General features: G+C 34.7%; 2 protein-coding genes and 1 pseudogene across 3 annotated transcripts; 2 read left to right on the top strand and 1 right to left on the bottom strand.

Moving 5' to 3' along the window:
* Positions 1-62,515: 62,515 nt before the first annotated feature.
* SLITRK5 (SLIT and NTRK like family member 5) lies at positions 62,516-69,816 on the bottom strand. Of its 2 annotated transcripts, XR_008391660.1 has the most exons (3): positions 69,755-69,816; positions 63,672-66,718; positions 62,516-62,713 (listed from the first exon to the last, which is right to left on the bottom strand). XR_008391660.1 is itself a non-coding variant. In XM_037162341.2 (2 exons), the coding sequence occupies exon 2, from the start codon at positions 66,708-66,710 to the stop codon at positions 63,825-63,827; it is 2,886 nt and encodes a 961-aa protein (XP_037018236.2). In that variant the 5' UTR covers positions 66,711-66,718; positions 69,755-69,816; the 3' UTR covers positions 62,516-63,824. The 2 variants fall into 2 exon arrangements, 1 of the variants encoding a protein (XP_037018236.2); XM_037162341.2 differs by having other exon boundaries at positions 62,516-66,718.
* Positions 69,817-585,751: 515,935 nt separating this feature from the next.
* Positions 585,752-586,566, top strand: LOC119035447 (60S ribosomal protein L6-like; annotated as a pseudogene).
* Positions 586,567-1,053,126: 466,560 nt separating this feature from the next.
* Positions 1,053,127-1,059,427, top strand: SLITRK6 (SLIT and NTRK like family member 6). Its single transcript, XM_037132172.2, has 2 exons — positions 1,053,127-1,053,524; positions 1,056,009-1,059,427. The coding sequence occupies exon 2, from the start codon at positions 1,056,033-1,056,035 to the stop codon at positions 1,058,553-1,058,555; it is 2,523 nt and encodes an 840-aa protein (XP_036988067.2). The 5' UTR covers positions 1,053,127-1,053,524; positions 1,056,009-1,056,032; the 3' UTR covers positions 1,058,556-1,059,427.
* Positions 1,059,428-1,153,433: the final 94,006 nt, after the last annotated feature.

Here is a 1,153,433-nt window from a genome sequence, read left to right as displayed (position 1 = left end):
TGCCTCATGCCAGTCTCTTCTGGCCTCAAGTGTTTCCGTTGTGATATCAGCTGATAGTCTTATGGGAGCTCCCTTGTAGGTAATTAACTGTCTTCTTCTTGCTGCCTTTAAGATTCTCTCTTTGTCCTTAAACTTTGGCATTTAAATTATGATGCATCTTGGTTTTGGTAGTTTTGGTTTCCTCTTGATTGGGACTTTCTGTGCTTCCTAGTATCTGTGACTTTTTTCTTCACCAAGATAGGAAAATTTTCTGCCATTATTTTTTTAAAGAGATTTTCTATTCCTGGTTCACTTTTTTTCTCCTGTTAACCCTATGATGTGAATGTTATGTTTTATGTTGTTCCCATATTCCCTTAAACTATCTTCATTCTTTTCAAGTCTTTTTTTTTCTTTTTTTCTGCTCTGATTGGGTATACTTTTCTACCAGTATTCCAAAATGCTTATACAATTTCTACTTCATGCAGCCTACTTTTTATTCCTTTCAATGTATACTTGTTAGATATGCTATTCTTCATTTCCAACTGTTTTTTCATGGTTTCTATATCTTTTTTCATGCTGCTATAGTTCTCACCAAGTTTTTTGAACATTCTTATAGCCATTACTTTGAACTCTCTATCTGATAAGTTGCTTGCCTGCATTTTCTTTAGCTCTTATTCTGTAGATTACTCATTTTCTTGCATTTGAGAGCTGTTTCTTTGTCTCCCATTTTGGCTGTCTCTTTGGGGTGCTTTTATGTATTTGATAGATTGCTATGACCTGCAGTCTTTATGGTATGGCTCTATGTAATAGGTGCCTGGTGGGACCCAGCGGGGTCATCTCCTTGACCTACTGAGCTAGGTGCTCTAGGAATGTCCCATTCTTTCGTTTTGTGGGCCATCCTATTGTAATTGAGTCTTGATTGTTGTCAACCCATTCATGAGTGTGATCAACCTCAGGCTGGTCAACTGAGATCACCTCATGCAAGCTGCTATGTGAATAAAATTTATAAAAAGGGTAAAACAAAATTCTGTTCTGCAGAGCTTGGTGCCCCTGAGCTGACTTCTCCTGTGAGGCAATGAGAAATTCCTAGGGATGAGAAAATTGCCTTCACCCAAGCTGACTTTGTTGGAAAAGATTTGCTCCATCCAGAAAAGATATCTACTGTAGGTAGTTCAGATTGACTTAGCACAGGGATCCTGGGGGCTATCTCCCCACGTCTCTCCTCAGAGGCATAAGCCCCAGCCTCTCCTATGAAGACTCAAGTCCACACCAACCTCCCTTTGCTAGACCCCAGGGTACATGCAATTTTGTGGTTTGCTTTTAAGAGGGTACCTATCTTTCCAGTGGACTCTGCCCCTTCTTGGTGGACAGAAACCTCTGGCTTTCTACTTTCCTGTGCTATATGGGTGTCTCTTCCTGGTTCTGATGCTATGGGCTGGGGAGCCTGTGCTGGGGTTTAGGTTATGCACCTCTTGGGCAGAACCTCACATAGCTGAAATAACCCTCTAGCACCTCAGCCACTGTGGGAGTAGGAACAGCCCAATTGCTTTTCTGAACTTCCTGCCAGTCTCTCTGTGACTCCTTGGTTATAAATCTCCTCTTCAGCCTGTGTTCAGTTGGCCATTCGGGGTAATTTTTCCCAGTTCAGTTTCATTTCCAGTTTGGTTCTGGAAGGAAGTAAATGCCAGGTCTATCTCCTCTGCCACCATCTTGAAAAACACCTTGTCTGCACATTTGCAGTACAGGGGTGGCAAAAATAAATCATCAGGGTCTTCTCACACTGGGATAGAAGTTGTTAGCTAATGACATCTCTTTGCCCTACTTGACTATGTAGAAACAAATTGATAATGATCCTTATTTGCCAATTAATCCCTCATGCTTCTCCACAGATGGAAAAGATGTCTTAACAGCTAGTCCAACTATTTTGACTCACTTGGTAAATAGGTGTTGAGGTATGACTTTTTGATACTGAGCTATGTGAACTAGAGGTTTGTTACTCTTTCTCACTGTCGAAGGACCCATGTTTTGTGGACCTGGTCCAGCACCAGGAAGAAGATGAAACCTGTCCTCTGTTGATGTGGTGTACAGCTGGGCAGGAACTGCCCAGAACCACAGGATTGTTCACAAAAAGGGGCTAATTTTGATATTTTCTCAGTATTTTCTTCATGTTCAACTATTTCCTAACAAATTACTGAGCCTTGAATGTGTTCCAGCCTCAGATACAGGCTAAGATCCACACAAGAATTGGCAAGTGTTTCCTACCCCCGCAGAGTACCCCACCCACCATAGGACATTAGGTATGACATCCTTATCCACACAAAACATTGCTCTAACCATGGGCCCTCAGTGCAGAAACTCAAAACAACCCTCTTTGTTTTTATTTAAGCCAAAAAAGTTCCATACACACTTCATCCAATGCCTTCATAAAGTGGAAGCACCAAAATAAGTAATGTTTGCTAATGTAGAAGGTTTGCTGCAGGTTATGCTCAGCAAGTCTGCTCTTTAGCAGCTGGCAGCCTTTCTTATTTAAAAAAAAAGAATGTGTTAACAGTTATCCTGTTCCATAATTAAACAGATGATTGTAGTACAAAGAGGTGCACTGTGATTGAAGTCCCTATGTGGTACTATTGGAGCAGTGATGAGGGCAACAAATTTGAATTACTGTAGTAAGATCTAGAGGCGAAAAAAAAGAAAAAAGAGAAAAAGAAAAGCTTTCTTCTGAAGTCAGGTTGAGGCACTCGTCTTGCAGTAACTGTGATCAGCAGGGTATCAGCTTTCAAATGAGAATTTGAAAATCATTCATCTTGGCAAGGGAAAGGTCAATGTCTTTAAACTGAGATGGATTTGGGTTCAAATTTGGTCTTTACCATTGACTGTATGTGAAATTGAGGTCATGTCTCATCTCTTCTAAACTTTGGTTTCTTTGACTAAGATATTGAAATAATCATGTATGTTTTATTATGAAGATTAAATTAGTGTTTGTTGAAAAACAGCAAAACTCACAAGACAAGCTTCTCTCAATGTTTTCACAAATAAACCACAACATTTTATGACTACATAGGGAGCTATTACAAGTAATAGTTAACCACCTTGACCATGGGGTCAGGCTTTCTAGGTTTGATTCCTGACCTACCAGGTATAAAATTGGCTTTGGCAATGTACTTAATCTCTCATCTATATAATGAGGATATAAATAGTTTCTAGTGTTCATATGACTATGGAATTAATGAGTGAATATGCAGACATTTAGAAAAAACGTATGGTGTTATAAATACACACACACAGGATGAGGCAAAAGTAGGTTTATAGATGTGAGTATGTAGAACACAGAGCTTATTTTTGTATTATGGTTTAATCATCATTGTATTATTTTCTACAGAAATAACTATAAGCCTACTTTTGCCCCCCACCCCAGTATTAGGATATGAACCTACCTCTGTTGTTGCTTCATCTTGGGAACAAAGAGGTTGTGCATTTCAGCTGTTCCTGCCTCCTGTTGGCCTGAATAATTAATCATGGGATTAATCACCATCCTCTTCTCTATATAATCCACTCTACCTATTTGCTTTCTCTTTTTCATTGGCCTTAAAACTGGCTGAATCTCTCTAACCTTAAAGGATGAGAAACATTATCCTTCAATGTCACTTTCCTACCCAGCTACCACTCTGTAGTCCTGTCTTCACAATCCAACTTCTTTAAGGAATTTCCATACCACACTCTCATTCTTTTCTCCAGTCCATCCTATTGACCCTTGTAATCGGAGAGTTCTTTCTTTCACAATTGCTTATTGATCAAAAGTTCAATGCATATTTTCCCATTTTAACATTGTCTGATATTTCAGAAGCATGTTAACCCTGGCTGGTGTAGCTCAGTGGATTGAGCACAGGACTGTGAATCAAAGGATCATGGTTCGATTTCCAGTAGGGCACATGCCTGGATTGCAGACCATTTCCCAGCAGGGGACACATGAGAGGCAACCAAACATTGAATTTTTTCTCCCTCTCTCCTTCCCTTACCCTTTAAAGATAAATAAAATATTTTAAAAACTTTAAAAAAGAAACATTTTAGATTACCTTTTTATTATCATTAAGCCACTACCTCTAAATAAAATAATAATATTAACAACAGTAATAGCCCTGGCTGGCGTAGCTCAGTGGATTGAGCACGGGCCTGCGAACCAGAGTATTGTGGTTCGATTCCTAGTCAGGGCACATGCCTGGGTTGCAGGCCAGTTCCCAGCAGGGGATGCATGAGAGGCAACCATACATTGATATTTCTCTCCCACTCTTTCTCCTTCCCTTCCCCTCTCTCGAAAAATAAACAAATAAAATATTTAAAAAAAACGATAGTAATAAAAATAACAGCATAGGCTATTGTCATGATATCATATTCTTCTGGCATTTTTCTTAACAAGCAGATGCAATTTCAGTTGTTAGGTCAATCCTGACACCAAATATGTAAATATGTATCTACATCTCTTTTGAATTATAGCCCCATATAACCTCAATCTTCTATTTGTATGTATCCACGATCAACAGTGAATTTATAGTGTCTTCCTCTACTGACTTCTGTATGAACGAATCATAAAAAATATCCATCTAATTGCACAAGCTAGAAAACTGGGAAACCTTTAAGTCACTCTCCTCTCTCTTGTTCCCTATATCAGTAAGTCTGATGCTCTATTGATTTTTGTCTCCTAAATAGCTCTCAGACTTTGCCTCTCTCAGCATCTTCTCTGCCAGAATCTTAATCCAAGCTTTTGTCACGTGTTCCCTGAGTTAGTGCAACAACCTCCTAAGTGGTCCCACTTCCTTTTGTCCTGCAAGTCTTTTTTCTACAGTATAGGAAAATCAATCATTTAATAATGCAAATCTGCATGTCTTTCTTGTTCATAATCTTTTACTGGCTTCCCTACTTTTAACATGTATGGATCCCACCATTATCTGGATGCTACTTTCCTCTCCAGCTTTCTTTTTAACATTCTCTTATTCTCTTTTTTTTCCCCTCTGATTTCCCTTCATTTCCTCCAGTGCATAAAGCTGCTTCGTGCCTCAGGCCATCACACACACTGTTCCCTCTGTCCAGACCATTCTGTTTGTCAGCTCACCATTCACCCTCTACATATCAATAAAAGGATCAAATTTTTACTTTCCAGAAAACACAGAGGACATTTGTCTAGACTAAGGTAAATCTTTCATTTACAGCACACTGTGTTTATCCTTCAAAATACTTATCATGTTATTTTTAATAATTGGTTCTTCCTTTAGACCACACATTTTGACAACAGTGTCTATTTTACTCACTATTAAGTTTCTCCATTTTTAAAGGGCTATACATCTATAATTCCAGCAAGATGTATTCAAGTTACTTTTCCTCCTAGTTTAAGAAAATACTACTCCGGACTTAACACCCTGGACTAAGTATAATTTCATAGTAATAGGTAAAAAGAAGCCCCACAAAATTTTAAACGATAAAGATAAAGTTAATTAAACTATGTCGTTTTTAATTCTCCTTGAATGCAATGACTAAAATATGTTTATAAATTAGACTATCTCTCACTGATTTTTGTTGTTTATCTGAATTTGAGGAAGATCAATTGACTGAGTATTCTTAGAACACAACTCTCATTATTGTATCACATCAGGGCATTCAATAGAAAAGTTCCTGCAACAGACAATAAGGTAGTATATTAAAGGAGTTTCTTAACCATATACTAAAGTGTAAAAGAAAAGGGCTGATTCCTTTTACATTTTAATGAACTTTCCTGCTGCTAAAATTAAAGTCCCATAGTGAATGTTCCTTTCTTGCTCTCCCATGGTGAAATTCCATTAGACCTTAATTTGCTTTATTTGGAAAACAAAGGTACAAATCTCTCCTTAAATGGTGTAGGGGCACATACATATGAAAAGAACAAGGGAGTTCCCAGCAGGTCTCAAAGTCTCCCAGGTTCAGTTTCAGGTCACAAACACCATCCTATCTGTGGGTGTAGGTGATGAATGACAGGTTTAGGGTGCCAAATTGTCAGGAAGAGAAAAAAATGGACTTGGAGTCCCCTTGCTACAGCAGTAGTAACCCCAGAGTCAACCCTCATTCTTTACAACCTTACAACAAATCAAAACAAAATAAAATTCAGTGGGGAGAAAAGAGAGGAGGGTAGAAAAGCATAGGCTGTGTAGAAAATGTAAGAAGGAAGGAAGGAAAGAAGTTAGGACCATCTCTATGGCCTACGAAACTACTGCTTTGCATTGAACTTATATTATCCGCCCAAAAGGATGTGCCCGATTTTTACTTGGCCTGTTTATAAACTATTTTTTACTATAGTTTCTGACTGTTTATTCTTTGTTTCAGCCAATATGTATTACATTTCCTACATATATATCTTTTTTTCTCAATAATTTTATTTAGTTATTTTTCAAGTACAGTTTTTTGCCTGTTTCTCCCATCCCAGCCCCCCCACCCCGTTCTCGTCCCTGTGTCCTTCATATTTGTTCCTCCAAATCCCTCCCCCTTTTTCCCCTTAAATTCCCTCCCCTCTCCCCTCTGGTCACTGTCCCCTTGTTCTCTATTTCAGTGTCTTGGTTTTTATTCTGCTTGCTTGTCTGTTTTGTTGTTTAGCTTCCTGTTAAAGGTGAGATCATATGGTATTTGTCATTCAACCCCTGGCCTATTTCAGGGATGTCCACTTTCACCACTTCTATTCAATATAGTTTTGGAAGTTTTGGCCACAGCGATTAGGCAAGAAAAGGAAATAAAAGGCATCCAAATAGGAAAGGAGGAAACAAAACTGTCACTGCAGATGACATGATAGTGTACATGGAAAATCCTATAGACTCTACCAAAAAACTGCTCGCTCGAACTAATTAATGAATTTGGCAAAACAGCAGGATACAAAGTCAATATCCAGAAATCAAAGGCATTTTTGTATACATATATATCTTGAGTGAACAGCGCATAAATTGGCTAAAAAAATAATCACCAACTCACTAGATTCGACAGCTGTTTCAGGGACCCTTCAGTTACTGAAGGCGATCTTAGGACCACAAGAGTGGACTTCTTTTACAGCTTCAGCAGAGCCTATATGGATATCTTTTACTGACACACATAACTCAGAGAAAACTATCTTTGCTCTCTGGGTTTGGGACAACATGCCAATGACCTAAAACTTGCCTCTAATGTATATGCTTTCCCATAAGAAAGTTAAATCGCCTTTTATATCATGTTATAACCACTCAGACATTGTGTATACAAAACTGAGTGGACTTAGGGACACATTCCTTCATAAGACTCTCTGTGACTTGTAAATATATAAAAAATGAAGGTGAGTGTGTTCAAATGACTCATACACTGAATGCCATGATTACTTTTAGGTCTCATGCTGTTATAAAAATCAAAATGGTATTGCTAGATACATGTTTAGTTCCCTTAAAGATGAGTTATTATATGAAGTGTTAAAGGGACTTACCTAAGAAAAAGAAGTTAAAAAAACATGAACAGTGAGAGGACAGCAAATTCACAGTTATTAACAACCACACCTAAAACAAAAGCAAACTAAAAGGACAGCTAGATCAGGAGTGGAAACATAGAAATGAAGATCTCAAGGAGGGTTAGCAACAGGGGAGTGGGAGGAGGAGAAGGGGGGAGAAGGTACAGAAAATAAGTAGCATAGACAGTAGATAGAAAATAGATGGGGGGGAAGAATAGTAGGGGAAATATAGAATCTAAAGAACTTGAGACACATGGTCATAAACTAAAGGTGGGTAATGGTGGGGACGGGGGGTAGGGTAGAGGGGAATGAAGGGGGGATAGAACAACTGTAATGGCATAATCAATAAAAAATAAATTAAAAAAACAGGGAAAAAAAGATGAGTTTTCTAATTTCCCAACTGTTTTCAGTTTCCTGCAATACATAATGCATATATATGTACACATATGTATGTTTTTATTCATGTATAATGTAATATACGTATGTAATATATAATGTAATAGTATGTTTTAAAAAGTCCAGATTCTGGAATCTCTGCAGTAACCTTCATAGATTAATATTTGTAAAGAAATGCTCTATTCATTCTAGAGAAACAACTGCTATTATAAAAATAAAATGCTGGTCCAATTTACTGGTAGGGAGATAGTTTAAATGTGTTGCTGGAGTCCCAGAATCTCTTGCCTCAGCTTCTCCTATTTTTTTCTGAAAATCAGTGAGTTGCACAGGGTGGTATCCCATTTTAGATTGTCTGCACCCTTGACACAGCCCCACAAGCTGTTAATACAAATATTTGAAGGCTTTTTCTTACATTTATCCTTGAATATGAAAATATTTTGGATCTGAAAATGTGTCCCGAGAACACATGACTTTTCTCTTGTGAGGAACTGGAGATTAATTATCAGTTGCTACCAGCCCAGATGGAGGCACATTTGTGGGCTCTACAATTCTTTTTTTTTCTGGAAGCAAGGCCAGAGTTAATTCTCCTGAATGGGAGGGGATGTCCTAAGGCACCGGGGACATTAAGACCCCTCATACAATTGAACATCTGCTCAGTGAATGTCCCCTTGCCCACACTCTAGTCCCAGCATACCCTGAACCTTTGACACCTGCATTTTGTTGTGATTTTGAAATTATGTACTATGTCTGCATTCTCTATGCCTAACGTACCTTGGGCTGGATACTGATTATGAGTTCAACCAGTGAGAATAGCATTTCTGCTCCCAGATTCAAAGGAACTTTTATAGCCATCAGGGGCAGCTGTCCTTATAGTGCCAAAGAATTACAGGACACCTAACTCATATTTGATACAATCCCCAGGCTGCTAAGATCCAGACATCCATGATTTCCTTCCTGGAAATTTTAATGACACTAACTTATGAAATCTTTATGTACTCATTAAATTTTGAACCCTCATCAGCATATTTTGCTGTTCCCTACCCAAACTGCTTAGGTTTTCCTATTGTAGATAAAATGTAAGTTGCTTTTATGATGGGGTACACATATTCTCATGTGATCACAGCCTCCTGGCCAGCCCACAACCTTCTCTAAGAGTTTCACATAGACGTTTATTATAGGAAATGGTTATCACAGATTGGTCCTTCTACAATTTTACCCAGATTAAGCCATTAATGAAGTTAGTAGTAAAATTAGTTCTGAAGTCTGCTGCTCCTACTACCACTGCCAACCAAGGGTACTTCCTTGTAGCAAGCAATGAGTCTTGTACCATGTCCACTTCATTTTCACATAACAAAGACCTCAGCAGACTTATACCAAAGATGTCTGTCTTCCTTTCATGCACTTAAATATAATGATCACAATATTGTTAGTGTTTATTGCATGAAGGTTAAAAGTTTCATCAGATGTTAATGAGGCCAAGCAAAAGTGCAGCTATAGTCTCTTTCACTCATTTCCATATTAGTCGATGTTTTTCTCTCCATGGTTGAGTGTTACTGAACATTAACTGAATTTAGTACATTGCACAATGGAAGTGTAGCTTATTTTCCTGTTGAAGAATATGGAGTAACATTTTTTCTTAAATGCCTTCAACATATACATGGTTAGTTTCTATTTTTTTCTGTGATTTCTGATTAATGCTTATTAACAAAGTCATCACAATTCAATCAACAAATGATACCTCCTTTTTTAAAGTATTCATATAATTCTGTAAACTTTCTTATGAAACTCGCCATGTCCTCTGCCTGCCTTCAGGGTGACACAGCTTTGCACTGACATTACTCTTTCAATGAGATGGAGTAGGACTAATTCTCAGTTCAAGGGAGTGGAGAACACTGGATAGGATCCCACATATGTTGTTATATCTAGGTTGTGCCATTAAGGGCTAACTGACTTACTTTTAGGCTTAGTAAGCCTAAAAATGAGTGAGTATACTCACTCATAAACCTCTATGCATTATTAGATTTTTATTACGCAACATTGCATCAATGAAGGATTTAAAAAAAGATAAGCATTTACCTTATTTCATTTAAACTGCAATTAACCTATACATAGATATGAATTGTTTAAAGATTATTCTATTAGTTAGCATTGTTCTGGTGAAAAATAACATATTCCAAATCTTTCATGGCTTATGTTGCATCTTACATTAAGCCTTACAACAACATGTGGTAATTATGTCTCATTTGTGTTCTAATGCCAGCATCTGTGGCTTTGCTTTGTTTCCTAGTCCTGTGTTGAAGGAGCAGCTTCTGTTTGGAACCTATCACTCTCATGGCAAAGGAAAAAATGTATCTAAGTACTTTTACTTGTAAGTGAAATCACCCCTGCATGCTCATACCCAACTGAAAAAAATCCAGCACATGGAGAAAATCAATGTCAATTTATTAAGTGGGTGTACTCTTTCTACAGAGAATAGGGACACAATAAGTCACATGGCATTGGGAGATGATACAATCTTTCAACTGGTGGCTAGAAGTGAATAATTATGGATAATAAAAAATCTACAACATTACATATATTGTTTTCAATTTGTCTGGAGCCTGCAGATGTTCTGTCTGTCAGACAATTGATTGACTACCCAAATATATATATTTCAGTACCTGATACCCTATACTTTTCATGGTATCATCAATGAGGCTTATGTTATTGGTACTACTAGAAACTTCTTGACTTCTGAATAGCTTACTTAGCCTATTGCAAAAATCTTTAATAACATGTATTTTAATTAGTTCTCCAATAGTAATATAATTAGCTCAATTGATGACAGTCTTGTACTCTCTATATACAAAGTGGTTCCTACAGATTGGGTATTCCCATCAGCAATAGCCATAAATTCCAAGAGGACAAAAACTAATGAAAAGTGTAGTACTAATAATAAAATTACAAGGAATATGATTATTGGCCATCATCTAAAGTATAAGCTGATCACTTTAAGTATGAGAAATAGCATAGCTGAACACAATATTTCACTGAGTCTATCTTCTTTGAAGGTATGTGGAAATAATTTAATCTTGTAAATGGTTTCGTTTTTATTTCCTAAACTTATGTAGTTCCTTTAAGGAAGTCACTTTTCCCCTGCAGTTGGATTTTTGAAATTGGAATACATCTTTGCATCAAAGCCTGTGTTCACTGTGGTAATGTTTTAATTTTTTCTCTTACAGGCTCTAATGAAACTGAAACATGAACAACTAAGGGGGGTGGAAATGGGAGGGAGATGGGGGCATAGAGGGTGGGCTGGGATGGGAGTAAAAGAATACTGCAGTTGAAAAATAATTAAATAAAAACATTAAAATAAAGAAAGTTTCAGAATCTCAATATTCAGGCAGAATGGCTGATTGGTTCTCAATAAATCCTATTCTATTCAGAGTATTACAGACAATTTCTATAGGAGAAATTGGCTTTCTCCTATAGAGTGCTTCTATGGCTTCTCATTACCGACAGTCTTAGCTACTCTGTCTCCCAGCAGTGTTCTGACTTCGTCTGGCTATGCCTACCAGCCTTGGAATCTCCAAGGTTTATATCCTACCATCAACGTGATTTCACCTTTAATTTATGTGCTATGTTCTCTTTTCCGCGGGTCTGTTGAGCAGAACTCTCCTTGGTACAAAAATTGGACATGCAGCTGCAACTCCTTTCTCTATGCTTATTGTTTCATAAGTGCAGCGTCCTAACATCCTTCTCTTTTCAACACAGAGGAGGTATAATGTTAGTTCTTCAACTGCCAAAAATATGTGCTAGCTACACAAATTGTGCACAATGATACCTTACGGAGAAGGATAATTTAATACGAGATGCAGTTTCTGCTGTTACAGCGACTGCATGTCCAATGAGCCTGATTCTGTCTTCCTTTATATTTATCGCTTTTATGTTACTATTAATAGCACTCTTTTATTCTCACAAGTGTACCAGTTTGGGCAATAAATTATATGGTTGCCTTGTGTACTGTAAATATGTGATTCAAAGCTAGATTTAACCTTTCTTCGTTTTTTGTGTTTTTTTCTTAGTATTCCTTTAAAATATAAATCCATACTGAGGCAGCCTGAGCCTCTCATATGAAGGCAAGAATTTTCTCAAACCCCACAACCAATCAGTGCTGGGCACAAGGACACCGAAGCAGCAGGACCCACTTTATCAAGAAAGAGAATAAGCTCCTAACTCTAACACGTGGGCGCTTGAGCCTCGGAACAACCTCTGAGTGGCTTTACCCTTGTTATAATGTAAAACAAACAAACAAACAAACCCCAAAGCAAAAAAAAACACAACAAAAAACCTGCATGGATACTTAAGATACTAAGACATGCAATGCATGGAGAAGCATGTAGGCTACACAGAGCCTCGCTGCGCCTGCATGAGCCCTGCCTGCCACCAAGAGGTGAACCCAGAGTCAGACCAGGAGAACAAAGAAACCCGGGCGCTGGGTGAGCCAGACCCCTGCGGCAGATCCCGGAGCCATCCTCTCTCCCGTATCTGCTCCTTTGACGCCCGAGCTTTCACCCTGTTCCAAATAAAACTCCTCTGTGAATCTGTTTTGCCAGCTCTCTTAAATGTCTGTCCTGAGAGGGCCAAGAACCCTCTCCACAGGTGACAATACATTCCCCAGATATGCTCTTTCTTTGATGTGCTGTCCTTACTTCCCCCATCTTCACACACAAACTTTGTCCCCTGGGAACGCACTGAATAGAACGTGAAAATTGTTGTTAATTATAGTCTTAAATTTTTCACATTGGTGCACACTTACTGTGGAGGTTTCAACTGATTTTCAGTACTGATTTTATTTACTTACTTACTTATTTACTTACTTTTTTACCTTTCAGAGGTTTTTGTGACCATCTGGCTGAGTCATTCAGGTTTACTCTCTAGAATCTTCCCTACATACGTACGGTGTTAATATCAAGCCCACAAGTTGCAACTAAATGTCTGCCTCCTTCCAGCCCCATATTTAAAATACTAGGCCATCTTTCATTGTTGGTAATTTCCCTTTAGAGTATCTTTTATTTTCCTTTTACATATGTACATATTTCTTATTCACTAACACCCTTAAATCTTTTCATAAATAGGTCTCTTTTTTAACTAATGACTTCTACCATTTTCAAGGATAAAGTACTTACACACACATTCTCCCATAGGATAGCTTTTTCTTCCTTTAAAATTCTTGTGTGCATTGTGTCCATTGAGAAAAAAATAGATTAAGAAAATACCACCAATCAGCCCTGGATGGTGTGGCTCAGTGGATTGAGTGCCAGCCTACCAACCCAGGGGTGGCCAGTTCCATACCCAGTCAGGGCACATGCCTGGGTTGAAGGCCAGGTCCCCAGAAGGGGGCATGTTGAGAGGCAACCACACATGGATGTTTCTCTCCCTTCCTTTCTCTCTCCCTTCCCCTCTGTCTAGAAATAAATAAATAAATAAAATCTCTTTTAAAAATTGCCATCAATCCTTTTGTAATATATTATAAATATCAAATCATTGCCTTGTACAATTTTACCTTATTCAATGTTATATGCCAATTCCATTTCAACAAAGCTGGGGGAAACAAAAATACGTTCCTTCTTCCACTTGCTAAATTTTGGGTAACAATTATTGATGCAAGTTTTGAGCTATCCTTAAATTCTACCACCTCCAGGTGGAAGAGTCAGCCATATCTACTCATTTCTCATGCAAACCAGAGAATGAGCCAAACTCACACTTAGATGCGGAAAGAGGAATAACAGACTGAGCAGAAGTGGACAGAGGAGAGTGAAGGGAATAAGGACTCAGTCACTGGGCTGTGAGGCCAGAGCAGAGTGTTTATGGCGGAAGGGGTTGGAAAGTGGGCACAGGATGAAATATGAAATCATGTATCATAGAAGTGTACTCTTGAAACCTATGTAATCTTATTAACCAATGCTGCCCCAATACATTTAATAAAAAGAAAAAATTACAGGCTTAAGATTATGTGGGATAGAACAGATGCTGGGAGAAGAGGAAACCAACTATAAAATGTTTCCAGGTATTAGGCATTTAATATTTTTGAGATGCTATAAGAGACTGAAGTTACAAATGCATATTTCATTCATTCACTGAAGTATGTATTAATTAATTCACCTGGTTGTATTATTTTCTTTAAACATGCCTCAGTCCCAAGTTTGACTCACATGGATGACTACATCAACAGTGTTACAGGCACATTAGTGGTACTTTGACTTCTAAAAGCCAAGACATCTCAAGTATGGCCTTTTTTTAAAGCAATTTGGGGGCCTATTCCAAAAGTATGGAACTATTGTATGTAATTAGGACCACCACAAAAAATCTGGTGATTAATAATGTCCACAGCAATATTCATGATCCACAAGCTACTGCTATATTTGGCACTGATTTGAAACACAAGTCTCAGCCAAGTTGGGCTCACAACAAAGGTGACAGAATCCTTGAGAAAGATTTCTAGAAGGGCAAATGAACTCTCAGACGTTAGTCCAACCACATTTCTCTTTTTGAGACAGAATTCTATCAACCACAAGGAAAAGAGTAACTACATTTGAAACAATCGATATACTGCTACCTTCCTGGATCTAAAACCCAAATAAAAAATTCTAGTCCCCCCTAGACCTCCGTACAAGAGCCTGAATAAACTTCCCAAACATTACAGATAGACTTACTGCTCCAGGATATTGTACTGCCGTCACACACACCTGATATGATATCAAATTGAATCTCTGAGATTTTCATCCTCAGGTGTAGGCTAAAAATGATGAAGAGAAGATTACTTTGTGCTTCGGTGGGGTAGGGGCGAGGCCGTAAAAATCTGTCAATTAGTATATGCGGCAGCCCACAGGCATGTTCTAAGGACAAACTGCACCGTTACTGTGTCAAAGGCTCTCTCTTCCTGGGCCATTAAGAAATGAGTGAGTCTTATTCCAATTTTTAAGTATGGTATTTGTTTTAGTTGTATAGATTTAAAAGATTCAAGACAGGTGACTTATTGGGAATGATTCAGTTGTTCCTTTTATAAATGTGTCAATTGGTACAGAATTAATTTTTTTATTAAACCCACTTTTTAAAGTGTACTCATATTGAAGGAACAGGTCAAAGGACATCTACCTGCCTCTGGTGGGGGAAACAAGCCTGAAGCAACAAATGAAACTTGAGTTACATTTGAACAACCAACCCACCTCCAGCACCGTCTACTATGCTCCAGGTCCTATTCTGTAGCTTCATGACCTTGGTAATATAATTGACAGTCAAGGTGTCCAGTGACTTGGTTTAGTTGCACCAATATGCTAAATTGAATAAGTAGTTAACTCTCCATGACATGCTATTCAAAAAGAGAGCATTAACCTGAGTGTACGCACAGCTCTGATGCTTGCCAGATGCTCTCCAGTCCAACAAACTGTCAGACTAATGAGCTGCTGCAGTGTGTGCGCTCACTGGATGTGTAGCAACTTTACTTTAGTTGTAGGTATTTTAACCTCTTTTATATTTATACTAAAAGTTTCATAGTACACAGCACTATAGAAACATAAGAAACTGATGCAATTTATCAGTCTCATTTATTTAAGTAATATAGTATAAAAAAGAAAAAATAAGCTTGTCAGACCATCATTAAAATGAGGTTGATTCCAAACTGCAGGTTTGTTTGTTTTTCCAAACAAACAAACAAACTCTTTTTACTCTTTTTTACTCTTTTTTCCAAACGAGTAAACTGGGGAAAGGTGGGCATGCTGTTTTACTCGCCTAAACCAAAAAGATAAAAATAAAAGGTAATTTTTTTTGCAAGGTTTAGAAAAAGGATGCTTTGGTTTGAAAGGCAATTTGTTTGGGCAGTTTTAAGGTAGTTATTGGATTACCCTTTTAGGGATGTTTTTCACTCTCTTCTAGTACCTCGTTCCTTTTTTTCCTGTTTTGGAAATAGGTCTTCTATAGAAAGCTGCCTATTCATGGAATCCCTCTTCAGATTATGTTATATTACATAAGCTGACCTGAGTCTTACCTAATTCTCTCGTTTGGTTTCTGGGGTGGTACTGCATTTTGTGAATAATTCATCCCTTTGTTTCCGGTAAGTGATTGATACAACTTTGTGCTGCAGGGAGCTCTTTCTTCTCCCTCTCGATTTTTGGGAAAAAAATGGCTTATATAATTTTAATATATTTAAATATGTATTTTGAAACATTGCAGACTTATAATGCATTTGATGAAAATTCAATGAATAGATTTTTGGATATAAGGAGTTAATGGAGTTATAAATTAAATCAAATAAAGTAAACCCAGCCAACTTGCAAATTAAGGATTTGCACCATTTTATTGATTGATTGACTGATTAGAAAGAGAGAGAGAATCGTTGATTTTTTTGTTCAACTTTTTTATATATATTTTTTATTTTATTGATTATGTCATTATATTTGTTCTATTTCCCCCTTAATTCCCCTCCACCCTGTACACACCCTCCCCCACCATTCCCCCCTCTTTAGTTGATGAACACATGTCTCAAGTTTTTTAGATTCTATATTTCCCATACTATTCTTGCCCTCCCCCTATCTATTTTCTACCTACATCTATGCTACTTATTCTCTGCAACTTCTCCCCCCTTCTCCTTCTCCCACTCCCCTGTTACTACCCCTCCAGGTGATCTTCATTTCTATGGTTCACTCCTGATCTAGTTGTCCTCTTAATTTGCTTTTGTTTTAGGTGTGGTTGTTAATAACTGTGAGTTTGCTGTCCTTTCACTGTTCATCTTTTTTTATATTCTTTTTTCTTTGGTAAGTCCCTTTAACATTTCATATAATAAGGGCTTGAACTCCTTGAATTTGATCTTATCTGAGAAGCACTTTAACTGTCCTTCCATTTTAAATGAAAGCTTTGCTGGATAGATCAATCTTGGTTGTAGGTCTTTGGTTTTCATGACTTGTAATACTTCTTTCCAGCCCCTTCTTGCCTGTAAGGTCTCTTTTGAGAAATCTGCTGGCAGTCTGATGGGAACTCCTTTGTAGGTGACTGTCCCCTTATCTCTTGCTGCTTCTAGGATTTTTCTCCCTCGTTTTAATCTTGGCTAATGTAATTATGATGTGCCTTGGTATGTTCCTTCTTGGGTCCAACTTCTTTGGGACGCTCTGGGCTTCCTGGATTTCCTGGAAGTCTATTTCCTTTGCCAGAATGAGGAAGTTCTCTTTTATTATTTGTTCAAATAAGGTTTCCACTCGTGACTGTTCCTCTTCCCTTTCTGGTACCCCTATAATTTGGGTGTTGGAGTGTTTAAAGATGTCCTGGAGGTTCCTAAGCCTCTTCTCATTTATTTGAATTCTTGTTTCTTCATGTTTTTCTGTTTGGTCATTTTTTTCTTTCCTTCTGGTCTGCTCCCTTGATTTGAGTCCCAGTTTCCTTTCCATTACTATTGGTTTTCTGTGCATTTCCCTTCATTTCAATTAGTTTAGCCTTCATATGTTCCTCTAATTTGTGACGAAAATCAACCAGTTCTGTGAGCATCCTGATCACCAGTGTTTTGAAAACTGTGCACCTGAAAGTTTGGCTATTTCTTCATCACTTAGATTTATCGGCTCAGGGGCTCTGAGTTGTTCTTGAGCCATGTTTTGATCTGTTTGTGCCTGTTACATATGAGGAGCTGAGCCTTAGGTGTTCACCAGGGCAGGGCCGCCCAGGTCCCTGTTTTTTGACAGTGTATGTGGGGGCGGGGTCAGAGAGGGAGCAATGGCGGTCCTCTCTGCTCCCCTGGTCTGTCTTACCGCTTGCCCCCGTCTGTTTATCTGAGCGCAAATGTGCAAGCCCCGCCGCCCTGCACCGGAGCCCGCGTGGTCTGTCTCAATGCAAGTCTCTTCACTGGTTTATCTGCGTGCAAATGCCGACCTCAAACAGCCAGCCATGCCTTCCTGTAGCTACCCTGCACCTGGGATCCTCGCCCTCGGCTTCTTGTGTGATGCCCAGGTTGGGGGATCGTTTTTGCCTGACCTTCTCCGCTGCTGGCTTCGCCCCTCTCACCAGTTTAGCTGAGCGGTTCTTATTTTCGGATTTTGCATTGTTCAATTTTCTGTGGTTTGATTACATTTATTGTTGTTAAAACTTTATTGTTTTTAGATTTGGTTGTGCGAGGAAGCAAAGTGTTTCCACCTACACCTCCATCTTGGTGGAAGTCTTTGTTCAACTTTTTAATGCATCTATTGCTTGCTTCTTGTATGTGACCTGATCAAGGATCAAGCCCACAACTTTGACTTATATGGATGACCCTCTAACTAACTGACCTACTGAGCCAGAGCTACCCAGTTTTATCTTGATGCCAGATTGCGGTCATCATTTTTCTCTCTCTGTGCTTACTAAATGAAATTCCTGTATGCCAACATATTTTTATAAGTGCTGTGGACTCAATTGTGTTCCCCTAAATCCATATATTGAAGCCCCACCCCCTTGTGCTTTAGAATGTGATTGTATTGGAGAAGAAACTTTAGAGAGTTAATTTAGGTTCAAGGAGGTTATAAAGTGGAGCCTAATCTAATATGATCGGTGTTCTTATAAGCAGGAAAGGAAGGCACTGGACATGCACGTGAACACTGGAAAGGCCATGTGAAGACATGGTGAGAAGGTGGACAATGAGGGAGGTCTCAGGAGAAACCAAGACTGACAGCACATTGACCTCAGACTTTTTGTACCGGGAATTCTGAGAAACCAGTTTTTGTTGTTGAAGCCACCCTGTCTGTGGTGTTTGCTTTGGCATCCTTAGCAAACTAATACGCTAGGTATGCGTTAATGCCTATGGAATGTCTCAAAAGACTTACATTTTATGAGACTTAAATAAATCCTTATGTTTAGCTGTTTCTAGTTAGATCAATAGATACAATTTAATTCAGTGCATAACTGAACCATTAGCCCACTTGACTCAAAACAGAAGTTCCACTTTATAAAACATGATAGTCAAAGTGTAAAGAATTACAAAAGGGATTTAATACTTAGTAAATATATAGAATATGTTTATTTCTCTTCTGCTGAAATGTTGCTTTGGGATTCTCATATGCTGAAAAATTCACTACAATTTGACTTAAACTCCTAATTTCACCACCAGGGAAAATTTGGTGTTTTCTTCTCAAAATTCATATCTTCTTCTGATTAAAAAAATAATCCATGCAGGGCTTCCTCAGGCTTCCCTACCTACCTAGGGAATTTAATCACTTCCTCACCCACCCAACATAAATACACTGCAGCTCAAAGCATAATCCTAGCCAACACCAAATTTAATCATACGAGGTATGTCATTATATTTGCAATTTTACTGATTTTTTTCAGGATACCTCCAACAAAGATGTGGGGGGAGACACCTTGAAATATGATGATGTTCACTATATTGCTTACTTTAAGAACATTACTTGTTCTTCTAGAAACTCTAAGCCTCCCAACATTTTTATAATGTCCAAGGTTCAGGAAAAGGACTCTATGAGTTGTGTAATTCCTGTCTTGCTCTTCATTTCTCCATTGTCTTGGGCTGTATATCTCGGAGAGTTTTCCCAATAAGCCAATTTGTCATTCTCACTCTTACCTCTTAATATATCATCAATTTCAATGTGCATGTGTATACAATATGTTTAAAACAGAACCTTGATCATATGTTCAATTAATTTTAGCCTCTCTTTATTCATTGGAATTATACTATGAGTAATCCCTAAAAACATCAGTTATATTATAAAGTGTTTACGATGCTTGACATTATCTTATTTGAATGCTCCATAATTTATTAACTATTCTCCTGCAATGGAAGGTATTAGTTGGGTTCCATTATTTTTGCAAGTAAAAATAACACTAACCAAACATTAATTTTTATGTGTATTTCTGGCTACTTCATTATAATTAATATCTATAAGGGAGATGGCTAGATCAATGTTATACAATGTGTTATTGGCTCTTTAATAATTATAAAAGTAACCATTCTTACTAAAACTGAATAGTTAATATAATATACTATTTGAACAATTACAAATATATTTCTAAGACTACTAGAAAACCTTTTCTTGTTCTCAACTCATTCCAATATAGCAGCCTGACACACAAAAAGTCAGTTATGACAGCAATCCCCAGTAGGGAATATCCTGGGGTCAAAACCTAAAGATGCCTTCCAAACTGTGCTTTTTCTTAGTTGTAGGAGGCACATGACTTGTCTCTTATTTAGAGTGGAATTTCTTAGTATGACCCACATAATTGGACACTAAGAACTTCTACCATGTGGCAAACCTTTAAGTTTTTTTCACTGTTCACCTTGTGTGATGTAGATGTACACAACTGTCCGGTTGTGTTACCAACTCATTCAGAGCAGTTGTCATTGCTTCCTCATAGGTCACAATATGAAGCTGTCAATATAGTGGGCCAATATGATATTTTTTGAGATGTCCCAAACATCATAATTCTTTTGAGGAAAGAGAGAAAAAGCCCTTGGGACTTACACAGACCTTGGGAGAGAGAATTGGTGTAAAGTATATACATGTGAACTGCATCTGATCTTTCTTCCCAGTGGGAATAGAAGACATCCGTTGGATCGTTAGCCACAGAGTATGTTAATCTACTGTGATAAGAGTACTACAACTGCCACAGTGGTTGCAACTGGGGGTAGTAATTGGTTCAGCTTGTGCTAACCTGTTAATCCCTGACATTATCCATGTGATCTTGTCTTGCAACAGATTGTTGAATTAAACAGAGATGTAAGGGCCACCAACTACATCCTTTACGTCTGAGAGTGTCCCAAAAATTTCTGCTATTTCCCTTGGGATGCAATATTGCTTTTATTTCACTATCTCGACCAGAGGTAGGGCGATGGTGGGTAATGCCAGGGCTCCTGCTTTGCCTTTCGCTGCAGATCACGGAAAGAGTGTGAGCATTCTATCAACTGCCAAGTAACCTCGTAAGTCAGTTCCAATTCTAAATTTTAGAACCAGGGAAATCGTCACTAGGTGTGTCTTTGAAACCAGACCTGGACTGAAATTGACCCTCTTTTGGTGTCTTCCTCTCTTCCTATTCAGTCTGGTGGGTTTAATTCAACTCTGGTTTCTGGTTGTAAGAGTTGATTCTCCTCCATATTTACAAGGAAGCCCTCTGATGAGAACACTTTACTTTAAGTTATCAATAGCTCCAGGTCTATATTGTATCTCTTAAATCAGTGGTGCTTCATAATTGCCACCTGATTTTACAATTGCTTATATTTGTTGGATTGAGATAGATATGTAACAGTCCTTTATAGATTAGTGGGGAAAATGCAATTGTAAAAATATGCATTTAGTACAATGTCATTGCTGTCTACAATCCTGATGGGATAGTACTTAGTTTATAGGGATGATTTAGGAATAATTTTACTGAAAGGTAGTGCTAGAGCTCTCTCTATATATACATAGATATAGAAATATACCTATATATCTATATATAGATATATAAATATACCTATATATCTCTATATATCAATAGATATATATCTATATAGATAGATGATAGATATAGAGAGGGTACATAATTTGTCACTGACGAACTTTAATCTGGGTAAATACATTGTTCAGATATTTTCCAGATGTATTATACCAGGAATAGTGAGCTGGAAATTGAAATAGTTCAAGCCAAAAATTGATGAGCTTCTAAAATCAAGAAAGACTAGAGACCATGAGAGGTCAGTTTGTGAGAATGGCTCATGTGTTTCTTGTTAAGTGACTAGAGGGATTAGGGGTTGAATCGTTCAATGGGAAGTGTAGGAAGATAAGGCCTGAACTTTTAGACCAGTTCATATCATACGTTTTGGGTTGCACATGGCAGTGAGAATCTGAGGTGAGGATATCAAGGCCTTTGCTTTAGATTTGTGGCAAGTGATCAGATCTGTTAGAATATTTCCAAATATTATTAAATAAAGGTATGGAAAAGGGTAAAGAATGAGGTAATAGAAAATGTTCAAGTCTGAGGTATAAGAAGAAAGGGATTTAGTTTTAACCATACTTATGTTTGAAAGATCTAAAAAAGCAAAAATAAAGCTTTTTGAACATTTTTCTCATTTTCTTTTATAATTATCAATGTTCTTCCTTGCACAATCAAACATAAATGAAAGAACTGATTTCTTCCATAATATTGAAGCTTGACAAATTTTCAGAAAGAAAATCATATGAAAAATTTCAAAAAAGTGTTATTTATTAACTGAACTCATCAAGACGAATGCCACAAAAAAATCTGTCATGAACTAAAAAGTGGTCAGAATAACGGCTTTAACATTTCGAGAATGGAATATTTAATTTTATTTTACAAAATACAATGATTATATAAAAAGGAACATACTTTTTCTAAATGAGATGTAATTTCCAAAACATTTTTTGAGAAGATAAGACTAGCAAGGTCTACTTATGATTGGGATTTGTACAGAAACACTGGTACCGTGTTTAATCAAAAGCAGATGTTCTACTTTTCCAAAATGAGGGAAGGGAAGTGCTTTTTTCAAAATGAAGGAAGATGATAATAGCAACCTAGTAACAAAATAATAGAAAATGTACTATCTTACTAATACTCATTTAACTCACAGGCACAGCTTGTCATGAGGAGATTTCTTCTGTTTAAACTAGGCCAAATTACTATAATAGTTTGCTAATTTTGCTTGCCTTAAAGTCATTCCTGAAAATTAAATTCTTGCAAAATGATGTTACTCATTTTCATCTCTGGTTCCTTCCCCAACAGCAGAGGTACTTGCGTACTTTGTTCAAATCCCAGGCATGAGATTACCCTTGATTCAAGATTTTCCTGGCTACAGTTTTCTACTTTGAAGGTTTGGAGGTTATATCTTGCTTCTCTCTTTAATGCTATCCAGTTTGAATGAGATATTTCAAGGCAATTAGAGATCACAAACATTTATTTGGGTTATTTTTCAAATTGTTCCATCATTTATTTCAGAAATGAATGTGATGCTTACAACAAAGTCCCCTGAAAACATGAAAAGATTTGTTTGGTGTAATCATAGTCTGTCTTTTTTGTTTGTTTCTTTGCTTTGTTTTTCTCTTATACTTGCCACTTATCTTTTAATTACCTCACTGCTCATTTGCAATGAATGACAAAAAGGTAAGTTAATGACAGCAAATGAATAACATTTTAATATAACAACTCAATTGAAAGAATGAGGTATCTTGCTTCTACCCTTGTATATAAAAATATAAAAATATAGATAATTATCTTAGTATTTTCATCAATTATACAAAAATAGGCAACACAAAACATTAGTGTATTTGCCATTAAATGTCTTATAGAAAGTTATGATAAAACAAGTTATATTCTCAATGTATAAAGGAGTAAATTAGAAGAATTTGAATAAATAAGTTATTTTGAGTTTTAATTATATATAGTATCATGCTGATAACTACATTGTATTGACAATAGAGTTATATAAATTTTTATGTATAATTGTGGAAGAGTATTCAGAGATTTACAAGAGATTTCAGTCAATGCAGAACACTGGGTACAGAAAGAAGTCAGAGTTTTAATGGTTAGGATGATAAGTAGTTTGACTATATAATTTATCATCAACCAGCAAAGTTTTAAAAATCTAGCAGATTTTGCCCTGGATGGTTTATGTAGCTCAGTGGATTGAGCACAGGCCTGGGAACCAAAGGATCATGGTTCAATTCCCAGTCAGGGCACATGTCTGGGTTGCAGGCCAGTTCCCAGCAGGGGACACACAAGAGGCAACCATACATCGATATTTCTCACCCTCTCTCCTTCCTTTCACCTCTAAAGATAAATAAATAAAAATCTAAAAAAAAGTCTAGCAGATTAAAAAAATAAAACATTGTTATGAAAAATTTATGTATGGATTAATTTATACTGATTAACTTATTTGATTTAAAAAAAACTAGCAGCAGAAATATGGTTTGTTTCTATGTGTCTACAGTGTCTTAACAGTGAGCAGCAAGAGGCCTATTTCAAAGAGAGCTATTGGTAACATTTCATGGAAAGGGTTACACAGGGAGAGATTTGCAGTTTAGGTGATCCAATAGATACAACTAAATTTTAAATTGGGACTACTAGGAAAAACCATGGAAGAAGCTAATTTTATAAGGCAGAATTCTACCAAACCCAACTGGCTCAAGTTAATGTAACTGCTAATACTCACAATGAACAAGTGAGAAAAGATAAATGCTAAACGATATGGTCCAGTCTATTTTAACAGATGTAAATGGGGATTTTCCTACCCCAACTTGGAATTTTATGCACTTGGCTATCAGACAGAGAATGATGTATTTATATTCCAGCAAGACAAATAGAGAAGAAAATTTCATATTCTGTAAAGTGTAAGGTTTATCATAAATAAATAAAGAAATATGGGATTGAATATCTTTTTGATATATTTCTAATAATGACAAATAGATTAAACATATATTAAGGTATAATTTTCAAGTTCTTATTATTTAATATGGTGTGTTTTTCTTAAATAAGCACCTGAGTTATTCTTTTATGATTTATTTAAAATTTTTGAAGGGGAAGGGTAATCAAGAAACATGTATAAAGGACCCATGGACAAAGCCAAAGGGAGGCAGGATTGAGGGTAGGAGGTGGGGGGTGTGTGGGGGGAGAGTGATTGGGGAGAATGGCGGACACTTGAACAACAAGAAAAAAAGAAAAAAAACATACATAATTTTCAGTAGAAAATTTGAAAAATAGTAAATGAGTTAAAATGTGTTTTTAAAAATAATATATTTTATCTTTAATATTCAAAACATATATATTGAAATTATATTATCTCATTTCATGTATTCCAACAAACTAAATAATTTATCTGCTTTTATTATATCTAATCATGATATATTGTAACAGGCATTTCTTTTTATTTTCCACCCATTGGCACACTGAAAGCCAGTGTCACACTTGATGACTAACTGTTGAGGGCAATTAATATTCATATTTATCTACGTCAGAAAAATTGTCTTAGCCAGATGGCCAATATTTATGGTAAACTCATCTTCTTTACTTTTTGATTGAATAGTGAGAGCATCATGGTCTTTGTGATTATATATGTTTATTAAATACAATTAGTGTAATGAGTTGCTATGTTGTGGCCATTTCCCATGTCAATTAGTAGTTATCAATTGCCTAGAGTTTTTTAAATTAAATTATAAGTGTAATGTTTCTCCTCCTACATAATTAAAAAAATTCTCTGGTACCGTTGAATTTTAAAACAATTCACTGATAACAATTCAATAGGCTTTTAAATATATAAGGGTAATCTTACATCATTCTTTTGATTTTTGGAATTATTTTTATTTTAAAGGGAAAATTTTGTAGAAAAACTATAAAGCAAGAAGTTAAAAGCTCTACCACCCATAAAAATTACTGATACCATTTAATATATTCCATATTTATGTAACATTTTTATTATAACTTTTCTAATGTTATAACTTAAAATGTAGTAAATCAAGTTAAAAATAATTCATGTAAGTGGTATTAATAGGCTACATTATCTAAAACTTCTTATTATTCTAAAATATCACTTGGTTAAAAATTATCTCAAATTTGTTCAAGACACTTGCAAATCTTTGCCACATAAGAGGAGAAAATCTTTAGAAATAAGCTTTTTCCATATTTTATTTCTATTTTTAGAACATAGTCTTAGAATTCTGAATACAGGAGTATTCACGAATACAGTTTGCATGCTCTTTTTTTTTGCTTATATCATTGTCCATATTTCAATGCCTGTATCTGGACATGGACCTTTGCCTGAACCACCATGTTCAGCATTTTATGTCTCTTTATCAATCTATCTATCTATCTATCTACCTATCTAATATTTGGTGCTATAATAGGAAGAAGAAATGATGTCTCTACTGATTATTCTATTTTTGTTGAGCAATTAATTTTGAAATTGTTTTCAAATTTTTTCTTTAGATTTTTTTTATTTATCTTTAGAGGGGAAGGGAAGGAGAGAGGGAGAGAAATATCAATGTGTGGTTCCTCTCGTGTGTCCCCTGCTGGGAACTGGCCTGCAACCCAGGCACGTGCCCTGACTGGGAATCAAACCTTGGTTGCTTGGTTCCCAGGCCTGTGCTCAATCCACTGAGCTACACCAGTCAGGGCTGAAATTGTTTTATCATTCTTCTTCAGGACCTACCTATGTATATAATTTATGTATTTTGTTATTGGGATGCTCACTTTTTTACTGATTTACAGAAATTCTTTATGTATTGAGGAAACACAATTTTCCTTTAATGTATGTTGTACTGAAGTGTTTCTTGGTCTGACAGTAAATTAAGTTACTATTTCTGATTTATTTATTTATTTATTTAGATTTATATGTAGTTTATCTTCTTCATGCTATTTTGAGTCATCCTTAGAAAATGGAGAGTAATGTTTACTTATGTTGTGTCCTGTTATTTTAACAATTTTACACTTAAAATGTAGGTCATTCATCAATTTGAAATCTGTTTTAGTATCTCCCCTGCTTCTGTTTTATTCAGATTTAGAGCCATTCCTGGAATTTTTGGGTCCACAAGCTCTACTGATTCCTGTAATATAACTCCATATATCATTTTACGTATCTTGGAATTTAAAAAGCTTTCTGTACATTATACAAGTAAATTATTCAAAAAAAGTTTCAAGCCACTGATAAGCATGAATGATCTATTCTATATTTTTATATCATATCTGATGTACCTTAACTTTGCACAATATAGGTTACAAAAAAAAGCAAAATAGGAGCAGGCAGATACTCATTTGTGTGGAGGTGGTGAACAGGACTCACATTTTTGGTAAAAGCAGTTAAGGGTATGTAAATATATAAATCTATGAAATATCCATATTCAGGTCTTGAAGTTATTCATAATGCTGATCTGACAGAGAATTAATATATTGGCAATGTAGCTTTGGAGTCATTAGGTGAAGATGCATTTTCATAGCATGAAGCACCTAACTTTTAAACTAAATATAAGCTACAGTCTAATCATTTTAAAGCCATTTAAATTATCTCATGAAACATGATTTTAATTAATGTTATATATGTAATTATATTGCAATCAATATAAGGCTAAGTGTATTGTCCTGATGATTATAAATGGAATGCAAAATTAATTCATATTTTACCCTGATTTTCTGTGAAAACATTATTTTTAAAAATCCCTCAGGCTCATTTCATTTCTGGTTGTCTTTTCTCTGTAACTTAGTAACATCTGTCAGGGGAGATTCCCCAGGGAACACAAGCTGCTTGCTTCCCAATCCTGAGTTGCTCACCTAGGCAACAGTGGAATGCTGGTGGGCAATGTTCTCCAAACCGGGATTAAATTGCATTGGCTGCTACAAACCATTGCTAACCCCCCTTTGCCTCCAAACAAGTTTATCATTCAAATTTCCATTGGCTTGCCTCACAGGCTGCGCTGGCAGCCTTGGGGGCTTCTTTCTCCTGGAATCCACCAGGCGCCAGAAGCTCCCCAGTTCTGCTTTTGCTACTCCATGAATGGACTGTTGATATCAGGGTATGCAATTATAAATGTATACATGTAATAAACATTTATAATGAATCTCATTCTGTAGAATTCTATGTCTGGGGGGGGGGGATGATTTGCCAATAATCACCCAACTACCAGGTGACCAAGAACCTGAGCATAAGAAAGAAACTTTTGAAACCCGGTTTAATGAATGTCCCCTGGAACTCATAAAGTTGTTATATAAAGGGGGAGAAAAGCAATTCTATACTAACTTTCTTGCATTCAGGGGCTCTAATTTGAGATTTATTTGTTATCAGCACAGACGTGTCTTTATACTATCACCTACCCTGGTATTCAGTCCCATCTAATCTAGCATGTAATAGCTCTTTCTGTCCTTTTTTAAGATAAACTTAAAGTAATTTGTCACATTACCTTAATATCACCACGAAGCAGCCTTCCTGATCCACGGTCCCATCCCTGGGGTGTGTTTCATTTCCTCCTCCTTCTCTAATAATGTTCTCGAAATTTGGAAGGCAATGTGTAGCAACTCCTGAGTCCTCGATTAACCTGAATACTCAACAACAGTCCTATGGGCACAGGAACATAAAAATACACAACTTGATGTCTTTAACTTTCTACTTAATCGCTCTTTTTTATATGTGTAAGAAGTAAGTCTTGACCCGTACTTGCAAAGAGTTATTTGGAGAAGCTTGTAAAGCACACCATCAACCCTGTTCTATAGGACTAACGGTGGCTCTTCATAATGAGGGGTAGATCTTGAAGACACTTTGCCCTCACTCTCACTAGGTGCACAATACTTTTCCCGCACACAGCCCTTGGCCCTTTCCCTCCCTCCTGCCCCCAGCAAAAGGCCCATAAAACCGCGGAAGCCATTTGTTTGAAGCTTCTCCATGGGGGGCCCACTCACCCACCTGACCCTCAACCTCTAGCCATTCCATGGAGAAAAATGATCAGTGGGAGCTGGCGCTTCCTCAGTTTTAGAATCTCTTTTATTCCATTGTGTTAAGTGATTAAAGGCTTAACTCTCCCCTGTTTGACTTGTTTCTGTAATTGGCTACTTAGCACTTGGTAGCTCTGCTCTCTTTTCCAGATCAGGAGAACTCCTGACATGAACATCCATCGTTTTCGGGCGAAATAGCAACATATTCAAAGACGGATCAACAGAAAAAATTGACCTCGATGCCAGAAATGTTTAGCTCACCAGTACTCAGCATTATGCATTGCCGATACGCGTCGATTTCCAATACACACTTCAGCCATCTGTTTCTATATTAGTGGCCATGTCCATGGAAATGTATCTATGCTACTGAAACCTGTCAGTAGTCCATTTTCTTTCCCTTCTTATGTGTTTCCTATTTCTTCTCTTGGCAAGAAGAGATGGAACCATTGCCAATTCCTTTGGCAATTAACCTTATGCCAAAAAACATTTAGCGCAGATAAAATCAGGTGATGTATGTTTTAGAAGTTGAGGGAAGAGAGTAGATGTCAGGACAAAATTAATATAGAATTCATTCAAGAGACTGTGAGAAATTCATCGTAAAAACCATGTTTGCTCGATTGTAGACCATCACTGGTACTAATAGTTTAGTTACATGTTTTAGGAAGGTTTTTGGCATAAACATAAATATGATACAGTTTTTGAACTGTATCACATATATCTCTAAATCTGGTAAAATATAAATTAGTCTCATTTAGGGGTTGATTTTATAAAATTATAATTATGGTATAGTGCTTGTGTGAAAAATATTTACAAGATTATATATTTTAATTACATTAACATCACATAGTATATCGCATATAAAACTGGATGACACATTTAAATGTAATTTTATGTTGTTTTGATAGTTTATGAAAAAATCATAAGGAAATAAATTTTGAGTTTTGAAATGAGTTATGTTCTACTAATGTGTATCAGAAATTCATATATTTGTATTTTAATAATAAAGTCCAGTCTGAGAATACTATGTCTAAATTCTGATTTATAAAGTATTACTTGTGATGATTGTATCAAAGTCAAATATGAATAATATTCTAAATTCTAAATTCTAGTTGGTCTGCTCCTGGGATTTTGGCTTAACTACTTAACTACTTTTGATTAACTACTCTATACTTGGAAAAAATAGTTTTACTAAACTCATTTTATGATATTTTTTAGTAACATCAGGAAAAGAGAAAATATTAAATACTGAAAACAATTATTAGAAAAAAAAGGAAATATACATTTGGGGAAAAAGTATATAATATTATCTATAACTTTGTTTCTAAATAGAACCAATAATGTATGCTTATATTGTGATGTTCAGCTCATATTCTTTTTCAACAAGCTGTATTTGGGTAGATAACAATAAATAAAACAAAGATCAACAATAATAAATGATGACACAGACATATATTTTTGAGATACTTGCTCTTTTGTTCTTATATAAATTCATAGAAGACATTTCTCTGCCCTGAATTTCTTCTTTTTCTCATTCCTTTTCTCATAGAATATTGTTTCTCAAGAGAATCTTATTTCTTTCTCTTATTTTCAATCATTAGTTTCAATTTTAGAGGAAAAGAATAGGGTTTTAAATGATTAAGACCTAAGCCATTTTCAGGGAATAAGTAATGTCTGTATAGGAAGAATAGACTTCATACAGAGAACACACGCAAAAAAATAGGTGGGAAAAAAGAAAATTGGAGGACAGCAGCTGAGTGCAGAGCAATACACATCTGAGAGAGAGATGGAAACTCCACTAGGTTATTCTAGGAGAATTTGGTGGTGTTCTAGAAGCTAATGGGGAAGTCAAAGTCGTCTGTTCCCCTAATCAGACAGGTGACAGGTGTGGGAAGAAACAGACAAGTGATGACAGAATATATTAATACTTTATGTAAATTCCTGAAGCTTGAAAAACTGGCTAAGAAGAAACACAATGTAGGAAGTGGCATTAAAAATAAAAAAATTTTCTTAAAATTTTAAAGAAAGAAAACCACAAATATTATCTAACAGAGTAGGTGATAAGTGATAAAAGTTGTTTTCCTTTAGAGTGGTTCAAATAGACTATTCAAGATAAATCTGCAACATTTGGAAACTTTTAGTGTGACTGTTCTCTAACTGATTAAGTAAAACTTCAATGTTTTGTTTTATAATTCATTAATTGTTCTGAGACACAAATTCTTCTTAGGAAGATTGTAAAATTTTTTTTGGATATCTATGACCAAGATGTATTTTGTTTATGACCATCTCATGCAATTCAGTAAAATATTAAGCAATGTATAAATTATAAAACTTTCCATGGAGTATAAAGTAATTAAACTGAACATTTAATTTTAAAGTATGAATATTTAAATCACTAAAAATATCTGAAATTCAAAAACATTTTTAGCCAACCTTACAGTCTTGAATAAAACATACTTATTTAAACGAGTTCAAATTTTAAGATCTTTGAAAATGTACCAAACTCTCCTTTATATAGACATCTGATATAAAATTTATGCAAATCCTCAAAATGTATCTTTCTGGCATTGAAAATATTATCAAGGAGTATATGATGGTATGTGGAAGATGATTACCCATGGATGAAAATGCTCTGCAGCATGATCTTACACACTTTATATTTGTTTTATTAATTGATCTGATAACTTTTCAAGCATCTTAAAATATAACCTTTTTATAATTCAAGCAGAATCAGATTAAGCTAGCTTTGTAAACAATTCTTTATCTATTCATTGTGAATGTCTATACCAATATATTCTGTAGACTGGGGTATGATGTTAATAAAAGTAAAGTGTTATATTTGATCTGTAGTATGGTTAACTTTTCACTGTTTAATATCCATTAATAGAATAATTAACCTCAGTCTAACATGAGGCAGACTACTTCCAATTTATGCCTGTGATCACAAGGATAACAGTCACTGGTGACAACAGCAATAAGCAATATAAATTCATACACACTTGCAAAGAAAATATTTTTGTCATAACCCTTACTGGCTGTTCGTCATATCTATTGCTTTCATACATATAAAGTGAAATTTTACATTTCAGAAAGGTAACCATTTAAAGTAAATTATTATGTAGGCAAGATGGTAAAAACAAAAAAAATGACATCAATATTATGAAATATTTAAGAGCAGAACATTTGGGGCAGGCAGATATGAGTTCTAGCATTGGCTCTGCCAAATAATTTCTTTGTGAACTTGAGAAAATTATTTACTGTCTCCAAGATGTTTAATGATAAATAAAGATAATAACAGCTTTTTTAAAAAAATTGGGTTGTTTTCTTCTTTAATAGTTAAAATGGTATAGTAAATTTAAATGCTTAGTATGGTGTTTGGCACTTGGCAAACAATAACAATACTTTAAAATAATTATTTATTTACTTTTAGAGAGAGGGAGAAACAGGGTGCACAGAAACATGGACAACATGGACTAGAGAGAGAAAGATCGATAGATTACCTCTCCTACACACCCCAAGTGACTGAACCCACAACCTAGGCATGTGCTCTAACTGGGAATTGAACCAGTGACCTTTCTGTTGCTGGATCACGCCCAACCAACTGAGCCGCACCAGTCAAGTCACACTCAGTAGCTCTTAACTAAATCAGTATTTACATTAAAAATATTTTAAATGTTTTAAAATTTATGTGTTTGTACTTACACAATACCATTCAATAAAGGAAAGAAATGTAGGTATCAATACATTCATTATTATAAATTTTATTGATAGCTTAATAGACTCTAAGATCTTTAGTATTTTGAGATTTTAGAATTAGAAGCTGTTTTTTTCTAAACCCTCATACCTAACAATATACTTAACATATTATAGGTGAGATCTATGTTATTTGTCATGTGAATATGTTTTAACCATTCTTAGTTTTTACCTTTTAAAAAATATAAACAATTAAATCTCCCAAATAATTTTTAAATATTTAAATCACTAATTTTTCTCAGAGAAGAATAAACAAATTATTTATGTTTATGTTTCTCAAAAAATTTTTTGTATTATTCCATAATATATTTTATTATAAGATATTATAAATATACTTTAAATATTAAAAATTCAAAAATATATTACTGCAAAATGTGATTTTATAGTGTATTATAACTCGGGAAGGTGTTCAGTCCCTGAATTGCTGCTTTCATACCCATTAATAATATTAACCTATTTCTGACAATTGTTTAGAGAAAGTGTTGTATGGATATCAACCTTATTAACAAAACTATTATTTTCTTAATTTTGGAGTGATCTTATTTTTAATATAATTCCACAGGGAAGTTGAAGATGATTGACTGACTTGTCAAGAAGCTGATCTGGCACCACCGTTTGTAATTTTCTACCATTTTTTAACCCTTTCCATTTGAGTCAATGCCTAGTTTTGCTTTCTGTTTTTAAGAGAATTAATAAGGTATTTTGTCATGTAATCTTTTCAAGATATAGCTCTTCATGTTAATCATTTTGATTTGCCTTATAAAAATATATATACATACATATGTGTGTATATATGTGTACATATATCTCAAAATCACTTACCATGCAATGCAGAAATAAAAGAATAAGTCATGGTAAGTCAAATAAGAAGTTAAAAGGGTTATAAATTATAAATAAAAAAAATATATATATTCTTCCTAATAAGCACTTGGACCTTTTACTTGTGGATTAATTCTACATATGTTTGTTTGTGTCATAATAATTCACTGTTTGCAGATTTGATTATTTTGTGTCTTTTTAATTTTAGTGGATCTCACTGGTACATTTAGCCAGTCTCTAATCTTATTTTTTTTAATCTTCATTTTCTTTCCACTCATAAATAGGTTCCATATATCTGAGTCACTGCTTTTCTTTACATTTTCCAATGTTCCTCAAGTCAGATCAATTAATAAGTCAGTTATAGTAAAACATTCATTTAAATGTATAATGTTCCTGGTATGTTATGTATCGCCTGGTAGAACTTACTTGGCATTTATTTATTTTTTACTTTTGACCTATTGACTTTATTTTCACTATCTAGTATTTGTTTTTGTTTCAAATTCCACTGCATGCCTCTTGTAGATGTTGTGCAAGCAGCTTTTTTATACACTCTGGGAAAATCTGACTATTCCTCATCTCCTAACAACCTGTATTTCCTTATTTGCTCCGAATTTCCCATTTTGAGAATAGAACAAATTAAAAAGTTTGTCCCTTACAGGCTGACACATTACTAGTGAATCAACTTTGAAAAAAATTACACAAAAAATAAAGATTTTAAATTGTAATCATCATACAAGATACCAAATGTATATATGTTGATTTACCTTTTCAAATCCATTTTATTAACAGCAACCTATTCTTACAAAACCAGGTAAAATTTCTACTATTTTTTGTTTCTGCTCAATTGACTTACATATTCTAGATGTTTTCTCAGCAAAAATGTAAACATGTAGTCTATAGTTCCCAGAAATATTTTTGGAGCCATTCTAATGAATCAGATTTATATAAAAAACCTCATTTATTTCTTTCAATGTACTGGGTAACTATTTCAATGAATAATTTCATTTAATTCACCTCAAAACTTTGGAAATTTTATTTTTAGCAGCATAACTTTTGACAGTATTAATTCAATATAAAACACTCTAGTTGTTTTTTACAGTTTGATTGAATTTTTAATCCCATCTACTTGAAATGATAACAAAGCAGTTAGACTTTGATTTAACTAATAAGACAGACTGTCCAATACTTAACATCAGGAAAACAATCAGAAATGAAATACTATTTTCAATGTGTATTCATTTCCTATAGCTGCTGCATCAAAACAATACAAATTTATTTTTTTACAGTTCTGGATATCAGAAATTCTAAACTGTATTATGGGCTAAAATCAAATTTTCAATAGGGCAAATTCCTGTTGAGGTTCCAGGGCAGGGTCCAATTCTCACACAGATTCTGGAGACTGTAACCATTCTCTGGCTGCATCACGGCTATTTCTGCCAACTACAGAAAGAAGGGAGCAGAGAGAGTGTAGATATGACTTTAATTATAGTTGGCTCAGACTTTCCAGAACCACCCACCAGTATAAGGCAGGCACCTCATAAATGGTCCTATTCTTTTACTGTACTTGTGTATTCAGGTGACACCTTAAATTCTAATCATTCTTAAAAATGTATTTTTAGAGAAAACTAAAATTAAGAGCTATTTAAAAGATTTAAAAAATAAAATAATTCAATACATGGAGCACTCACTGATAAGAAACTAAAATATTAATACTTATATTATTTTTGAGCTTGGAATTAAAGAGGTGAAAGGAGTATCTTTAATGCCTCCAATATTGAGACAGAGAGAGAGAGAGAGAACTATTTTGGAAAACACAAAATTCTTACAAAAGTTTCAAACTACGAATATTATTCAAGATGTAGCTCAGAAGACAGCTATTTCACAAAGTTACTCTTGCCTTTTATCTCCTTTTTCTTCTTTATCCCCAGTAGACTAGGTACCTGTGTTACTTAAAAAAAAGAAATATTATTGCTATATCTCTCATATATTAATAGGCAAACTTCTTAGGGTTTCAATTCACCATATCTTTTCCTAATTTTATTGTACTGCAAAACACATTGCATGAACCAAAAACATCCATGGAAAAAAAGAATATAGCATGAATGTATGGGTAATTCTTAAAATAAGGTACTGCAATTTTACACCTAAAATAAAATTTATGAAGTAAGTATTCCATATTGGAATCACTAAAACATAGGGAACATAGAGATATAATCATTATTACTATTACTATTATTATTATTAATTTGTTAGAAGTGTCAGCGGGATGTTTCTATCTTTTAGAAAACTAATGATGAATTAACATAATTTTCTGTAGATACTCCAAGTTAGAAGCCAAGTACAAAGGAGGTGGTCTAATAAAGAACAGTATTTCCCCAAGTTTCTATAGAATTTGATAAGTGAAGGAAGATTGATGCTTTACTAAATATGAATAATATTATCTTATGTAGTTTTATTTTTTAATAAAATTTATGATAAAGTCTATAGCATAATTTTATTTTTCAGTACTTTAGTTAATTTTAGAGTAACATAGTTGTTGGTTTGACTCTGTTCCTTACTTAACTATATAGGGAAAATACTTTTATCAGTTAAGAAAGATATTGAAAGAGATGATATTCCTACATATAACCACATAAAACCTGAAAGTCAAAACTAAAAGCACAAACAAAAGCAGAACTAGTATGTGGTATGTTATAAAACTTCTAAAATGAAGTAAATAATTATTTCAAGTCTCAGCGTAAACCAACACAAATAACTGCTATTTCAATAAATCAGAAGTGTGTATATATATATATATATGTGTGTGTGTGTGTGTGTGTATGTATTGCTGAATTGTGATATTATATTTAAACTGGTTTATTAGACTATTTGGTTGAGTTCTCAGCACAGATAGACTTATTCAAAATTATTATAGCCCAAACTTAGTACTGGATTAAATCATGTGAAAAATCAAGAACCCCCATTACAGTGTTCTTTCCACCTATTATTTTAATCCTAAAGCGTCCAATAAGGAATGGGCCCCAGCTCACATGGTTGGTGAGTGACCAAATGGCAGTGTGTCCTTTCTTCTGGGTACATTGCAGGTTGAGCCAGGATTTATTATTTCCCTATGGCCATAATTTCACTCCCTTACAGGTAATGCATCTACCACAGCTGCTGCTGACCAACTGCTGCTGACAGCAATTTTTGTTTCCTAATAGGGAGACAGCGATGCCTCTTTTTGAACATATTTTCTAATTGGCATTTAGCCCGGAAAGAAATACTTAACTTCCCTAAATATTCTTGACCTTCAACTTCAGGTGACCCTTTTCAATCCGCTTTGAATCACACATATATATCTGTTCTCTTGCTTTTATCCAGATTTCTTGCTCCTGGGTGCTGGGCTACTCTCAAATAAATGCTCTCCTAACTCCTAAACTTTGCCATTCCTAAGCTATTCCTGCCTTCCAATACCTGCCCCATTACCACCATTTCTAACCTCTTCTACCTCAGCTTGTCTCAGAACTACATGCTCTAGTTTCTACCTAATCAGACACTAATGTAATATTAATCCTAGCATTATGCTAAGACACCAAGAATATAAAGATGAAGAACATGTAGTCCTCTCCCTAAGAAAGCTTATGGTCTAGTGGAAAAAGTGACAAACAGTATCATTATATTGCAACTGATTAAGTCATTGGAAGAAATAGGCATTCGATTTAATGGTGCACATGAAATTGACCCTATTTGAGTATGATGCTTAGAGAATGTGTTCTAAGGAAGCACTTCTGCCTGAGGGAGGTATAAACTAGGAGAGACAGATGGCAACCAAGAAAAGAAGTATCACCCAAGGCAGGAGGCAATGAAGTGCAGATTATATGACAGTGCTGTATACAAGTGTGTGGCAAGGGTTATTTATGTCAGTGAAAATCCTGTTTTTGACCATAAGGACCTTAGCCTTTTTTCCATAGACAAAGAGGATATATCAGGTCTTTAGTTATGATCAGATTTAAAACTTATACAAATTACTCTGATAAAAATGTAGAATGAATGGAGGTAAATGATATTATAACAAAAATGTAATAGCTTCAAAAATAATGAATTTGGATCCTTACCATGTACTATGTAACAGGAACCTCCAAATGGATCAAGCACTTAAATATAGGAGCTAAGACTATAAAACTTTTAAAAGAAAACATGAAGGAAAGCTTCATAACATTGAGTTTAACAGTTATTTCTTGGCTATGACACCAAAGCCATAGGCAACAACAAGTAGATACATTGGATTGCTTCAAAATTTTAAAATTGTGTGTCGCCGTACATTTTCAACAGAGTAAAAAGGCAAACCATTGAATATGAACATATATTTGCAAAATAGATTAAATAAGGCAATATTATTCATGATATAAACAATGATAAAAATCAATTTTAAAATGAGTACAGAACTTTAACAGGTATTTCCTGGAAAAATCTACATGTGACTTACAAGCACATGAAAATATGTTTCACATTATTAATTATATGGGGAATGCAAATTAAAGCCATCATATTATACAAGTTCATATTCATTAAGGTGGCTACTATCAAAAACAAAAAAAAATCAAAGACAAAATCAGAATATAACAAATGTTGGTGAAGATGCAAAGAAATTAGAACCCTTTTTCATTACTGGTGGAGATGTAAAATAGTGTAGCTGATATGAAAAACAAATAGGGAGTTTCCTGAAAAGAATTAAAAATACAAGTACCATATGATTCAACAATCCCACTTCTGGGTGTTTATCCAGCAACTTTCCCCACCCTCCAAAATTATTAGAGACCCAAACAGATGTCTGTACACCCATGTTTATAGTAGCATAATTCACCATAGCTAAAAGATGAAAGCAAACCAAGTACCCATGAACAAAGTGTGTTATACACTATATATCATTTGGCCTTAAAAGGAAAACAAACTTTGACATGTTCTACAGCAAAGATGAGCCTTGAAGATTCTGTGCTAAGTGAAAGGAGCCAGGCACAAAAAGACGGACATTGTCTGATTCCACTTATATGGAATATATGGAAATATATTATATGGAAAATACCTTGAGTATCAAATTCATAGAGACCAGAAATAGATGGTGGTTTTCTGGGTCTGAGGGGAAATAATATGGATTAATTGTTTCATGGTTATAGAATTTAAGTTTGGGAAGGCAACAATGTTTTGGGGTTGGATAGTAGCGCCTACACAGCAATGTAAATGTATTGATGTCAGGGCACTGTGTCTTTAAAAGTGCGTAAGGTGGTAGATTTCATGTCATGCATATGTTACTACAATGAAAAAATAATGACTTAAAAATTTGAACAGTATTATCAGGAATCAAAGAGAACGATTTTAGAAATATCCAAAACATAAAATACCAACATATGAAGAAAGAAAAGTGTAAAAAAAACAGTATTTACTAGGGGTGGGTTCCATTTTACCATCCTTCTTGGAAATTTTCAGCAGTGGTGGTCTATATAAGCAAGAGAGGATACGCAGCATTTTCTTTCACATAGTACAATCTATAGACCTGATAAATCAGAATGACATTGGGAGGGGCAGAGCTCCAACATCTGAAGTTATAATCAGCTCTGTAGATGACTTAAAAGCTCATCAAAGTTTCAGAACTATAAAGCTAGAGATGATAAAAACATTAGAAGAAAAAAACTGGACATCTGGAGAACACGGACATTAAGGGGAAGAAGGATGAATGGAGGTAGAATAAATGGTTAAACAGATGCAAGATGAGTTATAAGAAGCTGTTGGAAGGTAGCCGGACATGTTCATGAAACATAAGAGTAATTAACTGTGTCAAATGCAGCAGAAAAGTCCACTAGATAAAAACAAATTTACTGGGTTAAAAAATAGGCCATTGAGAGTGACATTACTAGGGACATTGTCAAAACATTGCAGAAATATAAATCCAATTGATGGGTTGAAGAAAAATTTAAATCAGTTGACAAGAGTTAAGAACTGAATGGCAGATCATGGTTTAAACATAAGATTTAATTAAAATGAGAAAAGAGGGAAGAAAAGTCAGTTAGAGGAGTCATCAAATAAAATTAACCTTTGTTTTATTCATGGAAAAGGGATGTGAGCATGTTTATAGACTGAAAGTAGAAATCCAGTAGAGAGTGAAAATATATATAGAACAGAAAGAAGAAGAAAAATAGAAAATTAGGATTACAGCCAAGGAATAAGGCCGATTTGATGACCTTGAACTGGAGGTGTTAAGTTAAAGAAATGCCTCATCAGAATTTCTAAATCCTGTTCACTGCATGTACCAAGCCACGAATTTCTTTCAGCTCATAATTAATTCTTCCCAACAGCTATGACAAAACTTGCATTGTGCTTCAGTTATTAGGTTGGTATTCCAGAAATTCATAATCTAAACACTTCTAATCATCCCAGAGTGTGATGTCTTTTCTGCCTCCTCAAAGAGAAGCCTGGGAAAATTTGTATTCCATTTTTAATTTTGTTTCCTCTCTCACGATGAGTGCCTAGGGGCGCATCTATACATGCTCGTACGAAATAAATGCTGCATCTGTGGCTCTCCTCTAAGTAAGGACTTAAAATGGGGCCAGCTGGTCAGAGCCCAGCTATTATAGCATTATCTCCTACAAGAAATCATAAGGTCCTTGCAGAGATAGCTTCATTTTCTGGTACTGAATTCAGAGCCTACTGTCATTTTGCTTGTATTACACAAGCTGCACAAGAGATTATGATTGCTTCAGGGATAATAGAAATGTGAAAGAACACCTTGCAAGGAAAATCCCACTTCCAGCGCCATGAACAAATTAGGCCACTGGGTGTCCATTTTACTTTCAGGAAAAGGAATAGTGGAAGTAAGAACCCATTCAATGTAGATGATAAAATATGTTGTAGGAAATGAGTTCTTGAAAATTTAATGCAAACAGTCTATTATATTACTAGAAAAATATGAATTATGTTACCTAAACTTTTCAGTGAAATGAAACCATTAAGTCCAAAAAGAATGCCTCAGGAATTGTGCAAACTCAAGGTTGTGTTAATGGTGAATGACACAAGATGTTAGGCCTTGGTTCTTGAGTTTTGGCTAAAAAAGAATTAAGAACCAGGACTTAAATACAAGCAAAAATTTATTTAGGAAGTCATAAGGGTAGAAGTGAGCCATGGAAGAAGTGAGCCAGCTGGACCGTGTGGGCTCAGGAAGCAAGTTACAGAGGCAAAAGAAGGGCCCTCTAAGCTTAAGAGAAATAAAGCAAAGGCACAATCCCTGAGGGGAAAAAAAGAGAAAGAAGAAAGGGAGGGAAAGAGGGAAAAAGAGGAGGGAGGGAGGAAGAGAGAGAGGTGTTCTCAAGAGAGAGGACACGGAGTCCTTTGTCTTGAGGTCTCAGGGGAGGCTCTCAATGGAGTATTCATCACCTTTCCAAGTGTGTCTTCTCTGAGTCACGGTCTCCACTGATTAGACTGCACTGAGGAAGGGGATCAGCACTGGTTACAGGGTCCCTCCTCCAGGCCTTGTTGCTTTTCTAGGCCTGGAGGAGAAACAACTGAGGCCTAGATGTTATCTCTGGGCTTAATGCTTAAGCGAGTGATGGATCATGACAGCGAGTCATAGAGGCTATTCCCGGCCCCTCATTCCTCCTCTAAGGGGGCATCTAACTCGCATGACTAGCAATATACCAGAGGAGGAAAGTTCAGGGGAGGGTCTCAATCTCATGGCCAGTGCTATGAAAGGTCAGGGGGTCTGAAGCACAGGACCAGGGTGGGCTAGGGGAAGAAAAGTCAGCCTCGGGTAAGGTCCCCCCCTAGTTTTGCCCTGTTGTTAGGCACCCAGGGCTTTCAAGCCTGGGGGACCATCTCATGTTTAATTGACTACTGTATCAGCTGTATGTTAACATTTTTTGAGAAAAAATTTCAAGCCTTAGAGAAACCAAAATTTTTGAGCCTTAGAGAAACCAAATTTTTGAGCCTTAGAGAAATTTAGAAATAATTTCTTCCATATAAAAATGAGGATTCTGTTCAGGTAAATTCACCTAGAGGGCTGATATATTCAAGTGATTAAGCTAATTACTGTGAATAGCTATAAAAATATGCATTTTCTGTAAGGACACATACATGCACTCACAGGAAAGCAAGAGAGGTTTATTAAAGTTGCCCTTATATTGAATTCATTTAGTTTTTACTGACAGGAAAATACTTATTTTTTTATCTGCTTTTCTCCATCATAGAAAAGCACATGCAAAAAACAGTTATATGTCTTAGACTAGCTGTGTGGCTAAAAGCATATCCAAGAGGTAAATTAAAAATCCATTGCGCCGATGTGCAATTCACTCTGGTGAAATATTTCAGTTAATATTTAATTATATAAGAAACTATAAAAATAACACAAAAACATTTTCTATTTTCTTTTTTTGGTATATACCTAGCAATATTCAAAGGCAGATTTACAAGCTACTCAGCCAATAGAAATGATGAGAGGAATATTTCTGACTTCAAAATTTGGTATAATGTATATTTCAAAACCTTCTCACTTCCTTTATCAGACAATGTCATCCAGGTTCACTTATATTTGGCTAGTTTCTCTCTTTTACCCATTATGTTGATTAATTCAAAAGTGTTTCCCAATTGTATCCTTAATGCCAGATTCTTATCTTAGAGTTAGAGATACTAGAGAGCCAAAGAAAAAATTGCTCTATGTTGAAGTTTAAATTCTAGTAAACACACTCACTCTATTACCTAAACTTGACAATTCTTTCTATGTACTGTCTCTGTTAAATGTATCTCATTACCTTTTCTATTGTCTCTCTCTCTCTTTCACACTTGGGTTACTGAAATACCTACAAAAGCAGTGTTCTTCTTTCCACTATTTCTCCTTTTTATTTTTTTAACCAGTCTACACTCTTCTACAAAAGTTGTATGTTCTAAAAGAAAATTTTAATTATGTCAGAACCCTGCTCAAAAACTTTTAATCTCTCCCCAATTGTCTGGAAATTCCCCAACATTGCTGGAAGTCTCCTCATAAAAAATATAAGATTTTCCAGAATGTTCTGCAAATTAAACTACTATATTATTATTAATACTAATGTTAAACAGGACTCCTTCCTATTCTTCGGCTATCCCTGGGATTTACGGCTTTCCTTCCTTGCCTGATATTGTACCTCAGAATTCTCACATTTTTCTGTTAAAACTTTGAATGTTTTGAAGCATTTGAGGATATCACTTCTTCTGTGATAGCTTTTTGCAATCCCAGTGTAGTGTTTCTTCCACCATTTGTACTTTCACAAGCTCCCTTTGTATTTCTATAGGGAATCTCTCCACTGTGTTTTTATATATCTACTTTTCTATGTATTTTTACATAGGATGAGAAAGGAAAACGCTATATATTTTTACATAGCATTCATAGGCTGAGAAAAAATGGAGGCAGAGGAGATTACCTCTTAATTCTGACTTCATTCATTACATGGGTGATCTTAAAAAAATCAAGAAATTTTTTCATTCATTTTATTACTGCAAAATAACCATTCTCTTTGGAGAGATCATGCATGTAGAAATGTACAATGCATTTTTATCCCCATGTATAATAGAATACAGCTTGAGAAAATGGCTGTACACATCAGAATAGATGCAATACTAGAACTGTTCATGGCTTAATAATAGTGCCTGGTGAGTATAAAGGTATGCAGTAACCTTGTAAAATGTATTAATTTATACTTATGCTTATTTTCAATATATATTATGACTACCAAATGCTGGGTATTAAAAAAAACTGAAGATTTCAAACACAAATCTACATAAAATTTAGAATCTAGATTTTTGTAAACAGAGAGTTTTGTTTTATTTTTTCTTTATTTCTTCCTTAGGTTTCCCCTTCCTGGGAAAGGGTGTATTATATTAATCCAGGAAAAAATGTTGCATTGTTTATTGACTAAACCTATGCAATATATTTTATTACTGATGTACTATAATCATTTTCCTCATTGCTGACTTTCTAAAAATTAGCTGCAATGAAAGCCATAAAGCTTTATTGCTTGGAGTAAATTTCCTATTAAAAAATCTTATTTTTCAGGGACTAACAATCCTGCAATTTAGAGGTGGAAATTAACTTTATGACACATTTTCTTTTATCTCATAAGGAGAAATTGTCCAAATCCAAAAGAAATAAGACTTTGAGTATAGTCAAATCTTAAGAAATATAAAAACTTAACTTACTGCAGTGTTACTTTATGTTACGCTACTGATTTTCACTGCCAATGAGTGCATTAAATGTGTACTATTTTCAGCGAGAGACAAGACAACTATCTTTTTTTGGCAAAAGAAAGCAAAGTGTTCTTATGATAGCTACAATAATTTTGCATATGCACTTATAAACATAGACAATTTTGAATACAAACTATCAAAAAAGGTAATTTAGCACAGTTTCTGGGTACTCATAATCGTAAAAAAAAAGTAAGTTTCAGAGTTCATCAAAATTAACAATATTTGAATGTTTTGTATATGTAATTCACCTCTCTCTAGTGTACCAAGCACATATAGAAGACAATTTTAAAATTTTCTCAATTCTGCTAATAGTTTTTGAACTTTTCACCATCTATTTAAACAAGGTTCCCAAGTTTATTTGAGTTTTAACCATTGTGACCATTGATGTAGATTTAGGCTAAATCTGCCCAAATTTACAAAAATAAAACTGTAATTTTTTCTGAAGTTTGTAGAAAATTGGAATTTTCAAATATCTTAATGTTCATCGAACAGTATAAACAAACATTTTTACCAAAATTATTTTTGTTGTTTTGTTTAAACATATTTATTTTTTATAGTCTGATAAATCAAGGCAGAGACATTTGAAATTTCAAATAAAACACTGCAAAGAGGATAGAAAATTCAAATAAAATATCTGCAGTTTTAATAGTTAAATGTTAGTAAGTCACTTTTATTAAGTCTAATCAGTCAGTTGGTGAAGTCTTACATGGTTGCAAAGTATATCTGTAACTGAAATCAACTAGTCATTTGCAATCACTTGGTGTATGAAGGAGAAAAAAGAAGGAGAGAAGAATGCACAATTTTTCTCCATAGTCTTGCAGGAACTAATTTCTTTCATTTAGATAATCACTTGGTTCCTAGGCAGTAGTTAACTTAGCATGAGGTCCAGGTCACAATTACCATGATCATTTCTGTTTTCCATAATTACATTTTGAGTACCCAACATATAAAATTCCTAATCAATTCAATTTTCTATGAGCAAAATAAAGAAAATGAAAATGTGCTGAAGAACCATGATTCCTAAGCTAAATAATAAATTCGAATAAATAAAGAGTTTTCTTTAATTGTTTTGGTAGTAACACTAACCAAGTTCCTCGAATTTTAGCAAAGATGTATTGTAAGAGAGGATCAGAAGAAAACTTAGAAATGTCTATAGAGTATGGTTTCAACTATATAAATCAATATTTGATTAACAGGATCACTAAAATAAAACTAATTCTAAGTGATCAATGTTCAAATCAATACTTGTTTGATATTTTAAGAGTAAGTATTTTGGTTAAATTCCAAGATTAAAGTGATAAGGAGTAAATTTATATTCTGGTGTGTTTAAATTATCTCTTTTTCTGTATATTTCTCTATCCAGATAGCTGTGTATTGAGAGTAATTAATGACTCATTCTATTTTATTTTTTGTAGATTTTATTTATTTTTAGAGATAGGGGAAGGGAGAAAGACAGAAAAGCTTTGGTGTGTGAGAGAAACATTCATCTTTTGTATCTGATACACGCCCCCTACTGGGGACCTGGCTGGCAGCCCAGGCATGTGTCCTGACCAGGAATGGAACCTGTGACCTTTCAATTTGAGAGATGATGACCAACCCTCTGAGCCACCACCAGTCAGGGTTACCAGTCAGGGTTTTCCAATGTGCATTACCTTTACAGTTTCTCCTTGATACTCTCTGCATATTAATCAAATAAGACACGACCCATTCAATTATTTGATTATCTAAGAAAGTACATAAAATCTGACCACTATTTTAAAAGGTCAACCACAGCTAGCCAATTTCTAACAAGGATTACTGTCAATTGTCAAGAAATGACAAATAAAATATTCTTGTTACTTTACCCCACAACTAGCTCACCTCCCAGCTGACTGTGAAGACCTGTATATTTTTAACAGGAAGAGGAATAAAATATACCTTACATTGCATTATCATGCTGCTGTGTAAAATGTATTGATTTTTATCAATGATTATTTCCAGTGAATACCATAACTTCAAAATGATGGGTATTAAAATAAAACCTGAAATTTTCAAGCAAACCAACATAAAATTTGCAATCTAAGTGACCGTCCCTTAAATTGTCACATAGGTCTTCACACACACAACTTTGTGATTTTTCACAAATGCAGCTATTCCTTTTTGTCAGCAAAATCTGCTGAAACTGTGTTTTCATAGGCATAAAATTCTGCTTCATATTAGGCTGAAAACGTTCATATAAAATTCTGATTCACATGATAGGAACAATATAATTTCATAGTATAATTAAATAATTAGAAATTCCTTCACCATTCAGCTCAGTTTTCAATACAGGTAGCCTTATGAATGACTTTGCTAAGTCATTACAGAACAAGGATGTCCAGATGAAGTTAATGTTCCCTCACTATAAACGTCCAAAGCCATGGCCATTTCTTAAGGACTGATGAGGCAAAGCCTGTTTGAATAAATGCTTCATAATGTAGCCTTTATTTAAAAATTAAATTAATGTTTTAAAAAGCCATTCAAAGACATACTGTACTTTTTAGATTGAGATGTTATTAGTCTAAACAGAAAAAAATCATGCAAGTTGTTCATAGTGTGTTTTTAAAAAGTGTCTGAATTGCTTGATTGGAATCTATATATAGCTGCATAATATATTTTTGCTATGCCTTTTGACAATGACAATGACAATGTATTTTTAAGGATATACTTTCTTAAACACATCATTTACTTTACCTGGTCGCCAATGATATTTTCAAAAAAAAAACTCAGCATTTCAAATACTAAATAAAAGTACTAGCAAATTTTAATTCAACATGCATATATTCTTATATATTTCTGTAATTACTAAATTAGATTAAATGCAAATTTGTGAATTGGTTAAACAATAAAAGTAAATTTACAACAGGGTTATTTTAAAACATTAAAACACAGCATTTAAAACTTTTAAAACACACTGGAAAGAAGGAGATCCTATCCTTCACAATAGCATAGATGGAACTGGAGAGCATTGTGCTAAATGAAGTAAGCCAGGCCATGAAAAACAAATACCATATGATCTCACCTTTACTAGAACCTAATCAACAAAACAAACAAACAAGCAAAATATAACCAGAGACGTTGAAATAAAGAACAAAGTGACAGTAACCAGGGGGCGGGGGAGGGAGTTATCAGGGTAAAGAAGGGGAAGGGTCGTCAAAGAACATAAAGGACCCATGGACAAAGCCAAATGGGGGAAGGATTGAGAGTGGGAGCTGGGGAGGGTGATGGCAGGAAAATGCAGACACAACTGTATATGAGCAAAAATTTGAAGAAAGTTAAAAAAAACATCGCCATCCATAATCCATTTTTGAAGTTGATTTTTTGAATACAAAAAACTATAAAAATATACTTTCATAACTGTCAACAAAGATAATTAAATAACAATGCCTTTTATGTATTTTATTATACTGTGTGAGTGTTACAAAAAACAAATATTACAATGCTTAAAATAATTTAAAAATCTGTGTTACCAGGAAATGTAATTACAGGTTAACTTTTGCCTTCTCCAAATGTAAAGACACAAGGGATTTCTCCAATTCTAAAAAAGTAACTGGGTCTTTCCCAGTCTGCAGAAGAATCCAAGGTCGGGTTGGGTGAACATGGAGGAGTGGAGATGAAGGTCTTGTAGACGAATATTCGGCCCAGGGAGGAGAGTCTGAGCAGCAGCTCCAGGCAGTAGAGAGGGAAACGAGACTTCCAAAGGCAGCCCATTTTAGACCAATTGGTAGTTTCCACAATTTATTTCCTTTTAATACTGTTTCTCCTGCCACTGTTCTTTACTCCTAATCAAGTTTTCTTTTCACCAAAGCCACCAGATAGAGTTACTACCACTCGGTATCTCCCCTATTTAAACAAATCCACGGTCAGTCTGTCTATATATCTATCTATCCATCTCCCTCCCTCCCTACCTACCTACCTACTGTTTGTAGTGTGAGGAAAAACAGAGATAGGGTTAAATGTTTACCTTTTCTTCTTCAACTACCAGCCTTTTTTTAATAGACAGAATAGTAAAAAACAAAACAAAAAAACACACATTCACATACACACTAAGTTCTAAATACATGGACTAAAATCAAACAAAAAATAAACAGACGAATGAAAACCACTTACATGTCACAAGAAAATTTCATAGAAATATCACAGAAACAAGGCCCTGAGCTTTGCAGTCATCCATGGGACCCTTTCCAGGAAGCACGAATGAAGAAGGGGAGTGGGCACTACTGGAAAGTTCCAGGCACTCAGAGGCCTAGGGCTGGTGAAAACCAGGGGGGAAAGAGCTCCCTTCTCTAATTCTGTCTCTTTACTCTTTTTGTTCTTGTTAAGTCCATTTTACCATGAATGGCTCCACCTGGTACCCGCACAAGGCGTCTGTGAGTATGTAGGAGGTGAAAAAAAAGAGTCGTAGGCTGCATTTTTCTTAGAAAGAAGCATGAGGAAAACAGGAAATCTAATTGCTGAAGTAGGAGAAACACCGAACTGTGGTGACTCTTCTTCGGTGGATAATTCAAAGTAAAATTTTTGAGTGGCTCAGATTATTGAAGTTGTCAGGGGACATAGCTCCCCGTTTAGTGTGGTTTTAAAGATCAATTATATACAAATCAATAGGTATTTTAAATTCAAACCTAACTAATTAAAAGGAGGTTAGGGGAAGCACAGGATAGGACCATGGGAAGAACACAATAAATTTTTTCATAAGATACAATGCAAGTTTCACTTATACATGATGTATATCATATTATTTCCCTGAGTATTAATTTAGAATTCAAGAGTAATCAAGCAATAGAATGAAATAAAAATCAAATTTTCCAATTTTTAAACTTTTAGTTTTTCACAAAGACAAGCGCATAAATAGAATAAAATAAAAAATTAAATTCACGGTCCCCCAAAATGATTTTTTCATTTTCCTTAAGGACTTTCAGATCATCATTTAAATCTTGTAATAAAATGAAGTCTACATTAAGCAAAATATCAAGAAAAAGGAAAACTAAAATAGTTTATAGCAAGTGGGGCACTGGAATGCAAAAACAGAAAAAAGGAGACCTATAATTTATATACTGAATCATCATTCATGTGAAGTATAAAGTAATGATCTATATACAAATAAAGATCTAGAATTATGCAATAAGAATTATTCAAGATATTTAATAATGTAAGTACTTCTCTTTTTAATAAGTAACAGAAAAACTGAGAAATATGCATATAACCACTCCAAGAAAGATTGTCAAAACTAATCCAGCTGTGACATACCAGAAATGTATCAAACTAGGTAAAACAAAAGGAAGAAGAAGAATAATTCACAGTACAAGGTAAATCTTTCACGATTTTGATTTTTGAGTCTTTATCTCAATTATATGACAGCTAGTTACACATTATTTGTGAAAAGGATAAAAAAGATTTAAAAGATCTCTGCTTAAGGGCAGACGTGCATTGACTATATCTACTCGTTGAAAAATCTTATAAATTTTCTCTGGACCAAAACTATTGTTTGAAATAATGGTATACTTGACAATGAAATCTGAAGATAAGTAGATTTTGTGAACATCTTGTTTAGCATCCCTTATATCACACAATGAACATATATGCAGTTAACAAGGAACAGACTACTGCAACATTTGTGAGCACTGCTCTGTGTTGAGAACATGACCAATGAAGATTTTATCTCCTGAATCTTGGCATTATTATCTGTGGGTGACTGATGGGATAACAGGATTGCAGAAAGATTGTGTTGCCCGTTCCTTCAAATGTTCAACATGTTCTTGTGTGTGTGCAGCTTAAATGAAAATGTTCATGATGTTTTACAAAATATAGAAGAAAAAGGAAACAGAAACTGAATGGATCAAGCACCTTGCTGTAAAACTTGTGCAAGAGAAATAGACATACACATATCACAACCTAAAAAAAATGCTGAAAGTAAACATTGTTTTCTTCTTGTATTTGCAGACACAGAAGATAAGTTTATTGCACCAATTTAAAATTGATGATCATGCAAATTGTTCTATTATTTTATCCATTGGAATGTTTTAACATATTTTAACGATACTGATGGTCTTTAAATATTGAATATAAGGATAACCTATCATTTTATATTACTTAGATATTATCTTATATAAAATATATTGAATGTACAGTTTGAATTTTCTTTTTAAAAACCCAAGTTTAAAACCAAAGAGCATTTTTGTGTGTTAGGTTACACATAAACAGAAATTGTCCTGTTTACTTAAGAAAGACTTACAGAATCATATTACTATTGAAAAGTTACCAGTATGCTTTTACTTGATGATCTGTTTAAATTAAAATCAAAAGGGAAATTTAAAAAATAGTCATTTATTTGAACATAATTTTCACAAAACTGCTTTATATTTGTGGTGGTAGAAATAAACGATTCCATTTTACTAGTAAACAAATTATAACTGAATAGTATAGAGTCAAAATATATTTCACTCAAGCCTGTAATTTATTAAACATACATTGTTGCTATGTAAGACAATTAACAGAAAAATATGTATATTTTCTTTGAAAATTTTTTTCAGTTCTGGATTAGCATCAAATTTTGTTGCATGTGTGGAAAAAAACTATTGTTAAGTGCAGTTTGTTTTTTCCATTTAAAATACCACATATATATGAGGCAAATGCAATTTAAATCAAAGTACTTTTTATTTATTTACTTATTTATTTATTTATTTTTAGAGAGAGAGGAAGAGAAGGAGAAAGAGAGGGAGAGAAACACTAATGTGTGGTTGCCTCTTACATGGCCCCCATTGGGGACCTGGCCTGCAACCCAGGCATGTGCCATAACCGGTAAATCAAAGTACTTTAAAAAAAATTGACTCAATAGAAATAATTCGAGTTGGTGATTAAAATACCTTTTATGATTAAGTCTCATCCATACATCCAATTTTTCCCCCAAGATGGCAAATATAAATCACAAAAAGACAAATGATCTCTTTTCTTAGGTGGCTACATTTTCAACATGATTGGCAAAATGGGCCACCAATGAAATGAGTCAGCTGATTTTCAGAGTTTCTGTCCTTGGGGCTGAGTTTGGTTTCCTGTAACACTTCTCCTGCTACCTGTTGTCACAGAACCTGGGCATGTGGCAAAGTAATAACTCTGAAATCATTTTGATCTCCAAGGCATCTTTATCCTGACACCACTGTCAAGAAGCACAATGTCATGAACTAATTCACGCTTCAGAAAGAATGACTTGGCAGCAACATGATTGTAACTTTCTTAGTTGAATGAATGATTAAAAAGAAAGCCATAATAGACAACCAGTCTGTAAGGGAGGCATGATTTATCTCCTTCACAGTTTTTCTAGGTTAAGACCAACCAGATTCAGCCAATTCCTAATGTGAGTAACTAGAGAACACAAACATTTTTCAAAACTCAAAGTAATGTAAATCAACCATGTGAAGAATAATAGCAATGTAGAGCATTTCACTGAATTAAAGTTGTCAACATCTAAACAATATTAATGATCACTTAAAAAGATTTGTGCCTTCCATTTATAGACAGTTGCTGTATCCTTACACTTGTATGTCCATATTCATAGTACCTATAAATCTTGTGCAGCAAGAGTTCCAGACGGTAATATCTATGTAGGGTTTGAACTACAGAATGACCCTGAGGTGAAAACCTAGCAGCAGCAATTACAACTTATCCATTTTAAGAAAATCGGCGCCAATGGAATTTCTGCCCTGACACAGATAACATATCAATTGTTCCATCTCTTGGTGAGTGAGGCACCATCTGCATGCAGAATCTGACTCATGAGATACCCACTGTTGGAAAACACTTCAAAAAAGCAAACTACTTCCTGTGGCAAAGCCAAGTACTTCCTGTGGCCCTTCAAATCATCTTCCCCACAAGGTGGAATGAGGAAAAAGATCACCTATTTTGTAGAAGGCAGAGATGCTGGTAACAGGAAAGACCAGGTCAACAGGCTTATTAGAAAGATGCACTAATGTAGCTACCATGGTTATTTTAGAAATGTGATCAAATAATAAACAGTAACTGTTTAAAATTTAAAAATAAATAAAAAGTATATTAAAAAGAGTGAGTTTAAAATTATTTATCCCAAATCATAATGTAATTATCTTATTTACATAGTTATTTATTTACTACCTGAGTCCAATAATTCTTATATCTCAAATATAAATCCACTAGTGATGTTGCAAGTTTATTATATAGTGCTATTAAGAATTAGTATAAAATTATCCAACGTTCTAATGTGTACCATATTTACATATTTATTTATTTACTACCTGATGGATACTAAATTCAGAACTCCTTAAAAGTAACTGAAAGTTTACTATTTAAAAATTTCCTTAGTTTGATCATAACCACATCCTTACTTTGTTTTATTGTATTCCTTTTCCACTCACATGGCAAATTTCTTGTTTCACAGAAACATTTTCAAATGAAGAGAAATCTAACATATAAATACAATAAATTGGGGCAAAACTAAACCAAACATTATTTCTCCTACTGCAGTATTTACAAATTTGTCATAGTTGTGGTGCATGGTATGCATAGTTGTCTAGTCTCTTTTCTATTTTTGTTATTTTGAAATGATCATTTAAAGGAGTCATCACATATGGGAGTTATTGGCATTAGTTAAAATAAGTGTATACAAAGAGTATGTGAAATTATATACTATTAATTGAGTCACCATGCAACACACCTAGAGACTAGATTTAAGTTAAAATTTGGTTCATAATTTTCTAATTATTTTTGAATAAAAATCACTTATTATCTTTAAACTATGCTTGCCTTTATTCTCTGGCATTGTAGGTAATGTTACCTATATTCATACCACATATAATAGACTACATTTTAATGTATTTATAAATATTTACAGATAGAAATTTAAGGAGAAAATTGAAATAAAATAACTGCACATTGCTTAACTTTAATACAAATGTTCAATTCTGCCAATTGTTATGTGGCTGTAAATTTCAAATGACTTTACAAAAACACACGTTTTATATATATATATGTATATATATATAATGTTTTATCAGTATGATGGACTTACATTTTCTCAATAAATTGTCTAAAGGTATTGTTATCTTTTTTTCAATTCAACAAAAATGTCATTTAAACTATTAAGACAGTAATTAAATCACAGATGTGATACCCCCATTCCCCTTAAAAAGTAAACAGAAATCTGCATGTCAGTATTGCTTCTAGAATTACAGTTCAAATGTTTAGAGATTCAAAATTATTAAAAATGATTCATTATTTCTCTTCAAAGCATGCACTATGTTCTAGCATATGATAAAATGGCTCTAACATTCAACATATATAACAGGTTTCACATTTTTGATTGATGAAATTATTTAAAAACAACTGAACTGAATTTTTAGTTTAAATGTCATTTGAATGTGCACGTAGATAAATTTATTTATGAATCAGTTAATGTATATGTTTGTTTAAAATAAAAATGGTAATTTTGTTTTTCTATAATAAATGGCAATTCAAATAAAGTGATTTTAAATGAATATTAATAACAGAAATCTGATTTACTATTAATAAATAAGAGAAAATAGTGGAGGAAGACTTTTTTCCTAACTACAAAAATGTATTTTCATTTTATTTATTCTAAATATTTTCTAAGAGTGTTTTTTAATTTTGCTTATCATAACACATAACAATAGTACTCATAATATAAAAAACAGCATCATATTTGTCATCAAATCTCTATTAAAATATTTTGATAATATTGATATATCTTTTAAAAGTTATTTACTATATTTGGTGGCTATGAAAACATATTATTTTACAAAGCACAGTATCAACATATCTTAATATTTTAATATTACATGTTTAATATTAATTGGTTCTTATTTTAGAAATAAAATTAAGGGTTTGTAAAAGATAAATGGCTAAATATTTAAAATTCAAAAAGTTATGTAGTTATAATCCAATATTCTTTAGTGGGCTAAAACAGCAACTGAACAGAATTTTGAAATATAAGAATATTATATATAATGTTGAGGAATTAAAACATGTGGCTACCATGTCCAACAGCTTTACATTCTCAACCTGTAAACTTTCCAAAATAACTGAAGTGACAATAAGAAGTAACATTCATCCTCTGGGTTTTCACCAAGCTTAAAATGAAGTAAGTTTGCATGGAGAGAAAGAATTTATATTTTGGTATCAAAACAGCTTCATGACTTCTTAAATTGTTTTGTTTTGGGTTCATAAGAGATAAAAATGCCTAAATGACAATTAATGAACATAAATGCTTAGAAAAATATGCCATTATGTTTTCAAAAAATACTCTATCCGATAGTCATGGCACCTTATGACTAAATGCACTGGTCTTTTGAAATATTAAAACTCCCCCACTGAAATAAAAATGACTCAGCCCCAGAGAAAAATGTGTCCTGCTATAGGAAACTGCCCTGAGGAATGAACTAATCCTTCTGGATTACTTTTTCCCTGGAGGTAACATTCTCATTAAAACGGTGAACTGATTTTCTCAAACTCAGGGGAAAGCACACAGTGCCCAGAAAAGCTTTCTAAATAGATAAACACCTCACCAGACTTAAAACACCAGGAGCACATCTGTGAAATGTCTGAAAATTTCACCACTATCTTGAGTAAGACAGGCTCTGAACAGTAATGTTGGAGCAAAACAGCAATCTTTGCTTTCCTCAATTATTTAAAAAAAACTTCACAAATTGTACCAACAAAACAAAATTAATCATTAAAATTTAGAATGGGGATGAGTTTCATGTCTAAGGGCTGGAGTTTTTTCTTTTTACTTTTTTTTTCTGAAAAAATATATAAGTGAACTAAAATTTGACACAAGAGCTATTTAGCCTTGGTTGGTGTGACTCAGTGGATTGAACACCAGCCTGCAAAACAAAGGGTCGCCTGTTTGATTCCCAGTCAGGACACATGCCTGGGTTGTGGGCCAGGTCCCCAGTAGGGGGCACATGAAAGGCAACCACACATTGTCTCCCTCCTTTCCCCTCTGTCTAAAATTAAATGAATAAAATATTTTAAAAAACTAAAGGTATTTACAACTATTTCCTGTATTTATTAGAAATATATTTTAAATTCACTAGTGGCATCCTGGTGGTTTTCAAATATGAATTCGCATGCCAAGGTACTAAAGAGTCACCTAATATTCGTACTGATTTTCTCGACTTCTTTAAAGTTCATGTCAAGGTAAATGGTGTGATAGACAAAGAAATTTATAATTTACACTGAACTCACCATAGTCGGTAGACATTTATAAATGTGTATTTGGTAACTTATTAGAGTAGTGTCTACTGAGTCCAAGAAATGGTTCTGGGATCTGATGATAAGTCACTATCCTAAATATCTCTTTTGCTTTTTATGCCTTTGTTTAAATAAAATTTGCCAGGATTATTAGAGAGAAAAATTACAATAAAAATAATTCTGAATTAATTCTCTGCTGCACTGAACAGAAACATATTTATATAGAACATAAATATTGTGAGATGATACTAATCAGACCTTTCTATTAGGTATGAATGCCAGCCTTCTAGAATTCCAATGCTTTTCAAGACATTAGTTCAGTGTACTTGAGTTTGTTTGCTTCTTAATAGGGAAGGTGATGATTTAATTATTAGGCTTACAGTGGTTTTGTCATTGCTGCCATTTAAAATTCTGAACATTAGAAGTCTCTGTTTATAACAATCAAAGAAGATTCATTTAAGAATTAGACAGGGGGATTCAGATTGTCATTGAGAGTAGAAAATAGCTGTTGTAATAATATCTGAAAATATGAAGACAGAAATAATTTCATTATTGAATTAATGACCCAATTTATACCACTAGATAAAAGAAATTAGAAACTACTTACATTATTAACAATGTATAGATGAGCAATTGCTAAATTTAGAATATTAAAATGATAAGTGCTACATCACATATGTAGTCCACCTTTTGTAATTAACTCTGAAATTAAATAAGTCAAACATTCCTTAAATATTATATAGTAGGTTGCTGATACATCTTTGTAGAATTTTATTATTATATCATACAAAACGAGTATGCCCAAGACTGTCTGAATTAAAAGCAGAATAATGAAAATTACCTCATACATAATTTCCAAGCATGTTACAAGTAAACAAAAATTACCATTAATTTAGAAATAGCACTCAATTTTTTGAGAAATAAACTTTGATCATATATTTTTGGAATATACTGAAAGCTCAATGTAATCATTTCAAAGGATAAGAAAGGAAGTCAACACAACTACACTAAATTCTTCCCTTTTTATAGAAATTGTGTTTTTAAATTTACTGTGAAGTAAGTATCTGTAAATGACCAATCAATTTTGTAAACAACTTACTGGAGAAGTTGAAAAATACATTTTAAACTATGGTATGCTTTCACAGGTATACAACTTAAATAACAGTAATTAGTCACCAATATTGTTAATTTTAGAATTACAATTGACATATGCCCAGTGCAGAAAATTAGAACCTTAATTATTTAAGCTGTTCACTTGATTATGCATTATATTCATTTTTAAAATTAAAACTAAGGCAGACACGAAGAAAACTGCCCAAGTATGCATCACCTGTAATGAAAAAAGGAACATAATTTGGAAGTTTAGAATCATCCTCTGTCTTGTTGTAATTGGCTACCATTTGTAATAAAAATAGAGCCAATAATATACAACTATTGTTTTATTATATGTTCATTTTATTGCTGAATCAAATCACCAATGAAATTAAAAATCTAACTGATAGTATATTTATATAGCAAAGCTCATTCACATTTTGTTAGAAAATAATGAAGATGAATTCCAAGATTCTTTTAGAAAATGTCAGTATTTATTCTCAAAAAATAAAAAAAATATCTTTAAAAGAAAACAAAGAGATTTGGACAATTTACTAATCTCTTACTTTCTCTAGATATATATCAATTTATGGTTTATCTCTAGTAGAGTTGGCAATACTAAAGAATATCTTTCATCAAATTATAATTTTGGTTTGTTCTTATACATTAAAAAAATGTCTTTGCAATTCTGTTTCCGCCTTTTTAAAAATTTGGTCTTAATTTTATTGGATCAGATTTTCCAAGTTACATCTCCTGGCCTGGAAGGAATCCTTGTGATATTTGATGTTTGACACAGTTTCACTGAATTGACCTTTCACACTGTTTTCAAGTATATCCTCAGTCAGACATTTGGGGAAAAGCTTCGGTTGTTATCTGTGATTGTAATTTTCCCTCTGTAATAGCATACTTTTTAAGTTACTATTGCAGACCCCTTGGGTTGTCCAGGCCTGTGGGAGGCAGGTCAGTTTATACAGTCTGCTCTGGGAGACGAGTCACTGTAAATCCTAACTCTTACGTTTCCATTTCAAAGAGAAGTCATTTTAAGCAGTTTCCTTTGGTTGTAAAATCACCCATTCTTGTTTTTTTTCCCCCGGTATACTCACTTTATTTACAGTGTAAACCTACAAAGAATGTGCTACTTCAAACACTATATATCAAGTGTGGAGAAACTGTGAGTTCCTAAACAGCGTCTGAAAATCCATGATTCTGATACATACATTTTACTATTGGAGGAACAAATTTTATTTAAACATGGTTGAACATGCAAATGCCCTCATGGTTCAGCAGATAATATTATATGAAGCTGCTAGGCTAACACAATATGGAGGGTGCTTATTCAGCCTAAAGGCCTTCAAATTCAAATTTATGTTTTTAAAGAAAATAAAATTGTTCTGATCAAATAAAACAGGTTTTTCAGAACTTACCCATGGATCCCCACTTCATGAGCATTGCTGTAGTGTTCAGAAGCACACAGTAGAGGTATTCTGTAAGCTCTGTGAGCTACCCAATCAAAATGTCTAATTTTGGGTACATTAACATTCAAATAAATTTTCACCTTTATATTTAGATGCTTGTATTAAAGATGATTATTGAGTGATAAGTCCATAGTGACAACTTCTTATCCACATTATCACACTCACATGAAGTCATGCTTACAAAATAGTTGGATTGTTGGACTAGGAATTATGTGAAATAATCGTATTTTTAATTTAATACTATAAATATACCAACTCCTTCTTTTCAGTTTTTTTGGGGGAGGAAAATCGCTGAAGTTGCAAGAATCAAACATAATAGAGACCATTTTCAAAGTTTAAAATTAGGCATGGAGCTTTTAAATGAAAGTGCAAGCCGAAGCTATAATAATAATAGTACAACAAAGTGACTTAAGCAAATCCAATGCAAAAAAAAAAAAGAAGGCTGAATTCATTGTTAACGTAAATTACAAAAGATTTTTCAAGCCATATGAAATTAGCCATTTCATGAATATATAGTTTTATGCAAAGACCTTTCATAAATGATTTTCAGTATATACACCTTTGTTAACTTTTGAGAAAATATTTAAAATTAAGAATATGAGTGATCAATATCTGCCTTTCACCCTTCTTCATATTAATATTTCCAATGAGATATCTAATTCCCATATAAGACATGGGGTATTTAATCATATATACCCAGGAACAAAAGTGCCATTGTATTTGAACAACAATTAAAATAAAATAAAAAGAAAAACAGAGTGCCATTGTATGGATTGAATGAGTTGAAAGGATAATATGGTGAATAATTTTTAATGTTCTCCAACATGTGTGAACAATCTGAGGATCTGAATGCTCACATTTGTAAACACCTTTTTAAATATACTAATCACCAGCTTAAAAATGTGGGGATAATTACACAATTGAGTGAACTGTTTCAGTGAAATAAAATTTAATTTACAATTTAAAAAGTGCTACTTCCTAACTGTTTATTTTAATATTTGCTACCTCATTGTCCAACAGAAAAGAAAAACATGAAGAAAAATATTGTGTGTGTTTGTATATTTTAAGGAGATTTTAGCAAGGGCACAGTTAAGTAATATAAAGAAAAAACATGTACAGTAAACTTCACACACCTGGGAGTGAAGATAAAGTAGATGTTAAAACTCGAGATTGAAATAAATTTAATAGCTGTAAATTTCCCATTACTATTAGGACTTTTGCAATCGGAACACCATTTTGACTCTGGGCTTATATGCAGCAACGAAATATATTATTGTAATGTTAAAAAGCATGAGTTTGTACAGGTAAGTTATGTAGATATATCATTACAAGTAAAACATTCATCAATCAAGTAGTTATTTCTATATATACATTTTATATTTAATATGTAAGTGTTTAGTTGACATTGGCCTGAGGAACCTCTCATAAACAGAGCATGCTGGTCACAGTCTCTGTCACAGCATCAGACAAATGACTCAGCCACTGAGGGGACACGGGGTTATGGTGCCCCTTCTACTTTTATTTAAACAGACATGGACCTAATTACAAACTGCATTTATACACAAATTTGGGGCTTCGTATCCAATATTGTTTTGTTTTTAATGAACCATACCAGATTATTTTTAAAAATGTGTTATTTGTAAACGGTAAAAATTATTACTGGTGGTAGAAAAGAAGTTTAAGAAAATCTGCATATTCCAGAATATTGAAAAGTAACCAAATTTTGCTACTTGCATATGTGTGATTCAATAATGCAGTTATACAATAAAATTTGAATTTGGTATATTTCATGATATTATTACACACACTTTTTTGTATTTTTGCAATATTATTTAAAATGCAATGATCTGCAAAGAAGTTTGTCAGAATTTGACTAAAATATTAATGAGCCTTCAATTCAATAAAGCCACAATTTCATTTCTGCATTTTAAAATTTAAAATAATCATTGAGAACATTGTTTTTTAATCCAGCAGTTTAGAAACATATGCAATTTTGTTTATTTCATAGTGGACATATACAATATTTTTTCATATTCACTGATAATGATACCTAATTAAGAAAAAAATCTTTGGAAGATTTCCATTCAATATATCACTAGCAATATTACTTTTCTTCTGTAGAATCAATTTTCTAATACCTAGTAAAAATGTACCTGATATACTTAAATTATGCAATATAGCATTACATTTTTATTTTAACTCTATAGAAAATGAGAAAGTCAAATAATTTCATATTTGCATTACATCCACTTTCTGTGAAGTATTTAAGTTTTGATCTCCAAAAAATTAACCAGAAAAAATTTAAATCACTCTTAAGCTTATTTACAGATAAATATTGTTGTTTTAAAAATTGGGTACAAAATGTATTCATTTTATAATACTGGCACAATTACCATGAAAAATATTTGACTTGTGTCTCATAAGACAGAGAGCCTGCCATAAACCAAGGGAGAAAATGGTATATTGTTGTCACAATCAAACATTATACTGCATAAAATTCCTTTCTTTACCCACTCTAACAGGCCTAAACCACAGAACATGAAATTATAATTTAAAATAATTGTAAAAATGAAATATAAAGAAATGAGTTGAACAATAAGCATTCAATGCTCTCATTGACAATACATGTTTTTGTATGCCACACACATGCAACATACAGTGAGGGAAATACACATGAATATTTATAGAAAGGTGTTTAATTAAATTAAATCAAATCAATGGTACAATGCAGTTCTCAAATGCTATATTAACTGTACAAGTTTCCAAATATAGATGCCAGATAATTATTTTTGTGTGCATGACTAATGGCCATCAACTAATTTTATCATCATATATTTGTATTTGGAAAAAAGTAGAGAACTTAAAGGGTTTAAGGAACATTATCCATGAGCTAAATAGTTAATTTAGTAAGGTTAATTACTACTATGACAACACTGTATTCCCTTTGAAATAATTAATTAAATGTTCCTTTGTTCTAGCAGTTAAAGTAGCTCTTTTGTTGTTTTTTAGTTCCTCTTTCTCAGCATAAAATTTATTCTTAAAATTAATTTTACCAAATATTGTGCCATCCTGGAAAATATTTTAATTTGGAGCCATCTGAAAAGTGCAAATGCGTATTTTCAAGTTATTGGGAGCATATTGGTAGTCTGTTTTATCTTCCTTCATTTGGAGCTGTGTGACTTTGAAAACCATCTATGGAGCTCTTGAAACTAAGCAACCATTTTTTACATTTCAAACAAGAACTGAACAATTCTCACTCTTCCCTTGCCCTACTGAAAAGTAATGAAGAGAAAGGATAAGAAGAGGGAAGGAGGGAGGGATGAGGGAGGTAGAAGGGAAAAGTGAGCAAAAAAAGTAAATTACACATCTAATTCACTAATTTGCTAATGTCATAACTTAGCAGCAAGACCAGAATTAATGCTGTAGGGCAAGACATTGGTGTATTAGATGAAGGCCTCCAGTTCTAACCTTTCCACCTTATGTGTAGCTATTTCCATCATACGAGAGTTTAACTTTCCTGTTGCTGTTGAGGGAACAGTGGTGGTACTGGCTTGGATATCCAGGACATTCACCAAAATTTTCCACTTAACATGTTTAAAGGTGATAATCTTACCTTAGAAAAATATGTTTCAAGTATGATATTATGCTAAACTTGATTAATGCATAACTTCAGTCAATAGTTTAGCTGCAAATTATTTTGACTATTACCATATAAATTACTTGCATTTCTACAGAACATATTTAATTCCTCCGAAATAATTTATGTATTTACACTATAATCACACAAAGGTAAAAAGAAGATTTTTATTAAATCTACCTAGAAATTATTTGTAGGAGATTATGCGACATATCAAGTAGAACAAGCACAAAGAATAAGCTTAGTTTGTATCCAAATTTCAATTGATGCCTGAAATATTACATAGTGTTCTTCTCCAAAAGTCTATGGAGAGAGTATGCAGGCCCTCTTCATCCAATCAGATACCACTGATCTACCCAATTTAATTACTGATCCAGGAAACAACCTAAAAAACAAAATCAAATATTCAAAAACACACAATTTATGTTCTATTGTCTATATTACTGTATTGGCAGGAGACCATGTCTAAGGAGAGAAACAATGCATTTTTTAATTCTATCCAAGTCTCTTGACTCTATATATTAAAAATTTTTCAAGTTTATTAGATAAATGATCTTTATTTTTATCCTCTTGATACAGTTGGGAAAATACAATTTGAAAGTTAGAAGTTACCTTTTTCCACAAATCATATAATTGTTGTTTTTGAGATTAAAAAAATGTTGCACACCATAGGAAAAGTAGAAGTATAAATAAATCAGCTAAAGAGAGTGTATGTTACAAATTATGGACTATAATGCTAGTATAAAATATTATTTTGGAAAACTTTGAAACACATCAACAAACTTTGGAAGCTATGTCCTTCATTTTATGTATTTCTCATCTTCTACTTTTGATGAATCAATTAAGGGAAATAAACCTAGTTAATGGAGGATTCCACTTTGCATTTTATACAACACCACCATATCTACATATAACAATATTAAGAAAGTGATTTTGACATTTTTAAAAGAAAAATAGTTTCCATGATGAAAAGAATTAAAACCTAAATTGCGACAGCAAAGGCTACCATTTAATTTTCTTCCCTAATCCTGGATTTAACATGGAGGAGGTAGATGAAAAGTAAGAGATATATTTTAAATTTTTATAGTATCACATGACAGTATTAATCTTGCTCCTGATGCTTTGAAAAAATTGGAAGAAAAACTCTTCACAGAATGGGGATAGTTTACTTCACTTGGCTGATGTAGCATTTATGTATATATATTCCTCAGGGAAACTCTTACCACCTGTTCAACCTGAATTCAAGCAGTTATTGTCGATTTACTCATGGGTGAGTGCTGCCTCTTTGTGGCAGTTGGCCATGGAAAGTACTTTCTAAACATAAAGTTCATGAACAGCCCTTAATATTGTGTACATTTCAGTTGAGATTATCGTAAGACCCATCAATAACAATGAAATACATGGCTCTTTAAATTTCAGATGAATCTAAAACCTTCCTATCCTTAAATGCTAATCTCAATTCACTGGCAAATCTTATTTAGAAGCAAACTGCTTATACCCACGTATACTTTGAACATTTAGGATATAGATCAACTTGAGATAAAGCATCCATCATAATTTTTAAGATAATTTTACACAAGTAGAAATATAGAACTGTAGAAATTTGTAAAGTGAATAAATACTATTGACATGAAAGAAATACATAATGTTGGAAGAAAAATGGATATGCAATATATTACTTACCATGCTCCAAGTATTAGATGAAAACTTCAATAAGGAAAAGAAGTATACAATTAAAATTTCATTAGTAAGCACATTGAGTGACATATGTAGAAAAACAGAATTGTGTGAACCGCCATGGCCTAATTACATCTATATGCTTTCAAATTTAATAATTAAGGGAATTTTTTCCATAAGGAATAAGTTAGGTACTACATCCTAAGTTGTTAATAATGAAGATTCAGTCAATCACACACAGCTAATTCTTTCACACTTTGAGCAATCATTACTTCAATCCCTCATATTTGACATAGTTATCAAGTGTTTATTCAGAAACTATTTAAAAAATTACATGTGCTGGGATACATATAAGAATGTAACAACAGTAGCCCCATCTTACAGAGATTCTGTTTGTGGTTATCATCACTGCTTGCTGCCCAGAGGGACCAAGACATTGTATAGGGATTTGTACAGTCCATCATTTGGTCTTCTGAGGTGCTAGTACACGTGGATCTGTACAAATGCAATGGGGTTTGGTTAAACAATCAAAAATCGGCTACAATAGTAGTCAAATCAATACATCATTTTGGCCGGCTAAGAAAAATACTTTGAAATCTTCTCTAATAAAACCAGAAACTTGCACCCGATTCTCCCCTGAATGGCCCAATTAATTGCCCTATTTTTTAAAATATATTGGGGTACAATCAGTTTTTTTTAAGTGACAGATCTAATTGGGTGGGTTGCATTGGCTTTAAAATTTTGTCCTTGTGTTCTCCACATTTTTAATGGTTTAAAATGCCTTCCTGATATCTCTTCAGTTTTGGAAATGCAGCTCCTAATATAGTGAGACACCTCTGTGAAAATCATAGGCTAAATAGTGAAGGAAAGAGAAATGCTAAATGTGCATATAAAAATAGGTGCTACAATAAAATATTTGTATATTTCATCAATAAGTTATTTTGACTAATCAATTATGGATCATATAGCTCTGTAATTTTAATGATTTGTCCACATCTATGGTGACCCTTTTGAGATCACAATACTTTTGTTTTTAATTCAAATGTCCAGAATGCATACAAACACATCCTTTTGAAAGAAAGAAAAGAAATGAGAGAGGAGAGAGACAAGGAAACAGAGAGAGGAAGGGGGTAGGAGAAAGGGGAAAAGGAAGAGAAGAATTTGCTATTGAAGTTGGGGTGTGCTAATCTCTCCACAAAAGCCATTTAGACCCACCCATGGCTTAAAGGGGGAGAAGAGGGGAGGAGGGGGGAGAGCAAGAGAGAAAGAGCAAAATCTCCCACCACTCTTAGCACTTCCTACTACAAAGTGACCGAGACCTTTAACAAATCACCGAGCAGCAAACTACCTTCCAAAACAGCCTTTCTCTCTCCCCTCACACGCATGAGAAAGTGATGTGCCCAGTTTACACAAATGTTTCCCCCACGTGTAAAATTAAAAGGAAATTGCACACCCTTTCAGTGTCTTCCGTTGAAGCTGAGAATCTCGTGCCAAGGCACTTCACTCTAAACGTTGAAACAACACAATTAATCAAAGGTGTTTCTGTGTGTATATCGGCTTGCTCGTTTGCTTTAAATGCAAAAGCTACAAGGGAGTTTCTTTACTTTCAGAACTGGCTAAATGTGGTCTGTTTTTCCAGCACTTCGAGGTAGTCCGGCTCAACGTTTAGTTTTGCTTTTAACTCCAGATACTCGTTCCGGTTGGGTTCTACAAAGACAGCACTGGGGGGGCTGTAAAGCACCGGTTCCCGTAGCCTGCTGTCCCCTGCCCCCGGGTGCAAATACTGATGGGGGCGTCTCAGGTCATAGTTAGGGGAGAAAGTGTAAGCAGCAGGGCCACAGGGGAATTTGGGGTATTCCGGGAGGCTGTTGCCGGCGGGGGTGGGGGAGCAGTGTTTGTCTGGTTCTAAAATGCCCCTGTAAAAGCGGTCGGCATCCTGCACCGGCGACAGCAGGTCCTCCCGGGGCTCGATGGTGCTGACGCTATAGGCGGGGCTCCGCAAGTGGTGGCTTTCCCGCCGGTCCTCCTCCGCCGGCTGCAGCTGCAGCTGGGGCGGGGGCGGCTGCTGCTGCTGCTGGGGCGGCGGCGGCGGTTGCTGCTGCTGCTGTTGCTGCTGCAGGTGGTGGTTGCTGCTGTAGGTGACCTTGAGCTCGTGCAGGTCTTTGTAATCCTCCACGGAGTTGCCCTCTCGGGAGCGGTAAATGGGGTTTTTGCACATGTGGCCCAGGGGGTGGGGGATGTACTCATACACGTGGCCCGCGGGCGTCTTCACCTTGGGCAGCGAGGGCCCGCGGTGGTGCACGTGCGCGTGCGGGTGGCCGCCCGCACCGGCGCCGGCGCTGTACACGCTGTACTGCATGTTGAAGGAGCTCACGTCGGAGTTGTTGGTGCTGGTGTGGTCGCTCTGGCTCTTCTTCCTGCGCTTCATCACCAGCACGAAGAGCCCCGCCGCCACAAAGACGGACATAATGAAAACCAGCAGGAGGCTGAGTATCAACACGGACAAGGGCACCGAGGACGCTCCTCCACCGGCGCCCAAGCCCGCGGGCGCCCCCGTGCCGTTCAACCTTACCGTAGGGGTCACCGCGCTGGTCCTGGAGGGGAGCTGGATGGAGGAGGGCGTGGGCGTGGACACCACCACGTCGGAGTAGTCTGGGCACAGCAGCTCCGACTTGATGGAGCGCATGTCTGTCTCAGCAAACTTCTTGGGCGCCTTGCAGATGACCTCGTCCACCAAGACGCCCGCTTTGAGCTGCTCGACCCACAGCTTCATGCCCACCACATCGCAGGTGCAATCCCAGGGGTTGTCGTGCAGGTCGATTTGGATGAGTGACTTCAACTGGTCCAGAACGCCACTCACTGGCAAGGAGGTGAAGTGGTTACTCCTTAGGTTCAGCCTGAGGAGGGTCAGGCTGGAGAAGACGCCGGAGGGCATGGTCTGCAGGAGGTTGTTATTCAAGAATAGCAGCTGGAGGTTTGGGACTGGATCAAAAGTTCCAGACTGAATTTCGCGAATGAGATTGTATTGGAGGAAGAGATACTGCAGGCTCTGGAGCCCATAGAACAACTCTGGGCTGAGCCTCTCAATCCTGTTGCCATTTAGGTAGAGGCGCCTCAGGTTGGTGAGATCCCCAAACGCGTGGTCTTGGATCATGGAGATGCGGTTGTTGCCCAGGTGTAGCAGGTCCAGCCCTGTGGCCTCCAGGAAGTCGCTCCTACGCACCACGGCGATGTAGTTCTCCGTCAGATACATTTTCTTGGGGTTGTAGGGCTTGGGCTGCAGCTCTGCGATGCTCTCGATCTTCCGCTCCTGGCAGTTGACGTTGAGGCCCAGATCGGAGATTTGCAGATTGCAGTAGCACTGGGTGGGACACTCCAAAGGCACTGGAGATTTGGTCTGGTAGGCGATGCTGGGTCCAGAATTGCTGTAGCTCAAGTCCTTGAAGGGCTGCCTAGAGGTGGGGCGCACCCTGGGCTTATTGGGTTGGCGGGTCCCTTTAGGGGTTTTCAAGGGGGGTTTGTAAACAGCGGAGGAAGAGGTGGCCACGGAATTCACCGAAGCTGGGGTGGTGTGTAAATACCCCGTGGTGCTCAAAGGCGTCTGAGGCCTCATCTCATAGTCGGAAATGAGTTTCCTCGGGCAAAGTTCCTGCTTGGACACTTCGTCCAAGTCTCGGCCATGTAAGCGGAAGGGCGTCTCACAAACGACATCCCCCACCAGGGCCGAGTAAGAGATGCTGTCCAACCAATCCTTCAGCGAGATGAGCTCACAGGAGCAATTCCAGGGGTTTTCCTCCAGCTGTAACTCCACAACTTTATCCATGTGCTGCAACAGCCCCACATAGGGCAGAAGTTTCAGCCTGTTTCCCCGCAGGTCCAAGTGCGTTAAGGGCACAAAACGGAAAAGGTTGTTGGGTAAACTGGACAAGAGATTGTCATTTAGGATAAGCACCTGCAACAAATGCAGTTTTCCAAAAGCATTGGGTTCAATGACACTGATGTAATTATAATCGACCTGTAGGTACTCGAGGCTCTCCAAGCCAAGGAATATATCATCACGCAAAAGTTCCAGTTTATTATTGTTCAGATGCAGTCTCCTTAAACCCCGCAGCCCATGGAAGGCCCCTGTCTCAATGTCCTGGATAACGTTGCTACCCAGATGCAAAATTGAAGCCCCAGTGTAATTGACAAACTCATTGGGATAGAGACGGTTCAAAAGGTTTCCAGACAACAAGAGGTGGTAGACTGGGAACCGGGGAGGGCTAATTTCAGAGAGACTGATGATCCCTCGGTTTTCACAGCTCACAGTTAAAATGCCGTCCTTTTCCTCACAAGGACATGCATTGTCACAGATTTCCCCATAATAATCGATGGTTTCTGCACACGAAAGGACGAGAGATGTTAGAGCAAATGCTAGAGTCTGCAGCATCCAGCTATGCATTTTTCTGTGAAGGTCCTGTTCCAAAGTCACTGGGGGGCAGCAGGTGTGCATTTTACCTCCTGCAAAGGGAGAAAGTAAAGAAAGGAAACAACAGAATATGACAAAAATTTAAGGGGTCAGTCAGGAAGTCTCATTTCCTTAATACTATCTCTCTGAAAGTCGGTAGGAGGGGCTAGGAATGATATCCCTCCCCAACATGGGCATTCTCCAGATTTTATTAACAGCTGTTTTTTTTTCTTCAATTTAAAGGTTGATTTCCTTCCCTAATAAGTAGAACAGAAAAAAATTGCTCTTTACAAGATCAGGGGAGGTTGGATAAAGTCCCACTTTAGTGTTCTTTCCATTCCCCCCTTTTCAAAACCAAGCCATAAATATACATAAAATGGCTGTCAGTTCAGTTTCATGGTTCTAATTTAAGAGAAAAGCAGCACCGTTTTACAAGGTTCCCCACCTCACCTACACCCAGCCCCTCTGCCTTTCTTCCAGCAGCTCTTCGGTTCATGGTGAAAGTCTCCCATTTCCTCAGAAATGCAAGGAGCCAACAACACTTGGGCTATTTTAAACCATCGCTCCAAATGTCAAGATGGGGACCTAAAGAATACTTTTCAGAGCCAAAAAGATGTGAGATAATGCACCAAAAGGACCCAGAAGAAACTCTTAAATCATCAACTGTCTTCAGGAGCTTTGGAGAAAAAGGAGACGGTGTTCGCTTTGATGGCAGACTTCACTGCCACGCTATTACGCACATCAGCATCCTAATTGCATGCACGGAGCCACTTAACAGTAAGAGTGCGCCCTGCGTCCACTTCTCCTCATTGATCATGTCAGCGACGCTACCAAACCGCATCTTTAAGCCACTGAAATAGTTCTGCACGATGGATTACAAAGAGCTCTGTGAAGGCATCCGCAACCTCGGAACACCTTTCGACAGCCAGAGTTTAAAGAGGACGGTCCAACTGCTTACCGGGCATCCGCTAAAAGTAAACCAAGACCCAGCGCCAAAGGCCCCCTTTCCCTTTCCTCGGGCTACAAGTCTCTTTGCCACGGTATGCAAAACTAACCCTATTGAATTAGCAGGGTATGGACTGAACTACCACCGCGTCAGCATCCCCATCTTTGGAGTTGCTTATTACACATTTAATTGCCAGTGCTTTGTACTACCCTCCCCCGGGGGCTTTCTCCCCCTTGGGGAAAGAAAGGGCACTTGGGCGGGTAAAGAAGAGAAAAGGTGGGAGAGAGGGAGTGACATAGGTTAGTGCTTTAGTCTCTGAATTTCATCGCCCCGAGGAATCAATCTGATCCCCTCCCCCTTTTCTTTCTTGCTTTCTTTTTGTCCTTTTAAAGGCTTCCTTCGACTCGAGAGCAGCACTCATAAAAGAAAGGACATGAATGTAGCGAGTGTGGGAACGTGTGTGAGTGCGTGTTGCCGGCCAGAGGGAGGGACGTTCGGTGGAAATGCTCCGGCTCTGGGAGCCAATGCCTTTCCTCCGGTCAACCTGGCGTTCGCCACACCGCCACCGAAGTCCAGGGTCGAATCGCAACCCAAAAGTAAAGCCAAGACGTTTCCGAGTCCCGGGTTCAAGCGAGAAGACCTAGATCTGGATCTCCGGGTGGAATTCAGCCAGTGCATTTAAGAGCCCCGGCATTCCACGCACATGTGCAAGTGTGCCTGCGAATCACACGTGTGGCCACCAGACGTGTCAAGATGAATTGGAATCAGTGCATAAACCTTGGATATTCCCGACCTCCCCACGCAACGGCAAACACCTTCAGACTGAAAAGCGGCAAAAGACCCAGGAGGAAAGCAAAATGTTTACCTTGACATTTCGGTTCTCAGCTGGATCAGATCTGCACACCCATTCAGCCCCGGGTTGAGTCCCCTCCCCCTTCCTCCTGGCGCTTCCCCGCCCCCATTCACCTCCCACCCCTGACAGCTCGTTGCAAATTGTGTCCAGCCGGTATTAAACTCGAGCGTCTACAACTTTAATTCAGTACTGGTTAGCCGGGGACTAAGAGCTTTCTCTCACCCTACTCCCTCCCCCCACCTTCTTACCAGCAAAGGAGCCTAAAAATTTCAGAAAATAAAGTTGAATGAACGGGGAAGGCTGACATTCTGACTCGGAAACGCACCTTCCATGTAAATCCACGGGTGCGCTGCACATTCTCAAATTATGATTATTATTATTATTACAATTTTTTTTTTTTTAGGGCAGGGGGCCTGTATTTGTTTTTCCCCAAAGAATTTAGACTCTGGATCATCGCCCTGCACATACCCATTAAGCGACTTGGGGACACGAGAGCTGGAGCCCAGCACCCAGGCCGGACCCGTGGCTGAGGGCACAGCTGCTCCCACAGCGGCCCAGGCAGAAGCACCCGGAGTTCCAGGACGCGAGGCTCCCCCTCCCCCACCCCGCCCCAGAGCTAAGGAAAGGGAAGGGGAGGGAGGAGAGGGGAAGAAAGCCACCCATTCCGCTGCCCCCCCCAACACACACACACACACACACGAGCCTCTTTTGCAAAGTAAACGGCCGACTTACCCGGTCTCGCATCTCCAGGGCCCACTCATGGTAGCCACCCATACAAAAATACCTCTTTGGGGTGTGCTCTCGGTTTCGCCAGCCCAAGACGGGCGAGAAGGTGGCGAGCAGCGCAGTCCGCGCGGCCGGAGAAAAGGCGCCCGGACGTCGCCAGCCTAGGGCCGCCACCGCGGTGTCGACCGCGGGTTCTGGGGCTCCCCAAACGGCTCTCCCCGGCGCTCTCCGCAGTAGTCGGAGTGGGCGGGGGGGTAGGGGGTAAAGGGGGGCGATCGCGAGCTGAAGGCTGAGAAAGGATGAGGAGGGGGCGGCGGAGGACGTGCTGTGGAGGCGCTTCGCGGAGAGGGCAGAGAACGGGGCCCCGGCGGGGTGGGAGGAAGCCGTTGGAGGAGGGGGCGCGGAGCAGGCTGCCTGGTACCGCTGGCACCGCCAACGTGACGGCCAGCCCCGCGGAGCGCTCGCACCCGCTCACACTCACTCGTACACACGCTCCCACCCGCGCCAACGCGCGATCGCGGGGTCCCCGGCACCCTTCACCGCACACCCCAGGCGGATACTTACAGTTGCCATCTGCATAAGGGGCAACTTTCTCCAAGCCAGCAGCAGCCACCGCCCCCGCCAGCGGTCTTTGGCTCCTCACCCTTCGGCCTGGGTTCCTGCGGGCCGGCCCTCCCCTCCCCCCTCGGGTCTCCTCCTGAGCGTCTTCACCACATTCCCCCCTGGTCAGTGGCGCACGCCCGAGGACGAGCCAGAGGGAGCGGGACGCGGGGCTTTGCACGCATCGCCCGCCTTCTTCTTGCAGCGCACACTGTACATGGTAGTGAGGGGGCGAGCGAAGGTGGCACCGGCCCTTCGGCTGCTCCCGCGGCGGCAGCAACTCCCGCTCCTGTACGGTCCTCCGCCCCTCGCGCAGCGGCGACCACCGCGCTGGGATCCTGCCGCCGCTTCCCCCGGCCGAGCCCGCCGCCGCGGCCCCTACTTAGTATTTGTACGGCTCCCGCATCTTCTGGGCGGTTTCTGCGCTCCTGCTGTGTGCAGGGGGTTCTCTCTATCCCTTTCCCAGATGCAGCCCACAATCGTCATTATTTGGAACTCTCTATCTCCGACATCCTTTAGGGGGTCTTGGGGGACAGGAACAGCGTCCTTCTACGCCTGCGGCGTGTCCCGGCTGCTCGGCGACTCTAAGAAACTCAGCGAAAGTCGCGTCTTCCCTCCCGGGCGCGGAGGAGGTGGCAACGCGGTAAGCACCGCAGGGGTCTCAGGACGTCTGCTCCCGGGCGGGCGCAGGGCCGCGTCCAGTGCACTTGTTTATCGTCGCGCCGCCGCCGGAGCGAGCCAAGCTGCAGCAGACATGCTGGGCCCGGGCTCAGGCGGTCGCCGCGCGGCCGATAGGTGGCAGCCGAGGGTGGGGGCGCTCGAGCGGCGCAGCCGAATCCCCCCCTCGGAGGTCGCGTTCGCGGGAGACCGAGGAGACTTGGACCACGTGCGTAACACGAACGTGGTACCGTGCAGTCCTCGGATGGAGCGAGGGAGGAGTGGAAGTTACCCCGACAGTGCCAGGCTGGGTGGTGGTCGGGCAGCTCGGTTGCAGCCGGCGCTGAGCGCCTGCGGTCCCGACTATTTAGAGTAACAGCCCCTGCTGCTGCCTCCTGGGGGAGTGGTTCGTCCTAGCGGCAAACCAGGGTGCCTTTTTTCTTTTTCTTTTCTTTTCTTTTCTTTTTTTTTTTTTTTAAGAATTACGTTTGATAGGTATAGCTGGGCGATACAAGGGAATGTGAGTGACTTTCAGAGAGAATACTTCTGAATATGGGGTGTGTACTCAAAAGCTGGAAAACCCCAAATAAACGCAGTATCGATAGAAAGCGAGTTTCTTGAAGAGTCACCTGCTAAACTCCACTGGAGTCGTCTGTACAGTAAGTATTCCTGGCTCTTTCCATGAAACCAAACACCTTCCCCCCCCAAAAAGAGGGTCTTTATGCCCATTAGACGTGTATTTTCAATATTTGTGATATTAAACTCACAGTACACCCCAGGTATAGGGGGGGAGTTTATCAGAAGTGGCCCAGTGCAGGCTTTGTGCACTTGTGCCAGTTCCTCTTCGTAACTGGGTGGTTTTACCACTTAAATATTTTTACATGAATTTTACTCTGAAATTATGAACTATCTTTTGGAATCATCTTAAATATGATTGATATTGTCTCTTTGGTTACGTTTTGGGGAATCATTATGGTTAATCTGTGGTTTCCTGATTAAATGTAGGATTAATCTACATTCCGATGTATATATAGCCACAAACATATCTTCCCACATCCTTTGTGTATATTGAATGAGACTTTTTCTAGAGGTGGTGAACATTGCTGTCTCCTGAGGTTTTACAATATTTCTTGAAATTTCTTCTGATTCTACTTTGCAAATTTTTTTAGTTGAACTATATGAAATTTGCTGGAAACAATTTTGTTTAAATTCAGGACATGCAAGAGAGAGAAAAGAAGTAATCTGTATCTGACAATGAAAATAAAAACTTTACAGTAGAACTTTGTGTTAAATTTATAAACACTTGACTTAGGAATGATAACCACTTGCTACACACTGTATAAACAGGCAACTCAAATGTGTTCACAAATGGCTCATTAGTGTATTTTTTACATTATTTTCTAACATGATTATTTAAAAATGTTTTTAAAGTATAAAATCACTTATATTTTCAAAAGGGAAGTACTTACGTGTCATAAATTTAAAATTACATGTTAATACAGTAAGAAACTTTTGGCACATGAATATTAAGATCTATCAAAGACATAATTTCCAATGTTGATAAACTATAGAACTTCTGAAAGGATAAAAATGCCTTAATTATTGGGCTTATCTTTATTTCATTATTTTATTACTTAGCAAAATCTTCACAATGCAATTCAATATTAAATTGTAGTTCAATTTATCATTTTGTATTGTTTTTATTTTAATTTAAATGTTTCTTTTTCAAGTTAAGATAAATTCTGTTGTGCTAAGAAGTACTGAACATGTTTGTGACTAACTGAGGTTGTAGTTTTGCTGGAGAAACTGACCCTGGAAATACCCTAGTTCACTTCTTGTGGTTCAAACTTACAAATGATAACTTTGTACCATTAACTCAGTATCAGGGATGGCCTGAGAAACCGCCCTTATGATCTTCCACTAGGTGTCTCCACAAGCTGCTCTGCAGGAAAGGGAATTTTCAGGAAATACTGTGACCTGAAGAGGCCACAGAAGAACTGGGAGGAAAAGCACCACAGAAATAAGAAAGAGCCTCAGTCATTACTTTGTAGATTCCTATTTTCGTTGAACATCGACTACTACCTAGAAATGAAGCACAGGAATCACATAATAGATGGAATTTGAGCCAAGGCTTTACCCACGAGAACAAATGTTATCTATGTTGCAGTTCCGATTGAATGATATACAGTCATATGATAAGTCCACTTGCTTCCATCCAAAACTCAAATACAGCACAGGATTACATAAACACGGTTGGGAACTACAAAGTGAAGTGATGGATTGAGTAGATCTCTCCAAGATTAAAGTCATCAATACTGGATTAAATGTTACTTGATTGAGTTGGACGTGAAAAGCTGGGGACCTTTGTCCCAATATTTGTGCCTATAGTTATGCATGTTTAATTAGCTCATGGTGTAGTGTCATTGTAAATGCATTTCGTATGTGGTAATACGCTTGGCATTATGCAAAATATGAACATAATTTGATATCTGCATATTAAAATTTAAATTCAAACCACAATTAGCATACTTGCCTTTTGAAATATGTGAATTCATATTTATTATTATTTGTAATCTTTATTTTAAATTTTTATGGGCTCTGTGGAGGAATTTCTAGGTTAAATGCATTTCTTAGAATGTCTCATCATATTACATTTGTGTAACAGTGTGTGGTGTCTTTAGAATGTGAAAATGCTTAGTTAAGAATTAGTCTCTTACGAAGCAGCCTAACAGATTATAGAGTAGGAAATTACCTGGTAATAATTTTGAAATTTCATAAGAATGAATCAACATCATTGAAATCTAAGGCCAGTGGAACTTGCATTTCTTTTTGCAGCCCTAACTGGTAAGTGCAGATTGTAGAGTTTCAGTGCCAGATTCCGTATCCCTCTAAAATTATTAGCTCTGTTACTTTACTTTCACAATAGTAATAGCTAAGAAAGTCATACAATGATTTATTACATGACACATTTTTCATGACTGAATTATATTTTAATGTCTTTGAAATTTAAATTGCATATACCGCATATACCTAAATGGAGAAGAGTCTCTTCTGGAGGGTAAAACAGGTCATCATTTATGACTGTTTCTCCTTGTAATTGCTAAATTAAATGACTATATAACGTATATTTTTGATCAGTCTGATACACTTGGAATTACAACAATCAAATACATAATGCAGGGATGTTTATTAAATGAGAAATGACCCTTATAGACTTAATTAGTTATTTACAGGCTTAGAATATGTTCTCAGAGCATAAGAGAAAGATGTGCATAAAGCATAATTTCCCTTGTGGCCTCATACGGTTCCTTATAAATACTCTCTGATTTCTTCCATTAGAATTATGTGTTAAAACATCCCTTTAGAAGGACTATTGAAAATAGTTACCAAAATTTAAAATTCACTATCTTTGTAACAATTATATTTTCAGAAAATAGTCTACAGGTATAAAAGAATAAAATGCACAAAGAATATGTAAGAAGATATTAATTCTAACAATGTTTTTTCATTTGTAAGTGGCTAAGGACAGTATCTATAATTGGAATACTCTTGGACCTTTAATAACAGTACATATAAAATATGATTGTCATTATTAATAGTGTACATAGCATCATATAAAAACTACATATATGTATGTATATATATGTATATATATATACAGAAAGTGAGAGAGGGAGGAGAAGGGGAGGGAACCTTGTGGAAAGATACACAAATTCAGTAATAGTGGTTGCCTCTTGGGAGAAGACTGGAGAGTATTGAGTAGAATGGAGATTTATTTTTCATCATATATTCTGCTTTTTATTATGTGAAAAGTTCAATTTACATACACATTTCAGCGAAAGATTAACAAGAAAAAGATGTACTTAAAGATAGTATTTGAAAGACTGATAGAGAGATAATAAAGAGCCAGAGACAAGTTTACCAAATTAATCTCCATACCATAGTTCTCAAAACTACTGAATTTTTGTGACACATTTATATCCGTGGAGATACTGTATATGTTTTTAAATAGATGAGTGTTAAATTGTTAAAAGGTTTTTTCTTTATAACTCTTATATGTGACATTTAATTCTAGCTGTCTATACTAGTTAATGGAATAGTAATGAATAGAAGCTAGCTTCTATTATCTTCACTATACAAGACCACACTGGGTAGTGACAACAATTTTATTTGATACTCTGGTGGGTGAAAGGAAAAATCAGAATAATTCTCTAGAGAAGATAAGTTGATTATATTAGAAAATATCAACAGAAGCTCATTGCAGCTATCTTCAGGAAGACGAGTGAGGGTGTGATTCTGACATTTTAAATATAAAAATTATTATCAAACCCTGTTAAAATAAAGGCTAAGGCCATCTGGCTTATCCAAATTGAAATATGCAGATTCCACTGGAAAATGGCAGCTTCATTATATAGCTAGATTAACTCCTCTATGTGTTTTTTCTATTAGATCTATAATTTATGCCTTGGGATCTACTGGCTCTTGGTTCTTTCATATCTTTAGTCAATTTTAGAAAACAAGTCCAAACAGACATCATGCCATACCTATATTTTCTGTATCCTATCTGGTTTTTTAAAAAAAAAACAATGGGTTATCCTAACACACAATTTTATCACAAAATTTTCAGAAGAAACCCTACTTAAGTGACAATAACTAAATCGACCATACTGTAGTCAGCTTTTGATTTCCAGTCCAGAAATCGTTATTCCATTCAGCTTTTATCAACTGGAATCTTTCACTCAACAGGAGATTCACATAATCTCTCTATTCCCTCAAAATAAATCAACCATTCTCTTTACTTTAAAACTTTGGTTTTTACCACCCTTTCATCTAACTGGCTTTCCACTTTTCATTTATCTATTGTTCTAGAGAATTTACCATAAATCCTTTCTTCAGTCAAAAAAAAATCTTCCCTATTCACTCTAACCAGTATTGAATTTGCTCATCTTAAACATTCTTTTGCATTGTCTACTATTTGATCTAGCAGAGTCCTATTTCTTGATTGAAGTTGTCATATTCTTCTGGCATATTGTGTTTGTTACCCATAATTGTGAGAAAAATAAGCTCCTAAATCTACATACAGAGAAATACTTGTCTAGTTATGGATTTATTTATTCAACAAATATTAATTTAATGTCTATATTATACTAAACCCTGTTATGTTTGAGATAAACTACTAAGTTGATTCATGTCACGGTAGCTGGATTTCAGAGATATTTTGACTTTCTGCTGAGTCGCTCATGTTCTCTAGTCAAAACAAATGTACTGTAAAATATAAAAATATTATTGCATAAATTGTATACTTGATTAATGTTTTGTGGCATATATTTGCCAAGTGTCTAGATGAGTGCTCTCCAATAGAACTTGCTATGACGATGGTAGTAATCTATATCTGTGTTTTCAAAATCGATAGCTATTAACCACACATGACTATTGAACATTTATAACATGACAGGTATGACACAAGAAATACAATTTAAAATTTTAACTTATTCAAATTTAAATGTCCACATGTGGCTAGTGGTTACCATATTGAATAGTGCAGATCTAGAATGTAAATCCCTACCAGGCTGAAATGGTGTTTCTTGTGCAATTTATGGGATACCCTGGAAATTCAATCAAAATGAACAGCTGTACTCATAAGTAATGGTGGTGATTATGACACCCTCAATAAATAAGGCACTTATGATTCATATTGGCCAGGGGCCTGATTTATATTCTGTTGAAGGGCTCTAGTCAATTTTTTAAAAAAATTGCATTTGGTTGAGGGTCTCTACCATTCTTTTAAAGATTTCAAGGCATTTCACAGTCACTTCAGAATTTCTTATTACATTCTCATTACACCCCTGTCAAGCAGGAAAGGTAGATTATTTTATTATCGATAGACTTTTATTAGAAGACAAGCGCCTTTTTATGCATGATGAAGTGCTTTCTAAAGTACTTTTCTCCAGATCACACAGTGGTATATTAGTAAAACTGGAAAAGAAAGTCCTAAATGGGTACTTTGCTTCAAGAATTATTTAGAATAGCCTTTTTGTGCAGAGAAGTCTGTCGGTCAGTAATAAAACTGAACTCTTGCATTCCATCTATTTGAATGCAAAAGCTCTATGTTGAAGTTTAGGAGTGTGTAGTGTAGTTTGAGTAGTAGGCAGTGTAGACAGAAAATTGTAATTGATGAATTTATAGAATGCAAATATAGCCCCTAATTTCTATAACAATCTGAGTAAATTTCAGTTTAAATGAAAGTATTTTTATATATTTGAAACAAAGATGTAATAGTTTGGTAAGTAGTCCCACTCACAATAAATTATTATAATATTTGAGATTAAGTTTTATTTGTTTTTAATCAATGTATCTTAAATATCGGTAATAAAGTTGACCGAAAATGGTGAATATAATAGTGAAAAAATATAATATTTTCACCATTATATTTCTTTCATGGGCAAAAATTAGTATAGCTTCAAGAGGATTATTAATTGCTTAAGGGTTTAAGTGAAAAATAAGTAGAAGGCCGCTTGGTTCAGAGATGTAGAGTGGCTCTCGAAGATCTCAACTCCATTCTTAACCCTTTGCTTGCATCACTTGTGCACTCTCATTTATGAAGAAACCTCTCACCCTGGCTGGTGTGGCTCAGTGGACTGAGTGCTGGCCCTGGAACCAAAGGGTCTCGGGTTTCAGGGCACATGCCTGGGTTGCAGGCCAGGCCCCTGGTGGGGGACATGTGAGAGGCAACAACACATTAATGTTTCGCTCCCTCTCTTTCTCCCTCCCTTTCCCCTTGCTCTAAAAAATAAATTATATATATATAAGAAATGTCTCTTGGTAGACTGCATGTTTTATATATAAAGAAGTTACACAATGGAATACTACTTGCCCATAAAAAAGGTAATCTTACCCTTTGTGACAAGCCAAAGAAAGACATATGATTTCACTCACATGGAATTTAATAAACATAATAAACTAGCAAACAAAATAGAAAAAAAAACCTTTATAGATAGAGAACAAATCTGAAAGCTGTCAGAGGGGAGGGCTGTGCACACTGGTTGAAAAAGGTAAAGGGACTCAGAAGAGCAAGGAAGGAAGGGAGGAAGGAAAGAGAGCTTGTAGACACAGACAACAGTGCGCTGATTACAGAGGGAAAAAGGTGCATTGGGGTGTAGAAGAAGGTGTACTGGGGATAAACAGAGACAGAGGGAGACCGGACTTTGGGTGGCGAACACACCATACACTATGCAGGTGATATATTGTAGAATTGAACATCTAAAATCTATATAATTTTATTAACCAATGTCATCCCAATAAATCCAGCAAAAAGAAGCTAGTGTACTTTCTATAGCTTCTATAGAAGCTATATGGACTATATGACTATCACACTGTTTAATCTCATTATAAGTAATAAAATATCTCTTAAAAGAAAAATACATATAATTGTTCTTCCTAAAATCTAGACTTTAAATTATTCATTGAAGCCTGAGTGTAAAGTTATCTTCATTTAAACAACTATTGGTAATCTAATGGTTATTTGTGAAAGGTGTACCTTCTGTGGAAAGCAGGTATTGGACAGCTCAGTTTTTGTTTAACTTTTATGATGAGTTTTTTATCTTGTAATCAAAAGCATTCAATCAATCTAATAAAGCTTTTAGAGTGATACTAACTATATTTGTAGTTATTGTCATATGACACATTATACTCGATGCTGGAATTTTAATTGATTTTTAATCAAAGCTGAATTTTTAATCAAAGCTGAATTTTTAATCAATCTTAATGTACAAATAACCAATTTGAATGAGTCACCAGTATGAGATGCATGATTCATTTTACAATCAGTCCACATATTTAATTGAATATTATGCAAGTAGCAACTTTTATGCAGATAGAGTTTGGTCTATGATTACACTGCTGCTTATTGTTATGAAGATGCTGATGAACTGATTTCCAGATATTTTTATATTTAAAAATATTTTACTAGAGTATTATAATGTTAGTATTTAGAAGTAATCTACAATAGGTACTGATGGAAACCTAAATTGATTTTTTCTAAGGAATAGGAGTCTCTTTGATGAGATTTTTCATTTTCGTTTTGATTTACCAGGCTCAGTCAATACAAGCATCAGTTTATATATATATATACACATACACACACAAACACACATACATATACATCATTTATAATTCAAAATCAAAGGTAATTTATACACACATACGACATACATATGATCATTTACTATTTTCAAACTAATTTCATTAAATTCCCACTTCTTTCATATAATCATTACAACTATAAGGTGTTATTTTTTCTTATAGATGGGAAAACTGAGTTTTAAGGTAGTTGGGGATATTGCATTTTTTTAATTAAAAAAAGATTTTATTTATTTATCTTTAGAGGGGAAGGGAAGGAGAGAGGGAGAGAAATATCAATGTATGGTTGCCTCTCATGCATCCCTTGCTGTGCTGGGAACTGGCCTGCAATCCGGGCATGTGCCCTGCCTGGGAATTGAACTGTGATCCTTTGATTCGCAGGCCTGCGCTCAATCCACTGAGCTATACCAGCCAGGGCAAAGATATTGCATATTTTATAGCAGATCCAGACTATGATATAAATTACAAGAACTCTCAATACCTTTTTTTTACTTAACTATGCTAATTCAAATGCATACATTTGATCTTCTACTTCAGTTTAAAGAAAAGTGAAAATAATATACATTAATTATTAGTTTCAATAAAGATACTTTCCCAGTGATTCATCATTTCTATGATGTAAATAAATGTATTTTGAAAGGGTCAACAGTAGAAATCCATTCCAAATTACTCATACTACATAATGTTACTCTTAAATGTTATAGTAATAATATGGATCTTACACTGATTATGAAATATACTTATAAATAAACTTTCTATAGTGATCTACCTTAAGGGTTGCAAAGGCATTATTAACAACCACAAATTATTGACGCAGTAACACAGAAACATAGAGTTCATAAAGGAACACCTTTTGAATGTATACAGCATACATTTTTGAAAAATGGAAAATATTGGTAGTAATAGTTTATTTCTATTTCTGAATTTTTGACTAATCATCATTTTATATTTGATAACCCAGTAGTCAAAACAAGCATTACGTGTCTCATAAAAACTCAACACTAAAACACTCAAATGGCTCCTCTGAGGAGGGTTCACATCGGTCTTTTCATGTGTAAGTTGAGGGATACAGCCCCATAGCTCTTAGTGACATGAATTTGTTATTAAAATAATTTAATATTGAAAATGGCATGACGCATTCTAATTTTTTTCAAAAGAACACACACAATGAGATCCCATGACTAAATTAAAATTTTAATAATCAGTAAGCCAGTCAGTGAAAATATAATTCACAAATAACCCGTGTCCTCTCCAAATAGCTCCATTTTATTTTATTATGTTTCAATATCTGTCTTTAACTTCATTGATCATCCCTGTCCAAGAGTGCGATTTCATTATGAGTGAAACATGCATATCTCCATAAACAATTCCGAGAAAATATATGAGTCTTTGGATATGCCACTATGCATTTCCTTAGCGTAGGTGAAATAATACATGGAGTGATTTGACATAATTATGAGTCTCCAAATATTCTAATTTTGTAAATATTAGATTCATCATTGACCGCCACTTAATTTATTTAGGACTCTGCTGAAATCAGTCTGTGTGTCGAAGGAAAGAATACAAGTATCTGTCCGATTCAGCAATTCATGACATTTCTGACCATCTTCTAATATGCACTCGGCGAGCCTGCAGCAGCACTTGAGAATGCATCTTGGAGTCCTTCCAGAAACTGTGTCAAAGAGCCATGTCTGCATTCACAAAGAGGCATTCACAGCTGTCAGAAGTTAAATGTCCACGAGACTCATAGTACAGCTGCAGTCCTTCCAGTACACTGACAACATCTGTGGAAACTACAATTTGATAACTAGTTCTTCCACGAAAAAATATCGCAGAAGACTGATTAATCTTTGGATGACTGATAATAAATAATTATGCATCCACAGCAGATGAAGCATCATTACCCTGCGTTACTTAGCCTGCACTGCTTTTGCAGCTAATTTTCACCACCAGGGAAAGTACTCTTGCTGCAATAACTGTCAATGAACTTCTTGTAGGCAAACACCTGCGGACACCTGCTGGCAGCATGCATAAGATTTAGGATCACAGATATTCCAGCATAACCCAAACACTGCAAAGCAGTACTGGGTTTAAGTGAATGTGCAAGAATATGCATGACTGAAGAAATGCACGCTTGAATAGGAATTTCATGTTTCCATTTATACTTGATAAAATGAACAGATTGTTTTTTTTTCTCCTGAAATGTGTGGTATAGCTGAGCAGAATAGAAAAGCAAGCTACATTTGCAAATAAGGTTTTCAGTTTTGGAAACTCTATCCTGATTTATTATCAGGTCTTTTCAGGACAAGTGATTACTCTGTTGAGCATATTTAGCCATATACCCTCCATGTCTATGCAGAGATAAGTCATACAGACTTTCTATTGCTTTTAAAAGTGTTTAAGGTACTTTTACAAAATATCTAAAAAATTCTAAGGTTATAAATCTTTGTTCAACCTTATGGTTGGGTGGAGAAATCCATTTGAAAATGTATCAGTGGCTAATTGTTGTCACTTAGCAGATCAATAGTTCCTAAACATTAAGATGTGGTTCCCCAAATCTAGGGAATTATTGCAGATTTACTTAAAGGGGAAACATTTTAATTACGTCAGTTTTTGAGTATATTTTTGGAATTCTGAGTACGAGAAAAATGAGTAAAATGGAAAGCTTAGTTGCATAACATTTTAAATGTCGCAGGGGGTCCTGTAGGAATCATGGAGTACTACACCTCAATTTAAGAACCCACACAGTATAAATATTTTAACCAAGTGTGCCTCTGGTTATTAGAGAATAAGATTGGTCTCCCAGTGTTATGACTCTTTACTCAGTATAGATCAGACTGAACAAAAGTGTGAATTAACTTGATAAATAACTTACAGTGAAAAGTACAAAATAAAAGTACACTGACAACCACAGATTCCATGCCTTTCATGCCCATTTGGCATCATTTAAAGTTATTTTCATAAAAACTTCATAGGCAAATAGATTATTATAAAAAGTCAGCTTGGTTTTTTGAAGAACTCTGTTACACAGGTGAAGAGTAGGTAAGTTATTAAGTTATAATCTTACCATGTGTGTTCACTGACAGTAAACATCAAGCCCAAAGGTTGGTTAACTTTATGGGAATAAATAAAGTTGTGTTGTCATGAAAATTGTCCTACACTTCTGGTTACATGTACATTAATTTATGCACGCTAGTTAGATCATGCTTAGGGTGCCCTTATTAATATTAGAGACTCATATATATACATTTATGATATCAACTAATGCAGTATACCAACTTTATATTTCAGATCTCTTGGTGAATTTGATAACCCTTTAATAGAAGACAATTAAAATGGAGAGTATTTTTCAAATGGCACTTAGGATAGGTACTCTAAGGAGACTGAACAAAAATAGGAAGTTTATACGTTTTTATTTTCAGATTATTATTAGGGAAAATATAGGTTTAAAGTAAGACATTTTTATTACATTTTATCCAATCATTTTTAAATTAAAATATATTCATCTAATATTTTCAAACATGGAGGTAAGGTCCCCTTTAGGTTACACTATTGCTCTTTCTTGTGTATAATGGACTTACAAATAGTACAGTGATTGATTAGAATAGAGTTTTGCACAAACATTCCCCAGGACTCCAAGTCATCTCTGCCTTTTAGTGACTACTTAAAATATTGGTTAATTTTTAAAATTTATTTAGTTTTAAAATTTAGTTATTTTTCAAGTACAGTTTTTTGTCTATAATATTGGTTAATTTTTTAATATTGGACAATACCTCCATTTTCCATGAGAATTAAATGAGGTGATTTATACAAAATGTTTAGCACACTTCTCAGCACTTTGTAAGTATCTGAGTGTTCATCATTATTACTTTGTTTTCATGTTGTTAGTTGTTAGGAGCACCAGCATAGTTAGAGTCTATGCCATAAAATCAAAGGCTGGAAAAAGCCACACAGGACTGCTGCATTTTCCCCCAGAATGTATATATTTTTGGGAAAAAAAATGGGACAAGCTGCATTCATTATCAGCTGATCCTGATTAGTTACAGATTTATGGCACCAAGAGTCTGCCATAGATGAAGTGATTGCTGGCCTGCAGGTCTCTTTTCGGCTACTGGAATCTGAAAATGGGACTGCTTGCCAGACCTCACTTCCTATGATGAGTTTTATAAAACTCATGCATGCAAATTGTTCCAAAAGGCCTGGAGGACAGAACAGAGGAGAAACTCAAGTTTTGTATCTTGAGTTTACAACATCATAAATAGGGAAAAATTGTACTAAAATTTTATGGGAAGTCAGGTTTGAAAGTGCAATGTAATTCTATACACTGAAGAAACGATAAAGCGATTTTATAACTGTCTTCTTGATAAATATGTAACTTATATATACTTAAAATAAGTCTCTGGACTTAATACCATAGTTAATATTTGGATATAGAAGTGAAGTTTAATTTTATAAAAACATACAGGACAGCCAATTGAAGTTACTAGGAATATTAAACTTTAGTTTAAATTACTTAGTTTATCATGCATATAGAATGTTATATATGTGTACCATTAACTCAAATTATTATTCTGCTATATTATCTCATGTTTTTCAGTTATGTGCAAATATATTTCAAAAATGTTAGTTTTGATTGCTATCTATATGTATATATTTGCTTGTATATTTGGAATGATTTTTGCCATCTCTGAGCTTATATTTTAAACATACAACCTTTCCTAACTTTTAATTTAATTATTTAATATGTTTATTTTAAAAGGCCCATATTAAACAAGTACTTCAGTTGAGTGCAGTTTTGAAACCTAAGATTATGACTTTCAAAGTCACATATAAGAAAAAAAACGAGTTCCTTTTTGAAGAAAAATTCCTCAAAGGTTGATTTTGGTGCATTTGACATCACAGATACTACTTTTCACACGAAAGCAAGTTATATGACTTTGCACTTACAGCTAAGGAGATGAAGTTCATGCACACACATACACACATACTGGCAGAGTGAAAATGATGAATAAATGTACCATGAATGGAGTGTCCCATTTTCAAATCTCAGAATATAACAAAATGCACTCACCGTGAATGCCATTCTGAAAACCGTGATTCTTTTTTCTGTCAATTTCAAAAGACAGCTCATATATTCAAATAAACTCTTCTCACGAACCTGGAATTTTCTTGAAGCAGGTTGCAACTATATTGTAGTAATACTTATATGTCTCAGCAACTTGGCTACTTGTTGATTCTCACATGAAGATACAATCTATGTTCCCCATCATTTCAAATAATGTTTACTATATCCAAATGTTAATTAATAGATACCTTTTTGCTGGGAGAAAATCCAGTGATTTATATTTTACTTGTTTGTAAACAAGTAAAATGTTTACTTGTTTACAAGTAAACAAGGGGGGGTTCAGATGTTCACCAGAAAATGTATGTGGCCTTGATTATGCACACCAAGGTCCTATGTTGGAGCAGTATTCTGATGGCATATTTAGGCCCAGTTTCTAAACCTGCTTTCTCTCTCCCTTGTTATTTTCTTTTCATTTTCTTCTTTTTATTATTGGAGCTGTTACAGTTGTTCCCATTTTTCTACCTTTCCCCTCCTTCGCCTGCCCTCACCATCTCTCCACCCAAAACTAATCCCCACACTGTTGTGCCTGTCCATGGGTTGTGCATCGTGCTCTTTGCTTTACCCCTTCACCATCTTTCATCCAGCACCCTCTTCCTTTCAGGCAGCTGTCAGTCTGTTCTATGTATCTAAGCATCTGCTACCATTTGGTTCCTTAGTTTATTATGTTCCTCAGTTTCCACGTATAAGTGAGATCATGGGGTATTTTTCTTTCATCTACTGGCTTAATCCCCTTAGCATAATTTCTAACACTAAAGGGTGTCTTTTTTCTTTTACTGTTTGAAACTGTGTTCCTTATGCATCCAGCCACCTTTCTGCAGAATGCTGAATAACCCAGGGTGTAGAGTTTGAGCAACTGGAGAGGAGGAGCCGGGGGCCATAGTAGCTGAAGCTTTTGCCTCCGGTCATCTGGAGGGCGGCTTGGGGAAGAACCCTTGAGAAATACATGGCCATGTAAGTCCTGATTGGCTGACTAAGCAGGTTGTAGCTGACCATTAAAGAAGCTCTGTGCTAGCTTAAAGGATACAGAAACTTCTAGCAACTGTTTGAGCAATTACTTCCAAAACTCTTCTTTGTGGCTAATGGCAGGGGGTGGTTCTAAGGCACTCTGCCCTCCGGAGTTCATGAGTTTCCAGTGTGAATTATTAGGGGATACTGATGAATGTTTTCACAACGTAAAACACTGAAATGGGTTTGTTTGTTGTATTTGAAACTCTTTTCATCATGTGACATGAAATAAGAACTCATATTAGCAAAAGTCATGCAGTTTAAGAACAAAAATGATTATGGAAGAAGTACCGGTAATTTGGGGTAAATTCACAGGTCAAATTCAAGGTATGCTCAAGTTTGTTGCCCTGGGGATGATAAATATTTAATCTCTCTAACCTTTCTAACCTTTTAATCTTTATTCTTAAAGTGCTGAGTGCATACTGTCTACCTTAGAACAGGATGTCCTGGGGAAATCTTACTCTTTGCCTTGTCTGATTTTAAGATGAAGTTTGCAGGCTTATCCTCAAACCCTCATATTTTATCCTTGATCTGACCTCATTTACTACATTTGCTTTTAAGGATAAATTATACAGAAACTTTCTGATGATACTTGTCTCCCTCTCCCCCTCCGGCTCTCTCTCCTTCATCTCCATCTCCTTCTCTTTTTTCCCTCTTCCTCCCTTTGTCCATTTCTGTCTCTGTTTGTATATCACCAAACCTAAAATGTATTGATCTTGGCTCTTGCTCAATCTTAATGGAAGGCATCAGTGGAAGTTTTTACATAACTTTTTAAATTGTCATTGAAACAATAGCGATTATAAGATGCCATTTATAATGTAAAGTATACCTTATTTTCCATGTCATAAATGTAAGGAGAAAAGTTGTGTTAGAATTGATAAAAATATATAACTCAGTTGAATCTATGGTAGAAATTAATAGTCAGGCTCTGAAGGAAAGTTTTTCATGTCTGTTTATATACTTTTAGCTTTGTGCCAATTTCCGTCTTTATCAAGTTAACTTTTCTGCTCAGATGTTCTTTAGAACTTACCATGATCAACAATCCCAAGAAGACTGTCTCTGATCCTTCCATAAAATCTAATTGTACCTTTGCTTCAGAAAACTGCACACCTCTGTGATTGCATTTGCCACACCACGACATCATGGTTTATTTGTCTCAGTGCTTTATTCTAACATAAGTTCTTTCACTTTAGAATTTAATGAAAAATTTGTTTCCAGAGACAAGCATTACATATAAGCAGCTTACAATAAAGGATCAATGAATATGTGTTGGAGGAAAATTCGATAAATCAGAGGACAAGCTGTGAATGTTAGATATGTTTATTTCCATTTCACAAAAGAGAAAACTGGAGACTTCAGGAAGTTGAATGAATTTTCCAATAATGGTGCCAGGACTCAGACGCAGCTCCTTTGTATTCTAACTCCAGAGTTCTCTCCATTGCTCAAGCCTAATGTTCTGTTTTCTTCTTGACTAATTGGGTGATGCCAAATGATCACACACCAGACACTGGCTTAGGAACAAATCGTGACAGAAGAGAAACCATTTTGAGAATTAATGTATTGGCAAATTAAGTTGTATGGGACTGTTGGATAATTAGCCCACACTAGCAGCGGCCGTGACCTTGGATGTTGTACAATAGTCTTAAATGGGTGGATGTTTGGAGGTTAGTTTTAGTGGACTCTATTTTGTAAGGCTTACTTTAGAATATCTTTCAGCCTAAAAATCAGATATTAGAATACACTGACAGATAGATTTGAATCTTTTAAATAATAAACACTAATACTTTTGAAGCAATTCTAACTGCCTGATATAATGTGTTATCTAATTTAAGTTGGGGCTAATTTAAGGTTTTCTTGAATGAAAAATTTATATAATATTGTACAAATTTATAAGCAACTTGGTTCTCAATTTATACCCATGTTGCAATTAAGAATTCTTAGCTCACAGTATGTCAATACTGCACAAGTCTAATGATTAATATTGTATTTCTGAGTGAACACAAATACCTCTTTGAAAACTCTTGAGGTTTCCAACTGCATAAGAAATATATGTAAATTATGAGAGGAAAAAGTGACTAATTTTGCCTTCATGATAAGTTTCCTATAAATTATAAACATTTTCTAAAATAATTGTTATTTTAGACAAGCAGGTTCAACCCATGGGGCTGTCGTAACATCAGCCATGCTTGACTTATGAATTTAAGTATGTATGTCCATAATACATTTTTCAACATGAATATCATTAAATATTACCATTAATATGATAAATTATATTAGTGCAGAAGTTAAAGAATGACATAAACAATGTTTCTGAAAAATTTAGATTAATTAGAATTTATGATTTTGTAGGTTTTATACCTAATATATAATTTTTAAAAATTGAAAGAGGGGTAGAATCAAAAGTGGGAAGGGGGTTGTCTGGGGTGAGAGGGAGTGGTGGGGGGACATGGAGGCAACTGTACTTGAACAACCAAACAATGTGGAAAAAATTGAGTAAAGCCAACTTTTTTCAAAATTTGAGCCTATATTATTGGCACAAAAAGTGTACAATCACCATAATAAGTAATTGGTATCAATGGCATATTTTTATTTATCAATATCATGTGTTTACTAACATTTTTTTCAATTTGTTACCTCTCAAAAATCACAGCAAGATTTCTGAGCAAGAAACTCAAATTCTTAAAAAATTTGATTCAGGCCCATTGAGTGTGTGTGTGTGTGTGTGTGTGTGTGTGTGTGTGTGTTTTAGGAGAGTTTCCTCTTAGTGGACTCCTTTCCAAGAACACACTGCTGGCTATAGAATATACAACAAGGAAGGGGCCCAGCCTAGGAAGACTGAGAACTTGTGACTCTGTATCAGGCTCTCAGCTTTATGGACACATTGCTTCCCCTTCTGTCTTCGAAGAGTTCTTCCTTAGGAATAGCTCTGTTAGCTGTCCCTTCACCAATAGAGTCATAATCATCAAAGAACCCATGATTAGAGCAAAAGGACTCTGGAAGAAGAGCCAAGAAACTTACTGGTCATGCTTTTAGTTGTGTTCTTGATTTGCCAGTGGTCCAGGCAAAATGAGTTCTTTTAAACAGACTAACCTAACTCAGGAAGCCATCGGGTCTTGGATCAAAGCTGTAGCTAGTAATACCATCTGTACATTACCTGTCTGTATGTACTGTTCATCTCCTATTTCATTCTGTGATTCTAACACATGGGTGTTTGAAGAATCAAACATTCTAAGTTGAAGCCAAATACAGTTTCAATGGTTAAATAACATGCAAATGCAAACATGTCAGCACAACTGAAGAATAAGGATTGTTAACCAGAACATCTAGGTATCTTAACAGAGTCTAAAATTACTTTAGTGACACAGGTAAAGTCACAGACTAATAAGAAGAAGAACAGTAATTAGGATTACAGTTCTGTTAGGAATATAAAAAGTTGTGGTCTCCATATGATATTAATTCGCTTTCATGAAATACTAGCAACCATAGAAGAGAGCTTCCATTTTTATTCTAAATTTTTCAAATTTTAATGAATTTTTAAGAAAGACTATGTCTTGAGGAATCACAGATATGAGAGATATATATTTGTGACAGATTGGATTTGGATAAGAGCAGGAGAAAATGATGGATTTTCAAGGCGCTGGAGATGTAAAAGAGCAACTGAAGTTTTATAGTGCCAAGTAGTTTCCTTCCAGTTTCCTACCAGTTTACAGCTGTTTCCTACCTGCTACTATAATCACATAATATGTTGTTGAATAATAATAGATTGAAACTGTTCCTAAATGCAACAACCATGTCTAGTAACTTTCTCTGGGTAATGTATCTTTCCTTCTTGTTTTCATAATGCTGTTGCAAAAAGTATGAGTTGTAGTCATTAATAAGCAACACGAACTCAACTCGTTTCATAGATTGGCTTGACTTAAGATGGGCAGGATTGTCATAACTCTATTTTCATTCTTTATCTGGGGGAATAGTTGCTTACAATAAGTGTTGTTTTGAAATTTTAGGTTGATCTTAAATTTATTTATTACTGTTAAAAAACACACAGCAATGTATCATAAGACTACAATAACAGCAAATAAGACTGGCATCTAGCAGATTTAATTTTTTTAGCAATTTCTTTTTTCAGATTTCATCAAGATTTACATGCTTTTCTCTCCTGAAGTGAACTCTGTATCTCTCTTCACAAATCGAGTGTATGAAGCAAGGGATTCACTGCCAGCTGCCTAAAATGTAATGAAATGGACCAGAAAAAAAGCCAAAAGTTCACTTTTACAAAATATGAATACTATTAAAGAAAAAAATAACCCTCATCCTGGTTCTTCTTCTTACAAATGTCCCTAAAATAATTTATTACCCAAGTGAATGACCAGTCTAGTGGGAAGCAGCTTTCAGGACTAAGATGTAAAATACCTAAAATACCTTAAGAACATTTATTACTGCTTGACTGCACTTGAACATTTTTCAAAAGATAGGTCGATGAATCAGAGGTATCAGGTTGCAGAAAATAGTTCCTATTAAATTTGGAATATAATAAAAATAAGATTAACTTATTCAAATTATAATTTATATTTTATGTGATCTATTTCATAGTCTTGGAGAATTTATGAGTAGAGTCTAGCTAAATATCCCCCAAGAATGGTGGGATATTAATGGTCTAATCCCCCACTAAAGGTGATGCTCACTTGGTAATGCTGTTTTAGTTCCTTCTTAGAAATGTTTTTTAATAAGAACTATTTTCAGAAAGCCCTTTGACAATACTACAGATCTTTAGATATAGTTTCATAATAAATGTGGCTTAGATAAATATTTATTCACTGTTGGCACTTCTCAAAGAAAGGGGCAAATCTTCATGATTCAAACCTTTGAAATATTTACCCTAGAAGTAGGAGTAGTTCCCAAATTAACTCAATCCTTACTTCCACTTTTTCACTTAATTTTGTCCATATATTTGTAGATATTATATTGCATATGTGAAAAAAATATATATGGTCAGCATTAGAAATACTGTGAAAGCCAACGAGGAGACATCTATTAAATAGAGATGTGTTTAAGTTGCAGAGATACTTCATATTGCACCTATAAATGGGATTTTTAAAGTTATAGTTGCACTCAATTAAACATGGTTAAAATGCTTAAAAACATTATATCTATGTTGTGCATTAAAATTAACTGGTTGGTTGAGTGAACTTTTTATTTTTAAAGTATACACATATAATTCTTTAAAGCCGAAACATTAAATAACAGTAAACCAAATCCTCTTGAATAAAGTAGCAAAACATGATGTTAACTTTGACCTACACATCCTGTACAGTTAGCAGCACTCCAGAAACTCTATTTGAAAAAAAGGCTGTTTTCTAATCAAGTTTTTCAGATAGTTGCAGTGACCAAGTGGATTAGCCATTTGTTCATCTGTCCCTTTTCCACTTTGTACAGAGATATAAAACCACAAAACAAATAGAAAAAGATTGGAAGAGTAAGCCAACTTGAATATGTTTTGTGAAATTGATTAAAAATAAGTTTTTGAAATCTACACATAGGTGTGCAATGGATGATGATAATACTATTTTTGAACTGAAAACCCAGTAATTTAACTTGAATTTGATTTTCAGTCACTAAATGAGTCTTTTTCTACATTTTCTTTTCACATGAATTCTTCAGTTAATTTTCTGTATGTTTTTCTCTTTAAATTTTAATTTAGATCAAAAGCTTCTATTTATTTAAAAGATGCACATTCTTATTCAATTTAAGGGGAAAAAGGGGGAGGGATTTGGAGGAATAAATAGGAAGGACACAGGGACAAGAACTAAGGGGGGTGGAAATGGGAGGGAGGTGGGGAGCAAGGGGCGGGGGAGGCTGGGATGGGAAAAACAGACAAAAAACTGTACTTGAAAAATAACTAAATAAATTAATTAAAAATTAAAATAAAATAAAATAAAATAAAATAAATTTATAGCAGAGACAAATAAATACATTTAACCCATAAGTCAAATAGAAGTTTAATAATATTAACCTATACATAACAATGATAAATTCATAAAAACTGGGTTGAAATTTAAGTACAGGACATGTTTAAGACAGGAAAAACAATTAAGAAAAATATAAATAGCCAAGAAAATGGTCAACAATTAAAAATGAGATATCATTTTCACCTACAATATTGGCCTTAAGTCTGAAAGATTTGTCCAGAAAAAGTTTAACGATTGCTAATACAATGAGAATGGTTGGTGCGACATTGATGTAACCTGGCAGCCAAGGAGAGTGGACTGGAATGCACATGCGTGAATGATTAGAAGTTCACTGTACTAGTTAGTGAGGGTGGGATATGCTGTTGAGTGAGCATATCCCACAGTTGTGTACTGTGTGGCCGTCACATTCCAAATGACAGAGAGAAAAGCAACAAATCTCCATCAATTTTGCATTAAGCATGAACATTCCTCCACGGATGCTATTCGATGACTCAGAAGGCCACAGCTATGGGCAACTGGTGACTGATTAGCAGCTTCACCACGACAACACACCTGCTCATGCATCACATCTCATGCAGTTTTTCAGCAAAACATCAAATCACCCAGATGACTCAGCCCCTCTACAGCCCAGATTTGGTGCCCTGGGAATTCTGGCTTTTCCCAAAACTAAAATAAACTTCAGGAAAGAGATTTCAGAGTGTTGATGAGAGTCCAAAAAATATGACAGCGCAGCTAATGGCAATTGGGAGAACTGTGTGAGGTCCTAAGGTTTCTACTCTGAAGGGGACTGAGATGTCCTATGTACAGTGTGTCTTGTGTATTCTTCAATGTATCTTTTTCACATTGTGTGGCTGGATACCTTTTGGACAAACTGTATATAAGGTCCCTTATTGGAAATGTGCATGATATTCCAAGCAATATTGGTAGGAATATTTTGGAGCAAACAATTGACACAGATGACTTCATATAATTTTCTTTCTCCATGCACTTGCAGACAACCTAATGTATTTAAACTTCACTTTATCAGTCTGTTACTTTGGGGCAATAATGTCACCCACTTAAGGAAACTATATAGAGTAAGAAAATCAGGTATGTAATCTTCTTTATTGCAAGCTATATAAGAAATTGCATAAATGTTAAGCAGTAAAATGATTATAGTTTATAATTATGTTAATACTTATATTTTCTAGAAAGAAGCTTAGTGATCACAATCAAGAACCTTTACTATATTCAGATCTTTGGTCTAATATTTCTATTTGTAGTAACTTACAGGAAACATTACATTTTCACATGCATACAACTATAACATCTAGTTTTTGATAACTATAGAGTGAGTTAATGAAAATATCTACCAATCTATGTGTAGTGAATATTTCTGATTTTTAAAAAAATGTTTTGGAATAATGAGTTCAGGGATAAGCCGGGCGCTGAGGGTGCGAGCATGCGGACCGCGCCGAGGCCGGCGGCACCGCCCACTTCCCTTCCTTGAGCAGACGACTCAGTGCAGAGCTGTCTTTCCGACATTTCAGTTTGGAGAAGAAGGCACCCGTGTCTCTCTTACTCTCAGAAACTTCACATTTATTGAGGAAACTTCTTAGACGTCTTTCCTTTCCGAAATGAGCTTGAGGCAGGAGGATAACTCCCTTTATTTTTCTCTTTTGTATCTAAATATTTTCTCTTCTTCCCCTTATCTTTCACCATAACCATGCATAGTTTTACATATTTAGAAATGTATAAAAATAGCATAGTGAGGAAGTGAATGTCTCAAATCTGACTTTAGTTTTGTTATTTTCTGTATCTACCTCACTGCCTACACTACTTTTTACATTTTTAAATATTGAAATATTACAGATACCTTGATGACACTTCTTTCCTAAATGACTCAAGTATGTAACTCCCCTGGAAAAATTCTCCGCTTTCAGCATGAAACCATGTCACAGCTGATAAATTGAGTTATATCACCTGTATTAGCTAATATTAATGCTGTATTTGAAACCTTTACATATTCCTAAGTGACTTTCATAGCTGATTTCTTCACACCTGGAGTCAAAGACCACACATTATTCCATTTGGTTGTCTTGGCTTTTAAATCTTTTAAATCTGGAACAGATGTAGTCTCTCTTTTTTTTTCCTCTCTCCCTCCCTCCTACCCTCTCTTTCCTTTTATAATATAGAAAGTGTAACGTTGGGTATATTACATGTTCTCACTTATAACTTAGAATCGATGAATTGATGTCCCTTTCTTTTCTAAGGAACATTATTTCACATTAGCAACTTCCACAATTTATTCAATAAATATATATTACATATTGAATGTGTCTCATCCATTGGACAAATTATAGCTATGGTGATGAAAAAGACAGAAAGATCGTTGCCTCTCTTGTTCTTTTAAGTATTTTTTCCTTTATCTTTAGAATTCCACTTACTCAAGATAGCTGCTTGAATATAGAACTTTTAAGGACTACAATTTTCTAATTTTCATGATGTTCACCCCTCATTTTAAAAACAATATTTTAATAAATGCCGAGAAACCCAGTAGATACATTTGTAAAAAAGTTGAGTGCAGTTCCAAACATTTGATTCTTTTCCAAAGGAGTACTTTTTGAATGATATTACTATATAGTAATGATATTACTATATATGATATTACTATTATTACATCAGCCAAGAAAAAGTGCCTGCTCCCTGATCTAATCATCCATAGGGCAGAGCACAAGAATTTGGAGGGTTTGTGTACCGTGTGGCAGTCACATTCAAAATGACTGAGTGAGTGGTGCAGCAAATCTGCATTAAATTTTGGGTTACACTTGAATATTCCTCCACAGGATCTATTCCAATGGTTCGAAGGCTTTCGGAGATGATGCAATGAGTGCAGCACAAATAAAAGTGTGGCACAAACCCTTCAAAGATGATCAAGAGTCTGTTGAAAGTGATCCACGTTCTGGAAGGCCTGCAACAAGCAGAACATCTGAGAATGTTGAATTCAGCCCAACCACAGCCCAGATTTGGTGCCCTGCAACTTCTGGATTTTCCCAAAACTCAAATCACCTTTGAAACGGAGGAGATTTTAGTCTGTGGATGAGATTCTGGAACACACCATGGGTGCTGATGGTGATTGCAATGAAGGATTTTGCAGTGTTTTGAACAGTGAAGGAGATTCTGGGAGAACTGCGTGAGGTCCCAAGGTGCCTACTTTGAAGGGGATTGAGGCATCATGGTCCTATGTACAATGTTGTAGCTTGTATCTTCTTCAATAAATGTATCTATTATTCATAGTACATGACTGGAAACATTCTAGACAGACCTCATATTTCCTGCCTTTAGGGGACAGAGGAGAGTTAAAGATTTTGTTCCTGTTCTTGCTGCTTCTTAGATGATTTTAGTTCAAAATAATCAGTATTTCTTATGGAATATCTTGGGTCAGTCTTTCCTTGGTCAGAAAGTTGGCATCTCATTTATGAAATTATTCAGTGAGATTTTCCTTCCTGAGATATAAAGGTCCAAATCTTCTTGATCTTGGAGTTTTATATTGGGTAATGGATGGATAATATTATTGGTTTAGTTGTCATTCTTGAATTAACTTCTCATAAAGATTGCTTTCTATGTTTTATTACATGTTTGTGGTGAGAATATGTAATATAATGAAAATTATAATATACAGGCTTAATCTCTAGAATTATCAACAACTAGTATTAAGATTTTCAGTTTCTCAGAAGACTTTCAAATCATATATATTGTTACATATTTATAACTCTGTTTTGCTCTGATTCACCTATTCAGAATCTCTGGGTTGAATTTTAAGTACAAAATTTAATACTTCTTGAGTTAAATGTAGTCATTTAAAAATATACTAACCCTTTCCTGCCTTCATCTCAGTTCGAGATTGGTTATTTTCCTTTCAGTTGACTTGGTTTTACTTACATATCTATGTTTATTTTAAGTGTATGTAAGATGAAATTTCTTGAATAGGGTAATATAAGATTTAATAAATTTTAATATCAAAACATTTTCTTTGATAGTTAATACAATTTTTTAAACTAAAATGCATTGTTTAGTTGAATAGTGCTTCCTAAAACTTGTGATATTTAAAGGCTTGGCACCATGTAAAGTGTGAAAATTCTTTTCTTTGGAGTTTAGTGTTAGAACAGAAAAATATGGAATTCAACATATTTACCACATGCACAGAATGTATTATTCTTATCAATGAAAATATATTTATTCCTCTAAATGCAATATCTACTTAGAGTTGTAATTGCTCTGTGGTGGTAGATATGCAGATAAAATATTCAAGTGATGTTAGAGTGATTTTATGCGGTTTTGTTCTCAAGTAGATCTAAACATTGATCAAAACCAAAAACTGCAATATTTAAAATTTTAAGTTTGTAAAGTTATTTTTGTAAAGTATTAATTAATTCCAAGTCTCAGGAATTACATTATAATATTGGTTAAAATGAACAAAATTAGGAATTGAAAAAATATTGAGATGTAATTGACATGTAACATGATGTTACTTCCGGGTGTGCACATAATGATTCAATATTTGTGTATATTGTGAAATGATCACCACAGTAAATCTAGTTAACAGCCATCACTGCATATAGTTAAAAATACTTTCTTGTGATGAGAGCTTTTAAGATCATGCTCTTAGCAACTTTTCAGTATACAGTAAGGTGTTATTAACTGTAGTGGTCACGCTGTACACTACATCCCAGGACTTGTTTATTTTATAACTGGAATTTTGTACCTTTTGACAACCTTCACCCTTTTCACTACCCTGCACACTTGCAGCCCCCAAACTCTGACTACTACCAAATCTCTTCTTTATATCCATAAGTTTGTGTTATTTATTTTGTTTTTAGATTCCATGTATAAGTGGAATGCTAAGTTATGTCTTTCTCTATATGACTTATTTAATTTAGCATAATTCCCTCAAGATGCATCAGTCTTTCAAATAGCAAGATTTTTTTTCCTACGACTGAATAATATTCTATGGTATGTATGTACCAAGTTTTCTCTATCCACTCTTCCATCGAAGGACCCTTAGGTTGCTTTCATGTCTGGGCTATTGTAAATAGTGCGACATTGAACATGGAGTGCAAATGTCTTTTCAAGTCTGTGTTTTTGTTTCCTCCAAATAAATACTCAGAAATGCTATTCACAAATATAAATTATAGAGATAGTTGTTTCTATTTTTTAAATCCCAGTCATATTTCCAAGCAGTGTTACATAGTGAAAAGCACTTAAATATTCCCATGTTATTCTATAAAATAACAACCACCATTTATTGAGAATTCACTGTGTACCAGACCACGTATCAAGAATAGATCATATATAATTTCCAAACTCTCAGCAAGTAGTATAGTTTCTTAGAACCACTGACATTTCCCTCCTTGCTTACTAGCAAACTGAGCTTAAATGATGCTAACTAAAGTGGCCAGGGTCTTACAATTAGTGTTGACATGGATTGAAACCCAGGCTTGAACAGTTAATCTCATCACCACATACCCTAAGAAAACAAACAAGCAAAAAATAGCTGGGGCCAAGTTCCTGTCTCTCAATTGCCTTGGTGTGGGTGCATAGACCTCACTTTCTTCCTTTTTAAACTGAGGGTAATATTGGTCTGAATTAAAAGACTAATGTGGATAGCCACTCGCCCCCATTCCCAACATAAAAAAAAATGTGATCTGGGCACCATGGAGGACACTGACACCCTTTTAGCGGGTCCAGGAGGTCCTCTCTTTTTTCAAAGATGCATTTACCAGGCTGGATATTCTCCATATACTTCAACTGAAACAACAACATAGCCTGACAAATTGACAGAATGCAAAAAATGATGGAAAATTCAGCTGGGGTGGCTCAGCTGGTTGGAGCATTGTCCCGTATACCAAAAGGTTGCAGGTTCCATTCCAGGTCAGGGCACATAGCTGGGTTTTGGGTTCCATCTGTGGTCAGAATGCATATGGAAGACAACCAATCAATGTTTCTCTCTCACACTGATGTTTCTCTCTTTCTCTCTCTCTACAATCAATAAACATTTCAAAAAAAGGAAAAAAAAATGTCTCAGTTTTGATTTCTAGCACTACAGTATCAAGAAATATAATGCACATAAGCAAAAGGCCTTTGGGGTCCCCCCTAGTGTAGCAGTGAAAGAGTTTCCATGTGAGGGTCACTGCTGTACATATCCGTGTCTTTCTTTTCATTTCTCAGAATGCTGTTTTATAGGTGTGTAGTTGCAATTTAGTTAAAGTAGAAAATTCATAAACGTAGAAATATTCTGTTTCTTTTATTTTTCAGTGTTTGTAACACCATGATATGCACACAATCTACACTTAAATTTATCTGTAGACTGTTGATTTGTAGAGGTTGATTAATTTATCCTCATTTTTACAGAGGTAGTTAAACCCAGAGCAGAAATTCACACAGGTTTATAGTTTTATTTGAAGTCACAATTAGAAAATAAACTTTTTGTCCAAAAGTGAAAGATTTCATATTTCACCACTGGAAAATATTTCCCCTTTTTAGAACATTCTAACTCCTTTTTGGCTAATATCCCCTATTTGTTTTGCAGCCCAAAAGTCAGGGCTTGTGATCACATCTTATGAAAGACAAAATATTTTATTCCTTTAAAAGTTGGAATTCATTTTTCACAATATGAGTTTTTAATTAGACATACTTAAGTACTAGCTGAAAGAAACAAAGTAACAGATTTATTATAAGTGTGGAGGGAACTAAAATGGAGTTTTACTTGATAATGTACATTTAAGTGTCTCAATGGCTGGAAAACCCCTTCTGTCTTTGTTAAGCTCTTAAATTTTTATCTTTCCCAGTGTGCCTATGTTCCCATCTCATTTCTGTACATGGCTGCCTAAAATTAGCATAAAGCAGATCAAAGCATCCCCACAGTGGACAACTCAGGGAGAGCGGAGGGATACAGCTTTATAGGTGAATCATGCAGAGCTCACTGACTGGGCATTGCTTTGTCTCCATTCTCAACTCCCCGGAGAAAGAATCCAATTGTGTGTGGTTCAGTCTTCACTCAGTAACTGAAACTGTATCAGTAGTGTGTTTGGGTGGGGAGGGAGAGAATGTGCCATCTCACATGGAATGCAACCCTAACTTCACATGGGGAATAACACAGTGTTAAAGAGCAGATATGTGGGAAGGTTCTCCAGCTCTAGGAGTCCGAATAACTACATCCTTCAAATAATGTTAGACTTGTAGAAAAATGTATGGAAAATGCCCACTGATTTATTAAAGAATTTATTTAGAAATTATATAAACCTTTGCTTCAATGACTTTAATATTAGTGGCTATCATGTTCTAGGAATTCTGATCAAAAACAAAAATAGGAGTAGCCATAATAGCTACTATTATACTCTATGTGGGAAGTCATATAAAATGCCCACATGGCAGTTTTAGTTGGTTTCTCCAAAAAATAACATTACTGTACCACATAGACAAGTTTACTGGTTTCAGAATGAGCTAAATAGGCTTGCCTTTGAAAACTTTAAACATATAGCTGGATACTTACATTGACACTTTTTCAGAATATATGTTTTGTGAATTTCCTCAACCTGAAATGTGAAGAAGTATGATGTATAATGTAGAAAGAAAATTATGTAATTTTAAACTAAGGACTTAGTAGCATTGTAATAAACTCCACAGAAAAGTTACACTGAAACACAAAGACTTGGGTTTGTGTTTTTCTAGAGAAAACTCTAGAAAACTAGAGTTTTCTTCAACAACTGGTCCTGACTTGTTTTCCCTAAAGTCTAACCTCTGGAAGTTATACAAGTGCTAAAACCTCTTCGAAGAAACCTCTAAAGCCAATAATTCTCATGCTATACATTGTCATTGAAATGTTACCTTAGAGTTCATAGATCTATTATCATGTAATACAGACATTGCTAAAAAAAACTTTGTTTAATAACAAATGTTGCAATAGGAGAAATGAACATGAATTATGGCATTTTCTACTATTCTCAAAAATATTAATGAAAAAATCGATGTACTACTATATTCAAGTTATTTGATATGCAGTTTATTGCAAAATACACTAAACATTGATTCTGTGTATTCAAAATCTAATCCAATATAGAAATGAATATAGGAGCTACATAGTATACAGACTTTAAAGTAGTTCTGTGTGTTTCTCTCAATGCATTTTGTTCTCATTGCAAGTAGTAATTATTGTGTAGTATATTTTAACATTCTGGACTGGTACTGAGAAGGCTTTGACATACCCACCTTCCTATGTGGGAGAGATTAGGAGGCTGAGTGAATGATCCAAATTACTGCAGAACAGATCTTAGATGAGTCTGAACAGGCAAGAAAATACCTTGAGTTCATCATCAATACCCTACCAAAACAGATGGATACAAGTTTGGAGAATTCTAAGAAGTTTAGATATTTGACTTTTTGTTAATTTTTTAACAATTTAACTTTTAGTAGTGAAAACTTTTAGGGTTTCCAAAAAGGAAGAAGACAAGTCTTTTCGCCAATTAATTACTAGGTAGAGAGGAAAAAATATGTGTAAGAGAGCCCGAGAATCGAACTAGGATATGAAAGGGAGAGAGGCTAGCTAATGTCACTTTAAAATTCACTAGATGAAGAGAGGGCAGGAAAGTCTTTAAAGTAACATAATGCAATTTATGTAGACTCTGGTAAATTCAGTAAGTTTTAATTTTGTGAATATGTTCTTATTTTGGCTGCTTAAATTTATTTATCCATGATCAAAACACTCAAAACTCACTGCCTCTGTGGATCTATTATTCTACTGGAGGGAGAGGAATCACTGATTTTTTAAATAGGCAAGATAGGTAAATTATATAATAGGTTAGAAGTCATATCATACTATATATGTTTATATATGTTTGTGACAGATTTCTTAAATTATTATTCTTTTAGGAAACTATTGAAAGCTGACTACATATGCTGGAAATGATGATGGATAGAACTAATGTGATCTGTACTCTTAACATTATAGTGGAGAAAATAATATAGATATTAAACAAATCACTGAAGTAGAAATTTATTTTATGTGAAATGTAGATTGCTATGAGAATGGATATGCAATCAATATTGGTATAAGGGTCGGCATGAAAACCAAAAAGAATAATTTGCAGGACTCCTAAAAGTAAGGAAGATAAGCAATTTTCAAGAACTGAAAGAAATTCATAGTATGTAGACCAGGGAGAACAGTGGCATTGCCCCAAACAGCTGGAAAGCCAAGTAAACTGCTGTTCTGTTAAAGTCAAGCTAAAAGTAGATGAAGAGTAAGAATGAGGTAAAACAAGGATATTTCAAAGATGTGTCTCTTTCAAAGCTGAAAGAGAGAGTTACAATTTACTGGCCTGGGGAAGACTACAGGTGGTGAAGTCTTGAGGGGAAGACCTGCGCTTGTTTTTTAACTCGGTATGTTTGGTGGACTTCTTAATCAGCCAGTTAGAAGATCTCTAACAGACATTTAGATACAGTGATCCACAGTTTAGGTCAGGTAGAGGACTGCATTAGAGAGGTAAATTCTGAAATGTCAACAGTTAATAGTTGAACTAATGTGACAGGATGCGATCGCCAAAGGAATGGGTGTGTGCAGAACAGTGAGGTGTGGATACCTGGTGCAGAGGATGTAACGGTGAGCCTGTCCCATCTGAGTTGCTCCCAGAGAGCCAACCATTCCAGACCGTTTCCTAAACTCTTCTACTTGCTATTTGAGTTGAGGATTTGGGGCTTGTGTTTCTGTAAATGGGATTCTACTCTATACATTGGACTGAATTTGTTTTGGTTCATAAGGTGATGAAGTGAGGAAAGCCAGTTTTTTTTTTCAGTTTTTCCAATTCCACAAGATGAATTTTAACTGCTTCATCATTTTTAGTGATTTGATGTAATAATAAAAAATAAACTGAAGTAGTTTATTTACTCATGTTTTATATTGGTAATTGGAAATTTAATATTTAATTATACATGGGGTAAGAGCTCTTGAACATAAAATAAGTCAATTAAATAAAATTTAATGTAAGTGTTACGAGTAATGCCATCTACATTCTTATTCATTTACGTATATTTTGATGTAAATATAAGTTTGCACATGGTTTCTTTATTTCTTCATTGGGTCTTTTCTCTAATATTAAGTGACTCTTACCATCATGATGAGTGGGATTCTGGCATCTGTAGATAAGAGGTTTAACTATCACCAGGCTTCTAGATTCAGGAGCACTACTTTCTTTGGTGATCAATTGAATGTAAGACTGTCTTAAAAGTCAAAGAGAAGTTCAGTTTCTGCCGGGCTGTTTGAGAAAGACCCATGTAATGGCTTTGTAAGCCATCATAGAAAACCATCTTCCTTGACATTTTCACAAATAATGCTCGTATTACCCAGTACTCACCTCTGTGCTCCTCTTAGAAACTCAGCCCTGTGCAAGGCATCACAGCACTCACCAGTCTGCCGAGAATGACAGGACAAGTGCCCTGGTGTGTTCTGCGTATCTTAGTGCACACAAGGGTGATTCTGTGGGATATACTTCCAAAAAATGTAAATGCTTTGTCTAAGGATTTACAAGTTTTTAATTTACATAGTATTATCGAATTGTTCTCTGGAGGCTAAAAAAACCTACACTCTGTTTAACATCTTATGAGAGTTCCAATTTCCACACTCTTGATAATATGGATATTATAAATCTTTAAAGTTTTTATGTATATGGTCATTATCGTTAGAATTTTAATTACTCTGCTTCCTACTGATATTGAACATCTTTTCACATATTTGATTTCTATTTATGTTTTCAAATGCCTGTGGTATCTTTGCCTCATTTCAATTGTGTTTGAAATGATTTCCAGTTGTTCTTTATATTTAATCCATAATTCTTTATTTTATTTACTGTAGCACATTCACCAACTCTGTGTTAATTTAGCTTGTTTAAGGTATTGCTTATCGTTTCTCATAAAGAATTCTTCATTTGCATGTGATGTGGGGGGTCTGTGAACTCTCCTTTTGTTTTATTTTGGATTTTCTATTCTCAATGCTCTGCTAGTCCCATAAGATGACTTTGCAAGTTTTTCAGTATTTCCTGTGTACAATTATACTTTTGAAAACATAAGAATTATTTATTACAGAAGTTTTGTAGCAAAAAAATAACACCCTCAACACCATGTTCTGGGGTGAAATTCAGGTGTTTTTAACGATGTGTTCTTATTCAGCTTCAGAAAAATACTTTACCGGCCTTTTTTTTTGAGTTCCGTTCTAGATAATTGGCTTATTTTCTGAGTCCTTTGATCGTCTGGCTTCCCAGTCAGAGGAAATAGTGAGTTCCTGCCACCTTCACTCCCTGTGGTTGGAAAGGGTTTTCTAGACCAAAGAAACAGTTCACATGTTCTATGCTACTCACTCCCAACTAGTTAGCTTCCCTCTGAATTTGAGTTCAACTGAGAATTTTTTTAAGTGTTCACTTTTTCCTTCCCTGCTTGTAGAGAGATGGCTGGGAGATGTACGTAAGGTGATGATGCCAGGGACAGGCTGCCAGGGCTCCAGCTCTGACCACGGTGCTCCTCAGCCTTCCATCCTCAGGGTGAGGATGTCACCACACCTGGGTGTCTTCATCTACTAAAGGGATAACACCTCCAACCGCATCGGGTCTTTGCGAACTTGAAATGCATGTATATTTGAAAAGTTCTTAGAGTAGTGCTTTAACTCGTAGTGAATACTCCACAAGCATTACCTAATATGACTTTTATTAGGTGTTTAACTGGGGGGGGGCATAGAATTGAGAGAGGATGAATTATTGCAATCATAAATATCTGTGGCACAGATACATCTTAAAACTCAAACTCACACATGTGGAAATATGTACCTAATATGTTCAATTGTTTAACTACATTTTCATTTTTTTCTTTTTAATTCAAGTATAACATATAAGTAAAAATGTGGGGAAAGCATATATATGTATATATACATATGTGTGTATATATATATAAAAGTATAGCTATATGTGTGTGTATATATATTTCAATACACTACAGCAAAGAAATCACCTGTGTGATTACATATAACTACAACCTATAGAGAAATAGAATATTGTCAAAAGCCCAGAAGCTTTGTGCCTTTTCCCAATTGCTGTCTGCCTCCTTCCTCTGCCTATAAGACTTCTTTGTTTTGACCTTGAGCTCTGTGGTCCAGTTTTGTCTGTTCTTTGACTTTTGAACAATTATAATCATACAGTGGGTAGTCTTTTGTGTCTGGCTTCTTTCACTCAACTGTTATGTTGGAGCCCACAGTTGTAGTTCATTAATTTTCTTCACTACATAGTAGTGTTACATTGTATGAAGGTAACAAAATGCATTGCATATAAACCTTTGAGGCATTTACATTTGCTATTATCCATAACATAGCTGTGAATAATGTCATACATGTCTTTGGTACACAATCACACATACCCAAGAGCAGAATTGTCAGGTCTAAAAGGATGCACACACTTACCTTTGGCGGATACGCTACACTGTTTTCCCAGAGTGGCATTTTAGGTTCTCACAAGTAGTATATGGGAGCTTCCATTTCCCCATATCCCTCGTTGGTCTTCTAAATATTAACGATCCTAGTCAGTGTGTAATGTACGTAGTAAGTGAATGACCGGCCTATTCAGGCACCTTCCATAAGCTTCTATATTTGTTTTCTATTTCTCATTGCATTGTAGAAGCTCTTTATATATTCATGATTGTTCACATGGCATATATATGATCTGCAAAACACACATCCCATCTTTATAATATTGACTTTGGCAATCCTTCAACATAGATTCTTTTTCCCTTTATTTAGGCTTTACTTAATAGCTCTGAATGCTTTTTATAAATTTCCTTATAAAGGTGTTTCATATATTTGGTTACCTGTTTTTCATAGCATTGCACATGAAACAATGTATTTGAAATGTTTATTTTCATAGTTTCTAGATTGAATTTGTAGTAAACACCCAACAAGGATTTAGGAGGCAAACAATGTGCCTTATTTAGATTTTGCTTTAAGCAAAGTCTTGGCTGCATTGGGAAGGATGGTTGAAAAGCAGCGGGGAAGGAACATTTCTGGGGACAACCTCTACAACAACCTAAGTGACCGATAGTCTGAACTTAATGCAGAGAAATTGGAATTAGTATGTGACAAAAATACGAGAAATGTGAGGGACTGTCCATAGGAACTGGTATCACCTGTGTGTAAAATGGGATGAGGTAGGATGAAGAAAAAGAAAGTCACTTTCCCAGCCCCAAAAAATCCCCATCTTTTTATTCTTTCCTGAAGAATGGGGTGAGGTATTAAGGCTAAGCTGCAGTTAAGAGGATATGCAGGGATTTGTATTGGTACTTTTACAAATGTGGCTGGAAGCCTGTTTCCACATTCTCTCCTTTTTATGTGCTCACTACATAGGAGATCAAAAACAAATAGCTTCAAAAGTTGTCTCCTTCTCTTTCTTGTCTAGTCTCCATCCTTCATGACAAATGCTCAGCTATTGCTAGGCAAGAAGCAAAAGCATCAATGATGTTTTTAGTGATGGAGTATGAGTTGAGGTTGCAGTCTGCTACCTAGGACGTCACTTGGAAAAATCGCTGTCATGCTTGGTCAGCATACCTGTCATAGGAGTTTCCTTGGAGGGAAGATGCTCTCACCAGGTGTTCTGGGGCTGGGAGAGCTCAGTCTTGGGTGGGGAGAAGTGATGATGGGTGATGTTAGCTGTCCAAAATGAGCCTTAGTTTCCATGCTTGGGGCAGAGGTGATGTGGATAAGTTACATCGTCAGGCATTTAATGGGTGCTGGTTGGGTCTGAAGCTGAACATAAATCTCTTTCACTCATATGCTATAAACCCACTATAGAACAGTCCACTACAAAAGAACAAGCTCTGGATACAGGCTATGGTATGAATGAACCTCAAACACATTATATGTGGGGAAAGAAGCCAGATATAATTAATCACATATTATATTAATCTACTTATTTAAATGATCTGAAAGGTCTACTTTAGATATAGAAAGTATGTCGGTGATCAACTGGAATGGGCCAGAGGGAAATCAGCAGTAAACAAGCTAAGGGACTATTGGAGTGATGAAAATATTCTAAACTGGAAATGATTGCATAACTTGGTAAACTTACTAATTGTATATTGATCAGTACACTTGAAATAGATGAATTATATAATATGTAAAATATCCCTCAATAGAGTTACTTTTAAAAATGTAGATTGTACATGTGCAAAACCAAGAGGGGGTGGAAGCAGGGGAGGGAAGGGGGCTGGCTTGGGTGGGGAGAGTGTTGAGGGGGTAAATGCAGACAACTGTAATTGAACAACAATAACATAATTTAAAAAATGTAGATTACATCTCTATTCATTTTTGTAGTTTTAACTACTAACCCAAGATCTGGCCCACACAAATTATCGATGTCTTCAGTTCTACCAAGTATTCAGCTTTTAGCCCAAGTCTTTTTCTATTTATTGTTTCTTCACATAATACAAATGCCTTATTACCAATTGGTAAATTTTTGTTTTCTATCAAAGGACGCCCATAATTTTAATATAGTTCTATATAATACTTGTTAACCCTTCCTGATGCGTATTTCATTTTCTTTTAACAGCAATTATTTGGGATGATTTCTGAAACAACAACGACAAAAAATTCTGAAATGAAATAGAAGTTTACAAAAGTACATGATATTGACCTCTCTTGAAAGAGTCGTGATAAAAGCTAGCTATTACATGGTTTTAGGAGGTCTGAGTTAGAGACTGCCTAAGTTTGTGTTGGTTGGCTATTACTATAATAATGCTACATTTTTAAAAGGAAAATTTGTGGTGGTTTGCCATAATAAACCTGTTATTTCTCGCTCAAAGATCTGAGGGTCAGAGGAATGTAGGTCTGATGCTTCAGGCATCACTCCCTCTGGGACTTGGGTAAAGCAGCAGAATCTACCCCGGGGCAGGCTCCTCCCATGATGAATTACAGGAGACGAGAGGCCATGTGAAACCTCACAGACATGTGAAAGATCTCTGCTTGAGTGTACTGTATGTTGAGCTTATGAATTAGAGCCCCAAATCAATGCTATGGGGAAATGCACTTTACGCATAGTGGAGTCTTGGCAAAGAAGAGAATGGAAGGAAGGCTTGTAACCTTGATAAGCACTTTTCTTAATTTGTAAATGGCTTTCACTTTCTTTTTTTCCCCACAACAAATTTAGAATCTCATTTTTGTGGATCATAATTTGGGAAATAATGATAAAGTAAAAATGTAATTCGTGGGTCTGGCTACGTATTAAAACCACATTGACTTTTTTAAAAAAAAATGCTGATGACCAGACTCAACCTACACCAAATGAAACAGAACTTTTAGGGTGAGATCCAGGCATCAGGACTGAAAAATTCTCCCATTTGACTCAGGCATCATAAGAAAAGGTTGAGAATTATTGCTTTAGAGAAATAGAGTATGACAATATATTGCATACTATTTATTTGAATATTTTAAGTAGACTCAATATTTATTTTTATATCCCTCATCTTAAGTCCATTTCTTCAGTCAAGTCTGAATTTTAATCTTCTAGTTATGGAAGTAGTAGATATTTTTTTTGTGTTTAGAAGGGCTTTAGTCTAGTCTTAGGCCTTTATCAGGATTCTAAATTTTATTTCCTTGCAGTGATTCTGTAAAAAACAGGCTATAAATCTCTTTGTATGGTTATTATTGCCCTATCTTTCTCTGGTATATTATTATATGGAAGAGAGAATATTTCTCGAGTCACAGATATATTATGATTAACTGCTATGTTTTCTGGGAGAAATAGAAAACAAAACATGTTCTCAGTGTTCCATATTTGCAGTTTAAAAAATGTATAGCCAATAAATTCCAACATTATTTCTAAAAAGGCATTGGGCATTCAATATTTTTGGGCCTTAAATATTGTGGTCACCTTATAAGACAGTGGTTTTCAACCTTTTCATCTCATGGCATACATAAACCAATTATTAAAATTCTGTGACACATCAAAATACATAATTTTGCCAATCTGACAAAAAATAGATATGCTTTGATTTACACTGCACAGCTATTGTTGTGTTGGCTACTGTCACCACTTAATTTGACAGTCGAAGGGAGAAAAGGTCAGTGCCCCTGACTAAATAGTCAGGTAGTGTGTGCTATAAAAATTCTTGGGGCACACCAGTTGAACATCATTGCAGTAGGAGACTCTTATATTCCCCATAAAGTAAGCATCTGTCATTTGGCTTTGGGTTATATTTGTTGCTTTTTAAATTAGTTTTCAAATTCATTGAATATAAAACACTATTTACACTTAATGAGTTAGAAACATTCCTTTATGTTATCACTTTATTCATATTTATGATTTGAAACTTTGAGTATTAATATGTAACATGGCAATTTAGTGTATGCAGTAAGAAAGAAATGAAGCAGTCTAAATCATATAAAAACGTATTAGCAATAAAAAAGCAATAATCAATGCAAAAAACATAGTACAGAGAGCAAGATAAAGTAATCAATAGCAGTGGACTAAGGTATACGATTGCCAATGATTGCAGGAAAATCCACTTGTGTTATAGAGTGAGACTAAAAAGGCACAATGAATATCCCCTGCAAAACTGCTTTCAGTGAAGGATAAAGGAAATCCCAAACAACAATAGTGATGTTTAAAAGAAGGTGGTGGACAAAAGAAAAGCACTTCAAAATCATAAAACTCTTTGAAGCATTTAAGAAAATAAATTTGGGGATTATTTGTTTTCAGACCTCCAAAAGAGAAAAACAATGTGCCTAGCCCCTAAAACACATATTCACGGGGCTAAATTAGATATTACTAATGAGGTATTACTTACTTTATAAGAAATCAGCATGAACTAGGCCAGTTAATCTATTTTTGCATTAAAAATGATTGCCATGAAATTAATGGATTAAAACAGCAATGATGCTTTACTTTTCTCTCTCGTGGTTTGGGCGCTGATTGATCTGAGTTGGGTGGTTCCCACTCAGAGTCTTGCTTGTGTCATGTGGTGGCTGGGTTTCAAATATTCTTCTCAAAGGCTTCACCTCTCACATGTCTGCACATGACTTGGGCTTCCTCACCTATGGTGGCTGAGTTTCAGGAAGAAGCATCTGAAGAAGACCAGGCTTCTATATAAGACCTAACTTTGGAAGTCATAGGATGTCACTTCCACTGTAGTCCAGAGATTTGAGAGAAGGACATGTAGAGCCTATTTCTCAAAGAGAAGTGTCAAAGTTAAATTGTCGAAGCATGTAGGATAGAAGGTTTGTTTGCTGTCATCTTGAAAGTATAATCTGGTGCCTGGATCTTAAATGTCCATTTAAATTTCCTTGTAGTGCACACTGAAATACCCACCACCAATAAAGCTTCAGAAAGAGTTTCATGGAGGAGTAAATTAATTATTGGAGGGCTAAATTGATTCACATGCGAAGGCTTTTGGCAAGTTTAATTTTGGGGCATCTGTCTTACTCAAATAGTGGTAGATCAGACACCCTTTGGCTTTCAGGCCTTCATGTCTGTTCTGTTCTGGGGCCACACAGAAAACCATTAATTTTTCCACATTAGAATGTTCTTCAAAAATTTGAAAACAACTTTTTGTCTCATTTATATCTTCACTTTTCAGGTTCTGTGTGCTTTTGAATACTTTTAATATGACAGTATCTGAACTTCTTTGTCATATTTGACATATTGTTTTGGAAGTTTTCAGTTTTCGAATGACCTCTTCTAAGTGTGTGCTCCCAGTAGAACAATACTTTAGGTCCTGTCTCAGCAGCTGAGGATATGATAGGACACTTCCCTTTGTTAGGATTCTTTATTTTTATTAATGCAAAATAAAATATTTTGTCATTCTGAGGCACCATTTCACACACAAAAATCAAATCTATATTTCCATTTTTAACTGTATAATTTTTAGCCAAAGTAAAAATCTGAGCCTTTTATTTTATTATGTGAAAGGTATCAAGAATTTTAGGGCCTTTTAAAATTGATATATTTAGTGTACTGGCCAGGCAGTTCACTTGGTTAGAGTGTCTGCCCCTTACGCCAAGATTGTGGATTCCATTTCTCTTCAGGGCAGGTACGAGAATCAACCAACCGATGCTTAAATAAGTGGAACAACAAATTGATCTCTCTCTCTCTCTTTCCCCTCCCTTCCTCCCTGTCTCTCTCTCCCATTCCTCCTTCTATATAAAATCAATCAATAAAGAGCCAAATAAATAGAACTGACATACAGGAACAAAGAAAACAAGCACTTTTTCTAAGTAAATTACAGTCCCAAAATAAATCCAGAGGGATTGACACAAAATGAGATAATGCTCTTTTCATAACTGAGATCAAAAGAAATTTCCAAATAACTCATAAGACTTCTGAGGCTGGCATCTCTGAACTAACCAGCTTGAACTTTCTCTTAAAAATGGTAAAGACCTTCAAAAACAGAGATAAAATCAATAAAACTGTTAGAACGAGTTGGAATTTTTTAATTGTTAAAATTAATTAAATTGGTAATAATTATTTGGCTTATATGACTGGGTCAACTCACTCTTTTCTCAGAGTCCTCCCCATCCATATTTTGACTTTAAATTCTATAATCTCTGGAAATCTGTGAAAAATATCAGCCCAGTAGTCAGATTTACTAGATTTAAATCAGAGGATCACTGCTTATGATCTCGCTGATGTTAAAGTAAGGCAAATTACCCACCAACCTACTGGCTTAGTTTCTTCATCTGTAAATTAAGGATATTAAAATAATGAAATCAGCAATATGTATAAAGTACTTAAAATACAGTGCATAAAATAAGTGTTCAGTAAAAGTGGGTTGATAATAATGATGCTTGTATTATATTATAGAACATTTTAGTTTGATTAGAAATATTGTCATGTAATCCTTTCTTCAATGGTGTCACTATTAGTTTAAAAATCTATATTTCCAGCAATGGAACATGGGAGTTCTATAGGACCAATGATAAAAATTTGCCTTTAAAAGCATCTGGATTGCCATTCTACCCTCATCACCACCACTGCTATTGTGCCTCAAATCCCCCCATCTCTCCAGTAGACCCTCACTCTTTAAGTTCCTGTCCTCAGACTGTCAGCATGAGTATCACCTAGGAGCTCGTCAGAAATTCAGAACATCGCCTGTTTTAGATCTACTTATCAATATATAAGGAATGACAATACATTTATGCAGAGATTGTAAGCTCAGGAAAACCCTGGTCAAAGATGATGAGAAAGTAAAAATAGCAGCTTTGGAGTCCACTAGCAAATCCAGATGTACAGCTTTGCAGCCCAAAGCAAGTGGTGGACTCTTGGATTTAAAGATTCTCACCTATTTTATCTGTACACTTTCAGATGTTACATAAAGGGACACAAAGGGATTTATGGGCAAGTGTTTGCAGTTGGAAGCTGAATACATCAACTGACTTTGAGCTCCAGATAGGAGAAGAGGATTTTGAATTGCAACCAATTAGGTAATAAGTAGAGGGAAAAAACATTGAAAAGTACCACTTGTATTTTAAAAATTCTTCAATATAATTTCACAACAAATGAAACACTTAAAAAAATAATATCTGCAAGAGAGCCTGGAACACAGGAGACACCAAACTAATATAGGTTGAAATCATCTAAAAAGTAAAAATAGAGAAAATGACAAAGAACAAGGCATTTTCCCAAAGTTTAAAAAGCTCTGTTTGGAGGCAAAAACAAACAATTATAATAGGTGCCACTAGTGCAGAGTAGGTGTTTGCACAGAGCATATGAAAGTCTTATGGCGACCTCATCTGACTTGTGGGCATATGAGCATAAGAGGGATTCTTGTAAATGCCAGCATTTCACTTGCATTTGAAAGGCACAGTTGCTGCTTAAGAGGATGGAAAGGAAAGTAATGACATTCCAGGAAAGTCAATGCGGGCTTTAGTGTGAGTCATGTATGACCAGGGAGCAGCCTTAAGGTCCTAAGAGAAGACTTTGGGGAAATATTACAGTCCACAGCTCGGAGCTTTTTGCATATCCTGAAGAGCTGTGGATAATGTGGTGGAAGTGTGAGTAGTTTTAGATGAGTCTTTGAAGTATTTAAAGGAGAAAATTATCAAGATCATTTGTTTTATATATAATGATAATGTAATACCTAGGGGTATTGTGTACTGGCAATGTATTGTATCAGGTGTGTAGTGTGTAGTATGTAGTGTGTGTGTGTTGTTGATCCCTGGACAACATGGGGGTTAGTCCTTTTGTGCAGCAGAAAACCCACATACAACTTTTGACTACCCCTGAACAAGTACAGTCTCCTTTGGTATCCATAAGGAATTTGTTCCAAGATCCCATTGTGCCAAATTTTACAGATGCTCATCATATCTATATCTGTCTATATCTATATCTACATCTATATCTATATCATCTATATCTGTATCTATATCTGTCTATCTCTTTCTCTCTCTCTCTCTCTCTCTCTATATATATATATATATATATATATATACACACAGAGAGAGAGAGACCCTGCACATCTGCAGATTCCCAGTTGTGGCCTAAAAATACTGTTTCCAATCCATGGTTGGTTGAATTAATGAAATTCCCAGGTATATGGTGGGACAACCGTGTATTTATGGAAAAAAATCATGTGTATGTGGGTCTGTGCAGTTCAAATTTGCCTTGTTCAGTGGTTAGCTGTAGTCTCACTCCATCTTAATAAAATAAAATCCTATGCCTTATGAGCTGAAATTATTCTCAGTCTAGAAATTAAAACATATGAGCTTAGACAATTTAATTTTCCTAAATTATATCAATGGAGCCTTGCAATTGGTAAGATATTGTTCTTTCTGTTCATACAAACAAAAACCTTTACCATAGTGATAACATTAGGAAGATTTATAGTTTGAGCCATTTTTTTAATGCCCTTCAAGAATGGAAACACATGGTTCGTGAAAACAAATCCCACTGCATTTTCGACTGTGGCCTCCCTTCCACTCTGATAAAAAGGAGAAAGCAGCCACTTCTGCAGGATAAAATAAGTGACCTCTAGGAATATAAGCAGTAGTAAAAGGAAGAGATTGAAACTTTATTCATGAATAATGAACACACGCAGGGAAAGAATCCTGCCTGATGCACCTGAACTTGTCCTCGGGGTGAAAGTGTGATAGAGCAACACAGGTGTTACACCGCCTTCCTGTGGGCTGTCTTCTGGGGCACATGCTTCTGTTCTGAACTGGTTGTCTTCCATTGAGTGGCACTCTCCACGGACTGTCCTGTCCATTGCATCCTCATCTCTGTTATTCTTGATCTGTTGTCTTTCTGTCGTTTATCTTTCTTGGTTTACTCTCTTACTTGAACAGTATACTTTCCAATAAGTGCTTTAAAATTGTTCCTTGGGAGAAAATTTACCGAGATCTTCAATGTCTGAAAATATTCTTATTCTACCCCCATACCTAATAATCTGAGTACACAATTTTCCACCGAAGATCATTTTCCATCATAATATGTTAGATATCTCTCCCTTCTGGTTTCCAGAGCCATCAATGAGAAATTTCAAGTCATTCTGATCTGATCTTTCTATGGGTCCTTTAAGTTTTTCTCTAGAATCTTCTTAAATCTTCTCATTGTGCGTAGCGCTCTGATATTACACAATCATGTACATTTTAAAACAAAACTTTTCAGTTTATTTTCTTCAATTGTAGTGATCATTTGTGTTAACTTTAAATCTGGCTATGTAAGTCCTTTGGTTCTAAAAAATTGTTTATGGTTTTCTCTGTTATCTCTTTTTTAGAATTGTGAGATTATGAGTGCAATTTTCTCATCTGATCCTCTACTATAGTTAATTTTAATGTTATACCTTAATCTCTTTTTGCTCAGCTTTCTTTAATATTTAAAATTTATTAATGCTTTTATTTTTGTTTCTATTATCTTAAATCCAGAGTTCATTTTAATTTTTGAACTATTCTTGATATTGTGACATTAGGATTCACTATTAAAAATTTTTATGAAGATATGGACAACCACTTTTAATCACTGCATATTTAGCTTCTCTTCTGTATATTTTGTTCTCTTTCTGTTGAGTTAGAGTCTTTCCTCAGATGTCTGATAACTGTTGATGGTTAGCTTATATTTAGAAGTAAAAATATTTTTAAAAACGAGACATCAAATTCTGAACATTGAGTGAAGCATGATAAAATTAGAGTAAACTGCAGGCTGCTCTAAGTGGAACGTTTAGTGGGTAATATCTTGCATAGTTAGGTTTTTCTTCTTGACTGATTCATTCCTGAATAGAAATGTATTCCCTACTCTTATTCAGAGAGTTAAGTGCAAACTTCCAGCATTCTGAAAAAACGGAGAGACAAAAAGAGTGTCAGGTTTAAGCATTCAACATTCACTTTTTCCACTTTGTAAGGGGACCTACATATTCAAATATTTCAGGAGTCTTTCAAAATCAAAATAATCTGTTTTACTCTTTCACAGAGCACTGAGTCAGACAGTGGGAATGTGGACTTATCCCCATTCTTGGTCCTTGTTTTCATGGCTTCCCTCACCATGGGGTGAGGTTAGGAAGCATCACAGTCCTTACTAGAACTAGACCGCCCAACAGTGCTTCTATACTCTAAGTAGAAGTAGTAACAGTATCTGTTACTTAGTATCTGTTACTAAGTAGTAACAGATAATAGGTTCTCTTACAGCTGACATTTAATAAAATATTTATGTCTGCTTAACAGAAATCCATGTATAAGCATTCATGTGGTTTTATGTTTCTAACAATATCACAACGGTGCTACTTAGTTTTCTCTTCTTTTTACTTTAAAGCAATCTTAAAAATCTGAACATATTTTATAGAAAATGAATACATAAAAGGCAACCTATTTGTAAAGCTATGGCAGCAGGGAATGCCAATTTAGAGACATGCTGATTTTCTCATGAATTGATGCAATCACTTCGATCAAAGACGCTAAGACAAAAGCACAAGAATAACATGGACTAAGGTATGAAAATTTCATTTTTTGTTACTGCCAGTGTCTTCTCTGTTGCTAATGTGGAGAACCATGAAAGGAATTGAGTAAGTTTTCATTTAGAGTGCAAGTATAATAACAAATAGTTAATATTACAATTGTGTATATTTTAGAATGTTTGCACTTTATAGAGAGTTTTGAATTTATAAAGCTTATCATCAATAAATTGTACAGAATACAGTTTTTGAGGAAATGCATTAAAAACTGTTTCACACTGAGTTTAAGTGTCACAGAATGCTGATTAAACAGAAAGCCACAGAAAGTAACCATTACATGTGGCAGAAAATTGTTCTCGTACAAGCAATAGTTGTAACATTGTTCAGAGGGGCAGATGAATAGGGGCTGAAATGAAATGAGATTGCAGGTCTTTCTCAGTTTCAGAGAGATAGGCATTTAAAAATGGATCAAGAAATGGATTGGGAGCTAAAAGGAAATCTAAGATAAATGAGAAGGCAAGCACGAGATTTAGTGTAATATGAGTTTGTACAAAAAGCTTCTGCCCAATTTAGAAAATGAGAAGATGAGATCTGTTCATATTACTTCAGAGCAAACAACTTGAGAATTTAAAGGAATTGTAGTGGAGGGGAAGGGATATTGTTCAGCATTCCGGAACACACACATCCCACGCATGTGTTTACAGATATAAAGTAAGTAGAGAGGATCTGAATTTTGTAAATGGAGCTGACGAAGAAAAGTTGATGGAAGATCAAAAGGATGTAAATAAAATAAAAAACCTCAGTTTGAAAATGAACCAGATCAAGAAAAAACTGACTTTGAAGTACCTAAATGGTATATGAAATTATTTTAATGAGCTCTTTGGGTCATGCTAAAATTTACAGGGAATATACATTCAATTGGACATGATTTATCACAATCCATTTATACTTTTGGAAAAATAAACTTTCTAGACACATTATGACAGATTATCAGAGCTACTATGATCAAGCCATAAAACTTCCCTGCTCTCCACAAAGTAATCAAAGATTAATTGCATATAATTTCCAGAAAACTAAATTAAATTGTTGTGAGTAAAAAACGTGAGTTCATGCATAGGTTCCCATAAGTGATTTGTAAAGAGGTGGCATTAGACGATGGCCAAGCTCCCCTCAGTCATTAAAATATATATTATTAGGGATCTGTATCCAGCTTGCCCTCTCTCAGGCCCCAAACCGCTCATATTTTTGCACTGTCTTCATTTTCTGGAAAGAGCTTTTTATATAGTGGAGACGTACATTTGTCTTCTGAATCAGAGCTTATCTTTATGATTCATTAACAGACGGATGCTGAAAATAACATCTACAAAAGTGACCAAGTCCACCATATAAATGATTAATCAAGGAGGAGTAACTTGCTGATTTTCTTTAGCTCAGCCAGCTGTTCCCAGTACTACCACAGTGGAGACTGGCCGGGGAGCAGTTGGGATAAAGGGCCTTCCATAAGTGGAACGAACCGCGATCCACTAGCAGTGCATAGGCTACATGCAGCCAACCTTTAATAAACACCAACAATGAGCCAGCTACTCTGCTATGGGCACATCAGTGAAAAAAAGAAACAAAATTCCAGTTCTTATGGAGATAAAGAAATCAGTTAAGAAAATCTGAATGTAAATAATAGGCATAAAAGCAAGTGCGTTATACGATAGTTAGAAGGTGATGAATACCTTGCAAAAATAGAAATAAAAACAAAAGGTAGAGGAGAAGCAAAGTGTCTGGTGGTGCAGAGATTTGGCGTGTAGGGGTGTTGGCACTTTAAATATGGTGCTAGGAAAGGACTGACTGAGCAACTGATTCTAGAGCAGGAGCAGGCCTTGCATGGGGTGTGATATCTAGGAGAGCAGCAATCCTCCGGGGCCTAGGACAGCAGCTGCTCTGATGTGTCCCAGGAATAGCATAAAGCTAGGGTGGAGAAGAGGTAAGGCATTTTAAATCATTTTGATTTTGACTTTTTAAGATTTCATTTATTTATTTTTAGAGAGGAGAAGGGAGGAAGAAAGAGAGGGACAGAAACATCACTGTGTAGTTGCCTCTAGCGCATCCCCTACTGGGGACCTGACCCACAACCCAGGATATGCCCTGACTGGAAATCAAACTGGTGACTCTTTTGCTTTGCAGTCTGGTGCTCAATCCACTGAGCCACACCAGGGCTGACTTTGACTTTTTATTCTGAATGAAATGTGAAGGCTTTGGAAGTTTTTGAGCTGATGAATGACATACTCCAAAATATATGTTTTTAAAAGGTCACTCTGGCTACTCTGTTGAGACTACGTTGTTGATGGACAGAAAAGCAGGGGGATTCCTTAGTAGGAAATCGAGTAAACCGGGAAGGAACTGAAGATATTTTTTTTTCAGGATACCTCTTGAGCTTTCTGGTTCTTGGGGAGACACAGAGCAGGCAGAGGATATGTGTACTATAACAATTCAGATTACAATTTCTCTTTGACTTGGCCAGTGCTTAATGGAGAGAACAATGCAATATTTTATTCTTCTAATTTACAAGTTTTAATAATAGCATACCTGCTTATCAATAATGTAGCTAGTGCCCTGGCTGGTGTGGCTCAGTGGATTGAGTGCAGGCTGGGAACCAAAGGGTTGCCCGTTCGATTCCCAGTCAGAGCACATGCCTGGGTTGCAGGTCAGATCCCCAGTAGGGGGCGAGCGAGAGGCAACCACACACTGATGTTTCTCTCCCTCTCTTTCTCCTTCCCTTCCCTTCTCTCTAAAAATAAATAAAATCTTTAAAAAAATAATGTGGCTAGTAATCATGAACTGACTAATAACATTCTATACAATTTTTCAACTCAAAAAAATTTTCAGGAATTCCAGTGTAAAGCCACTCTGAGCACATATATATATTTCATTCTGCTATTTTCTTTAATGTGGGCTTTTTTTGGTTTACTTACCAGTTATCTTCAGTGAAGTTATGCAGCTGGGCCCATCTTAATCTTACTCACTCCTTTTATCCTCTGATTCTATTGCATATGTTTGATTGCTATTTGAAGAACACCATTTTGGTGAATGATTCTCTAGCCCTTATCTTTTCCTTCCCCCTTATGGAACTGGGAACATTTGATAGGGAAGTTTAAATTGTTTTGTCCTCAAACTAACTGACTTTCTCTCTCCCTCCCTCCCCCTCTCTCTCTCTTTGTCTCTGCTTTCTGTCTTGGTTCTAGCCATTTAAATTTGTGTGTTCCAGGTAGGTGAGTCCTAGATTTCACCCTGAAGAAAAGTGGGCTACATTTATATGATATTTTTAATCACAACTCCTATAACAACAAAGTTTAGCCCACTTCTATGCACCCAATTATGCTTAAGAGATATCCACTGAAATGTTTCCCTGAACATTAGGATTTTAAACTTTAATTTTGTGGAGGTTTTTAAAGTTGTATATTCTTCCTATTTCTGGTATTTAACTTTGACATTGCTCATCTTCCAGTTGTTCTTGAGTACAAAATTTGGAATTGCCTTTCATTCAAATTGGTTGATCAATCATTCTTTATTTTTACTTCCAAATTACTCTAAGTCAAGCATTTTTCTTTATTTCTAGTTCCAAACACCTGGACCTGGAATCATTAGCTCATACCTAGTATACTTGCCTAATATAACTGATAATGTTTTGGCTTCAAGACAATTTTACGTATGTTGTTTTTATAATTTCTACCTACATATTGCATTCAGAAACCCCACGGTGAATATTTTTCCCCACAGCATCAAGTCTAAATGTCGATCATTTTAAATTTATACCAAATTTGATATCAATTTACTTCTAAAATTTATCTTACTAATCCCCAGAATTTTCTGATTTGTTCAAAGAAAAGAAGCAGGAACTAATGTTTTTGAAATGCCAATTACACGCTGGTCATCTGAGGCGTGAAAGAGGATCATTAGAAAGAAACTTTAAAAGTAATATTTGTACACGATGTAGGCACTTCATAGAGAAGTCATTGTAGTTGATATGGAGACATAGCATGTTTAAGAGAAAGTAGGAAAGCTATTCTGAAAAGTGAGATCAGATGGCAACTTCTAGCACTATTTGTTCATTTGCTCTGCCTCTGGCAATGTGGAAGAATGAGCTGGAGACACAGAACTGCAGGCATGATTTCTCCTGTTACGCCTTTGGATCTTCAAAGTTGTAGACTGAAACAATATCCACAGGCTTCTAATGTGAGTCTGAGCTAGTGTTGAAGATTAGGTAGGTCCATAAGGGAACTCGTAGTTAATTCCAAGGTCAGTGCTTTCAGTTAGTTTTAGAGGAGTCACTAAATGTTCAGAATAGAAGCAGATACATTTCAAAGAGCTAATGGATTTAATAAAAAGGATAATCAGGATTTTAATAGTAAGAAAAGACAAAGAAAAAATTGCACTAAGCTTTGAAATAAATATTCCTGTGATATTCAGTATTTTTGTGCAGATTACCACCCAAAAGTTGGCACATGCTACTTAATATTTCCTTTTCAATTTACTTTTAATAAAACTTTGTAACAAGTGTGTGTGTTGGGTATGTGTGTCTGCAGGTGTGAATGTGAAAGAAAGAGACACAGAGGGGGAAGCACGATACATTTTATAAAGTCTTAACCCCATAAAACTCTTTCGTGGATTGATTACAGAAAAGGGTGGGCATCACACATGTATGATAACTTCATCTAGTCAGGTGTGGTGAGAACATCAATGAAGTGAGAGAACTGAACTCAAGAGCCTCGCCCCAGATGTGAGTAATAAAAAGACAGCTCACTTCTGGATACTGAATAGAACTGGGAGACATGACATTTCCACTATAAATACATTGGGATTGGAGTCAGTTTCATTTGAATTTGAGAGGACAGGTTGCTGGTCCCGATCTTGTAACTGAGTTTTCTGTGGGTACAGCCACGCCATGCTCCCTGACCAGTCCAAGCCAAACTGGCTGTGGGAGCGGCACTGGCCATTGTACAGGGTCCCCAGGCACACTCCATTCTGTCTTGTGAGCAAACAGTACCCTTGGCTCACCTTACAACCAGGAGGTGAAAAGAGCCCCGGGGCCTGAAAATGAGACCTCTGAATTTCCCAGTTCTGCAGCTTAAAGCAAGGTGGGGCATTGAAAAACAAAAGAAAAGCAAGTGGTAAACTACAAAAGACCAGTTAAATCAGCATTTCTAAAAAAATGTAGCTTGTATTTTTCTGTAAAGTTTTTTTAGTTGATATCAACGTTCACTAAGGTTGAGAAACATTTTCTATATGGAACTGTAGACTTCAACATATTTGAATAAAACTTGTACTGACTCTTTTTAGAGCAGTTAGTAACATGCCTGAACTATATCATTTTTCTCCTTTTTGGAGGATAGATTGAAGGCAACTTAAGAACAGATACTAGTTTTTGGTTATCGATGGATTGATTGATTCAGTCTATTATATCCTTAGTCCCAGCACACTGTCTGGCATATACTAGGTTCTTAGAAATGTTTATTTTACAAATATTAATGGTTGAATACTAGACCACATGATTCCATACTTGGCTTTGCTGTCCCCCTATAAGTAGCTCCCACAACTGCCGGCAGGCTTGTTTTCTCTTTGCATCTCCGTGACTCTCTCCTTATCATCCACAGGCTAGCTAAGTTTCTAGAGTAGCATTAATAAAATAAATCTTCAGAGAGTCTCTTGTGAGGCTACTCTTCAGATCAATGCCTACCAGGTGTTTTGTTGTCCTAGGGCTTGAAGTTACAAAGTATTACAAACTGGATGTTGAAAGCAACAAAAATGTGTGCTCTCACATGTCTGCAGGCTGGAAACCTGAAACCCAGATGTCAGGCACACTTCCCTTCTCAAGGCTCAGCAAGAATCTTTTCCTGCCTCCTCCAGGTTCTGCTGGCCCCAGGCATCCTTTGGCTTGTTACAGCATAACTTCAATTTCTGTCTCCATTTTTCACCTATCCTTCTTTCTTTTTGTATGTCTGTGCTCCCTCTTTTTATAAGGATACCAATCCTCGGATTTAAAGTGCTCCCTAAATTTAAAATGATTTAATTTTAAGATTCTTAACTATAGATGCAAACACCCTATTTCTAAAAAAAAAATCCTCATTTTATGTTCTTCATGGACACAATTTTTGGAGGGCAGGCAGATGCCATTCACCTGAATACACTAGAATAGTGACAAACTAATTAGACATTGCTGGTGTTAAATGGTTGAGAGTGAGTTACACCTACGACAAATATTCAGTAGGAAAGCCTTGCAAAAACAATCAGGAATTTTCCACTTTAAGTGGTAAACTAAATGTACTACATTTCAAGAGTCCACTAAAAAATAAAAAAGCATACCAAATAGCTTTTGTCTTGGTATTTTTGAAATTCTTTGTTTTGCTCTGGGGGTGGAAATTAGAATTGTTTGTTAAAATTTTTCATTAAGCATCATATATACAGATGTAAGTGTTGTTTCTGTATATAAGAACTTCATTAAGCAGATTCTATATTCATCTTCATGACTCATAATAAAGCTTTAGTTGTAAAAATCATTTTTACTCTGGAAAGAAAAATATCCTTATATAAAGAAAGCTTTTAAAGCAGCTTCTGGAAGTCAGTATTCAGGAATTTTCAGATTTGTACACTATAATTGTTATGCTAGTAAAATTATATAGTTTAACATTAAATATTCTAGAACATAGTGAGATTTCTTTCTTGAAGTGGATAATAAAACTCTAAAGAGCATTTATACAAGGACTGACTTTAGTTTTCTTTAATTTCTGTGAATTAGAAATATCTAGAATTTAAAAAAAAACTAATGCTTTGTAATTAGTTGCATGTAATTTCTCTCATTATAAAAAGTTTATGACTTCTTAGGTCAAGAAATTTCCTTCCATTTATTTAATTTATTCTATAGTATCTGTAAACAAAAATGAGGATGTTGACTCTGATAAAGTACATGCATTCCTTTTAAAAGTGTATCTTATGAAAATATGAGTAAAATCAAATGGTTACTTTAATCATGTCTGAATATGATGTTTTGCTTATAAAATGTGTGAATAGCTTTTGCATATATCAATATCAAGTTATGTATAACATAATAGTAAATAATTAGTATTATAATGGGTTTATAGAAAATAATAGTATACTAAAATCAAGCATATTTTAAATAGTTATTTTTCCGATGTGTGCTTTCAGAATGTAACATGTTCAAACTTCAATTTAAGCATATTACATCGGTAGAAATGTGTACTACGAATTTTAACATTAGTTGGATTAAATAAGTTAAAACTGTAACTAAAATATATGCCTTTAGGTTAACTTTACTTCTTGCTGTTTTTTTATAACAAATAAAAAGAAATAACTGATGAATTACAAAGTAAAGTCAATGTGCTTTAACATCTAAGAGCGTCTGCCTAGGTGGAACAAGCCATTTTGTTTCTGTTACAGCTAACAACTTACTATAAATTTGTAAATGGTATTCCTTTAGGAAAATGAATAAAATCAGATTGTGACTTTTTGGGAAATGAAACACATTGTGAAAATTGTGTAGATTGTGATCTGTAAGATAAAGTAGGACATACTTGCTCAGAATCCTAAAATAAGCATTGATAATATTTCATAATATCATTCTTAATAATCAGACAGGAAAAAAAGTAAGTAGCACATGCACAGGAGAATGGTTCCATTTTTGAAAAAAGTGACTAGGGATACAGAGGACTGCATCAGAAAAAAATAAAGGTTCATGAAACTAAAAGTAAAGGGTAAGACTAAATTTGAAGTATATGGAGTGAAAAAAATCTCACAAGATGTTTGTTCATTGACATTTTCAAGTCAACATGAAAATGAAACCTATTGCTTCATGAAGTTAATTACAACATAAAGGAACAATAATAGAATGAAGACAGTTTTTTTCCTTCCTTTTTTAAAGCTAAATGTACTTTCTCATTCTACAGGTTTACTTACTGTTTTCTCTTCCTCCTACTTCACCTGTGTACATTCCTACTTAAGTCTACACTTAAGATTTAACTTTTATTTTAGCTCCTTACTTCTGTTTTTCTTCATTAAGCTAAATAAAATAATTTTCTTCTTTTTACCACCAATTTTAGATGTGTTCCCACAAATAGAAATCACCTAGTGAGATTATGAAATAATGTCATAGACAGAATATTCATTATCCTATAGCAAAAGTGACATAGACTCTATATGAGTGCATGTCATATAGCAGACATTCGGTTAAAGTAGATTATGAACTATTTCAAACTTGCACATGGAAAAACTCTAACTATAGCCTCTGTGTTACATATATCTCCATTCCCTCTTTAGTGTTAATGTCTCAAATCCTAAATATTAGGCTTAAATATAATGCTAGTTCAATATATTTTTATTTATTTTATATACATATATGAGTACACACATATATAAATGTATAAAGCATATTTTTAAATGCATCGTGATTGAGCTTCTGCTTGTCAGTGGGATGTAGTAGTTTGTGTCAGGTCAGTATTGCAACCACAGAAAACTAGACAAGCCAGATTAATGGGAGAAATCGCCTCTTTGAAGGTGTCAGATATCTGCAGTGTCAGTGGGACCTGGAGGGGCTGATGAGATGAAAGAACTTTAGAGAGTTCAGCTGGCATCGTGAACATTTGTATTCTGGAGGACTTTGCTACTTTGTATTGGCAGAAAACTATTGGCAGTGGGCATAAATCTTTGGTGGGAACTTGGACTCAAGCATGCGGGCATGCACCAATCAAGTCTTTTACAAGGAAGGGACCTAATATTCTAAAATCCTAAATTCTAAAATCCAGCGGAGTTCTCTCAATATTGTGAGAACCAGGGGAGGGGCCCTGAGGGACACAAGACTCAGAGTTTAAAGACTGAGGGTGGTCAGGTACAAATCGTTCACACCTTTGCTGGGTCTACAGTCCATGTGGATTTAGCATTGTCTCCATCTAGGTTAAGATGATCAGCCTGCTCTTTGCCTTCGACTAGGGATTAATCATCTCTCAAGAAAGCTAATATTACCTGAAGATTTAAAAAGAAACACAGTGTCTATTATTAAAACAAAATTACTAAACACAAAAAAAGTATAACCCAAACCATAGAAAACCACAGCAAACTCAGATGTGCAGTAATTCACATATTGGAAATAGCTGGTGAGGACTTTAAAGTACTTTTAATGAAGATGTTAAGGAAAATAAAGGAAAAAGCAGGAAATTTCTCTAGAACACTGGCATCTATAAAAAAGAGTCAATTAAAAAGAGGCAGATAAGCTAACAGAAGAATAGATGAAAACCTTGAACAGGAGCTTCATAAAAGAGTATTTTAAAAACAGTCAATAAACACAGAAACCTGTAAATGTCATTCCCTTCAGGAAAATGCAAATTAAAACTACAAGAGATGCTATCACGACATATTCACAATAACAAATATGAAGAAAGAGAAAATGGAAAATATTCTAGTTTTATATACATTTGTATATTTTCACTTTAAAGAAGTTATTTGGCAGTATCTTATAAAGCAGGATGTACAGATTCACTTAAATTCACTTAAATCCAGAAATACCACCCTTTGATATCTGCCTAATGTATATTCAACAAAAGATGTATACAAGACAGTCTAAACAGCTCTATTTATAATATTCCAAATTAAAACATCACCAAATGCCTCTTTACTGTAGAATTATTATAGTGTATTATAATTGTATACTAAGAAGACATAAGATTAAGTAAATAAAGACTGTGAGAATCAACATGGAAGAATAATCTCAAAAATAACATTGAGCAAAGTAACCCAGATACTAAGGAACATACACTTTAGATTTCATTTACATTAGGTTCAAATAAAGGATAAATTGATCTGAAATGTTTGGGTTCAGGGTGGGGGTTTTATAACTAAAATGGGGGTCTAAGGAACAATTTTGTGATGGTAATAATATCCTCTTTCTAATGTGGATATTAGTTATACAGTTGTAATAGCTTTATAACAATTCATCAAATTGTACACATAATTTATACACATTTCCTTTGCTATATTTCAGTAAGAAAGTATACATTAAAATAAAATAATTTTATGTGAAAGTCATGTAAAATTATAATGAACTCAGATATATTTGGAATGGCTTTTGAATTTCTTTGTACAAAATTAGTTTGAAAGTCAGAATTATTATAGTATTTTAACATTTTTCACCAATATTTAATGCATGCAAAATAATAATGTAGTAAGTGGTGAGAAACTTTATATTACACTACTCCAGCCAGTAATAAGAAAACAGGATATTCCAAAAAAGTAGAAACTTAAATTGTTTAAGGCATTGTAGTATTGACAATGATGAGTGTGCTTTCCAGATAGTATTGGAATGGTTATAAATCTAAAACCAAAGCAACTCAGGTTATTACAATGACATGGATGCCCAAGGAAAAGTGAGGATGAAGTAAGTGATTTTACTCACATGGTTTCTCTAAGAACCTTATCATGACACTCCTGTTGATGAAAATGTAACCTAGTCAGCAAGTCACTTATTGACTGTAGCTGGTATACTCTGATATGACCACACAGCTGTCACAAATATGCCATTTAAAGAAGCTTTTTACAAAGTAAGTCAACATGTCACTTTTCAGCCAAACATAAGCACAACATACACAGAGAATAGATTCAGTATTCAACCTTCTTATCTATTGAAATTATGTGTAAAGGAGAATATTGTTAAAATACAAGATTCAATGAGTTAAATTTGAAGATCGAATTGGCTTGATTAAGGGATTCGCGAGTGAGGCAGCATCCTGTGTACCGCCCAGAAGGGAGCTCAGAGGGGTTGTGCAAAGTGTTAAGGGCTTTGTAGGAGGTGGGTGGGGCAAGGGAACCAACATTGAAAAGAATAGCTTATTTTTGGACCAGGACATTTTCTTTCATGGTGAAGGGACTTCAGGGTTTTTATCATGCAGATTGCTGCTTCTTACTATGGAGGGTGGAAGGACCCCATCCAGGAGAGATCACTTTATTGGTGTTGAACAGAAAATTCCACACCAGTTGTTTGATATTGTATTTCTGGGAGCAAATGAAGTAGCACGTAGGTCAGGTATAAATCTCGGTTTTGATATTGGGGGCTGTAGCACAAATGACACCATTGTGAACCTTTGGTTTTCTCTAACAGCACATGGAAACTGATTGTGAAAGCATCTGTTTTCTGTATCAAACTGAGGGGTAGAATTCTCATGTCTTTCTAAAGTTATGCATTGGTGTCATAAATTAAAGCACAAATGCAAAGCCCTAAAATATCCAACCATTTGGTCTACCCTGTGATTTCCATTTCGTGTGTCATTTATTGTTTTAACATTCTGTGTTTTCCACTTGGACCTGGATTTTTCCCATAAGGCAGTTTCAGCACCCATTTTATGACCAGCCATGTCAGCTCTTGGTTCTTGGGTTCAGACAAGAACTCAGAGCTGAGGACTCTATTGCAAGAGGAAGTTTATGTAGCAAGCACAGTGAAAGAAGCCTCAAAGAGAAGATTCCAGCAGGCTGCACAGAGAGCTGCCTTGGCCTTGTAGAAAGTCACAGAGGCAGATGAAGTGAGTCTGCTGGGCTGTGTGGACACAGGACACATGTCATAGAGACAAAAGAAAGGTTTTGGGGACAAGTTCAGGGGGTTAGCCTAGGTTGAGCTGTTGCTGCTTTCTGTTTCCCTGGTTGCCAGTCTGTGGGGACCCTTAGATCTTAGAAGAAAGAAAACAAAGATACATGCATGAAGAAGGAAGGCACAGATGAGAGAGAGGAAGAGGGAGAGAAGGAAGGGGAGGGAGAGAGAGAGAGCACTGAGTTTTCTGTCTTAAAGATTTGTATCTATTTTTTAAAGGGAGGTTATTAGGGGCAGTGTCAGGGCAGGATCTCAATCGAATATTCTTCAACTGTCCAGGCAAGTCCTTTAATGTTCTGATGCATCAATACGACCATATAGGCCATTCTCTGGTCAGTTTTACCTTAAAAGAACCTCACCAAATAGGAACTTGGACCCAGGCAGGTCTGCCCCAGTACAGTGTGGAATGTGTAAGATAAGACCTTGTGATTTATTATCTTGCAGTGAATTGCTCAGCCAGTTTGTTCAGCTGTCTTTCTCAGTTTCTCTATTTCGCTTGCTAAGGAATTGTCCTAGCTTCTTATTGTCCTGCCTCAATTTCATCATCATCCATCAGCTTGTTTTAGAATCAGCCTCTTAGATCTAATATGCTGCAATATGATGTAAATGTCTTCAAAATTCCATTGATTGGGAATCTGATATTTTCCAGCAGAAAAAAATATTCATTTTTGTGCAGATTTCCCTTCTTCCCCTCTTGCTTTAAGTGAAGCTTCTGTTCTGAGATCAATACTCTTATCTGTAGCCTTCTGGTATGAACTGCCTCCCGGCTGGGCCTGGCCTATATTTGGGGGTTGTTGACCACAATATAAAAGAAAAGTTAGTTGCCCAACTAGGATTGTGCTTCTCCTTTGTACCCAGCCAATCAAATATTTTTGACTTACCACAACAAAAGAGATTTTGTGTTGTGTATTTACACTCGTCCCCCTACATTCGACATTCTCATCAACAACATCGGGGCACCCGTGCCCTTTGGACAATGAGTCCACTCCGTATTTTCTCTGAAGCTGCCGTAATTTTCTCAACAAAAGGAGTGCTGGGTGGCCCTTGTATGCTTTCCTTCACCTGGAAGATCAATGATTTGTCATGTTATTGCTTGTGCTGGAACACTTCCTTGCTATTTCATCTAAAGAAAGGTTTCGTTTGTTTATTTCAGTGGCTTTAGGTTCAGGGTAAATTGTTTAATTGCTTTGAGTGCATGGAATTTAAAAGCCAAGTACTCAGTAGTATAATCCAAAATTAAATGTGATAAAAACCACAGACTTTGCAACAAAAGATCTTGAGTTCTGGTTTTGTCAGTTTTCTAACTATGTGGAATTGGACAAAGTCTATTGGACTCTGGGCTTAGCGTCTTCATCTGTAAACTAGAATAATTATATCTATTTCTTAGGAAAGAAAGTTTGTCATGGAGATTAAATAATTTGATTAATGTATATAAACAACTAGAAGAGTGTTTGGCAGGTATTATATACTACATTAAGACTAGTTATTATTATTATTACAAATATTCTTTTTTAAACATCTTTATTGTTGTTCAAGTATATATCATTACATATATTCTTAAACTCTGTCTTCTAATATATGACTTGTTACTTCAGTATCTCAATAGTTAATACCAAGTTTTATTGATAATTGTTACGATTCAATACTGGCTGATGTTGTTACATGTTTTGTTTATAATCAAAATATAATGCTGGAAATAGAGGTAAATAAATTTGATTTCAGTAGCTAACAGTTCATTTAAACAACCATGAAACTGTTAAATATTTTCTCCATTCCAGAAGAGGCATAAAAAATGTAAGATATTATCTTCATCTTCAAGGACATTAAAGACTAGTACTGTTTACATTACAGTAGAAAGAAGAAAGGAGAGAAAAAAATGAGAGTATCCAAAAGCGTAATATTAAGTACCTTAAGAACTGATGCCATAAATGCCACTTAATTATATTCATTTATGCATTGACTTAATGCTTATTTATTCATTACTTTATGCATTTAAATAGAATTATTAGATCTCTCAGGTATAGATAAATACTATTTTCATAAAATTAAAATATAAATACACTATATGCCTTTAAGGATAGTATTTTTTTGCCTTAAGTACAGATAAGCAAATCTAAATTTAAAGAGAAAGAGAAAGATCTTAAGTGTCCTGGGGTGTGGAAGGAAAGTTTATTATCTGAAACAGTGGGTTTCCCAAACTAATGTCTTTCGAGAATACAAGCTATTTATGTTGTCAGAGTAAATTTGTGACAGAGTTAAATAGACGTTGAAGACTTTATTTGAGACCAGACTGTTGCAGTAGGGGATGAGACCACTGCAGTGTGGAAAAGGGAATAAATTTAACTCTACTGCAACAAAAGGAAGGAGAGTTTTTTAAACACTGTGCTGCATTAGTGGAAAATACTCGAGAACACTGGTCAGTGTGATTAGGCCGTCTATGTTCCTTAATAAGAACTGAATGGAAATTAGCCTTGTAGTCGCACAGAGATTAGAAGATATGGATGCTGTGTTTCTTCAGGGTTATAGTAAAAACATAGCTAAAGACATTTTGGGGGTTACAAAATTAGCAAGAAACTGGGGGAAGATTTATATCTCAAAGGGACAGGTAAAGTATTAATAATGGAACCTTTTCTAAATTAAATTCTCTAGGAACAGGAATGTCAGGAGCCTCTCGTCAAGAAAAATCTGGCTAAAATAGAATTAAACTGAGGAGGAACAGTAAGGTTGTCTGGTAAATCTTCTTCTTCCAAACACATATTTTCAGTCACTTTAAGACTAGAAAACAAAACAAAAAATGAAACAACAAAAGCTACTCACAACAATGAAAAGCTCTACAATATATATGTAGCCAAACATGTGAGAAGAAAGTTCCAATATGCGACCGTGTTGCTAACTTAGTCTTGCTATTTAATGTTTAACAAGACTCACAGATAATGAAAGTACATCACAAAAAGACCAAGATAGATAAACATTGAACACTGACCAATGTCTCATAATTATAATGAAAATTGCACACAGTTTCTGCATACTGAACTTGAACTTAAACCTATCGCTATGATAACGTAAAACATAATGATTCAAAGGCTGCCCCTACTTGCCACATTACATTTCATTGAATATGAACAGATGGTCTCTCATTTAGACAAACTGTACCTCAAAACAAAAGATTATTTTTGCTGCTTTATAGAAGATACATATTCTGCCAACTACTTTTCCCAGTAAGTATAGCATTAGATAAATTTTAAAAAAACAGTTGTAATTATGGTGACATTACCTATTAACAACTGGCAATTTCCTGTGAATCACATTTTCATTTCTAGTTTTGGAAGTTAAAATATATTTTAAATTCTTTTCCATGAATAAAACCTATTTTAATGCAAGTGATATGGATATTTCAAATTGTAAATGATTATTGCTGAATTGCAGACTTGCAATTAAACTATAAAATGAGACTACTGAGCTATATAAAAGCCATACTCATTAACTTCCTAAATAGCTCTAAAATATTTTAAAATACAATTCTCTTGAATTTTTTAACAATGCTGATAATTATTTAGTGGCAGCAAAAGATAAAAAGGACAAGATTCTCTCAAGAGGGAGAAAATGAGGGCTTGATTTAAATTATATGTTGGTTTTTAATTTAAAGAAGAAAAACTGCCATTTCAATATGTGAACAATTACATAATCATAGTCATCACATCGTCATCATCCTCACCATCATTATAATCATCATCACTATCAAACCACCATCATCATATATAAACTTAAGTGGGAAAAAAAACAAATTAAACATTTACCTGAGATCCAAATTCTCCTGTAACTACTACATTTTGCTATTTCTTTTGATCAGTTTAAGAACTTCCACCTCTGATTCTCCTCTGCCCTTTACAGAAATCCTCTACAGAATCTGCACTGGTTAAAAACATCACCCAAGTGACATGTGCATCACCAAAACCAATGTCTGGTGTCCTTCTCTACCATTTAACATCATCTTTAACACTAGTCATCCCAGCCCCTGTTAAATGGTACAAACCCACTAGCTTCCCTAAACAAAATATTGAGATTATGCTTGGCTCTTTGTTCTCCATTACTCTATATACAATCTCTAGAGATATTATATGCAGTTGTCATTGTATCTATCAACTTTTCTAAGTATCTGCTGCCATGAACCTCATTTAAACCAGTCACTATTGTTTTGATTACTACACTTTCCCACTAATTGTCACCCTTTTTGCATGTTCTCCTGCAATGCATTCTCTACATGATATACAGATTTATCTTTTAAAAATACTGTCATATCAATCAATTTAAAATTTTTCAATGATTTTCCAATGTATTTGGTTAAAAATTAAACTCATTTAAAAGACTACTTCTGTTGAGGCTCCTAACTGTCTACAAAACCTGCAATTTCACCATTCTCCTTGTCCAAATAGTTCTAGGTGGACTGGCCACCATCCATATCTTCAAACCTAGCCACCACCCTTCTGTCTTAAGGCCTTCACATATTAGGTTGTTCTTCCCTGGTTCTACCCTTGCATATATGCATATATCTAAACTCATAAAATTATATACAGTGAACATGTGTAATTTACTGTATATCAATTATATCTCAATGGAGTTAGCTATTAAGATTAAAGAACCACTTTAAGGTAACATCTCAGAAACACTTTAGCTCATCTCTGTCTTAATTTTTCTTCTGTATTTTTCTCTATCTCTTTCTCTTTTTAATTTTTGCTTATAGCTCAATTGAAATTAATTATTTGCTTGCTTAATTTTTTGTTGCGATCACATGGCTCACTTTTTTAAGTATATTTTATTGATTTTGTTAGTACAGTTATCCGGATATTTTCCTCCCCTTTATCTGCCTCCAGCATTCCCCCATCCCTTAGTTCATGACCATGGGTCATACATGTAAGTTCATTGGCTTCTCTATTTTCTGTACTATGCCTAACCTCGCCCCCATTTATTTTGCCCCTCTTTTTTATTTAGACTTGTAAGTATACATATAGTATTTACATAAAATTTAAATTGTATTCCATAAAGGGGACAAATGTTAAATTGTGCCTGACTGCAGCATGCTGATTACAGTATCTGCTTTGAATGCTAGGGATCATGCATGTACTATCGACTGCTTCCTATTCAGTGTAAGACGACATTTGGCATGTGGAGTTCTAACTTATACATAAATACAGGGTGGGGCAAAAGTAGCTCCACAATTAAGAGCATGCAAAACACTGAGTTTATTCTTGTATTATTCAGTATTAATTATTGTATTTTCCCATCTGAACAACTATGAACCCACCTTTGTTTCCCTGTGTATATTTTGAATCAATTAATAGAGACGGAAGTAAGATGAAGGCTCCTCTTTCTTCATAAGAAGACTTTTGTAAATTCCCACCACTTTATTTACTATAGTCAAGGAGATGTTCTCTTATGCTTTTCTGTCCATGAAGGTACGTTTGTCAAAAAAAGGGACACCATCAAAAACCAGTGTTCTATAGAACAGAAGTCGATGGTGCCCTTCTTTAGGCAAACACACTCCTTAATGGAATAGGTTGTTCGCATAATCAACCAAGAAGAAATTTTAAGTTAAAAAGGTAAAATCACCCCCCCCAAACCCATAAATTGTATATTAGGCTGCTGCTTTGATTTTGCTGGTGCTAAAAATGTTTCTATATGTTTGAAAGAAGCATGGTATTACTGACGCTTACTGCTAGACATTTCTGAGTATCATCAGTCAGGTATTATTGAGAGAAAAATACTTGATATTAGGTGCACATTTCCTCTTTTCCTTTGAGAAATAGGATAATAAATAAATAAAAGAACTTTAAAAAGAGGTTTACCCTGCGTCCTCATCTGAAATACGAATGTCTACCACAGTCTGCTTCGGCACAGCTGGAGGCCTTAATGAATAAGAACACTGAGTTCTCCTTCAAGCAAGGTTAATTTAGAGCTTTTTTGGAATCATCCATAAATTAATTTCTGCAGCCTATGACATTTTATTAGCTCCTTCAGGAGAAAATTTGAATGTAATGTGCATAAAAATCCTATAATGTCACATTTCCTGCTTAAGAATAAAGTGCAATATCAAATATAATGTTTTTGCTGTATCTTATGCTTATCAATTAGTGTTATCAAAATACATGAGTTTCAGTAATAAATTGAAAAAAACTAAGTTGTGTACTAATTAGACATTTTTCTATCCTTTGATAATTTTAAATGTAGTTTCTAGTGCCTATTTTTAATATTAGGTTGTTTCTTGCTTTTTGATTTTGCTATATATAATTAAATGTGACTTATTTGCTGAGACCTGTTGTTCCTTTTTTTTTTAAATTCCTTGTCTTCTAGTGCCTGATTATATGAAGAATATCACTTATTTAACCACCTTTTTAAAAACTAGCCAGGTTTCCTAAGCAACAAAATGGGTTTAGACTAAAAATAATTACTGGCAGACTATCTATCATGATTGGCCTGATTTATTATTCAACTACACATGGCTAGCCTTTTCTAACCATATCAAATTATGCATTGATATTTAGCCAAAAAGCATTTCTATTATGCAACTAGTTTATAATGTACTCCAAGATTCTTATATTGCTCAACTAGTGATTGTGTGGATTCCTGGAATTTCCAAACTGTGAGAAAACATGAAATAACTATACAGCAAAGTGTCTCTGGCATATAAAACCCTATTAAGAGGGCGGGTGTTATGCCAAGGGTTCTTCCCCAGCCTCTGTCCCCCCCGCCCTGGCTCAGACCCTGCCACATGTGGAACTGAAATCGTCACATGGCTTAAGCTCTGATTCCCAGCTGGGACATTCTCCTCTGTGGATATGTTTCTCACAGTCTCTTCAGAATCAGAAGGACACAGTTAAACTGTCACTGAGCTCAATGGTGGGTGTTCAAAGGACAAAGTAAAAACAGCAGGGACCGAAAATTTACTGTCCTGCTTCATTAGATACAAGGCCCGGCAAAAATAATGTCCCCTTTTTATTACAAAAGCGTAAGCAAGTCATTCCATAACATAACGGTATTACATTCAAGCATATCATATGACATTTTAGGTGAAATGTTCAAGTTAAAAATATAAATTATTACACCTGTATTATTACCTTACCAACCAAACTCAAGCAAGCCTTACTTCTGCTGAACCCTGTAGTTATTGCAGTGAGGAATATCTTCCCAAATTCATATATATATATATATATATATATGCCAAATATATATGAATATGTGCAGATATTCATATATGTGATATGAGTATATCAGATATAGGGAAGCACATATTCAGATATATGAGGAAATATTGGGAAGATATATGAATATGTGCTTCCCAAATTCATATATATGAATATATATGAATCTGGAATATATATGAATATGCCAAAATCTAGCAGATAAAATCATGTATAAATAGAGCTAAGTCGTTTCTAATGAAGAAATAAGTTAATTGTTTTAGTGAATAAATTAATAACTAAATGATTAAATAAGCATTAAATATATTTAAAAATCAGCCCTGGTAGATATGGTTCAGTAGATTGAGCACCAGCCTGTGAACCCAGAAGTCAGGGTTTGGTTCTTGGCCAGGACACATGCCTGCCTGCACTGTAGGCCAGGTCCCCGGGTAGGGGTGTTCTAGAGGCAACGGATGTTTTTCTCCCTCTCTTTCTCCCTCCTTCCCCTCTCTCTGAAACTAAACAAATAAAATATTTAAAAAATCCTAAATTGTAGGTATGAAGTAGAATGGAAATTGTGGATTTTCATGAGGGTAATTTAATTTGTATTTGATTTAACAATTCCACTTAGGATTTCGACAGATAGATTTCTTATACATTGATATATTCTATTTATTTTAAGTTTTTATTTATTTACTTTTAGAAAGAGGGGAAGGGAGGAAGAAAGAGAGGGGGAGAAACATCAATAAGTGAGAGGTGTATCAGTCAGTTACCTCTCACTTGCTCCCAGCTAGGGACCTGGCCTACAACCCAGGCATGAGCCCTTACTGGGAGTCTTACTGGTGACCTTTTGCTTCTCAATCTACTGAGTCACACTGGCCAGAGCAACACTTATATATCCTAAATGTATGTATTTACTTTTGACTCTCCCATTTTGTCAGGACATAGATAATCTTTCTTAAGAGAAGTCAAAGTATTAGCAGAAAACATGTCCCCAAGAAGGGTAAAAAATGGTTCAGACAAGTACCAAAGAACATTTAAATAAAACTCATAATATGAAAAGAAGAAAAAAAAGTTGGAAAATTGTTAAAGATGAGCCTCAGTAAGGGAAATGTCCTCTTTTAAGAGAATTTTAGTTGAAAGGTAATAAAATACAGCGGTAGAATAGGTATAAGATTTGAAAGGTGTGAAAGCATGAAGGGTAATGCATATTTAACTTGAAATTATGAAGTAGAGAATATTAACATTAACAAATGGTAGGTACAATTAAAAGCATAATGCAGTAGACTGTGCTGAAATAAATGTTATATAAACAAACAATAATTGAGATCTTCTGCACAAGATGTCGATGGTATCGCTCTGGCTGGTGTGGCTCAGTGTATTGAGCACCAAAGGGTCAAAAATCAAAGGGTCTCCTGTTTGATTCCCAGTCAGGGCACATGCCTGGTTTGTGGACCAGGTCCCCAGTAGGGGGCGTGCTAGAGGTGACCACACAATGATGTTTCTCTCCCTGTCTTTCTTCCTACTTTCCCTTCTGTCTAAAAATAAATAAACACATTCTTTAAAAAAACAATTGAAATAGATAGGGTGTTACCATGAGAAAAATATAGAAAAAAAGATTGACAGACATAAATGAGTTCATGATTCTAACTATATTTAAAAGTTCTCATATATTCAAGAATATCAAATTGGGGTGTAGTAAAATCAGGGCTTTCTTCCTTCCTTCCTTCCTTCCTTCCTTCCTTCCTTCCTTCCTTCCTTCCTTCCTTCCTTCCTTTCTTTCTTTCTTTCTTTCTTCTTTTTAATCTTCTCATTCTTCCAAATTCTACCTATTGGGGGAAGAGTAAAGTATGTGGAAATGACTGCTTAATGTGATGTTGAAGTTCAAAATGAGGTTTTAGAAGCTCAAAAATAAAATTAGCATGTAGAATAAGTGCAATTCTAATGGAACTCTGAAGACCTAATAGTCCATAATGGAATATGATTATAATTGGTTTTCTTGAATATTTTTATGCTTTTATGTCTATTTTATGCTTTTGAGTGTCCTATTGGACTCATACAGTTTTATTTTCATGTTATCAGGATATTTCTGCTCAATAGTATGGCAATAAGAATAAATTCCATTATTTTATTAGTTTGATCAAACAGTTGAATTAGACCATGTTCTAGAATGGGTTGAACTATTTTCATTGCTTTATCTGAATGTAACTTCTATTAGTTGTTTTTTCAAAATAATATAAATTCTTAATGAAGTTACTAGTTCATGTTTAAATAACAGTGTAAATGCTTGTGCAAAAATTTGATTTTATAGATCGTATTTTCTCTAATTTTCAGTGCAGTGATCATAAATATAATACTTTCAAAGTGATAATGTTTTAAATGTAGCTTGTATGTGATCTGTATAATCTCAGTAGCCCCATCTAAAAAATTTCTCCCACCCCTCTTCATATTTATGTTGACAATGGCAATCAAAATAATTTTATACCTGACAACATCAACATTCATTTTTCACATTTGAAGTAAAAAGAAACCATTCAGCTTATTTACAAACTTAAAGATCTGAGAGAACAAAATGTAATAAAATCCAATAGCCTAAAGATACAGAATTTTAAAGTTTTAATGTACTCAGTGTATTATGTATAATAACTTATTTAGTCTAAATAATCCTATGAAGTACAAAACATAATTATTCTCATTTTATAAGGGGGATGCTGGAGGGCAGAGAGACTATGCAAGATTTTTCCCAAATTCACACACTAGTACACGTTATAGGCTATATTTAGCCCTTAAATGTTCCCTAGGTATAGAATTTTATTCTCTACTCTCAAGATGTTATTGTAAATTAAAAAGTGATATAATTCCATAAATGTACAATTAAAACTACAGGTTTTTTAAAAAGCTCTAGTTATCAGTGCTTTTTTGGATTACCAGCAGTTTATCCTAAGTGAAATTTCCGAAGTAATTTTCCTCTCTAAAAAGATGTGCTGTGCAATGAATAATGAGGAACAGACAGCCCATTCCACTTCTCCTCTTACAACTGTTATTCCAGATGATGAATCCTTAACAAATGACTTAGACACTTTTTAAAAACAGATTTTATTTATTTATTTTTAAAAAGAGGAGAAGGGAGGAAGAGAAACATCAACGTGTGGTTGCCTCTCACACACCCCCCCAACTGGGAACCTGACCCACAACCTAGGCATGTGCCCTGACTGGGAATTGAACCAGTGACCCTTTAGTTCACCAGCTGACACTCAATCCACTGATCCACACTAGCCAGGGCACAAATGTTGTAATAAGTCTTTTCATTTCTTACTCAATATAAAATTAATTTCTTGATAGGGAATTTGAAAATGATGGTTGGGTTTTTTTGTTGCAATCATTTTATTGCTGAAGCTAATTTGCAAAAATTTTAAAGATATTTTTAAAACTAATTTTAATATGTGTTGGATTCTAATTGTAATACTGAAATAGAAGATATTTATACTAACTTATTATAAAGGATGAATTTATGAAAAAGCTGAAATTGCCTCAGTTCATTGTTTCATTCTTTATAATTTAATTTTGTACCCCAAACACATTTTTATACTGGTATTTTTGATATATAGGTTGTTGATCATAAAGGTAGAACTTTAACTAAAAAAATGTACATCACTCTACTGTATGTTTCAATGATGTGAATCTCCAATCCTTTTAATAACATCTTAAATTGGGAGACATGCCTCCTTGCCCCATTGAAGCCATGTTGTAACAGTGTTTATGTTCTCAGTAGAGACAAAGGAGACTTGTTTCCATGCAATCATTCATTCATTCATTCATTCATTAAACTAACATTTATTGAGCGGTTACTGGGTTCCTGGCCCTGCTCTAAAAGCTGTCAGAACAGTGGTGAACTAGGCAAAGAAGGTGCCTATTGTGTATGTTTATCTTTCCATTGCAGTAGAGAGAAAAAAATTAATTCGTGTGTACTCACACATAGGTTAACAATTCCAGACAATGATAATAGGTACGAGTAACCTCTCCAATGAAGTGAATTTTGGACTGCGACCTGCGTAGTGTAAAAGAACCGTACTTGTACCCTATTTGCCTGGGAGGGAGAACACTCAAGACAAAACAGACATGAAGCTCAGGACACCATGTGACACATTCAAGGGGAAAAAAAGCCCTAAGTATAATCACAAGTGTCCTTCTGCGAGGAATGCAGAGGGAGATTGGACTGCAGAAGTGAAGGAAATGTGATGAGAGCAGCAAACACTGACTGCAGCAATGCATCTTGAAGGAGGAAGGGGTCACAGCCAAGCAACACAGGCAGCCCAGAGAGGCTGAGAATGGAAGGAAACTGATTATGTTTTCACAGCCTCTGTGTGGAAACGGCCCTGCTGATCATTTGCTTTTAGGCTAGTGAAACTGATTTCAGATTTCTAACCTCCAGGATTCTAAGAGAATAAAGTTGTGTTGTTTTGAGGGAGAGGGAGAGAGAAGAGAGGAGAGGAGAGGGGAGGGGGGAGGGGAGGGGAGGGGAGGGGAGGGGGAGGGGAGGAGAGGAGGGGAGGGAACAAAAGAAAGAAAATTCTGGTTTTTAGAATTTTCTGCATGTAGATCAAAAGACTTTTTCCTCCCACACCATCAGTGAAAATTTGGATTGTATTCCAATTATAATGAAGGACTTTGAGGGTTTTAAAGTAGATCATGGATGTAATGAGATTTATTCTAAAAAGGGGAGAGGGGACAAAAAACATATCAATGAAGATACAATGAGACGTATTATTCAAGTTCAATTTATAGACCTTATTTCATCGAAAGAAGCCAATGAAGTAAACAAACTAAATCTTATGAAACTATTGGAATTTTTAACACTAACTGGATATTTGATGATATTAAAAGAAGGAATTTTTAAAATATGTGATAGAGGTATTGCAATTACATTTTCAATAAGAACCTTTACCTTTTAGTTATGCATATTGAAATAAAAAGGTAGAGTGCCTGATATTTTTATATTATGGGGAAAAGCTAAGAGAGAAATAAAAGAATTGCTCATGAATTTATCTTTCAAAGTTGGTTAATGAGTGCATGTAGATTCAGTTTAAAGAGGAAGGGTTCATCACTCTGTGGTGTGTTTGTTTATCTAGTCATCTTTGTGTCCACGGTTCTCCCATGTCATCAAAACTGTGATGCACACAATCATGTGCTTTGTTTTGATACAGTGGAATTGATGGCATGGCTTTATGTACCCCATCCTACTTGGGTGGGAACACCTCCTATTCAAAACTTTAAGTCTACTTCCTTTTAATGTATAATTTCTAGGGATGCCAGAAGAATCAGGATGAAGTCTTATGTATACTGGTATAGTTCCAAAAGTTTAAAATTGCAGGAGGTTTAGACATAGTGTGCCATATTTGTGAATGGTTCACCGAATCATGTAGCAAAGTTTAGTGGGAAAGGTCATAAGAAGCATATCCCTGAACCATAATCCAGGCCTGAGGTTTTTCATAGATTGAAAGAACACAGATATATAGATTCAAGATTTTGTTGACTCACTTATTTGCCTGATCCCCTTGCCTGAAGGTAATTAGAAGTTGCCCTGACAACTAAATGGCATAGATATTTTCTCTCCTAATGTCTTTCCTTATATCTTTTCCACTTTCTATGCCAACATAATGATAATTTTATCAACTTATCTGCAACCCAGGCATGTGCCCTGACTGGGAATTTATCCAGCAACCTTTTGGTTTGTGGGATGATGACCAACAAACACAGACACACCAGCCAGGGCAAAAATTATTTTCTTAATTTAGGAAAAACTGAATACTTTTTAAATACTAATGGAAATGGCAGAATTAAGAAGGAAAATTTGCTAATGAGGGGAAGATAGAATCAAGTACTTGAGTAGCCAAGACAACAGTGAGAATACAGGGATTGTTTTCTGACAAGGGAAGAGATTACATACTCATTTTTATCACTGATCAAGGCAATTTTCATATTAGTGATAGCTGATGGTTGATATCTGACCTACTTTTCTTTAGTTAATGAAAGTAGTGGAAGAAAAGCTCAATACTATTAATACTGAGAGAGAGAAGAGGAGAAAAGAGCAGAGTGGAGGGAGGGGAAGGAAGGGGAGGAGAGGGGAGAAGAGATGAGGAAGTTGTTCAGATATAAAATATGAGATAAATATCAGGAAAATGTCAAAAGTGATATGTTTGTAATAAAAAACTTGTTGAGAGTTGTAATTAATCAAAGTGTGTGTTAAGGATGTAAGATGTTTGCATAATTTTTTTTAATATTTGAAATGGAAGACTATTTGGAAAGTAAACATGAACAGTCTAGTCATCTGCAAAGAATAGACTTTCTGGAAATCAATCAACGAGAAGAGCAGTTAGTCACAGAAAAGGATTACTTAAATATGATTAAATTCTACTACTGAAACAATTGAATGCAGCTCAGAAATGAATGTATACATGAAAATAGGGAATTTGGTGTCAGTACATATGAGAGCGAGTGTTTTGATATTTCTACGCAGAATTATTTTAAACTTACTGTTATAACAGTAACATACTTACTATAATGGATCCACTGTAACTGAAAGACATGGATATTCATTTGCTGAATAAGAATATGTACTCTAATACGAGAGGGAATTTAGCACTGACACTGGATAATTACAAAGTCTGGATCCCCAGTCTTACTCAAGCAAGCTGTATAAGCTCTCTGCACTTCAGTGTCTTTGTCCATACAATGGAGCAGTGATTGGCACTTCTGTAGCAGATGGGCGTGAGAATTAAATGACTTATGCAGTGTCTTGAGAGGAGTGTCTCACATGCTGTCACTGTTATGTCACCATGACAGGTATGTCCATCAGGCTTTCCCAAAGCCTTGGAACACAGCTATGGGGCCTTGGAAAAGATTTGGTTCAAAAATGTGAAAATTAATCAAGTTGAAATATAATATTAATAGATTCTATCTAAAGATTCTATTAGATAGATTCTATCTAATCTATTCTATCTAGAATAGAATAGATTCTATTCTATCTTATAATTTCTAAGATTGAGGAAAAAAAAGAAAGAACTCATGGACAAAGGCAACAGTGTGGTCATTCCAGGGGGGAGGGGGCTGGTCGGAGGTGGAGGAGGGTATAAGAAGGTAAATGGCAATGGAAAAATACTATAAAAATAAAGTTTTTAAGACTAAATTATTTAATTTGGAGAATTTGTATAGGACTGATATGAAATTAGAATTATAAAAGTTATTTTCTGTCCATATAAACTTAAATATTATTTAAGACCACCCGTGCGTGAATGCTACATCTTATTATAACTGTGCTAAATTACACTTGGGTAAAATTCACATTTATAGAATGGTTGGGTGAATTGAATGCTTTTGGATGCATGAAAACCTCAATGAGATGCTTTTAAAGCTCGCATGATTTTTGAGAATATAATTTTCTCATATTAGAGACGTTTGCAAATATATTCAAATAAAATCATTATTCAGCTATATGCTTTTGCTTCCATATCCCAAACCTTTGTCCTCCCATGGTGAATTGTCACCTGAAATCATCCAAAATTATTTCTCTTCTCTCCTCTTGACAAATTGTTTTGTCTCAATCAAATAATGTAATTTACATTGTTCCTCTTTTGTACTACCAATCACACTAAGATTTCTCCAGTTTCTCTTGTACAGTGATCGGTTCTTCACGGATCACTTTTCATCCAGTTTTTATCCAAAACTGTATCATTTACTTTGTCATAAGGTATATTTCCCCAATATACAATTCTGATTTGTCTTTTGAGAAAGCTTCCACTGTTTTCCCCATGTCAATAAAGCAATAGTACTCAGCATGGATCTGTAGTCCCTATGAAGTCTAGCTGCGTAACAGTATTTAATTCTTCCGACGTGCAGTTTAACTCCAACTATAGTGGAATATAATGTTAGCCACTATTTCTATTTCCACTGTCTTTACACTGATTAGAAGCTATAGAACTTCTCTATCACAGATAAGGTTCAAGGTCCTCAGTCAACCCTAACTGAGAGAGATACTCCCAATTCAGTGCTAACACCTGGTGAACCTTACTTTAATATGTTAAGAAGAAAGCTTATTTATTTGAGATATTTTAATATATTATAGATACATGACCTAAATGTAGCCACTGCACATTGTAGATGAGACATAAATGAGAATATTGTGTTGGTGGACTATTTTGCATGAAGTCAGTGAGGACTTATTTCTGTAAGGAATAAAACAAGTAATTTCTATCTTGATAAAAAAAGTTTTTGCACTGGACGTCATCATAATATTTAATATTTCAAAAAATGATCAGTGTAAGCCAATTCCAAGAATAGCGGTCATACAATCTCCATCTGTTACAATGACCTGTTAAATTATAGGGTCCATACATTGTATCACAAATGAGCTACAGTAGGTACACATTCTAATTTACCTTTACTGTGTTCCACCAACTTAAGCTATTATTGTTTATATAATCATAAGGAAACTATAACTTCTTTAGACAACATCAACAAAAAGTTGTTTTGAATGACAATTAAATTAATCTATTAAAATTACAAAAACAATATATTTTCTACCATGGTGTATATTCTTTAAGGGAAATGTTATTCTCCTCAAAATGACTCTGTTTATCACTAACTGAAGCAGTGGAATTTAACAAAAGAAACATCGAATACAAAGTTTAATCCAGGCATTACCTTAGCTTTACCACTAAATATATGACCCTCCTGGGAGGAAACACTTTTTCTCCTTAGGTGAAATCAGCTATTTACACAATAATGCTATGTGACAAACTACCAAGCCCCAGGAGTTGTCGGTATTGAAAAGATTTAGATGTTTTTCCCCAGCTGTGTGCATTTCACTGGGACAAGCTGTCTGTGCTTCAGGCTGCAATTGAGCTGGACTTGTCTGGGCTCCATAGGATCAGGCTCCATTTACCTGACTTCCATGCATCAAGTCAAGTCTCTTTCCACTGCTTTTAGGCTTCAGGGGTCAAGGCTACAAGAAACAAGCTCTTGTGATGGCAGACTAGCGGAGCACAAGACAGCAGGCCCAACCGCCAACTTTATTTAATATTTCTGCTCATGTCATTCTGTACATCATTGGACAAATCAAATTAACTGGTTAAATGGAAAATACTTTCAGGATAAGAGATTTTTCTTGAAGAGGGAGTGGAGTGGCTATTATAGTAAAGTGTAATTCACTCTGTTGCAGTTTAACCTTTTGTTCACAAATCCATTTTCATTTGTAGGCAAAATACATACACATCTTCCCCATGGCACACTGAACACCATTTAGAGTAGTGAACTGGAATTACACTTAAAGTGTGTATTTGGTTCTTTTTAGTCTGGACACCTATTAAACATAATGGTAATAAAAGGAGGGTTGGAATAAATGGTGGAATTGCAACATTTGAAAGTGGAGAGAATTTGAGACTCATAGAAATCATTCGTTGTTGAAATGTGGCCAGGTCCTCTCATGCTGTTTTTACTTAATGTACTAGTTTTTGCTTCTTTTTTTCATGATGAGAAGTGGATCCCCAGTTCAATATTATCCAGTCTTGGACTCTGCATTTCAGGACACACTTCTTTTTCCAAGATCCAACTTGGCCACACCGAGGAGGGAATTGGAAAATTGAGTAATTAATGAAGTAAGAATAATGAATTGACGTAACTGTTAAAGTATTGACTTTTTTCATTTATAGTGACTCCAGTTAAATGATTGAATTACAATAGTCTTGTTCTTTTTTCATACTCTCATTTCAAGAAAAGTATGCTTTCTTGACGTCTTTTATATTTGATTAAATGATCTGTTGGTTTGCTAATCAAACAGTGGCTGAAGTAATACATGCTATTTAATTTAAGTGATTATTACAGCAAAAATATTTGAATATATTTTTGTTAAATTGTTTACTAGATTTTCATAAGGGAATATTAAAAATGTCCGAAATATTTTATAGTCTCCCAATTGCAAAATAATTGTTAAGAACACTTTAGTACTAATATGACTTTATAAGATCATTGTTATGATTTATAAATTTTAACATAGTCATATAAAATGAATGCAGACCATACAGATGTATACATTATGTTGTATAGTGAATAACATCTTATTTAATCCTTAATCATAATTTTGTTTAATCCACAATCATATTAAAAAACCATTATGATCCCCTAGGCTTCTTTTTTATTTAATTCAAAAAAGTGTTGAACATTTGTTAGATATAAGTTTGCATTCATTATATAGGCCTCCTTAAACATCTGTTATATATCCACAGTAGAAACTTAAAATAATTTTGCTAAAATTTATCCATATGTTTAATGAATCATGTAATTATAGTCATGCAAAAAGAAGCAGCATAAGATTGATTAGAAATACTACAAAAATGGAATATGGCTTATGTCTTTATTATATGCTTTCTTATTGCTATTAATTACAATATGGATTTTTAAATTTAGTTTATATTCTACTAACTCTGAATGGTCTCAGTATATTACCTTTTGGAATACAGACAACTAAATTAGCCAATTATAAGTTACTAATAGGTTATTAAACAATACATTAGTATGTTTAACTCATGTTTAGCCATGATTTATCAATTATTAAAATTGATTTAAAATTGTGTAGAAGCATGATTTATTGATTTTTACAATAAAGTTTAGCAACTACAGGTGGAGGTTTGCTTTGGCATGTATCAAACTATAACTACACACACACACACACAAAGATATTAATTTGTTAAATAACCCAAAGGATTGCCATAGAACTGTATTACTGGTATTCACATTAATGACTTAGTGATCCTCTGGAATTTTAATTTTAAGAAGTAAAGAAAAATACATATTAATATTGTTTAATAATCTCATGAAGTGAAGATGGAGGTAGAGAATATTGAAAAATGATTAGAGTTTGTTTTCAATCAATACCTATGCAAATATGTCCAAAATGACAAAAAGATATATCACAGTTGAATAGTTTTTAAAAGTAGAACAAGAATGCAATATGTATGCACTTTTGATTATGCCTAACATAAATAATACCTAAGAATTTAGCAGAGCAAAAGAGCTTTCTATAATTTCATAATGTGTCTGTTTTAAATCCAGAGATGTGATAAAACCAGGTGTCTCCACTAGTAATCGGGGCTACTGTTCAATACCAAGTGCAAGGAGAGCTGTATAATTTTTAAGTCCCCCTTAAATATATTTCAAATTAAAACTTTATCACAACTTTATTAAAACCATATTTATGTAGTCATCAACTTTTTATGCATCCATTTATCTACTTTGTGTTAATTGTATTTTAGTATTGTATTATATTTTATGCATTATAGTCATCAAATCATAGTGATATGAAAGATATTCTAGCCTTTCTCTTTTTTTCCTCTCTGACTAGTATTTACTCCTCTGGTTATTATTCTGTCTGTTGAAGCAATGTTTAACTTCAAATAGAAGTATAGAGCAGGGTTCTCAACCACAGAGCCATGATGGTACCAGTCAGGGCCTGTTAGGAACCGGGCCACACAGCAGAAGGGAATTTGAATGCAATGCACTTGAATCATCCCCAAACCATCCCTCCGCCCACAGTCTGTGGAAAAAACTATCTTCCACAAAACCAGTCTTTGGTGCCAAAAAGATTGGAGGCCACCGATACAGACGATCATATTCACATAGACAACAATGCAGATTAATTCATATCGATAGTCTAATCACTTTCAATTTATCTCATTCCTACTAATCTTTTAGAAATGGTGCCTAGCCCTGGCTGGGGGGGGGAGGGGGTTGGAGGGGGTTTTCTCTTTCTCCTTCTCCCCTCTCTCTATGTTGAAATGGTGCCTAAAGAAATAATGAAGTTTCATATTTTCCCAATACCTCATTCACTTAAACAGTGTTTCCACTTACTCATAAACTAAATTTTATATATGTGCATAAAATTCCTACAAGTGCTATGCTTTTTTGACTGCAAAATTAACAAAACAAATGTTTTCAAGTTATATCAAGTACTGACCTTTCTCTCTTTTCTATACACAAAGGAGAAAAAGGACACTAGGAATGACATATTTTGTTCTGCGATAAAGTCATTATGTCAAGTTCTTTCACGCCACCCAAAATTATCTGCCTTCCTCTCTCCTTGTGTTCATCTGTGTGTCCCCTTATCTGTGTTCTCTCCCCCCCCCTCAGCATTTGGTGGCATGCTCATTTTTCCATCAGTTTACCTTGGCATCACTTACAAACTTTACTTTTTTTCCCTCTCCCACACGCAGGCTGTTCATACGAAACACTTCAGAATTCTGTTATTTCTTCCTGTTCCTGTCCTGAAAAGCTGTCACTTCCTTTCTGTTCCTGAAGCCAAAAAACTCATTTTAACATTTTTATCTGTAGCAACATGTTCTCTTTTTCTTCACCTCACAATTTATCCTGTGGTTAAACGACATACGCTAGCAAATGAAGTTCCAGTTTTGCATTCAAGGTGATTACAGTTTTTGCATTAAGCTGCTTGACAATCACTTTGGACACTACGGAAGTCGAATTCCTCAGATTCACCCTGGGATTTCCCATTCAGATTGTCCAAATACAGTTTCTCTTTCTACCCACTTTCTTCTCCATATTCTTTTCAATGCCAGGCACAATTAGTTTGTAATTTCTACCATATTTCTGGGATGAAAAAGTCTCCAGCTTTATACCTCTGCATCGATCAGCATAGATTAGGATACATCGTTAACAAACAATCTTTGAATCTCAGTGGCGTGGAACAACAAAGGGCAATATTCCCAGAGTGCCAACGTCACTCAGGCTGACTGCAGTCTGAGTAGGAGCTGCACTTCACTTTAGATCCCGAGGCTGACAGAACAGCCCCTGGTTAGAACATCTCTAATTTGTGGCCAAGGGCCATAGGAACCATGTCTTTGCTGGCAAAGATCACATCTGTTCAAACAGCTCAAAAATTTTAATTTTAATAATTAAAATTAAATCACATATCGGTGCTTGAGTTTTGTGGCGTAAGAATATACTTCATGCAGATTTACTGAGATAAGAGTATCAACCTTTTTGGCCAATAGCAGTACTATTTACCATACCCAGAACTTGAAACTTCTGCATGCACTTTGTTAAAGAAAATTTAGTTTATGTGGACATATGAAACACATAATCTATCATCATCTCTCTGAACTTAGGTTGTCAATTTGAAACAAGGCTCTGTCAGATGACGAGTCGGAGGGACAGAGTCAGGACAAAATACATGTTGGTGATATGAGTTCCAGATGGATAGATAAGAATGATGGCAAGGAGGTTACTGCAGCTTCTTCAGGATAGTTGCATGCACTAGCATTATTGTCAATTATTTTTATTCAAATACAAGAGGCATTAATATACTGTGTGAATGTCACCAGCTTCAAATAATAGATGAAAAGAACCAACTGGCAAACGTATTAGGCAGGGCACTACTGTGGGAGAAAATGTTGGCTGAGTTCAGGTCCCTTGTCTGTAATGCAGGAGAGAGAAGTGACGTGAGACCTGAAGGTTTGTGCTTTGTTACTGGATTTTAACACTATCAAGATGAAATTTCTTATTGTAGCTAAACCTGTAATTATAGTTAGATTTGCTAATGGATTTTCAACTCTAGATAATTATTTTAAGCAAATGATGAAAATATTTTAAAGTATAGTATATAATCTACAAAATATTCAGTTTATTATTGTCAGTTTGTTGATTTAAAAAGTTCAGTGAATTACAATAATTCCATTTTCTGGTTTGGTATTAGATAAATGGTATTGACAAATTATTAATTCTCAATGCAATTGATGTACCTTAGAAATGATTTAATACAAATTTGCCACCAATCCTGGAAGATTTCCAAGGCATAAGCCAGTGACTGTTCTTCCTCTACTTTAAGTTCTGTTAGAGAGCTTAATACAAATCTCTTGTCATCTCACTATATTGTAAAGGCTTCTCCTTTTTAGAAAAGTCTGTCTTCATGTTTATCTAACTCTGAGCTTTCTGAAACATCGAGTCCTTGATCACAGTTCTGCCCCACGGAAGAGACTACAGGTTTGTTTAATCTTTCACGTGAAATAACTTCAAACATTTGCAAGCTGTAATGGATGCTTCCCTACTTTTTCCTTGTTTGTTTTAAAAATAAATTACTGAATTTCTCTGTTTCCTGACATAGCAAAATGTATACATTCTTTAAAAATCTGGTCACATTCCCCAGGATTGCTTTATTCATTGAAGAAAAATGTATTGTGTGTGCTCTGCATGGTCAGAAGTTGTGTTGACCCAGTGCTGGGGCCTCAAATGTGTTTTTTGCTCTGATGAAGTTCACAGTGTGGTTGGTAGACAATTAGAAATAATCACATAAGTTCACACAGTTACGGAGCATGACTCATGAACTGAAGGGATGTTACAGCATTGTTTCTTAACATGTTACATGGAAACTAACTTCTTTTTCCTCAGTGTGACACTATCATGCCTAATCAATATGCTTCTCACATTATATTTCCTCTCTCATATTCTATGTTGTATTTACATCAGCTGCAATAGCATTAAAATAGTGACACATTATTGGTCAATAACATATTACTTTAGTTCTTTAATATGCTTTCATATACATAATTATTGGTAAGATTTAAATTCTACCTTCCAATTCATATTTTGCAACATAATCACCTACTCAATAAAACCTGAAAAGACAACCAAAGAATCTGTCACTCCAAAATAAAAATAAATGTACAAAAGCTCTGGTAGGTTTTTCTGTGTTTCACGTATTTGATTGGAACTATTTAGATCAAATTTAAGTAAGATGTCAGTCCTAGGTATGATGAAGTTTGAATAGGGAATGATGTGCTGTTTTAGTTGATCCTGGGAATTTTGGGAAGGTGTCAGTTTGGATCACTAGAGACAGTTGATGGCTCTGTCTGGTGGGGCTCAGCTGGTTGGGCATTGTTCTGAAAACTGAAAGGCCACTGGTTTGATTCCCAGTCCGGGCACATGCTTGGATTGTGGGTTTGGTCCCCGCTCAGCACAAGCATCAAAGGCAACTAGTCGATGTTTCTCTCTCACACTGACGTTTCTCTCCCTCTCTTTCTACCTCCCTTTCTCTCTCTCTAATTAAAATAAATAAATGAAGTTAAAAAAGAGAGATGACTACTGTTTGTACCTCTTTGTTAAATGTTGGCAATAAGCTGGAGAGGGATGAGTTATTATTTTCATCTAGCCAAAAAGTAAAAGTCTCATTTTATTCTTTTTTTACAATGTGGTAATCATAGAATGCTCAAGAAAAGCCTAAGGTAGAAAATGTACTGAACTAAGTAGAACTTATCAATTAAAAAAAAAAAACTGCTGTTCTTGTCCTGTAAAAAAATGAAAGACATGATTGAAACTTAAGACATTAAGAAGCGAAAGAAATTGAATTCTCAAGATTAATTCTCTAAAGAACCCATGGAGTGCTTCGGTTTTCTCTCCTTTTTTAAAGAAAAGTTATTGTTGTAATTTGATAAAAGGAAACAAAATCTTGCAATTTTATCACAGAAGGGGCATAAAAACAGTGTCGGATGTAGAAAATTTATATACAGAGGAGGTCCATTAGACATAGTTTCTTAAATTTGTCACTGATGAGGACGGTAAAAGGAGGAGAAATGTTTTCTAGATTAATGCAATTTCAGAATAGGTACATTATGAATCCAGTTCAAAAGACATACTTCATGAAAGAAAGTCTATGACATTAATTAATGTTTACTAATAGAATAATAGTTTAATCTGAGCAACTTTTTAAAAGTATGAAATACTTTATTTAGATAAAGTATTAACATAAAATGCATAAACTGTCAAAGGAAAAGTTGCTGCATTTGGTTATCTAGAATAATATCAGTACAATGAAAACGTGACCATGCTCAGTATGATAATCAGGAAAAACAGTGCCTGACCATCTGGCTCTTTCCAGATAATCTGGAAAAAGTCACCTTTTTAACTCACCCCCCAGTTTTAGGCTGAAGTCCAATGAACAGAAGTAAAATACTTTTCTCTGACAGTTTCTGTGTTTCTTAAGTAAAGAGGAAGCACTGCACCATCAATTCCAGTTTGTGCACTGCTCAAGGGGCCCACAGCTGGCTTACAAGTCAATTTTTAAAATATCTGCAGCTTGGCCTTCTCTAACAGTCTTGCTCGGAATGTTCTATGCTTTCTGAAGCATCTTGCAATTGATCCTGCATTTGAAACTGACAGCTGTGAACTAGCAGAAAAATGATGTAGCAAGGGCTGCCACGCCTGAAGGAAATTCAACGAAAGATCAATTGGGTGGGTTGTAATTCATGACTCCTTCATAGGCAAAGAACACCGATTTTTATCTTTTGAGTCCCTTAAGGCCACGTAGATTTTGAAGTGCACTATATAGATTATGTGTGTGTGCATGTACTTTAATATTTCATAAATGTACAATATATTTATATTATTTATAAATTGTGTATATTTTATTATTTATTTAAATTACATTTATTTTATGTTTATCAATATGTAAAAATGTTCCTGCACTATAGATACTAAATATCATGTAGCACACTGAGTAGATTCCAAGGCACGCAAATACCCAGAAAGTGTACCAATTACAGTAAGAGAGAGAAATCAAAATTCTAAAGCACATTATTCCAGTTTGTGGTCTGTTTGCAAATAAGCCCGAGATTTTTAAACTACTGGAATTTTAGAACTTTTTTACATTTTGTTATTGTGAATAAAGTAGTATAAGTGTGTGTTCGCTGAATATTTACTTTGAAACTAATATGGTCCAAGTAACCTGATAGGCATGGGGGAAAATCTCAGGGAGTGAAAATATAAATCCAGCTTTTTGCTGTCCCACGAATGTTAAGAAATATGAAGTTCTGACTTGTTTTCATAGAATAGGTTGTCTTTGGGCCTTTCCCTGTTAGAAGGCTGTGACCCCATCTGGGACACGTATATCTTCTTATTGCCAACCCTGGTCCTTCAGCAGCACTGATTGATGATTACAGATATTTCTAATCGACACTTATAAATACTTGTATCCATGTTCTTTCTCTTACTAGATTGAGGAAGCCTTGAAAGCAGGAGTCATGATCTTATCCTCATGCATATTTCTTGCACTTGGTCCATTGCCTGGGATATGAAAAGCACTGTATGTGTATTCAGTAATTAAGTACAGTGGCATGATTTTCATTCACATTTGGGGGAAATAAGCAAAACCATTTAATGACTCTAAATTTTATGTGCCATATTGTATTAAAATGACTCTTCACCCCAACAGAGAATGTGTATTAAGAACATACACAATTTTTTTATGCCAGTGTGGAGAGCAAATATAAACCTAGATCCTGGTTTCCAGTACCTGATAAGTTCCTAGCTGGGAATATTATGTGATCACATGTGAAAAAACTAAAGCAAGAGACATACTCTGCTTGTCACGCAGACATCAACAAAATGTATTGGAATTTAATTTGAATGATTTGATATTTGCTGAAGAAATGACATCTATTATTCCTGGTTTCTACTTTCCTTATCAGCTAAATAAAAAACAAAATGATGACAGTCTCTTTACTTTCACTCAGTAAAATGAGTTGGAAAGGAAAATTGTGTTATGCCAACATTACTTAATACAGGAGCTCAGGCAAATGGGTAAAGATATGGGCTGAAAAAAATAAAAAGAAATAAGATGCTTTGGTATATGATGAGCAATTGGAAAGAGCATTAGAGGAAGATGGAAAACTGTATTAAAGATGTAAATTGTTGTATAGAAAAGGTACACTGAGTTTAAATATACCTAGAGAGGTTGGAAGGCTAACTAACATATGAAAGGGCTTGACAAGATGAAGACCCAGACCTAATGCCTAGGCGTGTGAGTACTGAGGGAGTAGTAAAGTTAAAAATTAGATTTATTAGTTGTATTGCATTCTGATTTAATGGATAGAATTGCATAAGGAAGCCCTTTTTCAATCCAGTAAAATGTTTTTTTTTATAACTAGTATTCATAATATATTGAGAATGTACCAGATCTAACTGGAAAATGACTATATCCATAGGGATGACTACATATTTGCTGATTTTTGAACCATAAAACCATTTTCAAGAATTTCAGCAAAATAACTTAGGTAAAACCAGGTGTTCAGCTGCTCTGTGATCTAAAGAATCAGATGACAGTGTCAGGACAGCCATCAGCATAGAACTTTAGTGTCAGAAGGAAGAACATGGGTATGACCAAGAAGAAAAAAACAAATGCCTAGAAATAAATATATATATTGCAGTTCTCACATTGAAAACAAATGAATTCACCTTTATGCTTTCCTTGTATGCCATAGTCTTTCATCTTTTCACACACAGAATTGTATTCTTTTCATTTCAGTTGGTACTTCTCCCCTAGACACTCTTTGATCTCACTTTGAAAGTTTCCAAATAAAAGTTTTTCAGTTACACTGTAGGCATTGTTTTCTTTCCAACGTAGTACTATCTATTTTCCAATGATCATATTTTTTGTTTAACCTAGAGATTTTTATTATTTCTCACTTTCTCTTGGCCACTAACAGAGAAAACTGATACTCAACCATGTAAATAGTTTGAAGCCATCAAGCTCTGAAGCATATGTGGTGCTTTGAGTTGCCTAAGAAGATTCCTTTCCTTTTTTGATTGAATTTACTGGTGTGACATTTGTTCACAAAACCATACAGATTTTAAGAAAAAGTTTTCTTAATATATATGAAAATACAAATTCTAGACAACATACCGTTAAAAAATAGAGAAGTGATCAAGGAACGTTGCTTGAAAATTCTCAAAACTAGGAAGACTTATTTCCTTAATTTCAGTGAATGCAAGTTATTTGCCTTGATCTTTTCCTTGCAAAGAAATAAATTTGGAAGAAAGGAAGTATTAGGAATAACTGAGAATCAGTATTAAAGAAACAAATCTGATCATAGAATGCCATGAACGTTGACTCAATAGGGCAACATCATTTTTACAGTTACTATATATTCCCCTCTTTCTGGAATCATCTTTTGCTCCTCCCATTTTGAATACTAAATGTAACAACATCACAGAAGCCCCAAAACCATAAAATCAGTTTATGATATTTCCCCAAACTGTTTTATTATTACACTTTGGGAAAGAAAAGAAATAGAATACTGAAATAGTATAAACATGGCATGGGACATTCATTCATTCAATTGTTTAAATGGGGATGAAGCTAACTATGATAGAAATCAAGTAAAATGTGCTGCTATTACTACTTCATCTGTCTTTTTAGATCTTTTTCTTATTTATTATTAACTTTTTTGCTTGCTAATTAACACCTGACCTTAAGGCACATTTTGGCTGACCTTATTGTTCTTCTAGTAGTGTTGCCTCCAAAGTGACCTGTGTTCAAAATTTTGCCTGGTCATCTCTGTCTAGCTAAATTTGATGATTTCTTAACAGGATATGTTAAAAAAGGAAAGTAGATGAGATAAATGTGTATATTTTCTTAATGTGTACCTTGCATTACGTGTCCATGTGATGATAACCTCATTTTAATGCCATTAATATATTGAATATTGTATTTTTTACAGTTGCAATGTGATCCATCATACTTACTGTATAAATGACTTAAGTTCTATACAATGCTTACTTACCCATACTGTAGGTGTTTAGACAAAAAAAAAAAGGAAAGTAGGCAACTTAAGTAGAATTAGGATGGAGACAGAGACTTTCCTTGGGTTGGAAACACACCATTCAGTGGCCAGATGATGTGTTGGGAAGTTGTGCCACTCAAATCTGTATAATTTAATTAACCAATGTCAGCTCAATAAATTCAATTAAAATACTTTTATTAGTAGCTGTTATTGAGACCTTGTGTCTTGATAAAATTCCTAAGCCCTCAAACTAAACAAATTCAATAACTATTTATTACCTAACATGGAAGATACTGCATGATAAAGAGCTAAAAAATGAGATAATATTTTTTCTCAAAGGATTTTAAATCTAGAAGAGAGAAAAATATAATAATATATAGTCTTGAACTAAAGACTATAAGACTTGAACTAAAGACTAAAGAACTAAATGTCTCCCTTAATATTCAACCTTATTCCCCAAATTAATGACATTGATATAATTAAAACCAAACCAAACAATACAACAAACCCTCTCTGAGGTTTCTGGGTAAGTGGAGAATACTGGTTTTCCCCCAAATATAATGTCTCAGGAACTCTTGGGGTATTTAAATGTCATTAAAAAGTAGGAGGGATAGTTATTGATTATGCTATGGCACAGAACAGGACTAAAAGAACCATTTATGATGTTGGTAATTTTGGAAGGAATGATGTATGTAAAGAAACAGATTTTTCTCATTTATTTTTATTTTGAAATTTTATTTGTATTGTATTTTCATGATTATTTATCCCCCTTATACCTACCTTCACCTCCACCCATACCCCCAACAATCTCGACACTGTCTTCTGTGTATATGAGTTCTTCTTCTTTTTTGCTTGATCCCCAACCCAGAGCTGCCAGCTTGCTCTCTCTTTAAGGAAACTAATTTTAATTTTTTAAAAATCCATTCAGATAAGCTCTAAGTTTCAACCCAGAAAAATATGGAGTTAGGCGGATTACTGTTTGTACCCTGACAATTAGTAACAAGCTGCACAAACTGAACATTAACTACTTTCCCTGGAAATATTAGGAAACTAAAATGATGTGGCTTAAATGGGGCTTATTCCCAAGACCACCTAAGAATAAAAAGATGTAGCTTAACGATACTAAATCGCTGAAGGTTAGCCAGCATAAGAACGAGAAACCACTCGGGGCCGGTTAGAAGGGAACGACACTGTCTTGCCAGCGTCGCAGGGCAAATCAGAGAGAATCTGGGAGCATTTGTCTTGTGATGCTGACTGGAGGAGGGGAAGGGAGTCCACTTTCGAAATTCCTCACTACCGTCGTCACTCCTCCGGGGAAGCAAACCTTAACTTTGTGAAGGTTAAGAACAGCAAACGCTCTCCTTTCAGAGCCTTAGTGGAAAACCATTTCTGTTCGTGGAAAGAACTAGGCCTGAGAGAGGGGCAGCTATTCTTCATCAGATTGTGAGTGAGGGCACTTGGTGATCTTGTGGCAATGTGCAGTGGGCAAGTGCTGGGGCCCATATTACAGCCTAGGCAATGTGTATGCGCTTAGGGGCAACAAGTCATCTCATCAGATGAAATTATAGGAAAGAAAATCCATAAGCAGATCTCTGGTATTGGTATGATCAGAAAAATTAGAAACTAAGATAATTACCCCAGCTTGTGCAGCTCAGTAGATTGAGTGCCGGCTTATGCACCAGAGGATCACAAGTTCGACTCCCAGTCAGGGCACATGCCTGGGAATGAGCAGGCCAGGTACCCAGTTGGTGATGTGTGAGAGGCAATTACATGTTGACATTTCTCTCCTCATCTTTCTCCCTCCTTTCCCCTCTCTCTAAAAATAAATAAATAAAATATTTTTAAAAGAGTCTAGGATAAGACAGAGTAATGTACACATGACTCATTTTGCTTAGAGGGAAGAGTACAGAAAACACATTTTTGTATTTGGGAATAACAGTTCAGACATTTACAGGAAGTTGTCTAAGGACTTCAGGGGAGGAGAAGGAGACTCTTTGCTCGCAAGATCTTGAAAGAATTCAGAAACTTGGAAAAACTAACGTTCCAGAGATCTCATGCCTTTGCAATTAGCTTAAAGAGTATTTAGAAGACTTTTTAATAAATTGTACATTTCAATTACAATTTACACTCTTATTAAGTTGCATTTCTTTCAGGTGTACAGCATAGTGGTTAGACAATCATATGCTTTTTTATTTTTGCCCGTATCTTCATACTAGATTGATGTGATGAGGGAAACTACTGTTACAAATCATTATATTATTTATTTAAATAATGGAAGAAAAATCAAGAAGAAAATTGACGTGGAGAAATAGAATTCAGAACAGTAGATTTTTCTTATGAAACTAAACATATTTTAGGACATTTTTGTTTCTATCCAAAGTAATTGAAAACAAATGTCCAGACAATAACCTGCCTATGAATTCTTAAGCATCTTTATTCATAATTATCCAAACTTGGAATCAAGAAAGATGTCCTTCAGTAAGTGAATGGGTAAATAAATGTAAACATATTGTAGAGGACTGAAAAAGAAATCATCTATCCAGCCATGAAAAGACATGGACAGCCCTGGCTGGTGTAGCTCAGTGGATTGAGCGCGGGCCTGCGAACCAGACAATCGCGGTTCGATTCCCAGTCAGGGCACATGCCAGGGTTGCAGGCAGGTTCCCTGCAGGCCAGTTCCCAGCAGGGGACGCACGAAAGGCAACCATACATTGATGTTTCTCTCCCTCTCTCCTTCCCTTCCCCTCTAAAGATAAATAATAAAAAAAAAAAGACATGGACAAATCTTCATATTGCTAAGTGAAAGAGGCCATTCTGGAAATGGTATATTATGTATAATTTCAACTACATGACATTCTGGAAAAGGCAAAACTATAAAGACAGTAAAAAAGATTAATGGTAGCCAGGAATTGGGAGAAGGTAGAGAAGTATAGACAGAACACAGAGGACCCTTAAGGCAGTGAAACTGCTTTGCATTATACTCTTAATGGCAAGTACATGTCATTGTGCATTTGTCCAAACTCCAGACTGTATAATATCAAGAGTGAGCCCTAGTGCTAACTGTGGACTTAAGGTCGTGATGATGTGTCAGGGTAGGTTCATCAGTTGTAACAAACATACCACTCTATTGGGGAATGTTGAAAATGGAGGATGTTATGTATGTGTGAACATAGGGCAAGTGAAGTATCTCTGAAACTTCCTCTCAATTTTGCTATTAAGATAAAACTACAATAAAAATAAAGTCAAAGACCTAAATATAAGACTTGAAACCATAAAAATCTTAGAAAAAACATAGGAAGGAAAATCTCAGACACTTTTTGTAGCAATATTTTAATATGTGTCCTTGAGCAAGAGGAACAAAAGAAAAAAATCAATAAATGACACTGCATCAAACTCAGTTTTTGCACAGCACAGGAGACCACCAACAAAATGAAAAGGTTACCCACTGAGTGGAATACCATATTCACCAATGATACATCTGCTATGGGACTAATATCCAAACTTTATAAAGAACTCATATAACTCAACATTAAAGAACTCATACAACTCAACATAAAAACCAAAGATGTCCAGTTACAAATGGGCAAAGAACTCAAATAGACACTTCTCCAAGGAGGATGTGCAGATGGCCAGTAAACAGGAAAATATCCTCAGCATCACTCATCATCAGAGAACTGCAAACCAAAACCACAACGGTATACCGCTTTGTACCTGCCAGAGTGGCTGTCATCAATAAATCAACAAACAACCATTGGCGAGAATGTGGAGAAAAGGGAACCCTTGTGCAGTGTTTGTGGGAATACAAATTGATATGGTTACTGTGGAAAACGGTATGGAGTTTTCTCAATAAAATCAAATATGTAACTGCTTTATGACCTAGTGATTCCACTCCTGGGATTATAGTGGAAGAAACTCAAACCACTAATACCAAAGAATGTATGTACTCCCATGTTCATTGTCTCATTGTTTTAATAACCCCAATTTGGCTGCAGCCCAAGTGCCCATCAGTAGATAGTAAATAAAAAAGAATGATGCATTTACATAATGGGATATTGCTCAGACATATGAAAGAAGGAAATCTTACCTTTGGTGACAGCATGGATAGACCCGGATATTATTATGTTAAGAGAAATAAGCCAGTAATAGAGAAACAAATTGTGGGGTCCGTACGTGGCTCTCCCAACACTTGCGATGAGGGCTGGCCAAGGGTCCCCAGTTCAGAAGGGATGTGCATTGTTTCGAGAATGGATTGTAATTCCCTCCTTGTCTCCTTTTGGGAGCGGTTTCTTGTCCTGTGACTGCTTTTCACCTTCTCCTTCTGCACGTACACTTGACTTGATGTAGCTCTGGGCCACCACGCACAGGTTTGTGCTGCCTTTGTATGGGACCCCTTAAAATGAGCCTTGGACTGCAGGAGGCTCTGTCTCCCTCACACGACCCACAGCCACCAGGGTGCTGCCTGTAATGTGAGTAATAAACAGCGTGTCCACATCAGCTAGTCCTCTGGGTGGTTTTCATCTTTCAGAATATCACCAACACTTAAGCAGCTCCCTGGTTTGGGGCTCCATGAGGCCCATATGATTTAACTTATATGTGAAATCTAATGAACAAAATAAACCGACAAACAAAACAGAAATGGACTTATGTATACAGAGAGAGACCAGACTGACAGCTTTCAGTGGGTGTTGGGGTCTGGGTGAAAAAGCAAAGGGATTAAGCAAAATAAAAAAGCAAAGCTCGTAGACGCAGACATCAGTCTGGTGATTGCCAGAGGGAAAGGGGACAAAGGGAGAAAGGGTGAAGTGGTATTAAATACTGATGGAAGGAGACCTGGCATGGGTGGTAAACACACAATACAATATACAGATGACTTTTATAGAATGGTATACCTGAGACCTATATAATTTTAATAACCCATGTCACCCCAATACATTCCATAAAATTTGTACAAAATGCCATTAAAAAGTATATTGGAAATCAGGACTGGACTTTGTCATAGAAGAAGTCTAATTGAGAGAAATTCTACAAAAAATATGCAGAGAGAGTGAAAGAATGAGGAAAGAACTTAATTTGTTCTTTAGATGTTGATAAGCTTTAATAAGTAGACAGTGTGAAATCAGCAATGCAAAAAGTCAAAATTTCTGTTAATGGTGCAGACGTGCAAACGGAAGCTGCTTAAAATGACGATGGTGAAGGGAATTGGGACAGCAGCCAATGACAACCCTCTAAGGGAGGTTTGCAATGTCTGTGTGTTTCAATACAGGAGAGGAGTGTAAAGTAATTACGGCTTTGAGTAAAGCCGTAATAGCTGATTTCCTCCCCTTTCTAACTGAGAGCATTTACAAAGATCCGGTAACTAAATAGGGTAAATGAAACTGAAGGCTAATGCAATAGGCTCCACTTACATTATAAATTGTGTATCTGTTTGATCTTTATTGTTCAATGGCTACTTGTAATTGTTATGCAGTCTTAAAATCTAGGTATGTGGACATCAAGTTGCTATGTACAGGAAATCCTTAATTTCTTGAATAAATGGTCTAAACTTTTTAGTATACATTTGTTTTCCTGGATATTTGATAAACCATCTGAGTGAAAGTTACTTGGTTTGAAATACAAAATGTATATTGAAAACAAACTAGTAAGCAAAGAAAACCTAATAGTTTGATTAAACTTAACTAGATGCTATGTTTAAAATACCCAAGAATATAAAAAGTGCTTCTTTGCTAAATTAACTTAGTTGTCAAATCAATTACTGATGTAAATCAAAATAAATTTATGTTACATGTTCATTTCTTTATGTTTCAGTACTATAAATACTAAATGAAGTCCAAGAGACAGTCTAGCACACTTTTTTTTTTTAAAGCCATGCCTATCTTGGAGAGAATACCAGACCTGGTTTAATTCACCATAACCCCTTCACCTTTCTGCTGTCTATGGTTCTGGGAGAAAGGCAACTCATTCTAGAGTAATGAAAGAATATAAGCATTTTTAGTTATTGAGAGAACTCAATTTTCCTGGAACCCTCCAAAGTAGTATAACCTTAAAAGGCTGAGGGTCCTTCGGACAAGTAATTCGCTAAATATCATTCTTCAAGTACCTTTTTTGTTGTCATTTTGAGAACTTAGTTTTTGGAGCATTTTTCAAAACGCCCTCTTATTTTCCAATTGCAGCTGAAATAACATTTTCAAGCACAGCATCAACAGTTTTGTTGTTCATTCGCCATTACACTGCATTCTTCCAGGAATTAGATCTTATTCTTGAACACGAAGGGAAGAGAAACCAATTTTAACTTTTTGTACTCCCGCATGTATCTTTTACCCAAGAAATGAATTTCAATATACTTGTGTGGAAGTATGGGTTTTAATTATTTTCTCAGGGACTGACAATCCCAATTTCCCAGATGATAAGTTAAATGTGTAATGCTTGATTATATATCACATTTCATTATAGGCAACTGGATAATACCCATGTCAAAGTAATTCCCTGGAAATAGAACATTCAAGTACCATTCTGTGCCCTGCTGGTTTAAGGTACAGAATGATGCCTCAGTATCCAGAAATAGTTAAAAAAATTAAAAAATGCAATTTTCTTTCCTTAAATATTTTAATAACACTAAATTCTTTATAGTTTGCAAAGCAATATAAAAATGTGATTATTTTGTGCTCATAATAAACCCAAGAGATACCTAGTGCTGTCTTCATATTGCAAATGAAGATATTACAGCTCAAAAAGATGTTCTGTTATTAACATATCGATTGTTAAGTAGCAGGGCTGGAAATTTTACACAAACCCACTGACAGTAAGCCTTGGCTGGCTTCCATCATACAGCTTCCTCTGGTTCTGTGTGTATGAGGACATTTAAATCCTCTTCCAAGGGAAAGGCACTTTACTATAAAATATTAAACTTCTGCTTTTAGTGCATCATTTGAGAAATGCAAAGCACAGATACTTGGAACTGCCCTAATTTACCTTTTAACAGAAGATACTGGTGGAAAGAAAATAAAATACCCATGGCCAAGTAGGGTATAACTTCTATTTTTCTTCGTCCAGGGATTCTGAAAAGTATGATTGTTGGTGAGCAGAGCAAGAATTTCTTTAGCGGCACAGCAGTCTCTCCTGTGACATGCGAGAGTGGGAGGTGAGGGCTTCAGATCAGCATTTGTGTTCTGGTGAACAGACAACGAATGTATAATGGCTGGATTTACTTTTTTCATTTTTTCTCCTTAGATTGGCCATCATACAGCCTTTCGGAATTAAATTTCTGCCCCTCTTCAAAGAGAAAAGAAAAGAAAAAGCAATACTAGATGAACCTGGACTACAGATAACCTCTATAAAAGATCATTTCTTTAACTCTTGGGTTTTGGGAGGAGAACTCCAAAATGTTTAATCAGATTAGTGCTAAATTGTGTTTTCTATTTTTTTCTGAGGATCAGATAAAATTAAATCATGGCTTGGGTTATTATTAAAGGCACTTGTCAGGGCCTAAGAAAATATTGTTTCTCTTGGATTCTGCTTAGAGGAAAACACATAGGAGATTATAAAACAGGATATCTCTGAAGTCGAGAATAGTTCATCTTTGCAGAAAAGTAATTCAATATACAAGCCAAATATCCCACATAGGTTCAGTTTTCACTTGCGTGGGAACAGGACACATAGTAGAACAATAATTACCTTTAAGACCATGTGACTTTTAAGCAAATAAAACATATGTTTCAAATAAACTTCTTCATATTCTCGAGTCCCAGTGATATTTCGAGTTTGTAGAATTTTGAGTTATCTTCTTGTCAGAAAACCTGAGCACTCTCATCCGATCCTTGCTTGCTTGTTTACTGCATACTAGCTATGTAAAAACGCACAAGGAACTCACACATCCTGTATGCTGTTTTCCCCTTTTGAAAAATATGAAACATTAATCTAAATTACAGAGTTAATTTGATGATTAAGTGTCTTAAATTATTTTTTAGTATTTCTGATCTTTTTATTGAGAAGATAGAAAAACATTAAAAGATGAACATTGTTATAAAAAGTAAAAAGATGCATTTGCATGATATGTGTGTGTATATATATATCTTACTCATTTTGCCTCCTTTTATTTTCTATGATGGTAGAGGATTTCCCTTAATTTCAGCACTAGCTCAGAGAGTTTCAAAACAGTGGATGAGACAGGAAGGGATTGGATACCAGGAAACAAAACTGACCTCTCATCTCGAGTCTGACGCTTCTTAAACTGACACATCTCGGCTTTTCTGGATTCCTGTATCAGAGAAGTGTGCTGCAAGGGGTTTCATGAACATACAACCTGTCACCCAGAGAGTCTGATCAAGGCAAACACAGTGTTGACTTGTTTCTTCTTTTGCCTGGAAAAGCCTCAAGGTGCTAGACTGGCCTCACTGAACTCACCTGTGGTGGCAGAGCAAAGGGGCCGTGTTGCAGGGAAGATGCAATACTGGGTTTCTGTGCGCTAGAGAGGAAGCAAAAGCTATGTTTCCAGTAGTTAACTTGAAAAGGCAACACGTTTACAAAGAAATGGCAGTGTTGGAGGTCTCCGTAACAGCACTTTGGCCTTCAAAAAGCCACCGTGTTCCCCATAAAAGAATAAAAGTAACATTTGAGTATATTTCCCATGCGGAGGACATCAATGCTAGGTGACACCAGTCAGGACATATTTTCTTTGCCCCTCTGTTTCACCTCCCTCTCGTTTCCTGCACAGGAGAGCTGGAGGCAGTGCCGTGCAGCAGGGAGAAGCCGTGAATGGACAAGAAGTGATAATGCACTGTTTTTCCGCTGCTCTGCCAAATTCTCAGGACAGACAGACTCAAACCGGAGAAGGGGACATGCTTAAATTGGATAACTGTCATAGTTTGAGATTAACCTTAGCTGAACTTTTATTTTAATATTCAAGATGAGTTTTCTAAGATGTGAAAGTAACCAAGTATGATTTTTTTTACCTGGCCACATAGCTCAGTTGGTTAGAGCATTGTCTGAGTGCGCCAGGATTGTGGATTGATCCTGTCCAGGGCATGTGCAAGAATCACCCATGAATGCATAAACTGGTGAAACAACAAGATGATCTCTATCTCTCCCCACCATCTCTAAAATCAATCAATTAAAAAAAATAAAAAGAAGTAGGATTTGACACCAAATATACAACTATCCAGAGACAAGAAGGCAAGGTCTGACAAAGATTTTTTTATTTTTATTTTTTAAATATAATATATATTTTTATTGATTATGCCATTACATTTGTTCTATTTCCCCCTCTTCATTCCCCTCCACCCTGCACACCCTTACCCCACCATTCCCCCCCTTTAGTTCATGAACAAGTGTCACAAGTTCTTTAGATTCTATATTTCCCCTGTTAGTCTTGCCCTCCCCCCAATCTATTTTCTATCTACGGTCTATGCTACTTATTCTCTATACCTTCTCCCCCCTTCTCCTCCTCCCACTTTCCTGTTGCTAACCCTTCATGTGATCTTCATTTCTATGGTTCGCTCCTGATCTAGCTGTCCTCTTAATTTGCTTTTGTTTTAGGTGTGGTTCTTAATAACTGTGAGTTTGCTGTCCTTTCACTGTTCATCTTTTTTATCTTCTTTTTCTTAGGTAAGTCCCTTTAACATTTCATATAATAAGGGCTTGGTGATGATGAACTCCTTGAACTTGACCATATCTGAGAAGCACTTTATTTAACGTGAGGAGTGAGAAAGAAATCCTTTTTTTTCCCAATACACAGCACATCATGCAGTTCAGCTTTGTAAAAATATTAGTACTTGTCTTACCAATTACATCCTCGAAATATAACAAACCTATTCTTTTATCTCCATCTCTGTTGATACCACTTTGGTTAAAGCCACCCACTTGTCTCACGCTAATAATTGCAGCACTGTCTTCCTCTGTCTTGATGCTCCTATTGTTTCTCCTTTTCTATTCATTCTCCATGGGACAGAAACATGATTTTCTCAGAACATAATTTAGGGCCCATTAAACTCCCTTGCTTAAACATTTTAATGGCTTTTTATTGCATTATTTCAACATCTAAATTCCTTCCCTTGTCCGAGGCCATCACTCTGTCATCTGTTTCTCCAGCTTCTTTCCGAGCCACCTCCCCTTCCTTTACTTTGCTGAAGACTCTCCTGTGGTCATCTTCTGGCTGGTGACACATTTTTTTCCACACACAACGACAGCAAGACCTTCCCCTTCCTCATCCTCTTCAGATAGCCAAGTCATCTTATTATCTACCTCTCTTCTTCCAAGATTTTCTTTTTCAAAAAAGTTTTCAATTACAGTTTTCATTTAATACTATTTTAGATGCAGGTGTATAGCATAGTAGGTAGGCATTTATATAATTTACAAAGCAATCCCTCCAATAAGTGTAGGGCCTACCTGGCAACATGTGAAGACATTATATTATTATTATTTTTTTAAATTAATTTTATTTAGTTATTTTTCAAGTACAGTTTTTTTTTTGTCTATTTCTCCCATCCCAGCCTCCCCCGCCCCTTGCTCCCCACCTCCCTCCCATTTCCACCCCCCCTTAGTTCTCGTCCCTGTGTCCTTCCTGTTTGTTCCTCCAAATCCCTCCCCCTTTTTCCCCGTAACTTCCCTTCCTTCTCCCCTCTGGTCACTATATTATTGACTTCATTCCCTATGCTGTACTTTACATCCCTATACCCATTTTTAACTACCAATCTGTACTTCTTAATCCCTTCACCCTTTTCATCCAGTTTCCAAACCCCCTCCCATTTGGCAATCATCAGCCTGCTCTCTGTACCTATGAGTCTGTTTCTGTTTTGTCTGTTTGTTTACTTTATTATTTGAAGATTTTTTGACCTCCCTACCCAAGTAGAGTTTTCTGGGCATTTTTCCATCTCGACTCATTTTCTCTTTAATGACATTGATTTACAACTCACTACAGTGTTTACTAAAGCACTATTGATGTTTAAATTTTAGTGTTTATTTTTCTCTTAAAAACCCCACATCTCAAACAATATTTGCACATGGTAGGTGTTCATATGTTTGTGAAATAAATGATCATATTATTAGTGAAAACAATTATAAAATCTTACTACTTAGTATTTCTGTCATTTTAAATTCAGGGTTTTTAAAAAATATAACTTCAGTTTAAAATCCTGCTCTGTATGAAATTGGACCCATTTCATGCATCTAAGCTATATTGTTCACCTATAAAAGGGAACTTGACCAAGAAGTTACTATCCTGTATTAAATCAAATAAAATATTTATAGGGCTCAGGGCTTGCAGTTTATATGGTGCTGTGAGAGGGTGTTTAAAACTTTTATCTCATCTCCAAACAAACCAAAAAAGATTACATATCTAAAAGACATGCAGATTACATATCTGTGGTGTAATTCCAAGTTAGGAGTCAAAAGAGAATAAAGCAGAACTATGAGTGGGAGTAATGACTAAACATTTCAGGGGGTATCAAAAGGTGACGAGCACACAAGTCGCAGTCGGAAAGGTGGCCCCGGCTTAGAGCCTTATATTCAGCTGCAGGAACCGAAACTGTGCATCTTGCATTAGGTTATCATTGAGGAAATGCTAGCTCATCTTTGAAATGAGACTACAGGTTTCTTACCTTAATGTCTCAGATGTGTAGTAAGGAAGCAGGGTGCTTATAAAACACAAATGAGTTGTAGAAATTTCAGATCAAATATTAATTTAAAAAAGTGGTTTGGGTTTAGGCAACCCATATGGACCACAAAGCATAAATAAAATACATTACAGGGAGTTTTTTTCATTCTAACATTCTCAGAGACAGCAAAAAACTATGGCATGCATTAAATAATTGATTAAGATCTAGAGATAATAGGATACTATGAAAGAGATTTTAAAATAAGCATGTTTAAAATGTTCAAAGTGAAAAATGGACTAGGAACTGCGAGGAAAATAAGGATACCATAAAACTGATTAGATGTATAAAATTTCTAAAAGGAAAAAATATATCCATAGAGAAAATGTAGTCTTTAAATGGAACAAAAGAGCTAATAAATAAACAAATCAAACTAATGATGAAACATCACCTAGGAGAAAAGTGAATAAACTGGAATTAAGATGGATAAACTGAAGAAATAAAAGCAAGTCTTGAAACTAAGGCTTGACAACATAGACAATTATATTGAATGTTTTAATCTACTTCTATGGAATGTCCATGGGCTATGAAAGCAATTTAGATTAGCTCTAAAATGTTTTTCTCTTATGATTTATTTTCACTGAATTATGCCCATCACTTCAAAACCTGTACATCTGACAAAGGTGTGTATTGCTGCTGTGGACACTAAGATTGTTGGGTCATAGAGGAAATTGGCCTAATCACCTTGAAGTCTCCACTGGTGACTTTTCAGAGATATCAGTGTCACACTGGGAAGGCACTGAAAGTATCTGCTCTGAATGGATGCACCAACCACAGAAATAGAAGCAGGAAGCATGCGACTCAAAGGAGCAGCTGCTTGGAGTAAGATCTGACAAATCCTAGCACCCACAGCACAATTTATGGGAGGATGGCCTTATTGAAATAAGAGTCCCATAAGAAGATACAGAATTGTATGGATAGAATCTTTATATGAGACCGAGTTCCTATAGACATTTCATTTTTAGTGCTTCAGATAAACATTAAGGAATGTGCTTATGTTGACAAAAGAGACAGTAAAACAAGGAAGATTTTATGTAAAATCAAGATACAATGAGCAATGGCACAGAGTCTGAGCTAGGGTGGACAGTGTTCTCCACTTAGTACTGGAAGAAAAGTGGGAAGTTAAACTACAAAAATGGGATGTATTGTGGAAACGTCATTTAGACACAGAAATGGGGAGTAGAACTTTGAAGAGAAATCTAGGAAGTAGAGATACAAATTAAAGATTAGCCAGTCCTGGCTGGGGTGGCTCTGTCGTTTGGGCATTGTCCTGCAGAACAAAAGTCCCTGGTTAGATTCCTTGTCAGGGCACCTGCCTGGATTGTGGGTTTGGTCCCCAGGCAGGACACGTACAAGAGACAAGGGATCAAGATTTCTCTCCCTTTCTTTTGACCTACCTCCCCTCTTTCTAAAAATAATTGAATAAATATATTTTTAAAAAATTAAGGATTGACCATAGAACATAATGTAAGAAAAATTAGACAGCCAAGGAAATCTAGAGCTTATAAAAATGAAGGTAAAAAATGTGAACAAAAGAGAAAGAAAAGAAAAGAAAGAAGAGAGAAAAAAGAAGAAAAGAAAAAAGAAAGAAAAGAAGAGAAAAAAAGAAGAAAAGGTAAATAAATGATGAATTAAACCAGGCAAGGTATTCCAAATTTGAGGGTTATTGCCAAATGTTGAGGTGTTGTAAGAATGAGGAATGGGAGAGCATGAAAGGAGCTTAGGGGAACATATTTGCAGAAAAGGATATTATTGATTTACTCATTAGATGACCATTATTGACACATACAGAGTACTATTTGGAGGGATAGTGGCATTTCAGTTTTTAAAGTTACAGTTGTTATGCCAATTGTTAACCCAAATGCACTGGGGTTGTCTTCCTGGGAATATTGCTGCCACTAGCTGTTGGTGAGACTAGAAATTGTAGGTGTTTTTTTTATGGCATTGTATCTGGGTATTTGCTACTGCAGACTAAACTTCAGTAAAACAAAACAAAACAAAAAAAAACAAAAACAGGCGTTAATATCTCAAGTGGGCTGCCGTAACAGAAACATAAATATGTGGCATTGGATTAGTGGTCTGGAAGTATGGCCCCATGAACTGCAGAAAGCTAGTGACCCTTCTTGTGTCATCAGAGCTGCTCCACCGTTGTCTTTGCTAATCTCTAAAGCAGGCCATGTGGCTATTGAGCCCATAACTCTGTGAAAATGGCTGTAAAGAGCTGTAATGTGAATGCACATTGCCTGATTTTTGCTGCTTTATGCAAATTATTACAATAAAGAGAAAACCTCAGGCAAGTTCTGACTGACTTTCAAAACAAGATGAAAGTGTAAGTCCAGAAATATGGGCTCTGCAGGGCTGGAAAATCCAACTTTGTATTTCTCCAAAACAGGAAGATAAAAATGTCACCTACAACATTTATCAAGACTCCTGATTATGATCCTCCAGCTAAGAAAAGGTACTTTGATTTGGGGCAATCATAAGATTATGAGTTTTGTCTTTCCAACCAAATAGCTTCAAGTTACCTCCATTAAAATGAGTTAGGGAGAGATGGGTACACAGAAGAAAATCTGAAGTTATATTTAAGGGTGATATTCATAAAAGATTACTGTGATTTGTTCTTTGCACACTGCTACAGAGGGGGAGAAAAGAGACCAAAAGCATAATGAATTTTTGAAAGAATAGTTACAAAGAAATCACAAAACTTGCCTACAAAATATGAGTGTTTGTCTCAAAAACAAGTTCCAAGCTCCTAGAACTGCAACTGCAAGAAATAATTTGTGGAATTATGCAATCTTGAAGGAGAAGGTACACTTTTTCTTCAGAGGTGGCCTCAAGAGATTATAGACACAATCGAGAACTTTCCGAAAGGCAAAGTGTCACAGAAGACTGAAGACTAGAGGCTTCTCACAAATCAGAATGAATCTAACTAATGAATCCATCCAACTTTCAACAAAGCTGGGTTTTATCATTTCTGCCCAGGATTTCAACCTTTTAATGGACTGACTTCTTTCTGTTTTATGAATGAATTTTAAAATCGGAGTTATTTTGTTCTGTCTCCACCATCATATATTATTCCCACAAATAACTTGAGACAAAACCAAATGGCCCGCTCCCTTGGGCTGCACATGTTGGCAGCCCCGACTCCTTCCCTCTGCAGCCTTGCCCCAGTGGTCAAGGTGAGACTGCACACAGACTGGGGACAGCTATGCCCAGCTTGGGCCTTTGCTTCACTTCTAGGCCATGCTCCTGATACCTGGAACTCTGGAATGCCTGTCTAAGTGGCACTTTGGCTTCCAAGTTTTACCCATTACCCTGCTGATTGTGTTTGCTTCCACTGGTGGCTTTAGCTTAAGCCCAAGAACTAGCTAAGGGGCAGCTGGTCAGAGGAGGTAGTTGGACTTGCAGGCTGGAAATGTCACACAATGGACCATAAGACAGGGATCCGAAGAGAAGAAAGAGTCGTGGATAAAGATTAGCATTTTCTCCTTGTTGTTGCCACATTCTGAGATGGAAAACAAGGAATTATTTTTTCATTATTCCTCAGATAATGAATTTGTCAAAGTAGGCAGAAAGTACTGTATTTAATAATTCACTTGCCTGGTTTATATTTTTAATGAATATTTAGGTACATGTTATGCAAGCCTTCATTTTTATTCTTGCTTTGTCCCCTTGAGTGCTGGGACACACCCAAATGTATCCATAAAAAATGTAGTCTTGAGCATAAAATGCAGATCTTTTTTCTATTCATTTGTAATAAGCCGGGTTGTGGAAGTCACAAGTTGACATATAGCTTGGATTGTCCATTAGCCTCAGATTCTGGACTTGAATGTGGCCATAGGAGAGAACCAGGGGTTTTGCCCTTTGTGGAGAGAATGAGTTCAGTATGTTGGAGGAAGAGTGTGCTCAGATATGTGTGTGGTGGCCCCCCAAAGGGTGGAGCAGACTCTGGCAGTCTGCTAGTTTTCCTTCAAAATCCAGTTTCTTCTTCTTTCTGGGCACATGGTTGCGCAGCTGTGAACTAATTTTCTCATTCTCATGTTTACAACTGCGCGCAACTCTGTGCATGAGTTTTTAGCAGTGAAATATGAACAAAAATGGGGGTGAGGTGTTTGTTTTAAAGGAGATTTCTCATCCTGTTCTTCCTCTTCTTTACCATTTGCAGACTGAAATGGTGACATGGCAGAAGTGTAACATCAGTCGTGCTAAAGAAGACATCGGTGCGAGTAAGCAAGCATGCAATGGGGAAAAATTCCTGAAAGAAAATATCACAGAACAGAGCTCTTTACCTCCTAGGCTCTGTGGGTGGGTGTGGAAGTTGTTCCGTTGCATCAGACGACCCTCACTCTCATCTGATCTCTTGGATTCTTGTTAGCAGATTAATATTTGTCTGTGGGTTGATTGCTACTTTTTCAAATCGAGTAGGTAAGCAGAGTTGTTATGAAAAAAAATCAACTTAGTTATCTTCAGAGTAAATGAGAGGCAGATGGATTGTGTGGAGATAACCAGTTTATAACATTGTCTTTTTGTCACGTAATTTCTCACCTCCTTAGGAAGTGAGACGTTAATCAGATTTGTAAGAAAATATGTGTTTACATAGTCATGATACCTTATTATAGATATATCCTCCAACTGTCAAATATAATATAACTTAGATTATATAGAGTATATAATACAGGATGAAGTATATATGTATATATATGTAGTATAGATTATAAATCATATAGTAAAAAGTATATAGAGTATGTAGCATAGAAAATACTATATATTACTCTCCATACATTCACAAATATGTCATATATTCATAAATTACTTTCTACACAGTCATAGAGAGTATACATTTTCTGAAATTATTGGAAGATTGAATTTAAATAATTCAAAAAATAACAGCTTTCAAGGTGTTGTAAAATTAGGTAGAAAATAGTTACTTATGTGAAAAGATCCAGAAACTCATCATCTGTCTGAATGTGTAAATGGATCTGACATTTGCTAGGAGCTAATGAGATATACACTTGCTGTCTGACTTGTCAAACATCCTTTTTTTTGGAAATCTTAAAAAAAGAAGCCTTCTCAATCTGAGTCTTTAAGGTGAAATCATGTTCTATCAGATCCCTGTCCTCTGATGGGATTGGTACAAAATAGCAAGGTGACCAGTGTGGGACAGATTTGATTTAGATCCCTGGTCCTGTGAGTTACTGGCCGTCATCCTGTGAAACTTACTCAATTTCTTCCAGCCCTGTGTGTGGTGACCACTCAGAAGTTCCTCACTTAGAACCAACTTCAGCTTTGGTCTCTGCCATTGCCAATGTTGTGTCTGTACTTACCTTTTTCTCTTCTTTACCCCCCATTCTCTCCAGTTTATTTTGTAACTCCTATCTCCTTTTACAATGCAAAAACCAACATCTCAATTATGAGCTCAGATTTGAACCTCTTTATCTCCTAATGCCTAATAGAGCAATTTTGTGTTTCCCCCATACAACTGATTACAGTGAATAGCTCCTGCTTTCAACTCCATTTTGGATTGGTTCTTTTAAAGAAATATACTTGAATGTTGGTGCACCTACAGAAAATGATTCTGTTGACATTTTTAAAAACTGGCCTGTAAATTTTCACTTATAATTTCCATTTTTGTGAACTATTAATGCATTTTTCTTATTTAGTAATTACACCTTCTTTTACTTTTTTAGTTTTTGAAGGTATTTTTGGAAATATTTTTATTAGTTATGTTGTGAATATTTTCTCACAGATTGCAACTTGCCCTTTAATTTCTTTATCATGTATTTGATTATTTTTTATTTTTATGTAGGTGAATTTATAGACATTTTCTTTTAAAAATACTATTCTGTCTTGTTTAACATAACAGGGAGGTGAGGATTGAATGTGGGAAGTAGGAGTGGGCAGGGGAGGAGAAAGTAAGGGGGGGAAGTGGGGATAGCTGTAATTGAACAAAAATTAAAAAAAATTATTTCCCAAAGGTATTATGTTTTCCTGAACATCTTTAAACTTTATCTGTCACTTTAACTTTTTAATTCACTGAGTTTTTGAATATTGGCTTTTATGTGAGGCAGAGTTCAATAGTACCTCATAGGTTTTCTCTATCAAATAATCATATTTAAAAATATTTTAATTTGTTTGATAGGTGATTTATATTTGTATTTTATAATTTTAAATTAAAGTTATATGACTACACATTTGGTCAAAGAATTGTCGCATCATGTATATATTTTTATTTGCTAATGTGCCGTTTAGAATGTTGTTGTCCGTATTTATATGTGACCACTTCTGATATTTTCCATTTCATTTTAGACTCTAGTATTCCAGGATAAAATAGATTCAAGACTTTCACAGAGTATGACTGTACAGCTCAGTGAATTTATATGAAGCAAACACACTCATGAATGTTGGATCAAGAAATAGTGAAGATCGCAGAAGCTTCCCTCGCGACTCCGTGAAGTCATTATCTTCAAAGGTTTTTAGAATTCTGATTTGTAGCACCAAAGAGTAGTTTTGCAGATTCAAATTTTTAAATAATAAAATAACACAGTAAATGATTTCTAGTTTCATTTCATTGTGACTGAAATGATTTAAGTCTTTTAAAATTGAGTAAGACTTGTTTTGTGGACTAGAATCCAGAGGATGTCCATACACACTTGAAAAGAATGTGTATTCTGCTGTCGCTGGGCGGAGATACACGAGCTCTGTTCTGAGAAAGTCCGCCCATTGTTCACACAAGAGGAACGGTTCATGTGATCACAATGTTATACACATATAATAAAACCACATAGAGCTACGGAAATGCACACACAGAGAGATGAGTGCTTTTATACCTGGTGCATTTGAGTAAATTCTGTGGGTTTTGTCAATGTCAGTTTCCTGGTTGTGATATCGTATTATATTTATGCAATATGTCAATAGTAGAGGGAGCTGGGTGAGGAGCGCAATGTAAATGTGTACATTTCTTGCAATGTACATGATGGATACAAAATTATTTCAAAATAAAACTTAAAAAATAAAAATGAATATACAATTTTTAACACATTATTTTACTTGTTTTAACAGAATACACTGTAGAAATGGAATTCATAAAATTTTCTACATTTTAAAAATGATTCGTTCTCTCTGGCTGATGAGAATTTTATAAAAATATTTGTTGTTTTTTATAAAGTAAAAACAAAGATATAGTATTTTCTGTTTATTTTTCCCTTCAGAAAACAGCTTCATCAAAGCAGTTCTTGAAAAAATGGTCATAAAACAAAAGAAAAAAGATGAATTGGAAGTTTACATTGAATAGATTATCAACTCATTTTATGCACATATTCATAGTCAAGCCAGAGTGAATCACAGTGTAATTCCTAATGGGCCTCATTCATTAAAACTCTTGTTCTTTGTGGGAAACACTATGCATAATTTATTAGTTACCAGAAAGGTAGAAGCATTTATTGTAGGGGATTGACTCCTGAGGTCATGGAGGGTGCCATGTCACAAGGTGAGTCAGTAAGCTAAAGGTGAGTCAGCAAGCTAGGGACCCAAGAGAAATAATAGTGTTTTTTTCCAGTCAAAAGGCCATTGAAAAGAGTCAATATTTCAATTTGAGTTTGAAAAAATAATGTCACAGTTTGCATATAACCAGGCAGGAAAATTCCATATTACTCTAGAGATGCTCAACTTTTTTGTTATACTTGAGCTTTCATCTGATTGGATGAGACATGCTCATTAGGTAGGGTGGTATGCTTTATTCAATCTATTGATTAAAATTAATCTCATAAAAAAACACCTTCAAAGAAACTCCTATAGTAATATTTGACCAAATATCTGGACATCTTGTGGTCCAGGCATTTTGACACCTAACATTATCCATCAATCACAGAAGACCACGGATAACCAAAGCAATCTTGAGGGGGAAAAAAGTGGAAACATCACACTACTTGATCTCAAAATATACTATAGAGCTATAGTAATCCAAACAAAGTGGTACTGGCACATAAACAGACATGTAAAGGAAAAGTGTAAGCAAGGAAACAATTTGATTTCATCAAACTACCAAGTTTCTTCACAGAAAAGAGAACAGTTGATACATTCAAAGGCAACCTATGGAAAGAGAAAGCATTTGCAAACCGTATGCAGACAATGGGGTTAATATCTAAATATGAGGGGTTAATATAAGGAACTCATATAGCAGTAATATCAAGAACCCTTGAAAGAACCCAATTAGAAAGTCACCCAATAATTTGAATGGATGTTTTCTCGCTCATGAGAACCTCCCTCTTTTCCTTTGAGGTAACCACTGCACAAATTTGCTTTATATCATTCCTATAACTTTTTAGAAATGTACTCTTTACATTTATATTCATAGCTAAATCCTGTTTTACCCTTTGTACTTTATATATAAATCTTACCTGTATGTCTTTTCCACTTGCTTCTTAAATTTAACATTGGTTAAATAATACTGCTTAACACATTAATATATTATATAGGTTCAGATCATGCAATTTCATTGAGTATGACTATTTCATTATGTTGCTATAAAAATATTTAGATACTCATCTGCTATCCCAAAATTTGTTTTTACAAGTAGTGATTGTTCTTGCTTTGTGTGAAATTTTTCTCTTAAGTGTATACATAAAAGTGAAAGTATTTAAAGCTTTTGTTTTTATAGATTTCTATATAGTTACTACTAATAATCTAGATTATGTGTTGAAAATATCTTATTTTAGGTGCAGATAATTGCAATATTGATATAAACATATTCATAAATTATTTTGTTTTGTTTTATGCTATTTAATTATTCATAGTCTTAAATATATAAATATTATACCTAGTTCTAATAAAAATTTAAAGACTTTCTTTTCAATATAGCTTTTCTGCATATTCTAAATATTTTAATGTATTACTTGGGATTGTGATACACTTTTACTCCATATTAATATGGACAGTTTTTTTTTCAGTACTATTTTTGGACTCATTCAGACTTTAACTTGTCACATACAGAAACTGAGTTTTATTTTCTATTCTGTCTCATTGGGTTATTTGTCAATATTTATATTAATATCAGATTATTTTAATAACTTACACTTTATTATGATATTTTTATTTACATCCATGTTATTATTTCTAACACTGTGTACTTTTGGTTTTCCTGTTTACCTGATGCATCACACCAGAAGAAAAGTGAGGGAAGTTAGCATTTTGATTCAGAAGGAGGATAGAAAGAAAGAATATGTGAAGAGCTGGATCACACATCTATGAAATTTACTGCATGAGTAATGGAATATTGAATGTTCACATGTCCAAAGAAATATCAGCAATAAATAATTATAGGATGACATAATGAAATCCTTGCTCACAATCACTGGGCACTTTGTTGTCTTTGGCTTTGATCATGTTTTCTGTATATTTGCATTCTATTTCAGCTATTTCCCAATAGTTCATTTAAATGTTTATTTTTTTTGTTTAATGTTTTTATTTTTGTTTGTCAAATTATATTCCTCTTTAATTAGGATTTTAAAATTTTCCAAATGTAATTAGGTCTAATAATTTTTTCTTTCTTATAAAAGCTTTTAATTGTGTAAACCTATGATACTTGAAGCATAATGCTCAGCAGTAAAAAATAGAAAATTTTACCCTTTGGTGACAGCATGGAAGGACCTGGAAAACATTATGCTAAGTGAAGTAAGCCAGTCAGAGAAAGATAAATACAGTATGACTTTACTCATATGCGGGAACTAAGGGAGAAACTGAAATAACAAGCAAAATAGAAACTGACTCGTAGATAGAGAGCAGAATGGCAGCTCTGGGTTGAAGTCTGGCTGGGAGTGGAAGGACAAGAAAGAAGAAAATGAACTCACAGACACGGAAACCAGTGTGGTGACTGGAGGAGGAAGGGGGTTGGATACAGGTGGAAGAAGGTATAAAGGGATAAATGGTATTGGATACATACAATAAAAACCATATAAAATTTAAAAAATACAAAAGTTTTTAAGAGTGCAATCATTCCTCTAAATTCCATCTGGGCTCCATCCCACAATCTATTTCTGTAGTTTCTGATTATTATCCAGTTTTAGGTAATACTTCATCTTCATTAATATGGACATATTATATGTCAGGATTTATTTCTCTTATATATTGTTTTTCTGTGTTATTGTTTTATGTGTTACATAGGTTACATGTTTATTACCTATTTATCTTGACATTTTAGGAAAATACACTCTATGAACATTTTAAATGGCTTCTATTAAAATTTATTTTACAAAAAGTTTAAGATGACTATATTTCTCCACCCTTTTTTCACATAATTCAATAACCCAACAATGACTTATTTAATGTTACCCTTTCCTATCTCTTACTAATTGTATTATTGTCCACTCTCCTGATTTTATTTTATAATTATCAGTAATGATAACATTTTAGTTTTATAGTGTCAACACTTATTCAAACTTACACACAGATTTTTCTTGGTCACTGACTATATATTTTCAATATTTTTTGTGAGATCATTTTCTTCCCAAATTACATATATAAATATATATTGGAAAGAGTTAATGAATGACACATTTTGAAAACATTCTTATCACAGTATCACTCGAGAGTAGCAATAAAGATAATCAACTCATCTGGCATCCAATCTGAATTGAATTCTCTGCTTGCAATGCTTTACATTTGGATAAAGCTAATTGGGCATAATAAATTTACATATCTCTTATATCCATTTTGAACAGAATTTTAAACTGAAGTGTTTTTAGATAATAGTTTTTTAAAAAAAACATCTGTGCATTTTATAGAGGCTTGTTTAATAGCATCAAGTGTTGTAGAGAATTGTTTTATGAACAGCCTGTGAATGCATGCTTTGCAATGATTGGTATAGAATTTCTATGAAAGGACTTGTCAGTGCAGATAGAACACATGGATTTGAGGAAGACAGAGAGGAAACTATGTGGTCCTTGACATTTTAGACAGACTCACTATAGCTTCTATTTTGTCCTTTAAGTTTTACAAGTTGTACAAGTAACTTTCCTGCTATGGTAATTTTTTGTGAATGACTACATTAATTTTAAATTGTTAATAAATACAATATAAAATATATGCTTTCAATGTTTCTAAAAAATTTAAAGAGTGCTGTGTCAGTCTGCCACTATCTAATCCCAGGTAACTCACTCAGCATTCATCAACTGCTTTGTTTGGGTATCTGAGGGTCAAACAAATTGCTACTGTCTAGTAGAAATAAGCTATTTATTTCCTTGTTTATGGATAATAGGACACCTTCAGTTTAATTCAATTTTGAATAATCCTCCAGAAAATGGTGCTGCCGCAATGGTTTTTTGCCAAGCAAATTGTTACAATTTAACCCACAATTTTAGAAATTTCAATGGTTGTTTTGCTGATTATATTTTCTGGGAAGTAACTTTAGTTACTCAATATATATTACCTAACAAATTTTATTCTCAGACTTTACCTCCAACCACCACTGAATAGTTCCAGAAACAACCTTAAGATTTGAACTCCAATTTTGACTTTAACTCTTTCAGAGTCAATACATTCATTACTAATAATAAAATGCCTACTTTATAAAGTTAAATCAATTCAATGAGTTTGTCTGAAGGACTGGGCACACTGGAGATCATTATGTTACATTTGTACTCAGTAATTTACAATGGGCTGATTTTATGATCTCACTTGTAGGCCTTCTTGGGACCCCTACACACCTCTAACATGACTTGTGGCAGGTGGCCATCTGCTTAGGAAAATATTTGTAAGAAGAATTGGCTAATCATTAAAAACACAAGCAAGTTTGGATTATTAACAAACCTGAGGATGTTGACCCTCTTTGGGACAGAAGGTTCACTGATGTCCAAGAACGTACAGCAAAGTGAAGGCATCGGTGAGTGCCCCACACGTCACATAATCCAGAGTCCTGAACTATGGAAAACGCCCTGGCAGACCCAAGCCCTGGGCTCTAAGGAAATTGTGGTTGCCACCAGAGCGGGCTTCCCAAATGGAGTGAATTATAGGACATCATTATATTAAGTGTTGTAATTGCTTTTGTGTTTGATGACAGCTAGAATTTAATAAGGGGAATCTGCGGTACTATTGTAGAGCTCCTTGTATTCCTGAATTTTTCTAAGAAATAAGCATACAATTATGTGTGATAGCAGCATATTTTCTACATGATCTCTTATTGTACGGCAGTTTCTTATTAAAAATAAATAAATAAATGGCAAACCTTGCTTTTCTCTGGTCAAGATGCTGGATATGTGTGAATGGAGGCTTTAGAATTCCCCCTTTTCTCTTTTAGTTCCCTAAGCATGGGCAAAGTATTTAAAACAATGCTCCTCTAAGGGCTACCTTAGAGTAAGGCTTAAAGATATCAAGAGAATACAATCTTCTTAGAGAATGGCAGAAAAATAACACTTTGAACCCGAAGTGCAAACCAATAAAAAGGACAGCCGAGGAATCTGGAGAGAGGCTATGAGAAGAAAATGTGAGCTATGGGCTGGGGGAAAGGGCACCAAAGCAACAGTCAGGAGTCCCGGGTGGCACTTTTCTGCAATGTGAAATTATGCTAGCCCTTAGTTCAGGGTCCATGGGAAGATCATAAAACCTAAACTGTGCTTTAAGACTCACATTTCCCAGGAATAGCATATAAAGAGAGGCCGAGAGATCAAACTTCGTGATTCTGTTTTATAGCACACAGCTAAAGCTGGAGATTGCACGCACGGAGCTCCTCTGCCATCTGCATCCTCCCTGTTCCTCTTCCTTCACCCTCATTCTTTTGTCTTCCACTCTGCTCCTCCCTCTTCCCATTCTTTAATGAACACAATCACAGGAATGGGCTCTGCGAGGAACCCGGGCCATAGTGTCCTGAAAGTCCTGAGTGACTTTGTCATTACACTTGACACATCTAATCCAAAACAAATGTTTCCTGGAAAAAGGGGAAAAAAACGAGTTAATCAAGTTTCTCAGATAAACAGTAGTAAAATATCTCATCAGACACAAAGAACCAAATTCTGTATTTGCCAGGCTCTTAAAGTGTCGAATGTATAAAGATGAAATTTTTAATCTAGTGTGAGAGATGTATCTGAATTTTTTATTTTTCCATTTTGAAAATGCAATGCTGCTTCAAGTAATTTAATAAAATCCAAATGGAAGTTCTTCTAAGAGCAGTAAATATCACTTCTTTGATCAGGTTCCTATGTTTGGTTTAATGATACTCAAACAGAAAGGCATCTGTTTTAAACTTGCTGGTGGATGAAAACAATTCATTCTCATTCTTTTAAATTAGACCCATTCACCTGTAACTAGAAGTCAATTTTTAGTAGATTATAATACAATAGATTTTCAGTAATAAACTATTCAACAGGTTATTGATTTGTTTAAACATATACTGCTACAGGACAGACACCATTTTAGACCTGGGATACCAGAGGGGAAAAGATGGAAGCTATTTCTTCCTACATTGGTGCTTCTAATTTGACTGGAATAAAGGTAGACAATAACCAAGTAAACAAATAAGCAAATGAAATATTTTCAGGTTAAAACATGTTATGAGAAAATTGAAATTGAATGAGGTATAGATACTAAAGTCAAACTGCAGGGTTTGGAGGGGGAATATGTGGGGTTTCCTATCCAAATCCTTCAATTACCTCAATTATAGATGGATGTACAATCATCTGGTAATTATCTAAGAGTGACTGGGGAGAATGTGTGTGAGTGTGAAAGACAAAGTGATTAGGAAATGCTTGGTGTAGCAAATTCACCACTGTAAGGGAGTAGTTGAGTGATGACTTTTTGTGGGCTGGGGAGGAGGATGATTCATTTAAAGCAAATGTAATTTCATATGTGCCCATGCAAGCAGGAAAAATAAAAAAGAGATTGTTGTTTGTTTTGCTTTGTTAATAAGATTGGAAAATTTTGTTGTATTTGCAACTCTTTCATTGTAATGATGTACTTGTTATTCTAAAGAGTGTATTAAAGAATAGAAGAAAGACAGTGAATGGTAACAAACAAAAATTGACTGAATTCAAGGTTTTTCTCTTGTTCGGTTCAAATAAATGTTGGGTTCCTGATATGCAGTTCTTTATATGGAGCTCTGGGGAGCAAATGTGTTTCGTAATTCAGTGTGCTTTAGATTTAAGTGACTTTATATGGCTTTAATGTGGAACATCTTCAACAGTGATTGAGAAAGAGCTTGATAATCAAGGATAGTTATTTTTCTGCATCTAAACATGAGCATAGTCACATAAAGTGAGAGAAATAATAATCTGTAAAGTGAGATGAATAATGTCATTTAGGTCAGGTGTGTACCACAAAGTGAGTTTTAGCACAAAACTTATGAAAATGTACTTTTGCATTTTATAATTTTAGTATTTTGAAATTTCTTTAATGGAAATGAGCAAGAAATATAGGACAGGTTTCAAATTGAGAAATACTTCACTTTCACAAATGGTGTGACTCTGATAACTAGTCTAAATATAGCACCATAAGATTGAGGGCTGAGGAGAGGTAGACAATAAATGATAATTTAGTTATTAAGCTAAGCAAATTGAGTGACCAGAACATTGAACAATTTGTCCATATAGATGTTGATGCCATAGAGGTAGAGTGATGCAGAGAAATTTTATGAACCCAAGATTTTAAAAAAAAACTATAATTTCAGGCAAACATTCTTTTGTTTTATAAAATTGATTCTTATATTTTCTTTAATTCTTTGGGAAAATTACATAGTCTCTCATCATACAATCAGAGCTTGAAGAAGTAATTCTAACAAGAAGTCTCTTAAACTCCATTATTTGCCTTTCTGAGAAAACAGAAAAGTTATGGACTTCAGTGGGAGAGGTCAAAATTTGCACTTAGATTCTGCAGATGGTCTCTTTTAGGCTTTCCTTTAGTAATAGCAATTTATCTTTTCCCAAAGAAGACAAAACAAAAGTTATTCATTCAATGTTTATGCCAATCACGTTGAGTATATTAGAACCTTTCAAGAAATGATAGGCTGAGATTACAAGGCGTCTCAGAGCATCGAGCCATGCAATGTGCAACTACGTAACTTCAAAGACAGTTGTGGTTGTGAGGTACTAGTGAAGAAGTGATAAGCCTGGACAACAGACCTAAGTTCCCTGTTTTTGTCCTCATTAGGAAATACCAAGGTCCAGATTTAAAATAGCAGTTTTCAAAGCGATATATGCCATCATTGGTTTACATAAAAATAGGTATTTTCATAATAAAAAATGTCAATTTTTATATCAATCACTTGCATGATGTATTCTAGGGAGCTATCCACTCTCCCTTCTATCAATAACTGTTCTGTTTGCCGTAAGTAATCCTAGCCAACCAGATATATTCTGTTAGTAAATACCACCAGTGCATTTGTTAAATGTCTGTCATTAGCATATCTACAAATATATGTCACTAGAGTGAGCAGTAGGTCTCTGGATAATTATTTTATTCTCAGTACACTCTGAATTCTGTCAATATATCTTAGACACATGTGTCTCAGTTGTCTTTTTATAATTTGTCTTAAAATATTTTCTGCCATATTTTACTCCAAAGAATAAGCCTCTTAACACCAAAGGTAGCCATGAGTTATTTCTACTAAGCATGTTGATAATAACTGTATTACTTCTGAGGCCTTTTAGCAGTTTATTGTGAGCTCAATCACTTTGTCTTCCTTTTTTTTTAAATTTTGACATCCATAGTCGTTTGTAAAATTATAATAGGGTATGCGATGTTTTTAAAGCCATTTTAAATGTTTTCCTGTCCAACAATTCTCCATAGGTGCTACATTAATTAGAGACTTTAAATCATTTTCCAGGGATATCTTTCCTCCTTTGAGTCATTGTCTACATAAGTTTGACTTTTATTTAATTCTAGTGATGAACTTACAATACTGCTCTTCTAACACATATATGTAGTGGAATGATGAATGTGTTCACATCAAACACATTAAAATTACAATATCATTCTTATGTTTTCCCAACAGATATGACTTTTGGCCACTAAGTATATATTCCAAGTGACCAGGAGGAGTCTAGATGCCATTGGTCAATAATTGTAGTAGAAGTTTGTGAACGTAAAACTATTCCAGGCAGGCGGCACATTTACCACTAGTAACAACAACCTCTATAGTAACAAAATGATGTCATTTCTTTATTTGCACAATTTCAACCAATTGTTCCATAGAGAAATCAAATTCTCTTCTTGGTCTATGTTGCTGATGCTGCTTGAGGTGTCCTGTCCCAACTGAGGCTTTGGAATAAGTGACCAACCCATTGCTCCACTTAGAAATTCTGACTTTCAAAGGCATTTTTCCATTCTATTTAGAATACCACTAGTGTATCCTGGGTGAGGGTTTAAGTACACTCCTGGCATTGTTGATGGGTATGATGCTCCATTACGGTAATCCTATTAGTCCATTTTTTCAACCTAAGTAATTGTGCCCCAAGTTTTCTAACACTAAATGACCCAACTCTGTATCTAGCCTAAGAGCTCCCATTAGACATTCAAACAACATATTTTGACCTCTGAGTCAATCTGTTTGAAATATTATGGTTTTAACTTGGAGAAAAAATTCAACCTTTGTTGAAGAATTTCTATTCTAAACTGTGACCCTCTTAATTTGATTTGTGTTTCTCTAAATCAGGCAGAACATTTTTTCCTGGTGTTCTAAATGTGGGGGTGGTATCGGAGTGGCTCTTCCATCCCACAAATGTGAACAAATGAACTTGCAAGTCTGCAGTCCAAATCCTGTCAAGTTCTTTTTTTCCCCATTCCTTTCTCCCAATGGCAGGAATCTTGTTTCTATTAATCCACCCCATGGTAGTACCTGAACTACCAGGTCAATTACTACTCATGGAATTGTCTTTCATTCCTATAAATAAAGATGCAAACACCTCTAATTCTGGGCAGTTTTTATCACAGCATTGACCACAGTCTGCCTCAATTACATCGAATCAGATGTGTCCATGTGGCCACCATCAAGACAGTCTAGGGTCATCTGTTCTTTGGAGGATATATTTCCTTTGTTGAAGTAAGTCTGAAAAATCCCTGCATTCACTCCACATAGTCCATCAGTTGTCATTTCACAGGAAGGTATCTAGTCACAAAAATAGTCAGCTACTTGGAGGTCAGTTCCCAGACAATATTATCTAACTTGCTAGCCAAATCTAGATTTGTAAGTACCTTCCCAGATCATGAACTCTAACATGCCACGTGAATAATTGCTGACAAGGCTTCTGCAAGTGCTCCTCTTGAGAGTGTCTTTGCCATTTAACTGAGTACCTTTAAGTTTCAATAGGCACAGGCCCTCGGCCTTTGGCTGCCTGTATACGCTAAACAAATAACCAGTGTTCATAATGTAGTTGCTTTTTAAGCAAATATATTCAATAACGTCTACTCAGGTGGATATGCAAGAAGGAGGTTTTTAAGGGACAAGAAAATCAGTCTTACTGTTTTTCTTCCACTCTTCTTGACTATTCTTAAGGGTAGTTTTTACCACCTGTACTAACAACTCCTGGATTTTTTTCACCCGTATCCCTCTCGTCATGCCCTGCACCTCCATCCACTTACCAGCTCCCGTGGATCTATTTCCTCAAGTTCCATTGGTATGATTTCTCCCCAATATTTGCCACAGAGCCTTTATTGCTTTCTACTAAAGATCGATAATTTTTTATTGTTAGCCATCTGGGCATCTACTTTTTATTCTCCCCATTCCTTCCTTTTACTTGCCCTGTACCCCTGCCCCAGTACTTTAGCTATTATGTTTCGTAAGTCTGAAAGGCAGTCCTGGACCCAGGGCTAACCTAAAATAATACAAAGGTCAAGGGTTAAACAGTCAAATATCATTCACAGAACTCCATGTCAAACTTAGCCTACTTTGGTTTCACCTCACAAGTAACAGAGATGCAATAGCAAAATGTGAAGCGGTTCAGGCCCGACACCAGCAGATTCAAAGGGCATTTATACATGTCCAGAAAATTGTACAACTAAATCCAGTTCTGCTCACAGATATAGTAGGAGTGAGTTAGGCTGTAAATAGTCTTCACAGTTTTGAATAGATAACAGGAAAACATAATTCTTCATTATTAGAAGTACTTCTATGTTCCAAGATCTCTACTAAATACCAGCCATATTTTTTATTTGGTATTTTCTTTAGTTATATATACATATATGATTAAATATATATTACCTTGTAATATATATTTATATATAAATGTATAAATATTTATATATATATAAGAATACAAGAAATACATATGTCATTAATATAATGAAACACGTATTTAATTTAATATAATTAAATATGTATTTCTTGCATTTTTATAGATGAATTATTTTATATTCAAGCATTCAAGTAAAGGACAGTTGATGTTATATCTATATATGAGATAGAGTATGATCCTGAAAAAGAATACAATATATTAACATGAATTGCACTAATAGTGACTAAAAAAAGGAAGGAGACTAGCAGTTTACTCACCAGTAGGGTAGACATATATACATGTTTCCTTATTTGCTGTTCACAAGTATCCTAAGAGCTGTGTTACTACTTTTGAAATTCAGGTGAAGAAATTGACCTTCAGAGGTAAGCTACTAATCTAAGGACAAATTCACTATGCAGAATTCTAGAATGCTCAAATTTTTCTGACCCACAGTATTTTTTCCATGTGATATTAAAAAAATTAAATATCACAGAGAATCAAAATAGGAAAGAAGAGTCGATATATCAAAACTATTTACAAACTAAATGTAATATTGAAAACCAGGCATCTCTTAAGTTTCAAAATGATTATAGTCTGAAAGTGTTGTTATGTTATAGGTAAATAATCTATATTTCTCATAATTATACAAAACCCACACTTTATAGTATATTTTTCATGAAACTTTTAAATAAGAACAACAATTAAATAACTATTCTCTCTGAAGTGGAGATGACACTATGAGAATCACACTAACAACACATAATTTTAGATAATCCACTAGGTATGTTTGTTTTATATACTCTCAATTCTCCAACATGCCCAGCTTGTTTTGAAATCTTCTATGCCAATCCTATGGATGTGAAGAATGTTTAACCTATATTTTACTTCTTCTGGCCTCATAAAATTTCTACAGTTAAAGAATCATAACAATTGTGATTCCACACTGCACTCAGAAACCTCCTATTTTTTTAATGGCAATGCCAAATTAATCTGCAGAATCTGTTGTCAGTTTATTAATGATTACAACATCTCATTCTGTTTTGAAAAGTCTCAGCTCACATAAGCACTAGTGGAAAAGGAATATGTACCTCTTATGAATGGAGAGATTCATTTATGGATCTTTTGTTGGTATATAGATCCAAAACCTGCCAGGGAGAGTAACAGATCTCCATAACGTCCCTCTGTGTACAATTTTGCATTTGATGTTTACATTTAACTGACAGATGTGTAAAATCACAAATGATAAAATGGCTCCCTACTGACTTCACAGATGTGCTACAGAAGCTGGAGAGTGTGAATTTTACCACAGGGATGGTCACCGAGAAGCCACATAACATCACACATATTCAGGACTGAGACATTCATTTGTAAATATAGTCTCAGATTTATGCATTGAAAACAACATTTTCCATGAAATGCAATTTGTAGGATATAATCTTCAGTTTAGGAGACTGGTCATAAATATTTTAGTGGTTATGTCATGACTATCAAAGTTATTTTAAAATCTATTTATAGACAGAGGGGAAGGGAAGGAGAAAGAGAGGAAGAGAAACATCAATGCGTGGTTGCCTCTCTGACACCCCTTGTGGGGCAACTGGCCCACGACCCAGGCATATGCTGTGATTGGGAATCGAACCCACAATGCTTTGGTTCACAGTCTGACATTCAGTCCATTGAGCCACACCAGCCAGGGCTATGCTATAACAATTATGGAATATAACTAATAGCATGGAACCAGCATAAATATGCTTTTTTCACTGAACTGAGATTTAATTTTCTTCATTGCTAATGCTTCTTTTTTATATTCATTTAAAATGAAATAATTTTTGTTGGAGTTTTACCAATAATTCATTTTGTATATGTTTAAAATTCTTATTCATTCAATATGTCAAATTATTAATAAAACTGAAATTAATTCAGAATTAAATTTGGAAAATTTTGATACCAGTTACTCTTCCTATCCTTTGGGTTGCATCTGAGGTTTGCAAGTGGCTGAGACCATTGTGTTTATCACTTAGGGACAAAAAGTAGAGAAAATAACAATGTTCCTCTTAGTACTTCATGAGGCAAGTTAAGTAGGGTCTGTTTCTTGTTTTAACAAGAATATTTGACATACAATAATTAAAACACAATACAAAGAAAATCACACAGGAATTAGTTAAGTTCACTATTTCATAAAAAGTGATTGAAAGGAGTTAAAAAAAGAGAAAAAGTCTTTACTCACTCCTACCTCACATTGTCTCAAGAAGCCAGAAATGTTTACTTTTAAGTTTAAGGAAAGAATATTCAGATATCCAAAATAAGGTTTCTGCCATTTTTTCAAGCTATTGCTTTATGAAACCACATGGTCTGTAAACTGTGGTGGAGACTACTAGTTGTCTAACTTCTTCCTCTTTCTCTTTTCTTAAGACCTCCCATTTGGGATGACTACTTCTTGTAAAGACAAGATTCCCCAGCCTCCTCTCCATGAAGGTGTGGCCCATTGGCTGAGATCGTGTCCTCATTAAAACATTTGCTATTACACATGGTCCACTGATACTTTTTCTTCTTCCACTTTATTTCCTGGCATAGAGATGAAGAAATGCCATCTCTAGCTGTCATTGCAGACCATGATTAACAAAGCTCACACTCAGAGATGTCTGGGTGACCATTTGGGAGCATCCTATGTTCTCTGGATTTGGGAGCTCTTTTGTTTTTCTTCCTTCACATGAGAGAGTAATAAGCTCTTACTTTGTTTAAACTTATTTTGGAATGCACCATTTCTTGCATCCAAGTATAAGTCAATTTCTAAACCTGCAGCCATTTGGGGGAAAACAATGTATAAAAGGAGACCGGCCTTCAGTTTCATAAAGTTGTTTTGTATGGCCAAAAATTACCTGTACACTAGTTGTGTAGACTTCATTTTGCCATTCAGATGATCTGCAAGCAATCATACTAGTACATACTTAATACAAAGGACCCACAGCTACATCAGAGGATACTGCAAAATGATCAGTATGAACCACATAAAGTATTCTAAAATAATGCAAGCAGCATACACATATGCTAAATTTTATTGCATGTTAAATTTCATAAAAATTAAAGTACAACTATCTGCCCTCATTAATTTTTAATCTTTGTTTGACAGATTGGTTTGGAGTTTCTTCTGCAGTAGCTGCATTTAAGCTAAATTCTTATGGAAAGAAAATAGCCCTGTTTCTATATTCAAAATGCGAATTACTATATTTCTATTTTTTGATATTTGTTACAGAACTTTATACTGTGATCAGGGAAATGCTATCACTGCATTAACAATAGTAGAAAAATTGGGTAGTATGGACATTTTAATGATGTTAGTACTTCCTATCTGAACATAGTATGTGCTTCCACTTACTTGTGTCTTCTTTAGTTTCTTCAGTGTCCTGTAATTTTCCAAGTACAGGTTTTTTTGCACCCTTGGTTATATTTATTTCTAAGTATTTTATTCTCTTTGAAGCAATTATGAATCGGATTTTCTTAATTTACCTTTATATGTGTTTATTATTGGCACAAAAATGCAACTGATTTCTGGATATTAATTTTGTACCCTGCTACTTTTCTAAGTTAATTTATCAGTTCTAATAGTTTCTTGGTGAAATGTTTGGAATTTCTATGCACAATATCATCTGCAAATAAACAGCTTTACTTTTTCCTTTCGGATTTGAAATGCCTTTTATTTCTTCTTCCCGTCTGATTGCTATGGCTAGGACTTCTATGTTGAATAAGGAGATGAAAACAGGTATCCCTGTCTTGTTCCTGATCCGAAGTGGAACACTTATACTTTTTGCCCTTTGAGTATAAGGCTGGCAGTGGGTTTGTAATATATGGGCTTTATTATGTTTAAGTATGTTCCCTCTATTCCAACTTTGCTGAGAATGTTTCATCATAAATGGGTGCTGGATGTCATCAATTGCTTTTTCTGCATTTATTAACTTGATCATGTGGTTTTTATCCTTAATTTTACTTATGTGGTGAATCACATTTATTGGTTTGTGAATGTTGTACCAGCCTTGCATTTCCCCAGAATAAATCCCACTTGACATAATGGTGTATAATCTTTTTGATGCATTGCTGCATTTGGTTTGCTAATATTTTGTTGAGGCTTTTAGTGTCTATGTTTATCAGAGATATTGACCTATAATATCTTTTTTTTTAGTGTCTTTATCTGGTTTTGGAATTAGGATAATATTGACCTTGGAAAATCAGCTTGGGAGCCTTCCCTCCTCTTGAATTTTTTGAAATGGTTTGAGATGGTCCTGGAGAACGTTATGCTAAGTGAAATAAGGCAGTTAGAGAAAGACAAATATCATTTAATTTCACTCATATGTGAAATCAAATGAATGAACGGAACTAAGAAGCAAAATAGAGACAGACTTATAGCTAGAGAGCAGGATGCCCACTGAAAGGGATAGAGAGGTTAGAAGGTAGAGGAATTGAGCAAAAAGGAAAAAGGACCCACAGACATGGATAACAGTGTGGTGATTGCAGGGTGGGAGTGGGGTAGAATGGGACTAAATGGTAATAGAAAATACATTAAAAATTAATAAATAACCATTAAAATAAGATTCTAAAATAAAAAGCAAAAAATAGTAGAAAAATTTAGAAAATGCCTAGCATTTTAATAATATTTAATAAGTGTTCAGAAACATAGCATTCCTGTACCACGCAAGTATTAGAAGTCATATTCCTCTCTTGTTACCAGTGAACTAGACCCTTAGGGCAGCCTAATATTTTCCTAAAGGGAAGAGAGCAAAGAGAGAATGCCTCAAGTTCAACAATTCTAGTCTATAAGTTAGACTATAAAGATAGTCAGAAAATAAAAAGCCATGCTATTCATAGTAATTAAATGATTAAACTTGGGACAGCATGTGTCAATAAGAGTATCCTAGATAAACAGTGGTTTTTGGTCACCTTAAGTTGATACCTCTTTCGGAAACCAATCTGTGACATTAAAGTCAGCCACTTGTTCACTCGATGATGATTTCAGTGCTGACTGTGGGCTTTGAATAGCTCTTCTAGGGATAACATGATGAACAAGCCAGACAAGATAAGTATGCCCATGAGTTTTCCTAATGGTGTGGGATGAAAAGGAATGATATGCAATAGTTAAAAACAATTTTAGGCAACGGTTAGGTGCACCAACTAATTAATAAAGGTTTGTGTTTATAGAGAGAATTAATATGGAAGGGTAGGCAGTTTAAGGTAAAGCCTGCATGAAGAGAAGGAGCCATTAAAATAAAAATGTTAGAAAAAATTATACTAGTTATACTACACAGCAAATGAAAAGTAATTGAGACAGGCGTTAGCTTTCTCTATTCAAAGAACAGACAAAACTTGGAATATTAAGAAATTCAGAGAAATCTACCCAAGTGAGATTACTGTGGGCTTTTCATTTACAAATTAAATTTGTCAACTATTCTCCCACTCAAAATAAATTTCAATCTGGTAAAAACATAGAGAAATGACGAAGTACATAAAAGCCCTGAACACTAAGACTATAATCAGATGGCCAAAGACTTTGATGAATATACAAATGACAGAAAATTGATGTTTTCATGCTGAGAGCCCAAAGCAGAAATTGACATTGTTCCCTGAATATCCATATAGTTACTGACATCAAAGTTCTTAAGTAGGAAAGGAAGAGAATTTTTAGCACAGAGAAAAAAATATCAGGCACATCTCTCATAGATTCAAAAATTGAAAATTGCCAACAATAAAGACAAAGGATTCAAGTTCTTTAAAGGATGCCATTATACACAGTGATAATCCCAGTCCAAGAGAAAGACTTCGAAGCCCAAAAAGCCCGAAAGACTTTGAAAGCCCAAAAGACTTTTTTGGGCTTTGATGTGTCTTACTCGAAACTAAATCACCTAATCAGTGCACTGGTGTACGTCAGTGTTTCAAAAAGCTTTGCCCCGCCTCCTCACGCACACACTTTCCAAAGCAGAGAGTTCCTGTGGAATCTTGGGTAAGCCAGAATGGCGTAAAACAAAAAAGCAGTTGCTTCAGGCCATATCTTGCTAATGGATATGCACAATAAGTTGAGATAAAGCACAGATACTCACACAGATAAAGTTCAAAGTGGAGGTACTTCATGCTGAGATGTTGGGTGTAGCGCCCAGGGAAGGAGCGTGGTGAGGCCGCTCTCGCTGCTGCTGAGCATGCACTCTGTCTGCCTTTACAATGGGTCCCTACCAAACAAATGCTAAATGCGATTATCACTTCTTTTTGTATACGCAGAAATCTTCTTCAGATTTCATTGGTTAGCAAAAACGGGTACTAATGTAGGTCTTTTATAAAAGTGATGTAGTAGAAAGCAATCTTTCAGAAAGCAGGGGAAACCTATGACAGCTAATAACCACAGTCAACAGCTAAAGGACAATCGGGAGGATGAATTGGAGCTCAGCGCATTCCGGCATCAGTTTCCTGGATGTAACACTTACTGAAAGAGTCATACTTTAAGCCCAACTAGAGACAGTATATACAGAGAAACATAAAGATAATTTAAAAAATATAAAATAGCTGTGGCACATTTCACAGAATGCATCTCATCTCTACCACCACCCGTTCAGAGACGTTGCCAGCATGGTTATTTACCTCAAGGCTAAAACCATACATTTTTTCTCTACAAAAAAGAAACTTTTATATGAATGTTGATAAAGGTCCTATTTGGTTTTGGTAGTGATAGTCAGAAGAGATGATTTTGTTACAGAACAGGGCCAAGGAAGGTACAATATACTATTATCAAAAAGACTCCCCACTAGGTTCGCTTGTCCTCCACCAGAGGAATGAGTCTCTCAATACCAGGGATTTGTGAAAAGGAAATGTTTATTTAAAGCTATACAGGTTTATAGTAGTAATCTAATGTCTTCATTAAAATATCAAAGTCCTTTAGGATACCCATAGATGCACACAGCCCTTCTTTCTCTCTCTGCTCTAATTCGGAGTACCATATCTCATGAAAAGTAGATTCAGGCTCCCGGCACCATCAGCTGTGTCGTAGGCCAGGATCAAACCACGTGTGGGGGTCTCCACTCTGCCAAAACTGTGTGGTTCTCCCATTAATGGCTGCCACATCTGGGTTTAAATCCCCGCACCAATCTTCCTCTAATTTTCCACCAAATGCAGCCCCGTTTCTGACTCCTCCCACAATTGGCTATACTTGCCAGCATTCCTATATCCTGACAGCTTTGCTGGGCTGCCATAGTGTGTCCGAGCAGGTATGGCCCCATGATGTGGAACCAATCATCTCCAAGCTCTCATGCAGGTGCTGTAATCAGGGGAAGTTGCTTCCCAGTTACATCCTGGGTGGAAGTCACTTCCATCCCCCTGGCTCAAAGCATGGGCACAGCTATTTAACATATCTATGCAACCAGTTAAAGGTTATAGATATGTTAAATGACCATGCTGGACATTAGCTGCAAAGCTGTTGCTATGCAAAACAGCTCTGAATGGCCCTGCTCCATGTGTCCCTTCCCCCAACTCACACCTGTGGGGGGCAGTGAGGACATCCTATATATCTTTCTAATATTTCCTGGACACCTTGAGTTCTGAACCCCATTTCAAATCCCTATTTGGGGCCCCCCTCTGGGCTGCACCATGTTACAGTTTGTCCTCATCTATGATTCTGAAGACAAACCCTTATGTTTATTCATTATTTTCATTATTGATATGTGAAGGAAAGGTGAATATTTACAGTTCCTTTGCCTTGGTTGAATTCTGTTCCAATTAAGATTCTAGAAAATAAGGGCAGGTGATGTACAACATGTACTCTATAACTGGATAATAATTTAAACAGAAAATAGCTTAATGTGAGTACTAAATTAGAATTCCTGTCTGCATAATTAATCTCTCAGTTTAACACCTTGAATAATCTACCCAAGGAAATTCTGAGTTTAACTATCAAATACGGGTTTTCTAAATAATTTTATTGGGTGGACAGAAAGCCCACTTAACTCCCAGTTCTTATGATCTTGAAGGGTCAACTCAACTCCTTAGAGAACACGTGGGCATTACTGTTCTCCACAAACCAAATTATAACTACTTGTATCCAGTTAACACTCAAATAGATGCATTTTTAAGTATTCCAGAATGTTGCAGTCCTTTGATGTCTAGCAGTAACTCAGATAAACTCTCTCTGGATGAACATGGTCTTCATACAGACCTCTTAAAATTCCCATAAAACAAGATTAGGGGTTGAAATAGCAGAATTCAATTCCAAGGTCTTCAGGTATTAGAACAATAAAGCAAGTAAGATAAAATGTATACTTATATGAGTATAAAGGTTCACATTATGAGCAAGTAATAGAAATCAAGATTATTAGGAAAATACAAAAAGTAAAAATTTGGTCTTCTAGAAATTACAAAAAAAGATCATGGAAATAATAAGTCAATAAATTAAGTGAAGAACTTTTGATCAAAGCAGGAAAATTGGTTAAGTGGAACACAGATATTAACAAATCATCTGGAATGCAACACATAGAGAGAAAATAGAAAAGAGAAAAGAGTTTAAGAGACATAGAGAAGAGACAATGGTATACATCTAATCAAATCATTTGTTGCCTCCCCTTGAAGGTAGTCTTCTGTGAGAATACATGGACATTATATCTTTCCATTTTCCATCTTACCATTTTTCCATTCTTTCTTTTAGACTGCTGATAAAACAAAAAAAAGGCAGGTACATATTTGACCAATGTCAACACTATTGATAATTTTTTTAAAGCTAGTAGTAAGAGAAACATCCTTAAGGTGGTAAACTGTACCTCTACCAACACTACAGTAAAGGCATTTCCTTCAAAACCAGGAATGGGCTAACAATGCCTACCATAAGTGACTATTTAATCCACACTAAGGCATTAGCCAGAAAAATAAGAATGATGGCAAAAACAGAGAGAGAGAGAGAATGAGAAAAGTATATAAAGTGTAAAAATATTAAACTCTTACTATTTGCAGATTACATTGTTTTTTACTAGTGAAGCCTATAAAATCTAATAAAAATATGGAAACAATAATTTAGTAAGTTTTGGGGGGCATAAAATCAACATAGTAGCAGCAACATGGATTGAACATCCATACAATATTATACTAAGTGAAATAAATTGGAAATAGGAAGACAAATACTATATTATTTCACTTACATGAGGAATTAAAAAAATCAAACCAAACAAACAAAGCAAACCAGAATGAAACCCATAAGTACGGAGAAAAAGCTGATTGTTGCCAGAGAGGAGGGCAGTGGAGTCATGGGCAGAAAAGGGAAACAAAATTAAGAAGAACAAACTTCCAGTTATAAATCACACAGAGGTGTAATGTACAGCATTTGTAATATAGTCATTAATATTATAACAACTATGTACAGTAAGAGATGGTTACTAGATTTGCAGTGTTGATCACTTCTTAAGGTAGGTAAGTACTGAATTGCTATGTTGCATAACTTGACTAACTATAATTAATGTTTAAAAAATATAAAAATAACAAGAACAGAAAAAATCAACATAGTAAAGATTCCTATAGAAAAGCTAAAAATGAGGGTAAAAATAGATTATTTAAAATATATAAACACATCTGCTTTACATAGAAGTAAATTAACCATATTATACAAATGCATAAAATTTCTAAATGAACTAAAATATATATATTATATATACACTGCAATGGACTAAAATTAAAGAAGATATTATTGAAAAACAAGTCTTTATGACACACGCTACTAAATATCAACATATATCACAATTACAAATTACCAAATGTGTTAATTTAGACAGTGTGGAATATTTCCAGATGCAAATTAGCAACATATAAGAATAAATACAGACACATGCATATTACATTAGATAAGTTATTTAATAGTTATGTTGGGCCAATTATTTATTTTTTATAAAAATTAAATAATATATTTACCTTATCTCATACAATTATAGCTAATCTGTACAGTAATAATCTATGGAATAAAGGGCACTTGAGTGTTTTATTTAGGAAATGTTAGGGAGCCAAAACCAATGTGAATAATATAACAAAAGGATATTTATTTTGAAGATATTACCTATTTGTCAAAAAGTGAAGAAATAATGGCCAAAATAGGAAGCTGGTAGAAGACCGGAGAACTACTGTTAGCCAAGGACAGAAAAATGGTGCTGGGTCAGGACTCTGCAGGAGGCCGTTGCTTTATCTCTGGTGGTGGCTGTGGAGTCCTGCATGATGGCTCAGAGTCAAGAAGAGAAGCTGGGCCCCTAGAGGTCAGCGTCCCAGGAGAGCTCGCTCTAAAGCAGATTGCTGCTCTGAAGTGGATTGCCGTGCCCCAACATGGATTTCCAGATTCAGTAGGTCTGTGATCGGAGAATTTGCATTCGTAACAAATTCGAGGTGATGCTGATTCTGCTGCCCTGGGGCCCATTCTGTGCGCAACAGCCTGAGGCCCAGCTGAACCCGCAGCAGGAGCAGCGCCAGGAAATTATTTGAATTTCTGATCTCAGGCTCCAAAGTGTCTACTGAATCAGAAGCCTCCGCATGTTTGTTACCTATAGCTTTTTTTGTTGTGTTTTTAGAATAGTTTTAGAATTATAGAAAAATTGTGAAGATAGTAAAGAGAATTCCCATATATCCTTACCCAGTTCCCGTATTATTAACAACCTACTTTTCTATGGTAGCTTTGTCACAATTAATAAACTAAGATTGATATATTCTTTCAGATTTCTTTAGATTGTCCTTGATATTCTTTTCCTGTCCAGGATATCACATTCCGTTGAGTTCCACTTGGCTGTGACAGTTACTCAGACTCTAGTTTTGATACCCTGTCAGCTTTAAAGGGTATCGGTCAGGTATTTTGTAGTAGGTCCCTAACCCGGGGTTTCCTTGCTGTTTACTTCATGAGTAAATGGGGAGCATGAGTTTTGGCCACAGAGGTGAACTGTCATTCTCTTCAACATTGTATGAAGGATATTTACTGTCACCATGACTTTCCACTGTTGATGTTAACCTTGATCCCTGGGCTGAGACAATACTTGTCAGGATTCTGAACTTTAAAACTTCTCCTTTTTGCCTCCTTCTCATGCCTTCTTCTTTGAACGAAGTGCAGGAGAGGACCAGCGTTTTAACATCTTGGGGACAGGGTGTCTCCATTTTACTTTCACATTTTGGAATGCTAGCATGTTCGGAAGGCCAGGGGAGGGTATGTGGATGGTTTATTTCAGCTGAGTTGTTCCCATAAATCTGATTACCAATGGCTCTAAGAATTTTGCACAACTGGTATGTGTTAGTGCACACTTTAAAGTATATAGACTCTAGCCATATTTAAAAAAAAACAAAAAAAAAAACGTTTTTTTTAGATGCACAGTTACCTGTTTGGAAGTGAATCCTAACTGCAAGTTAATGATGCCTCCCAGCAATTTACTACTTTAGGTGAAAGCATATTATCAGCCGCAGCCCAAATAATAAGAGCTACAACTCATACAGTCAAAAATCATCTGCCAAGTCCCACCTGGGCTGCAGCTGCAAAGCCAGCTGTGGTTTGCCCGCTCTCACAATTTGTGTTGACATTTCCCAAACAATGCATCATTAGGCTTGAGTTTTGTGGAGACACTGTCTCTCTCCACCCCTCTGATTTCTAACTGATGAGAAACAGTTATGTGAGGTTTAAACTAGCAGGACTGTTCAGGTTATGTGAATAATGGGAAATGGCTTTCTGCCTCACAGCTCAGCTCCTTAAAAATAAATAACAGAGCAAGGAAAGGAAAAGTAGTAATTACGTAAGTTTAACTATAGTTAGAGAATAGAGAAAAATGGGGCAACGGTGATATTGCAAGAGTTATTAATGGAGAATTTTCGAAAATTGACTGAAGATACTAATCAGAAGATTCAAGAAATGCAATGAGTCCAAAGAATAATAAATTAAACATCTACGCTAACAGAGATAAAAGTGAAAATGAAGAAACAGACAATTAAGAGATCCAGATATATTCAGAGGGAAAATCATATACAATTAAATGGAGGAATAACAATTTACAGGAAGGGGTAACTAACTTTTCAGAAGCAATGAAAGTAGAATATAGACAAATGAGCATCAAAATCCTTCAGGAAAATAAGCACCAAACTTGAATTCTAGAAATAGTAAATAAATTATTTATGAATTTTAAGAGTACTTAAATAAACATTCATTTTTTTAAAAAAGCTAGAGAAAATTTGACAAAATGACATTTTAATGGACGGTAAAGATAAGCAGAAGGTATCTCCCCGAGAAGAAAAGTATTTCCACAAAGAAGGTCAGGGATTTCGGAAAAAAATACTAAGAAAAAAAATGAATAAAAAAGAGAAAGAGGAAAAGGGGAGAAAAGGACAATATTTTAAACTAATAATTTAGTCATGAGAAACTAGTGTCCTATTATAATAAACAACATAAAACTATAATCTAAAATAAAATATGTTTGTTTGAGGTAAGCATTAGACTGGGTGAAAGTATTCAAAGTCTTACTTTTTCTATTTTTTTTTTTGCCCAGGAGGAGAATAATAATACAATAAAATGAGACTTTTATCTGTTAAACAGTATTGTAATTTATTGGGTATTTCAAACTGGGGGCTGGGGTGGGATAGGGTGGAAGGATACAGCAAAAAGAAAAAAGGAAGAGAACTCACAGACGTGGACGGTAGCTGGTGATTGCTGCGGGGGGGCACACGGCCCGTGAAGGAGGGTATGGGTGGGGATAATGGTGATGGAGGAAGACTTGCCTTGCGGGGGTGAACACACAAAACAGTTACAGAGGATGTATTAACAATTGTGCAAGTGAAATCTGTACAATTTTGTTAACCAGTGGCACCCCAATACATTCAATAAAAAAGGAAATATTATGATAAAATAGAATTACACAAATGATATGAAAATATAGAAAAAGAAATGCAGGATTCAGTAGAACAAAGGCCTGCTCAAGTCATGGTTGGTATGGTAATAACATGGGTGTAATAATTTGTAGTTTTCTTTGAAATTTTCACCCGAAATGGCATATGGTGTGTTTGAGTGTGATATTGTTATGTCACACAATTACATGCTTATGATTTTGTAACAAAAGGGTTTGTAGTAAAAGAAGGGCATTATTCATGCTGGGCCCTGTAACATGCAGAAGACAATTAGAGAGTACAAAATGGTAATAGGTTTTATTGAAACCTATCAGTAAATATGCTAAAAATAAAGGCAATGAAATAGTTTCCAGCCCTGGCTGGTATGGCTCAGTGGATTGCTTGAGTGCCAGCCTGTGAACCAAAGGGTCACCAGTTTGGTTCTCAGTCAGGACACATGCCTGGGCTGTGAGTCAGGTTCCCAGTAAGTAGCGTGTGAAATGCAACCACACATTGGTGTTTCTCTCCCTTCCTTCCCCTCTCTCTGAAAATAAATAAAATATTTTAAAAAGTAAATAAAGTTTCCAGTTAAGCAGCAAATGTTGTTAGTCAATTATAAATAAAACAATTATTTTATTATTATAAAAGACATGACTAATATGTACAATCTGAGACACGCACTATGAGAGGGCAAGGAGCTGTATCTGTATTATTAAAAGAAAAACAAGACTTTACATTAAACAATATCAATTAGATATAGAGAAGTTCCCTTTCTAGTAACAAAATATATTGTCATTCTAAATTAGTATGAATGTATTAATACGGTTTGAATATATAAATATAAAAATAAAAAAACTAGAAAGATGTATTGAAAATATATAATGGAAGATTTTAACACTCCCGATAATCTAGAAAACAATCAAATAAAAAGTCTGGAAAAGTTTTTAAAGAGGATATAAACCCATTTAAAAACACTTATATATTTATTTCATATATGTGTCATGTAAATAATTATAAGCACTAGATATAATTATATTTATATATGAATTTATATATATATATATTGCTTTTCCCAACAGTAATGCACAAAATTTGCAAATATGAATTATTTAATGCTTCATAAATGCAGATTTCAACAATCTGGTATGGAGTAAAAACATATGCAGTACTTGTAATAAACCAAAAATAATACAGATATCTAGAGAAAATTTCAGGAGGTCTGAGATTAAGAAACATCCTTAAAACAGCAAAAGAGTCCAAGAAGAAATTATATTGGAAATAGAAAAATAATTTAATATGAATGATGAACCATTGAAATGTAGCTAAATCAGTAACAAAAATGTTGTCATAAATACATATATATATAGTAAATTAAGAAGACTAAAATCCTTGTTAAAAATAATGTCACTGAACAGTCTGAAAAAAATCAAATAAATTAAAAATAGTAAAAATAAACTAATGTGTAATATGGCAAAAATAATAAAACTAAAAGCAAACATATATAAACAGATATTTAAACACAATTCTACTTATGAATGACAAAAATTGATAAATTTGTAAGATGGTTGATCATACATACACACATGCGTGCATATATATCTATACATGTATATGTATAGATATATATACACATATATGAAACCAATATCAATGTCAAAAACAGGGCATTAGGTACAGATGCTGCAAAACATGAAGCATAATTATATTACTGACCTATTTTATTCATGAAATAAAATTTAAAAAATTTAAATACACAAATATAAAAGATGAAAGAAAAAAACTGTAAAATCTTATACCTATAATTAAATTATTTTTATTCAACAATAAAACACTTAATAATACATAATTCAATTGTAAACATTTAATTTAATACAGGAACAGTAACATTAAAATTTTTTGTTACCAATGTTAACAATTTTTTGTTAACATTAAAATTAAAATGTTACCACGAAGAAAATTCTATGCACACAAAATTGTGTCTGCAAGCTATAAAACTGATAAAAGAAAACAAGGTACCTACATATAAACTCTTGCTAAATATAGAAAACGAAGAATATATTACTAATCATTTTATGAGTATTATATAACTATCATGTCAATAACTGGCAGGACAATATAGGACAGCAAATTATAGGCAACTTTAATTCAAGAATATAAATGGAAATCCTCAGTAAAATTTTAGCAACCTGCTAGAAAATAAATCATAGCTAGTTGGTTTAATTCTGGTAACATTGGATTGATTTTTACATTACAGAATCAATTATTGTAAGAAATCTCAGATATAGCTGGAGAAAAATATCACATCTGTCACATGGAATGCAGAAAGGCTTTTGGTTAACTGCAATATATATTCACGAATAAAAATACTCCTGGCAAATTAGAAATAAAAGTGAACTTCCGCAACCTGAAAGAGTTATCTTCAAAAGCCTTTAACAAACATCATATTAATTGTGACATGAACCTTTTCTTTGAGATCAGGAGTAAAACAAATGTGTCCAACAGTGACATTTATCTTTGGCATTTCTATTCTGAAGGTTTTGACCAGTGTCACAAGTATTTATTTTATTTAAACATTTGTATATACACTTATATAAAATATGTATAAACATATGGGAAATAACAGCATTTACTTGTGGCTCGTTTCTGCTGTATGTATGTGAACTTGTCTATTATGTATTCTGCACTTGCTTTATTCTCTCAAACATGCATTTGTGAGATACCTTCACATTGTATTTAGTTGTATTTCATTCAGTTTCATTGGTTTAAAGTATTACCTTATGTATACCAATTTACTTTTCAGTGCTGCTGTTGATGGAAATTTGAGTTATTTTCAGTTTGGGGCTTTTATAAGCAATGCTGTTATAAACAGTTTTGACACCTCGGTGCATAACTGCAGCACAGCGAGTTGATTCAAGGTACTGTCTTGAACTGGAATCACTGCATCATATCACATTGGTTTTTCAACACCATCAAATGGTTTTCCAAAGTCACTGTGCCACTTTATACTCTCTTCAGGCAAGTGGGAGACTTTCATCACTCTATCTGGTGTAACTCACAACTGTTGTTCTACACAGATTTTTAAAAATTATATTAGCATTGAATCCTGTCTGATATACTTTTGGCCATTGACCAGCAAATATGCTGGTCCAAAGCCTTCTATTAAAGGCTTTCTCACATTTTTCTTTTTTTGTCCTTACTAATTTGAATTGCATCTCATGTATGCTTGCACCCACACATTTATGTATAGAGAGGTTGTATATATGTACATATGAATGTATAAATAAAGAGGTCTAAATCACTATATGTTTATCAATTTCATCTTCATGTTGATATGAAGTTGTATTATCCCAATTTGCTAAAAAGTTTGTTCTTTCTCCATTTATCTGTCACAACAGACCTTTCCCATATCAAGTGTCCATACAAGTATGAATTTACTGGGAGTCCTCTTTTGTGTTCCAATATTTGTTTTCCAGTTTCTGCAACAATTACACATTGTTTTCATCTCTTCAACTGCATAAAAGTCATGACAATTTGTGGGTGATAACCTTCAACTGTTTTCTTCAGAAACACTCTGCCTACTCTTGTTTTTAATAGATATGTAAATTATATAGGTATATTATACTATATATGACTACATTTGTTCAACAAAAGTACTTTATGATACAATTGGAATTATATATATACATACAATTATGAAAAAAATTCATAGCTTTATGAGGTGAAATTTTTAAAAATTACAATGGTTCTGAAATTTTATTTTATAGCAAACTATCAATTTAGTCTGCTACAATTCCACAAATGCTCGGGTGTGAAATATTTATTTAGTCAACAATAAGCCCAACTAGGCTTTGCTCAAGAGGAAGATGTTCTCTTTATTACAGTGGGCAGTAAACAATCTCTTCCTTTGCTTGGAGGGAGGTGATCTCTGGCTTCCAAGGCTGTTTATGATGCAAACATACTTGAAAAGCTATTTCAGAAAGATGGGACTTCACATGGAAAACACAGAAACATAGAGAGCAATGAAGAATTACATTCCAACAGAAATCTCCTTATCCATGATCATAGCATATCTCAATTTTTATTTATTTCTACATTAATGTGCCTAGATTTAAAATAAATATTACCTCTAGGACAAAAAAATTCTAGAGAGTCTTCTAAGGGATTTTTTTGGTACAGGCAATGTTTTATATCTTGATCTATATTGCATTTATATTGTATCTTATATCTCGTGATAAAAATAATAGTACAATTAATTCAATCCAATAGGAGACAAAAAAACATGGATTTGAAATAACTCCTAGTTTTATTGTGTTTTTGTTGGTCTTGGTCTATCTCTGGCTTTTCTTCACTCTTTTTTTTTAATCTTTTTCATATTAAATTCTTTTTTTCTTTTTTTTAAAAGATTTTATTCACTAATTTTTAGAGGGGAAGGGAAAGAGAGGGAGAGAAATATCAATGTGTGGTTGCTTCTGCTGGATCCCCTGCTGGGAATTGGCCCCTGCTGGGAACTGGCCTGCAACCCAGGCATGTGTCCTGACTGGGAATCGAACTGTGATCATCTGCTTCACAGGCCTGCGCTCAATCCACTGAGCTACACCAACCAGGTGGTTTTTCTTCACTCTTAGCTTGCAGTTTCCTAGGGGTCCAAACTAAGATTTTGGGGATTGGAGATTTAATCACAGATATTTAGTAAGTACAGCCCATTTGAGTGCCCGATGGAGAAAGAAAACTGCAAACCATGATTCCTAAGCCTTTAGATGGATGGATATTAGACATGGATGCCTTTGTTAAGATGACAAAGATTTCTTAAACAATGTTCCTTCACGAGAGAAAATGCATATATAAATGTACATATAGACAGTTTCTTATGTATAATTTAAAAGATTCTTAGATCTGCAGAACCTCCACAGATCAATTCTGATAAAAAGCCAGGGTTTTAAAGTTTTTTGATTAAGAGACAGTGCTCACCAGTGCTTTAAAGTTTTAAACTACTTGAAGATGCAAAACATGCTTTTAAAGCAATTAACAACACTTAACAACAGTAACATGCAGTGTATGCAAAACACCAGATGAGTGGCATAACCAGTAATGACTGCAGTGGTTCAGAGGAATAAAGGGTCAGTGGAATCTCAAACATTGAAAAATGGGACTTGGAGGAGACGAGATGATAATCGAGAGGGAGGAAAGCACAGGAAATGGAAACACCTACTAAATAAAAACAGCAGGTAGAAAAAGGCAGGAACATTTTTTAAAAGCCTGATTATTTTAGGTAATAGTGATGAGACCGAGGGGAAGTCAATATTTAAGTGTCTGGTAATGTGGAAGTTCAGAAGATACAGGGGTAAAATCACGGTGGGAAAATTCTCAAGGTACTCAAGAAAGTTAACTCGGGAGAAGGTCAAGGACATTTTTAGTGGAAAAGGCAATGCTCACACTGAGCCTTAAAGGAGGCTTATCTCTGGAAGTAAAAGACAAGTGGATGAATTATTGTAGGTACAGAAGGAAACAAGGAGGCAAAATTTCTCCATATATGGGCATTTAAAAACAGTTTGATGGTGTTAAAAAAATAAAGCCTGTGGGACTGGTGGTAGTAACCAGGAGGGTTATTGAGGGTGTCATAGAGGTAATTCTACATCAACTATTGCATTTAGACTTTGTTTTATGAATAATGCCAACACATGTAGGGAAAATAGAAACCACAGTGCTGATCTCAAGAAAGAAAGGTCTTGACTAAGGTTCATTGATTAATTGCATGTTCATTTGCTTTACCTTTGATTTGAAAGAAACAAATACAATGTCTTATCAAAATACATATTACTCTCTGTGCTATAACTTAATAAAAAACCAAGAAAATGTATAAGTAAAAATAAGAAAAGGATATAAAGTTAAAATATAAAATTGATTAGGGATAAGGATAGAGTTTAATACATACATCATGAATTTCTGAATGTTAGCAAAATATAAGAAGGTAGGGTAGTTTTGAGTTTCCTAGAGACAAAAGAAATACAAATTAGTAAATTAAGTCCATAACATATGTGTAAATTAATTTATTTCTCAGATTATAATATGTAAGTCAAGTTTTAAAAATAACCACACCAAATTTTGGAATTTAGACCTAATCGAGTCTATGAAACACATTGATGAATTTTTGACATTGTTTCTTATCAACCTTTTCAATGGCAAAGTTAGTTTGGTAAATAGGTCTATGAAAAAATAAATTTCTGCAATGCCATCAATGTAGATGAAGAATTACAGGAAAGCACAAATATATAAATTTACTTCAGCAATCTGAAAAATGAGTTGACATTTTGTACACATGGTGCTATTTGAACTAGAATTTGAAAAATCATTACAGTCTCAAATTAATACTTAGAAAATTTTAAAATAATTATTGGAAACATAATTTTAGTGCACCATGAGTAAAACCAACTATCCAATGGCATTGTTTAGATATTGGAAATTTTAATTTTCTTACTGATTTCTGAGTTCTTTTTGGAGAATGGAAAACTGTCAAACACATTTCACACAGAGTATTTTTATGAAAGTGAATACGAAATGGTTTGGAATGAAGATTTAAGACAGCAAGCAGCCAGCTGAAGGGAAAGAACATCCAAAGATCTTATGAGATCATCTGTATCAGGATGCTCGCTTTGCGGACCACTGGGTACCCACACACCTGGCTGCTACTCTCCTTCATTACAGTCATAAAGAAGAACTCGAGCTCATAGAAAGTAGCTGGCAGAGTTGTAAAAGACATAAGATCTTGTCAGAGAGGTTTCTACAGAGCCACATCAGGAAACTATCCTTCCCAAAGCATAGCTGGGACCTATTTATGTTAGAACGGCCTACTTCGTCACAGTAAACTGAATGCTCCTCCCGTGACCTAGGCCATCAGCAGGCACCTGCTCTCCTGGACGTCTCACTCAGCACCAGTCGGCCGTGCATGCTTGGAGCGTGAGAATTCAGTACTCAGACAGTAATAGCATCCATTCCTGAGGTAAAAGTCAAATGATAATGTGTTTTCACAAGACATTAAACATTGAAAAGTTATTCATTTGCACATGGCAGAAGGGACAGCCACCTTCGTGTTGAATTTTGACAGGTATTTAACTGTTTGCTACTAATATAACCCACTTGGTCTGAAACATCACACTATTTAATATGACCTTTAATGTCAATGAACACAAAGGCTATTTAAATGTTGTAATGTTATCTAGGAAATAAATAAATATTATAATATCCAGCTGATAATAAATTCACTAAAATTAGCTTTTTTGATTAGTTTCTAAGACATGAATTAACACTTTCGAGAGATATAAAATGGTATAAAGAATGGTTGAGAGTTGTTTTCAAAAATTTCCAGATTATTCACTCAACCAGAAAATCTTGAAAGGGAGATTACAGAAAATACAGAAGACATAACAACAACAACAATAACAACAATAAAATCCCTGTATTGTTGGGGGATAACAACGAAGAACTCTGAGGTAGAAGAGACAAAGGAGGAGGGGTGGGGGGAGAGAGAATGGCTGACTGGGAAGTTTGCCAAGGACTCTCATCTGGGAGAAAAATGCAGTGACCACTCCAATGCCCTGGAGGCATTAAAGGGTGGTTTAAACCTGCAGTATAGCTCTTGTGCAATGTCACAAGGTCACTGGTCAACTCCTATGACTCAAAAAAAGACCTACGTTTCTTCAAGCTCTCTACCACATTGTCCACATGTCATTAGCTTGGTCCATAATGACATTTGAATCTGAAAATGACGTGCCTGTATGACTTCTCAAAAATACAGTTGAGTTTTTTAGCCACATGAAGACTTCTGGGCATTAACCATCTGGAAATCCAGCAGTAAGGAGAAAAGAAAGAAAAGAGCATGTCTTGTTTTAAGGACTCTTCCCAGGACCTACACCATTCTGTCTTTGATTTACACCTTTTATTAAACCCTGTGTACGTGGCTGTGACTAAAAGCAAAGGAAGTTAAAAAAGTGGCCTTTTATATTCAGGTACTATAACCTAGCCTACGTTTAAGAGTTTTAATAATGATTTTTATTTCAATATCCTATTACGCTAGGTTGCATAGATTTAGATATAGTATTTTTGTTGTTATAGGACATTGTTTCCGATGCCATTAAGCAGTTCAGACATTCGCTACATCAGTGTTTTTCTATTATGAGTTATTTTGATTATAACCAACCTGTGTTAAACCAAAGGGCATTTTAGGAAGGAATAAACTCCAATAAATGCTTTCATAGCTTTACATAAAACAGCAACAAAAAACCTCTTCCCACGTGTATCTAAGGAGAATAAAAGGATAAAGAGACAAACTGACCCTATTTTCAGAATATAAGTTGATTCTAACCAATTAAGAAATGTAAATAAACACTATTCTTCACTAACAAAAAATTCACATCATCTTTGCCCAGAGAAGTGAATGCTGGGACTCAAACTCATAGGTATTTAAATAAAACCTTTTTTCCCCCATGGAAATTGTAAGTAGGAGGGAGACATTTCTTCTAAAAATGATGGTTAATACATTAAGTACCATCGCCCTGGTGAAAATTGGTTTTTGCAGTGTTGTGAGAAAGGAATTTCAAAGGGCACATATGTGGGAGGAGTTTAAGTTTAGTGGCAAGAATTATTGGGGTGAAGGGCAACACCATGCCCCCTGGGATGCAGAGGGCAGACAGGCTCTAACAGCAACTGCCCTGAGATTCCTGATAATCCTCCCTATATTTTCTTGCCTTTCAGGAATGAGCAGGCTGTCTTGCAAACAATCCAATCTTCTTCCTAACTCTTTGCAAGCTTCTGCTGGGCCTTCTCCCTAACCAACCCCTTTTCTGGACCTTCTGGGGTTCTGCGCCCTCATCCAATCAGATTCTTTAACCAGATTTACCCAGGCGAGGCCCTGCCCCTTTATATCCCACCTCAACTCCCACTGCAGATGCCCCGGAGTTCTGCAGCATTGTCTGCTTTCTGCTTGTGCCTACCACCCCCCTGCACCATCTTGGCTTCTACAGCACAGGCACCTAACAAAGGGATTGCTACTGCTGTTTTATCCCTTCCCCTTGGCTCTCACTGTGAATGAATGGTAGCAGATTCTTCCCTTGAGGGAGGCTGTGAAAACCCCCTGAGGAGCCTGTGAATGCTGTGGCTTCCCAATGAATGTGGTTTACCATCCATCGATATCAGCTCCCTAGTAGATTAGGCTTCATGTCTGATTAAATTTTCTCTCTTTCATTGTTGATACTAACTAGCTGCCTACCCCAACACCATCATATATCTTTCCATAGTATTAGTGTTATAGGCTATTACTATTATTTTATTTTGGTAAGACATTAAGAAATCATTATAAATTTAAAAAATAAACAAAAGGCAAACAGTTGGTAAAAGGAATCTTATTCTTGTGAACATAAACTCTATTAGCTAAACCTTTTCTTTCTTTTTTATTTTTCGGTAGCCATACAGTTCTGATCATCCTTTACCTTAAAGTGCAATGCTCCAGAGACAGCTTCTTATGAATACTTCTTGAAAGATCTTTGAGGTCAAAAAAGTGATTTAACCTCAGAGATCAGCCTCGAATTCTGTAGTGTATAGAAAAAGAAAAATATAATTTAATTTCTAGGACATACAGCAGCTAGGGATTTAAACAGCTATAGGCCAACACATGATTTGTGTTGCAATAACCAGTCGTGACAGCCAAATATTTTTGAGCTATGTTTAAAAGAGCTGCACACAATGTATTTAAATATTCCTGGTAGCTTCTTTGTATCAATTATGGCACAGACACACAACACATACAAGTACTCGAATGCATTATGTCTCAAAATTTTTGAAGAAAAAACAAAGTATGGATATCCTGATGTGCAGTCGATGGAGTTTCTGGTTCTAATTCTTGCTAATGACCAGGTCAGGAAGTTATATCTTATTCACAAGGTAAACATTATTTTAGTGCAAACTGGCATTTTACATTGTATGTATATTCAGGGACAATCTCTTACCTTTGGTTTGCTGATCTCTGAACAGTGCTGTACATATAACGTTTCCTTGACTGCTGCAACAATATATTTTCAACTGTATTCAAAATAGAAAAAGTGAAAAATTGGTTTGCTTCAGTACATATATGAGGTCTGTCCAGACGGTATCCAGCCATGTAATATGAAAAATAAAGACAGTTTTTTAAGAAGATACAAGATACAAAAACATTGTACATAGGACAATGATGTTTCAGTCCCCTTCAAAGTAGGCACCTTGGGACCTCACACAGTTTTCCCAGTCACCATCAGCCGTCCCGTCATATTTTCTTCGGTATCATTGATGGTCTGAATCTCTTCCCCTCAAAGGTGATTTTAGTTTGGGGAAAAGCCAGAAGTCGCAGGGTGCCAAATCTGGGCTGTAGTGGGGCCAAGTCACCTGGGCGATTTGGTATTTTGCCAGAAACCTCTACAGGAGACATGATGCATGACAGGCACGTTGTCTTGATGAAACTTCCAATCACAAGTTGTCCTTAGCTGCCGCCTACCCACGAGTACAGTTAGTTATCATTGTCCATGCCTGCACAACCCAGTCCACGCTCCTTGGCTGCCAGGCTACATCAGTGTTACACAAAGCATTCTCATTATATTAACAGCTGTTGGACTTTCTCCAGACAGACAACGTATATTTTGATTTTTAGTAACAATTACGCACATAAATGCATTGATTTTGTACACAAAATTAAACTTGAAGTAAAATTATTTCTTCAAATAAATTAAACATATTGGCATGCTAGGAGATAGACAATATCCCAGTACACAATTTGCTCTATATATGAATATTAATACTCGTTCTTTTATTACTTTTGTTGCCACAAATTGAGGCAAAAATTCTTCTACTAAGTGGCTATGAATGAGACAACAGCCATCAATGTATGTGACCTACAGGCTTCAAGTTTCCCCACAGTAAACTAAGAAAATCAGAAGATATCAAAGGGTTTGCTACCCAGTTTTTTAAGCTACAGAAATACAATATGTCTTGCTTCTATGGCTACATTAATCAAAAACTCTTACATCTAAAATACCATGAAACAGAACTTGTAAAACAGTGTATTAGATGATTTTGAAGATCCTTTTAAGCTCAAATTATGTTTTGCTTTTCATTTATGAATCACATTACATATTTAATGAATTAACATTCATAATGGTCATCAAAGGCATTTTGGCCAATATTTATATATAAACAAGAATAAACATTTAAAACATTCTAAGTAATACGTTGTCAGTTTACATGAAAAACAAATGCAAATAATTAATCAGTAGGGGATAAAAGAAACCTACGGAAGGCAATGTATGAGTCCACTGCCAATAAGTATAAAAAATGTGAAGAAACATGAAAACAAAGTAAAACAAATTGTGAAATCGGGAGAACCAGGAAAGATAGGGAAATGCAAAGGCAGCTGGTCATGCACAGTGAGTTCCAAGGGCCGTCACTATGGTTCTGCTTTACCATTCCCTTGAAATACTCACCAATGGCTTCGTGTTTGTTTGTAAATGGAAGTTTGATCATTTCAAACAAGAGAACATGTGAGCAAGAAATGATTTTAAAAAGAAAAATTCTTCATGAGATACATTATTAAGAGCATCAGATTAGAACAAAGGATAGAATGGTATCCCTTACAATTGGAGGGCACCAAACTTTAAAGATGGTGACTAGTGCTAAATAAGACTTCAGACACTTCTAAGGTGAAATTTATTTACTTATCTCATTATCACATGTTATGGGACCTACACAAGGTGCTTAACACCTTGGCAATTTCTAACACTTGAAGTTTTGCTTTACTTCCTTTTAAATTAATTTTAGTTTTAATTTTTGTTTTAGCATAGGTAAACGCTTGCATATAGCATTTTTCCCCACGCTATTACCTATGAAGTCTGTAAGCAGGCATTGTCACAAAATCTTGGTACAATAAAGTGGTTCTTTAGCTTTCCCTTTCCTGTGCCTGGTCAATAAGAAAATGTTGAAACTCTTGAAAGCAATGACAGGTAGACTGTGGGGGTGACTTTCCTTGTAAGTCCCACCCCCGTGTGCCATGGATGAGAGTTAACGTGACTGAGACATGATGTGATCTGCTTGGGGAGAAGAGGTGGCCAGTTTCCCAGAGGAAAAAGGCCTTGAGCAGTGGCCAGTTTCTCAGGGGAAAAGGCATTGAGCCCCCTCCTCTAGGGACTTTTATTGGGTTGTAATACACAGGAATACAGGGTGGCAAGGATCAAAGATCTGAGGGCTTAGTCTGAGTCAGAGTCTGTCTGGCAGAGAGTTTTAGAATTTCCTGCTGGAACCTTAACATATGAATGAAAACACTCTTAGAACAGCAGATTTCACAGGTTAATCAGCAAGTCTTTGTGATGCCAGATTTTCCCCCAGGACACATTCTAGCAAGGCAAGGATCTGCACCCCTCCTCATCAGGTATACAGGCTTAAGGGGATAAGAGCCAGGAAGCGCTTCTCCCAGAGAACACGGGGACTCAGGCTTTGACAAAGCCAGGGGTGGGGGGTCCATTGCTCCCTCTTTGTTGCAGCCCCCCCAGTCCTTCCATGATGGCCTCTCAAGTGATCAAGTCTGGCTTAGGTTGCCCCCCACTGTGAGGGGTCTTACCCATCATGGACTTCTGACCATGCTCTGGGGGCAGGGAGGAAACTGAGGCAGCATTTGCTATCAGAGACAAGCTTTTTCTCCTGCGGCTCCAATTTCAGACGTCACTGACTCCTCCTTAGCCACAGGGGGTAGAGTTACAATTCCTAGAACCAGGCAGAGCGGTCCACAACAGTAGACAATTTTGGAGTGAAGGCAAAAGGTCTCCATAGTAAAGATAAATGCTTTTAATGCACATATGAAAATAGTGTTAGCATAGATTGAGGAGAGATACCCATCCCAACCTACCCTACCATGGAGGCTGTTCTGAAACAATCCCACTAAAACTATTGACATACTTTGTGTGTTCACTGAAGACGTTCAAAGGAAAATGTTTAAAATGCTTCATGTAAATCTTTAAATAGGCAGGATAGCTTTTGTAAGCATTATGAATATATATATATATGCTTACATGTTCATATATATATATGTTCCTACACATACAAGTATATGCACACATATACACCTACTTATTTTCATACATTAATTTGAGTGAAGAAGTGAAGAGTCAAGAGCTTGGTATGAAAATGTTGTACCTGAAATGAAGACCCAGAGCCAGGAATGCAAGTTAATTGGTGATAACAGTTTATACACGGTTCCCATTAATTCCATTTCCAACTATCTTCTGGAGGCTCTTTTATGAGCTTATTATATCACTTATTTCAAATGGTTCCATTATTGAGGATTTACTGTGTAGTCCAAATTTGTCAAACATGTGAAGAAATTAGAGAAAAACTGTGGCAGATATAAACAATTTTGTAAGGAATCAAAATAGTAGAAGATACTCTGGTTTCTCTTCAGATTGTGTAAGTCTTTTGGCTTTTACAAAATAGTAGACAATAGTTTAAAAGCTTTAACATTTCGAAAAAGCAATGCTTTCAAAGTTTAATGTATAACCACCATAACTGTTTTCTGCAATAAAAAAATAATCCATATAAAAATAAAACAAAACCAAAAATCATGATTAATGTATCTTTTTGTTAGGTATGAAGAGAAAGATAGATAAAGATATAAAGATATTGATGCTGATATAATTTCTCTAAAACTACAATTCGATTGAACTGTCACATAAAATGAAATAGGTTTCTACACAATAGAAACATTAAAGAGAGATTCCATTTTAAATCCTTTAATATTCTGTTTCGCATCAACATTTTTTATTTTTAATTGTCACTTTCCCTCCTATTTAGTTAACTGAACATTCATTTTATTTTTCTTAATCTGGTTAAAATTTTGGCTCATTTAAATATTTTAGGGATAATAAAAAAGGAGGAGGAGTAACACGACTTTCTGTTTTTATCATGTGAAAGAAAACACTGAACTATAACTATATTATTTAAGTCAGAAATAGAAATAGAAATAAGTATTTTTTGCCTCTGATCTCTTGCTGGTATACCATCACTGTCTTTTCTTAATCTTAACATGAAAAAAAATTTGGAAAGATAAAAAAAATCTTTACAGAGATGAAGTATGTTTACTTTAAAAGATACATGCTTTTCTTTCTAGTGATTGAAACTAGTTCATTTTCATAATCTTACAATTCCATAGGACTAGTAGAAAATGGCAATTCAATTCAGGATTAATCTGTGAGTTCTTAGAACAATACTTTTTTCCTTGTGAACACTTGAAATTTTTTTTTTGTATTACAAAGCAGTATGACATGTCTTGACAGGCAAGAGAGTTAAGACGATGGGTAATGAATGCATTGCCTGTTTCTGGAAAATGAATGTAATTTGAAACTATGTGTGCTGATTTTCTACTAACTTGAAAAGACTCAAGTTTTTTTAAAAGTGTATTTTGAATTATTTTTTAAAAATATTTAAATTACTTATTTTGAGAGAGAGGGAAAGGGAGAAAGAGAGGGAGGAAAACACCAATGCAGGAGAGACACATCGGTTGGTTGCCTCCTGCCTCCCTCCAACCAGGGATCTGCCCTGCAAAGCAGGCATGTGTCCTGACTGGAAATCCAAGCAGCAGCCCTCCCGTTCATAGTCTGGTGCTCAAACCACTGATCCACACCAGCGAGGGCCAAAAGTCATTTTTAGTGTCTGCTTCTTGAAAATCTTTTGAAAAACAGTGTTTATGTATTATATAGCATTTCCATAATAATATTTTAATAAATTTTTTAGTTGTGCAAGAAAATCTACATAGAAGTCTACTTTAAGAGAAGTATATTTCATGACAATAAATTAATATGAACAATGTACAAATGTCTTGTGTTTTATAATCTGGTCTCATATTGCCTATTATACCAATGCTTTGCAAAATGTATATTTAAATTCCTACCTGCATTTACATTTTACTTTACAATTTTAAAATCACTTCTTTTAGTCTCGTTTTTGTTTTGAGATTAAACAACAAATGATCTTTGAAAACTGATTAGGCCCGCATTACCATTTTTATTTTTAAAATAAAGGCAGCTATGTACTAGTACGTGAAAAGCCTTGCAGTATGACTGTTAAAAGCACAATTCAGCTAATACATACATATATAGCCTTAAGGTGATATAATAAAAATGTGACAAAGCAAATCTTCTCCATAAGACCTTGATTAATGTGATGGAGAGGTGAAGGGAACGTATCAGGAAGGATGAGCAGGCAGGGTATGACTATGCTGAGAATATGACTAGACGTTTTTGTTCTCGGTGATAAAAAGATAAATGCTTCGAATCAGAGACCTTCTTCCCAAAGGGGCTTCTTAAATGCTTCTCACAGAAGCTAGGCTAAACACTAACTCATACACATACACACACATTATATCTCACAGAAGCACACTTCATTTCATACATCTATCACCCCGTGGCCTGCTAAAAAACTCACAGGCATTGATAGTCTGAATATCAATGGCCAGTACACATGGTTAAATACCGACTTCACTGCTGTTGAGCAGCACTTTCTGCCAAATCTCGGCCATATCTCAGTACTCTCAGGACAGGTCTCCAGGCTAACACTGCCGCCTCCTGCCATATCTCATTTGTATACGCTGTAACTATATTTTTTTGAAAAAAAAACTTTATTCAGGTGTAATATAATAATAACATATATATCTGAAGTGTAGAACTTAATAACTTTTGATGTATCTTTACATCCATGGAACTATTTCTACAACCAAGATAACGAAAACTGCTATCACCCCCAGAGATGTGTTTGTGTGTGAGGAACCTGCACCAAGTTTTTGCAGAGTAGGTGCAAAAACTAACCACAGGAGCACTGTCGAACGAACCCCACTCAGCTTGACAGTCAGACCTGGAAGAACCTAGAGAGCCCTTTCTTTATACGAAAATGCCTTGCAACATGTTGTTCAGCATCAACATGGAGGAAAAACAGAGTTTAGGAAACAGTGGGCTTCCAATTATACGTAAGACACTGATGACATTTTGAACAAGAAGTAATAAATTACTAATTTTAAATATATCAAAAATTCAAGTGAATCACAAAATCCTAGAAATAGTAAAACACTAATTTTAACACAAAAAATTAAAAGTAATTTCTCTAATTAGTACATAAATTAAAGAACACAGTGATTCAAGTCTTATTGATGGTTGTGAAAATCAAATGGGGAAAGTATCTTGAAGCACAGAGTCAAATTTTTAGTTGCAGATCCTAATAAAGACTGAAGAGTTAGTTAGTGGACAGAATCTGTAGACCTCCTGGCCTATACACACACACACCTATCAATGAAGGAAAATAATGATTCAACAAAGAAGAGATGACACTGTCATAAGTACCAACATTATTTATCTCATTTTGTGCAGGACTGATTAGAAAAGACATATGCTGATACAGATATTGAAGGTTAAATAGCAAAATTTCTGAATGACAATGGAGAAGGAAGTTACCTAAAAACAAACAAACAAAAAGTCAGATTGTGACCAGAGGGGAGAGTAAAGGGAATTTAAGGGGGAAAAAGGGGAGGGATTTGGAGGAACAAATATGAAGGACACAGGGACGAGAACTAAGGGGGGTGGAAATGGGAGGGAGGTGGGGAGCAAGGGGCGGGGGAGGCTGGGATGGGAGAAATAGACAAAAAACTCTACTTGAAAAATAACTAAATAAAATTATTTTAAAAAAGTCAGATTGTCATTGAACATGTCAGTGGTATGACTGAGAATAAAGTTTAAAGCAAGGGCACCTGTAAAGGAAAGAATTGCAAACTGATCAAATTCCATACTTATTCAGAATTCAATTGACAGGTGAAAATATAGGAATATTTTCATCATCCAAAAGTCCAGTGATATTTTGTACCATTACCTTAAGTGAAGAAAATATTTTAGATAGGATTTAATCCCAGAATTGAAACTTAAAGAAGGATACACAAAAACAACAATTTTGAAAGAACTTTATGATAAATCTGAAATGAAGATAATAGGCTGGAAATGTCTGGTGTGTATTCTAAATAAGAAGTCTTGAAAATAAAGAGATATAATTTCAGGAAAAATTCTATTACTAGTATGGACAGAAGGTCAGCGCATTAACCCTGCCCAGTGCTTGTTTTTGCAAAAAAGTATGTCCAGTAATGCATTTATTATTTGTGGCTGCTTTTGCATTTTAGCAGCAGATATAAGTAGTGCTGACAGAAAAAATATATGTTCCCAAAACTTGTAAAATTTACTATTTGGTCCTTTACAGAAAAAAATGAACCTGAAAAAAATAGTCCACACCTGAAAATACTAAATATTCTCAGCAAACCTTAAGACTGTAGGCAGAGGATAATATATGAAACAATTTCAATGTCTCATTGATTGGAAGAGAAAAGAGCAGAGAAGTACAAATATATTTCAAAGACCACATTTTAAATGGCTCTGTGTCGAAGGAGATGGAAATCCTATAGAGAAGGAAACAATATATTTTTAAAAATAGTATTCTATTTCAAATAGTTAGAAAATTAGTTATCAACACTATACGATATTGAATCTTCTGTCATAAAAGACAGCATTTCAAAAGAAAAACAAGAGTTTATTAACAAGTATTCCTCATGTATACATGGGAGAGGACGGGGAAATATGCATAACTCTCTGAAGCGGTTTAAAATTCCAGCTCAAACATCATCTTAAATGGGAAAGGGGAGGGAGGATGTAGGCTTCTTAGGGAAGGGTAAATCCTCCTTAGGAAAGATTAAAGGGTCCTTAGAATAAACCTTGACAGGTATTGTAGATTGTGTCAAAGTTTGTTCCTATGCAGTATGGACTTCTGGTCTCCTCTCCTGTCCTTTGGATGATGACAATTTGATTCTTTTTTGGAGGCTGTGTTTTTAGGCACACAGGGGAACCCAGAGAAAACTCCTCACTTTATTTCTTTGTTTTTCAAGTGTCTGTAGCTTGAAATAATCAATATGTGGCACAGTGGCACATTTAGGGGTGGTATGTCCTAAACTCCTGTGTTAGAGAGGCATATTCTGCTACCCTTCGAGAGAAAGAAGAGTGAACGTGAGTGTTATGGAAAATAGGTAGGCATTACACATTAGGAAAAAAACTTAATGAATGAAAAATTGAAGAAAGTAAAAAAATAAAAAGGTGCCCTGGCTGGTGTAGCTCAATGGATTGAGCACGGCCTGCGAACCAAACAACCGCGGTTTGATTCCCAGTCTGGGCACATGCCTGGGTTGCAGGCCAGTTCCCGGCAGGCCATTTCCCAGCGGGGGACGCACGAGAGGCAACCATACATTGATATTTCTCTCCCTCTCCCCTTCCTTCCCCCTCTAAAGATAAATAAATAAAATCTTAAAAAATAAAATAAATAAAAAGGTAAGCAAGGAGAAGAATGTATAGGAAATTCAGTGTACAACAAATGTAAACATTTAAATTATCAATTGGAATGATTCTTATAAAAAGTAGAAATAAACATGTTCTCCCTCTAAAAGGCATTCTCTTAGTAGATTCAAAAAGAAAAGTTTGCCCCTATGCGATTAACAAGAAAACTTAAGCAAATTAACAAATTCATGTTAAAAATGACAGGGGAAGAATAATAACAACAAAAAAGAATAGGCAAACCTGAGGTAACGAATTGACCCCATTTTCAGTGGTTCAACGCAATAGGTCATCTCATACTTATATGACATTTCTTAACATATGATCAATCTTCCTTCTTATTCTTTGATTCCAGATAAAAGAAAAGCAAAGGGCTTCCAGAGCTCTCTGGGAGGCTTCTGGGGGCTCTGCCAGAAGAGAGTTTAGCTATAGGGTCACACCCAACTGCACAAAAGAAGATACACCGTGAAGAAGACTTTGTAACCCACATTGCCTCTCCTATTTCATGGAGAGTTTTAAAGGTTCTCCTGCTTGAATAAAAACCTCTCTGTGCTAGACACTTGGGAGTCAGACCCTACTTGGTATTGCTGACAGGAGGTACAGATTGCAGATTAGTGTCTTAAATCTGGGTCAGTGAGGAGCATTCAAAGACGTGGGGTGTGGGTGGGTCATGAAATGAACCTGGGGTCATGGGAAGGGCTCTGGTTCTACTTAAAGTAAGAAGAGGAGTCATGGCATAAGTTTGGCAGATAAATGTTACAGTGTCATGTTGTGAAATGATTACCCTGCCATTAATTATAGAGTATTGATGGTGCAGAGAAGGACAAAAGGAGGAGGACCAGGCTCAAGGCTTATACAGGAGAGTGGATGAGTGATGTTGCTGGCCTGAACCACAGAACTAGCAGTGGCAGTAATGAGAATTGGTGGTGTTTGGTTATGTTTGGAGTTGCAGCCAAACAAACGTGGCAGATGTTGCTGTAAGAGAGAGAATTCAAAGATGCCAGTCAGGGGAGATTATAGGTAATAAGGAACTAACAAAAGAAAAGAAAATACAGGTGTTCTTCCAATCTGCATGTTGGGAAGATTGTTGGATATAATGCTAAGGGGGAAATAATAACAAAAATAAGCATATTTAGTAAGCTCTCTTAAAAATAGAATTAACGCTGTTTTTAAAAGGTGATCTAGTCTGTTAAATAACATCTATGACTGAATTTAATGATAACTAAATCTGTTATTTAGTCTTTAACACACTCTGTTTTGTTGATTTGCAGTTCCATAAAAATGCATTTGTCTCCTAGTCTTTAAAAAGACAAAAATCTTTACATATAAATGCAATCTTTGAATTTGTAGGAGAAATGATGGAAATAAATGTGTTTCTTCAAATGAATTCTATATTGAGAATAATAATGCAGATTTATCTGAGGAATTTATATGTAAATTTTCAAATTGCCTTATCAAATGCGGATTTGAATCTCAACTCCTAGGCAGATTGCATTCTCACATCTTTCCAAGAGAGCATTTACATTGAATTCAGAAATCTGTTTTTGCTGGGGCTGTGGACCAACACAAAAAAATCCTCAGCTAACCTCTCTCCAAAACAGCATAGTCTAAGATTTTCTAAAGTGGGACAATTAAAAGTTAACATTCATTTGTTTACTATGCACAAACCTTCCAAAGTCAAGCATCGTACTTGTTTATTGGACACAGACGTTCCGAAGCATAGCTCTGGCTCTTAGGAAGACGCTCAGCATGTACCTGTCCTAGACATAAGCGAGCAGGACAAGTGGTCACTATATTTTTAAGTTTGTTCAGTTTGTTCAACAGTCCAGCCTTATAGGTAACAGCTAAACATATTTTCCAAGGAAAGCTTTACACTGATACAAACTTTTAAAGTTATAACTTTTAAATTGTAATTGACAAAACCTGTGTTCTCTGTGCAAACTCAAATTTGGTTATATTTTTATCTAAGATACACAAATTAAGACAAAAGAATAATTGATACAAGTTCGGTTTTGGAGGGGCCCAAGAAATAACATCAATTTTCCCTATGTATTAAATTATTCAAAGTATGTTTTATTCATTAAATTACTTGTACTCTGTTTAGACTATGAACTTTTCTGTACCTTGATACAAAGTTGGGCAAATCCACATACGCACAAATTACAGTTGTCACAAAATTACTGACAAAACTTATGCATTATGTCTTAGACCCAGGAAACTTTTAGTGCCTTTGATTCTGCTCTGTAATGTGTGTAAGAAGTAATAAACATTTGAGACTCAGAATATTCCCATTACAATACAAAATGACACAATGAAACAGTCTTTTTTCAGCTTAACAATAACCCACAACCTTCGGACCAATTAAACACCCTTGTTTCAAATTCTGGATAAGATCGATAACTTTATGCATTATTTAATATATATCATAGGGCTATGAAGACACTACCATCTGATTCACTTATGAATAAAAATAAATTTCAGGGTTTGAATATAATGGCACATAAGATCAAAAAGTGACAAGAGCACTGCCTGGTGTAGCTCAGTGGACTGAGTGTGGGCTGAGAACCAAAGGGTCACCAGTTGGATTCCCAATCTAGGGCACACTCCTGGGTAGCAGGCCAGGTCCCCAGTGCGGGCCATGTGAGAGGCAACCACACATTCATGTTTCTCTTCTTCTCTTTCTCCCTTCCTTCCCCTCTCTCTAAAAGTAAATAACTAAAATATTTTTTTAAGTGACAAGAGCACTAGAGAATTACCTTGAATAAGGAATATGATAGAAAGTATATAAGAGTAATTTAGAATCAGGGTTACACTGCGTATTAAACATCATGGCAAACATAAAATTTCTCAAAGTATAGCCATTGCAAGAGAAACCTGTAGTTAATTTTTTGAAAGATGTACACTGAAAGTCAAATATTCATAGGATGAGTGATATTATATTGTATTATATTATTTTTATTTAATTGCCTTAAATAAATACATTGGTTTACACCTCTTTTCTTGGCATTAGTTTAATAATCCTCACTTTTATTTGCAAACTTGGCCTGGAATGAATAACAAAATATACAATCACCTATATGTAATACACTATTTGGCACAAAATCAGGAGAAAGTAAAGGGCAAACATTGGTTTTGTCTTGTTCTTCTCTAATGAATTCAGTGACGATTCTTAAGGATACTGAAATCAAATAAGTTTCAGTAAACTTGTAAGTTTACATTTCAAGTAAAGAGGTAGTAAAGTAGATACATGAAAATTTTTCTTGGTGCTGTTTGGAGTGTAAATTATTTTTATGTGCGCTTCTACTGTAGCCCCCACTGTGACCTCTGGGGGAGGCCTTATAATAGCTTGGAGAGATCGGCTGATGGCTGAAGTCTCATGTACCCTGCGGGGCAGCAAATCTACAGTCCTGGGCCTCTGGGTCCCGCACCTCTGGCACCACATTCTTCAAGATTTCTGTAAACCACACTTCAGAAAACAATAAAAAACATGGGGACTTCTTTATTTTCAAAATGAGAAAAAAATGAAAGATAGTGATGTTGCCCAAAGTAATAAGAACAACTGACATGAAGGATGTTTATGGGATCCAGGACTTAATTGTGTGCATATTAAATATATTTAAGAATTAGAGTTTCTCCCATCTTGACTGATGTAGCTCAGTGGATTGAGCACCAGTCAGAGAACCAAAGGGTCTGAGTTCAATTCCCAGTCAGGGCACATGCCTGGGTTATGGACCAGGTCCCCAGTTGGGGGTGTGTGAGAGGCAACCACACATTGATGTTTTACTCCCTCTCTTTCTTCCTCCCTTCTCCTCTGTCTAAAATGAATCAATAAAATCATTAAAAATATATATAATTTAAATTAGAGCTTCTCCTAATTGCATCAAAAAAAAAAAGAATTAAGTGGTTTGTCCTGAAATAAAGGTGGTAATAGGCAAATGTGGGTGCTGGATTTTGTTGTAAATTTTGAAGAGCAAAGTTTACTAACAAGGCACAATGAAAATTACTAAAAGGAGCAATAGGCATAAACAGAGAAGATACTAACAACATGAAGACTTGAAAAGGGAAAATACTACATATATAATAATACACTATAGATCATGGACACAATTATGGAGATTATTAAACTGACCTTTGGTGAGTTATATTGAAAGATGGGATGCTGTATTATTGATGGGCAGCAATAAAACAAAAGTTTGCATTTGAACAAATGTCTTCCATTATCTTTTTTTTTTAATCTCAGGAACTACAAGACCATAGTAGATTATATAAGTAAATCAAACTTCTATTTTTCAGATAGAAATGACAAGCATGTGCTTAAATAATGCCCAAATGGGAAAATGACATTATGACCGGAAAAAGTAAAAAAATAAGTAAGTCATCCTTGTTCTCTACTCTGATTTTTGAGAAACACTACCTCTTTAAAACTACAGTATTCTGCTTTGTCTGCCTATGAGGTTTTTTTTTTTTTTTGCTTAATCACTTCACCTTCTTTACCCAACTCAAACCCTTTTCCCCTCTGATAGCTGTCAGTCTGTATCTAAAATTCTGTTTCTATTTTGTTTGCTAGTTTATTTTATTCACTAGATTCCAAATATAAGTGAAATCATACGGTACTTGTCTTTCTGTGACTGGTTTATTTCACTTAGCATAACAGTCTCCAAAATTTTTAAGCTCATTCTCTCTACTATTCCTCAAATCATAGCTAATAATGATTCTACTCGCTTTGTTCTCACCACACTCATGCTTTCATACCATTTTATATAGATTGTGTAGGTAACTAATTAGTCACCTCGAACTTCACAAACCCCATAATTTCTTATTTCCCTCACAGCTCCATCACGTCACTTACACTGGACAGACATTTTGGGCTCATCTTTGACTCTTATTTCTCATGTGCCACATCTCATCCACCAATATTTCTTGTTGGCTTTGATTTCAAAATATACACAGATAAAGGCCAGTTCTCCCTATCTATATTGAAACCACCCACAAAGCCACCACCACTTCTCATCTGGATTTCTGAACTTGTATTCCACCACTGTCTTTGCTTCTGCCCTCGCCCTTGTAGAGTTTGTTCCTGACACAAGACATAGTGTCCCTGAGAATGTCTAGGTCAGATCAGGATATTCCTCTAGTCAAACCTACTCATGACTCCATTGCTTCTCTTACCCCTCTGTCAAAACTATTATAATAAAATAGTTTAAAATCCTATCTGAACTAGCATTTTTAAACCTGACCTCTTAGAATCTTCCTCTTCTCCTTTACCCGCTGGTTATTTTCCCTTCCTGACTGCAGCTTGACAATTTGTAGTTCTTTGTACCTGCTTTTCTAATTTGGGGGCAGCAAGTCCAGGGCTGCACAGCTCACGACCCATTTCTTTTGGATGTCTGCCAAGTATCACATTCTCCTTGAAGCCATCAGTAGCTCTGTGCTAAAAACTAGCAAACCCACTTTCACAACTATCTCGGAACACTCCTCTTATTGTTCTGTTTTTTCCTGAATAGCACTTATTACCATCAAATATAGTGTACATATATATAATATGCTATACTAGTATATTATATATATACTAATATATATACACATAGTATATATACATATATATATACATATATATATACCTATACACACACTAAATGACTCTCTCTCTAACTAAATTGCTAATTCCATGGTAAATTTTTTTTGATTAATTCAATTCTACAAACACACACATTCACAAATATACAAAAATGCAAAATAAATACAATGTAGTTAGTGAAAGTAGAATAAAGCAACTCTAAGCTCTATATCTACTAATATTAAATGCAAGAAATATACCAGCAAGTGGGAAAATTTAAGGAAATTTTTCCTATGTGCTACTATTTGGATAAAAATTATATTTATGGGAACAATATTTAATTTTGAAAGATCTCTGTTTACAAGCAGAAAAAATAATAATAGGGAGGGATGCAGGAACTCTGGATGAATGGAATGAAAGAACTTTTATTGTGCTTTCAGTTTACATTTTATTTGTTTGTATCAGGTACATACGTTATATTCCACAAATAAATATATTGCTCAGAATAACAAAACTAATAAAACTCTACTATTAATATACTGCATATAGCCAAAATGCAGATAAATCTGTAAACATGCCTACAGATCTATAACTGTGTGATATTATATATAATAACTGAGATAGTCAATACAAAGACATCATAAAGATATAAATTATATTTTGTGTCAATAGCACATACAATTCAGTTGGAGAGACAAGATGTATTTTTTGAAAATGGAAATGAGTCATAAATTCAGAATTTTCATATGGAGACACCTCCTATGAATATTTTAAAATAGATATATCTAGGTTATATGGAATATAAAATTCTACTTTAGTATGCAAAGTATTCATAATCTAAATAGAAAGTGAGAATATCCTGCCATAACCATCTTTACAAGCACAGGGATTCTGTATAATTGTTATCTAAGGTACATGTTGACCGAGCTACTTATGACAAAGTGTTAAAGGATGTATTCATGACAATGGAGAAGCAAGGCTGGAGCGAACCACCACGAGTCCCTGGAGCTGAATACTTCATGAGAGTCGCGCTTGTGCCCGTCATGTTGAAAAGAGCATTTCAGGACAGTATGCCCTGCTTTGGCAAAGCTCCTTAAATGTGTAAACTATCCCAAAATACATGAAGAAAACTTTTGAGGGCTTTTTTACGTTGAAACTGAAACAAGATAAGTCAGACTTAGTAAAGCAATCCATTACTCTGCTCAAGAGATTCCACACCAGCCTTGCTGGTGTTAGCCAGAACTTTGGCTGCTACTTTAGAAACCAGTCCAGTGTAGGTGAGCAGCTCTGTACCAGGCTGCATGGGGTAGGAAGAAGACAGGCATAGTCATTTATCCTTGGTCTTCTCTTCTATTCCACTCTGCAGCCAACTCCAAAATTCTTATTAAAAATAAGCTGAGTACAATCTGAGCATTAAATATAAGACAAGTACACTTTGAAGCCAGGGAGTGTGATACCTCTGGCTTTGTGTTTTCTTCCCTCAGAATTGCTTTGTTTATTCAGGGTCTTTCTGTGATTGCATACAAACCTGATGATGTTTTTGTTTTACTTCTTTAAAAACCTGCCATAGGGATTTTTTTATGGGGACTGCATTAAATCTGTACATTGCTTTGGGTTGTATGGCCATTTTACCGATGCTGATTCTTCCAATCTATGAACACGGAATATCTTTCCACTTCTTTGTGTCTTCTTCAATTTCTATTAATAAAACCTTATAGATTCTAGTGTATAGGTTCTTTATATACTTTATTAAGTTTATTTCTAGGTATTTTATTTTGTTTGTTTTCATTGCAAAGAGAATGAACAGGGCTATGTGAAGCTAAAAATCTTCTGCACAACCAAAGGAACTGTCAACAAAACAAAAATTTAACCAACCAACTAGGAGAAGATATTTGTGAATAACAGCTCTGACAAGGGGATAGTGTACAAAATACACAAAGAACTCATACAAGTCAACACCAAACAAATCAAAAATCCAACTAAAATTGGGCAGAAGATTTAAACAGACACTTCTCCCAAGGAGACATACAAATGTCCAACAGATATATGAAAACATACTTAACTTCACTGGCTATTAGGAAAATAAACATCAAACCTACAATAAGATACCCCCTCATGACTGTTAGAATGGCTATTATCAACAAGACAAATAATAACAAGTTGTGGTGGCGACCTCCCCGCGAGGTCCCCCAGGTGCCACGGACACGCGTGAGTGAATAAAGATGGCTGAGACATGCTGAGATCTGCTTGGGGATGGAGGTGTGGGCTGTGGCCAGTTTCTCCAAGGAGAAAAAGGCCCTGCGCGCCTTTCTCCATAGCCTTTTATTGGGTTGTAGTACACAGGAATACAGGGTGGGGCGGCAAGGATCAAACAGTAGATAACATTACAAAGAGGTCTGAGGGTTTCAGTCTGAGTCAGTGTTTGTCAGGAAGAGAGTTGTAGAAACTTTGGGAGACATACTCATTTCCTCTTGGACCCTTATCATATGAATGAAAGCACTTTTAGCAGATTTCACAGGTTAATCAGCAAGTCTTTGTGATGCCAGATTTTGCCCCAGGGCACGCTCTGGCCAGGCAAGGAGCTGCACCTCTCCCATCAGGTATTCAGGCTTAAGGGGATTAGAGTCAGGAAGCCCTTCGCCCAGAGCACATGGGGACTCAGACTTTGACAAAGCTGGGGGGCAAGAGTCCATTGCTCTCTGTTGCAGCCCCTGAGTCCTTCCATGAAGGCCTCCCAGGTGATCGAGTCTGGCTTAGGTTGCCCCCCCGCTGTGAGGGGTCTTACCCATCATTGACTTCCGACCAAGCTCTGGGGGCAGGGAGAGGAACTGAGGCAGCATTTGCTACCAGAGACAGGCTTTGTCTCCTGCGGCTGGCATTCCAAAGGTCGTCTCTCGCCCTTAGCCACAAGGGGGGGTAGAGATACAATTCCTAAAACTAGACAGAGCGGTCTACAACAACAAGTGCTGAAGCAGATCCCACGAATCCTGGGCCCAAACCTGAATACGGCTGGCAAACTCACTTCCATGCTCACCCACTAGGAGAACTTGGCAGCCAAAGTCAATGAAGTAAAATCTGTGGTCAAGTTCCAGATGAAGAAGGCACTGTGTCTGGCAGTGGATGTTGGCCACGTGAGGATGACAGATGATAAGCTTCTATACAACATCTACATAGCTGTCAATTTCCTGGTGTTCTCTCACACAAAGAGCTGGCAGAACATCTGGGTTTATACAACAAGAGCACCACAGGCCAGCACCAGAGCCCATGCTAAAGCACAGCTTAATAAACCATACCATTGCTAAAAATAAAAAATAAAATAAATAAATATACAAAAACTTCCAATTCTGCACTCCCGACACCTGGGTATAGTTGGAAAGATTGTATATAACTTACAAATTGCTGAAAACAGGCCCTGTCAAAATCTTCTTCAGAGATGTTGGCATAGTTGAAAATAGGACAAATTTTGTACTTCTTTGTGCTAATACTATTCCTATAATGGTTTTGAGCATAAAGCCCCCAACCAGTAGTAGAAATAATGAGTGCAGGTACAGATTCACTATAGATACTTTTCCTTAAATAAGGATGCTCTCTGTTTGAGAGAGCAGGTGACATAAAGATAAACAGAGAGAGAGCCAGAGCTGCAGAGTAAATTATATGTATATAATATCATTGTATATTTAGTAGTCACTATCACTATCTTGAGGGGCCAGTGATCTGATCATATAGCTAAAGCCATTGTTAGTGATGATCCACAAATCTATGTGAAGGTGTAGCTCAGTTTGTCTCAAGAAGGCATATTCAAGAGCCAGATCAGCCCATCATGAAGACTATCCAGTGTTATATGCAATCAGATACTGAACTAATGGTAAATTGCTAGGTCATTCTATTGTACTAGAATTCCAAATTGGAAGTAGCTTTTCTCATTGAGTGATGCTTTCCTATCAGGTGACAAGTATCATAGGCAAGAGTATTTGGTGCCAGTAGTTTAGATATTAGGTGAGTGGTGCTTGTTATGTGACTTAGGAGAGTGCTGCTACCTTTTCCTGAAATTGAAGGTCTTAGGAACCTGAACTGGCCCTGTGTAGGATGTGCCATTTTCACTTCACAATAGAGGACATTAAAGCACTAGGGATCTGAATTTACACCCCATTCAAGGCCCGGCCATCATTAATCACTGCCCTGTGAGCCATTCCCTCAGTGGGAGTCACCAGATACTGTCCTGGATGCAAAGGGACATTTCAGGACCTACCAATAGCTCATATGGTGTTAAAGCATATCTGACCCACTGATGAAATGTTGTGGAATAATTCAAACAGCCTTGTGAAAAGAGTGCTCAGATATATTGCAGGCCTTACCACATGGAAGCCATTGATCCTGATCTTTTTTTGGAAGAACACACACAAAAAAATGTTGGCAATTCAGGAGCTTCATACCAGGCCCCACAATGGCAGCCTTTTGTTTGGTTCCGGCGATGACATCAGCCCTTGGCTGCGCAGCAGTGGTCTTCCTGTGCCAACTTAGCTGCTCCACAGAAGGGGTCTGAGTATCAGAGACTCCCACGGTTAGTGGGAGAGTTTCACACAGGATCCCTGACTTTATTCAATTTTTTGTGAGAAGACAAAGCACGTTTTCTTTACTTATGGGAGATGCATAACCTTGATGAGCTTTGTAAGTATAGCAGGTTCTCAGCCATGTACTGCAAATATAGTTGCGAAACCTGTTGGCAGGAGTTAACAGTGTGTCCAGCTGACAGGTCGGCATGCTTGCACTGGCACTACGAACCCCAAAATGTTTATATCAAATATACTGCTTATCAAATGGTCACCAGTCACAATCCATTCAAAGAATCCAGAACTCCCCACATAATTGTAGCCACTATCTCTTGGCCAGAAATGATGCCCTTTCATAATGCTGAAAGGAGAATTCGTTTATCAAGGTACTACCCAGCCCTGAGAATAATAGATACCTGAGCTTCCATACTAGAAATCCCAGAATTATCTGACAAACCCCGAATCCCCGATTTTTTCTTGGTTATTTGTTTGTTTCTTTCTGGTGTACATAACTTGGAGGGTATGGTTGGCAGTCTGGTTCAGAGTAACAGGGAAACGTACTTGATCCCTAATCTTCACTTTACTTGAGTGGACTCACTGCCTTAAGAGAAAGTCCTATGCCCAGAACAAAGGCAGAGTGGGGCCCATTCAGCTTTTCTTTCAGAAGGGATATCCCGGGTTGCTGTTCAAGGGTGCCCACTGTGCTGTTGCCTATTGTGAAGGTTTCTCTTCCTCTTTTTAGATCTCTTTTTCCAAAGTAACAAGATGAATAGGGGGGAGAAAAACTTAAGCAAACATGCCACCCTTGCTGGCCCTTTGTATTAGCTTTCTATTGCTGCCATAAGAAATCACTACCATCTTAGTGGCTTAAAACAACATTTGTTCATCTTCTCACCATGTTTGTAAGTCAGAAGTCTGGGCACAGGGTCGTTTGCCTACTTCCTCTGCTGCAGGTGTTACGCGATCTAAATTGAAGTGGCAAGAGGGCTGAAGCTTCCTTTCTATGGATTCTAGAAAAGAATCCACTTCCAGGATTTCAGGTTATGGGGTGGATTTAGTCCACATGCTTTTTGCTGGCTGGCAGCCTGACCCTGGCTTTCCTGATAGCCGTGTTGACACTGTCATGGTAGACCCACTCATGACACACAGGGCTGCGCAGCTGCTTCTGCATTTAAGCCTGGGTATTCCAACTTACCCAGATGACCTTCCACTGCCCAAGGCCGTGAGCTGGCCCTAGAGAAGCCCAATTTAAAATCTTTTTGAGCTCTATAAAACTGTAATACTGAGACTGTATCATGGAATTCCCTCTGGTGATGCATTCTCATGCAAGGCACATGTGCAGACAATTAAACTATTTCTTTTTACTTCTAAATCCGCTCTTTTAAATGCTCCTTTGTGATCCTCAAGTGGAACAGGGTTTTTGTTTGTTTTTGGTTTGTTTGGTGGCTCTGTATCAGGGTCTGCAGTAGCAGCAACAGATGGTAATGAGAAGAGAGGATGAGGTGAAACGGAAGCCCACCCCTTTTTGTTTTGTGTTTCCATCAGTGTTGCCATAGCAATAATCTTCCACCTCCTAAGTGGTAATTGGTTCTAAGCTCCAGCTAACTGCCGCCCTCCCAGCCCTTACCCAAACCATCCTCATCAGGTCCCTTTAGAAGCATGAGCACCACCTAGTGTCCTCGCACCTAAGGTCTGGCTCCCAGACACAGAGCACAAGACCCTCCTTCCCTAGTTCTAGATCTGGGGATGCCCGGGTGCTCCCCCTTTTTCCCTCCAGGACTAGGGATTCCAGAAACTGCTCCAGGGCCCTCTGTTCTTTCAGGCGTCTGACATGTTTAACCAATTAATTACCAACCCAAGAACAAATGGTATTAAATTACCTTTGTTTAATGACCAGTGAGGTTTCTGTTTTTCTGAGTTAACTCTCCTTAACTTACCGTTGAGGGGTAGGACGGTGCTCTTTCTGGCTGGAAGTCCTGTTGCCTTCCACTGGCAGGGTGAGTACAGGACGTGGTGCAGTGAGCCGGCCACGCCTTAAGGTCTGTCTCTCTTCGACCACAGCAGAAATGGCTGCTCCCTAAAGTCAATGAATTTGAATGTGAGGTGCGGGGATGGGTAGGGTAGGGGAGAGTAGTGGGGGGGGGGGAAATGGGGACAGCTGTAATTGCACAACACTTTTTTAAAAAAAGACTATTAATTTTTGTTTTCATGAGCATTGATACCTTCAAAATCAAGTGTTCCAGAGATTCATGTCATATCACAGAATAAGACAAAAATATGTTTCAATTCATGAAACAGTTTCAGACGTATCATTATAGTATCCTTTTCATTGTAGATATAAATTGCCAAATAACAAATTTATACTTAATTAAAACGGCGCCTTCATCTACATTACTTACATCATTTAAGTGTTTAGAGATGCACCTGGTTGTTAATAAACAGCTTCACACTTTAAACAATCTATCTTCACATATTCAGGTTGAATATGTGAAGATATTCACATATTAGATAGGTTGAATCTATCTTAAACATATTCAGGCACAAAATTAATGGGTTCTAACATTTGAGAAGAAAAACGGAGCCAGTGTTTTTTGTTTTTTTCAGGAATGTACAAATTGACATGCAAAAGTTTTACTTCTTGTGAGATACTTCTTTTCCAAATCTTTTCTATTTCACCAAATAAATGGGTTGCTGTTATAGAAAGTAACTTATCTGTTAAAATGTCACTTACTGAAAATGTCTAAAATAATCATACAAGTAGTTTTGAATAAAAGCACTCCCAAGTGCAATTATTCATTGGGAACAGCATTTTATTTTAAGGCACTGTATGGAAGGCGAGTGTGGTCTCTCTGCTATTAATGCTGTGATGTAATTTACAAGCGATAAAGTCTAATTATGTCATATTTATGCAAAATAAAATAATTGAACTTGCATACAAAGATCTTCACATTATGAGAAATACCAAAGTCATTTGGAGCAATCTGAATTTCTCTTTATTTCATGAGACATTAGATACAAGAATGGAAATTTCAAATGTTCTTTTAGCATGCAAGGCATACATATAAATAATTACAGTGAGCCTGGATGAACTGCAACTTCGAATTTTTGGTGTATAAGAAAATAAATACTATATGCACATACACATGGGCATAAAATTCATTTTCTTATTCAATTATATTTCCTGTCACACATTTGATTACAAATCTCAAGAGATTTCAGTCCTCTGGCACTGTAATGGAGAAAGACATCTGTAGGTTAACTTCTCACTGGCTGAGAACAAAAAGCACACACACAGACAGAAATGTACACGCACAGACACACACCTGGGAATCTGTGCCCACTCCTACATTGGGGAGCCTCTGCCAGCGTGGGGCACACATTCTCCCACTGTTAGACCATGGATCCTATTTACTCTTTGATTTGCACGTTCATTCTGTCTTTGCCGATCTTCCCAAAGGGGCGAGTTTCTGTAGTCTTCTCACCCATGAGGATAGGCAGCCGATCGTCATGGTGCAAGGAGAATCCCATCTGTATAAATCTGGAACACGAATCTATTCTTCTGGTATAAAATCAGTTAGTGATTCCTCCCGTACCCCTCCAAAATTATGTGCTGATCTTTACATGAACTTAGTGAAAGTTCCTAAAGGTCATTAATTAAAGGAATTTAAGCCCCTTAGAGTAAAGGAGAAATGGCAAGAAAAATGCAATTACGTGTTCAGAGAGCCTGAATAATTTCGTACTTGTCCTTTGCCAGCATCAAGTCAGGAAAGATAAAAACAACTATGTTTTCTTTTATCCCAAGTGTATTCTCACTGGTTGAATCTATCTTAAACATTTTTTTCTAAGTTTGAATAAGAACATAAAATCACCAATTCAAAGATTTATTTTTTTAAATTCTCCTTGTCAGGCATATCCAGAGTTATTTGAAATCAATTTTGAATTTTGATGAAGTTGCCTTCCCTGACATATTCTGAAAACCAAGTTATGCATTGCCTTTATTCCAGGAGGAAAAAAAATCATTAGGATTTTGCTCTTTCAAATTTACTTAGGTACATGATTCCAGCAAAGCCTCAACCAAGTCTGGACAATATTAAGACTCTTAGTCACAGTGGAAGTCATGGTCACCATGCTCCAGCACCTTAGGAAATCCAAGTGCAATCTCCAAACCACAATTGGAACCTGTTGTTCTATCTCTGATTTATTTTTCAGTCCCTGAACCTGGTATCTGCAGCTTCAGATTCATACTCTTATAATACTATCCTCAGCTTGGTGATTTATGTTTCTGGGAGTGCCTGTCCGCTCTCATTTTCTCATTTGCAAATGCTACCCCACTCTTCAATATCAGCCCTGGCCAAGGAATCCAGTCTACAAATTGCTGGGGAAATAGAATTAAAGCCCAAACCTTCTTTCAATCCAGGAAACCTCTCTACCAATTTGGAAAAGAAAGAAAACAGTTTTGCTATTAAATAAGCATTAAACCAGCATATGATGTACATCACAGGTAGTCCAGGAAGAGACTGCAAAGACTTCAAGAATCTCCCCCATTTATACAGCTGGGTAGACATGACCCATTGTATACATGTTCTCAATATAAATAATAACCAGTCCTCAAGTCAGAGGACTTGACGGCATCCTTGGTCAGACACAGTTACCCTAACATTACCTGATGCGAAGGGTGGGGAAGGGCATAATACTCTCATCTTTACAACAGTAGGTAGCTTTGCAGTTTGGAAGAGAGTGTCCACTGAAGTTAGTCTCCTTACCTTCCCACAGGAACTGGAAGATAGGGGTGGTGTGCTGTCTGCCTAAAGGATCACATTTCTTTTTTTAAATAAATATTATTATGTACTTTTCCCATCACCATTTAGTCCTCTTATACTTCCCCCTTGCAGTCCCCATACTGTTATCCATGTCCATGACTCCCTTTTTCTTCGTACCCAACCACTCTACCCCCAACTCCCTTGCCCTCCACTGGCTCTCAGCCTGCTCTCTATGTGTAGTCTGCCAACTAGTGTTGTTTAATCCATTGCATGTCACTCTATTTTAAATTTATTTGTAGCTTTTAACAAAAACAGAGAAGTAGGCAGTCTTTTATGTTTTCTGATCTATCAATCCTTTGATCCATATGTTCCCAAATGTTGATTAATAAGAAGCTGTAGAGAAACACTGGAGTATATGAAAACAGGTGTAGAAGACAAAGTGTAAGAATTTTTTTTTATCTGTAGTTAGACATTTAATTTTCTAATGGTGTTTCCTAGTGAAGAGTTCAGAAAAAAGAGAATACGTTGTTCTAATTAATATCTTAACATGTTGTTGGGATAATTTAAGATAGGGAATATTATTTTTTGAAATCACATTTTTAGGTTGTAACAATAATAAAAGACCATCTCAGGAACAATCTGATGGCCTTTGCAAATTCTGTGCAGAGTGAATCCTTGCTACAGGGAGCATAGTCTTCTGGAACAATTGATTAGAGAAATTGCCTTAACTAAAAAGCTGCAGAAGTTAAGTTTTTCGTGTGCAACATACTACCTTTTCCATGTTTTCTGTCACTTCATAGATACCTTTTATAAAATGGTATTGCTACTTGAGATTAAATTTTCCTTTGGGGACCAATAATATGATGACATTGATGTGATACACTTATTGCAGCCAAGATAGATTCTAGCCTCAGCAAAATAATTATATATATGTATATATATATGATACATATACATATATACACACATATATATTCATCCTTTTGTGTGTGTATATCCTTTTGTATATATATTCACCATTAATTTGAATATCTAATAAGGCAAAGCACAGACACAAAACATATCAAATTTAGGTCTAACGCTTTACCTTTCTTATGGCAACATGTTTTATAGATATACTTAAACATTAAATTTCAGTATGAGATTTTGACATTTACATTTTTTTTGCAATCATGGTTTTCAGTAAAATCATCAGTAACACAAGCTAAATAATACTTAATTCATGTTCAACACTTACTATTCATTAGTCACCATGCTAAGTCCTTTACATTATCTCAGTCCTGGAAATAGGCTCACAGCAATATTTAATTAATTAATCAATTTTTATATTTAGAAACAGAGGCTTGAGAGTTAAAAGTACTTTCAGGGCATCTTCCATTCAATGGTTTATCTCCCTGATAGATTTAGCATTAAAGCATTCTATGTACCCCAAATTTCAGCTTTGCGTTTGTCATTTTGTTAGCTTCTTCAAACAATTAAAAATTAACATATGCGTGATCTATAATAACATGAATGCATCCCTGTGTTAGACATTAGGGAAATAAACATTAATCAGGCCTAGTAACTGTCTTTAATGAATTCTCAGGCTGAGGTAGACACACTTGTACGCAAGTTATTACATTACACTGCAGTGATCATAGGGGCTCGAAATGCCATATGAGCAACGAATGAGCACCGTGCCACTTTCTCGGGCACAGCAGGCTTCCATAGACAGCCTAGGCAGGGGGAAAAGCATGCCTACAGCCACATGAACCTGAGTGGACACAGTGAAGGGGGCACGGATAGTGTCTTGCTAGTCCCACTTGGTCAAGGTATCCACCCCTGGTTGCTGCAAATGTTGGCAGACAGCAACTCCCAACTGTTCTTTTCTCTAGTGAACTGTCCCTTGTGCCTTGCCAATGTCTCCCCTGGAAGCTGTGCTCACCCAGACTGCTGTAGATAGAACTCCTCGTCCTGGGGCTTAGTGACACCTAGGGTATACAGTGATCCCTCACCTATCGCGGGAGTTACGTGAAAATCCGCAAAGTAGCGGCGTTATATTTGTTTTATTACTTATACATATTTTAAGGCTTTATAAACCCTTCCCACACTCCTATAAGCCTTTCCCACTCTCTTATTAACTTTTCCCATGCTCTTATAAACACTTCATATGCTCTTAAACACTTTCGACATTTTTAAACCTAAGTAAGTTCAACAACATATACAATTCTATATGGATACCCACCAGTGAAGTATACAGTCATTTCTCGCTATATCGCGGTTCACTTATTTCGGCTTCACTGTATACAGTGGAGCCATTGTAAACCGCGATAAGTGAACCGAGGTTCATTCAATAAGTGAACCGTGATATAGCGAGGGACGACTGTGCGTGTTTCCCCTTTGCAATCAATGACGAAGTAAGTCTGTGGCAAAAATATGCTCCATAACTTCCAGGTGGTGTAAGCTATTTAGTCCCTTGTTAAGAAATCATCGTTGCTTAGCTTTCTCCCCCTACCGTATCCTGTTTCATTCACTCCCCTTCTTCTGAGACTGCCCCTCCAAATCATTTGAACAAGAGCTTTCATTTCAGGCTCTGCTTCTAGATGACCAAACCAAAGATGTATGGTTTCCTGCCTGACCAATACATAGAGATTGGAGTTTAGGGTTTGTTCAGGGTAAAGTAGCATAAAAGAAAGACGTGAGATAGTTGAATGAAGGAGGAAGGCCAAGTAACAATTACAAACTTACTTGTTCATAGGACATGTGTGTTTCTTAAAAGTAAGAGTCTTGTCTTCTTCAACTTTATATCTCTTTGTGTTGTATCCCTTTAGGTTAGCTTGGTCCCACTTGGTCTCATATACCACACCTGGACCTGTGTACTTTACATGGTAGAGGTTGTAAGATTTTTCAAATAAATGAGCACAAATGTGGGATTCTAAATGTGACAATAATCCAGTCAACTTTTATTTATCAGCCCCTATGTTTGTTAAAATATTTTATGTAAACATTTTAATCAATCATCCCTGATATATTCAAACATATTGAAAGCTGTGTCATAGCAAACAAGTATGATATTTGGACATGCTATTATTTGAATGGGATGTGGCAAGTATAATAGTGCCTTTGCCACAAAATCCAACCTAAAGTAATTGAAGCAAAAAGGGGAATTATCATATTTAAATGTAAATGTAATAACTGCACCCTTCTCAGTTCTGCCCTAATTCAGTATCAGACACTGTCATCAGAAATGGAGTCCTGTCTCTTTATCTTATGCTTCTGTTCATGTTGGCTTGTCTCCAGCATCAAATAAATTGTTGCCCTGTCTTAAATCTAAATCCTTCTAAGGATCAAGCTAGCAAAGCAAAAAAAGCTTCTGTTTTAATATATTTTCGCACAATTTTCATGATCTATTTTGCTTGAAAAGTAAGTAATGTTTATTTCTGAAATAACCATGGTGACCAGAAGGTCGTTCTATACAGGTTTATTAAGATGCCATGGGCAGAGACCCTCTGTGTTTATAGAGGCTTCGAGAGTAGGAAGACAAGAGACGTATTCACAAAGAAATTAAGGATCATAGGTAGGACCAAACCAAATATTCTGTCATAGAAATGGTATTTATGCTGAATAATTTAATATTCAGTCAATGATTAAAAAGTGCCTAGAAATAATGCTAAGTCACAGAGAAGTTAAATTAATAATTAAGAATAAAAGCAGGCTTTATAATTTTATACATGAAAATGAAGTTATTTAACCTGCTTAATAATGGAACACTTCCTAACAAAACTTAACTAGAGTGATAAAATAGCTCTAACACTGGAATCACATAAAGGTACAAAATGTCTTCTTTGGATAAGTAAGTTTTAAATTAATTAATGAGATTATTATATATAACAGTGACATAGAAATATATGTTTTGTTATTCACCTTTTTATTACTAATCAAATAGTCACAGGGAAAATATACAAAATAAAATACTGTTAAATGGGTTTTGGTGAAGCGAATACTATTCTAACCAACACCATTCAAGGAATAGCTTTGCCAACCACCTGTGAAGGGCACCCCCATGTGCTGTCCCAATGTCAAGTCCTTCCCTGTCTGTATTAGTAATCACCATCCTGTCCTTCTCAGCACCCTTGATATCTTTTAAAATTTTTCTTACAACATATCTGTTGATAATGATTTGTCTATGCCCATTACCTTTGACAGTTTAGCTAAATATAAAGTCCTCAGCTTATATTATTTTCTTTGATTTCCTTAAATATTTTACTTGGTCTTCTGCATTGCATATGCAAAAGCATTATACTGAAACATGTTCCGATGTATTGAAAACTTTTTGATCATCTAATTTCTTTTCACTTTCATGATACATTTATATTTTTTCTTAAATTATAATGTTAGTATGTTTTTTGTCCTTCTTGCTTTGGTCTTCATCTTTAAGAACTTTAAACAATAACTTAAAGAATTTAAAAAAACATCTAAATAGGCCCTAATGCTAAAAAAGATTTCTCCAGAGTAATGTTAAAATTGTTAGTAGTTAAAGTTGAACAAAAATAGATTGTACCATGGAATTATGTTTAATATACTAATATTAAATATTAATAAGGGTATTAAATTAAAAGTAATAAAAAGCAATGTTTCAAAGGTTAAAAAAAGAGACTTCTATTACCCATGCAGTGGACTGCTTTTAGATATACTATATGCTTATTGCTTTTCTTGAACTCATTTATGTTTGCAATCATTTCTCTTTTTTTAGTAAACTTTTTCAAAAATAATTATAAACTAATACAAAAGTTGTAAAGGTAGCACAAAAAAGCTTCCCCTAATGTTAATAACTTTTATAATTATATTACATTTCTCAAAAACTAACACAAGTATAATAACTACATAAATAGTAAATATAGTAACTATAGGATATCCTTATTCAAAATGATGTTATTTTGTTCCGGGACTCTGTATTTCATTTAGCCCCGTGCATTTTTTAAGTAAACCTTTAATTTTAGAACAATTTTAGATTTACAGAAAAGTAGTAAGAGAGTACACAGCTCTCATATAACCTACACCTGATTTTCCTTATTTTAACAGTTTATGTTAGTATATTTGTCATAATTAATGAACATGATATGGATGTACAAGGTGAATCAAAAGTAGGTTTACAGTTGTAAGTACGTGAAACAGCTTATTTTTACACTATTATTTATTAAGTATTATATTATTTTCCATGTGAAAAACTGTAAACCTACTTTTGCTCCACCCTGTAGTATTATTATTAGGAAAGGCAGTCTCCTCTATGATTTTTTCAACCTCCACTCAGCCACAGAAAATGGGTCTGGGGCTTGGGAACTTTCTTACCAAGAGTTAAAGAGCCTGCATGTCTTTGCTGGACTTGGGACCTGGCGTGAGAATCACTTTTCTGTTTCAGGCAAAGTGAGTCCTTTGTTCTGCTTAAGCACGAATACTAAGGGGTGTCAGACACATCCCCAGCCTTTGCTATTTCAGACAGGGGTGAGTTGAGGTCCTTCCATGGCACCAAGAAAGGGTTGCATATAGGCCAACTGTCCTGTGCCAGTGGGCAAGACCTGCTAACATGGGGAAGCTAAGTGTTCTATTAAAACTGACCTTGGCCTGTCTCTTCTAGACATAAGGAAAGTGTTGTTCCATCCAGTGCTTTATTCTGTTGTGTTTCTCTTGGTAACTCTGACACCAAGGCATGATGGGCAGGCATGTTTGGACCTCATGTCCTGGTGGTTAGCATCACGATAATCTTTGCTATTCTCCATGTGGAGTCCTCCCTTGGGATCAAAAACTGATGCATGGTACCCTTCTTGACTATTATTAACTAAACTCTATATCTTTCAAACGTTTTGCAATATTTTAATGTCTTTTTTGTGTGTCAGGATTCCAGAATGTATCAAATTACATTTAGGTATCACATCTTCTTAGACTACTCTTAGCTAGGACAATTTCTAAGACTTCCTTTGTATTTGCTGACCTTGACAACTTGATGAGCACTGGACAGATATTTTGTAGAGCATAGCGGAAATGAGATTATGGTATGTTGATGCTTTTCTCATGATTAAACTGGGGTTATGGGTTATTGAGTAGAAGACCAAAGAGGTAAAGTGCCTTTCTCATTGCATTATATCAATGGCACACACAATCAATATGACATTGCTGTCACTGTTAATCTCGATTACCTGACTGAATTCATTAGGCTTTTCCTCTCTACGATTACTCTGTTTTCTCTCTTTTCATACAATGCACTTCAGAAAGATGACACTATGTTTAGCCAACCTTAATGAATGGGATGCTAAAAGCCGCCTGCCATAAATTATTTGAAATTATTCCGCTCAAGAGATTTGTGTATCCTCTTATATTTATTGATTTATTTAGTCAATTACTTAAATATTTCAGTATAGATTTGTAGATATTTACTTTACACTTGGGTTATAACCCATTACACTCTACTTTGATAATAAAACTTGCCAGTTTTAGCCATTTACAGTTCTTTCACTGGTTTCTTTGTCTCTTTGATATTTTTTGGTGATTATTTTCATATTTTCTGTCACTAAAATATATGCCAGACTTTTACAGTAAATTCCCTGCCCCAGTCTTAGAGTCAGCCATTTCTCTAGAAATCCCAGTTTGTTGAACTAGGAAATGATGTTAGAGACAGAAATCTATCCACTGCACGTGCTTCTTATTGCTGGGACACCATTGCTTCTCCACGTCCTATACTAGGAAACATACACGTGTATACTAATCTGTGTGTGTGCACATACCTACAGACATTTTATAATACCCATGTGCATGGATACTAACACAGTCTGATACTAATATTTCCAGCACTAATCTATTACCATTTGATCATTCAAGCTTATCTATAATCTTGCATTCCAACAATGAAAAACCTGGCTGTAATTAGTATTAGTTATCTGTCATATATTTTAATTATGAGAATTTGCATTACTCACATACTTTATTTTATTGCAGATGTTTGAATATGTTATTTATGGATTGAACAGTTTTATTTCCATGGCTTAATTTTCCTTTGTAGGTTCTATGGCACCTTGGTTTTTCTTTTTTTGTTTGTTTGTTTTTTTTTTTAGAGAGTAGCTATCTAATTAATATTTATTAGATTTTCTTTAAGTGACATAGTAGCCCATTTAAAAAATACATGGTGGAATATTTTTTAAGGATTTTATTTATTTATTTTTTAGAGGAGAAGGGAAGGAGAGAGGGAGAGAAATATCAATGTATGGTTGCCTCTCGTGCGTCCCCCTGCTTGGAACTGGCCTGCAACCCAGGCATGTGCCCTGACTGGGAATTGAACTGCAATTCTTTGGTTCACAGGACCACCCTCAATCCACTGAGCTACTCCAGCCAGGGCTGGAATATTTTTTTAAAATATGCTTTATTTAAAGTTGAAATATTAGGTAATGTTATTTGTGAATTTTCTACAAGTGAGCTGAATTTATATAAAGCAAATATGATCATATTATATCCTTGAAAAGATAACTAGGTTTTTTTGATAATTATAACTTACTGAAGCTTAAAAACTTGAAGTGAGCCCTGGCTGGTGTAGCTCAGTGGAAGAGCACGGGCCTGTAAACCAAAAGATCGCAGTTCAATTCCCAGTCAGGGCACATGCCTGGGTTGCAGGCCAGTTCCCAGCAGGGGGACGCACGAGAGGCAACCATACATTGATATTTCTCTCCCTCTCTCCTTCCCTTCCCCTCTACAGATAAATAAAAATTTTAAAAAAGCTTAAAGTGAAATACAACTGTAATATCTTATAGATTAAAAAAGTTTGTAATTATTTTATATAATAAAATTATACACCAAAAATTATTGTCTTGTGATTCTTCCAAGATTCACTGGTAATTGTTTGCTTATATTACAGTTGACATAAATGGTATATCATTGCCTTTCAGATGAATTGAGTCTATAGATAGCCTGAATCCGTCAAAAAGGTTTTGATAAAAATCAGGTTTCAGAAAGTTATTTTTCCTTTCTAATTCTTTTCAGTGCACACTTCTGAAATAATAAATATATGTCCTGGAGATAATTAATCACAGTGGGATTTAAGAAGTTATTTGAAGACATAAGACATTTTAAGATTGATCCTTTAAAATGTGTTATTTAAATTACTACTTAGATCCTTTAAAATGGTATTACTTAGATTGGAACTTTTTATGATTTTGTATGTAAATTGGTAACAGAACAAGCCAATGATGTTCTGGAATAGCCAGGGGTTCAATGGCTCACTGCCAGGAAGACCAGAGTTTGGTAAAAAGGGAAAAGTGTTCCTTATCTAAAGGTTATGCAGATTTAGAGTAATAGCAGATTTCTGCTGTTAAGTCCTGCTCCATTTAGAAACACCCCAAAACAAATAGTCTTGGCTCCCTCTGTCAAACCAGGCCAGTTTCAAATTACGCCCCTCAGAGGTACCATCCTTCAGAAAAGCAGAAGCCTGCAGCTCAGCACTCCCTGTCCCAGTTCAGCTCCAAGTATCTCCCATGCGTCTGTGCTTGGCCAGACAGCTTCACCAGGTCTACTGCTCTCTTCTCCAGACAGACTGCCAGGCAGACCTCCCAACCTTGTGGCAGCTTCCCCTTCAGACCTCCTTGAAGATCTCCTTGTGGACTTCATAGCCTCCTTAATATAAATGCTGGGCTCAGAACTCCCTGTGTAACCTAACACCTGGCTTGTCCTATGGTGCATTATTGTCCACCGTTTTTGTCAGCTCTCCAGTGTCTCTGACCCTCTTTTGGCTGCCATTTTTGGTCAGGGCAAGAGTTTCCAGTGACACACAGGCATCAGGTGGGGGCATCTGGCCTGCCCCCCGCAGGCACTGTGTGAGCTTCCCCCCACCACTTGGCTATGTCAGGAGTCCTTGCATGTTCCCACAGCCATGTACACAATTTTGCAGCTTCTGCAAATCTTCCTTTCAGGAAGTCAAGGCTGTTAACCTGCTTTTGTTAGGCAATGTGCCTGAACTCTGTACTTTCTGCTCTGAACTTTTGTTCCCTGAGCTCTGCTCCCTGCCCCCAATCTCACCGGCAGGCCTCATTGTGGGCCATTCCCATAGGAGACCAATGCTCCAAACCCTTTTACAAATCTACACAACCTATTATACAAAGACATGCATTAAGTTTATATAGTTGAAAAAATGAATTGGAGAACGTGGCTAGCAACACTAAGTAGGTCTTTTTTTAGTCTAAAATGTTTAAATAAGTTTATTAGCATCAAACGCACTTCAATATGTTGGCAGTTCTTTACTTGTTTTACTTTTTGCTTATGATATTGAGAGGGTATCTTCTGATAAGAGTAAGGCATTATTTGCAGAATAGTAAGAGCTAATATTTGCAGATGTAAAAGTAAAGCAAAATCACCATTTGCAAAATGAAGAATAATATGAATGAGTGATAAAAACTTAGGACAAATATTAGTGAAAAAATAATTATTCATAGTATGCTAAAGTTCATCCAAAGCTTATTTGCTGGTCATAGGGGAAAAAAAAACCAACTCTACCATCCAGAAATCTAGTTTTCAACAACTGAATCCATGAACAAAATTAACTTCCTGAATCATGGGACAAGCAGACTATTCATACCTCCTGATTAATGTAACATGATGAATACCACATATGAACTTTTAAAAAATGGAAAAATATACATAAGTACTTAGCATTGATTTTCAGTTTGTAGAATACATAAGTGGCAGAGGAACATGCTATCCAATAAGATGAGATACAAGATAATTTAGAAAACAGAAAGTTTTACAAGACAACTTGACTCAGATGTTCAGCATATCAATGGAGGGGAAATATGGGTTGGGGTAATTTCCAAAATTAAAAGAGATTTAGGAGCTATAATTTTCTTAAGTCTCATGTATACTTTGATTAGAATATACCAATTGTAACAAATAAATATATTGTGTGTGGAAAAAATTAGAAGAAACTTCGAATATGAGCTGGATAATAGATGAAAATACTAAACTAATATTGCTAATTTAGTTAGAGTGAATAAGTGTATTTAGATTATGCAAGATATCATCTATAATTTTGGAGAGGCATAATAAAATTTTTAAAAATTAAATGTCATAAGAGTGACATGTTTTACAAAACTTCAAAAAAGTAGATTAAGCAACTATGGCAAAATATTGAATTATGTCAAAACAATAGATATATAAGTATAAATTATGTTATTCTCTTTAATTATATATGGTATTTTTTAAATAAAGTTTTAAAAGAAAGCAAAATGAAAAAATTTAACATTATTTTCCTGTAATCTAATCATATGAAGCTTATTTTTCTTACACTTCAACTAATTATTTTCCTATTGAATTTTACTTTGAAGTTTGATTAAAAACAACAAAAATAAAAACACAGCCCATAAACTCAATGGTCAAGGAAAAATGTTTACTTTTTTAAAAAAATTAATTATTTTAAGTAAAGTCAGAAGCAAAGAGTATAATTATGGATCTTTCATCTAAAGAAAACTTACTCCCATTGGCACGAAGAACCAAGTTTAACCTGCTGAACTTGCTAACAGGTACATTGAAAGCAAAATAAGTTAAAGCTGTGATTCAATTTCCACATTTAAAATAATAAAAAATTGCTATTATGCCTTATCTGTTATTGTAAAGAGTAAATGATTTGATAAATGTAAAGTATTTATAAAAATATTTGGTATAGAATGAACTATAAACAGAATATTAGCTAGCATTACTTTAATATTATTCATATCATTTACTATCCATATGAGCAATATTCTATAGGAAGTGAAGTAAAAAAGCAAAAAATAATTCACAGCCCCATACATGAATTAGCTATTTTTTTCAAATTTAATTAGAAGAGGGGATCATTAGTTAAGCAATGAAGCCTAGGTCTTCATGGTTGTCTAATAAAACCACTGTAGATAAAAATGATTAGAAAATAAATAGATATATAAATAAAGTTGCTACTAGACACTGATCACATATTTTTTGACATTTGCTTTATTGACTATACTATTAAAGATATCCTGATTTTCCCCCTTTGCCCTCCTCCACCTGGTACCCCCACATCCTCAGGCAGTCCCCCCAACATCGTTCATCTCCATGGGTCATGCGCATAAGTTCTTTGGCTACTCCATTTCCTATACTGTACTTTACATCCCCATAGCTATTCTGTAACTACTTGTTTGTGCTTGTTAATCTCCTCACATCTTCACCCATTCCCTCACATCCTTCTCCCATTTAGTGACCATCAAAATGCTCTCTATATCCATGATTCTGTCTCTGTTCTTGTTTGCTTAGTTTGTTTTTAAGATTCAATTGTTGGTAAATATGTATTTTTTGACATTTTATTGTCCATAGTTTTTATCTTCTTTTTCTTGAATAAATCCCTGTAGTTCCCAGTCTGGTACTCAATCCACTGAGCCAAGCCAGTCAGGGCAATAAATCCCTTTAACATTTCATATAATAATGGGTTGGTGATGATGAACTCCTTTAATTTTTCTTGTCTAGGAAGCTATTTATCTGCTCTTTAATTCTAAATGATAGCTTTTGCTGAGAGTAATATTGACTATAGGTCCCTGCTTTTCATGACTTTGAATATTTCTTGCCAGTCTTTTCAAGCCTACAAAGTTTCTTTTAAGAAATGTGCTGATAGTCTTAAGGGAACTCCCCTGTAGGTAACTAATTTATTTTCTCTTTATGCTTTTAAGATTCTCTCTTTATCTTTAACCTTTGGCATTTTAGTTATGATGTTTCTTGGAGTGGGTCTCTTTGCATCCATCTTGTTCAGGACTTTCTGTGCTTCCTGGACTTGCATGTTTATTTCCTTTACCAAATTAGGGAAGTTTTCTTTCATTACTCTTTCAAATAGGTTCCCAATTTCTTGCTTTTTTTTCTTTGCCTTCTGGAACCCTTATGATGTGAATGTTGAACATCATGAAGTTGCCCCAGAGGCTGCTAATACTGTCCTCATTGTGAGGGGTTCATTTTGTTTTTGTTGATCTAATTGGTTGTTTTTTGGTTCCTTATGTTCCAATACATTGATTTGATACTCAGCTTCATTTATTCTACTGTTGTTTCCCTGTAAATTGTTCTTTATTTCAAACAGTATATCCTTCGTTTCTGACTGAATCTTTTATATGCTGCTGAGGTTCTCACTAAGATCCTTGAACATCCTTACAACCAGTGTTTTTACCCTGTATCTGACAGATTGCTTATCTCCATTTGATTTAGCTCTTAACCAAATGACCTGTTCTTTCATTTGGGCCATGTTTCTTGTTTTTGTTTTTTTTGTCAGCCTCCTGTGCTTGTTTCTATGTATTAGGCAGATACATATGCTTTGACTCCATATCTTGGTAGTGTGGCCTAATGTAGTAGGTGTCCTGTAGGGTCCAGTGGCACAGACTCTATCATCCAAGTTGAGTAGTCAAGGTGTGCCTTTGGTGTGGGCTGAGTACACCTTCCTCTTGTAGTTGAGCCTTGGTTGTTGTTTGCAGATCAATGGAAGGGATTTACTCAGGCCAGTCATCTGCAAGAATTGGCTGTGACCGCTGACCACCAATCTCTGCTCTACTTGGAGGATCAGCTGTACAGGGGCAGAGTGGTGGTGCTCCAATATGGTCTGTACCTGTTCACTGGGTGTGTTGGCCCTGGGGTTTCTCATGTGGTACAGGCCAACGTCAGCTCCAAATGATGTTTTTCCTGGTGTCACCCTGCCTGAGTTTTAAAGCAATCTGAGATGGCTGTTACTTGTGCTGGACTTACAGATTCCCAGTTGTTAATGTGGGCTGGCTGCTGCTAGTGCCAGGCTTGAGGCAGCTGTTGCTTATTTAGTTGTAATTTTGATGTGGATGTGCAGAGGTGAGCCATGTCTGCCTGTGCTGCCATCTTGATCGCCAATCACATATTTTGATTTCCCAGAATTCCCTAGACTCTCTGAAAATCTTGTTTGGTTAATAACACACTGGAAAAATATTAAAACATTTTTCAAATTACATTATTTAAAAATATTTAAGGTGAATAATTGTAGTCAATTAATATTTTATATATTTTAGTTTTCACTTCTATATCTGTATTTTTATTTTTTTCCTTTATTGATCTTTAGAGAGAGGAGAAGGAAGAAAGAAGGTAAAGGAGACAAACTTCAGTGTGAGAGAGAAACATTATTAGGCTGCCTTCCTCATACATTCTCACCTGGACTGAACCTGCAACCCAGGCAAGTACCCTGACCTCGAATCAAACCCATGACCTCTTGGTCTACAAGATGATGCCCAACCAACTGAGTCACAGAGGCCAGGGCTATGTCTCTGTTTTTATTATCAAATTTCTAAATATAAGATTATCTGAAACCTATATTAAATCTTGTATCTGTAAATTATGCATTGTGATGCTTTTACTGTTCCAGTAGTTTTCTAAGTAATCCTGTAGTCCTGGTTTTCTTGATCATATTCTTAAACTTGGCAGATACACATATATTACATACAAATAAATGTGCATAATGCATGTTTATATATTTGTGCATGTTTTGTACCTCCTAAAATATGGTTATTATACCGGCATACAAAATATTTTTTATTTTGACAATAGAGGCATGGTCTAAAATGATTTCCATGCACACATTTATTTTTTCCAACAAGTTCTCAAATAAAGGATCTGTTGAGCCAAATCATCCTTACCATTTTCTTTTTTAAAATATGTCAGGTTTATCCGTGCTTTGATATTCTCCCCTTTTGCCCCAGTGTGTGTTTAATTTAAAGTCAATTTCTTGTGTGTACTACAGAGCCAATTTGCATCGTCACAGTCTACCAAGATCTATCCTTCTCCTGGTACCCTGTATAGTAGCACTTCCTGAACAAGTAATTCAAAGCCTATCAGAGTGTTGGAGAATGCATGTTCTCTTCTCCTTTTCATGTTTCTGTAAGAAAGGCTTCAAATGTCACCTCTCTTCTCATTGAGAGAATCATTAATGCCTTGGCTGGCGTGGCTCGGTGAGGTGGAGGGTTGTCCTGTAAATGATTCCTGGTCAGGGCACATTCCTAGGCTGTGAGTTCATCCTGGTCAGGGCAGGTAGGAGAGGCAACCAATCAATGTTCCTTTCTTACACTGATGTTTCTCTCCTTCTCTCCCTCCCTTCCTCTCTCTCTTTCTAAAATCAATGAGCATGTCTTCAGGTAAAGATTAAAATAAATAAGTAAGTAAATAAATAAATAAATAAATATCATTAGGGTGGTATGTTTTTCCTATGCTTTTACCACTTACTTTTACTTCCCCAAGGTAAGAGAAACATACAATTTAATAAATAGGAGTTTTCCATTTTTAGGGCAATATTTCCTGTAGAGTGTTTTTTCTACTTCCTTTAAAATGTCATATAGGAAGTGCTGTGGCCTTCCTGTCCCTCCCTCTTACAAAGACTCTTATGGGGATACTTTGAGGGGATCCATCATTATTTTACTTATTCATCTACAACTTGGCATATGATTTTATTTTTGAAGTAGAAAGTAATAGTTCAAACTGTCTTCTTCAAATCTGATGCCCATTGATAAAGCTGATATGTTAATACTCTTTTGACTTTTGTGTGTCTTCTCTCAGTCATAACACTAGAGAGTAAGAAGTGTTTAGCAGTTTTATGTTTTATGGTTTGGCATCTTTCACAGAAAATTTTAATTGCATTGGTCTCCTTTGGCCCTATAATTACCATGTAGTATTATTAAATAAGAGTGTGATGTTGGAACAGATACATTCTGGTTTTTCATCATAAGAAATCCTATAGCTCTGTATGCATTTAATCATTTGATGTTTTAGTTACATTAAACAGGGATAAATACAGTTATTATAGTACAGGCTTTGGAGTCAGCCTTTTCTAGTTTACTTCTGACCCTCTGTCTTATTATATAGACATTTACTTTATTTACCTGGCAAAGATTTTTGCAAGGAGTAAATAAAATAATGCATGTAATGTTTTTAAGTATTATATTAGGTACAGAGTAATTGGTGTATAGTTTCAATAATTTCTATATATCAAAAATCTTTGCTCAATAATTTGCTTCAGTTATTTCTCAAAATTCTCTCTCAGCTCTTCGGTACAAGTTGTATTATTGTTTTCATTTTATAGTTGATAAATTTGACAAAAACAAAAATTATTTAATTTTAATAACTCACATCTCCCAAGTTATTTCTAGAGCTCCTTAATAGTTGCTCTATGTAATGTCTGATAAATATTCACTCTTTTTTATTGTTGTTGTTCAGGTGTAAGTTCTGAGTTTAATTCCAGTGATACTAAGACAATTTAAAATAATTGCTGATATTTTGGTAGAGAAAAAGAAGTTATAAAAGAGATTCAAAGTTTACAATGTTTTTCTATCCCTTCTTGGTACTTAAATTTGATATTGGCAGAAAACATACTATTCTCCAAAGATACATGCTCTTCCAAATTTATTCATATGCCATTCTAAGCAATCATATTATATTTTCAAGTTAAATTATGGGCATGAAGTATTGTGTTTATTTTATCAACAAAATAGATTCATATCTTTATCACAGGGAAGCAGGGTTTTACTTAATTTAAATTATGTCCCCGTAGATAAAATGAAATGGGTCACAGCTTGAGAAGTCAAGAAAGAAAATTGCTGTTGAGAGAATTTTTAAATGCATGCTCACACATCTTCGTAACACTATACAACCCACCCAACTTGCATGCTATTTCTTTTCTCAGAAAACTTTTTAGGAAGGAGTATTAAAGTGCAGAAGGATGAAGTTTACCAAATTCACTTACTGAGAATGTTTGGTAGGTAAGGGTAATGCCACTAATGGTTCAAGTTTTATAGTCTGGTATAAGACTGGTTATGTTAATAAGAACACAATCACTTTTGCAAACCCAAGGATTAAGATAAAAGCTGCTGGTAAGTAGTGCATCTTAAGAACAAATCAGAGGTTAATGAAGGTAAAACCATAGTGTTGATTCAGTCTATAGTTTGGTACTCTGTATGTAGAGATTCTGCAAATTTGTATTATTGGAAGTAAGGGAAAGAAGTCAAATATCTATAGTTGTAGACTAATAAATGTTACAGTGAGTTATTTACAAAGATGGGGGAAGAAAAAGTTTAATACTAAGTGCATAGCATATTCAAATGTTGAATACAATATATTAAAGCAAGTATAAAATGATGACTTACATTACATGTAAATGAAAGCTATTTATTCTACTATGGAAAAAGGATTTTTAAAAAAAATTAAGTATATTTATCTCTGAAGGTTATTTTGCAAAGTAGAGGTAAATAATACAGACACTGTTTGTAAAGAAACATTAGCTGTGCACTATGTCCCTTAGGATTTTTATGTAAAACCAAATACTTTCTGTGATGAGACCATAAGAACCCACAGCTGAATTTTTAAATGCAATAAGCAAGAAAATAGTCACCTTATTTTAAGTTTTTTTTTTGTGTGTGTGTGTGGAGGTGGTTAATGGGTTTAAAATGAAAAAAAGGTAAAACCTAATATAATTTGTTGGAGGCAATATGTGAAGTACTGGATACTCACCTTTCACCACATCTTCCCAAACAATGTGGCATAACACTTTTCTCACCTTTCTTTTACAGTATTCAGCATCCATGTTAATAGTTTCATATAACCAATGCAAGTGTGTGAAATATGTTACCTATAGGTCCACAGAAGACATACAAAAATATGTTACCTCTACGCCCCCATCGATGAAGGAAGTGGATTTACCAAAGTTGCTAAACCATATACAGCGCATCCTCACTTGTAAGATCTAACCAGGTGTGTGTTTCATCATGATTCAAGGTTAGGTTTAAGTGACAGAAAGGTCTGGAGCTTGAGGCCCTACAGCTGACAATTCTGCAAATCTCCAGCTGCAATGAATATTTATTGATCCTTCCCAGATTGAGTATTCTGTGTTCCGCCGAGGAACCAGGAATGAACAAAGCAGATAGTTTGCCTGTGCTTAAAGCTCACGGGAGTTCTCCTTTCAAAACATCAATGTCACAGTGACTCTGAAGTTTATCTATAAAAATCTGAGTTCAGTAACCTCATTAAGAGAATACCAGTCTGTTACAAATAGAGAGAAAGCAAAAAGTTCTGTAAGTAGCTTTTGCTTAGTTTTTTTTTTTTTTTCAGGGAAAAGCTTGGGTAGCCTTGTCAGCTAATAAGCTTAAAAATTTCAGACCTCCAGAAAATGACATTTCTCAACAAAACAAAATGAATGAAGTATTTATCTTAGCAAGAGTCAATCAATGTCAACGAATCACTAACTCAGTGTAAATAGAGATGCAGAAATATAAAGTAGCCTCACCACTACAATGCTGTAGTTTCGGTAACCCATAGATACCTGACAAGGTCTAAAGGGAAAGATGAAACAATATTTTAGCAACATCCCATTTTTGATCAAAAGTATCTGAATTTAAGACAAAGTGAGGATTTTCAAATGTTCATATATCTGCTTCAAGGTAGTTCAGCAAAGATGGAGATTAATGAACATCAAAGTCATTGGTGTTGGTTTAAATTGATGACTTCCAATATATTTGTCAAAAATCATCATTTTGTTAAAATTAACTAGTTGGCAATGAAATCATAGTGTATATATGTAGTTCTTATTCTGGGGCAAATTAGCTCACTTCAATGATGCAGACTTTTCCGTTGTCTCAACTGTCTCAGTGCATCTCCACTGAGCTCTCTAAACACCGGATGGTTGAAACGGCCTTGCCTCCGAGCAGTGTGAGCTGCAGAACATCCACTTGGCTCACAGCCCTCTAGTAGCTGCCAGGACTAACAGTGCCTCGTTCTGTGCCTACATGGCTATGCACTTGGCCAAACACTTCAGGAGGCTTTTGTGCAGATTCCTGGTACGATTTTGTGTTTGTTCTCTTCTCTGGAGAGAACACTGATTTGCAAATTTCAGCCATCTCCAAAATCCCAAACATTGATATCATATTTCTTCTGCCTGGGAGATTACCGATCTCTGCTCAGATTTCACTTCCCTGTGATGTTTTATGAAAAAGCCCTGAGGCAGAAAGTCAGAGTGTGAGTGTCAGTTAATGTGCTTGCTCTCTCAGATGGGTCACAGACCTGGAATGGACGGAGGCCTGAAGAATGTGTTTGTATAATGTGATTAATGTGATCTTTATCTACGATGGTAAAGCAAGTCCTGATACCCACTTTTTTCCAACCTGGCTGAAACCAGAACTGCCCAAGGTACTAAACCATAAAAATAGATATTCACATAGTATATCTCCAGCTTCCAGTCTTCATATCTTTATCTCCTTTGATGTTTTTTACATAAAAAGCCTCAGTTAATTCTAGTTATAAACTCTAATCTCATATACATTTTAAATATGATCCTTCTCCCCATCACTGAGAATCAGTGTAAAAAGGGAAAGTAGTCCTTTATTTTATTCTTTCTCTCTTTTTCTTAGTTTCCAGGTGGGGAGCATTGTCCCTTTCTGGGACATGCATCTCTTCCCCCTTCATTTTCCAAGTTAGTTGGGGTTAGGGTTAGGTTAAAACAAGTGAAGAAAAAGCACAAGAGTCTATATTGGTTACCCAATACATTTTCTGTTTTTTATTGGTTTCTGTCTCTCTTTGTGCAGAAGGCAAGAAATGCTAATTCTTTAGAGAGGAATCTGTGAATGATTTTGTAGTTTCCATGCAAAGCCTTCAAAATCATGTTTTTTTTTTTTGTTTTTGTTGAAAGGCAGATTCTGACCCTGTCACGTCTCTCTCTACCTCAGCTTCCATCCTTACATCTCACCTAACACTGTTACTCTCCTCCTGAACAGGTATGGGCACTATGTAAAATGGGCACACCCTTAGGAAAATTGTGATGAGCCAATAATACAGTGGAGCGAGAGGACCCGGGATACACAAGAATGTCGCTATAAATCAATTTACTTTAGAAATTTAAAACCAGAATTATCGGTAATGGTCAAAACTAAATGCAAATTTCTCTCCGTGTTCTAAAAATAATCTCTCCTGATTTTGAAAACAAAATCTTTCCATGAGAAGAGCGTTTTTTTTCCTTTTAGCCTTTTAAATTAACTTTTGAAATAAAATTATTATTTTATAACTTAACATTTATTCATTAAATACTGTCATCTTCATCATTGTAACTTAATTTTCCTCGGTGACCAATTTCCATTGCCCATATTTGTGGAAAGAGCTCATGTGAAAAAATGAAGCTGAATTTATGTGTAAATATAGTTTCTGTGCAGTTCTTTAGTTTTCATTTATAGAGGAGGGCAGAGTAGGAAATATTTCCTACTGCTCAGCATGCTATTTCTTTGACTTCATGTTTTAGAACTTAACTACATAGTTCCTATTCAATAGCAGTGACCGAATCATATATTTTTTGGCTTCTCATAATACCTGTTGTAGTATGGAGACCATTGTGGGATTTTATTAAACACCTATTCATTTGAATATAATACTCTTACAATAGAAATTCTTTTGTGATTTTATACTGTATTGTAATCATGGACAGAACTTGTATACTTTGTGAAACCCATATTGGAGAAAATGGAAATGAAGTAGTTTGGCTCTAAAAAGCACCTTCTTTTATCTAGGAAGGATCTCTTGAGTTGATTAAGAAGTGTTCATTTCCTAAGTTGAATTTTTTGTAGAAAGCCTCTTGGTTTTAGTTATACCTATAATATATCAATGTATGTCTATTTCTTGATATCAACCAATCAACTAATCATCTGTATATTAAGGGGAAATTTTATTTCCAGGATAAAAAAATCTAGTACATTCTTTTTTATTTTCTACCATCAGGATTCCCCTTGGAGAATGCCAAACTGTGAATTTTACATTTGGATGAGAATGAACTAAGCTGAGATCTTGGTAATAAAGAAAATCTGAGCAACACTAAACTGAATTATCACATGTATTACAGCCAGTAGGGAGTACCAAGGGCCCAGTCCTTGGCTTTTATTGACAGGGACTAAAAATCTTTGGGAATTTACATAGTTTCTATACTAAATACAACAGAGTACATGTGAGATGAGAAAATGATATACATTTTTCCATGGATACTATGAACTAACTTGAATTATGAAAATTAGAGAGCTTGAATTTCACCATGCATTTTTTTCAATAGAATGCCGAAGCCATTTCTCTCTTGAAGGCTAAATGCCTTAAGAAATATTTAAACTGCAATTACTAGGCAAAAAGATATCTTACTTTTATTATTAAAGAAAAATTCCCTTTAATGACAAAAACACTTTGCTCTGGTATTATCCAACTACATTTAGTATGCAAAGATATTCAGAAAGCCTGCTAGCAGTACAGATTACCATAAATTAGTAAATTTCAAAGAAGAATCACATTGATTTGATGCTTGCAAAAATGCTGTAGATTTATAAGAACTGAGCAATTTGGTACTTATGTTTATATATTCTCTGTGCCTTGTAATTCCAAACAGATATTTTGTATCATATAACAAGAATACATAATTATCTTTCCCATTGTGATGATTTTTGGCTTTTCAATAGTATTGTAATGCTGAAGATACATTTTTTAATTGTGGTAGTAATAAAACAACAACCCATACAAATGTGGAATAATTTGCATGAATTGTGTTTTTTTCTTTTCTTCTATTACTATATGAGAAGTAGTCATGTGTGCCTTACATCAGTAATAGTTTGGAAGATTAATAATGAGAAAATGTGAAAAGCAGAATTAAAATTCACTTATTTTGTTAAGTGTGGAATAAAATTATAAAGTTGGAAAACCTGGATAAAAGACAAAGAGACCATGTTCTGTTAATAACTAGTTTTGTGATCTCTATAAAGTAAATCATATGCCCTAAAACTCAGTTTATTTCAGTGTAATATGAGAGTGGAAGGTTGAAATAAATAAAAATGCATGGTATTTTTAGAGATAAAATATAATATTATATAATAATTTTATGAAGTATAGGCAATGCAACCATAACCAACCCTTAACTTTCATTCCCCTTCTTTTCTTATCTCTCCATCATATGTCTGCTCTTTTTTCTTCTAGTATTATCCAATATAAATAAATGAAAAACTTTTTCACAATTCCCAAGTAGAAGGGATTTGATCTCATATTTTTTCTGCCTTAAAACTCTAATGAGCAGAATTGTGCTGATTGTTTTTGATATGATAGTTTAAGTTGTAAACATTTATTGTTAATTTTAATTTCAATAAAAATCATAGATAGTCAAATAAATATATTAAAACAAAAATAATTTGTATTTTTTCATGGGTCAGGTTTTTAATTGGGGTTCAACTTATCCAAATCAGAAATTATTTTTGGATACATTTTATATTTCTAATATTATTTAGATAACTGAATATTCTTTATAGCAAAATATATATGAGGCATCCTAAAGTAGACAATGCTTCACAATGGAGTGCTAATTTGAGAAACCTGGAAGGTTATGAGAAGTGAATAATAATAATCACTGAAGCCAATAAACAATACAGGGGAATCAATATAATTTTTAGAATATAAATATATAATGATTATAAAGACAACATACAAAATAAGCCTTTCTGTGTGGTTCTTCATTTACCAAAAAATCAAAATTCAGTCCAATGAGCTAAAGACAAATTGAAAATGTATTTGATGATTACCAAAGTGTCACAAAAAATCAAGAAGAATAGTGTAGCCTGGTTTTATGACATAGTGAGTCAAGGAACAGGTAAACTTCAGGAATGAAAAGTAGAGCTCTCTCACTTCTGTCTCTCTCTGAGGCCACTGGACTTGACCTCACTGCTCTTTATTGATTTGCCTCTTTCCTAGTGTGACCATGGTCAGGTCCCTGCATCGCCTTTTAAGGTGCATGCGGTTAATGGTAGACTTTGTCTTCTCATTCTTTACTCCTGGGAGCAAGGGTTTCTGCTGTGAATGTTTTGAGTTAAACATCCCTCCATAGGTTAAACATATTTTTTTAGGCAATTGTGTCAAGTTGCCCATGGGCTACACAAAAAAATGATATAAAAAAGGTCTTTGAGAAGAGACATTGTGGGGAGATAAAATGACAATGGACTTTCCTAGGTAAAAATAAATGGAAAGAAATTTCCTAAAGGTAGATAATATGTGGATGATAATATGAAAATATTTTTACCCTGTTAGAATGTATGAATAAACAATGTATGAATGTATGATGTGCAAACTGGTATTAAACCACTGAGTTATATGGATATTGACTGACTATATGATAACATGAACTGAATTGAATTGAATTACTTTGACTAGAAAGTTTTGTTTTGCTTTGTTTTGCTTTGTTTTGCTTTGTTTTACTTGCTTCATTTTTTTTTGTTGTTTGTTTTAATAGTGAGAATTCAGTTTTGAAATGTCAACTGGCTTTTGGGCACTGATGAAAGTCTCTCCCAAATGATGACAAAAATACATGTGAAGATGAAAACCGATGAACTTGTACACACTGAAAATTAAGTCTGGTGATCAGCTTATTGTCAGAATCTGGAAGAAATTGTACTGGTTACCAGCATGAATCACCTAGACTATTTGGCATATGCTTAGGTTTCTCTGCCACCACATACAGGTGGCAGGGAAGACAAATATGAATTCTTAATCTCTTTTATATCAACAAGGATATAAAAACAGTGCTGAAATGACAATTGCTCTGCCATTCTTTCCCTCCCTGAATTCTACATTTTGTCATATCCAGAAAGTTGCTCCAACTACTCTTTTATTTTCCACATATTACAAATTGTTATGTGATAGAAGCACACATTTTTATTTCAAGATATATAAATACTACATAAAGCATTTATAGAGGCACAAAGAATCCTATTCCCCAGGTGGATTTTATAATGTAGCTTTTCATTTCCATGATATGTTTAGAGTTTACGCAGCTTAGGTAGTCAGAGAACATGCGATCCCATCTTGGCCAACGTATGATATTTTTTTAGATGCTAGGGATCGGATATAGGAACACAAAGCATCAAGCAACTTGACTTTAAACTTCACACGTTGTAGAAAGTTATCCTGGCAGACAAGGACATAATGAGTCGGGTAGAGGAGATTTTCTGTTGTCAACTAATAAGCAAATGTGTAAAATGATGAGCATTTATGTTCCCATTTAATAACATGTTTAAATCTGATTTAATATACTTATGCTCTTCAAAACATTATAATACAGAAAATAGAAATAAGACAAAAGAAAAACATAATAGAAAATAGAAGATAAGCATAGAGTAGAACAATTTGAACAACACTATAAAAGCACTATAAATAGATACAAGTTCCAATCATATAAGCCATAAAAAAGAAAGGGGAAATGCATACAATAAGAGTTGAATATTAAAGTTGAGAACTGAATACTAAACGTATAAATTATGGCAAACTTACTATATGCACAGAAAAAACATTCCCGATTAAAAGAGACTAATGAGACATGAAAACAAAACACAATGTACTATATTCTTGAACTAAGACAGGGGATGAGGGAAGCAAGTTTTTTAAAAGTCATCACTAAGCAATTGATTAAATTGAGGAATATTAATGACGTACAAATAGCATTGAATAACTATAGATTTTACTGAATTTAATAATTGCATTTGGTTATATAAGTGAATATTTTTGTTCTAAGAAAAACTGAAATATTTCTTAGGCTATTCTCAAGTGATTCACAAATCATTACATGTCTGTGTGTATTACTATATATATATTATATACAAATACAAACTTGTTTCTATATATGTGTATTTTTTAGTATGGTCGTAGCCTCAGATTTTGTGAAGCTGAGTAGTTGAATTCCTGTTTCTATGTAGTATTATATACATGTCTGTCCACACCCAGATATGACACAGATGTGTTAAAATGTTAATATCTGGTCACTTTCTTTGAGATTTATGTGGGAAATACTTATACTGTGCTTACAGCTTCATATAAGTTTGAAATTATTAAAACAAAATTTTAAAAATAAGTCATCTCAAACTTATGTTTTTATGTTCAACTGACAAGTCTTTCTATTATTGTTTAAAGCAGCGCTTTCCAAGGAAGTTTTCTATGAAGCAGGAGAGTGGTTTGGAGCCAAAGAATGCAGGATATTTTGGAGCTCCTGTCAGTCCTCAGAGAGAGACCAAATGGCAAGAATTCTTACACCCCGGACTTGGGACATTGCCAGTCTGTCAGCCTTGTTTTGCTCCAATGAGGCTCTGCATGCCTGAGTATATGAAAGGTTGGAAAACAGCAGGACATGACCCGCAGGAAAGCTGGCTGAAACCAGAGTGTACAACCTTGGACTCTGGGACACAAGTGGACACGCTTGTGAAACATTATTAGCCAACGGACGGAGCTGGTGAGTAACAGTCAGACCACAGGTGGCTGGGTTTGAGCAAGACAAAGACATTAGGAAATCTCAAGATGAAAAGAGAACAAGAGAAATTCTCCTAATTTATACAAGGACCTGAACCTGAAAGAATGGTAGAATGCAGATTCAACAGTTTACTTAATCAAAGTGCATTCCCAACAGAACATTGCTGAGCCAGAAAGAGAAGATACAAATTTATAAATGTGAAAATACATTCTAGTAAGCAAAGTAGAAGTTTTATTGAAGCAAGGTGTTTTAAATCAAAGTTTACTACACTGATGATCAGAATGAAAACTATATCATTACTTATTTTTTTTTTATACCAAGAGTATGTTTATTTGAGCTGGGGGCAGTGAAACAAGGCAGGCTGCATTGGCTTTCTAGAAACGTCATGGTAAAGAAGTGAGCTGAGCCAGAATGTGTATAATTACCTTATATCTAATATAAACACATCTTGTCATAGTTAAGGCGCACTTTTAAGTTTCACTTGTTCACACAGTGATAAAATGAACAGCATTATTTTTCTTAAGTGTTTTTTAACAATTTAAGAAAATTAAAAATTTAAATTGTTAGACACTTTTGTACTAAATGGAGTACATGGTATGCCATGAAGATGGCTGATATAAAAAAAATCAAAGTGGTAATAATTAGTATAAGGTATGGTCAATTTAGTTTGTGTACTTCATTGAATATGGTATTCCAAATGCTATTTTAAATGAATGAGCAGTGGACCAGTTTTGAGAGTGTTATACATTTGTTTAATGTACAAAAAAGAATACAAATTTGGAGATGCACCAAAGAAGAACAGACACACATAGAAGGCGGCTATGAGGAAAATAAAGAAAAGGTTTAGAAGCGATTATTATGCATTTATGAACGTGTTGTTTCCTAGGCCAAATTCTGCGTTGTTGTGTTTTCTAATGAGAGAATCTTAACAGATTGGTGGGATTTGTGTGGAATCATTATCAACCCTATGTCACTTATCACAAGGAAAACACCCAGGTTGTATATAACATCATATAATTCATTCTGAATATGCAGTATTATACTCAGAAATGCTTAACAAATTTTTGGTAAAAGTTAATAATTAGATAAATTAAACATGAATAGAACCCAATTAATTGACTAGATAGACAATTTACAAAGAATAAGGAATGGGTTAATACAATATTGACTTTTATTTTTGACATTTTGATTTGAGATACTTGTGAGATGTAACTATAGCTAGAAATTAATGGGCTGAGAAGACATGGCATCTCTTGATTGTAGTAGACTGGAATTAAGGTCAATAAATAAGGTTAATAATATATAGTTTTCTTTTGGATATAACAATATATAATATTTTTCTGAGAGACACAGAAAGTATAAAAAATTGAAAAACTCATGTTTAATATGTCTTTAGCAGCTTACAGTTTGCACATTATTCATGAGTTTAATAATAAAGAGCTTACAAATTTATAAGAAAAGAAGGAAAAGTAATTATAAAATGAGCAAACCAACTACAATTAATTTATCAGTAAAATGGCTTGGTAATATACATGGATTTTTAAATAGTCATGGAATGCATCCATGTGAAAAACACAAATCACTGGATGTCCTGCACTTGAATAAATCAGTTTAGCTGTTACTTCCTTTGAGAGCTACAAAGGACAAAGATACGTATGTCAGTGCTAATACCGCTTCAGGTGAAACATTGTTCTTTCCCAGACAGGAAGCCCATAGTCCTTGATCTGGGAGAAGCACAGCCCTGGGGGCTAACACCAGTCAACAGTAGGGTAACAAAGTTACAGAAACTTATAAAGTAATTAATTGACTTACTAAATTCCAGGTGTTCTCTTTCTTGGCTTGGATATGTCAATTGTTCATATCTCCTTTTTCATCTCCTCTTTCAAAATCTTTCTAATAGCTTAATAATACATGCACATCACTTAACCTCCATGAATCTCACTGTGGTGCCATGACCTAGTGTTGGTGTTAATATGATTGACAAAAAAACGGGTTCTGTTTCCTTTGCTTAGGTTTCTCTTTCTTTTTTTAGTTTCTTTACTTGAAAAATAATTAATTAACCAAGACCTAATTCTTTGGATTCTGACACATAATTTGAAAGTAATTAAACATCTAATGGCATTACTAAAGTTATTCCCATCACCCTTTATGTGGAAACATCTTTAGAGAGGTTATAACTTCTAAATCAAAATAGAAATAAATCAGATACTAAAGATGGATTAATTCTAGCAATAAGTAACATGTGTCCATGAGTGTATGATCTAATTAAAGTAATATCAGACCTTTGTAAATTATCGGGATTCATCCCCCCCAAATTTTATTTTTTATTGAATTTATTGGCAAGATGTTGGTTCATATAATTATATAAGTTCTAGGTGTATAATGCTACAGTACATCATCTGCATATTGTGCTGTGTGTTTGCATGTCAAGTCTCCTTTCATCACCATTCGTGTTCCCCATGCCCACTTCTACCTTCCCCTAACCCTTCTCTCCTCCAGTAATCACCATACTCTTTACTGTGTCTATGAGGCTGTCTTTTATTATTACTGTTTTTGCTTAATCTCTCCATCTCTCTCACCCAGCCCTCTAACTTCCTCCCTTCTGACAGCTGTCAATTCATTCTCTACCTATGAGTCTGCTTCTATTTCATTAATTTATTTTGTTCATTAGATTCTACTTAACAGTGAAATCCTACTGTCTATCTCTTACTGGATTATTTCACTGAACACAGAACTCTCTCCTGGTCCATTGATGCTGTCAAAAGGGTAAGGTTTCCTTTTGGTTTTCTGGCCAAGTAGTATTCTATGGTATAATGCACCACAGCTTTTATATTCTCTCATCTACTGATGGACACTTGGGCTGCTCCCAAAATTTGGCTATGGTAAATAATGCTGCAAAGAATATAGGAGTGCATATGCTCCTTTGAATTAAGTGTTTCAGATTTCTTTAGATAGTTTCCCAGAAGTGGAATTGCTGGGTCATAAACACTTCCATTTTTAATTTTTTGAGGTCACTCCATACTGCTTTCCACAGTGGCTGCACCAGTCTGTATTCACACCAATACAATTTTAACTTGTTATACTTTATTGTACTTAATTAAAATTTAGCATATATATTTTTGTCAATTGTATAATGTTAACAATTATAATTGTAAATGCACTCATGAGTGGGAGCCAAATAATCACTTAAAGCAGGTCCCTGGAATTTTTTTTAAAGTTTCAACAAAATTTCTGTATGTTTTCATTTGCAGAGAAGAATGATAGGAATTGTTAATAAGGACTTTTAAGAAAATGGCATATTAGAGTATAATAAAGAATAAAGACCTCTGGGGAAAAATGAATAAATTAAATTCAAGGAATAAAAGAAAAATTTATTTATTTTTGTTACAGAACAGTTCATTCACAATTTTTTTTTTCAAAAATGGATGACGACTTTCAAGAAAGCGTATACTGTTCTGATCCTGTTAATTCCATTTTAAAGTGAGGTGACACTTGGTTTAAGATGTCAGTATAGTATATATATGTTTTTACAAACATAGAGTTGGAAAAATATGTTATATATAATACATAATATACATATATTACATATAACATTTAAATGAGTAATAAAAATTAAAGTTAAATGTTCTGGCTATGGATAAAAGCTTCTGAATCAATTAAAAAAACAAAAACTTCTAAACAGGAAAGTGAGTGAAAAGTATGAGAAATTAATTCATGAAAAAAGAAAAATAAAGTATCCATAGTTAATCCAAATGTTCAAACTCATTAATAAGCCAAGTATAAACTTAGCATAATGAAAGATTTGCATATTTGTTTTCTTAAAAGACTTCCAGTTAAAGAGTTTATCTCTGATATATTTTTTTCTAGTCATTTGTCAAATTTATGTTCACATTAGTTTTAGTATTCTAATACATGGCCCTTTTTTCCCATGTCACACCTAATTTATTCATTGTTTTGTCCTGCAAATCCTCTGAATTTAAAAATAAATCTATTGTTAGAGGAGTTTCAGTCAAAATGTTGCATAGGTAAATGCCATACTCAAATCCTTCCTCAATCACATAAAAATTATGACTAAATTCCAGACCAACCACCATTCAGAATTGCATAAAATCTAGCTGGACAGAAGTTCTACAACTAAGGAGACAAAGAAGAAGCCACCTCAAGACTATCAGGAGGGGCAGGGACGTGGAGCCAGTTGGTTCCACACTCATAGGTAGCAGGTAAAAATCAAGAGGGATATTTTGGATGCAGAGGAACCCCTAAGGGACGGGGGGGGTGTCCCAAACCAAGAATCCGGAGTCAGGAAGACAGATTCTCTTAACTTCTGGCTGTTAAAACCAGCTCTAGTTGTAGCTGAGTTTGATGGAAGGCTTCTGGAATTCTGGGTGTTCTTCTTAAAGGGCTCACACATGGGATTACTGTGACTCACTCTGAGTTGTAGCCCTGGGGTACCAGCAGAGAAATTGAGTTATCTGGTACCTGGCAAGAGCTGGAGGGATAGCTTTCTCACAGACAGTAATGCTGGCATAGGTCATTTTTTCTTTTCTGGGCCATCACCCTGCTGAGCTGGCAGGTAAATGCCTGATGGACAGCCTCAGACCACATTGAAGTACACCCAACTTCCTCCACAAATGACACACTCAAGGGGCAGACACAGTAGCACCAAAACTCCACTAAAATAAGTCCTGCTCCATGTGATTGGCCTCTGCACAGCTTATCCCCCACCAGTGGTTGCAGCCGGTCTACTCAGCTAATCAGCCTGGGGTAAATCACTCTCACAGACATGGCAACAAAAATCAAGACACAACTACAACAGGAAGGTGTACATAGCCCAAAACCTGGTGTACCCAGCTTGGGTGACCAGGTAGGCTGTGCCACTGGATTCCACAAGACACCTACTACATAAGACTACTGTACCAAGCCTGGGAGCTGAAGCAGTTCTACATAATATGTAGAAACAAACACAGGGAGGCTGTCAAAATGAGGAGATGCAAACATGTCTCAAATGAAAGCACAGAACAAAACTCCAGAAATAGATCTAAACAAAATTAAGACAAGCAATCTTTTATAGATGCAAGCATATAAGTATGCTCAATGAATTTAGTGAGAAAATCAATAAAGAGAGAGGAAACATAAAAATGGTACTAGATAATAAAAAAGGACTAGTCAGAAATGAAGAATACCCTAACTGAAATGCAGAATACATTATAGCAAATCAACAGTGGAATAGATGAAGTAGTTGATAAATTCAGATTTGAAAGATAAGGAAGCAGAAAACACCCAACCAGAATAGGAAAAACAAAGAATAAAAACAAATGAGGGCAGTAGAAGGAGGCTCTAGGACAACCTCAAGTTGTACTAACATTTACATCACGAGGGTGCCAGAAGGAGAAGAGACAGAGCAAGGAATTGAAAACCTTGATGACAAAAATAATGGCAAAAAAATAATGACAGAAAAACTCCTTGACTTGATTAAGGAAACTGACATACACATTCAGGAAAAGGAGAGAATCACAAACAAGATGAGCTCAAAGAGGCCCACAACAAGATACATCGTAATTAGAATGCCAAAGGTTAAAGAAAAAGAGAGAGTCTTTAAAACATCAAGAGAAAAGCAATTAGTTATCTAAAAGGGAGCTCCCATAAGACTGTTAGCTGATACCTTAACAAAAATGTTGTAGGCCAGAAGGGATTGGCAAGAAATACTCAGTGACAAAAAGCAAAGACTACAGCCAAGATTACCAACCAAAGTTATCATTCAGAATTGAAGAACAGATAACAGTATTACAACAAATGTTAAAGGGTCTTCTTTAAAAAGAAAAAGGGGAAAACAGATAAAATGTGAAAAATAAAGTAGCAATAAATGCATATCTACCAAAAAATATTGTAAATGGATTAAATGTTCCAATCAAAACACACATGTAGGCTGAATGGATAACAAAATGAGACACTTATATACGCTGTCTACTCATGAGGGACTCATGTGTCAGGTTAAATCAAAAGATACAGACTGAAAGTAGAAGGATGGAAAAATACTTTATGAAAATGGAAACAAACAAACAAGCAAACAAAAGCTGAAGTAGCAATATATATGCTAGACAAAACAGACTTTAAAACAAAGGCTGTACAAGAGATAAAGCAGGACCTGGTTATTCCACTTCTGGGTATTTAGCTGGAGAAACCCAAACCACTGAATTGAAAAGACAAACACACATATGTTCATTGCAGCATTATTGACAATAAGTAGCCAAGGTATGGAAGCAACTTCCGTGTCCATCAACAAATGAATGGGTAAAGAAACAGGCATATATACAGAAGACTATGTCTCAGCCATAAGAAAGAATGAAATCTTGCCATCTGCAAGAACACAGATGGACCTAGAGTGTATTGTACTGAGTGAAATAAGTCAGATAAAGCCAAACACCATATGTTTTCACTTATATGTGGAATCTAAACAAACAAACACACAAAAGCAAAATAGGAAAAATAAAACAAGCAAACCAGAAACAGACTCTTAGATACAGAGCACGTGTTGACAATTACCAGATGGAAGGGGAGTTGGGGTGATAAGTTAAAAAAAGTAACAAAGTGACAGTTAAAGAATAATCATGGGGATACAAAATACAGCATAGGGGGTATAGTTGATAATTATGTAATAACTATGTATGGTGTCAGATGGGAAATAGGTTTTTCAGGGTGATCTTAGTAAGTTATACAATGTCTAATCACTGAGTTGTACATATGCAGCTACTGTAATAGTGCATGTCAACTATAATTTAAAAATGAAAAAAATGTTTAAAGTCAATGAATAAGAAATAAAACAATTATTATAAAGAATTTGGATGTTTCTTTGTAAGGTTCTTTATCATAGTGATAATATTCAAAATGATCTATGGATCTCTCCATTCAAATGCTTTTAAAATCATGGTTCACCTATACAATAAAAGCCTAGAGAGTTATTTAAAATATTTGCATATAAGAAAATCCATTATTATATGTTTTATATTATTGACATTTCATTTACTAAAAACCAAATATCTCAATTATCTAAAGATATATATTTGCATATGGGCATATTTTTATAAATGCATTCATTATATATTTATGAAACTATTTTTCTTAGCTATATGAGATTTTGGTTTCTGCTGTGTTTTCAGGAAAGAATTTTTATTTTTTAAATAATAATAATAAATTATATGTTTAAATAAGAGTTTTTCATGGCTGTTTTTATGTCATTTCCTTGGCCAAGAATTTTTCACAATATGTTAAAAATAAAGGTCAAGACAAATGTATCTTATTGCTGATTTTAATGAGATATATTATTTCACAGTTAAACACCATATTAAATGATATTTGAGAATTACTTTTTATTTAGCTCCTCTTTGCTAAATCAGTTTTCACTAATGAACAATCTATTTTTTTTTTAATTTCGAAGCACATTTTACATCATCTTTGCTGTCATTTAAGTTTCTTCTCTCTTCATTATCACTTGCCTGAGTTTCTCCCTCTGGGTATATTTTGGGAAACTTGATTATAGTTTCGTTCAGTAGATTAATGGAAAATAAATGTATTTTCTCTAATAATTCTGTGCCATTCCCTTTAAAAATTTATACTGCAATTTTTTCATAAGTCTCCCTAGCTGTTGTCTCGGTTGCTCATTTATTCATGAAGAGTCCCCATAGCATTGCCTCTCTGCTTGTTTTGACCACTCTTAGGCAGGAAGGGTTCCTCTCATTATGCAGAATATCTCCTCACCTGATTTCCCTACACCCCATCTGCCCTCATTCCAAGTTTGGCATTATTAATGAGACCTTGATAACACATTTTCCACACACATGCTCTGTTATTTAATGAGAGTCAGAATTTTAAGATGCCTCATTAGTCTTTTTCTAACTTGTGCACTTCAGTGTACAGTCTGTCTAGTCTTCTTATTTGGCTATTCCTTGTTAAGCGTGATGTCCTGCCTTCTTTCCAGAACAAATTCATTTTTGCCCTTGTCTTATATTGTCATTTTCCAAAGGATATACAGTTAGGTATGTACACTATTGAACTTCCATTGCTTTTATACTTTAAAAGAAAAACACTTTAATAAACAGCAAAATAAATAGTTTTGTCTCTGATATTTAAAGTAGTATATTCCTATGGAAGGTGTGATTAATGTGTTTGTCTTGGGGAAGTAATCACTGTATTTCAACGTTTTTACTTAGTAGTTTCCACAAGGGCATTCGGGGCATCTTGTGTTTTTGAGTATTTCATCAAAGTGACATGCCGGTGCAGCAAGGACAGTTATGTCTTTCCACAGAGCCCTGGACAAAATAAGTAAGCCTATTCTTTAAAAACACAAGTGAATTCCAACAATAGGAGCTCGCAAATTGTTATCAGTCACTGATTTTGAAGAACATTATCTGACACAAAATCTAAAATTATAATAAAGAAAGGTCAGGAATTGGACTTGCCAGAAAACATGTGTTAAAAGTTTAGAATAGGCATTGAATGAATTCTTGATTTTCTTAGAAAGGGAAAAAAATCTCTTCCAGTTAGAGAGATTTTTTCTGTACTAACACCTGAACAAGTGACAGGTTCTAGATATGACTTCTGTAAAATAATACAGTGTATCTACAATTCAGTGTTCCTTCTCGTATATGCAAAATCATGGAGGACAGATGCTTCTCCTGCATTTTCATCTCATCAGAAGAAAACATTCCTTTATAAATCATAACAACACAAAAGCAGCAGGAAACTATAAGGATGTCTATCTGCCTCGTGGCGCAGGGCGGGCACCTTTCACATGGTAGATTTATTTGCTTCTTTCAGGGAGACAAAAAATGCTCAGTGTCCTTTTTGCACCGGCTGTTTTTTAAATAACTTTAATTCAAAGTAATCAATATGCCAGAGAAGAGTATTTTGCCGTTGCCTGCCTGAAACCCATTAGCTTGCTTTTCTGAATCTTCCCAGCTAGTTTCAAACATCAAAAGCTCAGTTGGTAGATTGCTCCATTATTTCATTGAATTAATCTTTTAATCTTGAAAATAGGTCAGTTTAGTTAAACAGCTATGCTCCCTTTCAGGAGGTGGCAAAGTAGGTGAGCTCCCCTAAGTTAGGCCTACAGTGTAAGCAGTCAGGTATTTATAAGTGGCATTTCCATGGAAACCAAAGAAAAACCATGGTTAATGATTAGAGCAAATTATAAACCAGATTTTGAGTTCTAAGGGTAGCCAGACTAGAACAATTTGGGATGTTAAGTTCATTTACAGTGTAAATGTCTCTGATGATGTCATGAGGTGTTCAGGCAAGCTCTTTGCATGGCTCACACGGAAGCAGGAATAAAGTCTGCCTGAGCACAGGTTATTGTGGTAATTTATTTGAAGTTCGTACTGATGGTTCATGATGGTTTACAGGGCTTCAGGGGAAAAGGACAGTTTTATTTTTCAAAACTGTCAAGTGAGAAGGGTGGAAGAAATGTTGGAAATGTTAGTTTGGAGAGTACAGTGACATTGGAGAAAAGTAGGACAATTTAGATTTAGTCCAGTTACAGGTACACTTGTCAGAACTAGAATTTGATATTCACAAGTATGTATTATATATGTTATATAAACATATTTTTACTCTAAAATTATGCTCCTTTCCATCAAAAAACAAAATTAAGACTAGCTTGTTTGCAAAACCACATCCAAGTTCAAATCAATAGTTTAATTGTGTAAGTACCACAAATATGACAATTGACTATACAGATTGCTTTAATCCTCTTTGCAGGAACTTTTCTAAGGAATCTTAGATTGAATTTTCAAATTATGTCTCAAGGCCAGTAAGATAAGCCAAGAACTTGCTATCAGACTCACCTGCAATACCTACCTATTTGGATGAAATCTTCTTTGTTCAAAGACTCCAAAATATCCTAAGGTTCCTGTGCCCTTCAGGACTTGACCTTCTTTTCTCACCTGCTAAAGCTGCTTGGAACCCTGTAAGCAAGGCACCTGGCCACTTTCCCAAAGGGCTTTATTTTGCCCCATAAAAGTCAATTTAGTTCCTTAAAGCTGTCTTATCATATTTGATACTATCTACATCATTCTCAAATATAACATTCCAGTGGAAGCCTTGGTAATATAGCCAACAATTTTGATCGTGTCCGTTTATAAGGAGACAGATTCTTATTGAATTTATGCAAATATCTATATTGCTATTAAAATAATAATACTCACTGAAAGTTCCTGAATTCTGGAAAAATTACTTAGGGAGAAAAGATAAGTGCTTCATTTTTGTACACAGAAGTATATGCGTATATTCTACCAAATTGTTCTAAGTTATAGATAGCTTAACAAAAAAGGATTTTTTTAAATATGGAAAATAAACACTTAAAATAAATAATGATTCAAATAAATAAGTCATATAAATCATAGGCATCTTCGTTAGTACATTTTTTCTCATTTAATTAATTTGTGTCTATCTTGATTTTCTGTTAACATTTTTCTGAAGCCACCAATTTCTCCATTACATTAAATTCTTACCTAGTTCTATGGTATAATCTGAAAGTCTATCAGAAACCTGTATTCAGAGTACATTTCATGAGTCTCCTTCAAGATGAAGCACATTTTCAAAAGCAACAAAGTAAAACCCTAATTCTCTGGAAATGACAAAAGACTTAAAAATGGCCATAGGTAAAGATTTGATGATAGTTGTAATTAAATTGACATGGAAATTTGCTTATTTCTGTGACACACCACATTTTGAGATAACTGAATTGTAACTGATAACATTATACCAGGACATATTAAGTGTCCAAGAGTTTCTGATAATTTCTGGAATACTGATATAGCTACACAGACACACATAAAAAAGGCTTTGCTCTATTTAGTTGATAATTTTCCTAAGTAAAATAATACATTAAATTTTATTTATGTATTTCTGTGAAAGTTAAATAGTTGTTACCAAAACCAAAGACCCGATAAAGATAATATTATTTTCATAAAACACAAAATCTTTACTTCCTAGACAGATTACCTAAAGAAAACCCTTTATAATCTACCAAGAGCAGACCAGTAGTCCCAGAAAACTCTGTCCTTTTGACAGTTGAAAGAAAATTAAGTTCTATTTTTACAAAAGTACATTATTGATATTAATCTTATGTTTGACAATGTTACAATAATTCAAATTTAGCCAAATTGACCACACAATTAAGATTCCTTCCTTCTCCCAAATTTGTAATTTGTACTTTGTAAGAGACCAAGAAACAAATTTTAATTTTTGCCAACTTACTTTTGCCATTAAAAACCAATTTTCTTCAGTAAATTCATTTTAATCTTAGCCATTTCTGAGTGCACATGAAATTCCTTTCCAAAGAATTCTTTTCCACAAACCTAATATAATTTTCTTTCTATCTATGAAATTTCATCTTCATTCTTATAGTTTTTAAACAAAAACATGCATCCTTTTCCTCTTAAAAATATTTCCATGAGTATTTATAGTAGCTTTCATTATATATATATTATTTAGAATTCTTAACCCTTATAAATTATAAATATTTTTGAAAATTATTGCTAGAAACATGAGCAAGTGCATAGAATATTTCTAAGCATGATTTCAAATATATTTACTGATAAATACAAATATCTTCAATTTCTCCAAAGCAAAAATACATACACCTATGTTCAGTAGTTAGTGTTATTTGGAAGTGATCTATATAGTCAATGAATCTAACTCAACTTGTTATTTGAATCAACTTAGCAATTTTGAAAAAATATAGTTGAGAGATGGGTGCAATAGTATAAAACTCACAAATGTATGAAATATCAGTTGGATCCAAATTTTGTTTTGGTACCTACAATAAGTTAAATCTGCCTACTGAGATGGCTAAAGATTTTTACTACTTGTAGAAAAAGTCTTTTAAAGTTTATTTGTCCCTGGAAATAATTTTAAGGAGGCTATGGTCTAGAGTTTGGAGAAGAGAACCTTTTGCAGATTAATGCAAGAAAAGGCCTTTCCCTCACCATCTTTTTTTTTTTTTACTTTAATCTCAGGTGAATATGGGATATAATTACATTTCAGCAATGTATATCTCTCATGGACGTACAATGCACATTTTTTCATGGACATATAATGCATGTTTTTTTCCTTAGAATTTTGGCGTATATTTTACTATTTAAAACCTTCTTTTTCTTAATTATAGGACAATATTGTTTCTAATATCCTGATTGCTTATAATATTTTTAAGCATTTACTAGGAGGAATAGATGAGGTTTGGAGACTATTAAAATGAGTGAGTTTTGATTTGTTACTAGAGTTGTGTTCTGTGTTTGGAGAGATCTTTTTAGACAAAGACAGTTACTTCTCTTCTCTGTTGAACATGGGCCTCCAGCAGGTCCATTCCTGATTATTTTCAGAAGAGCTTGGGGATAGTTTTTAAGAAGGTGGATCTATTTTCATCCTAAGTTTAATTTTGGTAGTTTCATCTTGTGTGGGGGTTTATAAGGTTAGCTGCTATACTCTTTATATCATTAAAAATTGATCTTTCCATAGGTACTAATAACACAGTTTTTTTTAGGAAAACTTTCCAATTTAAAAATTTTATCACCTGGGCATTGATGTGTAGGAGGTATAAATCTCATTAGCAAGTCAAACCAATATGCCTTTTTATGACTTAAGCAATGATGCAAAAAATTTCTCACAAAAGCTTGGAAAATAAGCATTCCTAACAACTTCCAGAAAGCTTACTCTCAATGTTAGCCTGAAAACACAAACAGTTTATTGTAAAGACACTTTCTCAGATTTTAGATGAGAACTTCATAGATCCATGAATATGTGACAATGAACTTGCACTCCTGAATGGGACTTTTCCTGCACCAACAAAGCAAGAAAAGTTGAGAAGTTGAGAGTACCAAGTACCCTAATGGATTGGGACTCCATATGACAAATTCTCCCTAGAGCTGCTTTTGACTCCAGTCTACTTGACAGATGTACCCCAACAAGTGCACCTTCCAGATGGTAGAGATCAGAGTCTCACTGTTTATAAAGTCAAGTTCAAGACATAGAACAAGACAAACTCTGCAACAGGAAGAGATAAAAAATAAAACAAAACAGGGACAACCATGGGTGAAAAAGGAGCTCTATGGAAAGTAACCTCACAGGGTGATCTGATCATAAACATTTAACTGGGCAGGGCATGGTTGGTAATCACACCCCAGGCATATAACTTCTTTATTAAAAGGTTTGAACAAGCCTTGTTCATTGTTCTTGGGCATCTATGTTAACCCACTTTTCCAATGCCAGCAAAAACACTTTTTCCCAGACCCCTGGAAGGAATAAACGCCCTCAAGGAAACACATGGTCTGTTGACTACCCTGTACCTTGATTTCTCCTACCTTCATGTAATTTTCCTTACATCTCCCTTTCATTCCAAAAGTATAAAAGAAACTGCAACTGTCATTCACCAGCGGATTTGGCATCTGGCTTCCTGGAAATTGTCAATTTGGCTCAAATAAATTATTATGAAAAATTCTCTACCGGTTAAGACATTTCGTCTTTAACACCATCCTTGGGAGGGAAAGATCAATAAAAACATTGACCAACTTTACCCTAGTCACTAATTTCACGGAGTAGCTCCACAAATATTTTCTCTGGCTAATGTAAATTTACAGAGAAAACGACTCTCTCTACCCTCACTGCTTTGGACCCCGAAGATAGAGATCTGGAAGACTAACAGGGTTCTTACCTTCTGCCAGTGCTAATCACAAGTCCCAGGATCCCCAGATGCAGCAGCCTGAGGCAAATGACGCTGATTCAGAGAAATTAGTCCTTCTGATTAAGCCCACTGTCAAAGAGAATTTTTTTCCTACCCTTCTAGGATCTGGGTGGTCTAACAATTAAATTGACATGAGACAGATTAACAAGAGAAAAGCAAGTTTAATTCAGTATGAATAGAGGTCGTAAAGACATGGGACCTAAAGTTATGATGAAAGCAGGCAGCGTTTATACATTTTAGACAAAGAAATAATAAATTCACAAGGAAATGGCAAGACAGAAACTGAGACTTGCATAATTATTTAGTGATGAATCTAAGCAACGTTGGCTTACACAGCCCTCTTTGCCCTGAGTTCCTTATCCCTGATGATGAGGGTATCTCTGTACCTTCCTGTGTAGGAAGAGATCTTTCCTCACCAGGGATTTATTCCCTGCTTTTGGGGAAACAAACTGCAGTCAGAGTGTCATTGTTGAATCGGTTTCTTAAAGTAACTTTTATTCAAAATTATCAGTATGGAAAATGTGGCATGTTTTCAGGTGGCTGGCCCTGAGCCCCATCAATACCTATAAATTCTTGAGTCTGCACTTGGCACTTAACTATTACCAGCAGATATAATAGTAATGAGTAAAAATGTGCTTCAAATCCATGTTTGCCTTCAGAGTCTAATTTCTTGCCTCAGAAAGTCAACAGACAATGGGACCCTGATGCAGGTTGGTAGCAGTAGAGACAGCATCACCTAGGTGATCCAAACAGATTTTGAAGTTGAATGAAACTGGATTAGCTGATAAATTGGCTGTGAGTGTGAGTTAGTGTAACCAAACTGTTGATTTGCCTTGTTTTTTTTTTCAGGTTGTGACACAGAAAGTATCATAACGTCTTGAGAATGTCTTTTAGGAAAACCGAGTGATTAGTCACCATAGCCTTGAGAGCAAAAGAAGTCTCAGGTGGGTTCCAAAGACTTTAGCCTGAGAAACTAGAAGAGTATAATAGTTGTTTAAAAAGTATTTTCTGATGTAAAAATATAACAATGTCTACCAATACACCCATATCAAGTTAAACTCATAAGCAGTGCCTAAGATATCCTAAAGATTTGCATCCTCCTCTACACTTGACATTGGTAGGTCTTAGGATTAGTGCCAATTGAATGCACATAGATGACACTCATTGCACTTTTGACTTGCATCCCTCTAATCATTAATTATATTGAACATGTCTCCATATGTTTTCTGGCCATATGTGATCTGTGTGTGTGTGTGTGTGTGTGAATTGTCTGTTGCTGTTTATTCATTATTTCGGTCTGGTAAATTATCTTTCTTCATTGATTTGCTGGAAATTTTAAGACTCTCATGCTCTACCCACTGAGCCAGCCAGGCTGATATGATGAACATTTTAGACATCTGGTTTTTAATTTATCTGGAGTTAAATTTTTTTATGGTGATTTGGGGATCTAACTTCTGTTTCTCCTTGTTCTTCTTCTTGTTCTTGTTCTCCTCCTCTTCCTTCTTTTTTTGCAAAGTGATAATCATTTTTATACTTACATTGCTGAATAGTCCTTTATTTTACCACTAATGTTACAGAGTAACTCTGTGATATTAAAGTTTAATATAGCACAGACCTGTTTTATGCATAAATGTGCAAGTTCTTGATCAAATACTGCATTAACTTAATTCCCGTGACCTTATAATTATTGGAAAGCATGTTCCCCAGGTTATTTTTCTTAAGAAATATATTAAAATTTGGGGACTATTTGCCTTGCATGTGTTTTAAAATCAGCTTATAAAAATTCTCAGGCAATGATCTGTTGACTTTGAATGGCATTTCATTAAGTAGAAAAGTAAGTAAAATCCCGGAAAATAGGAAACTTCATGATATTAAGTATCACAATAAAAAATGATACACCCTTCATATACTTAGGATTATTTAATGTCTTTCAATAAAGTCTTATAATTTTATATATAGAATATTAAATAATTTATACTTGCCATTTATTTTTGATATTTTGCATTTTTAGGGTACTATAAAAGTATATTTATAAACACATTGTTGTTTGCTCATTTATTAATACAAAATATTTTCTGTTGATTTTATATTCATCAATGTTACAGATTTTGTTTTCAATATTTCATCCTTAAGTACAATATTGCCTATATGTCTACAGATGTTCATTTTTTAAATATTACTCCTCAACACACTGAGAAGTTTCCTGTTATTTCTTGGTGATAGTTAACTAATTTATTTTTTAATGATAAATGGAAGTTGTGGTTTTATGTATTCTCTCTATAGCTGTTTATTTTGCAAATGTTGAGAATCTGCTGTGTCATTACAACTCTAAATGAAGGTACATCATTTAATTAGAATTAAGACACAGATCCTTTTCCTTCCTACATTGAAGGGATATAGAACATTACCTCTGGATTTTTTAACGTAATTCTGTTAACTTAATTAGTTAAATTAATTGCCTTTCTGATATAAAATATTCTTGAATTCCTCGAATGATGTCACTTATCCAACACATATTATAGTTTTTAAAACATTACTAGATTTATTTGTGAACTTTTTAAAGCATAATTACCTGCAAATTTATGAGTGAGTCTAGTCTATAAATTTTCTTCCTTTTCTTGTGGGGAAATAGAAATGCATTTTTATTCTTTGCAGAAGTTTGTTCATATTTAAATTGCAGTGTTGTATGAATATATGTGGGAACTGTGAATATCTCAGAATTTGATGGTCTTTTTCTGAAATTATTTTATTATGAATTTCATTAATGCTTTAAAACACAGCTGATAATAATTTGTGTACTTTACTCTCAGTGTATCTTTGTTTATCTTTCTATAACCACCAATGTCCTGACTGATTTATTGATACCTTGTAATGTTGGTTGTTAAATATTTCAATTATCACTTTTTTCCCCACTTCTGTTATTTCCTATGGATGTTTTCATTTCATTCATTTTTTGAGAAACAGTCATTTATAATGTATGCCTAAAGCGTGTGTGTATCTGTGTATATATGCATATGCGTGTGCTCATATATCTATATGTGTATATATGTGTGTGTGTATATATATATATATATATATATATATATAGAGAGAGAGAGAGAGAGAGAGAGAGAGAGAGAGATTTCCCTGAGTGAATACACAGATGGAGAAAGGAAGTACCCCGGGGCAAGCTAACACCACAGTGCAGTATCCATGTTATGTGGATATGGTTACAACTTTAAGGTTAAATATGGAAGTAGGGGTGACCGCTATATTAATAAATTACAGTGAAATGCTAAGAAGATGGATGTGCCCATAGACATAATGGATATGTCTTCATTTGGCCTGTGGTCCCTTAGATGGAATCACATTGGTACATTCTCAGAGAAGGCATCATTGTTTAACTTCCCAAAACAAAATTATTGTTTTAGGATTATATTTTTTCTAGTTCAGTATTTTTGAATAGCTTAGTCTTTTCTTTATTCAACCCTGATTTCTTTTAATTTATGATGAGTAATTCAAAATTTGTACCTTTGCTATTTATTACATTGTTTTTCTATCAATACTATCATTTATGTTTTACTGTTAAATTTATTATTGTCATTATGTTATGCATATATTTTGCAAGATGCTTTAGTCATTTTCTATTTGTCACTATTGTAATTAAAGTCAAACATACTTTTTATGTAGATTTCATTTAATTTACAATAAAAAAAACAGTTTGGAAGTGTAGCCTCCTCCTGCTGTTAGATAAAATTGTTCTGGAACATTAAAGCCACAAAAAAAGTCATTCAATCACTCAAGCACAATAAATGCATTGAGACAGTTTTACACTTGTTTATTTGTTCTGGAAGTCATCCAAATTAAATTGTAATTCTAAATAACCACAGATGCCAATGCAAACTAATTTGAAGTGACAACGGATCAGTTTAGAGTGCAACTATAGCACTAGGTGTTACAATTTGTGTATAGCAGGTTCAACCAGGGCATTTCATTATGAGAGCTACTGATTTTCGGCATGAGCAGAAACATTTATAAAACAAATTATTCCACCGAATAGACTCATAGTGATGATAATTTTTTGTTCAGAGATAAGGCAAATGAGCTTGTATTTAATTGCCTTATCATCAACTGGCTGCTAATTATACCAGCTAGCTGTCCCATGTATATTCATCTTTAAGAAATAGATGTTGGAGGAAATATTTTCTTCCAAAGCCTCATCAGTAAATGACTGCTTTGCTCAAATATCACAGAATCCTTAATAATTTGAATTAAAATATTTCATTCATTTTAATTAAAAATTTGTATAGGTAGGAATAATAAATTGCTTATACAATGTTCTCACCAAACTATGTATAAAACAAGTTTTGTCAATTAAATGGTTATTTAAAAGGATTAATTTTAATGAGAGACAAACAATTCACAGGTAATAAAGATGTGTAAACACTATCACTTTTTGTTTCATAATTAAAGACTATTCAACTAATATATATAGCATATATACATACTATATATATACAGACATATATTATATAGTAATTTTTATCTATTTTTCCAATTTGAACCCAAAAGAAGCATCAAAATTGTTTAAAATACATGTTTATTATAGGGTATAGAAAGCCTACCATTCTTTCACCATTTATTCCTTCAAATTTTAACTTACATACCTTCATTTGTTTATTTATTCAGATTGTTATCTAATTACACCAAAATTAAGTAAAAAATAATAAATGGGACTAATGCTTAAATTTTCAAAAAATACTTATTAAAATATGCCATTTTAGTACAAATCTGTATCTGCCCACCTCAAGATGGAATATGTACAAAAATACATAAAAATAAATACCATTTATGTATATTTTATTTATTCTATTATTTACATATTTGACTAAAATTAATCTTATGAAGGCATATTTATTAATGGATATAAGGCATGCATTTTTAAAGCTACTGTAGATGGTTTAAATAAAAATTTTATTTATCAAAGAATGAAGGTGATATTATCTCACATCTATGATAAAAGCAGCCACAGGAATGTTCTCTGGAAGGACTCAAAACTGTTATATTTATATGCTATTCAATAAAAATACTACATCTTGGCCTTATGATGTATCTTACAATAAAATTTTACAAAGCATGTAGTTCATCTGTACTCTGATCATGAATAGTGCAGGAATATAATCGTTTCTGATTACAAGTTTAATAAATTTCACAAGAACATTTTTTTATTTTTAGTATTAATTTTCTGTAGTAAGTTTTGAGACAGCTTTATTTGTGATATAAATAATATTTTTATTTACTTTTCTCTTATAGTATTAATAAACAAATTCTATATGATCCACCAATTTCTTCCCAATCAAACTATTCTTAAAACTTATCAAACTGCTCTTAAATTTACTTTGAAATGCAGCTGCCCTTTGTGATACCATGAATGGACCTAGAGAATGTGAAGCTAAGTGAAATAAGCCAAAGAAAGGCAAATATTAAATGACCTCACTCACATGGGGGATATAATGAGCAAAATAAACTAACATACCAAATAAAACCAGAGGCATGGATACTTAGAACAAACTCACAGAACTCAGAGGGGGTGGGGTGGTGGGTGCAGACTGGAAAAGATTAGCCAATGAACATATAAGCATGTATGCATAGTTCACGGCCACAGGCAACAATGTGGTGAAGGCCAAGGGTGGCCTTGGGGGCTGGGTGGAAGGGGGCAAAGGTGAGGGAAATTGGGGACATCTGCAATAGTGTCAACAATAAAAAATACTGTTGTATATGAAGCATAACTGTTTAATAAAGATTTGTACAATCTTTATTAAAATTATATATTTTAATTAACTTATTATATCATATATATCATATAATTAACTTATTATAATATATAAGTTAATATATTATAATATAACTTGTATTATATAAATATCATATAAGATATTTATGCTTATAAATATCTGTGTGTGTGCACAGGAGTATATGTATAACTGTATATTGAGATTTTTGCTATAATTTTCATAACACTCAGTAATTTTTTCTCTGGGACTTTTAGAGCCATATTTCTACTTGACAAGAAAATAATAATTGGTTTCTTTTAAAGCTAAAATTAATTTAATTTTAAGTAAAAAATAACTTTTAGAACTATATAAAGAAATCTGGGCAAATGATGCAGATTGTACACATGTGCTTCATGTCCTCCATTCAGTTTCTCCTCTTATTAATATCTTGTATCAGTGTAGTTCATTTGTTTTAGTTGATTAACCAGTACTGATACATCATTACCAACTGAAGTCTGTAGTTTACATTGCTTCAGTCTTTGTGTTGTGAAGTTGTGTTTTGACAAATGTATGGCAGGTATTCATCATAACAATACTATACTGAGTACTTTCACCTCTCTAACAATTTCCTGTGTCTGTTTTATCCACCCTCCACCTATCAATCCTTCTCCTTCAAATCCCAGCAAACAGTTGCCAGACAGGTACCTGCCCAGAGAGGGTCTGCTTCGGGATGGCTTGTGTGGGTTCTTGACTTCATGTAGAAACGATTTCCCCACACGGGTCCTGGTGATTTTGAGAGTATGTTTATCAAAGCTGAGGCTAGTAAAAGAAAAAAAGGGCTTAACATAGAAGAAGGAACAAGAGAGAGCCTAGGATGACAACTTTGGCTCCCTAGAAATGTTACAGGCCAAGTCAGCCAAGGCTGAGCTACCTGTAGCTCACTGGGAAGTCGGAGGATAGGGCACCTTGGAGACAGGATCGGTGGGTAAGTCTGGGTCTGCTTGCTGCTGCCCACTGCTCTCCTGGTTGCAATTCTCATGGGGACACCTTAGCATTTAAAAGAAAGTGAAAAGTCCATGCCCAACAAGGGGCGTAGGCATGCTCTAGAGTGAGCTTGTATGAAGTCTTTGTTCTGAGGGCACAGTTTTTGTCTGCAGGTGAGAATCTTAGGGGAGGGTTCCAGTAGAATATTCATTAGCTTCCCAGGTGCATTTTTAATATGCTTATGCATAAAATGAGCACATAGGAGGGTTTGGAAATTTTTTTGTCTGTTATACTGTTTTATTTTTATCTTGAGTCTGTCTGACTTTTAATGAGTTTTTGTTATTTGTCTCCCTGACTTCATCTGTCATTAGGTTTAGCTGGCACGGATGACATTAATTGAGTCTTTGTTCTCTGTTCTCCCAGATGGGGGTATTTCGGCTATGTGTTTCCTGGTTAGGGAGGAGGATTATGAATCATTCACACCCAGAAGTCCTTGGTTAGGGGAGAGAAGGTCTTACAATTCACGAGCTGGCTGTATGTTGCTTATACTCTTTGGCCTTGTTTAATTTTTTGTCTCAACTTCCCCATTCCAGTCACCCAGGAATTTTCCTAACTTCTTACTACCCTCTCACAACCACTGATCTTTTTATTATTAATAGTTTTGTCCTTTTCTAGAACATTGTATAATTAGAATCAAACAATATACAACATTTTCAGACTATCTCTTTTCATTTAAAACTATGCATTTAAAGTTTCTTTGTGTCTATTCATTATAGATAAACATTCTTTATCTATTTATTCTTTATCTATTTATTATAGATAGGTAATTTATTTGTATATATGAATAATGTTTTATCATGTAGATGTATCATGATACATCTCCAGTGAGTGACTGCATGGTTTATACATTCATTCACTAGAGAAAGTCTTGATTGCTTCCATTTTTTAGAATGTAGGTATAAACTGTTACATCCCAAAATCGCGAGAGAAAGGATGGAGACCTTCAGAGGTTCAAAGATGTTACTTTATTGGCCAAAGTTTTACCTGCGCAGGGGCGAACTCTCGGGGTGCCTCCGGACGCACCAGTGCCAAGATGGCTGCAGATGAGAGTCGCGCCTAATGCTTACAGGCTAGGGTTCTTATAGAAGCGAGCAAGCAAGCAACTTCCAGAAGCAAAAGGTGGCAGTTAGCTATTGGCTCAGGGGTTTATGCTAGGGCTCGTGATCTTGCTGATGACTGGCTGGCAGGACTCATGAACAGCTCCGGCTCAGGTTAGCCATTGGCCTAGGGGCTCATGTTAGGGGTAAAAATTTTCCCCCCTAGCAGATGTTTCAAGAAGCTATCTGCTTGATCAATGTTCCAAGAAGCTATCTGCTTAACTTCCTGGAACATTTGCCCGGGGGTGGGTGCAGTCCCCCCACCCAAGCTTGAGCAAGCAGCTAAGGTTGAACAAACAACTTAGTTTTCTTAAGACTATTTCCCTTAGCCCCTAACAAAACCTGCATAAACTTTTTTTTTTTCAGATTTGGTTTGGAAATTGTTTTCAAGTCATTTAGGGAAATACCTGAAAGTGTGGTTGCTGGATTGTATGGTAAGCCGATGTTAAACTTTGGAATGAACTGCTGAACTCTTCCAAAATGCCTATGCCATTTTTCATTTTCATAAGCAATGGATGAAAGTTGCTGTGGCTCTGTATCTTGATCGACATTTGATGTTTCCAATATTTTGGATTTTAGTCTTTCTAATAGGTACGTAGTCATGTCTCGTTGTTTTAATCCGCAGCTCTCTCTTTTCTTGCACATACGCACCATCTATATGTCCTCGCTGGTGAAGTGTCTATTCAGATATTTGCCTAGTTTTAAATTTGTTGTTTGCCTTCTTACTGTTGAATGTTCAACAATTCTTTGTATATTTAAGATGCAAGTACTGTATCAGGAATATGTTTTGCAAATATGTTCTCCCAATCTATGACTTGCCTTTCATTCATTTAGCCATGCCTTTCCCAGAGCAGTTTTTAATTTTAATGAAGTCCAACTTATCATTTTCTTCTTTCATAAATCTTGCTTTTGATGGTACATCTAAAACTCATTGCTAAGCCAAAGTTCACCTAAATTCCCTTCTATGTTATGTTCTTCTGGGTTTTTCATTTAAAATTCATGGTCCATTAGGCTTAATTTTTGTAAAAAGTATAACATCAACAACTAGGTTCATTTTTTTTTCTTGTGGAGATCCAGTTTTTTCAGTTCTATTTGTTGAAAAGACTACTCTTTCTCAGTTGAATTCCCTTTGTTCCTGTGTGAAAGATAGGTTGACTGCATCTGTGTGAGTATATTTCTGGACTCTCTCTGCTCTTTCTTTGATCTATTCATACATTTGTTCACCAGTAGCAAACCGTCTTGATTGTAATAGCTCTCTACAAGTCTTGAAGTCAGTACTGTCAGCCTTCTACTTTTGTTCTTCTTATTATTATTATCAAATGGCAATTCTAGACCTTTTGTCTTTCCACATGGGATGGTTAATTTTATGGGCCAACTCGGCTGGAGTATGTGGTACCCAGACATTCAGTAAGTCATTATTCTGGGTGTGTCTGTGAGAGTGTTACAGGATGAGATTAACATTTGAATCAGCAGACTGAGTAAAACAAAGTGTCCTCATAATGAGGCTTTGCCTCAACCAATCAGCTGAGGATTTGAATATGCTGAAAAGGCTGAGTAAGAGAGAACTCCTCCTGCCTGAATTAATGAGCTGGGACATTGGTCTTTTCCAGCCTTCAGACTCCCTTAAACATTCAGCCTGCTAGCTTTCAGAATGGGATTTACATCATCAGTTCTGGGGCCTTTGGACTCAGATTGGAAATACACACTGGCTTTTCTTTTTTTTTTTTTCTAGCTTAATGGCTACATTTCCTGGGATTTGTCAACCTCCATAATCACATGAATTAATTCCTTATGGTAAACATTTTCATATGTATTACAAGTTAGTTGGGGTTTTCCAGAGATACAGAATTAACAGGATGGATGGATAGATAAACAGACTACAATAACAATATTCTGAATATCTCTATTACTGAACCTTGGCATGAATTATCAGTAGTCTATTTACTACTGAAAATAGAATCCTTATTGTGCCAAATATAAGCATATTAGAAAGCCAGATCCAGAACCTCCATATCCAATTAGAAAATTCATCCTTAAAATTCAGTTTCATTACACAAGGAGTCTTTTCAAAGCAGAGGCTATCTTTAATCTTGACTTCTGGTGATAGTTTTATATGTGTATGCATATATCAAAATCCATTAAATTTCATACTTTAAATATGTGCAGTATTTTTAAATCAATTATATCTGAAGAAAGTTTATTTAAAATTTTGTTCCTCTTGAATTTCTCTTGGTGCCAATTTATTTTTGGCAGGATTCTCAAGAAAAACATAGCTATATGTGTATATATCCATAATATATATTAGACTTTGTATAATTTTTAAAGAAAACCAGTAAGGAAAGTTCTAGGGAGATTTGAGAAATCAGGAGGAGTCACCAACAGGTCAGTCTGAGCAGCACATTAGGCTCTAGGGGAACCCTGCAGCGATAACTGGCATGTGGTCCATGGCAGACATTCAGGGGTCCACAATCAACTTTCTGGTGATGAGCTTGAGATGCACAGTCACACAAATGGGAAGTGGTGGACCCAGCATTGGAAAGAGCAAGGACTCATGGTTGGTGTGGCTTAGTGGATTGCGTGCCAGCCTGTGAACCAAAGGGTCATTGGTTTGATTCCCAGTCAGGGCGTATGCCTGGGTTGTGTGGTTGTGGGCCAGGTTCCTGGTGGGGGGCATGAAAGAGGTAACCACACACTGATATTTCTCTCCCTCTCTCTTTCTCACTCTAAAAGTAAATAAATAAAATAAGAAAAAAAGAGAGCAAAGAAGACTTAAACCTGCCAGCTTTTATCTGTCACTACCATCAATTACTACGAGCACAGAGAACAATGGCCACAGCTTTACTTTTGTCTCCAAACCTAATATTTGAACCTCTTCAGGCCTAAATTAAACCTTAGTCTTATGGAAGAGGAATCTGAAACAAATGATGAGTACAACCTAGTTTACAACAGAACCAGTTAGGGTAGAAAGTGATAGACATATTTGAAAGATAGGGGCAATAGAACTTTTGATACATTGATTGTGGAGTAAGAGGGGAAAGTAAGTAAAAGATATGTCCAAAAAATGATTGAACAATTGAAGATTGGTGCATCCATCAAATAAGCTGACAAATTTTGTGGGAAGAGGTTTGATGGGGGAACAGGAGTTAAATTTTAAAAAATGTGTTTGTGGATCTACTATATGTTCAGTGGTAGATGTGTAATGCATACTTGGATTAATAAGTACAGAATTTAGGAGACATTTTGAGTTTTAAACCTGTTATTTATCAGCATTCTGGCAATATGTAGAGCCAGGATAATAGATGGGATTATTGACAATGTAAGTGTAGAAAGAATGAATCCTACTGTAGTAAAACATTACAAGTTTTGGGAGAAATGAAAGTTTTATTAGAGCAAAGAAAGCTGAGAGCAATCAGTCAAGGCATTAAGAGAAAAATGCAGCAAATATGTTGTTCTGGAGGTCAATGAATGAATGAGTGGCGATAGAAATAATATGCTGGACTGAGAAAGGCAGCTATAAAAGTGATATTTATCACCAGTTTCTAGGTAAAGGCCAAGTCCTGCTCCCTGGAAATAATTCTCTACCATTCTTGTCTCCACAGTCTGATTTCACTTTTAATTTACCTACCCAATGGCAGGTCTTAGCAACTTATTAATGTTTTCAGCCTGATTCCTGCCTATAGAAATATGGGAGTCCAGAGTGTTTTAACTCATATTTTAATCCATGCTGGTCAAATATCTCCGTATGCATCAAATTATAACCTGCTGTATTAGACAAAGTTCCACTCTCTTTGCAAGACAGAAACTCTTCAACATGCACTTGAGTGTGAAAGCCCCAGACCTTATTTTTATGATTATTATTCAGTAGATGCTAATTGTCTAGGTGAAAGGATATATCTGTCCTAATATACTTAATGTTCCTCTTACTACTATTCGTTCTAAGATGTAAACAAAAGAAAAGATCTTATGGTTACATTTCCTGATATCATTACTTTTATCTGTTTTGCTGGTGGTACCCTGAACAGTGAACATTTGCCCTGAATCTACTCATTAAGTGATGTTTTATTTTTCCCTGAAGTAACTAAGAATGAGAAACAAATTTATTTTTGAGCTAAGAATGTTTTTGCTCGTTTAGATTCCCTGTAAATTCTGCTTGAACACTGAACTTTTTTCTTGGCTCATTTTTCTATATCTGTACCTTATCACAAGCAAGAAAATGGAATTCTTTGTTACACTTAACATCTACCTCAGAATTCCATCTTGCTAAATTCTCTATTAATTACCTACACTTTCTTTTCTCCATGTTACAGCCATTGGTGGTTTCACTAGTATTTCTGCTACTACCTAGTAGGGAACCCATTTCCTGTAGGATCACTAAGAGTTTTCTCAATGTCCTCACCCTTTCTTTCAAGTACTAAAACCTGTGCTAAATCTTAGAGGTTTTTATCAAGGCATCACTTGACTTCCAAGACCTGTTCACACTATTTACTGCCACACTGAAGACATCCAACTAAATTAGTGAATTAAAAAAAATCCTCTGTATCTCTTCGTATCAACTTAGGTAACTCAGTGAAATTTAGCAGGTAGCTGGGCTAGGAGTGCGAGTAGTTTTGAAGATGTCTTTAGTTACATGCCTAGTGCCTTGGGGAAAACGGGAAGACTGAGAGAGGTTTTTCCCTTCAGTAATTTTAACACTTCCAGCAAGGTAGCTGAACTTCTTCCTCGGTGCTTTCAAAATTCTAGCAGCTGTGTCAAAGGTCCCAAATATCCTCATGGCCTCATCTAGAAGTCCTGGAATGGCATTCCACTGTAGTGTAATTGTCAAGTAAATCTCATGAGCCAATTTAAAATCAGGGGAAGGAGAATGTGATCCATCTCTAAATAGATGGGGCAAAAAAGAATTTGTGGTCTTTTTTAATCTACTTAAATTTACCACTGTTTTCTATTGTTCTGTCCTACCTAATCTTCTCATAACTTCTGCTATCATTCAGTATTTGTATTATTTTTAAAACTCTTAACTTATTTCTCAGATGCACTACTCTTCTGGGTTTCTGTATAGCAGTCTTCTCTTTAATTTTTTTACTGGTGGTCTCTGTTTTATTTACCCCTTTTTGAGTGTCTTCCCAGAGACAAACTCAACTTATATCATCCAGATAAATATCATCAGTTTAGAAGGTGTTCACTTTTGATCTACTCATCCCATTGTAATTCACTTTTGGTGGGCTTGCAGGTATGTCAAACTCAATACGTCCATTATAGAAAATTCATTTCTACTGTGTGTCTAAATCAGGTTCCTACTTTAGTGAAGAGAAATACCATCCAGCGAATGCTCCTAAGAGAAGACATTATTTTCCTTCCAATCCAAATGAGGCCAAAGTTCTTTCATTCTTTTATTTTGTATATATATTTTTCCTAGATTGATTCAATTTTTCTGTTTATGGTGTCACTTTGCTAGTTTAGGCCAGTATCATTTCTTGTTTGTGTTCCAACTACCTCCACCTCATTATTTGGTTATAACTGGAACTTAATTCTATCTAATTCATTTTCCAAAATATACATTAAGCAAATCATTTAAAATTCAAGTCAGATCAATTTTACTTACTTAAAAATATTCAAGGGATCCCTTTGACTTTTTTTTTAATGAAGCTCCCAAATCCTTGACAGAGCTTATATGGTCCTGAGTAATGTGTCTCCTGCTTAACGCTCCAAACTCATTATCTTTTCACATCTGACAAATCAACACTACAAGTAACCTTTTGTTCACACAACTCAAACGTCCTTTATTGCCTGAATGACTGTATTTCCTAACCAGTGTTTTGCACAAAATGTTCTTTTCACTGATACTCCCTCCCACTTCTGTCTATGATTCATTCACTTTGTCCATTTTAATTCACTGTGGAAATATCACTTACTTTCACCAGCCTCATTACGATGCCCCCAGTTGAAAATTATGTCCCCTTTCATGTAGTTTTATAATAAGCCAAACTTAATTATCAACACAATTTATCACACAATATATTAATGGACTTTTCCACTACACCATGTGTTTCATAAGAAAATACATGTTTTCTGTTATTTTCCTCATATTTTCTATAACTGTTAATACCAAGTCATTTACTTAGTAGCCTATTTATATGAATGTACATTAAAAAATTGTGGACATTCTGAATGAGAGATAATGTTTGTCCAGGTGATCCTGCCTTCTTTGATTGCTTGTCAATTTACTAGTCTATAGCATTTAATACACTATAAAGTTCTGATTTTCCCCCTGTAACATGAAGATAATATTTCAAAGGGATGCATTTGCTGAGGCAAAACACATTCTCACTTTCCATGTTTACTAGCAAGAGAAGGAATGTCTACTCCTCTCCCCAGCAGGAGAGAGAATAAGCAACATACAAGTTTTTCCTGCTGTCTTTCTTACTCTTCTTGTTCTTCTTTCGTTCTTCTGGACTGCCTTCACAAAGTGCTCATTCCCATTTGCTCATAGCAGAAATGAGCTTTTGTGTGTAGACATGATGTTGGCCAGCTGTGTTTGTAACAGGACAACAAAGTCACCATGTACCATGGCTGATCTCTATCTTTGGTTATTAATAGCATTCAAACTTTTTCATTTTTTTGTCAGTCTATCTACCAATTGTTTTTTAATGCAAAAAAAGAAATAAAGAGTTTTCTTTGTCTTCTGAAACTGAGATAGAAATTTATATACCATGCAGATAAAAATCACAAGAGATCTGGAGTTCCTATATTAATATCAGACAAAATAGATGTCTGATGAAGATATATTACAGCAGAAAAGGGGATATGTTTCATAATGAAAAATAGTGCAATTTCTTTGGGTATTTTGAAAAAAGTGATATAAATATTTAAATCATAGCAATATATACAACTTGTAAGTGATTATCATGCTTCACTAAAAAGACGTGGACTTTCCTTAAAAATCATTATGGGACAGAAGTGACCACCTACCCAATATTTTCAAAATGTGAACCCAGTTAAACAATGCCAGGAAGTAGTAGCACATGGCAATGGGCTTGAAAATAGCTCTGAACTCCATGTCTGCTGAAACTGCACTTCCAGTGTCCAGTGTAGAATGACTGACTGACCCTTAGGGTGGGATAGTGGGAAATAACTGCCCACAGCTTCCGAGCAGCCGGCAGCCAACTTCCAAGGATTGAATGGATACAGTACTGCTATCTTTTTCTAGTCTTCCACTTGTATTTTAACTTTGTAAATATATTTGGTCATCATTCGTCTTTCCGATTGAGCTTTTATTGAAAATCTTGATTAAATTTTATTTACCAAATATTTTAGTAGTGTACCCATAGTTGCAGTTTTATAAATTTGTTCACAAATTGTGATTTAACTGCATTCTTCCTAGGTAACTTATGTTTTTTTTTCTTGCCAAAGTGAATGGAATTCTTTGCAAATTGTATGTTTTCTAAGTGATTATTATCGGTTTGATAAATTCTTGTGATTTGTATGTGCTGATCCTGCATGCAGAAATGACATACAATTCCCTTACTACATTATTTTTATAGAGTCTCCATATAGAAAAACATGCTCAGTAAGTCTTACTAAGTGTAATTAGCTAATGAATTATTTATAACTTTTTAACCATGTCGAGTGGTATAATTTTTATTTTAATACATATTTTGGTTTCCATTTTAGCATTCTAGTATGACTTTGAAAGAAATATAAAATAGTTTGGATCATCTTCCCTCTTTCCTATTACCAAAAATATTTTCATATGCTATAAATGTTTTGATACAATTTCCCATATATTTAATATTTATTACATATATATGCTTTTAAAGATAATGGATTTCTTATCAACATAGATAGGAAGCATTATCTATAGCTTACCATTAAGGGTTATTAATCTTTAATATTTTCTCTTAAGTCATTAACATAATTTTCCAGCATTTCATATTTCCATAAACTTTCAAATTATTTACATAAATGTGTCAGGGCACTTAAAATAGTAGCCATATGTATATTTATCTTGAATTTAATTTTTGTATATTCTTAGTCTGATTCTTTTTTTTACTTCCTTACCTCTCTTCTTTCTTTTCTTCTTGCTTATTTTTCTGGAGACATGTCTGAAGGTAAAAATCACAGGTCTGTGCCCTCAATTTCAAGAAACTGCCTGTGCAGGGAATGGAATCAGTGAATAGGTCAGGGGTACTCTGTAATTGAGCACTGTTCAGGAAACTAGGTGAAAATTGCATCTTTGCTGTTCTGGATATATCAAGAAATAATGCAGATAAAGGAGGTGTTGAACCAGAGGAATACATATTGCTCAATCAGGCTGTGTGGCTGATTTTTCTATGTTAGTTCTTTGCTTAAACATTTCTGTTCTTGGCATCCGCCCCTGCATCCAAAACAAGCCCAATTTAAAACAGCCCCCAACACAAGCCCTATAGATGATAGAGACTGGCTATTGCATGGAGAATATTCAAACACAGGGGCTGGCATGTGCCCTAAAGGACTTGGTCAAAAAATTAGCACTTATCAAGACAAAATTTAAAAAATGTTTGGAAAGCTCATTTATAACAATCCTCTCCAATTTTTGTCCTTTCTTCTTTTTTGTTTGTAAAATCACATTTTACTAAACAGAAGAGCCAAAAATTTAAGTCTCTCAGACCAGTGAGTGCTACTGTCTTCAGGACCTTTTAAATGCTGCAAATGTTCCATTTCAGGGAAGGTGTAACTTGGTGTGTTGCATATACCAGAGCCAAAACTCAGATCATTAACACTTCTTAGGAACTACTCTGGCCTCTGGGAAAACTGAGCAACTTCACGTGAACAATGAGGAAATGTTTTACTATATCTAAAATATGATGATAATTAAGCTCCCAAACTGACAATTTTTATGTTGAAGTCTTTTGAAATTATGTTTATTGTTAGTCTTCCAAACAGAAGGCCCCAATTTGAAGAATTTATCACTACAACTCCATGAATGTGTTGCTTTGTCTCTTTAATTTTGTTCTTGTGGAGCTGGGTTTGCAGGGTGTAACCAAAGACATTTTATAAGGAAGGCCTAATACTGATGCTCATGCCCTAGAAAGTGGCTGTTCATCGAAATTTGGAGGGTAAACAAATGCAAAATAAGGAAGAGAAGATTTGGGGGACAGAACAATCCCTTACCTATGGTGTCACAATAAAGCGAGTAGGGAAAAAAAAGTTATTTGGGGCTTGTGTATGTGAAAGGTAGTGGTATTAGGCAGAGGAACATCGAAAACCATAGAGGTAAATAGACATCACACCTTTTGAGGGCCGGGGAGTGGATCTAGGTGTACAGATACTTTTTACTGGTCAACATGAAAATGACCAGATGGACTGAGATAGTATGAGACACAGAGGATGACAAAAGTTTGCTGTTCGGACACTATAGCCTCTCTCCTTCCCCTGTCTTGAAGCAGGGGCAGGAAAATTCCGTGAAACCAGCTGATAGACCAGAGCTGAGCGGCAACACATCCGTCAGCCCTCACCGTTGGGGCTTGTGTCTCTAAGACGGGGCACTTTACTGAAAACACTCCTTTATAGGTACTATTTTACGTTTGATTTCAGTATTCATCTTAGAATTTTCTTTTGAAAAGCTGCATTACGATAATAGAAGTCACCCCAATACAAACGTTTCCAGTATACATGTATTCTATCACAGATTATCTGAAATTTATTTTGCTTTGGTAGAAATTTCATTACTTTATTTCCATTTCTGCTGATTTGACCCTTCTAAAATTAGTTCTACACAGTACTCGCCAAAACTGGCCTTGTTTGTTTCCTACAAATTCAGCTTCTGAGATTATTTTGCAGTTCTATGTTCTCTTTTAATTTTTTTCTTATAATAAGCAATTTTAGGTCTCTATTTTTCCTGACATAATCAACTTAGTCTGTTCAAAAGACTGTATGGGAAGAGAAATATCTCAGAGAAAGGCTGGACATTTAAAAAAAATTTCCTCAGGACCATCTCTTTATTTTTCTATGTTTGTTTTCGGCAGTGGAGGTGAGGATGAAGGATTTGGGAGTTAGAGGTAGGGAGAGAAATCATCCAAAGTAAATAGGTGATGCCAGGAGGGATAGATAAACAGAGCACGGACTGATTTTTCTAAATGCCAGGGAGGAAGGTTCGGTGAGTGCCAGTTACTAAATTTTGTGCAGATGAAAGGAAGTGACAGTGGAGGGGTTCAGGTGTCCGTTGCTGGTCTGGGCCCTCTGATGGTGAAAACACAAGAGAAAAAAGAACCTTTGTACATGCATTGTGTTGTCCAACAGTCAAAATAAACAGTTTGAGAAAGGAAATAGGATTTTAATCATGATTTGTGCATGTCTTTTAACAGTATCCATAAGAGGGTTATAGTAAGCTCTCATTTCTCTGAGTTTCTTAACAAAGAAGCTAATAGCCCTGGCTGGTATGGCTGAGTGGACTGAGAGCCAGCCTGCAAACCAAAGGATTGCTGGTTGGATTCTTAGGGCACATGCCTGGGTTGCAGGCCAGGTTCCCAGTAAGGGGAATGTCAGGGACACCCCACATTGATGTTTCTCTGCCTCTCCTTATTTCTCCCTTCTCCTCTCCCTCCAAAAAAATCTTTTTAAAAAGCTAATAAAATGAATTCTTAGAAATTTAAATTTAATCGATTGCTGAATTATAAAAGTAAATATCTTTGGGATATCCTTTTGCTTAGTGCCATTGCTTCCAGGGAGGAATACTTGGATAAGCTTCCAGAACTTTCACAAACTGCCATATGTTACTGGAAGTGAATATAACGGGGTGTCTAGGCCTGAGTGGCTTAAGTGCAAACAGGCCTGTTTAGGAAAACAGAAAACCTGCTTCCTGAAATACTGTGGAATTTTTCTCCGTAGGGTAGAGTCTTGTTTATCATGTGGCAGAGGTACTGACTTCGAAGCACTTTTTCAATTAAATTAATTTTTTAAATCAAAAGATTACATGTTAAAAAATACAAGCCAGCCCTTTAACAGAAACAATCTAAATTCTTTGTTTCTACCAATAAGACTATTAAAACTGTTTGTAGAGAAGATATGTGGTATGAAAATATTGGCTACTTTCCTGTGGACAACATGTTGAATGGAAGGGCTGTCTCACTACTATCTATTATCTCCCTTTGTAGGAAAATGTGCTGACACTATTATCTACTACAGAATATCTCTAGTTGTATTTAATAGGGGAGCTGCTACTCATCTGCAACATAAAATGTTTTGCTTTATGAAGCAAGTTCAAGTTGAGAATCAAACTCATTAAAAATTTCAAGAATGTATGGTGATAACCAACTAGAGGAGGACAAATTGCCAGGTTTTACTGCTTGGAAAATTAGGGAGCGAGAATGATTGATGTAAGTCCCTATGGCCTTAAAAGATAAAACTAAGTTTGCATAAAACTAGGGTTATGCTGGTGGGTAGAAAAATAGCGGATGCTATTACAAAGACAGGTGAATAGATGGAGATATACAGCTCAATATCCCAGAGCCATAACTGTTGTTCGAAAAATATTTAACTCTTTTGTGACTAAGAGAGAAAAAAATTCATTGTTCAAGAGTGATATTAGTGCTGTTTGGGGTATTTGTTAGATTGACAGAATGGATACTTGAAGTAGATCCCTGACTGTTATAATTTGGATTGTTCCCTGCACATCCAAGAAGTTTACAGTCAGCATTTTCTTAAAACTAACGTCCCATGCTTTCAGTACATAGTCACTCTGTGCAGAGTCATTTCTAGGTGCTGTGGTAGGCACAGAGGATGTACAGAGATTAGACAGAGCCTTAAAGAATTACAAACTCAGGGCACCATATTCCATTCTGACAAATCAATTCAGAAAGTCCTGGAGATAAGAAATAGTGAGTTAAAAATAATTGAAAACCAAGCATTCATCTAGTCTCATATATTTTGTTTCTAACCTTGAAACCAACCAGAGAAATAAAGCAACTGAACAGGGCTAAGGAGTGAGAATGGCCACCATTCTATACAGTCAATTCAAATACAAATTTTTATAGCTAGGTCATTAGAGAAAAGATACAGTGGCATCAGCTTTATCTTCCTTTCAACTAGTTATCCATCATTGGTTAATACATCTACATGGGCTTTGTACCACAAGATAGACATGACTGGTGATGAAAAACACAAGGATACCTAATGGGTATTGGCTCAACTGCCACTGGACATGAAACTTCAGTTGTCTTAAAGGTAGAGCTCATCCACCAAGTCATTCCCACAATATCAACCCCGTAGTGGCCATGGCCTGTGCCAGAGCTTGCTCTTCCAGTTTTATTTTTCCATAACTTCCACCTTAAATCACAACATGTTTATTATAACTTCATTGTCTCTGGGACACAGGTGGCAAACACAAGGCCCACAGGTCATATCTGTCCCTCCACCTTGTTTTATCCCGCCCGACACCTTGTTTCTACCCAGCAACAGTGCCAAGCTTGCGCTTAACTGTTAAGGAGTAGTTACATTTATACAGTCCTAATATTACATGTGGCCCTTTAAAGGCAACCATGAGGCTGATGTGACCCCTGGTAAAAATGGGTTTGACACACCTTACTCTAGGACCTCCTTACACTATTAAAAATCACTGGGGACCCCAAAGATATTTTGTAGGTTTTATTTATTGAATTCATTGTATTCAAAGCATTGCAACCATCTATTCCTTTTGGAAATGATGGACGGTTGAACCATCATTGGGTCAGACATCAGCAACATTTAAGTGAAAATCTATTTTTTCAAGTGTTAGACTGATATGAGCAGAGGTAAGAAATTTCAAATATCAGAGCTCTCATAAAGTAGTAAATATTCTGAAAAATATGACAAAATATTGCTTCTGTTTAGTTAGCACAATTTGGGAAGTATTTAAGAGATCTGGAATATTTATTTAGTATGCAATATCGGACCTCAAAAAAGTGCTTTTAAAAATATGTTTTATGGCTATTATCTTTCAGGAGTCGCTTTGTCCAAAACTTTTTGTTCCACATGAGGACAAACACCACTGCAGCCACTAGTACTATTGTTACTACTGCTAATACCAACAATGAGCAGGTATTGTTGCCCCGCTAGCAACCCACAACTCGCTGTCATAGGTTCTCGTTATCCAACTCAAGCATGACAAAGTAGCTCTTCCTTTGTCTTTTACAGAAGAAACTGAGCAATGGGCCCAAGAACAGAGAGCTGCTAAGTGTGAAGATGCAGGGACGCCCCTGCTTTATGATTCTTCCTTCCGTCCCTTAGTGGGGTTTACTAGTGGAATACAATGTTAATGTTCAATTATATTTACATAGACATCAAGTGTTTCTTTATTCATGTTTCCACTGTTATACTTGGACCATAGTAACTGCTCCATCAGTATAAATCATGCCTCTGACAGGTATAAATTGCACATCTAGGGAATCCTTTTTAGACATTAAAAAAACAAAACAAAACATACAGTCATCTGCTCCTGCAAAACTAGAAATCCCCAACAAGCGATACAGGAAATTCCTACATATACCAACTATAGTATAAGCTTTGGCATTTGTGTTTATTTTTATTTTTTGTAATACCAATGCCTGACTTAACCTTTTACTGCTGAAGCATCAATTTCAAAGAGGCCTGTTTCTGAAACCACACTGCCAGTGAGAGGGGTGATTTCAATAACTACTCATTTGGGCTACTTATTTTTTCCTTCTCTCCATACAGTTTAAGTTCCTCTCTTATATTTTAAATTCACCCATAAAAAATAAGACTTGAAACTTAGGCCTGCACCCTCAATCCCCAAAAAGCAGAATCCCTGGTCCATGGTTCTCTCTACCCATGATCTCACTGGGTAGACTAGATGCTTAATTTGTGGGTCTTCTAAGGATAAATCCTGCACCTTTTTTTAAAAGTTTTCTCTTGGTTATTACTGATGAATATCTTGGAATCATAATAAGATCCACAAGGGCTGATTCAGCCACAACATTGATTATTAATAGACAGACTGGTTTAAAACAACGCTCTAGGTTTATGTCTTTCAAATATGTGGGTGATTTTGCAACAAACAGGTAGATGATAAGTGCTGAAAAAGTCATCTACATGCTTTAGAGATAAGGTCCAAAAAACATATGTGAAAATGTTATCCATTCATTCATTCACTTATTTTGATTAAATGGTAGTGATCTGAATAAAATTTTAGATTTTTTTCAATGGATGCAATCATATACTATATACTTTTTACCATATTACTGAACTGAACAATAAATTTTGAACAATTACTTTTTAGATATCAATGATGAACTAATCAAAATTATTTCATGAATAGAACAATGAGGTTTATTCATTCAAAATATTCTTTAAGTTGATACTTAGCCCTATTCTTAGTGAGAAAATAGAAGTATGCATAGGTGAGTTAGGGTGTGTATGCCTGGCCTGCTAAAACTGAAAAGACTATCTAGTAATCATGCTCAGGCAAAAAAAACAAATATTTTTTTTGAAATTATGACTTTATATGCATTCAGAACCCAATCTGGTTTTGCATTTAACTATGGTGTTTCAGTCTTTTGCTATGTTTGAATTTGAATCTTCATAAGAATCCCAGCAAAGTTCTACTGTGCGACTGAAAATATTCAACTTAATCAGTTTATCTTGAAAATTGATTTTATATTAGTATAAAAAAATCTAAAACAGGATGTTATTTTGTGTTAGTATGCAGATGCTTATGCAAAGCTAATTGCATTCCAGAACAAGAATCAGCATTTTTTCTGCTGCTTGGGACACTGTCCAATGAAACCACCTCTCTAGCGTTACTTAAAATGATGGAGAAGAAAGTCACAGACTGTAGATTCATTTTATTATACCGTTTTAATAAATTTGTGAATTCTTAAGGCACTTTTATAAGTTATGTAGGTGAATGTGTTCTTATTGAAATAAGTGCTTAATAGTTTCTTTGGAGAATATATAATTTGCTACCCAAGTTTGCAAATAGTTTGTTATGATTTTCTTAGAGCACAGTTTTTCTGAATATCATGTAATAGAGAGGTTCTTATTTTTATTTGGCTTAAGTTGTTTCACATAATCCAACACTGAATAAATAAAAATAATTTATGAAACATTAATGGTAAACACTAGTCATACATTTTATTCTAATTAAAACAACTAATATAAACTTTAATGGATTCATTACATTTCTTGTATCTCTCAGGTGTTTGAAAAATTTATTACACTTATAAATCAACAAATATTAAAACATAACAATATAAATTTCCTGCATCACATGGTTTGGGTAAAATTTTACTTAAGGAAGTAGTGCTTCCATAGTAATTTGAGCAAAAAAAACGGTCTTAAGTGTAATTTATTTAAATGAGTATATTAATAAATGGAATATATTTCTTTAAGAATAGCCTTCACATTGATAATTGAAGCCAAAATTATTGATATGTTCCAGAACTGAGTGGAATTAGTACAACTCTGCATCATTCCTAGATTTCTTAGCTCAAATAAGATTATTTCTTATTTATTCACTCAGTACATTTCTATTGATTCCCTATGTATACAGGTCATAGCTCAATGTCAAGGGTACACAGAATTGAATAAAACAATCTTCCCAAACTTGAAGTATGTTACCGTGTAATCAGGAAGGCACACATTTAAACCAACAACTAACTGCAGTTACAATACAGACACTTTCATGGGTGTCCAAACTTTTGGCATCTCTGGAAAAAGAAGAGTTGTCTTGGGTCATACATTAAATACATTGCAACACATAATCACAGACAAACTCTATGTTTTAAGTAAATTTACGATTTTGAGTTGGAACACATTCATAGCCATCCTGGGCAGCATTTGGCTTGTGAACTGCAAGTTGGACACCCTGCTTTACATATTATAAAAGTGCAGAAATATTCTAAACAAATTCCAAGGGTCAATCACTACTTGGAAGTCAGAAATGCCATATTAGAGATACAGAATGTGAACTATATTATGAAAATTAATGAAAAGATGAGAGAAGTCTTTTAGGCATGAATGTAGTTAAGCAGCCTTTGCCAATATTTACGCATGTGGACTCAACCGCTGAATTGATTTGACTAAATTATTCCCATGTGAGACAAATTGTATTCCCGAGTGACCTGACAGAGCGTACATCATGATGTAAGCATATCTAACTAGAGAGAAAACATTATGTTTTACAATGTGAATATTCCTTGTAATTCTCTAAACTTATTATTTTTCTAATGTTTAAAAATACTTTTAATGTATTTATTTATAAACAGAGATGAAAGGAGGGAGAAAGAGAGGCAGAGAAACACCAATGTGTGGTTGTCTCCAGCACACCCCCTACTGGGGACCTGGCCGGCAACCCAGACATGTGCCCTGACTGAGAACTGAACCAGTGAGCCTTTGGTTTGCAGGCTGGTGCTCAATTCACTGAGCTACACCAGCCAGGGCTCTAAGCTTATTTTTTAAAATCAAAATGGAATATTTATTAACTCACTCTAACTGTGTAAGCCCCTGTGAGACAAGCAAGTCAATTTTAGATAATCCTATGAAATTGGCAAGGCCAATTGTAAAAAAGTGAAAACGGAGGCCATAAGAGGTCTGAGTTCAACTAATGCTAAAGCACAGCTTTGGGAATTCAATCCAGGTATTTCGACTTCCATTTCAATCTTTTACTGTACCACGTTGCCTCTTACAAATAGTTTAGCATTTGGATACCATGTTCTGTTATTAAAGCAGCTCACCACCCATCTTTTCTATGAGGTATAAAATAGGTTTAAGCCTCCCCAGGGAAACTCTTAACCTGGGAAGGAAGGAAATGAATCACAGGTGGAAGACAGCAGAACAATGTGACCTGCTGCTAATTTGTGGTGGTATTCATCTGGGTGGGATTTGACATTTCTGGGCACATGTATATTTGTGATTGATATTTCATTCTTTAAAGCACAGCCTTTAAAACAGCTGTGAAATGTCAAGTTATTAATTTACACGTTGCAAAATATAGTGTTAGGTAACCGATTTACATCTTTCCAAATTCAACCTCAGGGATAGCAGGCTTTTGAGATCAGCACATGATGAAAAAGATGATCCCAATGAGTGTAACTCTAAAAACTGCTTCTCAACTTTCAATTCTGTAGGTAGGCAAAGGTAAGGTGTGTTGGTCTCGTCACAGGAGATTAAAAACAAACCATGAAAAGGCATGTTTTGTAAGGTAAGGAGTCTTAGATGGGCATTTTCATATGTATATACACATACACACATGCATATGTATATGTATAGTTTTTGAGTTATTTTATAACTTGCAGGGGAAAGCATGGGGCCAACAATTGATGGATTCCTGTTTAACAGTAAAACTTCTTCTTGAGAAGTGAGCTCCATTTTAGATAACATGTCAGGTCTATTTTACAGGTTTTCCTCTTGAACTACTTTCGCTGATATTTTCCCTACAGACTAGAAGCATATCTATAACCTTAAAAATGAATAGCATTGGACAGACCTGACTGAGGGTGGTGGGCACATAATGTTAAGTGCATTCAGGGAACGTTTTGTAGGTTTGGACATGTGGAACCTGTAGGACTGTGTTAATCATGTCACCCCGGTAAGTTCAATAAAAAAGAAAAATAAATCATGCCTCTGTCATGCATTTTAAAATACACAAGGAACTTTCATAAAAAAAAAGAAAAAAATACATTTTGAGCAAATCTATGATTGAATGTCCAAATTCTATTGGAAATTTTACTAGACTTTAATAATTTTAATTGCACGACTACTTTTTTCTTGTATTTTTATACATTTATATAAATTAGACCATTAAATTTACATTAAAATTTTCAATGAGCTTTGTGATTCACTTATTAACATGAAGAAGACTAAAATAAATAAAATTGATTATCTTTTCCTTAAAGTATCACTTACTGCATGCCTGACTCTCTGAGTTTTTAATAGGTCAAAGGAACAAAATTTTTGCTCAATAACATATTTATGTAACTGAAATATACAACTTTCTCATTGAGAAATTTGAATTTCCCTTCCTAGGAAGACTAAATTTTCTTGCTCTTCTTCTTTTCCTTCTGGCACCCTTATGATTCAGATGTTGGAACATTTAAAATTGTCCCAGAAGTTCCTAAGCCCCTCCTCACTTTTGGAATTCCCATTTCTTCATTCTGTTCTAGTTGAATGTTTATTTCTTCCTTCTGTTCCAAAAAGCTGATTTGAGTCCTGGTTTCCTTCCCTTCACTGTTTGTTTCCTGTAGAATTTTCTTTATTTCACTTTGTATAACCTCCACTTCTTTCTACATTTTGCTGCCACACTCAATTAGTCCTCTGAGCATCCTGACGGTTTTCAGTGTTTTGAACTCTACGTCTGACAGGTTGGCTATTTCCTTGTAACTTAGTTCTTTTTTTTCCTGGAGTTTTGATCTGTTCTTTCTTTGGGCCATATTTCTTTGTCTTGGTGCACTTGTTATATTGTAAGGTGCAGAACCTTAGGTATTCATCAGGGTGGGCCAAAAACACCAGGGTGCTACATGGATGCTTGTGGCATTGTGTGTGGGGGAGGGGTCAGAGATGGAACAATGTCACTCGCTCAGTTCTTGCCCTTCTTTCAGTCACTTCCCCCACTTCCCACAAGCAAATGGTGCCCTTCCAGATGCTGCCCTGGTGCTGATTTCCAGGCGGGTGAGCTGTGTATGTCTAGGACCCCGTCTGTCCCTCCAAATGGACTCTTCTGTGAGACAGTCAATTACTCCCACCACCACAATCCCCACAGCTTTTCGCAGGCAGAGGTTCTGAGGCGTTTTTTTCTGAGCGCTGCAACCTTGGGCTGCATAGTTTGTCTTGCTCCCAAGTGGTTCCTCCGAGTTTATCCTCCAGTGAATGTGAGACTGTCTACTCTGCCAACCACCACCTCCCCATCCTGGTCTGCCAACTGCCACCTTGTCTCATGTCTTCTCTCCCCTGGCTGCCCATCTCTGCCCCTCCTGCCAGTCTGGATGAATGTTTCTGCTTTAACTCCTTGGTCGTTGGACTTCCATACAGTTTGATTTTCTGGCAGTTCTGTTTTGTGTTTTTGTTTTTTAATTGGTTGTTATCCTTCTCTTGGTTGTGTGAGGAGGCAAAGCATATTTACTTATGCCTCCATCTTGGCCAGAAAGAGGAATACTGCATTGATAACACCATGCTAGTAACCTAAAAGACAAAAATTTGAATCAACAACAGCATTGGTAATAGGAAATATCATGGTGTCAATCTGAAAAGTTAAGCATTTTTTTAATGAATGGATCAAAAAATTGTGGTATACACAATGGAATTCTATGCAACAGAGAGAAAGAAGGAACTACTACCCTTTGCAACAACATGGATGGAACTGGAAAGCATTATGCTGAGTAAAATAAGCCAGGGGTTGAAAGACAAATACCATATGATCTCACCTTTAACAGGAAGCTAAACAACAAAACAGACAAGCAAGCAAAATAAAAACAAATACACTGAAATAGAGAACAGGGGGACAATGACCAGAGGGGAGAGGGGAGGGAATTTAAGGGGAAAAATGGAAGTGATTTAGAGGAACAAGTATAAAGGACACATGGACAATAACTGAGGGGAGTAGAAATGGGAGGGAGGTGGGGTGCATGAGGAAGGGGTGGGCCGGGTTGGGAGAAATAAACAAAAAACTGTACTTGAAAAATAACTTAATAAAAAAATTTAGATAAAAGAAAACTTAAGCATTTCAAAATTTAATCTTTAAAGCACTGGCTTGTGAGATAGATTACATTTGATATGTATGAGGTAAAATAGATTGCATTTAATATGTATGAGGGAAAATACCCAGTTTGAGGTTTTTAACATGATCCTGGCTATTAGACTAAATTAACATATTTATAGATGATGGTTTCTATGTATAATATTAAAATTAAGGTATTTAGTGCAGTACTAACAAAATTCCTAGAGAGCCACACCCCCTCAAATATTTCATCTTGGAAAAACATTAATTTACAACTTGCCCTAGATTTTGCTGGATATAAAATAAAGCTGAAATATACACATAGTAAAAAAATGTACAGATGAGACTGGATTGAGAAACAGGTCATACGAAGTTAAGGGGCATCTGTTTATTCTGTGTATTGGATGAACTCTACCAGAACTGATTGTACTCAATACACAAGGAGGGAAAAAAAAGAAGTTTTACATTTATTTTTGAATGTGTGATTGCATGATTATACAGTAATAAAATATCCACACATTTATTCTGTCTCATTTATATATATTTACTAATAACAATAATTTTTGTACTTGTGGCATAGACTGCTCACTTGAGCCATTTTTCTTTTATCTCTATTGAACCCTCTATTAGCTTTTCAAGAGCAGTATAGACATCTTCGACATCTATGGACATTATTGTGTAGACATCTTTGTGTCTTAGATCGATGCTTATGCAAACATAATGCACTAGTCACTAAATTGGAATAAATATTTAAATTGATTTAAATACTTTATAGTAGGTTTTCTTTTAAAAATAGTTGACAAAAATAAATGCCAGTACTTAGAAAAGGCCTTTACAGCAAAACTATATAATTTTTAATATATGGAGCACATAGAACATTCACTTATATGGTGAGAACTATTCATCTAATTTATTGTAAGCAAACATCAGAATAAATAATTTACAAAAACTATAGGTGCATGTCTTTCTTTAAAAGATGGTAAAATGACCACCTCACTTTTTATGTTCATATTGTTTTATTGTTCAGGTACAATTTTATCCATTTCCCCCGATCCTTCTTTGCATTTTAACTCTTAATACACATTACTATTCTTTCCAAAATAATAGACAGGTATTACATATCCAAATATTTCTACATATGCATATAGTTTATAAGCTGAAGTCTTATTTTTATTTCATTTAAACAGTTTGATTGTGCAGCATTTCCAACACATTCCAAAAAAGACCACCTCATTTAATGCAAAGAATTATGAAAAACCTATCATATTTTTAATGTTTAGAAAGTTTTAGAGATTTTCTTCTTATTCCCACTTGCACATTAAATAGTCATAACACTAGTTGATCATTTCCAGGGGAAATCTTATTAGTGAAAAAAATCAGGGGCTGATACATTCATGAAGTATTTTCTCTTGAAAAGTTACAGTGCTGTTGCAGATCAGCTTTATCATTTCATGCCTGACAACACTTTTTCAATATAGGAATAGAGATTTTTAAAAAATAACTGACTATGTAAAAATGACTTAATTGTTAAACAGTGTTCCCCTAGTAGCCACATGTCTTGCTAAGAACAACTGATACTTTATAAGTATTAAACTGCTCTTTCCCAGAGAAACATGAATCATAATATTGCTACTAAAAATGTTCATCAAACTAAATGAGAGTGTAATTAACTTCTAAAAATTCTTAAGTATCCCAATTTGCTGTCAAGAGAAATTGTACATCCAAAATATATTTATTAATTATAGTATGTTAAAATATTATGATTTCGAGAATATTTCCTATTTGTTTTAAGACTATCTTAAAAGAACTTCAAAATACAACTTTAACTATAATTGCCACATTTTATGTTGCAAATATGTGGAAATACTTGTAGTTATATTCAAATTTATGTTTTTCATGCTTAAAATCAAAAAGTCCATTTGTAAAAGTCCTAGAGGAAAACATAGATAGGAAAATCTCATATATCCATGCAGCAATATTTTCATCAATATGTCCCCTAGGGCAAGGGCCATAAAGAAAAAAAAAATAAACAAATGGGACTACATCACACTAAAAAGCTTCTGCAAGGTTAAAGAAAGCATCAATAAAATAGAAAGGGAAACCAGCCATATGGAAAAATGTATCTGCCAGTGATACATCAGACAACGTTTGATCTACAAAATATATAAAGGACTCACAAGACTTTACTCTAGGAAGACAAACAACCCAATTAAAAAATGGGCAAAGGACCTGAACAGACACTTTTCCAAGGAGAACATAGAGAAGACCCATAGACACATGAAAAGATGCTCAACATCACTGATCATTAGAGAGATGCAAATTAAAACAATGGGATACCACTTCACACCAGTTAGAATGGCCATCATTAATAAATCAACAAACAACAAGTGCTGGTGAGGTCGTAGAAAAACGGGAACCCTAGTGCACTGTTGGTGGGAATGCAGACTGGTTCAGCCACCATGGAAAACAGTATGGAATTTCCTCAGAAAACTAAAGATGAAATTGCATTTTGATCTAGTGATCCCACTGCTGAGACTATATCCTACGAACACTGAAACACCAGTTCAGAACAACCTGTGCACCCCAATGTTCATAGCAGTGTTATTTACAATAGCCAAGCTATTTACAGTAGCTTTACTTAGCTGGAAACAGCCTAAGTGCACATCAGTAAATGAGTGGACCAAAAAATCATGGTACATTTACACAGTGGAATACTACTATGCAGCAGCAGAATGAAAGAAGGAAGTCCTATCCTTCACAACAGCATGGACAGAACTAGAAGGTATTATGCTGAGTGAAATAAGCCAGGAGGTAAAAGACAAACAAATAACCTAGGATCTCACCTATAACTGGAACCTAACCAGTAAAACAAACAAGCAAGCAAAATAGAACAAGAGACTCAGAAATAAGAAACAAATGGACAGTAACCAGAGGGTGGGGAAAGGAGGATAATGGTAAAGGCAGAGGAGGGGCAAGCAAAGGAACACAAGTAGAGGACTCATGGACACAGACAAGGTGGGGAGATTGACTGTGGATGTCAGGGGCTGAGGGTAAGTAATGGGGAGAGACAGTACAGCTATAACTCAGCAACAATAAAAAGTCCATTTATAATAATTATTGAATCCACTAAATCAAATTTATGTGGTAATTATGCTTCTAGAGGTATATCTGTATCAAGGCAAATGATATAGCCTATCTTGATTTTATAGCTTAAATGATTTAATGAAATAATTGGTCTTGGTTTTCTCATCTTGGTTATAAAAGCCATGTTTCATAATCGCTGTTGAATTTTAATGAAACTCTTGTGAATTCTAATTTCAACAATATTATAAAATCTTTATAATAACAACATCTAATGTCTATAAACATGATTATATTTAAAATATTTTAAATGAATAAATGGCCTGAAAGGAATTAAGAGAAATTATCTGAGGGCAAAAACAGGCCTCAAATACTGATTTTGCAGGTAAAAGACCTTTAAATCTACAATATATTACAGACATATCTATGAGTCAAAGTGGCTTAGAATTTTCATGGGCAGGAGAATGATTAAGGAAAAATTTGAGGATGTAAAGACCATACTTCAATGACTTAGCAAAAAGAAAATGCACACAGAAAAAAATATGAAACACTGCATTTATGAAATACTTAAATATTTATTTCAGACTTAACCCTCTCTAAAGAAACAATGAATCCTTGAAAAATTTTTGAAGATATGGGCCTCTCCTGGTATAAGAAAAAGTCCCCTCTCTGAGCTTTAGATTTTACCTTTTACTGTTTTCTATAAGATCTACTGTTTACTATATTCATAGTATATTTATTAATATAATTGTGAATATAAATACCAGAAAGTTAGCATCTTGCTCTTGGGAACACTGCCAATGATGTAATAGCACATTTGATGATTAATATGTGATTCTGGAAGAAATTCTTTATAAGTAAAAAGCAGTTTCCATCTATTTGTAGAGTTTTAATCAAGTTTTCACATTAAAAGTTATCAGCTATTTTCACTCAGTCTGCTGTGATGAGTGTAATATGTCACCCGTCAGCTGATCTTTTTGTCACATTTTGTGAGAACATTTTAGTTCCATCTTTCACAAATGGGCTCTTTAATTGTGCTCTTTTGGACACTCATGACATTTTGGTTTCTGTCTTTATTACATAATTGAGCATGCATCATTTCTAAGGTACAAAGTCTCATTTTTTTATTGACACAATATTTTGACACAACCTGCCAGCAATGACTTTGAAAACAAGATGTCTTTCTGCTTGGTCGGGGACACCAGAAAGTGATCTGAAAGTTCTTGTCCTGGTGGTTTCCTGTGCCTTTTGTGAGTTACCAGCCACGAACCATTCTGTCTGTCACTGTCACCCTGGCAGCCACTCTCCCACTCTTCTCTGTCCCTCTCACTCTGGGAATCCCTGTCTTTGCCTCAGGACAGATACCTGGTCTTTCCGCTCCTGGGCACAGCAAGGCAGAAGGAAGCCACCTGCATACCTTGTGGGGCCAATTGTCATTTTCTGGCTAAGACTCTGAAAGAAGGGTGTTCCACTTCTCTTCTCTTGAAGCTCCTTGTTAAAATAATTAGAGGTGGCTCTAATGACTTGGTAACCTCCATGAACAAACCAAAACCTAAGCCAGAGTGCTTGCCCTCAAATATGAGAATATAATACTGAAGAACAACCAGTCACTAACAGCCACTGGGCTCATTCAAATAAGGCGACTGCTTAAACTTCAGGCAATCAAATAATGTCCTTGTGCTTTTATCTTCTCTATAAAAACATGCCCTGTGACCCCTGGGGTGGAGTTCTAACCACTTCAACCTAGCACAGCCAAAGTTAGGTCCACTTTTGCTCAAGGAAACTCATAAGTGTTAATGTACCTTCATGTGTCTCCTGTACCTCCAATACTTGCCCCTTTTGCTGCTGTGCTTCTTGCATCCATCCTGGACTCTTGATTTTCTCCTGAAAAAAAAACCCAAATGTTTTCTATATTTCAAAGATCCTTATGATATTTTCTTCCCTGAGGATACTATTTTATATTTATCCCTGCCCCCAGCTGCCATCAACTGACAATTTTGGGGATTTGGATGAAGAACAGAGTGTTCACCTGTCATCTGTAGACTACAACAGTATTAAGTTTTGTTTTTATTTTCTCATTTGTTATTTTTTCCCCATTGAAACAGCAAATGCCTGCCATTGGGATAGCTAATTCTAGATCCTGTTTTGAAACCTGGTGTCCAAAAGGGTAGTGAGCTTCTCATTTGATCAATATGTTTAAAATCATCACCCTAGGGAAATTAAATATTTTATCCAAATATATTCTTAAATATATACTATATTTAATTAGAAACCACAGATGTAATTTATTTAAAAAAAATAAGAAACACCAAAATGCATTTCCCAGCCTGTTGCAGCAGAAACTACCATTAGGTTCCCTAATGTTGGGCTCATTTTCAGAATCAGTGATTCCAAGGTTCCCTGCAGTAAATGAGACTTTTGTGATAGATGGCCTCCAGCTGCCGAGCAGTTTAGAACTTGGTACTTCATTAACGGAACTCTTCTGCGCAGGATGCGATCCTCCCTACTCCTTCCAAAATACCAAGCCTTTAGTGTTACTTATCCACAAACATGTGTTTAACACTTGTGAGATCACCTGCGGTTAAGACCAGATGGAGTCATTTTAATTGTAGAGTTTCACAAGTAGACACTTTTCCACACTATTACTTTCTCCTGACTGAAAATCTTAAGTGGCATGTCATACCTTGAAATATGGGTAAACATAGCATAAGCGTATGTCATCGTTGTCATCAGTGGGATCTGGCTTTACCTTTGCTATCAGGGTTACTCTCGTTTATCTTCGTTTGTGCCCACAGCACTCGCCTTCCCAGGCTTCTTCTGTGTTTTCAAATATAGGGAATGATGGAAGAACAAAATAAAAGTTCTATTTAGTGTCTTGGAAAAGTAGAAGAGAGGTAAGGCCTTGACTGAATGAAGACGTTTGAGTAGGCTGATACTTTCCTTTGATATTTAACCCAGCTTTATGTATATCTGACATACCACTCTTCCAGGAGCCCACTCTGCCTCACTCCTCAGATCCATACCCTTTCCTGCTGCACCGCTTGTCAAAATCCCATCAGCTGTCAATCAGTTACAATCCCCAAATACGCCACTTTTCTTGCTTGCTTGCTTCAGCCCCCATTCAACCCACATCGCATTGGGACTATTAGGGAGAAAACAAGTTGATGAAAAAAATGAAGTGGAATTAAAAAAATGGATGGAGTGACTTAATTCTGGAAACGAGGTAGGGTAATAATGTCAACATAAATCTATTATATACAAAGTTTTGAGCTATACTGGAAATTGTTTTTCAGAACATAGGAAGCTATCTTTTGAATTATATTATACAACCTACTGCATGGGGAAGATACAAAGGAGGAGTTTAGGGTACTATTTATGAAGATGGAGGAAGGTATAATCAAATTTCATGAAATGCTTAATATTTTCCAAGGACATAAGAGGCTTAGCCTGTGGAGTGAAAGCAGTGAGGAAAAGGGAAATGGCATATGAGTGTTCGGTTCCCCCCTCTCGTAGGTGGTGCCCAATGACAATATTCATCTTCCGTCTCATTGTTCCTGTCACCATCACAGGCTGTTCGTGCTTTTCTGCTAGATAATGCAAATCTGAAAACTGGAGTTTGAACTTTATTTTCATTAATCAGTGTGGTCCCACAGGCAAACTTATTTCAAACTGCTAGGAAACCCTTGAAAGGATTGTGTAATTGTTAAACTATCTGCATTTTAAGATTTTTAATAAACACTCATGTGCACTTGACAACTATGTCTTTTTAAGGAATAAAATTTAATATGCTCCATAGTCAAGGTAGCATTCACACTATTTAACCTGGACAGAAGGGGCATTGACCAATAGACACTGGGAAGGGCTGAGCAGCAGACTCCCAGCTAAATGTCAGCCTTTTGTGAGGTCATTCTTTCTTTTAGTCACTAATTGGTCGCATGATTGCACAATTATGTATCAGCTCACAAAATCATCTACAGATATTTATGCTTATATATTGAAGGACATTAAATGAGCTAAATGAATTTTAATTTCTTAAATGAAACTTCAGTTACCCTCTAACTTGGAATTCTCTTCCTATTTCTAACACATGGCTAACAATTTATTTTGAAACATAACAAAAACATAGTATGGTAAATTAATTTATAATATTTATTAATAAAAATAGGAATCAATATTTATAAGCATTTTTAGTAAAATTACCTTAGGGTTATTTTTAAAAGCATGTCTAAATTGATCAATATCTTTACTTATGCCTTGATAAAGCCATTTAACTTTGTAATTCCCTGAGAAAATTAGTCCCCCGGCTGATTATTCTGACTCTGGTAAAGTTAATCCAGGCCCCTTTTATCTGAAATGCTGGGAGAATGACTGAAAGTTTGGTGTCGGTTCATATTTTTGAAACAAAGCTTTTAAAAGTTCAGACAAGAACATATAAACTGAATTCAACAGTTAAAAGTCCCCATTTCCACTTAACTTGCTGATAACTTCGGAGGAGGTTGAGTGAGCTAATGGAAAGTTAAATAGGCCGAAAGAAAAAACATGGGAGTTAAATGATCAGGTTCTCCTTTGGCTTCTTTACTCTTGGCTGCCTGCAGAACTAAAACCACTTTGTGGAAGGGACACTGGAACTTAAATCTGTGTCGCAAGATTTTCAAAATGTAGAAATGCCCATTGTTTATTTGACTAAATCAATTCCTTTGAGATGGCTACATAACAACATATACACTTAAAAAATGGGAATATTTATTTCAACACAAGTATATAATATACATCCAAATGTAATATTTGTAACATTACTTGTATATATTTCAATATATAGACATTCATCTATATAGACATTAAAGAGGAAGTACACACATTCTGGATATATTTTAATATACAAAATACATTTAAATGCAAACATGACTATGATGAAGTTACATTCACACTCAAATTCATAACTTTTATCTGAGAGGAAATTGTATTCACATATACTCATTTATTATTTGCAAGTTTGATAAATGGAATGGAATTTATTGTAGGTTTTACAATTTCATTTAGAATGAGTAAATTAGATATTTATTTTCAAAGAACCTTATTAGGGATTCTGAGATCTATAATTTTTAGGAAGTGATAGGTGATATATATCAGTTATTATGAAAAAAGGTATAATGCATTTTCTATTTTAAGTAGTTAATCAATGTCTTTTTATTTAAGTAAACTTTCCTACCTCCTCTAATAAAACTATACCATAAATGTCTGTTTTGACTATTTTCCTTGTAGTTTCACCTTATTCTTGTGGTTTTTAGAGATATTTGACATGACAGTTTACACTTTTATGAAAGAAAAACATGTTAACTGCGAATGGGAGATAAGAAACAATACTGGAGAAAACCAAAGATATGATATCAGAGAAAAATGAGAAATTAAAAAAATAAAGCACTTTATGTTGAAAAATGAAGAGTATGTTGGACAGACCATTGGATCCAGCAGTTTAAAATACCTATTTGAATTTTAAGTGATGTTTAGAGAGTAAAATGCCTGGGGAATTATTTTGCTATTGTATTTATTGAATATAGTTATTAGTGGCTAATAAAGCTCAGGGTATAGTCAGGGGACTGAAAAAATAAGTTTAGGAATTACTTTCCTAATGGTTACTTATAGGACTTATTAAAATATAACATTTTATTAATCAAGTTTGGAGTTGTTCTAGGTTCTGATTATCTGTGGTAGGGCTAATTTTGTCAAGAAGCACCAAACAAGGACAGCCATAACCCCTTTCTCAAGATTAAATGAGCTGTAAAGGCCTGTGGTGGGCTAACTTTAACTGACACCCATCAATCATGTTACAACAGAACATCTGTTGTATTGGTGAAACCTATAGAGTGGCCATTAAGTCCAGAATGATTGATAATATTATTTTATATGATAATAAATAATATGCGTACAAAATATGGCAATACACCCATTCATTATGAATAGTCACTATTGTTTTCAGAATCATTTCCACTTCACCTGGTTATACTCACAGTCATTCACTGGGGAAAGAGTGGAAGAAGAGTAGGAAAGAAAGAAAAAGCAGTATTACTACTGACATTAGGGATGCCATATCAAAAAGCACTCTATCCAATGAATGGAGGCGGATGACAGCTAAATATGACACTTATATAGAAAAAAACTTGTTTGCCTTTCATAATTGTGACAAATTGATCAACTTTTTTCTGGAACTAGAACTCTGAGAAGTAATATTCATTGAACAGCTGTCCACATGTGGCTGAAGGATATTAGAAAATTTACAAGAGGGTGGAGCACTACTTGAAAGTATTTATTATGTGAAACAGAACTTCATTTCAGTGTCTTTGTTTTTATTTTGCTTGCTTGTTTGTTTTGTCGTTTAGCTTCCTGTTAAAGGTGAGATGATATGGTATTTGTCTTTCAACACCTGGCTTATTTCACTCAGCATAAAACTTTCCAGTTCCATCCATGCTGTTGCAAAGGGTAGGAGCTCCTTCTTTCTCTTTGCTGCATAGAATTTCATTGTGTAATATGTACCATAATTTTTTGATCCATTCAGGAACTAGTACAAAGGACACATGGACAACAACTAAGGGGGTAGAAATGGGAGGGAGGTGTGGAGCACTGGTGGGGGGTGGGCTGGAATGGGAGTAAAAAACAGAAAACTGTACTTGAACGATAATTAATAAGTTAAAAAAACAATAAAACAGAACTTAATTTTCTTCCTTAGATTTTACACAGCCTGTTTAATATCTTGTGACAGTCCAGTCCAGATTATTTCTCCTACATCTGGTCATTGTCAATTCTACTTCTCCCTAGTGCTTCAGCTTTATTTTAGAAATGTTACTTGGACAGACAAAAGGAATTTAAATATTTCAAGCACAAATCCGAATCACTCAGTGCCTGAAAAACTGAAAGGGGTTTATTGCAGTCACAATACCAGGAGAACTGATAATGTGCATTTTCTTCGATATTTCTGTATACAAAACACATTATACTGGCTGATCTAGGTTTTATGAGGCTTGAAGCTTATATGATTAGTAGTGGCTGTGGTGGTAAGTTCTTTCAAAAATAATACAAAATATCACACTTGGAAAATTTTCCTAAAGAGATGATAATATGAACAATTTATGGATTTTGCTAGGGTCTTAGAAAGGTAGCGTGAAATGCTATAGAACCTAAAATATTAAATAAGCAAAACATGGAAAATCAATAAAACTAATGTTCTCTGGGTAGGGAATGTATTGGATTCATCTCATACAATATTATTTGATTTATGGCACACAAGGATATTTTCACATTTTAGAATTAGGCAGTTTGTGCTCAATAATTCATACCTTGATTTTCTCTTTTTTGTTTTCATATGATTTTATGGTGTCTCTGATCAAAGCTATAAACAACTAGTGCCCATGTTTTTATTTCAAAGATATTAAAATGGATAATGATTAAGATAGTAAAACACTCTAAAATGCAGAAAAAAGTGTTCCTTTTAAACCCTAAAAGATTCGTAAAGGCACTCATTGATACAGAGGAATATAACTAACAACTAGTAGTACTAAGGTGGCCAAAGATTACCTGGACAAATGAAGACTGGTATGAGGAATATGAGTTGATACTAATTAATGTGAAATTTCAAAAGCATATTTTGTTGGAGATTTTTATAAAGTAGTAATTAATTTAGTAAATCTTATATTAGAGTAATTGCTAGCCTAATCTTTGTTCAGTTACTTATTTAAAATAATCTACTATATCATAATATAAAATCAACTTTGATAATAATGATAAACACTTTACTTCTACTGATACATGTGTTGCATAGTAAATGACATTATTAAAATTGGGAAAGAAGGTAAATAACATGTCTAAGGTAGCATAGCTAACAAGTAGCAAGGATAGGACTCAGTTCTTTATAATTCTTTTTAAACATCATGGATTTAATATATACAAATAGATCAAATATATTATATTACTGTTTTATTTTATGTATTTGACTATTAAAATGTAAAGTATTATATATGGTATATATGATTCAAATATTTTACATATATGTACATGTTTTATTTTATTATAATTTGGTTATAATATTTCCAATAAAGTATTTCACTGTATATGTACATTGTATGAACTGAATTGTGACCTCTAATAATTCATATGTTAAAGTCCTAATCTGTGGTACTTGAGAATGCAACTGTATCCAGAGGTAGAGTCTTTAAAAAGGTAATTAAATGGAAAGGAGGTCATTAAGGTAGGTCTTGATTCAATATTACTGCTGTGTTTATAAGAAGAGATAATTAGGACACAGATACACACAGAAGGAAGATTACGTGAAGACATGGGAAGAATACCATGTGCAAGACATTGAGAGAGGCACCCTAAGAAACCAAACCTGCCAACAATGGTCTGAAACTTCTCCAAAATTGTAAAAAATATATATTTCTATTGCTGCTGCCGCATTATTTACAACCTTCAAGTACTGGAAACAGCCTAAGTGCTTATCAGTAGTTGAGTGGATCAAAAAATTGTGGTACATTTACACCCTGGAATACTATGCAGAAGAAAGAAAGAAGGAGCTCCTACCATTCAGGACAGCATGGATGGAACTGGAGAGCATTATGATAAGTTAAATAAGCCAGGCAGCAAAAGACAAATACCATATAGTTTCACCTATAAGGAGCCTAATGAACAAAACAAACAAATGAACAAGTTAGAACAGAGACGTGAAAACAAGGAACAAACTGACAGTGACCAGAGGGACGTGCAGAGGGGGGAAATGGAGCAGGTAAGTGTGGGGGGGTCTAGTTAAGGAACATGTATAAAGGACTCATGGTAATGGACAACAAGGGGGGGACTGACTGAGTGAGTGGGGACTGGGTGGGGCAAGTGTAAACAAAGGGAGACAAATTGGGACAATTATAATTGAACAACAATAAAAAACATATAGAATCAGTCTGCGGTACTAGGTCTGGCTGCCCCGAGGGACTAGTACAGAGTATACATTTATATTTATTTACTCAGGGCATGCTTCTAAACTTATATATATAAATTCTCTTCTATATTGTTGAACTTGATGACTTGTTTTATAAATTTTAATAAGAATAAATAAAGTAGATATGAACACTACATTATAATTTATTGCATAAATCAAGCTTTCCCATGTAATTTGAGATTCAAGATCACAATATAATATATTCTAGTAATGCCTTTTTCATATTTATATGTTAATCATTTCACTGAGATTTTGAGAAGTAGACATTTACTCCTATATTTTTCTCATAGGAAAAAATATATAATGTCATTATGTTTTGACCTGTTACTATTGAATCATGTGATTGTGTCAATGGATTATGGATTACTATGTTAGGGTAACCAAAATTCCAAAATGAAATCATGTATCTATAATCTTTCTGAATTAAATTTATTTGTAAACGAGACACATTTTTCATTCATTTTGCTAATATGCCATATATTTATCAAGTTCCAGGTACTTTCTCTCAAATGGTCAAACTATTTATTAAAAAATTTAAACTAGTAATGATATTATAGTAATTACATAATAATATAATTACATTATAAATATCTTGATAAGAGAGTAAGTAAAGAGGAGTTTATATTAATAGTCAACACTTATTTTAGTTTATTGCATCCTTACCATTTTTATTATAATACCAAGCCCAATTCTTTCTTTAATGCTTATGTGGCCTATGTACTTCAATATTTGCTACTCACTGGTAAGAAAAATATATACATACAAATTATTCTTCGATGGTTGTATTTTCGGTTACAGCTTTTTAAAATCCAATTTCTTATGCTTCCACATTTTTAGAAATTGCAAGATATTTCTAACATGAATATTGTTTAGCAAATGTCTTTTTTCGTAGGAAGAGTCCATTACAACTCAGCACTGAGACTGAGCACACTGCTTGCTTTCCTGCAGGAAGATTGCTTTATAATTGAGCATAAATTCCAAAATCTTCCAGAGAAAGCCTTCATCATTCACAACAAGTGTCTGTACCAATATAATAAACCCCCAAATCCAATATGTCAGGTTCCTGTTTTACCAAGCTCAACTGCAAAGATTTATTGCAGACACCCTATGAAAACCACCTCTGGCCAAGTATTGACAATTACTCAACAGAGTTTTACCAATGCAGCAGTTGGGGGTGACTTTTACTAATAAAGTAAAAAAGAATGGGACTAAAGATACTGTCTAGGTAGCATTTCTAAAACAATGAGTAAAGAGCCCTAGACAGGTGGCTCATTTGGTTGGAGCATAGTCCTGTACACAAAAGTGTGGCAGATCCCATCCTTGGTCAGGGCACATGCCTGGGCTGCAGATTTTGTGCCTGGCCTGTGAGTACACAGGAGGCAGCCAGTCTACGCTTCTCTCTCACATTGATGCTTCTCTCTTTTTCTTATTTTCCCCTCTCTCTCTAAAATTGGTGGATATATTATCAGGTGAGAATTTAAAAAGACGGACAATACAATGAGTAAAGAAATAGATTTAAAAAATCTCCTTAGAATGCATCTATTTTATTAAGAAGAGAAGGAAATGGTAAATCTAATACAGTGAAAGTTGTAAAGTAAAAAACAAAAAAAAATTACCAGGGGACTCACCTGATCATATTTTCTAAAATTATTGTGAAGCAGTCCATGTGAGGAAAGGATCTATTGAAATTTCTAAGTATTAGAAAATCTGTTTGGTAAGTAAAAGCTTCTAAAAATATGTGGCATTCAATAGACATTTATAATAATTTATTATTAAAATAATATTTTATGTACTTAACATGATTTTGGTTTAATAAAAATACATAAAGAAGTAAAATGCAATTTCCTCAAATACATGGTTATTATTAAGTTATATATTTTGCTGACAATTCCATAAGTTAGCTGTCTTCCAAAACTCAAATTTAAGTTATATTTGAAAAAATAAATATTTGAAATGATAATAATGATTGCAAAGGATACATAACTGTTCAAGTAGAAAGCAGCTTCCACAGTCATTGATATACAGCACTGACATGATAATGATAAAAGTCTGAGCTTCTGTTCCTTATTATTGCTACAATTATTGAAATATGGCTAGAGCTATCAGATACACACACACAAGGGTTTGGGAAAAGTAAATTTACAGTTGTTCATATGGAAAACAATACAATAATTAATACGTGAAATATATTAATTAATAATTAATGTATGAAAAAAATTGCGCTTTGCCTGCTCATGACTATAAATGTACTTTCACCCCACCAGGTGTGTGCATGTGTATATGAATGAAATAAGAATTGTTCAAAGTTCACTACTGGACTTCTGATCTAGATAGCACATGGAGCACATTTTATGATCTAGCTGGTTTCCACTGAGTCTCAATAGTTCTTAAAATATTTTAAACATTGGTGCATGCAGGGCCCTTTTCATAAACACAGATTCCAGTGCTTTAGGGAAATAAAACTAAAAGAACCCATGAGAAATTAGAAGTTAACAGAAGTTATTGGGAAAAGACTGCAGGAAATTGTTTAGATAGGATATAATAGCTTATGAGGCAATGGGGTAGCAACCTTGCAGAAGCAAGAGAAACCCTGTAGGCAAAATTTGGCTCAGATATTGAGACAAATGATGCCACATACACATCAAGTGGGTATTAAAATATTTGTTATTGACATCTCTGGTCGAGAAGGGCCAGCCACTCAAGCAAGCCTTAAATGGTTTAGTTTTGTTTTGTTTTTTAATTGCTGTTCAAGTACAGTCGTCTCCATGGCTTAGGGTTTTTCATTGTGATTTAAGGGTAGAACCTGGGTGAGGGTTCCCCTGTAGGGGTTAGGACTTAGTGTGGTTTCAATCTGCAACTGGTGCCAGACAAGGAAACATCCAATATTCTTAGCTGCTTGCACAGAATTATGGAAAGATGGAGGGGTGAGGCATGAAAGTTATCAGCAGTCATACACAAAAATGGGGTTAGAATCCTTATTACTGACTGATTTCAGAGAAGTTGGGAACAGCACTGCACCTGGGGGCAACCGATGTTATTAAAGCAGGTTTCCGAGGTGGAAATTGGGAAGCTGCTAATTACTGTGCATTTCTGCCGAAGGGCTGTGGTTTTAAGGTGTTCAGCCAAGAGCGGGAATTTTCTGGAATAAAAAAAGGACAGGATAGTGCTCTGGAAGTCTGACAACTAGAGAAAGGTACAGAATACCCTTACTGAAGACGGCTTGTTGGAGTTCATGCAAATTCCAACCTCATGGGAATAAAGCAAGCTACTCGCTCCAAAGCAAAGAAGCAGACTGATCCTGAAATGCACTTCAACAGCTAAGATGAACTTGAAAGAATCATAAGTGGATGAAGTAACAGCTCCATGACACATAGACAACTTACATTTAAAGATACAAAGAAGAGGCAGGAGAGAAAAAAATCAATTAGGTTCCTACCTCAGAACCTACATACATATGTTCTATATGAATTAAGAGAGGAAGTGTGCGGCATAATTTTTCAACTGTATAAAGAAAATTAAGGGAGCTTTACTACTTTAGAGTTATAGGGTTTGTTTTAAACATCTGAAAAAAAACATAAATCAAGATGGGAAATAGGATAACTGTAATATGAAAAAATAGTCTTTTTACTGAAAACATTTTTTAAGGTTTTATTTATTTATCTTTAGAGGGGAAGGGAAGGAGAGAGGGAGAGAAATATCAATGTGTGGTTGCCTCTCATGCATCCCCTGCTGGGAACTGGCCTGCAACCCAGGCATGTGCCCTGACTGGAAATCGAACCGCGACCCTTCGGTTTGCAGGCCCGTGCTCAATCCACTGAGCTATACCAGCCAGGGCTTAAAAACATTTTTTAAAAATTAAAGACAACTGTCAGGATAAGAGTTTGTATCAGTACTGTTATGATTTTGTGCAATTCAACAACTTGACCCAATAATATATATTCATAAAGTCAAAAACCTGAAAAATATTTCTGACTTTAGTCTGGAATATTGGGCTTCTTATAGTATAACATCCTCAAATTGAGGAACTGCATTTTACATGGGATTTTGAAAAACAAAAAACAACATGAGTAGATCATAGAGCTGCATTTTTTCAGAGTGATCAGCATTCAGCAATAGTAGATTGTTTGGTTTAAAATTATTCTTTTGGTAATTTCTAATTCTCCTTCTTATATAATTAAACTTACATAGAATCAGAAATACATATAATTCACAAACAGTAAACAGACATATGACTATTCATGACAGTTTTCTGGTATTATTATCATCTGAAATCTGTTAGCATCAACTTTGTTATCGAGAAAGCCCAATAAGTGAATTTCTGAAAGTCAATGCATTTTTTAAATTTTGTAACACCTGTGATTATGACCAGTGACCAATCTCTCAGAGCTGCAATGTTGTATCAACCGAAAGAAAGAGAATCTGTTTCTCCACTGCACCTGTACAATCTCCCAAGGCTGCACATGCAACGAAGCATTCAGAGTCATTCCCTTTGGCCAACCACTGAGAGCAAAGGGCTCTTTACTGCAACACATTTGGAGAGAAGGTGGGAAAGGCAAGAGTGAACCGCATGCTGGCTTTTGAAGTGAGCTATTGATGCTGAAGCTTACATATATTCATCTACTCTTGGAAAGTAGACAATAATTTTTAAAAATCACTTTTATTTAATAATAATTGGCATTTAATTTTATATTGTTTATATGGAAGGTTTATTTTGGACTGCTTTTTATTCCTAAAGAATAAATCACAAGCCACATTTTTAGAGAAAACAAAAATATGAGATATTTTAAAAAGCATATTTTTTCTTAATTTATCAGAATCTAACATACCTGGAATCAACTGGTTAATGAACATTTGGTTAGTAGTTATTTTCCATTTGGAAAACAGAGTCAGATTTTTAAAAGCCTTCTGTTGAAAGAAAATAACAAATAAATTATTCACTTTGCCTCATTTAATGTCAAAATAATAAGAAAAAAGGGTTTTAATTTAAAATATTTTCCAGTCTGAAGGTAAAAGATTTTTTTTCAGATATTGGAGAGGACACATGGGTAGTGGTATAAAATTACAGTATAAGTAATAGAAGATGAAGACGTCATGTATGCACTTTTTATTATCAGTAAAATAGAATAAATCATCTACTTTACAAAAGATGAAACAGCTCCAAAGAGGCATATTGAAACTTTAAAAAGCAAGAAAAACTAAGAACAGAAGACAGTTTTATTCTGCAGCAGAATAAAACTCTAATTAGAAGTAATACATTGCAGACAGGGTGTAGCATAAAAGTGGAATTTATAACACGGAGAGTGAAAACTTGTTATACTCACTGAATTCAAGAAGTAGGAAGACTATTGATATACGTTATCAAAAATGGTAATCTGCTTAGTAGTCATCATTTTCAAAGATGAACCCTAAGAAAATGAAACAGAAGAGATAAGGATAAAGTGGAAAATAATTTACTGATGTTGAAGAAATAACTGGAAAGTCATACTAGATAGGAGTCATTCCATTTGTCAGATAATATTAGTGTACCACTAATAGGACACTAATATAATATTAGTGTATATCCAAGATTAAACTGATTTTTTGCTTTATGCTATTACCATTGTCCCAATATTTCCTCCTTTGCACCCCACTCCCAATCCCTCCTTCCCACTGTTAATCCTCACAGTGCTGTTCATGTCTATGGGTGATGCATACATGTTCTTCATATAGTCCCTTCACCTTCTTGCAACTGTTCTCAACTTGCCCCATCCCCTCTCACAGCTCTCAGTCTCTTCCTTGTTTCTGTACCAATGACTCTATTTTGTTCATTAGTTTATTTTGCTCCTTATATCCCAGTTATTAGTGAGATCATATGGTTTTATCTTTCATTCCCTTGCTTATTTCATTTAGGATGATAATCTTCAGTTTCATCTATGTTGTTTTGAATGGTAAGGATTTCTTCTTTCTCACTGCTGTATAGTATTCCATTGTGTAAATGTACCATGGCTTTTTTATCCCCTCATCTACTGATGGACACTTAATGCTGTTTCCAAAACTTGGTTATTATAAATAATGCTGCTATGAACATAATTGTACATATGTTTTGGGGTTTTCTTTTGAATTGGTGTTTCAGGATTCTTTGGATATATTCCCAGAAGTGGAATCACTGGGTGGAAAGGCAGTTCCACGTTTAATTTTTTTTTTATAATTTTATTTATTTATCTTTAGAGGGGAAAGGAAGGAGAGAAGGAGAGGGTCTGCAGGAAGGATGTCCTCTGGTGTTAAGGGTTATGAGGAAACTCCATACTGTTATTCACAGTGGCCACATAAGTGTTCATTCCCAATAATAGTGTACTAGGGTTCCCTTCTTGCCACATTCTTGCCAGCACTTGTTTGTTGATCTATTAATGGTAACCATTTTGGCAGGTGTAAGGTGTTATATCATTGTGGTTTTATTTTGTATCTCTCTGATTGCTAGTGATGTTGAGCGTCTTTTCATATGTCTATGGGCCATCTGTATGTACTACTTGGAGAAGTATCTTTTCAGGTCCTTTGCCCATTTTTTAATTGGATTGCTTGTCTTTCTGGTGTTGAGTTGTAGGAGTTCTGTATGTATTTTGGAAATTAAAACTTTGTCCATGTAACATTGGCAAATATGTGCTCCCATACAGTGGGTTCCCTTTCCCATTTCAATTATGCTTTCTTAGCTGGGCAGAAGGCTTTTATTTGATGTAGTTCTGCTTGTTTCTTTTTTCTTTATTTCCCTTGCCCTAGAAGACATATTGACAAAAATATTCCTATGTGAGATATCTGAAATTTTACTGCCTATGTTTACTTCTAGGATTTTTATGGTATAATAACATATCTTTTAACTCATTTATTTATTTTTAAATTTAATTTTATTTTAATTGTTGTTCAAGTACAGTTTTCTGCCTTTTACCCTCATCTCAGCCCACCCCCACAGCCCTCCCCGCCTCCCTCCCATTTCCACCCCTGCTGTTTTTGTCCATGTGTCCTTTATACTTGTTCCTGCAAACCCTTCCCCTTTTCCCCTGAAATTCCCTCCTCTCTCTTTGATCTATTTTGAGTTCATTCTGGTGTAAGGTGTAAGATGGTGGTCTAGTTTCACTTTTTGCATTTACTATCCAGTTCTCCCAACAATGTTTATTGAAAAGATTCTTTATTTCATTGTATGATTTTGCTTCCTTTGTCACATATTATTTGAATACAAAGTTGTGTGTTTATTTCTGGGCTTTCTCTTCAGTTCCATTGATTTATGCATCTGTTATTATGTCAGTACCAGAGTGTTTTTATTACAGCGTTCTTACAGTTTTGTTTGTCAACAGATATTATGATCCCTCTCCATTTATTATGACAATAACAAAAAATAAAGTAATTAGGAATAAATTTAACCAGGGAGGTAAAGGATCTGTACTTAGAAAATTACAGGATGCTAAAGAAAGAAAATGAGGAAAATAGAAATAAATAGGAGCATACACTGTGTTCATGGATTGGAAGGAAGAACATCATTAAAATACCCATACTATCCCAAAATTAAACATATGTTGATGATATTTTTATTTAAGCAAAAAAAGGAAAAAGTTACTATATCAAAAAAAAGAAAATCAAGCTGATCTGCACTCTCTGGCATGCTAGCTCCCAGATTGGGACAATCTTTGTGGATTTAGTTTCCAGAACACTTTTTCTGCATCTCACAATGGGTAATAGTCACTTTACTGTACCATCAACCATTCTAACCAAATAGGATACTTAGATGCATCACAAAACATATACATAGCTTGTGATTTACATTATTTCATAAAATATTCAAATAACTATTTAAATAGTCTCTTTGTATTTACATATTTAAATAACCAACGTAATCAATATTTAAATTAGAAAATTTCATATTAATGTAAAAATTGTAGCAAACCAAAAACTATTAAATAATTCATCCAATATTATGGTTTTTTAAATCTATATGGGTTTTGAGGGCCTTTTGTCATAGCTGTATATTACTCACTTTCATTTCTTTTCTTTTATCTCATTTTTAAAATCTCTATTTGAAATAATGTCAGCTCTTTTCAATTCATTTTTAGTATCTATGCTCAGATAAAAGTTTTAAAAAATTACTTATCTATATACTGCAATAGATATTATTTAATTAACTCTTAAAATATTTCAGGTGCGCTTTGCTTGAACATCGATACTAAAAATGAATTGAAAAGAGCTGACATTATTTTATTCACATCAAATATGTTATTTCATTCATATCGAATGTTGCTTCTTAGTGTTTTCATTATATAGAAATAAAATATTTAATTACCTAACCTACTAAATGAGAAGCTTTTATTTTACTCTCACGTGAGGACATTTTTTTCATTGTTTTTAGAGAGAGAAGGGGAGAGAGAGAGAAACATCTGTTGGTTGCCTGGACTGGGGATCAAACTCAGACCTAGACATGTGCCCTGACCCAGGGGAAGCAAACCCCAAACTTCTGGCTATGGGACGACACTTGAGCAACCCATCCGCACTGGCCAGGGCAGAAGCAATGTTTCAAACGCAAATGTGATGCGAATCTGCATTTCATGTACTTACACAGCAAGTGAAATGCCCATCATCCCTGAGTCACTCCCGTGGATAATATGCATGGAGTTTAACGTGTTAAGTTTGTTTAGTAAAATTCCATGGTGTGGATACAGGAGCAGTGGTTGTTTTAAAAGATCACTGTATTGTTTTGTTTGTATCACTCTTTAAATATGTAAATGTATTACTTCATTTTTCCAAGCAAATGAAAAGCACTGCCCTCGACGTGATCATCAACCTATGGTCACGTGATCATCAGGCTGTACGCACTGGGTGACATGCATAGCAGTTCTGCTCATGACAATTATCTTATAAACACACGTATGCCATCCTTGTGTTTTCCAGTTTTACTTCAGACCATATAAAACTTAAAGGAAGCACAACAGGCCAAAGATTAGTATATCTTTTTATTTTTTAAAGAAAAGCACTGTGTCTCCAGGTACTTGCATTGGGAGCATTAGGAAAGAAAAACATATGTGCTAAATAATGATACCTTAAGCAAGACGGTTGTGTTTAAAATCCTCCATTATCATGCTAACATGATCTTTCGAGTTTGAAATCACCAGATGGAGTCTACAGCAGCCCACTGATCATTTTCCAAGTATTAGATTCCTTGACTTCCTGGAGAATGTATTAAAAATGTCTTCGGAGGGCCCTGACCAGTGTCGCTCAGTGGGTTGGACATAGTCCCACACACCAAGAGGTGGCCGGGTCCTATTCCAGGCAGGGCACGTGCCAGGGTTGTGGGCCAGGTCCCTGGGTGGAGCCTTGTGGTGAGGCAGTCCACAGATCTTTCTCTCCCTCTTTCTCCCTCCCTTCCCCTCTTTCTAAAAATAAATAAATAAAATCTTAAAAAATAATAAAAAAAACTCTTCAGAGATTAGAGTCTGAGATCTTCAATACACCAGAATATCCAATCATAGCAGAATCGTACTTTCTATATTACACCTGAAATTCTAGCAGGACATTCTGTACTCATATTAAAGAAAAAGTCAAATTATTAACCAAAGTTTAATGGCTAGTGTGCATGAGGTAATGTAGCTATTGAATTCTTAAGCTGGAAGGTTATTTATAAAACAAGTTTTACAGGGTATTAATTGCTTCTCATTGTCATAGCAACCTTTTTTAATATATAGGGAAGTACACAATGAAATAAATGACAAGAATCACCAGTTATCTTCCTATTACTTTTTAAATGTAATTAGATAGAAATAATTTTTGAAATCACAGAATAAGTCTTTTTAAACTGTTTTATAACAGACATTTATGAAAAATCTTAAAATATTTTAGTGGGGGACATATCTAAATTACCTACTTCAAAAAAAAAGAGAGAACAAGCCTGTCTTCTTGAGCAAGTCCTGTTCAACAATGCCATTTCGTTTTGTCTCCAATGGGCATAAATCATGTACAGATTAGCTCTAATGAAGTTCACTAATTGAAAGAAATGTTAATCTGACATTATGATTCCCATTAACCTTTACTTTATTTTTGATACTTTTCACCAACTTTGAACTTTTGTAAATGATAGCCCTTGCCATAGAATTTTCTAATTTATAGCTCTGATTATACCTTTAATATGAAGGCGATTCAGCTATACACCCCAGGATTCCTTTATATGAACACATCTTAAATGTATGAAAATATGGGAATTCCTTGCTAAATAATACTAAATTTCTAAGATAAAATATATAATAGCCAAAAGGAAAGAAATAAAATGATATATTTAAGATATTTTTGTTTTAAAAACATTTGGACTTTTTCAAACTCCAGAATATCTAAATAAAATAATTTAAGTAAGTCATTAAATATTCAGTCATTAAACCTTTAGCTCTTTCAATAAAAATGAATTCTTACTCATGTCCAAATTCAAGTTCCAGCATAGAGTTTAGCCCCAAATAGAAGTTAAAAAACGCTTAAAACATAATTTTTACAAATACTATATATTTAATGAGAACTTTAAAAGTTCTGTAATTTATTCTCTATTTGTAATTGCATTTTGTAGGTGTATGTGACAAAGTATATATAATATCCTAATAGATTTATTAATAACATAAACTTTCTTATTTCATCATGTTAGCCATTTTCTTTTTTTTTTTTTCTTTTTTTTTTCTTTTTTTTTTATTTTATTTAGTTATTTTTCAAGCCATTTTCTTTTTGCTCATTTGATCTGTATGCTTGTTTTTTTCCCTCACTTAGTAAAAAGTAAATACTGGTTTAAAATATATAGCACAGAAATGTTGATAATTTGGTAGCCTAAAGATTTTTAGTGTACCCAAAGATAAACCCTGTTAACATATATTTATTCATTTCTTTTTTGGTAGCAAAGTTGACATGAGGAGAAGTTAAGTGACAACCATAGACTGTAACTAGAATTGCTAATTCAATTTTTGTGGGGGAAAATATCTGGCAAGAAATGGCTTAAAACCGAATAAGAAAAAAATACAAATAAGTACTAGTAAGTAGTGAATACGACAGATGATATAAGAAAGCTGAAAACAACGCAGCATTTTTTATGTGTTCACTGTAGACTTGGATGAACCTGTGAAACACACTGTCTCTGGTCTTTGTTAATCATAGAGAGATCAGAACTGGCGACATGAAAAGGCAAAGCTTGTCAGAATTGAGAAAAGAGGATGTCTACTATTGATGTACTTCAAATATAAATACATATGTAAAAATAAAGGCATTGAACTACACTTATACCTCATTTTATTAGTGAGCATGAGAAGGGTGTAAATTCACATACCATAAATTTCATATAAAGTTTTCAAAGTGAAAGTATTTTAGTGAAAAAAGAAGCAACTTACCAATATGAAATAAAAATTATGTGAACCTAACATACCTTCAAAGTTATGAATCAAAACAAATAGAAGTAAAAGAGGCTATTGACAAAAAACAAAACAAAACCACAGCTGGAAATTTGAAAACCTTTCTCAACAACTGACAAAACAGGCAAAAAAAATAAGCAACAGCAATACCAAACACCTTGATCACTAGATAATTCATAGAAGTCACTCATTATTTTCAAAGGAAAAAAATGTATGCATATCAAATAAACCATGAGTTTTAAACTTACTAAATTTAAAAGATTGCAATCAAACAAAGTATATTTCCTTTCAAAGATGGAATCAAAATAAAACTCAATAGTAAAAAGGTACTAGGAATTGTAGATATTTGGAAGCAGAGCAGTATACTTACAAGGAATACATGGATCTAGGGAACATTCACTAGGATAATAAGTAATCATTTTTAAATGAAAAATTATAATGAAGTATATGAATTATATACTTATATAATGAAGTATATGAATTATATGAAGTATATGAAAATGATATTTTATAATGTTCATATACATCATATAAATTAAATTATAATGAAGTATATATTCATATACTTCATTATAATTTTATATACTTCAAAATAATGAAGTATATCAAAATTTGTGGGATGATCCTATAACTGAATTTAAAATAAAATTAATAGCTTTACATTGTTTATGTAAAGTTAGAGAATTAGCTTAATGTTTGTTTATAGTATGTATTAGTATAATTTCATTTGATGTAGCATATAGTATTAGTACATATGAAAAGTCTAAAAACTAGTGAGTTAAAACTCCTTCTTAAAAAGAGTGAAATCAAGTCAATATAAGTAAAAGAATAACGTAATTTTAAAATTAGAGCCAAAGCATTTAAATGAGAGAGAAACAACACAGAAAAATCAAAGACAAAAGTTTGTTCTTTGAGAAGAGTAATATAATTGATTAACATCTAGCTAGACTGACCAAGGATAAAAAAGAAGAGACACAATTTGCTTATAGCCACAATGGACATGGAGTCATCACTAAAACTGCAGATATCAGAATAATTTTAATATATTATGATAGCTTTTTCCTACACGATGTATATCTTAGAGGAAATAAAGATAATCCTTAAATTATACAACTTCCCAAAACCAAACAAAATAAAATGAAATAGAAAGCCTGACTAGGCCTATAAATATTTAAGAAGTTACATATTTTTTGAAATCACAGTATATCATCTGTACAATATATGGTGTGTTCACCACCCTAAGTCAAGTCTCTGTCCATCACCGTTTACCAACTCAATAATCTATTCAACTTTACTCCACCTCCCAACCCACCCCATCCCCAGATGGTACATTGCTGAGTCATAAGAAAATTAAATTTGTATTTTTTTGAGGCACCTGAATACTGCTTTCCACAGTGGCTGCACCAATCTGCATTTCCATCAACAGGTCACAAGGGTTCCCCTTTCTCCACATCCTCACCAGCACTTGTTTGGTGATTTATTGATGACAGCCATTCTGACAGGTTTGAGATGTCATCTCATGGTGGTTTCATTTTCATTTATCTGATGTTTAGTGACATTTAGCATCTTTTCATATGCATGTTGGCCATTTATAAGTCCTCTTTGGAGAACTATCTATGCAGGTACTTTGCCCATTTAAAAAAATACTGGATTGGATGGCTTTACAGGTAAATTTTACAAACACTAAAATCAAAACTAATACCTATACTTTGATAAATAACTTCAGTACAGTAGTAGAATATGAAATAAATATCCAAATCTTTGGGTTGCTTTTATTTTGTTTTATTTATTTATTTTTTTAGAGAGAGGGGAAGGGAAGGAGAAAGCCACTCGTGGGAGAGAAACATCAATATGTCATTGCCTCTCATGTGTCCCCTACTGGGGACCTGGACTGCAACCCAGGCATGTGCCCTGACTGGGAATTGAACCAGCGACCCTTTGCTTCACAGGACCATGCTCAATCCACTGAGCTACACCAGCCAGGGCCAAATCTTTGGGTTTTGAAGGTTGTTTTTTTCATTTGATTCTTGCGAAGAGAGGTATACTAGAAGAGAGTTATATTATTCCTTCATTAAGTTATTTATTCAACAGAAGTATTTGTTGAGCATTCCATTTTATCAGGTAAATATATTTATACATGGTTTTATACATCAAATAAGTCTGTGGATGCTTAGGAAAATGAGAAACTTTAAAAATACTGACTTTGTGAGAAAATAAAGTAATGAGTATTTGTTAAAATATACTGAATAATTAACTAATATTTGCATTTTCCAATTAGTCATCTTGTTCACTCTAGATGAGATTACAGCCTGGTTGTGCTTTCCAAGTCTCGCTCCCCTGGATCAGGGAAACAATCTTCCTGATTATACTGCACATCATGGAATTCAGTCTCCCAATGGCTTAGGTTACTGTCCTCCATATTGGACACCTGCCTTATGTGGACTTTACTTCTCTTTACTCTTTTTTTTTTTTTAATAATTTTTTTTTAATTTTATTTAGTTATTTTTCAAGTACAGTTTTTTGTCTATTTTTCCCATCCCAGCCTCCCCTGCCCCTTTCTCCCCACCTCCCTCCCATTTCCTCCCCCCCCCTTAGTTCTCGTCCCTGTGTCCTTCCTATTTGTTCCTCCAAATCCCTCCCCCCTTTTTCCCCTTAACTTCCCTTCCTTCTCCCCCTCTGGTCACTATCCCCTTGTTCTCTATTTCAGTGTCTTTGTTTTTTGGGTTTTTTTTTTCTGCTTACTTGTTTGTTTTGTTGTTTAGCTTCCTGTTAAAGGTGAGATCATATGGTATTTGTCTTTCAGCACCTGGCCTATTTCACTCAGCATAATGCTTTCCAGTTCCATCCATGTTGTTGCAAAGGGTAGTAGCTCCTTCTTTCTCTCTGCAGCATAGAATTCCATTGTGTATATGTACCACAATTTTTGGATCCATTCATTTACTTTACTCTTGAATACCTTTTTAATATCAGGGCATAGTGTCCTGCTGCATTTACCTGAGTTATCTAAAAAGTACAACTCTTCTGTAATTACCTTGGTTTTAAACTTATTTTGCCTTTCTGTGGCATTCAAGTCAATGACAGCCACTTCCATTGGAAACTTTCTTTTCCGATGCATTCATGAAGCCATTCTCTACCCATATTAGTTTGCTGACAATTTTCTTGTTGGAAATTTCCTTTCCTCTAAGGCTCCTTAGATAATTAATTTTTCCCATGGACACGTTTATGTTTCACACTTCACATACATTTAAGGGAGGTTACCAATGCCTACTTTCATATGCCACAGATATTTTTACAATACTCAAATCTAAAACTACTGCTTAGGAATTTATCCTGAATTCCATTGTAAAATCTCTCTCTACTTAACTGTATGAACAACAGTTTAAATTTAGACAACTTTAAACCAAACCTTCCCCCCACATTGCTTCTACAAGTTGAATGCACATAATGTATTTTTAATTTAATGAATTGTGCTGCCAGTCTGAAAACTTAAATAGCTACTAGAAATTTCCTCAATGAGTATATTTATTAACCTTTAAATTCATTTAATTGCTTGTCTTGTAAATGATTGATTTTGGGTCTTTTGTATTCTCTTTACTCCCACATAGCTATTCTAGCTTGGACTTTCTATTCTTCTCTCCTTCAATTTGTATTAAAGTGCTTACATTTTATATTGGTAGGATAAAAGCCAAACTAGAAGAAGAAAGATACCTAATTACATAGTGACTAACAGAACAAACACATATCTTTCTTTCTCATATTAAAGTGTCAAAATGAGTGGCCCATGATTGCAAGTCAACTTAATACATTTTCAAATGTCCTTCCATTGTTTATTAAGATTCTTTATTACCTAGCCATGGCTGGTGTGGTTCAGTGGATTGAGCACCTGCTTGAGAACCAGAGGATTGCTGGTTTGATCCCCAGTCAGGGCACATGCCTGGGTGGCAAGGTCCCCAGTAAGGGGCGTGTGAGAAGCAACCACACATTGATGTTTTTCTCCCCATTTCCCTCCCTTTCCCTCTCTCTAAAAATAAATAAATAAAATGTATTTTTAAAAAAGATCTTTTATTATCTACATCATGAGTGTTCAGACACTTCTGGTTTCAACCAGTGAAAAAGGGAAACCAACATGAAGAAGCTACATGCTGAGTCTTAAGCTGAAATTCTCAAAGCCACACCCAGTGATGTTGCTCACAAGAACTTAATCAAACAATGGTAACCAAATGAAAGGAAACCAGAAAGTGTAGTTAGGTGCACAGAAAGAAAGGGGAACTTGTTTTGAACTACAATCATCAGTTTTTGCTAAACAACCCATGGTCTCAACACTGTAGTTTTCATTTTAACAAATCAACCCACATACTCTGAAGCTCCAAAGTATTTAGCAATTATCTCTAACGAACAAGGTAAATCTCAACATTTTGCATATTATACTTGTACTTTATATTCATTTCTGCCTTCAAATTAAGTGTAATCCTATCTTTCTGCACTTGAATTCACACTCTAGAAATTTTGAACTGTGTATGATTCCATACATGGTATTTTTCTTCTTTCTCTTCCTTCTCTTCTTCCTCATTATTATCATTATTACTACTTTTTACATTTTTTTAATGTTGACCTCTTCATTCTGAAATGTATCCTCCACTTTTCCTCATGTAAAATACTGTAAATTTCTTTCAAGTTTTAGTTTCTTTAACACTTCTCCAAGATTAAGATACCAATTTGTATCATAATTTACATAGAGTTTAGTGATACTTATATCTAATAATTATTAAAAACCTGTCAGTCTCTGCAGCAGGCTGTAAGCTTTATAACATAAGATTCTAAGCCCAAACATATTTATAATATATGTTCAATAGCCATTTTTAAATTAATCATTTATACATAATGTTGTAAAGCTGCTTAAATTGATAAAGTACAATTTTATTGAGAGCAGAATACTGGAAGTATGTGTATTACTCAGCTTAAGAATTATACATGAAAACTCTAAGAATAAAATATGGTAAAACCATATGCAGATCCATATAAACTTTGCCATTATTGCTGATATTATTTAGAGGTTAAACTTTAATGTGAGAAATTTTATATTGAATCATATTTTCAAATTGAATTCCATTAAGCCTTAGATTTATGCCTTTATATAGACTACTTATATTACATCTACAAATAAGATTCTACTTCCAACATTTATTATGAGTATTATGTTTTGCAACTTTGCATATTTTATTTTAATATTCTACCCCTTCGAGTAGACAAATGGGCAAATTGTTACATGACCCTGCACATATATTTAAAATAATAGAATGCATAATGCAATCTCATTTTACTGGTACTGTTCAGTGATTCTATGTCTCTTCCCTCATTTCAGATATTTCGCATGATTTCCTGGTTGTGAGAGATCCACATGGAGCTACTTTTCCAGGTAACCCGAAAAAGTCGTTAATTCTCACTTACATCTGAAACTGTTACTATTCATTCAAGAGGAGTTCTCTACTACCGTGATCACTAAAAATTGTATTTGCAGTCAGTAGGCTCAATGTCTGACACTAAGTATATAAATCAGAGAATAGTCAGACATATCATTTCCCAAGTAAAAATTCCTACTAAGTTGGAAATCCAGTCTGAGTAATGAGCTGCCCTGCCCTAAAAATAATAGAATAAAAGGTAAGTTAGAAGAGATGCATTATTCAGTTGACATTGAGTCAAGGGAAATTTCCTGGGTAAAGTTTTACAAAAGATTTTGATGTAGAACATTAGTTTAGATACATCCATTTCATTTTGATTTCTATTTTGTTAAGTTTCTGTTAGAGCTTTATTTGCTACCTGGTTTGAATCATTACCACTTAGAGGATTTCAAAATGTACCTAGTAAGACTATAAAACGCAAAATAATTTGGCACTAAAATTTTTTGAACAGGAAAGCAGGACTTCTACTAGTATTGCTAATACCCAATACCCCGCTCCCTGGGGCTACTTCTGTTATGTACACCACTGTACTTTTTCCCTCACACGCCAATCGTTGAAATACTTCAACATGTCAGGAAATGTAATAGGGCATTAATTAATTAGGTTAACATATATGCCATTAATTGTATCTCCATTTGCAATGCTTTTCGTATTTTATGGTGGCTCAGATTGTGTAAATTTTCTGTCCAGGATCACAGAGCTGATGAGTGAATAATCTAGAATTTAAATACGAACTACTTTTTTTTCTAAGCCCATACTATTTTCACTAATTCCAATGTCAATATTGTAACCATGTCACACATCTGGGTCCACCACTAACATTTAACAATAGCCATAAAGAATACGTATGAAGAAATCTAAATTAAATACTTGATCTAGATATTTGATGCAAAGTTCATCAAAATTTTAGCAAGTTATGTGTGCTGTAGATGAAAAAGGTTGGAAATCTCTGAAATTCTAGTGGAATACCAGTTGAAAATTGCTGCTCTATTTCTTGATTCAGGGGTTGCAACCTGCAGACAAACGAACGGAAACTTCCGATACCACGTATCGGCCCCTTGCAGTGTGGAGGTGATTCTGTGGTATGACCTTGCTCTCTACAGTACATCAACATCAAGTGATGTGCCAAATTACTGCAGCTAGAAAGCTCCCCCTGGCTCTCATGTACTTTAATTTGGAACATGACTATGGGACCGGGGGTGGGGGGGCAGGTAGGGCAGGACAGGAGAGAGCAGTGGGGAAAAAGCCAGGGCAACTGTAATGGACTGATAAAAAATAAATTAATTTTAAAAATAAAATAAATTAAAAAATAAAATGGGAGCTGTAAAAAAACAAACTTACTCAAAGCATTATATGGTTATATTTTGATGGGTGAAAAGCAGGTCATGAAAATTAAATAACATTCTTTATGCATCAGATTTCAACTTCCAAGTAGAAATATGGCTTAAAAATTATCTTCTTGATTTCTATGAAGTGTTAATAATATAAGCAGATACATAGAAAATTAACAAGTTATCTGTTGACTATCAACATCCAGGTTCTAAAGTTTATATGGAAAGGCGAAAGACCCAAATAAGCAATGCAATCCTGAAAATGAAGTCGGAGGACTGACCACATCTGACTTTAAGACTTACTTTAAACCTAGTGATCTGTGCAGGATGACACTGGTGGAAAGAACAGATTAATGGAACAGCATAGGGAGCCTACATTACTGTGTCCCCTGATTCATCAGTTACAGAATCCTGAATCTTATTTTTGTCTTTTTATGCACAGGAAACATTTCTACTTGAAGACAATCATATGGAACATACATTTACAGATGTGTTTTAAGTTTTACACGGAAAAGAACTATACCAAATGAAATAAAATAATGAAGAGCCATACCAAAGTTTTATAAATGGTTCAAGTAAATAAACATTTCAAAGGTATTTATAAAGTTTGTTTACACATAGGATATTTCCTTTTCTGATCTGAGAGTGCTCAGGTAGGCCCAAAGAGCAAGTGATTCACCTCTCTGATTTCAGATTTCCTGTGTCTCTGAGGATAATGACTCGGGAATTCCTGCTCCCTGCCCTGTGCATGGCAAGCTTGAAACTAGCTGGGAGTTGGCTGCCATGGACAATAGAAACAAGATTTGTGGGGTGGTCCGCTGGGACCAGGGTTGACACAGAAGCCACAGTGGGTGTCCTGGGTCAGTACCTACATCATCACCTTAGCGCTTGCGGTAATCATTTTATTTCTGAAGAAAAATGAGAAGAAATGGGAAAGAGGCTTAGAATTATTCTGCAATTGTATTAAGTTATCAAAGGATGTATATAATTTATTCACTGATTTATTATGGAAGTAGTTTGACTTATAGGAAGAAACGTTTTTCTCTTCCCATGTATAATAGGTTTTATTTTTTTAATCACATTTCTAAAAAAGTCCTTCCACAAAGGATAAGTGCATGGACATGGTGAATTTACAGTAGCACCTTATGATTGTGTACATAGTGAAGAATCCACTGAAAATTTATTAAAATAAATATGGTCATTTAATAAGATGTAATGCATTAATTATTATATAGTATTTAAGTGTGTGTGCCAATAACACAAAATGGTAACACATTTTAATTACAATGTTAATAGTTTATCTAAATATCAACAACAAAATATAAAAAAAGAATCTGAGATTTTATAAAATATTGTTTACAAGAGCAACAAAACATAGAATAACAATAAGAATATCGAAAAGAGGTGAGAAACCCTGGCTGGTGTAGCTCAGTGGATTGAGTGCAGGCCTGTGAACCAAAGCATTGCCAGCTTGATTCCCAGTCAGGGCACATGCCTGGGTAGCAGGCTGAACCCCCAGTATGGGGTGTGCTAGAGGCAACCACACATTGATGCTTCCCTCTCTCTCTCTTTCTCCCTCCCTTCCCCATCTCTCTAAAATAAATAAATAAATAATTTAAAAGGTGGTGAGAAAAGCTTTATAAATAAATCCTAGTATATTTAAATAAAACTGAAAAGACCTATGTAAACAGAAGCATATTGCTCTGGCTGGTGTAAATTAGTTTGTTGGAGTGTTATGATTTAAAAAGTTGTGGGTTTGATTCCTGGTCAAGGTACATGCCTAGGTTACATGATCAGTCCCATGTCTGGGAGAGTTTGGCAGGCTTTTTGGTCTCCCCACCAAATAATTGCTTTTTGGCCAGAAATAAGATTTCTTCAGTCCAGAGATTTCTGACACTTGGCTGTTTCATTGTCTAACTCTCCCTTATCAGTGTAATTTCTCATTATTCTCCAGGCATCTCATTACTTCTCCTATATTCCTTTACATATCCCTTTTCTAAATATCATATTGTCTCTATATATCTCTCTTGTACCATGTTTTATTTTATAAAAAAGATAGTATTCATGCCTGGCCTACCTCATTTCCCTTCATATAAACTTGCATACCTCTCATTCTTTCCTTCTAATATCTTCTCAGTACTTTTTTCCCACCTTGCATTATTTCTGTTTTATCATTTTTAGGTCTTATATAGACCAGTCTTTGTATATGGCTCTTTCTTTTCATCAGACCTCTGAGAAAGTGATCATATATTCAGCTCATTGTTTATCCACATAATTAGGTTTACAAATATGTATTGAAAACATTTAAAATTATTTTTGAATTAAGTCTCTTCATAAAGACATTGTTTGTTCTATTTATTGTGTTTTCTATCATTATCAACTTGTTTTCCTTGTATCAATTACTGAAAAATGGTTACCAAAGAAGTTTGGAAAATTAGGTAAGTCAGTTTACTCTGAGTTCTCTACGAAGCACATATGAAATTTATAAATAATGGTTTATGTGGCTGCATATAGTTCTATGTATGGTCAATACTGATGATCCAATTATCAGCAATCAGGTGCCAATTTTCTAGTATTTAGGGATTAATACGTATGATCAGTTTTTCACATTAGTGAATTTAGCAGTAGATTATGAACCAAATTTAGATTTTGTATTTTGGCGGGTAAATTCTACCTACTAATCAAAAAGATAATTGTTAACATTGGCTTCATTCTTTACAAGGAAGAATGGAGCTGTTTTTTAAGTATGTTTCCTTTATCAGGAAACGTCTCATGTAATTTTTCTTAAAAATATTTCTCAGGATTTGGCACTGATTGCAGAGAATAAAAGAACATCTAACGAGTGATAAATTATAGTTTAGTATCTGAGTACTTTTGGCAACCATGTGTTACTCATCTCAGTAGGGTATTAATACTTTAGACTATTTTATGCATATGTTTTGAAAGACAGTAGAAACATAGAAAAATTTTTATTTATACCAGTGTTAAGAAGGCCAGAATGTAATCTCAGAAGGCACAATTTAATGGTGGTTTATAAAATGTCTTCAACATAAATACAACAAAACTAAGTCAAATGAACAGGAAATAAAGATATGAATGGTTAATGGAAAGTCACGTCTTTTTAAAATCTTTTTAATTAAAAAAAATTAAATTTACTTTTAGAGATTGGGTAAGGGAGAGAGAAAGAGAGGGAGAGAAGCATCATTGTGTGGTTGCCTCTCACGTTCCATTCAGAGAGGAGGTAGACTGTAGCCTAGGCATGTGCCCTGATTGGGAATCAAATCAGGTACACTTTGGTGCACAGACCCACACTCAATCTGAGTTACAACAGCCAGGGCTCACATGTCTTATTAGCATTAATATTTTAGAATGTTATGACTTTATTTTATTGTATGTTTATTAAACTTATTGGGGTGACATTGGTTACTAAAATTGTGTGGGTTTCAAGTATACAATTCTACAGTACAGTATCTGAATATCGTATTTACCAGCCCAAGTCAAGCCTCCTTCCGTAACCATTTATTCACCCTAGCTATCCAATAAAGAGAGATATAGATAGAGATAGGTAGATATAGCTATAAAATACTTCATATTGAAATCATGCAGTTTTAAATGTCCTTAAAATAATTATAAGCATTGGATGAAGAAAATAAACCCTTCCCAAGAAGATGCAAACACTGCCACACATCATCTTACAGAACTAAATGAGAATAAATTAAACTCCCCAAATCTAGTTATGGTTACTTGACCATTGTACAGTGACTTTACTCATGAATTTATCTGAAGTAAAGACAGGAAAGATAATTTCCTGATGCCATGTCTGTGCCTAATAGAAATTGGGCAAATATCTATGCTCAAATGGAGAAAATAGGTCAATGAAATCATATCATACTAATTACAGGTTGCTAAAATAATACAATAACAGAAGAAGGATGTTAGTTTTGTAAAAAAAAAAAAGAAGAGACTTTAAAGTAAGTAAATAGGTGAGAATCACAATAGACAGACTGAGCATTGCTAATTTACTTCATGTCAAAATGATTATGATATTCTGAGAACATTTTAAAGAAAATTGTTTCATCTCTAATGTTAAAAAGCATGAATTAAAATTATAATTAGTTTAAGAATTAACAGCACATATGTATGCCATTTACATATATTTTGGTCAAAGTAACATATGGTACAAATTTCTGAAAATATTAAGAATTGTTCTAGAAAATAAATTGGTTACGTACTGTTGACATCACTATAAAAAGTATGTCTTTTAATCACTCTGCTACCACCAAAACAGAAGAGACAGAGTGAGAGCAAAGACTCTACAGGTATTGAAAACATGTATGTATCTTATCATAAATTAAAATACACTTTTGTAAAATACACATTTTACACGTTTGTAAAATCTAAAAAGAGGGCAACTTATTTTCTTTGCTCGAGGCTTAAGTTATGCATTTGTAACTCAAAATCACAGGCCATGAACAGTTAAACACTAAACTCATTGTCCAAATAATTTTAAAATCTAAGTCCTGGGACCAGAGTGACCTTTTATATTAAAAAGAGGGAAGAAACATGAAAGGCTTGGTTGACTTATGAGAGATTTTGAAGAATCCTCATACAAGCTGCTTTACTTCCCCCCCCACAGTCAATGGGATTCATGAAACTCATCCCACAAACTGTACTGAATGCATTTTGTGAAATGGGCTCATTAATAATTCTCTCAAACTTGTTTGTTGTTGTTCAGTAGTATAAGGGGTAGCTTAGAAACAATTTGTCTATTATTTTACACATTTTGACATTCAACAGAATAATATAAAGCATTCTATGTAAAAATACTAAAAATGGACAAATGCAAAAAGCATACTTTGTCAACAAAAAAATTGCCTCTTAGTAGGGGAAAATGTGAATTAATTGGACTGTTAAAGTGTAATATTTGTGGTACAACAATATAGTAATCTGATTTCAAGATTTTAAATCACAATAATCATGAGTAAGATAATGGCATGTTAATTTTTAAAAACCAATAAATTTAACAGAAGAGGGAATCTAAGCTGACCAAGCTAGGTTTATTTTAGGTATAAAGACCTAAGTGCAAGCATTTGATAAAGGAAGTAGACAGCATCTATAAAAATATTTATTGAAAAACCTGTTTGTCATCAAGGGTACTGTACTTCTCATAACCTAGACCTTATTTTTGAAAGAGATAAGATATATCCATGCAACAGTACTCAGCATGATTCTAAATGTATGTTTTCAGTTTTTATAAATGAACATTATTATCTATAAAATAAAATTTAACATATTTCATATATATATATTAGGCAGAGAAAAGTTATAAAACTCTTTCAGCTTTAGTGGAGAAATAATTTTTATTAACAAAGACAAATAATGTTTCCCACACAAATTTGGCAATTTTACAGTAATTCTGCCTATTTTAACAGTATATCACATCAAAGCAAGAGCGAGTTTTCAGCTGTGTTCGAGGATGGTGGACTGCTTCTCACATATTTAAAACCCTGTCTTGTACTTACACTATTGACATGTGAAAAAGAGTAAGAAATGATAGTTCTGAAGTGGGTAACTTTTCTGAAGCCATCTGCAGTCACGGTGGGTGGTTTGTAGGCAGTTGGTATTAAAAAGTCATTCAGCTCATTAACGGTCCAATTAGCTGATATGTAGTGCAGCGCCCCGGTAAGTCCTCTCTGCTGCCACGTGAAGTCTAGGCAGGATTCTCAGGCAGGATTCGTGGAAATTGCTAGTGAAAGGGAGTAGGTGGGTATCTGGGTGCAGAAAGTCACCGAGACACGATCCTTCAAATAAATATTAATGAAATCATCTGGAATTCTGCTGAGGATATGTAATTAGGAATAGGTATCCAAGTCACAAGTCTTGGAATGTCACAAGGCAAAAGTCACAAGTCTTCATTTCTAATTTAGATTCACTTTATGCATATCTTGCTATTAATATCTAGTATATTTAATTCAAAAAATTTTGATGCAGAAAGTTTCTGTCCTTATAAGCTACAGTCTGTAATCTTCTGTTATGGCATTCCTAGTAATTTCATAGATGTTACAACTAAAAACAAAAATTTATATTGTTTTATTAATATTAATATAAACTGGTCATTCTCCATTTGGTCAAATTTCCTTGGAATCTTTAAATATTTTCTTGAGAATATTTTATGATTGTAAGTATAAAAATACATATATATATAATTTAAAAATCATATATTCAATGCTTTTTCTACTTTGAGATACTGTTTTCTAGAGATATTCTCATTAGATAAAGTCCAAACATAAGATCAGTCTAGCAGATGTAAAAATTTTCTTCTATTTTCTAATTAATTGTCATCAAAATGGAACATAGTTAATCCCCAAATATTTAAATAAAAGAAACTTCATTTAATTGCATTTAATATAACTAGTTGTATTTGCATTTATAAAGACATTATTGCATTTAATATAAAATATAGTATATAGTTATCTAATATTAGCAATTGTAGAAAAAATAATACCTTGTCTCTAACATTGAAAGATACCTTATTAAAATAGAACCTTTTTGAGTATGTAAAATTCAACTATTGGTATTTATATCAAAGCAGTACTGGTTAGAATATTCCTGTCACAAAGTTATTTTACAATGTTTTTATAATTGTGGTATATGTGATATCAAATATATGTGATAAAACACATATTTTCATATTAGCCCTTTTAAGTGTACAGTTCATTGACATTAAGTACATTTTGTTGTTGTGCAATTTAACTATTCTGGGTACCTGGTATAAGTGGCACCATACAGTATTTGTTCTTTGTGATTCACTTATTTTACTTAATGTAATGTCCACAATTTCATCCACGTTGTAGCACTTCTCAAAATTTTCTTTCTTTTGAACTCTGAATAATATCTCATTGTGTGTAGGTAATCATATTTTATTTATCAGTTCATCAATAGACAGAACCTTGGGTTGCTTTCACTCATTGGATCTGGCGAATGATGCTGCTATGACCATCGGCATACTAATACATTTATCTTTGGGCCCTTTATTTCAATTCTTTGGTGTATCCTCAGATGTGGAATTGCTGGGTTATATGACAATTTTTAAGTTTCCATTTTTAAGTTTCTGAGACACCACCCTACTGTTTTCTATAGAGACTGGAATCTTTATATTCCCCCAAACAGTGTCCATGGTTCCAATTCATCCACATCCTGTCCAACATTTGTTATTTTGTTTTTGTCTTGCTTTTGGTAATAGCCATCTCAATGGGTATGAGGTTGTTTTTATTTTCATATCCCAAATTTTTACTACTGTTATGCATCTTTTTACTTGTTTTTTGGAAAATTATGTATCTTTTTTGAAAAATATTATTAAAGTCTTCTGCCCATTTATCAGTTGGGTTTTATGATTTTTTTGGTTGCTGCCTTTCAGAAGTTGTTTATATACTCTAAATACTAACTCGTTATCAGTTATATAATTTGCAAAATATTTTGAGTTCTGTGGGGTGTCTTTTCATTCTGTGGGTTGTGTTTTTTGATGCAGAGAAGTTTTTAATATTGGTACATCATTTTATTTATTTAATGTGGCCACATTCTTTTGCTTTCATATCTATAAAGTCATTGTAAAACCCAATGCCATGAAGCTTTTACCTATTTTTTCCCCTGAGAGATTTAGAGTTTTAGTTCTTAGGCTTAGGTTTTTGATTCCTTCTGAGGGATATGCATATATAATTTAAGATAACCTTATTGTTTTATGTTATATGATTCAGCTTTATTCTTATACATGTGAATATACAGTTTTCTTAACATTGGTTAAAAAATTGTCCTTTTCCCTCGAACAGTCTTGGCAGCCTTGCTGAAATAATTCGGTCACAGGCAGGCTCTCTGTTCTGCCCCATGGTCTGCATATTTCTCTTTGGTGCTGGTGTCATGCTGTTTTGGTTATTGTAGCTCTGTAGTCAATTCTGAAAAGCAGCAGTTGTGAAATATCTAAATGTGCTCTTTGTGTTCAAAAGTTATGGCTATTCATGGTCTCTTGAGACTCTGAATGAATTTTAGAATGGACTTTCCTATTTCTCCAAAAAAACATAATTGGGATTCTGACAGGGATCACATTGAATCTGTAGATTACTTTAGATAGCATTATATCTTAACAATATTATGTCTTTCAATCTATGAATAGAGTGGTTTTCCATTTTTGATGTTTTTTTTTAATTCTTTCAGTAGTGTGCTGTAGTTTTCAGTCTACTTGTGTTTCACCACCTTGTAAATGAAATAGCTTTCTTAATTTTCTCAAGACACCTTATTGTTAGTTTAAAAAAAGTGCAGTTGATGTTCCATGTGGATTTTGTATCCTGAACTTTGCTGAATAAGTATGTTAGTTCCAACACTTATTTTTGTGGAATATTTAAGATTTTATACACAGAATATGTCATCGGTGAATAGAAATAACTAAATTGCAGCTTTTCTAATTTAGATTCACTTTATGTGTTTATTTATTTTGCCTAGAACTTTATATATTATGTTAACTAAAAGTAGTAAAAATCAGTTATCCTGATCTTAAAGAAAAAGCTTCTAGTTTTTCAGTTTTTAGTACATGGCTAACTGTGAGCTTTATATATATATTTTTATGTTGAGATAGTTTCCTTCTATTGCTTATTTTTTGCAGCTTTTTGTCATGAAAGGGTGTTAAATTTGGTTGACTGTGTTTTCTGCATCAGTTGAGATAATAGTGTATATATTTCCTTTTGTTCTGTTAATGTAATAAATACCATTGATTGATTTTAATATGATGAATCATCTTTGTGTTCCAGGAATAAATACCACATGCTAATGGTGTGTAATCCCTTTAATGTGCTTTTAAATTTGGTTTGCTAGTATGTTATTGAGATATTTTGCATCTATGTTTATCAAGGATAAATCATCTATAGTTCTGATTTCTTGAAGTTTATTTTTCTGGCTTTTGTATTAGGACAATGCTGGTCTCATACATTGAGTTTGGAAGAGTTCTGTGCTTTTTGGATTTTTGGAATAATTTGAAGAGGATTGGTGTCAATTGCTCTTGACACCATATGTTTGATAGAATTCACTAGAGAAGCCATCTGGTCCTGGGCTTTGGAATGATTTCTAAAATTAAAAAATAAAATTAAGAGTAACAAATTCTTGTTATAGTTACCAAGTAAGAAATCTCAGATTATTGAGTCCATGTCTTAAAAATTATTTTAATTCATTATTTGTTATAGTGTCAGTTTCACCATGAGTAAAAATCACATAATTCAACTTCAGCAGCAACTTATAATAGCTTGATATAAATCTGTATGTTATTCGTAATTTTCCAGAACTATATGGTCCAAGCTGGCTGTCTTGAGTTGAATTTTGTTTTGCCAAAATATGTATGCTAAAAACCTAATCTCCAGTACCTCGAAATGTAACCTTCCTTAAAAATTGTGCCTTCAAAGAGATGATCAAGTTAAAATAAAATCATTATGGTGGGTCCTAATCTAATATGTCTGGTGTCCCAATAAAAAAAGGAAAACTAGATACAAAGCCAGTTACCGAAGGCAGATAATGTGAAGCGATACAAGGAAAATGGACTTTTTACAAGCCAAAGAGAAGGACCCAAATTACATTTTTCCCTCAGGTACCTCAAAATAAACCAATCCTACAGACATCTTGATTTTGGAATTCTGATAATGTGAGGTAATAAATTTCTGATATTTAAGCCACCCAGGTTCCTGGGCATCCCTTTGGCAGCCTTAGAAAGTTAATACACTGGTTAATATAAAAGTGGCTATACAGTGAAGTCATTATTTTATTTCACATGTAACTAATTCTTAAATCATTACACTGTATAACATTTTGCTTAAGTTAAACATATAAATGTATTATCCAATGACAAAAAATATAATTTAGCCCTGGCTGGTGTGGCTCAGTGGATCGAGTGCCAGCCTGAGAAGCAAATGGTCACTCGTTCAATTCCCAGTCAGGGCACATGCCTGGGTTATGGGGCAGGTCTCCAGTACAGGGCACATGAGAGGCAAACACACACTAATGTTTTTCTCCCTTTCTCCCTCCCTTTCTCTGTAAAAATAAATAAACAAAATCTTCTTTTAGAAGAAGAGTTTAGATTGTTGCATGCATTGTGATGTATTTGCATTTAGGAACACATATACTTGTACGTATATATGTATAGAGTTTCAACCGAACCTACCTCTTTGGAAAAGTAAATTATGGACATTTAAAATTAAGGTAGCATTTCCCTGGTTAGGTGGCTCAGTTGGTTGGAGCATTATATCCTGTACACCAAAAGGTTAAGGATTCCATCCCCACTCAAGGCACATAACCGCACTGCAGGTTTAACCCCTGGTCAGGGCACACCTGAGGCAACTGATTGACGCTTCTCTCTCTCTCTAACCTTGATGAACATGCCCTCAGGTGAGGAGCAAAGAAAATGATAATGATAAAATAATAAAATTATGGTTGTATCCCATCACATTTAAGAAAATGACAATTTATTTATGTCATCATGTCAGTACAGGGAAAATAAACTACTTATCAAGGGTGTCTATGATATATTTAGCTCTACATTATTTTACTTTGATTAATGTAAAATATAAGAAAACATCACAGAATAGTTTCACTTACAGACAGTACTGTTTATTTTCAGTTTAACTTAGAACTAGTAGCCCTGAAGATTTTGAATGGCCATATGTACTATTTGATAAATAAATAAAAAATAAACATTCTAGTGAACCAAATATTTTGATAGGAAAATGTGAGTAAAAGCTGAAGCAAGTAATATTTCTCAAATAACACTACAATAAAAATGTAGAATTCTCATTAATAGTGCCTTCACAAATATGGCAATAAATGTAACTGCTTTCGTGGTACGATAACAATTTTAAGACTGTAATTGGGAGAGCAGGGATTTAAAATTAATTTTTGAGAGCTAATCTAAAACATGCTCTCATTTGAACTTTGCCCTTTCCCCTCTATTGCCTCTGAAAAGTTCAGAGCTATTTGACTTGGTTTCTATGGTACTAACCACTGAGGCGGAAACACTCCCTTAAATGAATTCTTTAGGCTATTAGTTTGGATGCGCCCCATTTATCTGCGCTCCACTATTTCATGTACTTATATTGGAGACGGTGTAAGTAGGTTCTATTACTTCCCATCACTCTCCTACCATTCAATCTATGATTTTGTAACTGAGGAATTTCATTATTAAGATCAAATAAACCCAGATCTAACACATATGTAGAGGCACAGAATATGTATCTAAATGCACAAAATGCTTTAGGTTCTCACTATTTAAAGTATTGAAGTGTCAGACTAAATAATGGGTTTACAAGGATTTCTAGGTTCATGTTATGTCCAAAGACAATTATTAGCACAGCAGTATGTTAGAAGTCACTATAAAATAATTCAGTTAAAATGATGCCCCACTAGGATTTTCATCTTGAAACTTGGAATGAATATTCTGTAAGAGAGTATATCCTTCACCCATTTTACATCTTTGACTATACTCAGAAAGAAAAAGAAAAAAGAACTGTGTGTATGCACTTATAAAGACATTTTATATGATTATGTAATTATATTTATAAATAAATTGCATTATAGTTAGTGTTTGTCAATACCACAAGATCTGAGGTTTTATCCTATTTGCAAGCTAAGGAGTTAGCCTGCTGTATCTTCGTGTATATTGGAGGGAGGCATGAGGCAGTTGTTTCAGGGACAGAGCATTTTATCATTCACAGCCAAAGCAGTTGCAGAATGCCAGCATTTTCTGTGCCTGTTCTCTGAGCCCCTTTCCTTCAAGGTGAGGAGAAGACCAAGGGCACACCCACAAGGGCAATCGCATTAGAAGAGATGAAACCTGAGTTTAGGGAATCTAAATGTTTACACCTCATAGTAAAGCATGCCTTCCACTTGCTCATACAAAAGACACTCTCTCTCTCTTCCAAGGTTATTTGTTATACAGATATCCCTGTAAAAATAAACAGGGACTAATTTGTCTGTGTCTCTGCTTTAAAAATATGCCAAAAATGGGGAACCCAAGAAGAATTACCTTGCCACAATATTTCATTTTGGTATTATTTAGAAATACATACATTGGCATGAAGGTCATAGACTTGCAAAAGAAATGATACTTGCTCACTGCTATTAATCAAATAAGTTTATGCTATAATAAAGGAAAAAGTATTTGTCTGAGCAAAAGAGAATTGTAATTGGCAAGATACAGACTTCAGGTAGCAAGGTAAATTGTGCTCCAGAGATAAGAAAGAAAGACAGCCTCTCTAGGCTGAAAACCAGAAAACACAATTTTTTCATGCAAATAAAGAATCACTGGCTAGAATAACAGGAATTGGTTAATTCTCATATACAAATGAAGGAGTGAACTCTACCAGGAGGAAGGAGGTCAGGTCCATATCTGCCCACAGAGCAGTTGTTGTTCCAGTATATTTACAGCTCAGTCTTAGGCTGAGTTTGGCAACAGGTGTAGTAACTCAAGAGTGGCTTTGAGAACTGAAGCACAAGATGCATGTAGGTTCCATTTGCTCAATGGCCTCCTGAGTCTTATTTTAAGTGACTTTCAGCGATCCTTAATCAATTTTACTTTCTCTGTTATCATTGCATATTTAACACATAGAGGCACAGAAGACCCTCTCCATTTCATTCATCTGTGTTGAAGAAGAAGATATCTAAGAAAAGCTCTATCATCATGGCTTTTGGAAAGCCAGAATCAAACCATGTGCAGGAAGGGTACTATTTCTGAAGGGAGTTTTAAACTGATTAATTTATGACAATTTTTCTTAGATGGGTGACTCTGACTCCATCCCTACTTTCCATTGTCAGTTGTACATCCTATCACATTTAGACAGCAAATCTTTAGAAAGTTAGAGTCTGCCCTGGCTGGTGTAGCTCAGTGGATTGAGCACGGGCCTGCGAATCAAAGGATCTCAGTTTTAGATTCCCAGTCAGGGCACATGCCTGGGTTGCAGGCCAGTTCCCTGCAGGCCAATTCCCAGCAGGGGACACACAAAAGGCAACCATACATTGATGTTTCTCTCCCTCTCTCCTTCCCTTCCCCTCTAAAGATAAATAAATAAAATCTTTAAAAAAAAAGTCAGAGTCACAGTCCATTCTGTAAAAAATAAAATCATTAAATGGCCCACTTAGTTGAGCGTATACTGAAAAGAGATAAAAAAGTCACACTCAAGGCTTGCACATTGCTTGTCTTTGTTAAGAGAAGTTAGGGATCTCTGAGAAAAGAAAATATTGTACATTTGGGGTATGCTCGAAAATATTACTCTTTGGATATTCATACAGAGTTAGACGTCTGGCCAAAAAGTTATGATTCTGCTGATTTGTATCACTTCTTGCCAGCTACATGAACCTTGTAAATCTATCAGATCACTCAAATAACTTCCTAAACCTTCTCACAGTAGATACACCAAAATCATAGCATTTGTGTTGCACAGTGTAGGATGAAGCTTTTCTACACCCTGCAGAGATCTCCGTGGGAATTCAAGGTTAAGGGGATGGAGGATTTGAGGTGCATGTGAGCTCTACCCACGACAGGGCACACCTGTGGAGAGCATGTAATGTCAGGCACAGCTATGCTGGGCAGAGAAAAAAGTGAATGTATCAATATGCAAATTAAATATATTGATGATCTTTATCCTCTGATTCATTCACTGATAGACAACTTGAGAAGACCTGCTATGTGGCTTTGGAAAAGGCACCTACCTTCCCTCTTTCTTTGATCCCAAGTCTATCAGGTAAGCAAAATTATTTTAGCTACTATATAGGATTTTGAGGATTTATATGATTTTGAAGGGAGAAATTTCCATTTTTATAATTTATCTTATAGAGGTGGATAGTGATATCAAGGATATATCTGTAACATTGGGATACTCATTTTAGGTAGCAGCTAGGAATGGGCAGCCAGAGGGGAAATAAAGGCAAGACCCTCACCATTACAGTCTAACAGAGAACCTAATACAGGAGGCTAGAAGCTAAAGAAAGGCATGTCTCACCAATTAATCCAGCAGTCCAGAGGCCGGCTTCATAAGATCGCCAGGTGTCATGAGCAATACAAGCAAAATAGTGCAGGAGGAGGAGAGAGTCCTTGACAATGCGCTGAAGAAAGGGACTTCTATAACAATGTACTAAGATTGCCGGTGTCCTGAAAGTCTGAAGCAGTAATTGTACAGGAAGTGGGTTCATCCTTGAGATTCTGTTCTGGGAAAAGGAGCTCCTGTAACAATTTTACTAACCAAGATAAAAAGCATTTACTAACTCAGAAAGGAAGACTTTGTAGCTGTGCGTTATTTCTAAGATGTAGCAGGGGCAGAAGGATGGGTACCTCTAAAAGCCTGCTGTTGTATATAACACCTGAATCCTACTAGTCAAGTGGGATTAGCCAAGTGCCTACTTGCAGTTTTTGGCTCAAATGCATAAATAAACTTGCTATCTCATTTCCACTAGGTGTGTTTGTCTCTCACTTGAATTTGTATCTTGTGAGCTAGACAAGAACCAAGGGAGGAAGCCTCTGGACTCCAGTATCTCTCTCCATCTGTAATACCTTTTCTACCATTCCACCAAGAAAAAGCCTAGTATAGAGAAAACTGATAAATCATGATGCATCTGCACAATAAAGTGCTATCATCTAAGTGAGTTCAGGCTACTATCACAAAGCTACATAGGCTGGGTGGTTTATGAACAACAGGGATTCATTTCTCACTGTTCTGGAGGCTGGGGGTCCAAACACAGTATGCTGGCATTGAGTTCTGGTGAGAGACGTCTCTTTGTTTGAAGATTGCTGACTTTTCCTCATGTTCTTACATCATATAAGGGGCAACAGAGCTCTCTGGGTCTGTTTTATGAGGGCATTAATCAAATTAATGAGGCCTCTACCCTAGTGAGCTAATCATCTACCAAAGCTCCTTAATACCATCACATGGAGAGTAGAATTTCTACATGTGGATGTGGGGGAAACAAGCGTTGGGTCTACAGCAAGTATGTCAACGTGCAATGACTGTGGGTTTGTTAGAACCAGGTGGATGTTAACAGTTGGTGGCTGAGAAACAAGCCAAAGTGGAGACTATGGACTTAGAAAACAACACACTTCCAAGGAACAGAAAGGAAAAGACAAGGAATATCTTAGGAAGTAGAAATGAAGGAGGAGAGGGGAAATGAGAAGTTGTGCTTAGGAAGTCATGTAATTACAAATGCATGAATCAAATGGTAAGGACACATTATCATATATATGTGTGATTCAGAAATCATTTATATATTTCATATATACATGTAGAAATGTATTTTCTGTATGTTCAAAATAAAGTCAAGCAATAGATTAATATAGCAATATAAATTTTATTAAAACTTTATGTAATAGTAAATTTTCAAAAATGTATTAAGAATGAAGGATATATAAAGAAAAATAGCCCTGGCTGGTATAGCTCAGTGGATTGAGCACTGGCCTGCAAACCAAAAGGTCACTGGTTCCATTTCCACTCAGGGCACGTGCCTGGGTTGCAGGCCAGGTCCCCAGTTGGGGGGTGTGCAAGAGGCAACCATACATTGATGTTTCTCTCCCTCTCTTTCCCCTTCCTTTACTCTCTTTAAAAATAAATAAATAAAATCTTTTTAAAAAGAAAAATATAGTTACATCATTTCATAGTGCTAGTGCTTAAAGCTATTTGGGACGATGCAAGAAAATAAATTGTTATACAAATTACATTCCCTGAAGGCACATATATGCTAAATAGAAATTACAATTAAATATAATAAAAGTATAATAAAATGATTTATTAAGAAACTAAGCATGTACACTACAAATTAATAAATCTTAAAGAAGAAATCATAATTAACACTTTAAAATATTTAATCTAAACCAAATTAAAAGTCCTCTATATTAAAACTTGTAGCAAGCTATAAATAGTCACAGAATAAACAGAAAGAAAGGAAATGCAATGTGAACAAAAAAATCTCAAATGAAAGGAGTAGTATCAATAGACAAATAGACAAAACTGAATAAGGCAAAACCGTTACAGAAATTCAGCTTGTCTAGGCTGTGGGTTTGGTCCTGGCTGAGGGGATACAGAAAAGGAAACTGATCAGGGTTTCTCCCATCTCTTTCTCCCTCCCTCCCCATCGCTCCAGTATTCATAAACATGTCCCCAGAAGGATTAAAAAAAAATTTAATTTGAAGACAGAATGCTCAGCACATTGGTGAGGAGACCGAATCATCTCACATTGGTACTTCCAATAAATGTGTTAGTTCCAGAAGTTTTATTAACACATTTTTATAAATCTTCAAATAATAAGAAATTTATCTCATTCATACATATTAAGGTAATATAATGAATAAACATATTAAATAAAATAAAACAACTCTATAATGCTATTATAAACATGAAGGTAGTCAGGGACAAGAGAAGAATCTAAAACAGAAAAATCTAATTAATAAAAATAGTCACAAGATTTGTATATAAAATACAATTCACTCGAATTCTATAGTATATGAGAAAATAATAAAATATGGTTGTATAGGATTTAGTTAAAGAACACCAATATATTTCAACATTATTTAATATAAGTTAAACATACAACAAAACTCTAAGTTACTATAATTATCAAATTAAATATTGAAAAAGAATTCAAATACTTTTATGCTGATTCTTCGTAAAAATAATATTGAAATAAAAAGAAACATCAAGATTTAAAAAATAAAGTTTAAGCTCCAAAATTACTTTTAAGAACTAGATAAAACATCTCTTTCACATAAATGTGTGTGTCTCTCTCTATCCCTTCCTCTCTCTCTAAAAATCAATAAACATATCCTCAGGCAAGGATTCAAAAAAAAGAAAGAACTCATGGACACAGACAGTAAAATGGTGATCGTAGGGGAAGGGGGTGCATGGAGGTGGCAGAGGGTATGGGGGGATAAATAGTAATGAAAAATGCAAAAAATGAAAATGAATGAATGAATGAATGATGTATTAAAGCAATATAACAACCCAAGGATTCTTTTTATTAGTTTCACTTGTTTGAGCATTAAACTAGATTTCCTATCCAAAGTCAGTCATTTGAGGAAATCTGGCAATTGCTACTGGGGAAAAAAAGACTTTGGACAGTAAATTGGCAATATCTACTAAATATGAAAATATTTATGTATATTTGAAATTTTGCTTTTAGGCTTATTTTCTAAGTATTCCTTTGCATATTTATTCCAGTACATGTATACTGCTTGTAGAGGTGAAAGTTTAAAAAGTTCTTGTCTATGCACCCCAATGTTCGTAGCAACACAATTTACAGTAGCCAAGTGCTGGAAGCAACCCAGGTGCCCATCAGTAAATGAATGAATCAGAAAAAACTATGGTGCATTTACACAATGGAATTCTATGCAGCAGAAAGGAAGAAGGAGCTCCTATCCTCTGCGTCATTGTAGATGGAACTGGAAAGCATTATGCTGAGTGAAATAAGCCAGGCAGTGAAAGACAAATACCAAATAATCTCACCTATAAGTGGAATCTAATCAACAAAACAAACAAGCAAGAAAAATACAACTGGAGACATTGAAATAAGGAACAGACTGATTATAATCAGAGGGGAGTTGGGAGGAGAATAACAGGGGAAAGAAGGGGAAGGGTCAGCAAGGAAAATGTATAAAGGACCCATGAACAAGGTGAAAGAGGGGTAGGATTGAGGGTGGGAGGTAGGAGGTGGGGGTGGGTGGGGTGGGGGAAAGTGGTGGCAGGAAAATGGAGACAACTCTGCCTGAACATTAAAAAAATAAAAAGTATTTGCCCACTAATACTGAAAATATCATTAAATTATAATACATCATACGACAGAATTCAATAGAAGAGACTGTTAGCATATGTTTAAATATTGATCTTAAAGCAGAATTTGAGTTAAAGAATAAAATTAATTGGTGGGATATGTGCTTGTGAAACACACAGGTGGAGTGTAAACATATACACACAACAAAGCATATCAGTGTGTATCAGTGTACATACAGGTCAAGTATAAGAGTAGAACTTTCCATTTCTTTGTGGGCCGTTGACAGGGTTCCCGGAGACATGATTGGATGGGCAGGTGTGCTTCTTCAGGGTTCTCTTGCTTCACAGAGAGGAGTTAGAGTCCTATAGTTTTCTCCACATGGCTGTCATCAAGAATCTGCAGGTAAGCACTGTGTTCATAGATGAGATACTGTACCTTGTCTGGAATAGTCGCCTAAGGATCTCCATGCCTGCGGGGCCAGATATAAGGATACAGTTCTTCCCTGGCTGGTGTGGCTCATTGTATTGAGCACTAGCTAGCCTGCAGACCAAAGGGTCACTGGTTTGATTCTCAGTCAGGGCACATGCCTGGGTTGCGGGCCAGGTCAGGTCCCAGGTGGTGGGCCCATGAGAGGCAACCACACATCAATGTTTCTCTCTCTTCCCTTTCTCTTCTCTTTCTCCCCCTTCCCCTCTGTCTAAAATAAATAAATAAGCTCTTAAAAAAAGAATGCACTTCTGTCTTTCTCTGACACTGAATTTAACCTGAGCCCAGAGTGTTTTCCCTTTTGGTCTTAGGTAGTGCTAACAATTAATTTGACTGATTTACCATAGCCCATCCAACACATTACAGATTAAAATGTTAAAAAATTATCTACACATGTTCAAGTCAGAGGAGAACATCTGGATATCTCTGATTCATATACAAAGTAAAGTTCTTCAACACTGTTTTTAAGGCCAGCAAAACCTTTTTATATTTATGGACAAATGATGAGGGTCACACATTGAATAAAACAAGCAGTTGTCAAATAAAACCAAATAATGTTCACTTCAATTATTTTGTTGACTTCAAATGCATTTCATTTTTATAGAACCACACATTTTCAGGACATTTCCCAAAGTTACTATAAACTATCAGTTTAGCAACTCAATGATAAAAATCTTATCTTTGTCATCCTGGAGGTGACCTTCTGAAGCTGTCTATTTCAAGGTGGCAGTTGTAATTATTATAAACTTCTTATGACAATACACACGTATCTGTTTTCTAATTGGTCCACCCTTCAGAGTTTCAGGTAAAATATAAAAACCCTACTGGTCATGAAGTCTTTTAGAGATTGTTTGTTTGAAGTCTTAAAGAGAATCCACTCTGTTAAAGCTTCTACAACAAGGCTTCCTTTCCTCTCTCTACTCATTGTTACTTCTTGGAAGACATCCAGCTCAACAATGTCCTTGTGAAATCATGGCTTCCAGAGCTATGTACAGCACTTACCTTGAAATCTGAGAACCAGAATGAAGATAATCTCTCTCTCTGGCACACACACTGTACTTGCTAGTGTTTTGCTTGTTTTTCTGTGCACAAAACAGAAAAAAAAAACATTTTATGTCACTATTTTAAGCTTTACAAAGTTTTCTTGTTGTTGTTGTTGTTGTTTTGGCAGTCCAATTATAATGGTGAGCCCTTAAATTATACTTGGTTTAAGATATTTTTAAACCATATTATTTCGACCCATTAAATGTACAGTGTTTAAACTATGTTTTACTACATTTCAGGCCTTTGAAAAGTTTTATCAACTTGTCATATTCAATATATTCTTTACTCTCTCTGGGTTTGAGCCATCTACCAATTCAGACAACTTCATACTAAATTGGATTTTTAGAAATAGGGAGGTTGAGAGTTTCTTAAACTGCCTTCCTTATTTCTTTGTGTTACTAGAGTCTAACAATAGTGATCATGAAATAATTTTTATTACATAATTAATCTTCTGTTAGTGCAACCCATTCATTACTAACCCACCTATGAACTTACCTAATTGATTTATGATTGCTCCAGTTTTTTCAACTATGTGAAATATAATCTCATCTCTTCATGAGGACAATGCATTTTAAGCGGTTCTCCTTTTCTCTGCCTCTGTTTTCATCCTTCCCATTCCCCCTTGCCAGATAAGCTTTCTTAAGGTTGAGTCCTGATACAATATTTACTAACAGAGAAACTCTACCAGTATAAAAGCCTTACTAGTAATTGTTCTGTAGAACCATGTAGTTTCATCTTATTTCTTAGCACTCCTTTCAAAATTGGTGCAATCTTCTGAGCTTAAAGTTTGTAACCATTCTCCCACTGCTGCAGCTGAAAGCAACCTATTAAACTGTGGCAGTGGAGAAGCACCCGAATAAACCACTGTGCTTTACACTAGCACCTGCCTCTTGAGTATTGGCCTTCCTAGCTGTAGGCAGCTAGACTTGCATTCGGTTACAAAACTACAGATCCCTGGACACAGTTTTCCTGGCTTTTCCTTGGTGTAAAGGAAAACAGCATACAAGTCATCAATGACTTTCATTGGATGAGTTTAGGGATATGCACCTCATAAACAAGAAAAGTTATGCTAATAAAGGTTATGTGATACTAACCTAATACTTCCATTTATTTATTTCTTTATTTTTAAAAATATTTTATTTATTTATCTTTAGAGGGGAAGGGAAGGAGAGAGGGAGAGAAACATCAATGTATGGTTGCCTTTCATGCATCCCCTGCTGGGAACTGGCCTGCAGGGAACTGGTCTGCAACCCAGGCATGTGCCCTGACTGGGAATCGAACCTCGATTGTCTGGTTTGCAGGCCCGCGCTCATTCCACTGAGCTACACCAGCCAGGGCCTAATACTTCCATTTAGAAAGTGGTAAAGTTGGGATTTAAACATGGGTTTTACTCATTTTATTTTATTTTATTTTAAAATGCTTTATTTATTAACTTTAGAGATGGGAAGGGAAGGAGAAAAAGAATGAGAGAAACATCAATGTGTGGTTGCCTCGCATGCACCCATCACTGGGGACCTGGCCTGCAACCCAGACATGTGCCCTACACTGGGAATTGAGCCAGTGACCCCTTAATTTGCCACAGGCCAGCACTCAGTCTATTGACCCACACCAGCCAGGGTTCCCTCATTTTAATTACTGTGTTTACATTTGCTCCACCATTTCCTCAACCTTCCTACAGTAATTTGTCATTTACTTGTACCTTATCCCTTTCCAGTAAGTGAAACATACAAAGTCTAGCCAGAAGGTATCCAACCATGTAATAACAAAAATAGAGATATTTATTAAAGAAGATATGTGATACAAGAAACAGTGTACATAGTCAATGACTCCTTAGTCCCCTTCAAAGTAGGCATCTTAGGACCTCACACAGTTCTCCTAATTGCCATCAGCTGACCCGTTGTATTTTCCTGAGTCTCATCAACTGTCTGAAATCTCTTTTCTTTCAGAGGTGATTTTAGTTTTGGGAAAAGCCAAAAGTTGCTGTGTGCCAAATCTGGGCTGTAGGGGGACTGAGTTACCTAGATGATTTGATGTTTCACCAAAAAACTTTGCACAACGTGATGCATGAGTGAGCAGTTAGTTGTGTTGAAGCTGCCAATCACCAGTTGCCCATAGCTGTGATCTTCTGAATCATCTGAATGGTTTCCACAAGTGAATGTTCAAGCTCAATGCAAAATTTAATGCAAATTCCTTGCTCTACTCACTCAATCATTTTGAATGTGATGGCCACACAGTACACATGCTCACTCAACAGCATCTACCACCCCCACTGACTAGTGCAGTGAAGTCGTCATTATTCACATATTCACATTCCAGTCCACTCTCCTTGGCTGCCAGGTTAAATCGCTGTCAAGCAAACTGTTCTCATTATATTAATAATGACTAGATTTTTTCCATATATACCTCATTGCATATATTCAACCAATTATTATGAGGTTTTTTTAAGATAATTTATGGAAAATATAGCTCTTTTCTTTTTTTAAAAAATTTTCTTCTATTTCTCTGTTTCTCAACTCTACCCTTCATTGCCTCTCCCTATCTTCTATCTCATAGTCCAACACTGGAACAAAAAAAAAGGTTACTTTTCAAATTTTGTCACCAAAGTCAGGGAGCAGTTGAGCCACAACTCTCTTATTTTATTAATTTTCCTTGAATTACTTTTTAATTCTTTTTTTAAAGGTTTTATTTATTTATTTTTAGAGAGAGAGGAAGGGAGAGAAAGAAACACCAATGTGTGGTTGCCTCTCATGTGGCTCTTACTGGGGACCTGGCCTGCAACCCAGGCATGTGCCCTGACTGGGAATCGAACTGTGGTCCTTTAGATAGCAGCCCACACTCAATCCACTGGGCTACACAAGCCAGGTGCATACTGTTTTATTCTTAGATTGACCTTGAAAGTGTCCTGATTAAATACTGGGTAGTTTCAAAGAGATATCATCTGCTTTACTATCAATTTTAATTTGTATTGATCATACCATTGGATGTGCCTTTAGTTTTTGAAATTGTGGGTTTTCTCAATTAATAAATAATTTAGCAATAATTTTAAAAGGGTAGATTCTTGGTTGCTAACCAGAAATCACTTTATAAATTCTCTTTAATGAGTGTTTTAGTGTGCCTCAGAAATTTCCTTCAGGTATTATAATTATCTTTTAATTATTTCTGTTTCCCAATGATATTTCACACTCTATATATTTTTATAAAAATGAAAGACTACAGAAATGTAAAAATATGTGTATTTAATACTACATTGGTAATAATGTACTAACTAGTTTGAGATAAAATATTCATCCAAATATTTTCTGATATTTTTGTCATAGTATGAATTAATTATTTCCATTTCTCTAGAGACTGCTTCTGTAGGTTTTCAATTTTCTTTAATTTGCATGTCATATTAAAATGAGTACCGATTCAGCATGCAGTTTTTAATTTATATGCTAGGCAACATTATTAAGATACATTATATAAATAAAGAAGATTGTTAGAGTTAATTCCTATAATCTTGGAGTCCTAAAAGTACTTTAAATTATTTTGTTTGAGTAACATGCTTATAAATAATACCTGCCTTGCCATATTCTCATACAATGAAATGATTTATTAAGTTAATATGTGGAATATGTAAATTTCATAGTTACAGACTTCATATGAAAGCAAAACATGGGTAAAAAATAGGAAAATTGTCACCACTCTGAATATCATCTCACTGGAATCACTGAATCACAGTCAATTATAACCATGCTTTGAATTCATATAGTGACTTCTGATATTTGCTGGTTTATCATTTCTTTATTTTAATGCTTGTGATAACTTAAAATACAAATTCAGAAATGTTTTGGTAACAAACATCATTGTAATAATTTTGGATTATTAACAAATTTACTTCAGAAATTATTTCAAAACACCTAAAATTTCAGGGAAAGTTATAAACTAATAAGAAAAAATGGGAAAAATAAAAATTAAAAGCATTATTATCCAGTTAATATTCTTTCTTTACTTTGTTGATATACAATACCTGTACAAGAATTGTGTAATTTGGAAATTATAAGGTGCGATGCCGTATTTCATGAATGCAAGATTGCAATATTTCCCCTTAAACACAATCACCGCTGTGTCTTTGCATGTTGAATATATGTTTATATTCATAGATTGAAATTAATGAAACATGTTATATCTCCACTCTTTGTTTCTTGGCCTTTGCATACTTGTTCATGATATATTATTAGAGAACTGTGTTCATAGTCATCCAGATTACTGTTGTTGTTATAATGTAATTTGCTTAATTGTTTCTCTGCTATTTTATTCTGAATTTATTAATATTTAAGTACTTAGATCTTTGTACATAATAATTATATTGTGATGATTCTGTAAGTATTACAATAGAGTAATTTCCTAACAGTAAAATTTCTAAGACATATTTATAAGGTTATTTTAAATCTTGTTTTTTACTGTCAAAAGTTTTGAAATGCTGTTTGCTGCTGAATATGAGGGATTTTACCCACAACCTTTTGAAAACAGGTAATGCAGTTATCTGATCAACATTTCTTTAATTAGATTAAATAAACCCATCACATTTTATAAGTTTTTAAACTTTGCATTGAATTTATTATTGATGTCTATGATCTCTCTATAAAACAAATAAAATAGCTTTTTTTAAATCTTAGTATAATTAAACATTTATTCACAGGTTAGTTTTTTAACCTTGTCCTTTCGGGGTCATGGAGTCGGGGTGTGTGTGTGTGTGTGTGTGTGTGTGTGTGTGTGTGTGTTTCCCCACACAAATGAGCAATTCTAGGACACCAGCTGGCTGGTCTACCATTTAACTCCTCTCTGACACTACCTACTAGAACATAGCATCAGATTCTGCTTGTAAAGCACTTAGTCCTGCAGACTGCCCTCCACTCAGGGTGCCAATTGAAAGTCCTGGTTGTTACCCATACTCTGAACTGGCCATAAATCAGATTCCCATGATGCCTTCCTTGGGCTAGATTAGTTTGCTAGAAAGAATTACAAAACTCAGGAAACCTGTTTACTCATTAGATCACTGGTTAACTACAAAGCATAATAAAGGATATGTACCAACAGCTAGAAGAAGAGAGGCATAGGGTGACGTTCAGAGCACAGGAGCCTCTGTCCTCATAAAGCTTGGGGCCTGGCAGAGTGGCATGTAGAAACATTCTGTAACCCTGACCCCAGACCTCCCTGAAACCTCCACTTTTGGAGATATTATAGAGGATTCATCACAGAGGCCTAAGTGATTAACTCATTGGCTATTGGTGGTTGATTAAACCTCTAGCCCCTCCCCCTTGTGGAAATCCTGGAGTTGGACTGAAAGTTGTGGTTGGTTCCTCTGGCAACCAACCAGCCACTCCATTCTTAGGTGCTTTCCAAAAGTCACGTCCATTAATATACACCTAGTTGTACTGTGAAGGGGCTTGTTATGAAAAACAAGACTACCATGTCATCCATATAGCTCTGAGGCATTTTCAGAAACTAAAGAGAAGAGACAGTATAAGGACAAAAGGTTGGTGACTCAGGGTTTAGCATAAGCAACACCATTTTGAGCCCATTGCCTTGTCTTTAACAATTTTGCTCATGCATATTAGAAGATAAACAAGCAACAACAGCAAAAAGCTATTCAACAAAATATTTCTAAGTCACATTAAATATATTTGACTTATTAATGATCAATGCAGAAGTTCTGCATCAAATAAAATGCTGAAAACACTGCTATCCTGACCATTTTAAAGCTTCTTCATTCTCCTGGCTCAGCAATCCAGTGCCTTTCAATAGGCAGTGCATGTACTCTTAAATAATCCTTCACTGGACTTTCTCGAAATTATACATCAAAAAATGTTTTCACTTCACAGAACATTGACCATTTCCACCATTGTAACCTATTCTGGGGCCCTCTTGGTTGCCATAGAGCACAAGCAGCCAGCATCCAGGGGCACCCAGTAGACTACACCTGCTTCTCTGGGTGTGTGGAGCAATGCCCAGCATGCAGACGCAGCCCGAGGGCAGAGACCTCTCCATGCTCCTGACAATGTGTCCTGCAGCACCCCTTACACTGACCCCAAGGGCGCAGACAGTCAGGGAGTGCTGAGGAATCTCCCTCCCATTGGCCAAGATGGCACAGGGGGAGGTTCTCACACCGAGCATGCCAAAAACCAGAAGGATGAATGGATACACTCAAGTAAGCCAAATTCTAGATAGACAGTTCAATACAAAAAAGAATCCTTCCCCTTCTCTCTCTCTAAGAACTGTGGGCTTGAGTGGGAAGAGGAGATGGCCTTGAAGAGGGGAGTCCACTGTTCTCCCAGGTTAGAATAAACCTCCTGAATAAACCTCCTCCCTTCTGCACCAGCACCTCCCTCATGAGTTTGTCTTTGTCACATGCAGCTGGACCTGCATTTTCAGCTACACTTTGTGACCTGGTATTTTCTTCATTAAAAGAGGTACTTTATTGTTTCTAATAAAAGAGATATCTTTATGACTAATAAGGATTTTATTCAGAATAAGCCATTAATTAAGTACTTTTCTGGTGACTTTACATAGATAAAAACATATACAATCTCATTAGCGTGGTTATGTATGTATATAGCATCATGATTTCTGGGATAATGCAATATTGTGATTCAATTTTTCATAACATTTATTCATTCTTTTGTAAAACCACAAGAAGCTCTTTTGTATAACTTTGTGGGCATACATATATGTGCATATGCAAAAATATACATGTTCAATAATTTTATGTGTGTATGAAGACATATATACAATAATTTGACTGTTTTCCCTACAACCTATTTTTACATGATGTTGATTTTCTCTATATTTTAAAGTAATGAGTATACAAAACAGTGTTATCCACCCCAGAAATTTTATTATGCACTATGATACAATATTCACCTTTGGAAAAAAACTTATCCCATAAAAATATCCAGAGTCTATTAAGCCTGGGAGAGTCTCACTTGGGCTAAAAGAACATCATTTTCTCAGTTTCCAGAAGGCATCCATTAACATGCCATTTATATCTATAGACACTTATTTGTCTTAAAGCAAACTCAGATGTCACATGTAATCTGTGAAAATGCTGATCACAGGTAAATCTAACACTGTTTTAGTTCTGTTTTAGATTAGTGCTTTTTATTTTATTAAGAAGCAAAACAACCCATTCAATTTCATTCAGATGGTAGGAAAGTTCATCCCTTTGCATTGTGGGACTGAAGTCACCCTTTTTTGCTCTGTGCTGAACTCACTCTCAGCTTCTAAAGGGCATTCCTCTCCACTGGCAGGTCACAGCATAAATGTTTGCTTTCTTCCAGGCCAGCTGGAGTTTGTCTATCTGGTTTCCATTTTTTCCTCTAGCCAGATAAAACGCTCTGACATTAAAGGACTTATGTAATTTGATGAGGCCACCCTGGATAAGCTCCCTATCTTGAGACCAACTGTGCCCTGTAACACAAACTAATCATGGACTAGAATGCATCATTTTTACAGATCTGGAGATTATGTAGGACAGAGACACCAAGAGGACAGAAACCTCGAGGGACATCCTGTGCGCTGCTGGGCACTAACGACAGTATGGTAATGTAGGTGTGAACAATGATTGTGCAAAAGCTTTATCTCTAAAAATTGCACCATTTTTGAAGAAATTTGAAAGGGTATGGCTAACTATACAGCTGGAAATTGAAAATGTCTTTTAATAAGAAGATAAAATGTGAGGGTCTTACCAACTAGTGTCCATTTTCATATCTGATTCTGAGGCAGCTTTGTAATAACAGAACTAGTGTTAGTGTATCAAGGTATTGATCATCTTTATTTCAATAATGGGTGCTCATCTCTGCCACAAACTACTGTTGTATTGCCAAGGCCATTCAGATAAAGTCAATCTTGGTCACTTAAAGGCATTTTTATTTTATTTTTTACTAAAAGCAGTCAGAAGTTGCAACTCTGCAAGGCACACAAATTCTGGAAACTGTTATGTTTAATTTCTTCTTAGATACTAACCAGCTCTTTCAAGAGCCCCTTTGCTAAGTATATCCAGTAACATTCAATATACACGATTAACCTTATTTTTCCAAGATCTTTCCCTATAACTAGAAGTTCAGTGGGGTTTTGCTATCCACCTCAAGTTAATATAAGCAAGAGATAACGAAATATTTTCCCTCACATAATGCATACCAGTTTCTCACACATGCAAACTTAATGCTAAGTCATTACCACATATATCAGATTTGTGTTTATGCCACACGCACTATTCGAAGTGAATTTTACACAGATTTTCCATGCCCACTGTTGATGAGATCCCCTTCCACGGCACTTCTTGCTTCTGGAGGTTCTGCTCTCTTGCTCTCCACCATCTGGAACTCTTGGCCCTCAAGGACGCTACAGAAGAAACAGAGGTGGCCACAGGAAGCACATTGTCATCTTAAGGTGCTGATCTATTTAAAAGAATTTAGGTTGTAGAACATTAGATGAACCTCACATAGTGACTAAATGTCTCTGCCATAACTCTCAGGTAAACAAACTGGAAAAAAAAAACCAAAAAATTAAAACTAAGACAAGCAGAAGAAAGTGAAGACTTTAGATAAAATCACAATCATACATGAGACATTGAAATGTTTCTTTCTTTGATTAGTCAATTGCAGACACTAAGCTCCATCATCTTTTTTGGAAGAATAAGCACAAAGTTCTAAATTCCTACATTTCTCAGTGAATCTATGGAGTTATTTATTCTTGCTACTGCATCCATTCTTCCTGATCAAGGAGACCCACTAATCTATGGGAATACTGTCAGAGTAACATCCTAAATTTTATATTGGTGGGAAAATTGGTGGGATTATATATTATTTAAACATCTATACCATATTTCAGGTTCTAGACTTCCAACATAGGATACCATTTGCAAACCTTTTAAATTTACAGTTTTTGCACACATGTTTTTCAAATCATAATATTCACAATGTTATGAAATATTGTTTTACAGGTGCTGATTATTCAGCACTTCCTCAATAACAATAAATTGATTTGTTGGGATGAAACCTGCATGTTAAAAGAATTACCAGGAATTAATTCATATGCAAGTTTTAGGACAACTGTTTTGATCTTACTAAATCAAGGCTTTGCAAGCCATAACTAGAGCCCATGGGAGCGTATATTGTTACAGGGACTTTGGGCGTAGTTTTAACATTATTCAAACTAATCATATGTGTGACCTATGGCATACACATTCCACTCCTAGGCAAAATCTCAACAGAAATGTATATGTATATTTTACAAAAGATAAGCCCTCAATTTTGTATTACTTAGTTGTCCAGAAAGTGAATAACACAATTTTCCATCTGCAGAGGAGCAATGAATTAACCATGCTGCATTCTTTAACAGAATACTCTACAGCAGCTACTTCAACCAGTACGCTGAAGAGTCTTTAAAGCATGCAATACCTGACTACTAAGTCAGGGGCACTGACCTCTTTCCCTTAGACTGCCCAGTGAAAAGTGACAATGCCCAACACAAGAATAGCCTTCCAGTATGAATGCCTTGCCTTGACACATGGATATATGCGTCCTATGATAGAGTTGCTTCTTATTGGTCATATCGCATAATACGTTTGCGTCTGATTGCTTAATTCATGGTACCAGAAACCTCATGCAACTATAGACACCAGATTTTTAAAAAGTCAGTTTAGAGCAAAAAGGATCATTAATACTATTGTCATTATTTCTTTTTGTAAATCAGTCTAAATCATACCTATTTTTAATGTCAGGTCAGCCAAAAATGTAAATGCTTTTTGGTGTGTCACAGATTTTAATAATCATTTTATGTGTGCCATGAGATGAAAAGGTTTGAAAATTGCAGTTCTAAAGAAATAAAAATTAATCAATACCCCTACAATTATGTTCAGGACTATGTATTAAAACATAATTTGAGAAAAAGTAGCCAGACATAAATCAACACTGCATCAATATCAATGTTCAAGGTCAGGTGGACATAATCTATGGCTGTATAAATCTGATAATAGTTACCTTTGGGAAAAGGTGTTTGGTTGATGAGGCATATTATGGAGTTATTCTATTTCTTTGGTGCTGCTGCAGTTCATGTTCTGAAAGTTTATTGAGCTGTTTGCTTTTATTTATGTATTTTTCAGTATGCATTTTGTATTTAGCTGTAATTACAGGGAAAGAATATCAAACAAAGTGAAGACCTGAAATTAGAATATATGCCTAAATTATTGATTATCCCAAAGATTAAAACTTATTTTAAAGCCATTGTTATTATGAAATTTAAGCAATGTCTTATCTATTTCTTAGATGAACATATGCTTTATAATCTCCAGCTTGCAGATACACTAAAATATAAAATTAAATTATGCTATCATGAGGCAGTGCTTTGTGTATTAATTATCTGCATATAGTGAGGGCCAAAACTCCTCACTAACATAGTGGCGCCCCAACATCACACTCAGCAACAACACAATACTGTTTGGAGTAGATGAAATTCAAGGCTATTAACTGGGTCAATATACCATGGGGTTTGAACTTTCGATGTGACATTTCTGAGTTCTCATCAAAGTGTATTTTCTTCTGCTCTCTTGTTCCCAAATGGATTTTTTGTTTTTAAAAAATCATTCATAGTAGTTCCTGAAGGCTGTTCTCATTTAGAAAACCTGCAGTGGTGAGATTAGGTCAGCCATTCTCTAGGCTGAGGGTGAATCTCCGATTCCTCTTCTGATGTCCTTTGTAGCTGCCATTGAGCCCGTGTCAGTTTGCAGCTGATGTTGCAGTCACTGTCATGGAGATGAGATGCGGTGCTACTGGCAGAAGGAGAAAAACTGCTAGGGCTGGCCTTGAACCTAAGCAAGAGAACCTTCAACTCAGCCCCATCTGGCACACCAGGGATTTGGAGGGCATTTTAGGGGCAGGATACACAGAATGTTGCTTTGATAGTCTTATCTGTGAATGCGTATATATTTTTTGAGACCTGAATTCATGGGGAAGATTTGGTACCACAAATCTGATTTATGATCATGAATCTGGTCAAATCCCTTAACCCAATAAGGGTTTATGGTGTTACACATTTATTCTTTTTGGATAGACATACATTTTTATAACAAAACAGATAAGCACAGAGCATATTTACACACTGCATTTAATTTTATTTTAGAGTATTAGTTTTTAAATTGCTCTTCTCAGATCTTGAATCACTGAGCAGTATGTCCCCAGGGAGGCGGGTGAGGATTATCAAGTTCAACTAAAGGATTCCTTTCTTCCTTTAATCCAGCAAACAGAATAGTAACACATTTATAATTTTTACATTGTTTTTCTAAGAGCTTTTCTTGAAAGAAAATATACTAATAACACAAAACATTGAGGCACTATTTTGAAAACATTTTTTTTCTAAATGCCATTTAATGTATTAAATACTACATATATTATTTAATATTTGATGTTATTTAGCATATTTTTAGTTCCTTAGACCACAGTAAAACCCCACGTATAAATCAGGAAATAATTACAATACATTTAATTTAAAGTAGATGTTTCTTTTTATGATATTGTATGTACCTAACCTTATCAGATATTCTAATCCTAACACCCTATGGAAGGACTTATTTAAATGATTTTCATAATTCATAAAAAAATGAAAACTACTAGCTAGGCAGGTATTGTAGAGAGCTTAATGGCTCAAAAATTTGAGTTAGAATTTTCAAAGTTTTTTATTTGTAAACAGAATGCATTTTCCATTTATGTTTTTCCGAAGAGCCTACTCAACAAAGGAAGACAGTCTTTGATCAACTAGATAACTATGTTATTTTCTAAAATTACTTTTCTCTCATTTGTTCTGCCTATCCTCTGCTCTTTAAATATCCATTCCCTTAACAGGCCTTATCCTTTGAAGACAGTTAGTATCATCCAACCCTGACCATTTGCTTATGTTATAAGCTCTTCACTTTTTAAAATTATTAAAGAAAAATTGCAATAGCAGAGATCAAGAATAAACAGCTGATAACTACCAGTGAAGTTTAAAAACAATCAATAAATAAAAGTGATTATTATAACATTTGCAAATTCAATAGATAATAAATATAAAATAATATCTATATGCCATACAAAGTATTATCACAAACCAATTCATAAATGGAAACTTGGTATGCCCTCATTTAAAGAAAAAAATGGGAAAGTTGCCCGAACCAATGGGCCTGTATTTAAAAGCAGAGTTATTTCCTGGGCTCGCACCTGGGGTAGCTTGTCATGATATAGTAGTATCACAATATGAAGCATCCGTAGTCCTTCAGGAACATATTTGAACCCATGATGAAGAGCAACTCAATGATGAACTTTACTCCCAATTATCAGAGCCTGATTTTTACCTTTCCCAAATTGATTTGTAGGATTTATTGGTTTACTCAGCAAATACATACTGACGTTTTTTAAGTTTCGGTGATTGGGGGTAGAATAGTGAGCAAAGAGAAGGAAGGACCTAGACAACATGAGGTCTAATAAACATGAGCCAGTAGCATGACTCGTCAGTCTTTGAGAATGCAGTATTTGGAGTAAGATTACACACACTCAGAGCCTTACAATTCAGTGCTTAGCCTAGGATACTAGCTGGTATGTTTTCACTTGTTTTTTGACAATATTTATGTCTAACATTAACCTCCTTTTGCACTTGTATATAAGGAAGGTAAAACAGGGGATGAATATAGCTAGCAGTTGTTCAAAAGCCTTTTAAATTTCTCACTCTTAATTTCCTTACTCCTTTTTAGTTTTTTTTCATACAATAACCTTTCTCATTGGAAGGATTTGATTTACACCTGAATAGTGCTGTTTATAGGCTATAGCAATAGTTCTTAAACTTTAATGTAAGAATCTGTTAGAGAGTACCTTAAGTGCAAATTCTCATACTTACCTGCAAAGATTCTGAAACAATAAGGTTGTAGTCATAGGCCAAAGAATACCTGTGTTTAGTAGTAATGGTAGATAACCCCAAATACAGCGATTTCCACAATATATTCGGACAATCATTATATGGAGGTTAGAAATAGCCTTACAAGCTCTGTATAGTTCCACATTAGAATCTGAGGTTGAAAACTTAGCAGATAATAGTTTGATGTTCCTCTTTCTCTCCCTCCCTCCCTTCTTCCTTCCTTCCTTCCTTCCTTCCTTCCTTCCTTCCTTCCTTCCTTCCTTCCTTCCTTCCTTCCTTTCTTTCTCTTTTCTTTTTTCTTTTCTTTCTTCTTCTCTTTCTTTCTTTCTGTATATACTGCCTATAGTGCCCATGTTTGGTGTTGCTTTAGAAGAATATTGGACTAGTCTTGTTTTTTTAGCCCAATGCAATGATAAAATCAACAAGCAGTCAGTATCAGTAAGACTGGATTGTTTCTTGTTGAAAGAATTTATTGTTCTTGTTCTTTTTTTTTTACTGGCAAAAAATAAGAAATTGACATTGGGAGTGAAGTGGCTCATACAGAATAAGAGACAACCCTGCATGGGACACCGTCCATGTAGAAACCACACTATTGTCATTGAACATTCTGTGTTTAGCAACTTGGCATGATATCCATTTTTCAAAGCCAAAAATAATCTTTTAAGATTTAAAAGATTAGTTCCATTTTTAGTTTTCTGAGGAAATTCCATACTGTTTTCCATGGTGGCTGCCTTTTGGCCTGGAAATTCCACTGCTGGGATTATATCCTAAGAACCCTGAAACACCCATCCAAAAGAACCTATGTGCCCCAGTGTTCATAGCAGCACAATTGACAATAGCCAAATGTGAGAAGCAACCTAAATGCCCACCAGTAAATGAGTGGATCAAAAAACTGTGCTATATTTGCATGAGGGAATACTATACAGCAGAAAAAAAGAAGAAACTCCTACCCTTTGCAACAGCATGGGCGGAACTAAAGAGCATTATCCTAAGTGAAATAAGCCAGTCTATGAGGGAAAAATACCCTGTAATATCACCTTTAATTGGAACCTAATCAACAAAACAAACAAGCAAGCAAAATATAACAAGAGACATTGAAATTAAGAACAATATGACAGTAACCAGAGGGGAGGGGATAATGGGGGGAGGTAAGGAAGGGTTTTGGGGAACAACTATAAATGACATGTGGACAAAACCAAGGGGAGGTGGAAGCAAGGGAGTAAGATGGGAATGGCTGGGGTGAAGGGGGAGTGGTGGGAAGTAAATGCAGACAAGTGTAAGTGAACAACAATAAAATAATAATAAAAAAAGATTTAAAAGAGTAACGAATTGTTTTTTCTTACTTACCTTTTTTATCTTTCTCTTTTTCTTTCATTCTTCTTTCTCTCTCTCTTTTTAATTTTTTAAAAATCACCTTTAGCTACCAGAGTGATTATCATTCTATCTGTGGGCATTACCCAGTATTTGGGAATGAACATTAAATAAATTAATTAATGCCTTAATTTCATATACTTGAATTAAACTCATTCTCGAAAACAGTGATTTTCAACCTTTTTTATCTCATGACATATATAAAGTAATTACTAAAATTCTGTGGCACACACAAAAAGTGTATTTTTTGTCAACCTGACAAAAGCATGGGTATAATTTTGATTCATTCACACCAGATGTCTATTATTGTGTTGGTTGTTGTCATTTTTTAATTTAAAAATCTAAAGGAAATACGATCAGTGTCCCTGACTGCATAGTCAGATACTGCATGTTTTAAAAATTCCTAATTTACACTAGTTGAAGATTGCTGCTCCAATGGGAGATGCCATTGAAAAATATGTTTTTTTATTGTTTACAGCTGTCTTGGGTTGAATATTGTCCCCTAAAAATGTTATGTCCGCTGGAAACTGTAAAAGAGACATTACTTAAAAACAGCCCTTCTGCAGATGTAATCAAGTTAAGATGAGGTCATACTGGATTAGAGTGTGACCTAATAAATCCATTTATGATTGGTGTCCTAGGAAAAGAGGGAAATATGGACACACACACACACACACACACACACACAAAGGTGACCATGTGAGATGGAGACAGAGTGATAAAACTAGAAGCCAGGGGATGCCAAACTTTGCCAGTTAGTTACCAGAAGCTAAAAGATATATATATCTTTTAGCTCTATATATAAATATATATGTATAATATATATTATATATATTTATTATATTTTATATATATATATATATATATATATATATAATATCCCCAGAAATAGTATGGCCTTTGCTTATACCTTGATTTTGCACTTCTAACCTACACAACTGTGACAGAAAAATGTGTTGTTATAAGCCACCCAGGTTGCAGTACCTTGTTATAGCAGACAAGAGCCTAATACAGTGACCAACAATTTTAGAAGCTAAACATAAAGGAATGATTATATTCTTGATTCAACTTTCTCTTGTTTGTTTGTAAATAACCAAATATGCATTTAAATATCTCCTTTCTGTGTACTATTTTCTCAATCTTCCCCTCTGGTTCTTAAAATCTTTGTTACATATAACAGCCCTACATAATATAAACAGGTATAGTTTAATAGAAATCTTTCTTTTGCTTTAATTGTAAAAGATTTCATTAATAATTGAAAAAACATCTGTAGTATTTGTATAGAATAAGTAATAAGTTCTACACATGGAATCTGAAATAAAAAGTTGTTTTCATAAATAAAGAGGAACCAACTATTGTTTCAAAGCGGATAGTTGGTAAACCCTCATTTTCATCAAGAGTCTCAGACCATCACTGATGTGAGATTGGTAAGGAAAACACACCATTGACAAGCTCAACAAATGCTTTTAGCTTTTCCACACCACTGCACCACTACTCTAACATTTTAATTATAAGAATACTAGAATCTCTCACTAGAAAATCAAGCCACCGTTTAACAGAATTTAACAGAAAAAAGTTCATAAACGCAATTGGTGTGAGATTAGCCTTAACATTTGTCTGAAACAGTTCACACAACTCACACTGGGCTTCAGAGGCTGTACGGTTTGTACTAATTTTAATTATGCTTGAAGCCAGTTATTTGGAGCCCCTTGGTGATAGTGCCCCTTTGTGGAATTTGAAATAGTATAGAATAATTGATGCTGTATTCTACCCACATGACTTCCCACTTAAGGATTAATCGCTCACATTTTGCAATGCCCTTCTGTGAGTTATGTTCTAAACTTAAGGGCTTCTTATAATTAAGGGAAATTGCCAGTACTCTGACCAGCAGAGTAAATGCAAACTTGTATTAACAATACTGAAAGCCTCATTGTCTATATAGGGAAATTACAATAATGTCCTAAAACTCAATGTCAAATTTTAGTCCTACAATAATGATTCTCTGAGCTAATGCTTATTCGAGGAGAACACAACTGTGTTAATGTATTAGGCAATAAGTTATAGCTTTATTATTCCAGAATCTTCATCAAAGTTTCTGTGAATTTCAATATACTCTCTAGCTAGCCTTAATTTCCCAGCTATCTGGGAATGATAATATCTAGTTTATATGTCCTTTGAAAATTGGTTATTTTTATTAAAATAATTTATTTTTATTGAGGTATCATTCGTATACAGAGTTACACACACACCTGAGGTATGAACATCTAGGTGTGGGTTCACATATTTGTACAGCTGTGTTACCCATGCCCCGTTCAAGCTGTTTCTGTCACTCACAAACATCCATTTGGCACCTTCCCAGTCAATGGTCATTTACTCTGATCTTCCTCATTTTCCCACCATTATTCTGATACTTTTTACTACTGCCTGGATATACCCTTTCTGGAATATCATATCAATGAATCTTCAAATGTACTCATTCTTTCTTCTTTTCTTTTCTTTCTGTTTTGCAGGTGGAGGAAGCATCTAGCTTCTTTTACTCAGCATGTGCATTTTGAAGTTAATCATGCTGCTGCACCATTCTTAGTCCATTCTTTTATTGCTGAACAGCAACCCTTTAGGTGAGCACACCAAAATTTTCCAATATGATTCTCATGCCGACAGACATTTGGGTGTTTTCAGTTTGGAACTATTACTGATAAATCAGCAATTTTGTGCTTGTGCATGTGCACAGGTGTGCAGGCACACACATGATTTAATGTATATTAGGAAATCCCCAGACATGGGATTTCCAGGGCATAGATTAGGTGCAATTTTATGAGAAGAGAATGTCAATGCAATATCTAAACTAGTCATGCAATTTGCTATCCTATCAGCAATTAATATTTTGATTTCTTCTATTTCTACTAACATTAGTTGTCATATTTTCATGGTTTTCTTAAATTTATTTATTTACAAAAAGTGTTTTAAAACATTTACCATTATGGTCAGTGTGTACTGTTATGGTATTCCATTGTGGTTTTTATTTCTACTTTCTTAACTACTAATGATGAAGCACTATTTGAAGTACATGAGATAAATACTCCCTTGTTGCATGCTATAAACAGCCATCATGTATTTCCTGTGTTTCACCTGTCAGCACAGAAAACAGTATATTGTTGAGTCTTGCTTTAAAACATGCAGTCTGAAATTTGTCTTATAAGTGCACTGGATTGTTTAATTATATTTAATGTCATTGTTGATATGATTATAGTTATGCCTATTCATGTTACTTGTTTTCTATCTGCATCTTCTATTTTTGGGGACTTTTTTCTCTTTTCTTGCATATTTTTGATACATTGATTATTTCTATGGTAGTTTGGTATTTTTATATTAAATTATTAAATGTGGCTTATTTATAAAATATTTTATTTATTTTTAGAGAGGAGGAAAGGGAAGGAGAAAGAAGAGAGAAAAATATTAGTGTGTGAGAGAAACCATTGATTGGCTGGGTCTCACATGCTCCCAAACCATGGACCAGACTTGCAACCCAGCCAACTGTCCTGATGGAGAATCAAATCAGAGACCTTTTGCTTTGCAGAATGATGCTCAACCAACTGAGCCATGCCAGTCAGGGCTGTGTATTGGTTTTCACTAAGGTTTTAGTTACTGCTTCAGTGTTTACATTAACCATTAAGCAGTGTATCTTAAAATAATATTATTTCACATCATGTTTGTTGTGATCATCTTAAAATTTTTATTTTTTCATCTCCCATCCTTTATGACATTGTCATAGATTGCTAATTAAAAGAGGCATTATATTGAGTTACAATTGACATACAAAAGGCTGTGCATATTTGATGTATACAACTTGATGAGTTTAGTGATAAATATATTCTGTGAAGCTATCACAATATATGCAATAAACTCCTTCACTTCCAAAAGTTTCCTCCTATCCTCTTTATTTACAGTACTACTATTTTATATTTTATTGTATCGTTAAAAACATACATTTTACTTTTGCTTATATTTTAAATTCATTTAATTTATACATTCAATAATCTCCACAAGTATAGAAACTAGATACAGTATTTCTATACTTCTGGCATTTTTAATTTATTTTATTTTCTATAATTTTGTGTAGGCCCAAATTTTGTTTGATTCATTTTATTTCCACCTAAATTTGTTTAAATAGTATTTTATGAGTCCACTAACAGTACATATTTTTAGCTTTTATTTGTCTGCAAATGTACACAGGTTGCTTTCAATGTGAGGGATATTTTAACTTGAAATGGAATTCTAGGCTGACTAGTTTTTGTGGGTTTGTGTATGTTTCCTGTCAGCTCCTTAAGGTTACACTGTACTTCCTCTTGGCATATATAGATTCACATGGAATTTTTTCTTGCAATTATTAATTTTTGATGATTTATATTTTTCTTCTTGTGTTTTTAAGGAATGACTTTTCTCATTGAAGTCAGCCTTTGGATTATAATTTTCCACTGAGAAAAAAATTTTATAAAGAAAGTTATTTTCTTTATTCTGCATGGGGTCTGCTTACTTCCTTGAATACACGGGTTTATAGGTGTCAAAAATTTGCCATATTTTCAATGAATTTCTGAATATATTTTCTGCTCATGTATAATACTGGGGTTAGAATGACATGTTGCCAAACTTGATATTTTACCATAAGCAATGAAGTTCTGTTCATTCATTCCAGTTTTGTTCATACTGTGATTCATTTTCTATAATTTCTATTTTACTGACACCAGCTTCATTTTTTCTTATACACTAATATGCTATTATTAATAATATTATATAGTACTTTTTGAAGACTAAACTATAAAGATTGGATATTTTATAGAATTCTCTTTTGATATTTTTATAGATTTCATCTACTGGATGATTTGTCTTTCAACATGTTTATCTTTCCTTTGATCCTTTTTTTGTAATAACAGTTTACAGTTCTTGATTCCTATTTCATTTTTTCTTGATTTCTGGGTCTCTTGCTTTTGATTTTTTCCTTTTATGTGTCACATGTTCTTGCTGTGCTGCATGTCTAATAATTTTGAATTGCACATAAAGCATTCCAGTTATTATGCAGTTGAATGACTAAAGTGCTGATTCTTGACTTTTATCGGAGGAGGTCAATTTACTTGAAAATTAGCTTGATCTTTCTGAAGATTATGTCAGATTTTATTATACATGTGCCGTTTGCTTCTGAGTAGTGTTTCCATCTGGTCTAGTTTAGCCATAACACTATGCTGAGAGCTGTCTGTGGTCTTTCCTGAGTTTTGGGTTCCGTGTTGCTTGTTGGAATGTTCAGTGGGCCTCTTCACTCTGATTATTTTCAACACAATTATATTAGAGCTTTTCATGAGTTCCAGGAATACTCATCTCACAATCCCTGGATCTTGCTCTGATGCCAAGAGCTGTTCTTTTCCCTCAGGTTTTTGTTTTTCTCTCCTCTCAGGCAAAGAGTAGGCATGATGGGATTCAGCCCAAGGCTCAAGGGAAGTTTCTCACTTATCTGTGAACCTTCTTTTCTGCTTAGGTGCCTCTTGTCCAGTACTTTGTTTTGCAATGTACTTTTGCAAAGTTATTGCATCTTAGTAACTCTGCACTCTGACCTCAGCTTTATAGCCCTCACATAGGTGTATGCTGCACCTGTCCTCACACACAGACTGCGGTTTAGCAATTTCCTTTAGACAGAGTCAGAATGATCACGCTGCTTGTCTCACTCAGCATTCTCATCTCACAGATGGTGGTCCTGAGCTGTTTGTGCTGCCAAGTGTGGAAGCATTTATTTTCTGCTTGCCCCACCCCCAGGCCGTTATTTTTTTGTTTACCATTAAAGGACTAGTCTGTCACTTATTATAATCCCATGATTATAAACCCATTACAGAGTTTTAATTATGAAAAATTATTTCAAAATTATAAATTCATTAGTTTTATTATTATTTCAGTGACATCACCAAATATTCATTCAAGAAAAAACAAATGTAAAAATATATACTAGTGATCACCTTCCCGTTTTAAAACTCAGAGTTCGATGAAGTGGAATAACCATACAGTGTAAGGTTTAATACGAGAGTCCTGGCATTGTGATGCAAATGCATGGACTCAATAATTTTGCTGCTGATCCATCCCAGGAGGCTGTGATGATTAATTTTATGTCTCAGTTGGACTGGGACATATATACAATATGTAAGTGGAAGCTTCATCATTCATGTATCAAAATAGCTTAAGTTTTCAAATTTTGTAGTAATTAGTAAATTATTGTAAAACTTTTAGCCCCATCATTCTGTGCTCCATGTAGTTGATCTCTGGTACTAAACTAAAGCTGTACGTCCCAGTCGTAATTTATTCAATTAACTCACAATTTATTCTACCTATTAATATTATTTGTGTATACTAATTATGTTATATGATAATTATATGTTGATAAAATGTAGAGTGTTTGAATGAAAGATAATGAGGCTTGGAGAAAATATTTCCTGGACCTGTTCATTCCGTATATTAAGGTGCTCAGATGCACAGGTTCATGAAGATAGAAACTATGTCTGTGTTTTAGAAAGGTGTATTTGTATCATCTGGCATGCGATACAGAACTGTGAGTCTCAATAATACCCACTGAAAGACCAAAATACACAAAATGCATCTCATGCACTCTTTATTAGACATTCAAGCAATTATTTTTTTAAATAAACAATATGTTTTACTTAACTTTGCATAAAATTATAAATTATTATTGCGAATAAAAGGTTTCAAAATATTTGAAAACTATGAAATAAAAATTGTGAGCTATGATTACAGAACTGTAATGTAATTCAATCTCTACCTGGGCTAATGTTGCCATTCTATGCTCATGCAGGAAAGAGAGGAAAATTAACTTGGTCAGAAAGGGACAATACATGAGGATAAATATGGGCTGAATTCCATATAAAATGGTTTCATGAATTAAACATGGAACACTATTCACACCTCTAAATAATGAATATTTTTCTTTTGACTTTTCAAAAAAAAGGCACACCCTTTTATTTTCATCCTTTTTTCCTGTGGTACTGTCTCTGTCACTGACCTAAAATAGTTAAATCACTATTTTTGATATTGATATCCTATCAAGTTACTTAAGTTCTCATACTACACAAATTTTAGAATTTATTACTCCATTTGTGTTTTGATGTCACATTTGTTTATCAAAATAAGAATGAAATTTTGCATGCACTAAAACTTTCAAATATACAAATTAAGTCATTATTTTAGAACAGACACTATGTAGTCTTCTTATATATTCCAACGGGCTTGTCTGCATATAGTCACACTGTATAAACCATCTAGTGACAGATATCTAGGTACATTCTTTGTGAAAACCGATTCTCGATGTTTATCTAAATCAAGATTCATCTTCAATTATTTAAAATTCTAACAACCACCAAAAACATTATCCAGACTTTTAATTTTAAGAAGAGAATATTTAAGGCAATGGTACAGATGTTAGAGGAGACACACAACATTAATAATAAATAGAAAATTACTGGGCTTGTAATTACTTCCAGGTGCCTGTCACTTTATTTAATACCCATAATAGCTGATGTAGGTACTATTAGTGCTTCTACTTTTACAATGAGGGATTGAGGACTACAGAAATTAAAATTTTGTTAATAATCACACAGTTAGCAGGTGACATGGGCAGGACTGAAACTCAGTTGGGCGTGACTCCAAATTCTGTAGTCACTGCTGCCATGGAAAATGTTACCCACAGTAACTTTGGCTTATACATGACCGCTCGGGGAGTGGACATTGTCTTATATGCATATCTTGCATGGGTTGTAAGTTATGTTGCAATAGAAATGTGTTAAACAATAATGAGAAAATACTGGCTAAAAACGTGAATACATCTGAGGTGCCTGAAGTCAAGTAAAATCCCCCACACACAAAGCAGACAAGTGCTCTAAAAGAAATTTTGAAACTGAATGTCATTCCCACTTTATAAATCACTACTCCATTTATGTCACAACACTTAACCCCATTTTCTTTCTTCCTTCACATCAGACTTGGAAAGTAACCTCTGTAACTCTTCAAAATAAGCAGAATGTGCCCCAATGGCACAGACATATTTTTCTTCTTGTTTATGCCATAACTTCTATCTGATAATGACTAAAATGTCAAGTTGTCTTTATTTAAAAACTGTGTTTTCCAATTGAAACTTAGAAACTTGTAAATCATCAGCTTTTTTTCTTAAAAAAACCAGACTCTAAATTTTGCAAGCCTATGTAATTTATGCACCTTGCACTATTTTCTAGACATATGTAATTGAGATGTTTTTTTTAAAAAACTGACTAAATCTTAGTAAAGAATCTTATCACTATTTTTCTTTACATCCCTTTTAAGGTGAAGGATAACTGGTTGCACCTGGTTCCTCCTACAGCCTAGAAGGAGGCACAATGACAGGTGGGCAGATAGTTACAGTTAGATTTACAGAGTCAGAGGGAGTTGTAGAGCTGTAAGAAAGTCAAAGTTTAAGAAACTTGAAACTCACGAGGTGGTCATAAATAAATTTCTGAATAATGTTGCACTTGTATCAGAGTGCTCCAGAGAAACAGAATTAATAAAACATAGATACAAAAAGAGATTTATTGTGAAGAGTTGGTTCATGCAGTTGAGTCATTGCAAAGTCCCATGATTTACTGTCTTCAAGCTACAGACTGAAGAGCGCCTGGCCTCATTCCAGTCCAAGCCCCAAGGCCTGATCAAGGGGAGCCTGTGGTGTAATTCTAGTTCAAGGACAGGAAAAATGGATGTCCCAGCTCATGCAAGCAGACAGGAAGCGAAAGTGGGTACGTCTCTTTTTCCCCAAACTTTTTCTTTTTGTTTAGGTCCTCAGTGAATCGGTCAATGCCACTCACACTGGGAAGGACATCCCTTTATTGAGTTCAGTGCCTCAGATGCTAATCTCATCTGGATACACCCTCATAAGCACATCTAGAAATGATGTTTAAACTGGCCACCTTTGGACCATTCAAGCTGACACACAAAATTGACCATTATAACACATGTAAAAAATTGAGAAGAAGAATGAACTTGTTGGAGTAGGAGGGAAGCATCTACTGGGAAGAAGAGAGTAAGCAAAGGGCCAGTGAAGTTCCCCGTAGGGACTAATTTGTATTTTATGACACAGTGTATAAGTGAATGAACGTGGCACAAAACAACGTAACTTTTCTGTGAATTATAAGACATCTAGTGTGCTGGCTCATAAAGTGTCAGGCAGGAGAGGGTAAAAGATGAGTTTTGCAATATAGACAGGATCTAAATTGTGGAGGGTCCTCAATGTTCTCCCAGAAGAGATTTATCTTTATCCAATAGGAGATGGCCAGTTATTTAAAGGAGTGACAAGGGAGTGTCCTATATATCTTTCATGGGACAATACTGGACAAAAACAAAACAATTAGAATTCAAGAAATGCTGGGGGCCTAAACCCATCCAGGATATTACAGAAAGGCAAAAGAGGCAGAAGGAAATGATACATTCCCTAACCTGTGAAATAAGGAATATTAAATGTCATTGCCAGACTAAAAATTCTGTGGTAGCCAGTTTAACTGGAACATAAAAAAATATATTCCAGCTAGAAATGACAGAATGTAGTTGGAGTAAAGTCTTTTAAAAGTAAAAGACTCAAACCTTTGCTATTTACATAATATAAATTTGAGAGTCTAAAGCATTTTTATTCCTATTGCATTGGTTAAATGTGGAATTCAAGAGGAAACAATAATGGGGAGAAATAAGAGCTTTAAGTAAGTTAGGGATAAGACTAAGGACTCGTTTGTTCAGTGTTCAAACATTAGGACCATATTCTGGAAGGGAATAACCTTCCTTTTCCTGCTTTTCCCAAATCATCAGTCAACTTATTTATTTTTGGAGAGCCACTGGTGCTAATACCAAGGCTTCACACAGGCATAGGAATGTGTTTTTGTGCGAGGAGTCCTAGCTGAGAAAATGCTTCTGGGCACATTTTCACTGGGAACATCTAATATAATTTTAGGAAAGTGATTGTTAGTCCCTTATTACAACCAGGGGCTCCTGCAGCTCACAGCAATTGGGTAAAATAAAACCGAATGTACACAATTCTTATATCCACTGCACGACTGACGAACATTGAACAACTATAAAAATATACAATTGGATGTGTTAGTGGATCTTTACGTCTTTTCCTATAAAAAGCACATAACATCCAAACAGACTCTTTGCATGGCCAGGATAAGCATAAGGATGTGATAGTAAAAAAAGAGAGCCACACAGAAGCAACCTAATTTAAATCTTTCAATTACCCACGTTTGACCAGGGTTCCGCTCTGCATACCAAATGCCTCCTGGCTTTAGTGTTCAAGCCAGACTGAAGGAGAGCTTTTGGCAGCCAACATTGTCTTAGTGTAATCAGGCACTTAGCAACCCTGACATTGGATGCTGGCATTCTTTGTTTGGAAACAGCAGTTGATTTCACAATGAACTAGTTGATTGCTAATTTAGTGCACTAATATGGAGAAGCAGGGGGCCCCATTCTGCACCTGAATCCAGATGTCAATTAGCTTCCAAGATAATACAGATTATTTTCACTCATTTAGGGTTCTACAGAGGTTTCAGTGTGCATTTCCACAGACTCTTTTCTCCTATCTTTCTCAACAAAGATTGTGAATGGTCATTATTGCTTCCATTGGTCTGCCCTAGGCTATATAAATATTAGGAAAAATGAGCATGTTACTTAGTAGTAATTAATGAAATTAATTTAACTAATTAAACTAGCAACATTCTCACAGTGACATTTAGAAAGGTATATATTCTACAAAAATTAAGATTTAAAACTATCACATGTGTATTTAATAACATCCTGTCATTTATCAAAATCTGTTATATATTTGGCAAAATTTTATATGTCAAAATATTTTATAGCTTCAATGTTTAACAGAAATGTTAATGTAATACATTTATTTCCATAGTAGCTACATACAACTTCACATGTCAGTGAAAACTATTAAATGAAATCTCAACTAAACCTTCCTAGACAAAGAAAAAAAGATGACAATAATTAAATGAATCATTTATAGTTGCAAATAATAAAAATGTCATTATTACTTCATAGTCTCATTGAAAATAAAAGCATTTAGTCCTTAGGACACAACACAGAGCGACATTCCAAATGATAGAAACAAAATAAATACAGAATGCAATCGAAAGATCCCAAATGCCATTTTAGAGGTAAAATGTGTATAAAAATGAAATAAATGAAAATAATATAAAACAGAACTGTGGGATTGCATTATACGATAATGAATACATGAGTTATTAATCAAGAAACTTTAGACTTTTTTCACTAAACTTATTGAATAAGGCTTTATATTCAGCAATAGATTAAGAGAAATTATCAAACAATGTTTAGTACACAAAGATCTATAAAAGTGCACTTTGTAAATTAGATGAAGGTATGTATGTTTAACCGAAAGTAACTACATCATTTCAATTTGATTCAGTTTTATTAAACAAAATATAGAGAAAAAATATGTATAAATACCTTTTATGAAAGAGAGAAAATAAATCTCTTATAGATTTTATAGAGTCTCTAATGGAAAATCTCTTATAGAATTTATCTGCATTCCTTGTCAACTGCTTCAGTTGAATGGTGCAAAGGTAAACAGATTTAATTATAAAATAATCTTAGTGCTTTTAAAATATCAAATCATACTTTATTAAGTTTTATGCATTCAAAAACAATAGAATTTGTGATACTCTTAAATGTAGCAGAGTGATTTAAACAGAAAGTTATTCAGAATTAGATAGTCTACTCATAAAAATGCTACATAATGGCGTTTTAAAATCCATCTCCTTCCTGTGTTTTAATTGTAAAAGTGTTATCTTTGGGAAAGTGCCTATTGAATAGAAAGAAAAAACGTAGAAGGTCGCATTTTTCACCTGCTGTCGGGTTTAGAACCTTGGTGCATTAATGTGTTTGTTTTTCCCACTTAATGTCCTTCAATGGACTCCTCACTAATTAAAAAGGTGGTTACCATAAATCTTTTTACAAGTCTTCCCACATTTATGAGGAGTTATTTTGGAACCTTCAGCTTTGAACAAAATTTCTGGCAGATCTTTAAATAACATGTTGAATGAATGATCACTTCTACCCCTTAATTTCTTTAGAACACCTTAACCGCTGGGAGACACAGAATCCACACAGCTTGCTATCGGGAGAGGAGGAACGACTTGCATACCCTTGGTGTCAACTTAATGTGCGAACGAGGAGATCAGAGAAAATCGCGAGACACATGCTCCCTCCAGCACACCTACTTCTCAGTGGGCCACGCTGGTTTCTGGGTCCCCTTTCTGATTTCCAGCAGCTCTCAATGCTCCGCGTGTCCTGGGAACATCCACACAGCAAGCAGCAACGCTTTCATGACCTCAGTCTTTTTTGTCGCCACAACTCAAATGACATACATGCAGTAAAATTTCCTTCCTTAAATAAAAGATTTACTACCTGAACTCTAACATGACTTGTGTGTGTGTGTGCATGACTACATGCGATCTCTAATCGAATATTTTATTATTTTGACAGTCTGTCTCACTGGATTGTAAACGTACATTAAAAAATAAATATTTTACATGAAACTCCCTCTACTCTAGCCAGTGTATAATAAACTACTAGATTATGTAAACACCACCTTTCTTAAACCATCTTTATTTTTGTCCTCAAAATATTTTATTTATATTTATTTAAAATTTTTTTGGATGTATATGTTTATGTTCCTCATTTTTCATTATGAACACGAGTGTACTTTCTTTTTTCCCAAAAATTTATTTTGCATTTTAAGTGCTGAACATATTTTCAAATATGTAAAGACACATGATCTTCATATCCATCTATTTTCAGTTTTACTATATTGTGTTTTTCCCTTGAAATTTTTCCTTCATGTTTCTTTGTTAAAATTTGCCTCATTCCTATGGGACAGTGTTTCTAAGAATGCAATAATCCTTGACACAAACCACAATAACATTAATTCATTCAGCTTCAATGGAATATATTTCATTTTAGAAACTTTATTTTTGATTTCTTGTGGCAACATTCATTATATTTATTTTAATATAAACATGAATTGAATGGAAACTTAATGATAGGAGTTTATTTTATTTTCTCTGATCACAAACCTATTAATACCAAGTCCCTAATTTTTAAAATACATATTAATGTTAATGGAAGTCATTGATTTCTTGATTCTTCAGTAAAAGCAAAGCAGAAAAAGGGAGAACTATTAGTTTATATCTTAATGCTTGCCCTGTCTGGTGTGGCTCTGTGTATTGAATGCTGGCCTGTGAAACCAAGTGTTGCTGGTTCGATTCCCAGTCAGGACACAGGCCTGGGTTGTAGGCCAGGTACTCAGTACAGGGCCACAGGTTGACATGTATCTCTCTCCCTCTTTCTCCTGTCCTTCCTCTCTGTCTGAAAATAAAAATAAATAAAATCTTTAGAAAAATACTATACTTGTTAACCTCACCATTGTCAATAATAAATACTGACAATATGGTATTATTTAAATCAAAGCTTCAGATCGGTTATTTATAGTAATTTTGGAATTGAAAACTATACATCACCAAGTTGCACTAGATTAAATGAACAATGAATATGCATAATTTGAAGTAAAATCATTTATTTAAAACTAAATGAATATACTATGATATGGATTCTGTGATATGGATTAAGTGATGATTAATGTTATGTGTCAACTTACAGGGCATTTTTTTGAATGAAATTAGCATCGGACCTGGTGAACTTTAAATAGAACAGACAGCTTTTCATAATGTGAGAAGGCCTCATTTAATCAGCTGAAAGCCTAAATCCTATAAAAAACCACCCTTCTTTTTTTCTTTTTCATTTTTTGAAATTTAAATACATTTTCAGTGGTTTTGCTTTATTTTTAATTGAGTTCATTAGGGTGACATTAATTCATAAAATCATACAGGCTCCAGGGGTACAATTCTCTATTACATCAACACTATATTCTACTGCATATTCACCACCCTAAATCAAACTTCCTTCCATCATTATTTGGCCCCCCTTTACCCTCTTCCACCCGCTTTCCCACTGGTAATCACCAAATCACCACACTGCTTTCTGTGTCTATGAGGTTTTTTTACTTAATTCCTTCCTCCTTTTCACCCAACCCTGCACCACAACCCTTTCTCCTTCTTGAGCAAGAGAGAATTCTCCAGCAAACTACCTTCAGACTTCTGCACCAACTGCTCCCTTTGTCTCAAACTACATACCGTAGTATGTAGTAGGCCCATGCCACAAATTTGAACTTGTTAGCCTCCATAATCATGTGAGGTCATTCTGTATACTAAATTGTATACACATGTTATACATATCCTATTAGTCCTATTTTTCTGAAGAATTCTGACTAATGCAGAGTATTTACATTTCTACTCAGTCTAAATTAACATTGATATTCTCAGTAAATTTATTAAATTTCTTTGCAGTCATTCAACGAGGCATGCCTGTGAAATGTATTTCTGCCCTGCTTATAACGTTTCAATGTACTTAGAGTGAGTAAGCATATAGTCAAAAGCTTTCATTCATAAGGATCGCCACTTTGGAGTTCCTGGGTCCGAGCCAAAGGCTCAGCAGGGAGGCGCTGCGCACTGTAACCCAGCACCAGCAGGGAAGACATCCACAGAAGACAGATGACATGAGGATAACAGCTGCTGTGATAGGGTGAGGCGAGGAGGGGAGACTCACCGAGGCGCAGCTCCACACAGCAGGGCTCACAACAAGGGAATGTGGAGGCCCAGTGGTGGGCCAGCTGTCCAAGGCAGCAGCCCAGTACAATGCAAATGGGCGACTCCTGCGGAGTGAAGGCCGCATTACCTTGTGGGGAGATGGGAACTGACACCAGGAGGAAGCATCACCTCTCACCGCACCTAAAGGCTTGACATTGATGACGTGTGTAATCAGTGGTGCTTGAAACACATTTTTACAAGTAGGCAGTACTGGTACATTTTTTTAAAATGTGAAGATCAATGCAGCAAAAACAAATAATACCAGTTATTGGGGTGGAACTAGCCCTTTTAACATTAGTTTTTTTAATAAACAAAATTGGAGCGATATGCATTTTACAAACATAGTGATGGGAGAACTTAAAGCCTTAGAGAAAAACTCATTTAATCCCATGTGTTGTACAATAGACACATAGTCATGATCTTAAGTACTTTTCAACTACAATTTCTCTTTTACTTTTTTATTACTTTTCTATTTCATTTTGAATGCCAGTAGCTAGATATGTTAAATTGTATGTTTTGCAGTTTTTTTAAGGACTTTATTTATTTTTAGAGAGAAGAAAAAGAGAGAGAAAAACATCAATGTGGGAAATGTTAACCGGTTGCCTCTTGCATGTGCCCCAACTGGGGACTGGGCCACAACCCAGGGATGAGCCCCGACCAGGAATCGAACCAGTGACATTTTCTTTGTGGGACAATGTCCAGCCAACTGAGCCATGCCAGTGAGAGCTGTTCTGCAGCTTTGCAAAATACAGTATGTTTTTGGAACTATATGATTTTGATTAAAGAAACTTGTATAGGCAATAGTATAATAAAAGTATGTACGGATAATGAATGATGGTTAACTCTTTTTAAAAATCTCTTCCCAACTTGAGCGATGCTGACCAACAAGAGTGTTTCAGAAAGAACATGTCATAAAATCTTATTTTGGATCCTTTAATTCAGAAAAATAAAGGATTCAAGATACTCTTGGGTCTCTAAGTGTATTTTCCCAATCTCTTCACTGATATAAATAGTTTAGTCTTATCTGTGACAATTTTAATTCAGAAACAAATTAAAATTCCATAAAAATTTAGTTTCTGCCTTTTATCCTGTAGGAATAATTGAAATCCCAAAGTTTAGTGTATTTCCTCATATTCTTTAACTTGCCAAAGGTTGCCCTGAAAAAAAATTCGGCATTGTATATGAAAAAGTTGCTAAGAATCAAGAACTTTAATATTCTTACCATCATGACCATCAAAACAAAATATGGAAATTATGTGAGGTAAAGGATATGTTAACTAACTGTATCATGGTAAGAACTTTGCAATAAATGTGTATCAAATCTTCACATTACACACATTAAACGTACACAATGTTATATTTCAATTACACCTCAACAAACCTTGAAAAAACAAAACAATTGAATGGATAGACAAATCGTGCTCTATCAACACCCATGCAATAGAATACTACCCAGCAATAAAAAGAAATGATCTGTTAATATATACAACAACATGATGACTCAGAACAGTTATATTAAGTGGAAGATGACAGACTAAAAATACACTACACACTTGCCTTGGCTGGGTACTCGGTTGGTTGAAGCATTGTCCCATTCACCATAAGGTTGTCGGTTCGATCTTTGGTCAAGGTGGACATGAGATCCCCAGAAAGCAGGGCAGGTCCCTGGAAAGCAGGGAGTCTCCCTCCAGATCCAGCACGAGGCTGCCCCCCCTCTTGCTAGAAAAGGCAGGAGGGTGGAAAAAGCTGCCAAGGGCAGATGACAAGCACCTGCCTTTCCCAAGGCAGGGAGGAGCCAACAGAGCAGAGGGCACAGTGCTTAAGGCGCATTGCATAACAAAGGGAGCTATCAACTGTAGCTGAGCCTGCAGCAGGCAGCCCCTGCCTTTCCAGCAGGGAGGGGCTGTGGGAGATTTGCTGCTTAGAAGATGAGGAGGGGCAAAAGAAAATGTTACAGACACTGACCTCATTGGTTGGAAAGCTGGACACTCCCACTGGCTTCTGGAGTGCATTGGATTTGGGGGAGAGGACTTCTAATAAAGGAGGCAGGAAGAAGCTAGTGTTCTCTCAGGTCTTGGCGCCCCCTTGCTCTCCACATGGACAGGCGCACTCTTTGGACAAGCAGATGCTGGGCCCACCAGAGACTTAGGCCTACCATGGTTGGAAGTTGCTCTTGGAGGCAGAGTCCTGTAATGGGACATGTGTCTGCCTGGGTTCCAGTCTCTGGGACACTATGATCCAGTGCAGCATGGCACAAGGGTCTTGGATGGCTACATCGAGACAGAACAGTGCACCCCCAATCCTGAGAGAGGGCGCTGTGGCAGGAAGATGTCAACTCTGAAATGCACCTGTGCCCATCTGTTTCTGTGTCCAGCTTAAGCTCCAGAAGGACCGATAAGGAAATGGAAAACTTCTGAGTATAGGTTCGGCTTGTAATCTTTTGGGGAGTAAGAGAAGTTCTGGGTCTTCTGGGAGAGAAGGTCTCAGAGCAGAAATGCTCTCAGCCCCACCCACACAAAGTTGAAACCATGCTAATAAAAATCCATTTTCTTCAACACAAATCTTTGGGGCACATATACACACGGTGACAAGCAGCCCGGCCACAGCGCCCCTTGTAGCTGCTGCCTGGTTACAAGGACTCATATCTAGGTTGCAGGTTTGATTTCCAGTTAGGTCATGTGCAGGAGCAACCTACCGATGCTTCTCTCTCACATTGGTGTTTCTCTCTCAAATTAATAAAAAGATTTAGGGCATAGATTGAAAAGTACTCTTTTCTGATCTGCCATCTGCACTGAGTATGTGCTTCTGGGTTGCTCCAGGACTAGCAACCTACCCAGAGCTCTTTTCTGTGTTCCCAGGTCTACCTGTATCTTCCTTTCCTCCCGCCCCAGTGGAACCACTTGCAAGATGCAAATTTTCATAAAAACACTTTTTTTCTGAGGAAGACAATTACTCTTGAGGATGGATCTCTAGATACAATAGAAAATGTAGAGAATAAGATCCAGGATTAAGAAGCATTTCCTTGGTGTGTTTCTTCTTGGGTCCAACTTCTTTGGGACTCTCTGAGCTTCCTGGATTTCCTGGAAGTCTATTTCCTTTGCCAGATTGGGGAAATTCTCCTTTATTATTTGTTCAAATAAGTTTTCTACTGGTGGCTGTTCCTTTCCCCCTTCTGGTACCCCTATAATTGCTCTATCCAGCAAAACTTTCATTTAGAATGGAAAGACAGATAAAGTGCTTCTCAGATAAGATCAAATTCAAGGAGTTCATCATCACCAAGCCCTTATTATATGAAATGTTAAAGGGCTTATCTAAGAAAAAGAAGTTAAAAAAACATGAACAGTGAAAGGACAACAAACTCACAGTTATTAACAACCACACCTGAAACAAAAGCAAACTAAAAGGACAGCTAGAACAGGAGTGGAAACATAGAAATGAAGATCTCAAGGAGGGTTAGCAACAGGGGAGTGGGAGGAGGAGAAGGGGGGAGAAGGTACAGAAAATAAGTAGCATAGACAGTAGATAGAAAATAGATGTGGGGCAAGAATAGTATGGGAAATATAGAATCTAAAGAACTTGAGACTCGTGGTCATAAACTAAAGGGGGTAATGGTGGGGACAGGGGCTAGGGTGGAGGGGAATGAAGGGGGGGATAGAACAACTGTAACAGCATAATCGATAAAAAATAAATTAAAAAAATAAAAACATAGAAAAAGAAGCATTTCCTACTGATGAGCAGAGACCAATCTTTGCTGGCAAGCAAATGGATGGGTACACTTTATCTAACTATGCATTCAAAGGAGTCGACTTTTTGTCTTGTGCTGAGACTTATGGCAGTGCTAAGAAAAAGGTTTTACACCACTCCCAAGAAGAATAAGCAACAGAGAAAGAAGGTTAAGGTGGCTGTCCGAGATAATACAAAGTGGATTAGAATGCAAAATCTGTCCCTTTCCTGGCAAGTGCCCTTTAGATGAAGGTGGTGCTGGATTTTTTAGGACCAGCCACTGAGATAAACATGACTGTGGCAACTGTTGTCTCATCTGTAGCTTCAATGAACTAGAACACATATTAATTGCATATGGGTTGATAAAAGACATGAACTAGCATTAAAAGTATGTGCACTCTATGACTCTACTTATTTAGAAAATACAAATTAATCTATGTGATCTATAGTGAGAGAAAGCACATCAGTGGTCACCCTGGGTAGACTGGGTATAGTATTGAGGGGCTGGTAGGAGGAAAAAGGCAAAAGAAAATTTGGAGAGTGATGTATATGTTTATTACGTTCATTATGAAAATTTACAGTTTCCTAAGTATATAAATGCCGACTTTATCCATTTGAATATTTAAACGTGCACTTTTTTCTATGTTAATTGTGTCTTAATGAAGCTGTTTGCAAAAAGATTAAAGATTATTTCCCGACACAAAAATACCTTGAGGCAGAGCGAGAGCCACTCATTCCTATTTCTATAAACCTGTGTTAACATACAGCCCATGCTGATTGCTGAAGGGATAGATTGGAGATAAAAAAGGGAAGAACTAGGAGAGAGTACCCCCAATGTTTCCAGTTTTGACATAATAGCTTTTCACTTTCTTTCCTCTGGCATGAGAGTTTCCATACTTTGAAATTTATGAACTGATAAACTGTCAGTCCTTAGAATTTGATTCTTCCAAATAGCCATAATTTTCGCCATGTGAGTTTTACCTACTTGAGTGAGAATCCTCATTTCCCATGATTGCAATAAATTAACTCATTAGCACAGGGAAGAATGGGACCACACATATTTTGTGCTGTTGTCAATTTGCAATGCTAGTATAATTCAGCAATTTTGAATTACATGCTTGTTGATTAATTTTTAAAGGGGGTTCTAAAATTTTCTTCTCAAGATTTCTGCCTTACTTTCTAAACAACTGTTAATAGAGGAATGTTTACTAAAGAGAAAGTTGCTAGACAATTGCATAATTAATATGAATTTGAAGAGCATGTTTTTTTTTTTTGCTCTGCATCTCAGTATTCAACATTGGATAAGCATACTGTCTAGTTACATCTGTTTTCCATATTGACAAAAATACCAGCCAACCAAATCCAGAACATACAATAGAGTCACAAATGTGTTAAGGAAATGGTAAAAGAATCTAGGGTAGAGGAAGAAAATTCACACTGCAGTCACCTGGCCACACAAAAGAAGTGAAAACGAGATCAATTTTAAAATTGGGCTAAAACATGCGAGTCAGTAATACCACTGTAATAATGAGAGAGAGAGAGAGAGAGAGAGAGAGAGGGATACCAAACAATGGAAGTAATAAAATGTGAGGGTTAATTTCTTGTCAATTTTTAAAAGCAATAGATCAGTTTTTTTATTCACTTTGAAGTTTCTAATTACCATCAACTTTTCAGTGTATGATTAAGTTTCCAAATGCAAACAGCCTGTGTGTGTTTACTCAGTCTCCAATATGCCTTGTCTGCTGCAACGTCAGGTCCCTCCATTTAACGTCCGCGCAGTCCGCCGTTTTACGTATAAAAAGGCCAATTCCATGTCCACCTGTCTTTTACTAAATATGTCAGCAAGACCTTGTGTTTATTCACATTATTTTAAGGAGACATGATGAAAGAATTTGGTGGACTTTGGGTAATACAGTGACATCACAATTCAGCTTTTGTTTTACAATCTCTTAAATTTTAATTAATTTGAAATTTGTGATTGGTTTTCATTGGTTGAAAAAAGAGCATAATTTATTGGGAAACAACTCCAGATTGAGCTGTTATCATTGCTTCTTCTGGGTCTTGATTCCCAGGTATTTACCATGTACTTTTCCACACAAAATTAAAGTTTTGATTTTTAAAAAATATTTTACAATTTTATATTTTATTGTTTAAAATATTTTTCTAAATTTTATTTTTTTATCTTTAGAAGGGAAGGGAAGAAGAGAAATATCAATGTGTGGTTGCTTCTGGTGCATCCCCTGCTGGGAACTGGCCCCTGCTGGGAATTGGCCTGCAACCCAGGCATGTGCCCTGACGGGGAATCAAACCACGATCTTTTGGTTTGCAGGCCTGTGCTCAATCCACTGAGCTATACCAGCTAGGGCAAGTTTTGATTTTTTATGTTCATTTCTTAGGGGATTATAACTATATTAATTTGTGTCTTGTGTAAAAAGTAGAAATTACTCCCTGCAATAATCTACATAAGATGACGTTAGAAAATTTAAGTGGCCAACCATAAACTTAATCAGTATTTAGTATTACATAGCTCTAAATTAAAATGATTGAAAACATATTGCAAGTAAATCATAGAATTAAAGCGTGAATAAGTTAGTGTGACTGACCAAATTCAATACAGTTTTTCCTGTACTGCTATTGTTTATCAATAATTTGGAATGCTAATGTAGTTGCAATTTTATCATAGTAAAAACCCTAAATATTTTCACAAATGAATATATGACACATGTATACTGAAAGTTAATTTTATCTTGAGTTAAACAGCTTATACATTTATCACATATTAAATGTCAATGTATTTTTTGATTTTATCCAAATAGCCCACAACAGTTCCAATGTATTGTTTATTAATTTTGTCTGTGTCCCATGAAGAGAAACTGCAGTTATTATTACCTATTATTTTACAGAATTTCAGGTTTGCAGAGGTTAATTTAATACCTCAGTGGTACAACCTATTGAATGCCAATGATGATATCAAGAGACAGGATAAAAGTTGAACAAAATAATTGATTGCCCTGAACAGTCTTAAAAGGCTAAATATTATAAGGTTTTTTTCCCATGGTAAACAAAACCTGGGGCTACATGTAGGATAGAAATGAGCAAGCCAGAATTATAGAAATGATGCCAATTTGGAAGTATATTTTGTTATTTTTGTTAAAGTACATGAGGCATTCTTGTGAAAAAATTAAGTAGTTAAGACATTTGAACTTAAGCCCTGACTTCCATGGATCAGGGGGCTGGACATCAGTTCGCAAACCAAAAGGTCACTGGCCTTAAGTTCAGGCTCATGCCTTGGTTGCAGACCAGGTCCTGAATTTCTGTCTGTGGTCTACATTTTTAGGTTATAGCCCATTAATTAATCCTAAAAATTGCGCTTACCAAAATGTTTTTTTAACTTGATTTGTAGCTTTTTCAAAATATGTTCTGAAATACATCAGTTATATAAACTCTGAGGGAGCAAAATACCCATTTTCATCTGATGAATATTGTAAGATAGCATAAAATTTACAAAGAAGGTGATGGTTTTAAAAAGAACTTTATACACATTACTGATTCAAGTGTTAATTCCTGCTTTGCAATCCCCTTTAGCACTGACAATGTCAGAATGTTAAGCATAAACATCTTGGAATCTGACCTGAACCACAAATCGTGAGTGTGATAGTCAATGAATAATTTATAGATAGTTCTAGACAGAAGTTTCTATGCATACAAAAGTAAATAAGGGGAAATAAGTCATGAATGTATAAGCCACACTTTAAAACAATAGGCTAAAAGCTATAGCTCCATTTAAGCAACGCCCAGGAATACAGATATTATTTCTAGAGGCAGAAAATATAATGTAAATGTGTGTTTTGTTTTGTAAATAATAGCTTAGAACCATCTGCCCAAGGAGGTATGTTATATTCCAAACGCCAATTCTGCAAAGTAGAAATTATATTGTTGATAGGACTAAGACGTTGAATGCCTTGTATCACTTATGAATGAAAATAACAATTTGTATCCAACAGGGTTAGTGTGAAGACTACATGATTACAGGTATCGTAATATACTTAAAAATGTTTATACACAGTGTAATAAAATTAAAAAATAAATGAATGCATGATCTGAATTAAGCTTTTCAATTTGCAAATGAGGACACTGAAACACTGGCACCTTCATTTAGTTTTTTTTCAAAGTCACAATACTAATCAGTGCCCCAGACAGGATCAAGTGAATTCCTCTAAGCCACTGCCCTACAAAACCATTTTGTACTGTTATGATTCCATGATTTATTTCAGAAAAGAGAAGATTAATTCATATGTATATATATGATTATATATAATTATATACAATTAATTATATATAATTATATATATGAATATACATACTATATTTAATTCCATGGGTATAATATTTTTTAAAGATCTCAATATTCCAGGTAAATTCGGGGCTATAAAAATAGAAAACTAATAAAAAAGATGTTGGTAAATCCACACAGAAGATGTTGAGACATTTATTCCTGGTAAATCTGACAAATATTTCCTTAAATTTCTGTGCCAGTTCCTAGTGTAAAAATACTTTAGTCACTCATGTCTACAAAGGAAACACTATGAAGAAGTTTACCCTAAGTTTCCCTGTCTTCACTGGAGTTGAAATAAACTCTACGAGCATGACATACCAGACTTTTGAATTATAATTCTTCAGTTGTGATACTGCTGCCAATGTATTTGATTGGAAGAGATTTAAATTTGGATGCTGACTGCCTCTACCAAACCCCAGGAAAGAATCTGTATTGAAAATTACAGTTCAATCTAGATCATTCCAGGGGGGACCGGCATTGTTATAGATATTCCTTTTCTTTCAGCTGTTAGCTTCGGCTAAACCTCGTACACACAACATTGGTCTAGGTGAAATATCTTCATGTCAGAAAACTTTCATGCCTCTAAGGACAACCAAATAGATGAAATAAAAACTCCAGTGATACACACTTTTCTTTAATAACGTTTTAAAGTCAGTATGCATGGGTTTCATTTATATATGTAAAAAGAGAGCTACATGATTTTTTTTAAGATGTAGAGTTTTCCATTGTATAAGAAAAATATATCTTATGTAACAAGTCTATTACTTCATCATGGATCGATTCCAAGTTTTTAATGTTATAAATGATGTTGAGACTGTACTTTGTGACAAAGGTTCATTATTTAAGGCTTCCTTCAAAATGGCAAGAAACAAATCTTCCAAAAGTGATAAGAAAGTAGAAATCATTTGAACACTCCATCCATACTTATTGGGTTCAATTTATTGGTTGGCTGATATTGTTTTATCAGCTGACAGTCTTTAATGCATATTGTTTATAAAAAATAAGGTAATATATGAAATATATCTAGCTGTGTATCATGGTTTTTATTTACTTTGACATAAAATATATTTTATGAAATTTTTAAAATATGAAATATATTAACATGAGCCAAAAAGCAAATGACCAAAAAAAAAGTATCAGTTGAAGGTTCTTGATCCAACTCTGTCCTGACACCTACTGGTCCTTTCTATAAAAACCTATTGTAAGTACTTTTTAAATGAAGTCAGCCTAATTTAGTGTGAATTTAAACACATTTTTATGATTCTTCTCTTTCCTTGATATTAGTATATCATTAGTATATGTGTTATACACTAATTATGCATTAGTATATGTATAATTAGTATATGATATCAGTTAGTATATAATATCTACTCTTCTGCAGTAAGATTTTTGCAAATTGGTAGGTATGGGTGACTTTCACATCAGTACACAGGGAACCCCCTGATTTTTTTTTAAGATGCTGAGCTTCCATTGGGTCAGGACGACATGTTTTATTTCATGAATCTCCTATTACTTCACCATGGACTGATTCCAGGACTTTTGCTATTATAAATGATGTTGCAATGAAAAGATCTATACATAGATAATTATGTATTTGTGCAGTTGTATATTCAGGGCATATTTCCAGAAGTGAATATGTGATATGATGCATAAATGCATGTGTAACATTGGTGGTTATCTCGAAGTTTGTTTCTATATGGTTGTTTCATTTGTACTTGAAATAGTAAAATTAAAAAAAAGTTATTAACTATTTGAAGCCTGGTCAGCAGAATCTGTAATTGCTATTTTGATATTTACAACAACATTTATCTCTTGTTTTGAATCTATTTCTCTTATAAGAAAGAGCAACAGCTACATTTTTGAGGATGTATATTTGTACTAAATGTCCTGCCCAGATTAAGCCCCAGGAGGCCCCATCTTTGCTGAATTTGAATGTTCATGCTACGGGCTAGTCACAAAGGGCATTTATCCTATGGCCTCTACCACAAAATTTCTCTCTTTGATTTGACTGCTTACTCAGGAAAAAAATTCCTAAGACATTAGTTTCAAATTTAAGCATTCATAAGAATCATTTGTGTTTCTCAATATGTGTAGATTCCTAGGGTCTACATACCAATTAGCCTAGCAAAAGTGGGGAATCTTATTTTTCCATAAGCATCCAGTTGCTTTATTTGCAGCTTTTCCATCAACTATATCTCCAGAAATTATCCTTTTTGAGTAAAAATTGCGTTAGTAGTTCATTTTTTAATAATGCAGAACTATTTATTTTAAAGGTCTTAAACCAAAGGTTTGGGGCTGTTTCCCTATAGACAAAACTCCATACAACTATGCAGTACAATTGGCATTGTTCTCAGAAAGTGTACCAGTTAAAACATTTAATAAGCAAAACTCATGTTGATTTTGTTAACACTCAGATTATCCCACAACTCCTTTATTGTTAATGTTTTGCACTTTGTATTGATAACAGGGTTTTCTCTTTTACTTTTTATAACTGTCTTCTAAGGAACAATGTACATTCTTAATTATGTCACCACTTCTGATCATTACTAGTGATTAGGTGCTTAGCCCAGGAGATCAATATGACATCCTGGAGTCTTCATTTCATTTGTCACAACGAATTTGACATTAGGTTACACAGCCCTTGCAGTTAGGTCTGGTGATGAAAGATTTCTGGGTAATATTGTTAAAGAGTTATATATTTGGGGTTGTAGATAGCATGATGTAATGTGTGCTCATGAAAGCAAGTTGTCTGAGTAATTTAAGTCTGTCAGAGAAGTTAATCCATGAAGAACCCAAGAGTATTTAGAGAATATAGCTTTCACATGGTCTTGAACAAAGTATTTTGCATACCAAGAATGCATGATAAGAGTGTTTTGACTATAATAATTATTTTCTATGGGTATGTGATTCAACATGATGTAAAGAAAAAAAAGCCACTGTGTTGGTAAAACGTAGACAGAACTTTACTTGCAATGTAGGAGACAAAGACAAGGAGAAAAGACATCATTTATGGAGCACTTTTTTATGTGCCCGAAACTGTGTTAAGTGCATTACCAGCACAGGTACTAACCTCAAGAACTAGGCAGATTATTATACTTACAATTTCAGTATGGGAATCAGAGAGTAGCAAGACTTTTAGGTGGCATAGTTTAGATTAGAGTACAAACCCAAACCCCGCTTTTAAATGATTTTGAATGCTAACTTTTATTTTTATCATCACTTTAAGAAAATAATTCTTACTTTTAATTTTTATCTTAAAAAGTATTCTAAAAGACATTTTCATTGCACATCAAGCTTTCAACACAACACTCTCATCTACAGCACAAACGTTCAAAGATTCAAACTATCTATATGTTCCCTTTGTCTAGGAGGGTACATGCCATGCCAAATTGTAATCATGATGTCTGAGAAATGTGAATCTTTGGTTAGACAAAACATTTTGTAAAGCTTAACATTTTACCTCTAAGCAACAGATTTGAAACCTACTAAATACTTATATTGTGATGAGTTTGGCATCAAAATAAAGATATTGACAAAGAATTTCCCAGATAAACTGGATAAATCCCTCTTACACACCCGCTGGCTAATCCTCTTTCTCTCTCATCATTAGGAGACATTTGACACTTTCAGAGGTTCTTCATAGCTATAGTTGAATTATCTCACATATTCTCTCTACATACATATAGCCATTATCAAATGCTATAAAAACCAACCAAGAAACTAATGGATTCAGAATTCAGAATAGAGATTGTAATGGTTAAGGTGTAAAATGGGAGGTATAGGGAAAGGCCATGCAATGCTTAACTTCTAAGTTTTTGTCATTGTTTTAATATTCAGATACATGTTATATTTTTCCTGGGAGAGATGACACACATGTGCACACACAAATTAGATAGATATATAGATGATAGATAGATAGATAGTTAGATAGATAGATAGATAGATAGATGCTTTCCTGAAGCAATGATGAATGAGAAAGATCACTTAAATTCTCATAACATAAAATTTGTTAAAAATAAAAACAAAAATAAAAAAATGAATTAAATAAATTTTAGCTAACGAAAGGCAGTCATGATGTAATCTTTGAATGAGATTAATTGCCAGAATGTCACAATTGGAATTTGAGTTTTCCTAAGCTACTTAGCATATATTGATTGATAAACTCTTATTTATTCCACAGATTTCTAACAGTTTCTGTGGTGTCAGATTTGCCTAATTTATTTTTTTACTGGATTCCTTAATGTGTCTCCAAGTTCCTGAGAAAGGAGTATATTTTAATTTTGCCATGATGTGCTCTCTAAAATGTGTTAGTAGGAGAAACTACTAACCTGTCGATGGTAAAAACAGAGAAAAAATGGGGCTGGAGGTGAAAATAATATGTGTGTTTTTCAGAGTGACAAAGCATATGACTATTCTAGTCCTAGAATATTTATATTTCTACTAGGCATATTTCTACCAAGATAGATGTAGCTGACTATAAGAAGCTATTATTATTAAAAATTCATCTGTTATTCAGATTTTGTGAATGTCAAGCAATTCTTGGAAAACGTGTTAGCTTCTAATGCAAATCCATCTCGGTGGGGGAAATATGTAAATCAGATAGGGAGTAAGTAGTATTTTTTGTTGTAATGTAATAAATTGATATTTGAGCTTACGTGTCAACCTTCGAGAACTCCAAGAAACAGATACAGATCCAGCGTGCCAGCAAAGCTGATTTCTGCCTCAGGTCTCCAGACTAGATGGAGGACATTTTGCCTGAGTAAAGCTTGTCCTTTGATGTGTCTTGGTCGACAGCCAACTTACTTCTCTAGGTGACACTGTGACTTCCCCTGCTCTTCTTATTCACACTTCAACAGGTTCTCCTTGATTGAAGTACCCCCTCAAGCCTGCACAAATAGAGATAAGTCTCTTAATTAGAGTTCTCAGTATGTGACGGAAAACCTTCTGTGAAGGCACCAATCACAGCCTGCCAAAAAAAAATAAAGGGGATCAGACAATGCCTGCTTTAAACTTCTGACTCCCTCTTAGTACTACCCTCTTTTCCTCCTCTCCTTCAGTCTTCATTTTGCCTGGCTGGCTGCTTTATACAATTTGAAATTCAGATCTTGTTTCACCTTGAACTTGAAAGTGGTTACAGCAAAGAACATGAGACACAGCAAAGACTGCACTTCCCATTGCAGCCCTTGCATTTGATAGCACTTGAAGGATGGAAGAATTCTTGATAGTTACTCATGTTGTTGTTAGTTACTCATAAATTAAAGCTTTTCTAAATGTGAGAAACACTCAACATTTTGAGTGAAGTGGCAGAACTACTCAGCTAGTTTGTAAGCAGTATCTTGACTTACAAGAAAAAATATATTACCAATTTATTTAATGAGGCATTTTAAAGAGCAGTGATCATATCCATAAATTGATATATGAGACATATCCATAAAAAGTCCAGCTGTTATTAATATAATGAGAACAATTTGCATAACATTGATGCAACCTGGAAGCCAAAGATAGCGGACTGGAATGTGCATGTGTGAATAGCTTCACTGTACTAGTTAGTGGAGGTGGTAGATGCTGCTGAGTGAGCATGTGTACTGTGTGGCTGTTGCATTCAAAATGACTGAGTGACTAGAGCAACAAATGTGCATCAAATTTTGTGTTAAAGTTGAGCATTCTTCCATGGAAACTATATGGATGATTCACAAGGTCACAGCTATGGACAACTGGTGACTGGCAGCTTCATCAGACAGTGTACCTGCTTATGTATCATGTCTCATGCAGAGTTATTTGGTGAAACGTCAAATCATCCAGGTGACTCAGCCCCCCGACAGCCCATATTTGACATCCTGTGACTTCTGGCCTTTTCCAAAGTTAAAATAACCTTTGAAAGGGAAGAGATTTCAGATCATCAAAGAAATTCAGGAAACTACGATGGGGCAACTGACGGTGAATGGGAAAACTGTGTGAGGTCCCAAGGTGCCTACATTAAACAGGACTGAAGTGCCAATTGTCCAATGTACAATGTTTCTTGTATCTTGTATCTTGTTCAATAAATGTCTCTATTTTTTAATATTACATAGCTGGATACCTTTTGGACAGACCTCATATGACTTTTTGTGCCCAAATGAAATTTTTACTGAAAAAATAATGCTAATCTACAATGGGGCTAAGGCATAAACCTCTGGTTGTAAAAGTGTTTATTATTTTACAAATGAATGTGTGTATATATGTGTATGTAACATATATACGTATTCGATCAGCTAGACTCAAGCAAGGTGCTGTTCTGCCATCTTGTTTCAGTTCTTATACTGTAAACAAGTATCCATTTTATATGTTTAATGCCACCTTTAAAAATGTTTCCTTTTCACAGTAGATCCCATGAATAGTGCTTACGTGTTGTCTAGTGTTTTCTAAGCTCAAGGAAGCTGCAATGTGCCTTATAGAGAAAAATGTGTGTTAGAGAAGCTACTTTCAGATATTAGTTATAGTGCCGTTCATGAGTTCAATGTTATGAGTCAACTATACAAAAATATATAATGATTATAAAATATCTAATAGTCATACACATAAAACAAGGCTATTTACATGTATTGGTTGACAGAAATGCTGTGACCAGAGGCTCTCAAGAAGATAACTCTGTATTTCACCTGGAAGCATGACTCAGTATTTACTACTTTAGTGTTTGTGAAACTTTATAGAACACAGGTATACCATGAATAATGAGAATCGACTATACACACACACACATATAAAAACACGATTCACACAGAGAAGCCCGTGTGTATAAAATCTAACATTTAATGTCATTTATTGGAGAGATTTTATTCACATTAAAATATTTCATCATCATCTACGTAAGCACTTTATATTCTAAATTCAGTATTTATTCAAGTACATTATCCAGTTAACAAGATTATTTCATAGATATTAAGTAGACAGGGTAACAAAATATAGCAATTTAATGTGGCAAATGTAACCTACTGGCTCTAGAAATTGTTTTGGGGCCAGCTTTGCTTAAGCTCTCCTCACTATTCTACCTCCTGCCCTTTCTTAGCTTTATAAATCTCCTCCCCCGGCCACTGCTGATTTTAACAGGGCATCTGACTCAAGAAATACTAAAAAAGACTGATACTTAGAATTCAACTCAATGAATGGATTATGAAGAATGAGAACAAAGTGTTAGAACTTGCTATTATCTCTGGAATGCAATAAGTTTAGAACCATACTGAGTATGGCCAAGTTTATTGCAGTCCTCATTATTTGATTAAAGAGAAATTCTTCTGTGCATTTATATTAAACCCCAACTTCAGTTATTCTAATTACATAGAGTTATGGTCTTTGAATAAAAGTCCCTGACTGAAATAATTACAGCATACCATTGAGAAATCTGGCTTTGCATCAGACACCTTTAAATCAATAATAGTCTTAAACAAAAGCTGGATCTTGCACCGTGTGGCATTTAAATTTTAATAAAGTTGATTCTAAATTTCTCATTTAAAGCTTTGGTTTGGAAGAAACCAGACATTTACCCTTTTGATAATTCATGATTTAAGAAAATGTTGAATGAATATATATTATGGAACAAGGCATTAGATACTTCCATTTTATAGAATAAACCATTCCAGGGTTGTCCAACCTGTGGCCCGGTGGGCTGTATGTGTCCCAGGATGACTATGAATGCGGCCCAATACAACATCGTAAATGTACTTAAACACTGTGAGATATTTTTGTGTGATTATGTGTCACAAGGTATTTAATGTGTGGCCCAAGACAACGCTTCTTCTGGTGTGCCCCAGGGATGCCAAAAGTTTGGACACCCCCGCTGGGCCATCTGAGCTCTAGTATCTCTAAAATAAAATAGAAGGAGAAAGTTCTCTACTTATAATAAAACACTGATGTTGGCTGTAAATTAAATATAGAAGTTACAATGTAATTGCAGAATTTAAGCATTTTCTTGGTATTCTCAGACAATCCACTTTGAATAAAATGCGATAATATAATTGGCTTGTTCATCTACCCATCTTACTTATTATGAAAAGGTAATTGGAAGGTATTTAGACAGAGCAGATATCATCCATCAGCATGTAACCTGTGGGCAAGTTATTTCAACTCTGACTCAACATCTTTGTTTATACATTGAACAAATAGAGCTAACTATTTCACATTATGGGCTGGTTTCAGTCATTCATAACTACTTCCTACAGTTTTCAGCTGGAAAATTGAATATCCAGAATAAATACATATTTTAAATCTCTTATTTTAGGATAAGTCATTACATTAGCAAGTTCGGAAAAATAAAACATAAGTAGAGTATTGTATTGCAGCTGAAGTCTTATAAAAGATCTGGCATGCACACTTTTCCCATTCATACCTTCCTCTTTTTGTTGTCTGAAATTTGAAATTAGATCCTGGAGTTTATAGATGCTAAACTGTTCATCCAGATTCTACTTTCTAGAAGTCATTCTTCAATATTCCAGGGGTGTTGTCCCCTTGGGAGGACCTAGTCACCTGGACCAAGGTTCCATCAGATTTTCACAGCAGCCTCCATCCAATGAGTGATCCGATGATGAGGCACAAAGGTTCAATCCCTTAACACTGGACAGCCCCACAAAGGGGGCTATGGCTATGGAGCTGCCTGTGGTGTAAGGCAAAACCTTATAACAGCATCACAACCTAATTTCCCGTTTGCTCATTACTTCTTCCTCCCCTTCTTTCCAAGTTTAGATTTCAAAAGTAATCTCTGATAACTTTGACTACATCACTGACTCGATTTCAGAAAAATCTAAAATAATATCATCCTTCAGGCTCAAGAAAAGTGGCCAGAGTTGCTAAAGACTTCATGCAGTCCTGAAAGAACAACATGTATCTTATTTATATTTATTTTCTTTATTGTTTTATTTCTTTTTTTATTTTTAGGGAGAGGAGGGGGGAAAGAGAAAGAAGGTAGAGAAACATCAATGTGGGGTTGCCTCTCACATGGCCCCCACTGGGGACCTGGCCTGCAACCCAGGCATGTGCCCTGACTGGGAATCAAATGGCGACCCTTTGGTTCACAGCCTGCACTCAATCCACTGAGCTATACCAGCCAGGGCTTTGTTTATATTTCTGTTATTATAAAGCTCTATTATTCATAAAAAACATAATCTAAAAAATTAATAAGTATTTAACATGTTGTTTTAAAATGACAAGATCTAACATTTCTAAATTACCTTACAGTAAAAGAGATACAAATTTTTCTTAATAACAATTACCATCATTATTGAGTTTTACATCACATCCTATATCATATACATAAAATGATTATTGAAATACTGAACTCTAGCTGATGCAGTTCAGTGGATTAAGTGTCAGCCTGCAAACCAAAGTCACTGGTTCGATTCCCAGTCAGGGCACATACCTCCATTACAGGCCAGAGTCCAGTTGGGGGCACATGAGAAGCAACCACACATTGATGTTCTCTCCCTCTCTTGCTCCTTCCCTTCCTCTCACTCCAGAAATGAACATTTTTGAAAAAAATAATTATTAAACTATTGATTGAAGCATTTAACATGACTAAGTTTAAATTAATAATGGATAGTTTAAAGTTTTTTTACCTAAATCATATGCATCATTTAGTTATAAATATAAAACAAATGCATCTTAAAATATTTAATTCTTAATAAAATTTAGAAAGATAAAAGCATTTAGATTTCAAGCCAAGACATGGATGTAAAAAATCTGAGCATGAGTTTCAACCTGATTTTAAACCATGGCTCTGACACTAATGATTATGTGACCTCTGACAAGCTACCCTAAGCCCAAAATTCCCATTCCTTTGATTCTAAAATGAGTGAGATATTTACTTTTCATTAAAAATTTGTGGTTATTGAACCAGGTCCAACATGGAAGGACCATATATACTTGTACACTTTACCCCCCAAATTAATTGGAGTTGTCAATATTATCAAAGTTATACCATTTTCATCTTATTAATTGAGAGTGATTTTGTTATGGGACAGTTTTCTAATAAAAATATAACAACCCTTCCCAACTTTGAAGCCTGTGACAAATACCTATTTATTCTCTGGTATTCTTATGGTTTGGTGAACTTTATTACATATTGTCTTATACATTTATTGAATCTTTCAATAAGATTTGGAAGGAAATCCTGATTACTACACTTAAAAGCAACAAGTCAGCCTCTAATTTCCCAACTCAGCATTCTAAAATATCTCTTGAATCCTGCAGGCTCCTTCCTTTGTTAATGAGCTTTCAGGGAATCAAAGTGAAAAGGGCTTAGCATACAGCAGCTAAAAACCAAATGTTGATAAAACACTTTCTTACAATGAAAAATCCTCATTGTGATTAAACAGACTGTTTTATTGAAACTAAGTATTTTAGTTAAAAGTTAATGAAGAATATGGGTAAATTTAAAAGTAGGAACCAATGTCTGTTTAATGTATGCACATACACAAGGGAGGAAAAACACTAAGGGACCAGTTGGCCAAAATTATAAAACAGAATAATAGTACACACATAGCTTGATAGTAGAACTAGTAGTTCATCCAGTATTTGCCCACCATTGAGAAAAAACAAGTTTAATTGAGATAATTTTCCTCACCTGGACCTTCTCTATTTAAAAATGATAAACAATGATGATGATATTACATAAAGCAAATAACGGAAAGAGAAGAATGTGAAATAGCCATTTTATTTTCTGATGATGAGATCATTCCTTATCTTAGAGATAGTCCAGTGTCAGATCTAATTGCTTTTCTATTTCAGTATTTGTTTCATCAGAGGCCATTCGAGAGACAAAAAAAGAGAACAATTTAATTATAAAAATTGTAATGTAAATAATTATTAACTAATAGCTAGGGGTTAATTGTGAGTGGCTAAAAATTTTAAAAATACCTACTGATGAATAAGGCAGCAATTTTAACCTTATTAATCTCATGGCACACATAAATAAATCACTAAAATTCTGTGGCACATCAAAAAACATATATTTTTGCCAGTTTGACAAAGAAAACACAAAAAGCCAAACTAGGTATCATTTCGATTGATTCACACCAGACAGCTATTGTGTTGGCTGTTGTCATTTTTTAATTTGCCAATCTAGGGAAAGAGAGGTAATGCCCCTGACTAAATAATAAGGTATTGCATGTTTTAAAAATGCTGGCAGCACACCCGTTGAAATTGCTGGAAAAGAGGAATATCAGATCTAAGGAAGAACCGCTCCCTTGATGGCTGAAACAGAGAAAATGGGGAAGAAACAAATGGAAGAGCTCCCTTAACTCCCATTGCAGTGTGACTTTCAGACTTCGTAGGAGAGTTTGCAGGCATAACATCAGATAGGGAAGTTCACTGAGGAATCATAGGCTGGGGCAGCCAAGCAGGCAGCAATCCTCTGATGTGCCAATTGAATTCACTCAGAAACTTTGTACAAAAATGCCTGGAGACCCACTTGGCGTTCCTGTAATGCCACCCACTGGGGCGCCGGTGGAACTTGCCAGGCACGCACAGAAACTCATTGGGAAGCCATCCAGCAGGGTGATGTTCACACTTGATGGGGTTTCATTGGATATTCTCCGTATGTATCACTGGAAGTCATAAGAGATACTGAAGCAAAGTGGAACCAAGAGAAGCCCTTTGCTCCTTCAGTGACTCTTATAACTTCTACATATAAAGGTTAACATTGTTCCAGAAAATACAGAAGAAATGTGTTGAGGGTAAAGTTATATTATTTCAGTGTTGTCAAAGAAGCATGTATATGAAGTTTGGTTCAATAAATTGATAACTAGTACTAACATAAAACATGATGTCTTAAAAATTAGTGTATCATTAAAAATACCTCTACAGTCCTTTAATGTTAACACCTCCTTTGTGCCCCTCACCTCATTATCACACGGGTGACAGCAGTCGGAGGAAATCCTATTGAGTTAGTGATTGACCAACACTAAAAAAATTGCCTGCTAGAATGTAAAATTCATTAAGTTTATATTTTATAATGCAATTAGTTAACCTCAGATCCACAAATATGAGCTTTTATTAATAATATGGAATATTGTTTTTTAATTCCAGTAACAAGCTTGAAGTAAAATATAAAGTACCATGAAAAATATAATGCATTCAAATAAAAAATAAATATACACAATTCAATAAGGCTAAAAGACAAAGTTATTAGCATATATAAATATATAACTGCCTCATGTATCTCATACTTAATATGAAAATATGAATAAAGAAAATAATATTTCAATATGCAATAAGTTATGATACTCAAATTGATTTTTATTGCTGTCTATATGGCATAGATATGTTTACTTTGAGGATTTTGATACATACACTGTTAATAAACATGTATTGAAATTCTTTCATTACTATTAAATAGGAAAAAATGGAAACACATTACTACTAGCACAAATCTATTTTATTTGCTGAATATTTTAACTTACTCTGTGAGGTATTACAAAATGAATCTGGACAAAATTGTGTCTTAGAGAAAAGTAGGACATGTTAATCAACCACCTCACTTGGCTCCATAATTAATAAAATGTTACATTGCTTCTTAGATTTGGGCCACTATTTTATTTATAAAGGGTTATATATTTTTAAAAAATCTATCAATTGTGTACATATTACAGTAAATTTACTTTTCCCAAAATTCTAACCACCTGCTGATTTTTCTAGGCATGAAGCTGAGAGTTCAATGGCATTGTTGCGACTACATGGTACATTTTGCAGAACAGTGCGTTTACTTTTCAGATGGATGTTTGTCTACATACCTCCAATGGAAAAATAACTGATTAGATTCATTTGCACAGGGTTCCATATCCTTCTGAGAATTCTGAGGTGACTACACACACACACATGAACAATGAATACATAGCCAAAAAAGATTTAGGGTACGCTCAGCATATGCAAAAATTGGCAGTAACTTTAAGTATTTTGTCTAAAATTTGCTAAAGATCCGTTTTTATATATATATATTTTAAAGAAGTAGAGGCTTTGTCAGTTCAAATTAAGCTGATTACAGGTATTGCCATAGTTCCCCTTACCTTTAAGTAAGGTAAGGAGAACTATGATCTGGCCTATTTTGATCTGGCCTATTTTTGAATAAAAGCAACACACAAAAGAAAAAGAAAAACTTTGAAGATTGCTTTAGGAAACGAATAGTCCGAATAGGCAAATTATATTTTTTATGCATTTGGAATGCAGTTTCCATATTTGCACATCATTTATGCATAATAAAGTTATAAATTTTAAAATTACCTATATAGAGTAATATTTTAAGATGATTACAGAAGTCCTCAGGTAGATGCTTATTACATTTCCAAAAAATAAACTAAATGAGCAGAAATATTTAATAATGAAGTAACAATGTATAAATCAGATGGTTGTTTTTAACCCAGAGCCCTTGCTGAATGCCTAAGAAATATAATGCAAAAGGAAAGAGACCAGTTGTTATAATGAGAAGAAATAACTACCTAATTTGTTTCGGCAAGGGAAGAAAGGTCCTCAATTAAAATGTTTTTGAGATTACTTTTCTTTTGCATGAGGAAAAATATACTTAAGGTTAGGAAGGGGATTTTATGAGAAAATCTGAGTCTCTGGTTGATTGCAGCACAAAGACCCTGACCTCAGCTTTCCACTTTATTATTGCAGACTGAAGTCCCCAGACGAGAAGGCTGCTTCAATGTGTTTCTAAAAAAGACATAAAAATTAGAAAGATAGTAGCAGAGAGAAGAGAGATGCACCCCCCTTGACTAGGTGAAAGCTGTCAAAACCAACATGGGAATTAAATTAAATACAAACGACATTAATTCTGCTCTTCAGCAATGTCTTGAACAAACTACTTTCAACAACTCACTCCCTCTTCTCCGCACTGAGATTCATTGAAATGCTACGCTGTCCCATGAAGAGCCACTGAAGAGCTCGGAAAGGGGGCTGGCGGGGGAGCGGTGGAAGGCGCGTGTTCCGTAGGGTCCACACGAGACAGTGCTGGGCAGAATCCACACAGGATACCCAACTGCCTTGATCTCTTGTTACTATCACCAGATATAGATGCAATGTTGAGCTCCCCGACTAACAAAATAAAAGTAGAGGAAGATAGAGAAAATGTTCACGTCCTCAGTAGCAGGTACTAGATCATTTACAATGGGCCAATCTGTAAATATTCTATTCTAAAATAAATTCTGGTAAAACCAAGGATCTGTTTTTACTAATAAAATACATAAGATTATTTAGGTTTTATAATGTAACACAGCCCAACAATTAAAACAAATAATACAAAAACACCCACTGTACAAATCTGCACATTTGTACAGAAAGAAAAGTGTGCGGAATAAGCATGGTGACCTTCCACTCACCTACCCTCCTCCAACTACCTGCTCCCTTCTTTTAATGTAACCACAGAAAACATTTTGTTGCGTATCTTTTCATAACTTAAAAAAGTATTTGTATGTGAATATATAATAAATATTCCTACAGGCATGTTTACAGGTACAAACGTATTTTATCTAAATATTACAACATGCAATATGTCTAATTTACTTAAAATATTTAAACTTCTTTTCTACCTGTATTTTAGTATATATATATACATATTCATATACACGCACACTGTTGTCATGGCTACAACTTATTAAAATTACGTGGGGGTGGGTGGGGTGGGAGAAAGTTGTGGCAAAAAAATGGAGACAACTGTACTTGAACAACAATTTAAAAAAGAAGAAAAGACCCTGGCTGGTGTAGCTCAGTGGATTGAGCGTGGACCTCTGAACCAGACAATCGCGGTTCAATTCCCAGTCAGGGCACATGCCTGGGTTGCAGACCAGTTCCCTGTAGGCCAGTTCCCAGCAGGGGACACACGAAAGGCAACCATACATTGATGTTTCTCTCCCTCTCTCCTTCCCTTCCCCTCTAAAGATAAATAAATAAAATATTTTTTAAAAAAAGAAGAAAAAATATTGGTAAAATTTTAAAATTTAAATCTGGTTTTGGACTTTACCATGCTTTTTAATTTTATAAAATTGTGCAAAATGAGGTAATTGAGACAATTGAAAGTAAAATATGTGCCTGAGTAAAAAAATGAAATTATTTATAATAATCTTTGATGCTCCCTTGATAAATATTGGAAATATTTGCAATAATTTTTTGTAATTCCTGCAAATGCTGGAATCCTTTCTTGTTGATAAATATGCACAGATGACTATATTATGTTCAAGTATACCAGGTCATTCTTTTGACATTTGTGAAATAAAATGCAATCTCATAACATTATTTAATAAAAACTGTCTATCACTCACTAATATGAAATTAGCAATATATATTATGTAAAATAGGGTTTTCATATACCTGGACAGGAACAGCTCTGTGCCAACCTTTAGGAACATTTAGAAATATAGTCCTGACTATTGGCTAACTTAATGATGGTATGAGATACTGGTAACTTCTAGCATCTATTTAAAGTTCAAAATACCTCTTCTGGAATCATCCTGTAGCAACTTATTTGTAGTATATAGGGATGTTTATATAATATCTTATAACTGGCTTAAAGTGATACATTCTTTGCACATATGACCAGCAGAATGTAAGAATTTACTAGACATTTTGCTCAAACTCTCCAACAAACAAGAATTTTTAGATATATCTTGGAAACTTAGTCATAAACCACATCCTGTGTAGTTAAAAAAAGTTGCTCAAAGCGCTGCTTCTTGTCTATTTTTCCATCCTGCTGTACCATGTATTTTCCTTTGAGGTAAAACTAAAACCTTATGTAAGTAAATGCTAGGCAGTCTTGGGAATCCTTCAGATTATCCAGAACTTTAAAATAGCTACGTGTGTGTGTGATTTATGCTTTACATGTAATTAACAACTATACATACATCATATGATTACTACATATCCATAGAGCAGAGGTCACAAAAGAAAACCCCAATTAAAAGTGGCTCAAGACTGCCAAATATCCTGTTGGGAACAAAATAACATTCAGTAGACATTACAGATTGTCACCCTGCTCTCAGAATTGAACCTCAAAATCACCTGCAAACAATACCAGGTACCTTTCCTTTCTTTACATGTTTGAGTTCACTTTTAAACATGCTTTTTGTTACATCTTTAGTGTTTAGTAATATATGCAAGCCCCCATTTGTTGATCCATTTATTTAAAAATTATTATAGCTTTTCTGCATGCCTCTCTGCATTTCTCTTTTCTTCTTGGACACTTTCAAAAAGTTCAGTTATCCATTTACTTTAAAATTATCAAGATAGATTATATTTACACCGTATTCAATTCCTTATTTAATCATATTATAGCAGTGTTACAAACCCAGCTATTTAAAGGTATAAGGCTGGCAATAAAAATTAATGGGGGGGTATATGAGAAATCTCTGTTATATGATTAAATGAGAAAATAAGAAATAAAACAAATTCTGGACAAAACATGAATGAAGAATTAAATAATATAGTTGGAAATTGTGGTAAATTGCATAGTACATGACCAATGTAGAAGCATTCATATCCAAACAAACATTTAAAAATGCTCTATGAACTAACAAAACAGTTAATCTCAGGTTAATGAGTTTCCAGTCTGCAAACTCTAATATTTTAAACAGTAAGCTTTATTTATATTATGGTAATTAGGTAAGTAGTATTTACTGGTGATCAATTATTCCTTTATTTCTCTATTCCTTTATGTCAATAGTTGGTGTTAAAAAACTCTAAACAAATTATTATGTAGCTTGGATTCTAAAGAAAGCTAAATATAAGCAGAGGGCTTTTGTAAAATTACTTCAGTCAGGGAGTACAATCTATTGCAAAGATTAGGAGTGAGGACTAAAAAGTATGAAGCAGAGAATGGGGTAGAGAGCTATTGTCGGGGGGAGAACTCCCCTTCTATAGTGCTTATGGCTGGACTAATAATACACTAGTATAATTGACACAAGACTATAATTGTTATACACTTGGTTCTCTCACAAAGGATGAATGGTGGCTATATTTCTCAATATTTTTGCCTATAAAAGTAATTAACATATCAATGCCATCATATTTTTTTAAAAGAATGTTTGGTTAATAGAGCATAATGATTTCAAAATATACAGTTTCTGAACACTGTAATGAACATTTTTCTATGATTTTCTAGCAACCAGTGTTGCTTGTGGGAGTCTGATATCAGTCTGATCTCCTTTCCTTTGCAAACTTCTCCATCTGTCTCTCCCTCCCTGTCTGTCTGTCTGTCTCTGTCTCACACACAGATGCACAGAGACAAACTTTTAGTTCGGTCTTCTAGACATTTATTTCATCTCATAACTCTGTCATTATGCTTTCTTCAGTCATGAATATTTTTATTACATAATCAATGCAGAAGTGTTTTCTCTTACATTTTCTACATTCTCTCATCCTTTCTTATTCATAACATTGAGCCATATAGATTGTTCATTTTCTATCTATTGGTAATTCACTGTTTCTGAAATGGTATTTCCTATGTGCACACATATGTAAGTTATTAAAAGATTAAAAGCTCAAATGGCAAGGAAAGCCATTAATTGTTAATCAAGAGATCCACTGTTTTGATAAGTGCTGTCATTAAAATATCAGTTTTTATGACATAAGTGTTTGATACATTTATTAATTTATATAAAAATATATATACATTTTGTCTAGCATATAGACTTTGAGATTTTTTAATCAATATGAATGACACTCGGGCATATGTTTTAATATACTTTTATTAACAATTTTGTGATAGTTATTCTCATTTATTATTCTCAATCTTTCTATATGCCAGTATCCTTGATTGTTTATTCATATTAAATTCAAATGCATAATGGGTAAACACCAAGAGGTGGGATTGCTTAATCAGGTAGTAGGTTTATTTTTAAGTTTTTGAGGAACCGCCATATTCTTTTTGAGGAAACACCATATTCTTTTTCAGAGTGGCCACACAGTTTTGTGGCCGCACAGTTTTGCGACCCCACCGACAGTGTGAAGCAGTTCTGCTTTCTCCACATCCACATCATTGCATTTTTTATCACAGCTGCACTAACACGGATGATGGGGCATCTCATTGTGGTCTTGAAATTACAATCTCAAAGAAACATTAGCATCCCCCCACACACTGTAGCACTACTCACGCATTCCATAGCTCAGCTCTGGGAGGAATCTAAATGTCCACTGAGAGACAAATGGATAAATGAAATGACATGCATACCGTCAGCCCTTTGTATCCGTGGGCTCCACATTTGCAGATTGAATCAACCACATATAGAAAATACTAGAAGAAAATGTTGTGTTGTTGCTCTTGTGTACTATGCAGTTAACCTACAGTGGTTGTGTTTGTCACGAGCATTTGATGACTTTTTCCTTGCCATTATTTTCTGAACAGTACTGTATAACAACTATTTACATAGTGTTTATGTTGTAATAAGTAATCTGATAATGATTTTCAAGCATACAAAAGACGTGCTTAGGTCATATGGAAAAAGTGAGAAAGCAGCTAGTCTGTAAATTTTGGAAAACATGACAGAAAAAGAAGATGGAAATAGAAAGAAATGAAGAGAGAGAGAGAGAGCAAGAAAGACTCCATAAAGTTATTCTATAAATGTGTTCAAACAACTTCCTTGTGATGTCTGCAACAGGGTATGTCCAGACTCGGATTGCTTCAGATCCAAACTTTGAAATTTATGATTTATGGCAATTGACTGCTTAAAAATAACAACAGCAGATACACAATTACTGGACAAAAACGTGAACATATTCTGTGGCTGGAAAAGACCCCTTGTCTGAAGGCGATGCCCCTTGCAGACCACGTGCATCCCTCTCCGATATTTCGTGTGGCCCAGGCAGCCTGTCCTCCCACACAGCCGGGCAGAACCTAAAGGCCGTCTCGTTTGTCTCACACTTTCTTTCACTTGTGTCTTTTGATCACTTCCAGCATTTCAATTATTAGTAAAGTTTAATAATGACCCAAATCTCTAATTGTCGTGAGTCTAATTTGACAATTCACCTACTTGTGCTATCTCACTGCCATTAATATATTTTACTAAAGTGGCGACCTAATACATTAAAAATGTGGTTTTGCACTGGAAATGTAAAACTTCTATCACTATCAAAACCACAAATTAAGATGCCTTTTGATGATATTTGTATTTAAAATTCAATAGGACAGCGTACTTGGAAAGTTTGAATGAGAATAGCATACTCATTACTGAGTATATTGACAATGTTTCTTATATTTTTCCCAGATTCAATTAGATAAAATATAGGACTAATTATTTAAAATTTGATCACTGAATTCACCATAATTGTTTTTCAGATCAGCAATTTTAGTTAAAAACTGGTAATTGCATATAGAAATTATACTATAGAGCTTTGTTTAAGATGTATAAAAGAATCACATGAAATTAATAACTATACTGAACAATGAAGTTCACGGAAAAATTTAAAATGTAATTGCCTTTGACCCAACAATCCCACTTCAGGAATATATCCTAAGAATCTCAAAACACCAGTATGAAAGAATATGAACCCCTATGTTCATAGCAGCATTATTTATAATAGGTAAGATTTAGAAATAGCCCAAGTGCCCATCAGTAGATGAGTAGATTTAAAAAAAAGCTGCTGTACTTTTATACAATAGAATACTATGCAGCCATGAAAAGAAGGAAATCTTACCATTTGCAATAGTATGGATGGACTTGGCGATTATAATGCTAAGTGGAATGAACCAGCCAGAGAAAGATAAATCCCATGTGACCTTACTTATGGGTGGAATCTAATGAAGAAAATGAACTGGCAGACAAATTAGAAACAAGGAGAAACTGCATGGAGCAGACTGACAGTCATCAGAGGGAGGGGGGAGGGGGACTGGATGGAAGAAGGTGTCTGGGTAGACCCAGACAACAGTGTGGTGATGGCCAGAGAGAGGGAAGGGGCGTGAGGGCTGGGTGAAGTGGGCAAAGCAGGAGGGGTATCTCTAATAGTGTCAGCAATAAACATAGTTTAAAAAGAATAGCAGATATTTTGAGGAGGGGGCAAAATGCTTCAGCTTTTAACCTGCTAAATCCATTTTATTTATAGATGTGTAGATGATCCTCTATATAAATGTGGGCTTGCCTTGTTAAAATCCCTCAGTATGTAATTTTAACACTGGATATTGTACTAACTTTTCACTATTGATATGATATAATGAAATAGATATTGTAGTGTGGAGATTTTCAAAATCTTGATTCTATGTGTGTGTGTCATAAGAAAGATTGTTGCTTTAATCTCCATCTATCAGATTAGGAGAAAAAGTGAAATTTACGCAATATAATAAAGTGATATGTAGACATGTGCACCATGGAAGACAAAAGTCCTCAGTATTTTAAATTGTTCTTAGGCAACATCATTCATCATTTTTTCTGGTATTGGCTGTAACTTGAGTAGATGTTATGGCATGTTTTTATTATTAATAGATGCAAAAAACATGGTATGTTATGTCTCTTATTATTGAAAGGTAGATAAATGTAAACTAGAATAAATCTGCAAAACAAACATCCTACATTACTTAATGTTTCACAAGAAAGACTGCTGTGTACCATCCTAAATGTAACAAGACAATTACGAGTTAGGTAGATGACTACATCATGAGGATGTTACAATGTTCCTGGTTAGATTGTGCATGAATGATGGCCACATTCCTTAGACCAACAACACGTGCTGATACAGTAAAATGAGACTCTGCTTATAAAATGAAATGTATAACCACTTTTGTCATCTTTTCTTTCACATGATGATGAATCGACAATGCGTCAATTGTGTTTTCCTCTGGTCACAGGAAAAATGGTAGGTGCTATAATTAAAACTAGAACAGCCCTTAACACTAAGTGCTGCCAGCATAATCCTGCCAGAAGGGAATTTTTTGACAAGCAATTTTCCCAATGGAAATTAATGATCCTGATGGGAATATGTATAGATTTGCTGAAGAGCTATTTGGATCTGTAACATGCTCCTGGCATAATCGCCAATCTCTAATTCTAGGATGCAAGCTTCAAACATTGAGGGGCACAAGCAATATTCTTGAATCTATTCCTTTTCTTAAATAATTATTTGTATGCCCTTTGAATATATATACACACATATGTGTGTGTGTATAATGAACATGGGGGTGCACATTAAGTAGTCTTACCTATCCTACCTGTTCCACTGTATTGAAGAATGAGACGGAATTTTAAGCTAAAAGAAATTGGCAGACGTGTGTGGGCGAATTGTGAATTGGCATGAGTCATTTAGTGAGCGACTAAATTTGGAATTCAATGGTTAGTCAATATATAATAAAACTATTTTTTTTCTTTTGCAGACCACATTTTTTTTCTTTTGTAAAATGCTCAGGTTGGAGCTACTGTTCCTGGGTCCCTGCCACCCCACCAAGGCTGGTGGTTGTGAAGCGCTGAGTGGACATCCTCCTCTCCGTAAGGTCCGGGGTGTTCCAGGATGGGAGGGCGGAGAGGAGGACGCAGGGAAATGCCTTCGCTATAGGTCAGTGGGTAAGTTAAAAGCAAACATTTGTCTCGTCCTGTGGAATTATGAGGGTGACAGAAGTGTGCAGAAACAGCATAGGGTCTCCCCCGAGGGCATCAGGGACGATGAGGTTGAGGGGTGGGGCTGGGCGCCCACGTTCGGTGATGAAACTGGCAGAAGTATCATCTTGCTACAGACAAACCAAAGACAAACTGGCTTCTTATAATATCTTAAAGAAATAGAAAAAAATTGAGAAATTTTTTCTCAATTTTTCTAAGAATCTGCAAATTTTTAGAAAAATTCTCAAATTAAAATAGCTTTCTCAATTTCTTCAAATGACCTCATATGGAAATGTCCCATAGGACATTCTTGTGGTGAGAAGAGTTCAGTCTTTAAAAATATATATATTTAATTGAAAAGCACAACAAAATTTGAAGGTGATGGATGTTTAACACTTTGGTTATCGTGCTGATGCACGACGCAGCTGTATGCTCACGTCCAAACTCATCACATGTATTTATTAGCTGTGTGCAATTTTCTGTAAATGGCACCTCAATAAAGCTTTAAAATTATGAAATGACTGGAGGCAGAATTACTAAGAAGCTCATGAAACTCAGAATCCATGAATATCACTTGTGTAAGTTTCTTTAGGAGCACTGGGAAGGACCTTATTCATGTTAATTTGTAGTCCTAATGATTAATTACAATTTATAAGATTAAGCAATTTTCATAATAATCAGTCATAGTATCTTCATTTTATATCCCTTTCATCTAAATTTTCAATTATAATTATGTTGCCTTTATATTAATGTGAACTTGGCATACTACCTTATAACAACCATTTTGATGTGTAACTTAAAATGAAAACACTCTTTTCTCTGTATCTCTTTGCATATAAGAATTAATATTTGTATTAATTATTATATAATTAGGTAGATATTAAAGTTCATGGTATTTTCAATTTCAAATAAAATCAAAAGATGTCTTCTGAAAACTTTTTAATGACCATGATGTCTAGTTTTCAATGTTCACAGTCCTATAACAAAATAAAATGATTAAAAATAGCATAAAATTTTTTTTTCTAATCTTCCAAAAGAAATAAAATTGCAGATGTAGAAACAGGGCTGATGCCCAGAGCAATCAGAGTCTGATGAGAGTTTCTCTGAAGCTTGTTGGGGTCACAGCCTGCACACTTGTAATTTTTTTTAAAAAATGGTAAGATTTAACAGAATTTATGCAGAAACTATTAGTGGGCTTTATGACTAAATCAGAACTCTTTCCACTTTTATCTCTCCAAGTATAGAAATTAAGTGTATTTAATTTTAGCATTACATGTAATGAGGAGATTAGGAGAACAAGCTAATCTTTTTAAACATTGTAATGAAGTAGCCAATATTCTTGTAGCACTTGTGATTTATTTTCTTAACTACTAAATCCAATAATTACCTAATGAGTCTCCCTTTTTAATAGACCAATATACCAAGATAATAACAGAGAAGTAGAGAGATAGAGAGAAACAAATCATAGAGGTCTTTTTCTCTGAAGTGTAACAATTTAAATAACAGGTTTATAAATGTAACTGACAGCAAAAAAGAAATAACATAATAAAAGCTTTAGTTTCATTGCCTAGATTAGTGATGTTTAAAAAGTAATGATCAGACATTTAGAGACATTGTTGTTTGTTATTGTTGAATACTGCTGTTGCTATTATTACAAATAAAATATTGGGGTGCTCAGTGATGGTGAGAGCGCATTTCCCTAGTGAGTCAGTCTTCAATGTCGAAGTGAATGAAGGATGAATGTCACAACCACTGGTACTTAACGTTGGCTATCTGTTTCCAAAGTGGAGAGGCAAAAATGCCTGGAAACTGTGTTTCCGCAGAAAGTGCACCCAGGCTTTACCAATAGTTCTCACTATTTGGAGGTTTGGGGTGTGTGTGTACATGTTGAGAAAAGTAAGGAAGAGTGGAGTTAAATTTAAGGTAGTGAAGGTGATACTTTCTAAATTTTAGAATTAGGCAAACAGATAAATGGACACTAGAAAGGATGGGAGTATCATTCAGGAATGAGCAAGGGAGCAAGTTTGTAAAGTGCATTTTGGGCAGTGAGAGAAGAGCTGGAATATTTATTACCAAATGCCTCAAAATGGTTTTATAGACATTACTGATTTCCAGGGAGCAGAATAGTTTAACTCCTTTATTTTTATTTTCGAATTCCCCTCTTCCTTGAGTCTTAAAAGGCAATGCTGAGACATTGAAGAGGAAAATGCATCATTGTGATATATTAGATTATTCTCAAGAGCATTTTCGCTAAAATTTAGAGGCCATTAGTAATTTATTGTGCATGATAATTTTTAGATTCTATGAAGTTAAATTATGAATACTATTGATTTTAATGTCTTTTAAAATTATTTTAGCAACAACAAAATCACTGAGACATTAATTCAACCATTTATCCTGCAATGTCACTTAATAATTATTTTTATTTAATAAGTTTAAGTGGAAAAGGTAGACTTACATATCCATTTTGTAAAAGTTGAAGTCTTAAAATTTATTATGTTCTCATTGTTACTTCAGTATAAAGACTGGACAAAATCCCAAATCTAAGTAGCTTTGCCCAAAAAGCTTGTATTCTAAAATTCACATAACCATAAAAAAGAAACACTGGAATAGCAGAACCTCAGTACCAGTGAAACCAGGGTGCTCACCATAAAATCTCTTCACTTTATCTCCATGGGCACTTCCTGTTGCTTGTTGGTTTCAATTTCCAGGCAGGACTCCAACACATGTCAGGAAACAAGGGAACTCACAGAAGCTGAACAGGTTTGTACCCAGAGAAACACTTGGTCTTTTACTTGGCTCTGCAAAATAGTTTCATCTAGCTTTGATAAAATCAAGACTGCTAAATCAGTCAAATATCAGTGAAGGGGATATGATTTTTAAAAATGATCATTATTATATGAGCCATAATCACAGATGCAATATCAATGTGTTTTAGAAGAGGTGAAGGCCACTGTGGAGCAAGAAAAGCAGTAGAGACCTCAGGGAATGGGAGTGGTCTGAACTCCCGGTGATTTTGACTGTCATTGTAAGGGTTCAGTTTGGACTTTTTTCTTTCTAATGAATGGGGCTGTATTGGTTTACTCCAAACTCAGTTTTATCAATTTTTTTAACAAAAATGTCCTTCACCTTTGCCTAACATTAATTTACAGGACAGAAGGATATCAAGATTCCAGCTCTGGATGCTTATATTTCAAAGCTATAGCAAAAACAGTGCTTTAAATAATATCCTTACCTAATAATTGTTAGAAAACAGTCTATCCGTTTCATACTGAAACAAATCAATCCATGTTAGTTGACCACATCCTCTGGATTAAGATTTTAAAATCAGATGAGAGATAGTATTCATGAGGAAATTAATTATGACCTGTCTTTAGGTCCAAATTTGTGATGACAATAGTGTGATAATGTTCTCCCCATAACAAATTTCTTGAATATTTCAAACCCCTCCATTTCCATTTGCTTCTCTAATAACTAACTCCATATAGAAATCTCAAAGCCCAGAGAGAGAACCTACTCTGTATTGTGGGCAGGACACTCCTAATTAAGGACGAGCCACAGTTAATATTAGTGATCTTACTCTAATCCTGTCTCATGCTATTCTGTCTGTGTTGTTTCAGTCTCAGGAGAAATGCAGTGTGGTCTCAGAATGTACTGTTTTGGATGCCTATCTTCCCTCTCCTTTTTCTTTCTCCTCTTGAATTCTTTCGGTGCATAAATCCAGCCTTTTGAAATTACTTTTCTCTTGTTTGAACGTTTATACCAGCTGGAGAATCATCACTAACAGATTTCTGAACTAACGCTGCTTTCTTGATGCTTCCAGATTCTATAACCTTTTGAATCCAGTGAGAAACTCTGTGTACTTAGCCAGGTGGTCCTCTGTAAAGCGTTGACTTCCTTCAGTTTTTGCATTTCCCTGGTCTTAAGTAACTTCTACCACATCAGTGGCTGCACAAATATTTTTTATTTACCTATTTCCTTACTATAGTGATTAGACATATTGTTAATATTTCTTTAATTTCCCTTTGTTGTTTAGCTGATCCTTTGAAGCAGACACAGCTGTAAAGATACAGTTTTTAACCTTAACTCTCAATTTATTCTTAGTTTAACTCTGTCACTTTTTGCTGGATCAGAGTATCTTCCTCTTTCTTTGCTTTCAGATGAATGCATTTGTTTTCCTAACAAAAGCACAACAAACATGGCTGTGTGAATTTGAGAGATGGGGGTTGCAATTTAAGAGGTTTCAACTGGTCCCTTTCTTCTGTGTTAGCTCATACCTTGTAGGCAGGGATGCAGTGAGGGTTTGTTCCAATGATCAATTCTATACATGATATTTGTACAATTGTGTCAGGGGAACTTATTAGTGGATATATCCATTAACCCAGTGGGCCCTCTGTTAACTATGATGTTGCTTATTAATCAGTTTTCATAAGTCCTCTTCTAATAGGAGGCTCCTAGTGACAGACTGGTCTCTGTGCATTCCTGTCATCTCCAAACCCTGTGCTCAGTGGTTCTCAAAACACCCTGATTAATCTTCTTTCCTTAGTGTATATAAACTGAGCAAATAACCTAATTTCTTTCTTGGACAAGGACTGAAGGAATCGGTATGGTATAAACACATTAAACAGCTGCAGAACACTCCCTTCTTAGGTCCTTCAACCTCTCCAGTCAACAGATTCCAGAACCAAAAGTTTGTTAAGTGTAATGGACTTTTACTGAGCTAACCAGTCTGACCTGCTGCTCCTGCATTACTGTCGGCTGTTCCAAAAGATACCATGTTTTGTTTTTGTTTTGTTTATTTTCCATAACACTCCCTGCTGGTGAAGCCCCTTTGCCCCACCAAACGAGCTATTTATTATGGTAAGTGTAGCCTTGTGGCTGCTGGTAGCTAAATGCTTGGCCTTTATTAATTTGAGGACACCATGGATAATACCTAACGGGACACTAATCTCAGCACTACAACGGTCATACTCAGCCCACAATGACAAGCCATCACGGACGGACCCTCCTCGTGAGGCTGGCACTCCTTCATCAACACATTCTTGACAACCGTGGTTTTCTTTACTTCACACATGATCTGGGCTTCGGCATGTGCATTGCCTTCAGTCTCTTTTTCTGCTTCTACTGACAACCAGAGTAGCTTGATCGTTTCTACTCTTCTCAGCATTAGCCATCAATATTTTTGGATCTCTCATAGATTTTCTACCAAACAGAGCCTGACTAACCACCAGGATCTTTGCCATGTTGTGAAATCCCATTTCCCTATAAAGTACTTCTATGCCAATACATTTTTTCTTGTCATATTTATATGCTCACCCTCTTTTATATATATTTATATATATTTATATTATATATACATATATGTAGTTTTAATTGTTGTTCAAGTACAGTTTTCTGTCTTTTACTCCCATCCCAGCTCACCCACTCAGCCCTCCCCACTTCCCTCTCATTTTCACCCCCCCAGTTTTTGTCCATGTGTCTTTTATACTTGTTCCTATACCCCTTCATTTTTTCTTTAAAATTTCCTCCCCTCTCCCCTCTGGCCACTGTCAGCCTGTTCTGTATTTCAGCCTGTTCTGTCTTTGGTTATATTTTGCTTGCTTGTTTGTTTCGTTGTTTAGCTTCCTGTTAAAGGTGAGATCATATGGTATTTGTCTTTCACCTTCCAGCTTATTTCACTCAGCATAATGCTTTCCAGTTTCATCCATGTTGTTGCAAAGGGTAGAAGCTCCTTCCTTCTTCTGCTGCATAGAATTCCATTGTATGCTCACCCTCTTGATTCAACACCCTCAATCTCCAACATGTGGCATAGTCCCATAGTTGGCTGAATAGGTTTTGTCTGAGTATCAAATATCTGCCGGTTCCATACCTCTAATTGTTTGAAGTTCTATTTTCTTCTATACTGTACTTATCTTTCCACTACAGAAGAGAAAGACATAATTGTAAGGTACAAATTATACTCTTTCATTTAGTCTTCATCTGCTACTAATTATCTTGTGTTTCTCATTATCCTTCTGGAGAGAGTCAATAATAACCAACCACTTAACATATTTTTCAAATGCCTGAATCATTGCATCTGGAAAGGCATTTTCCCTATTTTTAATAATTTCCCAGGGGACCTCACAGATTAGTGTTTATGACACTAATCTGAACATCACCTTGTTTGCCCATCAGGTGATGAGTAAAAGATCTGCAAATACACTTCTTTGCCTCAGATCACTGCTGGTAACATATATTTTAGTTTGGGTCCATAGAGAAGCAGACAGACATCAAGATGAAAGTAGACATAAAAAAGATTTACTGGGTGAGAGAAAATGGGAGAGAGCAGAGAAGACCAGGGAAGCTGTCAGACCACAATGCGGAGGAGAGAGGCAAGTAACATCTTTAGATAGAAAAAAAAAACATTCTTAGACTATGGTATGGTTCTAAGGAAGTTATGGCAAGGATGAGGTTGCATCTTCAAGCCAAAGTCACCTGTTAGAAATCTAGTGTATCTAACAATATTCGAGGAACAGAAACAAGCATGCTTTAGCAACTTTGACACATTTCTACTGCTGAGAACACCCTATTGAGAGTATGAGCTCACTGGGAGTGCAATGAATTTCAAGGCACAAAAACCCAAACCAATGATCAATTAGATTTGCTTTAGTCTGAGATCTGAGATATGATGTGCATGACAATGATTCTTGGCTATCACCAGCTTCCAGTGTAGTCACAGAGGGTTCCCACCTTAGGTTTTGAGATAAACTAAACATTCTAGTGTTGATTTCTTAATTCCATAATGATTTTTAAAGAGCCCTGTATTTCCTTTTTGTACACAGTCCCTGGAAAGTATATAGATAATACTGTCTGTGACTGTAACTAAAAGTCACATCTTAGGACTTCTGGGTCAAGAAGGAAGCATAGGTAAAAGCATTTTGCTTTCATGCACAACTACAGCAAAAATCACAGCCCCACTACAAAACAGACATCACCCAGATTCCTCAGGAAATAGAGTGTATGGAAGTCTGACAACCAACCATGTAAATAAGCCACATGCATCCATCTGGGAAGGAGGAACACAGACATGGAGGGCGTGGACATGTTCAGTGGCATGAAGAGGAGGTGGGATGGGCAGCCCCACATGCACATGTGGTGCATAAAACTCAGGAGGGATCTCTCTGCTGTGAATGATCCCAGGCCCAGACCACACCATCCGGCACAGGGTCCCAGTGCCAGGAAGATAAGTCCCCACAATGAATGACTGTAAAAAACAGTGGGGGGTTGTGGTGGCTGAAGAAATTGTGGAATTTTCAAAAGACTCCTCTGAAATGGACTACAATGGATTCAGGAGTCACAGCAGACTCACTGCCTCTGTGATTCAGTACCAGGGCAACAGCTGGAAGGGCATAAGTGACAAACGGGAAGGAATTGATATGCAAGTGCTGGGAGAGAGCTTCTTCTTGGGCAAGCTGCAGGGGCCAGGAAGTGGCATTGTCCCTCCTCTGAGCCCTCCTCTACACAGAGACACAAAGTAGTGAAATGGGTTGCCTCACCCAGGTGATTTCTTAAAGCTCCACCCTACATAATTTACAGGTGCCTTTTGTACGATACGCTGCACTACTGAGACAGAGAGTCAAAAATAACTCCACCTAATTCACAGACACAAACACAAGGAAGTGGCCCCAGGTGAGGAGACAAGCAAACATGGCCCAGATGAAAGAACAGAACAAAGCTCCAGGAAAAGAACTCAATCAAATAGAGATAAGCAACCTGTGAGATGCAGAGTTCAAAACACCGGTTGTCATGATGCTCGACCAAATCACTGAGTACTGCAACACATAAAAAAGACCCAGGCAACAATGAAGGTTGCATTAAGAGAAATAAAAAAAAAAAAACATCTACAGGTAACCAACAGTGGAGTGGGTGAAGCTGAGAATCAGATCAATGACTTGGAACATAAAGAATAAAAAAGCATTTAATCAGAACAATGAGAAGAAAAAACAATTCAACAAAACAAGGATACAATAAGGAACCTCTGGGACATCTCCAAACTCCTCAACTTCTGAATCACAGGGGTGCCGGAAGTAGAAAATAAAGAGCAAGAAATTGAAAACTTATTTGAAAAAATAATGGAAGAAAGCTACCTTAATTTGGTGAAGGAAATAGTCATACAAGTCCTAGAAACACAGACTCTCAAACAAGTTGGACTCAAAGAGGACCATACCAAGATGTATCATAAATAATGCGCTGAAGGGTGAAGATGAAGAGAGAATTTTAAAAGCCCCAAAAGAAAAGCAGAGAGTTGCCTACAAAGGAGTTCCCATAAGATTGTGAGTTGATTCTTAAAAGATAATTTGCAGGCTAGGGGACTGGCAAGAAGTACTCAAAGTGATGAAAAGCAAGGACCTACAACCTAAATTATTCTATCCTGCAAAGCTATCATTTACAATTGAAAGGCAGATAAAATGCTTCTAAGACAAGGTGAAACTAAAGGAGTTCAACATCAACAAGCCATTATTATATGAAATATTAAAGGAAACTATAAAAGAAAAAGAAGATAAAAACTATGCACATTAACATGGCAACAAATTCACAACTATCAAAAACTGAATCTAAAAAACAAACTAAGCAAACAAACAGAACAGGAACAGAGTTACAGATATGGAGGTCATTTGGAGAGTTAACAGTGGGAGGAGGAAGGTGGAGAATGGGGGAAAAGGCACAGGGATTAGGAAGTACAAATTGGTAGGTACACAATAGACAAGGGGATGTTAAGAACAGTGTAGGGAATGGAGTAGCCAAAGAACTTATATGCATGACCCATGGACATTAAGGAAGGGAGGGGACTGCTGGAGAAAATGAAGTTACTGAACGAAGGGGGACAAAGGAAGAAAAAGTGAGACACTGTAATAGCATAATCAATAAAGTATACTTAAAAATTTAAAATAATTTTATTGAAAAAAGTAAAAAATATATAAAATTCACCTTTTAAGAAACTTTGCCAAATGTACCAATAAAAGTAATATAAAATAAAAAAAAAGAAAATGTGCTAATTTCTGTCATCTAGACTGGGTACTTTCTATATGAGACTTAACTTTCAATTATCAATCTGATATGTATCTCAAACCTATATTTTATTTATTATGATATTATAATTTTTCTGTTAATTTTCTCCAGGTTTGTGTCAATAATATAAAAGATATAATTTTCTTTTTTTACATCTATAAATATTACTTAAAATACATCAAATGCTAATAATTATTTCCTGGATTCTCCCTTCACTCAAACATCAAATATGTGGAAAGTTCATAATTTTCTAGTTTTCAGTAATAGCACTGAATTTTATTTGTTACTCCCATTTGTATATTTTAAGTAATGCACTTTCAAAGTTTGTCATTACCTTAGATTGCTGATGGGTTCATTCCAGTTTGCCATGGAGATAAGATATTTGAGATGAGATATTGAAATGAGATTAACATACTTTGAGATATATATATTTGAGACTCAAACTTTAATTTATAGCAATATAATAATACATAATTGTCTAGATAATGCCTTAAAAGTAAACTTTTCATAGTTATTTTCACTGTGTATAGTCCCAACCTTCATGATCTTCAAAAAATGTAAGCTTAATTAATGGTTTTCTATTTCATGTTTTAGTTCTAAAGTCTTTTCATCTTCTTGTCATGTTTGTTTCTTTAGATCTTAAAGTCAGAATGTTTTCTCATCTTTATTCTTGAGTTTTACAGAACTGCTGTTCAAGCTAGTCCTCCTTTCCTACCTCCAAATATAATAAGGCATTTGTATAATTAAGGTCTCTTACATACATTTGCTAACAAAATATACTATTCATCTATTACTGCAACCAGATTTGGGGTCATTAAAATACACAATCATAATGAAGATAGCTAATGAATAAACTAGAGTTACTGTACAAACAAGTGGGGCAAGAACACTGTGTGCACACCCTCAAGTCTTCTAACGAGCTTGTACTTGGGTTTGAAGCTCACAGTACCTACTACCTGGAGAGCATGTGGACTGGACCATTGCCGGGAGATACCTACGCATGAGACTCTGCACGAGCATTTCTTCATGCAACACTGTGTCTGTGGACACTCTTACATCAGGCTATGCTTCATTAGTACTGAAGCTCTTTTTTAGTGTTACTGGGGCTGCTTATCCACTGAATTGAGGACAGGCGCTATTATTCTTTAGTAATATGTTTTGGTGGGAAAAAAAACAAATACTGTAGCAAAGGGATAACAACACATACTTGTGAGAAATCAAGTAAAAAAATAAGCCAAGCTGCTTGCCTAGATTGAAAGGAAGAGAAAAACCTTGCATGTTTCTGGGGTTTGGTGCTTGCCTCATCTTACTCTTCCTCACTGGACACTGTGCCCACACAATGTACAGTGGATCAAGTCTGAGTGACTTTAAAGCTTTGCCAGCAAGTGCATATTTATTTGAAGTGACATTTCGTCTTCTTTCAAAACTGATTTTAATATTTCTGTGGAAACTTGCACCATTTTGAGAAAGAGGCACTGAACTAATACTCCCTTTATTTTAGTTGCTTTTGCTATAGATAGAACTAAAGTTGCTTATTGATATATGATCTGGTTTGTTATTCCAGATTCTTAAAATATTTGAACTTCTTTTTATGTTTTACATGTTTTTGTATATTTTTGTTGGTTTACTGATGGTAGGGAGGTTTTTACCTCTGAACAAATGCTTGTTCAGAGCTCATGAACAAGCATTTGTTCTGAAACTGTGAAGATTGTGAAAGGTGATCAAAGAAACATTTTCAAACTTGGTCTTAAATGATTATTAGTAAGAGATCAATTTCTTCTTAATTAAATTGTATTTATCTTATCTAATTTGTAGGACATATGAATACCTAACAGGCAAGTGCAAGTGCTAAAATGCATATACAACAACTTACTAAGTCCTTTACCAAAATACCAATTGAAACTCATAATTATGAGTTTCATAAGTATTGAAACTCTTGATACCAAGATTTTTATTATATATCAGTATACTCTGTCTCCTTGAATTGCAAATATCTTGTTTAATTAAAAATTCTAATTTTCTCCAAAAGTCTGTTAATGTTTATTTTAAAATATTAAACATTCCTTTAACTGGGTTTTATTCATTCTCTACATATTTCATATTTTTCCTTGAATTTCTATTTTAGTAACTTATGTAAATGATATGCTCAAAGTAAAAAGTTATATTCTGTAATTTAAAAGCTTTTTATTTTTTTAATTTTAATTTTTTCTTTATTGTATTTTTCCATTACCATTTAGTCCCTCTGTGTACCCCTTACCCCGGCAACCACCACACTGGTTTTTAAGTTATTATTTTGATTTTAAGCCAGAAATGCCAATAATACTTTTTAAATTTACATGATAATTAGAATTGAGATTATCCCATTATATATACTATATACATTATATATATATATAAAATATATAGATGTTTTTATAGCCATTCCCTAGGTAGTTTTCTGGAAAAGGTGTGGTCTCATTAGCGTAATATTTTCTGAATTCCTACATCCCTAACACTTTTTCTGTTCCCTTGATGATTAAGATACAGGTCAGCTGCATATACATTCTTTCCTTACACTTTTTTTCCTAGTGTATCACATTGTATCACATATCATATCTCTTCAAGTAAGCCAATTTTCTTGCCTGTGAAGAAAGTGAAGTAAAAAAGTTGATAAAAATGTGATTAAAATTATTTGAACATTTTCTCTGTTTCTTCAGAGGTAAATCGTATTTAAATAATCATCACTGCCTCAGAGTTTATGTGGTCTGTTTTTTTCTGCTGTATTATTTTTCTATTGCTTTTATAACAAATTAGCACACAACTAGTGACTTGAGACAAAACAAATTTATTTCATTTAAAATTATGAAGACTGAAAGTCCAAATTGGGTCTGGCGAGCTAAAATTAAAGTGTTGACAGTGTTGTTTTTCTTCCACAGGTTCTAGGGGACAATGAATTCATTTCTTTTCTTGTTTCATTTTCCGGAGGCCACCTGAGTTCCTTAGGTTATAAACCCTTTATTCATCTTCGAAGTGAGCAATACAGCATCTTTAAGAAATCTCAGATTGAGAACTCTTGTTCCAACACTAATTTTATCCTCTGACTCCGAGTTTTTTGGCTGTTTCTCTTATTTATAAACATATTTGCAATTATGTCAGCACCACGCAGATACTCCAGCATAATCTTCCCACCTCAACATCCTTAACTGAAACAGCTCCGAAGATCTCCTTGTAATGTAATTAGAGCGTTAGGGGATTAAGCATGAGTATCTTCGGGGAGGTATTATTCTGCCTACGATATCTACCCAGAACAGAGGTGGCAAACAGAAGGCCCACGGGCCGAATCCAGCCCTCCACCTTATTTTATTCGGCCTGGCACCTTGTTTCTACCCAGTGGCAGCACCAAGCTCTCACTTAAGCATAGTTACATTTACACAGTCCTAAAATTACATTCGGTCCTTTGAAGGAAACTGGGAGGCTGATGTGGCCCCCCGTGAAAATGAGTTTGACACCCCTGACCTAGAACCTGCTTCACTTTTTTACACCTTTTTGTAATTTAGAGTGCCTATGAACTATTTCTTATTCAGGGAACCATAACTTGTTTTAATGAACCACTTGGATCTCTGTTTTATAAACAACTTAGAGCACCATATACGCCTCACTCTACTACTACTGAATGTAAATTGCTAAAAACAAATAACTGGATGTTACTTTTTTCCTGTTTTCCTCAATAGAGCATAACACTTATGAGGGCAGGAAGGAATCTGCATTACTCACTGCAGGGCTCTGAATACCTTGCAGAACATGATAAAGGGAATAGATGAAATAATAAAATTCTAATGAAGATGTATGGCTACTTTAGTCAGAATCACATTATTCTAGCATTTTCAAAAATATATGTGAGTAAATGATCAGTCCTACCTTGGAAAATGAGAAAATATTTGGAGTTGTACAAACATATGTTCAAAACCCACTTATTTGTGTCAGTTTCCCGACATACAATTTTCTGCAAATCACACAATGTTACCTGTAAAAACAAGGTAGTAATATAGTCTAAGGTTGCTTTGATCATCGAACGTATAAAGCAGCTACAAGAGTTCTTGGTATATTTGAGTGCTTAATAAATAATATGTCTTTAAAAATCATTTTGATACTTTCCTTGTACCATCTGATTTAAAAAGACTAATATGCATTTGGGGTTTTCTTAAGTATTTTTATTGTGGAGTTTTAAAATCCTTCAAAACTTCAAAGTCATATTCATGTGTGATATATTTCAGTGCAGATGCAGCAAAACATGAGTTTCCTACAGTAAATTTTAATCTTTTCTGGGAATGAGTCAGTGATAAAATGATCACTCAAAAAATAGGAGAAATTTACACATATTTTTATTAGGAAAGAGGCCAAGCAATAAAATCTCAAAATCGCATGTTAATATATTTGGATTTCTAAAATCTTATGTTAATCATGTATTTTATGAATTCTATAAATATTAACAAAATATTTAGGCTGAGTTGGCTTAATTATTATTTAATTGTATGTGTTCTTCAGTAAATGAACATGGGCATTATGTAGATAAAAAATAAGCCTAATTAAACTATGAATAAATTTATCTAAAACTAGGTAGTTACTAAATAGATGACCAAAGCTTACATATTGATGGAAAAGTAAAAATGGTGTCACCATTGTAGAAAATAGCATAGAGTTTCTTCAAAAAATTAAACATGGAACTGCTTTTGACCCAGTGATCCCACTTCTGGGAATACAACCTAAGAACTCCAAAACACTAATTTGAAAGAATTTATTCACCACTATGGTCATTTCAGCATTATTTGTGTTACCCAAAATCTAGAAATAGCCCAAGAACCCATGAGTAGACCAGTGAATAAAAAAAAGCTGTTGTACATTTACACAATGGAATACTACACAGCAGTACAAAAGAAAAAAAAAGCTCACCTATTGCAGCAGCATGGATGGAGCTGGAGATTATTATGCTAAGTGAAATAAGACAGTCAGAGAAAGAAAAATAGTATATGATCTGACTTATATGTGGAATCTTATGAACAAAATAAACTGACAAACAGATTAGAAAAAGGGGCATGGATACATGAAATGAACAGTCATCAGAAGGGAGGGGGAAGAGGAGGACTGGTTGAAGGCAGGTGAAGAGATTCATCAAAGAAAGTACATGCATAACCCATAGACACAGACAACAGTGTGGTGATGGGCAGAGGGAAGGAGGATGAGGGGTGGATGAAGGTGGGGCAAGGGAGGGAAAATGGGGAAATCTGTAGTAGTGCTAACTATATATATATATTTGTGCGTGTGTCTACATATACATATAACACATATAGCTGAATATTTTATAATATATCAGATACTGTGTTTTATATCTATCTGTGATGGGGGAGATTTTACATTTTTCAAAAACGGGGGAAGAATCTCACTGTCACCTAATACTTATCTCATCATTTGAATAACTTTGATGCCAGTGGAAAATGGTTCGCACTGCTGTGATAATAAGCAAACTGACAAAGGCTGTGCAAAACTAAGTGCATAAAAATAGAAACTCATTTTAGGATGCTAAAACTGCAATGCATTTGCAAAACGCATGCACAGTTTACAGTGAAGCCCCAGATTTATACATAGTTTTTAATGTTTCTAAAAACACGGCTTTATGGTCTGTTACAACAACCACCGCAAAGGAATTTTCCATCTACAAAATATCTGGGCACTATTTCTTCTATTTGAATCATTTACCAATAGTAGATGAAGTGTTATTATTGATACCAGAATGTCAGAGATACATGATTATGCCTGTCAATCATAAATTTTACAAAACATGCTACTAAGTGTATTATTTGGACAACTCTGTTTGCATCACCTGATTAAAAATTAAAGCACCTATTTGTAGTATGTAATGTCGTGTGTGGTATAAAACATTCTGAATGTAGAAAATACAGTGAAAATTAAAATATGGAAATATATAAAAAACATTTAGATCCTCAGATAATTAACTTTAAGAATTCTTTTTTCTTTTTTGCTAGGGTAAATTCAAATAAATCTATTTATACTATATTATAATTTGAACATAAATCACAATAAATTAAAACATAGTTTTAGTAATGATCTATGTACATTAATACCTTTTCTACAATCTTGAAATTCCTAACCTATAAAAAATGCCATTTAAAAACACTTTGGAGATAAAATAAATGAATAATTCAAGTTATTTTCAACTATTTGGAGATTTCTAGTTTTTTCCTTATTAAATAATATGAAAGGAAATTAACTTACTTGTCCACTCCTATAAAGGCACTAACTCCTCCTAGAGCTATAGTATATTTTACTTTGTTATTACTATTTTTTCTAGAGCTATATTTAACATTTCAAGTGTTAGCTAACATTTTCCTCATAGTTCAGCAATAAGTGGTCTCTTTGCAATGCCATTGAAATACTAGTTACCTTGGTTGACAGTGGGTAGGTTGGCGACCTATGTATTTGTTTTACTCACTTATTTTGCCATCCTGGATAAAATGCTATGCAATGCAGAACATACATTTCTTAAAGTAAACACATGGATTTATGATTAATAGTTTGCAATACCTGGGTGCAAAAATTTTATCAAAATACTCTCTAAATGCTGCAGCTGAACATTTTAATGTACATCTAAAATAGGTTAAACATTATCCCAAGAGTTCACCCTTAATTAAAGCCTATAAAAAAGACAGAGATAACATAAATTCTATATCAATGTTGCACAAAGCATAGTATTAAAATGTCATGGTTCTACAAACAATAAAGCTTTAAATTTCCCGAGGGGCTGTTCTTGCCTGGTTGAGTATGTTGTTCAAGTTATGCATTGTCTAAAGGGATATATTGGCTACAAACAATGCTTTCTAAACAAATTGATGTTCTGTACCACAAGTTACAATTTGATTACTGAAAATGTGCATATAATGCAAAGCTAATTATAAAACCACAAAATTGAAATGTACGTTTTTCAGGGATTTAAATGATTTCCACCAAGGGAAAAGAATTTTCAGTATGCAGAGAAGTAGCAAGATACTTCTTCTAAACTGCAAAGTTGCTTAAGCCAAATAACACTTTCTAATTCTTCTTTTTTTTTCCTTAACAATTAAATGTGGTTTCCCTGGCTGGTGTAGCTCAGTGGATTGAGCATGGGCCTGTGAACCAAAGCATCATGGTTTGATTCTCAGTCAGGGCACATGCCTGGGTTGCAGGCCAGTTCCCAGCACGGGAAGCAACCATACATTGATATTTCTCTCCCTCTCTCCTTCCCTTCTTCTCTAAAGATAAATAAATAAAATCTTTAAAAATAAATAAATAAAATAAAATCAACAATTATATGTGGTTTTAGAGAAATTTGAAAATAGCAATTAGGATCATACTCTATGTAATGCTTATCTCTAAATGAAAGTGAGCATTGTTTTTCTTTAAAAAATGCATTTTATTTATAAAGATAGAGTATTTCTAACTAGTGATCCTATAACTAGCCATCTGATTTTGGCTACTCCTGAGCAATATTAACGTGAAAATTTCATTTGCTATTTTGTTTGTAAGGAAATTTACCAGCCACACTTAATGGCTTCTGTGGGGCCACAGATTGGATCAAAAACAAATATCACATATTTTTGTGACAGCCAGAATGTCTTCAACATTTTATGAAGAAATCACTGTACTTTCTCTTGTTCTTTAAGGTGTTTATTTTAAAATCCTGGGCATAGTGATTCTTTCTTACTGCTCTTCTTTACTAAAAAAATCATGTTTTTTCTTTTATGGGCAATCTTTACATCTTTATGACAAGAATTTTATAAGTTAATATTAATACTTACCTCCAACTCTGCGATGCTGAAGTCCATTTTAAACCTTCTCTCACTACTCTGTTTTTATGAATACTGAATAAAATAAAGAATAAAACTATATTTTATAAATGTTACAATGTAGAGCAAAGATTATAATATAGTGAATAGAAAAAAAGTAATTTTAGAATCATACACACTTGAGTTTGCCTGATAATTTTATGCTGTGTAAATTTATGACTTTAATTACTTGTGCCCCCATTATCTAATAACATATTAAGATCCTTTCTTAAGATTATTTATTATGTACATTATAGCCAACTTGGGGCATAGCAAATAGTGTTGTTCAATGCATTTAATTTTAGTATTTAAAAATTTTAAGACAGAAGTGATTCATAAGATGAAATATGATCTAAAGCCTAAGGGATGAATGGATAATTATATCACAAAGAGGAATAGAAATAGACTAACTACGTGAAGCAGCATAGAAACTAGCAATTGCATTCTTTAAACACACAAAGAAAACATATAACATGTAAAATGAAAGTACTAGAAACTTTTGTGGTAGACAAGTCATCAAGAGCCAGCTTAAAAAATAGAGGTCTCACCTATCAACCTGTATTTAATATATAACTATGAGAATAGTTTAATTTGGATACGGCTAGCATTTTGGTAGGATTCCTTTGCAGTTCCATTCTTCAATTACTCGATTCATCTATTCGTGAATTTATTCAGTTTGAAGATGGGTTTCACAAACCAAAGATGTCAACAGAGAATTCAGAACACCACAGTGAAAACACTTCTGAGGGGGTTAGAAGGACCGAAGTCAGTTTACAATAACAGAAAAGATGTCGATAGGGCATTTCCAAGAAATATTATAGGGTAGTAATATTTGAAGAACTGCAGTAATTAATAATCCTGTCTCCTTCCTCAAGCATCCATTCATTCATTTAATAATACTCTTCAAATTCTTGCTATGTGAAAGATCTATTTGAGACAATTTAATGTGGCGAGACAGTTTTTCTTTTCAAAGATCTGACACTTCAGAAAAGTGATGGGAGAAGACCAAACAAAAAATACCTTAGAAATTGTATAAGAACACATAAAATAAAGATAAAGAAAGATGAAGGCCATCTATACTTTATATAGGATGGTTGCAAAATTTTTATCAGAGAGGAAAGCAACTAACCATAGACATAGAAGAGCTAAATGAATAAGCCACACAGATATCAATGATGAGAGTGTTACTGACCAGCAAGGAAAATGCATATGAATCAGTACCTATATTTTAAAAAAAAGCAGCAATTAGACTGAGACTGGTATGGCTACAAGTAAATTAATGTAGAATAAAGAGGTGAAAAAAAGATAAAGAAAAAGCAACGGGCTACATAATGTAGAGATTGGTTATCATATGGAGGACATTCATTTCAAATGGACTAAGATTACATACATTTTAAATTTTTATTTAATCTTTTCAAGTTTTTATTTGTTTATTTTTAGAGAGAGGGGAAGAAGAGAGGGAGAAAGAGAGGGAGAGAAACATCAATATGTGGTTGCATCTAGTGCGTCCCCTACTGGGGACCTGACCTGCAACCCGGGCATGTGCCCTGATGGGGAATTGAGCCAGTGACCATTTGGTTCTTGGGCCAGCACTCAATCCACTGAGATACATCATCCAGGACCATTTTAAAATTTGATTTATTTCAGCAATTGGGGTAAAATTGGCTAATAAATTATATAGGTTTCAGATGTACAATTCTATAATACATCATCTGTAATTGTGTTGAGCATTCACCACCCCAAGTCAAGAGTCCTTCCATGTTCATTTACCCCCCCTTGACCCTCTCCTGCCTCCCTCAACTCTGATTCCCCACTGGTAATCAGCACACTGCTGTCTGTTTCTCTGAGGTTTTCTATTATTTTTATCTCGATCACCTTTCTCACCCTGCCTCCCAACCTCCCTCCTCTCTGAAAACTATTAGCCTGTTCTCTGTATCTTTGGGTCAATTTCTATTGACATCACATACTTTTGAAGGGCTTTAAGTCTGTAGATCACTGTAATTTCTAAGTAGAATGAGTTATTACATGGCAAGTGTAATAACTGTAATTTCTAAGTAGAATGAGTTATTACATGGCAAGTGGAAATAGAGATATAAATTAGTAGTTTATTAAAATAGTTAAAGGAAGGAAGGAAGGTCAGTGGTTTTGAATACAGTATAGCAATATAGGTAGTAAAAATTTTAGAGCATACATATATTTAAAAGCAATCTACAGGGCTTGACAGTTTGCTGAGACTGGTAATGGGATGGGAGAGGAAAAGAGTTTAAATTAATTTGTAATTTACATAGGATGGTCCTATACAACTGAAATGGAGATTTATTTGTTTGAAATAGAAGATTTTAAAGAAAAATATATTCTGGAAGAATTTTTTTTTAATTTGCTTTTGGACACTTTATGGTTGTGTACAACATTATGGCTAGTATATATATAAAACATATGTATATATATATGTAGTATATAAACAAACATATACACATATTTCACAACATGTTTTCTCTATATAGAGAGAATGTATATTCTATTAGGGTTAGAATATATATACATGCACATATATTCGAACACTGTTTCAGAACTGACCCATCCTCAAATTCCAGCTTGTCCTGATTATTGGCCATTGCGTGGATGAGTCCAGTGGTGCCGCAGGAGTTCCCGATGGTCTGCTTCATGAAGTACACCTTCAGACTGACTTCTTGTCTCTTCAGCTCCTCGATCTGTTTTTTCCTGAAGTTCTCATGCTGGGCGGTGAGTGAAAAGAGCATTTATAGATGGCACTGTTATATATGGATAATGAGTCTAGAATTAGAGTTCTGGGAGAAAACAACTCTGGATATTAACATGCAGGAGTCACCGGGGAATAGATGAAATTTAAAGCTATGAAACCACTGATATCAAACTATATTACAAGCCCACTGTAATCAAAACAGTCTGGTCTTGGCAAAAGAACAGACACATAGACCAATGGAACAAAATAGAGAGCCCAGAAATAAACCCATGCCAATGTGGTAAGTTAATATTTGACAAAGGAGGCAGGAACATAAAATGGAGTAAAAACAGCCTCTTCAATAAATGGTGTTGGGAAATCTGGACAAATACATGCAAAAAAATGAAATTAGACCACCAATTTACACCATACACCAAAATAAACTCAAGATGGATAAAAGACTCAAATATAAGTTGCGACATCATAAAAGTCCTGGAGGAGAGCATAATCAAAAAAATCTCAGATATCCAATGAAGCAGTATTTTCAATGATACATCCCCTAGCAAAATTGATATAAAGGAAAGAATAAACAAATAGGACTACATCAAAATAAAAAGCTTCTGCATGGCTAAAGAAAACATCAACAAAATTAAAAAGGAACCAACCGTATAGGAAAATATATTTGCCAACGATACCTCAGATAAGGATTTGAACTCATACACACATACACACACATATATACACACACTCATGCAGTGCCACACCCAGAAGACAAACAACCCAGTTAAAAAATGGGCAAATGATCTGAACAGACACTTCTCCGAGGAGGATACACAGAGGGCCAAGAGACAGATGAAAAAATGCTCAACATTACTAGCCATCAAAGAGATGCAAATTAAAACCACAATGAGATATCATTTCATGTTGGTCAGAGTGGCTATCATAACCAAATCAACAAACAACAAATACTGGCAAGGTTGTGGAGAAAGGGGAACCCTAGTGCACTGTTGGTGGGAACGCAGACTGGTGCAGCCACTGTGGAAAACAGTATGGTGTTTCCTCAGAAACCTAAAAATGGAACTAGTTTTTGATCCAGCAGTCCCACTGCTGGGATTATACCCCAAGAATCCTGAAACACCAATTAAAAAGAACCTATGCATCCCAACGTTCATAGCAGCACAATTTACAATAGCCAAGTACTGGTAACAGTCTAAATGTCCATCCGTAAATGAGTGGATCACAAAACTGTGGTACATTTAAACAATAGAATACTACACAGCAGAAAGAAAAAAGGAGCTCCTGCCCTTCATGACAGCATGGATAGAACTGGAGAGTATTATGATAAGTGAAATAAGCCAGGTGGTGAAAGACAAATACCATATGATTTCACCTATAAGTGGAACCTAGTTGACAAAACAAACAAATGAGCAAAATAGAACCAGAGACATGGAAATAAACAAACTGACAGTGACCAAAGGGAAGAGGGAAGGAAGATAGTGGGGGAAAAGGGAGGATGGGAGAAGTTAAGGAACATGAATGGAGGACTCAGGGGCACAGACAATGGAGTGTGGATTGACTGTGGGAGAAGGAGTGGGAGGTCAAGGCAAGGGAGAGCAATGAGGTAAAAGGTGGGACAACTGTAACTGAACAACAATGAAAATAAAAGGCATGAAACCAAATGAGTTCTCCTAGTGGGTGAATAATGATACAAAAGAAAGAGTGAATAATGTAATGCCATACATTAACTGCAGACTGGTGCAATTAATAAAATAACGTTTGCCCTGGCCTATGTGGCTCAATTATTTGGGCATCATCCTGCAATCTGAACGATCTCTGGTTCAATTCCCAGTCAAGGCACATGCCTGGGGTGCAGGTTCTGTTTCAGATTGGGGCATACGCAACAGGCAAATGATTGATGTTTCTCTCTCAGATCAATGTTTCTCTCCTTCTCTTTCTCTCTCTCTAGAATCAATAAAGAAAAAATAAATAATAATAAAAAATAACTTTCAATAGCAGATGTAGACCTTTTGCACAACCAAATAGTGCCTTTATTTCTAGAACATCTTTAGATTAAATTTAACCTTCCCTCAATGACCTTGAAAAACATAATGTATGGATAAAAGAGACACAACAATGCACCACTCTGTGGGGAGACAAAAGTTTCAAGAAAAATAAAATAAAAGAAAGTTCATAATGATTCATCCCCTTTCTAATCTTAGCAATTTGTTAGAGTATTTTAAACAATCCATCTGAGCAGTTGGAATGAAGGCACAATAGTCTCCTAACGGCAATGTCTACTGATACTAAATGTAATCTCATCAAGGAGATTAGGGAGAGGGAGGAATAGGTTGAATCCCTGATTGACCTTAGGTGGTTATATGAATTACCATTTCATTGACCCAACAAGGGACCTCAAGAGGAACATTAATTTTCCTGTGTTATGTTACTAAAGTTATATTTTATAGTCTTGAGGATTAGAACAGTACTTCTCAAACATTTCATAAAATGGCACACTTACAAACATTAAATATGTATATATTTATCTTAAATAAACACAAAGTTGATCTTAGGTTTAATTGAGCAGCTGCTGGTTCTCTGCTGCAGTTTTGGCCAGTCCAAATGGTCAGAGTACCGATGTACTGGGTGTGTTTTATTTGCAATTGAGGCTTCTTAGTCTGACCTGATACCTGAAAGTATTATTTGGGAAATTTCAGAAGAGATAACTCTTTCAGACATGCCTCTGGACAAAATAGACCCTGTCCTACAAGAAATACTGTTGTTTTTATAGTGACACTTATTCATCTAAAATATTCAGATGCCTCAAAATCAGATTTGTTTCATTGTGACTACAAATAGTATGCATCATTAGACTATGCAAATGACCTTAATTCTATAACTAACACATATCAATGCACCTTCCTTACCAATGGTTATAAACTGGGGGACTTACTGACCTGACATCGAAACAACAATACTGCAATATAAAGTATGTTGCAGTGTGTCTGTCTAATGCTGGATGACCTCCACCTGGAATGGTCATCTACTAACAAATTAGGACCACCTGACCCTTCTCTTGGTATATTTTGCTAACACTGATCCTCCATGACATTATGGAGATGTGTAACTTTGTTGTATGCATGTCCATTGGGCTCCCAGATGGACTCTGAGCCCCGCTGAAAAGGAATGTCTTAACTGATCATCATTTTCCCTCTTGCTTACTTATGTGCTGTGAAGACAACATACATGTTCATCATATAAAAGGTTTCCATGAAAATAGTTTGTCTTGTGGTCAGTGTGTAAAAGGATGTCAGAGTTGAAAGTAAGCATAGTTTTGGTATAATATGCACAAAATTAAGAGAGTCAGTCAAGCTAAAATTACTAGAAGTTTCTAGCGCTGGCTGGTATAGCTCAGTGGATTGAGAGTGGGCCTGCAAACCAAAGGATCACAGTTCGATTCCCAGTCAGGGCACACTCCTGGGTTGCAGGCCGGTCCCCAGCAGGGGATGCACAAGAGGCAACCACACATTGGTATTTCTCTCCCTTTCTGCTTCCTTTCCCTGTAGGAGCCCAGGAGGCCTGACAGGGGTCGAGGATAGGGTCCTGCACCGCAGATGTGGTGACTGGACCTGGTTTCTGGCCTCGGGGCTATCTTGGGATTGTTCTCTGACCCCTTGAGAAACTAGCCGCCTTTCCTTTCCCATCAACTCATATCTTTGGCCTGTGCGTCATGTACCCGGAAGGTATGTTAGCCTGAGAACATCCTGACTCTAAGGGAAGAGATAAACTTTGTAGGTCAAGGAAGTGAGCTACGTGCCAGAAGGCTTCTCCTTTGTTCTCTATGTACTCAAGATTGTATTTAAGCCTGAAGACTGCGCAATAAACCTGCCTTATGCCAGCAGAGCATTTGGTCTCCTCCTTTATTCAGTCCCTCGCTCAGCCTCACGACCACCCTTGCTGCAGCTGGCTGCGGCACTTCCCCTCTAAAGATAAATAAATAAAATCTTAAAAAAGAAATTTCTGATTTTGCTTTTTCTGGATGTGATAAACTTTCTAACTTTACTAAAGAAGGCTGAGATATTATATAAGGAGTCATCAGCACATATTTGGAATGTGAAAGTGTAACTGGAATGCGTTAAAATCAGCAATATAAAAGTGTGAATCTCCAACTGTGCCACATCTTTCATAATTTTTTTCCTCAACAATTTTGACAATATCTGTGCATATAGTTAAATAGTTCATGAAATATTTGGGGAGGGCATCCCAATTTGAACACTTTCCTTATCTATCCAATTATTATGGCTATAAACATGATTGTGATTGTCAATATTTTTATTTTCAGAAATTTGAAAGCAGTGTTATGGATGCAATAAATGTCTGCCTATGTCTGAGGGCTTCTGTGTCCCTGGCAATAAGAGAGATATTTGAAATAGAGTTCCGCACTTCCAGAGAGCTCTCTTTTTACTGATTTGCCACAACATGCTTTACTCTCTGAAGTTATAAATGCACTGCCATTCCTGTGGTACTCATCATCAGTGACTTGTTCTTTTGAATTTAAGAAACCCACAGAGGCACATTATCTATATCATATAGAAAGACCGTTAAGCTATTGACCACAATATTGAAATGTGGCTCCAAAGCGGGAGATGGATGACCATTTTGGAACAGGGTTAGAGATGGTTCCTGAAACATTTGCTTCTGACCGGTGCAGCTTGGCTAAAAGGTATCTGGGAGAGGCTAGAACTGCAGTACAGTGATGGATCTGACATTGTGATGGGAAGAAGAGAAAAGATCTATCAGAGAACAGCCTGGTCCAACAGAATAAAAACTAGCACAAGTGAAACCTGATATTTCCTGGGTCCTAATGGAAGGAGGAAGTGAGGCGAGGATTTTTGCTAAGTCTTCAAAATAATCATTGTAATGAGATTTGGTTTTAATTTTTACTAAAAACATGAAAGTACTTTTGGAGATTTTGTGTTCATTTAAAAAATGATTTGACTTTCTTCTAAAGAAAAAAATAGAATGTTTTGGTCCCTTCTGGTTTTATGCTAATAGAATGTTGGCAGTGCAGATCACTTCCACGGGTACAGTTTATTTTTTCCGTATTGTACATTATCTCCCATTGCTGTTAGCACGCCACTCACGTGACACCACTGAACACCGAGTGGTTGGGAACAGAAGCACACAGACAGCACTTGTGAGCAGGTACAAGCTGGCTCTAGTACACACTTGTGTTACCTTGATGCATTTCATTTCCAGCTTTATATCCTTTTACTCTTGTAAATGTAAAATGACTTTTATTTAAACAAGCATCATTCAAAGTTTGAATGAATCATCAGTAAGTGTTGGATTACCAACTAGGACTTAATGCCTCCATGAATTGGAAACAAGGAGTCAAAAAACAAAACAGAACACATCTCATCTAAAGTCCTTAGAGACTATATAGTATAAATGACCTAGGAGAATATAACAGAAAAACACACAGACTTGAACCACAATCCCTTGGTTCGCAGGCCGGTGCTCAGTCCACTGAGCTACACCAGCCAGGACACAAATTTTTTTGAAGACTGTTTCACCTTATTTGTCCATTTCAGGGTGGGTGTTTTATGAGCACACCTGCCCACAGGGCACTTGAAGGTTCAGTAGTTTTTGATCAAAAGCAGAATGACTTCCATGCCCCACCCTCGCTATTCACTAGATCTAACCCAGAGTGACTTTTTTTGGTTTGTTTGTTTCCCTGGATAAAAAAAGTCCTCAAAGGGAAATGAAGTTGATGTTGTGGAAAAGGTGAAACAAAAAATAGCAAAAACACTAAAAGGCATCAAAATTGATGAGTTCGAAGACTCTTGAGCAGTAGGAAAAAAGTTTTGATAGTTATATTGCACCAAATGCTGAGTATTTTGAAGATGACTGAAGTTTACATGTGTAAGAATAAATACAGATTGTTTTATCAATAAATTCAGGTATTTGGGGGGGGTTGCCCCTAGTATTTGATATGAGTGTGCTTAAGTTATTTATATTCAATGTAACTTTTCAAATTTTGGGATTAGTTTGCCAATTTATTTGTTTTTTGTTGTTGTTGTATACTTTGTAACTGCTTTCCTGCTTTTTCTATTTTGGGGGGTAATTTGAGTATTTTTGTGAATACATTTTAAGATTTGTTATGTACTTTTAGCCTTATCTCTGTTCAAATTGTAAGTAGTTGTTTTAGGGATTACAATGTAAATACTAAAATGCCACCTTTTACATACAAGTAATATTTTACCATTTCAAGAAAATACAAAAACTTACCATCATTAGGTTAGTTTTCTTTTATATTACATTTATATGCATTAAAAAACCAGTTTAGTGCTATAATTTTTGCTTTCTAAAATTAAATAAATTATTAAAATTTCAGAGGTAAATAATCTATGGTTTTACCTAAATATTTCCTTTCCCCTTGTTCTTCCTTCATTGCCAAGGTTCCAAGTTTCCAACTGGCATCATTTCCCTTCAGTCTGAAAACATTTTAAAAGCAGATTTACTGGTAATGATTTCTTTATATTTTTCATCTAAAAATACCTGTCTTTTACCTTCATTCTTAAAGGATAATTTCCAATGAATATAGTTTTTTTTTTCAGCATTTTATAAAGGCTCTTCCATTTGTTCCTGCTCTCCATGGTTTCTAATTAGACATACACGGTCATTCTAATTGCTCTCCCCTTGTGGTCCAGTTGTCATTTTACTCTGGCTAATTTCACATTTCATTCTTTACCTTAGTCTTCAGAAGTTTTATTATCTTACCTGATCATGCATGGGATTCTTTTTTTTTAATTTTTAATTTTTTTCAGGGGGAGGACATTTTCTGAGCTTCCTGAATCGTAGGAGTCATAGGCAATTCTAAGCATCACTTTTCCACAGACTTTCCTTTCTAATCCTACTATTACTTTTGGTTTCTCTAGGTTCTCATTGTTCTTTGTCTAGAAAGCTGGACTTGAGTTACCAGCTCTCTGGCACTTCAATGACTTGCTCACATCTATGGTCAGTTACAGAGAAAGAGCAAAAAAGCACAGATGTTTGTTTCAACTTCCCGTAACTACATTTTCTCTGTCCACAAGGAACGGCACCTCTTCCTCAGAACTTAGGTTCCTGCACTCTCTTGTTCTGACTTCTGTGGTGTCTGTATTCTGTGATCTTTAGAAGGTTACTTCACAGCTCTGTGAACCAGGTAAAAGGGCTTTTCCTAGCTTTTGTTCATTTGTATACTGGTATTCACCTTTTTGTTTTATGTGGGGTCATGTTCAAGCACTGGAAAAACACTAAAATGTGAATTAACTCATTAGTTTAGAGATGCTTGGAATTTTTCCCAGTCTGCTCCTAGTTTCAGAGTCCTTAAACGGTTATGAAATCCCTTCTTAAAAGGATTTTCTTTCAGTGAGAGAGATGGTAGAATGTGCTTATTCCACCTTATCAGGAACCGAAACACAAAACTTTTTATACAAACATCTACATTTGTAGATGTTTGAGAGAGAATATGAATGGTAAAATACTTTTGGTAAAACATCATGAAATATCATCATTTCTCCAACTCCAAATGTTAATATAGATAACTTTATTGGAAAATCTGCACCTTTTAATATGTGGTCTATATGATTTCATAGAGCTAACCATTATTTTAGTAAGTTATAAAATAATATGCTCGTCAGATGGTAGGAATTAATTTCAAAGGCATAGTCACAATACAATGGCTAATCCTTTAACATGAGGTACTTCCATATCACCCTATTCTTGTATTTTAAATGTAATAACTTTATCTTCATTTCTGCTTTATAAAAATCCAACATTCATGAATATTTATGCAAATACTCTCAACATTCTTCACTGAGTAATTAATACAATTTATCATCACTTAAAAATAACATTGATTTCAAATAGTATGTTAAAACATATATAGTAGTGTACCTTTGCCTTTTAGAAATTTAAAATGTATCCTATAGTAGGAAATAGATTCTAACACTTCATGTTACATATTCCCCATGTTTACAAATATATAAAAGAACAATATTTTCTTTTTTATATTCGATACTCAACTTCATGTTCATAACTATGCAAACACCACATAGAGAACCAGAGTTAAATGCTCAATAAAACCATTTCTAACAAAAATCATAAACATTCTAAGTAATTACTTCTATTTTGTCATATTATTGACTGTGATATATGCCATTTTATAGAATTTTCATATCTTTACACTTATTTACAATTAACCTAAATCACCCCCTATTTGATCAATTTTGAGTACACAAATCTACTTCCTTGGGGGGCACAGTATGATGAGCTGCTCAAATTTAGAATCTTAAAGAGCAAATTCCCACTGAACTCTTTTTATATAACTATAAATTTGTTCTTGATTAACATCTCTTCTGGATATTAAAACTCTATCACTTTGGAATTTGAAATTGAGTCTGAGAAGAAACACTGGAGGCTGTATTTAGGACAGTTCTTTTTCTGACATCCAAATGATTGGGATGATCTATTAGGATTTTTCTATGCTTCTTTTTAAAAATATTGCTTGGGGCCATTGAGATGACTTTAAATTCATCCGGCTGAGAGGCTAAGCACAAAGGATTAATATAGGGTATGTTCGTGCATTTATAAGAGCTAAACTAGGTTGTTTAGAATCAGAACACAGCATGTCGGAAGGTACATCCGGCAATGACTTTTACAGATTATTGCCCAATTTTAAGAAGAAAAAAAAAGTCTTCCAGCAATTGTATGCATTCAAATGTAATTGCAATGCCATGAAATAGATTCATAAGCATACTTCACACGAGTACTTATTTAATTTCCCTATTTTCAAAGGAACTGGTTGGAGGGGCAGTTGTTATTTTATTATTTTGTCTCCATCATATAAACGTATTAAGTTTTCTTCCATTAAAATTCGATCTATTTTAGAAACTACTGTGATAAAAAATGAAACAAAGAGGCTCCTCTCTATGTTAATTTGCCTTATTCTACTTTTGTAAATGAACTGGTTAATTGTACAGGAGAAACAGAAAATTACCTGCAGGGAGATTCACCAGAAAACATTGCCTTTTTAAAGCATACTCTTGGTTTCCTTGGTTTATATGGGTGAGTTTTATTTCTATTATAGATGTCTCATTCTTAAATGTATAGAAATGAATTAGACATTGACGAAAAAGTGACCACAGCATTTAAAAGTCTTCCTTTTCCTGATTTTATATTCTCTTAATAAAACTGCAATTTTCAAAGACATCTTTATATCTCCTGTTAATCTTTACCTACCTACAAGTTAAGTTTAATTAGTTTGAATAAAAACATGAGGTTAGTCATGGTTTATGATTTCCATTTTTTTCTTGTATCTTTAAAACTCTGAGTGAACATCATCTAATAGAATATTCATAGCTTTCTGACATTGAAGAATATGACATTGTCATATATATTTATTTATTTCAAAATTTAAAAATCTTTTGGAATGCTCTTGGTGGAGGTTTAAATAATACAGGGCTGAATATCAAGTAATATTTTTGATTAATATGTCATATGTGTGGATAAGTCTCTCAGCTCTCTTCTGTGTTTCTCTTAGTTGTTGAAGTTTATGAAGAAATACCTAAATTACACTTATTATTCCTTGATGCATTAACTAGGTATAAAAGAAATCTTTACATAATTGATTTTTTAAAAATGAAAACATTTAGTAAAATTAATAAAAGTATTAAATATACTTATCTAAGTTACCTTCTTAATGCAAAGAAATGTTGAGATATTGAGTCCACTTAGTGCGAATAATTAGGAAAAATGGAAATCACATTGCGTTAAAATATCTGAAGTGAAGTGGGTTTATCAAAATTAGGGCTTTATTGTCTTTTAAACTGTGTTCTAATATTCTTAAATTGATTTATTGGTTTTCAGGAACATGTACAAAGGGCACTTGGACAAAACCAAAGAGGGGTAGGATCAAGGGAGGGAGTGGAAATGACTGTGGTTGGGGGGGATGGTGGGGGTAAAATGGAGACAACTGTACTTGAAAAACAATTAAATTAAGAAAAAAATGCCTTAAGCCAATTTAGGGCAGAACTGGGAGTAGGCAGGAGAATATAACATCAGGAAAATTGTGACTCAGTATAAAAACATATTGTTCTAATAACTAATCATTTCCCTTCATACGTGGAATCCATAACTATAGAAGGGATGCGGTGTTGGGAGAAAAATAAAATTAAAATGATATCTGAGGACATCTGAAACTCCAATAATCTATGGGTTCTAGCATATGTTATATTATCTTCATTTTGTTATTAGTTAAAATAATTGAAAAGAACAAAACCACAACATTAGTCATTGCTTCACTTGGGAAGAATATGTAGTTCTAATTAGGACTAGAATTTGTAAAAATATAAGTCAAAAGTTTGAAAATAGTGAACATCATTTTCCTATGAAAATTATTCATGCAAATCATTGTTCTTTTTTAATCAGACATCGGTCAGTATAATAAGTATCACTTTATGGGGACAGATATCAGCAAATTAAAACAACTGTGTTAGTATTCCAAATGATTTTTTAAATTTGAATTCTGTTAGAATAGTACTTTTTTAATGTTTATCAATTTTATTAAAAACAGTGACTTATCATATTTTATCTGAAAAAATGAAAAATTTGAATTATTTATTTTCAACTGTAAAATGTAGAAAAATATGACTGTAACAATTTCATCTATTGTTTTCGGGGATGTGTAGAAATGCCACTACTTTACACATTCCTAGTGAGAGTTTAAATCTCTGCAGCTGACTACAAGAGAATTTAATGATGCATATCTTAAAATATTGATACCTGTGGACTCATGAGGCTTTTATTTCAGGGCATTGATCATGGATGAGCACATAGACATATGTGTAGTAGTTGGTATTATGGCACTGTATTCAGTGCCTTCATTTATATATAGTTTACTACTCCTGTACTTCACTTGGATTAGCATGATAAATTGTTACAACTTTATCAGCTCATGTATGTGTTTGAAATATATACTGTCATATATTTTAGGTATTACATAATTCTGATGCATTATAAGAAATACTTTCAGAAGTGATATTTCTCTACATTTCCTTTTCCACCCACTTCATCCTTTTTATTGAACTTAAATTTTCCATATTTATCAATGAACAAAATTTTACTACACCCAAAGAACATTTTCTAACATAAATGTTCTTGACTTAGTGTTGTAGACCGCTCTGTCTAGTTTTAGGAATTGTATCTCTACCCCTTGTAGTTAAGGGTGAGAAACGATCTCTGGAATGCCAGCCACAGGAGACAAAGCCTGTCTCAGGTAGCAAATGCTGCCTCAGTTCCTCTCCCTGCCCCCAAAGCTTGGTCGGAAGTCAGTGATGGGTAAGACCCCTCACAGCTGGGGGGAGGCAACCTAAGCCAGACTTGATTACTTGGGAGGCCTTAATGGAAGAGGGGCTGCAACAAAGAGCAATGGACTCTAGGCCCCCGACTTTCACATAGCCCGAGTCCCCGTGTCCTCTGGGAGAAGTACTTCCTGGCTCTAATCCCCTTAAGCCTGAACACCTGATGGGAGGGGTGCAGCTCCTTGCCTGGCCAGAGCGTGCCCTGGGGGAAAATCTGGCACCACAAAGACTTGCTGATAAACCTGTGAAATCTGCTCTGCTAAGAGTGCTTTCCTTGATATGATAAACGTCCAAGAGGAAATGAGTATGTCTCCCAAAGTTTCTGCAACTATCTTCCTGACAGATACTCACTCAGACTAAAACCCTCAGACCTCTTTGAAATGTTATCTACTGTTTGATCCTTGCCTCCCTGTATTCCTGTGTATTACAACCCAATAAAAGGCTGTGGAAGAGGGCTCTCGGGGCCTTTTTCTCCCCAGAGAAACTGGCCACAGCCCACGCCTCCATCCCCAAACAGATCTCATCATGTCTTGGCCATATCTATTCACTCACGTGTGTCCGTGACACCAGGGGGAGCTCGAGAAGTAGTTGCTCCCACAACTTAGCAGCAGGTTTGGTTGTATTCCCATCCCACTAATTCATCCCTCTTGAATAACTTATCGTTGCATGCATCTTCATTCTTTACTTTCTGTCTTAATTTATCTTTTTCTTCTGTTTGTTTTATAGTTTTTTCTCTTCATATACCTTGCTACCCTTCAATGTCTGAATGTTTGGAAAACTTTAGGAATACATCTGGTTTAGGTAAAATTTTAAAACATCGTCCAAATCCTCCATCAGGTTAGCTTATCCAAACTTATGACATTAAATAGCATTTATATTACTGTGTACAAATTTTGTTTTGGGCCCTAAATGCTTTCCTGTGTTATTAAGTTAGAAATTAAAATATATACACAACATTTATTAATTTAAGACATATATCAAAACACTCTCTTCTAGGAATCAGGATGCCATATTAAACAAAACAGGCACATTTACTAGCCACATGAACCTTTAATTTTGGTGGGGGAGACAAAACATAGTAAAATAATTACATAAAATGTCAGCTGATAATAAGTGCCAAGGAGAAAATTAAAGCTCAAAGGGGCTAGAAATTGTGAAGGCTGCACTTGCACTTGGCTTTCTAAGGAGGCTCCTCTGAATGGACATGCCCAATAGACCACTAGATGTTGATAAATCGAAGCCAGTTTGTTCCCACGTGAATATCAGTAACATAACATTTCCAAAACTCCTTCAGTCAAAAGTGGCAATCACCTATCTCTCATTTTCTTCACTTCACACATCCAGTTCATAAATAAAAATTTCTATGGTTTCAAATCCAAAAATATTCTCATCATTTTGCCTATATTGCAGTATACTTCTGAACCAAATTTAGTAATCACCTCATTTATAACCTCCTTTTAACACTTGATATTAATTAATACTTTATGCTGTAGTCAGAATTATCTTTCTGGAGTTGAATCAGATATCAGCATACTCAGTTAATATTTCAGTGACTCTATGTTTTTGTTGGAAGAAAGTTCTAGCATCTTACCAACTAGCTTCCATGAAAGGACTTCTGTCTTATCTTTCAAGAATTATTTCCTCCTGATAACTCCTTTCTTCCTCCCTTTCACTTCTCTTATTGTCTCTTCCTGAAGTGCATAGAGTTCTTTCCTGTAACTAATATTTTCTGCATCAAAACTTCCCTCTGAATGTATAAATTGGCTTCTCATTCTTCAAGTTTCTGCTGGAATGTCATGTCTTCCGTGAGATTAGTAGGACATTCTGTCCTACTAAAACCAGCCCCCCAGGGTTCCCAGTTCATGTGGGTACACATTTCCCCCTTCAGCTCTGTTGTTTCTTTACCTCTTGCTTTAATTCTCTTGTCTCAACACAGAGCAGTACAAGTTTGTGTCACTTTGTACCATATATCTAAACGGAGCAATTGCAAAGGAAAAATCATAATATAGAACATTTATTGCTGAAAGTAACAGAGCATACTTTCTTGAATTTATTGGTTAGATTCTTCCATGTACTAAAAATAACTACTATTTAAAAATAACTTTTAAATTATTAGTTTATTGTGGTGACATTGGTTAATAAAATTATATAGGTTTCAACTCTACAACTCTGTAATGCATAATTTGTACATCGTATTGTGTGTCTATCTCCCAAAGTCAAGGTTTCTTCTGTCACCATTTTTCATACACTTTACCCTTTTCTACCTGCCCTCACCCACTTCTCTCAGGCAATAAACATACTCTTGTCAGTGTCTATGAGGTTTTTCTTAATCCATGCACTACTGTTTATAAAACCTTATTATAAAATAAGGTTTTATAATGTATGCATATATGGATCCATGCATATACATACATAGTGGTCAGCTAGCTAGCTAGCTAGAGGTGATGCTTTTAGCTATATTTTATCGTTTACTTTTATCATTATTTAGAAAATAATTCATAGTCAGCATTATTATTGGTACAATTAGGTATTAACTGTATACTTAGCAGTCTACTGGATAGTAAATAAATAAATAATTATTTTATTGCTTTCTTCATTTGTGTCGATATGTTTTATTATCATTTTTAAGTAAGATTCACATTATTTCTCATAGTTCAGGATTTTTGTTCAAGTGAGATGGAATTCATCATATTGCTGATTCACTGTCCATTATAACAGATCATTGATCATTGCCAGCAGGTATATTTATATTCTTGGCAGTCACAGATTTTCTAGTTTTTCTCTTCTATTAGAATGAATGAGTTGAAAGAAGAGCAGATGGTCAAAGTAAATGGCTCTTCTAAATTTTCTGTGGTTATAGCAATCTGGACTAATGCTTATCCACTATGGTTTCTTCAAAATGTATGAATTTATATAGATGTGTTTGGTATTACAGGTTTATTTGATTATATATAATTACTATATTACCTATTAAAATCAATTTTGAGTCCTTAACCTAATAAAAATATAATTTGCTGTATGAGAAAGGCCAGTTGTAAACTACTCTCTTCTTTAATTCTCAGTCTTAATTATGGAAACTGAAAATATTCTGATACTTAATGTCACCATAAGATGTAAAAAGATCAGTGATAATTAATCGAGAGTAGTTATAATGCAAACCATGAAGAGTCTTTTATTCAGATAAAGATATTTGACCCCTGTTTAAAATCAAATGGGTAGAAACTTAAGTGTTTTATGCAGGATATTAAATTTACATTTCAAAAATTTCCCCCATCTGCACTTTATAAAATTTATAGAAAGAATTAAAAATGTATTAATGGAGAAAAATCCTGAAAATAAGAATGCTTGTGAGTGGTAATTCACCTTGGTCTAGAAGTTTCAACGGAGATAGAGGAAACCATACATATTTAAAATCACCAGGACTTGAATAACAGCAACAATATTTTTAAATTACAAATGGTTAGATTGGAAGAATTATAAATAAGAGAAAATGGCTTTCTTGCTGCATCTCTTATATAAGCCTATAAAATTTACTTTTTGCTCCTTTTGATTAGGCATAACATATTACACATCAGTAATAAACGTATAAATTAGATTAACTTAAAAAATAAAATCACCAGGATTTGAAATTGAAATGAGCAGGTAAATAAAAGAAAGATTTATTATTGCTGTCACGGTTTGTCAAAGGAGCATTGCTTGAATGATCACTTATTGTGACAGAGGACACTGGAACATGTATAAACTCGGTTTGACTATCATAACTTCAGGTTGAAACATGATACATTTGATGTGCCTTGATAAAAGTTTGTAGGATAAGAAAAAAGACTCAGAGAGGAAGCTCTCATAACCTAAAAAACATAATGATTGGTAGACAAGATATAAACAAAACAAATTATATGTGGATTATGTTATAGGATATATGTACAAAGAAAAAGAACAATTACATGGAAAAGACCGGACAGAATGAGTTCTTAAAAATTAAAATAATTTTTCAAAATAATAAAATTACCAAAATTGCAAAACCATAAACTAGCACAGTAGAAATATGAAGTTGTGTTTTAAAAGATATACTTGAAGTATCTTTCAGAATATATAACAAAAATACACAGAGTGAAAATATGAGAAATAAAGTCTAGTTATATATGGAAAAAAGTGTGTGTGTACACACATATACATATGCATATATACACATGTATATGAATACACACATGCATATATTAATGAAATTTTCCTAAAGTTAAAATTAAGTGTCCAGATCCAGTTTGAAAAGTCATTGAATGCCTTACAAGAATATTACAGTGTGGGAGATTCAAGCATATATCTAATTCAGTCTTTGATAGTCAATAATTAAAAAAAACTAAATAAAATCTTTCAGAAAAAGACAAAAATAATTTAAAAGAACTATAATTATATAGGCTTCAAATATTTTATGTACTACACAAGTATATGTGAGTACATACGTAAAATATAATGTACGTTATATTAATGTATGCATGTTTATTATAATATACACACCTATATGTGTATATATAGATAAATTATATGCCAATGAAACAAAACAGGGTGCACATTTGTGGAAGTTCATAAAGATAAATATTCTTTAAAATGTCAATATAGCCCATTCATACTGAAAGTAAATGACTTCACCTTGTTCCACCTAACAATGAGAAAGAGGCACAATTATTAAGAGGATATGAGAATGTAGTAACAATGTATTCCACATTCGAACAAGTATTTATGGTGTATACCATAAGGATGCTAGTTTTGATGTGTAGAAGAGAAGAAAAAATCCCTCTGTCTTACTCAGGCTTCACTGCACTGTGTTGATCTGTTGGCTATTATAACTCAGATCTCATGGTGTGTAAAGGGTTTGTAGCAAATAAGAATACTGTCTGGGTCATCGAGCAAGGACCAAAATGAAAATCACAACACTGACTTCTAAGGTTCTGATGATATTCAAGCCCTTATTTGCCAATACCGGTTCTCTTTTTTGAGAAACAGATTTCATTTTTTCTATGACAATGGGTAAAGAACAAATTCTTCATAGTGGTATATAAAATACCATCTATCTAGAAGTATTCATTATGAACTTGATTCTTTCTGATGTAAAAAGTCATAAGGATGAGAATCCACAGAGACCCAATTATTATGTGTGGATAGAAATTTAAACTCCTTCAAAACTTAATTTTGTAGGATTCTTTCTTCTTCCTCATTTGTACCTATGATTTTAAGGAAAGTTCCTTGTAACCAGTTCACTGAGGAGAAAAACCTCATTCCTGGTTTATGGACAATTCTATAAGATTTGATGGGACCAAAGAAGTAATGACTAAAGCACTAGACATCTACAGAGTGTTGTAGGTCAATGTTAGCAGTGAATGAAAATCCTTTAAACAGTAATTTGTTATCCAACAAGTATGTACAGATCTATGGTCAGCAGCTGAGATTAACATCAATTCATATGCACTTGCTAAGGTTTTGGCTGCTCAGAAAGAACAGGACTGAAAGGTTGCTGGTGAGGAGGCAGGTATAAGAAAGAGATATATACCTGAACCTCTCCAGCTCAGCAAAGACCGTGACAATATTCAGGTCCCAGAAGAATATCCACCAAAGTATATCCAAAATGCCCTCATGTTAAGGTGATATGCTAGTCAGGGTTCTATCAAAGGAGATGAGAAAAAAAAACAAACTAACAAAATATCTGAAACTGTGACACTGAAAATCAGACACCCAAACACAGATCTAATTTTGAAAAACAACAAGCAGAATGCATGCAAAAAACACACCTAGATATATCATTTTGAAACTAAAGGAAGTCAAAAGTAAAGAAAAATTCTTTAAGAAACTAGAGTTAGAACAACAGCAGCAACAACAACATAAAGCCACCTCACACATAAAGGAACAAAAATAAAAATTATCTGAGACTTTTCTCCAAAACCATGTAAACAAAAAGAGAAGAAGCATATTTGGTATTGAGAGAAAAAAAAATCACCTACTAAAAATTTTGTATCCTGGAAAACCATCCTTCCAATTTGAAGGATAAGTAAAGACTTTCTCAGATTAAAAATAATTGAAGAAATCTGTTGCCAGTAGACCAGTCTTGCAAGAAATAGTAGAGAAAAAATGTTCTCTAGAGAGAAGGATAAGAGTATATTATAGATAAACTTGGATTTACTTTAAGTGGGGAAGAGTTTCAAATAAGTAATAACTTCATTTATCTAACCAATAACAGTTTATTCATGAAATAATACCAGTAATGTAATTGAAAATATGCATATGTATTACATATACACATGCTTATGTGTGTTTGTGTAGAAGTGAAATGAATGACAGAAATGACAAAGAGAAGGTAAGACAAGAATTAAGATTTTTTCTGCTATTAGGTACTTGCACAAACGATGAAGTGTTACAGCTTTATTAAAAATAAACTTGGAAATGCTGCAATGGATATTGCAAATTAAATCTGGATTTGGATCAGCGGATGCAATTGAAAACTAATACCTGATTGAAGGCAAGTAAAAAAGTGGTAATCACAAGTTGTCACCACAGTATAAGAACTTATAAATGCCAACGCATGGTTAATACTGATTGGGTGCCAGCATGAGTAATAACTTATGCAAAAGCTCTGTCTGTTTAAAAATGTGGATGCAATGGTTATTTCAGCATCTTGAAGTTGTATTGCTTTTAATAATTGCCTCAACTCGAAAACTGGAGGAAACAGAATGTCCAAGACAGCAAGAGACCTCCAACTCTTGACCAATCAGGAGAAGAGAAAACAGGGGTGCCTGAATGGTTAGTTATCTAAATCAAGCAAGATATCTAAAACACAGGAGCTGGGGTGTGGAGTGTGGGGTGGGGCGAGGGGAGGGTTGTTTGTGCACAGCCTCCCTGTCACATTATCTAGTTCTGTGGTTGGCAGTGTGTTACTGCAGACAACCATCTTTGAAGTGGATGCCTTCACAATCAAAGCTTAAGGTGGGAGATGCATACAAAAAGCCATCTTGTCCGATCTATACTAACCCAGAACCATGGAAACTTACTGTGAAAATATTTTTGGGTGCAGGAATAAGGAAGACAGAAAATTAGGGTAAGAGTTTGATGAAAATGGGAAACCATCCTAAGACACAAGATATATTACTAGTATGGGTACTTTAACTTAGACGTGGTATAGCTACAGTCCATTAGGTCAAGTTTTCAAAAGTGCCTTAAGAGAGTACTTAACAATGGTTAGAAGGATTTAGAGAGATGGGCAATTGAAAGTGGATGTATTGCCAGAGACCAAAAAGAAACCCAGGAGACTGGGCTCTCTTGAAGGTGAATATGGCATGGTAAGGAATAAACCAGAGAGTGGGGCAACAGGATTATTGACTGTAAAATACAAAGCAGTAGATACTAGGACAGTGGTATTCCTGGTGGGGTTGGGGGGATAGATGTATAGCACATGTATAGTTAACAAGGACATATGACCATGAAAGATCCATCCTTACAAGCTGAAGCCTAATGCCAAGAGCTCTAATGGAAAAATCATGATTTTTTCACCAAGATTCCATAAATATACATACCAGACCATCTCCTTCAAATACAATCAACAAGGATTTTTTTTAAATCATGTGTTTGAAATTTGTGACTCTTTTCTCACAAATTTCGAGACCACCTACTAATGTCTATTTACTCAATAAAAATATGTCTGGCTCCACAGAATTTAGAACATGCTATTAAACTATAATAGGGACAGCTAAGCAATAAGACACATTTCTGAAAAATTGAGCATAAATGTTAAGATGCAGTTAGGTGTTGAGGGACAGTTTCTTTTAGTTGGATGAGTGAAATTAAATGATATTGTTGTCAATAATAATTCTTTATATCTGTTTATCAGAAAATGCTAAAAGTGGGCTGAGAACCTCAGACTCTGTCCCCTGTCCAACCAAATAACCGTGTTCTCAGCACTAACTGTCCCCAAGAAATTCCCACGCCCAAACATCTCGGCTCCTTGGAGAACTTGTTGATGTAACTTGTCTCCCTCACAAGTCTGCTGTTCCCCTGAGCTTTCTCTCTTCCCAGCCACCACCACAATTATTCCTGTTGTTTTGACTCAAGTAAATTTATTTTTTCCAGGAATGAATTGTAAACAACTCTGTGCTATACCCAATATAACAATATTTTCTGGTTCCTATACATTATAATGTAATTAGTATTTTTATTAATGCATAATTTACATGCACAAAATTATATCCATTTTAAATGTAGACTTTGATAAGTTTGATAAATGAATAAATCCAGGCAGTTTTTCAGATCAGCTCTGTTTTACAATAAAATGAACAATGTGTTAGCATTCTAGTTACTCCAATTCCTTGCCAACATTTGCTATTATCACGTTTTAAAATTATTTTTATTTGTATGACTAAGATTTCATCACTTAATTCAGAGTTCTCTGAAGAATAATGAAATTGCTCATCTCAGTTTGTATTTATTGGCTAATTATGTATTATGTGTAGGTGTGAAGTACCTTTTAAATTCTTACTCATTTTAAATTCTTTTTTATATTAAGTATTGATTTCAGGAGTAATTATATATGCTAATACAAGTACTATTAGAGATATCTGCTTTCAGTCTGGTTCTTGCAATTTTTAAAAATAGAATCTTTGATGAAAACAGCATTTTTATTCTGATGAAATTGGATTTATTATTTTTTCTTAATAGTTTGGCTCTGTTTAAGAGATACACACCTATTTAAATGTTGTAAAACTACAGTTACTATACAATGAACACATCATGTCCTTTCATCCATTACTGAATAAAACAGTTCTCTGCTCCCCAGCAAGGTGGGTATTCTCCGTGTAATTCAGCTTTTTGAGGCTCCTCTATGTCCACTGATGTCCACTGTGCTTTGTGCTTTAACATCATCAAAGAAGTATACAATTATTATTTTATCTTGTAACGTGAATTCACTCTGTAACATGCTATTTTTATGTTCCAAATCCCAGTCAGAAGTTTAGGTTTTTATTTTTTTTAATTATTTTTCAACTACAGTATTCTGTCTTTTACTCCCATCCCAGCCCACCTCTCCAGAGCTCCCCACTTCCCTCCCATTTCCACCCCCCTTAGTTGTTGTCCATGTGTCCTTTATACTAGTTCCTGTAAATCCTTCCCATTTTTCCCCTGAAATTCCCTCCCCTCTCCCCTCTGGTCTCTGTCCCCCGGTTCTCTATTTCAGTATCGTTGTTTTTATTTTGCTTGCTTGTAATTAAACTAGCATCAGCAATTAAACATAGCAAGCACTCACACTTAGTACACAAGATTTCACTGCCTATAAAAGCAGAGCATTTGTAAAAAGCTCACCTTCTGATACTACTGAAAAAAAGTGACTTTATACTAAATAGTACATGTAACTTTTGATAGAAAGTTTAGCAATAAATTTTAGTTTACATTTTTAAATTTAAAGAAACAGATAATCTATGCTTAATATGTTGTGTTCATCATATAATGTAACTAAATAAACATTATTTTTTTAGTGAACGGCTGGATCTACAATGTAGGATAAAGATTGTAAAATAGTGATGCTTTAATTCTGAGAGAGGAATTTCACTCACATTTCATGCCTAATGAAGTGAACCCAATTAGTTCCTTGTACGTGTATTAGTGGTTAGGTCATCTGAGACCAATTTTCATATTTGTCTTCATCTCTAGTACTAATTATATTCCAAGAAGAATATGGTCATTATTTTCTGTCATCTGAAAACAATGTTGCTAAATTACTTTGTTCATTGAAATTTAGTTGTCTTTAAAAAAATGTTATTATAGTAGGGTCATTTGCAAATCTTGCCTCATACATTTTCTAGTGTTTTTACTGATACTACATGATGGGTTCCAAGTGACTTAATTCAAACACCACAGTCTCTCTTTGCTATTATGGTTTGTAACTTTGTACGTTGTTATTAAACATTAAACATTCATGAGCTTGTTTTATTTTTTAGCTGTCAGCCGTGATGCACTATGGCACTAGGCAATGCTCTTTCCTCTGGACATTGTTAGTCATTAAGAGAAATACATTGAAATATTCTATGAAGAACAAAATATGTGACATACTAAGTATGCATATTTTATATTCCATTATTTATTCTAGGGAAAAACTTATTAAATATTTCAGCAATATTTGTCATTAAGAATAAAGTCAAATTCATTAATCAAATCAAAACCAAGGCAATTAAATCAAGCCCTGGAGAGGTTAAACCTGGGCTAATTATTTTCTAAGATTTGTATAAACCCATTTATTTACTTAACATCTTTGAAATTCTATTTTGAGGTATACTTTAAAATAATTTTCTCATCAAAGTTCATGTAGCCCAAAGGTATACTTTGAAAAGATCCAGGCCAGAGTAAACATCCACTATATGAATCTCTGTACCTAAATATATGTATTTCCTTTACTCCATTTCAGGGATTATGGGTAGGTTTCTTTCTGTACTTGCTCTGAGAAATAATTTCAAAATGCAAGTATTGAGAAAGTAGTATATTATAAAGTACTTGATTACTGTGCCATAATAATAATAACAAATCCAAGTATGAATTAGTTTAACTATCTTTATATCAACATTCTGCTTTATTTTTAAAATTTTACCATTAAATTGTATACTCTTCCCCACACAATCTTATATTTCATTTTGAATAGCTTCAGTGCATAGACTGTATTAAGTTCTACTAGTAAATAGCCATTGTTATCCTATAGTAACACATCATAACAACTGTAGCATCCTTATGCAGTGAAATTATATCAAGTATGAATATATTAATAACTTTTCAGTGAGCCAACCAATGCATTTTGCCAGTTTTGATCTCAAAGTATCATCTGTTGAAAGAAATTGTATAGGTTTATCACAACGAGATCAATCCAATTTTCATGCTCAAGTCCACCCTCTCCAGTCCTTCAGAGCCTTTGTATTTATTCGGTCATGGACAGGTCTCCGGTGAACACACTCTGTTAAATGTAGTATATTGAAGTGAAGCAGAGAACCAGACCTTCATTTATTTGTTTGTCTAAATAAGAGAACATTGTTTCAATATTAGAAATCCAAATATTATGGGCTATTTCCAATAGATAAATTCAAAGGCAGTGCGTCTCACAGTTAAGAACCTGGCTATGGATGCCATGGCCTTGGGATGAACTCTATTTGGTGGCTCTCCGGCTTCACGTCCTTGGGCAAAGTGGCTTACCCACTTGAATCCTGTTTCACCATCTGTAAAATAAAGCTATAAATAGAAGCAGGCCTCCTGATAATTGCACTAGAAATCCTACTAGTCCTTTCATATGATATTTTCTGTAGGTTATTATAGATTTTATTTAAGAGAAAAATAAAATACCCTTTAGTTTCTAGCTTACCAAAGTTTCTTTTATGTTGTTTCTGTAATAGTTGGTGAAATTTGACTGGGTGAGTATCTGAAAACCTATATTATAGGTATATTAGAGTGTTTAATGAAGGTAATTTACTTTTATTCTTTAAAATAAAAGAGAAATGTTGCACTATTTGGGGGAAGGGTGCTTTTATATATGTTTGAGGATATTTTTAAATTTATGATTAATTATGAATTTTATTCTTTTTCAAAAGCTCAGGGTTAAGTAAGCAATTGCAAGTCTTTCCTCTTTCATCTGCTTATTTAATTAAATTGAGTCACCTTATAAACACATTTAAATTTTTATTTATACATGTATGCTACTATCCAGGTTATAGGATCCATAATATACATCATCAGTTAAGTTTTACAATAAGGTAGATAATACTTATAGCTTCCCTAGATGGGCTTCCAGTAGGCCTGTAATTTACTTTTCCCTATACTCTTATGTATTCTAATCTTATATAACAGAGGTTTTTTATCAGTATAGATCTGTTAAGGACTGTCTCCCTTAGTGACATTTGAGTATGTGAAACTCATCAACATTTTTATTTCTCACAATTAAAATATATGAGGAAGTTATGCAGATTATCTAATTTTAGCAACAAAGATTATAAATTATTTTAGAATATACTAAAATAGTCTCCATACTGTATGAATTAAAGTTTAGAATTTATTTGAGGTTTATATGGAGACCTAAATAGAAAGGCAGATAATTCCCTGAATGCAAAGATGTATTATTCAAAGGATATTGAATACCCTTTTAATAAACCTGTGAATTCTACAACGTCTTAATGGGAATCCCAATGAGATTTATTTTGGAAGTATCATGAATAATGTTACAAGGCAGAAAGGAAGAATTTTTAAACATGTAAAACATATTGAAAGTTAATGTTCATCATTTATAAAAAACCTACAAATTAGTAAATAAAATATAAATGATATCATAAAATTATAATATAAACATATTATGCTATAAAATAATTTAAATGGCTTCAAACAGATGAGATACTGATCAACTTCACCAAATATCAGGAAAATAAATATTAATGCCACAGCAAGATTGGCAAAACAATATTTCAATAACTAGTGAAGGGAAGAAATGGGAACTCTCATACAAGATTGATGAGGCATATAGAGTTTTAAAGGCCAATTTTGAGTAACATTTAAAGCAGGGCTAGTCTTCTCTCAAAATTAAATCAATGACTATGATTATTGACTTTATAATTATTGACTATGATTAATTGCTATATTACTTTAACATATACTGCTTTTTGAGCTTAACATTTTGTGAAGTATTAACATATTTATTAGTTATACTTTCATAAATGTATTATACATTAACATTTTGGGTTTTGAACACATACAGATAAATGATGATAGATGGGTAAATTTAAAAACTAAATATATGACTTAATTCAAACTCTAAGTCATATTTTCTAGTTAACCATGTTTTGATTTTCCTATCGCTATCAAAAGCTAAGAAAATATTTTAGTGGAAAGCAATTACTACTCTGAATTTTGTATATTTTAATACTACACAAGGTATATTGGAGTAAACCTTGTAATTATCTAGTTTAACCAGTATACTGGACCTGGATGTAAACAAAAATCTGTAAGGAAAACATTCTAATTCATTTCCAGATATGTCTTAACACAAATACCCATGAACACACAGGCATATACATTTTATGAATATAGACTTGAAATCGCTACTCTCAAATTAATGATAGTTGCATTTAAACTGACACAACCAAAATATTTTTATAGACACATGTCTATATATTCAAATTTACAAAAATATTTACATAACACTCATTCCTGCCTTCTCACAGAATTCAGATAAACTTATTCTTATCTATGCAGAATTGCTCAAAGCAAGGCTGCCGATGACCTATGTTGATGGAAGGACATCCAAACCAGTGGAGAATTATGATGAGTTTATTTGAATCAAATTAATGACATGCCAGGAAGCAAAAATGCTCTGGAGAATGATAGTTTTGTAATTTTCTATAAACATGTATAATTAAGAAGGAGAGGCAAGGAAGGAAGCATACAGGTGACAAAAAGCAAAGTACAGGATAGTTAACAAAATTATGCATTCCTTTGAGGGTGGTTACACCTTCCAGGGGACTGGACAAATTTATTTCTGACATGTCAGAGGTGTGTTAATCTAGAAACACAAAACCAATTAGAGAGGACTCCTTACAAACCTATCACAAACCTATCAGAGGTGTTAGGCCTGGGGATTGACTACCCACCATGACCTGCCTAGGTAGAAATTGATGGACAATCACCCTATGAGATCACTGAACTTGAACATAACCCTCTTTTCATCCACACCCATCACTATTTGTAAGGACAGGTTGGTACAAACTTATGCACTCTGCAGAGAAATCTAACTCTATTATCTCAGTCCAGAGAATAAAGTCTAGGAGCAGAGGTATAAATGATTTATCTATTGTTGTAAATACATAATATAAATAAAATATATATGAAAACAAAGTCCCCCAACACAACTGGGGCAGAAGACTTTCATTACAGAATTGTGGAGGAAGGAAACGCTAATCTCACATGGTGAGTTTGAAGAAGTTAAACCGAGTTTATATCTGATGGTCAGTGCCCTGAAGAATAGCAAGATTAACACTCAGTTTACTCTAAAACTATTACTTGTAGCAACAAAAGGGATAATGAGGGTACAGAATAGTAATTAACCAAATAAATGTATGACTTTTCAAAGAAATTAAATGATTTTTTTTTTCTTGAGGGACTTAGTGTCAGCTAAGGAAAGGGAACAATAATTTTAAGTTTTTTTTTCACTCTGATCTTCTAATTATATGGTAAAAACTTGTTCCTCCATGGCATCTAAAGTGTCATTGATCTTTAAAGACACTTTAAGTAAACATTGCTATTTAAATTGTGAAGAAAAAACTTTCTTATCACATTCATGAAAATATCTTGATTTTAGATATATTAAGATATGAAAGTATTTTAAATAATTAAATATGGTAATATTAGCAGGAACAATTCCCACAGATAACCAGGTTTCTAAATAATAATTTATTTATTTCAAGTATTTGCTGTTCTTTGGCCCACAAATCAAGAATCTATCCAATTCTAGATCCAATAGTAGATTTATTTAATAGCCAATAATAGATGAATATTTTTAATTGCTCTTTTTCATATGTACCAGTCATCTTGGAATTTGATATTGACTAAGAAAATTTTAAACATGAAATTTAAAAATCCATCCTAATATCTGAAAATCCTTACAATACAGGAATTAAACTACTATCTGTATCTGATGTTTATCAGTGATGTTTTCCTCAACTACTTGAGAATATAACAGATTTTCTGTGAAATAATAGAATTTTCCATGAAAACTTATTTATCATGTGTTATAACCAAGCATATTGTTTCCAGATTAATAGTATAAGACACAATCCTATGGCATATGAAAACCTAATACCATTTTTATTTTTTAAGTGGAGAAACATTACTTAGAAAATATAATATTATTAGAGGGTGTATTATATCTAATAAACATTTGTTTTGCAATTTAGTTACTTTATTTCAACATCATTTTAAGCACATGCTTTTGTATTGGAAAATATTTCATCTTTTATTTTATTTTCAATAAGTAAATACAAATGGATGAGAAAAATAAATGAAAGCTTTTTCTGTGAGTTCTAATATAGACTTTAGCATTCAAGAAGTATGTGCAAATTATTTCTATGTTTGAGTATTTAATCTCAAATTATAACATTAAAATAATTATTCTAACTTATTATTTTTAATGGAGAAAATGTCACGAAAAATGTGTTTTTGTCTGTAACTTCTGGCTGCTCCAAAGGTTTCAGAAATTGCTGCCTATAATTTGATTAAATATCAAATTAATAATTATTTATGCATTTTTAAGTGAGTAATAGAGAAAATATTTTATAAATAAAGAAAATTTCACTGTCAGTAAAATAAGAAAGGTACTATTAAAGTAACATGTTTGAAATTCATAATTAAATTATTAATATTTACATAAATCAATCTGAAATTCACCAAGTCATACGTGAATGAAAAACCTCTCTTTGAATCTTGAACTTAACATACAATTCTTATTTCACATCAATGACTATGATTACTCAGGAAACTTATAATAATGACTTTAATACAATTTAAATTTCAGTGTAATGAGGCACAGTCAAGAAATGAGGTGAAGCTAAACACTTTCTATTTCTTCTAATTCCTCTTCATATTAATAGGCTTTCTAATTCTTGAAAGTAAAAGGCAGTCAACCCAAATCTCCATTTCCATCTAACCTGGAGTGTAGCAGGAAACTGAATCTTTGTACTCACTTGGTAGGGAATGGGGAAAGCTCTCTCAATATCCATACCTCCTGTCACGCTGCTGCCCAAGTGCAGTAAGGGTGACTCTTCTTCCTAAGAGTCCCCCTTTCTCACCTTCCCTCACTTCCCTAGGAACCTTGAGCACCTCAAGGACAGGGCAGTGAGAGAGAAGACAGGCAGGATTTTAATGTGGCTTTTTGATCTTCTCTCTTTTATTATTTATTATTTATTTTATTTTTTAAAATATATTTTACTAATTATGCTATTACAGTTTTCCCATTATCCTCTCTTCACTCCCCTCCATTCTGCACACCGTCTCCCACCCACATTCCCTACCTTTAGTTATATCCATGGGTCATACCTATAAGTTCTTTGGCTTCTACATTTCCTATTCTATTCTTACCATCCCCCTGTCTATTTTCTACCTACCAACTATGCTACTAATTCTCTGTACCTTTCCCCTCTCCCCTCTCTCCTCTTCTCACTCCCCTGTTGCTAACCCTCCATGTGATCTCCATTTCTGTGTTTCTGTTCCAGTTGTTTGCTTAGTTTCCTTTTGTTTTAGGTGTGGTTGCTGTCATTTTACTATTCATATTTTATCTTCTTTTTCTTAAGTAAATTTCTTTAATATTTCATATAATAAGGGCTTGGTGAGGAAGGACTCCTTTTCTTGACCTTATCTGAGAAGCAGTTTATCTGCCCTTCCATTCTAAATGAAAGCTTTGCTGGATAGAGTAATCTTGGATGTAGGTCCTTGCCTTCTATGACTTCCAGCCCCTTCTTGCCTGCAGGGTCTCTTTTGAGAAATCAGCTGACAGTCTGATGGGGACTCCTTTGTAGGTAACTGTGTCCTTTTGTCTTGCTGCTTCTAAAATTTTCTCCTTAATTTTAATCTTGGGTAATGTAATTATGATGTGCCTTGATGTGTTCCTTCTTGGGTCCAACTTCTTTGGGACTCTCTGAGCTTCCTGGACTTCCTGGAAGTCTATTTCCTTTGCCAGAATGGGGAAGTTCTCCTTTATTATTTGTTTAAATAAGTTTTCCACTTGTTGCTGTTCTCTTCCCCTTCTGGTACCCATATACTTCGGATGTTGGAACATTTAAAGATGTCCTGGAGGTTCCTAAGTGTCTCCTCAGTTTTTTTTTTTTTTAATTCTTGTTTTTTTATTCTTTTCTGTTTGGTTGTTTCTTCCTTCTGGTCCACAATATTGATTTGATTTCCGGTTTCCTTCCCATCACTATTGGTTTCCTATACATTTTTCTTCATTTCACTTAGAGTAGCCTTCATTTTTTCATCTAATTTGCGACTAAAATCAGCCAGTTCTGTGAGCATCCTGATCACCAGTGTTTTGAACTGTGCATCTGATATGTTGGCTATCTCTTTGTTGCTTGGTTGTATTTTTTTCAGCAGCTTTGATCCATGCTTTCATTTAGTCCATTTTTTTTTTTGGTCTTGAAGCTCCTGATATGTATGAGGGGCAGAGCCTTAGGTGTTCACCAGGGTGGGGTAACACACATAGCTGTGTTGTGTGGAGAAGGGGTCCAAGAGGGAACAATGGCACTTGCTCTGCTCTCTGCCAGATTTCATTCACTTTCACCACTTCCCACAAGCAAACTGGGCCCTTCTGGTGCTGCTTCTGGGTGGATTTGTGTACGTTCTGGGACCCTGTGGATCTCTCCAATGAACTCTCTGTGAGGCTGGGAGTTTCTTCTGCTGCCTCACCTCCCACAGGTGTTTTCAGTCGGTGGTTTGAAGCTTTATTTCTCTGTGCTGGAGCCCTGGGTTGCGCAGTTTGTCCTCCTCCCCAGTTGTTTCTCCCGGTTCACCTGCACAGGAATGTGGGACCTCCCAATCTGCAGTCCGCGAACCGGCAAGGCAGTTCTGCCTGCTGCTGCCTTGCCAGCCAGCTGCAGCCTCGCTCTCCCCACTCCACAATTCATGGCCTCGGTGGGTCTGCCAGCCGCCACCTTGCTGCGAGTACTCTGGCTGCCAGTCTCCGCCCCTCCTACTGGTCTGGATAAGTTTGTCTTCCTTAACTACTTGGTTGTTGACTTCCATACAGTTTGATTTTCTGTCAGTTCTGGTTGTTTTTTTGTTGTTGTTGTTTCGTTTTTAAATTGTTGTTGTCCTTCTTTTGGTTTAGTGAGGAAGCACAGTATGTCTGTCTACTCCTCCATCTTGGCTGGAAGTCTCTTGATCTTCTCTATGCTTGCAAAAGTGCAAGAGAAAAATAGCTTCTTGGTAGCAAACAGACTTAATACAAACTGATGAAATGGCATGCTTTAGCATTATTTGGGGAATATTTCCTTCTTTTTTTCTGATTTAAATGTAGGGATTAGACAGTATCTTGAATCATCCCACTTTCACTTGACAGAGATGAAAGGTTTTCCTTGAACAGAAGGCTGTAGTCACTGGCACACATTTCTTGAATGGGGTTTAGCTACACCATCAACATTCCTAAGAACTGAGGGCTGGATTTATTTTTTCAGTTCTGTTTCTACTTTATTTTTATTGTTTACACTGTTATATATGATTCATTTTTTACTTTAATTTTATTGTTTCCACCATATTATATCACCATCATTTGCCCACCTCCCCACTACCCTTGACTGCCCTCCCCTCCTGCTGTGACCACATGATTGTCCATGCTATGGTTTATGCATATATATGTATATACATATATATGTACGTATATATGTATATACACATATATACACATACATATATACACATATATACATACATAATACATCTGTATATACATATATATATATTCTTTAGCTAATCACTTCACCTTCTTTTATTCAAGCCTACATGCCCCTTTGCTCTGACAATTTCCAGTCTGTTCCATGCATATGTTTCCATTTTATTTGTCAGTTTATTTTGTTCATTAGGTTCCACGTGTAAGTGAAATCATATTGTCTGTCTTTTACTGATTGGCCTATTTTGCTTAGCATAATAATCTCCAGGTGCCCTCCTGCTGTCCCGAAGGTAAGAATTCCTTTGTTTTTATGGCCATGTAGTATCCCATTGTGTAAAAGCATCAGAGCCTTTCATCCACTCATCTGTTGATGGGCACTTGGGCTGTTTCTAGATCATGGCTAGTGTAAATAACACCGCTGTAAATGTAGGGTTGCATGTAGTATTGCAAACTAGTGCTTTGTCATTCTTAGCATATATTCCCAAAAGTGGGATTGCTGGATTAAAAGGCAGTTCCATCTTTAGTTTTTTGATGAACTTCTATATTGTTTTCCACAGTGGCTACACCAGCCTGCTTTTTCACTGACAATGCAACTGTGTTCCCTTTTCCTCACATTCTCGCCAGTACTTGTTTTTTGCTGATTTCTTGATCGTAGCCTTTATGGTAGGAATGAGGTCATATCTCTTTGTGGTTTTAATTAGCATGTCTCTGAAGATTAGGGATGCTGAATATCCTTTCATATGTCTGTGGGCCCTCTGCATGTCCTCCTTGGAGAAATGTCTATTAAAGTCCTTTGTCCATTTTTTAATATGATTGTTTGTCTTCCTAGTGTTGAGTTATATATGTTTTTAATCAAATGCAGGTCTAGTTGCCTGCTGCTTTGAAAATCATTACTTGAAAACAAATTCTGGTGTAAAAGAAACTGGTTTATTTTCAGGTTCCAGCAGCCTGAGAACATAGGGGACTCTTCTCTCAAAGTTTATCTGAATATCTCAGTGCAGGCAGAGCTTTTCCGAAGGAGGATTGTGGAAGCAGAGCAACGTGACCAAGGGGAGGAGGTTGTAAAGCTCCCACATGCACAGCAGCACAGTGCACTCCAGTAAGGCCAATGCTGACCCGGTGTGTGTCATGCTGACTTAGTCATTCTGGCTCTACATCATTCTGGCATCCACGGCAGCAGGTCAGAAAATCTCCTGGTGCAGGGATATCTGAAGGTCTGGGTCTGTGTCTTTGGTACTTCATTCTTAGGATTCTTATATAAACTGGCTGTTTATCTACAAGCTACGTGTTAGTGAGGGTCAGCATTTACAGAAACAATACCCAGAAAATGGTGGGGTGGGTTACAATTCCCCAGTGTTACAAGATCTTTGTATACTTTGGACATTAATTTCTTATCAGGTATATCGTTGGCAAATATGTCCTCCTATGTAGTGGGTTCCCTTTTTATTTTGTCGATAGTTTCTTTTGCCACACCAAAACTTTTAATTTGATGTAGTTCCATTTGTTTATTTTTTCCTTTGTTTCCTAGGAGATATATCATCAAAAATATTAGTACAAGGGAAGTTTGAGATTTTACTGCCTATGTCTTCTTCAAGGACTTTTCCCGCAATATTTTTGGCACACCTTCCTCAAACCCTGGTCCGTGAATTGTAGTAACCTTGCAGAACAGCAAGGGAGCTCCTCCTGGCCACTGTCACACTCTAGGCAAATTCTGGAGGCAAAGGTTTGGTGACTAAGGAAAGGGGAGTCTTTATTCAAAAGCTACACGAGCAGCTGTCCATTTGCATTAGTCACTTAAGCCTACCAATCAGTGCTAAAATCTTTTAACTCATGAGTTCTCACATCATTCCCCCTACTAATCTTTAATTGTCTTATTTCTATAGGAGTAGCTTACAAACTAAAACAACATAAGAGTTAAAAGCTACACAATTTTGGAAGAATGGCAGATTTCTGCCTCAGAGCCCATCCCCTCTAGAAAACTCAAAGAAGAACCCTGTCACCCTCTGCCAAGCCAACCCGATCCTAGTCTGTGCTCAGTGGATTGAGTGCCAGCCTGTAAACTAAAGGGTCGGCAGTTCAATTCCCAGTGAGGGCACATGCCTGAGTTGTAGACTAGGTCCCCAGTGAGGGGCATGCCATAGGCAACCACCCATTGATGTTTCTTTTCCTCTCTTTCTCCTTTCTCTCTCCTTTCTAAAAGTAAATAAATATTTTTTACACTTTCTAAAAATGTATTTATTGTATTTTTATTTTTTATTTTTTACTGTTGTTTAAGTGCAGTTGCCCCCACTTTCCCACCACCGCTATCACCCAGCTCCCACCCTCCATCCTTCCCCCTTTTGGCTTCATCCATGGGTCCTTTATACATAGGACCTATATCCATACATAGGTCCTAAACATTTTTAGGACTCTTTCAATTTTTAACGGGGGAAAGAAGAAAAAACAAGTAAATAAAATCCTTAAAAATATAAGAATCACAGTGAGTATACCCTGTAAACATCAACATTCACTTTGCCGCGTTGTTTTAGGATATAAAACATGGATTGCTGTAAAGTATATTTTGCCTCACAGTGGACCATGCCTTCTATGCAGCTTTCACTAGTAACGAAAATAAAGAAAGGTTTTAAAGGACGTGTATAAAGGATCAAGGGAGAAAATCAAATGGTGGAAGAACTGAGGGTAAGAAGTGGGGGTGGGGTGGGGTGGGGGCAAGTGGGGGTGGGAAAATGGAGACAACTGTAATTGAAGAATTATAAAATGCCAAAAAATGTTATCTGATTAATCAGTGGAGATATTCATCAAAATAATTTAACCCACAAAAACATTTTTTTCCATGAAAATAACCTATGGTAAGTAGGAACTAATTCCAATATGTAAAGAGAATCACATTATTAAATGAAACTCTTTGGCTATTAGGGTGCTACTCGATATAATACTTGCTTACTAAAAATAAATCAACAAAATATGTGTGGGATTTTGTTTGCTTTTATTAGATGTCTAGTAGACAATGCTTTTGTTCATGAAAAGGACTGTATTCAAATACCCACTCATTAAAGAATATAAATGTAATTTCCTTAAAAAGTGGCTTTATCTTCAGCTTTCTGACTCTATTTTCTCTAGAATTGGTTCAGAATTCAAGAAAGAAAGTGTGTTAGTTTTATCTCAACTACTAAAATTATGCCTTTGAGCACTCTTAAAGTATTAGCCACTCCCTCTTTTGATTATCTCCCTGGGAACAAACTCAATCTTGTTTCAAAATAATTGTTCCTTGTTGCAATTCATCAGCTAAACTTTGTTGAAGGAAATCTTACAAAGCTGCTGTCTAGCCTCCCTTTAATTTTATATCTCAAATGTATACCCAACACTGCCATCTATATTTCATCATTTAGTTATAATCTTGCAACTTCTTGAAATAAATATTTTATAACATTCACTTCCTTGGTGGAATCTTCTACTTTGTCTTCCTTGTTTTCAAACCATACATTTGGGTTATATTTCACTGAGTAAAAGAGAAACAGGACAATTCTCTTTATATTTGATCAAAACTACAAAGCAATAAACATTAGTAGACTCATACTAGTATTCTCTTCTTTGTCCTTGTAGGGTCAATGGAGGCAGTCTGGCTCCCTCACCCAGGTGTCTGGGCAACTAAGGGAAGCAGTGTTCCCATAACCTTCAATGGGTCCCATAACTATTGTTCTCATAACCTTGAGTGTGGGTCCAATAAATGGTTCCCAAATTAAGAAGTGGGCTCACATGTGCAGAATTATGCTGTATTGTATCGTTTTTGCTGTGAACCCTGCTTTGTTTGCCGCAGTACTTAAGCCAGTAGGGGCTTCTCACTAGAAACATTCAGTGTGCAATAAGCTTGGCTCACCTACCCATTGATAAAGGCATGTCAACCATCCCCAAAGCTCTGAGCATTATCTTCCATCTCCCCAAATCTAGAGAGGACCTGCCAGGTCCTGACAGGCTGCAACACAGTCCTTTTGTACTAGTAGGGGAACTAAGAGTTAAAGACTTTATTATTTTTTTTTAAAGATTTTATTTATCTTTGAGAGAGGAAGGGAAGGAGAGGAGGAGAGAAACATCAATGTGTGGTTGCCTTTCATGCATCCTCTGCTGGGAATTGACCTGCAGGGAACCGGCCTGCAACCCAGGCATGTGCCCTGAGTGGGAATTGAACCGGGATTGTGTGGTTTGCAGGCCCGTGCTCAATCCACTGAGCTATGCCAGCCAGGGTGAGTTAAAGACTTTAGATGTAGTTACATTTGGCATGCTTCAGTGAGTAATGGGTGTGGAAAGTGGTTATTTCAGAAACTGAAATGCATGGCCTGTGTGAGTCCAGGAGGTCAGCCACCAGTTCGAACTTTGTGTCTCAGGGGTCCCCACGACATTGAGATGGTGTCTGAGCCATTGTTTGCAGGGAGGGAATTGCGAAGCAGATAAAAAATCATGGATCAGTAGATAAAGTACAGAAATACTAGAAAAATTACTAAAGCACTGTAACTCTTATCTGATTAACTATTTTCCCCAAACCCTTCCCTACTCTTCTCTTCTCCTTATCAAAAGGTCTGCTTGAAATGAGATGTTAAGATGATTTTGGGGGCATGCAAAACTATTGTCTCCTCAGATCCCTGCCATTTGAATGAAGTGCCTGTAAAGATGAATCTTGTCTCTTCAATCCTTGTCTCTGCTCATTGTTTCAGGCTGCACGAATACTGACTGTTCTGGTTTCCATGGGAGAAAAAACTGAAAATACTGCTGTTGAAGCCAACCCCTCTCCTGACTCTATATTTAATAGTATTTATCTTCAGAAAAGTTTTTTCTAACAGTAATCCCCTTTAGCTCTTACCAGATAAATCATATTTTGCCTGTACACAGGACATTTAGATTAACTACAAAAATATACCTATTAGTCCAAGTCCCAACCTATATTATTTTCCTTCATGACTAGTATCCAAGCATACACTTAAAACTCCTAATTCTGCCTAATTTAACTAGCATAAACATAGTCAACATGCTTAGAGGTGGAAAAACAACACCCAGTGTTAACCTCAGTTCAGTAACCTCGCTTTTTGAATTCTGGCTGAGAAGAGTTCAGAGTCAAGAGTCAAATTGTAAGAGAAAGTTTATTTAGAATTTCACAGAGGTAGAAGGACTAGGTCCAAGAATAAAATGGACTTAGGAAATAAGTTATAACAAAAGAAGGGCCCTCGGAGCTTAAGAGAAATGGGAGAGAGATATAAATGTTCTTTGAGGGACAAAAGATGAAGGATATGACAATGCCTGATCTGGGAAGGAGAGAGAGACAGCATGTGCTGGGTTCCCTGTACCAAGGGCTGTTAACTGGAGACTTATGGGAAAATACCAAGAGAACATTCATTGGCTTTCCAGGTGTGCCTCCCTAGTGGTCTCCACTGATTGGTCAGTGCCAGGGGGCCATTAGTCACTGCAGCTGGTCTTGACATCAGCCGTGGTTGTCACTCCATCTGGTTTTGGTGCTTCTCTGGGCCTGGAGCAGAAACACAGCTGAAGCCTACATGTCACCTTTCAGGGGTTAATGCTTACGGGAGGGTTAATGCAGGGTTTATGTTTTTGTCCATTGCTGGGCATCAGGTCCCTCCACCCTAGTAACTTTCTGCCCCTGGCTCATCATTCCTGTCCTGCTCATGCCTGTCTAACTCCCTACTGCAAAAATCACCATGTAGCAGTTCCTGCAAACCTGGGACTCAATCAGCAACATTTCCCACATTCTTCTTTCATGATTGTCTCCCAACATATAAGCTGAAGTTATTCTTGTTCATTCTACCCAATGGTATATAAACATAATGGGTTAACAGGATTATATGAGGCCATAGAAATGATCCATAGCCATATCTAATATTTATAAAATAAATGCAAATGTTTTAAATAATTGCATCAAAAAGGATTAAGCATAAGGATGATTCTAAATAAAGATTACAAATCTGCTTAATATAACATTGTTGAGAGAAATTGTCCAAAAAATAATTAAATAAAAAATGAAAGACTACATCGAATCCCAAAATAAGAAATTGTGTTGCCAGATATCAACACTTACTAAAGTGTACAAAAAATTAGCAGTGCATATTGGTGCAGAGAGAGCCAAATCAACCCACACAACAAAATTGAAAACAGTCCAGGAAAAGATTGAATTGTATTGAACACAATTCATAACAAAATTAATACTCTAGTGCTCTGGCTAGAGAATGGTACTTTAAATAAATGAGAACACATGTCAATAAAGACACTTAAATAATAATGGGAGTAAGGGTCAGAGAAGATAAACTGTGGAGAATGAGAGTTGAAGAAGTGGGAGAAAAAAATAAGACAAGATCAGGTAAGAGAGATAAGAAAGATAAATTTTACCTCACTGTTTACCATACAGAAATATAATTCCATGTGGATTGTATCTAAATGCAATAAGCAAAACAATAAATTTCTAAAAGATAGAAAAAAGAAAAATGTGTTCCTGAGATATACTTACTGAGAACAAGTAAATATTTTATAGTCAGAAATCCATTGCTACTAACCTCATAGGACAATTTTGATAATAAATTTAAGGCCTGACATTTTTCATAAATAATTCTTGAGAAAGCGATCATGCTGTCTCACAGTGAAAAACACTTACATCACTCTAACCTCCCAAAATTACTCATATTAAGACTAGGTAAATAAATCCCACAAATTGGTAAGAAAAACAAACCACTAGCAAAATAAGTAAATGTTTGAATATGTACTTTCTAAGTGATATATCCAAATGATCAATGAATATATAGAAGACTCTCAATATGATTACTTTTTAAAAGATTAACAAAATAAAATCCTGGATAGTGTCCTGATACATATACAAGAATAGCTGAAATTGAAGACTGAGGATTTCAAGTGTTCTTGATCACAGAGAGCAATGTTGAGCTCTGATCTATTGCTACTATGGGCATATAGTGGTAAACACCTTTGGGGAAGCATTTGGTCATATCTACTATAGGTTAACATACATCTAACCTATGCCCTCACAGCTCTCAGATGAATGCTGAGGAGAAATGCATGCACACCAAAAGCACAAGGACATGTTCACAAAGTAACAAATGTGTGCATATGTGATTGGTTTGTACAAATGTACACACATCAAAATGTACACAAAGTACAAATGAACAAAAATGTTAACTGAATGATAATCATGGGTCTTTCTGATAACTGCCAACCTGAAAACAATCAAAATGTCCATCAGCAGTGTAATGGCTAAATAATACTATAGTGTAGTGATATAAAGGAATTGTATAGACCCTCTAGATAATTCTTGCAAATAAAATACTGAGTGCAATTATCAGGGATAAAATAATACATGCTACATACTCATATTTTATACCAACTTTTGTGCCATAAAATATGACATTTCTATCAAAAAGAATGTGGAGAATCACATAATAATAGATGCGGTATTACAAAAATGACACAATAGTCAGGAGTCATAAATTTTAAAAAATGCACACTGTTACAGACAGGGAGGGTAATTGGTAGATTTGATACATTGGTGGGTAAGGCACACTCCTTTTTATCCACTTTTGTCTCCTGATATAGTATCATCTCAACGAACTGACTATGACTACCACTATGACTACAACTAATAATAATTTAAAATATTGATTATTTTTATAATCGCCATTAACACAGGCTGGGTTATTAACGATTATGTTTAAGCTCTACAGCATAAAGCACAAATCAAAAATCCTTAAATATCAATGAAATAATAACATATATTAGACCTTTGTATTGAATTTTAAGTAATTATTTAGAAAATATTTTCAACATGTATTCAAGGCATGTCATTAACATTTTATAAAAAATATGGCTTGGAAGAATACATTTGTGGAAATACTAATTAAACACAACTTAGTCTTAGCTGAAATAATCTATCAGGGTCAAAGAGCAACTGAGACAAAGTTTTTCATAGTAAAAATAGCAGTAAATTGAATAAGGTGACTGATGCAGAGGCAAATAAAGATATAATTTTATTTTCTCAGAATATATTTTGCTGGCTTTGTTTTGCTCTTTACACCTGAAGCAAATGCCCTTTTTTGTCATGCCAATCATTTATAGCTGTCAACATTACTTAGACTTGGGATGGGTAAAGCATAACATTGTTACATGACATTTCAAAAGCATGCACATTTTTCCAATAGCTATGATTGTGTGTGAGAAGTAATAGTGTAGATTAATGAAAGAAAGAATGACTTTTCCTTTATTATTGTATTTTAAGAAATGTTTCATTTCTTAAAAAATATTTTAATTTTTATCCCTGGCTGGTGTGGCTCAGTGGATTGAATGCCGGCCTGCAAATTAAAGGGGTGGCTGGTTGGATTCCCAGTCAGGGCACATGCCTGGGCTGTGGGCCAGGTCTGTATGTGGGGGTGTGCAACAGGCAACCACACATTGATGTTTCCCTTCCTTTCTTTTTCCCTCCCTTCCTCTCTCTCTAAAAGAAATACAATCTTTAAGAAAATTTAAAAAGTAGATACGAAATAAAAATACATATTTTGATTTTTAACAGATTCAGACCCCAAATCGAAACAGTTTTATTGGTATACAATTCATGAATATTAACATTTGTATTGAAAAAGATAACTATGACCTGATTCAGTATAATTCCATTAGCTTTAAAAATTTCACTTGTTTTATCCCTTTATATAATCACAGGAACCCCATCCCCCCAAAAAAAATGTATATATACTCTGAACTCATTTCAGCCAGAGACTTGATTTCTGACATTGTAATTTTGTCCTTTAAAGAATGCATTATAAGTAGAATCATATACCTCTGATTATCATTATGCTGAAGAAAGAATTTGCATAAAGTAAGTGTTCACAAGTGGTGTTTCTTCTACGTAATGAATTTAGGATACATCTAGTTTGTCGAATGTATCAAAAGTTCGCTTTTTTGTTATTGCTGCATTGTATTACATTGTATGAATACACCTAGAATAACCATTCCTGCACAGGCTTTTGTGAAAATGTAGTTTATATTTATATATCTTGCTTGCTTGATTTATTTTATTTATAAAACTCAGACAATGAGTTTATGTGTAACTTTTCTAAGAAAGTTCCAAGCTATTTTACAGAGTGGCTGTCTCATGCATTTTTACCAAAAATGTTGGAAGTTTCAGTTGTTCCACAAATTTATAGCATTCAATAGTTAATAATTGTTCTTAACCACTCTGAAGGGTAATATATCATTGGTTTTAATTTATATTTCTCTAATAGCTTACTGTGCAGTGCATCTTTTCATATCCTTATTCACTGATTTATATCTTCCATGGTGACATCCCTGTTCAAATATTTTGTCAAACTTAATTAGATCATGTTTTCTTACTGTTTAGAAAGTCATTTATGTACATATGTATCTACATATTTATATGTGTATAATTCATATTTATATACATTTTTCTATTCTTGTAATTTATAGTTTCTTATGCATTCTTTAGCTAATATGTAATTTTCATTGTTTAAACTGTCTTTTGAAGAAGTAAATTGTCTTTTGAAGAAGTAAATGGTGATGTATTCATTTGATCTTTTTCTCCCTTTTTTTTTTTTTTGTGTGTGTGTGTGTGTGTGTGTGAATTATGCTTCTCTTAAGAACCTTTTGCCTAACCCAAGATAACTACGGTTTTCTTCCAGGTGTTTTATAGTTTTTGTTTGGCATTTATATCTATGTTGTAACTGCAGTTACTACTTTGGTGCATATTTTGAAGACTAAGTTGAGTTCTTTGTTTGTCTGTCTGTTTTTGGTACGTGAATAACCAATCATTCCTGCAACAGTTGTTGAAAAGAATGTCCTTCCCCCCACGATCTTGATTTGCAGTATCATTGACAATCAATCGGCCCCGAATCCATTGGTTTATATCTGGTTTCTCTGTCTTGCTTCACTGACCTATGTGTTTGTCCTCTTAATCAATATTACATTGTCTTGATTACTGTAGAATTGCAAGGTCTTAGTATTTGACAGAGGAGTCTTCCTAGCTTATACTTATTCATTAATATTGTTCTAACTACTCTATGTCTTTGGTTAACTTAGAACTATGTAAAATTTAGAAATTTAGAATCAAAATCTGAAATACATTTTAGAAATCTGCCAGAGTTTTGTCTACTAATCCAAGATCACTCAATACCTTACCAGTTATTTATGATTTTTTATATTTGGTTAATTAGATGTTTTATTAGCTTTATACCAAAATGTTTCTGAGCGCTTATATTTTTTTAAAAATTACTTACCAATTGTCATTTACCACCATAAGCATTGTAAGTGAATATTGTGTTTTAATATTGTATTTTGCTATCTTGCAAGATTAACTAACATAGTTTTAAGGGTTTTTTGATAACTTGGAATTTTCTATATAGGCAACTATGCCATTAGTGAGTAAGAATTTTTTCCACTATATTGTTTTTTCTATTTTTACTACATTGACTTTTGCTCTTATATTTATCCTTACTTTCTTTGGTTTGCTTCATGTTTATTTTTTAATTTTTAAAATTTTTTTTAGATTTTAGTGGTAGAATCTTTAAGTTTAGATATGAATGTTTTCTCTTTTTCTAATACAAACCTGTACTGTCATAAATTTGCCTCTAAGCACTATGCTAACTAAATCCTTCAAATTTGGATGTGCTGTATTATTTTCATTTAATTTATTGTACATTTTACTTTTCACAAAAAACATTGCCATTGACTCGTGAATTACATAGAAGCATATATTACTTAATGTGAAAATGTTTAGATACTTTATGAGTTTCCTATTAATAATTTATAATTTATTATTTTTATTATTTGAGAAAATATTTAGATTTGCTTTTCTTGACTGATGATGTGATATAAAATGGTGAATAGTTTCTGTACACTTGAAAAGAATGTGAGGTCTTTGGTGGTGGACATAAGAAACATTCATCAGAGTTGTTGATGGAACGACATTGTTCAGTCTTTCTACACTCTTGCTGGTTTTCTATCTACTGATTGTCTTGGTTACTACAAGCACTTTAAAATCTCCTGTGTGTCAATTTGTCTTCTGTTATTAGACCATTAATTTTTTAATTCTAATGTTTTATTTCCAAATTCCCCACATATCACCTTGTCATGCCATTATGTCCTACAATTATTAATCTTTGTTTTCTAATATGTCATTCTAAGTACATATTCATCATTTATATAAAATTTGTTGAAACATTATAGTTTCTGACAAATGTGTGGCCACTACTATACTGAATATAATATGAATTTATTTCTGTAATTTTAAGTTTTAATTTAAGTAAATTCTCATATGAACTAAAGGAGAATACATAATCAGGTGTGATTAACATTTTATGAATTTGTAAAATTTTGTAGTTTAATTTTAAGCCATTGCACTGTGATATCTATTTTCATATGGGACTGACATGAAAGCATTAAACATATTTTAACCCCAAATATCAAACAACATAAGACAAAATAGAGCACAAATTATAATAGTAAACTCATTTGTTTGGCACAGGGTATCTGGAAATAGATTCCTTCTATTTGGGTTACCAATAAATAAAATTAAATTAAAAGTTTAAATTTCCATAGTGCTTTATAGAACTATGTTAAAATATAAAATTATGAAAATTCAAATTTTCAGAGATACACTCTTATAAATGATAATGTTCCAGACAAATATTGCTAAATAAATTTTATTTGGCTATTTTTGAACTAATTAATTTGTATTTTCCTATGTCAATAAGGTTTTTTCCATAACTTATTTCTATCACAAAAAAACTATCAAATATTTCAAATTTGACAGATTTTTAAATGGTATAGATGTGTAAAAATTATTCAACTTTATTATTAGATATGAGATACATGTAAGATATTTATGAATTTCTACATTATTGTTTATCAAAATAAGTATACTTGTTTAAATTTTAAGATAAAATATTTCATTTGGAAAAGTGTTTTAACTTATTTTATAAAATAAAATTGCTATTAGATAAAAATGACAATTAAATATTTTTAAAATAGCAAATAAAATATATTTATAAATATAGATACGTTATGCCTGCCTGATGTGGCTCAGTGGATTGAGCGTGGGCCTGCGAACCAGAGTATTGTGGTTCAATTCCCAGTCAGGGCAGATGCCTGGGTTGCGGGCCAGTTCCCAGCAGGAGACATACAAGAGGCAACCATACATTGATATTTCTCTCCCTCTGTCCTTCCCTTCACCTCTAAAACTAACTAAATAAATAAATCTTTAAAAAATATATAGATATGTTATAATGAAATTTAGATACATAGTAGTAAAATGAACATCTGATTAGTGGTTTCTGTTGCCTCAAAGCTACAATATTTTATTGTTAGTCAAATGTAGATGTCAGAAAGGTGTTCAAATAGGTTATATCACCAATGGCCTTTGCCAAGTCATTACTTACAAAATAAAAGACTGAGAAAAAAATGTAACATGTTCCTATTTTCCTCAGGATTACTAACATTATTCACTGAAGCAAAATGGTGAGCTATCTTGTCCAAAATCAACAGAGGTTTATTAACATAGAATATTCAAAACTTTTTATATCTATATAGGGATTGTTTATGTAAACCTTTAAACCCTGAAATCATCTTATAGACATTATTCATAACATCGCTTTTCTCCTGAGAGAAGAGAGAGCAGAATTATATTAATTAGCTTGTAGCTTTGTTACATGTAATAAATGGAATTAGTAAAATGAAAAAGTGCTTTCAACTTGTTTACTTTCATGAATATGATATGAAATAAGAGAGGATCTTTTAATCTTTTCAAGTCCTATATTATATATTTACGAGACTCTTAAGGAACATATGTCTGTAAAACAAACATATCCATATACTGGATAATATGATACTCCATTTTATAAATGTAATCTCAGGCAAATTCTTGGTTTTCTCATATTTTTTTTAAATCCAATTTTAATGTGGTATGTCAATCAATTTCAAAATTTCCATCTGTTAAAAACTGATTACCTTCATAATTTGTAGGTTTTAATTTCAGAGTGATGTGGAGACTTCTGGTTAGCTAGAGACAATGGGATATAAAATCTGTGAGATCTTCCAATATTTTCTCTAAAACAATAAATTAATAATAATAATATCTAGATGACAATTATGTTTTCAGCATAAATTGATATCTAGTCTATTTACCTATTTATTTTTATTGAATATATTGAGGTGACATTGATTAATAAAATGGTGAAGGTTTCAGGTGTTCAATTCTAAAACATAGCACTTATATTTTATGTTGTGTGTTCACCATCCAAAGTCAGGTCTCCTTTTGTCATGATCAATGCCACTTTCACCCTCATCCGCCCCTTCCCAGCCCCCTTGCCCTCCGGTAATCACCATACTGTTGTGTCTTTGAGTGTTTTCCCCTTAATTCCTTCAACTTTTCCATCCAGCCCCATCTCACCTCCCTCACCCAGCGGCCAGTCTGTTCTTTGCATCTATAGTCTGTTTCTGTTTTTCTCTGTATATTTTGTTTGTTTATTTTGTTCATTAGAGTTCACATGAAAGTAAAAACATATGGTATGTGTCATTCTTTCACTGGCTTGTTTCACTTAGCATACTGTTTTCCAGGTCCATCCATGCTGTCCCCAAGGGTAAGATTTCCTTTTATTTTTCACCACCTAGTAGCATTGCATTGTGTCAATGCACCAAAGCGCTTTGATCCCAAGTGCTGCTGACAGGCACGTAGGCTGCTTCCAAATCTTGGCTATTGCATGTGTATAATGATACCTCAGACAAAGGTTTAATCTCCAAAATATACAGAGAACTTACACGACTCCACTCTAAGAAGACATCTAACCCAATTAAAAAATGGGAAAAGGACTTGAACAGACACTTCTCCAAGGAGGACATACAGAATATCCAGAGACACATGAAGAGATGCTCAGCATCACTAGCCATCAGAGAGATGCAAATTAAAACCACAATGAGATACTACTTTACACCGGTCAGGATGGCTATCATAAACAAAGCAACAAACAACAAATGTTGGAGAGGTTGTGAAGAAAAGGGGTCCCTAGTTCACTGTTGGTGGGATTGTAGACTGGTACAACCATTATGAAAAACAGTATGGAATTTTCTCAGAAAAATAAAAATCGACCTGCCTTTTGACCCAGCAATCCCACTGCTAGGATTATATCCTAAGAATATTAAAACATCAATTTCAAAGAACCTATGCACCACAATGTTCATAGCAGCACAATTTACAATAGCCAAGAATTGGAAGCAACCTAGGTGCCTGTCAGTAAATGAATGGATCAAAAAGCTGTGTTACGTTTACACAGTGGAATTCTATGCAGCAGAAAGAAAGAAGGAGCTCCTACCCTTCACAACAACATGGATGGAACTGGAGAGTATTATGCTCTGTGAAATAAGCCAGGTGGTGAAAGACAAATGCCACATGATCTCACCTATAATTGGAACCTAATCAACAAAACAAGCAAATGAGCAGAATAAAAACAAAGACACTGAAATAGAGAACAAGGGGGCAGTGACCAGAGGGGAGAGGGAAGGGAATTTAAGGGGGAAAAGGGGAGGGATTTGGAGGAACAAGTATGAAGGACACAGGGATGAGGACTAGGGGGGGGAGGAAATGGGAGAGAGGTGGGGAGCACAGGGCGGGGTGGGCTGGGATGGGAGAAATAGACAAAAAACTGTACTTGAAAAATAACTAAATAAAATTAAAAAATAAAAAACACACAAAAAACAGAGCAATGAACATAGGGGTGCATATATTATTTCACATTAGTGTTCAGATTTCTTAGGATATATTCTCAGAAGTAGAATTGCTGACCATACTGCAGTTCTATTTTTGATTTTTTCAGTTAACTCTACACTGCTTTTTCCACAGTAGCTGCACCAGTCTCCATTCCCACCAAAAGTTCATGAGGGATCCATTTTCTCCACATCCATGACAAAATTTCTTTTTTGAATTATTGATCTAGCCATTCTGACAGGTGAGACATGATGTCTCATAGTGGTTTTAATTTGCATTATGATGATTAGTGACATTGGGCATCTTTTCATATGTCTATTGGCCATCTGTAATGTCCTCTCTGTAGAAGTGTCTGTTAGGGTCCTCTGTTCAATTTTTAATTAGATTTTTTTGGTGTTGAGTTTTATAAGTTCTTCATAATATTGGATATTAACTCCTTATCAGATGTATCATGAGCAAATAAGTTCTCCTTTTCTGCTGGTTGTCTTTTCATTTTGTTGATGCTTTTCTTTGTTGTGCAAATAATTCGTAACTTTACCTAGTGCCATTTGTTTACCTTTTCTTTTGTCTCCTTTGTTTATGGAGACATGTCAGAAAAAATATTGCTATGAGAAATGTCTGAGATTTTACTGCCTATGTTTTCTTTTTTAATTTTTGATTTCAAGTTTATTATTTAGGTCTTTTTCTTTCTTTTTTAAAAATTTTATTGATTATGCCATTATAGTTTTATTCCCCCCTTTATTCCCCTTCACCCTGCACCCCTCCTCCCCCACCATTCCCCACCTTTAGTTTATGACCATGTGTCTCAAGTTCTTTAGATTATATATTTCCCATACTACTCTTGCCCCCCTATCTATTTTCTACCTACCATCTACGCTTCTTATTTTCTGTACCTTCTCCCCCCTTCTCCTCCTCCCACTCCCCTGTTGCTAACCCTCCATGTGATCTCCATTTCTATGGTTCCACTCCTGATCTAGCTGTCCTCTTAGTTTGGTTTTGTTTTAGGTGAGGTTGTTAATAACTGTGAGTTTGCTGCCCTTTCACTGTTCATCTACAGTCACCTATTATTTAGGTCTTTAATCCATCTTGAGTTTATTCATGTGTATGGTGTGAAAGGGTGGTCTAATTTCATTTGTGCACATCTCTGTCCAATTTTTCCCATCACCATTTATTGAACAGATTATATTTGCCCATTATATGCTCCTGCTTCTTAAATTGATTTTTAATTTAAAAAGTAAATATTTCAAAGTCCCAGCAAACACTCTCTCACATTGCAACATAGCTCATAGAAAACAAACCACAAGGTGAAGAATATTTCTGGGATATTGCGACCGGCTCATGATTTATTTCCAATCACCGCAGTAAAAGTCAGTTTACTCTGAGGCTGAAACATAATTTTTTTAATTTAAATCTTTATTGTATTTTTTCCATTATCATTTAGTCCCCCCAATACTTCCTTCCTCCAGCAACCCCTACACTGTTTTCCATGAATCCTTTACTCATTTCTGAAATATAGTTCTAAAAAAGTTCTTGTGAGTTAAAAAAATGAAACACGATGCTTCTGAAAATTGTGATCATAAGTTCATAAGCAAATGTATGCAAGATTAAATAATCTGTATTGGCAGTTTCCTAAAATTTTTATTAAGTTACTGTTTTGTGCCAGAGAGAACTCGGGAGTAGGAGACAATAAAAGGTGAAATCAAATAGAAAAGTAAACTTTCCTTCCGTGCAGAAAAATTAAGTACAATAACAAATATAATTATGCAGTTAATGAAGAAATTCATACACTATGACATGGATACTCCAGATGTAAACTTCACGTAGGAAGTGACTCATTGTATTTCCTACTTTGAAGCATTAGAGGGATTTAACATATTTAGCTCTCATTTGCGAATGGGTAAAATCGAACCATTATCCTCCAGTCAATCTTTCTTAAACAGAATTATTGAAGTGGATATTTTTCAATTAATATTTCTGCTGTTAGGAATATTTTGTCAATGTACATTTATATGTATTGTTGACAATTTTAATTTGTTTATAGTCATGGATAATTTAATAAAGATCTCCTGCTGGCATGATTAATGAAATAGATCATGCTAGTTAAATCCTTCCTTTATGTAAGACATAGAAACAGTCACCTAAAAATGATCAAATTTTCAGTAGTAAAATACATTATTTTTTCAGAGTACTCAGAGAATGCAGTAGGCATGTGGGTATAAAATTCAAATATTTATTTCACTATGAAAAAGTAATAAATTAACAAGAAAGTGTTTTTAATTGCACATTTCCACATAAATTGATACTTGATTTATTATAAAAAGTAACTTCTAAAACACATTGAAAGTCTTAATACTAGTTCTATAATTGTATTCAATGTTGAGCAAATATTTCTAAACTGGCACAGAGTAGTTTAAAACCTTCTATAGTCTGATTTCTACCACTGTTTTGGAGGACTAGTGATTATCTTCATCAATTTCTAAATTAGGTTTCCAAGTTTTCCTAGAGAGAGTAGAAGAAATATAATTTGAGTTCATTTGGAGGATTATATGTTACCACACTGACCCTGTGGCAAGCTCTGACAATACAAAGATATACATATTTGTGTAGGTATCATTATGTTGGCAAAATAAGGAAGGGAAAAAATAAAAATTTAAACCATGATCAGTTCTAGGGAGTAAACTTTTCTAATATGTATGTCTTGGTAGACACGGGCATAAAATTGTATCATGATATCACAATATATTTTATTGAATAAAATATGAAGTCATATAATTTTTAATATAAGGACTGCATAAAAACTTAGAGAAAATATGTGGTAAGTTAAGGGTGAAAATCTAATTTAAATGTTTTCTGAATATTGTTATTTTGCCATACACTACAGTTAAAAAGTTTTGGATCAGATCTTAGTCAGCAATATATCATATCAGGCCCTTATCAGAAAATGAATGGCTAAAGAAAACATCAGCAAAATGAAAAGTGAGTCAATCACATGGGGAAATATATCTGCCAATGATACCTCTGGTAATAGTTTGATCTCCAAAATATATAAAGAACTCACACGACTCCACTCCAGGAAGACAAACAATCCAGTTAAAAAATGGGCAAAGGATCTAAACAGATACTTCTCTAAGGAGGACATACAGAGACATATGAAAAGATGCTCAGCATCACTAGCCATCAGAGAGATGCAAATTAAAACAACAATGAGATACCACCCCAAACCATTGTGAATGGCCATCATAAACAAATTAATAAAGTGCTGGAGAGGTTGTGGGTAAAACGGAACCCTAGTACACTGTTGTTGGGAATGCAGACTGGTGAAACCATTGTGGAAAACAGTATGGAATTTTTTCAGAAAACTAAAGATGGAACTGCCTTTTGATCCAACAATTCCACTGCTGGAATTATACCCTAAGAATCCCGAAACACCAATTCAAAAGAACCTATGCACTCCAAAGTTCATAGCAGCACAATTTACAATTGCCAAGTGCTAGAAGCAACCTAAGTGCCCGTCAGTAAATGAGTGGATCAAAAAGCTGTGTTACATTTACACAGTGGAATTCTATGCAGCAGAAAGAAAGAAGGAGCTCCTACCCTTCACAACAACATGGATGGAACTGGAGAGTATTATGCTCTGTGATATAAGCCAGGTGGTGAAAGACAAATGCCACATGATCTCACCTATAATTGGAACCTAATCCACAAAACAAACAAACGAGCAAAAAAGAGTCAGAGACATTGAAATTAACCACAATCTGACAATAACCAGAGGGGAGGTGGGGTCATGGGGAAGAGGGTTCTCAGGAACAACTACAAAGGACACATGGACAAAACCGAGGGGGGGTGGAATCAGGGGAGGGAGGTGAGAATGGCTAGAGTGGAGGGGTAGGGCAGGGTAAATGCAGACATCTGTACTTGAACAACAGCAAAAGAATGCAAAAATAAATAAAATAGGCCAATTAAATGGTGTTCTCTGAAAAATAAACTTTGAAAATGGTTGATGTCTATGTACAGTAAGTTTTTCTTAGAAGCCATTATCTCTAATTCCTGACAATATTTCAACTTTACTACAAATTTAATGTGTTGCCCAGTATTTTTAACAAAAGGTTTTTTTTCTTACAAAGGACAGTATCAACTCGTTTACAATGACTCTTTAAAAAGTATATATAACATAACTCCACAGAAACTAAATGAAGAAACAATTTTCTTCCAACTCTAATGGTTAGTTGTCTGCCAGATGAACAAATTAAGATCATGAAAAATGGTTTAGCCCATCACTCCAGTTCTGTAGATGCTAATATTTTGTGTAAAAAGTAAATACTAGGCCAACATTTTAAACAGCTTCTTGCCTAGTTCCTTCAAAGGCATTTAGTACTTGAAAATATTTTTTGTCTCCACAGAAGTCTGGTAGAAACCTGAAGGAAAATAAAAACTAGAAAAGGTTACAATGAATCTGACTCTTTCTTTTTTACCATACAAATGACATCTAAATAGTCAGCTGTCATTTAGAAAAAAAATATAGTCTATAACCTATGAGCCCTCCTTGGAATGGAATATTGCCAGTAGCTATAAATAGTAATTGAGAAAACAGGGCATAAAATTATTAAAGAAGCATAAAAATTAATATTTAAAAATCACAAGAAAACTTAATTACTTGAGAGAGCAAACAACAGGAGTAGTGAGTGTTATTTAGAAATCGGTTATGTGAAACATGATAGAGATGAAGATGGGGAGAAGATAAAACCTAGAATATCATTATTTCATTACATTTTATAAAGGTAGAAAATTGAAATGCCATCCTTTTAATAATGTTCAAATGAAAGAATCAGTGCTTGAGTGCATATTAAAGTATAACGTCACAACCACTTTCAGGTTAATGCTGTGCTTGGGGTTGCTGTACAATGTATGTCTAGGAAACTGCTTTAGATATTCCCCCTCCCTCCCCTTCACCAACATCCTCTTCCTTCCCAAAAATCCCCCTTTCTGCCTTGTGTCCTTGTTTCAACTGAGGACTTTTCCCTTGGTTGGAATTTCTCTTCCTTTTAGAATCACTATTTTGCCAATTCTCACAGTTCGATAATGGGGATTATGCCCTTTGTAATAAAGGTCTTTTAAAAAATATTCTAATTCTTCTGATTTTCATGTTTGCTATTTAAGTGCATTGCATTATATTTGTTTTTTCTTAGAGATGAGTGGCATAATACCTGTCACTGGTCCCAGTTGCCTTCTCCATTGTTATCATCAGACCATAGGGTCACCATTGGTTCAGATGTTATTACTATAATTACAATATCAAATAATTACAATAACAGTTTTAAAATTTTATCTAGTTATTTTTCAAGTACAGTTTTTTGTCTATTTTTCCCATCCCAACCCCCACCCTGCCCCGTGCTCCCCACCTCCCTCCCATTTCCACCCTCCTTAGTTCTCATCCCTGTGTCCTTTCTATTTATTTCTCCAAATCCCTCCCCCTTTTTCCCCTTAAATTCCCTGTCTTCTCCCCTCAGGTCATTGTCCCCCTGTTCTCTATTTCAGTGTCTTTGTTTTTATTCTGCTTGCTTGTTTGTTTTGTTGTTTAGCTTCCTGTTAAAGGTGAGATCATATGGTATTTGTCTTTCAACACCTGGCCTATTTCACTCAGCATAATGCTTTCCAGTTCCATCCATGTTGTTGCAAAAGGTAGTAGCTCCTTCTTTCTCTCTGCAGCATAGAATTCCATTGTGTATATGTACCACAATTTTTGGATCCATTCATTTACTGATGGGCACCTAGGTTGCTTCCAGTTCTTGGCTATTGTAAATTGTGCTGCTATGAACATTGTGGTGCATAGGTTCTTTGAAATTGAGAGGTTGTGGGGAAAAGGGGTCCTTAGTTCACTGTTGGTGGGATTGCAGACTGGTACAACCATTATGGAAAACAGTATGGAATTTTCTCAGAAAAATAAAAATTGACCTGCCTTTTGAACCAGCAATTCCACTGCTAGGATTATATCCTAAGAATCCTAAAACAATAACAGTTTTTTAAGAAAACAAGAAAGATGCAAGCCATTTTTATTTACAAAGATATATATTTTGAAGTTGTTCATTATTATATACTCGTTTATTTTTTTAAGATTTTATTTTTATTTATTTAGGGGAAGGGAAAGAGGGAGGGAGAGAAACATCAATGTGTGGTTGCGTCTCGTGCGTTTCCTCTGGAAACTGGCCTGAGACCCAGGCACGTGCCCTGACTGGGAATCAAACCGTGATCCTTTGGTTCGCAGGTCCACTCTCAATCCATTGAGCTACAGTGGCCAGGGCAAATTTAATTTTTTATAGAAAATCTGATAATGAGAAAAATATACATCAGCCTAAAATTGGAAATTTAGTAAAAGACACACTATTTTTTTTACTTTATATTTGTTTACTAGCATATTTTAACTTTCAAGTTTACATTACATTAAAGCCAAGTTTATTTATAGAGACCAATGGTCTCTATACAAGACCATTTCATTAACTTGAATGTATACACACAGAAGGGGTAGGGGAGAAAGTCAGAAATATTTGTGCTTATTTCATTCATTTATTGTTGATTTGATGGTATTAAAAAATTGTATTCAAGTCATAGAAAGCCACATTTAGCATTTCAATAGCTATGCAATTTCTGCTATGTATATCACTGATTATTAGTGTATTTATATGTGCATACTGTCCATTAAGTATGTAAATTATATCATTTATATCCATTATATATAAACCATAAAACTTCTGTATCTGTATGTAACAAATATATTTTAAACACAATGCTTCTTTTCCTTTGTAGCCAAACACTTACAGCATATAGAAGATTTAGGTTGTGAAAAAATATATAACTAATATTTTTAGCAACCAGTATAGTTGAGCATTTTGGGGAACAGACTTTGGAGGCAGGGGCTAGGATGGGCAGAAGAGGGCAAAGGGGAAAAATTGGGACAACTGTAATAGACTAACAATTAAAAAATTTAATAAAAATATTTAGATGCATTTTCTCATGTAATTTACAAACCCCCCCTCACATTATAAGCAGACCCCATTTCACAGGTGAGGAGTCTAGGGGAACTGGATACTCTGCTAGGGACTGAGGAGGGCATGGCAAAATCACAAATGCATTTTCTGCCTTTGTAATATCCCTATTCTAGTGGGCATGACAGCCAAAGGAGACAAGCGAATGAGGAATCGCGATACAAATAAAAAGGATGCAACCTTACTAAATACTAGGCAGAGAGGCTGGTTCAGTTAGCAAGTCAGAGAAACTTTTCTGCAAGTTGCCGTAATGATGACAGCTGGAAGAAAAGAAAGAGCCGCCTTTGGGAAGCACTATAAAAATTCATTTCAGTGGAAAGGAATAGCAGCTCCAATCAAGGGAACAACCCTGGCTCATTCTACTATTTGACAGCAGGCCAGTGTGGCCAATGTTTTGGGAGTGTCCATAATATAACAAAGCTGAAAGAATAAACAAGGGTCATATCACTCAGGAGCCATATGGAACAGTACATTAATACTCTTGGTGATGATTTGAGGCTTATCTTAAAGTCATTAGAGGCAAGGGTGGATTGTAAATGTGCATGTCTTGCCATGCTGGGCTGTTGCCTTGTTTCATTCATTGTTATTCACAGAGTATTTTCATTTTCTGTGGGATTTTTAGTCTTGCAGAATATTTTGAGTGGTTACAGAAGAAGATCTGCTTGGGGAATTAAACCCAGGCATGGCAGCCCTGTTAGGGACTTACCCATGTGGTTTGGGATTGGAAAGAGGGGTTCCCTTGACCACATGGCTTGGACAGCAAGATGTAGGAGACTTGCAGAGCTCTCTCTCTCTGGGCCACACGTTTTGAAACAATGCAGAAGGACTCCCACCTGCCCACCCTGAGGATGGGGTTTTGGATTAAGAACTGGAGTCTAGCCCAGCTAAGGACTTCTATTTCTTTTTCTGTGATATGGTACACCTGACTGGCCCTATCTGACAAGGGGAGGCAGGACTGTGTGTACGTGTGTGTGTGTTTTAAAGGGATGTTGGGATTCAACAGAGACATTCCACCATTATTCTGAACCTGTATAACTTTTGAATAAATAGTTCCTTTCTTTTCCACCAAACTCTGGCTTTGAGAGCCACAGTTGATATTGGCAGTGGGCAAAAAGAACCATAGAGTAACAAGACCCCCAGGGCAGTGGAGTTTTTCATAACAGGATAACACTGACTGTTCACAAGTGATGTTTCAATTTGATCACATCAACCTCAGCTGGTCTTCCCAAGCCATAGAGCATTGTCCAGGGAGAAATCTCCAGCAGGAATTTAGCAAACACTTTTGATACATTTGATCAGCCCCAGCACCTTCTCCATATACCGCACAAATCTTTGCTTGTGTTTCAGTTGCACTTTTAATTTTTTTGAAATAATAAAGTGTAATATGCTGAAAATGTTGCATATTTTCTTCCATCTTCAATGTTAAAATGACTACACAAAATTCACCAATTTTGATAATTTTTTAATGAATGCTGATATGACAGTGATATGACAGCTGTCAGAATACGATCTAACAAAGTTGTTCAAATTAACTTAAAGACAACTAAGCACTACTATAGCCATCTTATGAGGGAAAATGAGCTTTTTGGTCAACCCATTATTTATCCACAGACCAAGCATAACATAGGTAAAGTGTTAAGACATAATTAAGTGAACAATTTAAACTTTAGAAGTTTTAATAGTGATTTTTCCCCTCATTAATGTATACAATTAATGTGTAAAAACACATAAAATATTAACATGCTTTCACAATCTTGTATCAATTACAACTCTCAAAAAGTCATTCTTAGAGTAAATGAAATCTTTATTTGCACATTTTAAGTACTATATTCCAGGTTTTCTCGATGAAATAAGGGTGTGATGTAATGGACACCAGATCTTTCACAAAACATCAAATGCTTCCATTACTATGATTTCCTCAGATATAAAAAATGTCCAAAGTTGTAACACTAATATGAGCTCTCTTGTTTAATAAATTATACCACTAAATTTTTTTCAGAAGGCATTAAGTTTAACCTGACTTAATATGTTGCTCAAAATCTATCAGTTTTATTTCTGCTCAATGCAGTTATTCATATTCACTCCCTTTCTTATTTCTCACGAAAAGAAAAAAAACATCCAGCAAAACATCTGTAATTGCCACTTACACTGGCTCTGATAGATATGAAATAAGGCACAGAAAAAGGGCAAATGTGTCAAGGTTATCTTTTTTCCTTGTGATTTAACCTCATTTTATTTCCCAATTGCTGTTTATCGCAGCATTAAAAAGTCACTCTGACCCTGAGTGAAGAAGCTCGGACAGGCTTCTTTTCTAATCTTTTCTGTCTTCATTTGTCACTTTGTCATCTCTCCTTTCCACTAATTTCAAAACTACCTGGCTTTCTCAAATTTTTCCCTTTGCACCTATATTGCTGGGTTTTGCACTTTACCAATTTAGAGCTGATTCTCATCCCGTTTTAAAAATGCTCTTCTGCCAGGAAAGGGAAAGAGAAGACTGATTCAGCTGAGACCTGATTTTGAAGTTAGTGAATAGAGAGGCATGATGAAAATCAGTGTTAGCATGGTGAAGATATAACAGAAATCTGTTTTTTAAACAAACCTCTTCACGCTTTACATTATGCGATGTGTAATAAGCCTTTCAGCTTTGAGGGAATGAGCGACACTAAATCAATTACATGTTTTCTTCCATATATGTGTAATATTGTCTCATACAATTATATATCTTCTCCAAATCTTCTATTTCAATTTATTGGCACGTTTGTATTCATTTATGCCGAAAGAGAAAGCAAGTCTCCTTACCTATGCCTTCACTCTGGTCCCTTCTTACCAACCCTCTAGCAATTGGTTTAATAAAGAATATGTTTCCAAGCATACAGCTAAGACAACCCTGAGATGCACATTTCAATTTTTTCCTGTTACAACCATTTTTATTACATTTTTAAATGAAATATAAGGCATGTTAGCCCCCAGATAGTTGTTAAATGTTGGCCTGGGGTGGGTAGTAGACTCGTTTAAAGGAGAAGCAGCCTACACTACTCTTTCTGTGGCAGAGAAGAAAGATATTAGGACAAAGACAGAGAGTGAAAGAGAAACAAATTCCAGGCCGAGGTGCTTGTGGATTTTTTAACATTATTTTTTTAATGTTAGGAATAGGAAATATATAATTAAACTAAAGAATACATTTCAGACAATATATTCTACATTCATTAAACAGAATGTGTTATATTTCAGTATGGTGTTTGTCTTTACAAAATGATGTAAGTTTAAAGTGGTATGTTTTTTCTGTGATAAATGTTTATTTTTCTCTAGTGTTTAAAATACATCAGATACTCTGTTATTTACTTTATTGTCATCTCATTTAATCTAAAAAACTATCCTAACATCCTATCGTATAACACTATGCTCACTTACCAATTGCCACTGAAAAGGAATGTTATGGTTTGCTTCTATAGCTTTCAACTGTTGTCATTCATAATTTTCTCATTTTAAACTCACAGTAGCCTACAGAATAGCACCATTTATATTTTGAAGATTAAGAAACACAGAGGTAAAGTTACTTTACTGAGACAATCTCCCAATTTTTTGAGATTCCTTATTTAACATTTGTTTTAAAACTCCTAACAGCTGATACACTCAAAATATTCAAATCAATAAAGTGATTGGTGCAAAAGAAAACAAAAACCCCTCACAATTTCTACCTCTTATATTACACACACTCTCTCTGTATATATCCAGAGATTTAAGAACCAGTTGTATTATTCAGATCATTTTCTTTTCTGTATTGAATGATAAATTAGGGTATGCCAAAATAATTAAAATTCTTTATTTCGAAGATTGGTAGTAATTTAAAAGATTCTTTAAATGTTGAGCTTCTCCAGGCTTCCATTGGACATTGATTACCAGGAGAATTAGTCATCTTAATGGCATCTTACATAATAATATCAACTTAAATGAGGTTTTGAATATTTTAACAAGCTATGCAGTATTTTCAATAGAATCTATAATTGACATCTCAAAGTAAAACTTTTCCTTTCATTTCTTTATGCTTGAGCAAGTTTCTAAAGCACATTTATATGAAATGCTTTTTAACATTTTAATTATTGATATTAATGTTTGACACCAAAAGTAGGTAAATTCAGTTTTCTAGAGTATTGTCCTCTTCAGAGAAACACTTGAAAAATACATTGACCCAAACACAGGGTGGGGTGCACAAAACAAATAATTTATTCTTGCATTATTTATTAATTGGGCGCATTATTTTCCATCTGAACAATTGTCAACCTGCTTTTGTCCCACCCTGTATGGAGGTCAGCTTTTCAAAGGAGGTTTAAACTCCTAACTCCTCCTATAAATGTATTGTTTTGAGTATTTTTAGTGTAATAAGATGTTTTTCAAAAAAAGCCGAAGCTTTTCTTGGAAAGAACCTAAAGTCATTATGCTTTGATAATAAAAACTATAATAAATGGCAGTTATGTTACCTTATCAAGTTTGAAACATTAATTGATCATTATTAATCTCATCAGCTGTTTTTAAAAGGCTCTCCTGTCTCCAGTTTTTCCCCAAATTCAGTCTAATTTATATATTTTTACCTCCATATTGTGGTGATTCCAAAACATGTCTGGTTACATGGAAATAAATGATTCACAAAGCAATCTCTCTACTGCTTCACAGACTAAAATATCATGTTTTATAAATATACTTAATTAAAATTATCTATATTTTCGCTGTAAACCTCACAGGGACATTGTGAAGAAAATATTGGCAAATTGAATTAGACTCACGTCTCATGAAGCCTTACCTAAATTGAACTTTTACAAAGGTTCAATATCAGACAAATGTGGGAGGGTTCAAATCATCATTTTACACTTGTTTTATTTATTTATTTATGTATATATTATAAAAGTGACTTCACAGAATACAAATATTTATAAATTAAAAATTATTAGAATGTTCTCATCGTGATAATAAAGAAACATTAGGAAATGCTCCAGACTGCAGCAGGCACGCTGGGGCCGTTCTCACGAAGGTCCTCTCGTTGTCCTGGAGACCACCGTAGGTACCGGGTTGCCTGGTGAGCCCCACACACTCCTGTATCTACTGTTGAGCACAGGTGTAATTTGGGCAACTCAGCACGAACCGAGTGAGGCCCAGCGCCGTCGCATCCATCACATCTTTGCATCAGGAACACCTTTGAGTGTGTGTGCATGCATGAGTGTGTTGTCCATGATTTTACAAGCTTTTCATGTAGTATTTTTATATCTCCAGTTTTGTTAGAATACTTATATTCATTATATTTCCTTAATATATTTCTTATTTCTTAAGAGTAACAATATCGTGTTTGTATTTCCTTTAGTTTAACCCAATAACTTGCATACTGCTAACATTTAATAAATATCTAAAATCTAATAGTATTAATTGAACTGATCAATTACATTTTTAAAAATATTTTATTTATTTATTTTTTAGACAGAGGAGAAGGGAGAGAGAAAGAGTGGGAGAAACATCAATGTATGGTTGCCTCTCATGCGCCCCGCACTGAGGACCTGGTCCGCAACCCAGGCCTCTTCCCTGACTGGGAATTGAACCAGCAACCTTTTGGTTCACGGGCCCGTGCTCAATCCACTGAGCTGCACCAGCCAGGGATATATTTTAATTAGAAGCAGTGTGCCATCATGTTTCCTTTTTGCCTCTGGGATCTGTTGTTCAATTTTCCTCCATCATTTCCTGTGTATTAAGAGGCTGACCTATATGGGCTATGACAACTACCACCCTTAATATCTGGTTTTTGGTTTGCTTTGGTCATTGGGGAGCCCTTCGCTAATGATTGTTTGTGCCCCCTCTCCCCAAACGCCCAGATTGGAAACGAATCTCCGAATATATGATATTAGGAGGTAGGGCCTTTGGGAAGTAATTAGATCTTCAGGTCAAACGCTTCAAGAATCGAAATAATGACCTTAAAAAAGAGACTCCAGAGAGTTAGCTCTGCCCTTTTTTGAACACAGTGGTGAGAAAGCTGTCCTTGAACCAGGAAATGGACTCTCACCAGACACAAAATCTGTAGGTGTCTTATTTTGGACTTCTTAGCTTTCAGAGCTCTGAGAAGCTACGTGTGCTACTGTAATGAATACCTAACAATGTGGAAGTGACTTTGGATTTGTTGGTAGAAGGTGAAGTTGTGTTGAGCAGCATGCTGGAACCTAATGAACACAGCTTCAAAGGTGAGTTTGGTAAAGGCTCAGAAAGAGAAGGGGACAACCGTAGAGAAAGCCCCAATCTTACAAAATACTAATTCTAAATAGAATGTTGGTAGGAATATGGCCATTCTGATGAGGTCTCAGACAGAAATGAGAAGCCTGTTACCAGACAAGGGAGGGAAGGTGACCTTTGTGATGCAGGAAAAAACAGAAATGGCTGAACTGTGTCCATATCCTGTTTCTTTGGATGGTAAAAAGTGTAAAAAAAATTAAATTGGATGCTTGGCTAAGAAAATCTTTAAGCAAGGTGTTGAAAGAGTGACCTGGTCTTTGCTGACTTATAGCAAAATGTGAAAAATCATTCACCAAAAAAAGATCCAGAACTGAAAGATTTGGGGAATTATCAGCCAATTCATATTAAAGGGAAAGAGAAAGTCCATGTGGGAGAGAAATCTAAGGCTGTGGTCATTCGGTGAGGACATTAGTCGGCCAGGCCATCTCAACAAAAGCCAGGAAGTAGTGTCCAAGGCAGGGATGAATGACACTGAAGGCCATTCAGAGATCTTTGGGGCTGCCCTCACTATCACAAGCTGGTAGGTCCAATGAGCAGAGTCATTTCAAAGGGGTGGGTATCTGGGACACCACCTGGGATTCCAGGGGACATCAGTCAGTCCTGCTGACTCTGCCTCACATGGAAGTCTCCACTCCCTGCGCATGGGGCAACTCCTCGGCTAACCCAGATACGTTACAGGCTTCAGCGTAGTCTAGGCACTGTAGTTGGCCCCCAGAGGAAGCAGGCTGTAAACTTTAGCTGTGCCTGTGCCCCATTCTCTGTTGTTATGTGATGTACACAAGCCGAGTCTTCGGGCCATGGCTACCTTTTCCTAGATTGCAGAGGGCAGGGTGCCTGCAGGGAGTCCATTTCAAAAGAGGTACCTGGCCACCTACCTGAACATCATTCCAGTGTGGAGAACTGCAGGTATCAAACACCAGTCAAGAAGAGCAGCTGAGGCAGAACTCTCCTCTGGGACAATTCCGGGAAGAAAACTCCAGTTACTGAGAGATAAGGTGGGACAAGCACAGTGGCCCAGCAAGGCAGCGCATCCAGAGGATTATTCTTGAAACTGAAGGTTAAATGCAGCTTGTACCATTACATTCTAAATTTATCTGGGATCTTTAATCTCTTTATTTTTTCCTACTTACTTTAACCCTTTGGGTATAAAAATGTCTACTCTATACCTGCTACACAAGTGTGTTTTGGAAGCACACAACTTGCTTAGATTCACAGACTCACTGGTGGAGAGGAATTTGGATGAATCCTAGGGGTCTCACACATATTTGATGTAGACAATATTTAGAAACTTTGGACTTTAGATTTCCCATGGATGTTAGAATAAGGTAGGACTTTAAGGGTTATTCTGCTCAAATGTATGTAGTTAATATGTGAGACGGGCATGATTTGGGGGGGATGAAAAGGCAGAATGCTATAGACTGAACGGTTGTTTCCCCACAACTATTCATATGTTAAAATCTAGTCCTCGGTGTGATGTTATTAAGAAGTGGGGCCTTTGCAGGTGATTAGCTCAGGACAGTGGAGCAGACCTGTTATTTGTGTCTCCGTGTGAAGAAACAGCATGAAGACAACTATCTATGAACCAGGAAGGGGGTCTAAGCAGACACCAGATTCACTGATACCCTGATCTCAGATTTCCCAGACTCCAGAACTGTGAGCAATAAATTTCCGTAGTTTATAAACCACCTTGTCTAGAGTCATTTATCAGAGGAACCAGACTAGAATAAGATGCCCTGGAAGAATATCAAAGTAAGAGAAAAACATGGACTCGGTTATTTATTTCCATGAGTCTCCCTTGTGCAATACCATGGCTGACTGTGTTCTTGGGTGAAATTTATTACTTCAGGTACATTGTACTTCACAAGTACACTGCTCTGTATTCCTGGATTCTGCCAACCAGTCTGTCCCCACTTCTCCATCAATAAATCAACAAATAAGTTCTGGAGAGGATGTGGAGAAAAGGGAGCCCTAGAGCACTGTTGGTGGGAATGCAGACTGGGACAGTCGCCGTGAAAAATAGTATGGAGTTTCCTCAAAGAATTAAAAATGGAACTGCCTTTTCACTTCATAATCCCACTCACAGGAATAAATGCTAAGGATACTGAAACACTAATTTAAAAGATTATACACACCTTTGTGTTCAGAGCATCATTATTTACAATAGCCAAGAACTGGAAGCAACCTGAGGCCCACGAGTAGACGAGCAGACATAAAAGCTGTGGCGCATTTATACAATGTGATGTCATGTGGCAGTAAAAAAGAAGGAATTCCTACCCTTCACGACAGCGTGGATGGACTTGGAGAGTATTATACTAAGTGAAATGGGCAAAAAGCATATGACTTCAATTGTATGTGAAGTCAAATGAACACACTAAACTAACAAACAAAATAGAAACAGAGGCATAGATACATGAAACAGTTAGCTGTAGGAGAGGAGGGGACAGGACGGGAGAAGGTGAAGGGATTAGAGAAAGAATATACATGCGTGACCTGTAGACATAGAGGACAGTTTGGCAATGCCCTGAGGGTGGCGGGCAGCAGGGGCCAGGTGTAGGCGGGCAAAGGAGGAAACAGTGAGGAGAGCTGTAATCGCATAAAAATAAAAATAAAGAAAAAAGTAATGATTCTTATAATAATCACCTAAACATTCAAAATCTCAGGTCCAAATAGATGACAGGTCTAAAGGAAATGTAACTCTCTAACATAGGGGAGAGAATATGTGAAATCATGACTTAGTGTAATATAATTTTATCTAGACATGTGCATGTACTTGGCAATACTTGGAACGAGATGTGTGAGATGTGTGTCCAAGTGAAGACTATGAAAACAAAGTACACTATTAAAATGTGTGTGAGTTTAATTAATTTATAAATTATGTTCAAGGCTTAGATAAGTAGCTCCTAAGACTAAATATGATAATGAAGAAGCAGCGATATAGAAGATAAAGCTTTGAATTTTGGATGTGTTATTTGTGTGTTCTTATTTACTCTGCAAATGCATTATCTGTCTTCTATCCAGCTATATTTATCTTTGAATCTATCAATTAATAGCATAACTATTACTTATTCATTGTTTTGCTTATTTTCCTAAAACAAGCAATGGAATAAAGATGGAACAATTTAACTATAAATGGAATGCTATAATGCAATATGGTTTGTGCATTGTGAGACCCTGGATAATTTTTTAAATTAATTTTTATTCATTCTGAAATTTCTAGTACTAGTGGATATAGCCATCTACTGTTTTAAATCCTGAAATAAAAAGCTGTTTTCATAACATAAAACATGGCAATGATATATGCAACCTGAATACATTACTGTGATTCCATTAATTGTAACAAATCTGTGATCTTCTTGAAGGCACCATATTTTCATCAGTTTCATATCACTATATTTAGTATACAGTTAGTAGTCAATGAAAGTTTGCTATTTTAATTACATATTTTAGCTATTATCAGAAAAATGAACAAAAGTGTAGTAAATATGGTTTTAAAACAACTGTCAAAATGTTAGGAAACTCTTTCATTATCATTTCATTATGTCATTTGAACATAGACATATCTTTTGACCTAGCAATTTGAATCTTACATGTAGAAGACAACTTGCACACAGGTCTTGAAAAGACACACACGAATGTTTTAGAGTTAAATTTGAATACCTCGTACTGTAAACAAGATGTGTTATAATGCAATTGGTAGAGTTGATACATGCAGAATATATACACATATAACATAGGTTTAAAATACATAATTATAGTTTTAAATGTTATACAAATTTGAAATGAATAAATACAAACTTGAATGTAGAAAAATATTTTGGTGAATGTAGCAAGGCCTTGTTTTCTTTTATGAATGAATTTTTGATACTACATGTAAGTCCCAATTGCTCAATTCCTCCCCAAAAGTCTAGGTATTACTAGCGTAGTCTTGTGCAATATTCAGTACATAAAAATGCTCACACATACACATTTGCATTTCCTTTTTTAGGTTATTTCAACTTGATGCTCCCATTAAATGATGTCATTTGACTTTCAGTATCCTATAGTTGAGCCAATCCATGAACTCGCTCTACATTCCATTCTTTGTTTCTCCTTGAGCTAATACTTTTAAAATTAATTTTTTAATGTTTGTTTTCCTTAATCTGGAAAATCTTATCATCTGAAAGTCCATTTCAATAAAACAATTCAAAATAGAACTCAGTTTGGGCACACAAAGACGTTCATACCATCATACCATCAATATAAAAAGTTTAGAAGGGAATAATACAAAATTTAAGAATAAAAAAGGCTAGAAGAAAATTTAACAGAATCTTAATATCTGTTGTGTTTTTGTTTGTTTTTGTTTTTTTTTAATTTTCAGCAGAGCCTTTTAATTATGTCTCTTCTATATGTTTCCTAAATTTCTTTTAGAGTTTAAGAGGTGCCATTTCTTTCTTTTATTTTATTGAGGTGTAATTGACATATAACATTATATTAGTTTTAAGGGCACAACATAATGACTGGATATTTCTATGCATTACAGATGATCATAATAAGCTTAGTTACCATACAAATTTACCAAAAAATATTTTCTTCTTGTGAGAATTCTTATGATTTATTTGCTTGGCGACTTTCAACCATGCAGCACCATATTACTGATGGTAGTCACCATTCAGCTAGTTTGTTTTAATTTAACCACATCTGCATGACTAGAAGATGTAACATTTGCAATCTCTTTGTGGCTCTAATATTCATATTTGTTTTAATGTTTACTCTACATATAAATACATTCAATTATCACTGCTAGTCCTTCAGTATAATTTCCCAAGTCATTTCTTTGTTGCTTGAAGCTCATCTTCCAGTAATTTCCCAAGACAGTCACATGGACACAAAATGAGTTCTTGCATTTTAACACCATGTTTATATTGGTTTCAAACTTGACGAAACTAGAACTGATTGTAAAATCCATGATCACACTTTGTTTCTCTATTAAGCAGGAGTTTCTCAATAAGACTTCGATTTTGAATGCCTGGGTTATAATTATGGTCTCATTCAGGATGCATGAGAGAGGCCACCAAATGATGTTTCTCTCCTTCTCTCTCTCCCTCCCTCCCCCTCCCTCTAAAATCAATAAGCATGTCCTTGAATGAAAACTTTTAAAAAATTGTGGTGGCTCAAAGATAGTTTTCTTATTTTCAGTCTCTAACTCATTTAAACAAATGTATAAGTTGATGCCACACAAAATTTTTCTAAGGTGAATTCTGATTCTATTTAATACCTCCACTGGATTCTTAGTTTCTACAATAAAATTTATCTTTTTTAGTCTTGCACTAATGATTCGTATTGAGTTTAATGTCCCAAATAATTTCCCCTCATTGAATTCTCAATCACCTTTGATGTCACCGTACTGCCAGCCAGACTGACATCCATGATTTCTTCCAAATATGGCCCATAATTTGTTGTTCCCATTCCTATACTTATTTAGTCCTCTTTATCCAGAATTCTTCTTTTTCTGTGTAAGTTAAAAGCACATGCATACATAAACCTTCCAAATAGCTGTCTTGTTCACAAAGATTTTTCACATTTCCTAATTTTGAGGTAAATTTTTCTTTATCTAAAATTCTGTATATCTAATTTATATTTTTCTAGCCTATTGATAATTCTATGTCTACATATAATATTAATTCATCAATTGGGTCAAGCTCTGAGAATAGGGGCAATAAGTTTGATTTCTCTTTGTGTTTTGTTCTTTACATTTCAGACCTAGAACACTTATAAATCTCACTGCCTGAATGGCAGAACCCTCCTACTGCTGCCAAATGCTAGGATCTTTCTAATATGAAACTGTTGGCTTTAACAAAGCAAGGGCTTACCATTCCATAAGATAACTGACTCTTGAAAAAACTAATGTTGCAGTTTCCAAGCCCTTGGGCATTCCTTGAAAAAAGGGTTCAGCGTTGGTGGGAATTCAAACTGGTGCAGCCACTGTGGAAAACAGTATGGGATTCACTCAAAAAATTAAAAATTATTTACAAAAAGAATCTACAGGAACTAGTATAAAGGACACATTGACAAAAACTAAGGGGGGTGGAAATAGGAGGGAGGTGGGGAACACTGGGGGCAGTGGGATGGGAGTAAAAAACAGAAAACTGTATTTGAACAACAATTAAATACATAAACTTTAAAAAATAAAATAAAAAGTGCAACATAGAAAAAAAGATTAAAAATGAAACTGCCTTTTGACCTAGCAATTCCACTGCTGGGATTCTACCCTAAGAATAATGAAACATCAGTTCAAAAGAACTTATGCTCCCTTATGTTCATAGCAGAGCGATATACAATAGCTAAGTGCTGGGAACAGCCTGATTGCCCATCACTAGATGAATGGATTAAAAAACTGTGGTACATTTTACACAATAGAATACAATCAGCAGAAGGAAGGAAGAAGGACTTCCTACCCTTTGCAACAAACAGCATGGATGGAACTGGAGACTATTGATGCTAAGTGAAATAAGCCAGTTAGTGAAAAACAAACACTGCATGATCTAACTTACAGGAGGAATCTAATGAATAGAATAAAGTAATGAACAAAACAGAACCAGGAACATGGAAACAGGGAACAGACTGCCAGAGGAAAGAGGGGGGAGGGGACTAGGGAAAGAAGGAGAAAGGATTTGTCAAAGGACATGTATGGGAGTGGACAAGGGTGTGGGGATGGACCATGGGAGCCAGGGAGAGTGGGCTAGACAAAGGAGGGCAAAGGTGAAAATTTGGGACAACTATAATAGAATAAACAAGAGTAAAATAGGTTATTATAAACTGTGATGATGTCATTTGTTAAAAAAAGAGTTCAAATTATCTTTTTTGAAAATGTTATTTTTCAATATAGAATATACCACATATTGTGCCTTTCAATACAAGTGGAAAACTGAAGGTGAGAAATGGTAAATGTACTTGTCATTGCAACTGTTTGTAAATTATTTGTGCTGCTTTGTGATCAAATGGTGTCAGTTCTTTGTGATCACATTTACCGAAGGGCCTATTGCAGAGTAAAAGTTTTTTACATCCCACTCCCACTGTTAGGCGAACGCAGTGGATTAGAACTAAGGCTGAGCGGCTGGGTTCCATCTACTCCAAACAAAAATAATTGAATGATGAAAAGACTGACAAGAGGTTTGACATTTTAATGAAATTATTTTGCAGTCTGTGGAGTGGTTGGCCTCAGATGAAGTAGTCTACAACCCATAATGAAAGTGGAAACATTTGAATTTATTGATGTCATTCTTACTGATTCAAATGCATAATACCTACAAAATACAGGCATGATATTGGTTTACAAGAGTGATTTTTTAAAAGACAAGACCAGGTTTAATTTTTTAATATTTTATAAATTTAGTAGCAGGTAAACATATCATGGCATCATACCTTTGAAAGTAGAAAACATATAGAAGCTCAGTAGGCTGAGCTTGTCATTGAAATGTTTGATTTCTAGTGCCATTTTTACGACTTAAAATGTATGTAGCTTTGGAAAAGTCAATTTGCATTTTTCTTTATTTTGATCTCATAAACTCTGAAACTGGAAAAATACAACATATGCTTGTGTTATTTTCCAGAAATTCAGTTAAGGTCAAGAGGAACATATATACATGAAAAAGTTTTAGTTTGTAAACTCTAAAGTGAGGCAAATGAACTGTGACTTTACTAAGTAGGCTTCAAAATAATAAAAACAATAGAACATCTAGGACAATGCCTGATATAACAGAAGCTCTTTTGATTTTGTTTTTAAATCATTCTCAAAAACAGCACTTCCTAAAGAACTACTGAATTGCCTGAATAAAGCTGTGTAATTGAAAAGATAGCAATAAAAATTCATGTACTAGGGTATATAAAATAAGTACATATAAAGTATTTTTAGGCTTCCAAGACAATGCAGAAGTTTTGAGGATATGGCAATAGATGAAGTAGGGGAGAGCTGGGGCTGAGTCATTATAAATCAAAGAAGACACCAGAGGTCAGGTTTGTCTTGAGTAGGCAATTAGATAGTTGGTAGAACACATATTTTTCAAAAAAAAATGAGAGAACCTCATAAATAAGGCAAGAGAAAAACAAATCAAGGCCAATTTTGTGAACAGCAAGGGAAAAAGGCTGTTTGAAACTGATGAGGAAAGTGAAAACAGGCTTGAATTCATCATAAAGTTCCCACAGACCACTAATTAGCAAACTCTGGAAATGAATTTCATTTCTTCACAGTATAATTTTGCAGTAGCGTCTGCCCCCAAAATATAACAAACTAACAAAAAACCCCAAAACATAAACCAAAAATTAAAAAATAAGTGACAAACTCCATGTTAATTTTTATCGTATATTTTCTGGTCTAATTAAAGAAAAAGTCCAAGAAAGAACCAAATTGTGACTTTCGAAGTTTCAATGTTATCTTTAGTTTCAGATCATTACCACACTTTCTATCTCTAGTTCACTGTTTTGGAAAAAAAATATATACCTGCTCTGAGGATTCTAAGAAATCCGGTAATAAAGAACAATTGTAAAACAACACACATTATATTGTCAGCTATACTCTACATAATTCTAATAAAACCCTTAGTAGCCTAACACTAATTTGGCATCAATCATGATACTAAACTTGCTTCTGGTGACTATTCCTCATCTCCATTCTTATTGTGTATTGAGTTAAGGATTAAAATAAATCCGCACTATTTCTGGGAATATTTTAGAAATGGCTTAACTCTCATCAGCGTAAATGGATTTGTCCCTGAGAAGCACTGCAGCAAGACAAGATAACAAAGCAATGATTCTGGAGAAAGTGACCTAGACTGAATTTCCTACGGATATATTTGGCCACCTTGGGAAAATTAATTTTTCTTTATAAGCCTTAGTTTTCACCAATATCAAACTGAGAGGTTCAAATGTCTCCCAGAAGTTATTTGTGAATATAAAAATAGATGTTTTTGGAATATTTGTTTTTATTTTTGTAAAGGGCTTAGCATAATAATTTTCAGAGAAAATACATGCTACCTGTTAAATATCTGCATCTGGACATTAAGATTAATTTCATGTTTCCCAAAAGCAGCCTTACCGTGAATTAGGTGGTAGATAGAAGTCAGTCTCTTTTTGTATTGAGGAGAACCATAGCCCCAGGAAGCTTGGAAGTCATACTTAGACTTGGAAATTAGGTTACAAGCTCTTTGCAGTTAGGGACAAAGTCTTATTTGATTTCTTCATCCCTAGTGCCTAGCAAAGTGCCTAGTAAACAGTAGATGCAATAAATGTCTGATGAATGCAGCTATTAAAAGGGAAAAGGAAAAGCCAAAACATGCTTTCTGACCATCAACTGTGGCAAGTGGGAATAGACCAATTTAGATAACTTTAGTTGTTAAATGAGAAGCAAGTCTGAAGAGCTTGACAGCACTGCTGGCTTTGAATTGAGCTGTGATACTCTTCTGTGCTTTGGAGAACTGAAACAATCATGCTGGCCTGGCGAGTTCACAGAACACTTCTACCAAAAGCAGCTGTTATATACTGTGACCTAATAGCTACTGCTTTTCTACAAGGCTCCTTTTCACTATGCAGTGCAATCGTGTTTTTATAAAAATTCATGATATTCTCTTCTTAACTTTTTTTTTATTGTTGTTCAAGTACAGTTGCAGGCACCTGGGAAAATACTCATTTGAAATATTAACAATACAAAAAAGACCCAATTTATTATCACTCAAATATAAGAAACATTAACATATATATATCATCTATATGCAAAGTTGCCTAGACAGATAAGTATATGTGTGTTAAAAAAACAAAAATCATTGTTTAGCAGGAGAAACATTAAAACTGCTATTGACATTGAACTGTAAAAAAATAAATTTCTATTTTTCTAAGCCCCCTGTTCAGCAGTATGTTATGGCAGTCCAGACAGGCAAATACATTGACCTTGGACAGTTTCTACTTAAGAGGATTCACCTGGAACTCTCTCTCTCTTTCTCTCTGACGCTTTCTCCCCTCCATACTTTTTCATGTGAACTCTTCCTGCCATTCACTGCCCGGACTTCCAACTCCATTCTTTGAGAGGCTGACTTGGTAGTGTTCACATACATGTCAAGTCTCCTGAATGTAATTTATACATTCGATGCAGGACTGCAACTAGAAAAATAGCCTCACAATAAACACAGTACTTTAAAATTCATTCTTCAGGATGATTAAATAATAATCGTAAAACATGTGTGGAGGGAAGCGAAAGGTTGAATCTATTGAACTCCTGCACCTCAAAGTTCTATGTGGTATTCTTTTTTATATGTGTCATTGAATTTCTTCTATCAAGCTCAATTATATATTTTTCATTAAAGGGATGCTGTAAAATTACATGTGAATATTTCTCCCAGATTTCTCTATCTCATCCTAATACTTTATAATGACATTGTGTGTTTCTATTGCATAACTCGGTATCCATAAATAATAACATCATGTCTAATTCTTTAGTATCAAAATAAGAGAAATACACTCTTTTAAACTCTGAAATTAGTCCTGAGGATATTAAGTATTTTTTAATTCAATAATTACGGTCACAAATGTTATCCACTCATATGTGTGGCAGTCCAGCACTATCATACTCTGGGTGACAAACCCTTTCTACGTCATACTCCCTGTCCTGCTTTTCACCACAGGAGGATGATCTCAACACAGGTCTTTCCCTACCAACCTGCATCAACTCCTTTCTGCCCGGGTTTGTCCATTGTGGAATGCAGCAAGGCTGTAAAAAAAGGAAGAGAGGATTGGGGAATCTGGTGACTTTTCTCTATTTAGCAGATTCTTGTCATCGCTTCCTCTTTTCTGGGTAATCAGTGGTTCTCCAGAGATATCTCGGAAGCGGCTCTTTGCCTAATATGGTTGGTTCTCTGGGATCCAGAATTAACATTTCTGTGGTCTCAGCTTTTCCATCATGTGAGGAATAACTTATTTACATCAAATCCCCATTATTTTAAATTCTTAGAATTGCTTTTTTTCACTCTGTCTGTACTCTTTTTTTTTAAGATTATTTATTTATTTATCTTTAGAGGGGAAGGGAAGGAGAGAGGGAGAGAAACATCAATGTATGGTTGCCTTTCATGCGTCCCCTGCTGGGAAGTGGCCTGCAGGGAACTGGCCTGCAACCCAGGAATGTGCCCTGACTGGGAATCGAACTGCGATTGTCTGGTTCGCAGGCCCGCGCTCAATCCACTGAGCTACACCAGCCAGGGCTTTGTACTCTTACTAAAATAATTTTCTAGCAAATCCTCATCAGAATATTGATTTTATACTTTTTCCTGAGGAACTATGTAAGTTTAAATTGACAAATTAGTAAAAGAGAATGACCTTTAACATCTCAATGAGTTCAGATTATTTAGTTTCAAGGAGAGTAGAAAAATGGATGATATTAACTAACTCAATAATTTAAAATATTAAGGAGGAGAACAGCAGTTTGGGTATTATTAATCTCAATACAGAGATAGAATAAAAAACAAGACACTCAAGGGGTTTCAGAATGAGCAAACAGCTGTTAGCCAAGGAAACCAATTCAGAAGAAATTGTAATGGAAAACCAGAATGTACAGTATGTAGAATTGGTTATATTGTATAGAATCGTATTGTATATATGTACCAGGAACAGACCAACTTACAGAAGTTGGGTATATTTCTGTTTTGAAGCCAGATCAAAACACCTAAACATATGGTGAAAAGCACCAGTAGTAACTGGCATTAAGCTAACTTAAGGGATTACATGAACATCTTAGTGAAATAGAATTTAAATGCTTGAAGTGATCTTGTGAACTTAAAATTCAGTTTGCTCACTTTATTAAATAAATCAAATTAAAATGAAAACTTTAAAAAGTTATGTTGACTCCACCTTATAATGTGTGAACTCAACCTAGAGGCCATGTATTTCCCTCTTAATCCTTTATTTATTCCACTATTTTTTTGCTTCCAGAAGAGTTAAAAACATGACAATTTTAACAGGCACATTGTAAAGGCATTGTGTTTATTGAATGTGTACCAAAAAAGTGGTGATACATTTACTTAATTTGTATTTATACAATAAATACAATGGAAAAATATTTTATCACAAGTACTATAACTTATAAAAATTTCTGATCCTAATTCTCTGTATATGTTGGGGAAGTTGTGGCTGAAACTGTAGTTGTTGAAAGACAATCTATATAAACATCAGTAAACCTTTGCTCCTCGAATTGCATTAAATAACCATGGTAGGTTCTTCAGGTTTATCTGAAGGTTCTGGAGAGTGAGCCAGCTAGGACCAGTGACTGCTCCTTTTTCTAGGGAGGTCAGGCTGTATTCTCTCACTTCTGAGGCTTTGATGACTTTGTCCTCAGTGACAGGAAGAGTTGCCACTTTCTAGGCACTTCAAATTCTCCACATTCTGGGCAGCTGGATTTTATTTGGTGACTCCCAGAAACTGCTAAAAGCACAGTGTCCAAACATTCAGTTAATCTAATGACAGGCAAGGTTGCTTTCTTTCCTGCCTTGAGAGAATGGAGAACAACAATATGAAATAAGATTTTTCTTTCAGTGAATGCATTTCTTTTTCTGGATGAAGGATGGATAAAGGGCCTGTGCTTTCTATTACCCTTGACCCAGAAGTTTCTCCAACAAAGCCTATTTTTCAAGTCAAACTGTATGACATTCCGGAAGTCATCTGACATTACTTCTGTGACATTGATTTGAGAAATAATATAAAATAAGTCACAGTACAGGTGCTATGGCAGTATACTATTATGTAAGTGGAATACTGGGTCTTTGTAGTGTTAATAGCAGGGAACTCCTTCAGTTTGCATGAGGGACATTTATGGAGTGCTGGCACATTCCGACATGTGGAGCTGTAAGCTTAAATGTTGCCAACATTGTGTGATTGAGAATCAATGGAAAATGGTCTGCCAATAATTGAGTAGCAAGTTCAAGCTCAACCTTACAGAAGAGTCAAAGTTGTATCAGAAAAAAAAAGAATTAAAGCTCAAAATAAGACTACATCCTTTTGGCAAGTTATAAGGGACTTGATGTTTACATTATATATAAAATACAGTGAAGAAGAATTGACCATAGATAGAAATAAAACAAGTGAGATGTTACAACACCAGGATAATGATAAAGAGCAAGTCCACCCTAAAGTTAAGTCACCAGTTCTGTTAATATGAGCATTAATATATCCCTGACTATTTCACAGTTTCACTAGTCTTTGTAATATGTCTATAACTATACAGGTAGTAAAAATGTGTGGATATTTAGTGTGGCAAGATTCCAGAGTCAGGAATTTGGCAAGTCAGTGCAAAGGGTTTTAAGGAAGTTTGAGTAAACCAGATAGTGCGTTTTCCAAAGTGTGGTCCACAAACCACCAGAATGACGTAAGAAGTTGTTATATTATCTATTACTGCACCCTCCAAATGCATGAAATGAAGAAGAGTATTGCGAGTCGGTCTTGACAGTCTGTGATACTAACAGGCTTCTCAGGTGATTCTTATGTATAATAAAATTAGAGAATCATATATCTAAGAAGATGCTATTGATTGAACAGTCCACTAAGCAGTTGTGTTTCTAGAGAAAGGTATGAGATATAAATCATAAATATTGTTAAATATAGAATTTAAAAAATCTGCTCCAAGTAGATAAGCATAGCTGTGCCTGGAGGTGACCTTCAGTTCTGAGATTCTATATTTTTTTCCTTTTGAAGTAGGATTAATCACCTCTCACTGAGTGGGTGTTAGTTCTAAGTATTTCAATTATTTTCCCCTTCCACATAATTTTGTTTATGAGTCAGCAAAGCTAAGCAGCTTTAAAAAACAAATTTCACTTGTTCTAATAAATGATCCTCCTGCATATATAATATCTTTGTTTTGAATTCAAGTTGCATTTTACTTTTAAAAACATGATCAATACATAACAGGTGTGCAATCATTTGATAAAAGGAAAAATGGATCCCAGTGCAGTCATAGGACTCCATTTTGTTTGGACTTTATCTTTATCTGACCATATTACTCAAGATATAATTATCATTAATTGCATATATTTCAAAGGCATTATGTATTCAGAGTTTGAGGACTATAGACATCTCAGTGGCTTTCTAGTATACCTGGACTGCTTGTCTATAAAAACATACATCTCTGTATAAAACGAACTCTGAGAGAATTGCTGCAGAACATGTGAAACTGAGTAAATATAAAAATAGGAAAATATATTGCTAATGGCAAAATTATTGATTATTTCAGTGCTTATTTCTATGTATATTTGTTTCAAAAACCAAGTATCTTCCACATGCACTGACAAGCATGAGAGACAGAGATAGAGAGAGGAAGGAAGGAAGGAAGGAAGGAAGGAAGGAAGGAAGGAAGGAAGGAAGGAAGGAAGGGAGAAAGAAACTGCTTCTTTTCCAAGGGAACGATGCTTCCATTATTACCCAGTTTAACTTCATACAAAAACACTGAAGCAGTACATCTATGGCTGTTTCTTTTTTTCTATTTTACAATGGCATGAAACACTCAGTGTTCAGGTAAGTTTAAAGCAACTTATTATCTTGGTTTATGAATTAAAAGAAGGGACATTTATTGTAATGTAATATCTATCCTTCAGGACAAATATGAAAAACTTGGAGTGTAGCTGAAGTCAAGGATGCTTTCAGGAAGGTGATAACTCTTAATATTTTGCAGTAAGAATTAGGAAGATTTATTCACATTTTGCATTGGTTTTTGAGAAGAAGTAAATTTTAATTTATAAAGAAGGTTTTCCTAGGACATTTCATTAATATCCTTTAGTGATTATTAGAGGAACAAGTATAAAGGACACAGGGGCAATAACTAAGGGGGATGGAAATGGGAGGGAGGTGGGGAGCACGGGGCGGGGTGGGCTGGGATGGGAGAAATAGACAGAAAACTGTATTTGAAAAATAATTTAAAAAATATCCTTTAGTGATTTTGATTCTTAGGTGATGACAAAGAACTTGGCCACCACCAGAAAGAAGGCAGACCATCATGGAAGAAACAGTCTTATATTAATATATCTCCTCACACTTTGGCTGAAATGAGACATTTTTATTCATTAGTTGAGATCTTTCTTTTGAAACGCACAATGTATTGTTTGCTGACTTGGATTTGACATCACCTTGGTCAGTTACTGAAGGAATTCAATTTCATTCCAAATCAATGCAACATGCAATTTTAAATGTTTCTGTGTATGTATTCTGGGAGAAGCTTCATTTTTCACATGTGTAATATAATAGATCGAATTTCTGGTTATCCATATCCCTCACACATAAATAGCTGTATGTTAGCTTTGTTTTCACTTTGGGCTTTACATTTCATGTTTTCTTAACTGACTTTGAGGCTCTTAACCACACCAATTTTTTTCCTGAGTTTAACCTCATATACAGTTGACATAGAAAATATGCTGTAATATTAAGATAGGTCTGAACCAAAAAAAGATGTTTTTAAAGAAAGATAATTACAGATAATGTCAGATACGAATAATGTAAAATCTAGTATCAGATGTAACGTGTCTCAATTTTAGATGTGCTTTGTCCTCAGAAAAATATTAAGCTAGATTTTGGCACAAGCATAATGGTATTCTAAAAATTTTGGGAAGTGTATGATGTAGGTATTAAGTTCAAGTCCATTCTTGTAATTCTATCAGTTTGGTGACTTCAGGCAATAAGCACTCTAATGTAGAAATTTGCTCACTTGGTAACATAAGGGTTATCATAATGATATCTGTCTTTCAAATTTGTCGTAAGGAATATTTTATGTTATGTATAAGGTGCCTAGAGCAGGTTCTGGTGTATAATAGATGTTCATGTTTTATAATAAGTGTTAATATGTAGCTGTTATTATGTGTTTGTTACTAGGTGGTTAAGACCTAGTGGCATTTGCTGAATTGCCTACACCAGAAATATCCATTCAAGTCCTAATCCCCTGAACACGAAAATATGCCCTTATTTTCAAATAGAGTCTTTGCAGATATAACCAGGTCAAGATGAAGTCATAACAAATTCAGTTGGGTACTAGTTAAATATGACTGATGTCCTTAGAAGACAGAAGAGGGAGCACAGCCACAAAGGGGGAGATGACCTGTGATGACAGACAGAGATGACAGTGCTGCCTACACAGCCCAGGACACCATCTTCGCTGGTAACTGCTGGAAGTGAGCAGAGAGGCGTGGCACAGGCCCTCTCTCCATCTTTCCAGAGGAAACCAACCCTCTGCACATCTTGACTTTGTGCTTTTCACCTCCAAAACTGTAAGACATCTCTTGTTTTAAGATATCTAGCATGTGGTACTCTTTTGTGGCAACTCTAGGAAACTAACAAACATAATATTAAAATTAGTTATATGTGCACTTACCAATTAATGAAAAGCATTAGTAAAACTTAACTAGGAGAAGTTGAGGGCAAGTTGTATGTTTAGAGAAAAGCAAGAAAAAGCAGGTAGCAGACCACACTGATTAGAAGCCATGACAGAGAAGTAGAGGTCGGAGATGACAATCAAGAAAATGAACTGGGGCCCTGGCTGGTTTAGCTCAGTGGATTGAGCATGGGCCTGCGAACCAGAGGATTGAGGTTCGATTCCCAGTCAGGGCACATGCCTGGGTTGCAGACCAGTTCCCAGCAGGGGACACACGAGAGGCAACGATACATTGGTATTTCTCTCCCTCTCTCCTTCCCTTCCCCTCTAAAGATAAATAAATAAAAACTCTTAAAAAAAAGAAAATGAATTAGGTTCTCGGGTCTCAAGAGAGGATAACCATGAGATGAACCATTAAGAAAGGTGGGTTAACAAAAGAAGATGAAGCAGGTGTATGCTAATCAGATAAGAACAACTGGGGGATTAACAACTATCAGTTAGTTATTCTAGATTCGGAAAATACTAGCAAAAAGCACAATTTGAAATTGCATTGTCATATACTTATATTGGCATTGCAAATCATGTCCTTATAATCATATCTCTAGTTTAGTAATGATATCCTTTGAGCTTGTAGACAGGGGTGTTCAAGAATATGAATAAACACTTTTGCTTAGGAACAGAATGGTGTTGGGCAGGTGATTCTTTAGCAATTTCGATAACTTTTTTAATGCCACTCATTATCTATTTAGAATTTCATGTACCATTATAACAGTCCTCTATAAGCATTACTAAAACTCTAGATTTTTAAAACTTTTATTTAGTTATTTTTCAAGTACAGTTTTCTGTTTATTTCTCCCATCCCAGCCCACCCCTCTCCCATGCACCCCACCTCCCTCCCATTTCCACCCCCCTTTTATTGTTCCTGTGTCTTTTATACTTGTTCCTCTAAATTTTGAATAATGATATATCCTTCAGCTCTCCTTGTCTGTCTAATGTTATGTATATATTGTTTTGTGGAACCGCACCTGTTCCTCAGATTTGAGATTTTCATTCAAATAAACTGGAGAAAATCACAAAAAAATTACTCTGAACATACTGAAAATTAACTAGAAAAATTAGTGTTAAACAATGGAAATAATGTAGAGCTATATTGAGCCAATAAAATGAATTGACTTAGAATTTTGTTTAACATCAGATCTCTGTCATATGCTTCTTATTCCATTACCATGTAGTATTTTCAGGTTAGTTACCTGAGTATCACTGTTAGTTACCTGTTTATCACTTTCAATGAGTAATCTTTTGTCTTAGCTCAGCTTAGACTAGATATAGCAGGTTTCACCACAGAAACAGGATACGCATGTTCTCAAAATATTAACTGTAATAAATGCATAGGTTGAGAAATGTACTTGAATAAATAAAATTAATTCAATATTAATTGAATTTTGATTTGTTAACAAATTTTACATTTAGGCTCATTATATTTTTTATTTTTATTTATTTATTTATTATTTAGTTAGTTAGTTAGTTATTTTTCAAGTACAGTTTTTTTTTGTCAATTTCTCCCATCCCAGCCCCCCCCCGCCCCGTCTCCCCACCTCCCTCCCATGCCCCCCCCCCACAGTCCTCATCCCTGTATCTTTCATACTTGTTCTTCAAAATACCTCCCCGTTTTTCCCCTTAAATTCCCTTCCCTCTCCCCTCTGGTCGCTGCCCACTTGTTCTCTATTTTAGTGTCTTTGTTTTTATTCTATTTGCTTGTTTATTTTGTTATTTAGCTTCCTGTCAAAGGTGAGATCATATGGTATTTTTCCTTCAATGCCTGACCTATTTCACTAAGCCTAATGCTTTCCAGTTCCATCCATGTTGTTGCAAAGGGTAGTAGGCTCATTATATTTTTTAGTACCAAAAACAAAAATTCAAACAATAACATGTACAGTCTGTACAAACATTAGCAAATTTCAGAGTTTCTTAATGAGAAATTAAGAAGTCATCCTTTGAGTTTTAAACATTTCTGTCTTATTTCAAAATGTCAACAACTCTTTAGACCTTAACTTTTTGAACTTGTAGATTTTCATTGTGTTTTATAATGTCAAAATAATTGTTGAAATATTGCACTTAAGAAGAAGCAAGGATTGTTTTAGATTCAGTTACAATTATCATCTTGAACTTATAATGAAAGAAGTATCCAAAGTTTTTTTTCTGAACTTTTCACATTGCTAGAGATCTTTCATAAAAGTAAACATATCAATCAATTAAATTCAGATATGCTCTTTACACTTGTTCTTGTAAAATATGAGATTCATATTCAGAGTATAGTTTTCTTTAGTAGTAATTTTCTAGTAAAGAATTCCCATAGCTTTCTTACAGTTATTAGAATGATCCATAAAGAGAGAAGAAATCAAAGAGTAGTAATATTTCTCTCATGAGCTCAAAAATTATGTTTTAATTAATTAATTTAGTGTGTATCCTCACCCAAGTGTATGTTTATTAATTTTTAGAGAGAGAGGAAGGAAAAAAGAGAGAGAGAAACATCAGTGTGGGAGAGAGACATCACTGGATTCTCTCCCTTACATGCACTGAGAAGAAATCAAACCCTCAGCCTTTTGCTGTATAGATCGATGCTCCAACCAGCTGAGCCACCTGGCCAGGGCAGCACCAGGATCCCTCATAGGTGGCTGTGAATAGGGATCTTGAGTAATTGCCAACTATGCTAACAATGGACTTCTTTTTTCCCTCGAACTCTCTCCATCCTCTCCATGCAATGCAAATTCCTTTAAATGAGTTAGTAGACATTACATGGATTAGGTGCTTGATAGAACCCTCTGAGCAGGACCAACTACAGAGCTACCAGAACCCAGTGCTAAATAAGGGGTCCCTTGCTCAAAAATTAGTGAAAATTGCAAGGTGCCAACAGCAGGGCATTAAACCAATTGTGGAGCCTTTGGGACTGCGTAGGTCACAAGCCTGTGAAGCCAGTTGCCCTGTTTTGGGGAGATATCCAGGGCTCTGTTGAATCAGAAGAATCAAAAGGCCAACAAAGCAGCTTCAGTCTTTGGTATGCTTACCTTATTTTCACCAGAAATCTCAACTAATTAGCTTCCTTGCAAAGACTAGCTCATCAAAGTGTTCTATTGTTAAGCTTGAATCTTAATAAACAGAAATGCTTGACATTTAATTAGAGCTTTACGTGTTTTAGGCCCTGTTCAGAGGTGCTATGTGGATTAGCTCATTTAATCTCAAAAACAAGTAGGAATTACTAATATTATTCTAATTTTATAGGTGGTAAAACAGAGTAAAGAAGAGTGTGAGTGAATCATTTATGACTATACAAGTACTAAATGGCAGAGGCTAGGTGTTAATCAATACATCTTACATATGAAAACTTCACTTTTAATTATGTGGTTATTTTATACTGACATGTGGAGCATTTTATTATTATTATTTTATTACCTATTTTACTGATGTGCAGCCCATAAGTAGAAAAGTACACGTATCATAAGTGTACAGCTATATGAATTAGCACAAACCAGCAGATGGGTGGTCCCACAGTCCCAATACCTCCCATAAAAGTCTATAAAATGCTGATCACTTGTCTTCTCCAGAGGTAAACACTCTCCCAAATTCTATAACCATTTTTTTGTTATTTAAATTCATATAAATTGAATTGTTTTGTTTTCATTTCTTAAAAATCTTCTTTGAAGATTTACAAAATCTTTGTTCATAAATGATATTTCATAAGATCATCCTTTAAAAAATATCTGTGCATCTATGATTAGGCCATTTTTATTCTGATTTTATCTTTTTATCATTTTTCTGATTATTTCTCTCTCTATTTTTTATATTACTAGGATTTATTACTTTTTTAAAAAACTAAGTTTTGTCTATTTGGATATTCTTTATATCTGTTTATTTTCTATTTATTAATTTATTTTTATAGTTATTATTTTCACTCTGGCTGGTGTAGCTCAGTGGAATGAGTGTGGGCATGCAAACCAAAGGGTTGCTGGTTCAATTCCCAGTCAGGGCACATGCTTGAGTTCCTGAGTTCCCAGTAATGGGTATGTGAGAGGCAACCACACATTGATGTTTCCCTCCCTCTCTTTCTTCTTCCATTCCTCTCTCTCTAAAACTAAAATAAATAAAAAAAAATTAAATCACTATTTTCTTTCTTACATTTAGTTTTGCTTATTTTTATTTTCTTTTCCAAAACTTTAAAATAAATCTTTAATGTAAGTACCCTTGCTCCTCAGTAGGTCTAAAAGCATTGAAATTATTAACAGGAAGATTGCTGGTCTTAGATGGTGCAATTAATCACATAATATTATACTACTGTACCCCCAGTCCGTGTGAGTTAAGTTAACATTGAAATGTTTTATTCCTTCAGTCTTCTTTTCACATTTTTCGTTTTACTTGACTGACCAAGTGGAGTTCAACTGCCCACTCTCTCTTCACTAATGCAGTCTGTGCCCCTTTGCTAGTGGGCTTAAGAAAACATAGCCATCATGCAAAACCAACAATTTTAATGGGAAATGGATTAAAACTATTCTCAACTCACAAGTGATATAATTTATCTCATAAGCTTTATACTTACCAGACATACCCAACCTGAAGGCAGAAGATAGAAAAGCCCAAACTAGACAGTCCAGAGAGGGCAGCTGCCCAGGGCATGGACAAGTTAGAGAAGGGTGAATTATGAATCCATGCTGACTCTGAGAACCTGGCTGAGAGGAAAAATGTGTCTTCTCCAGCACTAGTTTTTGCACTATAATTTGAAATGATAACTACTCAGAAATTAAATATTCATTTCTCTACAGAAATTGACTTTAAATGATATTTTGCAGATAAATGGTATTTAAAACTATAAGGTGCAAATTTCCATATTAATTTTATGAAGAAATTGATTTTGGATTTTTAACATAATTACTTGTCTTTCTTTATAAGGTAAGATAGGTATATTAAGTCATACTTACATAATCTAAAGTTGAAATGATAATAGGCAGTTATCAATTTCATAAACATTACATTTTTTCTTGCATGTTACTTTTCTTTTTTATTCTTGTTGAAGTACAGTTGTCTCCACAAGACATTTTTTATAAGAATTTCTCCCCATCACTTTTATTCCAGTGGCGATAACAATATCTTCAATCAACAGTTTATTTATACGTATTTATTCACTTGCCTTGTAACCAGCCAATGATCAATAATCAAAAGACTATTCTCAATTTAATTTGTGCTAATGTGAAGAAACAATAAAGGAAATAAAATCAATTGCTTACCTGCCTGAAAAACTTCTATTTTGTATGAGAAGTCAAAAAAACATTAATCAAATAAAGATGAACAAAACTATGGTATTCATTGTACAAAACAATTGTCAACATTTGTTTGAATTGAAACTTAATTCTATTCAAAAACACGCTAAGCATCAGCTCCACATGCAGCTGGACGATGGGTCTGTGATGCTGCAGTAAGAAATGGTCTGTGTACACTAAGCAAGGGGAGGCTCATCAAAAGCTCAACTGAAGTGGGAAACCAGATTTCAAGAAATCAGAGATATTTTCTCAAAGAGGTAAAACTAGAGTTGGATTCAGATAATGTAAAGAATGGAAATTCCACAGGAAGCATGTGTTGATTTCTACTTAGCATATTAACATAAGATTAAAAACTGGAATACATTTATATGCAACATAGAAACATGAGGGTATTAGGTTTTCATAAAGCCTATATTACAGTAAATAAACACTGGCAATAAAGGTTTTCAAACTGTGGTAAGGTTTGCTTGTCAACTCACTAGATAAAGGGTCAGACTAAAATGGTAGCTTGGTAAAACATCTCAAACACATCGATTGGCAATTGAAACTGCCATAGATATACTTATTGTTAAAATCCTGATTTATTCTGTAAGCATTCTGACCACACTTCTCTGTGAAGTTAAATAAACCATCTGTATCTAAATATATATTACTTTTTCACCCTGGCTGATGTGCCTCAGTGGATTGAGTGCTGGCCTGCAAAACAAAGGGTCCCTGGTTCTGTCCAGTAGGGGGTGCATGAGAGACAATCACACGTTGATGTTTTTCTCTGTCTCTTTCTGCCTCCCTTCCACTCTCTCTCTCTCTATATGTATATACACATATACACATATAGATATACATATATATACACACATACATACACACACTCAAATATATATATAATTTAAAAATAAAATAAATATATTACCTTTTAAATTTTTTATGGTAGTCAGTTTTGGCATTAACTTGCTGTTCCTAATGCACAAAGCCGAGACTTATGTTGAAAAGCAAACACTTTTGCTATAAAAATCTAAAATGTCCCGTTGTTTTGCTCACATTAAAATAATAAGGTTCAAGAAGAAATGCTCTTGGAGTATTATTTGAAGCCTAGTCATCAATGTATTCCTCCAGATAGCCTAAATTTTTCCATTTTATCCAATAAGATCATCAAAGATAACAGTAGACCTATTTTCCAAATAGTAACATTTGACATTATGCCACCTACCTATACTGTGAAAGCACTGAATAGTTACATGAAAAACTTAACATACTGTAATTATGCAGTTGAGGACATGGGGTTCTCAATCACAGACATATACTCATAGGAATAATTTTGGCATACCTTAGTTTCAGAAAAGAAATAATTCTCTTAGACAAAAAAATGTTTTGCAATGTCTAAATGCTATTATTCATCAATCAAAAGCAATCTGTTACTTTTAACAATTTTGCACTCGCTTTAAAATCTTATTTGTATTTTTATCATAATCATATTTTTAAAAAGTGTTTGATTAGTAATATCTTTAAATTTGCCTTGGAGCCCTGGCTGGTGTAGCTCAGTGGATTGAGCATGGGCCTGCGAACCAGACAATCGCGGTTCGATTCCCGGTCAGGGCACATTCCTGGGTTGCAGGCCAGTTCCCTGCAGGCTGATTCCCAGCAGGGGATGCACGAAAGGCAACCATACATTGATGTTTCTCTCCCTCTCTCCTTCCCTTTCCCTCTAAAAAGATAAATAAATAAAATCTTTAAAAAATAAATAAATAAATTTGCCTTGGGATTGTGTTCTCATTGATAAAGAATAGAAATATGGTCTGTGTATGGTGAAGTACAATCACTACAATGTATTTATTTTTCTGATATTTCTCGGTACATATAATTTTAAAAATGAAAACGCTATTAAGGAAAAAACGTCGGTAATTTAGTTAAAAATAAAATGGTAGCAAAAGCTTTCCTAAATAAAATATAAATTCAAAAACATTAAGAAAAACGGATACATTTTACTTCATAAGAACTACATAAATTTTTAAAGAAACACTAACACCAACAAAGTCCAAAGCAAAAATAGATTCCAAGGTGAAAATTATGGCTGAATATTCCTCAGTTAAGAATGGCTAATAAGAAAAAAAAATTATGTGCCATAATATATTTATAAGAAAGTATCTAAACCAACAGCTAGAAAAAGAAATAAAATTGTACAGCATCACCAATATTAGCTCAAGTTCCATAATTAACAATAAACAACTTTTCCTGCAAATGTAATCCTTAAAATTCAGTTAAGCTGGACTTCTATAGATTTATAACTAAACCTATTATTTCTGAATAATAATGCATATCTATATAGTACTTTACTACTTATGTTTCCCATCATTAAATGAATTGAAGAACATGGGTAAATTCATGTTGTAAAAAACAACAAAAGTTCTATGTTATTTCTTAGTCTTCTTTATATACATATGAATATATGAGTTTTATTTGTTTTGGCAGAAACAAGGATGTCAACAGGTTTTCATTGATCATTTCAATAAGAATTGCACTATACTGGGTAATGAGGATTATGGAGTTGGTTTAGCATTTCTATTATAATACTCAGTTACAAAGGAATTATCCAAAGGAAAATTGGATTTACCAGTAGACAAATTATGGCCAAATGCATGTATATCCTAACCCTTTCCAAAAATTCAGCTGTGATAAACAATGTGCTGTATTACTGTTCTTAATCTAGGTATCGACATTAACCCCATGTTCAATTATATCTCAATTTTCTCTGCATTTCTCTTTCCTCCATTTGAAGTTAGATAGCTCAGCAAATCTAAAAGGAAGTTTTACCATACATACGTCTGAATTTATTGCAGCATTCTTTCTTACTTACTCCTAGTCTTTGATTACTTCAAGATTTTCTATTTATTGGTTCATGGACAGAAATTGCATGAGATGTAATGGTTTTCATATATCATGCTGGCTTAAGTCTGGTCTCTGTTTAATGAAATCAAATTAGTTTGACTACACAGATCTTGTGAGCCTTTAACAAACTCTCCTTATATTTTAGTCATGGACCAATTAGATGCCATCGAAATCTCTGTGGCTTAATTCTAACTCTCTGTTTGACTGCCAATTACTGCTGATGTTCCTACTTTAACTTTGAAGACTAATTCCAGCTACTTGGGTTGTACTACCCAGGTGTCTTGCCTTCCCTATTGGACATAGGGAAACCGTTTCCATGGAGAATCATCTCTGACCTATAAAAGGCAGCCAAAATGTTTTTTTACAAGAAACTGAACCTTTCCTCACCAATATCCTTTCTAGTACCTTGGTGGAAAATGAATTTTGTGGTCATTTTCCTGGCTCATAGCTAGGGAGAGAGTGAACAAATTTATCACTTGTAGTTTTCAAACTATTTAGGATAATTTTCCTTTAGATTGTCAAATAAAAAATGACACAAGCCAACACAACAGTAGCTGTATGATGCGACTGAATCAAAATTATACTTATTTTTTGTCACATCAGCCAAAAAGATAATAATATTTTGGTGTGCCACAGATTTTTAATAATTAGTTTAAGTGTGCCATGACCTGAAAAAAGTTGAAATGTAGGGTACTTGTTCCAAAACATTTAGAAGATAAACAGTCCAAAAGTAAGTGAACAGCTAAGCTATCCTTGTCAAAGTTTAGACATCAGAGAAAAAGAACAAAACAGTAGAAAGTAACAAAATGATATATGAGGATGCAAAACTGACTTCACTCTGCCTTCATTTTGAATAAGCTTTTACAGTGCAACACCTCTCCCAGACAGGAGGCAAGCAGAAGCTCAGGTACATACACAATAACAGCACACAAATGCACCCCCCCAAAAAAAAACTTGGTCGATATGTATATGCCTGGTATTAAAAATAAATAGAGTCTTTTTAAAGAATATTTTTATTTATTTTATTTTTATTTGTCTTATTTTTAGAGAGAGGGAAAAGGAAGGACAAAGAGAGGGATTGAAATATCAATGTGTGGCTGCCTCTCACGAGCCCCCTACTGGGAATCTGGCCTGCAACCCAAGCACGTACCCTGACTGGGAATTGAACCAGCCTCTGCGATAACCTTCTTTTTTAGTTCGACTTCTTTCCTTTCATTTGTCTATCTTGCTTTGTTAATGCCTGAAGGAAAGTTGCAAAAGCTTATTTGCTATCTCATTTTCCAATATAAGATTTACCTAGAATTATTTGTAGTTTGAACTAAATTATTGTCCTAAAATAGAGTCACACTTGTTTACTAGGATCTCAAAATGTTTATACAAATGGCCCAAAAAGGATGTAAATGAAGCCTAAGAATACTCTGAAATAAACCTAACAAATCAGAAAAGTGTGGTTCACCCTATTGTAAAAACAGTCTACATAACCATGACTGAGTAATAAGGCACAGATTACGGTTAAGTATGGTTATTGTAGAAAACAACTTGGAATAATATAGTGTTTCATGAGTTCAAGTAGGCACTTCTCTGAACTCCATATAACTTATACTACACAAACACACACACATCAATGCAACATATATACATCATTTGAAAATACATCATTAATATAATTTAGATAGAGAATAGGATGAGGTGATTAAGTAAACTCATCAAACCAAAATAATTATTCAGCACAATCTTTCAATTTGATAATGTATATTAAAAGCAATATATATGAACATACTTAAAAGTAGTAAAAAAAATCAGAATGTTAAATAATTGTTAACCTTTGTGTAATGCAGATATTGCTTCCAAAGTAAAAAGGAAAAAATGAACAGCAGCACCAACATGAATGAAACCACAAAAGCCTTTGAGACATACATATGCTATTTGAGAGCAACATCATTTGCAATAACATTCATTAGAAGGGTCAGGCAGCAGAGATAATTTTTTCTGGAATCACTGAAAAATGGAGATTCTATTCCATTTAATTACCAAGAGAAAAATAAAATACTCCAGAATTAATAGTTTGGAGATAATTCTATTTGAAAAATGAAGCCAATATAAATCTCTCAAGATAGGGCTAATATGTTGTTTCTTCACAGTGAAAGTTAAATTACGATCCAACAAGTTCTAGACATGCTGTAATTTGAAGATAGCCTTATCAAAAAAAGCCCTAAAACTAAGTAGTACAGTAATCGGTTGTTATAGCAACCATGATGCAAAATAATAAATGAGACCTTCAAAAAAGCAAGTTGTGCAAAGTATGCAAAGGTATGGCATAATGCATAAGGCTTTAAATCTATCTAAGTTTTCTAAAATCTAGTTAAAATATGAATGCTTGCACCCTTCTTTGGAAAGTGTCAAGTGTTTAATAGCTTAAAAATACATGTCAAAAATGCAAAGTGAAAGCTTTTTGTTGTTGTTGTTTGCAAAATGGAAAACTCCCACTCAAGAGTGAAATAAAAGATGACCTTTCTGTTCAGAAAAGTTATAAATCTGAATATTAAATGTAAGTAAAACCATGTAGAACACAAATTTTTTTCAAAAAATAAAATCTTCCTAAACAATTTTCCTCTTACTTTTTTCTACATTTCTTTTTATTCTCCTCTCTTTTCCTCCCTATTTCTGATCTTTTCATTGTTTTATAGAGTTCAACATTTGCAAAAATGTTTATTATATGCCCCACTACAATTAAATAGGTAGAATAGTATTATCACTATTTCTAGGTGAATAAACATGAACTCTAATAATATCCTAGTCTGTTTCAAAATTTTAGTTCATGTAAGTCTCCCTACTACTAAGACATATAGACAGATATCTCACTCTGTTTTCTTGGAGAGTTCCACAATGTTTCCAAATATGTAGTGTTTGGACTACATGGCAGAGTGTTGGTTTATTCATGAATAAATAATTGATAATGAAATTTCAGAAGCCGAAATTATGTCAGTATGATCCACTGACATAAAAATATAAAAATCAACTGACATAACAAGACATACAAAAATATGTGGATATTTTTGGATTGAATTGTTCTTTTCCCATTCTGTTCATATTTTAAATCTACAAGTACAAAGTATTTTGTATCCAGCCTACCTAGGTACGTTCATAAAGTCCATCATTCCCTTACTTCTTATTACTAGAATTCCAAGTTTCTTTGGAAAAGCAAAGAGCCCACATTAATAGTTTCCCAGACTTCACGGAAATAATATATGGAAATGCAACATACTTGTAATAGATAAGATGTAAGTAGACGTATACTGGTAAGGTGTCCAGACAACCTGATTTTTCTCCTGATTGAAAGGTAAAGAACCAGCTTGCATTCACATTGTGTCTTTATGAGATCGCAAACCAATCTGTGAATAAGAAAATATAACTTCTATGCTAATACAGGCACAATAGAAAGATTATAGGTACAGATGAAGATGACATCATCAAGCTACGTCCCCATTTTTGGATTGTTCACTACCAGGACCTGGTTGTTTTCCTATGATAATTAGAAATCTCTTTGATAAATCAACCTACCTGAAGCAGAGATTTGATTTTCTACTGGTAGCCTAAATGTTCTACTCACATTAAGGAAAACAAAATATTTTTGATCTTTTAACTTTGCTCTCAATGGCATCTATAGTACAAGAATAAGTTAGTGTTTGTCTTGTAATGGTGTGTTTATAAAGATTATAATAACGTGCATGTTCTATATAGTATTCTCTACCTCCAGACTTTCTATAATTCTATCAGATCCCAAATAGAAAGAAAGTGGTTAAAACACAGATTTAGCACCCAGATAAGTTCTTCCATTGAGTTATTAATTGTCCCCTGGAAAGTCTCCTGGTGTATATGAAATGTTTGTAAAAATCTAATGAGAATACAATTAGCCCTCTGTATCCAAGGGTTCTGCAACCGCAAAACCAACCAACCAGGATTAAAAACAGTATTTTTGACCTGTGATCCAGAATCCTAAGGTACAGAGGATTGGCTGCACACTTTGTACCATGCCTTTATATAAGCATCTTGAGAACCCATGATTTTGGTGTCCACAGGGTTCCTGGAACCAAACTATGGAGGGATGGCTTCAACTGTACTTGATTGAAGTGACCCAAACAGTCCTGCATCAGAAAGTTTAATAGATTCAAACCCTCTCACTTTAATTTGCTTATCAGTTTTAAACCGTTCTCATATTCACACACTCATTTGATCAGAAATACATTGTAAGAAACACATTTACGCGTTGTTATATTGATAGTTTAAATTTACTAATGAAACATTTAACCATATAAGTGAACTGGAAATATTTAAGCTGAAATCTGTTAGGCTTGAAATTATTATAATCAAGTCTCCACAAAACTAATTTACATGGATTTGAAATTCCTGAAACTTTCACAGCTAGCTCAGGCAAATATTAGAAAATCATACTTTATTATTGTAAACAAAAACTTGAATTGTTAATCTTGTATTTTTGTGGGTTTTGTATACTCTTAAATTCCAATAAGATTTTCTTTTATCTCTATGTTCCTTAGAGGGATATATTATTTGAGAGCCTCACATTAGAAATTAAAAATAAAACTTAAGAAAATATATGTATAAATAACAATGCAGATTGAAAATTAATTTTATCACCAGAGACCACACTTCTGATGCAAAAAACCAAACAACCCAGTAATCATACTAAAAGTATCTCAGAGTAGAAAACATATGTGCACTACCTGTGGGCAGAATGTGACGTGGAATATATATATGCATTATATTATGTATAATATATAAATATATTTTATATATATAAATTAGCATGGGCATTCTGATAGAGTTTATGCCAAGGCAGGTCTCTCCATATTATTTATAAAGCCAATTACGTGCTGATTCAGAAATCACATTTCGCAGCTTGCCTTGTCAGATGACCACGTGATGAAGACTGGCAATGATTCTTCTCTTTCTTCCTAATCAAATGGCCTAACCATTTTTCAAGGTCAGGTGAATGTAAAAAAAAAATGAAGTCCACTGTCTTGACAGTCGTCTATTTCGTGCTTCTGTCATAGCAACTCTTCCGCCCTTGGCAACGGCGACCTCCATTTTATCCCTTCCTGCTGACTCCTACTTTGTTCCTGCCCTCGTCACCTGCAAATTATGCTGTGATGATTGCCTCCCTCTTTTAGGGCCAGGCTCAGAGTATCAGGTCTAAAGAAATATGTTTTTCCAATTACACCTACAAACAGCATCTGCACTGCTGAGAGTTTCTTTAAGAGAACAAAAGATAGGATCCGGACTAAAATTGCCTAGATTCAAGTATTTGTTCCACTCTCACTTTGTGATCTTGGTCAAAGTCTTGCATTACTCTATGCTTCACAGATTTGGACTGTAAATTGCAACAACCATGCTTACCTTTTAGGGTTGTTGTCTAATTAAATCACGTAATGTAGATAAAACTAAAATTAGAACTATGATTCTAATATATGAATCATTATTATTTTACAAATGGTAAGAGAGCTATTATATGATTAAAATACAATATAGAAGTAGTAGGATATTTTAATAACATTAATGACATTATTTAGAAACATGGAAAGGGTTCAGGCTGACATTTAAGTAGTGTAACTGTTTATGTGTTTTGCTGACATTGTGGGGATGCAAACTGGAATATAAAATAGATGTATTGGTACAGAAGTACATATACATCATCAGAAACAGTGACATGGGCAAAAGAAAGAGAAACGGCTTTGAATTGTATTCTCCCGGTTGGAATACCAGTTCCTCCTATGATTGTGCAATTGGAGATATGTTACTTTATGAGTGAGAGTTTCTATTTAATGAAACTGGAAAAATATTACTTACCTTCTGTATTGTAGCACATATTAAGAACTCCGTGAATATCACATAATATTCTTATCCTAGTGCTTTGCCAATATTTTTTATTTTCCTTTATTTTTTATTGTTGCTCAAGCACAGTTGTCTCCATATCCCCCCAACCACTCCCCACCACCCCAGCCATAACCACCTCCTACCCGCAATCCTACCCCCCTTTGGCTTTGTCCATGTGTCCCTTGGACGTGTACATTCATGAAGGCATTTTTGTACACCAAAAATGAAACATCAGGAACAGAAATCAGGAAGCAAGCTTTGCCGTTATTTTGTGTTATGACCTCTGGTTGCCTTATGTATTCTTATGTTAGCCTCAAGATACCTGGTTATTAAATTGTAAATGTTTTTTTCTTATATTGCAATTGATAGCATGATGCATGCCCCACTTACTGATCCAAAATGCTTTCTGCTATTTCACAGCATAAAAAAATTAGTTACATTATTTGCATGGTTTTTAAGAGAAAATATTTTTACTTCAATAAATAGCACTTTTAAATACACACTTAATATGGAGAAATGATATTTAAATGTAATTAAAAATATTGTGTGATAGGAATTTTAAACTCACTACCTTGTTTGAATTTTTAGACAGATACTTACAAAGTTTTTACAAGTTGATAATACCAAAATGCAATTTAGTCCCTTTAATAAACAAATGATTATTAAGTATAATTTTATAGGAATAACCATTTTATTAGCTTAGTAAATTATATTGTATTCCAATTTGGTTATACACTGTTCAGAAAGATTGCATGGGAGATGCAATGCGGCAATCGAGCAAAGGGACCTAGCAAGAAAATTCAGAGAAATATAAAAGAAATATAGACATTACTCAGTTCACTCAACATAACACATCCATTTTAGATACATTTCTACCACCAACATATGTGTACATTTGTTGACAGGGAAATAGAAGTAGAACTATGTAAGAGGATTCCAGGAGAAAAGAAGCACCAGCCTTTGAAACCCTAAGCACTTTAATAATTTCCCAAAAAGCATGTAATTTATAGCTTATCATTCATTTGTTCAAAAACAAGGCAAAATACACTATTTACTAAAATAACTGATCTGCAAAAGGCAAGATTGTTTAATTTCAGTCTTTTACACATCATATGAATTGAGTCATTATCTCAGAGAGAGTGCCTGAGAATTTAAATGATCCAAATTTATGTTTAACATATGATTTGGACTTGCTTTATCAAATTTATATGGAGCCATAGAAGACCCCACACAACTAAAGAAATCTTGAGAAAAAAGAGGGAAGCAGGAAGTTTCATACTACCTGACTTCATATGATCCTACAGAGCATCTATAATCCAAATAGCATGTTAGTGGTAGAAAAAAGACACATGCATGAATGCAACAGAACTGAGGGTCCAGACATACAACCACATACATATGGGCAAGTCATTTTTGACAAAGAAGCCAAAAATATGCAATGGGGAAAAGAAAGCCTTTTCAATAAATGCTGGGAAAATTGGAAAACCACATGCAATAGAATGAAACAAGGCTACAGCTTGTCCCCCTGTACAAAATATAATTCAAAATGGATGAAAGAACTAAATATAAGACCTGAAACAATAACGCAGAAGAAAACACAAGCACTAAAACTCATGAATCTTGGTGTTAAACATTTTATGAATTTGACACCAAAGACAGGGTAAATGAAGACAAAAATAAATAAATTGAACTATATAAAATTTAAAGGCTTCTGCAGAGCAAAGAAACTGGCAAAACAAAAAGGCAACCAACTGAACAGAAGATGATATTTGCAAACAACAACTCTGACAAGGAGTTAATATCCAAAATATATAAAGATCACATGGAATTCAACACCAAACAATTAAACAATCCAATTAAAAAAAGAGCAGAACACAGGATCAGACACTTCTCCCAAGAAGACATACAAATGGCCAACAGATACATGAAAAGATGCTCAATCTCACTGCTACTAGAGAAATACAAATGAAAACCATCTCACACCTGTTAAAGGACTGTTATCAACAAGACAAGTAATCACGTGAGTTGGAGAGGCTGTAGGGAAAAAGAAACTCTCATTCATGGCTGGTAGTAATGTAAACTGGTACAGCCACTATAGAAAAGCCTATGCCTGTGTCTCAAAAAATTAAGAATAGTTACCATAGGACCCAGAAGTCCCTCTTATGGGTATTTACCCGAAAACTTTCAAACATTTATTTGCAAAGATAAATGCAACCTTATATCCAGTGCAGCATTATTCACAGTGGCCCAGACATGAAAACAACCAAAATGTCCTTCCATAGATGACTGGATAAAGAAGACATGGTGCACAAATAATATAAAACACTACTCAGCCATAAGAAAACATGAAATAGCCCCGCTGGTGTAGCTCAGTGGATTGAGCACAGGCCTACGAATCAAAGGATCACGGCTCGATTCCCAGTCAGGGCACACGCCTGGGTCGCAGGCCAGTTCCCAGCAGGGGACGCTTGAGATATCAACCACACATTGATATTTCTCTTCCTCTCTTCTTCCATTTTCCTCTAAAAATAAATAAATAAAATCTTTTTAAAAAGAAGTCTTTTGAAAAATGAAATACTCCATTTGCAACAACATGGATGGATCTTGAGAGTATTATGCTGAGTGAATTAAGTCAGTCATGAAAAAAGCTAAAAACCATATATGATTTTTATCCACATGTGGGATACAAAAGTGAAACTAACTCACAGACACAGACGACGATATCGTGGTTACTACAGGGAAATGGAGCGGAAGCATAGTAAAGTGTAAAGAGGGCCAATATGGTGACGGAAGATGATTTGACCTTGAATGTTGGGCACACAGTACAATATACAGTTCATGTATCATAGAAATCTGTACTTAATCTTATTAACCAATGTCACCTAAATTTAATTTATATATGTGTATATATATGTATAGATGTATATACATACATATATATATATATATATATATATATATATATATATATATGCACACACACGCACCATATGCTTTGAACCTTCTTTATGGTAAAGGCTGAAAAATTTTGCAGCACAGTGATGATTTGTTATCAAAGCACATAGTCTCAAATTTAAGGAAAGGGATAAATCTGTTCAGGACTAGAACTGAGTGGGCTGAGACACCTGCATACACAGCCATTAAAACGGCTGTCATCCCAAGACAAGGAAAAGGGATGTTTTTTCTACTTTTCTCATGGACTGTGGAATTTTGTGCCTTACTCCTGCCACCTGCTGGTATGATACAGAACTGAAAAGAACCCACAAAAATCGACTTTAATTTGAACTTTTCAGGAAACTTACATAATTAACTTTAACTTTAGTAAATAAACTAATGTTTTACCATATAAATTAGTGTGTTTTTCTCAAAATTTATGCTTCTTTCAAAAGTACAGTATATAAATATATTCAGTGAAGGAAACAAGAAATGTTAACAAATGTTTTTATATCAATATATATTTTATTTTCCGTAACTGCCTCAGGGCTTGAAGTTAAAGTAACTTTTATATAAGGAAATCAGAAAAGTATTCAAGTGATGATATATTTTTATAGGAAATGCAAGTAATAAATGTAAGTGGGGCTTGCAGAACTGTTAAGTTTAAAATAATGCTAATAATAGTTTTTGTAACTCCTTGTTTTTTGTTTCCAGCTTCTTCACTTTCCATGCCTTCTATGCAAATGAGGACCAAGGAATCCTAGCCACAACAGAGTCCGATATTGAGAAGCTGTTGTATTGTTGCTATACAAGGATCTTACACAAAACTCCAACTAAATCTGTACTGAGATAAATTATAGGGACACAGCATAATTATGGTTTACAAGAAAACCTCTATGATTATAATTTCAGGAATTTAAAGAAGTCGTTTTTTTTCCGTTATGGGACAAAATCTTTGTCTCACAAAAACTGATTTATTTTTCTATTTCAGAACAAAGACAATTATATACTCAGAAACATAATTAGTACAATACTGATTAAAAGCAAAAGGCAGTTTAGAAAGACCACTTACTAGTCATGCATTTTTTCATTGTGTGAAGAGAATGTCTTAGAAAGAGGAAAAATAAATAAATTTAAGGAATTCAATGTGTTTCCTTCAGATTATCTCATGCCTTGTTTTTCAGTATTTTATCCAAATTTGAATTTCCATGCTGACTAAATCTAAATGACTTGAGTGTATTTGTAAAGGCTGTCCTATTTTCTTAGGTGGTTTTGCAGAATGTGGAGCCTGAGGCAATGCCTCCTTTGATAGCATTTATTTAGGGAATGCCACCCAGGGAATAGAGGAGGACAAGGAGAACGAAGCGAGGGGCAGTAATCTGGCGTGCAGATATGAGATGGAGCTGAGATGGCTGTTTCAAGTGGGACTGAGTGCTAGATCTGGTAGGAATGCCCTCTGTGAGTCCTTGAAACTCTCCTAAACTTTGGTGGGAAGGTTTTAGTTCATCAACTTGTTTCCAAATAATAAATGTTTTACTCTTAGGTATGTAAAGTCCCGGGTATCCCTTTTTTTCCCACTAAGTATTTGTTTGTTTATAATAGTTTATTTTTATTGTATTTTTCTTACCATTTATCCCCTTTACATGCCTTCCACTTCTACCCACAACCTCACACACAATCACCATCTCCATGAGTTCTTCATGAGTTGTGTGTGTATGAATACAAGACACAGGCGAGAGGCAAGTAGAATGAATACAAGTTGCATTTGCTTAGATTGATAGGAAAACACACATAATTGATCATTTTAGTGGCGGTTAGAACAAGACTGTGGTGATCTAAGAGACTCCAAGTGCTATATAAGAAGTGTCAGATCACGTCACTTTATTCAATATTTGTTACACAATTGAAATGTTACTTATAAGTCAGAGATGTTTGAAAAGACAGTTGTGCATTTTAATCACCCAGGAATTTCATCTGTATGAATAGAGTGCATCATGAAAAGCATCTGAGCATCTGTTATTTGTGAGTAGAGTTACAAAGGAGAAATTCAGCAACAAATCAACAAAATAACAGTCAAAAGGTGTTTTTTGTTCCTGTGATGCTTTGTTTTTAATGTCTGTTACATCAGAATAACATCTGAATGGATAAGAAAAGTCAACTTACTATTACTTTTATACTATTAAAATACTAAGTAGAAAAATCATAAGCATATATGCTTTCACATAATAGCAACCAAATTGCTGATATTTCTTTCTTATTTTATGTGTCCTTTTTGTATCTTTATTAGAACCACATTTGAATAAACATATACTTTTAGAACTTAAAGATATCACTTATGCTGCTAGCAAACAACCTCCATTAATTTCTTCTATTTCAGTTCACTGTTCACAATCTAATGTCAATGACTCTGTAAATCCCCAAAGTTGTCACTAATGGCAATGATTGCTAGAGATGCCACTGTTAATGGACTTCGGGAGATTTCCGGAAATATAATGAGCAGGAAATATTTTTCTGTGTTTGTATGAAGGCATCCAAGGCTTGACGTCAAAGGAACTAGGGTTTCGTCCAACAGTTCTTTCTTTGTTACTATCCAATCCATTCACTTGGTTTCCTTCGACACCTAAACTACTGGGTCGTAAGAATGTGCGATGACATTGTCAACTATTTCCCACTGGAATTCAGGAGAGCCCTTCAATCAATGGGAATATTCTGTTATATAAGTTATTAAGATATATTACCTTTTTTCAAATATTAAGTGATCAAAGCTTACCTTACCAATACTGGGGAAATGATGACTTCTATCTTCGGGTATCAGGTAAGAAGGACACACTGTAGAAGGTGTGGTGTTCCTGACAAAGAGTATAATGTGCACTTCATCATCAGGGAACAGCAGGCAAAATCAGCTTACTCACATGTCAAATAACTGGCCTCTATTTCTCAACAGTGCCAGATACAGGATCTGGCAAAAATAACACCCCTTTTTGTTACCAAAACTTTTATTACAAAATCATAAGCCTGACATTTAGTAACATTACAATATCACTCAACCACACCATGTGACATTTTAGGGGAAATGTTCAAATTAAAACTGTACATTATTATACCCATATTATTACCGTACCAACCACACTCAAGCAGGTATTGCTTCTGCTGGACCCTGTATAATGGCCACAGAGCTTTAGGAGTTAGGACAAATAGATACTATGCATGAGCTTGTCCTGGATCCTAGTATCTGAAACTATAGGGTTTACAGCTGGTTCTGCAAGATTGCAGGCACCACCTAAAGTCAACATCTAGAGGGCTATAGACCCTTTCTGGGATATTGTTGAAGGACAGTGGTGAAGGAAAATCTGCCCAGCAGGAAGAATGTCATGCTGTACTTCCTCTTGCTCAATTTGCTTTGAGCGACAAATAGCCAGGTCTACAATCACTTGTTGATATATGGACTTGGGTGGATAGTCAGGGACTTGGAACGAACATGACAGGAACACTGATACAAAGAAACTTGGGAAAGAGGTATGTGAATGGCTCTGAATGCATAAAACATGAAGACATGTTTGCCATTTGTAACTGCTACCCAAAAGGTGAACTCGGCAGAGAACACTTTAATATTCAAGTGAGTAAGATAAACTATTTTGAGGAAACCAGTCAACTTCTTTCCCCAGCAACCTCTGTAATTGCCCAATACATGAACGAAGTGGCCAAGTTGGCAGAAATGGAAGTTATCCATGGCCTCAGCAACACGGACTTCCACTCACCAAGGCTGACTGCTAGCACCCGATCTGCCAGGAGCCAAGACCAACACTAAGCCTCCAATTAGGTACTGTTTCCAGGGTGATCGGCAGGTTGATTACATTGGACTGCTTTCATCATGGAAGAACATTTTGTACTTATTGAAATAAACCCTTGCTCAAGATAAAGTTTTGCTTTCTCTGTGTGCAGAGGTCTAAATTACCCCCGTGTATTTATTAGTTTTTAATGGGACAGACTTCCTAGTCTGTTATTTTTATTCAAAGCATCATGGAAATTTTGGCTCATTGCTTATTTGTATACATAACAGAACCAGCTTACTATGTCTATGAAAAATCAGTTAGACTATTGATAGACACAGTATTATCTAATTCATTCCAGATTTGATTCACTTCTCTAAAACTGCATCCATTACATATAAATTTCACAGATGCAATATTCCAATGGTATTAAATGCAATTTTTCAACAAGGAGATGTTACAAATGAAAGCATTAGTTCAAAAATCGAAGTTGCGGTCACATCGATGTAATCCATTTATGCCTTGAAAGTTAAGGTTGAAGAGGTATATATAATTATTCCCTTCTAGTGCCTACATACAAATTGTAGCAGAAGTAATATAAAAGTGAGTAAAAATAAAGCAACTAGTTTTCTGCATTTGCATTTTAATTATTTTCTTTTATGTATGCATACATAGGGAGGGGGTTGATGCTGGACATGGCTCTCCCACCACCTCTGACAAGGGCTGGCCAGGGGGCCCTTGGCTAAGACCCTCATCCCAATCCACAGCCATCTGTGAACTTCCCTACAATGTGAGCAACAGATATCATGCCTGCCTCTGGTAGTCCTCCTGTTGGCTTTTTCTGAATGTCACAAACACGTAAGTAGCCCCCTGACTTGGAGCTCCTGGATTACAATGGAATTACTTTAAATCACTTTAATTTTATTTTTGTATATTTATTAAATATTTTATTAAAAACATATTAAGGCAGAATTAGATGTTTGTAAGGGAAAACAAATGTATATTTTTGCATATTTATCAGCCCCCAGGACTGTTCTGTTGCATTAAATTGTAAATATTTCATAACACATGTTTTAGGTTAGAATTTTCATTACTATTTAAAATAATAACCCAAGTACAACAAATTAATTAAATTGACAAATTTTACATTCACTTGGTGATAATACAATAATATTGGTGACAGAGCTGTGATTCTAATTCTGGTATTTTTAATTACTTCCACTGAACTTTTCATTTTTAGCATGCATGCAACTAAAATATCATTGTATTTAAAATAATGTTTTTAGTATTTATGCCTATAAACAGCAGTATTGTTCTTATATTTTTTGCAGAATATTGTTCATATCCTCAATTATAAATTCTCTCTCAAATTTCTACTTTTTCTAGTGAAATGTTAAACTCCACCATTCAGAGACCTCAGATCAAATTTTTAAGTGTATGTGCACTCAATATTCCTTCCCATTTAATAATACATTGGCATATACCCATTTACACTTTTGTCAGTGCAGTTCAGTCAAATCCAGTACTCATATACTTATGCATTGTACAAAAGTTCCCAAGCCCCATACTACAAACAGCTATACAAATCTGGACTTTATTTCATCAGATCATAAAGAGCTAAAAACATTGTGTGTTTGATGACAAACATTGTGACAAGCTACAAAACATGCACAAAACCCAGGTACATCTTATGAATAAAAGCAGTCAATACATAATAAATGTATAAGGAAAATTTTTGAGCTTTCTCCAAAATGTTGGCATTTTTAAATGTCTTCAATGAGCCAGCAAACACCTGCCTTTCCTGAACTCTAAGGGCCAATGAAAATGCATGTTCTACATCAGTTCTAGAGAGTATGCTGCCATTTATATGTGCCTTTTAAAATAATAGTTCTGACTCTTGATTATTAGGTGCTATATTCACTTTCACCTATGGTGAAAGCCATGCTATTTTTCCTTAAAGTCAAGTTCTAAGTACTTGCATTGGCTGAGTCACTGGGTGGATAGTTGAGTTAATTTCCCACAGTCTATCATTCAGTGTCAGTTTTGGGGTTACTCTCAGTATCTACTCCTGTGGCTGGAGGAAAAAGCAATTTGGACAATTACAATCAGAACTGGAACTTGGGTTTCAGAGGTGAAGATGAGTTTGATGTGAAAAACGAAGGTGTTCATTTCCTGAGCTTGTTTGAAACTTACCAAATGTTTTGGAAACATCTGCTCATTAGAGCTGAGGACCAAGGGTCACTTCTTAATTTAAACTCAGTCGTAGCTCAGAGAAGTGTCTCCTTGTTGTTTTCTCAACAGTGTTTCACTCTCTCACCCACTGTATGCAATGTTGGTTTCTACCTGATTTTATATATGAAAAGAGTACTCTTTTCTTTGAATATTTTTGTTAGAGGTATGACTGCCTGAGACAGAGCTATGCTATCCATGGGGCAGAACATTCAAGTGATATAAGGCACTCACTGACACTAATATTTTTCTTTTATTATTTGTTAAGCCTTCTGCCTTAGTTTATATTATTACACTAATCCCCTGACATGAAAATCTATCCTAAAACATTTTAACACCATAAAGTGATTTTTCATTTTCTATTTTCTTATCTTTTTGTGGGGGTTAGTGTTTATCAGATTTTCCATGTCATTATAGCCAAGCAGTGAGAAGATTTTCTTACACTTTATGACAATGAACTACCCTCAAGAGAATTTAAATGCAATTTGTTGTGCCGAAAATATTTTCTTTAAAAAATCTTAATTGATCTCAGTGTTCAGACGTTAATTGAGGAATACAAGACTATGTAATCAAGGATGAGAAGAGCCTGCTTATATTGTCTCTGAGATACAATTATTTCCCCATAGTATAATGATCTCTAATGAAAATCAAAAGTTGTAAGGACATGGTAACACAATAAGTTTTTAGCTGGAAATAAAACATGCCTTGAAATATGAAATAATAAGGATATTAAGTCCCTTTTGAAGGAAAATGAAGAGCATGACAAAAACTCAGATCTTCACTGGGGATTAACATGGTAACTATACAAATATTTAAAAACAGTTGCTCTTTGCACTTAATTAATATTTATTTTAATTGTTTAATTCAGTATAGCTGCCAGAAAAAAAATGGACTGAGGTTTTTTGGGGGAAATTACTTATATTTTTACAATTGCTTCAGTAGGTTCACTACAAAAAATTATTTTGGATTAATTTTTTTGTGAGATAATATTAATGAATTGGAAAATAACTCAAAACTAATCACCTCATCATTTTATTTGTAAAAATATTCTGAGTCAATGTGAACAAAATTTTAAAATATGAAAAGATACATGGGAAATCAAAATTTTTCTTTTGTTTTCTGAAATCACCAATGTATTTCAAAATAAAAAACAGTTTCTTCTATAAGGCATCTTAAGCATCCTACATTAAGCACAACAGTATTGGTAAAAATACTTAATTATTGAACATTTCAAATATGTCGAAAATTTAAATATCACACATATATGTATAAATAACTTGAAATATAAATATGTACATATATAATTTGAAATACACATGAAAATTATAAATATCAACTCTAAATATAAATAATTATAACGGCAAAATTCATAAAATATTATTAAGCATTATGGTTAAACAATTTCCCAATGATTCATAACCCCTTTTGTTTTAAAGTAATTTTTAAGTTTGTTTTGAAGTAATTGAAATAGAGTAATTAAAACTGATTATATGGTACTAAATTTATTTGTACCAGACGGCAAGCATACAAAGCTACAAAGAGCTATGGAGAGTATGTTTGATTACTGTTATATTGTTTTTTAATTTTTTGACATGTCTTGAAAGTTGATAACCTTTTAGACCACATTTTCAATATCCATTTTTTGTGTTCACATTGTATAATAGTATCTCCCAGCACACTAGGGAGATTTTACATGGGTGAAAATTAACTTTTCTTCACAATGAACATAAAAAATTGATATTTCTGGTTTCAACTCATTAAATAGAGTTGTATTGATCCTTTATCCTATAGCATGGAATGGGGATTTAGGATTCTGTAAAAAAGCTCATTTCAAAGACCACATTAAAAAGTGTATCCTAATATTCCCTGTGTCTAGAATCTATTGTTTTCAGCAAGAAAAAATAAAAATAAAAATAAAAGACATATATTTCCTTCTATTACTTAGAGATAAGAGAAAATATTTGTTTAAAGTCAATAATAAGAGAAGAGATAGGCAGTAAATCATTCCCCAGTGAGCAGAGCAAGATACAATAAGCACTCAAGTTGTTTTCACCTGGTGGAGTATAATTCAGTATACAGCAAGCAGATGACAAAAGACATTTTAAAATAAAAATAAATGTTACATAAGTTGTATTTCAGCAGTAGTTGAGCCAATTCATAATAACATGTACAACTGTATTTAAACCTGTAAGCAGAATACCTCTAGAGATTACTGATATTAGAAGAGATGGTTTTATGAAGGAAGACAGAGAAAAGGAGAATTTATATTCTGAAGAATCAAGATACCAGACATGCAAGCAATGCATAAATTAATGTTGATACCGGGTAGACATCTACCTAAACAAGATTACAATATATGGCCCAGGTCACTAGGTAAAAGGCATAGTTTATTTATATTCTCTAATCAGGACTAATAGATACATTGACTTAAAAGTTTATCGGGGAGCAGATTCTCCCAATTCCCTCATATACACCCATGAACAATGTAGGAGTTTTATTAGTTTTTAAGTTCTGAAATAAAGCTAATATTTTTAGTGGTAGTTACTAAATAATTATTACATAATAATATTTTCCATCAGTGTGAATGTTGAAACAGCTATATATACATGGAAAAAGAGAAATCACTCAAATCCAGGTATAAATATTTAGCTACAGATGAGACCCATTTCCCGGAGTTTATCTACATTTTCTACAAAATAGTATCTGAGCACCTTATTTAAACTCAAGTGATAGTTCCATTCATTAGGTATTTGAAGTGGTATTTTGATATTTTATATTTTTGGTAATTAAGTGCTAATTGTTTTGATATTATTGCTTTTACTTTGTCAGTTAAAACCAAGGGATTATACTCAGTAGCAATTGATTACAATTAGTGCTAATGCAATTCTTTACTACATAAATAGAAAATAACACACATAATAAGTAATAATGAGGTTATTAATTATTAAATAAGTGATTAATTATATTAGTCTCTAGGATAAATATAAACACATAGTACAATGCATGAAGTCAAAATTATTTCATTATTAACTATTTTTAATATATTTCTTATATATTCAGTTTAAAGTTAAGTACTGATGACTTTGTTACCAATGAATCTTCTTCATTTCCACATATTAAAGATATGAAATCAGAGTTTTGATGCTTACACTTTGCAAAAAATGATTATTCTTTTTAAAAAATAGTTTATTTATTTATTTTTAGAGAGAGAGGAAGGGAGAGAAAGAAACATCAATGTGTGGTTGCCTCTCATGTGCCCCTCACTGGGGAACTGGCCTGCAATCCAGGCATGTGCCCTGTCTGGGAATCGAACCAGTGACCCTTTGCTTCACAGGCCCACACTCAATCCACCAAGCTACACCAGCCAGGGCAAAAATGATTATTTTTAACATGAATATAGTGAGGACTGCAGACAGATATTTTAGATCTCTAGTGACACATAACAAGGTAACATCACTTTGTAGGCTTCAAAAAACACTCATTTATTATTTCCCAATTTCTATAGGTCAAGAGTCTGGTCACAGTCTAACCTCAGGAAATCCTACACTAATTTTCTTTATTTCTCCCTCAACTATCCAGTACTATGTAAAGGTTGTGACATTGCATATGTCTGAATGAGAAGTTAAGAGACAAACAACTTCATAAAAGTTCACCTACATAAAGATGAAAATTAGAAAGTGTTAGTTATTCCCTTTCTGATGAAGGTACATAAAAAAGAACATGTGTAAATTTCTGTAGGTGTCTTTGGTGATGTTAGTAATAGATGTACTCATATCATAAACATCCAGCTGCATTTATTTTACAAATGGGCCCATTATCTAATTTTCCAAGCTGTATTACACACAAAGAAAAATATTCTGGAAGAATTTTCTAAGCAAAATTTGGTGTTTTTAACATTGAAAAACATTATGCATATTAAAGAATTAAAATAAAGCATCAAAGAAAAGTTAATGTAATAGTCATTGTGAAATTCTAATTTATTCTTGCACAATTTATTCATTTTAATTCCCTCTAGCAGAGCTCTTACCTATCTCCAAAAGAATAAAAGATAAATTAATATACCCTTCCAATTGTCTAGATATTCATTTTATTCACTTTACACAATCATGGAGAGCTCTCAAAGACAAGTTCAAATTTTAAGCTAATATTTGAAATGATTTTTAGACATTAAAAATGAATGTTAAGGGGACAGCCTGTCTTTCTGCTCTTGTTGCCAACTATGACCACACTATCAGGGCTCAAAGGGGCATCAGAGGCCAACCTGCCAAATCCAACAGGTGCTCCTCTTGCTTATGTCTGAATGTCCTCCAATGAGAACCAAAAACAGTTAAAAGAACTATCTAAGCACATTTTCATTCTCCTGTATCTCCTCCCTATGAGAACCTCTCTTCTTCTCCTCTGAGTCCCTGTTGCCACTTACATGTCAATCTATCTGTTTTCTAAGATCCTTGAATTTTTTTCCTAATACTGATTTTTTTGACAAATCTGTCAACATGTCTGGGAGTTCTTAGGACCCTTCAGGATTGAGTTTAAGAAAGTATTGTTTATATTATTTCTTTACCCCCTTAAAAATAAAAAAAGCTCTTCTTTTTAACTTACTATTTGTGCACTATTTCAAGGTGTCAATTACTATTATAGTTTATTTACCATCGATGAATCAACCATTAAATTTAATAGGATAGGCATGAATAAAGTAATATTAGTGACAAACCTAATATTCTAGGAATGTTCTAAGGAATTAAAGTAATCAAATTCAGTGTCAGATTATAATTTTCCTGGGGTGAAAGAACATCAAGTCCAACAATTGCAATGTCAATAAAATATGCTGAAATTTCCACATCCAACATTTCAATACTTGAAATTGTTCTTTGAGAGTTCTAATTACTCAATACCTATCTATAGAATAAGTAGTTGATTATATAAGTTAAGATTGGGATAATGACTTCTTCTTTGAATGTGGCAGTAAAATTTTTTAATATGTATTAATTTTTTGTAGGCTAACAGAATGAAGACAAGACCAATGAAACTGTATACTCTCAGAATTCTTTACTAATGCAACAATACATAGAAGTTGAGAGACAACTAAGAGCAAGAAAACCACCTCAGAAGAGTAATATAATGCTTTGTATTTATTTTGCCTAAGGGAGTGCTGTCATGTATTTTTTACAATTCCCTTTTAGTGAACACATGTGATGTCTCTATAAAAGTCTATATCTCACAGCAAGCAACAGGGACACTAAAAGAATGATAGATGATTTACAAGATCATTCTTCTTCACAAATTCAGAGGTGTTATACATACAAAGGCCTTTTACCGATCTATGTTTTCAACCACTTGATTGGCCATTCAACATTTAGATGCACACTAGTCTGGGGATCAGCTACTCATTTGCTCCTAAAATCAATGCTATTGATCATTTACCTATCACCTTTCATATATGCCCTAGGTGCCAAATTTGCAGTAGTGAACAGAGGAAAAGAGTTTCCTACACTCATGGAGCTGATCAGTGGGACAATGTGTATCAAATACATACATACTTCATTATATCACATAATTTCTGGAATGTTAATGCTATGAAAAAATTAAAAAGAGTGAATAGTGCCCTGGGTCTATTTGGGTGCTGTTTTAGTTACAACTGTTAGACAACGACTATGGTTTTCAAGACATATTTTCAAGAAAACTAGATGGAAGGTGGGGCTAAGCCACCTTGACAAATTTTAAGGTGGAGAAGACACCAATTACAATAGTTCAGAATCTAGAACAGGTTTGGTTTATTGGACACAACAAGAAAGCAGCACAGTGGTAATGGTAAGACAGGCATGGGCGAGATTGAGGACACCTGGCCAGGGAGGTCTTGATAACAGCAAAAAGCATTTGGTTCTGTATTATAAGTGCAATGGCAATCCATTGCACATTTATGATTTGGAAAACTGTTACAAAATCAAGGTAGATAGTAAGAGTGAATATAAAGAGATCAGCTTGGTCAGTTAGTTGGAAAATCATCCCATACACCAAAAGATTGAGGGTTCAATTCTCAGTCAGGGCACATGCCTAGGTTGAGAGTTTGATACCCAATTGGGGTGCTTACATGAGGAAGCCAATCAATATTTCTCTTTTATATCAATGGATCTCTCTTTCTCTCTCCTTTCCTTTCAATCAAAAGTCAATTAATATATCCTAGCATGAACATTTAAAAAGAAAAACTAGACCAATTAGAAATAGCCAGAAATTCAGGCTAGAAAGAAAGAAGCAAATGACTTCATTTCTGACATATAAAGAGCTTAGAATTCATCACTCCTATTCTTATAAGAAAAAAAAACTGAGAAAATTTTAAAAATCAACATTATTTTTGGATCCATTTGAAAATTGAGGTCTCGTGGCAAACCGCCACTTTGAAATTAGGAGAAATATGCAAATACCAAGGATCACGGCTGAGAGCTGCTTACTTATAGAACAGAAGCCTCTGGAACTTTAAACTGATAAGAACAATTAAATCCTAAATTTTATGAACTGCTGAAGGCTAAGAGTGGCTAGAATGTGAATGAAAATCTCCAAGGGACTGAAGCCTTAGCATCCCTCACACACACACACACACACACACACACACACACACACACGCACTTTTGTGGGTATAATCTCCAAGAATCTCTTTAGTGTGTTTTTATTTTTTAATTTTTAAATTAAAGTTGACATATTATATTAGTTTCAGGTACACAGTATAGTGGTTAGACATTTATGCAACTTCTGACACTGTATAGTTAATACGATATTATTGACTATATTCCCTGTGCATTAGCTTCTCATGATAAAGAGCTAAGAGACAAATTCCCTCATGGCTCTGGTAGGTGGAGAGGAAAAATAAGCATCGTGAAGGGTAGCCAGAGCATTATCCTACAACCCGCTACCCAGGAGCCAAGGGTGGATAGAGCCTTTTCCCCCCCAGGGAGAGGCAGCCAACATTAGCCCTTTCTCGTTTTCTGGTCTCTACTAAGTGGAGAGGATCTCGGAAACACTGTGAAGGTTACACCCAGGAACAGAGTACAGTTAAAAGACAGATTTAATCAGCAGCTTTATGGAAGGTTTCTCTTCCTCCACACCTTCTCACCACCTCGACAGCTCCATTAGAGTAGCAATAAATTACGGATGAAAGAGAAGGGAGGTAAAAGGTGAAGGCTTTATGTAAGAAAAAGTTCTTAGAAAAAAAAAGAGGAAAGAGAAAGGAAAAAAAAAACATCAGAGGAATTGCATCCTCTGGCACCGACAGCTGGAGCAAACATAATTATAGTGTAACTTCCAGCCAAATTAGCATAAAAGTGTCACATTGAAGACCTTCGACCTCAGTTCCTATTCAGAATACGTCAGGACTGACTTTCAACAAAAACTCTTAAGGCATGCCAAGGCAAGGGTGAAAAAAAATAGTCTGAAGAAGCAAGGCAATCAAAATAACCAGATTTCGATATCAGATGTCGTGACTCTTCATAGTTTCGTGGCTTTTATCAGTCATCACTGTGTTGGTGACTTCCCAATTGACACCTCTAATCTTGATTTTCTCTCTGAGCTTCAAATTTAAGTATTAAACTTTTCCAACAATATATCGAATTGGCTTCATAATAGGCACTTCAAGACAAAATATTAAAAGAGAACTCCATGTGATAACTCCTGTAACTAGTTCCCTAGCGTTCTCTACACTGTTAAATGAAAGCATTATGTTACCAGGACGCCAGTGTTGGAGTCCTTCATCCTGCATGCACTGGCCCAAAAGAAATGCATGAGCAGGAGTTTGCAGTGTGGAAGTAAGGTTTATCAGAGAACTGGCCAATCTGAAGAATGAGGATCTAATTCTGTTAAGACCCAATTCCTGGACGGCTTGTGGGTTACAAATTATAAAGGGCAAAATCACAAGACATCAGGGGTTAGGGAGTCAAAGTCATGCTGGGAGCTGATTGGTTGGAGGTAGGTAAGAATAATAAATCATTTCTTCCTGTCTTGAAGCCAGCTCTGAGGTTTGCTCTGGTGTCCCTCTGCCTGGGTGCATGCGTGAGTAAGTGATGAGGGGGTCACTCTATCGTAGAGCTCAGGAGCTAAAACATACCTCCCATCAAGATGTGGCCTTCAGCCTGCCAGAGGCCCAGACCTGGGGACCATTAGTCAGGTTCAGGCTAGTGCCTTCTGTGGTCCTTGGGGTATATGGAGAAAGATATGATTTCTAGAGCTAGAATTCAAAACTAAACTTAGTAAAAATTATAAGGACCTTTGGTTTCAATTATTCACCCACTTTCTTCATCACATACATAATTTTTCTTAATCCCTTTTACTACATTCCAGTTTATGAAAAAGTGTTGAAAATTTACTTTTAACATATATTCCACATCCACACACACTTTGACAGACCCTCTTGTACCACTTAATATTTTTAAGTTTAATAGACTTTTTATAGTAATTTTAGGCTTATAGGAAAAGAAAAACAAGAAGATAATATAGATAGTTAATACATATTCCATAACCAGTTTCTTCCATTATTAATATCTTAAAAAGATATGGTACAGCTTTCACAAACATTGAATAAGTATTGATAAAATATATATATTTTTAAATTTATGTATCTTCAGAAGGGAAGGGAAGGAGAGAGGGAGAGAAACATCAATATATGGTTGCCTCTCGTGCATCCCCTGCTGGGAACTGGCCCCTGCTGGGAACTGGCCTGCAACCCAGGCATGTACCCTGACTGGGAATCGAACCGCAAACTTTTGGTTCACAGGCCCATGCTCAATCCATTGAGCTACACTAGCCAGGGCAGTATTGATAAAATATTAATGAAAGTTTATATGTTATCCAGATTTCCTTAATTTTCACATAATGTTCTTTTTCCTGTTTCATCATTTCAGTGTATGTAACACTTAGTTGTCATGTTTCTGGGCTATGACTGTTTCTCAGACTAAGAGAATCCTCCTCTAGATTTGATTAAAGGGACCCTGTACAAGCTTTTGTATAGGGCTTTAAGCCAAATACAAAAAAAAATTGTTGGGATGATTGGTTTGGGGTTAAATGTGCTCTGTAAGGTTAAATAAACAATCAGATATTAAAGTAGAAGCAAAATATTTGAACAGAAACTGATAGCTCTTTCTGAAGTCTATTTTCCCCTGTAACGAAATATCCATCTTGGCACTTTGTGTTGTAACCAAACAAAAAACAGAGGTTTGGCCGCCTGCCACCATAAAATCCAAACTCATGAGTCAGATGCTGCTGCAAAAGCAAAGAGGCTTTATTCAGGTGCTATGTCACCTGAGAGAATGGCAGACTCCCATCTGAAAGACTGTCTGCTCTTTCTGCTATGGAAAAAGTCCAGCTGACCTCAGCAAAGCCAAGACAAAAGCCAGCGTCCAGAGTCCCTGCTTCATTTTAAAGTACAGTCCTTTGGCCCCTGCAGGCAGCTGCTAAGGGGGTTTAGTCCCCATCCAGGTAGCTTAGCTTGCTCCTGGCGGCTGTCCATTTCAGGCCCCCTTCTGGAATGAGCATGTGGAGCCCACACAACCATGTGACTGGGTGCTTCTGGGTAAGAAAGCACACAAATACACATCACCAGGTGGACAAGAGAGTGAGAAGCTCCCTCCTGGAGGCGATGGAAAGAACTGGCAAGTGTATCATGTCAGTGCAGGCCACAAGCTAGAGATGAAGCTTCCTTGTTCCCCTGGAATTATATTAGCTTGGGTGTGGGGTGGACCAGGCGTTTTCTTAAAATGACCAATCAGCTTCCCAAACTTCTGCTTTGAATGGGTCTACCCCCTCACCAAATTGCTTCTTTCCCCAGGCTAGGCTAATGGCCTCTTTGGTCCAGGACTTCCCCCTGCACCATTTTGCCTTCTGTGGTACATGTGCCTACATTCCCCTGGCCACTCCCCCAGTTTAGTATGGGAGCTTTTGTTTCTCTCCAATTATTTTGCTAGCTTTTCTTGTGCTCAATGTAAGGACCTCCCCCTGCTACCATCTTGGCTGATAGGGCACACTCCCCAGAGCTCTGACTGCAACAATGCTCTCTCTCTCTCTCTCTCTCTCTCTCTCCCCCTAAATGAGTACATGTGACTATATCCTGACTAATCAGAAATAAATAGGAATAGTTGACTGGCAGTTTCCAGAATCCTTCCTTACGGAGCGACTGGGGGTAATCTTTGCTTTGTTTTCCTTACTTTCTTGTCTTTGTTCCTTTTCTGCCTGGAGTACAAGCAGATCCACGGGCAGTGACTCTTGCATATGAACTTGCATAGGCTGTGAATTCGACAGTTGTAGCGATTTAGCTGCTCCACCATTAGATCTTCAGCCTGACTTCCATCGCAGCTGGCTCTCTGGTTGCTTAAGGAGAGGAAAGGCTTCAGTGCTGGTGTGAAATCCATCTGACTTTCACACTATCCCTTGGATTCTTTTTTGGTTGATCTAATACTACAAGTTGCCTTTTAAAAATGTTTGAATAATAGAGTTCAGAAAAATTAACTGACTTAATTGCCCTTATAATTCACTGTGATACATTTGCAATGTTTTTTGTGAAGGGAATGAAAGTTTTGCACCCCTGAAATTGCTTTGAGGGATACTCATTTTAAGGTATTTATCAAGAAACAAAACACTAAGAAAGAAACTTTGACCCTGCCTCTTATACTGCCTAAGAGGTTTAGATGGAAAAACCTGCTTCAGGAAGGCAGGCTTAGGATGTTCACCTAGCCTTACGTGACTTGTACAGTAAATAGGAAGGCTTCAGGCAGGGCTTCTTGCTAGCAAGAACATTTCTGCAATGTGGGTTCCCCTCTTTCTCAACTCCCTATAAATTGTCCATTCTCACTTCTGCAATGAAAGCGTCCATTCTCTTCTGTTGTCCTAAATGTCAGGTACACCCACTATTCCCCACCTATCTTCAGAATGTTTATGCTAAAGTGAATTCCCCATGTATGTGTATTAAAATTTGATTTTCTGTTGTTAATCTATTTCTGTTCATTTTATTATCAACTACTCAGCTAGATCTTAGAAAGTGAAAGGAAAACTATTAATTGTTTTAGACCCCATAATTTTTTTTCACAAAAGTTCAAAATCATTAAAATTGACCGGTGCATTTTATTCCACCTGTATGCCATTCTAATTCAACTCAGGTGAGAATGTTAATAATTGTGAGAGAAAGCCAGATAGTTTATTCACAAATTGTCAAACATCAGTTACACCCATGTCACTTTTCAGCATAAGCAGCCAAACTCAGGGGTCCAGAGTAACTTCAGACAAAGGTTAGTAGGTGCCTGCAGTTTGAAGTCTGACAAATGTGCAGGAAAAAAATAAAGTTAGCTCCAGGAATATTGGCAGGGCATTAACAGTGTCCACTACTTCTAGCAATATCATTAAATTGTTACTGCAAAAGCATCCATTTTTCTAAGGCATAAGTCCAAGCATACTTGTGGACCAAGCACTTCACAGTGTGGGATGCAGTGAGAAATTGATTCTTCAATAAACTGTACTTCTAGTATTTACTAAAAAAAACTACTTAGTGTAGTGCATTTCCTATAACAGTGAGCTGAAAGAAAAATAAATGATTTTTTCACTGAAAACTGAGATGAAAGGCCATAAAAATATAAAAGACCAGAATAAACTATTTTTGGTATGTGAGGCTGCTTAAATAAAATATAAAACTGCCTGGTGACTTAGCTCTAAAAACCATTAAATTTCAAATGTTTAGTAGTTGGAAGTTTTTCATTATTGGGATAGTAACAGCAGTAATGACTGTAGATTAATCTGAAAATTTAGGCTACATGATTCTTCAAGAGGAACAGTTAACCTTAAAGGTCAGAAAACTAAGGCTGAGAATCACTGTTTTAGTGATATGGTGAGGATTTCTCTAAAGGGTTAGGACAACGAGATCATAACACTGTGCATCATGGAGACCAGCAAATTTAAAACTTCTGAGAGAAATTGGGAAGACCTTGTGGATCTGGTCAATTTTGGGCTGTGTTGTTTTGGCAAGTTTACATTTTAGGATAGTAATAGTTTACTACCTCCACAACTTGGTTTGAAATGCACTGTAATGGCATAATCAATAAAAAATAAATTAATAATAAAAAAAGAAATGCGCATCATATAATGTTTGAGATACAAAAGTGTGATGACAATGAAAAGATTATCACATAAAAGTAAAAAAATTACACTAGATATCTTTAACTATCACCACACTCTACTTGCTTTATTACAGAGAGAAAAGGCAGCGAGCATAAATTGGTTTGAAATTTTATAAGTTTAATTCATTTAGACTATGTTTGTTTTAATGTAGATGTTTTGCAGCATGTTGTATTTCTGAATCTAATACTATTTTATGTCAACTATACTTTAATAAAAACTATTTTGGAAATCTAAATTAGGAAAAAAATCCAAATATAGACAATTGCTTTTTCTGATATGACTGATATGGATGACCATGTTCACAAACAGTATTTGCTCTTACTTCCCTGTTTAAAACTGTTTTAAAATTTGACATTTTAATATTTCTGAAAAAACTGGTTTTATATTTGATGTATGTTGGAGAACAATATTTTTTGTTCATCAGTAATTTTATCCATGGACATAAATTCAGTTATTTACTTGTACTAATTGTACCATGCATTTCTAAATTCTTATTATTTTATTTTACATGTGTATTCTATTATAAAGAAATTATATACATAAAACCTAAATTAAATGTATGTAAACAGTTTAACAAAATTTTCTCATGCAAGACCCAATGAACCAAAACCATATTGATAAATAGAATGTTACACACCATTCCTAATCACTCATGTGCCCTTCAAGGTCAAAGCCAATAACTCTACTGTAGGAATGACTAAAGTAACTACTATATTGATTTATTTTCTTTTAAAGTTTTATACATAATATATAACTCGAGTATATGTTATATAATTTATTTTTAGTGTACCAATTAATGATATAATAGCCATAAAATGTATTACATTTTATATACATAAATGTATAGATTTTCAATCTTCTATAATTTTTAGACAATATAGCATATGTGATCTGTTTTCATTAAAGAAGCTGTTTAAATAAAAGATAGTGCTTTTTATATATAATTCACATCTCATACAATTCACACATTTAAAGTATACATTTCAAGAAGTTGAAAAGATTAGCCAAGAATGTACATGCATAGTTTACGGATGCAGGCAACAGTGTCGTAAGCCAGAGAAAAGAGGGGTGGGAGATGGAAGCGAGTGAATCGTGAGGGAAATGGGCTCATCTGTATTAGTGTCAACAGTAAAAATAAGTGGAAAAAATAAAGTGTATAATTCAAAACAATTTAGTATATTCATACATATATGCAACCATCACCATTAATTTTGAAACATGTTCATTCCCTCCACAAGAAAGCCCTGACCTTCAACCATCACCTTGTTGCTTACTGCCCCATGCTTTACTCCAGCCCAAAGCAACCGTTGCTGGTAGGAATAGGATCCTTCCATGAAGTCATGAAGAATTTCAGAGACTCATAAATAGGAGAATTTGAGGTATTGTGGCAGGATGTATCGGAGCAAATGCAAAGAAAACCCTTACTGCTTCCACAACTAGGTAACTCAACGCCACCTTGCTGCAGAAGAAATCCAGACTCTGGGGCTGCAAGCCTGCTTTTTTCCCCGTAGGGCCCAAGAGGGCCAACTTCCCGAGAGGCAAAACTTATCTGTGCCTCATTTCCCCATTTGCATGTCCATTCTCAGAGCCCAATGGCTCCCAGAACTTGAGAGTACTGGGCTTGGGCCTGCTCAGTGTCAAGAGCATAGATTTGTGATGTACTGTATTTTCCCATGTGTAATGAGCACCCGTGCATTTGGCCCAAACTTTCAGGAAAAAACTCTTGCATTTTAATTTTTTAATTCAATTTTATTTACTTCTATTTAGAAACAAAATTAATTATCATATTCCAGGTTATTATTTTGCTTAAGGATATTGCTATTGTTTGATAGAGTTATACTTTTAATGCATAAGCATTAATAAAAGAATTAAAACATTTATATTGATACAGAATTAATTAATAGATACTACCCATGTATAAATAGTGTGCATCTTTATTTTCCCTCAAAAAGTTGGACAAAAAAGGATGCATTATATGTGGCAAAATACAGTAGTCTTTCCTGTAAGTCAGCTGGGCAGCTGCTCTGCTACCTGCCTGCTGAGTCACCTGACACCAGGTAATAGACAAGAGTCACATACAGTAACTATGCTAATAACTCAGCTTTTATTGAATGCAGGTTCACTCAAAGTAGAACATCAACATGCATTCATACCCTACTCACACTCTAACGATCTAAGAGACAAGTGGCACACACACACACACACACACACACACACACACACACACACACAGAAATCAGCAGGGAATAACAAAACCCCAGTCCTAGAGTCTCAAGTCTGCAGGTCAGGGAGACAGCATGGTGGGCAAGGGATTCGTCAGCATCTTGTAAGGAAGGATCTCTACAGCCACATAGGCAGCAGGGCAGACAAAGTCCTCAGTCTCTCAGAGAAGAGCCTCCAGTGGCCAAAGCCAATAGAGATCATCAGCCTAGCGTGGAGCAGCACTCTGGCGAATCTAGTGTGTGGAGTTCAGCTCTCTCAGCAGCTTTACTCCTCAGTGAAGGAGTAAAGGCTCAGTAATGGAGCCTGCTTCAGTTTTACCTCAAAAGTGCTGGACTCCACTCTTCTGGGTTTTTTTGATAAATGTCTTGGCACCCGTGATGCCAAGTGGGGAATTTGCTCAGGAGCCTATGGTTGGTCTCCTCTGCAGATATGGTTGTTTTGATCATGTGTGCAAGTATACCTTGGGTATGCCACCTTGCCAGATGTGTGTAGTGTGACTTAAGTAGTTTTCACCTTGAACCAAAGTGCCATGGCTGACTGCCAGCCATCTTGGTTATAATATCCATATTTTGTGTAATGGATAATAATAATTATATAATGGATAATAATATCTATATTATGCATAATGGATATTTAAATGATGAATTAGCAATTAATAGTTAAATATTAATTTAACATAACAAAGTTGTACATATTGAAATAATACTGGGTGATTTATGAGAAATAATACTTATGATTCATTGTTTTAAGTCAATATAATTGAGAATTCAGAACACATGAAATAAACATCTAAATGGCATTTGAAGTGTAGAAACAAAAGTTATATGGAACATAAAATGTATCAAAACCTATTTCATTTGCAAAGAAAAATTGAAAATCACAAGGAGTGCCTGCTATTTTTCATTGTAAAGGTTTTGGTTGTATTTTATTATTACATAAGTATTTATTTTATTCTTCTAAAGAAAAAATCATTTTCTGTTTTGAAAGCTCATGAATTAAGGTAGATTCATAAGGCCTATTACATTACATGCAAAAATCAATGAAAAGAAACCATACCTAATAGATCTGAATTCTTAAAGTAATATTTCTTTATTTCATATTATAGCTAGATGAAGTAAAATTAATAATTTAAGAATAGCAAATCTCAGAATAACATGGCATGCCAAAAACACTGATTTAAATCTAATACAAGTGGCTAAATACTTTAAGCAAATCTTACGTAGTTAATTTGTACATGAGTAAATATTCTTGACAAAGGCAGTATATGAAGAATAAACTCTAAGAACTATATAAGTTTAACTCTAAAAATCTGGAAGAAAAACATGATATAATAAACTTCTTGTTGTATTTATAAAGAATAAAATAAAACAATTTTTCAACCTCAACCCTGAAAATTCAAAAAATGAAAGAGATTAGTTGATTTTTGTCTTGTTGTTATTGAAAGAAGTAGAATTGAACACAGGTATGCCTTTTTCAAACGACTGAAGAAGAACAGTGATATTTAATAGAAGATGCAAAAGAAAGAACTCATGGACACAGACAATAGTGTAGTAATTGCTGGGGGAACTGGGGAGGGGAGGAAGTGAAGAAGAATCTAAGAAGGATAAACAGAGATGACTGGAGACTTGACTTGGAGCGGTGAACACACTATACAGTGTACAGATAATGTCTTTTAGAACTGTGTACCTGAAACCTGTATAGTTTTGTTAACTAGTGCCACCCCAATAAATTCAACTGAAAAAGTTCTATATAAATATATATTTAAGATTTTGTTTATTTTTACTAATTATCCTACATATATTTATGTGTACAGTATAGAAAGCACTTTATAAATTATAAGGATGAAAGAATAAATATATTGTGTTATAATAGACAGTTGAGCTATATTGACAAAAACACATTTATTGCACTTCAGAAATATTCAATATTATTCTAATCAGAAATGTAAAAAGTAAAATTTTGTAAGTGTGTGTAACTGTTACTGTTGGTAGTTATCTAATGATTAATAGAAAGTGGGGAAAATGAAATCAAATACTGACCTTTATATCCTGGGAAGCATAAGTCTGTTTGCTTCACCAGGAAGCTACAGCTTCACACCTGAAAGGATTACAGTGTCACTCCCCCGAAGGAATTAACTCTCCCCCTTCTCTCCTCCCGTACCAGTTTGAGGGGAGAAGGGGAGCAGAGAGAGATGTTTGACCAATAAGGCCTGTCAGTCTAGCCTGGGGAAAGAAGGGATTGGTTGGTGGGTGGATGTAATAAAAGCCTGTTGAAGTCTGGGAAGTTGATTGGTTCTTTGGACAAAGGACCTGGCCCACCCCAAACCCAAACAAATATAATCCCAGAGGAACGAAGAAGAGCTCTCTCTCTCTCTCTCTTTCTCTCTCTCTTGCCCAGGAGCACATGAACTTGTGGATCTAGCAGCTACTGGGGCACACAGTTGATAGTATGGATTCCAAAGAACTCAGCTTTAATATGAAACAGAAACTCTGGACACTGGCTTTTGTTTTGGCCTTGCTGAGGACATGGTTGGGCATTTTCCACGATGAACAAAAAGATGTAGGACATTGGAAACCTAAGGGCAGATTTTCCCACAAATAAACCATCTTGTCACAGCACAGTCTCCTATATGTGTGTCCTTCAAATGCTTTCCTCAGGATCCCATGGAAGATCCCCATTTCCACCAACATAACTGATTAGTAACTCTATCTCTTTATTATCTTTTATCCTTTCTTTCCATTTGATTCAAACTGGCCTCATCCAGTTCCCTGACTCATCCACCTCCCTTGACCTTGTATGTCTACTCCCTTAATTATTTAAGACCTCAGGACCATGAAGTTCTGGAATTCTTAGGAACAAAGTCTCAGGTCTATTGAATGTAGGACAAAGCTCAAACTAGTGATAACATCTAGCCCTCATTATGTTCCAGCTCTAGACCTAGAAAAGCCGAACACCTGCAACAATCACACTCTGGTAAAACCAAATGTCATGGATGATCTACTATCACCTACCCTAGTACCAATCAATCAATGGAGATCACAGTTCTAACTCCCTTAGTCCCCTGTATAACCCATTCCTTAGAAGTCATTGGGGAACATGGTCTTTCAAACTTGGTCACCTGTGATTTAGAGCTCAGCACCATTTCTCCAACTGGTGAACCCTTACTTTCTTGGCTACAAATTCTTGTTTGCATTTGATGAGGCTTTTTTGCATTCAGGAAAATGGATGGCTTTAGTCTTGTGACTTGGGTTATTTCAAGTATAAATATTATGCATGTAGCTTTCTGGAGATTTAATTATATTTTTATTGATGCATTTTTTAAAACCCAAATATTTGGGGTTATATTCGGGAACTAAAACATAGGAGATTTTAGTGTATATATTTTTAGATAATAAATAAATATTTTAATATGTCAAAGGGATGCTTTCTTAAGTTACATACAATAAAATTAGATCAAAATAAGCAAATAAACCCATGCCAGCTAGCTCAGTTGGTTACAGCATGAACCTGATCTGCCTGAATCCTGGACCCTGACCCTGAACCCTGACCCTGAACCCTGTGGGTTCAATCCCATTCAGGGCACATATAAGAATCAACCCATCAATGCATAAATAAGTGGGACAACAAATTAATCTCGCTCTCACTCTCTCTCACCCCTACTTCTCTCTCAAAAAATCAATAAATAAAATTAAAAAAAATAAGTAAATAACATAAATTTATTGATTTTTAAAGACCTATTTCAAAATATGGATATATAGCAATAACTGATTCATGGTCACCTATTTTTTTGAACATCTAAAGAATTTTAATCCCTAGAACATATGTATCAATGAAGATATGTAAGTAAATATGGAATAAACCAACATGATTACTAGATAATCATGTTAGGGAAATAAAACACTCCTGAATAAACCTCTTTGTATTAACATAAAAGAGAGGTAAAGAAATGGTTAATTACTGAATTAAGCATTAACAGAATTAATTGCTGTAAGGTAACATGAAAATGAACTCCAAAATATAGACAGAATATCACACAAATTTAAACGGTAGAGCCTAAACAAGAACAATTAAAACTTTTCTTATCTCCTTAATAGACAAAGGGGATGCACCTCCTGATATTCTCCCGTTTGTTTCCTCAGAGACCCCTGAGCGTATCCTGGAAGAACATTTTACATATCTAGAGGTCATTGGACCTATAAACTTAGAGATAAATCTACACTGTACAAACCGGAGACTGGGCTTAGCCCCTGGAGAGAATTATCTCTATATAATGCTAAAGTCAGATGCACGTCTGACTTTAAAGTCTCTAAAGAAACACTCCACAACAATGAAGAAAGAGGGAAAATGGTTTCTTATCCACTTATAAATGGAGCAAAAATTTTTATTTACCCGTATGAAGCCTCCAGTTGAAAATGCATCATTATTTAGAAAGAAGCACATTTCTCTGGTTTATCTGTTTCAAGCCTTTTGTTGTTTTTGAACTATTATAAAATTAGATACATGGTAGAGAACTAAGGGAAGTAGAGATTTGAATAGTTCTGTCCTGGGAAGACATTTACTCTCCCTCTCCCAAATCCCCAACTCACTCCTAAAAAATAATACAGTTCAGTAGGCCTCAGCAAGCTTATTTTTAATATGCTTGATCGACACACGTGTCTGCTCTTTTCATTATCCTTTAAACTGATATTTACATCGACTTGATTTGTTCATTAATCGTGAGTTAAAGAAAAAATTTAATACATATTCATTTTGCAACTTTCTAAAAATTATCATTTTACCTAGCTTGAAAAATATATTTGAACAGATATACCTGCTAGAAAGAAAAATTATAAACAATTAAAAAATTAAAATATGCATACTTATTTACAGAAAATATTTTGGTCCCAATATCTGGGTATTTAGAGGATTAGGTGATTAGTGCTGTCACTCTGAACTTAGATTAATCTCATTCCTTTAGTCTGTTTTCTGTAGATTGACTTTTACCTGGGGTTGGCTCTTTAAAGTTTTGAAGACAACCAAAAACTTCCCTTTCCGAAAAGGTGCCTGTTGAGACATTGATTGATTCTAAACTGGTCATTAAAAAATAAAAGATAAGCCCTAGCTGGTGTGACGCAGTTGGTTGGAGCATAACCTGAAAGGTCATGAGTTCAGCTCCTGGTCAAGGCACACGCCTTAGTTGTGGGTTCAGACCCAGTGGGAGCGTGTACGAGATACAATCAATTGATGTTTCTCTTTCATATTGGTATTTCTCCTCCTCTCTTTTTCTCTCCCTCCCCCTCTCTCTAAAATCAATAAGCATTGTGTTTGGGTAAAGATAAAAAAGACAGAAATAAAAATCTCAGAAAGAATCTTTGACTCCTTTCCTTTCCTGCTTACGGGATTGATGAAAAAGCCTGCCCTAGGAAAGGGAAGCTTAGCTTATTGACCTTAACCTTAGAGAGAGAGCATTCAGTCCGGGTCTGTTAGCTGGATTCCCTCCGTGCCCCACTGATTCCAGGTTGTCTAGCAGGACTTTTCATGCCACTGTGTGTTCAATTTTTTTCCCACTGTTTGTGAATTGCCTTTTTTTTCTTCTGAAATCCCAACCCCACCCCTTTTCATCTTTGTCCGTAATGGTATATAAGCCTCAAGTGTCCAAGGCATTTGGGGTTTCATTCTCCTGGCCCTCTGAATGTGCAGTTGTTGCAAGGAAAATTTGGTTCTTCTTTCCAATGCAGCAAAGCATTATAGATCATCCCGTCAGTGAGCGTGGAAGCAAAGCTTGTTATTAGTGATACCTTCTCATGCTGTAGGACAGGTCTTGCCGAGGTGAGAATGGAAGGCATAGGCTTGGGCAGCAAAGCAAGGGCAGCGAGAGTCTCAGGTCCTTTGTCCTGAGAACTTATGTAGTTGGCAAGATGGGATGAGGGAGTTACACATTAATTAGTGGGTGAAGGTGATGCCAGCTTCCCCCAGAGGAATGTGACTACCCAAACATAGGTATGTATGTGTGTGTGTGGGAGGGGGTTCTGTTAGCCCAAAGCCTTACCTTGTTCCAGATGGCATATGTTCATCTTGCTGTAAATAGATACATGACAGGAGGCAGTTACCCAAAACTATTCATGGGCTCTTTCTATGATCACTAGGGACCCCTCCTAAAACAGATATTGACCAGAGGCAGGCAATTAAGCACAGCTGCTTTGTGCATTTCTCCTTTGAGCACTGTGGACCCCCTCCTTTTCCACTTTTAGACCTCGGGATGAATACACAGTTTCAAAGACTTTGTTTCCCAGGTAGTGGAAAAGATACATAGGACTTCAAGGGCTTCCCTCCTCCTGTGCAAGCATGGTGTTTGGGAGCACCTGGCGATCTTATGGGACCAGGCTCAGGACTGCTGAGCTAGTGGGTGAGACATGTCTCCCTCCTCCTCCCTGCCTTGGCTTGCTATCTACCTACCTAACACTTTCATATAATATACTTGGGACATTTCTTCCTGTGAATCTTTCTCTGTTAATTTTATGATTAGCTCAGCCAGAGAACTTGAAGGTAGAAGAAAAAAATTTTAAGCCTTGCATTTCAAGATAGAAATAAATATCCACTAGATAGCCACTCATATTCACCTTAACTTTGAACAGTGTGTCTGAAGCAGAGTACCAAGCAACAGCCTCTCGGTTTCCTCTGAACGTGTTACTGAACAGAGGCAGTGGTACCTGTCCATAATGCACAGAGAAGTCCAATCTGAGGCAAGCTTTTTATTTCCTTTAAAGAAACGAGGTTTATGTTTCAGGTAGCCAGGTGTGACTAAATGCAAAACTCAAATCAGTTTCCCCAAGTAGAGACTTGAAGCAAATTTTAAAATAAGGGTAGGAGAGATGTTACACATTTGTTAACCTTAATGTAAGGGGTTTGAATGGACGGTCTTGGAACTAAGCCAGCTAAGGTGAGAAATGTGAAAGGGCCCAGAGGGAATAAAGACACCCCGGCCTGTCAGAGCTGATTTGGTCATTCCTGCTTGTGCCCGTATTTTGTCTGAACCCCACATCTGCCTTACTGACAGGCTTCTAGCTTTTAAAGTGCTTAGCAACAGTAGTATCTCTGCTACTTGAGCCCCATAATTTTGGTTTGTGCTGTGCTTTCGAAGTCATCTTAGGGACATATAGCTGTTAACTTCACCTGCTGAAGCTCTGTGGCCAGTTTTATCTGGCTCCGTCTAGTGGTCCCAAGAGAGCTATAAGGAGGCTCACAGGAGTATCCTGAATCACACACACACACACACACACACACACACACACACACACACACCCCACCTACAAAACCAATTACTGGGGTCTGGTTTCAGTGTTAGGGCCTAGTTTCAAGTGGACAGATTTAATTTTCAAGTAAACTTGTCACTACAGGAAGATGCTCTGATGGGGCTATTCTGGATCATGGGTTACGTTGGGTAATTGGGTCAGCATATCTGCGTATCCATATAGTCCTGGAAATGGGAGAGAGTGAAACGCTCTATTCCACTGAATCCATCTAATTCCAGTCTGCATTGTAGCCATAGACTTCAGGCTAATGGCTCCTGCTACACACTTGCTAATAGTTAGAGGGATTCTGCTTGTGTCTTGAGATTTTAAAAGAGCAGCTCCTGGCAGGAAAGTGCATCACTTAAGGCAGTGAGGGAAATGTATAAGATAATTATTGTTTATCGAGGGTATGCAGGAAGCTGAAAACCAGACTCAGGCCAGTCCAGTCAATGAACCAGGTGTTCAAAAGTCTGTGGGTCATAAATCACCTTTTATCCTTCCCATTTTTCCTTCCCTCCATGTAAGAGAAGCCTAAAGCACCAGTCTGAAAGAATATGTGCATCCCTATGCTCACAGCAGCATCATTTACAATAACCAAGATCTGGAAACAGCCCAAGTGCCCATCAATAGATGGGAGGATAAAAAATGTGGTGCATTAACACAATGGAATTCTACATGGCCATCTAGAAAGAAGGAACTCTAATCCTTTGCAACAGTGTGGATGGACCTAGAGAGTATTATGCCAAGTGAAATAAGCCAGTCAGAGAAAGACAGATACCATATGATTTAACTTATCTGTGGGCCCTAATGAACCAAACAAACTAAGAAAACAAAATTGGGTCGGAGACATGGACACGTGAAATTGACTGACAGCTCTCAGAGGGGAGTGCAGTGGGGGGAGTGGATGAGATTAACCAAGGAACATGGAGAACAATGGGGTGAAGGCCAGAGCAGGGCGGGGACAAGGTGGTGATGGGCAAGAAGGGGACGTGGGACACATCTGCAATACTGTCCACAGCAAAATATATTGATTTGAGCAACTGCTTTCATCCCCATCTCCTAGAATGATGACTTGTAGATCAATAAACCTTTTCTAACTCCCAACTCTGATGCTTTGACTTTTGGCCTTTTGAAACATTAGGCACATAGACTTTTTCATGGATAACAGGAGAAAGAAAAACAAATGTATTTAAGACACACACAGTATATAACAATAATTAAAATTTTAAAGGCTATTCAATTGACTTTGACAGTTTAGACATTGTTATTTTATTCATAACAATAGATAAAACAGAACCAGTTAGCATTCATGCATTCAAGCGATGCCCTGTGAGTCTATGTAGTTTGTATAACGATAAGAAGAAGATTTTTTAAAGTACCTATCTTTTATAAAAATAATAATATTGGAAAACACCATTAATTAACATATATATATGTATTAAAATATGAGCTGCTGTATTTTTCTATGACAATAATATAGAAATCATCTTAGTAGTATATTTTATTACTTTTTGTCAATGTTGTGTGATTTACTGTTTATCTAATTTACTCCTATTTTTCTAAAATAACTCTCATACTGCAGAGCACACTTTTTTTAGCATTCTTAGAGCAACCCCCACTTCTACCAGAACAGTGATATGATACACAGGTATTGTGGCTTGTTTTCTTTACTTCCTGGGACTCTGGCTTTCCCATAAGTAATACGCATGTATGGTGAATCCACAATGAGTCAACCGGCTGCTGTAGCTGATAAACACTTCGCTGTTGCTGGGTTTCGCAGTGTAACAGAAATCGGTTATTTAAAATTGCATGCACTGCCTAGTCCTAAACATTATGCTGCTGTAGTACCGACTTCTGAAACTCGGCATCTCATCTGCTGATCTACATGTTTCAACAATAAAATCTGTGCTCCGTTGCTCTCGAACCCAAGTGTAAAGTCTTTCGGGAACAGACACACAAGAGCCCAAATATACGTTGTTACTTAATAGCAAACAAATTTAAATTCTGTGTGGGTGCTCCCTGCTTCGTACAGTAATAAAAAATAAAACAATCCTATCAGTGATTGTTTTATTCCTACCTGATATGTAAAAAACTTGGAAGACACTTATTTTGTCCTGCAAAAAATATTTCTGAGTGATAGTTAGTGACTTTTTTTTCTTTTTTATTCACGGAATGGAGTTACGGGACAAACTGCTGTCCCAACATCTGAAGGGAAGCACATCACATCAGAGAAATGCAGTGGAGATTTGCTCACCCTGAACAAAACTGTAAAATGGTAACCCCCAGTAACTCTACCCGGTTATCATGGTGAAAAGCTGGGAAAGATCTCTTTTTAACAGTGGTAAAAACAAAGGGAAGAGTATCATTTTTAAACATGCCCTGAATCACTTGATTAATTTTAAATGCTTCCACTAAATCTCAAAATTCAAAAAGATCAAAGAATCAAAGACATAGTACCTTGTATTTTTCAATATTGTGAGATGTGGTTAATATACTCCCTATTTAAGAAATCAAACAAGTCATGCCACTTATCTCAAAAAATTAAAAGTAAAAATAACAGAATATTGTTTAATATTTCAAATATTTCATAAAAGGGCCAAAATATAATTTGCATAAGATGGAATGCTTAATTCCTAATCTGGGACTGGTGTTTTATTTTTAATCATTGAATTTAACATATGGAGAGTACACCAAACATGCACTTTAAAAAATTTTAGTTAGTTATTTTTCAAGTACAGCTTTCTGTTTATTTCTCCCATCCCAGCCCACCCCTCTCCCATGCACTCCACCTCCCTCCCATTTCCACCCCCCTTAGTTATTGTCCCTGTGTCCTTTATACTTGTTCCTGTAAATCCTTCCCACTTTTCCCCTGAAATTCCCTCCCCTCGCAGTCCCCCTGTTCTCTGTTGCACTGTATTTTTTATTTTGCTTGCTTGTCTATGAACATTCACTTTTATAATGTTTCTCCGTGTACTTTGTAATAATTCTCACACTTAACAATCAAACAATAAGATTTAGCTACATTGTTCTTAAGTGACAAGAAATTTGGTATTGTAGTTTTATTATAAAAATATTGAGTCCATAAAATAATACATCAAAATTAGTTGTGTATGTAAGCACATGTAAGTAAAAGAAATATTGTATATAATACAATATATATAGAAGAAATATATATATAATATATTTCAAAAGAAATATATATAATATATTTCCAAAGAAATATATATATAATATATTTCAAAATTTTTATTTTGAATATTTGCTTTTTGTCATCTAGAGTAGCAGCCATTTTTAAAAGTAACATACACCTGCCCCGGTTGGCGGAGCTCAGCTGGTTGGGGCGTTGTCCTGCTCACCAAATGGCTGTGGCTCTGATCCCTGGTCAGGGCGCATGCCTGTGTTGCAGGTTCAGTCCTCAGCTGGGGATCACACGGGAGGCAACCAGTTTCTCTCTGTCTCCCTATCTCTCCCTGGTTCTCTCCTTCCCTTCTTATCTCTCTAAACATCAATCAATATATCCTCTGGTATAAAAAAGTTAATTTAAAAAGATAAAAATTAAAAATTACTCTTTATTGAATCACTGTATCAAAAATATCATAAATCATGGCTTGCTTTCAGGCTTATTTATTTTTTTGAAAAACAACTTAGAATTCCGTGCGTATATGTGTGTTTGCTCTCAACTTTTTGATAACGTTGATGTGTGAGTACTTAGCTTAGGAAAATGTTATCTCTTTGAGAATTCTTTTCTGTTTCTCATATAAAAATGTGATATTTGTTTATCAAATTTACCTCTCACATCCTGAGTGTAATATGTTCCCTTTGTGCAGTTCTCCTCATTCTTATGAATGAAAAATAAAAATTTTTCTATGCCTTTATTTTAAGCAGATACTTTTCTAAATATATTATATATATACATATACATATATATATATAATTTTTGACATGTTAACTAGTGGTTATGCTATATTAGATTTCAATAAGCCTCTTGACAACATTCAGAGAGGCAAATCACCTGACATGTTTAACATGTTCATCTCTAATGTTATGTGATAGAATTGTAACTATCCTTTTTTAACAGAAATATATCAGATTTCAAGCAACCTGTAGACACACAGAAGGTAAAATGGCCTCACACTCCATAGATCAAGCCTTCTCTGAAATTCATTCAATAGTTGTCATGCTCTTTTTTTCCCCATTGCCTTTATCATTTGAAAATGAAATAACTGTATGAAAACTCCTACACTAGGAAAATAAACTTTGAGCATTAAGTAATCCTTTGATAATCTTGTACTCACAAATTTGTAGAAATTAGAGAGACATGCTGGATAGATCAATCTTGGATGTAGGTCTGGATTTCATGACTTGGAATACTTCTTTCCAGCCCCTTCTTGCCTGTAAGGTCTCTTTTGAGAAATCCACTGGCAGTCTGATGGGAACTCCTTTGTAGGTGACTGTCCCCTTATCTCTTGCTGCTTCTAGGATTCTCTCCTTCATTTTAATCTTGGCTAATGTAATGATGATGTGCCTTGGTGAATTTCTTCTTGGGTCCACCTTCTTTGGGATTCTCTGAGCTTCCTGGATTTCCTGGAGGTCTATTTCCTTTGCCAGATTGGGGAAGTTCTCCTTTATTATTTGTTCAAATAAGTTTTCCACTTGTGGCTGTTCCTCTTCCCCTTCTGGTACCCCTATAATTCGGATGTTGGAACGTTTAAAGATGATCTATCCAGCAAAGCTTTCATTTAGAATGGAAGGACAGATAAAGTGCTTCTCAGATAAGGTCAAATTCAAGGAGTTCATCATCACCAGGCCCTTATTATATGAAATGTTAAAGGGACTTATCTAAGAAAAAGAAGATAAAAAAGATGAACAGTGAAAGGACAGCAAACTCACAGTTATTAGCAACCACACCTAAAACAAAAGCAAATTAAGAGGACAGCTAGATCAGGAGCAGAACCATAGAAATGAAGATCACGTGGAGGGTTAGCAACAGGGGAGTGGGAGAAGGAGAGGGGGGAGAAGGTACAGAAAATAAGTAGCATAGACAGTAGGTAGGAAATAGGGGGAGGGCAAGAATAGTAGGGGAAATATAGAATCTAAAGAACTTGAGACATAAAGGGGGGAATGGTGGGGGAGGTGGTGTGCAGGGTGGAGGGGAATGAAGGGGAGAAATAGAACAACTGTAATGGCATAATTAATAAAATATATTTAAAAAAAGAAAGAAATGCATATTCCTGGAAGATGGATCAGAGCAATTTTTAAAAGCAGCAGGATGTATCCCAGATTAGAGGAAAGATGTGTCGAGAGGCAAGAACAGATGTGAAGGTATCTAATGAAATCAACATGTCCGTGCGGAGGCTTTTAAAAAAAGGAAAGAATGAGTTCATAGTTGTTATGCAGAATATATAGTAAATTGCCTAATTGTTTGTTTTAAGAAAAACTAATACTATATATTTATTCTGATAACCAAAAATGTGGTTAGGTCATATTAACAGGCCTGATCTAATGTGTCATTGAAGACAACCTTCGATTGGTGTGTTTGGGAAAATGGGAAGTGAAAGGCTCAGGCACCGCAAAGCAGCTCGTTGCTAGCATTTTCTTTTAGTCTCCAAATCTAGCCATAACCTACTTTCTGCCCCAACACTGTAAGAATGAGTTTACACATTAGATTTCTAGAACAGTGCCATTTTTTCATATTACTAATCCATATTCTTAATCACTTCAGGAAGAGGTAGAGGAGATGTAATAAAAGCCAATGTGTTTATATTCTATAATTGGATATTTGAAAAGCTATGGGATATTAATGAACAAAATTCAGTTGATCGCAGTATCTTACCAGGATGACATGCAGCAGAATGGAATAAGTAACAAAGCTCGTTATAAAATCTAATGCAGAACCAGAGATGGGAACAATTGGGCTGCACCTACAAATGCTAAGAGCAGAGTCAGTTTCGGGGGGGGAATAAAAATTATGTTTTCTTTTGCAGTTCCAGAGATTCTACAGAAACTAGAGTATATCTTCATTTTAACAAAAACCAGTGTCCTTTTTCCAAGGCCAATTTGTATCAGTGTCAACAGTGGATTAAAGGTAGACTTTTAGTATTGTTATGGTACCATAAAGCTGTCATTAATGGGCTGATGACAGTGAATATCATTTTAAACATATGAATGATTGCTCTTTGGCTAGTTTGTTTATTTTTTAAGATTTTATTTTCTTTTTTAACAGAGAGGAGAAGGGAGGAGAAAAAGAGGCAGAGAAACACTGATGTGTGAAATATCAATAGGTTGTCTCTCATATATCCCCAATTGGGAACCTGGCCCACAACCCAGGCATGTGCCCTGACTGGAAATTGAATAGGCGACCCTTTGGTTTACAGGCCTGCACTCAATCCACTGAACCACACCTGCCAGGGCCAGTTAGCCTTCTGTTATGAGTGTTATAATTTTAGGGCTGTCTTTCCCCAGCATAGGCAAAATGAACATGCATTTCTGAAGACAATGAACAGTTATACATTTAAAACTGTATTCATATAGTTTTATTCAACCTCTGTGGAAATGAAAATCAGCGGGTTATTCTCTAAATGTATGAATAGAGGAAATGATACAGAATAAGATAAAGCCCATGTATCTCAAACAGTATCTGGCTAGCACTGATTTAGTCTATTATATGTATCTCCTGGAATATTTAAAATAGTAAGTTCAATTATGATTTATCATCTGAATCTATTGTCAGAATCTGGGTTGATAACCACACAGTAAAACATCAGAACAAAAGAATTTTATATCCTGTAGAATGGCACACTCAGTGTTATCCCAAACACAGTTGCTGAACATAATGAAAATGTGACTGTTAGATGTTAGAGATAAAGATGGAGATACAGACAGAGGGAGAAAAACTAGCCCTTCCACCACTGACCCCCAAATAGTAAATACTGTCAGAAACCAAACACACATACAACTCAGAATGCTAAGAGAGGATATACGTATGACCTTGATTTTATATTTAAAACATCTGGTGAATCCTAGTGAACTGAAGTTTCTACTTTGAAGGTCACATGGAATTGGGAGAAAAGAGGCGTAGGGTTGCAGAATGGTTCACCTCAAGTTGTTCTCTGTGGTATGCAGTTTATTTTCTTCTAGAGGCAACTTTAGCCACGAGCTATAGATAAATGTCTGCCTCTCCTTTTAACTACCGAGAAGAACTTGAATCAAGGGCTATGCCCATTAGAGTTTAACCTTTTGACCTATGTGTAGGGCAGGGCAAACTCCTATTTACTAAATATCTGTTCTTATATCACCATGACACTCTGAAGGCCCCAGGTTCATTAAGTGATCTCTAGCTCAGGATGAGTTACATACTTCCAATTCCCCATTCTATCTCTGAACCTCTCCACAAGAGCTCCCTGACTCTTGTGTAGCTAGAACTCAAGTACCGTGGCTGCTGAACTGAGATTCACTCACCAGAAATATTTCAGTGCTGCTTCACCACTAGTAAGATGATTCAACAAAATTGTAATTACATACAGGGTCTGGCAGAAGTAATGCCTGCTTCAGTGTGGTTGATAGGGTCGTAATATGGGTGTAATTGAAATACTTTTAATTTGAATACTTCCCCTAAAATTGGCATATGGTATGTATGAGTATGATATTGTTATATGTTACAGAATTGCATGCTTATGATTTTGTAATAAAAAGGGAATGTTATTTGCTCCAGACCCTGTATGATTCTAATTCTAATTTATTTAATTATTTTTGTGCCACTTACTCATGGTTTTAATTATTATGTTAGAGGGTATCCAAAAAGAACCCAGACTTATCTTCTGCGGGATGAGCCCCTTGTAGTTCAGGCTTCCCCCACTAGGGGAGTGTCCTAGGAACCCATCTGTATCAATGTACCAGCTGGTGTTGTTGGGAGAGGCTATGTTTGGCTTCAGTGAAATTTCTTGAAGACTCTCTCAATGTGTTTTCCCCTTTGATGATGGATGATTTACAAGCACACCTGCCCATACTGCTGAGTGTTCAGGATTTTTTGTTCAAAAAACAGTGACGCACCCTTGTCCCCCCCCCCCTATTAACCCAGTTTTGGCACAAGCAAAATACTTATTTTTTTTCTACCGGATGAAAAAAGTCCTCAAAGGGAAACATTTTGCCAACATGGAAGAAGTGAAACAAAAACCAGCAGAAGCCCTAAGAGGCATAAAAATTGAGGAGTTCAAAAACTGTATTGAGCAGACAAAAATGTTTTGATAGGTGTATTGCATCAAATAAAGAATACTTTGAAGGTGACTGAAGTTTAAACATGTAAGAATAGATATACTATTTTTATAAATAAATTTCAAGTTTTGGGGGCTACCCTCTTGTAATTAAACAACAAATAAATCCAAATATATTACTAGGAGACTCACTTTTTTAAAAATCCTTTAAATAAACATACTTTGTTATATGAGGGCCTTTATTTATATAATTTTGGAAGACAGGTTGTTACAGAAATTATTTCCATTTCAGAGTCTCACTTACTTTATGGAACAATTTTGGGAAAATGCCACAGTAGCAGCATCCTGCCATGTCACCCCTGAGCCTGGATACCTTACTGAAACTTCAGTCATTCTTTCATTTAGTGTGTCTGAGTGCTTTAAATGGGTGACATTCTAATAACCAAACAAACCAGAGCCAGTAATCCTAATTTTCACTAACAAAATGCAAGTTATTTAGATCTTCTGTTGACAGGGTTAAATTCTTCTATTTTAAACTTATTTATAAAAGGTACCATGTTTTTTTTAAATGTAAGGAGACAATGCTAAAAAAATTAAAGCTAAAAAACAAGCACATATAAATTATTATCTGTATATACTTCCAATGATCCTGTACAAAATTCTATTGCCATGATGTTTCTAAAATATTGAGTGAGGCATGCAATTATACAGGTGACTTTATAAAAGATTATTATTTTGACAATACTTTTCCGAATACATTAGATACATAGGTATATATATATTTTTTGTCCAAAGTTAAGATTTTGAAGTTAGTCTTTCTCTCCCAGGAATTCTTCTTGTATTAATATAGAGGAAAAATTTAAATTCAACCCCAAAAGAATTCTACATGATTCTAACACTGAACAAAAGAATTAAATATCTGACCTTAAAGAGACATTGAAGACTTATAGCTTTTAATTTTTTCCCTCTAGAAACAATTCCCATGCAACACAGGTCTAATATTTTTCTTCAAAAATACTATCAGTATAACTACCTTTTTTCAGTCAAAAAGCAAAGTAAAACTTAAAAAAAAAGAATCTCTCCAGGAGTTCTCTTTTGGCGCAGAGCAGAGTTTGACCCTATGAACACCTGCTCCCTGGGGAGAGTAATTGACCAGCTGAAGGAAGAATTAAAAGTGACTTCACAGCCTGAAATCGGAGAAATCACAGACTCGGTGACCAAAGGAAGACTAGGCTGTAATTTTTCCTTGGTGCTTTCTTTCTTTTTCATTTTCTTTTCCTTTTTTCCTGCATGACTGATTTGAATTCGGTGGCTCCGTACATTTGATGTACCACTTTTTATCCCTCCCCTGCTGCATGTCAAACTCAATTTCTTCTAATTTGAAAGGAAGAATGTTTCTGTCAATAAGCCATTTTAGAAACCCATGTAGCTCAGGGTACCTAAAACCATTAAACAGATAAGGTAGACAAAGAGAAAAGGGAAATTGACTTTTTATTTTAAATATTTTGACATTTCATTCATTTGATATGGATTGCAAATCCACAGCGGCACAAATACATTACAACTCTAATGAAAGATACCTCACATAAATTACTGATGGATGTGTCTTTTACACAGATAATCATTTGGCTAAATTCAAGATCAAGGTAAATAACCCATGTGACTTATGGAGAGTAGAAGGACATTTTTGACAGAATATATTTGCTTATTTTTTTCCTGTTGTATGTACTTCTGAGTGAATATGCAGCTGTTATAACTTCTCTTGCATAATTTCAGTTTTGTTTTTCACTCTAAAGTAGTCCTTCCAGGCTTACAACATCAAATCATAATGCATAAATAAGATTCATAATAATTTTTGAAGAACCAGTTCAGAATAGTGGTGGCAGAATGTTGAGAATTGAATATTTTGAAGTCCATTTGGCAATTTTGAACACAATAAAGTGATATGTTAATATAAACATTGAATACCATTACACATAACTAATTCTTCAAAATTTTATAATATATTAAATTCTAATTAACAATGAGTGGCAAAAAGAGAAGTTGAATATTGTCATGCAGTAGTGTTTATGCGTATTCACCATCAGTATCAGGCTTCTTATATTAAAATTTTAAAAATCATTGTATGTGTCAGTGTGCATGTGCGTGTGTGTGTGCATGTACACATAAATCAATTCAGCTTCCTATTGGTAGGTCGACCTCTACTGCTTGTCTGGCTACAATCATGAGCTATGTATTCACCACAGTCTATTGCAAGGGCATTTTGACTCCACAATTTTCTAAATCGAATAACAAATGTTTTCACATGACATTTGCCTCACCAAATTTTCAATGCATTTTATCATAGCAAAAAATCATTTTATCCCTGATTTAATTTTAATGTATGATATATTTTAAGATGTCATACAGTCCACTTTTAATGAAATATACCTTCAGATATTTTGATTTTATAAAACGTATTTCAACAACTTTTTTGCAGTCGCCTTATGTTCTGTTTAATGAATTAGATAATGTTATAAAAATTCTCTGCCTTTGTTTCCAAATATTTTCTGCTAGTTAACCTAATACATTCACAGGTATCAATTCACTTTTTATGTACACAAGAATTTCAGTAAATAATAAAAAAATCATTTGACCTAAATGAAAAGAGAATCTTCAGAGTCACATGGAAATATTTCTGTGGCTGCACCTGTAATATTTCATCATGTTATTATAATAAATGTCACTGTTGAAGTGGTTTGCAGTGCTTCTGCAGCAGACTTGAATCTTCTGTTTACAAAGGTTCAGTGATATTCCTACTGCCTCTCTCTGTCAGGATTGTTGACGACTCTCAACAAATACCATGTTTTGTCATAAACTTTCTTCAAAGAAAATGTAGTGCAAATATTTCATGCAAAGTGCTCTATCTTTTGTTAGCTCATTGTTACCATTTTAAAAATGCATTATTAACCAACAAAGACATCAGTAATGGTAGACTTCCACTAGAGAAGAAATGATGAAGCACTGTAGTCTTATTGCATTTGGGATCTCACAACAAGCATCATAAACTGGGTGGCTTAAACAACAGAATTTATTTTTCACAGCTTTGTGGGCTGGGAAGTCACATACCAAGGTGCTGGCATATTCAGGGGTTGGTGAAAGAAAGCCCACATCCATGCCACGTCCACACATGGGATCTCCTTTATGAGGACTCCACCCCCATGACCTAGTCACCTCCCAATGGCCCTGCTCTACAAATACCATTGACTTGGAGTTTAGAATTTTAACATATGAATTTTGGGGTGACAACAGTTTTCAAATTAGTTTTACACCTATGATATGATTATGCAATTTCTACTTCCCCAACATTGGTGGGGAAATAAAGCAATCCTTCCAACCAAGGATTCTTGTGTATCAATGCAGAAGAGAAAAAGAACACACTTATTGTTTGGTAAGTATATTACTTTCTTATTTTTGCTCTGATAAAACACTACAAACTTAATGTTTTAGACCACACATATTTATTCTCTTACAGTTCTGCATGCCAGAAGTATTGAGATCAGAATTTTGACAAGGTTGCATGCTTTCTGTAGACTTTAAGAAAGACCTGAGCCCTTACTTTTCCCAGCTTCTGGAGGCTGGCCATGTTCTGTGGCCCACAGATGTACATCTTTGCAACTTTGGTATCTGTCCTCACATGTCCTTCTGTGCCTCTGCTTCTCCTCCTTCCCCTTCTCTTCCGAGGGTTACATCGTGTATACTTAAGTAGACCGGCATACTCCTTCTTATCACAGAACCCTTAATTTAATCATGCCTGCAAAATCCCTTTTATCAAGTAACACATTAACAGGTCCTAGAAATTAGAACTGCTACATTTAAAAAATTCATTATTCTTTTAACTAAAGTGAACATTAATTTGCCAGAGTGGCCCACTCTGGCAAAGCTTCGTGGTACTGATATGGGAAACTTTGAAAAACCTCTGTTTAACCTTTATTTGCCCGGACCCCAGGGGCCCTAGAGAGAATGATGGGGCCATCTGGGAGGGCGGGTGGCCGGATAGTGAGGACTGGAAATGAAGGGAGAGGTCCCAGGAGACCTTTGCTCACCCAAGACCCCAGGCGCCATAGGAGAACAATAAGGCCGTCTAGGAAGAGCAGATAAAGCAGATAGCCGGATAGTCACTAGGACTAGGGCTAGCACCCCCGCAGATAGAAGCAATTTTCACATTTAGCCTTTGAACTCTGCTTCTGCCCCGAAGATAGAACTAATTATCGCATTCTGCTTCTGTATCCTGCTTTGCCACGTAGATAGGAAGACCCCTAATCTATATATTCCCCAAGAATCTTTTGTTCGGGGCTCAGAATTTGGAGACTGACTCCTCTGGGCCCGTGCACGTAAAAAGGGAATGAACCTTGTACTCCAGAATCCCTCGGTGTCTGGTCGCTTCATTTCTCGTAACAGTACCCCTCCAATGGCTGCCATGTCTGGGTTTTAAATCCCTGCACCAGTCTTCCTTTGCAGCCCCATTTCTGACTCCTCCTACAATGGGATACACCTGCCAGCATTCCTTTATTCTTCCAAGTTTACTGTGCTGTCATCCTCAGTGTGGGCAGGTGTGGCCCCATGTTGTGGAACCAGTCCTGTCCAAGCTCCAAATGCAGGTGCTGTAACTCAGGGGACCTTCCTCCACTTATGTCTTGGGTGGAATTCCCTTCCATACCCCTGGCTCAGAGCAAAGCTACAGCTATTTAACATATCTATGCAGCCAATTAAAGGTTATAGGTATGTTAAATGACCATGCCAGAGGTTATATGCAAAGCCTTTGCTGTACAAAACAGCTCTCAATGGCCCTGATTCATTTGTTTCTTCCCCAACTCACACCTGTGGGGGCAGGGAGGACATCTTAATATTTCCTGGACACCTAGAGTTCTGGACCCCATTCCAAATCCCTGTGGGGGACCCCCTGTTGGCTACACTCTGTTACAGTACTACTACATTGTAAAACCTGAAGAATAAATTCAATCCCACAGTGGTCTTAATTCCACAGGTTAAGGTCAGAGCTCCAGGAAAGATCTCTTTAATAAATTATAAATGGATGTGAAGTATGGCTGAAAACAAAATTTCAGCTGGAAAATTCAGAGGCCTGTCTGGAAGTAATCCAAGAAATGACCAAGCTCTGCCTATGAAAACAGATAATGAAAAATGCAAAGATTACTTCGGAACAAAAATACCAATCTAGAGAATGAACCAAGTCTGAAGACACAGAATGCATCTTTCAGAATTTTATAACATGTCAGGGATTGGCTCACTGATTTGTTTCTGTCCCTCAGTAGTAATGCAATATAAAGCTAAGTTTCTATATAAGCGAATAATTTAGTAAGGTATCTTCAGATCTTTCCATAAAATCGGTTTGGGCTGCTCAAATAACACTATTAAATAATAAGTGTTTAGGTTTACCTGTTTATATTGCTATATGTGGGTATCAATATGCATGGTGATATATGAACAGATATACTGAGTACCTGTACTTTAAATTTATTATATATTACTGTTATTTTCAATGTTACTTTATTAACAATGTTAATAAAGTCATTTTCTGTTCTTTAAATATCTTAATTTGCAATGTACATGTATATAATACACAGAAAAAGTACAATGGATTATCATGTTATCATTTAGATAGGATCTATGATAAAAACATATATTTTAAAAATTGTTCTTTACAATTACATGTCTTTACTAAAAGTTAATTTGAAGGAAAATAAAGGGTTTGAACATGTAGATAATTTTCAGTTGAAAAGAGTGACACAAACAATTCTGTCCGACTGTAATTGCTTTTAGGACATCAAACTTCATTCTAAGTTCTTCTTTGTCCTTTTTGCCTAGATACAGCAAGTCACCTTGGGCCTGTCATCTTTGTTGTGCTAAGAAGATATATGATTATCCTCTTTTGTTCATGCAGACGTTATGCCAGAGGGCACATTTACATAAGGTTGTAAACGGATCCATTGTATCCTAACAAAGAGAGCTCCTGACAGACCCTTCCTGCTGCAGAGCAGTCAAAGGGCAGCAGTGAAAATGTCTGCTGCAGTCCCAGCCCCTTTACTCCCTTCATTTCCTCACTCAGATCCTCAGGGCCCCTCTGATGGACTGAGGGTTTGGAGGTAAGGACAGAAATGAGAGGAACGCCACCTGAGGGATGCGATTCTCTGGGTGACTGAGTCGTGATCCCTAAAGGGGACTGAATTTCTTAGAGGAACTTTGGCTTCAGCAGAGCTTATGGTTAAGAATGACCATAATAACTGGGGGGAATGTAAGGGTGATTATTTGAATGTGTACGGGCTGCTTACATTTACACATCCACCCTGTACTCAGACAGTGGCTTAGGGAGTTTATCGCCAAGGGTTGGACCAGTCGACCAGACAGCTGACTCAAGTCACTGAGTAGAGATTTGCCAGATCCATTACACCCCATCTTTTCTCTGTTTGAAATCAGGATTGACTTTAGTTGGACTTTTTAAAAAAAGAAAGAAAGCCCTGGAATTTTGGTCAATCAGGAGAGGTCTTTAAGGAAAATCTTTAAGAAGATTTATTTGTTAGTTATTGGGGTAGGAGGCCAAAGAATGGATAGAAATATACAATACATGCAATAAAACATGTTGACTTTATATACTACTATGAGTTGATAAGACAACTAGTTCATCACAATTAATGGGTATGATAAAATACATACTATAACCCTCCTTCCCACAAGCATGCTATCAACAGTATGATATAACGAAAGTGAATTCTGCCACACCTGCAAACATTTATTAAGAAACAATGAAGGATTTCTCTCTCTTTTTTTCTTTTTTGCTCAATCCCTCCACCCCCCAAACCCTCCCTCCACTTTGACTTGGTGTGGTGAACACACAATGCACTGTGGAGATGACGTGTTGTAGTACCTGAAACCTGTATAATTTTGTTTAGCAGTGTTGTCACCTCAATAAAGTCAATAAAATGGAAAAAATAGAATCAATGAAGGAAAGAATTACAGAACCTGATCTATAAGCTTAAGGAAACCACCCGCTCTCTGGATTTAGCAACCATAACAGAACCGATACAATAAATCCAGAAGCAGCATTTATTTCATCTTCTCATTTAATCACACAACAAATTTTCATATTCATATTTGGAATACGGTATCCCTGTATCCGGCTGTTTCCGAAGGAAGATATTCATTATCTTCCAAAAGCCAATGAAGTCATTTCTCTGATTATCTCTCTGCTAAAGTGACTTTTTGCTAAAAAAAAAAAAAAAAAAAAAAAAAAAAAGAAAGAAAGAAATACAATAGGTCCCAGAATGGAATCACTTGTGTCAAATCCCGCATCAGGAAATCAGATGTATCACCTAACCTAGTTGCAGTTTTAGCCTCTAACAGGAATGGAAACTTTAACCAGTCAGTCTGGGATGACCTGGTCAGTGTTAGTGGAGTGATCTGCCTGACAGACTTCCACCTTCCCCGGGAGGACGGCAGCCTTGCCTGAAACAATTTGGGGTTTGGTCATACCTTCCTTGTTTTCCCCTTTTTATGTTTGGGAAAGCCTTTCATTTTGTACAGCTCCCAGAGCTCCTTCTGCCTGTTAGATGGGATACTTCCCAATTCATGAGTCAGTAAATAAAGTCAATTATAACTTTAAGTGTACTCAGTTGATTTTTCATGGTCTTGAAGTTAATTACAGGACATTTTATATATGCTAATCAAGTTGACTAAGTAAGTATAACAATATGATTTGTCTCTGAATTTCTTGGAAAGAAACATGGAAAAACATTTGGAAGAAATATCTGGGAAAGTTCCTGGTAGGGGTAATGAGAATTAAAAAAAAATAAATGATGATAAAACTTAGCTGCAAATATTAAAAGCCAAAAAAGTTTAGCTTTATATTTTTAGGAATGGATCAGCTAGTTCAGAAGCTGATGAATTTAGATGAGTACAATAGATTTGAGGTAAGATCAGGAAAAATGTGTGTTTAATGTGTTCAGGGATTAGTTTATTTCTCGTCCTCATTGGTGGTTATACAGACGTGATAGCTGAACAATAGTTGTACCTATAATTCTCTAGGTTTCTATATGTTGTATATTAATCAAATGTTAACTAAGATATTTTACAAATGAAAAACCAGAAAGATCTGATGTGTGAGGGATGCTTATTAAGTGGAGTTTTCAAATTTACTGAAGTGGATCTATAGAGGTTTTGCTTAGGTCCTGCTTCTGCTGTCACGTGGAGAAGGACTCAAGGATTTGCAGGAGAAAGTGAGCATTCCCCAGCACAGTGACAGGAGACGTGAAAGAGCTCTGGGTCTGTTCAGTGTAGCTCCACGCAACGTGACGAAGGAGGGACTGCGGCGTGGAAGAAATGAAGAAAGGGAAACAGCAAGCAGGAGACTGGTTCCACGTTCCCAAATCATCAACCTTCTGTTATTCTTTGTGACATAGGAAGACATTTAAATTGTATAGAATCAATAGATAAAAGAACCAAGAATAAATCCTGAGAGTATTTACATGAAATGGTTAGATGCAAATGAATTACAGGAGCATGAATTTTGTGCCATTTAATTATGTTCGGCCTTACACGGTGCTTATGTAACTTAGACAGATGGCAAATAATGGAGGCACAATTCAGAGACAGCCCATTTAGAATGAATCGACCACTGAATTGCTGAAGTGAAGTGCAAATGGAAGTCATTGAAGACAAGGAAGTTGAGGAAGCTTTTCTGGAGGTTTGGAGGGGCCATACATATGGTTGTTTGAATTTGCTGTTACTTGAAGTTCAGAATAATAAGAAGAGCTATGATTTAGGTATACAGAAACCTGGACAGTTATAGCAGAGGAACCTAATAGGAAGAGGGTTATAGTAAATGATACATTGAGGTAAAGCATGTGGGTGTTTTACCTGAGAGCAGCAGAGTGTCATGAACGAGTGTTCACACGAGTCCAGATGACCTCTTGAGATTCAAAGGTATGATGAGCACCTCTGACTCATGAGGCTACAGTAGGGTTCTTGTTGGCTTGGCAACTGTATTTCAATTAAGGAAAGAGGTTAGAGGCAGCAAAATTTTAACAGTAAATATGAAGAGGGTTATATACTCAAGGTTTGTATGTGAGATTTATCTTTCTCTTATAAATGCCTTATGCTTATTCAAGTTTTAAGTAGAACCAGCAAAAACAATTCAAATCATTTTGTTTCTAAAACTACTGCAGGAAAACTGTGTGTGTTTATATTCTGCACGCACAAAATGAAAGAAATGTACCTTATAAAATAATGTTTAGCTGTTTTTCCTTTTAATTGATACAATGGACAATGTAGCATATGAGTACTAGATTGGGTCAGGGCTTCAGACCATTATTTAATGCCTAATAGGTCCCATGTATTACAGCAATTTACTCATAAAATATGCACTACAGATCCGGATTTGATTGTACGGATCATGAGCTGTAACACTAGAGAGATAAACATGCATCATGTGATATCCGTAAATTTCTGATAGAATGAGAGAGAGTGTGACAGAAACCTAAAGTGGGATTTTAGATTGCACGCATAGCAGTAAGTCCACTCCTAAAACTCCCCATTACCTTGTGGGTCAGCCTGCTAAAGGGCTACAGCAGACAAGTAGTAAGTTATTCACAACCCATTTATTTATAGCTATTGTGTTTTACATGACTCATTGCAAACTGGCTTCATCAAAGGTCATGCTTAAGATACTTTGAGTCAGTTCTCCAGTTACAAGTTTTTAAAAGGAGTCTAAAATATTGGATTAATAATTTTGATAGTATATGCAATTGTGATTCCTAACATTGTATATGAGAATCCCTACCCTGGGAATAAATTCATTGGTGGTCTAATCACATTCTAAAGTGTATGATATAACTCATGTGACGATATTTTTAAAAAAATTTAGTTTAAGGTCAGTGGGGAAAATTGATTCCTAAACATAGCTTTGCAGTGCTATAGGTACTATTTTCCTTTTTCCAGGATTTTACTTATTTTTAGAGAGAGGGGAAGGGAAGGAGAAAGAGAGGTATAGAAACATCAAAGTGTGGTTGCCTCTCACGTGCCTCTCACTGGGGACCCTGCCTGCATCCCAGGCATGTGCCCAGACTGGGAATTGAACCAGCAACGCTCTAAATCACAGAATCCACTGAGCTATGCCATCCAGGGCTATAGGTACTATTTTCAAGACACATTTTTGATTTATGAAAATGTAGAAAGGAATATGTATATAGAGTATCTTATCATTTATATGAAATTCATGCACATTTATATTTAAATATAAGATAACATATATGGAGACAGAATTTCTGTTACCTATTTTTCTAGAATATCTCTGGAAAAAGGCAAAAAAAAAAACCTGGCGAGTGTTTCCATATCAGGGCAGTAGATGACAGTAATGGTTTAAGGAAAACTTACTCTTTGCATTATTTTCCTTGGCATCTTGTTTCATACGTATGTATTCTCTATGAATATTGTTTAATCCTCTAGTCAACAATCAAGAAAGGAAGATACTCGAATTCAGTCTTCTGGAAAATAGGCATCTGAGAATCAGAAGCCTGTATCTAAGTCTGTGATTCTGGTGAGTTTAATAAACATTGGACAGCGAGTATCACAGAAAAAATAATAATAAAATTATAACATCGAGAAGACAGAAATCCAAGATATCAAGTTATTGTAGTTTTGGAATGTTAATACTTTCTATTGAAATGATTAAATTAGAAAGTGATTGGCATCGTTTCTTCTAACCAATATATAAAGGAATCATGAGCTTTTTTCATTATGTCCAAGTGGAACAATATTCTACTATCCACAAATTCAGAATTGTCTCTTTCTAGAAATTACAAAAGTGAAGAGCTACCCATTTTACCATAAAACAGTAACCCAATCTTCAATACTTAGTGTATTTAATCTGTCTTACAATAAGTTGATCAAGGTATGTTAATTACTTTGAACTTATTTTAACAAAGGGTCCAATATGTTTAGACATAAAATGAAATACTATGGGATAATTAAATTTTATATTATAAATTATTTTTCAGATACAATTTTACAATACGTGGAAACACTTCAAAACTGTTTTAGTTTTTAGATATTTTGTTGTGATAAAAATATGCTCTCTTAAATGAAAAAAACATAATTACAGTATTTAGCAGCAATGCTTATTAAGGCAGTTGGACAGTACCAGGACTCTGACAGTAAGAGAAACCCCACAGAGAAAAGGATAATAATTATCAGTAATGCAAAGTAGATTTCTTAACAACAAAAAAGATAAAGCAATCTAAAAATCAACCAAAGAACATGTATGCTTCTTGTTTTGATTCAGCATAATTTTAAACATTCTTATAAATAAGAAGTATATATCTATGGAAACTTTTGATTGTCATCAAAGTGTCTTTTAATTGTTGAAAATTACAGTGAAATAATATACCAACAGGTAGTTTTTTTATTAAATATTCTATTTATTTATTTTTAGAAGGGAAGGGAGGGAGAAAGAGAGGGATAGAAACATCAATGTGTGGTTGCCTCATGTGCCCTCTTATGTGTCTTTTGATATAAAAATTTGTTTTATATCAAATGAAATATGTATACATTAAAAACAATACTGGGGACCTGGCCCACAACCCAGGCATGTGTTCTGACTGGGAGTCAAACCATGGACTCTGCTTCACAGGCCACCCCTCAAACCACTGAGCTACACCAGCTAGGGTAGTATACCAATAGGTTTGAAAGAAGATAAGATATTTAAATTTCAAAACTTGTCAAAATATTTTACAGTGGATATTTTCTATGATAAAATAATAATAGTAAGAGAACATACATTTTTGTAAAGGTTATATAGAGGAAGGTGATTATAATCATTGCAAAATAAATAATATTATTAATATCTTAGATTCATTTGAAAATAAGTTCATAGAGAGCTTTTCTCTGCAATTACATTTTAAAAGCTATTTATACTACTGATACACATTTCAGTAAAAATGGCCTGAATCAAATGTTCTCAAACCATATAAATGAACCATTCTTTCACAAAAATAAACAATTAAGTTTGTTTGCAGAGTATATCATCTAAATAGAATTAGCTGGATAAATGAAGTGAAATGATATTAATTTTCAGTGCATCTGTTTCACAGTGCTTATCCAAAGTTTGCCTAGACAGTTAATTCTGCAGTTTTGGGTCAGTGACATAGATATAATCATATAATTGTGGTAAATGTAAAAAAAACAAATTTACACAGATATATTCCACTGAATATGAGTGAGAATTTTAAAACCTATGACCATTTCATCATTGTCTTTTTACTTTCACAGTGATGATTAGTTTTTCCCTCTAATGAAGCATTGGGCAGTTATTCCCATGCAATAATCTACTACTAGATGAACAGAGATGAACAAACAGAGTAGCAGAGGGGAAAAATCAGTATTGATAGAATAATTTGAAATTGCAAAAAATAAGTGAATTGGACATAATTATTTTAATCTTCTCACTGGTCTTACCATGTTTATAATGCATTGGGTCACGATGTAATGATATTTAATGTTAAAGAATGGTTATTTACAGTCATTTGTAGCATAAATATATTTGCAATAACAGATGAGGCTAAAAGTAGCATGCTACATTTGTTATTTCATCTTGCATGCCAATATATGTAGAGAAAGGATTATTGAAATATAATTGGTAAGTCACAGCATATGTGTATTTTAAAAATTGACAAAATTTTGCCATTTTCTTTACTGGATAACCACACAAAAACAAAAAGAAACAAACAAACAAATTGTCATAAAGATTCAGAGTACCATTAAGAGCATCTGAGAGTTCAGGTCCTCTTATACTCTCTTGGACAATGTGTATTATAAATTATTTGGCTCTGTTATACTGACATTTAAAAATGGCATCTTATTGTTATTTTAATTTACAGACATGATCATCACCAAATTCAATATCACATCCTAAATTTGAAAGTAATTAAAATTTGTTTTATATCAAATGAAAGATGTATACATTAAAAACAATACTATTGGTCAATGATTAAGAGCTTTTGAATACAAAGGGGAACCTGGAAACCTTGTGAATCGCCCATAATGAAATGGGCAAACACATTGAAATAGTGCTCAGAAAAATTTCACTAAAGCCAAACACAGCCTCTCATAACAATGCTAGATGGTACATCCATTGATACAGATAAGTTCCTAGAATACTCACCTGGTGGGGGAAGCCTCTGGTTCAAGGGGTCCACCTTCCAGAGTATAATTCCTGTTATTTTGGGTTCTCCCCTTGTATATCAATAAATTTGTACAAGTGTGAAGCAAAGAAATAACTACTATTTTCTGTTTCCACTAGTGTATTTAAGTTTAGGGTATTTTGCTGTAATTTTTCTCATTTTTATGAAGTTATATTTAATAACTTTTTTGCTAAGAATTCTGGGTTTCTGGAATTTAATGCCTAGCTTAGAAAAGAAATTTGTATTACTATTTTATAAAGTGCCTTGAAAATGAATAGGAAATTTATTTTTTGTGATATTTATGCATTTATTGTGATACACGAAACTTCATTACAATAGAAAATAGCAATGAAAATCTACCCCTTTAATAGTAACTACAGTAATTTTTCACTAGTATGTTTGCTAAACATTTTTAAACTAGACTGCATTTGAAATTTATTAAGTTCTCCTTTTATATTGTTTATATAAAACTTGGCTATAACTCATATACCATTATAAATGTTTAACTTTTCTGAATTTATTGAAATATCTATGCAATTGTTGCTATTAATTTTTTAATTTGGAATTGTGTTTTATATTGAGAAGCTTTCTTTTAAAATAAAGATTTTATTCATTTATTTGTAGAGAGGGGGAAGGGAAGTGGAAGAGAGGATGAGAAACACCATGTGAGTGAGAAATATCAGTTGGTTGCCTGTCCTATATGTTCTGACCAGGGAGGGACCTGGCCCAAAAAACAGGCATGTGCCCTGACCAGGAATCTAACCAGTAACCTTTTGCTTTGCTGGATGATACCCAGCCGACTGAGCTACTTCACTTCAGTCAGGCCTTGAGAAGCTTCTTAATAGTGCTACATTCTTAGATTCATAACATTAAATGTATTTAGTCATGATGTTTTCTAAAACTCAGTTTCTGCATGTAACTTGCCAATATATTAATTTTTTAGGCTTGAATGTAAGGTCATGAATAAAGCAGACATGTTCTAGCAACTTTGGTTTGGTTGTCAATATTGTATGTCTCAGAAAGTCAGCTGATGTTCAGGTTGACCTCTCTATACACTTTGAAACTTCTTGTGAGTCCACAATTATTTCAGAATAAAAGTTTGAAAAAAGAAAATAAGAAGGCACAACATGCACTTCTAAATATGATGCTGAGTAAAGAAGCAAGATAACAAAAGTAAATGTAGCACAATACCCTTACATTTGGATTCGGTTAGGGTACTGACCACAAAGTCTAGTTTTCAAGTGTTGTTATGCATATACATTCCAGCAAAGCATCAAGCTTTTCATTTTATCTGTTGTCATATTGGTCCCACTTCTCATCGCTACATTTTAAAGTATTTTTTCCCAGTCTTTTAACAGATATAGTGTAAAAAAGACCATCACAAAAGTATGGGAAGCAGACAACTTGTTTTGCCTCCTGTCGGGCACAGATGGGAAAATCAGAATATAAACTCTACATAGAAGGGAAAACTCACATAAAAATAAAATCTAGGAGAATACATTTAAAAAGAGTAAACACATTTCTTTCCTTTTAGCACATAGTAGATTTTTAAAATATAATCAAAATAAATTGTTTAGCTAGCTTTTTAGGCAGTGAGATGTAAAGTGTTCTAGTTTCTTAAATTGTGGAAACTTATAGAGTAATTTTGACAATTTAATAGAAAACAGCCTTTGCTACTATGTTATAAACAGTGGTCTGTAGAAGTACAATGTGTACTGAAACTTTTCAAAAATACTTGTACTAAGTAAAAATAAAAAATAGATTGTATAATTAAAACAAATTGAGATGTAAGTAGGAACTGTAGGATAGATTTATAGAAATCTACAGGTTACATGTTATATATAATATATGAGTCAAAGCACCATAAACCTTTCCAGATATCTATCTCATTCTGTGCTTTGAGAAATGACCCTGAGATCATATAAATTGCAACAAAGCAAGAAAACTTTACAGCAGCAACCTGCTCCTTTATACCGTGGCCTTGGAGTAATGAAAGGTCAAGATCCGCAATCATCTATCTCCATAATTTCACTAACAATTGACAAACACAATTTAGAAACTGCCAAAAACTGAAATTGATCTTGTTCTTACTGAAAATTTTATCTATCTGTTTAGATTTCTCTACGGTGGTATGACAGCAACAATGATAAAGAATTCATTCACAGCCATTAATAACAGTATGAAAGCATTGCTTTGTAAATGGTTTCATTCGATGTACAGAACAGAAATCCAATTTAAGTGATATACATTAGAACTGGGAAATGCTCTAATACTGTTTTTTTCTTTACATTTACTATGTGCAGCTATAATATTGAGGCAGACATAATTAAAGAATGTACAATTATTTGAAAAATTTGAAGACTCTAATTTATCGGTATATTTAGTTTCCTTATGAGTACACCATATCTCTTTTAGAATTTTCTAGAGATTAAATATGTTACAATTAAAGGGGTAGCTAAAATTTTTATAGTGTAAAGAAGTTACTTTTAAAAGACAATTATGATAATATTTTGCATAGTTAGCTGACAAATTAAGCAACCATTATAGAAATTTTGGAAAATAGCATTTTAAAGATTTATATGTATAATAAAAATATTATGAAAATCACATTCAGTAAATTATACCAAGTTGGAGATTAGTGCATAGCTAAGCTTTGTTATTATTATTATTATTATTATTATTATTATTATTATTATAAATATGGTTTGCCAAATAACTGTAAATACATGCACACAGATACACAAAAATCACACAATATAATTATATTTTACTTAAATAAAATAGATTTGTAAACAGTAATGTAATTTGTTTATTTCTAGTTATTTAATAATGAGTAAGTATTCAACCTGTTTAAGAGATGGTGTGAAGACAGTGAAAACACTTGGGCACATTCATCTTGACTTTTACTAATCACAACTTAAAAATGCATAAACTAAACATATTAAAAGTTACTATATAATGTAAGAGGTAAATGTTTTCAGTAGAGTACCTGAAGTTGTATCTTTCAGAAAAAAAATCAGTTGAAGTTTAGCTCATGGGTCTTTGATATGTCATTTTTTTAGTTCCTAGAATTATGTGTTCTGCTATGCACTGCTTAGAATTACAAAGAATTTTAAGAATGCTAACTTAAAGTAATATTTTATAATAATTACTAATTAACTAATATTTCAATTTGGGTTACTGAACCTTAACTATAGTGAGAATTATTCAAACTATGCACTTATTTGCTGAGAACACTCTCACACACACTAAACCAGGAGAGTTCCACAACAACATGTTTTTATTAACATGCATGCAAGAATGTACATATACATGATTATGAGTGTATGCACTTCATGTGTGCATTGATGTATATGTATATATGTAATACATACTATAATAAAAGGATAAAGGATAATAAAAGAATATAGGAACATACAGACACACATTAAATATTCCGTTTGAAACAAAGGAGTTGTAAATCAGTATTAAAATTAATGTATTATGGTTTTTAGCTACCAATATACTACCAATAAATATTTTCCTTACAAAGAATATACTAAAACTTTTACTCAAATATGACCAAGAAACATTCAATTTTCAAGCATATTTTGATTTATTTTACCAAGTTCTGATGATAGTCTCTTTTATGTTTTATGAAGACATTATTCACTGTGATGCCTATAGAGTTCCTCACTCTGATCTTGGAATATTTTAAGCTTCTGTTCATTCTTTTTTTCCCTGTGATCTAGGGATTTGCACCCAAGGTGTGTTAGAATAGAATGAGATTAGACATGAAAATGAACGGGAAAAGTAGCTGTCACATAATAAGAGGTAAATTAAAGCTGATGCCCTCATCATGGTTTTTGTCATCACCATCATCATCATTAGTGTTGTAGAATTGTTAGCTATGTTGTAGTAGCTTCGATCAAATGCTCTGATTTCACTTCTCTGCTGCAACATTTTGCACACTGAGCTGAAGGAAATATCATATTCTAATTCATTTAGCAGAAATAATACTTTTTTAATTGAGGTCCCACAATAAATATGAACCTGTGAACTCTAAAAACAAGTAAAACGTATATCCCACTACCACTTTCCACCTCTGAATTGTAATTTTCTTTTGTGTTTCTTTCTTTGTGTATTATTTGACTTAATGGCTTAAGTTATAGATTTTTTTCTTATTAAAAATGGTTAGATGCTATTGTTTAAAAACAGTTATATTTACAAATAAATGAGCAATGAGTATAGAGAGTTTACATACAACCTGTTCTCCCAGTGCACACACAAACAGGCATGCAGACAAACACATACATTCTCACTACAAGCATCTTCTATTAGGGTGACATATTTTTAAATCTATGACCCAATATTGGCACAGTATTGCTAACTGAAGTCCACAGTTATATTAAAGTCACTCTCTGTATCTTCGTATCTCTATATTAATCTCTCTCTCTCTCTCTCTTTCCTTAAACTCTGGCATTTAGTTTCATAAAACTTGCCATTTTTGTAGATTGTAAAGTAGTCACAAATGTTTTACCTTGTACCAAATACAGTACTACAGATCCTCCCTAGTAGAGGTAGTCTGTCCCTCTGCTCTTTGATTCTGGCATGGTAAACTGGCTTGTTTTGGCCATAGAACATCATAAATGAAATACAAACATAGGCTTGTAAAGTGTTTGCACATTTACAGGTGCTGTCTTGCTGCCTTCAGAATCCTGGGGCTACCATGAGATACCACAGGAAGAAGCCCTGGGTAGTCTAATAGGGGACAAGGAACCATGAAGAGCCCAGAGTAGTTGTCTCAGCAGTCCTGCTATGCCATCAGGCTGCCAACTGCTCTCCATTTGAGTGAGGCCATTGCAGAGCATCCAACAGCCGGGTGACTCATAAGCTGGCAAAAGATTCATGAGAGAACCCAGCATCAATCAACTGAGCTGGCTCAAGACTCACACAGGTGAGTCAGAGAATTTTTTGGTTTCTTTTATTTAATGCAGTTTTGTCGAATACATGGATTTACCTTATTTCTTATAAAAACTCTCACTTGTGACTACACAATATTATTTAATTAATCATTTTATGACATTGGGCCAATGATTTTAGCAGACACTTCATCAAAGAGTACTATACTCAGATGGCAAATAAACACATGAAATCCTGTTGTACCTCATGTTTCATCGGGGAAATGCACATTAGGATGAGATAACACTACATATTGATTAGAATGGCCAAAATCTAGAACATAGATCAGAGGAAATGCTGGGAAGGATTTGGAGCAATTGGAATTCTCATTCATTAATGAAGGAAACGTGAAATGGTGTAGATACTTTGAAAGACAGTTTGGAAGAATTTTGCTTTGTTCTGTTTTGTTTTAAAACTGAACATACTCCTACCATATGACCCAGAAATTGCATTTATCGGCATTTAAAGGGAGTGCAAACCGGTGTTTCACCAAAAAATCTGCATGTGAATATTTTAGCTATTTTAATAATAATTGTCGAAACTGGGAAGCATTGAGGATGTCGTTCAGGACTAGAATGGATAAATAAGTTGATACATCCAAACAATAGAATATTACTCATCAGTCAAAATTAGTGACATATTAAGTCACAACGAGACATGGAGAAAACATTAAGGCATATTGCTAACTGAAAGAAGCCAATTTGAAGAGGTTATATATTCTATAACTCCAAATATCTAACATTTTGGAAAAATGAAAACTGAGAATGCAGTAAAAGGGGTGTACCAAGGGATGAGGGCCCTCCCAAGACTGAGTTCTCAGACTAACACTCAGACTTGTTCACACTGGACCTCCAGCAAATCATCAATCAGAGTCCAGATTTTCCTGTGTGGCCCTGGTTCTCACCATCATTCACACTCACAAGATTCTTCTCTGGTAAGCCACAGCTCTCAGGTTTGTCTATCTGACTCTCTGATCTCTGGGGCTGTGGATTGCCCTATGTCTCCATGTGTCTTCTTAGATACTAGAAAAGTAGTTCATTTTTCAGTATGTATAGCTTTTCACTTGTTAGGATGAACTTGCAACTTCCAAGATTTTTATGTGCAGAAACAGAAACTGGAACCCTAAAATATTTTAGCAAAAAATATTTCTCAATAAATAACTATATTACTATTATATTCCTTCATATCCTTTTATTTACTTATTTTTATTGGAAAGGAGTCAACAAACTCAAGCCAATGGCATAATGGTGTAGAAGGTGACACATTGTTCTTGTTCTTGAGCAAGCAGCTATCATTTGAATTCCTTTGTTGAGAAGATTGACTATAATCACATTCTTTTAGACAAATTTATCTCATCTTTTTTCTTTTTTTTAATAAAGTTTTTTAAAAGATTTTATTTATTTACTTTTAAAGAGAGGGGAAGGGAAAGAGAAAGAGAGGGAGAAAAAACACCAGTGTGTGGTTGCCTCTCCCATAGCGCCTACTGGGGACCTGGCCTGCAATCCAGGCATATGTTCTGACTAGGAATTGGACCAGTGACCCTTTGGTTTGCAGTCTACAATCAATCCACTGAGCTATACCAGCCAGGGCTCTTTATCTTTTTTCTACCTGTTTATTATCTATTTAACTCTCTATCTATATATCACCTATCTGTCTATCTATCATCTTTCTATCTATCTATCTATCTATCTATCTATCTATCTATCTATCTATCTATCTATCAAACCTATCCATCTCCTTCCATCTCCAATGAAATGGCTTCTGACGCCTTTAGGTGGCTTCCTAGTTTTCTAATAGAAGAGTACCTAAAGCTCACTACAGTATCCTGCCTGCCATTTCATGTATATGAATTACCAATCTGGTCATGAATGTTTAAATCATCCCTGGCTTACAGGACAGATTCTTTGTAATGCTTTACACAGTTTTCTCTTGTTTTTGATATTTTGGGTAAAATTGGGAACACTGAGAGCTGTAAAATATTATGTACTGAATAATATCTGAATTTACTGCATAATTCTGTTAACATTAGTTTCAGAAAGTGGGGTGTTATTTTAAATACCTAAGTATAAAATGAACAAAATAGTCTTCAGAAAACATTTTATAACTTGTCTACTACTGTCAGATTCTGTAAGCATTCAGTGAGTGGGTCTATTATTCTGGATTGGCAATAAAACATAAATTTTAACCACATATTTTATATCTAAACACAAGGAACATTTATAGTGTTTAAAATGGCCTTGCTGTAGAAATAATAAAATACTTGGGTCATCTCCAAGATTATTGTGTTCTATAGAGGAAATGAGAATATCACATTCTGTGTGTGTGTGTGTGTGTGTGTGTGTGTGTGTTAATTTAGGCAGAATATGCACTAAGGCACTGAAATATCACCAACCTGGTTTTGTGAAATATGTTTGATGTATAAAAACAGACTGTGCTCTTAGGATTCAGATGCTGTGTTAAGTCTAGTTGAAGTGATAAATCACACATATGAATATTTGATTTCTCTACATATGCACCTTAGCTGCTCAATAGTACTGCAAGTAAAAGGCAGAGCCATGCAGGTCGGTGCCCTCACTCACAGACTCGGCTTCAACAACCACACATGAAGCTGATGCCAGCACCTGTGCCCTGGGAAGAGTAATTTTCAACCTTTCTAATCTCATGGCACATAAACTAATTACTAAAATTATGTGACATACCAAATATATATACTTTTTGTTGATCTGGCAAAAGATAAGTATAATTTTGATTCATTCACAGTGGACAGCAGTTGTTCTGATTGCTGTTGTCATTTTTTTGATAGTCTAAGAGAAAAGATGTGCACACCCCTGACTAAATAGTCAGGCACTGCCTATTTTAAAAATACTCACAGCACACCTGTGTGCCTCTCTTGTGACACAACAGCATGCCATGGGACACTGGTTGAAAATCACTGTCTTAGGATAAATCTTCACCTTGATCTCTAATTTGGAACATTGTTTAAAAGTTTATTTAATTGTGTTACTATAGCAATATAACAAACTATATGCATATATAATTTTAATTGTGTCCTAGATTTGACACCAGATGTGTTCTGAGTGTTAGACACTCAACTAGTCCAAATATAAACATCATGATTTTTTTTTGGCTAATTTATATTTTATTTTATTTTTTTTTAAATATTAAATTTTATTTAGTTACTTTTCAAGTACATTTTTTTTTTCTCTTCCCCCCCCCCGCCCGGTCTCCCCCCTCCCTCCCATTCCCCCCCCTCCCATTCCCCCCCCCCCCAGTCCTCATCTCTGTGTCTTTCATACTTGTTCCTCAAAATCCCTCCCCCTTTTTCCCCTTAAGTTCCCTTCCCTCTCCCCTCTGGTCGCTGCCCACTTGTTCTCTATTTCAGCGTCTTTGTTTTTATTCTGTTTGCTTGTTTAAACATCATGATTTTCAACAAATAGGTTCTGCTGTATATACTCTGTATTGTACCGTTAGGCTTCTCCATTATTAGTCGCCATGGAAAGACACCTAAAGAAAATCCAAGGTTACATTTTTTACTCAGTATTAACACTAAAACTGACACAATTTTTTAAATTTTACTTCCTAAATATTATGTATATATAAGTTGCATATTGCATTAGTTATAGTTTTTATATTTCATACTTGGATTATTAAAATAACTTTCTATCCAAATATTATAGATTCTAACATAAATATATATGCCCTAAAATTGGAACTTAACAGTAACCATAATATACATATAAATCTTTGATAGCTGTTTCTATGTGGCTCTTCATAAGGTTTTTACCAAGTAATAATCCCAGTATTTGTTTCAGTGTTTTACATTATTATTTTTCTTTATTGTTTATCAGCTAATAATAGCAACAAATAGAAATAATGGTAGAACATTCTTTTACTATTTGGTTTTTTACAGTAGGTAAATTTACTGAAGAACATGGAATAAGGGTGTAAAAGGTGGCATATTTTTCTTGTTCTTGAACAAAGAGGTATCAGTTGAATTCCTTTAATGAGAATATTGAAACAGATTTTAGGTTTGTTTGCATAACCAAATAAAGTTCTATTTTTAATGAAATTAATTCATCAAGATTTTTAAAGACTTATAAAAAACATTGTGGATTTCTGAAATAACACATAATTAGCCAAAGTATATTATTATTGAAATACATATAAAAAATCACACCATATTATTTGTTTCCCTCTTCACATACTCCTTGAAAAATTCAATATATTTTTTCACTTCTCATCTCCCATTAAATGATGAAACTATCCCAATTATGTTATTTCCATGATAGACTCAGTTTGGTTTATTAATATCAACACAGACTGGATGCCATATAATCATATGAGTGTATACATATATGTAATTTATATGTAATTATTCACATACACATATGAGGGGGGACCCCAAAAAATACCAGAAGGCTGACCCCTTGTGGTACAAACTTCCTCTGTTAGGTGCATGTTCTAGGAACCCATCTGTATCAGCTGGTGGAGTTGTGAGAGGCTGCATTTGGGTTCAGTAATTTTTTTTGCAGACTTTCAACTCATTGGCCCATTTCATGATGGGTGATTTATGAGCATAGCAGCCCTCAATTTGCTGAGTGATCAGCAGTTTTTGTCTAAAAATGAGATGACCCTCATGTCCCACCCTCCCTATTGACCTGACCTTGCCTCAGGAAAACTTCTGTTTTTTTGTCTGTCTACATGAAAACAATCCTCAAAGAGAAATATTTTGCTAATGTGGAAGAGGTGAAACAAAAAATGGCAGAAGACCTAAAAGACATCAGAATCCATGAGTTCAAAAGCTATTCTGGCAGTAGAAACAATGTCTTGATAGGTGAATTGCATCATATGCAGAGTACTTTGAAGATGACTAAGGTTTAAACATGTAAGAATAAATGCAAATTTTTAAATAAATGCATTATTTTTAGTCCCCCTCATATAAGTATTTATACACAGTTATACAATATATACACAAAATATGTGTTCCAAAGACATGTTATATAAATTCTCTACTATTTTAATATGTGTAAAATAAGATTAATTATATTATGGAAGAATTGTATGATGGACTATGTATATGAAAAACTTAGAACAGTGCTGTGTGCATATTAGCTAATCTTTACATGTAAATTAGTGTAGACTTCTGCAATACATACATGTAATTCATCAATGTCTTTATAAACTGTGCTTCAATAGACTTGGGATAGAAGCAAGGGAAAACTATTTCTCACTGAATTTCAATATGACTTCTGGAAGGTCTTCTTACAAATGCAATCAGAAAAGAAGTGCTAGTAGATATTAAAATAAAAATTTTGGAAATACATTATTTTTGCTGAAAATGTAAATAAATATTGAGAAAATCCAAAGATATATGTTACTGACTTATTAGAACTAGTAAGATTTCATATTAAGTGACATATCTCATAAATATCAACACATTATTCTTGTAGGTCTATGTCATATATATAAATAAATTATTTAAAGAAATATAAAGTCTAAACATTTTTCTCACTGACATTTTAAATCAATAAATATATGTGCCACTTGCCTTTATTGATTTGGATAAATATATCCAAAACTGATATACTTTTGGAAAGATTAAGTAAGGAAACATACTTTAAATTGTTGATGTATTTGCTTAGTTTAGATAAAGTATATTAACATACATATCTAAAACTAAATATTTATATATTACATGCATATTTATATAGAGATATATGTATTTAGATGCCCTAATGATAATGATTTAAATATTCAATATTTTTTTAGTATTTTATGAGACCTGCTTTTTGTTCGTATCATAATCTCAAAAAAGTGCTGGTTTAATTTTATTTTTTAAAACATAATTACATGAAATAAAAAAGAAAGTATTATATGCAGTTTTATCTGCTTTACAGATTAATTATATAAATCTGTTTATTTTTATTAAACTCATAAATTAATTGGAGCTTACCAAGTGTAATTCTATGGAAAATCGTGTAAAATTTTTGAGTCTCAGGACTTTCCTGACAAATTTTGTTTTGTGAAGAGGACAAAAAAGATAAGAAAAAACCATAATTTTCATGTTCAAGCATTCAAAAATGTATAAAATACTGTCATTTATGTTGTAAAGAATAAGTGAAATAAAAGTCTATTTTATAAATATTACTTAACCCTAAAATCAAAACCAGAAAAAGAAAAAACTGAAAATTCATCATTTAAGTGTTTCTAAATTATTTTTTAATTTTTAAATATACTTTATCGATTATTATTACAATTGTCCCATTTCCCCCCTTCATGACCCTCCACCCTGCCCTCCATTCCACCCACATTCTCCCCCTTTAGTTCACTTCCATGTGTCATAAATTCTTTAGCTTCCACATTTCCCATACTGTTCTTAGCCTCCCCCTGTCTACCTACCATCTATGCTATTTATTCGCTGTACCTTTTCCCTCTCTCTCCTCCTCCCATTCCCCTGTTGCTAACCCTCCATGTGATCTCCATTTCTGTGGTTCTGTTCCTGTTGTAGTTGTTTGCTTAGTATATTTTTGTTTTTGTTTTGGGTGTGGTTGTTAATAATTGTGAGTTTGCTGTCATTTTACTGTTCATGTTTTTTAATCTTTCTTTTCTTAGATAAGTCCCTTTAACATTTCATATAATGAGGGCTTGGTGAGGATGAACTCCTTTAGCTTGACCTTATCTGAGAAGCACTTTATCTGCCCTTCCAGTCTAAATTAAAGCTTTGCTGGATAGATCAATCTTGGTTGTAGGTCCTTGCCTTTCATGACTTGGAATACTTCTTTCCAGACCCTTCTTGCCTGTAAGGTCTCTTTTGGAAATTAGCTGACAGTCTGATGGGAACTCCTTTGTAGGTAACTCTGTTTATCTCTTGCTGCTTCTAGGATTCTGTACTTCATTTTAATATTGGGTAATGTAATTCTGATTTGCCTTGATGTGTTCCTCCTTGGGTCCAATTTCTTTGGGACTCTCTGAGCTTCCTGGAAGTTTATTTCCTTTGCCAGATTGGGGAAATTCTCCTTTATTATTTGTTCAAATAAGTTTTCCATTTGCTGCTCTTCCTCTTCCCCTCTGGTACCCCTATAATTCAGATGCTGGAATGTTTAAAGATGTCCTGGAGGTTCCTAAGCCTCTCCTCATTTTTTTGAATTCTTGTTTCTTCATTTTTTTTCTGATGGATGTTTCTTTCTTCCTTCTGGTCCACTCCTTTGATATGAGTCCTAGTTTCCTTCCCATCACTATTGGTTCCCTGTATATTTTCCTTTATTTCACTTAGTGTAGCCTTCATTTTTTCATCTAATTTGTGACCAAATTCAACCAATTGTGTGAGCATCCTGATCATCAGTGTTTTGAATTGTGCATCTGATAGGCTATCTCTTCGTTGCTTAATTATATTTTTTCAGGAGCTTTGATCTGTTCTGGGGGGCCACTTTTAAAAATCTTGAAGCCCTGTTACATAGTGAGGAATGGAGCCTTAGGTGTTCACCAGGGTGGGAACATGCAGTTGCTAGGTTGTGATGCTGTATGTGGGGAAGGGGTCTGGGAGGGAACAATGGTGCTTGCTCCACTTTCTGCTGGATTTCAATCACTTTCCCCACTTCCCACAAGCAAACTGGGCCCTTGTGGTGCTGCTTCCTGGGTGGGTGGGCTTGTGTACATTCTAGGACCCTGTGAGTTTCTCCAATGAAGTCTCCTGTGAGGCTGGGAGTCTCTCCCACTGCCTCAACCCCCACAGGTGTTTTCAGTCAGTGATTTGAGGTTTCATTTCCTGGTGCTGGGACCCTGGGTTGTACGGTCTGTCTCACTTTCCAGTTTCACCAGGTTTATCTGCTCCTGAATATGGGACCACTGGGTTTGCCAGATGCCTTGTGCTCTGTGCCCCTCCACAATCTGCTGCCTCGCTGGGTCCACCTGCTGCCACTCTGCACCCGGGGTCTGCCAGTCACCGCTTTGCCATGACCCCTCTCCACCTGGCTGCCCAACTCCACCCCTCCTATGAGTCTGGATGAAAGTTTCTTCTTTAACTCTTTGGTTGTCAGACTTCCATACAGTTCAATTTTCTGTCGGTACTGGTTGTTTTTTTGCTTTTAAATTGTCATTGTCCTTATTTTGGTTGTGCGAGGAGGCACAGTGTGTCTACTTACATCTCCGTCTTGGCCAGAAGTCCATGTTTCTAAATTCTAAATTAAAACATTAATAATAAAATTTAGCAACACATTTAAAGATTACTATGCTAAGATTAATAAAATTATTGTTTGAATTAAGGAAAACAGTTCATTATTAAATTATTTTGAAGAGAAGTCATATATCAATGGTTAAAAAAAGATACAATCACATTGAATTTTGGTCAATGAAAGGAATAATTTTAATAAAATTTGTGATTTCTTAATGAAAAATACTCAAACCAGAAATAAATAGAAGCACATTTATTGCAAGCAGAAAGTATACCTCAGTCTTATAGTTAACATCCAGCTTAAAGTTTCCATGTGATATTAATACAAATTAAAGTCAGAAACATAAAGAGAATGATTACCATCATTTGTATTAAATATCCTTTTCTTGAAGTTTTAGCTAGACAAGTCAGAATAATAAACATGAATTTCCTACTCATTTTCCTTCTCTCTTTTAAATAAAGATGAAAAAACTTCTTAATTTTAAAGGAAATAATGTTAAAGATTTCCTGAGCAAAGTTAAAAATTTTGTGAACTTTTGACCTCAGTAAAATTTACAGGTTATTCTGCTCTTTTTTCCCCACATCTAATAGGCCTACTGCCACTGACTTTCGTCTTTTTTCCCCAGTTGATTTTTTTATTATTAAAGTATTATGTTAATTTCAGTTGTTCAACACAGTGATCTGACATTTATATACCTTACTAGTGATCACCACAATAAGTCTAGTTGACCATCTGTCAACATATGAAGTTATTATGACATTTTGATAAATATTGCATTCTTACTCATATATGTAAGGGTCTTTTTGTCTAATAAGGAACCAACCTAAACAAATGAGTTTGAAAAGAATGCTAAATTACAACAGGCTTCCTCAACAGCATTGTATTCGTAGTAGCATCACAAAAATCTTATTGGCATTTTTAAAATTTGTATCCCCACATTTTCAAACTCAGAAATTTTCTAAAAACTATGTGATGGATGGACTGTCAAGTCTGTGGAGGGTCTGAGGTTTTACCCGACAGCTGGTTAACACATTAGCTTGCTGCAGTTTCATGGAAAATGATAAAAAAAAACAGGATACTTCTGGGTCACAGAAGAATGTTATTGCTCATGACACTGCAAGCAGTGTGCATATCAGCGTGGGTGTGTGTTTGTCACTCCTCCTTGTCCCATATCCCACACCCAGGAAAAGAAGCAGATGGCACCTGTGCATGCAATGGTCACAGTTACAGAAGGACTCTGAATTTAGAAACAGATTTTTTGAAACTGGGATCTTTAGAATGGGGGTACGCATGCCTTTGCTCTAGGCCACAGTTTTTTGTTGAATGCTTTTCTACATCCACACACTTATTTTCATCCATTGAATGTCTGCATGTGATGTTTCTCCTTTACTTTCTAACCAGGATCCTGGACCCAGATTCCTCCTGTGTATGTATTTATTATGACTTTTCATTTCATTTTAAACTAAAACAAGACATTACTCTTTTGTTTCAATGACATGGACTTTTTAAAGCATCAGGAAGGTTTCTGTGTAGAAGTTCAATGTTTTGGATTTATCTATGTCCTTGTGGTATCATTTAATTGTTTTCAAAGAGGAGAAAAACTCAGGTTAAATATTTTTTGAAAAAAAATTGTAGTGATTTTGGGTAGTTATATCACCCAATGAGTCAACATATGTTATAGGCAGTCTGACTTTAAGTGACACTGATTTTAATCGAGTTGAAGTGATGGCTGACATCCTTCTCCCTTGTAAAACATGTAACAATAAACCATCACCATTTCAACCAATGCTAACGTTTATTGATGACCTTTGCCTGATTTTATTATTTCATTAAAAGTAGCAGAATGGGGATTTTTACTGCACTATATTTTTTGTCTTTATATATTACTTGACAGTTTTGTTCTACAAATGTCATTAGGGTTTATGAGTAACGTTTTTTAAAATTTGGCTAAAACTTTATTTCATCTATGGTTCATTTCTCAAAGTAGTTGGAGTCATATAGTATAACTGGGCTGCCTAGGTCCAGCAGCTGGTCACCAGATATAAGTATAATGTGAAGATTTCTAGGGAAGGAAAGAGGTTTTTATTAACAGGGTTCCAATTTGAGGGTCCTGGGAACATGCCCAGTCAAAGCCAACATCTTCCACAAATCACAGACATTTCCTTGTTCCCAGAATGATTCAAGTCCAAACCCATACCCAGAATCCCCCCATTATTGCTTGTAAGTCTTTTTGAAGTGCCAAGATGTCTACACAAATAGGTCTCCACCCTCAGGCTTGCTCTCCCTATGCTTCTGGTGAGGGAATATGGGTTTCGGCATCACCATTGTCTCAGCTCACCTTTCTCTCTCTCCCAGAATCTGGGTGTGCATCCATCCCCCCATCACTCCAGATGGTAGACCAGGGGAAGCTCCATCCATGCAGCCGTGGTGCCTGAGGCTGTCTGCGCCCCTGGGACCAAGAGACTGCCCACCTCTTCCTGCCTCCATGTGCTGCTCTCAGGATGAGAGCGTGGAAGTAGTCCACCAGCTAGTTGTGGTACTTCACAGGGTTGTAGCATCCCTCGGGCTGGGATCCATCTCGGTGTGGGACTCCACCTCCAGGGACTGGCGTTTGACCTTGCCAGGCACAAGCCCCAAGAGCTCCTTCCATGTGAGGCAAAGCAATAGAAGTAGGCTTCTGCCAGCATTCTGTTTTAAAGCCCCCTACCCAAATCCCACACATGCCAGAAGCCAGTGGGAATGTCTAGCTTCCAACCACGTGTGCTAATGTCGACTATGTTTGCTTTTGCCCCTCTTTCAGCCACCAGTAGGCGGTAGGCGCACTGGGTCACAGAACAGGGAGAGTGTCTGGCTCCCTGAGTTCATGCAGGCGCTGTGTAGCCTGTGTCAGACTCTGCGTTGATTGTTTACAGTAACCCCAGGGTGTGGGAAGGCTATCAAGTGCCAGGTTGGCTTTATTTCCAGGCTGCCTCTCTGCCCCTCCTCCTGCTGGCTGCACTACTTGGGTGCCAGAGTGACTGTTGTCTGCAATAGTCTCCCTTCCCCAGTGGCCTCTCCTTTCACAGGGAGGGCAAGCTACTTCTGGGCTCCTTCTCTGTTCTCCAGCCATTTCGCCAGATGGCCCTGGCCAATAACTACATTGATGAAAATGTTTTTTTTTCTCCCTTGCATATTCCAGTGGACAATCACTGTGTAGATTCACGTTTATATTCTCCAAAATTCAGGTAGTGAGGCACACTTAAAGCTGATCATGGTATCATAGAAATATTTGTTATCTGCTTTCTCTATCTCTGGTGCAGGATGTCCTATAATTACATAGTGCTTTTCATTTAGATGAATATCTGGGTGGAATGTAATTGATTGCTTCCAACTATTATTTTTCCTATGTCCTATCTGGAGTGAAGTTAGGAAATATATTTTTTAAGCCTGATGAGTAAAATTTGATTTTTGAATTAAGTTTATCATTTTAAAACATTCTTTGAAACTTTATATATTTATTGTTCTTCCCTAAATATTTTGCTCCAAATTTCATTTACATACTCAATATAGTTTGATGTAAATTTTATAATATACCATAAATGATAAAAATTATTAAATAAGATTTCTGAGAGAAGTTTATTATCTCTTTATAAACCATTTTCCTTAGAATTTTAATTGGTGGGGTGATCGTTAATATAAGCTATAAAAATGTCAAATACTATATTGTACACCTGAAAATAATATAATTAATATATTATCATATACCAACTATATTTAAATTAAATAAATATGTAAATAGATAAAAATATGGTAAGAATATATGTTCATTAATTACTTATGTATGTGGCCAATCTGTCTTATATTTAGGATAATTTTTTCACTTTATTTTCAGTATCATTTTCTGTACTTTTAAGCTTATTTTTAAGAATATTAAAATCAATTATATGGTTCAGAAATTAACATAATATGCATAGATAACATAACAAATAGAAACTTATATTCCCAATTTTAAAACTTAATATAGGCCCTGGCTGGTATGGCTCAGTGGAATGAACACTGGCTTGTAAACAGGGAAGTCACTGGTTTAATTTCCAGTCAGAGCACCTGCCTGGACTGCAGGCAGGGCCTCACCTGGGGGCTTGTGAGAGGCTACAGATCATGTATCTCATTCGCTGATCTTTCTCTCCCTTTCTTTCTCTCTTCTCCATCTCTAAAGACGAAATACGTAAAACCCTTAAAAATAAAAATGAAATTTACTATAATGTCAAAGTATTTAAACTAGTATAGCGCTGGTGTAAGTATAGGTGCATATATCAATAGACTAGAACTGAAATTCCAGAAATAAAGTTTGCATTTATGCTTAGCTTATATTTTACAGAGATGCAAAAACAATTAAATAAGAGAATTGTAGTATTATAGCAAATGGTGCTGTGGTAATTGCCTTTCTACATGCAAAAGCATGAATGAAGATGAACCCCTTCTTCAAACCATATCAATTTTAACTCAGAATGAATCATAGATCTTTATTTAAGATCTAAAACCATAAACACCTGAAAGAAAATATAGGAATTAATCATGTGACCTTGTGTTAGATAGTATTCTTAGATGTAAAAGCACAAGTATCAAAAGGAAAATAAAAGCAGGTAAATTACAATTCAAAATTTAAAGTGCTTCTGCTCCAAAAAACACCATTAAGAAAGATAACTCAAAGACTCAGAGACAATATTTGCAAACCATGTATCTTATGAAGAATTGCAGAATCCAAAGAGAACTCTTGTAACTCAATAATACAAAGTTTAACTGTGCTATTTGCTTCTCCGTGTGGGTGCATCACTCTGAGCAATCTGAGTGAGGCCTTAATGGAGAGATCTCCATTTGCTCCATGTACAAAGTCTTGGGGACGTTAAATAAAATCAGATCCATGAATGCACGGGTTTGAGTTGTGCCCGGGAGTTTATAAACTATCACTGGGGCTGCCTTTCAGGTCTCATTTTTCTCTAATCTCATTTTAAACATTTTCTGTTTCCCTGAGTTTCTCCCATTTAGTGCTTAAGCCAGAATCCACTCACTTCTGCTGTAACCCTAGCTCGGTAGCCACACAGAAAGAAAGATAAGGGGGAGGTGGCAGAGGGGGCTCACCCTACCTCATGGAACAGCAGGTCAACAGACCTCAGCCACCCTAGTGAACAACCCGGTGCAGCAGCAGCCTGGTGAGAAACGCGGACTTGGATAAGTGACATCCGGACTCCTGACAAGACAACCTGTGAGATAACAAATGTTTTTCTCTTTTAAGTTGCTAAGTTTGGGGATAACTTGTAGTATAGAAACATGTAAGAAATATAATCAGTGATTTTGAAATAAAGCAGGCATCGAAATTAACTATAGAATTATGTCACTTGAAATTCTTTGAGGGTTTGTACACGGCATTTGTGTTCACTGACACCTCTGAGGCAGATTACAGCTATTTGCATACATTTTATGTCTTCTAAAACACCATAAATATGCTTAAAACTCAGTGTCTGAGGAATAGCCCTTTAAACTTTTACATCTTAACGCCATGTTGGGGTGACTTATTGTTAAATATGAAGAAATAAGTGGTACCACAAACCAGAGTTGAACATAGTGTTCATCTTACTCATTAAAAACATATGAAGCTTCAAATTCATAATTAATGTTTCTTAATTTTGACTAATGATTTAGTTCCTTAACATTTGGAGAAAGAAACCTTTACTATTGGCACAAAATTTACAGATGGTGGTAAGATTCCTAAAGTTAGAAAATGTATTCTGGATATATATATATATATATATATATATTCAAAATTGTAATGTATTTTTTAAAAACTTAGTTTATGCACTCAGAGATCCTATATATTGCATTGATAAATCAATAGTAAGGGTCCCCTTGGTTCTATATAAACTAGAAAAGTTCATGTTACCTTGGAATATGAAAAATACATGAATGTATCTGTGAACCATAACAAAACTGTGTTAATTTGTCTTTTATGCTGTACCCCTTTAGAAAAACAAAGATGAATTGTGATTATTTTCTCACTGTAAAACTACCCATGCAGAGCTAGATCTGAATTTTTTATGAACGTTGAAAGAATCTAATTACCTTTTAAAAATGGCCAGAACAATTATCCCTAACTTCATTGATTGAATCACTCCTGTTAGTTGGTGATTAATCAATGTGCATGTTTAGCTTGATTATGCTTATTGATTTCAAACAAAGAATTAACAATTTTGAAAGAATACAATGACTGCACTTAAATTTATGTTTGGTGACTAGTAACTAACTGGATATTTTAAATTGAAAAACTGCTTTGTTGAATTCACTTGATTTTTGTTGACCACGTTTATTGGTGATGCTGTTTTAACTGTAGAGAGAAAAGGAAAGAAGTGGCAAAAGTCATACGAGAGTAATTTTACTAAATGTGTTAAACATGGAGATAAGAATGCAATACATTAGTAACTTGTCCCAATGATCAAAGAAAATATAATTATACAAGAAACTATTTAAAACTTAATAATAAGAGTGGCTTTACATGTTTTATTATAATTGGTTATTGTCCTTCCGACTAGTCTATTTTCTCTGTTTTTATTTATATCTCTGATTAAATGTTGTAATGTTGGCCCCGGCTGGTGTAGCTAAGTGGGTTGAGCATGGGCCTGGGAACCAAAGGACTGCAGTTCGATTCCCAGTCAGGGCACAAGCCTGGGTTGCAGGCCAGTTCACGGCAGGGGATGCATGAGAGGCAACCATACATTGATATTTCTCTCCCTCTCTCCTTCCCTTCCCATCTAAAGATAAATAAATAAAATCTTTAAAAAATGCTGTAATGTTGGAGAGAGATTTTATCTATAACACACTTCCCTAAATTCACCTTTATAATATGTTTTGCTTTTCTGCTTATTTTGCTATAACAGCTGTCACTGCTTGAATTTATGTTTTTGTTTATTAATTCTCTCTAAGAAGAGAAGAACTTCACTACCAAGAGAGCAAGGACTTTGTTAATTTTACTTGATACTTTATTCTGGCTGTCCGACATATAATGTGTTCTTTAAATATTTGGTATTTAAAAAAATAAACACCCTTGAATATTGATCTCGTCCACTAGACTGTTCATTTGACTCAGAGGGTTGGCGGGAATACTTTCGTCACATTCTCACTGCTGAACCTGGTCCCTGGCACTGAATAGGAACTCCCTAAAAGCAGGTCCACTGAATGAGCAAATGATTGCACACATGGATACATTTAATCCCCCATTCTCACTCCTCTAGGCTTGGATCAGAATTCCTGGGAGAGAGAACAACCAATGCAAACCTGGAAGGTGTGTTTCACTGAAGAGGGGCTGTGAATCATTAGAACCCGAGGGTTGCTGCTGAATTGAGCCATAACAAAACATAGTTATGAGTTAACAATGTGAATTAAACCCTTGTGATGGCAGCTCCACAAAGACAGAAGGCACAGGCGCGCCCCTGTGCCGTCTCCATTGGCCGTGGCGGCGATTCCGTAGGCATTAATGTAGCAGTGTGCCGCAGCAGCTGCCAGCAGTAAAGATGTACACTCTTCTGTAAATATAACCGCAGGGAATAGGAGCCGGAACCAAAACAGAAAACACAAACAAGAGAATAGTGAATCCAGACTGCTGGTGCTAACGATGGTGGCTGTAAGCATCGGAGAGACACCCTTCGGGCAGCAGTGTTGAATAAAAATGTTTAAGGAGCCTTACAAGTCTCCAGTCCTAGACACTGGCAAAAATGAAGAAATGATATTTACAACTGTGCCAATGAAAGTGTATATTTTTTCCCTTAGGCTACTGATAGCTGAGCAAGCACAGGTGATACAGAGATATTAGAGGAAGTTTATGTTCCATGGTTCTACAGTGTATAACATGTAATTCTTGGTGATTGTCTATTTTCAGGAATAGTTGCAGGAAAAATAAAGACTGTAGTGAAAGAGCTCCTCCTTGTAAAAAGAAACCTCCAATGAGGTCATGACAATTACAGTTCACCTATATCTGTGCATAACTTATTAATACTTATCGTGAGGATTCTCAGAAAGAACATTAAAGGTCACTCTAAATATGGTTTTAAATGCATTCATAGAAAATACGGTGGTATCAAGTCAAACTCTGTAATATCGGCATTTTCTGGCTATATAGAAGGCACACTAACCTCGCTGAGATAGTGGCAAAGGAGAATATAAAAAAAGGCTTCTTAAAAATGTAATATAAAAGCTGAAACTGGAAGGATGGGTTAGTTAAAAAACAGGCTGTGATTTTCGAGGTGTCCCATTGAGCATCGTTATGTGCTATAAAAGTCAGAGGTTAAAGTGTGTGGCGCAAAGGAGGAAAAGTGTGTGTGCGCTCTGGGCTGTAGGGTGGTCGTATCTAGGGTGAGAGGATTAAAGGAGGCTGGGACATAAATGTTTATTTTACAGCCTAGAGTATGATAGAAATCAAGCTTTATTACACTGCTACCTCCCACAAATAGGTGTATCATTGTCAGTGGGTAAACCTATTGTCCAGGACCAAAAGTTGTACAGAGGGAAACTGCTTAATATATATTTTATCTTATTTAAGACCATTTTAATTGAGTTAGAACAGCTAAAATTCCAAAATATTAAGCTCTTTTATCTAACTTTCAGAAAACAGTATCTGTTTGTTCTAAGTGTGCATCACTTTTACTATAATCTAGCCATATTTTAATTCCTTGCCAACCCTGAAATTTATGTCTGATAAATTTGTAGTTTCACAGCATCACCCACAAAATCTTTTGCTCTGCATTATCATTACTACCTTTTAAAAACCCATATCCTAGAATCGACCTATGGTCTGCCTTTTGCTGTACTGTTTCTATGATGACTTAATGATATTAGGGGAAAAATCTCATAACCATGTGAGTAATTGATATTACAAATGTTGTTTTCTAATGTTTGTTGAAAACTGAATATGGCACCTAAAATATTTTATTTCCTTAGTTAGGTTTTTATCCCACTCTCATCAGTGAATTATGTTTGAGTTTATTAGTTATTGAACAAGCTCTTTTATGACCTGACATCAGTCTTCTACCTCAGCCTTGCCTTTCAATGCTGAATCAACATTCCAGATTTTCCTACACTCTTAATTTATAATTCATCTATTACACTCTATTAAAGATTTTGCTAACATATTATATTCTATTCACACCTTTCCATATCTTTTCTCACATTACCAATCCTGAAATGTTTTCATGCTGTGTTTTCTTTCATTGAGAACCTCAAATCATCAATTCAAATCAACAGTTCAAATGTAATTCTGTAATCAACTCTTCTAGGTAGCATTTGCCTAATATCTGCCAAGTTCCCAATTAAATTAGCATTGAATGACAAGTAGACTCTCTTACATCTTTTTTTTACCTTCCTCAATGAAAATGATCAAAAGATAGTATTGAAATTGCTATGTCATCTTCCAAACATAAAGGACAGTAACTATGCCATATTACTTTTGAATCCATAAGACACAAAATAATGTGTGATGCAAAATAATTGCTAATTTTAAAACACAATAAAGGAGATATCTTGTGATCATGTTGACCTAAATAATTATAGTTTTGTTTTCCTTTATAGAGATCCATAGTAGATAACTGACTAGAAATACAACACTTAGATTTTGGTCAAAATGAAATATCAGGAGCAGTATTTATCATCCCCCTTAGAAACACCAAAACAATGTGCAAAACGTGTGAGAGAAGCATTTATAGTTACTAGATATAGATAAAAAATGAAAGTGATCTTTCAGAGAAAGGAAAACAAATGAGGTGAGTTCTACAATTGCCCTGCAATAGTGAACTGATAGGGTTTGCAAAACATGGCAAGCAAAGGAACTTGAAGGAATTAGAGAGTGTAGGAGAAAAATCTGAGACTTGAAGAAGATCAGAGTGACTTCAGTTAATAAAACAAAGAATGTCTAATGAAAGAACTGCCTGTGGAGAACTCTAAAGTTCTTCAATGATTTCTTCTTAAGTATTCGGCCATGTACTGAAAAGTCTGTGTAACAAAAATTATCTGAGACTAACAAAACAACTATATTGAAAGGATTGGAGGGAAGATTGCCCAGTGCTTACATATGACCAGGAATAGAGCATGTTTGTACCACTCATTAGGAAGTCTCAAGATTCATGGTATATTAGAAAGAGTATAGAGAAGCTGTTGACTTCATATGTAGAAATAATTAGCCTTAGTCTGAATATGATGTTACTGCCTAATCAATCATAAAAATAAGATACCAAAAAATAAAAATTTTGCAAGTTACAAAACTGTCATAGAATGCAGCTCGGGAATATTTATAGTAATGCAAAAAATTTTCAGGCATAATAAAAAGGGAAATACATCGTACTGACAAGAAAAGTTAACTAATAGAAACTAACAAAGAACACGGATATTTAAATGAGAAAAATGACATTAAGACAGTTGCCTTCACCATTTCATATGTTCAAACATACGAGATGAAAAATATATCTTTAAAAAAGCTAACCATATATGCAGGTTTGAAAGCTACAATGTGTAAAATTAAAAAAAAAATACCAGGTGAGATTAATAGAAGATTGCATGCCAGAGAAGGGAAAATTAGTAAATCTGAAGTTAAAAAAATAGAAACTATTAAAACTGAAATACAAAACATAGAGTGGAAAAAAAGGAAGGAAGACTATTGAACTATTATATAACTTGAAGTCAAATGTAACTGCAGCTTAAGTCCTTGACAGTAAAATTATATTTTTAAAAAATGGGCTGAGTTTTTTCACATTTAATGAGAACTGTGAACTTAATATTTAATGTTTTCTATAAAACTTTAATACCAGTTCTTGCAAGATGGCTGGTGAAAAAACTGAGAAGCTAGATTCGAAGGAGAAAGAAACCTGAAGCCCAGAAGGCAGATGCTGACGGCAAGGTTAAGAAGGGTCAAGCTAAGACGGGGAGGCCCAACCCTGCCCATCAGGGAAACTGGCAGATAATCTTCATGGGGAATGTATTCCCGAAAGGTCATTTGCAAGAGGAAGTCTTTAGCAGCTAAATCCAGGATTTAAAAGAAAAAGATGGAGAAAGTACTTGCTACTGTCACAAAACCAGTTGGTGATGACAGTTATGATGGTATCCAAGTGGTTAAACTTCAAGAAATGCCTAGATATCATCCTGCTGAAGATATGCCTGGGAAGTCATTGAGTCATGGCAAGAAACCCTTCAGTCAGCATGTGAGAAACCATAGGCCAGCATCGCCCCCTGGACCACTTCAATCATCCTCCCTGGGTGTCATGGAAACAGGAGGGAGGTTTTCCTGAAACTGCTGAGCAGTGGTTTGCTATTTGTACCTGGACCTGTCTCTTAATCCACTTCTCCTATGTAGGCACACCAGATATTTGCTGTCGCCACCTCCACCAAAATTGCTAACAGTGCTGTGAAAATCCCCAAACATCTCACTGATGCTTACCTCAAGAAGTAGCAGCAGATACCAGGACGAGGAGATCTTCAACACAAGGAGAGACAAATGCAAGATTACAGAGTAGTTCAAAATTCCTAAGAAAGCCATGGACACTCAAATTCTGCCAAAAATCAAAGCTTCAGCTCCTGGGTTACCTCCACTGTTTACTCTCACAAATGAGCTTTATCCGTACAAAATGACATTCTAAATGTCTTACAAAGAAGCTAAATAAATAACTTGATCTGTAAAAACAGTTTAATACCAGAAAAATGGAAAATATATGTAAGCACATCCTAATTCATCGTAATTATTTCAAACCAGTGATAAAGAAAAAAGTATATTAAAGGCAACCAGAGAAACAAACGCTTGTTTTATATAGAAGAACAAATATAAGGTTGACAGATTAGTTGGAACAATGCAGGAGACAGGGCAGAACTGTAACACTTTCAAAATACTATAGGGAAAAAAGTCTGCCTTGAATTTTATATCTATTTTTTAAAAAACAAAGGCAAAATAAAGATGTTTTGACATACAGATGCTAAAAGGCCAAATCGAAACTTGACTCACATCACAAGAAATGTTAAAGAAAGTTGAGGTAGAAAGAAAATGACAGCAGATAGAAACATGAATCTAAAGAAATTAATAAAAAACAGGTGGTAACAGCAAGGGCAAATATAAAATATTTTGTTATGAAATATTAGTAATGTAAGCTTACTTAGCCTTCAGAAATCACTCAGTACTACTATCTTTATGTTATCAGCCTAAAAAAGAAAAGTATACGATCTTTATAATAGATGTTGAGATGCATTATGAATAATATTACATGGGTTTTTGATACAATTTCTTAATAAATTGGGGATAAAGGAAACTTCCTCAACCTAGTAAATGGTGTCCCAAAGTCACACGTGACACAGAATCTTGAATTTCTTCCATCAATTTCAAAAAAATAGCATGCCCAACCTCACTACAACCACTCATAATTTCCTTCAAACTTCTAGATAATTCATCAAGGCAATAAAAAAACATCCGATTTGGAAAGGAAGAAGTAAAACTATTTATTTGCAAAAAAAGGATCTCATAAATAACTTGTAAAAGAATATGAAAATAAATCTCAAAACTGAATAATCAGAAATAAGCCAATAAAGAAATAGAACAATATTTGAATAAATTTTTTGCCAAATATACAAATGAACACACGAAAAATTTTATTATGATTAGTTATCAGGAAAATGAAAATTAAAATCTCATTGAAATATAATGCAAATGAAAATCCCACTGTATAATTATGTAAATCATTAAGTTAGACAACTGGCTGTACTAAGTGTTCAGGGAATTGAACTTGTACTTAATAGTGCATCTCCAATTTTAAACAAACTTCATTGTGACCTTATTTTATGCTCTGCACAATATAGAAATATTTTTCTCTCAGTGGTATATTAAAATACAGAATATTATATGTTTAAAACACCACATGCTCAGTGATATATGGTAGTATTTAAAAAAGATAAATTATCTATTATTATTATACTTCTTCCACTCTACCCACATACCCTATTATCCAAATATCAGCACACTGCTTGCCTAGCTATCTTTTGGATTTTTTCTCAAGTCACTGAGTAGAGCAAAATAAAAGAAGACAAGTCACAATTAGATAATTAGAAATACATAGAATGCAACTTTGTGCACAAGATATACAATGAAACAAGGGTATGAACAAAAAATAATGAAAATGTAATAATAAAAACTTAAATTGCTTAGCAGTAACTATGAAATATGTCCTGTAATAAACACTTTCTTGTATTTCTTCATTTATTTTTCCCCACAACACTGTAACATTAAAAGTAAAATAATCTGTATTTTATGATGAGGACATGTGGCCCAGAGAGATTAGTATCTCATCACATACAGCTAATTTGAAACTCCAAGATCTCTAACTACGGTACAAAATAGTTTAAATGCCTGATTAGGGTGGTCAGGTTAAATAAATTATACTATATTCATAAAATGAAATACAAAGCAAGCATTAAAAATCTAATAATGTTAATGATTCTTACTGATTACTTACCACTTAAAAGTTTTTCATGCTAAGTACAGTTTTATATCCCTTTTTGTGATAATCCTGAGTGGATTCACAGGAAAATGTGTGCCAGCTGTAAGTGATAAATGTGATTCAGAAGCTGGGCACATAGAATAATTTTATCATTCCTTAGTGTGAATGTGTGTTTGTTTACACACATAATATACTTAAAACAGTTGCCAAGAGAAACCATTGTTGTTTCAAAATGGTGAAATTATAAATTATGTCTTGTGATTTCTACTTAACTGTGATGATCATGTATAATATTTTAATTAAAAAGTATAAACCTTAATTATAATAAAAGATAATATTCTTTCTATCAACATGTATATATTTTCACCATGCTCTCTGCTCAGAGTATTTACCTGGTACAGTGTAGGTGCTCAATAAATATTTATTCTATGAATAAAAAATAATAACACCATAAAAGAGGGAATGTTTCCTTTTATGGTATTCAATAATAAAACTGAAATATTCAAATTCTGTCTATTAAACAATACAAGAACATGAGACATGGCTAAGTTTTACTAGTGAACATATTTATATTGTATGTTATTTAAAAGTGTTTTATAAATTATACAACAATGCACCTTTTCAAAATAGGCAAACGTCTAGATTCTGCCACTGATACTGTTGAGTTGGAAAGACCATGTCATATGATTTTGTTCTTAAGAGGAGAACACTAAAAAAAAAAAAAAAAGGAGAACCCTAAGAGCATATATTTTTTCTACTCAGTAAATATCAATCTCACCTCAATTATTATTCTTGTCTGGCTATTTAAATCAAATTATAAATGTGTTCCAAATGAGAAGAAAAGGGGTTTATAATCATCACAGATTCTATCATTCTATCCTTCAAAGTGTTTTTCTCGTTACAGGAGTCTCCCTGAAGCCAGAACAAAAATAAATAAATAAATAAATAAATAAAGCAAAAGCACAACAAAATAAAGACAAAACTTTAAAGTGATACTGGGTGAATTTGAGATATGAAGGAGTCAATAATTAACCAAGAATTTGGAAAGACCAAAATCACAAAAGCACCCAGATTTCAGTTATAGAAACAATTTAGAAAAGAATTCTTTAGAGTGCTACAATAAACTTGACAGAAAAAAATCATAAAAGACCACATAAAAAGAAATGAAGAGCACAAAATAGTCATTAATAAACAAATTAAATCTAATCTTTAATAAAAAAAACTAAGTGATGTTCATTTTATGATGACAAAGCACACACCTTACCGGATATCATGGACGATGATCTTTCCTGTTGCTTGGCATCTCAGCAGCACAAAATTCTTTGCCAAGTAAAACTATTCGAATTTTTAATCAAGAGAGGAATATGCCTTTGGTGTAAAATTTTTGCGCCAATATCTCAATGGTCAGCTTCCACCGAATGTAGTAGACATAAATATTTGTGAGTATCGGAAGGAGTTAGCCAATCCCAATCTGAGTACCTCTCTCTCTGACATCCTCGTCATCTCTCTTCTCGAGGGATTCTTTGAATTCTCTGATCCTCTGACGAGAAAAGTATGCACTGTGTAGCTTTGTTTTATATAAAATATGTATATAATTGCATGTTCTGCAATTATTTAAGTATCATTTATCACGGATATGCATGCTATATATACGGTAAAATAGCAGGAGACATTTCACGGCAAACAGATATTTTCAAAGATGTCTCCCATTTTCTGCAGACTGCTTTAGACTCTGGATGATACAATCCGTGTCCTTCTCAGTATTTTCAATTGTCTTTCTTTTTTAAATTGTTGTTTAATTACAGTTGTCCTCCTTCCCTGTCCCCCAGTACTCTCCCCTGTCCTACCTAGCCTAACCCCCCACATCAATCAATCAATCAATTAATTAATTAATCAACGAAAAACAAAGATTAATTAAAATAAAATAGAAACAAACAGTTGGGTCCTTATGGGTGTGGTTCAATTGGTTGGACATCATTCCACAGCGCAAAAGGTCGCTGGTTGGATTCTCGGTCATGGAATATGCCTGGGTTACCCTAGGTTCTGTCCGGACACAAAGGAGAAGCAAACAAGTGATGTTTCTCTCTCGCGTAGGTGTTTCTGTCCCTCGTTTTCTCCCTCCTTTCCTCCTCTCTAAAAACAAATAAAAAATAAAAATAAACGATTAATGTAGTCATGTGTTTATTTTGTGCTATTCAAAGTTGTTTTTCATTAACTATTTCATTGGCTAATCCTAATACTGTGCTGAATTTTAATGTCCTTTTTCTCAACTCTACATTTTGTACTAAATGTTAGCCCTTAACATATGTCTATTGGAGATAGGTAAGTACCAATTGAAAATGAATGTCAGGTCACAAAATACCTACAGAATCCCACCCTGGTGGGTGGTATTTATTAGGTTTTAACCCTCCTGAGTCAGGGCCAGCATTCAGTATTCAAGGACCTCTAAGCTCTAATTTAAGATCCATTAATCAAAAATCACCATGAGAAACTGACATTCAGATGTGCTCTCTGTTTGAGCCCGGGCCGGACAATCTGTTCACATCACATCAGTTTCTAAAATATGGCTCCTAAATCACTGCCCTTCTGTGTTCTCACCTTTCGTCAGTATTCACTGCGTCTTTAAACTAGTTCAGGCTACCGAGAAAAAAGTTCCAGTGGGAGGTAAAAGAAGCTACTGGATAGAGGAAATCATGATACTAAAAAAAGACTGTCTGTACATTTTTCAATATTTTTGTAGTTCTTCAAGTTCACTTTCTCCTAAAACAAACACATAAATATGCTAATTTTTAAGATGTGCAGAGCATGACTGATAATGCTGGAGTTTGTTTGCTGAGTTAGTGTAGTGGAGACTATTGGGTGCAGTTTGTTTTATGCCCAAATTAAAAGGCCTCCTCTATTAATATGCTTAGTTCATAGTCATTATTAACATGGCTTTAAATTTTATTTTGACCACATGCAATTGGCAACTGTGTATTTTCGTGGTGCGATGATACCCTGGTTATAAATCAGTGCTCTGGAAAAATAACAATTACGTGGTGATTCAACTTATTAGTTTCCAAATGTTAACCACACTAATTCTAAAACAATTTCTTTGTGAATGTGGATATAGGCTCCTATCAGAGGCAATTTAATTTTATTAAAGGTCTTTGAAACTTAAAAATTTTTTATGACATGTAGCTTAAAATATTACTATTTAAATAGTATAAAAATCATCCAAGAAACTATGCAGACTGTGGACTCACTTTATGACAAAATGAGTAAATTAAAATTATATGCTTGCTGATTACATATAACTCTGTTGGATTAAAATTCTTTTTTTTTAAAGATGAGGTCTCTAACTTACCAAGTTTTTTTTAAGATTTTATTTCTTTATCTTTAGAGGGAAAGGGAAGGAGAGAGGGAGAGAAATATCAATGTGTGGTTGCTGGGAATCGAACTGCAATGCTTTGGTTCGAAAGCCCAAGCTCAATCCACTGAGCTATGCCAGCCAGGCCTACATTAAAATTCTTATCCGAAAAACAACTCCAGGTAAGAACTAAGTGCAAAGAACTTAGATCTTTCCACAAACATATTATAGACATAAACTTCACATTCTTATCATGTCAATAGCTTAACATTCTCTAAAACTACTTATAAATATTCCAATATTTTCATGGTTTCAATAAAGCACTAACATTTTGTTCTCTCACCTGGGAAGTGGGAGCACTATTCCTTACTGAATTCCATAGTAACAAAACACAAACTTTCTACTCATTGTATATTCATTATTTCAAAATCCAAATTACTGCGTGCCACATCCAGTACTAAAATTTTAAATGGTGGGAATGTCTTTTTATATTCTGGTTTGGAGTGTTGAATCCATTTAACTCAGAAAATGATATAAATATGTATGTAACACAACACCACTGATAATATAATGATTTAAATGCAGAGGCATATGCTGAGTTTCATATATTTGATAGTGAATGATCACTGTTTAGGACACTAGTTTCATGAAAAATACGTATGATACATCCAACTGCAGCTTTTCCTTCTCCTTTGAATACCACCTTTACCTTCTATTTTGCATATTTTCCATCACTCTGCACATGTACAAACACATGTAGATAGAAACTCTCCCTGACTCCACATTTGTCTGTAGCTATCATACTAGTTCTTTGTTCACCTTTATAACCAAACCCCCGAAAATGGTTTAAAGACTCCATTGCTTCATCTCCTTTACCTTTAGAACCCATTCCCCTTGGATATATTCATCACACCACTACAATAACATCATGGAAAAAGTTTCCAAGTCATTATACAGATGCTTGTATTTAATTTATTTTTAATTCTTGTTCAAGTACAGTTTTCTATCTTTTACTCCCATCCCAGCCCACCCCCCCAGTGCTCCCCACCTCCCTCCCATTTTCACCCTGCCTTGTTTTTGTCCATGTGCCCTTTATACTTATTCTTTTCCCCTTTTCCCTGAAATTCCCTCCCCTCTCCCCTCTGGACACTGTCAGCCTGTTCTCTATTTCAGTGTCTTTGGTTATATTTTGCTTGTTTGATTGTTTTATTGTTTAGGTTCCTGTTAAAGATGAGATCGTGTGGTATCTGTCTTTCACTAGCTTATTTCACTGGCTTATTTCACTCAGCACAATGTTCTCCAGTTCCATCCATTGCATTTCAAAGCTGTGTTTACACTGTCTGGGTGGCTCAGTGGATTGAGTGCCCGCAGGCAAATCAAAGAGTCACAGGGTTCAATTCTCAGTCAGGGCACATGCCTGGGTTGCGGACCAGGTCCCCAGTAGGGGACACATGAGATGCAAACACATATTAATGTTTCTCTTTTTCTCTTTCTTCCTCCCTTCAGCTCCCTAAGATAAATTAATAAAATATTTTTTAAAAAGTTGTGTTGATGGCCAGTCAACATCTTTTGACATTTTTCATCAGCATTCACCATGGTGGCCTGTCTCTGTGTATTGGAACTTTGTCTTTACTTGGCTTCTAAGACATCCTACTAGTAAATTATTCTGGTCACCTCTGCTGCTTACACTCAATTTCTCAACCTCAAGTCTGTAACTCAGTACTCTGATCTCTTCTCCTCTCTGCACTCTTACCCCTTAGGTTATTTTATACTGACATAGCTATAGTTATATATTAAATGATCATAATGTGCTTTTAATTATATTATATAACAAAGTTTTTATGCATCTGGAAAATCCATTGAACTCTAGCTGTCTACCTAAAACTGTATTATTGACCTCGTTTCTTAATTATCAAATACATCACTGATTTACCTGGTCCCAAACTGATCTTGTTTCCAATCCAAGCTCAGAGAATCTCCCCTCCAGATTTTTCCCCCCATTACTCTATACAACTGAGTTGTTTTGTTCCAAAAAGCTTGGCAACTTTAATTCTTGTCTTTGTGATCTACATACAAAGTATTTTCCTTTGGCTCTACCTATAAAATATGTTTAGACACTGTGCATTTCTCCTGACTTCCTCAGCCACCACTGTATTCCCAGATGCCAGTATGTCTTACGTGGACTAAAGTGACAGCTTCCCAGTTGGTTACCGTGTTTTACTAATGACTTCGCCATGCCTTCCTCCTCAGCAGCCATTGAACATTTGTTTCTGTGTTTTGTTCTGCTTTTCTTTGTTTGATCTGTTTTCCCTATAACAACGAGGGCATTGCTTTTAGCACAGGATGGATTAATCTTTATCAGCAAAGAACACATTAAACCTCTTAAGTCTTTCAGTTTCCCACATCATTTTTTGCCTGTGCTGGCCTCTGCCATTACTCAAACTATTAGTATAGTCTCCTGTGTTCTTGTTTGATACATCTTCTTTATGGTATTATTCAAATGCCATCTTATTTTTCTACTATTTTTCCACAATTAAGCAGTAGGCTTATTTCAGAAAATTATGCTATAACTCTTCACATGGCACGAGTCCTTTGCTCAGTCTCTGAGGAGTTTACAGATAGATTTTCAGTATCCTTAACATTACTTTCTGAGTGTTTCTGCTCTGGCCACTCTATTGCTTCCGTCTGTAACCCTCACTACCCGATGCCAAATTAGCACTACTAGTAATACTGTAGCAATGTTGGCATCCTTCTGCCTCCCCACACTAACTGTGCTATCTCTTGTGCCAGAGTCTTTTACTTAAAATTCCTTTTTTCCTTTTTCACAAATCCCCACCACAACTCTGTATACTTTGACCACTCCTGATATGTTTCAAAATTAAAGACAGATGTGCCACTTTTAGAAGGACATCAAGCCCTCAAGCTCCATACAGTTTTGCTGAGCTGGTGCAGCCTCTGCAAAATTCTCTAATTTCAGTGCATTAAAAAAATCATGTACAAAATGGAAATCTCGTTGCACTATCTACACCATGGGGCATATAATTTATGCGATGTGCTTGTATAATTGCCTGGCATATTTTAATAGTGGAACATATGTTAATATTATTGTTTCATTGCAATGGTTATGTTCATTTATCCATTTGCATTAACTTGCAGCTGTATGAAAAAGTTGTGCTTTTAAGAAAAAAATTTTGAGGATAAAGCACTTATGTTTAGAAGATACTTTATAAATAAATTGAAATAAAAGGGATCATAGATATAAAGCCATACTCTGAGGAAATAGTCAATAAAGTTATATATATATATATATATATATATATGCATTAAATGGGAAAAAGAATTTAGAAGGGGTGTTAAAAAGAAAAGAAGCAGAATAGTGGATTGGCTGAGCTTCATGGTAGGCTGGTTGTAGTACTTTTGGGAGAGGTGTCTGAAACTCAAAATTAAATGGTTTGCTTCGTGGCTGTCTAACTCTCTTGGGTCTCATGCGAAAAGTATATTGAAGAATGTGTGGCATATACAGGAGCTGGGAGTTGACTTTGTCTTTGCTGCTGTGTTTATTTGGGAAAGATTTGTCTATGTTGATTAGATACAGTGGGTGAGCTACAACGTTTACCGTATGCCAGAAATAGAACCTGGAGTTGTGGGTTGCAGGATGCACATTCACAGATAGGAGACAACAGGGGCCATCAGCGATGACCATGAGAATCTGAGGTCTCCGGCATTTGGAGAAACGAGGCACAGAACATGAATGAAGTTCATCAGTCGTGTTTACATCTTATTCATGACAGAGGGACCAACGCCAGAATCCAGGCAACATTTAAGTCCACCACAATGAGCTGGGAAGTGTCTTCCGTGTCTGTCTCCTCTACCGACAATGATGGCATCCAGCACAGATGGTCGCTCAGAAATACATGTTTTGAATTTCACCCCACATATCGGCAAATTCGGGGTGAGCGGACCTCAGCCTCACAGCTGCTTTTTTTCATTCATTGCTAAGATTCTCCTCATAAAATTTGTACCTGCTTTTAGGCGCTGCCAAATACTTTTGAGGTATCTGGAATAGATAACTAATACGTAGCAATATTTCTTCTACACTGTATTCCCTATGTACTGGTGGTATCATTTGAAAAACCTAAAACATATAATAAAATCATAATAGGGCCCCATTATATTTATATATAGGTAATTGAACTTACTAAAAACTTAGCTGGGAATGCAGAATAGAGAAACAAATATCATAGGAATTAAGACATATATTCCTTTATAAAAATAATGATACATTGTGATTTTTAAGCTTTTCTTACAGATTTGTGAATGACTATGCTCATCTCCAAATTAAATATAATTATTTTTGAAATGTTATTTTATGAATTCTTAACAGTGTGTGAAATGTGGTTAATTAAACTTCTGATAACTATACTGAGATACACTCTAAACATGGGGGAGATTACACGGCATTGGGTCTTGTACATTTTGCTATGAATTTTGTAGTGGTGTCTCAGTCCTCATCACATTCATTCATGAAAGTAGATGTCAATGTAAAAAAAACAAAATTTATGCTACCTTGTGAACACGGGCTATGGAAAGTAGACTATCACTAATAAAATTCCTTCTACCAAGGCCTTATGCCATAAAATTTTAATATAGAAAATACATTCATGACAAAAACTCATTTTTTTCATTTCTTAGTGTTTTAGATTTATGGAATATCATTTTATGTTATTGACAAATAATAATATGTAGTCCCCAGGTTTTGAGACACACCCATCACTGAGTTATACTTTCTTCTGTATGAATAATGAATCTCTTTGTTGTGATGATGATTTCCAGAGTCCTTCTATACTCTTCTTCAACCAGTCAAGGATCATTTATGGTTTTGTTCCAAAAGTATCATCTTGAGAATTCTTTTCGCTGCAATTCTTGGTTAAGATACACTTAGAGATGTTCTGCTTTTTCTGTTTGTTTTTTAGAATTTTTTCCCTCAAATTTACTGTCCTCCATTCTGTGGCTAAACTGTTTCCCCATAGAAATGTATCTTAACAGTGCAGGTGAGGCACAAACACATAAGCTAGTATTGCTACATTTCTGTATTCATTCATTCATAAGTTGAAAATAATATTGTTCTTAATTTTCTTCTAATACTGAGTGTGACTGATTGAAACTCTATTTTAGGTTGATAATCATGTATATGTCACGTACTTTAAATGCAATACTTTTTAAAAATAAAATGAAGTTCTTAGAATAGTGTTAGATTTATTAAAGATATAAGGCAATAAAGTTCCCAGATAATATACACCCAGTTTCCCTGATTATTAACACATTACATCTGTGGTTTATTTGTAAAATTATTGAATCATTGTTGATACATGATTATGAATTCCTTCAATTGCAATTAATGCTTTTTTTTTCTGTTCCAGGATCTGATACAGTCTCCCACACTGCATCTGGGTGTCACGTCTCCTTAGACCTCCGTGGGCTCTGATGGTTTCTCTGACTGTCCTTGGTTTTGATAACATTCTCATTTTCTGGGAGTACTGGTCAGGTATTTGTAGAAAGCCCCTTAACTGAGATTTGTCTGATGTTCTTCTAATGATCAGACTGGGGTTGTAGGCTTTAAAAGAAAAACAGGGTAAGGCACCATTAAAAAATTATCACAGGGACACACAATCAACACGCCTTAACACTGTAGGTGCTGCATTTGATTACCTGGCTACAGCTGTATTTTGTGTTTGTCCACTGTGCAGTTTGTCCATGTCCGGCCTGTTGTACTGTGATTGCTGCAAGGAAGTCACAAAGTACAGCCCACACCTAAGGAGAGAGTAGTTAGGCTTTACCGCTTCAAAGGCCAAATATCTACACATGCTCTTTGGGATTCTTCCACATGAAAGATTTGTCTGTTCTCCAAAATTTTTTATTCATCCAGTCAGTTATATTAACCAGCATACTATGGACTCATGGATATTTATTTTCTATTTTGGATTATACTCAATACTGCTTTTTTATTGTTGTTCAGATTGTTTTAGCTTTTGCTGTTGAGAGCTCTGTCAGTTGATTCTTGTCTCTTTGACGTCTTTCTTTCTCCCCTCCCCCCTCCTTCTCCTTTTCATTCTCCTTCTTCTTCTTTTTCTTCTCATGCTTCCTGAACTTGTCTATATCCTTCACCAGCTTAAGGAAGGTTTTGTCATTATTTTTTCATGTAGATTTTCCATTTCTTGATTTCTCTCTTCTTTTTCCAGCATCCCTATAATGTTGGTATGTCTCCTTATATTATCATCATTTTGGGATTCTTTTTATATTTTTCTATGTTGATTGAGTATTTTTTGCTTGCTTATCTTCCAAATTTTTTATTTGATCCTCTGCTTCATCTATTTCACTGTTGATTCCTTATCATGTGTTCTTCATTTCAGTTAAATGTAGTCTTCATTTCCGACCATTCTTTTTTAATGCTTTTTATCTTTGTTTTTATGTTCCCCTACCTCTTTGTTAAGGTTCTCACTAAGTTCATTTACTCTTCCCCCAAGTTAATTGAGCATCCTTATAACCAGTGTTCTGAACTCTGCATCTGGTTGATTGCTTATCTCCATTTTCTTTAGTTCTTTTTTTGTGTTTTTTGTTCTTTTTTTTAAATTTGGAACATGTTTCTTTGTCTCCACATTTTGGCTACTTTACTGTCTTTGTTTCTAAATATTAAGTAGAAATGCTACGTCTCCAGGGCTTGGTAGAGTGCAAGGGCCAACTACATAGAGTATGACGGACTTCAGCTGGGCTCTGGTGCCTGCTGACTCTGCCCCCTGAGTGTGTCGCTCTTGGAGGTGACTGGATGGTGCATCAACGTTATCTGAATTGTCCACCAGAGCTGCTGGCTCTGGATCATCTCGAGAGGTGCAAACTGAGGTCATCTGCCACCTTTGCCCTGCCTGAGGCCTCCCAACATGAGCTACAAAGCATTCTGTAGAGGGCTGCTACTTTTGCTGGGCCCAGTGGTGCCCAGGAGAGCCCAAGCTGTGACCCAAAGCCAGTGACTGCTAGCACTGATCGTGGGGCCAGTTAGTGAGAGGTACAAAGACTTTAGAGTCCAAATGCTGCTTGTCTGTAAGATGGTAGGGAAGTCCAAGCATGAGCCAAACAAGCCTGTTTGGGAAAGTTTGAGCTCTTGTTCCTGAGTAGGAACTGTGATTTGAGAGATCCCTTTTAGAGTGCCTTTTAGGGGTATGTAATCAATTTTTTCTGGGTATCAAATAAGCAAGTATTATACTCAGAAAAATAAACGTTGATTTTTGTTGCCTTGTTTCTCATCGTTTATTTTAATTTCAATGAAGAGTTTAATTACCTCTGCTAGCATCTTTGCAAGCTGAAATATAGAGATTATTATAATGAGTGAATAGATTGCTTTACTGTTGACTGCCATTCAAGCAAATCACCAGTACCTGCTACTTCAGAGCTCTTAGACATGAGTTTTTACACTGAGAACTCTGTACAAAGTGTCTGAGAGTCCACCTAGGGTGATCTTGGATGGATCCTCTTCTATCAGCTTGTAGGATGCATTTGGCTTCTGGTAATAAAGAATTATAACTACTCTGACTTAGTGATGGCTGTTATTTAATTAACCGAGTGTTTAAAAATAGGACATCCCTTTGCCTGGGTAAAAATACGACACTTCTACCTTCTGTTCAGCAGTCTTCACACAGAGGTGTTACCTTCCCACCGGACTCTCTCCTCCTGCTCTCTCTTCTCTATTCCATTGAGTAACGACAAGAATGCCATCAGCAGAGGAGAGTATGGATATACATACAATGTATACCCATAATCTGATTATGAACAGGGTGGAAAGAGATTACCATAATTTGTTTTAAATTCCAATTAATTTCCTATGTTCAAGTCCCTTAAGGAAATAAGATCTCTATTAACAATTAGTAATAAATTTTTAAGCAAGTAATATCAGTTACCTATATTTTACTTTAAAATAAGTCCTGGCCACTCACTTTTCTCTCTACTTTACCCTTTTTATTGTTATTAATTTATAATATTTTATACTCTCATATTTTGACTTTGATAAATTTTCAGAGAGTTACATTTTTTAAATGAAAGGTATAAAAGTGTCAATTATTTGAATTAATCATTAGTATAAGGAATTACATTCCGTCTTTAAGGAATTAACATCAATATCATTAACAAAAAATAAATAGTAAATGTATAAATAAAATCACAAGAAAACTTTCCCATTGTAGTCAACAATAGTTCAGATTGTCAAAAATTATCTACACCTGGCTGGTGTAGCTCAGTGGATTGAGCATGGGCCTTTAAACCAAAAGATCACGGTTCAATCTCTCATCACAGCACATGCCTGGGTTGCAGGCCAGTTTCCAGCAGGGGAAGCACAAGAGGCAACCATACATTGATATTCCTCTCCCTCTCTCCTTCCTTTCCCTTCTAAAGCTAAATAAATAAAAATTAAAAAAATTATCTACAAATGAATTAGTACAGACAAATTATGGGATAGAAATGTTCAATTAAATTTAATTTACAGTTAGCCTACAGTGCCATACAAGTTTGAATACTTTAATGTGCTTTTACTTAGTTACTTATATAAAAGTATTTTTCTTTCTGACAAATACATAAAAACTCTGCTCTGAATTTATTTATAGAAACATGCAATTTGATATTTTCTTTTCAGAATTATAGAGTTCTTATTGGTTGTATCAAGAATGTAAATATTTTGAAAAATTACACAATGTAAAATGTGAAGGTGAGTCTATTCTGGTTTAGTTGTTTTAAATAAAAAATTTTAAGAACTTAATTTATTTATAAAATAATGCCATTTTCAATAACTAAAGTAACATATTATTTGCTTGAAAGTTTAAATCAACTTGGTGTAATTTACAGTTTAGAAAAATCACCTAGCAATGTGCTTCTGGAGTGAAATGTGACCCCTGGTAATTCCATTTCTATGAGTGAGGTAAAACGTAACCATTTAAAAGAGAAAATAAATCATCTGATAAACTAAACTAAAACCGATTTTGTGAAGAAATACGATTCCTAGTTATAGTAAAGCAACCAAAACAAGTAAAAAGTGGAAGGAAGGCTGAAGAGAGAGCTTCTCCCGCAATGGATAAAATATGAGAACATTCACATGTGACAGTGTTTGCAGTATCAATCTATTTCTTAATTGAGTTTTAATAAAGTGATAACAAAAGAGGCATAGCTTATCAAAGAAAATTTCAGTGAGTTTAATTATAGTCATATAAAATAACCCTTTCAATTTTTACATAATAAACTAAGGAAATCTATCATTACATTTTTAATAATCCAGTCAAAATGTTTAGACATTTTCAGCATTTAGCAATATTTTAAGAGCAAGTCAGCAGGTTAAAAATTAGCATATTTCTTCAATGCAGGCTAATTTAGTTATTAATTTACATAATTTACTGAACATAAACCACTTTTGAAACACTCAATTTCTTAACCTCTCATGAAAATCTAATGTCTTAATAATAATATAGTACTCTCAACATGACAATTTTGTGAAATTTTTGCATAATTTAGCATTTTGCTTTCAGCAATCAATTTCTATCATTTTTAAAAGTGTTTTGAAGAAAATATCTCAAACTATGAAATAATGTAAGATTCTAAATTTGTTGATATGGTATTTGTTCCTTCCCAGAGTGCATAGCTTTCAAAGGGAAGGATTATCTTATAAATAAAAACAAATGATTTTTAAAGTTAAAACTGTAAGAAGACAAAGAACCCAATAAAATATGGGCAGAGGACCTGAACAGACACTTCTCTGAGGAGGACATACAGAGGGGCCAGAGACATAAAAGGATGCTCAGTATCACTAGCCATCAGAGAGATGCAATTTAAAACCACATTGAGATACCACTTCACTCCAGTCAGAATGGCCATCATTAATAATAAATCAACAAACAAGTGCTCCCAAGGATGCAGAGAAAAGGGAACCCTCATGCACTGTTGGTGGGAATGCAGACTGGTACAGCCACTGTGGAAAACAGTATGAAATTTCCTCAGAAACCTAAAAATGGAACTACTTTTTGACTTAATGATTATCTTGTGTACAACATATTTTGCATAAAAAAGACTTTTTTCCTTCAAGGGTGTGTTTAATCAAGAAGTTAGTGTAAGATACAATAACAGTCAAAATGAAATAATGTTTCTGTTATTAGTGTATCTGAAGTTTGTAATAAAAATACTCCATACTTGGGAAACCGTGTTGTGATAATTTAATTTTTTTCAATTGCAGTCGACATACATTATCATATCAGTTTCAGGTGTATGCCCTGTGATTAGACATTACATAATTTACTGAGTGACCCCCCTGATAAATCCTGCAGCCATCTTGTTACCAAACAGACATGGAGGTTTGGTTGCTGGCCGCCACGAAAGCCAGACTCGTGATGCAGATGCTGGTGACAAGGAAAGAGCATTTATCCAGGTGCTCTGGGACCTAGGACAATGGTGAGCACCCCCTCTCAAAGTCCTTCTACTCAGCAACCCCAATATGAAAGACAGTGCTCAGTTCTAGCTCCCATTTAAAACAGGGTCCTTTGAATCCCATCAGTGGCTGCCCAGTGCTCATCCCAGTAGGTCAGCTTTCTCTCAGCCACTGTCCATTTCAGTCTCCCTCCTGGAGGCTGCATCTGAAGCCTGTGTGGCCACTGGCCATGCAGCTGGGAGGGTCACTACATTGCATGCTCCTGGGGAAAAGAGTGCAGATGTTCCAGGGGATGCATCACTATGTTGGCCAGAGAGTGAGAGAGACTGCCTCCTGGAGACCATGGCCATGTGGAAAGAATAAGAAAGTTCACCGTCTGAGTACAGGTCATGGGCAAGTAAGCAGGAGAGTAAGATAGCACTTTCTTTGTTCCACTGGGACTATATTAGCTTCACTGCTAGGTGCACCAGGTGCTTTCTTAAAGTGACCCATAGACTTCCCAAATTTTGGCAAGCTTTGGGTGGGTCCAGCTTCCCTCCCATCCCTTCTTTCTGCAGGCAAAGAGCCATTCTAATTTCTATTACACATGTGCTTTCCTTCCCTTGGTCCCACACCCAATCTCATACTGGATGGGAAGAAGAGGGCCTTTTCCTCTGTCCAATGATCTTGTTAGCCTTGCATGCACTCAGCGTGAGAACTTTCCCATGGCACCATCTGGCGCATAGGAAAGACTCCTGCAGCACTCCTAAACTCTGTGCTCCCTATACCCTGGTCCCAGCATGCAGCAAGTTGCCTGCACTCAAGCCCACCAACAGAGAACAACTGACCCAAAGGCCTAGGCAAAGGAACCCTGGAAACTCAGCCTCCCAGGCAGCAAGGAGAGCACCCTCAGTTGGAGAGGAGGGCTGTCTGCAGCCAGGGGCAAGACGACTGCACCAGGGAGCAGAGACGAGCGTGCATTCAGTAACCCAGGCAACCCTGTCTCATGTGCTGCAGAAGAAGTGCAGCCTGGCATTGCTCTGGGAAACTCAGTGTCCTCTCTACGACCCTGGGGAATTTGCAAAGGCATTGCCCTGAGTACTTGAACCTCTAAACTACCTCCATCTACCCATGATGATATGACACCATGTGTAGTTATTAAAATATCACTGACTATAGACCCTATGCTGTATTTATATCCCAATGATTGTTCTCTAACAGCCAATTTATAGTTCTTAATCCCTTCAGTTTTTTTTTCACCCATCTCCCCAACTCCCTCCCATCTGGCAATTGTCAAAATGTTCTCCATATATATGAGTCTGCTTCTGTCCTGCTTGTTCATTTGGTTTTTAGATTCAATTGTTGGTAGATATGTATTCATTGCCATTTTGTTGTTCATATAGCTGATCTTTTCTTTCTGTCCTCTTAAAGAAGATTCTTTGACATTTTCTATAATACTGGTTTGGTGGTAACAAACCCCTGCAGCTTTTTCTTGTCTGGGAAGCTCTTTATATTTCCTTCAGTTCTGAAGAAGAACTTTGCTAGGTAAGAGTAATAAAAACTGCATGTATCTGGTAAATTCAAGTAGAACTCATGCAATACAAAGCTTTGAATTTTTAAACAGTAATGATCATTATCTGTTACTCTGAGGAAATATACAACAATAATACCATCACAACACAAAACCTGGAACATAATTCAACCTCTACTCTAATCAAAAACAGCTTTTAGAGGGAGCTGAAAGGTCCCCTTTCAGTCCCTATAATAGTAGGGACTGAAATAATGTTGATGCTATTTAGCAAATCAGGCATGAAAGAAAAATATGCACAAAAATTATGTCACGATAGAACCAGAATGATACAGTAATAAGTCTTAGAGGTCAGACTAAATAAAAGCCACCATTTTGCACAATGCAAGATAGAAAATAAAAGTTTTGAGTAGAAAAAAAAAGATTTGACTCAACAATTACAGTTAGCCATTTCTTTTACCATAAAGCATACTGCTATCTAAATTCTGCACTTGCGTCTGGTGTTAAGTTCACAGCGATAAAGAAAGCAACCAAATAAATCTGCCACCTAGAGACTTAAACCACAAAACAAAGTTACAATAAAGAAAAACAGTAAGAACTAAGTGCAGAAGACACTACTGTAGGTTTCCAAGGCTCTGCCATGGAAATCTAGTCAAAGTTAGAGTGAATGGTTTAGGGATGAGAAAGAGGGAATGATGGGTGCGGGGAAGCAAGCCTGCTCTGTAGGGCTAAAGCAGAAGTAAAAAGAGGGAAAAGGGGAAAAGTGTTGTTGAGAAAAGAGAGTCATACCTTGAAATATTTTTCTGTGTAAAAAAATTAAATAAGAAAATAATGTAAAGTCCCTGAAATTTCAAATCCGAACATTGACCCAAGTGAACTTCTGCTACAGAAGACTATGCTTCTCATAGTTTGAGAAAAATAGTGGAATAGTGTGGAACATGAACAAACATAGCCATAACAACAACATAAAAAAAGTGACAAAGGTAGTGTGACGTCAGAAAACGTGGACGGGGTGTAAAGATTAGTATCATAGAATTTAGTGAGTGATTGCATACAGGAGCAGGTAGGAAGGAGTCAAAAATGACTTCTTGGTTCTGAATTGGGCAACTCGCTGAATGGTCACACAACTTAGTGAAACAGGGCAAACAGATGACCGGCTGGTATAATCGGGGACCTGTTGAGTCTGTGAAGCCTACAGTTCATACAAAGTGAATTGGCCCAGCAGACTGACGCTAGACGAATGATTAAAATCTCAGTGGATTAAAAAGACAAAGGCTTATTGCTCATTTGTGTTACAGTTTCATTGAGGATAAATGGTGTTCTCTGACCTCCAGATGCTTACTTATTCCAGGGGGATCGGTTTTGAATTAAACCATTTCATGGAATGAGAATCAGAGGCTCTAATTCATCCTATAAGAGGCATACTTTTAAGAGCACTGTGATTAATGTGTTAGTACATTGTATTTCAGAAGAAATCTGACCTGGGATCACCTATTGGATTCTTATAAATTTCTATTCTAGTCTCATTGTGGTTATATATTCCATTATAAATCACAATAGTTATTAAGAGAAGGAAGTTCTGTTCAATGGATGTCAAGCTCAGTCAAACAGGTTTCACACTTAAAAGTCTAACATTAAAACTCTATAATTTGCAATCACAACAGCCATTGTCTAAAAGTAAAACTTTGAATTTCCATTAAATTACTGTGGGCATTCAGGCTTCACTTCAACATTTTTTGAGAATTTGAGTTAGGCCAATGCACTTAAGTCCTAGAATTCATGTAGAATTATCAGACAAGGCTTCCTGATCCATTAGAGTAAATTTTTCCTCTGGTGTGTTCTCTTCCAGTTTACCTGACTGGAGACAAGCTCAATATAGGTGTGTTATTAATGTCAATCATTCCAATTGAAGCATGCTAATTTTAGACAGTTTTGCTTCCTTGACTCTTCTAGACTGCTACACAGAATATCTCACCTCTTATCAAAGACCAACTGTGCATTTCTGAGCAGAGTACCATGTACCATTTACTAGTCCAAAGGGAGGAGAACCCTGTGCAGCAGGTAGGACTTGAAAAAGTTCTGTCCATTGTATCTGGGTCTCTGTGTTGCCAAGGAAAACACAAACAATTAAGCTCTGAATGGAGCAACCGACATATAAAAACAGCAGAGCAAGATGAGCTTCAACAGTGGGTGTTGGCACCCATCACTTGCAGATTTCTCCTGGCAGCTGACACGGGGTGATTTGTCTATGCGTCTGCACACAGCCCTCTTGTTCCACATTAGAAAAATGCCAACCTATCCCCTGTGTAGCCTGAGATACTGGAAGCTAGAGTCATGACATATACAATGTTAAGAAGAACAAAAAGATCACATAGTGAGCTTGAAACAGGAAAAGACATTCTACACAAAGCAATAAGCTCAACACACTCTCTGGGGTCCCTTTATCTCTTGATAAGAAAGTGCTGCAGGTCCAAGGCCCAGTTTTATGGGGCAGAGCAGGGGTCGAATGACTGCACATGAGACTGTATTTCCCAACATATTTTAAGGGAGAACTGAGACAGGGTTTTTTTGGGGGGAGGGGTTGACATAAGGAAAATCTCTAGCAGCATAAGATCCTGTGGGTGAGTCAGGAATTACTTGATCTGACAAGTTAAATAAATTCTGTACCTCTGTTTGTTGTAGTAATTTTCAAAATAGGAATAATATCTAAACTCAAAGAGTTATTGTGAATACTAGATATATAATCCATGGTAAATTCTTAGGATTACCACTGGTGCATAGTAAGTGCTAAGTAAAATTTGTCACTATCATCATAATAACTATTATAAGTACTAATGGGTGGTCAATTGTCTTTCATCTAAAAACAACAATCTCAAAAAATTCTACCTGGAACAAATAACATCTACTAAGAAATTATTGGCTATACCCATCAATGGGCATATAAAATCACCAATTTTATATTATAGCAGTATTATTAGTCATGAACTTATTAGTATTGCATCACTTTAATTTTTCATTTATCTCTTTGTACTACTTTGTTCATGGTACAGCATTCTCCATGCTATAGTGTCCTAACCCACAAATCTCCCCCACATACTAAGTCTTTAGGGCTAAGAAATAAAAAAAAATAAAAGAAAGAAACATTAAATGCCATCTCTAAAATTATGTATTGATAATTAAGCAAAAAAACACATATGCTATTTGTCTTTTACCTGCTGGCTTATTACACTTAGTATAATGCTCTCAAGATCCATCTATGCTGTTGTGAAGGGTAGGAGCTCATTCTTTCTTTCTACTGCATAGTATTCCATTGTGTAAATGTACCATAATATTTTGTTTCATTAATTATCTGATGGGCACTTGAATACATAACCAGACACATTGAAATAAAGAACAAACTGACAGTAACTAGAGAACAAACTGGCAGGGGGTAGGGGAGAATGGAAAAAAAGGGGAAGAGTCATCAGGGAACATGTATAAAGGACCCATGGACAAAGCCAAAGGGGGGTAGGATCAAGAGTGGGAGGTGGGATGGGTAGGGTGGGTAGTTGTGAGGTGGAAAAAATGGAGACAATTGTACTTGAACAACAATAAAAAAGAAGTAACAAAAATGTATAAAATTTTGAAAGTTAAACAAAAATGTATTTATTTATAAAATGTCAGATTTGTAAACCCATTATGAAAATTAATTTGATTGCCCACATACTTTAAGTTTACTCCAATTTCTTCTGTTAAACTAAGAAAAGAGTTTATAGAAAATGTGATAGATTTTTATGATTAATAAATTTGATTAAATTACTTATTGAAACATTAAGCAATTTGATTTTAAATAGGGAAGAAAATGTAAGAATTATAATGAATTATTAGACCTTCAATGTAGGGGACCGGTTTGTCTTGGCCTGGCAGAAGTGACTCAGCTCTATATAGAAAACCTACAAATGCAAAGTGTTGGGCAGGAGCCAGATCTTCAAACCAAGTTTTCCTGTGGGAATCAGGCCTAGAAAATGCTTACAGACTGTTATGGCTTGCTCTCGCTGAAACTCCCTCACTCTGGTCTAAAACAACAAATGTGTATTATCTATCTTCAAGGTAATACCCAAAGCCTGTATGAGTTCTCCCAAGGACAGAGATAATGAGCTCAACCCCATTCCCCTTTGCATGTTATTTTTATTTCCTTGATTGTACCTAGAATGTAAACAATAATATTCTATGTAATAGATAATACATCTTTCTATGATGTAAAACCCCAGGAAAACAATAAAAGCCTGTCTAGGCAAGGGTCGGGGTGCTCCCCTCTTGAGGGAGTGGCCGAGGCACCATAGTCACTCTCCCCTTGAGAGAGTAGTTGTGCCTGTTCCCTTTTTCCACACAGGATTGTTGTCGCCTGTGCATTGATTCTCATCCTCAGCCACAACAGGCGGACTCTGCTCAGCAGAGTCACACTTCAAAAGTACAATTTAGTACATATAGAATAATATTTCATTCAAAATTTGTAGCTGATACTGTAACATTGATATTTAAAATAATTTTAAATATAACTTAAATTGATTTTAATAGTGTTTATTCAAAGAGTTAAATATAAGCCGTGAAACCATTAAATCCTAGAGGAGAACATTGGCAAGGAAATCTCAAATATTTCACGCAGCAACTTTTCTACTGATATGTCTCCTAGAGCAAGGGACATAAAAGAAAAAATAAACAAATGGGATCTCATCAAAATAAAAAGCTTCTGTGTGGCTAAAGAAAGCAGTATTAAAATAAAAAGACAACCAACTGTATGGGAAAACATAATTGCCAATGATACCTCAGACAAGGGTTTAATCTCCAAAATATACAAAGAACTTACATGACTCCACTCTAAGAAGACAAATAACCCAATTAAAAAGTGGGAAAAGGACTTGAACAGACACTTCTCCAAGGAGGACATACAGAGGATCCAGAGACACATGAAAAGATGTTCAATATCACTAGCTATCAGAGAGATGCAAATTAAAACCACAATGAGATACCACTTTATACCACTCTGAATGGCTATCATAAACAAAGCAACAAACAACAAATGTTGGAGAGGTTGTGGGGAAAAGGGGTCCTTAGTTCACTGTTGGTGGGATTGCAGACTGGTACAACCATTATGGAAAACAGCATGGAATTTTCTCAGAAAAATAAAAATCGACCTGCCTTTTGACCCAGCAATTCCACTGCTAGGATTCTATCCTAAGAATCCTAAAACATCAATTTCAAAGAACCTATGCACCACAGTGTTCATAGCAGCACAATTTACAATAGCCAAGAGTTGGAAGCAACCTAGGTGCCCGTCAGGAAATGAATGGATCAAAAAATTGTGGTACATATACACAATGGAATTCTATGCAGCAGAGAGAAAGAAGGAGCTACTACCCTTTGCGACAACATGGATGGAACTGGAAAGCATTATGCTGAGTGAAATAGGTCAGGTGTTGAAAGACAAATACCACATGATCTCACCTTTAACAGGAAGCTAAACAACAAAACAAACAAGCAGGCAAAATAAAAATAATGACAACGAAATAGAGAACAAGGGGACAGTGACTAGAGGAAAGAGGGGAGAGGGGAGAGGGGAGAGGGGAGAGGGGAGAGGGGAGGGAATTTCAGGGGAAAAAGGAAAGGATTCACAGAAACTAGTATAAAAAACACATAGACAAAAACTAAGGGGGGTGGAAATGGGAGGGAGGTGGGGGGCCGGAGGGGTGGGCTGGGATGGGAGTAAAGACAGAATACTGTAGTTGAAAAATAATTAAATAAAAATAAAATAATAATAGCCAAAAACGTGCAAAATATTTTAAAATGCTCTTTAGAAATGTTTGAAGTCAATAAAATATACTTTATTATTTAGAAAAAATAGATATAACATATAAAAGCATGTCTTTCACATAAGAAACATAAAAGAATTATCAATGAAATTTATTTGTTGATGGGAAAAGGAAAATAATAATAATAATAGCAGTCTGAAATAAGCAGAATATGAAGAATATTTGACAGTGAAGTAAAATATGTTTGTTAAAAATAAATTAGTTGCAAGGCAGAAAACAATAAGATGAAGTGACTCATCATCCTATTCCATATCAATGTCAAAGTGAATCCTATAATAATTCTCTTCACGTACTATGGATAGATTCGTTATCATCTGAGGAAACCCTGAACTGTCAGGTGAAATTCAGTGTAAGAAGTTTTTTTTTTAACTTTTCAAAGGCAGACACAGGTCTTTCAGAGTGGCATGCTTATATGTCAATCAAGTAAAGAGCAGGAGATCCACAAGGAATAACTGCTGGGAAACCAACTCCCTCAGAATTCATAAGAGTTGTTTAGAAGAATGGTGGAATTTAAACTCAAGCAATAAATTACAGTTATAAAATGTTGAGCTATGAAAGAAGATGCTCTAGGTAGACATCATAAACTACCCAATCACTCACTCTCCTAAAGACATTGATGGCTTGTATCAGGGGAAGGAGCCAAGGTCTTTTGACTTCAATCTGGAGAAATCACTGGTCAATCAAGTCAGTACGTAAATGTCCATCCATCATCCTGATGGATCTGGCCACCAAGAGTTAAGTATTTCATATCTAGTAACTATTTACTCTAACATAAATATTCATTGTGGTAGATAAATGCTTCAATATCAAAGAAACAAAGATTTAAACAAAAAAAGAAACAGTTATCAGATAATAGGTATTTTTCACATGTGGGCATAATATTTAGAAAAATCATAACTCAACCCTAAATAAGAATGGTTTATTTTATAAATATTAATGGGTTCCTAACGTTTGTTGTTTTCCGTTTTGTAAAATTTTAGAAAATATTCAGAATATTTTGGCCCAAAGAAGTTAGCTTTTTTAAGTTGTGAAGGGAAAATAAGTACATGCAGGCTACATGAGGATGATGCAAAATGAGGTTTTAGAAAAGGATTCTTGTGTCAAAAGTCGAAACTTAGTTTCAGAGCAATGCCATATAGTATAATCTTCTCTTTTTAGAAGTTCACCCTATGTATTGTGAAGTCTTGGAATGCAAGGGAGAACAATGGTTGGGCAGCTGTCCCAGTAAGCAAGAAATTATTGGTTTGAAGGAGCAGTATGAATTTATAAAAGAGAGGGTAGTTGGCACAAGATAAAACTTTTCAATAAGTCAGTGTATCTCTGCTAAAATGGAAATTGAGACTGTATATATTGTTAAACAAAAAGTGTTTTTTAACACAGAGTGCAATCCACAGAGTCTTAATAAGTAAGCAAATTTAACCTGCACTTAGAGACATCAGGAGAAAAGCTGAATGAATCAATAAGGCAAATAATGAAACAAACATTTGAACAAACAAGAAATACACACATACTGAGAAATAGGCATAGACACAGCTTTATAACAAAAGGCCTTGATGACGAAGCTCCAGTGACGGAATCTGGAACAACTGAATCTTACTCGTGCTCAGTAACTTCTACGTCTAAGAACCCTGTGATAACACTGGTTCTAACCAAATAATCCAGGAACATCACATTATTGTAAAGATTAACAATCTTCATTCCATACATTTTTCATTGTCTCTTCCCATTTAATATAACAAATTGACAAATTTTGGGGAGTATGACAAGAGGGAGGATGGGGCATAAGCGGTGGTATTGTCCTGGCTAACAAAGGTATTTAATATGAGTGAAACAGGCATGTTTTTATCTGAAGGGAAAGAAAAAGAAACAGTAGAAATAAAGAAACTGAATATTTTTTAAGATTTTTTTCTGTATTTTTAGATAGAGGGGATGGGAAGGAGAAAGAGAAGGAGAGAAACATCAAAGTGGGGTTGCATCTTGTGCGTGCTCCACTGGGGACCTGACCTGCAACCCAGGCATGTGCCCTAGACTGGAAATGGAATCTGTGACCCCCCACCCCAATTTGCAGGATGGCACCCAGTCCACTGAGTCACACAAGCCAAGGCAGAAACAGAATATTTTTGAAAAATGAACAATTAATTGAACGAGATGAACATAAGCACAGAGATGCAGGATTTATTTATGTAAAGAATAAAATCTGTTCCTTAGAGACTTCTTACTATTTTGAGTAAGAAGTCTTACTAATTTGAGCTATATTTAAACAAATAGCTCAAATATTACCAATTATCATGAATAAAGCATTTTTATTTTCTAATTCAGTAATAAATTAAGTATTAATCACCTAATTAGATAATTAATTGTTTTAAATTATCGACTGCTTTTTTAAGCTAAGTACTTAAGTGAAAGGTAATGAAGTCATAAAATTTTAACTTAAGAAGTTAACAAGTTTGTAGAAACATGATTTAATTAAGATAAATATGTGAAATCACATAAAGAAGAAATTTTACTTCTATTAAAAATGTAAAACAGCCAAACCTTAAATTTTGATTCTTCCAAGAAAGGATATTTAAGGTAATTTTTATGCAGTTGGGACCATTTCAAGATGCTCACTCAAATTCCTTATACATAGCCTCTAAGGTAGAAAATGACGTGTGCTTCGCGGAAGAACTGTGATGCCCCTTTACACACACTAAATGGCACAGACAAGGCTCAATAATGGTCCCTGGAGGTGTCCCTGACCTGAATGAACCCTGATGAAAAGGGGTTTAGAGGAAAACGGGACTTTCAAAATTCAAAAGTTTAGTCCTTTAAATGCAGAGATAGCAATGGATTATTACCCTCAAAACTCCACGAGCAAAAAATATGTACTTTAAATTATAACTTGACACCTTAATTTGCACTTTAAAATGTACAATACCTTGTTTTCATCACTTCGAAATTAATTATTCATAGTATTTATTGTTAATAATGATATTGTAACTATTGCTAATATTATTTTTTGGCACTCTCCATACCTGAAACAAATAAATAGTAGATGTTATGTTACTCCATCTTAGTGCTCCTTTCCAGACAACCAAATACGAAAAATGTTTATTTTTTCTGATCATTTCTCCTGTTTCTTTTAACTTCCATTTCATATATATTACAAATTGTATTTATGTTTTTTAAATAAATTTACATACCAGTGTACTTCATCATAAGCTGAGTCAAAACAGTTTTTTTTTTGCATTTTTTTCATTATACATTCAATGCCATATTAATTTTCAAATTATTCTTGCTGATGTGATCAATAAGATGGATGAAAAATGTATTGACATAGTAAAGTAAATCTATTGACTTGATTATACTCAGCTTGTTTTCTTCGTCATGTATTTATAATTTGTCTGTGCAAAGTAATGAGCACCTTTAGGACAGAGATTATATCATATGTCTTCACCACTTTTTCAGCCTAAAAAACACCTTGGCATTCAATAAATATTTTTAAATAAAAATAATGTAAACCATAAACTAAAATGTAAATTTTAAAGTTGTGAACATTTTATTCATTGTCATATTCATTTTTGATAAGTTCTTCTTTGGTAAAATTCCCCTGTAATGCCTCCTGGTCCAGAACTTTTGCTTGTTGGAAGGTTTTTTCTTTTCCTTTTTTATTACTACTTTGATTTCATTAGTTGTAATCAGTCTATTCAGATATTCTGTTTTTGCTTATTCAGCTTTGGAAGGTGGCCTGTTTATAAGAATTTGCCCATTTATTTGAGATTGTCCAGTATGTTGGCATATAATTTGTTTTTCTGTGGTGGTAGTTGTTACTTCTCTGTGGTGGGGTGACTCAGAATCAGGAGACTGGGGCCCTTGCATTCCCCTTGGTTGATGTCTCATGGAGGGGATGTGTTCCATTCTTGAAAGATGACATCTGTGGACCATTTGGGAGAGGACTCAGCACAGAGAATCTGATGGCTGTCCCTTCAGCTCTCTCTGAAGCCACACAAGTCAGTGTCTCCATATATGACTCAAGTCAGCTGCAAGCCACCCTCCCTCTGCTGGAGCCCAGAATAAGTGAGATTTTTTTCACTTATATTTTCAGAGGCCTCCCAGTTTGTTTGTTTGTTTTGAGTTTTTTTGCACACTCCTGTCTCTGGCTGAGATAATCCCCAATGATTTTCACAACCAGATATTTTGTGGGCTCCTCTTCATGGCCCCTTTGTCCCTGGCTGGGGAACCCAGTGCGGAGTTTAAACCCTATCCTCAGGGGGAAACTTTGCAGCTGAGATGCCCATTCCTTTGGACTCTCAACCTCCACACATGGTACAAGGTGCACCCTTTTGTGCCCCTGCCCTTCCGACCAGTTCTGATGTCGCTGCTACTTTAAGTTCCTAGTTTTGAAACTTCTGTTCAGCAAATCTTCAGTTGATTATTCTGGTTGATTATTCTACATTTTATTTGTAATTCCAGTTTAAGGAGGTTGGTGTAACTTCACCTACTCTGCCATAAACTTGGATCTCCTTAATTATTTTTCCCAAATTCCCCACTCCCTGTAGAGTTAATTAAAACACAAATAAACAAGACCCATTTCCAACTGTAATTATAAATACTTTACATTTTAAGATTAGTTAATAAAATGGCTCCAAAATATATGCAGTTTTTGCCGTTTGTGGTTATAATGCTGAAATAATTGTATAGAATTGATCTAATATAAAACATTATCTAATCTTTTCACTCACTTTCACATAAAATCATGCCCAATGAACCAAGGGTAGAAATTAATTATTAAACTCAAGAGAATGGCAGACTTAGAAAGCAGTAAAGTTAACCTAAATATTTTCAGGAACATGACTGTCACTTTATTGCCTAAATACCAGAGTAAGCAGAATGTCATTTGTCATGTCGTAACAGTACAACTTTTAGAAGTATTTTCTAAATTTTTGGAAAGAAACAAATGCCAGCTTAAATTGTTGTCTGATACATTTTATTATGATTGTAAGGGTTGTTTAATTAGTTGTCTTAAAGCAGCTTGTACATTACATTTCCACATGTAGTTACCTTGTCAGGTGTCCAGGATATCATTGTATAAATAATAAGTTTCCTTAACCTCCACCTTCAAGTGGAAGGTACTCATGCACCGAGTAATGGTAATGTTCCCTGAAGACTCTGAAAGGTTATGCAGACAATGGTAATGACTATAATGTTCTTTGGACAGGGAAATGTCACATTATAAATGTGTCATTTAGAATTCTATATACATAAGTCATCACTGAGAGAGAATTTTTGTTTCTTTTTTTAGAAAATGACCTCATAAATGTCTTTAAGTTTTCACGTTCTGGTATAATGGCACCTCTTAATAAACGGTGGGATTTTAGTAGGTCATTCAAAGTAAGTCCTGCATTGTAAGGGCTGTGGAGACCACTGCTGTAAGAAGCTAGCACTTTCCCAGAGGAGATTATCATAAGGGCAAAAATGTCAGTCAGGAGGCAGTGTGCATATATTGTAGTATTAATTTATTATTTTAAATTTGTTGAGTCCTTAGTATGATACAGGTATGATTTTAGGTGGATAAGATTTTTTAAAGTTAGTAATAAAAGTAACAATTTATCATCCTCATAATAAGCAATACCAAAGAGAAGTGAAGTGTCCTCTGTGAACTCGCCAGTGGTAGCCACAAGGGAGAGACATATTTGTAAAAAAAAAAAAAACTACTGTAAAGGAGTATGTAAGCTGCGTACTACGTGATGGACATAAATTATGTAAGTGGGGATGAGAGATGGCACAGGAGAATTCCATGTGAAAATCACATTTGTATGTGAAATTCATGAAGCAAAAACTTAGAAAAATCACAGAAGTATTATATGTATAAGATTATTTAGACTTACATTCAATAAATGAATTATTGAAGGATTCAACCCTTAGGCATGTTCTATGTACATTTTTATTAACAATCACTTAAGCCAATACTGCGCACATTTGCACTGATGATGCCTGGAATCTGTTTTTCTAAACTCCCAATTCAAAGCTTTATTAGATACAATTCTGAAGTTCACTTACTAGATGGCTTTTAAATATAGCTCTGCAGGCATACTTTGCATATAGTGAAATGCATCTATTTTAATAGTACTAGTTCATCACTTCTGACAAATATAGATACTCAGATAACCACTACTGCATTCACAGTATCACATTTTCATCATCAGTGCTCTGTTGATGTTTATATATGTGAGTCATGATAAACAATTTTCCGTGAGATTCTTACATTTCTTCATATTCTATTAGGGAGGCGCTGACTACATTTTGCTCCGTATTAAATTTTCAAAGATACAGTGAGAGCAAGACACATTGGAGGAAAGAGAGCGGTCTTCTCTCCACAGTAAATGGCAAGCGTGTTTACTGCAAAGTGTAAGAAAGGTAATTCGTCCACCAGGGGATACAATGAACATGTACACCGTGCATCGTAAAAGATTCAGGTGCTCGAAGCTCAGGCTTCCTCTCCCGTAACACAACTGAGTGTTTGCTGGCATCATCCAACCCCCCTCCTGCAGCCATGTGGGATTTCGAGCTGAGGAAAATCTGGGCTATAATGCTGATGCTCTGCCTACTGCTGTTTGAGCATGGTGAATAATAAACTGAATTTCATCTCTGACTCTGGAGATTTCTCTCCCCTACCAGTATTCATGATATTGTGGCAGGTAGACTCAGTTGTTAGCTTGCGAGCAGGTAAAACCTTAGAACTTCCACAGATTTGGGTGACAATGATGGAGTTCTAAAAGAAACATGACTTTCTGGAACGGCAAGTTGAGGGTCTTACACAACAATTACCGGAATTTGAGAGAAATGCGTAGAAATAGGTAGTGAATATGCTGTTCAAATTGTATGCTTAACCAGGCAATAAACTGCCTTTGAATTTGTCTTCTAATGAGGAGGAATCAGGGAGGTGGATATTGCAAATTACTAGGGGGAAGGTTCAACACAGACGTCAAAAAAATGTTACTATGACTGTGTTAACTCTCTTTGGGATTGGGGGTCTTTCTTGAGAATTCCAGGTCCACTCATTTTAACAAATAGGACAAAATTGATCATAAATGTGAGGAAGTCTCTGACCTACTTGCAGTTCAAATTTCCTCCTTTTGCATGCAATGGAGGTACACCTCCATTACATGCAAATGGAGGAAAGTTCATTACTGTTAACTAGCCAAAACCAGGCCCACGATTAACACTTGGGATTGTTTGTTTAGGAAATGAAGGGCAAGGGGCATAATGTATGTTAAACAAAAATGCAACACCTGAAAGTCTTATTACTCAATCTTTCCTGCAGTCCAACACATGGCTACAATATGTCAATTGCAAGGCAAGAAGACATAGCTCAGAGAGGTTTATTTTTCTTTTTTTTCTGGGGGTATTTTTCTGGGTGTTTTTTATTTTTTGTTTGTTCATTTTTTTTCAATGGTACCTAATTAATACAAGGGAATTTTTTCCTTTGGAGTTCTCTGAGACAAACTTCTATGGTGAAACAGTGATGAGTATTGACTAGTATTCTTATCGCACCAGTTTGGGTTAGATATGCTGATTGAGCTGATGCACTGAATACTGACAAACTTACGCAAAGAAATCTAGTAAAATCATAGTCCCCCTGCCATGAAATATCGCCCCTGCAAACACACACACACAACCTTTATTTTGTCACCATTCGAGAACCTAAGAGTCCCATACAGTGCCATAATTTTAGTTATGGGACTGTAAATAGCTTTGATTTAGCAGTCACTCAGAAATCTGTGGTGAGAGCCAGTTTTATGTAAGTTAGTTCACTACCTGTTGGCTCCAGCCAGAGAACAATGTCCTTAGAGTGGCAGTTTCATGTGTTTTCCAAAACTAAAATAGATGGTTACAGTCGTGAGTATCTTACTACCTGATAAAGAACAGATGGAGAGTCTATTCCAAAATATTTGGAAGTTTGTTTGGTGCAGTTATGAGCCTCCACCACACCACTTGCACCCAAATGTATATCTAGAGCCTTATTCAAAGTCATAGAGTGACTCTCCTCCTTTGTGCTTCCTGATTGCTTCTTCCTCCTCTGTCCTGGTTTTAGCCACTGCAAGGGCAAAGATACTTACAGGTGTGATTGAGACACATCTGTGCTCAAAGAAGACTGATGACCATATAGACTTATCTGAGTGTGTTGAAGAATTTCAAAGAAAGGCAGAACCAAACTTATAGCTCCACTGGTTACGTGCACAAAAATCAGGACTATGGAAGGAAGAGCGGACTAAGTTGAGTGCATGTGGTTTGTGTAGGTTTCACGGTGGGAGGTGATGTTAGACAGAACTCCAGAGTGTGGCCCTTTGGGTCAATTCCATGTACTTTTTTGTTTCTACTACATCTTAACATATCATTGGAATTCATGTTATACATGTGAACTTCCCAGTCCCATAATTGCCAAAGAAAATTCTTCTGAAAGGAAAAATCCTATGTGGACAAATATGGGTGAATCACAGTAATTATTTCTATCAACCAGTGGTCATTGGTGCCGATTCAATGCCAACAGGAGCCCCCAATCTGAGGTGCAATGAAGAAGAAAACTTCATTTGGTTCAAGACAGCTCAACTGGGATACAGCACAGCTTACAGCATTTCTGTGAGGCAGCCAGGGGCCAGCTTTCTGGCTAGAAAGCTGGGCTCTGCTCCTCCATGGTCTGCTCTGTGCAGCACTGTTCTGCTCCAACGGGCCATTCATTTTCTGTCAGTCAGCTCTTGCCTGGGCTGGTGTGCTCCTGGGAGACATCTTCAGTATTTCAGCCAAGCCAGGGAAATGTAGTCTTCACTCTTTGGTAGAAAGGGAAGGTGCACTCCCTGAGGCAGAAGGGATCTGGTTCATATACACAGAATTCATTATTGTTCCATGAATTTTATTTCATCAGGCAATGAAGATTCCAAATTTTTGCAGTTTAATTGGCTCAAAATTCACTTTTCTGATTGGTCAAAATGGAGTCACTCTGATTGGTCGATGAAGATGTTGATGGGGATATAGCTGTGCTGCTCCAATTCAGTGGGGAAAGTCTTAGTCTTATTGATTGAAATAGAATTGCAGGAACTCCTTTGTGAAGGTTAGGTCAGATGGCAGAAACACAGTGCAGGCTTGCATTTCAGTGCAGACTTCTCCATGAAGCTCAGTTTGCATGAAAGGCCCTGGTGTAGAAATGGCTGCCAGACTTCTGTTATTTAAAATTAGAGCTGAGTTAGCCACCAGGTGCCCTATGTAGTAGGCATCTTTTTTCTCAGTATTCACTCCTCCAATTCTTCCTTCTCTCCACCTTGATGATCAATCAAAATTACTATAGAATCCAATTAGAAGAAATAAAAATTACAGGCTTAACTCAGGATTTAAGCATGAAAATTTACAGGATTGTGAGAGAAGTATGTTAGTGCAGTGGTATTTTATGGCTTGTGAGAAGGTTGACAGGAACTGAAGGTTGACAGTGGTTTGTCTCCTATTGAATTCTATCCAAATTGAGAGTTCCAGTCTCTGTGATTATAACTGAACTATACAAATATTGAAGGTACTTGTTTTCTTATGGATATCGGCAATATCTTTGCCACGTTACAGGCAACAGAGGATGAAGATTACTTTGCATGTACTTGGTGAGATTTCCATAATAGTACACTGGGTGTATTGGGATTAGGGTAAGTGACGACACACTGTAGTGTTTAAAGTTCTCAAATTCAACTGATAGGGTCACAGTTGGGCAGGGGGTTAATGTGACCAGTGGGTTGCTTCCTTTTATCTAACTGAATATAATTTTATTGCTGCTTCAATACCTGAATGTGTCTCAGACATTTCACTGTTCTTAATAGTTCTCCTATCCATCTTTCTAGGTAGGAGGTAGATTAAAAAGAAGTCTGGCATGGTCATCAAACATTTTTCATTAACTTCATGTGTTAGTGCCAGTCTATTCCTTGTCAGCTAACCTCTAAATTGCTATCACAATGCAATTATTTACCTCGTTTCTTCTTATATTTTAATAAATAGGAACACTTTAGAGAGGCATTAAACAAAATCACATCTGTAGCTTGAGGGAGCACTGAGATTAATAATGGTATATTTTCATATTCTGAGGTTTGTGAGTTTTAATTATACATGCTATGATAGGCAGAATAATGGCTCACTAAACATACCCACCTGCTAATCCCTGGAACCTGTGGACGTGTTACATTAAATGGCAAAGGAGATTTAAAGTAGTACATGGACTTAGGCTACTGCCAACCAACCTTATAACAAATAGAGTATTCTGGATCATTGTGGTGGATCTAATGGAATAAAAGGGCTTCTTAAATGTGGAAGAAGGTGATGGCAAAATGCGAGAGAAAGACTTGATTGGCTGACCATTGCTGACTTTGAAGATTAAAGGAGACATAATAATGGGCAGCCTGTAAAAACTACACAAGTCAGGCAAATGGATTCTCCCCTAAAGCCCTAGGAAAGGGGCACAATTCACTCATGCTTAGATGGCTGCTCAGTGAGGACCAATCCTGGAGTCTGTGTTCCAGACTGTAAATAAGGTATGGAGTCTGTTTTAAGACACTAAGGTTGTGTTAATTTATTGTGGAAGCAATAAGAAAATGGCATGTGTTGCTACCTGAAGGTAATACCCTTCATCCAATTCAGGCAGCTCAACACCTATAAAGTTACGGTCAAATAGAACCTGCATTCAAACATTTTGGTTAGGATGCACTGTGTTATGTGTGTGTTCATGGAGAGGTGTTATATAGATCCTATGGGCTGTGTCTATAAAGTAATTTATTTTGAAGGTATTTTAGTGCTGCAGTTAATGATTTTTGCTAGGGCGATAGCTGTGAAAATGGAGAGAAGTATACATAATTTTGGTATCTTCATTCATTTATTTATTTTATATTTTTATTGAATTTATTAGTTAGATTGTTTAATACGATTATATAGGTTTCGAGTGTACAGTTCCACAATACATCACCTATACATTATATTGTGTGTTTACATACTTTAAAAAATTATTTAGTTATTTTTCAAGTACAGTTTTTTGTTTATTTCTCCCATCCCAGCCCTGCCCTGCCCCGTGCTCCCCACCTCCGTCCCATTTCCATCCCCCTTAGTTCTCGTCCCTCTGTCCTTCCTATTTGTTCCTCCAAATCCCTCCCCTTTTTTCCCCTTAAATTCCTTTCCCTCTCCCCTCTGGTCGCTGTCCCCTTCTTCTCTACATATTTAGATGCAGAGGTGTTATAATTAAGTAACCTTTAGACCATCTTCCCCAGTCCTGTTACCCAATGACTGTTTGAGGAAAGTATCGGGAGGGAGAGAAGTATCAAGGGTGGTTCCAGTGCAACTGGCTTGGAAACTTGCATTGGGGGAGATTTAGTCTAGACACAGACAAGAGGCTAATGGATCAATCAAAACTGCCTTAGAACTGGATGATGCAGACGAACAGCAACCTAAAAAAAATACCTTGTTAGTACATGGCATGCGTTCAGTGTGCCTAGCATCACACACCCATATTAGGTGGTTTGGGCATAGTCCACAGTGCTTTTGCTTTCCTTGGTGGAAAACACACACCTACCTAAACGCATCGTAGGTGAAGATAAGAATGGAGATGAGATCCAGGTGAAATGTTAAAAAAGGTAGAATTCTGCTTAGATCGTGAATGTTAAATGATCACTGTCCTTGTTAATACAGTAAGTATACACTAGGAGAAAAACTATGCTAGAACATGTGAGGACAAATATATTCTGCCCTCAGATCACTGTAGCCATTCTTACCCATTATGAAAATGCCCAAGGTGCCAGGGGTGAGTACTGGACAGACTGAAAGATTATCAGTTATGCAGCTAAGTGTTTAACTGCATAGGAGAAACATTTTGAATATTGACTTTCTAATCTACAAATGCAAGGAACAGACTAAATTCCCTGTAATGTCCTTTAAATTATTCCACAGTTCTAAACAGTGGCTATTGCATTTAGCTTAAAAAAATCCCTGAAATTAGGAAAAATACTTCTAAAATGTCTCACATAAATGTGCCTGAAAGATTGAGCTAATATTTAAGGCTTTCTAAAAATAGTCTGATGCCATTTTCATTTTAATTAATGAAAGCAGATGCATAAAAACATATTTGCACAATATCCACTCATTTTTGTTTTTACTTTTTTTCTTTAAGTACTTTTTAAACTACAAAATTACAGTAAACAAGATTTATCTTCAAAGTGCCTATCTTCACTTCACATTGCCTTTCATCTGAGGATCTAAGAGCATATCACATCATTTTATGATTTTCCAGAGGCTCACACTGAGTCCAGTTTCCACTCACTTCTGTGACCCAATCTGACCCTATTTGATGGAACATCATTAGCTTTTGTACTGTGGAGCAAAATACCTGACCTGTAATGCTCTGAAACAAAGCATTCATTTGCTCAGCAGTTACTACACAGCAGATTTTACCATCCCAGCTGCTTAGAACATATCTAAATTAAAGAAGAAGGAAAAAAGGCTTTGTAATGTGACTTCTAAAATCTCCAAAAATCAAACACACAGTTGAATAAAAGACTGTGATTGTTATTTTTTTCCTTGGGGATACTTTTAACTTTCTAATAGTGGGTTTTCCTTTTCTCATTTTTTAAATTTCAATTGATATTTTAATACAATTTTCTAATGTCCTTGGAGCCCCTTCTATTGCTCTTTGACCTGACATGTTTATGCATACCATTTCATTCTTTTGATATCTACAGTTAATGCTCTGGGTCAGGGAAGGGAATGTTTTCTCACTTCTGCAATCCTGCCCCCAGACAGCAGAGAGGGCATACACTTGCTACTCCTTTTCTGACTGAGTGCTCAGTCTTTTTGTTTTTCTTTTCTTTCTTTCTTTTTTTAGTTTAACACGTTTTTTGAAGTCTAGCTGGGAGACCATAGCAATTAGAATCCTTGGCATAAGTTAAGTACTTGACTCAGCACTTACTATTACTTAAGATATACACAGATTAGGATGTGTCAGCGTTTGTTATAACATATTAAGTATATGCATAAGAGGAGGATACATTCCCTACTCATAAGCAGTTGGTAGTGCGGGGTAAGATGAGGGCATAGTGTTGTGCCATGTGTAACCATCATTCAGGAAAATGTTTGCATTTTACAATTCAGGGTAAAATGGTAATAGTAATGATAATGACTACCCATATCATCTGGTCATCACAAAACCAATTGTATGTATTAGGAAACATGCCACATACTAGCATGGATTTGTTTACTAATTATGCCCACGATTAAGGAATTTAATTAGGAATTGGAATTGTAGATTTTTAAAAATATTGGTACTGAGAACTCAGCTAACCCAGTAAATTTTGGTCTTAATGTGGCCTATTTCATAAGACTGGATACAAATAATTCCTGTTCTAACAAACTGAAATGCACTTCATGAGAAATAGTTTTTGTTGTGAAGCTACATCATATACTACAAGGGTGTGTAAAAAATTTTAAGCAGCACTAGTAGAGTTATTAACAATGCTCTGTGAAATCTCCTGTTAGATTCAGATATGAACCAGGAGAAGGGAAAGAATCAATTACATACTAAAGTCATACAATGGAAAATTCCCGGCAAGAGTTTCCACACACCACATGCCTTTGTTAACTTCTATGTGAAACATATTCCAAGAACGCATTTCTCTTACAGGTCAGGAAAGTCATGTGGTAAAACATGTAGAAGGGAGAGCGGGCTGAAAGAAGCAGAGGCTGAAGAAAAATGCTTCTGAAGGAAAGTGAAGAAATATAAGTGGCTGATGTGTGACCAGTTCCTCTGTCCAGCTTGGAACTCCAGGCTTTCCGGGCACCTACCAAGTCTCAGGATGACAGGTGGGGACCGAGGCAGTGAATGGGTGATAGCCTGAGCAAAATATTTGTAATCCCTGTCACAGACATGCACCAAAAACATAGTCGTGCAGTTATCTTCAAGTACGTTAGGAACCTGATTACTCCTCTTTGTGAGGCCTTTATTACACACTGTTTTCAAAAACAGTATTCGGAAACTTAAAAAAACAAAATAGCTAATATCTATAATAATATAAAAAGAGCATACAAATATGTGTATTCACCTCTTAACATTTACTCTGTGCCAAATGTGATTTGATCAGATCATCTTAAATTCTACTAATACTGGTAAGGTAATTATTATTACTAGTTTTATTTTAAAGACCAGTGGACTAAAAATAAAAATTTTGAATTATTTGCCCACATTCAGGCAGCTAGTAAATGTTTAAAACAAGGATTTGAGACCAGGTAGTTTGATTCTAGAAAGAGGGTTCTTCTGCTTGCAACCAAGCAGTTTGATTTTAGAAATAGGGTTCTTGAGAGCCATGTCACATGACTTCTCTAGATAGAGTGTAGTTTTACTAACCTCTGAACAGCATTTACATATACGCTTAACATATGATGTTGGGCTGTTTATTTCACTGCTCCACCAGTGAGATTATACACATGTATCACACACACACACACACGTGTGTGTAATGGCAATAAGATAAACCCCAAATAGGGGCAACAAGACAGTTGTTTTAAAAAGTGTGACAGGAATAATGTATTATCTGAATCAATAATTTTTCTGTAGATGACAAGGATTCAGGAATATTTTCCCTGCATTTAACTATAAGTTAGTATTTTTCTAGGAAATGTCAATATGTATTATACAATCCTTGACATCCAATGGACATAGTAGAGAAGAAAAATAGCAACTTTCAGATACAGCACAGAAATGAATTAAACCTGGATACATTTATTCGGTTCCAACATTTTATTTAATGTTAAAGTAAGTATAATAAGGCAATAACTCTTGGTGTGTGAACAGTGAAAAATTTTAATGAAGTAATTGTGCATTCAACGTGATTGCTATTTACACTTTGGTAAAATGGAGAAAACCTTCCCAATGGTAACAAGTGTGAATTGCAAAGGCTATTTAGTTTGCAGCATCTGGTGCAAGGAGAACAGGATATGAATTGGATTAAGACAAATTTTCCTTTAATAAGGTGTGGATCAGAGATTAAAATGTAATAAAACAAATATAGTGTGAACAAAAAATTGCCAACATGGAGTTATTTATTTTAAGAGAACTAAAAGGAGAAATTTGTCTCATACACCTTAAACCCAGCATGCTTCTTCATTAACATTTTAGTTGTTCCTGAACATTATCTTCTCCTCACTATGACAACCAGTGTATTTGTATCCTCTACTTTGATCCTTTCAAAGGATCAAACCAATTTGACCAACCCAATTTGCTAACTAGCATCCTTCCTTTGCTTATTAGACTCAAGAAATCCCTTTGAACTGACTGAAATCCTTCATTTAATGCAAAGGACAAGACTGAGGACACTACATCAGCTCAAACCTTTATAAACCTTGCTTTTCCTTGTTGGCCGTGGACCACTTTTTAGGTCGCTACCTGAATCTGTATCTCTTGGTTATAATTAATTAGTTTTTGGTTCTCTTTTAGCTTCAGCCTCTTTCTTGGTTAACGGGAACCTATTGCACAACTGCTAAATCTTCTGCATTTTATATAATTTTGTCAAGCCTTAATATTTCTATTGATTTCTTAATTATTTCTTAAAATGCTACTCTTTTCTTATTTCCTAACCCCACTCTGTATACAGGTAAGGATTAGATGTTTTATCCCCCAACTTCACTGTTCCTTTGGAGTAAATGTCCATGGATGGCTATGCAATGGGTACAAGAAACTATGGCCTAGATGAGAAGTCATAAATATTATCTTCATTGAGGCTATAATTAATCCTCCCCCCCAAAATGCAGGGCCTTAAAGAGGCAAACATGTCTATTGGGAACACTCACTTTATTATATACTTCATATGATTGTATGTTATATTTAGTTACTGTGTAATTTACATAATTTTCTTTAACCTCATTTAACTTGATTACATTCATTGTTATATTTAAAAATAATAGAAAATACTACTTAAAAAAGAAATAAAAGTATGTGTTCAAGATTTAAAATATCTGTTCAAGGACTGGCCAAAAAATTATCACCTTTAATGACCACTCCAAAAATCCTTTTATCACTGAAAATCATTGAGTTTCTATAATTAAGAATCCGATTAGGGAGAGTCACATCTTGAGAGCTATGCAATTAAACTAGTTGTATTTAAAGCCTCGCAAAATTGGTAAATGGAATTTGGATCATTAATTGACAAAATGTGGAATGTGAAATCCCCCAAAATTAGAATGGATAAGTTTAGTAAAATCCAGGTGGTTTGATTATGTAGAACTTTCCTAATGCTAATAAGATTCACTTGAGGACTAATGAGTTCTTCATCTCCCTCTCATGATGCTTCAAGAGCCATTAGGTACTTCATCTGAGATACTTGACTCCTGTCTTGTAACATCATTACCCTCATCCTGCATACCCATTAAAGGAAGTGGATCTCAGCCTAACACAGGGAATTAATGACCAAGCAAAACTCAAAACTAAAATGCCTATGCTCCAAAAACTTCAACATCTTCATAATTTCCATGAACAAACCTGGATCATTCCCAATGTATAAATATGTGTACATTTACTTATAGTCTATTTTCGAAATGTTAGTTTAACCAGGACTGCATCCAAATCTTTGCTACTGTGAAAGAAACACCATATTCCAGAAGATACTGCCAATATAAGCATTAATGTTAAAAACCTGAAGGAGTCAGAAGGGATAGAGTCTATCCCTTACCCAATTACTTTGCCCCCCATTTGTCCTGTCCTGACAGCAGATGGTCTTTAGATTCTGTCAATTAATTACTATAATCTTTATCAGACGGTATATCCAATATAGCAGCTGTCATTCTAGTTATGGTCTCTTTGCTAGAGAAAATCAAAACTGTTCCCTGGATTCTGCTTTGCAGCTATTGAGTGACAAATGCTTTTTCAGTTAACAATAAAATAAATTTAATTTTACCTAATGATGTAGGAAGTATAACTTAATTGTTTTGTCTCAAAGCCAAGACAGCTCTCCTGCTATATAATATTATTTATTCACAGAAACTTTGAGAAATCATTCTAGACCAATAAGAGATTAAGTCATATTTATAGAACTGATTAGTCAGGAAGTATAGGCAACAGGACATGCCTCTGTAAAACATCTTTGTCCTGGAGGGTAGCTGGGATATAATTCCATTAAAGTCACTATCTGGGCACCTCCATTATCTGTCTTTATGGGAGGGTATAGTTGCTTAAAGTATTATCAGGATGTCTTCTCAAAAAGTAAGTCAAGCCTCGCTGGGTGTCTCTGTTGGTTGAAGCATCCTCTCATAGCTGGAAGGTTGACGCTGGATTCTGGTCCGGACACAACACACCTAGGCTGCAGATTCCATTCCCAACTGGGGCACATAGAGGAAGCAAGTAATGCATATTTCTCTCTTGCATTGATGTTTCTCTCTCCCCCTTCCTTTCTCTCTAAAAAGTGATGAAAAATGTCCTTGAGTAAGAATAAATATTTTTAAATAAAAATTAAAAAATGAGTCAGTTAAACATGCTCCATATTTCCCAGACAGTGCTTGATGACCTCCGAACTTTGTTGACAACATTACTAGATTCAATTTTGTGACTCCCTGCTCCATTTTTCTTACTTTTTTCTTATAGGGGTTGTTGGTCAAGATGGTGATTTAGTTCATAGATTATAGTGTAGATTGTAATTTTTAATAGATACACCAAAGATGTTACCAAATGAAGAATATGATGACTGATAATGCTTGAATTTTCACTCTTAAGGGGATAACATGTTTATGATGGTTACTTAAAGAACACAAAAGGTTATGTACTGTGAGGGAAAATGCTGTTGGTTTGTAGCGGGAAACTGGAAGTAGAAAGATGTCCATAGAGGTTTCAGAGGCAAATGTTGGCCTGTGTTGATTGGTGCAGACTGGCTCACTTATTATTGATTGGAGCTATTTATATTCAATAAATCCCTTGCAGCTTGAATTCATACAACCGTGGTTTACCAAGCAGAAATTCCAGAGAGTGATGAGAAGTTATAGGAGTAACTACTGTGAGTTGGTGGCCACATTAGGGAGATTGTTTCTTTCAGCGGTGCTATTTGGTGACTTCCATAGTAAAGGTATCTATAGCAAAGGGATTACTACCTGGTCCCTAGCATCACATCAAAAAAAAAGGTAACAGTGCTTTTTTAAAAATATTTTTTATTTAATTATTGTTCAAGTACAGTTTTCTATCTTTTACTCCCATCCCACCCCCCCAGTGCTCCCCACCTCCCTCCCATTTCCACACCCCTTAGTTGTTGTCCATGTGTCCTTTATACTTGTTCCTGCGAATCCTTTCCCTTTCCCCCTGAAATTTCCTCTCCTCTCCCCTCTGGTCCCTGTCTGCCTGTTCCGTATTTCAGTGTATTTGGTTATATTTTGCTTGCTTATTTATTTTGTTGTTTAGGTTCCTGTTAAAGGTGAGATCATATGGTATTTGTCTTTTACCGTCCGGCTTATTTCACTCAGCATAATGCTTTCCAGTTCCATCCATGCTGTTGCAAAGGGTAGGAGTTCCTTCTTTCTTTCTGCTGCATAGAATTCCATTGTGTAAATGTACCATAGTTTTTGGATCCATTCATTTACTGATGGGCACCTAGGTTGCTTCCAATTCTTGGCTATTGTAAATTGTGCTGCTATAAACATCAGGATGCATAGGTTCTTTTAGATTGGTGTTTCAGGATTCTTAGGATATAATCCTTAACAGTGCTTTTCTATCACAAAAAAATGGTGCCCTAGTTTAGTGTTCCCTAGAGACAACATTATCACTAGATAATAATCACATAGTTCAAGGTTGTTGCCCTCCCAGAAATTTCAACATCTGCATAATACAGTCCTTTAAGTTTGCTACTATTAAAATTAAATGGCAGAGTTACCTAGTATTGAAACTTATGATGAATAAAGTTGAAAGTGGTCTATGCTCCAGAAATGTAAGGATGGATTAGTAGTGTAGATTGTCATGTTGTTCTCCTTAATTTAAGCAGATAAAAGAAAAATGAGTGAAGCTTAGTTACCTAATAATTGCCTCAAAATGATAAATGTCTTAATCAGTCCAATGAAAAAAATTTACACATATCTGAGAGATTTTCCTCATCCTTTTAAAATTTTATTTATTTATTTTTGGAAAGTAGGGAAGGGAGGGAGAAAGAGAGGGAAAGAAACGTCAATGTGTGGTTGCCTCTCTCGTGGCCCCCACTGGGGACCTATAACCCAGGCATGTGTCCTGACTGGGAATCGAACCGGCAATCCTTTGCTTTGCAGGCCCACACTCAATCCACTGAGCTACAGCAGCCAGAGCCCAAGGGAAATTTCAAAATAAGAATAAAATATGAATCTGTCTAAAGTATACATACATACTAGATATAGGTTGCAAATATACTGGAGATCAAACACTAATAATATGAACAAAGTCAAAAGAAAGATAAGAATGTTTACAATCGCAAGTCATATTTAACTTCTTTTGGAGGTTCTATTGCACTGCAGTAAGATCTCTGAAAAGGCTTAAATACACTGATATAAAAATCACAATATCACAATATTTATAGTTTTTCTACTAAAATATTTATGAAGATCAACTGAAACAAATAAAAGTAGTAATAATGCCTAGGAAATTGAAAAGAGAAATGATAAAGACAACAAAAGCCACAACTCTCATTTTTTATTAAAAATAAGCAATGGAACATGTAAGGAGGAAGTGTAGCCACAGGTATTTTACATTTGTCATTTGTAAACTGGACATGGGGTTGTGATTAGAGTGTGGCAGCAGCTCAGGGAGCAGAAGCAGATTGTTGCCTGTGCTCCTGACGGTTTGAGGATCCTCGCTTCGCCCAACAGTGTTGCTGCTGGGAGGAAAGGAGAAGTCAACAGCTGGGAGCTAGGAAGGCTAGACAGTGACTAAAAACCAGGGGATGATAATGCAAGTGCCACGTCATGGCAGTAGGACTCTAGGAATATTAATAACATTTATCATAATCAGCAGAATTTAATTTTTGCCTCCATGTTTATCTACCCATCTGTTAACCTCTGTTTGTGTGTTTGCATCCCTTGACGGGGTGATGTTGCGTATATACACACACATAGAATGTATTCCACTACTAAAAATTCAGATATATGGCTTTTCAGCACTTCTTGGGATAGGTATATATACACACACGTATACGCATATACATATATATCCACATACACATACATACATACACACACTTATATGTTGGGCAGCTGTCTCACGTTATAGTAGCCCAATGATATTCTTAAATAAATTTTTTATTAAACATTTGAAAGCCTATATTTTCCAGATAATTTGTTTGATTTACCACTTTACTTGTTCAGCAAAAGCATTCAAAATTACCTAATGTTTTAGCTGTATTAAAAATTACTTCCTATACTTAATATTTAGTGTATTTTCAACCCCAATTCTTACCCTAGTTGAAAATGATTTCATTTAAGGCCTACCGAATAGCTATTAAACTATTATTCTTTTGAAACATAACTAAAAATAAAGTGAACTTTACTCTTGTGCCAGATATGAAAGAGGATTTTAGAAGGAATGACATTTTATAAATTTTGTTCAGTCAGTCTTAAGGCATATCTGACATTGCTTCAGATAATCTTTTAAAATCTGCCAAGAGATCTTGAAAGGTAATGAGGCCTTCGATGGAAGATGTAAGACAAGAAGATTCACTCAATCACCCTGTAACATAAATTGACAAGGCCAAACTTTTTCTTTTTATTTTATTCCTGTGCCCCTGCTTGCCTGCTATCTCTCTGTACATATGTGAACATTCACATATACACACATGTAGACATGCATATACACACATGCTAATAAATATTAGTAATTACACTAATTGTTATTAGGCCATACTTTTAACTTTCCCTGTAATCAAAAAAGATGTTCAGCAAAAAGATGATCATTTGTTGGACTACCGTAAAGAAAAATACAAGCATATATTTTGTGACCCAACATTTTGAAATTGATGTGAGGCCATTGAATTTGGTATTGTACCCCCTTTTAGAGAAAAAATAAATGAGAAAGAAAAAGAAAAAGAAACAAGAAAATTTAACTGAAAAAAATCACTGCCATACTTAGGCTGCAATTTTTCAAGAAATGATCATTCTGAATGTCAAGCTTTGAAAATCATTACTGAGGGTAGCAAAAATATATAAATATATACATATTTCTACTATTGGTTATGATTAATTATTAATTAAACCCATAGCTTTATGATGGCAAGTTAAACTTTATACATTTAAAAGGTATAATTTAAAAATGTAAATCTCTTCTAAAAGTTTATGCATTATGAACTGAGGTAGAAAAATTCAAAGTAAGAATCTGGAATGTGTGTGTGATAGTCAATCAAGACCCTTATTCAAATTACCACAAATCATATTATATGAAAGACAAAGCATGTGTTTCCTTTCAAATGTATGATTTATTTTAATTCTTTCAACAGCACGCAGTCATTAAGCACTAAATATATGCCCTTGTTATAGGTACTAAGTACTCAATAGCAATCAAGCATTCTCTGTTTATACTATCTTAATGTATATACTATTATTAAAGAGAGGGGTTAAACTATGCTGCTATGGTTATCGTATAAACACATTCACCCTAAAAACACACACACAAGAACACACAAACACACATACTTTTGTTATAACTTTCCGTGGAAAACATGCACTGAAAACATAATCTGTGCAACAGGATATATCTCCACTCCAGGTGAAGGAAGCATTTGGGGTGCTTATTATTTTATGCAGTTTTGACTCCAGTTAATTACTTCTTGCTTCCTATTTTTCTAAGCTGGCACCAACAGCAAACCTCTCACTGTGTGGTATCCATAGCTGTAATCATTTGTTCTGTACAGCTGCATAATCACCAACAATAGTCCGTTGAATTAGCCTACAGGACTTCCTGTGCAGGGTAGACTCATGGATACTCATGTGGCAGATGAAGGTTTGATTCCCAATAGGTAAGGCATTGCAGTATTTTCCTTCTTCTCTTCTTCAAATCTTGGGAAGAAAAACTTGTTTTTTTAAACTTAGGATCTATTTATTTTAATGGCAATTCAATAAAGGAAAGATAACTCTTCTAACCAATGATTCTGGAGTGCTTGGACATCAAAAGGGGAAAAATGAACTTGAATCTATCTGTCTCATAACTTAAAATAATTGAAAATGCATTGCTTGCATAAAAATGGAGATTAATTTTAAAATTAAGAGAAACAATTTTTATCTCAAGCTAGGCCAAGTGTTCTTAGAGTTAACATGCAAAATGATTTATAAAAGGAAATTTTGATAAGTTGAGTCCTATTTAATATTTTTGTGAAGGGCCATATATGAAAATGAAAGCTATTGACTGGGAAAACATTTACAAATCACATATCAAGAAAATGACTCAAATTTATAATATATAAAGAACTATCCACGTTCATTAGTTAAACAAATAAACATTTAATAAAATACTGGGAAAGTAGTAAACAGACTTTCACCAAAGAGAGAACACAGAGCTGCCTGGTGCCTCAGTGGCCAATTAAACCAACAAGCATAAAATCAAAGTGTTAAGACTTTCTTAACTCTTACCATGACTGTAAAAGCAAGAGACTGAAACCACGGAAATCGGTGATTTTGCTTGTTCTATTTTCCTTCATGGGCCCATGCAGGTGTCGAGTCATTTCATCAGTGAAGACATGAGAGTTTTCTCATGGTTGAAGGAGTCCAGAACCAAAGATTCAGGTAGTTTTATGGACCATGGGTTTTCAAGGAAGGTGAGGGGGAAGGTTAAGAGTGGAAAAGTGTCTTCAAGATATTCCCCTCCTACTTCTTAAGGAGGCCTCTGTAGAGATGCCTGAGGAAGCTCCCTACCTGGGAACTCAGATAAAAAGACCTAGCAATAAAACACCTCGGCTCGAAAGGCAACTATGAGAGTATGACTTTTCCAGGAGGCCTGACTGCTTGGCTGCAGCTGCCTTCAGGGAGTGCCAGACACTGGCTATGCACCATGTCTGGTGTGGGCAGGGCAGATTCCCTCTGAGGAATGCCTGGTTAATTCCCTGACCAGACCTGAAAAGCCACAGTTTTCAAACTAAGCCCAGACTCCTCAATTCCTAGGAGGATAGATGAAGATTGTGTTGGAGTAAGATTGGTGAAGAGATGGGGCATGTCACTGGAGTCCAGAAACAGAAAATAGACTATTAAATTACTCAGCCAAACAAGAGAAAGAAGAAGGAGAAGGGAATGGAGAAGAGAAGAGAAGGAGGGGAAGAAGAAGAAAAATTTAAAAACAAAAACTAGTTTACTGAATGAAATAAAAAGAGGCTAGTAATACTGGAGGCTAATAATAAGTGAGAGCCAGACAACAAGAACAATGGAATGGCAATAGTCAGAGGGCAGGGGTGTTCATTGAAAAGATCATGATGTGTAGATGTTTGGGAAGTATCCTAAGAGCAATGGAAATCTATGGGTAGCTTTTAAGCAGAAAAAGTTACATTCTTAAGCTTGATATTTTAAAAGTCACTCCAATTGCTTGTGGCAAGTACATGAGAGTGACTGCAAAAAGCAAAAACAAAAACAAAACACAGAAAGTAAATTTATGTTGCGGTGCTTCGGGAAGTATGTTGGTTTTATAGATGAAGTAGACAGCAGAAGAATGGAAACTGATTAGCTGAATTGAGAGCTATAATTTGAGTTAGAATTGATATTCCTAATTGTTGGGGTGTGGCAAGGAGTGAAGGAGAAGAAAAGAGTGACCCTGTATTATGGCATGATTAACGGAATATATGGAGGATTTATTCTTTCCTTTGTTCCTTCTTTCCTTCTGATTTTGAAACAAAGGAGGAAAAAATTGGATGAAAACAAGTACTTTAGTTTGGTCACAGTACAAGGTTGATATAGGAATCAAAGGTAAGGAAAATAGACAATAGTGGAACACATAGCTCTGTAGTGAATATTGAATTGTAAAGAAATGTTTAAACATATATAAAACATTTAATAGCTTAGGTACATCCTAATTGACAGGACAACCAACCACCTGGTTTATTTCCATTTATGTTAAGTTTTAGAACATGGTTATAGCAATGAATTAAAAATAAAAAGTGAGGCTAATGTCAGGTCTTTATTTATCAACTACTAACTTCCTTATTTACTAGGGCTGGCCATTGAATTTATATTGGATTTGAACTCCCAGAATGACCATTCTGAAAATTAGTACCAAACAGTAAATGCTTTTTTGTTATGAGGATACACAAGGCCAAAGTCAAGATGTGATTTAATATGTTTCTAAATTTTTCTTGTAGGATAGGCCATGATAGTATGTGAAGAAAATATACTAAATTATACACCGCCTACTCTTTTTCAACATTCATACGACATATAATAAGATGTTCATCTTCAAGATATGTGTCAATACAGTTTTGTGGAAAAAAAGGTGGAAAATAAAAAATTTTAAGGTTATTTTACTTTAACTTTAGGTGACTACTAATTTTTATATTTTGTAAACACTATTTTAATGTGTTCTTCCACTTATTGAGGGAAAATTACTCAACAGTTCAATGATGTGTATCAGAAAATGTGTATCATTAAATTTTCATAGCAACCTTGAACATTATATGATTTAATATGCTTTGATTGATGAAGTGTTTAAATCTCAGAAAGAGCAGGAAATTTGTTTAATAACATAGAAAAAATCCATGACAGGAAAGGGATTCACCTAACACTCAGATTTCAGATCTCACATTCTTTCCTCTACCCAGTTACATTTGGAAATTTAATTCATGATAATAGCAATGTATTTCTAAGTTCTATTATAACAAGAATATTATTATTATAGCAACTGTCATAATAATATTATATTAATAATATTAACATTATAATAATATAATAATAACAATAATACCATTGTTGTACATAGCAATAATAATAACTTACTTGTAAGCTCTTTTTTTAAATTGAGTATATGTTAAATTTTTTAGTGGAAAATATGATTGCACTAACTTGTATTGCTGATTTTTTTCCTAAAGATTTTCTATAGAAAATCAGCTTTTTAAAATTATGTGCAGAGATCACCTTATATATTTTGATACTTTCCTGGTCTTAATTTATTTTCAGATTAACATATTACTACTTTTCTTTTTCACCAAATATTTTTGGAATTTTTTTACATTCTAGTAACTATGCCACATAGTAGCTTTTGATAATTTAAGTTTATTAAATTAACTTGTTAAAAATTTATCAAAACTCCAATTACTCATTTATCTGCTATGTTCTAATCTTTGTGATTATGTCCTACAATCACAACCTGCTATCCATTTTTGCAGGCATAGAGAAATAATAGTGATGAAATAATGTATATTTTAAATGATTTAGCAGGCTAACATGCTATTAAATGATAAAATATGTTGAGAATTCAAAACACTGTCCTGGAGCATAAACATTACTAATATAGCTCATGGGGTTGTATCACATGAGATGTGCATCTAAGTAAATAGAAATTCAGGTAGCATTTTACTGGATTCCTTCTAAGAGTTTATTAGCATATTTCTTTTAATGGAAAACACTTCTAAAGCTGAAAAACAAAACTATATCACAGTATAGTTTCCTTCATACAATAATTCATAGTATCTTAAACAAACTACACAGGATTCCTGTTAGAGATAATAAAGATGATAGCTAATTAATAAGCAAGAAAAAGGAAAGTACAAGCTTTAAATATTATTAAAAGCACAAGATATAGGTTCTCTTGAACTCTAAACGTATTTTAAGGAATTGATTCCATTGATCAATACATAGATTCTAGCTGATTTTCATTACAGAACTTAGACCTCTGGGCTTTCATATCATACATACCTTTGGAGCAGTAGAAGTGATTAATGTGCATAAACTCTTCATTATATATTTCTCATATATATATGAGAAAACTGAGGCACAGAGAAATGGGTAACTTCTCCAAGCACATAAAGATAAGAAATGTTGGAGTCTGGATTTGAATCCAAAATACATAGCCAAAGACCATCTTTTTACCAAGATGCAGTGCCAGTAACTGAAATATCAATGCAAAACTAATAAAGAGTCACAGAAAGGAACAAAAAAAAAACTTATACCTTCTGGAACAAAAGAAAAATTAAGGTTCTTCCCTGAAGTTTAAGATAGAAAAAATGTTTTAATATATATTATCCTAAAATAATCCTTTAAAATTAAGATAACTTCAGCCTCACTTGTATTTTCATGATCTGACAAAGCATATGAGATTTTAATATTAGAAAATAGCTTCAAGAACAAAAATGAAATCTTTTTTGTCACATCCCCTGTATTTAAGACACATTATATATTGAAATATCATGTTTTTCTTATTTTGTGACAAATTTTGGTATTTTGGGGATGCTGTGTTTGTGACAAGTTTTAATGCAGCCCTGGATTAACATACCTTTATTAAATATATAATTTTTTCAAAAGTTTTAAAGTATGTATTGAGGTCATGTAGACTATTCTATCTTGATGAATTTCTTGGCTATGATATATCATCTCTGATTATATCAGCACATCATTTTATTATGCATTATTTTGCCTTTTGCATTGGAATACTGTAATACATTTTCATGGGTTAGAATAAATTTTGTCCCTAGATGCCATAGAAAAAGATGAATTCTTTAAAAAGAAATATGTGAATCCAATCATTCTATTTATATACTTGTATCATTTAATTACATTTGCAAATATATTTTCATTGTTTCTCCTCCAGCAGCTTTGTACCAAATTGATGGCAATAATGATTGCTCTCAAATAATGATAATAGCAAAGGGTGACAAGAACAACAAAAGAAAAATGGAAATACTCATTTGCAGTTGTTTCACTGTAACTAAAAATCATCTAAGCATGTCAACACAGATACTCTGCATCACTTCATCTCCAGGTCCCCAGGGCTGACCACCATTTTCCTGTAAAGGGCAGAATATTAAATATATCAAGCAGGAAGACCTACAGGCAAAATTGAAAATATTATGTAGGAGCTTATATAACTGCTTAAAATAGGTGAATTGAAAATGTTAAAGTAAAACAAAATTTCTTAGCTCACTAAACAGACAGCATATTGGATTTGGCCAGCAGCACATAATTTGCTTATCCCTGATCAGAAGATTGGGTCAAAAAGTCCATTAGCAGCCTTCCTCATTGGCGTACAGAAAAAAAAAATCTCTCTTTGCATTGTCTCTAAATTATGATATGTATGCTATATAAAATTAATAGAGTCTACCAAAAATTAAAATAATCCCACATGTCAAATTGTAAAAAAAACAAAAAGCCATGAGTGACATAGTTAATGCAATCTTTAAAAATATTAAAATTTGTGGAAAACTTTATATAAAATTTATTCCACATCGGTATGAAACTAAAGGGATACATACAATTTTCAGTAACGTACATTGGGCTACTAACATGTAACAAAATCAAAGAAAACACATACATGTTCTTATTTCTCATGCCCCAGTTTAGCTCAGCATTGGGATAAGCAAACTTAGTCAGATGCATAATATTAACTGTGTAAGACTGAACAAAGGAAAATAGTTGCTACAAATTGGACACTAAGGATTACCCAGGTGGACATGTTCAATCAGATTTCTATGTGAACATTAATAGTAAAAGCTGGAATTTATGTGTTTATATTTATCACCCTTTTTTATTTTAGCAACTTTTTTCAAGAAGGTATCTATATTATTGAACTATTATTTTGTTCTTAAAATAAATTTATCTTTTTTTAACGATTTTATTTATTTATTTTTAGAGGGGAAGGGAAAGAGGGAGGGAGAGAAATATCAATGTGTTGTTGCCTCTCTTGGTTCCCCTGCTGGGAACTGGCCTGCAACCCAGGCATGTGCCCTGAGAATCGAACTGCGATCATCTGGTTCACAGGCCCGCACTCAATCCGCTGAGCTACACCAGCCAGGGCTAAATTTATCTTTTTATAAAGAAAAATAATAAAAATTTTAGAAAAGTGTTATCAAAATAACTTTATTTATAAAATTTATAATTAAGAAATTATATGATCAAAGTCACAAAAATATAGCATGGAAATACTTTTCTTAAAACTAACCATATAACTTAAATATAATTCAAATTAAATAGTTCTTAAATGAAAAAGTCAGGGAGTAGTATGTTTCATAATAAATGGTAAGGTGCCTTGATTTGTTAAAGCTGCCCTTTACAACATAACTGTTACGGAATGTTCATGCATTAACACACAATTCATTCATTTCCTTACACTCCTCTGACCCCTAGTATGATTTCTTATGTCATATGTGAAATATCCTTTCAGTAATTATGTGAACTTTATTTTTGATTTATTGGCAAAAGATGCAATTGAATTGCTGCTCAAATGGCCTCCATTTAGGAAAAAATTGTTTGCAAAATTGAAAAATGATATGTAAGACTGAAGCAAACTCTATATAATTAACATTTTAAAGAAATAATTAAAATGCAATATGGGTATTCAGCAATTATGTTCTTTATTTTTTTGCAATAATCTTATACATGTCTGTATTGATTTTAAAGTGACATAATTATTTTCTTCCAGAATGTATTTATTGGGAAAGTGGAAGACCTATAACAGGGGCACAACAGTTTTGATAATGTTATCAGTTTTAAATATATGAAGTATCCTCTGTGACTTTTTAATTTTGAGTTTATTGTAATTGAAATCATTTTATTTGTAAAATTCCATGAAGTATTAAAAAAAGAATGCAGCTACATGTTTTGGATTAACTATACCTGACATACTTTTAGACTTAAAATATTGATCATTTTATAAATTATAACTTTCATTTTATATCAACAATATTCTATTATATAATAACCGTAAAATGTCATCCTCAGTTTACTCAGGGTATTTTACAGAAAGGACGAGGTTTAAGGTGTAAGAGGTATCTTTATTAATTATACATGAGAACCTTTAGAAAGTCTCCAAAGTGTGAGATGAGAATTCAGCCTTGGTAACTACAGTAAAATTGCGAGTGCCGACAGCAACACAAAGGAGCACAATCACAACAGCTGGTAAAGCTTCAGTAAAATGGTGGAATCGACAGATCAGGCATCTTCAACAAACTTAACTGCCTCTAAAAATAAAAGTAGTTTACACATGTAGAAAAATTATGAAAATAGGGTGCCATTCGATTTGGACAATAGAACAGAAATAAAAATTCCCTTAGCTGAGGCTACTATAACAAAATACCATAGACTAGATGGCTTAAACAACAGATATTTATTTCTCACATTTGTAGTATTTCAGAATTACAAGATCAAGGTATGGACAAATTTGCTTTCTAGTGAGAGACCTCTTCATGGCTTTCAGGCATCTAGACTCTCTCGGAACCTGCACATGAGAGAGAGAAAGAATGCCAGGCTTTCTTTTCTTCCTCTTGTAAGGATACTAATTTTAAAATGAGCTCCCCTACTCCCATAACCCTAAGGCCATCCCTACAAACACCATCATAATGGGAGTTAGAGCCTCAGCATTTGGATTGGGGGGAACAAAGTTTTAATCCATAAGAAACAGAATAGTGTGCAACAACCACATACTTTCAGATGGATCTTCTTACAGCACAGTAAAGCACTGTCCAGATGCAGAGACACACCAGAAGCATGAGGTGCTCTACGCTTGCACAGGCTTTCAACATGCAGAATGAGAACTATGAGCCAAGAGTTGCCTTGAACTCCACAGCTGCAAATGCCCACAGCTGACAATAGGAGGAAAGTAGGTATCTTGGTCCAATAAGCCCAAGGAACTAAAATCTTCTGACACCTGTAGTGAGCAAGGCAATGCATTCTTCTTTAGAAACTCCTAAATGGAAACTTTCCAATGCCTTTATTTTTGTCAAGTGGGACCCCAGTCACAACGTCTAAGCATACCTAGAGATAGTGAGGTAATAAATGTAAACCACTAATGTCGAAATAAATTTTGATGATGGTCATAAATAAGGATCCATGGGCTCACAAAAAAGGGTAATCTACACAAAAAGCTTAATAATAAAAGATGCTGGTGTTCTCCAAGATCTTTAAGAAAAATAATTATAAAGTAAATGTGTGCTCTTATGGAGGAAACAAACAAGAACGTACTTAGAAAAATATGTACATGAGAATTTCCATTGGTTATTTTTATAGTTTTACACACTTTATCCTGATATGTTTTTAAAATAGTGTGCGTTAACAAATAAAATAAGAATGGTTGTATATATACCATTCTGCTTTGCTACATCTTAAATATTGTAAGATTTTCTTTTTTTTTTGTAATAAAGAAAAGGAGTCTTTATTCAAAAGCTAACATTTGGAATAATTTTTGTTATTGTCATTGTAATTTAAGAAAGTTTTCCAGATATAGTTCAAGTCTTCAAACTAATCACCTTTTATCTTTGTTTGCTATTCTCATGTATATTTAAGATTTATCTAAATAGAGAGCTAAACGTTGAACTGATGTTGAATTTTAACAAAAACTTCTGCATCAATTATAATTATATATATGTTACCACTTGATAACATATATATTACATTTATGTTAATTCATGGTTAATAATATGGCCTTACCATCTCTATTAATAAAACGTTCAAATGTTCTCAGTTTTGGGGAGAGAAGGTTACTGAAAACAACATTGCAGTAAACATTCACATACTTGGTTATCTCATTTTGGCAAGTATGGAAGGTTGTTTCTATGTTTAAATAAAATAGTAGAATTGCAAGCCAGGTTGTGTGCTTGTCTTCACGTTTACTATATATTAGCAAATTGTTTTTCCAAGAGGTTTTGTTATTTGCACACTCCAGCAAGTACGAAAACTCATTTTCCAACAGGTCATCATTAGACTTTTGCCATTTATTTTAAAGTTTAGTATGTTTGAAATTACATGATAGTAGAATTTCCATTTTTTAAATAAAGTGAGATATATTTATTATTTTAGTTAAGTTTTACTCATTGTAAATTCATAACATTCATTTTTTATAATCACTCCGACTTTCTTGATAGATGGTGATGAAATAGATAAGTAGGTATGAAGACATAAATGCTCTTGATACCTATGCTTGCCTGTTTAAACAAGTTGTGATTACCTCTGAATATGTTTTTCTTTGGCTTTAGCTTGATATATTTGTTCAATATATGTTTTTAGTAAAGACAAGTCAATGTATTTCTCAAAGCTTTTTAATTGTTTTGTTTTGTCATATACAATTTACTTATGGAGAAGAAATGCAGTATATTAAAATGGGTGTGAATCGTTAGCCTCCTAATCATCGCAGAGAGAACAGGTAATCATTTTGAGAAAAGCAGTTGTATCTAGATTGAAACAGAACAGAAATGTGTTTTCTGTGGGACATATGAGAAACTGAGACAGGAAACTACATTGCCTGCCTCTTAAAGATATCCCCTTTGTGAGAGTCATTGCCTACATCAAGGAAATTATAAGTGAGAGGTCACACTCGTGCAAGTTCTCTGAGATACCTATATGAAACACTCCACATAAGAAAAATACGTATTGGAAATATGCCATAACTAGAAATCACCAGTGAAGAGTTAATTATCTTTGTCAGTTATGTTCTCTACCTCTCTCCATGTTCCTGTTAGAAATCTGCTGAAATCCCAAACAACTTCTACCACAAAGGATGAGTTCAAGTGAGAAGAGATAAAAAAGACCAAACATACCCCTCCTCTCATTGTGAGTTTTCTGCTCAAGGGTAGTCTTGATCTTCGTGTAAATTTATTAAGTTCAGAGTGTTCATGTTTTCTTAGACTGTTATTTTATTATTTGAACACAAATAATTAGTGTCTTCTATTGACTGAAAAAACAGAATACCTCATTCTGGATAAGAAAAGCAAATTGAAGGAGTAAAAGGCAAGACAATGTTGTAAAAAAGAAAGTTGCTTTATGCTGTTTCCTACATTGTTCAGTTCATTCAATAAACTGATCTATATGCATGGGCCAGAAGGACCACATAGAGTGGAACAGGCTTTTTGTTACAAGCAGAAAGTTACCAGCATGTTTAATGGAGTTCTTTCAACTCTCTCAGGATGGAACTTCCATTGGAAATGAGGGAGTAATTTGAAGGTACTTTGTTTCCTGCCACTTAAAACATTTGTTTTAAAATAGACTTTCAAATTATTTCTGTCCCTCATAATGGAACTTGGCATGAAATACATGAAAAATGAGCTTTTCATATCACTGGTGAGTTAGTTGACTCTAGATGTAATAGAATGAGTTAAATAATTTGTTATTAATAGAATTTTGCTTTATTGTCATTTTCTATCGAACATATATAAAGTATACTACTTCCAAGTTTTGCTATAATGAGTTATTTTAAAAAACAATGTGATAAACAATGATTGTGTATCATTTTTTCCCTCAGTGTCCTCATGTACTGTGGATCATTACCATAGTTGGTACTAAATATCCTAATAATCATATTAAGAACCTGCAAAAGGTACTGTGAGACAAATTGCTGTATCAACTTTTATGTGACACTATATGAAATCCTGTGTTGCATAAATTAATATGCATTTTGAGGAATCCTCACATTAGATTTCATTTATTCCAATTATGATCATAAATGTATTTAGTGTCTACTTTGTACATGGCTGTGTTTGCATATCTAGTAAACAGATGGGCAATGTTCTATTTTGAGTATAAAATATAATGGGAATTAAATGTGGGAAAATGTACATACCAATAAATTAAAGAATATAAACCAAAATTTTGCACAAAGGTTTTGTGTATATTTTTAATGTATAATTGTATGAATTAAACAAATCTGATGTATAGTGACTTAAACATTTATTGCTCCTTTGAGGAAAGTCTGGGCTGTATTTTGATGTTCAACCTTTGAATGTGGACTATATTTCTGCATAGCTTTATGGTTCTGAGCTTCCTTTCTTTGTTCTCGGTACCTCTTAGAGGTACCTAGACAGTGAAGACTGGAGGAAGGAGGTGATTTTAGAAAAAAACTCATATTTATATTTAAAGTTGTCTTTTTGTAATGCAACTAAACTTCTTCACATTTCTTAGCTGACCTCCTTAAGTTGTAATGGCCCACTTCGAAATGAGAGATTGAAGGGGAAGGGATTGGGATCTAAGAAAAGAGCCAATATAAGCACAACAGGTGTGTATGTGGAATTAAGAAAGAGAAACAAAAATGGGATCTGGGTCATGCATCTACCTCAAAAAATCTATTTGAGTGTTACATATGAAAAAAGGAAATATCTATTTTATATGAGATTACACAATGTGTTTTTATAAAAATATAAATTTTATATATAATTCTTTGGGGTAATTTATAATATGTAAGAAATTCATTATAACCTTGTTGAGCATCATGATTTAAACTACCATGCTTTATTTTAATACTTTTCTCATTATCATGTAATAAATAATATCAGTTTAAAGCTGTCTTTGTTTTTAATGTTATAATTTGCCTATTATTGTTACGTAAGTTAAGAAAAGGAGGGTAGTGATCTATTTTATGCTATGGTACCTGATCATCATTTAGAATGGTGCCTGTAACAAGTAAGTACCTTTTAAGTGAATTGATGAGTGAACCAATACATATAAAATGATTAGCTTGTTGCCTGGTCCTTCATATTAATATTTGTTGTTATCTATTTCTCATTAAATAACGGTTCTATATCAGCCTTTAATATACAATAATGACCAGAGATCATTAGGAGTAAGGTAAGGTTTTTAAAGGAAATAATAATAGAAAAAATAAGTAAAAAAAACTAACCTTCATTTCAAAACTTAATTTATTATTATTATTTTTTAGTTTAATTATTTTTCAACTACAGTATTCTGTCTTTTTACTCCCATTTTTATTATTTTTTAATTTGTGTGTTTCATTTTTTTCTTCGAAGAGAAGCCATATATATTCAACATAAGGCTGAACCGCTAAATTGGTTATATGGAAGAAAAGACAGTCATTATATTTCAATAGCTTATATGATCTTTATATGATACAGAGTGCATCATATAGTATTTTGAATCATTGTGGGGTATACCATAATAGCATACTAGAATTTTGGCACACTTGTTATTTAAGATTAGATCTTTCATATAGAAATGACTATTGACCTATGTCTCTTAAAATGGGAAGAAAATTCAGGGGTAAACCGTGCATGAATAAACTAGGACAAATATGATAAAACATGGGAAATAAGGAAATACAAATACATTAATCTAGGATGGTGTAGGTGATGGTTGAAAAGAACAACAGAATAAAATGCAAATATATGAAATGAGCAAAAGCCAAAACACTGAAAAGGAAGAACTATGAAATAAACACTATTTATTCACTGACATCAGTCTCTATGTGCCATGGTTCTCATGACGCCTGCCCTCAAGATACTCTGTGTTGTGGGTGAATAGGGCCTTTCAGCCATGACCGCTCCTGTTTCCTGAAGAGCTTCATTTATCCCTTCTCCATATGGCATTCTGCAGGTGCGACATTAAATAGTTGTCACTTTACTTGACAAACACTTATCCCAAATTCCCTAATGCATCCTCTCTCCTTATGTTTGAACTTGAAAGTAAGAGAGGTTCATAGTTCATTTCTGTGGGTACTTAAAGAGTCATTGAAAAGCACTGGCTGACTTTAGGTGCCCTGAGAAACTTTCTTGCAATTCTTCAAGTTTCTGACTCCACTTCTTCCTTCAGTCCACTGACATTGCTTATAAGTTCAATTCATCCCACTGTCCCCCATTGGCTGGCTGGAATCCCCATACATTTTGACACACGAGCAAACCAAAAATCTTGGCAATCATTCTTCATGTTCTTTTTTGTTCGTCACAACTCTTTATCCAAAATTAAAGTTAAATAAATTCCATTGATTTTTATCTCCCCAATAGGTGAGGAATTCATGTTATGTCTACTTTGGTCATCATCCTCTGTGCATTGTCTCCTGTAGAAAATGGCAAAATGTAGATACTCAAATACTGACTGAAAGACTGTAACAGTAACTTCAGAAATTCACAATAACACTTTTCAATTTTTCTTTTTAGTAAAGTACATCAAGTTTATTCTCTGTGTTTTGGAAGCAAAATCAGCCTAAAAAGTACTAAAATTATTTTATAACATTTTATTAATATTCTCTTTATTTGGATTAGTATGGTTCTTGAAGTTAGAAACTTTTTATACCATTTTATATGCATGATAGCCAAATATTTTTTTCAAAGAGTTGCTTGAGTTTGTGATTAAGTGCTTATATGAATACAAGTAAGTTTATGCACAGAGATTCATAATTACATAGGGAAAAGACAATGTAGGAATATGGCAGTCTACTTTTTAGATTTCATTTGTCATTAAAATCTTAATGGAGAATAAATGTTGAAATAGTCTACTGAGTAATGTAATTTTAAATCTTATAACATTTTTCTTTTAATAGTTCTGTTGTTTTTTGATAGATGTGTAGGTGCTATAACTCATGAAATTTTTGAAATTCAAATAGCATAATGCATATTGAATGTGCATAAATAATTGGAAATCTGAACTAACTTACTTTTTGTCTGCTTTTTAACAAGTAAGAGTAAATGTACTTCACATCTAAATGGGACCTCCACATGTAATGTTTAGAAATGCCAGCCACATGTTCAATCCACTGAAACAAAGGAGTCTTCAAGGGCATCAAATGGACTTAAGTATATATAAGAAGAAATGTCATGACTACTTTCTTATTTTTAATATTGCTAGTTAATTTTGGGATATTTAAAATATTTAACTTTATTAGAAAAAAATTATTCAATAAAGCATAAAAATTCTTCATAAATGATACTGATATTATATATAATATACATAAATAAAAAAGCAATCCTTTCTATTATAAAAAACTAACATCATTGGCTATATGGTAAAGCTTCTATCATATTTCCTTTTAATTATACAAGAAAATTATATGCGACATCTCTAATCTGTAAGTGATATACACACTCACCCTCCTCTGTGTCTATCTTTTGTTTTCTCTTATTTCAAATCTACATAGCAAGGCAGGTGGACTGAGTTTCACCCGAGGGTTCCACTCTGTGGGTAGTGCATCAACCAGACGATTCATGAAGTGGATTCATGGTATAAAGCTATATGTACTGGATAAAGCAATGACTCCCCAAAAGGAAAAATCCATTGGGAGAATCAAGGAAAGAGCAAGATTATACACCAGGGAGATATCCATAGCGGGGAATGCAGTGATCTTATTGCTGTCACCTGGATAGGATAATAATTAATATTGTGGCAGATGTGTTATTGATTCAGGTGAATGGTAATTGTTTCTTTATTCTAAAAGACTAGAATAAATGAACACTAGTAATTTTATACTACCCACTATAATTGCTCATTAGATCTTTTAACATTCCATTTGTTAATTAACACGTAACCCTTTCTATGAACTTGAATAATATATCACTTTCTGATTAGAGACCAACCATGTTCTGCATTTTAGAAGTTTCAATATTCTACAAAAAATTGTATTGAATTTCTATTGTTATAAAGACACTTTATACATAATTTTATATAATTGGTATGGTGGAATGAGTGGCCAGAAGGGAATTAAAGGCAGGGCCCTCACCATTACAATATAAGAAATAACTTGATACAAGTAGCTAAAAGCAAAAGCTCACATGTTTACCCAGTAATACTGAGCCTGGTCCAGTAAGGCTTCCAGGAACCCCAAACAACAAGTACAACTATGATAGTGTAGGAGTGGGGCCGGGGGAGCCCTTGAAAATCTGTGTGTATCATCTCCACTAGGTGAGAAAAAGAAAACCTTGAAACTATGTATTCATCCCAAGGCCTGGAAAGGAGAAGGGGTGGGGACTACAGCACCCAAAGGAAAAAACAAAACCTAAAATAACTCGGGTTACTTGCTTGTCCTCTGTCATGTATGCAAAATGAACGAACAGAGTTTGGAGCAAGATAAGGGTTCAAGCTAACAGACCCGCTCCAGTACCTAGAGTTGGGCGGCCACATCTCCTGGGGAGAAGCTGGCGCCACCTTTACTGCCAATCAAAATGGAACTTCACCAACTAGGTAAGTCCTCAGAACAAAAGACACACTCTCTTGGCCTCTTCTCCTGGCTTTGTGGCTGTCTTGCCACACAGGAGACCCCTGGCCAGCTCTGTTGGCCACCCAGCTTCTGGCTACCTGGCCTCTGGACATCTGGTGGCCGGTTACCCAACTTTTGGCTACTTTATATTTGCCACCCCTACTCTGGCCACCTTGCTTTGTTTTTCTATGAGCCTTAGTGTTAATAAACTTGGCTTGCACACTAGTGAGTGCCCCAGCCTATGATTCTTTACTGTGTCAGGGAGAAGAACCGAGTTTCTGGGAGATTCTCCTGTAACATAATCCTATAAAACACGAATGAGATAACTATTCACAGAAAAAAGAAACTTCCAGTTTAATCTGAGAATGTATATTTCCAAATCACGGAGCTTTTGGGTGGTAACTGAGTTTAATCCCTTAGGCAAGGAGAATTCGTAGGCAGTAATAGCATCGTGTCTACATACACTGTTTAGTGGTAGACACACCATATTCAAACATGGTCTCTACAAATTGTAAAGCAAAAAAAAAAATACCCAGTGTGGGTTTCAAATCCCTCCATCTCTAGTCATGTCCATTCAATTCTGAGCTTCAAGTTTCAGAGATGTCTAGGGAAAATATTTTGTGTGAAGCTATTCAGAGGGGTTCTTTTCAGCCTTTCATGACTAAATTCGAGCTAACCAGTTATATTTACTTGTGAAGCAGTTCAACCTAAGCATTAACATAAAAAAAGGATGAAATGGAAGCATGCATTTTAAAGGAAATATTTCAGTTTTCTGTCACATTTTTGTTTATTTTAAATAAAGCTGGAGTCATTTGCTGTATGTTGATAGAAAGACTCTCTAGAGAACACAATTACTTTTCATGTCTGAATGATGACTGCTAATATCACGAGAGGGCTTTGTCAGTCAATGACTCAGAGAGAAATCCGGGCCACCCGCTGAAATGGCACCTTTTAATGAATAGACTTGATTTCTGAGTTTAGTTCCTTACAATCTTCTTGTAAATTGAAAAGTATAATGTCTACTATTTTCTCAAAATCAGTTTGACATTTCTAAATTATATTGACTTACCACAGATGCCTAAAAAATACAGCTAAGGTTTTTTTCTTATTTTTTAAAGATTTCATTGTATCTTTTCTCTTTTCAAACTTTTATTTTATTGTTGTTCAAGTACAATTGTCTCCGTTTTCCCCCACCATTCCCTACACCCCAGCCATCTCCACTCCCCCCTTGTTTTGTCCATGTGTCCTTAATAATTGTTCCTGAAAACTCTCCTCTCTTCCCCCCCCCCCACTATCCCCTCCCACCTCCCCTCTGGTTACTATAGTTTGTTCTTAATTTCAATGACTCTGGTTATATTTTGCTTGCTTGCTTGTTTTGTTGGTTAGGTTCCCCTTATAGATGAAATACTCTATTTATCTTTCTCCACCTGGCTAAGGTTTTATTTTAAGAAATCTGACTCTTTTTTTTTGGCTTGAAAGGAGCTCAATTTGTGGGAAAAATCACTCTGTTTCACTAAAAAGTCACACTAAATTTGAAACAGGTTAGAAATCACATTTTGTACTTTTTCTCATTTTATGTGAAGTTAGGGGGAATATATTTCTATGAGTAACAATGAATAATGAGTATAATGGCGATGTTGAGATAAAGGATTATTAGATTGATCCCTTCAGGGAATAAATGAACATTTAAGATATTGAATTTGGAGCACATTTTAGGTCTTGCTAGTTAATTTAGCTCAGTTGAAAGATATTTTTCCTTCATTTTATTATATTATCATCACAGTAGCTTTTAGCATATTTGTTATTAGTATGATCTCAGAAAGTGTCCAGTTGAGTAGAAATCCCAGCTACCCTCACAAGAACATGAATGTCGTGACACTGATTAAGGCAAACCTGAATAAAATACATTTTGTCTGAAAATAAGAATGAGTGGAAACTAAAATGAAGACTAAAGGGCAATGCACAGAACCAACATAGGGTAAAGGATATTTAGATGGTGAGCAGACTTTGGAAGTTAAATAAAAAGACCTCATACCATTGGTATGTTTATCTCCTATGGAGCCAATGATTTACATTCCAAAGGATGACGGACCTAGAGGCCCTGGCCTCTGGCCAGGAGGAGCAATGCCTAATGCCTTTTAATTATGGATTTACCATATTGATTAACCTTGGATTTCAAAAACCATTCTGCCTCACATTTAATTTCCTTAAGGTGGTGTTGGATTCTGTTTGCTATATTTCATTTATTTTCATTGTGAAATGATTGTCATATAGTTTTGGTGGGACAAAAGTCACATATCATACAATTCAACCCTTTAGAGTAAACCATTCCAGTATTTATTTTTTTTTTTTTTTTATTTTTTTATTTTATTTTATTTTATTTTATTTTATTTTATTTTATTTTATTTTATTTTATTTTATTTATTTTTTTTTATTTTTTTTTATTATTTTATTTTATTTTATTTTATTTTATATATATTCAAAGCTGTGAAGCTATCACCACAACCAGAATGCTTAGATTACCTCAAAAAGATACCCCTGTCCCATGCATCCCATTTTCTAACAAGACCCAAGAACTGGGCAAGCATTAGCCTACTTTCTGTCTCTATAGAATTTGCTTCATCTAGACATTGCATGTAAATAGAATCATACACTATGCTGGTTACAGCAAATGCTTATTTCACTTAGCAAAATGTCTTCAAGGTATATCCATATCATAGAATATGTCAATATAACATTGCTTTTTATTTCCGAAAAATATGCTATTTATGGCTATAACATTTATACATGTGTTAAACATCTGTATGCTTTCTACTTTTTAAAATTTTATAATTAATGTTGCTATAATATTTTATACAAGTTTGTGTGAATGAATATTTTTGTTTTGTTTAGTGTATACTGAGACATAGTTTGTAGAGTTAATAATGACCTGTTTATCATTTTGGAAAAAAAAACAACAGAATGGTATCAAAGCAAACACATCATTTTGCATATTCACAATCAGTATGTGAGTTCCAATTCTACCCCATTCTTGCCAAAACTTGTTATTAACTCATTATTTGTCTTTGCTTTCAGTTGTCCTTGTGGCTATTATATGGTCTGTCGTTGTGATTTGGATACCCATTTAAGTGATCACTAGATGTTGAATATCTTTATGTGTTAATTGACTGCTTGTATATCATCTTTATAAACTTGTTTATGTAGATCCTTTGCCTATTTAAAAATATTGATTACTTGTCTGTTTTAATTACCAGAAATTTCATATAGTCTAATAACAGTTCCTTATCATAAAATTTTTGAAAAAACATTTTCTCATTCTCTGGGTTGTCTTTTACCTTGTTAAAAATATCTTTTGTAGCACAAACTTGACAAAATTTTAATGAAGTCTAATTTATCAATCTTTTTCTTTTGTGTCATATATATTTATGTCAAAATTAGGAACATTTTTCCCAATTAAGATAACAAATATAATAGTTTTTCCTAAATTTACTTCTAAGAAGTAAATTTTGTAATTTTAACAGTTTTAAGGGATTACCTCACACAGCTCTCCGGCAATTTAAATCTGTTGGACAAACCAGAAGGCTGGAAACATGGATTTCCACATTAGCCTTTTGCCAGATTTTCTTCTATGAGAAACCTTTTTTGCTTTCAAGGTCTTCAGCAGATTGAATGAGTTCTACCTATGTCTGCTTTACTTAAAGTCAACTGATTGTAAATGTTAGTACCATGCATATACACACACACACACACATATATACACACACACATATATATATATATATATGATACCTTCATATCAGCATCAGACTAACTTTTGACCAAACACAATAGCTTAGTCAAGTGGGTCCATAAAATTAACCATCAATATCACAATTGTATTTCTTTGATGACAGATTACATTTTATATTATTATACTTACTGGTCATTTAATATATTTTTCAAAAAATTTAGTACCACTTCAAGTTCTCTTTCATTCTTCTATGCATTTGCATTTCTCCTATTTATTAGGATTACTTTATATGACCTATTAGGCATATTAGGCAATATCGCCAAATGACAAAATAAGAAAGGTATTTTCCTATATTAATTTCCAGAATCTTTGTATTTTAACACTACGCATTTTAATCTACAATTTACCTGGGATTTATTTTATCAGTTGATGAAATTTTCATGTTGCCCATTTTCATGATAACCCAACTGCTTCAACACAATGTAATTGATAGTTTTTTATTTCCTTATTGTTTTCCAGTGCCAATGGTCAAAAACAAAAAGTTATCTCATGCATGCATTATTTTCATTGGATTAATTTGCAGCCTTTGTAAAATATCACAATGCTTTAATTTCTATATTTTCATAATTAAGGGTTTTTTCCCTTGAAATTATATTTTGGTGTAAAACGCCCTAAATCATTCTTCGACTTGACAATACTTCTGATTATCACTGTTCCTTTGTGTTTTCATATAAATGTTAGCATTCCCTTCCCATTTTTAACAAAGATTTCTCCTGAGAAATTGATTGGGATAACATTTAATCTAAAAATTAAAAAATCAAACTAGAGTGCATTGGCATCTTTACACCTTAAATATTAACACAACTGTTTCTATGAATATTTTGCACATATTTTTAAAAATGCATATATTTCTGTTTGTCATAGAAAGTTCTTGTAAATACTAATCTTTCTGTGTGGTTTCTTTTTTCAGTAGACACATGGAGATGCAATTTTTGTCTGTTTGAATTTTTTGTTTATTCATATTCACTGCTCAACATCTTTCCTGTGGATAAACATATTACACTTTAAAAAACTATCCACTTGATACAATCTACTCTCCGTACCATCAGGGACAACATGAGTTGCATGTCCAAACAGATGTTCCCACTCAAATTACTTCCATATTGATCTTTGAGTGACTCCCACTTACAATTTTTCTGAAACTTTATTATTCTTTCATAATTTTTCCTTGTTTTTCTTTGCATACATTTGGTCTGGTTTTAAAACATATTTTATGAATTCCTAACTCTTTAGCTCCTGGGAAACACTTTTTAATTTTACTATGATTTTACTAGATTGACTGAGTGATTAATTTATATTTTGCTGCTTGACATTACAATTAACTTTGGGTTAGACAGATGGTAGAATCATTTGCTCTCTTCAGCATCTTGATTGAATATTCCCAACACTTCTCAATATTAACTTTGTTATTTTTCTGTTTACAAATTAAGATATGACAATTATAATTCATATTTCCATATACTTATTACAAATGTTTACCTTCTGTTCTGTAATTTTGTTACTGTTATAATGTATATAGTAGAAAGAGAGAAGGCAAAACAAAAATTCATACTAATTATTTCTGAGAATTCACTGACAATTATTTTTGCTATATTAATGTATTATCAAATAAATCATATTTTAGATGTACTGAATATGTTATAGAAATTGAGCTTGCTTGCTTATTTATTTAACAACATAATCTAAAGTCAATAATTAAATTATTTGAGGTATTAAACATAAGAAGGGAAGAATAACTAACCTTGGAAAAAGGTTTTTTTGATGATTATTACATATTTCTTCACCCTGCCTCATAGTGAGTTTGAGCATGTCTCACCACTTTGAATATTTTATTAAGTAGTTATCTTTAATAGTACAATACGTATACCCCTTAGTTAATGAAGCTACCTAACCAGACATTTTAAACCTCTCAAGTAAAAACAAACTTGATCTCATATAATATCGAAATACTTGCTTCATAGTCTAAACCTGCACCAACTTTACTTAAATACTGGAACCTACATTATTGCAAGAGCCAATTATTTAAGTTATAATTATGAAATTATTCATTTTTTCCTGTGTCATTTTGCCATGCTTAAAATCTACCTTTACTAACCTTAAACTTGAAAATGATCAACATGAATTCTAACCAAGAAAATAAATTGATGAGCAAAATAGAAATAGAAACATGGATACATAGAATGCATGACAGCTGTCAGAAGGGAGGGTACTTGGGGTACTGGAGGAAAGAAGTTGCAGAGATTAAGCAAAAATTGCATCTGTGTGTACACGTACACATGTGTATATATATATATATATATATATATAGAGAGAGAGAGAGAGAGAGGGAGAGAGAGATGTGTGTATGTGTGTGTATATATATAGATATATATATCTATATCTATCTATCTATATATATATAGAGAGAGAGATGTGTGTATGTGTGTGTGTATATATATATATCTATATATATATAGATATATAGATATTATTATTTATCTTTTTTTTTATATATATATAGAGAGAGAGAGAGAGACAGAGAGAGATGTGTGTATGTGTGTGTATGTGTGTATATATATATGTAGAGAGAGAATAGTGTGGTGATAGCCAGAAAGAAAGCCGTGAGAGGTAGGTGGACGTGGGCAAAGAGGGGGTGGAAATCGGGACAAAAAGAGACTTTGCTTGGGGTGATGGGTACACCATGCATTGCGCAGATGCTATTTTGCTAAGTTGTGCATTTGAAACCTTTATGATTTTGTAAACCAATGTCACTCCAATAAATTCAATTAGAAAAGATATGTTGAAAAACCAAGTACTGTCTAAACTTGAGGTAGGATGGTAACAAGTTAGGAAAATTCCTGGGCAAGTGAAATGGGCAAGCTGAGACATGAAAATGAAACAAGGCTAACAGTTTGAGTAACTTACAATCAGCTGGTGAATTGCAATAACTTGTCCCCCAGAATCAAAGATACTTGAGAGTGAATGGTTTATACCTCTCCTCCCTAACCAAAAAAATACATAGCTTACATCTTCCTGATCTGGGGAAAAGAAAACAAAGATGTAATTACTGGTGTTTGCATCAGCTAAATCCAAGGACACATGAAGTTAGGTGAACAAGTAACAAAAATCTCCAAAACTAGAGAGGCTCAAGATAAAAGTAAAACAATATAACAAACCAAAGAATATTCACCAAAATCCTTCTGTGCTCATTTCGATGCATCAGCATATTAAAAAATATTCCTGGAAAGCTGATGAATATTCTGTTGAAATCTTCCCCTAAGATTCTCACCTGCAGAAAAATATTTTTAAAAGCCCTCAGGACAAAGACTCAGCGAGGGCTCACTCTACAGCACACCTGTGCCCCTTCTCAGTTGTGAACTTTTCATTTCCTCTTAAACACTAAGGGTCCCAAGGAGATTTGCAGCTAGGGGAGCAGTGAGCAGTGGCAGCTCAACCCAGACGCACCCCCAATCCTGTCTCCAGGGACCCCCTTTCTCTGACTTCCCAGTGAGCTAACAGCAGCACCACTGTGGCTCACTCCTTCCCCATAACATTTCTAGGGAGAGAAAACAGCCCCGGCGAAGCTTTTTCCTGTTACTTGGTCCACCCTAAGTCCTTCCTTTGTTTCACCATCCCCGGTCTTAATAAACATACTCTTCAAATCATGTGATTCCATATTGGGAAATCTTTCCTTCACAAAGTCAAGAACACACACACTACAAGCTCGCCTGAGGCAGACCTGGTTCAGGCCGGTGCCTGTCTGGTAACACCCTTACAACATATCCTCAAAAACAGCACACTTTGTACCACGGTGAAAATGGGAGTTGAGATTTGCTGAATGCTACCATTCTATGCTCTACACACCTATCACTTCTGGTTTTATTTTCTTAGGTATGAACATGTTTTAAGATCTTATTTATTTATCTTTAGAAGGGAAGGAGAGAAGGAGAGAAACATCAATGTATGGTTGCCTCTCATGGGTCCCCTGCTGGGAACTGGCCTGCAAACCAGGCATGTGCCCTTATTGGGAATCAAACTATGACCCTTTGATTCACAGGCCCGAGTTCAATCCACTGAGCTACACCAGCCAGGGCAGGTAGGAACCTTTGATGCTACTCAAAGTATTGAATCCTGCACAACTGCAAATTCTATTCTCATTTTGCTTAAAACAAATGTTTGTGAGTTTTCAATATTTCTCACAATGTTCAGCATCATTTGGCTGTTGCAGTTGAGTAGGTATTCAGCAATGAAATGTTTTCTAGAACAGGATATATCGTTAATTTTGTTCAAGGGTACTACTTTTGTGGTAATTTTTCCCCCTTTCAATATCTGAATCTTATCAAATAAGCATCTTTTAAAAATAATTTTGAAATTTATACACACATTTTATTTAAGTAAAGACTTTTTAAATACACAAAGCTTAATGCCTAAATTACTACATGAAGTATAAATAAACTAACCTATTCTCTGTTTTCAGTTTTTCATTAAAATTTTACACTATTTTCACTGTGATTATTTCAATTATACAAAATATTAGGAATATTCATAACATTAGTTACTTTGATAACATATTTACTGTCTATGACACCTGGAAGAACAGTTTCTTTAAAACTTACATGATGTGTTTATGGAAGTATCAAGACTTTATTTTAGCCGGTATTTTAATTAATTATATGAAAGAAATTGTGCGAATAAGTTTTACTTCAAAAGCTTATTGGTAGCAATTTATTTTTTTAATGGTCATTAATTTAAAACACTAACTGCTTTCTTGTGCTTTACAATTGTTAGTGATATTTACATTTGTAACCAGTGTTAATATTAATTAGACTAAATTATCTTCCCCATAAGCACACATTTATTTTTAATAAAGAAAGGAAACAGCTCTACTGAATGTGAGACATGCACCTGTTGGAACAGTATGCACGATACCATGACATTTATATTTTGTTTATTTTATACTTGGACATATAACCCGAGACTTTTTGAGTTTGTTTCTCCTATTACGACTTCTGATCTATGAAGCCTTTCTGTTGGATGTGTGGAGAGTAGCACCCAAACCCAAAATCTTCATTCCAGGGGTGCTTACTCCTAATGGATTGTCGTCGCTGATGAACTCTCAAATGGCACAGTGATGAAGTATATATGCAATACACTGCGTGTATGTACACATATTAGTATTAGCATATGTGATCATCTCTATGTATATTAAACCAGAGTACCTAGCATGTATTAAATTTGAATCCATGATTAGTATTCTAGCCTCCACCTTGTTTTTTTTGTACATTTGGACACAATAAAAAAACCTAGCTCCTACCAACTGTATCCTTTGGAAAAAAATGTTCAGTTCTAGTATGCAGGTGTAGTGGTGTGAGCATTGTGAGTTTATACCCCTGTAGTAAATATGAATATCAACTAGTTACAACACTTAGGGGTATTTCTTTTCTATTCAGTGCTAGATGCATAGCATGTCCTGGAAACATAAGCATCCTGGAACAACAGCTGCCACATGGACATGTATGGCTTTACTTCCTTCCAATATTACTAGAAACTTTAAAAAAAGAAGCTTTTGGAGGATAGTCACTGAACTAATATCTCAGTAATGCTCCTTAAATGGGTCTTAAAAGATATTCCCCAGCGGGCCAATGTTTGACTGTAAGATATCACACCTGGTGTGGCAGAAGAAATAATGTCCGTGTAGGAGCCACACGGAATTATGGGGATTGGCTGATGGGTTCGCCAGTTTGTCAGAGACTTGAAAAGAACAAAACTGCAAAATTGTTTATAAGAAGTTGTGCGGAAGAGCCTCCGAGAGTGATCACAATTTATGAGGCTTCTCGATTTAAAGTAAATGCCCCCAATTTTTCATCCATGTCAGAGGAGCTCCTAAGTCTTCAGTGGACAAAATTACCTCCACTGTGAATATATATGAGACTTTCCCCCAACACATCATTCTTAATTATAGGGACAGATTAAAAATGGCCATAGTGAAAGAAAAAGCATAAACTCATAAACTCTCTCTTTCCATCAACAAGGCAAATTGAGCTTTGTCACGGTTCCACACTCAGCCCATTAACAACAGAGATAAATCCTCTGCTGTTGATATGACCCCATCCTTCAGGGCAATAAGTTAGTTTGATACCGTCTCTGCTTCTAGTCTTTCTGTCAGCACTTTTGTGGCTTGTCTGAATAAAAATTCATATTTATTGCTGAAGTATTAAGTTACAAGCATTACCCACTATTTTGGCCTCAGTAAATTTGGGTATTTTAGGAAGAAGAGTGCTACTTAGGACCATCATTATAGTTCTGATAAACTAGAGGCTATGACTTCTCCAGGAAGATCTGCGTTTTCATGCAGCTGAGATATGAGGCAACCTGAGGTGGCCGCTGTGGTACAGCTAACACTTCCCTTTACCAATGTTATTTTGCTGAAATGCAACTAGAACAGGAGAAACTCTATTTGGAATCTGAAATTTTATTGGGTTTTCCTTTTAAGTACCACTCTTCATGGCAATGAATTATAGTGATCACCAAGGTCTCTGATCAATCGGCAGCAAATTACTGGATTTCTCCCCTTGTAACTAATGTGCCAGCTGAGGACAGGAGAATATAAAGTGGATAGTGGAAGAAGTCAGTTGTGATTATCAATGTAAGGCTGTACAATCTTTGAGATGGTTGTGCGACATTTATATTTTACATCTTTAAATATAAATGTTCGACCCTAGTTGAAGAACACTGTAAAGGCTAATAATATGTTAGATTTAAATTGAAATAAGCCTTGATTGCTATTCACATGTCAATGAAATTGATGATAATATATCTTTGTGACTTCTTCTCATTGGAAATGCATTGTATTTACGTAAACTAAAAATGGGGAAAAATAAAAGAAAAGGAGACTGACCGTGCCAGATATTTTCCATTTGAATTTCTGTGCCCAGTTTTCACTGTTCTTGATCCTGCTCTCTTCTCTGGACCACTGACTTGTAGGCACCACATGACAGGTCCTTGTGTCCTCTGACTTCACATTGGTGTTAACTGATGACAGGTATTAGAAAAGGGTAAAGACAAGTTCCGTGTATGTATTTTCAACTTTGTTCCAAAATAAGCATTTAATAATTATTTTATATATATTTTAAATGAAGCAAATAAAATTGTAGGCACACTTCAAATTTTTCTTAAATCAAGGAATGTTTGTTACAAATACTTTGGTTTAAAAAAAGAGAAGAACATATACTTAAGAAAAAACAAATAAATTGTTTGCACATAACCAATAATTTATGGTTCATAATTTATGTTCATACTTAATAAGGTTAAAATCTATCACCAATCTGTCAAAATAATGTTTATGCTACAAAGTAAGAGCCATAGGTGGTTACATGCTGATCCCCTGTCAGGGCACATACAAGATTCAAGCAATGAAATCATGAATAATTAAAACAAATTGATGTGTCTCTCTTTCTCTCTCCCTGGCCTCTCCTTCTCCCTTCCTCTCTGACTCTCTAAAAATCAATGAACAAATAAAGAAAAGAGATGGCAACCCTTAGTTAAGAAATAACTTCCAATAAAATAAAATACCCACAGATCCCTCTCATTATATTTGTTACTAAATGTATATCAGTCTAAACAGTATTTTAGTAGTTCTGTAACTCATTGTTCTGATAGGGAAAACTATTAATAAGAATTTAGTTTGCTTCTTTGTTCTCTGTTAGCATTTATTTGACAAGTTATTTCCACATTGTTTGAACATATAGATGAAGGGGATACTTTTATAGATAATTCTGGGAAGGATCAACTATAGACAGACACCCTTGGCAATATGTAAGCCACCACTAGAAACTTATGGTTGGGACAGAGTGATGCTTTGGAAATAAAATTAATACTTCTTAAAAGAAGGAATGCGTCTGTTTTTAGAAAAAATGGGAAATTGTTAGTCATAATCAACAGAGATACTGAACAAAGAATAAAAGCTGGGGAAATATGGTCAGCATATACTTCTTCCAAAATAAAATGGTTTAGATCTAGGAACACTGCTCTGCAAATACAATATAACACCAAGCGTATTGGTATTTTGCCCATGTAGGTACTGAGAGCACTGCTTCAGTTATTATCTCTAAATGCTGTGGCAGCGTAAATGTTTTTATGTTTGATGGGAAAAGAATGGTAAAGTATGAAGGTGGATGCAGGGATCTTCGGTGCACTTTGTAAATACACTAGAAAAAGTGTTGTATCAAAAGTAATAGATCAAAAATAAAACATTTTATCTTACAGAGGCATGTTTGCCCTCTACTTTACCAGCATTTTAATATACATTCCAAGAGTAAAATATTTTGGCTTGACATCTTCCTCTGATACATTTGTAGATTCTGCTGGTGTCAAAGAGAGGTTTTGCCTTTTCTGTTTAGGGAATTGAGGCTTGATGAAAAACCACTCCACTTATCTGTAATTGTACTTTATAGTAACTCCCCAAATTTCCAGGGATAAAGAGTAATTTTTTTATTATACCATCGCAGTAAAGTTAAATGACCCCATTGAATCATGGATTTGATTTGGCTTATTTTGAAATCTGCTCTGCTTGCAACAAAATTTTCAGTAACGAGATGGTCTATCTCTTTTTAATAAAATCCCTATCTTTAAAAAACTATGCTTTTATGTACTCACTGTTCTTTAACTTTTCTTTTAGTTTGGTGGTAACAGTTTATATGTGGGATAAACTGTGACACCAAAAATATGCCCTGGTGTTGCTCTATTTTTTAAAAATAATCAGACAATTATGGTCTTTTTATAATCACTGAGTTTCTGTACATTGTAGTTTTTATAGTCAAATATTAATCACCTGTATAGATTATTAAAGGAATTTCATAAAAATCCAATTTCTAAGTAGCTTATGTAAAATGGATTGTATTTTCTTAAGTGCTATGAAAAATAAGATTGAATTTATATATATGCTTACATATACATATACATATATATGTATATGTAAATAAACAAGAATGGCTTGTGTGACATCAATGTAAACTGGCAGCCAAGGAGAGTGGACTGGAAAGTGCATGGGTGAACAATGACGACTTCACTGTACTAGTCAGTGGGGGCGGAAGACACCATTGAGTGAGCATGTATACTGTGTGGCCGTTGCATTAAAAATGACTGAGTGAGTAGATCGACAAATCTGCATCAAATTTTGCTTTAATCTGAATATTCCTCTGCAGAAACTGTTCAGATGATTCAGAAGGCTGCACCTATGGGCAAGTAATGATTGGCAGCTTCATCACAACAACATAAACACTCATGTATTATACCTCATGCAGAGTTTTTTGTGAAACATCCCATCAACCTAGATAACTCAGCTCCCCTAGACTAATTTGGTTCTCTGCAACTTCTAGATTTCACAAAACTAAAATCACCTTTGGAAGGGAAGAGATTTTAGACTATCAGTGATATTTTAAACATGAAAGGGCAGCTGACGGCAACTGGAGAACTGTATGAGGTTCCAAGGTGCCTACTCTGAAGGAGACTGCGGAGTCATTGTCCTATGTACAATTTTTCTTGTATCTCCTTCAATAAAGGCCCCTATTTTTTCATAGTACATGGATGGATACTTTCTGGACAGGCCAACAGGTACCCAGATAATTTTTAAAAATAAAATAAATATATAAAACTGTAAGAATGCAGTAACCTGATCATACCTTTTACGTTTGCCATGCAATTTGCTACTTAATAAAAATAATTTCCAGTAGATAGTAATTAGACCAAAATAAACATATATATGTTGTAAAAGATACCACAGCATGCAAAATTTTTAGAGAGATTTCTGGCTCTTTTACATTACTTTATAACTTTTTGTCATGGGCATTCATATCCCTTTGGACAATGGTAGCAGGTTGAATTGAGATGCATAATTAAACCAAAGAACAGCAAAGATTACTGGCGACAACCAGAAATCTAAAATGGGCAGAGTGTCATTGTACCCAGCAGTCTTCAGGGGGAGCATAATCCTGCTGACAACTTGACTTCTGAATTCTTGCCTCCAGAACTGTGAGACAACGCATTTCTGCTTTTTTAAAGCACCACATATGTTATAATTTGTCATGGAAATTCCAGGAAACTAATAAGCGTCACTATGAAGCTTGAAAACAAACATAGATGCATAATGTTGGGGGAATATCACATGTTATGTTAAGCAATGATTAAACTTAGCCTGGTAATTGAAATACAAAAAAATCGTAAAAATGCTGTCATATGCACATATACATACATATATGCTTAGGCATGTGCACTTATGTATGTATGTTGCAAAAGAGACATGATAAGTGAAATTATTCATGCACTTTGGCTTTTTGAGATAATTGTGCTTGACAGCAAAATGAAAAATAAAGAAACATCTAGGGGTACACATAAAAATTTTAATTTTAACCTGCTATTTAAATATGCATATATTGGTATTTGCAGGCCTGATCTTAAAATTTTAAGCCTTGAGTTTTCAATGCTAATCCAATGAAGAACATTTAGCCTGATCCAAGGCTAAATACTAATTATACCTCTGCATATATAGATAAACTAGCTATTAAAATAAGTAAACTGTGTAGCATATACAAGTGATATAATATAATAAAGGCAGTTGTAGAAAATCTCTCTTGTATAAATTAAAAATAAAAAATAGAAGTAAGACTACTTACTTTACCAAAGCTCAAGACAAGTTTATTAAGTTGTCCCTTTATTCTCTCAATCAAGAAATATAACCTCTCCTTCCTCCACCTTGTAATAGCACAATTATACTTACTGAAATCGGAATTTTTCTTGCTAATTGTTATTTGCACATAACATACTCAACTATTTATATTATAGCTGCCACTAGAATTTAACATCATCAAAACAATTTGTTATTTTCATCAACAACAACTTCACATAAGCATAACATCTAGTGTGTTCTTACTGTATGTTTTTAATAAGATTTTATTTATTTATTTTCAGAGAAAGGGGAAGAGAAGGGGGAGAGAGGGAAACATCAGTGTGTGGGTGCCTTACACGTGCCCCCTACTGGGGACCTGGCCCACAACCCAGGCATGTGCCCTGACTGGGAATTGAACTGCAACCCCTTGGTTCACAGAACTTCACTCAATCCACTGAGCTACACCAGCCAGGGCTTATTGTATGTTGTTGATTGAGTAAATAGTATTTTTTACCATGCCATCTTGGATCAATACTTATTCTGTATATTTCTTGTGGCCAATATCACATACATTTTTAACTGAACAAAATGCAGTGATTAATAATGCGTACATGGCATTATCAGGATTATGTTAACAATAAATTATTTTTTAGTTTAGTTAAGGAACATATAAATGTCTATACCATAATGTTAATTAAGGATTTCCTATTTTGTCACTGATCAGAATTAGGTCATGTTTAAGAAGTTATACTTTATTCAGTGTACATGTTCTCAAATTAATAATTATGAAAATACTTTCATAAAGATTTGAAACATACAGAATTGTATATACAATACACCTTGCTATTTATAAAAATATCCTCTGAATAACCATTACTGACTATTTGCTAACTCATAAATTTGCTGGTTTTTTTTCTAGTCTTATGTATTTTTTTGCAGGGGGTCAATCTGAGTATTTTTAGTCTTTTAAGTAGTTTTAAAAGACTGCTGTTAACAATAGAGTTAACATAAATGTCAGTCAGCTGCATGGTCGCCTGTTTTCTTAAACTTCAATGCTAAGACCACTAGAATTTTTTTAAATGCTGATTTCACTTTTTATAGTTTTTCTGTAACTTATGTGAAATAACATTTATATTTAAGAATCATAAGCCTATGGATGCCAAGCATGAATTTTAAGCATATTTAATATTCAAAATATATCTATTAAACATGGAATTGCAAGGATCATTTGCCTCTACCTCTCTTTGCCTTTCACTACATGCATTTTAATGTTAATGGGGGTTTTGCAGAATTAGACATTGTAATAGAAAGATGTTATGAGTGTCTTTGCAGAATTTTTTTGCTTCCTTGTCTAGTTTGTACCAGTGAATCCCTTCCTCTGACAGCCGTGTGGAAGCAGGGCGACTAATGAGAATTGTCCCTTACCGAAGGAAAGTTCACTGTTTGTACATTTTATCTTTGGAAACTATGAGCGAAAATGAGGGAGGGACATTCTGCTGGGAATGACTCCAGGACCAGCACAAAATAATAATTTCATTGTGTGGATTAAATAAGGATAAATTATATGTTAAATAATGTTAAAAAATTCTGTGTTAATAAGCATCTATAGATCAACACATTAGTTATCATAACACTGTGGAAATTTGATGGAAAAACAACCAAGAATATTTCTAGTAATTCAGCATATACTTACACTTTAAATATTTACTGTTATTAAATGTAATGGGTATACAAAACTTTAGAATTAGATACTTATTAGAAGGTAAAATGAAGTAGGCTTTATTTTATTGGTTAGGATGTACTTTCTTTAATCAAATTGCTACTGTTTTAGCAATTTATTAATTCAATTAGTGAGGATAGAAAAATTCAAGAGTCAAGTAGTTTTTCAAGTCAATATGCACAAGCATATTGAAACATATTTTGCAAATATGATTGCTAAACTCCTACCCAGGGAATTATTAATATATACTAAGCAGCTGCTATTTCTTTTTTAAGAAAAGTATTAAAATAAAATTTGACATGGTGAAAGCCACATGATCCAATCCAGTAAGGTTGATAAAGGCATGAAAATGAGTCACTAATACCCAAATTAGTAGATTATTAAGAGAGATATGAATATGTATGTTGAAATTCTAAATATATGTTCAAAATTTCAAGCACTTAAAATATCCTGAAAGCTGTCAATAGAAAACTTTTATAATATTATAAGTTCACTTGATAAAATATTTTATAAGGGTGACAATTTTAATTCTACTAAACTTTTCACTGTGATTTTTTTAATATGCATTGCATTGTTGTTCAAACACTATAGAAAACTAAATAAGCATTAAAATAGTCAATGTTAATTATTTTTAATTTAATATTTAAAGTTCAAGAACACATAAAATTTACCTCCATTTTATTTCTAATGTTCACATATTTGATTTGAAGTTATATTATTCTTTTATTATTAGTGATTTATTATTATTTTGTGATTCCCATTTTTAAAAAATGGAGTATTAGAAATATATAACATGCATTATTTGTGAGACAAGTCATAAAATGTGTATATCATCTGAATATTTAAAAATTTTAAGAAGTTATTTAACATGAAATATACCAGAGTATTTGCATTGCATGATTTTTAAATTTCTTAGCTTTATTTTCAATTAATAATTATTTTATACACCTCCAATATTTATGATTATGTACTTTTCAATTGCTAGTCACATTGACTAACAAAATTAATGACTTCCACTAATAAATTTAGTATACTAGCCATTTAAAAATTTTTTTGAAAACTTTTTTGTTAGTATTTTTCCATTTCATGAAGAGTGTACCATAATTTCTGCTTTCTTCCTCCCTGGTTATTCATTATTACTAAAGAAAATCACAAATATCTGCTGACAGGTTTCACCATTAATCATAGTTTCCTAACCCTAGGCATCCCTTCACAGATTGTTCTGGAGTCTGATGTCATGAAACAAATTCACAAAACTAGTGGCTTAAATTGTTGACTATTCACAATTGGACAGTTTTTTCTTGGGATCACTCATACACTCACAGTCAAAGTCAGCTACAGCCAAAGTCACCTGAAGGTACATCTCCCTCTGCCTGTGCAAGAAGCCTCTTCATTCATTTCTGCTGGCAGGCTGTAAGGTCGCAGCTGACCAGAGACCAATATGCCTGCCTATTTCTCTTCTCCCTCCCCCTTCTCTCTCTCTCCCACTGTATCCAATGTTTTAATATTGAATTTCACTGCCCACATTTTAAATACATAATTTGTTGTGATTGTAATAAGAAGAACTATATTTTTTCATAGTATGTGGATAATTTATTTCCAGGCTCTTTTTTTTATTGTTGTTTAGTTACAGTTGTTTCACCTTTTTCCCCATTGCTCTCCCTACCTTGTCCCCCCACTCCCACAGTCAATCCCCCCCATTTGTCTGTGCCCATGAGTCTTGTATTTGTCTTCCTTCTCTTGCCCCTTCCTTTTTTTTTCCATTTACCCCTCCCCCTCTGCTCTGGTCACTGTCAGTTTGTTCTCAATTTTGTTTTATTGGTAAATATGTCTGCTTTCATGCCAGTGACATATGGTTTTAATTATAAAAGGATATTGAATTTAGTCAAATGTATTTTCTGCATCTATTAAGAGTCTTAATTCTACCAATGTAGTGTATAAAATTGTTCGACTTGCATATATTGAACCATTTTTTTTATATCTCAGAGATGGCCCTTGGTTGTGGTATATAATCCTTTTAATGTGCTTTGAGTTAATTTTGCTAATATTTTCTTAACAATTGTTAATCCATGTTCATTAGGTATATTGGTTTGTTGTTTTGGTCTACCTGCCCCTTCTTGGTTCTGTCCATGTGTCCTTTATAGTTGTTCCTGAAAACCCTTTACCCTTTTCCCCCATTATCCTCTCCCATTTAATCTACTATTTATAATATTTCCAGTTACTTAACTATAGTTAAGTAGTTATGTAATATTTTATAATAAATATTTTACAACAGTAAAGAAAAAGATAACACTTGCAAAAATCACCCAAGTATAGCAAAATCATTTTCTCTTACCACTAAACTACAAGCAGTATTTATAAGATTATGTTCTCTTATGATTTTTATTTTATTTATTTTGACTTTCCATACAACACTTTAATTTGCATTTATATTTTAGATATATTAAATCATAAGAAGTCATTATATTTTAAGTAATTTTTGTTCAAAATTATGTAAAGTCAGTTCAAAATTGTTCACTTAGTACAGGTTTCACTCCTGTTATATTGTACAATTTAATTAAAACTGGTTACATAAATGGGTTAATACTGAGATTTTTCCAATGGAAATCCATAGAGTTCTAATGTTTTGAAGAAAGCCTGCATTGTTAACTGGAGATAGGGGTGTCATTAAAAGGGAATGAAATTGTGTAAAGACTTGTCTTCAAGCCTTGTACACGTATTATATCAATAGAAACATATTCATTAGATAATTATTTTTAAATTTAATGAGTAAATTCTGGAGAAAGGTTCAGAAGAGTATATTATACATTTATTATTGTACACATTTTATTAAAAAATGCTGGGTTAAAACACCAAGAATTGGTTTTTCTGCCTGGGCTGCTATTGTGGCGCCTGTGAAAAGGCTTGTGGGGAATCAGAGGCAAAAAAATAATAATAAAGTAAGTAAATAAACAGGTTCTGAAACTCACCCCTGACTGCATTCATTCTGTAGAAGATGGAACCATGGATGTTGCCAATTTTGAGCAGTTTCTTAATGAGAGAATCCAAGTGAATGGGAAAGCTGGAGATCTTGGTGAAGGGGTTGTAAAAATAGAAAGGAGCGAGAACAAGATGACTGTAACTTCTGAGATCCTTTTTACCAAAAAAAATTTTAAACACCTCACCAAAAATATTCAAAGGAAATAATCTACATTCTTGGTTGCACACAGAAGTTAACAGCAGAATTTTGAGTTGTGTTACATTGAGATTAACCAGGATAAAAAAAGAGAACAAAATTGAGGATGAAAACTCATTTGTCTGGGATATTTTGTATGACTTCTTCTATAAAACTTGGAAATAACAGCAACAAGACCCCAAAGCACCATTAACTATTTATTGTTTTATACAAACTGTTTTATACGGTTTGGGAAGTTTCAGTGTTGGGTTCCTGGGAAGTTCTGGGCAGGGTTCTCCAGGAGACTGCAGTAGATAGAAGCTGGACTCCAGTCTTCCGAAGGCATATATGCACCTGAAGGAATAATTTCCAAAGAAGTCACACAAGAGTAACTTTACCTACTCGGCATATTGGTGATGGCCGTTAGCGCAGAGCTTTATTTCTTCTTTATGTGGCCTTTTTATGGGGCTAATTGAGAACCATCTCAGCATGGAAGCTTGCAATCACCAGAGCAAGAGATTCAAGCAGCCAAGCTGGAAGTTTCAATGCTTTAATGGCCTAGCCTTCTATTACATTGATCACACAGGGTAGCCAGCAGTGATGCAGTGCAGAAGAGTGCACAGTGGCATCCGAAGCTAAGGCAGCCTTCACTGGAACCATTTTGGAGGCTGGCTGGTTCGATAGCTTAATGTTGCCAGTCAAGATTTTTTTGCCAGATTTTCAAGGTTTAGTTTCCAATTCTGACATTGATTGTGTGGCTTTCAACAGTATACTTAGCATTTTGCCTCAATTTTTTAATATTTAAAATAAATATGAAGTAAATCATACTGTGTTTTATGAAGATTTAATGAGTTCATATTTGAAAAGTATTTTAATTAAAATCCCAAATACAGTAATTTCTTTTCTGTATGTGCTCCTTATTTCTATTTTGAAGTTTACAATAATATCAAAAGTAAGCAATTTTTGTGTGCTGTTTTTAGAAGAAAAAGCATGAAACTTGCCTGGACATCTCCCATTCAGATACTGCAGGTTATCAACATAGCTGTTGACTGAGTGTAAAGAAGGCTAAGGAATAGAGTGTAATAAATAAAATATAGTGAAATGAATAAAATAATGGACATAGTTTTGCAGATAAAATTAAAACTAATATGAAAATTAAAACTCATAATATTATCTCTACTTACCAACTTTGTATACTAAGCAAAATAAAAAACAACTGACTAACAAGGAAGGAAGGAAGGGACAGACTCACAGAGAGCAGATGAACAGCTCTGGGAGGTGGGATGGAGGGATCAAGACAAAAAAGAAGAAGTCATGGACACGGACCACAGTGGGTGACAGCAGGCAAGGGGGCGGGGTGGGTGGAAGTGGAAGAGGGTATGAAGGAATAAATGGTCATGGAAAAAATACAATAAAATAGACTAGTAAATAAAAATTAAATAAGAAAATATATGATTACATTCATTTAAAACCTTAAAACTATATTTAGAGAGGCAATTATGTTCTACAACCGGTATTATATTTTTCATCATCAACATAGGCATTGCCACCTTTGGAGTACAGCATACATTATATATTATGAAAAAGATTCTTTAATCAAAATATTCAAACAGAACTGAACTTGATTAAAAATATAAAATGAACAATTAGTAAAACAAAACAAAGCAAAGGAAAAGCTGAATTTTAAGTTGAACATTTGTTTTGAATTTCAGGTGAGGAAAGATGGAATGGTATTTTGAAATGATTCCTTGCTCATACCTGAGATTATTTCCTGATGAAATGAAAATAGGCTATACACTAAAAGTACTCTCTATAGATTATGTTAAATGTAATTACCTGCCAAGAATAACAATGTTAAATGAAATACTTCTTGAAATAGATCTGACTATCATCAGTTTCCTTTGCTATCAATCTTAATTTGCTGGTAAATTGGCTTAGCAGGAATAATATAATATCATAAATATTTTTAGCAATAAAAAAGTTAGAGATAATTCATACCACTTCAAAAGTGTAACTCATAAAAATGAATGGGGATATTTAAAACAGATATACTGAATAAGAGTAAAATTTACAGCCACTTGCAATTTATAAATGAAGAAAACCAATGACTCCAGGAAAAGCAAATTCCTTATTCCACCCATAATCAGTTACCTCTGTATCATAAAATTTTGAATCTTAACATGTATCAACATCTATATTCTGAATTATACGTATCCTCTGTAAATCATACCATTAACAGGTAAAAACATTGCAAATGTACCAAGAAATCATTTTAATGATTAAAAATAAAGATGAAAACAACAACAATCCTTGCACAAACACATACACACAATCCACAATCTGTACTTTTTGGTTTCTAGAGTGGTCTCTACTTAAAACTTACCTAAGGAGTAGAAAAAGTAAGCACCGAGTTTTTCCAAAAATGCATAGCCTTTTTTCAAATTCATTTACATTTTACTACTTTGTTCAATTCCAGCGCCCATTCTTCAACATGCATCTATGTTTCTAGTGATTGAAGGCTTGTGTTTTCTAATATATAAGACTTTTTCTAGTGAGGACCTTCATTCATACAGGGTAGTCAATACGAGCTTTTAGAATGAATAGATGTTGGGGTCCATAAAAGAATGACTCCAATAGCATTGCCATCTTGAATCATTGAAAAGTATAGTCCATGACCCGCGTATTTGGAAATCACCGGTGCATATAAACTTTAACATATCCATTTCATAGTGCTTTATCTTATACAGAAGATTTTATTTTAATAGAAAATCTGCTGTATACTATCAGATATATAATGTTTTCCTGTCAGTCATCCAATTGGACTATGTTTAAATAAATCATAAAATGTTAAAATAAAAATGCCATGGATAAAAGTAACTAAAATAGAAATATGTATTTAATAAAGAATGCTATTTTTTCCAAAATTTATTTACAAGAATATTATATTGACAAGAGGCAAATTTAATATTATATTACATATGATCAGTGATTCCCGAAGTACAGATTTAGAATATACAGCTATATTCTTTATTATAAGAAACTTCATAGAACATTATTAGTGTTTATGGTTTTAACTGCTGAATTATTAGGATGTGTCATATTATTTTAAATATAATCAAGTTATTTGAAAATATATTATTGTATCCTTATGTTGATTCATAATTAACATTTTTATAGGCCCTCATGAGGCAATTAAGTAGGATGTATCTCACAAAATGATCTTATGTTATGATTATTGCTGATCAAATAAGTAACATTATTTTTTGCTTGATGCTGTATGCACACATGTATATACATATACATAATATAAAGTATTTTACATGGCATAAATTACTTTATATTGATCATGTTCCTAATACTGGTAAAATAGAAGTGGATCAAACATGCATAAAATATTTAAGTAAGAAATGCTCATCCTTGTCATGAAATATTCCACACTAAATATTAAAAATAAAGAAAATAGATATATATTTGAAGATTTGCCAAGTGAGCAAGGTATTTAGTACTCACTATGGTGATCTTATGATTTGATTTATACCTCAAATATAAATAATTTTTATAATTTATTGTGTGTTGAATGCTGACTCTGATCAAGACTTCCAATGCATATGTCAATATGTTGGGTATAAATAATTGATTTTATTGTATTTATTATATATTAGATTAAAAGTAGGCCAATTGAAATATTATAAAGGTAGAAATTAAAATATAAAGAAACAAATCGATAATGAGAAAACATCAAGTGAAAGAAACAACTCAGCATAGCAAATAATTCACAGAATTGCACAAATTCAGATGCTGGGTTGACTGAGGGTTGATTATTTTTCTGAACACCCATAATAAGCCCACAAAAAACAAAACTTACTGCAGCTTTCAGAAACAGGTTAGTATCAGTGAAAACATAACCAAGCTGGAGTTATGTTTCTTTCTTTTACAGTATAAGCTAGAAAATAGTAGACTATTTCTTGGAGATTATATCAAAAGTTCTTTTATCTAATAATAGACTATCTACAGTTGAAAACATTCCCATATACCATCCATAATTCTTGAGTCAGCAAAACCAAAACTTTCTGTACGATAAAAATTTCAGAGATATGAAACATGTTTAAGGAAAATTCTTATGTAATTGATAACTTCCATGGAAACAATATTGATCCATATAATAATATAGTCAAAATGTATTATATACTTTTACCAGGCACTGTTCTATGCCTTTAACATTTCATATGCCGCACATAGTGTTTTATGTTACATATATGTTACACATGTGCTACATATATGTTATGATATATGAACAAGGTGTTATTACTAGTTTTATATTTTATAGCAAGTATTATACAAGCAATATATATAACAAGTATTATAGAAACAAAACATTATTACTAGTTTTCAAAAGAGAATGACAGCTTAAGAAATGAAATGTTTTCCTATGACACAGCACATAGTTCATAAGGAAGGTAATCTAGTTATTAAACCAATCCCTTTGCCTTTACAGACTGAAATTTTTGCACTGTCCAGTAAGACCTGCCAACATTGCAATCTATGTGTGTTATAAAACACAATGAGTAAAGATAGGAAAGATCAATGAATCTAGAGATTTTTATTAATTATTTAATAATGATAAAATATATTTTAATCTATAAGATAATAACTATTATTCTTATATATTAAATATTATTTATAAAGGAAATCAATAAAAGGAAAATTAAGTATAACTTAACATCTGAAGTATTAAACAAAATTATCAGGTTTCCTTTGCAAATTAAATATTATTGTTGTAAGAATTAAACCATAAGAATGATTGCACCTTAGTAGAGAGAGGTGTGTATTGGTGTATAAATGCAGGTAATATACATGTAAACATTTAAAGGTAGACAGTAGTTAAATAACTATAATGGATGCACAACACAAATGATTGCCATTAAAATAAACCAATCATTCATCACAGTTAAGCCAACTAAGTTGAATCATTTCAGTAGTATCAATAGCACTGCGTGTCATTCACTGTTCTAAGAGTTTTGCAAACATTAAACTGCTAGAGATGCACAATAAATTCATACATTGATTTTTTGGTTACACCAACTTTGCAGGTTATTTACCTAAAGCCAAAAAAAGTTGTATAATGTGCTCATCTCCGAAAGAATCACAAATCAATCTGCTTTTTCAGGGAGTGCCCTCATCACTACTGCTTCTCCATTTGGGGACAGAATAGCAATATTTTAAGCAATTGCACTGGACTAAGTATCTTTATGATGTCACATGAGGGAAGGTTCCTTGCATAAACCAAAAGCACTAACTGTAAAAATCATTCATAATTAGATTATGTTTAATCTAGTAAAATAAAAAAAACTTCCTGATATTAAAAAATACTATTTTTCACCCTGTTAAAAAAAACATAAAACATGGAGAAGCTGTATAATAAGGGTAAGTTTGAAGTGAAGCTAAGAACACTCATTCCAGAGCCAGGCTTAAGGACTGGAAACTGAGGTTAAATTGAAAGGAAGAGAGAAAGTTACATAACAAGTGAGATCCTATTCTAAACAAGGAAATTGACCACTTCACTCTGCTGTGTATTCTAGGCGGGCTATTTCTAAGTGAAGTAATACAGAGTTGCTAAATCCAGGATTGCCAAATATGTATATATATTTTCCTTTGTCACTGACACAAAGGGTACAATAAGAAAAGTGGCAATTACCCTTCTATTAGATGTGCCTCTGTACCTCAACCCAATTTTTATAAATATAATTAAATCTGAAATTTCTTCTTAATCCAAATGAAATGCCATGGCCAAAAAATTTTAAAAACCTTCAGGATGTTTAATTTGGGGGAAGAAAACTTGCTACATATGATTGAACAACAAAGGAGTCAATTGTTCTGCACAGAAAAGAGGAAATATAGACAGATGAGATATTCATAGATTCACAATTGTCAAAACTCGGATCTTTTCCTTAGCTTTCAGGACTCTTTCTGTTCTGTTTTCTGGACCAAAAAAATGGGCCTATCCTGATAAATGGGTGTTCTCCATTACTTGACAATGAAAATGCTGATTAAAATATCCAAAAGAGATACATTAGGATGTAGAAGGTCATGTCAAAGATTACTTGATGATCCTTCATATTCTTCTAGAGAGATGAAAAAGTTTTAAAAGTGCAAGAATATGATGACTGCATAATTCTGTGAATGTACTGCATGCCACTGAACTGTTCACTTTGAAATGGCTCATTGTCTGTCATGTGAATTTCACCAAATAAATAATCATTTCATTCTCTTTAAAATGTCAGTGTTAAGCTAGCAGAACAACACAAATATGTATGCTTTCATTTAAATAAATATGGTTTATAAAACATATCATTTTCACCAGAAAAATGCACAATTATTATTTGAGTTCTAGAAGGCAATCCAGTCATTTTCTTCTACCCAGCATCTTTACTAAGATGCGTTATTCTTTTGAAAATTTAATCTATGAAGTTAAAGCAAAAAAGAAAATATCTCTAATGAAAATTGCATTTTTATTTCTGCTTCTCAGACACTTTAATCATTCAGTGCATATTGCTGCTGGACTTCAAAATCATTTGTGGGCAAAATAGCTCTAATGAGCTCCACATTAAGCATTGAACTGGCAGGCACATATTCTCAAAAGGGATCTAAATTAGCACTAATTTAAATCACCTCTACTATAAAAGGCTTTAGCAGATCTGAAAAGTTTATATAAGACTTTCTACTGGATTATTTAAATGACAATCTCTTATCTCAATAGGGTGTTATTTGACTAACAGACAGGAAGAAATGGCAAATTAAGGAGCCTGCAAATGCATATGTACATGTAAATTTTTACATGCACACACTTGGGCAGAATAAACGATACTTTAAAGCTATCCAATTAAGATGGAGATTCCAAATATGATGAAAATAAGTAAATGAAGATGTACATTTTAGTGCTCCAAAGTAACTAGAAATTTGTTCAATAGCTCTCTGACTACAATCCACGTATCTGAAACATCTTTCTATCACACAGAAAACTCACCTTGATAAACAACGAACAGTTTAAATTACCAGACACTTTAAACAAATTTTGTATTCATGGCATTCATAACTCTAAAAATAGTATTATAAAAGAAACTGAGAAATGGCTGTTATGTATATAGATGTCAGGTATACAGAGATCCATTTGCATGCATGCAAATGAACTCTCAGATGCAAATCTTGTTTGGCATCTATGAATAATAAACTCACATTATTAGAGTTCCAAAGCATTAAAATACTAAAAATAACATTTAATAAGTCCAGAGTAACAATAAATACATTTAGACATTTAATTTGTAAGTGTATCATTACACATAAACTAATAACAAAGAAATTACATGGTGCCATTTATATCATTCAAGCTTTTGGTTACAAGATTGGAAACATATGAGGTACGTGTAATTTATCTTCAAGTATTAATTATGGTTAAATTAATAATGATTTCTGTAAAACTTTAAGGAGATAACAACATAAGCAAATTAATTAGCTATAATTCCTCTTAAAATGTTGTTGGCAATATGTAATGATTAATGTAGAAGTTAAGAAGAAATGGAAAATATCTGAAAACACCTACACAATACCTATCACCTTCAGTACTACTACCCTGTACCAACACATAATCATGTTTATCCTATAACTTTGTAATGACCCTCTTAGTATAATTCTTCATCTGGATTGCTCCTCTTTCATTTCTTATTGTGGTTGCTATTATAATCCTCTTAAAATTTAAGGCCAATCATATCTCTTCTGTGTTATAATTATACACCGTCTTCCCATCTCACACCATGCTGTAGTTATTACAGTGAACTAATAACTACACAACAAATTTGGTCCCAAGCTATTTCCTCTTTCAATGACTTTCTCTTCTATTTGACTCCCCTTATTGACATTACTCCTTGCAAAATGTAGTCAAGGTTGACAGAGAGATTGTTGCTGGAACAATAGAAAGAGTTGATTTGACAATCGTGTAGAATGGGATACTACAATGATGCTATTTTCATGAAATATAAGGTGCTCAGTTTTTCATGTGTTAAATCTAAGGAAATCTAAATCTTTAAATGGGAATACTGAGTTTGCATATAAACACCAAGTAATAAATAGTTTTGGACTGAGTTTATCACATAGGAGGATAACTGAAGTGTCCTTGCACACTCTCTATTTACTTTCCAGTCCTCACATTGTACTGCATGTTGTTAGGAAGCCCTGGAAGGAAGCCGCTGAAACCACTGATCCTTTTGCCAAGACAGTGTCTCCACAGCAAAATCACATTCTACAAAGACTCACTCATCCAAATCAAGGAATTTAAAGATGCAGAGAGATGTTTCCATTGTCACTCCTTTTAATTCACTATCTGAACATCTACAGAAAACAGAAGAGCATAACATTAATCATCGGAGGGACAAAAATGCTGCTGTACCAGATGTTAAATTTTATCTGCATCAGATCAATACAGACTCTGACATCTAGCTTTTAGTTTGGTGTTTTTTTTTCTTCATATCCTTTAACCAGAAGGGTTAAAAAAACATCCTTGTGAAGCAAATTTAGCAGTGCATCCTCAGCGTCCTGTTGCAGGACTGTGTTTGCTCTTCTGTTCTGGGACATAATATATTCTTTAGGGTTCTTACTCATACTGATATTCTGTGTTAATGACGTTACGGTGTTTTTGATCTGGTGAGTGGAAAGTGGTGAGAACCCTGAATCCTCCAATAAAACACCACGCTTGCCAGAGTGTCAAGATGATTTCTTAGGTGTTTGTAAGGATTAACAATTAGTAAAGATTTTAATAGGTATAGGATTTTGAATAAACTCATCTCTTCTAATTTAAAGGTCCTTCTACTCCTTAAAAACAAAACTGATGTTTACCACTGAGAATTAGGCATCTGATTTACCTCCTTTGATTTTGGGGGCAGTTTACCATTCATGGCGCTACTATCCTAACCTATTCAATAAATGTCCGGAAATCCTGCTAGTTCAGAATGTGGCCTGAAGCAAGCAAGTTCTCTTCACTGAGAAGAGGCTTCAGAACATGCTGCTTTGCTTCAGGACTGTGGACCCAGCAGAACTAAGGTGACACAGATGTGTGTTGTTGATATGCGAGCTGTGTGACAACCCACTAGGAGAGTAGTTTTGCAGGTTCCTAGTGTGCTGCAACAAGTCCATGCTCTCTTGCAACAAAACCAAACAACAAAAAAAAGAAACACAACAAAAAATCGTCTTCTTTAGAAGGAGTTCCTAGGGTGACAATGGTAGAGAATATGTATTTGATTTTACTGACTATGGAAACACAGCTTTCCATGTTGGCTCTGGGTTTTACTGAGTCCACTGATTCGTGATTTTAGGAAACCACTGTGAAAACCCACTATACCATGAAAGTGGTACATTGGAAGCAAACTGTAAGAAAATATAGAAAAATGAGGTTCATTCCCAGATCATTTCTTTTGTCCCCAAATCTGTTCTTCAACTATCATCTATGCTTCTATGACATATTCTCTATGACCCACTGAGGCAGAGGAAAAGACTTGGGGCTTGTTTACATATAGGTCATCAAATATAATAATGGTGACCCAACATAGGTTGCACCTACCTTCTATTCCATTTGAGCTAAGCTATTGAAGAACTGTGGGGAAAAGTTGTGGAGGGCACAGTCATTCACTCATTTTTCCACTTAATCTGGATAGAGAAGAGAAGTGGATGCTAATGAATGCTTTAATGCTAGGGGAGGAATAATGGGTTGGCCTGGAAAACATGGACTTTAATAGTATGACCTTGGAATATTGGGGAAAGGAACTTGGGAAGAGATGTGAGTACGCCAATAAGAATGGCAAGAACTTGTGATCTTTGTATCTCACATGAATGTCCACCAAAGGCCCTGACGTAGGGAATGCTATCTTGTGGACAGCATGAGTGATGTAGTGAAGTAAGCCATCCATCTCTCCATGTTCCATGTATTTGCACAATAGATAAATGGAGAGATTGGCCATATTAGCCGTGGTGGTTGCAGTGCATTTCTTAACATGGGCTCTTTCTCACACAGGCTTATTTAACAGTGCCACTACTAAATACCACATTTATCAGCAGCACTATTCCTGAGCCCTAAGCTTGACACTTACAGGGTAATACATCAGAAAACCTTCTTAAGCAACACAATCTGAGAGTTAACAGAATGCCTTATCCAGAGCAAGAGACCAATTTATCACCATTAGGCCATTAGGTGAACTCACCGCGTACCACATTACTGAAGGGCAGCAGGACTTTGACACCTAGGCCTGTATAATGGTCCATTAAAGAGAATCCTCCTTGAAAAATTCACATGCTGTCCTACAAACTCCACTGTATGTCTTACAATATCAGTCAATATCTAGTGCCATGTTTCAAGTGCAACAGTATGTACAAGATCCAGAAATCAAGGGACTGAAGGAAGTTTGGTTCCTTTCACCATCATACACAGGGACCGACTTGTGAAAATTTTGCTCTCCATCCTAAAATTATAAGACCTTTTCAGGGTATATTGCTTAGTACCTTAAGGGATGCATGGTTTCTGTCTGTGGAAAAAAATGACTTCACTGATACAGAAGTTGAACTGTAATGCTAAACTGGAAAGTTTGGATTCCTCATACCATCAGATATATTAGTGTGAAGACACCAAAAATTGACTGATTTCCACAAAAAGCTGGGCTAGCTACTAAATAATGGACAGGGCGAGATTATATATGAAGCCGATGGGATTTTGCCGGGTGTGTCTTGGTGCTTTTATGTTGTTCTAAGTATGAATAATGAATTCCAGCCTTCATTGCCTGAGAGCACTGTAGCTTCAAAGGCTTAGTGCCCACAGGCAAGCAAATAATAACATCCGCAATGCTACCTAAGTGTAAGGAAGATCTACATTTATGGTTGAGTGGTGAGATGATGAACATTGATTACAAGTTTAGGATTCAGCAGTTGGCCATGGCCTGGGTTGTTATCTCACCTTAAGTATTTTTAAGGTAGTACAATCGTCCACATCCTTGAAAGACTGAATTTTCACTTATACTATCATGAATTACGTGTGTACATTTTACTCTCAGAGTATTAGAAGAAAGTCAGTGTAAGTCAATATAAGAGATCGCTAATTAATCTGAGTGTTGCCAGGGATTGGCTGCATTGCAATCAGAATTCTCCCCTGATTAATTTGGCCCCTCCAGTCTCTTCATCTTGCTCATTGAAAATCACCCCCTGCAGCCATCATGCTGTAGTTTCTGATCCTTAGCTTTACCCAGAATACCCTCAGGTGAAGGAATGCATCTCTGTTCTGCCTTGCAGAACTTAGCAAGAGCCTCAGCAGTCATGGTTTTCCGGTCCAGCTAGAACCAAGAGCCTTTGCTTCTAGGATCAGAATACATATCACTTCCCAGGTGAGCAATAAGGCTATTTAAGGGATACTCAATAATACCATTTGCCTAGACTAAAAGTACAGGGCAGTTAGCAGTTCTTGGGCAAACACTGACCAAATGATTTTTTTAAAGTAAAATAGGCAAAAATAGCCAGGGAATAAATTTCGCTGTTTCTCTCATTCTGACCACCAGATGATGCGGAATGAAGTAGCTGCCGCTCAAGTCACCCGAGAGAGTAATCATCTGGTTACCACTGCAGTTTATAATGCATAGTGGCTTTGATTTTTGTCTCCACTAGAAAAACGTTACAGAGTCCTGTTATTTTGGTTTGACTGGACTACAGTCAAAGCAGGCCTGGTCTGATGCTGGTGACTTGATAAACTGTTGATGTTCATTCACTAGGTGACTGCCATTGCTTAGCCAAGCAATGTAAGTGCCAAGACAGCCCCTCAAAACACTTTCTCACCATTGACACCAGGCCAGCTCCCAATGATCTCTTCTTCACAGCAGTAAGAGTTAGTTATTGACACCTCTTGAGTCTGTGGGTTAGCAGAGCGATTCTTCATACTCAGCTCGATTCACACTTGTGCCGATAGTCATGAGTAAATGAAGAGGCATTATAGGGCTACAGAAGTGTGTTGTCCTTAATACGTGATCTGAATATCTACAGCCCTATTATATGTCCACACTCACATCAAAAATTGCCTTGGTAAATATTTACTGCTTGCATAATTTTGAAAATTCACTTCACTTCTATGAGCATCAGTTTCTCAGTGGGGAAATTAAAGATCAAAGTGCTAATCACTTCACAATAGTCCTGCCATAATAAAGAAACAACTTCAGAAATGTAAAAGCTCTTGATATAGGGCCTGGCACATAATAACACTCCAAAATATTAAGTATTATTATCTTCTACATAAATAAAATGTTTAAGTCAACTTGCCCAAGACTCAATTTGATTAGGGTAGATTTAGCACATAAAATATGATACCCATTTAATGTAAATTTCAAGTAATTAATTAATAAATGTTTAGTATTTGCATGGAACATTCAATATTTGGGACATACTTATGCAAATAAATCATAGCTTGTCAAACTTAACTAGATGCCTTGTAGTTTTTTTGGTGACCCTATACTGGATCAAAACCTTACATCATCTTTAGTATATATTTGTTTATTAGAATGAGCTTGGGATAGAGCAATACTGAACAAAAATTTGAATAACTATTATGAAAACACATTCAAATTATATTTGGAAAATATACCTATGTTTTATTTGCATATACATACTGAATATGCTCTACTTTTACCAGAATTTTAAATAGCACAGTTCTTAATTCAGAATACCTTAAATCATCAATATAATACCCAGTACCTATGCAATTGTGGGACATTTACTTTGCCTTATTTGATTCCTTGGTAAAATAGCAATAAAAATGGTTTATCTTTTGTAGAGTTGGTATGAATTAAATAATTTGTTACATGTAAATATTTTATGTAATACATGTAACAGAACACTCACTTAAGTGTTAGCCACCATATTAGAGGTTTTAAAGTATCAATGCTGTTATTCATACTTCTAGACATATACTTTTACTTATTAGTCCTTGATTAAGCTGTTATAGCTCATAAGAACTCATTGCAATTCATATCTGATAAAGAGTCTAAGTGAGAGATGTTTAACCTTTCCATGTCAAGTTAAATCAACATTGTTCAGTATAAGAAATAGTCCATCTTAGGCCATGGTTAGGTAGATCAGTAGGTTAGAATATCATCCTGATACTCCAAGAGTGTGGGTTTGATCCCCAGTCGAGGCCCATACAGGAATCAACCAATGAATACAACAAAGTTAAACAACAAATCAATGTTTCATTCTCTTCTTTCCTCAATAAATACATTTAAAAAATCAAAATAGTTTGTCTTATGTAGTTTATTAGTTATTTCATGGTTTTAACTCAGTCAATTTGAAGTGTATTTCCTTTAAAAGGCAAGTATTCTTTTTACCCCTTCCTTGCTTCCCAGTCTGTTGTATGAATAGAAGAAAAATTATATGACTCCAGGAGGCAAAACAGTGGTGTGGTCTTAACTGATTCCAGAGAGAGCTTGGCCGGAATTGATCAGTGGGTGGTGTTCTCTGTGTATCAGCATCATCTGTTGGTTTGATCTCTCCCACGTGTCTCTTGGGAGTGTGCAGGTAAATGTCAGACATTTCCTGCTTTCCTTTGTGGTCCTACAAACAAGTCTTCAAAACTCCGTAACACCTTTGTTTTCTTCCTAGAGATGTTCACATCTGTCAGCTATCAGTACCTCTCCTAGCCTCTGCTTATTTAGAACAAACCAAAGACTACGGTAGTAATAATGTAGGGCTTACATTTGCCTAAGTACACTACACCAAGTACACTACACCTTTTCTAACGTCTAAAGTGGTGACCTGACATTAATGCATGACAATCCGACATGTGCTTTGTTCTTCAGGTTCCATTGGTCCCTGTTGACTTGTCCTCAGACCAACTAGAAGGATGCCTTTTCCATTAAATTAATCTCTCAATCCTTGTAGATTTCAATGCAAGAAGAATTTCCATTAGGGACCAATTTCCATTAAATATACTCACACTTATATTTTTCTTTTTTTAACACCTATAATTCCAGGAAAAATATCAGTGCATTTTATATTGGAAGTATATGATTATGTTGCCAAATCTTGTGCTTTTCCTACTGATAATATTTTATCTCAGAAAAATTCTAAATTTTCTCATTATTTATCTACATTTACCTCTGTAATCCTAAGATTTTGAATTTTACAATATGCCGTCTTGACTAGTGATTAGGAATACAAAAATAATAACACAATATTATACTAGCAAAGACCATAAAATTTAGTGAGGTAAACACAGTTTGGCTTTCCTTGTAATCAATGATACTTAGAAATAAAATGATCTGTGCTTTTCTGTATGAAGAAAATGATAACGTTTTAAATTACCTTAAGTGATTGCAATACATTTCATATTGTTTCCCTTGAAATAAAATGTTACATAAATATATCTAAGGCAAAATTTATGTTTTGTGTTCATTCAAAATAAAATTGCAACCTATTTTGGCAAGAATGTTAGATGGAACTTCCAAGGAGAAATGTTAATGCATTCAAATATATTCAGTTATTTCCTAATAGTAATATATCAATCTATATCAACATGCAGATTATTTCAAATAATAGAATTTCTCATTTTAGCTAATTTGTTTCATTCAATTTACCATGATAAAAATTAATTATGTTTAAACTTCATAGCCTATTTCTCATATAATATAGTCCAAATTTTGTACCACACAGAACATAAATACAGCTTAGAGTTTTATACCTTAAACTGGATATATTTATTAAGTTGGAGAAATTGTCAAAGTATCAAATAAGAGAAAGAAATGGACATATTATTTTTATCATATTATCTTGTTTGACCTTTGTTTTTCTTTTCTGTGCTGCCAGGATTTCTTATAGTTTGTCATGTGTTATTTATGTTCAGACATGTCATGTTATATTTTTTCTTCTTTATCATAATTATCATTCATAGCTTTACTTTTGCTCTGTACACCTCACCAGCTTGATACGTTCACAAGCATTCGGTTAGGGTAACTTATTTCCACATTTCAAAAGATTACTTATTTTAAACTTAGAAAAGCACACAATTTAACAGATAAATATTTAATATTTAATGCAAATTTTATATGCCAGGTTACATTTAAGTTTTTACTCTAAAATTCAAAGAAAAATACAGGCATATATTAATTCACATTAATATTAATCTGTTAATATTAATCTGCCCGTAATTTGGAGTTCAAACAAATATCATGATTTTACTTCTTCCCTATAAACTGACATAAAGTTAGATATACCATATATATATTTTTTGGTTATCACTCACCTGATTGCTCCCAGCTAACTGCAAATATTTTTAAAACTAACTTGCCATCCTTAATGTTCGGATTCTACACATTCTATGCACCAGTATTCATAGCAGCACAATTTCCAATAGCCAAGAGTTGGAAGCGACTTAGGTGCCCGTCAGTAAATGAATGGATCAAAAAATTGCCCTACATATACACAATGGAATTCTATGCTGCAGAGAGAAAGAAGGAGCTACTACCTTTTGCAACAGCATGGATGGAACTGGAAAGCATTATGCTGAGTGAAATAGGCCAGGTGTTGAAAGACAAATACCATATGCTCTCACCTTTAACAGGAAGCTAAACAACAAAACAAACAAGCAAGCAGACAAAAAAAAGACACTGAAATAGAGAACAAGGGGATAGTGACCAGAGGGGAGAGGGAAGGGAAGTTAAGGGGAAAAAGGGGGAGGGATTTGGAGGAACAAATAGGAAGGACACAGGGACAAGGACTAAGGGGGGTGGAAATGGGAGGGAGGTGGGGAGCAAGGGGCAGGGGAGGCTGGGATGGGAGAAATAGACAAAAAACTGTACTTGAAAAATAACTAAATAAATTTTTTAAAAAGTTCAATATGGTGTCTTTATTTCTTAATACAAGATAAAATAAAGTAATCTCTTTTAGAGTATGGTGAACAAGGTTTAAAATATAAAATTCTGAAATATTTCAAAAGTTAGACTATTTAATACCATTTTTAGTAGTTTTCAGTACAAGTAACTTGTCATTCTATTAGAAAAAAAATATTGATAACTTGCAGTTCATGTGTGTACTATACTGGCACTAAAGTTATTTTTAGATTATTTTGGCACCAGTTCTTACTCCAAGACACCTGAGATATTTTGAATGTATCATACTAATTCAAATTTTATCATCAATTCAAATCGAGTTACAGGGAATTGATGAAAAGAACAAGATATAGCCCTGGCTGGTGTGGCTCAGTGGTTTGAGTGCAGGCCTGCAAACCAAAGAGTGGCCAGTTCAATTCCCAGTCAGGGTACATGCCTGGGTTGCAGGCCTGGTCCCCAGTTGGGGGCATGTGAGAGGCAACCACACATTGATGCTTCTCTCCCTCTCTTCCTCACTCCCTTCACCTCTCTCTAAAAATAAATAAATAAAATCTTTAAAAAATAATAAAATATAACTCTTTCTTTTAAAAAATGTAGGATTCTATTCACATTAGTGTAACTTTCATTAGAAAAAAATGAGTCCCAACATTCGGTCCATCATTTAGAACTAAACAGCATATTAGAAGAAATGCAAGCAGTCTTCTGGTGATGATGGATGGATGGATGGATGGATGGATGGATGGATGGATGGATGGATAGGTGCATGCATGGATGCAGAAATAAATTAATAGACCGATAGATCCATGATGTTCTTAAACAGTGTGTGGAATCTCTGAGCATACTAGTAATTGATGAAGAAATTGGTTTACGTCATTTTTTATTTATTTAGGTAGAATTACACAGTTTTATCAAATACACATATTTGTAAATAGTCACAAGGTACCAAAGCTTGCATAAAATGGAATAAGCTATTATTTTCAGAAATATCATATTTGATTTATTACACACATTTCTTCCACTTCAGCCACCAATCTACTTGCCAGAAATCATAAATCTGTTTTGCTCCTATACTCTCAAGAATGGATTTTGAAAAATAAAATTATTCTTTGCACACTTTTGAATTATCATTAAATTTTGGTATAAGATTAAATATTTGTAAATAATTTGATTTTTGCATATTGTATATTTAGGATTTTAAATAATTTTTATTTACTGACATAAATGTATATGGTGGGTATCAAAGAATTCTCCACATTACATAATTTTAACATTAAAATTAAATATTTTAATGAGCTAATATTTCAATTCTAGTTGTTCACAAAGTTTTATATTAGTATATTTTCTCTTCTGTACATTATATTACTTGTTAATGTATAGAAATATATTATAAATATAGTATGTAGGCATCTGGAAGAAAATCATTATACATCGAATATTAAACACAAATCCAAATAAAACAAAATTACTTCTATTCATATACTTGTATACATCTATGTATATGTATATCAGTATCTACATAAAGTTGTGCAATTATATCTCCAAGTTGTCATCATCTATTTCCACCATGATTCCCTGTCCCTTGTCTTGCATGGGCCTCCATTCAGAAATGCTCTCGCATTCAGCTGAGAAGATGGTAGGTGGCTAAGAGTCTCCAACCGCAACACCTTCAGGTTCTGTCTCAGCATCTGACCTTAGCCCACACATTTCCTGCACAGGCTGCAACTGATGACTGAATGGAGCAAAGCTACCAGGGTTGGTAATTTCTGTCTAATGCAGAACTTCCCTATCAGGCAATATCTATCACAAAGCTTCTCATCCTGGTGGCCAACAATTTGTCAACCCAGTGATCTCAGGCTGTAGCTGCCCATCCTGTTCCCTCTCACCTTCTGTTCTGATCTGCATTTCATTCAGAAAGTTTCCCAGTCTGGCTCCCTCTTCCTTTTACATGGGCACTTACTATAGTAACCTTTCTGAATGCCTAACTTTCTCTTCGGGTCTGCTACTGGAGTTACTGAACTGACACAAGCTCCCCGCATGTCCATGTTTAATTCTAGTCACAATTTAACACCACCTTGCGGTGTAAAAGTCTTACAATAGTTTGTTCTGAATTTTGATGCAAGTGACAATGTAAGTATAAGCTCATTTTTATTTTGTCATCTGTGTGTTTTTAAATTTATTGTGAATAGTTTTACAGTTAGCATAGAGTTTCAAAGATAATAAAGAATTCCTATATATCTTTCACCAAGTTCTTCCTACAGTTAACATTTTACAGAAACTGGTGCACTTATCAAAATTAAAAAAATAAACAAAGCAATGCTAGTAAAGCAATGACTTTATTAAAATTTAAAATGGTTGTTAAAAGTTTTTCTAAGTGGCATACTTTTAAATTCTATCATTAATCTAGGATAACAGGTTGTGTTTAGTTGTCATGTCTCCTGAATCTTCTAAAATTTGCAACAAGCATTCAGTCGTTTTTTTGTTGTTGTTTTTTGTTTTTACCAACCCTAACATTTTTGGGAAAGTACTGGACATGAATTTTGTAAGATGTCTCTGATTTGGGGTCTTTCTGATGATTTCTCATAATTATACTGGGCTAATGGATGTTTTGGAAGAGTATCACAAAATGCTCTTTTAATTGCACAATACCAATAAATATATGACATCAACAGGGCATCAAAGTTTTACATCTGTTTACTTTTTTCTTTATTATTTTTATTAGTGTTATACAATTACAGTTGTCCTCATTTCCACCCCCTATTATTCTCCTTTGCCCAATATTCTCCTCCCTCCTCCCCTCTGGATATGTCAGTTTGTGTTTTATTTCCATATCTCTGGTTATAGTTGTTAACTTTGATGATTGGGTTAAGGTCATGCCTGCCAGGTTTATCCACTGCAAGGTTTGGAGTTTTGATTTCTCAAACCTCTCTGTCTGTTGCTGTTGGTGTTAGAGGAGTGCTAATCTAACAAAATGCGCTGGGCACTGTTTCCTGATCCTGTGTTTTTTTCAGAGAAGATGCTGTGGAATAGGTATTATTTCTTCCCTTAAATGGTTAGTAGATGAAGGCATTTGTCCCAACAGAGGGAGAGGGGATGTGAGGTCTGACTGGAACACCTGCAGTGGCAGCTTTTCCCCCATCCCAGCCAGCACCAGGGCGAAGCTGTCTGGGGCTTCTCCCAGTTCTTCCTTGTGATTCATGGAGATCTTGGAGGGCAAACCTGTAATAATGTACAACCCTCTCACACCTGCAGTCTGAAGACCCTTCTCACTTTCACTCTCTTCAGTAGTTTGCTTTCAACAATTTTTTTAAATGTCTATCTCCAATATCTTCTTGTCTGCTTAGATGGCATTGATCCTAGATAAGTAAATACAGCATCCTTTTTCTCTCTGGAGACATCTATCTCCCCACACATTTTTGATAGTTTGCTCTGATACCTCAGTTCAAGGTAGTCTTTGATAGTTTCAAGAAAAGCCTTTAGTTTGGTGTTTTTCCAACTTTGATTTTGTTCTAAGGGTGGCAGTGAAACTCTTTCCATTAGCTATATTTCTTTTTCAACCTGGAAGTCATCTGGCCTCCTTTATTTTTGCTGTTACTATTCTATTTCTTTTCCTCCATTGCTTTTTCTCCAGCATCTTCAATGGGAAGATTACTGAAATATTGAATAATTATTAGATTTCAAAAAGTAAAGCAATATAAATAAGTTATATATGTATATAAGCAAAGAACAACTAATTTTTGCCCATTATACTTTTTACAATGCCACTATAATTTTAATGATAATATTAATACAAATATTATAAATGTAGTAAAATGAAATTTATATCAAAAATAAAATAATATTATCCAATTTGAAAGAAAAATCTAATGTGAACAAATTTGTACTTATATTTAAATTTGAATTACTTGATAAGTGAATGAAACAGACTTCTGGATACAGGATCCTTTATTTTTTGTTTCAGTTAGGGAAAATAATTTAGATTAAACAATATGTCTTTTGCAAGATTTTCACTACATTTTTTAAAAATTATGACTTCCAGGAAACCTGAGAACAAAATATGGATTTATTGTGTTCACACAGGAAAGCATTTCCACATAGGTTACAAATGTGAATGATTTGAGGTGTTTATATTGTAATGAAGCTCTTAACGATTTACTGTGATCACGTAGCAGCCCCCACAAAGTCCATTCATCTAAATGATGAGTATTAACCACACAAAAAGAGGCTAAGGCGGATGTAACTTTTATGTTCTAAAGCTGAGTTTGGGTTACATGATAAATACTGTGTAGGATTCTTAGTGCATTTGTTAAGCTATTGGTAGACATTGATAATTAATGTTCAGTTACGCCAGCACACCAAGAAGAAAATTGTATTTTAAGTTGTAGCAGTTAATCATTTCAGAAATTGGCTCATTGCATTACTGTTTAGTTACTGGAATAAAGTTAAAATGATGACACTTTTAAGAGTCTCTGTACTGAATTCTTTGGAGCTCCAAGTCACTTGTTAGAGTGGCTTAAGCAGAAAATTCTTTCCTTCACTCCTTCCTTCCTCTGTCTTTACTTTCCCTTTCTGCATTTGCTTAAACGAGAGAGGACTAATTGAATATATCAATGTTTCCTTTTAAATTTGAATTTCAATTAAGGTTATTTAACTGAAAACTAAGATATATGCCAAGCGTATTTTTATATTTCTTTTTACTTCTTTATTTCTAGATAAATCCATTATTTCATATCTTTTAAAATTAACTTTGTTTACATTTGATTTCAATTGTTGCTCAAGTACAATTTTCTGCCTTTTACTCTCATCCCAGGCCACCCCCCAGCCCTCCTCACCTCCCCCCCATTTCCACCCCACTGTTTATATTACACAAGTTACAGAGGAATAAATGTTCTTTAATAATAAAAACATTGTATATAAGTCTGAACAGCTTCATATTCTACCCTTCCACCTGGGTAGTTAAGAATGTTGGGTTTTACTTTAGAAATTTGACAATCCTGTGATAAATGTGTATCTGCCATTTGTGGGTGTGACTTCATAAGATTGTATACCCACTGCTGTATTTATAGTTTAGTTATTTTGTCTGATAATTTTGAAGATCAATATTTTACCACAGTAATTAGCGCTTCAGTTTTGTTTAGTATTGAATTAACTTCACTTTCTGAATTTTCATTTTTTATATATTTTTCATTGCCTTTTTTTTTTACAGGAAGAGATAGAGAAACATTGGTGTGAGAGAGAAACATCAGTTGATTGCCTCTCATATGCACCTGCACTGAGGATTGAACCCACAACCTAGGGATCCGGAATCGAAGCCACTGACTTTTGGTTCAGGGATGATGTTCCACTTATCTGAGCCAAGGCTTATTTCATTTTTAGTTTCAACAATTTTAGTTTTGATTCCCAAATCTCTGATACCTTATTGCTGTGTGACAATCTCTAATTAAGGCCCACGTCTCTCATTTATATGTCTGAGAAACAAACTAAATAAAGTTATTCCACAGTTATTTCTGCATATACTCTTAATCTTCTTTTGCTTTCTGTAATTGTCTGGTTATACTTCTTCTACCTCATGTAAGACAGCTTATTCAAATGCTTGTTGATTATGGAATGTGCGCTGACTTTCTGACTCCATTCATCTTCATATATTTTCTTCACTGAGGCCAATCTCTGATGAGGAACTTTTTGTTTGTTTGCTTGCTGGTCTGTTTGAAAAGATATGAGGTAAATTTCATCGAGAAATCGTTTAGCAGTAAATCAGGTCATATAACAAAATCCAACTCTTAGCAGTAAATTCCATTTCCATATCTTGAGAAGCGGTTTAACATTAGACAAACACTATCCAATGCAGTATTTTGAACTGTATCACTTTAGGATCACTATAAAATATACTTTAAATTTAAAGTTGCACCAGAACAATAACTTTGTTCTTTGCCTTATGACTGATCATCTATCAAATATATTTTTATAAAATAATTTAACATTGAGTTTTGATAAAATGATTTTTTTTGTTTTAAAAGGAAGCTATTACTATTGTTTAAGAAACATCAAATTAAAGGAATAGAATAGTTTGGGAGATGTCTCACAAAAGTGGGAGAGAGACATCTGGGAAAACAACCCAGACACTGCGTAAATGGGATTAGATGCTCCCAGTATTTATCCTACGCTGTGCTTTACTTCATTTGACACATTAATCATAAATCATAGTAATTGCCTGACTATTTTTCTGACACCCTAATTAAAATACTAAGACATGCACATATCTGTGTTGTTTACTATTTTACCTCCATAGCCGGCCCAAGTAGTTGCTTAGAAAATGTTGTTGAATAAGTTGCAGCAATATTTCATATTGATTTCTAACTATAAAACAATTATTAATTATTTTATATATGTTGAGTATTGAACAACAGAAATATATTACTCTTGAATTTAAATAATTCAGGGAGCTAGCAGGTGCATATCTGTTAATAATAACTTTATTATTTTTTTCTTTTTAAACAGTAAATGAAGGATACATATTTACTTTTATAGCACTGAATCCAACCTGATGTAAAAACATAGTCCAGTAAATCAAATAGCCTAATAAATAAATTGAAGTTTCTATAACACTAATTGTATGTACAAATCATCTAAAGCTTAATGACAAGCTGCCACTAGCCAAATTTGTTGTTTATAGTTCTGTCTCTTTGCCTCCTAAGACTACTTTGTTCTGAGACACCTCCTCACGCTTTGCTGCACAGGAATAAGTTGGAGCTTCACTGATATTGACAACTCTATCATATCGATTCAAATTGTGCTTCAACATGTCCTTGAAGAATTTTTTACAACCATCTGTTGTATGACTTTTTTTTTAGTCTTTTATACACAGGGATCTTATTATCATTAATTTTCCTCCCATAAATAAATTTGCAGATCAAGATAAAATGAAAATAATTCAGGTGTCCCAAATCTGTGATTACTCAATGACTATATTGTTTGAAAACATTTTTTTCCTAATAGAATGCTCTCATTTTTTAATGTTTTAATGATTTAATTAGAAATTTCAAAAATCATTAAGAAAAAGCATCAGAAAGTCACCTAAGATGGAGCTTTCTACACATGTGGCTAATCTTTTTTTTAATTTTTATTTAATTATTGTTCAAGTACAGTTTTCTGTCTTTTACTCCCATCCCAGCCCACCCCCCCCAGTGCTTCCCACCTCCCTCCCATTTCCACCCATCTTAGTTGTTGTCTATGTGTCCTTTATACTTGTCCCTGTGAATCCTTCCCCTTTTCCCCTGAAATTCTCTCCCCTCTCCCTTCTGATCCCTGTCAGCCTGTTCTGTATTTCAGTGTCTTTGGTTATATTTTGAATGGAGCTGATCGATCCCAGATCATGCAGACATTACAGAATAAAAGGATGGTCACATCACCATCATCATCATCACCACCACTACCATAGCTATATTTACCAAATTATTATTTTCAATTGATAATGAAACCATCTCTTTAGATTAAGTTAATCAGCTATGTAAGAGCTAATCTGAGACTAAAACCCAGGAGAGTGCAATCATCTTACCCTTAAATGTTGCTGACTATGGAGTTTTAAAAAGCCTGATATACATGCTACTATTACTAAATTATTCCAATTTTCAGTTAATTTTAAAATATTTATATGATATCAAAGTACCTTGAAAATGTTTAAAAGAAATAAAACAACTTTTTTCTTTATGATTCATGAATAATTCAGTAAATCTTTGTTGAACAAATAAAGAATGGATGAATAAATAATGAATACACTTAGTAAAGTTAATTAAGAATATATCATATGAAAATAATTTGTATATTAACACATAGTAGACATTTTAAAATATTATAAACTTTAAAATAATATGTATTATTTTATTATGAAAACAAAAAAGATATATTTAAACATGACACTACCCCAAAACTGTTTTCAAGTATTGTAAGGGAATTAACTAATGTAATGTTATATTTCATAGGGTGGAAAATTTTTACAGTTTCAGGAATTAAAGTTCATAAAATATAACATGTAAACTGCATAGGAAAGATATTTTTAATCATTACTCAACCTCGGGGGACATTGAACAGATACAGAAATTTCAAGAGCATTTTGTAATGGAAAAGAAGAGGACAGAGAAACTTTTAGAGAAACTGGTATACCGAAAGAAATCCAACCAAATGCAAACAACAGCCTAATGCTCACTGGTAGAAGATAGCAGATTGCATCAGGCATATTCTTAGAAAGCAAGTTACCTATATTATTTCAATACAGTACAATTAATAGAGCAGCTGAAAAATGTTGTACATTACAATTTGACTTAGCAGATTTTTTACCAGATGATTAAATATTAAGAATAATGAGCAGCACCTTGTCCACACTGTGTATATACAACATAAATTAACATAAAAATATCAACAGATGTACCCAAAGGTGTAATCTTATTCCTCCACTATTCCTGTTAGAGGAAATTTGGGGGTTTCAGGAGCTTTCATTATGAAAAATTAGGAGAAGAAAATTAAATTCTATCTAGTCATTTATTCATATTAATGTACTTCCCAGGAATATATTAACATTCAAATAGGATATTGTAGACATTAACTAAATTTATTTATCTCATAATTTTAGCTATAAAATATACTCTACATCACTATTCTTCTAACATGAAAATTAGCAGAAAATTCTGAGTATATATTGTGCTTTTCCTTTTTGGAGGGTATCCAGTCAGATATACATGTTTTTACACATGCAATATATGATAGACTGTTTTCTAAGGGTTGTCCCCAGAATTTTGCCCTTGCATAACCTTACTCCTTTAAAATGCTGATGGAGTTTGTGACTATGATAAAATGTCCCTTCATGATTCTGCTACTCTATGTGACAAAAAAGGAGGTTATCTAGATGTGTCTAATGTAATCACACTAGTCCTTTAAAATCACAGTTTTCTGTTCATTTTGTTTTTCCCCTGCTAACAGGAAAGAAATTTAAAGGCTTTGGGCATTTCCTGACAAGCGTTGAAGACAGAGGGGACATGTGCTCAGAAATGCAGCTGTCTTCCAGCTGCTTGAAGAGCAAATGGGATCCTCAGTGTTCCAATTCCAGTCAGCACATTTTTCCAAGTTGAATGTCTGAGACGTGGCCCCTTCCCCAGAGTCCACAGGAAAGATCATATTCTGGCTGACGTTGATGGCTGCCTTTCGAAACTCTACGCAGAGAACTTGGTGATGCTCATCAGGACTTCTGACCACAGAAATGTCAGCTGATAAGTATTGTTTTAAGTTGCTAACTTTGTAGTAACACATTAAATAGCATTAGGAAAATAACACATGGTGTTAGACTTTTTTTTTTCTTGAATTCCAGAAGAAAGTTCTTGGGTGGATGTTTAGTCAGGAGGTATTTAGAATTATAACACCGAGAACCATTTTTTACTGTTTGTAAGACATTTTATACAGTGAATTTTGTAGAAAGATGAAGGCATAACATTTAAAATGAAATAAAACTATGTGGAATTCTAAGATATGCTGGCCAAATAAAAAATTGTTGATAGGTAAATGTGTGTCAAAATAAAACATCACAGTATTGTGAATGGTATATGTAATACATAGCTTTCAAACATGCTAGCCAATAAATAGCACAGCACTCTGGAGGCATTAAGGAAGGCCGGGGAAAACAGTGATGGATACTATGCCCTTCTGCTCGTTTTCTGTGGTTATATCCTGTTGTTAGACGAGGGCCCATCTAAATGTTTTAAAAAATAAGTAAATAAATAAATGGTGAAACAACACTAACTGACTGATTATATTTTTTTAGAAATTTAGAAATGGCAACATCATGCTGTATTTTTTCTTTTTTTCTGACACATTCTTTGTATTTATTTTTTATTGGTGTTCAAATACAATTGTCTCCACTTTCTCCCCCCCACCCCCCACCCTACCCATCCAATCGCACTCTATTTTAAAGGGAGTATTAGTTTTCAAGGAAAACTGAAAGTATACACATACTTCTTCACTTAGTATTCATAGTATTTTATATATTTTAAATTATCAGTCTTTTTATAACATCATGACATGATAACAAGATCATCTTGTTACATAACAAGATGACATATAGCTATAGAGTTAGACACACATGTATGTGTGTCTGATGAGTACTGCTCAATAATAACACAGAAATACAACACATGTATGCATGTATTTGGTGTATATCATAATTATACCACTCCCACTTTTCCCAGTGCATAACACACAGTAGCCATAAATATGTGACTTATTTCAAATACAGTCATATTTTTAAATTCACATGAAAAAATAACATTACTGGTATATAATAATTTTAAACAATTATGAAAAATCTAATAAAATAGATAAAATAAACACATATTTCCTCTCTGATTACCAGTGTCGGTATTTTTATGAAGATCAATATATAAATATCATATTTCTGATTATATACGAACACATTTATATAATTATTTTGTAGTCTTTAGTGATTGCATATTAATAAGTGCATATTTTATAGATTTGCTTTTACTTTATAAAATGGAGGGAATTTTAACTTTTAAACTTCAAAGTCTTTAATGTTTTCAGATATTGTGTGTATGTTGTATGTGTATGTGTACACAGACAGGCAACTTTTATTTTGAAACCATATCTCTGCCTACTACATAGAATAATTTTTATTTGTGAGTGGATCTGACTTCTGTTGAAAATATAGCAGCATGTGAGTATGATGTGTACTATTTTTCCAATATTTTATTACTGATCATTGAGAATTGTGTGAATACTGAATAAATTACTGCTTAATTTCTCTGGGTCATCAAATCTACTAAGATGTATCATCAGTCAGAATATAGATCGCAGCCCCATATCTAATGGCAAGAAACATGAACTCAACTTTTTAAAAAATTTTCATCTTAATAAATGAGAGGATATCTCTGTAAAGTCAATCGAACAATATGCTATGTTCATGAGTGTGAACATGTATTGAATCGCCTTGTCTTGGAGAACGGCTTCCTGTGTGCTAATAACCAAGCAAATCAGGAAATTATGTAAATTACTGTACCTAAATTGGGCTTATTCCTAACAGAATTACAAACTTCCATGAGAAAAAACAAGTGAAAATTCAAAGAAAAACAAACCTTAAGCCACCTAAATTGTGAAGAACATAAGATAAATGCATTGTATACTGCCTCTTTATTCTTTTGTACAAAGTGTGGCAAGAATGCATATTTATGATAATGCATGTGATATATATGCATCCATATATATGTGCATCAGTATATATAGGCATATGTGTGTGTGGTGTGTTTAGCTCAGTGTCTAGCTGTGTCTCCTCTTTCCAGGTTTATTTTAAGCCCTGTTTTTGCATAAATGGAAATATTCATCATTCTTTATATACAGAGATTAAAATACATTATAACGTGGTATTTATTTAAAGAAAGACATCTCACCCAATAATTAAATAAATATATATGGATAAATAAGTATAATTATCATTTTATATAATGACAATTGCTATTAATTGTTCAAAAATTACCAACAAAAATAATGGATTTTAAATATTTTCTGAAATAGTTCATTTTTTTGCCATTTTCATTTTCTTTCAACCATATATTTTTGTGGAAATTTTTTACTTTTACAAAACTGGGCAGAAACCAGTTAAGCAGCAGACAGCATGCAACGTGTCTGCTTCATGGGAGGAAGTGGGAACAAGTCCTTCATGAGACAAACCACAGACCTGGTAACTGCCCCAGGGTTACCTGGGCAAATACACCTGAAACAGTGACATTTGTTGCATAGACCGACTTACTTTGTTTGAAGAATACACATTTCCTCCCACAACAGAATCTCTCCAAAAGACAGAAGATAATAGAGTTTCCTCTTTGCCTTTGGTACCCAGTGACATGTGACCATGGATTGGAAAGTGAGGGACACCTAACAATAGAAAGAAAGAAAATTATTATCTTAAATAGCAAAGCATTGCAGAATACTCAGATATGAGTTTTAAACTACATTTGACTTTAAATTTTAATAGCAACATAGATACAGTATTTTGTCAATGACTATATTAATAAACTTCTTGACTACTTACTTCACAGATAAATCAGAATGGGAAAAGAAAGAGGTATGTACGTTCCACTAAAAAAATGTTCGTGAGAAATGGTGAGTTTGAATAAAGTCTATTCTATTGTGTTTTAAAACTATTTGTATGAATATGCAAATAAAATATTCCCATACTCTTACTGTAACTATTCTACTCTACTAAGAAAATATAGGCATCCTATTTTCTATCAAAATATAAAATCAGTGTGCTTAGTTTTTTCACACTTCTTAAATGCATAATATACAGATGGATCATCCAAACTCATTAAAATGCAACTTGGTGAAGCAGAAGCGTTGGGACCTGAATTTCCAAATTTCTGACAGATTTCCCAGTTGATTTTAAAGTCAGCCTTTATCCGGACCACTCTGAACAGAAACCCTTTAGTACAAAGGGACACACTGGAAAGCCCCTCACTGATGGCCGCTAGGCCTGAAGCTATTGATTCCATTTGTTCTCAATGTTCCTAGGTGATGCCTGAGGCACTCAGGGCCAGGCTGATTTCTTCTGCTACAGGGAAGTTTATTGTGTATCGTATTAACACTAAACTTATGTGTACTCTGGCCTGAAAAATATTTAAGCACACTGCTTTGCCTAGCATATGATTAAGTACAGAAAATTGCATGAAACAATGTTCATTTGAAATTGTAGGAGAGAGAGCCCTTCAGCAATTAAAATTATTCTGTCAGATCAGTATTTAAGTAAAATATATAAAAAAACCCTTCAATGTTGGTTTATTTCTCATTCTTGAAAGGTGATTTGGAATTAAAACTGGCATACCTAAAATGCTTGAGAATGTTTAAACCAACATCTAATGCATAGGAATACATTGGCATCTTTTGAAGAAACAATAAACAAAAAATACCATTATTTTTTAAAAGATTTTATTTATTTATCTTCAGAGGGGAAGGGAAGGAGAGAGGGAGAGAAATATCCATGTGTGGTTGCCTCTCATGCATCCCCTGCTGAGAACTGGCCTGCAACCCAGGCATGTGCCCTGACTGGGAACTGAACCGGGGTTGTTTGGTCCGCAGGCCTGCGCTCAATCCACTGAGCCACACCAGCCAGGACTATTTCTTTTAATATTTAAAACTAAAATAAATAGTTTTCTAAAAGGCCAGCTGTCTTGAATATATTGAAGTCACCAAACACACATGTGAACACTGTATTATTACAAATGTATTGATAAGACATTGTAACTTTGAAATTCATATGGTATTTCTAGCATTCTATATGGTTCCAATTATATCTCATAAATCTATTTGCACATATAAAATTTGTATCATTAATCAGTTTGTATTTTTAATATTAAAATAAAGACACCTTTCTTTCATCACCTTCTGAAACTCAAAACTAATATTTCTTATATCAGATAGCAAAACTAGAGATGAAAGACAGAACCTCCCAAATCACCGATACATAATTAAAACCTTATGAAGAAAGTAAGAAAAGTGCCTTTATAATTTTATTTCAATAAAAGACAAAAAGAGGAAAAGAATTCATGCTGTTAGAAGTCAGGAAGTAGCTTTCCTTGACAGTGACTGAAAGGAACCACTGAGAGATTTCTATGCTGCTTATGTTGTTTGATTGTATGATCAAGGTGTAAAAAATCAGTATAACATGCTTTTATGTGCATTTTTCCATATTAATAATGGCATTTTAAATATATAACTCATCGTGTTTTTTCAAAATTTATTTTTGGAGTTTTCATAGGTAGAGCTTGTTTTTTATTTAAAATCTTTTAATTACTCCTTTTTTAAAAAGATTTTATTTATGTATCTTTAGAGAGGAAGGGAAGGAGAGAAGGAGAGAAACATCAATGTGTAGTTGCCTGTCATGACTCCCCTGCTGGGAACTGGCCTGCAACTCAGGCATGTGCTCTGACTGGGAATCGAACCTCGATCATGTGGTTCACAGGCCCGCGCTCAATCCACTGAGCTATGCCAGCCAGGGTTAATTACTCCTTTTTGTGCATGGCTCTGTATCATGCCTGTTTTTTTGCTCTTCCATCAACTTACAGTAACTTATGGGAGTGATCTGGGTAATATTTAGTAGGAAAGTATCACTCAAAAGTGAACAAATAATTGTGTGTCTGTGTATGTGTGTGTGGTGTGTGCGCTCAGTGAAGAACAGTACACAAACACTTTTATTTAGAAAATTCTAATTGTAACCTTTAAATCTGCTGAGAGGTCAGGTTGTAACTGTAGACTTAGTGTTATGGTTTTGAAAAATTTAGAGTGCTTTTCTAAATCTTTCCACAAACAGGTTTAATTCAAGATGGAGAACTGCACAACTGAGACCTTTCTGGCTGATGAAATGCCTTCTTCGTCATACGGAACGTCCTGATAATCAGAATTATAAATCATGAAACCGTAGCTTGGCTTTGAGTCACTGAAACTGTACGGCAAAATATACCTTTTAGTCAAAATAATGAGATCCACTGCACACTACAGGCTTTTTGTGAACACACACTTACAACCACTTTTTCCTGACATTTACTATGGTAATCAGAGAGAGAAATGATGCATATTTCTGGCATCTAAGATTGTTTTATTGTGACTGAAAAGATAGATTTTCTAAAATGGCCACTTTATGAATATTTGTCAATAACTGTTCTCCTTTAAGGAAGAAGGGATATCACAAATAAACAAAATTAGCATTCATTCTAGTAAACATGAAACATTTTACTTTAAGTGAAATGGGAAATATATAAATGACCCTAAATAGTTATCCGATAAAAATACAAAATAAATTAATCTTTGGAGAGTTTCTTAAAATATTCAGCCTAACTCTTTAGTCCCCAAAAGATTCCAATGAAACAAAGTCATTTTTCCCAGAAAGAATCATTTAATGGAGAATTCATCCATATTTTGTCTGTTATTTGTGTTTTTTGAGATGTTCTTTCTTCATGGAAAGTTTGCCTTGAGTAAGGACTTTCAGAAATAGGTAGAAATACACATAAATTTCATAAAGTGGCAGAGTATATAGAATAGCTACGTTTTATTCATTTGTTCTCTGGAAAATTCTGAAATTTTATTTTTGCTTCACCCTGTCTGCTGTAGCTCAGTGGGGGCATTGTCTTGCCAACTGAAAGGTCCTGGTACAGTCCCTAATCAAAACCCATGCCTGGAGGTAAGGACCCCAGTTGAGAGCACACAAGAGGCAATCAGTTGATGTCTCCCTCACATATTGATGTTTCTCCCTTTCTCTTCTTTTCTTCTTTCTCTCTCTAAAATCAATAAATAAAATATCTTTAAAATTATATTTTTACTTCAACATTTAATTGGTGTTGTATGGTGAATTAATGGCCTCCCCAAAACTTGCACAATCCCATTCCAGGAACTTGTGAATATATTTTATGTGGGGGGGAAAAGAGGATTTTACAAATGTGATTAAATTAATAATCTTAAAATATCGAGACTCTTCTGAATTGTCTAGAGCAGCCCAATGGGATCACAGGGGCCCTTATCAGAGGGAAACAGTAAAATTAGGATTAGAAATGGAAGATAAAATAATGGAAGCAGAAGTCAGAGAAAAGAGGATGATACACCAACTGGCTTTAGAGATGGAGAAGAGAAGGAAGGGTGAAAGAAATGAGCTAAGGAATCCAGAAGGTCAAAAAATCAAGGAAAATGATTCTCAGCTTCAGCCTCTAGGAGGAACCTTAGCCCAGTGAAACTGATTTCCAACTTTCAGCTTCCATAACAGTAGAGTAAAAAATATGTCTTGTTTTAAGTTTGTTACCTTAGCAGTAAGAAGCTAACATACCTGGAAACCAGTAACCAACCAATGACTCCCTACCAAGACAATGTAGTAATTTACAGTTATTTTACATTTCATTTATTATTTATCATATAACTTTATTTGAAAGAATTCACTCTACTGACCATTCATTATTTAAAAACCAGTATTGTCTTCTAGACCTTTACTTAGGTCCTATTGTGACCTAGTTTTATTTCTTTTCACGTCTTCAGGTATTTCAGACCCTTCTGTTGTCTTAATTATCAGTAAGGTTTTATTATCAGTTTGGCTTACAACTAATTTCAGCTAGAGCTACTGAAAATGGTGTGTGGCCCAGGACTCATCTTGCTTTGTCTGTCTCTCCCACAAGTGACTGATGCTTATATGCTTATCTTTCTGCAAGTTTTGAGACATTTTCTGATACCTGGGGCAAATCCCCCCAACACTTAAATCCCACTAACCTTAACACCCCTGAAAAGACATTCTCTCTAGTGGCAGCCCTCAAATGGATTAGGGCAGCCAGAAAATAAATATCTCCGTTTCCAATATTTTGAGTGGCTACTTGTAGATTTCATTCCAGAATTTTCTGATATCCAAGAAGAAATAATTCTCATAACCTACAACAACAAACTTCATAGGGCTTCCTCAGTTTGGCTTTTAATCCTGTCTTGATTTATTCTCAATACACATAATCCTACTTCTATGATCACTTTTTAGTTAACTGTGTACACTAAGATCTTGTCACAGACTTGCAGGGAAACCTAAACTAACACAGCAGGATACTGTCAACAGTTTGAAGAACAGCAGTCAATTAAGTGTTTCTTGGATGATTTACATTTCAAAAACATCTGATTAATGAGAAAGGATTTAAAATAACATTTTATGAATTGTCTTGATTTTGTTTCCTACTTTTCATTTTCTTCCATGATGATGATTTTTCCTTCCGCTTTTATGTTTTATCATTAACAAAAAGTGTCATTAGAATGCTGTTAAAACTCTTAAATATGCCCAGAATAAAAAAAAATATTTCTAAAATGTGGTTATTAAATGGGTACTCTAGATTATAGTTTTTAGGTATGCATTATATTAATTGCATTTTTAAATATTTTAAAAATGAATAATCCATTTTCACTGAGCCAAGACATTTGCTTGAATGTCAGCTTATTTTACACATTTCTTTAACTAAAAGAAAAAATAGTACACAACATAAAAAGATGAATTCTTATCTTAGCTCTAATGCATGCTTTGTACACTTTGAACAAACAGTGCTAAATGGACACTTTTATAATAATACATGTTCAAAAAGTATTACTTTTTATACATTTTAAAAAGAAATATATATATGATGATGATATGTAATATTTTAGTACTCTCTAAAAAACTAGAAAAACAAGAAGACTGTGTATATATGTGTGTGTTCATGCACAGTGTGTATGGAGGTATATGTGCATATGTATGATTGTATGCATATATTCACACTAAACACACAAATAGTCTGATTCGTGCGTATATCCCTTTCTTAACTAGAGAGATATTTGTGTGGGTCAGAGTAACAACCGGTGTCTTACAGATTCTTTGTATGGATTTCCTAACCCTTCCATGTCTCTAACTAGGAAATTTAGCTGGTGTGTTGATTAATACCCTGTTTTCTCACCAGTATGTTGCAAAGGCAGACAAATGTTTTTAGATTTTTTTTTTTTGGTTGGTAAGCTTTTTCATGGTTTGTTGGTGATTGGTCAATTGGTTTGGTTTGGTTGCTTATATGTTACATATGCATTTCCTCATGGAACCTGGCCTCATTAGCAATTCTATGTTTTCACCTGCTGAGTCCACTCCACAGCTTTGCCTTGACAGTCTCGCAGGTATTCCTGACTTCCTCATTCCTTCCTGTTTTATTGTCCATTTCACAAGTAACACTCCTAAGAACTGAAGTTTAGAGTTAGGAATGAATTTTGGTTTCATACAAATTTCCTCTTTGTCCATTTATGTGCTTTATTTTTGATTTTGGTTGTTTTCTGACATAAGAACTGTGAAGATATATTTTTAATTCACTATTATAATTGCCTTTTATGAATAATTACATACATCTTATTCATTCTAATATTCTATCTGATTAAAGATATATCTACTTTTGTTGACATGGAATTATCTCTTAAGATCTAATTGAAAAAGGACAAAAATTATTAGTGCATAGACTATTAACAAGTGTTGCTAACTTATTTTGTGTTCCTAGAGTGATACATTTCTTTCTCTATAAACTAACTACTGATTATCATACTCTGTAATATCTATTACTTAATGACTGTAAAGTTTGTGAGGAATGCTATTTGAATTTAATAGATCTTGATATTTAAAAATTCTTCATGACAATTCCTCCAAATTATAAAGCTCTTAAAGAAAAAAAACTATTTTTTGGTGAAAAACTATAATACTGTGATTTTTATTACTATTATGCTCAGTATAAACTACTATAAAGAATTTGTGATTACATGGCACATAAAATAATGTATTAGTGTTCATGTGAGTCTATAAACAACTTCCCATTACACATTTATTGACTATTTTCCCCATGGTAGTCAATACCATTTCAGGGATGGCCATTTATTTTTATTAAGTACCTATATTAAAAACGTTACATAACATAAAAGATGTTCCATATTATTTCCGTTAGTTTCTAACAAGTATTGTAGTTTCTACTAATGGTGTTTCATAATGCTCTTGACTCCTTAAGAAAAAGTAATTTATCATGGCACAAAACTTGCTAGCTGATAAGTTATTATCATTCCATATATCCTGAATTAAATATTTCACTAATACTGAGATTTTAAAATACAGGAATAACTTTTAACACCCTAAATCATCAAAAATAAACTAAAGAAAATGAATTATTTAGATGTGATTATATACCAGTAAAATTGATGAAAAACACTATGAATCTTTTTTATTTTGATTCAGCAAAATACCATTAATATCCTATCCCATTTTGACATAGAACAATATGACTCAAAAGAAACAAAACTATCAATAAGAATCTCAAAATGTATAAAATCTTTGCCATTTTATCAGAATAATATTCAGAAATTTTATACAATTTTTGAACTGAGGTGATCACATAATATTTTTCAAATTGATGGATACCAATTAAAAAGCTATATGTTAAGTGCAAGATGGTAAATTAAAATTCTGGCACAATTGTTAGCAAACAACTAGACAGTAACACCATGAACAATTTTTCTGTAACTGTGTATCCAACTTCCCATTGTTGATGTTCTGTTCATGCTTCCCTATATATATCGTGACTGAAAAATAACAAAGTGTATGTTCTGTCCTTGTTTTCCTGAAAATCATATCTTCAGGTTGATTGATAGATGATAGATAGATGATAGCTGGACAGACAGACAGAGGTAGTGATACAGGGTGCAGCCAGGGGGGGCCCCAAAAAACAGATTTGGAATGGTGTCCAGAATTCAAAGTGTATAGGAATATTGGAGAGACATATTAAGATGTCCTCACTGCCCCCCCCCCCCCCCCGGGAAGGGATGAATGGAGCCCGGCCATTTAGAGCTATTTTGCATAGCAACAGTTTTGGAGCTAACCTCTGGAGGAATGGTTATTTAACATATCTATAACCTTTAACTGGTTTCATAGATATGTTAAATAGCTGTGGCCAAGTTTGGAGCAGAAGGGAGAAGAGAGTAGCTGGGACTCAGGAGGATGTAACTAGGAGCTGCACTCCTGAGTGAGAAGGGAGTAGCAGGGACTGAGGATGGAACTAGGGGACTCAAGATGGGAACTAAGGGCTGCTCTCCGGAGCGAGAAGGGCTTGGACTCAGAATGTAACAAGGGGCTGCGCTCCTGAGCGAGATGGCCTGGGTGGGAGCTTGGAAAAGACTGGCTCCGAGACATGAAGGGTCCCCGCTTGGCCAGATGAGAGAGAGCCACGCGGTTTCAGCAGAGTGAGGACCCCCCTGTTGGTGAGGTGAAAGAGGGAGCCACGTGGTTTTGGCAGGGTGTGGACCCCCTCTTTCCCAGGTGAAAGGGAAAAACCACGCAGCTTTGCCAGAATGGAGATCCCTGCAGCCAGGTGAAGAAGAAAGCCACATGCTTTTGGTGGAGTGCGGACTCCTGCAGCTTTGGTAGAAGAGGCCCACGCGGCTTTGGGGTGCCCCCTTTGGCTGCGGGGCCTGAAAAGCAACAGAGACTTTGACTGGAACTGGGTACAAAGGACTCTTGCCAGTGGACCATGAGAGGGTACCACAGTACTTTGGATTAACTCGAGATCCTGCACAGTGACACAGCTGACGGTGCCAGCAGCCTGCAACACAGACGTGTGCTCTTTTCCTGATTTACGGTACCCGGAGTTGGGACAGTGGGAGAAGGGAGCGCTGTGTGGGTGTAGGTGTATACCCTAAAGGACTTTGATATTTTAGTGGTGGCATTAGGCCTGAGTAGCATTAAATAAACATTTTGTTTCCTTTTCACAAATCTCTGGCATTAAGAGATGTCTTTCCAATTGGCGGCGGACAGAAGAGCCCAGTAGATTTTAGTATTTTGTTTTTGGGAGGGGCCCCTGTTGTATAGCAGTTTTGGGCATCCCTAGGTGGGCCAAATATTGTATTGCCCCTCCCTCGGACCTCCTCCTCTTGTTGTTCGGTAACAGTAGATGTACATATTTCCACTTGGTTTCAATTTTCAAATCTATGGATTTATACTCTTGTTCACTTTTTATAGTGAGTAACCTGTCCACTGTCAGACAATATGTATATGAATAATTATTTTCTAAAAATTTGGGGATATCAATTGCAAAGTAATAAACTAACTGTTGAATTTGGTAAGGTCAAGGTGGCTGTTGACCTTGACTGAAAAGCTCATATGAACTGCTCATAACAAAATCCTGATGGGAGTCATCCAACAAATATGGGATAAGGTAGAATGATACCTAATAGCCTCTAGGGTAATTTTAAACTGATTGCATTTGAAGATAGACTAAAAACCCAAATGGAAATATAAATTTATAGGAGTATTTGTCACATTTAAAAATTTTTGCTTTATTTTACATATGCATTAGTAAACTTTTGCAAATGAAATAGAGAAGAGGGGGAGATGAATGAGAAGGTGAAAATGAACACAGAGTCAATAGAAGAACTGCAAGAATGCCTGCAGCATTTAGGTGTTGGTCAAAGTAATTAACACCTGCTGCCACAACAGTTACCTTTGGAATTTGCGGTAGGTTAACATGGTGATTTCCCCCCTCAGGCACTGGCAGGACTTCTGCTCCAAACAATTACCCAGGGACTCAGATGGAAACTGCATATTCTTGCAACTGCAACATCCAAATGACGTGGCTCCTAAAATTGCTATGGGAAGACAGAAAAGGATGTAGAAGACATTTCAACTCTCTTTGTCCAAATGTGACACAAATCATTTTTACTCACAATCTATTCATATATTCTATCCCAAATTAAAGGGTGATGGTGAAAGAAAACAAATATATGAAATATATGGTAGACACTTATATTTCTATTACAATAAGAGGTCCAAGACACAGCAAAGCAATTTAAACCCACATTAGAACAGAACAATTTTATTTCTTGTAAAATGAGAGAAAACAGTGCATTTGAAGCAGAAGCAGGTAATAGAGTGGAATGGAAAGGTGTACAGGGAGTTGCCCTTCTATTGCTTTTATCTGTAAAACAATGGCAACAAGTGATACAGGGTGCAGCCAGGAGGGCCCCCCCCAAAAGATTTGGAATAGTGTCCAGAATTCAAAGTGTATAGAAATATTGGAGAGACATATAAGATGTCCTCACCGCGGGGGTGCCCCCCCCAGGGGGAAGGGATGAATGGAGCCAGGCCATTGAGAGCTGTTTTGCATAGCAACAGTTTTGCAGCTAACCTCTGGAATGATTATTTAACATATCTATAACCTTTAACTAGTTTCATAGATATGTTAAATAGGAGTGGCCAAGTTTGGAGCCAGGGAGAAGGGAGTAGCTTGGGAACTCAAGATGGAACTAGCGGGGACTGAGGATGGAATTAGGAGGACTCAAGATGGGAACTAGGGGCTGCACTCCTGAGTGAGAAGGGAGAGAGGAAGAGCTGGGACTCAGGATGTAACGAGGGGCTGCACTCCTGAGGGAGTAGCAGGGACTCAAGATGGGAACTAAGGGCTGCTCTCCTGAGTGAGAAAGACTGGGACTCAGGAGGATGTAACTAGGGGCTGTGTTCCTGAGTGAGAAGGCCTGTGTGAGAGCTTGAAAAAGACTGGCTCCAGGACATGAAGGGTCCCCGCTTGGCCAGATGAGAGAGAGCCACGCGGTTTCAGCAGAGTGAGGACCCCCCTCTTGGTGAGGTGAAAGAGGGAGCCACGTGGTTTTGGCAGGGTGCAGACCCCCTCTTTCCCAGGTGAAAGGGAAAACCCACAGAGCTTTGCCAGAATGGAGATCCCTGCAGCCAGGTGAAGAAGAAAGCCACATGCTTTTGGTGGAGTGCGGACTCCTGCAGCTTTGGTAGAAGAGGCCCACGCGGCTTTGGGGTGCCCCCTTTGGCTGCGGGGCCTGAAAAGCAACAGAGACTTTGACTGGAACTGGGTACAAAGGACTCTTGCCAGTGGACCATGAGAGGGTACCACAGTACTTTGGATTAACTCGAGATCCTGCACAGTGACACAGCTGACGGTGCCAGCAGCCTGCAACACAGACGTGTGCTCTTTTCCTGATTTACGGTACCCGGAGTTGGGACAGTGGGAGAAGGGAGCGCTGTGTGGGTGTAGGTGTATACCCTAAAGGACTTTGATATTTTAGTGGTGGCATTAGGCCTGAGTAGCATTAAATAAACATTTTGTTTCCTTTTCACAAATCTCTGGCATTAAGAGATGTCTTTCCAATTGGCGGCAGACAGAAGGGCCTAGTAGATTTTAGTACTTTGTTTTCGGGAGGGGCCCCTGTTGTACAGCAGTTTTGGGCATCCCTAGGTGGGCCAAATATTGTATTGCCCCTCCCTCAGACCACCTCCTGTTGTTCGGTAACACAAGTAGTATAATTTTGGTGGGAAAGGAGAATAAGAAAGCTAATTAATTAATGGCATGGGTAAGAATGGTGGGTACTAGCCAGTCTTCAGTGGAGTTGTAGGATAAATATACACAAGTCTAATCATCATATAAGAAGTGTGGATCCAACCACATGGAAGAGGGTCATTGAGTCAGCTGTACAGTAGGGAAAATAAACACATTTAAGAAATAAACAAATACATTAATTTGTCAATAGAACTTAGAAGTTAAGTTGAATGTGTATAGAAATAGGGATATATAGACAGGATATTCAGCAAAAAAAAATGAGGTTGCCAAGTTAGACACATATGTTAAATAATTAATTAATTGAATAAATAATTGCTGAATTGGAAATGATTTGTGGAGAAATACAGATGGTTTTAGACATAATTGAAAATGTGGAAATCAATGTTTCTAAAGGCAAGCAGTTATTAGAAAAGGCGTGATTTGCGGCACAGTCACAAAATTAAATGGCTAAAACTGATTGGATGAACACCATTACAGAATTGAGAAGATCATGAAACTTAAAGGCTAAAGTGTTGCATGGATTATCTGTGTAAAAGGTGACATTACTAAGATTTCAGTGTCATCTATTGGTAATAAAATATTCAGAAAATGTGGAAAAGCAACCAATAGTATTGTCTGAAGGCATGTGTTTCAACAGAACTGTTTCATTTTGTTTTTCAAAAGGACTTGGTAAAAGAGAAAAGGAAATCTCTAAAGTTATAATGAAAATAAGCAAAACGCTTCATTTTTTACAGACTTCGTGTTCCATGAGTATGAAAAGGAAACAAGCCTCCGAGACTTCAAGATAACCTAACCTTTCAGAAACCTAACCTTCAGTTAAAAGAGAAGAAAGTTTGAGGAGAGAATTTTTTAGGCTATGTAGACCTTTACCATTTGAAGACCCTGAATTCCAGAGGACAGCAATGGAAACACAGTAGCCAGTCCAACTAAGGTGTGATGACTTGGTAAATTGTACCTTTATTTGGCAGCCGAACTAAAAGGAAGGTGATCCATGACAGGGTTAAGTTGAAGTTCTCTCACAGTCCTTCCAGAAACTTGGAAGTTATGGGATTGATGTTCTTTGGCTACTGAACAGCTCTTCTCCCATTCCAGTCGTAAAGATTTTAGATCTTGATGAACAGAAACTCGAAGCCTAGAAACAGTCACCCACTGGACGGATACTTCCTTCTTCAATAATTGATTCACTGGGAACCGCAATATAAACTGATTGCTCAATGACCCAATAGTCAATAACAGAGAAATGATTCCCATAGTTAAAGACAGTCATTCTCTTTCTAAATCCACTTGTCAATATAGCCTCAATATCCACTGAAAGCTATTGACCTGGGAATGTGAAATCATTTGGGTTTTGCCTAAACATTTCACCTAACAAACTTTTTTTTTTTGCAGGAGACATTCGATTTCCCCTTCCTGTCCATTTGTTTTTGCCGTGGGAAGAGTATCATAACTTTTCTCTGCTGTGTCTATGTGGAGACTTTTGGAACATTTTGGTCTTTCTTTCCTGCCATTACAATTAAGAGAGGAGCCCAGGGGAAGCCCCTACGAGGTTTGTTTTCTCTTGTAATCTGCCTGTTCTTATGAGGCTGCATTCTGACCTGTCTGATCTCTGAATAAAAATACAAGTGCAAGAGACTAAGCAAATAATCAGCAAATAATCAGCTCAAACCAGAGAAGGAAAGAGAGCAAGAGAAAGAGAGAGAACTTAAAAATTATAAAATTATAACTACTCACCGTTATGGTGACCGTGGCCTTCCATGTCACAATTCAAGTATCTCTAAATTTCCCTCTTATAAAAATCCATGTAACATAAAGAAAAGAACTGCTGTGAACTCAGACATGATGTTTTCAAATAAATATGCATTGTATTTAAAATATTAGCATAAAATAGAAGTGATGTGAGGACATAATATTAGTTCAATCTCAAAGCTTTTCTTCATATTTTAATTAATCGCTTAATCACATACATCCTATACAGGTCCATGAAATGACCTGAAAGTAACCTTGGTTGTCATTGTTATAATACATGATAATTAATACATGGTCTGTTTAAGGTTGTAAGGGGAAAACTCAAATTGTGTCCTTATTTTAATTTTGTATATCTTGTCGTATTGTAGGGGGACAGTCTATAATTCTATATTTCATAGTAGAGTTTTTCAAAAAATTCTGGGTACAAGGCACAATGTGTGCTCCTAGCCTCTTGAGCAACCCAGTACCTGAGGGGGCTACACAATCTTGCAATTTATGTAAAGCAAGAGCCATGGTTTGTTTCATTGATCTCTTCTAATCACATTCAACAGACATATGCTAGTACATGAAAAAGTGCAGAAATAAATGTAACAAAGCAAAATTATGTTTACTATTAAGATAATAAGCAACAAGTAAGTTGGCTCTCTTGTCTTCAGTTCCACTTTCAAGCCAGTGACTCTGCCATCAAAACTAGGTTTGGCTTATCAAATCTGAAAAGTTGCTAATGCAGGCGAATGCCTTTTCTCTTCTCAAGACTAGCAATGACTATTAACGTTCAATGTATTGTTGTCCAAGCAGCCTTTTAAACTATTAACAACTTGTATTTTGTCAGACAGCTATCAGAAATTAGATATTATTCTCCTCCACTGGGACTCTGCCTGCTTATTTTTTGGTGTGTCTCATGCCATTAAAGCAAAGAATGTTATAGAAAGCAGTTGTGCTTGTTTTGAAAAAAAAATCAAATTCTTGTTATGTGATAATTTTTTCTTTGTTGGGGTTACAGCCACAGAAACAATTTGCTGTTCATAAAGACATAAAATAATAAAAAATAAATTGCCTAAAACAGCATGTGCATTTTTTTGTATAATATAACTGGTGCTAAGTTTCGTCTATGTACTGTTTTTGTCTTGCTTTGTTTTGTTTGCTAACTACATACCACCATGGGACCTAAAAGAAAGTAATATACTGGTTTTATGTTTACTTTCTATACAATCTTGGATTTTTATGTCTTCTGGTAAAACATTCTAGATTTCAGTAAACTTCTTTTTTAGTGTGTGTAGGACTTAAATGAGAAAGAATCATTGAACTTTTCAACTGAATGGCTTAGCAAGGAATGAAATAGAACTGAAAATATTGTCATCACTTTCTATTAATTAACATTATTCTTTGCTGCACTGTTATTTAATTAACTGGGGCAAAAGTATTTTTTCATATCTTTTTTCTATGTCCTATTAAGTAAGGCCTGAACTTTAAACTGTCATTTTAAATACGTGTTCCCATGTTTTTCTTTGTATGTGCCATGAATAGTGTTTTAAGAAAGCTCAAAATGTGTCCATGTGTTTTTGTTCAATTTGTTTGAATTTCTCAGGTAGAAAGCCATGCACACTGGTGGTTTTGAAAATAACAAACAAATAAGTGTATTTTTGTTTGTTGAGAGACAGTTTAAAAATGTTAAATTTTACATAAATGCTGATGATTCCAAGATGAGGGGTAAGTTTCTACCCATAGTATGCTGCCTTGCACTTAATGTTGCTGATCTTTTCTCATTTCTGTTGTTAGAGAAATAATACGTTTAATTTTCAGATAAATTAAAATAAAATTGTCATAGTGAATAGAGTCTTGATTCATTCAAAAGAAAATTCTGGGTAACTAAAATTTTTCAGAAAAAAATAGGCTCTAAAAAAAAGAAAATTAATTATAACCAAAATAAATGTCTTTCAATAAATGCCTACTTAGTTTGTGCAGGGTATCATACAACGTGCTATAAACAGATATACTTTCTGGTCCTCTTCCATTTCTATTAGAAGACTCTACTGTGTCTTGCACATATATTATTAGAAGTTTTGATGTTCTTTTTCCTTCAGATTTTCTTCATAATTATCTTTAAGATGTAGAGTTGTTTCCATTGCTGTGAGATTTCCATGTCAAGGTCTGCATGTCTGGTCCAAGACCTGTTTGACTGATGACCTGAACCCCACAGAAGATAAGTGAAAGGGGTCTTTCAAGACTTGACCTTGGCATTCAAGAACAGAGCATATATCCTGTATTGATTTGGCACTCTGTACTTTCTGTAAGACTTGTACACCAGCATGGTCAGAAATACTTCAATTATTGTTGAATGTTAGCTTAAATTCAGAAGTCATTCAAAACTCTGAAGGAGAAATTAACAACAACAACAAAAAAACTGGCAGACCTAGAATTTCACTTAGGCCAACTGAAGGTCAGTACTTTCAATTCTTAGGATTTAGGAGAAGGGATTAGACATATCAATATGTGCTTGAGGTTATGTGAAATTAAACAGAGTAACTGACATACTGAAAACAACTAGGAAAATCAAATAGAATATATACTAAAAATGCATTTGAAGATAAAAATTACGAAGACAAACAAAGCTTGCAGGGGCTGGGGGATTAATATCTTGGCCTAGGCCTGAGCCACTTACTGATTCCAATACCACCAGGAAAAAAAAATTTGGAAAACTCAGAACAACTGTAATAGAATAAACAATAAAAACATAAAGTAGGAAAAAATAAAATTTTCATGTGCTGGACCTAAAAAAAGTTAAGACAGCAAGATCACAATCTCACCAATGTTAGAATAAATTAAAAGGGACTTCAGGTCCTTGTAAGGTGGAAAGAAAAGTAACCACTCAATGACTTTTCTTGGGATTGCCACAAGGGTACATCTGAGGTGCAAAGTGAAGCAAAAAACACTCTTGCCTTTACTAGAGTGAATTTCAGGTTTGAATCAGCTCAATTTCCTATAAGGTTATTGTGATGTGACCCTGCCTTAAATGGAAATCAAGAGACAGAGCACTTAAGAAGTTTTCCAAATCATTTAAAGGCAAAAGTCAGAGTTTAGGTGTGGACAAGTTAGAAATCCATGATAAACAACCAAAACTCCTGTTGGCACCTATGAAAATCAGCAAACAAAATTTGAGCCTAAAATAGAATGCCTATTGCAAAAAGATAAACCCAAATGGAAAAATAACATATCCTCAAATAGCTAAGAAATAAAAGTAAATTATCTCAGGAGAGAAAAAAAGCAATGACATTTTACACACCATTTCTATTATTTTTTTCAGAAAAAAATGTGTTCTCACTTTTAACATATACTTGGTATAAGAGAACCACTGTTGTTTGTAATTTTGTTAAAATGGGCAAATTGTATAAGAAAATATATTTAAGTTTTGAATACCTAAGAAGAAAGACACTCATGAGGTGGGGTACAGATTAGATTTGCCTCGGACAAGAGACAGTTCCTCAGCTGCGGAACAGATCAACTCCCAGTTTAGGAGTCCAAGCACAACATCATCTTCTCAAGGAGCTGAGAGCGCAGAGGAAAGTTTTCAGGGAAGGTGAAGCAGCTGGCATCTGTAGAGCTTTCATATTGGAAAATGTGGATATACAGAGGAAAAACCAAGACTCCACTGTGATATCCTAAATGAATGCTCGGCTGCTTACGCCCATGTTACAGAACAGGCCAGGGAGGTGAGGTGGGGGGCAATTATTGGCCGACCCAGGGATGCCAAAAACTGTTACAGAACGCAGGGTTACAGGGGGTCGGATATACTATTACCAAAAGTATACCCACTAAGTTCACATTGTCCACCATCAGAGGAAAGAAATCTCTCAATGCCAGAGATTTGTGAAAAGGAAAGATATGTTTATTTAAAGCTACACAGACTTAAAGTAGTGACCTAATATCTTCATTAAAATATTAAAGTCCTTTAGGATATGCACACAGTCCTTCCTTCTCCTTCTGCCCTAATTTGGGGTACCATATCTCAGGGAAAAAAGTAGATTCAGGCTCCCAACACGGTCAGCTGTGTCATTGGCCAGGATCAAGCCATGTGGTTCTCCTCTGCAAGGCTGTGGGGGTCTCCACTCTGCCAAAACTGTGTGGTTCTCCCCTTAAAGGCTGCTGCATCTGGGTTTAAATGCCCGCACCAATCTTCCCCTGCAGCCCCATTTCTGACTCCTCCCACAACTGGCTTCACTTGCCAGCACTCCTGTATCCTTCTAGAGTTACTGGGCTGTCACCAGGTAGAGCCAATAATCTCCAAACTCTCACTTCGGAGCTGTAACCAAGGTGACTTGCTCCCTAGTTACATTTGGGTGGAAGTCACTCCCATCCCTGTGGTTCAAAGCCTGACCACAGCTATTTAACATACCTATGCAACCAGTTAAAGGTTATAGATATGTTAAATGACATTCCTGAGGTTAGCTGTAAAGCTGTTCTTATGCAAAACAGCTCTCCTTGTTCCTGTTCCCTGTCTCCCTTCCCCCAGCTCACACCTGTGGGGGTAAGGACATTCTATATAACTTTCTAATATTTCCTGGACACCTTGAGTTCTGGACCCCATTCCAAATCCGTATTTGGGCCCCCTGTCTGGGCTTCCCCCTGTTATAATGGTGTTAACTTAATTATGGAAGTTCTTTCATAGTGTCTATACTCTATCAAATCTTACCATCTACACTTTAAATATATTGTCATTTTATTTGTCTGGTATACCTTAACAAAGCTGGAAAAAAGATCAAAACAATTCACAAAATAACTCAAAATCTAAATATCTAAAAATTTTCATGCGATAAAAACTAAGCAGTGATGCAAATAAAATTAAGATTTAAAAAAATAGAAAATGTGACCTATAGTCCAAGGAAATAAGATCTATAGAAACCAAGCCCAGGATGGCCTATATATTGCACTCAGCTGACAATTTAAGACAGTTATTACAAATTATAAGTCTTCAGAAGAAATAAAGAAAAATAATGATTTAATATAGAGAGCACATCAGCAGAGACATCAAAACACATCTGCACCACCTCTGATTTTTAATTTGCATCCAGAACATATATGGGGATTGGCACAATAGTCATTTCTATTATCTCCAGGCATCATGCATTTTTGTTCTTTTTGCTCATCATTTTTTAAAATAATCAGGTATGATAGAGTCTGCACACCGTCATTTTAACACTTAAAGATCACATGTTTAACTAAAATAACTAAGACAAGAATTCCTATGAAAGTGTTCAAGGTACTTCAAAGTCATATTTCATGAAAACCATTGTCATTATATATTTTTTATCTTCTTCATAAAACTAAGAGGCCTTTCACCCCTTGATTTAAATGTAAATTACTCAACTTCATCATCAACTAAAGAATTAATGCCTTAACTCTGGTCTTAAAAACACAGAAATTAAAGGACCCAGGTGCCCATTAGTGATGTTTTATTTTGAATCATTAGAAGGAAAAATAACCAAGAGGAGAAACAAAAAAATAAGAACTGGAATCCTTGACTCTGATTTCTGAAGAATAGAAATGAAAGAAATTACTCTATGCTATTCTCTATTCTTTAATGGAAACAGAGCTGTAACCCTGTGTGATTCATAGGTGGCAACAATATTTGGGCATTTGCTCCCTTTATTATCAGTAAACATGAATGCCTAGTGCAAGTCATTCACTAACAATTTTGTCATGCCTTTGTTTCTTTGCTCGTTTGTTTCCAAAAGGGAAAAAAAACGTTCTGGATAAAGATAATGCCAATCAAATCGAAAGTAACAAAATAAATGGTCTCGTGATGTTACCAGAAATGTCACCAGCCTTTCCGGCAGGAGCAAGGAGTACACGCCAGGACTGCAGCTAGAATCAGTCCGCTGGAGGTCGCCTTTCTCACAGCGCACATTTCCTGTAGGACGCATCACTTTCATCCACATTTCCCATCACCGTGCTTAGTGCTCTTGAAGGTCATAAACAATCTCATGTTGAAATCCATCTGAGCTTAGTCACCAAATTCTAATTTGAGCGATATGTGAAAATATATAAAAAGTAAGGGAGGCTTTTTCTCAAATGCCTCCTTTTAAATTTCCAACGTAGCTGCAGTTCCCAAATCACATGAATACTCACAACGAAGTATTCAAAATTGAAATTAGACTTAGCAACACCATCCAACATTTCATATCCTTTCCTGGCAGACATTTACTTCCGATTACTCTAAAAAGAAACTGTGGAACAAATGCGTAATGAGCTCTAGAAATTGAAATCAGTGAAACAGGTAAAATCCCATTAATGATTTATTACATGATTTTCCATGGTTTGTTACCTGTATTACATGATTAAATTAGACCATTAAGATAGTCTGAACATTACTATTTTGAGAATGTCTAACTTTAAGAAATAGCTTTTCATTTAGAGTAACAGTGTTTTATGTTATTAGTTTTTAGGCAACCCACAAAACTATAATAATTAGTATTAATAGGCACTTCTAATTAAATGTTGTTTTGAAACTAAGGATTGCCTAATCCTTTAGTCCTTCCACAACTACATCAAAATGCAAATAACAGACTTTTAGAATCACATGGGGAAAATACAACTGAAGGGAGTTCACTATAGACAAGGTGGGTAACTAATTTCAGAAAGCTGAAAATGGATGAAGAATCAGCTAACATAAAACACAGAGTATCAAACTCTTGCTCAAAGGGGATAACAAGCAGGAGCTTGACAATTTTTAGCCTCAAACCTAAGAAAACCCCACAATTTGGATTCACTGAACAACACAAGGCACAGGTGTGGAATAAAGATAAAAATTTGGAGACCATTTCAAAAGTCTCTAAGAAGTAGAGTTGCATACTGAGGCCGCCACCTCTATTCCAAAGGCCAGCTGTCCCTCAGGATAATTCATGGACTAAAGGAGCCAGAGAGACTCTCCAAGAAGATCTTGAGGCTGACAAGGAACAGAAAGCAGCAGCCTTGACATTGTGTCTCCTCAGACATTATTGTGTTCTGTTAACAATCTTGGCAAACAAGCCAGCAAAATAGAACCAGAGACATTGAAATAAAGAACAAACTGACAGTAACCACAGGGGAGAGAGGAGAGGGATAATGGGGGAAAATAGGGGAAGAGCCATCAAGGAACATGTATAAAGGACACATGGACAAAGCCAAAGGTGGTAAGTTCAAGGGTGGGAGGCAGAGATAGGTGGGGCAGGAGAGAATGGTGATGGGAAAATGGAGACAATTGTTCTTGAACAACAATAAAAAAACAGTATAAAAATAAAGCAATCCGCATTCCCATTTCCTTACCACCTTTCCTCTCCCCGGTTACAAGAGATGTCCAACTAAAGTAAATTGGATTAAACCAATCACAATTCTTCCCCTAAAGCTAGCTAGGTTAATGCCTAAGTCAAGTCTATAAAAACATTGGGAAAATTTTGAATAAGAATGCTGGAAATGCAACATTGTCTTTCATGATAAGTGAAAATCTTGAGCGCTTTGGCTTGAGGGTCCAAAACTGATGTTTCCATTGTGCCAAATGTGGTATGATGATAATAAATTAGGTTAGCATACAGAGAAAATAGGCTATAAAATTCACATTTGGTCATTTTCATGTTCAAGCCTCATACAAAAGTATGTTGGCTTCATATTTCTGAGTTGGCAAGTGCTGGTACTTACAAGGTCTACTTCACATTTTCAAACATTTTGAAAGAAAAATAAACTTAAGAAAAGCATGCCATTAAAAGGAGCATGTGAGATGGAGAAGACAATCATGCCAAATAAAATACTTTGTGTAAAAAATGACCATGTTTTCTTCCTGAAGGTCCTCACTGTGTCATCCCTATGAACACCTCCAGTAAACCAAAATTCTAATAGTCACATTTCTCTTGGCACAGATTTTCAGAGAAATGCGCTTTCCTGACAATTTGTTAATTAACCTTCCAAATAAATACTACGAAATAATCGTATCTAAAACTGAACCTGTGAATACCTCCAGAGAATAGCTATTTCTGTGCTTTTCACCCATGGAAGTAATTAACACCACGATCTACTTTGTTGTCACCGAAGGTAAATAAATTGAAGTTATTCTCGACTCTGTGTTTCCATACAATTCACGAAAACCATCACAAAACATTTCAATATGCCCTCAAATATACATTACATTCTCCTTATTTCTCACCACTCCCAAAACTACATCCCCAGTTCTGATTCTGTACTCTTGAAGGAACACCCTGCATTGTCCCCTTGCCTTCATCCCTGCACAAACAACTGCACAAGGACTATTCTCTGTGTAGCAGCCACATTGGTATGGACTTCACAGTTCTCGGTCAACTGTGGCCATTAATCTCCCTGCTCAGAAACCTCCCATGACTTCCTGCGCCTTCCTTACCTTCACATAGGATCTCACCTGAGATTGTTTTGTACTTGCTGTGTCTACTGTCCACAGATATTCAAAGGTTCTAATGCAGACTCCATTACTTTCTAGTCTTCTGTTAATAATTATTGGACATATCATGTATATTATGTAATACTTATGCTTCTTGAATATTTTTCTTACTCTGTGGTATATGTGTATAACATATAAATATATATTATGTATATGTGTGCATATATATAATTTATTAATAGTGAATATTATATCAAATGGAGATTTGGATACCATCTGAATTTTTTGCATATGGTAGGCTGCATAAAATAAGAAACTCTTTTCTTATATATTGCCATATGACCAGTGACTAGGATACTGTCTAAAACACAATAAATAGAAATTCAATAAACTTTATATATATATATATATATACATATATACACATGCATATGTATGTATATATGCATATGTATATGTGTAAGTGTGTGTGGGTATAGTATTTTGTTCTTTATGCCATTAAGGTGGTCTCCACTTTTCTTCCTTTGCCCATCTCCACCCAACCCCTCACTCAGGAAATCCACATATTCTTGACCATGTCCATGGGTCATTCATGTATGTTCTTTGGAGAAGTTCTTCACCTTCTTTCATCCAATGCCCCCTGCCCCTTCTATGCAAACAGTTGCCTGTTTGTTCTGTGTATCTATTTATCTGTTTCTAGTTTGTACATTGGTCTGTTGTTCATTAGACTCCACATATAAGTGAGATCATATGGTATTTGTCTTTCTCTGACTGGCTTATTTCACTTAGCATAATAGTCTCCAGGTCTGTCCATAATGTCACAAAAGGTAAGAGTTCCTTAATTTTTTTCTGGTATGCAGTATCCCACTGTGTATTTGTACCAGAGCTCCTTCCTTCTTCACCTGAGCTCTGTTTGTGGTTGTTTTTTTTGGATCATTTTAGGTGTAGGGTTAGATTGTTCACTTGAGATTTTTCTTGCTCCTTGAGGAAATTCCCTCTTGGGACTGCTTTCACTCGGCCTTGCAGATTTTGGTTTGTTGTGTGTTCATTTTCATTTGTCTCATGGTAATTTTTTATTTCTTCTTTATCTCATATATAACCCATTCATTATTAGTAACATCCTATTTACCTTTCTGTATTTGAATGTTTTTGAGTTCTTTTGTTATAGCTGATTTCTAGTTTCATGTTATTGTGATCTGAGAAAATGTTTGATATGAGGGTCTCTGCCCTAAAGCCTCCCCAGAAAATAGAAGCCCTCTTAAAGGCACTGCTGACTCTAGCCAGTAGACCCACCTGCAGGATGCCAGTGTGACAGTGTGGCCTTTTCAGCTCTCAGAGTCCTCACCATGGAGTCTCCAGGCTGGTGCTGCCTTGATCCCAGTTCTTCACAATGAAAGGGTGTGTGCTCTCAGCCTCCCAGGCGTGGTGAATACCCACTGATTCTCACCAACAGGTGTTACACAGACTCTTCTTCCCATCCCTGCTGCTGTGGGTTCAGGAACCCCACATTATACTCCCTGGCACCTAGGGGGAGGCAGGGAGGTCTGCAGCCCTCACACCTAACTTGTTTCTCAGCTGCTGCCATCTTCCCGCAGGAGCTTCTCTCTCCCACGTCTCAGCCCCTCTTACCAATCAATGTCTATGCAGCATCTCCTGTACCCTGTGGTGATGATGTTTCATTTTACCTAGGTTTCAGGTGATTGTTCAGGTTCATTGCTTGACAATTCCACTGTAAATCCAATTTGGGAGCAAGAACAAGTAGATGCACCTTCTGTACACTTTGTAGCTGTCTTGGAATTTCCTCAGTAAACTTGTTTAATGCTTAAATGAATGAAAGTCAAAGATAATGAGTTTGTTTATGTTTGTAAATATTCTTTAACTTTTGTGGGATTTTTTGTTTTGAAAGACTCATTTATTAATGCTGTGCATAGCCCAAAATAAAATTTATATAACTTATATCAGCTTATAGAGCAATGATACTACAGTAATTTAACTATATTAAATTTTAATATGTATTAGTCACGTGAATTATTCATTAAGATTCTGATTTACCCTGCTTGTCAAGATAGTTTTCAGTTGGCATAACTTAATTGTGATATTTCAAATTTGCTATAGTATTTAGTTTTTACATTATCCTATAACTTTTTAAATAAGGTATTAATAAATGTAATACTAATTGAAAGTAAATGTCTATTTTTTTACAAGCTAACAGTCTGTAGACATTGCCTCTACCTTAGCATCGTAGCATTGTATATATTTTTGTCTTAAAAGACAAAAATATTTTCATACTCATTGCAAAATATCAAAACCCTAACTTCTCTCAGTGCACTTTGTTTTGTGACTTCCAAACAGAATGCAGATTATAGTAAGCAATATGATTTCATGTATTTGTCAAGCTCTTAAAAGTAAAAAATGAGATTGTGCACTATGAAATCACTTTGATCTTGTAACATATCTAGTTCTAGTCACATAGTTCTAGTTAATCAATGTTCTGTGACAGGGTCAGAAGAAATTTGAAAAAAAAACATGTGTTTAACAGTACTGCATTTTTATTTTAAAATATAGCACTAAATTTCAATAATGTAATTGCAAAATAAAATAACTAGAATAAAGACTGGCTATCAGGTTTTTAATCAGTTTTGGAGAGATGTTGCATTCCATTCCAATATTCTTTTTTTAAAAGATTTTATTTATTTATCTTTAGAGGGGAAGGGAAGGAGAGATATATCAGTGTATGGTTGCCTCTTCTGCACCCCCTGCTGGAAACTGGCCTGCAACCCAGGCATGTGCCCTGACTGGGAATCAAACCATGATCCTTTAGTTCGTAGGCTCACACTCAATCCACTGAGCTACACCAGCCAGAAGCAATTCCAATATTCTTAATAGTGATCTATTATTGAAAATTTAGAAAAAATATATACCAAATGACTCTATGTTAGCATAAGGTATGCATATATAAATGCCTCTAGGTAATTTTAACACATTTTTGTTAAATTTACAGCAGTGATTTACAGTAATAATTGTCAATAAGTTTTGGACTATTGGTTGATGTTTAAAGGTAAATTTATACTCATTAGCAGCTATTTAAAATGTCTCATTAAAATGGCATATCTTATAAGTAAGATTACTAGGCAAATCCTATAAAGAAGATTACTAGACAAATTATTCATATTCCTCAATAGATAATTTGCTTAATATTTTAGCTGAAATTTCATGTTACAGTGACTTAATCTGATTTTTATACTTTCTTATTTTCTGAAAAATTATAAACCACCAGACACATAATTAACTCCCTTAAAATATCTTTTTTTTCCAAATTAGTTTTTAATGATAATTAATGTCATCCACATAGCTTTGTGTCATAAAAATCCAGATTAAACCACTCTTTTATGCTTTATTGCATGTCTTTTGCATAACTTTCATTTTGTTATTTTCTAGTCATTGTAAAGAACACTTAGAAAGACATTTCAATCACATTTGTGCTCACTATTAATTGGGGGTGTTCATGAGGTGGTTTTACAAGTGGCAAATTACTTCTAGTATTTTAATGAAGTCCCTTTTATTCACAATACTTTATTTATTGTTTCCTTTTTTCTGTATCCATTTGGATATTATGCTTTAGTCATTCAACGACATAATTGACATAGGCAGTGTCTTTCTAATTTTTAGGACAAACTCTCAATGCTTTGTATAAATGTATCAGAATTCAGTGGGTAAAGGCAAAAAAAAAAGGATTAAGTGTTTTTTTGGAACAAAGCCATATAGATGGTCTGAATCAAAGCCAATAACTACATTATGTGATATTATAGATGAACACAATGTTGAATTGGGATAAGACAGTTGTAGAGGAATGGTGGATAATTAAAAATTCTTCTGGATAAATATAATTTTAAAATGACAGTGTTTAAGTTTTATTATATAATTTCATCATTTTATGCAATAATAGTGTTAATTTCAAGCGAGTCTAAATGGCAAAGAAGAAGGCTAAAAATATTTTAATTATCTTATACTCATATAAATATATAATTTCCTTTCTAGCCTTCCATTAATCACAGTATAATTCACTTGCAATTTGAAACCCAAGCTACAAAGTCATATAGGTTCCTCTTTTCTAGTTGATGTAATGCCATATGAATTCTTTCAAATTCTTACAGTATATTTTATATATGTAAGAAATCATTATATTTTCTTTCAATATGACAAGTTTTATTTATAGTGGCTATTGACACAATTTTTATCATATGTGTTACATCAAAATGATCATGTTGAATATCAAAAATTATTAGTAAATGTTAGCACAATATTTTTGAGATTTTTAGATTGTTAGAGTAAAGATCTCAGCATTATTATGACATATCAGGGACTCACATAGTTAAGAGTCAGAATTCTCTCAATTTTCACTTAAAATTTCAACAATTTTGAAGTGCCCCTAAATATTACAGAGACAGAAAAACCATAATATATTTTGGTATTATTAGGTTCTTATTACATCTAAAGAGGCAATATAAATGTTATTCATACTTAATTTCATGGTTGAAGCTAAATGGCACATTAACAGAATATAGGTCAGTATACTTGAGAAAAAAATTTAAAAACCATTTAAAATAAAACAGAGAATAAAGATTAGAAAAAAAGAGACTTGGTTATCTGTGAAAATAATAAAGTAGTTGTGATAGTTAATTTTATGGGTCAAGTTGGAGGGTGCTTTTAGATAAAATTAACATTTAAATTAGTGAACTTTAAGCAGATGGACCTCCACAGTATGGGTGAGCCTCACCAAATCAGTTGAAGACCTGAAACGAACAAAAAGACCAGCCTCTGCATGTACAAAGAAACAGTCCAGCAGATCCCTTTCCACTGGACCTGTACCATTGGCTGTCCTGAGTCTCCCGACGGTGGCCACCAGCCTCCATACTTGTATGAGCCAATTCCTTATTATAAACTTCTTCTAGACATGTACAGCTGATTAATTTTATTTTTCTGGAGATCTCTAATAAGGCATTGTAAAGCCAGAAAGAAATGAAAAATAGATAGCCATGACAGATGGGAAGACTAGCAGAGATATTATTGATGATATCATTTCTAAATTTTTTCAAAGGTAAAAAGTCATAAACCCAAGCAAGGCAGTTAAAATCTTCATAGATTAGATGATTTATCAAAACAATGTTCAAATTCATTACAGACACACTGAAATTCTAGCAGGAGATTATACATATATACACACACACCGGCCAGTGGGTAAGTTTGTTGGAGCATCTAACTATACATCAAAAGTCTGTGGGTTTGATTCTTGGTCAAGGCACATATTGGATCCCTGGTTTGGATCCCTGGTAGAGGCATGTATGGGAGCCAACAGATCGATGTTTCTCTTTCACATTGACTTATCTCCAAATCTCCCTTCCTTTCTCTCACATCAATAAACATATCCTTGGGTGAGGTGATTATATATATGTACATACATATACATATACACATATATATAGAGAGAGAGAACACACAGCTAACTCTGAGATGTACAGGAAAATATAAAGATTTGGGGTGTCAAAAGCAAAGTTGTAAAAACAAATGGTCAAAGTTGGAGAACTTTGCATTTTTATTAGTGTCAGAATTATAAAGTTTTATAAATCAAGAGAATGTAATATTGGCATAAAGGAAGGAAAACAATTAATGGCTCAGACTATGGACTCTACATATAGAAACACATTGAAAACACCCCTGGATTTTTTTTAAAGTACCAAACCATTTATTAGGAAAAGAAAATTAAAAAAAAAAACAATAATGGGCCCTGGCTGGCGTAGCTCAGTGGATTGAGCACGGGCCTGGGAACCAAGCAACCACAGTTTGATTCCCAGTCAGGGCACATGCCTGGGTTGCAGGCTAGTTCCCAGCAGGGGACACACCACGGGAGGCAACCATACATCGATATTTCTCTCCCTCTCTCCTTCCCTTCCCCTCTAAAAATAAATAAAATATTAAAAAAACAATAATGGCCCAACTGGATGTTCATCAGAATAAATGAAACTAACTGTTTCATACACTATCCAAATTTTGAGATGCATTACAGACCTACAAGAAAACTTTGAAATATTCCGGTCAAACACATTGGAAAATCTAATTGCAATTTGGAATTTATTAAATACACTAGCTATTCTAAGCAGTGCTAGTCAAAATATTTTTGTACTACATTTTAAAAATACATTTTAAAAAGTTCTTCTCAAGACAAGTATTCAGACAATCTAGCTTTTAGAGATTTGTATCTAGGATATATAAACAGCTTTTTTTAATTAACATCTCCAAAAAGGCAATAGCTGGAAAAAATCCTTCACGGAGGCAAATATACAAATGCCCATTAACCACATAAAAATGAATTAACATCATTGGTTAATTGGGGGATGTTATTAAACCAACAAATAGAAAATGATGCTGTATTAATTAGTTATGCATATTCCAAAGAAAAGTAACTTAATTACTATCTAACTGTGTGCTTGAATGTATTTTTAATTGATTAAAGACCTAAGTGTGAAAAACCTATTTGGAAACTTAGAGGAAGTGTAGTATATGTTATTATAATATTATGTTAGAGAATCATTTCCAAAAGAGCATAGTGTTCAAAACAAAATACAAAATTTAACTATATTAACATTAAAAACATTACTAAAGTACAGATAAAGGCAATGAAAAGACAATACACAAATTTATAAAAACCAAAAATATCTACATACAATTCAGAGAAAACTCAAATAGCAGAAAGATATGTGAAGAGATGATTCGCTACTTTGTAAAGGCAGGAAAAGCAAACTAGACTGACATAAAACACCAGTGAGTATCCAAAAAATTGGGCAAAGATAACTTATACTAAATGCATGAGCATGCATGTTAATTAAAATAAATGATTGGCATTAATTTGTATGTTTAACATTACATGTATTCAAAATAACATGCAAATAGGGAAATTTTTAGACCCATAGTGAAGTAAACTGTGACATTTGAGGGATAATCAAGGGGAGACAGACATATAAGTGGAGGTCCAGAGTCCATTTTCCCTGATAAGTTAAGAGTGTGAGTACAAGAACCTTCCCATTGGCTTTTACATCCTACCTGTTCTCTGTGAATCGTGCCACACATCCTTTTACTCTGGCCTCTCCACTTCTTCCAGATTCCCTTTGTCTTTTACCTCCTTGTATTTATATTTTCAGAAAAAAAATAAAAGAGACTTTCATGGAAGTGTGATAGGGAATCCCCCCAAATAGTACTATACTTCACTTGACCAAATATTCCAGCACCCACTTTCTTTTTTTACAGGTTTTAAAGGGATCATGAATTACTGGAAAAAAATAATGTTAATCCTTACACTAAACATAATAAATGTACATGAAGGGAAATTTTCAGGTCCTTTTGCATGTGAGTATTAGGCTCTAGGCAAAGGAAAGAAAAATTGTTATTTCTGTTTAATCAGTCTAAACCTTTCTATAACATAAAGCATTTTTATACTTAAAATATGTTTAGAATAGTCTATGAAGGATAGGGGTAAGGAAAGTGAAGGATAGTGGAAGGAAAACCTCTTCCTTAAATTCTTTGTAGAATTCTCCTGTGAAACAGTATAGAATTTTCTAAGAAAACTAAAAATGAATCTGCCTTTTCACCCAGCAATTCTACTGCAAGGATTATATCCTAAGAACCTTGAAACACCAATCTAAAAGAACCTATGCACCTCAATGTTCATAGCAGCACAATTTACAATAGCCAAGTGTTAGAAGCAACCTAGGTGCCCATCAATAAATGAATGAATCCAAAAACTATGGTACATTTACACAATGGAATTCTATGCAGCAGAAAGAAAGAAGGTGCTCCTACCCTTTGCAACAGCATGGATGGAACTGGAAAGCATTATGCTGAGTGAAATAAGCCAGGTGGTGAAAGACAAATACCATATGATCTTACCTTTAACAGGAATCTAATCAACAAAACAAACAAGCAAAATATAACCAAAGACACTGACATAGAGAACAAGGGGACAGTGACCAGAGGGGAGAGGAGAGGAAATTTCAGGGGAAAAGGGGAAGGAAGGGTTTACAGGAACAAGTATAAAGGACACATGGACAACAACTAAGGGGGGTAGAAACAGGAGGGATGGGGGAGCACTGGTGTGTGGACTGAAATGGGAGTAAAAGACAAAAAAACTGTACTTGAAAAACAATTAAAATAAATAAAATTTAAAATATATATGTTTACAATCCTAAAGAGTAGCTGTTGTACCCTCCAAGAAAACATTATTACATTGTTACTTCATGACTTGTTATTTTTTTACCATTACTAAAACAATTGTGTTTGCCTTACCCATTAAAAACATACCAACATATACATTGTGAATAATACTGAATATTCTTTATCACCAAAGGCTATTAAAGGATGTAGGTGATGAGCTGAATTTTGAAAATTTTTGAATACTCTTTTCTGTACTTGGACCATTCTAGAATGCTATACAAACTCTTTATTAAGGACAAGGCATATTAGAGTTAAGTAGAGATTCTTGAAAATTCATCCACTTTTTTTCCCTAGTGAATTTTGAAAAGATATATGAAAATAGAAATGGTGGAAAATCAAATATGGAATATGCTTAACAATGTTACATTTTCCTGTGGTAAAGCACTTGGAAACAAGGCATAGTTATCAGAGAGAAAACAACCCTCTTACCCACATACTGGGGAATCAGCAAATGTGATAGTTTCTATGTGAAATGGGTCACAGTCATAGGAAAAATCTCCCCACTGTATAAGTTATGACTTCTCTGGGCTGATGTCTCTGTACAACAACTTGGCACCATTAGTTTTGGGCTGCCTTGAGAATGTCCACGTTGGGAACTTTGCAGGTACCTGTTTAGCTCCAATAAACCATATTCAACTTCATGGGCAGTCTCCTGTCAATCATGCAGTGAAGTTTTCTTGTTGCTTTTATCTCTTGTTTTTGAAAAATCATTTCTATATAGTACCTCAGTGAGTGATTAAAAATAAAGTTTGGTGAAAGCTGATGCAAAAGTAATCTATATTAAATCTTTAAGTTAAATTTAATGAGGTATACTTCAGAGATAATCAGATTCAGCCTTGCTATATGAGCGGTTATATGAGTTGTGGAAAACACACACAATTTGTAACCAATGGAATAATAAATATACCATAATGTCATCATTGCACATTTCATTTTTTCTTTTTAAATATTTTATTTATTTAAATTTAGAGGCATTAGGGAGGGAGAAAGAGAGGGAAAGAAACGTCAATGTGTGGTTGCCGTTCATGCACCCCCTACTGGGGACCTGGCCCGTAGCCCAAGCATGTGCCCTGACTGGGAATTGAACCAGCCACACTTAGGTTCACAGGCAGGCACTCAATCCACTGAGCCACACTAGCCAGGGTCTACGTTTCAATTTTTTTTTCATGCCTCAAACAAGTCCTGGCAACCATGATGTCATTATTTATCTTTATAATTTTACCATTTTCAAAATGAACAAAATTGATAATACAGTATGTAGGTTTGTATGTCAGGCTTCTAGTATTATTTTATAAAACCCTCTAGAGAAAGTCTTTGTCCTGGCTAACTTTCAAATAAGAGCAGATAAAGTCAGACTTGAAATTGGTATCTTTACAGTTAACTACCACACAAATAAAATACAATTCTCTCTGGATGTAGCTGCAAAGTGAATCTGGCCTTGCTCAGCTCCCTTTGGTGGTTGCCAGGACACTGATTTACACTGTGTTTCAGGCTGTAGGTTTGTGAGGCCCAGCTGCCTGAACTAGAGAAAAGGGGAGCTGAAATGGGGGAAGGTAAAATGCCCATGGTTCTTACTAAGATTTGCTGTTTTTTTTCTTGAACTGATACTCTTAGACTGGTAAGTCTTTTGTTAATCTCTAGAGTTTTTAAAACATTGATTTTGACAATTTCTCCAGTTTTCACATTGATTTTATCTACGAGAGGTTTTAGAGTTGCTTACCCCTACAGTTTTCATTGGCATCAACCTCCTGATCCAATATTCTTAACATATTTTAAAGTTTACTGCAAGGCACTTGAGCTGCTTCCAAATCTTGGCTGTTATAAATAATGCTACATTGAACATAGGGGTTTGTGTAGATATTATGCATTATAGAATTTCACGCTTAAAACTACATAAGTTTATTAACAAGTTTCACCCTGTTTATGTCAATAAATTATTTTTAAACAGAAACAAAAATGTACTGCATATTTCAATCAAATGTAAATTACAAAAATACTTTTAAATTCCTGATATTGTCAAAAGTAAAGCTCAGCTCACTGGATTCAATTCTTTGTTCTGGTTACGACAACATAAATTTCAGTCATTTAAAATTTACACTTCCAGCTCCGTCTCTGTAGCTCAGTGCCGTCCTCATAGTCCAAGTTGCAGGGTTGATCCCCCTTCAGGGCACATAAAAGAATCAAGCAATGAACACATATATAAGTGGAACAACAAACTGATGTGTGTGTATCTCTCTCTCCCTTCCTCTATGTCTCTCTAAAATCAATCAAAAAATTTATTAAAATTCATACTCTGAATGCCATTAGTTCATCATTTTATCCTCAGATCCAAGAAGAACTATTAAGCTATCAAAGTTAATGCTCTCTTTTTGTAAGAGTTTTAAATATTTCTTAATATTTTGATATTTATAAAATCTGTGTTCACATGACTTAAATATTAAGAAAAGTAGGTATATATTTTGTAGCAAAATATTCGATTAAAATAATAAAAAACAGGTCTAAATTGAGTTTGCATCTCATATTACTACAAGTCTGTTAAAATTATCATATTTATAAGCAGTGGAAAATAAAATCAAAAGGAACCACAACATTAATAGTTAACCTTAGTAATAAGGACATACGATAAATATTTCATGTAAATGTACAAAACTCTGAAAATATTTAAATATACATATAATACTTTAAAGTATGCATGCATGCAAATATAATGTAGTCAATGAGTAGTAGTAGAAAAAGGGAGAAAAAGAGAGAGATGCATATCCTTATATTAATATTTTTTAAATTTGAATCAAAAGATTAACAAATTTATATTTTCACTTATGAATTTTAGTAAAGCCATTGATTTTTCATTTATTGATCCCTATATCTGTGTCTATTGTTTCCTCTGCTCATGTCACAGCACGAAGAAAATTAGAAAAAAAATTATCCCATGAGCAAATTAGACTGTTGTCTATAAAGTAACTGTGGGGAGAAAGCTATTTTTTTAGTTGTCTACAATCTAACCTCATGACTTTTACATTTTTATTAAGTCTCTATACTGTGGAGTTTAAGTAACTTTCCCAAAGTACCTTGTATATACATCAAAATAGGATCATGTAACTTGCATGTGTTTGTGTAGAAAACAATTTTTCTTGTTCAATATTTACGGATAAGTTACTCTTCACTGTCATCATTTTTAATCCCAATTGAATGGACAAGTCCCTGTATACCTTTAAAGCTATGGCAGCTCTCTGCTTTCTGAGCTCTCTTACACTCTGTGTGAATCTTCATTTGTTATAAACTAAGATTTGGGATGAACTTCAGTTGCAACACGGCATGAGTTAAGGAAGAGGATTTATTTAGAAAGAAAACTCTTAAATTTATGCATACAAAAGGGAGGAGTTGGGGCATAGGTCCTTCTACTCATCTATTATTTTTCCATCTTGGAGCCAAGGCAAAGGTAAACTAGCAGTATGGATCTATATTCCAATGCAGACCCTACTACCACTGCTATATTGCTCCCCTTTATAACACTAAACTTAGCTAAATGTAGTAAAAAATTGAACTGCTTGACACCAAGCAGTTTAACTATGGCATGATGATTGCTTAAGAATTGTCTGAGAATACCAGCTGCTCTGTCGCTGAGGTTTTGGGAACAATAGAATGATAGAGTTCCCTGCGGAGCTCACCAAAAATCCATGGAAACATATTAAAGGTGATCACCCTTGAGCTGAGGGGGAGGACAGCGCCTTCAGTACCAAATCGCTCATTTTCCAGGGAGCCTAGAGGGAGCCCTCAGGGTCATGTTAGACAATTTCATTTATATCGAGCTACTCTGAACTTGCTTCTTTTGCAAATAAAACTCAATTGACATAAAAAAATTGAACAATTTTTGTTTCCACTTTATTTCACTCTTACAAACTGGCCTAGTTACGGTGACTGCCGCTAATGTCACTGTAAGATATCAGATTTTTGAAAAGGCAAGTAGGTCACGCCATTTTGTTTAGAGTTTACTCTCAGTGGCGTGTGCAATTGTTTTGAATGACACGGTGAAGATGTTTTTCAATCCAAAGAAAGTAGAGATCAAACAAAAGATATGTAGTTGTTAGTAAAAATTTTGTATGGGAAAGTGTAATAACTGAAAAATGAATTGAATGAATTTAAGTAACTTTAAAATTATAAGATTACAGAATGCCTAATTCAGGAGTACTGAAAAGAACCAAGTGGTAATATAACTTCTGCAGTTATTTTTAAGAACTTTTAAGGGGTATCAAAATAGTTTTATATTCTTGGTCCCACTGATTTTAAAAAATACCATCTGAGGTTGAGAATTTGTAAGTGTAGTTTAGGAAAAATTAGCAATATTTAGTAATTTATTTAAATATTTAGTAATTTCAAAAAAACAGGACTTTTGGATTCCAGTTTTGTTTCATCTTCAATATCCCCTTAATAGCCTTCTAATACTGAGTTCCAAGAATATTCATTCATGATATATTCGTCCCTTGCCGTTTCACTCTTCAGTTTTACCAGCACTGTGCTAATTCAAACATGTTATTTTCCTAGCTATTTATTTATTTTATTTTTTCTCATTGACTTAAGCCCTACTTTATTTTTTATTTAATTATTTTGCAACTACAGTATTCTGTCTTTTACTCCCATCCCAGCCCACCCCCCCAGACCCCCCACCTCTCTCCCATTTCCCCCCCCTTAGTTGTGGTCCATGTGTCCTTTATACTAGTCCCTGTAAACCCTTCCCCTTTGTCCCCTGAAATTCCCTCACTGTCCCCCTGTTCTCTATTTCAGTGTCATTGTTTTTATTTTGCTTGCTTGTTTGTTTTGTTGTTTAGCTATTTTAAGTCTGAAGTTTTGAAGTTTAGGTGTAATTATTTCCTTGGTGCACATTTTTGTATGCCTTTCTTGTTCATGTGTGACATCTGCCATTTCTATGTTTGTTTGAATTTATTTATTTATTTATTTATTTGAGACTTTCGGGGAAAATAGAACTCAATCTACCTATCTACATAGCAAGATCTCCTGAAAAATATTTTAACAAAAGTCCCACCTCTCCATGATTTCAACTGCACTCAGTGACTGGCAGTTAGCAGAGGCTGACCAAACATAAGGTCCACAAACATACGGAGATCCATCCAGGGCAACAAGACACAGGGAGGAAAGGTTCGGAGTCCTGTTATGAGGACTGGCATTAAATAGGGAGAAAGGAAATCTTTTTCTTTTAAAGGGAATCTCTTTCTTCTAGGAGGGGAGGGAGTGAGAGTGTGGATGAAAAAGATGAAGAGGCACACAGTCAACTACATTGTGCTAAGTCTGCCTGGTGACGGATAATGACTAGAATCGGCAGGTGGATCATACTGTAAGATATAAAATTGGAATCATTATACTGTACATCGAAAGCCAATATAACTTATATGGTTTTGTCTACAAACTATACCTAAATAAAAAAGAAAATAAATGAATAAGGAAAGCCAAGAAGAAGGAGAAGGAGATTGCTCATAGAGTCCTATTGTGAAAGCGTATGAAGTTTTGTAGAAGACGAGTTATGAAAAAAAACCCTTACTGGGCAGACAATATGTCTATCAGTATTTTTTGTCTACTGTAGAAGTATTTATATTATATTTGTACTAATTCCTATATTTCACCTGTAATTCTAACTTTAAAAATTACATATGGGTTATTAAGAAATGTAAGCAAATACATGAAATCATATTTTCCATAAAGTCTTTGGGGCATATATGTATAAATACATAAATACACACACATATATATTTATATACACATATACAATACTAACTATATATAATAACATAATATAATATTTCTAGACATTTAAAGAATAAGATATTTAGAGTGTAACATTTCAAATATTTAACATTTATTAAACATTTATTAAACAAATATTAAACATTTCATGTTTAAAACAATCATTCCACAAGTCCCTCAGTTTGAGCGCAGTTTGAGGACGAAGAACTCAGGCTGCTTGGTTGAGCCCTCTTCCCATTAAACTGTCACGACGTTTCAGACTCTTTGGTATTTCAGATGAAGCTTGAAGTATCATATTGTGTCTCTCAACATTACCCCTTATCTGATTATTGCTTACCTAATATCCATGGCCTGCCTTTACCTTATTCCCCAAATCTGCAGTTTGTGTGCCCTGACACATTTCCCAGATGGAATACTACCTTGCGCATGCTCACTGAGGCTGTAAAACTGCTGGAGCGACAGGCAGAACTTGCTTGGCGATCCTTCTAGTAAGAAGGCTAAAATGTTAGCAATCTCACTGGTGCATGTTGTTTACCCTTTATTATTTCCCTGATTTTTTCTCAGAACGTGGGCCTGATACTGAAGATTATCAGCTGTCTTGTGAAGACAGGGGATGGAGAAAAAGATCAAAGAACCCTGAGTCCCCAATAGCATCAAAAATGCAACACTTGTTCTAGACTCTTTTCCTATGACTTTCTTCTTAAATGAGAAATCATTTCTGTAAGCCCAATTATTTTTAACCCTCAATTTTGATTTCCACACACAAATACAATTTCTCTCATAGACCCACGTTTTTCAGTTTATTTTTTAAAACCCAGAAAGCTAAAAGCTTTCATTTGTCCACTCTAATTATATTTCATCTTCAATGTTTATCTGGACATAAAGGCAGTTTGTTATATCCACTAATTGTATAACCTTCCCTATAGAGGGTTTGGGATTATAAACAACTGTGTTGGTTTCAATGAAAAGTATACCAAGAAATATAATTTCAGTCAGAAGTTTACCCTTATGCTTATTAGTATATGCCGATAAGTTTTTTCTATGAAAATATTAACCCCACACCAAGTGATACATATTAATGGTAAAGCACCTATGTTAACAATAAGGTTAAATCTCAAAGGCAAAGCTTGAAGATTTTATGCAGCTTGTAGAACAGAATACCTAATAGTTGACATGCACTCAAATCAATTTGCTTTCCAATGGAGCACATTTTTATCACTCACAAGGATTAATGCCAAGCCATGATTAAAGTTAAGGCATGGAAGCTTACAGAAGTTGACACACAATTCAAAGACAAGTCGATACTAATCAAGAGATTTAGGAGCACCGTATAATGCTGGTGCCAAAAGAAACGGAGTTAGCCCAAATGAGATATAGACTCATTTGCTGTTATGATTGTGGCTTTCACTCTGCAGTCAAAAGGCTGAAGTCAGTGGTGTGGTAACTCAAATCAAATGTATGTACCTCAACTGACTAGATAATTATTTTAGCTATTTTAGAGATTGACAATTTCAGACAATCTGAGGAGGGAGCAAAAAGAGGGAAAAAAGGAAGAATAAAAGACTTCACAATTGCTTTAGTATTAACGGATAAAATTACTACAGCACTTTAGGTAATGTAATCTGGATCTTATTTTTGCTTTACATTTTAATTTGTCATCCAAAGTCCCTGGAAGGAAATAAACTATATGTACACAGACATATGTATGACCACTGGCTTTCCTCAAAAATACTTTGACCTATGCAAATGAATAAATTGTGTTCATTATCTTTAACTTAAAACCATGCACACTATAGAATTAAAAATGGTTTTGTAAAACAGACATTTAACATCTTCAACAAATAAAACATTAGAAACATTTTTTTTCCTGCTGGGTGTAAATCTGACTGATTTCACTCATCTTAGCATCCTCTATTCTTCATTGATTCATTTCCTACAACCACCAAAAAATAATGACATGCAGAGTTATTGACATATAGTAACCACTCCAAAACATACTGTTTTATTGAATCAATGTGAGGTAGATAAAAGGTTAAAAATAAAATGAAACAGACCTTGACTTAGACATTGCATTTTATGTAACATGACTACAACAGATAAATTCGTATATAAAAATGGGTGAGGATAGTGTGTTAATCATACAGTCTTTGCCTTAAGGAAGTGGTTGACATGCGTTACTTTTTTTTTTTTTTTCCAAAAAAAGACTGGCAGCATAGCACTGATTTCATTTTAGATACTGGAAATTCTGTTACAAGCCAGACATATCAAATTACCTTTCTGATGTATATATAATGATGCATGGATTGAAACTATTTATTAATCACCATAGAATGTTGAAAAGAAAAACACATTTATATTTAATACTGAAAAAGAAATAATAATAAGTCTCATACTTAACCAGATTTGGAAAGTAAAAAATCAAAGATAGTGATAAATTGAATTGTCATCAAATATTGTTTTTAAAATTAAACACAGAAGAAGTAAGTGGAATGGAACTTGAAAGAATTCTCATTAACGTAGTTGTCAAAGGATTTTTACTTGTGTTTCAGTGAGAGAGACTGTTCTGTATAGCTGGTGTGTATTAATATGTTCATTAATTAAATGACTACTGCTAGGATAAAATAATAATATTGAACACAGAAAGCTGGGTAGTGTTGTCAGATATTTTGAGGGAACATAATTGTGGCCTACTAATTTTATCTATGCAGATAGTTATCTAAAATATCATAACCCCAGATTATTAAATATTTACTATGTGCCTGGCACTGTAACTTATAATTTTTATTTTTAATTAATCTTCCAAGTAGTCCACCATAAAAAGGATTGTTTATTCCTTATTTTAAATGCAAATGTAAGGGAATAAGTGGTATCAGTGATTGAAAAATATATAAATTTTTTTCCAAAGCACTTTAGTTTGAAATTGATGAAGGCGATAGTTGAATCCTGGGTTATGTCCCAATCACATATTGGTCCCAATTTTCTAGAGGAATATTTATCTGATGAACAGCAGCATATAGCTTTTGGTTTAAGGGCTAATTTTAAAAAGTTCATAAGTACATAGAAACAATTGAATATTCAATGTGTATCAGAGTGCAGCATTTAATATGCTCAAAAACTGATGAAGTGATAAGTTTAACAGCGTCTGTGTAGTTGTGGGAATGTGTTGCTGCTCCATTTAAATGGTATAACCATGCATCTATGTCAAAAAGTTTCTTTCAGGGGAGAGAGAGAGAAAGAGAGAGGAGGGAGGGACTAAGAAAGAGAAGGAAGATATCGGGAGAGAGATTCTTTATACCATCTCCCAGGAACCCATCTACCAGAAGCTCATCTATTCCCAATCAGGCATAGCTTCACTCCCAAACTTGATAATGGAACCTATAAAACTGAACCTGTGTGAAACCTGGACCTGTTCCTCTGCCCTCTGGTTGCAGGAGATGAGCATCAAGGAAACTTTAGACTGTTTACACTTCAGGGTTTTTTTTCCATATTTTCAGTCTATGTACATGTGTTTATTGTAGTCAAGTCAAATATTAAATTACATCTTTTTATTGTGCTTTTTTATCATAACTAAAGAAAAAGGACTTACGCACATAGACAAGTATGTGGTGATTCTGGGGGAAGGAGTATAAGGGGTGCACTTCACTTTCAATTGTTGACAAATTGCATGCTATTGTTTTTATCCAGTATGAGAAAATTTCCTTGTAACAACACACAATTTCATCTTTCTTACAACTGCTACTAAAAACAAAGAACAAACAAACAAACAAACAAAAAGAACCTTTTCATATGCTTAGAATAGCACACTTGTCAATGTATTTCCTTCCTCTTGTGTCTTAATATAAAACTGCAACATTACAACATGCTAGGGACTTTTTCTGCTTCATCCATTGTCCATGATAACCAGCCAGTGTGAAGTTCAGTTCCAAAATGCCATTCTCTAGAGTTCTTCTTCAAATCACTTCTGACACCAAGAGTCTTGGGTCACCGTCTCCATAAATAAGACTCTGAGATAAAGACTTGCATCCAGGAAGTTTATCGTATGTCTCAAGAAATAATTGGCAGTGATGGAAGTGGAACTGGACAGAGTAAGAACACTATGCAGTTGCAACAGAGACGTCAGACCATCTCATGGCAAACTCTGAGTTACCTTCAGGATTGTCCTGTCTTGGGGCAACCAGCTTGGGCTTTTATAGCTCCACGTTAACCAGTCATTAGGTGCTGGCAGCCCCAGAGTATAATGAAATCAAATGAGCAGCTCTCCGGTGGGTTCTCAGAAGTGGTCTCTCTGACTCCCAGGTTAAGCTGAACATCAACATTAGCCAAACTCCAGAACCTGGTGGAATGAGTATCTCGTACCATAAAGTGTGAGAGGCCATACTGCACACAAGATATATAGTAGATTGGTAACACAAGAAAGATTATTTTCCTGTTGTCTGTATATCTTTTGTATATATTCCAAAGGAGGGACTCATGCATACCAAGAAGATGCATTATAGTTGTCCCCCCTTAGCTGTGGGAGATAAGTTCCAATACCCCCACAGTGGGTACCTAAAACCACAGACAGTAGCAAACTCTGCATCATATGTTTTGTCCTATGCATATATAATAACAATTATAATAATATACTTTTATTAAATAGTTATATAAATATAGTCTCTTTATCTTTCTCAAAATAATGTACTGTACTCACCCCTCTTCTTCTTGTGATGATGTAAAATGATACAGTGTCCATGTGAAGAGAGGAAGTGAGGTGGATGGTGGAGGTGTTATAAGGTACAGTTAGGCCACTGCTGACCTTCTAATTATATGGCAGAAAGAGGATCATCTACTTAGGGTGATCCTGGATCATCCAGCCCTGAGGATGTTGATGGTTGGATGTCAGGAGGAGGCAATACTGGGGGTTGAGAAAATTTGATATTTTCCAATTGCAGTTGACTTTAACTGAAACCTCAGGAAGTAAAACCACAGATAAGAGGAGACTACTGTGTATTTTGTAAGTGTCTATTCTTGAGCTAAACAACCTGGTTACACCTCTTCTTTTTTTTAATTCAAAAAAGTTGTGGTTGGTATTTTTAAATCTTAAAGATTTTTTATTTCTCATGTTTTCCTTTTATTGGAATTGAGAACTGCATTTGAAAAATCAGTAGTGTTTCAAATAATAACAACTGTATTTACTTTCTCAAGTAAGGAAACTGCATCTGGAAAAGCAAATGTAATTGTGATAAATGCCAATAAAATTTATATCAACACATTGTGTGTTCTTCTGTAACATGGCGAATTCAATTATAATGTGCTAGGAGTGACCGATATCTTTGATGCCTTTGAAGGTGATGATTTCTGCAGTTTTACTTGAAGTGCAAAACTATGCAGCATCTTATAACATCCTTCTTCTTGCAAGGAACGATAATACTTTTAAGTTCTGCTATTGCTATGTCTGCTGCCACTTGTATTGTCAGTACTACTGATGCTGTTGTCACAACTATTACCACTACAACTGCCAGGACTACTACCACTACAACCAGGTATCTGTCTGTGATTAGACGAAAGACTGTAAATCTTGAATTCAGTGAAAGACTGTAAATTTTCCATACAATGACTCAACATGCCTTGTTTTCACTAGTGTCTGTGTGAGAGGAGTTGTTTCAATGTATTTGTTGACTTTTATATTTTATAGAAATTATGTAAGTTGACATAGATACTAAACTATCAACACTGTAACTGGCATATGTGGTTTCTCCTTGATGTTTGATTAATATTTTCTATATACAATTTTGTATATCATATTTATGCACTACAACATGTGTATACAGAGTTATCTGATCTTTACTCCAATTCGGTTTCCAATTTATATCACTACCTGTGATCCTAGTATTCCTGGCCCTATGGTGCTAAGTCCTTTAAAAAAACCTGATTAATTATAGTTCTGAAGGACAGAAGTCTGAAGCGGGTCTCACTTGGTTAAAGTCAGAATGTCTACAGAGCCACATTCCTCCTCATGGCTCCAATGTATTTTTCTTTGTCTTTTCCATCTCATAGAGGTGACTGCTTTCTTTAGCCTCATACTTCACGTGCCAAATCTGTAGCATAACAGCTTCAAATCTGCCTTGGACTCTAATTTTCCATTTCTGACTCTGTTCCTCTGAACTCTCTGTCTCTTTGTTAGGAACACTTTGAATTAGGCAGAGATCTTCCCCAGGATCACCCACAAAATTCCCCCATCTTCACCTCCTAAATTTATTCACACAGCAATGTCCTTTTTGCCACACGAGGTAACACACTTAATAGTTCCAGAGATTAGGAACCGATGTGTTGGGAGGACAATTATTCTACCTAACACACACGTTTTAGTTTAAATTTTAACAAAGTGATCAAAACTGAAAAGGTTGGTTGACGGTTGAGTGTATGTAACTTTACAATGGTGTATTATTGCCCATTTCATGGTTTTTAATCTTGTCCACTGTTTGAAACACACCAAGAAAGGTTTTTTATAAAAATATTACATGACTGTTATGAGAGGCAAGCTAGCATTCATAAATTCATAATGAAATGAGTCACTAATTATTACATAACTTTCCAATTCTAATTAATTCAAAATTTCAGGCCTGCAACATCAGCCATCTTCTCCATAGCACTGTCAACATTAATATTTATTTTATGTCAGTAGATTAAATAATTATAAAATAATTAAATACTCTCTACACACGGATTTAGCAATTACAGTGCATTTTTGTCTCACAAGTGAAGTTTTGACATGGATAATTTATATGATTTATAATACATTACACTTTTATAAATGGTCTAACCATTGGGCCTTATACACCACACACCTTTTGAACAATTATTTACTTTTACATTTAATTTTAATCCTCACCCAAGGACATGCTTATTGAGAGGGGAAGGGCAGGAAAGAGAGGGCGGAGAGAAACACTGATGCAAGAAAAAAAAGTGCGTGAGTTGCTTCTCCTACCTGCCTGCACTGGTGGCCCAACCTGCAACCCAGGCCCGTGCCCTGACTGGAATGGAACCATGACCTTCCAGTTTACGGGATGATGCTGCAATCAACTGAGCCACCCTGGCCAGGGCCACACACCTTACCACCTTATGCTGTAGTGCATTGTACTTCTTTTTTCATTATGCTCAAAGGATTGAAGAATAAAAGAACAATTGAATAAAAATCGAAGCTAGTGAATAATTCTCTGGAAACCTGATTTATGTCTTTATTGCTATGATTATGGTGACTATGGTTTCTGATTCTGTAATTGAGATATATATCTTAAACTAAGCCTTGAAAGTAGGCAATATGTGGAATACTACTGCCTGAGACATTCAGTCAATTTGACTATAATGCCATAGCTAATGATATAGCTTCTATTTGGCTAAACTGCTTTGTGGTAAGTGAGGTAAAAACTCTTAACTTCTAAGATATATGCCTAATATGTACCTGTCTAGATTTAGAATGAAGTGGAAAAGAGTTAAATAATGTTTAGAAGGAAAAAAATAAGTCACTCACAACCCAATAAGTATTGCTCAATATTAAAGTGTTTTTTGAATACATTCCTTCATACTCCCACTATAATGAAAATACAGAAGACAATTTTAATTTTGTGTGCGTTCTTTAACTTAGGACAAGTCAGTATTTTATAAATAAACCTCAACAAAGTTCTGAGGATTTCCTCAAAAATATCAGAAAAATTGAGGCAGAGAATTAGGAATTTATACAAATACAAATGTATTTACGTAACTTTGCATGCCTACATGTCTGCTTGTGAGTTGTAAGAATTCATTGTTTTAAGGACTGTTTGTAGTTATTGTAAATACACATGTGTAAGGAATGATAGGAGCCTGGTCACATTGGGGTTAGTGGGAACTGCTGCCACTTGGAAGCACTTGAGAATGTCACTGGCTCACCTCTTCAGGGACTAATGCTATGTAAAGAATGCAAGGATATCTTAAAGAAGGCCTTGTACTTATATGGCGGAATGAATAGAATGACAACATGATGAAGAAACTCAGTTTAGATGTATGTACTACACTGTACTCCAAAAGGGAGGCTTTTTATAATCTAGAGGCTTTTTTATGAGAGGCGAATTATGCAGTAAACTTACCCAGATTTTTCTCTTCTGGAGAGGACAGGAGGAGATCACGGTTGGGAAAAGCAATCACTCTTCTCTGGGACATGGACAATAGCTCTTAAATCATCCCATGTGTTTTGATAAGAATATGGCTTAATTTCCAAGCAGCCAATGAGAAGAATTGCAAGTGGAAAGGTGGCAAGGGCTTGAAGAACAAAAGGAAACTCAGAAGTCCGGGAGCAGTGTTGGATCAGAAATGGTGAGGCTGCTTCTGACTAGTCTCACCCCGAGGGAAGGGAGAAGGGAAGTGGCCATAGTTACTATACTTTCACTGTTAACATGGGCTCTCCTTCCCAGTCTCTCTCTGGCTGTAGCTCACAGAGTCTGTGCATACTCTCTCACTGCATGAAAGAGGAAATATACGTACATAGGCAGCCAATGGCTAATCAATCCACCAAAGTAATTTTAAATTTACTCTGAAAGTGACTTATCCATTTCTCAAATACATATATTTAATAAAATTGATTAGACTGATTTAAGAAAAAGTTTTAATTCACGTATGGATATGTCTGCATGATACTATGATTCAGGCAGGCGAGCCTGGGGGCTTCTGCATATAGCTTATCACTTTATTCTTGCAGAAAGCTTACAGAGAGGGCACAGCTAGCACCTGGTTTGACAGATGAGGCAGATAGTGCTGTAGATATTACGCTGTTTAAAACCATTCCTGAGTATGTCATGCACATCCACGTATTTTCACTTTAAACCACAAACCCTAGTATTTAAAAAACTTTCTATCTTTTCCTTTCATGCTGTTTTGTCTAGTGTTTTACATCTCACAGAGATCAATGTGTGCAATGTCCCCTAAGAAATTTTAACATTCAAAACAAAATGCATTTATAATAACATGCCACAGTTATTCATGGAAGAAGAATGTGAGCTTGAATTAAAATTCAATTATTTGCTTTCCAGGCAAAATTCTTTGAAGTGGTCTAAATCACAGAACATTCTGGAACAAGGTAGTATGGTCCATGACAAAGTTATTATGTTTACATGGATTGACTTTGCACATCCATATGGCAATTTTATTATTGTTTTCTCCTCTGCCAATGCAGATGAATTTAAAAATAACACACACTCACAAGTAGTTTTTTTTTAATTTTACCCATGGAAAATTCTTTCCATGAAATCCAGTTAAAAAGTTAATACAAAATTTAAAATATTTTGCTTTTAAATGAAGCCAATCAAAGATTTCTATTGTTTCTTTATTAAGGACTTTTCTGTGTGTTATGTACTAAACCCAGAATCATTTTTTTTAACAAAACATGTACTTTCATATCATCTGGCAGTGAAATTTTCAGCTCCAAGCTTAGTGGAGTTCTGATTACTCATAAATTAAGTTCTATCCAGCCCTAAAATAATCATGCATTTCCTCAATCTTCAAAATACTTTTCCTTTTCCAATTCACTAATTTGCATATATTCCTAACTGAATGCTACTTGAAATTTTGCTACTGCAAGGGCTACTTCACAGAAGGCCTGACAGCACCAAAGCCTCACATGCATTACATGTTGCACCGCCCATCTGATTCTTGGTAAAGTAACAAGTTAGTTTCCTTGTTAGGACACTTGTTTTTAAGATCAGTTTGTTATCTTTGTTCTGCTTTAATGTCATAAATGTATAATTGTATTTAATATATAGTAGGTACAAAGAAATGTTCTGAAGAAAATATATCACTATTCATAGACTCTTAGTACATGGCAATTAATTAGAAACCATAGTGATAAACACACACATATAGGCAGCCAATGCATATATATATATGTATGTATAAGCAGTTTGCCTGGAAGAAAAATTCAGCCATTGTTAATATAACAAGAACGGTTTGCACAACATTAGTGTAAACTGGCAGCCAAGAACAATGGACTAGAAGGTGTATGTGTGAACAACGACAACTTCACTGTACTAAGTGGAAGCAGTAGATGCCGTTGAGTGAGTATGTGTACTGTGGGGCCATCTTATTTAAGATGACTGAACAAGTACAGCGAGAAATCTGCATCAAATTTTGAGTTAGGCTTAAACATTCCTTCGTGGAAACTATTCAGATAATTCAGGAGGGCACAGTTATTTCCAACTGGTGATTGGCAGCATCATCAAGACAATATGGCAGCTCATACATCATGTCTTGGGTCAAGTTTTTTGGCAAAACATCAAATAACCTAGGTGACTAAGCGCCACAAAGGCCCAGATTTGATGCTCTGTGACTTCTGGGTTTCCCTAAAACTAAAATCACCTTTGAAAGGGAAGAGATTTCAGTCCATTGTTGAGATTTGAGGTCCCAAGGATGCCTACTTTGAAGAGGACGGAGGCATCACTGTCCTATGTACAATGTTTCTTGTATCTTGTGTCTTCTTCAGTAAGTGTCTCTATTTTTCATAGTACATGGTTGGATACTTTCTGGACAGACTGTGTACACATATCTAAGTCTAGATTTATAAAGTTTGGAAAAAAGTTGTTCAAATACTTTGGATTCAGTAGCCGTAGCACTGGGTTATACCTATGGTTTACATTACATTATTTTTGGAAGTGAAATTAAAGAAATTTAAGAATTATTATTTTTCACCCATCTATTTCCCATTGCCCTTCACATACATGACTGTTATGGCACTTATTGCAGTACATCTTGTTTACGTGTCTGTATCTACAAATATTTGAGGAGCTTCCCAAGACTGAGGCTTCTGTCTGTGCTTCACTTCTGTATCCACAGTACCTGCTGCCTAAGTAGTCAACCAGTACTGCTGTTGCAACAAATAGCTTAAGGTAGATCAGTCAATTACAATAGTTAGTGCATTGGAAACACATGCGAAGATTTTAAAAAGACAATCAATTGATTCTAATGCTTATTAGAGAGCATTCATGAACATTTCCTTTCAGAACACTCTTCTTGATATTTCTATTGAAAAACTCAGAATAAAATAATAACTGTACCACGCACCAACTGTGCTCATTTGGTTCTGCTGATAAGGAACAACGCACTGTATAAACATCTTTATCAGCATGAGGCTGTCTTTTTACAAATTGTCTGTGAGGAGTGTCGTTTCTTATTGAAGTAGAAATGACCTCATTATTTATCTACTCTTGCAGAAATCTACTTAAATCCAAAAATATATATCAATGATAATTTAAAGTGCATTTTAAATCATGCTTATGAAACTATTTTCCCTTGTTTTGCTTTTAATATCTTAACTTGTATGGTGCTTATTCATTTTGCTCTGTTACATAATTTGTTTTAGATTGTGGAAGTAATAAAGATGCTCAGGTTGAGATTGTTTCCAAGGCATTGGGTATGAATAATATATTCATTAGATTGTATGGATAGCTATTTACGTTTAAAATTTAGTGAGCAATATAGGTCATTTAAATAACATGTAAAATAGTGGAACATAAATGTTATGCTTTGTAACAAAAGGTGATCATTTCAATGGATTTAGTGCACTACATCAGGCCAAGATGTAATAATAGAGTGATTGGATTTATCTGTATGCCTGAAATAAGTAACAGTTCAAGCAAAAGATACATTACCGCATTTTTCATGACATTGCTTTCTGGTTAAGAAAGGGCAATGAAACAAGCTAGATGGTCGCTCATGTCTAGAAGAGAATTTGCCCACCATAGCACAGAAAGGAGCCCAGCAGAGTGCCAGATGAGAGGACACAGATGAGAGTCTGAGGTCACTGAGTGGCTAAAGGTCATCGGGCAGAGGAATAAAAAGGAAGAATTTGCACACAGAGAGATTTCTGTAGGTCCAAAGAGGGTCACCCTCAAGAATTCGAAGACTGCACAGTCACATAAGAAAATCACCTAAGACCAGGGGGAAATGATTTAAAAATATCACCTTCACTTGCAAAAGACTGGGAACAGCAGCTATTTCTACAAGTTAGAGTAGAGTGTCACATATTTCAAGGCTTGCTGGGTAGAATATTTAGACATAGCCTAGAATAAATCCTTCTCTGCTATTGCCTAACAAAGTTTAATATCCGGCCACAGTGGGGGGGAAAGAACTGTTTTTATGTAACTAAGAATGCATTCCAGAACAAAGATGAAGAATATTTATGAGAATGCAAAAGCATCCAGCACAGAATAAGATAATATCCACAGAGTTTAGCGTCTAATAAAAAAATCCTAGCAGTTATACCAAAAATATAAAAGTAGAAGAATACAACTCATAAGGAAGAGAAAAATTTATTTCTCAAAACTGACCAGAACTGGCACAGATGTTAGAATCATCCAACAAAGATATTAAAGTGGTTATTCTAACTGTAGCCCATATGTTCAATAAATTGGAAGAATAATTGTTACCAAAAAAGGAGAGAAATAAAACAAAACAAGCAAATTGGACTTCTAGAGATTTTAGAAAGTCTGAGATGTCTGAGGTTTAAAAAAAACACACTAGTAGGGATTAATGAAAGAAAAAGTTTAATGAACTTGAAACAAAGCAATAGAAATGATCCAAAATGAAATACAAATTGAAAAGAGGCTGAAAGAAATATGAGCAGGGAACCCATGGACTGTGCATTAATATGTGAATTACTGGAATTTCCAAAGCAGATGAGGTAGGGAAAGAAAAAAAGAAGATATGAGGGCCTATTCAAATGTTAAAAAATATGTATGAAACCACATGTTTAAGAAACTCAGAGAACTCCAAGCATAAGAAACATTGGAAAGAGTGCATAGTCAAAGTCACTCCACAATCCAAAGAGGTACTATAGGGAAGTAGGGGAGGTTATAGTCAAACAAAAAGGACTCATAAATTGTTATCAATTCCAAGGCAGGTTGTAAGCACACTATTTCCACTGAACCATTTAAGGCAAAAGAATACTCTTGGCTTCTCATTCAGATCTGTTTCCATCTAAAGGTGCAAATTGCAAGAAACCCACAGACTTGTTATCTTGGAAACATACCCCTGCTGAGGTGCACACACTCATTAAAGGCACCACCTGAATAATTTGTGGAAAATAAATGGCCCTGCACTCCCCGACAACTCGATGCATGAGCTGTTGACTAGTTATGACTGTGTGTAGTTTGTAGTCCGTGTTCACATTTCTAGTTATTTTTTCAGACACTCTGAGAGAAGTACTACCAATGATGTTCATAGGATGTTGAATGTTGAACAGCAGAGTTCTAGCAATTAAGATAATGCATTGCTAAAACAGCTTCCTGGATATGAAGAAAATAGGCTGTAATTTATTTATTTCTATATTAACAAAAATGCATCAGACCAGCATGACTCAGTTGGGTGGGTGTCAGTTGTCCCACAAACTCAAAGGTGGCCAGTTCGATTCCCAGTCAGGGTACATGCCTGAGATGCAGGTTCAGCCCCCACTCAGGGAACTTACAGAAGACAACCAATCAATGTTTCTCTCTCACACTGATGTTTTCCTTTCTTTCTCCCTACCTTTCCCTCTCTCTAAAATAAAAAATAAAAATAACATTAATTATAAAATGATATTGTGTACAATTTTCCATACCACAGGTTAGACTCCTCCTCTGAAATTATAAATGTGAATGAAAAGAGTATTTATTTAAATAAAGTGAGGGGAGAGGGAAGGGAACTTAAGGGGAAAAAGGGGGAGGGATTTTGAGGAACAAGTATGAAAGACACAGAGATGAGGACTGGGGGGGAATGGGAGGGAGGGGGGAGACCGGGTGGGGGGGTGGGGTGGGATGGGAGAAATAGATTAAAAAAATGTACTTGAAAAGTAACTAAATAAAATTTAATATTAAAAATTAAAAAATAAATAAATAAATAAAGTGAAAACTACTTTGATTTTTCTCAAGGTGGATGAATCACGGCATCATAGACCACCTTTCAACATTAGAACAGAATACGTTTAGGAGAAAGTCATGGTATCTTCATCAAACAGTTAAGTATTGAGGGGTAGAGAACACACAAATGAGAGATTCATAGCATACAGAGTTGTTGATGTTTTAGTTTTTATTCAGACCATATTCCTAAATTGTACTAATGCCATACACATATATAGCAATGATACCCATGGTGTTATATCAGTCCTGGTCCAAATGTTCTGTGGGGATCATCAGAGCCTGCCTTGCCCTACTTTGAAAGGCTGAGATGACATTTCTACAGACTCATCATCATCCTCTTAAAACAAATTTAAAAAGCATACCTTTTAATTCAAATATGGGCAACAGAGGGAGCTATATTCCAAGAGACTACCTACAGTGAAAAAGCAGCTTGAAAAAAATACGAAGTCCCAGCCTGGCATAGCTCAGTGGATTGAGAGTGGGTCTGTAAACCAAAGGGTCATCAGTTCTATTCCCAGTCAGGGCACATCCCTGGGTTGGGGGCCAGGCCCCCGAGGGGGCTGCATGGGAGGCAGCCACGCATTGTTGTTTCTCTCCCTTTCTTCCTCCTTCCCTTCCCTTCTTTCTAAATAAATAAATAAAAATCTTAAAAAGAAAAGAAAAAACACAAAGCACTGTGGTCAAATAATGACCCCAATGGAGCGTCACATTCATCGACCAGCTGTGAGCGTGCTTGTTTCACTGCCCAGAAATGATTACAGATATTGTAGCAACTATAGAGTTCAATCTTTCTAAAGGTGGCTACAGAGGGGAATGTACTTGAGAGTTAGGCCCAATAGGTAAGTTAATGTTGAATGTATGATGAGCTTACATTATGGCAGGATGTCCCTAGGTGTTGAAAACATTACCATTGTCCTCTGGTCTTCCAAGAATTACAGACGGAAATGGAATATATCTTTCCCCATGGCATAACTATTTGAGGTGGAAAAGAAACAAGTGGCGCCAAGCAGAGGAGCACAGAAAAGCACTGTTACATGCTGACATCTGAATGCCGGTGCCTTAAATGGTTCCATCACAGACATCTGAGACACAGTTGAGCCTAAAACTCAGTTGCATGTGGAATTTACTAAACCGGCTTCCATTCACCCTCTTTGATTGGAAAATTATATATATGCATGTGTGTGTATGTGTATGTGTGTGTGTGTTTGAGAAAGAATGAAGAATGATGCAGTAATTAAAAGTCGTGTTCAGTCGCCAAGCCTTTAGAATTCTTATCACAGCTATTTTTGTATTAGATGGTTTCTAAATTCACTCATCAAGTGACATTAAAGCTAGACTTAGGTAAACTAGGATTCCTGAGATGAAAATATGTCCTTGGAAACTGACTTGAAGCCCCTGTTTTAGTATAGCACTAATGAAGAATGATCAAAAATAAATAAATATATCCTTAGGAAAATTAAACATTAAATTCAGTGCCCCTATCAACATGCAATGGTGAAAAAAAAAGAGTAAGAAGAGTAGGTGGGTAAAAGAGATGGGTATGAGTTAGCAGCTCCATAAAATGAATTTTAGAAGTATATGGTTGTGATTATTATATTAGGGAAGAGACTTTAATTCTCCATTACAAGTTTCAAACTCTGGTAGTCCATAGGGTAATTTTTTTTAGATAAGACTTCACAAAATATGTTGTGTGATAGATAATTAATAATTATCTAGACAATATTTAGTGAGCTGATATTAACTGATGTCAGAAAGTGAACTGAGAAGGAAGGATTTATATTGGCTGAATACATAAGTAATATTCAGAATTATGGCAATAAAAACACAAAAAAACAAGGAAAAGCAGGCAAAAGAGATTAAAAATTTTAAAACATTAAAGTGATTTGACTAAAATATAGGGAATTAAACAATTTCTGATTAATACTTGTGCTTCTTTAATAGTTATAAAATGATGAAAAGTAATTTAAATTAAGAAAATACTTAAATGAGCATCCCAGAAGATTAGTAAAATTTATTTTGAAATTTAGATACTTTTTAACATTGTCAAAGGAAGAATTTAAATGAGACCATACTAAATGAAGGAACTGGATAATCAAACACTAATAAGAGAAATAAATTCTATTTAGGATTATCTAAAACCAGCATATATCCCATTTGGGATTGTAAATAAAGGGTAAATCAGAGCTAAAGTTTTCTGAAGTGTATGCCCACACTAAGATCTAAGGTCATATTTACAGTGAGATCCATCCCAGGGCATAAAAATTCAAGTGATCAAATCCACAACAGTTAGAATTGATGGCATTATTAAAAAACAAAAAGTACATAGTTTAACATATTATGTGTAGTAACCTCTTTTAAATTGAAAAGGTAACAGATAAAATGCTTTCTCTCTCTCTGAAGGCCTACAAGCTAATAGCTCTTACTATATGCACTATAAACTACAGGAATTCTGCTTGTGGGCTGAGCAACCACCCCTGCTGGCGAGGAGGTGGGGAAATTAGGCACAAAGTGATGACTGCCATTCAAAGATGCATGAGTCTCCATAACCACATGCAGGTTAGTAGGTGCCAGGGGACCAACTGAAAACAAAGGGATAGAGCAGCTTGGCACTCTTCCTTGGACCCCCTTCAATGCCTACTTCTCTATGGTCAGCATAGACCATACCCCTCCTTCCCTCCTTTAGTTATAAAAGATGTCTAGGTTTTAAATGGTCTAAAGGTGGGTTTTAGGATTAGTCTTCTCATATTTTTAAGTTGGACCTCTTCCATCAACATGCCTTTCCTTTCTCCAAACTTTTATCTGTTGAATTTTGGCCTTTGTTTTGAAGCATTGAACACAAGATCCCTAGGCCTATAACAAAAATAGAAATGCAAACACATGCAAATTAAATTTTATATACCTACACTATTAGTTCCAAAAAGATTAACAAGAACTAATAACATTCTTGCTTTTGTAAAGGTCTTATGTTGGTATGTATGGGCCTCCCTATGACATCATTTTATAATATTTTGTACTACTTTCTGTTATGGGTGTTGGGAACTGCCTGCCTGGTTCCAGAAGCTATAACCCACCCTGGCTAAGGCTGAGTAAAGAGACCTTGGCAGCATAAGCCACTAAGGACGCAAAGCTTATTTTCCTGGCATGGGTGCTGGCTTCTGTCTCCTTTACTTCACCCTACTTCACCCCAGGTGGATGACTGGTTAGCCAATGACAGTAAGATTCCTCAAGGGAGGGATGACCTAAGACAGGCATGATCATATAGAGGCATGATCATAAAGAGACATGATCAGAGAAGGACTTGGGGGCTATAGAAAAAGGGGGTAATGGACCCTCACCCCTCGACTTTGACATAGCCTCAGTCCTCATTCTTTCTACAAGAAGTCTCCTAATCCTCCTGGCTGCCTTACTTCCCCTGCCTGACTTAAGTCTGAAACAATGCCCTGAACAGGAACTGCAGGAACTACGGTTCCACTGTGGCAATCAGGCCTAAGAAAGAATGCATATCAGTAAAAATGTTGCTGCATGAAATATCTGAGATTTTTCTTGCCAATGTTATCCTCTAGGACTTTAATGGTATCACGACTTATATTTAAGTCTTTTATCCATCTTGAATTTATACAAAGAACTTACTTGACTCCACTCTAAGAAGACAACCAACCCAATTAAAAAATGGGAAAAGGACTTGAACAGACACTTCTCCAAGGAGGACATACAGAGTATCCAGAGACACATGAAGAGATGCTCAATATTGTTAGCTATCAGAGAGATGCAAATTAAAACCACAATGAGATACCACTTTACACCAGTCAGGATGGCTATCATAAACAAAGCAACAAACAACAAATGTTGGAGAGGTTGTGGGGAAAGGGGGACCTTAGTTCACTCTTGGTGGGATTGCAGACTGGTACAACCATTATGGAAAACAGCATGGAATTTTCTCAGAAAAATAAAAATTGGCCTGCCTTTTGACCCAGCAATTCCACTGCTAGGATTATATCCTAAGAATCCTAAAACATCAATTTCAAAGAACCTATGTACCACAGTGTTCATAGCAGCACAATTTACAATAGCCAAGAGTTGGAAGCAACCTAAGTGCCTGTCAGTAAATGAATGGATCAAAAAATTGTGGTACATATACACAATGGAATTCTATACAGCAGAGAGAAAGAAGGAGCTACTACCTTTTGCAACAACATAGATGGGACTGGAAAGCATTATGCTGAGTGAAATAGGCCAGGTGTTGAAAGACAAATACCATATGATCTCACCTTTAACAGGAAGCTAAACAACAAAACAAACAAGGAAGCAAAATATAACCAAAGACACTGAAATAGAGAACAAGGGGACAGTGAACAGAGATGAAAGGGGAGGGAATTTCAGGGGAAAAAGGGGAAGGATTTACAGGAACAAGTATAAAGGACACATGGACAACAACTAAGGGGGGTGGAAATGGGAGGGAGGTGGGGAGCACAGGGTGGGGGGGCTGGGATGGGAGAAAGAGACAAAAAACTGTACTTGAAAAATAACTAAATAAAAATAAAAAAGAAAAAAAGAAAGAATGCATAAAATCCTGTGGAAACAGCTTTGCTAAGAATGCCCTCAATTTTCTCATAAGAGTCCAAGCATAAAATGAATTGCTTCTCAAAGTTTTGTGGTCTTTTAGCTATCTGATCCTGACTCAGAACAAGCACTCATAGTTTTTAAATGTTATCTGTTGTTCAATTCTTCCTGCCTGACAATGATCAATGGGCTTTACCTGTGTTCCTGTGCAAATTGAACCTAATAAAAGCCCATTGAGGAACAGGCTCAAGGCTCTTCTCCTTTGAGAGACCAGCCACCTTTCCTCTCCGAGCAGATCATGTCTTTGTAGACTTATTCTCATCCATGGAGGATGGGAATAACCCCATAACTGGGTGTATAGATATATCGTTGTGTGTGTGATTTACTCACTCAAAAATGATGCCAGGTGGCAGCCTGGGAGGCCAAGAGGAGCCTCAACCTGATACCAGAATGCAGGTACTTATCACAGAACAAAAAGTGTTTGAGAGCAAGGCAGAAAGATTCAGCAAAGCACAGTCAATTTATTAAAGTCATAGTACACACTAGAGATGTGAGAGTGGGTGATCTCAAAGCACGAGCCTCTTTGATGGTGTCTGGGTGGAAGGTTCTTATTAAATGTGGGCAGGTTGGAGAAGGGTCGTCCACGGCATCTGACACTGCAGAGATGACTGCTCGGGCAGCTTGTTCTTGTCGCCCCTCTCTGGATGGCAGCTCTTTTTGGTCCTCTCAATTACAGGAAATTGAGGAGGGGGAAGCAGAGAGGTAGGTGGTCCATGAAGGTTGCATCTGTGATTCTTCAGCTGAGACAGAAAAGGGGAGGCGTAGACCTTGAGGCCCTTGTTCCCTTTTCTAACCTTCCTGCATCAGGAGTACGGTTAAATGGTTGATTATCTTAACTGAATATTCACTTCATAATTTTGTGTTATAATATAAAGATATAAAATGAGAAAAATATGGACAATTCAGAGTACATTTCTAAGTTTTGATATTAATGTTACTCCAATAGTTATTAGATTTATTCCTCTTAGATTTTAATACTAACTCATAGTGAACTCACAATTCTAATATAAAACAAAAGTTGATAAAAAACATTCTAGATGATATTCCTATGTGAGCTGCCAGCACTCAGTGTGAAAAGAGCATTGGTATCATTTATGTAAAAAGTCTTTCAAGTCCCAGACAGAAATGGCCAGAAGCAATGAGAATAAATTAAGTGATAGAGGATATTCAATAGCCATATGAGACTATGCAATAGAAGTTGCTAGGTGTTTTCTTCTTTTTTATATTGACTAAGAGGAACAAAAATCTACCCTTCATATTCTGAGGAAAAGAACTATATTTGACCTTTTAACCTATAAACATTAATCAAGACAAAATTGTGTTTCATTTCTTTTAGTGAATACCAATAAACATCTCGATCACTTTAGACTGTAGTTATTTAAAAATAGTGAAATCAGAGCATAAAAATGCACAGTTGTTCTTATCCGAAATTTGTAACTTTATTCTATCTCATAGTTTGAAATTCGACATCAACGTGTATCACCTGCCCTCTCTCCAGATAAAGGATACATTGGTACGTAGATACAGATACATAAATATACTCATATGATGATACAGGGTATCACACTACACTGAAAGAGTCCACCTTAAAACCTACTTTGTTGTCTTATGCTTTTTTGTGTATCTTACCTTATTCCTTCAGAAAACCTCTTCCTCAGGGAGCTTATTACATTGGGATTATTTTATATTTTATATAATTTCTCAAATCAATTTTTGTATTTATTCATTGTTTTCCCTTTATTGTTGTATCTGTTAGATTTCAGTATATATTCCCATCAGCTGTTTCTTTATTTCCAACCCAGCCCACGCCCCCCCAGTGCTCCCCTTTCCCTCCCATTTCCACCCCCCTTAGTTGTTGTCCATTTGTCCTTTATACTAGTTCCTCCAAATCCCTCCCCCTTTTTCCCCTGAAATTCCCTCCCCTGTCCCCTCTGGTCACTGTCAGCCTGTTCTCAGTGTCTTTGGTTATATTTTGCTTGTTTGTTTGTTTTGTTGTTGTTTAGGTTCCTGTTAAAGGTGAGATCACATCGTATTTGTCTTTCACTTCCTGGCTTATTTCACTCAGCATAATGCTTTCCAGTTTCGTCCATGCTGTTGCAAAGGGTAGGAGCTCCTTCTTTCTGCTGCATAGAATTCCATTGTGTAAATATACCATAGTTTTTGGATCCATTCATTCACTGATGGACACCTAGGTTGCTTCCAACTCTTGGCTATTGTAAATTGTGCTGCTATGAACATTGGGGTGCATAGGTTCTTTTGGATTGGTGTTTCAGGGTTCTTAGTATATAATCCCAGCAGTGGAATTGCTGGGTCAAAAGGCAGATCCATTTTTAGTTTTCTTAGAAAATTCCATACCATTTTCTATAGTGGTTGTACCAGTCTGCAATCCCACCAACAGTGAACTAGGGTACCCTTTTCTCCACAATCTCTCCAACACTTGTTTGTTGCTTTGTTTATGATGGCCATTCTGACTGGTGTAAAGTGGTATCTCACTGTGGTTTTAATTTGCTTCTCTCTGATAGCTAGCGATACTGAGCATCTTTTCATGTGTCTCTGGATCCTCTGTATGTCTTCCTTGGAGAAATGTCTGTTCAAGTCCTTAGCTCACTTTTTAATTGGGTTGGTTGTCTTCTCAGAGTGGAGTTGTGTAAGTTCTTTGTATATTTTGGAGATTAAACCCTTGTCTGAGGTATCACTGGCAAATATGATTTTCCATACAGTTGGTTCTCTTTTTATTTTAATACTGTTTTCTTTAGCCATGCAGAAGCTTTTTATTTTAATGAGATTCCATTTGTTTATTCTTTCCTTTATGTCCCTTGCTCTAGGGGACATATCAGTAAAAATGTTGCTGCGTGAAATATCCGAGATTTTCCTGCCAATGTTCTCCTCTAGGACTTTAATGGTGTCATGGCTTATATTTAAGACTGATAAACTTTTGAAAGTAACTTGGCGTCAGATGGGAAAGAAAGTAGTATTTTCTAAATATACCATTGTATCATCTCTCCAAAGTAGCAAAATGTCATATTCAATTGAAGTAATTTAATAATTACTTACTGGATACTGGATATATGCCAACTATCATATTTGGTTTACAAACACTAACAGTTGTAATTTGTATCTTCAAGTAGCTTAAGTTCTTCCAAGAGACATAGATATGTAAACAATTAATTGTAAAGCAATCCAAGAGTGATTTTTTTAATTGTGTTAACGAAGTTTTATAAATGCCTAGGGGAATCTGTCCTTGGCCTCAGACAAGTTATTAAGCCTAATGAGCAGTCTGTTTTTTTTTAATTTTCCACCAATAAACCAGATTACATAACTATTTTTAACAATATGACCCAAAGTATTGGCATTTAAAATGCCATTGTTAGAGAATGTATAAGTTTATTAATTTCCTATATGCAAATGATCAGTTATTTATTATATTTAGAATGAGGATGATTACAGATATAAGAAACATTCGCATATTCAGTTTGTTTTTTTGTACTTTTTCTCATGTGGACTGGTCTCTGAGTATGCAGGTTAAGGAACTAATCGCTGCATTATCAACTCTCTATTATTCTCTCCACTGTGTCCTATCGCTGATTCGTTCTGGGTTAAGATTTATATTAGGAAACTGAGAGCCAAGGCTAGAACATGCTGAACATAATGTTCTATTTCTGTATGTAATGATTGATGTTGCTCTGGCCCAGAATGGCAACACTTTGCACTTCTCCCAATTTGTAAATTGTTCCATTTGCTTGGCATAATAAGTATACTGATATATTTAATTCTCTACCAGGGCCATGCTGTTCAATTCCTCTCTGCTAGCCAAATATACCAGAAGTCATAAATTTCTCATCAAAAAGGAGACTAAATGTGATCTCTTTCATATGTAAAGGTAGTATCACTTCTCTGCTGTTACTATTCTGAGTTACCGTATTTTTAAAACTTAAGATTAGAAATGTTGTGATCTTTTCACTTATATCAATGACTTAGCCTTAACCCAACAAACACCCCGACAAAAATAATCATCTACAATCAGAGGTACAATCTGTGGAAGTGATTTAATGTTTACATAAGTATGACTCCTTTTCAAAATGAACTTTCATTTCTTGACTGGTTTTTACCCACTGCAACTAAAAAAAAAGTATTTATTTTCGCTCCATGTATTACAAAATGAAATGACTGCAACATTATATTCTGCCATGGTATCATACACAGTTTTGTGTTCTTTTATCAAATTTCTTACTTTTTGTCTTTAATAAGCATGGATTTCTTCTACAGTTCCTCCCAACAGGACCATGGCTTCTTAAGGGAAAAAGGTTTGGAGAGTTTAGTGCCAAGTGTTACTGGTTTGCCTTGTACTTTCATATGACAAGAACCATACCCACTACTTACCATCTAAGTCAGGAACATCAAACTATGATCCATTTGCTCTCTCCCACCCATCACCTCGTTTTGTAAAACTAGTGTTTTGGAGCCATGCCCGTGTATTTATATAGTATTTGTGGCTGTTTCGCCACTACAACAGCAAGCTTGAGTTTAGTTAGCACCAAGCCTTACTGGCCAAGAAAACCAAAATATGCATATTCACTTATATGGAATTTACTGAAAAAGTTTGATGACTTTGATGAAAGTCAGAGTCAAAATCTAGAGTCATTCCCAGTGTTCTGTGATAGTTTTTTACAGTTTTGGAATTATTTGAATTATTTCTACTCTTACTATTCACAGGGTTGTTAGAAATAGCAAATGAATTAAATATGCTAATATTTGCAAGTACATAAAAATACATGGACCATAAGTGCTATTAATATTAAAAAATGGAAACCAACTTAGTATGTACACTAACTAAAAAGTTCCAGATTCATTGATATTTGTTTAACCAAAATATGGATGCTAATAGTGCTTGGATATTCAATATAAAAGCCAAGCCTAACTTTGACTAAATCAGGCAATTCATGAGAAAGCAAGTATATGTCGTTTGTTTTTAAGACAATCAATAATAAAATTAAATAAAAGATAAAAAAGACTTCTGACTGATTTTCAGATATGAACATATCCAGTAGGAAATAATGCATGTTTTTCTAGCTAGTCTGTAAGTACAGGGCAATGATATGTTAACCTTAGACATTTTTTAGTAGATAGCTGACTGTATTATAGCAACTTAGTTGGTTGTTTTTGAGGTATTAGTCTTGTTTACAGCATAAAGTATTATGCTATAGCTACACAAAATAAGCATTTTAGATTTAGAAGAATTAGAGAAGTCTGAATAACTTTTATTTAAATATCTGTTACTCTTACTACACTATGAGAAGCGTACCTCTAACCACGTATTTCTGTGTGAAGTAGTTAAAAAATGACTGGTTTGTTTTCAGGTGCTCATTTGTGTTAGTGATGACATTTCGATCAGTGAACACAGGGTTGTTTTCCATACTTTGATTCCCTCACAGTCTCTTTAAACTATTTTTCAGGAAGACAAGCAAAATTCACCTCTGTATGCATAAAAATCTCTGATTCTTTTTATCATTTTTGTTTACTGTGAGTGTACATTTAAATGGACAGATTGCTAAAATGGCCATGCAAAATTTTAATTGGCTGATTATGAATCCATTATATATAGCTTCTGTAGCATTTAGAGAAATATAAATCAAAGTAAAATATGTTTTAAAAAGTGTGGTAAAAAATTAACATTTTCATGATGGAAATAAAAGCAGGACTTTATATTTTCTTAGAAAGTACTAAACTACTTTGCAAAAATATGGAGGGAAATCTAATACCCAAGGGAGACCCACTAAAAAATATCTTCTGGAGGACAGGTCCCTTGTAGCACAGGCTTTCCCTGCTAGGTGAGTGTTCTAGGGACCCATCTCTGTCAGTGTACCAGCTGGCAAGGTTGTGAGAGGCTGTGTTCGGCTCCATTGGGTTTTTTGTTGTTGTTAAGACTCTCTCAGTGCATTTGCCCCTTTCATGATGGATGATTTATGACCCACCTGCCACCTGCCCACATTGCACTGTTCAGCAGTTTTTGACCAAAATATCATGATCCCTTTGCCCTCCCCCCCTATTCACCTGATCTTACCCCAAGCACCTTTTTTGTAGTTGTTTCCCTGGATGAAAAAAGTCCTCAAAGGGCAACTTTCCCAATGAAGAAGAGGTAAAACAACAACAACAACAAAAAGTAGAAGCACTAAAAGGCATCAAAATTAATGAATTCAAAAACTGTTTTGAGCAGTTGAAAAAACTTCTTGGTAGGTGCACTGCATCCAATGGAGAGTACTTTGAAGGTGACTGAAGTTTAAACATGTAAGAATAAATATACATTTTTTTACAATTAAAGCAGGTTTTGGGGGGGTTCTTTTGTATGTAAATAGTAGAGATTTTATGGTTAAAACATGAACTGTTAACTGTTTCCTATTGCCACAAAAATTCTGTATAAGGGCTTATTTTAAACTTCAACTGTTTGCAATGATAAGAATTAATCCCCTCATTTCTCTGCAGATTGGCTGAGAGTTGATGAACAGAGCTGGACTCAGCTGGGATTGGCTCTAAATTCTGTACCTGCCCCATACATGTTTCTTATCCTCCTTCAATCAGTGGGTCATGAGGGTCATTACTTCTTAAAGGAAAGGCAGATACATATGAGGTCATACCACTACACAAATACATCACAAGCCTCATGTGGCATAAAATCTTATGGAGCAATACAATTCCCATGACTAAGCCTAATGTTCAGAGTTGGTTAAACAGATTCATTAATCCTGGTTCAGTGATTAGTCACATGGAGTGTCAATGTGGTAGGAAAGTACTCTCCCCATCATGTTTTCAGAGAGAGCAAGATTGAGTATTTTTGAAAATGTAATTTAATCTGTACAGTGTATTTTGCTCCAACCAATTTAATCACAGCTTTAACATTCCCCATAACCAATAGCATCAGAGACATCACAGAGGCAACCTAAGAGTTGGAAGAGAGTAAACATTGGTTTTGGAATTATACTTGAAAAAACTCAATTTTAATTTTAGACACAGGAAACACTAATTTTGAAGCCTTAAAAAGTCAGTTGCATTTTTTCTGTTTTATTTTTCTTACGTTTAAAATAATAGAAATGTACTTCATGGGGTTCTTGTTCGGGATGACCAGATAATATAGATGTAACTACAGACACATTAACAGCAGATGTTAGTTCTCAGCTCTTGAGTTTGACTAAATTCAGAGCCAGTAACTCTAACACAATAAATTTATTTAGGAAGTCACAGGAGTATTAAAGTTGAGCCAGCCAGGTTGTGTGGACTCAGGAAAACAAGATACAAAGATAAAAGAAGGTGTCTTGGAGCTTAGGAGAAAGAAAGCAAAAATAACGTAACTGAGGGAAGATGAGAGGGAAAGGCACAGGCATGCTCTAGCAAGATGGAGAGAATGCACCTGAGGAAAAAAGGAGAGGACAGTTGTGGGTGCGCTACATATAGAGGGAAAGCATGCTCTGGATCTTTTGTCTGAAGTGCTTTCATCTATTTTTCAAAGGTAGGGGTTTCAGGGGAGGTCTCAGGGGAGGATCCAATAGAATATTCATCAGTTTTCCAGGTGTCTTTTCAGGATTATGGTCTCTACTATTTGCTCTGCATTAGGGCAGAGGGTCACTAGCTATTGCATCTGGTCAAGATGTCAGCAGCCATGGTGTCCCTTCCTCTGATTTTGCTGCTTTTCTTGGCCTGGAGCTGAAACACTACTGAGGTCTAGATTATATCTAGTTTGACCAGATTCCCATCTCTGTGGCCAACATACATGACATGTAGTTCCTAAGATTATTTGATTCCAGTCATTGTGCTGGGGGCTTCATGTTTAGGGAAGTGGTTATCCAAGGGCTTGAATGGGAGTCATGTGAGGTATTTCTCCACCCACCTCATTCCTCCCCTAAGTGGGTCTAAACCACATGAGCAACAACAGGTTGGGGGAGCAAGGTCACCCTGGGGGTATGGTCCTAGTGGGTAATGTGTGTTTTCCTAGCTTTGTCCACTGCTGGGACCCAGGTCTTCCCACCCTGGTGACATTCCATATCTGACCTTCAGTTCCTGCTCTGCTCATGCCTGTCTATCTGTGCACTTGATCAGATGTAGATATGAAACAGTATAGAAGCCATGTCTGGACTTCATCTTGCCTGAATGAACTCCATGTTAGAGGCCCGACTATGACTCCTTGTTTTTTAGTAAAATTTTGTAGCTAAAATTTACCTAATCACAACCTTAAAGAGAAGAATGCATGGCAATAATATCTTTTTCAACAACATGTTCTGCAAAATAGATGTTTTGTCAATTGTAACCCCAATGATGTTTGTGAAAACATTACTTTATAGGACCCTTTGGGTAGTCCATTAACTACACTAGATCAATTCCCCAGATCACAATCAGAGACAACAAACCTCATCCTCATTCTCAGGCCCTGTACTCACCCAAAGGAGCCTGTATAAACCATCTGCAAGAACCCCTCAGGAGAGTTTGGCTCCTTCTTCTCTTCTTCTTCTTCTTCTTCTTCTTCTTCTTCTTCTTCTTCTTCTTCTTCTTCTTCTTCTTCTTCTTCTTCTTCTTCTTCTTCTTCTTCTTCTTCTCTTCCTCTTCCTCTTCCTCTTCTTCTTCTTCTTCTTTCTTCTTCTTCTTCTTCTTCTTCTTCTTCTTCTTCTCCTTCTTCTTCTTCTTCTTCTTTCTTTTTCTTTTTGGTCAACTATCTTGTGCACAAGCTCTTTGCAATAAACTCTGTCTACTTATCTTGTGCTGAGTTCAGTGCTCATTTCTGTGACATTGAGACTCAAGAACCTGACATTTACAGTCCATTAACAGTATAGGTATAAATAAACATCTAAGAAACTATCATAATCTCAAGGTCAGGGTTTAAAAAAGAATGTTATTGGAATACTTACTTTATCTCATCTCAATACATTGTCTTGCAACTATTGCTCTGAATACTCTCCTTTTTCAACTTTCAGTTTTTATTGTGTGCCTTGTATTTTCATAAAAAGTTCTGGTCATCTCCACGGACACACTGATAAAAGACCCTAGTTCCTCATCATTGTTATGACCTCAAGCACTGCAAACTATTATTTTTCACAGGCGTCACCTTTTGCTAAAGCTGCATACAGTATGTTTTATGAACTGGATGGGATGCATCTTCTTCAGCTTGTGCAATTGCATTCTTATTTTGACACATACGTTATTATTATTTTATTGTCCTTATAAATCTTATTTCTACAAAAATGGTACCTGAACCAAGAAAAAATATCCTCTTTAAAAACCTGTGATAAATATTAGGCCAAGTTTTATTAAAGATATTCTTCTTAGAGAATAAACTGTTTCCCTGATGGATCTATACAAATTCAGATAAGTACACTTTTATCAGGAGAAATGACTTAGTCTACTATCAAACAAATCCAGATCTCAGAGTTGGCATTAAAATTAAATTAAAAGTAACGACTTCGTCTACATAGATAAAATATTTACTTTACTAGAAACTCATCCTTTAACACTGTATTTATTTCAATGAATTTTATTAATGTTTAAAATTAGATGAATAATTTCATTACTATTTTAGTGTTTTTAAGAATATTATTTTAACAAAAATTTGTAGAATATATACATTTTGTGAATTATTTCTGAAATATACAATTCATGATACAGTAAAATGTCACTTTAATGGAAACCAAAATATGAAGTAAGAAATCCTCTAAATTTGCATATGAAGCACATTTTTCATTGAATGCTGTGGCATATCTGTACTTGAACATAAATGGCTGTGATATATTTGTAACCCTGTGGCTGTGTGTTGCCACAGAGTTTTAAATTTTTCATTTTTTTGAGTAACAAAACAAGTACTGCTAAAATTCCTTGTGAGCTGACAGAAAATATGGCTTTGCAAAAGTTAAATAGAAAATCCCCAAAAGGAAAACTATCTTTTTTTGGTGCTGTTGATGAATTCTGTAAACAAAATTGTGGTATCCTATAAGGAACCAATTTATTTAGGCAAGAAACTGGGACACCTCTGGCTAAGTTTCCATGTGACCCCCATTATAATTGCATTTTTGTGATGAAGAAGTATGTTTTCTTTCTTCCTCTCATCCACTGATATAATTTAAAAACAAAGTCACAGGGAAACAATAATCACAAAACTATGAATAAGTATTATAATGTTTTGAAAAAAACTAGGAAACTCTAGTATTTTTCAGAAACTCTAGGTTTTCCTATAGGAAACTCTACAAACATGTTTTAATTGTATTTATTATCTTTTAGAAAAAGTGCTCCTTTAAAGCATTTTAAATTTATTGAAAAGTTTGGTTCACTTATATATAAATGTCTTTTCAAAATCACATAATCAAAAATCTTTAAACAAATGAACCCCTCATCTATTATAATGAAATTTAAGTAAACTATCAGTCAAAATTGAGATTAGACTTCTGTACGATTTATAACATTTAAATATTTCTGATAAAAGAATAATTGAAGTGGAAACAAATTTGTCCTATGAATTCACACATAAGTTACAATCTGAGCCTGCCTTTGATAACATTAGCAGTCACTGTTATTTCCAGCTAAAGACGTGTTGAGAGTTTAGCTAAGCTACTCCATGGTATTGCTGCCTGGTAATTCATTTTGCTTGGCCAAGCTGTGTGTGGGGACCTTAAAGTGACACTGACCCCCTCATGCAAATGTGCCCTGTAGATATGAGCTCACAAAGTTATAGCAAATGTGAGTCCTGATGGGACTTTCCCAACAGCCCTTGTGATCAACAGTCCCCTCTCCCTCCAAATATCTTCCCTTTATGTGCTCCTTGTATAAGATCCTGGGAGTGTTAACAAAACCTCACCTGTTTGGTTTAAACTTTCCAGTCTGGACCCAGCCCAGGGCAGTGGACCCAAAGCAGCCCACTGATGGACCTGACAAAGGCATATACCCCAGGTCCTCACTGTCTGCACTCTGTCTCCCCACGTGGCCCCCTGAGGCATGTGCCAGTTACATCCTTTAGGAATTGCAAGTAATGCATCTCTCAGTTTCTCTTGTGGTCTGTTATTGAACCATGGTGCACCATTTGCCACCTTGTGCTCCACTTAGTAAGTGTTAATTTGACAGATTCATAGCAAGATGGAAGTAAATATTGTGTACTCTGACTGCTTGAATGAGAAATCAATTCCAATGCAAACTAGATAAGAACAGAATAATTTTATGATAAAAATATTAATAACCATGGAACATTCAGTGGAGCAATAAAGGCCTACTCCTCTCAGTCAGTGTAGTATTTTTAAACCTTTCCTTTGCCTTTAATTTGAAAATATTTATTGCATGTTGGATTTCTGTTCCTGCTTTTAAGATATGCATTCACATTTATTTCTCAAGTAAAATAAATTTCCCCTTATACTACTTACTGAGCAATAGTTGTCTCTTTCACTATGGAAAATGTACTGCTGACTCCTGATTAAAGATGACAGATTAAACATACTCATTTATAGTATGTTCTTCCAAAACTCCACTGAAATGATTTTAAAGGTATAAACCTAGGAGAAAAAAATAAAAAATGAGAGAGTAAAATTAGTGAATAGGCAGAAAAAATAAATGTGGAGGTCAAAGAGCAGATGCATGCATGGTCACTAAATTAGCAGCCCTGAAAATACTACATATTACATTGGCAGTGAGGGAAACCAGTGGACTACATACTTTATTTATACTGCTTAGGAAATTGCTGTATCAGGTGCTCAAGCTGAATCACATCACATGCTAGATATTTTTTCTCTTATTGTAGTTTTGCCACACAGTGTGTACAAGATTAGAGATGAGGTCAGATTTGTGTATCCATGCTTCTAATCAACCAAAATAAACCACAAAAGTAAAAGGTAGGCATGTGCTCCTGATACAACAACCCAGACAACCAATACAACAATAGTAACAATACAAAAGTTTCTGAAAAACACCCAGGGAGGAAAAGAGCACAAGGTCCTTGTTCTTTGTGTGGTTCAGGACAAGGCAGTGGCTGAGGTGGACAATAAAGTGACATGAGAGCTTAAGTTGTAGAAAAATTTCAAAATTCATGCATTTCCCTCATGTTTTTACTTTCTTGCATGACTATTAAGTTTCCATGCAGTTTGTCTTAAGAGTTTTGACCACTGATGCTGCAGCAGACGATGTGCTCTGGATAAATACCAAGGTAACATGAAATTGCCAGGTAGTGAGTAGTTTAAAAAAAAGAAAAATGTGCAAGGACGCTTTCTGGTGTTAGGACTCACTGTTTAACGCCATAACAACAGCACAGGTGTGCTGTAAGTAATGAGCTCCTTTGCTTCCAATACAACTTGTTCCTAAGGGTTAGAAGGGAGGTGATGCAGGAGCTGCTTTGTGGAAAAGGAGAATAGGGTGACCTGGCCAACAGAAGTGATGGTTCAAGCCCTTTTCCAATGGTCTACGTCAAATAGCGTAAAGCAGAAGAGCAACCAGGGCTGCCATAGAAAGTGTGTAAAGCAAGTTCGCTCAGATAGGGAAGGACGGGAGTCAGTGGCGTTGAACCCAAGCAGGAAGGACCTCTGCTGTGCCAGGTTCTCTTATCTGGCTTCAAACCTTTATTTAAAGAAAACATTTTCATGGAAGTCTATCGAATGTACCAAAAAGTGAAAGAATCAGAAAGATGTATGGATAAAGTATTGAATTTAGCAAGAAGGGTTATAAAATTTGTTTTGTGTTTTTACAAGATGGCTTCCTTTAAGCATTTATGACACACTATAACTCTCCTCAAAACAGTCCATCATCAGAATGTGATTAAAAATGTTTATGTTTCCTGGAGGTTTAAAATTTTAAATATGAAGAATGTTCTTTTTTAATATATATTTTTATTGTTGTTCGAGTACATTATTTCCTTTTTCCCTTCACAACTGCCCCCCACCATAGACATCCCTACCTCCCACCCTTGATTCTACCTTGCCTTGGCTTTGTCCGTGTGTCCTTTAATTTTGTTCATGTAAGAAATCCACTGCTTGTGGACAAAGATAATGAAATATCACTCCCTAGTATGTTAAAGTAAATAATGCTAACTTACATTTGATTGTATGCAATGTATTTTCACTACATTTATTCTTTGTGATATAAGATAACCATTTATTAATGGTGTTTATTACATAAAATATAGCAAAATTTATTTACTTATGTTTAATAAATACATTAAAATTTGTTTGTAGGGTAGCAAGATTTCTTGAGTGGTACAAGAGCTGGACATATATTGTTATGTAATAAGCAACTATATTCTCTCCTAATTCATAATTTTCAACTTTGAAATAAACAAACCTGTGGTTATCATTATATGTATTTCATGTGAATATTTATTTCAAGCTCTTGGTTGTTTGAGCTTCAAACAAATTAATGCTTTTATTTATTTAAATAGAGGGGTACTTTATACATTAAATGATCATTCGAATAATTTAAATGTTAGAATATAATGCAAATTATAGTTCAAATATTATACATGATATAAGTACCAGTATATGGTGTTAAATAGGTTGTGTAAATGATAAAAGTAAAATAAAATATACTTTTGTATCTTAATAAAAGTTGCGTTAGAAATTCCAAAATGGTCAATCACGTAATTTACAATATAGTGCGTGCTTTAACTTAAAAATCATTTAAGGCTTAGCACATCAGTTGTATGAAAATAGAATGTTTTTATGCCACATGCCTGTAAAGACAGTCATAACTCAGAGACATGTGAAAGAGTTATAACCATGCCTTTGATCTGGCATGTAGTAATGTCTTCTGTGTTTAGGCATGGGGTAAGAAAAAAAATGGATCCCTTCAAAGCATTTTTTGATTAGCTATGTGGAAACCGACATTTGCAGTCAATGCATTACCTACACATTGGTTTGAAAAGGGAACTAATTAATTCCATGCAATATATGTAACACCATTTCTCTCATGTTAAATAACTGATTTTTTAAGGATTTTATGAAATGAAGATAATCATACTTAAAAAATTAAATGATCAATTTTAATTAGAAATTGAAATAGCTTAAAGGGACCCTAAATAATAGCTTATAAATTTTAATTACTTGGACAAACTTCAAAGTGTGGATAATCTACTACATAACATCATATTTATTTTACTTTTCAAAAGTAAGAAAATGTTAAAACTTTGTAAATGCCATTAAAAACCTTTCATCAAAGTATTTTCTTGACTATAACAAAATTTGATCAATTAACAGGCATGTATTTTCATCTATGTGTATGGGTCTTATTAAATATCAATAACAAATTAATACATACATGTTGTTAATCTTGGAGCAAAAATCACAAACAAAATATAAGACCTGTGTGTATGAACTGTGCACCACAGATACTAATTATATAAACTGGGAGGAAATTTGGCATAATTTCCTATACCCAAACTTACCAGAAAGATTAATACATTATAATTTTTAAGGTTTCTTTTTATTTAATTTATTGATTTTAAAGAGAGATAGGAAAGGAGAGAGAGAAACATCAATTTGTTGTTTCACTTATTTATGCATTCATTGGTTGACTCTTGTATGTGTTCTGACTAGGAATCAAACTTGCAACCTTGGCAGAGTGATGATGCTCTTACCGACTGAGCTACCTGGCCTAGGCCAAGACTTTAATAATATTTCTTTAGCTGTCCCAGGCGCAAGATGAAGTCACGGTGATGTGTAAAGGCTTTATAATGCAAGATAATTGACATAGTTGTTAAGGAAAAATGGGGAATTTACTTGATGTATAAAAATTAAATGCATGCTGATAAACTAAACAATTATTATATACACTCATGACTTCAACTTCTTGGATACATTAAATATATTTTAAATTTTAATTTTAGGTATTATATGTCCACTTTCTAAAGAGTAATGGGAATGTTGAAATATTGTACTTAACTAGTTAGCTTATAAAAATACTATTTTATACAGTAAGTCTTTTAATAATCAGATGAATAATGATTATATCACTTTTTCCCAGTTTCCTTTTTCCAAGGCCTTATGCTGAAGCCATTTTGTGATGATAATATGATCTACTATCTTGAAGATTAAAGTTAGAAGTCAAGGTGTTATCAGGGTTGATTTCTTCTTAGAGTTATAAGAAAGAATCTGTTTCACACCTCTCTCCTGGCTTCTGGTAGTCTCAGGCACTGCTTGACTTGTAGATTCCATAATCCTGTGTCTTCAATAATCTTCCCTCTGTGCACGTTGGTCCTTGTGTCTAAACTCCCTCCTTGTATAAGTGCATTGGTTATATTGGAGTAGATACAGCCCATCCTAATGACCTCATTCGAATGGCCTTGGTAAAGATCCTATCCCCAAATAAGTTTACACTGAGGTACTAGGAAGTTAATACTTTAATAAATTCATATTTAGGAGCACAACTCATCTCAAAACCCAACATATCCTAAGTGGCATGTATATTATATGCTGAGAGGCAACATATTTCTGTTGTTTAAACCACCCAGTTACAGCAGTCCCAGGAAACTAATAGAACATGAAATTCTGCAGATGGCTTTAATTCATTAAAACTTAATTTTGTTTAAAAAATACATTTAGAATGTAACATAACATTGTAAAATTCAATTTAATATGTGTTTATATCTCTAGTCTTAGGAAAATTAAATTAATGTATGTATGCTTGAAATAGAATAATTCTACCTTTTTTTCTATAGGAAAAAAACAATTAAGAGCAGATGAGAGAAGAATGGTATCAGCCACTATAGTGGAAAATACACTGTTCTGTTACCTCGTTCCAGATTCAAGTCAGCTCTTAGACTCAAAGCACTTTGATTAAAGAGTTCAACTGAAGACCATGTAGTATGATAAAAAATTTATAAAGTATGGATTTTCCCAATACTTTTCAAGAAAAATTTTAAGTTATTTGTATGGGTAAGTTTACTCTAAAGTTAAGAAGATCTCACATATTTTTAAAAATGCTGGTTGCAAGTTGTGACCTGCCACTGACCACAGAGTTCCCAAAATGTTCTCTCGTCTCCTGCACACACATGCGAATGACTTACAGAGTCTAGAAGACAAGTAATGTCCTGTACTGAATGGTCAAAGTAACCTAAATTTTATTTTCCTATTCACGACATACTCTGAATTAATCTCTATTCTGTCTTTCTAACAAATAAAAATATGCTTCCAAAGCTTCAGTTTCCAAGCAATTTAATTTAGTTCCATGAACCCCCCAAATTATAGGAGTATAAAAATATTCAGAGTTCAATAAGTTCAAATTCATAATTTTGGAATCTAATAAAATGTCACCTGCATCCAACTAAGCTTGAAAATACAATCCATAAGGAGGATAAACAATAACCAATTGAAACAGGCCACAAAATAACACACAATGGGATTAATAAATAAGAATATTAAAAGTTATTATGAAAAAGTTACTATACTGATTACATTCAAGATGGCAGGGAAATACAGATTTAGTATATTAGGCAGGAAAACATAAGATATTTTTAAAATAATGAATTTGAAATTCTAGGGATGAAAATAAAGCGTTTAAAATTACAAATGTACTGACATTGATTGGCAGTATATTAGTCACTGCAAGAAAGAAGTTAAATTAATAAAACTTGAAAACAAAGTGAGAAACTATCAATTTGGGAGTGAGAGTAAATAAAACAGACTGAAAAGTAATAAAGTACTAGAATAATTTGGAAAAAGTGTTAAGTGGACTGAAATACTTAAATGTACTTCATTTTCAAAGAATATTTCAAGTTCCAGAAGAATATCAATGAGAAAGGGAAATATAAAAATGTTTAAATAGTATCTGAAAGTTTTCTAAATTGGTGGGAACTATAGATTCAGAGATCTAAGAATATCAATAAATAGCAAACACCAAATAAGTGAACCCAATTATAACAAGAGAAATCATAACCAAACTAGTTAAAATAATAATGAACAGAATATGTCAGAAGTAGCCAGAAAAAGAGACAAATTACATACAAGGGAACAAAGGTAATAAAGCAGAATTATACTCAGAAATAGACAGAAAACTGTACTTGAAAAATAACTAAATAAAATAAAAAAAGAAACAACGTGAGGCAAAAGACAGTAGAAGAACATTTAAAGTAGAAAAAACAAAATAAAATAAATAGAAATGAAAATATAGGTAACTTGTATCCTGTACCCAGAGACAGTATGTTTCAAATACAAAAGGCTTTTTAAGCATATCAATCTGGGAAGAATTACTCAGGAGAAAACCTGTACTATAAGAAAAAAATATTGGAGGTATCTGATCTACCCAAAGTGCAGCAAAAGTGATAAACATATGGGGAGACATAAATCATTTATTATGATTTAAATATATTTAAAATATACTTGATAGTTGCAAACAAAATTAATACAGTTCAGTAGAGGTTTTGTGATATCTCAATGTTGGAATGTCTACACCAGTGATACAGTAATGCAAATAAGCTACTGGTGTATGGGTTTCATCTTAGAGGTTAAGTAGTATAGTTAATTGAAAGTAGACTGAAAAGTTTAAGATGGCACTGATGTTCCCTAACCTTTGTTTAATGTACCCTATATAATATCTTCCTTTTGAGTACAGACCAGACCTATGAATGTGATGCAAATCCTTCTCTTGATCATGCTATGTTGTTAGATGGAATAGGTTAAGGGATCCGCATGCCCATGATTGCATTACACCGCATAACTCTTAACCTTGTTACATGATCTGTAATAAGATCTTCCTTCTGGCTTTGCAGAAGAAAACTGATATGTTGTAAAAGAAACAGATGGTTAGAACCTAAGTGCCATACCTAAATCCTGATAGAAACCTCCAGCCAGCAAGAAAGCAGGGACCTCAAAAAAACAAAATGAGCTTGAAGAGGGCCTGCCTTCTACACATGACTTCAGCTTGGCCAACACCTTACTTTCAGACTTATGAGATTCTAAGCAGAAAACCCAGTTATACAATGACCAGATTTCTAACCTACAAAAAGTACAAGATAAAACCCCGGGGGGTTGTTTCAAGCAGCAAGGTTTGCCGTATCTAAAAATGGGAAGCTGCCATAACAGTTATCTAAAGATGCCTAAGTGGAGTTGGAAGCAAGAAGAAAATATAAACTAGAGGAATTTTGAGAAGCATAGACCAAACCTAAGGGGTAAAGCTAAGGAGATAATCACTTCCAAGATAACATATTATCTAAGACATTTTGCAGCAAACAGCAATGAGATTCTTCAGCTGGCCTAAAAGAAATAAGCCTCCTTATTGTGAAAGGGACATCTGGGTTGGTAGAGAAGGTAGTTTCCAGTGATTGCCAGCAACTGAGGACGCCAGGTGGCAAAAAAAATACAGACTTCAGTCCTACAGCCTCCTGAAGCTGAATTTTGCCAACAACTCGAACAAGCTTGGAAGAGACCCCAAAGCTCAAGATAAAAACAGTCTGCCTGGCACCTTGATTCCAGCCTGTGGAGGACCTGGGCAGAAATCCCAGTTATGCCATACCTTGGATATTGACTTGCAGAAATGGAAGGCTATAAATGGGTATATATCTTTGTTGGGGGGAGTGGTGTCCTGGACATTGGAGGATGGATATATGGCATCACCCCTCTACCAGGTTCATGCCAATTAAATCCCCTCCCCAGCTGTGACAACCAAATATGTCTGCAGATATTGCCAAATGTACCCTGGAGGTCAGGATCATGGCCAGCTAGGAACAAACTAGTTATAGCTAATAATTTGATAAGGAGATTAACACTAACAACAATTTAAATGTTCAATGAACTAAAATAGACACAAGAATAGAAAAAAGAAAATGAAGAATAGATAAGACATCTATAGAACAAATATAGTAGATTAAAATACAAACCTGTCAATAAGTTTATTAAATTTTAAGCATCTAAGCATTGCAAGTTAAAAATAAAAGATTACAAGACTGACTAGAAAGTGAGCCCTCAGGATTACAAGGACTGTCCATACCAACTGCTCACTAGGACGTAGAGCACTGGATCTCCCCCACACTGCTGCTGTGGATTTGACAGACACACTCTGGAAAACAGCTTGGTGGGTTCTTCAAACATTCAATATACACTTATTTTATGACCACTTTTTTTTTTAATATTAAATTTTATTTAGTTACTTTTCAAGTACATTTTTTTTCTCTTCCCCCCCCCTGCCCGGTCTCCCCCCTCCCTCCCATTCCCCCCCCCCCCAGTCCTCATCTCTGTGTCTTTCATACTTGTTCCTCAAAATCCCTCCCCCTTTTTCCCCTTAAGTTCCCTTCCCTCTCCCCCTCTGGTCGCTGCCCACTTGTTCTCTATTTCAGCGTCTTTGTTTTTATTCTGTTTGCTTGTTTGTTTTATTCTTTAGCTTCCTGTCAAAGGTGAGATCATATGGTATTTGTCCTTCAATGCCTGGCCTATTTCACTCAGCATAATGCTTTCCAGTTCCATCCATGTTGTTGCAAAAGGTAGTAGCTCCTTCTTTCTCTCTGCATAAAATTCCATGATGTATATGTACCACAATTTTTTGATCCATTCATTTACTGATGGGCACCTAGGTTGCTTCCAACTCTTGGCTATTGTAAATTGTGCTGCTATGAACATTGTGGTGCATAGGTTCTTTGAAATTGATGTTTTAGGATTCTTGGGGTATAATCCTAGCAGTGGAATTGCTGGGTCAAAAGGCAGGTCAATTTTTATATGAAATTGTTAAATGCAAACATGTGCCCATAGAAACACTAGTATGGGAATATAATTACTGCTTTATTTGTAATACCCCAAACCCAGAAACTACCCACATGACCGAGAAAATAAACAATCTGTGACATACAATACCATTCTACACTTCAAAGAAAAGACCATTTAGATATGTATACATTGCATTGATGAACTTCTGAATAACTGAGTTGAAGAAGACAGATGAAAAATGTATACACCTTATTATTTATATCTATTCCGTAATTACATCTATGTAAAATCCAGAAGTTACAGATTAATCGGTAGTGACAAAAGGTGAGTCTACTTACCTGCAGACAGTGCTCAGAGAGTGGTGGAAGGTTTGATTGCAAAGTGACTGAAAGAAACTTTTGGGCAGAATGGGTATGTTTATTTATTAAATTGTATTGAAAATCTTATGGGTATGTACATATGTCCAAATACATAGAATTCCATTCTTTATTGGTCAGTTAAGTCTAACTAACATGTCAAAATTTAAAGGAAAAATAACTGAACATCATAAGAGGGTGACAGATTTTAGCTAGTAAATGTCTCCCATATTTCTCTAATAAAGCAGATACATTTTAGTAAGGAAATGAAGTTATATGGTAGAAAAACAGCAAGTTAGAAGTGATACTTCCTGAAAAGCTGTGAGCAGTTTTCAAGTATTTGACAGCCTACAAACAAATATTCATTTTCAGTCACATTTGTTTCTCTAATTGCTGAGGCGTTTTTACTCAGCCCTTCACACCCCTCATCCAAAAGTTCATGCTCTTCACAGTAGGCATTCCAAAGTCACACATTTACCCCAGCAGAAAAGAAGGGTGCATGTGTATGTGCAGACAGGCTTTCCTCTTTATTTGAAGCCATATCCTGTGAAAAATAAATCCCACCTGGACTGTCAGTGAGCTTTTCTGGTTTGTGTTCACCTATGTCCCCTGCTTTCTGTTTTATTGGTCTGCATCTATCATCTATCTGTCTATCTATCATCAATCTATCATCTATCCATCCATCCATCCATCTTTCCACCTACCTTTTGCTTTTTGGTTAAATGTTTGTCATTGAAAAATCTAGATAAATCTGGAATTTTTATCATTCTTTTCTTGTTCTGTTATTTTTCTCAAAGCTAGAGAGTGCAAATTAATGGTGTATTAATGTCTATTGAAACAAAAGGTGGTGAGTCTACTTCTTTAAACTTCCATGATGCTTACACTCCTTCTCATTCTGTGTCTTCTCAAGATAATGTTCATAGTTTTTCAAGAGATGGGCTGTTCCTTTAATTTCCTTTGAATTTCTGTAACCTCTAAATTGTACTGTTGTATAAAGATTCACTAAACTGTGCATATGATGGGAAACATTTGCAAGCTATTGGTATTTTAATTTGATGAGTGCTATTATTTCTGTTGTAATATTTTTTATTCATTTTTGGCCACTTTAATTTACCATTTCCTTAATTTTTCTCAGAAGGAACCATTGAGGTCTGGATTTACTCTCACATCTTACACTCACAGGGGCATATATTTTGTTGTCTCCATTGTGATTCCACTGTAGTAGAGCTACAATTTCTAATTTTAAATGTTTTAAATTCTAATTGTATTTACTTACAACCTGTTTACAAAGATTTTTGTACTAAAATTTTTGTTCCAAAAATACATTCCTAATTCTCCTACTTTCACATTCAGGTTTTGATTGTGGACGGATAACTCAGAGTCTGAGACTTAACCAGATATTGTGACACTTACTTCATGTCAGTTTGAAAGCCTTGCACTAAACCTTAGAAGATAAACATGAATTATGAGAAAGACCCAAATGTAAAAATATTTTTTGACCATAGTTTAACGAGATATTTCTCTCATCATTAAAACTTCTCTTTTTGTAAGAAAGAGGTGCAAAAATGTATTTTGCATAAAAGCTTAATTTCTCATAATTTGTTTTGTAGGATTACAATTTGGGTGAATGAGAAACAATAAATATAAAATGGCATAATTCTAAGCCAAGTTCCTTAATTTGGGATTATTTTATGAAAACTTAGCTCTGTATGTATTTACATGCTTTATAACTTTATAAACCACTTTCATATGTGTGTGCCTTATAATCAGATTTCATTATAGATCTTTTAAATCTATACAAATTTGGATGGACTTAGCAGGCAGAAGGCAAAATAAAACATGGAGAAAATATAGCATTATTTCCCTCAGCAAATGAACATTAAGGGAAACAAATATTATGTCTTAAATGTCTAAGAGAAGCAAAGTGTCATGATTTGACACATACAAATCCAGTCTTACTATACACAAAAGAAGCAATACTCTCCTACATCTACACACACTGATTGTAGAGAACCTGAAAATCGGAGGTTTAAATAGCTTGCCAAAGTCATATAACTGCTTCGTATTGCAATAGACTTGGGAAGAACCTAGTTTTCGCAAACTACCATGCACATTCATACTCTGGCTGCTAGATTGTCACCTCGTATTATCCTTTAATATCATAAAAAGTAAAAATATATACTTTAGTAAAAGAGAAACTATATACATCTATGAAGTACAACATGTTAGCAGTTTAATCCCAGGTATCATTGATGAAGAAGTGCATTTTTTTGTTTCAAATATATTTTTTAAGCTTAGTCAGGAAGCTAAGTTAGAATTAGCTTACATTGACCTACTATCATCAGGCATGATTTTAAAAAATTAGATATTTGAGAGTTTACAAAAGGTTAATTGAAATAATTAAACTGTAATAACTATCCATTTAATTGGCCTTAAGCAATTTAAAATTGGAAGAAACTATGCCAGCCACAGAATTGAAATATAACATGAGTTCTGAAGTATGTTTTGGCATAATTATGTGGAGTATCACATTTCTCTCGTATGTGATGAACAGAAAGAACGACATAGAATTGCCTCAAAGGCAATGGTTTTTCTTCACCAAAATAATGCCTTAAGGGTTATGGAATCAGGAGAAAACCATTTAATAACCTACATGTAGAAATATAAAGTTCAGGTTTTAATGGCATTTAAAAAGTGATAACACAAAACGACTCTTCACTATAGGCAGTTCTCTGTGAAGTACTTTAAATTATTTTGTTTTGTTTTGTAGAGAGAGGGGAGAGAGAGAGATTATATTAGATCTATACAGGTCGATGAGGTTCTGGCTGCAGTAAACAATCTTTGTAACAAAGCCTATGGTCTACTGACCACAGAGACAAAGTTTTGGCCAAACTAGAGAAAAGCACCGAGGCCAGTTGGGGCAGTGCCGTAGCTGAGATCAGGACCTGCCCTGATGACTGATGATTCGCTGTCCTGGTGCCAACCACTCGGTAGAGACCGTTACTCTAAAAGGACACACCTGGGAAGCTGATGAATATTCTATGGAGATTCTCCCTGAAATCTTCCCCCAAATCCCTGCCTTTAGGAAATGGATGAAATCCCAGGAAACCAAGGACCAAGCATGGCCCTCTCTCTCAGGAGCATGCCAAGGCCTTTCCCCACCCACTTCTTTCCCCAGCCATGTTGTATCTGGAGCACGCCTGCACCTTTGCCCCTCTCCTTCCCAGAAGCATGTTTCCCTTGTCTTTCATTCTTCGGAGCTCCAAAACTCCTTCTTCGGCCTCTGTATCTTATTCCCCGAGTCCACACAGCCCAGCTGGCTCACTTGTTTCATGGCTCACTTCTTCCAAACCTCTGACTTTCTAAATGAACTTTCATTTGTATTTCAGTTCCTTGGCTTTGAATTTTTTTTTTAAATTGTTGTTCCATTACAGTTTGCCCCATTACTCTCCCCCACCCTATCTACCCCCCATTTTTCACTTTCAATCCTCCCCATGTTGTCCTTGTCCACAGGTCCTTTCCACGTGTTCCTTAACTTGACCCTTCCCCTTCTTTCCCCCATTACACCCCTCCCCTTAAGTCACTGTCAGTATGTTGTTTATTCCCATATCTCTCTTCTCAGTTGAACTCAAGAACCAAGGTCCAAAATCTGGTGCTGTTCACCATTAACACAACCACCCAATTTCCTTTTGCATTTTGATTTCATGACATATAGTGAATAATCATCAGATAAATTTAAAAACATTCAAAATAATTTATACAGCATAGAAAATAATAAAATGCATTTTATTATGAATCAAAAACTTGCTGTCTATTCAGACAACCAAATGAGAAGGGCCTATTTGACTTTTAAGGCAAAATGATCCTTCAGAAGAATACCCAAGTCAAGCAATATTCTTTGTATTTTGAGTGAGCAAAGTTAATAATAAGATATAGAGATTGGAAACTTACATAAAGTTAAATCTCTTATTTTATACTATGTGCTGAAACACAGTTAGGTATTTCCAAAATACTGTGTCAAAGATTTTGAAAGCCTGAAAACTCAGAGGAAATTCTTTAACAAAAGAGACAAAAGTGGACGAGAAAATGTCCCCTGGTTTCCTGGGTGATGATCACCTGTCTTTCCTCTGACATCTCCTGTGTCTGAAACACAGCCTTTGATCACCCTTTCTCTTGGCAAAAGAAATAAAACAAGTTGAGTAAAATATGCTTAAAATCACTTTGCCTATAACATTGTGTTCATTTAAAATGTCAACACATCACTTCTGATGAATTATGTGATTACTACCTTTATGGAGTAAGTTTCTTCAAGAAGTCCTCATAAATCAAATTATAGTATATCATTTAAAAATATTTTATTTATTTTTTAGAGAGAGGGGGAAGGAAGAAGAAAGAGAGGGAGAGAAACATCAATATGTGGTTGCCTCTCACATACCTCCACCTGGGGACCTAGCCCACAACCCAAGCATGCTCCCTAGACTTGGAATCGAACCACTGGCCCTTTGATTTGCAGACCAGAACTCAATCCACTGAGCCACACCAGCCAGGCCAAATTATAGTATATCTGGATCTGGATATTAAAATGACTATTATAATTTAGACATATCTCAAGGTTACCAATGTTTATAATGAAAGAACAACATCAAATCTTCCCCTTTCCGGTGTTTCCTGTTTTAGTAAATGTTTCAGAATAATCCACTTCAAAAAGGTTTAGATATGCTACTTATCTTTCACACTTTCCTCTTTCTATTTCCCTCCTATTTGTCCAATTAAATTTTAAAAAATCACTTTGAACTTCTAAATATCTCTGGAATCCATTTGCTACTCTGTTCACATTGTTACCACGAAAGTCCAAACCAAGACATCCTCTACAATGCTAAGGTAGAAACACTTCCTCGCTTGCCTAGTTACTCTCAAGTCTGCTTGCCTCAGTAACAAAAGTGAAATTTTACACAGTACTTGTTCTTGCATCCCTCTATCAATGAATTCCCATTGTCTGTGGGAAAAAGTACAAAACCAAAAACAATACTAAAACAAAAATTTAAACATGCAAAACCAACAACTCAATACAAACAAAATCAAGCATTTTTTGAAATGAACAAAAAGGTCATGTTTTACTGTGGCCCCTGAGTAAGAAGCTACCTACTGAGAAAGACTCCTGGTGGCTACCTCCTAGTGAGCTCAAATTTTGATAAAAACAGAGTCTACCAGCCTTTTCTACACAGGGGCGCCTCATACAGCAGAGTTTCAGGGAGAAGCCTGCATTGAACTGCCTGCCACCAAAGACATGTCAATGGAACAGAACAAAACAGAGCAGAGCAGAGCGGAGTGGAGTAACCTACCAGGGGCTTTCTCCCCTGCACTTCCTTCCCCCAGGGCCTCCTCAACTGCTCTATCACAATGGAGCTGCCAGCACTGAATAAAATTTCCGTCTTAACCACAACACACTCTGAATTGAGGTATCCTGTTGACATTGAATTGGTACCAATGGGTTGACTTCCCCTTGTATATATCACAAACCTTGTTTCATGCAGTTTTCTGCTGCAATAACAATACTACTGTCTTTTAATACATTATGCTTTAAAAGTACTATTCTTCCCTTTGAACTTCGCCTTTTTGCCTAACTAACTTCTTATTCATATCTCCACCGAAAGTGACCGGGATACCAGGGTGGTGTCCTCAGTGAGGGAGGGGTTGCAGGAAACACTGAAGGCAGGGGGAGAGAGGGCACGTGACTACAGATTTCCCTGCCCCCGGGCCAGAGATGCTGCAGGAGGAAGTCCTTGTTTGGAGTCTAACAGGCTGCAGAAGGATGGACAAAGGGAAAAGCCTTTGTTCTCCTGCCTGAAAGGAAAACCGGAGGGCACAGGGACTCCTGTACCCTAATGGTACGAAGGGGAGGTACTCCAGTAGAGTAAGACCTGCCAGTCTAGCCTGGAAAAAGGACCGGATTGGCTGGGAAGTCTGCACCCTCCCTGGGGCAAGGAAGATTAGAGAATTAAATGGAGGGAAGGGAGAAACCCACCCTCTCCTTCTTGTCTCCACCTCACAGGCAGGCAGGCCAGAGCACTTAAGGCACCAGTGGTCCCTGGAACACAGGTTGCTGGGCCGTAGGCACAGGACTCCATGGCCGGCACAATGGAGCCTGGCACAGCTGGCCTTAGGCCCTCGGCAGGGAGGTGATCTTGGTGCAGGCCCAACACACAGACTTCAGGGGGCCTGAAACCAGACAGCGATCCACCTAGCAGCCTTGGGCTTCTGGCGCCAAAGGACAGACCAGGGTAGAGTCTGTTTTCTGGGCATGGTTTGGGGTTTCAGTCTTTTGGGAAAGAGGTGGGGGCTTTGTCTGTGTTTTGCAGAAGAGATAGGCCTGCAGTCAGGGTGGCCCCATTCCACCAAACTGTGGAACATTTTAATGAAGACCTCTTCTCTGCCCCACCAACCTTTGTCTTCAGAACAACCCTGCACTCAATGGCAAGTAGGCAAACTCCACCTTTGTTTGGTAACAACCCCTGTAAATGTTACTATCAAAGTAGAAGACATCTTAATGGTTGATACCACCATACACTATAGGAAAAGGAGTTCAAAATGGGAAAAATTTATGGCAATCTATTAACCATCAAGATGCACTCTTTTGTTCTGTCAATGTTAAGATGAACAAATAGCAACTGCAAAAAACAGTTCACTCATCGTCAAACTCGGGAGCAGATTTTTTCCCTAAACTTAGTTGTTGTTTAGGAAACCAGGAACCATTTGATGATAGTTGATTTTATGTCTTAGTGCAAGAAAAAGAAGATTGATATAAGAATACTGTTATTCACAGAACTGAATATTCAAAGCCATGAAATGAGGGACCTACAGTGAAGAAGATTATTCTACCCAGCGAAGACATCATTCAGAATCAAAGGACATATAAAGAGATTCTCAGACAAGAAAAAAAAACTAAAGGGGTCTATCATCACCAAACCATTATTATACAAAATATTAAAGAGATTTACCTAGGAAAAAGAATATGAACAATAAAATGGCAAAAAATACAAATTCAGCAACAATCAAATATAAAAAATAAACTAAGCAGGCAAGAAAAACAGAGACAGAGTCATGGATTCAGACAGTGTTTTGATATTTGCCAGATGGGAGAGGGGTGGGGGAATGGGCAAAAAGGTGTGGGGATTAAGAAGTGCAAATAGGTAGTTAGAGTTGCCATGGGGAATGTAAAGTACAGCATAGGAAATAGAGTAGCCAAAGTACTTACATGCATGACCCATGGACATGAACAATGATGGGGGAAATTGCCTGAGGGTGTAGGGGGTACTGAGTGAAGGGGACTAAAGGGGAAAATAAGGACAACTGTAATAGCATAGTCAATAAAATATAATGAAAAATAAAGTAATGACAAAAATGAAACAAGAATAAATCCCAACTACATTGTCTGCTATTTTCATTGTGTTTGATGTTTGCTTGTAGGATTTTAGAACTGGTTATGTAAAGAAATAAAACATAAAGTACATAACAATGTACACTGAGTTTCATAAAATTAAGGCAAAAATAGTTTATTTATTGAATCAATTCCATGATAATTAAATTCAGTTAGTTATGTTATTGAAGGTTCACTGATTTGTATTCATTTTAACATCACATGTATGCTTCTATTTAATGGGTTTAAGATAGTGAACAAACAATCTTGGGCATGATTATAATGAACTCCCTAGACATTTTCCATCTTTCAACTATAGTAAGATATTGGAGAAACATGTTTCTGTACCATGTGTGTAGTATACAAATATTTAGAGAATCATCAATTGTCAGCACTTAAAGGAATTTATTGTTTCATTTGACAAATTGATATTTTCTTTCTACTAATTCAGCTCTCCTTTCTTCTTCTGAGCTAAATACGTCTTACCTTGTTTAACAACACAAAAACCTGTCCCTGAATACTTCAAGAAACATAATTAAATACTCTTTCCTCAATGCTTTGAAGGCACATTATTTATACCGTTGGTTTATGTCCGATATCACAGCATATTACACTTGTATCATTGCTTTTAACCTCCTTAAAATCAGAAAACATCTTGAAGTCAAGAAGAAGTGTATATTCTTATCATAACTACAGATTATTAGGAAATGTGTAACTCACAGTAGGTGGTCCATAAATGTTTATTAAAGGAATGTTTAAACATTTTAATATATGTATAGTTCTACTGAATTCTTCCAGGTCATATGGCTCAGCTTAAAAGTTAGTAGTTTTTTATAAAATAGTTTAAGCTTAGTTTCATTATTTCGCTTAAGAGTTCAATATATTTAATAAAAATAGCTTAAATTATTTCAGCTTAAAAGTTTAGTAGTTCAATATATTTAATAAAAATAGTTTTGTAACTGTTAAAAGCTAAAACAAAAGAAATAAAATGGGCTTAAATAAGGGGGGATCAGTTGTATTGTGACTTCTAAGTTACTCATTAAATACTGTTGTCCAAAAGATCACTCCAAATAATCTAAAATTACTTAAAAGATAATCTAAATAATCTAGCTTTTATCCTTCATGTGTTTTCAATATATTATATTTCATAAATGACCCATATTCCAGATAAATCAAAACTAAAAATTAGGTGTTGTAACTATCAGGTCCATATTTTTCATAGGTGATGGTTTTCCCACAACAAAACGATCACTTTGGACATGCTTTTGCTAACTGTTGGATAATTTTACATCTTCTGTGCTAGAAGACTTAGGGCAGATGTGGGTCAAAGCACAATGATGTGGTCATGACCCCTGCTACACACTTTAGTCCATGCAGTCATGTGTGGCCTCTTTGTGGGGCATCGGCTACCACTGGCCTTTGAAGTAACAATGCATATTCTCAGAATGGCATTAAAAATATGCTTTGTAAATATGTCTTATTTAGTAAGCTGTGATTTTGTGTTGTATATCTCACCCTTCATTTAACTGTACTGATTAATATAACATAAATGCCGAAATAGACCACAAAGAGGCTCTTATTTCTGTTACTATAATAGTGTAAAGACAAATTCATTTATTATTTATTTCAATAAACAGTTGATTGATTTATCATAAAAATTCTATTTAACCACAGAGTATGATATAAAACATATCAATTAAAATGATTATACATTAAAGTTTATATTAATTAGGTATCGTACTATCACTTAAGAAAATATTTAAATTTTAGCATTATGCTTTGTGACCTCCACATGCTTATTTTTAGTGGTTTTTGCTTCATATGTAATGAATTAATGTATTATATAGTATACATATGGATGCATACACACATATATATTTACATACATACTAGTAAGATAAATATGAGATCTGAAATAAAAATCTTTTTGCTTACCATAAGCTAATGTGTTTTTAAATCATTTTTGAAGCTACATTGCAAGTCTCCTTACAGAAAATAAACATCTTCAATGTCAGGGTTTGCAGTGCAGATAGGATTTTTCTAATTAGGCAAGTTAAACATTTTTTAATAATATATGCAGTGACACCAGATATGTCTTCCTTAGATTTATTCAGTCAATAATACAATGTGTGGTTTTTATGTCAGAAAAATATCAATTTAGTTTAAAGTAACATTATTTAAATGATCTTGGAAAGATGCATAATGAAGGAACTACTAACGATGTGACAATATATCTGAAGCATTTCAAAGATCCTCTTAAAGGCAAATGATAATGAATTCAATACTGGGAAGGAAGTGACAACTTCTCAATGAAGTTTTTGATGGGAAAAGTAGATGTCTTGCCAACTAGAATAGGCAAATAAAAAACATTATCTGGAGACATAATGGGTGTTAACATTTTAATATGTAAGACCACTAAAAGAAAAAATAAATGCTATCGCTTAGACAGTATAGGAAAATTGAAAGATATTTTATAGAGAAACCTCATTTAAGTAATAAAAACTAACAAAATTTAGAAAAATAATTTAAAAATGCACAATGAAGTCATATCGGCATACACGTACGTATGTAAATATGTACTTCCTAGAGAAATATAATTAACTTTTCTAAATACCAGTGAACATTTGCAAACATTAATTATCTCTTTTTCTTTACTAAACTGTAATTTCAACAAAATACTGCAAACGATGTTGTTGCCTTCTAAGTATTCAAGGATGAATCACACCAAGTTCTTAAGCAGAAAGAAATGGATATAACTGGGTACTTAATATATCATATTTTAAAATAACTATGATTCAATATACAAATACCACTGAGATGTGACTGAAATGTACAGATAGTCTAACAGGACAGAAATTCAGGCAAGGTGTTTCATAAAGCAGTTGTGTTTGGTGTGCATCTTCACAGATAACTAGCACTTCTTCTTTGTCAGCTCATGAGAAATAAGGCTGCAAAAAGTAGGAATGATTTTTACAGAGGTGGTGTTGAAGAATCACAGTCATTTAAAATTTTTGGATTATGTAATGTACAGAAACCTCAGCAGACTGCAACTTGTATTTTAAGGGATCACAAAACGAAAGCTTTCATATTTCATATGTCATACTGAATAATCTTATCATGTAATCCATGAGGTATCTTAGAAGATTTTAAATTGAAGATGAATAAAATGAATTACACATTGGATATTATATCACTATGGAGAATTAATTTATGGAGATTTATCGGAGGCTGTTAGAATAATTTGGCAAAATCTTGAGTTCCTTAATTAATGGCACAGAGCATGAAAAGAAAGAATTGACAAAAAAAACTCTTCAGGAAGAATGGTCAACTTGGCAACCAATTGCCATGGTAAATGAGAGAGTAGTATTTAAGGATAACTGTGATTATGTTTGATCTTTCAAAATGATCTGCATAAATAGCTTTTTATCACAATTGTTTTGGCCCTGGCTGGTGTAGCTCAGTGGATTGAGCGCGGGCCTGCGAACCAGACAATCACGGTTCCATTCCCAGTCAGGGCACATGCCCAGGTTGCAGGCAGGTTCCCTGCAGGCCAGTTCCCAGCAGGAGATGCACAAACGCAACCATACATTGATGTTTCTCTCCCTCTCTCCTTCCCTTCTCATCTAAAGATAAATAAATAAAATCTTAAAAAAAACAATTGTTTTTCTCTAAATCTTATGACCAAAATATGGGCACCCCAGGAAAGAAATTTGGATAAATTAATTTTATTTTTCATACTACTCATTGGTTTTACATTTTTAATTTTTATTTTATTATTGAAGCTGTTACAGTTGTTTCTATTTCCCCTTCCCATCCTTCATAACTTAATCAGAATAAGTTGTTGGTCACCCAAAGATATAAATTATTGTGAAATTCTTCTCTTGCCCATAATGTATATCCTTTGAGAAGGTTCTATAGAACTTTGTGTCCACATGTAGACCAAGTGGAAAATTGTGAACTGCATCACACATATATTTTTTCATACACTACATCATATATATGCAAATAAATACCCCCCACACGAATAAAATATAACTACATATGCTTAGACATATGTATATATGCATATACAAGTTCTATCTGGGAAAAGTCCAGCCATTGATAATATGACAAAATGGTTTGCATGACATTGATGCACCCTGGCAACCCAGGCAGGTGGACTGGAATGTCCATGCATGAATGATGATGACTTCACTATACTAGTCACTGGAGGTGGTAAATGACTCTGACCAAGCATGTGCACTGTGTGGCCATCACATTCAAGATGACTGAGTGAGCAGAGCAACAAATTTGCATCAAATTTTGTGTTAAACTTGAACATTACTCCATAGAAACTATTCAGATGATTCAGAAGCCTATCCAGGATGGTGCAATGAGTGCAACGGAATAGATGTGTGGCACAGGCACTTCAAAGAATCTGTTTTAAAGTGATACACATTCAGGAAGGCCTGCAACAAGCAGAACAAATGAGAATGTTGAAGGTGTACAGGCTGCAATCAACAAAGGCCAGTGACTGACAGTGTGAGAGCTAGAAGCTGATTTGCAGATTCCAAAAACTACTGTGTTTGAGATTTTGGCACAAGATCTTTTTAAAATATATGTATTTTATTGATTGTGCTATTATAGTGGTCTCAGTTTTTCTCTCTTCACACTCCTCCACTCACTACCTCCCATTCCCTCCAGCCATGCCCCCCATGGTTCATGTCCATGGGTCATACATTCATAATTTTTTTGAGAGAGTTCTTAACATCCCATCTATTCTGTACCTGCCAATTCTGACTTACTAATCCCTGAACTTTTCTCCCATTCTTCCCCCTTCCTCTCCCAGCTGATAAACCTCCAAATGATCTCCATAGCTATGATTATGTTTCTGTTCTGCTTGTTTGCTTAGTTTTTTAGATTCAGTTTTTGCTAGTTGTACATTTATTGCCATTTTAATGTTCATAGTTTTGATCTTCTTTTTCTTAAATAAATATCTTTAATATTTCAAATAATACTGGCTCAATGATGATGAACTCCTTTATCTTTACCCTGTCTAGGAAGCACTTTATCTGCTCTTCCATTCTAAATGGTACTTTTGTTAAATAAAGTAATCTAGGTTGTAGGTCCTTGCTTTACAAAGCTGTGAATGCTTCTTGCCAGTCCCTTCTAGACTGTAAAACATCTTTTGAGAAATCAGCTGACAGTTGTAATGGGAACTCCTGACACAGGATCTTGGCATGAGACCTGTTGTGGCAAAATGTGTTCTGCAGCTTCTGCTAACACAGCAGAAGGAATATTGTGCTGCAGTTGCTAATGACTTGATTCTAATTGCTACCAATGAACCAGATTTCCTCAAGAAATTCATAACTGGAGATGAATGGTGGGCCCATGGTTATGATCCACGAGCTAAGTCCCAGTCTTCTCAGTGGAAGTTGCCTGGTTCTCCACGCCCAAAGAACAAGTGGCAAAGTTGTTGCAAGATCAAGACCATGAGCTCTGGCTGGTGTAGCTCAGTGGATTCAGTGCAGGCTGCAAACCAAAGGGTCACGAGTTTGATTCCCAGTTAGAGCACGTGCCTGGGTTGCAGTCCAGGTCCCCAGTAGGGGATGCATGAGAAGCAACCACACATTGATGTTTCTCTTTCTCCCACCCTTCTCCTCTCTCTACATATAAATAAATAAAATAAAAAATAGTTTTAAAAGAGGATCAAGGGCATGTTAACTGTGTTTTTTTTTAATTGGGAAGTTGTTGTCCATCACAAGTATGCCCCTCTAGGCCAAACAATTAATTAGGAGTACAACCTCAATGTCTGTCATCAGTTGAGAGATGCAATATGACAAAAACCACCGTAGCTGTTGGCAACTGCTGATCAGCAGCTTCCTTGTGCCGGCGTGCCTGTTCATGCATCACATCTTATGAAGAGTTTTTTTGTTTGTTTGTTTCTAAGTAGCAGACATTTTTATTTTATTTTTAATGTAATCTTTATTGTATTTTTTCATTACTATTTAGTTCCCTTGTATACCCACCTCCCCATAGCAATCATCACACTATTGCCCATGTCCATGAGTCCTTTTCCCCTTTTTGCTCAATCTCTCGCCCGTGAACCTCCCCCTCACTAGCTGTCATCTGCTCTCCATCTATGAGTCTGTCTCTGTTTTGCTTCTTAGCTGAGTTTGTTCATTAGATTCCACATATGAGTGAAATCATATGATATTTATCTTTCTGTGACCGGCTTATTTCACGTAGCATAATGTTCTCCAGGTCCACCAATACTTTTGCAAGGGTAAATTTTTCTTTTCTTTTTTTTTTTATGGCCAAGTAGCATTTATTGTATAAATGTCACATAGTTGTTACGCAGAGGTTTTTGGTGAAACATCAAATTACCCAGGTGACTCAGCCCCCATACAGCCCAGATTTGGGGCTCCATGACTTCCGGCTTTTTCCAAACTAAAATTGTCTTTGAAAGAGAAGAGATTTCAGACCATGGATAAGATTCAAGAAAATACAATGGGGGTAGCTAATGGTGATTCCAACAAAGGATTTTGCAGACTGTGTTGAACAATGGAAGAGACGCTAGGAGAACAGTGTGAGGTCCCAAGGTGTTTACTTTGAAGCTTACTGAGGTATCATAGTCCTATGTACAGTATTTCTTGTATCTTGTATGTTCTTCAATAAATGTCTCTTTTTTTATAATATGTGGCTGGATACTTTATGGACAGACCTCATATACGTACACATACATAAAAAACACACATTAGTAGGGTCATTCACTCTTCTAAATTAAAATGTGTATATGCATATACTATGTGTTATGTATATATATATATGCGTTCATATATATCTCACATATGCATGGATGAAGAAATATATATCTATTATGTGATACAGATGCTGGCAGCAGTGTCTGCAGCACTGAGGATAAGATATGAGACAAATTCACATGGACTACCAAGTCCTGTGGAGGAAAAGGGACAGCGCAGCCACTTTCTCAAGGGGAGAGCACCAACCCTTGCCTGGACAGGCTTTTATTGCTTTTCTGCCCACATTACATTGAGGTTAGTCCTCATTTACTATGCACAGGCACACTTTAGGTGGTTACCTTTTACAGAAAACAAAGGAAAGAATATTGCTGAGCCCTGGCTGGTGTAGCTCAGTGGATTGAGCGCGGGCCTGCGAACCAGACAATTGCGGTTCGATTCCCAGTCAGGGCACATTCCTGGGTTGCAGGCAGGTTCCCTGCAGGCCAGTTCCCAGCAGGGGATGCACAAAAGGCAACCATACATTGATTTTTCTTTTTCTCTCTCTCCCTCTCCTTTCCTTCCCCTCTAAAGATAAATAAATAAAATCTTAAAAAAAAAGAATATTGCTAATTACTTCAAAGAGAAGGATGTTGCAGACCAAAGGGAAAAGTGGTTGAACTGGTTACACTCCATATTTAGGAGGTTTAGCACAGACTTCAGGAAGTTACAGTAAGCACTTCTTCCTCAATTCAGGGTGAGGGGGGTTTAGCAAAAGCAAGTTTCATAGCAGCATAGGTACAATGCAGATCTGATTCCCCATAGGATAACCTATCCATGGGTGTGGGTCTTATGTATCAGACCTCGCTTTCCGCTGAACTTTCCAATGGGAGCTGGGCCCACACCACTCAGAACAGTCTCCTATATATATGCCTAATTGTATATATCTATATTTACATACAAAATTTTAAGATAAATAAATGTGTGTATATATATATATATATATATATATATATATTCCAAAGATTTTTAAAATAAATGTTCTCCATATTGGTGTAAAATACCTCAAAATCTGAAAAATAGAAAAATTAGATCATTTATATATATACAGTCAACTAAAATCATATTTCAGTTCAAGCCTTATTAGTATGAATTAGTTACTTTTTTGTACACTAAGACATAATATCATCCCAGGTCGCCACTAACTATCTGTAGTCATGTATGTTTACTCAGCTCTGTTAAGATATAATACTTATTTATACTTGAAGTGTAAAATGTAAATACTCATTGTATGCAGCCAATCCATACCTTGGGTGAGTGATATACATGATACAAAAATCTACACAGAGAATACTGTTTCATTGTTTTCTATGCTATCTATTGTTAACTATAATGTACATAATTGCATGAAATTAATGCAGTTTGGCATGATCTTGTAGGACAACTCAGAATTGTGAAAATTGGTTTGATCTGTCAGCTTAATCAAGCATCAGGAATCTAGAATCTACACAGAATAAATCAGGGCAACAATCTTTTTACTGGATGTGATGTGCATATGCTAGTGAAATAAATTGAGTGAGTTTTTTCTTTTTTCTTTCTTTCTTTTTCTCCTTTTTAAAAAAATTTATGCACCCATGGCAGCACTTTTTAATCATACTTACAAAATCACTTTTCTGAAAATAAGTACATCTTGAATTTTCAAGACATTATTGAATAATGTACTAAAAGTATTTGGAAACACTCATTAATCAGAAAAAAAAACTATTAACAGGCAAACATCTTAGCCTTGCTATTACCAGCCACTAAATGAAAAAAGTGACTGAAAATTTAAAAAGTGTTTTTGTGATTTACCAGATTAAATTCATGGGTGATATCATAGCTCTCTATTCCAAACATGAGCATGGCAATACTTGGTAAATGTAGTGAGTAAATGAGTGAAAATTGTTGTGTTTTGAAAGAAGAAATAACTTGATTAATTTGATGACCACATTCATTAAACATCTTTGATTTTTATTCTGGAATCTTGCTTCAAAAGCCACCACTACAGGATATGGTTGCTCATTTCATATTAAACAAAAGAGGATGGTAGAACATTTGAGAGGAGAAATATGAAAGCAAAAGAAAACCTGCTAAATAAGTCAGCTGCTGTTTTATGGTCACTTATGAAAAGGGTATACAGTTTAACATAAACATACACAAATGAATGTCTTTTATATAATGTAAGCTGTCTTTGTAAGTTATATTTGTCTTATAATTCAATTAATTTTCAAATAAAATACTATAGCTTTGTATCTCACACAAATTAGAACATAGATTCTTACGTTGAACAGGAGGGTTATACTCACTGGTCAAGATTTGCCTCTGCTCCCTGCACCCAAGATCCCATCACTGTTCTCCCCATTTCATCCCTGCCAACTTTTTTGTTACTTCTCCAATTATTACAGGATGTTGCACTTGTTCATCCCTATGAAAGGCTCTGTCTGTAATCACTGGGGAAGGCACAGATACCAAAAACCCTCCAGTATCTGAAATTCCTTTCAGACACGCCTTCTCTGAGACACACTATCTGGAACAATCTCACCTGTCATTGCCTCTATAATATGTGACCCCCAGAGCGAAATTACAATGTGTGTCCTTGCTTAAAAAGCATTAAGAATTTCCAGGTAGGAAAAGCAGAACATTCAGTGAAAGATGAGGTTCTTTTGAATATAGGGCCCCGTGTGGCGGTATAGGTGATGGGGTTATAAAACTGGCCCTGGCTCTGTGGTCATCACATTCTTTTTTATGTTCTCGCCACTGAATCTGCTTTACTCACATGCAAATCACTTAAATGGTGTATGGCATGCCATTTATTTGGTTATTATCAATTTCTCCCCAGTTGTATGTACCAAGGAAACAGCATTTATTTTCACTGCCACATTTGCAGCCCTTTGATACCTTGAAGGAGAGGACAGTCACTGAACACTTGGACTGCATAATGTACTAAAATGAAACAAAATGTGAACAATGCTTTTATAATTCTAAGGCTACACTAGTGTTTCTGGGAACATTCAAGACTGCATGATCTATTTTTTAAGGAATAATGATAATTTAATGTAAAACAAAGTAGCTTAACTTTCATAGCTCTGGTTAAAATAACATTTTAATAATAATTTAGCTGAAAATTGTTTTTGAAAGGTATGGCACAATTTAGAAAAAATCTGTAATTATACATTGTTATAAAATATTGAAAATGTCTTTTACTGACATTCAAATATAAAGTTTTAGGTGAGGTTTTGTTTTAACATTAAACATTGAAAAGACATGAATACTGAAATAGAGTGTGAAGTGACACATTTAATTTCATCAGATGCCAATCTTCCATTCTTACAGGTCATAACTGTAGGGCATTTTTAGTCACTTTGCCCAAATACATCTCTTTTGTTGGTTTTAGTGTTTGTGAAGGTTTTTAATTTCATATGAAAGCAAACCTTTCAATATTAGAATGAGTAGACTATATGATCTCTATTAATCCCTCCAGTAATATGTCTCAAGTTTCTGAATAATTATGACCTTGGAGATGAAAAAAACTAACAAAATATATATTTGTATGTACATAAGGCAAAATAGATGTGTTCTGAAAAATCTACTTGTCAAGGGATAAATATCATCTGGTCTAGTTTTTGCAATATTAATTCTCAACTATGCTCTGTTAAACCACATTTTTTCTGATTAATAATAGATCTCCTTTATTGATATCTTAGTCTGCCTCCACTAACTGCTTATATCATTTTAAATATTAAAATACATGAGTTTATAATAAGACCATGTCTATTTAAAATGTCAACACATCTTAATCTCTTATTCTTTTCATACAAAATAGATACATGGTCCCAATAACTTTGAGTGGAAAAAGAGAAACATATTATGCTTTCTCATCCCTCCTTCTCTCTTGCTCCTCCGTGGTTCTGAAAGAAAAAAAAAGTGCTTGTTAATTCTTTGATTACGTTCCTAACATAGCTGTGTATAATCATCTATTGATTTTCAGCTTCTATGTGTAGCTTTGGTCGAGACTTTATTTCTCTTACAAGATCTGGCCCTCCCAAAAGGATGCACTTGAGTTTCCAGAGGGCCTGAGGAAGCTCCCACTGCACAGGTGGATCACAGATGTGGTTAGTTACCAACCAGCAGGGTCACTTGTACTGCCTGTGGACTCTAGGCTCTGCAAACCTGGTGTGTGACAATCTTGGTGAGAGGTGGCACAACTGTGGAAGCCTTGGGCAATAACACTGAAAGCCTTTTAACTTGCAACAGTTTTCCTATAACTCCCAAAAAGATCACAATCTTTCACCTACCGAACATCTGCAATGCAGGCAGCTCCACCAGGACTTTCTCTCTCTGATCTGTTCCTCTGTCCTGTGTATTTTTCCATACTTGAGCATTTTTCAGACTAATGGTCATTACCAGTAGCATCTTTTTTTTTTTCTGTTAGAAACTGCTAGACATGTTTCATTGGATGGAATTGAGAACGAAAGACTAAACAATGAGTCCCTTTCTAATGGTGAGGATAAGGACAAGGGATCATTTCTATTGCACATTTTCTACAAACCCATATCACTCTACTAGAAGACGTCTTTCTTACTGTCTGTAGTGGTTCTTTATTTTTGGACACCTAACTAACAGACTTCTTTAACCTCGGTCATGCAGAAGTTAAGAACTTGTTTCCGATAATGTGCTATCACCACTGTAATTACTCTTAAGATATTTCAGGCAGTACAATATTTCAAGTGTTAGCTAAATCATCTTTTACTAATAAATGTAAAAATTGTCTGTCTAAACCCAAAAAGGATTTATAAAAATTTGAGAATACTCTACATTAGAGCATGTCGCCTTCTGGTTTTGTCAACATTGTGAGCCTCAAAGCACTTGTACAGCTATTAATTTCAGATTCCATAAGTAGAATCTTGCTTTATATAAAAAGCAGTTGGCTTAAATCGTGTGTAAGATCCATGTGCATATAATGAACTTTTATTAATTTATTTTCCTCATACTACTTCTAAATTCAATCAATTTAAAGGCCAACTACTTGTCAGAGCAATGGTCTTCTTGCATTGGGAAGATTTAGACATTAGTTGACACAGACAAGCAAACTAAAAACATGGATTAAAAAAATGGAAACATATGCATGGAGTTTTTAAAACACTCTAATAAAATAACCATGTGCTTATTATTTCTCTCCTTTGATCCAGCTTGAAATCAGTAATGCCAAAAAGATGCAACAGCCTTGGCTTAAAATCAATTTTTTGATAGATTCTTAGAAACTAAGTTTTCGAGAAACCAATGTTACCATAGAATGATAAAAACAAAAATTAAGCCCTAAGAGATATTTCTGGTTACAAAAACATCACCACACTTCTGAATAAATACCCAAGGCACATAATATCAGGCATTGAAATCAATGTGAGCTATTCATATATTTAAGGAAGAGTAATAAAAGCAAGTAACAATTATTTTCCAAACTGTTTATTCCAGTTCCAAGAGGTGAGTGGCTAGAGACTCTCCCAATAAATCAGGGTACAAGGTGTGAACCACACCTGGACAGACCACCATTCCTCCACAAGGGGCACTCACACACCCACCAAACCCACTCAGCTGGGAACATTCAGACACAGCAATTCACCTCACACTCATCCCAGGAACATGGGAGGGTACTGGAGGACTTGGAGAAAACCCACAGAGATACGGGGAGACTGTGCAAACCACACACAGACAGTGGCCCTGGCTAGAAATCCATCTTGTTTTTCCTAATCAATCTTATAACAAAACAATGTTATTCAAAACCTACTGTATCATATCCTGTGTCTTTATGTTGATGTTACAAATAATAATTGCATTGGTGTATCTTCTCCTGGTACAAATTTTAGAAATAATACAAGTATTTATTTTTAAATATCTATGTAGAAAGTTATTATGTTATTTGTCAACAATTCCTGGTTTCAAAATTTGAATTTTTCTCTAAATACATTTAGATCCAGAAAAATATGTACTTGAACAACAAATACAGATTTGTGTTCGTTTTCTGCATCATGTATCTTTTATTAATTTTTTTCTTTTTAAAAATATTTTATTTATTTATTTTTAGAGAGGAGGGATGAGAAGAAGAAAGAGTGGGAGAGAAATGTCAATGTGTGGTTGCCTCTCATGTATGTGTCCCCTACTGGGTACCTGGCCTGCAACCCAGGCATGTGTCCAGACTGGGAATCAAACCGGTGACCCTGTGCTTCACAAGTCTGTGCTCAATCCACTGAGCTACACCAGCCAGGGCTATCTTTTATTATTTTCAAATGAACTATGTCTTCCTAATAAGAAAGTTTTTCACCTTTTGAATTTTGTTTTCATCTCTAGACACTGGGGGGCTAAGTTGGTAATGTATCCCCAGAATGGGCTGCATAACAAACGCCCCAAAGCATCAGTGGTATACTGTAAGAGGAAGTTTTGGTCACATATATGGGGATCAGATGACCCAGGGTAGGATGCCTGTGGTGTTCAGATAATGTGCTAGTCACCATGCCCTGTGATTAAAATCAATGGAAACTACAGTAATTCAATTCAAGAAAGTCTACTAGTGGCCCAGATACATTGGGATCTTCCTATTGGTTGTGTTTCTCTTTGGAGAATACTGCATTAAAAGTTCTTATTAGTGCAAATCGCATATTACACTTCTTTTGTTATTTTCCTTTCTTCAGTGGTCAACCCATACCAAATTCTTTCCATTGATAGCTAAGAATGCTGTATCTTATATTTTTGTTCAATTGCTATATAGCTGCTGAAATTAGATGCATTTAACAGTTAGATGCACAAATAAGTTAAATCCAGGATTATTTATTTTCAAGGATTGACAAAGGAAAATAATTTTTATATTAGTTATATCATTAACTTATTAGACATAATTTTAAAACTCTATTTAACTTTCTGTGATGTTAAATATAGTTAATTAAGTATAGGTAGGCTACACTAAGTCACACACACACACACACACACACAGAAGTGTGTGTTTTGTATATGTGCACAATGCCTGATGTTCTCTCTTTGACAATTATCCATCATGAGAATACTAACAAAAACTTTTATTAGCCACAAATTTTTATTTATCAAAATGTAAATTTTACTACCCCAACTCCTTTTCTTGTATTTTGTTCCTGTTTATTTTCTCAAAGAAATCAAATAAATCATTTCTATTTAATAATTATTTTGATTGTATCTTAATTTTATTCCTGATTTTTAATGCCAAAAAATAAATAAATGAAAAAAACCCTCCTTTCAGTGTTCAACTATAGAATTTATAGTAATTACCAACATTTTATAATTTATTTCATGTATGTTTCTTTTGATGCATGGAATAGATTGCATATAGTAAATTATATTTATATGTGTGTATCAGTCAGGGTTACACCATAAAAAAGAGAAGCAGTAGAATTTACATACAGAGAGAGAGGGACAGAGAGAGATTTATTGCAACAAATTTGTTTATGTGACTGTGGCTGAGTCAGTTCTGAATAGCATAGCTTATCACCTAACATGGCAGGCTGGAAATTGAGAGGAGCTGAGACTACAGACCAAAGTACAGTTTGATCTTCAGGGAAACCTCAATTCTGTTCTTAGGACATTTAAAAAGGCAGATCATGCCCATCCAGATCAGTCAGTGCAATCTCCTTTTCTATCAAATCAACTGGTTTTAGCTGTAAATGACATGTACAGAACACCTTTACAGAACGGCCATATCAGTGCTTGATTGAAAAACTGGGTACTCCAACACAGATGAGCTGACACATAAAACTGACGGGCAAAATATGTATGTATTTTTAACTAATTAATTTTATCTGTATTTAGAGTGCTTATCACTTGTCTACCAGGAACTATATCAAAGACTAAAGGTAAACATTTAAAATTACCAAATAAGGAAGTAGAAATTCTAAACTTCTCTTTTATTTGGAAACCAATAACTGCTAGCTTTATTTCAAGTATTGACAAGCATTGCAAAGAAAATAAACCTGGACCACTGGGAGACAGTCAGGCAGAATAAGGGTAAGTTCATATTTTTGTCAGAATATGACCTTTCTGAGATCACATTTGTGCTAAGACCTTTTTTAAGAGGAAAAGATACGATCCCTGAAAATCAGCAGAAGATGTGTATACTGTAATTACAATGATAAAAGTTTGAATTTGAGGGAACAGAAAGAAGGTAATATGAGATCTGAGAAGGAACTAGGTCATCATTATCTTGGGTAAACATCAGATAATGAGCATCAATGTAAGCCATGGATATTACTTTAATTTAAATAAAAGGTGATTTTAATCCATTAGCTCTAACCAGATGTTATGGTATATTCTAATTTATATTGAAAGGGTACAGTATTGTTATCAAAGAATGGGTAATAATAGAAACAATTACAAGTGACAAATATATTAGAGAATATGTACTTAGGATAAAAAGATGACAGTTCAAATGAAAACACAGTATAACAGATAGATTAAACTCATTTGTTTTCTGTTTATGAAGATAAAACCCATGAGGAAAGAAAGAGGTTTGGGAGCATAAGAATAACTAATGAGTCAGTCATCAGGATGCCGATTATAAAATGTTTACTGCATGTTTAGTTAGAGATGTCATATACCTATTTGGACTCTTCAGAGAAGTCAATGTTTGTGGCATTTTATCACAGTACTTGAACTATACATCAAGCTTCCTTGATTTGTCATAGTCTCTTCCCACATTGCCGTCGGCACTTCCATGTCAACTGCTGTGCTCCAGTGGGCATTGAAAATCATGGTACAAGTGGAGCTTTAGGAAGGACTTGTGCCATGGAGCTGCCTGCCTTTTGCTGCAAAAGCCTACTGTATAAGTGACTGCAGCCCACACTACCAGCAGAAAAATGCATATAGATAACCTTTGCAAACTGAGTCCTCCTTGATTCTCATCCCCAGTTAGAAAACACCAGCAAACTGTAACTGCTTAAGTTATCTCAGGCAAGATCCACAGAAGAATAACCCAATTTTTACAAGCTCCAAATTCTGACACAATCAGGAGCATCTGTTGTTACTGAAAACAAAAACTATGGTTTGTGATTTTTTTTGTACAAAACTAGATTACTTATACTGTGCTAGATGCAACTTTGGGAAACATAAGCCTACATATCAAATAACTGGAGATTTCTCTGTGTTTTTATTCTTTCATTTTGTCTCGTTTTGTAGCATCTATCTGAGACTTGAATCTGAAGTAGCAGACAACCTACAATCACCACTACATATGTTACTTCTGACAATGGCATTTGAATCTAACACTGTTTCAAGTAAAAATAAATAAATCAAGAGGATTCAGGATAAACCATGGGAGTTTAGTAATGAGTAGAGCAGGAAAAATAATCAAGCAGCAAAATTGATGGAAGTGGAGCCATTGGTGAAATAATTGGGAGAAACAAAATGTGTTGGCAGCGAGAGGGAGCAACTTGTGTCAAATATTGCTGCTTGTTCAATTAAGATAAAAGTATAAATTTGGACATTTAGGTTGTCAATACAAAGATCTTTTGCTGTACTTACAGAATTCAGTTCAGCAGAGTCATAGAGACAGAATTCTGATTTCATTCTCAAGTATATGAAGGTAGAAAATAAACACAGTAATACACAGTGATTTACTTGAGAATATTTGGAGTAAAAAGATAGACAAAATAAGAACATAGGGATGGAGGCATAAGGGATATTAGATAATGAATAGATAAAATATATAGATGGAGTTATGAACTGAGTGTATAATTCTAAAGTTAATGTGTTGAAGCCCTACCTTTCAATAACGATGGTGTCTGTTGGTAAGACCTCGGGAGGCAATGAAGTTCAGACGTGCTCCTGAGGGCAGTGCTCCCATGGTAGGATCACTGTCCTTAGAAGAAGAGGAGTAAGAAGCTCCCATCTTCTCTCCACCACCTGATGCCCCAGCAAGAAGATGCTACTTACAACCCAGAAACTACCTTCACCAACATCAACTCTAGCTGCGCCTTGCTCTTGGACTTGCCAGCCTTGAGAAATGTGAGAAAATACATTTCTGTTACTTAAACCATTCAGTGTAAGATATTCTGTTGCAGCTGAAGCTAAAAAAGACAGATGATAGATAGGAGATAGATAGATAGGTAGATGATAGAAACACAGATATATAGAGTGATACATACATACATACATACATACATACATACATACATGTATTCCTAGACAGGTAACACTAAAGTATGTGATTATGTTCATATTAATAATCATCTCTCACACAGAGGGCAGTTGAGAATGTAAAAAAGAGAGGAATGTCTCAAGTGCTTCTATGCATTTTTAATTTGCAAACATAATGAAAATTCCATACACCCAATCATTTCATTCAGAATTAAACATAACAATTACATAAAATATTGGCAAGTTTAAAATGGTATAAATAAAATGTCTGTATTTTGAAATATACTTTTTAATAAGCAAAACAAGAGTACAGGTAGTTGTATATAATAAATTACAGAAAAAATCTTATTAAATATCAAATTATAATTTCTTAAGCGAGAATCCCAAGTCCAACAGAAGACAAGGATATTTAGCTGTAATATGTTTGGAGGACAACACAATAAAAGCCTTTGTCAGTTGCTCCAAAACGAAAAAAAAAAATTCCTCAGACTCCTGTACATTACCCTGCCTCTCTTATTTGTAAATTTGACTTTATTTTTCTATTTTCAAAGCTTTTAAAGATTTTATTTATTTATTTATTTATTTATTTGTTTGTTTGTTTATTTATTTATTTGGAGGGAAAAGAGGGAGAAAGGAATAGGAACATCAATGTGAGAGAGAAACATTCACTGATTGCCTCTCATACACACCCGACCGGTACCGAACTTGCAAGCATGGCACATACCCTGATCGAGAATTGAACTGGTGAGCTTCTGCTTTGTGAAATGACACCCAACCAAATGAGCCATGCAAGTTAAGGCTGAAATGATTTATTTTAATTCTATAGGTAATTATAAATCTAGGGGCTATCATTCTAATGCTACTTAATAATTAAAAACTGTATTTGTTTCATCATAAGAAAAATGTTATCTTCAGATAATATGGTTATTACCACTGAAAAACATGGTGTTAACTAACTAAAACTAATCAGGTAAAGTAAAACTAATTGCTTAAGTGATTCTTTTTTTTTTTAATGAGCCAAAAGTTTATAGAAACTAGATGTCTTTAAAAAACTGTTGACAACTTAATAACTTGTGATGAGCTGACATTTACAGACATAGGGAGCATCTCACATAAATACGAGTTGGTCTTCTAAACAGTTATGACATTACTCAGGGGTTTTCTGTATATGTAATCAGAGTACTTTGTCTTTCATTATATCTTTAATAAGTAAGGTTGTTTTCTTGAATGTACATTTTATAAATGAACCCAGGAAAATTTACCCATAGATCCATGTTTGGGTCTGAAGCAACATGTTGCTGTGAATTTACAACCAAGGGATACAATCATTTCCACAATTGTTTTGCCTACCTCTGTTTAAAACATAAAATGGGATCTGTAGATCCATTCAAATTAAACTTGTACCCTTACTTTACCTTTCCTGAGAATTATCTATTGAATTATAACAGCCATTAAAACAATTATTTTGTTTGCAGTTCGATTCCCAGTCAGGGCACATGCTTGGGTTGCAGGCCGGTTCCCTGCAGGCCAGTTCCCAGTAGGGATGCACAAAGGACAACCATACATTGGTGTTTCTCTCCCTCTCTCCTTCCCTTCCCCTCTAAAGATAAATAAATAAAATCTTAAAAAAAAGAAATATTATCAATTAGTAAGCCATAATCTTCAAAATAAACCATCTTCTAGTATATAATCAATGCCCTAAACTAAACCATTTGATGGGGCTTCACTGAAGTCAGAATCCTGTCCTACAGCTTTTGCCTGCAGAGTTGAGAAGGTAAATCCCAAATTACTAGAGATGCTCTAATTAATGTTCTCTTTTACTGGTGTTGAGAAGAATGACTCTGTTCAAGTAAAGCTCCAAGTCTCAGTCAAAGCTTTGTGAGTAAAATATCTTATAACAGATCTGAGAGACTTGAAGACATGACAGACTTTAAAGTAATAAACACTTATAAACACTTATTATGGATATTTTGTGCTTGATGTCCTTATACTATGTACATGAACTTGGCTCATTCAAGGATGAAAACCTGAGTGCTTTGGAATTTGTAGTAAAATAACTTTTGTAGAAGCATTTTAAGTTGAAATCTTAGAACACTTATTTTCAACATATTAAAATATATGAAAAGACTCATTTCCCTCACTTAAAAGTCTATTTTATTAAATTTATTAGCAGTATGTTATACCCTGGAGTTTTTGTTTATTAAGTCAGAAAGCTGAAATACTAAAAATTGAACTGAGTTAAATTTGTTTATGTATTTTAAGATATTTAATTAGCTCGGTATTTAAATAGCACTAAAATTCTTAAAACCTGTAAACCTAATGATTAAATAGTTTTGCATTTATAAAAAAGAGACATAAGTTTTCAAGCTTAATTTTGAAACACAGCTTAAGTCTTCCCTAGACTTAAACTAGGGACAGAGAAGGAAGGGATATCATGTCCCATCCCCTAAGCATCAGGGTTCTCTTTCTCCTGACTATCACAGGGAAAGTCATAGAATCGCTCCTGCTCTGCTCACAGCAAAAGCGATTCTCAGATGCTCATGACTAAGGCAAATATTAGTAAGTAAGAAAGACTTATTATAGGATCTGTGGTTTCCATAGTTTTGTTTTTCCACAATTTTAAGTGTATCTACATATTTTTGTATTATTTGAAAAATGTTAATTTTGAACAAGCATGAAAAATAAATGCCGTGGAAAATGTCATATCAAAGTAGAAGAACAAGAGAGAGCAAATCAAAGTGAATGGACTTTCCAATTCAGAATTTTTCCTAAATAATTAATGAAAAGGTGATACATCTAAGAACAAGGGAGAGTTTATCTAACAAAAGCAAAACAAAACACAAACTGATAAAAGAAAAATCTATTTTCAGATCTTTCAAAAATGTCATTACTTTCAGCAAAAAAGACTGGACAATTTAGCATTTCAAAATCCTAATAAAGGACACTTTGCAGGATCCAGCGATAATTTTATTTGAAACATACTAGAAAAGCTTATGGGAGTTGGATTTATCTATAGTTGTACTTGTAAATCTAAACCTACATATTCCTTTTCTGGTGGAAGACATAATATTGAGCTTTTGATAGTCACTAGAGCAAATCTATACCAAATAAATGTTCTTTTCTTACTTTTTCTTTCTTTCTGAATTACCCAAGAACCTTAATATTCTAACCATAATACATCATTCAGCTTGAAAAAAACTATCTGCTTATACATCTAATTTCAGATAGAAAGTTTTAAAAGTCCTTTTCACCAGTGAATTTTATCAGCTATAATATTATGTGTTTCTGGACTTTTGTCATCCTTTGACACCTAGTCTATCCACATGGCATCTTCCTCTCCTTTGAAAAAATAGCTCACAATTTTTAAAAAATGTGATTACCCCTCCTTCTCTCAAAGTAGAGTGTATATGTTTTACAAAGAAATATGTAAAGACTTACTATTGTTCCTCTAGATTAAAATCACTTACATTTTTTTCCCTAATTTTACCAGACTACTGGAATAATCAAAATAAAAAAAATGGTCCTAAAAACCATTTGACCAAATATTTGTCTAGGTAAACCTGTGACTTTAACTAATAAATTAATAAGTAAACAAAAATAATGGAATTCCCACAAAATTGAGATAGAAAGCTGCATAGTTACTCTCATCCGATCTATGAAGCTAAACAATTAGCAAAGGGTGTCCCTTTGGCACAGCCTCATGCTATTGCAAAACCCGGATGAGGGAACCTCTTATGATTTAAGCTTCTATGAGTTAAATTCTTATAACTCACTTCATAAAACATTCTCAGACACAACCAGCAACATCTGATACTCAAAGTGACTTTGTTCATAATGACTTGGTTCTGAATAGACACTTCTCCAAAAAAGATGTGCAGATGGCCGATGGACATATGAGAAGGTGCTCAACATCACTAATCAGAGAAAGGCAAATTAAAGCCACAATGAGATACCATCTCACACCTGTCAGAATGGTTTTCATCACTACATCAGCAAACAAGTGCTGGTGAGGATGTGGAGAAAGGGGAACCTGTTGCACTGTTGGTGGGAATGCAGATTGGTGCAGCCACTGTGGAAAGTAGTATAGAGATACCTCAAAAAATTAAAAATAGATCTGACTTTTGACTCAGTGCTTCCTTTGGGGTTCTGGGGTTCCAGAAAAATTGGGAGCCCACCTAGATGACGGAGCGTCCAAGAAGAAGGAATTCCAATGTCCACAATGGGCGACAACTGCCAAGGAACTCACAAAGCCTCCAAGTTTAAGTCCACATTCTAAGTAACTAGGGACTTGGAGAAATAAATTCAGATCAGAAATTCAGCTTTTTTTCAGTAGCAGTTTACATTCAATATTAGTCTTTATTACTTTATGGGTACAACATTGTGGTTAAACAATCACGATTAGGATTGTTTTGACCATCAAAATTAAAGTGAGCACAAATCAGACTCTTAAAAGCTGTTCAGTGGTCTGTCAGTACAAAGAAATTTCCTGCAAGGAATTATATATCATTTGCTAATGGGAATTTGCAAAGCTGGAGCTGAAAAATCAATGGGCATGGGTCAAGTACTTAGAACATGTTAAGCATGTTTGTTACCTGAATCTAATGTTCCCAAGTTGGGTTAAGTTGTCCATGGAATAGGTTAGATAGATCCTAGCTCATCTGCCAAACACAAGAAAATTTCTGTGCAGCAAACTACATTGTACAACACCACAAAATTCCCAACCCAGCAGCACAAGCCTCATAGGATTTATTTGGGTTCAGGAAATACAAGACTTAGCTAGATAAATAGGATCTCAAGCTTCAAAGAATTAAGCACTCCACCCTCTGGCACACCTATTTGTTTTATGTCTAAGAACTACAGCCCTGAAAGATGTATGTTTCTAAAAAAATGGCAAATTCTGACTAAGACAATCTAGAATCACTGTGGTCATTATGGAACACACTCCTATTAGACAGAATTGTTTATTCAAGAAGAGCACTGGGGAGCAAGGGCTCCCAAATCAAAGAGACCACAAGGGATACTGCTGTTAATAGTCAAACAGAAACTCCCAAATGTTTCAAGATTGCAAAATAGCTTAATGGAAGGTTCATTGCAAAGAGCTAATACAAAGTGGACGACATAAGACATACGTAAAAGAGGATTTAGGACTGAGATGATATATACTACTTCTCCCCTTTCTCCTGTACGTGAGCACTCTATGAATTCTCTATCTGAGTAGGTTTTCCACTTTGCAGAAACTGCAAGACCATAATCGACAGTCTGTTACCAAGGACAGACACTACAACCCTCTGGGCAAACCTCCCTGCACCCTCCCGAGTCCATGAGTCCATCATCAAGACACCAGCCTGGAAATCAGTCTCATTTGCATTAAACTGGGTCACTTAGGACAATTTTCATTTTATATCTTTTGTCACAGGCAACTTCAGTGTGAAATTCCAGTTTTTGTAATGCCTTTAGACAAATGTCAGTGTCTGTGTACCGCAGGATTCCAATAACCCAAATTTAATTCCAGTGGTCACAAATGGAAAAATGCTCCAGTGAAAAAATGACTTCTGCCATCACCAAGCATAACATTTTGAAGGCCTAATTAAAAGTTTGTTTTGTTCTCTCCTACTCTGGAATTATCATTTCTCTTTCTTTTCTATATTTTTCCAAATCTGTTTGGTCATTAGATTTTGTAAAATTAGTGTCATTTCAACTCTCACAATGATTTTTATAGTTGTCACAATTACATTTTGACAGAAAGATGCTCAAACTTCCCATTGAAATCTAGCATTGCAGATGATAATTAGAGTCACTTCAGTATAAAAATGAATTTTATACTTACTCTAATGATTATAAATACTTAACATGAATAGCAGTTTTGAGCCTTTTGTCATGGATACTTTTTACACAATTGTTAAAAATTAAATATTTGAGCCATACAAGCGTCAGCCAGAAAAGGAGAAAAATAAATCAATACAGATATTTATAAATATGAACTAATATGAGTTGCTAGTTTGAAAAGTGAATATTAGCATACCATAATTTACTCTAAACAAATATTTCCTAAAAATAAACTTAACAACGTTGTATACAAATTCCAAAGCACTGGAAATATTATTTTTATTTTGACTATTTTTCTAGCCAATTTAATGTGTTTCAACAAAGAAAACTCTTCAAGTGTTAGAAATCCACATTATCATTATGGATTTCAAGTCAATAAAATTGAGAAAAAAATTTAAGTTTTAATACTAAGAGGTTTGTTTTCTTTAATTTGATTGAATTTTGAGCTCTCTCTCTAATCTTGGATTTCTTTCTTAATTAATGTAAGTTTCCAAAGGAGAGAGCCAACATTATGTACTTTCATTTAATTAGTCATATGCCTATCTTAAGAATACTTATGCGTGAACTATTTCTAAATCTATTTAAGACATATCTGTATGAAAAATTATCTAGCAGATTTCATTGCAGCTTGGATCTTGAAGTTAAACTATATGCTGGCTGGTTCTCACTGGTATATATATGATTTTGACTGTGTAGGAAATGAGACTAAAAAGGGTATGACTATGGTTTTACATATCAACTCTATAGGCAGTGCATTTGCAATAATAGATAGTATCTACCTATTCCTTCTATCACCATTGGCTGAAAGCAGTACAAATAATGTGAGCTTAGCAATTATTCACGTATTTAATCTATTCCTTCTATCACCATTGGCTGAAAGCAGTACAAATAATGTGATCTTAGCAATTATTCACATATTTAATCAGCTTAAATAAGGCGAAGAATTAGGCCTATCCGTGTTCACTATTTTCATATGAAGGCAATTGACTACACAAATTATATATGAAAGTAAAAATATACAATGATGCTAACTTGAATTATACATACCGATCTTCATTTATAGATTCACATAAAACTATTATAATTTCCTGGTGATAAACACAAATAAGAGTCAGAGCTCCAAGATTAGAAAAGTGTTCCTACTTTGAATGTGAACTACGTATGTGATTATTTGTGACAGTGTTTGAGAGCAATAACAGGTTTTTAAAAATGTTGTTAATAGCATTACAAAATCCTCGCTTATAGTCTTTGATATAAATAAAAATGAAAAATTATCTGGGAAGCCAAACTAACATTATACCTTACATGCTCTGAGTTAACTTTCAGTACATTTAGTTCTAAGATCTTAAAAGCAAGAAATGAAATAAAATCACTTCATTCAAATGTAGATTATTTCAGAAATCACTCTTTTTAGACTCCATAATTTCTCACTTTAGAATCATGCTAAAATCCCCCCTTCTAAATCTCTCTAAACTCTATTCCATCAGAAGTACTGAAAAACAATAAGGAAGATATAGATTATGATTAATTTGGCTCTTCTCTTTTATTAAGTAAGTTATTTAAGTATAAATTATCATGGAAGAAATTATTTTTATGTTTTTGTAAGTTAATTAAATAGCTTTTTGTGGAGAATGGATGACAAAGCATGGAATTGCCTATTTATTAATTATTATGATAATAATATAGAAAGAAACATTTAAAAAAGGTTATTTTCAGCTCTATATTTAAATTCAAGAAAATTAAATGTGGGGCAATAAATCATACTACGTTCCCTGAGAATTTTCTGAATCACTCAATTACACAGCTGATACAGAAATATCTGGCAGATAACTCATTAAAAAACTGTGACACACAGTCACAGTGAATGTGAAAAGGTCAAACCACTGGATGAAGAGTACACCTTCGAGTCCTGGCCACATTACCTCTGTGCTTTCGTAATGGTGCTAAAACTTAGAAAACAATGTCTTAATTTGTATTATTCACCTGAATAATTAGATATTTTAAAAATAAAGTGTTTCTAATAGAGAACAAGTGGGCAGCGACCAGAGGGGAGAGGGAAGGGAACTTAAGGGGAAAAAGGGGGAGGGATTTTGAGGAACAAGTATGAAAGACGCAGAGATGAGGACTGGGGGGGGGGGGAATGGGGGGGGGAGACCGGGCGGGGGGGTGGGGTGGGATGGGAGAAATAGATTAAAAAAAAAATGTACTTGAAAAGTAACTAAATAAAATTTAATATTAAAAAAAAGTGTTTCTGTTCACTATAAACAAAAACAATGTTGCATAAACTAGTGGTTATTGTTTTTTGTTTGTTTAGATTCTCTTGAGGTTAGAATCCAACATCAAGCCTAGTAGCTCTTTGAACTGGTTTGTGTGCAGCATTAACAAGCACTAATGGAACAGTATTCTTCGTACTGCATTTATACACATGTGTATTATTGAAACACATCAACTTTGCTTATATGAAGAGGAAAAAACCTCCTGTTCATTTATTTTTCAAAATTGCCCTTCAACAATGTTCTGATGCACCTATCCTTTACCACTGAGTGGAGAGTGGTTGTGCTGAACACCTCATCCAGGTTCCCACAAATTGTCCTGTTACTTTGTGAAATATGTATACACTTATTTGCCTTTAAAATGTTTATTTCACATTTAATAAAATACTCATCTTTTCTCTGGCTTAGTAAAGGCTAGAGTTGTGTCTAGGAGATGAGAAAAATTTGGAGCATGGTCTGGCTGTCAGCCAATTTGACCTTCCTTAAAATGGTGGTACTAAGAAAGATGGGGGGAAACAAAAAGTAAGTTCTTACTAGTACCTGCCTAGAATATGTTGCTGCTTGTGTAACTAATAATAGTCTATTGTCTGTCAGTTGTGACTATTTCTCTGGTGAATAACTACAATAATCTGGGTCATCAAAAACTCAAATGCTGTCTCATTTTGAGGTGCTTAGAGCATCATTTTTAGCATCCTAGGGGATCATCATATTGCTTATTCCATAACATGCACCTGTTCCACCTTTTCTGAGTTCAATCACTTCCTGTTCCAGATAATCTGTTCTCTTTCCCTTGGTAAACCAGAAGACTTCTTGGGAGGGAAGTTGATAGCAAATTTGTTAATCCTTACTACAGTCCAAGATATTTTCTACGCAAGGCATCAGAAGAAGCAATAAACAAGTTGCAGCCTCTTGCTTTTCTTTTTCCCCACATTTAGTGGTCTTAGGTTTTCCGAAGTCTCAGGGACTCCCTAGACTTTCCTAATGAAATGTCACTAGCATTTGGGTAGAAAACAGAAGCTGGGTAGTTCTAAAGTCCTCCTTTTCCTCATAAACCTAAACTTGCAAGTTGCTTGGTGTGTTCACTCAGCATTTTACTCCAAGGTGGTCAGATATCTACCTCTTCATCTCTCACTTTTAGTGGATGGTGGGAGGCAAATATGGTAGCTGGGCAACAGTTGCTATGAAATCTCCATCCCTTGATGCACCAAGCAGAAGTGAAGCGGACCCTAAAACTGGCATTCATATGAACCTAGAAGGTAGTATATGCATTAAAAATTTGATTCTCTGATTTGGTTTTTAACAACATTTTCAACTCCAAAGGATAGGTGTCGCTGGGTAGTTATAGAGAGAAGGGACTGAGCAAAAATGGGAAAAGACTCATGGCCATGGACGGCAAGGTGATTGCTGGGGGGAGGGGGTATAGGGGACTAAATGGTAATGGAAAAATACAATAAAGATTAAATTGAAAGAATGGCTATCAGATGAAATAAAAAAGATTGGCTGAAATATTGATTTAGCTTTCCTAGCACAAATACATTGTACGGAGAGTCGTGTTTTGGAGAATCGTGAGTGCTGCCCTCGATGAAAGGAGATTGCTTCCTGCGACACCAATTTTCATGTATGTTTACTCTAAAACATTTAAATGTGTATGTTCTGCCTTATTTCACAGTTCAGCTCCAGATTATTGGATCTGGATGAATTTTTGAAATATCTGATCATGTGAACACCTTGAGATTCCAAAGAGTTTTAGTGTATAGTTTACACAACTAAATTTCCCCCCTTTCATTTCTGCTTAGAGCATTATCCCAGGATATTGTTTTTCTGAAGTTTTTTTACTTAAAATACTTGCTTTATTTCTGCATTGTTTTCTTACCCCATAAGAAAAAATAGTAACCATTCCAATTATCTTTTGATACCAGCTGTATTCTTGATGATTTGAAAACACCTACAGCTGGCCTACACCCACATGCTGGGCCAAACTATAATTAAGGGCTTTTTATCCCTCACGTTTATCATTTCTGCTCCATTCGTTAACACTTCAGCTTCAGGTGCTAAAAAATAACTACTGGTGTGATGATTGATTATTATTAATTTATATCATTACTGTATCAGTGTAAAATTCCCCTTTTAGCTGTAAGCTATTTGTTAATTTCACAGCAAAGGTATAAATTTGTCTCAGAGGTAAAAGCAGTAAAGAGCTGTAGCTGGCCTCCAAAGATTAATAAATCTGTTAAAGCATATTTCAAATTCAACTGGGTATGGAAGCCATTAAAACCATGCATTTATATATGATCAGATTTGAGAGTGATAAATTATAAAGTAGCAGATTAGAGGATTTTTCACTATTGCTCATGCACAATTCCATTTAGTGACTTAATATTGTGAATTCTTTTTAGAGAAACTTTCAGATTTTTATAAGGTACCAGTTATTTTCCACATTTGCACAATTACACTACAGGATTTGCTTTCAATATGTTTTAGGTCCATAGAAAGCCCTAAACTGATGTTGCTTTTCTCCCCTTTTTTACTGTATATTTTTACTGTATATAAAAATTAGGTTTTATTTAATACAAATGATGCCCCGGGCACTGTGGCTCAGTCGGGTGGTCACCATTCTGCAAACTGAAAGGCCTCAGATGAGGTTTCCGGTCGGGGCTCACGCCTGTGTTTGGGCTCCGGGGGCTCCATCCCAGGTCCAACCTGTGCACAAGTCAAAGTTTCTCCTACATCGATATGTCTCTGCCTCTTTCCCTGTTATGGTTTATTTTTCTTCTATTTTCATTCAGCATTACTTTATTTTTTCTTCTATAAACACTCCAATCTCTCCAAATTAACATCGTTTAACTGCATTAACTGAAATTCGAGCATTATTTATAGCATTCTATTTATAACAAATAGAATCTGAATATTGGGTCATTGATAGAATTTCAGTTGATATTAGAGTTTTGTTACAGATTTTGAATGTATATGGGAATCAACCATTAGATTTCAACCAGTGGAATTTTAAAGGCACATACTTTATAAATAATGTTTTTTTACATGAAGCAGTTATAAAAATTATTTTAGTATATTTTTAAAGTTAGTGTATATTACTCATGATTATCCAGAGAAACAGAATTAAGACTATATAACCAGCTGATATATATAATGTATGCATAGAGATACATCCTATTAACATATATATACTATACTATACATATACCTATTTTGTATATCTGGAGGGAGGAAGGGAGATGGAGAAAGAGAGATTTTAGGGAACTGGCTCACCTGATTACGGGGATAAGTCCGAAATTGGTAGGGCAAGTTGATGTTGCAGCGTTGGATCCATAATTCACAGTGCAGACCAGACAGGCTGGAAATTCAAGCAGGGCTTTTACATTTATTCTCGAGAACAACATTTTCACTTATAAAAACTTGGACTGATTAAATGAGGCCCAGCATTAAGGAAAAAAACTTTTACTCAATGTCTCCTGATTTATATATATATCACATCTAAAAAAATATGTTTGTAGCAATGTCAGACTTGATTTGGCCAAAAAACTGGGTACTCTGGCTAGTCGAGTGGACACCTGAAACGACTATCACGTGGTTCCTGCAGTTATTTATGTGGACGCCCCCATGCAGCTACTGAGAAATGCGGTTCTGAATTAGTCGTCTCTTTCAGCTCTCTCCCCAACTATGGATCTCAGGTAAAATGTGCTCTCCCATTTTATCCGTTTCAGAAGAGACTGGTTCTTGCTCAAAGCCTCTTAGTTCGCCCATCACCCTGCTTTGCTCTTCTGTCTCACATCCTTATGGCCCTGGGAAGGTTTTCAATCGCTTTTTTCCCAAATCAGTTTAAGGCCTAAATCCTAACCACAGATTGGGCCTTTGTATCACACTGTTCATATTTGATTTTATAGTCCCATAGCCTAAATCATCAAATATTTCTAAAGTTTAATATGTGAGTCCTTGAACATTTGAACCTAGAATCCCCAAATATATAAATTTCAGCTCCAGTTCCTAGGGGTTACATTTTATTTTATTATTTTCATGCATTGTTCCATTTCCATTTATGCCCCCAATACCTTCTCCCCTCTCCGCCTACCCCACCCCCTTATATCACCACACTGTTGTCCGTGTCTATGAGTTTTTCTCTTTTTCTTTCTTTTTTGCTCAGTCCTTCAGCCCACCCTGCCACTTGCTCTGCCTAAAGCTGTCAGCCTTGCTCTCTCTGAGTCTGTCTCTACTCAGTCCCTAAGAATGTTATACTGCGGTTCCTTACCGTAGAACCCAGCAGAACACATCCACATGGCAGAGACAGATGCATTTATTAGGCTAAAGATGTTGACATTAAACATGTAGACCTATAACGAACAATCTTACATATTACCCAGAATTTAAGTCAGTTTAATCTACAGTTTGGTTTGATCAATATTATAATTTAGGAACTACTATCTGAGATTGATTATACATCTAACTAACTTGTGGCTTGTTCAACAGAATAAATTCAAATAGAGTATATTAGCATGTAGTGTGTCTTGGTTGTTATTGACTATGTTTTATAATGCAACATATATGATAACAATAACTGTATTGGAACGAGAACACAATGGTCATGGAAAATGTCTAAAAGTTTGGAGTGTTAAAGTTGTAAAAAGTCCTTAAAGTAGAGATTTCAATTTGAACTTGGACTGCCTGCCCCCTTGGTTCAGGTTTTCATTAGTCTCCTGCTTACATTCCTCACAAGCATCCTGAATAAAGTCTACTGCTTTCTTCTCTGAAGTATCTAGTTTCAAACCTGGATAATCTTTTTTTTTAAAGATTTTATTTGTTTATCTTTAGAGGGAAAGGAAGGAGAGAGGGAAAGAAATATCAATGTATGGTTGCCTCTCGTGTGTCCCCTGCTGGGAACTGGCCTGCAACCCAGGCATGTGCCCTGACTGGGAATCAAACCATGATACTCTGGTTCGCAGGCCCATGCTCAATCCACTGAGCTACACCAGCCAGGGCAAACCTGGGTAATCTTTATGCTCACATTAACAGTTCTATCTGTGTCATTCATCTCCATGGCATAAAAGACCAAGCACATGGAGTTGGAACTGACCCTGGATTGCACTGCATTGGACATCTGAGGTAGACCCCATATGTGGGCAACTGCTGGAATCCAATGCAGTTTTCTTTGTTTTATATAACCCCTATAACGGACATTCATATATTTCCTATAAATCACTCATTTATTTAATCACTTACTATATGTAAGTGAGGAATTTGCTAGGATTCTGGTACTTATAAGTACCACTGAGGGCATCAAAATAATTGTGCTAATGATCCATGCCCATGAACTTGTGATTTATTCCTCTTTTTTTCTCTGAGAGTTGCAAGCAAAAATAAATAAGCAAATTGATTCTGCACAATGATTGAATTGGGGTCATGTCTGCACAACTATTGTTACCAATTCTAAATTCACCAAATGACAAGTAGCAACTATGAGATACAGTACCGAGCTTTCTCACCAAAGCCTTTTAATCCTTGGATATCTCTGTTTCACTCAAAAAGAAACAAAAAAGATACAATATAGCAGATACAAAAAGTGTATCAAGGCAAACTTGTGGTTATTGTTACATGGAATTAATGGCAAACAAATTTAATAGAAGTCTGCTACAGTTTTGAGACAGTGTTAATAGCACAAAAAAACAATAAATTTAACTAAAAAAGGAGTCGGGCTTAAAATAGTCCTTATACTAATATCTTCTCTGGAGAATACAAATCGCAGGATTCTCCTTGCAGTGTAGAGTACACCCATTCATAGGCATTACATGAATTTACAGGCATGTCCAAATACACCTGTATGGTTACCCTGCTATGAGTTTACTCACACTTTTTCCTTTACCCTTTCTATAAATACAGCCCCTACTTATCTGTGTGAGTCTGACTCATATGATGTCCCTGCCTATGAAATCATCCATGATCTCTTTACAGAACTCTCCCTCTTCACAATGCTTTGCAGAACTCTTCTTAAAGTATTGCAGTATTTAACAACTTTATGTGTGAGTAGAATGTGAGCATTTTTGCATGTTAAGTGCCTGTTTTCTAATAACGGATTTTCCAATAAATGAATGAAATGAATAATTATCCTCCCAAAGTCACCTGTGAACACTTGAGATTTTGCATTCTAAACCAGACTGTTCTTTCTGTGTTATTAGTAGCATCTAGGTTTTGGAAGGGCTATGAGACAAGATCTTCCATATGTCATAGTCTTTAATTGTATAATTAATGATTAATTCCATTTTAGGAAATGAGTATTTTCCTTAAAAAATATATCCATAAAGAAAAAATCCACATATTTAATAAAATACCATGAGTATTGAAGATGGCATACCAATTTATTCATAGATAACTATTGGATAAGTCATAGTGAATGACAAAAATTACAGCTGGATGAAATATGGCAATTCTCTCTTCACTTTACTAATGACTTAATGATAGTCTTCAAATGGAAAGCCTGCTAAAATTAATTACCAGGCAGTGACAGCATGTCATGAAAACATTATTATTATTATTTTAGTTCTATGAAGTCCGACTTATCTGCTGCCACTGTTATATTTTGTTAGAAAAGTTTCCTTCCAAAGAAAATACAACAGATAGGATTCAGCTAAATTTACAAAGTACATCAGATGGTTAGAATACTCCAAATTTATCTCTAACTACTGAAAACATTAATGTTTCAGTCTAATGAGTCACTTTTAAGAAAATAAGATAGGGTTTGGTAGATTTATTTTACCTTGTTCTGGAAGTACAGAGAATATCTCCAGAACAAATGATCTGATACATCCATCTAAAAGGCCACTATTTTTTTCCAATGAAAAGCCATCTCCCTAATTCATGTTTCCAATGTATAGTCACTTATCTCATCATAATTATTTGGACAATTCTAATATTCAATAAATGAAATGTGTAATATCCACATTTGAAGATTGTTTTTTGTGTTTATGCTATTTCTTTCTATTCTTTACAGTCTTCTACTATATTACTAAATTAAAACATTTAAAAAGTTATTGAACTAAATTTTTATTTCAATTAAGTGTATTGTAGTGACACTGTTAATAAAATTATATAAGTTTCGAGTGTACAATTCTATGATACGTCATATGTATATTGCACTATATGCTCACCACCTAAAGTCGTATCTTCTTCCATCTGTGGCTGTGTTCTGACACCTTCACTTTTTACTCCCCCCACCTCCCTGTGATGACATCATACACAGTAGGTATGAGGAATACTAAAATTCTTTACTCATGAATTCTTTGAATTTATATTTACTTAATATTCACCTATATCATATGTTAGATGTACATATATGTAATGATATGTAATGATAAACATACATGGGGTGTGCTTTTTACATTTGTTCTTCCAACATTATCTCTATAACTTGACTTATACAGTAGTGTTGAAGAGTGAACAAAATTATGAGCAAATACAAAAATCATAAGAAATTAAAGTGTTTAGTTCATGAAATACATAGGGCAGCACATAAATGGAATTATATTGGAACTGGAAAGCATTATGCTGAGTGAAATAGGCCAGGTGCTGAAAGACAAATACCATATGATCTCACCTTTAACAGGAAGCTAAACAACAAAACAAACAAGTAAGCAGAAAAAAAAAAACCAAAAAACAAAGACACTGAAATAGAGAACAAGGGGATAGGGACCAGAGGGGGAGAAGGAAGGGAAGTTAAGGGGAAAAAGGGGGGAGGGATTTGGAGGAACAAATAGGAAGGACACAGGGACGAGAACTAAGGGGGGGGAGGAAATGGGAGGGAGGTGGGGAGCAAGGGGCAGGGGAGGCTGGGATGGGAAAAATAGACAAAAAACTGTACTTGAAAAATAACTAAATAAAATTAAAAAAATAAAATAAAATTAAAAAAAAGAATTATATTTCACGAAAGATACACTAGTATATGTATGTATAAAGTCAAATTTCACTCAAGAGTGAAATTAATCTGAAGTGCTTAGAACAAGGGGGATAAAAACCTTTTGGGATAAATGGGAGTTTATTGTAGGTTCACTCCAGTAGAATGAACAGCCCTTGCAAAGCCATGGACTACTGACAAAGTGAGGCAGAATCAGCATGATTGAAACGTGAGGGATGAACAAGAAGGCTGAGAAACCACTCAGGAGTCTAATGATGGATCACACTGTGGAGCAGAAGTTAGAAATTGTGCCTGCTTGGACTTGCTTTTAAAAAAAAAAAACATTGTTCTATTAATAGGAATATATAAAGAGTGGTATAGCTTCAGTCAGGGATAACTGTAAGAAACCTGTTGTAAATAACCAAGTTAAAGGGGCCTGGGAAATGGGACTAATGAGACAGAGAGAAGGTTACAGAATCATATGAATGATGATGATTAAAGAGTCAGAGAAGGATTAGATGAATTTTAAATTGATACATCATTTCAAATGGGCTTACAGATGCAAAACAATGTAAATGCACTTACTGTCATTGAACTGGACATTTAAAATATTTAAGGTAGTAAATTTTATGTAATGTGTTAAAGTGAAATTAAAAATTATACTTTCAAAGGGCCACTTCTCATAAGGCTTTTTATTAATGTATGAGCCAGAAGATTAAAAAAACACACAAAGCAAGTTAAACTTATCAAAGTGCCTGCATTTATTATTTATGTGATCATCAAGGTGATTAAAAAATAATGCACTTCAGGGGATATGTAGAAGCACTGAAGAAGTTTTGAAACTAGCTTACATAATTCAGTGTTGTATTATTATTTTAACTGCATTTTAAGTAAATGGATTGTGGATAGCAACATATTTCATGACTGAGTCATTTCCATTGATAGGAGGGGCTTGGTGTGATGTAGGCAGTGTAACCCTTAAAATTTAGTATTTCAGTATTAAATATTATGGGCACACCTGGGCTAATTTTTAAATTTTTAAAGATTTTATTTATTTTTAGAGAGAGGGGAAGGGAAGGAGAAAGAGAGAGAGTGAAACATCAGTGTGTGGTTGCCTCTTGAGCCCACTACTGGATACCTAGCCTGCAACTCCGGCATGTGCCCTGACTGGGAATTGAACTAGCAGTACTTATGGTTCATAGGCCTGTGCTCAATCCACTGAGCTACATCAAGGCTGGACTAATTTTTTTAATTCTACAAGAAGCTATGAAAATATCACAGGGTATATGAGGCTAGAGGTTCTATTGTTTTCCATTTTTTTAATCTTTGAATGAAAAACATAATGACATCGGATGAAGGGGGAGGATCAGTGATAAACAGCATACATTGTGCCTTGTAAGTGATTCTTTATCTTTGAAATGAATTCACAGACTGTTAATCTTTCTGAACATGGTCTGCAAGATGATGCTTTGTTTATCTGACCTTATTTTTGAGCAAGTCAACAATGGTATACTAAATTTTTGCAGGGAAAAACAGTTCTTGCTGAAGACTGCACTATAGATAGCACCTGGCCAGGTGGTGTCTTGATGACTTACAGCCACACATCTACAGTAGGGCTCTTCCCCTACAGGCACAGCAATGAATTACTGTAATACATTCAACCCTGATAAATGATCTACTCAGCTCCTGCTTAAATTAAACCAACGGCAATCCAGAGGAGTGCAGCCACCTATTAACGTGGGGCCCACCATTTCTTGTCTCTATCCTGGTGAATTATGGAATGGTAGTCCTAGCTTTATGCATTGATTAACATTGCTGCTACCGCTTTTTTCCAGATCAATGTTCAAGTGGAAAGAAAAGTAGGTTCAAACATCCCACTGCCGCATTTAAATGCTGCCATCGTAAAAATAAACGAGCAGTGTTTAAAATCAAATCTAATAAATAACTCTAGACATAGCCATGCTACAAAATACTAATCACTATTTTTTTGCCATTACTATCTTTTTATCTTACTCCTATGAAGATAATTTTCACACATGTCAGTACAGACACCTAGGAGTTATGATTGCCTTTCTTCATTACACTTCTTTGCCTTTTCCCTGAGGGCCTAAAAATACTCTTAGATTGGATGGTTCTGCTCATTCCATAATACTAGTTTTGAAAACAGCCTGTCATATTTAATTTACTTTAATGCATAAGACATACCTGCCTGTATATATATATATATTCCTCAGTCAAACACTGGTATCTCTGGACAAGATGCATTTTCCTAACATGAGATGCACAGGCTTTATCATATCATCACTTTGCCTTTGACTTGCTGCATGCTTAGAACTGAATGGGGTACTTAACCATTTAAACAGAAGGAAGATTAGTCATGTAATTATTTTCTACCGCTGTTTCAGCAATGCTGAAATCTCAAAATCACCTCAAATTCATAAAAGAGCACAATGGCACTTCTACAAGATATTTAAAAAGTGGCTCCATTGGCATGGATACCAGAATGCTTAAGTTTTTAAAAATTTGGCTATAATTCTTTATAAGTAATAGGCAACCCCAGTTGTTAACACACCTGACAGTTCTAGAGATGGAGTTAAAAGTCAAGAAGAGACCTTGAGACCACTGATTAGTATTCAGAAACATCCCAACATGAGGATGTTGTCACACTGGGATAAAGCAGAGCAAAATTAATCTTTTTGAAAAAAATGCTTTCTGTATCTTAATTATTATCAACTAATTTAAAATTTATTATTTATATAAAGCAGTATTCATTTATATTTTATCTCAGTGCAAAACATTTCACTACTGAAACAGTTGAATACAAATATGATTATTTTCTAGTTAGTGCCTTATCATGATACAAAGTATCATACTGATTTCATGAAAAATAGAAATACAAAATATTTCCTAGTGATTTTAGTTTATTAGCACTAATGAAACTGCTTAATGGTATATATTGAAAATCACTCTCATCATTTTTTTAGAGAACTGTTCATGTAAAATATTGACATGAGTGAATTACACCAAATAGAGGACTACCAAAGTTGCATTACAGTGTTATGGATTTTTCTTATCAAAATATGTCAACATATTAACTAAGCAAGAACATAATCTTATTGTGTCAATGACAATATTTCTCTGCATATGCTGTTTCTAAAAAATAAGATAAAACTTAGGTTGTATAGCATACATGTGAATCCAATGAAGATATGTCAGTAAGACTATAAGATTAATTTCTGTAGATAATGAGAAAATGATGGGGGGAAGGAAACAAAGAGAGAGGACTCAAGAAAATCTACAAGTTTAACAGGCTAATTTACAAATTAAAACACAATATAATAACCTCAAATAAATGATACAACAATTATGTCTTTAAATATACAAATTAGGATAAGTATAAATATGTTATCAGATTTATCTCCTAAAAGAAAGTTCTTAAGAAACATGTAAACATTGTATCAAACCAGAGTAACTCATTGGTTTTATTCAATAGCACCAATGAGAATTGTAGTTATGGGATCTTATCAAAATGTCTGTCATATTCTCTTTTTTTGAATATTCAGGGGATAAAGACATAAGCAATAAATCTAATATCAAGTATTAGGACATTTACAATATTATAAATGATAATAATAGAGGGATAATCTCATGTGCAATATGTCTTTTGACTTAGAATATATTAAAATGTTAATATATTTTGACTACATTAAAATGGGTTATATTATTATATGTTTATAGTCTCATAATAAAACTTTAAAAATTGATTTATATGACATGTACACATACGGATAATAAAATTTCTTAAAATTTTTATCTCAAATTGAATGGAAATGCATAAATGAGTATATATTAGGTTTGCTAATGCTTTGTTCATACATAGGGAATGCAGTATTTTATTTCATATATGACATTGGATTTTTCCAAAATTATCTATAAACTAATAGAACAAATTAGAGCAAAGTGATATCTAATCCCCGAATGGTAGTGAAAACCCTGGGAGTTAAATGGTCAAGTGAAGAAAATTCCAAAATAGTTCAGAATGAACCACTATTACCAGAACGGGTCAGAATAAAGTGAGGTGAGATGGGAGGGGATATGGGGGAAGGGGAAGGGTTTTCAGGAACAGGTGTCAAGGACACATGGACAGAACCAAAGGTGGGTAAGATCGAGGAGGGAAATGGAGATGACTGGGATGGCAGGGAGTTTAGGGGAGAAAATGGAGACAATTGTACTTGAACCACAATAAAAAAGTTTAAAAAAGCATAAAATATTATCCAGCAGTTGGATAGAACTGAAAAACCTGGACTTAATGATAGAATAAAGATAATTCCTAAAGTGATTAAGAGAGAAATGAAAGTCCAAAGTAAATCTGTATTTCCTGAGTTCACTGATTAACTTAGGGAGGATGACTAGTGAGAATTCAATTGAATAGAGTTGAGATGATTTATAGTTTAAAGAACATTGAAAATGAACTTTTATACATTAAATGATTTAAAAATTAAAAGCATATTTTAGAGAAAAGGCTATAACAAATATGAATATGGGTTAAATGCCTATAAAATAAAATATTTGGTTAATATGTGCATGTAAATGCATTTTATATGCGTAAAAATGCATTCACATTTTTATGTGAAGTCTTGATTTAAAAGAAAAGACATTCATTTGGAAAGGGACCATTTTATGACAAAATGGTCATCAAGGCAAATATTTATCTCTCTGTATAGTCATTTGTAAACAAGACACTCAAAAAGAAAGCTTTGAACTAGATGTATTTTTGTTGCTATATTTGATTAAATTTTTATGGCCAGAGGGAATTAATTGAAAATGTCTTGATAAAAGGAACCACTTTCTAGAGCTGCCTCAGAAAGAAGTATTTAATCTAAATGAATGAGCCTCAAGTTCCAGCAAAACAAAACAAAACATAATAATTGGTTATACACATGTAAAAAAAATGCCTAAATCCATGCTTAAAATATAACTAAAAGAATCAATATTTTTCCTTAACCCACTTACTCATTGTTTAAATTACAGTGCTGTGATCGAGTATAGTAAATTCATGCTCCAAAGAAAACATCGGCCTCAGAAAAATTTGTTTTCATAGAAATTTAAAGAAATGGGCTGCAAATCACAGTATTAGTTTTAGATTTCCACTGAAATAAATCTGCTCTTAATTCCCAGAGCAGCAGACAATTTCAAGGTTGTGCTAAATGCGCAGCAGCTGGAGGTTTCCGAATAAATGTGTTGAGTGAGTGTATTTTGGTGAAGGGAGCACTATCTTTTTTGACATGCGTGTAATGATAGCACATTTTTTGGCAGCTGGATTCCCCAGGGCAGAAGGAAGTTGTAATAGAAGATGAAACATCCTGCTCTGTAATGACCGTAAAATAGCATGTGTATATTTCACAAGAAATGTCTCAATTGGATGACTGAGTTTAGCTGAGGTCATATTTTACAATTCAAATCAGCGAAATAGTTTTCAATATCCTGAGTTGAGTGTGAAATGCCAAAATACATGCATCTAATGAATTTAGCTCTTGTAAACAAAATCTTAAATTTTAGTCACCACACCATCAAATTGTCTTAGCAAAGCATTTTATAAATGAAAGTATCAACTAATTCTAGTAATTTTAATTTTTCCAACCACGAGTCTATAATAAATTATAGAGTTTAGTATTTTTTCTTTTTTATGTATAAACTGATTTTGAATACATGAGAAAATTTCATACAAACTACTAGTTAGATGTTATAGCTTCCTCTCCCCACAAAACAGCCTATAGTCAGCCACTGATTTTGGATAATGATTTTATTCATAAACATTTAATGTTAAAATGATCATTTCTTACTTTTTTATTTTATTTTTTAATTATTTTGTTGTTTAATTACAGTTGTCTGCATTTCCCCCCCCCCATTCCCCGCTGACCCCAGCCAAACCCGCCTCCCTCCCTTGCTTCCACCCACTCCCTTGGCTTTGCCTCTGTGTCCCTCATAGGAGTTCCTGAAAACCTTTCCCCCTTTTATTCCCTCCCCCTTCCCCTCTGGTTACTGTCAGATTGTTCTTAATTTCAATATCTCTGACTATATTTTGCTATCTTTTTTCTTTTGTTGATTATGTTCCAGTTAAAGTTGAGATCATTGATACCTTGGACAAGGGTTTGATCTCCAAAATATATGAAGAACTCACACAACTCTACTCCAGGAAGACAAAAAAAAAAGTTAAAAAAAGGGCAAAAGACTTGAACAAACACTTCTCCAAGGAGGACATACAGATGGACCAGAGACATATGAAAAGATGCTCAGCATCACTCGCCGTCAGAGAGATGCAAATTAAAACCACAGTGAGATACCACTTCATGCCAGGCAGAATAACCATCATAAACAAATCAACAAACAAGTGTTGGAGAGGATGTGGAGAAAGGGGAGCCCTAGTGCACTGTTGGTGGGAGTGCAGACTGGTACAGTCACCAGTCTGCATCAGTCTTTGAATTTTTTTTCTTTCTGTTTGCATTACCTCCTTCTTATAAAAGTGCAAATGTTTACTTCAATGATTATTTTATTTAATTATATTTTACTTACTATCATTTGATGACTCAGACCCTGTCCTTTGAATAATGACTTATTATCCTTCTCTTTGATTTTTGGACACAAAAGCTCTTGATTTGGACACATAAGCTCAGAAAATCACTGCATTATTTTAGGGAGACAATGTTAGCAATTTATTTTTAATTGTATTTCACTGTAATCAGATATTTGGGAGTTCTGTGGGTGGATGCCATTATCTGCCCTTTAAACTCTGCATTTCAGCTGAAGGCAGTCTCATCACCCAAATCACATTTTCTCCTAAGCATCCCAGTCTGTCTGGTATTCGAATACAGGGGCCTGGCCACCTTGGCCCAAGCACTAGCACTCTGAAAAGGTAAAACATTCTCTCTTCACAACTCCCTTTAAGGAAGTCAAAGGCTGCCCCTGGGTTTGTAGTCCTAGTTAATTTTTTCCTCTTCCCATTCCTGCTTTCTTCATTTTTTTTCCTTAAGTGTTTATCCCACAAAAATTCTGCACAATAAAGAATAGTAACATGCATGCTGAAATTCATCTAAAAATGATTGTCCAAGCCACCCCATCTGTAATAGTTGCTACTAAAAGCCATCTGAAAAGGAAAGCCATGATATGGGACCCCAGGCCTTATGGCTAAAAATAAGGGTCCATCCACAGAGGCAGGTATAACACACACTGTCTAGACAAGCGATAGATAGTACAACCAGCCAACTTATGCTTGTGGTATTTATAGCATGTACTGATGGAAATAATCATTAATCTGAGTGACAAATGAAGTATTTGAGAAATATGGAAGACAGAACAAATATAAAAATAATTAACTGATGACTGTGGCCTCTGGAAAATGGTAATGAAAGTCTGAGAGGGCTGAATTGCTAACTAAACATAAAGTGTGTAACCAGATAACTCCTGGGTGGTTTACAATCATGCTCTCATTCTTTACACAAAAAAAAGGGGGGTGCTCAGGCAAAGAAAACTGAAGATCAATCCTAGAACTTAGTTCACAAAATAGCCAAGCTCCAAAGTGTATAAAACTTTCAAGCAGGGAAGGGTAATGCTCAGGATCTTGTTACAAAATAACGGGATATTGACATGAAGTGTGGAGACAGGTATCTAGTTGATGTTCCACAAATTGTGAATTGTCAAATTTTCCTGAGCCTATGGAGCCTGCAGAAGTGGCCCAATTCTCCTTAAAAAGAGCTAGTATTCCCTCCTTTTGGGAGAAGATACAAAGGTTTCTTCTCTCCTAGAAGATACCATGGTCTAGATTATTCCCTTATGCCTCTCCTGAGAAAGCTGTCTGTGACCAAGATTAAGCAACAATGTAATCCAGCAAGGGATGGGATTGATATAACAAGGAAAAAAGATTATTAAACACCCAAAGGAGCTGTAAATTCTCTCTGGCTTATGCTGGATACCAGCAAGAGTCAGAAAAAAAAAAAAACATTTGAGTTTAATCAGGTGGACAAGGGATTATGATGGATAGTTTAACAAGCTGGAAGGACAATTCCAGGCTGCATGATTTGAAATTCTAGAAAGGACTCCAGGACAGAGTTGCAAAGTTATTGCTAAGCTATCTCCTAGATGTATCAAAAATGTGATATACAACACTAAATATAGTTGGACACCTGAGTTTTTGTGAGAGACCTTTGAAACAAATTTAAAGCTCAGAAAAATGGACATCCTGGAGTAGATATATTATGCAAAGCTGAAGAATTACAACAAATTACTATGTTCCATGAGAAGAACATGACGATGCATGATTTATGAACACAAAAAAGAATGCATGGGTGAGAAAGCATGGTTGTTTTCCTTTATGAACAAGGGGCAATGACATAGAAAGTTATTAAGGAGTTAAGCTCAATGACAGCTTCAGGGTATTGGATTTATCACCCTTGTCTGCAACAGTTTCATGGATGCTGGCAAAGAACAAAACTCTGGATCAGAAACAAATATGAACATACCAATACAAAAAGCAGTAATCAGGAACAATGGAGTCATTGGTAAGGAGAGGGAAGATGGCTCTTGGTCTGAAGGGAATGTGACCTCACTTCTCAGAACTGCCAGCAACATAAAGAATCCTGAGAAATGGCCGGGGGTGTGGGGTGCTTAGCAAGCAGTCAGGGCCTTGCAGTCTTGACATATTCAACAGCATGTATAGGAATGCAAGAAGCCCATCCTGGGCTGCTTCCAAATAACCACTGGGATAACAGAGCTCCCTCACAGTGGCAACCAGGTAGATGAAATTACCTTAGTAAGTGGTAAGTGGTAAGGTTAGACCATCAGATAGGGGCCTGATCCTCAGAGATGTATAGACTATTAAACCTTGTCCAAAATGGAGTAGCCCTGTTTCTACCAGGTCCTTCTTGAGAGCTTGTTTGGACGTTCTACTGGAGGTTCTAGCAGGGGAGCCCAGCTACTCCTATACCCTTGGCCAAAGACTGGTCCTGTCCTCTAGTTGGTAAGGTTGTTTTCTTTGAGCACACAGCTTCAGGAGGGATGCGCGTGGATTGGCGAGGGAGGAGGGGGACACCGGCAGAGCCAGCCAGATCAGCCGAATCAACCTGGGCAATCGATGGGGTGGCAGATGTCACAGCCAGATCGCCCTCACATCCGCTGCCAGGTCCTTTTTCTTCTACTAAAATGTCCTGGATCAAGACAAAAAAGGAGTATAACCTGGAAATCGGAAAACAGAAGGATCATTTTTAAGGGACCATGTGATTTGAGGAATGACTCTGCAGTGGATTCTGGGTTTTCTTATTGTGTCCTGCGAATCTCAGGTTTCTGGCTATTCCAGAAACCTGCAAGCCAGAAACTACAGCAAACTGACAAATAAAAGATCCATTGAAACCCTACTCTCTAGCTAGAGGGTTGGAAAATGGTGCCCTAACAGACCAGAAAACTCTCGAGAAGGCCAGCTACCCCCTCGCTGAACAACAATTAAAAAAAAAAGAAAAGAAAGAAAGAAACTCTCCTCCTGCCCCATGTTGCAATCATGGAGGGGTGAGTTCATGATCTTCCATCCCACTTCTCATGGATGAGACATATTAGAATCATCTAAAATTTTAAAGTAGTCATTGTGAGGTTACTTTAATAAAAATTATTACCTTAAATAAAATTAAGAAAAAGGAGAAAACCTTGGCAAAACATTAAAGTTACAAAGAAATAACCAAATGCAAATCATGGAATACAAAAATACAGTGATGTTCAGAACAAAAAAAATAAGGATGGACTTAATAATATAAGAAAAATAACAGAAGATATAATTGGTGGAATCAATGAATTTGAAGTCAGATCAATTGAATTTACCCACCCAGAACAGAGAGAAGGTAGAATTTTAAAAAATACTAAAATAAATAGAGTCTCAGAAACCTGAGCAACAATAAAAAAGAGAAAATATTCTAAATATGAGACTCCCAGATGGGAAGGAGAAAGATTATGGGATTGAAAATGTTTTCAAGGACTAGTGGTTTAAAGTTCTCAAAGTTGGTGTAATGTACAAATCTATAGATGTAAGAATATGAAACTCAAAAAGATAAACCTAAATGAACTCACTCCAAGATACAATATAACTCATTGTCGAAAAGCTAATAACAAAAAATAATGTTGAAAGAGTTCATAAAGAAATGACACTTTTAGGGGAAATACCATTTCCTATGCACTAAATCTATCATATGAAACCATGCAGGTCAGAGGGGAATACCATCACACACTTTAAGTGTTCGAAGAAAGGTACCATTAACTGTGAGTTCTAGTGCCTGGCAAGACTGTACTTAAGAAATAAAAATAAAATAAAACATTCTCAAGTGAAACACAGTTGAGGAAATTTATTACTAGCAAGCTACACTTCCTATAAACATAAATGAAATGAAGGATGGAAGACAACTTGAAATTCCAGAAAAGTAAGAGAATGTTGAAATCAGTCAAAATAATGGTAAATATAATAGGCTGTTCTTGTCATGAGTTTTTAAAACCCTATTTGATGGTTGAAGTAAAAGTGACAGCATTTGATTTTATGTCAAGTACATACAAAGGGCATTCTTAAAATAATTACATTATAAATTGGGGACAGAAAAAGGACCTAGATAGAAATAAGATTTTGACATTAACTGGAGAGACATAAAAAAATCAATACTATTAGACAAGGTAAGCTCCTTATGTACATTGCAATAGCCAGAGCAATCATTAAGAAAACTATGCAAAACAAGATATTAGAAAATGTAAATGACTCAAGAAAGAAACCTAAATAAGTTTAAGTGACTCACATGCCTTAGACCATTAGGGAAACTATAAAAATGGCTTAAACAACAAACATTTTTTCATGCACTTATGGAGATTTGGAAGTCCAAGGTCAAAGTACCCCAGCTAGATTCAGTTCTTGGTGAGAACCTTCCTCCTGATGTGTGGATGGCCATACTCTGTCTTCACATGGCAGGGAGCAGAAGGAACTCTGATTTCTTATTGCTGAATGTACAACTCTTCCGGCAACAGAGACCCATGCTGAGTCCTTGGGACGATGATATCATCTCTCAAAGAAACCATACTTTATTCCTGTACAATTTTTTTTCCAGTTTGGGACAGTGATTCATTCTTACAGGGACAGACATGTAATGCAGAGATGGATTTTGCTTCCCTAACCATAGGACCTCAGCCAGTACAATAGTACAGAGCCTTATTGAGCATTTGATTTAACTGGGATCACCCTTACTGTCATATCTATCCAGTGTTCTCATTTTACTCCAAATCCCAGGAGTGGACCCAGGACCTTGGGATCCAAAGCACTCTACAGAAGTTCTTGGTTGGATCCGCTGAGTGATGATTTAGTAAGTTGGAGCAACTTATTCTATTTGTACTTATACATATACACAGGCATTCACATGTGCACCTTTATATAGTGTTTCTCCAGAAGGAACCACGAAGTCCAAGAAGGAAGAAATTGAAAACAAGAGTGGTTCTACTTATCATCATTCTCACTATGCTCTCGGTGATTACAACTCTAGGATCTTCAAATGTACAGGTTTGGGTCCCCAAAGAGGGACATCACTGGCAGGAGGTACATAAAGAATGCTGGCCCGTCATAACCTGTAATTGCCACATGAACCCATCACGTTCTTTGTAGGAAGGCAACAAAGGTAAGAAGAGGACTCAGCACTGAGGCTGGGAAATTGATTCTGATGATCAGGAGAAGATAAGGCTGCAGTCCCACAGGGAAAGGGATGAGGAGGATGTTAGGTATGCAGGTGGCACTCTCAAGCAGCTCCTATATTTCCCTTGCACAATTTTGACCGCAGATGCAAAAGTAGAGCAACTGCATCCCGAGAAAGGAATGGCGCCAGGGCTCAAATCCACAGAGATGAGGGTCTTGGTTATATCTCTAGCTAATCATTGACACCAGCTGTTGTTCCTATTGAGGCTGGAGGGAATGTAACATGGATGGGAGAGCAGAAGATGACGTGCTTTATCTTCGGCTACGAGACCAGATGTAGCATTTGGATTAGTAGTTCAACGCAAACGTATTCATTTCCTGTATTTCTCCCAGAAATAGAAGTTTACCGGAACTCGGGAGAAACCAGCATTATAACGGAGCGAACTGCATTAAACACTGATGCACTCCCCAGATCTCCCTTCCCCAAGAAACCAGTCGCCTCAAACACTAAACTTGCTCTTAGCAGACTGTCTTCAGCTGAACACCCTTCTCAGATTTTTCAGGTGCCCAGCGTTGTCTCTCCCGAAGTCACATCTCTTCCCACAAAACCATCATCCGATAAGGGATTGAAAGACCACATAAAGCCTAATCATCGCAGCCCACTCAGGACAACACTGAAGGGCTGTCACGGCTCCAGATCATCCCAAGTGAAGAGCGTTGCCTGGTCTACACCACAGCTCAGCTTGTCCATCTGCCCAGTACTGCTTCCTCTCTCTTCCTCCCACAGGTATTGTTTGCAGGGTTGCTACATGTGGGAAGCAAAAACAGCCTGCATGGTAAACAACATCATCAAATCGACCTCCCATGGAACACTTTATATTGGGTGCTCACCTGGAACTAAAACCATAATGAGATACTGGAGGGCAGATACCTGGGGGCAACCAGAGTCCTGAAAGATGCATCCTGGTTTCTCTCCCTTCCAGTACAATCATCTAATCTCTATCAAATTCATTACCAGAACTTGGCCAGAAGCCAATTGGCAAGGTAGCTTGAGAAATGATTGTGCTGTAATATCCGGAGCAGAGTGGGAAATAAAAAAATATTTATCTCAAAGCAAACAAGAAAACAATTGGTGAAACCAATAGGTAATATGCCAGATTCCCAATATCAGGACATCATTTTTTTTTAAACTTGTTAGGCATACAAGTAACATAAAAATAAAACTTGAAATATAAACCTCCATTTTAAAATAGGTTTTAAAGTACTAATAGGTATCTCACTGATTAGTTTTATATTTTCTATGTCTTGTATGATATTTTCTGTGGGCTCTTTATTGCATTCAGTGAAATTACTTGTCTTTCATATTTTTAGAAGGTTATTTACCTATCTAGCTAAGTAACTACCTATGGTCTATTTAAATATTTGGAAGAATAGTATTATATTATGACTACTAACTTTGAAGCTTCCCCTATATGAGCAAGTAGAATGGCTTTCACCACCTAATAATCCTGGAGTTCATGCAAGGGCTATGATCATAGAAAAGTAAGTCTTGTCAACTGTGTGTAAAAGAGAAAGCACAGCCATCCTACCTAGTAAAGTACACTAAAGATTTTAAAAATATCATACCTATATGCACATTAAATAAAAACATTTATTTTTCAAGATTCTAACCATAAAGAGTAGAAGAATGAAATAACCCATGCTGGTAGCTAAAATTTTTGCTATGGCATTGCATGTAATTAGGGACAGTTTTTGTTTCGTTTTGATTTTGGGGGGGGGTGTTTATGTCAGGTACATACTCTATAAATAAACTTACTAGAGTATATTTACTTATTTTTCTTAAATCTATTAAGGAAAACCTACTTGATATAAAAACTTTAAATTTGTCCATGACTTCTGAGTAATGTAATTTTTTCATGTATTAATGAAAGCAGCTTTAATTTATTAGATGAAATATTTTGCAAATAAAAATATAATAATTTAAACTTATAGAGTGCAATAAAACATTTATGAAATTTTAATTTTAAATAGTTACAAACTGGCCCTGGTTGGTGTAGCTCAGTAGATTGAGCACAGGCCTGTGAAGCAAAGGGTCGCTGGTTCGGTTCCCAGTCAGGGTACCTGCCTGGGTTGTAGGTCAGGTCCCCAGTAGGGGACACATGAGAGGCAACCACACATCGATGTTTCTCTCCCACTCTTTCTCCTTCCCTTCCCCTCTCTCTAAAAATAAATAAATAAAACATTTAAAAAATAGTTACAAACTGAAATGCATGCTTTAAATAACTAAAATTGCAAGAAGCAATTAAAAACTATTTTGAGTCGTAAAAGTATATATTTTTCATGGATATATTTGCAATCAAAACATTTTTCTAATACAAAACTCAAATATTTTTCTTCACTAAATTTTCAATTAAATATTAAATATTATCTTTCTTTACTAGGTTTGTGTTTGAAATAAATATACTGCAATTGTTCAAATTTTGAATTAGATAAAATATAATGATATACTTAAAGTTTTAACTCAACTTCTTTTATGAAAGCTAGAAAAACTTCCAAAGTGATTTAAACTTAGGCAAGTTGGTTGACTCTCCAGAAGACATGATCTATATTTTGAGGGTATGTGACTAACGGTTACATTTTCATCTCATAAATCTGTAGCTGAAATTTAGTCATTTAATAAAGCTCTGATTTACAGCATATTATGCATTTCTTTTGAAGCAGGAAGTCAGAATTATGGTAGGGGCAAGCAGTAACAAATAAAATATGTTGACCTTCATATATGAAGATGACTCTTCTGACATTCCTTGAATTGAATAGGAATATTGAGTTATTTTTCTGCAAATGAGGAGTTTAAGCTTTAAATTATCTGCACAGTTTCTTTTCCTGTTCTCTGAAATAGCTGTGATTCTTTCCACTTTTATTTCTCCATTAGCTACTGTCATCTATACTGAAAATTTTACTTACTGAATTTTATATTTCAGAGTATCTTATACATATAAAACATATTAATAGACATAAAAATATATAAATGAAACAATAATCAAATGCAGTTGAAAAATTAAGATTAAAGTATGAATAGGTTGATTCAGATAGTTTAAAAATTATTTTATAATAATTTTGAATATTAAAAAAATCAAGCGATGGCTGGTGTGGCTTAGTGGATTGAGCACAGCACTGTGAACCAAAGGGTTCTAGGCTAGGTTTGATTCCTAGTCAGGATACATGCCTGGGTTATCGGCCAGGTCCCCAGCAGGGGGCATGCAAGAGGCAACCATACATTGATGTTTCTCTCCCTCTCTTTCTCCCTCCCTTCCCTTCTGTCTAAAAATTAATAAATAAAATATTTTTAAATTGATGTAATATTTAATTTTCACAAAGGAATGTAAATATATATTACTTATTTCCAGAAGGCATTTGGTTCTATGGGATCGTATTTTGAAAAATTCTGATTTCAGAGGGGAGAGGGAAGGAAATTTAAGGGGGGAAAAGGGGAGGGATTTGAAGGAACAAATAGGAAGGACACAGGGATGAGAACTAAGGGGGTGGAAATGGGAGGGAGGTGGGGAGCATGGGGTGGGGGGGCTGGGATGGGAGAAATAGACAAAAAACTGTACTTGAAAAATAACTAAATAAATTTAAAAAAAGAAAAATTCTGATTTATGCAATATAGTTGGGTAATAAAAGTAACACCACAAATGTTAGCCATACTTTCTATTTCTAAAATTTTGGTGGTTTGGCAAAGGTGGTTCAATGCATTTCCAATTACCAAAATTTAATATAAGATGCTTTTGTTCTTCAGCACTAGCAAATATGTTTCAAGAACTTAAAATGTATTAAATATTATCATTTATTTTGAAAAAATAGTTAAAAATGTGTCAGTCCAGGAAGTATTTTCTTATCAAAACTGCATATTATGTCACAAATGCCTTACTGTATATTATTATTTTTGGGAAAAATAAAGTATCTTAATGGCTCTTCCCTAATTTTTATATGATACCCTCATTTTTTCCTTTTGGCTTCCATAGTCTAAAATATTTTATTTACTATCTAGCTCTATACAGAGGAAAGTTTGCCAAACCCTGACATATTATTTCAAACCCTGAATAATTTTTCTAAACTCCAAGACAGTTATTTTATGCTTTTTAGACTCTCCTATAAATAATTAAAGACTTTGCCCCATTAGCGTTAGAAGCAAGCGGTGTACAGTAGTGGTTCCCAAGGTTATCTGTACTTTGGAATTATCTGGGTAGCTTTAAAAATAATGTCACATATCCCAGGGGCAGAGATTGTGATTTCCTTGGTTTGGGCTGTTCCTTCAGCACTGAAAGTTGGGAAAAAAACCCGCATAGGTGATTGTAATGTGGAGTATGGGTGTCACATTTGAATTCACCTATCTTGACCTGGGCCCTCCCTTCTGCAGACAGCTATTCCTCTTACCAGACCCTTAGCACATGGCCCACTACAGCTGCTCCAAGCTCTTCAGACTCTTCATAGGCCTTTCATTCCAATCCTGCAGGCTCTATTTCTATTAAGGCTCCCAGCGAGCTCAGTCAGCAGAGCATGAGACTCTTTTAATCTTCTCTAACTTTTAAACACTACATGATGCATACTGTTGTAAACCATCAAACACCTGCAATTATCGAAAGCAATTTAGATTCTGACAATTAGAAAACAACATCTATACAATATGGTTTTAACAAAAAATAACAGAAATATTTTATAGTTTCCTTGGGTGGTAACTTTGTTGTAATCGGATATCAGTATATAATAGGAATTTATAATAATCCACAATTTGAGATTAGCAGCAGCAGGAGGCAGTATGAGGCTTCTGGTACTCCCCCCCCTTTTCTCTCTCTCCCTTTTTCCCTCTTTCTCTCTTTCATTTCCTTCCTTCCTTCCTTCCTTCCTTCCTTCCTTCCTTCCTTCCTTCCTTCCTTCCTTCCTTCCTTCCTTCCTTCCTTCTCTTTCTTGTAAAGTTTTGTTGTGTTTCCAATTCTTACTGCTCTTTTCTCATGGAGACTTTAGATCTCTCATTATATTTTTCTACACAAAAAATATTATGTTATAAATCTTATCTTTCCCAGCCAGCCACTTATAGAAATGATCTGTGTAACACCAACAATATCTTACTTTTCCCCATTTTATATATTAACCACATTTTGCTCCTCCACTCATTAGTGATAGGTTTCTAAGTAACATAATCACCCATTATCAAAAGTCATAATAATTTTAACATTTTTGTGGATACTTACTAATCAAATGTATAAGAATTTAACTAAGAATTAAGTTCACCTGGCCTGGTGGCTCAGTTGGATGAGGCATTGTCCTGTCACCAGAAGGTTGCAGGTTCGATTCCTGGTCAGGGTGCATACCTAAATTATGGGTTTGAAACCTGATGGAATGCATACAGGAGGAAATCAAATGACACTTCCCATCTCTCTCTCCCTCCCCACTTCCACTCTCTTGAAAATCAAGAGACATACCCTTGTCTTTGAGTGATGATTAAATAAAGAAAGAAAGAAGTCCAGCAGTAGGAATGTTGAGTATAAAGCCCATGCTCTTCTGATTAGAAAAGTACTGTTGGAAAATTATTTTAGCTTACACTTCCTTCAGTGAATAGTGTTTCTATAAACTTGTATTCTTGCCAATACTTGGTATCATACTTACTTCGAAATTTGTCATTCTGTTGCGTGTAAATGGTTTTAACTTTTATTTTATTTACATTATTATTACTTATTAACTTTAAATGCCAGTTTGAACATCTCTATATATTTGGAAGGAGTTGGCCTTTTCTGCCTTAAATGAACATATTCTTATTCTTAGCCAATTTTTATTTAATTGTTACAAGTAATAAATTGCTGGACATTTTAATTAATAATTTCTTCTCAGTCTAAAATTGTTTGGGAACAGTCTCTAAGCATTTTCAAATTTGTTGACTTTGTCTATGATGTTCTGTGTTAATCAGGATGTTTTAATTTTGTCGTAAACTTTTTCACTGTGTTTTCTTTTTATTTTACATGTTTTTTAGAAATTGCATTCAAATTCACACTCCTCCATCTTATATCATTTCATCTATTGATTTTTCATAGAATATGTTTCTGTTTGAATCTGTCTAATAATTGTCATCTTATTCAATATGGCAGATAACCAGAGAAATGATGTTATTGTCTTCTTAGTCAATCATATTAATACGCAGAAGATATTAATGTGCCTGCCCCATTAGTGTTCACTTCGATCACCTGGATAACATGGAGATTTATTCATGTAAGATAATTATTATCCTAATCAATAAGTTCTTGGTATGAAGATACCCTGAGACCATCTGAATAGACTATTTTTCTTATTCATACTGTAGAAAATCAGGAATCATCATCAAAATTACATGGAAATGTTTAATATAAATGTTGGGAAAATATACAATAATAAAAATGAAATAAATAAGAAAATAGAGCACATTCATGAATAAAAAGAAAACTCTAAACATGTTTTAAAATCTGTATTTAAATTATTCAAATATTGTGTCTATGTGGAATAACAGAATCTATAAAAATAACAGAAACAAATAAAAGTTCTTAGAAATTTAACATGATACATGTTTTTTTTATTGTAAAGCTGAAGATTGAGAAAGAGAAAGAGACACAGAGATAGAAAAAAGTGGAAAGACAAGAAGGACATTCATTCTTATAAACATTAAAATAATGAAAGCAGAAGTAAAACAGTATCTGGAGTTCATGAACAAATGTCTAGTAAAGATGGATTAGATACATTTAGTATGTGTGTATAAACACAGTGTTTATTCACACACATATGTTGATTTGATATGTGATAAATGAGAAACACCATGTGTAAGTGACAGTTTATCATATTTAATTATAATAATGCAACTAAAGGCGAGGCATGATCTGAGGTTTTCACTCATTAGTTTTATTGATGGTTCTAGCCTGTCTAATTTGTATGATGATTGTCAATGTTAACTTTCTAATTTCATTATTTCCTATACAAATTTTTGCTTTTCTATTATAAGAAATTTGTTTTCTTCTTGAATAATTTACTTTAGTATTTATGTATCTGCAAATGCATTTCTTTACATCAAGTGTATTTAGTGGTCTCTGATTTCATTCACTACCTTATGTCCTTTTGCTCTCACTGGTGACCCTTCATCCAGGCCCCTCTGCCCTTTATACATACCCCCACTGTCCTTTGATTACCTTTTTTAATTTTCTGCCACCACAAGATGTTTCAGGTTCATTTTTGATATCTATTATGATCCAGCCCTAGTGACAATGTTTTTTTTAAGGAGCACTGGTTCTTATTTGTCAAGAATGTTTGAATCTGAAGCCTGAGTGTTAATTGTACTTTACTCTTCTGTCACTGCTTCTTAGGCCTTGCAGCAGACAGAGCTAAGAAATGGATGCATATATCCCAGCCACATACACATATATGTGTGTGTGTATACGCAGATATGCATGTGAATGCATATACATGTAAATATATATTCCTACTTCCACATACAAAATCATGAGTTCATTGTGATATCTTTTATTTCTAACCAACACAACAGAATTCATGTCTCCCCCTTTTCCATATTTATATATCCCTGTCAGTGATAAGCCATTATCTAAAATATATTTACTTATTTGCCAGTCCAGAATATATGGAAAGTTGTTTCAATTACTTTTTTCTCAGCCATCTGTCCTTTGTTGTTCTTATATAATTTACTAGAAATGTGATTAGTTGCTTTGTTCTTCTTTGTATTTCTAGTATGTCTCCCAATTGTTGTTTGCTATAATCACTTTCTGTTTGGATATGTAAAACATAATCACAGTTCCAAAATCAAAACTGTACGAAAAGGGGCAGTGAGAAGAGTGGTTTCACTTCATTCTACATTACTGACATCATCTTCACGTAGCTCCCACCTATCTTCTCTAGGTAACCAAACTCATGATGCTATATCTTATTATTGCACTGATATTCAAATACCTGTGTATTTCACTATTATTCCCCTACCCACCTCCCACTAACACGTTTTTAACCAAAAACATGCAGCAACAAATTGACACTTCTAAAAAAGGAGAAAAGGCAGAGAATGACGGGGTAAAAATGAACGTGTCATCAAAGCAGATCGGGGAATGTTTCTATATCAAAGTAATAGACTGAGAAATGAAATGAAAAGAGAAGTATCAGATTCTGTATCTCTGAAATGTTTTTGTCTTCATGTTTTTAGATTTTTAATTGTTATGTCTTGTTGACTTGATCATAAAGCCATTATTTTGGCTTTATGATATTATTGCCTTACATCTCAGAGCCTAGTATATCCTTAAGGTATGGTTTATTATTTCCACAGTGAATATAAATTCATGAAAGAAATGCTATTCTTTAGAGTTATTTTTGAAAACTTCTTGAGATCTGATTATGTCATCATTTCTGGGTGTTATAAATCACAGAAATATGAAATATATCTGGCATCTTCATATTTGCTATCCTTTCATTATACTCTATATTATAGTGACATATAAAGAAAATCTGTTGTTTCACAATAAGTAGAAATGTAAATTATAATAATACAAAAATTTGTGGTAAAATAGTCAGCAGTAATATGTCATTGTTAAGTGATTTTATGTGATAAATTACTGCTAAATATTAAAGAAAATGGGAGAAATTTAGACCATAAAAATATGAGGAAAATAAAATTGAAATTATGATGATAGAAGTTAAAAATCATATTTAGTTTTTAAAAATGTTCTTATTATACACCTACTTCTTTTGTTTTGCTGTAGTTACATCTAAAGGTATATAGCTGTTTATATTGGTATGTCTAATGTACTTAGCTACAATATATTTATAGCTATTTGCTTAATCTAGATTATACAGAAATAATTTAAAAATTGTTAAATTACATTTGTTAATAACAAGTTTACTGACCGAAGTAATATATTTGTTCACTATCTTTTCTGGCTTTAGGTTAGATGGTCAAAATATAGTTTTCCAAAGTTACCCAAATCAGTATCTCTTCCCTTCTTTAGTGTAGCATGATTCTATATAACTCATTTGAATTGAGTAATTCATTTCTTTATATTTGAATTCCATTTTTAATTTTCTTCTCCTTTTTATTTTATTTTTAGTGTGTATGTCACTTTTATGGCACTAAAAGTTCTATATAAAAATTATATTCAGAAGCGTTATCTCCACTTCTTTCACTTTATTGAGACGTGATCCCTATGTGTAACATTCATCCCATTGAAAGTATGTAATTCATTGCTTTTGAGTATATCATATTTAATTTCCCCATTTATTTTATCTTGTTTCCTATCCACACTCAGTATTAAATGAAGTTAATAAATTATTTAATTTGTATTTTACACCACACAGTGTGTCTTACACTTCACATATAGTACCTCATTATTATATATACACACTTCATCTGTGGATGAGGATACTGAAATTAAAACAGGTTATGTAGCTATTACAATATCATAACACTTTGTGTGTAAATTTGGCTTAGATGCATGTACTTTATATCACTAAGCCTTCTTCTCTGCTGCTTTAATTCTGGTCAAGACAATACAATATCTCAACTGGCATTTTGCAAAGTACCCAACTGGTACCCCATGCGTTTGTCAATTCTTTCTTATAGTCTGTTCTTTGCAATACAAGTAAAATGATCTACTAAAACACAGAAGTCAGATCATGTCTCTTCTTTGCTTGAATCCATGTAAATTTCCCCTTTCCAATGAGAGTAAAAGCCAAAGTACTTAAATACCTTAAGGTTTGAATGTGATTTTTTTCATCTCCATTTTATGGCTTCCTCTTCTAACAGTCTATCTTGATGCATCAGCCACATTAGATTAAACATTCTATTACCAATACATCAGCCAGATAGAGCTCATGCTAAACAACAGTTTGCTCCTTAAAAGTGATTATTATTATTGATACTCATTGCTTTCTCTTACTGTCATGGGTTATTCACTTTTTTCCCATATGTGTAGCTTCTCATGGAGTCATTTTATTTTTAGCACAGTGCACTTTTGCCCTGCACCAGCATCTCCTATCACATTCCCAGTTATTGTTCTCTGTATCATTTATTACTGAGTGGCATAGGTTAAAAGCCTGTTGTCATTCTTCTGTCTCTACTGTTAGAATAATGACAGAGGATGTGCTGGGTTTGCTCACTACAGTATCCCCAGCACCCATGACATGTACTCTTCCAAGAACATGAGATTATGTTATTACAATAACAGATGATGATGTACTCTAAAATGTGAAGTGGATTTGGTTTGATTCACTGCTCCACAATTATCATAGAGAGGAAATAAAGTAAAGAAAGAAATAGTATACTCACATCTGCTATTGAATGTATTCACATTGTACTAATAAATCTTGATACTGTCATTTTCCACCACATAGATAATTATATAATAGCTTATTTGCATGTGAATATATATAGGTGTAAATTAGTGCAAACAAGAACTCAGCTAAACAATCACCTCATGTAAATTGTTGGGGTCAATTAATTGCATAAGACTTTACTATAAATAATTTCAACTTTATGAACTTATAACTAGTTTACTGCAGTAAACATAAATAAGTTATTATATTTTGTTGCTGGGACTCTAGTTGTGAATTACAGACATTCACTGGTATGAATAGCTTCAGCTAAATATGGACTAATGAGGATTTTTCGAAAACAGAATCTACTAAATATTAAAAAGTTATTTGTTCACATTTAGTTGAAAGGTAAAGTTGAAAGAAATGATGTTTAATGTAGTCTGATAAGTATTTAGAATAAAAGCATGTCATGAATTATATTACACTCATGGAACTGCTTTCCACTGTTGAACTAAACATACAATAGTAACTCTCTTTAGTTCTAGCATTACTAAAAGGAACAATAAACACATTTTATATAAAATCTACTTTGACTCTGATTTAAAACATGTCTGTTCTGCTGAAATTTGACTCCATTTCATGCATAGTGATAGAGCTAATCTTGATATTTTCCTTAAAAAATTTTGTACATCTTCAACAGAGCATTTCAAAATAAATGGTGAAGAAAAACATAGGATGTTGATGAGTCTCTGTAATGTGTTGTTTACTTTAAAGCAATGCTGTGTTTTGTTATGGCAATAGATGTAATAGCAGATCAGGAAAAACTAGTCAATGAATTGGTAGAAAGAAAACAAAGAAAAATAATCCCATAATTTTGTTGCATTTTTAGATTTTATTTCTATCCTAAGTTGTAATATCTTCTATAAAATGTTGTAAAAATGCCAGCTAATCTATCTGCTTATAGACAAAATGAAGAATTTTATCATTAAATCCACTTCACAGCTATTACTATTAAAAGGAGATGGAAGCTCCAGACATGATGTGAAATGGCTGTACTAGTCGGAATTATCCAATGTTGTTATATAAAGTGAGAAAGAAAATTAGAAGAGTAAAATGTATAACAAAAGCATAGGTTAAGTAATGTATTGACTCATGATACACAGATGTTCTCATAGGATGCTTTAAGTATACAGAGTGAGGTAGTGGCCTGAGCTTCTAGAAGCATGTTAAATGTACAGTAAGTTACATTTTTAAAGCAAGGACAATAGCAATAAATAGAAAATTTCATGAAAGAAATGCCCCTTTTAATAGATGGAAAAGACAAGATTATGGCACATCTGGGACTAGAGCTCTGTGTCCTCTAAATTGGGCACGAGTTGGACGCACTCACTCTGCCCCGGGGCACTCACTTCTGCTCAATGTGTTCAGCCCAAAGAATGCAGATCAAACTTCTAACTTCTCAGCAGGATAATTGGCAAGCTGCAGCTATTGGCAAGGCATATTTTTACCTATTTTTGTTCTTCATTTTAATAGAAAATATGTATTTATCATTGGCCCATCTGTTGGGACCCTTTCGTTCAAACATCGACTCTGCTTCCTGTAACCAAGCCATCTGTGGAGAAGCTGATGGTGGGAAGAGGAAAGTGAGTGAGATAACATATGAGGATTACATAACTCAGGAGTCAGGCGGCGGAATTCTTCCACTTTGGAGTACATGTTTCTAAGTATATCTACCTCCCCAGTATCTTTCTCATTACTTTTCTCTGTACATTTCAAGTTAATTTGATGAGCCAGATGTTTCATTCAACTTAAACAAGTCTTTGAGTGTTTTTGTTTCATGGCATTTAGAAGAGTTCAGTGGTATTGCAGTTGGAGGCTACCTCTTCATCAAGGTCAGTCTCATTTGGACACACATGACTGGCACTATGTCCCAAAGACCTTGGCAAAATATCAAGTGCATCAACCACTTTTTAAGAGATTATTATATTTCATTTCTTCACATACCCCTTCTCATAGGCTAAGGGAATATTCCCACTAGAGCCTCAACCTCCACTTTTGTAAAGCATGCTCTGGGTACCTGAGTCTGAAATTCTGAATTCAGTTGTTGCTGAGGCTGTTCTCCAAGTCTACATGAAACTATACCCAGGTCTATCTTCACTGATAATGGACAAGAGGACTTGTTTTCTGAAAGTATGAACAAAATTTAGTCACATGGGACCACCAGCATGTGCTCAAGGATGGAACCATGAGTGGAGAGCCCTGGAGGCCAGAGGTGGCTCTCTCCATGGTACCATGAAGACACCATTCTGGCACGAAAGTACATCCAGTATTCTCAAAGTCAACCATGGCTATCTAAGACTTTATGAAGGTATATTTTTCAAAATAGAAAGATAAAATACACTGTACTTTACAATCTGTTAACTTGATTTTTAACTTTTGTATTTGAGCATATGGCATGTGGGCCATTATTTGTGCCTAACCATGCAAGTGCTAAGACTAGGCCTGTCTTCAGGTCTTTATCGATCTATATAAAGACAGAAAGTGTAATAACATGAAAACAGGATGATTTTTTGAAGCAACAGCAGAACTTTGACTAAAATATTACATGATTTTCAAACAACATTCTTTCATTTAGATTACTTAGCAAGTAGGTTGTTTTAAATTTGAGAAGCATATCAAATATAAGCATACCTAGGGTTTAATGACTATATGTGTTTATGATTATTTAATTATGCAGTGTAAAAAAGTGCTCACAAACCCACTAAGGTTTCTACCATTTCCTAAAGAAGTTGGATAATGTGGCCATGTTTATAATGTTTTGACTTTCAGCCTGTCTTTGTTAAAAACTTAAGAATTTCCTTTCTGTCCTCTCATACAGTATAATCTATAATTTTATCACCTGTGGTAGGTAAAAATACATTAAGAACCAGCAAAAGAAAATAACAAAACAAAGAAACAAATACAATCTGAAGCACAAAATAAAACTTTAAAAGATACTAGCTTCTGAATATTTTCAGAGACTATTTGCATAAGCAAACACAAAAGTGACTTCTATGAAAGAAGAGAAAGTAAAGATGCAATATATTGGTGAATACTTTTAAAAGTTATATTCATATTTAAACATTGCTGAAGAAGGAAAGGACATATAAATTATAAAAATATAAGAACCCATATGTCCTACAGTAATTTTTTTATTTTCATAAAAACAGATAAAATTAGCACAAAGTGACAGTAGGAAACAACAAACATGATATTAACATTAAAGCTACTGAAATCAACTTCAGAAACATGCATATTTTCAGACACAGAAATGCTACCAAACTGCCAAATAATTCTAATGAATTTTTACACCAGTAACTATAAACTTAGGAAAAATGCAATGTTAATAAAACAAAAGAAAATTGTAAAAGATTCACAGCAAAAAACAAATATATAAACTTATTAAAATTTAAGAAAGAAATATTTTGAACCTAGAAGAGACCACCTTCCAATTCTATGTAAATAATAAGATAATTTTTAAATGTTCGAGGACTCAAAATTTAACATATACTATATATATACACACATTATATATATACATATACATATATATATATTATATATTCCTTGAGAAACACAGAGAGAGGAATAAGATAAAAGCATATCAATGAATTGATTCTAGGGCTATCAAGAACAACAACTCTATAACAATCTAGAAATCATTTGACTCAAAGTTTATGAAGGAAAGTTGACTGTGTAAAATTTTAACATACGAATTTGGTAGGAATTATTAATATGTGAACATTTCAATTTATATTGTTATACAAATACCTAACTTTAAATGGTGCTCTGGAGAAGAAATAAAAAACAACATAAAAGTAACTTTATATACAATATGAAAATTGTAGATAACCCCAATATGAAAACAATGTCGTGATGTTGAAAACCATGATGGTATGTAGGTGCAGATAGTCCATTTCATTGTTAAGCTTCAAATATCCACTTCGAGTAGCATAGGGTTAGCCCAGTAGATTTGCATTTCTTTCCTAATGTCTTTATTTGTTTTAGTGATTTCTCCAGTCAATGATATATAGTAAAATAATATAAGAGTGACTTATTGCAGAGCACAATATGAATAAACCTAAAAAATATGTAACTAAATTATGGAAACCAAAAGGCAAATTTGGTTTAAATGCTGTGTATAAATTGACATTCATCCTGAGTGTTTGCTGTTTGTTCAATCTTTTCCCTCAAAACTTGGCCTATTGCATTAAATCAATCACTGGTATTCAATGCTTCAGTATCATTAATGCAAAGACGGAATTAAAAATGAAGTCAAAAACAAAAAAAAAGAAATTTCTCACTCCATATTCTAAAACAGCTATTTTAAAGCCAGTACTTTTGACAAGTAAAAACTATTTTGTGATATCAAATATTATACTCAGCAAGAATGAAATAAACTGGAAAGGATAAATAAAACAACAGACTACCCTTGAAAATTATTTATATTTTTCTGGTAAAGGAAATAATTTAAAAGCAGGGATGAAACATACAGAGTCATGTAATACTCTGATTGAAATCTCAGTTGAAATTTAAGTAGGGTGCTAAAATTCCCTAAAACGTGGGAATTCCAGGACAGGTGAGACTATACCTATCTCCTGGGAGTGAAATATCTAACAGGCCTCACAAAGCAGTCTCCCGTTGAAACGCATGGGTGAGGGCGTAAAGTGTAAAGAGTGGTGAGCTGTGGCAACGCATGGGGGTGCAGAGCAAACTCGGGTGATTTCCACACCTAAGAGGTCTGTTCTGAGGTCATCAGAGAGTAGAAGGGGTGGCGTGTCTGCTGTGTGTACATGCTTAGGTGCAGAGTGAAATCACTCTGATGCAAAAGTGAGGGGCAAAAACACAGATGTAAAGAAAGTTCGAAAAAGGCAATGGACGATGTTGTAGCTCAATAGAAGTTATTTAGGAGAGACAGATGCTCAATAAACAGTCTGCCTCTTTTGCCCAGTGAAAATGAAGCCCTTTATCACCACACTTTCCTTTCCCCCCTCGAGTGGAATTGGATCAGTCTTTGAGAAGAAATGAAAGTGCATTGTCAGAAAAGAAAGGGTTAAAAGGTTGAATCTAAAAGAAAGAAGAAAAGGAAGAAACGGTGACTGGGTTTCCTTCCCTCAATTCTGCAAATCTAGTCATAATGGTGGATAGTCAGAATGAGGGTTTTGTGTGTCTTGAAAATTCCCCCTTCACAGTGGAAGTACAGGAGTTGCTGTGTGCCACATCTCTGGCACGCTGGACAGCCCACGGTCTCTGCTCCTGTTCGAGATTCTCTGCTTTCAGAGTCTGTAGCTTTTTGTTTTTAAAACCATTTAGCCTACTATTGAAGAGGATATTTTACATTTCTAGTAGAATTGCACCTAGTAGCTAGTTAAAAAATAAATCGAATGAGCCATGTCTGTAAAGCAGAATTGAAATTAAATTCTGTTTACAGAGAAATCTCCCCAATTAAAGTGTTGTTGTCCTGCAAGATTTTCATTTTATTACTAAAATAGTTATCTTATTCAAACAGTTTTTCTTTCACCCTCTAGGAAGCCTTCGTACCCTCTCTTTCTTTCAGAATCATATTTGTCAGCAGGCTAGTGTTCCCGTTAGAGTTAATTAAATATTTGACTTTCTCTTTCTCAATATATTTTCAGTTAAAAAATCACAGTATGAGAAAAAAATTACTATTGTTATAAATTCCCAGGAAGAACATTTTAATATTGAAGGAATTGCATGGTAAAATTAACAGTTTGTTTTGTTGCTGATGATGTTTTTACTTTTATAAACTATTGCAAAAAAGAGAAGCTGTGGTATGTCTAAATGACAAGCATTGAGAAACTTTGGCATTTAATTAATATGTAAATTTTAAAACCGAAAACAAACAAAAAATTCATCCAACTCACTCAAGTCAAATGCTCTGGCCTTGAACGCAAGCCCCAGATCTTCCCCGACAGCTTTCCTACTTCCCCCTGGAATTTGGGCCCAAATTCCATCATGTTCCCTGGAAAGGAATATAGTCCATACTATAAAGCATTACTATTTTCTGTTAATTTAAGATTTCACTTCTAAAATGACCTTTGTTTCGTATATATTACAGATAAATTTTTAAAAACATATGGGTTTTGTGCTGAAAAAATTTTAATACCTCACTAATTTGAATATCTGTGAAAATGGCAGAATGCCAAAAAAGTGTATAGAAAAGTAAAACAGATTATAATTCTCTGTGTTAGACTCCTGAGCACCCATCAAGAGGTAGGTGATACTGCTCCAGAGGGTACGTTGTACTAGGCAAAAAAATTTTTCAGAAAGCAGAGAAAAGAGAAATGAATTAAGGTTATTTTTGTCAAGTATCAGTGATATCTAGTTTTAAGTAACTCCACATAGGATGCTCATTGCATCCTTGTGGCAGTGCTTACTGAAGTTAATCTAAGACCCCAGTTTCCATTGAAATGGTTGTTTTGCATTTGTTCTTTTTTGCACACATACCCACAAACAATGGCACTTGCTTGCAGATATGCACTGTTACACATTACTAACTTGAAGGTAATTTCAGGACAACTGAATATGAGCAGAGCTCTTCTTATTAAACCCACAATGCAAGTTCTTGCTTTAGATATTTATTAAACAAAAATCGAAAGTAGAGTTAGTACTATTTAAATGTTAGCAGTCAGAAGTAACACAGATATGACCTAACTGAGTGTGTTCAGGATTATGAAAATAGAATATTCTTTTCGATTTTTACCTTTGGAAAATCTGTTTGTTTGTTTGTTTATGTTTATTTGGGTGACATTGGTTAATAGGGTCATGTAGATTTCAAGTGTGTATTACTATAACACATGATCTATGTATTATACTGCCCACCACCCAATGTCAAATATTCTAAAAGTGAAAGCTAATTATATGCTTGATATGACTAAGAAGAATGAAGATTTACATATTTCTAAATAAATGGGGAATAACTTAAGCACAGCACAGCGTTAAACACATAATATTTATTCAAATGTATACCTTTTAAAATAAAACATCAAAAGAAATAACTCACTCTAGCTGTGTGTGTCTTTGTCAGTTGTGATTATGGTAGTGGTATTACTAATTGGCATGCGGTCTAAACTCCTTAGAGTCTGTCACAATACAGATCTATGGTATTTTGGATGAAGACATAAAAATAAAGAAATGAAAAATATGATACCTTTTTTATACAATTGTAAAATGTGAATCTAATCTTCAATGTAGAAGGTTCTCAATATTGAAGTAAGTATTGACTTTCTGTCCATGGGAAAAAAGATCTGTGCCTACATCACACTTAATGAATCACTTATTTGGGAAGTTATTATTAAAAAGATTACTTTAATAAAGATTAATGCACAATTGCAGTATGTTAACAGGTTTTTATGTAATCTGACATTAATAATAATCTCCAATTGAAAAGTATATCAGAACAAGGCTAAACATTTCTGGACACTGTGGTACATAATATATATATACTAACATGTAAGTGTGACTGAGAAAAATAAGCTACAAGAAAAGGGTGTCGAAATTAAGAAAGCCTCATGTAGCCAAGTCAATAGGAAAACCACAGGAAATATTAGTAGTAGGTAATTAATATAGCACAAGGAAGTGCTGAAATGTACAATACTCAGAGGCTAGAGTGGGTAGAAGATGCTGCAAGAATAAAAGAATATGTGCTTTGTAACATGAGGACATTTTGGCAAGTAGGAGACAGGCAGTGGAGTAACAAGCAAATATGCTCTTTTATTCTATCCCTGCTTCAGCAGCTCCCTGCAAACACCAAGGTCAGGTTTCCTTTAAATCAAGTGGAATCAAGTAGACACTGTTCTAACTGGGCTATGCGGCACTCATTGGGCTCTTGAGAATCACAGAATAAACAGTGAATTAGAAGATGATATAGAAAAGTCACTTAATCCTTCTGCATATTTTGATAATGATTAAAGTGTCAATGGCTGTGAGTTTTTCACTTCACTATAATACTGAGGAAATTTGAAGTGGAAGAAGATGAGAAAAAGATCAAGGGAAAATGAACAGCAACTTTCCTCATTAAGCCTACCTCTTCTCTCCCCCCCCTACTTTTGAGTAAATGACACAGTCTTGTGAAATAGAAGAAATACAGGTGTTCAGGCACAAAACATCAGGAACTTCACTCAGGGCACAGTAGAGAACTTCAGCTTCTATTCCAGCTCTCCCCGGCTTAGAAAGGCTATTTGCCGAATGACCCTAATTTGACACATCACCAGGGATAGCCTCACTTTCAAGGTCATATTCCCAAACAATTAATAATCATGCTCATTTTAACTCTTGCAAGCTTCTCATTTGAAAGGCAAGTTATAGGGCTTATAAATGATCAGCTCCTAGCTATGGAGCTTCCAGTGGTTTATGTAGACATAATCACTTGGAGGAAGGGGTGCGATAAAGTAACAGGTGTATGAATTGATAAAAATTGTGCATTGGCTTGTTCCCTTTGTGTGTGTGTGTGTGTGTGTGTGTTTAAGAAAAGTGAAATGGTAAGCATAGTAGTTTGGTGTGGATGGATGCAGGGTGAAAAAATAAACATTTTTGTTGGAAATAACAATATATCAGGGAAATAAGAAATTTTTAAGCTGTGCCAATCCCAAAACAATTAGAACATGCTTCATAAAATAAGACTATTAGTTTATTTCTACAACAGCAGTGGCATACTACATAAATACACCTGGTACTTAACACTTTTTTTGTGTTGCACCATGAAACATTCATGTAAACCATAGATAATAGGTGCTGTTATTTGAGATGTTTTATGGAGAAAGAAACTGAAGTAGAGGAATTTAACTGATTTTCCAAGGCCTCATAAAGGGTTATTGAGTAGACATTAGTTAACACAGGCTTTTTGGAATTTCAGTGTGAATTTTCAAAAATAACCTCTCCAATAATGTTGTCTAATAAATGTTTAGCAACGATGGAAACAGTCTATTATGTTGTACAATATGATAATCACTAGCTACAGTCAATGACTGAGCACTTAAAATGTGTATACATTGATTGGAGAATTAAAAGTTAATTTTGTTTTATCAAAAATTAATTTTAATTTAAACAGTCAGATGTGTTAATGGTTACCATATTAGAGCATCTCTGGCAAAATCACTTATTAATAAGAAAATAATACACTTTGTTACTTTTGTTTTTTTCTCATGACATTTCCCTTATTATTATGTAAAAAACATTGATTATGTCTCAACTGTTAAACCTTATTTGGAAATAGAGTTTGATTTGTATATCATGATAATGGACATATATTGAAGCAGATGGAGAGTACTTGGAAGGTGATCAAAGTTTAAACATGTAAGAATAAATACATATTTTTAAATCAATAAATCCCAGGTTTGGGGAGGCCCCCCTCATATATTAATGATGCCTCTTAAAATCAAGTATATTCCTTATTTAAAGTAATGAGCTTTGAAAGGATTTCAATTTATAGATGTAATGTAAGTATGGTTTGGACACAAATAAATAATTTGATAGGTCAGTAATGAAAGTAGTGAGACAATTAGATGACAGAGTTTTAGAGCTTATACAATTATATGGAAAATAATTTTCGACACAAAATATCAATGATATCACTTTGTCTTCTATCAAGAGTTTAATATTCTCATGGTTTGAGAAAGCCCAATATGCTACAGTATTTCAAAAATTTAATAATATACAAATGTGAGGGAATGATCATCAGTCCCTCTTAAATACGTGATCCTATCTCCAATGAGATGGCTGCAAGAGTTCAAAAGCTTGAAATTTTTCCCTGAGAAGCGGGGGCGACTTTTCCCACCAGTCCCCCCATCTGCCATGGATGAAAGTAAACACTCCCAAGACATGATCTGCTTGGGGAGGAGACGTGGTCGATCCCTCAAAAGGGAAGGGCCTTGAGGTGGCCAGTTTCCCAGAGGAAAAAGGCCCTGAGCCCCTTCCTCAAGGGGCCTTTATTGGGTTGTAATACACAGGAATATAGGGCGGCAAGGATCAAATAGTAGATAACATTTCAAAGAAATCTGAGGGCTTAGTCTGAGTCATAGTCTGTAAGGGAGTTTTGCAGAAACTTTAGGGTTTCCTGCTCAGACCCTTAACATATGAATGGAAGCACTCCTAGCAGAGCAGGCTTCACAGGTTTTTCAGGAATTCTTTGTGATGCCAGATTTTTTCCCCGGGGATCCACTCTGGCAAGGCAAGTAGCTGCACCCCCTCCCCACCAGGTATTCAGGCTTAAGTGGATTAGAGCCAGGAAGTGCTTCTCCCAGAGGATATGGGGACTCGGGCTATGTCACATAGCTGGGGGGCAAGGGTTCATTGCTTGCTCTTTGTTGCAGCCCCCTGAGTCCTTCCATGATGGCCTCCCAAGTGATCATGTCTGGCTTAGGTTGCTCCTTGCTGTGAGGATACTTACCCATCATCAACATCGACCTTGCTTTGGGGGCAGAGAGGAAACTGAGGCAGCGATTGCTACCAGAAACAAGCTTTGTCTCCAGTGGCTCGCATTCTGGAGGTCACTTGCTCATCCTTAGCCACAGAGAGTAGAGTTACAATTCCTGAAACCAGGCAGAGAAGTCCACAGCATCTAAGGAAAGGAATTGGTCATGTAGAGTAATCCCCAGGTGAAAATCTTCAAGCGAATTGTGAAGGAGTTTTGGGAGTGCCCAAGATCAGTGATATGGGTACAGTCTGTAGATGATTTACTAAAATATTACTAAAAATAATGAGCAGGGGGCTACTTCATTATTTTAAAAGTTATAAATGAAGGAGAAAAGTCTGGAAGAATGCAATCAGATGCATATGGAACCTTTAAGTTGTCCTAGACAAGTATAGATACATGGTTGTATGAGGGTAACATACTCAATTATTATGAATAAACAGACAACATTATTATGTGAATGTACCAGATGTACAGGAACTGCTAATGATAATTTTAGCTTATGTAAAATTGTATACCCTTCACTATTTTTGAAAAGTTTTAAAGCTTGGTGTTACTGAAAGAAGTTTCTTGGAAAAAATCCAGGTTCTTTTGGCTGCTAAATTGCAGTCCAGATGATTCACAGACCTGGTGTAGTTTCTGGTTTTCAGCATTCCAAGGCATGATATAATTTTTTTTTATTTCACTTACTATCTTCTCCTGGGGTGGAACTGTGTGACTTTCTGGTCTAAGAACTGTTAGAAGAATATGTATGTGTGATTTCCTCATGACTGGATATTTAATTAAGGTAGCGAGAACTAAAACCAGGTGATAACTATACAGAAACTGTACTCCTTTTGCAACTTTTCTGTAACTCTAAAAGCATTCTATAATAAAAATTTACCAATTTTGAAATGTAGAAAGTCAAAGCTAACAGTATATGAAATTTAATTTTTCATGGCCAAGTGAGTTTATCACAGAAAGGTAAAGTTGGTTTAACATTTGAACATCATTAAATACAACTTATTCTACTATAATAAACACGTAGGATCATCTTAATGCAGAAAAAATTGAAAAACATTTTAAATGTGTAACTGCTAAAAATTCTTAGCAACTTAGGAGTAAACAAAAATGCGCTCTATTTCCTGAAAGACATCCATGTAAAACCTACAGCCAACATTAACCTGGATGGGAAAAGTCTGAATGCTTCCTTCCAAGACAGGAACCAGTCAAAGATGTTAATTCCCAACACTTGTGTGGTGGTTATGACTAGCTTTATAAGACATGACAAATAAATTAAAGGTATCCCAAAAATGAAATGTTTTTCTATTTTTGTAGAAAATTATCCAAAGTCTACAGAAAGTTACTAGAATTTGTGAGTTTAACAAACATGGTGGGCAGAAATATTTGTCTATTGTTTGTTGTGTTAGTCAAACCCAGCCAACACTTTTATGTACACAGTTTATTGTTTACAAAATGGGCCATCATTGCTCTGTTATTTCGTGTCTTCACTTGACCTTGTCTTCCCAATGCCTGTCCTCTGCCTCTCCTTCAGTTCTCATTCTCTCTCTCTGATTTTTCCTTTAAATATATTCATATATATATATATGAAATAAGATCAATATGAAGAATATATACATATTAATACATATATATTCTTCATATTAATCTTATTTTGTGACTTTTAAAATGAAAATAAAGTTCAGCTACCAGAGATCATGTTAAAGTGAAAAATCAAGTAAGTTTTTAGTCTTTGGTATAAATTGTTTAAAAAGTTTTAACTATGAGGTTTTTGAAAACTTTTCTAGTATAGTTCAAATTACTTTTAAATTCCAAAACTTACATTCTTCAAGCTTTAATTTTTTTCAACTTTAAAGTTAATTTATATTTTATTTATATGTGTATATATAAATTGGAGAATTTTAATTGCAGACATTTAATTTTATTGAATTTTGATTAAGCTTTATTATATTATGTTTGCCTACAACTGGGAAAAACTACCATGTGTTGTTCAAATTTGAGAATTCCTAAGGACAATACTTTCATTTTATTTGTTTAAAATGCCCTGTGCTGCCTTGCAGGCTTAGGAGACAATTGAGGTTTTGTTTTGTTTGGGAAGTTTTTAGTTATTTTAAAGTATATATTAAGAGTAATGATATAAGATAGCATTTAATAGAAGCTTCATAGATTCTAAGAAATGTAATATCTTAAAACTGTGGACAGAATATTAATATATTTAGTAAAGCATTTATTACAAAAAAGTATAAAAACCAAAAAGTCATAAATGTCAAAATCTATTTGTAATTGAAAAATGTAAACAAAAACGAAATATATATATATGCATTCAGGTAGATTTTATAATGTATGTCATTTTATATGTAGTGTTCCAATGTAATATTTTCTATGTAGATTGATTTTAGTCATTATATTTGGACCATGTGTTTTGTGATTTCATAATATATAAAAATATTACAATAATGCTTAAGCTTTACCAAGGTCAATACAATAATCTTATGGACAATTTAGATAATATTAAGCAGTTTGTTTTGATCAAATTTATTTTAAAAATTTTAATTCTTTCAGAAAGTAATTTATGAAAAACACAATGAGTTATTTCTGCTTCTCAACATGTTGTTGTCATGCTTTTAATCGCAGGATGCTCTTTAATCATATAGAAAGAACAATCTTTGTATTGATTGCTTGAACAGATTATGGAGAGGCTGTGAACATTCTGGTGGTCATTATTTCCAAATTGCAAAGAATCAAGCAGTGATTATCAAGATACAAGGGTGCTTGATGACACAATCAAGAATTTACATAATTCATTATGATCTCTTTATCCAGGAAGATGTAATGATAGCATGCAGTAGGTGGATAAATTATAGAAAATTGCCTGCTTACCACTTCATACATATTTAAAAGAAAGATTTTTTTTTCTGATCAAGGAGGCTCTGGAATTCAAGGCTATTTTGTAAAAAGTTACAATGCTTCTGTTGTTACAGTCCTTAATGCTCACCTTGATCTTCTCCTATTTCCCAATATATAAAAGCATCTTTATAATATCATTACTTATAATGCATATGTATGTATGTATGCATGTATATGCACATAATGGATTTTTAAAAGTTTAAAATAATCACTACTTATTTTGCGGAACCAAATGCAAGTTTTTTAAAAATAATTTTTAATCTGTCTTCCTGCATTACTGTCTCTCATTTTAAAATTCTGTTAAAATCCTCAGCAGAAAACATAATAATGATTTTAATAATACATTCAAAGTTTAAACAATGCTATATAAGGATGTGCATTTGCATTTTTACTTCAACTATGGAATTAAAAGCCTTTTAAGCCAGCTATTTTTCCTCTATGTCAGTTTAGAATATGAAACAAAAATTAAATATATAACTTCAAATTTTATTAATACAATCCATATTTTAATATACTTAATATTGAGCTAGAATGAAGGCAATGTTACTATTCAGAGATACATATCAAATGTCAAATAGTGTAAAAATATTTTTGATATGTTTATTTGATGTATTCTTTAACACATCTGATATTTCAAAGATGCATATATACTACCTTTGGTATAAATCAGGCTGAGATGGATAGCTAAAACAATAATAACACCTTTTTTCTTAATCAATCTTGTCTGTGAAACAGATTTAAATAAAGGGCTATTTACCATTTAGTGATGTTGAAAAGTTCTAAACTTCACCCAAGTTTTCCCTTAATGATACTAGCTCCTTCTTCGGCTTTACTTCTTTTGGTAATTCAACAAAATATGTAGACATTTTTATCAAGTAGAAATCTATTGGATAGCCTCAAGTCATCTCATTTTCCTTACTTCATTGTGGAATCAATCACTTGGCCCAGTCTCTTCTGTTTGTTTACGTTTTATCAATTGAAACACCATTGTTACTTTCCTGAGTCACCCAGGCCGCTGACATCCTTAACTCTTGCAGCATTACAAGTAGAGATATAAGGAAATGGTTTTATTAGGCTTCCATGCTTGAATACTTCAACAATGATGTTTTGTTCTCAAAATAAAATTTAATGTCCTTACATTAAACAATGTAATGATCAGAATGCCCCTTTTGTGTTTTCCACTTTGTACTTTACGGTCTGTCCTCTGGATTGTACCCTTGTAATCCACGGTCTCCTACTCCACACACTTCTGTTAATCTTTTTCCCTTTCTTTAATGTATCTAAATGCTGGAAATTTTCCCTTGATTTACAGGTTTGACTTCAAATAATCTGGTAACCTTCTTTGATTCAAAAAAATATATACAATAATGGACAAAATTTCCATACGCCTTCAGAGTCCCCGAGTATAATTCTATTGAGAAATCAGTCATATTTTGCAATGCTTGTTTCTCATGTTTCTCGACAAATACACTCGTATATCCTACAGTTTACTAGAAATCTCAAGTCCTGGCTTAAACAAGAGTTCCTTAAATGTTTGTATAATGAGTACTGAGTCAAAGATAAATTAATGGATTAGCTAATTACTGTCTTCCCCGCTTTCTTCCCTGAGTAATTAAAACTCAATAATAAAAACTGGACTAAAATGCATGGTTCCAAAATAGAAGAAAATTTATTTTCTTTCTTTTATCCATAGTCCAACACTGGTTAATCTGTTAGGCTAACTAGCAAGCATGCTGGAAAGGATATATTGAGAGACCAAGACCAAGAATGCTTGCTTTTATTGCAGGTAAATAAATATAAGAAAATAAATAAAATACAGGAACACAGAATGGAGATTTGAGAACAAAGAAAAATATACACTTATGTTTATGCTCAAAGAAGAGTCTTAATATTTCTTCTGATTGTGGATTATTTTTTTTTCAGGAAGAAAATAATCTCTAGTCTTCTAAGAAGTAAGGTCAGTATTTTAAACCTGTTTTACACTATACTTTCTCTTTCATCATTTTTACAAATTGAAGAATAATTGACTGGGATCACATTAGTAAGTAGGTGAAAAACAATTATTATATAAATAAAGTATATACAAGCTAGTCAAATCACATGTTTCCAAAGAAATAAATTCAAAGAATACATTTTTTCATGAAAGTAATAAACAATTTTGAAAATAACAGATTATAAAATTTGATACTGAATATTATCTTTCCCTTCTCCTTATTTCTTTCTACATGTTATACTTGCAATAAGTGGTTTTTGCCTTCTTATTTTTCCCTTCTGTATGAAAGTGCATTGAAAGAAAGGAAGAAATAAGTCATAAAGATAGAAAGATGGGGTGTAGCACCAGTAGTATAGGGAGAAGGGAGGGATAGGAAATTAATAAAGTTAAAGATGAAGAAGAAGGGCTCAGTAAAATGGGACAATAAAGGTCATGTGAAAACTGTTGCTACTAGATTAATATTTTACTTGATTTTAATATTTAAAATATTGTATACATTTTTCTCAAAATTAAGAGTTTAAGCAGTGAATGGTTGATGCACAGCATTCAATACTGTGTGGGAAAAAAGTGCACTTACATTTGTTCATATGGAATATAATTAATAATTAATTAATAATAATACAAGAATAAACTATGTGTTATAGCATAGTTACAACTGTAAATCTACTCTTGTCCCATCCTGTAACACAACATTATCCAAAATATTTACGCAATTCAGCATTTTCCTATGACAAGCATGATTCATTCATCCTCAGAAAAAAAGGGTGATGCATATATACTAAACAAATTGCTCTCCTCTTTGCATTAACACTGCTTTCACGCTGGCTGAGGCCTGTGAGCACATACCGATGGGGGTGACCTAAGGATGCTCTTCTCAGCCTTAGATCCACTTCTCCTCTATTCTGTTGTATGCTCTTGGGTAAAGTGTATTGTAGCTAAGTGGTATCTATCTAAACGGAGTTGAATTTCTATCATTAAAAAATTTTTTTAGCACTTAGACAGATAAGTCAGAGAATGAGAAAAAAGTCTGAAGGTTAAAAGTACTTCTAGTTTGACTTTCAAACTCACTACCTGCACTTCTAGTGGTTCTTCTTCATCCAGGTGTAGCGTGGATTAATTTTTCTAATGCTGTAAACTTCCTTGAAGCTGTTCTATTGAAGTAACATATTTGTCCTCTCTGGATTGTTGGAAGTGTCTTCTTGACTTTGTCAAAAGAACAAGGTGCCAGTGACTCATGTAACTGAGGAACGCTTCATACCAGTTGGAAAAGCCTTTAATAAATTATTTAATGATGATGCTAAACATCTGATTATTGTCTAATGCAGAAATTGGCTCAAAGCATATGTGTCAATAACATGTTTTTCAATGTAGGTGACCTTTATAAATATACACTTCAGGAAAGAAATTTTCATGTTAAACATTATTATACTTATTAGAACTTAGGCCAATATCTGAATGCTCATGCTGAAATTAATCCTTGACCTTTTTAATATGTATGTTTTTTAAAAATTAATTATAGCCCTGGCTGGTGTAGCTTAGTGGATTGAGCGTGGGCCTGGGAATCAAGCAACCACGGTTCAATTCCCAGTCAGGGCACATGCCTAGTTGCAGGCTAGTTCCCAGCAGGAGACACACAAGAGGCAACCATACATTTCTCTCCCTCTCTCCTTCCCTTCCCCTGTAAAGATAAATAAGTAAAATCTTTTTAAAAATTAATTATAAAAATTCAATCAGGTAACTTGTATTTTTGTGAATAATGCAGTATGCCATATATTATTTTTTTAATCTCAGAGTAATAAAAATAATTACACAGGAAATTTAATATTTTTCATTGCTAGAATGATAACTGAAGACTTCTTGCTTAAACAACTGATTAACTACTAAACACATTGCATAAAAATTGACAATACAACAACAACAGTTTAATTGTAGTAACATGTCTGTTCATTAACATAACAGAATTTTAGAGTAATATGTTTATATAATCTACCATTTGTCTAGTTCCTTTCAAACAAAACAGATCTTAGATTTTAAAAGTAAACTTTATAAAACGTTTGCTTTAAATTGACTAGTATATTTGCAGGACAATCACTTAAATGTATACTTCTAGTTAATTTGGAGCCCATTTTATTTTTTCTATTTCCTATTTTTTAAGTACACTCCTAAGAAGGGAAGAAAAATAGGAAGGAATATTGCAAGATCAAAACATATCAAGTTATTTTCTTTAAAAAATACATGAACTTTAAATGGCTGCTCATATGATGGACATGTACATTTTTAATGGAATTATTTGCTTGAAATGAAAAAATTATAATTAGACTTTGGAGCCTTTGTTTTATTACTTTTAAAAAATGAGCTATTAACATATAAAAATCACAAACCAGACACCATAGAACCATTGCAGGTGATTACCAGATAAAAAAAAACGAATGAAGACAATTTTCGTAGACTGCTGATTACTCTACTTAATAATTTTTTAATTGCTGTTGATTAAGTGAAATCTGTGGAAAATCTTAGTGTGATTGACATAACATTATCTTCAATTAATGCTAATGAAGTGTTGCATTAGCAAATAAATCTATGTACACTTGCTTTAATATGAATAAGAGCCATGGCCTTGTAGTTAAAAAATAATTCTAAGTTAATATTAATTATGATCACATGGGGTCATATTTATATTCAATAGAAAACAATATTACAGGTGAAAGTGAGAGTGACACTCTGTGTTTTGACTTAGAGGTGAGGAAGCCAAACAGCGCCCCCTTCTCGTTTGCATAAGAATTCTGGTGATGTCCAATTAATATACACTGACATACACACTTTTAACATATACAGTCTGATGCACCTTAACACAATGTGTGAACATTTGAAACTGTGACCAAATTAAGATAATAAGCATTTCCATTACCCCTAAACATTGTTTCATGCCCCTTGGCAATCCCTTCCTGCAGGGCACCCTTGCTTTCCTTCCTGTCTCGTACAAAAACAGGCACTGATCTACTGAATTCACTATAGATTAGTTTTCATGTTATAAAATTGCTTAGAAATCGAATCAGGCCATTTTTTTCTTTGCATTAGCTCTTTCACTCTGCATGATTATTTTGAACTTTAATACTGTATGAATCAATGAATATTCATATCACTGTGTAGTGTTTCTTTGTATGGATATGCCAAAATTAGTTTATTCCAACCTCTTCTTGTTGAGAAACATTTGCATTATTTCTACATGTAGACATTACAAATAAGCATTTGCATTCAGGTCCTGTTTGGGTCGTATTTGTTCATTTATTTTTGCTACACAGCAATAGTAAATATAGTGTGTTTTTAACTATTATGAAATTGCCTACATGTTATTAAAAGTTATTGAAAATTTTTATATTTATGCCAGTAATACAGGAGAAATCAAGTTGTTCCACATCCTTACCAACACTTAAAATAGTTTTTTTTTCTTCTAATTAAGTCATTCTGCTGTGACTATAGTTTTTTAAAAATGTACCTGGAATTTTGTTTTTATTCAAGTATGGTGAAGTCAAGAGACTAGGAGATTATTGTAATTGAAAAATAGCTTGTTTCTCCGAGTACCCAAGAGTAGGAAGCACATCGCTCCATACTAGGCCACATGTGGAATTATTGGGTCAGTCTAGAGGCAAAGGAATTAGGGTGAAACATGAGCAAAAGCCTTTATTTTTCATGGTAAGGAATATATGAGACAAAGTAAGCAACTAAACAGGTTCCAGCATTGGATAATTTGAATAATTTCAGCAGAGTCCAAGGTATAAGATTTTTTTTTCTAGCTCTCTGGTACCTGGCCCTGGCAGATAGGAAAAATGAAAAAGGACATGGGTGGAATAGGGGTTCTAGATTAGAAGATTTGTATTTCAAATGTGTCTTGACAGGAAAGTTGTTCTCCATTTCTAGAAATAAGCTAAACCTGGGAGGTACGTTCTTGCATTCTGTAAGGTCTGGATCCATAAGATGCAAGAGGGCAAACCATCATAAAGTATAGACAAAAACTGAAAGAGGATTATCTCATGTGGTTCCATTTATTACCAAAAAGCAACCAATGCTGAGCATCATTTTATGTACATCTTTGCTGTATCTATATATTCAGTGATGAAAAGTGTATCCAAACATTTTGCTGACTTTGTATAAGATTCCTTGACTTCTTATTATCAAGATGTAATAATAACTCTTGTTTTAAGTAAATTCTTTTGTAAGATATGCATTTTGCAAGTAAACATGGTGTGTTGTTTGCTTTTTATTTTGAAAAGCAAAAGGTTTAGTTTTCTTTAATTGATAAAATACTATTTCTTACTTACGATATTTCTTCTATCATTCATCTATTTGTTTTGTATGTAAGAAATCACTGAAACCTAAGATTACCAAGATTATTCCCTTTATCATATTCTATAAGTTTTATAATTTTGGAAATTACAATGAAATCATCTATGCTGACATATTCTTTGTATAGAGTAAGTTAAATGGATCAATATTTTTTATCTTGTCAACTAGTTGTTGACAAGATTTTTTCTCCAATAAATTGCCTTAGCACTTTTGTCAGAAATCAATTGACTGTGTATGTGTAGTTCTGTTTCTGGAGTCTTAATTATTTTCCATCGCATTGCATTGTTTATATTTATGTCAATACCAGACTGTTTTGATTAGTGTGCATTTATAGTATATCTAGAAGTGTAAGTCCTCTTTCTTTGTTCTTATTTTTCATATATGTCTTTCCAAGATTCTTCATATTTGCATGTAAATATTAGAATCAATTTCCAAATTTCTATGTAGAAGGCTATAGGTATATAATGAGGATTATATTCATTGAGTTTATTAAAATTAGGAGAGAATTTATAACAATAATGAGTTTTATGATCCACAAACATGGTGTACACCTCAATTTATTTAGGACTTTATTTTTTCTGACCAATATTTAAGGTGCTCATTTTGCAAATTATTCACATATTTCAGAAATAATTCCTGCACATTACATTGTTGTTATAAAATGCATTGTTTTTAATTAAAATAGATGAATGTTACTATTAGTCAATGATACAATTATTTTTACATATATTGTATCATTGATAATATATCTTTTTTGTTTTTTAACTTTTAAATATATTTTATTAATTATGCTATTACAGTTGTCCCATTTTCCCCCTTTATTCTTCTCTACCCTGCACTCCACCTCCCACCCACAACCCCCCTGAGTTCATGTCCATGGGTCACACAGGTAAGTTCTTTGTCTTCTCCATTTCCCATACCATTCTTAATCTTTTCCTGTCTATTTTATAGCTACCATTTATGCTTCTTATTCCCTGTACCTTTTCCCCTATTCTCCCTCCTTCCCATCTCTCCTGATTACGCTCCAGGTGATCTCTGTTTCTGTGATCCTGTTCCTGTTCTAGTTGTTTGCTTACTTTGTTTTTAGATTCAGTGGTTGATAGTTGTTTGTTGTCATTTTACTGTTCATAGTTTTGATCATCTTCTTCTTCTTACATAAGTCCCTTTGACATTCATACAATGATAGCTGATATTGATAGTAAATCTTGCCACATTGTTAAACTTACTTACTAGATTTTACAAATATTTTTATAGGATGCTTACAATTATCTACATGATGTTGTGTGTGAATTCATATGCTAATTTTTCTAATCTGTATGCTTTTTAAAACAATATTTGTCTTGACGTGTCTTTGGCTAAATCTAAACAAAAATGTTGAATATGAGTAATGAAAACTGATATCTTTGCTTTCTTCTTAATATTAAGGAAGAATAAAACATTTAATCCTCCACTAAAAATATAGAATATAAGATCAGTATTATATTACTTTAGATGTTCTTTATCTGTTTCATAATTTTCCTTCTAATTTTAGTATGCCATAAGTGTTCAGCATGATTTGAGATAGAGTTTGTTCAGGTAATTTCCTGCATCTATGGAGTTATTATTTGTTAATTTATTATCTGTTAACATCGTGGATTACTTTGATTGATTTTCAAGTGATAAGACAATTTACCTCTCCAAGCTGAATATTAGTATCTCATTATTATTACAACACATTATTGAAATTGATTTTCTAAAATTATGTTAGGGAGTTTTACATACGTTTTTCATTTGTAGATTAATCTGTAAGTTTTTTTTTGTGATTTTTTAAGAGTGTTTGCTATAATGGCAATGCTGGCTTTTTAGAATGATTTAAAAATACCCATACTTCTTCCATTTTCTGGCAATATTTGATTAGGATTGGTATTTTTTATTCTCCAAAAGTCTGTTAGGTTTTACCAGTGAAGTTATTTCAGCTTGGAATTTTCTTGTGGTAAACTATGTATTCAATTAATTACCAAAACCCAGCTGTTTTTTGATTCGAGTTGACTAATCTGGTCCTAGCTCAGGAGTTCTACTAACACGCTATCCAAGTGCCCTTATAAAAGCATGTGCTCCAGGTCCTGCTCTGCACCCTCTGTCTGCACCCTGTGGACCCTGCGAGGGTGCTTTGCACCTCCAATAGAACCTGAGGGCAATACACATCTCTATTGCTTTTCTGTCACAGTCTATGTTGAACCATGGCTCACCATCTGACACCCCACTCCAGGCTGCACTTAAAATTGTTACTTTAGCAGCATCACAATGTGTAGAATGTAAAATTGGATCAAAAAGAAATAGGAAACACAAATATCAATCACCAGCAAATAAATTAAATGGTAAACCAAACTCAACATTATATCCCCAACAAAACAAATAAAATATGATCCACTTATGTTTGTTATTAGTTAAAACATGTTTAAAACTCTATTTCTTTCTAGGTAATAATAACAATGAGTATGCTCACTTTATTTAATGGCTATTTGGTACCAAAATCGATAATGCCTTTTAAACAAGTTAACAGTATAAGTCAGTGTCATTTATGAAGGTCAATAAAAATAAGTAAGGAAGGAAATAAATAAATAAATGCTCGTTCACAGCACAGGACAACATGGCTAAATAGGTTGTATTGTTAGGTAACAGCTAGGAATGAGACCACAGAGAGGAAATAAAACAGGGCCCTCACCATTACAATGTAACGAAGAACTTAATACAGAAGGCTAGAAGCAAAAGGGAGACATGACTCACCGATTAGTTTTGCAGCCCTGAGCTCAGTTTGATAAGATTGCCAGGTATCTCAGTCATCACAAACAAAAATAGTGCAGGAGAGGGGAAGTCCCTGCAACTACACTGAGCAAAAGAGGTCTCTGTAACAACCTCACTAAAATCTCGAAGTTTTCCGAACATCCCAAATAGGAAAAGCACAGGGGGAAGTGGTGGGAGTTTTTGTGTTGGGAAGGAAATCTTTTTTAGCAACTTCACTTTTGTAGCTGTACATTTTTAAATCACCCAAGATTGAGAAGGGGGAGGAGGAGGAGGACCTAAAAGCTGACTAAGGTACATAACCCCTGAACCCCAATAGTTGGGAGCGTTTATTAGATTATCGCAGTAACCACTTGCAGCCTCAGCTCAAGTGTATAGAAGAAATCTACCAACAAACTTAGTAAGAACTTTATTTCCCCTACACGTGGTACATTTAGATTAGCTGGATGCTTGCTTGCAGCTTCGTGCTCTTATGAGTTTCATAAATAATCTTGCCATTTATTTCCACTATTCGTATTGTCTCCCACCTGAATCCATCTGTTGTGAATGAGACAAGAACTGAGGCAGGTAAGGCTAGGACCTCTTGACCTGGATTTCCTGGTCTCCTAGGAAAGGAGCTTAGTTTGATATCAGAAAATCTATCAATGCAATCACTTTATTACTGCCTTGTCTTTGATTAAGGAGCATAATTGGAAGAGGCAGTCCAAGTAAATACTTGCGACTGATGCCACTTATTTATATCATTATTGTCCTGTATTTGAGCTTATTTTGATAGAAAAAGTGATACTTGTACTATGAAGTAATATTTCCCAAGAACTCTTCAGCAAATAATTTGACTCATATAGTACATGTGGACATTATGCCATGAGATACCCTTTGGTTGAAGGGGAAGAATCAATGTATGCTGGCTTTGGTGATTGAAATATTTTATGATATCTTGGGAAACCCGGGGCCCTCCTCCATTATATCTTTAATCTGAATATATGGTTTCTTTCCTTTAGAAATTACCTGCTTCAACCCTAAAATGGGAAAGAAAAGCTGAAGAGTCAAATCTCTCAGTCTCTGAGAAAAACCTGCTGTATTCACCTGCAGAATAATTACCTATGTTCACAGGGTGTTTAAATATGAGGATTAAATAGTAGTAGAAAAATATAATAACAACTAAAGAAAAATATAAGCATAACCAGCCCTTCTCATGGAATCTAGCAATAACTTATTTATGTTAAGTAGTATGTCCTGCAAAGCAAATGAGTAAGTACACATTTTCAGCGAATAAGCTGATCCGTTTGGTCAGCTAGAATTTTAGAATACCCCTCAATAAAGCACTGTGAGATTCACAGAAGATGCAGGTAATGTCAAGATGACATAGGAAATCAGAAAGTGTGACCTCTCATACTTACTGATAGCAAACTGACATTGGCAGGCACATTAGCATAGTCAGAATGTCAAAATACCCAATTTCCCTCTTATGTAGTCTTTTAAACTTCAACAAATTTCAATAAAAGCATCAGATAGCTCCCCCTAGATTTTCAGAATTATTTTGGGGTATTATTTTATTTGTGTAGCTTTATATATCTAAATCATCTTTTTTTTGTATTTTATTCCCTCTGCTTGGTGAGTCTTAAGTCTTTTTTCTAATAGCTAATTTTATTAATTACTAGTCATTATGCCCATAATACAGTAAAGTATTTTTTTGTTTTCAACGATATCTGCATTTTCTAGCAGATCACTCACCTTTCCCCCCAGAAAAACAAACAAAAAAACACCTTAACTTCTTTAGCTACTTTAACAAATCTTTTCATGTATTCAGCAAGTTCTGGAAAAAAAAAACAAAAACAAAAACAAGCTATCTGTGATGCATGCAAAATGTGTCAAAGTGATTCAATAAAATTTCTGCATGACATGACATCTATAAGAAAGGAAAAAGAAAATAAGAATTATTTTATTATCAAATGATTACCATCATGCTGAAACCTGAAAAATATTTGCTGAGAACCTCAGCTCAATAATATTTTTGATTCAGTGGTTTAAGTTGAGTTCTTTTTGCTGGGTGAAGAGAACCATCTCAGACTACACTATTATATATAGCTTAGTGTGAAAATTACATATTCAATTAATTAGATTTGTTTATACCTTCTTAAAGATACTTATGAGATTCTATAATCTCCTATTTGTCAAAATATTTTAATCACATACACTTCATAGCTTAAATGGTGAAATTAAAATGATTATTGATTACTCTTTTCATTCACTTCTTGATAATATAATGTGATTCTATCATTTCCTTTAATGCTCACATATGACTTTGAAGATAGAGTGAAATTTCCTCAAATAACTTTCAAATTATTTCTGCCCTAATGTAATTTCTCTTGTAAATGCAATGTCCCACTGGTTTATTGATCACAATTATAATGTGCTTTTGGTACTCCTTCACTGCTGCCTACCCTTCCTTGGTACATTAACTTACACAGTTTAAAACTCACTTTTTTTCTTAACTTTATACTAATAAATTCTTACAAAGTTAATATTTATTATTACCAAATGTGATTAGTGATACCACCTAGTAGCTAAGTGCAGGGCTTTGGGATTAGTCAGATCTATGTTGGTATTTAAATGTTGCTATTTTTAAATTTGGGAAATTGTATAATTTAAATTTAGTTAAATTTCACAAGAAAAAATCACCACAATTTAAAAATGATAATTAGAGTGTATCACCCTATTTAATGTATGATATGTGTAATCAGTGAAAGTTCTTTACTACAGTTCTGGCTATAGAGACTTTAATTGTCTCCTAGCTGATGGTGTAAGCCATTACTAGTATTTGCAATTTGGCCATCTGAGTAATATTGTAGTTCCTGACTATTTTCAATGAACAGAGAATTTAAGTTATTTATGTGTGTTATCTACTTGTCTTATTACTTTCTTTTTCTTTTACTATTGCTCTAATTTATTTCATAGTTATCAAGGTTTGTTCCTGGTTGTATAACACAAAACAAACTTTAGAAAATGAAAAAACACACCATTAATTCCTGCTAATGGAAACTTCACTTCCAAATTATTGTGTTGTATAGTGTTCGTGAAAAAACCCTCAATTCCTATTTTTATGATACTCAAAACATTGAATGTCTCTATTTCAGGTAATTAAAAATTATTACAAAATATTGATTTTAAGAATGGCCAAGTGATCCATGGTGATAATGATTTTATATAAACTGCAAAAATATGAAAGTGATATTTTCTTTAATGTCAATTCATTCATCAATTATTTAGTATACATTGAGTAAATACTAAGCAATTATTAATAATGTGTATAAAATCCAGAACCTATTTACCATCTCAGAAGCTCTTACAATTAGAGTATGTGCTGTGGCTTCGAATATTCTCTGTATTTCTCTTACTGAAAGTAGCTGTCATCACTGTCTAAATGTAAACCTTCAACCAAGAAATTGTTTACATTAGAAATGAAAGTTATCGTTTTCATTATTTTTAGGTTCTGTCTTTAAATTTTTTCCAACATAATGTAATTTTGTGTCTTTAGCTTAACTTCTAGGGGAAAAAAGAAACAGGGATAACCCGTTTGAAAATTTCAAAGTAACCATCTGGGTTCAGACCCTTAGATTCGGAGCAGTCGGAACTTGCTTTGAGTTAATGCCACTGGGTATATCACTTTTGAATATCCTAAAATATCTTTCAACTGTGTGATTCTGTTAAGTCAGAAGTAACTATGACAATGGTTTGCTTCTTTTTGTTTCAGCTTCTCAATCATCACAAGTTACCACCAGGCATTTGCAACATGATTGATTATACAAAGGATTAACTCAGCAGTTGATTCAGCAGGCATTAATGAGAGGTTATTAGTAACATAGTGGTCTTTTTTACTTTTGTTTTAAAGTATTTTTAAGAATGCCAATTTTTTTGAATAGAAGAAAAAATATCCAGCCCATATTTATGAGGAAAAATAAAAAAACTGAATGATTACTAACTAAATAGCTAGGCAGGTAGTTTTTAAGAGACTTGGAAATAGTGAGCATATTTATAGGTTAATGAAGAATGTAAGCTGTCAAAATACAAACACAAATACAAAAAAAGTATATTACTTGCACATTCTGTTTGCTTATCTCTTGTAGATTCATCCATATGTGTCAATCGTACACACAACATTGAATTGCTAATTTATCTTTATAATAATTTTCATGCATTATATTCACTAGTTATGTCATAAAATTGCATAAAATGGCTTCTAATGTCTAAAAAACTTTAGGTTTATAAAAGACAAAAAGCAGTTGATTCTCTATCTAATAATATTATAAAAGTTAATACATTTAATTAATTTTTATAACCTGCATTTCAATCAGCTTTTGCGTCAGTAACATAAAATAATAATTTTTTCTCAATTACATCCGTAAGTTGGCTGGTGTCAAGTTCATTTAAGTTGACCTCAGCTGGCTTTGAAGAGAACAGTGGACCTACATCACCTTTAGACATTCAGCATTCTTCTTCATCCAGAAGCTACCTAAAGTAGGTTAATCATGGAGAAATGCGGGAGAAAAGAAGGAAATGCCCAGCTCTGCAAGGGCATTTCAAGGTCTCATTTGTACCGCATCCTTAACATCACTTTGGCCAAAGTATGTTACCCACATGTGTCCTGAGTCTAGTGTCATTGAGTTGGGTGAATACACTCCGTCCATACAGACTGAGGATGGGGGCCGGAGGGCTTGTTTGCTGAATAATAATTGAACTGACCACTGTCCACGCAAAAGTACAGATAACGACTCCATGACATCGTGTAGAGAAGAGTTGTAAAAGCACTATAAAGGTTCAAATTCCAAAGCATATGAGGATATATTTATTAATAGTTACTGTTAAATAATTTAAGGGTAAAAAGAGGGAGGGATTTGGAGGAACAAATAGGAAGGACACAGGGACGAGAACTAAGGGGGGTGGAAATGGGAGGGAGATGGGGAGCACGGGGCGGGGGAGGCTGGGATGGGAGAAATAGACAAAAAACTGTACTTGAAAAATAACTAAATAAAATTTAAAAAATACTAAATGGGAACCAATATATCTATTAGTGGGTTCAAACAAAAGGTAACTTATTTAGTAATTTTATAAAATATCCTAGTTCAAACTGACTTAAGCTGGAATCTGGAAATACGTAAAGTGCGGTGAAATGATTATTTCTTAATAAAAGTAGAGAGCTGACCTTTTTTTCATCTTTATTAACAGCAGTGAAACAACAATTAGTCTCAAGTTGAATAGAATCTTGATAAAAATCAAAGAATTTAGATACATAGAAATGATAGCTAGCTAGCTAGCTATATAAATAGATGTAATTGTTTTCAACCAGTGTGACACTGAAATCAGATCCAAAAACATGCTTGAGAACAATTTTACCATATTTAATTTTATACAATATCAATGTTTAATAATGAATTTAAAAAATATAGGGTAGAATTGTGAATTATGGATGGACATGGCCATCAGTATTTTAGCAAACCTGAAATTAAGAATTTTTGAAGTCATTTTTAAACTATTTAACGTGTTTAATTTAATTTCATTATTAATACATTTGTAGGAGGTGAGTGTTGAAATGGAGAAAAACTCAAGATTTTATATTTTACCCCATATCATACATCTTATTAAAGAAAGAAAAGTATTCCTCCATGTGTTAGCAATCTTGGTGAATTTTATTAAGATCCATATAGTTCAAAAATCTAAAATTAATTTTAGCATAATCATTTTCTACTCTTTTCTCCCGCAGTCCAATACAGGGCTGATTTTTAATATCAGGAGTTTGAAAGTGGACCTCACGATCAACCGATTTTACTGTCGCTGTGGTTCATGTCCTCCTTCTCTCTGTCTTGCATGTTACCCCTCATTATCTCTAGCAGTGTGGTCCATATGGCTCTTCTCAACTTTCAAAATCAAATCTTTTCAAGTGTTTAAATTGCAGTATTTGATGGAGAATGTTTTAATTTCAGCCATTATCCTTTAGTGTAATCTTGAGATAACCATTAATGTGACTGCTCATCATAAAGTTAGTGATACTCAAAGATGACAGCTCCTTCACCAGCTCTGTCAATCCTAGTGGTTATTCTTTCTTTCCCATTTGGTACAGCCGTTATCTCTTTGTACATGTAGTCACCGTTTCTCCCTAAGTGTGTGTGTATATTCATGTACTTAAATATACACATGCCTACCATCACTTTGTGTGTGTGCTTTCTTTCTACAAATGTATATGTTTTAAATATAAGGTATCCTTTGAATTTTAGTACACATATTATTATAATTTTAATAATTTGAAAATTTCACATATGTATGTATATTTAAGTTATTTCCATAAGAATACATTGTGGCAATGCATTTCATACTATGGATGTATCCTAAGTTTTTAAAATAATTTTTAAATAGTGTGAATTTACGTTTTCTTATTTTTTACTATTAGAGACAATACTTCCTCCAGTGTGAGTGTACACATCTTTTTATTTGTTTGTTTCTTTGGTTTTAGAGAGGGGAAGGAGAAAGAGTGGGAGATAAACATCAATGTATGGTTGCCTCTTATGTGTCCCCTGCCAGGGACCTGGCCTGCAACCCAGGCATGTGCCCTGACTGGGAATCGAACCAGTGACTCTTTGCTTCACAGGCCTGTGCTCAATCCCTGAGCTACTACACCAGCCAGGGTGTGAATGTACACCTCTTATCATGTGACTCATTTGAGAATTAACAAAATAAAATAATTGCTCAGTATGAAGTATTCACTATTCTATTTTAATAGTACATTCTGTGGAGCAATCCAATGTTTACTCTCAACAACCAGTCAGTATTGTGAAAAGCCAATGGTTAAAATATGCTAATGATGCTCTAATCTGCATTTTATTTATTATGAATTAAATAGTGTACCTGTTTATTGACCACATTTATTCCCTTATTTTTGCCTCCATTTGATCATTGTTTCCCAACTATTCAAGTTGACTTTATTTCTTTTTTTTTCTTTTTTTTAAATTTCTTTATTGATTATGCTGTTACAGTTGTTCTATTCCCCCTTCATTCCCCTCCACCCTACCCCCCCTCCCCACCATTACCCCCCCTTTAGTTTATGACCATGTGTCTCAAGTCCTTTAGATTCTATATTTCCCATAGTATTCTTGCCCCCCATCTATTTTCTATCTACCGTCTATGCTACTTATTTTCTGTACCTTCTCCCCCCTTCTCCTCCTCCCACTCCCCTGTTGCTAACCCTCCTTGAGATCTTCATTTCTATGTTTCCACTCCTGATCTAGCTGTCCTTTTAGTTTGCTTTTGTTTTAGGTGTGGTTGTTAATAACTGTGAGTTTGTTGTCCTTTCACTGTTCATGTTTCTTTAACTTCTTTTTCATAGATAAGTCCCTTTAACATTTCATATAATAAGGGCTTGGTGATGATGAACTCCTTGAATTTGATCTTACATTAGCCAAAATTAAAATGAAGGAGAGAATCCTAGAAGCAGCAAGAGCTAAGGGGACAGTCACCTACAAAGGAGTCCCAATCAGACTGTCAGCGGATTTCTCAAAAGAGACCTTCCAGACAAGAAGGGGCTGGAAAAAGGTATTCCAAGTCATGAAATCCAAAGACCTACAACCAAGATTGCTCTTTTTATTTTTTAATTAATTGTGTTTATTTATTTTTCAAGTACAGTTTTTCATCTATTTCTCCCATCTCAGCCTCCCCCGCCCCTTGCTCCCCACCTCCCTCCTATTTCCACCCCCCTTAGTTCTGGTCCCTGTGTCCTTCCTATTTGTTCCTCCAAATCCCTCCCCTCTTTTCCCCTTAAATTCCCTTCCCTCTCCCCTCTGGTCACTGTCCCTTTGTTTTCTATTTCAGTGTCTTTGTTTTTATTCTGCTTGCTTGTTTGTTTTGTTTTGGAGGAAGCATTTGTGTGTGCTGGATACCCAACCTCTGCGCTAAGAGGTGGTAAATGTGTCTGCTCAGCCTGTTGCTTGTCTTCTGACAGTGTTTATGGTGCAGCGGAATTTTGTGAAGGAACTGAGTTGATCAATGTATACTTTACAACTTTTGATTTTTATGTTTTATTAAATTTTCCCATTGTCATAGATATTGCATGCTACTTTTATTATATTTCTTATAGGAATTTTAAAGCACATACTTCAGAGCCAGAATCTTTGGTTAACACCCTAATGTGATATTTAGTAACCTTATGACATTGGGCAAGAAACATAATCACTCCATGATTCAGTTTTCCAAATGATAAAAGTGTTATTATAAATATAAATAACATGCATGCTCATTATGGTGATATAGTGACTCAGAAGAAAACATGTTCACTAAGCATATTGTGAGGTACATGGCATGCACTCTATCATGAAGTATTTTTTATTTATTTATTTTTCATGAAGTATTTTTTTAGTTTAACTTTCCAAATTTTCACACCTGGTTTGGGCTATTACATAACTTAAATGCAATTGAAATATGTGCAATTTGAAATATGTCCAAAGTGTTTATTTTGTTTCTTGTTAGATTGTATTACCAACTAAACAGTTTACTGTGTAAACAATTACTTTATAATAAGACTTTTGATTCTAATTCTAATGGAGTAGCTTACATCACAATAATCATCCCAATGAGACTAACAATGAAATCTGAATAAAATGAAACGTAAAAGCATATATACTACAATCAAAGGAGAGAATCAAGGAGGCCAAGTCGGAAAAGGCCAACGTGAGAACACTGAAGGAAGCTTGTTTTCCTGTGTGAGGTAGTTGACAACAGGTACATAAAAATGAAATGAAGAATGGGACCGTCATATCTTCCTTCAAGGTGGAGCCTTGCTTAGCAGGCCAACAATTTTAGTTTAGCACTAGGTCAAAGTCTTAGCTATAAAGGCGAAACAAATTAATTGCATATTAATGGAGACAACCTTAACCTTGAAGTGTGTTAACACCTGATTTACAAAATGTCTATGCCCCTCTTCTAACTTTCCAGAATAAAAGTAAAAACTGTTTAGAGAAAGATGATGTTTTCCAACAGTAGCAGTATGCACATCCCGGCTTTATTTTAAAGGTGGAAAAGTAATAGCACCTCTGTAGGTTCAGGAGAATGAATAGGTAATTGTGACATATTAACAAAGTAACTTAAATACCTGCTGATTTGAAAGTTTCTGAGTAAGTCTGGAAAAAACTTAGGACTCTGGGATAAGACTACCACTTGAGAAATTAATTCACAAGAACATAGATGGACACAAAACTCCAGAAATACTAACTCAGCTCTGGAGGCGTGCAGTTTATATTTCAAGAGAAAATGACATCAGAGAGCTTGGAAACATTTCTAGGTAATAAGAGATATGGAGACATAGAGGTTCTTCCTATCATTGGAGAGAAATATTTACATCCCGAATGGCTAGGTAATCCAGTGAAATTTTAATCTCAATTCCAAAGAGAAAATATTTTTTTCTTCTTTTCAAAAAGAATGGGAAGAAAGCTGCCTCTTTTCTATATAGAAGCAGCACAAATAAATTTTTCTCCATTTTCTCACCTATGTGGAAGAGGTCACTCATTGGAAAATTTTCATTCTGGTTTCTATTACTTTGTCCAGATGGTACACCATCAGGTGGGGGCAGTTAGATGTGGTTATCACTGCGTATGTAATAATGGATATGTACCTAGTCGAGAGCACCTAATATGCACATCCAGAATAAGATTCATATAGATCAAATTATAACATGAAGAGTTTATGATTCTGTGTATTTGTTAATTAAATATGTCCTCATATATTGTATAAGATCCTGATGCATTCTAGATACCAGTATTTTAACAGATGTGATTTTTGCAAGTTTTCTCTGAGCCTTCGGCTTCTCTTTAAATTTTATTGAGTATCTTATAAAAGCAGAAGTTTTGGATGCTGAGAACTACAATTTATTAATATTTTACTTTATTGTTTATGCTGCTGTTTCTATGTAATAAATGTATGCTGACATTTAATTTGAGGATTAACATACAGTCAAATGTTGTAAATGAGGCAATGATCAAGAATACACTCCCCACTTTTTTTGCTTATATATCTTCAGTAGTTCCATCTCCTGTTGGAAAGTTTTACCTTTCTCTAGATTTAGGTCCTCAGTTCTTTCCATAGATGGATGTGTCTATCTAGGGTGACTGAACGTCTGTGTTTTCTTCTAAATGTCATTTCAACTAACAAATTTTAGATCACTAGTAAAGAGAATCACACTTACTGTTTGTGTGTTTGCTTGTATGTTTTTTCTTACCACATTTTAATGATTAGTTTGGCCTTGGCTGGTGTGGCTCAGTAGATTGAGTGCCAGCCTGCAAAGCAAAAAGGCACCAGATCAATTCCCAGTCAGGGCACATGCCTGGGTTGCGAGCCAAGTCCCCAGTTGGGGGTGTGCAAGAGGCAATCACACATTGATGTTTCTCACCCTCTCTTTCTCCTTCCCCTCCTCTCTTTCTAAAAATAAATATTTTTAAAAAGCAAAAAAAATCTTCAAAAAATTAAAAATGTGTTATTACTCAGTATACTATGGAAATATAATCAATGCAAATGGTTAATATTTTTCTCAAAGAGTTTTAGTAAACTAAATGAACACTTCAATACATTTTACTGATGTCTTAATTATTTATAGCTTTAAATTACAACTTTACATATTCTGTATTTTGAGACCCAGACAAAATAATAAAAAAATATTCATGATTTAAATCATGTGGAAGTACAAAATATATACATTGAAAAATGCAGAAAATAGTATAGGAAGCACATAAACCATAACATTTTATAGACCATGAATAAGTTTCGAGATACAAAAACTATTATTCTATATATGTAAAATGCATTATCTTTTTGTGTGCAAGCTAGATATTTCTATTTTTCAATAATTTTTTTTCTATTTTAAAATGATGTTAGAAAGTTGTTGGGCAGCAATTCAATGGCAATTTTGAGCTCTTCTTTCCTATAATTCTGTAACGATCATAACTTTGATTGAACTGAACAAAAAAATGCCAAAATTCAGCTATGATATAAAGAAATATTGGTGAAAACTATTCTCAAAATTGCCCTCAAAATCATGCTTGGCATTTTCCCCTAATTTTTATTGTTGTTTTGCAGCATTTCCAATTCATATGTTAATCTCTCCTCCTATGTCAAGTGCAGATGCAGTGTGTAATCACTACTTTTCAAAACACTAGTAGTTATATCCACAGATTGCTTATGGCTTTATAATTAGAGGACTAAATGGAAAACAAATCACCTTACTTTATTTGAAGCAAGATGATGTAACTATTTTTCTTTTTTTCTGAAATGAATCACTGACCTTGGGATACAAGCAATATTTGGACATATATTCTCAAAACGATGCATTATTTTCAGAATGTTCTGCCACTTTGACTGGTTTAACTTTATTTGTAAGCTACAGAGTTGATAAGTTACACTAACATCAATACCACTGCCCTATTCTGTCCATGTGCTCTGATTTTGCTCATTATTTTGTAAAAAGGCATTCTATTCTATCTTGTAAATGGACTAATAGCAAGGCACATTAAAATATTTACCAAGACAAAAATTTGTTTCATATCTATGAGCCATGCTCAACTTTTAAAAAATCTTATACATATATATATATATATATATGTATGTATATATATAGTATGTAAATAAGATGGTTATTTTTAAAGTAGATTTTATTGATTGTTATTACAGTTGTCCCAATTTATTTTCCACTTTATCCTTCCTCCACCCTGTGCCCCCCACCCTCCAGCATCCCCCACTTGGTTCATGTCCATGGGTTGTGCATATAAGTTCTCTATTTCCTATACCACTCAACCTCTCCCTAATTTATGCTTACCATTTATGCTTCTTATTCCCTGTACTTTTCCTTTCCACATTCTACCTCTCTCCCAACCCTGATAAACCTCCATGTGATCTCCATTTCTGTGATTTTGTTCTTGTTCTACTTGTTTGCCTAGTTTTTTGGTTTGTTTGTTCTAAGTTTGGGAGTCAGTAGTTATGAGTTTGTTGTCATTTTACTGTTCATAGTTTTTTTTTATCTTCTTCTGTTTCTTTGATAAGTTCCTTTAACATTTTATGTAATAAGGGCTTGGTAATGATTAACTAATTTAACTTTTCCTTATCTAGGGAACATTTTATCTGCCCTTCCATTCTAAATGATAGCTTTGCTGGATAGATTAATCTTAGATGTAGGTCCTTGCCTTTCATGACTTTGAATACTTTTTCCAGCCCACTCTAGTATATAAGGTTTCTTTTGAGAAATCATCTGATAATCTTATGGGCATTCCTTTGTAGGTAACTGTCTCCTTTTCTCTTGCTGCCTTTAAATTCTTTTCTTATCTTTAATCTTGTCTAATGTAATCATGATGTGTCTTGGTGTGTTCTTCCATGGGTCCCATTTCCTTGGGACTCTCTGGGCTCCTAGACTTCCCGGAAATCTATTTCCTTTACCAATTTGAGAGATTTTTTTTCAAATCAGTTTTGAATGTCTTGCTCTTCCTCTTCTCCTCTTGGCACCCCTATAATTTGTATATTGTAACACTTGAAGTTGTCCCAGAGGTGCCTAAGCCTCTCCTCATTTTTTAAAAATTCTTGTTTCCTCATTTTGTTCTGGTTGAATATTTATTTCTTCATTTTGTTCCAATTTGTTGATTTGATTCCCAGTATCCTTCCCTTCATTGCTGGTTCCCTGAATATCTTCCTTTACTTCACTTTGTATAGCCTTCGTATTGCAACTGAACTCAGTCATTTCTGTGAGCATCCTGATTACCAGTGTTTTGAACTCTGCATTTGATAGGTTGTCCATCTCCTTGTCGCTTAGCTCTTTTTCTGGAGTTTTGATCTCTTCTTTCATCTGGGCCATATTTCTTTGTCTCAGTGCTCCCGTTAAGTTGTAAAGGGGCAGAGACTTAGGTGTTCACCAGGGTGGGACAACCCTCTTTGCTGCATTGTACTGCTATCTCTGAGAGAGGGGTCCAAGGGGCAACAATGCCATGCTTGGTCCACTATAGCCCCACTTTCCAAGGAACCCTCCTGTGAGAGTGGGTATTTCTCCCACCTTCATAATCCCCATAGTATTTTACAGCTAGAGGTTTTAAGTCTTTTGTTTCTCAGTCAGCTGGCCCTGCCTCACCCGTGGAATCCTCTGCCTTGCTGTGGGTGCTCTCTGCCTAGCTGCCCACCTCCACCCCTCCTACTGGTCTGGATGGATGTTTCTTTAACCCCTTACTTGTCAAAGTTCCATACAGTTTGATTTTGTGACAGTTCTTGTTGCTCATTGTTTTTTAATTGGTCGTAATAAATGGTAATTAAATAATCATTCTAAATTATTCAATTTGCTCATTCATCTTAAAATAATTTTCAGTAGTGATGGGTATCTAGATGAATTCAAGACACATTGGGAATGAAGTGAGAAGTTGAATATCGATATACATTTTTAAGAATATATAGCAAATATGGGAAGTTAGAGAATGAGGCTATTATATAACTTCATCAAATATTGGATTTTGCATGAAAGACATCATGATTTACAAATTATTTTTAGCATTTAAACACTCTAAAATTCAGAGAATATGTACTAACAGACTTGTATCATGTAGAGTCTGGAAAGATTATGCATAACCATAATACCGAGTGTTAAGTAATGCGATCAGTCACATTATGGCACTGAACAACCAGAATGGCAGTCACTATTAAAGAATTCAGAATTATGTATCAAAAATAGAATTGTACAGGATTTTATTATCCTTATATATATGTCACTTCCTGTTTAAAAATTGCTAAATCACATGTGATTACACAAAGATCTGGATTATTGAGGATTATCAATTTAGACTACAATCATAGATTTTGCCATTCTCCAGATTTATTATTTAGAAATACAAATCATAGCAAGCCACACATACAAAGGGAGAGAAGTAGGACTGTGAATCCAGCTCCCCAAGTCTGAATGTGTTACAATTCACTCTGACTCCGATTAAGACTCTAGTTGAAGTGGCTGTCACTATTTCATTATTAAATATTCCCTCCCTTTTTCCCCAGAAAGTGCCTTTTTCTTCAATTCTAGGTTCTCCTACTTGCAAGCATATGACTTTCATTTGATGTAGGACTTGAATTCTGACGCAGTAAAACCCTGGCACTTCGCCTCACTGTTACTAATATTTACAATGCCCAGAACAGTGTAGTTTTATAAGGCAGCATTTTCCAACAGCAGAGCAGAGGCACAAAAAGTGACCATTGGCTTCCCTGACTGGTATGGCTCAGCTGATTGGGGGCCATACAGCAAAGCAAGTTTGCTCCTTTGATTCCCAGTAAGGGAACATAACTGGATTGCAGGTTCGATCCCTGGATGGGGCATGTAGAAGAGGCAACCAAAGGTTGCTGCTCCTTCACATGGATGTTTCCCTTTTTTTTCTCACACTTCCTTCCTCTCTAAAAATAAATTAATAAAATCTTTAAAAATTATTTAAAGAAGTTGCAAAAGGCTTGTGTGTTGTTTTTAAAAATGTCCTCATCAAAATTTCTGACAATTTGCATAACTATGATCTTAATTCTGTCTTTTTTAAATGTTACCTTACTCAGTGTGGGAAAAGCACTATCTAAAATTGCTGATTATTGGCTATTCATTACTAATCCATGGGGCAAATGTACTTGTTGAATGTACTGTCAAGCTAGATGTATTGTTATGCATATTCATGAGAGTATTCATAGAAATTAATTCAATGTTTCTCTATCAGAGTTCCAAACCAACTCCTACATTTGTCAAAAATTATAAGATATGTATGACATGCTCCCATGTCAATTTCCCTTGTCCTGTTTTTCTTATTACTTTCTTTACCTCTTCTCTTTCGTGAATTTCTGGCATTTGGTCAATACCATTTGGAAATAACTTCTGCTGCTGAATTTCATTTAGAGAAAGTGACAACATACACCTGTGCCTGTGACATTTAACCCAGTAAATATAAACGTAAAAGAGTATATTCACAAATGCCTTCACCAACCTAGCAAGCAAGAGAAGATTGGCTCGGGGTATATAAAGAATATTTGAAAAGAATCATACTATTATAAGCCTGCAAGTACAAAGACCCTACAGGAAATTATGACTTATTTATATGCTAATGTATTTATTTTAAGAATAATAAACTCTGTAGGTCTTTTACAAATTTATAGTTTTGAATTTTCAGGGAGATATGCATTATAAATTATTGTATTCTAAGTTTCTTTTAATGTAAGCAATCCCCACCCAATGATTTGGAATCTGCTGGGAACAATTATTCCATAGATTACAAACCTTCTTCTAGGAAATACTATTAGTTTATTTGCCAGGAATTCTGTGACTTTGGTTTTCAATAAGCTTCCTTCTTTTTTATTCTTGAGGTGATCCCATTGAAGGGAGTGGTTTCCTGGCTGTTTAACCATTTTCTGCTCATTGGATAGTACTAGTGATACAAAAGAAGCAAAACAATCAGTTAAAAGGCCTTAACTGCAAAAACGAAATTTTCTGGAGGCATAATTTGGCCTCAAGCCCCAGCCTGTGGGCCTGCCCTACAGATTCAGAATTGACCGGATTCTCCAATCACATGAGCCCATTCTTTAAACTAAGTCTCTTCTCTGGGAAGGTCAGTATTTCCTCTTATGGTTATTCAGCTAGCTGGATGTGTTCCACGCTCCTTTTCAAAGGCAATCTTATTTAAAATCAGCTGACTGTAGATGTTAACCATACATGCAAAACACCTTCAAGGCAAAAACTTAGTGTTTCCTTAAAAAAAACTTGGTGCTAGTTTAGCCAAGTACACACACAAAACATCACCACCACAGGGTGTGGGCCCCAACATGCAAAAAGCCACTGCTTCAGAGAATAGTTCACACTTGCTTCTAAATCCACAAATCCCACTTGATGGTGGATTTCTGTTAGCAAACCTGGTTTTACAGGATGACTGGCTAGAAAATATTCTGTTCAGTTTCAAACAATTGCCACCCAGAAACTCACACTCCACTAGTGTCCTATAAACTCTGTCTCACTCGTGTTTCTCTAGAAATACTACTTTTGTCAGGCTTTGCTCCCTGTAGTGACAATGCATTTTCCAAAAATGGCCACAGTAATGACTCCCATCACACTTTCTACAATGTTGTCATGACATCTTTTTCCCACTGAAAATAGTATAGAAAAAGGCTATTATATCATTTTATTAAAATATTGATTTTGAAATGGACAGTGTGTCTTGATGTAAGATATTTGGCATTTAAATAATCTAGTTCATTTTTAAGTGGCTTTCTATTTATGTTTTTGTTAGATTTATATTTTCTCATTATTGTTATAGTACTAACTTAATCTCAAATTTACAACAGAAATTCCCCACTTAAAGGACGCTCTTCCAAATGTCACCACCTGTACCTTACCCTGTACTGGCTGTTCTCTGGTAACCCACACTCTGTTTTTTGCCTTCCCTGTCTGTCCATGTGACTAAGTCGAGCTCTGAGCTTTTGGCACCAGGTGAAATGCACCTGTGAATTCACAAATGCCTCAGGGGTAACAAATTCTTGAATGCTTGTTTTTCTCAGTTTTTTTTACTTCTCTATAGGAGTTTATTTCCCTCACATTTCATGAAGTTTTCCTTTCTATTTGATTGTGTTACCACTTTATATCAGACTGTTGTATTATAGACAGTAGATTTGTGTCTCTTTAATGTTAGACCTCATTCTCTGAAACAATGATGTGTCATTTCCTGCCTACAGATACAACAAAAACATTATAACCATGAATGAAAGTTTTGCACACATGTTGTCAGTGGCTTTGTTACACAGCTTTTTAATGACCCACAAATGCATTCTGGCTAATGTCTTTTTCAATAGGAGATTCAAATACTATCTGTTAGGAAATCCTGAACCCTAGTCTAGTGTGAACACTTAGCTGCCTTGTTCTGGTCTAAGAGAAAGAAAACTGAGACTGAGATCACATTCTTTTTCTGATCTCCCATTTACAGTTCACCCTTTTGAAAGTATTTGTTTACATAGAATACAGCACCAAAATTCTGCTAGATTTGCATATTTGTTTTCACTTGGCTTCTTGGTTGAGGAAGACATTTAAGATTCTAAATGATACTTAAAAATAACATGCCCGTGTTGATGAAAACCTTAAATTCACCTTTCATTAATGAAAAACTTGGTACCTCCAAATTCTGAGCTTTTGGCAGGGCCTGGGGGTGGAGACGTGGAGCAAACCTCATCACTTCCTATGGCTCCCCACTTCTTGTGGGCTTCAACTGCATCTTCCTGGTGTCAGACAAACTTGTGTATCTACCCTCTAGATTCTGAAATTCTCATGACACCACTTCTCTCTTTTACCCACTTTTTGAGTTTTGACCTCTTATTACAATTGATAATAACTTTCTATTATGAAAAACGTTCATGCTTATATTTTTATACCCTTGGTTAAATTTATTCTTAGTTTTTTTTTAAACAATCATAAATGGGATTGTTTTCTTACTTTCCCTTCTTGAGAGTTGCATTACTGTTTTATAATAATGCAACTATATTCTGGATACTTTGGATCCTGCTACTTTACTTCATTTATTAGTTCCAGCAGTTTTTTTTATGGAATATTAAGACATCGGAAAATAAATGAAATAAAAATAATTTCAATTTTTTAAATAAATTAATATCATTAGGACTATCATTAGGTAGTGATGACAGAGTGACAGATACTCCCTGAACTCCGTGCTAATTGCTAAAATGATACTGGGCTGGAGTTAAGGTGTGACGAATAATTTGGCTACACACCTAGAATACCCAAGGATTGGAAACAATACTTACACTTGAAGTTCATGTGGTAGGTGCTTATTACCAAGACCAGCCTCATCTGAAGGTGCCCCATTAGGGAAAACAAAATGAGTTCACTATTATTTCCCTTGACCCTGTGCCATTCTCTCTCTCTCTCCAGCTCTAGGTTCTCCTGTGTGGGAACAAATGACTTAAATTCTCATTCAGGAAAACCATGGCACTGTCCCTCACTGGGATTGAGACTTACATTGTGTAGTACAGGTGGTTCTGGAAGGAGGCATTTTCCAACACCAAAGCACTTTGGGTGTGACCAAAGGCTATGTCTTTGTTTACAACAGTTTTCTCATCAAAAGGAAGTTATGAAAATTTTAATGACTACAATCTTGATATTTGCCTTTTAAGATTATTTTGTTTAAATTGGTTACCTTTCCCAATGTGGGAATAGCAGTGTTAGTTATGAACTATTTATTACTAACCCATAGCACACAAGTATTTGTAGTATGGGCTGTCAAGCTAAATGTAATTTTATACATATTCATGAAAGCATTAATAAAAATTAGCTCTCATAATTTAGCTGGGTCTTTTAAGATACATTCTAATATTCCATTTTTGAAGAAGATATATAATTTGCTCATTAAAGCAAATGACATGGAATGAGTCTTCAGCAGTTGCTAGATAATCCAATCAATTATCAGATACTGTGAATAGCTTGAACTCTCTAATTTCCCATCCATTAGTCTGGCACTATATAAATTTCTTGACTGCCCAAAGGGAAATGCAAAATTCATCACATAAGCTAGTGAATTTTAATTGGGATATCAAACAGATAAATAAAATACGGTTGTTCCAAATGCTTATGTTAAATGTTTCTTGCATGGATTTCTTATTTATCCTTGCTCTCATCCAATGATTTGAAATAAGAAAAATCACATTAAAGAACTTTATTTCACAACATTGATTTCACAGAGAAAACATCTTAGAAGAAGGGTATAATAATGAAGTCCAGAAAGTCAGAGAAAAACTAAGTTCTATAAAATAGCATTATTGGGTGAAAAGTTTTTTGGTGCCATGCAGTTGAAATAGATTCCAAATAGTGAGCTGTGAGTCAACAGTACCTCCTAGAAAACTACCTGTGGAACAGATACATTCAGAAGAGCATTAAGTATAAGTGTCAGAGTGGCACCTTATAAGGAGCCAAACATTTTTTTAGAGAAGTGGGCAAAGGCTTTAAAGACATATATTAGTAAAAGAGAAAGAAAGAAAGACAAACAATGCAGAAACCAGGGCAAAAAAGAGTGAAAAAATGTGGGACAATTAAATGTTTTGGTAAGAAAAACTGAATCAATATTTCTGTAGGTAGAGGTCCAAGTGTCTCCAACATTTGTCAAAAAATCATAAGATATGTATGACATGCTCCCTTATCAACTTCCCCTGCCCTGTTTTTTATTACTTTCTTTACCTCTTCTCTTTCATGAATTTCTGGCATTTGGTCAATACCATTTGGAAATAACTTCTGCTGCTGAATTTCACTTAGAGAAAGTGACAACACACATCTGTGACTGTGACATTTAACCCACTAAATATAAAAATAAAAGAGCATATTAATAAATGTCATCACCAACCTAGGAAGCAAGAGAAGATTGGCTCAGGGTATATTGAGAATATCTGAAAGCAAATGTACTATTATAGACCTGTAAATGAGACCCTACAGGAAATTATAACTTATTCATATGCTAATTTAATCACTTTGAGAGAACAGGGATAAACTTTGTGTATCTTTTATTAATTGATAAGTTCGGTAATTCATTCTTTAAACTTTCATGCCACTATAGTTTCTCTGACTTGTGAAATTGTTTTGCATTGTATTATAATCATGCATTATTGAGTGGGGACGATGAGCGATTTATTTATATTGACTTATGTCAGCGACTAAGTGATATTACCAAGATGTCTGTGGTGAGATAAAACATTAAGAATAAACAAAAGTTAATTCTATCTCTGAGGTTTTAAGTATTTGTTTGTTGTAGAGAAAATGTATATGTAATTCAAATGTCACACCCCTATAAAATAGAGGGGAATTGAATCGTCACCACAGTCTCACCCACCGGGCTTCAGGAACACCTACTGTGCTACGTACCATCATATATCTATCGCTAATTTACACTTTCTTTAGCCCTTAAACAATGGAACTTAGTGCTTTGTAATAAGATAGAATTTTGAAAGGAAATGAAAACTGTGTTATATAGGTATACAAAAGTAACGAGAGGCTGGTGGTAGCTCTCTTATTCTTGACACCTATCCTTGTAGTGGAAGATTTTCAGAGGTCAGAAAGGTTTCTTCATGGGAGACATGTGACGTGCTTAACGTGTTGTTTATTAAGAGCTCCTTTTGAACTGTCTCTCAGTTGTGCAGAAGTCCACATATCTTAATTATCATAGAGTCTAAGAAGTGCATTTGTTTCTAATTCCACACTGAAGCGACTTATATAAAGCCAACTACAGCAGCCAATGCTCTTTGTAGGCTCAGAACATTGCACTTTCTCTCAAATTTTATGTCATGCTAAAAAAGACTAAGGAGGAAAAAGGGATGTACATATACTGTTCTTATTTTCATATGTCTTGTTAATATTTCAGGTACAAAGAAAATCCTTATATTTACTCAACTGCTTCCTATCACTTAGCAACATATAATTAATAAATCATTACATTCATCTAATTTAACCCTGCTGAAAATTCATTTAGCTTTTTAAAAAATTAATCTTGCCTGGCAGAAGGAGATGATACAAATAGTTTATTTTGAGATAATTTAATGAATTTACTATTTACAGCAGTACATGCAAAGTTGAGTGGAAGTGAAATGGATTGTGAACTCCTAGGGACAAGCAATAGCTAGAAGCTATTATCATGACTAGCTTTGCAGGGAAGAGATTACTTTTGTCAGACCTTACAGTAAGCATTTTAAGCCACGAAAGTGGGGCTACCCAAATGCCACTGTTACCATAGAAAATGTAACCATTGACTAAACAGTGACTCACTGTGGAATATATCCCAAGCACTCTCTGTCTTCCTGACTTTTGGCCAAAACTAGAACCAATGGAAAGGGGATCTAAAGGTTAGTTTTCTAGGGCACAGAAGAATAAAAAATATGGGGAAGAGTCATTCTGCACAGACCACTGAGTAAATTCATCACAGCCACATATTAAAGTTAAACACATCGTCCATGTCTAAATATTAAACATGTAAGTCAAATAAAGCTTCTACACACATTGAATCTATTTTAATTACAACTTATGTCTGAAGGTTAAATGATTGAGTAGAGAATTTTAAGAAATATGTAATTCATAGGTCAAACAACTTGAGATTTTATTATGTTTATTTTAATTTTAATAACAGTTGTCTGACAGAAGAATAAAATGAACAGGCTCATTGCTGCTTTGTGAGCAGCTCTCATTTCTGTGAAATGAACAGACAAGGGTACAGTATCTACCTAGGTATTGTTCTACTTTTTCCCCCTGTTCTGGGTCACTTCTCTTTAAGGCAAAGTAACTTTCTTTTCCCTTAAGAAAAACACACCCTGTCTACTTTGGTACAAAGTTATTCCTCTCTGCCATTAGTATGCTCACTTACAAACACCAGATACAACTTTTATCCACAATGACTTCTTTTCCACAGAGAACACAAAGAACACAAAGAAATGGATCACTCTGACCTTTTATACATCCACAGTATGAATTAGGCTGGAAGAGCTTGTGAATACAAAATTCACATGTTTTTATAGGTGTATGAGTTATATTACAAATACTATTAAAAAATTGAACAATGACATTAACATCCCCAAGTACATTTACTCTGTAAAAGAGGTACAAAGTATACCAATTTATTCTTACAGAGTTTCCAAAGAGATGATACTTTATATGCAATTATATATTATACTTTAACAAATAAATTTATAATTTTATGTAAGAATGTTCAGAGCAACTGCCTGTGAGTCCTTAAATTCTTGTGAATTTAAGATGCCTTTAAATTCAGTGAATGCAAATTGCCAAAGGAAATTTGAGTGTGAATGTGTTTCTTCTTCTCCTCCTCCTCTCTTCCTCCTCCTCTTTTGTCTTCATGTTTGCCTTCTCTTTCTTCTTCATCATAATCATATTTTTGCTAAACCACATATAATTGTTTATACTCAAAGTCAAAGTTCTGGAAATGACTTGTGTAAGAGAAATTAAAAAGAGAGAATTACTTCAATATAAGAGAAAAAAAACAGTGAAATACCAGCTCCTTAAATTTACCTTATCTACATTATTTACAACTGTTTCTATATTTTAAAATAACTACCTTAGAACCCTGAAAAATCTGTGAAAATTTTATTTAAAATACTTTTATTACTTATACAAAAGTAAATTTAAGAGTTTTTTAAAGGAAATTCTATTAATTTATGCTGTCAGCAAGACACAAATGTATGTCAAAGGAAATATTAGAATTAACTTTTTTTTCAAGTTTACAAATGAGATGTTCACAAGCTATATCTAATAGTTCATCTTGAGGATAACTAATGGTAATGGGTATCCAAGGAAAGTTATTGCTATATACATTAGAAGTACTATAGGTAGTATTCATCAATCTGAATGGGTAAGAGGTGGGTAGCAATCTAAGCAAAGACCGCTCAAGCGTGATTGGTGAAACTGTTGTTTGGGGATGCTTCAAACAACAATTGGCCACTTAAAAAAGGACCTACAGTTTTTTTCAAACAAAACAACATGATGTGTAGATAAAACACAGATTTAGCTTCATGTCTTTAAGTTGTGATGCTTCCATGTTGTAGAGGAAACCCACTTTAAGGCAGACTTCTGAGTAAATATACACAATATGGAATTAAGGTTAACAATAAATATCACAAGTCAATCTGGTTTATTTTTACATGCAATTAAAATCATTATTAGCAAATTACACTAATCAGTTACTTTCTGGTATGTATTTATAAACACTGCAGTTGTCCAGTGAACGGATATACAGATACAGATTTGTCATAATTCCAGATTTTGCAAGTGACTTTAGCCTCTGGGCTCATATCGCATTACATCTTCCATTTGTCACTTTGATATATATATATATATATATATATATATATATATATATATTCATTGTCCAGTGATATATTCATATATATATATTCATTCATTGGACAATGAATAAAAATATATAATTATTCAGATACTGATTATATAAATAAATATATTTAATCAATTGGTAATGATTATATATATGTATATAAAATAATCACTTCAGTTCTCCAGTGAATGAATATATATATATTCATCCATATATATATATTCATTAACTAGACAACTGAAGTGCTTATTATATATATATATACATATATATATAATCAGTATCAACTCTATTGTTGTTGTTATTTACAAAATTAGTTGCGAAAAGTTAGAATATATCATTTGTATATTGTCTTAGTGTGATTAATGGCTCAAAATATCCACACAGATGCTATTGTTCTCTATAACTTTAAAATACTTGAATTTAATCTGTTCAAATTTAGTGTACTAGAAATAGATAACAGAGAAAGTAAAATTTTTAATAGTGACATTGTTTTAATAATTATTCTAAATAACTTTTCTTATGATTTTATAATTATAAATATTTTAAGAAAAATATTGTAGATGGATAAATTTGCTAATTTAAATTAAATTAAATATCAAATTCCCTCTGCATTGTTTTACTTTAAATATATATTTCAATTTGAGGGAAAAAATTGAATGCACACATTTTATTATATGAGCTGGATAGAGTCAATAGAAGTACTAGCAGAATGAAGAATGAACAAACAGAGCAAAACAGAGGCTGGGAAGTCCCACTGAGATAAGATGTTTATTTCCATTTACCTCTACCATCATAATCAGTCAAACATGCTAAATTAATTCAGCACTTATTAATTTATTTTGACATCTAAGATAATTTTGGATGGCTTTCCAATGACAAACCAAGTTCACTGTGTGAGGAAACTATCTCAAAATATAATGCAAAGTAGAAGAGAAGAAAATGAGAACATGAGAGCAAATTTGAGAGGCCACACAAAAATTCAAAGTAAAGGAGCAAAAAAATGAAAACTTCAAGAACACAATTGCATGTTATTTGGTAAGCTTGATTACATAATGAGTCAGTCACATGTTTAAAAATACAATTTTTGTCATTCAAACAATTTGTTTTTCAAAAGGACAGATAATCTGAATTTTTCCCGACTTATATTAAATCTAATAGAAATAATCAAAATAAAATACACAGAGATGTTTCTGCAAGAAAAATAAATCAACTTCCTGGATGCTATTTTCTCATAGGGTGGTTAATGCAGGTTCTCAGAAGTGCCCAAAACACCAAAGCTACAAGATTTAGTCAACATTAATGAAGGGTCTTGAGTAAGAAGAACTAGAAACTTCCAGAAAGCTCTTTTGATTACCAGTAGTGGAATTTATTCATAACAACTCTGGGTCCAAAGGTAGTGCTCCCACGAAATAATTATAGTACTTCCATAACAATAAATTATGAAAAAATATGAGTAAGATGGTTTTAGGTGAGTACATATGTACCAGTTACATTTCTGTCAGGAACGAAACCTCTTTGGGTAATTAGAAGAAATGTAACACACTGTTTTTTGACGTGCTAGGGTGAGAAGTTCAATCAATGTCTGTGCAGCAATCCAGAACTGTAACAGGGTCCTTCTTCCATTCCAGGGGTGAAGTGACAAATGGGAGATGTAATGTTATATGAGCCTAGAGGCCAGTTTCCTGCAAAATCCGGAATTATGATAGGTGTGTCAAGCTGGAACTATTCTATAGATTGACTGAACGTGCCTGCCTACCATCAGCCTCATTTATTGAAGCCTAATCCCCTGTCTGGTAGGTAGGATTTTGAGGTGGGGCCTGTGGGAGATTATTAGGTCATATCAGTATAGAGCCCTCACAAGTGATTTTAGTGATTTTACAAAAGAGAACTCAGAGAGCTCCCTCATAGGGGGAAGACAGCTGTCAATCAACCAGAAAGCAGGCTCTCATCTGTATGGAATCTGCACCTGCCTTGCTCTGCTTATGCTTAAGAACTGTGAGAAATAACTGTTTACTGTTTAAGCTACCCTGTCTATGATATTTTTGGTATAGGGGACCCAACAAAGACAAACTACAACCATATACCTTACACAGCTACTGCAAGGGATGCAAACAAAGTTTAAGAGAGAAGAAAGAAATCCATGAGCTCCTCTCTTCTTCATACCCCCCAACTTCTCACCCTCCCTTTGAACAAATGCTGCCGGATGTCAGCTAAAATCAAAGGAGGACATTTATCCTGAGATACAGTGCGGAGCAGGAGAAGGCAGAATTATTACACAGCAGAGGTATAAGGAATACATGGAGTAGAAAAGGGTGGAAAGAAATTTTAAATAGGGTAGTAAGGAAAAACCTCACTGAGTAAAAGATATTGTGGTGGTTCTTTAAGGGTTTTACAAATTTTACTTAACCATTCTTTCATTGTTGGGCTGGTTCAAATTTCTATTCTCACACTGAAATTGATGAACCAAATTTTTGTTTGTTTCAGTTCTTTCCTCACATAGAATTACTTAGTCAGTTTCTTAATGATCTTTGCACATACTTTATAAAAGCACTTCCCCAAAAGTCCTTGTCAACTCAAACTCCCAACACTAGTGTAAAAGTGTTGAATCAATGACATGGTTTCATCACTGATTTACATCTACACAATGAAGTCAATCCCTACTGTGGGAAAACATGCAAAATATCTCTAACCCACTCAAAAATCAAAGAAATATTGGAAATAATTAAAAACTTTACCCCTTTCAAAGCTTTGAAATAAGCTGTAGACAAGCTATTTACCAGTTCCAAAGACAGAATTGTAAGTGAAAATGTCAAAGGACAGTTATCTATAAAATGACATGACTGAGCTTTAAATTTAAACTACTTCTAAAGTTCACTACGATACCGGAGATCTCCTTGGGGGAGATTACAAGAGAATCCATGAGGGTCAAAGGATGATGCCACCCTAACTTTTCTACTATTGCAATATAAAGACATCCTATAGAGTAATTAGCAATCTCTATTAAACCTCATAATTTTAAATTCTCTCCTAACAGAGACAGGAAGGTGAAGGATGTGGTAAGACACACATCTCTTTCCTTCAGCAGTAACAGATTTCGATTTGTCCTACAGATTAACCGAGAACCAGAGTTGACCTTTATCTCAATGGATAGTTCACTGTTCATCCTTACTAAAACTTACCATGTTAGTAATCATTTTCCTTTGAAATCATTTTAGCTTGTCCAAAGGGCAGGTTTCAAAGAGCAGGAACAAACCCTCTTAGGAATACCAGGAAATTGTATAAGCTGCCTTTCACTCTATTCAACCTTTTACTAACAAAGAGCTCTTTTAAACTGCAAGTCACACGCCAACTGCATCAAAGAAAGGATGAAACAATGCCTTCTGCCAGTCATTTCTTTGCAATGGCCGAAGGGGTGTCCCAGGATGAACTGCATGCTTCGATACACACCTGCAGGTACAATGGCACTTTTGTCCAGACCAAAAACGAACTTCCTAGTAAATTGGTATTTGTATGATTAAATGATTTTACTCCCAAATTGGTGAAGCCACATTAATATACTGATAAGGACAGAATAGGGTGTAAGTCCAAGGGAAAGTTATCACTACAAACTTCTAATTTAAAATGTTTATCTTAATCTTAAGTATTCCATGAAGGTTTCACTTGCACTTCTGAGTCACCACTTGGTATTTTTCTACTCCTCTGCAGATTTGAAAGTGTTATCCCATTATATGTAAATTTAAAGTTTATTTTGTCTATAAAATTAGTAAGGACAGCCTGAATATAAAGAAAGAAAAGTTATGGGTGGTAAAACTCCCCTTGGATTACAGAAAGTTACTACCTATTTTTGTCTTTTAAACCGATTAAGCACAGCAGAAAAAAATGCAGCTGGAAATAAAAAACCCACCCCTCAGATATTGTTTCTACTCATGTTCACCTAGAATAACATTGATTTTACTTATTTTAATTAACTTGTCAGATTAAGGAAATTCTAGGATGGCTATTATTGATGGTTCTGTATTACATGTAGCCAATTCATAACTGAGACAAACTTTCAGCTGGAGGCAGAATAACATGTACAAGTTAACTTAGGAAGTCGGAATGACTGAAGGAAGTGTGGGGAATGATGTCATGGGGCCGGTTTGGACAGAGCACAAAATAGGCCCAACAAGACATTTTTCCCATGGCTCAAAACAGTTTCTGAACTCACCAATTTTGAGGCCTTTTAGTGTTTCTGCCCTTTTTTGTTTCACCTCTTCCACCTCAGCAAAACATTTCTCTGGGAACGTTTTTAATCTGGGGAAACAAAAAAGAAAAGTCACTCAGGGTGAGATGGAGTGGGTAGGGCGGGTGGGGCGTAAGGACGCATATAATTTGTTCAAAACATGCTGGACTCTCAGCATGGTGTGAGCAAGTTCTTGTAAATCACCTATCATGAAATGGGCAACCATGTTAAAAGAGTTAGTGAAGCCAAATGCAGCCTCTCACAACAACACCAGCTGGTACACTGATACAGATGGGTTCCTGGCACACTCACTTATTGGGAGAAACCTGTACTATAAGGGGCCTGCCCTCCAGAAGACAATTCTGGTTTTTCAGGGTGTCCTACTTTGTAAGATTACATCTCCCTCTTATCTAGCTCATGGTATCAAACTCCAGCAATGAGATGGCATGCAGTTTGGCACCACTTCTCCAAATGCCACACACATCATTTGGGCATATCCTGGAAACCAAGGACACCCAGCGGGTGAATTCCCATTTGATCTGCATATGGAAATCCAGAGTCTTGAGAATTCTTTGGAGACCCTCAAAACCTCCTTCCAGCGCCACGAAGGTGTCGTGGTAAAATCTCCATGTTGAAGAACTGTGCGCACCATCTTGGGGTCACCGGTGCTCGCAGCCTCCTGTAAAACCGTCCATTCCCCCCAATTTACTTTTGTGACATCAGCTTTATGTCAGAGCGGGACTGGCAGATTCCAATGATCCCAAAGAAACATCAAGATGTAGTAAGGTTTGACCACGTAGATCTAACAAGTCATTGCAGGGTCGGGGGGTGTTATATATGAGAGCAGCAGCCTTTGTAAACTGTGGCTTAAGAAAGTGTATGATGCACCTTTACAGTCCACCAAAGACATGGACAATCTGCGTGGATCGCTCTTACTTTCCCTTCACACAGAGTTTCAGAGACACATCACTCGTCTTCCTCCATCTCTACCTTATTCTGTTCCTTCCAAACTCACTCAGCTGAAGTTAAAGAGGGGATGTATACAGGGTTTGTTTTAGATTAAGGTTAACTATTTGCCTCAAATTAAGATGCACTAAAGACCACAGATGTGGCCTTCGCCTTAACAATTACTGATCGTCTCAAACCACCTCACTTCCCTTTCTGAGGGGACTGATTTGAACTTGTTCAAAAGGTGGTTCCTTTGAGAGCCAGATCCTCCAGGCTAAATCCCAGCAGTTAATCCTGGTCCTGAAGGAATCGCTAGGAGAAGCTGAGCTTTGTTCTTTTTATTTATTTTTTATTGTTGACACTACTACAGATGCCATTCATTTTCCCCACTTAGCTCATCTCTGCCCAGTCCCCCCACGACACCTTCACCACACTGCAGTCTGTGTCCGTGGACTGTGCGAGTATGAATACACATTCCTTGACTAGCCTCTTCCAGTCCCTCGACCCCACTTCCTTGTAAGATCTCTCGGTCGGATCCATGTGTCCACCATTCTGGCTTTATTTGGTTTTGGCAGTTTGTTTTGTTCATTAGATTCCACATATTAGTGAAATCATACAGTATTTTTCTTCCTCTGACTTACTTTGTTTAGCCTAATGGTCTCCAGGTCCCTCCATGGTGTTACAAAGAGTAAGAGTTTTTCTCTGTTTTACAGCTCCCTAGTATTCCGCTGTGTAAAAGTATCACAGATTTTTTTATCCTCTCATCTACTGATGGGCACTTGGGCTGTCTTCAGATCTTGGCTACTGCGAGTAATTCTGCTGTGAACATAGGGGTGCATATATTCATTCCGATTGGTGTTCCAGGATTCTTAGGATATATTCCCAGAAGTGGAATTACTGAGTCATACGGGAGTTCCATTATAGTTTTTGGCGGATACTCCATACTTCTTTCCACAGTGGCTGCACCAGTCTGCTTCCCACCAACAGTGACTGAGGGTCCCTTTTCTCTACATCTTCAGCCAGCACCTGTTCTTTGTTGCTTTACCGGTGGTAGCCATTCTGGCAGGTGTGAAGTGGCATCTCGTTGGGGCTTTAATATGCCTCTCTCTGATAATTAGTGGTGTTGAGCTTTTCTTCCTATGTCTATTGGGCATTTGTATGTCCTCTTTGGAACTTTGTTCTTGAAGTGGGCAGGCTGGCCAAAATACCATGCAGCATAAAACCAAACCAAGTATGTGTTTTCCACACCTCTCTTTCCACACCTAGTGCACAATTTCTTTGTAGAAGACGCATCCACTGGATACCCTGGGATCACTTGAGAAGACAGGGTAGAAGTTAGAAAGGGAACTACAAATAGATCCCAATGGCTCCACATTCAAATGGTAATAATGCTGTAACCAAGCAAACAGGGACCTAGTCACATGTAGGCCACCTTGGTGTATGACCCAGCAGTAAGTATTAGAAGAATCAAGTTTTTATTTACAATATCCCAACCTTTGGAGGGCTGGGAGCACTTCAGCTTGGAGCCTTTTCTTTACCGATACCCAGACTTCCCTTGCTCCCCAAAACACTAAAAGCCAAAGCCACGCCCAATAATCCCCTGCATTCTTATCTGTCCTTAAGCTGGCTGTGCAAACAGCCTCGGGACAGCTCTCTCCTTCAAGATCTGGGGTACATTGTCATCAGCCTCCGTGCTATAGTTCAGGAAAGCATGAGCCATGATACGCTGGATCATGGTGAAGTCCAGGAAAGACACAAGTTCCAATATTATGGTCTCTCTGTATGCCCAAGTCCCAAGAGTCTAGATAGAATTTGGGTCTTCGAGGCAACAGGTCAGCACCTTGCAAGGCAGGACCCCGATGGCTTCAGAGTCGGCTAGAGCAGACACGAACAGCACAGCAGTATGTCCGCTTCCTCACTCCACCAGGCCGTGTGGCGAGATCCTGACTACAAACCACATAGCTCCTTGCTTACTCCTCCCTTCCCATGGCTGCTACGTCATGGCTCTCCTTCCTCATGGCTCCTCGCTTACTCCTCCCTTCCTGAACCACATGGCAGCTCCCTCATGGCTGCCTGTCCTTAGTTTTCATTGTTGCCCTGGGCCTTCCTACATGACCTCCCAGGTGGCTCTTCCCTCAGTGAGCTACATTGGCCATTTCCCCTGCATTGTTCTGCCTTGTCTTGGCTGCCACCCCTAGTCAGGGCAAGTGTGACTCAGGGGTGCATGGAACTGCCTTCCTGGATATGTCAGGGCTCAGGATGTATTCTGAAAGTCACATACACAGCTTTTGTACCTTTAGCCCCAAGCAATTGCACAGCTCCCCTTCAGGGAAAGTAGGGCTCTCCACTTGCCATTGTAATGCAAAGCACCTCTGCTCTCCCCATCCCCCAACCAACTAGGGGCTGTGGGTGTTTTCTGGGGATTCCCCTCACTCTGCACCCCATTACAATGATTCCACACTGCTTTTTAAATTTATTTTATTTATTTATTTTATTTTTTAATTTTAATATATTTTATTGATTATGCCATTACAGTTCTATTTCCCCCTTCATTCCCCTCCACCCTGCACACCCCTCCCCCATTTCTCCCCCCTTTAGTTTACGACCACGTGTCTCAAGTTCTTTAGATTCTCTATTTCCCATGCTATTCTTGCCCTCCCCCCTATTTTCTACCTACCGTCTATGCTACTTATTTTCTGTAACTTTTACCCCCTTCTCCTTCTCCCACTCCCCTTCCGCCAAGATGGAGACATAGGTGGAAGCACTGCGTCTCCTCGCACAACCAAGCTTAAAAACAACAAAGTTTTAGCAACAAAAACGCAGCCAAACCACAGAAAATTGAACTACACGGAAGTCTTGACAACAAGGAACCCTTCAGCCAAATCCACATTGCTTTTAGTTTAAATCAACATATTTCATTAATATACTCTAAAAGAATCTTTATGTTACTTTTAAAAGGTATAAAAACTATTCCTGTCAGTAACAATAACAAATTATACATTTTAGCCAGATTTTCCCGGGGCCTACCTTTAGTAGTTAACTACTTGATCTAATGCCTTTGTAAATAAGCATCACAGAACATACACACTCTGAGAACACAGCTGAGGGTACCCTCACTCTGGGAGGCCTGCGTTCATTCCCACAGGTGGCACCGAAATAACCTGGCAAACAACACCCTGCCTGATGGGCGTTTTGGGGGACAGGAAGTAAAATGTAAACCACTGGTGCAGTCAATGTCTGTGTTATACAGTTAGCATTGCTCGTAAAACGTTTCTGGTCACAGAGAAAAGTGCTTTCGATTCCATATAACCATTTGTTATCACGCTCTGGCCAGAATCCCTTCGCTGCACACCAGGCCAGTATATCCAGCATCCCATTTGTTCCAAAGACATATCTTGGCATTGTGTTTACTGAGTGTTTACTGTGGGTAAGGACACTTCTTGAGGATGGCTGCAGTTCGGCCACACTGTTGACTCCAAAGGAGAAATGCAGGTAGTGTCTTGTGCTTTGCATCCCTTTATTGTGCCTCCTGATCTCTTTGACTGCCTCTCCGAGGAAGTAAGTTAAAAAGGAACTGAGCTTTTGTCAACCTGTCTTCAGCATTTTTCATTTATGTGTTCACTCTCTTAAAATGCAAATACAGAATGTTTTCTTAGAGTGTGCTCACACAATTAGAAAAAAAGAGATTTAAGTGCAAGAATTCAGGTCGGATTTAAACGCCAGAGTTACTGTGAATAGCATGGATTAAATGCCCAATTCTAATTCTTAATCATGGACAAATAAATTCTCATTCATTCTGAGTATACACTATGCTTTGCAATGGCATAGACAACGTTTTGCTAAGGATCTAAGAGGAAAGATCTCTCCCCAGATAGAAATGATCTCCTGGAGGGTGGGTCCCTCCTAGCACAGGCTTCTTCCCGTAGGTAATTGTTCTAGGAGCCCATCTGTGTCAGTTTACCGACTGGCATTGTTGTGAGGGGCTATATTCGGCTTTAGTAATTTTTTTTTAAGACTCTGGACATATCTTCCCATTTCATCATGGGTGATTTATGAATGTTCCTGCCCACGTGGCGCCGAGTGTAAGCAGTTTTTGATCAAAAACAGCATGACCTCTGTGTTCCACGCCCCCTGCTCAACTGATCTCGCCCTAAGCGACTTAGTTTCCCCAAATGAAAAAAGTCCTCAAAGGAAAGTGTTTTGCTGATGTGTAAGAGGTGAGACAAAAGCAGCAGAAGCAGTAAAAGGCATTAAAACCAGTGAGTCAAAAACTGTTTGAGCCGCGGAAAACCCATTTTGATAGGTTTATTACATCGAATGGAGAGTACTTTGAAGGTGACTGAAGTTTAAATATATAAGAATAAATACATGATTTTTATAGATAAATTCTTATTTTCTGACTCCCTCCCTCACATAAATATGTTGTATGAGCACATCAGAATTATTACAGAAATTTTTGAGTAAAATTTTTCTTAAAAATTTTTCGAAGTCAATATAGACAGTTAGAGAAAACTAATTTACAAGTAATTTTTAAGTCATATCATTTTCATGGATTTTATAAAAGTCAATACAGGTTTCATTTAAAGTAAAGATACCCAAGGCTAATTTGTCAATAAAGATCATATAGGATTAAAGCACTTATTTTGTATCAACAACTGCACACAAGGCCACAAGAGAAAAACTGACAAACTACAGCGTAGTTCAACAACTGCTGTATAGAAAGTACATGGTAAGAGCATAGTTGCCAAGGAACTAAACCCTATTTTGATTTAGCGTTCTCAGACAACATATGAACATATATTCAATCCTACCCATATATTAATCCAAAATAGTTTGAGTTGCAGCAGTTCATTAGAAGTTATTTTCTGAGTTTTCTAATTAATCCCACTTGGCTGTGGCCCTACATTAATTAATATTATAGTGACTTTTATTTCTAATCCGTCAGGTTTAAGTGAGCTGTCAATGTCATCTTTTGAAATATTAGGTAATATTCTGCAGACTTTTTATATGAAGATGTCTTAACTCTGAATACTGTATGGTGATGGGAAAAATAGAAATTCAATGTGTGTGATCATAATTATATTTTTGCACAGTAACTTATTCATTGACTACTACAATGTTATCAGCATCTCTTGACAAGCTGTATACAATCAATGTGTTTAAAAATATAGTTTCACGAAAGTGGCAACAGAAAAGTGTGCCTCAAAAATATCTGTCCTTTGATCCAACAATATCCTGGCTTCGGGTGAATTACCTGAGAATATGCTGTTCTCAGTAATCTGTCCAAAAGAGGATGAAATCACATGCATTTAATTTGTTCAATCAGAATTACATTAAGACAATTATCAACAAACTTCAAGACACAGGATGGGGTCATTCTGCAGTACTGACTTCAACTACCTCTCATGTAGCAATGCTAACTTTGGCCAATAAAAAACCCAGATTATCCAGACAATTTGAATTGCACACAACTAGTTGCTTCATATAAGTATGCCCTACATACTGTGTTATATAAGACGCACCTATGGGAAAATTTTTTGTTGTTTATTTGATATTCAGTTTTATGTATGTCCTATATGTCATCTGCACAGTTATCTCCCTGAGCCTCTAAACTAAACAGCTGACCGTATCACATACGTCAGAGGTACAAGGGGTACAAGGGTCTTTTTTTTTGACGTTCTTAATTGATCTTTCCCTTGCCTTAAAAAATCAATCAAGATACAGAAGAATATGTTAGCAATGCATAAACTTTTTCTTAGCCCTTGAAAAAGTCTAGGGAAATTCTATCATTCCATTACAGCGATGAACATATAATTGAAATTAACCTGGATGACTTTCATGACTAAGATAAGATCATTAATCACTTCAACCAATGAAAAGGACAATTTTTTACCACATTTTTAAAACAGAAATGACTCCTGTGGTAGAAATAAGTGCCAGTAGGATGCCCATTTTATTAAAAAAAGCCAATTGTCACTGCAGCAGACTTCCTAGAGTAACTAAAAGTAGCACCAGTTTGGACAGATCTCCATATTCATCAGAAAGGCTACCCTGGTGATTCTTTAAACACTTAAGTTATCCCGTGACCACTCCGAAAGGGCACGTCACCATGTTTTCAAGACAGAGGGAACTTAATGCCTGGTTTCCACACAAGAAATAAAGGCCCAGAAGTACTTACGCTATCCCTAGAATGACAAAGGCACTCACAACTTTGAGAGTCTGCATGGTGTTGCCCCATTATTCAGGGGTCACAGCTTGGCAATGTATCTAACGCAACCTTTCAGAAGGGTGGCGGGCCTTGTGCTCCCAGTTCAGTCCCAATCACTGCGTGCAGCTCTTGATTTTAGAGAGAATGCAGGGCATGCTCGTATGTCCACATAACCAGCCAGGTGGCATTTGTTTTCCCAATGGGCGGGCATCCACAGTATAAATTTGACAGCGGTTTAGGCAGAAGGACAGGGACCTTGGCCATTGGGTTTCTGTATCTGAAAGCCTTCTTGAGAAAATTACAGGAATGGTAACCAAATTATGATCAGAACTTTCTGGTGGGGGATGGGAAATTCAGTGATCATTTAAATTTAAGTTGCCTGGAAGATTTCGGAAGAATTGTTCCAAAATGTTTTTCTCAATGAGGAAAGAACAGTGCTGAAATACAAACATCGTTAATGGCCTTCTCTCCTCTGCATCTCCTGGGATTAAGATATCACCTCCCAATGACAAAGGTGCTATTCGCATTCTACAGTCAGAAACTGATGTATCAAGCCCTGGCTGGTGTAGCTCAGTGGATTGAGCGCGGGCTGCGACCACACGATCGCGGTTGGATACCCAGTCAGGGCACATGCCTAGGTTGCAGGCCAGTTCCCAGCAGGGGACTCATGAGAGGCAACCATACATTGATATTTCTCTCCTTCTCTCCTTCCCTTCCCCTCTAAAGATAAATAAATACAATATTTAAAAAAAAGAAACCGACGTATCTTTTTAAGGTAATTAGAAGTTTGCCTTTTTCTCAATCGTCCCCCACTTACACCTTGACCTTTAGTCTGAATAAATCAGTTACATTTATTAGGAAAGGCATTTTTTAGGAAACTACAGATACTTATTATGACCAGGGCAGGAGGAGGACATGGTAAGCCATGCGCTCAAACAGGATGGTGTCTTTAGGAACTCAGATCATGCCAATCCACCCAGATAATCGAAAGAACCAGAATTATGTTTGAGTTCCCTGGGTCGTATTTGGCCAGGTTACTACCATCAGTAAGATGCCGCAACCAAAGAGCAGTGGTAGCCATCTGAGTAACACAGGTTAAATCTGCTACTTCATGCCTCCCAGCCAGGCCATCAGAGAGGGGACTTTTATTTGGGGAAAATACAAACATGACACAGATGGTTTTATTAGCAGCCACAATTCATTTTTGAAGTTTGTGGTCTCAAACATGAGTGACTTTAATCTGCCAGGCAATCTGTAGCTTTCCAAGTGGCAGACCAAATGAGACATAGTCCAAAAGTCAGTCAAAATACAAGTTTTTTTCCCAATGTGATAATGTTTACAGATATGAAAATGGCCTTGATTGCTGCCTACTTATACAAGGAATCATGTACATTATATTTTCCACCAAACAGGCCCTGAGGTTGAATATCTAGAACAGCCTAGTGGACAAAACCGGTTGCAATGTAGACAAACACCAAACCCAAGCATTAGGGAACTTCTGAGAACCAAGTAATGTGAAGTTTTCCCCACAGATATAGTCTTTTCTTTTTATGTGAGGCCAATGCTACTTGGCTACTTGCTGTTCAACCAAATCAATCTACCATCATTTCTGTCTGATCATTACTGTTTATGCAACACTTTATATGAGGCAGCAAGGTAACCATTCATTAGGGTCATGACCGTTTCTGTTTTTAAGAATCTGACATACAATGGTAACATGTTGCTTTCTGCCTGGGGTTTTGCCAGGCTGGTGCTTGGAGACCGACTTGGGTGTGGCTCCCACAGCAGTGATTTGTTTGAGGACGTCCCCTTGTTCTGGACCATTTGCAGCCACATGGTCAAGCAAGCTCTCCTACATTTTATCTGCTTTTACTTACACACGGAAGGCAAGTCTTTCAAGGTGAAAGACGGACTGTGAGAATCATTTAGATTCTATTAGGTCAGTTTCTCATTTTCTTGAGGGTCACCCTTTTTCTGAAAAGCAGGTTCCCTGCTTAATCTGTAGTTTCACATGGGGGTGTTTTGTCTGTTCCCCGGAGAGCCAGACATCACTCACAGAAACGATTGCCCATTAAAAATACCCTGAGGACTTTTCTTGTCACCTCCAAATGGATCCAGATTTGGAATGTGGGCCTGTTGCAGGCTTTGAGCTACAAAATGACCCTTATGTTATCTTTTTTTTTACCAAGTACTACATGCTTTTCTCCCCCATCTCCCAAGCCAACCAGCATATCTTTGTAACTGTCACCTAAGAAGGTATGAAATATTAGTAACAGACATTACAAAGGGGAGCGCTTGATGCTGACTACCAGACTGGTGAAGAAGTCTCTACTTCCCAAAGCACAGAGAGGGACAAACAAGTGACCTTCCAGTCCGTTGTCTGATCTAATCCCCAGTGATTCATGGGCAGTCACCCCCCATATATTCTCATTACCAGCCTACAACATAAAGCACCAGTTACTGCTCTGCACACAATACAATCTGAGATGCCCACTAACCCTTCCCATGACTTCCCTCAAATCCTATTAATACGCTCACAGGCCTTGATCCTTCCTCTTCCAGAAAACCATACCTTTTAAGCATTTCATCCTTCTTCTAAAATTATCAACACTCACGAAGACTTTGAGATTTTTATCCTTCTTAAAAACTAACAGGTTAGCCTACCTGTTGAATGGATAGTGGCAGAAGGAACATGACTCCTGGGTCAGGAAGAGAGGGACTTGTCACTCTAAGCATCAACATACTGGCATCAGCTCCCTTTGCCCCCGCTCCAGCCCCGTGGAATGACGTGGGTGTGCCTAGACGTGAGCTGCATACAGAAGAGGTTGTTTTACAGGAGAAATGCCCCGAGATGAGGAAAACTGAACGTTTTATAATGGCATTAAGCACGCCTGCCTTTTGTGCCACAGACACGGCATCAATCATCCAAGATGGTTTGCTAAACAATTTTTCTTGAAAAGATACTTTGTAACAAAGGCTGTAAGTTATACAGAAGCAAAGGCTTGAAAGTTGTGAAGAAACATGAGAGTCATCGAGAATTATCTCCCAACCTGTGGTTCCTGTGATAACATGCATGCTTTGGAAGCGATATTAAATGACTTGTTAAAATGTTTATTGTTTCATAAATTTGTGAATGAGGGGAGACCCAAGTACCCAGAAATTATTTATAAAAACTTGGGTATTTATTCTTACATGTTTAAACTTCAGTCACCTTCCATGTGCTCCCATTGGATGCAGCGCGCCTATCGTGACTTTTTTCCCACTGCTCGGTTTTTGAAGTATTGGATTTTTATGCCTTTCAGTGCTTCTGCTGTCTCTGTTTCACCCCTTCCATACTGACAAAATGTTTCCCTTTGAGGACTTTTTCATACGGGGAAACAGACAAACAAAAAAGTTGCTGGGGTGAGATCAGGTGAATAGACAGGGTGGGACACAGGGGTCCCAGCTATTTTTGGTCAAAAACTGCTGAACGGACAGTGGAGGTGTGGGCAGGTGCCCTTGAAAATCACCCATCATGAAATGGACAAACACTTTGAAAGGGTCTTCAAAAATTTTCACTGAAGGTGAACACAGCTTCTCACAACAGCGCCAGCTGGTAAGTGATAGAGCCTGGTGCCTAGAACACTCACTTAGTGAGGGAAGCCTGTACTAAAAGGGGTCTGTCTTTTAAAAGATGATTCCAGTTCTTTTGGTTCCTTCCTCTTATGGCAGCATCATAGGACCCCACATATATTCATTTTTTTGGAATTCTTGGATATATGAAAGTCTTAATCGGCACCTCCTTTTTTGGTAAGAATTGAAGTATAAACTGGTTATAGTTGCCTCTTACTAAAAGCCTAAGTGGTGATGGTAAAAAACAAAAATAGAAAACTGACCAAGGAAATATATATATAATTTCCATGTATATATAATATAATATATATAAATTATATAATATATATAATTTCCATGTATATATAATACCATGTTCCAAACTGATATATATATATCAGTTTGGAACATGGTATTACCATGATGGCTACTTTAAAATGAATCACACCACACACACACTCGGCAGAGGGCTAAGTGGGTATATTCCACAAGCATTTATTTGAAACTTCTACTATGGTTTATTAGAATTACGCTATTATTATTTTATACTGTTGAACATTTTATAGCTATATATAGTTGCCACATATCGAAATTTCAATTACGTGATTTCCAGCTACCCTTGTAGAGCATTTTTATTTTGCCCCAGTTTTCATACAAATCAGCCTTATGTTTAAAGCAAACAAATAAGTTAGAAATAAGGCTCAGAAAATTGTTTGGGAATGAAAAGCTGAACTAGGCTTCAAAAATATTTTGTTGTGGTATCTATGCAGGGTGAGAGCTGATGACATTTTGAAAATCAATAGGATCCAACATTTATTGATAACTTGTATGTGCCACATACTTCATTGTATAATTTCCATATTTTAATTCTTTATCACGGCAGAGTAATGAGATGCTGATGCTGACTTGCAGATTGGTGAGAAAATCCCTGCTGCCCAGCCCACAGTGAGCAGCAAGCAGGGTAACTGTCAGGCAGTTGTCAATACCCTACTGTATTACCTGTATAGTAGCTATTAAACTCAGCTATTTATTACTTATTTATTAGCTATTATTTTCGTACTTAAAAATTAGCAAATTAAGCATGAGAGATGACACTATTTATCCAATGAAGTTTCATCTAACTCCAAATTCATGCTATAATGCTTTTTTTACACATCAAATTTAGAAAAAGTGTATTATTTTAGTAAAGGATAAATATTCTGACTTATCAATAAAACATTTGCCTAAACACATTTTATTTCATTCGATAGTTGATCATCATTTTTTCAAACATAATGTCCATGCCATGTTCATCTAAAATTTTACTAAACAGAAAAGAAATAATAAAACCTGAGTTAAAAAAAGACAGAGGTAATTTTCTAGGATATGAAACAAGTTCACAAGATCAGTTTTCATTTCAGTACTGTGGGGTTGGAAGGAGTCCTTAATGACCCTGAACAGTCTCACCTGGGTCTCTGTCTGTGCTTCTGCAATTAAATCAGCAATTCAGAGATCCTCACTTTCTAGTGTCTATCAAGAGTCCCTCTACTGTTCTCAGGAAGAAAAGAGAAGGCAGAATGAAAACTTAGATGGCAGGCAAGCAGTCCTTTACTCTGATGAAGCATCCTTAGAGAAAGGTTGAACAGATGCTTCAGTAGTCTCTATTACATTGATTCTATTCTAATGTAGGAAAAATTATGGAGCTAAGTAGGAAAGCAACAATGTGTCTGATCAGAAGTATTCCACGGAATATAACAAACAGGTAATTTGAAGTAAGGGTTTCAAATGTTATCTCTTAGCTACTGCAGGAAGACAGATTGTTTTCAAAGTGATTCTGTATTAATAAAAGGAAAATGTCTGCAAGCCCTGTTCAAAGACCCAGAGAGGTGATTGAATGACTGTATATCCACGATCTTAGGACGCCCTCATGCTGCCGCCGAATCAACTGCAATTCTGTATTTCTATTTCTGAAGAGAATTTCCCAATTTATGTAACAAAAGGCCAATTGACTGCAGTGGATTTGTGGAGGGTGGGAGTGTGGAGGATGAATTTTATCTTAATTTTTCAAATTAAGAGAAGCAAGTGCCCATGTCTAAAAGGCCTGCAATGAGCATTGTTTTTCTCTAAGGTGAGCAAAACATTATTACTATCTAGATATATTTTTATAATCCTTGTAACAGGCAACTAAATCAAATATTGATTTTAAAACGATATTATCCAGGTTCAAATGCTTTTTCCTTTCTTTTTCCTTTTTGCAAATGTTTTCTTTAGGCAATACATTTTGTCTCTTTGTGTTAGAGTTGTTTTTTTTTTAATACATAAACAAGGATGATAATTGTGCCTAAAAGGTTTGTTAGGTGTGTTGTTCAAGTAAAAAGTTTATTACAAAGAAATAATTCTATTACCTAAAAAGGTTCACATAGTTTTTAATCTTAGAGACTGAACCAGTTTATCCCAGTTTTGTGCACAGCAGTACATATTTGCTTTTTATTTAATCATGATTATTAAAATTGTAACGCATGATACTTTTCTAGGTTCCTTGAGGAAAGTTGTATGTATTTAGATTGATGATTGGTTATTCCACTCATTAATTCATCAATTTAGTCTCCCAGATGGCATGGCACATGACTGAATTTATTTGCTATATTTTTTAAAATCCTTGAAATTGACCTTAGTTGGTCTATAAGGAATAAATGAGTGATTTGAAAGATTTCAAGCAGTTTAAAAGCTTATCCAAAATAATCAAAGCATTGTATGTATTCTCCCCCCAAATTCTTTAATTTATAATGGAAAATAAAATAATTTGGATGAGAAAGACTTGAATTCCTTGATTATCTAGCTGCAAATCCAGGGACCACTTGTAAAACATATCATAGTACTTGGTCTCTAAATCTCCCTTAAATTGCTTCACTTAATATTCCTCTACACCTATTAACACGCTAGTTCAAAGAGATCTGAGAATAGTTTGTTTTTCATGCTGTAGGTCTAGTTTCTACAATGTGACTTAGTACATGGCAAGCAGAGTGCAGAGCACACATGAATGCTCTGAATATTTTTGAATAAATTGATTGATCTTTGTTCTTGAAGTTCTTAAGAATTTATCTGAAAAGAAACACTTGAAATTGTTCAATTTGTAATCAGAGCAATGTAAAGTGTGTATTTTCAGTGGTCCTTACATTACTTTCCTTAAAGTCAACATTTCAATAACAGGAATTAATGAATAAACAAATGATCAAAAGGCTTATTTTCAAAGTTTTAGATATATATTTATGCACATCATCGTGTTTAATTAATTCCATTTGCGGGAAAATAAAATATTGCTGAATTTTTTGTTGAAAATTGGAAAATATAGTCCAGCATTTAACACACTTTTTATGATATTTTGGCTTCATAGAATCATTTCCCATAAGTATTAATATTATGTTTGTTGTTAAATATTTCTGTGAAATATTATCAAGGACAGATGTTAATATTTTGTTTTGGATACTGAAGGAAATGAAGTGAAAATACCAATATCTTGCATAAATCAAGAATTAATTTTCCAGTATAATGTAAATATTGTTTAATGCTAATTTAAATAATTTGTTGTAATATGTTCACATTTTGAAGTTAGATAGCCTTTATAAAACATTGTAACTGATTATTAATAAATGTATTTAATAACAGCCACAGGGAACAATCTAAGAGAATAAGGATATTATACATATTTTTACATAGTTTTATAATAGAATTTCAGTGAAATCTCAGTTCTTGGACTTAGTTCATTCCTGAAGGCTTTTCAGTAAAATAATTATTTGAAAACCAAATTATTTTTCCCAGGTGTAAGCACGGAATGGTTGTCGGGGAAAAACTGAAGTTTTCTTGGACAACTGAGACATTTTTTCCATGAAGTATGTGATTGAGAACCAAATTGTTCAAGATGGAAGAATTTTGAGAACTGAGGTTTGACTGTAGTATAAATATAAATACATATTTATTAAGATTTACATAAATGAAGGACATAAAACTGCATTTTTGTTAAGAACTTCAAGAGCCATATCTACTGTGTCATTTTTCAGAACTATGCAAATATATTTATTGAACTTATTGAACCCTCCTTAAAGAAGATGAATTATTAGCATTGTTTAAATTTGAAAAGAAAAACGATAGTCACTTAGGACATCTGAAATATTCTATCTACTAATTTTGAGAAAATATTCCAAAAGGTCAGACAAATTTTGATTGGTCAGAGCTGATTCAGACTGCGGGAATCAGCTTAACCATTTGCCCGGCTACATATTACAGAGATGTAAGATTTAGTGATTATGTGACATGATGTGTCACTAATATTTCTTTCTTAATACCATTGATATTATTCATTGCCTCTGACATGGTGATGTGCTTCAGGAGGGGCCAGCTGTTGTCTTGAGGGAGAATGTCACCATGACTAGAAGGTTGAATAGTCCCATTGGCAGTTATCGATAAGACATATTTATTTTTTTTAAAAGATTTTATTTTGAGAGAAAGGGAGGAGAGAAGAGACATATTTAGAGGCGGCATTTCTCTCGGGACCATGGGTGGATTCTATGTTCACCACCATGATTGCTCTGGGCCTTCCTGACCTCACATGACCTTCTGCTAATGAGGAGCAGCTCCGTTGCTGCCCCTTGTTTTCCTCTGGTCAAGTCCTCAGTATCCACTAGGACTTAGCAGCTTGAGACAAACCTGATTTTTAAACAGAGAGGAGACATTATGACACAGAAAAGAAAAGGGGGCTTGTCCCTAATTTTAAGAATTTATGTGATGACTCTGTCTTTAAAGCTTGCCATAGACTTCAAAAAGTATCCCCACTCACAACTATCAATGATCTGTGAGCTGGCCCAAATCTCCAAGGAGCTTTACCGCAGTCAGGTCTGCTGCAGAGTCTCCACTTACTATGGGGCCACCTCCATGCTGTGAGCCTTTCAAGAAATGCCTTGCATATATCAGAACTTTGTGCAAAAATATGGGTTCCGTGCTTTTAAAGGCAAGGGAAACATCAAAGAAGACCAAGGACACAGTTAAAAAAATGTAGTACAGACCCGTATTTCATTCTGGTCTCAGCCTATCAATAACCAAAGTAGTGGCTGGACTAGGTCTGGTGGTTCTGATTGTGACTGCAAGATGCCCTTAAGTAACAGCCACGAGGAACTTTGACAAGTACAGGTTTACTGCTTTTAATGCCTGGAAATTAACAGAACACCTAAGGCCACACAGTGAGGTCATGGATACAGAGAGAATGAACACAGGGTCCTGGGATTCTCCTCTTGTTGGGTTCAAGGCTAGGAGCCTAGTGTTTCCAAAGGCTCATTCTTTATTGGTGGATTTAAAATATAAGAGCAAGACTTTGTAACCTGCTGTTTTACCGAATTCATCTATTAGTTCAAGCAGTTTTTGAGTAGAGTCTATAGGATTTTCCATGTACACTATCATGTCATCTGCAAACAATGATAGTTTTATTTCCTCCTTTCTAATTTGGATGTCTTTTATTTCCTTTTCTTGTCTGATTGCTGTGGCTAAAACTCCCAGTACTATATTGAATAGAAGTGGTGAAAGTGGACATCCTTGTCTTGTCCCTGATCTTAATGGAAAAGGTTTTAGTTTTTGCCCATTGAGTATGATGTTGGCTGTAGGTCTCTCATATATGGCCTTTATTATATTGAGGAATGCTCCCTCTATTCCCACTTTGCTGAGCGTTTTTATTATAAATGGGTGTTGTGCCTTATGAAATAGAGAACAGGGGGACAGCGACCAGAAGAGAGAGGGGAGGGAATTTCAGGGGAAAAGGGGGAAGGATTTAGAGGAACTAGTATAAAGGACACATGGACAACAACTAAGGGGGGCGGAAAGGGAAGGGAGGTGTGGGGCATGGGGGGGCGGGCTGGGATGGGAGTAAAAGACAGAATACTGTAGTTGAAAAATAATTAACTAAAAAAATTTTAAAAAGTAGGAGCAAAAATGCAAGCATGGGAAGAAAAAACAAACAGAACAAGTAGCCCAAATGATCAGTTCCTGAAATCAACCCATATCTCCAAATCAAAGGCACCTCAGTGGAGGGAAGGAACCTGGGTCTTTATCTTGTCCTATAGTTGACTGTGTGTTCATTTGAGATTGCCCACCTTGAAGTGAAAGCTTCTTTAAAATGGATGCCTGGGCAAACATAGCTTATGTCAGTCATTATTAAAAAATGCATTATTAAAAAAAAGTCCAGTCTTATACTACACCCTGTCGAGCTGGACATGTGGCATGCTGCTGAATAATGGCAGTGGTCGCCGAAGAGCAGATGGAGATTGTTTCGTACACGTAGACATTTTTATTCTTAAGTTTTGTTTTCAACTATTATACTGCTTCTTGTTGTTTTATGGATTCTAGAAATTTTATTGCACAAATACAATTCTGTGAACAGAATTGTTTGTCTACAATATCAGTACAGTGTTTGCATGTGTGTCTGCACACACACATATGTTTTTACCTTATTATAATACAAATGTTCCTTGACTTACAATGGGGTTTCATTCTGAAAAATGCATCATGAGTGAAAACGTTATAAGTTGAATATGCATTTACTACACTGAACACCATGCAGAGCATCAGAGTTTCGCCTGGCCTTCCTTATACATTCTCAGAACACTTACATTAGCCTACAGCTGGGCCATTATCTTGAATTTTTCTCAAGAGTAATTGCTTTCCTCTTCTTCCCTCCAGAAGCAGGAGATACACATGGGAGTTTTGTAAACATAACGAGATACAAAAAGTCAAAAACACAATATCCAAAACTCACTGGCATTACAATGCACTGTAGAGTATGGTTGTTTATCCCCATGACCACATGGCTGGCTGCAGACTGTGGCTCACAGCTGCTGCCCAGCATCATTGAGAAAGAGAGAAAGACAGAGAGAGAGAGAGAGAGTGAGAGAGAGAGAGAGAGAGAGAATTGCACCACATACTCACATATTGCCATCCTGGGAAAAGATTCAAATTCAAAATATGAACTTTAGTTTCTGCTGCTTTAGTAACCCTTTCACACTGTTGCAAAGTTGAAAAAATCCTAAATTCAACCATTATAAGTCAGGTAGCATCTGTATTTTAAAGCAGATATGAATGATGACAGCTTCTCTACTAGAAGTAGAAATTTGAACCTTTAACATACTCTACCTTGGCAGAGAACATCTGGCATCTCGAACAGAACTTTTTATTCCTATCCCAAGTAGGTAGGTTTGTATATATGTATGTATGTATTCTCTTCCTTTCCAGTCTTTTTTTTGTTGAAATTCACATGAACTGAAATTGACCATTTTATACCATATAATTCAATGACACTTAGTGCATTTATACTGTTGTGCACATCTATCTTATTTCAAAACATTTTTATTGCTCTACCAGAAAGCCCCGTATCCAATAAGTATTCACTTCTTACTCATTCCTCTCTCTAGCTCCATGAGCAATCAATTTATATAATTTATCCTCATTTATCTTTTGTCTCTATAGATTTACATATTTGGGAATATATATATGTGGAATCATACAATGTATAACATCGTATGTACACACACATACATGGACTCATGCAATATATAACCTTTTGTGCCTATCATGCAAGTTTCATACACATTGGACAACATGTCTGTACCTCATTACATTTTTTTGGTAATCTTCCATTGTATGTACATACTGTTACAGTAATTAAACAGGGAGGCCATCAGCCTCAGTGGCTCTGTGCCTCAGTAGCCTATGTAAAAGCAACCTGAAGCTTCAGCCCCAGTAAGTGGCATCTCATTGTCATTTTGACTAAATGTCTTAGTCTTGAAAAACAACACAGTCCTCAGAAACCGGTGATAGCCTTTCAACAAAAAGAAGTGAATTTTAAGGAAAAGTTATCTCAAAGTACTAAATAAATAAGGTTTCAAAGATAACTCATTGTATATAGTGGAAGAACAATTCTCTCTTATTTCGAGGCAATTTGTTATTTATTATTAGTAATCATTTATCATCATTAAACAGTTTTTTGCTTTTAAATGTTGGTTTTACATATTAATTATTTTGCAATAACATGCATATTTGAGCCCTTATCACTCATTCTGTTTCAAGGTGGCTGAGGGTATGTGTTGGGGAGAGATGTTACTGTACTTAGTAAGGAATGTGCCCCAGTTCACCCCCAAAAGAACTCAGTCATCGTAAGTCTCCTCCCAGGAGCTTCCCAACCTAGGGGCGATTGCTCTGTCACAGGAGAAGAGACAACATGTCCACACCACATCCAGAAATACGCATCACAAACTATCACACCTCCTGTATATTCTTTTAAAAATTACTTACTCTCCACAGAGAGTTTTATAGTCTCCTTCCCTTTCGTTACTGAGATGACATTTAATCCTAAATTCCAAGCCCTCTCATTTCTTCCTGGGTATCCTCTGTGTACATGAGTATAGATGTTAACAATTGTCTGTTTTTCTGACATCAGTCTGTTACAGGCATCTCGGCCAGGAATGCCAATAGGTAGAGGAAAATTTCTCTTTCCTTCCCTGCACTGTCTCTGTGCTTACATTCTTGCCCTCTGGTCCCACTGGGTTTCTTACACTGTAGCCAGAGTTGTCTATCTCAAAACACAAATCATATCTCTTCTTTAACATATGGGCTTTAGTAGTTTTCCATAAGCCGAGAATCGAATCCAACATCTTCATTACACCCCTCAAAGTGCTAAATAATCTGGCATCGGTCACCCCTCTGACTTCCTCCATACACGCCACCCTAATGCTTTAGCTGTTCCAGACGTCACAGGCTGTCTTGTCGAGCTCCGCACGCGCCAGTTTGTGCCGGTGCAGACAGAGCCTTCCTGTGCGTTAGATCTTCCTCTTCCTTTGAGACCTTCAAATGACACCCTCTTTACGCCACCTGGGTCAGATCAGATCCACACTGTCACTTTCTCAAAGTGCTCTTCGGTAATAACTCTATAAAATATCCTCCCAACTCCACCAGTCTCTGTTTTGTTTTCTACTAGTGCTGAACAATATTTGGGATTATTCTTTTTAAAACCTTGTTTCTTTTTTTTATCCTGTTTGTTTCATCAGACAATAACTCTGTGACAATTTCTATAGGTGGAACACATTTTTAACCAAGTCTTCTAAGAAGCAAGATACTTAAAGGATAGCATTTTACCATGAAAAATCTGAACTTCTGAAAAAAGGAAATGAAAATATTTTTAATGTATAATGAATGACATACTTTTCTCACTTATAATAAAAATAATGAAAATTTAAAATGTATGAGATACCATTTCTCACCCATTAGCATGGCAAAACCCAAGCCAACAGCCTCCACTCTCAGTGAACTGTGAGGAAATAAAAGTACATAAACCATTGGTGCTAGGAATACAGAATTGTCTAATCTTTACAAAAGACAATGTGCCAATAATATGAAAACTATTTATGCTTAAACACATTGACTCAGCAATTTTATTTCTAGAGAATAAACCCCAAAGAAATACTGTAATTGTAAAATGCATACACCCTTATTAATTGGTATTGAATGTATTTCTCATGGATACAGAACAATAATAGTCCTCATCTGCTTCACTATTGGATGGACTGGATGCCTCTGGTACATTATGCAAGCTATCATTGAGTGATTATTAGGATATTTTATGGCATAAAAAGATAAAAGTATAAATGAAAATTTATTGTGAGCTATTATTAATTTAAGAAAGATAGGATATAAATAGAGACTTGATTGTATAGAACAATATACAAAGATAAATCATTCATTAAAATGGAATGAGATAAAATGGAGAATATTATGATAAATGTGAGGTTTCTTTACATATATATACACATATATATATTAAAATTTTTTGTTTATTTATTTTTAGACGGGGGGAAGAGTGGGACGGAGAGAGATAGGGAGAGAAACATCGATATGTGATTGCCTCTTGTGCACCCCCTACTGGGGGCCTGGCTTGCAACCCAGGCATGTGCTCTGACTGAGAAATCGGCAACCCTTTGTTCAAAGGCTAGAGCTCAATCTACTGAACCACACCAGCCAGGGATAAATATACATTTTTAATGACTGGATCCTATTAACATTTTATGTGAATCTAAAACTAAATTAAGTTTAAAGTGAAATAACTACAAATTGAATGCAAGATGCAAGCTTATCTGTATATCCAGTTGACTATAATCGCACAGAAATTAAACTGCTACATACTACCTTATCATATTGTAATTTGATTTTATACACCTAATCCAATATGTCTCAGGGATAAAATAAACTGTAAAAATAATGTTAAACCATTTAGAGTACGTGTGTTTTTTATGGTAGTTTGGTATCATTATTCTGATATTGGCAGTCCGTGTATTTTCATTAAAACCAAGAGTAAAATGCTATGTTGAAGAATTGAGGCATTGGACATAGAAAAAAGAAAGTACATATGTACTATGTTATGGAAATAAATATTCGTAAAGGTAGAATTTTAAAGAAAAGACAAAAGCATATTATTATCATTAGGCAAAACACAAATTTAAAACATACTTTTCACTGATTATTTTCATACTAAACAATTTAAGACAGCATTGTCTGAAAGCTTGACACATTTTATTTTATATATATATCATAAATAATTTTCATTTTTATAATAAATACACTGGGATTTAATAAAAAACATTACTTTCCTAAAGAAAATTGTCATTTTGATGAAATGCTGTGTCCTTTTCTGGCAAATTGCTGTCACGTTTATAAAGTACCTTCAGAAAATTTACATAGAAAATCTTCCTGACAAATTTTATTTTATGTATTCATAAAATGAATTCTTTCATTTAAGCCATGACATTAATCAGGCATTCTATAACATTTCACACTCTAAATAATTATATTCTATTGCTATAAATCTTTATTCAACTTCTATTTTCAAACAAAAGATGTTGGTTTTTGTAGGGTATAGAATATTTCTTGCATTTTGTTCATCAATAATTCTCTAAATGTAATCTTCACTTTCAATATGTCAATCATCATTAATTTACTAGATGTAATTTGAAATTTAATTTTAGAGCCACTGACAAACTTAACTACCACAGGATTTATGGTTAATATTTCATGTCATAAGCAGAGAAAAGTTTTCAGATTTTGCTTTGTTTATCTGTAATAGTCCCTGACTTATAACTACTTCTCTATTAGAGTTTAATTTTTTAAAGCTTAGTATTAAAAACATTACTGTTTTTGCAATAGACACCATGATATAAACATGATGAAAGTGTAGATCATGCGTGGGACATAATAAATGACTAATAGGGTAATAAATGACATGCATTTTTCTAATATTGGGGAAACAATAAACGATGATGAACTTTCATGATTTTAAATATAGTTAGTATGTCCCAATGTTACTATATTTGATTGGGAACTTTGGGCTTTGCACACTAGACAGTAAGAGAAGAAATTCTCATGGTATTATGTGCTTTTCTTTATTGACATTTAAAGAAACAGAAACAATTAATTTATTATCCCTTAAGGCAGGTAATAATTTTTTTGTTTTATTATTTTTTTAAAGAGGGGGAAACAGTGGGAGAGAAACATTGATGTGTGAGAGACACATTGATTGGCTCCCCCTAACAAGGGACCCGTCCCCCAATCCAGGCATGAGCCTGACCAAGAATAGAACAGACAACCTTTCTGTCTGAGGGATGATGCCCGCTCCACAGATACACACCAGTAAGGGCAAGTAATCCATTTCTTGCCTCACTTTAGAGATATTTTCATATGTGGAATAGAATTAGATTATGAGCAATTGTTGATAATTTTGTTTATTTATAAAGACATTTAGTATTTTCTCACCACCTCACTCAGGTTACTATCAGTCACTTTCAAAATGTTGACATAATTAGCCCTGACTAATTATGGGAAAGAAGAGACTTTGCTTGGAAAAATGGGTACAAAGAACTCTTGCCAGTAGACCATGATAAGGTGTCACATGACTTTGAATTAATTAGATATCCTGTCTGAATGGTGACCCACCGGACGGTGGCATGAGCCTGGTTCCTGGGCCTGTGCTTCTTTCCCAGAGTTACTGTACCCTGAATTAGGGCAGGGGGAGAAGGAAGCTCTGTGTGCATCTATGGGTTTCCTAAAGGACTTTGATATTTTAATGAAGACGTTAGGTCACTACTTTAAGTCTGTATAGCCTTAAATAAACCTTTCCTTTCCTTTTCACAAATCTCTAGCATTGAGAGACATCTTTCCTCTGGTGGGGGCCATAACAAACCTGGGGGGGTCCTTTCGGTGTTAGTATACCATCCTTGTGGAGGGGCCTGCTTGTTCTGTAACATAGAGGATATATACAAAAAAGGAGGTATATTGTAAAAAATAAATGCAGGAAAGAATTATCTCTAGGTAGCAGGTACTAAATGAGAATGTGATTAGAGAGTGGTACTCACAGAAAATGCCAGCTCTGTTGGTTATAACTATTTTTCTTCAATTAAATGTTTGGTATAGGCTGGTAAAGGTTTGGTAAAGTTACTGGTTGTATTATTAATAACTTCATTTTATTAATTAAACAATAGACTTTCTAAAAGAAAAGGTTCCTTACAAAACAATTACTTCTAAATTAATATGACAAGATTATTCGAATTTCACATTCACATCATTACCGGACTACTTATGAATGGATTTCATTTCAATGGAAATTGAATAATTTAGCAAAAAAGTACATAGGAACTACTATTCTTATAAAATACTATACTTAGAAACTCTTTCCGAAATAAAGTAGTACTTAAAAATCTATTTTCAAATAAAATTTTATATTTAACTTTTGTTATCTTGTCAAGATAGCAAGAATTATTTTGCTTGAACTTTATCTTTTTGGGTTTTAAATAAGCATTCACCCTCTACATTTTATTCCATAATATTTACCACATAATTTTTGAGTTAAAATTTTATCCATTGTCAGCATTCTGTAGTGTAAGACCTCATCATGCTTTAGAATTAATAATTCTAATAATGAACAGATGACAAATTAATGTAGCATCCATCCATCTTTATGGCAGCCATTAAGTGACAGTTGAATTATTGGTTGGTTTTATTACTCACTAACAATAATTTTGTAAAGGCTTTTATAGTCAAGACTATTGTGAACAGGATGTGAAAGAGATCATATATAAGCTGTTTTTCTCTCCATGATAACTAAGTAATTTGTTTTCTCTAAAGTTTAACCATTAGTTTCTGTAAATAATATTATTTTAAAACTAATCATTAAAGCAATAACTTTCTAAAGATTTATTGCTGAGCTGAAAGGAAATAACACTTTTTAATCTAACTATCTAGAGATTGAGATATCCAGAAATATATTTGTAATTGTAACACAATGTAATTGTAATTATATATCTGTAATTTTATTTCAAGAAATTATAAGCAAATTATACCAACTTTAATACTCTGATTTGTGTAAAGATATTATCTTTATCCTTTCAAACTGATAGATTAAAATACCCCAGACCAGGTCTCTTATTAACAGCAGAAATTTGTTTCTCACAGCCCTGGAGGTGATGTTCAAGATGAAATCATCAGCATTTGGCTTTGGTGAGGATCCCCCCCCCCCCCCCCGTTTCCCAGCTTGAACCTTCTGCCATGCCCTCCATGGTTGGAGGAAAGGTGATCTCTGCGGGATTTCTTTCATGAGAAAGTTAATCCTATTCAGAACAGCTCAATTTTGGTGACCTAAGTACCCTCAGAAGGTCCCATCTCCTAGTTCTACTACATTTGCCATTAAAATTTCAGCATATGAATTGGGGAGAATACAAGCCACAGCAGATAACAAAATAAGGATTTCTAAAAAGCAAGGAAAGAAAATGAAAAATATTTAAAACAACACTAAAATTGTGTTTGCAATAATATATATTATATGCATAAACACTATATAACATTAATTTAGGGATAATTATTTTTGACATAACTAATGTGATTCTTTTTTAATTTAAAATAATCTATTAGAATAAAGTATATTTTCTGAAAATAATTCTCACATTTTTACAGACATGGTATATAAATATATGTGTGCTAAAGAATGAACATGAATATGTAAACAGTTGCATAAAAAGAGAAAGTCACAACAATATTAACTTAGTTTGATAAGTAAGATAGTATTACACTGCAGTAAAAAGGTATTTTATTTTATAAATAAATACAAAATCAAATATAGACGTCTGAATGCTGTTAAGGAGCCATTGAGGGTGGCTAGTGTTATTGCACAGCATAAAACAAAATCAACCTAATAAAAGAAAGAGAAGAAAAAAATGTCACTTTTTACAAATGACAGAATTCTTTATATAAAAAAACCCTCTATGGACTACACCAAAAAACCTCTTAGAAATGAAAAATAAATAAAGTTTCAGGATACAAAAATCAATGCACAACAATCCACTGCATTCGTACATGAAGTTTCAGGGGGAAAAACTTAAAAATCCTATTGCAATTATAACAAAAATGATAAAATACCTAAGACTAAACTAATATATGAAGGAAACATATACTGAAAACTGCAAAACATTAATAAAATAGATTGTAAAAACACTCAGTGAAGTAAAAAAATATTCCATGTTCATGGATTGAAAGATTCAACATAGTTAAAATTGTCCATACTACCCAAGGCAAAATACAAATTTAATGCAATCCCCATTAAACTCCTCATGACATTTCTTAAAATAAAAGCAATAACAGCCCTGGCTGGTGTAGCTCAGTGGACTGAGCATGGGCCTGCGAACCAGACAATTGAGGTTCGATTCCCAGTCAGGGCACATACCGGGGTTGCAGGCCGGTTCCCTGCAGGCCAGTTCCCAGCAGGGGATGCATGAAAGGCAACCATACATTGATGTTTCTCTCCCTCTCTCCTTCCCTTCCCCTCTAAAGATAAATAAATAAAAATTAAAATAAACAAACAAAAAAGCAATAACATGACAAAGTTCCAATGTAAAGAAAAATATTATGTTGAGTCACTGTCAGTATAAGGAAGTGGATGAGTAATTAAATTAACTATGGTTTACAGTATAAAACAAACAATATAGTAATTTACATTGACACTATGAAGAGTAATATGAAGGCTGTTAAATCTAAAGGTAATTATAATGTTAAAAATATAAGCGAATATCTCAATGCAGAACACATGAGAAAACTTTAAGATTGCAATTGTTTTCATAGCCTGTTCCCCTCACATAGCTAAGGTGGGGTTCAGAACATTAAAAAGATAAATAACAAATCATGATGCAGTGAAGCATTGAAAGAGATCACAGGGACACAAAACAATCGAAATCCATAAAACATGGAAACGCAGGATCAGTCAATCAATTAATTATACACCAAAACATTTCATAAAAAGAAACATTTCTAGAATACCACAGTTGGTATAGTAAGAGAGTACCTTTTTAAAAGGAGGGCAAATAATTGAAGTTTCATTGTGTGCTAATGGTTTAGAATGATCATGCCATTGTTTACAAAGCTATATAGTAAACAAGACTTGATTGGCACAAATCAAGACTTACTTGGGACTCAGTGTTTCCTTGGAGATTGCCATTTGAAGGTAGGAAGTGCATAGGGAAGGTCTCTAAAATGCTAAGTATTATCTCCTCTCTAGCTCTTTTCCAAATCTTAAGCAGAAAATAAAGAGTGCAAACTTCTAAAAATAAAAGATCAATGCTAAATAACCCCCTCAAAAAAAAAACCTCATGAGACCCAGATGGAAAATGCTTTTATATAATTCATTGCAGAAAAATGATACAATGTATCAAGGGCATGCAAAATAGGCAAAGACTGCCTCCCATGAAAAAGTAGAAGAATCCAGGTGCAGTTTCCAATTCTCCCTTTTTATGAACTGCATTGAGTTTTCTCTCTTGGATGGAGAACTACTGATACTGATGCAACAATTCAAACCAGGTTACCCAAAATAGAGTTACATCAGGAATTTCTAATACCATGCTGGTCTAGAAGGCATATTCTTGCCACTCAATGAGCTTTCAATGGCAGAAACCTATGGAGTTATCACTGAAGACAGGTGCAAATCATCAATCTCACTGTTATCCATAAAAATACTGACAAACTGGTACAAACTACCCCACATTTCTTCAGTCCCATGGTTATAGAACATGTCATTAATCAATAAATTTTGTGTCTTCACCAGGAATCAGTGACATGGAAATACATATTATATATCAATAAAGTAGCTCAGCCTAACTCCAAGCCAGCTGGAATTAACCTGACAACTCACTGGAAAGTAAGAAGCTGGGCAAAGATTTCAGCAGTCTTGGATTAAGGACATGACAATTGGCAGGAACTTGAAATGTAACAGGATTGCAGTTGTGAATCTCCAGACTCCCGCAGCTTGCCAAGATGGAATGGTAGAACCAAGTTTACTCTTTTCTGTAACAATAAAAAAATAAGTCAAGAAAGATAAGTGGTCCTAAAGATACAGGAAGCAAACAAAGTGAATGCTATACTCACCCAAACTTACTACCTTGAGATAATTCCTGAATACAGATCAAGGACAGGAGAACCAGGTAGAGCCTTGTGGACACCCTGAGTAGAGAAAATAGAGCTGAGAATCTGGGCGGGACAAGGCAGCTAAAATTTATGCACAGAATTATATACAGGAGATTGGTGGACACTGAGAGAAATCTAGGCATCTTCAGGGTGTCTTTTTTTGTTCTTGTTGTACATTAGAGTCCTGATCAGAACATGCATGCCAAAAAAGTACTTGAGTCTGGAAAAGAATTACCCAAAACAATTAGAAGTAATGTTTCTGAGCATCCACACAGGTTTGGGTACTCTGCCTAGTCCCACTAGCCAGATAGTGAAACCTAATGACTCATAGATTCAAGTTCAAAAAGCTTCGCCTAAAAGAAATGTAAAGAGAATCACCCCACAGATCATCATAATCAAATTGCTCAAAAACCAGTAATAAAGAGAAAGTCTTAAAAGCAGTTTGAGTAAAAAGACTGATTCATTGTGTGCAGAAAAACAAATATGAGGATGCCATTGTAGGTAGGGCCCTTTGGACAACTTCACTGTCTTTTCATTGCTTGGACTTGAGGATGCATAGTAGTACATGATGTGCTACATGCTTGTGTTTCTCCATCTCATAACTGCCAGGAGGAATTATGTTGATCGGGAAGTGTTGCATGTAGAGAAATATATCCCTAATGCATCCTTTGAGCTCCACCTCTATGAGGCTGACTGATGATTTCTTTTTTGGCTGGAACTTTTGACAGAAAGAGGCAACCTTTTCACAGTATCTCTTGGGGTTTGAGCTTCAAGCTTCCCTTATATTCATCCGTGGTTAAATTGTGAATAGGGTCTTTTAAAAAATCATGTTGCCAGGTCCATGGGGACCTTGTGATATCAAATATCAAGCCTCATATTTAAATTATTGTGTGAGAATGACCAAAACTTGCAACAATTTGTGTTGTAGTAGAGAAAGAAGTTATTTTCCCAACCATGATTATTTTGAAAGGATCTATCCAGCACAAACTGGGTTGGTATTGTCATTCTGCTTCAAAGCAATCCCCCAACCTGCCCAAGATGGTTGACTCATAAAAAATGTCAGTATATTAAACTCTCTATGAATATGCAGGGGTTTTATTTTCACTCCCTGTATTGAATGTATCTTTATAGAGAATCCAGTATATGTTGTAGTCATTCAGGTAACAACAGATACTTTTCACCAGAACCAGTGGAAATGGCATCAGGTTAGGGGTCCAGTACATTATGTGATATGTCAAGACAATCGAAGATGCTGTGGACTATACTATAAAAGACAGCAGGATGGTTCACATAATTTTGGGACTAGACAGTGAAGTGCTGCTGTCTTTTCTACTCCATTGCAAGACACATGGCTGTCATTCTCCCTGCTGAGTATTTGAAAGAATACTTTCATAGAATCAATAGCTGCAGATCATGCTCATTGATTTGTTCCAGAGAAGACATCGCATCCAGCAGAGCAGTGCAGTTGGGACAAGATTTTGTTGTATTTACAGTAAACACTGTAATCTGCCTTGACCCATCTGGCTTTTAGGAGAAACAATCAGAAGACCCAGAAATGCACTGGTAAGATAAGAAACTAACATCATTAAGAAGCTTAGTGGTAGTTATCTCTTGCAGACAAGGGCTGAGGAGAAAAGATGATGTTACAGAACCTCGTTCCCTGATAACGATGTGCATGACAATATCCCACACCCAAAAAAATGGAGGCCACATGGTGGTGCGTAATGAAATAATGCCAGATGAATCCAATTATTATAATGAGCAGAGATGTAAAAATGATAGATATAAAGGTGTGACTCACAAAGAGCTGCTGAAATACTTAACAGAAGGTAGAGTTCTCAGGTGGAAGACACCTGGTCAGTCAAAAAGATACTGCTCTATATAACACACAAAATAAACCCTAGATAAATGGCCAGGAGGCAGCAGTCAGCATCCCTAATAAAGTGGCATAATCCCTCTGTTTTCGAACTTGAACTAGTTCCCTTCCCAGAACACCCACTAAAGGGAAGGATGGCTTGCAAAGAGGAAGGATGCCAGAATATGGCAGCAAGCGTACACAGTAATAATGTCTCCATTCTTTCCACTAAGTCACCTAAAACCATTTACTCAAGAAAACTTGTGCCACCTGCTGCTCAGTTGAAGTTATTAATCAAACCCTACTTCTTTAATAAGAATCTAAAAGCCACAAGGGACTTATTTAAGAAAAACAGGAGTGTCAAAACTATGAGCAATAAAATGGCAATAAATACATATATATCAACAATTGATTCTCAACCAAACAAGAAGAACAGAGACAAAATCATGGCTACGGAGAGTGTTTTATGATGGTTACCAGATGGGAGGGGTGTGTGAGGGAATGGGTGAAGAAGTAAAGAGATTACGAAATATAAGTAGGTAGTTACAGAATAGCCATGAGGCTGTACAGTACAGTATAGGAAATGGAGTAGCCAAAGAACTTATATGCATGACCCATGGACATGAACAATAATGTGGGGATTGCCTGAGGGAGGCAAAGGCAAAAAATTGGGGCAACTGTAATAGCATAAATATAATTAAAAAATAAAAGTCATGCATTTACAGTAAAGAGTTTTATACTATTAAAAAAAACTCATGACATATCAGTGGATTCAGCATAAAATATCAAGTGACACTCCACTGTCTCCTCTTGAGATACACCCACTGTATTAAGATTTGATACCTCCAGCAGTGATTCATCCTAAAATGAATGTGGCACATCCATAATCCAGTATGTGCAGTGCAAGAAGACATATGCAAGATTCATGATCAGCTGGTCCAAATTCTCAGGTCATTCTCCAACGTTCCGCCAGCATCTTTCCCTCAGCTTACACCTATAATCATATGAAGTATGCACCTGTCACCATCGGCAAAGGAGACACAGCTGCACTTGGTTCACTTGGCCAGTTCAGGGTACAGCTGCGAGCTAAAAGTAACTGCACTATATGGCCTCCCACGGAGTGTCTCTGAAAGTCAGTGGGAGGGGTTAATTCTTCCAAAGAGGAGAGTTTTAGGAAGCTTCGTTGGTCTTTCAATTGCAGGGAAACAGACAGTTCAGAATAAAGAGTACGTGTGGACATATTGGGCCTGTATTTATATTCATGAGAACTTACAAGCATTTCTTTATTAAATTCCCTTCAAAAATATTTTTTAAAATAGTGTCACAATAGCGCCGGGAAAAAATATGTCTAAAGTGATGGGGCCTATATGTTTTCTCATTCATCACCAAAGACTAAAGAAAATTCATCTTTATAATCATCACATTTATTGCATACTCCATAGGATGTACAACTTAAGATGTATAGTTAGATACAGAGAAAAATATTATCATTGTATTTCTACAATTGTAATTACAAAAGCTATCCAGTCATGAAGATATTTAAATGACACCTAAATTTCACATAAGGGGGATTTCATTTAGTAAAACTGTATTTTAGTAAAATATATAAAATACAAAAGAGATATATGGAGAACTGAAACCTCCAATTCAAGTATGTCAAGCAAAGTGTTACTAGAATTCTTAATTCAGATTATACTTTGAAACTTTGAGGAATTTTTTTCTTCCAAGTTTCTGCTTTATTTTTCTATTTCCAGTAGTGAGCACAGTGGTACTTTATTTTTTAATCACTTTATTGTTGTTCAATTACAGTTGTGTACATTTTCTCCTCCATACAATCCCAGCCAAGCCCATCTCCCTCCCAAGGCCCTTGGTTTTATCCATGTGTCCTTCACAGTAGTTCCTGAAAACCATTCTCCCCACTGTCTTCCCCCTCCCCTCTGGATATTATAGATTGTTCTTAATTTCAATGTATTTTGTTAGCTTTTTTTTTTAATAATCAACACAGGTGTTACTTTATTTATATTTCCTGTTCAATAAGTTGCCAAATAAAATAGATTATGACAGATGCGAAGCATAAATAGCCCTAATTGTCACCATGAATATGCTTCTGACCTCTGATAAAGAAATAACTAATCTACCTCAGGAGCACTTTAATGACATGCTCTCGAGTGAGAATACGTATGCTAAACATAGAAATGAGGTTTAAAAATGTCTCTTAAAGGTAGTTTATAGATTTTCCCATTTCTGTAACGTAGGCTATTAAAGTCGTAAGAGAACAGAGGTCTTACGAAGGCACCTTCTGCTCCCGCATACGTCATCTGGACATCAGAGTCAGTTAAGGTTTCATTTCGACGGTTCCCGAATATGGCCAGCGGTCATCGGTGGCAGGACCGGACTGCTCAGCTCACGCATGTGCAGCCAGGCCCGGTAGATCCTGGGAGATGGAGATACAGCATATCTCCCCGTCCGTGCCTGTCATTGTCACTCCCTTATCTAGTTTAATTTCCTACTTTTATATTTTTATGTCACAGTGATTTTATCTGCGAAGGACAAAAATTAAAATATAATAAGGTTATGTTCACGGTCTAGGTGAGGTTATGCTGGCCATTCTTATGCAGATTTGAGGGTTTCCAATACATAGCAGCGCATTGCCAGTCTGATTACAAATTTGTATCCTTTGGAATAATCAGAAATATATTTTACCCATGAGAGAAAATGTAGGTAGCTGCAGATTTATCTTAAAGTATAAGATGTTCATGTGGCAATATGTAGAATATAAATGATCGGCAAACATTTAAAATATTTCACATTCTGATGCTTTCAAGATGCATATGTGATTTTGTTTCCTTAATATAGTTTGGAGCTATCTTGGTTGAAATACAGAAAATAGTGATTATTTTCTAAGCTTTAATCATTTAAATGCCCTTCTTTCTCACTGTTTCCTCTCTGTCTCCCCCCCTCTCTCCATTTCTCAATAAGTTATTTTACAATCCATCACTAGGCTTAGGTAGTATATATATATATATATATATATATATATATATATTGCATTGTATTTAAAATATTGGGAAAATAAAATATTAGTTAAGTCACATTTAAAGTGTATTTCAAAACAATGCTATTACTTAACATTTAAAATTAACATCCTTGATAATTTGGCAATTGAAAATATGAAAAGAATATGAACATATTATTCACATTAAATAAATGTACAGTTAACATACCATTTAATCATTTCTCACTATATTATAATTAAAGAAACATGAATAAAAATAATGTTAAAAGATGACTTTTTACCAGAAATACTGCAATGGTAGTAATACTTTCAAATCTGAAAAGAAGTCTTTAGAAGTACAACTATAGATACTTTCAAAGACTTGTAGTGAATAAACAAATTGCTACACCCCCACTTACAGGCTCATTTTCTAATATTTATCTAAATTAAAAACACACATGTCCTTGAAGTTCCATTCTATAGTTTTAATTCTACTGATGCACTTCTACATGTCAAAAAACAGTTTCTGTATGTGTATTATAACATTTCAATATTGATTTTACTTTCCAAGATCAGAAAATAAACTAAAAGTCCATCAATAAGAATCTGATTAAAAGTGTATTTTACTTGATCTAAAACACTGTTCTAAATTGCATTATTATTTTACATACTGGTTATAAATTAAAAAAATTATTCAAAAGAGATACTGCCATATAAAACGCTATTTTGCTTCAACCCTTACAAAATGTGTTCTTTAAATCACAGTAATAAGCTATACTGTGAAAGGACAAAAGATAACATGAAACCGTTTAAACGATGGTATAAGCACAACAAAGTGAAAAGACCTTAAGTTATTTTACTCAAACAAAAATGTGGAAAGAACACATTGTATGACTGTTCTCTTACAGGCCTACATCCCATTTTTGACCTAAATAGAAAAACTTAATTAGAAGTTACTTTTTGATAAGTCATTTTGCATTTCAACTAGTGGATGCCTATTTATGATCTTATTCTTTAGTAAAATGCTAATTTATATCTTATAGTCCTAAACTCAAAAAGATTCAAAATATTTAGGTTTGGTGAAATTAAGAGACGTAGAAATCGTTTAAATATATGTTTATTATATTTTGCTTTTATTTATTATCAATATACATTAAATAAAGCAGGACAATTTTATATGTATGAATTATTGCTTGATATTGTCATTTCTTTTGTGTGTTCTTGGTTTTGGTTTTCCACTCTAACTTCAGTAACTTTCCTATAATTCATTGGAAAGTAGCAATAGGAGGCTTTTATTGTTTTCAGTTGATGTCTTGCTAACAGAATACAAAGACATACAGCTGACTCTAATTTTAAAGTAGTGAAAATACATGTAAAGTTTAAAATGTTCAAAGACATATATAGTGATAAAGTATCAACAGAGAAAATTTTCTCCTTACCATCAAAGGTCACTATTCTCAAATACAAAGAGTATTTTATTAGAAGAATTGAATTGGGTATTAAAAAAGAAGTACTGTTTCTACTTAAAATTATTTCATGTTTCAGAGTTTATCAGGTTCCAAGGCTCAAATAATCTGAAACATGTTTATTTCTGAGACATTTTTAACTAAACCATTTAGAGCTGAGGGTTATTTTTAATAATTAACTGAAAGTAGTAATTTTTCTACAGGAAAGACAAATAAAAAATCTCATTAGGAATTTATACTTGTCAATTTCACTTTTACTAAAACACTTAATATCATTAAGTTTCGGGTCTCCATTGGTACTAACTGGTATTGCAGTTATAAACAATATAAGAGAAACTCTACAATATTTTGTCTTTGTGGTGAACACAGAGAATATAAGATAAATAATGTGCTGAATGGCATATGTTACAGACTCCCTGGTGAATTTTTCCCTGAGACTAGAGGGTACATGTTGATTTATTTTTCATTTTATACATGTTGATTTTTTTATAGCCAGCAAAAACTGATTCTTGAATCCCATATGTCATTCACATTTCCTTTACATAAGCAGTTAACTTTTACAAATTTTACTAATTTTCACAATCAAATAACTAATATCTAATTAAAACAACTTGTTTTTAAACATACATTTTAAAACATTATTTTTTATTTTGAACTTAAATTAACTTTACTCTAATAATTATGAAGTCATAAGCACATAGTTAATGCCATACCATTAATGAACTGGCCTATAATTTATGACTAGAAGATTTAAAGAAGTATATTTTAAAGAAGTAAGTAAAGTGTAACAGAAAATGATTTGGCTGCATGGTAAAATAAGACATTTAAAGGAGGTCATATGTAATTCTTAAAAGTTTGCAGCTTCTAGTCATGTAATAAGGAAACTGACTTCATTTTTCAAGTTTATGAGATAAATTTATGTATGAACTAGGAAACTGTCACCATTAAATAGAAAGTCAGGTAATGGATAAAAAAAACCTCAAGCTTTAAGAATAATAAATAAATTTTAAAATAAATGATACATGCTACAAATATAGCAATGAATATGCATATTATACACATAGTATATTGTCTTAAGAACCTGCTAAAATATAATCCTGCTTCTAAATATTTTAATTAATATTTACACATTAGGTAATTTTTCTTATTTTTATGTCTCTCCTGGAGAAAAGGTAAGATATTCTTTTTGTCATCTTATCCTTGTTATCCTTTACTTTCACATGTAAACCCTGTTCAAAGTTGTGTTCTGGAATTAGTTGTCAAACATGGGTACAACTTTCCATCAGATATTGAAATGCAAAGACTCATCATTGCTTCATTACCCAGTAGGTAGTGATGTATTACCAGGACATGGAACTCAATTATGTCCTCTCAACCCCATGGCAGTCAGGCATAGAAGGGTATGCATGGTAATATTAACTTATTTAATGAGAATTCAACCAGAATGTCTTGCTAAGTCCTTCCTTTTGTCCTTCTGATACAGGGTGCAGCCGGGGGGGGGGGCAAAAAGATTTGGAATGGTGTCCAGAATTCAAAGTGTATAGGAATATTGGAGAGACGTATAAGATGTCCTCACCCCTTCACCCCCCCCCCACAGGTGTGAGTGGGGAGGGAGGGACACATGGAGCAGGAACATGCAGGGCTGTTTTGTACAGCCACCACCTTGCAGCTAATCCATGGCACTGTCTTTTAACATATCTATAGCCTTTGGCGGTCACTTGGATGTGTTAAATGGCTGTGGCTAGGTTTGGAGCTGGGGGATAAAGTCACTTCCCTCAAGATGTAACTGGAGGCAGGTCCCCCAAGTTACAGCCCCTGCGTAGGGGCTTGGAGAAGATTGGCTGGAGGACATGGGATGATTACTGCTCAGACTAACGATGGCAGCCCAATAAACTTGTATTAATATAGAAATACTGGCAGGTGTAAATGATCTTGGGAGGAGTCGGAAATAGGGGTACAGAGGAAGATGGGTGGGAGGATTTAAAAGCCAGACACAGTAGCCTTTGAGGGAGAGAGCCACGTGGTTTCAGCAGAGTGAGGACCCCCTCTTGGTGAGGTGAAAGAGGGAGCCACGTGGTTTTGGCAGGGTGCCGACCCCCTCTTTCCCAGGTGAAAGGGTAAAACCACGCAGCTTTGCCAGAAGGGAGATCCCTGCAGCCAGGTGAAGAAGAAAGCCACATGCTTTTGGTGGACTGCGAACCCCTGTAGCTTTGGTAGAAGAGGCCCACGCGGCTTTGGGATGCCCCCTTTGGCCGCGTGGCCTGGTAAAGCAGGAGAGACTTTGACTGGAACTGGGTACAAAGGACTCTTGCCAGTGGACCATGAGAGGGTACCACAGTACTTTGGATTAACTAGAGAGAAATCCTGCCTGCACAGTGACACAGCTGACGGTGCCAGTGGCCTGCAACACAGACCTGTGCTCTTTTCCTGATTTACGGAGTTGGGACAGTGGGAGAAGGGAGCGCTTTGTGGGTGTAGGTGTAGTCCTAAAGGACTTTGATATTTTAGTGGAGGCGTTAGGCCTGAATAGCATTAAATAAACACTTTGTTTCCTTTTCACAAATCTCTGGCATTGAGAGATGTCTTTCCAATTGGCGGCGGACAGAAGAGCCCAGTAGATATTAGTATTCTGTCCTTGGGAGGGGCCCCTGTTGTATAGCAGTTTTTGGCATCCCTAGGTGGGATGAATATTGCATTGCCCCTCCCTCGGACCTCTTGTTCTGTAACATTTCTACTAGATACAATGTTGTGTCTCAGTAATCAGACAGTGATCAGAATCTGGGAACCTGATGCAATAGGTGGCATCATCCAGTGGATTAGTTTGTGGAACGTGACTCATGCGGATCCCCCAAACTCTACGGAGAGAATTTGCATATCAAACCCATGTATTTGACACCATGCAGAGCTATTTTCTCTACTGTTTCATGACTTCCCAGAGTCTATGAACCTTTTCCTCCACTTCCCACTCCTAGTGATACACAATCGCTCCCATTAAACATAGTCTCATAATGAATACCTGGGGACCATCATGATTACAGTACACACAGGCCCATGGTACCAGCTACTGTGTTTTAAAACAAACAAAACATGAGAAAGGGAGAAGTATGGACTGACATCTCAGTGTGACAATAGTGCTTGTAATTTGTTAGCCGCACAGTTGTTTTTAAAATATCCTCACAGGATTTTTTATTCATCTTTATCAAAATATTATTCTGGTAGATCTGTGTACTTTGCATACTATCACTTTAGAAAATATTAGTTTTGTTTTGTTTTTTTTGCTCAATTTTTACTAAACCAATATCTTTTGTTTGTATACACAGCAAATCTGCTGGCATTCCTGGTTTCCAATTTGAAAGCTCAGTATTTAATTAGCATATTTGTTGTGGATACCTTATCATTACATTTACCTAAAAAAATCCTTTGAGTAATTTTTTTTCTCTTGAAAGTACTTTTGCAACTTGCAATTAATTACTGGCAGTGATGTCCCACAGTCAAAAAGCTGCATGGGAAATGCTTGCAGTTAGCTGCCTTTAGGAAGTGCTACACTTTTAAGCAGAAACTCTAGGAGTAAGCATGAGCAATTTTAAACTTGCATGAGCAGAAAACTGTACTTGAACAAGAATAGAAATCAAAAGTATTTAAAAAAACTGTTGTACAAGTAATCAAAGGAGAAATTAATGTTTTAAAAATGTAACATCTACTTTATTTTTTATTTTTTTCTTTATATGTAGATTGTGGGTTATAAGGTAAAACATGTAATAAAGTTACAAATAAACAATAATACATTCGAGGTAATAATTTTGAAACATGTTTAGAAAATATTAATATAAATTAAGTCTTTAAAAATGCATAATATGAACAACTTATTTTCCAGTAATATGTAGATTGCTGTATTTTTATACATTCACAATTCTTAATCCCTAATTTGAACCTGGAAAAGTGACACAAATTATAAAATGGCCTTAATAATATCACTAATGTATCCTGAAGTATAACCTTTCAAAGACAGAACATACAATATCATAAATGACACTTTTTAGTTTAGAAAAAAGTATAGACTTAAAACAGATGAAATTGTACCTTTATTATATTCTGATTAAATACATTCTAATTTTGAGATAGCTAAAGAATATTACTAAATATATATATTGAGTTCATTTGTTGTTAGAATAAATATACCACAGATTTTAATAAACTTGGAATAAACTTAATCTACATGCAATAAATTCAGCTCTTTCCTCTAAATACAATAAATGAGAACAAACATCATATAACTCTAGCAAGTTAAAAAATGTGTGTGAGACCATCCATATTGACAAAAAAAAACCCTACAACATAATTTATTTTAGGAAAACCTTCCTTCTGTAGATTGATTATCCTAGTATCTAGCATGTAACATAATGTTATTTTTACTGAGTTTATTGGGGTGATGATGGTTAACAAAAAATACAGGTTTCAAACATACAACTCAACAAAACATCATCTGTACAGTGCATTGTGCCCCCATTGCCTACAATAAAGTCCCCTCCGACCCCCATTTATCCCCCCTTTGCCCTCTGCCATCTGCCCACGGCACCTCTCCCTCCATCTGTCACCATACTCTTCTCTGTGTCTGTGTTTTATGTATGCAAATCCCTTCACCTTTGCCCACCCAGCCCCTCAACTCCCCCTCCCCCTGACAGCTGTCAGTCTGTTCCATGTGTTGATGCCTCTGTTTCTATTCTGTTTGTTAAATTATGTTGATTGGATTCCACATGTTAGTGAAATGATATGGTATTTGTCTTTCTATGACTGGCTGATTTCACTCAGCATAATCATCTCCAGGTTTAGCCATTCTGCTGCAAAAGGCAATATTTCATTCTTGTGACCAAGTAGTATTCCATTCTGTAAGTGTACTGCAACTTTTTGATCCTCCTACCTACTGTTAAGCATTTGGGCTGCTTCCAGGTCTTGGCTATTATAAACGATTCTGCAATGAACATAGGGGTACACATATTTTTTCTAATTAGTGTTCAGGTTTCTTTGGATATATTCCTAGAAGTGAAATCACTGGTTCAAAAGGCAGTTCTATTTTTATTTTCTTTAAGGTAACTCCGTATTACTTTCCACAGTGGCTGCATCAGTCTGCCTTCTCACAAATAGTGCACTGGGGTTCCCCTTTCTCTGCATCCTCACCAGCACTTGTTTGTTGATTTATTAATCATAGCCATTCTGACAGGCATGAGGTGAAACCTCAATGTCGTTTCTGATACTTAGTGATGTTGAGCATCATTTTATATCTTTTTACATCTATGTCCCTTTTTGAAAATGTGTCTATTCAAGTCCTTTGCCCATTTTAGTAGGATTTGGGGGGGTTCCCGGTGCTGAGTTTTATAAGTTCTTAATCAGTTTTAGATATTAACTCCTTATCACCTGTATCTTTAGCAGATGTGTTCTTTTATACAGTGGGTTTTCTTTTCATTTTGTTGATGGTTTCCTTTGCTGTGCAATTTTTTTAGCTCAATGTAGTCCCATTTTTTCCTTTGTTTCTCTTGCCTAAGGGGTTACAAGGTCTGCCCAGAAGGTATCCAGCCATGTAGTATGAAAAATAGACATTTACTGAAGAAGATACAAGATACAAGAAACATTGTACATAGGACAATGACACCTCAGTCCCCTTCAAATTAGACACCTTGGGACCTCACACAGTTCTCCTAATCACCATCAGTTGCCCTGTCTTATTTTTCTGAATCTCATAGATGATCTGAAATCTCTTCCCTTTCAAAGGTGATTTCAGTTTGGGAAAAGCCAGAAGTTGCACGGCACTGAATTTGGGCTGTAGGGGAACCGAATACCATGGGTGGTTTGATGCTTCACCAGAAACACTCTGCACAAGACATGCAAGAACGGGTGCATTCCCTGATGAAGCTGCCAATCGCCAGTTGTCCATAGTTTTCATGCAGCCTTCTAAGTCATCCAATAAGTTTCCATGGAGAAACGTTTAACCTTTTTTTAAAAGATTTCATTTATTTATCTTTAGAGGGGAAGAGAAGGAAAGGGGGAGAGAAATATCAATGTGTGGTTGCCTCTTGTGTGTCCCCTGCTGGGAATTGGCCTGCAACCCAGGCATGTGCCCTGACAGGGAATCAAACCATGATCCTTTGGTTCGCAGGCTCACACTCAATCCACTGAGCTACACCAGCCAGGGCCAGAAATGTTCAATCTTAATGCAAAATATGATGCAGATTCATTGCTTTACTTGCTAAGTCATTTTGAATGTGACAGCCACACAGTACACATGCTCACACAATTGTGTCTACCACCCTCACTGACTAGTACAGTGTGAAGTTATCATTGTTCATGCACGCTCATTCCAGTCCACTCTCCTGGGCTGCCAGGTTACATCTACGTTACATAAACCATTCTCATTATATTAACAATGGCTGGACTTTTTAAAAAAGACCTCATAGTATACATATATGTACTTTGATACTATATATATATATATATATATGTATATATAAGTGTGTATATATATGTATATATATATACACACACTATATGTACATTTTATACTATATTTATGTTTACCGGGATACTATAGATCATGTAATATATGTAAAATACTGCATATACTGTTACTATACACTATTGGTTTATAGCCATCAGCATATAACTTTTTTGTTTTTACTTTTGTCTGCCTCTTAGAGTTTATTTTGTCTTTAGTTTTTCCACTTCCAATTCATGCTATTATTTATTTATTTTTCTTTTGAGGTTGTACTAGGTCATGAAAATGTTGGGTTGGCCCAAAAGTTTGTTGCTTTTTTTCCTCCACAAGATGGCTCTAGTAGTGCTTAATGGTCTTTAAATTCGTTCAGAACAGTGTTGGATTGCATTGTGACATCTGTCATATCAGTGTGCATTAGAAAAAACTTATCAAAATTAGTGAATTTTTGTGTAGCCATTTTAATATTGAAGGTGGAAGAAAATACATAACATTTTTGACATATTATGCTTTAATATTTCAAGAAAGGTAAAAAAGCAACTGAAACCCACACAAAAAAGTTTGTGTAGGTTCTGTGACTGGTCAAACGTGTCAAAAGCGGTTTTGAGGTAGCACGTTGGAGATTTCTCGCTGGTCGTTACTTCAAGGTTGGGAAGTCCAGGTGAAGTTGACAATGACCAAGTTGAGGCATCAATTGAGAACAGTCAACATTATACCACTCAGGAGACAGCGGACATACTCAAAATAGCCAAATCAATAAAGTTATGGGTGAAAATGAAAAACGTGTCTTTCATTTTACAGAGAGAACTAAACATTTTTGGCCAATCCAACCCATCTTTTGTGGTGTGTTAGTTTCAATAACATTATCCAGTATCTCCTCAGATGTGTTTCTGCCTCATTGTTTCTCCCTGCCTGGGATTTAAGTCACACATACATGTTACTCCTTTCTTGCATGCCTTGTTTATTATCCTCTGTATTTTCCATCTTTTGCCTCTTGTGCTTGTACCTGGATCCTTTCTTTTGAAACACTTGTCATTTCCTCAATGAGCTCTTCAGCTGAGTCACATCTGCTAGCAAGGCCATCCATTTAGTTGTCATTTGTCATTAAGTGTCATTCATTCACTTAATCATTCATATTTTCAGTTATAGGTTTGTTTTCATTATATAGGTTTTAGGTCTATTCCCTTGTTCTTTGTTGTGTCATTTAATTACTCATCATATTAATCGTAATCTTAACTAGCATGACTGACATCTCTGAGATTGGGAGCTCTCATGCATTTGTTCTATTTTATTTTTTTCCATTAAAAATAGTTATTATTTTTCAGCACATCCTTTTTATTAAAAATAGAATTCTAGAAAATGTGAAGGAAAAAATTAAAATAATGTGAAGTTCTAAATTATGTTAATTTTCTGAAATGGCTTTACTTCCACTGGAAGGCAGCTAGGAGAAAGGCATATTTTTAAAAATAGTCTCAGATATTAATACAATTTATGCTGCATTTCAGTTATTGTGGAAGTATCTTTATCTATGTTTCTCTGTTACTCATAGGGTATGTCACTTATGGTCAAGTCTAAAAGCCTGAGTGTTTACCAGAGCCCTGTAAATGAGTGAGACGGATGAAAGCTCTAATCACCTTCTCATTTCTTAGTCAATGCATTTTCTTCTGGAATTGGCAATGACCCTGAAGGAAAAGCATCCTTATGTGCCAGCCCGAGTAAGCTCTATTGACTTTCCTCTTCTAAATATTGGTTGCACATTTCTCACACCCTTAGATCTTCCTGAAATCTTAAAAAGAAAAATATCTATATTATTCAGCTTTTTGGTTTTTTGTGAAAAAAACTTTCAGTTCTTTGTGAAAATCTTGGCCTGGAAAATATTACTCATCCATTCCCAATACCAATAGCAGAATTCCTTCCAACTTAATCTTATTTGTAACCTATCATCCAGATTGGTAACTGTATTCAATATAGGCTTAATCATCTAGGTTTTAAATACTCTCTACTCTTTATTTTATTATATACACCAAGGAAATTATTTATAGCATGGAATTAATTAAAATGATTTAAGTAAGAGTGACTTGTTTCACAATTTCACTTTAATTAAAAGTCTTCAAAGGTGATTCATATTTCCAATTAGTGGTTTCCTTTTCAAGGAAATGACTCGCTAGTTACATTATTGCATTTTCTATTTATCTGATAGAATCATTGTCATGGTGCCCATGAAACTAGAAACATATTACTAACTCAAACTATGGCCACTATAAATAATTGTGGAGTGTTTATATCACTTCACAGTGCCTTTGAATATAAGAAAATAATATTTACCAAGAGCAGAACTTTGGTTATTGTATTTTTAACTACATTGGTTGTACTGTTGGAACCCGTGGTTATAACAAAATAGAGGTGAATTCAACTTTATTTCAATGTGCATCATGTTTACCTAAGACACTCTTGGTAGATTGTGACCTTTGATTGATATAGGAGAAAAACTGATACACTTAGAAGGAAACACTCTTCACTGTCACTGGGTTCTTTCTACATTATTTGATTGAATCTATAATGCTGAAAGAGCATTGGCCTCCACAGACAGTGTACAGAATGCTCCACACATCATATCATTATAAAAGCCAGCACATTTGTTATCAAAGAAAAATGTTGAACAGTGAAATATCTATATCCTATTTGATGTGATAATAAAAGTTCCCGGTGTTTCAGGAAAAAGAACAATTTTCTCCTGGCTGAGATAAAACATAACCACTGGAACTGGTTTATATTCATTTCATAAATCAATGACAATTTACTTCAGTGAATGCTTCTGGAAGTCAGCCAATAAGCACCAGCAATAATCCATTACGCACACTTCTACAGATAAAAGCCAGCCATTCCTAAACACTTCTATTTCTGAAAGTCCGCCAAGTCCCTGGACCTCATTCATGCTTCTCCGAACCCCACAGGAGATCAGCACTATCAGCTTGGGTCAGAGAGGTAGTGACTTGTGAGACCAGCATTCCCTTCCTAAACTAGGAACACATTCTTCTTTAAGTTTAAGGTATTATAGCATCAACAATTGAGAATGTCACCAATATTAGGTTTTGTTTTGCTTTGCTTTGTTTGGAGGGTCATCTCTGCAGTTTTTCCTTCAGGGACAAAAAAAAAAGGTGCTTACAAGCCCCTTTGTGACCCAACAGCTGTTTATATTTACTGTCAGAAGAGTCTTTTCAACAACAATTTGAGTTCTAGTTTCATTCAGATTTGTGTTTCATTCAGATTTATTTTGTTATCCTTGAACAAAAATCAATTTGTTATCAATTCTCTTGTTATCCTTGAACTTGTATGCGCAATGGTCTTTGTATAAATTAGATCACAAGATCAGGAAAGCAGTACAGTTATGTGATGGAGAACAATGCTTCTCTCAACAACAGGCCATATACAGAATGGTGATATCATAAATTATAAGGGAGCTACATTTCTTCTAAGAAGCAGATGGATATATGCTTGAGAGAACTTTATTCTCTGACAAAACAATGTCTGTGGGGTTTGGCAATAGATTCCTTCTCTCTCACAACACCTCAAATTGGAGAGTACAGATTACATCCCAGTCAGCCACTGACGTGTCTCGGTACAGGGGAGCTTGCCTTGCTGTCCCACACCGCACATTCAGAGGGCACTGACACCCTTCCAGCTTTGTCCTGATGGTCTTCAGAGTGCGTTGTTATAATGTCTTTGGTGAGGACCTGAGATTCTGCACAAGGACACCAGTCCCTAGGAGCCACCATAATAAGTATTAAGTGCCACTGCTACTTCACTAAAAGCCTTGTTTAGTAGCGTGGAGCCAGCCTGTCCACATACTTTGGAAATATTTTCAGGTTGCAATGAAATAATGCATAGATAAGTGTTATTTTTCATCCATTAATGCAATATCAGTGAGAGCCCTTTGTGCCAGTTAAGTTTAATGTAACCAAAAACAAATATTTAAAGTCAAAATACTGAGTCCTCCTTTCTTTACTCTCTCCATGTTAAACCACCTATTTTTATGACTACCACACGGTTTTTTAATTTGGCAACTGTTCCAAGGTGCAGTAGCCAAAACCAAATTGCCACAACAGTTCCCCATGTGGCTTTCCTTCTCCATCTTCATTTTCTTATTCCTGCTTGTCCTCAGGCCACCTTTTAATCCCTCTTGACAGTCACTGTTAGTGAGATCTGCAGCTTACCCAGGTGCTTTCCCATGATAGTTCCCATAAGTCCAGCTCGAATCCCTGTTCATGAAGCAGCATTGATAATTTCAGTGTTCTCTTTCTGGTCCTATCAGGGGGAAGCAGGTGGAGGGCTTTTGGGACAGTGTCCTTAGAGTCTACAGTAGTATACGGCAATGCCCCAGGCCTTTGCGTTCCTTCAATCCTCACTCGATGACCCACCCAGAGTGACTTCCAGTCCTGCAAGCTCCGTTCATTGTAAGTGACCTATACAGGAAAACCATGCTTTATCATTTATCCTAAATTTTTACTGTACCTTTAGTATGTTAAGATGCACAACTACTTTCCATTGTGTTATAATTACCTACAGTATTCAGTACAGTAAGTATTGTATGGTTTTATAGCCTAGCGACAATAACCTGTGTTCTATGACGGAGTCAACTGTACCATCTGGGGTTATGTAAATGCCCTCTATTACATTTGCACAGTGAGAAAACTGGCTACCTAAGCATTTTCAATTGTATCACTGATTTTAAGGAACACATAATTGTATTTGTAAATATTCTTAACATTGTTTTATGCATTCTTTTGCTGTTTTTTTTCTAAAAGTAAACTCTTATTATAGATTAGTTCTAAATTCCAAGAAAAATTCAAAGTTACTAGAGTTTCCAGAGGCTCCATACTCAGTGTCCTTATCAATGTATTGCATTACTATGGTACATTTGTTACAGTTAATGAACATATATTGATATATATATATTATTAAGTCCATAATTCACTCCAATGTCTTTAGTTTGTACTTAACATATTTTCTTTTCCAAGGTTCCATCTGTGGTACCTCGTTACACAATTAACGTGCTTTTATTGTACTCTTTGATTTTGACAGTTGATGCTGGATTTTTGTCTGATTGTGCAAAATTTCATGTACTTAACTTACTTAGCATTCAATTATTTGGTCTGTGTTTAGTATGTGAGGGTTTGTTTCATAAGAAATGGATGAGGGAAGGATCAAATAGGTTCCAAATCTAAACTTCCTCTCTCTGACCTTAAATCAATGGATGAAATAAAAATTATTTATGTATCATATCATTAAAACCTAACTTTAAATAAAGACAACAGGGTTACTTTGCTCAGTATACGTTCTCAGATTAGTGATAGTGGAGATGGTAATTCTAGTTTCAATTCTTGCCTTTGCTTCCTGGGAAACATAGACTCCTTTCTGAGCTCACGTGTTACCGCTGCAGCGGCTTCCTTCCTGGGTGTCATGGCTTTGTCTATGAGAAAGCTTTGATCACGTCCAGGAGGGGAAAAAATACATGTCCCTACCTTCAATAAAAGCCTATTTGCTTACTTAAATATAAAGGCAACATTTTTCTAAAGACACAAAGAATGACAAGTGGGGTACTCTTTGCCATGTTAAAAAATACCATTAATTTGAAAAAAATCTAGAAGAGAGAGAAAGTCAAATGAAAATAATCACTGGTCAATTTTCTATGATTTGTATCCTAAGGCCTCAATGTTAAAAATATTCTTGTTTTATTTCATTTTTTAATCTTTTTGAAAAATTGATTCGAGAGAGAAAGGATGTGAAAGAGAGAGAGAGAAATACCGATTTGTCGTTCCACCTATTTACAAATTCACTTATAGCTCCCTATCTGTGCCCGGAGGGGAGATCAAACCTGCAAACTTGGCCTACCCAGATTACATTCTAACTAACAGAGTTACCCAGTCACAGTAAAAAAATCCTCTATTTAATACTCACTAGCAATATTCTATTTTAAAGACCATATTAAAGTCACAAAGTAATTAACACTCAAACAATTTTAAACCTACATTGCTTAAACCGTGACTTTCCCCATTATTTTTCTCCCTTTCTGTCACCAATTTAAATCTCTCCTTTTAATTCCTCCCCTTTCCTTGGTCTCCACACACACACACAAAGCTATCTTTTCATTAGCTTTCATTCTGAAGAGGACACTATTATCGCACATCTTTCAGTAGGATTTGTGAACCAAATGTTAGGTCTATACAACTTGCATTTATCCTTGATTTATAGCTAAGCCAAGGTCAATAAATAGAGAGCAGACTGACAGCTCTGCAGGGAGGTAGAGGGGAGAAGGCAAAAATCAAATAAAATGGAAAAAAGAGCTCAAGGACACAGACAGCAGCATGGTGGCTGGGTGGGGGCCATGGGGTGGACATGAAAAAAGGTATAGGGAGAGCAACTGGTAATGGAAAAGATACAATAAAAATGAACTACTAAAAAGATTTTCTTAAACTTTAGAAAGGCAGACAAAAAATTGCTTCTAATTTAAAATTTTTGTTAGTGCATATTTAGTCAAATAGCTTACTGAATTGTTAGTGCCTTGTAGAGAAATGCTGTTAAAAGCAATCCAAGGTAACAAGCCAGTATAAGATTTAAATAACATAGCTGTTCATAATTCAAATAAATGCTCTTAAAAATATGATATGTACTATATAATGCTATTTCAGAAACCTTTACAGTAACAGTAGACTGAGTAGAAATTTCAAGTTGTAAATGAAATAATGAAGAATTGATAAGTGACTAAAATACGATTTCAGGAAAAAATTAAAAGTATTCAAGCAAAACTCAACGGCTAAAAGATAGAAGCTTCTGTCCATTTTGGAAAGTTTATCTGACATTAAATAGGTAATTATAAAGAAAAAGGGTAATTATATTTCTATTAGAAATATCATTCTATTAGAAATATATTCCTCAATAGAGTGAAGAAATGATATTTAGCACATGTGGCTGATAATTTTCAAAGGGCAGTGGGAATTTAACAATCTGGGGATCAGAACAAATGTGTGACTCGGCAGATAAAATAACTGGTCTCCAAACAAATAGAATATAGAAAGGTCCTCTCTTATCTATTAACTGTGATGTTATTAATAGGTATTCCTTATAATAAGCAAACCAAAGGGCCACTAGAACTACTTTCCCATATTGGATAAGATATAAGAGGGTCTCTATTAAAAAACAAAATCATGCTGTTTTAAGAAAAAAGTAATATTCCAAGATTTCTCATCTTCCTCTTAAAACTCCAAGTCTTATTATTTGTAGATTAAAGTAACAACAAAATAGCTTTCTTTATCTACCATCTGCCCCATTAACATAAACATTAGATTCTTTAGAACACTAAAACCCAGTATTGGAAATTTCTAACAATGGTTAATTCTGTTCCCATTTCCCAAAACCTTATGGTTGCATTGGAATCATTATTATTGGAGTATCCCATTATTTTTATGGTGCACTTTCAAAAAACTGAATAGGTAGAAATCACCTTTGAAAATGGAAATACTGAATTAAATATGGTCTATTTTCAAAGACATAATTACATTATAACTGACCTGTATGTTAAAATACTCACAAAAACACTAAGTAAAGAAAATTATCTGGGGTCCTTGAATCTTTCTAGGACTGAAAGATTTTTAGACATAGAAAAGTTGTAGCACAGCTTCCAGATTGTTATACCTCAGCTGTTTCTCAAATTCCCTCTTAAATCTTATCTTAGGCCAATTGCAGAGAAGTTAAGAAAATGAATAAGAATAATATTTTAACTAGACCCTCTAATTTACCCATTTTAGTTCCTCAAAACCTAACAATCAACAATACAGATTTGTTTAACTTCTGTAAGTAATTAACAACTGCTCCACAGTAGAATCTAACAATAAAAGCTGTTTGGATAAACCTACCAACATTTTTAGTGTAATAGATTTACATTGAAGTTTCTGGAGTGTACTGGTTGCTAAACATAGTCACAATTATTGCTTTCACTTAGATAGTTAGGTGCTAGAAATATACTGTAACTCCATTTTTAAAAAGTAATACTTTTTAAAGCTCATGAAACCACTGTCCAGTAAAATGATTCCCCCCATCCCTGGACAGATATGTTAGAATACTAAAGGTGGTACTTTTATTTTGGGAACTAGTAGAAATATTCCTCTGTTGAAAAAGGACAACACACACAGTGGCCAATAAAAGCATTTTTTCACCTGCCTGGAGTATTTCAACTTATCTACCTAGTGATGGAGAACTCATTATACTGTATAATTATTCAATTCTACAGGCTTTTGTAAATTATTCTTCTTATCCCAAACATCTCTGAAGATAAGTTAGATAATTTGCAGACAACCTCATGAGTTTGAGGTTCTGATAAAAGAGAGGCAGATAGAAGTGAATGTTATCATTTCAAGGCCTAACCACAAATTCAACTCTGTGATCAATAGTGCTTTCTGCCTCTTCCATGGAAAATGACATGTTTTGTTGTTGGAAGGCAAGTTCTGTGACTGTCAACTAGGCCAGCAGTTTTCGAGTGTGTTTTAATCTCCTCTATCCTTAACTGATGTTTTAAATTTTACTAATACTTGTAGAAAAAGGTGTTGAGTTTTCTCCATTTATAATTTTAGATTTATTTCTTTTTTCCAACAGTTCTGTTTTCGCTTTATGTGCTTTGAAAAATTCTTATTAGGTGCATCAATATTTAGATTTTTTGTGTTCTTTTGTAAAATTTTTTGTCTATAATTATAAAATGATATTTTTAACACTTGGTAATATGTTTGCTCTAAAATCTACTTTATCTAATATAAATATAGCTACTTCAACTTTGTTATTGTTAACCTGATAAATATATCTGTTCTTTGAAAATTTTAAATATTTTCTTCTTTCTATTAAAGTCTATAACATGTTAGGAACATATCCTTGGGTCTTGATTTTTTTATCCAAACCTATAAACACTTCTTTTTTTTAAATATCTTATTTATTCGTCTTTACAGGAGGAAGGGAAGGAGAGAGGGAGAGAAACATCAATGTATGGTCGCCTCTGGTGCGTCCCCTGCTGGGAACTGGCGTGCAACCCAGGCATGTGCCCTGACTGGGTATCGAACCAGGACTATGTGGTTCACAGGCCCACACTCAATCCACTGAGCTACACCAGCCAGGGCAACACTTCTTTTAATTGGGTCATTATATTTTTACATTAGTTACATTTTGTGATTATTGATATTGTTGGCTTTAAGTGCACTATTATCATGTTATTGGATTTCTATTCATGTTGTATCTTTTCCTTCCTTTTTCATTCTTATGTCTTTCTGTCCATTTCTAGATTACTTTATTATTTTCATAATGCCATTTTATCTCTTTTGCTGACTTATTAGATATTACTTGTTATTATAATATAATATTAGTTGATTTAGGCCTGTACTAAATGATGTATGTTGTTTATGTTGGCCAATCCCCCCTCCCTTGCCGGAGGTCTGCTTTTTTTTAATATATATTTTTTTATTTATTTAATTTTAGAGAGAAAGGAAGAGAAGGAGAAAGAGTAGAAGAGAAACATCAATGTGGGTTGTCTTTCACGTGTCCCCTACTGGGAACCTGGCCTGCAACCCAGGCATGTGCCCTGACTGGGAATTGAACCGGCAACCCCAGGCTTCACCGGCCTGTGCTCAATCCACTGAGCTACACCAGCCAGGGCTGGAGGTCTTCTTAAATGACTTAAGAAACCTTGATAGTTGTAACTACTAGATGGAAACATCCTAAAATACACAGAATAGCACCTGCAACATAATATTATCCATCCAAATAAGAGCTGGGCTTACTGTCATATTTCGTCTATCGCAGTTAATGAAAGAGGTTTAAGTAAACAAAGCGATATTTAACTCGTTCATTTATCATTTTTGTCACATTGTCTCCCGAAAATATATTTTGTTATTATTTGGAGGGTACCTTTATATTGAGAGTAATTCTGGGTCCTTGATTTTAAGAACATTTCAATCTAGTTGCTTTGTTCAAACAAGTGTTTGAATTACTTATTTTTCAGACCACAAGACACACCTAGGTTTTAGTGGAGGAAAATAGAAAAAATGTTTGAAGTAAAAAATGTGGTAAAATATTTAATAACATAAATGACATAATATGTCACCAACGTAAATATAAACAGAATTCAACAAGCAGCATTGACAACCATAATTCTTCCCAAATATTTTGGCAGAAAGGTGCATCTTATAGTCCAAAAAATATGGTATACACAGCAGTATGTATTTGTGCCTTACAGTTAAAACATTTTATAGAGAATCAGTACTTTAAGAACGGACTTTTTTTCCACTTCTATTTGGCCTCATTTGTACAAATGTATAATATATTAGCTGCCTATCATTTCCATATGATTCATTGCACAATTTTATCATGATTCTATCACTATTGCATACAATTACACTGTTTAAATATATTTAATATATGTTAAACCTATTACTAGTAAGTCATTAGCCTATGACTGCCAATGAAAACACTTACTCTAATGCATTTGGGTGAAGGATTAGCAGTGTCACTTACAGGCTGTACCACATGAGGCAACCACTCCCCACTTCTCTTTCAATTCTTCATCTGAAATCTGATGACAGGAATGGCACTTAAATTAGAGCTTTTGAGCCCAAAAAGCCAACACAAAGGACTCTGAGTTCACTTGTTATCCATAATCAATCGCTTAATAAATTACTCAATTAGTCATTTTAAACACTAGCATAATCATCCTCAGCATTATTTTAAGTATAAACATTCACCAATTTTTATTTTATCTAATTAAATAAATTATATAGCATATTTCTAAATTGTAAAATGTGCTTATTTGCAACCACATAATTCATTTTCCCTCACTTTACTAATTCTGTTTTTGTAATTCTTTTAAGGTTAACCACAGCTTATGTGATCAACACACACACAAGCAAGCATATATGATTTTATTGTTTTTGAAGATGATTGAATTTTCTAATCTGGTTTTGGATACTTCTTTATTTAGTGATTTGAGTAATGACTTATGAAATGTAAAAAATACCTTATCTTTCTCATGGGGTAGACTTCTGTGTGTGTACTACATCAAAAAATATTGTAAAGAACTGACAAGATTTAATTTGCATAATGAGTCAATAGGTGTTCAGCCAGACTCTGGAGATATTTCTCTCTGGCCCCAGTAAGATGTAACCCCTAAAGCCAGATGAAGAGTAAGTCTCATGTGAAAAAATGACATTTTTTTACACAATGTAACTCGTGCCAGTATTACACATTTGGGAAAGAAGAAAAGTGTAAGGAGGATAGGTTCAGGTTTACAGCCAGTCCAAATCTCCCTGGAGGTGCAAATGGATTAAAGAAAAAATGGCATTGACATTCAGCATCTTTTAATACTTGCCATGGGATAAGAAGTGCATCTTTATTTGTTACTAGGTGTTTTTCAAAGCTGCATTGAGATATAGACTTTTTGCTTTTTTATATTATAAGTAATATGAATAGACACAAAATGAAATGCAAATTGTACTTCCCATGACTCACAAAGATAAACTATTTTATCTAGGTCAAACCATCAGTTTAGTAGTAATGCAAGTATAATTAGAAAAGTCCCATGTAAGGAGAGGTCAATTATCAAATAATTTTAAGTCTGAATGATCTGATATACTCCTATTCCCATTTTTCACCTCCATTAGTTTTTTTTTTTCTTTTTCTTCTTTTATTTTTGAAATGTATACTCAGGTTAGACAAGAATTTTATATTGATTTTACTGGGCTATCAGAAGCGTTTTTTAAGCCATGGCTGGTGTAGCTCAGTGGTATGAGCACGGGCCTGTGATGGGCCTGTGAAGCAAAAGTTTGCCGGTTCGATTCCCAGTCAGGGCACATGCCTGGATTGCAGGCCAGGTCCCCAGTGGGGGACACATGAGAAGCAACCACACATTGGTGTTTCTCTCCCTTTCTATTTCCTTCCTGTCCTCTCTCTCTAAAAATAAATAAATAAAATATTTTTAAAAATAAGTGTTTTTTAGGTATAAGTAGTGTTACAGAATGAAATCCTCTCTGTCCTGAGGTTGGAATGGCGGCTCTGTTGAAGCTATTATTACCTGCATGGGTGTCTATCCCTGATGAAGCTAGGACTCAGTCAACAGGAGTCAGCTAGTCTGAAAGCTGAAATGAGTTTATCATGTCAATTCTTTTACTAGGTCTCCTAGTGAGTTCGTCTGCCTAATTGAACCAGGGAAAACTATTATTCAGGACTCCAGTGACTTAATTATGTGTACCAGAAACTTAGAAGTAACTAAAGATGTCAAACTTTTTCATAGAGCAAAAAAGATAATTTCATAATTTTAATGGATAACAGAAGAACGAAGATCTATGCCTTAAAAACAGTAGAGATTGTTAAAATGCATCTTTACTTTGAAACTGGCCGGGATATTTGTGGGGCAGCTTTTACACTTAATGGCAGAGTCAAAGGGCATTAGATATCATGGTGACATGCCAGCAGATGTCAGTAAATGCAATGCATCCTGGTTTGCAGACAGATTGCATTATTTTCTTTTCTTTTAGCTTTTTGAGGGTTTTCTGGGCCCTTTTAAAAACTTATTTTTGAATATATTATATTGATTATGCTATTACAGTTGTTCCATTTCCCCCCTTTATTCCCCTCCACTCTGCACACCCTTTCCCACCCACCTTCTTTACTTTTAGTTCATGTCCATGTGTCATACCTAAAAGTTCTTTAGCTGCTACATTTCCCATACTATTCTTACCGCCCATCCCCTTCTATTTTCTACCTATCATTTATGCTACTTATTCTCTGTACCTTTTCCCCATCTATCCTTCTCCCAATCCCCTGTTGCTAACCCTCCATGTGATCTCCATTTCTGTGGTCCTGTTTCTGTTCTAGTTGTTTACTTAGATTGCTTTTGTTTTAGGTGTGGTTGTTAATATTTGTGAGTTTGCTGTCTTTTTACAGTTCATATTTTTTATCTTCTTTTTCTTAGATAAGTCCCTTTAACATTTCATATAATAAGGGCTTGGTGATGATGAACTGCTTTAACTTTTATTTCAAGTCACAAAAGGCAAGGACCTACATCCAAGCATGTTTTTGGAAGATGATGGAGGGAAATATATAAAATAATCTATACTGATTTTCAGTACTTTGTGTGAAATTTGTTATAATAAACAATTTAAGGAAAACTCATAAGTGAGAACAACACACAGGGCTGGAATTGAAATCACACTTTTACGAATTGGATATCTTGCTTTACTAATAATTTCAAGGATATAGGGAAGCAAGAGAGCAAAGAAAAAGCAGGGAGGCAGGGAGTGGTCTAGGACCACGATGTCTGCTTTGCTTGTCCTTTCTTCCATGAAATAAATGACTTCTGAGAACACACATAAGTTCTGATATCAAAAGTGTAAGAACAGTAAAAGAAATGTTCAAGTGAAATTTTCTAAGTTTGCCATATAGCAGGGAACTGTTACATCCCTAAAACACCTATGGTTTTTTAACTCAAGCTTGTATATCATTTTTCAGAAAACCATTGCTTGTATCTCTATAGGTTCTGGATTATTTTATTCAAGTATTCCCAAAGGAAGATTCTGTTAAGGACATTATATAAATAAGGACTCTTGTGCTAGCAAGAGTTTACCCAGAGCAAACTCATAATAACTGGAATATGTTCCAGTTATTATGTTGACAAGGAAATTAGATAGGTTTCTCGCCTTTACTTCTTTTTTTCCGGTAACACAGTCCTGGTAGTTAGAAAATAAATGAGTCACAGGTCAGTTAATTTAACCCTTCCTTTTCTAATAATTAAATGACTTCATATTATCAAGTGTATTTTAGTTGTATCACTATATTTAGTTGTATTTTATATAACTATAAAATTATCATGAAATTTATTTACTCTTTAAAATGTTAATCTATTAATTTTTGAACTAAGTATTCAAACTCTACTGAGCCTTTCAGAATATAATTATTTCTAACTCTCAATTCTCTAGCTCTTCATGTTAATTTTAATTTATGAAGACTCGGTCTTTTATTTTAGTAATTGTTAACTTTCATAATTTTTGTTTTTATATTTTATTTTATTTTTTAATAATAAACTCACATTTATTCTTTTTCTATTCTTTTTAAATTATTGTTCAAGTACAGTTTTTTGTCTTTTACTCCCATCCCAGCCCTCCCAGTATTTTAGATTTATAAATTATTTATTAGCCACAGTTCCCCAATTATTAAAAATTAACATAAACATCTCTGCCAATACAATATGAAAGGTATTCCTTTTTCATTAATTATAGAGACATCTGTTGCTTGGCATTCAGAACCACTTATAATGTTATCATTTCACATAATAAAACAACATTTAAGGCTTTTCTCAGAAGGCAAAATTCTTGAACATATGGTTACTTGATTATATACATTTATAATTATATATATAATGTTATATCTCTATTAGTTGTAATGTTTTTCCTTTCATAGAAGAAGTGAGTGTCAAATTTAGAAATAACTCAATATATAATATGTTGGGAAACAGGGTAAACAAGAATTTATCTAGGGATGGAGAAAAATTGAACTGTGCCATTTTGCTTTTTATGAACTTTATGGGGGTGACGTTGGTGAATAAGATTATATAGGTTAAAGCACACATTTCCATAATACATGGTCTGTGGCTTGTGTGCCCACCACCCAAGTCCAATATCCTTGTCAATTGTTCCCACAGATGTCTTCCATTCTTTTATTGTTCAAGATAAATAGATTTTTCCTTTCCAGACTACCTAAGATAAATTTAGCAGACACATTGTTATCATGCTCTGTTCTTTTCTTTATATACTCATAAAAATTTAATGGTGTTAGAAATATCTTAAATGTATGCATTAATGTAATATTTAATGTACTTATTATGTGGATCATCTACTAGGTAATAAATCTTTAAAACAATGGCCTTAGTTGTTTCCCTTATATGAAACAGTACTTACCACATTATATTTTTGAATATGTGTTAAAATTAATTAACAGATAAGCACCTTTAATGATTGCTTGTATATAAAATAAAAGTCAAATATGTAACAAGGGGATAGTGACCAGAGGGGAGAAGGAAGGGTAGGGGAGGGGAGGGGGGGAGGGGGGGGGGGGGGGGGGGGGTCGCTGTATACATAAAATGATTTTAAAAGAATAAATGTATTCAAATATTTAAGTATATATATGTATATACACACACACATATATATCTATATAATGATTTTAACAGAATAAACAATTGAGTGTTATGTAGAGTTTGAATTACATCCATATAACCAAACATAGGTAAGTATTTCCTCAATATTCTGTAAGTATGCTCTATTACCTAACAAAGTAAGTTAGGTAAAATATGTAAATAAATTTAATAAATTCAATAGTGAATTTAAAAAGTGATTATATTTTTAGTTTTAATAAAATATAGTATTATATGTGAGGCACTTTGGACCCTGAGTATGAAATATAAGGAGATTCTGTTTTTAAAACAATAAGAGGCAGTTAAGACAGACAAGTCCCTCACATCAATAACTTTGTGTCTTAAAGTGTGTACTAAATAATGTACTATACCAGAAACTTTCATGAGTGATTGATTAAGAAAAACTAAAGAAAAGCAAAAAAGATCAATCTGTAATAATTTAAATTCCATTAAAAAACTGTACACACACACTGTACACATTTGTACCCACAATATTTAATGATGGTATTATTAGTCATTTATATGATGTATTGGTCATGAGTAGAAAAATCAATTTAGTTACAGTTAAAATATGCTAAAATCAATTTAGCATATTTTGCTCAGAGAAAAGAATGTGTAAATGTTGCTCTAAATCAATCATCTGTGTGCTGGACTAAAAAGAAGAAATGTATAAAAATGTTTTCATGTATAACAGATAACAACATTATAAACAATTTGGAGGTTAAATGCATCAAAGCAGTGAGCCGGGTAAATTAGAGTTGTCTGCATATCAAAACTTTGCAAAGATGTAAGGCTAATTGGAATACATGAAATTATATATTTAATGGCTATATTGTTTACATAAACTTAACTATATACAGCATAGCACATCACTTAATGAATTATTATATGTATGTGGAAACAAAATCAAGTTACAGAAAATTTTCAGGACCACACTCACCTTCTCTCCAGTTCAACCCTTACCAAAGAAGTAAACAAAAAAACAATAAAAAACTATCACTCTATAGTAAGTAAATGCTTTTGAATTTCATATAAATGGAAATATAAAGTATGTCCATATATTTTTGCATATTTTCCTCATGGTAAATATTTTGGGATTGTTCATTGCATTGCTTGTATTACTATGTAATATATTTTTATTGATTTATAAATTCAATGTTAATAATAGAGTGATAATTATTTTTTATTCTTCTGTTGTTAAGCATTTAGGTAATTTTGATTATTTGGACAATTAAGATTAGTCCACTATAAACATTTTGGAGAGTGTTTTGTATGGATATAAGTATTAGTATCTTTTGGGTTTATTTCTGGAGATTGAATAACAGTAGACAATGTCATTCTTACAAACTAAATGGGTTAATTTTCATTCTATCAAAATTGAAAAGCAACAGTTCCTCCAAGTTCTTGTCAGCACTAGTTTTTTTTGTCTTTAATTTTAGTCACTTAGATACTTATTTTATCATTTTAATTTGTATTTTTGATGTTATAATTTTGATGATCTAGATATTTTGTTCATTAAATACCCATCTTTTGCCAATTTAAATTTTTTAATTTTTTAATTATTGACTTAAATGTTTCATTGTATATATTCAATGTAAGTAATCTATATATATGAAATACAGGAGGACAAAACTGTAAGCAGGCACCCAGCCAGTTGAAGTGCTCCGCATTTAGTGGATGTGAAGTTGTAAGTTTGTTCATGAAATACACTTCAGCAGGAAGCTGCAAATAGGAACCCAGCTAGTACAAATGCACCGACTTTTGGGATTTTAGGGATTTTGTGCTTGAAGCCAGCTTCTAGGTTCCTCTTTCCTCTTCCCCTTTCCAGACCTTGGGATTAATACACTTTCAAAGGCTTTCTTTCCCAGATAATGGAAATGGTACAAACCAAAATTCAAGGGCTGCCTTCCTCTTACACAATCATGGGTTTTTTGTTTGTTTGTTATGTTCAGTACACCTGGTGATCTTATCTGAACAGGCTCAGGATTACTGAGTTAATTAGTGAACCTTGTTTCTAGCTTCCTTGTCTTAAATTCTTTGTTAGATTGCAGTGGGCTGGGTGGGGAGGTGGCTGTTTTAAGTCTCCTTCAATCATTCATTCCTAGCTGTTCCCTAACAGTCTCAGTCTCACTCAAGTTAATTTAGCTTGGTCCTGGATGGTCCAGTGGTGGAGTCCACCTGGCTGCCAGAGAACTTAGTCCTTCTGGAGCCCAGGCCGCCTACACCCAGTAGCTGCTGGGCCCACCTGGTTGTTTGCTCCCAGGTAAGAGAGCCCACGAACAAATGGGAGCATGTTTTGCCTGGTGGGCAAGAGAGAGAGAACGAGAGATCTTCTTTATTTACCTGGAATTATAATAGTTTGGGTGTGGGACAGACCATCTGCTTTGTCAAAACGAGCAATCAACTTCCCAAATTTTTGTGTGCTTAGGATGGGTCCACCTCCCAACCAAACCCTTCTTCCCTCACGGCAGACTGACAGGGCTCCATGGCTCAGCACCTCCCCCTGCACCATTTTTACTTCTACCGGACCTGTGCCTGCCTTTCCCTGCTCCCACCTGGTAATGTGGTATCAGTGTAAGGTGGGGAGGAGAGTTAATCCTTTTGGCAGAGCACGATGCTGTAATCCCTTAGAATATGAAGCTGCAGCTTCCTGGCTGAGCAAGCGCACAAGCTTATGCTTCTCACTTTACTAAACTCAATGTCTAGTTCTTTTCACTCCCCTTCTCTAGCTAAACACCGGTGGTAATAGAAATATGTATAGGTAACCTATCTTGTTTATGTAGGATAAACTGGTAAACAAAAATAAAATTATATCATTTGAAAGGAACAAAGCAAAAAAGATACACAAACAAACATGATCAGGAACTGTCTTGATGTTGCAAGCAGCCTCATAATTATGGGAGATAATTTTGAAATAAATATATTTCTCAATAATCTAAGATACCACTTTAAAACATTTTATTTGCTATACTCAATCTCTATGTACACATTTTATTCTCAATTTAGGCATTTTCAAATTTAAGTGAGCACTGCCTTTCATTTATGGATGTTATTTCAGTTTATGAGGTCAAACTACATTAGTTTGCATTTCAACACACTCTCTAAATAGCTGGGTGACTGTGAAATACATTGTCTAATATTTTGAAAATTTTATCCCACTGTTTTATGGCTTATAATCTTCTATGTTGATTTTATAAATAGTGTAATCATCATTCCTAGAAAATTTTTTTGTCTTATTTTGCTGTTTGTACTATATCTACATCTATATGTATATCTATATAGATACAGATATAGAGATATAGAGAAAAAGATTTGTTATTCTGAAATTTTACAAAAATTTTGGCTTAATATGGGTTTATTTATAAGCATGTTGCTTGGGTTCTTTGGAGTTTATTAATGAAGAAATATATGCATTATGATTTTTTAATGTCAGAACTCCATTTAGACATAGATTAGTTAGTACATCCTGCATGTTGCTCTATCACTGTTTTATGTGGTCCATCTCTTTGCTGCTCTGTGATCAGTTTTGAATTATTTCTTCAGCTCTAACTCCCCAATTATTCATTTTTCCCTTCAACTCCATGTGTTTTTGGTTTTATTGATTTTTCAAGTTAATAATTTTAATGAATATTAATTCATACATACAACTTTCATTGACCTTTGAAAATCTTCTTTTAAAAAATATGTTTTGTCATTCATTGATTTATATTTATGTAATTAATGCCCTAAGTAGAAATATCAGAGTCTTGGTTCTGTTTGTTTGTGTTTATTTTAATTTAATGTTATTTGGATTTTTTAAAACAGTCTTACAAACTCTAGCTCACCATCAAAGATGTAAATTATTCAGATAATTTTATTTTATTTTTTAATTAAATATTTTTTGTTTTTTTTTAACTTTTCATCTCTTATCTTGCTCTCTGTGTCTTGGGCCTAATAAATTCATGCTCCACCCTTTAGGTTACAAATGGTAAGATTTCATTATTCATTAAGTAATACTCCATTATTTATATCATATTTTTTTATCCATTCGTCTATTGATGGACATCTAAGTTGCATATCTTAACTATCATAAATAAGGCTGAATATAGTGGTGCATACATCTTTTAAAATTACCGTTTTTGTATTTCCAGATAAATACACAGAATTGGATTCACTGTATCATATGGCCATCATATGTAATTAGTTTGCTGTTTATTTTTTAATTTTTCATAACTCCATAGTAAGATAATGCATTTATTCATCTCAAGCAATTTTGGATAGTGAGTTTTTAGTGCTAGAGTTTATCTTTTGCAACGCTGAGCAGCAGAAGCATTTTATTTATTTACTTATTTTGCCTTTGACAGGCAGCACAGGAACTAACAACATGTTGCTACCTTTAGCTTCAGTCTTAGGCTTTTCAGATTGTATAGATTTTATAAACTGGTTTTTAATACCTATGGAACAAGAGAGGGGTAATTTGTCACTATAATTTTGTAGGGAAATAGTCCCCTAACCAAATTCCAGATGAAGCAATTTTTTTCTTTTCCCCTTTTTTTTCTTTATTCCCACCTCCTCCTTTCTTCTTTGTCCTCCTTTTTTACATTTCCTATTCGCTTTTCTTCTGTGTCAATCTTTCCATTGAAAGTGAAACTCTTTTGGCTTGGGTCAGGCTTACTTACACTCTCTTTTTCTCTCTCTCTCTCTCTCTCTCTCTCCAATGCCAAGCCTGTCCCCCAACACTCTACATTTTCCAGGGAAGCTATTCTTTCAGCTCAAGTTTACCATTGTAAATCTTAACTACTCTCCTGGACAATAGCCCACACCCATTGCTTTATGACTACTAGAGGATATTTTTATATTATATTACCAAGTAAATGAAAATGTTGATATCTGTAAATAAAATAATTTTGTAATACAATTTAAGGCAATGTATGTTTATTAAGGGAAATATTTTTATGCAAAACACAATTCAAATCAAATTTAATATAAGACATTCTATACATCTGATCACTAGCAGCTTTGGTGTTTTTCAAGAACTCTATAATAAAAATTACTTCTAAATATTTTTCTCTGATTGGCATTATATCATGTCCTTACACTTTTGTGGAACCCAGCTAATGTTGGTGAGACATTGCTTTAATCATATGTAAATGGCATTTCTTCCTTGTTGAAGAATTAAATATATTACTATTTTAATTTCTCTAGTATTTGTTTTTTAACCAATGTGTAGATGGAGAATTCTAGCTAAGGAGCTTCTCTAGAATTTAAATGCCAACATTTAAAAATAGCCAACAAGATTCCCATCACGTTGTACACTCTGTCCCTCAATGTTGTTTTCACTGGAAATTTAAAAATTTTATCACTGTTTTGCATAATGGTGGCACTCGCACCTTATAAATGAAGAAATAAAGTAAAAAACAAGTTAACTGTCTTGCTCAGGGCCACACAGTAAATCAGTGATAGAATCTGTAACAAATGAATTCCTTGGTCACAAACAACCACACTTTCTACAAGAACCTGAAGCTGATGTAAATTAAACTTTTGTCAGCCTAAATAACAAAAAGCCTCCAAAATCCAATGTGTTTTAAAGCACCCGAGCCAAGTATGAAACGGTGGAAACAAAAATATATTCTCTCTTTTTAATTTTACTCCAGGATATTCAAGGTGTTATTTCTGATTAAAGCACTTCATTTTCATTGTAAAAAATAAAAGACAAAAGACTCATAGATTTTTACATGTTTGGGGGGGGCTTAAAGATTAATTTGAATAATTCCTGTGTAATTTTTGAAATCACCTTAATTTACGTTAAACATTCCTTCCTCTTCTGATTCAGTCATACTTTTAAATTCTTATACTGTAACATTGAAATGCTAATATTTAAATATTAGTATTTAAATAATTAAATATTAAGTAATTATCCCTTTATGTATTTATTTACCCCCAAATTACTTCTGATAGAAATAAATGGAGAAAGAACAAAAACTCCAAACTTATCAACTAGTTGCATATTAATCCTGCAGATTTTCAAAGTCTGTATGGAGACACAACAAGAAAAAAAAATTTAACTGTGAAAACAGCCTTTGTGGGTGACATGAATTAGGCTTTATTGGAATTGCAAGCACTTTTTTTGTCATTGAAGTAAGGACTTGATTAGGGTTTTGTCAACTGTTTGTATTTGGAAGGGTATGTAAGAGTGTTTATTATTCAAACCTGAGCCTGGGTTGAGGAGGTGAGTTCTTACCTCTTGGGCTCCATAAAAGTTTATGGGACTTTTCTTTTTTAGTCAGTCCCAAAAGAGAAGACTGTACTGTTATAGAACAGGGCCAAGGGGGCTGGATAATATACTATTATCTTAAGGACCCCCACGAGGTTTGCTGTGCCCACAGCCAAAGAAAAGACATCTCTCAATGCCAGAGATTTGTGAAAAGGAAAAGAAATATTTATTTAAAGCTATACAGATTTACAGTAGTGATCTAATATATTCCCTAAAATATTAAAGTCCTTTAGGATACCCACAGACACACAGTCTTCCTTCACCCTTTGCCCTAATCTGGGTACCGTATCTCAGGAAAAGGTGTAGAAGTTCATGATTCGGGCTCCTGGCACCACCAGCTGTGTCACTACCATGATCTCCAGTTAATCCAAAACCATGTGGCACCTTCTCATGGCCCACCAGCTAGAGTCCTTTCACTGCTTTTCTTCCAGGCAATGTCTCTCCTGCTTCCTAAGTCACAGGGCCAAAGGGAGCACCCAAAAGCCGCATGGTCTTCACTCTTTCCAAAGCTGTGAGGGTCCCCACTCTGGCTAAAGCCTCATGGTTCTCTCTCTCACCAAAGCTGCCAAGCCCGGGTTTAAATCCTCACACCAATCTTCCTCTGCAGCCCCATTTCTGACTCCTCCTACAATCAGTTAAACCTGCCAGCACTCTTGTGTTATTCCAAGTTTACTGGGCTGCCATCCTGAATCTGGGCAGGTGTGGCCCCGTATCATAGAACCAATCTTCTCCAAGCTCTCAGGCAGGTGTTGTGACCAGGGAGTGCTGTCTCCCAGTTACATCTTGGGTGAAGTCTCTTCCATCCCTGTGGCTCAAACATGGCCACAGCTATTTGAAATATCAATGCAACCAGTTAAAGGTTATAGAAATGTTAAATGACCATGACAGAGGCTAGCTGCAAAGCTGTTGCTGTACAAAACAGCTCTTCAGGTTCCTGCTCCATATGTTCCTTCCCCCCAACTCACACTTGTGGGGGGAATGGGTGAGGACATCTTATATATATTTCTAATATTTCCTGGACACACTGAGTTCTGGACCCCATTCCAAATCAATATTTGGGGCCCCCCTCTGGGCTGCACCCTGTTACAATATCAAACACTCCAAAGGAAAGAACAAACAAAACAAGAGCCCTCCTCTCCATGCCCCTGCTGTCCTTAATGACTGCACACTAGTTCATAAGGTTTATGAGCAGCTGGACCAGGCCAGGTGGTGGGTCTCACGTGTCATCCCAGTAAAATGCCCATGACTATTCAGTAGCCGGAGGCAAAGACTATGCTGGGCTTTCTAAGAGAAGCTGCTTTCATGAACCATAAAGTAGAAAGAGAATGTAGCTGTTCATTTATCTTACCTGTTAATCATCTTTGAGAATAATTTATTTCCTTTTTTAATCCATTTTAATATAGCTGACTTATGTAAACTGACACATTCTAACCATTAAAAGATGTCGCAATAGTCAGCCCTTGAAATAGGCACAAGGTTTCTAATTCATCATTGTTACATCTCTGAGTATAGGAAAAGTATGGCAATTTTTTAAAATTAATTCTTTGAGACATCATACCCTGGATTCATATTTGCTTCCCTGCACTTTGCTACCTTAATCCCTCTTCATTTTCAAAATGTTATTTAAATTTCACTTTATTCAAGAAACTGAAATTCTAACAGTCTTTCCTAAAGCATACCTCTATCCCAGCAATGTCCCACTTGTCTTATTTATCCGGTATTGTATGTTTTTTTTTAATTCAAACACATAACCTCTAGTTACTGTTTTAACTTATGGACAGCAGTTTCTTTGTTTTATCCTTGAGTTCTGAATGTGTTGCTGGAGACAGAATGCTCAATTCGGGATTCAAATGTTGCTCATCAGTGACATTCTGCGTGTAACCACAATGTCACCTCATTATAAAGTCATTCGTTCCTGGCAAATCAATTTGACTTTTAGATCTTTACCTCCTCATTTTAGTGCTCTGTGTTATACTAAAATTAAAAATGTGCCAGTGTTTTAATGTATTGTTGGCCATATCTCATTGTCAAGTGTTTTATGGTTCCTAGTCTTACATTTAAGATTTGAACTCACTTGAGTTCATTTATGTGTAGAGTGTAAGTTAAGGGTTCAGTTTCTTTGTCCTCCTTGAGTTTTTGAGGATTTGAGTTTTGTAAAAAAAAAATGTAATTTTCTCTCTTAATTCAACCCAAAACTCCCAGTTAACCTCTAATATTCATCTCAAATATGCAAGGATAATGAAAAATTGCACCATTTAATAAGTTCTCATTATGAAATCAAGTATCAGGCACAGATTGTGTACTAGATGAAAAAAATAAGCAAATCAAAGATAAAGATGAAATAAATGGCACAAAAATAACTTTGATTGACACTTTGCCAATGAGATTTGGCCAGCAATACATAGAAAAAAGTGGGATGTTTTCAAGGTTAGTATAAATATAATGCAGAACATTGAAAATAAGACTTAAAGATGTAAAAGGCAAATGAACGTGCCAGGAGCAAATAACTCCATTAATGAGACAACACTTTGTATACCGATTCTAGAATGAAACTGTTAGCAACTTTTGAGTTCTTCCTGTAAACATGTACTCACGAGCCTTGGCATTGTTGCTCAGTTGGTAACAGCATCATTCTGATGCACCAAGGTTCTGGGTTTCATCCCGGTCAGGGCACACAGCCGAAACCACCAATAAAAGCATAAATAAGAAAACAACAAATCAGTGTTTCTTCTCTCTCACTTTCCTTAAAAATAATAAATATAAGGTACAGACTTGCAATTATACAATAAGTAAATCATAAAGATAATGTATAGCACCATGACTATGTGAAAGGGGACCCAAAATACCCAACATTTTCTTGAGGAAGGTGCGTGTAGGATAGGCTTCCTCCGCAAGGTGAGTGTTCTAGGAACACGTGTATCAGTGCACCAACTGGCATTGTTGCGAGAGGCTGTGCTTGGCTTCGGTGAATTTTTTTAAAGACTCTTTCACCATGTTTGCCCATTACATAATGGGTGATTTACAAGCGCACCTGCCCACACCGAGCTGAGTGTTCAGCAGTTTTGGACCAAATGGCATGACCCCAATGCCCTACTCTCTCTGGTCACTTGATCTCACCCCAAGGAACTTTGTTTTGTTTCCTCGGGTGAAAAAAAGCCCTTACAGGGAAACTTTTGCTGCTGTGGAGGAGGTAAAAAAAAAATGGCAGAAGCACTAAAAGGCATTAAAATGAACAACCTCAAAAACCTTTTTGAGTAGTAGAAAAAAATGTCTCCATAGTGTGTTGTAGCAAATAGTACTTTGAAGGTGACTGAAGTTTAAACATGTAAAAATAAATGCACATTTTTAGTAAGTAATTTGTGGGTTGTTTTGGATTCTCTCCTCATATTTAATAATATTGTATTGTATATTTGTAAGTTGCTAAGAGAATAAATTTTGTAAGTCTTATCACAAGAAAAAATTGTAATTTTATGTGATGATGGATGGCAATAGAATTTTTATGATAAGAATTAATAATACAAATATTGAGTTGTCATGTTGTACATCTGAAACTAATATATGCTAAATGGCAATTATATTTAAATTAAATTAAATAGTAAAATTATTTATTTTGAATTAGTAACACTTTAAGTTTTTAATATCTAGTTTCACTTAGCATAGTTTTTTAAATAGCACAAGTATTATATTCTAGTGAAGATTGAAAAATACTAGTATAAAAAGTTTAAAGTGACAGCTCAGTTTAAAACAATGTGCTTTTATTTCAATTTAAGTGGTTTTTTTAGAACACTGCTCATGAGCAGTGATTTCTATCAGGAATCAACAAACTTTAGTTTTCGAGGACAATTAGTTTCTAACATAATACTCAATTCTAATTCCATAGTTTAGAAGTAGCAAATGACAATATGTAAACAAATGAGCTGGTTGCAGTCCATACCATTTTATTTACTAAAGCAGGTGGTAGACCAGGCTGAACTCATGGGCTGTAGCTTGTAAACTCCCAATGTAGACCATATGGCATAATATACATTTATACACCTAATAGGTAAGCTTCAGAAATTATTTATAACCTTTCTTTTGGAAACATGCAATATTAAGTATGATTCCACTCAAAATTTCTATAAGAATAATTTAGAAATACAGTACAAATGATTAAATCAATATAATACTTGGCGCCACTGGGCTTTTTTCAAGAGGATAAAACTATACTGGAACTAGTAAAGAAAAATAAACTAAGGAGTGCTATTAATTTAAAAACAAAGAATTTGTATCACAAACTTAGTTCAAAAACACTACAGAGCCTGTTTTAGAGTACAGGATAAAAATCTCTTTTTCTTTAAATAGGAAATGAAACAAACAGTCATGCGGACTTCCAGTTTTCATTCAGACATGGTAAGAGCTTGACAACATCACTTACATCTTTACAACAGAAGAGAAAACTGAAAAAAGAAAAAAATCATCAGATAATTAAGGTCTCAGCACCACCTGCATCCCTGAAAACTAGAGAAATAGGCAGCTATACAAACCACAGCTGATCTGGAGCAGCAGCCCACAGCTGGAGCCAAGATGGTAAGAACACCTGGAATTATAATTCATGAATCACCAAAGGCTCGTGTGAACTAGTTGGAGAGATAAGAACTCTGAGGTGGGTCTTGTGAGTTTGCCTCTAGGAGCCATTGGAGGTTGACAGTTAAACGGTTAATTCAACTGTGAGCAAACGTCTTTATATATATTGGGTTGGCCAAAAGTCCATTCATTTTTTCCAATATGATGGCTCAAGTAGCACTTAATTGTCTTTGACTTCATTGGAAACAATTTTGTTAGGTTGTATTGTGACAGTTGTCATATCAACATACATTTTTAAGAAACTTATCAAAACTGGTGAACTTTTGTACAACCATTTTAATATTGAAGATGGAAGAAAATATGCAACGTTTTCAGTATATTATGCTTTATTATTGCAAGAAGGGTTAAAACACAACTGAACACCTCACACACACACACACAAAAAAACTTGTGTAGTGTATTGAGAAGGTGCTGTGAATGATGAATGTTTCAAAAGTGGCTTATAAAGTTTCATGCTGGATATTTCTCTCTGAATGATGCTCCACAAGTGGGTAGACCAGTTGAAGTTGATAGAGATCTCAATCAAGACATTAACTGAGAACAATCAATGTTATACCACATGGGAAATAGCAGACATATTTGATATATTCATATCAATAAAGTTGTTGGTGAAAATGAAAAATGTGTTTTTATTTTATGAAAAATACATAAAGACTTTTTGGCCAACTTAGTAGATATTGATAAGCTGACTCTAAAGTGTGTATGAAAAGCAAAAGACAAGAAAATGATTATAATATTTAAGAAATTCAAAGCTGAACAACTGACACTACCTGACTTCAATCTTAACTGATATAGGCAGTTTGATATGGTCAGAAAAAAGGATTACTGAATGAATGGGAGGGAAAAAAAGCCAGAAATAAACACACAAATGCAATGAACTCTCTTCAAGAGATGAGTGGAGAAAACCCAATAGAAAACATATGTTCTTTCATCAGATGGTGTTGGCCCATTGGGTAAAGGCAAAAATATCAATCTGAACACAGACTATACATGTTTCACAAAATTTGTCACTAATTTTTAAAACACACAACTCTAAGTTCTAGAACATAACTTAGGAGAAAATCTACATGACCTTGGATATGATGATGACTTTTTAGCTGAAACATGAAAAGCTTGATCTATAAAAGAAAAACTGATTAGTTGGATTTAATCAAAATTAAAATTTTCTGCTGCCCAACAGACACTGTCCAGAGAATAAACCAATAAGCCATATAATGGGAAAAAAATCATTGAAAAATTTATATATGATACAGTGTTGGTGCTCTTAACATTTGACAATAAAGAAGCAGAAATAACCCAGTTTAAAAATGGACAAAATAAGTGAACTGACACCTCAATAAGTAAGATAATAGATTGCAAATAAACCTATGAAAAATGTCCAATAGTATATGTTATGGGAAATTGAAATTACAACTGCTATAAACAAATCAGAATGGCTATAATCCTAAAGACAAGGAACATCAAATAATGAGACAACTTAGAGACAAAGGAAGTCTGCTAGGTTGCAGGTGAGGATAGAAAATGGTACAACCACTTTGGAAGACAATTTGATAGTTTGCTAAGAAGTTTAACATAAATGTACAATATGACTGAGGAATCGTGTTCCTGATTTGCAAAAGGGAGTTAAAAATATATGTGCACATAATGACAGAAATGTTTACAGTATGTTCTTCCATCATAACAGGAAAAAGCCAATGTTTTAAACAGTTTATTGGCCATAGAGGTAATTTCAAAGAAATCAAACAAGACATTACACTGAAAATGTATATATATATATACTGAAATATATATATATATAAAATAGCAAAAGTAATGGTTTATAGCTAAGCAGTACTGAAGGTAACTTATATCACTAAATAGTTATATTAAGAAAAATATTAAATCAACAATTTAAGTCCCCATTTAGAAACAAAAGCCAAATAAGTATAAAGCAAATAAGATGAAGAAAGTAATACAGACAAAAACAGAAATCAATACAAATTTATAATAGAAAAAAAAACAAGAAAATCTAATAAACCAAATGTTGGTCCTTTGAAAGTCAATAGAGTTGGCAAACACCTAAGGTCAGCAAAGGAAAAGAGAGAGGGAGAATTTAGAAGTTGTTAATACCAGAAATAGAACAGTAATATCATCATGGACCGTCCAAGAATAAAAAAGGTAATTTAATTCTACAAGCAACACTACGCACACAATATCAAGAGAATTAAATACTACCACAAAGCTCTCATCATAAAATATATCTTTGGGAAGGCCTTGTAACTTTGAAGAAAATTAAATTAGTAATTTAAAATATCCCCCCAAATTGTTATTTTCAGGATCAGAAAATTCTACAATATGGTTTAAGAAGTAATACTGCCTGCAAGTGGTGCAAAAAAATGAAGCAATTTTTAATGAAATTGATTATATAAACCTGGATGTATATTTGAGGATACAAAAATATATATGAAAGGCATTATTTAAAACAAAACTAAAAACCTGCCCCCAAAATTCTTGAATATACAGGGTCCAGCAGAAGTAAGGCCTGCTTGAGTGTGGTTGGTAAGGTCATAATATTGATGTAATAATTTATAGTTGTAATTTGGTTACTTCACCTAAAATGTCATATGGTGTGATTGAGTGATATTGTTCTGTTACAGAATTACATGCTTATGCTTTGTAATAGAGTATTTTGTAATACAAAAGGGGTGTTTGTTCTGGATACTGTACATGTATAATTTTATGGAAGAAAATATATTCTTAGCTGAAAAAACTGTGACATCAACTAAAAAAGCATACTTCTTATTTGGTTAAAGAAAAAACATAATAATTAAAGTGAATAAGATTAACAAAAATATGATTGAAGAGAAAAATATTTTCAATACAGAGACAAAATATATCATAAGAACAGGACAGAGTCCCTAAAAGAATATTAGGCAGAAATATGAAAATGAAAGTCACAAAACAGCAAATTCAAATGACCAACATCAATTTGAAAGGATGCAAAAATGCACTGTTAGTAAGAACAATGTAAGTTAAAGTAAGCACGAGATAATCACATTGCACATTTTAGATTGACAAAATTAAAGTGAATGATAGCCTCTATTGTCAACAGGAATGTAGGCAAAAATTACTCTCTTGCGTTGCTGTTAGAGATGTGAATTGTTAAAGAAGCATCTTAGAAAGCCATCTGGCAACCTCTACAAAACTTAAAAATGCATTTACACTCTGTTCCAAAAATTCCATTTCTGGGAATCCATTTCTCACAGTAAAAAATGCACTCATGTATAATTGTAGAAGTTTAAGAATGTTTATTGCCGCATACTTTGCAATGGCTAAAAATATGTCCAGAAACAAATAAAATAAACAGAATTAATGGAAATACCCACGCACTTATAAAACCATTGAAAATAATAATTTGAACCCATATCAATTTATTACTTAAACCCAGTTTGAGTGATAAATCTGAAAAATATGCATAAGAACTGTACAACTTTTAATGAAGCTAATGATATCAAACATTTTCATGCACAAAGGTGAGTAAAAAATTAAAATTAATCAAAAGAACAAAAGGTCACTTAGTTAACCCGTGTTAATAGGGTATTAGACTTGATGTGTATAGGTGCTGGAGGAAAGAAGGGAGACACAAGTGATAAGTGAAAGTAAAAATTTTACAGAAATATGAATATCTATTTAAAAAATAGCAAATAAATGAGAAAAAGTTTATAAAAGGAACTGTTTCAGAGCTTATGCGGTCTGTTGAAAGGAAAGTGTTTATTTTATTAGAAAAAGTGTCTGTTAACAGCAGTCTGACAGTAAACATTGCATAGAACAACTTCCTTTTATTGCCAGATTGTGGGTTTCCTTGGTGACGATAGTCCTTAAATAGAAAATAACTCTTGAGCAGAAGCTTAAGTCTTCGAACAAAGGGTTAGTAAATTTTCACAAAAGCTTCTATACAGTCTTTTAGTCTATATGTGCATAATTTTCTTGATGTTTAGATGATCTCTTTACTAATGGCTATGCTCTGAGAGCTGTCTGCAGGAATTTAATTAAAATTATATAAAGCTTATGTAAATAACTACAAAGACAGAGCTAGCAGAATTACATGTTTTCTTCAGTTTTTATATTACAATAGTATTTATACTTGATAATATTTGAGATTTTTATTTGAAACAATACAAAGCATAATGATTATTAAAAATACTTTAATTTTCTTCAGCTAGGTAGCTTTAATTTCCTGGTTTATGAATTAAAATCATTGTGATTGTAAAAAAGATACTTCAGAGAAAATCATCTCTCTTCAGTGAGAACATTAAAATTGTTTTGGCATTTAGAAGGCACGAATGACCCAAGTAATAATCTTTTCAGGAATTTTTAGCTGTCCTTGACAAGAACAGCTACATCCTCTGAATATTATCAAATGTAATACTCAGCTACATCAAAATCTAATTTTTGAGATTTATTCCAAATGCTTATTCCAAAGCATAATTTTACAGATCCTACAGTAGCTCCTAGGAAAAGCAATAAGCAACATGGGTTTTAAGAAGGAAGTATTGTCACAAGTGAGGTTCTTGTTAAAATATATATAAGAATATTACAACCAAAACATATAAAACAAAAACATACACAAAAGTAAGTATATAAGAGTTCAAAGGTAGATTTTTAGACAAACCAAATCAGGACTCACTGGCCAATACCTAAATATTTAGAAAATATATAGAGTGACACAATATTTAGTGTTTTGAAATGAGTATTTTATTCAATCATCTGTTAGTAATTATAAGCAATTGATAATAAAGTGATAAAAGTGCAAGAATGTAGGCTTACAAGATTAGCTATAATAGAAGATCCTATAACATTTTCACCTGCCATTAATATGGAGCCTATCAAAAAGTGAATGAGGTTTTCACTATTAGAGGAAGGTTTGACCATGATTTTTTTCCTTTATTTTTCTAAGATATTCCCACTGATATCTTTTGGTACATCCATTCTGGAATTATAATTTAAAAACTATAATTTTGTTATGGACTAATTGGTTAAAGTTGAATGTTGTATTCTAAATGTAAAATCACTAAATGAAAACACCTCTAACTAAGGGGGTTGGAAATGAGAGGGAGGCGGGGAGCACAGGGTGGGGTGGGCTGGAATGGGAGAAATAGACAGAAAACTGTACTTGAAAAATAACTAAATGAAAAAAAAACACCTCTGTCTACCAAAGTAGTCTAAAGTTTGGAGCATTTTTATATTATTTATGGTTGTACCAAATATCAGGAAGTTTGTACACTTTAATGAGTCTTCTACGCCAAGACCCAAGAGTCATAGTCTATAGCAATGAGTTGGATGAAGAAGGATGTTTTCAGGCAACAGGCAGATCTGGGGATATTTATTTTCTTAATGAGTGAGTGTGTGGCCTAAGCATAATTTGTTAAAAATGGAAAAAGGTGGGAAATAGTATTTTATTGTATTTAAAAGAAATATTACAGTCAGAGAAAAAAAAGGCTAGGAAAAAGTAAAAAACAATCTTAAAGCAGATCTGCTTTTATTCTCTGTAATAAAATACAAAGTGATACATACTTTATCATATAAGAATACCAATATAAGAACATGCTTAATATAATAAAACATTTATGATGATGGAGAAAACGTTGATAAAGTTAAAAGAAAACTAAAAATAAAAGTCACAATCAAACAAAAAACAAAAGCAGTAATGCAGTAATGTAGTAGTAAAGTTGTCCTGTAGGAAGTTAGAACAATAGAAATATATAAGTAAAGATAACTGTGTTATTGAAATAAAGGTATCAGTAGCAAAATAAAACTCTAATTTGACAGAGCATCACAAAGAACTAGTGGAAAACAACAGTGGGGTAAATAGATAAAGATGATGAATACATAATTATAAAGTATTGAAAATGGAATGAGAAACTTCCAAATATATCTAATAATAATTCTAGAAAACAGCATAAGAAGAACGTTATTTGAATTTTTAATAGAGTGTTGTAAAGGAATATGAATGAGGGTAGGTGGGGCAGGGAATAGCAACTGGGAAAAAGGTGGGACAATGGTAATTGAACAACAATAGAAAAATAAATAAACAGCCCTGGCTGGTGTGGCTCAGTGGTTGAGTTCTGGCCAGCCAACCAAAGAGTTGCTGGTTTGATTCCCAGTCAGGGCACATGCCTGGGTTGCAGGCCAGATCTACCATAGAGAGCATGTGAGAGACAACCACACATTGATGTTTCTCTCCTCTCTTTCTCCCTCCTGTCCCTTCTCTCCAAAAGATAAATAAAATCTTATATACCCAGCTTATCAGTGTAGACACAATTTCCATATAACAGACTAAATGTAATATGAAAACTGAAGTGATGCATTGTTTTATGGCAGCTTAAAGAGTGTAAAAATTATGACATTATTTAAAAAGAAATTGAGATTTAAAAGGAAATTGTGTGCAAGTAAACATAGTTTGGAAAATTATAGTAATTATTAACAGAAATAAGATAGAACTAAAAATGAGAACACTAAAAAAGGGATGATACACAGAAAACAGTTTAGTCTAACATTTTAAGACAGAAGAAAAACAGAAAAATAAAACTTGATAAATAAATAAATAAACTTAATGTTTATGTTTCCTAATTTTTGGTGTTGAGTTACTGTTTTTCATCTTAAAATAACAATTTAGAAAAAACAATAAATGTATATATTTATATTTTTTAAAAAAGATTTTATGTGGGGACTTCCGCCAAGATGGAGAAGTAGGTGGAGGGTCCACCTCGCCTCTGTGCACAACCAAATCTAAGAACAACTATTTTTAACAGCAGTCACAACCAAGCCACACGGAAAATCGACAATACGGAGTCCAAAGGACAACTAGATACTCCGCTGGACCTGTACGAGGAGCGAGGCCAGAAGCAGAGCAGGTTAGCAAGAAAAAATCCCCGGGGCGGTGCACGGGGCGCGCAGGCAACCGAGGGCTGATCGCCAGCAAGCTGGCTGCCGGAGCGCACAGGGAATAAGCGGTGGGTCGCTCAGTCGCGCGCAGTTACGTGCGGAGAAACCAGTGAGAAGGGAAACCCGTGTGGTGCAGCAGGCTCGCAAAATCAGGATCGGATAAGCAAACCCGAGGCGTTTGAGTGACTGGATGCGCTGGGCTAGCAGAGAGGAACGCCAGCGCTCCCTCTCTGACCCTGCCCCCACACACAGCGTCACAAACCAGCGACCTGGGTCGCCCCGTCCTGGTAAACAACTAAGGCTTCGCTCCACTCACTAAACAGCACGAATAAACCAAAAATGGCTCTAGAGCAACTCAGAGCCCCAGAACCGATAGACCTAAGTGATGAAGAAATAGCCAGTCTTTCAGATGCACAGTTCAAAACACTGGTTATAAAGATCCTTACAGAACTGGTGGATTTTAGTCACAAATTAGAGAAACATATGGAAGCTAAATTAATTGAAATGAATGCTGATACAAAAGATACCAATAGTGATGGAAAGAAAATTGGGACTCAAATCAAGGGAGAGGACCAGACAGAAGAAAAAGATGATCAAGCAGAAAGGAATGAAGAAATAAGAATTCAGAAAAATGAGGAGAGGCTTGGGAACCTCCAAGACATCTTTAAACGTTCCAACATCCGAATTATAGGGGTACCAGAAGGGGGAAAGGCACAACCACCAGTTGAAAAATTATTTGAACAAATAATAAAGGAGAATTTCCCCAAGATGGCAAAGGAAATAGACTTCCGAGAGATCCAGGAAGCTCGGAGAGTCCCGAGGAAGTTGGACCCGGGAAGGAACACACCAAGGCACATCATAATTACATTAGCCAAGATTAAAATGAAGGACAGAATCCTAGAAGCAGCAAGAGCTAAGGGGACAGTCACCTACAAAGGAGTTCCCATCAGACTGTCAGCTGATTTCTCAAAAGAGACCTTACAGGCAAGAAGGGGCTGGACAGAGGTATTCCAAGTCATGAAAACCAAAGATCTACAACCAAGATTGCTCTACCCAGCAAAACTTTCATTTAGAATGGAAGGACAGATAAAGTGCTTCTCAGATAAGGTCAAATTCAAGGAGTTCATCATCACCAAGCCCTTACTATATGAAATGTTAAAGGGACTTACCTAAGAAAAAGAAGATAAAAAAGATGAACAGTGAAAGGACAGCAAACTCACAGTTATTAAGAACCACACCTAAAACAAAAGCAAACTAAGAGGATAGCTAGATCAGGAGCAGAACCATAGAAATGAAGATCACAGGGAGGGTTAGCAACAGGGGAGTGGGAGGAGGGGAAGGGGGGAGAAGGTACAGAAAATAAGTAGTATAGACAGTAGATAGAAAATAGATAGGGGGGAGGGTAAGAATAGTAGGGGAAATACAGAATCTAAAGAATTTGAGACACATGTTCATGAACTAAAGGGGGAAATGGTGGGGGAGGGGTATGCAGGGTGGAGGGGAAGGGAGGGGGGAATAGAGCAAATGTAATGGCATAATCAATAAAAAAAAAAGATTTTATGTATTTATCTTCAGAGAATACAAGACAGAAAGAGAGGGAGGGGACATCAATGTGTGATTGCCTTTTGTGTGCCCCCAACTGGGGACCTGGCCCCCAACCCAGGCATGTGCCCTGCCTGGGGATCGAATGGACAACGCTTTGGCTCACGGTCCTGAGCTCAAGCCACTGAGCCACATCTGCCAGGTCATATTTAAATTTTTCAGTGTGAAAACACTATGGTGTAAATATTTGTAATATATGTTAAATGTGAAATATAAATGAAAATTCTATGATTAAATGGCAAGAATTAAAATTTAATAGCATTTAGATTATAAAACTCTAAGAAATAATAAAATAAGAAAATAAAAATTCTTTCAGATACCTATTCATCTCTATAGGAAGAGGTACATGATAGCACCACTGGAATAAACTAGGATGTAAAAAATTAGAAAAATATATGTTCAAAGTGTTTTAAGATTTTAGGTGAAATTAAATAGTGTATAATGTACATTGAACAATCTTAATTAATAACATATTTCTGGAGAGAAGTTAAATAACGAAATAAAGAATATGAAAATTAAATAAAATTAGAAAATTAAAACATGAAGTATTCCATTAGAGAAGATGAAATAATTCAGAATCTGACCATCTGTTTCCATAATAAAATAAAATATGCCCTGGCTGGCATAGCTCAGTGGATTGAGTGCGGGCCTGCAAACCAGAGTATCGTGGTTCGATTCCCAGTCAGGGCACATGCCTGGGTTGCAGGCCAGTTCCCAGCAGGGGACGCATGAGAGGCAACCATACATTGATATTTCTCTCCTACTCTTTCTCCTTCCCTTCCCCTCTCTCAAAAAATAAATTAAAAAATATTTTTAAAATAAAATATATTGTTTGGGTAAAAACACAATGAAATATTTTTTAAAAAACTACAGCAAAACAATATAAAACTTATAACCCCAAATTAGTCAACAATTGTTGTATATCCAAATGGATCATTGACCTGCAACTCCAAAACTGGGCTCCCTTGTTCCCCAAAACAGGCTGTGTCTGATTTAGTGAGAGCACCAGCTTTTGCCTAATAATGAAGAAGCCGTCCTCAGTGCCCAATCTTGGTGCCATCTTAAAATGGACTCTCCAGTCAATACACCCCCAGGTCCTCCTCCATACATCTCAATAATTTCTGTTTTTTCCGTGTGCGCGTTTCTCAAATGTCAGCCTGTAGAACCTGTCGCCTACAGAACTGCACAGTGCCACAGTCCGTCTTCTTGCCTTGGACCTTGTTCCACTTCAGTCATTGCACCAGACCATGTCTGATGAATTCCACTTACTACGTTAATCCATAATTCTTCCCCCTTATTGATTTTTATGTTGTTCAAGTGTTAAACCTGAAGCTATTTGTGAAATCTTATTTCTTCACCTTTTTAGTAATAAGTCTCCGGAGTGCCTCACAACATAAACATAAACACACAGTTTTCTTCCCTCCATCCTTCCCTCCTCTGTGTCCTTTCAGCAGCCCGAACTGTGTTAGTCACCTCTGGTTCTTTACATATGCCATTTTTTTTCTAAATCAGTATTACAGGTTTACCTAACTACCCTATATCTTTTACCATTAGGATTACAGAATCTCTGGTTCAGGCCACATTCCACTATTTTTCTTACCAAATGACCTTTAAATTTTCAGATCACATCACATATCCTCTTTTAAGTCCATTCCATGAACTCAAATAACATAATGCGGAGCCCAGAGAAACTTCTACCTATGTTGCATATTACAGTAGGGGGCATATTACGTATACATTACATTGAGGACTTAGGTAGGATTTGGTACACTGGGCATTCAGTAGATATTTGTCTTAAGTTTTTCCTTCACCTCCATTATTCTTACAGTCAACTTCTTTCTATTTACATACAATTAGTATTTCAAATCCTTTTATCATATTCAAAATCAAGATCTCCCTTACAAGTCCAATAGTTTTTAGGAGATAGCCATACCTTTTATTTCATGCGGAATTAAATGGGTACTAGAATTAAACTCCTAATAGTTCCTACAAACATCTCAACTTCAATGGATAGTCAATGAATATTCTTTTCATTCCATCTAATAAGAACCAGATCTTTGTTTTCTTCTTTCTCATTAATGACCTAAGCCTCTCTCTCTGTTTTATAACAATAATTTCATCAAAATGACATCTTCTTTCTGGGTACATCTTATTTTTATTTTAATAGCATCTGTTGTTTCTGGTTCTTTCAGACTTTTGGTAAGAAATACATGTACTCTTAAGCCCGCATTCTAAGCCTTTTATTTACAATTCAGCCTTCAATATGAGTTCACCTCCCCTCCACTAATATTGAGCTTCTGGGAGTAAAATGTGGTGGTCATGTTTCAATCTCTGTACCTGATTGGTAAGAGAGTATTAACATTAATCTCTTTCTGTGTATCGAAATGTTCCCTACCAACTTTCTGTATAAACATATTTACTCTTTTCCTCTGAAAATTGTAATTATCCTTACTCTTACTTACCCCCTTAGAAATTTTAAAATTATCCCTCGGCTTCCATTGTTCTTCTAAACACTCACCTTCAATCTCCTTAATTCCCTTGGCTTTATTGCAGTTGTTAAGCTGACAAGTTGTCAAATTGTTGTCACTACAATAAGAGATGACAGAAGAATTGTAGAGGTATATATTAATTAGCTTCTGGTCAACTGCATCTCCTAAGATAAAGTGTGGTTTATATTAGGATGGTTTATGTAAATACAGTTTGTATCACATAGTTCCGATACTGAAGTCCAAATCTTGGACCTGTGAGGGATTGAGCAAAAAAGAGAAAGGACTCACGGACATAGACAATGGTGTGGTGCTTGTTGAGGGGAGGGGTCTAAACGGTAATGGAAAAATAAAACTAAAACATTTAAAAAATAAAATAAAAGTTTTCATTTTTAGCATATCTCAAAGGACTGTGAATGAATTAACTTTTGCTTAATATTTTTTGGAATCTGTATTTATCATTATCTGATCTCTATATATTATGACATCTTTTCAGTTTTAATTTCAAATGTTCAATTATCCACCCACTTCCATCATTTCTAATATTTATTTAGGTCATTTCTATAATTTATGAATGAGATAAGGAGCAATCATGTTTTGATTGGATTACTAAAAAGTTATACTAACGTCTCTAATGGTGATCCCTCACATCGGGAATTTGACCATTGTGCAATTACTGCTTGCTAAGCAAAATTTTAGAAGACTTAATAGGAACATATGTTAAACTTCTTAAAAAATGCAAAGTCTTCCACAGAATACATTCTATTTTTAACATAGAGCAAGGAGAAATGTAAAAGGCATATCATAGTTTAATTTTAAGAATATGGACTTTTTATTATACTATAATAATCTCCTTTTCATAAACCATTTGGGGTATTATATTGCTGCTCATAATCAGAGAGATATTGTCCAGGATGTTCTAGGCATGTAACAGAACAAATGCTGACAGAGGCTTATATTAATAGACACTGACCTTTTAAAAAGTGGGGATATATCACCAGAGATACCATAGTCGGTTGTTGTATTACTAGATTTCCTATTTATAGTTCAAATGTGCATGACTCATGTGGAATTTGACAACAGTGAAAGCTTTTTAATTCATTATAAATTATAAAACACTCCTCGAACTTTAAATATGCAAGGAAATACAACTACATTAGAATAATGTAGTGTTAAAAGTCATGAAAGGTTCACAATTTTGAAGAAGGAAGCAGAGGCTCAAAGGAATGGCTAATAAGGGGTGAGTCATAAGTATTAAAGTTTGCAATCATGATGCAATAGAAGTAAACATGTTATGCAAGTAACCATGTTATATGTAGCATGATTTCACTTCCAGAAAATAGAATTTAGGAAATTATATTCCTCATGGCATATTTTTGTATAAAGTGGTCATGTGAGTTGACAAATGTAAGCACATATATTTTTGTAAAAATGCCTATTCTTGCGTTGTAAAAATCTCTTTATAAGTCCACCTTCCTTTACAACCTTCAGAAAGCCCTTATCCTGAGAGCTGTTCCAGCAATGAGGAAGCTTTTCAATGCGGGACCGTTCTCTGAGCTCATACTGCCAACAGGTCTGCATGCAGTGAAAAGCTGTTGCTGGGGAAAAAAATGCAGAGGTCTTGAAGTTCAGTCCCACTGGCAAACAGAAGCCTGTTTTGTGAGAAAGCAGGGGAAGAAAAGATTCTAGGCAGTGTGTAGGAAATGCCTCACCTTCCTACAACTACATTTTACAGAGGAGACATAAAAAAGCCATAGTATATTGTTCTACCTTTTTCTAAATCCCTGGATCAAAAATCCTAACTATTCATGTGCAATTTATGCCTTTAGTAGATTGATGATCTTACTATTTGAATATTCCAGCAATAAATTTTTGGCTACTACTGCTAAGATCCACCCACAAACTATGCTGGACTCCTTGCTGCTGAAGAGAGTTCTGAAGGAGGAAAATGAAAAGAATGTCAGATGACTCGTCATCACATTATCAACCAGCTGTCTGCCACTTATGTTCAAACGCACTACTTTTGTCTTCCAACATTTGAAACTTTTAAAAGGCAGATGGAATTTTGTCCCCAAGTGTGTAAAAGCATCTTCAAAAATGACTTGTCAAGTATTATCAAAAGTTCAATTTCTCTGACAACTTCAATAAAACCATGAATATTTAGTGAGCATGTATTTTGACCCTAGTTTTGACCTAGCTACTGTTGGGGAGTTGCACAAAGGATAATACTGTATCCCTGATTTAAAGAACTTAAATCTAACAATAAGGACAATATGAGTCACCAAGCAATAGAAAATTCTACACACACACACACACACACTCACGTATAATCTTCTAATTTAAATATTCTGATGCTTAATAGAGAAACACTAAGAAAGTGGTCAGGAGCAGAGGCAAATGTCAACATGCACTTGAAGAACGGATATAATATGAACATGTATCATATGAGTAAATGTATTTAATTGGGTGAGTATGAGAGCACAGATGTTAGCATAAACTCACCTTATTATTTATTAGGTGAACACTGTTCACAGGTTCCAAGATACTATATGAAATATGGAGGAGCCTTATGTATTAGCAATCTCATGGGTAAAAAAGGCTTACTACAATAAATACATTATGGTTTTCTGATTACAGCAATTAAAATGCAGTGGAAACACACCACATAAGTATTAGCACAGAGTGCGAAAGGAAAGCCAAGTTCCAGGAGCCTAAGAAACAAGAGGAAAGATGTACAGGATGAATAAATGTCTCCTTGAAAATGCCCTTTCCAGTCTGTTCTAGACAGGACACACAGAGGTAGAGGGACCTGCCAGAGCATGAGAATGTGAAGGCATCACAGGGAAAACTGGTCTGTGGGAATTGCAGGTGTTGGTGTAATGAAGCAGTCAGGAGAATGAAAATCCTGGTGACCAGGTGAGAAAATTATTTCAGGTCATTCTAAAATAGTCGATTTTGAATACTTTTGAGAGTCCTTACAAGATTTTTGAGAGAGGGATTATATTTTTACTCTAAAGATGAACACTTCTTATTTTTGGCACCTGTATTTGGAATATTCTTTTCACATACTCTTTTTTTTTAATATTTTATTTATTTATTTTAGAGAGATGGGGAAGGGAGGGAGAAAGAGAGAGAGTGAAACATCAATGTGTGGTTTCCTCGAGCACACCCCATACTGGGGATCTGGCCTAAAACTCAGGCATGTGCCCTGACTGGGAATCAAGCCAGGGATGCTTTGGTCCACAGGCCTGTGCTCAATCCACTGAGCTACACCAGCCAGGGCCTCACATAGTCTTATGTGAATGTTATCAAAGAGAAATAAATATCATGTCGGTATTGTGGAACTCTTCTGTGGCTCTGACTGAGAACACTGTCGGTACAAAGAGAGTAGAAAGGAGGGATCTTTGTAACAGTAATGAGTGAGCATGGAGAGTGAATAAATGACATGAAGGGAACATTGAATATTCAAGACGAGGTTGTATAAAAATGAGATCTTCTCCTGCAGATCCTGAAGCAAAGTGTAAGGAATGATCAAGAAAGAAGATGGAATCAGATGTTTTGAATTGCCATGTTTTCCCACAAATTTCACTGGTGCCCTCCCCGAGACCAAGTTCACTGTTAAAATAACTCCATTAGCTTCTTTATTCAAAAGACTTTTTTTTTTTACCTTGAGTGTAAACTTCCTTCAAAGAGACCTTGTTTGAGGAGCATGTATAAATCAATACTGTATTTTCTTTAACAAGCAGTTATTTTAAACATGTTTAGAACTTAGCTTGATATAGCTGTCAGAGTTTCTATGCCTTTGACAGGGGTGCAGAGAGCTTCAAAACACTAATTTTAAAACATGGTTAGGATTACTATCATTTTACTGTTGGTAGTTCCCTGAAAATATTTTATCTGTTTTTCAACAATTCTGACATTAATATTTGAGCCCATAATTTCTCCCCAGTTCTTAGGCATGTAAATAAGAACATGCAGGAAAAGGGGATGCAGACAATGTGAACATCGCCTGTAACTAGTACCCACGTAATCCTTGCAGTAAATTCCAGGAACTCGTATACAATTGGAGAAAAATGCAGGGCACACGTCCACATTGCTTCAGGGAAAGGGAGGTTTGGCAAAAGAATGCACCAATGCAAATAATACGTAAGTTGGCACTGGCTTTTCACATACTTTATATTTATATATAGAGAAGAAAGTGAATCCAGAGAGTGCAGAAGTAGCATTTAATATCAAGATAACTACAGAGAGGGGGAAACATGTTTTTTTTGTGTGTGCATTTGCTCTACCTGCAAAATTCAGACTGCCAATTTTAAGCCTCAGGGACTAATTAGGTGGGTAAATGTGAATGTGATTTTCTGTAATAATATCTTTATAATTAAACATATAAATATATGATATTACATTGATTGTGATTTATTCCTTTTCTTTAGAAAAGACAATAGAACTATTGATTACCTTTACTTATTAGGAATTATTGTGATTTAGAGAAAAGATTATTTCAAATATTTGTATTAGAAAATATTTTTAGAAAAATGTCAAATGAAATGTTTTATTCCAATTGATGGAATAAAACATACTTAGACATAATTCATCTACTGAAAATTATTATAAGATAGTAATATACGATAGCATTATTTATTCATAATTAGAAAGAAAAACATATATTTGATAAATAATTTTTAAAATGTTGAATACTATGTATGACTGAGAAAATCTATCTCTTAAATTCAAAATAATTAAGAATATGTTTTAGAGAAGTATTTTAATTAAGAAAAATCTATTGGAATAGCCCACACAGAGATTTCCCTCTATAATTTCCATATATTAAAGCTGACATGTAAAGCTTTAAAATTGTTTTATAGAATTCATTTTATTGACATTGAAAATATGTGTTTTATTTGAGAGTAAACATCTCCCTCTCATGGAATTTTTATTAAATTCAGGAGACTAAATATATTTTTAAAGCTTAATAGTTTTAGTTCACCATGTGCCTGTATGTGACAATTTGTCTGTCCATATTCAGTATAACTCATTATGGCTTTGTGGTCCTATGAAATATAGATTTAATTCACTTACTACTTCATCCACTAATTATGATTTTACTTTTCCCATATTAAAATATTTAAAGTAATTAAAACAATGTTCCCTAACAATTAAAAGTATATATTGAGAAATAATACATGTTTATTTTATTTTTAGGTCCAGTATTGTATATATTTTAACTTTTGTCCAATTTTAAAAATTCTCACCTTAAGATATGTTTATTGATTTGAGAAAGAGAGGGAAGAGGTGGGAGGGGGAGAGAGAGAGAGAGATCAATGAGAGAGAGAAAAATGGACCAGTTGCCTCTCACTGGGAATCGAATCTGTGACTTTTTGATGTAAGGGCAAAACTCCAACCAACTAAGAAACCGGGCCAGGGCAAATTTTGTTCATTTTTAAGGTCTTATTGTATTCTTAAGTTTTCTTTTAGTCAGATTTATTTGTATAAAGCTCATCTATTTCCACAGTACTCTTACTAATACTCAGGTCACAGTAAACCAATATAGAAGTTAATTTTTAAGTAAACTCAAAACAAAATAGTTAAAATCCTGAGCAGTTTATTTCATTCTTCAACCCAAAATTTCAAAACATCTAAAGAACCTAATATATAAAATGTAGCTTTGAGACCTAAGAAATTAATAATTTTGGAAGGTTTTTTTCCTTAACCAAATGGGGAAAAAAAGCTTTAAAAGAAAAAAATTGAAAAAATCATCACTAGATGTTTTTAAAAATATATATGATTGAGATTAAGATTGGTTTATTCATTAATGAAATTTCAAATAAAGTTTGAAAATTTAAAAAAGTATTTTTAGAAACAATATCGATTATTTCTATATAATAAATACTACATAAAATTTTGATCAAATTCATAGTTTTTTTTTAACTATGTACATATATTCTTAGTGCACAAAATACTGGAATATTTACTTAAATATTGTGCAAAGTGATACAATGTTCTAAATGAAATAGCGAAAAAACTTCTAATTATAAACAGAAATAAAATAAAATGTATTTAATTTTTTAGAAAATGGTTTTAGAAATTGTTAGTGAATTATTTGTAATAATTTATTTTTCTCAAAATATGTTTATTAATTTTAGAAAGAGAGTGATGAAGAGAATGTAATTCAGTGGAAGAGAGAAACATAGGTTGAATGCTTCCTATACACGCCCTGACCAGGGACCAAACCCACAACTTTAAGTCTGTGCCGTGACTGAGGACTGAATCCCCAACTCATTAGTGTATAGGACCATGTTCCCTCCAACTGAGCCACCACCAGCCAGGGCTATTTGTGATGATTCTTAGCATCCTTTTATATCACCCAAAACAGACAAAAAAATAGACTGCAGGTTAGTCAACACATATTACAATCAAGAGTGATTTCACAATAGCAGGAGTGATCACATACAGCAGAACCTCAGAACTTGTTGTCTTCCAAGTTCTCACTCTGATACTATTAGGCTCACATATCTTTGGAAACATATTAAGAATAGACACAGACCTGGGGTATCCTTTTATTCTGTTCCCTCAAAAATTGTGTCCGTCCTGAATTAACGATGTATGAAATAAGACTGTGTGTTCTAGAAGAAGTGTTTACCTGTGTTTTGATAGAAGCTTCTCAATTAATTCCTGAAGAGGTGTCAACTCATGCCTGTCAGTCAAACTGAACTCCTAGGGGAAAAATGCATAAAGAAAATGTTGAGATGAGCTTCTTTTTTGCAGTTACATCACAAAATCAAAGTGCAGCCGAAAAATATGGGCATTAGCCCTGACAGACACTTCTGAAGAATCTTTCCCACAGATGTTAAGTTATTTAGGAAATGGGACACCAATTTTAGAACAAAAATAAGCTTCATCCTCCAGCTGTTCCAGACCCAAAGATATCAAATAGTTGCTATATCTTAGAGATAAATATTTGATTAGCTTTCTAATATTTGCATCTTCAGCCAAGCTGTATTCATATTTTGGACACACAGACATGACTGGACATGTTTTTAAAGGCAGATTTCTGTGATATTCTGGTGGGATATATTCACAGTGTTAACTCTCATCCATTTGCTGGGATGCTGTCCCTACAACAGCATAAGAGCTTGTCTCCGATTCCCAATTCCTGGCGCTTTCTCTTCCATTTTTAATAGTGCTGGAATCCTCCAGGGATGTTCTTCTTTCCCTGAGTATTTTTTTTAAAGCTGCTGAAGAGAAAATTCATCTCTCTTTAGAAGGGACAGGAGGGTTCAACTGCCCTCAGTGCCCAAGGGAAGCCAGCCTGGGTGTTGTCCCTCTAAAAAGATGCAATAAAGGTTGATATTTTAAACATTATTTTTATTTTTACTATAGTTTCAATACTACACCATTAGGTATAAATCATCATGGGAAAGGGAAGCATACTTAAAAAAGGATAATTTTTAGAAACTCATCTATATAAATATGTAATTCTGGAGCTTATTTGCTATCATCACTCTATAGCTTTTTATTAATTAATATATAGCATTTTGTATCCCTTCCTATTAATAAATATTTCAGTTTTTTTTCTATTAAACTCATGTTGACTTGCAAATTTTTAAAAATATTTTTGTACATGTTCAAGAGTAAATTTAAAATGATGTTTTCAAAGAAATTGTGTTAATTTCTGTTAGATCCCAAAATAAATGTTACCTTGGTGTTCAGTGTCAATGCTGAAAGTTTAAATTATCAAATGCTTTAATTTTGATACTCTTTATTGAATTTGGGGTAAGTTTTTGCTATATTCCATATTTCACTACTTCTATTTTAAAACAGTATTTATTTTATAAACATACTAAGTTAAACAGTTCTTCAGAAATGTTAGGACTTTCAGCTATTTATTACCTAAGTTATTTATGCCTTACTTTTTAGTTAACAATTCTAAGAGGGTTTCAATTTTATTAGTGCTTTCAAAGAACAAATAAAATTTTGTTGTCCTTTCAAATTGAACTCTTTCATATTTATAAGTTTTATTCTCGATCTTATTACTTTAATATCTGGGTTTCATTTGCTTTTTCTTTTCTAAATTTGGGAGAGGGATGCTTATTTCATTGGTTTCATCACATTACATTTGAAACAAATATAATTAAAGCTATACAAGTTAAAGCAATATGACATTAGCTACATACCACACATTTTTAGGTGCCTTATTTTCAATTTAATTATGTAAATGTTTCCTCATTTTATCATTTTTAAATCAGGGTATCTTAAATACATATTCCAAATAACTGGGAATATATAATAAACTTTTTGCTATTTATTTCTAGTTTGGCTCCAATAAATACCCTTTTAGTTCATTTAATTTTGATTCATGTTCTATTGCCATTAATTTAATCAATTTTTAGAAATGCTTTCAGCACACTTTAAAATAATGTATATTATTTGTTCAATGTCACTTTAATTATGTTAATTTGATACATTTGATTTTGTATTACTTAATGACTTACCAGTCTATTAACACAATCTATTGTTGTCAGCTACTAAGAAGTATTTGTCAAAATTTCACTATAATTTGGAATAATTTAATTTTTATCAGGTATATGAATTTATACTTTATATGTTTTAAAATTAGGTTAATAGGCACATATAAATTTAAATTTGTGTAATTCACTGGTACATTGACTTTTCTTCAGTTAAAAAATGTTTACTATCAACCTAAGAAAACATTTAGTTTCAGTTTTGCAAAGATTAAAGCTTAAGCCTCTTAATTATTGATTATTTTTGGTTTCTATTCATTTACTCAAAGATGACACATGTTAAAAATAAGTATATGTTTTAAACCAAGTATAGCTAAATAAAATGTAGACTATAGTTGGTTAACACATTTTTTAGTGTTATTACATTATTGTATATCTATCTTACCAAATATTTCTAATGCATACCATGTAGTTCATTGTAGCTAAAATACCTATGGTGGTATTAAAGCAAGATTTTATTTTTGTTTTTGTTATATGAAGTACTATGTTGGCAAAAGTCTCAATAACAGCAAAATTCATTGGAAATGAATACAGTGAAAATATGTTACCTCTTTGTCATCCAGGGGAATCTTAATGAAAGTTGAAATTCTCAGAGCAGAATGTATGAATGAATACGTATGTGCTGATACATTGTCGGTAACACTTGGGCCTTTGGAGTATGGAAACTTAAAGAATTAAATATTCTTCCACCTCTACTTGATCAGCATAAGAAACTTCTGAAACAGTCACACACCAGTATGTGTTTTAAATAAAATTACATCTTTCCGAAGTTTTTCTAAATAGTTATTTCATTATTTAGTTACTTAACTGGTGCCCACCTCCCCTCCTCATACACACACTTTGCTATAAATACACATTCTGTCAAAATACTAATAGAGTGTGCTACAGACTGATGATTTTGTCTCTCAAAATTCATATATTAAAACATCATCTTTAATATGATGGTATGTGGAGCTGTTGTCCTTTGGAGGGTGATTAAGTCATGAGGCTGGATGTTTTAAGGATGCACTTGGTACCCTTATAAAAGGTGCTCCAGATACCTCCTCATTTTTTTTTTACCAGGTGAGGACAGAGAAAGAAGACAGTCACCTGTGAACCAGAAAGTGAGCTCTCACCACACCATCCACCAGTCAGTACCTTGTACTTGAACTTCCAGTCTCCACATGGTGAGAAATTACATTCTGTTGTTTGCCTCCACTGTATGGTATTTTTGTTATAGCAGCCAAACAGAATAAGACAGGACCTCAGCATGTGCATATCTGTTACACAATTTCACACATAGGTTAGCACACAAGCTTAAAAATATGAGAAGTCTGCAAATACTTGTAAGGAAAACGAGAAAGGATATCAGGCTACGGTCTCTCTTCCTATGTCAATGAAAAGGTGAAAGAAAGGTGAAAAAGCAAACGAGGTGGAAAAAATTTAACAGAATTATTTATGTATTTGATCCCTCTGACTGATTTAGGTTATTTTCTTTGAAATGTTAAATCCTTTTTGATATTGAGTAATAAGCTTTTAGAGATTGCCATGTCATTTTCAAGATGCTAATCGGAAATAGCACCTGTCAGATTTCATTTCTAAACCGATTATAGTTTACCCGGCAGCTGGAAAGAAGCCTCTATTTTCTAAGTCTCTAATTACTTGGTGACAGTGCTATATTCAAACATTTGAAAACTTAAGGAAATAAAATAATAAACTGAGTTAATTAACAACACATTAATATGGCATATGGACTGTTTTTGTAATTAAAATTACACTTTCAGCATGGTATGCAAAGGATTCAATACAATATTTCAGTTACTATTTTCCACCTCATAAGGCATTTCCCATAAAACAAAACTGGATCGAATATGTAATAAAGCACACAAAAGGAAAAAATAACTCAGTCGTAAGAAAGTGCACTTAAAAAGAAACTCATCAAATTATGTAATAAAATTAAAAATCCATTGACATTATTGAAGAATTAGGTAATTAAATAATTAAATGTCTCTATTAATTAAGGAAACTTATTAGCTATTAATAACATTCATAACCATAGTTACAGCCATGTTATATGAGGACATATGATAAATTCACAATGTCACCATGATCAGATAGGAAGTGCCAGGCATCATTTTAGCCCAGGCTGACTGTAGATGCAAAGAACATGCTCCTTTGCTGTTACTGAGGAAAGTTCCTTCTCTAAGTGTTTCACTGTCTCTCCTGTCTTGCAAACACCCTTGTATGTTTATAAACATGTAAGTATAATTTAACATTTTTATGAAACATAAGAGGTGTGTTTGCCTTGTTTTACAGTAAAAGAGTATATGATAGATACTAAGATTGTCTTACTTTAGACAAATGGCAAATATTTGTATCTAGTTTATATAGTGTTAAAACAATAAATATAACTTGATTTTCAGAAATAATCTTTTAAGTCTACAACACATTGAACTAATCAAAGTACCGTGTTTTCTTTTGATTCAATTGTCATAACCCATTTTATTTCTCATACGCAGAACTCTGAAAAGGGTATTTACATTTTGTCTATGGATTAATTTCTTCATATAATATCTGACTATGAAATTTCTATGTGATACATTTAGAACTACTCAGTTAATTGAAGAAAAAAATAGAAAATAAATGAAATGCAGTCTGTAAAAGTAAGTGAAACAAACATTTGCAGAAGCATGGGAAAACTGTGGTTGTGAAGATGTAGGGTATAAAGACTTAAAAGTTAGCCCCGGCTGGTGTAGCTCAGTGGATTGAGCATGGGCCTGTGAACCAGATGATCATGGTTCGATTCCCAATCAGGACACATGCCTGGGACACATGCCTGGGTTGCAGGCAGGTTCCCTGCAGGCCAGTTCCCTGCAGGGGATGCACTAGAGGCAACCATACATTGATGTTTCTCTCCTGCTCTCCTTCCCCTCTAAAGATAAATAAATAAAATCTTTAAAAAAAGACTTAAAAGTTAAATAGGAAAGATTTTACTTCAAGAACTTTTCTGTCATATTCTTTGCAATGTTATTTTAAAATAATTTCTGTATATACTTCTTAAGACAGTAATTTTTAAGATAACTCTTTTTTTGTAAAGTAGAAAGCAAGAGTATTCCTTTTTTTACTGTAAATCTGTATAAAAGATATTACTATCAACTCACAGAATTTAGGTATTTTAATACCAATATGAAGAATCTTGTATCAAAGGATAAGATCTCCTATATTATTACAAAAGCACAAACATCTATTTTTTCTTGATTATGTTAAATATATCTTTTATTTATACTTTCCCCTGGAACATAGGTTATCTGTATGAATAAAATTAATACATAGAGAAATTATAAATTATTATGTAATAAGGTGATTAGAGCACCTGAAGAGAATCTGCCTATGTAATTTTATTACATAATTATATTTGATAAAACAGAAAACATTAAACTGCCTTTCTATTCTAATGTACAATTAGAAAAAAAAGAATGGTATACTTTTTTCTTTAGCTTTCACATACTTTTGCCCCAACAGTTAGGTGGGGAAAGCCAATCACTTGTTTGATGTATATCCATAAATGTAAGTGTAACCTCTCTAGACTGGAAAGCATTGGCATAATCCAGGAAAGTATGGGCAGATATTCACTTGGTGAGTAAATGAAATGGAAGTGAAATTTCTTGTCAAAGTGACACCCAGACCATATTGTGTACATTCAGTTACTCAATCAATATTTATTAACCAACTGTTATATACTGGGCCCTCTACTAAGGACTGGAGTTTGTCAGACAGAAAACAAAGAAAAATGTCTGCCTTTTTGAGTCAAATCACTTTGAAGAAAAATAGTATCAATCTAGTATGTGTGGAGAATAGAACAAAGGGCAAGAGTGAAGCTGGGAGACTTCCCAGGCCACTGTGGGAGCAGTTGTAATAAGACATGATAAAAAATTAGACAATTGCGGAGTTAGTTTTGCAATAGTCATAAAATTGGTTAGATGTGTTCTCTATTTGAGGAACTACAGAAAAAAGCAAACTCATAAATATGTGCATAAATACAGGGGGTATAACCACAGGAAATAATCTCATTTAATTGTTGGAAAACTATTGTTATTTGAACTCTGTGCAGTCTATTATTTGAATGTTTGCAGAAAAAATATATGTGCGCGTATATATATGTATTAATATGCATATATAATCAATGTTATCAAATTTATTGGCATTAAGTTTTCATATCCATTACCATTATATAAAATGCCACTGTAGATTTATTTTTTCTAACATTCAAATAAATAGTTTAAATATCTTTCTTTATAAAATGCATGGAAATGGTAGAAAAATATGAAGTCCTTTGTAATCTAAAATTGTGTTGAAAATATTAATTACTCAAAGCAAAACAAAAAGTGTTTTTGAAATTCAGATAATCCTGACCTGAAGCAACAACTCGTTAATGCATAGAGGTAAGGGTATTCCTGGGATTATTTACACAAACAAACAAACAAAAAACTCATAAATTTTAAAGTGCAGCTTGGGGTCTGTATGCTATACGGATTACACTTTCATGGACATGGATAGATGGAGGGGGAGAAATTAAGAACAAGTTAAAAATAAATACTTGAAATACAATATTGTCTGAGAAGACAAGTCCTCGAGAATTACTTTATGGTAAATATATATATGCATAATATATATTCTCTTAATATATATAATATTAAGGTTGACTATCATAAGCATAGGAATAGTATATACTTTCAAATGAGCCAGAAAACAAATCAATCTCACACATATTGATAGTAAACAAAGTAGTTTTGAAAAGAGAAGAACAGAAACTACTACCAAACACAAAATAAAGTGCTAGAAATATACCTAAATCTAAAAGCAATTCCAAAATCAATTCCTCAATTAGAAAATTATATTGTAAATTCCAGATACTCCACACATCCCATATCACTTAAAATTTAATAAGAAACTTGTTTCTCAATATGTAAAGTAAGTATTTGGGAAAATGTTTATATCATAGGGGTTTATTTAGAATAGTGCCAGACTCTAATGACAGATATAAGATTAAAAGTAGAGCAAATGTAATGGCATAATCAATAAAAAAAATTTAAAAAAAAAAAGAAAGAAATTAGGAAACACACCGGAGGGTTCATGGCAAAGTTTCCTTAGAAAAACGGAATGGGAGAAGGGAGATATTAACTTTATCTTTGCATCTCTCTGTATTTTCCTTGTTTCAGTGATTGTATATTACTTCTGTAATTAAAGAGTCTAACGAAATGAAGTAAGGAAACGAAAGTCAATTACATCTCAATAAAGCTGGGGAAAATTTTTTAATTAAAAAAAAAAAGTGTATTATAATATTACATTAGTAAACTTAGCAACGTTGATCCAATAAGGAGAGAGTGATCACACAATAACTTAAAAGTGAAAAGTTTAAAAATAAATTAACCATGGTGATTAGAGTAACAAGATTTTGGCTAAGAGAGTAAATAGAGCTCTGAAGAATATAAGAATAGGAGATATATGGGGATATACTACCATTAATACTGAGAAAAGTAAGAAAGAAAGACAACTCTGACCCAGGACTGAAATGAGGATACTCTTGGAGGCAGGACGACTATGAATCATTGATGTGAAGGAAGCAGCCTGCTTTATGCTGGTCAAACTTGTCGATAACCTGCCCTCCAGAACATGCCTGAAAACCATCCTAGAGGAGCAACAGAGAGCTGGCCACATTACAAGATCCTTTGCAGGCTGCCATTTGAGGATGTTGCAGCTGGTTGCTGCTGGATGTCAGGTACGATGTGAGCCAGACACTGGAAAAGCCGAGTGCCCCACAGGTAACCTAGTGCTGGAAAAGCTGCGTTCATTGTAGGAGTCGAGTGCTGGGGAAGCCACACACCGAGGGAACCTGCTGAGCAAGCTATGGAAACCTGTTCAGAAACGGATCTGCCAGGTTTCTCTAGCTCCCCCTACTGACAAAAAAACAAACAACAACAACAAAAATTACTTAATGGACAAGAAAGACCCATTTCACAGAATAGGCAAAATAGAGTTTGGAGTTGAGAGGCAATAAATTATAACTGAGATTAAATTGAATTAAAATGTCACTAACATACAGAACTTATTTATATTTCTTCAAGAATTTATGTCATATGCTATTTTAAAAGTCTTCAAATTATAACAGATCTAAAATAAGGTAAGCGGAATATAAACTATGGTAGGCAGAATCTAAAAACAAAGAGCCCCAAATTACTCCAAATAATCTCAAGACTCTGACTTTGATGAAATAGCATACCTGTGATTGTATTTGATGGAAAATTACATTGTTCAGCTGTAATTCAGTGTAGTATGGAGTTGGCTTTGAATTAATGAAGAGAAAGTTTATTAATGTGAATTACTCTAATCACATTCAACTTTTTAAAAGAGGAAGCGAGGGATTCAAAACATGGACAGGCCTATGTTTGGTGAAGATAGAGAGAAAAACTAGAACAGCAAGAGACCTCTACGCATCCTGATAGTCAGCAAGGAAACAGGAGCTTATGCTGCAAAAACAAACAAGCAACATGTTCCCGGCATTAACCTGAAGCTAGAAAGGGATTTTGCCCGAGAACCTTTAAATAAAAATCCATCCTAACACTCTGATTGATTTTGGCATTCAGAAACTATATATATATATATATATATAAAACCTTGGATATATATATCTCTCCAAGGTTGATTTAGGAGACTAGGATAATCACAAAGACATAGCTATTAGTTTGGTAGTAAGGACATGACACAGATAGAAACTAGAGGAACTTCATGGAGATTGGTGATTGTAGGTAGTGAGGACTTAACACCACTCAAAAATGACTCTAAAACAAAAAAAAAATGCATGGGAGAGGTGGAGCAAAGGTACATATTTTTTATTTTGGAGATGGGAGATTTTTGACCATATGCATAGGCTGATGGAAATTATCAAAAGGCAATAAAGACAGAGGATGCAGGATGCACTGAGCATAAATGGAGAAGCGAGGTGTTTGAAATGATTACAAAACACCTGATTCAGAAAGTAAGTGGACAGCATACACGAAGCAACATCTCTCATGTAACAGTAGAAAAGACAGCAAATACAAATCTGGGTGTAGACTGGTTTATAGATATGTTTAAATGGAAAGGTGAAGGCTTTTCTCTTTGATGAGTAGTAAGTGGTTCAGCATATGAATAAAGCTTTGCTGATGCAGAAAAAAATCAAATATAGCAGAAGCAATAATCAAAGGCCACATTAACTAAACACTTTCTTGTGAGTTGTAGCTACAAACATACATTCAAATTGTAATAACCTTTTTCTGGAAGAAAAAATATATAGAATGAAATCTGGGCTAACTTAACCACACTTTCCACTGCCATGGAGGATACACAACATCAACAATAATAAATATAAAAAATAAAAGTGAACACCCATGCATAGCTGTTACATGAACAATATTACTTATAATAGACAGTATTTTACAGTAATGTAACTTTTACATGTAATGGTGTCTTGCTTTTGCAAGCCCAAAATCCATTTCACTGTAGATTGCTAAGAAAGACAATTTTCATCCACAGATGAATACACTAAAAGTAAATTCTAAATTCTAAGATAAGTAAGGCTCAGAACACATGCCATTCATGTATGATTTTTAAATATATTTATTGAGGTATTTAAACTCTCCTTGAATTTTAGATTATGCAAAAAGACACCACCTAGGCATTTTAAAGTGGTGATATAAAAACATGGCTGAGAATTGAAACAGTTAAAATAAAGATGGCTTAAACATATAGGAAGCTATATGCTCTAAAAGCAAATGTAACCCTGTGATTAATGACACAAGCTTTGCAATCAAATAGATCTCGATTCAAATAATGCAAATATCCTCTGCTCTCTGTATTACCTTGGGAGAGTTCTTAAACCATCCTTACTTTGCTGCATTAATTTGTAGGATGGGGATAACATCATCTGTCCTTTATGCAATGGTAAATGTAAATGACAGAGTACATGTGAATGCTTATCACATGGCCTCTCACTGATTGCCGAGGAAAAGCATCTCACAGAGGTAGGAACAGAAATGGAAGTACTATCAAATCATTGTAAATCTGTTTCCAAACATATTTTAAGGGAGTGTATTGGCCACATAAATTCTGCAGCATGAGAGCTACTCTGTACAGGGTTTCAACAGACATTGTGTAACCTCAGAAATCACAACAACCCATCTATGAGTCCTCTAAATAAAAACCCACATCTGTCATGGAGGCTTAAAACTTTCTCAGAAGGAAAAAAGCATGCTGATGCCTTCTTAATGATTTTTTTCTGGGCCCTTTTATTGTTTTTTTTTTGTACTATAAGTATTGGCACAAAAATATCAAATTCCAGATTGTATATAAATGATAATAAAATATTATTTTAAACTTTACTGCTGTTAAAAGAATATATATAACTCTGGCTGTTATGGCTTATTTGATTGGAAGGTCATTTCCTAATGGAAAGGTTGCAGGTTCAATTCCAGGTCAAGGCACATGCCTAGGTTGCAGATTTGATCCCTGGACAAGGTGTGGACAATCCGTGGTTGGGACACATACAGAAAACAGCCCATCAACGCTTCTCTCTCACACATGAATGTGTTTCCCTTTCCCTTCCTCTCTCTCTAAAGTCAGTGAAAAAATATCCTTGGGTGAAGATACAAAAAAATCAATGCATGCAAATTTTAGAGTTTTGTATATTTAAACAAAGCCCCCCTAACTTATTTAGGTAAATAAAAATAAGAATATTTGTTATGTTTCTAGACAACCACTTAAAGTCACCTGGATTAGGAGAATTTAGGCAAAATTTTAGATATTCATTCTTTATACTCTGTAAATAGTTTATTGAAGGATACACTCTTTAAGTGTATTGAAGAATATACTCTTTGGATAATTGTGCAATTACTGGAGTTGCACTAATAAACAATAGATGCTAAGTTCTTTTATTCATGCACTGATGTCACGAATGGTCTCTGCAAATTCCAGTCTACATAAACATCAGTAGATTGATGTTTATTTCATGCTTGAAAAATTCAGGGCTCATCAACATTCGTTTTTACACAGGGCATACAGCCAGCACCACCTGGAATATGGGAGATCAACTCTGTTAATGCCCAGGAGGTCACTCCCCAGCCTGCCCCAACAGGTGTTCAGCAATCGCTGATTTCAGCAAGGATTTTGATAATATTGGTAAAGGAAATCTTGCCTGTGGGCAACTTGTTAGCAACACAAGCTAACAAGGAGCATTCCCGCATCCAGACTGTCTGAAACAGACTGCAAAATTGACATGCCACAAAGAGGAAACCCTTGTTCTTCCACAGCCTCCCCAAACAGGTAGTGTTTGATTAAAAAGCTTCAGTGAATCTGTATCCATTGAGAGGAGAATTCCCATCTTTATGGTACTGAAACCTGACGTGAACATTGCAAATGTCAATTAGTTAAAGTTATTTAAAAATATTTTTAGAGCAATGTGAGGTCCACATCAATATTATCAGAAGGTACAGAGATTTCCCACGATAACCTTGTCCTACACAAGCACCAGGGGAGTGATACATTTCAACATCCCCCACTGGAGGGAGACATTTGTTACAACTGATGAACCTCCATTAAGATATCATAATTACCTAAAATCTATAGTTTACCTTAGAGTTCACTCTTAGTGTTGTACATTCTGTGGGTTTGGACAAAGGAATGACACCTCTCTCTCAACATGGTATTCAATATTTGCCCTGCTTCCCAAGATCCTTTGCATCTTCCTATTTATCCCTCCCTCCTCCTCAACCCCTGGCAACTATTTTCTGTTTGTTTGTTTGTTTGTTTTTGTTTTTAATACAATCCCCATAGTTTTACCTTACCAAAATGTCATGTAATTGTAATCAGTCCATATATATAGCATTTCTAGATTAGCTTGTTTCACTCAATAATATACATTCGAGTTTTTCTCTATGTCTTTTTATGTCTTGATAGGTTGTTCCTTCTTAGTGCTGAAGAATATTTTACTGACTAAATGGATATATATAATTTTGCTCATAAATTTTTTACTTAGATTTATTTTTTTAATTTTAGCATCTTAAGATGTATTTTTCTAAAATTTTCTACAGTGAAAATTTGTTGCTGATTAAGAATTTCAGTTTTTGTTTACATGTCAATGTATTTTATCCTCATTGATGAAAATAATCTTGCTGTGTGCCCAATTTAAAAATGATAATTATATTATTTATCATTTCTAGCAGATGAGATTCTACCTCTGTCTGGCTTCATCTGTACTTATTAAGAGGACTGATGTCATTGAAATCTATGTTATGTCTTTCATTTTTGACATTCTTATGATTTCCCTTATTAGCTGATTCTCTAGTGTATGATATTGATTTACTGTTACCTATCTTACTGGAAACATTCATGTCTTCTTTCAACTATACAATATTTACAGGCAATTGTTTTCAAATATAACCTTTCCACAATTCTTCCCATGCTTTCTGTCTGGCACCACCAACTAGACATGTGCCAATTTTCTCATTCTAACTTTGATTCTCCTTTATTCTTCTCTCACCTTTTCTCCCTCTTTGTACTTTACTCGTCTTTTACGTGTTAAACTTGGGGCATTTCTTTTCTGTCACATTGAATAAAACTGCTTAATATCAGCATTCAACTCTCATATTTTTCACTTGTGAAATTCAATTTAATTATGTGTTAGAAACTCTTTGTCAAAGATGAAAATAGCCACTCAAATACTTTTTACCACATTTCATTTCTTTAAAAATTTCTTTGTAAGTAATCATATTTTATTGTGTTCCTGACAATTTTGTGGCTATACAAAACTTTTTTTTAATCTGGCTGCCTCTCAATAATGATGGCTCTTTGCTTCCATCTTTGTGTGTGACCTCATTTTTATTTGTTCTTACATTGTAGAAATTCCAGATTTCTGAACAACAGACACTTTTCTTCACTAAGTGCTTGCATTTTCTTGAAAGCCTATACTTGTTATCAACTGCATTACATTAAAATATGATATTCACAATTAAACCTCTTTATGTTCTGGTGCCCTGAAATATAATCTCCAGCTAGTAGTTTATTATTGTCATGTGTTCACAAAGCACCTTGCCTTTGGCAAGTTTACTGAGACTGTAAAAAAGTGCAAATACAAAAAATTTCAATTATTAAAATATATTTTATAAATAAGTACAAGAGTCTACTACCAAAAATTAGAGTCAACACATCTCACTATTATTTAAAAAATATTTATAAAATTCACTAAATATTACCTAGCCAGTAAATAGCATCTTTCAAAAACACCCATGCCTCCTATTTTGTGAAAACCATTAAATTAGAAATCAATAATAAAATATCTAATAAAATGTGCCATATTAATTTCATATTCATTCTGTCAAATATCTCAAAAGTGAAAGACATACACAATCCCTAATAACAGTATCTATATGCCTGCTATGGGCATTTATATACATAAAGGCCAATTTTGAGAGTAACAGAGAAAAGTAAAAAACAACCATCTACTACAGTTTTATAAAATTCTAGGTAATGAAGAACTTGTGTCCTGTTAGTTTAATAACAGATGGTCATCTAGAACACAATCCAATGTCTGGTAGATAATGTGGAGTTCCAAAGAACCACTTCAGATAAATCCCAGTCTGTGAATAAAGTTTTTGCTTTTTGTATGTAGTATTTGAACAATCTAACCTCAGATACAAAATAACAGATATTATTAACTTTGATTTCTTCAGCAGTATCTCATATGGTTTATTACCATGTCTTCATTTCTAAACAATTTTTCTTTCCATTTATCCAGAGATCACTTTTTTTGGTCTAACAATATTACAAATAAGAAAGAACAAGATGTTCCAACTGATGTTAAACATTTTACACAGCACGCATGACAATATAATAACAAACTTGATGTTCAGAGATTGTCTGTTCTGAATGGTATTAGTGCTACTGAGTAGTGTTGTAAATGAGTAGCTGTAGCTGCTAATATTAAAGGTTATCTCTCGATTATTAAATACAAAAAATGTCTGCTTGACATCCTTTGTTCTCACACATGTCATTTGTGCTTTTCTTCAATTTTTTTTTAAAATTTTTCTTGCTTTAACCAATAGTATCCAACATAGCCACAAGAATGGAATCCTTGGTTATTTTATACCTACCTCTTCACTGAATGAAAACTAGAAAACCTACATTGACAATGAAGACAGCATCCGTTACTACAGCAATCAGGCACTCAATCTGAGCATCCCTAATTGTGGTACAACAAAATAGTGGGAAGAAGGAAGGAAGGAAGGAAGGAAGGAAGGAAGGAAGGAAGGAAGGAAGGAAGGAAGGAAGGAAGGAAGGAAGGAAGGAAGGAAGGAAAAATGCAAGGGAAGGATGAAGAAATAAAGGAAGGTGGGAAGGGTAAAAAAAGGAAAATTACATAATATTGACAAATGCTCAAATAGGTTAAGGTTTATATGGATGTTGATATTAATCCATGATGTATTTTCTGTACATTTGACCTTTATATTTTGAAAACTAAATAATTGGTTGAAACAGACTTTCTTCTAGGTGCTCAGCAGTTTATGTGTTTTATATTTGCATTATAATAATCTTTATAAAAATTTCTATACAATAAAACCCATATACCTATATAATCAAGAAAACAATATTTTATCATATTAGAAGATTATAGGAATTAAGGCAGGACAGCTTTGGAGATGAGGGATCTTTTAAAAATTCTTCCTGCCACACCTTTTGGTATGTATACAATTCACTTTTCCTTTCAAGCTCCTTTTTGTTTTTATCCATTCTCATTGTACAGACATTTTTGAAAATTATGATGAGTTAACTATAAATACCAACGTTGTCTATAACTTCATAAATCCTGTGTTAATTTTGATAGTGAAAGATGGTATAATATCTATTCTAATTTTAAAAAGTTAAGTATTTTAATTCTTACTTTAAATATAAATTAAGAGATTTAACTTAAGGTCTTTGTAAAATAGAACTTCTTAACTTTTTAAGTTAAACTTTAGACCAATAAACCAATTTTTTGCTCAAAATTGTCCTTTATACAAAAAATATTGGGTTGTGACTACATGTTGTAATGAAAGCTTGAGTTAATATTTTAAAATCATTTTATTAAACTTAAGTTAATTATATCTCATTCTTACCTATTTCTAGTCATTATTTTCCACTTTATAACTCACTCTTTTGTTAAGCTTTAGCTTAATATTTAAGAATTGCAGACTGGTACAACCATTATGGAAAACAGTGTGGAATTTTCTCAGAAAAATAAAAATCGACCTGCCTTTTGACCCAGCAATTCCACTGCTAGGATTATATCCCAAGAATCCTCAAACATCAATTTCAAAGAACCTATGCACCACAATGTTCATAGCAGCACAATTTACAATAGCCAAGAGTTGGAAGCAACCTAGGTGCCCACCAGTAAATGAATGGATCAAATAATTGTGGTAGGTATACACAATGGAATTCTATGCAGCAGAGAGAAAGAAGGAGCTACTACCCTTTGCAACAACATGGATGGAACTGGAAAGCATTATGCTGAGTGAAATAGACCAGATGTTTGAAGACAAATACCATATGATCTCACCTTTAACAGGAAGCTAAACAACAAAACAAACAAGCAAGCAGAATAAAAACCAAGGAGACAGTGACCAGAGGGGAGAGGGAAGGGAATTTAAGGAGAAAAAAGGGGAGGGATTTGGAGGAACAAATAGGAAGGACACAGGGACGAGAACTAAGGGGGGTGGAAATGGGAGGGAGGTGGGGAGCATGGGGCGGGGGCTGGGATGGGAGAAATAGACAAAAAACTGTACTTGAAAAATAACTAAATAAAATTTAAAAAAAAGAATGTAGAAAGAATGTACAAAAGCAGAAAGTGAAAGAATCTGAGTAAATGTATTTAAAAAAATGTGGCAAAGAAAATCCCAGATATATTTTTTATCAGTTTATAAAGATCTGTACTTTTTACATATTATTGATAATGTTAATAATAACAAATTAAGTGTCAATTAGTAGCTATTCAAAATCTCTAATGTGTAGGACTCTCTGCTAGAAATGCTACATATTTCATGCCTGGGGATTTAATATTTTATCTACAATTTGCAAATAATAAAATTATAAAGAAAGTCAAGTAGTATAGACAGTTAAATAAATATTCAGAATCCTAAAGTATGTGTCCCTCTTTACATTTTCATGTCCCGTCATGAAATTGCTAGACAGAGCATGCACAGCAAAAAGAGCACTAGACAGCGAGTTAAGTAGTGTAAGCACGAATCTCAGCTCTTCCAATTACCACAAGGATAGTTTGAGGAAACTGCTCTATAATGTGGTAATTATGCTATGAAGGACACAGTGATTAAAATAAAATCAGTCTCTGGAATTCTCTCAATCACCCCTTCTTCACTTGCCGAAAGCAGGTAATAAAATATGTCCCTGTGCCTTATTGTTTTAGAGAGGAAAAAATGTTATTCTCTTGAAAGTCTTTTATATTCATTGTTAAGTAGCAAATATTAAGGGAGTTAAAAATAAAAATGGAGTCCCGGTTGGTGTAGCTCAGTGGATTGAGTGCGGGCCTGCAAACGAGAGGATAGAGGTTCGATTCCCAGTCAGAGCACATGCCTGGGTTTCAGGCCAGTTCCCAGCAGAGGAGGCACCAGAGGCAACCACATATTGATATTTCTCTCCCTCTCTCCTTCTCTTCCCCTCTAAAGATAAAGAAATAAAATAATAGCAATAAAATAAAATAAAAATGGAGCGCAATGTAAATGAAAAAATCTTTAAATTAGATGAGGAAATCTGGCTTGAGTCCTGTCTCTCTTGATGAGTAGTTGTCTTATTCTCTGTAAATCATCAACTTGCTCTGCACCTGTTTTCCTCATATGTAAAACAAAAATGACAATATTTTTTATACTTAAAATATGTAATGAATTTCAAATACTATAAGAAGAAATGTAAAACTAGTTTGGCATACTGTTAAGAAAACTAAAACACGCAGCATGAGTAGCAATGACACATTATTACACTATACAATATGCTAATAGCAGTGTATTATGAAGCTCTTTGTAGAATGCAAATCCGAAAATTGTGTAAGAGAAATAGAGATAGAGGCAACTCAACATCGAATCATACTTATATACACAGGAGATACACATATATGGTTTAAGATGAATGAGACAAATTCTAGCAAAAAAAAAAAGATGGCGTAGAAGCATGGATTATACATTATCTTGGTAATGTATGTGATCCAGTCTGCTTTACTCTGAAAAAAAGAATAGTAAACAACCTCATGTTTTTCCTAGGAGAGAAGTGATCGTGTTAAGAGTGAGAGGGAAGAGGAGGTGGGGAGAAAGAGAGAGAGACTTGAAGCTTCATGGCTTCAAGTATATTCAAAAAATATATTAAAAAATATCAGTATATTTTTCTACCTGCAATTTAGGGAAACGGAGAATATTAAAAAATGAATGGACAGGAATCTAACCCAGACTAGAAAGATTCGTTTTTCAGGCAAGTAATTTCTAACTTGAGACTTAAAGTACAATATTAAAGGATGTCAATCAAGAGAAGAAAGGTGAAGGAATAAATTAAAGAGGTGGAACATTATGTTTGATGGCCTAAGAACAAATTAAACCATTGCATGTTTAAAGATTCAAAGGAAATTTAGTATTGTCAGAGTTTGACTTTAAATATAAAGAATATGAATGCAAAAAGATAAGAAGTGGCAAGTTATTACAGGGTCCTGGTAACATCTATTTAAATATTTGGATTGTATCATATAAAAGAGGAGTTTAAGACCCAGTTTAATTTGACAAATAAAATGACCAAAAATTTCTTACAAAGTATATGAGGTGTGCCTGTAAAAAGTCCAGCTGTTGTTAATATAACAATAATGGTTTATATGACATCAATGTAATCTGGCAGCCAAGGAGAGTGGACTGGAATGTGCATAAATGAGCGATGGTGACTTTACTGCACTATCTAGTAGGGGCAGTAGACATTCTTGAGTGAGCATGTGCACTGAGTGGCCATTGTGTTTAAGAAGAATGAGTGAGTAGAGCAATGGATCTGCATCGAATTTTGCATTAAGATCGAATATTCCTCTGTGGAAACTATTAGGATGATTCAGAAGACCACGGCTATGGGCAACAGGTGATTGGCAGCTTCATCACGACAACATGCCCACTCATGCATCACATCTTGTACAGGGTTTGTTGGTGAAACATCACACCACCCAGGTGACTCAGCCTCCTTACAGCCTACATCTGGCTTTTCTCAAAACTAAAATCACCTTTGAAAAGGAAGAGATATCAGACCATCAGTGAGATTCAAGAAAATATGACAGGGCAGTTGATACTGATTAGGAGAACTGTGTGAGGTCCCACGGGGCTTACTTTGAAGGGGACTGAGGCATCATTATCCTATGTATGGTGTTTCTTGTATCTTGTATCTTCATCAATAAATGTCCCTATTTTTCATAGTACATGGCTGGATACGTTTTAGATGGACCTCGTATAAGAGATGGCAAATCAAAGCACAGAAAAACATGCTTCACATTATGTCATCAGGAAGGTGCAGATCAAAACAATAATGAGACAACTCCTGTACGCCTACTTGAATAGGCAACTTGGAACACTGACTGTCAGTACCAAATGCTGGTGAGTCATGGAGCAACAGACACTCTCAGTTACTGCTCCTGGGAATGCAAAATATCATAGCCACTTTTGAAGAAAGTCTGGTGGTTTCCTGCAAAACTAAATGTAGTCTTACCGTATAATTCAGCACTCATTCTTGACATTTTCCTAAAAAGAGTTAAAACTCATTGTAACCCACCTCGCCATTCTTGTGTCTTTGTTTCTGTTAATGCTGACTCACTACGATGTAACTTGTAAATAAATAGCATGTTTGTGTAAGAATTCTAGGAACTAACCTCAAAAGAGGCAGACTCAGACCTTCTGGCATCTCAGCTCTTGGAGACTTGCTGACCTTTAACTCTAAAACTGAGATGATATAAAGCTAGGATGACCAAAACCAGAGCATCACTTGACCAGTGTTAAAGTCCGAATGGGAATAAACTGTACTGATCTGCACTTAGGGACCTTTCAATTCCCTCCTCTTGAGCTCTTTGTTCTGCTTTCCCTTCTCCTCCCTATAAAGACCCCTGACTGTACTGAGATTTTAAAATGGTTTTTGCGAATAGAGTCCCCGACCTCTCAAGCTGCCAGTACATGAATAAACCATATTCCCTTTCATCAGCACCTGTCTCTAAGTAGTGGCTTTTGAAGTGGCAGGTAGCCAAACCTAGGTTCAGTTATCATGTCCACATAAAATCCTGCAAATGAATGCTGGGTGGGAGGGGATAAGGGGGCAAAATGGTAATGGAAACATATATAATAAAGGTTAAATAAAAAATTAAAATCAATAAAACAGAGTCTGTTAAATTTAAAAAAGAAAAGAAAATATAGGAAAATGTTCTTATGACCCTAAGATACACAGAGACTTTATAACCTAAATAGAAAGAGTGACACACATGAGGTTAACCTTGACTTCATCAAGGGAGTGCATTAAGTCCTACTGTTATGTTAAAGTCTCTATGAAAAAAGCAGAGCAATAAGGGGGATCAATGCTGGTGAACAAATACAATAAAAATAAAATGATTATGTCAATTTTAAAAAAGATAAAAGCAGAGCCAAGCCACAGAGTGAGAAAAGGTATGTATTATGCATGTACTTAAAAAGTTATATTGAGAACATTTAAAATACTCATATATTACATACATAGATAACTGCCACCATAAATTAAAAACTGAGCAAAGTCTTGAATAACACTTCATGAAACATGGCAGTCAAATGGGTAATGCATTTATATGAAATCTCAGTTGGCCATTATGAAAATGGAAATTCAAACCATTATGAGAAATTACTTTTCCAGAATAAGTAAATATTTTTTTAATATCACAATACTAAGATACCAAATTTTAGAGAGGAACAAGAGCAACTGAAAATGTTATATAGTTCTGAAAAATTGGTAAAAGTAATTTTGGAAATTTTCATGGGGTAATTATTGAATATAGATACATCCATACCTTATGAAATAACAACTAAATTCCTTGTATATACTCATCTAAAAGAATGTGTGTGATTGTGTGTGTGTTCAAATCATAAGCAAACAAAAGGTCCATTAATACATAAATATTTATGGTTTATTACCACAATGAAATATTATATTATTGCCTGGAATGAATAATTATGAAAACATAATAAACAATAGATGCAGTCATATATGCAAAAAGGTATGTATGATTCTACCCTGACATCTTTGTAATTTTAAAATCAAGCAAAAACACTTTGATAACATTGATGACAATATTTGTTACTCGGGGCAGTGATAATAAAAGGACAATAAAGAAATGCTTCTATGGTTCTGGGAGTTTTTATTTTTTAATATGTCAAGCTGGGCTGCGATTACACATGTTTTCAATGTACAATATCCTATATCTGTGCACTTAACCTTTTATCAATAAATGCACAAACATGCATACACACATACAAATAAATGTTTCAACTAGTTCATTGCAAAAGACTTGTATATTGATATTTTAACCATTTAACTGACTCTTAGAGTGGAAAACACTTCCAGTATAGACCTCTTAATATAAACATAATTAATATATATTTTAAATATATATACTTATTTATACATTTTCTTATTCTTATTTTTGTTTTTTATAAATTTATTCAATGAATTGGGATGATATTGGTTAATAGTTAATGTCTTTCTAATGGTTATTTTATCAAATGTTTTATTTAATTCATATATCCCACTTTCTTATATTCTTATCCATGACTTTAATATAAATGAATAAAAATAAAATGATATTTTGTGATTCTCATAAAGAGGCGTGGAGCCCATATCAGCATATGACATCATTTTCTATTCAGTAATATGCAGGAGTTCCAGCTGATGGCCTGAGATCCGCTCCCAGGAGACAACCGCACCAACCACTAGCCCTGTGAATGGGCCATATCAGGCACCTGGCCCAATCAGTCTGCCTGGAAATGGCAGGTGTTTCCAGCTAACACCTGTTTCTTTCTGACATCTGATCCAAATGTAGGAGCAACTCCAAAAAATAATTTTCTGATCTGACATTCCTTACAACCTGAAAAACCTTATCGTGAGGGAACTACAACTGTTGTTCTAATTGACTAAATTTCATGTTACTCTACCAAAATACTTTTATATGTGGAAAGCAAGGATTTAATATATGGTATTCAACGGGGTAGAGTGAACTAATAGAATTGTAGTGCTAACCTGTCCTTGTTTTTGTTTCCCAGAACATTCACCTAGTTTTCACCTTCTGGTCCTTGTTATGCTGTTTAGGAGACTGAGTTCTGCCAACGAAATGTCGTAAAAATAATGTACATCACCCCACTTCTAAATTGCCCTTCTCACTATTCAGGCATCTATTACACTGGATGAAAGGGACTCTTGAATGTGCGGATTAGAACTTGAATAGGGCTATAGCATAAATGAGAAATGAGCTTTTTTAAGCAATTGGTATTTGTTATTGATTTATCACAGCAGCTAATATGCCTCACTATAGTGAGCATGATTTTTGCTCAATATTCCCGTTTCTGATCACAGAACATATCTTAATTTGTACGGTAGTATTTACCAGCATCGTAGGTCTGTCTCCTCACAGTGTCGTAAGAGGTCAATTGTTTTAAAATTATAAAGTGATATTTGAAGGTGTTCTTAATTCTATAAAATTATTCAAAGTTATATCAAAAATAAAATGTGTGCCCTTTGTACAACTTGTATTAAAAAATCCTCAACTTGCTTTGATACTATTGTATAAACAGGAGAAAATAGCATAAAATTGCATCTCCACATGCCCTTTATGTACTATGCCTCTCAGTCTCATAATCAGCATATTTTGAGAAGAATGGAAAAGGCTGGAATCAAGAAAGCCCTTATCCCAGTGGAAACACACACGGCATCTGTGTGCTCAATCAGTTCTGAGCGTGCGCCGATGTAGAACTCACTGTATTCGGCCTTGGAATATAACAGAAGTGAAAAATAAAGACGAGTGGTTGTAGTAGCTTAATTTTTATCCACTCAACAACAACAAAAAAATTTAAAAGATTGTATTTATTTATCTTTAGAGGGAAAGGGAAGGAGAGAGAGAGACAAATATCAATGTATGGTTGCCTCTCGTGTGTCCCCTGCTGGGAACTGGCCTGCAACCCAGGTATGTACCTTGACTTGGAATTGAACCACAGTTGTTTGGTTCACAGGCCCATGCTCAATCCACTGAGCTACACAAGCCAGGGCTTAGAATAATATTTTAAAGCAGAACTGTCCCTCAAGACTAGGCAATGCAACATCTCCAGGAAGGTAGGTGACAGAGAAAAATAAGCTTTTATGTTGTTAAACCATCCTATTAGTAGTCTCTAGTATTTTAGCTTATCCTGATCTCTTTTACATGTATTCTACTTACAAAATTATAAAATTTTAAGCCATTTATCATCAATCACTTCTTTCCTATCGTTCTCTCAAACAACTTACTGCTCCATATCTTCTTCATGTTTTAAAATGTTTCTCCTCCAAAATATGTACTAAAAATTATGTTGTATTATTTTATAGTTCTCAGCAATATATACTAGGCACTTTCACGAATATGTGTGTTTTAAACTATCAAAGCCAAATGCCAACATATTTACTAAAATTGAAAATAATTTTGTCACAGTTTTATTTCAATAAACATTTTTGGAGGCACTGGCTCTTTATTTTTAAAAGATATTTGTCAGTTTTCAGTATCAAAATAGTTGCACAATTGGTTTCTCTTTCTCCCAATTGGCTCAAAAGAGACCATGTATTTTTTTTAACTTGAAAATTCTTCTGTTACCAGGAAGTATATCCAATAGAAAATTTTAACCCACCTCTCTGTGACATAGCTCCTAGGTCAATATAAAAAATGGTAAGGTTGGGAGCCCCTAGCTCAGTGGATTGAGCACGGGCCTGTGAACCACACGATTGCAGTTCGATTCCCAGTCAGGGCACATGCCTGGGTTGCAGGCCGGTTCCCTGCAGGCCATTTCCCAGCAGGGGACCCACGAAAGGCAACCATACATTGATGTGTCTCTCCCTCTCTCCATCCCCCTTCCCCTCTAGAGATAAATAAATTTAAAAAAATTTTTTAAGTTATAAAAAATGGTAAGGTTGGAAGCATTTCTTCCTGTACAAAGATGGTATATATAATTATCATTTGGTTAAAATGTATAAATATTTAGCTAATTTTTTACTGGTATAAAACTACAGATATATACATTTTCAAGTACATCAAAATCTAATGCAACTATGAGTATAAAGTGAACAGACCATTCATTCGTCTGTAAGAAACATCAGAGCAACCAACAGTTGACATCTGTCATGTTCAATTCTAAGTAAATTGAATGCTTCTAATCATTTAATTGTTTTACATGGACATTAATGAGAAATAAAAACTCAATAGTGTCATATTCATTTTTTCAAACAAAGTTAATAAAACTCAATTATAAAATATGCAATGAAGCCAATTCTGGCAAAATATATATTTTAAAATATTTAATATTAAAATTTAAGGTTATTTCTCATGCATTTGTTTGCTTTTCTACAGGGACCCTTGGGCAATCTTCTGTTCCAGTCTGTAAAATGAATTGCCAGGTTAACCAGCCATTACAATTAACTAGAGAAATCTGTCACTGTTGCTTCGTTTGTGAGGCAGAGTCCCAGGCAATTTTCCTGGTTTATGAATGACTCAGAATTAGAATGATGAACCAATAAAGAACCTCAGCGCTGTTCGCATCAGCAAAGAATTGGGTTAGCCTGTTGCCCATTCCTCATTTTTTGGTATCGGAGTCAGATACCAAGTATGTATAAAATATCAGTACCTGGATTTTTAGAAGCCTGTAACAAAACATATTTTATGTACTTTAAAGAAGAATAATACTTGGGCTTTATATGTCTGATATTAACAATAAAAAACAAATTTGATGAAAAAGCAAATGATCCCTTCAAGTATTCACTCAGTCCTCTTGATATGTTTCTGGAATGGGAAAATAGAGAGCTAACAGAAAAATAATTCGTATATAATTGAAAAAATATAGTGTCAAGACAGTCGATAGAAAGTTAAATTTGAGATACTGAGACATGAGCCAAAAATTTATAAGCAGGAATATGTCCAACAACCTTTACACTCAAATTGAGTCTCTATCACAAATCAAAATGATAATGATGAAAATTACACCATTAATTTTACATGTATAAATGTAATTGCTGTATCAGTTATATTGCATTAATTGAAGGTAGGAGGCATTCAACTATATATACATTAATGAAAATATTTAAATTAAATATATAATTGAGTGATAAAGTATATTATTCTGAAACAAAATAATCCTACATTTGTCTTCTGTTTTCATATACCTTAATAACTTTCATATCTAAAATCACATCCTCTTTATATTATTCTTCTTTATAACAGTTATATGAATAAGAAACATTACTTTCATTTGATCTGAATTATTGTCATTGTATATAAGAAAATTGAGAGATGAGGTAATATGAAATATCAGTTTAAACTGACAGTGAAACATATTGTTATAATAAATATTCAATTCAATGATCTGTAGTAAGGAAAATATGTACTTTAAAATTGCTGTGGAAGGTGCAATGGAACAAATGAGCTAGTCATCACAAAACGTGACGTCATTTCAGTGATCCCCAGTGAGTCATTATATCTCTTATAACAAAGTAACAAATAAAATATATGTGAACTATACATTTTATAACAAAGATATAGTTTATAAGTATATGAACTATAAACATATTTTATAACCAAGATAACTATATAAAAGTTATATAAACTATATAAAATATATAGTATAGTAAAAACATAGTATGTATCATTTATATAGTATTCTGCAATCAAGCTATAAATTAATATATATGCAAAGAATAAGATAATTTGCATTAAGTATCTGGTGATTTTTAACATCACCAAAAATTAAAAATGATACAATATCTCTTTGCTAATAGTCTATATGCTAATAAAAGGAACATACATCAATCAAGAAACAGCATGAGAATGGAAAGCAGAACAAAACATTGGAAGCCAACTTAGATCCTCAGCTACACTGTCAAGTGAAAAACAGAAATCTCCTCCTAAGTGTTTATACCTAAAGTATTTAAAAGAAGAAACATTTATTATAAAAATAGTACATTTCACCTCATAAACAATTTTCTTAAGACAAGAATTTTGAAGCCCAGCTGGCCTTTACACATTTAATTACTTCAATGGCATATTTTGAGTGGGACAAGCAAGACCGAACATACAGGATTCTAAAATTTTTTAGGACCAAGTGTCAGAGACTAGAAGTGTAGGAGAATTAGGGACTCTAATGTGTATGGCGTAGTGAGACCATACAAATGAGAATTACGTTCATGAGAACTTCACCATAATGGCCTCAGTTGTCAAGTAACAAAACTCTTAAGTTCTTTTTAACTTCTGTGCTATCATTCTGGGGAAAAGCAAGCTTGGTTTTGAATCTAATGAGAATCGAAATATAATCATACAATGCATATGATTATAACAAATGGCCAGCTTGAAAACTCAGATGTTTATTTGTAGAGTGGAAAGTACTGCCTCACAGAGTTGTTCTGGGCTTTTTTCACAACACTCTTTTTCAGAAGCTGTATTGGCCCCATTATTGACACTTACTAATGTGTTTTAACCACAACCACATTATGGGAAAATAATATAAATTACAACTCAAACTGGTTTTAATAAAAATGAAATATATCACTAAACTGAAAATCTAAATGTAAGACCATTCTTAAAACAGGAGGCCATATGTGCTTTCTGGGCCAGTGAGAGTTATAAGGAAGAAGCCACTCACTGATAAAGGCAGAATTTCTATGACATTTCCAAATTTGTGACCTGCACCCCCTTTTGAGGTTCTAAACACCAGGCATTTAGTCTGGGCTCCATAGATAAGAAACACTTCATGAGCTCAATGAGGAGGAAGATGGCGATGAAGAAAAGCCATGTGTCCAGAAGAAGTTATCCAGGACTTAGCTTGAGAGACATGGAGAGTCACAGAGGCAGTGGTGGGAGAAATCCTAACACCAACCCTTCCCTATACCAAGAGCCAGCAGTGGCAGTGTGGGGCCCCTTGCAAGCCACCTTGGTGGCAGGTTCTGGACATCAGCTAGTATAAAGTATAATTTGGGTACAGTGCTCCTAAACATGACTGCTGTCCATCAGATGTTTCAAAAAATTCTGTGGGTTAACAAATAATCTCCGATAAATTACTATTCTGCTTAACCCAGACAGTACCTTAGAATACTGGCTGATATAGACAGTAAATATGTTCACTTAAACCAATAGAGGTAAAATAAGGTGGGCTTGGACCCCTGGACTAAGTATTGTTATGAAGAGCAAACTGAGCAGTAATTCACTTAGAAAAATCCATAGATAACCAGAAAAAAGAGATAATATAAATTCTGACCTAATTAGGTGAGAGAAAAATATGAATACCTTCAGAAAATCTCATACCTTATAAAATAAAAGAGAAAGTTAAGGGATATTTGAAAAACAATTAATGGGTCAACTGCAAAGAAAACATTGCAAGAACTAAGCAGAAGTGAAGGCCTTAATGCTTCTTGAGACGTCCCTGATTTTTTTTAGAACCACACACATGGTAATGAAGATATTCAAAAGTGCTAATTTCCTTCACTATTTTCCTCTTTACAGTGAAGCTCATAATTAACAAGATGTACCAGTAAAATTCATGGACTATAAATATAATTCTGTTAATGATGATAATGAAATGATGATGGCGATGATGACAACTGGCAAAGGAGGAAGGGGAGATGTGAGTAATTTATTTTTTAAACTTTGTTTTAGCTCTCAACGGTTTGGCTCAGATTCAGTGGCAGCTGGCAAAGAGAAAAATCATGAGTTCGATTCCCAGTCTAGGCACATGCCTGGGTTGCAGGTTTGGTTCCTGGTCATGGAGCATATGAGAGGTAACAAATTGATATTTCTCTCACACATCGATGTTTTGCACCATCTCTTTCTCTCTCCTTTCCTCTCTCTCTAAAAATAAATAAGTAAAAAATTTTTAAACTATTTTAATTTCTATATTAAATGAGATATTGAGGAAGCTGTTTGAAGTCACCATAATGGACGTGAGAGAAATAACAATTATGAGTGATTTTATTGATATATTTTAATCATGCAATTTATCAATTTATACTAGGTAATTCAATGAATTTTGGTATATACACAGAGCTATAGAACTATCATCAAAATAAATTCTAGCCCTGGCTGATGTAGCTCAGTGGATTGAGCGCGGGCCTGAGAACCAAAGGGTTGCAGGTTCGATTCCCAGTCAGGGCACATGCCTGGGTTTTGGGCCAGGTCTCCAGTAGGGGACACATGAGAGGCAACCAGACATTGATGCTTTTCTCCCTTCCTTTCTCCCTCTTTTCCCCTGTCTCTAAAAATAAATAAATAAAATATTTAAAAATATAAACTCTAGAATATTTTCATTCACTCAGAAAACATGGTCCAATGGGTTGTCATTTATCCGACTCCCAGGTCTAGTCAGCCATTCACACAACTATGTCCAACCATTCGCTCATTCTGGACATTCCATATCAACAAAATTATTGAATAGATACTTAACATATGTTTGCAAGCCTTGAGCACATAACTTGAAGAAACATACAATTCTTTTTATACGTTTTAGATCATGATTGCACAATCTGGAATAACATGCAGAACAAAATATTCAAGACATTAAGATTATATTAATGCTACTGATAATTTAATGAGATCATTTAATTTCATATGTCTAATTTTATTCAAAATGTCTTACATAAATTTTATCTCTGGCAATTAACAATGTTAATATTTGATGAGTTTAATACTTTAGGTAATGTGTTTGCACAGTTTCCTAAGGGATTATGATCTCTTAAAAAAGCAGATACTGTGCCTCATTCAGCTTTTCACTCCGCAATAGGAGAATTATGTTTCCTTCAAAACAAACACTAAGTGAATGTATATTGTAATGCTCAATATATTAATGAAATAACCTATAATATATACTGTTAATCAATCACATTTGGAGGCCATGATTCTCATACATTAAGTGCACAGGAATATACTGTTTTATTGTTTTTTTCCTTTATTGCATTTTTTTACTAATTGAAGCTTTCTGGCAATGGTACATCCAGCAAGCCCTTTGATGGTATTTTTTCAACAGCCTTTGCTGTGTCTCTGTGCCATATTCTGGTATCTCTTTCAGTACTTCAATATTACTGATGCTCTTTTTTGTTACTATTATATTTGTTATGGTGATATGTGATCAGTGATCTTTAATGTATTGTAATGGTTTTTGTGTGTCACCAACTGTGCTCATATAAGATGAAATTAATTGATAAATGTGTTCATTCTACTAGCAAATGGTTCTATGGAAAGAACCTATTTAGCAAATGAAGAAAAACCACCCACAAATAAGCAAGTTAATAATTTCAAAAATATTCAAGAAAATGGTGTTTTTTTAAAGCAGTATACTTAGAGAATATGAAATTCAATGACTTCCAATATGAAGAAAGAAATTGTTCTGCCCTTTTGAACAAAACCCATAAATAATGAAAAAGAACATAATAACAGATAACTCCATGCCCAACTCTCCAATTATGATAATAGATATTCGAAAATCCAAACTGAAAAGGCATTACTTAAGGAAGCAATTGAAATCTGCATTTATGGGATGTATGTAATTGAATGTCTTCATAGAGTACTTTAAAAAGCAAAGGAGTGAATCATATCTATGAAACAAGAATAGCTGGTATTTAAGAACCTGGAGTTACAAAAAGGAAATGATAGAACATGTAGGGCATAAAATAAAGATTGTTAAAATAAGTTTAATGATAATTTGAATGGCTAACTGGAGTAAGCAGAATAGATAATTCTTGCTGGAAAATTGAATTGAGGATTTCTGTCTTAAAAAGCACTGACAGGTAAAAAATATTTTAAAATAACTTGTAAAAAAGGGACATACAAAAACAGATTATAAAGATACAATCTTCCATGTAATGAGGATTTGAGAAAAGAAAATTGACACAAAGAAGCCATACAGGTAGAAAATATCACTACATGTGGAAAAAAGTTTAAAAAACTCATTCTTCCCAATGAAAAGGAAAAGCTCAATTACATAGATAAATTTACTTGTTTTGTAAAGCATATACGTTTTGGTAAACTCTATAATGTCCAGTTGAAAAAGAAAACCTTAATATGCCAGATAGAAATGACCTTTAAAATGAGCTTTTACACTTTTATTTAAATAAAGGTTTAGGGGCTGAGTGTGATCATGTGACCTCTGGTTCCTTGCTCACTCCACACTCAGGTGCGTCTCTCTTCGTACAGTCTCTGTTCGTCCTTTCTGCTCCGGACCCCACCGGTGCCCAGTAGGCTGCTGGATAGGTGAGTTCTGCAGGTCCCTAATGAACCAAGAAAACCTTCCATCCACAGTATCCGGGCCCAGGTCCAACAGCCCCGTATCCACTTTATCCACAGCCACCAATTAGACCCGAGGTCTGTCCCCCACCACCTGCCGGGAGATCTTACCCATCGCCTCAAGGGTACCCCTCCAAGAATACCACAATATGGCTGGCACGGCCTCCTGAATCCACAGAGCCTGTGCTGGAAGACCAAAGAAGGGATGACCCGGGCTCATCCACCTGCCTTACAGCCTGCTGGATGGCTCTCGGTTGTTGCTCTCTCTGGGACATGCTCGCCTGACCAGGCCAGCCCTGCTGTCCTGCGGGGCTCTGCTGCCACCTCCCACAGGTTTGCTTGTCCATACTTCTCTTGTTTACTGTGGTAAACGGTTAACTCAGCCCAGACACTTCGGCCTCCAGCCCAGGGGGATTCCAGATCAGCAGAGGTCTCTGCTATTTAATTCCGTGACTTCATGTTTCTGATGTTCTAACTCCATTTCCTATCAGCCTTTCACAGATGTGCTAAAGTGACTTTCCTTTTTTTTGGCCAAAAGCTTAGTTATGAAATATACATTTATAATTTTTAAATTATGCATTCATAATTTAAAATGTATGGCATAATGTAATATATAACTGAGTTCTCTGCTAATACCCTGTATGTTTCAATAAATTTCTCTAAACCTGAAATTTATATATATGTGTGTGTGTGTGCGCGTGTGTGTGTATATACTTAAACTTCTATTAAAATACCTTATGAGTACTAGTGGAAGGAGAAAAACACATAGTGTTAACTAACTTTATAAAACTACAAAAGTAGAAACACAATTAAATAAAATATTTTATGTATATATATATATATATTATATATCAGTGATAAAAGGACACTTAGGATATGATAGGCACAAATTTTAGGTGAGTGTCTTTGGGGAAAAGGCAAAACGAAAAGATGTTAGAGAGAAAGAAAGAGACCATTTTCATAACAGGGCTGATTTAATTTTTCCTGGGTGGACTGGTGGGTTTCACCTTTCTCCTTTATTATTTTTTAGAAAAGTTACATAAATATGAAGTATAATATCTTATACTTATCTACCATTACATAATACAAATGAAATGAAACATATATAAATAGAATCAGTATAGTATTTCAGTAGAGATTAATTTTTTTAATTTTTATCTGTAGCTTCAAAAAGGTAGAAGATAATAGAAAATGGGAAAGAAGTTTTAAATGACATATGGCACAGAAAGAAAATAAATTTATGAGTCCTGAGTTATGATAATTATACCACCTATTACTCTGCTAAATAAGCTTCCATGATATTTTATCATGATATTAAAAATAAGCTTTTATTTACTCCCTGAATAAAAAAAATAAGGTCATGATGAAATACCATAGAACTAGATTTAGAACAGAAAAAAGAGTAATGATATGTAAGAGAAAAGCTATTGGAATCTGTATTTTACTGCTATACCTGCAATCATGAGATGTTCTGGGCCCCAGTTTCCTTACCTATGTGAAAGTGGGTTAATAATCACTCATGTTTCTTCCAGTTGTATGGTCCTTGATTTCAATACATGGGAAATTTAATGTGTCATGAGCATTGTGGATCACGAGCTATGAACTAATTTTTTTTGCAGTCAAAACAACATTTTATCTGGATTATGTTCTTATATATGTTTTAACTTAAAATGCTATGCACAGAGAATTTATAAAGGTAAAAAGCTTTCAAAAAGTTTTCTTCTATATCTCTAGACATCATAATTAAATGTAATACTCCAAATGTCTTTATGCGTTATTCAATTGTTTACATAACAGTAAGTATATTTGTATTTTTTATTTGAATTGCTTTTCTTAAATTGCTCTTTTCCTCTCTCTGGAAACCTAATATAATTTAGCTATTTTCTAATGCTATTTTTGAGTTTGTAATTAATTTTGCGTTTAAATATATTTCCCATAAAACATGGCATTTATCTTACTTTGAAACATATGAAAACCAAAGTTTTAATAAAATAAAAGAACATCTAGTACAAAATTATACATAATGTCTATGTCAAATTATCTGTGATGTGTGTTTATATCTTCCAAATGATGTTTAGGAATCATTTGTGAAATTAATTCTTACTCGATGTTTGTAATCCCAGAGAAAGCAAAGCATTTTTTCCCTAAAAATTCTATGTTAAATGGTTACTTGGTTCTTTAAATTTAATGCCTGGCTTACTAATGGGGTAACTAATTCCTTTAAAATACTTTTAGATTGTCCCTGTCCTGATTTCATTTCACAGCACCCATAGAGAGTGGGGCAGATTGGTACTAGTGCTGTTTGAAGCAGAAAATGCCACATTCGCGAACACCTGGTAGTTGGGTTTAAAGCATTGAAGTCTCTGGGTGCATGTTGTTGACCTGCTGCCATTTCTTTGTTTTTGACCTGAAATCAATATCAAGTTTTGACTTTCAGTAAAACATATATTTTCATTCAATTAAATTAAATTGATTATGTATTGTAATGACTAAACTGTTTTAGTTTTTTTAATTATAAAGAAAACTGTTATCCTTGTTATTCCATCATTTGTTAATGGCTCAGAATAAGATTAGTTTCATTCTATAAATGTATATCTTGCAGTGTAGGCAGCAATCAGGCTCCATGTGTACAAAATAAATATTGTGAAAAAGTTAATCCTAATTTCTATATGAATTGCTGAAAACTGTGTTTTTAAAATTTACTATGATATTTTTTTAATTTGAAGGATTGTTATATAGTTTTCAAGTTTCCTAGTGAAGATAATAAATAATTAAAATTTGTTTTAAAATAATTTGTTTACTTACATAAAAGTAAGTATGGTATAAACGAATGATTCATTCATTAACAATTTGCCTTTTTTTAGAATAGTAAATATGGCATAAAATAAAAAAGTAATAGAAGGAATAGATGAAACAAAACCAGATAAATACAACACATTTTTAACTGATGCAATAGATGTCATAAATTGTGTTTTCTTGTATTTTTGCATCATATCCCTTCAATCCTCACAGTTATGCATGATTTAAGTGAGCACTCATTTAATTGTCATTTTCTCTCTCACCTGCTTGGCCCTAGCCTCTGTAAATGGATTCCAGAAAACACAAACACGGATCCACATACATATATTTTATTAGCTATAAGATACAATTAAGCTGGTGACCTGGAGTAATTATGGCATTGCTCCCATTATTCAGTGTGACATGAAGTAATGAATATCATGAGATTGGTAAATAAGACTTTTTCAAATACCTGCATCACTATACTTTTTTAAATTTTTTCTTAGGACATTAATATGTTATATTTAAATGGAAATGAAATTAACAGACTTTGGAAAAACAGTTTTAATGTGGACATTTTGGCATGAATAGTTGATATTTTAGGATTTGAAAAGATATATTTTTGTACAGTACAAATATTGTACTGGGTTGTATTTGTTGTTTAAACCAGTGTGATTTCAAACTCTATTCAGGGGTTTGCTTGAGCAACTGTTTCAGCTGCATTATCTTGATACAGCTTCCAAGGAAGTAGAAACTCTGTTTTCCTCTCCATTCCCCTGCTGAGTCTTTGGCAGACAACGTGAGCGCTATAATCTGCTATAAAGCAATATTGTATAAATGATGTTTACCTGCATACATTTTTTATGGCCAATGGAGGCTTTGATTCTGCAGGGCACCCATTCCCTTTTACCCTGGGATCCTTTTTCATCATGATTAGACAAAGGCCTTCTCAGGAGCACAGCTGAATAAAAGGATTTGTTGGGCCTCGGTCACATCACGCAGGTGATGACAGACCCCCATCTATTTCAGGAACGAACTTGAAACTAGCCACAGGTGATTTCCTTTCCATGCTGAAGGGCACCACAGACCTTGTGTTTCCCACACCAGCAATCTCTAGCTTTTTTGTTTAACTCCATAACAGGAAACCAAGGAAAAGCTTATGATTTTAAAATATAAGCAGACACATTTTTCAAAAGGAAGGCCAGATCTATTTATCTTCAAAGTTCATTCCAAATAGCATACTATCCTATATTATTGATTTTATGAAGACATTTGAATTGCTTACTCATTTTATATTATGAAAATAGAAATGGATAGATGATATAGATAGTTGGATTAACAGGTACAGAGCAATATATAGCTGAGTGGGTATAATATTAGAAAGATGAATTTCTAAACTTTATTAAAATATTATTCAACCTATTCCATATATAGCAAACACTATTGCTGAAGCAACATTTCAGAAAAAAGAAAGCTTTCAAATTTAATTTATGTCGAATTCAGTAAGTCCTGTGTGCATTTAAGTTCCCAAGAAAACACAAAAATAATACTTCAGGATTCATCATCAGCATCATCAAAATTTAGTAGATTCACAACATGCTAGGCATGCATCTGTATTTTTGCATACACTCTGGCATTTATTCCATTTCACAGTTCTTTAAGGTAGTAGCAAACAGAGGGCAGAGATGTTAAATAACCAGCAAAAGGTCACAAAGCCGGGATATGTGATTTGCGATACAACATCATTTATTTGCCTTGTGAGCAAGAGCATCACTCATGATTTATATCTTGTTATTTCCCTGGCTGGACTGGTTTATGTTTTAAATTTGTTATCAAAGTCTTACATTGCATCTAATAACACGAAATGTTTGTTCTCAAATTCTGTCCACCAGAGTACCAATTCTAAGTGCTGCCTAATCAGAAAATTTGAGAAGCATTGTATTAAAGAATTTAAGCATATTTCTCTATTACAGAAATAAGGTAAGATATGCAGGTACTAATATGCGTGTTGATTCGCAGAGAACAGCGTGTAGTCTCCAACCATATTTGACATGGTGGCACCTGTTTTGTTGTTTTAATAAAATACATTGCTTTCTTCATGAATCAGCATTCATTAGTTTTATAATTTTATAAAATATTGACAAAACAGTATAAAGTGAAAAGAGTGGGCTGTTTTTCTCTATGCCACTTATTTCATATAAAGTATGGCCATAACCATCCAGGAAGCTCAGAGACCTTACAGGCAAGAGGGGGCTGGAAAGAAGTATTCCAAGTCATGAAATCCAAAGACCTACATCCAAGATTGATCTACCCAGCAAAGCTTTCATTTATAATGGAAGGGCAGATAAAGTGCTTCTCAGATAAGGTCAAGTTAAAGGAGTTCCTCATCATCAAGCCCTTATTGTATGAAATGTTAAAGGGACTTAACTAAGAAAAAGAAGATAAAAAATATGAAGTGAAAGGACAGCAAACTCACAGTTATTAAGAACCACACGTAAAACAAAAGCAAACTAAGAGGACAGCTAGATCAGGAGCAGAACCATAGAAATGGAGATCACATGGAGGGTTAGCAACAGAGGAGTGGGAGGAGAAGCGGGGAGAAGGTACAGAGAATAAGTAGCATAGATGGTAGGTAGAAAATAGATAGGGGGAGGGCAAGAATAGTATGGGAAATATAGAATCTAAAGAACTTGAGACACGTGGTCATAACCTAAAGAGGGAGAACGGAGAGGGAGGGGGTTTTCAGGGTGGAGGGGAATGAAGGGGTGAAATAGAACAACTGTAATGGCATAATTAATAAAATATATTAAAAATAAATAAATAAATAAAGTATGGCCATAGATATTATCCAAAACCAAGCAAGTTATTCACTTCACCTAATATGTATGTATGAATGCATGTGTGTGTGCATACAAGGTGAATGCATGTATGTATAAGCAGGGTGATGCAGACACTGGCTCCCAGTGTCCATGTCATTATGGATGAAATGAGGCATTCATGTGGACTACCGAGTCCAGTGGAGGAAAAGGGACAGCATGGCTTTTCTCTCAAGGGGAGCAAAAGCCACAGCCCTTGCCATGACCCACTTTCATTGAGTTTCTCCGCACATTACATGATGGTCCTCACTTCCTATGCACAGGTTGCTTTATGTGGTTACCTTTTACAGACAACAAAGGAGCCAATGCCGCTAATCACATCACAGAAGAGGGAGGCTTGCAAATGAAAAGGCAACAGTGGTTGGACCAGTGACACTCCTCCTTGGACGGTTTAGCATGGAATTTAGGAAAGTTATTTTTCAGTAAATGTTTCCCACTGGGGGCTGGGCCCACACCACACAGAAAGGTCTCCTACACAAGGTAGGCCAGTATAATAAACTAGTGAAAACACTTCACTACTGTATGAAAAAAATGAATTCTAAAAATGTTCTCCCATTAATGTTGATTAATAAAACCTATCATGCCTTCCTCTTGAAGAGTGAGAGGCATTACTCAGTCCTCACATATTGCTGTGTCATATTAAAATAAATAGTGTAAACATGAGGCCCACACTCTGATGATAATATCAAGGAAATAATATATAATTCTAAAATTGCATGTTGCAGAAGTTGTATATTTGGGCATTCCATAAATTACTAATTTGTCTAATCAATAATTTTCATCTTTAGTACTATGACTTCTACTGTACAATGATGCAAAAAGGTAGATGCATAATTAGAATGAAAGTGAAAAACCAGAAATATCAGTCTTATAGTTAACAGTTTTTATATTATATTTCTATATTTACAAGTATTGCTACTATTGAAGATCAAAATAATGATTACTATTTCTTTCGCACTTACATTCAAGAGCATACACTTTGAGTCAAAATGTCAGTATTAAAATTAGATATGCATTTTTATTTGCTGTACAAGGAAGACCAAGTTAATTCACCTCTCCACACACACATTGATCTTCTCACCTATTCTATGAGAATAATAACAGAACTCTGCTGAGAAATACATGAAATGGTACATTTACATTTTTTACATTATCAACTGAAAATTAGTAAGCATCGATTAATGTTAGGTATTATTTATACTAGTCAATAGTATTCTGATTTTGTTAATATACCCTCTAAAAGATTTCAAAACCTTTCTCTCTGTGTTTTTTTAAATTGGTAAACATTTTTAAATGTAATTGAATTTGTAATTATATGCAGAGGTGGATAAAGAAGTTAAATGTCTATATATTACTAGAAATAATAACATTGAAAATTTGAAAGGAAGGTGGAAATGTGTGCAATATAAAAATCTTATTGCATTTTGATACCCTACACTATTCTTAGCAAAATAAACAAGTTATTTAGAAAATTATTTTAAATGAACAAGTACACAGAAATGGGAAGTGTTTGAGTATAGCCATGCCAATCAATCTCTGAACTCCAAGGTTATATGCCAAATGTTATATAATAACCTATCATCACACTGTATGCAAATTTATCTATGAACTGGGAGCTGAGACGAAGTCTTCCTCTGAGTATGTTGAAACAGATGAACATACAGACAAAAACTACCTGACCTACAAAATACCCTGCTTGCTAATTATTAGTGTAGTTCACTTCTTGATATCTTAATCAATATTTCAAAAATTCTTTCTGTGGCTATCAATGTAACTCTCCAGAACAAATCACCAGAGTGAGGTTAGAGATATTAGATATTTGTAATTTGGGGTGTGCACTGCAAGTTCTGACAACTGAGTTTGAAACAGAGAACACGCAAGAAAGGTCTCTGGTAGGTGACTACCAAGAATGAATACATGGAACGAGAAGTTCTGGAAATTTATTCCCCTCAGGCTTTTCATTGCCAGATAATTGTTACAAGGTTTCTGTGAACCAAAGAGCACACCAGTCTCATTTAGACGAAAGTGATTCTTTTCAGCCCTCATGACAATTTTCTCAATAAGTAAAATTATGTCAGTGTTTCCAGATAAGGAAACAAAGGTGTATACATAGTTAGATAATCTCCTGAAGCCATAAAGCTAATGAGTAGCTGAGTTGGGACCCATGCCAAAGCAGTCTGGTGCCAGGCTTGCTCGCACACCAATACATGTGCAGGAAGGAAGTGCGCCTGAGCCGTCACATGAAGGCTCATGATGCAAAGTGCACGTAAACGATTGTAGAGAGGGTTTGAATATTTGTTGCAACATTGGAAGAAATGCATTTTGGAAGAGGATAAACACATGCTTTAAAAAAATACCTGAAATACCTTAATGTCCTCAATACAAGATCTAAATTAGTCCACATTTCACATTTCTAAAATCTGGATGTACATTGCAAGGGATAGTGTGATCCAGTCTAACAGATTCCCCTTTTCTTAATGATATATAGAGCATAAGTATGTTTCTGTTGATGGCATCAAAACTAAAGTAAAAAATGATATGAACAAATAGAAATATAATTGTACAGTGTAAATGTGGTGAATTCGCCACATAATGAGATGACATTATGCTGAATAGAAATATAAGGACCAAATAAAACTTTATTTTGGACCTAGTGAATATGTGTAAAATTTTCTGTCTACTTAAATATAATATAATCTTTATACTTTTACCAATTTATTTAGTGGTACAGATAACTAAATGCCAGTTATTTTATAATTATTATTACTTCTGAAAAAGCACATAAGTATTTTGCTCAAGTTTAGTTTACTGAGCGAATATTTAAAAACTTAAGAAACAAAATAAGACAAAAACTAGATAATGTTTGGTATCTAGATTTTGGGTTTTTTAAATTAATTGTACATTTATAACCCATGGCAAGTATTTTTATCAAGAGCTAAATTGATTTTAAAATGCTATAAGTTTATAAATTACTGTGTAATAGCCTCTGAAGAGAAGGATGTAAATTTCTATTTACATGGAAATAAAATAAAGACATTTCCAGTATTTAAAGTCATCTAAAATACTAATATTCATTTACCCTATAACCAGTTTAGTAGTAGCATCCACTATAATAAAATTTTTGCATGAAAGTACAATTTAATTAATTATATTACCTATGTTGATTTTAGATTCCTATAAGATATTAGTTTTATAGCAATTTAGATCTTTATTATGACAAATTATACAGCTATGTGTTTTCTTGTCTTATTATTATAATTTTACCATTTATTATAATAATGGATATATGTTATTGTAAATTAGGCCCAACCCTAAAATTCATGAAATCAAGAGTGGACCCTAAGGTAAACTATGCACTTTAGGTGATTATAATGTGTCAACACAGATCCATTTTGGGTGATAAATGTACCACTGTAGTAAGTCGTGTTGAAAACAGAGGAGGTTATGCAGGGCTGGAGGTACAGGGGAGACTCGTAGAGCTTCCTATAAACATTTTTGTAAAATTAAAACTCTTTTTAAAATGCAGTCTTTAAAAAGAAAAAAGCCAACAACTTCAAATCCACACCCACATGCCATCTTGCTTTCTAAGAATTTAAATGGTGAAAATCTCTCAAAACAAAGCAGATCTCTACCTGTTTAGTCCATAAATCTATCTATTAATGTATGAAACTAACAGTTTTTGATTGTTTACTCCCTTTATTATTCTTCATAAGAGAAATTTGAAGAGTTACAAAGTTCAGCAGTTGCATTACCTGAGGAAATTCTTGAGTGACCTTTGTATTTATATATGAATCTATGCATTTATTTAAATATTATATATCTGTTTTGCATTTTATATTAAATATGATTATTTAAAAACATATTAAAATGTTACTATATATGAACTCTCAGAGATAAAAAATATATATCCAATAATTATTGAAGCTGGAACACTGATATGAATATTAATTAGTTGATATTGTTATTATTTATAAACAAAATCCAGCACATTCATATACCATGAAAACAGCAAATAAACATTGAGTCCCTAGTATATCCCAGATACTTAGCTATTATTCTAAGTTTGTATATTACCTAAAATTTTTTGGACCTCAAGCTAGTATTTTGTTTGTTTCCATTGTATTGCATGGTGTTGTGCCTGAACCTAGGAAAGCAACTTCTATCAAAAAGCATTTCATATCCTATGAAGCCGAGTGGAAAATTAGGATGGTTTTCTGAATAGAGTTAATAACCTTAGATCTTGTTTGTCTTTGAAGGGTTGTCTCCAAACAGGTTTTCATGTCACTGCCATTCCCTTCACAGTGGCTCTGGTCAAACTTCCTGGAAAAGGGCCAACAATGGCTAACCACCTCCCCCAGGTAACCTGAAAAAGGAAGATTTGGGAATAGTTTTAGAGTTTTATTTATAGCTCTCATTTTTCTCAAAATCTTCTGCTTCTTATTTATGTTTGCTTATCTTCCTTTGTGACATTCAATTATATTTTCTATTATTGTCTCCCATCATGGACACCTAGCATTTATTTTGATTGATATCTGGATCTTGTCTGAATTTCAGATTTTACTTTGACCTTCATTTGAGTTTTATAAATATCAGTCTCTTGGGACAACTTGCTTTTGCTTTATTAAAACTTATTTTTTAGGTGCCATCTTTAGTAACTCTTCACTTCCCCATAATTATTAATCAGGTCAATTTATATTATCACATAATACGCTCTAAGCATACATATATGCTTAAATGCATGCGACTTATAAAGAATGACCACTTGAGAAAAAAGAATAATTGCTTGGAGATAGTATTGCTTGGAGTTTTCTTTCCTGCTGTTAAATTAATCAAACATGGTGTCCGTCACACTGAGGTGGCTCAAATACACTGGCAGCCCACAGAAGCCAACCCAAATCTAAGCCTGTGAAGTCCTCAAAGTTACAAAGTCAAAGCCCAAGGGCAACTAGTCACTAAAAATAAGTTGACTTTAAGCTATAGCCAACCAATAATTTCCCTTCTTGCCTTCTGCTTTTTCTCCCCATAAAAATTGATTCCCACAGTTCCTCTTGTTGGAGCTTTACTACCACTTTTAGGTTGATAACGTCCTATCGGGTGAATTTTTGCTGAAAGAAACTCTTAAAATTGTAATAAGCCTTAGTTTGTCTTTTAACACTATATTTGGTGAATATTGAAAAGGAAGAATTTTTTTTAATCTGGGGCTTTATATTGATATCTTAAAATTTTAACCTTGTTTTAGAATTTATTCTAATAAAATGCTGCATGATGTGTACTATCATTAAAAATGCTTGAACTTTACTTAACAAAGATTTCCTTAATGTTCTAAAAATATGAGAATTTTACAAACAACATATGTACCTTCCTATGTTGTGTAGTTCTTTTAAGTGATGGTAGAATAATAGAGACTAAAGGTACAATAACAAGATGTTGGGTATTTGAAGTAATTTATTTGAGCCTTAATTTACTCTTTTTATTAGAATATTTACATGGCCTAAAATTTCCATTCTACTTGAAATATTAGATATTATTATTTTGATTATGGGCCATTTAAAAGATTAACAACTTTTATGAGTCCTACAGAAATTTTATTTTTTATGGAAACTTGCTTTAATTAAGATCATGGCATAACTCAGAGCACATTTACAGGCTGCTGTCATGGTGAATCTAAAATAACTCTTATTAATCATCAAACAAATAGATGTGAAAACTGAAAATGGAAGAAGTTAAGCAACTGGCCCAGTGGGACAGAACTAGACAATGGGAGAATTGAAAATGCAAACCTATGTACTCAGCAAATACTTAGAGTCATGAAACGATGTATCTCCTGCTTCATCTTTGGGAGGCAAACCTATCATTCCTTTTATATAGTGTAATGTAAAAATCACATTCACTCCTTAACACTTGGAGACAGGCCCTGGAAAGAAGGCTTCAAAGTAAAGGCTAAAACAAACAAACAAACAAATGCACCAGTTGGACCTACATATTACTCAGAACAAAATAGGGAAGAAGCTGTTAAGAATACACAAAAAAATGTTTTTTGGTGCATTGTAAATAAAGATTAAAAGTTTTAAAATGTTCTGAAAAATGAATAGCCATCTCTATTTCAAGATGATTTGGTAGCCATAAATGAAGAGCAACCAAATGAAAATGCAAAGTTGATTTATTTAGAGCTTCCTAGAGCGAGGAAGCCATCCACCTTCGTGAGTTGCGGTGGAGGCTGTGAGGCAGGCGGCGGGGAGTGGAAAGGCTTCATTCACAGTGGGGAGAGGTTTCAGTTTCATCCTGGTTGAAGAACGCTGGCATGGGGAAGCCATCTCTAACTCGCAGCAGAGAAGCCTATGTCACTAGTTAGGGGTGCATGTTTGGCTTGCTCTGGTTGGTCCTAAAATGGAAGTACACACAAAACTAGGAAAACTGTTAATTAGGAACAATTACATTAAAGAAGTTACTGTTCAGCTTCCTGGGTTTTCACTAGAGACAGCAACCTGGTTTCCTGCAAGTCTGATTCATAGCAGACTGGCTTCCTGGGCTGTTTGTTACCGGTAAGAGGTTTGGTTTCCCAGGCAGGTTGCCGCAGGCTGTGGGTAAAAGTTCTGTGTTGACCTGTTACCTGGCAATTGTCCATTTGCATTAATATATGTAGTCTCTCTATTCACAAAGAGGTACCCTTGTTGCAGAGCACTCGTAAAACGCATCATGCTTAATTTCTATGCTGGAAATATAGTGAAGATAATTTGGGGGGTGAAAACCTTTCCTTATTATTTTCACATTACTAAAATAATATCAGATTAATATTTTAAGACATTCTGATCAACGCTGGAATAAAAATTACAAAGATACACCCCATACAAATATATAAACCAGAAAAGAGAATAAAGAAAAAGAGCTATTTCCATAATATGAGAGGTATAAAAAAGACCTGGGTTTAAAAGACATGTGGGGAAAGTTTTCGTAGAGGGAAAAGAACCACTGTTTTAGAATATATTTTGGAATTGCACATGTTCTATAACTACAGCCATATTTGTTGATTATTTAATGATCTTTTAGGGTTAATGTCTACCATATAATCTCTGAAAAACAGTTCATCAGAATGTCAATAAAATATCAATTTATATTTACTCTTATAATGCCAAAATCTGACAATATATTTAAATTGTCTAAATAAGAACTTATTTTTAACCCTATATAAAGGTTTCAATTGCAATCAATCAGAGCCTGTAAAGGGACTCAATTGTAAATATATTTGGAAGTCCTAAATTTAATCCATGACATTACAATTTATTTATTACATTGATGACTTGGCATCAGTTAACCTAAAATTGACATCTTATTAAAAAGTTGTAGAATCATGATGATTTGTCTACCTAATGTTTATTCTTCTTGAGAACCAACCAGGATCATGTGCATTTTGGTAACAAAGTCAGAGAATCTGCATTAAGTAATCTAGCCATTCTATAAACAGCATAAGGTTGTTAGAGCTGTTTAGCAGAAAGATCAGCTTATCCAAAGCTAAAGATTGAGATTGTCAAAATTATAGCAAAATTTATTTAAATATAACCTGGATATTTACATCATTTTTTAATAAAAATGTTTTGGGGGATAGTGGTAGTGGGTAAATGGAGACAACTGTATTTGAACATTAATTAAAAATGATTTAAAAAAGAACAACCAAACTAGAAAGCATCTGCATGACTAAAGAAAATATCAACAGCCCTGGCTGGTGTGGCTCAGTGGATTGCATGAAGGCTTGCAAACCAAACGGTCACTGGCTCAATTCCCAGTCCGGGCACATGCCTGGATTGCAGGCCATGTGCCCAGTAGGGGGCACACCTGAGGCAACCACACATTGATGTTTCTCTCCCTCTCTTTCTTCTTCGCTTCTCCACACAGCATGGATGGAACGGGAGAGCTTTATGCTTAGTGAAGGCAGTGAAGACCTGGCTTATTTCACCTATAAATCATCTGGTGATTTCACAGGGTATCACCTATAAGTGGAACCTAATCAACCAAACAAATGTGTAAAATGGAATCAGAGACTTGGAAATAAAGGACAGACTGACAGTGACCAGAGGAAAGGGGGTAGGGAAACAAGGAGGAAAAGAAGGGGAAGGGCAAGCAAAGGAACACAAAGGAAGGACTCCTGTGAATGGACCATGTGGGGGACTGACTGTGGGAGCCAGGGAGGTTGGGGCAGAGGTGAGCCAAGGGGAAAAAGGTGGGACAAGTGTAACTGAATAACAACAAAAAAAAGAAAAATCAGGTGTTTATCTAAAAATGAGACAGAGCAGCTTAATGCTACTAATGCTATATCACTGTATATATACTATCAGAAATGGAAAGTCAGAATCAGCAAAGACTGACTAACCACATAAGCCATTTTTTTGTTGTCCACATTCACATCAGACAGAGCAAGTTAATGAAATGCTAAATTTAGCATAATTTAGTGTTCTCTGACTTTCAATGCTACCGTGGCACTAAAATACACACATTTTAAATTTGTATTAAATTATGAACTTATTTACATTAGATGTTTTAGTGTGAGTTGATATGATAGTGTGAGTTTAGTGTGATGTCAATATCTTTCAAAAGAAACAATCTTATTTACACTGACATAACTATTAATTTTGTATGTTTTCATCATTTCAATCTCTAAACTGATTTTTAAAATGGCTCTTTTGGCAACACATATCTTAGTAAAGGAAACATTCACATTTCAAGATGTTACTTTGTAAATAACTTGATTTAGTGTTATTGTTTTAAGAGAATGTCTTTATGTAATGAAAATATTGTCCTTGTAATCATAAGCAAGACATCATATTAACTGGGACAGCAATAAAATAGGAATCCAGGCTTTCATTTTATTTTTCTCAACTTCTTTGGCTGCATGTAATATTCTAGAACAAAGGATAATAATTTTTATTAACACAAATTCTGTGAGAAAAATAGGTTTAATCTTCAATATGTTTGAAATAAGTTGATATAAAATTAACAATAATTCGAGTACTGGTATTCATGGAATTTTGATTCCCACATTTTTCAGGTTTATATAACATACTGAGAAAAATAAGTATATGCTACATTCTCATAAAATAAGCAATTCTGGAGGAAATTGCCACTTTAGAAGAGGACAAAAATACTCAAAGGGTTTAAGTGCTATGTTTAAACTCCTGGTATAATTATAAAAGTTCAAATGAAATGATGGGAAACATCATAGATTTAGAATAAATTATGTCTAATTAAAACACAAGTGTGAGAGAAAATTGCACAAATTATTAGAGAATCCCATGTTGATCTCTAAACATCAATTTAATATATATTTCTACAATTCAATTATAATAAGTAAAAGAAAAAAATACTAATTGACATAGGACAAAATGTGACCTGATAAATTTTTAATTTGCCACGTTAAAAATGTCATTTGTACATGTCAACTGGTTAAGGCTGCCTTAATGAAACTCAAAAACATAGTAACGGTGATAGGTAGAAAAGTTTGCAATTTTGTTTATTTTTTTATTTTTGTTGTAAAGTTTTTATAATAGAGGGAATAATAGTGAGAGTTGTTTCAACCAAACTATAGCTCTATCGAATTTCTTAAAAATGAAGTTTTCAAAAAAAAGAAGTATTCTCTCTTGTATAAGGATATGCTATATGTACTTTTCATTTGCATCTAGAACTAAATCAATAATAATTCTATCTTCCATAATAGTTTTAAAAATGAAAACTAAAATAATAGCTAAAATCTTGTCTAAAACATTATTGTCTCTTTGTTTAGGCCAAGTTAAACAAGATTTATTCAATTGTTTTGAGATTTCCAAAAGCTGTGACTAGGTTTCCCATAGTCATAGGCTATAATCAATTATCTTTTTTAAAAGAATGAGGTAGGCTTTATTGTTAAATATAAATATAAATGCATATATATATATATATATATATATATATATGTAAATAACCTTTACAGGCTCTGAGATACCTCAATGGAAGTTAAGGGGAAAAAGGGGGAGGGATTTGGAGGAACAAATAGGAAGGACACAGGGACAAGAACTAAGGGGGGTGGAAATGGGAGGGAGGTGGGGAGCATGGGGCGGGGGAGGCTGGGATGGGAAAAATAGACAAAAACTGTACTTGAAAAATAACTAAATAAAATTTTAAAAAAAAGAATAGTGTGTGCTAAGAAATTATTCCCAATTTATTAGCACCTGCCATTTATTCTATAGAAAATTTCCTGAAGATTTCAAAACCACCTAAAAGTTCTCTATTCTTCCCCTAAGATTTATAAACTTCTGTCATTCTAGATGTTGGAAGAAATTCCTTCAAAAATAAATCTTTTGTTATTCAAGAAAAAAAACCATTTATCTGTATTTAAAATGATGTGTCTACCTCATAGCCCAAAATCTTGTAATAGTTCAGCAAAAAAGCCAAGAGCACAGTAAGCATTAAATAAACTAACAAGTCAATAAATAAGGCAGCCTTTTACAAAATTTTTAATTAAAGTTTTTCAATTGTAAACATCGAAATTCCCTATGCATAATTAAGCAATAAAAAAAAGTTCTGTGAGAGTTATCATGCAATGCACAACATGTCCTGGGAACTGGAGAGTGTCTTAAAAATGGTTCCGAATCTGGTCCAGCTTCTGTTTCAGGCAAAAGAAACTGCTCTTTCATAGGCATATAGATCAATTCACTCACTAAAACATAAGTATACTCTCCAACAATTTTCCTCTTGTCCCTGACACTACTGTTCTCAGTAATTAAAGTTGTAAATATTTAAATCATTGTCTAAGTTGGGTCACATCCTTTTCTTAGAGAAAGAAGATATTTGCCTCTTTTGCCTGTCCAGGGTTTACTTGGTTTCCTAACTATCTCCCTGATTACCATTTGAGGTATTACCTCTCTACATGAAGCACTCACTGAATTTAAGTCAGGACTCCACCTTCACCCAGATAAGCTCTCATTTAACTGGTATGCTTATTTGGTGATGCAGACTCCCTGTGGTATTTCGAACGCTGAAGTAATGGCAAAGGGGAGAGATCATAGCTAGAGCCACACACTGGAACAGTCATTTTTGAGGTGTGAGATATCTGCCCTTTGAACAGAGGATGCTGTTTTTATAGTTTCAAATTATTTAAAAACAAAAGAATAGCAAAACATAGGCAGTAGTTCCCTGAATCTGCTATTACCTTTTGTGGTTTAGGTTAACCAAGGATCAACCACAGTCTGAAATACTAAATGTAAAATTCTGAAGGTAAACAATTCATCAGTTTTAATTTGCTCACCCCTCTGAGTAGGGCGATGAAATCTGGAGCCATCCTGCCCTGTCTCTCTTGGGGTGTAAATCGTCGCTTTCTCCAGGATATCTGTGCAGTACGTATATACCCAACTTATTAGTCACTCTGTAGCTGGCTCTTTATCAGCTCAGCTGTCACAATATCATACTATTTGTGTTCAAGTATCCTTTATTTTATGCCGTGTCTCCAAAGTGCAAGAGTAGTGATGCTGGCAATTTGGAAATGCCAAATAGAATCAGTAGAGTGCTCCCTTTACCAATGAAAAGGAACGTTTGTACCTAGTTTATAAATTAAACTTTATCATAGCTTTGTATGTATAGGAAAAAAGACATAGCATATGTAGGATTTGTTACCATCTGTGGTTTAAGGCATCTAGTGGGAGTCTTGGAACATATCCCTGTGGGTAAGGAGGGATTATTGTGAATATATTCAATCTTATTTTTTAATTTTCATGTACATTTCTGCTTGCATGAAATAATTCACATTTCATGTATTTATACATTTGTACTCATTTATTTTTAGTGATTTTTTTCATTTACTTCTGGATTCTGACGATTTGACAAAGTAAGCACATGTTTTGATCCAAAATGTGATGAGCATTTCCTCTTCCTTCATTCCCACATTTTATGTGCTACTCACTCGCAGCCTTTATCATTTTTATTTTTTCTTCAGGTCACACAATTATGAGATGAGATAATGATACAAGTATAGGGGAAATATGAAGTGAAACAAACTCCTTGATATGAAGCATTTGAGGCTCACCAAGATTATTCCCATGAAATAGCATTCAATTTGCTTTTTTAATGAATTTCTTCAACTTTACTGATCAGAGATATTCACTTAACCATCTCAATTAAGCAAAGCTGCAAATTGTTAAATATATTTCTCACTCCATAATTATCAGAAAGGAGCACATTAACCAAGCCTGACTGATTAAATGGTCTTAGCTGCAAAAACTACTTCTCCAGTTTCTTTTATGTCTGTATTACCCTGGCAACAAACTAGACAAAACACAACACAAAATAAAAATTGTGGATGCATATCTACCATGAAATTGACAGAAAAAAATAACAAAACAGGAGATAATGAAATCTAGCAATATAAAAAGGGATAATTTGGTATTAACGCATGGTTTTCTTTTGGGATTGTTTTAAAATTTAGTCATTAAAGTCTCGTGTGCCCTGCCAAGATTGAGTATAATGGTTTAGAATTACTTAATGACAATTAAAAAAAAACTGGAAGTATATATGAAGTAACTTTTTTCAGACATTGAGCAACAGACCGTACAGGATTATGGTCTCGGACAGAAGGTGTACATCGGAAGTGAGTCCTAAAATGTCTGGGGGCAAATTTTAGAAAAATGAGTCTGAGAGAAAGAACTAGAAAGATGTCTAAATGTTTTATTGTTTTGAGCCACCAAAGTAGGCTTTTGGAGAGGCAGAAGCATCCAAAAGTTTTACTAGAGTTCCTCAAAAGAGAAAACTATGCAAAGAAAGTGCGTTAGAAATTTGCCTAAGTCCCTTTGCATATTTGACTTAATACCAGTCTACATGCATAGTGTGAAAGTCTGTGAGGCCAATGACTTAAACACTGCAAGAGAGATATATCTTTCTAGGGTCCTCTAGACTGAACACTAGCCAGAGCTCAACCAAAAGTCAGTTAGGTTATAGAGACCTTACTGAATGAATAGATAGAGTCTCTAGTAGGGTCATATCATAATCACACAGCTAAGATAAGCTTTAAAATAAAGACAACATTAAATACGGTGAAATTTCTGGGTCAAAAGGCAGGTCCATTTTTAGTTTTCTTATAAAATTGCATACTGTTTTCCGTAATGGTTGTACCAGTCTGCAATCCCACCAACAATGGATTAGGGGCCCCTTTTATTTATTTTGTATGTTTAAAATATTTCTTGACCAATTTGCCATTTACTAAAACTAATAATAAGGTTTGATATTTTTCTTTTGTAGAGTGTATGTTCAGGGATAGATAAACTAACAATAATTATAAGAATAAAAGCTTATTATAGGTATTTAAGTGAAAAATGACAGAAAACCATTTCAAATAAGAGCATACAATAGGGAACATTCTTAGTATCACAAAATATCAGAGAAAAGATTTGTTACTAAGTGACTTTGAATTGAACCCATACTTAGCAAGGGTTAGTTATTAAGTTTAGAGACTAAGGAACAGCAGTCATGGGTAAAAAATTTTTTTTTAATTCTGCAAAAAACACTGAGTCCAGATGGAATTTGTTTGTCGCTTATTAGAAATTTAAAACAAGAATACTACCCCTTATTTCACAATGTAATGATACAATGTCCAAGAAGTAGACAGAAATGAGATAATTTGAAGATTTTTTTAGGCTATAGCAAGGCTTTTTGAAATTTATCTTAAAACTAAAAAGCTGTCAGAGAGAGTACTGTCAAGCAGAGATTGGTAATCTTGTCTCATTATCCCCCCCAAAAATTACACTGAGTATGCTATAAAACTTCATTACAGTTGAAAAAATAAATATACAGAAATAAGTTGAATGGTTGTTGTTACAATAGTACACGAAAAATTATCATTAAAGCCTGAATCAGTGACAGTGGGAATCAATAAAAATTTATGCATTAAAGGAAAGAGTTGAAAGAAATGGGTGATCTACTGGAGGTAAGAGCGGCATCAGGGGCTCTGGTTACAATACTGCCATCTTCCCAGACTGCAGACTGTCAATGGGACTCAGGTGGGTGAAAATGACTCATCTGAGTGGATTTAAAAAGATAAAAAGAAGCTATGAAGTGTTAGCTGCCTGTATGGATTTGAAAGAAGACGAACAGAGGCTATCTAGACATTGGATTTTGCACAAAAGGTGAAACCAGGATAGATGTGTGTCTATCCATTAAAAGGCTGCTCCTTTTAATGCTTCACCTTCTTGCCTCGTCACCCTGTGCTCCTTAAGAAAATGGTTTCCTCCACTTCTGCTTTCTATCCTGAAGCTCATCCTCTACCTTGCTTTTTTGGAAGTTAACATGTACTCTCCGACCATTCCTGTGCCCTAAATGGTGCAATTATTGCTGAGAAAAATAAAATATATGGGAGAAAAATGACATTAAAAAGGCTTAGCTTTGTTTTTAAATTATAAATAATGCCTTAATCATACATGACTCTTCCTTTCTTTGGAAACATATTCTTCGAGGGCTGGAGTGATGAACAGGCACACAGCTCGGAGTCTGGTATAAAACAAGCAATTCAAAGCAACTGAAGCAACAATGCGAATAAATTAAAAATGAAATAAATGTCCAGCTGTCTAATGAATATACTTCTCATATTTAAAAAGCAATTTAAATGTTATTTTATCATGGTATTCATTTATGTATTTACATAGTTTTTTAAAAATCAAATATCAGCTTTCATTTCCCCGCTGGTACTGCATATTTTATTTTCAACACAGAAAACCTTATATACATTTTTTAGTCTAGATAAATGACATTTCACAACAGCATTTAGCAACCATGGCAACTTAGAGGAAATAATTCTAAAAGTAAAAACATGGCAACTTAAAAGTGTATGATAATATAAATCATTCAAGGTAAGTAAAGTAATTTAATAATATGACAAGAAATAAATTGACCACCAGTTCTGATGTAAGAACATAAGCATATTATTCCTTTATCTGACTGAAATTTCATTGCATCCCCAATAAATAAGTAAATAAATAAATACCTACATTATAATTCTGGTGGATGCTTACCTAAGAATAAGATACACATAAAAGATAGCACCACTCTCTTTAATAATTTGATAGTAGATCTTGCAATTCAAATTTAAGCTTCACAGTGGATCTTCCATCCATTGAAATTGATATTTTGACAACACCAAGACTTATCTGTATGTTATAGTCACTTAATAAAAATTTGAGAATCTGCCAAGACCAAGGTTTTATCATTTCTAAGGAGATAAATGTCTTAATAAAACTCCCCTAGATCTTCATCTTAGTTTTACATGCGTAGCTAGTACCACATTTGAATTCAAAGTTCTAACAATAATAACTAGTCCCATAAAATCTGATATCTTAGCATCTCTACTCTGAGATAGTTGCTGTAACTAGTAATAATTAAGTAATTCCCTTAAAGCTACACATTTTTTAAATTAAATTAAAAACTGGACAAAAGAATGAATGAGTTCAATAAAAATTAACTTAAATTTTCATGTTCATTATATGTTTTTATTTTATTAATAAAATATAACAACCAATTAAAACTCCATCAGCCAGGTTAGTGATTAGAATCCTGTAGACATATTTTTAGCTTTTAATTCACCCATGTTTTAAAATATTAAATTATTTTAAGTTGTTTTATAAGTAACAGCAAGAGGCACAGAATATAGTAGAATTTTTTCCCACTACCCAAAATTAAACAAAGTGTTAGAGATTAAAGAAGACTATATGAGTAAAATTTATCACGTTTTTTCTGAAAAAAATTATGTTTAATCTTGATGGAGTTAAAACTCATTGGAAACAACTTTCCCTGAGTCCCACACTTGGCCACACACACATGCACACACACACACACACACTGTCTAAAGGCAAATGAGAAGAGAGATAATTGCATTGAAGTTCCATGAGACAGAAACCTATATTATGAAGCCTCGAGTATTAATAATGGCATGATCAGAGGTTCACAATAGATATTTTTTAATGGTTAGATTGATAAGAGGTTTGCTTTATGTGGTAGGTCCATAATCCATTGGTAAGATAGTAAATGATCTATTAATTATATGTGTAAATGATTCATTTTAAATAAATAATAACATGCCCAATCTCTAAAGTTAAGCACTAAGATTATTATAGTATAATTTATTCAGCTCTTGAAGTATCTTAGTTGCATTTAATAGTTGGCAATCTTTACAAAAATTTGACACTGGCTATGGAAAATTTAAGATTCTTGTATCAAAGATTTCCATAACAGCAATTGTTCGCAGATAGAATTTTACTCTTTTATAATCATGAACTGATGGAAAAATTCTTATTGTGAATATGCTTAATAATTATTGAAAATATTTCACTGTATAATTTTAATCTATAATTCTTGTTTTTTAAAATTTGTATGAAAGCAATATGGATTAAGATGCTTTTATTCCCTGTTTTAAAATTCTTGTATTGAGTGTAAAATATATGTACACAAAGCATCATTTGTTTTATGTCTCTATTTCTGTCTTCTAATAATTTTTATGCTGTGATAAAAATTAAATATTGAAATACGTCCTTCCTCTCATCCTTTCATAAAACATGGTTGTTAAAGCATGCTGTACATAATGTTAAAGCATCACTATATCACCGTGCTGGGATTAAAGAAGCTTGTTTCATGTTGCTTCAGTAATAATCAACATAAATATATACGCCTCTAACAGCTGATGATATTTAATAAAGTCCATTTTTCAACTGGGTTATACATTGCAATTGCTACCAGATGCTGTAACTTAGGCTATTCTGATATTGGAATTGTAAAGAAGTGATATTTTAAAGCCTATCAAATTTTAACTGCCAAATATAACATTCCTAATACATACTTAAACTCCAGCTTAGACCTGAAATACCTCTTTCCCTAGTTTGGTGCTGCCCCCTAAAGATGATCTCAAATTATTTTCAGCTGGAAGTCAGTTTTTAAAAATAACATTGTCTTTCTACAAAACAAATCATTTTCTTATTTGAACATAATCTTTATTGATTTGTTTAAAATATTTTCAAAAATGTTATTAACATAATACAATTTTGTTTTATTTAATATAAAATAGTAAACAAATGAGAAAGAATTGAATTATATGAATTATTAATAGTAAGATTTATAAGCATTTGTATTCCACATGTTATGATATATGCTAGGTATATAATATATGTATATATTTAAAATGTAATTTAAAATATTTTCCAGTATAGCTATTTTTGAAAAGGTACATCAATTATATATATTAGAAAAGTAGTCAAACATTCCTGAAAGAAAGAAATTATGTAACCAATTTCAGAGTTACAGTAAATAGAGTACAATTTTATATGCATTTACTATTTAAGAAATCTTGTTCAACAGTTTAAATTGAATGATGTAATACTGAGTAAAGAACCACTTAAGCTAATTTCACAAAAAGATATTCTTTTTTACATTTTCAATGTACTTTTCCATGTAGTTCCCTTACACTCCCTCTCCCAACCCCCATAATCACCTCACTGTTGTCTATGCCCATGTCTTTTTCCTACAAAAGAATTTTCTTTTGAAAAACTATGAACTATTTTTAAAAAATCCTATTTTATGCTATTAAAATGTCAATTTACAGAATCATTCCTTTAATTTAAATATATAATAAAATCCTACTCTGATCAGTTACAATTGACTATAAGTTCTGGGTTTAATTTCAGTAGAGTTTTTTAACAAAGATAGTATTCTTTTTTTACTTGAAAATTCAATTTCAAAAATTAATTGGATAATTTTTCAACTTTTGAAAAATTAGTATTAATATATTTTGACTGGTAAGAAGAAATTTCATATATCAATAAATACCCATAGATGATATAATAAACTATAGACTTAGGGGACAGGTTAAGCAGTGTCATAATTATGTCTACCACATCACAGAAACAAGTAATTTTAAATTAATTTGTAAGCAAGATCTATTTTAAGAAAATAAACTTGCACGTCTATACCAAAATGTGTGTTGGCAGGATATTTAGTAAAATAACACTGTTTTTTTCTAATTCAGAGGAATTGGTAGTTTAACTTTGATATGTAGAATATTTGAGTCAAATACCATATGATCTCACCTTCAACAGGAACCTAAACAACAATACAAACAAGCAAGCAAAATATGACCAAAGACACTGAAATACAGAGCAGGCTGACAGTGACTGGAGGGGAGAGAATTTCAGGAAAAACGGGGAAGGATTCATAGGAACAAGTATAAAGGACACATGGACAACAACTAAGGCAGGAGGGGCGAAATGGGAGGGAGGTGGGGAGCACTGGGGGGTGGGCTGGGATGGGAGGAAAAGACAGAAAACTGTACTTGAACAATAATTAAATAAATTTATATATATATATGTATAATGAATATGAGGATTAAATAGCTACTGTACAAAAGCATTAGACATGAGATCATTTTAAAGTCCAGAAAGCACCTCAGATAATTCATAATAGATTGGTTCTGAACCTAAGTAGGCAGAAGTTAAAAACAATCTCAAGATTGATTTAGCTGTAGACCTTGCTACAAGATAAAAACGGGAGAATAATACTAATTTTCTAAAGGTTGGAAAAAGGTTATAGGTATTTTTTAAAGATTTAATTATTTTTAGAGAGAGGGGAAAGGAGGGGAAAAGAGAGAAGAGAGAAACATCAGTGTGGTGTTGCCTCTCACGCGGCCCCCACTGGGGACCTGGCCTGCAAACCCAGGCATGTGCCCTGACTGGGAAATGAACCAGTGACCATTTAGTTTGCAACCTGTACTCAATCCACGGAGCTACACCAGCCAGAGCCCTTCTTCTACTTTGATAGGAGTTTCTAAGGCTAAGACCACCCCACTCTACCAGACAAAAGGAAGGAGACACTCTTACACAGGGTGATTTCCCTTACGAATGTAAATACGTTTACAAAGGTTTAGGTCTATTTGGTTTTCAGAGCTTATCTCTTGTCCTTTCTTAAAATTAACCAACCTAACATAATCCTTATGCCAAATAGATACATTTTGGGTGACCAATTCTGTTCCCCTATAGCTCCTAGCTGCAAACCTGTACAACACGTTAATATACTAAATACTATAGGCAGCTATAAAAACAATGCTAAGTATTTATACAATGCATTGCACTGTGACATTAGGATGGCTATGAAATCATTAAGTGATAGGAATTTTTTAACTCAATTATAATCTCATAGGACCCACTTTGTATATTTGGTTCTGATACTGGTGCCTGACCAGACCCGTGGGCGAGGCACCTAAAATGGTAAAACCCTGCCACATGCTATTATGGCACCACTTGCCTACCAGGCCTATGACCCTGTTAAACAAGACTAATAGTAAAACACTCTTCTGAGTGTGTGTCCTCAGGACTGGAAATTACTGGACTGCAAGAGTGGAAGGTGACTAACCTGCTCCCTACGGCCTCAGGCAGATGGTGACTTTGGCACAAACAGCAGCCTCAGGTTCCAAGGCCCCCAGCAGCCCAGGGGCCTCCCAACAGCACCCCCACGCTTTCTTGACCCCAATATAATCCAATGAAAGCTCAAAGCCCCTACCCCTCTGTGCAGGGGAATGTCTCCTTACCTAGGATGTATCTCCTCTTCTTCCAGAAGATACTATGGTAAGGGTTAAGGAAAAAAAAAATTTCCTCACTTAAAAATAAATTCTCTTCAAAAAGCATTTCATTGTACTAAGTTTAGATTTATGTTTTCAAGGACACACAGCAGAGAAAAGGCAGTCAGCAAGGGGGAAAAATCCAGACAATGATTTCATCTAGTGAAATTTTATTTGTCAAATGTTTGGTAAAAAAGATTAAATATTAACCTATGAAAAGATGACAACTATATTTTTCCTAACAATTTAAAGTAAAATTGGCAAAATTACCTCCAGAGCCATTAAAAATAATTTCTTAAAGTTCAAATCACACTCTTGCACCAAATTTCAATGACTTCGACGGCTCCAATGTGTGTTTTAAGGAGAATACATTGCAAGTTTTAAAGCTAATATGTTGTTATTACAGATGGGGAGTGAGACACAAGTCAAGAGTCTCCCTCCCCTGCCTGGGTCCTTATCTGGCTCGCAAGAGAAGAATTCAAATGAGAGACAAAACGTAGAGTGGAAATAGCAATTTATTTGTGAAACACGCAGCTGCAAGCAGGCACCTGGCAAATCTAAAATGTCCCCATATAGAGGAAAGAAAGTTGTAGTGAGTTTGTCCTATACAGTTGAACCCATGTATAAGTGGGTACTTAGCTCATCTGAATGCACCGACTAGTGGGGTTCAGGGTTGTATACCTTAGTCAGCTTCTAGGTTCCCTCCCCTTCCCCCACTTCTAACTATTGGAATAATGTACAGCTACAAAGGCTTTCTTTCCTAGTTAGTGAAAGCTCTTTGGCTTAGTGGGATTGTTACAGAGGCCCCTTTTCCCAGCACAGGCCCAGCTCTTCCTCCTGTGCAATTACAACTTCTGACGTTCGGAACACCAAAAAATCTTAGTTAACATGGTTACCAAAGCCCCTTTCCTCAGCATAGGCTCAAGTACTCTCCCCTCCTCCTGCCCGATTTTCTTCTAACCCTGGCAATCTAATCAAACCTAGCTCCGGGATGCTGGGTCAGTAGGTGAGACAGGGCTCCCTTTTGCTTCCAGCCTCCTGTATTAAGTTTTTTGCTAGATTGTAATGGTGAGGGCCCTGCCTTTATTTCCCCTCTGGCCTGTCATAATTACAATATGATTTTTGATAATTTGCCAGTTCCTGCCTGCCGCCTTCCAGAGAGGAGAATACTATGAACACATTTCTGCGATGGCCAGGTTAGCTTCTCAGCATGGTCCGTCAACTTCTGATAAAAAATTAACCTGGTAAGATATTTAACTAGTTACACTAATAAAACATGTAATTACTTTGGGATATTTAACTGTGTCTTACTATTTCCATTTAGTAAGTATGCCAGTGGATATTAGCTATTAATCTCTGCTCAATCTTTACAGAGATCAATTCTGACACTGGTGTAATAGAAAACTTTTTAAAAGCAGCTAATGGATCAAAATTGTTAGTAACGTAAGCTGACCATAATACTGTCAATCCTTATGAACATTATAAGCAGTTGGTTTTCCCTTCATACTCTAGTCATCTCAAGGATAATAGAATTAACCACCATGAAACTATTCATAGACAGTCTTATGTGGTGGGAAGACAAGTGAGACCAAAACAGTGGACCAACTAAACATTTTAGTCGTCCAATTTTTAATGTGCTCTTGTATTGTTGTATTTTCAATATTAATATCTGTCATTGAAAATGTATGTAGAATGTATAAGTATTTAAATAATATATAATTATATACCTATTATATACCTATATATACCTATATAAATATATACCTATACCTATATAAATAATACCTATATAAATTATATACCTATATAAATAATAATTAATTATATACCTATTATTTGAGAATGCTGTTACAGATAATATAATGAATACAGGAATCTCTGCAAATATCATCACTTTTGAGAAGCTTTTCTGATTTCACAAAGTAAACATATGGTCTTATATTATATGGTTTTCTTGACCTTTGAGTAAATCTCTACCCATTACACTATAATGTAATTCCTCAGTTAGGAACCTTCATTCATTTCTTCACAACCATTACCTTCCTCTCCTCCTCTATGGACAAGTCCCTAACAGATGAGGAGAAATCACACTCACCTTTCCTTCCCAGGTGCTAGTCAAATGCGGTTACTTGATATGAGAAAGAAGTTCAGTAAGGGGTGATATTAAATGAAAGAAAAGAAGAACAGAAAGAAGAACAGGTGTAAGGAAAAAGGAAGGACATAATGAATGTATTTCTCCCTTCTAACCAATGCATCACTTTCTACATCACTATCACTGTATTCTGCATCAATGAAGGGGAGGAGTCAACGTGGTCCAGACCATGTGGTAAAGTGGATATACTCTGCCCAGAGAAAGATGACACAGCAAAGTCACCCTACAGGGTGATTAAAAAAGTTGAGGACAATAATCAAATCTACTGCAAGTACTACTGCCACCCCTGCATACACACAAAAATACTTTATTTTATATCCAAAACCTCTAAATGTTTGTCACAATCAGAGGCATAGATGTTCAAACACCCACGCTACCCCCACTCACCATAATTTTGTTCTTTTTATCTCAGAGATAGCATCACCCAGATATATTTTAGAAAACAGTTATACTAAATTGCTGATTGGGAAAAACGACATTAAGTGCAAGCCTTTCTTCATCTTCTACAAAGAATATAAGCCTTAAATCTGATGATTTTTATTTTCTGCGTCCTTGGGAAGTTATTTAACCACAGGGAGTCCCAACTTCTGTGCTTGTAAAATGTGAATACCACATGTGTGATATTTTATAGATTAGAGCCTACTTCACTTTTCATCTCCTGCTATTCTCATTTTGTTTCTGCCTTTCTGAAAATCTAGATGCTGATAGTCTTTGCCAGCCTAGTGTTTAAATTTGTACTTCAATATTTATGTTGTTTCTGGCTACAGCTATTAAAATCATAACCTTTTTTTGGGGGGTGTGCTACAATTTCTAGACACCATCAAGGAGGTATTTTACTTTTAGTAGTTTCTTTGGCAAGCCTAAAATGTTCCCAAATATTCCATTTATAAAATTTATTTTGAAAGACTCCAGTACTGCTGATACTTATATAACTTTTCTGTTTTGTTCTTACAAAACCCAGTAGGCACAAGGGAATGATTGCAATGGATCACCATCATGAATATTTCAGCACTTTAAATGCTCCTTCTCAGCATATTGCAGAGCATAAAACAAAGTACTATTTAAGCCATGTTAACTTAAAAAATAGCAATACAAGATTATCCAAAAGAAGCCAAACCGCATTATAACTTTTTAAGTAAAAAGTTAAGATATGCTATGAAAGATGATGACTAAATTGGATCTCAGATTTTCCGTAACAAATAGAAAATATTTTTTTATTATTTTCACAATTTTGGAAATCATAAGCCAAACTCAAATTTGGGAAATTTAAGTCTTATAATTTTAACTCACTCTCATATATACACCTGTGCATATCTGTTGTGTTTTTTAATGGATTTTAGATTTGATACTAGGCTGGTGTTTGCACATGCTAATTATTGCTTTCTTAAAATAAACATTAAAAGTATAAAAAGCAAATAAATGATAGCAAGTCTTTAAATAAATTTTTTGAGAGCCCTCATAGTTCATTTGTTTTCTTGTTTCTTGTTAGAGACCAAGCAGAAATTAGATTGTAATAAAAACATAAAAAATATCTGACCATTTAAAATGGGATGGATAGAAAATTAATAATTCTTTACAGTTAATACCTACACATAATGGTAAATCACTTAAGAAAGTGATTATAAAATATACAATTAAGAGAAACCTAATAATGATGTTTAAGAACATGAAAATATGTTAAGTACAAATTAGAACACCTTACATAGCAGAATAAAGGTCACAAGTGAAGAAACGCCAAGATTGTAATAATATTTTTTAGTATCAGATAACTGTACCTAAATAACACGAAATTTTCTTTTCTGAAGATGTCCAGACTAAGTTATTTGCAAAATAACCAGTCCTAAAAGAAGGAGTAGGTGGCTATACATAAAGATTGTCTCTTAGCCATAGTGCTACAGAGCGTCTTATTGATAGCTGGATGAGCTTGTTTAGCATCTTGCTAATAAATTGATCATTTCAGAAATCAACCACCAAAGCAAAATTGTGTGTCTATGAATGAGAAAGAGAGAGAAAGAAACTGACTTCTTTTTCTGTTGTGTTGCAGATCGTTGCTTTCACACTGACAAAACAACAAGCCAACCATGGTAAAATAGCATAGCTCTTTTTTTAAAATTTGATTTTATTTTAATTGTTGTTCAAGGACAGTTTTCTGTCTTTTACTCCCAGCCCAGCCCACCCCCTCAGTGCTCCCCACCTCCCTCCCATTTCCACCCCCCTTAGTTTTTGTCCATGGGTCCTTTATACTTGTTCCTGTGAATCCTTCCCCTTTTCCCCTGAAATCCCCTCCCCTCTCCCATCCAGTCACTGTCAGCTTGTTTTCTATTTCAGTGTATTTGGTTATATTTTGCTTGTTTGTTTGTTTTGTTGTTTAGGTTCCTGTTAAAGGTGAGATCATATGGTATTTGTCTTTCACCTCCTGGCTTATTTCACTTAGCATAATGCTTTCTAGTTCCATCCATGCTGTTGCAAAGGGTAGGAGCTCCTTCTTTTTTTCCTGCTGTATAGAATTCCATTGTTTAAATGTACTATAGTTTTGGGATCCATTAATTTACTGATGGGCACCTAGGTTTCTTCTAGCACTCTTAAAACCTTCAGAGAACTAACATGCAAAGAAACATGAGTGAAATCATTTTCAGAAAGTGATTCACCCGTCCTAAGAGAATAGACACCAATGGCTCTTCTCATTATAGGCACTGTGTTCAGAGGAGGAGAATTTACCATAGATGACATAAGTGGTGGGGAATGACAGAAAAGCTGAGAGAAACCCCTCTTACAGAGTCTATCAAAGAAAGGTCAGTAGGCACAGTAACCATTATTCCCAACCAAAGACAGAGGAGGGTCACCCACTGAACTCGAAGCTGACAGTGGAGATAAAGCAGAGAAAGGTGTATGGTGTGGGAGATGGAAGCTCCACCGTAAAACAAAAATCATCCATTGAATCTCATGTTTCCTCAGATCCTGATTCCTAGAAAAGGGAAAGTTCTGATTTTTTATTCCTAAAAAAATATTTGAGTCGAGTAGTAAACTGGATTAAAAGAAACATTCAGAAATGCCCAGATGCAGTTCAACTATCAATCAGACTGATTCAGCTCCCCACTCAAGTAAGCTGGTGTGCTATTTAGAAATGTTGACGCCTGGCTGGTATAGCTCAGTGGATTGAGCACAGGCCTGCGAACCAGAGGATCGCAGTTCGATTCCCAGTCAGGGCACATGCCTGGGTTGCAGGCAGGTTCCCTGCAGGCCATTTCCCAGCAGGGGGTGCACAAAAGGCAACCATACATTGATGTTTCCCTCTCTCCTTACCCTCTAAAAGATGAATAAATAAAATCTTAAAAAAAAGAAATGTTGACAATATGAGGGTCACAACTCACATCGAAAATAAGAAAATTTCTTCTAAGAAGTTGGACCCAAGAAGGAACACACCAAGGCACATCATCATTACATTACCCAAGATTAAAAAGAAGGAGAGAATCCTAGAAGCAGCAAGAGATAAGGGGACAGTCACCTACAAAGGAGTTCCCATCAGACTGTCAGAGGATTTCTCAAAAGAGACCTTACAGGCAAGAAGGGGCTGGAAAGAAGTATTCCAAGTCATGAAATCCAAAGACCTACATCCAAGATTGCTCTATCCAGCAAAGTTTTCATTTAGAATGGAAGGACAGATAAAGTGCTTCTCAGACAAGATCAAATTCAAGGAGTTCATCATCAAGCCCCTAGTATATGAAATGTTAAAGGGACTTACCTAGGAAAAAGAAGATAAGAAAGATGAACAGTGAAAGGACAGCAAACTCACAGTTATTAACAACCACACCTAAAACAAAAGCAAACTAAGAGGACAGCTAGATCAGGAGCGAACCATAGAAATGAAGATCACATGGAGGGTTAGCAACAGGGGAGTGGGAGAAGGAGAAGGGGGGAGAAGGTACAGAGAATAAGTAGCATAGACAGTAGATAGAAAATAGATAGGGGGGGAGGGCAAGAATAGTAGGAGAAATATAGAATCTAAAGAACTTGAGAAATGTGGTCATAAACTAAAGGGGGCAATGATGGGGGAAGGGGTGTGCAGGGTGGAGGGGAATGGAGGGGGGAAATAGAACAACTGTAATGGCATAATAAATAAAATATATTTTTAAAAAGTAAGAAAATTTAACAAAGAGCCATAAGAGAAACTGACAATAGAAGAAGACACAGAGACTTCCTTGATACTAAATCATTAGAAAGTGACTTTAAAGTAATTATCATACAAATGCTAAAAAAATACTGAAAATTGTCAACAATGTGTAGTAAGTTATGGGGACATTCATCAGAGACAATGACACATATGAAGAATAAAACAGAATGAAACTAAAGATAAAATGTCATAAATAAAGAATGCACTGTTTTTAATATACTGAAGAGTGGCAAACATAAACTTGAAGCCAATAAAATATTTATATTGAAAACTATTGGTATAGATAAAGAAAAAGAAACAAGAAGCATTCGAGGTATGTGGCACAGTATAAAATGGACTGGCACATACGTAATTAAGTTGCCGAAAAGGAAAGAGAAAGTGCAGCAGAAGAAATAAGACATAGCAACTGAAAGCCTTCAAAAATTGATGAAAAATGTCTACAAATCTTAAGAAGTTCAGGAAACCCAAGTACCATAAATGCAAACACACTGACCATATGATGGTTAGTTACATGAGTCAACTTGACTAGTCTAAGAGATGACCAGACAGCTGGCAAAACTTGATTTCTGAGTGGGCCCATGAGAGTTTTTCCAGAGAGAACAGTGTTTGAATGGGTTGACTGGGTAAAGAAGATTGCCCTCACCTGTGTGCGTGGAGCGTTATTTAATACTTGGAGGGCCCGAAGAGAACAAAAATGCAGAGGAATGCAAATCCGCACTACCTGGGCTGAGACATCATCTTCTCCTGCCCTTGGATATCTGGGCTCACAGTTCTTGTGCCTTGGATTCAGACTGGGACGTAACATCATTGGCTCCCCTGGTTCTCAGTCCGTCCATCTCAAACTAGAACTATACCACTGACTTTACTGAATCCTATGCTTGTGGTTGACAGATTGCGGGACTTTCCATCTTCCATAATAGTGTAGGCAAGTCATTCATAATAAATCCTTTCCTGTCTGTACATCTACATCCACATCTTCATCTATCTATATTATTGATTCTGTTTTTCTGGAAATTCTAATAAGCCCAGAAATAGATGTATAAACAGGTACATGCATTTGTTAAAACTCATCAAAATGAACAATTTAGATCTTTGCACTTCATACAAATAATACATTTAATTTTAATAAGGAAGTAAAACTATAATAGTAGAAAATGTATGAACTAATTAGTATTGTATAATGTCCCTAGTATATTGTAATTTCTTAATTCCTGGAAGTTAATCAGGCTCAGATAGACTCAGAAAATTTAAACTATACTGAAGGAAAGGAATTTAGAGAAAAAGGTGTAACAGCAAAAATCAGAAGAGGTAGAATATTGTGAAAGAACTCACTGGCTGTCATGCACCAAAGTCAGGTAACCTAACCTTTACAAATAAACCCTCTATAGGTGAGGGAGTGAAGGAAACATGTGGGTGAGAAAGACAAAGCTCATCTATTCACAGTCCTGTTCTTTCCAAGACATGCCATGCTAACCATCTATTTAGAGATGTGTTCAGCTGATACTTGGAGGAAGTAGTGCATTTTTTTTTGCTGGGGGGCGGTATTTTCCTGACTACTGATAAATTTTATTTTTACAATGAGTTAACATGCATCTGACATTTTGTACTTTAAGATCTTAAGGGCCTATAAGTAAAGTAATATATTAGTAGTTTAATCTTACTTTTCAAACAAGACAATGGCATAGGTACCAAATAAACTGAAAGCTAAAATATGTATTGAACTAGGTTAGAGCACAGGATCTATGGATTGTATGGGTCTAAGTACAGAATTTTTGTTTTTTGTTTTTGTTTTGTTTTATTTTGTTTTTGGCTCACTTACAAAGTGGATGTTTTTTAGTACATCAATGGAGACTTGAAAAAATATTGTGATTGTCCTCATTGGACTATAAAGTCATATCTACTGCATTGGTTGATAATCATTTTATTCTAGAGCCTGCTTAAAATGATACATACTGTAGTTGCCCCAAAACAGAATGAATCATAGGCTAAAATTGTGGGAAAATACCTTTTTAAACTGTCTTCCAACATAGCAAGAGTATTTGGATTATTTAGATCCTGGATAAATAAATCTTACTTGCTTAACAGTAACTCTTCAAGCATCTTTCAAATTATATCATACTATTCTAAATGCACTAATGTTTTGGATAGCTGTTTTGAATTATAGAAATTATTGTCATTCATTAGATCTTTGTGTTTTACAATTTCAAGATGCATTTTTATCTTCTACAAATCCATCACAATACCAGAATATTATCAAACTACTGGAGATAAGGTGTGATTCATATTTTAATCCTTTAACTATATACATTAAATTGTATATACTATTTAATTGCATATATTCTATTTACTATACATGTCTCTACACTTTAAATAAAGAAGAAATTTTTAAAAACCTTCTAGTCAAAGTCTAAAATAAAAAGCTTCCAACAAGTTCTCATGTTATTCTCAATGTCTCGGATGCTGAAAATACGACTGAAACATTCTAGTGAATATTTCAATAGAAATATTTCTGAATTATTAACTCCTAAAATAAGACAGTCCGTAAAGGATATAAAATGGGAAAAGGGAAATTACTGGCTTTGAAGAGCAGTCTCAGACAGCTTTATAGTGATATTAGTCAGTAATTCTGGTGTCATTGTGAAAGAACATGCCAGCCTTCTGCACAATAGCAGTGCAGTGATATTATGAATTTTTTAGAGACAGCATCCCCTGTAGTATTTCATCTGAAGCGTGTCTCCTCCGAAACTGAAGTTGAAAGTGGAGGGTCATGGATACAATGGGGTGCCCACGATGGCAAAGACATTTCATTATTTTATATTTGCTTTCAGCTCTGGGTTTATAAAGAAGGAATGATCTACTTACAACTTTAAACATAAGTAGCAGGGGAAAAGTACCCATTACATCACTTAGACAATACATATATTTCCTCATTGTTTATAATGATACTTCTCATCGTCTCATTGCTACTTGTACAAAAGTTCAAGAACCAAAAGGAAAGACATTAGGCTGAAAAGCATTACGACTGGAAAGCATTATGACTTTTCAGTTGTAATGCTTCAGGGTTTTTTATTATCCTGCTCAAACCAAAAAGGTTCAGCAATTCTTTGAGTTAAGAACCTTAATGGGAAGTAGACCCATCACTTTTATTTGTGATGATACACTACACATTATGGGGATTCAGAGTCGCTGGAGGTTATAAGAAAGCAACATGCACATAAGTGAAACTGAATTTTATTCACACTCTAATTTTGTTTTTCACCTTTCCGATATCTATAGCTTCCTCCTTTTTGCAGTTTTCCATCTAAGAGGGTATACAGCCTAGCAAAACGACTCTAGGCTTTTTTTATTTTAGAGCTTGTCAACTGAACATGGACAAAAGATGTGAAATAAAGCTAAAGATCCTGTTTTACAATGCTTAGTATGGTTTGAATTAAGAAATACTGAAGAAATATTCTAAATTTGAATCCATCTAGAAATAAGAGTGATGAGAAAGTTAGGGTAGTATATTTTGTGATGCAAACACGGTTAAACATATGATAGTATATTATATACCAGGTAGGGCTGGTGCAGAATCAGTAAAAACACAATATAAAAGTATTAAAAATTCCTAGCTTGAATAATAAAAATTACAAAGAGAAAATCAAACAAAAAGTAGCTTATAGAATTTTGAGTATCTTTTCTTCCCCAAATTAATACACACACACATACATAGCCTGTCTAAATGTACATTGATAGGTATTTCATTTTTATTCTATCCTTATTAATTAAACAACTAGAGGAATATAATTCAGAAAAATATTTTTAGGAAAAAAAACAACAAAGAAGTTACACTAGGAATTTAAACAGATTTTGTACAGAGTATTTAGGTAATTTTTAAGTTATTATATAGAGGAAAGGATTTTAAATAGAATACCTCAATAGATAACAGTTTTATTTTTTCAGATTCAGTATAGCATCATTCTCATACAATGGTGAAATAAGGTCAATTAAGATAAAACAATTTATGTCTCAAAGATTCAGATGTGTTTATGTGCTTACAGGTGTGTGCATGTTTGTATGAGCATGCACACAAAACATTGTATATTTCTATAAGTAGTTTTACAAGGTAACTATGGTAATTTAAATTGAAAGTTTTGGGGAGATTTTCTCTTATATTTTAAAACATCTGTAAAATAAAAAAATAAAAAGTAAATTTAAAAAATTCTGCATTATAACTATTACATCTTGGGTCACCTAGTACCAAAAAAATGTAACCAACACAAGGATTTTTTTCATTCTTGGGAAGATTCTTGTACAGTTGTTTGGCTTATGTGATGCACTCTGAGGGTGTTGCATGTGTGCATGTGTGCACACACATGTGTGCAGAGCTGGATGCACAGGATAACATAGAACTGTAGGATTGTGAGGTCCACAAAGATTCACTGGAATCTGCTTATTAGGGATTAAGGGTTGAGATAAAGTTTGAAGGCAAGCCCCTAATCTTCCCAATAGTCTGGTGAAATCCAGTCAATTCCTCACATAATCATCTTTATTCCTGTCTTCCCTAAGAACCTTTATACACACTTGTAATGCCAATAAATCAGACTAATTTAACCTACAACTTTCCTCACAGGAATATTTGCTTTGTGTACCAGCAAAGCTATATCTTAAATGGATGCCAGTGCGTATGAGCTCTGTTGGGGGCCTCAGGATTTCGCTCGTCCTGGGAATCATTCTGATAGAAAAATCAGCTTCGCCCTTCTGGGCTCTTCACTGTTTTTCTGGTCATGATTGGACATATAGAATACTCTTCTGATACACTCACCTGATACAATACTGAAGTCTATTACCTGCCTTAACTTGCACAATATTTAGTTTATAACCATGTAGCCAAATGATATCTAAAACACATTAGTTATGCCCAAAATTATGTCCAGAGATTCTTAAAATCATGTTCTAACTATTAGTGACTTTCTTTATAGAAGGATAAGCCATGAATAAGAAAAGAATCTTTAAGAGGGAAATGGGCAATAAATGACCTTCTAAGAACATATGCAGAAAATTACATAGCAAGTATCCTACTCAATTCATCTCATTCCCTTATTCACTTATTAAATTATACTTTTATTTTAAAAATGAGTACTAAATACCTACCATGTGCCAGAAATCTATCGTTTAGGGCCTTCAATGTGCCCAATGGAACAGTCCTTACACATTTTAAGATTATAAAATTATTGTGGCTGGATAAGTTTATGATTGGCTTAAAATTCATCTTTCTAAACCAACGGAATTTTATTGATTGGCACCTATAAGTGGAACTTAATCAACAAAACAAACAAGCAACCAAATATAATCAGAGACATCAAAATTAAGAACACACTGACAGGAACCAGAGGTAAGTGGGGGGCAGATAATGGGGGAAAGAAGGGAAAGGGTCGTAAATGAGCATGTATAAAGGACAATGGAAAAAGCCAAATGGGGGTAAGATTGGGGGTGGGAGGGAGGGGTGGGTGGGGCGGGAGGAAGTGGTACTGGGAAAATGTAGACAACTGTATTTGAACACTAATAAAATAGTATAAAAATAAAAGAAAAACAGTTTCTTGCTATTCAGTGGTACTTATATAATTTACTTAATATACAAAATATATCATATATAAATATAGAGCAGTAATAAACAAAAAAGAAACAAGTTAACTATTTTTATTCCAGGATTCACAAATACTCATAGTTACTTTTTTCATGGGCTCTTGATTTTATTTTTTTTTCTGACATTTTTGTTTTCAAACTCTAAGTTTATTTTTATATTAGTAGGCTTAGTTATAATTCTTTTCTTCCTCCTCCCCTTTTTGTTGTTATTTAGCATATATTCACCCCAGTGAAACATTATTATCAGCCCACCAAGTTTATATTTAGGTAGACATCATGGTACAATAGAATAGAGTTGACATTTTTCAATATAATTTCAGGGACAGAATATGTTTTGCATTCACGCACAGTTTATTTTCTGTCTTTTAATATAGTTTGCTCATTCATTTTAATAAATATTGTACATTATTTCATTATATGTAATATTAGTATTTGATATCTATTTTCCTTGCAGCTGAGATAATTTCCCAAAGATTTTCTTGCCAATTATCACAGAAATATTTGAAATCCAGTGTGTTTGTGTTTTAAACACATTTCACTATCTCTTTAGTTTTAGAAGTTTCCAAGTTAATATCATCAATCTGTGTGTCAAATATTATTTCCTCTGGTCACTTTAAGTAATTTAATATCTTATGAAGCTCTTCTGGATTTGCGGTAGGGTTTCATTTACGCATAGTTTTTTCTCTTGTTCCCAATATACTATCCCCTTTTGTCAGCATTCTGCAACGTAGCTGTAACTTTCTATGTTTATATCTGCCTCCTTACAAAAAGAGGAAACAAAAAAACATGGCTTGCCGATGCTTTGCAATCATTCTGAATGTGACAGACAGACTGCTTCACCGATGTCTGTGTGACTCACAGCTTGGGCTCAACGGTGATGACCTTGGGGGTCTGGCCTGAAAAGATGTTACATGACAGCTTCCAAGGAAAGGTGCCAGTGAACTAACCGGACACGCCTTTTCAGAAGACCCTGAACTACACAAATACCAGTCTGTGTGAAAGATGCATACGGAACATTTGTTGACATAAATGCAGTTACAAAATTGTTCATTTATGACAATCAGGAATAAAGTATTCATGACCCAGAACTTTCAACTTAAGCTGTTTTATATTTTTTCTTTGCTTTTAGGTACTATAAGATTAATAAAGTGCTATAAACTGTAAAATTAGATTCTTATAGATTTACTAAAAGCTTAAAATGTGAAAATTACAGCTTATAGACATAAAAATAATGAGAGATAACAAACAATTAAGTTCTTCTTAACCATTAGTATTTTATGTGAGTATTTAGTTTTTCACTTACCCAGTGCATACATTTGATGTTATTAGCTTTTCAATGTGTGTATATCACTTAAGATAATTGAATTAATTTGAAATGTTAATTAATGAAACAGAAAAGTTGCTAAATAATTTTGTCATCAAGGACTAGGTGTTTGAAAATAGTATATTTAATCAATATTGTTGTTTAATAATTACGTATTTTAATTTTAGGGAGGTTTAAATGATTTTGCGTTTAATTAAATATTCATCATTTGAAAATCAGATCTGATTAATTCAGTATTAAGCAAGGCTGCAGTAGCAATGAATGCTTTTTTATATATTACAGCCCTCTATTATTAATCTACAGACATCTTTGCAAAAGTATTTAATACTAATATTTTTTAAAGATTTTGTTTATTTATCTTTAGAGGGGAAGGGAAGGAGAGAGGGAGAGAAATATCAATGTATGGTTGCCTCTCGTGTGTCCCCTGCTGGGAACTGGCCTGCAACCCAGGCATGTGCCCTGACTGGGAATCAAACCACGATGCTTTGGTTCCCAGGATCACACTCAATCCACTGAGCTATGCCAGCCAGGGCTAATACTAATATTTTTAAAGCTTTGATGGCACATAAAGGCCAAAAATAATTTTTGTATTGCATTTCTTCTGACAAATACAAGCTGTTTCTGAATGTCGCTCCTTTTTCCAATATATTTTTTAAATTGTATATTTTACAGCAAAATTACACTATAGAATTCACCATGAGGAAAACCACACTACACTCATTTCTTTAATAGCAAATCTCATAATAGAGAGTCAACGAACTGTGAAAGCAACTATTGTTTTTTCTGCTTCATATGAACCGGAAATCTATAGTGGATTTCCTAATGCTGAAACATTTCTGATTTTAAACTAAATACATGAAGACATTATGGGCTTGTGTGCTTGTGTCAAGAAGCACTGAAAAGTAGTATACAAGATGTATGCATTTCCCAAATTTTGTGGGGAAGAGAAACCCCCGCCCTCTGCCTCTCACACCTGTGCAAGGTCACAAAACACTGTATTGCACAATCCTGAAGAACATCTTATTTAAGGGCCAGTCCCGTGGACCGAGAAAGCACTGTATAATTGAAAAGAAAGTGAAGAAAAGGCAATGTCATCAGTGTGTCAGGAACGCAAATATTCACACTAAAGATCTCCTGTAACTTTTTTAGTCTTCCCCATGTATCTTTTAATCCCGGTCCCCTAGTTGAATAGGGTACATTGAACATCTTAGTATGTGAATGATCTGTTTCCTTTATCAATTGGGTAAACATCTATTTTTGTTTTGTTTTGTTTTCCTCTGTGATTGATTGTTCTCTCTCGCTCACTCAGCCTTTTCCCTACCCCTCTTTCCTGTAACTCTTCCAGACCTGTGCAACCTTCTAACACTTCTACTTTCCCTTCCTGCCCTCAAGGTCAACTATAGTCCTCCTGGGATCTGTGACATAGGCATACCACTTTTTGCCACCAAAGCGAAGATCTCATACTTCCAAGCACTTTAAAAATCACGGTTCACAGGAAGTGAAATTATCTGTAGCATGGACCGATAAATATGTTATTTCCAGGGGTGGGCTATCAAGGCATAACAAAGCCAAGAAAAGAATTGGAACTTCAGCACCTTCTTGTTGGTCGGCAGCGTCCCGAGGGGCCAAAGATCAGCACAGAGGTAAAGTTGCATGTGAAATATGACTCTTACAGGCACAGAAGTGCTGAATGACAAGGACCTCATTCTGCTGAATGTTGATAATGTTTTTATTACCTGGACTTAGAGTAGATCAATCAGAAATTAAATACTTAGTGATGCTTCCTCTTTTAAAAAGTGTAAGACTGCACTATAAACCCTGAAGAAAACTCTTATATTTTGTATGTTATCACCAATGATAACATTTTAATATGATCATTGATAATATTGATTTTTAAAAATATTATCAATGATAATATTGAATCATTTTGTTTAGTGAAATTTGTGTTTTGATACAAAAACAATAAAAAAGTTGGGAACATCAAATACAAGGTATATCAACCATAATGTACAAACATATAATGCAAATAGAAGCATAATTTTAATTGTAACATGCTCTCTCCTGGAGCTAGGAATTCTCCATGGCAAAAACAAATGACTGAAAACTGACAGCACTCCTTAGAGTGTTTCAGAGATGCACTGCTGTTTGTTTGTTTGTCTGTCAGTTTGTTTAGACAAAGAGGGGGTAGGTATGTGATGACATCTAACCACACCCATTTTTAAAATATGAATATATTTAACTTTGTTAACAGAAAGCAAGTATCTGATAACAATAGTAAAAAACCCAGTAAGCATAATCATGTCTCAGGCTCTGTTATATGACCTGTATTTAGTTCACTTAACATTAACTAAACCTTAACAACAGTTCAAGAGGTGGGTAATCATTCTTCCTTATAGATGAGGAAAGAAGCAGAGTAAGTAGCATTTCCTAGCTACGTACATTTTTCCAGTCAAGTCAGGATTCTGAGATTATTACTGGCTCTTACCTATGACTTTGTAGTTAAGAAAGTAGAGATTTTGAAATTAGTCTGTCTTAAATTTCCCTCCTGGTGCTTCACTTATCCTGTAGATGAATATAGAAATTATATAGAATTACAGATTTTTGAGGAAGAAATAAAATAAATGTATGTAAAATTCTTATCACAGTGCTTATCACAAGGTATGTGCAGAATATACTTGCATTCTTAATAATATTATCATCATAAACAGTTATGTATTTTAAATAACAAAGCGTAGGTACATTAAATGAAATACCTTCAATTTCACAATCATTTTCTTTGAAAAGGAAAATTAATGTCAGTGTGTTCCTAGGTCAGCTTGATTTTATTTCAGCAATGCTTCTGAAATAATTTGTTAATATACCTAGATTTTCCAGTCTTGGAATGATTTGATCTTCCCATCTACATTTCCCATTTGTCTAAAATATTTTGAAGGATTATTCCCTTTTATTTATAAACTATGTTATCAAAGAGTACATAAAAAACACTTTCTCTTCTTTTGTCAGAGTTAATGTGTTTGGGACTATCACAGATATGCCAAACATGATCATTTGTAAAATGCTGAAAATTGTGCTTCTAGTAGAAAAAAGCTGCAGCTTGGGAACCCTCTCTAAGTGTCCTGGTGTGTAATTCTTTCACATCTTAGCCTCGCTGTAATGCTTTCACTTGGTTTTGCTTGTGACCCAGAAGTAGCCTGAGACATCATCATTATAACTAGTAACTGTCCAGCCTTAAATTATCATTGGCATGTTTACTTAATCTGCCAAAATAACATCATAGTGCTTCTTCCTACATTTCCAGGTTTGGCCAAAGTCATTTTGCATCTCTTATTTCTTCTTTGAATCACAAAATATGAGAAACTAAACCATACACACTTGCTCCTAAGAGACTGTATGTGAAGTGGGTCCCAATGAGATGAGCTGAAAGGAGATTTGGATAATTACCACAGAGACCATACTGCTGATTTGGTTATCAAATGAGGTTGAGACATTAAGGTTGAGAAGCAGCTGAGGCATCCAGTATCTGCGGTCCAAAGTCTGCTCACAGACTCTGAAAAGGTGGGGTAACAGAACTAGAGGTACATATGTAATACCTTGTCTTTCATCCAATGCTTTGAGCATCTGTTCGTATGTCTCCAGGCCATCTGTATGTCCTCTTTGGAGAAGTTTCTGTTCACACATTTTGCCAATTTTTAACTGGATTGTTTGTTATCTTGATGTTGTATGAATTCTTTATAAATTTTGGACATTAGCCCTGGTTGGTGTAGCTCAGTGGACTGAGTGCGGGTTGTGAACCAAAGGGTCACGGTTCGATTCCCAGTCAGGGCACATGCCTGGGTTGCGGGCCTGGTGCCCAGTGGGGGCCATGTGAAAGGCAACCACACATTGATGTTTCTCTTGCTCTCTTTTTGCCTTCCCTTCCCCTTTCTTGAAAAACAAACAAACAAATAAATAAATAAATAAAACATTTTAATGGATAAATAAATAAATAAATTTTGGATATTAGCCCCTTATCAGATGCATCATTGACAAATATGTTCTCCCATTCAGTGGGCCTTCTTTTTATTACACCGATTGTTTTCTTTGCTGTGCAAAACCTTTTAGTTTGATGTATTCCCATTGTTTATTTTTTCTTTTGTTTCTCTTGTCCGAGGAGATATATCAGAAAAAATATTACTGTGAGAGATAGCTAAGATTTTACTGCTTATGTTTTCTTCTAAAATTTTTATGGTTTTAAGTTTTATACTTAGGTCTTTAATGTATTTTGAGTTTATCCTGGTGTGTGGTGTAGTAAGACTGTCAACTTTCATTTTTTATGCATTTGTCCAATTTCTTGAACATTTGTTGAATAAACTTCCTTTACTCTATTGTAAATTCAATCCTCCTTTGTCAACTACTAATCAACAGTAAAGGTATGGGTTTATTTCAGGGCTATTTTGTTCAATTCATATATATGTGTTTTTATGCCAGTACCACATTGTTTTGGTTACTGTGGCCTTTTAATATAGGTTGATATCAGATAGTGTGATACCTTCAGCTCTTTTCTTCTCAAAATTTTTGTGGCTATTCGGGCTTTTTTGTGGTTCCATAGAAATTTTTGAAACATTTGTTCTAGTTCTGTGAAATATGTCATTGGTATCTTGATAGGAATTGTATTGAATATATTGAATGCTTTGGGTGGTATGAACATTTTAATGATGTTGATTTTTTTCTACTCACTTATTTTTACCTTCTTTTTCTACTTCTTCATTTTTAAGTGTCTTATAATTTTCTGAGTAAAGTTCTTTCACATTCTTGGTTTAATTTATTCCTAGGTATTTTTTATGTAATTATAAATGGAATAGTTTTCTTAGTTTCTCTTCCTGATATTTCATTATGTGTGTATAAAAATCAAATTATTTCTTGATATTTATTTTGTGCCTTGCTACTTTACTGAATTGACTTATTAACTCTAGTAGTTTTTTTTTCTATAATCATTAGGGTGTTCTGTATACAGTATCATGTCATCTGCAAATAAGGACAATTTTACTTCTTTCTTTTCAATTTGGATAGTTATTATTTCTTATCTAATTGCTGTGGCTAGTACTTCCAGTACTGTGTTGAACAACAGTTGTGAAAGTGAACATCCTGTTTTGTTCCTGATCTTAAGGGAAACACTTATAATTTTTGTCTGTAGAGCATGATGTTATCTATGAGTGTGTCACATATAGCCTTTATTATGTTCAGGTGTGTTCCATAAAAATACTTGCTCCTAATCTGATGATGTTAACAAAACCTGAGGCTGTTCTTTATCTCTTCAAAAGCCACAGTGTAATATTGAATGTTGTGTAGGAACTGATAAACTATTTTCACTGTCAAAACTATTGGTGTTGACACATTTTACCAGTTAAATTTAGGAAACAACTAAAAATATTATCCCATATCTTATTGGTTTATTTCTTGAATTTATATAAGTTTGAAATAGTTTAGAATTTTAGGGGGTGTTGGTTCCATCTTTATTGTGTACCAGGGCTTAGGTGGTCGACATGATATGGAATTCATGGAAGTATTCTCTCTAATCAAATATAGAACCATCTATTCCATTGCCGTGCCCTGAGCATGAGAGCTCTTCTACAGCAGATGGCAGTACCTGCGATATCATGACAGGAGAAAAACCTTAACTGCTTGATTTTAAAATGATTGAACTCAGTTTAAAAGGGGTATTATATGTGATATGTTTATGAATTTAACATCGCTGAGCTCATAAAAATAACATAGAAAGCTACTGAAATATTTAAGATAAATTATTTTTGGCAAAAATATTGCATGCTATATAAAATTTTTACTAGTAAATCTTAAAAACAAACAAAATTCAGCCATGGTCACTAACTTTAGTATAATTTAAACAAAAATTACATGTTTCCTACTTGTGTTGTGCCTCAAAGGACCTATGGCTTAATATGAAAAATGCCTTGCTAACCTATTTGGTTAGTTATTATTACAAAATTGCAGCTGTTCACGTCTTTTAAAGAGGAACATTTATTCATTATAAATATTAACACAATAGAACTAATGCTTGCAAATCCCATTTGGAATGATCTCTCCCTTAATTAATTTTTGTATGAATGAAACTTGCCATGTTAAAGACCCCTATATGTGTACTTTAAGTTTTGTGTTCATTTTAAATAAGATCCTGTTTATATATGTATACATTTCCCTAAATTATCATATGTTTCAGGGCAAGCATTTAAGTTAGTTAGACAAAATGCAATACCCATAGTTAGAGTGTTGAAGTAAACATCTTTATTTTTGGCCTGTTAAGTAGTAGAACAATGAGCAAAATGAAGAACCACTGTTAAAAGTTCCAAAAGCCCAAAGATACGTACTACTGTTTAAGTATTACTAAATCCCGGTAGCCTGCAGATCAAGACGGATCACCTAGTTTCATTTACCCACTTCCCAAGCTATTGCATTGCCCCTGACTTGTCCCTATTTGCTTCTTCATTTTATCTCCGACGTTCAAAACCAATCTGATAATGTAAGTCAAGTCTACTTTTTATCTCCTTTTGCAGCTTCTATTTTTATTATGTCCTATATTACTTTGAGGTAACCTCATCATGGGCAGGATTTGTGCTTCTTACACTGGGTATAATTTTGCTAACTGAGTTCCAAAAGATTTCTATATCCCATTGATAAATGGGTATTTTCCCCTCTGACTTAGACTTTGTCACCTATTAACAAGCATGCCAACAAATTAATATGACTTGTAAACCAACTGCCCAAAGCTTTGTTCTTCTGGAGCTCTCCTTGAAAATAGCCTCTTCTGTTTTGTTTTCTATAATGCGTCTATCCGAAGAAGTGCAGAAATGTATAACCCCTCCCACAAATAAAACCTAATTCCTAAGAGAATCATGAGGTTGTATGCACTTAGGGTGTGATAGTGACTCAACTGTCTTCATCACTTTTGTCCTGGTGCGGTGCACATATTTATCCTCTCCTCACGTGTGCATTCATTTTCCCCACGAATAACTATACTCAAAATATTCTTCAGTAGCCATACTTCAACAACTAAGATGAGAACACTCTAAATTCCCTTTATCTAAATTCTAGTTACAAAGCGTGAAAGAGATTGGCTATCACAAAGCATCCATGTTCCTCATTCTTCATACTAATTTCTGATGCACATATATTACAATGGCCATTGTGGGAATATTGTAACTAGATGAGATCATTTAAGAAGTAAACTTGAAAGCAGGGGTCCCCATTGCAAATAAACACAGTGGGAAACCTATTTTAATCAGCATGCAGAAATTTTTAAAATGCTTCAAGATTCCAATATAGATTTATTGGAAAAATTTATTGCAAAAGGCTAATAAATTTAAAGACATAAGAGGTACCTAAAATAAAGACGATAAGATGATATCATTCCTACGACTCCTTTCTATCATCCTTTCTGTAAGTACTCACTGTACAAATCCTCTATTGGAATTTCTTTTCCACTCTGAAGAAGCCACGAGACTATAAACAAAAGTCCAGCAAGTTAGTGGGCTTACAACTGGCAATGGTGATGCCCTAAACATAAAACACCAACACCCGGGCCTCCCCTCTCACATATACACTTCTCGGGGCCCCTCATCAAAACACGGGTCCAGAAATTGGTGTCTCACCATCACTTGGGACACTGGAAAATGATTGTCCTCAAGGGTTTTGTCAAATTTTTGCATCCTGTCTCAAACATCCTCATACCCACCGTTGAAGCAGGGTCCTCTCAGCGTTGACGGTGAAGTAAAGCACTCGCATAAAGGACCACAGAAATATTACAGTTTGCACCTGAAGTCGAAGGACCAGCTTTACGAATCTGCCAATGCAGATTACTTAGTGTAGGTGAAGTCATGCTTTCCCAGCACTGACCGCTGTTCTGCAGAAGTGATCCCGATTTTCAGGAGTCAGAGAACAGCAGACCGTGTGTGGATGGGATGGCAGAGGACAATGCTTAACGTTCAGACATAATGGAGGAGCTGACCAGCCATTTCTTTCTACAATTTGGATTTCCTACATCTAAATCAGTCCCTGCTGACTGAGTTTTTGTGTTAATTTGTAAGGTCCACGCATGCACATTATATTCATGAATTTTCCAGTGTGAAGGTGGGAGTAGAAAGCCTATATTCATTTTGATTGGTAAAATTCCTTTCACTTGCCTATTCTTTAAAGTTTACCATGCACATTTCATCGCCCGAATCATTAAGTGTTTCCATCTAGAGTTGAGGTTATGCTGACATGTTGAACCCTGAAAGACTTTTAAATAGACTTTGAAAGCAAAATTACAATTTTTTTTACTTGTTCTTAAACATTTATACAAAAAATGTTTAGGTTTGTCATTCCAATCGGCGATAGCAAAATAATTCTGAGATGATGTTAATTTAGACAACACTTAGTTTGCTAAACGAAAAAAAAATTCATTTGAAGAAACTAGTCTAGAAGGTTTTAAATATTGTTGCCTTGTGGATGAATTCATTCAAGTGAAGGAAGCAGCAACTAGGCTAGAATTAGAACTCCTCAGATTGTCTATCCGAGGGATCTGGATAAAACTCTTCATAAGTAACAAAACAGATGGACAAGTTGTTGTGTTTTTTGGCAACCTCTTTCCCCTCATGTCAACAAAATCGCCTGTTTTGCATATTTAAAGGGCAGAGCATTGAATATCTCTTTGATCTTTCCCAGGACTGTTAATACTACATGTCTGTTCAACAAATGTCTTTTAAAGAGCAGACTAACTCAGTCAGTATTTATCTAATCATTACGATGCGTAGATGCCACTTTTTAGGCATGCCGCAGGATATAAAGAATAAAGTTGGTTAACAGTTGGTCAGGAATTGTGGACATAAAATGAAATAATTAACAAATTTTTATAAGTATAATATTTTTTAAATCTTTTTTATTTTTAAATATTTTATTTATTTATCTTTAGAGGGGAAGGGAAGGAGAGAGGGAGAGAAACATCAATGTATGGTTGCCTTTCGTGTGTCCCCTGCTGGGAACTGGCCTGCAGGGAGCTGGTCTGCAACCCAGGCATGTGCCCTGACTGGGAATCGAACCGTGATTGTCTGGTTCACAGGCCCGCGCTCAATCCACTGAGCTACACCAGCCAGGGTTAAGTATAATGTTTTATTTAAGTTTGCATTATGTTAAATCATTCAATGTAATTTTTAAACAATGTATTCATTTAATTATAAAATTTATTTTATTTCTTTTCCTCCCCCAGATTTATTTGAATTAATTTGTCAGATTCGCTCTTTCTTTTGCTAAAAGTACTTAATTTTTCCACTTATTTTAATCTTGAAGTTTCTATTTTGAAAAATATTTTATTTATTTATTTTTAGAGAGATGGGAAAGGAAGGAGAAAGAGAGAGAGAGGAATTTTAATGTGTGGTTGCCTCTCAGGCACCCCATACCAGGGACTTGGCCCACAACCCAGGCGTGTGTCCCAACTGGGAATTAAACTGGTGACCTTTTTGTTCACAGGCCTGTACTCAATGCACTGAGCTACACCAGCCAGGGCTCTATTTTTTTCTTGATTGTCATAAACAAAATATTTAAAAATTATATTTGTGTAATACTACCTACTATAATTATAATTTTAAGAAATAACTTATAAACCACTTGATATTCTTAGCGAATTAAAAAAATGATGTATTCTTTTTAATATCTATGTTGTATTTTCAGAAAGAAAAATGTTGGTATTCATGTAAAAGTGTTATCTGTATGATATGTTATTTTTGGTTTTAATATTTATTATTAGGAAGTTGTGTTCAGTACTCTATTTAGATTCTACAAATTGACTAATGTAGCTTTTGAAAAATTATGTGTTTAGTTACAGTGTCATGTCAACCTAAAAATCTGTAAATTTGGAAATGCTTTTTTTTCTTTTATTTAAATTTTATAACAGAAAATGTAGTCAATATTCCTGTGACAATTGACAGGTCATATAAATGTTCATTATTTGATGTAACATAGATCAATTTTATGTGCTTCTTCATTTGTAATACTTATGTAGAATGAATAACTGAAACAATATAGTAAATATGAAAATTCAGGATAGAAAATTAATCATGTTCTTCACTATAAGTTTAATGGATAACAGTTACAATTTTTATGCATTTTGAAAAAATGAATGTTTCATTTTCTTAAATATAATATAGGATTAACAAATGTAAAACACAGTAGGAATGATTGTGAAAACTTTTAGTGTTTTAAATACATAAACTTTCATTTAAGTAAACATATGCGCCTAAACAATTTTCATTAGTATTTTCTAACAGCAGAGGGAGATATTGAACTAGAAATTAAATATTTTTTCAGCATACATCTTTTACAGAATGATTTATTGTTAACTATACATTTGATTTTAAACTTTTCTTTAAAAGTATTTAACAAGTATTTTATAAAAAGTCCTTCCAACATATGTTTTACAACCAACAGATGTCTTACTAATATAAACTGAAAATTTATATATTTACTTGTGCTAATGTGTCACTTGATATATTTTTAAATGTCTCACACTTTAGCATTAAATAACTCAAACCTTAATGATTTTACATCATTAGAATGAGCTGGTGCAATAAAGCCTGATTTTTCACACTGAGCCAGACCCGAATGTTTGTCTCTGTTCTGTTATTTATTATCCGTGTGACCTACAGTGAGTCATTTGCCTTAGTTCTTACTTTCCCTATCTGTAAGATGAGAATAAGAGTAATATGTTCTTTATAAAGTTATTGGTAGATTTTTTAAAATTAAAATACAGTAAGTGCCTAGCACAGTAATTTGCTAAAATTGTAAATGTTAGTGAATTGTCACTTCTTAAAATTGTCAATTTATAATCATTAATGTTTTAATATTACTACCACTTTCAGAATTAAAGAAGTATTGGATGATTGAATACTTAAAAATATAAATATGAAATTACTAGCCATATAAAACCTAGACTGTATAAAACAATATTGACATTATACATTTCTACATTGTACTACTTTGTATATAATAGAATAAAACACAACTGATATGACTTTTAATTTTAAACATCAATCTACATATTGCATCATGTACAGTATAATCATACTATTATAACTTATATTAAATTTCTTTGTTATGTTTAAGATTTTATTATACTAACTTATTATTGGTTTTAAAATTTAAATAAAAGTCATGAGAACACATGTCACATCAATTACATAAATTCCTTTAAAATGCTATTAAAAAATAAAATGGGGGAATGAGATAATACTGATACTGCATAGCTATAATCTCAGAAAGGTGTTACTTTAATCACTTCAAGTAGAAAAATCAAATTTAATTATATTGAAATTAATAGCAGCTATGGTTTTCCATTGAGTCCATATCACTTGAAAGGTGCTACAGCTCCAACTAAGACACATTATTGTGTATGACACAATGAGACCTTGGCACATATTAAATTGACTTCTTCGTCTTATGATTTTTTTAATATGTTGCTATACTAATAAAGTTACCAAGTTACCATTATAGAACATTGTTTTCTCTACTACCAGGCCGTATGGCTGTAATTTCTACCATTTAATTCAACTGCTGGAGGCAACTAACAATGAAAAGTATTCTGGGTAGATGTTGGATTTGAACAGATCAGAGTGTGACAGGCAAGACTGGCAACGAAGAAGTAACACATACATCCGTCAGAAGGAACAATTTAAGCAAGGTGGTGGGAGTAATAGAGGGAATAGAGGATATTAAGGAATCGATGGTAGGTTTTATGTACAATTTTGAAAGCTGCGTTAGTGATTAGATTAATAAACAAATAGAAATGTCACCTTAATCATTAACAACAGAATCATGAATTTGCTTCCCAAACAAGTCAAGCACGGACAGTCCGTTCTCTCTGAGAGGCCTGAGCATTTGACAATGTGGAGATTACCTAGGCAAGAGAGCAGGAAAGTGAAATCCTGAAAGTGGAGGTCAAAAATAACTAAATATATTTCCTACAGTCCTTTGAGCACCAGATAAAATGATAAATGTATCACATTAAATGTGCATAAATTGTAGTCCATATATGCGTATATTAAATAACATTCGGAAGCCAAAACTTATTTTAGAATTACATATAGACGATTTTCGTCAAGAAGTGGAGAAGATAGGATTTCACTGGAACTTTCTGGCATGTCTTACTGTATTTTGCGATTTATAAAGTAGGCACTTGACCCGGATGTAAGGCAAATCATGACCTTCAGGCAGGATATAAAACAAATAGCCCACGGCCCTTAAGCACTGTTAGTTAGTTCATTCTCTGCCCTTTTTAATACTCATTCATTTTATGTTTAAATGTTAAATTATTTTCTTTCTCTTCAACCCCAGATTAGCCGCTTCTATTTTTTACAGACGATCTTTTTGAGAATACCCCACAAGGAAGATTGGAATGCTGGTTTTCTTAACCAAATAAAATTTCATAATCACTCTTCTTTTAAAATATAAAATAATGCATGCTCTTTTATTTTCCATAGTTAATTAAATACACTATTTGCCACTAGAAATTTAGCATTTTATGTATTTATTTTGATTTTCGAGAGAGGGGGATGGGAAGAGAAGGTGAGGGAGAGAAACATCAATATGAGAGAGAAACATAGATTGGCATCTTGCGTAAGTGCCCCGACTGGGAACAGAACCTGCAACCCAGGCATGTGCCCTGGCTTGGAGATGACCTTTCAGTTTGTATAACGGTGCAGAACCAACTAAGCTACTCTTGCTGAGGCAGAAATTTAGCATTGTAAACATAAATATGTTTATAAAATATACACATATAAAATATGTGTATACAATATGTCATTTAAATGTAATCTGCAATATCATTGTCATCTATAATATGTAATATATAATTGTATATTGTAAAGTTTTTATAACTGAATATTTGGTTACCACTCTGTACCAACCTTACTATCTTCTGATTGTGTTCAAGGAGTTCTTGCTCTATGAAAGCCAAATGATAAACATAAATAAGAAATGTTATAGGCAACTCTATCTTTTTTCTTAAAAATTAGAGACCACCAGTAAGTCTACATGTCTTTTCTATGCACCAGTACAGACCTGTGACCAACATACCTTGTTTTAGGAAAAACATGGTATTATGAATGAAATCCCACCTCAATTTTCTGTCCTGGGAAAGAGCTTGATGAATAATCAATCTATAACTTGTTCACTGATATTATATAACTTTAAAAAAGAAAAAATTAAAAGTATAACTTTCATTTTAGATAGGGCATTATAATATATTTCAATAAAAGGAAATCAATAAAGTTATGTTTTATATTTTATTGAACAATTTTCAAATTCATACTCAAAGCTTTTTCTTGCCAGAAGATTACTAGAAAATATTAATGTATTTTAATTTCTACTTTGGTACAAGTCTTCTGCATACATTCTCATTAGCCAACCAATAATCAATTATATTGGATTAAACTAGTGAAAATATGAACTCAGCTCTATCTGAAGCATTTAATTAACTGTTAATGCTCTTTGTAAACCTCACACTTAATGGTGTTTCAATAGATGCCTCCCTTTTCATTTTTTATTTAATCGAGGGTATTATAAAAGATTCAAAATTTGACTGGAGAGTAGACCAGTAAGAACTATTAGAAGTAAATTTCTCTGACCAACTTAAAAGACAATCTCTGACCAACAAAAGCCTAAAAATTGATAGAACGCTCAAATAATAAGGATGATTGGATAAAAGCTATAGGATAGGGAAGAAGAAGAAATGGATATTTTCTGAAGTGTTCAGAGCTTCCTAGAGTCTTCCTGTATTTAATGCCTAGATAGTAAGTGAGCATTTTCATGAATGGAGGAAGAAAATATTGGAGGAAACAGAAATAAGTGCAAAAGAAGTTGGGGTCTGAGCTATCAGAAGAGTCAAATCTCTAAAAAAAAGAATTCAATTTTTCCATCGGAAATGTGTGGACAGGAGAGAAATGGGCTCAGAACGTTAAAAAAACTGTAGCAATGTGTAGCATCTATTAGTGGGAAAAATGTAATTCAGACAGTTTGTAGGGAAGATATGCAAGTGGAGACAGTAAGACTACTAAATAAGCAATGCTGGTAAAATATGAAACCAACGTGGCAAAGGATAAATATTTAGGTGAAAACAGTAGGATATGGAAACAATTGAGCATTGGAGTTGTGCAAAATTGGTCCTAAGGACTGAAATTCAGGTTCCTGGGAAGATGACCTGATTGTTAGAGGCAACGTAGGAACATAAGGCAATGAGCAGTCTTCTGGAAGAGGATGGTGAGTCTGTTTCTGAATATATACATCGCCATTTGTAACGATGTATATTTTAACTACAAAGCTAAAGGCAACATTTGAATGTTACTCTTTTATTTCACAAAGCATACATATTAAAGCATTACTCACTTAAAACACAGAACCACAGCAGACTGGTGAAGTATTTTGAAGGACATTTACTTGAAATGTATCAGATATTCGTATCATTTCTAGTTGAAAAGAAAGAGCATTTGGAATTGGTGTTGTAGCGAGTCTTTATGGAGGCCAGTGTGCATTCCTGGCAGTCAGAGAGGCCCTACCTTGTTCCTCTCTGTAACTGCCCTGAGTGTCTCTGCATTAGGCCCCATACCTTGGAACAGTGTCTGTGAGCATCTGTGTATTACCTTGATTTTGTTTTGTGCCTTCATTAGTGGGATGTGTCTCAAGCTATCAGAGAAGCCTAACAGTTTTGTTTGTTTGTTTTGGGGGTTCTCAAAAAACTTTTATTGTAAATAAAGGCGATTGCTTTTTCACTTTACACCAGGTTGGCTTACGAAAGGTCTCCTAGGGAAGCTCTACTTTCAGATTGTAGGGGAAGCCTGTACCTAAATGTGCATGAACCACATGTGAGTAGCTATGTATATAAATATAATTCATTTTTGTGTTTTCAACGGATGCAATGATTTGTCCACAATTTTTATTAAGTTACTTATGTAACAAGTTTGTTTTAGAAAAGTATATACTTTTACTCAAAAAGGCAACCAAAATATTTTAAAATGTATTTCCTTTCTATATCGATAAATGATATTTGCTCTTATTATAAATTATTTAGATTTATAAAAATATCTATTCCAATGGCAGTGTTGTTTGCTGTATAAACAAATTCTGAAGCCAGAGTTAATTAAATAGGTTGAAATCTATGCTCTTCCCTTATTAGTTGTGTACCATAGAATATACTATATTTATGCTCCAATTTTCTGATTGTTTTAGTTGTTGCTGCATAGGTTTGTCCCAAGGATAAATGTGTTACTTTGTATAGAGTAGTAACACTATTACAGTAGTTATTACAGTAGTCTAAACACGGGGCATGCTCACAGTTATGTATAAATTTTACTTATTAATATTATTAAATAAACATGTAAGGTAAAAATTTAAAAATAGTTTGAATCTAGTGAATAATTTCAGAGGTGAATTTTTTAATTAAAAAAAACATTTTGTCATCCTATGCAAGAATATTGTGGGTAACAATAATGAAAATGGTCATTTATTCTTACAAATAATATAATCTTTCATACCTTGCTGATAATCATGCCCAAATTTGATTCATTTCTTCTTAAACTGTTAACAAACCACAGTAATGATTATGGATCTCTATTAGAACTACACACGTAATCTACATAATTAGGGCAAAATTTGGACAGTTCCCTGACAAATTTAAACAGCTTTTTCAGCTGTGAACAAGTTTTTAAAAATACCCACTAGAGGGCGCTGAAGGAGTGAAAATGCTTTACAAGAAGGGCGGTTTAAGGAATGATTCTTTTCTTATTAAAATTATAGTAATATTGAAGGTTAGTTTTAGATTGAAAATTCTTATTGCCATTTTTCTTACCCTTGAAATCATGGATTACACAATGGTTTCTACTAGTAGCAACGATTTCTAATATTTTGTGGCAAGTGTGTGTGTCTATGTATAGAAAGGAAGATCAGGTAAGTGCGATTTTGAATTGTTTTGTATTTCAAGACAGATAAGCTATACTTAAAAAAATTGTTGTAATGCTAAATAATTGCTTAAAGCTGTGCATATCTAACAAAGCAATGTCCCCTAAGTTTTAGTATGTTTACAAATATAAATGAGAAACTACTTGTCTGAAATACTTCTCTGACTACAATTAGTCAAAGAAAAGGATGGATGCACAATGGTTCTGGGAGTATTTGTTTTACTGCAGTCATGTGACTTCAAACTTGATACTCTTGAAAGGTGATGACATCAAAGGTATTTCTTAGTTCCCATCAGGGTTTTTTGGGTATTTAATTTTATTTGTTATTGCCCAGGAAAATCTGATATGGTATATCATTCATTTGATATTTTCTCCTGTAGACTTCTTTTTTTTCACCCTCCCACCAAAAATAATAAGAAAGGATATCTGTCCATTTAAACAAAAATAACTTACTTCAGTCATTTGATGATTAGATGTTAGTTTTTGTTAGACACTTTCGTGTTAGTATTTAATAGTGTTTATTATTTATTATATATCACAGTGGTTTGTGTCCTATTTCAATTTGGGAAACATGGAAATTTTAGATTATACACTTATTTTCTTAAATATACAATATACAAAGTAATGTTATATAGTAGGTATACACCTTTGAAATGTGTCATTAAAAAGCCCTGATTCCAGAAGAAATACTGGAGAATATATAAGATGCATACAGATGTATAAGATGTAAAGATGTAAAATATTATACATCTTATAAGATGTACAAGATGTAAAATCATCAAAAGAATAGTTGTTACAAATATATCCATATCCATTTTTATGTGGATGTGTAGGTAAGGTATAATTTCTATTAAGAAAAAAGCCAACATTATTTAGTAAAATCTGTCATTAATGATTTATTCATTTTCTTGGTAATAGATGTCAATTCGTGTATTTTTATATTAACACCATTAAAAATACAAAATGAAAAATTAGTCTTCAACAATTCACTTATACTTTTCTACAAATGTGTACCTTGACAATTATTTTCTTTCCTTACAGAACCTAGATTCAATGGTAACAAAAAATTTTATTTCTATCCAAATGAATGTAAAGTATGGTACTTAAATTCCCATACCAACTAGTCAACCTTAGACTGAATAAGTTATTACTTTTATTTCACAATGTAGAGATTATAGATGATCTTATGTAAAATTATATATGTTTATATGTATACACACATATATAATGTTCACGGTCATGATAGTTCCAACTTTGTCTTGTTAAAATAATACATTAAAAGCAACTGACATATTTTATAAAAATAGTTAAGTATCCCAACTATATATTAAACCTGAAACATGTTTTCATGTCTCACTGACATAGTTATAGGTGATAGAGAGAAGCAGTGATGTCCGAATTGTGACTGGCAATAGGAAGGCATTAGGGATTTAAAATTCCCTACCAGTGATCCAACAAACTGTAAACCTAGTACACATATCTGATTCAGTGGTATTTGCCTATCATTATTGTTCATCATTTGAATACAAAATAATTTAGTCACACAGATTGAATTATTAATAATACTTACATAAGATTTGGAAACATGCAGGGGATCAATATTTAATTTTTAGTATCCAATATTGGTCTTTCATATTATGCTTTTGTTAAGTGGACAGAATTTAAAGATGTACAAAGTGTACAAAATCTGTACACTTCAAAGAACTAATAAATAAATATACTAAGGTTATACAATAGTGGGAACATACAAAGAAACGATTCATCTTGAATAACTACATATTTAACTACTTTCCATGGTGCAACTCACTTGGCAGTACTGTGGAAAAAAGTACAACAAAGTAGATACTAGTTTTCCCTCAAGGAATCTTTACAACCCAAAAAACAAAAGTCTGGTATTATTCCTCTGGACTTTGTTTTGTTGCTCACCATTCATTATTCACTACGAAAATATTCACCAACCTTTTGTAGGGTTTTTTTGGGGGTAATTTTTAAAAAGTTTTTGTAGGCATCCATTTGAAGTAAAGGATTTTATGAAATCTCAACTATACTTTATATGAGGAAAGATAGCTCAAAATCCAAACTTCCAGCAGAGAGTTTTTGTTTTATTTTGTTTTAGATTTTGCCAGATTAAACAATGCTATCAGAGAGTTCTTTTGTGTCAACAGATTTCAAGTTAAAACAGATAGTTCTATTATAAGACTTCTTTCAGAATAAAACAATCCCATTATTAGTTTTATACCTTTGATCTGAGTTCAAGTTGAGCATGAAGGAAACAAAATTTAAATAACAAATTAACCTTTTTATTAGAGGTTCAATGTAAAAGATGAGTTTTCTAAATGCCCATTCATGTGTGACTGTATAAATGATTACATCTGCCATATAATTTTTTTAAGATGCATAAACTTTTCACTAAAAGTTACTATTCATGAGACGTGTGTGCAAATGTTCTCATATAGAGATGTTGTAGCTAAAGGCTTAGAACCTCTTCCATCTTTTATATTACATAGGTAGTGTTTCCTTATTAAATTACATGTTCTTGTCAGAAGTCAAGTTATCCACAATGATTATGCTCTGACTCTAACAGAAGAGAGAAAGAAATGGCAATAAGAAGTTTTGGGGCTTCTCTTCCAGTGAAAGATAAAAGAAAACCATACGTTCCAGATTTAAGGATGCGATTTAAAGTTTACTGTATAGTATGGCGTTGTGAAAGATAAAAGACAGCATTATTTTATAAGAGCTATTATTTTTGTATACAATGGACAGGAATGGAATACAAAATAAATTGAATAAATATTTGAGTTGAATTTAAGCTATGGGATTATGAGTGAATTTTACTTCTCTTATTTCTTCGTAATTTCCTTTAGGGTTTTATAATAAAACAGATGTACTTTTTAAAGCATATACAATGTTAAAGGAAACTTTAGTTCAAAATAAGAAAAGGAAATAAGACACATTGTAATGTTTTAAAAATTAGCATGCAGGGTCTCTAGAACTGTAAATATAGACATTATTTGCAGATAGATATGTAATATTCAATTATAATAGCATTATCATGCTTTTCAGTGTATTCCTCTAAGATTATGGAGAAGACAGAGCCCAAGGTAATAGATATTTCCCAGTGATTTTTGCTATTTCTCTTAAATAATCATATAAGTATTTAAAAAGTGACATTGATCTACTGTTATTTCTATGCTTATATTGTTTCTTCACAGAATGAAGTTACCAATGTATATTTAAAATCCATCTATGGCATTGTCATTCCTAGAGAGACATTGTGTTATGCTTTCTACCTTCAGAGCATTTCAATATTCCTCAGTCAATGCACAGAATTGTGCAAAGGCTTCTCTTTTGAAGACTTCCAGATCTTTGAGTTAAAATCAGTCTGGCACATGGCTTTGGGTTACCACTTAAAGATGGCAATAGAAAAGGCGGGCAGATCCTCTGAAGTAGAAGTAGTTCTATACAGAATGAGTAAATCTCTCTCATTGTTTAATCTTTTCTTTCCTCTTTCCAGTGTTTAGTCTTTGTCTCTTTGTACTATTTATCCTGTATGCATTATCAGTCCAACAAATTTCTTAAAATGTTATTCTACCTAGTTCTTGTTACCTTGTAAAATGACTGTCTTCTCCCCATTTAGATAAGCAGGAGAGGAAGAACATTCTCCTAGCTCCTCATATATAGGGTTGGCCAAAAGTACATATGTTTTTTCCATAAAATGGAAGACCCGTTTTTTCATTTTCACCAATAACTTTACATGAATTGAATTTTTAATATTTAATTTTTTAGAGAGGAAAGGGAGAAAAAAAAGAGGAGAGAAAAAAAAGGTGTGGCTGTTTTTCACAACTCCCCTCCCCCAGGTACCTGGCCCATAACCCAGGCATGTGCCCTGACTGGGAATTGAACCAGCCACTGTTTGGTTCCCAGGCTGACACTCAATCCACTGAGCCACACCAGCCTAGGTAGATTTGGATGTTTTGAGTATGTTGACTATCTGCTGCGTGGTATAATGTTGATTATCCTCAATTGATGTCTCAATTAATGGATCAAACTGAAGAAAAGGAGAGAAACCTGCATAAATCTGTAAGGACATTTGTTTCTTTATTTCCACAAGTCTCTTCAAAAATCATTCCTCCACGAACTACACTTCAAGAACATTCTTCTGGGATTGTGCTGACAAAACTTAAAGAAATGCATTTGGAGAGTTATATCTACCGTGTTGGAAAATAAATTATTCTAGCTCCTTGTTTCCCCCATTGGCACTACTTACTTAAATTAATAGTTTGATTTGAGTTGAGTTGGTTATCAGCTGGCTGCAAATTGTGCCTAAAATTGATGCCTTGCCATTATTCTTTCTTATTCCTTTTATTCTCTTATTCCTAGATTCTCTTTATTCACTTCTTAATCTGTATTATAAAATCTATTCCACTTTAGAGCCCACAATATCTTTAAAATAAATAGGAGGCTTAATGAGTAAGAGAATGTAACATAAAACAAAAATGGGGCCCTGGTTGCTGTGCCTTAGGGGGCTGAGAGCCAGCCTGTGAACCAGAAGGTCACCAGTTCGATTCCCAGTCAGGACACATGCCTGGGTTGCAGGCCAGGCCCCTGGATGGGGGCACACGAGAGGCAACCACACATTGATGTTTCTCTCCCTCTCTTCCTACTTCTCTTCCCCTCTCTCATAAAACAAATAAATAAAATCTTTTAAAAAAGAAAGAAAAAATGTAACTGTATCAAAATCCTTGTATTTTAAGACAACTAGTTCACATTAAGGATATCAAACTTTATTAATTTGAGTGCATGCATGTAGACTATCATTATATAACAATACAACCTAATTTTCCCATTTTGTTAATTTAGCCTCCATAAAACCTCTTTTTCAAGAGTAGCTTTTTTTCTGAAACGAGACTTAATATTGTATAGGTAGCCTAGAACCTATAGACAAGTGTGTTTCTAAACAAAGAAATGTTTCAAAATAAGTGATAGTACCTAGTATATTCATTTTGGGTATAAAAAAGGTCAGGTGCCTAGAATGCAGGTAAAGAGGACTGATTTTTAAAACATGGGCATTTGGGGAAATAAGGAATCTGACAGTTGAGAGTTTTATTACTGGTGATTCAGAAAATTTTAAGAGTTGAAGAAATGGCTAAATTTTAAATATAATCATTTTAGGACAAAATGCTCTCGGACCTAGTACCATAAAAAATCATGACATTTTAACTTTCATTGACCTATTTAACTTGTTTTATCTGAAAATATATAAATTTATATTTTTGAGAGTGATAAAGTGTTTGATTAATGACAACCATTTGTAATAAAGATTCTTGAGTATTATTCATGATAATCATATTTCCACTCCAAATAAATATTAACTGAAAAAGAACCATATTTCTAGTCTCATCATTGAAACTTAGCTGTAGGGAAAGAAATAATGAAGTATAAAACTTAGAGTCTCTGCAATGAGGGTTTTAAAAAAAATGTTAAAAGTCTGGATTCAAAAATGCAAATATGGCAGAAAAGCAGTTCATGTGAACACAATTTCAAAACAATACTGAAACCACTCTTCTCCAAGGCAGGATACATGAAGTTTTTCTGCACACACGTGTGCAAAAAACACAGTAGTGTACCAGACTAAAATTGAACATCATGTATTATTTCGTTTTCTATATGCCACAAATAAATCTCAGACTTCAAAGTGAGATGTAATTATTCCCATCAAAATGTCCTCACACTTTATTTGGTCGGAAAAGGGAGTGGGGAGACCACTTGCAGAAAGAGGAGGAGTTGAGCCGTCCCAAGGTGGAGCTGTCTCTTCTGTTAAATGACACTGGCAGATTAAAGCATTCTGATGGGGAAGGGCTTAAAGGCTGAGTCAAAAGCCAAGAAGTCTCTTTATTTACGCCTACCTCCCAGCCCTTGGCAGTCTGACTAATAACAAACTGAGCTAACAAGAAAGACTAGAAAGGGAAGAAAGAGAAATTTGCTGCAGCTCGGATCTACAACCTCAGAAAGCAAGAGTGATCAGCCCCAGCTCTGTGAAACATCTTGTTTATTGACTGCATTTCCGCAGCTTGCAAATGGTTAACTATATGCAAAAAAGTCAGCATAGCAGCGAAGTACGCTGTGAATTTTAATTGGGGAAGGACAACTGCTTCAGGATGATCTAGTGTGCCCTCTGCTTGAAATACATTTTCAATGAAATGCTCCTGCTCTGCACTGTGTCTCTGACTAGAGGCTTTCACTTCCTTAAGTGATGGGACTTGCCAAAAAGTGATATTTGTGAAGAAAGTGCACGGCGGTTAGTGTTTTCTTTTTTAATAAAGAAACTGAATTTACTTTGAACATCTTTTCCAGCTGTGCATTACAGATAACGTCAGGAAGAGTTCATCTCTGCTTTACAGGTAAGATGAATGGTTCCAGGTTTTTGTGATACCAATTTTTTGCATCATCCTTAGAGTGATTCAATGTATATATTTTCCCCTTTAAAAAATGACTTTACATTACAGGATATCCAGTTTCATTCTTGCTCATTGGCACCACTAATGCTGAAGCAGATGCCTGTTTTCGCTGAGCAGCATTTAGCCCAACAGCTGGCTGCAGAAAAAAACGAATAGAATAATATGCCCCTGTAATTTTTATAGCATGCAGATTGTTATTGGAAATTAAGTATGTGTGCTTTCTGAAGAAAAGGTCACCTCCAGATGCCACTGTTGAACTTAAAACAGAAGTAGAAAATTAAAAGATTCTTTGTATTTTGTATACTACTTTTATTATTTCCTGATGTAATAGTGTTTTCTTAAAAAGTGTGAATGGAGATTTTTGACCTCTTCAACAGTTGAGTCAGAAATTGTCAATACAGAACTACTCTTCAAATTCGTATGTATGTCTGCAAAGGTTACACATTGTTTTCCAGGATGTTTTGAAGAGCATAAAATGCATATCAGATGAAAAAGTCACCAGAGATTATCATCTGGAAGTTCTTTACTATTTTCTCAAGATGCTGTACCTGGTGACATGAATAACATTTTTTTCTTGGTAATCTTTGGAGGAGTATTTTTATTGTTTGTGGGAGCCAATCCACAAGTTAAAGACTGCAACCACAGCTGCTTGATTTTAAACACAGTTCTCAGAGCTGTTTAAAATTGAACTACTTCCCTTTGGAAATGCCAAGTCTGCTAACTTTTCCTTTCTATGGAAAGGCATTATGTTGTTTTATTTCTTTGGCTACCTTTTACCTTTTCAGAAAATTAATACTATACATGTTTTCATTTAAGCAATGCATATTATTAAATGTCTATATTTAGTCTTATTGATTGGGTTCGGGGATGGTTTACCTGATTGTGAATTTTAATTAAATTCAAAGTCAGTGTACATTCCAACCAGAAAAAAGAAGGCAGTGAACATTTGGAAAAGTGGAACAGTTATAAGATGTGGTGTTTGTTTACTTTTTAATTTAGTTTACATGAATGTAAGGTTCATATTTCAAGGAAGGGAATAAAATATTATTAAAGTTATGCATTCACCTGGTCACTACTGTCATTTCAGAGTTAGAATCTTTATTAAAAATTGCTGTTTCAGATGCATGCCTTAAATTTTTAAGGAGCTAGAATATGTGATGTTGCTTTCCTGAACTGTCATATATTTTTATTTAGAAAATGACAGATATTCTCAAATATTTTAGTATGGTGCAGTCTGTTTCAGAGTTCATTGTTTGCAACTTTCAGTCTCATAATAAAAGAGATCAGTCACTTAATTACATTATGACCTTCAGTGACCTAAAGCCTATTTCGGGACCTCATTAGGAAGTCATTTGCTAGAAGTTTATGTGAGGTATTGTTTACTTTTTTATCATAGCCAGACATGCATGCTAAAGATCAGTTTTTCTTCTTTATTTTTAATATTTTTAAATTTAATCTTTATTGTATTTTTCAATGACCATTTCATCCCTTTCTATCCCCTGCCCCCTAGCAATCACCACACTGCTGTCCATTTCCATGAGTTCTTTTTACTTTTTGCTCAATCTCTCTACCCCCTAAACTCCCATTCCCAGCTTCTTTAGTTTTTTGATATTCATCTTATTCTTAAAAAAACTAAAAGTATTAGAAAATATCCTACATCTAAAAATTTAGTATAAAGTGTGACTCAAGTGAAATTTGAATGGGCACTCCTAATCATATATATCTAACACTGTTAGGCTAATACAAAGCACCCTAGACTGTAGAGTTAAAACAAAATTCTTTTTATAGTGCTCCACTTTATTACAAAGTCAGAGACATATTCTCCTTAAAGTTTTTAAATAAATGAAATTAATAAGTATATTGAGCCAGAATCCAAGCAGGTTAAAACACAGGCACATTATTAGATTTTACAGTGTTAAAAATTAGAAATAATGAAATGCATAATGCATGCATACATATTTTCCTATCATTTTTTAGTCCCTGCAGTTCTCTCTTCTTTTGGCTAATACCTACATATTTGTCTTATACTTTAATCCTTCAGCCTTAGATTCATTGAGGTTGTTCCAAATATACACCTTTGTATTATATCAAAGAATCAAAGGTCCATTTAGCCAACACCTACGTCATCTATTAAAATGTGGCTTATTTGGCAGCTGTGAACAAAACTGATGATAGAACATTTCAAATTCCCCTTGACCTAAATTTTATAATTTGTGCACAATTCAAGTGAAAACTAAATCAAAACACATCTGTAATCATATTAGGAAAAAGTAAAAAAGTAATGTAGATGCAGCAAAATATTCTTATGTTTCACAGTAATCAATGTTTTTCTTTGTAGTGGAGAACCTAGTATTTGGCAAACATCAAATTCATTTATTTCCTGCTGCCATCCACTAAAGCCCATTGTTGCTGCGTTTTATCTTCCAGAATTTGGTTCGATCACATGACAACATGAAGCTGTGGATTCATCTCTTATACTCGTCTGTTCTGGTCTATATGTCTTCACAGTCCCCATCTCCAACATCCTCAGGCAGAGGTTCTTGTGATTCTCTTTGCAACTGTGAGGAAAAAGATGGCACAATTTTAATAAATTGTGAAGAGAAAGGTATCAAGCTGTTATCCCAAATAAGTGTGCCACCATCACGACCTTTCCAGTTAAGTTTATTAAATAATGGTTTGACGATGCTTCACACAAATGACTTTTCTGGGCTTAGCAATGCTATCTCAATACACCTGGGATTTAACAACATTGCAGAGATTGAGACTGGTGCATTTAACGGCCTTGGACTTCTAAAGCAACTTCATATCAATCATAATTCTTTAGAAATTCTAAAAGAGGACACCTTCCATGGACTGGAAAACCTGGAATTCCTACAAGCAGATAACAATTTTATTACAGTGATTGAACCAAGTGCCTTTAGCAAGCTCAACAGACTTAAAGTGTTAATTTTAAATGACAATGCTATTGAGACTCTCCCTGCAAACATATTCCGATTTGTTCCTTTAACTCACCTAGATCTTCGTGGAAATCAGTTGCAAACATTGCCTTATGTCGGGTTTTTGGAGCACATTGGCAGAATATTGGATCTCCAGTTGGAAGACAATAAATGGGTCTGCAATTGTGACCTATTACAGCTAAAAATCTGGTTGGAAAACATGCCTCCCCAGTCTATCATTGGTGAGGTTGTATGCAACAGCCCTGCGGTTTTCAAAGGCAGCCTTCTAAGCCGGCTGAAACAGGAATCAATTTGCCCCACTCCCCCCGTGTATGAAGAGCATGAGGATCCCTCAGGATCTTTACTTCAGGCAGTAACATCTTCAGTAAGTGATAGTTGCATGTCAATCAAGACCATATCACCTTTGAAACCGCCCACCAAAGCACCAGGTTTGATACCTTACATTACAAAGCCAGCCACTCAGCTTCCTGTACTCTACTGTCCAATTCCTTGTAACTGCAAAGTGCTGTCCCCATCAGGACTGCTGATACACTGTCAAGAACGCAACATTGAAAGCTTATCAGATCTAAAACCTCCTCCGCAAAATCCTAGAAAGCTAATTCTAGCAGGGAATATTATTCATACAGTAACGAAGTCTGATCTAGTGGAATACTTCACTTTGGAAATGCTTCACTTGGGAAACAATCATATTGAGGTACTTGAAGAAGGGTCATTTATGAATCTAACACGATTACAGAAGCTTTATTTAAATGGCAACCATCTGACAAAACTAACAAGAGCCATGTTCCTTGGTCTCCACAATCTTGAGTACTTATATCTTGAATATAATGCAATTAAGGAAATATTACCAGGAACCTTTAACCCAATGCCTAAACTTAGAGTCCTATATTTAAATAATAATCTATTACAAGTTTTACCACCACATATTTTTTCAGGAGTTCCACTAACAAGAGTAAACCTTAAAACAAACCAGTTTACTCATCTACCTGTGAGTCATATCTTGGATGACCTTGATTTACTGACCCAGATTGACCTTGAGGACAACCCTTGGGATTGTTCCTGTGATCTAGTTGGATTGCAGCAATGGATACAAAAATTAAGTAAGAACACAGTGACAGATGATATCCTCTGCACTTCTCCAGACCACCTAGACAAGAGGGAATTAAAGTCTCTTAATAGTGAACTTCTTTGCCCAGGTTTGGTCAGTAACCCATCTCTGCCAACTCAGACTAGTTACATAATTGTCAATACTCCTACAACCACGACAACAGCAGATACTATTTTAAGATCGCTTACTGATGCTGTACCACTGTCTGTTTTAATATTAGGACTGCTGATTGTGTTCATAACTATCGTGTTCTGTGCTGCAGGGATAGTGGTTCTTGTTCTTCACCGCAGGAGAAGGTACAAAAAGAAACAAGCAGATGAGCAGATCAGAGACAACAGCCCAGTACATCTTCAATATAGTATGTATGGCCATAAAACAACTCATCACACCACAGAAAGACCGAGTGCATCACTCTATGAGCAGCACATGGTGAGCCCCATGGTTCATGTCTACAGAAGTCCATCCTTTGGCCCAAAGCATTTGGAAGAGGAAGAAGAAAAGAATGAGAAAGAGGGAAGTGATGCGAAACATCTCCAAAGAAGTCTTTTAGAACGGGAAAATCATTCGCCACTCACCGGGTCCAATATGAAGTATAAAACCACAGACCAATCTACTGAATTTTTATCCTTCCAAGATGCCAGTTCATTATATAGGAACATTTTAGAGAAGGAAAGGGAGCTCCAGCAACTGGGAATCACGGAATACCTAAAGAAAAACATTGCTCAGCTCAAGCCTGATATGGAGGTACATTATCCGGGAGCACACGAAGAGTTAAAATTAATGGAGACATTAATGTACTCAAGACCCAGGAAGGTATTAGTGGAACAGACTAAAAATGAATATTTTGAGCTCAAAGCTAATTTGCATGCTGAACCTGACTACTTAGAAGTCCTGGAGCAGCAAACATAGATGGAGAGTTTGAGGACTTTTGCAGAAATGCTGTGATTCTGTCTTAAGTCAAACCTTGTAAATAAGTGCCTTACATGAGTGTGTCATCAATCAGAATTAAAGCACAGCAGTATTTCTATGGGAATAAAAGAAAGAAAGAAACTCAGGGATCACTGGGAGAAGCCATTGTGTTATTTTTTTTTTACAATTTTGTCTGTCCCAAATAAAATAAATCCTTGTATGTAAATCATTCAAGGATGATAGTAATATTTCTCCACATACTTAAAAGTGTTTCACAGAAGTCCTCTTGCACATCTAAAAGGGTTGACCAAGTAACGTTATTTTTCTTGAATTGTTTTACCCGTGGGTTGAATAGAATTGAATTTTGTCATTTAAAAATTATACATGTAAATGTAGTTATAATATGTAAAAATATATTGTTCATATAACCAGTATATGTACTAAAATGTACATTGTTAAATGCATCTAATTTTATTGCAGGAAAGGCAAAAGGAACTGGTCCTTTAAAATGACAAATAGTAATAGTAAGGAAAAAATAGAAGGTTGAATGATATAGGCTATGAGTGAACCAAAACTCTGAACATTCAAAGATTTTTTCAAGTGCTCCTGCTGTGCTTTCTGAATTTAAAGTTAAAAAATGAGTAGTAGTTATGGTGTAATACACAAGCAAACTTTTGGGGCTTTCTGCACATTTTTGTGTGGACAATCTTATTGTCAATGCTGCTGTGAACTAAGGTATGTCATTTGTGCTCAAAGTTTAAGTCTTACTCTTTGAATATTTAAAGAATGCTACTGATATTCAATTGTAAATATGACTAGTGCATCTATTGAGTTTGGTTTTCTTCATAGCATTAATCCTTTGTAAATTTGAATGACCATGATAGAAATATGTTTCTTGTGGCAAGTAATTCACAGGTGTAAAGAAATAGGAAAAAATATTATTATTTTTATTGATGTATAATCATAGCTGCCATAAATTAGTAGCAAAAGGCACTTCTGAACATAAGTGGTTTAAGTTGCCTCATGAGTGGCACAATGTAGCTTTATTTTACAAGAAAGTATAGCTAGATTTCTATGAACTATTTATTCTGTACAGTTTTGTATATTTTTGGTTCACGAAGGTAATTATTCTTGGGTGCCTTTTAAGAAAATTAAAAATACCACTAATTACAATAAAACTAAAATAAAAACCCTCTTTTTAAATGTGCTTTCTTCAATTAGTCTGATCTGTAATTCAGTCAGGCCAGAACTAATCGATACACTCACATCATGCACAAATACAAAGGCAGAACATGATTTCTGCTTGTTGTCATCCACACAGAATCATCGGCAAAAAGGCCACTCAAAGTCTGGGTGTGACTGACACAGAGCCTAAATCTGACCAGCACTTCTTTCCAGCCAGCAATTTCCCCAATCAACACAAATGTAAATGGTTTCTTTTTCTTCTTTGTGATTACACAATCAACGGTACAGCAGATTTTCACAAAGCAAAATGGGGTTAATCAAGGTAATCTAGTTTTGCATGTTGAACACCATGCAAATCCATGTACAAGTTTGGGAAGGAAACTATTTCCCATTAGGTAGAAATTTTTCTAATGTAGTTAGCTCTATTTTAGTGAATCCTAAATGTTCTATTAAATGTTTTGGCTTTCAACATCAACTGTCTGCTCTACTAGGAAAACAAACATGCATGATTTCTTTGGACTTCCTGTTGTTGAAAACAGCAGGGGCCTAGGCATGCATGGTATGAAGACTAAGTATAATCTATTATGACATCATATCAGTGAGGTTTCCTTTTAAATCATTAAATTATGAATAGTAAACAATTATTATGTGTTAAAAGGTTCATTGTAAACCTGAATTTCTCCATTAACTTTCAAGATTGGAAAGGGTAAGGTGAGGTGCTTTTATAATTCTTTTTATAAAAACACTAAGGAGAAATCTATGTGCATATTGAATGCTTGATATATTTAATCCATTAAGAAAAAATATTCAGCACAGTAGGGAATAGTAAACCTTCCACAGCTTAATTGCAAAATTACATTCTATAGAGAAAAACAAAGCAAGAGCGGAATTCATGTTATTGCAGTTCAAGTGAGTTCAAGTATCTGCCAATATTTTCTGATTGCAATCAAGTGTATAAATATATAAGAAAACTGAAAAAAATCTGCATGTCTTTAGGATCCTTGGAAGGATTCCATGAACGCAGACAGAGACATGTCCTCAGAAAATATTCTTTTATTTTGGTGGGGAAAACATATTTAAAAATTGTTATTCATTGTTACTTTCCCGCAGTAGTAATATTTGTTCTTTGACTTAAAATTAAGGCAGTACAAAGTTATTTATAAGATCATGTAAATATATCTCCCAAAATAAGTACAACCCCAAGATTAAAAACCCATGGGAATCAGGATCTATCTTGTGATGACATAAGAATCATGATTTTTGAAAAACAAGAGATTTTAGGGGCTTAAATGTTTCATTCATGATGAAATCTTTCTTATGTGACTTGGTACCTGACAGGCAGTTGAGAGTTGAGAAAGCTAGTGTATTTCATACCCCATTTGATTCTTTACCTAAGCAATCATTGTGTTCTGTTTCGGTAATTAATTGATAGATTCAGAGTCCCAAGTCCTAATTCAGTATCCTCAATCTTATTTACATCACTAGGCATTCTAAAAATAAATTAGACTTTTAATTACCCTATATTTTCCTTGATTTAAACAGAAGTTATAATTTACTCATTGCACATCAGTACAAGTTCTCATTTGTGTCACAGCCTAGAATTTTTGCTACATAGGGATGCTAGTGTATAATCATATTAAGTTAGATTTATTAAAACCTGTCAGTTTGTTAGACATACATTGTGTTAATCCCAATTTAATCAATAACTGAAATATTGATTTACTGAAATCAATATTTTTAGTAAATAACTATTAAATATATCCTGTAAACTTAAAAAGGTGTTCTTTAAATAGCTTCTACCAATTTCTGTACTAGGATAGATTTTTTAAAATCTGATAAGAATGATATCAATGATGTTGGCTCCTCCTCTTGAATGAATCTTACATCATAGAAGAGAGAAAGACTTTCTTCTGACCTAATTTAAGTAAATTGAAGTACCATCAAAGTGACCATTAAGCTGTGCTAATGCTTTGACCCAATTAATTGAAAAATATTTAATTTTGCTTCAGGATTCAAGAATGTGATTTGAGTATTCCTAGGTTATTAAAAATTCAGCTTTTTAAAATTGCCGTTGTTCATATGTATTTATATTTGGATAACTATCAAATAAATATATATACATTTTATTTTGTGAGGGAAGAACTAATAAAGATGAAAGGATAGTGGCTATTGCTTCAAGGTACATGTAATTTATTCTGTATTATTTATTTTACATTACTAACTAATGGTTGTATAGTCGAAGTCACTTTTAGGAGAAGAAAAATACTGCAAAGTTTCAGAATTGTTTGACAAAACCTGTTTTTTAATAGGAACAAACACAAGTAAATTTCTAAAGAAAGCTCCCCAAATTTCAACAAATATGAGTTATTGCTAAATTCTTACTGGAGACTATTCTCAACATAGAAACTAATCCATATGTATAAAAATACTGACCATCTGAAAAGTTTGGATCTACTAGTAATTAGGAAATGATTCCACAGTGAATTTTGGGATCATTTTTGTTTCTTTTCCCTGACCATTTTTCTAACACAGGCAGGAATGGCTGCAGTTTTCTTCTTGGATTATCTTAAAAGGGCACACCTTTCTGGTAGGAAAAGAGGCAGTTACCAGTTCTCAGCCGGAGTAATCCTCCAACGGAGCAGACATATCAAGAATGACCTACTCAATGAGGAACACACAAATGATGAAAAATAAAATATTCCTTTTGCCTTTTTAATTTCTTACATCCTGAACAGATATTTTCCCATATGTTACATGAGTTTTATAATCAAAACAATGTCTCAAATAAAAAATAAGATATAATAGCTATTTGTCATTGAATTACAATATGAATGTTATTAAAGTTATTTTGTTTACCAAATTTTTTCTCATATAAATATGCACACCATTAGCTGTTTTATACAATACAGCTAGTTTCCTCTGTGTATACTCAAATGCTAGTCTGTGAAAGTTTGAAATTTTGTTCAAATCTTAGAGCACCTAAGTGAAGAAAATAACTACCCTAAAACTTTGTATGATAGCATTAGTGATGAGCTGCAAATCTGAGAGAATTTCTCTAAACATTTATTAATCACAACGCTTTTCTATCAGCTATGTTAGAAGATGGACTTACTCAGTTTTGTAAAGATGAATTTATATTAATTACATAAATCTATTTTTAGTTATATGTAGCAGAGAGGAGACTGCCAGATGTAGAATCTTCTTCTATCTGCTTTGGATGCATAATCAAATTAGACAAATACTCTTCTGTTAGTAAAAGTCTTTCAGCAGATTAGTGAATGGAGAAAGGGAACAATTCAAAACAACAAAATTCACACACACAAATATTCATGTTAGTTCCAATTAAGATCATTTAAAATTATACGCTTTTCAATAAGGTATTTAATTTTAAAATTGGGGGAAAAAAGCAGAAGACCTGATCTTTCACAAATAATTGTTTGCTTCTTACATCTGCTTGGTTCTACCAGTGACAAAATTAGATTGTTCTATTGCAAAAAAGTTTGCTCAACTTCAAATTCTGGGCATCATCGTTGATGAGATCACACTTAGTGAGTGCGTGTAAAATGTATAGCCATCCCATTACTTGGTGTTATGAACTATCTAAAAACACATATGCCCCTGTTACTATGTGTTTATGATCCATACTATCAAAAGTTAATATAGCAAAGCACGGTAGAGTAAGAAAGTTAGTGATAGAGTTCAGAGGAGTCACGATTGGAAAAGAGTAAGATCCGTTTAAAATGCTACATATGGTTTCATCAGTTAAGATTTTCATAGACACATTTGGCGCCCATTTCTGGCATTTGGAAGTACTTTGGCTTAGAAAATATATATTCAAAGAATTCCTTGTTTTATAGTACAGCAAACAATTTCAGATACCAGCATGTCATAAACTTTTGGAGTTCATCAATTCTAGTTTTCTCATGTTACAAATAAAGGAGTTAAGAGATTTGCCTTACATTATATAACTAGGAAGAGTAACAAAGTCAGAGTTGAAAATCTGCTCCATTGTGGTTTTATTATGTTTTGTTTTATTTCTTTTTTTTTCTTCACCAGAATTCTTGTCATAACCATAAATGTATGCAGGACAAAAGAAAAATATGTCTTGCTCTTCCACATACTTGCTTCTGCATTTCAGTAGGACACTCTACTTTTAATATGCCTTTGAGAAAAATCAGACATTAGAGTTACTTTAGACATGTATTACATGATTCTAGGTTATTCAAAATTATATATAAGCACACTTTAGATACAGCTATAAAATGTTAAGTGACTTAGTGGATTGGACAACATATACAAATACAGAAGCTCATTATGTAGTTTTGTGTTTTTTTATTCAGAATAATGAGTTACTATTTATGAATACTACTTACTTTTCAAACACAATTTATTAAGAATTTATTTACTATTCTAGTACATAGAATCAAACATTGACAAAAATACAATACAAATAATTATCACAATACTACATTTATTTCAAACTTATTGTATGAACAATATAATATTTAAACATTGTTAGACTTAACACACACACAGATTTGGTATGAGATATTTTCATTATTCCACTTTTTAGACCTCTCCCTAAAGTGTCTTTATTTCCATGGTATTGCTTGTAAGCTAAAATAAAGATCATAGTTTTAGTAAATATATTATTTTAATCCTAGAAAGATAGTATTATAAAATGTGAGGCTATTTTTCTTTTTAAACTTTATTTTTAAAAGTTTTAGATTCACTGAAAAATTGGCCAGAAGATTGAGTTCTCATGCATCTGCTGGTCCCAAGGAGTCCAGCCACAGTACCTGTCAATATCACAAACTGCAGTGGTATAGCTATTATAATAGATTAACTTCTATTAAATCGTATTATCATGATAAGTTGACAGGTTACATTAGGGTGCCCTGTGGGTGCTATATATTCTGTGAGTTTTGAAAAATGTATAATACTGTGAATTCATCATGGTAGTATTATTATAGAGCATATTTTCACTTCACTAAAAATCCTCTACTCTTTGTCTAAGTCATCTCTCCTTGACAACCACTTATTTTTTATCCTTATTTTTGCCTTTTCTAGAAGGTCATGTAGTTGAAACAGACAGCATGTAGCTTCTTCAGATTGGCTTCTTTCACTTTCTGATAAGCATTTAAAATTCTTCCATGCCTTAAAAGTAAATATTATTTTATTGTTTGGATATAACATGGTTTATTTATCCATTTCCTTACTAAGGAACATTATGGTTGCTTCCAAGTTTTGGAAATTAGGAATGAAGCTGCTATGAATATTTGTGTGCAGGTTGTTATTTGGACATAAGTGTTCAACTCATTTGGGTAAATACCAAGGAGAACAATCGATGGATACTAGGGAAAGATTCGTTTTGTTCTGAAAGAAACTGCCGTACTAGCTTCCAAAGCGGCCGTGGCATTTTACCTTCCTGCAAGCAATGAAAGAGAGTTCCTGTACCTCCACCTTTTCAGCATTTGGTATTGTCAGCATTCAGGATTTGGGCCATTCTAATAGGTGTGTTGGTATTTTGTTTTCATTTTAATTTGCATTTTTCTGGTAACATACGATGAGGAGCATCTTATCATGTGCTTATTTGCCATCTGTACATCTGCATTGGTTGGGTATCTGTTAAGCTCTTTGGCTCACTCTTTATGGGATTGTTGGGCTATACTTTGTTGACTTTTAAGAGTCCTTTGTATACTTTGGATAATATTTCTCTATCAAATATGTCTTTGTAAATATTTTCTCATACTCTGTGGCATGTCTCATTTCTTCAACAGTATATTTAATAGAGCAAAAGTATTTGATTGTAATGAAATCTCATTTACCAATTATGTCTTTTATGAATCATACATTTGCTAGTGTCTACAAACTCATTGACATGCCCAAGGTCACCTACATCTTCTCCTATGTTATCTTCTAACACTTTGATAGTTTTGCACATTTCATTTAGTCCTATGATTCATTTTAGTTAGTTTTTGTGGAGGGTGTAAGGTCTGAATACATTCATGTTTTTTCGTGTAAATACCCATTTCTTGAAAAGATAATATGATAGATTTTTTAAAGTACACCCAATTTAAATACTGTTTATTTGTAATGCAATTCATTTTAGCCTCTACATGTAAAGCACGAGTACCATCAATACTATGTGTTACTGCATGTATGAGAGAACACAACATATAAGGTAGAAATATACCAAGTTACAAAGATCAGTACCACTGGGTTTGAATTACCTGAAGCTATAAAAATGTTGAAAGTTAATGTAAAACATTAAGCTTAGCAAAACACTTCGTAGCTCTGGTCTTTATTAAGATCAACCTTACATCCCAAATTTGCATAAATAATAAATAAAGCTAAAAAGTAGCATTTGCCTATGAGACACCTATACCCTGTTGCGGGTACTTTGGATACACTTAGTATAATCCTTATATCGAACCTTCAAGTAACAATAGTATCCCTATTTTACCTATACAAGCAATGAGATTCAGAAATCTAAGTTGCCCGAAACCACACGTGGTGGCTGATCCCAAATTTCCCTGACTGGGAAAATTCCTGATCTGTTGTCTTATTGTGCCTCATCTCACAATGACTTTAGAAGAAAAACATTTTAAAATGTGGATAACATTTTATTTGTGGCAACTAGTATGTCATTCGCATTTTCAAACATTGTTCTCTTTCTTCACACTTACCAGATAGTTATAATTTTGAGTGTGTTTTGTGTAGCTTATAGTCATGCCTTAAATCTGTCATTGATATTGTCAGTAACCTTTGATATTTGGGAGGTCCAAGATCCATATGTTTATTTAAACTCTTTAATTTTCAAAAAACACTTATTGAGAAACGTGTATCTCAGGCACCAGTAAAGTGTTTCATTAATGACTATTATCCAAATGCAAACTTTCAATATTATATCAAATATATATACATATGTGTGTGTGTGTGCGCATATATGAATAAATACATTTGATCATTTAAAATATTAAAATGCAGTTTTCTTTGTAATAAAAAAACTTTGCTTTCTTTTGTAATGTATATTTTCTCAGATCTTTGAATTTTAACTCAGATTCCTGTACCCTTTTTATGCAGAAATGCATTCATAAAGCCAAGACTAGGTAATGCTCACAAACCATCACTAAGAAGGAGGTCATGTTTTCTCAAACTGCCCCTCATCACGGGTACAAATAATAACAGCTTTACCCTGTCCTTTATACTGTGGTTTGGCACACAGTGGCATGTGAGGCATGCAGACACAGGTGCTGGTTATAAAGGTATGCAGGTCAGTCCCCACCTCCCCTGCCCTCACACACACACTGGGAAAACAGACTCCTGGCCCTTTAAAAGCCAACATGTTCACTCATCGTCTTCCATTGAAGACACAGAAATGCTAAAATGTGTCTGCTGCTTCTGCTTCTCTCACGGAGGGTTTTTCAATCCTTGTGGAACAATTCCTAAGTGGTTTTAAAACAAAGAATAATGGAGTCAGAAAAGTTAATGAAGATCAATATGTAAAAATGATTAGAAGATGAGAAGATGAGGTTTAGTTGGTAAATAAAGATGGTCTCTTATTTCCTGCCTCCTTGCACTCTTGGCTCTTTTCTGCTCTTGGATTCCCCCCAACTCCCTCCCAACTGCCCATCATAGTATCATTAATCTCCTCTGGCCAAATGCTGGCCAGAGCTGGCCACATGCAGCTCCCTTTGCAGAAACTTTGTTCTTGAATTTTATTCTTCTCTTTGTTTCTCTAAGTGGATTTATCTTCTTCTTAACAAAGCTGTTATCCTTTTCAAACAAAAATAGACAGACAAAGGTTCTCTGGGTTATAGCCACATGTAGCTGTGTATGTTTTAGGGGGTTTATCAATTGAAAAACCATATGAAGTTTCAATACACGGAATGCCACATAAAATAATTAAGCAGCTGTTTCAAGAGGGTAGAGAAGATACTTCAGAAAGGGTAAGCCATAGGCTGTTTTTAGTTATACAATAAGTGCAATCTCCTAGTCTTACTTGACATGGCTCTTCAAAAGATATATGCATATATACATTTTGCGCAAAATTCAGTTAGAAGCATGTGCCTGAACAGCCCCAGTGGTACTGAAGAACCTTGGTTTATCACAGTTTGGAAGCTTTCTGAAACTTCGTCTTGCACTTTACTATATGGACCAATTTCAGCCAATGTCTTATTTGTTGCTAAAATCTATGAACTAAAATGATCCCCTCTGTAAAATGTGTCTGGATCAACAGTTATCCAATAATTTTAATAATTCTGTAATTATAAAAGTGCTATTTCTGGCAATATGAGCAAATGGTTACTCTAAGAGTGACTCCAGTGTCTAAGTAAACCATTTCTCCCCATACTGATCTGATAGTGTGATTGATACTTGGGTTATTTGGAAAGAGCATCTGCTTCTGGGTAAGAACATAGTGGGTTCCGTTTGAATCTCAGTTATCTATTCTGTGACCTTGAACAACTCAGGAGACACAGCTGTTTCACAAACAGCAGTTTATTAACATATATAAAATGAATTTCTCTGTACATTTCAGGAAAAATTAAAGATGGCATTGTATTATAGTAGTGGAAAAGAGAGGCTATTTGGGTAAATTTAGCACAGATCCTCTGAATTTTATATTTATTGTTTATAAAGTAGAATAATAATAGTGTTCCAACAATTGTAAGAGTTTTGAAGAATAATTGAGGCATTCTTTGTGAAGAGATTTTTATAAACAGTATGACAACATATAAAATTTCATTTTTAACTTCTACTGAGAATTCAATGGCTCTGTTAAAAAGTACTATCTTGTTTCAATTCCAATATCTGTCCCTAATACATCTATGCTGTTTTATTTCCTACATGAAGCCCATTACACATTTTAAGGAAGATCATTAAATCTATTTTTATTCATTCCTATGATACCTTTTACCTAGTAAAAATGACAATTCTTTTCATCTTATATATGATGTACCTCTCATTATAGGCATTTGTCATATTATGTATATAAGTTAATATATACATATAGTACTGATTCTTAATGATCTGTTCTGTAAATGCTGCAACTTGCTAATATATTTCTTAACATGTACCTATTAACAATGCAATCTGAATTTTAACTGGTTACTGCCAGACACATGTACTTGTCAATAGCAAGCTACGACTCTACAAGTGCATCTTCTGTGCTGACTTTCTTCTGTCAGTCATTTCAATTTCTCAAATACTTTTTCAATAAGACTACAACAAAAAAAATTATTTGTCAAGGCATTATGAAATTTTTGTTTCTCCTGCAAGGCTGATGCTCTTACTTCTGTATTGTACTGGAACACCCCTGCTTCTCACATGAGTCGTGCTGCTCCTTCAGTACCAGTTGCATGTGTGGAAGAACATGTGGAGGAATGTCTTCTCCTTCGGTATATTAGTAATTGCATTTGTATTAGATTTAAAAAACAGCTTTAGATGCATAAATCTTTCTGTGGTTATTCTCCAAATATTTTGAAAATAACATAGTGGTATGCCATTAGTCACTACTTTGGTTTTATGCATTATTTTCAATTTTTTGTGTGTTCCCACATTGAAAAATTGATTTCTGGAGTATGAATCAATAAATGATGCTCAGATATAAGATTTCTTTTACCAGTACTAATAACAGCTGACATTTTTGGACTCTTCCTTTATTACAAGTGCCATTTTAAGGACTTAGGTCTGTAAAGGGATGTGACCCATAAAGTCATGCTGTGCATTAAGAAATGTGAGGACCACTTTGCAGACTAGAACATGGGGAGACAAACATGTTTATCTGGAAAGTGTTTGATCCTGAATTTCACCTGAGGTATTTTGGGCTCAAGAATATATGTTCTTATTCAAAACAGTTGTCTACCTCGGCATAATAATAAAAATTAATAAAAATTAAAATATTTCCACTCTGGGTCAAAAAAAATTCTAAATTGGTTAATTCTCAATAAACTGATTAATTCCCCCAAAAAACACTACTATAAGAGCTAAGATGTTATGATATGTAAACACATAATACATACATGTATACATGTAAATACTTATATACTCCACTGTACTAAAATTTTCTATAATTTTAAATAAAATTGTTTCTTTATCATTTTAAAGAAATATTTGTATATAGATCTTGTAGTGGATTAAATAGTGTCCTCCAAAATTCATGTCTACCCAGAATATCAGAATCTGACCATTAGAATAAGATCTTTGCAGAGTTAATTGGTCGAGTTCATACTAAATTACAATAAACTCTAAAGTCAGGAACTACTTTCTGTATAATAAGGCCATACACAGGCCCACAGAGACACACAAGGAACACACAACATGACTACACAGCCCGAACGGGACTGATGCATGTACTGCCAAGAAAGCGAAGATTGATGGCAGCCACAGGAAGTGAGAAGAGACAGGGAAGGGTTCATTTCAATGTCATGGGTAAAGCATAATATTTGTGGATCATTAAAAGTGTGACACTATAGCTCCTTTAAAATTTTATTTTTTTTTAATTATTTGAGAGATTAGTTTTGGAAGCTCTTTGTAATATTTTCTTTTTAATAGTACATTAAGTTTTAGATGGTTGAAATTATATAAGTGTAAAACACAAATCTGACTGTAGAAAATATGTTATAAAAGTTTTAAAAGGTAATATTTTGTCCAATTTCATTGAAATATGGCACTGAAGAATAATTTAAAGAATTAGGGCTAACTTATCAGGTGTTTTTTAAAACTATAAAATTTCTTAATTTATCATCTGATATTCAATTGATGTGTACATTTTTTTTATTTTATTTTATTTTTAATCCTCACCTAAGGATATGTTTTTAAAAAACTGATTTTGTAGAGAGGGAAAAAGAGAAAAGGGAGAGAGAAACATTGGTGTGAAACAGAAACATCAGTTGGTTGCTTTCTGTATGTACCCTGAGCAGGGATCAAACCCACAACTTAGGTGCCCCATCTGGAGTCACACCTGCAGCCTTTTGGGTGCAAGGGACGACAGTTCAACCAGATGAACTACGGGGCCATAGTATATGTGTACCTTTTTAAGATAGCATACACTTCATTTAAATGAAGTTCTCTACCACATGTATCAGTGGCGTTTAAAACACACATTTAAAGTACTAAACATGTATCTAGTTAGTATAAAACACATATCTCTTTATGAAGCATATGGATTTTTACATACTGAGATAAAAAATAGGTAAAAATACAAAAATTTGGGAAAAATTAAAAGAAAATGATGTAATGATTACTTCCTATTCAGACAACATATCTCAATTTATCATGTAATTATAAATTAGTATGTATGTTTTTAAATATATAATGTGTTTTTTATGTAAAATTACTTTTTGCTTTTGCTGTATTATATGACAAATGCACTTCTTCATGATTCATTTCTTTTGTTTGTATTCAGATGGAAACCAGACAAGTATTCACAATTTGGAAGCACTACATGAAAAAATATACGAGAGAAAGGTGAGAGTAATGTGATACCTTGTACATTAGATAGTGTCTGCTCTCCCATAGAAAGAGTTCCTTCACTAAGGATGGGTACAGTGCTGTTATTTTTTTCTGTATATAATACCAAAAAAGATTAGAAATAACTAATCTCTAAATCATAGAAAATAATTTTCTTTCCAGCTCTCATCTCGTTACATAAATGTGGAATACAGAGTCCATCACAACAGGAAATGTAATGATCCTCAGTGTCAGTATGTGGTAGGATGTTAGTCTCAGCTTTTCTAGACATATTCAAAAACTTGAATGCCCAGCAATAATGCACATGAATATATATGTGAATGTATAAAGATATGTAAAATAATGAGAATAAAGTTTCCCACAATACCATTGATACCTAAAGATGAGGTTATGTCCAAATTCTTATCTTATAACATATCCGGATGTGATCAGACTTTTGTTTTACTACAGGGTCTTAGTTCACCAAACAATTTCCTGTTGCTTTGTTAAAATTAACTCTGCCTTTTCTTTATTTCGGCTACCCTTCTCTGCAAAGTTCTGGATGAAAGTGGTGCAGTATATTTAAATTTCTTTAGCTGATTCTTTCCCCTCTGCAATACATATTTTTAACCGTGGAGGAGTAGAATTCTAAGGAAAGATAATTACAAATGACCCCGACCCTTTCATTTGAAAATTAACTTCTCTGATAATCAGTCTTTTTGCTTTGGAATTTAGTAAAATAATAATGCAATGGCACATAATTGTGCAGTTGGTATTAATTCAAAGGAAGCTTGAATTGATCTAGGACTTGTGTTTCATGCTAGGGTAATTAGTTGTTTCAAATGCATTTTTTGTTTCCCTTTTTTTCTGGTGGATGAGTCACACGTAAAGCAATAAAACATCAAATAGACTAAAAATAAAGGTATTCAATTATTGGAGCTCTTGAATATTATCAAAGACTCAGCCTACTATGACTACAAGTTGTTAACTGATATGCAAAGATACAAGAGGGTCTTATCTGAAGATTTCATTCAGAAAACAAGTATTGGTTAGAAAGTTTAAATGAATATAGTGCAGTGTCTTTGCTGAGATGAATGGCATGCATTTAACTCACAGAGGTTGAAGGTTCTAATGACACTTTATTTCTCAATCATTACGACTATGGTAATTACAGATGGGAATCTTAAAAATCTAAAAGAAAAAAAAAGAATAATAAAGTATGTTGCTTAAATTACACAGGAAATCTCAGGAAAAATGAAGATGAGAATAAAGATTTTCCTTCACTGAATTCCATGGAATTTTAGAAATTTTTCCATAATCTTTTAAAAAATCATCATTTGGAGCCAGAATTTAATCCACTAGATGTTCAAATAAAATAAGAAACTTATAGTTGATCATAAGTAATCTGGCATATAAAGGAACTCTAAAATTATTTTGACAAGAAATGACATCCTTAGATTAAGTGAATCTCTTTTTTTCAAACTTAATTATAGTTTACAGCATCAACCTTAAAAACGAAGAAAAATCTTAGCTGCTAATAAAACTTCCATGGACTGTTTTATGTTGGATCTGCTCTCATTTCCAGTCTTTTCCAGAGCTGAGTCTGCTATAAAGATAAAAGGAGGTTGGCAAGAAAGAAGTATAAACATACAGATAATTAGCCTGTAAAGGTTTTTAAATGAGTCATCCTTTTTTTCTAAATTATTGTGTCATGATATCTAGCTAGTTTAAGAAAACAATATCTAGAAACACTAAGTGGTAAGTTGAAAGTATTTACAGTGTCCAGGGAGAATTTACATTTGTAAAAGACCAAGGATATACTGTACCTATGGAAAATTCAAAATAATAATTTATACTGTTTTAATAACTTTTAAAATGTTACAAAATTTTACAAAATAACAAAAGATATCCTGACATAATGTGAAAGGAAGGTTGAAATTGAAATAACTTTTAAATGAAGGGATCTTATAAGGAAATTGCCATTTTGACTTTAACCACTGCTGTGGGAAACAAGATTTACTGGTTCTCTTTTACTTTTTTGTAATTTTGAAATCAAAGAAAAAAACTATCAAGTAATATATGCATCTAGTGCAAGCTATGCTATCTCATTTCCTCTTCCCTTAAGCAATACTTTCTTCATTATTAGATTGCTCCTGTACTTGTCTTGACAGGTTTTTCCATTTCTGTTTCACTGTTAAAGCTGTTGGGTAATAGAGACTCAAGTAATGAGCACTTAAGAGAGATCTCACTTATATGTGGATTCTAATGAATAAAATAAGCAGGAAACAAAGTAGAAACAGAGGCATGGACACGTGGAATAGATGGACAGCTGCCAAGGAGAGGAGGTGGGGGGCAGGAGGGAAGAGGGGAAGGGACTAGCCAGGGCACATATATGCAAGATCCATGGACATGCACAACAGTGTGGTGATGGCCAAAGGTAAGGGAGTCGGGGCTGGGTGGAGGTGAGCAAGGGGAAGGGTGGAATGAAGACATTCTATAACAGTATCAAAAATAAAGTTGAAAAAATCATGCATGCTTGGGATGGCGTCAAATGATTAGTGCCATTGGAAGGAATAATATGAATAGATGGTTGTGCAGTTACTGAATTTCTGAGATATCCCTAACACCTACATTGAAGCTATTCTCTCCTAGACACTTAGGAATTTATGTAACTGATGTGGGTAAAAAGGGAACCTGGGCAGTGCCGCTAGGAAGGCTGGGTTGCGATAGGGCTGCCATTGCTGGAAGGGTTTGGCTTCCTGACTGGATTTCAATGTCGACATCCATTCCAGTACTTCTTTTTACCCTAGAGTAATCAGAATTCTATTAAGAATCTAGGAATCTCTAACATGTCCAGAGATGATGACTACATGGAGATAGTAAAAGCAATGTAACAATTTGCCTGGTTAAAGTTATGTCTGTATAACAGCCATAGGGTTTGTCAATCATAAACCATAACTAAAGAAGAAATTTCTGGAAACTGAAGAATGGAATAGAACTAATTTTCAATAGAAATTTCTTGACATTCGAGTATTTCCAATCGTTTAAAAGTTTGATTACAAAATATAATTGAAGCTTATCAGTTCAATAAGTCCAGCTCATTTTAATGGGAACAAATTATAGGGTTAGGCATTACAGAGCATTAAATGTTTTTTGGTTTTTTTTTCAAACCATTATAGTGAGTGAATGGACATTTTGATAGTGATCACAGACCAGTTGATCTACAGGCCACAGCTGGAGAAACACTAGGGTAAAGTGTAGGATCAGGGAAGATTTCTGAAAATGGAAGAAAAACTGAACATAGTGGCTTTAGAGAGAGGATTCTGAGAAAAGATTAAGAGATAACTACTAGGAATATGTGAGAGGTATAAGTAAGGAAGAAAAATCATTCAGAAAATTGGACCATTTGTAGACCAAACAGAATTTGGGTGGCAACAGTTCTCATAAAGAAAAGCAGCATAGGTCCAAAAATTGGAGGGAGTATTTTTTATCAGACTTCTTAATAAGTTTGGAACATATCAGGCGAATGAGAGCTGCATAATTCCTAGATCACTTTTTGACAGTTTACATACAAATTACATTATCCACAAGTATGTTTAGCCATCAATCCAAGATTTTCCAACATTTCTTAAAATTTAAACCCAGATTAATGAATAACTTATTTTACATTGTATGCAGAGACTCAAAGATTGATTGTTCCCAACTTACAAAATTCTCTGATTGTCCCTCCTCTATATTTTGTTCTTTAACCAAAAGACCTACAGGTTTTTCTCTGAATTTTTTGGGGTGCATTCCCATATTGTACCTGATTTATATTATTACTTTTATCTCTAAAAGACTCTGCCAATAATCTTCTTTCTTAATGAGCCCTGCTTCAGTATCACCAATTTTTATTATATACCAGTATTTATTACTTTCTGTTGTTGTTTATTCTCTTGGCATTAACCAGTCTCTGCCTCCCAACTGCAACCTGTATGCCAGGGGGTATATTTTATACTTCCTTGTGTTCCCCCATTTAGCAAAGGAGTATATGTAGAGTAAACTCTCAAATATGAATCAATAGTCATTAAGGATAACCAGCTCTTTAAGTTTACTGATTTTCCTTTTGCATAGCAATGCTACAGAAAAATCTACATTCTAAATATTCTCTAATCACTGAGATAAATGGTGGACTAAATCAATAAAAATAATATAAATTTGATACAATGCTAACTTATCTCCTACATTCTAAAGCCTAATTCCTAGATAAAAGTGTTATAAATATTATATGGTAATATATTATTATTTTGTTATATTAAAATACATTTAAAAATGTATTGTGGTAAGAATACTAAGTGCGATATCTACTCTTTTAACATATTTGTGAGTGCACAATACAGATTTGTTAACTCTAAACAAAATGTTGTATAACATACCTCTTGAAATTATCCATCTTACATAACAGAAACTTTATATATGTTGATTAGTTGTTCTTCTCTATTTCCTCCTCCCTCCAGCTCTTGGGAGCTACCATTCTACTGTCTGCTATTATGAGTTTATTTTAGATATTTAATATAAGTGAAGTTATCCAGTACTTGTCCTGCTGTGAATGGCTCGTTTTACTTAGCATATTATCTTCAATGTTCCTCCATGTTGTTGCGTATTGCAGAATTAATTTCTTTAAAAAACTGAATAATAATTATATGACAATATTCATATATTGTCAATATATAATATAATTACTGATATATAACATTTATCGCACAAATAAATATGTATTGTTTATATAATAAATTGTATACTTAATATAACATGTATTTATAATAATTATATGATTATGTATAACAATATATTTGTTATGCTTATAATTATATAATTGTATGTAATAATGAATATAATCGTCATATATAATTATGTACATATTAAATATTTTTATGTGTATTCCACTTTTAAAATCTATTCATTTGTCCTTGCCTGTAGGTTATTTCTAATTCCTAGCTATTGTAAATACTGGTATAATAAGCATGGGGTGCTAACATTTCTTCAAGATCCTGACTTCAGTGTAACATAAGTCCTGAAATTGTAAAACTCCTGGAAGAACACATAGAAGAAGAGCTACTTGACATTAGTCTTGGCAATGATTCCATAGATATGACACCAAAAAGCACAGATAACAAAAGGAAAGATAGATAGCTGGGATTTCTTCAACCTAGAAAGCTGCTGCACACAAAAGAAACAAGAGAGTGAGAAGGCAAACTATGGATCACGAGGAAGTATTTTTAAACCTCACACCTGAAAGAGTTCATTTTTTTAAAAAAGTGTGAGGGACTCCTAAAACTCAATAGCAAACAAACAACAACAAGACAGTAACAGAGTTTAGAAATGAGCTAACTACTTGAATAGACATTTCTGCAGGGGAGACATACAAATGATCCACGCATATACGAAAAGAAGCTCAACCTCACCAATCATCCAGGAAATGCAAATCACAAACCAAGGTGAGCTATCAGTCTTATGGGACCAGGTTCAGGACTGCTGGGCCAATGGGTGAGATGTCTCCCTTTTGCTTCAGCCCCCTGAATTAAGTTCTTTATTAGATTGTGATGGTGAGATCCCTGCTTCATTTCCCCTCTCGCCCCTTACTCCTAGCTGGAAACTAACATTATTGCAAACAGTTTCTGTGAAATGTTATCATAAATATTAAAATGAAATATCTTCATAATTAAATAATTATATTTGCTTTTTATTTTTGAACACAATAATTCTATAAAATAAAGCTTCTTTGGTATTTGGCCACAGTCTGTTATTAAGGCTCAAGGATAAATTTCTGGAGTTGGACTTCGTTTCATTTTTTTTTTTACTTTTAGCTTTTTTATATTCTATAACATAGGCCTTCTGGTTGTTTTCTCTATATCATTCTTGTTTCTACACAATGTTTACATAGAACTTTTTGAAAAAAATTATTTCACAGTGTGATTTATTTTTTTCTGAATGACCCCTACTTTGAAAAGAAATAAATTTGGAATAAGTCTTTCAAAAAATGTTTCATTGTATTCATTTTTTTTTTCTTTACACATTTTATTTTTTATTTTTTATTTTATTTTTTAATTTTATTTAGTTATTTTTCAAGTACAGTTTTTTGTCTATTTTTCCCATCCCAGCCTCCCCTGCCCCTTGCTCCCCACCTCCCTCCCATTTCCTCCCCCCCCCCTTAGTTCTCGTCCCTGTGTCCTTCCTATTTGTTCCTCCAAATCCCTCCCCCTTTTTCCCCTTAACTTCCCTTCCTTCTCCCCTCTGGTCACTATCCCCTTGTTCTCTATTTCAGTGTCTTTGTTTTTTGGTTTTTTTTTTTCTGCTTACTTGTTTGTTTTGTTGTTTAGCTTCCTGTTAAAGGTGAGATCATATGGTATTTGTCTTTCAGCACCTGGCCTATTTCACTCAGCATAATGCTTTCCAGTTCCATCCATGTTGTTGCAAAGGGTAGTAGCTCCTTCTTTCTCTCTGCAGCATAGAATTCCATTGTGTATATGTACCACAATTTTTGGATCCATTCATTTACTGATGGGCACCTAGGTTGCTTCCAACTCTTGGCTATTGTAAATTGTGCTGCTATGAACATTGTGGTGCATAGGTTCTTTGATATTGATGTTTTAGGATTCTTTTTTTTTTTTAATTTTATTTAGTTATTTTTCAAGTACAGTTTTTTGTCTATTTTTCCCATCCCAGCCTCCCCTGCCCCTTGCTCCCCACCTCCCTCCCATTTCCTCCCCCCCCTTAGTTCTCGTCCCTGTGTCCTTCCTATTTGTTCCTCCAAATCCCTCCCCCTTTTTCCCCTTAACTTCCCTTCCTTCTCCCCTCTGGTCACTATCCCCTTGTTCTCTATTTCAGTGTCTTTGTTTTTTGGTTTTTTTTTTTCTGCTTACTTGTTTGTTTTGTTGTTTAGCTTCCTGTTAAAGGTGAGATCATATGGTATTTGTCTTTCAGCACCTGGCCTATTTCACTCAGCATAATGCTTTCCAGTTCCATCCATGTTGTTGCAAAGGGTAGTAGCTCCTTCTTTCTCTCTGCAGCATAGAATTCCATTGTGTATATGTACCACAATTTTTGGATCCATTCATTTACTGATGGGCACCTAGGTTGCTTCCAACTCTTGGCTATTGTAAATTGTGCTGCTATGAACATTGTGGTGCATAGGTTCTTTGATATTGATGTTTTAGGATTCTTTTTTTTTTTTTAATTTTATTTAGTTATTTTTCAAGTACAGTTTTTTGTCTATTTTTCCCATCCCAGCCTCCCCTGCCCCTTGCTCCCCACCTCCCTCCCATTTCCTCCCCCCCCCCTTAGTTCTCGTCCCTGTGTCCTTCCTATTTGTTCCTCCAAATCCCTCCCCCTTTTTCCCCTTAACTTCCCTTCCTTCTCCCCTCTGGTCACTATCCCCTTGATATAATCCTAGCAGTGGAATTGCTGGGTCAAAAGGCAGGTCGATTTTTATTTTTCTGTATTCATTTTTAATTTAAACTTTTTTGTATTTTTTCCTACTTAGTTTCCTTATACCCCTCTCCTCAGCAATCACCACACTGTTGTCCATTTCCATGGGTCTCTTTTCCTTTTTGTTCAATCTCTCCAGATGCTTCCCTCAACCCTCAGCTGTCATCCTGCTCTCCATCCAAGAGTCTGTCAAGAGAAATTTTTGACAGACTCCCGGCCAAGATGGAGGTATGGGTAGATCACTGTGCCACCTCACATAACCAAAAGAAGGACAACAATTTAGAAACAAAACTCAACCAGTACCGACAGAAAATTGAACTGTATGGAAGGAAGTCCAACAACCGAGGAGCTGAAAGAAGAAACATTATCCAGACTGGGAGGAGGGGCAGACTTGGGCGGAGAGGGCTCGTGGCAAAGCAGCAGCTGGCGGACCCAGAGAGGTTGCAGATTGTGGAGGGGCGCAGGGTGCAAGGCTTTTGGCAGACCAGGTGGTCCCACATTCGCACCCAGATAAACCAGGCGAAACGGGAAGCGAGACAGACCATGCAACCCGGGGCCCCAGTGCTGGGAAATAAAGCCTCAAACCACCAATTGAAAACACCTGTGGGGGTTCAGATGCCAGGAGAGACTCCCAGCCTCACAGGAGAGTTTGTTGGAGAGACCCACAGGATCCTAGAAGGTATATAAGCTGATTTCCACCCACCAGGGAATCAGTACCAGAAGGGCCCAGATTGCTTGGGGGAAGCAAAGAAAGTGACTAAAATCCAGCAGAGAGCATAGCAAGTGCTACTGTTTCCTCTTGAGCCCCTCCCCCACATACAGTGTCACAACTAGCAACTAGGTTACCCCTCCCTGGTGAGCACCTAAGGCTCCACCCCTCATATGTAACGGGTGCTTCAAGAAAAAAAAATGGCCCAGAAGACAGAACAGATCAAAGCTCCAGAAAAAAAATACAACTAAGCAATGAAGAGATATCTAACCTATCAGATGCACGGTTTCAAAACACTGGTAATCAGGATGCTCACAGAATTAGTTGAATTTGGTCACAAATTAAATGAAAAGTGAAGGCTATTCTAAGTGAAATAAAGGGAAATGTACAGGGAACCAATATTGATGGGAAGAAAACTGGGACTCAAGTCAACAGTATGGATAAGAAGGAAGAAAGAAATATCCAGCCAGAAAAAAAAATGAAGAAACAAGATTTCAAAAAGAAATGAGGAGAGGCTTAGGAACCTCCAGGACATTTTTAAATGTTCCAACATTCAAATTATAGGGGTACCAGAAGGAGAAGGAGAAGAGCAAAAAGTAGAAAGTTATTTGAACAAATAATAAAGGAGAACTTCCCCAAGCTGGCAAAAGAAATATACTTCCAGGAAGTCCAGGAAGCTTAGAGAGTCCCAAAGAAGTTGGACTCAAGGAGGAACACACCAAGGCACATTATAATTACATTAGCCAAGATTAAAATGAAGGAGAGAATCCCAGAAGCAGCAAGAGATAAGGGGACAGTTACCTACAAAGGAGTTCCCATCAGACTGTCAGCCGATTTCTTAGAAGAGACCTTACAGGCAAGAAGGGGCTGGAAACAATTATTCCAAGTCATGAAAGGCAAGGACCTACAGCCAAGATTGCTCTATCCAGCAAAGCTTTCATTTAGAATGGAAGGGCAAATAAAGAGCTTCTCAAATAAGGTCAAGTTAAAGGAGTTCATCATCACCAAACCCCTATTATAATAAAATCTTAAAGGGATTTATATGAGAAAAAGAAGATAAAAGACATGTACAGCAAAATGACAGCAAATTCACAATTATTAACAAACACACCTAAAACACAAACTAAGTAAATATGTAGAACAGGAACAAAACCATAGAAATGGAGATCACAAGGAGGGTTAGCAACAGGGGAGTGGGAGAAGGAGAGAGGGGGAAAAGGTACAGAGAATAAGTAGCATAGAAGGTAGGTAGAAAATAGAGGGAGGGTAAGAATAGTATGTGCAATGTAGAAGCTAAAGAACTTGTAAGTATGACACATGGACAAGAACTAAAGCAGGAGAATGTGGGTGGGAGGGGGTGTGCAGAGTGGAGGGGAGTGAAGGGAAAATGGTACAACTGTAATAGCATAATCAATAAAATATAGTTTTAATAAATTTGACAACAGTGGCACCAAAGGTTAATTATTATGTCTTTGTAAAGCGTGATGAATCACAATAAAGTCCTCTCCTCCTTTTCAAGTCCTACCAGATGTCTCGATCTATAACCCTTAGACATTTTGTACATGGCATTCTCTTTGCCAGAAATAACTACTGTTTTCTCTTTGAGTGGAAAATATTAACTTACTTATTAGTATTAGGTTCAGCCTTGTGTTATGTCCCACCCTGGGCAAATTTTATACATACATACATACGTATATAAAATAACATACACCTTTTCAAACACTGAAAAATTTATAAGTATTCTATTTAGCTGCTCAGTTAAAGCCTGCTTTCCTTAGTACGCCATGAGCTCCATGATGTCAGATCTTTTTTTCTTTGCTCATTTTATTTCCAGAAGCCAACACTACATATGACATGTAATCTATAATATCAGTGTATATATGATGAATGCACACATAAAACTTTAATTTTAAGAAAGTAGTCTTCATAAGGTATAAAAACCTAGAGAACAATGATGTCCAAATGCCAAAAATATACACATAAAAAGCCCTGAATTTTCATATTTCTTTATAGGTAGCTTTAAACATAATTTATGACTAAGATGAATTCATGCCTCCTTTATACTAGTTGAATAATTCTGAGCAATGGGTTACTAGATAATGAAAAAAAGATGTTAGCTTTCTTACCTCTAAAATTGGGAAAATAAACTTGCTCATTGTTGAGGAGGAGGCTATTATGAGCATTATATAGGTAATATGTACACTTGATATCATGTCTTCTGTATAGTGCTTAACAGAAAGCATCTATTATTATTATGATCAATGCCATCAAGTGTCAATCTGTTACATAGATAATAATGAACTCCTGACTTGGACTTTATTAAAAAAGATATGCTTTAATAAATAGTTAAATAAGATGAGATTATAAAGAAATAAGCACATTTCTTTGAGAAAATAAAAAAAATATTTATTTTATTCTATCACAAAGTGTCAGAAAAGAATTCAGTGAATGAATGCCACATATATTTTCCCTAAAGAATAAAACAGTTTTTTGTTCAAGTACTGAAAAGTAGCAGAATTATTGCACCGGATAAACAAGGGTATTTTAGAGAGAAAATTATGAGCAACATAAAGTATTTTATTCCCAAGTGAACTGACCCCAGATTTCTTTATGGCATGCTAAGTGATGCAGACCTTATGGTCAAGTGCTGAGCATAAACCCAATTACCATTATCCTAGAAATGTGACTGGCACAAATATTTTGGAAAAATGTCAACAAAGTTTAATAAAACAATAATTATATGGCTCACAGGAAAGGTCTGGTTATTACTTTTTGTTGTTTATTGTTGTTGTTGATAAAACATACAGTCTCAAAATGTAAAAGCTTAAAATATTATGACTTCACCTATAAGAGACACATGATCAACAAGCAAAATATGAACGGAGACATTGGAATAAAGAACAGACTGATGGTAAAAAAGGGTAGGGAAGCGGGGATAACAAGGGAAATAAGGGGAAAGGTCATCAAGGAACATGTATAAAGGACCCACGGACATAAACGAAGGTGGGTAGGATGGGGGATGAGATGTGGGAGTGAGGTGGGAGGGAGAGAAGAGGGGGGAAATAGAGACAAACTGGATTTGAAAAATAATACAAAAATAAAATAAAATAAAAATAAAACTATTATATACGCACCAAAAATTAAAAAAATGATAACTCACTGTTTAATAATAATAATTACTCACTGTTTCTAGGGTCAGGCATTCAAAAGCATCTTTGTCTCTGGATCTCACCTTTCTGGGACTGAAAGGTCTACTTCCTACATAGCTCACCCACATAGATGCTGGCCAGAGGCCTCAGGTCTCTCTCATTGGCACCTCTTGACAGCACTATTGGATCACAGTGGTAGCTGGCTCTTCCAGACCCAGTGATCCAAGAAAGGAACTTCTATGTCACAGTATCTTTTATAACCTTGGAAACCACACTCTGTCATTACGTCAACATCCTGTGGGTTACACCAGTCAGCTTTCCGTAGAATGGAAGGAGGTCACACAGGGCGTGGATATCAGGAAGCGGGGCTCAGTGGGAGTCACCACGGTGGAGCCCGTTAGTGATCAAGGCTCCAACCAGATGCAACTAGTCTTGTCCTATTGGACACTATGAATTCCATTCTACTAAAATAACTTTATAAAACGAGATACTATAGATTACTTAAAGATGAACAGTAGGATAAGCAACAAGTTTCTTTGCACTCATATTTGATAGTCTTAAATCCTCAGTATCCCATTCTTCTACAAAATTCACTCAGAATTAAGGGAGTTAAACATTTTAACTTGTTGTTTGAAAAAAGAAAATAACCTTCAACAGCTTGCCATTATCAATAAGACTAGTCAAATATTATTAATTTTCATCCATGTAACTGAACTTGATAAAATAAGACACTCAGGTGGATGCATGCTTTGTATTCATACAACTCATTGTATACTTATATTGGACTATCAGAAGGTGCCTGTGTAGAGTTACAACATATGACCCTCTCAAACTCACTCAGGCTAGTGATAGATTAAATCTCTGGGTAGATTAATAACTTCCATTAAGAACACAATATCTTGGTTCTTAATAGCTAATTAGTTTAGAGATAATTGCCTGACAACCATAAGACAAAGATAATTGTTAAGGAGATTGCCAGCTTTCCATCCTAGCTAAGGAGAGTCTTGGTATTTTTTGTTACTTTTCATTCAATATTTCAGAAAGCGGAAATTTAAACAAATTCCATTGTTTCCTAAGAAACAGTCTGAATGGGTCCAAAACAAATGTTTCACAAAATTAGGGTTGGTCATTGAGCCTTAAAAATCCCACCTAATTAATTCATCACCTTGTCTGTCAGAGTGATCATTTCCATGTTGATTTAGGGTGAGGTGCTGCTTTGGATACAGCAACTGCTTTATTTATGGGTCTCCCACTTCTAGGGTAAAAAAAAATATGGCTTGTATTTATTCTTATTGACTTTCCAGTATGCACTTTTCCTCAAAAGCATTTTATCAATATGGAACCCTTAAAGAATAACAACATATACATTGGAGTCAGGTATTTCTTTAGGATCTATAAATATTATTCTTCATGTTTCTGGATGCAAGCATATTTGTTAAATGGCCCATTTTCTTTCAGTTAGTTGTCTGCTCTAATGCTCTGATGCCACAAGATGTGAAGCATCTGTTACTATTCATCAGAGGCTAAGAGGATTTATGGCTTTTCATTAATCACCTAGAAGAGAAACTATTTGCTCCCTTAAATGTCAGATCCTCTGTGATTACAAAGTGCACATGAAGTGTGGGGATACAATTTCAAGAGAGTGAAGCACAAAAGCAAGTAAATGTCTGACAAATAAGAAGCAGAAAGGGAAGCATGTCACATCACCTCCCAGGAGGCCTCCCAGGTCTTCGGTTTTGTAATTGCTCCTGAAGTCCTAAGACGGTGATATATTAACTCCATCACTTTCATTTCATTTTAGAGCTGCTACAAGTATGTAACTCTTTAAAGTGTTTTCAGCATTTAAATACTAACTTTACTGGGGAAAATGTAAGTATGGAAGCTGTGTCCTTATATTTAACATCTCTACCCATTTAACTATTGGCTACTTCCCTTTTATTTAACATTGTGATGATTTCTTAAGAGGTTGTAGGAACACAAACACATACCCCACACAGACACACAGGTCTGTTTGGTGGATGAAACTTAATATGTTTTAAATACAAAAAAATAAGCTAACAATAAAATAAAGTAATCATGACAATAGTATTTCTTACTTTACAAAACAACATTTTACCAAGTGGGATTCTTTTTAGCTACGCACAACTAGTTAAACATTTGGAAATCAATTAAGATAATCCATCCAATCAACAGGCTAAACAAGGAAAAAATATCATAGGATTATATCAATAAGTGCAAAAATGTTATTTGAAAAAATCTCCCATAATTGATACAGGGTGCAGCCAGGGGGGCCCCAAAAAAAGATTTAGAAAGGTGTCCAGAATTCAAAGTGTATAGAAATATTGGAGAGACATATAAGATGTCCTCACTGCCCCCCCACCAGGGGGAAGGGATAAATGGAGCCAGGCCATTGAGAGCTGTTTTGCATAGCAACAGTTTTACAGCTAACCTCTGGAATGATTATTTAACATATCTATAAACTTTAACTGGTTTCATAGATATGTTAAATAGCAGTGGCCAAGTTTGGAGCCAAGGAGAAGGGAGAAGGTTGTGGCAGGGGAACTCAAGATGGAACTATCAGGGATGGAGGATGGAACTAGGGGGCTGCTCTCCGGAGGGAGAAGGGAGTAGCAGGGGACTCAGGAGAATGTAACTAGGGTTGGAGCTCCTGAGTGAGGGAGAAGGTAGTGGACTAGGACTCAGGAGGATGTAACTAAGGTCTGCACTCCTGAGTGAGAAGGGCTTGGGGACTCAAGATGGAACTAGAATCTGTGCTCCTGAGTGAGAAGGGCTTGGACTCAGAATGTAACGAGGGGCTGCACCCCTGAGTGGAAGGCCAGATGAGGGGGAGAGCCACGCGGTTTCAGCAGAGTGAGGACCCCCTCTTGGTGAGGTGAAAGAGGGAGCCACGTGGTTTTGGCAGGGTGCGGACCCCCTCTTTCCCAGGCGAAAGGGAAAAACCAAGCAGCTTTGCCAGAATGGAGATCCCTGCAGCCAGGTGAAGAAGACAGCCACATGCTTTTGGTGGAGTGCGGACTCCTGCAGCTTTGGTAGAAGAGGCCCACGCGGCTTTGGGGTGCCCCCTTTGGCCGCGGGGCCTGAAAAGCAACAGAGACTTTGACTGGAACTGGGTACAAAGGACTCTTGCCAGTGGACCATGAGAGGGTACCACGGTATTTTGGATTAACTCAAGATCCTGCACAGTGACACAGCTGACGGTGCCAGCAGCCTGCAATACAGACATGTGCTCTTTTCCTGATTTACGGTACCCGGAGTTGGGACAGTGGGAGAAGGGAGCGCTGTGTGGGTGTAGGTGTACAACCTAAAGGACTTTGATACTTTAGTGGTGGCATTAGGCCTGAATAGCATTAAATAAACATTTTGTTTCCTTTTCACAAATCTCTGGCATTAAGAGATGTCTTTCCAATTGGCGGCGGACAGAAGGGCCCAGTAGATTTTAGTATTCTGTTTTTGGGAGGGGCCCCTGTTGTATAGCAGTTTTGGGCATCCCTAGGTGGGCCAAATATTGTATTGCCCCTCCCTAGGACCTCTTGTTCGGTAACATACCCATTTATGATGTACACTCTCAGAAAACTACGAATAGGGAGAATGTCCCCAACTTGTTAAGCAATAACTAGACCTACAGATTCCGTGGCATTTTAGAAGCAGAGGTTAGTAAAACTCTTTGTCCACAGATGATAGGGTTGCCCCTTTAGAAAATTCCAAGTAATAGAAAATAAAACAGAAACAAAAACAGAAACCAAAGATACTAGAACTAATTAGAAAGTATAGCAAGATTTCAGGATATAGGGATAACATGCCAAATTTAATTGCTTTCTTATAACAAGCAATGAATAATAGTAACTCGAAATTAAGCACAATTTCATTTACATTAACATGAAAAAGAAGGGGGAAAAGTACCTACATTTAACAATATATGTACCAGGCCTATTTGAAGAAAAGGAAAAACTTTAGTAAATGAGGCAAAGTAGATTTAAATAAATGCAGAGTTGTTCTAGGTTCATGGATGGTAAGATTCAATGTTGTTAATATGTCAGTTTTCCCATACCTGATATGTCAATCCATTGCAATCCGAATAACAACTACAGGCAGTTGTTTTGTGAATTATCAACCATTCTAAGGTATGAGAAAAATATTCAAAATAATTTTTAAAAAGTTTGTAGAGACTGACACGACCTGACTCAAGACTTGATAGAAAGCTTTCCTAACAATGACCGCATTGTAGTACTGGTAAAATACTACCCATGAATAAAGTCGACAAATTAAGAAGAATGAAGAACTCAGAAATAAGCCACACCAACAGAGTCAATTAATCTTCCACAGAGGGGTCAAAGTAGGTCTATAAGAAAGGATCACCTCTTCAACAAATGATCCTGGGACAACTAGACACACAATGTAAAATAATGAATATATAGATCCAGACTTTACATCTTAAAAGAAGAAAAAAATCTCCAAGTGGATCACAGACATAAATGTAAAATGCAAAACTCTAAAACTTAGAAGAAATAGAATAAAATGTCAGTGCTCTTAGGTTTGGTAATGATTTTTGTTTTATTATTTTTTAAGTATTTTATTTATTTATTTATTTATTTGTTAGAGACAAAGGAAAGTGGGGAGAGCGTGAAACATTGACCAGCTGCCTTTTGTCCTGACCCAAACTGCAATTTAAGCAAATGCCCTGACCTGGAATAGAACCAGAGACTTTTTGCTTTGTGGGATGAAGCCCAGTAGGTAAGGGCTTGGTAAGGAGTTTTTAGATACAACACCCCAAAAACCAACAAACAAAAGCTCCACAACCTATCAAAGAAAAAAAAGGTAAGTTGAACTTCATGAAATTAAAAAGAAAAACTCTGCTCTTCAGAAGACAATGTTAGAGAAGCCACAGAATGGGGACAATTTTTGTTGAAACAGATATCTGAAAAGGGACTCTCGTGCAAAATATGCAAGTAACTCAGAAATGAGTAATTATAAAAAAATAAAAATGGATAAAGTTCTGCACAAATATTTCACCAAAGAAGATATATAAATGGCAATAAGTATATAGAAATGTTTAATGTTATATATTAGGAATTTATAAGTTAAAATAGCATTTGAGATACCACTATGAAACTATTATGGCTAAAATCCCAAATACTGACAGTGCCAAATGCTAGTGAGCATGTGAGACAAAACAAAGTCTCATTTGCTTCAGGTGGGAGGGCAAAATGGTAGAATTACTTTAGAAGACAATTCAGTAGTTTCATAGAAAGCAAAACACAAATTTACTGTACAATACAGCAACCGTGCTACTTAATATTTATTAAATGAGGCGATAATTTATGTCTAGATAGAAGTGTGCACGGGAATGTTTACATTATCCTTATTCACAATACACACACATATAGTTTCTGAAAAAAATGAATGAGTTGTCTTTCTGAAGGATCATAACCAAATGTTGAAGAATTTGAATCCTAAATAATAACATATTAAGCATATATTGAAAATTTTCATTGCAAGTGTTATAAAGCAGAATGTACTAACTCCATTATAACTGACAAAATTCAAAGGCAAACAAGTTGTAAATGAGTAGGTGGATTAACACATTATGGTACATGCACCTATGAATGCCATTCAGCAATAAAGAGAAATGAATTATTAAGTGATGAAAGAACATGGAGGAACTTTAAATGCAGAGCGCTAAGGGAAAGAAGCCAGTGTCAAAATGCTACATACAATATGACTCCAACTATATGAAATTCTGGAAAAAGCAAGACTATAAAGGCAGTAAAAATATCACACCAGTACTTAAGGTGAAGAGGAAAGGATGAATATTTGGCTCCCAGGATATTTGGAGGAAACTGAAATTGTTCTGTCCTATGTTGTAATGATGAATAAGTAAATAACACATTGGGCAAACCAAACACTATACAATGAAAATCATAAACCTTAATATCAACTATGGATTTAAGTTAAGATAATGTATCAATATTGGTTTATCATTCATAACCAATGCATCACACTGTCACCACATGTTAATAGTAGGGGTGTATGTGGGGAAAGAAAAGGAAGAATATGAGAAATCTTTCCCCTTTGCCCATTTTTTCTGTATGCCTATAACTTCTCCAAATATCAGTCTCTTGAAAAAACAACATTTTATTCTTCTCAATACTAAAGCTGTGAAAGAATACATTTGAAAAATTTTATTATAAAAATAACAGGGTAGTGAAGAGATACCCATTTGTCCTTACATGTATAATAAATTCTGAGCTAATTATTGGCCCACCAACTTTCAGAGGTAAGAGTTTGCTTTTCATTATGGAATTTTAAAAAATCCAATGTGCTTTTAAATTATTGCCTTGCACCCTATTTTTAGTTACATTATTTCCATCATTTTAGATGTTTGTAAAATATGAAAACTCTGAATCACACTGCAAGTTATATGTGTGTATAATTATAACTTCTGAAAAAAGTTATATATATACATAAAAATTTCTGAAAAAAGATAAATGTAATTTCCATCTGAAAAACACAACTAAAATGTAGATATACAACAAAAAATGAACTATAATTTGAGTACATATTCACATTGCATAGTACAGAAATGTGTAAAGCAGAAGGAGCTTACTGTTTTTATTACTAAATAATTTAATTGGTTAGGCTTAAATTAGGGTGCTCTAAGATCATATCAAATTATTATATATACTTTTACAAGAATATATATGTATCCTTGTAAAGTTGACATTCAATAACCTTGTTTGCCATTCACTTCTTTATAAACAGCCCCAGGGCTTGACACAGACTTGGGACCTTTGAAATATCTTATGAAGGTTTGATGTTTCAATTAGTTCTAAGAAATGCCTCATGATACACTGAAGTTACAATCATTCTGGCTTTCCCTCAAGGTCATAAAGTTGTTAATTCATTTTTGAAACATTATATTGAGTAAGAATTTCTTGGTTTACTTCCTGATTCAAATGTTCGAATTCTTGGCAATAAAGGCATGAGGATGTGGTAATGATGTTTCCCTAAACAATATTTTTTCTCATGACAACTCCTACACCCACAAATTGATATCCTGAATAATAATTAAAAAGCAGACTTTATATTATGATTTATTATATATACACACATATATGTGTATATATATATATATTTATCACCAAAATATCCTCAATTAGGAAAAAACTGTATAAATCCATAAGAAATACAAACCCTAACAATTTGTTTATAACTGTGGAAAAAAGAATTCTAGCCCTGGTTAGTGTGGCTCAGTGGATTGATGGCTGGTCTGCAAACCGAAGGGTCACCAGTGTGATTCCCAGTCAGGGTACATGCCTGGGTTGCAGGCCAGGTCCCCAGTAGGGGGCACACAAGAGGCAACCACGCATTGATGCTTCTCTCATTTTCTCTCTCCCTTCCCCTCTCTCCGAAAATAAATTAATTAATTTAAAAAGAAAGATTTCTAGTTCTAAAAATACAACCCTTTTTATGGAATATAAATATATTTATCACTTAAAATTCACCAATTATCAAAGTATAGTTATGTTAATTAAAGAAAAATATGAAAATGTACATATTAAAATCTTGTTAATGCTACATGAAAATGTTTGACTTACTTTTGAGATCAATTGTTTTTGCAGAACAATAAAGAAAAAAATCATTAAGTAAAAAATACAATATCACCTAACTTGGGGTTAACAACATTGGAAGGGTATTCTCAACTGTATGTATGGTGGTCACGGAATTGATGAATTTAATTCTACTTATCCTTAAGAGGAAGATAAGCTGCCACCTGTGCCGTGCAGTACAAAGATAAAAGAACATGCTCAGGAGGAATCAGAACAAAAGTCATATTTCAAAGTAGAAACTTTGAGAAAAATACATTAGTCTAGATAAGACACAAAAACTTGAATGCTAATAAACACAATGCAATCTTTAGAATATCACCTGCGAATTAACAAAGAAAGAGACACAGGAAGAGAAGATAAACACTACCGAAAAGCAATGAGAGACGTGAACAGTTTCTCTTTGCTCTGTAAGACCCGAATGGGCAAATTCCACATCAAAGAGATGAATGTCAATTCGGCAAAAGGAAATAGAAGTCAGGGAAAAGAAATACTTCAAAAGGTTCCCCTGTTTATCGACATTGTCCTTTGTTCAAACGTCGAAAAGAACAAGGACTCAGCTCATGCTAAGACATGTGTCTGCATAACACTGGACACTGTCCCCACCCTGTTGCCGGGGACGATGGCTGTGGGCCTGCTTGGGAAAACCACTGTGTCTGGCCGCAGGGCTCAGGTTAAGCTCCCACAGCTGTGGAATGATTCAAAGGAAGAGTTAAGTCGCAATGTTCCCAGATTAGCTGTGTACATGTTGCAAAATAGGTCGGAAACCTGACCTGCTGTGGTTCCCTTTCAGAATCCTATCGCTTGGGGGGAAAAATAGAGGAAAAGAGTAAAAGTAAAAGCATGGAGGTGGTAAGAGATATTTGATCAATGAAAATAGCGTAGCAAGAGTCCAGTGAGAGGCTCTGAGAGAGAAAGCACACAGTAGGTCACAAACATTAGAAGACAAGATTATAGCATTGCTTGGAGCATAAATGCAATTCCATTTTGCTTTTGTTTAATGGACAGTGTAAGAATGTCAAAGAAATATAGTTGTTATCAGAGTCATTTTTTGCATCTTTACACATTTGTCTTGTGACCTCCTTACTTACCCTGAACTTCCTCTTTTATTTGCTCCAAAAATGTCTCCTTTGCTTTAATTTAATGACTTTCTCCTAACAATCAGACCTTTAAAAATCATTTTTAATTTTCAAGTATATTCATTATCCAGATGTTAAAAGTTATTCTATGCAAAGGAGCATTAATTCTACTCTAAAATGAAAGAGTTGAACTTAAGGAACATTCAGTAACTTAATTATGGACAACTTAGCCCAGAAATCAAAGTGCAAATGCTCAAATTCCAGTCGGCCTGAGTCCAGAAAAATTCACATTGTTGTTTATGCTTTTAAATAATCCCTGTTTCCTCTCTTAGACTATCAATGCCTAATCTTCTTTCTTTGCCTCTCTAGCCTTGATATATTAATAATCAATGAAATTATTTCAGCCCTCTATGCTATGCTATAATTTATAATATATAATATTCTACACTTTTATTGGAAAACTAATTTGAATTAAAAGGCATATTTGAAAAAAACAGGAACATTCTAAATAAAGCATGAACAAAACTCATGAATATGCTGAATGCAGTAAAAGTAAATATTTTGTTGCCTCACAATCATGAGAGCAGGCTGACTAAGTTCCCTGTATGAGCAATTGCTCATATGTGCCGTGGCTCTCTTAGTAGTTCCTCCTGAAGACTAATCTCAAGAGCCCTGGGGCTATTCTCTCTCTCTCTCTCTCTCTCTCTCTCTCTCTCTCCCCCCCCTTTGTTTGGAGAAAATAAAAATGTGATACAAGAGCCTGGAATCTAAGATGAGTCATACCCTCTAGAATTCTTCTTTTTAAAAACTGTTTATTTATTAATTTTGGGGTGAGAGAGAGAATCCTGATTTGTTGTTTCATGTATTTATATGCACTCATTGGATGCTCTTTATGTGTACCCTGATGGGAGATAGAATGACAACCTTGGCGTGTTGTCATTGATGTTATAACTAGCTGAGCTACCCAGCCAGGGCAACTTTAGAATTCTTGACACGTATACCTAAAGAAGCCCTTGGAACATAGATAGGTAACTGGATATTATTCATGAAACTTATTACACAAGTACTTTTCATTACTATCCTGACGTCCTTCTGTTTATTTCAAAAAACATCCCTGCATCAAATTCCTAAACTTCATCAAATTTATCCAAGCCTGATACATCATTCAGGAATTGTACTATCATGTTATGTACTGTGTGTGTTCTAAAAGATTGGTATTCTAGTTTCTGATTTTTCTTGCTTCTGAATCCGCAATGATAGAAAAGTTCCTCAACCCCTTTATTCTACAAATTTTAATTTATAAAACAAAGTGCTTAGAGCACAAACTAAGAGCTCCCATATTCTTTTCACCCTAGGCCCATTAAATCTAATACCTTTGAAATGAATACAGTGATTTTTATTATGTTTATGTAATCATTTCTCTTTGGAAACAGGTTGATCAAAGTCTATGTAACATCTTAAATTACTTAAGGTTTACCTAGTATACTTTTTCTTTTTAAACATTCCATTATTATAACTTTGCCCAATGAGGTGGATAGAGGTGAATTATAGGCCAGAGACAGCAAACAAACACAACCAGAGCAAGACAGGATAAACCATTCACGAAATAAACGTCAAACAAGCCTCACCTGTTTTATTGTAGGTTTTATTAGCACAGGAAACTCAAAATACTTCTTAATCTGAAACCTTGTTTTCCATCTTAGATCTCAAAACAAAAACCTTCTGCAGAGGTGTTTTTATAAAGGTCGGTAATAGCTATTTCCTTATTAAGGAAAATACATGTATTATACTGTCAAATAAAATTTTAATGCCTTTCTCTGGTTATGCTCACACCAGCCAATGTCTAAACACTGGAATGTTAAATTATCACATAAATGTACAGCTAAATTTGTTTCATAAAACAATCACCAGGCTGTGCCAATTGTCAAAGAGACTAAATACAAGCCATGCTAATAAAGTTCCCAGTAAATTGTGAAGTGTCATAAAATCAATTTCATCCCTCCTAGTAATGAATCATTGAAGTACGAACTTTTCTTCCTTAGCTGCAGGATATACAATGGAGAGATAAGAAACTATCCTGATCTATTAATTAAGTTCAAACATTAAGAAACCGAAACAACATATTATTCACTAATATTTATGATAATAAATTGGATGCAGTGGAGAAGGATTCCAAAATACTGATGATTTAGTTACCACTGAAAACCACAAGGAAATTATTTAAGAAACTTAAAAGGTAGGGTCCCAGTATGAAAAAATTTGATACCATTTGGTAGGAGTATTATTCCAATGGTATCCTGTGCATATTTCTTGAAAATATTTTAAAAAGAAAACAGTCTCTATAGTCAAATCATCCAATTACCTAACAAGGAAATATGACAGAATTATTCCATTTGCAGGTGTCTCAGCAACAACTGCTGATTTTTCCTTAATAATCTTTGAAATAATCACTTTCTTTCTGTTTTTTCTTATAAGGGCAACAAATCTATGGCTTCTGTGCATTGTAGCTTCTGCTTATAGCCTTTTTTTAGTGTGAGTCTATGTTTGACAATTCGTATTAAAAACTGCCAATACTAAGAACATAACTGAAATATCCACTCCCATTAAGAACAGAGACCACTGTTGGACAGGTCAATTCATTGCATTAACCACCAGCATGTGTAAGCTTAGTTGCCTTTAGGTAAGCCTCTGACCCCTGGTCTCTTTGGCTGTGAAGATGTAGCAACATCACATTCTGCATACGTCATCATAAACATACCTGATAGCCTTCAGAAGATTTCTATAAACTTGGTAGGTCCTATATAATCACTTATATGGCACATGAGGCAACAAACAGATTTAAATGTTAATAATTATTATAATTATTCTATTTTAAATTAATATATTAAATTAATGACCATCATCACCGATAATTAATTTAGATAACTAAAATTTGTTATTTAAATTTTAGTAATTAACCAGTTACTTATAAATTTACAAATAAAACTTAAGTATATAAAATAAAATGAATATTAAAGAATTTAAAGATAAAAGTAAGGTTATTATACATAGAAGAATGTTTCAGAACCTTTAATAACTCAATACACCTAAGGATCACATTCCATTTATTTCAGTGCAAGTGATTCAACAGGAAATATTTTTCAGGGAAATGTGTCAAAATCAAAGTCCTGTTGGAAAAAGAAAAGAGATAGGAAGGGTAAAAATAGGTGATTTTCAGAGCATGTATAGGGTAGTTTTCACTCCTGGTTTAGAGCCGATCATTTAGAAAGAAGAGTCTTTTTTGCTTGTTTGTTTTGTTTTTCCCTTTAGTGCTTATAGTATTGTTATTATACTTTAATGGTAGTGCATGCATATTCATTTGTGCAGAAGGAAAATAAGGACCTAATATTTGGAAGCTTATAATATATAAATAAGGATTTCTCATGAAACAAAAAGAAGAGAATATTTTGGTAAATACATATAAATGCCAAATAAAGTTTATATAATAGAAAATGAACCAATATATTCCAATATGATTTTTTCTATAAATGTAGCATTCGTTGATCTTTTAATTGGTCAAGAAAATGTGTAGGTCTAAGAGTGCATAAGAAATGTTGCCTTGTAAAATAATCAACCATGCACGGAATAGCAGGGTGAGTGCTGAAGTTCAAATAGAAGGAAAGTCAACTTCCTCAAGCATAGAAGACAGAGATATTCACCACCGACATAGAAACTAAGTAGACTTCAAGAACAATTGGCATTGTGGTGAGATTTGAAGTGTCTTACAACATCAACTATTGACCCTATAGGAACAAAATTAAAATTCCAAATAAGAAAAATAAAGCAGCATGAAGAAGAAAAGGAGCTTTAAGGAAATAGAAGAGAATCATCCTATTGAAAGTGAAAAGCAGTAGTAAGACATATGCTGCAAAGGTAATTGTGTCTGAAAAGGTTTCAATTTGTTCATTTCTTTAGCAAATGGTAATTAATCATCTACTATAGATAAACATAAGCTTTGCTAAATGAATAGTTGTGAACAAAACATATTATGACTGTTGTAAAGCAAATATTAAACAAATTACCAGGAAAAACAACTTATCCAAACTGTGATCACACTGTAAATGAAAAAGTACCCAGCACTATGTGGTGATATAAATGATAGCCCCTAATCTTCTAGTAAGGTGACGTATGCCTCTAGTTAATTTGTTCTTTCCCTCCTTAAAGCACACAATTCATACCACTTGTTTCTTTTACCACCTCCAACAACTTCACAGTCACACTTGACAAATCACCTAGCTTTTTATTTCACTGAGAAATCTCCTAGGCCAGGAGAGAGGTATAGGTGGGAAATATAACTGTTTGTATGAGTCATGAGATAAGACAGGGACCACTGTGGGGTGTTTGTGGAGAACGGAATGTGACCCAGGGCTGAGTCTGAGGATTGGGTCCCAGCATGCAGCGGTCTGAGAGGAGCCAAGGAAGGAGGACCTGAAAAGAAGAGGGGTGCTTTCTTGGTAGCCGAATTAAATAAGTCACCAAGGGGGGACAACCTCCTGGATTAAATGTTTCTTATAAATTAAGAGGAGGACAGAAAATGAGTTCAGGATTGCCATGAGGATCCATTGGTGATGCTGGTAAGCACAGCTTCTGAGACCTTGAGATGTTTTAATGAAGAAAGCATTAGTAGAATGCTTTTAAAAAAATAGTTGGTGGCACCATAACAACTCTTTTGAAGAAGATTACTGCGAAGGAGATGTACAAAGTGGGACAGGAGCTGGGATAGGAAGTGAGGTAGAATAAAGTGATGGATGTGCGTTCATAAATGGGAAAATAATAGCAGGTTATGTGCTGAAGCCAATGGTCTGATAGAGAGGGCCAATTTGAGGATGGGGGACAGAGGGAAGCCGCAAGCATTGCTTTTGAGCGGCATATTGGACATTAGAGGGTAGAGGAGGACTATAGTTAAAAACAGGAGTGACTTCAGAGGTCAAATGTATAAACTGTCAGGGCACTTTGGATGTGCCATTTGAGTCATGTCTTATCGAAATCAAATTTATAGTAATATTCTTACTTCTATAACTTTATCCATCATTGTTCAGTTGCTTAAACAATTTTACAGAGAAAACACGTTTACCATTCAAAGGGTTTCTCCACTTAAAATAGAGAAGAGTAACAAAATTAAGAATATTTGGTGTTAGGTGATTAAGTGTTAGACAATGTATTATTTACTGTATAAGAACAGAAAGACATGAATGAGTGGGTGGAGAATAAACTTGTCAACAGATCATTGAGTTTTAAATTTAAGAATATTTTGTATGAAATGACTAGAGAAGTTGGTTAGTACAGGAAGGAGCTGGTGGTCATATTAAGATGTTTAAAACAGATTTTTGGAGATGGTGCAAATATTGGTAATAATGTCAAAGAACAATCGGACTAATTATAACTGATGGGAAGAAAAGTCACAGCAAGTCAGAAAGCCAGGAAGGAAAGTCAGGAGAATTGAACTGATCCCACTTGTGGCTGTTTTTGTCACCAGAATGAGGCTCAGAATAATTGTGAAGAGAGTGGTACTGAAATAAATGCCAGATTCTATGACTGAGACAGAGTATCCAGAAAGTTGGCAGATGGCCACAAAAAAAGAAAAAGGTAATAGGGTGTGGGGGAATGAATGTAAAAACATTACATTTTTTTAATTGAAGAGAGACATAAAATCAATAGCAATGGGGGGACCCATTTCCTCCGACCAATTCAAAAAGCAGCCAAAACAGGGTGGTCACGCTGCTATAGTGCCAGATGATCATAAGATATTATGTAAATAGTCGAAACCAGTGTACCCTGTACATGCTCCAGAAGTCCCTTCAAAGTAAATGTTCCTTGCAATAAAACTTTAGATGAGAATTAGGCAGCACGGAGTGTAGGATTATACTCTCTGGTAAATGTCTGGGGTGCCAATGGGATGCAGTATGAAGTCAGGTCTGTAAGCTTTTCCAGTCAGTGAAACAGAATACAGAAAAACTTTATTGCATAACAGAGAATGAGGTGAACCAAGAAAGGATTTGTGGATGGGGCTGCAACATTCTTGAAGAATAGAGTCCTTGGGGTCTATGCTATAAATTATGACAATAATAAATAAAAGCATAGCTAAGCAGATGTTTGAAGTTTGCAAAGAAAGTATAATTGTTTGCCATAGCGATACCACTTTCATTAGATCTCTAATGAAAATATACCCATCTGAAGAAATTAATTTCCTTTTGATTAATTCAGTATAATAATTGTCATATATGTGAGAAATAAATGAGTTATTTTCCTATGCAAAGTGTTAGTTCTAAGATTATCAATTAAAAAGTCTGCCACAATATTGATGATTTTGGTTTGACAATAACAATTGCAAAGGCATTCTTTTAGAGTGGTTTACCAGTTGGATCACATGATTTTTGAAATCATACCTAATTCAAAGCAATAAAGTGATATCATTATGTAGGCTGCTGTAGCTCAGTGAATTGAGTGCTGGTCTGCAAACCAAAGGGCCACCCGTTCAATTCCCAGTCAGGGCGCATGCCTGGGCTGAGTGTCAGGTCCCCAGTGGGGTTGCAGGAGAGGAAACCACACATAGGTGTTTTTCTCCCTTTGTTTCTCTCTCCTTTCCCTCTCTAAACATAAATAAATAAATAAAATATTTTTTAAAAATGATATCATTAGAATATCATCTATTCTCTAGTAATTCTTTAGTACTATAAGGAAGCAGCCAGCTTATTAAAAAATTATGAAATAATAAATGTACACATCAGTAAAGGAGAAGCAAATTAACTACAATTTTACACCTGAAAAAAATTTCAGAACATTTTTTATGCCAATATTTGAGTCATTTGTTTCTGTGTGGTTTAGTTTCTTACAACTACTAATCAGATAACCATAAGAAATATGTAGAAATGGGTTTGTTTAAATTCTACATCTAAAAGCAAAGTTCAAGAAAAATAACAATTAGGTCCTAAAGTATAAAATTATATATGAATCCTCCATTATTTTTCTACATATGGAGTGCCAGTCTAGTATGAATAATTAGTACCTATATCTACCTGTACTTACACAGAGCAATTAACTTAAGAGAATTACAAATTTGTGAAGAAAAATGACACACTTAATATCACTATTATCATAAGGTTTATGTTAGGTTGCCATTTAAGAAATGCCATTCTGTATCCAAAAGATCAAATCTTGAACTTATGTGTTAATAAAAGCTGCTAGAAATATTGTTTAGTTCATATCCAGACAAGAAAAGCAAGAAGATATTTAAAAGTTTTATCTGTTTTGAATTTTGTCAGTAATAATATATGAGAATTTTTTTACATCCAAAACAAAATGTATGCTGTAATTTAAAACATTTAGATAGTTCGACTAGCATGCATATGTAAATAGCAAGGAATAATGAGTCTCCCAGGTGTCAGCCTGCATTTTGGCTTCAGTAAGCTCCCTCACAAAATGCAATTCATGGGAAATATTCCTATCTTTCCTCATCAATTATTGCCACCTGCTAATATTATAAGAGCTCATCTGTGAATTTTCTATGGAAATGGCAGTATTGTAATATAATTCAATTTGAATTCTAAAAGTCACATAGCTCTTCTTTGTCTAAGATGCATTTTTGCTTCCTGCATACTTTCTCCCTGACATGAAGGTGGTTTGTGTGTGTTACTGAAACTACCTCAAATTCTTGTCAACACAGTTACAAGAAAAATGAGCCCCAGGTTTTTACAAACACAGTTGTGATGAAATTAGCCACTTCATCAACAATGTTTAGATAGGAGCTGTAAGACAGATACTTTTCCCAAGGCATCAAAAATGTTGTTTTAAGACATACTCAGCTATGCCTTCATTAAGTTTGTTATATAAGGGCATTTATGTCATTATAGAGATGTTATAATCAAAAGTGAAAAGCAGCCCATGAAAAGAATACTCTTTATAATTGTCATTTTAAAATTATTATTTTTAAAGTACAACTAGAAAATTATAAACTGAGTGTATAAAAATTACTATCTTTGCATGGTGAAACTGTAAGCATTTTTTTCTGTTTAACTTTCTGTATTTTAAAAATATTCAAGGAATATGTATAAAGGACACATGGAGAGAGCCAAAGGGAATAGGTTCAAGGGTGGGGCAGGGGACCATAGTGGGGGAGATATGGAGACAACTGTATTTGAACAACAATAAAAATATAAATAAATTAAAAATAATAATCACAAAAATAAAAAACAAGACAAATAACTTATTAATAGAAGAACAAATAGCCCCAGCTGGTGTAGCTCAGTGGATTGAGCGTGGGCCTGTGAACCAAAGGATCATGGTCCTATTCCCAGTCAGGGCACATGCCTGGTTTGTAGGCCAGTTCCCAGCAGGGGATGCACTAGAGGCAACCATACACTGATATTTCTCTCCCTCTCTCCTTCCCTTCCCCTCTAAAGATAAATAAATAAAATCTAAAGTAAATAAATAAACTAAAAAATAGAAAAACAAATGAGTCTTAGCAATCTTAAATGTTACCAAAGTTAACACTTCTTTAATTTCATACATACTGCATCTCATGTACGATCATGGTTATAAATACCACATTACGATTTGCTCCAAAGAATAAAAAAGAAAGAAATAGCAATTATAAATGGACAGCTGTAATTTAGTCTATGACACCATAGTGTAAGACAGAAATAAATATTTCTTTACATTTTTTCCCATGGGGCGCAGTTCTGTACGAACAGATTTTGCATACGAAAATGATGAATTACATTCTCATTCAGATTCACACAATTACCTGTAGTTTTTAAGACTGTGGAGTCTGCCTGACTTATGCTCAATCTAGATTTCTCCATTACTACTCTTAACCCAAGCTAATCCCCTAGCTACTCCTTTCTCACCTCCATTTTTCATTTATAAAGTGGGAATAATGACAGAGTTGTTAGATTCCATGAGTGAATACCCACAAATCCCTGAGCACTGTGACTGGCAAGTTGTGAGCACATAGTTCACAGTACCTAGTATTATATTTATATTTTTGCAGTCATGCTGGCTTTGCTTTTACTATCTACCCCTGCTCACTAGGGATGTCAAACTCATTTTCACCAGGGGCCACATCAGCCTCACGGTTGCCTTCAAAGGGCCAAATGTAATTTTAGGGCTGTATAAATGTAACTACTCCTTGAGAGTTAAGTAAGAGCTCGGCTCTGTTGCTGGATAAAACAAGGTGGAGGGCCAGATCCAGCCTGTGGGCCTTGTGTTTAACACCTGTGTTCTATGGCGTTTCTTTCCTTTGCTTGAACATCCAAGTAATTCTGGTAGGACTTCTTTTCAATTTTGACCTTCAGATATCTGGCTTTACTCCAAGTATGATAAAACAAATAGAATAACAACAGAAATAATATCTTCTGATTACTATAGGCTAGAAACAATACTACCGCAAGCTTAAATTTCATCTTTATGATAACATTCAATGAAAAGATGGTATTACCCTTGTTTACAGATGAGTCCATGTGGAAGTTACAGGTTAAGACCTGCCTAGTTTCTATCATAATTGGCAGAGTCAGGCTTTGGTCTCTTAAAGTCTATTTTTGTAAACACACACACATACTACATAAAGCAAACAAACAAACATTTACTATGTTTATTACAATAATGGCAAACAATTGCAGTCAGCCTAAGTGTTCATCATAAGAGGCACGGTTACATAAATCATTGGATATGTGTACTATAAAGTTACTTTGAAGTAATAAAAGTGTATGGATTGAAGTATCTATGATGTATTATTGGATAAAATAGCATGTTGATGAATATGTAATATAAATTAAAATATAAGTAAAAATATAAAGCATGTACATAAGTTTTATGGTTGTGTGTGCATCTGCATACTTAAACATATATACACACATTAATATGAAAAATTATCTAGAAGAACACAAATTGTTAAATTTGGTAGTGAGTGTAGGGTGTGTTTTATGTGAGGCAGGGCAGAAAAAGGTGGTGAACTATTTACATCATCTCATCAGGACTTAACACAATTTCCCTCCTAACTCTGCCCCCGTTTTCCCTTAATACAGTTACACCAACACCAAGTATTGCTAAGCTCCTTGCTCTCTGCACTTGCATCTTCTACCTGGAATGTTTTCCCCTGGACCGCTGCATTGTTCACTCTTTCGGATGTCAGTCTCCCGAAGACACGACCCCCTCCTTATGTCTTTTTACACTAAATTCTAGTGAATTCTCTCCATCCCACCTCCCTCCCTCGATCTTTTCCCCTTTTGGATTTGTTCATGAGTCCGTTATATAATTTAGTTTTTTATCTATGAAAATGTTAATCATCACTGTCTACATAACCTTCATCTTGGACATACTGGGCCTTTGTTACATTCATAGGTTGGGCTCTTCTGGAAGCCGACTGAAATGTAAGACACTGGGAAATGCTCCTGCAGAAGGTTTGTTAGAATGTGTTACTGGATTCAACACCTGTAGAAAGGAGGGAAGAGAAGCAGGCATGTGTGTTTGAGAACTTGATCTGTGATGCATTTCCCAGCAATGACCTTGGCTGATCTCTCCTGGGTATCTGGAAATGGAATAGTCCCCCAAATTTGTCATAAACTTGATCAAGATGGTTTGGCCTTTACAGCTCCTAGCTCATCAACCATTTGTTATTGGCCACTCTGGGAAGGCAGACTTGAGATACTTTCCTTTTTTTTAAGTCAAGCATCTAAAAGACAAAAAAAACCAAAACAAAACAAAGAAACCCTTGAAAACTACAGAGAGTATTCTGACATCATTCTCTGTAGCTGAGGTAACAAATTCTTCATTCCTGAAAAGAAATGTGAGCATTGCATGATGACATTCATCAGAGAGTGGGAAAGGGCACTAGTGGTCAGGTGGAAGGTGACCTGTCAGGGTATGTAGTGGTCACAGTTCTTGGAAGGAAAGATGGGAAGCAATGATAGGAAGAGCAAATCAATAGAGCCTGCATCTATAAAATTCAATAAAACTGACAGTAGTTTTATTATGAGAGTCTTTTAAAAAACTTTCTATTCTTTTTTTTCCTTAGTGGCTGTTCCTAAATATTTTTTTAAATATTTACTTCATTTATTTTTAAAGAGACAGGAAGGGAAAGAGAAAGAGAGAGAGAGAAACTTTGATGTGTGAGAGATACATTGACTGGTTGCCTTTCACATGCTCCCAAATGGGGACCTGGACCACAATGCAGGCATGTGCCATGACCGGGAATCGAACCAGTGACCTTTTGGTCACTGAAGGCTGGAGCTCAGTCCACTAAGTCACACTGGCCAAGACCTAAATAACAGGTTTTAACAGATAAATCAGAAAAAAAACACAAAATATCCATATAAGGGTTGGCAAAAGTAGGTTTATAGTTGTGAGTATATGAAACCAAGTTTATTCTTGTATTATTTATTTATAGTATAACTCTAAACATACTCTTGTCAATCCTTGTATGTTTTCCTCGGGAGTAGACAAAAAAGGAGAAAAGAGTGGGGTGTTAGACTATTATTTCTGTGTGTGTGGACACAGGAAGAAGAAAGACTGCTGGCAGAAGAGGCAATGCAGGGGGGGTATTTTGTCTGCAGGTTCAGAGGACAACTCAGTGAATGTCTATGAAGCCTTTTAGAACACAAGCAACATTCATCAGAAGTTGCACTGTCAGAGGTATAAAGTCCTTCACAGGCTGTATCCACAAGTTTCAGTCTCTTCTCTACTCTTCTGATCAGCTGAAAATTTTCAGGAACAATAAATATGTTTTATAACTAAAGCTGGATTAGAGTACCCACTGTCCCTGCCACAAATTTCTTACACCCTAAGTTAAAACTAAAAGAACAAGCATAGTGACTTTTATTACACAATCTATTAATGTTTCAGAATTATAGAGCACAAAAATAGGAACCAAGGATCCTGCAAAGTCAATGTAGGTGTTGAAGTATAATCAACACAATTGACAAGAAGATCAAATCAGAAGTTTCAAATAAACATAAATTAAACACGTGTCAAACATTTCAACACATTAATTAATTTTTGAATCAAAGAACATTTGAGAAGCTAAAATTCTTATAAGATGGCAAATTGATGGGTTAGATTAAGAAGCAGATGCTTAATGCTCAGCAGGCTATAAATAGTATCACCAGGGTTATCCACTGTATCGGACACATCGCATCTCTACGGAACAAAAAAAATGGGTTCTTTAAGTCTGTGGGTTCTTTAAGTCTGAGTTCTTTAAGTCTGAGACTTTCAGTCAATAGTAAATAAAAATAAAATAAATATATTCTCCTCAAACCTAGATAATGCTTGGGTATCTTAAGCCCGTAAACACTGAAAATAATGTTGTGTCTATGTTAAAGTTTCAGATCGTTTTTCTGACAAAGATTCGATATAAAAGTATAAAGGAGACTTTAGTTCAGATTTTAAGGACAACTAGCTACACAAAGAGTTATGAAAACAACTGTGATATAAAGGAAGAATTACCAAAAATTGCAACTGAGTGACAAATACAAATTAAGAGAATACTGGTCCATGTTAGGATTTGTATTCTTTAATTGAGCCTTTCAAAAATTCTAGTTAACAGTATACTTTGGCCCATGAGTATTTTTATTAAGGTGCCTACACAGTTGATTTTTCAGTGCCCAGCAGCATTCTGAGAGCTATTTACCTGGGAGAAGAACAAGGTGCTCTCAGTTTTAAACCAGGAAATGAAGACAAAGAGAGCTGTGATTGGGAAAGGAAGAAGTGAGCTGTGGGCAAGAGCATGAGAAGGAAATAAACAGCAAGTCATGTGCAAAACAATTAGCAGCCAGGAATGGAGAGTGGGGTTAACTATAAGAAAGACTCATTTGTATATTAACTCACATTTCTTTTCCTTCATTCAATTCTGTTTTTTTTCTAGATATCACCTCAAAATTTTCAACAGAAAAAGTCCTTCACAGATCCTGTCAGTCCAGAGTGATTTTCAGATTCCACAGATTAATTGATCTTACTGCTTTCATCTTTTTTATTTATTCAATTATATAAAGATTAGTATATTTAATTTTAAAAGTTTATGTCTAGCATCCTAAAGTATATTTTACGTTTTCTGAGTTCAGACACCATGTAGTTTTGTACGCATATCAAAATATTAACAGAGCAGTATTTAGCTAAACAATTGTTTTTCATTATTTCTATGTGAATGGTTTAGCTACAAAAAGATCGCTTTAGTGCCTGATTGTAAGTTATAGAAAAGAAATGAGAAATGGATTTGAACATGGCAGTAAGGTTGTCTAACCACAACACAGTCATTTTCACAAATTTTTATTAACTTCTTCTCAAAATAAATACCCCTATTTTTAAAGGGATATTCTAAACTAGTTTCTACAGGTTTCCAGCTTTTCTTTTGACTTCAGACAAAGCTTATCAATATATATTTTTTACCACTTCACCTCAATTAATAGCAATGGATTTTACTTTTAATTGCATGTTACATGAGAAAATATAACAACTTTTTGTGTTTGTTACCATATATGATGATCTCCACAACAACCCTATGAGAAAAGTTCCTTGAATCTCAACCTATAGGTAGATAAACCCACATAGAATTGGTTAAAAAATTGCCTAAGGCCACAAAGCTAGTAAGTAAGAGAGACCAATGTTGAAAAAAAGTAAATTCCAGGTACTATTTACCATAATTGCATCACCTCCAATGTGTGGAAATTAAACATTTCACATGTGCTATTTTTATGTCATTTGGCTACTTTACTGCTATATCTACTGCTCTGGTTCCTTTATGAAATGCCAACACATTAACCATACCATTTTCCATTATCCATGGTCGCCATCCTGTCTTTATTTCTTTTCCTATTTATTAGGCATCTCATCTCTTACTGTACTCCGGTATCCTTTTAACCCCTGGAATACTCGTGCTCACCAATAACTGGTTTTCTTCTTTTTGCGACCATATGACTATTGTACTTCTTGGTGGTCTTGTAATTGAGGTGAACATATGAACAGCCCATGTGATAAGCTGCAGTAAAAATGACACACAGGATTCCCCCACCAAAGCGTTTCAAGCCATTGTGGGGTACCCTAGGGGTTCTTCCTCCCTGCTGTGGTGGCGGAGAAGGCTGAATCACCAAATGGGGCAGCCAAGGAAAGACGATGCCCTGTAATCTTTGGTATATAAACGACAATTGAGGGTAGCCTTTTGCTGACATAGGCTTGATATAAACATCATTCAGAAATAAATAAGTTAAGTCTGAGAGATTTTGGTATTCTTGTCAAGAAACACATCCTTGTCAATCCTAGAATAATTTTTTCATAGATCTTTCCCTTTTAGGTGCTTACCTGGAAAAGTCTCTTTATTCTGTTTACATTAACCCCAGCACTGCACAAAGCTTAAGTAAATACATATAGCCTCTACTAGTCCCCTATCCTAAATAGGACCTAAAACCCAAGCATGCAATCTTTTGTATTTTTACCAGTCTTATAATAAATTCTCTGAAAAAGCCAGAACAAACTTCTTTCTCTCTTTGTAAAACTCCTATAACTTTCTCCACTTTCTCACCTAATGACAACTTTTCTGAGTTCCCTGAAGTATAGAAATAATTTGAAGAGGACTACCTCAATGAGTTACCATCAAATTTAATGTTTTCTCAGCTTCTATATCCAAATTTTTCACCTGATTCTTCAGATCAATCGTTTTTAATCCTACCACAAAATCAGTTTTTCAGTTCCACATAGTACCTTACCCTGTTTTGCTGATTCCCTTGTTTCTTCTTCCTATTCAAGCATTGATTTGATACCTCTCTAAGATCATTCTAATTGTTCACAAACATATACCCATCCCAAATAAAACAAAATAAAAGCAACAACAAAAAGACCAAAACAAAAATCCTGTTTGGTTCTTATTTTCCCCAATAATAGTTCCCTTTCTCTTTACATGGGAGTCTAACTTACTCCTAGTACATGCTCCTAGTACATGACTATGGACTCAGAAAGTCTCAATCTTTAAACCCTGGCCTCTCCTATGTACTGTCTATCTTTGTAGCATCCAGAGTGGTCTCTGCTGATATAAATCATAGCATGTATTCAACTGAGCACAATTCTAACATCGTTGTCTTTAACACTTAAATACAGTCTAGACTCCTTACTACAAACTGCAAAGATCTATATGATCTGGCCCCTGCCTACCTCATCAACTAAGTTTTCTACAATCGATCATCATTCGTGTTCAATCAATTTCTTGGGTATACTATGCTAATTTCTACCTTCAAGATCTTCAACATCCTATTTACTATGACTAAAATATTTTTCTCCAAATTTTTAATAGCTTTTTCTGAGGCATCTTCAAGTCTCTGCTCAAATATCTCATTATTCAAACTATTCCCTAAACACCCTGTCTAAAACAGTCCTTCAAAGCAACACCCAAATGCAAATACCTCTTCTTTCTCCAAGTCCTGATATTGCCTTAACTTTTTACTGCATTATTCCCAGAACACATAGAAAGATAATGACCAAAATCCCTCATCCATAGGTTTTCCACTGAAGCTCTGTCTCAGTGGGCTTCTATAAATTTCAGGGCCATAAAATCAAAGAATTTTGTGTATATATGTGGCATTCGAAAGGTGGAGAAAGGGACAAGGGACAAAAGTTTTGCACAGCTGAGGACATAAAGTAAAGCTTGTTAGCTTTTGTGATACATATAATAATTTTCCCAGCAGGGCCTCAAAGTACGATGAAATTTGTGTGATGTATGACATCTGATGGTGATTGACAATATCATCAGCCCTCTGAGGGTTCTACTGGCCAATAATAGTCCCTCTGCTCCTTTAGTTGTACGTAACCAATTTTATGAAATAACACCTTCAAGCAGGTTTCTTTTGTTCATCTAATAGCAAATTCTTATTCATCTACATAGCATATTCTGATTTGCCTTTATATTGACCTCTGGCTGTCTCTCTATTTTTTAGATAAAAGTTAACCTTTAATTATGAATGTCAAATAAATTATTGAATTTGGAGAGCACATTAAAATACAACTAACAACTATAAAACATACTTCAGAGAATCCTACATAGATGAAAGTGCTTGGAAGCCTACATTAAAAAGAATAATTTGCAACCTAAAATGTACATCAAATGAAAAAATTAACAGTAAAATAAAATTCTACTATTGTATTATTTTAAATAAGTTTCAAGATGCTAAATATTCAGCTATTTCCATCTTACTAAACTTTTTTCACTTTAAAATTTCATCAGTTGAAATAAAATTAAACATAACACAAACATTTCTTTCCTTTCTTTTATCATGTTTATCTACATTATGTTTAGGTCTATATATCTTTATTTGTTCACAACAGCTTTTATTTCCAAACAAACATGAAATGTAAAGACAGTTAAATTATAGTAGCAAAGAAACTGATTAAGTTTAAAATGTATTAGTGCTATACTTTTTTTTTCTTTTGGGGCTTTATTGTTTTTGTCAGATAGTTGATACTTAGTATCTTCTGTAGTTGAAAAGAGTGCTATTTCTGAAGCATAAGAACAAATTCTGCATATCACATTTGGATGCACAATATAGGAAATATCTGAATGAGAAACAATGAACCAGAAAAACAGCACTAAAAAAGTAGTAACTTTATGTAGCTATATATCAAGCCATAGCAGGAGTAATTTCTGGCAATAAAGTCTATCTCTTTCTTATTTTATTTATTTATTTCTAAACTGGATTTAGAGTTGTTAGATAAATTAGCTACTCTATTGGTTTATTGGTTAGATATTCTATGGGCTTTAAAACCCTGGCTGGGTTGCTCAATTGATTGGACTATTGTCTCTTACGCCAGAAGTTTCCAGGTTTGATTCCCATCAGGGCACAAACGTAGGTTGCAGTTTCAGTCCCTGGTTTTGGTGTGAATGTGAAGCACTTGATCGATGTTTCTCTCTCTCCTCCCTTTCCTCTCTGTCTAAAAAAATCAACAAAAATATCTTCTTGGATGAGGATTAAAAAAACTCTGAATCTTCTGAGCATCTAATAAATTCTAAAATCAGAATAACAATTCAGGTTTTACATTTTAGCTAATGCCACTTAGATAGACAGTTAAATTTTAAAAGCATAATTAAACATGCAAAATATAAGTATTTATGAAAATATTTATTTGTCACTACTTTGAATTATCCTAGTTCATCAAATGTACCATTTTAGAGAAAATAATATTAGAATGAAAATGCTAGCAATATGTAATTATTTCACATTATAACTACAGTCGTTACAATAGTTCAGTGAATAAACTTGAGAGACACATTGAGGAAATATTTTGGCTAATTAATGTCAAAATTGATATACTATTTTTAAATTAAGAAATGATATGAGCAAAAATTTGTTCTTACTACAATTTCTAACGTTTCACATTTGTTTCTAACGAAACAAAATTACATTACAGTCAAGGGCATTTTATGATAGACGAGAAACTTAATTTTTGCTTAAACCTGTGTGTTGATAAATGAAAATACATCAACTATTGTGAAAGGTGACTTTTCATACAAACACTCCTTAACTATTAATGATTGTCAAAGAAGCATCAGTGTATGCTGAGATGTTGGAATTTTAAATCATTGTTACTTTGCATAATATATGAAAACTCAAGAAAAATAAATTTAAAAAGCTGGCACAATGACTAAATCAAATTGAGTTGGTAAGAGAATCCTAAATTTGGAAGTTTTTTCAAAGGAACTAGCAATCTGAGCCCCAGGTGTTGAGGAGGTGATTCAAAGTTTATGGAGTGCCTCAGGGCCCCGTGCTAAGAGCTCTCGCTTCCTTTCATCATTTAATAGGTCTACCATTACCAGGGATCATTATTCTTATTTACAGAGTGTTAACCTAGCAAGTATCTAGAAAATGTAAGTAGACTTCCCCATCTTGTAGGAAAAAGCCAGAGCGGAGATCGTCCTAGGTCTGGCTCTGTAAGTACTTGAATCTTATAAGAACTAAATTCTTTCCCTGAAGTTTCTTAGCCATTTACAAATGCAGGTTCGCACACTCACTGATATTTGTGTGTGTCACATCAATTCACAGAATCCTAATGTTTCTGAAATATTCCGTGACATTTCATACTATTGGTAGATTAAAATACAATAATTAGGAATTAACCAAACAAAAACAACTGTAAAAATGACTCAAAACAAAACGGTTTGTTTTGCTTTACCATCTTATGTCTTTTACCCTACTACATGGAATCATTAACTTTTGTATCTAAACTTTCTTGAAAACAGCCCTGGTTCTTGTAGCTCAGTGGACTGAGCACAGGCCTGTGAAGCAAAGGGTCACTGGTTCGATTCCCAGTCAGGGCACATGCCTGGGTTGCAGGCCAGGTCCAAGGTAGGGGACACATGAGAGGCAACCACACATGGATGTTTCTCTCTCTCTCTCCTTCCCTTCTACTCTCTCTAAAAATAAATAAATAAAATATTTTATAAACTTTCTTGAAAACAAATCCAGTAGGATTTCTAATGTTCAAAGAAAAAAAAAGTAAGGGCAGCACATGCATCTCAGATTTGATTTACAAATCATAGGAAGATACTAAAAGCTGATGTCTTTCACCACACTGTCAATTAAAAATTGAGCATATTAAGATAAAAAATGAAATAAGAAAATGACTAAATATTGAGGAAATAGTTGTATATTTAAAAAATTCTTGGTTCATTCTATTTTAGAAACAAGTAAATAAAATATCACACTTTTAAATTAGCAACCAACTATGGCAGAATCGTCACTAAAAACTTGCAAAGATTTTTTAAAGGTAGTGTGATAACTTATAAATGGGATGCCTAAGATGGTATACATGAGACAGTAATCAGTAATAATAATAAAAACTGTAAGGAGCAATACTGTATGAAGATTGACAGTATTACAGTATGATAGTCTTTAACCGAGTTAGATACGTGGATTTTTAAATTAGGTTCTTCCTGTGACTCTTATATTTTTATATTTGTAACAGTGTAATTGAAAGTTCATCTGATGAATCCACAAACCTGTTTTTTCCAAGTATCTATAATTAATTTTTATTTCATACAAATAATTTTGCATTATAAGTGACTATGGAAATATAGTTGAAATACTTTTCTTATGTATGGACAAGTTGTAAATTAATTTGCAAAAAGATATGTAACCCATTTCCTCAGTTTTTGGTGTGAAATGTCTACAATTGTCAACATCCTTGGCTATAAGGATGTATGTACTCTAATGGATGGGTAAAGGTCACAGATGCTGATTCATGCAGGTTGATGCTGTGACTGTGGGAGGCTGTCCCTTCCTCCCCACTGAAACAATGCATATCATCCAGGTGAGCAAGAAGAGTTAAGACTGCTCTTAAATGAGCGTATAGTATTCTTTAGATGTGAGAGAGAATTTTGGAGATGCCCTCTTATTCACAAAAACAGGATGCAAGATAAACCATTTAATTTACTCATAAGCATATTCACATTAGGGAACTGGAAGAGTGCAACTTCCCCTCTTATTTATCTAGACTTAAATGAAGGCGAGAACAAAAATGTTTGTATCAATTCCCATTTTGATGAAGAAAATATACATTTTTCTACATTTTGTGCATCACTAATTTTATGAATCTGACTACTCCTTGAAATTGTAGGAAAGGGAAATATCTTTTTCTTCCACACTTTTAAGTTTTGGGTTAGAGACCCTGAAACAAAAGACATATTAACAAGAGAAAACCATACAAGTTTATGTAATACAAGGAAATGAGTGCCCAAAGAATCAGTTAAACCTGAGCAATTGATTTGAAGCTAGATTTGGTAAAGTCTGGAACCTGGGGGAAATTCAGTAAGAATTATCAGTTTAGATTCCTCTCACTGTGCCTATGTCTAGGAGACAAGGATGATCCTTTTTTCTGGCAAAGGAGACAGCACCTCTCACATGAGGGGCTTAGGACCTTCTGTATGTTAGAAGAGCAGGGGAAGGTCAACTGTAAGTCTTGCACTTGCCATTTTCCCCAAATTCCTTCAGTTTAAAATAGTTAATATGCCACGGTATCATTTTTGAGGGCAACATGTCCTTGACCCCCTCAAGACTTAAAGATCTAGAGAACCATTTAAAACACATTGTCGAATAAGCATCATATATGTGTGTATATATGCATATATAGGTACACATGTACATATATATTTAATTATTTTATATGTATTTGTATATATGCAGATATATATTTCATTATTTTAAAACAAAATAAGTAATATGGGTTTTAAATAACAAGCAACAAAGCTGGCTATTTAGAATTCATACCAGTATTCCAGCACTGATATAGGTGATCAGAAAGATAACTGTGGGCTATGCAACATTGCCTCAGAACCTTAAAGGCTGTTGATTTTAAATAATATTAGGTAGCATTAATTACCATATTCCCTGGGTTATCTTTTGCTGTGGTCATAAATCTTTAAGAACATAGGATTTTATAAATTAACAGTACTTAATGTGTTCTAGGAATCATTTTACACAATTTAGAAAACTTTTATTTTTCTTTTTTAAGAACACATAGGAAATAGATACATTTGCGGGCAAAATCTCTTCCACATAAAGAATTATTTCATTGAAGCCCTGGCTGGTGTAGCTCAGTGGATTGAGTGTGGGCCTGTGAACCACAGGATCGCGGTTCTATCCCCAGTCAGGGCACATGCCTGGGTTGCAAGCCAGTTCCCAGCAGGGGATGCATGAGAGGCAATCATACATTGATATTTCTCTCCTTCCCTTCCCCTCTAAAGATGAATACATAAAATATTTTTAAAAATAATTATTTCATTGCAAAACCATAAAATAAATACACATGTAAAATTTAAGAATGCAGATTCTGCGAATACTTCAGGTTCTTATGCATTATATAATTTTTTTCTTGATACAATCTAGTAGTATGATTTGTATTGTGGCTACTAGTCTAGACAAAACATTTCATATCTTAACTTTCAAAGTATTGTTTCCTTAGTGAAGGAAATTAATATTTCAATGTATTATTGTAGAAAATTTTAAATGTTTATCAAAATTATTTCTCTAAAAATTAAAACTTTTATATTCAATAGTAAGTGGTAGTGAAATTACATTAAACTGATTCTTCATGAAAAAATTACATACTAAATTATATAACTTTATAAAATAATAAAGTATATTAATAAATTATTAAGTAACCATATAACTAATTATTGTCTTTCATGCAGTAACTTTAAATTATTACATATTTTTTGTAAAAGTAAATAGACTTTTATAGAGGAAATGAGTGCTAAATTAATCTAGACAAAATCAAAGTTTATAACTGATGAAGTGAAAACAGAGTAGACGAACAGTATTTATATTGGTCATGTGAAGGAAATTGGAGTAAACCATCCAAAGTTAGTGGGTATTAAAAGATTCTGAACAAGATAACATATTGTCTGTTTCTATAGACAAACTTGTGTCCTCTCCCAAATTAGTATGTTGGAGCCTAATTCTCAGTGGGATGATATTTGGAGATCTGGCCTTTGGGGCATAATTAGGCCATAAGGTGTATCCCTGATGAAAGGGCTTATAAGAGACCCTGGAGAGTTCTTTACTGCTTTCTGCATGGAAACCACCATCTATGAGCCAGGAAACAGGCCCTCGCCAGACACCGAATCTACCAGTGCCTTGATCCTAACTTCCCAGCCTTCAGAATTGTGAGAAATGAATTTCAGTTGTTCATATGCCAGCCAGTCAGCCTATGCTATTCTGTTATAGCAGCTGGAATGGACCCAGAATATCTGGTCAAGTTAATAGACAACTAGCAAGCTTTCCCATTCTCTCCTCCTCAAACATTAAAACCTTTACAGATTTGAAATACAAAAAAAAAAGATGCTGAATTTTTCTTGTAAGTGTCTCAGAAGTTGGACTTCTCAGACAGTTGATAATGTCAACCATCAAATTATCCTTTTCAATAAATTTAACTTTGTAAAATGATTCACTCTCCTCTCACTGTTGGTTATAGTAGTTTTTTAGAACATTTGCTTTCCAAAGATGCAGAGCATTTTCCAGACCTCTTTGTTCCTAGTTGTCAGAGCCATTACCTACCCAGCAAAAGCATGGAGTCATGAATGCAGTTCCAAAGCAAATATACTTGAGAATTAATGTCTACTTTTTTGAAATTTTCAGTTATCTTCCCTAGCAAGTCATGGGTCACATGATCTTACATAAGATGCACTAACATATATACATACATGTTCACATCAGAAAAAGGTGACTTAAAATCTTTAAGTGTACAAACTTTTCAAAAGAAAAAGACATTGCAATTTATTGATTCCATTTATTAAGTTATAAAAAGAGCATTCAGATAGTAAGAATGACAGCTATATTTTTGAATGAGAAAAACTTATAAAGAAGAATGAAAGTTTACAATGTACAATGGTGTTTGTTATACCCTTTCAGTAATTGGCATTTACATGTGTCCTATTACAGTAATTTTTTTGTCTTATGCCAATGCACCAATGAAAGAAAATTAATAAAAGGGTCAGTTTAAGATAATTTGTTCTGTGTGGTCCAGAATTATAGTTAATCTAATTTAGACGTATTCTGGTCTTATTTATACTCCATTACAGAACAAAGATTCCTAAGTCAATGGAATGCTTGACACTGACATATGAAGATCGCTGTTGTTAGGGAGTCGTGGATGGGAAGTAATGTGTTCATTGCAGGCGAGCACACTGGGATGTGACGATAAATAGGACCACACAAAAATAATTAGTTCACTCGCGTATGTTGCATTCCTTACCACTCCTTAGTGAAGTTTAAGATGGATGTTACTAAGGGTCATACATTTTCCCTTATTTATGTTCACTGAAAGCTAAATCCAAGTCATTTATTATATTGAGGATCAAGACATAAGAGTTTGTAGCACGTAGCCCCTGCATAAAAATTGCACTGTTTTCTCAAAAGTTGTAATCTCTTCCAGTTAGATAAATAAGAGGGACGGCATGTTGGCTGTCATAAACCTTCAGAAGAAAGTCTTTTCAATATTTATTAGAATTGCTTGGTATTTTTTAATTGTGGGCACGTATGCATAGTTTTTGATGTGTTTAGCCTTTGTAGAAATAATTTCAGAGACAAAAAAATTAATGAAAAGATGTGGATTTGCTGTTTGAATTCTAATACAGGACATAATGATTTCTCTAAAAATATGCCTGAAATGGAACTTTTCAGTAAACTATTTTTCATCGTTTAAATCTTGAAATCAAACCTGAATATAGCCACAGTCACCTCAGCATGTCTGCATTCCATTTTTTATCTCTACCACTTTTAAACCTATGAGCAGTTTCTTGAGGAAAAAAAAACTAAAATTTTGAGACGAAAAGACAAAAGAAAAAATTGCCTCCAGTGAGGGAAAGCCTGTGGGGCTTTCTAGGGAGGAAGGGGGAGGGACAAGGGACAGTAAGTAGCTTGGAGGCAGAAGGAGCTGTTTCCAACACTCAGCAGCACACCCTGGTTTGCCAGCTGAAGTTTAGCAAACATTTCAAAACAGAAAGCATTTACTTTTCAACAAGTCAGCACTTCCTAACAAATATCCACCTCTGCATACCCTTTAGGAGTCATCTAAATTACTGACAAGTTTACTAACCTGCTGATAGCAAAGTTTTTCCGGTTCCAAGCTTCTAATATGCAAATACTCAACTGCTCCTTCTTGAGAGGAAAAGCTTTTTTAATTGTCTCTGATATTTCATCAATAGACCATTAAAAAGGAAAGAAAAGAGAAAGGGGGAAAAAGAAAGTTACTTCACAGAATCTCGGTGGGATGTATCACATAGACTAATGGATCCTTCCCTCCCCCTAACAAAAGACAAAGCTGGAAGTTATAAATTTTGGTTATGAATATAAATTTTTAGAAAGAATCATTTGCAAATAATAAAAAATATTTTAAATTTTAAATGGTGAGATGCATGTTTTAGAGATAGACTTGTTAACACAGCTTATTTCAGGAAATAATGCTAATTAGTATTTTCTTGAATATATTGCTTTAGTGATGTAAAAATTATATTAATCAATAATTTTAGATACATTATTAGTATTATTTGTCCATTTAGGCACTACCATGTGACAACAGGCTAATAATATCTGCCAGTTTTAAACATACAATATAGCAAAAGAGTTTTAGGAGATAGTGTGTCCCTGAATTCTCAAGTTATTGAATAGCAGTCAGGGGGAGAAAGAGAGTGAGGATAATCATTATCTTAGTATCTCCTCTATAGCCTCACAGTCCTTTGCTGTGGTGGACTGTCCTGTGATTCACAGGATTCTTGACATCATTCCTCACTTCAACTCAGAGACCTGTAGTCCCCCTCTCTAGGTGGGGACAACCACAAATATATCAAATTTTTAGGATATTTCCAGATGTCTCCTGGGTAGTGTTGAAAGAATTCACATTATCCCTGTTCAGAATCACTAGTTTAGTGAGTGGAAATGCAATGACACCTACAAAACAAAAAAGAAAAAGATAACTATGTTCCTAAATTTGCAGAACATATCAGTTCTTCAATCCAGTGACTAAAAGACTAGATAATAAAATTATGTTTAGAGTTAGGATATGAAGTGCACATCATCAAATTAAAATCAATCACAAGATTTTGAGCTAAATTGTCTCAAATTAAATTTATTGGAGTGACACTGGTTAATAAAATTGTACAGGTTTAGGGGGTACAACTCTACAATATATCAATATATCATCAGAATATCGTACTGTGTATTTAACTAGGCCAAGTCAAATCTTCCATTGCCATTTATCAACCTCTTTACCCTTTTCTCCCTTCCCCCATACTTCCTTCTGTCTGCCAATCATCATACTCCGATCTGTATCCATGAGTCTTTGTTTTCTTTCTTTTCTTTCTTTCTTTCTTTCTTTCTTTCTTTCTTTCTTTCTTTCTTTCTTTCTTTCTTTCTTTCTTTCTTTCTTTCTTTCTTTCTTTCTTTCTTTCTTTCTTTCTTTCTTTCTTTCTTTCTTTCTTTCTGTCATCTATTAATGGGCATTTGGTCTGCTTCCAAATCTTGGCTATTTTAAATAACACAGCTATACACTTAGGGGTACAGCAAGTGTATATACAGTTCATCATAAATTTTCTTCAAATTTAAGTTTTATTATTTGGAATGATTTCCTTCCAATAATTTGAATTAGACTTCCCTTAGGAATCTTGGGCCCTTAGTCAATGAATGGTGAACCACTACTTATACATTGGAGTTGCCATGAATTATATTACATTTTTCTTTTGGGAAATATTAAAATATCCAATTAACTAGTTATATTGCTTAATTAATACAGATCCTAGTCACATATTGATTGGTAGTTAAAAACAGAGCTACTCCAATTAACTTATGTGTGAAAGATATATAAACCTCCAAAAACTCTCTAAAAGTAGTATGTAAATGTTCATTCTATGAAATCAAATACATTCATGGTAGGGCTTAAAGAAATTTGAATTTACTTATGAGTTGATTTCTATGTGGAAGTTCTATGGATTTATGCAGGAGTGTGTGTATGAGGTTAGGTTACTAAATTGAAAAAAAAGTTATTTTAGTTAGATTCTCAGAACATTATGAAATTTCCCAAATTCAAAAACTCATACTGGACTGTTAACTTTTTTTTTATGAAAGACCAAATATGACTAAGTAAGAGGAACTGTGGAAAGATTTTATTGTCATTTTGGTTTCATATTATAAAAATATCATAATGTAAAAAGAAAAACATAAAGTTAATACTTTCAATGTTTTCAACTTATCTCAAATATCTATATGAGAGTAATTAAAAAACATTGCTTGTTATATTTTAGTGTGATTTAAACATAACTTTATGCATAATTTGCCTCATTTTGAAAATGTAATACATAAACATTTAAAATATCATACACCTTTTCTATCATTCCTGCAAAATTGGATTCTAAATCCAATTGGTATTGTATAAACTCTAAGTTTTTGAGATTGTTCTTGCAGTTTCATTATTTTCACTTATTTAAAAAATATTATTTGCAAAGTCTTCCCTAATTTACCTAAAAACATCATTTTTAAAGGCTTAGAAATTTAGCCACTGTTGATATCTACAAATAGAAGTTTAGAGTATTTACTTGATATATGCAATCACGTATGTGTTGCTTATTTTTCATTCTTTTCTTTAACATTATAACTAATTTTCTCTACTCATCATTTAAATTTAATATATTGGTGCCTTTGTTCACATTCTCATTTTGTGCCCAGATTTTATTATGCAATGAAATAATCAAAAGTACCTATCTACTTCCAAACAATTGTTATAATCTTACATTCTGCTATTTCTTATTAACTGTCTTTGAGTAACTAAGTTTTAATTTTTCTGAGTCTTTGCATCTATTGTTTATATTGGCAAATTATGTAATTATTTTCTCAACAATAATACTGAATGATATTGTCTCTAACTTACACTGAGTTTTTCCTTCTTGATGTTTCCAAAGCTTCACTATCATTCATCCATTGTGTGACACAATGAGTGGATTTTCTATGCTTCATTTATCAAACACAATCTAGTATACACACAGCACTCACTAAATCTTAAATCAATGAAAGAATGACTGGTGCAGCCACTGTGGAAAACAGCATGGAAATTCCTCCCAAACCTGAAAGTGGTACAGCCTTTTGACCCAGGGATTCCACAGCTGGGATTAGACCCTAAGAATCCTGAAACACCAATTCAAAAGAACCTATGCACCCTGATGTTCATAGCAGAACAATTTACAATAGGGAGGTCCTGGAAACAGCCTAAGGGCCCATCACAAACAATGGACTACTACAGCAGAAAGAAAGAAGGAGCTCCTACCCTTTGCAACAGTGTGTATGGAACTGGAGAGTATTATGCTAAGTGAAATAAGCCAGTCAGTGAAAGACAAATACCAATGATCTCACCTATAAGAGGAACCTAATGAACAAAACAAACAAATGGAACCGGGGCATGGAAACAAAGAACAGACTGAAGGGATCAGTGCAGAGGAGGGAGGGGGATGAGGGAGAAAGGAAAGGGCCTAGTTAAAGAGTAAGTATAAATGACCCATGGGCATGGACAACAGGGTGGGGACTGGCTGTTAGAGAGGGTGGGAATTGGGACAATTGTAACAGAGCAACAATAAAAAATGAAATGAGAGAATGACTATGAAATTGGCTCATAAAGTCACACAGAACATTGAAGATAATTTTTAAGTGCTTTACTTACTCTTAAAAGTAATAAGGGATCTAGACAAGCTAATGATCATATGAGTTAAAAAAATACTACCTATATATTTTGAGGGGTGACTGCCAGGAAATTGACATATGACTTGGTGAGATGGGGAGGCAAAGAAATAAAACTGAAGATTATAGCAAAATCTAGGCAAAATATAATGAAGGACTGAGTTTTGTCAGCGTCAGTAGCAATGAAGAAAAACTGATAAATTGTATGTCTTTGCATTTCCAAAATCTAGAAAGAGTGCAATTATATATTTATTTAAAGCTTAATAAGAGCCAGGGACCAACTTAAATAGCTTATATACATTATCTCAATTTCTAAACAATTTTATGTAATAGGCATTGTTAATTTTATTTTATAAATAAATAAACTAGTATTTGTAGGTCTCCATTTAAGCTACATTAAAAATGATTGATAAACTACCAATGGCGGTTTAAACATTTAATTTTGAAATAAAAGAATCAAATTAATTTCTAGGGAAAAAATGCATTAATCAATTCCTGCTCCCAGTAATTAGTGATATCTAAATCTAAAACAAATAATGTTTATGAAACATGTTAAACAAAGACTTATGATTCAAAAGCAAAGACATTCTTAACATCTGTGGATACAGGTAGGATTACAGAAGGCGATTTCCTTTATAACAAGCCATGTTTTCCTAGAGTCAGTTTTGTTTGTTTTCTCAGAATGACAGGTAGGTTAGACAAAAGGTGAGAGATCCATTTTCACAACATGAATATTCCATAAACAATGCATATTCATAATGCCACATGATGTGCTAACCTTTTAATATGCAAATACATTTCCTGTAAAATGTTTCCCAAATGATGGCAAAAATGTGAAACTCCACTAGTCATTGTCATCACGTTTAATACACATAAAACTTCTCTTAACCTGTATTAATTTTGAATATAGCGTACAATTGTCTGGAAGTTTATTGAAATCCAATTATTACCAGTGTCAAGTTGGATCCATACCAAAACAATAAAAAAAATTGACCAATTTTTCTTATATTCTTCAATGGAAACAAAAGATTCTAATCAATGATAAATGTAAGTTATACGATGTGTGCTATTTTTAGTTCACCCAGAACCTATGCTTGGAGTGATTGGATTTTGCAGGTGAGAATCAGTATAAAAAAGAAAAGATGATAAAGCATCCATCCAAGCACATTCAATTAGAGAAAAGAAATGTATTCTTTTCAGGAGAGTTTAAATCCTTTGAGGGCAGAAGAGATTATTCTTGCTTAGAATAAAGAAAATGTTGATATCAAAGTTCTGGTGAAGACTCCTGCCTGCTATAAACATTGAATTCCAACTTTTGGTAACATATTCATGTTAATTCATAGCCCTTTAATTAAATCCACTTATAGTTTTAGGTGGTGGTTTTTTAAAGAAAATCTTTTATTTTATATTATATATTTTGATGAAATTAAATGTTTTAGCCAAAGATAGTAAACTGTTCTGCTTCACAAAATGCACCTTTGCACAATACCTGAGTTGTTAAAGAGAGAACATATTTGATTCTTCACTACTCTGTTGTTTTGACATTTCTCAGGATCACAAATAAGGAGTTTGTAAGAGATCTCGTTTCTGCCTAGGTTTTAATTTTGGGTGTTTATTAAAAGCTAGAGTGATCGTGTTCTGTAAAAAATCTTACCTAACTCCCCCCCCAACACACAAAAGTTTTAGTTCCCATGCAAAACTGTTTAGATACAAAAGTTGATTAGAATAGGAAAATACATGAAAATCTCTGTGCCTTAAAAATACATTATCATTAACATTCATTTGGCTAAAGGGAAAAAGGTCAGAAAGGAACCTGCACCCAGTGTTCTTCCCTGTTTACCTGTGCTGGGAGTTAGGTCTCTCAGGTGAGTCACCCAGCTTTTTGCTGTTATCTCGTATTAATTCTGTCATTAGGTAGGGTTAAACTCTTTGAGTCATGTGCAGTTAGAAACTTGTCAGTTGGTAGGTGGTCAGTTTCACCTTTCCTATCATATTTACCATAAATATTTAACATATCAAACAGGTAAATGCTCAGCAATTAGGTTATAAGTTATCTATTCAGAATGTTATTTACTGATGAATTAGTTTTCAAATTTAGACATTCATCAGAGAACATACAGCAAATGAGGTATATGTGATCTCCAATGAGAATATGTCATAATATCATTTTCAGTGTCAGAGACAAGCTAGGGTATCTAGTAGAGGGTAGCAGAGGGACATTCTTCTATACATTCTTAATTATTCAGTTTTTCTGTGACTAGGGTACATGACCTAGCAAAGAAAGAACTAGTGCATTTACTTTTCTTGATGATGAATTTAAAGTAAGGTGTGTTATGTAATGGAGTTCATGAATTTGGACACATTAATTTAAAATTAGTTATTTTATAAACATTTAATGTAACACTTATAAAACAAGATTAATGGTGTCTGATTAAACACAAATACAGGATGTTTATAATACCTGCACTTACCAAAGGCATAAACCACTTCTGCAAATGTGACTCTAAGCAGATGGTCTTGTGTTCTTTCACTTAGCCTAATAATCTGCATAGAGATCAGATGCAGACTGTACCTGATTATCTATTAACTATTTGAAGTATGAATTTTCAAACGTAATAAATGTTAAACTAACAAGAAAAATATGTAACTGTATTCAAAATAAATTTGTTAATTTAATGCTCAATTTACTTTTAAGGTGAAATTATGATTGACATGCTATAAATAATAAAGTTAATGTGCATACTTACTTAAAGTAGATTCTGACTGTAGACCAATAGGTAGAGAGTTAAAGATAAAAATATTCAATGGTTTGTTTTCAATGCTGGATCATTATCACATTTATTTTTTTATCTAAGAAAGGGTCTTGGCTGCAGGGTGCAGCCAAGAGGGGGTCCCCAGATAGGGATTTGTAATAGGGTCCAGAAAATATTAGAAAGATATGTAAGGTGTCCTCCCCTCTCTCCCACAAGTATGAGTTGGGGGAAGGGACATATGGGGCAGGAACACAGAGAGCTGTTTTGAATAGCAAGAGCTTTGCAGCTAACCTCCAGCATGGTCATTTAACATATCTATAGCCTTTAAATGGTTTCATAGATATGTTAAATAGCTGTGGCCATGCTTTGAGCCAGAGGGGTGGAAGTGACCTCCACCTAGGATTTAACTGGGAGGCAACTCCCCCTGCTTTATCACTTGAGTAAGTGCTTGGAGATGATTGGCTCCACACCGTGGGGCCATGCCTGCCAGGAGCCACTATGGCAGCCCAGTAAAGCTGGAAGAAAATGGGAATGCTGGCTGTGTAGCTGATTGTGGGAGGAGTCAGAAATGGGGCTGCAGGGGAAGATTGGTGCGGGGATTTAAACCCAGATGTGGCAGCCATTAAGGGGAGAACCACACAGTTTTGGCAGAGTGGAGACCCCCACAGCCTTGCAGAGGAGAACTACGTGGCTTGATCCTGGCCGACCACACAGCTGATGGTGCCGGGAACCTGAATCTACTTTTCATGAGATATGGTACTCCGAATTAGAGCAGAGGGAGAAGGAAGGGCTGTGTGCATCTGTGGGTATTCTAAAGGACTTTGATATTTTAATGAAGACATTAGATTACTACTATAAACCTGTATGGTTTTAAATAAAGATTTCCTTTTCACAAATCCCTGGTATTGAGAGATATCTTTCCTCTGGCAGCAGACAAGCAAACCTAGTGAGGGTCCTTTTGCTGACAGTATATTGTACCCCCCTTGGCTCTGTTCTGTAACAGTTTTTGGCATCCCTTTGTGGTCCAATAATTGCCGCCCCCCACGGGGCCTTGTTCTATAACAGTAGGAGATGCACAGTCAGTAGTGGAACAAGAGATTGATATTTGTCTCTCTCTCTCTTTCTCCCCCTCTACCTCCCTTCATCTCTCTCTAAAACAAATAAATAAATAATCACTTGACACATTGTGTTTAATATAATCAGCTTAAGTTTTTAACTTAACCTCAGAGAACAAGGAGTCATTATTTGCTTCAAAATTAATCTTTAAATAGAAGGGCTAAGGCATACACATACACATAAAGCATATGTATAGGCTTTCTATATACATATGCATATAGGAAGCATATACATATATATGTATATATACATAGATAGTATATACGCCTAATAATAGTATACATGTGTGTATAATATACATATATACATATATAGTATATACATAGATAGTATACATGCATGCATAATATACATCTATATATGTATATATACATATAGCATATGTATGTATATAGTCTAGTGTGTGTGTATATATAAAGTGTAATATACATATAAATCATACCTATAGTCTAGTGTCTTCTTACAAATGGTATGCTTCTTCAGTTGATTTCATTTGTATTGTAAAAACACAGTCTTAGGAAATAAAAACTTATGGTCAACCATGAAATATTTAACTGTCAACCAGTATATTTGTAAATATCTCAACTTGACAATGGCAAAAATGCACACATTTTATTGGATTAGAATATATTCTCATCTACAAATATATAAATCTTGAACCTATAAGGAGAAAGGTTTCTCCTTATGAAAATCCTCTTGAAATTTTTTGCTCTTAAAAACTGACTGAATGTAAGTATAAATCTTGTAGAGGTATACCAAAACATGATCAATCTACAATCTCTAAGTAACATAGATTTATTCTTTACATTTAAATTTCTATGTATTTCTCTTTTTGGTTACACTGTTCATCATTTTCCATCTCATGATTTTAATGAATGGTGTTAGCTGCTCATTTAAGTCTGCACATAAGACTGAATTTTTCTTATGAAAATAGCTCTAATATATATACTACTTTAAAAATCCCCCCTTTCCATCATTCCAATGAAAAAACTTAGTTGAAATAAATCTGTGTAATTTAATTGATTCATTGATTTATTTTGGCAAATCACTAAATTTTGGCAAAAATGTATAATGGCATCATTTGATGCTCACAATAGCAAACAATATAATTGCAATATGCAAGGTAAGACAAAAGTGGGTTAGGCCTCAAATACATTGATACATGTAAAAGTACCATCACTACTGAGCCTGGAAGGCAGGTCCCCAAGCTTGTTGAGCCAATGAGAAACATTGTACCTAGAAAGTGGATATTGGAGACAATAATTGTCTCTCCGTCCTGCAAAATACATTAAATTATAGTGAATAGGGAAGAGAAAATTCTATATGACACAGTAAGGATTGAACCTAGTAGAACTTGATAGAAAAATATTTTTACTATCTAATAATAATAAGCATTTTATGCACTATATATTGAACACTTCATTTATGCAAATGGCTAAAGTACTCACTTATAATATTGGATTTGATCCTGACAGCAAACTGAGATGTAAATCTTGTTGTAACACCCTCTTTATATGATGAAAAAGGTGAGAAGATTAGTGATATATTAAGCCACACACACAAAGAGAAGGACAAGAATGAACTCAGTCGCTTGGTCCTGTCAGCACCAAAAGCTTATCCCTGAATTATATACCACATTTTCTCACAAGGTGAGCTTTTCTTTGAAGTAATATGTTTTAATTTTATTATACAAAATTAAATTTTATGTCTTCACAAATGTATCTATGAAGTGTTACTATCAAGTCACTAATCTTTCTCTGATATTCACATTTAATAACTTCATAATATAATCATAATTTAATTGCATTCTAAAATATATCCTAGATTCTATAAAATTAATTATGATAAAGTTTAACATTACAGAGATGAGCATTTAGGCAGGATTTATTTCAGGATCTTCCTTGTCTTTTTCTTCTTGTTTTGACAAAGTGAGCCCTCGGGTTGGTGACGGGAAATTTTAAGAAAGAGAAGGAAATTCTGTACCTTCATGGTACAAAAGGCAGCACTGTCCTCTACTATTTACATATTTACTGGAACAGGCTGCCTCACAGGCTGCAAATGCATACGTATCAGCATTAAGTATTAATAGCTTTGGACTTGAGTGTGCGTGCTTTCAAATTATTTCTGGAGAGTCTAACAATTTCTTCTAATTAATTAAAAATATACAAAGGTGAATACAACTTATCAAGACTTTCCCCCCCAACATTACTGTTCAGCAAAATTCACATTATTAACAAGAATTGTTAAAATAGAATTTCTCTAAGGCAATATAAACACTAAGCGGTGATTGCCAACAATGAGACACTTATAATTTATGCAAAAAAGTTGAGAGAAAAATATCCTAGCTACATTTCACAGATGAAAGTGAATAAGGACACAATTCTAAAATATCAGGCTATCAGACCATCTGGGTCTGGGGAATTTCAATGAAGTGGACACAGAACAAGTCATTTTAGTGATGATGGTGAGAAAGTACCTGAAGGGATTCACAGAAGAGGCTTCAGTTACAGGTTAGTTCTGCATAATAATAGTGAATGAGTCTTAGCCTTTGTGGTAGAAAATAGGTTGGTTCCCAGGTTACCTAAGGATGTAACAGAGTACTCCACAGGACAGATGGGAATCCCGAAGGAAAAAAGAGGAGAAAAAAAAGAAAGAAAAAAGAAACTGTGCAGTTTCATGGACATTTTGGTGATACCTTTCATAATATATGAATAGAGCCTTAGAGAAACAACGGAATGGGATGAATAACAGAAATTCTAACTGTTTTTAATTGTCCAAGATTGGCAAACTTCCAAGAAGCTCCTTAAGGTAAAAAACACTGAAGTGCGTGGTGTGCAAACCCAGAAAACTGGGTTTTTGAGCATCATGCACTGCGTTCATGTGCAAACACCATCATACTGCAACTTTGCTCTTTAATTGGTACATACAGCACAGCCTTCTAAACTGTTTGAATATCAATTATCTTAATCCAAAACCTAGATATTTATTCATCTCCATTATATTATTTTCCTGTTTGCATTTCAACTGTGAAAGCTGCACAACTAAATTCTCTCTGCCTTGCAGTATAGACTTAAAATGCAAATTTGTAGGTAATGATTATTTAGTACAACTTTATGTTGTATATCCTTGAATATGTTACATTATAGCAAATATATGAATGTCTTCTATCATATATTTGTCATTGATTTAGTCAGTAAATATTTATTATTTATCATATAATTGGCACAAAAGAAAAATTTAAATAAGATTTTAAGTAGGAAATGATCTTTGATTTTTATGATTATATATGACTTCCACAGTAATGCGTTTAATACTTTTATATTTAATAAACTCTAAGTCACCATTCTTTTACTAGATTTTCTATTTCATGTGCTTTAATGCATATAGAGCCTGTTATATGAATCTCAATAAATAGTTAACACATAAACAATGATGTTCTATGTTAAGTTTACAGAAATAATAGGAATCTAATGTTTTACCCCTGAACTTTATCTGATATTCTAATAATGTCTATGAATTCTCTACTAATTATTCAATAAATTATAATATTTTCCTATTTTATTTTCTTTTGGCCCTTAAGTCTGTTAAACACTTTAATATTTATAGAATGTTTAAGGCCTTCTGCTTTATTGCCTCATTCTTGCCACTTGGAAGATAAATGCTATTGTACAGATAAATGATGAATGTCATAATCCAAGAGAATGGGATTCCCAGGGAAATACACAAGGTTTTATAAACAGATATGGAGCTCTTTGCAGCTCAGTGAAGAACTTTTCTATCTTGTTCTTGAATCCTTTCTAATTTAGATTATTTTTTAAAATATTGTATGCAAAAATATGAGTCAAGGGGTGGTTCCAAATAAGGAAGACGATCCCAAGTTGGAAGTATCTCCTTAAACAAAAGTGGCATTAACAACAAAGGAGGAATTGAATGGCTGTCTTCTAAGGCTTCTTTCATGTTTCTGTTTCCTGAAAGAAAATCTGTATCATTCTCAACATCAGCTCAACAGGAACTTGCAGGCTGGCAGACAGATTTAGGATTCAGGATAGATTTGTATATAAGTCTCAAATGGTTCTTCCCACCAAATAAATAGTCCTGGTTTCTTACTGCAGAGCTATGCTGGACTGCCTTGATTACAGGAGATCCTATTCAAAATTCGTTCTAGTTTGCATTGTTATAGTGCAGTGACTGAAAGACTGAAAATTATTTCTCAGAGGTCCCTTAGGGTTACATCTAATTTAAATTTTGGCAAAGCAATGCCTTTACTGCTAACTTAAAACAGAGTTCATTTGGAAGAGAGATGGAGTGAGATATAAATATACCCATTATGCTGTTCACTAAGAAAAAAAAAGGGATTTTAGAACTTGATGCTAAAGAAGAAACTTCCTACATTATCTGACATCTTTTTTGTTTTAGCAGGTATGGCACCTTCTTTGGCATCCTGTTCAAGATTGAAAACTGGAAATCATTCCTGGCAGTCCAGGATAGGGTTCCTGCTTTCCCGACAACTGAGTAGATATATTTTAAGATAATCTTTATTAAATCCCTTTACCATAAACCAGCTAGCATGTATTTCATTCTCTGCAGCTAACCCCTGATCTGTAGCTTTGGCGTTACAAGAGAACACATGATTGTGTGAGCTGAGACTCTCACTGTGAGGGGCACTATGACCAGCTTGCCTTGACCTTGAGTCCATCTACAAATCTTTCTTAGGAATTTGGCTCTTGTAGTTGGATTAGAGGCAACTTTTCTACAAGACCCATATTAAGCCCTGAACAAATACCCTCTGATTCATTACTCTGTAACTTGTTTTCATAAGGTTTTCAGGCACATAACAACCCAGGACACCCTTTCTGCTTTGTTGCATTTGTAGCTCACATAACATGAAGTATATCATTCTTAGCAAACACCTATTTATTCATTTATTTTTATGAAGTGTGATGACTTTACTAAATTTCAAAAAGGGCAATCCCTTTTCTACTCTACTAACAGACCTAAAATGCTTTGGGAAACTCGAATCTGGTATTTTAAAGTAGGGTCATTTGCCAAAGTAATATTTCTAGGAATTATACCATATGCTAATATTTCATTTTAGCATTATTTTTTCACTTTTGTTTTTAAAGTTCTCACAAATTATTAAATATGACAAAGACATTAGAAGCACATTTGTCAAAAGACAAGTACATGAATGTACAGTATAAGCAATTTATTGCAAGTATTGATGCTTATATATATCATACATTGTTGTCTTTTCCTTGAAATTAAATCACATTTTTTCTTTAACAACTAGTGTAGTAAACGAGAAAATAAAATTATATACAAAGTTAACACTAATGTGATCCAGGCATTTTTTGACCCCAAAATATGATATGTTTAACTAAGATGGCTGCATTTGAAAAATTACTAATACCTGATTCACCATTACCTAAACTCTACCCATAGGTACTGTGGAGAAGCAAGATGGTTGTTGCCAACATTCACTTCACAACTGATAGATTGTCCTGCTGCCCCCAACCCCTGGCCCAAATGTGTTGAGAGGTTTTTTTTTTGATTCTCAATTTTATAGCCAGCTAGTGTGTAACATCACTTCTGCACGTACCCTCTGTTTTCCTGGACACTAGGACTTAAGTGATGCATGCTGTTACAGATGTTTATCCTTCTCTAAGTAAATACAAAGTTTCCAAATTACAGAGGCTCTTTACCATCTTAAAATAATTGGTGCATGCTGCCTTAATACTTTTATTTGTAAAAGGACAGTGGTGGGCTATGCAACTTCAAAGAAGTTTATTCCTTCTAGCAATACAATTTACATTCAGTCATTTTGGACTGATGAAAAGAAAGCTTTTTTGCTGAGATGCTGATCTATTTGCTTGTATATAGTCTAACATATAAAGACAAAAAACAACAAAAAACTATCCACACTGCCTTGATATTCTTGTTTGAGACTATTCAGGCAGGAAATATGTCCTTCCAAATCATATTTGCTTTTTCTTTTTTATTACAGATCTTAAAAAGAATCTACAAAGAGGTGACATGTATGTATCCTCAAGAGCAAAAAATGAATGCTTAAATGAAATCTGATCTAGATGACCTGCATTAGTTCACTCAGTTATACACCATAGTTCTATTTTTGGCATGGAGAGTAACATATTCTAGTTTGCAACAAATTTACTTTGTACCTATGCTTTAATTGGTTATTATCTTTTTCTACAATTAATTGATAGGAAGAAGATGCTTGGAGATAATTTAAGACACTGTGTCGAGGTTCATCACATTTGAGACTCAGTTTTTGAGTGGCCCTTATTTCCACACAGTAAAAACACAGAAGCAAAGTAAATAAGAAAGAACCACTGTCCAGTCCCTTATTGGGTTTTGTTGTTGTTGTTGGTTAAACAAATTTCTATAGGATAAAAATAGCACTAAAATTCAACAGTGATAAGTAATAGCTTCCAATTTTCTTTGTATAGCCCACCACGTGTTTCTTTAGGGTTTTTATGGAAATTAAAAGTTCTGATATAACTTTAAAAAGTTTTATCAAAAGTTTTGATATAAATGAAAAGTTCTGAATTTTTTTCTATTTACTTTGCAATAAATTTTTCCCCATCTGAGTGAATTTCTTTCTTGAGTTTTATGCATTGACACCTTGTAAAACTCCTTGCAATAAGTGATTTTGAACTTGATGATACCATAGTTTATATCGATCATCCAAAGTGTTTCATTTGATTACTTAGTGTAAACATGCCAGTTTTGTAATTTTCTTTTCAAAGGAATTTCATTCTCACTCTGTCCAAGTAGTTCAGTTGGTTGGAGCATTGTCTCATACACCAAAATTTGGGGATTCACTATCTAGTTAGGACACATACCTGGGTTGCGGGTTCCATTCCTGGTTTGGGTGTGTACAGGTGGTAACCCATACACGTGATGTTCTGTTTCACATCTCTCTTTCCTCTCTCTCTCTCTCTCTCATTCTCTCTTTCTCCTCCTTTCCTTTCTCCTTAAACTAAAACAATTAAAGAAACAAACAAACAAAAATACCCTTCAGTGTGGTAGATTAAAACAAATTCAGTCTTAAGCAGTATTTCAAATAGAAGAAGTACTAGTAATATCTTTATTCTCTTTTATAGAAGCAAATTAAGTGTGGCTTCGTAGAAACACTGTTAGATAGCAAGCAAACTTATTAGCTTTACTGAAGGCTCAATTATATTAAAACTATTTAATGTACAAATATGTTTATTAATTGCCCCAAATTTATCCTGTTAGTGATATTTTAGGAAAAATTTTTAGTTTACAAAGTTAAGGTAACAAAAGTCATAAATTGAAGGAAAAATTAAAAATAGAGATGCAAGGGAAAATTACCTCAGTGTCCTAAAAATTAGAATTTATTGCTTTTGGTAAGAAGTTGCTGAACTCAGAGAAATAGACCTTAGCTCTGCACTAGAACTTGACCTAAAATATTTCTCATTTGGTTTTTATGGGTCAGAATCCCACACATGAAAGAAAACTATCCTGTTAGTCAATTTTCAAGTAAACTTATATTTAGCCCCGTTTGCAAATAGTTGAAAAAATACAATTTCCTGAAATTCCAAAATTAAATGAGATTAGACAGATAGAAGGAATTCATTTTCTACATGTTGTAATAATAACAGAGACAGTAATATCTGGCCAGTGTTGCCTGGCGTAATCAAAGTGCCCTTGAATGAAATACTTCAAAAAAGGTCATTTGATTCCAGCAGAGTAAGGAGGCCAGAATTAAAAGTCAGTGTTTCTTATTAGCTGTTGATTCTCATACCAGTACATAAATTGCTCACATTTTGTATGCTCAGGAAAGATTTGTGAACTTGATTTTACAGAAACTTGAATTTTCTCCCTCAATAAAATTGTGGGGCTGAAGAAATATATAACTTAAAAAACATTTCATTGATAGACTCATTTTTACCTGAAGAATAAAGAAACAAACTTTATTGAATAGGTGTTAAGTGTTTGACACTTGAGTAATTTCATTGTGGAGAGACTGAATTTGAGGTGGGGGAAATTAGTTGCAGGAAAATGGAAATAACTGTATTTGAACAACAATAAAAGTAAATAGATGAATAAATTACAAATAAATAAATAAATAAATTGTGCAATGATTCTAGGCTCTAGCAGTGTTTTCCACTAAAACTTTCTGAGAAGAGAAAAATGTTCAGTCTTGACTGTCTATGATAGTCACTAGGCATCTGTGCTGTAAAGCATTGGAAATGTGGCAGTTTGAATATTTAAATTATTAATTGAAACTTATATAGCCACATGTGGTAGTGTTCAAATGTTAAACAGCACAGCTTTAGTGCCGGCTAGTCTCCACGTGTCTCCTGTGTCTCACTTAACTTCTCTAGGCTTTGGGTGGGGTAGCCCAGAGGATTGAGCACCGATCTGCAAACTGAAATGTTGCTGGTTTGATTCCTTGTCAGGTTACATGGCTAGATTGCTGGTCAGGTCCCAGATGAGGGCATGTGAGAAGCAACGGATAGATATTTCTCTCACACTTTGATATTTCTCCCCCTGACTTTCTCCCTCCCTTCCTCTCCCTCTAAATATAAACATAAAAATGGGGATTTATATATATGCCATCTCTCTGGATGGCTGATTAGATGAAGCAAGTTTTTGAATGATGTGGCCACATGGCAGGCACTAAATATTTTTGCTCTAAATTAATTCTCGTAAGATACTAGGCACTATTATCTATGTTTCACAAAATAGGAAACTGTGAACAAGATAAATTATTTTACTTTGCAGGGGTTACAGATCTACAAGTAGATGACTCATTAATTATTGTATAGTTTTTCCACATGGACTAGCTTGTCAACCAACAGTGATGGATTTTATTACTTTTATCATCTTTAGTGTGTTTCATCTCCTTTTTTCTGTGCATTACAGAATCCATGGAGTTCTGCTGTACATTTCTGCAGTTTAACACTCATTAAGGCCCTTTTTGCTTCTCCCATTGCTGATGCACTGAACTTAACGATGGTTTGCTGATGATTTTGTACCAAACCAGAGTTCTGGTTAGATCTTGATATTTTATAGGATGTTGTGAAACAGTCCTTATAACACTCCTTCCACCAAGATGCAGGATGAGGGTACGTGAGTAAGAAGCTGATTCAATTAAGAAACACCATGTGACATCTGAAATCACTACAAATTTTAAAAATTGCGCCTGTATCATTTTTCTCCTAAAGAAGACTTCTTTTGCCAAAGGCTATATAATGTCTCAGAAGAGTATATACTTAGAGAATTTTGCCTTACCAATTTATAAATCTTGTACATCTTAGCCTAGATTCCTGTGGAGTCCCTAATTAAAAAGACTTTAATGTTTCTTACTGCAGAATGAAATATTAGACAGTGCTTTCTTTTATATTTAAAATTATTTGATTGTAAAAAGAATACTTACCATAAGATCTACACTTGTAACAAACTTTTCAGTCTATAATACATTATTGTTGAATATAGTTTGCAGAATATACTGAGTATGTTGAATATATGTGCAGTGTTGTAGGGTAGATCTCTAGAGCTTCAGCTTGCTGATGTAAAAATGAATGTGCATTGGCAATGAACTCCTAATAGTTTGCTCCTTGCAGCCCTGGTAACCATGTCACTCTTTGATTCTAGGAATATGACTATTTCAGGTACTTTGTGTAAGTGAAATCATGCTGTTTTCATTGTCTGTGATTGGCTAACGTTGCTCAGTATAAAGCCTTCAAGGTTCATCCAGTTGTCACATATTGTAGAATCTCCTTTTTAAAGACTGAATAGTATTCAATGGTGTGTGTGTGTGTGTGTGTGTGTAACATTTTCTTTATTCATCATTTGCTGATAGGCATTAAGGTTATTCAATTTTTTGGCTGTTGTGATTAATGCTGGAATAAATATCAAAGGGCTAATACTTGTTTGAGATCTTGATTTCAATTCTTGTGGGTAAATATCCAAAAGTGGAATTGCTGGATCATATGCTAGTACTTTTTAAATGTTTTGAGGAATCTCTTATAAAACTTCATAGCAATAGTGTGTTATAAAACTTACTGCTTAGCCTATAATGTTAAATTAAATAAGCTGTTATTGAAACATTTATTTTTTAAAGGTGTAAATAATGAGGTTTACCAATTCAGGTTAGCAAATCTGGATTTGAAAATATAACTAAGAAATCACCAGCCACAAATCTGGCAATAATCCATGTTTTTAGTCAAGTTTTGAGTGCCTGTTACTATTTACTCTCATTGAGGTTTCAAAACCAAGGGGCTTCCCTAGAATCCTTGTGGTTAACAGTAAACCTGTGCTTTTAACTACTCTTAAGGTCAAGGACAGTCATTCAAAATTCTCTTTAGTGTAGCCATCTTAACAAATCTTTATTACTCTGGGCTCCACTTCACTTTCTGACCATTTAACTCTCCACAAAACTATCCTGTGAATAGGGCATCTACACCTCTCTCCCTGCCATCTCTCTCAGATTGGTATTCTCTTGGATGGTCTATCCAAAATTTTATTTTATTTTTCTAGAATAATACATCATGATTCACTTCTCTAGCTGGATTTATAGCTTTCTAGAGACAGATAATAATTCTCAATACTCCACTAGTAGATTTCACCCCTAACCCAGCACACCAGCATCATGAAGACTACATTCTAAACCAGACACCAGCACACCAATTGGTTAATAAGAGGATCTGAACACATATTGTTAAAATGAAAAAAAATCATATTTTGCTTTTAATTGTGAAGAACAATGTGTTAGACTTTGGCACTATTTATGGCTGCTTTGAAACCCAAAGAATTATTTTTGCCTGTCACTTGATTAAAGAGATTTCTTAAATTTACCTAGAAACCATCATGTGACAGCTTTAGAAATGCATATTGGACTCTAGAGATAAAATCTAGATAGACATTGGTAACGGATAATTTTTATGAGCTGTCAGTATGTTTGCATTGTCCTTGGTGCCTTAGTTGATTTATCTTTAAACTGTCCTTTTAGTTGTGCTATTTCATTTCTGAAATATTGAACATCTGAAATTATACAGTTATAGACATTATTTCTTTTTGAAACTGCCTTTCTTAGGGAACGAGATCTATATCTTAAAAAGCATGGGGCGTGTAATGTCTGACCAACATGTGCTGGAATAGACATCTCGAGTTCAAGCAAAGGAATAAAAACGTAAGTCAGAAGATTAAGCAAACTACCTTGATCAGCATGGCTCAGTGAGCTGGCCATCATCCACAAAGCAAAGTGTTAGCAGTTCAATTCCTGATCAGGACACATGCCTTGGTCGTGGGCCAGGTCCCCAGTTGGGGTCTGTGATGGGCAACTGATCGATGTTTCTCTAAGACTTCAATGTCTCTTGCCCTCTTTCTCTCTCCCTCTCCCTCTCTCTAAAGATGAATAAATAAAATGTTAAAAAAAATAAAATTAGGCGAACTGTATTAAGCTAAAATTAAAACAAGGGAATGAAGCTATAGAAATATGAGAAATAATAGTGTTTTGCATTTAAATATGGAAAGAATGTATTTCAAAATAACTTACAATGACAGTAAGATTAGAGAACAAAAAACAGAGCAAATAGAATCAGACTGTGTGATTTCAACACCATTTCCTTGTCTTTTATCATGGTCGATCATAGGAAAGGTTCATATAAAAGAACTTCTGCATTTACTGTAAACTTTCTCTTAAAGATATCACTTATGACTTATGTTTTGAAACTGCTTATATAAGGTCATTTGGACCTTGAATACTTACCATGAATGAACAGGATGCTTTCCTTTGAATAACATCGATTGGTTATTTCATGAAATAGGAATTATAGAGCCATTCCTACTCCATTAGATGTCTACTTTTTGATTTCATCAAAAGTTTAAACTTGAGTAGGTTTAATATTTAAGTTTATTAAACTGTATCCCTCTATATCACTTGAATTTTGATATTTCTATTTGAGCACCTTTAATCTTTAAAGTTTCTTTATAAATTTCATTGTGTCATTTGAGGAAATGGGTGGATCACAGAAAAAACAGATATTTACTGTGTTAGGATCATTTAGGGTGCAAGTGTCAAATTCAAATAAAGATTTTCTCAATTGAGAAAAATAATTAATGGGGATTTGAAAAACTAGGTTGCAACTGTCACTGCCTCATGTTGAACCTTGCAGGAAGTCAGGAGTGCCGTTCAGCATACAGAGGAGATCCGAGCACATCAGTGTCGCTAGCCGTCCAGCTTGTCCATCTCGCCACCGTCTCATTTCCTCAGCAGGCAGAGTACATGGCTCCCTGTTCCAGTGACCCCGCTTATGCTGTGACTGTGACTGTGACTCAGAACTCCTGTGTCTCTGCTCTGTGACCGTTTCTTCTGATACCATAGACATCTCTCTACATCACTTCTACTGACTCTATGCTTCTCGTCCTTTGACCCAGCCTCTGCTCATTGCTTTTGACAGTGCCTCTTATCTGTGTTATCCATCAGACTAGGTCCCCTTTTAGTGGTGTGTCATTCTCTTTGACTGTCTATTGTAACCAAAAAGAAGGATTGGAGTGTACTTTGTCCATGGGCCCAAATGGCAAAGTCCTGTTAGGCAGAGTTCTCTGGGACAGTACCTAGGTCATTGCTAAGCCTGTAGAAGACTGCCCTGGCCCACTACCCTCTGATCCTGTCAGCTGTGACCATGGCAGTGGCACAATGTGGTCCCAGAAAACTGACATGTAAGAAGCCCTTCAATCTACAGTGTTCTCCGAATGTCAGAAATTTACATGAAGCCTCAATTCCCATAACTACATTGGCCTTCGATACAGAGAAATATACATATGCTCATATTTTATTTATTAAAAAAATTTAGATGCATTGTTTTAATAATATATTATAGTTATAATACATGGTATATTGTCCAATACCATTTTATTTATTTTAAACATGTAGAACATATTTTTGTCCTTCTATAGCAAATTGCCTTTTCATGTTTGCTTTGTATGGATATAAATACGAATAAAATAGCCTTATATTAAAATGCCCAGAAAACTTACTTTGTGTCTATAAATGACTATTAAGTTAACTAATAAAACATTAAAGGTAGAATAAAAATTTTGTTTCCAAAGTATATGGAAATGTTTTATTTTTGTTGACATGACAACTTAAATTATGGTTATCATGTCTAAGAATGAATATTTAATTTTAACAATGATGCATTCAACTATTTACAAAGATTATTTATTTGAAGGAGTTGACAAATTTTGCAATTACATTAGACCATATTATAAATATGAAAATTATGTACTATGAATATACTATATTTTTGGAATATCTCAAAGGTTTATGCAAGTATCTTTTGTAAATTTTAAGTCCTGTCTATAAAACAAAATTTTTTGTAATATATAATAATTTAATCACCTTTCTGATATTGTAAAACATGAATGTTTGTTAGCCATATTCTTACTTAACAACTATACTATCCAGAGAAGCCAAATACACATTGAAAAAGTAATTACACTTCAAAAAAGATGTATGCGTGTGTGTGTATGTAGATATCCCTTCCTGTCAGTGTTATCCCTGTATTCCCAGTGTTCCCAAATGAATCATTTAGAATTTCACCAATAATGCTAGATAGAGATCAACAATTATTCGGAACTTTTCTCCTCCAGCATTTAACTATCATCTCAGGTACTGTCTTTTGGACCCTCAGGTACTGTCTGCTTTTCTCTAAGTCATTCGTTCTCATAGTTATGGTCATACAAATAATAACCTCAAGTTTTACCCTCAGATCTAATCCAGGCTTTTCAATCTCTTGTGTTCATTACCACAGACAGGAATGATCTCCAGATGGAAGATTACTCAGAGATTTCAGAAAATTTACTAAGATCACAATAGGATGTCCAACAGACTGATTGCTCCTGACCTTTGTCTCTTCTATAAAACTAATAAAGTTGCTTTCTTTGTGGTTATAAATGTTGGAAAGTTAAAGTTTCTCTCTTATTGTCCTTTTTCTAGTTCCAGGCTTTAATATCAACATCAAGATTCCTTGTCTATCTGAAACTATTTTTTTTAATTTAGTGTGACTTGCCATCTCTTTTAATCACAGAAGTCTTAAAAATGTGCTAAAATTCATCCTTTTATGATGTTTTCTTTTGCTGAGATTATCTTACATAGAATATGCATTACTTCATCACTGAGCTTTGGTTACATTAAATTATTTTATATTTTTAATCATAGGCTGTATCCTCTATTTTAATATACATTATACACAGAAAAAAAACTTAGCTCTTTTTCTATGGAACAGACAGCGTATTTGTTCAGGTAGTTTATCAAAGATGCCCCTATTTATAACAAAAGGGTAAATTTGAATTTGTCTAAATAAAGCATGCCATTCCTATTTCCCTGGGAAGTGATGGATTTCTGGTACCGTAAACACATTTTTGGCCAAATAAATGTAACAAGATATATGTTGTAGAGATAAAGTATGTGAGGTTATCTCACACTTAAAAATAGATTAAAATCAGTTATGTTTCCTTTTTTTCATTTATTTATTTTTTTGCTTCTGGAGATTGTCATTGTTGGTTGTGACATTTGTAATCACTGTATTTGTCTAACTATAAGAATAACCAAATATATTATTGACCTACTAAAAAGGAAGAAGAAAAAAAAGGAATAACCAGAGTAGGAAGAAGCTGAAATTAAGTGTAAAATGAAAAGAAAGTTATAGTTTGAAAAGACCAACTTTGGTCATTAAATTTTTTTTAAAAATTACTTATGGAAGGGAAAATTATGGAATATTTCAGGTTTTCTGATTATTTTGTCCTCTATTTAAAAAAAGAAATCAACTAAATTTAGCATCCATGCATACATTAGGAATGAGATAGGTATAACTTATTTCTGCCACAATCTACTGTCTGAAAGTATGGCTACTCTCTGATTCTAAAATTATAGTACACTGTTGTGTGGAAAAGGAAATACTCCTGAATTATTTATATAATAACCAGATGTAGAGTTTTCCGGCATGTTTTTTATTATAACAGAAAATTCCTTATATAAAATCCCTAGAAGTCATACTTGTTTGGTTGATCAAGACCCTTTTTGAGGTAGAAAATCATAAATGTCATCTAAATATGCAGTAATATTTTGTTTTAATCTAAATGTGAAAGACAATTTGGCAGTCATTTAATACAGGGTTTTATTTAGTGCTCAGCTGTTATATGATTACAATCATCTGCACTAATTTTGTGATACACTGCCTACAATTTTCAGGTTCAATTTTCTTCATGGGCAATAGGAATGTAAAGTACTCATTCTCCTAGATACCACATTCCCACCCTGCTCATTTTTACTTTGTCCGTAGCTAATAGAAAAAATGTGTTGTTGTCATCATTATTGTGTCCAAAGGAAAAAAAATACTTTTTAAATCAATCCCTTACTGAACACTTTTTTCCCCATAAAAACAATAAACATGAGTACTCAACATAGGAAGGGCATTAGTTTTTGTGCTTAAAGGAGAGAAGCAGAGTGTGATGTGGTAGCTACCCTGATGTGTCTGAGAAATGGCGGCTGGTGAGGAGACAGTCTACTGTGGCTTCATTTTCTTTCCTATGGAATAAACACAACATACTTGTATTGAATTCACTAGACTTATCAAGATAATTTACTCTTAAAGATACTTAAATACCATTTAGTTAAATGGTATTTAAATGTAATATAATATATAAGGAAATGGTTAATGGTTAAATGGCAATATAAAGAAATTAATATATAAATATTATGGGGTTACTTGGCTAGTAAGAGTATAATTTTAATAGCTGCATAGAATATAATGATACAATATTTAATTTACAAATATTCCATGAGAATTATAAGATTCTAAAAACACAATATAAAGATTGAAAACATCCCTGACTGGTGTGTCTCAGTTGGTTGAAGTCATCTGACAAACTGAAAGTTCACAGGTTTGATTCCCAGTCAGGGCTCATGCCTAAATTGAAAGTTCCATCCACAGTTGGGGGGCATGAGAGAGGCAACAGATTGATGTTTTTTTTTACACGTTGATGTTTCTCTTCCATTTTTCTCCCTCCTTTTTCCTCTCACTAAAAATAAATGAATAAAATCTTTAAAAAAAGAACTGAAAACATTTTAAAACTATTATTTTAGGTAGAATTAGATTTGTTGTTGTTATTGCTATTTGCTACCTGTCTTTATACATTTCTAGATCTCTTATACTATAAACATTTCTTGTTCTTTTTTAACGCCTTACTTTTAGAATACATTGCTTCATTGGTTGTTTATATTTTGTTTTGTTTTGTGTTCTATTATAAAATAAACCATAGAATGTCTCTGTGTGTGATATACATATTCTACAGTGAAGAAGATACTAATGAAAGAAAAGAGAAAATCATGTTGTTGGATTCCTCATTCTTCCATTAGACTGTTATTTCCCAAAACTTTGTAAGTATTGCAAGTTGGCACACTTATAATTCATTTAATTTTAAGCTAGATATTCCTTTTAAAAATTGCTTGCAATCACCCGAGTATTTACTATATGCTGGATATAGTACCTTGGAGCTTATATATATTAACTCATTTAATAGTCTCGACATGACACATCAAGTATGTACTATTATCACATTTTCACTTTACAGATGTGGAAACTTAGGCAAAGAAAATTTAGGCAACTCAGTCAAACAGTGAAAAAAGTTGGATTCAAAATTCATGCTCAGCTGCTTTGTCTTTAGAGTATGTGCTACAGTTAGTATCAAAAAACTACATGAAAATAAAGAATGATTTAAATTTGTTATTTAAGAGATTATAAAGCTGAACTTTTCTTTTCCATTGCTCACAGATTTGATTAAGAAGGCAACAAAATTGCAAATTTTCCCCTCTTCTTTGTTTCATCATGTCCCTCAAACTGCTACACAAAATGAATTTCTAGGATAAGAGAGTAAAATAAATTACTAGAGATAGTGATACCACACTTTTATAGTCCTGAAATGACAGGTCATGTGAGAGAGATAAAAGGAAGTTTTCACAATGTCTGTTGATTTTTGTAGAAATTATACTGAATAGCATCTGGAAGAGCAGAAATTTAAAAAGATGCTTCTAAGATTAGAAAAATGAGTCCTGGCCAGAGACTCAGTTGGTTAAGATGTCTTTGCCACACACAAAATTCATGGGGTTTGATCCTCAGGGAACATAAAAGAATCAAGCAATGAATTCATACATAAGTGAAACAACTAATCAGCGTTTCTCTCTTTCTCTCTTCTCTCTCTCTGAAATCAAAATAAATTAATTAAAAGTAGAAAAAAATCCCCCAAACAAAAAATATTTGAATAGTCACAAATCTGCCCTCCATTTATAGTGGGAACATATCCAAGCATGCCAATATCAAAATTGTGGAATTCTGGTACAGTGCACACACAGCATTGTCACTTATAATCTGCTCCGTAGAACATTTAGATGTTTATGGCCAGCTTTGAAGGAAAAAAAAATGATTGTTATCTGTTTGTCCTCTGACAAGAAGTGCTTTTTAAAAATTGCTTTAAAATGTAAATCTTAGCCAATACATTATTCAATCTCATTAATTATGTAAAATCCAAATTCTAGTTACAAAAATTGTGATTAGTGGAAAATTTGCTATAATTCTCATTTTAGAGATGGAAGTGAAATAAAAAAGATAACCTTATATTAGAGTTTTAGGTTCGTAATGAAAGTCAATAGATGTTGTTCAAAGAACATAGATATGAAAGTCAAGTCCTAGGTTTTTGTCCTAGTATTGTTTTTTGAGAATGGTACTTAACTCACCCGAGACTTAGATTCCACATGCAGATTAGGTACATATTTTTACCACAGAAATATTCTTTTCTAAGTGTTTTCATGTGTACAAAATAATAAACATATTTATTACGAAAATTATTAGATTTTTGTATTTACAAAATAACAGAAAAAATATATGAAAATGTGAGTTATTCCTCACATGGTGTGGCTCAGTGGATTGAGCGCCAGGCTGCAAACCAAAGGGTCGCCATTGGATTCCCATTCCACGGCACACTCCTAGGTTGTGGGTCAGGTCCCCAGTAGGCGGTATGGGAGAGGCAACCACACATTGATGTTTCTCTCCTCTTTCTCCCTTCCTTCTCCTGTCTAAAAATAAATAAATAAAGTATTTAAAAAATGTAACTCCTGTAATAAGAATTTAACTATCTTATTGTAAAGAAATTCATGTTTATGTAAAATGTTTTATATATTGGTCAAACATTTTCAATTAATAGAATGTTGAAATCAATAATTTAAACATAAGGGGAGGCTGGGATGGGAAAAATAGACAAAAAACTGTACTTGAAAATACTTAAAATTAAAAAAATAGTTTATCTGTAGATATAAGTAAAATTTACATACAGGTATTTTAATTTCAGTATTTCTTTAATCAGGGTTTTCCTAATCCTTAAAATTTAATTATTTGTAACTCTAAGAAACAATTTAATTTATTTAATCAGTTAAGTTATGTTTGATGTAATTAATTTAAGTCAAAATATAAATCAGCTACTATGCCGATAGTCATCACTGTTCATTCATTAAAAAATAACTCTAAATTTAATTTACTGATTGTGTGGGAGATAAGAAAATTGAAAGAATAAGGATTTAAATAATCTCTCTTCAAAGAAGGAAGAAATAGCATCAAATGTTTCCTTAATAAATAGAACATTTTTTAAATATTAAAATGAGGGGAAAATATATATGTTTATAAGTCATAAAGCTAGTAAAATTGGAATATTTATAAAAATAAGCAATTCTATTGACTTAAAGTCTTTTTGGTCAGTAACACACTTCACATTATGCAATGCACAACCTTGCAATATTAACAAGATTGTATAGTTCAGAGCAATGAAGATGACCAGTGGGGGCAGCTGGAGGGATGGAGGGACTGAGCAAAAAAGAAGAGAAAGGGAAAGAACTCATGAACAGGAACAACAGTGTGGTAATTGGGGAGAGAGGAGGGTGGGTGGAAGTGAAAGAAGAGATAGGGAAGATAAATGGTGATGAAAAAATAAAATAAACTAATAAAAAAAGAAAGTACTTTTCTGCTCTGTGTGGGTCAAACCATACCCCTGTGAGTCTTTTCTTCCAATTGTCTCACTTCAAAAACAGTGATGGTACAGCAAAGCATGCTTAGTGACAGCAGGGACAGTGACATGGGGCTTGGATTCACATCATGAACTACCACGGAGACTCCCATATGGAGGCAGAGTTATATCTGCATTGTGTGTGGAGCCAGATATATGTTGTACAGAAGTTCAGAGAAGGTAGGGCATAAGGGAAGCATTGTACTAACAGTGTCAGAGCAAGTCTGTGATGTGAAACAGATGTTTGGTGCTTAAATGACAGTGATAATGAGTCCAAGCAGCACTGTTGACCAGCAGACGTTACTGTGCATAATAAAAGTGTGTCACTGGTACCACGCAGATTCGACTGCAGTTGATGAAGTGAGGGCCGGGTCCCCCAAAGCAAGGGCTTTGTGTGTGAGCACCAGTTAAGCACTGCTGAAAAATTCCAGAAAGTCTTGGAGTGAATGCATTTCTTTCCTATTGTTATCTTAACAAATTGCCAAAAACTTGGGGCTTAAGACAACAACCATCTATTTATTATCTTCCATTTCTGGAGGTCAGAAGTCTAAACTGAGCCGGCGGCACTCTAGCCTTTCTGGAGGTTTTCAGGAAGACTCTATGTCCTCGTCATCTCCAGTTTCCAGCGCCTGCCCACATGGTTTGGCTCCAGTCCCTTCCACACTCAGACCTCTTCTCCCACGTCACATCTCCCTCTGACTCTCACACCTTCGTCTTTCACTCACATGGATCCTTGGGGTTACTTGGGCCCTGAGATAAGACTGAACAAGCTCACCACCTCATATCCTTAAGTTAACCATGTCACCAAAGACCTCTTTGCCATTTAAGGTAGGATATTGAAAAGCATCTGTCATCAGGGCATGGTCATCTTTCAGAAACTTTTTCTGTATACCACATGATCTTAGGGTAGATGTCCTTGTTAGCAGAGGCAGTAAGATAGAAATACAATTTTAAATTCATTAGAAGAATAACATTTAGATGGATAAGCTGTTAGGTAGCAGCTAGAAATGAGTGATTGGTGGGAAAATAATGGCAGAGCCTTAGCCATTATAATCCAACAAAGAAAGGAGGCTAAAATCAGAAAGAAGACATGTCTCACTTATTCACTCAGCAGTCCTGAGCTCGGTTTGCTAAGACTGCCAGGTGTCCCAAGCATTACAAGCAAAATAGCACAGGAGGTGGGGAGAGTCTCTGGGATTGTTTTGAGAAACAGGGCTTCTGTAGCAATGTTACTAAGATCCCAGGGTGTCTGAACATCATAATTGGTAATTTCCCTGTGCTGGGAAAGGGGGCCTCTGTAACGATTTCACTCACTGAGACAAAGAGCCTTTACTGAGTGAGAAAGCCTTTGTAGCAGTACATTATCCTCAAAGGAGAGAAGGAGGGGAATCCAGAAACTAGCTGAGATACATAACCCCTGAACCCCAATGGTCAGCCTACTTAGATTAGCTGAGTACCCACCCACTTAGAACAAACGCACTAACTTACTAACAAACTTACTGACAACTTTCTTTTCACTATACATGGGGCATTTAGACTCACCAGGTGCCTGCTTGCAGCTCTGTGCTTGTGGGTGTTTCACAAATAAACTTTTTTTTTTAGATTTCAGTTTACTATTTATTTTTTATTTAATTATTGTTCAAGTACAATTTTCTGTTTTTTACTCCCATTCCAGCCCACCCCAGTGCTCCCTACCTCCCTCCCATTTCCACCCCCCTTAGTTTTTGTCCGCGTGTCCTTTATACTTGTTCCTGTAAATCTTTCCCTTTTTCCCCTGAAATTCCCTCCTCTCTCCCCTCTGGTCCCTGTCAGCCTGTTCTCTATTTCAGTGTCTTTGGTTATATTTTGCTTGCTTATTTGTTTTGTTGTTTAGGTTCCTGTTAAAGGTGAGATCATATGGTATTTGTTTTTCATCGCCTGGCTTATTTTACTCAGCATAACTTGCTATCTCATTTCCACTGGAAGGGTTTGTTTCTTGCTTGAACCATTCTCTTACGATGGAATAATAAGTAAGGTGGGGAGGGAAGATCAGCTGACTCAGATCTTTCTCCCCATCCCTAACAAAACAACAAAAAGTACTGAAATGTTCTCAAAAAAATCAGAAAAAAAAGTAGAATAAATACATATGAAGTTTATGTTTTCAGGTTAAGTATATTTACCTAATGCAAATAATACAAATACATTTTGTTAATTTTCACTTATTTGTTTTAAACCAGAATGACTATCAACCCTAATCAAAGCAAGATGCTGACAATTTCAACAGAGCCCTAGATAATACTTGCTGTCCATTCACTCCTTATATGCGAAGACCAGAGCTGAACTCTGTAAAGCAGGGGTGTCCAAACTGTTAGCATCTCTGGGCCACACTGGAAGAAGAAGCATTGTCTTGCACCACACATTAAATGCACAAAATATCAATGCTATGAGTAAATTCACGATTTTGTACTGGGCTTCACCCATAGCCACCCTGGGACACATGCTGGCCAGGGACTGCAGGTTGGACGGCCCTGAAGGAAAGTCCAATTGTAAAGAAGAAAGAAAAAAATCGAAACCACATTCCCTTCCTTGTTGAGAAAAATCCACAGCAAATAGGAAAATATAAATTGTTTATAGATAACTTTCAAGAATGACTTTTACAAGGGACACCTTATATTTTTTTTAACGAAAAAAGGTTACCTATCTGTTGTTTAAATCAGTCTACACAATGGAAACAACTGTATGAAATCCATTATCGAAGTCAACCATTAAACCCTTGTGTGAGCTTTTATGTGACGTTATAGGACCTATTTCTCTATTAGCATCTTGGCTCATTAGAACTCATTTTGAAAGGAAATAAACTGGGGTCATATGGATCTTCACAATAGATTTCTAATAAAAACCACATGAGCTTAAGGAAATGGTTTGTTTGAACCAGTCTGTTTTGAGAGAGGAAGTGAACTTTCTGAGCCAAGGTTTTAATGATTGCATAAACAATGGAGCTGAAACTGCTAACCCAAACTCCAACCTAGAAACTGAATGTAGAAAAATGTGTGATATTTGGTGCTAGTGATGAGCAAAGCTCTGTCCAATAATCCTAGCATTTGCCTCCTCATCTATATACCACTGTGTTAGGTCAATTCCATTATAGTTATACTATCTTTTTTTCCCAGTTTTTTCAGGCTGATGCTAATTAGTTTGAATGTAGAAGGTGATGTAACACTTGTCTGCATGTCAGTGGTTGCATGTCAAACTACGTCATGCGCTCTCATTTTTTAAATGTTGACTCACTTGAAACAAGCACATTAAGACATGAGCAATGTTATTATAGTTTCATTGCATTCAATGCACATATTTGAAGAGTGGAATAGATGCTGTGTCAAATATTCTGTGTGCACCACTTCAGAATCATCTGGCCTTACCTTTTGCTCCAGCCACTATTAAAGACATCACTTTCACAAAGAATTTACAGACAAAAACTGGAAGCATGTCACCCAAGGCCAAGAACTGCCTTGGGGCTTGTCGGATGCTGATGGGTAGATGTCTCGAGAACTGTCCCACGCTCACTTTTAGAAATGACCCAGCAATTAATTTTGTGAGGATATCCTTGAAAGGGTGAAGAAGATGCAATAATAAGAGCTTTCCTTTTCCATTTTTGGCAGCCTGTTCTAAAACACATTCTATAAATTTCTCAGAAATTTCCTGTGGACAAAGCACCATTTACTGTAGTGGTCAACTACATGGTATGTTTTAGAACTGACATTTCTTCATTCCCATTTTCTCTCCTAGAGCCTAACTCTTGCTGATTTTTTCCCTAAAAAGTCTACTGGCAATGAAAAACTTTGTTTCATGCTCTTTTTCAGGGAACTGAAATTAAGACAGTATTCTACCCGAGTTGGCTTAGCTAGAATGGAATAAAGCCAAGTGCATGGGTTACTGCTGTATAAACCAGAATATCAAGGCAAGTTCTGCCAATTGATGACCTTGATCTTAATATGCTTATAAATGGGATGGACTCAGATGTGCCGAGACCTGAAAATAAATGTATGAGTACAATACAATTAAGAAATATAAAAATAAAACAACGTAAAATACTGATGCAGAGTTTTATATGAGCTACTGTGTAAATATCCCCTTTAAATTATAGTATAACTCTGGTATCCTCATTTTTTGAAACCATGGGAATGGAATATTGGATACTGGGGAAAGATACACATTTTTAAAAGTGGATCCCTTGATGTCCCAGAGATCACTCATATCAGCTCTTGGGACCTGTTTTCTGCATATTTCTATGAGCCTGCTTTCAGTGATATCATGTTGGTAAATTGAAATTGGCCATTGCAGAAGTATCTAACCACAGAAAACAACAAACATTACAATTTAAGGATTTTTCCAGTAATATTTACCTGTTTAGGTTTTTTTTTTCAGTTTTTTTTTGTGGTGTCACTAAATTCAAGGCATAAGTACATAAAGATGTTAGAAAATAGAGATATACTACTAAATCTTTTTTAACAATTACCCCTTTCTTTATTCTAGTGTGCATTAATCTCTGAAGCAATATATTTTAATATAATATTAACCTTTTCTCTAAAACAAGAAGCCTTTACTCAAAAATGTTTTATTCACTCATTTAAATATATTTGAATATTTATTATACATTACAAGCAAAAATGGACACTTATTAAATCCCCATTAGGCACTAAGCTTTCAAGAAAATAAACTATTTAAGGTATAACAGTGTCAATTTCTATCCTATGTCAAAGAAGCTATGAAACAAAAGAAAACTTTTTCCCTCTGGTTATCAACTTTTCAGAAGTTACAAATTAGATTTAGAAATATTTTAAAAGGACTAGTCATGGGGAATTGATAATCTCTAATTAATCAACTGAGTTTAGTCATCATAACACTATTCTTAATAGAGCTAACTGTCTTGGTAAACATTGATGATTTCTATCTAGCTTATTATAACAGATGTTCAAATAGTGCTACAAAAAGAGAGGGTAGGATTCTAATACAAACAAAAACAAACATATCTTCTTATAAAGACAAATCGCATATTAATGTATTCATGATGATCACACACCTAGAATATTATTTGTTCTTCTGTCTTTGAGCACAAATCCAAATATGTTGTGCCCTAAAAAAAGAAAATAAAAAATTAGCCTATGAAGATATCATTTGAATATTTCATTGAGGTTTGAAAATATGTGAGAAATATGGTCTATCAATGCCATGGATATAGCTTGTATCGTATATTCCTTCCTGGGTGGCCTGCATCTAGTCACAGGCATTGCCATGAGCACGAGCTGCCCACAGAGCAGAAGTCAGTAGCAGAAGAACAACATGGCTGATGCTACTTGGCGAAGTGTTACAGACATGAGCATCTGAGTGCAAGATACCTTTCCAGGAGTCCAATAAATTCATCGGGTTGTACTTCGGGGAATAATGGGGAGTGGTGGTGCAGTCAAAATTTTTCTTTGATAAAAAATAAAATGTAGTGTTATCTATTCTCTATAAAAATTACTTGGGAATCTTCTAGTAGAAAAAGATTTTCTCACTTGATTTTTAAAATAACCATATACATTGAGTATTATTATCCCTATTTCATGGATGAGGAAACTGAATATATTACCTCAATCATATAACGAGTAACTGACAGAGCCTGGGTTCAAACCTCAGACTCCTGGACTCTGCAGTTTATGTTACTCACTATCATGTTTGTTGAAGACCTGTTGTGCACAGTGCAGGGTGTGCAGAACATGGAAATAACTGAAGGGACACACAGCAGGGATTATTCAGACAAAGAACTATTATACACAACTCCATAATAAGTTTCATTTGAATGTTCAGTTTCTCATTTTCTAAACCATGACAATACCATGTTAATTTCAAACATCTGTACATCTTGAGTTCCACACACACACTATTTTATATTTACTTGGATTTTTAGCACTTAAAAAATAGTACTCTCCAAATAAGAAAATCAAATTAATTTATTTAATTAATAAAAAGAAAGATGTTACTATTATTTATGTTAATACATACCCAAATAAAATAGCTTGTAAAATATTCACCTCATGTTACACTAAATTATTTCAAAATATCAATTTAGATCAATTTTCCTGTACATGTTCATATGGATAACAGGTGGTATGCTAAATATATCTTTATAGGGCTTCCACATATTTTGAAAAGTAAATTAAAAACATATATACTAATGAGAAAAATAAAGGCCAGAATTGAGTTGCTTAGGTCAAGAGCAAATTGGAAGCGATTGATTTACAATATATACACTATAGCCCGATTCTTTATGAAAAGTTTTCTGAGACAGTTTAACTTAATAAAGATTCAATTAAGTTATAAAAAATAAATAGAAGTAGCAAATCAAGAGAAAGGAAAAAGTAACTGTGACTGAATTTCATATTTAGCTTTGATCTTCTTAGAGGAAGAGGAAAAATATAAAGAAATCCTATTATTACTTTGGTACATTTGATCACAAAGGAGGAAGCCCACTAGTGCTTTAGGGAATATAAACTTTTTAAAGTGTCATTTATGTTTAGAGAGAGGGGAAGGGAAGGAGAAAGAGAATCAGCGAAACAGCAGCATGTGGTTGCCTCTCATGTGCCCCCTTCACTGGGGACCTGGCCCACAACCTAGGCATGTACCGTCAACTGGGAATTGAACCGGCGACCCTCTGATTCACAGGTACATGCACAATCCACTGAGCTACACCACCCAGGGGAATATAAATTTTTTAAGAAGCAAACATTATGTCAGGTAAAAATATTGCACTGAGTTTTACATAATCAACACTGACTGCTGTTAATAGATATCTTCAAAAGTAGCTTTATAGTAGCTGAAGTGATGGACACCGTGTTACTGTGTATTTATTGTTCAACACCTTCTCAGAAATGAAGGCAATGATACAACACACCTTAATCAAGGTGAAATTGTGTGTGAAGAATTGAATGAATGTGGTAAAACTTGATTCAAGCATCAAATGTAAATATTGTGGGTTTCTTGGGTAATCTTCAGTTTTTGAAGAGTATCAATTTCCTTATTCTGGTTTTGTTAGGAACAGAACAACCAACAGCTCCAGTCAGTGCCTAGCTTGCTGGTATTCTGAGTTGTTGATAAGGGCACACACATGCTTTGGCAGCCAGCTGGGCAAATTCTGATACTGGCCTCAGAAGACATCCAGTGTTCTCAACTGGACAGAAACTTGGCCCCAACTCCCTGGATACAGTAGCTTCAGGAAGGACTTTGGGTGTGTTCAAATAGAAAAACATGCAGGGTTCTCAACCGTGTCAGTTACAGCAAGGAAGACACAATTTTGTCCCAGAAAATTTCAGATTGGGCCACTCAGTAATTCAACAGGTAGATAATATTTACATATTAAGCACCTGCCCTCTAAAATGCTCTGGTCTAAGTGGTTGGGAAGCTCAGGGTTTGGTGGGAGATGTACCCAAGGTCATTACAACAGTACAGATGTAATCTTTGAAAGGACAGAATTCTGTGACGGCAGAGAAAAAGAAAGTAGATTTAATGGCTCCTTAGAATCTTAATTATCTAAATGCTTTATAAGAGTGTAAGATATTAATACGAACAATAGAAATAAAAACTAGGACTAAAATATAACATTTTATCACACTAACAATTTGTTTTTTTCAGGACAGTAACACATGCAGACTAAGTTTATAATATATGAGTAGAATATTTTACTCATCCTTACCATGGGGAAAAAGAGCAAACAATTCCCTCATTTCATTTCCTCTTTCATAGAAGTTCATGGCTCACTCTCTCCAAGGAGACATTTGCTCAAAATCTTTATTCTCTGAGACATTGTATTTGATTATAACACGCTTTTGTATCTTTTGTCCAGTCTCATCTCCTTTCACTTTTGTAGCCATTTACAGCACTAATCACCCAGCAGCTATTATATCATACACTTATTTATTATTTTTCACACCAATTATACTGTGAATTCAAAGAACAGAGAGCTGGTTTTCACTGCTGTATCTCACTCCATAGAAGAGTGTCTAGCATTTATTATTTCTTTAATAAATATGTATCAAATAAATCAATTAATATATCATCTGACCTTAATTTGCCCATTTTCAAGATGCAAATCAATGGTCATTATATTAAAAAAAGCAGAACAAGAATTGGAAATTAGATTTATTCAATAATGCTAAAGACACTGGGAAAAAGAATATTAAAAATATAAAATTCTATTACTTCCCCCTAGAAGATAACATTTGGGCTTTATCTTCTGTGATTCCCACCAGCAAAACACTTTCAGAATTTTTTTTGAGGATTGCTGATAATTGTTCCCACTGGGAAACAGAAATACTTTATTCAGTGCTGCTTTCAGTTGTTTTTGCTTGTTTGCTTATTTTTCTGCATCCGTAGAGCTGTGTGAGTATCTGGGTGCATTGTAACAGGTGTGTACTACATTATCATAGAGTGGGAAAATGCTTATGAAGTTAATCAGCACTGGTATTTAAATCGATGCAATTAATTATAGGAGGCAGTCAAAAGAAACTTTTACTTCTATAGAATAAAGGAACTAGACCGATAACAACAACAACAACATACTACAGATAACCATAGAAAAAAATTCAGCTGCCTGCCAAGGAGTCAAGATATAAAAACTGAATTTGTGTCCAACCTATCATTTCCTTGAACTCTCTTTTGATTTTATAAATTCAAGTGCAATCTATGACTATTGCTTGATTCACCTCCAGTTTCAAACAGCTCAAGTAACTCAAAGTTTCTCTTATATGAAAGAGAAAAACTACTATGAGGATGGTTACAGAAGCCTCATTTGTGAAACAGATGTTTCCTATGAAAAGGCAAGGGTATTCCAGAAGTCATAATAACCATGTGTTTTCATTTTACTATCAAATAAAAGTGTTCTTTTCAAATGTAAAATATATTTAAATAAAAGCTATAAAAGGAGACCAGGTCTAAACTTCCAGATCATTTGATGCATCATAAGGTTCTATCAGGTTTCAGGGCAGCTGGATACTGATTGGTCTCAATTCTCATATGACTGTAAAACTTAAGACTAAATGTTGTGTCCGTAGGACTGTACTGTCTGTGAAACTTAATTAATTAATCATTTTCTTCAGACTTAGAAGACAAACAAAATTTGAAGTCATACGTTATTGATGTACAATGTAAGGAGTCATTTTTAAAATAAATCAATTGTGAAAAATGAATTATGAAATTAAATCTTGATCTATTATAAAATGTCAAGAGTAAAAGTATGTTCTAAAGCTAAAAGATGTTCAGCATACAGTAATTTAAAAAAATGAATGTGCAAACACATATTTGCATAAATGAAATATATGATAATATGGATACACAACAACAGAAAATGTTCTTTATTTGTGCTTGGACGCAGGTATCTGTGTATTAATGTAGAAATCAATTTATTTTTATAACAATTTTTTCTCCTATAATTGTGAACCTTCAAAGCATAAGTCAGAGACTCATATTTAGTCAGCTGAGCAGAGACAAATCTTCTACCTGACTCATTAGGTCAAGCTGAACATGTATAGAACACCCAGGAACACAGAAATATGCTCTTTGTGAACATAAGCATCAATGGGAAGTTAAAAATAATTCTTGGAATAAGGACATTTGTGATTCACTTGGACTTTTAGTTTTGAATACACAAATGTGTCCATGTGAGATGAATACAAAGCACACAGATGTTGATATGCTCCTTCATAAATCAAGACAGACAGCAATGGTTCCTCATATGTTCACAAACATGTCATCCAACATATGCCATTCATCCACACACTCAACTGAAGGCTTTGCTTTCCATCTGCTGGAGAAAAAGGACACAGTCTCTCCCTACCCCCTGCCTTTCTTCCAGTTATTAAGAAAGACCTGTCCTTGCTTCTCGTAAAAGCCAGCATTTTAATATGTGGAATAAGTCAATATCATTTTCTCCAATTACCTTGCATCTGCCATTTTCAATTTCCTCTCTATTTTCCTAAAATAGCTTACCCATATGCTAGTACTTATTCTGTTAAAAAAATATCAGCCAGGAGATGAAGGTTAATCAGTCAGGTAATCAAAATTTATATATACAGGAATAAACCATGTGGATAGCATATAACCTTGATAGGAATGAATGAGCATGGCATTTTATCTCTGTGATCTGTCAAAACTTAGTAACCTATTTCCATCATGAAAAAACAGCAAACAAATCCCAATTGCCAGACGTCCTACAAAGTATCTAACCATGACTCTTGAAAATTATCATGTTCATTAAAAACAAAGGAAAATGTGAGAAACTCAGTGGAGACAAGCCTCAGGAGACAAGATAACAAAATGTAATGGATCCTGCAAAAAAAAAAAAAAAGAAACATTAAATGAAACTAAAAAAATCTGGATAATTTATAACTTTAGTTAGTAATAATTTATTAATATGTGTCCATTCATGGTGACAAATGTACCATCATGATGTAACATGGGACGTATGAGAATTTCTCTGCTATCTTTAAAATATTTTTCTCTATAAAAACTCATTTAAAATTTAAAAATATTTTTAAAATGTGACATGAAATTCAAACCTCAACACCTGTCTTGATGTGGAAGAGACCATTGTGAATCACACCAAGCCCCTAATTGTACTCCTTTTTTCCAGTCACACAGCTAGAATACACCTCTGGGCATGTCTAGTAATGTGAGAGGCCATATGCTTACTTATCACCAATGACAGGAGGACAATCATTTTGGTTCAGAAAGGTTAAGATGCAGGGGTGCCTTCTGTGTGTTATCTTTGCCCATCTTCTATGTGAGTAAAAAGGTATCAGGAGTTTCTGGAAGATGAGAGAGCCACTCAGTGAATGGTATGCCCCTGTATTCCTGGTTCCTGGAAAGCTACTCCCCATACATCTGCATCGCTCATTTCCATGCCTTTTTCAAGTCTTTATTCAGCTGTTGCTTTTTCAGTGAGACTTTCTTTACCATGATCTTTTAAAATACCATTTTTTAAAATTCCTCACTCCCTTCCTTGCTTCATTTTGCTCCAGTTCATGTCATTATGTATATGCTATAATCTTTACAATTTTATTTTATCTATTACAGTTTGTGATTGTATCCTCACCAACTAGAACAGAAAATATAAAACATAAAAAGCATAAAAGCATGTTAGCTGGATCATATTTAAATACAAATAATAGCTGAAACATATTCAAACCATAAATGAGAAAAAAACATTTCTGAAGCTTCTTAGAATGATTTGCTGCATGCTGATTAACTTCTAACAAGGTGCCTTGAAAATTTTTAAATGATTGGTCTTATTTTCTAACAGTGATCTTAACTATCTGTCCAGGTGCACTGTTTAATGAACAACAGATCATGTCTGTGAGTATTACTCTTGTACTCTACCAGTTATAAAATGTCCCTCATGGCAAATGAGGCTTCTGCAGAAATCAGTTTAATTTTGTCAGTTACACTAATTATTTAAAATCGATGAATATATTCATTTCTGTTTGCATAATCCTTCCAATCTATCTAAAATCCTGCATTCAAAGATTGTTTTAAAATGTCTTATTTTAGGCAATGTAATAAGCTAATTGAAATATATACACAAAATATATATTTTATGTTATATTGCATATGTAATATACATGATTACTTATCTGTTCCTTTAGTGTATGTATACACAAATGTAATAATTATACAAAGCATAATTTTAATACATACTTACATATATGTTCCTGCCCGTAAAACATAATTATGTATATATTTTTGTGTATATATATATATACACATTTGCATATTTATATATTATCTTCCTCTTGAGGAAAAGGTAATGAGTAATTATAGTCACACCAAAAATTTCCTATGCAAAATTTTGTGACACCATATGGATAGGGCACTTATTTATAATTGATGTCAAGGAAAATTTCAGGTGATGACACATTAATAATTGAGTTTGATACTCTAGAAAAAATTAGCTTGATGAATAACTTGACCAGGGCATTCCAGAGAGTCAGAGGGTGAATAA

This window comes from Artibeus jamaicensis, unplaced genomic scaffold (assembly GCF_021234435.1).
Source record: "Artibeus jamaicensis isolate MK-2021 breed Jamaican fruit bat unplaced genomic scaffold, CSHL_Jam_final contig_415, whole genome shotgun sequence".
NCBI lineage: Eukaryota > Metazoa > Chordata > Mammalia > Chiroptera > Phyllostomidae > Artibeus > Artibeus jamaicensis.
Note: the sequence above shows the minus strand (reverse complement) of the source record. Positions and strands in the feature narration are given on the sequence as shown.

Excerpts from the sequence above, each read along its gene's own strand:
- SLITRK5 (XM_037162341.2), bottom strand. The coding sequence starts at position 66,710 with ATGCACACCTGCTGCCCCCCAGTGACTTTGGAACAGGACCTTCACAGA.
- SLITRK6 (XM_037132172.2), top strand. The coding sequence starts at position 1,056,033 with ATGAAGCTGTGGATTCATCTCTTATACTCGTCTGTTCTGGTCTATATG.